This window comes from Elgaria multicarinata, chromosome 5, assembly GCF_023053635.1.
Source record: "Elgaria multicarinata webbii isolate HBS135686 ecotype San Diego chromosome 5, rElgMul1.1.pri, whole genome shotgun sequence".
In the NCBI taxonomy this organism is placed as follows: Eukaryota; Metazoa; Chordata; class Lepidosauria; order Squamata; family Anguidae; genus Elgaria; species Elgaria multicarinata.
Genome location: NC_086175.1, coordinates 84,363,652 through 85,517,084, shown reverse-complemented (window position 1 = coordinate 85,517,084; position 1,153,433 = coordinate 84,363,652). Strand labels below are relative to the sequence as shown.

General features: G+C 39.6%; 1 protein-coding gene and 1 long non-coding RNA gene across 2 annotated transcripts; both read left to right on the top strand.

Moving 5' to 3' along the window:
* The first annotated feature begins 297,837 nt into the window (after positions 1-297,837).
* Positions 297,838-938,945, top strand: ROBO1 (roundabout guidance receptor 1). The gene is made up of 30 exons (XM_063126766.1): positions 297,838-297,925; positions 515,013-515,096; positions 651,967-652,293; positions 813,096-813,253; positions 831,828-831,948; positions 834,379-834,517; positions 837,239-837,366; positions 861,628-861,752; positions 866,108-866,279; positions 867,709-867,914; positions 871,674-871,755; positions 871,915-872,083; positions 872,188-872,354; positions 874,033-874,154; positions 876,813-877,044; positions 881,310-881,431; positions 885,479-885,650; positions 890,666-890,863; positions 895,262-895,288; positions 897,355-897,397; positions 905,116-905,270; positions 906,808-907,143; positions 909,804-909,908; positions 913,278-913,422; positions 913,574-913,825; positions 916,543-916,949; positions 919,130-919,282; positions 934,862-935,170; positions 937,650-937,849; positions 938,462-938,945. Exons 1-30 carry the CDS (start codon positions 297,838-297,840, stop codon positions 938,474-938,476), a joined length of 4,959 nt encoding a protein of 1,652 aa, XP_062982836.1. The 3' UTR covers positions 938,477-938,945.
* Positions 938,946-1,130,061: 191,116 nt separating this feature from the next.
* Positions 1,130,062-1,135,343, top strand: LOC134399016 (uncharacterized). Its single transcript, XR_010025474.1, has 2 exons — positions 1,130,062-1,130,152; positions 1,134,091-1,135,343. It is a non-coding gene; the product is annotated as an uncharacterized LOC134399016 (long non-coding RNA).
* The last annotated feature ends 18,090 nt before the right edge of the window (positions 1,135,344-1,153,433 follow it).

The window sequence follows — 1,153,433 nt, the reverse complement described above, 5'->3', positions numbered from 1 at the left end:
GCATCTCAGTCTTGTCTGGATTGAGCTTCAGTTTATTAGCCCTCATCCAGTCCATTGTCGCAGCCAAGCACCGGTTCAGCACATCCACAGCCACACCTGATGAGGATGAAAAGGAGCAGTAGAGCTGCGTGTCGTCAGCGTACTGATGACAGTGCACTCCAAAACTCCGGATGACCGCACCCAACGGTTTCATGTACATGTTAAACAGCATGGGGGACAAGACCGATCCCTGCGGAACTCCATACTGAAGAGTCCACGGGGCTGAGCAATGTCCCCCAAGCACCACCTTCTGGAGCCGTCCTGCTAAGTAGGAGCGGAACCACTGCAATGCAGTGCCCCCCACTCCCAACTCAGCCAGACGTTCCAGAAGGATACCATGGTCGATGGTATCGAAAGCCGCTGAGAGATCAAGGAGAATCAACAAAGTCACACTCCCCCTGTCCTTCTCCCGACATAGGTCATCATACAGGGCGACCAAGGCTGTTTCCGTGCCAAAGCCGGGCCTGAATTGTGAAGCCATTTACAGGTGTATGGCTTCACATTTTACTGCATCAGGACAATTGTCTAGCTAGCTGTATATAAATCTGTTTAGACGTGCTGTCAGAGCTGCTGACTGGCAACAGGTTTCAAACCACGTTCTCTGTGCTTTTAGGCAGAGGTCTCCTCCAGCCTTCACCAAGTGCACAGTCTCCAGGTCCATTTCTGGACTGAATTCAAAGCACTAGTCTTGATCTTTAAAGGCCTCCATGGCTTGAGGCCAAAATACCTGGAAAATTTCCTGTCTCCAATTTGGCCTGTACATGGTCTGAGATCCTCGTCAGAGGCCATTCTTTGGGGTCCCCCATTTGAGGTATGGTTGGTGACTATGAAGGAGAGGTCCTTTTCAGTGATGGTGCCTGGCTTGGAATATTTTCCTCAGGATGGCTCACTGGTCATCCACTTTGATGTCTTTCTGGCACTGTGTGTGCAAAAATGGGTGAGCATCCAAGGTGAACCCAAGAAAAGAGATTTGTCTCAGATACTGGACAAGGTTTTATTAATAAAAAGCCCAACATGTTTTGGCCTCTCCTTTTGTTTTAAGACCTTCTTCAAGGGGTTATAAAGATTCTTATAACAAAATGTCTCCTGCTGTAATTTATTTTCTTAGGCATTTTAGCTTTTGTTGATCTTTTTCTTTTCTTTTTCTTTTTCTTGCATGCTGCTTTTTTTAGAGTTGCTGCTTTTAGCTTATTTTAACATATTAGTGATTTTGTGGCATTTTAAATATTTTACTGTATGCTGTCATGATAATGTATTTAAAAGGCAATCTATAAATCTAAATATAAGTAAGTATGGAGTGAGTAAAAACTAAATGGAGACTACTCAATCTCTACATTTTACGTGAAGGTTTAAAAATTAACTTCTTACAAATAATGGTTCATTTTTCTAACTAGCATATCACATTAATGCATGTAAATCCCATTAGCTGTAATGGAAATTATAGATGTAAATCTTCCAAGCACACAAAAGAGACCCACATCCTCAGTGTTAGTTTGTTAATATAGCAAATATATGTTAAGGGATGAATCCTGGTATTAAAAATCAGATCATGATCAACGATGACAGAGGGGTTTACAGTTACAGATGGCAATTGAGCCCCTTTACAATACGGCAGGAATGAACATGCAGAACACACATCCCTGTCCAAACCCATTCGGAGTCTAAGAAATAGAAAGCAGAATTATTTAGGATAAATCTCTGACCCAGTCAACTCAAAAGGCTATGAGGGAACTCATCCATAAAGAACCTAAGGTCAATATAAGAATTTTCCATTCTTCATCAACAAGGCATTATGCATATCCCATTTTCTAAAATATATTTGCATCCCGTAGAACCCATATTCATTTCTGACATTGTCACCAGTCAAATAAATTAAGATATATTCCCAGATTACCAGTGGAAATGCTTTATATTAGTAATTCTTCAGCAAGGTGACCTGGTCATTGCCCTGCTTTTATACCTATTTTTTCAACATCACATACCATGAAAATAGTTACTTGCTGACAAATAATATGCACGTGTGTGTGTGTGTGTGTGTGTGTGTGTGTGACCTTTGAATCTGACTATAGGTGATTATTGATCAGATTGCCAACATCAAGAGATATTTGAGAACAGAACTGCCCAAATTAGTTTTAAAAAAATATGTTATGTCCCCTGGTGAGGGGATAATGCCCAGATCTACACCAAGCAGGATATAACACTATGAAAGTGGTTTGAAAACAGTATATGGAATGTGTTAAGGGCCCCAATAGTTGTCAGTGCACTTCAATACCGTTATAAAGCAGTAGTGTAGATCCTGCCAATGACAGTGTGCTTCAGGAACATAGGAAATGCTTCATTGGCACAGACAGTTACATCCCTTCAGTGCAGCATTTCTTGATTAGCAAGCAGCCATGTTGATGACTGAGGTGTTCAGCATAGAAAGTGTAGCATACAACAACATAATTGTACAGAAGTTGAAAGGGAGAGCAAAGCCATTCCACCAGCCCTGCTGAAAGACCTCCCTCATTAAAGGCTCCTCTTCCCTCAGCTGTACAGTGGACTATACAGAGGGAAATGAAAAGGATAGCAGGGACATTCCACCAGCCCTACTGAAAGATTTTTTTTAAAAAAAAAAATCCCCTCTTCCTTCCCCATTCTTTTTTCCTTTTATGTTGTGTCTTATTATATTTTAAGTCTGTGACAGGGATTGTCTTGTTTAATTGATTATATGTAAGCCTGTCTGGGAGCTTTTTTTGGCTGAGAAAAGGCATACAAATACTTCAAATAAATATTAACCAATAGTCATTCTAAAAAGAAATTCTAATTATTAAGGATGTGCATTGGATTTGGCCAAAGTCCAAAACCCAAGCTAAATTGGACCATTTCTGAGAATTATTTCCGAGCTTCCCTTCAAAGAGACCAGAACCAAAGTTGGGCCCTGCATGAGGCTTCTTTGGAAAGTGAGGTAGCCTGTATTCAAAAATAGGACTTTTTCTCTTTCTTTCTCCAAGTATTGAGTGGGTGAGGGGCACTGGGATTGAGAAACTGACAGGTCTACCTTCTAATAATGGGTCATGTTTTACCAGTGCCACCAGGCTTGATTATGTGAGGGGGGAGCCTTAAACTACTTTTCAGTCACCATAACTCTCAAACCACTGCTATCCTCCCAAAACTGCTGGTAAGTTGTTGTTGTTGTTCCTTAGCAGATTTAGATAAATTTAAAATAATGGAGTTTTGTTTCTACTCCAGCTGGTCATGGTAACAACTGTATAATTAGGAACTAGTGCCTTTTTCTCTCTCCTGCACTGCCCACTGCCCACCACTCCTAATCCCCCTTCCTTTGGTGACATGGGGTTTAGATTGTAAGTCTGAGGGCAAAGATGGCCTTATTAGTGAATTTTGTAAGCCACTTTTAAAAGTTTAGGGTGTCCTAGACCCAAGTAGGAAAAGACACTTGTCCTGGGACTGTGCCCACCCTGATCTTGCTTGTATGCATTCAAGGATGAGTGCTTATGCTTATTTATTTACTTACTTACTTAAATCATTACTCTAGGACCCTTCATTAAATCAGATTTGGGAGTGGGGCATGTAAAACAATTTAGATAAGCAATTATTTAAAACCTAATACAATATGATACAATAAAATACAACACTAACATTAGGGTGACCATATGAAAAGGAGGACAGAGCTCCTGTATCTTTAACAGTTGCATAGAAAAGGGAATTTCAGAAGGTGTCATTTGTATATATGGAGAACCTGGTGAAATTTCTTCTTCATCACAACAGTTAAAGCTGCAGGTGCCCTGCCTTCTTTTAAATCTGGTCACTCTAGTATAGCTCCTGTAGCTTTGACTGTTGGGATGAAGATGGAATTTCACCAGGTGCTGCGTGCATACAAATGACATCTGCTGAAATTCCCTTTTCTATGCAACTGTTAAAGATACAGGAGCCATGTCCTCCTTTTCATATGCTCACCCTACTAACATTCATAACCATTGTAAAAGCAGCTAAAATACAAGATATATTATACAAATTAAAATGCCTGGATAAGTAACACCTGGCACCAATAAGATTTTGAAGTAGCCACCAGGTGTACTTTTTTAGGAAAGTGCTCCAAAGCCAGGGTGCAGGTCTCCTCAAATGTGAGCAGTTTTGTAGTGATTGAGAGGCTGCACTGATTTGGCTACCAGATATATCTGCTTTTTGTCAGGGGTCACCTGTCTATGCTGGCGTGAATGTGGGGGGAGGATTGCATTAGGACTGTGAAATGTATGGTTAACTTTCTGTGATCTGCAAAAACCAAGGCCACTGGAAAATATTGGAAAGATTCTAGATCATCTTGACTGCAATTCCCAGCAACCCTAGCAAGCGTACCCAATGGTGGTGATGATTGGAATTGCAGTCCAACAACATCTCAAGGCCTACATGTTTCCCAGCCCAATCCTACATTAATCGACTATAACTACATGGTTTTCAAGAAGACTAGAATGCTTTGCCAATGTCTAATATCTTGATGAAAGGAGAGATAAATGAGCAGCAGTTCATGAGCAGGAATGAGAGATATTCAACTTTGCTATTTGTGAGTGTAAGCGGAAGCATGGAATAAAAACACAGAGACAGAGCTTGGGTTAACTAGGGCCTCTTTATTTATAACTAGCTGTACCCGGCCACGCGTTGCTGTGGCTCAGTCTGGTTAAATGGAAAAGAAAGAAAAGAGAAAGCGCACGTTTCTAATATGTTTAATTTCAGAATGCTTGTGGGTATACAAAATTTTTTGTTGTTCCATTGTCTGTGCAGATATAGAGATTGTCTGGTTTGCCGACTCTAGAACACGCAACATATAATTGTCCATGTGAGAACCAATCCGTGTCTAGATCTAAACCGCACAATTCTAAAGATTGGCCCTGAGCTTTGTTGATGGTGATTGCAAACGCCAATCGAATTGGGAATTGCAATCTCTTAAATTGAAATGGCATATCTGTTGGAATCATAGGAATGCGAGGATTGAGGACATCTTCACCTTTGAAAGGTCCTGTCAAGATTGTTGCTTCTACGACGTTGCTTAGTAAATTTTTTACTGCAAGCCACGTGCCGTTGCAAAGCTTTGGCTGGTTGATATTTCGCAACATGATAATTGGCATGCCGATTTTCAATTGCAGTATGTGCGGTGGCATCCCTGGCAGATCGAGTGAATTCAAAAATTCTGTTGGATAATTAACCGCTTCATCTGCTTCCACAACAGTGTCGACGAACTTGTATGTGACTGCCTCGCTTTGAATGTTAGACTGAATAATTTTGTTAAGTTCGTAGACGTCTTTGTTCTTGGCCGCAAGAATAGCTCGTTCACTCAGCCAATCATGATTCTTATAATTGGTTTGAATATTGGGAAATACTTTTTGAACCAATTCTTCTTTTGACGTCACTAAATTGCGTAAGTTATGAGGCAATGAAATTTGTCCTGAGGTCAGATCAACCGGCACCTTTCCGTTCCCAATTTCCAGCAATTGACGTGAGAATATCTCAGCTGATCGATTGTTTTGCAGCTGGACATGCATATTTGTAGTTAATTTTAACGTCTTTTAACGCCACAAAGTAGAGTATTTCAGAGAAGCATTTATTTCGTCCGCTGGTGTCGATCAAGGAATTACAGGTAATGTTTGCCTGAAATCTCCTGCAAGCAATATTATTGCGTTCCGAAATGGTCTGATGTTTCCACGCAAATCTTGCAATGATCGATCAAGAGCCTCGAGCGATTTTTTGTGCGCAATTGTGCATTCATCCCAAACAATAAGTTTGCATTTTTGCAATACTTTTCCTATGCTGGATGCTTTGGAAATGTTGCATGTGGGAGTTTCAATTAATTGCATGTTCAATGGCAATTTCAAAGCGGAATGAGCAGTTCTTCCACCTGGTAGCAATGTCGCAGCTATTCCGGACGACACAAGAGCTAAGGCTATGTCATTTTGGGATCGAATTGCTGCCAGAATCAATATAATTAGGAATATTTTACCAGTTCCTCCTGGCGCATCTAAGAAGAAGATTTCTCCAACCCCGCTATTGACAGTTTGCATTATTTGATCGTAAATGCCATTTTGCTCAAGCGTTAGCTTAGGAATATTTGATTGCACATACGACAAAAGATCACCCGTGTTGTAATTTTGTTCACGACGCAATTCTACATCGAACGAAGCACGCGTCATTTTGACATAACGTGAAGAAAGCAGTTAACGTTGTAGCCAGTGGATTCAGGGCTATTTGTTGCACATTTGCAGCTGTGAAATAAATGTGTTGTCCATTTTCTAGATGTACTGCTAAGTGAACAACAGCTGGACTTCGTTCATGTATGGAAAATTAAAGAATTCGCCATATAGCTTCATTGCTGCTTATGTATCTTCCAGCCTGACCAGCATGTGTTCCTTTTACGTCCAACAGATGGCACTGTTTTTCAAAAAAAGCATGTTTTTACCTGTCACAGGTGTGGTGAGGGGGTTAGTGGGTTTTGGCCCCTCTGCTAGGCCGGAATCTCCTGGCAGTTACCTTTCTTCAGAACTTGGAACTTCCATAGAAGGCCGCAGTTCCAAGAAACATCGCTAGATGGCGCCAAATAGGAGAGAACATGGAAATAGGAGAGAAGGCAGAGGCAGTGGATTGGCCTACTGGTTGGTGATGTCACAATGACTTCTCTCCTATTTGCATAAGTGGCTTGGAGGAGGCCTCTGGGCTTTTATATACCCTATTTCTTCGATTCTAAGACACACTTTTGTCCCCATCTATAATATAGTTACATAAAAACACGCGTGTATTCGAATGCAACGTTGTGTCAAAAATTTCAAAGAACTTTCGGAGATTTTAGATTAGGAACAAACAAACATTTACATTTTTATTTATATAGATAACTGGAATCCACCCCTTCCTGGATCTGCACATGAAAGTGCGGGAATTAAACCTTATCTCAGGCCACTTGCCTGGCTTAAGGGCGAGCCACTCTTGAAAGCAAGGAGCCGGGAATCCCGACTTCTTGCTTATGTGACACTTTGTAAGTGTGGGGAGACCGCCCTATGACACCCCTGCCCACTGCCATAACGACAGCGAATAGGTGAAGACAGGAGGGTCTCCAAAGGCATACCATATCCTGGCACTTGAGCCGCGGAGCAGGCCTCCGGATATGCCAATCACCTTTTAAAAGGTGCCAGAGTGCTCACCATCCCTGTCTAAAACTCTCAATTCCCGCACATTCCCTGCCAAAAAAGGGGACCAAGCCTCAGCTTAGGTGTCCTTTCCCCACCAACCCGGGAAAAAATCCCACAATCCCAAGTGCAGATCCTGCAGGAAAATGTCATTTCCTGCATCAGAAAGATGGACCCCACCAGCCCTATAAAGCTCTGGCATAGATGGACAATTGCAGGGTGGGGGATGACCCATCCCCATTTGCCCTGTAAAAACAATCGAATTTCCCTATTTACCTTCCTCACAGACGTATTTAAACTTTGGGGATCCCAGCCCTCACGCCAATGGGCCGAGGCAGCATGGATGACCATACGATCCACGTAACTGGCCATTGGCTCCAAATAAATTCCAAATCTGACATAGCTTGAAGTATCAGGGCCTTCCCTTTTAGAAGCCCTAAATCATTATCCCTGAGGTGAAGCACCAACACCTGCAGCGGGCCAGTAACATACTCTGTATCAAATAATGTGTGAAGGAGACACCCCGTCTCAAGCCACGTCGACCAAGCCATTGGACAGAGGCTTTCATAACAAGCCCCAACTGTGAACCCACAGATGTACGCGATGCTCTGCGGCTGTCCCAGAACACCATACTGTGTCCACAGATAAGAATTTGGGCGAGTTCCAGTCTCCTTGCACGATCTGCTGAAGAAACAAAGTATTAACTATGGAACCTGGAGCATCGCTACCTCACATAAGCCTTAAATGCCCCAGACCGCCATCTACTAATGGCTTTAATCTTTGCTTCATCCAGCCCAACATCAGCTGCCATTGAAGCTGCCCCGATCCGGAAGGAATGAGTTCCGAATTTGCAATCCGCAAGGCCCATAGCCCGCAGAGCTTTCTTGGCCACTGCCCAAAACTGATACTTGGTCAATGGCAATTTGTCCCGATGACAGAAGAGGAAGCCTGAATCCATGCCCCTGGCAGCCAGAAATGTATTAATGGCGACCACTGGGCAGATTTCGTCCAGAGAAGCTGGGGCAAAAACTATCCTTGAACCAGAGCGCTTCTGATCAGTCTTAGACCACCTTAGATGTATTTCTACAGAGTTCCCACCCAAGTGTACATCTCCGCATTGCAATGCCCTATCCGAGCCGTCATTCTTTGAATGAGCAAGAACCTCGCTGATTCTGAAGGCACCGAAGAACATAGTTAAAGCCGCGGCATGAAAACGAATCTGCTCAAAATGGGAAAAGCATAATTCGGCCCACTGTTCCCAGAGACCGAGCAGGATCTCCGGGGTGATAGGCCTACATTTGTCTGGCATGATAGAACAAGACCTCCAGCATCCTAGAGTATTGCGTCCAGTTCTGGGCTCCACAATTCAAGAAGGATGCAGACAAGCTGGAGCGTGTTCAGAGGAGGGCAACCAGGATGATCAGGGGTTTGGAAACAAAGCCCTATGAAGAGAGACTGAAAGAACTGGGCATGTTTAGCCTGGAGAAGAGAAGATTGAGGGGAGACATGATAGCACTCTTCAAATACTTAAAAGGTTGTCACACAGAGGAGGGCCAGGATCTCTTCTTGATCCTCCCAGAGTGCAGGACACGGAATAACAGGCTCAAGTTAAAGGAAGCCAGATTCCAGCTGGACATCAGGAAAAACTTCCTGACTGTTAGAGCAGTACGACAATGGAATCAGTTACCTAGGGAGGTTGTGGGCTCTCCCACACTAGAGGCCTTCAAGAGGCAGCTGGACAACCATCTGTCAGGGATGCTTTAGGGTGGATTCCTGCATTGAGCAGGGGGTTGGACTCAATGGCCTTGTAGGCCCCTTCTAACTCTGCTATACTATGATTCTATGTATTTGGGGGTCTGTGGTGGTATCGGGGAACCCATTGATCTTGGCTAAGAAAGATAAGCCAGCCAGTTTGCCTCTCAAGGTCCTGGTGGCCACACCTTCCCGATGCAAAACCACACAGAACTCCATAAGTTGATCGATGGGCCACAGTGCCGCCAGACCGTGTGAGGTCCTGAAAGTGCTGAATTCCCTACCTGCCCATTCGTATAATGCTCTAGTGCTGGGGCCCTCAGATTTCTTCATGGTCTCCATTGCTTCTGCTCTCCAAGATCCCAAAGCTCTAATGGCATGGGATCTGGATGTTGTCGGGCTGCCAGGGCCAACTCCCGGAATCTGGACATCTGGTTGTGCGACAAAGCGCCAGCGATTCCATTATCCAGACCCGGTACATGGTATGCAAAAATTGTCATATTGTGTTGCAAACAGCGGAGTGTGAAGGCCCTGACTAAGCACATCACCCTAGCATTCTTGGAAGACTGGAAATTGATAACCTGAACAGTAGCCAGGTTGTCGCACCAGAAGTGGATCGCAGAATCGGAAAGGAGGTCTGCCCAAATCCAAATTGCCACCACGATAGGAAAGAGCTCCAGAAATGTTAAATCGCGGCAGATTCCAGTCTCCCTCCAACTCCGCAGCCACTGTTGAACACACCAGCGATCCCCCAGGAACACCCCAAAACCATGAGACCCAGATGCGTCTGGATGGACTTGCAACTGAGCCTCTAACAGTATATCCTGTCTCCAAAAGGAGATACCGTTGTATTGCTCTAAAAACACTGCCCATACCTCCAGGTCTGCCCTCATCTCAGCAGACACTCGAATATGATGAAGGGGGCACTTGGCACCCTTCATTGCTTCGCACAAACGTCTAATGAAGGCACGCCAAGGGGCAACCAGGATGATCAGGGGTCTGGAAACAAAGCCCTATGAAGAGAGACTGAAAGAACCGGGCATGTTTAGCCTGGAGAAGAGAAGATTGGGGGGAGACATGATAGCACTCTTCAAATGCTTAAAAGGTTGTCACACAGAGGGCCAGGATTTCTTCTCGATCCTCCCAGAGTGCAGGACATGGAATAACGGGCTCAAGTTAAAGGAAGCCAGATTCCAGCTGGACATCAGGAAAAACGTCCTGACTGTTAGAGCAGTACGACAATGGAATCAATTACCTAGGGAGGTTGTGGGCTCTCCCACACTAGAGGCATTTAAGAGGCAGCTGGACTACCATCTGTCAGGGATGCTTTAGGGTGGATTCCTGCATTGAGCAGGGGGTTGGACTCGATGGCCTTGTAGGCCCCTACCAACTCTGCTATACTATGATTCTATGACTACCCGGCAGGCAAAATTCAAATGCCCTACCAGCTCCTGAAGCTGCCTAAGCATAACCTTCCGTGCCCTATGTACCGCATGAAGTAGACTACGGAGGGTCACTCATTTGTCCCCAGGCAGGCTACAACATTGCTGAACTGAATCAGTCTGTATGCCTAAGAATGTGAAGCACGTAGTTGGGCCTTAAGTTTTTTCCTAAGCCAGAGGTACCTCGAGTTGTGAGGCGAGCACCTCAAACTCTCCCATAAGCTGCTGACACTGTGCAGAATGAGCTGTGCCTGCAAACAGAAAATCGTCCAAATAATGGATCGAATTATGAGATCCCGTCCTGCGGAGCCGCACCCACTCCAAAAAGGTGCTAAACTTCTCAAAAAGTGAGCAACTTATGGAGTACCCCATTGGGAGGGCCCAATCCACATAAAACTGACCCCAGAAGGAGAAACCTAGCAGCTCAAAATCATCCGGGTGCACTGGTAAAAGGCGAAAGGCAAATTTAATGTTGCACTTTCCCAATAATGCCCCCTTTCCACAACGCCACACCATGCATATGGCGGTGTCAAAGGAGGCATAATGAACAGTGCACAGCTTGGATGGGATGGAATCATTAAAGGAACCTCCCAGGGGATGTGACAAGCTATGTATTAAACAAAATTCCCCAGAGGCCTTCTTGGGGACGATGCCCAAAGGAGACACTCTGAGATGAGGTAAAGGCGGGTAGGAAAAGGGGCCCAGGACTTGGCCAGACTTAACTGCCTTGTTGATTTTTTCCAAAACCACCTCCTCCATGCCAATGATGCATGATTGGTTCTTCGAAAAGCAAGGGAAATGGGGTCCTAAAAAGGGGATCCTAAAACCGAATGAAAAACCATTGAACAACAACAGTGCATCCTCTTTCTGAGGGTATTCCCATAATTAAAATGACAGTACTTCAATCCTAATTGGGCTGGGGCCCTTTTGCTGCAGGGCCGGGGTTGTGAGGCTTGAAAGCAGCCTGGGGCTCCTTGCCTGCCCTTCCACTTTTGATGCGAGGGCATCACGAATAAGGATGGACACCACCACAGAAGGAACATTCGTGCCGGTATTTGCGCTGGGTCTGGACACAAACACCCTTTGCGCTGAATTCCCAGCACAGGAGACAGTGTTGAACCGCCTGCCCAGCGGGTCCACGTGATTGCACAGGCCCAGCCGGGCATGACAAAATATGCCCACTATCCTCTCTCATGAACTGAAGCCATAATTCTGGCTCCTTCACGCCCCATTTAATATCCGGGGTGAACGCTGCTTTCAAACGGAAAGCACGGTCATAGCCAAGCCAGGCCGGTCCTAAATACTCTGAATAACATCTAAATATAATGTCAAGTTATTTAATCAGGATTGTAGCCTTCTCGGGTGCTTTTGGATCACCACCCCCATAAATATGATATAACCGGCTAACCAGTTAGCCCATGTTCTTTCAACTTTTTTCTTCCTACTCTTCTCCTGGTCCCTATCCTTATCCCACTCCTTGTCCTTCTGTTCCTCTTCTCTGAAAAGGAGGGAAAATATATCTACGAATTCCCCTTTCCATATTTTTTCCTTGGTGGCCAGCACGAGATGATAGCCCACAGGGGTAGAAACTGCCCCATAAGGGACTTGGGATCCCTCAGCAGAAGCATAGTGATCTGTGGCCACTGGAGTCACCCCAGGTGCAGATTCGGTTTGAGTAGTTTGTGAAGCCACAGTTAAGGGCGGAGCTGTCCGGGAAAGCCGCCAAATGGCTTGACAAAGACAAATTAGACCAGCTGGTAACTAAGCAACAGATGAGTTTATTGCAGTTTACAAACAGTTCAGAGCAGGCAATGCAAAGGGGGGCTTGGAAAGTCAAGGCAGAGGGACGTAGGAGAGCAAGATTCAAGCTTACAGCGAAGTCAAGGTTCAGTCCGGAGTCTAGGGGACGTGGCAAAGCGGAGGAACGGTGGTTCAGTCCAAGGTCAAACACAGCCGACGGTCAGCAAGGTCCAAGTACACGATCTAAGAGTCAAGGGAGTAGTCACAGGCAAAACGTAGTCACAAAGCAGTCCGAGGTCAAAACAGGATTCCAGAGTAGGCAGACGTGGTCACGGGGTCCGGGAGTCAAGGCTGGATTCAGGAACTAGGTATCTGGAGCAAGGCACGGGGTCACGAGATCTAAGAGCCAAAGCTTCCGCCAGAATGCTCAGATAATCTCTGACAATTTGGCATGGCTCACGGCTGCACTTTTATGCTCAGTCAGAGTGCTGAGTCATGGTCTCTCAGCTGATCTCTGATTGCCTGGTGTTTCTGGTGGAGGCGGCGAGACCGGCGTCTGGTTGCCTTCTCCGCCCGCAACTGGCTGAAACCAGGCTTCTCCGCCTCTTCCTCAGACTCCTGCGGCTCCTCCGTAGTTTTTGCTGGCATCAGGCCCTCAGAGCTGGCAGAGGTCCCAGCTGGCCTTGGCTCCTCTCCCTGAGGCTCTGCCACAGTCTCTGCCAGTTCAGTCTCCTTATCACCTGAGCCGGGCCTTTCAGCACTAGGTCCAGCCTCTGCCACTTCCCCCTCATCTCCCGACTCCATCTCCATGCAGGGCATGACAGGAGCCCGAATTACTGACTCCCTAGGGGCAGGGCTGGTTTGAGATTCCTGAAGAGATTGCACTGTAGGGCTAGCTGAGGCTTGCCAGACTGAGGCACAGGCCTCAGTTGCTGATTCAGTAGGGGTTCCTGATTCAAAGGAATCTTCAAACTCAATTGAGCGAGAAAATGGCCACATGTGACCCATCGCCCAAGGAGGCATGGCCCAGGGACCAAACGGTGACCACGATGAAGAAGGACCTGCTGTGGTGCGTGTATGTGACTCACCTAGAGGAAAGCTGCTTCCTACTAGAGCAGGGAGCACCACTGAGGTTGAATGCTCCACCGAAGGTGTGGCCTCTGGTGCTTGTGGCCCTTGAGCTTGCTCAGCTACCATAGCTGGATTCCTGTCTTGACTCCACCTCCGTCCAGGCTCCTGTGATTGATCTGGAACAACAGTACGAGCTCGATGACCTGCTCTCAAACCAGATGAAGCAGGACTGGGGTCCCTAGTGCTCTTGGCTTTTAACTGCTGTTTTAACCTGGCATTGTCCTTTTCTAGGGCTGCAATGCACTGTAAAATCAGTTGCATGCCTTGCTCTTCGTCAGAAGAAGAGGAAAGAGGCTGAGGAGGGGGTCATTTTGCAGGAGGGCGAGGGGCTCGCCCTTTACCCTTCTTGCCCCCTGAAACCTTTTTGGAGACATTGCAAGACTAGACTTAAACTAGAACTACTGAGGGAATATAGAACTACAAAATATAATAGGCCCGAGATTGCAAAGGAAGATTTCCTAATTCAAGCCCTTAAAAGTAGTCTGCAGGGGGAAATCAGGTAACTAGTTACTGGGCCTTAAATGGGCGTTAGCCCCAAACTGCTGCTGCCCTAAAATAGAGGCTTCCTCCCCAGCTAGGCTGCCCGCCCAGTAGCCACATCCCTAAGCACTGCACCCCCACCAAATTCCCTCCCAAGCAGGCCATGCCACACAACTGAGGCCTTAGGTAGGATTAAGAGCCGCGCTAGGGCTTGCTGCCCAGCAAGATCGCGTGGGGTGTGTGAATAGGCCTGGCGGGAAGAACCGCTGCCCAAAATGCCCCGCAACGAGGGAGCCCTTTCGGCTGTTGGCCTGTAGGGCCGAGTGGGCAGAAAGCCCAAAGGGGGGGGGTCAGCCCAGGCGGAACAAGCCGAGGCCTCAACCAAACCGCCTTTATGTCCGCCAAATGCTGCCGCCGCTGCCCGAAAACACTGCCGCTCCAATGCCGCCACCGCACCTCCGATCCCCTGAGGCCTCCTCAGAAACCGCCGCTGGCCCGCCAAAGGCCCAAAGGACGCACTGCTCCCGACCTCTCTCATGTGCTGCCCGATGCGGCAGCCGAAAAGCGAAAGAGGCCACTGCTTGGGCGTGGCAGCCTTTTATTGCTGCTGCCCTGCCCTTGCCTCACGTGACTCGCTCCCAGCCGCGTGAGGCATCTTTCCTCCTGCCCCTCCCACCCACAACAGCCGCTTTCCCGTCCAAGCCACTGGCTGGGGGGAAAGCGGATATCTGTGGATACCTACTTAACTTTGTTCATGAGAGAAACAATTGAATTACCTTTATTCAGTTTGTAATCCCTGACTGATCAAAGAGAATGCAGGATGTGTCTGAATTAATAATGAAAATACATTGAAGATGCCAATACTCTATGTTCCTTATTCAGCAATGTATTTGGCAATGCATTAATTAAGGATGATATATTAGCTTTTTCAGCAAAGGCCTATCTTTCTCAAGGTGCCTAGTTGTTTCAATGCATCTAGGGTGCAATCCTATGCATGTTTAGACAGAAAAAAGTATTCTATATATCCCAGTACTTCCCCATCAGCATGGCTAGTTGGGGAATAATGGGACTTGTAGGACTTTTTTCTGTCCAAGCATGCATCGGATCATGCCCTAAACTGTCAATAGGCACTAATGAAAACCAGTGACTTTTTGTGCATATTTCACTTGCTTCTTATATATGTGAAATTTGGTATTATTCTATGCATGCAAAACATGATTGTAGGTGTAAGGAGGGGAAAATATACCATGTAAATTATCATGTATACTTTTATATGGTATAAAAACCTAGGCCACATTTATTGAAAATCTGCAAAGGGGAAATACCTAGGTGGGCCTCTAATCTATGCTAGCAATTTTGTTGTTTATTCGTTCAATCGCTTCCGACTCTTCGTGACTTCATGGACCAGCCCACACCAGAGCTTTCTGTCGGCTGTCGCCACCCCTAGCTCCCCCAAGGTCAAGTTTGTCACCTCCAGAATATAATCCATCCATCTTGCCCTTGGTCGGCCCCTCTTCCTTTTGCCTTCCACTTTCCCTAGCATCAGCCTCTTCTCCAGGGTATCCTGTCTTCTCATTATGTGGCCAAAGTACTTCAGTTTTGCCTTTACTACCATTCCCTCAAGTGAGCAGTCTGGCTTTATTTCCTGGAGTATGGACTGGTTTGATCTTCTTGCAGTCCAAGGCACTCTCAGAATTTTCCTCCAACACCACAGTTCAAAAGCATCTATCTTCCTTCACTCAGCTTTCCTTATGGTCCAGCTCTCGCATCCATAGGTTACTACGGGGAATACCATTGCTTTAACTATGCGGACCTTTGTTGTCAGTGTGGTGTCTCTGTTCTTAATAATTTTATCAAGATTTGTCATTGCTCTCCTCCCAAGAAGTCAACGTCTTCTGATTTCCTGGCTGCAGTCAGCGTCTGCAGTAATCTTTGCACCCAGAATACAAAGTCTGTCACTGCCTCCACGTTTTCTCCCTCTATTTGCCAGTTATCAATCAAGCTGGTTGCCATAATCTTGGTTTTTTTGAGGTTTAACTGCAACCCAGCTTTTGCACTTTCTTCTTTCACCTTTGTCATAAGGCTCCTCAGCTCCTCCTCGCTTTCAGCCATCAAAGTGGTGTCATCTGCATATCTGAGATTGTTAATGTTTCTTCCTGCGATTTTAACTCCAGCCTTGGATTCGTCAAGCCCAGTACGTCGCATGATGTGTTCTGCATACAAGTTGAATAGGTAAGGTGAGAGTATACAACCATGCCGTACTCCTTTCCCAGTCTTAAACCAGTCCATTGTTCCGTGGTCTGTTCTTACCGTTGCTACTTGTTCGTTATACAGATTCCTCAGGAGGCAGACAAGATGACTTGGTATCCCCATACCACCAAGAACTTGCCACAGTTTATTATGATCCACACAGCAATTAGCCAGGCAGTAACTTGAGCAAAACATTTTGTGCCTGCTGAGTGGTGTTCCTCAGGACTACCCCATTTGGGGAAGGGATGCCTTCCCTTGTCACCCCCCTCTCAGTGAGCAAAACACCAGGTGGGTGAGATGAGTTGGCCTCATTGGAAATTATTATCACCCACCCCCTCCACTGAGGCCACAAAACCCTGAGCAGGAGACCTCAGGCTGCCTTGAAATGCTCACCATCCCGGTTCACAGTAACAGTGCTGGGCCCTACCAGCCTTCCTGAATGAAATGTGACCGAATTGACCTAAAAACTGAAACATAGCCAGATTTGTCTATTAGACTCACCTGCCCCAATTACGGTTTGAAGTAGGCAAAAATTCTCATAGCTCTGGCCAATAAGATGATGAGCCAAAATTCCTACTTGGCCCCCAAAATTATGACCAGCATAACCCAGACTGAATATAGGGAGGGAGGGAACCACAAGTCAAAGAGGCTCAAGGGAGGGCCCCACAGGCTAAAAGACCTCGTGCACCCCTCCACAGCCAGTGGCACCATATTGCAACCACCAGTGGAGGTTGCCTACATCCCTACTTCCCCACACACACAACAGCCTCCTCGTGGCCAGACAAGCCGGACGATGTGTAAGGCATTTCCATTTTTATACTGCTAGCAATGCGTACAACAGATTTCTGATTCATATACTTATTGTTGCACAGAAAACATTGATATTGGTGTTCACACTTTGAGCAAACTTGTTAGAAGTATGTGAGAAATTAGCTCCTTCAAAGTTTTGAGCATGGAATTACCTGACTTGCACTTCCCAGATGCAAACACACACCCAAATGCAGTTTGCAGTCAGAAATCCATACATTTCTGAGCTTGCAGTGCACACCCAAAAAATGCATTTGACAACATGAGCAAACTTAGATAATGTGCAAAGAAAAATGCACGCATTTCCAAAATGCAAACAAACATACTTTAGTCGAAGTGGATGCATGCATCCCAAAATGTATGCACAAAAATGCTTATATTAATGTATACATTATGAAAATGTGTATTCATTTTCATACAGATTTTTTAAAAATCAAAAGGTCACGTAAAACAAGACTGAATGTACTTTACCTTCAAAACCCAACAATCTCAGCCAGACCAAGATTGACAGATCCGTCCATCTCTATATGAAAGTATCTTCTTGGTTGCGAACAGATGATAAGTGCCCCAATCCAGTAGGGGGGAAAATCTCTGCATGATTCTAATGCACATTTTGGTACCCAAACCCGGGTACATAACGCCATTCACAGTGAGATAATCACTGAACTAATTGAATGTATGTTTTGATACAAATATAACACTCATATACATCTAGGGTCACCTGTGACTCAAGTGACTAGCTGTCTATGAGTACTGAAGGAGCATAACTTTTTGTTTTGTACAAGCACCTCTACCTCAGGTCACTGATGGTTGATCACAGCATTTTTTCTTATGCATTATTGTCGTGTGTTACATCTGCATATGCCAAATACAGTAAATTGCAACAAATGTCTTTCTGGAAATGGTTAAATACACCATTTGAAACATGTCATAATGAAAAGAAAATACATTGTGTGTGGTTTTACTAGAGATCCATTATAGCAATATTCTCTCTAATTAAGCCAAGACTTCATTACAGTGGTTCTCATTATCATTTGTAATATTTTATTATAATTATCTATCCTATGTACAAGGAATTAAATTAATGTTTTTAATAACACCTTTAACCCTAGCTGATGTATTTCTGCATGACAACCAGTGTAATAAGTACACTCAAATGCACACTTTAATTGGCCGTTGCATTAATTCCTTTGTAGTAAAATTATTTCCAGAACAGATTTGTCTTTTTGTTCTTCGTGTACTGCAATTATATTCCCAGTATGGTTCACAAGTAATATTAACACAGTCTTCAATTACTATGCTGCATTAATGTTTTTTTAAAGCATCATCTGCATATAATTTATTGAGGAACTTCTGATACAGCATACCTAGGAATCATCTGTTGGATTTAAACTAGTGCTGTGCTGAAAATTTTGACTGTTCCATTTTCAGCATTTCATGGGTGGTGGTGGAGAAATGAAAACTCAGGTGAACAAGGCTGGGAGAGGTGAGAATTTTCTCCTTGGAGATAGAGATGTGAAGGCCGGAAAAAAATCCAGGAAAAATTAGGAGGGAAAAAATGGGTTTTTCCCCATTTTTTTTCCTGAAGCCTTTTGGGGGGGGGGAGGGGTTTCTGAAAAATTGGGAAAATTGAAGAAAATGAAGAAAAAACAGATTACATGATGTTTTATTTTAACATGATGACTAAAATGTTTAAGACAAGGTGTTCAGATATTTACTTCTCCAAATGATTTCTAAAAACTGTACAGTATGAGATTAGTACAATTTCTGTGCACCAAGGGCAAGCAAGTCCTATGTTGCAAAATGAGACTATAACTCTCAAATGCAAGAGGAAGATGCATTTCTGCCTATAGAGGGCACTGCCATGGAAACAGAGACTGAAACTAATAAAATGATAGCTATAGGCCAGAAAATGAGTCTGATTAAATTTCATGCATATTCATTGAATCTTGGTCCCCCTTTTTTCTCCGACAATGGAATCAGTTACCTAGGGAGGTTGTGGGCTCTCCCACACTAGAGGCATTCAAGAGGCAGCTGGACAACCATCTGTCAGGGATGCTTTAGGGTGGATTCCTGCATTGGGCAGGGGGTTGGACTCGGCTTTGTAGGCCCCTTCCAACTCTTCTACTCTATGATTCTATGAGCTCACCACATTCATATTCCAAACCAGTTTAGCAACATAACTGGAACAGACTAAACTGCTATAACTAACATCACAGTGTGAAAAGATTAAAGGAATGACAGCCTACGCAGGTATAAAAAGTGGGGTAAGCATTTTTACAAATAGTTACTGGAATAAAATAAATTGTGACAGGGGTGAGGCAGCTTAGTGCAAATTCTGGGTGGATTGTTTTCTGGATTCTTGTATATGAATGAATTAAGAAATGCATGTCACCACTTAAGTCCAGTTTCCAGAATCTTTGCTCAAAGACACCAGTGTGTGCTTTTTCTTCTTCTCCTTTTCTGGAAGCATAATTCAATGAGTTTTCTTTCTTCCCCCCATTACAACCTGCAAAAATCACTCATAGCTGAGTGGTTTTATTACTGCTTTGCTTGTAGTTCAATTCCCAGCATCTCCAGGTACAAGTGGGAAGGATTCCTGCCTCAAACCCTGGAGAACCACTGCCAGTCAGTGTCAACAATACTGGGCTAGATAGACCAAGAAGGTTCCTATGTTCCATTAATTTATACTTCAAAAGTATTACAGGTCTTGATGCCTTTGAGATAAAATGGAAATCAAAGCCATCCGTTCATACCAGGTCCAGTTATCTCAGCTCCCTGCATTGAACGGTTTTCTGTTTTTAGAAAAAGATTTTTTTAATGTTTTTATTTTTATTTTTTTGCTGAACAGCTAATAGATGGAACATATATTAGGTTTGCTTGGATCTTGCCTCTTTGCTTTAGCTGTGTGACAACTGAGCCCTGATTTGCTCTGGCTTTAGCGTTCATTCTACACAGGTGTCACTGAAGCCCTTGTTATTTCCTTAGCTCTTTTGCTCTCAGAATATATTTGCCAAGAAATTTGGGGAAAGTCTGATTTATGCTGTAGACTTGCGTACATAAACAAAGATGTTCAGGGGAAGAAGACCTGACCTAAGGCTAGCAATTGATTCATGAGGAAATTACTCAAATGGCCACCCTCCTCATTGGAAAGACAATAGTTAGATACTCTGTCTCTGAAACATAAAATAGGCTAAGTTGACAAGGCGTATATATCCCAGTCAATAACTTTACTAATTTTGGATATACTCTTGTTTCAGTGACTTAGAGCAGCCCTCACAGTAGTCCAAGTAGTTATGTTAGCCGTCAGCATGGAATTACCATAGAGCAGTCTGAATATTTAAATTCTGCCAGTGTTCTCGCCAGGCATTTATTATGCCATACATCTCCATAGCCTCTATGTGTCAAATCATTTAAGTAGATATTGGATGGTTTTGATCTCACCGTTTCCTGTGGGGTTTTATAACTTAATACTGGAATGTAATTATGGAATCCAACAAGCCTGGAACCATCCCCTTAACCTTGTCAGCCTAAGAAAATTGTGGGCACAGTGCTTTTAATGGCCTTCATCACCAATGAATTACTCTCTTGCTTGAGGGTTTTTTGGAAAAGCCAGATATCTTGACCTCCTGTCTCACTTCTCTTTTATTTCTGGCCAACATGACTTCTTTTGATAAGCAGCAAAATGTAACTTGTGGCTGTCCAGTTAAATATGAGCTGCTATTTCTAGGTTTAGTAAATGGGATATCACAGCCAACAAGGCTGTTCTTGACCTATTCACAAAAACTACTGACAAAAATCTGTATTCATTATTCTGCACCACCACCATGAATATATGTGCAGAATGTGCTCATGGGGAAATACAGTAATCAATAAGAAGTTCTGAATTTTAAATGTTCTTAGAAAGATTAACTCTTTGTAAATTAGTTTCTCTGTCCACTGTTTAATGGTGTTGAAGTTCCTTAACTTTTACTATACTGCATATTATATTAACATAATATAAGTTCAGAATCAGAACATTTTATTGTATTTGACTAATAGCCATTACAAAGGAAAGGACTAGAAGGAGAAGCTGCCTTATCTGGGTTGTCTTTGGGCATGTTTTTGCCTTGCCCAACCCATCTCCAGACTATATATTTGGCTAGAGCTTGCGAGAGGCTCCTTGGGGAGAGGACTAGAAGGAGAAGCTGTTTTCTTTGGACTACCAAATAAAGGTGGGCCTTGCCCATCTGCGGACTACATATCTGGCTAGAGTTTGTCTCTTAGCTGGACAATCAAGGCCTGTGAAGGAAATTGAAGAGTCTATTCGACTTGGATATACTGTTGGGCTGATTATCTGGACTTCGTCCACATTGTTATTGTGCTTTTAGTTTGCAATAGTTTCTATTGCTTTTATTCCCCCTCCCCTTTTTTTTTTAGCAAAGGGCATTCCTTTTTAACTTCACCCTCTCTTTTTTATTTTAACCTATTCATAAGGTGGTGGTTATTATTATTATTATTATTATTATTATTATTATTATTATTATCCCCTTTTTCTTTTAAAGTGTATTGGAGTGAATTCAGAGTAATCAGGTCACCATGGCAGTCACCAGAGCCCAGAAATGGCAAATGAGGTTTAAAGAACATCTCCCTGCGCCTACAAAGAGGTTAATATTGGAATATTGTCTCCCAGTAGAATCTGAGGGAACAGATAATGAAGATAACAAAGATAACCTAACTTAGGACAAATTCACCCCTGCTATAGTAGACACATTGAATCATATTTACATGTTGAGAGGTAAAGATAACAGGATTCCCAGTTTGAGAAGTTCATACATACACAAGAACAGGAAATGGTGGGTAACTGGTCACCTGACCCTGAGTTTTCATGTGGAAGTTCTTACTTTCTGTCCCCTGAACATGGTATATTCCACCATGATTCTGTTTCTGTGCAGCCGGATAATACGATGGAAAAGGAAAATCAGGTAGTCCTTGCTGAAATGTACAAATTCCTTAGGGATCAATGTTTCCCTGCAGCCCAAGTTAATAAGAAAATATTTAAGAGTCTGGACATATTAAAGAAACTGTTCTCTGGTCTTAAGGCCAGCATACAAGTCATAATGGGCCTAATAGAAACTGGGATTTTGACAACAGCGCTTGCTCCGGTACCACTCAGCAAAGATACTGATAACATTTCTGATTTGAGAGAGCTGAAGGCTGATATGTATTTCATTGATAAACAGCATCTTAGGGACTATGTGTGTGATTTTTGCTGGACTGGGAAAGACATGGCATGGCATGGCCAGATATGAGAAAAGTAGATGAAACCTTAATGAAATTTCCTACTTTACTTTTTCTGACCCGGACCTAATTATATTAGATGAGTGGCAAGAGCACCCAGTAATGGAAACTGGTATGCCAGATGAAGCAGAATAGAATAGAAGATGAGCATGGGGAATGGAGGGGGGGGAGAGAAGTTGAAACAAGTAGACAATGAATCAGTTCTAATAACGGCATCCCAGACAAGGATTCCCTGGATAAGTCTGATTACTGTATTTCCATATACAATTGGCCACTGGAACAGATGAATGGCTCATAGAAAGTACAGAGGTGCTATCAGAGTTACTATCCATAGTTGGGACATTATGAAAGAATAAGGAGGGGTACAAACATGACTTGCTCATGTTTGTACCCCTTGCGGTATAGGAAAACAAGAGGTATAATTTTATTTATTTTATTTATTTTTATTTACAATATTTATATACCACTCCCCATTGAAAATTTTGGAGCGGTGTACAAGATAAAATAAAATAAAAACAGAATAAAACACTTTAAAATAGATTTTAAAAGAAGCAAAATATACAGTAAAATATACAATATAATTGAACTCACCTTCACCTGTTTGGAGCATTGCCAAGGTTTCTAGAATTTACTCTCTCATTTTAAGAATAATAATGTGTCTTTTAAGTGGAGTAAGCACATACTAGCACAGAGACCTAAATTCACCTATTCATACCAAGAAGTGGTTCAACAAAAGAACGTCATTGGTTACTCCCCAAACTGGCACAATAGAGTCAATTCCATCAAACAGATTCTGCATAATTGCAGGAACTCTTATCCAAATAACATCCCGATCCCAGAGTATTTATTTATTTATTTATTTATTTAAAACATTTGTATCCCACCTTATATCATTAAGATCTCAGGGCGGCATACAGATAAAAACATACAGTATAAAACAATAAATATGCACAGTTAAAAACAAATTAAACTATGAACCAAGTTAAAACAATATATAATACAGACTATGGGATGGTTCTGCGTCTTGGGGATATCCACCTCCCAAACTTACTACTCATAATACAATCACTCACCCTAGAAATTTTGTTGAGGGTAGTCAAGCCAATTACAACTTGGACAGAAATATGCATGATATGAATAAGAGTTCAAATAATTACTCAAACATGTGAGATGGGCAATGGCATAGGAAAAACATGGGGAAAACCTGATTTACTCTCTTCAAAGCCTAGCATCACTTCTCAGAAACTTCCCTGACTAGATGGGTTGGACTCATATTCCCCCTTTCTATTTTATCATAGAATATTGTTGGGTGGCAGAACAAGTTAGTAGATCAATAGTTTAGCAAATTTATTTTGTCTTATGACATAATATAAGTTAATATATGGAGAGAACTCTTCTACGGTTCTTGGGATAGCATTCTGGGGACCATAGGACTGTTTTGGCTTCCCCCCACAAGGCCATAGACACTGCTACAAGCTCAGGAGCAGACACTCTGCATTCCCCTTTCCTCTTCCTCACAGCTACCATCTATCTCCTGAGGTTGCAAATGCAGCCGCAGAGGGAAGGGAAAATGGTCATTCACATGGGTAGGTTGAGGCCAGAAATTTTCTCAACCACCCGCCAGCACATCTCTCTAGACAGGCTCAACCTCCTGTCTAGAGGGGGTGATTAAAGGGGAATGGAGAGATGAAAATTGCCTCTATTGTTTCTCCTACCCTGCTGGCAGAAGCTTGGCAGGTCATTGGATTGGCAACTTCCTTCTATATATTTTAATATATTAACATGCTTCTGCAACTGTTCTCCTATATGATCAAATGTCTTGAACTGTACCCTTAGGATGTTTACAGAGCAATCCTATGTATATTTGCATAAAGCTCTGATATTGGAGCCTCTAATGAATCCAAAGCCTTACTGTCATGAGCTCAGCAGGGTGGAAGAAAGGGAAGAGCTGTGTTTCACTTTTTTCCCATCTCCTTGAGCTTTAAAAAAAAGATATCTAGTCACTCAGTTTCAGTGCTGGTGTACATCAGCAGCAGGTTTGGAGGTAATTTGGGAACCAAGAGGATCTCCTGACACACCACCACCTTGAAGGTGAGATCCCAAAAAATAAATCCTATGGCATTAAATATATTAAGTATATATTAAGTATATGTTAAGTATATATTAAGTAAATATACCTTACTGTGTATATTTTAAACATTAAAATATCTTACTTTCTTTCTTTTTATTTATTTATTTATTTATTTATTTATTTACAATATTTATATACTGCTCCCCATTCAAAATTTCTTTTTAGAAGCATTTATATTAAGATTACTGTTATCATTGCTCATTTACAAGGATTCTCCCTCCAAAGAATTATGACAGCCTGCAACCAATCAGGTTAGCCTCCTGACACACCTTAGTATATCTATCTTGGGAAGGCCCCATCCTTCATTTAAGCTCAAGGAAAAATTTCAGATTTACTTTCCCAAAGCCCAGCAGTTATAGAACATAACAAAACCTTGTGAAATATCCTAAGAATACAGAAGGTAGCTTAGCAATTATGAAGTCTTACAATTAGGGAGGTTTTAGTGATGAATTCTTTTAAAACAATGAAGCCAAAAATGTGTGTGTGTGTGTGTGTGTGTGTTAGAGAAAAAGAGAGGGGGGGAGTTCATTTAGACCACAAAAGGGGGGAGGGAAGGACATACAACCATCCAGAGAAAATTCCAAATAAAAATCAATAAAGTCAATCTAACCTTTCTAGTTACATTATATCTCCTTGAGTAGAAACTTAGGTATATCCGGACATATGCAGAGTTCCTTGCAGAGAAAAGGGGTCTGAAAGAGATCTCTTTGAACTCTTGACCTAGGTAGTTCTGGGATAAGAACTGAAGATGAAGTCTGTGTCCAGTTAAAGCTGCCCCCTTAATAGAGACTGACTGTTGTTTGGTTCAATAGCATGATTAACTACATTTCTCATGTCAGTGGTCTGGTCAGCCAATCAGAAATCTATTTAGAGATTAGGTCCAACATGTTGAACTTACATGTCAAAAGAACTGTCTAATTCTAACTGGATGCAGTATTGTGAAGAAGAGTTATGTGTGTTTACTGAGAGACAAAACTCAAGATATGTGCTTATTCACAAATCTCAAGCACTCTAAGAGGTACTGTTGAGCTGCATCAGTACATAGGGCTTCATCCCAATTAGTGCTATGGATCATTATGTAAAAGAAAAGTAGAATATATGACAGAAATGACACCTTCACCCAGGCATATAATTCCACAAGACACAGGATAAAATTATATGTCATTATGAGCTCTGGATAGAGCCCCCTCTAACACCAAAAATAGCTTCAGTATGTGACCTATGGCCTTACTGGTGCTCACAGAACCCATTCAGTGACCCACAAAAGAAAGACAAAGCTAACTTATGAAAGTGTATAATGACACTGAATTAGTTCCTCCTCTCATGTGCTTCTATCCAAAGGAAATTGGGTGTTGTGTACCTGAAACTGAATGAAATCTAATTAAAAAGATCCAAGTGGAACCTGCAACAAAATGTTGCAGTTTGAAATGCTCCTCTTTTTTTTAGTCTTTCAGCCATGCTGTCTTCCAGGATATTCCATCCTATTTTTTCCTTTCTGGTTTTCTGCTTTTTCTCCCCAAGAGACACTCAACTTTCTGTGGACACTGAATATGTGCAGTCCCGCAGAGTCTTGTTTTTGGTGTTTTTTGAGGCCAGATGCCCCCTTAAAAAGGTTTTCTTAAATATTTGTTGTACTTCTGCAAAGCTTGGGGTTTCCCTGGGCATGCTGTCACCTCCTTCTTTGGGCCCTATTTTCACTTCAGTCCTGTTGGCACTCACCAACTGTGTTCCCTGTAAGAGGGAGTTAACATCACTGTCCACATGTTGAAATTCGTAAGTATCCAGACTTCAGCAATGATATCAAGGGGATTTAAGTGCTGATATCAAACAAATGTCAAATAAATGAGAATCCTCTTTGTTTTCTACACTGAACTTACTTGGTTAGGTCCAGATTTAGGTGTGGTGTACAATGGTGCTGACAGAAGTGGGTTTCCCTGCCCCTCCAGCTGTGCCCCCCCTCAAATGCTGCATTATAGCTTGTTAGGGCCAAAACATATATTAATGTTTAAAAAAGAAAAAGAAAGAAAGAGGTCTGATTTAAAGAGCAAAAGGCATGTGTTGAATGATGCTGCCTAACTCTTCTCATACATCACTTACCTGCCCAGTGCTCCTCTCTCAGGCATCTTCCTTTCACTTTTGAGTTCAACAGGGACATAAATTGTGGGTTGACAAACCCCCACCCTCAATTATATATGATTGCGATGAATCCATATGTAAATACATGGCTCGGCCACTATCACATATAGTTAGAGTCTCCGATAGCTGGAAGTATATATATTAAATCAATGTATTTATCACTTGTGACAGAAGCATGATTAAATGTGCAAGCAGGAATGGGGTGTGCAGTGATATTGTGTCATACTGTGACCATAGGCATCCATGTGTACAGCACAAACACCTACAGTGAGTAAGTCTTCATGCCTATGGCTGTGTAGGCTTCCATGCAATTCAGAACCCTGCATGAATGGGCTTCCAAATTGCATGGAAGCCTACACATGTAGAGCTGCAGGCATTTTGGATGCTTATAGACAGAGCTACATTCTGACATGACATTATGGGGTGGGATTACTCGGCATGGTGAGTCTAATCAGTAGTAATCATACCTGAATGGGGTTTGTGTATGTATCAATTCTATGCACTGTTAATATAATTGAACATATGGACCATTCATATTAGCCATGGATAGGATTTTCCTTAATTCCTTGGCTGTTATCTTTAAAAGAAAAAAAGATATGTTCAGCACATACATCAAGTTGAGGTTAAAAAAGAAGAAGAATATGCCATCAGATTATATTTCAGATTTGTTATTAGCAGTAGTAATAGTTTATCTCTAGTTCAAGGGATTTAATATATAGCTGTCATTATTTATGATAGATTTTGAACTTTCTTATGTTCTAAAAATGGTTGTGTGGCATAAAGAAATTTGGGCAATAAATAAAAAGAATATTTTAAACCAATTATAAACTTTGTGATGTGACACAAATAATTGTCTTCCAAAAGACAAACTTACCATACATTTTAGGATTAAACTACAGTGGCTTCAAAGTGAATATAGTCTAAGAGCACCACTGAAAGATAAAAGTACTTCATGGCTGGATGCTTTAAGGCATTTTCCCATCATCCTAAAGTACAATCCCCTGGAGTTCTTATGTGTGAATAATTGACAAAATTGCAGAATGCCTGAGGTTTATAAGCATAGTGTAATCCAATATTTGTCAATACTAGGTCCAGAGTGCTCCATACAGACCATAATGATCTTATTGAAGGTGTAGTAGGAATAGATAGCTCATTTAGCAGCAGGTACACAGAAATAGAAAATAGTCACGCCTCCCTGGGTTGCCTGCACAGCTCAAAGTTGTATTGCCTTGGGAGGAAAAAAAAAAGTTCCCTCCCCTCTCCACACCCCACTAGAATCAAAGCCCACTAGTCACTACTGCTAATACTAGTGCCTTAGTGAATTATTTTTAAAAAGAAAAAAAAGAGAATTTTTTCACCAAAGTCTTCATGTGAAATAATAGCCTGCATGTGAGAAATATTCCAGCCAAATGGGCAGTAGGCATTTGTTTGCTTTTCACTTGTTGAGCTGATCATCTGTTGGAAGGAAAAAGAAGATTCCTGGAACCAGTCATCTATCCATATGCAAATATTGGCATTGCCAAAGTCCGAATGGTCACGGGCATGTCTAGGCCAGTGTTTATCCTGGGGATCATCCCTGTGCATCGACATAACACAAAGAGGATCCCAGGAGCAGTGAGGGATGATTCCTCCATTTCCACGGGATAACTGGGACCACTTGTAGTTTGATCCCGAGACTGTGGTTGGTGTGTGGGCATCCATCACAGCTTCGTCCAACCTCCTGGCGAGTAAACGTGAGGAGGCAGGAACCGGGCATGGGGCACGGAGCTCTCCAGGTGCTCTGTGCCCATCAGGGGTGGGGGGAAGGGGAGCATTTTTTAACTTACTTTTTCATTGGAGCTCATGTGCGCTCATCTTCTGTAAAAAAAAAAAGGAAAGGAAAAGGAAATGGTGAGCGCGACATCCCTCCTTCCACCTGGCATATCGTGCTCACTTGCGGACAAAGGGAAGGATCTTGCGAGCAGAATATCGTGAGATCCTCCTTCCTCCCTCTCCTGGTCTAGACATGCCCCACGTATGTTGTGTACTGTATATGTGTGTATATATACTTCACTGTCCCCTTGAGTACGGTATACTAGTTTCGTTCCTCCCATAAATTTCATATGTAGGATCACGTTGGAAAGGACAAGGCATGCAAGGAAGCCTGTTGGTTGAAGGAAGCACCCTTTCTAGAATGAAACAGTTACATAGATCAAAGAACAAACCTGCCAGTTTCCATTTCTAGAGGACAGGGTGAGGCAAGGTGAAGCAGTGATAGATTCATGGCGGGAAAACTTGCAACTGGAGAAAGATTTTTGACTGCTTAGGGCATGACCAAACTCTTTGTTATTGAAGAAGAAGACTACATACTTTTTTAAAGAACATTTTTACCCTGCTTTTTTCACAGGGACTCAGAGCAGTTTTCAGTCAAACAATGAATTATAATGCAAATTAAAATGTGTCTGCTGTAAGTCAAAAAGAACAGAAGAAGTAGAAAGGGGGGGGCAGAGTTGTACTGTATGTTAAAAACACTTATTCCTGCACAGAAATACAGGTGGATGAGCCTGGGAGCCCCATCGAGAGCATCTGGATTAAAATAAATGGTGAAAGTAATAAAAGTAATATGATAGTCAGAGTCTACTACTGACCACCCAATCAAGGAGAAGATGAGGATGAAACTTTTGATAAGCAAACTGCCAGTATTTCAAGGAAGTGCAGTGCAGTAGTAATGGGGGACTTCAATTACCCTGATATCTGTTGGGAGACAAATTCTGCCAAAAGTGGCCCCTCCAAGAAATTCCTGACATGTGTGGCTGATAACTTTCTCCTACAGAAAGTGGAGAAAGGAACTAGAGGATCGGGTATCCTTGAATTGATACTGACTAATAGGTATGATTTAGTGGATAAAGTGGCAGTTATGGGAACTCTGGGGGAAAGCGATCACTTCATACTTGACTTTTTGATTTTAAAGAAAGCAAAAGCTGAATGTAGCCATACACACACTCTGGATTTTAGGAAAGCCAATTTTAATAAACTCAGAACTCTGATAAGTAAGGTCCCATGTCATGTGACCCTAGTGAAAAAAAGAAGTTCAAGACGGGTATGAGTTTTTTAAAAAGGAAATTTTAAAGGTTCAATTACAAACAATTCCAACAAGGTAAAAAGATAGAAGACAACAGAAGAAACCAATATGGCTACAGTATCAGACTCAAAGAGTGTTTTTCAATGGTAATGTGCAGGGAACCACAGGGCTCAGTCCTAGGCCCAGTGCTCTTCAACATTTTTATTAATGATTTGGATGAGGAGGTGCAGGGAACGCTGATCAAATTTGCAGATGACACAAAATTGGGTGGGATAGCTAATACCCTGGCAGACAGAAGCAAACTTCAAAGTGATCTTGATAGGCTGGAGCACTGGGCTGAAAACAACAGAATGAAATTCAATAGAGATAAATGCCAAGTTCTACAACTAGAAAAAAGAAATCAAATGCACAGTTACACGATGGGGAATACTCAGCTCAGCAATACCACAAGCGAGAAGGGTCTTGGAATTGTTGTAGATCTCAAGTTGAATATGAGCCAACAGTATGATATGGCTACAAAAAAAGCAAATGCTATTTTAGGATGCATTAATGGAAGTATAGCTTCCAAATCGCGGGAGATACTGGTTTCCTTCTATTCTGCACTGCAATGGACGCAGATAAGTGGGGGGAAGGGGTCTTACCTGGCTCTGCCACCCGCCGTCACCGCGGTCTGTGCAGTGGATGACAGCCAGGTAAGGGGGGAGGGGGACTTGTACAGCCCCCAATTTGTCCCCCCTTCCCCACTTACCTGCCTCCACCGCCCACCGCAGAGGCAAGTAAGTGGGGAAGGGGGCAAAATGGGAGGTGAATCTCGATCTGACCCTTCGGATCTTGCTCCAGATCTGGTCCCAGAGCAGGTCAGGGGAGGGTCAGACCGACTCGAAGCGGTTCGAGTCCAATCCGAAAGTTTAGGATTGGGCCCTGAAGCAGTTCGAGGGGCTGGTTATTACTAATAACCTAGGGTTATTAGTAATAACCCTAGTTATTACTAAGTTATTACTAATTAGTTATTACTAATAACCCTACTAATTACCTAGGGACATAGTGGGCTCTCCCACAATAGAGACATTCAAGAAGCAGCTGGATAGCCATCTTTCAGATATGCTTTAAGGTGGATTCCTGCATTGAGCAGGGGGTTGGACTTGGTGGCCTTTAGGCCCCTTCCAATTCTACTATTCTATGATTCAATGACTTCACATGTTATGATCAATATACCATGTTTATGTATTTCCTTCCTTCTTTCATTAATTCTGCTCCCAGTTTCAGTTTTCTGCTTTTCAGTAGGAACTGTTGGCTTGAAAGGTATACCAAATCAGGCCAGGCTAATATCCTCTCTCTCTCTCTTCAGTCAAGGGGCCTAGTAATTAAGGTGGCAGTTCTCTTGGGAGAGTGGGCAGACAGCAGCCAATTTGACCACATGCCCTCTCCTAGGATGACCAACTGTCAGGATTTCCCCGGATTTGTTCTGGTTTTTGTTCAATCTGTGGTTTCAGGGGGGGATTTTCTGTAATTTTCTATAATGTCCTGGGATGCCATGCTTTTCCCGTTAAGGCTGCTATTAGCATGGCAGAGCGGAATGATGTGCTTTCTGGAGGTGCGTCATTCCCCCCCCCCACTCCAATCAGGACCTTAAAGGGGAAAATATGTGATTCCCAGATATTATAGAAAAGTCCCTGATTTGAGCAGTGGGGGTAGGAGCAGGAATGACACACTTTCACCTCCTCCACTCCAATTGGGGCCTTTAAGGTGGTGGTGGTAATGATGTGCTTTCCAGAGGCCCCAGAAAGTTGCTTTACACACACACACACACACACACACACACACACACAGAGGGTATCCTCTTTTTTGGTTTCCGAATGGTCACCCTACCCCTTCCTGCCCTAGCAGCCATTGAGGAAGGGAGTGTTGATGCAACTGTTCTTCCATTAAAGCTTTTCCTTCATAAGATTTGGACATGTGATGCAAGTTCAAGGATTAGTTTACAGAATACAAGGGATTTCTCTTTGTTTGCAATGAGACTAATTCCTCAGCATTTCTCAGAGTTTGAACCAGTCCTCTTTTAAAAAAATTCTTTGTGATGGATTAACCTAGGGTTGGTTGAGGAATTTGGTCTTTGTGATACAAGTTGTGATTCCAATAGAAACTGTCCTGAACCACAACCTACCAGGCTAACAAATGGATTGGAACATAACTATCCATCAGATTTTGCTCTTTTCTGAATATTGTGAGCACAACACAGTGCCTAGCATTTAGAAATCATATTTTGAAAGAAAACATATTCTCAGACAAAATATACATAAATCCCACCTTCTTCCATTTGTTCTTTCTTGCATGCTCCTGTCATCATCTGGGGCATTATGAAAAAGGCAGTGAGCCCAACTGAGCTTTGAAGAGAAGTTTGGAGAATTTCAGCAAGCTCAACCATTCCTGGTTCTCCCACCCTAATATAGAATCTTCTCCTTGGTTGCACCTACTTTGTAGAATGCTCCACTGAGACACATCAGGCCCCATATTATTGATCTTGGTTTCTTTGTTACCTTGTGTCCCCTTTTAGGGAAATAGGCAGGATATAATGGTTTTTTAAAAATAAATAAATATTTTGAGATAGAAATGCATATTTCGAGAGAAAATATGTTCAACAACAACATGCATTTTCAAAACATATTTATATGCTAATTTTTTGCAGATTTTTTGAAATTGCAGATTAATGAAGAAACGAGATGAAATGGATTTATGAGTGAACACATGTGTAAGTGTAATGGACCAGAAATAGATTAATCCATTCATTCCTAGGTTAGATTCAGCTTTAACTAATCACAGAGAGCACAGTTTTTTTGTGATTAGCTCATCTAGTATAAATGGAAGAAAAATGAATGGATTTGTCTCCATGTACACTGTAGCAATTATCGCTATCATCTTCAGTGATGTTCTATCTAAATGGAATCTAAATAGAGCAAGTGAACTATTTCACATAGCTGAATCCATGTTAGCATGACTGTATTGACCTCAGGTATAGGCTGCAGTGAGGCATACAAGCTACATTTCTACTAGCCTTCTCTCAATATGAAAAGACTTTCTTTTTTCTGCTAATAGAGAGGTAATTTATCCAGCCACTGCAACTATCATTGCATTTTGTGAGAGAGGAAAAAAATAAAGAAACGTTAGTATTATAAAAATAGGGGAAAGAGGAACAAAAAATCAATATCACATTTAAGGGCACACACAGCAATATTTCAAGTAATTATTTCTCCTGTAATACAACTGCTATCTAAAAAAAATACATACATTTATTTACTTATTATTCTGCCTTTGCCGTTTTACAATGCTGTTTTTCTATTTGTTCTTTATTGAAATTATTTCAAACTAAAACTATAAAATTGTGTGTGTGTGTTTTTAAAGAATTGCTTACATTTATTTTTCTTCTAGAGATCAAGGTTATTTTCGATTCCAGACTAAAGCAAAAGGACTATTTTCCCCAATATGGTTTTGGTTAAATTGCTGCAATGCAATGTTGTGTGTTTTTCAAGTGGCATCATAGCAATGAATGTGGTTATACAAAGACACATGTCATATGCAGGTGGTGTCCTATTCACTTTTCCTCAGGGATGAATTATTTCCCAACTCACCTTCTAAGAGCTTTCTAACCTGGACAACAAAGTTATTCCAACTATTTTCAATGGTGTCTTTTTAAAGATGTTTTAGTTTCTAATAGTAATCTACAATTCCTTGTATTTGTAGAAGAGCCTTACTAGGTGGAACAGACCAAAGGTTCACCAACAAGCATCCTCTTTCCAGCCAGTGACCAGCTTCTCCAAAACCTGTCACCAAGGCATGAAGACATTGGGCTTCCTCCATGGTTTTCTTCAGCAACTGGCATTCAGGTTCCCCCAAAACCTGAAGGTTCCATCATGGTCAGTGATTGAGCAACCTTCCACGGATTTGTCAAAGCCTCTTACAAGCCTGTAATGTTATGAAGGATTCATCAGCACATTCCATAACTGTGAATGACATAGATTAATTGTGTGCTGAGTGAAGAAGCACTTTTCAAGAACATTCTAGAACCACTCAGGATCAGAATTGGGAATAATTCACCCTTTGTCTTTAAAAATAAGTCTATGGTATAAAATAAGGCTAGCTGCATAAATTAAAGAATGAAACTTTATTTTGGTGAGTAATTCTATTGGTCTGGATCCTGAAAACTATTTGGAGACAACAGTGGTAATACAACAAACCATCCTGAGAAGACATTTCAAGAGAGAAGAGCAGCCTTCTGCCCTCACACAGAATTTGATCACCAGCAATTCCACAGCCAGAGAGTGACAGAAACTGAGGCCTACAACTTCATCCTAAACCAGGACTATGTAGCCAGAGACAGATCTGAATGGATAGCTACCAAAAAGAGGGACTTCTCTGCTGTGGCACCCCAGCTGTGGAATGAGCTCCCTAGACAGGTTTGCCTGGCTAGTACCTATATTATACTGTTTTCGACACCAGGTGAAGACCTTTTTATTTTCCCAGTACTTTAACAGTTTATAATCTTAGGCCGTTTCTACACCTGCCATTTTGTTTAAGCCCCACCCACAGCTGGAATGCAACCACCAAGAGCTTCTCCAAAATGGCGTTTGGCCCTCGGGATGAAAGAGATTCAACATGCCTGCAGTACATGAACAATTGTATGCACACAGACACTTATTAGTGGCCCAATCCTCATTTGAGAAAGGATAGAATCAGCTTCTATGTTGACATGTAATAATCTGTTTTGGGGGAGGCTCTTTATAAACGTTTAGCAACGTATGTTTCTCAGAGATTTGTCAGCAATGCTTTAAGTCTGTTTAGTTAAAGTAATTAGTTAATGACATGTTTAAGTAAGGCTAAATACTAAATCAATTTCAATAGATGAGTAGCAATTATCATTATGTCCACATCAGCAATGCTTTAATGAATCCTTATTATTCTATGCAGCTATACAACAACTTCTTTGTCCAATGCATTTTATTAAATCCTTGATTCAACCTTCTGATCCTCAGTGTTATAAATCTTTGAGCACTCTGTGGTAGAAGCTAAGCTAGAAACTTAATTAGTGTAGACGTTTAAAACACTGAATATAGCAGCTCAGCTCAGAATTAGTAATTGTGAAAAACTTCAGAGATGAAGTTCTGACACACACACACACACACACAGAGAGAGAGAGAGAGAGAAATGGCCCTTTATTTTGTGCTGCTTTAGACAAAAACCTAGCTAAAGGTTTTATTCAATTTGAACTTTTAATTGCAATGTTAAGATAGCAGCACTATTAGAGTGAATAAATGTGCTGCTCAAACAAAGAATTAAATACAGTTTAATCTGAAAAGACCAAGGTCAATTTAGAATTAATGTCAAAAAAGCACCACACAAAAGGCAGAAAGTGTGGGGGGGAAGGATTCAGCTAACTATGGCCTTAGCTAGACCTACCTTTTATCACGCGACGGAGGAGGGAAGATCTCGCATCTCACACAGCGCTGGGTCAACCTGCAGCAACTGGACATATGTTCCGCAGTCTCGGGCTGAGCCTGAGACCGTGGAAGAACCGGGCCCAAAGTGTAGGGCTCTATCCCGGGGCAAGGGAGGGATCGTCCCTCCCTGATCCCGGGATCCCCTGTGCGTCATGTGGACGCACAGGGACAATCCCGTGATTCACCATGGGATAAAGCCCCATCTAGCTAAGGCCTATGTTTAGTCAGTTCTGAAGCAAATATTGTTTTGATTCATGCATACCACAGATTTCATTCATTCCTTTATTACATTTCCATACTACCTAATAGCCAAAGCACTCCTGGTGGTTCACAGAACAATAAAATGTAATATAAAACCTTTAACATTCAAGAATTTAAAACAGTTAAAACAGGTTAAAAACAATTAACAATAAAACAATAAAGAATTAATTTTAAAAAATTAAAACACCGCATCATATGATGTCAACTGCCTGAGAATAGAGGAAAATCTTAAACTGGTGCAAAAAAGATAACCGGCGTCAAACAAACCTCACTGGCGAGGGCATTGCACTATTTAGGCACCAGCACTGAGAAGTACAGCTGTGCATGGACCCCCCGATCTGCTTCATGGCCTGACGCAGAACTTCCAGATCAGACCCGATCCTCTTCGGGCTGATCCGCCCATCTCCCGCTCCGCTTTGCGGAGCGAGATCCAGCTCCGCTGCTGTCGCCGCATGGATGACGGCGACGGCGGCAGGTAAGACAACCCCCCAACCCCTTACCTGTGTCCGTTGTCAAGGGCTTCAATTGAGGCCCCGGCTTGAAGCCAGAAGAGGCCTCAGCCTTCACTTCCGGCTTCAACCGGGGCCTCATTTGAAGCCTGCAATGGGCGCAGGTAAGCCTCCCTCCTCTCTGCCCCCTTGCTCCACCACCACCGCATGGATGGTGGCGCCAGTGGCACAAGGTAGGCCAACCCCCCAACCCCTTACCTGCGTCCGTCGCGGTCCGTCGCGGGCTTCAATTGAGGCCCCAGCTTCAATTGAGGCCCCAGCTTCAAGCGGAAGAGAAGGCCGCAGCCTCTTCTAATTGAAGCCGGGGCCTCAATTGAAGCCCGTGATGGACCGCGATGGACACAGGTAAGCCTCTTCCAGCTTCAAGCCGGGGCCTCAACTGAAGCCCTCGATGACGGACACAGGTAAGGGGTTGGGGGGTTGGCTTACCTGCCGCCGCCGCCATCAATGTGGCAGCAGTGGCAGAGTCGGATCTCCCTGCCCCCTTACCTGGCTCCATCGCCGTCATCACAGGCACTGCAGCGGCGGCAGCAGCGCCAGATGAGTCCCCCTCCCCCCCACTTACCTGCGTTCAGAGCTCTGGATCGTGGCGATCCTCTTCACCTTGATCTGCAGCCTCCCCAACTCGCTTCTCCTCCGCCTTTTCCAGAGGTGAATCAGGTTGCTTCGCCATTTCTTCTATGCTTCGAAGCAGAGCACAGCCCTACTGAGAAGGCCCTCTACCTTGTTGCCATCTTCCAAAGCTCCCTCAGAGGAGGCATTTGAAGGAGTTTTAAACAAATTAAATTCATTTCTTCCCCCCCCCCCTTACCCTCACAGCAACCCTGCAAGGTAGGCTGGTCCTAGGGCTGTAAGCTAACTTTAAAACAAATTAAATTACTTCTCTCTCTCTCTCTCTCTGCTGTTCCGTTCAGTGCTGCAAAATCTCCCAGTAAAGGTCCGTGTTGCCAGCACGTTCAGTTTCCCCTACACCTCCAGTGCCTATGCTGTGCACAGCTGTAGCTAGCCAGTCATGTTACTTTTTGCCTCCTATGCTCTTCCCTCACCACAAGTAATTGGCTGACAGCTACTGCATTCCCCCCCCCCCCCGCCCACACACACACCTGGGCAGGATCTACACTACTGCTTATAACAGTTTATAATGGTTATGACAACTGTTCAGGCCCAGGACACATTACATATACTGTTTTCAAAACGTTTTTAAAGTGTTATATCCTGCTTGGTGTAGATCAGGCCCTGATGAGCTCTGAAGCCTCCTCTCGAAGCCCAGGTCACAGTAGCCAGACCACTGCTAAAGTGAACAACAAGGCAAAATTTGAAGAAGTGTGAACTTTGAAGGACATTTTTTCAAACAGTGGTTTGAAAGTGCAAAATTAGATAATTCCTCATGAACATGTGAACTGAACAAATTTCTCCCCATCCCTAAACCTGAGCATAAAAAGTATTAATCTCCATTTACTCCTCTGGTCAAGTGAACTCCCTCTGGATTCTTGCCACCAAGCTCCAGGATATTTCAGAAGTGTTAAGTCTTTTGGTTTGAGCTGATTGGTGGTGTCCAGTCAACTCCCTGATTTACAGACTATAAACGTGAGATGATGACTACAACACGGAAGATGCAATTCTCATAATTATTACGACTGAACACAATTGATCATGTCTGCTTTGGGGCAGTGTTGGCAGAGAAGCAATTATATTCCTCTGCTTCCAGTATATCTTCACAGGTAATCTGTTTGCAACCCAAATAGTCATCAAGGTGTGAAGGCCCTTGCAGTTCACAGGCTGCAATTTCCCATTTTGATTCAAGCATGTTTGTGGTAGCATAGCTAAGAATCTCACCTCCAGTGCAAGCAGACCTAATTCTAGCCCCAGTGCCCTTAAATCATGAATTTATTTAAATATGACTTCTGCGTATCCTCCAAGAAAGAAGAGACAGTACTCCGAAATTAAAACTTTCGGTGTCAGTACAGATACAGCATTTAAGATGGATTCACAACTGCACTCAGAGTCTTCATTAAGTGACCCATACTCTATACCATGAACATACATAGGAAGGCCATATTTGATCCATACTTTACAGTGTGAAGGATAGGAAGATCATATTTGAAACTCATAATGGGAGGAAGCAATATTAAATTCTATAGTTTGCTATCCCCATTGAAACTCTAAAATGAAAGCTATTCATTTCAATTCAATGCTTCCGAGTCTTCCTCTGGAAACATTTCTGAATTTATGTTTGAAAAGAGCTCCTTACACAATTGCAATTTTTTTTTCTGTCAGTGTGTTTGCTGGAGCAGAAAGGAATAAACTCTGTTATAGCAGCTGCATGCACACACAGAACTCCCATGTGACCAAGGACTTTCCCTTCACTTCAGTGTTAGCTGTCCCTAGTATAGAAATGAAGAAAACTTTTCTCATACTGGATTTCCATGTGAGCTTTCAGTGAGCTCTGATAATTTACAGCATAATAACAAATGTGCATGCTGTCTGATATGTTGTTATGAAGTAGCTTTAAAAAGAATCTACAACTAGTTGTGACAAATAGAATATATTTTTAGAATAGTCATGATGAAATACAGATGGAAAAAACAATATGTGGGACTGAGTAGTAGTCTTCATATGGAACAGTAGAGGAATCACCTGAAACAAAGAAAATAGATCTGGTACTAGTAATGATAAAATAGGAGGAATGTTTCCATCAAACAGCCTGTTGGATTGAGGCAACACAGCTGTTCTATGTACGTTGTGGTAAATGCATCAGGATAGAATGCATTTTTCCGATGGAAAGAGACAGGTTTTTAACTTAATTCTGTGTGAATATGTCACTGAGAAAATAAAATTCATAGAAGAAGAAAAGATTTATGAATTGTGATCTGAAGTATTAAAGTTGTTTTAGGTAGGCCTCTGGAAACAACCTGAGCATTTGATGAAAGACAAAAACTGCTGAAACAAGAGACAGTTGGAGGGGAGGAACCCAACAGGTCTTAGTTGATTCATTGAGTTTCAGCTATTTCCTCCCATTTTCTCCTCTCTAAATCTTTCTCTGTGATCAAATCCTCCACTAATGTATTACTGCATTACAGTCTCTCTTTACTCCTTGGCTTGCCAAAATGGCCCTAGGCTGTGGTCTCCCAGGTAGCTGTAATATCCTTTTGTAAGCCCTCCTTGGATGATTATGGTAAATCTTGCTTGCAGCAGTTTTTGTTCCCTCTAGCATCTTTTCCACCTAACTCTCTGTGCTATTCTTTTGTTTCCAATTCCTATTTTATTTCTTCCCCTACAGCCTACCAGTCTGTAGTAATATCCTTTAAAAAATAAAAAAAATAAAAACGCTCCCGCTGACTCCTCCTCCATGAATTGTCAGTGATATAGTATGTTTTTCAACCTTCCAGCATTAGTAATTTTGTGAAAAACTGTCAGGACAAAGCAAAAAACACATAAATAAGTGTAATCATTTCTGAGACAGCATGGTAGCTGATATTCACAAAACCCATCTTCGTGAATTTAACAGCTAATCCTACTATCCTATCTCAACAAAACAGAAGAAGGTTCTCAAACATCAGATCACTCAAACCTTGGTTTTGTATCCAAAACCAAGTGAAAGTAATACACTGTGTCCACCTCCAGATGTATAACAACAACAAAAGTATTGGGGGTTTCCTTCTCGCTCTATGTTAGGTTAGTTCATTTTTCTGAGGCCTAAGCTAGACTAGCCTTTATCCTGGGGTGAACTCCGGGATCGTCCCTATGCATCCAGATGACATACAGGGGATCCCGGGATCAGGGAAGGATCATGGATACAGCCCTACACTTTGGGCCTGCTTTTTCGGCGATCTCAGGCTGAGCCCGAGACCACAGAGCGTGTAGCCCATTTCCATAAGGAGCCGGGAGCCACGCACAGGGCACAGCGCTCCTCAGGAGCACTGCGGCCATCGGGGTAGGGTGAGGGGAGTGGGGTAATGGCTTTATTTTTTAAAAAAGCCTTACCTTTGCTCATAAGCGTTCATGCATTCCATCTTCTTTAAAAATAAAAAATGGCAGGCACAACGCCTCTCTTCTGAAGGTCGCTGTGCCTCACGTGTAAACGAGGGCGAGATCTCACATTAATCTCAACGTGAGATCACTCCTCCATCCAGGATTATCCGGTAGGTCTAGCTAAGGCCTGAGTCAGGATCAGGTAGGAACATCACAGTTTTTCTTCTATTACCTTTCAATCTCTGTGTGTGTGTGTATATATATATATATATATATATATATATATATATGCTCAGGAATAAAAGTTCATTCAGTCTAAGGGTCAAACCGGTCATAACATTAATTGCATGATTGCAATTAACATCATGCCTAGTTTTGCCCTAAGTTTATCCCCTTGTTATAAACTGCCAGCAAAGACAATTTCTAAACAGAATTAGAGCTCTAGGTCCCTGAATCAACTATGAGTGGTGTGGGCTGAATGAGTTGTGACTTTTTCTGAGCTGATTGGAAAGGGCACTTTTACAAGAAAGCATATGAAAATGAGCAATTTGGTATTTTTAATGCAGTCAGGAAAACTATTGGATGGAATTCTTATTTCATAGCACATTTAATGCATAAAGACAACCCTGAGAGAAAAGGCAGACTAGACAGAATATACAAATTTATTCTTTAGGAAGACCTGACCATGTCTGTTACATGCTTACATGTAAGAGACAGGATCAGACAACAGAAATGGAACAAACTTAAAACACTCAGAGACCTATCAGTTAAGTCATACGATCATAGCAAGCTTACTTTTCTCCCAAAAGAGTCTGGTACATTTAAAATGAGTAAAATAAGTAGAAAAGCATTATTATTATTATTATTATTATTATTATTATTATTATTATTAGGCAGCCAATCACATAAAGCAACCCAGATATTAGGAACTATAGCTGTCAAGTGCTCAGGCAAAACAATAGCACTTTATTCTTCCCATAATGCAGTAAAACTGGCAAGCACACATACACAGGGCCTTACTAGACCACAAGGTAGCCCGGTGCGAGCCCCGGGCCAGCCCCTGTGCATCCAGATGATGTACAGGGGATCCCGGGCTCAGGCAGGGGTAACCCTCCCTTGGCCCGGGTTAACTGGCACCAGTTGTGGCCCGGTATTTCCCATGGTCTTGGGCTTAGCCTGAGACAGCGGGCGTGTAGGCTGTTCTGCCGCTTTTCCCGGCCATTGCATTTACTCGTGAGTAGCCAGGAAAAGCAGTGCTCCACAGGAGCGCTGTGGTCATCAGGGCAGGGTGGGGAGATGGGGGGGAAACGGAGCCAGGAGGGATGGAGGGAATCGGAGATTGCGGGCGGGAGGGTGGGGGGATCACATCCACGGGGGAGCAGGGGACCCTTTTAAAAAAAAAAACCCTACCTTTATCATTGGTGCGATAAACCGTACCTTCATCGTTGGCACATGCCCCCTTTAAGATACAAAACAAAATGGCCAACACGATGGGGCTTTCCTTTACCCTGTCGTGTTGACGTGTGGATAGGAGCGACAGCCCGTGCTACTTCTAGCACGGGCTGGCCCCTCCACACGCCTGGATTTTAAGGTAGGTCTAGCAAGGCCCACAGTGTCTGTGACAATAACACTGATACATCCCAATCATGCCCATGATTGGGGTGTGGATAATGGTGGATGGTGATTGGACTGTAGGGGATGTCTCTGTATGTTTATGTTCTGTGAAGTTTAAAGTAGTATTGTTTTACTGTTGATTTTGCCACTGAGAGTGGACAGAAATCCTATTATACTCTGCTGATTTTCTGTTGCATGGTATGTATGCTCAGCCTCTTCATAGTGGTCAATCTGTTTTTGTAGCTGTGACAATAAAATCTCAGCTGGAAAAAGAAGCCCTGGCCAATTAATAAATAGTTCCGTGAGCTCATTCACAGAGACACTGCAATGAGCACATCTCCAAGCGAGGTCAAATAACAATGCCTGTACTTGTGTTGACATTCTTCGCCAGTTAGAGGAATTATGAATTTGAGTGCAAAGCCATTTGCAAGTACTCGTCTACCACTGGTGGAGTAGTTTGGGACATGTTAATCTGGTCTGAAAGGATAAAATATTTCTGTTTCTATTTCTGTTGAATCACTCATGAAATGAACATAAGAACCATATTTAATCACACCCACAAAGCTAAGAGCACTTTAGCTAATTAAAAACTATACAGAGAGAAAAGTCATTTCAATTGCAAGTGAAAGACAGCCATCCTTGGACATGCACTTCCCGATACTAAGCAACATTCTGCAAGATTTTTGGCAGAGGAAGTTAAAAACACTCTATCCAATCAAAACTGCAAGGGAAATTGTGGAACTGGAACACAGCCAGAGTACCAGCATGCCTTTTGCTTTATGAAATGAGTTTGGAATCTTAAAACAGTAAACCAATTTACTACAGTTCCAAGGCCAGCCATATTTTTATGGAAGAGTGAAGCAGTTGCATCAGGTGGTAGATGCTGGAGACAGCATCGAGATGTTGTATGAGAGAGTTGTGTGCTATGCAGCGTGCCCTGCACTCCCAAAGTTAGCTTGCTGACTTCAGGTGTAGGGAAGACAGTGGGCCTGTTCAGACAACACACTAAGCCATGGTTAGGCCAGGCTAATTCTTTAGAAGGAAATGGTTAGTGATCATGTTTAAACTGAGGTTATTTAGCCACCATGGTTAGGAATAGTTTACATGACACACTAAGCCATAATGTTTAACCACTGTGGCTTAGCATGTCATCTTAACAGGGTCACTGTCCCACAATCAGTGTTAAAGAACCATGAAACAGCCAATCCAGTGTCAGCTTTTGTAAATGCATTTGGAGGCCTGTTATTTTGTTTTTTATCTCAAGCAGCAAAACGTCTTGGCCTGGCCCTGCACAGTTCTGAAGAACATCTTTGGTTCTTCCATATGCCGAATTCAAAGCTCTGCAATAAGATGAGCTATATCAGTAGTGTTTGAGCCATAGTGGGTATTTCATACATGCAAGTAATCACTTCATACTGCAGTCATCAAGTTGGCCTTCCTGTTAGCCCTATGCATAGACAGGAAGGTCAACTGTGGCCTAATCTACACCAAGCAGGATATTGCACTATGAAAGTGGTATATAAAAGGCAGGAGCCACACTACTGCTTTATAGTGGTATTGAAGTACACTGACAACTATTTGGGCCCATTGACACATACTGTATACCGCTTTCATACCACTATATCCTGCTTGGTGTGGCTCCTGCCTTTTATATACTGCTTTCATACCGCAATATACTGCTTGGTGTAGATTAGGCCTGTGTCTCCTGGTCTTCGTCCCAGTGTCATACACCCCACTGGCCTCATCCCCAGCATGTTAATCAGAGACATCTGCAAAGGAGACTCCCACATGGTTATGTGCATAGCTTCCAAGCAATTTGGAACCCTGCATATCTGGGTTTGTCATACATGGATTCATGCATTGGCTTTCCCTTTGGTCATAAGCAATGCACAGATGTCCATGATCAATGATAGATGTTGGGGGCAGTAGTGTGTGTGACGTTGTTCACTCAAATTCCATGTGTTAGCCCAAAAGGCAAACATTTGCAAAAGACCTGAGTGAAGCATAAAAATGAGTATGCTTGTCTTAAAAAACTGGGTTAGGGGAGAAAAATGTAGCTATACTGTTTTACTAATGGTCAATCTGACAGTGTTCAGGATAGAACTCAAAAACTGTGAGGACTTTTTCTTTCCCTAACCTTAAAGTCATTTCCTGAATTCCTCAATGAACAAATAACTTGTACTATTGTATCAAGGTCCCAGTTGCGAAACAGCCACTAACATTTGTAAGATTTTGCGCAAATTTAAGAGAGTCATGACTGAGAAGAAAGTTGATATATAGCCAATTTAAAAAAATACCCATGTTGGTATAGAGTTTTCCTAAAAAAAATATAGCATTGACACTTAGAACAAGCAGATTTAATAAAGACTCATTTTGTACCCAACTATCAGGGGCCTTATATTTCTACAATAACAGTTATAAAGGAATAATATGTGTATAAGCCATTTGTGCAATATGTAAACATATTTCTTTAGGGCAATCTTTCAAAACTGTATATAATTATGTGTACTGGTGGTAACTTTTTGTCAGGGGATATTTTAAAAGACCATTATTTGGATTCCAGCAGGATCCAGAAGACAAAAGAGTGCCACTGAACTTAATAATAGAATATGACTAGATTTCATAAAATTGCAGTTTGCATTATTGGATTCAGATTTCTCCATTAAGGAAGCAAAATGTTTTTGTTTTTGTTTTTTGTGAAGTCAATATCGTTCAGTATCAGTATTCTTTCTTTGATGGCAGAAATAGTAGCTTGTACTGTTATCTACTTGAAATGTAAGTGTTGGAATTCTGCTGATACACCATGTTTTAAATGATGGCAGTAATACCTGTGGACAGCTGTTTCCTGTGATCTAATTACTTTTAATACAAAATTGACTATTATATAAATTTCTCTAAAATACAGATAGAGTGAAACCTGACTATCACAACCATTTATTCTGCAAGGTGACAGGCAGGGTGTATTAAGGAAGCAATTAAAGAAATGCTTCCTTCAACAGAGCCAAAGAATTCGATGCTGCAAACTCAATAACTTTAATCAGGCCATGAAACAGAACCGTCACTTTGTTTTAAAAGAATACAATTCAATTAATCTAGCAATATGCTATGAATATGTAATTTTAAGTGACGTATGTTATATGAGGGAGTTGTACTCTTCAAATAAATGAAGCACTGCTTCAGTTTCATTTCTTTTTAGGTTTCTTCTCTGGGGAAATTCAAAAGGGCTATTCCATTCAGTTCAACTGGTTGAAGATTGAGGCACAAGTTCAATCACTTAAGTGGCCATTTCAACATGGCCACACTTAATTCAGATTGATAGAATATGTCAAGGTGGCAGAAAAACAAGAAGAGAAAGGCCAGTTTGCTTTAATTTTCAAATAACATTAACATGATCATAAATTCATTCCACTGAATTTCACCATAACTGCAAGGTACAGCATAAATGACAGCTTTACTTTAATGTCTGCAGACATGAATTTTTAGTAACTCATTTGCAAATCAGAAAGAAAAGGCTTAGGAAAGAAAAAGCTGAAGTAATTTTTCCTGGTATTTTTAATTGAGTCAGATTAGATGGTAATGTAATAGACTATTCCTGAACACCTTCTATAATAAATCCCATCTACAGACATTATAAACTGCAGCTTTGTGAAAACTGTTGCACTTTTCTAAGAAAATAAGAAAATGAAAATCACATATATCTTCATCTCACACACTATATGAACTAGTCAAGTGATTAGCTATTTCAATCTTTATATACTTTATCCTCATTAGAATTCAGTCTCTTTCCTCAAATACAATGACCTGGTTCACATGATCAAAACCAACCAGGGTGGTTTGCTTAAATTGCTGGTATGTTCCAGCACCTGCTGGTGAATGCTGTGCCACATTACTCTAATTATCTGCCTGGGTGTGGCTTGTCATGTCATCCAAACCTGTGCAAAAAAGGGGATTCCAAAGTGAAAATTTATGTATATTTATCCTCAACATCTATGGTGCAGTTAAAGAATAAAATAATTTTATTGCATATTTCATACTACTGAGGAAGACAAATCAGAAACGGAATACGCAATTTAGAGTTCCCGTTTAGCCATTATTTAACCACTATTATGTCTTAAGATTTTATTAAGGGACTTGCAGTCATTATTCATCCACCATCTTAAGATTTCATTAAGACCTGAACGTTAGCAACTGATCTCAAGATTTGAAAACAAGCAACTGCATGAAGGATTTAAACATTAGCAATTGCATGTTACAACTTATTATTATACTAGCTGTACCCTGCCACGCGTCAGTCTGGTTAAATTGAAAAGAAAGAAAAGACAAAGTGGATGTTTCTAATATGTTTAATTTCACAATGCTTGTGGATATACAATAGTTTTAGTTGTTCCATTGTCTGTGTAGATATAGAGATTGTCTGGTTTGCCGACTCTAGAACACGCAACATATAATTGTCCATGTGAGAAGCAATCCGTGTCTAGATCTAAACCGCACAATTCTAAAGATTGGCCCTGAGCTTTGTTGATGGTGATTGCAAACGCCAATCGAATTGGGAATTGCAATCTCTTAAATTGAAATGGCATATCTGTTGGAATCATAGGAATGCGAGGAATGAGGACATCTTCACCTTTGAAAGGTCCTGTCAAGATTGTTCCTACTATGACGTTGCTCAGTAATTTTTTTACTGCAAGCCGTGTGCCGTTGCAAAGTTTTGGCTGGTTGATAATTGGCATGCCGATTTTCAATTGCAGTACGTGCGGTGGCATCCCTGGCAGATCGAGTGAATTCAAAAATTCTGTTGGATAATTAACCGCTTCATCTGCTTCCACAACAGTGTCGATGGACTTTTATGTGACTGCCTCGCTTTGAATGTTAGATTGAATAATATTGTTAAGTTCGTAGATGTTTTTGTTCTTGGCCGCAAGAATAGCTCGTTCACTCAGCCAATCGTGATTCTTATAATTGGTTTGAATATTTGGAAATACTTTTTGAACCAATTCTTCTTTTGATGTCACTAAATTACAGAAGTTATGAGGTAATAAAATTCGTCCTGAGGTCAGATCAACCGGCACCTTTCCGTTCCCAATTTCCAGCAATTGACGTGAGAATATCTCAGCTGATCGATCATTTTGCAGCTGGACACGCATAATTGATCTCCGACTATAACAATTGCCACTTCGTCTATAGTTGGAGCATTGAATCTTCGCACATGTTCTCCAGCAGGCGTTTTGTCAGCATGAATAACAATCTTGTGTGTATCAGATGGCATCATGTCAATTGCTGTTTTGAACAAATGTACTAAATTGTTTTTTTCGTGAAGTAGCTGTTGCAGTTTTGAAACGATGGACCTTTTTATGCCGGTATAAATTCTGCAGCGTGCATTCAATTCATCATTGCCATCACCAATGAAATACATTTGTAGGAATTTATGTTGACTATCTTGAAACGGAAGGAAAGAGCCGCCTTTATGATAAATTTGTCCTTTGACTTTGAAAGTTGGCATAAATGGAGCTGTGATGATTTCTGCGCCGAACGACGTCATTTGGAAGCATGAGTTGTATTTCCTGATGTTAGATAGGAAATGCTTTGATTCTGCGGTATATCCGGCAAGCAAAGTTTGTAATGGCTCTGGTGGTTCTCCAAGTTGAGGCAGTTTAATTTTTCCAGCAGCGCAACACATTCCTTTTGTTTCTCCATTAAATTTAAGAGCCTTGCAATAAGGACACACTTCAGTCATAGTGCCGATGAGAACATGCCGCCTCAAACTATAATCATCAGCTGGGTTGTACCGGAATGCAAGGCAATTGTAATCGTGTGATTGTTTACCACGGAGTCATGTTTGACGCTGATGTGCTGTTTCTCGTTGACGTCTTTCAGCCCCTCTCAGCCTGTCGCGTTCATTCTGTTGAGAACAAAGCATATCTGAAGCTGTAGAACGCGATTGCCGTGCTCGCAATCGTGCATCCTCAAGTCTGGCTGAACGTTGCTTGCCTGGTTCCTTGGCACGTATTTGAGGCATTCTTTTTCTTTTTTTCCTCGTTTGCTGATGCCCGTTCTTCCTCAGTCTGATTTGCAATTTCTCGTCGCAGTGCTTCCGCTCTGCGAGTACGACGACCTAAGTGTGATCTTCTGCGAGGCATTATTTGGATGAAGTAAAGCAAATTGTTTGTTTTTTAAAAAAGGATGTTTTTGTGGTGAGGAGGTTAGCGGAAACTCCTGGCAGTTACCTTTCTTCAGAACGTGTAACTGTCACAGGTGTGACATCTATATTCACTCAGCCAATTGTGAGAGAACATGCAAATAAGAGAGAAGGCAGAGGCAGTGGATTGGCCTACTGGTTGGCGATGTCACAATGATCAGCAGGACTGGTTTTGAGGAGGCCTATTTCTTCAATTTTAAGACAAACCTTTGACCCCATATAGAACATAGTTACATAACAACACTCGCGTATTCGAATGCAACGTTGTGTCAAAATTTCAAAGCAATCGGTGAAGAACTTTCGGAGATATAACGTCTGTTTCGAACGGACATTTACATTTTTATTTATATAGATAATTTATAATCAGTTACTGCTTGTTCAAAAATACATTAGCAATTGCATATTTTAAAAGAGCAACTGTGTTCAAAACAATACATTAGCAATTACATGTCAAAGAAAGCAACTGTCTATTAAGGATTTACTATTGCTTGTTAAATATAGCAACTACATGTTAAACTTTATTATACTTTATTACAACTTTATTACAAATTTAAAAATTAGCAACTGCTTGTTAAAAACTGTACACATGCAATTGTATTCTCAAATCAACAACCACTTTGTTAAAAATTGTAACTGTATTCTCTGAAAGCTATTACATTTGCATTCTATCAAACCAATTGCTTGTTAAAAATTCTATACTCACAAACTGCATCCTCTGAAAGTGATTATATTTGTATTTTTTAGCCACTCGCTAGGTCCTTTTTTTGCTATCATCCAAACCTAGGCAGCATGACTTATTTAAGACATGGTGGCTATTTTCTCCTTCTGTCTTTAGAGTAGCTTACATGGACCTCAATGTAGCTGCATCTAAAAGCTATGGCAGTGTGCGATAGTTTATTTTTAAAATCCACTACTATGCACTTTGATTTAGCTTATTACTAGACATCTAATAAATGCTAAGTTCAATTGGGCAATTCTCAGCCACTATCTTGAATAAGCTCCATAACTTCAGTTGTCCTGGGAAATTAATTACAGATAAATATTGTATATACTCCTATATATCTTCATGATCATTTTTTTCTATTGGGGGAAAATCTACTATATTAAAATAAAATTAATTGATTTCAGTAACTGGTTATCAAATCCTTCAGTAGTGAGTGAGACTTTGGAGAGAACTTTCAGATAGGGGAAATCACGTTTCCTTACCGTTGCTCTGATTCCTGCTTCTCTTCCACATTTGAAACAAGCTGAAATTAGACAGGGAAGACAGCAGCGACCACATGGCCTATACAGTTCAGTGGGAAAGCCCCCTCTAGTAGGCATTTTATAGTGCAACTTTGTCTGTACGTGGGAGATCCTGACAAATCCCAACATATTACAGAAAAGTTGGGTTTTCTGAGGCTTACTTTTTAATGCTAAAAATGGGAAATGGAGAGGGAGACATGGAGGAGGTTCATGGTGCCATCAAAGTGACCCACGAGCATCCATGAGTGGCCAGTCACAAGCGTGCTATAAATTGCTCATTTAAAGAAGCCCTAAGTTAGCCCTTTTCAAATCTGGCAAGTCATCTTACAGGTGACCTATTGCAAGAATAGGCTGCCACACCACATTCTATTCACCAGTATTCCCAAGTCCCCATCTTTTATGTTCTTTATTGCTTTAAAAAAATTACTTACCTAATGTACATAACTAATTCTGAATGACTTATTAAGATGTAGGTCTCTGGTATCTGATATTATTCTGAATTACATATTAAGGTAGGAGTCTCTGTCCCTGTCATCCTATTTCAGTGCACGCATACATCATTTATACATTAGGCTATGTAACAGAGTGATTCCTACGTATAGTGTGATCTACTGGGAAAATACAACCATTAATCAAGTGGTACCCTACTACAGGATGCATGAAATTACTTGGTAAACTGATGTCTACATTGTCCTGCTGAGCGGACAATGATTCTTATCACTGTCTTGTTTCACATGCAAAATGTGGTAAGGTTTTTCTCCCTGTTTGGTATGACAACACAGGCTACCAGCTTGCCAGTTGATTTTCTGCACACCATATGAAGTTACCGCTTCCCAAATGGTCACCTGTATTCATCCATAATCTAAAAGAGATGATTCATAGTTTGGAATACCCAGTCTCAAGAGGAAAATACCAGCTGGTGCTTCATATGGGCTTTAGGTCCTGCCAGAGCTTGGATAGCAGAGAACAAGCAATGGCACATCTAGACACATTGTTCATTGCCATGTACACAACTCAAAGCCAATGGCTATGTCCAGTGGGTGTGGGTCCTTAGGTACTTGAGTACAACGCAGATGATATGAAGGACATAATCCAGTGCTGTAGGGAGGGCCGGTGCCAGACTATTTTGCGCCCTAGGCAAGGTGAGCTACTTTCACCACCACCACCCACCACCCTGCAAATTGCCAACTATCACACATCTGCCACTTCCAAACAGATGGATCTATTTCAAGATCCATCTAAAGTCCTCCCCTCTGGATCACCCATAGAATCATAGAATAGCAGAGTTGGAAGGGGCCTACAAGGCCATCGAGTCCAACCCCCTGCTCAATGCAGGAATCCACCCTAAAGCATCCCTGACAGATGGTTGTCCAGCTGCCTCTTGAAGGCCTCTAGTGTGGGAGAGCCCACAACCTCCCTAGGTAACTAATTCCATTGTCGTACTGCTCTAACAGTCAGGAAGTTTTCCTGATGTCCAGCTGGAATCTGGCTTCCTTTAACTTGAGCCCGTTATTCCGTGCCCTTCCCCCCCTTAAATCTCGCGCACCCACCCACCCAGATTGGGCCCTTCTCTAGATGGCCGAGGGTGAGTCAGGCTGGGCTGGGCTGCGCCAAGGACAGCAGGAGTAGGGGAAATACACCCCCTCCTCCTTCCTCCCACTCCCCTCCCTAAGCAGCAGCAGGTAGAGGCAGGCAGGAGAGGGAGAGAGCAGCAGCAGCAGCGTTGGTGCCAAGCAAGGAGGCAAGCGCCGGGCAGCGCAGCCTGCCTTCTCTCCCAGCCCTGAGAAGTCTCACCAGAACACTGTCTGCACGCCCCATCAGGGTTGGTGCCCTAGGCGATTGCCTTGTTCGCCTAATGGAAGTGCCAGCCCTGGCTGTAGGGCAAGAAATAAAAAGCAGAACAGAAAGAAAAGCTTTGAGAACAGGCAGCAGTAAGGTCTCTTTGTTTAATTAGAAAGGAGAAAGACAGAGATAAACAATTTCCCCCCAAGCCCTTCCATTATTGTTCTATGAGTACACTCTGCCCTGTGTTCTACTCCTTCTGAATTCCAATTTAACTATTTTCCAGTTTAACTATTTTCTAAAGTTAGTTCTGTAATTGGAGCATGAGCTGTTTGCTACTGCTCTCTGCATCTTCAGTTTATTAGCACTTCCCTCCACCCCATATCTACATTAACAATTGAATTGTGTCACTTGGTAAACATATATATGGAAGAACAATCGCGTTGTAAGGATCAAAATTCCTTTTATGCTTTGTTCTACTGATGCGCACATGTGCTCATGTGCATTTTTGCCTATTTGCAATTGTATGAGAGTTGCCTTTTTGCCTTTCCCCTTTTTTTCAGTAGTTTATCAATATACACATTTGATCACCTGAAATGTGGCTTCTTTTGCTCACCAAATCCATACCTAATGCCTTATCCCAAAGAGCCCTGTCAAATTGAGATCTACCTGTATCTAATCAATATAGTGCACCACAGACACTAATTGACAAATTGTTTCCCACCTGAGAATCACAGAGCAGAGGAGGCAAAAAGTTCCTACCCAGACCACATGCAACCAGAAACCATTACACTGGGCCCCTGGGGTTGTAATTCTGCATAGGGCTTAGCAGAGTGGGCTGCCTGCCCTTTTGAATATGCAAGTGGTGGTACATTGGTAGCTTTCCATGTCATGCAAACCTGGCATTGTGGGTTGTTTGAGGGGTAGACAACTCTCAAATAACCTATAGCTTATTTTAGTGTTATTTTAGTATCGTCTACTCTTTCAACCAACCCATGATGCTGGGTTTGTTCAACACATCAAACCATGGAAAATAGGGGCACCTGCAGGCACTGTGCAAAAAGGATCCACACAGGTGCCTGACATGACATGACAGCCCTCACAACTAAATTAGGCCACAGTGGGTTGTCATGTTGTATGAACCAGGTCACTGTGTCTTGAAAGAAGGATGAGTTGATGCCAATGAAAAATGAGGCATGGCTGAAAAGGGACACAGTGGCTTCAATTAGGCCTTCTGGCCCTGCTCCATGCTGGTGTAGCATAGTGTGTATGCCCGTCCACGTCTGGGGTACACACAAAACAGCTACCCCAGCCCACACATTTTGGTGAAGGCAGGCAAGTGGACATGCTTTATGCAATGGATGGAATAGAAAATAAGAAAAACAGAAAAATCGTGACACTCCAGTAGCATCCACTTATCATGCAGGACTGGTGATACATTTCGCAACAATATACTTGCAGCTTTCCATTTATAAGGACAGCATGGAAGCTTCAGCTAACTAGAAAGAAGAGAGTCCATTCTACTTAGCATTGGGAAACGCTGTTCTTCTCTGGATGGGGCACTGTGGGATTAGCTACAATTCAGCCTTTTGGTCCAGCCAGTGTAGAGATTCACTGCCACACTATCTACAAAAAGGAATAATGATCATTTAAAAGCTTGTTTATTCTTTTAGTTTGTGATCGTTTGCTTGTGTGTTTGCTGAAAATGAATAGTTCGGCACTGATTGCAGTATCATTGGTATTGTCTTTTCTTTTAAAACAAGTGGTGTTGCAAGTAACTACTATCAAGAGCATAATCTTACATTGCGTATGTTATTTGTTACAGAACAATTGCACTTCTGGAGCAATTCTATGCATGTGTACTTAGAACTGAACCCCACTGTGTCCAAGGGGGCTTACCCTTCCATATGTATGTTTTGGATTACAGCCTCATAGGAATACAACACTGGAATTTACCATTTCTCTGAGCGTATTTAGACAGCATTTATTTTATCATTGGATTAGTCATTTTGTGCTCATTTTGATTGTATGTAGGCTTGGCTAGCTTCTTGAGGGAAAAGGTGCTGCCTAGTTTGCACATTAATTTCCAGTTAAATTTTGTCCAATGTGTATAACCATTAAATTTGTAAATTGAGTTGTTTTTTGGTTGGAGTTTTTTTGTGTTCATAGCAGCACTTGAGCAATTAGCAAAACTATTAGCACTGCCATAATTAGGATTCCTTTCTGAAGATCAGTATAAAATAAAATTAGTTTTGTTTAGATGTAAGTACAGTTGGGTATAATTATCCAATATTCTTCCTAAGATACTCATAACTAAATACTGCAAATTCTGTCGTATTTATTTTGAAAATCGCTTTAGGTTCATACAAAGTAAGACATAGAAAACAGAAGAAAGGACACTAATTCTTTAGAATACAGAGCTTTACTATTCGCTTTTCCCACCCATTACTTTTCTGTACTCCCAAAATAATCCTAAATACATAAATTACCCTCTCCCATGAATAAGATGTGGGAGAATGACAAGTAACCACATTTATTACTTACGACTACTGGCCATTCCTCAGCATCATTCTCCAGACAAGTAATCTCATTTAATAATGAGGAAGTGTTGTATTAATGAGTCACTTGAATTTTTAAATATGGTAAGCAATATATAAGAGAGTGATCTGATGGTCCTTAGGCAGTGTTGAGGTGGGTGGAGGCAGAGCATAGAACGGTTCAGTTTACTGGCTTCTGAGGTGAGAGAGAGAGGTCTGACCTCGGAGCCAGTAAATTACTCTCCCTGCCCCCTCTCCCTCGGAGCCGGTGCAGAGAAAACCACGCTGGCTGTCTCATCGCACTGAGAAACCTGTTTGCAGAGCTGGGGAAAAGGGAGTGGTCCTGGGGGCAGAGAAGGAAGGAAACTGGGGAGCTTTCTTCTTCAGCTTCCTATGCTCACCCCAGCCTCTTTCCTTTCTGCTCTGATGCGCCATGGCTAGATTAGCGAAAACCGCACATCTAACAAAAATCCAGCCGCCTTGTGTTAGGGTACGCGGCAGCTGCCAACTATCAACATAGGAGTGCACCCAACGTCCATTAAGTCAATTAAAAAATAAATAAATGAACAATGTCAGTATGTAGCAAGAAATGTCTAGTCTGAGTGGTAGAATTGATCCAGTGAAGAAGCAAACATCAGGTGAATGCTCTTTTTCCATATTAGAACTCACAGTTGCCTGCGGACAGTAGTCTTTTAGATACATTAGGCTCACTAGAGGTTAAAAGCACCAGTCGATCTGGTGTTGCAACTGTGCAAGACCATATCTCACTCACTGCCCTTTCCTCAGGACAGATATGTGGTTTGATTGCTGCTTTTATTTTATAGAGCCACAGACATGCTGATCAAGCTGGCAAGGTATGTATGCAGGACCCATTTACTCATACATTTTCCTATCCAACTAGGGATATATTCATGCTGCTTCCATGTGTATAGTTGGGCTGAAACAAACATATCTGATTATTCCTTAAAAAGCTCTGGGGAGCACTTGTGTGATAGGCTCACAATAACCTAGTGCTCCATCAGAAGACAGGGCAAAGCATTGTACAAGAGTTGCATTATTATTATTATTATTATTATTATTATTATTATTAATTAACTAATTGTTCTGCTAGTACAATCAGCCTGAATGTTTTCCCACCATACAATAATAGTAATGCAATGCATATATATATGAATGATATCCTGTGAATCACTTAAGTTATATACATTTTCACATTATATTTATATTGTATGTGCCATATGCAAAAAGTAGGAGTTGCATTATGACAGCTTTTGAGGACAGGATTGTCCTTCGAACCAGCTTTGATAAGAATTGTAAAACACACACACACACACACACACACACACACACACACACACACACACAAGATTTCCCAACAGCTAGTATGATCATGTTAGAAAGACTTCTTATAACTAGATAAAGACCTGCTGTTTTAACAACAGCACACTAGTTAATTGTTGATGTGAGTTATGCCATGGCTTGAGGCTAGTTGTAAAAGCTAATTGGGAAATTTAATCCTCCATCAGATAATTGTAAAAATAGATGGAAATTTATATTTCATTTAAATTAAGGTGAAGAAAGGGATACATGTTTAGCTGAGATACCTGCTATATAATATGTTTCATTATTCAGTAACTAGAAATGAACTGGTAATTGAAAGTTTATGCTATTTAGAGGATATGGGTAATACAACTAGTTCATTAATAAGCTACCAAAAAGAAAAGAAAAGGGCGGGGGAACCGAGAGAGACAATTATATTTGGTGATCCATGCACTGGGTTTAAAAAAACCAAACCAGTTTCCCTGTGAAAACAGCCTGTTGACATCCAAACAATTTCCCTGTTATATATGACGAAGACAACACATTTATGATTATGAGTTAAATGAATAATCATATGTAGGATCCACAGCATGACTCAAGAAATGTGGCATAGATGTCTACCAGCTAATGAAGTGGCAACTATCCTAACCTTTTATACCCCAGGATCTTTCAAAGTCTACCTGCTGATGCAGGAAGAATTAGCTGGTCATGCATGAGCAATACTGCTTCTGCTGATAGGCTTTCTATTGTACAGCTGGACAAAGTGTAATTAGCATCAAATAAAAGAGATGTGTTGATACTTCAGCACCACTGCTGCATCCAAGAACATTCCACCACATAACATGTTCTGTGAGTGTCCTCATTGGGAGAAAGAATAGCTGTCTTGAACCCTATTGATCTTCCTTTCTTTGATGCAATGATTGTGGCTGATTGCTTCAGGTTGAACTCTGAACATATTGTATTAGTTAAAGTACCAAGAGAGGGACACATGGATAATCTTATCCTTTTGTATAAGAACATTACATTTTCTCCATATGTTTGCAGAATGATTCAATAAATACTGCACATTCCAAACTTTAAATTGCATCTTGGCAATCCCAGTAAGTGACAGAACTAAAGAAAGAATTCTTTCAGATGAAAAGGGGTTACTGGTGAGGCTTCCTGGGGAAATCTAGAAAATACTTTCAGTTGAATTGAGGGCCAGGGCTCTCTATTTCCCCCCCCCCTATTTTCTATTATTTCATACTTGTATATTTTATGTGCCTGGGAAATGCATTGGATGGGGGAAGGGAGTGACCCTATTCCTGTGGTCACAGATAGAGGGAGGTATGGCACTGGGGGATTAACAAACCATTTGAGGAGAATAGGGGTTAGGCACCTTACACCTATCCCCTCTTCTCATTCTTCCTCCAACCAGATGATTCCCGTCTGCCTTACCAGTTTGCCCTCAGGTCTGGTGATCCTGCTGCTAAATATCAGGTTAGCCCAAACAAATATCTCTCATCCATGATTTAATTGTGGATGAGAGGGCCAAGATGGTATGTATTATTGAGACCTCAGTGGGAGGGGTTAGTCTCTCCCATTGGACGCTCCTGGATACTTGGTACAGCACCAACTTGAGCAATGGGGACGGGGTGCTGTGGTCTATAGAAGTTCTCCCCCTCTAGGCATTTTGTTCATTTGAGTGCTAATCTTGAATATCTTTACCTTGTGTGGGTTACTTGGGACAGATTAGGGATTCTGTTGTTGTACTGCCTAACTAACTATGTATCAGACTCCCTGCCTGAGTTGATGGCAGTGTTCTTGGATTTGGTGTTAAGGACCCCTAGGATTATGGTTCTGGAGGATCTCAACTTCCATGCCAAGGCTGCTGTATTCAGGGTGGCTCAGGACTTCATGGCCACCAGGACAACCATGTCTCAACATGTCATCAGCTCAATGCATGCAAGAGGATACATGCTTGAACTGGTTTTCACAACTTGGCAGGAGGATGGGGAAATTTATGTCTATCCCCTTGTCCTGGTCAGATCACTTCCTATTGAGGTTTAGACTCTTACCAGCCTTTCCCCTCCACAAGGGTGGTGGGGGCTATTAAAATGGTTTGTCACTGGAGACTAATGCATTCTGATAGATTCTAGAGGGCTCTGGGGGATTCTCCTGCTGCTATGACTGATGCACCTGTCAAAACCCAGGTCACTCTGTGGAATGCAGAAATGACTCGAGCAATTGACATGATTGTGTCCAAGTTCCCTCTCCCTCTGAGTAGAGCTCCTTGGTATATACCTGCTGGCTAGAATGCAGGTGGAGGAAAACTTGTGCCAAGTCTGGCCAAACACAGGTTATTATTGAGTCTGTTCTGATTCATTATTGAGTCTGCTCTGTAGCAGTGATAGTGGTGAAAAAGGGACTTCTTTACCATCACCATCGTGTCTTCTCAACCAGTGAAGCTTTTTCAAGTGATTCATGGCCTGCTACAATCTGGGCCATGGATAGAAATGGTGGAGCTTTCAGTAGCATACTGTGATAAGTTTGCATGGCACATTGAAGATAAAGTCAGTCAAATTCATCACAAATTGGACACCACAATTAATGCAGTTCCTTTAGTAGAGATGCCCAGAACACTGTCTGGTCTAGTTTTCTTGGATGAATTTATTGTTGAGGGTTGAGGCTGCAAACAAGATGCTTGGCCAAGTCCAGTCAACCATCTATGTGCATGACTCTTGCCCTGTGTGGCTGATTACATCAAATACGGATGGGATATCCTGCTGGGTCAAGGAGGTTGTAAATTCCTCCTGGAAAGAGGGAGTGGTGCTGGGTAGCAAATGCTTACACCACTCTCTTTAAAAGAGGCAGTAATTAGGCCACTCCTAAAAAAGCCTAGCATGGACCCAGACAATGTTAACAACTATAGGTTGGTATCTCATTCCTGGGCAAGGTGCTTGAGCTGGTGGTGGCTAGACAACTTCAAGCACTCCTGAAAGAAACTTATTATCTAGATCCATTTCAATTGAGTTTCAGAACTGGTTGTGGAACAGGAACTGCCTTGGTCATCCTGTGATAAGATCTTTGCTGGGGAGGGGCAGAGGGGGCATGCAAATCTGTTGATTCCTTGGACCTATCAATGACTTTTGATACCAATGACCATAGTATCCTTCTGGATAGGTTGTCTGGGCTGGGAGTTAGGGGGACTTTGCTGCAGTGGTTCCACTTCTACTTGGATGGCCAATCTAGAAGGTGGTGCTGGCAGATCATTGCTCAGTGCCTTGACAGTTATGCTATGGGGTTCCACAGAGCTCTGTTTTATCCCCAATACTAGGGATAAACCACTATGAGAGATTATCCAGAGGTGAGGGCTGAGGTGTCATCAATATGCAGAAGACACCCAGCTCTATCTCTCTTTTTCATCAAATCCAGGTGAGGCAGTGGCTGTTCTGAATCAATGCCCAGGCATGGTACTGGACTGGATGATGGCAATATGGAGGTACTGTTAGAGGGTGATTCATCTGCCTAGCTAAGAGATGTTCAGGCGGGCTTGGTGGCATGGAGCACCCTTGATCAGCTTAGCTGATATACCAACTATGTCCTTATCTGGACAGATATAGCCTAGCTACAGTTATCTATGCTCTGATAGCCTGTCAGCTGGAATATTGCAATGTGTTATACATGGGGTTGCCTTTGAAAACTTCAGCTGGTCCAAAATAGGGCAGCAAGACTGTGAACAGATACTGGCCAACAATTTCATATTACAGCAGTACTTTTCCATTTGCCGTGTCGGCCAGTCCATGTCCAGGCCTGATTTAAAGTGCTGGTATTAAGATTCAAAGCCCTAAATTTCTTGGGGCCAGGCTAGCTGAGGGATTGTCTCTTCCATATGTGCTTGCAAGACCCAAAGATGATGCTCAGCAATCCTTCTCTAGGATTCCTGTCAAAGGAAGTGAGGTGGGTGACTACCAAGAAGAGGGCCTTTTCTGTGTGGTGCCCCTTTTATGGAATAAGATTCTCAGAGAGGCTTGGGTGGTCCCTACACTGTGCTCTTGCCTGGTGCCTACATTGTGTTTTCCCAGCTATTTTGCTCTTTTAGTTCTGTTGTTTTAAATGTGTTACTGTATTTTAAATCTCTGCACTGCTGCTAGGTTTTATTCTGGTTTTACTTGTATATGGTAGTTTTAAACTTCTACCTTTTGTATTGTGTTTTATGCTGTGTTTTGTGGTTTTAATTGCTGTGAACCTCCCAGAGAGCTTTGGCTATTGGGCAGTATAGAAATGTAATAAATAAACTATTGCTTTTTACTTAAATTATGGCAGTTTAAATCAGACAAGGTATTTAATGTAATGGTACCTTGTGCATGCAACTGAAAGAGGCAATACACAAATGTTGCAGTAAACCAATAATCACAATTTTATGTAACTATTTACAGGTAAACTGAGGCCTGCAAAGAGGTCAACAGACTGTGTGGGAACTTGTAAAACAGGGCCCCTCCTGCAACAAGATTATGGGCGAGTCTTCCCAGCCACCTGCAGCTGATTTAAGGTTTTAAACTGGCCAGCCAAATGTGTTGATGGAGGGCCTCCCTATTCACAATCCCCCAGACCCAAGCCTTTGAATTCATAACAGGCAGTCCTAAAACGTAGGGTGACCATATGGAAAGGAGGACAGGGCTCCTGTATCTTTAACAGTTGCATAGAAAAGGGAATTTCAGCAGGTGTCATTTGTATATATGGAGAACCTGGTGAAATTTCCTCTTCATCACAACAGTTAAAGGTGCAGGAGCTATACTAGAGTGGCCACATTTAAAAGAGGGCAGGGCACCTGCAGCTTTAACTGTTGTGATAAAGGGGAAATTTCACCATGTTCTCCATATATACAAATGGCACCTGCTGAAATTTCCTTTTCAATACAACTGTTAAAGATACAGGAGCCCTGTCCTCCTTTTCATATGGTCACTCTATAAAAGGGCATTCCCTTCCCAACCCCAGACCCATAATCTGAAGGACAAGGCATGGAAACGTCCTTTTACCATAAAGGTGCCTCTGGGTGCTCACCGGATATGCCTGCAGGCCTTTACACCCCCCACACTCATACCATAGTAAAGAGGCAAGCACCTTTCTCCCACCAGGCCCTTCAAATCAGCCTGCAAGTCATGCTGCAGACGCTCTAAGAATACATTGTTTCCCTGAAGAGACAAATGAAAACCATCCAGCTTAACATGTTCAGGCTTATTGTTCCGTATCTAAGGCTGGGCTGAGAATTTACACAAAGTGCAAGATAGGGTACCTTACAGCCTATCTGACCACACCCAGTCAGCCTGACATTTTGAGAATTTTGGACCAACTGAGCTTATAGCCTCGCACCTACCTATATTACACCTGAGCTGAGCATGAATTCACTGACTTGTCTTTAGGTCTGCCCTTCCCCACATATAATACAGAAATAATCATAATAGCCTAGCTGATAGGGTTGTGGTAAAGGTTTCTTAAGTTTCTTCACAGGCAAGATACATGGTGCTGAGGTAATCGTATTCAAGCAAGTAAGCACCACTTAATGTAGACATGAAAAGCAAAAGCAAGATTAAGCTAACTAATTTCATTGCATTCCACAGTAAATAGGCTAAATTATAAAGAATATTTTAACAGAGTTTTATTTCAGTGATAACTATGAAGGTGAATTAAAACTCAGAAATTCAGAATTTAATCTTTCTTTCTTTCTTTTCTTCTATAGAAATGAACAACTGTCATACAGCAGGGTCAGCCTTGACGATCTAAATAAGATCTTGAGGGTTCCTCCTAATTGCATCTCTTTTCAACTGACCTGTATTGTTGGACTAGCAAAATGGAATAATAATTAAAGCAATATAAATGATATCAAACGGGAGCCTGAACCACCATACTAAATAATGGATGCCAACTTTTAATTTATAGTTAATGAACTAATCTCTCCCTATCCACCTATTAATATTTCATGCAGTTTTAATCTGAATTCAAGTATAAATGCAGCAGTACATAAAGCTATACAGCAATCCTGCAATATCAAAGGTGGGCATTCTGTGTGTACATAAATCAAGTAAAAGGTACATTCATTGTGCACTGGTCATATTTAACATACTCCACAAAACCTTTTCTACATTCTGCACAAACAATAAAAATGACAAATTTCCACAAGCTTTTAAGGGCTCATATTGCATTCTCTCCACAGGGAGGCAGGATGACTGCAGGGGTATCTCTCATGTTAACAGAAATTATATCAATACAAGTAAATGGAATCTATTTTTCTCCATTCCAGATTTGGGCCCTATTCAGGCATTACTGTATGCAATTGAGGCTGTCTGGGGAGAAATTAATTTGGTTTACATTTTAATATGAATTTACCTAATTTCTCACTGTCAAACCAACACACTATCTAACCAACACACTAGGATATTCTCTTAAATTCACGCTTCTCCTAATTTTGTAGTGGAATTCCCCCCTTCCCCCAAAAAAATGAATATGGATATTTTATATTAGAGGAAAGTGCACACAAAAATGCATATGTTCATAAAAACAATAGTAAAATGCATTATAATTAGGAAAAATGTTTGCAAAATAAAGTGTGTATATTAGGCAAATACAAAAATTCATTTATTAAAAGATATGTGCACAAAAATCCATGGAAATTTTCACACAAACATTTTTTTTCCTCAGCATTCAGGGTAAACCAAACTTAAGATGGGGAAATGGGATGAACCAACTTTAATATTGGAAAAAAGAAATGGAGACAGTATCACCCAATCCTAGAGGGAAGGCAGACTCATGCCTCACCACTTCCAATCCCAAACTCTGCATATTTTGATAGGGAGCTCTACGCAATTGCATGAAGCACTGTAACCACAATAAATTCAAGGTGGTTATAGTTTCTCTTCAGATGTTCCCCATCAACATGGGAAGTCTGGGGATAGAAGGGTCACATAAGAACTCTCCATGGTTTCAGTCACTGTTTCAATTCTATTACACCTGAATATAGATTTGATGTTAAACTATGTGCAAGCCAATTTTCTTTGTGTTTTCCAGACATGCATTACTTACACCTGTTATTCCAAATAACTTTTTTCCTTTCAAAAATATGTTTTTCAATACATTTAGAATTAGATAGGAATCGGAATGGGTTTCCGCCATATATTATCTAGTTTACTTCTTGCTTGTTGGAAGGCTAGGTTGTTCTGTGAAAGTGTGGATTGTAACCCTTTATTTACTTGAATAATGTATTTTTGGATGAATTTGTTATTTCTAATGTATTACTTTCAAGCCTGATTGTTTGGTTATCTTTAATATTGGCTTTTGTTCTGGTGGAATAATCTTTTTGGTTTTGTATTGCAAATACTATTTCATCACTCTGTGCATATGTTCTCAAACGTTGTTGCCAAAAAAGGAAGCAGGCTAAAAAAAAAGGTGCTGAAGAGAAAGTATGTTTTAATCTTCTGCACCATTTGAAGTTCTTTTGATTTGAAAGTGGTGCTATCTTCCGTCCTTCCTGTGAAAGAGAATTAGACAAATTCATGGCAATCAATGGCTACTAGTCATGATGGCAAAATGCTGCTTCTAGAATCAGATGCAGTTTGCCTCTGAATTAGGAACAGGTGAAAATTTTGTTTGTTTGTTTATAACAATTAGGTTGCCAAACATTAGGTTTGTTTGTTTATAATAATTAGGTTGCCAAAAATTGCAACCTAATTATTAATCAAGGTGGAAGGAAGTTGATTTTTAAAAAATGAATGTGGGAGAGAGCAAAACTGACAGACCTACTGGTGTTCGGAGTAGGGATGAAACAAATTTGTCAGCTTCATTTTCTGCCAAATTTGAATTATTTAAATTTCAAGTGCTTTGTATCCTGTTTATAAAAAAAGTTGCAAATTCTATTTAATTATTTAAAGAATTTATGCCTTACTCTGCTCAGATGGACAACTGGAAGAGTATGTTGTTGCCTTTATGACTTGCTTATGGGTTTCCCTGGGGCATCTGGTTGGCCACTGTGGGACAGGATGCAGGACTAGGTAGGTCTTTGGTCTAGTCCAGCAGGTTTCTCCTTATGTTTCACGTCCCTTAAAAATCACAATCTTTGAAGTGGTCCTCAGATAAGAGAAACACCTTTCCTCAAGAGCTTAGTGAAATGCTGCCAGTACAAAACTAGCCATCTCATTCCACCTTATAAGAACATTCCTTATACTGTATGAGTTGTATCCATTGGTGCAGGGGCAGGAGGAGCATTATATTAGAAAAAGAAAAGCCATCTGCCTTCAGGAATGAAGAGGCAGCACTACCTGCCATGAGCATAGATTGGTTTCCAGTGCCAAGCATGCGGTTGGCGCTTAAAACATTTGATAGAAACAGCAGCAAAAAAAAATATCTGTAATGGAATCTGAGTTCCCTGCAGTCAAAGCTAACCTCATATTTTTGAGCTCCTCTTCTGTTTTGCATATACCCCTATATTATGGAGCATTGGAAGAGGGCACACATTTTTCTCCTAGATATTTTAAATTGAGGCCAAAGGGAAAGAACAGCTTTGCTTATCCATCTGTCTCTTGAATGGCTCTTACACCTAATGGGTTGTATTTGCTCTTCTGTTTGGACTAATTAACTAACTCTTTCCAAATTGTTTGTTCTTTTTCCCTCCTGAAAAAGATGAATGACCTTTTTCCCCCAAAAAGAAGTCATATACTACAAAGAGGGGTGAACTTGCTTTTCTGTCAGGTTAGATGCACATCTGGTGATGCTCTCTAATCAATTTTTAGAGAACATAATGGTTCCAAGAACAATAAATTGATTGATGTTGCCTTCCTCACAAAGTACTTCTGAGTTTGTTCTTGATCACATGCAGAATGAGATGAAGATCCTGGCAAAAACGATATATGAACCAATGTTTTTTCAACCACATTGTCAGTTTGTTTATTTATTTATGTATTTAAAATATTTATATACCCTTCAGTGGAGCTTCTAGGGTGGTTTACAAAAACAACGTAAAGTATACAAACAAAATATAACATATTAAAAAAAGAAAAATACATTAACGTATAATTTAAAATCTGGTGTTTTAAGGGTTCTTACATTATGTTTCTTTTCCTACATGGATATATTTAGTAACATGAGTATTATGTGTAAAGATTAGTTTAGTGTCTGTTTTGTTGCATTTACATTTTACTAGTGCTGGTGTATTGCACATTTGCCATACATTTGCAAGATAGACAATTCGGCAATTGTCATACATGGTGGTATGCACACTTTGCACTTGCAGGAAAGTACATGTGTACAGCAATCCTGAAAAATAGTATATTTTAGAGAATGTTCAGTACACAGGGAAAGAAATGGCTATCATTGTGTCCAAAGTTGCTTGATGAGGAGCAGCACTGCCATAGCATTAACAATTTATTGTCAATTGTATTAAAAGCTGTGCAACAGTGTAGCATGATCAATATGGGTGCACTTATAACCTCTACTTGTGTGGGTCCTATGGAGTATAATCAGAATAAACTCCAAAGGTATTACTGAACAAACATGTTCTTAGTAAGGGCAGTCTCGAAGTGTCTTTGGTTTCACAAGATTCAGGATACTTCAAGTAGTCCATGTAGTATCCTTAACTTTAGTCCACAGGACAATAGACAATTTATAGCTGATACATTACAATTCAAAGTTTTAGCCCTGCAATAATAATATAATTATAACAAAAATCAAAGATACAAAAATGATTCAACACCCCCTTGCAATTCTGCTGTACACAAATATCAGTTCAGTTTACCTTATACAACGAGAAAAGAGCTCATAAATCAGTTTTCCAGCTTTACAACAGAACAAACTGCCTTTTTGTTGTTGTTTCTTCTCTTAGCCCTCCCTCTGCATGAGTATTCCGCCCAAGGGATTAAAGTATCTAGTCTATAAGGGGGTATACATTCACATGCACCCACTATGAAAAGAGAACTGCTATCCATCAGAGCAATTGAATTTCATTTGTATCTGTGTGTGAATGAAGCACACATATGGACAGCACCAATTGTATGGCCTTTCCCATCCACTTGTTGCCTTTGCAAAAGAATTGGCTATGATCAGTTGGAAAAGACTCTAATGATTGACCCAACACAGAGAGTTGCTCCATCCACACACACTCCTGAGCACCCTTGGATGTTTGTCAGTTATCTCCAACAACTGCTTGGTAGCCCCAATAACACCCTCAGAACAACCCTATGCCATCCATTTCAATGCAAAAGAGATGCCAAATGCCAATAGATCCATCCCTAGATCCTAGTCCAGGCCTGTTCTAGTATGGGGAACTACTGCCAAGAGGTGCAACTCGGTATTTCTAAGCAACAAACTCCAGGGAATATGCTCATTCATTCTGTCCCTGCCTTTGAAGTCATGGGGGTACTTTAGTCAATGGAAGAAGAAGGCATACATTTCAAAGATGTACACAACTGAAAAGAAAAAAATAAAGCTCCCAATCTGATATGGACTCAAGTCAGAGCGAAATTCAAGATGGAATTCAAGGAATTTTGTCAAGCTTGAGCTTTGCTAATTTACACATCAATATAACCAGTGCCTATGGTGCACATTCATTAGAGCTGAACGAATGGAAGAAATGCTTTAAAATTCTTTAAATAGGTAACTAAATCTTTGGATTGATATCCTTCTGAATCAACATCCCCATATATATATATATATATATATATATATATATATATATATATACATACTTTTAGATCATTTGAAAAGTTGTAAAAAAATGGTGCACATCACTAGCTGGTAACAGCCATTAATATTCTCCTCTGCAGAAAGGTAACATTTGAACATATTTTTGAAAAGCTGAAACTATATTGAAGATAGCTGAAGGCAATTTGTGTTTTCCACAAATCTATCAATCATGTCTGGTTTTGCATTTGGGGACTAATAAAAATTAAATCTTGCACACAATATCACAAAAAGATGAAAGCAATATACACATCCATAACATAAAATATATAAATATAACAATTCTTCGGTTCACCCTCATTTAGCAGTGGCACAGGGGATATGTCATATAGCCTAAAGCTATAAATGAAGTCTCTCTGAAGACAGAAGCCAATGGATGCAAGACAATTTAAATGTGTAGCAAGTCATAGGGACAGATGTACCTCCACCCAGCCATTTCAACACAGTAATGGTGTATATTACTTTAATACCAGAGGCCTGTTGACAAAAAAAATGGCTGACCCCATTAAATATATATATATATATATATATATATATATATATATATATATTCCAGCCTTCTTCATCTCTGTACCTCTTGGCCATATGTACATCTCCATTCTGACCTCTCAGGTTAGTACTTTGTTGAATTTTCAAGTGGTTTCATTTTTTACTTCCAAAGTTGTAGCTTCAACCAGGAAGAAATGCTGAGGAAAAACCACTGACTTCTCCCCTTTTGCACCAATGTCCAGCCATCGTTAGTTCCTGTGCCGCATTCATTCAACTAAGGTAGGGCATGTTTGCTCCACCTTCTCAGAGGCCGGCACTGCCAATAGTTCTTATTGCCACTTCCTGTAGTTCCCACTGCCAGCCCAGCTCCATTTACATCAGCATTGAACAGAAGTACTTGCTCATTGTATTGTTTTTAAGAGGCAACTTTTTTGTTGACCCATGACTGAACTTCCCTGCTTGCTGGGGTTGTTGAGTCTGCATCCGCATTGTGAGAAGGGGCTGGCTGGTATGTTAAATTGTCTTGGCCCAGATTCCCCTTTGGGGCTCTTTTGGTCAGGTAGATATGCCAAAGGGCAGTTCAGTAGGATAGATTATGTCAGTATACATGTAGCTGCATTCCCAAAGTAGCTGCAATTTTACTTAAAACCAAATCAGCAGTGCTGCTGATACCATACCTGGAGCAGCAACAGTGGCTCATGAAAACTATTTAAACTAACCAACCAGGTATTTGGATGGTAGAAAATACAGAGTAGAATTTGGGAGCATGTTGATATATATGACAAACCAGCTAGATTAAACTCTTCAGACCCCAAATGTGTGCTTGTATCTGTAATTTCAAACTCTGTGGTTTCATTTGCTTCACAGGATTAATTCTAAGAAGTAGCACTGGTGGTGACTGAAGAGGGATATTTTTTGTGATAGTTTGAATAACGTGTTACCACAAGCAAGTTGTTTGGTCCAGATCACTACCTCTTTCTTCAGCCATAAATTCCTAATTTACTAATCCATCGTATGACAGAATGTTTGAAGGAATGCTCACAACACATTCCCCTAACCACCCAATATGGGTCGTCAATTCTGTCATCATTTCAGCCATTCATTTAAACCCACTCTTAGCGAGCATTCATTGAGGAAAGGACATACTGAAGAACTAAATAAAAATAGCCCGAAGGACAAAAATGCACAAACAGATGGAAACAAGCCAAGCAGATCTACTAGAGTACTTTATATTTCACCTTGGTTAAATTAATGGTCTCCTGTAAATGACTCCAATCCTTCCCTGCCTAATAGTATTAGAAAAATAATGTTTAAATTACAAAGTAAATAAAATTGCTGTCTTTTAAAATAAATACCTGGTTATGTACACTCTCTCTTAATAGCATGATTTATTAAAACACCCCTACATGTGCTGTTAACATTTGGGGGGGGGGGTTAGCTGTATCACTTACCCATTAGTAGCAGCAACAATACAATTTAAGGGCATATTCTGAATCTCAAGGACAATTCTAAGATAATTTAAAGAGTTTATATATTCTAAATTCTACTGCCAGGTAACAATTTGAGAGGAAAAACAGCAACAATGACAACAACAGAAACAACAATGAATTGGAGAATAGATTATCTGTCCTTTTAAAACAGCAAGACACTGAAGAGACATATGTAATTTATAAACTGGATTTTATCTAATGTTGACTAACTTTATATTATGCTGACTAGAAGAAGTGCTGGACTTATCTTCACATAACAACTGAAGGGGTAGGCCTAAACAAATTGGATTCTTGCTGAGACTAAAACCAGAAATATTACTTCTGTATTGCTATACTATAATTATTATTATCTGGCAGTACAGAGAAGAAAAGATGTATAACCCTTACAATGAACATATGAAATAGTAATTACACAGATTATGGTCAAACTTTCCAACCTGTTGGCTAGACACAGAAGTTTTCATATGACATAAGACTGTACGACAAATGCTGCAGTTTACAAACTGATATATCAGTTTTGGTTATAGCTGGTTAACTAATACATCCACAGAGAGAGAAAGAGAGAGAGAGAGAGAGAGAGAGAGAGAGATTTCATCCTATGACATGGTAACGTTACCTTTTCTACAGGAGACTGAAGTGAGGATAAATTACTGCAATGAAGTAAAAATGGGACCAAATCAGAAGAAAAACAATGCTTAGACAATTGCTCTGTGCTAGTAGGATGGGTGAGAATTTCATTTCAGTATGTTTTTGACCAAAATTTACCAAGTTCTTCATATTCAGGATTCTGTTCAGATTGTATCAGTCTTTCACCTTTTACTAAAGATATTCAGGAGCGAAAGAAAAATAAAATGTACAAGAAAGCAAAATTGACTGATTCAACACCTATTTGCAGGACTTCCACAAGTTATAAAAATTTATTATTATCATTATCATTATTATTATTATTATTATTATTATTATTATTATTTCTCTTTTCTCACTTGTGACAGTTTTTCTAGATGTACATGGTGGGCTTTGCCAAGTCATGCTGTCTTTTGCTGATTCAGAAATTTCCTGACTATTGAACATGTTTTAAGTATGACTGCTTTCTGGATGTTTGTGTAGATGTTTATTATTATTATTATTATTATTATTATTATCATACTTCACAATAGATACCACACATCTCCAACAGTAGAAAATGTGGGAGGAACCCTATCCATTCTTGTATGCCTAGAATTAATGTCATCTATTTAGAGGTAGGAACCAGAGAAGAAGATTCCAAAACTGATCAAGGCAAAAAAATTGAATGTAACCAGGAAAGACTTCAGTACAGGTCAACAGATAAGCCCAATGATAAAGCAAGGTCCAAAAAACCAAATCCTCATTCTTTAATTGAACATTGTATCCTTTTAAGAGATAATTGAGGTGGGAAAGAATATACACACATCCAAACTATGAAACAAGGCATTGATTTTCTGAAAATATTTTCCAATATAAATATTTATACCATGAGGTATAGTATTCATCTTTACTCTATTCCATAAACTCTAAAGATGTCCATCTATCTAACTCTCAACAAATCTCATTAATCAATTTATTTAATTAAGCTTAGTCATTTGAGATATATTTCTGGGAATAAGTATTCTGAGATAGGCAATATTCCTTACAGTCCAAAGACAGGCATATCTGGGCCACCAGCCAAAGATGGTAGAAGGCACTCCATGCCACTGAGGCCACCTGAGCTTCAAGTGATAGAGATGACTCCAAGTGAACCTCCAAGTGATCCAGTTAGAATAACCATCCACTTAGAGCACCTCCGTCTTATCTGGATTGAGCTTCAGTTTATTTGTTCTTATCCAGGCTATTGTCACAGCCAAGCACCACATCCACAGACTCATCTGATAAAGATAAAAAGCAGAAGTAGGACTGCATGTCATCAGTGTAGTGATTGCAATGCATTTCAAAACTCCAGATAACCCCACTCAATGGTTTCATGTAAATATTAAATAGCATGGGGGAGAACAAAACTAATCCCTAAAGAATTTTGTGCTGGAGAGTTCATGGGCTGAGCAATATCCCCCAAGCAACACGTTCTGTAGCTCACCATTCAATTAGGTGTTAGACCATGGCAATACAGTACCCCACAATACAACCTCAGGCAGTCTTCCCAGAAGGCTACCATGGTTGATGGTATCAAAAGCCAATGAGAATTTCAGAAGTATTAACAGGGTCTCATTCCCCCTGTCTTTCTCCTGAGATAGACTTGGTTGCCCTGTATGATGAACAATTTCCATGCTACACTTTGGCCTGGACCCCAACAAAAATGGATCCAGATTATCACTCTCATCCAAGAGCATCTGGAGCTGGTTGTCCACCAGCTGCTCAAAGACCTTGCCCAGGAAAGGAACATTTGTCACTGACCTAAAGTTAAGAACTTCCAGTTCAGCAATGATCTCACCATTCCCTCTTTCAGGCAGCTCATGACCATTCCCTCTCACAAGGAGGCATTAATCACATCCCCAGTTGTTCCCTCCTTGACAGCTTTTATAAGTCAAGAAGAGCAAGGATCCAGTATGGAAATGGCTGCTCAAACTGGCCAAGCACCTTGTCACTGTTCTCAAGATGTACCAAATGAAACATATCCAACAAAACTGAACAAGACTGTGCACTGGATACATCACCTGATTCACCTATTATAACACTGGAGTCTAAGTCCTGGTGGATGCAAAGGTTTTTATCTTGGAAGTGCCTTTCAAACAAATCACACAGGCCTCTGATGGATCCATGGTATACATGTTGTGCATGTGTGCTACTACAATTGTTGTAGCCATGCATGCTATGCACAAGCAAAAGAAAGAAAGAAATTGGCCCCACCAACTCCAATCCTCACCAGTCTCCACTGAATGATAAATTGAGGTTATCCAGATCACTTCCTTGCCTGCTTTACATATTAGTCAAGACAGTAAGCCCAGGTATCAGGACACCCTGCTGTTGGAAATTCAGAACCAGAGCCTCACGATATATCATGATTAAAATCAGCTGGACTCTTATTTGAGAGATCCTTACTACTTAACTACAGGTGCTTAGGCTTCATTATCTCAGTTAAGGAATGGTGACAATCATTTAAAAAATATTTTTTGATGACTTGATTTCTGTTATGAGAAAATATTATGAAAAGGTTTGGAAGATATAAATATGAGGGAGAAAATAATATAAATAAAAAAATCAATCTTTAATGTTTTTTCCTTAGTCCCATTTCAGACCTTCTCTGTATATACAATGAACAGATGAAGAAGCTAGGAGTGGGGCTGTGTCACTGATCCCAGCCTTCAGTACTTCATGTACTGAGACAAAGGCCTGAAAAGACACAGGGAAACACGTAAAACGGTTTGTGTGTAGGTTCTCCATGCACTCAGAAAAACTAATCTAATGGAAAATGGTCTGCACATACAGGTATGCAAGTGTGTATCCTTCCCTTTACATACATCATACCAAATGGTCTGACATCATCAGCTGAGGCCACCACTAACTTAAGATCCAGTCATTAAAAGAGTCTACCTTAGGTAGAATTAACATTGGATACAACCCTATGTGAATAGCCCTTTTGATTACATGGGTACATGGAAAGGCACATGCATGATGAGCTTACTATGGTGACTTTTAGCAATTTGCTAATGCGTAACCAATCAACAAAAAACTTGTTTTTATATAATTAAATGCCTCATTATAAATAGAAGATTGTAGTTAGGCTGCAATCCTGGAAGTAAGACCCATTGAAAGCACTTGGGCTAATTTCTGAATAGAAATGGAAAGGATTGAACTGCACATTAATGGCACAAAAGCACAGGAAGTGCAATGCATAAATCTTGAAAATAAAAGCATGGAGCATATTTTTTTATTATGAAAAATGTGGGGGGGAAACCTTTTACTGTCTTTTAAAACAAAATGCATACCTTTTCAATAGTTAAGGTTGCCACCAGATCGATCTTAAGGTTTGCTTAGTTGGTTTTTGGCTTAATTAGCCACCACCAAGGTTATATTTTGTAACCTAAGTAATTACTAAATCTATAACTTTGTAGCTGCTCAACTAATTAATGTATTAAAATAGTTAATTACCAGAGGTGGGTAGATTGCAGCTGTCAGAGATGGCAAGAGTAACAAGTGTTCTGAATCCTTTTTGTTTAAAGCTTATTTATATTCTAATCAAAGGAAAAAGTACCTTGTTGATAAATTATAGATCATCCAGGTAGTTAGAAGTGATGTGAATGGTAACAGGAAAGAGAAATAAGTTTCATTTGGCAGAATAAAGCACAGTCACTCATCATAAAGACTTCAGTGGAGCTGTGCCAAATTTCATGAGCCAAGGAACAATTTCTGAGACTATATGCAAACACAGAGAGAAACGTTTTCAGAGCACAGCATGAGAATGCTCTATAGTACAGCCAAGTTTAAATCATATTAACAAATAGTAGTATGGAAGAGCATATTTCGTAAGGAACACTTTGAAAATCAGTCTTCTGAGGATGAATGGATGGCAAAGACAATTGAATACAGATGAAGGTGATGGATTTGAAGGGGGAGGGGGGACAGCACAGATGAAAACATATGTCGTTTTCAGGGTAAGGATGTAAATGCCATCCATAGGATGGTTCCTAGCAGGAAGACAAAAGGCAAATATCTCAATTTACCAAGACAACTTTGACAAGATTCTAATAGACAAGCCTATGACTGCAATAATATATGAGAAATAAAAGGGGTGAGAGTCAAAGGCATAAGCATCATAAATTAAAAATATTAGTGCTTCCCAAATGAAATGTGGGAGTTGGATTCAGCCAGGTGAAACATGAAAAATGCACACAGTATAAATATACTGAGATGAACTGACACGAAACTAATATATATGAATACTATCATCAGGGTTGTATTGGATGCTTGTTCTCTTGTGTTCTTATATTGTTTGAAAGTGAGCAGCATATCTTACAGCTGAAGCTAAATATGAGTAGTTATGGGTGAGAATTTTCTTTAGTTCATTTTTAAGAGCGTACCAAATTTCACAAATGTTTCCATAAATGGGATGGAAAGTACTTGAGATTTGGGGGGGGGAGGGGAATCAAATGTAAGAGAAAGTGAAACGGACCAATTTGTCCACCCTGACAGAGGGCTTTGCGTGCTTAGCTCTAGAAGTTTGGCTTTCAGCCATGTTGGTGGTGCTGAACTTCTGTTACCAACTCTTTTTTCTGATATACTCTCCATTTTTAACAGTTCCATGGCAAGTTGGTACAACATGGTCCTCTCCATCGTAGCAATAGCTATATAATCTATTGAATTTGCTCAGTGCTGCTGCTGCTGCTGTTGTTGTTGTTTCATCCTATAGCCCAAGCTCTCAGACCAATATATATATATTAAAGACTAATACAACAAAACCATTTATAAATCACATTAAAAGAATTTAAAAGCAACAATTAAAATAGTTTTGAACTGAGAGCTAAATATCAAAGCAGCTAAACCATGGGAAATGGGTGAGAATTTCATTTGATACATTGTTTAATAAGGACTTACCAAACTGATATTCATCAATCCCTAAATATAAGCTATTTGACAACATGGCTCCATAATTATATGCAGAAAATGGGAAAAATCTATAAGTCAAAGCACAAAATGAGGCACCACTATAAAACACAACAGAAAACAAAACAGGTGTATGGGTTGTGAATAGTTTCTGACCATGTTTTAGGAACACATATAAGTGTGAAGAATCCATATTCTTTTGGGAAAATTTAGCTGCTGGTAGCAAGGTCCATTTTGTTAGGAGGGACTGGCACGCAGGCTAAGGAAACTCACCTCACACACTGCAAGAGCCAAAAGGGGTATAAAGCTAGGGGGCATTACTGTTGCCACTTGGTCTTTCCCCAGGTCTCTACTCGGGTCTTCATCTGTGAAACTAGTCTTCAATCCAGTCCTGGTTTGGAACTTCAGACTTTGTCTGTCTGTTGGCTTTTGGGTCTTGGACCTTTGGAGCTTGTCCTATTGGAAGACCCTTTGCTTTGGTAAAGGATAGGATAGGATAGGATAGGATAGGATAGGATAGGATAGGATAGGATAGGATAGGATAGGATGTATTTTCTTGTTTTGCTGCAGCATTATTTGAAAGGATTTCTCTGTTGGTTGGGGTTTCCTAATTGTCTGTGGAATTGGTACATCTTTTACCCCTTTACCCTTTCCTTGTTGTTTTGTTGTTGTTGTTTATTCATTCATTCGCTTCCGACTCTTCGTGACTTCATGGACCAGCCCATACCAGAGCTTTCTGTCGGCCGTCACCACCCCTAGCTCCCCCAAGTCTGTCACCTCCAGAATATCATCCATCCATCTTGCCCTTGGTCAGCCCCTCTTCCTTTTGCCTTCCACTTTCCCTAGTATCAGCCTCTTCTCCAGGGTATCCTGTCTTCTCATTATGTGGCCAAAGTACTTCAGTTTTGCCTTTAATACCATTCCCTCAAGTGAACAGTCTGGCTTTATTTCCTGGAATATGGACTGGTTTGATCTTCTTGCAGTCCAAGGCACTCTCAAAATTTTCCTCCAACACCACAGTTCAAAAGCATCTATCTTCCTTCGCTCAGCTTTCCTTATGGTCCAGCTCTTGCAGCCATAGGTTACTACAGGGAATACCATTGCTTTAACTATGCGGACCTTTGTCATCAGTGTGATGTCTCTGCTTTTAACAATTTTATCGAGATTTGTCATTGCTCTCCTCCCAAGAAGTAAACGTCTTCTGATTTCCTGGCTGCAGTCAGTGTCTGCAGTAATCTTTGCGCCCAGAAATACAAAGTCTGTCACTGCCTCCATGTTTTCTCCCTCTATTTGCAAGTTATCAATCAAGCTGGTTGCCATAATCTTGGTTTTTTTGAAGTTTAACTGCAACCCAGCTTTTGCACTTTCTTCTTTCACCTTTGTCATAAGGCTCCTCAGCTCCTCCTCGCTTTCAGCCATCAAAGTGGTGTCATCTGCATATCTGAGATTGTTTATGTTTCTTCCTGCGATTTTAACTCCAGCCTTGGATTCGTCAAGAGCAGCACGTCGCTTAATGTGTTCTGCATACAAGTTGAATAGGTAAAGTGAGAGTATACAACCCTGCTGTACACCTTTCCCAATCTCAAACCAGTCTGTTGTTCCGTGGTCTGTTCTTACCGTTGCTACATGTTCGTTATACTGATTCCTCAGGAGGCAGACAAGATGACTTGGTATCCCCATACCACCAAGAACTTGCCACAATTTGATATGATCCACACAGTCAAAGGCTTTAGAATAGTTGATAAAACAGAAATAGATGTTTTTCTGGAACTCCCTGGCTTTCTCCATTATCCAGCGGATATTGGCAATTTGGTCTCTAGTTCCTCTGCCTTTTCTAAACCCAGCTTGTATATCTGGCAGTTCTCACTCCATGAATTGCTCGAGACTACCTTGCAGGATCTTGAGCATTACCTTGCTGGCATGTGAAATAAGTGCCACTGTCCGATAGTTTGAACATTCTTTAGTGTTTCCTTTTTTGGTATGGGGATATAAGTTGATTTTTTCCAGTCTGATGGCCATTCTTGTGTTTTCCAGATTTGCTGGCATATGGCATGCATCACCTTGACAGCATCATCTTCCAATATTTTAAACAGTTTGACTGGGATACCGTCGTTTCCTGCTGCCTTGTTATTAGCAATGCTTCTTAAGGCCCATTCAAGCTCACTCTTCAGGATGTCTGGCTCTAACTCACTGACCACACCGTCTGAGCTATCCCTGATATTATTATCCTTCCTATACAGATCTTCCATATATTCTTGCCACCTTTTCTTGATCTCTTCTGTTTCTGTTAGGTCCTTGCCATCTTTGTTTTTGATCATACCCATTTTTGCCTGGAATTTACCTCCGATGTTTCTAATTTTCTGGAAGAGGTCTCTTGTCCTTCCTGTTCCATTGTCTTCTTCCACTTCCGCGCATTGCTTGTTTAAAAATAATTCCTTATCTCTTCTGGCTAACCTCTGGAATTTTGCATTTAATTCGGCATATCTTCCCCTATCACTGTTGCCTTTTGCTTTCCTTCCTTCTTGGGCTACTGTCAGCAGACAGTCATCTTGTCTTGTTGGTTTTCTTTTCCTTTGGGACGGTTTTTTGTTGCTACCTCTTGAATAATGTTGCAAACTTCTGTCCATAGTTCTTCCGCGACCCTATCTACTAAATCTAGTCCCTTAAATCTATTCTTCACTTCCACTGCATATTCATTAGGAATATTAGTGAGCTCATAACTAACTGATCTGTGGGTCTTCCCTATTCTCTTTAGTTTGATTCTAAATTGTGCAATAAGATGTTCGTGATCTGAACTACAGTCAGCTCCAGGTCTTGTTTTTACCGTCTGTATAGATGTCCACCACCTTTGGCTGCAAAGGATGTAGTCAATCTGATTTCGGTGTTGGCCATCTGGTGAAGTCCATGTATAAAGCTGTCTTTTAGGTTGTTGGAAGAGAGTGTTTGTTATGCACAGTGAGTTGTCCTGGCAAAATTCTATCAGCCTATGTCCCGCTTCATTTTGTTCTCCTAGACCATGCTTACCTGTAATTCCAGATGTCATTTGACTACCCACCTTAGCATTCCAGTCTCCTGTAATGAAAATAACATCTCTTTTTGGTGTATTATCCAGTAGGTGCTGCAGATCCTCATAGAACTGATCTACTTCTGCTTCTTCAGCATCTGTAGTTGGGGCATATATTTGGATCACTGTGATGTAAAATGGCTTACCCTGAATTCGAATTGAGATCATTCTATCATTTTTTGCATTGTATCCAAGCACTGCTTTAGCCACTTTATTATTAATTATGAAGGCTACTCTATTTCTTCTGTGATCCTCTTGTCCACAGTAGTATATCTGTTGTTGTTACCCCTCTTTAATCTGAGGGCCAAATTTAATTTCAGAGAAATTATTGGGGGCTGAATTCCAGTGGTGTGTGGGACTAAAGGCAAAAATGGGTGAGCCCAAAATTTCTAGCATATTTTACGTAGAAGCTTTTACTGACAGTAACTTAGCTGTAGGAGAAGCATTTCAACTTTTTAGAATGGGAAAGAAACCGCACTAAAGCCAGAAGACCACCAACAATTAGCAGTTGAAGAAAGTAGGTGGAACCAGGGGGAGTGGGCATAGCCATCTGGACAACCCAGGAGGGCCAGATATGGACAACAGGCCTGCTGAATTTGGCCTGCAGACCTGAGATTTGACACCCCTTCTGAAATGTTGAATGGGCATCCGGCTCTGAAGTATTACTATTGTACAGAGATTGGTTTTGACTGATTACTCTTTATAAAGTTATTTATAATTTTGTTTGAAGTGTTTTTGGTTATTTTATCATTGTTTATTTGTTGGGCTCTGCAAATTCATTTATTTAAACTATTAGTATCCCTTCTGTTTGGAGGTGGCATGATAATAGTTTAAATAAATGAATTTTGATAAATATGCACAGTGATAGCTGGCATGCATCCATTACAGAGTATGTGGTAGACTCAGAGGCCAGGAGCCAGACTCAAAGCTGAGAGCAGGGAGGAAAGCAAATCAAACTTGCCTGCTGACGTGGAGTGCTTGTTTGAAAATGGACAAGAATCTGGTCAAGGAGAGTATCAGGAGCATGGCTCACAGATTAATTGGGTAAAACAATGAACAACTCTGAAAGCAGAGATGGAGGAAGAAGGAGGAGGAGGAGGAGGAGGAGGTGGAGGAGGAGGAGGAGACGGAGAAGGAGAAGGAGAAGGAGAAGGAGAAGGAGAAGGAGAAGGAGAAGAAGAAGAAGAAGAAGAAGAAGAAGAAGAAGAAGAAGAAGAAGAAGAAGAAGAAGAAGAAGAAGAAGAAGAAACATCCAGCAAAGAGCAGTGATGCTCATTTACTTTGGGAGAATCATAGGACAAAGGATGGTTTGGATAGGGTCTGCTCCAGGATGGTGTTCAAGCCCAAGTGGAGCTCTAGAAGATCTTTAGGTTCAGGCAAGAGTTCTAGTAGGCAGGACAGCTCCAAGTAAACCTCATGCCAGAGCCTCATGCATGTGCAGGTTGAAATGTTGCTTCAGCAACAGAGAATTCTAGACTGATGATTAAATAAGGCTGCAGCTCAGTATAGGTGACTAGCTCTGTATCTGTTAAAGGGGTTGAGTTTGCAACTGTTCACTTCAACTGCATTGGGAGACTGTGGCTCTGTTGTCGTTTCTAAGGTCCTTATACTCCAAGGATGATTCTAGCACTGGGGAAATGGTGGCAAGATGGGCTCCTCATGCACTGGGGCCATCCAGGATTGTTGCTGGTGTTAATTCCTTCATCTGCTCTCCTGCCTCCTCAGAATCCATAGCCTTATCCCCTGAATGTGGAACACCAGACTCCAGGATCATGACAAGATACTTTTTAATCAGTACCTTGAAAACTGAGATTGAGTGCAAAATACCCATTGATTCCATCCCATCTTTGATCTGGTAGAAGGCCTTTATTCCATTCTTATTTATTAGTGAGGCAAAAGGAAATTCTAATAGTTAATTACTTCAATCTTTGTCTGCTATTCACTGGGACCTGGGGTGATTGAAGTGGGCTGGACCGGAAGCCTCTAGAAAGTTTACATTTCTCACATGGTAGACACCAACTACCATGTTTGAGAAATCATCCAGAAATAATGACAACTTTATGTGATTTTAGTTCATTTTATTGTGTTACATAAAGCTCTCTGAAAAGGCTATTGGCTGGGTCCAAAGATTGGTCTACACTCATGAAATGATCTCTTCCATTAACAAAAACTTCCATTTATGGAACCTTTGGATGCATCTCTATATATCCAATACAAAGAACCATGCAACTAGACCCTCATGATTACAGAGCTTTCAATTGTGTTCCTTCTTTTTAAAAACAAAGAAACCCAAAAAAACCCCACCTTCTTGTGTGACATGGTGAACCACTTTTGAAAATGAGGGCACTTTAAAAGCAGGGAATAATGTGGCATGGGGAAACTAATACTGTTCAATAAAAAAAGGCAAACATGCCATAGAATGTATGCACATCGTAGGGATAAATTAATTCTTTCTGTCTCAATAAAATATCACTGAGAAAAAACATTAAAAATGTAATATGTAATACTACTTCCAAATTGGTGACCTTTACATTTGGTGCATATTTCTAACATGCCTATGATTACACATTATATAACAAAAACACACCTTTCAGGTTGGTTCTTATACAGAGACAGTAATGGTGTTTACAATGCTTTTTTGTTGACTGTTCTCTATGAAGTCACTCAGAGTCAGTTGGATTAGAGAAGACACTAAATTATTTACAGCACTAGGTTCATGAAGCAGAATAGTAATAATGCCACAGTAGGTCAAGAGTTCTATGTCTAGCTAACCAGTCTGATCATTGTTTTATGCTGTACAGCTCCATCATGAAATGACAGTTCTGCTTAACTACATAACAATATGAATTCTTTCACATGATTAATTATACAGAGCACTTACAATGTTAGGATAATTAATTGCACTGCATCTATTAAGTACAATACAGAATTCAATGGCAACCCACTTAACAAATTAGAAGGAACTTGAACTGCGCTCAAACCAAATTTGAGCATTTAATAACTTTGATTTTTTTAAAAATAGAAATACACACTTTCAGAGCTACATTGGATCATATGAGAAGTCAGCTTTGATAAGATAAGTAGCTGCAATTCCTTTATCTTCCATTCACAACTGCCTAAAATCAAAGCAGATACCATCTTTCTACTGCTGCTGTATGTGTGAAACTACTTACACTTATTTATTAATCTATCTATGTCAGGTATTTATATACTGACATTATATAATTATAAAATTCTCAGGAAGTTTTAAGGACAAAGATGAAACCACATAATGACATTTTGGGTTTACAAGCAAATACTTGCACCACATATTATAAGACAGCTCTTGCAACGATGTTTAAATAGTCTTGTGGTAAAAAAAGCTGGAATAAAGAGGCTATCACTGTGGCGTTAGCTAGACCTAAGGATTATCCCAGGCAAATGGAGGGGTCATCCTTGCCTGCTCCCGGGATCCCCTGTGTGTCATTTGGATGCACAGGGATGATCCTGGGACAATCCGAGGATATAGACCTGGTCTAGCCATGGCCCAGTAGCAACAGGGACAGACTTCAGGGATTTAGCCAGGGATAATTCCAAAGGCAAGATAAACAACCAGTCCAGGATCCAAACACATAGAGGTCCAGAGAAGAGCAAAGATAATGTAAGTAGGCAATCCAAAGTTCAAACAGGGAACTCCAGAAAAGAGAACACACTGATTCCTACTACTAACATAAAAACATAAGAAGAGCCGTCCTGGATCAGACCAAAGATCCATCTAGTCCAGCAACCCATTCACACAGTGGCCAAACAGCTGCCAACCAGGAACCCACAAGCAGGACATAGTGCAACAGCTCCCTACCACCCATGTTCCCCAGCAACTAGTGTACTGCCTCAGGTACTGGAGGTAGTACATAACCATCAGGACTAGAAGCCATTAGTAGCCTTCTCCTCCAGGAATTTCTCCAACCCCCTTTTAAAGCCATCCAAATTGGTGGCCATCACTACATTTTGTAGTAGTGAATTCGATAGTTAAACTATGTGCTGTGCGAAGAGTACTTCCTTTTATTTTTCCTGAATCTCCCACAAATCAGCTTCTTATTTTGAGAGAGGGGAAAATGTGTCCCTATCCACATTCTCCACACTATATGTGATTTTGTATACCTCTATCATGTCTCCCCTTACCCTCCTTTTTCCAAGCTGAACAATCCCAGCTGTTGTAGCCTTCCCTCATAAGCAAGATGCTCCAGTTCTCTAGCCATTTTAGTTGCCCTTTTCTGCACTTTTTCCAGTTCTACAATATCTTTTTTTAAGGTGTGGTGACCTAAACTGTACACAGTATTCCAAGTGTGGTCGCACCATACATGTGTATAAAGGCAGTATGATACTGGCAGTTTTATTCTAGATTCCTTTTCTAATTTTGACTAACATGGAGTTTGCCTTCTTTATAACAGCCAGGCACTGGGTTGACATTTTCATTGAGTGGTCCACCACAAACCTATGATCTCTTTCTTAGCCAGTCACTGCTGGCTCATCTCCCATCAGGTTACACTTGAAGTTGGGATTTTGCCCCCCATTACACTTGCTTACATTGAACTACATTTGCCATTTGGATGCCTGTTCCCCCAGTTTGGAGAGGTCCTTTTGGAGCTACTCATAATTCCATTTTGTTTTGATCACTTTACATAAGTGTCATTAGCAAATTTAGCCAAACCAGCAGCCTGGGAGAGGGAAGGAATGAGAAAGTTGTACACTTTGTACCTAGGTATACTGGTTGCAGAGGATACTAAGCGCACTGCTCTAGCTGACTCAATCTCCACCTGGTTACCAAAAAGTAAAGGAGGTCCTTTATAATTAGTTGCACGTAGTGCCCCAGAAGAATTCTCCACTGTTCTTTTTGGAAACATCTTCTTGATATTGTAGTTGATTCAGCACTATTTCGCCAAAATGGTAACTTTTTTATCCTTTTTCAGAAATGTGCAGCAGTTGCCCCAAGGCATTAAATTACATGTTGCTTATTGCTAGTTACAGTATCTGAAAAGACCAGCATGTTTGTGAAAGAGGGGCAGAGGAAGATGAAAGCTGAGATTATAATGATTTCAGTAGACGACCAGAAGGAGACTGGATCTGTCCAGTGGAGGCTTGGAAAGATAAATCATAAGGTCCACCAAAAAGTGCAAGAAAACAATTGCGAGTGGATAAGGAGGCACAGAATAAAGACACAGACACCAGAGCTTGGGATATCTCAGGCCACTTTATTTAGCAACAAGGGAGATTCAACCCCTCCCTGGAACTGCATGTGAAAAGTGCAGGAATCAGTATGTACTAATCTCAGGCTACTTGTCTGGGTTAAGGGCGAGCCACTCTCTTAAGCCAGGAATCGGGTAACCCAGCCCCTTTCTTATATGACACTTTGAGAAGACTGGGAAGACTGCCCCATGTCAACTCCACACAGAGCTGTAAAACCCTGAGTAGATGAGGCAGGAGGATCTCCAAAGACATACCATATCCAGACATGTGAGCCATGAAAGTTGCAAGGAGCAGGAGCTCTGGTTATGCCAATCACCTAAAAGGTGCCAGAGTGGTCAACATCCCTACTCTAGCATAGCAAATTCCCACACATCCTGCTGACAAATCAACCTATTTATCCATCTTCCATGTAAATATCAAGTATGGAGTAGGCAAAAAACTTCACACAACTTGTAGAAAGGAAAAAAATCCTACTCAGCCCTCCCCCCAAAGGGAGCAACTGGCTAAGTCCCATACGAGAAGAAGGGGAAGCCAAAAAGACAGAGAGGCTGAGTAAAAGGCGGGATCAGCCTTTAAAGGCTTGGCCTTGCCCCTGCCTCACATGGCCCTCTTGTGCAACACATGAGACCTTTATTCCCCTCCTCCCCAACGCAACTGCTATTTCTCCTCCTCATGCCATGCTGGCTGAGGGGGATAAAAGACATCTCAAATCACAATAAACACTCACACTATCAAAGCAGATAACATAAGAAAATGATGTGATATCAGACAACTATTTAACTGGTAATAAGCCATGATTGTAATTTCTAACTGCTGACACAGAAAACATGTTCGATGGAAATTCTCACTTTTTCAGTTAATTACTGAGCTGATAAGATTTGGTGATAAAGAGTCCTGAAATAATGGTTCTGGGGAGCTTTCCACAGTGGGTAGGATGGAAGTGGTGGGGTAGGATGGAATGGGAAATCCAAGCAGGGATTTCCCCCTCCAAGGTCAAGCTCTGTCTACAGCCTTACAGGGGCCAATTCCAAGGATCCTATGGCTTCTCGGACACCATCTGGGCCATAAAATTCATCTCAAAATTATTAATCTGGCTAGATCATATCCTTTCAATTTTTTACAATTTTAATCCAAGTTCCTTATGAGTAGCAAATAATCATTTTGGGGGAAACAGGGGTTTCATTTTTTTCTCCTGATTTTTTTTTAAATCAAATCTGTATTAAGAAAGGAAGAGAAATATGGAAGAGAAATATGGAAGCAGAAATAAAAGACTCTAACAGTTGAATGGATCCAGAACATATGGGCATTGATCTATCCCATATGTATTGCTTCATAGTAGGTTGTTTTTCACACTCTTTCTTTTCTTTTCTTTTCTTTTCTTTTCTTTTCTTTTCTTTTCTTTTCTTTTCTTGCTCCTGCCAATGTAATTATATGTTCTCAGATGAAATAGCTTCATATATTTTTTATGTAAATATTATCTTGTCCTGTGTGTCATTTTAATATAGACTCTGCTTAGATACCAGTCTGTCACAGGAAATAAAAAGACAACCAATCAAGAATCTTATTGATCAGATGAACAGAGAGCAAATTGAAGTCCCGCAGTGTGACACCAAACTCTGTCGAAGTTCTGACAACACATTTTCATGTGCTGTCATCCATCCTATGGTAATCTGACCTTCTCTTGGATTCATATTATCATCTCCACTGGCTCTCTAACTGTGATGTTGCATTTCACTGTCTTTCTGTTCCTTTGGGACTCTTTCTTTTCTAATTATCACAATAAGCAGATTTGGCCTTCTTTCTCTCAGCTTGATCACTTTTTTTTCATGCATGATACCATCTGCCTAATAGGCTTTTCTATCCAAGACTGTTATCATTTATTCTGCCTTTCCATCCCGAGAGATCTTAATCCATGTTTTCTCATCGTTAAAGAAATCCCTTCTCATTTATAGCTTATTTGTGTAACAAGTTTTTTTTCAGTGTCACCAAACGATATTTTCACATTGTACAATAGGCTCATGTACTAAGCTGCCATTAGACACTAGCACTTAGCTGAAATAGCTTGCTGCCAAAAATGTCAGGATGATCATAGCCCTACATTCAAAAAAAAGGAAATGCCTCTACCTTGTGTGTGGCAACTAAAGTCAAAAAGAATGGCATAGATTTGAACAAATTCAATTTTGCAAAATTCAATGCATCACTCCAGATATTTTGGCATATAGCTCTTATTATCCCTCACGACTGGCCATGCTGGCTAAAACTGATGGGTCTTGTGGTGCAAAACATCTGGAGGGCCACAAGTTGCCCACCTTTGCCCTAAAGCCTAGCTTCTCAGCATAAAGTGCCCTGAGAACTGTATGGAAAATCCCACATCTCTCCAATACAGTTTCTTCAAAGAAAACTGGCCTTGTAACTCTTAGGGAAGTGGAGAGAGTGAAACAATAGTTTTCAGTCTCTGGCAAAAAGAAACCAGTTTTCATTATTTTTGCTGCAAACAAAAGTTTTACAGCAAAAGTTAAGATCCTCAGGAATCAGAATCCACTTTTGAAGCCAGGTCCTTTAATTTACAAGAGAACTGCATCAGGCAGGTTCTCTTATTCCATGATTACTATTGTTAGCCATGTATCCTGCCTCTCTCCTGGTAACTACAAGCAGGGCCATGCTCTAAGTGGGTGCACTGTGCAACAATTTGTACAATTCTGTTGCATTACCCATGATGCCATTCCAAGAGACATTCATTAAATTTTGATTAGCTTAATAGAACTTAATGGTAATTGTAAATTTAGAAGAAAATTTATTACTCTATAGTAGCTTCCCTTTTCACATCATGAATGGACACAATAAAACTAGTAAATCTTCATTAATTAATTTATTCTTCTGCTGGCTATATTCACAACATTTATTCCCACTGTCATTATCATTATCACTTCATTGGGATATTTATATAGATTTCTCACACAGCCTCCCAGGAATTCTATTACACACAAGCTGGAGTGTTCTGGTTTTCACCCTCTTGTTCTTTATTGGGGTAATGTCTGACTGAACTGTATTTCACTGGCTCAATATCTATTATTTGTAAATTAGTTAAGGTCCCCGTGAGAAGCATAGCTTCACTTAGCCCAGAGTTGGAAGGGGTTGTTAATCTTTAGGAAAGTTGTACCATGAATAAGACAGCCAGAAAATTATAGCTCAGCAATTTTCTGGCTTTGGAAGGCTGGTTATTTTAATGGGCATGAAATTCATGGCCAAGCCAAACCTCTTGCTTGTAGCTGACTCAGTATTTTTAAAACTTTCATTCACTGAGCAAATGTCTTCAAGGGTGCCATTTCAGATATTTGGTAGCAGGGGGAGGTAGTAAAGATTCACAGCACGGTTCAAAGGCCTGTTCTTGGATACATTCAAGAATAAATGGCCAAAGAGTGTTTGCTGCGGTTACAATTATATACTCAGAGAGAGAGAGAGAGAGAGAGAGAGAGAGAGAGAGAGAGAGAGAGAGAGAGAACACAATTAGATTTGTGCCTTGGTATGCATAGCTTAGTAATATCCCCATTATATAATCATTAGTCAGGAAATAGAATCAGTGAGTTGATCAGAGTTATGGATACCCTGAAGCAGGGGTTCCCAGCATAATGTCCATCATTGCCATGGTCTACAAAGGCGTCTTCCAATGATGCCCACAAATTGAAGATAAACAAGCAAAAGAGGTAATTCTATTGCAAGTATTTAAGCACCTGGGAAACGTGACTGCACTATGTCAGAATAATCAAGGCGGGAGGGAGGGAGGAAACTAACGTTCATCATTGTGCAAATGTGGGAAATCACAATATGAAAAAATACAAAGTCTGTATTGCCATGGCAACTGTGTAGCCTTCATTCATATCTTAATAAGCAAGAATCTATAAATCCTTCTCTGTTTCACAGTCATTAGGGCACATTATTGTTCTGGGTGGTTGTTGCAACATTTCTGTTACAAGTATGACTTGTACATTATGCATCATCCAACTGTTCTTATGTTGGAATCTCTTGCTGCCTATCAAGGATTTTGGCACTGGAGATGTAGTAGCTAGCTCTTAACAGCTGAACTCTGATTTTGAGACCTGCTTACTATTACTACACCATGAGTGAATAACTCTGACAGGAAACTGTATTTTCCCACTTAATTTTGGACTAGTTTATACTTTTGCCTATTACAATGTGCAGCCAAAATGTTTTATTTTGATATCTTCCAAGGAAGTAGATATGGCACGTGCACCAGATGCCTCAAGACACTGGCACTTGAGACCATGGAAAGAATACATACACTGGGAGTCGACGTTGGCCTTCCCACTAAACACTGTTGATCTTGCTAATGGCTACATTGCATGATGATCCCTACAGCAGGGGTAGGCAAGGTGCTGCCGACAGGCATCAATTTGCCCCTGGCAAATTGATTATTGGCACTCACAAAAGTGCCCTACTCCTCCTACTTTAAAAAAACAGACAGGTTTTCATACCAGCAGCTGTGCTTACTGTGAAATGGGTTTCTGTTGGTGCTGAAAATTGTGGGTTTAGTGTATTGGGGCCTAGATCTCATCTCTATCTTCTACTCAGTTTTGGGGGCAGGTTATTGGTCCTTTTCCATGCCTCCCATGGCAGCCATTTTGTAGTGGTGCCCAGGGCAGTTTCTCAAATTGCCAGATGTGCCCACAGTACAAAAAGGTTGCCTACCCTGTCCTACAGGGAAGAAAATTCAAAATATCAAGGGACCCCTTTGAATTCTCAGCTCAAATGTTAATGTTCTAAACTTTGAAATTTGCTTGAGAAAGAATAAAGTTTTCAAATAATTAAAATAGATTTTATACTGAGTTTTTCTTAGCAATAATTGAAACTTGCTTTGTGGAAGTAAACAGATATGAAAATCTAAAATAATATCAGATACAACTTAGATCAAGAAGTCTTGCATCCCTGTCCATTCAAATACACTAGTGCCACTGTGACCCTAATCATGCATGATTATTTCAGTGGTGGTAGCCATAATAATGGTAGCCATATCATCAGTTAGATACCATTATGTATTTGTTTTTGTTATTATATAGTGTTGAGAATAAAAAGGTTATGGTTACATTTTACATTTTAATTATTATGACAGATAATTAAGGCAAATAAGAACTTCAAAATTTGCAGTGATCTGGAGATATCTGTTTGGCTATCTAATTTCTTCAGCGTATGCTGCATATTTTGATCTCTTTGATCTGATGAAGGTGTTCAGCTACCACTAGTGTTTGATGAGTTTCATCAGGCTAAAATGGTACATAGGCAGTGTTGCCATAGAAATGGAATGGCACCACAGAGAGAGCCATATAATCATGAATGCACCTAGAATGTTGTCACACATAACTATGCATGAGAAAGTGGCATGCTGGGATTGCATCTAAAATTATGTTGGGATTGCTTCTAAAATTGCTATCCGAGATGTCTGGCAGTATATACAGTGGCTGGTTTCAAAAGAGAGTACAAAGAGGAAACAAAAGAAAATCTTCACAGAGAAGCAGAAGAGAGGATGAGTGAGGGTCAGAGAAACAAATACACTGCAGGTAAATATAAAAAAATTAACAAGAATACACAAGTAATTAGTTGTATGAAATATGGAAGAGACTTGAGAGACAAGGAGAAAAGAAATGGGGATAAACAGAACTGAGATATTGGATAAGCAACAGAAGGAATTGAAGGACAAAAAAATAGAGGGCAATGGATAAAGTATGGTGTTGAAAATATAGGAAATGAAAAAGAATGCTAAAAGGGAAAAAGAGGAGAAATAAGAAAGTATAAGAAAAGAGTTATCATTAATTATGTAAGCCAGGAGTGAGGCCTGTGGCCCTCCAGATGTCTCTGGATGACTAAGCCCATTATCCCTAATGTTTCAGCATTTTGGCTGGGGCTGATGGGAGATGGTCCAACCCCATTTGGAGAGGCACCATTTCCCCACCCTGATGCAGGCCATAAAAGAGGTTGAAGAGTTACCCATTCCAAGGAGGAGTAAGATTTTTTTTAAAAAAATGTATTATGAAACTGAGGCCATTGCTAGACAAGGGTTTAGCCCAGGCTGTTACCTGGGCTCACCCCTGTGCGTCCAGATGATGCACAGGGGATCCCGGGGTCAGCCTGGGCTAAACCCTCCCTTGGCCCAGGATAACCGGCACCAGTTGTAGCCCAGTATTTCCGCAGCCCTGGGCTGAGCCCGGGGCTATGGAAGATCTAACCGGTTCCACAGCTTTTTCAGGCTACATGGCTTACTCATGAGTAGCAGGGAGAAGCCAAGCACTGTGTCCATCGGGCCAGGGGGGAATCGTGGGGGGGCCAGGGGCGAAGAGCGGACCCGGCGGGAGAGATGGGGGGAAGAGCGGAGCCAGGGTGGGGAGATCGCGGCTGGGGGGGGATCGGAGGGCACATCAGACATGGCAGGCGAGCAGGCAGGTGGGCCAGCGAGCGAGCAAATGGGGGGCGGGTGGGGGATCGGACATGGCAAGCGGGCAGGCAAGCGAATGAGCGGGAGTTGAAATCTCAGGCAAGTGGCTACCCTAGTGGACTGCCTTCCACCTCTTTTCAACAACACTCACTTGACCCTGCAGCAGACTCTGGAAACTGGGCCTCCAACAGAGGCTGAGTTTGATCTCTGAGCCTGCGTGTCCTGTCCAATAAGCTCCTGGGAAGATTCATGCCTGAAGAATCTTGGAGAATCTTCTCCCCCACTTCCTGTCTTGGCTGGTGTACTTCTGCTTCTCCTTCTTCGGTTTCCAAGCCTGATTCAGCCCCTGAAAGGAGAACAGGCCTGTTGCAAATGGATAAGGAAGCACAGAATAAAGACACCAGAGCTTGGGATAAACTTGTTGTTTATTTGTTCAGTCGCTTCCGACTCTTCTTGACTTCATGGACCAGCCCATTCCAGAGCTTTCTGTCAGCCATCACCACCCCTAGCTCCCCCAAGGTCAAGTCTGTCACCTCCAGAATATCATCCATCCGACTTGCCCTTGGTCGGCCCCTCTTCCTTTTGCCTTCCACTTTCCCTAGCATCAGCCTCTTCTCCAGGGTATATCCTGTCTTCTCATTATTTGGCAAAGTACTTCATTTTTGCCTTTAATATCATTCCCTCAAGTGAGCAGTCTGGCTTTATTTCCTGGAGTATGGACTGGTTTGATCTTCTTGCAGTCCAAGGCACTCTCAGAATTTTCCTCCAACACCACAGTTCAAAAGCATCTATCTTCCTTCGCTCAGCTTTCCTTATGGTTCAGCTCTTGCAGCCATAGGTTACTACAGGGAATACCATTGCTTTAACTATGTGGACCTTTGTCGTCAGTGTGATGTCTCTGCTCTTAACTATTTTATCGGGATTTGTCATTGCTCTCCTCCCAAGAAGTAAACGTCTTCTGATTTCCTGGCTGCAGTCAGCGTCTGCAGTAATCTTTGCACCCAGAAATACAAAGTCATCAAGCCCAGCACGTCGCATGATGTGTTCTGCGTACAAGTTGAATAGGTAGGGTGAGAGTATACAACTCTGCCATACTCCTTTCCCAATCTTAAACCAGTCCGTTGTTCCGTGGTCTGTTCTTACCGTTGCTACTTGGTCGTTATACAGATTCCTCAGGAGGCAGACAAGATGAGTTGGTATCCCCATACCACCAAGAACTTGCCACAATTTGATATGATCCACACAGTCAAAGGCCTTAGAATAGTCAATAAAACAGAAATAGATGTTTTCTGGAACTCCCTGGCTTTCTCCATTATCCAGTGGATATTGGCAATTTGGTCTCTAGTTCCTCTGCCTTTTCTAAACCCAGCTTGTACATCTGGCAATTCTCACTCCATGAATTGCTGGAGTCTATATTGCAGGATCTTGAGCATTACCTTGCTGGCATGTGAAATAAGTGCCACTGTCTGATAGTTTGAACATTCTTTAGTGTTTCCTTTTTTGGTATGGGGATATAAGTTGATTTTTTCCAATCTGGTGGCCATTCTTGTGTTTTCCAAATTTGCTGGCATATGGCATGCATCACCTTGACAGCATCATCTTGCAAGATTTTAAACAGTTTGACTGGGATACCATCGTCTCCTGCTGCCTTGTTATTAGCAATGCTTCTTAAGGCCCATTCAACCTCACTCTTCAGGATGTCTGGCTCTAACTCACTGACCACACCGTCTGACCTATCCCTGATATTATTATCCTTCCTATACAGATCTTCCGTATATTCTTGCCACCTTTTCTTGATCTCTTCTGTTTCTGTTAGGTCCTTGCCATCTTTGTTTTTGATCATACCCATTTTTGCCTGGAATTTACCTCCGATGTTACTAATTTTCTGGAAGAGGTCTCTTGTCCTTCCTATTCTATTATCTTCTTCCACTTCCCTGCATTGCTTGTTTAAAAATAATTCCTTATCTCTTCTGGCTAACCTCTGGAATTTTGTATTTAATTGGGCATATCTCCCCCTATCACTGTTGCCTTTTGCTTTCCTTCTTTCTTGAGCTACTTCCAGTGTCTCAGCAGACAGCCATCTTGCCTTCTTGGTTTTCTTTTTCTTTGGGGCGTTTTTTGTTGCCACCTCCTGGGCAATGTTGCGAACTTCTGTCCATAATTCTTCCGGGACCCTATCTACTAAATAGATACTAAATATCTACTAAATCTAGTCCCTTAAATCTAGTCCCTTAAATCTATTCTTCACCTCCACCGCATATTCATTAGGAATATTAGTGAGCTCATATCTAACTGATCTGTGGGTCTTCCCTATTCTCTTTAGTTTGATTCTAAATTGTGCAATAAGAAGTTTGTGATCTGAACTACATATCTGACTGTATAGATTTTACCAACTGTATAGATTTACCAACTGTATAGATCAACTAGAGCCTCTTTATTTAACTATAAGGGAGATTCGACCCCTCCCTGGATCTGCATGTGAAAAGTGCGGGAATCAGTATGTCCTAATCTCAGGCTACTTGCCTGGTTTAAGGGCGAGCCACTCTCTTAAACCAGGAGTCGAGTAACCTGGCCCCTTTCTTATATGACACTTTGAGAGTGTGGGGAAACCACACCATATCATCCCCATGCAGAGCCATAAAACCCTGAGTAGATGAGGCAGGAAGATCTCCAAAGGCATACCATATCCAGACACGTGAGCCTGAGCCTGATAGTTAGCTACATTATTTGTCTAGACAGAATAAGCACTAGACAGAAGTCTTTTTAATTGTTTTTGTCAGCATTGAGGATTCACATGATTTGAAAAGGACCGGTTGAACCAGCTGATTTGTCATCACTGACAAATGTATTTTAGAATACACTTTCTGACTTTGGTATCTCCAATAACCACTGTAAGTAAAGTAGTCAGACCCAACATTCTGAATATCAAACAAGGAAAGATGTAGCATAAAGAAACCAATGGCTTGGATCCAGACTATGCTATGCTTAGAGAAGACCCATTAAAATCAATGGGGCTTAAGTTAATCATCATGGCTAATTCCTCCCACTTATTTAAATGGGACTACTCTAAGCATTACTATGTCTGGATCCTGCCTAGTATATTTAACTTTCTGATAACTCAAGAAGGAAATCAATTTTCTATGTTCTGAATTACACACAATAACATATTTTCCAAGGTATTTCATCTGTTGTCAAAGTTTCATTAAGACATAGATTGTCCCTTAAGGTATTTCAGGTTGATGGATGTGCATGAAATAATGTCTTCCAGGCTGTGAAGGGAGCTTTACTACCTGATATACAGCTGTCAGCTAGTCGTGACTTGGAAAGTCAAACAGTACAAGTGTCCTGTTAATAGAGAGCAAAACAGGTAAAATGGATAAAGAGGAAGACAATTATTATTATTATTATTATTATTATTATTATTATTTATTTATTTATATAGCACCATCAATGTACATGGTGCTGTACAGAGTAAAACAGTAAATAGCAAGACCCTGCCGCATAGGCTTACATTCTAATAAAATCATAATAAAACAATAAGGAGGGGAAGAGAATGCAAACAGGCACAGGGTAGGGTAAACAGGCACAGGGTAGGGTAAAACTAACAGTATAAAGTCAGAACAAAATCAAGTTTTAAAAGCTTTAGGAAAAAGAAAACTTTTTAGCTGACCTTTAAAAGCTGCGGTTGAACTTGTAGTTCTCAAATGTTCTGGAAGAGCGTTCCAGGCATAAGGGGCAGCAGAAGAAAATGGACAAAGCCGAGCAAGGGAAGTAGAGACCCTTGGGCAGGCGAAAAACATGGCATCAGAGGAGCGAAGAGCACGAGCGGGGCAATAGTGTGAGATGAGAGAGGAGAGATAGGAAGGAGCTAGACAGTGAAAAGCTTTGTAGGTCAGCAGGAGAAGTTTATATTGGATTCTGAAGTGAATTGGAAGCCAATGAAGAGATTTCAGCAGTGGAGTAACATGGTCAGAGCGGCGAGCCAAGAAGATGATCTTAACAGCAGAGTGGTGAACAGAAACCAATGGACTGATGTGAGAAGAAGGAAGGCCAGTGAGAAGAAGGTTGCAGTAGTCCAACCGAGAAATAACCAATGCATGAACAAGCGTCTTGGCAGAAGAGACAGACAAAAATGATCGAATCCTGGCAATATTATACAGGAAAAAATGACAGGATTTAGCTACTGTCTCAATATGAGGAATAAAGGAGAGCGAGGAATCAAATATAAAGCCAAGACTACGAGCTTCCTTGACTGGAGTAAGTGTAACATCATTGACAGTAAGAGAGAATGAGAGATGAGGAGAAGGTTTAGGAGGAAAAACAAGCAATTCAGTCTTTGCCATATTAAGTTTCAAACGACGATGAAGCAACCAAGCTGAGATATCTGAAAGACATGCCGAGATACGATCGTGAACATCAGGAGAAAGATCCGGAGATGAAAGATATAATTGTGTATAGGCATGTGCTCCGCTCCTATTAGAAGCGCAGAAGCAGGAGCGAATTGGCCTGCTCCGCCTTGCCCAGAGGCGGAGTAGAAGCGGACCGCGGACCCCAAGAAGCAAGGCGAAGAGAAGCGCCCATTTTCGGAGCGCTTCTCTTTCCACAGAGCGCTCCGATCGCCATCTTGAAACATTTCGCCCATAGATAACTGGGTTGTTTTTGAAGCTATCGTTCTGAAAATTCTTGTGCTTAGACAGTCGTGGATGGGGGTCATTTTGAGACTACTCTCACCTCTCTGCGTTGTGCGGGTCGCGTGCTATATTTTTTAAAAAATCGGGTAAACGAACATTACAAACAGGGACAGCGCAGGTCAAACGGCGGTTTTCGCCCATAGGATTGCATTGCGGAAAAGAATCGGGGATAACTGGGTTGTTTTTTAAGCTATCGTTCTGAAAATTCTTGTGCTTAGACAGTCGTGGATGGGGGTCATTTTGAGACTACTCTCACCTCTCTGCGTGGTGCGGGTCATGCACTAGAATTTTTTAAAAAGTAGGGTAAAGGCGGGAAAAAGATTACCTTTTCGATTGCTTTTTTTATTTTATTTTTTATTTTTAGAAAATTTTAAACATACACATTTACATTCACATAAAAACAACAACAACAACAACATACTACATAATGTTCAATTTGAATACAAAATCTTATCTTAATAACATAATCAAAATAACCTACAAGTGCACCCCCCACCTCGGGATCTCATTCCTGATTCCAGAATCTCATACTTTCTTCTGCTGGTGGTTTCCCACTTCCTTTTGAAAACACAAATATTAGGAACTGTTTCCAAATTCCTTCAAAATCATTTGATTTAGCTATACCTCTTCTCCATTTAATATTACTTGTTAATTTATCATTAATAGCTATATCCCATACTTCTTTATACCATTCTACCTTTTCGATTGCTGAGGGGCAGAGTCAACTCCCGGTCATGATCACATCATCCCAAAGTTGGAGGAGGGGATAGGCAAAACGGGTAACTTGGGATTCTGGGAACGTCTCTTTCTTAGTCTGAACAGACTTTTCCCAGTGTTTTTTTAAAACAGTAGCCCCACCAAATGCACAAACACAACCTGTGAAATCATATACTAAGCCAATAATAAGAGATAGAAACACAGCACTGCTACCCACCCTAACTTTGGGGAACAACTGAAAAGATGTGGTGCAAGGGGATGAGCATCCCTAGGGCCTCATTGTGGACGTGCCCCCACTCTCTCCTGTACTTGGAAGGCCATCAGAGCCTTCCAAAGAGAGTAACCCGGTGAAGCAATGCCTATCATGAGTTGAAGTGAGCGGTCTACTTCTCTTAGTGGTGGAGCGACGCCTATCATGAGTTGAAGTGACAGTTCCACTTTTCAGAGCTCTCGTGGTGCAGCAATGGCTTTCATGAGTTGAACTGACAGCCTTGTTTCTTAAAAGACTGGTTGACCAGTCAAATTGGCAGCTGCTGCTTCCCCCTCCCCTGGGCACGTCCCCCTATTGCTGGTAAAAGACAGATATAGCCTTTTTAAAAAAGTTCTTCTTGTTGTTTATTCAGCAACACTGCTGCTTTTAATTCCACCCCTCCTTCGTTTATTTATTTATTTATTTATTCCATTTTATATGTATTACTGGCTTATCCTTGGCTCACTTCCTTATGCCCCCAGAAATGTCTGCTGCCTGCCTGCCTGCCTTCCCTCTCTCCTCCCCTGCCCGCCTTGCAGGGATGTTGTGTGTGTCTGGCTTTGACTCAGGGGAGAAGTCCTTCCTGCACTCACTTGGAGTTTTGGAAGTTCCAAATCCATTTTTCAAGTGTGGAAGAAGATTCATATAGGTTTATCTCTACTCCCCAATTCATGGCATGTTGGGATTTCCTTTGAAATGGCCCCATTGAGATGTCTGCAGGTTTAAGCCCTGCTCAAATCAGCATATTTCAGCAAAGCATTTAATTTAGTTCTTTGCCCAGGCTGATTAATTGAGAACTAGGATTATAATGGATAATGGAATGTATTCCTCTGCATTGGTTTTTATACCTTGCATTGATATATCCTTAATGGGATGTAATTATAACATTTTCATAATGACAAACATATCAACAAATATGAAATGCAGCCACTAATGGAAATGAAAAAGTGCTTGCGGCATTAATTATGACATTTAACTTAATTGAAAGGTTTAATTAGCATTCAAAAATACTACTAGATTTGTCTATTAACGTAAGCTTCACAGCAGCTCAGTGAGGTACTTACATATTTTTTATTTATCAGCATTCCACAAAGAGTAACCAACAGGCATTTATATCAACAATGATCTTTACAGAACCCATATGTCCTACTAAAAGATAAAGCAAACACTATAATGACTCTTCCATAACAGGCCCTTTTGTCCATTGAATAATGTAAGAAATACTGTGTAACATTTCTGCTGCAGTCTTTCAATTTATGATCAAGAAGCCCAATTTCCAGCTTAATTTGATGGCATCAACAAGGTACCCTGGAAACTATAGATCCAAGGTCTCCTTATGTCTTCCCTGCTCTACTCAAACTAAAGATGGGCACACTTCTTGTGGCTTTACTTGGAATGGGCTCAGTTAATAAGAACTGGAAAGAAGGTTGTGCTCATGGCTGCCTTCATGACCTGTCCTAACATTAAGTAACTACTTGATGATGAAGCAGACAAGAATATGCAGACATTGAATATGCAGACAAGAACCAGCTAATGTATACATGTGTACATAGCTTTCTGTACAGAATAAAGAGTCAACTTCCTATTGTTCATGCCCCTAGCATCCTGTGTAAATAATAACTAGAAGAATGTAGTCACAAAGCTATTCAGACAAGAGGGGGGCAGTATCTAAGCGAGCTGCTTGATGCACCCTGTGGTGCTAAGTACGAGCATCCAGAGTGGGAGTGGGAACGGTGAGCATTCACATGGCACTGTTCACAGTGACTGGTAAGATCTGAGGCTCCCAGCTTTGAGCTCCATGGCCTTCCTGGGAGATAAGGCTTACCTTTGGGACCGACCCTACTCACCCACTCTGAGCCGGGTGGCTGGAAATAGGGTGTGACAGCGCCTCCCCTAGGGCCATGAATGGCTCACCCAACTTCAGGGGCCTGGCTACTGGATGCCCGGTAGGTTTCACCCCCCTTTGCAGATCATTTAATAAACGTGGCCCTGTTTAAATCCAACTGTTGTTGTCTCGTCTCCTTATTTATCGACCTACACACCACAATTTGTCACAAAGCTATTCAGACAAGAGAAGAAATCTGTTGCAGTCATATACAATCTATTACATCAGTTGCTCTTAGAGCACACTCCACTAAAAATATTCTGATAACTCTACTCTCTTTCCCAATCCATGGTACAACTGGTGTAATATACACTTATTCATATGCAAAAGCAATCACTCTTTATCTCATTAAACAAATATTGCAAGGAACAAGAAGTGAAGATGTTAAAATACTATGACTTGCTTTGTAAAATTAAATCTACATAGATTAGAAGTCCTGATTTTCTTTTCTGAAATATTTTGGAAAGGACATATGAGTGATTTTTTTTAATGACTATGTATTTATTTAATACTACTATTTATTATACAATTGCATTTTTATACCACCCAATAGCCAAAGCTCCCTGGGCGGTTCACAATATATATATATATGATTAATAATATTAGTATTTAAAGTCTATATATTTATAGTATATGAATTGCATAGAATGTTGTATCTATTATCAATTGTTTCAGATGTATATGAAGGCTTTCTTAGTACTCTCTTTTTCAGCTCCTAGCCCAATTCCCAGCCTTGCCAGGTTTTGTTCAACAGCTGCAGTCATGTTGCCAGCTGTCCAGAAAAAATAATCTACCGTGTTGTGGTGCCTCTAACTACAGCTTTGTCTGCAGAAATCAGTCAATGATGGTACTAATTTTCAGGAGTGGAGCACAACATTTGGGGGATTGGGGCTCACTCACAATGCAGTGCCCTTCCTAGCAGCTACCATTATTTTGATTCTAGAAGTTCACTTCCATCTCAGCAACAGTATGCCCATGATATACAATTAGTCTACAATAATTTTGGGTAAAAGAAAAAGAAAAAAGGTACCTGCTAGCTAGTGACAACTGGTAGAAGTGAATTCCCCACTGATTTTTTTCTCCATCTTGAAAATCACTAAAATAGCCATACAAACAAATAGGGTGCCAAAATTGGCAAAGAAAATTTCAGCTCAACAATAGAATTAAAGCTTCATGACATGGAGATAAGAATTTTATCTGCTAATGACATTGCTGCTAAAGGCACAGGAGCAGCACTGCCAAAAACTTGGCAACCATAGCCTGAGGCCTAATTGAACTGAGAATCATGACAGGGAGAAAAGAATCTGATGTGGAAAATACAGTGGTGGGGGAATGGTTGGATGGGAAAATAAAGGAAAAAAGACTGGAAACCCTAAACTTTCGAGGTAGTATCTAATACAACACTACCACCAATGAAAATTACAATGCACTAGCATAAACGTCCTCTAACATAATGCCTTTAACACTTGCTGGCACTATGGGCTTTCTCTGAAAACCTGTCATTTACTAGCCCAATGTTATTTATGTTAATGGTAGTGTCACATTGGATGCTGCTCTTTGTCTGCCATACTACATCCTTTCAAAAACATTTGAGAAAGACGACAAAAACTATGACACAAAGTTACAAAGCAAGTGTATTATTCACAACATTAGGTCAACATTGCCACCTGTAGCATTTGATTCTGGATGCTTGAAAAACAGATTATTTTCCCTCAAGGTGAATATTATTTAAAGTATACTTTACCCATACCTTTGAAATTTATGGAAGCAATCTAATGTTTAGAAGCTTTCTTGCTTACCTGCAGACAAATGGATGTCCTGATCTTCATTGCAAAGCCATCCAGTGCAACTGTGATTTTCCCAAAGAAGTAGGTGTTTAATAGCACTAGAATTAAAATAATGAATAATCTATTCATGTTAATGGTTACTTACCACTACAAATGGCTGTGAGCTCAGTGGGAATGGCTTTTTCCCTAATACACCCACTTCAGTATAAAAGGAATCATAACAGTTTTGATTTGTAATAGGAGGCTGTAATATTTATTTATCCCTCTGCCACTGTCTATTTCATAGCTTTATTTCATTTAATGTCATATAACAGAAGGAAATTGAGTAAAAGCTTGCTTGGAGACCCACAGTTGTGCTATTATAAATTGTGTAAAGTATATAATAGCTCTAAAAATATATATAAAGATAGATAACAACTAATGAGTTAGGTGAAAATACTTCATATACTTCTTCACATCTACCATTATATCTACCAGGTCTTCATGAACCAAACTGATGATGACAGGAGAACAGGAGAAAAGTGTGATTTTGGCTTTTAATGGATATGGATTGTACAGGACATGAAGTATAAAAAGAATGATAATTTTGTTTAAAGGCTCATCTAACCGCTTCAGTTTTATGAAGAAGACAACAGCTGGATAAGCCTTAAATTAAAATGTTTGAAATTAAGGGGTTAATTCAAGTGCCTTAAGCACCAGAGCACATTGTACATGTGACAGTGAGTGACCTGCCTTAACTCATCATGCAAATAAAATAGATTTCACTGGTTGACTTCTGAAAGACAGAACAGGAAAGAAGTTTCCTTCTAAAAGTCACTCAGAAAATTTGTTTCTCTGAGGCCATCATCAGAAACTGGGCATTCTTTGGCACTTGGTCTGAAGAATTATCTAGGGCAATTTCATCTTGTATAAACACTTCTGAACTACTCTGTGAACAGAATTGTCTGGAAATCTTTGTCTGGAACTGCCTAGGGAGCTTCAGCTATTGGGCAGTATAAAAATGCAATAAATAAATAAATAAATAAGCAAGATTTTTTTTTTTTTTGCTTTAAAGAAAATAAACAAAGACTAATTCCAAAGCCATATAAACAAGTATACATTAAAAACCTGTTAAATTTAGAACTCCTAAAATGAAATATAAAACATCAACTAAATGTTTAAGGAGAAAAAAATAATATGCAATTTTATGGTATCATAATATTGAAGATGCTTTGTTTAATAGGGATGGGTGAATTCTCCAAACTCCCTTTATGTCAAATCAGAAGTAAACTGTGTTACCTTAGGAAAAATAAGTAAAACACATTAAAGGTTCACCGTGTTTTCAAAGTCAAGCCAACTCAAATCCAAACTTATTAGCATTTTGCATGTGAGCATTTCCTCAGAGCATTTTGGGACTCATAGTACATAATATGTGAACACCAAATATTAAACTGTCCAGGGAGCTAATAATGAACTTGTTTTTCAATTTTTCAATTTTAAACATTATTGGATGTAGTCATAGTCAAGGGCTTCCAAAAAATCTACATTTCATTGGGACGTTTCAAGAGCTGTAAAGCTGATTTGTGGTCAGGTTATCATTATTATTTTCTCTCCTCCATCCAGTGGCTTTTCTTTTACTAGCTGGTTTTGGACGATCAGCAGGGAAAACAAAGCAGTTTTCCCAGTCAGTGGGGTTCAGACCAAATTCTATGATAACTGATTTTGTTTCCAAGGATAGTTCAGAAGAACTCTCATGCTAGCCCTTAATCTTTTATTGTTTTAATTGCTATTTTACTGTGTATTTATTTCTTTTACTATTTTAAACTGTTTTTATGTATTGTTGTAAGCCACCCTGGGAACGCTTCTGCTCTGAAAAGCAGCCAAGAATTTTTTTAAATAAATAAATAGTTGTGAAGAAAATGTAGCACTTCGGAGGAGAATGGATGAATCAGGGATGCTCTAAAGCAGGCTTGGTTAACGTGCAACAACTGAGCTCAGGGGCTGCTCCCACTGCTCCCACTCCTGCCGAAACCTGGTGGCCTGGTGGCATGCTGGCAGAAAAAATAGTTGGAAATTTGGCACCAACTTTCAGCAGCGGATGATCCGTAGGTGTAAAAGGGAATATTTAACTTGGAAACAAGTTATATTTGTCCTTTTTAAATCTCCATAATGGTTTGTCACCAAAATTCAGGGGTTTTTGGTGCAACAATAGCAGGAGTGTGGCCTGCAGGGATGAAAAGTGGCCCCCAGATCCCCCCAAAGTTGCCCATCCTTGTTCTAAAGGGACTGAGTTGGATATAACAAGTACATTAATGAAGTCCTATTATATAATAGCTCTATTATTTAATTTATTTTGTGAACCGCCCAAGGAGCTTTGGCTACTGGTGTCATGATCAGTAGGGGTGTGCACGGACCCCCCGATCCGCCCCGCAGGCTGATCCGAAAATTTCGGATCGACCCGCTCTGCTCCACTCCACCCATAGTCCGCTCCTCTTCACCGCAGAGCTCCGGCTCCAAATCGGAGCTCCGCAGTGGAGGGGAGTGGCGCCAGGTAAGGCCCCCCTCCCTCCTCTCCCTTACCTGCAGAGCCCGGTAAGGGACCAAGGGGGAGGGGAGCCTTACCTGCATCCGTCCGCGGTCCCTCGGCTTCTTCAATTGAGCCCATGGCTCAACCAGGAAGTCTAGCCTAGACTTCCTGGTTGAGCCGCGAGCTCAATTGAAGAAGCCGAGGGACCGCGGACGGAGGCAGGTAAGGGAGAGGACAGAGGGGGGGTTTACCGGGTCCCCCTGCCGCCCGTGCGGCGACGGCGGCAGAGCCCGGTAAAGGACCAAGGGGGAGGGGGGCCTTACCTGTGTCCGTCCACGGTCCCTCGGCTTCTTCAATTGAGCCCGTGGCTCAACCAGGAAGTCTGGGCCGCAAGTGCGGCCTAGACTTCCTGGTTGAGCCATGGGCTCAATTGAAGAAGCCGAGGAACAGCGGACGGACGCAGGTAAGGGAGAGGAGGGAGGGGGGTTTACCGGGCCCTGCCGCTGTCGCCGCATGGGCGACAGCGACAGCGGCAGGACCCGGTAAACCCCACTTACCTTTCTTGCAGAGTGTCCGGGAAAGCTGCCAGTAGACCAGCTAATTAGACGGAGATACAGACGTGGGCAGCATGCCCAGACAAACCCCAAGAATTCGGCCAGAAACTCAGCAAACAAACGGTGAAGTTTGTCTTTATCTGTGCTATGAAATAACACAGTTAACTCTTTAATGTCAGAGTACAAGACGTTTTAAACATAAGGCAGAGTCCAGTTCCGTTCCAAAAGTCAAGGGCTTACAAGAGGTAGAGAGAGTCCAAGAAACAGTCCAGAGGTCCAGGGATAGGAGCAGGTCACGAATTTCAAGCCAGTCCAAAGTTCAACCAGGATACAAGGTCACCACGATCCGAAGCAGGAATCAAGAGCTTTCGCCAGGATGCTCAGTTAATCTCTGGCAAAGTTCCTGTTGCTTCCCAGCTCTCTAAATACTCCTCCCTGGCAGCTACAGGTGTTCCCTATTGAGTTGGCGTCTAGTATAAATACGCAGAGACCTGCGCCAGGCTTCCTTTTCCGCCCTATGCTGTCTAAACAATTGTGCAGGTAAGTTTGTTGTTTCTCCCTCTGTGTCTTCTGAATTGGCCAAGCTCCCTGCTGGTTTAATCACTGGCACGCTGGTACTTGGCTCTGCTTCCACTTCATTCTCTGAGTTGGCCCCACTCCCAGCTGGCACCAGTTCAGCAGCCGTGACACTAGCCTCTGCCTGTAAAGGTTCTGTTTCCTCCTCCTCTGAGTCCATCCCCAACAACTCTTCAGAGGGCCTAACACAGAGCTCCAGATCAAGGCGAAGGATCCTCCTTCACCTCGATCCTCTTCGCAGAGCTCCGCCGGCCCCTCAATCCTCTTCGCCTCCGCTTTAAGGGGAGGCGAAGCACCCCGCTCCACTTCTAATTCGCTGGTCCGATTAGAAGCGGAGCACATCCCTAATGATCAGTTCTGTTCCCCTTGGTATGGGGGCAGAAGTTTCAGGCCATCAATCATAATTGGATTCTGAAGCTGAAGAAACCAGACTAGAAACATCCCAGCTCACACAGGAAGTGGGGGAGGTGATTCTCCCAGGCTCTTCACCCACTAGGGGTGAATCTTCACCGGACCTTATCAGTGTAAACATTAACAACTCAGTCTGTGGGAACTCAGGAATCCTCAGAGGGGGAGGGAACTTCAGAGCTGGCCACTTCTAGAATCCACTGTAGGATCAAACTGCAGAGCTAAAAGTAGGCAAGAGGTGATCAGCTAGGCTAGCATCTTGCCAAAGGCTTCTTCAAAGTAAACATCCTTGAAGTGAAAGAGACTTTCCCTTTTTGTTGAAAGAACAATTGTCTTGCTTAGTTTAGCCAAGTGGTAGCCTAGAGCAAAGTTCTTAGGGTTTAAACTCTCTTGAGGTGCAAAGAGATGTTTATTTACTGAATAAAGCTTTGGAGATTACTTGGCGGACCTCCTTATTGTCTCGCACTTTGGCAGGAGGGCTTGGAATTACGATGGTTGGGCGGTATAGAAATGCAATAAATAAATAAATATTTACATTTATATACCACCTTATCTGCTAAAAAGCCATCAAGTCATTTCAAGGTGGTGTATACCCATTGCCTAAATCTGGAAATTGATTTGGGAAGGAGGCTTTTATCCTCCAAATCTTTGTGCAATAAATAATATGGAAGAAAGCTGTGGGGACTTTCCTCTTTACCATACTACTGCCTCTACTTGCAATCAAATTTTGCTTCAAACTGAATTGGATTCAAATATTTGTAGCTTTGGTAAGTGAAAACCATGCTGTCCAACTAGTCAGAATTCACATATTTTCAGGAAGTCCAACCATTTTCAAGATAGAGGACTGCACCTGTACATGGATATAGGCCTCTGGTACTTGACAGATGTGATGATGCCATCAGCCTTGCCATGTGCTGCCCAAGTGAAAAATGACTACAACTTCCCTACTTTGGCTATCACTACTATTGATGATTCCTCATAGTGGCAGCTAAGAACACATGGAAGATTTTAATCGTACTATTGTCTGGGGTCTAAATTACCCAGCTGCATCACTGGATTTCTCACATGCATTCTGATTTAGTACAGCCCTTTAAAGATTATATCCCATGCTTTTAATTAATATTTTATATGGTTTTCAGTTTGCTTGCCAGTCTATGCTTTTCAGACAAGTTCTCCATCTACCTGTATCTACCCTGTGCATGTACTGTGTATGTACTGAGCTTCGGCTGTGGGGCGGTATATAAATGTAATAAAATAAATAAATAAATAAATAAATAAATAAATCTCTTTCTCTGTTTCTTTTTCCAGATCTGTCTCAGAGAGAAGGCACTTTGCACATGCTCAGATCCACAGAAGCTTTCTTCTTCAGGTTATTGTTTTTTAAAAATTCATTCCCATAGGAAAAAAAGATGTACTCCCCCTGGATCAGAGATTATGACTGCCTCAAACACATCAGCATTATCTGAAGGTCACAAAATATGAAAGCCCAGTTAAATTATAATTTTAAAAGCTAGAGCCAATTATTTACCATCAATATGAGATAACATGTTATTTACCAAATCAGTGTCATCAGTGAGCCAATGTGCTTAAAGAAAAGCTCTTCGCAAAAGAGCTACATCAACATGTTAAATCATTCCAGACTGACCAGTTAGTACCCTGAGCAATTGTTAAGGCCAGGCCTGCTACGGATTTATATGAGAGACAAAAATGTGAACTTAGGCTAAATGAGATGGTAAACCTATAATTCTATCCTTAAATGTGTCTAAAATAACCTAATAAAAGTATATGATCTAAAATTAAATGACAAATTGGCCCATTAAAATGAGAGACAGAGAGCGAGATGTTAACATAAAAGAGACAGCAGTCCACAAACCATAGGAGGCTACCATAGGAGGTCATGGGAGTTGATGATTTTCAGAAGAACAAAGAGATTGTGTGGGACTCTTTTTGTGTTGGTGAAAAGAATAAGGCTTTCTAAAAAACCTGGACCTGAGCCATATAGTGCTTGGTCTGCAAATACTAGGTTTAAAAATCAATCCCCTGCTTCACAGGAAGCCAATGTACTTTTGCTCAAAATTAGAGCAACATGAAAAAGTGTCTTGGACAGTGTCATTAACCATCTGACTGCTTGTGCTTTTCTATTTTGTCCTTTGTTTCCTCATTGGGGGGTGCAGTACAAAGCAACCGCCCAGCCACCCAAAGGTTAACATATTTTCAGACCATATATCTGTACTACATGAATGCACTTCAGGGTCAGTGATAGAAGATTCATGTATTACAATACGCTATGCAAGCCAGAATTCTAGAATAGCCTGTTTCAAAATTGAGAATGAGCCAAGAGAAAGTAAAAAGCAATTGAAAAATACTGGTAATAAAATATCACCATGGAGAGAATAGACTTATGAGGAAGATATTGCTCTGATCCAGATAAGGAGGAAAATGAATAGAACTATCATTATAGAGAATAATTTTTAAATAGGCTCTTAAGAATGATTATACCTACTATGCAGTGCTCATGAAGCACTTCTGCCTGAAGTATATTTATGAAGCCTTTTCCTGCAATTATTCTAACCCTGGCATTGATATTTCTTTTTTTAAGGGGGTATTTAATCTAAAAAGAAGCAGCATGAGTTTCTGTTCCAATGCTGAAATGTCCTTTAAAAATATTACATTGCTCTGAGACTAGGGGTTGGGGCTGCTTTTAAAAAAAAATTCAAAGAGAAATGGTTTCTCTCTGACCCACCCACCCTGTTTTAACTAAAGCACCACTGAATTGAGCCCCAAAATAATTATTTAAAGGGGAGAGGAGATCAACACAGGTGAACTTTAACAAAAGAGGGAAATGGGGGGGGGTTATTAAAAAAATTCAATGCAAGGTTGCTGTTGCCTAATGAAATTTAGAACTTAAACTTTTCAGAAGCATAAAATCAATATTAATGTATTAGCTCATTGAGGACCAACCTGCGGGAAATGACAAATTCTTTAGTATATTTCAGGGGGGTAATGAAAGAAAAGTCTCATCCATTTGAGTACAATACATTTTATAAAGCTACCATTTCGAGACTGCCAGGTAGGCCTCCTGGACAAGGTATTGCTCACACTGCTGCCGTCGGGTTTAAATGGTTTTGGATTGTTTTACTAGCCTAGTGGTCCTGGGCCATAGAATGTTTTTGGCCTCTGTTTCAGTTTTATAATCTTCATGATTTGATTTTATCTGTATTTTCTGTTTTGACTTTACATGAAAGCTGCCTTGGGAGGGATTTGGCAAAAAAAAAACCCCCTATGACAAAAAGGCAGCAAAAAATACTGACAAAAAGATAAAAGATAAATAAATAAATAAATTGGCCAGGACAGTGCCATCAGATCCATCTCCTTTTAAACTAGCAGCTATATGTTCTTCCATTTTTATTAAACCAGTGAAAAGTCTCTTGCTTTTAAAGTCTTAGAGTATCTTTCCATATTAAGCATAAGAGTCCTATGTATTTGAAGCAGGATCTAATATCTCTGGGGAAATTTTAACCCACATAGCCCATAATGCCACGACGTTCAAGTCATCTCCAGTTCCTATGTGACTCTCAGTGAAGGAGGGCTACTTGCATTGCAGCTTGGATGCTCCTTGTTTAAAGGGTTAAAAGTGTCTTCAGCAGCTGTCGGTACAGAAAAGAAAAAGGCCAAAGTATATCAGATCCCATGGAGAGGGCAGCAGCAGCCTCTCACTGTAGCATATATTTAAGCTGTCACATGTAAGCAGCAGCTACTGCTGACATTATCTGCGCTATGTAACCCAGCTTCCCAGCTTTGCCCTGGAGGTGAGTTCCTGCACCACCCTTCTGTTGCAACACTAGTTAAGAACATAAGTAGAGGCAGGCTGGATTGGAACAAGGTCATATACTCCATCTGTTTACATAGTGGTCAACAAGCTGCCCAGTGGCGGCACCAGAAAAAAAATTCAGGGTGGGGGCACAGAAGGGGCAATATACTTCCGGGAGAAGTACAAAGTGTTGGCTATTACCTTTAAAGCTCTACATGGTTTGGGTCCAGGCTTCCTGTGGGATCGCCTTCTCCCGTACAATCCACCACCCCCAATCAGGTCCTCTGGGAAGAATCTACTTCAGCTAGCAAAAACTAGATTAACAACTGTTACCCAGAGGACCTTTTCTTCTGCTGCTCCCACACTGTGGAATGGCCTGCCGGAGGAGATTCGTCAACTTGACAGTGTTTTAGAATTTAAAATAGCAATAAAGACTGATTATTCCGGCAGACCTATCCAGTGAAATTTTAGAATGTTTTCAAGATGTTTTCAGGATGTTTTAAAGATGTTTTAATCATGTATGGTATGTTTTTACTCAGTTTTTAATGTGTATTTTATATCATGTTTTTATACTGTTTGTTTTATACTTTGAATGGTTTTATTTTGTGTGAACCGCCCAGGGAGCTTCGGCTATTGGGCGGTATAAAAATGCAATAAAAAAATAAATAATTCTAGGTGGGCGGGCTGTGTCCCACATATTGAGATCTCCGAAAGAAAAATAATGGTATATCTCACACTAAAACTGCCATTATATTCTGAAAAAAATCATATATTAGTTAATTTAGGTTTTTTTTAAAATATAGAATGTATTAGCCAAATTCAGATTACTCTAAGGAAAAAAGCTTTCAAACAAGGTAGAGTCGTTACACAAGCATTTCCTTGACATACAGATTAGACAGACAGAACACTTTCTTTAGAAAACAGTTGCTTTTCAACAATGCAGGCAGAGCCAGGAAGGTAGACTCTTAGGAGGGATCTACACTACTGCTTTAAAGCGCTTTATAACAGTTTTGACAACTGTTGGGGCCCAGGACACACTGCATATACAGGTTTCAAAACGTTTTCAAAGCGCTTTAAAGCGCTTTAAAAGCAGTAGTGTAGATCCCCCCTCTATGTAAGGAGAGTAAGAGCAAACTGAGACACTTGGGTCCTGTACACCTAGGAAACCCTGTACACCTGTTGTTGTGTATCTAAATTATAGCCATCTCCAGCTGATTAGATTGTCACTCACTGACAGTGAATGGAGAAGTATGTTGATCTAAAGAAGATAGATTTGTGGGGCAGAAAGTGGTTTCACTGGAGGCAGAGCCAAGGGGACACACACACACCCAGAAACCTCTCCAGAATAACAGAGAAAGCAGTTTGTGCCAGAGCCCACCTATTGAAAGCAAAGGGAGGTGGAAAAGGAAGAAACCCATTTCACATACAGGCAAACTGAGGCAGCAGTCAAATAAGAGTCAATGACTGTAAGAGATAGTGAATTTGGGTTATATAATTGAAGCATAAGTTCCCAGAACCAACAAAGAGTAAGCTTCTTCTTGTTTAAGTGTCATTAAAAAAACCACTCCAATTTATGGGTATGTCACAACACAAAGAAAAGCACTTATAGCTGAGCCCACTTCTCCAAGATTTAGGAAAACCATTCCACACATAGGCAAACAGAGGCATCAGGAAAATAAGAGTCACTGGCTGTAAGTGAGTGAGTTTGAGTTACATAATCACAGGTTTAAGAAGAAGAAAAAAGTGTGCCCCATAAAACAGGAGGAAAACCACATGTTCACAATATGACTAAGGGCCTTGCTAGACCATGCCGGATAAGCCGGCAGGGAGGCAGGGTGACGGCGTGCTAACTTTAGCGCGCGCCGCCTCGGCTCCTACACGCACGACGCGCAGGGACTCCAGAAGCCCTGTAGCGTCGGCCATTTTTGTTTTTAATTTAAAGGGGCCATGTGCGCCCCGAAGCCTCCGGACAAGGTAAGTGCCTTTTTAAAAAATTAAGGGGGCCCCCCGCTCCTGATCCCCCCTGCCATCCCCGATGCCTCCCTGCCCACTCTTTCCCCGCCTGTCCTCCCTCTCCCCGATGCCCGTGCCGCCCGTCCTCCCTCTCCCCGATGCCCGTGCCGCCCGTCCTCCCTCTTCCCGATGCCCGTGCTGCCCGTCCTCCCACTCCCCGATGCCCGTGCCGCCTGTCCTCCCTCTCCCTGATGCCATCCCAGTGCCCGACCTTCTCCCCCCCCTCTCCTGCCGGGTCTGGCCTTCCCCCCCCCGGATCCCCCCCCGGCCCGATGGGCACAGCACTCGTATGAGCGCTGTGCCCAGTCCGTGGCTTTTCCCGGCTACTCGCGAGTAGCTGCAAAAAGCCACGGACCTTGCTAGACATTCCGCAGTCCCGGCCTCAGGCTGCAGAAAAGGCGTGCCATAAGAGACTTCGCTTATGGCGCGTTAAGGGAGGCTTCAGCGCGGCCTGACCCCGGATTCCCCTGTGCGTCATCTGGACGCACAGCAGGGAAACTGGGTCTCACAGCGCGCTAAGGCCTCGTCTAGCAAGGCTCTAAGATGCATTATACAGCAAAATAAAATGGATTCTAGGCCCAAATTTACAAACAGCTCAACCCAGCAACCCCCTTGCAACGTTGAAAGCAAAGAGGAGAAGGAAAACACCCATTCCTTGCCCAGAAGGGCTCCTAATACCCATTGGCAGGAAGTTGGGACTTACTTCTGAGTAAAAATGCATAGGATTGTGTGATGAATTCTAAAAATGACACAAACCAACTCTTACAATGAAGCTCTTTCGTTGGTTCACAACAATTAAAACTACAAAATGGATTATAAATTGCAATATAAAATGTAAAAGAGTAAACCTTTTCCCCAAACTTGGCCTTTTTAAAAAGTTTTTAATGAAAATAAGTGGAAGGTTGCAATTAGGAAGAGAATAAAGGGTGTTTAACCCTATCACTGCCAGCTATTCTTCCTCTAAACCAGCCTTCCCCAATCTGGTGCCCTCCAGATGTTTTGAACTTAAACTTCCATCAGCCCCAGCCAGCATGGCCAATAGTCAGGAAACTAGGAGTTGTAGTCCAAACCATCTAGACAGTGCCAGGTTGGGCAAGGTTGCTTTTAAAGTTATTCTCCTAGCAGCTACCCCCAACCAACACACCAAATACACACGGGGGAGGGGGCAAGAAGAAAACTAGTCCTGTGTATTTTCCCCAGTGGGGGCAAAAAGCAGGGTTTGGGGCAAGGGGGTGAGAGCAGCAATGGCTGGAAAGCTTTAAACATCCCCTTCCCACAAATTCTTCCCCACTCCTAATTTCAGCCTCGAGTCTTACATTTAAAATGTTACAACATTTTTAAAAATCTGTATACAGCTGGCAAGTGGAAAGTGTTAATTGCCCTAACAAGACGTGATGGAACATAAAAAAATATTATTACCAGTAGTTGGAAAGTGTAGGTGATTATCAGCAGAAATCAACCAGCATCTGGGCTTGCCTGACTCCCTGATGCTGAGTGAGGGGAAAGAGCTCTAAGAGGCTGAAGGGGAGGTAGAGGCTGCCCAGAGTGCTGCGCTCTAGCCTCTCTCCTCTAAAACAGCTGAGCTTTGTCTTCGAGAAGGCAGCCGCAAGCACAGCCCACGTGGCTCCTTCTCAGTCCTCTGAAACTGGTGGAGATGGACAACAAAGGTGACAGTGCAAGCACTGGCCCACAGCAAGCACAGGGGCAGCCTGAATTACCCAGCATCACTGTTGACCCTTGCTGTGTCTTGTCATGCCAAGGCTGCCTTGCCTGGGTGAGCCCTCCTGGTAAAGTCAGCTCTGCCAGCAAGTGGGGTGGCGACTGGGGTGGCAAGCTCCTTGTTTGGGGCGGTCACTTGCCCCCTCTGCCCCCCTGGCACTGGCACTGCAGCTGCCAGTGGGAAACCCAAAAGTAGGACATGGGTGCAATAATACCATCTCATTCGTATTTCCAGTAAGAAGTGTACAGAGGCTTACTGTCTCAGATAGTCAAAGTAAAACCCATCAGTAGGAGCCATTGATAGCCTTATCCTTTATGAATGTATCTAATTCCATTTTAAAGCCATCCAAAATGGTAGCCCTCACCATTACCTGTGGTAACGATTTCTATAGTATAACTATGCACTGTTTGAAGTACTTCCTATTATCTGTCCTAAACCTCCCATCAATCAGCTTCATGGGATGACCCTGGGTTCTAATATTATGAGAGAGGAAGAAAAATATCTCCTTATCCACATTCTCCACACCATGCATAATTCTAAGACAGGATATTTGGCATCCTCTTTTGTATGTTAGATCTATATTTGATCCTGCCCCTATATGTATTTTATTTTATTTATTTCTAAAAATTGATAAACCATCCTTCATCCACACAAAAAATCCAATATAAAAACTATATAAATACACATTAAAAGACAAGTTCAGTTTAATATATATATATATATATATATATATATATATATATATATATTTCAGCATGTAGTTGCCAGATTTTTCAGTTCAGTTTTGTTCTTCTGCACTTATATCATTGATTCTAATGCCCTAGTTCTGGACAGTAATTAAAAACACATCTTTAAAGCCAAAAATTATAACATATCTAAGGTTCAAGGCAAGTTATAAAAAAGAAAGTATCACTGATCCAAGTTATCACTGAAGCTGCCATGACAGTTTTTTTTTTCCATTATAGGGTTAGCAGCAGCTTCAGAAAGCAATTTGGATCATGAAAACAGGGCAGAAGGCAAGTTTTAGTCACTCCTTTTTCTAGTGCCACTACTCCAAAATGAGAGCCGGCCATGGCTTTTTTAAAACCAGCTTCAAAGATCATAAGATCCAGTCATGGATATCTGCCATCATATGTAGTTCAGCTAGGGCTTATAAACTGTATGATACTCTATGGTGGCCAGTGAGGCGGGAACCTTCAGTGCCATTCTAGGCAATCAAGAATGAAGGACAATGTGTATTCATACCAGAAATAGTTAGGAAAGAGCAGGAAAGGTGGCTTGTTTTGATCATGTAAACCGGGTCACTGACTTCTCTGCTCCATTTTGCTACCAGCTCAGAAATGTCATTGGGTAAGATGCTTTAAACTTTGTAAAAAGAAAAAAGGGCAATGCCCCAGTAGCTAAACTTTAAAAGCTTTTAAAATGTGTTTGCTTGCAACAACTTCGTATTTTTGTCTCGGTTCAATGCTCTATATAAAATGTGAATCCTGTAGAAACTGCTTAAGATTTTTTTTAAAAGATAAGAAGACACACCTGATCTCAAGGTTCTCTATTTAACAACTCTTTGTATTAGTACCAGGAATCTGTAAACATATGGGCTCATCTATACCAAGCAGGATATTCCACTATGAAAGTGGTATGAAAGCAATATATAAAAGGCAGGAGCCACACTACTGGTTTATAGTGGTACTGAAGTGCACTGACAACTGTTGGGGCCCATTGACACATACCATATACTGTTTTCATAGTGTTATATCCTGCTTGGTGTAGATGTGTCATGGCCCCCAACAATTGTCAGTACACTTTAGTACCACTATAAAGCAGTAGTGTAAATCCTGCAGTGCACTTCAATACCTCTATAAAGCAGTAGTGTGACTCCTGCCTTTTATATACCACCTTCATACCGCTTTCATAGTGGAATATCTTGCTTGGTGTAGATGAGCCCTTACATGATAGGATTGGATATATTGTCTGCTGATCCATTATCTACCTAAATACAAAATCTCATATCACAGAATCTCTAGAAAAAGACAAATATGTCACAATGTGGTGAATGTGCACAATAGATGGCTATTATGCCACCTTTCTCAACTACTGGATGTGTCTGACCATGGCTTTCCTTTCCTCCCTCATTTTCTGTACACCAGCAGTGGGTGGTTCTTGCCTCACTGGCCAGTGATTCTCTTGTGGTGTGAAGTGCAAAATAAGGAGACAAGACTTTTCAATCTCAGTCTCAAAAACACTGTCTGTTGTTGTTGTTGTTTAAAAAAGAAGTCAATCTTGATTCATCACATTTCCACACAAGATTGTATTTTTTAAAAAAAAAATGCATGGAAATTCATACTCATTTTTCTTTGCATACATAAATGCACACATTTTTGTGTACATTTTCCATGTACTCATTGACTAAAATATGTTTGTGTCCATTGTGGAAATGTAAACATTTTCTTTGTGCATTTTTCAAATAGGAGCATGTTGTCAACTGCTGTATTGTTAGGTCTTGTTGTTGCTGTTGTTGTTTTGCAAGATGCATCACAAGCTGAAGAAATAGATAGATTTCCAGCCACAAATTGCATTTGGGTCTATGTTCAGGTTGAAAAGGTGCAAACTGGGTTAATCCTTAAAAAGACTTCATGGAGTGAATTCTGCACACATCCCTAATTCAATTATCACAGCTGTCATCCTAAGCATATTTAATTGGAAGAAAGTCCTATTGTACACAATTGAACATAATTTGAAGTGTACATGCAAAGGTTTTGACTGCAGATGGTTCCTATAAAATATGATTTGCTTAATAAAAACTACTATAACTTCTAGGGACAAAATATTAATTCAGTGGGTCTTAATTCATTCTTTACAGTATGGAAAGAGATATTTTTCTGGTTCCATTGAGAAGACTAGGCTTCTTTACAAAGCAAGTAATTACTAGGGAAACCATAACAATTCAAACACTCAGGAATACTTTCACCACATACAAAAAAAGGATGACTCTAAAGTATGGTAGTAGGCATTTTGGCCAAATGGATTTGAATAGAAAGGCTCCAGGCTCATCTACACCAAGCAGGATATTCCACTATGAAAGAGGTATGAAAGTGGTATATAAAAGGCAGGAGCCACACTACTGCTTTATCTTCACTACTGATATATAGCGGTACTGAAGTGCACTGACAACTGCTGGGGCACATGACAAATCTACACCAAGCAGGATATTCCACTATGAAAGCGGTATATGGTATGTGGCCGTTGCTAGACGAGGGTTTAGCCTGGTGCGAGTGAGCAGGGGACGGACATGGTGAGCGGGGGGCGGATGGGCGAGTGAGCAGGGGGCATCTGACATTGTGAGGGGGAATCGGGGGCAGAGGGAGTGGGGAACCCTTTATTTTTTTAAAGAAAGACTTACCTTTTCGTTGGTGTGCTCCTGCGCGCAGGGCCCCTTTAATTTAAAAAAATGGCCGACGCAATGGGGCTTTCCCTTGCCCCATCGCGTGTTATGTCTAGCTAGGGGCGACGGCCGCACTAGCTGCAGCATGGCCTCGCCCCTACTCCCCACCGAATTATCAGGTAGGTCTAGCAAGGCCCTGTGTCAATGGGCCCCAACAGTTGTCAGTGCACTTCAATACCACTATAAAGCAGTACTGTGGCTCCTGCCTTTTATATACCGCTTTCATACTGCTTTCATAGTGGAATATCCTGCCTGGTGTAGATGAGCCCTCCCTCAACCTGCACCTCTAACTCTTCATTCTCCCTAAAGGGCAAATGAGGTGGTGCCAGTTATGGATGGCTTTGGCCAACCCAAGCTAGGAGCATCTGTTACTGGGAAGTCCAGTTGTTGTTTTGGGGTTGACAGAGTTCCGTGGCATGTATGACTTGCTTTGCATCTGTGAACTGCGCTGCAGGCTCCCTGAATTCCACTAACTTCTTTGTACATTGAGGGTGGGGGAGGTTCTGCAATTTCCCCAAATTTCTGAGAAATTTGCATAAATTACAGCCAAATTTGTAAAGAGAAGGCAAATTTGTGCAAATTACATGAAAACCGTAATTTGCATAATTTGCAACATTCAGCCATAATATGTGGAAATTGCTCGGAAATTTGTGCAAATTGCAGAAACTTAAAAATGTGCAAAATTCCTGTAAAATTCTTGAACTGGCCCAACATGCTGCAGATCGAGTCAGGCGCCACAGCCTGAACCAAAACAAAGTTTGGGGGACCAAGTGCAGGAAAACACATTGAGCTCCATGCTACCCAAATGGATTTTCCTGACACTGCTAGTCCTGGCATCTCCTTCTTGGAAGGAGAGTGATACTCTCAAAACTCTCTTTGCCACTTTCATTTTGGAGAGGAGACACAATAATGTGGATTCCTAGTGCCTTCTCTTTGGAAGGAAAGTGGCTCTAAAAAAATAATGAACTACCTTTGCTCTTCCCTTTTACCTCAGAAGACTCTCTATGCACGTTGCTTCTGGGCAGGGAATGCTGAGAGGGTCCTTGGGGTGAAGGCGAGGCAGAGGCAATTGCTATAGGTGCTGCTCAAGTACATTTGAAAAATATACATCTATTTACTTGGAAGGGGAAGTAATACCATGATGCTTTGTGCATACAGATGTAGAATATCTGCAAAACCTTTCCTTCTTTTATATTAAACAGCGTGATGTGCATGCATCCCTAATCATTTTATATCTACTGGGCATTACTTCACAAAAACAGTTTAAAATGATATAATGTGTTGCATTCCATCCTAATGTTTTAAATTTTGAAATTGTCTCTGTTTAAAAGAATGAGAGCTAAATATAAGAACTATACTTAAAATTCATTAGCACAATAATAATCCCAACTGATTCTCCAAATAAAATAAATACATATAACATTTCCTAGCAAATGTTAAGATTTGCCTCATTGTTTGTTTACCTATTAAGCCTTAACAATTGGTGCTCTTGTGATCCTTTTTCTTTTGGGGACTTAAGCTTTTCTGTCAATGTCAGTTTTCCTATTATTTGAGTGTTCTAAGGAAACTCCACTATAAAAATGAAATACAGTTCATTTTAATTAAGAAAGTGTAAGGAAGAGATCCATTATATGGCTGCACTGTTTGATAAACCTTTAGGGCAAAATGTAGGTTTGTGTTCTTAGATTTCTACCTCAGAGTAGTTAATATAATGTTACTAACCAAAACTGTTGTAGGTAAACTTTATTATTTACCCTGTCATATACTACATACATATGCCAAATTAATCCCAAACGAATAACCAAGTTTGTCTATTGCATAAACACAAAAGATTTAAAAAGAAACCTGAAAGATAAATAAATGGATCATGGCATGCTTCATCATGCATCTGATGAAGCAGGTTGTAGCCTTAAAAAAAAGCTCATGCCACTATACATTTGTAAACACATATAGTGCCATGGGACTCTTGGTTAGTTTTGATATATACATACTTTAATGAGTCTTGACCTAATTCTTTGAACTTGATATTGAGGAACTGGCTCATGAGACTGAGTGCTAATGTTCCAATATTGGCAATGGCATGAGGACAGAATTAGTCTCTTTGTGTTGGGATATGACCACATTATGACCCTGGCAGATGAATAAGAACTGGGCCTTGTGCTCCAGAGGTGGCTGCCACTATCCTTTCTAATGTATAACAGTGTCTTACAAATGTTAATTATGCTCTTTTGTGATGGGAAATAGGAATGTGCATGGGATTCAGCCTAAGCCCAAAACACAAGCAGAATCTTACGTCCATTTCTGGTGCTTCCTGAAGTGAAGCAGACCTCCCCACAAAGTGACAGAAGCCAGATCCTCAATGAGCGTTTGTTCACAAATTGGCTTCAGAAAGGCAGACAGCATGATTAGCCAAGCCCCTGTGGCCCCCATTATATGACTAGCCACATCCTCCATCGGAGCCATTTTGTAGTGGTGCTGACAGTAAACTTTCTAATTCCCAAATGTGCCCACAGGTCCAAAAATTATTTATTTATTTATTTATTACAGATATGGGGGTAAGCTTCAGCGTTGTGAAAAGCTGTTTGTGTTGTTCTAGCCAGAGCCAGACAATGAGATCAGGCTATGAAAATGCACAAACATGGTTGAATTTCATTAATTAAAAACAAATAATCAGATATGGCTTTCACTTTCGATGTTGATCGTACCAGAAAGGTACATTAATGCACAGGAAAGGCAATAAATGCAACTGCAAATAATGTGATTATGACAGTGCTTGTTGTAGAATATTAAATAATGTAACATGGATATAAATGCATAATTGATAAACAGAGATAGGGACCTATTCCAATGTTATGCTAATTATTTCTTTTGAGAGGTATGAACTATTGAATATTTATACAACTCCCATATTTTAAAACCTATTTATGTATTTACTTCAATACAACATTAAATATACAATGACAAAGGCTTTTTTATAGCCCTTCACTGCATAAAACAAGTTATGACCCATGACTGGGGTAGTAAGATTTCTAAAATAAGAATTCAATTTACCATATGGAACTTTCATTTTTATCTCCAAGCATATTTAGAGCATGGTTATAGTATCGGGTAATTAGAATGGGATTTTTTTACCTAGTCTAACCAGCTTAGTAGATCTAATGAAAACTAGGTTAGTAGCCTAGAGACTCCAAAGTAGTGAAAGGATTAAGGCTGCAATAGAACACTCGTTTATCTAAAGGTAAGGCTCGCTGAACTCAGTAGGACTTATGAGTAGACATGCTAGGGTGGTATGGCTATGTGTATATGGAGGTTGAATGAACATTGTCTCCATGAGATAACCAGGAAATCCCAGGCAACGCTGGCCCAAGATATGTTGATGCCAGAGGCAAAGGACAAAATATCCATTCTATCAATTCTATGGACAGGCTCTTACTTCAACACTGGCAACAGAATAGGGTCCTCTATCACACATGAATGTAGCAAGCTAGGTTAGGGAGTGTAGGACAGGCTGTGCTGTATGCACAGCTTTATCCCCCAAGAAAGTGAAATTGCTGGGGGTGAGGTCAGGGGGAACTGTTGAGGAGCTGCCACTGCTCCCTCCCCCCAACCAGCATATTCCACCTCAAGAAGTTCCCTCACTCTGTCAAACAACAGGGCCAGCCCTGATCTCAGGGTTAAACTAGATGTGACACCATTGGCATAATTAGCAATTTCATGAAGAGCTTTTAAAAAAACAAATTATGGACATTGGAATTCAGAACAAGACCATGGCATGTGAACCTTTGCCTCCTGCTGTGATTCCAAACTGGATCAAGCTCCTTGCCTTCTATTTGAATGGGAAACAAGTTCACATTGGAATTGTGTGTTGTTGTTTTATCTTTTACTGTTGTTGTTTTTTTTAAAAAAATAATGTTTTTAATTTTATTGCAGGGTTAATTCTATTTTAACTTTTGTAAATTTACGTTTATATGCTTTAATTGTACATGTTTTAATCTTGTAAACCGCCTTCAATCTCAATAACGAAGCTAGACTGGCTCCCTCCCTGATGTGCTTTAGGAGGCAGGCAACAGTTCCAATCTGCATGGATCAGTTCTGTACAGAGAATCTATATGCTCTATCTGAAACAGTCCCAACCGTAGGCAGATTCTGTATAACTAGAAATACCCTAAAAGATTAAATGAAACAAACTGAAATTGAGCTGAAGATTGGCAAAGAAGTGTTCATACAAGGACCTAAGGGAAACCTCTACCAAAGAATTCTGTCGCCTAATTCCAACAGGATAGAATCGTAGAATAAGGAGCATGACCTTTGGGGATAGTCAAAAACAGTATATATTAGTGTGGTTCTCCAATTTCCCTAATTTTTTCTTCCCCTGCAAATGAGGCTGCAATTTACCTGTAGTCTGAAATGGTACAGTGCATTTTGCCACCCCAGCATTCTTCCTGCACTTTTTGCTGTGTGTTGTCTACTACCCAGCCCTGCATCCTACCAGAACCTTCCAGAGGCTCATTTTTCTACACTTTAGGGGGGAATCCGCACGTCGTACCAAGACCGCTTCTAAGCGACCCCAGTGCAACGTGAAAGCGATCGTGTAACTTGCCTTTGGAAGAGCTGAGGAAGAGACGTCCATGCCGCCGCCGCCGCCGCCACCGCCGCCGGCTGGGACGGAGAGCTCGGGGGAAGAAGGTGGGGTCCACCAGCGAGGAGGTCTGTGGGTGGTGGTGGCAGCGGCGGCAGCGGCGGCATGGACGTCTCTTCCTCGGCTCTTCCAAAGGCCAGTTACACGCTCGCTTTCACGTCACACTGGGGTCGCTTAGAAGCGGTCTCGGTACGACGTGCGGATTCCCCCTAGGTTTACATCTCACTTCAACTATGGACTTAAAAAACCATTATCTCTCAGCCTCAGTTAGCTAAGTATGGTCTCCCCTCCCCTCACAACAAGGATGTTCTAAAGATGAAAAAGAGAAGAATTGTACATTACTTGGACATTTTTGATGACATAAACAATTATTATTTACATAATATCATGTAATAATGTGATGTGTTTTCAATTTGTGTTATTCTAAGTATGCTATTACCAAACTTTTTTTGACATTTGTATTTAATGATACTAATTAAATATTTACATATATCACTTGTATGTAAGCATAGTCTTATAGTTTTTTATCTATAAATCTAATAATTGAATTTTCAGAATAATTGTAACCTCTTGAGTATACTATATAAATACATACAGCTATTGGGCTTTTGATAACAGCATTGGGAATTGATTATCCATTAAACATTAGCCCAAATAGATTATCTAACAAATATAATTGACATAGCTTCCCCTTTTTTGCAGATTTAACTACAATATTTTAACCTCTTTCTATTTATTTATTTATTTATTTATTAAATTTATATACTGCCCCATAGCCAAAATTCTCTGGGTGGTTTACAAAAGTTAAAAACAGTGGACATTAAAAAAAGTATACAACATTTAAAACCATGAAAAAATATATTTAAAAGGAGTATAAAACAGTATCCATTTTAAACAACAACAGTTCTGGGGTCCATTAAAAAACAAACTTAGCATATGTTGTTAAATGCTGTTAAATGCCTGGGAGAAGAGAAAGGTCTTGACCTGGCACCAAAAAGATAATAATGTTGGCGCCAGGTGAGCCTCATTGGAGAGATCATTCAATAATTGGGGGGCCACCACTGAAAAGGCCCTCTCCCTTGTTGCCATTCTCCAAGCTTCCCTCAGAGTAGGCACTCGGAGGAGGACCTTAGATGTTGAGCTCAGTATACGGGTAGGTTCATGTCGGGAGAGGCGTTCCGTCAGGTATTGTGGTCCCAAGCCATGTAAGGCATTATAGGTTAAAACCAGCACCTTGAATTGGGCTTGGAAACACATAGGCAGCCAATGCATGCTTTCTAAAACTCTGGTCTCGGTTTTCTTCCTATGAATATTTCCATTGTCACCATAAAGGCCCATATTCATAAGCAATATAGGGGGAAGGATGGAACAGCCAGTCTGATTCAGAGTCTTGCAATGTAGTTTTCTTGGTTAAGTACTTCTTTAAATATGGAAAACAGAGATCAGTTTAATCCATCAGAGCAAACACTTACATTATTCATTGGCACAAAATAAATATACAGAAAGTTGGGGCTAATGCTAATTATGAAATAGGTAGGATTTAAACATCCATTTCACTTAATCTGTACCACTCACAACTGTAGATGTTTGAAGAATCTGCAACAGAACTAAATGAGTTTGAATTTTTATGAATCCGACCCACAGATTTCACGGTGGATTGGCTTTCCCTCTGTTGGGCAGAGTTGTCTTAAACTTTGGGATTTTTGTACAAGTTTTGTTGTAGTGAGCCTCGTGTGGCGCAGTTACTGCAGCCGAAACTCTCCCCACAGCCTGAGTTCAATCCCAGTGGAAGCTGGTTCTCAGGCAGCCGGCTCAGGTCGACTCAACCTTCCATCCTTCCAAGGTCGGTAAAATGAGACCCAGCTAGCTGGAGGGAAGGTAACTGTGACTGGGGAAAGCAATGGCAAACCACCCTGTTACAAAGTCTGCCAAGAAAACATCAGCGAAAGCAGGCGTCCCTCTAGGAGTCAGCAATGACTCAAGTGCTTGGACGAGAGGTTCCTTTCCTTTCCTTTCGTTGTAGAAATGTGCACAAAGATGTAAAAGCCCAGCCCCAAATACGCATTTTTCACATAGACTAAATGAAAAAGCACATTTTGGGGGAATTCATGCTTTTGCACACATGCAAGTTTGGGAAAATTAAGAAACTGAAAAAATTATATTGATGGATGGACAAAAAAACAAAAGGCACCTGACAATCTGCAAAACACAGATGGACCAGATTTTACACAATCCACTCACAATCTACTCACAAATGAAAGAGGGTGGGAGTGATATGGTTTATAGCATTCTGCCTTTTAGGTTTTTCAGGAGCAAGTATATTATTTGCCTCTTCCTGATCATCCTTAAATTAAAACATTCATCCAACATCAAGTGTGGTCCAGTTGTTAACTGTGCCAAGCTATTATAATACAGCCAGAAATGCATTTCCAAGGCAAGGGGATGCATTTAATTAACTCTGTCTAGATTAATGATGTAGCAAGCCACTGTTTGTTTCCTTTCTCACGACAGATCTCATGAAACCATCAGAGGGCCAGCGCTGGCTATTCGTCACCATCCCATGGCATCACAGCAGCAGAAAAGCTGAGTGAGATACAGACCCATATCAGGCTGCACAGAGGAAATTGATAAAATATTAATCATTCTAACTCTGCACATAAAATACAACCCAAAAAGTCAAACGATGGGGGGGGGATCTCAATAGGGGGGCTGTACGTTAGCATTAGAGGAGAAAAATCTTTTTTCATGGTTAAAGCAAAATGCAGCAAATCCTAATGGATTTTTTTAAAGCCAGCGCCACAAACTAAATAGGATCATGGTCACAGCAGGATATACTAATATTAATGTAACTACTCTCCTAAAGGACAAAGGGAGCCAGGCAGCAGTAGTGCAAGAGCACAGACTGAACTGAACCGTTTATCAAAATTTCAAAAAGTGACTCAAAGCAGAAGGATCTCAACCAGGGTTAATTTAGAGTTATTAATCTTTCTGATGTGCACCTTGAAAAGCTTTGACTGTAATATACGTCTTGAGTACTGTCAAGTGTGTCTGGAGACCAACCCTCAGCATGTTTTGAAACATAAATTCCATGAGGATTAGAGTGTTTAGGGCCAAATGAAAGGGCTTCAGTCATATCTCTGGAATGAAAAGGGGCTCCTCATCCTGCCTGAATGCAGAATAATGTGTCCTGTAAAATAGTAGCATGTTAAGTTTAAACTGGAGCTGGGCTGATGTCTGTTAGCGGGGGAAGAAAAAAATCTGATGGCTTTTCTGCAAAAAAAATATATCATGCCTTCCCCTGAACTGCTAGGTAATTTCTACCCGTACAAACACATGCAGTATTTTAATACCAACAAATTGGGTGGGAAGCTTTGGGTAGCCATTTTTGCTCAGTCCTATACAATTCAGTTATTGTGAATTTTTAAGGCATGAAAAAACAAAAGGAATGGCATCATGTTATCTGAATTGACACATTTGATGAGCACAATTGAGGGAAAGAAAAGGAAAGATAAAGGGAAACCCACCCTCTGGAACACACTCCCCATTGACATTAGATAGACATCTTCAATTTTGATCATTAGATGGCTGCTTAAGAACCACATCTTCTTGCAGGCTTTCCCTGACGTGTGACCCAGCCAGTATAGTTATAGTTCTATTGCTGATTATTTTTTATTATATGTTTATGTTTACACTATTATTGTTAACTACTTTGATAGTTCACTGGAAAAGAGTATATAAATCTGTGTAAATAAATAAATAAAATTAAAATAATTGTTTGCATCAGTGGGAATAATGATCACATTGCAAAAGCAAGCATCATCAATAGCAGTAATGAGGAAAGGAGCAAGTTCTTTAAAAACTGAGAATATGCCACAATTATATTGATTACCAGCTGTACCCTGTCATGCGTTGCTATGGCTCAGTCTGGTTAAATTGAAAAGAAAGAAAAGACAAAGCGGATGTTTCTAATATGTTTAATTTCACAGTGCTTGTGGATATACAATATTTTTAGTTGTTCCATTGTCTGTGTAGATATAGAGATTGTCTGGTTTGCCGACTCTAGAACACGCAACATATAATTGTCCATGTGAGAAGCAATCTGTGTCTAGATCTAAACCGCACAATTCTAAAGATTGGCCCTGAGCTTTGTTGATGGTGATTGCAAACGCCAATCAAATTGGGAATTGCAATCTCTTAAATTGAAATGGCATATCTGTTGGAATCATAGGAATGCGAGGAATGAGGACATCTTCACCTTTGTAAGGTCCTGTCAAGATTGTTCCTTCTATGACGTTGCTCAGTAATTTTTTTACTGCAAGCCGCGTGCCATTGCAAAGTTTTGTGAGAGAACATGCAAATAGGAGAGGAGGCAGAGGCAGTGGATTGGCCTACTGTTTGGTTTTTTAAAAAGGATGTTTTTACAGTGAGGAGGTTAGTGGAAACTCCTAGCAGTTACCTTTCTTCAGAACGTGTAACTGTCACAGGTGTGACATCTATATTCACTCAGCCAATTGTGAGAGAACATGCAAATAGGAGAGGAGGCAGAGGCAGTAGATTGGCCTACTGGTTGGCGATGCCACAATGACCTATAAGAGCAAATAGGAGAGAACATGCAAATAGGAGAGGAGGCAGAGGCAGTGGATTGGCCTACTGGTTGGCAATGTCACAATGATCAGCAGGACTGGTTTTTAGGAGGCCTATTTCTTCGATTTTAAGACAAACTTTTGACCCCATATAGAACATAGTTATATAACAACGCTCACGTATTTGAATGTAACGTTGTGTCAAAATTTCAAAGCAATCAGTGAAGAACTTTCGGAGATATAACGTCTGTTTCGAACGAACATTTACATTTTTATTTATATAGATGGAACAGATCCTTTGCTGCATCAAAACAAATTCAAAGAGAATAGTGTAAACATCAGAGGTACTTGAGGGAAAATACCAGGTATTTGAAGACAAGATAAGATAATAAATCTGACAAGAATATTGTTCAAGCATTATTGAAGAAAGCTCCATTATTACACTGGACACAGTAGTGTCCAGAGCGTTAAGGATAAAGCGTAAATTTTGCATTTCACCATGTTAAGGCCATTATTGGGGGGGGGCATTCTAGCATCCTAAAATGGAAAATGTTTCACCAATCTTTTTGAAAATGAGATCTGCCAGAAAGAAATACTTGTTTTACATACCCTGCGGGTTTCAAAAAGATTGGTGAAATATTGAGGGCAGGATGGCACTTTAAAGGACAAAAGGGGGGCAAGCCTCTCTGACTTTAATAAAATGACTCTTATTACTTCCAGGTGGTGGCCATTTTTTTGCACACTAAAAGTTCCAAATTGGGAGCCTTACCGTACAATCCAGTGGTGGGATCTTGGCCCCCTGTCCTTCTAGTTGGTGGAATGGCTTTTCTTTTTTCAAAATAATTTTCATCAAGACCACATGGAGGAGGAGGAGGAGGAGGAGGAGGAGGAGGAGGAGGAGGAGGTGGTTAACCATGGCCTATCTGCCATGCATGGTCCAGATTAAAATAATTTCTAGCCTCTCTCAATATTTCTTTCCATAAAGTTTAAACTTCTTCAGGTAGTGTGTGTTTCTTTAAAAAGTGCTGAACTACATTTTAAGTTTTCTTTTATAGGTGCGTGTGTGTGTGTGTATTTTGAATTTGAACACAGATATAGGTGTCTTAAAAAAAATCTCTGGTATGAAGGAAGGTGAATGGTTTTGGTGTTATAAGATACATGGCTGTACATTTTAGAAAATATTTTCCTTTCTCTGTGTACCTGCTTCTTATAAGCTAAATCTGATGCTTTATGTTTGTATGAAAGGAAAACATTTTCTAAAATGTACATCCATGAATCTTATACCAAAAGCATTACTTCACACCAGAGAAATGGTTAAGGGACCTAGTTTTTGCTACAACATGGCACCCTCCATTTGCTGTGGATTTAGATTCACATAATCATAGAATTCAATGCCCCTCAGTAGTTGCAGTAGTCCGTGCGGCGGCGGCAGAGCCAGGTAAACAGGTGGGAGGGGGGGTCTTACTTGGTCTTCTTGGCTGGGTGCGGGCTTGAATCGAGCCCGCAGCTCAAACCGAAAGGAAGGCCACACCTGTGGCCTTGATTCCAGGTTGAGCCGCAGGCTCAGTCCAAGCCTGTGCCCAGCCAAGATGGACAAGGTAAGTTGTGGGGGGGCTTGCCTGGTGCCAGCGCCGCCACAGTCCATGCGGCGGCAGCGGAGCCAGGTAAGGGGACAAGTGGGAGGGGGGCTCTTATCTTATCGTCTTGGCCAGGTGCAGGCTTGAATCAAGCTCATGGCTCAACCTGGAAGCAAGGCCACAGGTGCTTGCTGCAGCCTTGCTTCCAGGTTGAGCCACGGGCTCGAGTGAAGCCACCGCCCGGCCATGATGGACAAGGTAAGTGGTGTGGGATATGTACTTTGGGATAGCCAGGTGGAGAGAAGGTAACCTTTTGGATGGATTTCTCAATGTGAGCTAACAGTGTTAGAATGCAGCATAAAAGGCAAATGCAGTTTTTGGAAGCAGTATTTTAAAATTCATTTAAATCTCTGATGTGACTTCCAAGTCATATGTAATAGGCATGTCTGAGATTTAAAAGTTATCTGGTCATCCATTATACAAAGCCATGAAATTCAATAAACAAAAAACCTACGGTTTGCAAAACAACGTTAAGGCTGTACAGTTTTCAACCAAGCACCAAAAAGCAGGGAAATTGGGAGTTAAGGCTCACCAGCCTTAACGCCACATCCTCCCTAAGGAGGCAGAAAGTACCAGTGAAATTCTCATTCTACCAAAGCAGATAAACCACGAGGACAGAATGAAGAATAGGATATGCAGAGGTGACTGTGGGGTTGTGGAAAACTGATGACAAACAACTTAGAGCCACCTACTTCTCTTTTTTTGTTTAGAGCAGCCCTTCCCCAACCTGGTGCCCTCCAAAGGTGTTGGATTACAACTCCCATCATTGCAAGTCAGTATGTCCCATGGTCAGGAATGCTGCGACTTATACTCTCAAACATCTGGAGGGAAGCAGGCTATCATATGCAGATGTGACTGTGGGGTTGTGGAAAACTGATTGGGGAATGCTGTTCTAGAGCAAGGGCAGGCAGAATGTAGATCACAAGATGTTTTGAAGTTCAACTCATAAAAGTCCCAGTCAGAATGGACAATGATCAGGATGCTGCAAATGCTGTGACCACAGAGGATTTTTCTTACGTATTCAGCATTGTGAGGTAAAAGTCAGAGCTAACACCTAATAGATTCATGTGTAAGGATTATTTTAAAACTATTGAAGAAAATGTTTTTTGTCCTCACCATAACATGGAAGTTGCAGTGCAACACATCTAGAGAGCACCTGGCTGGAGAAGGTTGGTTTATACTTGGATCCTATACATGGTTTATACTTGGATCAGAACTCAGTGCCACTGAGTTTACTAGAGTTTCCTCCAAAGTGGTGTAGGATTGCAAACCTCCCAGAGAGCTCCAGCTACTGGGCGGTATAGAAATGTAATGAATAAATAAATAAATAAATAAATAAATAAATAAATTCATCTGAATGGAGTTCAAGACAACCAAACTAATCCTTTTCTGTTCCTCTGTCACTCTGATGAGATTATGTATTGTGGAGGGATTGTGGGGAGTGAACAGTATATTTTGTATGAACACATTTTAAGGGGGGAGGGAAACATTGGTTCTTTGAAGGGCAGGGAATTGACCAAAAGTTGAAAATGCCAGCCCTTGCTCTGGTTCTACGTCTCCAACAAATAGTGCCCCTTCTGTTATCAATTGTGCTGCTCTATGCGAGATGTGTGTGAGAAAAAAATATTGCACAGCCCCTGTATTTGGTAAAGATATAGAACAGCGTTCCCTATCCTGCTGTCCCAGCTTTCTTGACCATGGGACATACTGACTTGCAATGATGGGAGTTGTAGTCCAACACCTTTGGAGGGCACCAGGTTGGGGAAGGGCTGCTCTAAATAAAAAAAAGATAAGTAAGTGGCCCTAAGTTGTTCGTCATCAGTTTTCAACAGCCCCACAGTCACCTCTGCATATCCTATTCTCCATCCTGTCCTCATGGTTTATATCTGCTTCGGGAGAATGAGAATTTCACTGGTACTTTCTGCCTCCTTAGGGAGGATGTGGCGTTAAGGCTTGTGAGCCTTAACTCCCAATCTCCCTGCTTTTTGGTGCTTGGTTGAAAACTGTACAGCCTTAAACCATAGGTTTTTTGTTTATTGAATATACATATTAGATAGTTGGAACAAATGGACAATTTGGATAGATACATTGATTAGTCTTTGAACAAGACTACCTGAGGAAGGAAATGAACTGGTAATGACCATGGGAAAACTATTGGAGGCACTGGAAAAAAATGAAGATGCTACCTTGACTCAGATTGAATCACAGTTTGCCCACTTCAACTTGGTACTGAACCCAATTTGAGATTCAACTTTCTGAGGTTTTTATGCCTCCCATTATCATGGGAAATCAAAACTTGGCTATATGTATTCTGTTGGTCAGAACTGGGGATTTCCCTTTAGAGATTGTGCCTGCCTTTGTGCTACATGCTTTTATATTCTGATACTTTTAAAGTGAACTGACAATAACTTTTGTATTTCTTGTCAGAATTGGATGAAAGTCACACAGATAGTTGGCCCTTCTGAGTGGATCAAGCCTGCCAAATTCCAGGACAAAACAATGTTGTCTTGACTGACATCTTTTGAGGATGTGACAATGCATCCTAGGAAGTTGCTAAGATCAATGAAGGGTCTTCTGTCGTCATCCTATTACACTATATCTCCACATACAAAAATAGCTGATTGTGAACTTTCACTGCATCCCATGCTAGATTAATTTTTGTGACAAATAAAGAAGCAGAAACAAAGGATAAGATATAATCCAGGGATCAGAATAGAATAAAAACTTTACAATCCTCTGCATTTTTTAAATTCAAACTTTTCTTTGAGTCTGTGCAATAAAAGCCATTTGCCGTTTGACCTCCACTCAGGGTCTCCTTACTAAAACATTTTAATGTATAAAGCTTGTTCTTGATGTTTGCAGGTGTCTGCCTTACCTTTGTATTTGACACAGCAGGTGACTTACCATTTAATATATACTACATGCCCATTTTGTTCTGACTTTCAAGTTTTAATTGTTACTTTTTCTAGGTAGAAGATGAAGTGCAGTATGCAAATAAAATTAATCACTCCATGCAATTATGCCTAATTATTCTTTAGGCTTCATGTACTTGAGAGTAAGGATGTCAGAGAAATCTGAAACAGAACCGAATGAGTTCAGATTTTATTAATCCAACCTGTGGGTTCCACAGTGGACTGGCATTTCTCCTATCAGTTGGATTTCACAGGCTTGCAGACCATTTTTCTAACCTTCAGGGGGGTTTTGTTGTAGAAAAATGCGCAAAAATAAAAAAAAATGCCAAAATGTTCATGAAAATGCATGTTGGGCAAAAGGATTTGCACACTTTCACATGTGTGAATTTGAACAAATTTGGAAACGTTGAAAAATTGATCCATTGATGGGCAGATGATGGAATGAAAAGCATCTGAAAATCCGCAAAACACAGACAGAGTGGATTTTGCACAATCTGTACATCTCTACTTGGGGATATCCACCATTAAACTCCATTGGATGTATATCTCAGGAGACTAACATAGGATTGCACTGCTAGTTTGTATTTTTAAATCATTATTTTTCACACAGTACTTTTTCTGAAATTATAAGGCAACTTTAACTTATGCAAGGAGGAAGACAAAACATCTCTTTAATATTGGTAAGGTTCATTCAAATTGCTCCCATGCATTGGAAGAATATGTGATAGAGGTTGCAGGGCTGTTGACTGAAAGAGACATTTCACATGGCAGAATCACTTGTGTGCCGTCCACATGGGAGAGGGCTTTCACTTATCTAACAAGAGAGAGCATATGAAAAAGGTCATGTTACCACTTTCATTTCTTCCTGATTCAAAACTGTAGATACGAACTCAACCACATTTCTGTACCAAAATTAAATATGTGCATCTAAATGCTGGAAAACCTGCAGTATCTATAGGTATAGACTCACAAGTATCTAAGTAATATGTGCATGAACCATCCTGAAATTTGTTAGTAAAGAGAGATAAACATCTTCAAAGTAAAAATGCAAATCATCATCATCATCAACATCATCATCATCACAATGTCAACAAAGCTTTTCCTTCTGGCACCATTCAACTCTTCAAATTACAATTCTTGCTAATCTTACTTTCAAATGGATATGTCACACTGCAAATGGAGAGTGCCACAGTTAAATATTAAGACAGATAAGAGCTCTATGTTACAGTAAGATAACACATGCCTCTGGGGCACTGTCCCATGAATCTTTATGACTTGACAAACTCAAGGAATGCATTCTATATAATTTTAGTATTGCAATCAAAGGTGTTTGGATACAATTAAAGATCAGATCATGATAATCAGATGACATTGTTCAACAGTTTTTAATTATGGTTATTTATCATGTATTTCCATCAATTTGAAATCCAAAGAAAGTGAATTCGTTTGTTTTATATGAAGCATTTTCATATTATTATCTTTGTTTTCTATGTCTTCCATCCATCCATCCACCCACCCATCCATCCATCCATTTTCATTTTCTATAGACTTCTGACTGACTTCTGTGAGAGCATTGTAACAGCTAAGAACAGGATTAAAAAGTCTGGAATGTATTTAACAGAGAACTGAATTTGTTCAATGCACTTATCAGTTTATTAAGACCACTGAAAATGATTTAAAATTCAGGGAGCAATCCTATGTCCACCTAGACAGCATCTGGGACAGACAGACATAGGATTGTGCAGTTTCCTGGCTCCAAGTTCGTAGACAGGGCTCTGAGCTGAGAGACAGGAAATCGCCTTCCCCCACCCCTCTCCCTCCCATGTAGCCAGTGAGGAGAGAACCATGCCAGCTACCTCTCCACACTCGCAAAATGAAGCATGGACTTGTAGAAAAAGAAGGCGTTCCTGGGTACGGGGAGGGGAGGCAACTAGGGACATGAGGCTGCAGGGTATCCCCAGCCATCCCCTGGCTGCTTCCCTCCCCCTTCCCAAAGCCTCCATTTGACAGGCATAATTGCCCATCTAGCTAAAATGTAGAGCAGGAGGCACAAGGCACTTCCTATTCTGCATTGGATATTTGTAAGCTTCCGACTTGGGGGCTTATGAGTAGGCAGGGTGCATCCCATACAATTGCATCCTAAGACTCACTCATTTGTTCATTCATTACATTTCTATACTGCCCAATTGTGAAAGCTCTCTGAGTAGTTTACAAAGATTAAAACCTCTAAAACTACAATAGAATAATATAGTAAAACTATTTACATGCAAAAATAAAAAACAATTTTACACCGCCAGTAATAAAAAATCCCAGAATCCTTTAAAAACCTTATCATATGCTGCCAAATGCCTGGGAGTAGAGGAAAGCCTTTACCTGGCATCAAAAGAAGACAACTTTGACACCAGGCAGAGAGTGGTACATAATCAAGGGGCCACCACCAAGAAAGTATTCTCCCTTGTTGCCATCCTTTGAACTTCTCTTGGAGGATGACTTGAAGAAGGGTTGTATCCAATCAATGTGTGAGTGGAAGGCAGCTCATACAACTGATCTTTCTCCTCTCCACTGTAGCCCCTGTGCCTCCCCGAAAACTCTCTCCAGAGGTTCAAGTTCCTAATAGTGGCAGCTGTGTAGTTTGGGGCTGCAGTTGAAGAGAATTGCCTAAAGTCACACAGAAAGATATTGTCCCATTGGGAGCTTCTTCCACTCATGAAACAATTGGATACTATTATTAGTGTTTTCTTTGTTATTTACTTCAGTTGTGTAGACGTTACAAAAGCTCACAGAGTCAGGAATGTAATACTGCTTATTTCCTAAATTGTAATAATTGTAATAAGAGCATAACTTGTTCACATCTTTACAGTTTCACAATCTCTTCCTGATGTCTGTGTCAGGCAGTCACATGATGAGGGATGGATGTTTTGTGGTTAACAAATCACCCACAACATTTGGGCTGTTTTAAGGTTGTGAGTAGTTTGCAACCAAGGCAACAATCCACACTTGTGAGGTTCAGATACACAAAAAGCCATGGCCTGACCACTGTGCCTTGAATACTCAAAATGGCCAGTGGCACATGCTGCAACCCGCTGTGACTTAGCCATGTTGGGCTGCAGTGATAGTGCAAACTGGGTGACTGTGACACTTAACTTTAAAGGCTGAGCCACTCTTTTCTGCAAAATGATGGCAGACCATCTGGCAACTCACCACAACCAGTAAATAGGGTTGGGCACCCAGCAGGGGTCCAAAGAGTGATGCATGCTGTGTGGCATGGGATGGGTAAGTTTGACCATTCCTAGTTTGTGAAGGACTACTACTACTACTGCTGCTGCTGCTGCTGTATTACTGGTGGTAGTGGAACTCAGTACACACTAGACACTAGCAGCAATATCTGGAAGGGCAACCATGTTCTAGGAACTGAGAAGGCAGGGGCTTACTATACCCAACTACACATGATGTTAAATGTGTAAAAGTATATCATGTGTATGTTTTTTGTTCTCTAATTAGCAGTAATACATGCCCCCAAGAAGGATTGGGACTAATTTCAAACAATACAGCATGTAGGGAGGGGGAATTAAACCCTTTACTCATGCACAACAGTCGAAGAGGAAGAGGAGGAGGAGGCGAAGAAGAAGAATTTTATTAAGGCAATTAATAATGATAAAAATAATAAATTTATTTCTTACCTGCCTCTCCATTTTGATAGCTTTTGGAGGGAAGGCTCCATTAGCTTCTATTAGAGGCTTCAGGCATTTTTCTGCACACAGGAAAAAGGGTTTAAAAAACCTTCCTGGCCCACTCTGGTCCCAACCAACCTGGGCCTCTGCTACAGTTGATATTTAAAGAATTAAAAAAAACTGTATATTAAATGTTACATTATTTAATGCAACATGCAATTTGTCCCGAATGTGAGGGATGTAGTAAATTTTGGTGGTCCAGCACTGGAAAAAACTATTGCTATAATTTCTGCATATTACCACTTCTTTTCATAAAACTATCCATATACTATGTTTCCCCATACTTCATTTACTGAGAAGAAGGAATTGCTACTGCATTCCTCTTCACTACATAAAAGTAATCATATGTTCAGTGTTATCAGATTGTAGCAACATAGCAAGGCTACATTTGTTACTTCCTTTTGTTATCTTTTCGAAAATGAACCCCACCCCACCCCCACCAAAAAAGAATGTTCATTCAGGTGTCCAAAAGCAGGCAGAAGTACAGAGAGATACTAAAGTTTAGCATAGTTGGCATAATTTCTAGTATTTACAGTGATTATTCATTCCTTGCACATTCAAAACTTCCATTTATCAGTCAGGGGAATTTGGAAATGAAGGTCAATCTCCAAGGGTCTCGGCTGAGGTTTTAGCCAATGCAGCGTGATTGTACTGATTGGAAGCACTAAACCCTAATCTGTAGACTATGATTCACTGATTGCAAAATGTCATAACACATAACAAATTATAGCTGTGCATTCCCAGGGATATATATATCTTGACTATAAAACAGTAGCAGGCTGGGTTTTGGCATACAAGGTCTTAGCCTGGAAGCAATCCTTTTTAATCCAGATTTTTAATATGCACAAAGCATGTATTTTCATAGGCACATCAAACCACGCACATCAAAACTACCTTAATGAACTTAGATTGGCCATCTTATTTTTAAGGTAACATTCCTGACATGCATAGCTTGGATATAAATGAAGCATGCATTTTATTAAGGCAATTAATCCTGATTTTCTTAGATACATCAAAGTCTGATGTCTGTCTAATAAAGGAATGGAGGCCAAGAGCCAAGAAAATTAAATCTGCCTGACTGTTTAAGCTAAGTTAGCTCTAACACATAAAGGTTGCAATTTTGTCACTAGTTAGGTTACTTATATGTCATTGACTTCCATGGAATTTAAGCAGCCTAACTTGGGCATAAGATTGAAGCAGCCTATAAGGCCACAGAACTTTGCAGGAATGGAGCCAAAGCTCATACACAAGTGTTCTTTGTGTGGATGCATTCAATGCTGGGTGAAACCTTGTGCAGCTGCTGCTGTGCATTCAAAAGAGTGCTTGACACTTAAGGAGTGCACTGCTTGGGGAAGGACCAACAACAAGGCAGAAACAGAAGAAGATGCCAACCTTTGTGCCACAGCTATCTCACATTCCTCTCTCCAACTGGCTGGCTATGTGCAGGGAGCTCATCCCACATCAATCCTAATGCACTTTCCAGCACCCTGTTCTTTGGTGCATAAGAGCAAGCCAGGCTGTTTTTTTCTTTTAAGCAGTTGGCAATCCATGCTTTCCAAAAAGGAAGTGGTGTCTCTAAACCTTTGGAAGTTAGTAGCACTGGAGCCAAATTTAATACACAGGTGTCTCTTGTGGGGATGCAGGTGATGCACAGTGAAACCCTGCACTGCTATGCCTCCACACCAAAAAGGGGGCAGCAGCTCTAAACACTTGGACATTGGCAGGAAAGGGACAAAATTTCATACACAGCTTCTCCTAGTAAGGAGGCACCCAGGGCACCACCAAAGACCTGCGTGATTACAAAGACATGTGCATGAAAACACTTTTGCACCCAAAACTTGGTGGTGACTTTAAACCCTTGGTAGTTTGCAGGAACGGGACAAAAATTCAAACAACATTTTCACATTGGGAGGCACCCAAGATAGAAATAAAGCTCTGCATGGCTATGCCTCGCCATGGGAAATATGGGAGTTTGACACTTTGGAAGATTGCAGAGCACACTGCTGAGGGGGCGAATTCCCTAACATGGAATTCGCCTTTTTCACACCTTCCCTAAACTGGGTCAACATTTTCATTGAGCTATGCACACAACCCCAGAATTCCTGTCCTGATCACATACTGACTCCATCCATTAGCATACATGTGAAGTTAGGATTTTATTTGTTTGTTTGTTTGTATTTTTTGCTTAAACGTGCTTCATTTTACACTTATTTACATTAAACGATATTTTCCATTTTATTACTTAGCTTAAAGATGAGATCCTTTGCCACTTCTTAATCCTTCAGATACAAGGGAAGGGACTGTTCACCATCCTCACCTCTATGTCACCTAGTATCATTGCCACAATGATAAGCATCTTGTGTCATATGTCAATGGGTGGGAATGATGGCAACAGTTGCTAAGATGTTTGAAATCAGTGCCAGCACAGACGTGCAATTAGCCTTGCTTCAGTTATTCTGCCCTGTGCCCCACAACGGCTTTCATGTTCCAGATATATTGCATAAAAGTCTTCATTTATAGCTAACTCAGTTAAAGCCTGATCCTGTCTACCTGCCTGCCTCTTGAACAAATACCTTGTATTTTTCCAATACTTATGTGTCTTAATTTGCTTCCTCCTTTTGAGTTTTTTATGAACCCTGTCTGGACAGAGTGATGGATCTTAGGCTGTGTATATATTCAACTACCCATATGATATATTCCTGAATCCATGGCTTGTCATAGCTTTCTAACAGAAATGCAACTTCAGCAAGGAAATTGAGTTCTCAGCAATATCTTGAAAATTAACATAGCAGATGCTTGACTTGAATAGTGCTTTTGTCTGAAAAACAGAAAATGGATCCACACAAAAAATAGCTACATTTTCTGTTTATGTTTAACCTTGGTAATGGCCGATTTGAAAGGTTGCATGAATACTTTAGCTACCTTGATAATAAAACAGAACTTTGATTCTATTTCCCCCACACACTGCATTTAGATCAAACGTATACACATATTTTGCTGTGATTTACAATGTAGTGTTGTCAAGAAGGAAAGTTATATCCCCAGGCATAACATACGTAGTTAACAAGATGAGGAAGAGCAGGAGGAGAGGAAGAAGAGGAAGAGGAGGAGAAAAGAAATTGCAGGGATGCACTCTCACTATCGCTCTCTTTCTCTCCTTCATAGGCCCAAATTGCTACATCTGCTTATCTTTTTTTTTACTACTATTGCGAAGGCCATGTAGTGTCAAAACAATGTTCAGTTTTCACTGGGCTGCCTCTTTCAATATTACTTCTTCTGCAAATTTGTCATTATCTTATTATCCACTGCATTGCTACATCTGACAGCCAAGAACATCAAATGGACTGATTGTTTATTGTACAGAACCCCCTATACTTCTAAAAAAACCTAAATAGTCAATGTTGCAAAATCTTTTATCCTGAATGCATTATTTGGAGCCCTCTACAGTTTGTTTCCTGTAACATACAGTAATTACAGATCCAATGCATTTTTTCTACAACTGAACTGAACAAAGACGAATTGTGTACATTTTTACTAGAAAATGACTCAATCCCATCAGTGTAGACTATTTATTTATTTCATTTCTATCCCACTATTTTTCCTCCAAGGAACCCAAGGCCGCTCACATAATCCTCCACTTCTCCATTTTATCCTCACAACAACAACCCTGTGAGGTAGGTTGAGCTGAGAGTCTGTGACTGGCCCAAAGTCACCCAGTGAGCTTCCATGACTGAGTGGGGACTACAACCCAGATCTCCTGACTCCCAGTCCAACTCTCTAGCCATACACTATACTGTCTCACACTACACCACACTGGGTGGGTTGCTTGCTTACTTGTAGTATCTCATTCTCCCAAGTATATTTGATGTCCTAGCAACAAAGGAGAAATCAGCTCTTAGCAGCCTGCATCTACTGCAGGGTAGACAACTGCAAGCCTAATGCACCTACCTCCCCCCACCTGGACCCAAATCTGGCCATCCAGGGATATCCAGATGGCCGTGCCCTGTTCCCTTCATGTCACACCCTTTCCCCCATCCACTGAACATTTCATGGTTCCCCAGATTTTGTGCAGTTTTTCCCCCATTGTAAAAGATTGAAATGCCTTTCCTAAGACTGAGTTAGTGGCAGTAAGAGCTTTAATATGCTGCTATTTGAAGTATTTTTGGCCCTGCCCCTTCACCTTTAGCCCAGTCTCCCTTACATTTGACCCAGCCTATCACTCCAATGCAGCCTGTGAGAGCTTCTGTAAGACTGAATTTTGCCCTCTAACTGAAAGAGGCTCCCCACCCCTATCTAGTGCATTCAGGACATGGCGAGAAGACACATAATGCAATAACTAAGGCGATCTCATGGGGGGATTGTAGTAGATCTGTAAGAAATCAGACAACGGTCAATATGACAAATATTTCAACACAAAAGTCTCAAAGAAGCACAAGTCTATTGAACAAATTATTTTTTAAAGGTTTCACCAATTATTATTTTTGATCCACTAATGTATCTTACAACTGCAATGACTGTGGTGACGGTTGGGTATGGCTGGTATTGGGAAAGGAGCTGACTTTCCCAGCTTGGAATCCACCTGTGTTCTCCAGGCAACACACAAGAAATTCTGGTAATGTCAACATGTTTTTTTATCACTTCCAAATATAATAAACATTCGCTCATGAATAATTCCATTACACCTGCGTCAGAAGAGGACCCACCCAGGCCTGACGGAGCAAATGAAAAGTAGCTTATTCTTACTTTTCTTTTTTTGCACGCTCATTTAACTCATCACGAGCATGTATGAAAGACAATGGAAAGTACAACTAACAAAATCTGAGTGGCTGAAAAAGATACGGGACTTGGTAAAATTGAGTAAATAGATAGCATAATAGAAATACAATGGCATTTTTCAGAAAATATGTGAACTATAGAAGCCTGTAGTAAGTTATATTCAAAGAATCTTTGGTCTTATTCATTATGAACTCAATCTTCAGATCATAACATAATTTTAATTATTTTTAAAATATAATATTTAGTATCAATGTTTTGTTTGAACAAATTTATTTATTTGTTAAATTTATATTTTGCTTTTCTACTAAACCTAATGAATAAGGTGACCATTTACAGTAGCCTCACTCCTAAGTTACCATTAGCTAAAGCCTATACACACACAATTACCTATGAGTAAGTGCCATTAAAATCAATGGTGCTTACTTCTGAGTAGACATGTATGGGACTGCAGTTCGAAAGTGTTCCCAGAAAAAAAGTTTCCTATCCCAACTTCCCCACTGCACCCTCTAGGAAGCCTCTCGAGAGTATATGGGGGCTATCCTAAGAATATTGATGGGGTGCAGGTGGTGGGAGGACTTGCTCGAACTTGGATTTGACTTCTAATTTATTTATTTATTTATTTATTTATTTATTTATTTATTACATTTCTATACCGCCCAATAGCCAGAGCTCTCTGGGCAGTTCTAAGATAAGTTAATTTAAGGAAGTCCACTAACAGAAAGTGAACTCCTCCTGCACCCCACCCATGTTATTCAGGAGAACTATCTGATCATCCAGAGAGGCCATTTTGAGGGCACACAGCTAGCTGTAGAAGAGAGAAGGGGATGGGAAACTTTCCTTTGCAATCCTCCAGACATCTACTATTAAGTTCAATGGGGCTTATTCCCAGGTATGTGGGTATAGGTTTGCAGCCAAAGTAAACTCATAATTCCAGGCCTATATATATTCTACAAAATGTTATTCAGTACAATGAGTTTAGCTTATAATTCTGTACATTTCTGTTACTGGTAGTAATACATAATCCAGAGCTAGATGTGAGAACTCTATCTATACAACAAATCTCAGACTGACTTCTTCAGAAGAAAGGCAGTAGAGACCACTGATTCAGAACACATTGAAATGATGACCCTGTTGTTCAGTTTAAGTTAGCATGTGCGGCTTGATTCTGCCTCGTATTTGAATATACTGTAGATGGTGTGTAATAGCACTAATCTTCAAAGTATTTTTGAGGGAACTCATGACTGACAGTTTTTTTATTATCTAATACAAGCACAAATGCTCTGGAAGGGGGAAAATCAATAACCCTAATTGTGTTCATAATGATAGAGCATGTCTTCCATTCTCCAGACTTATTCAGATTTTTATTCTCTCTCAGCTACAAGCTCAGATTCTTTAAAATGTTGATAGCATATTTCAGTGTGCCATGCACATTAGCATTTCAATATGCAGTTCTGTGTTCACATTAGAACAACTTTGTGAGGAAGGCAAAGCCAGTACCAAGGGGCCTTTTCAGTGGCTACTCCCAGGCCCTGCAACTCTCTGTGGTGAAAGGCTAGGTTGACCCTTCTCCATTGCTGGCAGGCAAACACATTGGCAGGCAAATCCATTACGGTTAATGCATTTTGTTAACCATTTTATGGTTAAGCAGCATGGTTTAGCATGTTGTCTGAACAGGGCCATTGTTATTCAGCTGGTCTGCTGCTGAAGCAGATAGGGAGGGGTAATTGGTTGGTGCTGTTTATTTCTTTTTATCATATTTTAATGTATTTGTTTTTATGTTATGTTTTAATTAAGATTTTTGCTTTTAATCTTGATCTCATTGTTAGCTGCCTTTGGCAAAAATGCAAGGTATTGATTGATTGATTGATTGATTGAGACTAGTGACAGGAAAATCCTTACCCTCTCCCAGTACTATTAATAGCAAACTGAACTATTTCCCACCACAATTGGAAGCAGCTTAGTTTATTTAAAGCCAATGATGAACCAAAATCAGGCTCATGTGCTCTCATGCACATCGGGAGCATGATGGGGACCATTCCCTTCCCCTGTGAGCCCAAACACACTCCTTTTTCCCAAGTCCCATTACTTGGTGATGGCTGCTGCTAGTGCTGCTATGGCAGGTGTCTTAGGAAAATGAGGTGCTGTTGAAATAATGTTCCAGCACCAGGGAAGAAAGGGCAGCAGGAGAGAAGAGAGGATGAGAAAACCTGTCCTGCCTCTTTGCCACTGCTAAAGCTGTGCTCCATCTACTGCCAGGAAAAAGCTTTGAGTGAGGAAGGGTTTCTTATCTGGCTTTGGATGAAATCCAAGCTGAAAAAGAACTCAGGGGCATATCAGCTATTCATTTTTGAATGGGAATGCCCTTGAATATACCTTACTATAGGCACATACTAGTGTTTGATTACATCCACTAGGAGTTCATCTCCATTTGCCCTCAAGCTGTCTCCTATTTTATTTCGTTGCTCTCAGCTCTGGGATATACCATGGAGCGGTACGAGCTCTACTCAGGAGAGAGCACTCAGGAGCAATCGTGTCAACCGCCTGGGCATTTCTGCATTCCACAGATCAACCAGGGTTTTGACAGGAGTGCCAGCCCTATCAGCCAGAAAACTTCCCAGAGCCTTTTGGAAACCACTTTCATATCACAATCTCCATGTCAAGTTGTGAAAACTAGGTCTAGGGTTTGCCCTGCTACATACATTGGGCTGATGGCATGTTGAGGCAGTCCCATGGTTGTCATGGAGACCATGAAATCTTGAGCTGCCCCAGATAAGGTGCCGTCGGCCTGAATGTTGACATCCCCCAAAACCAATAGCCTGGGGGATCTCAGCAGTATACCCGAGACCACCTCCATCAGCTCACCTAGGGAGTCTGTTGAGCACCAGGGTGGGTGGTACACCAACAGAACCCCTAATTCGTCCCACTGACACAACACAAGCTGCAAATACTCCAGACCAGTAGTCACATGGACAGAGAGCTTGCAGAGGGAGATGGAATTCCTATAGACCACATCAAACCCCCCTCCCCGGTCCTCAGGTCTACCCTGATGCTGAATCAAGTACCCTGGTGGACATAGCTGGGAGAGACTAACTCCTCCCTGCTCACCCACCCAGGTCTTAGTTATACATGCCAGATCGGCTGCCTCATCCACAATTAAGTTGTGGGTGAGGGAGGTCTTATTATGCACCAATCTGGCATTTAAAAGCAGCATCCAGAGACCTGAGGGCTGGCTGATAGGCCAACCAACAAACCTGCAGTTGCAGGGAGGACTGGAACATGGCACAGCCATTATGTGTGAACTGTGACTTAACAAATGTGACTACTTCCTGAAGTTCAGGGGAAATTAATGTGAACCTTCAGTGACATGAAATGCATTCTATGTTAATGGTTCTTGCTTCATCAAGTATTTCCTTGTCTACATCTGGATTACACGATCTATCAATCTATTGATCGATCAATCGATCTACATGCACACATATATGAAGTAAAGGAGGGATCATTGTATGATCCATTGTTCATTTTGTATATATGTCTATTTTATGTTTAGTCCACAGTGAGTCCTTCCCTCTGTAAGACCGAAAAGCATCACAGAAAGCTATTTCCCATTTCTGCCAAGCTCATTGCCTAAAATTGCCACTTGATAAATTGAACTTGAATTTCTACAATCAATTAATTAATGACAAATAAGCTTGAAGCTCTGGAGTGTTAAAAATGATGGTGACAACAATCTCCACTTTCTCTTTATTAAGACAAATATTCTTGGAATTTTCCCCATATTATTCTAAATTGATAATGCAAGTGTGAGTGAAATGACATTTTAGTAGCTCCTCTTGTCCAATCTTTGGATCCTATTTAAATCTCATTCTTTCAGATGAGTATAATTCCTTTGCATTTCTAGTTGTCATCACCGTGGTAGCATTCTGTGTATTATCATTATAGCTGATCCATCATTCTGTGAAAAATAGCCAATTTTCAAACTATCTCCTGAGCAGGCCATTATTATAAGCCTGACTGGCATCTAAGCACGAGTTGAATTAGATTATTTCTGACTTGCATCAGAAAAATCTTGTTCCTGGATTCCATTGCTAATGATCTCCAATTTATCATAAATAGTAGATTTAGCATAAAATGCTGGGAAATGTTGTGCTACCTGTACCCAATCCCAAATGAATGGGTGAACAAATGAATGAATGTTTACTTTATAACAATTTTAAAAAGATAACTTTCAGGTCACCAAGTATGTTTTGGATGCTTATAAACTTGAATTTCTGCAATATATTTTTCTACTATGAAAACTTTAAATTGTATCATGAGCCCCAACAGTTGTCAATACCATTATAAACCATTAAGCAGTAGTGTAGATCCTGCCTCAGAGTGGGTTTTGGAACACTGTGCTAGGAATGAGCTTGAAGAAATGAAATTGATCAGTGCTTCTGATTGCCCTCTGCTGATGAAGTAATCGAAGCTGGATGTAAGGCACAGACTTTACTTTTCAGAGGTCATAAATCTCATCATAGCTGAGATTTGTGATTTCCCCAATTCAGAGATTTCATCAATAGCAGAATATGGGATTCTGTCCCCCATGCAAATAGCTGGCATGGGAGCAGGGATATAATCCAAACTGAGATCACAATAGAATCCTCTCCCTATCCAGCTTGGGGGTTCTACACTGGCTATTGGTGAACCCCCCCCCCCAAAAAAAATTGCACTCCTAGGGAAACCATGTGAACAACATCACATGTAGTTTGGCCCTTAGTGTGGAGGAATGTTGATACGCTGATGTGCACAATTAAATAGTTTTATGCAGACATTTTAAGTCCACCGATTAAGAATGCCTGAGGGGGGTACAAAGTGAGGATGCACTCATTAACCTTGCCTCCTGCTCTGTCATGCCAGCATGATGGGTTTTCTAGATGTTGGGTGACCTACTCAGGTGCATCAAGTTCATTGCTGTAGAAATTCAGCTGCAATACATACTGGACTGTGGAACCAGACTGATGCAACAGAGCATAAAGAGTATGTCTCTGCTCTTCTCTATCATGCATGCTCAATCACAGAATTTAAATCATCTGCACAGAATTTTGGTTCTGTGTTTCATCAGTCCACACAAGCACTTCTGCGTATATCAGTAACCTCGACAAAAAGACACATATGAGCAGAAGGAACTGAAAGATTAGTGGCATTGATTTATGTGGTTTGATTTCCTGAAGCATGGAGATGTCATGAAGCCAACTGCATTGTGTCATGTAGTCTGTTTGCTGCATGATATCAGATTGGCTGAATCAATCCATGCTATCTTTTTTACTGAAATCATTGTCAGCCATGGAGTTAAAAGCGGCTGTGAAAAAAGGCATGGCAAAGACTTTAAAATGAACATCAGGGGTGGGAGGGAGTGTTTGTTTGGCAAAGTAGACAATTTATTCCACAAAAAAGGACCCTGCATTTTTGAATGCCAGTATTTTGAAATGAATACTATGAATTTTCATTGCAACTTTCTCTGTGAAGAAAAGGACTTGCCAATATAAATCCTTGAACCATTCTGCTTGCTTAAATAACAGTAGAGTTATTTCTCACTATTGTTGCTGCTGCTGTAGATTTATCAAGTATTCATGATCTGTTCTATGATATATTGTAGTAACATTGTATGCAACAGGGGTAAAACCAGGATGTTGGATTAACAGTCCAAGTAGACTTCTGTTTTATAGTTAAATATGTCTGTGTTGTTTTTGTTTTAAGTCACCTGACATTTCTGCATGAGAAAGGCTTCCTTTAAAAAGGTAATTAGTTTTGCCTAATAAATAGCCTCTAGCCACTCAAGGGAAACCTTGTACATAACCCTTATCATAGAGAATAGAGTTGTATAAATAGATGTAACATATCAAACAATAGATCATGATAATGTATCCCTTGAATGACATCTGGAATCTGGGACTTAAGCCAGGAAGTAAAAGCATTCAGGTTATGAACTAATGCAATGTCAAGATCAAAAGATCAAGCAGTTTCCTCAATCTACCATGCTGAAGGCATTTGATTTATAATTGTTTGGAATTGGAATTTCTGACTCTCAAAAGGGAAAGATCGTTATGTAGGATCCCTTCACTGCAGCCTTTGGGTCTCCAGGAGAAAAATAATATATTGTTGGTCTAACCATATTAATTTCTCCACTTCCCAGATTTTGGAAATTTTCCATGCTAGAGATGCTTGAGGAATATATTTGTGAATTCTGAAACAATTGACCAAATCCTTCCCTCCTGAACTAATGTGCAGATTTTGCACTTCTCCAAATTTTGTTATGCTCTTGTCTCAAAAATGCATTTTAAATTGTGTAATTAAGTACTTAGAGAGGAAATACATTCAGAAATGTAGATTTTGTGATAAAATACATTCAAAAATACCTACTAGCATTTAAATATGAATTCTTTAAGGAATCATAAGTAAAGCAGAAATGGAATGGGTTAGGAATGGGGAAATAGCATGAACAAGAAAGATAACCATGTTCTGGAATCTGTCAATCAGGCTCATAAGAAAATAAAAAGAGTCCTGCTGGATCAGACTAAACATTTATTTAGTCCAGCATTCTTTCCCCACAGGTTAGGCTGCGAGTCAGTGACTGGCCCAAAGTCACCCAGTGAGTTTCATGGCTGAATGGGGAATAGAACCCAGATCTTCCAAGTCCCAGGCCGTTGCTAGATGAGGACTTAGCCTGGTGTGAGGCCCGGGCTCCCTGCTGTGCGTGCAGACAACGCACAGGGGATCCCGGGGTCAGGCCGGGCTAAATCCTCCCTTGACCTGGGATAACCGGATCCGCTTATGGCCCGGCTTTTCCGCAGCCCCGGGCTGAGCCCGAGGCTGTGGAAGGTCTAGCTACTTCTGTGGCTTTTCCCGGCTGCTCGCTTACTCGCGAGTAGCTGGGAGAAGCTGCACACTGGGCACAGCACTCCATAGGAGCGCTGTGCCCATCGGGCCAGGGGGGGAATCATGGGGGGGGAGATGGGGGCCGGGGGAAAGAGCGGACCGGGCAGGAGAAATGGGGGGAAGATCAGAGCCAGGGTGGGGAGATCATGGATGGGGGGCGCGCGGAGAGGGCATCGGACATGGCAGGCAGGTGATTGGGTGGGCATGGCGAGTGGGCTGGCAAGCGGGCAGTGGGGGCATCAGACATGGCGGACGGGGGCCAGGGCAAGGAGATTGGGGATGGGCGAGCGAGCGGGGGGCAGACATGGCGAGCAGGGATGGAAGAGTAAGCGGGGGTGGACATGGCGAGCAGGGGGAGGGCGAGCGAGCGGGCAGGGGGGCATCAGACATTGTGGGGGGAAATCAGGGGCAGTTTTTTTTAAAAAAAACTTACCTTTCCATTGGTGCGCTCCTGCGCATATGGCCCTTTAATTAAAAAAAATGGAGGACGCAACAGGGCTTTCCCTTTCTCCATTGCGTGTTACATGTAGAAAAGGGCAATGGCCCACGCTAGCTGTGGCACAGACTCGCCCCGACTCCCCACTTGACTTGAACATGAATATCAGGTAGGTCTAGCAAGGCCCCCAGTCCCACACTTTAACCACTACACCACACTGACTTATTAAGATTTCACATAAATTATTGTCCATCCTTTGACTGTTGGAGAACTTAGCTGCTGCTAACAGCCATCTCCCAGGCATTTAGCAATATGTAATAGCCTGGGTTTGTTTTTGTATGTTTTTATGGTTTTAAATTGTATGTTTTTGTGATTTAAAATTTTTGCATATTGTTTTTAAAGTATTTTTATCCTATGTAAACTGACCAGAGAGCTTTGGCTATGCGGCGGTATACAAATCATCATCATCATCATCATCATCATCATCATCATCATCATCATCATCTTCATGGTGGAAGCCATGCTTTTTATCCACAATATGCTGGAACCAGAACTTCCAGCACATTGTATTTCAAGGAAATAAAATTTGTGGCTGCAACTGTGGTTACTAAGTGAATCAGCACCAACCCAGACATCCAGGCAGCATAGGGCGAGGTCAACAGCCTACCAAGTCCCTCACCCCTTGCAACCCAGAATACAACCTTGCATACTTTAAAGACGACATGTGTGTCTCCTGGCAGAAGACATCGCAATCCAATAAAAATGAATTCAAACTATTCCAAATGATCCCATATTAATAAAGTTGAGATTAAAATAAATGTGCTTGTAACTGCAGTTGCACTGGATCTTTCTCACTTTGTTGTACACATCACTTCTTCTAGGGTATGTGGTTTGCAGCTGATCTCTGCTCTTCGAAGAGTCGTTTATAGATTAGGGTTGGTCCTCTGTATAACAGCATATTATTCAATTGCACAGCATCAAAATACAGCTGTAGATGAGGCACTGCTCCAGGAGGGCATTTAAGAATACCAGCTGAAATTCTTACTACCTTGTATGACAAAAACAAACAAACATGCTTTAAATTATTTTGCCATCTCACAAGTGCCTTGTGTGGTAACAATGCTGGGGTGTTTGGAATGTTTGGGGGAAACAAATATACTCTCTGTATCTTTTACTGATTCATATCCCAGCTATGACCTCTGAAACATCTTTACATTATCAGTAATTTTTCCAACCTATCCTGCCTTGGACTTGAACATGAGTATTCACAGCTTTTTTGCACTTGCTTCCTTTTCTTGCTTTCTATCAACACACTTATATCTGAACGTGACCACCCTTAACTTTTGGATTTTATTTACCTCTGTTGAAGGTCTACACAGTCTTGATCAGCTATTTTCAGTCTGACAGTGAATGTGGCTTGGTATTTGTCAAAAGTAAACCTCAGCATTCTGCCTCGATTATTCTGCCTGGCCTGGCCTGGCCTGAAACCCTGGAGAGCCACTGCCAGTCAGGGTCAACAATACTGGGCTAAATGGACCAATGGAACAAATGTCCCAGTCAGTATAAGGCAATTTTTTATGACACATACACACCATTTGTGCTGTGCTAATTTATCCTTCACGGACCACAGGGAAGCCACCTATGTTTTGCCTGTGATTTTGACTTCTCTATGTTTTCTTTCTCTGTGGCTTTCAAGGATGCTGCTCACAGACAAAGGATAAGAGTAAGCTTGAGCAGCTGAGCTGTCTTGGGTTTATTCAGTTACCTCAGGGAGGCAAGTGCAATTTGTTCTTTGCATAGGGCAGCCCGCTGTGACACACCTTGTGACACCCCTGCCCTAAACATTTATCCAACCAATAAATGCTGCCTTTCCACGGCCACTGGCAAGAATCCAAATCTCCACTTCACATGACCTGGAACAAACACTCATCGTTAGCAGGCTATGCTGTGACAATCATTCCCTATGCTACAGCTGTTGCAGCCAGACTCAGTGTCACTGGAGCAGAGAGAAACTTCATGGAAAATAATATGGTTGTTGGTTACATACAACAGTAGGGATTCAGGGAATGAAAGGAACAAAATATCCTGTCAGCATATCTGAAAGAAAGATTGAGTGTAGCTTAAGCATTTATGTTCCTTTGTTGTCATCCTCTCCTAGTCAAGAGACCATCACACACCCAAAATCTATTGAGATATACAGAGTACCTACCTCCTACAGATACCATAATAAGTTGTATATTCAATAGAAGAAGTATCAGAGACTTACAACTCACAAGGTAGAAAAGTAGAATGCATCAAGTGGCGTTGGGCACCTCACAACCAATTGTCTGCATAATAAAAAGGAGGGATGTTGAAAACAGGTGGGTTTTCACAACTTTTTTTTTTATATGAGGGATGGGATGGCATTCAAGTGATGGGATGACTCTATTTTATGAATTAAATCTGGTTGATTAAAAATATATATTATTCTCAAAATGTTCTCACAAGCTACTGTGCAACCTCTCCTTCCCCCACCTCAAACGCATGCTTACAATTAGGTAAGGTTTCTGGGTGGACCAAAGTCCAGTGAATCAGTGAAGAGTAGTTGCATTACTTTTAATCATCAATACTATTAGGGAACATTGGCGGTGGCCTATTCCACAGGTATGCACAGTTCTGTTTGTTGGGGAAATGGCAAACATGGAGGCGGAGACTGGAAAATCAGGTTCAAGGTAGGGTTAAACTTTCTTGAAATGGTTGCCAACATGTAACTTTTGTCAGATACTTAGGATACTTCCTTAACCAATCACTTATTAATCTTTTAAAAATATGTTCTGTAAATAATGGATATTTCCTTTTCGTAGTCCAGATATATTTTCTTTTTTAACACTATGAATTGTTGAGAGGAGGACAGTCAGATTTCATATATCCATAGATCTACTACTATATTTAAATAAACTACTGTTTACTAGAAGACAGTAAAACATTGGGAAAACAATGTTATTAACTGTCCAAATATTAGGTTCTGTATTAAATCTCCACTTATTAGAGTATGCAGTGGAAAGAGAGTTGTTTGAGTACCGAGTCTTAAGCAGTTTGTGGCATGCTATAAATTTCAGATGCATGCATGTTATATAGGGCTGCACAAATCATACTTTGGAAGTCAGTTTCATTTGTGCTATGTCTGCTGTAATAGACAAAAAACAATTCAAGCATGCTTAGTTTCCATTTTCAGGGGGTTCAGGAATCATTCAGTCGAAGGAAGGGATGCTTCTAATAGCATTTGAAATATAGCATTAAGAAACATCACAAGCAACTGTTCAGCTAGCAGAGCAGTTTATAAAATTCCTGCTCTCTCAGCACTATGGAGGGTTCCAGTTTTTGTTGGCGTTATTTTCATTGCCTTAATTATGTACTGAATGTTCCAAAAGCAGTGTATTTCATACCAAGCTGCCTTTAAACACAGGAAAGGAGGAAGCTGCCTTATACTGAGTCAGACCATTGGTCCATCTAGCTCAGCACTGACTGGCAGCAGTTCTTTCAGGTTTCAGAGAAGGGCCTTACTCAGCCCTACCTGGAGATGTTAGGGAATAAACCCAGAATTTTCTGCATGCGAAGCATGTGATCTACTACTGAGCTATAGCCCTTCCCCTAAAAACTCCACCCAACCTTGAAGAAACATTACATGGGTTGTAATGAAATTTGGGGAGGGTGTGAAGACATGGGATGAGCCTGATAATTACTTTCCTTCTTGTCATTCAAATAAATACATCAAGAAAACTACACAAAATAGCTTGTCTGCTAAAATGAGATGTGACAATAATCATTTAAAAATATCCCTTGAATTATTACTTGCTCCCCCATGTTTGCATGCCCTCAAGCAATTAATGTATGGCAGGTTTGGTTTTGTAAATTTAACTTACACTATTAAAAAGTGCAAACCTATATACATTTCCTACTGCTTTCATCTTCTGCAGTAGTTACATTTTTAAAAAAGAGAGAGATGAATAGATAAAGGTATATGCTCTGAAGAGATTGCAAAGCAAACATTAACATTAATTTGGAAGTAAAAGATGCATTATTAGACTGTGAATCTTTGAGGCAGAGTTGCAGTTTTATATAGCACAATGCTGCGACCCACCCTGAGATCTCAGGTTTCAGTAGGACAGAAATTGTAATATACAAATTGTATATTACAATTTGGTAATATACTTAGAATCAGAATGTATCACACTGGGCAAAGCTCTTTAGCACCACCTGCTGCCGGAGTCAAACCAACTTATTAAAAATATATATTAAAAAGTTAAAATCTGATTTCAATCTGATTTCAATTTTAAGCAGGAAAAGGGTCCTTTAACAATAATTATAATCCCCTGGAGCATCAAAAAGACTTCAAGAATTATTATGCATGCAATAGATAATTTCATTTCTAATCTTGTTCTCACAATTCCTACTACAACGTGTTCTAATAAAACTAGGTTGGTTTCTACAAAAGATGACACAAAAACATTTGAATATTTTTCATTACATTGTTTCTGGCTGCTATTATAACAGCTTTGGTAAAGGAACATAGGAAGCTGCCATGTACTGGGTCAGACCACTGGTCCATCTGACCCAGTATTGTTGACACAGACTGGCAGCATCTCTCAAGGGTTCCAGAGAGGATTCTTTCCTAACCCTTTCTGGAGATAAACAGGATTGAACCTGGGACCTTCTGCATCCAAAGCAGGTTCTCTGCCACTGAGATACATCCCCTCCCTAATCTTAAATGGAACAAAGAAAAGATAAAATATTGCTAATCAAATGGCACATTCTCCTCACATACATACCTAAATCTATTGCTAAAGGATAGGAAGATCATAACCACAAATCAGCCTTAAGAATATGGCTGCATCATAACAAGTACCCAGGGCCATAGACACAGCAATGGCTTACCTCTCCCCTTAATCTGATTTGCATGATTTTCTTGACAGGTTCACTATTACAGAGTCCTGTAAGTCTTTGCCATTATTAGATAAGACATAAATTCACATACCACACTAAGATGGTTGTCACTCTCAAGCTCTTTCAGGGAGAACATGGAAACCAAATAATGGGGATGGGTGAAATGAGAGGCACGAGCAAACCTTCACCCTTCCGTGCATCTTAAGAGAGTGCCATTCCCCATATGAGCTTGCTTGCCTGTTAAGATCATCTTCTTAAATAAATGTTTCAAATAAATAACTACACAAATAAATAAATGTTTCAAATAAATAACTACACAAATAAATAAATGTTTCAAATAAATAACTACACAAATAAGTTATCCTGGCAGAACCTGTATGCCCTTGAGGTTGGGATTGGGGTTGCTGTTGCTGTTTTTTCCTTGCTCCCTTAACATTATAGTGGAGGCAATGCAGTAGAGTTTGCTTATAGAAAATGTAGACAAGCTAACAGCCAACTCATGGCATGTATGTTTGTTTTTGGACTGTTTGCGGAAGAGATCTTCCTTGAACAAAGGTTTCCTCAAATGTCAGGTACTTTTACTGTGCTATATAAATAACTATTTTAGAAGGTTTACCTGACCTGAACCTCTTTCCATTTGCATCCTTGCCCACAAAGCCAGGCTTCCTTGTTGCTATTGCCCTATTGATATTTAACTTTGCATACAGCTGAACCTGCATTTTTCAAGAGTTAAGTAGCTTGTACATCCAAAGTGCCATCTCGCTCACAGTTAAGCATCTGAAAAATCCTGCTGGTGGCTTGTCCTGAAATCTTCACTCAAAAAAAATAATACTATTACTCAAAAACATATTAAAAATATGAAATATTCAACCTGGGCTTCAAAGGTATAATATCCCTACACGCGAAATAAATCAACTAATTAACCGGCCTTGGGGTGGTCAGTGGACAAGACAAAGCAACTTTCAAATTCCTACTTAAATTCATGTCCATTGATGGGCTATGCTAATCAGCAGGCAGTCACTAATACTAGTACATTAGATACTAATATTATAATGATACTGTTCCTGGAAAGCAAACACTTTGGCCCCAATCCCAGTAGTTACATACAGCAACTAGTGGTCATGGGTGGGAATATGCAATCTAATCAGCATCAGATGCATCTATAACTTAATGGGGAATCAATATGAAAACACTGGCTACCGTTCTATTTCTGGGCACAATTCAAAATTCGGATGCTTAACTATAGGACATGAGTACTTAAGTTCTGCCTCTTACCACATGGGCCGGCCCAGATATGGTTTTCATTATTTGAGGCCCTTCTCCAGGTCTCAGTCATGTGGGTGATGATTGGGGAGGTGTCTTTTCAGTCATGGAACTTCATCTATGGAATGCTTTCCTTGTGGAATCTCACTTAGCACTAGCTGCAAAGTCATTCTAGCTATAGGCAAGCACATTTTTATTTGGTCAGGCATTCTATCATGTAATGTGACTCTGTTTTGACACTGGGTTTATCTGCACTGCTTCTTTTTTTTTACTGCTCCCTCAGTTGTTCAGTGCCTGTTTTGATTATGATTTTATATATTGCGGTTTTATCATTTTTACTGTACACTGCTCTGATAGTTTTGGGTAGCCTAGAAATTTCTTAAATAAATGAATGAACAGAGAGTGGATCTGGATGTGCATTTGCAATGCATCTGCAATGTGCAAGGATAGGCCTACTCCTGTACGGAGATAACCTGGCTGGACAAAAGTAAATATATGGAATGTAGGTAATAGTAAGAAATGGCATAGGGCCTTGCTAGACCTACCAGATAATCCGTGTGGGAGAAGGGGCCAGGCCGCGCTAGAAGTAGCGCGACCTGTGGGCCCCGTCCACACGTAAGACGCGACGGGGCCGAGGGAAGCCCCGTCGCATCCTCCATTTTTTTTCCTTAAAGGGGCCGCATGCACAGGAGCGCACCCCTGGAAAAGGTAGGGTTTTTTTAAAAAAAATAAAGGGTTCCCCGCTCCCCCTGCCCCTGATTTCCCCCACACACAATGCCTGATGCCCCCCTGCCCGCTCGCTCGCCATGCCCATCCTGCCATGCCCATCCCCCTTCCCCGTCCGCCATGCCTGTCCCCGTTCTTCTTCCCCCCCTCTCCTGCCAGGTCCACTCTTTCCCCCAGCCCCCATCTCCCCCCCCATGATTTCCCCCTCCCCGGCCCGATGGGCACAGAGCTCCTATGGAATGCTGTGCCCAGTGCGTGGCTTCTCCTGGCTACTCGCGAGTAAGCGAGCAGCCAGGAAAAGCCACAGACCCTGCTAGACCTTCCGCAGCCCCGGCCTCAGCCCGGGGCTGTGGAAAAGCCGGGCCATGAGTGGATCCGCTTATGCCAGGTCAAGGGAGGACTTAGCTCAGCCTGACCCCGGGATCCCCTGTGTGTGATCTGGATGCACAGCAGGGAGACCGGGCCTCACACTGCACTAACTCCTCATCTAGCAACGGCCATAGTTTCTGATTTCATTTTTTATTTTCCTTAAAAACTTCCTTCTTGTTTATGAAAGCAATACATTACTAGGATGAATGTTCCCTGCACCTTGTTTCAGATGTGAACTCACAAGGCCATTATTTACAAATCAACATTTACCCTGCCCCCAGCTTCCTCAATGTATGCTGGTCCTGTGTCATAGACAAGGACCTCAAAGACTTGTCCTCAGAGGAGGCTCCCAAATTTACTGTTGGGAGGTAGATTTGGTCATAGAAAGCCATCCCAAAGTTTCCATCTCCCCAGTACTCCTGTGTCCAGAGGAGGTTCCCTTGCCATTTGGGGACTCTGAGGACCCTGGCCATGGGGCACTCACATGCCACAGCTACTCCCTTGTCATTGCAGCTCGAAGCTGCTAAAACAGACCCAGCTCCTTTAAGAGACAAAGCCTCAGTAAATGTAGAAGCAAGCCAGCTAGCCTAAGTGTAGGCAAACTCTTATTTAAGGCTCAGTCCTGCTCCTTGGTAAGAACAGATCAAGACAACCCTGTCTGGATTTCAGCCCCAGTACACTTGTACCTTTCCTTGGTGCTAATCTCTTCCCATTTTGTTTCCCTGAGAATCCTGACACTTACTAAAGATCTGACCCATAGCAGAACCCTATAACAACACAGAGCATTGACAGAACTCACCACTTGAAATGGTATACACATGTTCAAGCAAACTTAATGGGAGCTAGTGCACAGGGAGCTGTTGGGATAGGGCCACCTTACATGGCCCTTGCTCCAGTGCTGGTTCGTATGTGCTCAGAAGAATGCATGAATGGGTCTATTGACTGGATTCCAAAACCACCATTTGAAGAAGAGACTAAAATTAGTTCACCTGGGCCAGATCTACACTAGTCTTATAACGTTGCTAGTGTCCCTTTCTAATGTGGTTCTCTGTATCGGTTCTCTGTCACGGGGCACACTGGCGTTACTTACGTTTAGCTGTAACGTTACTGCAGGGCACATTGTTAAATCCTTTCGTTGTTCTCCCTCCCTCTGAACGAAGCAGAGTTGCTGGGTTTGCTCCGCCCACTGCCTGCCTCATTCCTAGCCAGAAGTGTAGGGCAATAGTCATAAGCACACACACAAACCCCCTCCCAAAACATCTTAATGCAGGTCCCACGGAATAGCCTGAGTGCATAGGAGCCAGCCACTTTGCTGAAGCTAAGCAGGGTTGGGGTTTGGATGGGAGACCAAATTGAAAAGTTTTAGCAGCAGCCACATTTAAGCCCCGCTGGTCATGAGTTTTGGACTGGGACCAAGAGACCCTTGTTAATTTTCCTGCAGGGAGCTACAGCGATCCTTTGAGCGCTCCTTAGCTCCTTTGCAAAGAGGGGGGAAATGTTTTTTAAAAATCATAAAAAATCAACCGATGACCCAATTTGATTCAAATTTTAAGGCAGGATGCATGGGAGTACTTCACAACAAAAGCAGATTCTAAGGTGGAAAACTTCTGAGTCCTTTGCATGCAATTGTCAGTGATTGCACAGTATAACGCTGGTGTGATTTATCTACTGTAGCAGATAAGATAGCAAACGGGGCAAAGGAAGGAGAACAGGAAGTGGGCGGAGCAAACCCAGCAGCTCTGAGAAAGGGAGAGGAAAATTACCAGTAGAATGAGGCACATGAATCTGTAGCCACGCTGGAACTAAGAAATAGAACCTGTAAGTACGACTCATTTACAACGTTGGAGACCCAGGGTCACATGACGCTCTGCGTCACAGTAACCCATTCAAAATATTAGAATAACACCAGTGTAGATTCCCACCTTGTCAAACCAGTGGTAGCTGTGGATTTGTATAGGAAGCTGTAGAGTGTGAATTAAACTCTCTGAGTATATATCTGCAACTTGCAAATGGTGACTGGAGAATCACCTGGCACCTTCACTGTGTTCTTTTCAGTGCTAAGTGAAGACCTTATTTTCCCAGGCATTTCCTCAAATTCAGTTATTTGGTGGTATAAAACTAAAGCTGTTAACTGAAGTGGCATGTTTCTCAAGCACTTAAACCACTAAGAATCTGCAGCCATTTGCAAGTGGAGAAGGAAGCACAGAATAAAGGCACAGACACCAGAGCTTGGGAATAAACTAGGGCCTCTTTATTTAACAATAAGATAGGTTCACCCCTCTGTGGATCTATTTGTGAAAGTGCAGGAATCAATGTCCTTACCTCAGGCCACTTGGCGAGCCACTCTCCAAAGCTAGGAGTCGGGTAAACCCACCCCCTTTCTTAAGTGACACTTTGTAAGTGTGGGGAGACCACCCCATGTCACCCCCACCCAAAGCCTCACAGCTCAGAGTACGTGAGGCAGGAGGGTCTCCAAAGGCATACCATATCCTGACATGGTAGCCACACAGACCCCTAGGAGCAGGACCTCCAGACATGCCAATCACCAGAAGGTGCCAGAGTGCTCACCGTCCCTATTCTAGTATAGCAAATTCCCACAAAAAGCAAAAGAGGTTGATACTTGGTGGGGACGGCCTTTATAGGTACTTCCCCACCCTTGTCTCATGTGGCTCACTTGCGGCAACACACAAGATGCCCTATTCTGCTCCTCCCCACCCGCAATGGCTGTTTTCCCACCATGGCTGTAATGAATTTGCCAGGCACTTCCAGAAATGTCCTAGGTGGTTGACATTATTGCTTCTGAGCACCCTCTCCTGAGTAGCGCTCGTACAGCTCCATAGTATACCCCAGAGCTGAGAGCGATGAAACAAAATAGGAGATAGCTTGAGGGCAGATGGAGACGAACTCTTCAGTGGATGCAATCAAACACTGGTAAGCGCCTATAGTAAGGTATATTCAGGGGCAGTGTGGGCAGGAAAACAACAACAACAACCTTGCTGCCACTATCAGATCATCAATCTGCCACCCAATGGAGCTTTTCAGAATTGTCTGGGGGCTATTACATGTCGGCCCCAAGGATCAGGTAGAATCATCTGAGACCCGCTGTAATGAATTTGCTAGGCACTTCCAGAATAAAATCTTTTGCATCTGCCAGGACTTAGACTCCAGTGTTATAGCAGTTGAATCTAGTGAGGTGTCCAGAGCACAGGCCTGTCCTATTTTCTTGGATGAGTTTCAGTTGGTACAGCTCGAGGACGTGGACAAGGTGCTTGGACAGGTCCGCACAACCACCTCTGTACTGGATCCTTGCCCCTCTTGGCTAATAAAAGCTAGCAGGGATGGAACAGCCGGCTGGGCCAAGGAAGTGATTAATGCCTCTCTGCGAGAGGGAGTGGTCCCAGACCGTCTGAAAGAGGCAGTAGTGAGACCACTCCTGAAGAAAACTTCCTTGGACCCGGAAAATCTTAGTAATTACAGGCCGGTAGCAAATGTTCCATTCCTGGGCAAGGTCCTTGAGCAGGTGGTGGCGGGCCTGCTCCAGACACTCTTAGATGAGACTGATTATCTGGATCTGTTTCAGTCGGGCTTCAGGCCTGGTTTTGGCATGGAAACAGCCTTAGTTGCCCTGTATGATGACCTATGTCAGGAGAACGACAGGAGAGGGAGTGTGACTCTGTTGATTCTCCTTGACCTCTCAGCGGCTTTCGATACCATTGACCATGGTATCCTTCTGGGACGACTCGCTGAGCTGGGAGTGGGAGGTACTGCTTTGCAGTGGTTCCGCTCCTTTTTGGCAGGTCGGATACAGAAGATGGTGTTTGGAGAACATTATTCAGCCCCGTGGACTCTCAAGTATGGGGTCCCGCAGGGGTCGGTTTTGTCCCCCATGTTGTTTAACATTTACGTGAAGCCGCTAGGTGCAGTCATCCAGAACTTTGGAGTGTGCTGTCATCAGTATGCTGACGACACGCAGCTCTATTTCTCCTTTTCATCTTCAGCAGGAGAGGCTGTGGATGTGTTGAACCGGTGCCTGGCTGCGACAATGGACTGGATGAGGGCTAATAAACTGAAACTCAATCCAGACAAGACTGAGATGCTGTTAGTAGGTGATTCTGCTGACAGGATGGGGGGGTGTTTTGGATGGGATTGCACTCACCCTGTAGGAGCAGGTTCATAGTTTGGGGGTTCTTTTGGATCCATCATTGTCACTTGCGGCTCAGGTGACCTTGGTGGCACGGAGTGCCTTTTACAAACTCTGGTTGGTGGCCCAGCTACGCCCCTATCTGGACAGGTATAACCTAGCTTCAGTTGTCCATGCTCTGGTAACATCCAAGTTAGATTACTGCAATGCACTCTACGTAGGGCTGCCTTTGAAGACGGTTCGGAAGCTGCAGCTTGTGCAAAATGCAGCGGCCAGATTTATTTCGGGAACCAGAAGGTTCGACCATATAACACCTGCTCTGATCCGCTTGCTCTGGCTGCCTGTATGTTAGATCAATGTTCTTTTCACCCAAGGACGAGATCCAAACAGCCCTTAAGCACGACTCCACCATTCCAGCGACAGAGGAATGGTTTCTGAGACCAATTCAAGGTGCTGGTTTTGACCTATAAAGCCTTACATGGCTTGGGACCACAATACCTGACAGAATGCCTCTCCCGACGTGAATATACCCTGTCACTACCTTCAACATCTAAGGTCCTCCTCCGGGTGCCTACTCCGAGAGAGGCTCAGAGTGTGGCAACAAGGGTCAGGGCCTTTTCGGTGGTGGCCCCCAGACTATGGAACAATCTCCCTGACGAGGCTCGCCTGGCGCCAATGCTGCTATCTTTCCGGCGCCAGGTTAAGACTTTCCTCTTTGCTCAGGCATATGGTGGCACATCTTAATCACCCACATGTTTAGTTTTTAATGGTTTTTAATGCTTTATGTGTGTGTGTTCTGTGTTTTAGAATTTTAAATTTTGTATACTTGTTTTTATCTTAATTTTAGAATTTCTGTAAACCGCCCAGAGAGCCCTGGCTATGGGGGTGGTATATAAGTGAAATAAATAAATAAATAAATAAAGCCATCCCAGCTTGGAGGAGCATGGTGATACACTATGGTTCCCTCCAAAAACATGTCATAAAGGAATTCAAGTTGCATTGCATGGAACCTTCTTTAACTCTGGAACCATCACATTATCTGTAGTCCCTCTTTCCACATATTTTCTTCATATGTTACAAAATTTCATCAGCAAAAGAACTTTTACATAGGAATCATGTAAAATTCCATTACATGGTAGATACACACTCTAAGTAACAAGAGTAAGCCATTGCTTACAGTATGCATAGATCAGCAGGAGGGGGGATTAAAGAAACAATTCTACATCCATCTCACAAAATAAATTACATGAATTGCAGGGTCAGAAGAAATATTCAAGTAAAGAAATAAAAAAGGATTCCTGTATAAAACACATAATCTATACAAAATAAGCAGAGTTCTAGATTGTATCTGAATTGCTGTCTTTCACAACAGATGACATTTGAGAGCAATCATTGTTTGACAACAATGTTTACAGATCATCCATATAGAAAGTAATGCAGAGGTGCTCGACAGATCTCTTGTAACGATTTCCAGGGTTATTTTACAGTATTAGGGTTAACATCTGCCTAAACACAGTACCCAACTGCTGACAGATGATAGGTAGTAATTGTCCAAGCAAAGCTTTTGAATTGCACGTCTTAGAATATAAACTGCTCTGCTTGATTGCCTTGAGTGACAGTTCTCCATGTCTGCAGGGCTGTGAAAAATTCTTCACTTCATAAGCATTTGGGAAAGTGATTTCTGACACATAAACTTTTGGCAGCAATTTTCAAGGGGGTCATCTAACATGACTGATATAGTAGTTAGTGCGATGCTGGCATAGCACATTTAACAGTCGCTGAACTCCGAATATGACACAGTAGGATCCTAATTGCACAACTGCAAGTGAGGAAAAGGGAGAGGCTTGTGATGCTTGACACATCTTTTATCACTATGACAAAGGAAGAGATATTGCAGCTGGTTGCATCAGGCTACGGTACATTACTACTACATGGGCACCTTTTACACATAGGATATTGACGCTAGTCATTAGCAAGATTCTAGCTCAGGAAAATATCACAACACAGAGATAGGTACTAATGGTAATTTGTAAGTTGTAGCCTTATTTATCCAAAGAGCTTGAGGACATCCATTTATAAAATCAGAAATTGGGGACAGGGGGAGCTATTCCCAGAGCGCCACATCAACAAAATGATCTAGCACACAGAGCTTTAGACTGATAACATTGAACTAGGCATGGCCCTGAATTTTCTGAAGTGTATAGAATTGTACTTCCACTATGATGTGTAATTCTGTTTCTGGATTATCATAGCTTCGTTTCATCTGATACTGCATTTCATCTGATACTACTTATCTCATTCTGCAAGACCCATCCATGGAATTCATCTAGGAAGCTTGACTAACTTTTCTTCACCCTCTACAAAAATGCATGTTTCCTTTTTGACTAAAGAATACAGTATATGATAGCCATGAACCTATTTCCATAGTAGTTTATCATTTTATATGCTTGCTTTAGGACTTTGTTCCATATATGCTTTATCTTCAGCTCATGCCTTTTGAGCACAGGAAGTAATAAATAAACACTGTCTGATGTGAAATTAATAATAGTCAATGCAACCATTTCCTGTACTTGCTAGAATTTTTCTATCCTATTTTATTCAAAGCATCTGGAAGAAAAGAAATCAGGAAATCATTCATCTCCACATATTTAAGAGCAAACATTTTGTTCAGAAAAACAATGAAGAGAGATAAATGTCTAGCTGAATCATCACCATCAGGGCTAGTTCATATTTTACATATTTGTATTACTCATTCATGGGGTGGGGGGTTGTAAGCATTTTGCATATTATTTTACAACTAACGGCTTGATAAAATGTCATGTAGTCTTAACAATCTTTTCAGCACCAGAAAAGGTTCTTTGGTGGTGGTTAGAAAGGAAAAATGGGGATCTCAGGCTGCACAGCCTTTATACTGTGCACAGGAGCCCGGCTCTTCCTCACCCCATATGAACCTTTCATGGATAAAAGGAGGATGAGGCTCTCATCACCAGAAGGATCATGGAATGGAGGTATTTCAGTCTGGAACTGTTAACCTTTACAAAATTTCCACAGATTCCTATTTGTAAACTACATATGCCAAAAGACTCTGAAGAATGAAGGATAGTATATCTAAACCTGGGTGTCTCTGATCTGGTTTTCATGGGCACCAATATAAACATGGACACCTTTCTTGGCACCCACCAATCTCCCTTTCCCTCCTGATTTTTATTTTATTTCTTACAATTTTTAAAAAATGTGGGCCGTTGCTGATCTGGTTCACACATAGTGAAAAGCCATCATTAGTGAATTTCCCCACAGAGTGCCTTGTCACAGCAATGACGACCATTCTGAATATTCAAGTCATGGTGGAGAGAACCGTAGCTTGTCATTACATGTGAACACAGCAAGTGTGGATTATTGGGGTGATTAACAAGCCACCTAGAACCCATGGGCTGTTTTAGGTTTGCAGGTGGCCTGTCAACCACCCAAAATACCCACCATCAGGTTTACACATAACAAGAAACTACAATGCACTCCCATTGTGCCCCGAATATTCAAAATGGCAATCACTGCCACAAGAAGTCCCATGGGGAAATGCACCCATTGTGGCTTCTAGTTATGTGTGAACCATTTCATTGGGTTATTTGAGCCCAAACAAGCCATGTTTCTCAGGTTCAGATGACAAGGCATGCTACTCAGATTCAGATGTGGGTAATCAGGGAAATCTGGCTGGCATGCACAGCAGCTGCAACAAACCATAGTGGGTTGTTTCAGTGTCTGTGATTATTCAGCCCAGGCCTCTGGTATTTGGCTTTGATCATAGAATCATAGAATAGCAGAGTTGGAAGGGGCCTACAATGCCATCGAGTCCAACCCCCTGCTCAATGCAGGAATCCACCCTAAAGCATCCCTGACAGATGGTTGTCCAGCTGCCTCTTGAATGTCTCTAGTGTGGGAGAGCCCACAACCTCCCTAGGTAGTATGATAGCCTCATACTATCACAGAGGAAATTAAAAAGGATGGCAATGAAGGTCTGTGTCATAAATCATGGGCATTAGTGAGATAAGCAAGCTGGAAATGTCAATAAACAGTCGATGGTCAAAAGCCAAAAGTATCCATCAGAACCTGGGTCAAACAATATTGGGTTCAGGAATGTGCCAAAGAGTAGTCCAGGTCCAGTCCAAGGTCAGGTTAGGTTCAGGCAAGATCAAGTAGCTGGTATGCAAACAATGAAGACAAAGAGCCAAGAACAACAATTGCCTCCAACACCGCTCAGGGGTTCTGCCATGTCTTATATTATGATGGTGGTGATTAGGAATTGCTGTCAGCTGCATTGGCATGCAGCTGGCTTCTGCCTGTTCCTGTGAAGGGCCACTCCCCACACACTCCCAAACTCAGCTGTTCCTCCTTCCCACTCTATCCCAAGCTGAGGCACAACAACGTGCTATTTCATTACTCTAGGCATCTGCAGTTTGACCCCACTGGACCAATTGTGTTGCGGAATGATATGATATCATTAACCTCCAGAGATAAAAGAAGGTTGTGTAGGAGTGTAGGCTGTTGTCATAAGGCAGGACACTTGAGGGGAGATGGGATGGGGGCTTCTGGAGGAGTAGGGCCTTGGCCTACCTGTCTAAAAGCAAGTGTCCAAAAAACACTCATTGCTTGCTTCCCAGCACATAAAGGACTTGTCTTATAATTGTTGTGGAGGATGTGGCCAGGTAATGGAGGGGTTCCTTTTTTATGCTTCAAGATTTTAGTTGTTTTGTTCTCTGTACATCTGTCTTCCCCTGCTGACTTAAAATCAGAGCATGTTTCTCTTCAACTGAACAGCTGCAAGGCACATCCATGTCTTATGCAAGCCCTGGTGAACTTCAGAGCAGACATCTGAGAGCTCAATCAATGAACAGTGCTGGAACCGAGACCTTGCTCACATCAGCCTCGAGATACTATTCACTCCTTTTTGAACTTTAAAAAAGATTCTGTTTGTTGTTTGACTGCCAGTTTATTTCTTTTCCTTTAAAAACTGGAGGTTGGTCTCAGCTGTATCTAAAGTCAAACACCTTCTCAAAGGGCTTCACACTGTATAGAAGCTCCGTGTGTGTGTGTGTGTGTGTGTGTGTGTGTGTGTGTGTGTGTGTGTGAGAGAGAGAGAGAGAGAGAGAGAGAGAGAGAGAGAGAGAGAGAGAGAGAGAGAGAGAGAGAGAGAGAGAGAGAGAGTTGTGTGAGGATGGTAAGAAAAATTTCTCTGAAAGCAGTGACAGTTGTCACTGAATTTCACCTAGGTACAGTTTGCACATAATGGTGGTAAATCATAGGTTAATCACCCCAAGATTGATACATAATCAAGCCCATGATTGTTTTGTGATGAAGTCCCAATTTGGATTGGGACCGTGGCAATTTGGGGGGGGGGGGTATTTAAGCTTTGCCCCTCCAATTTTAATCCTGAATTTCCATCAGGGGTTAAAAAAAGGAGTTAAAAGGGGGTAAAAGAGAGGGGTTAAAAAAAGAAAAAGTGACTTTTCCTTTTACACCAACAACAACAACAGGAGGAGGAGGAGGAGGAGGAGGAGGAGGGATGGAATTTCAGGACAAAATTAGTGGGGGAAGCTTAATACCCCTCCCAAATCACCATGGTCTCAATCTGAACCAGGGCTGCGTGCACTTACATGGAGCCGATCACTCATAGCTCTGCTATGCATGATTAGCAGAACATTTTGTTTTCTCTGTTACTGGCAGTAAGAGCTTTAAACTACAATACTCTGGTATTTTAGTATTTTGTGGGGAGGTGAATTTTGGGGGGCATCTCTTTTGCCTTTGGCCCTACCCCATTTGCCTTCAGTCTTGCTCACCACTGGAAAGTGGCCCTTGAGACTTTCAATGAAATTGAATTCAGTCCTCTTGTTGAAAAACGTTCCCTGCCCCTGCGCTAAGGGATGGGAATGCCAGAGGTGGCTGGAAAACTCAAAGAAGTAGAGTAGGCAATCATTTGAGAAGGAAGGAAGGAATCAACATTGTTCTAGGAGCATTACCAACACCCAGCTAGGAATGACATGGTAACTCCAACTAAATGCCGCAAACTCAAAAATAGATCAGGAGACTTTGGTGATCTCTCTGTATATTTACTGGTTTACTTTTTTTTTTAAAAAAAAGAAACCATCATTGGTTTCTTTTCTTTTTTAAAAAAAAACAATATACATAAACCTCGAAGTTTATGTATCACATGAAAGGCATTCGAGGACCAAATCCTCCCTCCGTGGATAAAAACAGATTGAGAGGCATACGTTCTGCGTCTGTTATTACAGCCAATCCTTTGTTGTCAAACTAGACTCGGATTAGTTCCAGAAAATCTAAATCCAAACCTAATTTCTGGCAGGGCATGTAGATCAAATACGTCTCCTTGGCATTGATCCTCTATATGAAACCCTCAAAAGGGCACTGAATGACAGCCAAACTTATTATCAGCTCCAGCAAGTGAAGGTCATTGAGTGCGACATCTGCCTTGCTGGGACTTGCCTGCTTATTCATGCACAACTTTCCACTCATCCAGAGGTCACAAAACCTCACTGAAAAACCACGTTGCCACTCGTACTGGCTGCTTCCACAGATATTGAAGCAAATTATTTTTCTACCAGTTCACTTTCAATTTTGGCAAAGCTTACTAACTCCAGAGGTCTTAGTCCACCCCAAGGACGTGATTAGGTACAAGTTAGCAAGGACCAGACGTGTGCAGTGTATGACTGTTTCAATAGCACAGGCAAATTCATTTCGATGAGCAAAATGACTTTGCTTTGTAGAGTGGCTTTCCTATCAAGCAGTATTTGCTCTACACAGAACAAAAGAAACAGCTATTCAGCTGTTATAAATCACCTAAGCTCCACAGACAACTTTGTCTGATGATCTGAAGCTTATAGGCTTATAGAAACAAATCTTTAAAAGTATAAGGTCATACAATCAAGTAAGTAATTGCTACAGAAAATCATCCATGCCAGTACTAACTTATGGTTTCGTTCCACTTCAAAATGTGGTATAACCATTCTACAAATTATTAGTAAACATGAAGCTTAATATGGTGTAAGAAATTCAGCTGATATAAACTACTAAAAGTATTGTATGTGTTGGTTGACATTCTACAGATTTAAAGGATGAAAGTATGCATTTTCATCTCATTCATACTACACAAAAATTATGCAATGGTTTCATAAAAGGCTTTGGCGAGAGCTAGGCTTTGCCCTCAGGAATAGGGTGCCTGCATGAAATAATTGTGATGATATCTAGTTTCATGCAACATATCTATGAACCTGAACGCAGCAAGCCATTTTCTACATCAGACATCCAGGAAACATCATATGGTTTAGTTTTAGACTGAAAAGAAATCAGTCCATATGATTTATGTAAACTTTGTTTATTTGTTTGTTTTATTTTTCATGAGGTTTTGTAGTACTTGAATCTTCTCTATTTTCTGTTGGATCTTCCTACCACTAGGACTGATGAACTGTTCCAGCAGCCCTACTTATTACTGTATCAGTCAAGTTCATGAGTTAATCCTAGAAAAGATGTGGTTTGAAAAGAAACCAATTTCACTTTCTAAAATCCTACTCACTTCATAGACCGAAATTTGTTGACAAAATTTCTTACTGTAAGCATTAGTAGCCCCACCATTTTCTTATACTCTGTGGTGCTATTTGGAGAGCCAATTTTCCTTGGAAAGTAAAATTGGTGGCTAGTATACTTTGAACTAGGGCTGTGCTCCGCTTCTCCTCGGACCAGAGAAGTAGAAGTGGATCAAGGTGCTTCGCCTCCCCTTAAGGCGGAGGCGAAGAGGATCAGGGGAGCAGCAGAGCGTCATGGAGCAGATCGAGGTGAAGGTGGATCCTTTGCCTCGATCTGGAGCTCCGCAAAAAAGGTAAGGAGGGTTTACTTGGCCCTGCCGCTGCCGTCCGTGCGGTGATGGTGGTAGAGCTAGGTAAGGGGGCAGGGGGGAGGGGGGTCTTACCTGGTCCATCGCGGCCCATCGCCAGCTTCACTAGAGCCCACGGCTCAACTCGGAAGTGTAGGCCGCAAGCAGGGCCTATAGTTCCTGGTTGAGCTGTGGGCTCTAGTAAAGCTGGCGACGGGCTGGGACAGATGCAGGTAAGGGGGAGGAGGGAGGGGTTTACCTGGCCCTGCCTCTGCCACTGCCCATGCAGCTACAGCGGCAGAGCTAGGTAAGGGGGAGGGGGGTCTTACCTGCATCTGTCCGCGGTCCCGCGGCTGCTTCAACTGAGCCCGAGGACTCAAACAGGAAGACCAGGCCGCAGCTGCGGCCTGGTCTTCCTGTTTGAGTCCTCGGGCTCAGTTGAAGCAGCCGCGGGACCGCGGATGGATGAAGGTAAGGGAGAGGAGGGAGGGGGTTACCTGGCCCTGCCACAGCCGCCGCCTGTGCAGTGACAGTGGCAGAGCCAGGTAAGGGGGCAGGGAGGAGGGGGGTCTTACCTGGTCCATCGTGGCCCATCGCCAGCTTCACTAGAGCCCACGGCTCAACCCGCAAGTGTAGCCCGCAAGCAGGGCCTACAGTTCCTGGTTGAGCTGTGGGCTCTAGTGAAGCTGGCGACGGGCCGGGACAGATGCAGGTAAGGGGGAGGAGGGAGGGGGTTACCTGGCCCTGCCACAGCCGCCGCCTGTGCAGTGATGGTGGCAGAGCCAGGTAAGGGGGCAGGGAGGAGGGGGGTCTTACCTGGTCCATCGTGGCCCATCGCCAGCTTCACTAGAGGCCGTGGCTCAACCCAGAAATGTAGGCCGCAAGCGGGGCCTATAGTTCCTGGTTGAGCCATGGGCTCTAGTGAAGCTGGCGACGGGCCGGGACGGATGCAGGTAAGGGGGAGGAGGGAGGGGGCCTTACCTGGCGCCTACCCCCGCCGCTGCAGAGCTCTGATTCAGAGCCGGAGCTCCACAGCGGAGCGGAGCGGACCCTAGGCAGATCAAGGTGGGGCGGAGCGGGCCCGATCCACAATTTGCAGATCGGGAGCAGAGCGGGGGGTCCGTGCACAACTCTACTACACACACACACACAATAAGCTGGAAATCCATATATAACTGACAAATGTATATCCCGATCCAACTGAAGTTGTTTGTTTTTCATGGCAAGCAAAATATATTTGGACACCAAGAGTGAAGTCTATATAGAATGAAGTCTATTAAGACAGCTTTTTACACAGTTCACATATATGTGTAACGCAAGATTCTGCATACCTAATTGAAGGCAAGTCCCCATGGTGCAATAATAATAATAATAATAATAATAATAATAATTAATAATAATAATAATAATAAATTTATTTATTTATTTGTTACCCGCCTCTCCTTCCGGATCAAGGCAGGGTATGACATAAATCCTCTGGGTAATAGTTGTCAGCCTTGTTTTTGTTGACTGGAGTAAATTCTTCCCAGAGGACCTGAGTATGCTGGGCAGATTGTATGGGAGAAGGCGATTCCGCAGGTAGCCTGGACCCAAACCATGTAGGACTTTAAAGGTGATAACCAACACTTTATATTTTGCCCGGAAACTAATTGGCAGCCAGTGAAGAGATTTTAAAACTGGTGTAATGTGGTCTACCTAGGTGTACCGGTGACCAGCCTAGCTGTCATATTTTGAACTAGTTGAAGTTTCTGGACTAGGCACAAAGGCAGCCCTATGTAGAGCACATTGCAGAAGTTGAGCCTCAAAGCTATCAGTGCGTGCACTACCGTCTTTAAGTCTTCCAACTCTAGGAAGGGCCTCAGCTGGCATAGAGACCTAAGAGGCAGGAATGTTGTACCCATGCAAACCCCTCCTCATTTGCATGAAAAGGGGTGTTCACGGAGTGGTTAAACATAAGTAGCCACTGTGGGCTAACCTGACTCTTGGTGCCCCCCCCCCGAAGGAAGACAAAGTCATGACATGTGGTACAACACCATTTTATTGAATACTTAGCAAAGCCAGTGATTACATAAAATGCATGAAAAGAGTAAATACAAGTTTAATGAACAAGGTTGTGTATTTGACCTGCATTCATCAGGGCCTCTTTGAAGTGGCCAGCTCAGGACATGGTCCTGTCATAAACTCATTGAGTAGGCTTTGGATTCCATATGACTTGTGGATTGTAAGCATCGTGCTCTTTGGGTATGACTTCCCAAGTCATGCTGTAAGTGATCATCATGTGTGCTTCCTTGTTAAGGAAGTCATCTATGGTAAAGTCGTTAGACCCTAGGTCCTTGGACACACCTCTGCCCCCTACTATGGTAGGTTGAGCTTTAATCTTCATAAAGATTAGTAGAGGTGGTTTTGTAAAGGCCATAGCACCCACATGACTAATGTCACAGCAATTGTGTTCTTCCACAAAGGGTTTTTTGCTCCAAATAGGGCCTGTGTACTGTAAAGGCTGACCATTCCACGCCATACCAGGTAATAGGGGGGTAATGTTATCTGAGACCCCTCTGGGCTCATGCTGACTTTTCTGATTAACATTACCTTCAAACTGGGCACCTAGTAAAGCTTTACCTGCTCCTACAGCCATTTCGTTAACCACCATAATGGGGGTGCCAGAGTCTTTTCCAGGTTCATTTAACTCGGGGTCAATGGTCACACAGCGATTAAGATAAATGCTGTTTGCATTGTAATTTTGCTGTGGAAATCCAGGATACTTGGGACCACAATACCTGATGGAATGCCTCTCCCGACATGAACCTACCCGTACTCTGCGCTCAACATCTCAGGTCCTCCTCCAAGTGCCTACTCCAAGGGAAGCTCGGAGGATGGCAACAAGGAAGAGGGCCTTTTCAGTGGTGGCCCCCCAATTATGGAATGATCTCCCCAATGAGGCTCACCTGGTGCCAACATTGTTATCTTTTCAGCGCCAGGTCAAGACTTTTCTCTTCTCCCATTTAACAGCATTTAATAATATATGCTAAGTTTCATTTGGCCCTTGGACTGGATAGCCATTCAAATAGAAGACACCTTCAAAATAAAGGACAACCCTCTGGTAACCTTTCAAACACAAGACTGTAAAATAGGACAAAAGGCCACCACACTGGCTGGTGATGGGACAGTGGCAAACCAGACTGGCTTCAGCATTCCGGGGTCCACCAAGGTCACTGCAGCATCCTTTCTTTCTTATTATTTAAAAAAAATGTTATAGTTGTGGGCAGCCAATTGGGCATTTACTGTATATGGTTACAGTTTCACATTTTATTATTTTTACTTTAAAATACACATTATCCTTTTCTACAACATAATAGTGGTTATTCCTAAGTAAATGTTTTAGCAGTAGAATAGCAGAAGCAAATTTTTAATCCTGTAGTAATGACAGTGCTACGATTTGTGTATAAATTGCAAATCTGCACATACTCAGGAGTATTTCTTTTTCTATCAGGGTTGGCAAATGTTTTGTGGGGAGGGATTTGGTTTTTTTGCTCTAACTTATCAGGAATATGGAAGCAGTTGTAAAGCATGGAATGGCAGATGAAAGAGAATAGAAATGTTGGCTGCATTCTTCACAATGAAGTAATGCACAAGGGCATGGCCATCTAAAGGGGGTGGGAGCTACAAGATCATTAAGGCCAGGGGAAATTACTTAGCTGCACCCCTGGCATATACCACTGAGTTTAATCAGACTTACTCCCAGCTATTTGTATATAACTTTCCAGTCTAACCGTGAAATCCTATACATGTCTGCTCAGAAGTAAGCCCCATTGAATTCAGTGGGACTTACTCCCAGGAAACTTTGTATAGGATTGCCCCTAAGTATTCTGTCACTATTGCTTCACATAGTTTTTGCCTTCAGAGTGAATGGGATATCATTAATAACCTGCTAAGATGAGATCTCACCTGTCTCAGCTTTCCTAAAAATCCAAGATGGTGCATGTACATGAAAAAAGATCACTCACAGCACGTTCTCTTTTAAACAAAAAACCCTCAGCACTTAGGAAGCTTTTCGCTGTTTGAAATATATATGACAGATTTATTCTATAACTGAGCTCTTCAATCTCTAACTGCTGCATGTTAGCAACCCTTTTTCTTGCCGTCAGTTTCCAGCTGTTACCATCAAAATGGGAGTGTTCCCAATGTCCTTGAAACATTTACTTTCTCTCCATCTTGTGTGCTGCAGAGCCCTCCTTTAACTCACTATGTAGCAAATGCTGTTCTCAATTTAGGATCATCTATCCTCAATATATGGCAAGCCCAACATATCTTTCACTGTGATAAGCATGATATCAATTGTCGTTGGCTGGCTGTACTTCAAGGCATCATGATTAGGAACTCTCCTGCCATGACATGAAGAATATTGTGCTCGTAGGGTCAGGTATGAAACTGGTTTAGGCGCTGAATGTGATCTTGCTAGCAGACTAAAACCCACAGCTATGCGGAATTCTAATCTAATCCAAGTCCTATAACACATACCCTTACTAAATGTAAGACATTAAAAAAGCAGAATTGTATTTATTTGTACTTAATGCACAGCCCTAAAAGTCTCTCTTTGCTGTGGGTAGGCAGTCTTTTTGTCCACTTCCCACATGTGTTGGTCATCTACCTTTAAAGAAAAATAGCAAACTCATTGGCATTTTGCCAACAAGTCCACAATCCTTTCCCTTTTCTTTAGGGTCCATTCTAACAGTTATGGTCTTTTCACTATGGTGTTTTCTCATGTCAGTTATTCAGAGCAGCTGTGGATTTCTAGCTATGCAAATAGCACCCTGCTCATGCAAATCAGATAACAATGCCTTGAGCATACAGGAAATAATGGGAAGTCAGCAAGGCATAAAAGCAGGATACTTTTAAGCAGCATAATGCCTAGGCTAAGAAGGCTGCTATATTCAAACCTAACATTTCAGATTCAGCATAGAATTGGGGTACCAAAATATTTCCTTCTCTCTATCCTGGAAGTCCCTCCACTCCTATATCTTGCTTCATCGTGCATCTGATGAAGGGGGGTCTAATAAAAAAGCTGATGCCATAATGATTTCCCCCCTACTCTTGTCAAATCTTTGTGGCAATAAGCTTTCCTGACCTCAGGCTGCTTTGCAATGTCAAAAGTACAAAATGCTGTCTGTTTTAAGATTTTGAAATAGACAAACTTTGCTTTAACAACAAACTCTTAGGCATAAATCCAACATAGGGTATAGCTAGATGGGGCGATATCCCGGGGATCACCTGGGATCAACCCTGTGCATCCACATGATGCACAGGGGATCCTGGGAGCAAGGAGGAATGATCACTCCCTTGCCTCGGGATATCGCCCTACACTTCTAGCCCACTTTTTCTGTGGTCTAGGGATGATGAACGTGTGGCAGCCATCATGGTTTGTCCCACCTCCTCGTGAATAACCGCTGGGATCCAAGCATGGGGCACAGAGCTCCTCCTGAGGGAAGAGGGTTTTTTTTTAAAAAAAAACATTTTTCGGACGAGCACTCCTGAGTTCATTTTCCTTTCAAAATCCAAATCAAAAATGGTGGCTGCGATGTTGTGCACCCTGTGTAGACCAGGGCAATGATCTCATGATCATACAATCAAGAGATCATCGCCGTCCAGCCCCCCTCGTCTACCTGAGGCCATAAACACAAGCCCTATTCAGGTGTTCACTGAAGTTGGATTATCCAGAAGTATGAAAGGAGCAGGAGACATGCACTCCAGGCCTACCCCCTCCACTCCTAACTTCCCCATGTTGATGGGAAATGTTGTGCCACCTGACTTATCAAGGTTCCTGATCTTGCAGGGCTTTGTAAACTCACTCAACTAGATGTGGTCACAGTGCCCTTTGCAGACCTTCCCCACAGGTAGATCTTATTTATTTATTGTGAATATTAACAAAATAGAACAGAAAATACATTGTGAAAACGGGGGGGGGGGACACATACATTACATATATAAGATTCGTCGATTTCCATCATGTGTTCCATTCATGAAAAGAAAAAGGGAGAGAGTTATACAAAGGTTTCAAGAAAAGCAGACCAGATATCCATGGTCTGTGGGTTATATAGGCGCAACACTTGCAAGTTGCGTCTATATAACACCCGTTCAAAAGCTGATACTGTTATTAAGTCCTCAATCCATTGCATTATGGGAGGTGTGAATTTGTCCTTTCAATGTGATAGTGTAAGTCTTTTGGCTGTCATAAGGGAGATCTATAGTGGAAGGGGCTAATATCCTTTAGGGAACACCTGAATAGGGCTTTAGATATGCTTAAGACTATTGATTTCAATGATCTTAAGCAAGCTTAACTCATAGGTCACATGTTTTACTTAGTTAAAGAGCTTTCTCAGTTCATAGCTTCTTTCTTCTCCAGTCACAGGAAAGTGGATGCTGCTCTTAAGTTCCTGGTTTCTTCTAGGAAGCACAAAGTACCCAGACTGCATCTAGTAGTTCTTTTATGTGTTATACTGCTGGTGTAATTTCCCATAGACAAATCTCTATACTTCCAACATTTTTAATCCCACATGAGATGTGAGCTAATTTCAAGGCTGTTCAATCACCTTATTTAAAATGACAATTTAAAATACTAAATACTATATTAGGGAAAAGGAACATTTCTTTCCAGAAGGCTTTTCTCATTTAAGCTTCTACCCCAGACGATGAAGCATGTCTATATTAAAACATGGGGTTAAGCAATGTTAAATACATTCAGGATTCAGCACGTTTAATGTTGTTGTTCTTACCATCAACAGGCTTTAAAAATGGTTAACTTTAGCTGAATCCTACCCAATGTTTCTATTATTCACTTTCTAGCTTTCAGTTTACCATCACATTATTTTTTCATCCCTAAAATTTTTCAAATGAAGCCTAACACCTCCCTACCATTTACACAAAATGAAACACCCACACATACTGATTTAACATTGTGTTTACTTAATCTTCTACAAAATTATATGTACATACAAACACAAAAATAACACTTTGATTTTGTCATTATAACAGTTTGGGAAATATAAGTGGCTATTGATTAACACCATGCATAGAGCAAATTATATTTGCACTTCTCGTGCAATAACACAAATAAATAAAATGACTGTGGGCAAAAGCATCCCTAACTAATCGTGTTTCTTTAGTTAAGTCATTTCTATGCTGTTCAGAAGGTCAAATGAGGCAGAGGTTTTTTTAAAAACAAAATCATAGTCACAACTTTTGAAGAAAATGAAAGGGGGCTCACAATGTATAACTTGATAATAATTACCAGTAATATGATTAAATTTGTGTTTAATGCTTATCTAAATGAGCTCATTACTAATTATAAATGTTTGAAATAATCCAGAGACATCAAATATTCAACCTTCATTATATTTCTGATATTGATCTAACAGACTGTGTTCATTACACTATGTCTACATAGTATTGCTTACTAGATCACTTGTTTCTAACCAATTATTATGCAAATATAAAGAATGGGGGGTGTCATGCCCTAGAGACAGGAAGCTTGTTTAGTTTAAATAATCATTCTGAAATCATTTATAGTATTAATGAATTCAAAAGTACGGAAGTCAAATCTAGAAATTTTCTTTTACCTGCATGTTACAAGCTACATTTTTATTGTTCTCAATTGTGTGGACAGCCTCCACGGACACAGGAAGCTCTTCTCTTCAGAAAGTCACCCTCCATGAGTAGAGTGTGATCAACCTGGTAACGGAGTGGCTGGGGCTAGAGCACTCCATCTCCTCATATGTTAAGTTCACCCACTTAGGGTGAACAGGGCTTTAGTCATACTTAGAGTAGACCTTTTGTAATCAATTACACTTAAATTAGTCATTACTAATTTAATTTCCATGGATTACCATGGATCAAGCCCAGTATCTTTTTGCTTGCAATCCACCCAATTGTCAAAGCACATGCCTTTACGATTGAAGATCAGGGAGTTTGTCATGAGAGCACTATAAGATTGGAGACAGGGGGCAAGTTCGCATGACCATTTTCAGCCACAGGTGGCTTCCATGGACACCCATTCCATAACCCAATCCCTACTCACACGTTGTTGTATCGTCCGAATCTGGTTAGGGTGGGGATTTGGCATAGTTAACAAACCACCCAGAACCAATGGGCTATTATAGGGTTGCTGGTGGTTTGGTTTGTTAACCATACCAACAACCTGCCCCCACCAGGTGCAGATAACATGACAACCTATGAGCGGGGGTTGGGTTATGGAAAGGCACCTGTGCATACCTAGCACATGCTGCAAACCATGTAGCTGAAAATGTTTGTGCAAACCAAGTCAGCGTTTTGCAAGGCATACATAACCCTCAGGGTTGTAAGGAAATTAACTGACTTGGTTAATGCTTCATGGAACTATTAATGAAATGCATAGGAACTTAACAACTTTGCATTTGTAAATATGATCACCAAAAAAAAAGCAGGAGAGGTTGGAAATGTCTTTTTGTTTGTGTAGCTAATGGCTATTTGATTCTGATCTGTCAGGAATTAACAACCCCAGTATATGAGCTCTATTCATTTGTTATTCAGAAATGTCTCAATAATAACATTACTCTACAAGAAATACAGTTTATTCTAATAAATCAACTCCATATGCTTTGATAGTTTTGGGGGTTTTGATGAATAAATTCTTGTGCCTGAAAAAAATCTGGTTTTGATCCATCATTAATGATTAACAGGAATTCTTGGTTTGAATCTGCTTATACAACCTTATACTTTGAAGGTGTAGTAATAGCAAATCACATTGTCATTTAGTCTGTGAAATACAAAATTTTATTTCCCCTAAAAATCCCTGCTTTGGCATAGTTCTTAGAAATACAAGCATGCACATTAGATTGTGTGTGTGTGTGCGTGCGAGAGAGAGAAACAAAAAACTAAACACATCCTCGCAATTTTCTTACCTACGTATTTGTATGCATTTACCAAAGGATTTTTAAAAGGGCTTCATTTGAGGCAGAATTCAGCTACAGAACATCAGGGAAATGTGAAGTACTGATAATGAACAGTGTGGAAGTACCAATGAAGAAGAAAATGCTCCTGAGCATGTACAGAGTGTCTTTGCCTTGCTACTGAATAACCACACCAACCTGAACACATATTAGACTTGGAAATAGGGTTTTGTCTCAAACAATGTGGCTTCTTCGCACTCTTGAGCCCCAGCCCCTACTGACCTACAAATTAAGCATTCTGAGTCTTTACATTCTGAGTTGCTTGCTTCTTTTCCCTTGGTAAATCCCAAATATTTGCTGTGTGATTGTATCACTTTGTGATAGTATCAAAACTCATTGACCTACTTCGCACAATCACCATGGGTTAAAGAAGCCATGTGGCTTGTTTAAGTTATGGCACATGCTGAATGCTATTTGCTTAATCACCTGCCCAGGCACAGCATGGCTGTTGGAGGAGGAAACAATTCTTAAAGAACTGACAAACTATTGACTGGGTTCACACACTCAGCGTGGGTTGTTATGTTATATGAAACCACTCTATAGCTTAACTATGAGATTTAACCATGAACAACCCACAATTCACAACCCAACAACAAACTATGGCTGAGTTCGGGCAACACACTAATCAACTGGGGGCGGGGGGGTAATAGGAGCAGAATGGGAAACAACCATTGATTAGCGTGTCATCCGAACTCAGCCTATGAGTTTTCTTCATGGGTTGGTTATGGTTAACAAACCATGGTTTGTTGGTACAAATGGGTTCACACAACACAGCAATCCATAGTTTAGCAACAACCCACACTTAACCATACTCAACTTTGAGTGTGGGTTGTGTTGTGTTTCACATTTGAAGTACAAAGACAACAGCTGCAGTCTTAACAATGCAATCCATGCACATCTACTCAGAAGTAAGTCAGAACTAAGTTTAAATAGGATGACCATATGGAAAGGAGGACAGGGCTCCTGTAATTTTAACAGTTGTATAGAAAAGGGGATTTCAGCAGCTGTCATTTGTATGCATGTAGCACCTGGGGAAATTCCCTCTTTATCACAACAGTTAAAACTGCAGGAGCCCTGCCCTCCTTTTCATATGGTCTCCCATGTAGCCAGGCAAGCATACAACCTAAGTATACTTTCTAGAAGGTACATGTCACTGAACTCAATGGGATATACTTTTTGATTAACCATGTCTAGAGGACCAAACTTCCATGAAACTGCTGTAGAGGTGGCAATTGAAAATGGAAATTGGCAGGGGGAAATTGATACCTAACACTTTCCCTTCCTGGTTTTTGCCAACTCAAAATCGCACCTCCAAGCTGCTTTCCAACCCATATGTGAAAAAATCTAAGGTCCCCATAACTTTAACCCACAGGCAGAAAAGCAGATTAGGGAAGATGATTCTGGCTGAGTTCGGATGACATGCTAATGAACTGGCTGGGTGGTGGTGGTGTAATAGCAACAGAATGGGAAACAACCGTTGATTATTGTGTCATCTGAACTCTGCCTCTGAGTAGACAAATGATAAGGATTAAGCAGTTTCTTCTCACATGCTATACTTCTACTCATACTGACAGCCTGCAGAGGCTACTTTTGGTTTCAATATATAGAGAGAGGAGATTAATACCATGCAGCATCTACTAAGACCCTATGGTTTTTCCCCATTTCTAGAACAGACATCAGAAGTTTCATTACGCATGGTGTACATTTGCAAAGATAACCTGCTGAGGTTAATTGAAAATGCATAGAAAATCTGTATATGCTTACTGACACTATTCATGATGCTATTCTAAATGTCACCATTGTGATTATACTACCAGAGACTGTTCTCTTCATGTCTGACATGCATAGAATATACTTTGTATATATGCACAACAAGCTGTTGAAATATTTTACAGAATGAATTTAACTGAATGGTTGGTTGGTTGAATGATTGATCTGAGAATTTATATTCTATCACTATGCTGTGACAATGCCCTCAAATTGACTTACAGCATATCATAAAATGAATAAAAACCTTCTCCAACAAACACAGTGTAACATTAGCAAATTAAGAACAGAATCTTAAAGCCTTAAATAACTTAAGGCCAACTAAATAACAACAGTGGCAGCTCCAGGTTGGAGGGACACCTGGGCAAAGTGCCTTCAAGTGAGTACCACCTTATGTTCATTGGCCCGCTCAGACTCAACTACCAGTGGAAATCACTACAAGGTTGGCTGGGAGCTGCTATTTTAATTTCCTATAATGCCCAGAGCACCCAACATACTGGGTCTATTGAGATGTCACACTAAGCCACCATGGATAGTAGGAAAACATAATCCATGGTGGCTTAGCATGTTATATGGCAGGTGTTCCCAAACACACACACAGGTCCAAGTAACCACACCTGCTACCCAACAACTGTAGTGGGATTAGCAGACTTCCACAGTGCTTCCCGTGTCATGTTGCAGGAACTCTTTGCTTATTTTTGCCGTTCCAGGGAGGAAACCAATGGGGGTGACCATAGAGTCCACCAGCAAGAGTGATTCTCTTGCTATCATGGACTTTCTCTATGGTTGCAGTACCATTTTTCCTTCCTTTTTAAAACAAAAACAAAAACAGGGCAGCTTCCAGGAGTCTGTTTGTGCCACAGAGGAGGCTGAGATGTGCAGTTAAACTGTGCAGAGGTGTATGTGCCAACTATGGAGGGTGGTAATAGCACAGTGCAGTGCCACATGGTTCCCAGGCATGTGTGGGCGCACTTGCAGGGGTTCCATTACTCTCCCCTCCTTTCAGACCCAGCTACTTATCATGGGGTGGGGGGCAAGCAGTTGCTCTAGGATGCCACATGCTGCCACTGAGCCTGATTTTATATACATCACTAGCTACAATACACCACAGAATATAATAACATCTCTCAGGAGTTCACAACATATGCATCTTAACCCACACTTACTCTCCTGGACTGTACTCCCAACAAAAAACAACTGTTTGGAAAACAACTAAAGAAATGGGAATGAATTCATACCACTCCATCACACATATAGTTTGTCCCTTATATAACCATTAAAAAGGGATGAACTCATAGCGATGACTGTCTTTGTCTCCCTTGCCCCTGCCCTAGCTCAGCTTATGGCTCCCAGGAAAAGCCAGTCCAAAGCCATGGCACTTACTCTGAAGGCCAATCAAGCCTTGCCAACTTATACAGATTCCCATATATTTGCTGGCTAAACCTCACTCAAGACAAGTTGCTCTCTCAGCAACATAGAGAAGCCTGAAGGCTCCTGAGGCTTTATGAAGAATGACTGATCTGTGCTTGTTAACTCCACCCACTCAGAGGAGTTATCTGTCTGTTAAAGGGCCATTGTCCAGTTCTATAGCTCCTAACTTCTCCAGTGTGGGAGTGGTGAAAACTGGATGGGTGGTGTCTTCTGAGTTTAGTAAGGCCATATCCATTGTCTGGAAGGTCTCTAGGAGCAGACAATGGTTCACAGATGACAGCTACTTCTCCTCTGAGCCAGAAGTAGGATCAAGGCCAGAGAACCTGACAACCTCTGGCCAATGGGGTAAACTAGATGTGACACCATTTGTTCATTTAGCAATTGTGTAAATGTAAACAGTAGTTATGGGGAGGGAGTCCAGAATGGGTTTGAGAAGACTGGGAGATTTAACCCTATGTCTCCCACTGCCTTCTCAATCCAGATTGGAAGGTGCACCTGCTATTTGCAATGGGGAAAGCTATATGCATATCCTCATTCTGGATTCTTTTGTGGTTAGCCTGAAGATACAGTCTTTAATTGTCGACTAGCTTTTATATATATAAAGTTTAAACCACAGCAATGACATTTGTAACCCTACATCCCACAGAATACCGTAACTGCTCTATAACTGCCTGAATCTCATAAAGGCTTTCAATTCATTGTGCAAACATTTCAAGATAAGTGTTAATTTATATTCATCCGAATTTATTTATTTATTGCATTTCTATACCGCCCAATAGCCAAAGCTCTCTGGGTGGTTCACAAAAATTAAAACCTTTTTAATTTTAACAATTATTTCTGGAAGAAATTGTCCTTCCCATTAGACCCTTCTGGTTTTCATTGTTTCCTGTTTCTTCCTGTTGAAATAGAATACATACAGGGAGCAAGGATAGGACAGGATTGTTATGGGTGAAAAAGTGGTGGAAAGCCTAAGTTCCAAAATACACTTATTGATTGTATGTAAACAATTAACATGCACATTTTTAAAATATATTTAAGTAAGCTGTTGTGCAGGAGTCTAGCATGATCAAAACAATGGTGGGGGTTAACCCACTATAACCCCCTGTGCTTCCAATTCAACTATTAGCTGTCGGAGGGATGCCCTATTAATGTTAATGAGAGCTTCCCTCCCTAGGCTAATCCTCCAGACAGGGGCAATGGGGGTATAGGGATTAAGCTCCATTCACTAAGTGCCATGGTCCTGATCCTGCTCTGCAGCAAGTATTTATTTATTTATTTATTTATTTATTTATTTTTAAATGGTACATATTAATTGCATGAAAACTATCACATGTAGTTTGGTCCTACATGACCAAAAACCCCTCTTTTTTTTCATTTTTCCCTGACCCTTTTTCTGATTTAACATAATCACTTGTAAGCTTTGACATCTATTGATCAAACATAATTAACTTGATCAGTGACTAAATTTCATTGTTTGCAGCTAAACCAATTGTGTTGCATACATAAAAACCTAAGAACAGCCATGCTGGATCAGACCAAAAGACCATCTAGTCCACCATTCTGTTCACACAGTGGCCAACCACTGGAAAACCCATAAGAAGAATATGAGTGTAACAGCATCCTCCCACCCATATTTCCCAGCAACTCATGTATATAGGCTTACTGCCTTTGAAACTATAGGCATCGTATAGCCATCAAGACTAGCAGTAATCAACAGCCTAATCCTCCATGAATTTGTACAGTCCCTTTCTAAAGCCATCCAAATTGGTGGCCATCACTATATCTTGTGGAAATGAATTCCATAGTTTAACTATGCTCTGTGTGCAGAACTACTTCCTTTTATCTGTACTTCCTTTTATTTTATTTGATAAACTTCCTTTTATTTTATCTGATAAATGAACACATTTATCTATGTGTTCAATCACATTTTTGGTAGTATGAAAGGGGGAGAAAATATCTCCCAATCCACTTTCTCTACATCATGCATAATTTTGTACAGTTTTGTCATGTCTCCCCTTACTTGCCTTTTTCCCAAGCGGAACAATCCAAGATGTTGCAACTTTCCCTCATAGGGAAGATGTTCCAGTCCCTTGATCATTTTAGTTGCCCTTTTCTGCACTTTTGCCAGCTCTACAATATCTTTTTTTAGTGCACTGAACTGTGCACAGTATTCTAAGTGTGTTCAAACCATAGATTTGTCTAAGGACAATATATGAGCAGTTTTATTCTTAATTCCTTTCCTAATCTTGGCGAACATAGAATTTGCCTTTTTCACAGCAGCTACAAATTAGGTCTACATTTTCATTGAGCTGCCCACTGCAACTCCAAGGTCTCTTTCCTGGTCAATCTCCACTAGCTCAGAACCCAACAGGTTATGCATGCTTACATTGAACCACATTTGGACGCCCATTCTCCCAGTTTGAAGAGATCTTTTTAAGCTCCTCCCATTTTGTTTTAACCAATCCAAATAATTTGGTGTCATTGTCAAACTTGGCCATTCACTGCTCTTTCCTAATTCCAGATCATTTATTAATAAATTGAAAAGCATTGATCCCAATACAGATTCTTGTGGGAACCCATGTTTACATTGGGAAAAAATACTATTTACTTCTACTCTCTTACTTTGGGGGGGTGTTTTCCAGCTACTGATCCATAAGAAGAGTCTTTGGTGAGGGACTTTGTCAAAAGCCTTTTAGAAGTCCAAATAAACAATGTCTACCACATCACTCCTGCCACTTATCTTTGTGGAAACCTTGTTGACTCTTTCTTAGCAGGATAGAGTTCTTAGCAGGGCTTGTCCTTCTACACTTAGAGCCTTTTTTTCCTCTGGGCACCTACAATACCAATGGAGTTGAAGACTGAACTGCAAGTCAGGGATCTCACATTGGGAAGTTTAGTAGCAGGCCTCAGGTACCTTACTTTCTTTACCATCATGCTGCACTTCAGTGCCGCTACAACTACAGTTGGTCAGAGGGTAGTGTTAAAGTTACAACCTCAGCAGGAACTAGATGTCATATAAGGACCTATAAGATCCATCCTATAAATATTCTAATTCTTGCTTGACATTGACTTTTTAGTCTGAGAAATGTTTAGCTTCCAAACTTCCTTGATCCAACTGATCTATCAAAAGCATTCTACCCTCCTGCTTTCTGGCTTGCCTCCAAATGGACAGCCCTGACATTTTTTTAAAAAATGTTTTGAACATGTTTATCTCACTGCTTGCAATTTCACCCTTAAGATTTCCTTTTCCAGTTATTAGTTCTTCAAATAACTGAAATCGAGAATTGCTAAATAGGAATAATCTTCAAAATCCTAGAATGTGAAAGTATAATAGATCCCTTTTCAGCTATCATTCAAACTGCATGCAGCCCATTTGTGAGAGATGGGTTGTTCCTTGCAAATTAGGGTAAGAACACTAGAAAGCAAAATCACTCTCCAAGGTATAAAACTCCAGTCTTTTATTCTTACACAGTTTCTTTTTTTAGTGATGGTATTATTAAGAACTCCAAGTAATTTATGAATTGTGAAGGTAGAATTTTCTGTAACATATAAGACCTATCTTTCATGCTTTGTCTAAAGCCATATTCGTACAAAGTAGAAGATCTGTCATTAATACCGTCTGAAAGTATTAAGTATATAACATTTATGTTAAGAGCCAAAAAGGAGAATTTAGCTAGGTTTATTTGAGGATATATTCACTTTTTGTACAAAAAGTCCTCCATGAAATACATTATAAACTATAGTGCTATTTGAGCTACTGAGACATCATTATCCCTGATCGAATGAAGAGATAAGATGCACAATATATTTAATTCTGTCTCTGTTAAATGGGTTCAAGAAAACATTACATAGAATTCCTTCCTCTGCATTTTCATTGTTTTCAGTTTTCCTTATTTGGAGAGTTGCCTCTGTCACTTTTCCCATACATTATCATTTGTCGCAGAATAAGGTGAAACTTCTAACCTTTCTGTCTTTTACTTGCATCAAATGAACCATAAGCATGCTTATTACAGATTCTGGTCATCACTCCACTGTGCAAATGCTATTCATTCACTCTGCTTTTTAATATGAAAGCAGGTTGAGGATTTTGTTGGGAACAGGGGAGGACTTACCTTCCTTGATATGCAGGTAATGCTTTTTTAAAAAGGTTTCATTTTGTCATCCAAGGTTTAATTTTATAAAAGGAGAACAAACTATGCACAGGTTGCTTTACATCAGTATAGTTTTAATTTGGCATTTAACTAAATACTCAAGTGCACATTGAATATATATGAACTGGTGCTAAGATAAGAACATTAAGACAGTAATCTGGTAGTGAACATATGAAGCTACCTTCTGCTATGTCAGACCATTGATTCATCTAGCTAAGTACTTTCTGTTTTGATTTGTTTTGTTTTCGATGGCAATGGCTGTCTAGTATATCGATCAGGAAACTTTTCCAGCCCTACTGCCTGTAACCTTTTAATTGCAGTTTTCAGGGTTTCAACCTAGCATCTTGTGTATGAAATCCATGTGATCATCATGAACTACTCAGCTACAGCCCTTCATTTTGTTGGGTAGGGGTACAACTTGCAGTAGGGGTTGTAGGGTGAGTACGAAGCCACCCTTGCCATGTTCAAATGACACAGCAAACCACATTGCATCATGGGTAATTATGGAAATGGTGGCTGTGTGCACGGCAAACATGGAAGCAGGGGAAAACCCTGTGGTCATCTGAACACCATCAAGTGTTGACTTAGTGCTATCTCCAGTTTATGGAGGGCCCATGGGCAAAAAATACTCAGAGCCCCTTCCCTTGGTTTGTCTACCATTATCAGCAGCTGATATTGCTCCTCAAACCCTTTTTCATTATTGCCACTACTTGTTCACTTGACAGGCAGAGCACCAGTTAGCAAATACATAGTAGCACCTACTGCTTCTCTTTTTCACCACCACCACCATTGTCTGGGCCAGAACAAGAAGCAATTGAACAAACAATGAAGAGGAGGAGCAACTTATCAGTGGGCCCTTGCTGTAGTGTGGGCCGTCAGCAGGTACCCAACCAAGCCAACCCTTGTTTCCAACCCTGACTTAATTGTTACATCTACATTTTTCTTAATGGTAGATTCAACCACACTGGCCCCATTCAGGAAGACATCTTAAACCATGGTTTTAACCACAGTGGTTAAGCCAGAAAGCTGGGCTGTGTTCAGAAGACACTTTAAACCACAGTTTTAACCAAGGTGAATAAAGCAAAAAGCCTTATTCACTGTGGTTAAAGCCATGGTTTAAGGTGTCTTCTGAACACGGCCCAGCGTTTTGGCTTAACCACCATGGTTAAAGGAATGGTGGCTAAGCTAGAAAGCCAGGGCATGTTCAGAAGACACCTTAAACCATGGCTTTAACCATGGTGAATAAAGCAAAAAGTCTTATTCACCATGGTTAAAGCTATGGTTTAAGGTGTCTTCTGAATGGACCTAATATTTGTATGAGCCTGGATGCTAAATTGGGGAACACAACTAAATAACTGAAATACAGCTCATTGGATCATTCAAGGCTATTTTGTTCTATTGTTATTGAGAAGACGTACATGATCTTTAAAATAATACCCATATAAACATAAGCAATACTTTCAAACCAGTTAGTCATGCCATTTCCTTTTCCTCAATGGTATTCAGCAGCAAAGGTTTTATCCATGGAATAACTCTATTATAATTTTCTGTCAGCTTTATTATCCCAAGACAGTGAAACCGTGTAATTAAATTAACTGTGACTGCAATTCATTTTCAGACTTTTTTAAAAAAAAACATATGGTACCTTTCATGGAACATTTACTAAGCTCATTCATTAAAAACTTTGACCCCACAAGTATTTTTTTCCTGTGCTAAATTAAACATCTATTACTATATTAGCCTATTTATTAATGACATAGGATTTTACTATCTCAGTAATACCAAATAACATACAAGGGGATAATGTTAGGTGAACAAAGGATTCAATAGATTCAGGTGAATGATTTACCCATTGAACAATTATTGGATGAATTCCCTTTCTTTTCCTGTTTGCAAAGATACCATAGGAATCCATTGAAGCTGGGCCTGACTCTAACATTAAGCAAAGTGAGGTGGCTGCCTCAGGAGAATGCTGGGGATGGGGACACAACAGTAGCATCAATCCTCTCCCCCAGCCATTCCTCCTGAACCCCTCTAAACATGAATAAGATCAGATTGCAAATGTAAATGCAACAGAAAAGGCGATGTATGCATAAACCTATAGGACATGCTTTGCCTTATAGGGAATACTTATACTTAGATACATCTCAATTGTTTGGGTTTATGGGGGAGGAGATATCTTTGACTTTATGGGAAGAGTAGTCAAGTGGCATACTATTATGAATTATGTTTGATCTGAAATAAAATGTTCCTTTAAGGCAAATTTAGGATATGCACATATACAGCCAAATGTCCTGGGTCAGCCCTGAACAAAGTTGTAATGTGATTTATTTTCTTCATAAGACGACATATTAAAAACCTGCCCTTCAGGGAGAGATACTTGTATGGGAAGTAATTACGTCATTGGCCCACTCCTATATAACCTATGGCTGGCTTAAACATGTCTTTGTCAATCTTTGGTTGAGTGAGTAGGGACAAAATAACACCCTACCCAAGGACTGGGCGGTGGGCAAAAAAATTCAGGAGAGGGTACCATTTATTTTTCTTAATCTTACAAGACAGCCAAGGGTTTTCTGCAAGTGTGTGGGGTTCTTTCTTTTTAAACTTTTTTTTTAAGACCACCACTGCTCACACTGGTAAGGGGCTCTCTCTGCTGCTTCCCATCAGTCACACTTCCTGGCATCTCTTGGGAATGACACATCATATCAACTCACTCCCAGGGCATTCCAGGAAATGCAGCTCCACATTATTCCCAAGTGTCCTGTTATAGTCCCAAGGAGAAGCCCACAGGGCACACTGGAACAAGGCAGCATCAGGGAGAGACCTAACATGGTCTGAGACCAGACTGAAATCTTTTGTCTTCACATCCCAAACCCTCTCACAGATCCCACCCTTTCCTTGCAAAGTGAAAAGCCTTAAAGGGCATCTCTTCCACAGCTAGTGGCAGATGTAGTCCCTGCACTGGCACACTGGCTTCATGGATTGTCAAGCCCTTGAAGGTGGGTGTGCTGCCCTGTTACTGGAGCAAGGCTTGGGGACTTAGATTTTAGTCCAAGCTCAAGAGTCTATGGCTGGGGAGTCTATGGCATCTCTGGCTTAAGGGTCTCTAGCCCTATAGTGGTGCTTGGGCCTGGTGTGAGTATCACTGGTGATTCAGCCTGTGGTTCTGAAATCATGACACCATGGCATTCCTGGAATTTTTGCTGGTGGGAAGTGTTGCAAGGTTTTATCCACAGCTTCCCACTGGCTACACTTCCTCAAAGTGCAGCTTGTGGGAAGCTGCAGAGTGAACCTTGCTCTCTGTAAGGTTAAATAAAGTGCTCCCCCCCCAAAAAAAAAATACCCTGAAAGGTCTTCCTATCTACTCACCCCAAATCAATAGAGAATTAGCCTCTGTTTCCACAGTGGAGTATTTTTAGGGAACTGGGGTAGGAATTTCAGCCTAGTTTATAAAATCTTTATCATTCTAAGCCAGAGAAAAGTGACAAATAGACTCAGGCCGTTGCTAGATGAGGGTTTAGCCTGGGGTGATACCCGGGGTAACCCCTGTGCATCCAGATGATGCACAGGGGATCCCGGGGTCAGCCCAGACTAAACCCTCCCTTGGCCCAGGATAACCGGCACCGTTTGTGGCCTGGTATTTAGGTCTAGTCTGTTCTGCAGCTTTTCCTGGCTACACGGCTTACTCACGAGTAGCCAGGAGAAGCTGCACTGTGCCCATTGGGCTGGGGGGGAGATCGGGGCTAGAGGGGAATCACGGGGGGGAGAGATAGGGACAGGGGGGAAGAGTGGACCCAGCAGGAGAGATGGGGGGAAGAGCGGAGCCAGAGAACATTGAGGGGAAATCATGGCAATGGGGTGATGGGAGGGATTGGAGATCGGGGGGGCGGGGGGCATCAGACATGGCGGGCGGGCTGGAGGCTGGTCGGGGGGACATCGGACATGGCGGGCGGGCAAGCGAGTGGGCGGGGGCATCAGATATGGTGGATGAGTGGGCAGGGGCATCGGACATGGCGGGTGGGCGGGCAGCGGGGCATCAGACATGGCGGAGGGAAATCGGGGCAGTAGGAGCAGGGAACCCTTTTTTTAAAAAAAAAAAACCCAAAAGCCTACCTTATCGTTGGTGCGCTCCTGCGCACATGGCCCCTTTAAGCTTGAAAAAAATGGCTGACATGATGGGGCTTTCCTTTACCCCATCACGTGTCACGTGTGGACAGGAGTGACAGCCCGTGCTACTTCTAGCACAGGCTGGCCCCTCCACACGCCAGGATTTAAAGGTAGGTCTAGCAAGGCCCTCACACTACATCTGGAAAATGTACAGGTCTTTAGAGGAGCTGTCCTAACTTTTTAACAAAAACAAAATTCAACTGCAGAATTGGAAGATTTTCTGAAACATCTAAATTCTTGCAGGCTCATGAATCTATTGCAATTGCTTGGAAGGCTCAATAAACATTTCATCTATACATTTGCCTATCACTATCCTTGTTATCCTATCTCTCATGCATTTTTCTAATCCTTAATCATCATCATAATGTTGTTTTACATAGTGCATACCAGTGGTGGGTCAAAAGTAGATCTTGGACTTCAACTCCCAGCATTCCTGATTGTTAGCTATGCTGGCAGAGCTTCTGAGAGTTGAAGTCCAAAACATCTAGCCTTCTGCCTGTCATGGCCCTGCTAGAGGAATCCTCCTCCTCTGAGGAGCTAGATCGCTCAGAGACAGACAATGCCACTCATGTCAGGAGATCTGGGGGAGCTTGGGCCCTCAGAGGAGATCACTGCTAGTCCATCCCTACAGGAGGACAGGCGTTCCACCTCTGGGACAAAGGTTGGGCAACCACCTTGTCCCCTAGGGCATTGCTGCCTCAAGAGGCAGGCCAATAGGGCTAGTCTGAGAAGAAGTGCTTGATTACAAAGGAGGATTCTTCAGGAGCAAGGCACTCCTTCCAAGTGGGACTTTTGCTGGGGGGCCTGTAATGGATTGCAGTTGAGCCTTGGTTGGAGCTCAGAAAACTCTGGCTATATAAACCATTGCCTTGTGATTTACCTTTTGTGCTACTGACGCTTGGACTCCCATTTGACTCTACTCTTGGATTGTGTATGGTAACTGACTGCTTAATTATGCTTTCATCTTTGCTTGTAGCTGGCAAACATACTCCTGCCTTGCTTGTTTCCATACTGGAACTTTTCTGCATTTGTCTGTTTTGTTGTTTGCCTTTCGGATTGACCCATAATTTGCTCTGAGTCTGGTTCAGCCATACCAGGACACTGCCCACCCCTGGGGTATACAGATGTGTTTGGTTTTGTTTATCTTTGAGTTAAAACTCATGTAATAATGAGCATTGGAATGCCACACTGTTGCAAGAAACCACTATCCTGGTAGTAACAGCTGCAAGTAGTTTACACACAAGTAATATTTCAAGTAATAGTCGAATCATAGCCTCCAAAGGAGCAGGAGCATGTAATCAGAGCATGCAGCCTTGCAAGATGATGAGGGGGAGTCACATGGTGAAGGAGATTCACATGATGAATATTTGCAAATATTGTCACCAGGTATGCTATTCTGATGGCAATCATAAAATAGCATGGTAACAGTAAAATATCTTTATTCCCATTGTAATCCTCCATTATCTCTCCTGTAATCTCTGGGTTCATAGCTTTTGGACAGTAAAATTTTGTTTTTCTCTCTACTTTTTCTCTCCTTTATTTTTTAAACAAGCGCAGGAACAGCAGGAAAAGTTACAATGGGGGTTGAGATGGTGAATGTACTATTTATTGCAGCTGATGTTTGGGATTTTTTATCTAGAAGTCAGTCAATTGCTCCATTGCAAGCAATAATCCTTTGACTAAAACATAATTTAAATGAGGAAATGGGGTTACATGTATGCAAATAGACTCAAAGATCTGTCCTTTGGAACATGTATTATTTTTCTTTCATGCTTTCGTACATCCCATGGCTTAATTAGTTTATTAAGCAACTTGTATAAAAAGAAAAATAAATAAATTACATTATCACAGATGATACATAGCACATTAAATAATTTAGCACATAAAACGTGCAGCCACAGAAAATATAGTGCAGTTGGTTAAAAACTGCTGTCTCTAGGTCAGTGCAACCCATACAAGAGGATGTATTTTTGGTCTTTGTCTTTTCCGCAGTCTTGGAATTGTGCCTAATAAGAAAAACATGAGATTGTCCTTGCAGTTTCTGCAGGCTGTTTTTCAAAGGGTCAGTCAATGAAGTTGGCATGGCTTTGAAGGATTAAACCAACTGCAGATGCAGGGGAGGTTCTTTAGAGCATTAGTTCTTCTAATTTATTGAACAAAACTAGACTGAGATTTTAAGGGACAAGGGCTCAAGATAAATTCTTAACTGAAGAGAATTTTGTACCAGGAAAAAATGTAAAATGTTCATATGTGTTTGTGTGTATATCATATAAACATACACTAATTAAGAATCATACAATGGGCAGTAACCTATAAAACCACTGCACCGTAGCTAGTTCTGTTGTACTGACCGCTAGTGCATCAAGAACTAGTTTCCTGAAGCCATCCCAAAATGAATGGAAATGTTTGTTACTGGAATGGGATAGGTCAGCAGAACACCCTTCTGTGAGCTGCACTGACCAGCTCTATTTGAGAGGCAGTGTGGTGTAGTGGCGAGAGTGTCGGACTGAGAGTCGGGAGATCCGGATTCTAGTTCCCACTTGACCATGGACACTCACTGGGTGCCTTTGGCCCAGTCACAGACTCTCAGCCCAACCTACTTCACAGGATGGTTGTTCCTCCTCTGTTCCATTTTATCCTCACATGATAAATTGGAGCAGTGGAGGAAGATTATGTATGCTGCCTTGGATTCCTTGGAGGGAAAAAGGTGGGATATACATTTCATATATAAATAAATAAAATAGCATTTCCACTCTTTTCTGGTCAATTTCAGGTACTGCCGGTTCCTGTTAAGCTATCAGTCAGTTATGTTAGCACCAGCAGTGTGAAGGGTAGTTGTTTAGGGTGGGAGCTCAGGCCTTTATGCTATGTTAAATGTCCTATTCTTTTGTCCTTCCCCCATCCTTAATACCTACTCCACAATTTCTCCCCCATCTAGCCCTATTCAGGTGATCAAGAGAACACATGAAGACTCAAAGTACTACACACTGTCCCTGCCCCCTACTTCTCTGTGTGTGTCAACCCCACCCTACTCAATTCAGACCTTGCATATTGAATGGCACAGTCTGAAAGGGAGTTCACTTGCATTTTCTTTTGCATGAGTAGAATTCTAAGTACAATCAGGTACCCTTCATTGAAGTTCCCAGTAAAATATTCTCTTGATAGCCTGAATAGGGCTAGGGCATGGGTTAGAAGAGAGAGAGGGGAATTATTGAAAGCAGCTATATTATGTTATTAGAACAATTATTTAGTACTATTAGATGTTCTATATATTGATCTATTACATAAGTTTCATCTTTTAATTACTTGTGTTCTGGTCTGAGTGAATTCTAAGGTTGGAATATCCCTCTCCTCCATGTGCTAGCTTAGGTTTACAACAGGTTGTTGTGAGCTATATCTATCGATCTACATACAGACACACACTTAAGAGTGCCAGTTTTAGGTCTTCCAGGAGGCCCAAGTGGAACCCCTTCCTATCTCTCTTAGTGATAGACAGAAGTTAGGTTTCTTTCCATGTACTGTAGAAATAAAGAAACCTCTTGTGAAGGCACCTGAATCTATTTTTGGCCATTACAGGGGTGAAGGGTGTCATGGAAAGTACTGAGTGTAAAAAGTCAGGGTAAGTCCCCAACTTTTTATCTGCACAGTTTTGTCGATTTGCTCCACTGTGGCTCTGAATCAGCGTCTGTGTCATATAACCAATGCAGCACTGTTTTGTAGCCACTGTAGGGCAAAGACGCCATTTAGACAGCCCCATGGTAGGCCGGCAATGAAAACTGGATCTGGTTGATCCAAGGTTGATTCCTGTTGCAGATCTTTGAGGCTGTTCAATAAAGTTGTGATCCTTTCAACCCAAGAGGTAACTCAAGTCTTCATTCCAGTGGTGGGGTCAAAATGTCTGATATTTTAACATACACAAAATGGGGGGAACCCTGCACAAACGAAAGGAATGGAAAGCTGTGGCAAGTTCAAACAGCACATGTGCCATTTCCAAAATAAATTATATACATTCTACAAGTAGATTTGAAAGAAAGCAGTGGAATGTAGGACTGAGGCTATCTATCTATCTGAAAGTGAACTGGAGAAATTCATCCACCTATCAAGAACACAGCTATTCTCCATCAGGGTAATGCCATATCCCTATTCTTAATCAGTGCAATGTCATAAACAAGAATGCTTTTACTTGGTTCTTCAAGTAGGCCTTTGCTGATTTGATTCCTCTTTTCTTGGCCCTCTTCCCAGCCTAATGTATCTTTTCTCTGCCTTGCCTCAGTTAATTACTTATATTTGATGGCCACCTCTGTCTGTCCCATTACTTATTGCCACTTGTGAACGGTTGTAATAAAGGTGTTTGTCACTTACCCCAAGGTCATTCTAGCCCTGTTTTAATTTGGTTGTATTCCCTATCTAGTAATATTGATGATAATATAGTATGAAGCATTTTCAGCTCACACTGACCCCATAAGAACCAGCACCATGTATTTGCCTTAGGTTACTACTGCTGAGTAAGCTTTTAGAACATAGGAATATTATCCCGGAATGTTAACTGTAAGTCACCACAACTAGATAGGGAGCAATATAAAGATTCTGTTGATTCAGTCACTTCTAGAGGAGAAAAAATGATGCCGGGTAGATTTTTCTGAAATATTTCCTTCTTACTGTTAATCTTTATGATAGACTTCAGCAGATGTGTTATATTCATGCCTGTTTCTGTGCTACCTGCCTCTGTCTTTCTACATAAGACAATTCACTCACAAACAATTCACTCACAAACACACACCATTCACAACATTATCTTGCACTGCATTATGGACTAGATACAGACTTACATGAGGTGGACGTATAAATTAACAGGATTTAAAATAGTCATGGCTAACTTAAGTCTCATTGATTTCAATAGGTCTACTCGAAGTATGTCAAAGTCTAGATTTGTTTACATGAAGGGAGTTTTCCCTTTACATTTCCTTTTCTTCTTCTTTTCAATATCCTTCCCATCTTCTCCATTTTTCCATTTCTTCCTTGGCAGCATTTGTTCCACTCCACTGTCTATAAGGACACCTCATGTAGAATTATCTTTTACAGAAAAACTTCCATAAGGCTTCCTCTTCCTTATCTACATAGACACTTGGGTGGGCGGGGGGGAGGCAATGCTTCAAAACATTTTTAATGAAAATTATATAGTTCAGCATTCAGTTGGGATGACATTTCTAGAAATACCTAGACATAATATCTTTCTACCATCTTTGCTTTGTGCTGTAAGCTTGTCTAAAAAGCATTGAAAAATCTCAGAATTTGATCCATACCCTCTGGTGGCAAGCTGCACATGTGTGCATAGGCAAGAGTAGATAATAAATGACAGCATGTATCAGCTGTTTTAGGGGAGGAATGAGTGGGAAAGATTAAATCCACTGACCTTTCCCAAAAGCTGGTTGGTGCATTAGTTGATTTTTTGATTGGGGCGCCAGCAACTTAGCTGGTGGGTGAGCTACATGTGCAGCATTCATTTACATATGTGGTTGTTTTCTCATCTACTGTAGCAACAGGATTGGTGGATAAGTGGTTTATGCAACATTCATTAGGATATGCAGCTGTTTCCTCATCCAGTTAGGGATGCACATATGGAAACCAGCTTCAACCTTCTGTGGGTATATGCCCCCTGGTGGGATTGGCACATCTGTCTGGAATAAATTAATACCTGAACCTCTGCTTTTTACAATAGATGGACGTGGCCAGCGACTCCCATTGCTGAGTTTGAATGCAATTATTAGAAACATTCCTGCCGCTGCAGTTTGGTACTTGCACTCTTTGACCTGTCTTGTCAGCTATGGATATATATTCCCTTCCTTTGACTTGACGGAATGATAGCAAATGTTTGTTCAGCTATACAGCAGTATTTTTAATTAACTTTGTGTGTGTATATGGTTAACATAATGTGATTATAAATAGTTTATTATTGGGGGGGGGTTGGAAGGAAGGAATAATAGATTGTTACCTCATTTAAATAACAGCTTTAAAGCAATGCAGCTAACACTAGTTGAGCTACTGGCCAAAATATTATTTTGGCTTCCAGATTTGACAAAAAGATGTGTTGTTGCAAATTTTTTAAAAGTGAATATGGTTATGTAATAATTTTATTTTATTCTTTTATTGTGCCCTTCCTGTAGGTTAGAGCATCACACACACCGACAGACACAAATTTTATGTTTAAAACCCTGTGAAGAAGGTTAGGCTAACAGTGTTTGACTGGCTCAGGGTCATCCAATGAGCTTTATAGCTGTGAGACAAACTATACATTGTGTTAATTAGGTTGCATGGAGCTTCCTCTCTTGGTTTTATTTACTCTAAAGTGAATGGTTCCAATCTTATCTGGATTGGAACCACCACATGTGGGAAGGGAAATCTAGGTCTTCCTTCCAACTGCTCCCCTCCCAAAATCTCCCTTGATGCCATATGTTGGTTAAAAGAAGTAGAAAGCATCCATTGAGTAGGGCCACTAGAGTACAGCCAATTCTCCTGCAGAATTCAATTAGCAGAAAATTAGCATATTAGCATGAGAAACTCCCCAATGACTGAATGGAGATATCTATAACTATAATTCTCTCTCTCTCTCTCTCTCTCTGACATTCTTGACAAAAGGGAAAACTTCTGGATCTACAGACTCAGAACTCTTGGTCCAAGTGGCCTTAATAATGCAAGCATTATACCAATCATACCTCTGTTTTTTCTCCTAGGAAATGTTAATCTGCAGGCATTCCAAACTGCCATGCTTTGTATCCATTTAACAGCATAGCTACTGATGAGGGGGAAGCCAAAACATTTAGGTTAAAATATATTTTTAAAAAATATATGGTTAGCCTTTCTTTTGCACATGTGCGCGCACACACACACACATACACATAGCTGAAGCCATTTAGAGAGAGAGAGATACAAATATATATATATATATATATATATATATGTATGTATGTATGTATGTATGTATGTATGTTGTGTAAACTTCTGGAAGTGGTGTTCTGAACAGAATTTGCAAATGAATACAAGAGACTGAATGAAGATGTAGCATTTAAGGGACACACATAAAGGCAAAGACCATATTTCACAGATAAAAAAAAGGAATAAACATAATGCTATGAACATAAATGAGTAAGCTGGGATGGAGAAATGAATTAGAGTAAATTGAAGGAAGCTCAGAAAAGTATCAAACCAGTCCACAGGCCTCTATTACTGTTTTTTATTAGTGTATTTCTCTGGCAGAACAGGGTCATTCTGAAATTTAAATGGTTATGTAAATCAATATGCAAATTATCTGTAACCTCCAGGCATCTGGGAAGTTGCCAGGGCTGTTTCAGATCCAAAGTGTTTCAGATAACACAGCTTTGTGGTTGTAAATTCTCAAGCAAATTGCATAAATTGTATCTGTGTGTAAATTTTAAGCAAAGGGTTTATTGAAGGTATGTCACCTGAGGACCTATTATTGGAATTGCCACAGTGGTGTCATTTGCTGAGCTCTTTTTTCCCTAGATAGCTCCCTATAGTTTCTTCAGGCTAACTGGAGATTATCTCAACTTGTGTTCTAGGATGAGCTCAGCAAGCAATTGTCAGAGTGGTCCTGTGTTTCTCTGTGAGCCAGATGTGAAGTAAATGTAGATGTGGAAACAGTCTTTTATTTTAGAATTACCGCACCTATTAAGATCTCATTAGCTAGTCAGTTTCATTCTACAACATTGACAAAATGGATGAGTCACACAGAATTTCCTCATTTTACAGAGTAAAGTAGTGTAATTGCTTCATCCTTCAATAATGAAGAAGCAGGTATTTCAGGGTGTATTAAAACAAGGTCTTTGGAGTCTTGGATTTAATCCTTTCAGATTTCCAGTTATATTCATAATTGTTCTAAATTTAGCTTCATCATTTCATGCTTACAGAAGAAACACCAAAAGTTAAGATGCATGAATGATGTGGGCAAAAGGTTGACAAGCTGCTTGCCCTCTTGAAACAATGCAATAGATGACAGGATGGGCAAATCTGAAATGTATCAGATTTAAAATAGCTGGGTTTTGTTTTGTTCTTTCATACTATTTTCAAAGGACCAGTGTTTAGTCTTCAAATTAAGTCTGGAATGGGCAGAATATTGGAAGATTTTACATTGTACAATGGTTAAGAATTTCAGGTACACCCAGATAAGCTTCTAAATCCAAACCACTTGGGACTTATAGAGCATTCAGAACTTCCATTGCATTTATATTGATCCCTTTCATATTATAAAACTAGTTATGAAGGTTTCCAAATTTGAATGACATAACTGTAATCTAACAATATACCTTTCTAAACAACATAAACCAGAGGTACTTGTTGGAACAGGATTTTACTCATTATTCCCATTAAGATTTTACTTCATATCTAAAACTGTTTGAACACTTAAAGCAAATAAGTTATTCTTTATCCCCTGTCTTTTATGTAAACTGAACTTTCTACAGATCAATAGTAATTTAAATGTCAGCCTTCCCTGTAAAAGCACTGTGTTCACATGTCTGTTTATTTCACATGCCCAATGATTCTTAAAACGAGTCTGGAAAAGCAATCCCACTTGTCCCTTCGGAATTAAATGCTACAAACAGAAAAGAAAACTCTGCCTTTTCACTATGAAACTGCTAGATTAAGGAAAGCTCACCTATTACAGTTTGATGTTGATTTATTCAGACGTGGCTTACAACTTAATTCCATGACAAAATGAATTGTTAATAACAGATTGCTATAAGCAGACTGAGAGGAAGAATGTTATCCAGTGAGACCTATAAGAATGTTACTCATGGTGATGGTAGTATAACTGCTACATGCATTCATAAAAAAAATTAATGCTCTGCATTCTAACACATTCCCTTTCTGGGAGATCCTTTTACAAATCATGCATGCAAAGGAAGGTTTGAATGTAACTGCAAACTATGAGCTCATCTACACCAAGCAGGATATTCCACTATGAAAGCAGTATAAGAGCGGTATATAAAAAGCAGGACCCTTTGCTTTATAGCAATATTGAAGTACACTGACAACTGTTGGGGCCTATGACACATACCATATACCGCTTTCATACTGTTATATCCAGCTTGGTGTAGATGTGTCATGGGCCCCAACAGTTGTCAGTGCACTTCAGTACCACTATAAAGCAGTAGTGTAAATCTTGCAGCGCACATCAATACCGCTATAAAGCAGTAGTGTGACTCCTGCCTTTTATATACCACTTTCATAGTGGAATATCCTGCTTGGTGTAGATGAGCCCTATCAGTTAGATCCAGATTTGTTCATACGTGGTGACACCCTTGAAATCAATGGTACTTGAGTTACTCATGACTAACTTGAGTTCCATTGATTGGCCTACTCCAGGTATGACTCTATGTGGATCCAGTCCTATATTTGAACTTTCTAGAACTTTGTTCTAACAATGTTTGTATATATTTGTTTTGCCTTGCCCAGCTTTTGCCAGTGCTTTACTCATTGAAGTCTACCACCATACTTAGCCACAGCTAACTTAGCAGGTGCTGGCTCTGACTTATTGAGTGAAAAGTTAACAATGATCAAATTCTATTGCTAATGACAAACCTACCTAATCATTATTTCTTTTGGTTAGTGTGTCTGTCCCCAAATCTGCCCATTGAGACATATCATCTGTGCTGCTCTCCTGATTTTCTGCTACATTTGCACAATAGTGATACATTACATACATAGCATAATGCAACAAGGCAGCAAACATGACTTTGTGAGTTATATCATTTGGCATTTGGGGAACTGTAAGACTGTTTCAATGAGCAAGAAACATAGGGAATGTCAGACGTTAAGAACGGAAGTCAAAGCCATAAGAAGTAAGTCTAGTATATGTTGTACATCTGAGTTACAATGAAGTATTTACAAATGACTTGCTACAAGGGATACACATAATATATCAATTAACAGCTGTCCATACTATGTTTGCAGAAAAGTTATGTGTTCCTGTTTTAAAACAAAACAAAGCGAACTTGCAAAACAAAAAAGCCACAACAACCCCCAAACAAAAACAAAACCTGATCCACCCTTTAAAACAGTCCACATCTTCTTTAATATATTTTGCCCAAAATTCCAGTCCACATCTTCTTTAATATATTTTGCCCCAAATTCCCGTGTTAAAAGCACAAACTGAACAAGTAATGAGCATATCTACACTAAAAATTAATTGAATAAGGTCTATGAGAAGATTAAAGAATTTTCATCACTTTCATGAAATTCTGATTTTATGGGGAAACTCATGACAAGTGTAACTGTTATTTTTTAAAAAAAAAAAAACAAACCACAACCTAACTGCTATTAAAAACAAAAAACAAAACCCATAACCCAAAATAACTTTGCAGTGAATTTATGCCATAATGGTTCAGCTGGCCACTAGGACTTTGTATTTCTTTGCAACAACTCATTCGAAATGCATGAATCTGGAATTAAACAGATAATCTAAACTAATCTAAAGTGACAGTGACATGGATTTTAAGACAGGTCTTTAAGATCCTTGTCAATAAAATGTAAGATTGGAAATGGCTCCTGTGTAGATTTATGTCAGATTTCCTGTCTATTTTGCATATGACTCACTACTGTACACTTTTGGACTAGCTGCAAACTCTTCTAACAATGGCTTTCCCTTAAAAATTGAATACATACAAGAGCACTGGAATCTTATTATGAGAATAATACAAATCACTGTGTACTCAAAAAGATAGCAAACTGGGTTAATAAAATAGGCAGAACATTATCAAAAGGCTTCACACCCTCTACTTAATAACTGCATCAATGACCCTATTCAGACAACACACTAAGCCAAGGTGTTTAAGTATTTTGAGCTAAACATTATGGCTTAGCATGCCATATGAACCATGACTTAGCGTGTCGTAAGAACCATTCCCAATCATGGCGGCTACATAAACACAGTTTAAACATGCTCACTAACCATCCGCTGCAAAAGGGTAAGTAGTCTAACCACGGCTTAGCGAGTTGTCTGAATAGGCTCAATGTGTTTAATATCTCTTGCTCCAATTTTTACTAAGGGCAGTTTCACATGTGTGCAATGATACACAGCTACAAATAAACTGATACACAGGCAATGCGATGCACATGACACATAACCTACAGACTTGAATTATCTCCATTGAAAAGTGGTGCTTCTGACGGGAGGGGGTAATAAGCAAGTCCTATGGTGTTTGATCTGTTCAGATATGCAAATGTTGTTGGCCTCACTGAATGATGAGTTAATGTTCTCTCCATGTTAGCCATATTCTTTAAGAATAATATTACAAGAAGGATGTACAGGAAAATGTTACAGGATTCAGTGCTCCTGTTCACAGTGCCACTTTCCATTCCATTCCTTCTGTCCTGATTTCCTCCCTCCTTTAGTCAGCAGACATTTCAGTAAGGATAATGATTGTTGTTTCTTCTGTGAACTTTGGGATTCCCATAAAACTGCTGATACCATGGCTTCACATGGACCCACACATTCTGGGAATAGTACATAGGACAGTGCATAAAAGGGAGAGACCCTGGTGAGATGATATAACTCAGGGCACCGACTCGATGATGATGATGACGGGGATGATCCGTTCTGTTGTTCTCTTCACTTCCTGTTAAAGAACATGGGCTCCATGTAGCAACACAAAGCTTCCTCTGCAGGTACAGATGCAAAGAGCGGTTTTTCTTACATAACAGATTGCCCCACAGCTCCTCCCACAAACCCGTTCTTGAGATTTATGGAAGAAGGTTTCCCTTTTTTTCTGTTTTTTTGTTTTTGTTTTTTTAACCTTTGGGTTTCCTTGAGCCTCCTGATAGCATGGGTGATATCATTTTGGCTGCATAAGGATCCACATGTGGAGAATGAGTTCACTATTAGTATATTTGATCACTGATAAAAGCTCACCATCCGTTGGGCACTATCCACTAATTAAGTTTAAAGGAACTAGTCCCGCCTTTAGGCTTACAATGTAAGAGGACAAGTCCATTAAGGAAGGTGAAAGGCGCCTGAAAGCAATGCTATTCCCTGAAAGACCAGGGCTGTGACTATACACGAGGTAGCATTTGTGCCACGAGCCCCCACTATCCCACACTTGCACAGTTGCTCTCCTGCTGGTTGTTTCCACAGCAAGGAGCACAACTGCAGGGTTTGCAGCCAAAGGAGACACTGCTGCCATGTTCGTGCCACAGTGCCTGTGCACTGCCGTGCACATGCGCATTATTGCACTGGCGGAGTGGCCCCCACTATCTTTTTTTAAAAAAGTGTTTTACATTTATGCGCCTCTCCAGTGTATGCTTCCTGGCATGGAGGTGTAATTGCACCAGTGCAACAGCGCATCCACATGTCCCACACATATTTTTTTAATCTTAGTTTTAGCATTTTATGTTTATGCACTTCTCCGGCATGTGTGACCTTCAGCCACACTGGAGAAACACAGAGGCGTTCCAGTGACCATTTGGCTCACTGGTCCATCCCCTCCTTTCCCCTTCTCCTGTACAGCGACAGCATCCATTCAGGGGTTGCTATTGGCCGGGACACGCCTCCGGTGCAACACTGGAGCAAGGCAACAGATGGCAAATGCATGTCTGCACCTTGTTCACAGGAAAAAGTTGTGTTAAGTACCCAACTTTTTTAAACCAGACTTTCAGGGGAATGCCCTGGGATGGCTCCGTGATGGTGGCTGCATCGTATAAATGACCTGCCACCACTGCAGATCCACCCCTGATCTTTCCCCTTGCCAAGCCAAGCCCCAGGTCCCAGTCTACACATTGAAGCAGATCAGTTCAGGAAAAGAGCTAGAATGACAGCCAAGGATGTAACCACTTAAGGCCTATCAAAAGCAGGACCTGAACTGGATGGTTGTGACATGTGCTCTGGTTCTTAATGGCTATGTGGTGATCCACATGCCTTCCACACCTCCTGTTTGCCTAAGTCTTAGGCCTAAGAGAAAACCCCTTCTTTTCGTAAACAATTTCAGCATCTTTTTCTATGTTGCTCTTTTGCAATTACCAATATACTGTCAAGTATAGCTCAGCTGACCCACAGTGGTTCTTTGGAACAGCATCCTGGGTCAGACTGCAGTCCCAGCAGAATGGTGCATACATTGAAGAACTATATGACCTCTGCTTTGCAATCTATTTGGCAGTTAATTACTAGTACATAATAAAATCATATGTATGGTTTGCTTTTTACTATCCTTAATTCTGCATTTCCCTGTGATTGCTATACATTTTGACTTCATTCATATTTTAAATAACAAATTGCCTCTCTTTTTTAACATGCAATTTTATTTTGAATTAAAGTTTAAAACACAGGCAACAAAAGGAAGAATCCACAGCAAAACAACAAGATCACTAATTAAGGGCAAAAGGAAGCACACTAATTACAGTCTGTCTTATATAATGTGTATGCTGGTGGGACAATTAGAGTAAGACAGCCTAAGGAGTAGAAGCTCACTAACTATTGCAAGAGTTTGGATGCTTGCAAATTTAATTCCTTTGCACACCCAAAAAAGTGGGGAGGTTGTTTTAATAATTGTCCTTCAAAGAAGACAGCCTGTTTGTCATTCCTTTAGATAAGCTTATGCTGGCAATAAAATCAAGAAACAGAAACCTAAATGGTAGTGTAAGGCCCAAGGGAAGATCCAGTTCAGTTGAGAAGCAATAAAATGCCATTCTCTTTTAAGTCCAAGATTAAACATTTGTGTATTTCTGTAAATAGCCAGGAGTCTTACACACACCACAAATAATTTATAGTACCTAAGGATTCCTGCTTTAATGTACATTTCTTTAAATCTTTAAAGCAATTCACTCAAGTCATTGAGGAAAAGGTAGCAGATCACAATGTATTTAGTGTTAAATGGATAATCAATAGTTCAATGCAATAAAATTAAGTGTTTTTAGTTTATTAAACTTCAGAGATGACTGCAGAGTAACTAGAAAGCACAATATCATTACAAGACAATTAGCATAAACTATACACCACCAGTATTTGGTCTGAGTTTTGCTACAGACCTCTATTTGTAATAGCATGGGTGGGTTGAGTAATACTGAGGAATAATATTTCATAAGGATAATCAGAACTGCCAACTTATCCTCTGCAGCATTTTGGTGGAAAGTAGAATTAAATCATTTTGCTCCACCCAAAATATGGAGTGCATCACAGAAACCAGAAATGGTTTCTGCATTTCACTTGGATTTGGGAACTGAAAATCTCTAATGCAATGAGGGTTTAGTAGCCTAATCCACCACTACCCCATCAACATGTATAGGATTGTGCTGTAAATGCAGGTATGTGAAAGTACCTTAAAAAGCTATACTGGGAAAGTGCTGAAAGATAATATAATGGAAAGGAAGTGATATCTAACTGTCACATCAAGATGATAACCATTCCAAATTGTATAGTTAGCTGATGTAAAAAGTGACTGATAATAATGTGAAAAGTAAATTAAGTTGTCCAGGCGCCTCTAGAACCCTAAAACCTGATCAAGCATACTCATTTCTCTTTCTATCTAAAGACACTCCCCACAGACTCCACTGCTACTCTCTAAAGCTGCCATCCTCAACCTGGTGCTCTTCTCCGATCAGCCCTACCCAGCATGTCCAATGATCTGGAATGCTGGGGTTGCAGTCCAAACCATCTGGAGGGGAACCAGGACTGCTCTATAAAGTGTTCACCAATGTTTCCAAGATGAAGGAAATCATTCTAGGTTGAGTCATGTGAATTTGTCAATGTGATAAGGGCAGTGATGCCATAAAATATACAATATGATATTCTTAAGCTATGTATTTGTGCCTTTGAGTTTCTTTTTTCTTGTACCTAGGTGTTGTTGCTTTTATTATAAATAAGCTGATGGACACCTAGCATGCACTGCGCCCTTGTGTGGTATCCAATTAAGTTCACCCAGTGGCAGAACTGCTTCCATCCATCAGCAAAACAGGGAGGGAAATGTCCCCATTGTCCTCTTTGGCCGCAGCCCCCACATGCTCTCAATAGCTTGGGGGACCCTACAGACCAGACTTGGGGGAGATACAGGAATCTGCAGGGTAAGGACAGGATGAGAAAGTTGAGTCATGTGAGCAGATATTTGCTCGTGTGATGTTGGATTTCCCCCTTCATTTTTTTCCATTGAAATGGGAATAGCCTTTATGGACTGATCATGCAGATTGAATGATGGGATGCATAAATAACATGCAAGTATGGGAGGGAAAATAGCTCAGTAGCAGAGCACCTTCTTTCTATACAGAAGATACCAGGTTCAGTCTCTGACATCTTCACTTACAAGATGTCATGTACTTGGGCTGGGAAATATTCCCTACCCTGATGATTGCCTGTCAAACTATTGACCTAGATCTACCAATGGTCTGACTCAGTATATGAACATATATGGATAGGTATACAATGTGATCATGACATCTCCAGACAGGAATTCCTTAAGAAATGTTGCTAGCCTTGTAAAAAGAACCCAATCTTTTACCCCTTTTTGCCACCACTCAGCCCAGTTAGAGTTTCCTAATCCTCAGAACAGGCTTTTTGGAGAGATTATGGAGCTGCCAGGGTGAAAAGATGCAGAAAGTCACCTTCTGCTTATTTCCTCCTGCCAGAGCATCTCTGAATCCAAGCCAAAGTAAAGATAAATGAAGCTTCATATTAATATTAAGGGATATGGACCACGGGGTGGAGAGAGGATGCTCACCTGTACAACTGTGAGAACTTGAAATTACAGCCTGCAATGTAAAGGTTCCAAAGATTTATTTGGATAAATGAAAACCATTTTTAAGATACAATGTTTGGGCTACATACTAAGATTCAGAAGTTTCAGCATATATCAGAAGAGCTTGCACTAGTGACTAATGATGGAAGAGAACATCCAGGTTGCACTTTATATTAAGGGTCTGCATATAAATAGTTTATGAAGGACCAACAGAAGATTAATAGCTGTTATAAGCATGTAACAGCCATGACCACTGTGTGTTATTGAGTTATAGGCAGCTGTAAGCACATCAGTACAAGATGTTATAAATCACAGCATGAACAACCTGTTGGAGTCTGTAACAATCTATTATTGATTCATTCTAATATTCATGTATTAATTCTTTATAAGCTGTTTATAATATTCATACATCCTTTATAGGCTCCTTAAAAATGGAGCATCATTATGAAATATGATGGGCCATTATACAACACTGAAGGCATCAATTCTGTAATATATCTAAAGAAAAATCTTCTATTAAACTTTTATGTATTTTGATATGTATTGGCATCAAAACCATGTCACAGCATAGTCACAGTATGAAAATTCAGTTTTTTGGTGAGGGAAAAACACTTTGACATTTCTTAGAATGTCATATTGTTAGAATTTTATTAGAGCAGTATATCAGTCACAGTTTCCTAGAAAACTCTAATTTGAAAAATTATATTCACATAGTCTCTGTTGGGTCTGCAATATTGAGCAAGTTCATGTTGGCTTAATTTGTATACCAATTAGTTGAATTGTGGAGCTGAGTGGTGATCAATACCACCCAGATGCAGCTCCCATTCTGTTATATACAAAGTGATATACTATGCAAATTTTAATTAATTTCTTTCGTGCATTGATTATATTTATACGAAATTACGAGTACAACCTTGAGTGTGTGAGGAAAATTATAAAAACAGAAGCACAGAGAAAGCTTTACAGGGAAATCAAATAATGTGATCCGCAAATTACTTAAACAGGTATTGATCTAATTAAAGGATATTTTAATTTGGGAAGGTAACTGTACAATGACTTTTCACTTTGGGGGGGGGGGAGAGTTCCTTCACACAACAGCACAACTGTAAAATTTTGACACGAAATCGGCATACTTGTGCTTGTTTCTTGCCTTTGTTATCATAACTTGTAAATCTTGTGTATAGTGCACATATATTTCTATATTTTGTAGTGACTCCAAGCATCTTTTAATCAATCATTCACACTATTAGCAAATTCATGTGGTCATCATTAGAAAAAGAACTGAAAATAAAATCGCCAATGTCCGGCCTACCCAGATGAATTTTAAACCTAAGAATTTTAAGATGCCCTGATTGTTGTTTTAATATTGTATTGGTTTGATATGCTCTTTTAATTAGTTGTATGCATTTGATTTATGTTGTATGGTTATATAATATTCAATTATATTATATTGAATCTGTTTGGGGCTATTGGCTTCATGGAGGAATCTGGTTGTCCCACTGTGGAAAACATGATAAATCTTTGGTCTGATCCATCTTTACGTTCTTATCATTTCAATGAGTGCTTACTCTACTCTATTGATTAATGTTGTTACCCGACTAAATCCAAAGAGAGATGTGGGTAAGGAATAAATAAATAAATAAATACTCCAGTCCAATATCCACCAGCTGCTGGCACAAACAATGAAATAACAAACAATGAAATAACAAGTTACCTTCATGAAAGCAGATTAACCCCTCTGGGCTACAACGTCATGCATAATGCAGATGGGAAATCTATATTGTATCTATTTGTGAACACGTCTTACAAAGTTAAGATTGCTTCTTATTCTACTATTTTCAAATGTTCTTTTCTGTTTTTGTTCTAAATAATTCAAGCGATGGGGTCTCCCTCCATACTTTACCTTGATAGGTTATTATAGCACCTAATAGGTATGGCTGTTAGGAAATGTTTCCTAAAATTTCACTCCATCCATACATTGCTTTGTATAGGCTTAATGTATACTGATTGCACCAAATCTATTATCTTATAACTTTTATTTTTGCCATTATTATCATTCAATTACATTTTAGTTTACCCATACAGCTTAACTTACCAGCATTACAGTAGAGATCATATAAATGGTAAAATGTTAGCTGTACAGAACAAAAAATACCACATGAGGATGAAGTCGAAATTTCTGTCAGGTTTAGATCACACTTTTACCCAGAGTACTGCGTAGCTCTTTTTAGAAGTTAAACGCTGCACTTAATGGCTAGAGTATTCAATTTAGAGATAGGAGGCGAGGTTAGCGATGGCTCTTACTCTGTAGCTATTATAACTATTACAATAGAGGGTTTTAAAAGACAAATTCACATAGCATAAGCCTATCAACTGATACTGATCATGATGGCTATATGCAATATGCCACTGAATACCAGAGGCTAAGTAGCAAAAACTGGAGGGGCTATTGGCTTCATGAAGGAATTTGGTTGGCCCACTGTGGAAAACGTGATAAATCTTTGGTCTGATCCATCTTATGTAGAGTGACTATATGAAAAGAGGACAGGGCTCCTGTATCTTTAACAGTTATATTGAAAAGGGAAGTTCAGCAGGTGTCATTTGTGTATGTGGAGAACCTGGTGAAATTCCTTCTTCATCACAACTGTTAAAGCTGCAGATGCCCTGCCCTCTTTTAAATCTGGTCACTCTAATATAGCTCCTGCAGCTTTAACTGTTGTGATGAAGAGGAAATTTCACCAGGTTCTCCATATGTACAAATGACACCTGCTGAAATTCCCTTTTCTATGAAACTGTTAAAGATACAGGAGCCCTGTTCTCCTTTTCATATGGTCACCCTATCTTACGTTCTTATCATTTCAATGAGTGGTTACTCTACTCTATTGATCTTCAACTAGGGGTCTATGACTCACAAAATTGTCATACCATCAGTGTTGTTCAATTAAGACCATTAGCTTTATAAAGATCTGCTCCTGGTGGAGATAAAAACTGCTAGAATTGGTATATTGAGATGGATCAGCACAGCTGCCTGCATTTTTAGATCATATCTATGAGATTGTCAAAATGAGTGCCTGCATTTCAAAATGTATGACTACAACTACCTACATATATATATATATATATATATATATATATATATATATATATGTGTGTGTGTGTGTAAAGCAGTAGAGAAATGAGTACACGCCACCCGGTGGGGGGGAGCAGGGAAAACATGCCCTAACATGAAGGAGTTCATTTGCATATAGTGTTGTGCATGCAACAGTCTCTGGCTGCAGAAGGAGGAGCTGAACTTTGACATGGTTAATGTTGGAGATGGTTCCTGGTTTGGGCCTGCTGAATCAGCTCTCTTTTGCAGCGCACCCCAGTTCCTGGTTTGGGCCTACTGAATCAGTTCTCTTTGCAGCGCACCCCAGTTCCTGATGCTGCTGAATCAGCTCTCTTTGCAGCGCACCCCAGTTCCGGTTGCTGCCACCTACCATCCACCTTATTGCATGCCTGGAGGATCCCTATTCATTCACTGTCTCCTGGGCTTGTGAATAAGGCTAAAGGACACAGGCTTCCATCGGCCTACCTAGACCTTGGGAGGGAAATGTGTTAATCAAAAGGTTGTTTCCCATGTTCTATTTTTGTTGCTTGTTGTCAAACTGAATAAATACCAGTACTTATACCTCAGGTGTGTGGGTGAGGTTGCTACTCAGACATCTCTAAATTGGTGTCCCAGGTTTCCTGGGTGGGGGCTTGAACCTGAGCTAACCTTAAGAGAAAAACAAACAACCCCTAGACATAGAGCCCGGCCCTGGGTACCGACCCAAGGGTTACATATATATATATGTCAAAATGAGTGCCTGCATTTCAAAATGTATGACTACAACTATATATATATATATATATATATATATATATATATATATATATATATATAATTTTATTTGAAATTATTTAAGAAAAGGGGGGAAAGAGAGAGATCTATTTCTCATTATCAAAATAGTCCACTAATTTAAGCCACAATGGGCTGCAGTATCTGCTGGCACATGCCAGGCAGGACTTGAATATTTAACATCCAGCTGAAGCTTATTTTGTCATGTGAAACCAGGTGGCAGGGTTTGTGCAAGGATTGAACAACCCTTTCATAACACTGGAACAGGCCATGGGTTATGTAAGTTTTTTTTTAACCATCACACAACCTGTGCTGCCCAGATTTGCACAACATGACAAACCATGGCTGGGTGGTGAATATTCAAAATGGCTGCTTTCACATACAGAATGTCATCAGTTATGCATCAGTTTTTTATATATTTGTAAATAAATGGGGCTGATTATTACTGTCTATCACTGCATGTATGTGTGCTTTGAGCACTCTATATACATTAGATGCTTTCACATACCAGCATGCACTTCAGCTGATTGATCACGTGAACTGGCCCATTAAAAAAAACAGAGAGAAAGAAGAAAGTTGGAAAGGGCAGCAAAAAGATTGAGGTGGGAGATATAAGGTAGGGATAGAAGGTTTAAAAAATGGTGTTTGGGTCTGAAAAGACTGGAAATTGCTTACTGCTCTATGTTACAGGGTTATTTTGAGGATGAAGAGAGAAAATCAAACCACATTTACATTTAAAATCCCTTTTTCATTGAAATATGATTTATTATTGTTTGAGGTCTATTAAGTATGTTCAAGTGAAATGCACATTATTTCACACTATTTTTGCAAATAAATAGCCATGTAAAACCATTGTTAAACCAAAGTTGTCCCTATAAAACCATTGACAGGAAAGAATCAGCCTGGCACCTTCCAAAGCTTCTTCAGTTTAAATCATATTTTTGACTTCCATCACACAGCTCTAAGCTGATGAAAAGTTAGCAGACATAACCGTATGTATTTTGTATATAATTCATTCTTATTTGTCTATAGATATTGTCTAACATACGTCAGAGCAATTTTCAGAAAAACAGTACTCAGTAGAGCAGTTGCCACACATTTCAACAGATTCCCCAGCTTACTAGCAAGCAGCTGCTGAGGGAGTTTCAGAGGACTCAAGGAAACAGCTATCATGTCAGGTATCTGGCATTCTACGCTCCACCTCACATCCCTCTCCTGAAATCCATGTGTTCACGCTCATGTCTACATGTCTAACAGGAAATTATCTTAAAATCAAATTATCCAATGATGTGTATATATTCCCCAAAGAAATCAAAGGCATGCATGTTTACAGGCAAAAAACAAATTCCTCGTGAGATGTAGTTTCAATGAATAAAACGCATGTGGTTTTTAAAAATTAAACCTTGTACTGCTGTACATAAATAATATATAGAAACATAATCTTTTCCTTACAGCAATTTTAAAACATTCTATTAAAAAAGGTTCTGCCAAAGGTTAGTATGTCCAATACTAGAGTAATTTATGTTGCTTTAATGCTATGATTTTTCACTATTCCTCTTTTTCAAAATTAAGTAGATATTTTCTCAAGCGCATTCTTGTTTTGGGGGGGGCAGTGATGTTACCTATGTCATTTTAAAACAGTGTTAATTTAGCTTCGTTGAAACTATTGTTCTTTTTTCCTTGACTTAGATGAGGCAAACCTAGAATATGAAATCTATGTAAAATCTGATTCTTCAATAAAAATTAGACATTTATTACAATATGTAGTAGTTATACTTCTACGTTAATAATTGTTACTAGGCATTTTGATAGATTCATTTTTTACCATTAGCCATTGCCAAAACTTGCATTTACCTCACATTTGCTTTTCATATCAATACCTCAATGATTCTTGAAGTCTCCTCAAAAAATAATTGTCAGTTGATGAAGGAAGTTCATTAATTAATTCCCTTAAGATCCCCTGCTGCATATCATCCAGAACTGATGGCTTGTATAGATTGAGTCTTCTCTTGTATTCTTGCCAGCATTTTAATACCAACTCTGTCAACAAGGACTTTGTGCCTGATGTTTTTCTCTTCCTTTCATTTATGAGGAACAATTCAAAGATAGCTCAGCAGCTAAAGAATCTATACAAACATATCCCTGTAACAAGGACATTGATGCAAGGTGGGCAGACTCCATGACCAAATAGGATGAAGCAGCTGTTTTTGCCTTCAGGATTTCATGAATTTGTATTTTAAAAAAAATACAAAGTAGTGCCAACTATGCACTACTTTGCACTATAAATGAGAAAATAAGACATTTATGTCATTTTTCATCCAAACAATATCTAACAGTATAATTTATTACAAAGATGGCACTTTGGTTAGGAAATGTATTGTTTTCCCTTCCAACTTCTATTCACTGAACTTCTTTTTAAAGTTGCATGGTCAGCAACCTATGAAAAAATGTGCAGTGTTTTGGTGTGTGTGTGAGTGAGTGAGTGAGTGAGTGTTTTGGCAAGTCCGCAGCATTTCTGAGTCTGAGTTAAACAATATTGTGTTACCTTATATATTAGCTACAATTTTATCTGTTTTAAAATGTTCTGTGACATATCCATATACTGTGGAATATAAATCCCAATTTATTTAAATGACAATGCCTTGGGATTGGTTTCCCCCTGTGTTTATTATCCTTTTTACTGATCCCTAAGTGAAAGGCTATAATTTACAAGAAACATGGGATAGCCACCAATCCATGACTTTCTCTCTGTTCCTAGGCAGGATCTACACTACTGCATTATAATGGTTTATAGCGGTATTGACAATGATTAGGGCCCAGGACACATTCCATATACAGTTTTCAAACTGCTTTCAAAGTGTTATGTCCTGCTTGGTGAAGACCTGGCCTTAATGACATGCGTTTATGGCAATGTGTGATGGAATTTCCTAATGCTGCATCCAACAGCCTATGAACTGAGATAGGAAAATGTTCACTGCAATGACAACACATCATAAGTGTATGATAAACGGCCCATTACTGAGAAGAAGGGAAAGAGATGAAGAGCAACTGCAGCTCCATGTAACTTATGAAGTGTGGCATAGGGAATGCTGGGAATTGTAGGACTTTTTTTCTAAACATGCATAGGATTGCACATTTAAGCAATAATATATTCAATAACAATCCCTATATGGGCAACACACTGAGCAGATATTGCTTATCATATTATATGTACAAAGTATTTCTGATCATTGAGATTATGGGTTGGGGTATGAATTAGTTCTGGAGTCCCCAACATGGTGCCCATGAGCCCCAATACACCTGTGGACATCTCCCTTGGCATCCACTAGGCTTCCTGGCCATCTTGATTTTTAAAATTTCCTTCAGTTTTGTTTTTAAACTGGGATGATTACATACTGGAAAGCGATACACCAGCCTCCGATTCTATTTTTATTTCCTTTTTAAAAAAATATTTTATTTTATTTTATTAGTTTTCCAAATACAAAGTCAAACAAACAAAAGACCAGAAGATTATATCAAGATTAAGTCTAGTTGCTGACAGAGGGTAGTACTTTTAACATACTTTACCCCTTTACAGGCAAAAATATGGGTGGAATCCATTGGCTGTTTGGAGATTTTTTTATGGTCCTTCATAAAAGCAAATTATATTCAGTTTCATTTCCATAATCTGAGAAAAGGCTTTGGCAGACAATGCTGCATATGTCCCTGATTTGTATATGGAATAAAATCATGCCAATTATGCCTCTGGGCCACACATGGGCTCCATAAGCATTCTCAGATAATAAAAATGGCAAGCAGCTGCAACCCAGTGTTACATTTTGAAGCATCACAGGCTTCCCAGAAAAAAAAGGAAGGTAATCTGGGGTGGGGTGGTAGGGAAGTGGTGGGGAGGAGGGTTTTTTGGTGTGGTGTGGAGTGTATTTTTCCTTTGTTTGGGTGTTTTTGTTTTTCCCTTGGGGGTTTCCTGTGTATGGTGTGATCTGGTATATAGCATGCATGCCAGCTATTTTGTGAAAGCATCCATAACACTCTCAAATTCTAAATGTGCTTGCCAGCCCACAAATCTTGAGGATCTCCGATCTAGTTCGTCCTAGCCCTAGTAAGTCTCTCTAATGCCTCCTGTGTGTTACTGGGTTTGTAGGATCAACATATTGTGAATTTCATGTTCTATAAAGGGGCAATGGACATTGTGTAAATTGTCAAGATTTGATTGCTTCCTTTGAGGTTGTATCTGCTTAGAAGGTATCTCCATAAGCTCTATGCCACTGAGTTAGTAAGTGGGGGGTCCTGTGCTCATTTTTATTTGGCTGCCACTTCTATTCAAGATGCAGTCCAGAAGAATGTTAGCAGTTCTTTATGTCTAATATGTTCATTTTTGCTTTTATAGATAGAGAGTAACACCAATGCAGCAAACTCCAGACAATCTTCCATTAGGCCAGATCTACACCAAACAGGATATATAATGCTATAAAAGCAGTTTGAAAATGGTGTGTGGAATGTGTCATGAGTCCCAACAGTTGTCAGTGTACTTCAATGCTATTATAAAGCAGTAGTGTAGATTCTTCCCTAAACTGGTTATCTAGATCCATTTGAGTTGGGCTTCAGGTTTTCGGAATGGAAAACGTTCACCCTGTGTGATGATTTTTGCTCAGAAAGAGACAGGAGGAGTGTGACTCAGTTGATTCTCTTGGACATCTCAGAGGCTTTTAGCATCAGCTATTATATCCTTCAGGATAGGCTATCTGGGTTGGATGTTGGAAGTACTGCATTCCAGAAAGTTGTGCTGGGGGATTATTGCTCTATGTTTGGCAGTTATTCCAAGAAGTGCCACAGAGCTCTATTGTATCACCATGCTGTTTGACATCTGCATAAAACTTCTGAGATAAGGACTGGGATGTCACCAATATGTGGAAAGCACCCAGTTCCATCTCGCTTTTTCATCAAATTCAGGTGAGGCAATTGGTGTTCTGAATCAGTGCCTGGATGATGGCTAATAAACCAAGACTCAATCCAGATGTTAGAGAGTAGTTCTTCTGCCTGGATGAGTGGAATCCAGCTTACTCTGGAGAGGGTTGCAGTCCCTCTAAAGGATTGGGTTCATTGTTTGAGGATCCTCTTGGATCCAGCATTATCACATACATCCGTTGGTGGGGATCATGGGTGGGAGAGTGCTGTTGCACTCACGTCCTACTTGTGGATTCCTGGCCAACAGCTGGTTGGCCACTGTGTGAACAGAATGCTAGACTAGATGGACCTTTGGTTTGGATCCAACATGGTTCATATATTCTTATGAGCCACAGGTAGCCTTGGAGTACTATTTATCAGCTTAGGCTGATATATAAACTAAGGCCCTGTCTGGGCAGAAATAGCCTTGCTTCCAGTTTTACCTAAAGTTATCCATGCTCTGACAATCTCTTGTTTGGATTACCACAATGTATTATAAGTGCAGCCACCTTTGAAAACTAGGTTGGATCCAGAATCTGCCTTCTGTGAACGGAAGGGCTTCGCCCAAAGGAGGTCCCTCTGCCCAGTTTTGCTCATCCTATTCAGCAGATCTCCTGAATCTGTGTAGCATTTTCAAAGGCTGGAAGGGTTGGTGTGAGAATGTTCACTGCAATGACAACACATCATAAGTGTATGATAAACGGCCCATTACTGAGAAGAAGGGAAAGAGATGAAGAGCAGCTGCAGCTCCATGTAACTTATGAAGTGTGGCATAGGGAATGCTGGGAATTGTAGGACTTTTTTTCTAAACATGCATAGGATTGCACATTTAAGCAATAATATATTCAATAACAATCCCTATATGGGCAACACACTGAGCAGATATTGCTTATCATATTATATGTACAAAGTATTTCTGATCATTGGGATTATGGGTTGGGGTATGAATTAGTTCTGGAGTCCCCAACATGGTGCCCATGAGCCCCAATACACCTGTGGACATCTCCCTTGGCATATAATATGTGCAGCCACCTTTGAAAACTAGGTTGGATCCAGAATCTGCCTTCTGTGAAAGGAAGGGCTTCGCCCAAAGGAGGTCCCTCTGCCCAGTTTTGCTCATCCTATTCAGCAGGGTCTCCTGAATCTCTGTGTAGCATTTTCAAAGGCTGGAAGGGTTGGTGTGAGAAGGAGGGCAGGAAATTCACTTCCATCAGTGCCATTGTTCCACCATAAATCTGGATCCAACCCACTGATTTTAAATGCACTCTAGTCCACAAACTGTTCCACTGCTCAGAATTGATTGTGATATTCATATCAAATCCAGATTCCTCTGATTTTCCAATAGCGACATCATTTATCAATTTCTATACTTGTTCAGCTTGGCTTTATATTTCAGATTCAGGTTGTGTCAGTAAAGCTGCAAAGCCATTTAATTGGTGGAGTAACTGTGCATTTATAAATAAAATAAGATATAAAATATAATACTTAATCTATCTGATGCATTAAATGCTCTTTGACAATATGTAGTTCATTTTAAGACATCATTCACAGTTCCTATGAGCTGAGAATGTTCTGTGTTTGTGAAAAATCCCACCTTTATCTGTTTTGAAAAGTGGAGATGGCCCTAAAAGTGTCATTGCTTTCTTTTTAGCTGAAAAGAAAGGAAACAGTGGGATGAAGCAGTTACAGAGTCTGAAGTATAGAAAAAACTTCTATACTTCATGGATGTATCTGCATGCAAAATGGCTTTCTAACTGTATATACTTTCGTAGGAACTGCTAGAAGACTGCAAATACAGAATTATATCAAGTTGGATTAATTAGTCCATTAAGCTGTGGCAGACCAAGTTTAAATTCTAGAACTTCAGAATGACACATGCATGAGATAAGATGTGCTGCACATGGAGAGGAACCCAGCATCTAGAATCTGAAAGTTCTCCTGTTCTGCGCATGCAACACTGAAGAAATAATTGATATTGTCACTTCTAAAAGCATCTGTTAGGTAGGGATTGATTACAGGCATCCCATTCCCCTATTTCCACAATGGCCGGCATTGTCTTTACTCTATGGAGCCCTTGATCAATGCCAAGGTTATTGCAGAGAATTCCAGGCAACATAAGCCCTCTTCTGGCATTCTTCTTACCATTTTGAATGAACATGAAGAGGAGTGCTCCAGCCCCACCTATCACAGTCATCACATCTGTCACCCTGTATGCATGGAGGAGGGTGACAGTCTGAATACAAGAGCCTTCTGTACCTGAGGGGGCTCTCCAGATGACCTGGGACCCTGGAAAATCAGCTGCAGGAGTCTCTCCCATTCACACTGTCATCCTCCCTGTATACAGAATGACAAGTGTGATAACAGAGGATGGCTGAGCTGGAGCACTCTTGTTCTCACAAGTTCATTCAACATGGTAATAAGAATGTCTATAGATGGCTGTTATAGCTATGAAACCAAAGAACACTTGATATGTTCACCTGTGATAAAATGATGACCTGAAAAGAGACCCTAGGTTAAAATCGTTTCAGAGCCAAGTAATTGGTGATCACGGTTCAAAAAAGATGCTTGGCTAAGGGACATACTTCACACAACCACAGCAGTTGTTCTTTCCCACACATTTACTCACATACATAAACATACATCAAACATTACCACACACATTGGCCCAGCATCAGTATCATCTATAGCTATGAGGTATGAACAAGAAAAGATTCAAGTGCAATCCTATACATACTTACCTGGAAGTAAATTCCATTGAACTCCATGGGGCTTACTTCCCAGTAGATATTCATAGAATAGCAGTGTCTCTGTGTGTGTGTGTGTGTGTGTGTGTGTGTGTGTGTGTGTGTGTGTGTGTTGCTGCTAGAATCATTTCTCAATTGAACACAGCCTTTCCACACTATTAGTACATCCAACAGTTAACCATGAAGTATTAAATGTTTTGGTTTTGACATTAAAACATCAGGCAGGCTTCCCTTCTTTCTTTTCTCTATCTTAGTGGCTTCCTGCTTTTCTCTTTATTTCTATTGCATATCTTCTTTCTTGGTGGAATCTAATATTATTAAAGTTATAAGTTACAGAATTAAAAATCAATCCATATTAAAAATATAGATTTCAGGTGCACATGTATATGAAATAATGTTGCATATATGAAATAGCATTTAGAGTAAATTGTCTCAAATTCTTTCCAATGTCCTGAGGCATTCATTTCTGCACTGTCACTCATGCATAGTATATAAGCCAGACTCACACAGTGGTAAGCAATACTAATATATCCTAGTTATTGTCACCTAGAAACAAATTTCGTCAACTGTATAGTGTACATTGTTTTTCAGACAACTCTGTATGTATGCTGATTAATGGAGACAGAAAAATGCACATGATATAGGACATTAACAATCTGTTTCATAACTTTTGTGGGCACAACAGGTTGGACAAAGACTAAATTAGCTACGCTGCCCCACTGAAATCAATGCAAAAAATAGTTATGGCTTAGTCAATGGCTGCTAATCATCATGGCTATATGTTATCTTCAGGATCAAGGCAGCATGCCTTTGAATACCAGTTGCTAGGAAACAACAGTGGGTGAGGATGATCATTCTCATGTCTGCTTGTGGGCTTCCTAGAAGATCAAATGGGCATTTAGCAGGGGTAATGGCCTTTTAGCAGAGTTTTTCTTACGTTTTTATGTTCTAACTTAAGTCCTATTGGTTTCAGTAGGACCAAAATACAACTAACTTAATTTGGATACAATCCTATATTCATCTAGATCAAGGATGGGCAGGAAGTAGGTCTCCAGATGTTTTAGACTTCACTCCTGACTGTTGGCCATGCTCACAGAGGCTTCTGGGAGTCAAAGTCCAAAACATCCGGAGATCTACCTTTGCCCATCCTTGATCTAGACTACAAGCTGAAGTTATCTAATATGGTGCTTAAGAGATAACAGCAATGAATTAGGAAGACTCATTTCAAACCTTGCTTCTGCCATACACTCTTTCAGAGCCTAACTACACATTCTGTTAATAGTGGGGCTTGCAACCATATCAGAGTTTATTTATTTCTTTAATCTTTGGTGCCAATGGGAGCTTACCACCCTAATTGTAGCATGAGGAGGGGGGTTCATTGGGATCACTGTTGGGGAGGGAAAGCTTATAGCTCCCATCCCTGTATCCTGTAGTCTGGATGGAAATTTCTCCCCCTGCCCTGCTGCCATATGCCTAGGATTAAAGAAGAATAGACCTGTGGCTGCAAACCATGCTAGTAATGTAATGTGTCATTAGGCCTTCAGTAGATGGCCCTTGCAAGAATTAAACAAACAGCGACTTCTACAGAATAGCAGGGAAGCATTAGTGTTTTCAATGTAAAAAATATTAGTCTAGAATCGTATCAGTCTCGAATTGTATCAAACCCTATGGCATTTTAGATACCAGTTAGGGTGACCATGTGAAAAGGAGGACAGGGCTCCTGTATCTTTAACAGTTGCATAGAAAAGGGAATTTCAGCAGGTGTCATTTGTATATATGGAGAACCTGATGAAATTTTCTCTTCATCACAACAGTTAAAGCTGCAGGAGCTATACTAGAGTGACCAGATTTAAAAGAGGGCAGGGCACCTTTAGCTTTAACTGTTGTGATGAAGAGAGAATTTCACAATTTTCTCCATATATACAAACGACACCTGCTGAAATTCCCTTTTCAATACAACTGTTAAAGATACAGGAGCCCTGTCCTCCTTTTCATATGGTCACCCTAATACCAGTAATATATGACAATTTTTAATCTTGTCTGCTGTTCTAAAAAAATTATACTATAAATTTAGTTTACAATCCATAAGGAAGTTTTCCAGCACAAGCTGCAGTGACATGAATAAGAGCAGCCCAAAACTCTAGCACAGCTTCCATTCATGTCAATGGGGCTGACTAAGGAAAACTTCCCATGGGATTCTTCCCTGAAGGTGTTAGAAATTAATTTTAAATTAGGTTCAGGGACTTGAGTTGGTTTTCTTTTCATTGTTTAATGATTAATTTGCTCTGCCTGCATCAAGCTATTATCCATGCAGTGATAATTGATCAAGCAATTGCATTTTAATTGTCTTAATAGAATGACTCAGTGATTTATTCCTCTTTGTTTTGTTTCACTACAGAGTCATAATCTTTGCTCAGATGGTTAACTGCCCACCCACTTTGTCTATTAAACTACCAATCTCCCAGCTCTGGTTTATTAATCCCTACAGGACACACAACGAGTGTGACAGTTTTCCCTGCATTTGGCCACTGTCATCTATCATCACCCAAACTTTGTAGTTTTTCGAATATCTCTACTGCTGATTAAAAAAAAAACCCACTTTATTTCCTAAAGTATGACAGTAGAATTTCTGTCTCAGTGGTCACACTATTTTAATTTACCATGATAAGTACAATATTGCATTTGACTAGCTACTGGAGATAAAATTAAAATACATTATTCTTTTTGCAATAAAAGTAACCAATGAAGTAACCCAGGGTCATCCAATAAAGCTGAATGGTGGGAGATTCAAGAAAAATAAAAAGAAATACTTCTTCACACAGTTAAACTATAGAATTCACTACCATAAGATATAGTAATGGCTACCAACATGCATGGCTTTAAAGGCCATTAGACCAATCCATGGAGGATAAGGCTATTGATAGCTATGGGTCATGATGGCTATATATTACCTCCAGTATTAAAGGCAGCATGCCTCTATGTACCACTTGATGGGGAATGTGAGTGGGAGAAAGCTATTGTATTTGTCCTGTTGTGAGCTTCCCATAGGCATCTGGTTTGCTACTATTGCAAACAGAATGCTGGGCAAGATAGGACTTTGAGCTGTCCCAGTACGCATGTTCTTATGAAATATTATTTTTCACACTCTTCCTAATCTTGCCAGAAGTCCAAGAATCTGTCAACAAAGAGTCAGACATTGGAAATAGCAAAAGGGAACCATGTTGGCTATAAGAAAATCCCAAAATCCAGATTACTGTAATACCATTTTTAAACCAACTAAAAGACCATTAAATATGTGCAAGTTTTCAAGAGCTCAAGATCTCATCAGACAGGATTCAACATCTTAAGCTAGCACATTTTTTTATCCTTTGCTTGGCTTAATAATAGCAGTACACTAAAATAGTTTTTAATATTGGAGATGTATTCAAAATTGATGGTAGATTTGAAAATCAATAAAAAATTTAGATCTAAAACTTCTTTTGTATGGCAAAACCCACTCAAACACTTGAATTCTCTATTTCTCCACTAACACTAAAGCCATCTATAAACAGCATAATCATATGTATGTCTATTCAGATGTAAGCCCCGTTGAGTTCAAAGGGACTTACCCCCAGGCAAGTGTGTATTTATTTTTATTTATTTGTTAAATTTATATCTCACCTTTCCTGAAAGGAACCTAAGGCAACAAACTAAGGCAACAAGGCAACAAACAAATGGAAGGATCAATCCTTCCATTTTATCTTCAAAACAACCCTGTCAGGTAGGTTAGGGTAAGAGTCAGTGACCAACACAAAGTCACCCAATGAGCTTCATGGTTGAATGGGGACTAGACTAGGGTGACAATATGAAAAGGTGGACAGGGCTCCTATATCTTTAGCAGTTGTATAGAAAAGGGAATTTCAGAAGTGTAATTTGTATGCATGCAGCATCTGGTGAAATCCCCTCTTTATCACAACAGTTAAAGGGGCAGATGCCCTGCCTTCTTTTGCATCTGGTCAAAAGGGCAGGGCTTTTCTATGCAACTGTTAAAGTTACAGGAGCCTTGTCCTCCTTTTCATATGGTTACCCTAGACTGCATGGAGCAGGGGTTTGGACTCGATGGCCTTGTAGGCCCCTTCCAACTCTGCTATTCTATGATTCTATGACTAGGACTCATACCTCCAGAGACCCAGTCCAACACATGCAAGAGTGGGTGGTGGGTCAGGCCCACATGCCAGTGGGTGTGGCTGGAACTGGCCCTGGGCAGGACCTGGGCTGGTGGTGAGCATTGCTGAGGCCAGCATCCCCCTTGTCCCCTAACACACAAAAGCACACAGCCTTTCCCCCATTCATGCACACGTTCTCCTACATACATTTCTCACACAAATGCACACACCGTGCTTCTCATTGACCCACACACATTGGGAGGATTAGCATGATTAGTGGTTTGATGGAGCATGATTTTGATGTGGAGGATGTTGTACAGAGATGACTCTTCCACTGTGACATCCTCCCCATGTAAATCATGCTCCATCCAGCTCACTAAACTTCTGGGGATACTAACCTTTTACTGTGGCCCACAAGATGCTTGATAGTCTTCCTATGTTTGCTATCTCTGGACGGCTGGTAAAAACAAGGGGATTATTAACCACCATTCCATAATGCATAATGACTCAGTGCCTTGACATTGCCACAATACAGGATATGAGAACTTAAAGCTAAAGACTAGATTTTGAGAGCTCAGGCCAGGTACATCTGTGTTCCACCAGTGTTTCTAATGGAAATCTCAAAACATTTGAGGAAATATAGAGAAAACATTTGGGAATTATTGCTATTAAATAATTGATCTCAGCTTTCTCATCAATTTCCAAGTTTGCAATGTGTGCCTACCCATTACACTACGGTTACTCTGGCAAACCACCAGAGCTGATGCAAAACACATGCAGTGAATTTACAAACTCCTGTTAACTTGGTGTGTTTTTTACAGCACAATACTATACTTGCCTACTCAGAAGTAAGTCTCATTGAGTTTACCTACTTCTAGGGAAGTGGCTATAGGATTGCAGACCTAATTTCTAGTTGCTGCACCGCAAAGGTTCATAGTTAATAGCAACAGAATAATTCTTATTTAATATTTTATCACAATGGTCCTGTGAAACAAAAGGAGGAAAATAATGCATTGAAAAAGATCTGTCGAAGGCCAGTTAGTGGGTCAGTGCTAGAGAAGGGTTTTTATAGCCATGTTCTATGGCCCAGGTCTTATGCTGTCCACTGGTTTACTTCAGTTACAAATTAATTCTTGAATTTTTTAAGGTGCTTCCAGCTGGAGGGCTCCTAATGCTACCACTCAGAAGACATTGTGTAACTATTTTCCTTTCCTTAATGGATTTTCTGGAGTAAAGAAAAAGACAGAAGAAGTGGAGGGAAAACACAGTAGGATTTCAGTGTTGTCTGGTCCCTCTGTAAAAATCTTTGCATAAACAGGGCAATACATGATAAAAGCCTCATTTGAAAGCACCCTTAGAAATAAATACAACACAGCTTTAAAATTAGGACATTTTGATAGAGTTACACAGAGTAATGGTGTTAAGTACAATGGAAAAGTAATTTGCCTAGTTAGTTAGTTACTCGTACAGGAAAGACAATGTTTGAGTGTTTGACCTAGCAATGTTTCACACGTGCTTTTTTTTTTTTTTTACTTTTCCTTGCACAGGAAATGGAAGCAACCCAAATGAGAAGGCATTTGAAATGAGTTCTAATTAATACTTTATATAGAAAATTGATTAATTTGTGAAGTGATTTATTGTTTGCAAATGGAAAGGTTACAAAGGAATGGTTTTTGTAAACTCTTAGGAAAAATTGACAAATTCATGTTAAACAGTATAGGGCGATAATGCATTAGGGTCCTGATTTCCTTGCTATGGTGCAATTTTAAACAAAATGCAAAGCCCTGCTCTTGGCCCCAGTGCAGCAGTAGCTCTAGTTCTCAGCAATGCTGCACTAGCAGCTCCCTCAGCCTCTTCTCACAGTTGGTGCTGTGTAAGAGCACTTAAGCAGTGCTATTGAGAGCAAAGGGAGAGTGATACTAATGACAGTCTTTTCACACTTCCTGACCCTTTTTTGGATACACAAGACTGGTGTAAATGTGTGGCTGCCGGGCAGAAGTAATATCTCTAACAAGTAGACAGAACTGAAGCCAATCTGCTCTTCCTTCTTTGCCAGGGATTGGATTCCATAAACCTGCAATGGTGCAAAGCCAGCTATCATTGCTTAATGGGCTCTTTTTGGCAGGTTGATGTTCTTCAGGAACCTTGCTTTAAATATATATATCTCCGTTTCAAGTAAATATGGATAGGAGCAGGGAGCCAATGTGTAATTTGGAGAGTGAGGCAAAGATCTTTCCTGTGCCATTCATCTGAGTATTCCTCACAAACTTGCTTTTAATATCCCATTGCTTTCTAGTAACAATCCAACACAATACCCCTGGCAGCTGCAAAAGGAAGGTGTCTACTGCCTTCAGCATCTGCTGAATGTGGGTTTTATTCGGTTAAACATCAGCAACACGTACCCACAGCAGCAGAGGTAACGAATCAATTCAAGGAGAATCACCCCTCCCCTCCTCCTCCTCCTCACCCACTCCTCCCATCCATGCCTCCTCCAAAGCCGCTTGCAAATTGCTGCTTTGTAGTTTCCCTGCGATGGAGCAGTAGGACCCAGGGGCCTGCCACAGCCACCAATAGAAGCTCATACTTGGATCTATTTGTATGCAATGCCTTCTGCTCTGCGCATTAATGGTAATACAGATAACGGGTCTGAAAGAATTCTCTTCTGAAGAAGGATTTGATTTTCTGGGGTCCTGATATCGGGAGGAAATCCAGTTTCATCCCCCTTTTATAGTGGAAAGTCTCTTGAATAGCTTGTCTGCTTGAACTCAAAAGAAGGTCTGTCTGTATGTTAAGGAAAGTTGCAAGGACTGTCTGAATCATGGAGCTCCTAGTTTTCTGACATCCTCCCTATCTCAGAGGGTAAGTGCCCTAACTTAACCAAATGGTAATTTTACTTGCCTACAAGTGTCGGGTTTGCCTCTTCTTTTTTAAAGGGGGGAAACAGGTTCTGTTGCAATTCTTCTGGATTTAAGGCAATCTGTCAGATTTGGTTGCTCTTTTTCTTTAAGCAACCATGAGAGCGATTAAAAGATGAAGCCCAAATGCAAATCCAACAAGTTTCTTTGCAGATCCCCTGACGGTCTCTTTATTGTTTCTAAAGTTATCAGGCTACGGGGGTGGGACCGCCACCAATATTAAGGAAGAAGTTGAAAAGTATCCCGGGCGTGGGTTCAAAGACTTTCTTTTTAAGAAGAAATTTTCACGCTGCATGGGACAGCACAGGGGCTGTCTGTCGCCCTGAGCCCTTGAGTTGATTTATAGACTGGGTAGGGTTTAGGAGAGCAACTTTGCAGACGGCTGGTTTCTGCGCTTCTTTTACTGCAGAGCAAGGCTTTGGGGGTGCAGGCAGAGATTTCCTGCTTCTATGTCTGGAGTGGGATCTCGTCGTAGGATTCTGCAAATCCAAACACTCTTGATTTTGTATGTGGTGCCCCACTGCATCGATCCCCATTTTATCTTCCCTTGACTTTTTGGATTTTTCTTTCTGTGAAAGAAGGGGGGAATACTATTCAAACTGATTACCCAGGAAACTCTCCTTTTATCCCTAGTTTTGTGTACAGGCTGTGGATGAAATAAATTAACCCCTGAAAGAACGTTTAATTTAAAGGAAGACTCTCCCCCACCCACCCCGTACGGGATTTTGCTTGAGAATAAAACCTTTTGGTAGCTGGGAAGCTTATTGCAGGGGGGGGGCGTGCAGCGTCTGCATTATTGATGAAAGCTTCCCTGCTGTTGCTGCTACGGGAGGGAGTTACTTCCCCCTCCTCTCTAACGGACAGGGCGGCTATGGGGCGTGGAGTACTGCTCTGTGAGGCGCGATGCCACTGCTGTTAGCGCCGCCGCCGTCTAGCACAATGGAAAGAGCCCCACACAGGCTGGCGCTTGGCTACCGGGGGGGCGGGGTGGGGGAATGGAGGGAGCTCGCCTGCTCCGCTGCAGCAGCTGTTTGTGCTGCTGCAGCAGCATTCAATGCCGCAGCCGTCCGCCGTCTCCTCTTTTCTATCTGCTGCCTCCCCCCTCCTTTAATGGCCACGAGTCCCTATCCTGGGAATGCGGAGAAGTCACATTGGGAGGCCGAGAAAGAGATTAAATGACACGCTCTCGGAAGGTGAAGGAATTTACGTGGCCACCGCATGAGGGCTTGCCCTTTTCATCCTCCTTCCCGCCTCCGCAATCCTCGTGAGGGGAGAGAAAGGTAAATACACTGAGGCGCTCGCTTTTTCTCCCCCCCCCTTCGCCCTTCACCCTCCCCTTTCTTTCCAATAACCTCCTGCTAGCGTTCGTTTTCCCTGCTTGTGGGGATGCAGAGAAAGGTGCAGCCCAAGTTGACTAAGAGTGCAATCCTATGCATGTTTGGACAGAAAAAGTCTTAAAACTCACAGCATGCTGCAGCCATGGCGCATGCTGGGAGTTGTAGGAGTTCTTTTCTGTCTAAAAATGCATAGGATTGCACCCTAAGAATGCAGTCGTAAACACACTTTTCTGGGAATGAGACCCACTGAAAGCAATGGGACTTAATTTGGCTTAATATGCATAGGAGCAGGGCTGGCCCTACCATTAGGTGGAGCAAGTCACTTGCCTCAGGCAGCAGATGGGGAACGCGTGTATACCGCATGGTCTGGCCTCCCCACCCCACCCCCGCGCCCCCAAACTAGGCTGCTGATCTGGGTGCAGTAGAGAATGGTGTCCTATCACCAGAGTTGAAGGAAGATTTAATTGTCAACCCAGTTGTCATACAGATAATGGCAAGGCACCATCTTGTCCTTTGCCTCAAGCAGCAAAATGCCTTGGGCTGGCACAGGCTGCATGTTGTTTAACAGTGTAATCCAGTGTGTGTCTACTCTGAAGTAAGTCCTGTTAGTTCGAGGAGACTCACTCCCAGGTAAATGTGTAAAGGGTTGCACCTCTAAAACACAATCCTATGCATATTTAGACAAAAAAGTCCTATAACTTCCAGCATTCCACAGCCAAAATGGGGAATGCTAGGTGTTGTAGAACTTTTTTTTCTGTCCAAATATGTATAGGATTGTGTCCTTAAAGTCTCTTTACAAGGCAGAAATCAGACTAATATCAGCCAGAAATTAGTGAAATGAAAGAGTGTGATATGGGGTACATGCAGAATAAGCTTGCCCTTTATCATGGACCATTGTTATACAGAAAGGCAGTTCCATGTATGAAACAACTGGTAACCAACTTGTAGATCATGCACACCTGTGTACATACCCCTGGGAAGCCAGGATTGATTATGGGTTCCCAGTATGCGTACACCAAATATTCACACATGCATTTGGAACAAACCGAGCCAATCCAAGATACTTTGCAATCGGAAGCAGAGTAGCAAATGGCACTCCACAAGTCAAGGCTTGCATAGTACCAAAGGCCAGTCAAGTTATTTTAGCAACTAAAGCAGAAAATCCCACAAGCATCTTCATGGACTATCTGGCAGTAAAAGTACATTTTACAATAACAATAAATTAACTAGTTTCCAGAAGGGTAGACATGTTAGTCTGTTGAAGGAAAAACAAGAACAAAGACCTGGTTTGTACATCATGGCAGCAGTTTCAGAGTTAAAAGCATACTTGTTATTTCTCCTTTTAATTAGCAACTCAAGAATGCCCTTTCCTTGGGTTATTTTGTGAGTTGTGAATCTGGAATTCTGGGTTGTTTATGGGCTAAACAACCCAGAGTAAACCTAACCATTTCCTCCATTCGTCCCTTCAATTTCTGGGTTAAACAGCCCAAGAATTGCCTCTGCGAACCAGGTCAGAGTCTTGTGGCACTAAAAATTCCCTAACAATTTGCTGCCCTTTCATGCCACCCAAAATCAATTACCTGAGGTTGCTGCCTCAATTTACTTAATGGTAGAGCCAGCCGAAACCGTCAGACATGAAAATCTACATGTAGTTTGTCCAGTATGTTTTATGCACAACAGTCCTTTCAATGTCAACATTTTGTTCTGTGTAATGCAGCCTTGAGTAACGAGCCAGCTTCCACATACCAAGCTTTTCCAAGATAGGCTCTACTGTGACTTCCAGTTGGGGTTTTCATCCTACACGTTAGTTTGGAAATAAAACATTGGCTCAAATGTATGGGAAGAACAAATGAGGTGTTCCCATCTCTCCAATAGTGTTGCCACATAAATACGGTGCACTCTTTCTGAGGAGCACTGTAGTATTGCATGATTCGTATGTGCTCTGACAAGGCATTTCACAGAAATCCCCTGAGAGGAAAGCAATAAGATGCAGAAAATATTGCAGTTCCCATTGTCACCTGGATGTTTAGCTTTATTTTCTTCCTCAGAAGGATAGGACTACATGTCTAAAGGAAATAGCATCAGCCCACAGGTTGGGTTTGCGAGAAATAATAAGCAACATCTTAGGGTGACAAGTAGTGCTGCTCTTTGTATGTTTGTTTGTTTGTATATTACACTTCAACTGCTTTCCAAGTTTGTAATTCATATGTAAAATCTACATTGATTTGATTTTCAAATAGTGCTCTTTCACTTTTGTTATCCTTTAGTGGAAACATTCGCATATAAATGGCATTGATAGAAAAGGTCCTCCTAGTATCATTTGTGAAAATATATTTACAGCTCCATTGTTTGTATGTTTACTTAAAAGTAACTGCTAGTGGATTCACAGGACTGCAGTCTGTGAATGTGTAGATGAATTGCTTCAGACCTCAGAAGCACCATTGGGATCAAGGTATGACAGGTCAAGTCAACTAACTTTGCTTTATGTGCCAAGAATTGAGGCTTCAGACTGGGCGGGGGAAATAACCTATTTATTTTATATTCTGTCTTCCCACAAAAATAGTGCTCAACAATAACAGCTATACAGATAACTAGCAATAACAACATACAGATAAAATGTTACATAATTAAAACATAACCGTATTAAAATACATAAGTTGAAAATACATTAAAGGTGCATCAGTCAAAAAGAAATAAGAAATAAACACAGCTCACATTAAATACCTAGTTAAGCAACAATACTGGTTAAGAGCCACAGTGGAAGGACAATAAAGATAGAACTAGCCTTGCTTCCCTCGGCAGGGAGTTCTAGAACCTGGGAGCAGCCACCAAGAAGGCCCTTTGGGGGCAGGACAACAGTGACCACGAAGACCCTTTAGTGGCAGGAGAAATTGAAAGGCCTCTCCCAAGGATCAGAAATCTGGCCAAGCTTATAGATTTTCTAGTGCAACCTGTTTATAGGGTAGCCAATTGACTAGAGAAAAGGACCACACCATTAATAGCTTTATATGATGAAATCAGCAGGTTAAGCTTTTCACAGCATATGGAGGAACATTATGTCCTGCTAATGTCTATGGATTATACTTCTATTAAAGGCAGAAGTTCAGGAACAGTAAGAACCATACATGCTCAAGGACAAGCAATTTTAAAGCTATTTCATAATAAAATGAAATCACTTAAAATGCAGTTTGAGATGAATAGCAGACATGTGCTTTCTAAGAGTTCTTATCAAATATCCTTCTTACGATACAGAAAGAAGTATTTTAAGGAACACATAGGTAAAGTAAGTAAACATATGAAATAAGAATACCTTCTGGGAATTCAACCAGCAAACCTACATTTGAGACATTGTTCAAGATTTACCTGTATATTGGAGTAAAAGGAATGAACCATCCTGCTGGAATCTCCTGCTTCATGATTACACAAATATAGTATGACACCCTTTAGTCCACTGACACTATATTTTAACTATTTTCTGAACATGCAGGTGCTTTTCAAACCAGTTTGTAACACTGTAGGCTAGAAAGATTGCTGTTAGTCGCGCACTACTTTCCACAATGGTACTAATTTTCTTCACATAATAATAATAATAATAACAATAACAACAACAATAACAACAACAACAAAAATAGTTACCCACCTCTCCCTCTGGATCGAGGCATGATTCACATGGGTGGGAATAGACCTTATATTGATACAGGGAAGGCTGCAAGGAAACATACACTGCTGTCAGAATTGCATAATTATGCGTGCCCTGTCTGAGTCAAATCATGCCTCTTAGCACCCCTGCTGTAGTGCCCCTCTAGAGCCCCTGAGGTAGAGGTCCTTCTACTCCATCCCCCTAAAGCAATGGGAGGAGGCATATAATTCTGGCCTTATTTTGATTTTAGAAAGCTTTAAAGCAACCCTATGCAGCTGTCAAAGAGCTGGACACTTTGTGCCCGCCCTGTGTGAATGAAGCCATGCCAGCAGGCACCACTAAACATGATTCCTGACAAGTGCACTATTGTAAACCATTAAAGGAGGGGTCTGCTTACTCTATTTCCCTGAAGGGGGCTTTCCCTACTGCTCGGGAGAGTGGCAAGCGTATGGCTTGTCCCTCACCCTACGAATCTCCCCTTGATTCAAACTGAAATGACGAGAAAACTAATTATTGGCTTGGGAAGTCTGTCTCCAGAGACTGAAAATGTTGGAGGGGGTCTGTTCACTCTATTCCCCAAGGGGAGGTGGGCAAGCATATAACTGTTTCCCCTCAGCCTACTAATATTCCTTGGCTTCAAAATGTTGGTTAGAGAAGTCTGCCTCTAGTGCCTAAAAATGTACTTCAGGCTTCAACCAGATGGACACATTTAATTAAATTAAAATTAATTGATGCTTAAATGAAAGAAAAATCAAAATAAACCCAAGGTGCATACTCTAGGATGCCATTAGTATGCATGGCAAGTTTTAGGTGTCTAGGTTTCATGGTGATGGGCATACACATATCTTCTTTTATTATTATAGATATAGTTAAAAGGTCAATGTTAATGCTTTATTTCTCACTAAATTTGTTATTTGGCATCTAGGGTTGCCACTCCTTTTACTGGCTTCTGATTCTTTGCCTTTAACAAGAAATATTAGCAGATAGTAAATAATAGGGATGTGCAAAGTGGGTCTGTTCCTCCCTGAAATTTGGCACGGAGCTCCATTGTGTGGGTTCTCTGCTCCGATTTTTGGAGGGGGTCTGTCTCTCCAAACCACTGGATTACTCATCAGAAAACTGCTCCATTTCCGGAGAACTGTGCTATTATCGTCAATAGGAATTAACACAAATGCATACATCTCTGTCATTTTTAAAGATAAAGAGATGAAACTTGGCACCCTGGTAGCTCTTAAGTAGGGATTTAGCCGCACCAAGTTTAAAGCAGATCCCCTCATCCCTTGATTTTTAGGATTTTTAAAATTATCCCCCCCTCAAACCACTTCCCCAACACACACACATCTGAAACTGTGCATGACTTTGCTGATTCCCACTTGTGCATCTTCAGTTTATGGAAATAGAGATCTGCTGTGTTCCCTGACAGTTTGATCTAATGGAGTGAAATGGGGGGGATGCTCTCCCTATGAGAGATCAGACAAGAACAAACATAAATACAAACACCTTTATTTTTAATATATATTTTTCAAAGCATATAAATGTGAGTCCTGTTTTCAGAACAGGAGATATACTAGTACTAGCAGTAGCAAACTTTTCTCTTGCTGCCACATCATCTCTTGACTTTACGCTGGGCCAAGTTTCATCCATACTTGCAGTACACAGATCAGCCTTTGGCACAAGATTCTTTTCCATATCCTAATATTGGCTTGTGAGACTGTATGGATCTACACTGCCTGCCAGTCATCATCACTTCCTAGGACAATTCATTTACATGGAATGGTTTTCATTATTTTCATAATGTGAACCATTTTTCATAAATCCTTCCTTTCAGCCAACAACAATTTTTCAAGAAATGAAGAAAATTGGTTGTAGTTTCATTCTAGTTCAGACACAGCTCCCATAATTTAAACATATGGTACCAAGTCAGCACACATGGGGGACTTCAATTTTTGTAGAAGGTTAGTTTTTGAAAGTTCTGCAAACTCTCTTGAGAGAAGATGAAGTGCATATAGGGAGTGAAACTTTAATTCTTTCTTGCTCTAAAAGCTAGCAAACGAATGAGTACCAGGGTGTGGAAAAATGGGTTATATCATTTGCAATTCCTCCCGCTAAGCACTGTGATTAGACAGGGGACAGGGAGGAGGCTGTGGCTATTGTTTAGCCACAGATGTCAATATCAAAACTACCCCTCCCTCACCCCTCAGAGATAGCATCTTCCTAATATGGAAGTGTTCAGTTAGTTGTCCATCAACATGTCACCTAGAAAACTTTCAGATACCTACGGATCCTTTTATTTATTTATTTATTTATTAAATTTATATACCGCCCCATAGCTGAAACTCTCTGGGCGGTTTACAAAAGTTAAAAACTGGACATTAAAAAAAAGTAAACAAAATTTAAAACCATCAAACCAGTATAAAAAAGTATCCATTTTAAACAACAACAGTTCTGGGGTCCATTAAAATAAAATAAAAACTTAGCATATGTTATTAAATGTTGTTAAATGCCTGGGAGAAGAGAAAAGTCTTGGCCTGGCACCAAAAAGATAACAATGTTGGCGCCAGGCGAGCCTCATCGGGGAGATCATTCCATAATTGGGTGGCCACCACTGAAAAGGCCCTCTCCTTTGTTGCCATCGTCTGAGCTTCCCTCGTAGTAGGCACTCGGAGGAGGACCTTAGATGTTGAGCGCAGTGTACGGGTACGTTCATGTCGAGAGAGGCGTTTCGTCAGGTATTGTGGTCCCATTTCGGGTTCTGAACGATCTTCTACCTGCACAGCGGGTTTCCAACGGTTTTAAAACAGCCCCCTAACCACATTGTGATTTCGGAGGTCTGCCGGACCCCCTGATTTTCAGTGTGGAATGCACACCCCTAGTAAATAATGATGTCAAGCAGTGTAGCTGGAACAGATGTTAGACTAACTGGTCAGTAATATTACGACTTTGCAAAGAGAACGTGAAGTTCTGCCTCACCTACCTTTTGGAGTTCTTTGAGCATGTCAACCAACTTGAATATAGGGGTGATCCAAACGTGTAGTAGACAGTCAAAGAAGTAGCATATTACAGCAGAAACATGTATCTGATGAAGTGGACTGTAGTCCCTGAAACCTTTTGCCCTAATAAATTTGTTAGTCTTTAAGTTGACGCAAAACAAGTTGTTGTTGCTTTACAATAGAAATTGTTTACAGTAGTTAAAAAAGCAGTAATGGGATAATAGGACAGTTGCTCTTGTAGATTAGAAACTAGTTAGACAACAGGAAGCAGAAGTTAGAGGAAAGCGGTTCTCATGATGGAGGGAGGAAGCACTAGGTTCTCCCAAGTATTTGTATGGGGACTGTTGTGATTTAACTTATTCATTAATGATAGAATCTGAGATGAGCAGTGAAGTTGCTAAATTTATGAGTTACATCTAATTATTCAGGATGATTAAAGCCAGCTGAAGACCTTTTTATTTTCTCAGCATTTTAACACTTAATTTAACTTAGATTTAAACTTTGCAGTTTTAATTCCATATTTTAACCTATATCAATTTTTGCTGTGTGGTTTTAATCCTGGTTGTGCTTTTTATATTGTATTTTGTATTCATGTTTTTAAATTGTTGGTTGTTTTTATGCTTTTCATGGTTTTAATTTTTGTGAACCTCCCAGATAGCTTCGGCTATTAGGCGCTATAAAAATGTAATAAATAAATAAATAAATAAATAAGTGGACTGCCCAAAGCTCTAAAACAGCGGTTCTCAACCTGTGGGTCGCGACCCCTTTGGGGGTCGAATGACCCTTTCACAGGGGTCGCCTAAGACTATCGGAAAACACATATTTCCGATGGTCATTTATTTGTAATTAGAAATAAATATTTCACAATATATAATTACATATTTTTTGTGATTAATCAATGTGCTTTAATTATGTTCAATTTGTTACAATGAAAATACATCCTGCATATCAGATATTTACATTAAGATTCATAACAATAGCAAAATTACAGTTATGAAGTAGCAACGAAAATAATTTTATGGCTGGGGGTCACCACAACATGAGGAACTGTATTAAAGGGTCGCGGCATTAGGAAGGTTGAGAACCACTGCTCTAAAAGAATATCTCTAAACACAATGGAAAATGAGTTTTAATGTAGATCAGTATAAGGTGATGCACACTAAGGCAAAATACCATCATCAAATGTCTGTTCATTTCAAAGGGTCTACTCTAATTAGGACTAAAATTGGATATAATCCATGGAGCCTGAATTAGTAACTAACAAGACTGACATTTTGTGGTTGTAATGGATAGCTTAATGAAAACATCACCTCACTGTATGGTGGCAGTAATAAAGTCCAGTTTCTTACTAATGATTAGGAAATGGATTGATAATAAAACTGCCCGTGTTATAAATCACTTATATATTAATATATGAGGACTTATTTTTCTCATTGTAATATCACTTGTTACATAATGTCTTGGGCATCTGAAATTTCCAAAAGTTTAGGGTAGCTTTTTCAACAAGAAACAGTACCTGTTTGTTTAGAATACGCAACTGTATTCTAATTTCCATGTGAATCTACAATATTTCAAATCATATTTTCTGAGACCCTACCCATAAAATCAACATCTTCACCAGATTATCCAACTGAAGTAAAGTTTCGTGTCTTTGGTACAATAACATTGTTTTAATCTACCATACAAGTTGCAAAACATGAAAATTTCAAAAAGTGTCCACAATTTTGGCCACCACTGTAAAGTAACAGGAATATTCTTAACAAGTGTTAGGGTTTGAATTTATTTAACACTAGCTGTACCCTGCCACGCGTTGCTGTGGCTCAGTCTGGTTAAATTGAAAAGAAAGAAAAGACAAAGCGCACATTTCTAATATGTTTAATTTCACAATGCTTGTGGGTATACAATATTTTTAGTTGTTCCATTGTCTGTGTAGATATAGAGATTGTCTGGTTTGCCAACTCTAGAACACGCAACATATAATTGTGTGACATCTATATTCACTCAGCCAATTGTGAGAGAACATGCAAATAGGAGAGGAGGCAGAGGCAGTGGATTGGCCTACTGTTTAGTTTTTTAAAAAGGATGTTTTTACGGTGAGGAGGTTAGTGGAAACTCCTGGAAGTTACCTTTCTTCAGAACGTGTAACTGTCACAGGTGTGACATCTATATTTACTCAGCCAATTGTGAGAGAACATGCAAATAGGAGAGAAGGCAGAGGCAGCGGATTGGCCTACTGGTTGGCGATGTCACAATGATCAGCAGGACTGGTTTTGAGGAGGCCTATTTCTTCGATTTTAAGACAAACCTTTGACCCCATAGAGAACATAGTTACATAACAAGGCTCGCATATTCGAATGCAATGTTGTGTCAAAATTTCAAAGCAATTGGTGAAGAACTTTCGGAGATATAACGACAGTAACGAACGGTCTTTTTCATTTTTATTTATATAGATAGTCTGTGACATAGAAAGTGATCACAGTTCAAAATACAATTTTAGAAATATGATATTTTGGGACACACTCATAATTGTAAGTTATGAAAGTTTATCAGGCGACTGATCCTACAAGCCTTTTGTCTGTCCTGACTGTCAGAAGCTCTCCAGGGGCTTAAGTGGATATTTTCCACAGTCCAGATTCCTGGGTGTCTCTTTGATTAAGGATGATGCCATAGGTTGAGCTTGGAACCTAGTACATCAAAAGTATATGTTCTCTTATTGTGCTGTATCTCCTGCTTTAAATACACTCACACATCAGAAGGCTCGTCAGTTCACCCATTTATACCAAAATATCTTATGGTTTTAAAATCCTTTAATTCATTTTCATTACTATTATTAGTCAATTCATTTAACTAGAATGGTTCCATAGGAAGCATTCATTTTGGCTGCGTTGTACAGTTCATGTAGACAAATATGTTGCAGAAATAAAACATCTGTTACACTAGAAATAAAACATCTGAAATAAAACATTCCTTCCAAAGGTGGTGGGAATATTCTGTACTTCAGTTTGTCAAGAATTAATGGTAGATATCCCAAGATAGCACACAGCGAGACAATGCATATCTACAGATAATGTTAGAACAGGAGGGAAATACTGGAGGTTGTCTGCTAATAATCTGCTTTAAAATAAGTATGATACATTTTGTTGCATTGATTTAGCATACCATGACACTTCAATGACTATGTTGAAGAATAGAACAGTAGCAATGTTAATGTGACAATTGAATTTGTTTATTTATTTACAATATTTATATACTGCGCGCTATTGAAAATCTCAGAGTGGTGTACAAGATAAGATAAAATAACAGAATAAATCACTTTAAAATAGATTTTAAAAGAAGCAAAATGTACAGTGAACCATGGCTGGTCATTAAGGTAAGGCTTCCTGGAATAATGATGTATTCAGGAGGCGCCAAAAGGAATACAAAGTTGGTGTCTGCCTGACCTCCAGAGGCAGGGAATTCCATAGGAGGGGGGCTACCACGCTGAAGGCTCTTCCCCTGGTGGACTCCAATCGGAGGATGGGTCTATGTGGAACCACTAGGAGCATGCCCTCGGATGACCTCAGTGACTGGGCAGGTTGGTAGGGGAGAAGAGGCTCTCTCAGGTAGCCTGGTCCCAATTCGTTTAGGGCTTTTTACACAACTACATGAACCTTAAACCTGGCCCAGTAGCGAATAGGCAGCCAGTGCAGTTCTCTCAACAGAGAAGTTACATGCTGGAAAGTTGCAGCTCCAGACAACAGCCAAGCTGCAGCATTCTGCACTAGCTCCAGCTTCCGGAGCAGCTTTACGGGCAGCATCACATAGAGTGCATTGCAGTAATCCAAACTTGAGGTTACCAATACTTTTACCACCGTGGCCAAGCTCTCCCTGTCCAGGAGAGGCTGTAGCTGGCGAACCAGCTGAAGCTGGTAAAAGGCATTCTGAGCTGCCGTGGCCACTTGAGCCTCCAGTGAGAGAGATGGATCTAAGAGTACCCCCAAATTACAATATAATTTGTGTAATATTGGTGTAGTCCTACTAAATTCAGTGAATCCATTCTTTATTAATCTATTCTAGAATCTTCCAAAGGGATTCCAGAATAGCTGCTTCACCAAGCTAGCCCCAAATATAAGTTTGCTACTGAGGCCGTAGCTAGACCTAAAGTTCATCCCAGGATCATCCTGGGTTCATCCCTGTCTGAGCGCTGGATGCCCTGTGTGGCACTTAGATGAACAGGTTTGACCCCAGGACAATCCTGGGATAAACCTTAGGTCTAGCTACGGCCTGAGTGTTGGTGCAAAGGACAAGGGTTCAAACATTTTTTGCAAGTGAGGTATCATAATTTTATGAGCTTCTGTTTTATTTTAATAGATCTCTCCAGTTTTTCAGACTTCTGTTTAAGTGGAGCTCATTTATGTGTAAAGCAACAATTCAGACTTTCTCTGAAAAATATATTACTGTAGTCATGCAATAGCTTTAAAAAAAAGAAAGTTGTTGTGAGAAAAAATCTTTGAAAGTTATTGGATTTTATAATAGCTGGTAAGGTACTTCAAAAGAAGCTGAAGCATATCATTGTGTACTGAACAAGTAGATAAATCTCAGATTACCATAAAACTATATTGCAAAAGGATATTTAGAATACAATGTATCAAAGAAAAGAAAAGAAAAAATACCTTACTTCCTTCACTGTAAATATATATTTAAATCAATTTCATCCTGGGCTCTGAATTTTTATTTGTCAAAGAGCTGCTAAGGAAAACTGCCTGCAATCCTATGCATTGCATACTCATTTGTGTATAAGTCTCATGGAACTCAGTTGAGTTTGCTTTGGAGAATAAACATAGCATTCGGCTGTTAGCTTCATCTCAGGGCTTCTTTAGGTTATAAAGGGAAGACACAGTCACTTACTGGCACTTTGCTTCCTGCTTCTCTTCCGCAATTGTAATGAGGTGAAGGATGGGGGTGACCACGTGGCCTGTAATTGAAAACTTCGATGCTCATAGTATTGAATGGGACAGCGCCCTTTTGTGGGTGTTTTTTTTAAAATTAAAAAAACCCAATAACCTGGAGATTGAACATGAGATGTGCAGGGGGTTCATGTCGTCAGAAGGACTGCAAACTTCTGTGAGTAGCCAGTCAGAAGCGTTTCATTTGTGTGAAGAAGCACTCAGTAAGTTTCATTTATTTCTGTGTCAACCCAGGTCCCATTGTCTACATTCTGCACTTCAAAACCTGTACATGTCACTGAGCCAGGTTAATGAAAGAGTATACTTGCATGACATGATGGGCTCTTGAATTTTAGGGAGAGCTGCAGGGAGGCTGTTGTGGGGTGGGGGAGAGAGACATGGGCGATCGCCATTGGCAGCAATCGCATGGTGCTACCAGCAGGGGGTGGGGCTTATGAGGCGTTATTAGCCTGCATTGTCCCACCTTCCAGCCTCTTTGAAGCGTGGTTCCCTCCCTGCCTGCATTGTAGGTTATGCTGGTCACACTATGGGGACTGTATAGGAATTTTTGGCTCATAATCTGATTGGCCTGGGCTATGAGTCTTTTTGCCTACTTCACACTGTAAGTGCAGTGAGATGTCTTTTAGGAAAATTTGGTTTATGTTTTGGTTGTTTGGTTTTGGTAGGCTGGTATGGGCAGGCACAGTTAGAGTAAATGGGGATGGTGATCATTCTGAGGCAGTGCTTTGGTGACAGGTAATGCCTGAGGCCTTCTGCTAAAGATTTTGCAGCCCCAGTGGGTGGATAAGGTTTACCTGTGAGGCCAACTCATCCAACTGGTGTTTGTGGCCTGGGAGTGGGTGACGCAGGAGGACCACCCTTTCCCAAATGGAGTAGTCCTGGCAATGCGATCTTACAGATGCTACTCAATAGGCATGGAATGTTTTGCCTGATATAATGCTAGTTAGTTGCTGGCATAGGTTAGGGGCCCACCGAAGTTTCCCTTTGCAGATTTTCAATAAATGTGGCCCTATTTTCATACCATACACACTTGTCTCTTCATCACACACACCCCTCATTTCACCCGCAATCCCTCATTCTCAGGGCAAGAGTTTCCCATTGCATTTTTCAATTAAACCACCCTAATGATGGATTTGGCCTGAGAGATCTGTTTCTTGGACATCTAGAGAAAACATGTTATTAACTGTGGTAAAATTCCATTGTTTCCAAAACCTGGGTTTCATTAAAACCTGGGTTTCAGTTTGACCTGCACCGCCATGCAGGTATAGAATCATAGAATCATAGAGTTGGAAGGAGCCTATAAGGCCATCGAGTCCAACCCCCTGCTCAATGATGATCATTGAGTGGGTTTATAGTATTGGGAAGTAGCTACCAAAAAGTCTTGGGCTAAATGCACAATTTCTGAATTCTATCAGAAACTCTAAGAAGAAGGAAGACCCATTGCCAAGGCTCTCTGTGCAAGACAGCGGCTATACAAACCAAACTATTTTTCTCTTCTGGAATAGTTGTGCATATATGTGTTTTTGAGAACAAAAAATCTGTAAATATTATCTTTTTGAACTTTGAATGAATGTTTGAGCTTATTTCCCCATTATAGAAGCAACTATTTCCCATTCTAGTAAAATTGTAGTGTATAAAACTGAGTATGCAATAGTTCTGGTAGAGCAGATTTTGATGATCTTTTGAAAGCACGTATACTTTTTGTAGCCACAGTGGATTTTGCTCTGGATTTGATAACTTGAATTCCTTTTTACATGAACTAACCTTTGCTATCTCATATAAAATTGTTGAGTAGGAAAAAATAAATTTTTAGAATTAATTGTATGTGTGTGTAGCCATTTGCCTTAGAATCTGAGTCTATCAGGAAGACCCTGGAGATATATGTAGGCCTTGAAGTTCTTTTATACTGTTGTGACCCATTCCTTCCCCTCCGTTATTTTAAGAGAAATTTTAAACTGCACTGGATAGCATTAGAAATATACTTTGGGACAACAGTCTGGTTTAACTGTTGGTTTTGCATCCCAGCACTTGAGTGTGTTATAGGTAATATGGAATCTTCCCATCCCCATTTCTGGTTTCTGAAGATTCAGCTTTAATGCCAACCACAGTGGGCAGAACTGGTGGAAAAGAGTCTGTTCGGAAATAGAAATTTGCAGTTATCTAATTTGGGGATAGGGCTTGGCATTTCTTTAGAGTTTTAGTTTGTTCTGACTAAAACCCAGAATGAATTCACAACCCCAAAATCAGAGCTTCCAGACTTCATTGCTGCTGTGTGAATCAAGGATACAGAGGAATATTATTTAGATCCCCCTCATATTTATTTATTATTGCATTTTATATCCCACCTTTTTTTCCTCCAAGGAACCCAAGGCAGTGTAATGGGGAACAAGTAAAAATCTCAGGGACAAGAACTCCCATGCATGTACTTTAGCACCTGGAACTCCCCGCCACCTGAGCTTGGCAGGGAAAAGTCCAACGATCAATCCCAGCCTGCCGAACTCTGAGCTGACTTCAAACACACATTCCACAGCAAACATGAACTCAAGTCTATGAAAAACTTCACCGTATTTTTCATGGCATAGTCCTTAGAAACTCAAAGTCCAAATAGAAGAGAATCCACATACAGAGTGCTTCCAAAGTCCAGTGATGGATCCAAACAGGGTGGGATTTTGGGCCATGGGTCCAAAGATGATCCTAGCAAAGGATCCTTTCCTTTACTCCAGCTTATAAAGGGAGGCATAACCTGTTCACAACCACTTGACAGACAGGGGCTCAGCCTGTAACTCATGCCCATGTCCAAACAGGGCAGCACTGCCCAGCCCACCAAGATGATGCTACAATCTGAGTAACTCCTTCAACAAGGTCCCCCACCTTTCTAAAACACATTATCAGTTCCCCGGAGAAGTCTTAACAGCTTCAAAGCCAAGACACTCCCGTGAGAACTCTGACAGAGACAAGCTTGAACAGACATTCCAAAAGTAGTTCTAATTAAAATCTACCTACAGCCTGCAAGGCCTCCATCCTTGCTGAACCTAAATACCTGACAACTGACTCCATGGGGGAGTAGATTCGCATATGGAAAGGGAGAGGAACTAGAACACAATAATGAACAGCACCTGAGAGAGATTGAAAATGGTGTCAATAGGCCTACCCCCACCCGCAGCCCACTAATCGCATCTGCAGTATTCCTAGAAATGGAAGGGTAGAGAAAAGGAAGAAACCCTTGCTAATGTTGTTCAGGATGAGAGATTAGGTTCTGCCTGCAAAATCTCTGTCTTCTGGCTTTCTAATTTAGCTGCTGTAATGCAAACTCCCTCTGAGAGCATTTTTGCTTGCAAAGACTAAAGACTTTATTGTCCCTGGTCTCTTGGTCAGTGGTTTTGTTGAAGGCTACATGCAGTTGTTTAAAAGAGTATATCTAGCAGCACTGTACCTAAGTTTCACACATTATGGTGGTTAAAAAAAAGACACATTATGGTGGTTTTAAAAAAAGACACATTATGGTGGTTAAAAAAAAGACACAAATTCATGTAATTAGAACTGGAAGAAGAATTGTGAAATAATTATATTATCTATATTGACACAAATGAAAAATCTTTGACTAAATTATTCCACTTTTCCAAATTTGAAACCTGAATAAATGTGGCAGTCAATTACTTTGCCTGCATTTCCTAGTCTGTACCAGAGGCTTTATTGATTGGTTTCAATTAATGAATGCCAGCAAGTAAATTAACATAGCACCTGAGGCATAATTCTCTAGTGGATCATGTACACTGACTTTTCACCATGCCTGCTGTTTTAACTCTTGTTGAGAATATTGCTAGGAGGTACAGTGTTTTTAGTCTGGATGTGAACATTGCCCATGGCTGTAATGACAGGTCATTTGCAGCAAACCCATGTATCACTGCAGAGGTGTCTCTTTAAGTGACATTTTATCAATGGCAATTCAATTAGTCTTGAGACTCTGAGATACATTATACTTTTTGTCATGCAAACTTCGTTTGTTTTGCATTTCTAAATATCCATTGCAGTTTGGGAGTGTTGTTTCATATTGGCATATACTAAGAAGAAAATTCAATAGCTTCTTCTTAAAATACTAGTGTAAACTCTGTGTTGCCACAGGCACAAGTAGTCTGAGAATGGTTGAATTAAATTATCTTTGACCATTTCTCTTGCAACTGAAACAACTTTATACAGGATCCACTTATGTAATTTTTTAAAAAATAAACTGACTTATTAAACATAAAATAATTTTGATAACTTGAACTTTGATGTCGGAGAGGTGATGAGCTCTTGAGAAAGCAACATAACTCTGTTTCCCTTTCAACAAACACATGATGTTAGATCAGGTGCTGTTTGGTTCATTCTTTTTTAAAAGATAATTTAGCATTTCTTTTAAGTTTCTGGTTGAAACACGTGATATCAGATCAGACACTGCTCGGTGTGAAACAAATAATCATACTGTTTTGTTATTAAAGCAGGAGGAGTTGAATGCATTACCCTGGAAAAGGGAATGGCTTGCTAGGACCCAGAAAAGGAGCATTACACACTACAGCATTTTGTTGCAATTTCTAGCTATCCATTCTGTTTTTGAAAGTTTTTAGTAAATATAGAAACAAACACACAATCAAAGCTCTTTATAAAGATAATTAAAGGCATCCATTTATCAACAACAAAAACAACTAGCACCTCCTTGTTTTAGAGTTTTTGCAGACCTCTCAATGTAGAGCAGCGCTACAGGTACAGGTTACTTCCTGAGTGTTGAAAGCAATACACACATGATGTTCATGATACAAGCACTTTTGTTTGTATATAAGTAAATATTTGTGGCATTGATGATGAAGTTCATGGCAACTTTTCACAGTTTTAACCCGTTTTAAATTAGCATTGGATTTAGTTGCAAGCAGAAACTTATGACGCATTGGTTTTTGTTCTTGGGTAGTATTAAGTTTTAGAAGAAAACCTATTTCATTGGATCTGAATTCCACCAGAATCTTAACCTAATCATTATAGAATATTGCAGTTGAGTCTGTAGAAACTCCTTAAGGATATATTCATAACTAGGGCAGGATCTACACTACTGCTTTGTAACGGTTTATTTATTAATTTATTAATTACATTTATATCCTGCCTTTTTTCCTCCAAGGAACCCAAGGTGGCATACATAATCCTCCTCCTCTCCATTTTATCCTCACAACAACAACCCTGTGAGGTAGGTTGGGCTGAGAGTCTGTGAATGGCCCAAAGTCACCCAGTGAGCTTCCATGGCTGAGTGGGAACTAGAACCCGGATCTCCCGACTCCCAGTCCAACACTCTAGCCACTATACCACACTGGCTTATGACGGTATTGACAGCTGTTGGGGCCCATGACACATTCCATTTACTGTTTTCAAACCATTTTCTAAGTATGATATCCTGCTTGGTGTAGATATGGCCCAGAACAAGACAAATAAACTCTCCTTTGACAGTTAGGAGGTCACCAATGAATGTGCCATTATAACCTGCTTTTACCCCTGTGTTCCATCCTCCAGTTTGTAGGCATAGCCAAACCCTCCTCTCTTCCTTTTGGCTTCTAGTCAGAAATGGATGCCCATAAATATTTATATATACTGCTATCCAAGCTCAATTGTGCCCCAGATTTACATACCATCTGACTTTGTAGGTGTATATTTTCTAACAGAAATACTTTCACCACATGTTTAAGGGAATAATATTTCTAGTAATATTTGTAGAACCTGTCACTAATTAACTAAAATGAATACATTCTTGGATAGTCATGGCTTCTCTAGTTTAGGCACTGTTAATTTTAGAGCAACATAATTCAGTTTGCTACTGAGGAATCAGATGCAAAGATCTAAATTATGTTTAGGGTTTCCAAGGAAGTATACTTTTTAACTTGAAATGTAATTGTCTTTATATGTGTATTACAGAAAGTAGAATAAGACATCCCTGGTTCAGTAGAGCATTGAAGTATTTCACACAAAAGATCCCAGGTTCGACCCCCTAGCATCTCCAGGTAGGTCTGGGACACAGCTTCCTGAAATCCTGGAGAGCTGCAGCCAGTCAGTGTAGATAAGGGCTGAACAACCTGAGGTCCTCCAGATGTTGTTGAACTGCAACTTCCACCAGCCAATTCCTGTTAGCCCCAAGCAACATGGAAAATGGTCAAGGGTGATGAGATTTAGAGGAGGCCCATATTACCCACTCTGGAATAGACAATACTGAGCTAGATGGCTGCTGCTGCTGCTGGAAATCACAGGCAAATATATGGACTGCATTTCAATCTTGACACAAGAATATTTAAAGTAATGAGGCATAACTTATGAGTAAATCTGAAAGGACTGTTTTGCTCTGTTTCTGTATATTGCTTTGATTCATTAGCTACTCATTGTTGCTACTAATAAAACATAAACTAGATGCATATCAGTAGTCTGAAGCAGTTCAGAATGGTTAGAGTTTGGTTTATTCTGTATTCTGTGCTGTCTACCCTATGAATATGCTGCCATGCCACGAAAAAATCCAAAGAACTTCACAACTGGTTCCAAACACATTGTATATCACATCAATGGTTCCAATATCGCATGACATATTCCCCATTAGGCATACAATTATCAGTAATAGCAAAGCTCTTTGGATACCAGCTTCTATTGATATTACATTTTACACGTGAACAAAACAGCAATCCTGTACATGTTTAATCAAAGGTAAGTCCCACTGAGTTCAATGGAACTTACTTCCTAGAAAGTGTGCATAGGGTTACCTCAATCAGAGAACATTTGCTTTACCATCGGATGACAATACCATGGATGAAGACCCTTTTCCCAAAATGTGTGAAGCTTATCTTCTCTCGCTGATAGTTAAATATAATGGCTGGGTTCACATGTAACACTAAGCCATGATGGTTTATTTTCTGGCAGAAGCCATGATGGGTTTGTGTGTCACAGTGGGTTTATCAGCCCAAACTCCCGCTTTGAGAACCTGTACTCTGCAGAATGGGCATAGTGGGCTGTTTGCATAATTTACAACAGATCATGGTTAGCAACCCATCATGGCTTAGTGTTATGTTTGAACCATACCAATTACTAGGGGTGTGCACTCTGCTCCAGAAAAATCTGATAACCATGAACATCCGCAGAGCATTCGATCTTCCAGAACAGAGATTGGCCCCTTCTAAACCCATTGAATAATTTCAGAATGGAGAGGCACCTAATCAGAGCTTCTAATGTCTCTGAAATTATTCAACCATTTTCTGTGTGTGTGGTGTGTCTAACTGAAAAACTCCCAATAAGGAACATGTGGTGATGGGGTGGGGTAGTTTTGATCATTGATATTGACATCTGTGGCTACCCAATTAGGAATTGCCACAGTGCAGTCCGTGACCGTGTTCTCCTCCAATCGCATTGCTTTAGGGAGGGAATGCCAATCATTTTTCTCATGATGTCCTTGAATCCGTGTTCATTGTGGTTCTGTCTTGCAGCGTTCATTTCGTCAGAGAGAGTGCAAAGTGAGATAGTGTTTGTTGCAAAGTGAGATATTGAATTTATTTAGGGGAAAGAGATTGAGAGATCGATCTATGAGACCTTCTGTTGTGTTGTTTGCAGAGATGAGAGATAGCATTTATTGCACAGTGAGATATTGAATTTATTTAGAAGAGAGAGATTTACAAGATCTTCTGTTGCATTGTTTGCAGAGAGACAACTGTGTTTGCAAAGGAGGAGAGAGAGACACCTATTTTTTGTTTGGCTGTCTTTAATGCTTCGTTCATTTCAGCCGTTCCACCCCCAGCGTGTGCACATCCAGAAATCTTAAGAAATTCTTTAAAAAATCATTTTCTTTGAATTATTCCTTAAAATATTCTTTTAAGTCCATTCAAGGCAGCTGAGTGTGTGTGGCTGTTCAATTCTTTAACTTAAAAATCAAGGGAGGGAGAAGCAATTTCAGTTGAAATCCTTCAAGCTAGTGCACTGTCTGTGTATGACTGACTGTCGGGGGAGAGGGAGAGGGCTGATGTCCTGAAGCTTTTTCCTCCAAGATGCCTGCCCATTCCATCTTGCAAGGCTGGGTTGCACTATTGTGCTGTAGCTCTTCTTCCTCAAAGTTGAGCCTTCCCACCAGCACTTGGCTTCAAAGTTACAAGTGTCTTCTTGTGCTTGTATGTTTTTGTGTTTTAGGATTGTGCAGTACACATAAGCAGCACACAATTAATAAAGCACACTTCCATCACGAGGTGTGGGAAACACTGACTGTTGCTGCTGGTTAAGGCCATGGGGGGAGAGGGAGTGCAGGGCTGGTTGGTTCTGCGGTTCTGCTCAGACTCATAGAAGTCATCCACAGTGTGAAAGTGCTGCTGGGCTGGCATCGTAAGCTTCTAAACCTGAGTCAGGTAGGCTCTTTATTTCAGTTAAACTATTACTCCTATTGGCTTCCAGTGCAGGGAGGGGGTTTGTCGTCGTCCCCCTCCTCCAAGCCACATAGCCTCCTATGGGGAAGCTGTTGCTGCCTTAACTTGATTCACTCCAATATGCCCGACAGTGGGGATGGTGCCTCCTCCTTGTCCTGCAAACGTCTTGTCCTCTCTGAGGATGGGCAAGGTGTGTGCTGCTGTTGTGGCATTTATTAATTTATATTTACTTATTTATTATTGTGCTAAGCGCTTTTATCCAACTGCTTCTCTTGCCATAGAGATCAAGGCACGAGAGGTGTCTGAGAGGACATTTGAGTTCAGACTTTAAAAATTCCCTGTAATGCAGGGATCCCTGCATGCAGGGTTCTGCTCCACACTTGGCATGCCTAAAATCCTCTTTAAAAGCTTCCAAGGTGTCAATTTTTATGTGTTTATCTTTAAAAGTGAGGGAGGTATAAACATTTCTGTTAATTCCCATTGACGATAATGTAACAGTTACTCGAAAACAGGGCAGTTTTTCACCAAACTATCCAGCGGAATGGAGAGAGGGACCCACTCCAGAAATCAGGGTGGAAAATCGCCTCAATGGAGCTCTGCCCTGTATTTTGGGGTGGAAAAGACACGTTCTGCACAGTCCTACCTATTACTGATCATGTGAAATTTGGAAGGCAAGCAATTCTGCTAGAAGGCTACTATGAATAAGTATTTCTGTATGACTTCAGTGTCAACAAGTACTAAAAGAATGTCATTTCAGCAACTTTTGCCATTTTAATAACTCTCTCTAATTAATATGGGGCATTACTTCGAAACTTATCAATGCCTTCACTGCTTTAGTTCTAAATAATTGATGTGGTGTCTCTTCTCTAGAGTGTTCCACATCCCATGTGTCCTTAGTTTTCCACAATGGGCTCCCCATCCTGACATTGACGCGTCCGTAGTCAGGATTTCTGACGGGGTAGGATATGCAAATGGGATGCCCTTCAGTAAATTCTCTTTGACCGTCCACCAATGCAGTGATTGGCTCACCTCGTTTGGCAGATGAAAATATGTCGTTCGTGCATTGCAATCAATTTGGAAGCAATGCACGAACCACATTTGCAGTGGTCTCATTCTGAGACGTGCAAACTCGACCACAGCCGTCGTAGCTGACATCAGGCCAAGCAGCCTCTGAATCTTGTATGCTGAAACCCTTTGTGCCTGAAGCACTTCTGTTGCTAGCAACATTAAGGTCTGAGCTCGGTCTAAGGGTAGATAGGATTTGCCTTCCCTAGCATCTATTCTTGCCCCTATTAATGTAATTTCTCGCTGTGGTATCAATTTGGACTTCGTCTCGTTTATTAATAATCCCAAATCTCTCATCAGTGCACACGTTGTTTCTACTGATCTCCTTAGATTGGACTCCGTAGTAGCCACCAGGAGCCAATCGTCTATATACGGCAAAATTTCTATCCCCTTTAGACGCAAATGGGCACAGACTACTGCCATGCATTTTGTGAACACCCTTGGGGCTGTTGATAGCCCGAAAGGTAGGACACAAAACTGGTATGCCCTGCTCCCTACCATAAACCGAAGAAATTTTCTGTGGTTCTGCGCTGTTGATATGTGAAAATAAGCGTCTTTTAGATCTATGGACATGAACCAACTTTCTTTTGAGAGCAGTGGAGTAATTAACTGCAATGATACCATCCTGAACTTTCTTGGATTGATGTAGCCGTTCAGCCCCCGAAGGTCCAAAATTGGTCTTAACCCCCCATCCTTCTTTGGTACCGTGAAGTATCTTTAAAAATAACCCTTGTTCAGCTTGGATTGTAACACTGGTTCTATGGCCCCTTTAAAAAGGAGAGTTTTGATTTCCTCTAACAGCACTGCTGAGGAGGGGGTTACTTTCATGATACCCAAAGGTTTTCAACTCTATTCTGTATCCTCGGGAGACGATAGACATCACCCAAGAATCGTTCGTTATTTTTGACCATGCTGCCATAAAATTGTGTAGTCTGTTCCTGAAAAATACTTGCTGTGTTAACTGGGGCAAGTCAAAGACGCCTCTTATTTACTGTGCCTTCCTTCCTCTGATTACCTCTGAATTTATTCTGTTGATATGGCTTTCTATAGGGTTGTTTTTGTCTATTTTGTGGCCCTTGGCTGTAAGGCTTATATGATGTAGGACTCCGGTACCAATGCTTTTGTTTTCCTTGGTACTGTTGCTGATATTGCACAAAACCCATCTTGCGAGCTGTGTTACGCGCTTTCTGAATAGAGTCTAGCGCTTCATCAGTCTTTGTGTTAAATAAGCCTTGCCCATCAAACGGCAAGTCCTCTATACAAGATCGTGCTTCCTGTGTTAACCCTGCTGATCTCAGCCATGCGTGTCTACGCAAAGCTATCGATCCGGCTAACACCTTGGAGTTGCAGTCAGCTTGATGTCTACTTGTGTGAATTTGTTGTCTGGTTAACTTTAAGGCTTCACTTTGAACTACTTTTGCTATATTTTTCTTTTCATCTGGTAGGTGATCAATTGAGCTGCCTACCTTGTCCCATAATAATAATTGATAACCTGACATCGCAGCTTGGTAGTTTGCTACTCTCAATCCCATCGATGCCAATGAATAAAATCTCCTACCCAATAAATCTAATCTTCTGCCCTCTTTGTCTACTGGTGCAGAGTGTTGCCGGCTAGTTTTTCCCATTGCAGCCTCTACCACAGTTGAGTTTGGTGCTGGGTGCTGGAAAAGAAACTCTGCATCATGCTCCTGTATTTTATACAACCTCTCAAGCCTCTTTGATGTTGGTGGCATTGTAGACGGGGTTTTCCAAGAATTTTTAAGAATTGTTAATAAAGCTGGTAATATCGGAATTGCTACAGGCTTGTATGCTTCCGACGTTACTGCATCAAAAACTGGATCTTGAACTGGCATAGGATGTGTGGTCACTTGTTGTGTGGTCAGCCCCAACGCTTGCGCCATTCTCAAAACTTGATCTGCAAATTGGCCCAGATCCTCAGGTGGAGAAACTGCCTCTTGCCTTTCCACGCGCAGGTCTAGTGATGGTATAGCTAAATGATCTGAGGACGATGTCGAGCTGGAATCCGATAAATATCCCTCTAAACCCAGGGATTTCTCCCTATTTTGACATTCCATTTGTGGTACAGGTTGGATCAGTTCACGCAAGATCGGCTCAGATTGAGAAATTCTATTGGTTTCATTCCCACTTTGCCCTTCAAAATTTCTCCTTATCCGCAAACTGTCTGGTGCACTGGTTACCGGTACCGAAGTATTTCCTTGAAGAGGTGGTGTTAATATAAACTGTGCCTCTACCTGCAGAGGTCTGGACAGCATTGCCGTTGGCACTCTGTGTCTGACATCATATCGAGGCTGACAGCATTGGTAATAATCTCTTGGGGCCTCATATCTTCCCCAGTCAGATCGGTATGGAGAATGGGGTCGACGACATTCATACCGTCTGTCACCATAATGAGGAGACCTTGAATATTCTCTATGTGAGTAATGTGGGTAATAAGATCTTCTGTAGGACACAGAATAACTTGACTCTGGTGATCCTCCGTGTCTTTCCCTATCTGGATCACCCATAAATTGTTGTGATCTGTATCTATGCGAGGAGATTTCTCTGAAATCTCCTTCGTTTGTATGCATTATCTGTCTCCGATGGCCGTGCTCTGATTGTCGGCATCGGTACTGACGGTGTATGTTGCCTTTCATAATGTGTTCCCTCGGTATCGACTGCCTGTAGGGCAGGTTCCTCGGTGTCGACAATCTCCCTCGGTATCGAGATCGGTTGTGCATCTCTCCTATCATTATCAGTGATCATTTCATGATCCTTGTTCTTTGCAACCCTCGATTTTTTAGGTATTGCCTTTTCCGTTTTCTTTTGCTCCTTAGCCCGCTCTCCAGATCTCTTAGATGATTTTGCCTTTTTTGAGATTTTTTTTGCCACAGACATAACCAGGGAACGGCCTGGTGTCTGTGGATTGCCTTCCATCAGGCTTCCCCGTTCTGGGGAAACTGCCCTCGTTATTTCAGATCCGTGTATTATTGGATCTCCTTGAGGTGTAGTCTCACTAGCCATTTGCTTAGTGTTATCAGTAATCGATTCCAGTGCCTGTCTCCACAAGACTGCGCTGAGTCGGTCGGATCTGTGACGGCGCGTTTGTTTTGAAAAGGCTTGACAATTTAAACAAGATTCAACTTTATGTCCTTCTCCTAAACATAGGAGGCACAAAGTATGTTTATCCGAGGGGGGCAATTTACTGCCACAACTTGTACATTTTCTAAATGGCTCTCTAAGAGCCATACGCCCCTGAGGGGCGATCTGATGATCGCGATTAAATAGATTGATGTTACTAAATATTAGAAAGTTAAAATAAACGAAAAATAAAAACTAAAAAATGCCGAACTATTTTTTGTTCACTAGAAGCTTCTCTCAAGAGGCCAACGCTATGGCGGTTGAAGAGAGACTGAGGTAAAGGTGGGGACCGTTGGTGCATGCGCACTTGGTTGTGGGGGAGGGGTCCCCACCTGAATGCCGTTAGCTTTAGAAGTTTCCCGGCAGAGCCCATTGGTGTGATGCACAGAGACCACGATGAAGAATTGGTATTAACCACAGACACTTGTGGTGCTCGGTAAGTTTAAGTAAAATATTGCTGTAAAGTTCCTAGAATGCAGGGAATGTAAAACACTAAATAAATAATAAGTAGAATAATATTCTAAACTATACTTACATATTTTGGAAGGGGTTGTAGTTCAGTGGTACAGCATCTGCTTTGCATGCAGAAGGTCCGAGGTTCGATCCCCAGGATCTCCAGGTATGGCTGGAAAAGAATCCTGTCTGAAACCCTAGAGAGCCATTTCTAGTCAATATTGTGTCGATATTCTCTCTTCTCCCCTAACCCCCTCCCACAACGAACCATTCTGTTTAGTTGCATTGTTTCCCCTGGCTGCTGGTTGTCTAGTATCATTTACCTCCTAATTTCTGCTTCTTCCTTTTCCAGGTTTTTTGCTACCCTCTTGGCATTCAGACAGCAGATGAAAATCAATTAGCTTTTAATTGGATCAGGGTATTTTAACTGACACCCTTTGTCTTTTATTTCTTTCTCTTAAAAAAGAAGTCTGTGTTCTTTTATTGTAAACTGCTCAGACAGTGTTGCTGTGGTGTAGTATATAAATGTACTTAATAACTAAATATCTATGTAACATTAACATACAAAAGTATGTGATTCCACCAGTGAAGGAACATGGAGTAAATTGGATGACATCACAATACAAAAGAACCATTTGGGTTGGGTTTTATAATGACGTTAGTGATGGCATCATAAGTTAATATAAAACATTTGAATGAAGGAATGCTACTGAAATGGGGAGGCAGTTTTTGGAACTGCCAGAAATACTTCTGAAAAACTGTCAATTATTTTCAGCTGAAACTTATTATCTATTAAATATTTCACAGCGCAATCATATTCATGCCTACTCCCCAGAAAGCACCATTGGGTTCAGTGTAACTTACACCTATTTAATCAGTCAAGAACTTTTGAGGTTTTATATCCTACATTCAGAATCTATTTCAGGGCTGGATAATCAGCATGATTTTTTTATTGAATTGTGATTTGCCAAATCTTAGTTTTAAATTATGTTTAAAATCATATTCAGACCATCACTGTCATTATGGAACTTTATTACCCCTAAAGGCTTTCTTCCAAGGTAAAAAGAGATGGCTAACAGAACACTGCAAGAAAAGAATACAGACTTCAGTTGTGACTGATGTATGATTACATAGCTTTCACGTGAGAAATTGCAAGAAAAATGACAAGGTATAGTGACATGACATCCCATTTGTGTCTACTTGGAATAATAGTTGGATACACTAATGTTATATTTTATGGTTATTTATCCCTTGGCACTATTTAACACCACCAATTTTCAAGATAAATGTGTTAAAAGCATTTTTATCCCTCTGGTATGAAAATGTGCTTTTTATAAATTTAGTTCCCAGGTCAGTGGGAAGCAACAAAGATTTTGCAGCTTTCTAAAGGCCCATATTATTTACAGAGTTTAAAATGTCATAAAGCAGCTTGAAACACCATGGGGAGTCTGAAGTAATTGGAAAAATGTTTTGATACTAATGTTTGGATTGCAGAAATGTGTACTTTCGGTACACATTTGGAGATAATAAACATGTCTTTGCTTAAGTATAATTCCAACATTGTCTTTTTAAAAAGGTACTTTGGACAATGTGCGTAATGACATTTTAATGCACTTAAGGCATAGACACCCTCCCTAATGACTGCTTATACCTTTTATAGAGTGTTAGGAGAAAAGATAGGATTCAATATCATTCTTTATGATACTGACACTCTTTCTGAAATCTTGATTTATACCTTGATTTGTACCTTGATGCATGAGTGTATTTGGTAACAAAATGGAGCCACTTGTGCATAGAATTTTATCCTTAATTTACAGTTGCCTGGGAGTAAAACTCATTGAGCTTAATGGGTTTTAGTTCTGAATAAATATGTGTAGGATTGTACTGTAAGAGCTAAATTCCACTTAATACTAATAACAAAGTATATAGCTGACTCATTTTACGCTTGTGTCATTGTGCATGGCCCTGATTTGGATTGAGACCATGGTGCTCAATGAGAAAAAGGTTAAATCCCCCGTTTCCCCCCCAATTTTTTTTAAAAAGAGCTCCAGTTTAATATGTAATTTGACGCTCAGTGGTCCAAATGTGGCAAATAATTTTTAAAAAATCAGATATGTTAATGAAAAGCCCACATAATAAATCTGTCTTTACTGGTTGTTGGAAAGTAAAAAGTGAACATCCAAGTAGATGTCCTATAGATGAAAGTCCCACAACTGGAGCGCAGAAAGAAAAAAGGCCCTTTCCAAACCAACTTTACACCAGCCCATGTTGGGGCACAAAGAAGTTGCATTTTAGGGTGCAATCAGAATGGGATGCATTCTTTTTTAAAAATAAAGAAAAGTTGCCATAGAATCATAGAATAATAGAGTTGGAAGGAGCCTATAAAGCCATCGAGTCCAACCCCCTGCTCAGTGCAGGAATCCACCCTAAAGCAGACCTGACAGATGGTTGTCCAGCTGCCTCTTGTATGCCTCTAGTGTGGGAGAGCCCACAACCTCCCTAGGTAACTGGTTCCATTGTCATAAAATAACTTTGTAAAAGAACTGCACCCATTATCTAGGGAGGCCATGTTAGTCAGAAGATAAAATTGGTGATAGATTTAATAAAATAAGGATGTAATCCTATATTTCCTGGAAAGCATCCGAGGGACCATAGGATTGCCGATCCTAAAGCTGTAGACACTGCTACAACTTCAGGAAGGGGCCCTTCAAAAGCCAATCTGTCTCTCTGCCACTCCCCAGCCTTCTCACAGCTACTGCAGAAAGAACTGTGGCATCTGCTTTCCAAGGTTGCAAAAGCAGCCTCAGATGCAGGGCTGGCGCATCCATTAGGCGAACAAGGCAATCGCCTAGGGCACCAACCCTGACGGGGGCGTGCAGACAGTGTTCCAGCGAGACTTCCCAGGGCTGGGAGAGAAGGCAGGCTGCGCTGCCCGGCGCTTGCCTCCTTGCTTGGCGCCAACGCTGCTGCTGCTGCTCTCTCCCTCTCCTGCCTGCCTCTACCCGCTGCTGCTTAGGGAGGGGAGTGGGAGGAAGGAGGAGGGGGTGTATTTCCCCTACTCCCGCTGTCCTTGGCGCAGCCCAGCCCAGCCTGACCCACCCTTGGCCATCTAGAGAAGGGCCCAATCTGGGTGGGTGGGTGCGCGAGATTTAAGGGGGGGAGGGGCGTGCGAACGCATGTCTTCTGTGTCTTCCGGAGGTGCTCAGATCAGCTATGCCATTTGCGTGGCTGCTACGCAAATGGCCATTGGCGTAGCTGAGCTGAACACTTCCTGGAGACATAGAAGCCGTGCGCTCCCTCCCCGCCTCTCACAAATGGGAAGGGCTTATGTGTATTGAGAGAAGCATGGGGCACACATGCAGCTCAGAGGACCAGCAGCAGCAGCAGCTGGAGCAGCCACCCACCTACGCCGCCCCGGCTCAGCGCCTGGACCCACACTTGACTGCATGGGTGAATGACTGGGTGCATCTTGGGGGAAAGGGGGGAGGAAAAGGAGTGGAGGGAAGGGAGGAGGAAAAGGAGGACACAGGGGGAGGGGAAGGTAATAATAATAATAATATATTTATTTGTTACCCGCCTCTCCTTCCGGATCGAGGCGGGGTATATCAAGTAGTTTTTGCTTTGCCTGCCACAATCTGCCAAAATCATCCTGAAAAGATTATTGTGGTTTTAATGTTCTTAGCTACACTTGTGAAAAGGTGGGATCTTAACATGTAAAATAAAGAAGCTTTTTAAAATGGTATTGTTTTAGTGCTTGTGGGTTTTTCTGGGGCTGAATGATGTATGATGGTTTGGGATTTTTACTGGGATTGAAGCTTGAGGATTGTGTAATGTTCACGTTGTGTTGTGTTTTAATTGCAATATTCTATTGGCATTTGTAATATACTGTATGAGGTTTGTAAGCTGTTTGAAGCCCACCCCCAGTCTTTATTAAGTTAAAGCTTCTGTGAGGGGGCTAAGGGTTCCAATGGGAAGCCAGCAGTATTGGAAAGGGTCATGTGCCTGTGCCTGAGAAAGATGGAGGAGAGGTTTGTGGGTGATCCAGAGGAGAGGACTTTAGATGGATCTTGAAATAGATCCATCTGTTTGGAAGTGGCAGATGTGTGATAGTTGGCAATTTGTGGGGTGGTGGGTGGTGGTGGTGAAAGTAGCTCACCTTGCCTAGGGCGCAAAATAGTCTGGCACCGGCCCTGCTCAGATGACGTTGTAGAATTCAAAAAGGTGGCATTCTGATGGACATGGAAGGGGGGAGGAGAGGCTGGGATACAGAAAATCTCCAGCCCTGCCCCCTCCTGGCAGCATAATTGCTCTAGTTGGGCTCAGAGGGAAAATGAAAAATAGGGAGAGATGAAAATTACCTTTGTCACTACTTCTGCCCTGCTGGCAGCAGCCTTGCAGGGCATAGGATACTTCCTTCTAACAGGGGCAATCTAAGCTAGCTAAATATTTGTGGCATCTTCAGTTGTAATCTCTGACAGATCTATATTTGCTCCAGGACTGCTTTCAGCTTGGCTATCAGAGGATGTTCATGAACTCTTAGAAATCCTGTGACTTTGTAAAATAACTGCACAGTACGTATATCTAGATTGACATTTCTTGGTTAGGCATTTTGAATAACCTTGCATACCTACACTGACTATGATGCCACTTTGTTACAGTTAAGTCAGTGAAATGTCCAGAACACTATCTAGTCCTGTGTTGTAGGATGAGTTGCATTTGTTGAGGCCTGAAAATATTGACAATGCTCATGGAACAGTGAAGGCTTTTTGGTTGACCCTTGGACTTCCTGGCTTATCTAGTAGAGTGTGGTTTACTGCTGGGTCCAGGAGATAATAAAATATCTCCTTGCATGATGGGGTCCTTCCTTGACTAGAGCAGTTATGCGGTCATGTATAAAGGAAATCTCTCTGGGCTTTGAAGGCAGTTCCAACTGTTGGCTAGTATAAATACACCTTTTGGGCCAAGATATTTTTGGAGCTCTAGACATTCTTGAATGGCACTAATTGTTTGTCCCAACCCTTGCTGCATTGAGTGGCAAGATCTGAATAGGGGATCTACTTGCATTTGCTTGAAGGCAGGCTGAGATAAAAGTGCTGTATTAGTGCTACATTAGAATAGCTACTTTGGAATCACAGTAATTAATATTATAGTTGGCAAATGAGAATCAGTTAGAGATTATACATTTTTAGTTTTCATCCTAATGATGTTGCTGAGTTGTGTGCGTTGATGTCATAGGAAATTCTCTACACTATAGAACAACAAAATTACATTGGCCCTGTTCAGATGTAACTTGGGGACATGGTGATTAGCACTAACCATGCTGAGCGCTCCCACCACATGTGCACTAACCACCCTCCACCATGACTAACCCCGTGAGTTTGTGTAACTTTTCCTTGCATTGCAACAGTGCGGGAGTAGCTTCTCCTCTGTTTGGAGAACAATTGGAAGAGGTTTTCATGCCTCTTGGCCATTGGCTGGGCAGGTGGGGAATCATTTTATGTGGCAGCTGCAGGTGTTTGTGTCTAGGTATGTGGAGCACTCAAAGTTGCTGTGCTGATAACAGTGATGTGAGATCAAAAGAATCTTTGTTCCCCACTAAGGATGTCATGGCTGGATGGGTGGTGTCTGCCAGACTTGGGTCCTTGAACTGTCACCACTGTGTGAGCATCTAGGAACCATTGCATGGCTGCCCATCACCTTAGCGAGACACCATTATGCATAAAAATGGTGGCTTGTTATTCTGTGTAAAACGTCTTTTACAGAAAAGATGGCCATATAGACACCGTTTATGCAAGATTATTAATGCCTCTAATGGCAGCGCTAATGGTAGATCTATGGCAGTGCTCGGTAAACCACTAGGACCTGACAGACAATATGCTAAGCCATGGTTAGGACCACTAACCCTTTTGCAGTGCATAGTTAGTGAGGATAGCTAAACCATGGTTATGTATCCACTATGGTTAGGGAAAACACCATACATATTAAACCATCATGGTTATTTCAAAACGCTTAACCATCATGACTTGGCGTGTTGTATGAACAGGCCCCTTATATTTATGTGCCAACAGAAGAGAAATAGAAAATCATGTTCTAAGTATGAGAGCAGAACTGCACAGTGTCAAAGGAGGTAGTTTAAAAGGCCACTCAAGTATATTTTACTATTAGTTACCAAATTGCAGTTTTAGATTTAATATTGTTTGCTTGTCCAAGTATCAAATACTTCAGACTTTAATTGCAAACAAAACAAAACTACCACAATGTTTTGTTCCAAATCTAAATCCTAAAACCATGAAATCTTCCAGAGAGAGAGAGAGAGAGGTTCCAGCCACTTCTTTTTAAATACTGTTCTTTTGTATATAATATGTAGTAACAGCTCAGCCGCATGTATTTGCTATTTCTATCTTGATAAAAGCCAATCATGATCAAATTTCAACAAAAGCAGTAATTCATCAATTTTATTAGCTAGAAGCATTCAATATGTTTTTCTTTTGTTTTGGTGAGGAGCAGGATATGAAGCCCAATGAGATATGTGTCTCATCAAAGGGTGACAGGGACAAACTGCAACTTCATATTTTCCTAATAATATTCCGTGCTACAAATGAACAAGTGAACCAAGGCAGCTACACGTTTTCCACAAAGAATTCAAGAATAGATACATAAAAGCAGAGGAACAAAAGATTACATATGCTGCCTTCTATTAAAACAAACAAACAAACAAAAATGTTTGCCAGTATCATGCTTCTGATGTCATCAACAAACACTCCTTTTTCATTGTGGGGGAAAAGAATGTCACATCCAGTTCTACAAATGATATACTGCATAACTATAGGCAATTTAGGTGAAGATTGCTTTGTGGTATGGATGCGTTCATCACTTCTGAATAATACACATGCCGTATAAAATGAGGAAGAGAGCTATTTCTCCTCAAATGTATGTTTTGCTTAATGTGGCTTTTTCATTCAGTTCACAAATATATGAAATTCAAATACTATTTTTAATATCACTTGAAAATGTAGTTACTGGTTTAGAAAATGAATTGTGAGCTAAGTTTCATGTCATTCAATTTTCACTTCAGAACTTCCCCTTTTGATAAGGTAGAATTTTTCATCAAAAAAGGACAATTTATTTATTTTGCCTAGGTTGTTCATGGAGACAGTTTTCCAGCCTCAGAGGTGTTTAATCTCTGAACAAACTACAGATAGATTAATCTGAATAAACACCCTGGCTAGGTAGGAGGAACTGAATAGTTCTTCACCTAATCCAGAAAGATCATGCACTCCTCAACTGAGCTGCAGCTTAGCCAACCTTACTTTATGATTTATGTATTTTTAATACATACCAACATGGTTCTTGGGGCTACTTACAAGATAACTATGTATCCATTATCCTGTGTTAAGTCTTCTTTATTCCAGCCAATGTGACTATCAGCATCACAGATGAAAATCAAAGGCAGTGCTGGGGAACATGGGTGGCAGGTTGCCGTTGCACCTGTGCCCTGCTTGTGGGTTCCTGGTTGACAGCTGGTTGGCCACTGTGTGAACAGAATGCTAGGCTAGATGGATCTTTGGTCTGATCCAACAAGGCTCTTACGTTCTTTTTAAAGGGACACAGGACCCCTTTAGTTAAGGTGAGTGTGTGTGTGTGTGGGGGGAAGTTCCACCATTATAACCCTTAAAATTCTACTGCTTATAAAAATGACACCAGTGGAACCTCCAGAGCCCTTCTGAACGGAGAGGGCCTTGGCATGCAGGTAATGGAATTGGTAGGATTCCTAAAAAGTGTGTGGAGGTACTCGCAGACATTCCATGCAGCAAAGATACCTCTGACCTATTTTGGTGATTTTCCCTTAGCCCTCCATGTAATAGCCCAACCCAGTTAAGATGGCCCCCTTATCTTCCATGAAGTATTTATTGGTTGCTCAAGAGGCTGCTGGAGGAAGGATGGGTGGGGAAGTTTACTTCCAGGAATTCCATTCCACCATTGCAGCATTGAATGTTACTCTTCATCTGGAACATGCATTGTTCTTGGCTCTCATACATTCTTTTGAGTACTTTACTATATATGGCTCACACAACTTTTCAAGCTCTCCCAAGTCAAGAAGATGGTTTCATTTGTTTATAACTTTATGCATATGTATGTAAATCTGTCATCCTAAGAGAAATTGGGAATTACTTAATGAAAAAATGAAAATGCAGAATGATATTTTAAATTAGACTGATGATTTAAGATGAGTATTTGGTAAAAAATTTTTTTAACAAAAATAAAATCATCACAAGTACACATTCACTGAAAATGGGAAAAGGGATGCCTTTCCACCCATGGTCCATCATGAATACTTCATGCAAAAAGTATAAGTAGAATTGAATGTAATCTCCCAAGTGTGGAGATGTTGAAAAATAGATGATTCTTGAAAGAGCATTTCACCTATCTACATGGTGCAATTATAAGTATGTAGAAGCAAAGCATTTGAATTTGTATGGGCAGGCGATAAACATGGTTCATTTGCTCCCTCCCCAAATATTTATGTCTACATATTACCTGTTTTCTTTACACAAACTTCAGTAAAGCTTCATTTTAACTTCATTTACTACATTTACAACAGGTGGAATTCAGGGACCCAATGGATAAGATTCTGCAGGTCTTGTTATTCCTACTCACCTTTACTTTGAGTGCAATATATAACGTTCCTTACTGTCTGATACATTTTAGGGGGTAATATTTTCAGACTGGTCAAGTACATGTTTCATGAAAGGATAACATATTTTTCTCTATTTAAATGGATGCATCTAATAGGTAATGAAAAGATATGACAGTGACTTTTTTTCTGAAAATTTATGTCCCCTCTCCTTCCCCATGCCTACAATAAAAGTTTTATATTATTTTTCCCAATTGTTTATAAAGAAAGAAAAAGGAGCCACTGAATTAGAGAGGCTTAAAGGCTCATTCTGCCTTGTGCTAGTAAATGCATAACAGTATAATTATGTTTTACCATTTAAAGGAACAAAGATTTGCCAATAGGCCACATAATGCGTCATTAACCAGAACACCCATATTTGGGAGCACATTAGATTTACTGAAGCACTACAGAGAACATTCACACTAAAGATAATAGCCATTGATTAAAAAGAGACACTTTGATCATTAGTTCTGGTTCTTAATTTACTCTCAGGCACAGGAGAATTGTACACCTGAAGAAAATGCTGAGCAATATCTTCATGAACCCATATTACTTTGATTGGTTGTTTTATGTTATTAGCACATCTATTTGCGGTCCCCTAACAAAAGATTCACCAAACTCTAAATTTGCCCCAATGTATTAAACATTCCTTTTCTTTCTTCTTTTTCTTTTATTTTAATTCACTGTTGTTTGGTACGGTGCAGAAGATTATTCTTACCAAGATAAAAAGTGCCAAATTCAGACTCAATTTTACTTAGAGTTGACCCATTGAAATTAATGGAACTTGTCCCATTTGATTTTAATGGATCTACTCTAAGTATAATTACATCTGACCCCAACCAGTTGTTTTTAATACTTTGGTCAAAAATGCATATGTTTAAATGGTAAGTACATTGAAAATAGATAAACTGTTTGGAAATATTTTCCAAACTATGCTTGTGAATTACAACATACGAGTTTGAAAATAAGTTCCATTAATATGAATAGATTAAAACCTGTTTGAATATCCAACACTATTAGCTTCATTTTCCTTTTACCGCTTCATCTTCTGCCACATAATCCTACCCATAATTCACTCCAAAACAGCTCACCCTTTCCCTTTTCCCTTTACCTCTGCCCTTTTCTTTGTTTCCATCTCTTTGATCCTACTCATTTTTCCATTTATTCCTACTTGGTTTCCTTTCTATGGATGCTTATGTATCAATTAAAAAATCAAATACCTTCACTAGATTATTCTTCCTTCATTCACTTTGATTTTATTGTTCCACACTAATGCAACTACTTTCCCTCTGTATTTCTAGTGTCCAGTAAACGTTGGCCAAATGAAAGTAATGGTGTTTAGTGCTCAGCCACTACTTCTGTATTAAACTCAGTTTGCTGGCCTTAGCAAGTCATTCCTATGCAAGTCATGCCTGTGGAAGGAAGTATCTCCTCCTATCCGAGTTGATTGCTACATGGAACCAGTGTGTGTGTGTGTGTGTGTGTGTGTGTGTGTGTGTATAAAAACAAATGCTGGGGCAAAGAAAAAGACACTATTGCCTTCGTGCCGTGCTTGTACGTTTCATGGAGGCATGTGGTTGGGTAATGTAGAAAACAGAGTTCTGGATTAGATGGAGATAAGAATATAGCAACATACTGTAAAAGAACCATACTGGATCAGACCAAAGATCTATCTAGTCCAGCATTCTGTTTACACGGTGGTCAACCAACTACCCATAGGAAACCCACAAGCAGGACATGAGTGCAACAGCACCCTCTCACCCATGTTACCCAGCAACTGGTGTACATAGGCACTGCCTCTGATATTGGACATAGCATATAGCCATCAGAACTAGTAGCTATTGATAGCGTTCTCCTCCAGTAATTTGTCTAGCCCCCTTTTAAAGCCATACAAATTGGTGGCCACCACTACATCTTGTAGTAGTGAATTCCTCTACTTCGTTTTACTTGTCTTGAATCCCCAACCAATCAATTTTGTGGGATGACCCTGGGTTCTAGTATTATGAGAGAGGGAGTAAAATGTCTCCCTATCCACATTGTCCACACCATGCTTAATTTTATACATCTTTATCATATACCCCCCTTACTTGCCTTTTTTCCAAGCTAAAAAATCACAGTCATTTGCCTCAGTTCCTCAGACTCCCTTCCTGAAAACACAGGCACAGGTATGTGTCCTATCACTTTTACAGTGAAGATAGATGAGAATAATTCATTCAGCTTCTTCAGTCTCCTCATCTTTCTTTAGTACTCCTTTAACTCCATTGTTATCCAATGGTCCAACTGCCTCCCTAGCTGATTTCCTGCTTCTTATATAGCTAAAGAATACTTTATTGTTGTCCTTAATAATGTTAGTAATGTGCTCTTCAACATGCTTCATTTCTATTTTATTTTTATTTTTATTTTTTTGCATCTCTTATTGCTTGTGCTCCCTTTTGTTTTCCTCATTTGGGCAAAACTTCCATTTTCTGAATGAAGCCTTCTTTTCTCTGATAGCTTCCTTGACATTGCTCATTAACCGTGCCGGTGACCTCTTGGATTTAGTGCTACCTTTCCTAACATTTTAATCTCCATGCATTTGAAGAGATTTTATGCTCTTGACTCCCCTTTCCACCTCAAGAGCATTCTGGTCTGGTAGACGATAGTATGTTCCTAGTACTAAATTAGTTTTGGAACCCGGTATTGTCACCCACAATGCACACACACTTAATAGGAAGTGAACACTACTGAATGCAATGAGATTTATTTCCAAGTAAAAATGTTCAGGATTGTGTTATAAGTGCTGCAAAAGTTGTATCCACTGAATATCCCTCTTACACTGTAGTCTCTCCCTTCTTTTCAATTGATTTAACATGTTTTGCTAACACACATTTTCCCTTCCCTATATGATAATTGGAGTGCAGCTTATGATGTTGACTTTCAATGGTTCATGTCACCTGAAGTTTATTCTATTATATATTTCTAAATAACACACACACACACACACAAAATCCTAGGCATTAGACACCAAAACCTTTAATGCTGCTTGTTTATCACCTCACATTTTGAAAAATAGTTCTAAAACAACATTCTGGTTTAGCATTATTTTAGGTGGTGGTCAATCTTAGAAATGTTCAAAATTAAATTTTAGTCCTACTTGGATACAAAACAATTTTCAAATTACCTTTGTCTTGAATGTTCATTCATTCTAAATTACTTTTACCCTTTTTAATAATTTTGAAAAATTATATGATCTCACACATAGTATATATGTGTATGTGTGCAAGAGATGCTGTGTGTGTGTGTGTGTATAATAACGATTTGTGCTTTGCCTTGGATATGATCCTGCATGTTGTAAGGCAAAGGAAACTTGACTGGTTATAATCTTGTTTCATGGTCCAGCAAGACAACACCCTGATGCAACATCAGCAAACTAGTTTGTAAATGGAAGTCAGTGGTCCAGCTGACTGAAGGTAGATAATACTTCACAGACTGCCTGGTTATCATTGAGGATATTAAGCATGCATTGCTGAAGGTGATGGAAACATTGTCAGACTAATTTGCAGGTCACCTTTAAGTAATAAGATACTCCTTTTACTGCTAAATTGCCTTGTGCAAGAGATACAAGGTGAAAAAGAAACAGTGCGTGAATAAAAGAGTGGCAAATTTTAAGGGTTGACCCAACACAATGTTTTGTTGTTAGTCATTCACCTTAATGTGATTTGATCCTGATGGATTTGAAGACTTGTACAAGAATATCTGTAATGCAGCTTATGATGTTGACTTTCAGTGGAACATGCCATCTGATGTTTAGCGGCAGCAACCCCTTAATGTTTTCTACTCTTCCTCACTGGCCAGTGATTATTTCTATAAAACATAAAATTTAAAATGTATTACTCTGCTAAGCATGCTTTGAGTAGAAAGGCAGAGCAGAAGGCAGATACAAATTTATACATTAAAATTTGTTTCCTGTTAAATTATTTATGCAGTGATCTGCTATAAAGAGTTTTAACAGGAAAAGCAGCATTACTACACTTAAGTAAAAAAATTCTAGTATTTGTTATATTATTAGAAACCTATGCAGATACATGTCATATCTATGTTTTTTAATAAAATAAAATCTCAAGGAATAAGGAAATAAGGAAGTATTTTTGTGTTTGCGTCTCTCTAGATATCTTGGTTTATATCTAGTTCGTCATTTACCAGAAACAGGAAACCAACCACCCCAAGTATCCTTGAAATTATGGCACAAAGTATCCCTAATTGACATGGATAACTTATCAAATGTGAACAATTCTCATCGTTTGTCAAACCACCACTTAATAGCAGCATTTCTGGTGTGATGTCAGTCTACAGTTAACAAACTGCTTATTAATTAAAATAGTGTAATATAGTGTTTCTCTAGCCTTACAGAAGAGTAAATGGGTTCAAGAGGATTTTATATGCTTTAATATATTTTATATAGCTAACAATCCTTGTCTACTATCAGATTATCTCTGGACATAACCACCAAATACGTACTACAAGGTTTGGCAACGGTTTCTGCCCTGGGGCTGGATTGCCTTCTGGCTCCCTTTAGTGGCTAGATAACATTAGAGGATGCGATCCTCTTCCCCGAAGCTCCTCCTCCCCAAGCCCTTCCCTTGATATCATAGGGATCCCTTTCTCCATTCAGAGTGGCCTGGAATGATCACTTCCACCTCTCTCTGCTCTTAGAAAAGACAGTCCCTAGCAGAAGCCTTTCTCTGCCACTGCTATCTTCAATCAATGGCTGGGGATAAGAGCAGGTTTCCTCTCCAAGCACTAAACAGAGGCTGTCTTTCTTTAATGATGCGAGAGCGGAAGCGGGTGGGAGAGAGAAAGGATGGGGCTTGAGAGGAATCTCTGCAGACAGGATTTGATCCACCTATAACCAAACTCCACTGTAATACTTTATTAATCACTCACTGTTTATTGGCAAAATCTCTGATTCTGGTTAATTAAGTTTAAACCTAGACACGTCTCTATGGATCAGTCAATTTTATTTCCTCCCACATTCCAATTGTTGAAATCTCAAGTTCTTTCCGTCTCATATATGAAGAAATAAGAAAATTTGGGTAAATACTTATTAAAAATGAACTAAAACTAAATTCTCACCCATCTGCACTGCCCTAATTCAGTAGGTAAAGCTATTCATAGTATTTAATGTAATATAAACTGCTAAATGTTTCCACACACCAATGATCCACCTATAACCTAACTGAAATGTTACCCGTTTCACACACAGGGCCAACTAGAAGAGTGAAGCTGAAGATTATCCATGTGGAAGGGAGGGTTATGTAGATTTGTCCGGCCCCAGGGAACATTTTGGGACAAAGCCAGACTTAAACAAAAACGGCCTGCTCTACTTGAACCAGGATGGAACAAGTCTCCTGTTACTGACTGGAGCTTCCAACTTGGAAGCAACTCCACTATGAGAAAGGGGACCTTGAGAACTTTTTCGCTTAGAAAAAGGTGAGAAAATTAGATATGATGGAGGGGAGCTCTCATAATACTCATTTCCCCTCTCATAATACTAGAACATTGGGTCTTCCAATTGAGTTGAATGGTGAGAGAAGATTCATGATAGATTAAAGGTAATACTTCTTGACACATTCACCGTTAAACTATAGAAATCATAACTACAAGGTATAGTGATAGCCTCCAACTTAATTTAAAAGAGATTAGACACAACTTAATAGGAGATTAGACCAATTCATGGATTTTAAGGCTATCTGTGCCTACTAGTCATGATGGCTGTGTACTAGCTCCAGTATTGGAGGCAGTATGCCTCTGTATACCAGTTGCTGGAGTACATGAGCAGGAGGTTACTATTGCACTCATGTCCTGCTTGTGAGTTTCCTATAGGCATGGTTAGTTACTGTGTGGACATAATGCTGGGCTAGATAGGTTTTTGGTCTGATCCAGCATGGCTTCTCTTAAGTTCTTATGTAGTACTTTCTGTTAATGAAGTTGTTAATTAACATTGTTATAATTCTTTGGATTGATCATGGATCTTGGAAAAAAGATGATAAACAAAAAACATGGCCACACATATATCTCAGCCCTATCTGTGTGGAATCAATAAGAGTTTTAATGTTTTAGCAAAGCTAATAATACATATCTAATTACTTTTGTTGATTGTTCATATGAATTTGAAAGGATTTCATCTGAAAACTATAATTGCCAGAAAAATCAACAGATGTGATCCATTATAATAATGTTTTTGGCACCACTTTCTATTTGGATGTACTCTTATACTGAAGAGAAGTTATTGCCTGCCTTCTGGAGACAATCATTCTAAACTTAATTAGCACCTATGTCCTAGCAAAGTTGGCTTTATACTTCACAAATGGGCAAAATTCCTATGAAACAGATGGACCTGTTGTGTGCTAGATAGTCAAAATTTACATTCTGTTTGGATATCTTCAACTGGATTTCCCTTTAGGAATGTATAAATTTACAAATCAGAAGAGCTTCTGTGTGATGATCAAGAGATGCCTTTAGTTTCCATCTCCAAATTAGGTGAAGCCAAGTAATAATACAAAAGCATTAAGATTTTAATAACATAATCACTGAGTAGATATACAAGAGTAAAACTATTTCTACATGAAGCAAGCTTTCTATATTAATGTAAACAAGTGTTTTTGTGTCTTGTTGCAAAAGCTTATGTATTAGATCTTATGAAACATTATGTTATTGACAGTGACAAATAACCTCATAAATAAGAAGCTAAATATTATTCGAAAGATGAAACTTGTAAATATGCTCTATGACTATTTTTGCAACATTTTAGCATGCATGTAAGTTAATCCAAAGCAGCATTTCTTTTCCTTTGTTCAGCCAGTTAGTTGATAAGGTGTAAGCACAATAAAATCTAAAGTATCCAAGAGAGGATAGTTTTATCCTCTTGCCAGTTGCAATTGTAGGCTGTAAATATAAACTAGAATAGTCTTTACCAATTGACAAGGGGTGCATTATTCCAAGTTGGTGTGTATTATGTGTGAAGAGTGCCCCAGCTGTGTCATTGGTGAGGTTAAAAGGTGTTAGTGCTTGCATCTTTTAAATGAACATAGTAAATGAAAGTGAACAATTAAGTAAGAAATTTGGCTTGGTGTCTGTGCATGCTGTGTTTTATTGTGGTGTTGCCAGCTTCTCTGAATGAAAATACAAGAGTAAATTAAACAGCTTTATGAACTCGCAGGAGGAGCAGTTGTTCTAGTGGCTTTCATACAAATGTCTAATTAATTCTTAAAGTAACCCAAATTGTCCTTTTGTGATCAGTGAATGGGAATTTGCAAAAGAACCTGCGCAGATGAAACTAAGTGAAATGGGACATGGGATTTAATGATTAGCTGGCAGTTTGTAGTTGCGGGGCCGAGGAAATTTTAGTTAGTTTTCTCATTAATATTACATTAGTAAGTTAATGAAACATTTGGGTGAATATATTATAAGTAATAGAGGCATTAATGTTATTTTTGAACACTCAATTATGCTAATTGGCATCTGTTATTTTGTCTCTAAATCTAAACTTCAACTGAGAATACAAGAATAAACAACTAAAGATGGACATTTATTTTAGGAAAACATTGCCTTTTAAATAACATGTTCCCCCTAACCTGTTTTGCAATCTCATTTCTCTCTCTCTCTCTCTCTCTTGTTTAGAGAAAACACATTTCTAGAGTGCTTCATAGCCTTATTTGTTTGAATTACTGGTGCAACTTTCTAAAATGTATAAACATGCACAGAGTACTCCGTCCATACTGTGTTTCCCATTTCATTGGATAAAGCTGAACTCTGCCGGCATTCAAATTGCCTTCCAGATTTGAAACTATAAGTAGATTTGCCACATTTCAGATTTAGGTGGCTTACTGAGTACTTAGTAGTACTATTTTAAAGTGCTTTCATTTGAAAGAGTCTGTCATACGCTTGGACAATATCTTTGTATAGGCAAATTCTCATAATACAGGCCCGGTTTGCCTGTAACAATAACCCAGAGTATGGTATTATTATGAGTTGTCATTGAATCATGGCTTGTCATTACATGTGAACACTGCACTGTGTTTTAACTATGGATTGTTCATGTTTATCCACCCATAGTTAAACCATAGTGCATGGTTCACTTGTAATGACAAGCCACAGTTCAATGGAAACCCATAAACACGAGTAGCCCAAGAAAAAATCCCATGGTTTATTGTTGTGTTGTAAATTCCAGGCAGTTTCACACAATCACAAAGGGAAAATAAGCCACGGTGGCTTATTTTCCCTCCATGATCATGCAAACTTGGTTTCTGGGTTGTTTTGTTAAACCATTCTACAGGGTTTGCAAATAATACCAACCCATGGTTGATCGGTGGAATGCAGAAATGACCCAGGCGGTTGACATTATTGCTTCTGAGCACCCTCTCCTGAGTAGAGCTCCTACAGCTCCATAGTATACCCCAGAGCTGAGAGCGATGAAACAAAATAGGAGATGGCTTGAGGGCAGATGGAGATGAACTCTTTAGTGGATGCAATCAAACACTGGTAAGTGCCTATAGTAAGGTATATTCAGGGGCAGTGTGGGCAGCAAAAAACCAATATCTTGCTGCCACTATCAGATCATCAATCTGCCACCCAATGCAGCTTTTCAGAATTGTCTGGGGGCTATTACATGCTGGCCCCAAGGACATGGTAGAATCATCTGAGGCCCGCTGTAATGAATTTGCTAGGCACTTCCAGAATAAAATCTTTGGCATCTGCCAGGACTTAGAGCCTTGCTAGACCTACCAGATAATCCGGTGGGGAGTCGGGGTGAGGCCGCGCTGCAACTAGCGCACGCTGTCGCCCCTAGCTAGACGTAAACATGCGACGGGGTAAGGGAAAGCCCCGTTGCGTGCTCCAGTGTTCTTCCTCTTAAAGAGCCATTTGCGCAGGAGCACACCCACAAAAAGTGTTTTTTTAAAAAAATAAAGGGTTCCCCGCTCCCCCTGATTTCCCCCGTCTTCCCCCCGTCCACCATGTCCGTCCCCGTCCGCCATGCCCTGTCCCCGCTGCCCATCCTCCCCCCGTCCGCCATGACCTGTCCCCATCCCCATTCTTCTTCCCCCCTATTCGCCATGCCTGTCCCCCGTCCCCATTCTTCCCCGTCCGCCATGCCTGTCCCCCCGTCCCCGTTCTTCTTCCCCCCATCCGCCATGGCTGTCCCCCGTCCCCGCTCACCATGCCCTGTCCCCCGTCTGCAATGCCTGTCCCCCGTCCCCGTCCGCCATGCCTGTCCCCGTCCGCCATGCCTGTCCCCGTTCTTCTCCCCCCATCTCTCCTGCTGGGTCCGCTCTTTTTCCCAGCCCCCATCTCCCCCCCGTGATTCCCCCCCCGGCCCGATGGGCACAGCGCTCCTATGGAATGCTGTGCCCAGTGCGTGGCTTCTCCCGGCTACTCGCGAGTAAGCAAGCAGCTGGGAAAAGCCATGGACAGACCTTCCGCAGCCCCGGCCTCAGCCCGGGGCTGCAGAAAAGCCGGGCCATACGCGAATCCGCTTATCCCGGGTCAAGGGAGGACTTAGCCCGGCCTGACCCCAATATCCCCTGTGCGTCATCTGGATGCACAGCAGGGAGACCGGGCCTCACACCGCGCTAACTCCTCATCTAGCAACGGCTTTAGACTCCAGTGTTCTAGCAGGTGAATAAAGCAAGGTATCCAGAGCACAGCCCTGTTCTGTTTTCTTGGATGAATTTCAGTTGGTACATCTTAAGAATATTGACACGGTGCTTGGACAGGTTCGTGCAAGCCAGGGAAGTGATTAATGCCTCTGTGTTAGAGGGAGTGGTCCCGGGTTATCTGAAAGTGGTGGTAGTGAGACCACTCCTAAGAAATCTTCCCTGGACCTGGAAAATCTTAATAACTATAGGCCGGTGGCAAATGTTCCATTCTTGGTCAAGGTACTTGAGTGAGTGGTTTCAGGCCAACTCCAGACACTCCGGGATGAGACTGATTATCTGGATCATTTCAATTGAGTTTCAGACCTGGTTTTGGCATGGAAACAGCCTTGGTCACCCTGTATGATGACCTATGTTGGGAGAAAGACAGGAGGAGTGTGACTCTGTTGATTCTCCTTGATCTCTCAGCGGCTTTTGATACTATTGACCATGGTATCCTTTTGGGATGACTGGCTCAGTTGGGAGTGGGAGGTACTGCATTGCAGTGGTCCTGTTCCTATTTGGCGGGTTGGTTCCAGAATGTGGTGCTTGGGGAACATTGCTCAGCTCCATGGATTCTCCAGTATGCGGTTCCACAGGGGTCAGTCTTGTCCCCCATGCCATTCAACATCTACATGAAACCGTTGGATGCAGTCATCTAGAGTTTCGGAGGGCGTTGTCATCAGTATGCTGATGACACGCAGCTCTATTTTTCATTCTCATCTTCATCAGATGAGGCTGTGGATGTGCTGAACCAGTGCCTGGCTGTGACAATGAACTGGATGAGGGCTAATGAATTGAAACTCAATCCAAACAAGACTGAGATGCTCCTAGTGGGTGGTTCTGCTGACCGGATGGAGTGTGTTCAACCTGTTCTGGATGGGGTTGCACTCCCTCTGAAGGAGCAGGTTCGTAGCTTGGGGGTTCCGTGATGCGTGATGTGTGGCCATATGAACTTCCTGAGAAGGAATTGCCCTGATAAGAAACTCTGTTTTGAGTTTCCTTGAACTACATTTGTAATCGTAGTTTGCTCTGAAGAAGCAGTGTGTCAGCTGATAATCTTGATAGGTGGACAGCTTCATATTGGACAAGTTGGTTCTTATTCAGCTTTAAAGGTGATTTTATGGTCAAAAACTTATTGATATAGAATTTATTAATAGAAACCTAGGTTTATGTTTTGTTCTCAAATACATATTTTTTATTGATGTTCTTTGGATCTAGACATCCATGCTATTTAATAATTAAAATATTTATTTATCCCCTTAAGGCAATATACAACTTTAAAAACAGTGTCACAGCAAAATGACCAATTAAGAACAAAGCAAATTGTTTTTAAAACATCTGGAGATGTTTGGAATGGAATGAAACTGTTTAGAACCCATTCAAGTCAGCCTAAACAAAACTTGGTGGGGCCAATCTGACCTTCTCAGAGAGGAAATTATGTGCTGCCACAGAACTTTTACTCCTTATCTGAGAATAACAAAGGGTCCTGATGCAACAAAGCAACAAAACTTCTGAGTAGCACGGAAGAAGAGTTGAACACAACAAAGATTTCTGGGCAAAAGACTGAAATGCTACAGACATGCTGAAAAAGGAGCAGAGGTCAGTGAGGAAAGGACAATCTGGAATGCATGGGAAAGGCACAGATCACATTTCAACAGCCAAAAATCAAAGATAGGGATGGGTCAAAGAAGGGAAAAGGCAAGGGAGCTGAGAAGGTGTGTGCCCTGGTTGGAGAGCTTTACAAGCTGGTGTTTAGGCTCAACTAGTGTTTGGGCTCAATATTTATTATTTATTATTGGATTTATATCCCACCTTTTTTCCTCTTAAGGAACCAAAGGCGGCATACATAACCCTCCTCCTCTCCATTTTATCCTCACAACAACAACCCTTTGAGGTAGGTTGGGCTGAGAGTCTGTGACTGACCCAAAGTCATCCAGTGGGTTTCCATGGCTGAATGGGGACTAGAACCTGGATCTCCCAACTCCCTGTCCAACACTTTAGCCACTACACCAAAGTTCTTTATCCCCAGTGTATTTAGTATCCCTCAGTTGCAACCAACTTTACTATGAGATTTACCACTTTAATTGGCTGTGAAAATATCTTAAAACTATATGAAAGACATTTAAGCATTATTGTTAGTTTTGAATAAGAACCTAAGCCACTTCTTTATCTATAAAACTGATTAGTTTCCCCCCCTCTCTCTGGCACTTTCTTGACATGATCCCCTTCTCAGTGAATACCAAAAGAATAATAGAATCTATATTCTTGGCAGGTCATGTAAACTTTCAGTCATGAATGTGTATATATTATCATGTCCTTTTACAGGCTGCTTCAAGATATATTGTAGATTCTTGACAGTTTAACAAAATTGTCTACATTTGCTGCCACTTCTGTGTCTAAATTCTTCTTTATAATTTTCCTGATTTGAGCAATGTATAGTGGCATGGAAAAGGCAAAATAAAAAACAGAGTGGGTTTAAGGTCATAGGGCTCAATCTTTCCTAGCTTAAGTTTCATTGCAGCCACCAGAGTAATCTCTATGAATAGAACTTGGCCCAATTCATATACCAAGTTTTATAAAAATGCTAAATTTTCTATAATAGCATTCTTGAAATTGAAGTAATTGTTTCATGTCAGTTTCACAAAGAAAGATGTCTGCAGGGTACCAGAATGGAGCTGTAAGCTTTAATTTCACTTCAGTTCAGGGAGACCGGGGCAGGATCTACACTACTGCTTATAACAGTTTATAATAGTTATGACAACTGTTCAGGCCCAGGACATATTACATATACAGTTTTCATACCGTTTTAAAAGTGTTATAACCTGCTTGGTGTAGATCGGCCCTATGTCACACACCTCCTTAATTGTATATGCTGTCTTTAGTTTCTTTCAGAAGTCTTTTTAATTAATGAATAAATTAATTTCTTAGCAGCCTTTCAAGAACTCAGTTCTTCCAAACTGACAGTATAAATATGGAATTATATGTCTTATATTGTAAGCTAGCTTGGAAGGACAGGAGTCTTGAAAGACTGCTAAGTAATGCATTAATACTTAATTCATAAAAAGTCTCAAGAAATACACTAAAGACATCATATATAAGTAAGGAGATATGGGACATAACCTCCTAGAGCTGGTCAATGATATTAAAGCTCACAGTTCAATTCTGGCCCCATTATAGATCCTTAATTTTAAAACCAATTTTTAAATGAACCAGCAATGTAAGCAGCAGCATATGTAATAAAAGCCATTTAATTAAAAACCAACAAAACCAAATAAAAAATAAAACACTATATACATCTTATGAAGTTGTTCCGTAGTGCAGGGGCCACCACTGAGATGGCCCTGACTCAAGTGCCTGCCAACCATACAGATCGTAATGGTGGTCAAGCAACTAGTAGGGCCTCCAATTTTCTGAACTCCAGGACAGGTCCATAAGGGTGTAGGCAGTTCTTCAGAAACCAAACCATTTTAAAGGTCAACACCAGGACTTTAAATTCACCCTGGAAATGCACCAGCAACAATGCATTGATGTAAAATGATCTGATTGTCTAACACCAACAGGGATTCATGTGGCCATGTTCTATACTAGCTGAACTTTCCAAGTCATCTTCAAAAGCAGCACCCCGTAGTGTGCATTACAATAGTCCAGTCTGGATGTAACTAGTGCATGCATAACTGAGGCTAGGTCTGCTTTCCCTATATGGGTACGCAGCTTGTTCTGTATTATTGTCTGAGCCTTTGGCTTGTGTCAGTGCACACTGAAGGCTGTGTCAGGCAGCTCTGTAAAGCCATGTTTGCCACAGCTGTGTGTCATATGTGCATCACTTTATGGTACCTTTATGCAGTCATTTTGGTGTTGTTTCATAGCAACATAACTCTAGAAGCGGCTCTGAGGTCTGTTGTAACTAGACCTATTGGGAGCTATTAGAGCTCAGAAGAAAGCTCCAGTAAGAATGTAAGGTGCAGTGCACACAACAGCAGTGTTTACTGAGCTACTTCCATGACACATTTGTTGGTATTGTAATCACGCTTAAGCCCTAATGAATATGCTTGGGTATTACTAGCAGTATGCCTCTTGACAAAATAGTCTTTCAGGCAGAATGGAGGCTGGCAAACATAGCAATTATAATGTAATCAGATATATCCCAAAGTAGCTCCCCTGCATGGCAAATGTGAGATTTGAGAGATTTCATTATGCAAACAACCATGATATTATGCACATCAAAGACAAAGCTTGCTTCTGCAAATTAATTTCTGATATACATGGGTGCTATTCCTGACATTGGTGGAATTGTACTTGCTTACTGAGCAGAGACATATATATCTGGAAAAAGTAGTTCAAATGGAATTGATGGGGGGGGGGGTGGAATTGAAATATAGGCAAATATCAACAATGTCTTTTGATTCAAGTACAATTGTTATAGCCAAACATTCTGAAATATATTTTTATTATAGCCTTCACATTAACATCCATAGTTATTTTGTAGCAATTTACAATCAATCAAATTTTCAGAATTAATTATTTAGGTCACAGATGCTCCTAGAGAAAATTACATAACCATCTCTTCTTTATTATGATCATAATCTTTTAGAAGATTACAATAGCCATTGAATGATTTATTGCAATCCTTGGAAATTTACCTATTTTAAGTCAGTGGAATATGAAATCTTCACAGCATATATATCAATTTAAAAATGTCTAGCCCAGTGGTAGGCAACCTGGGGTCCTCCAGATGTATTAGACTGCACAAGCCATAGCTAGCATAGCCATTGGTAAGAAATTACAGCAATTATAGTCCAGAACATCTGGAGGGCTCTATTATTATTATTATTATTATTATTATTATTATTATTATTATTTGCATTTTTATACCACCCAACAGCCAAAGCTCCTTGGGCGGTATAAAAACAGCTCTTGGTTGCCTACCACTGGCCTAGCCTTTTGGAGTGACTACTTTACTGCAATGAGTAGTATTGCTTATATTAGCAATTAATATCCTTGCCCCTAGATATCATTCCCTGAACCATTGCCCTGTTCTGGCTAGATAATCTGGGCCAAATAGTGACTAACATTTTAGGGCTATTGAACCAAATTATATTATGTGGGAAGGAACATTAATCTTTAATGAAATCAGAATACTTTTCTTCATTTTGAAGCAGACATGGTAATAAGTATATTGTGCCATGCTATCTCGGTTGATATTATATGATTTTATTATATCTTATTGGCTGTACTATGCTTTAGGGTTATTTTGTAATGGTATATAAAACTTGGTCAAATATCCAGCCCTCCTAAAAATATCAAAGCAATAGGAAGACTGGGCCACATGGTATGTATACTGATGTTTCCACAATCAGTATACATACCACGACACACCTGCCAGGTGGAATTTATGCACATGAAATCCCTGTAGCGTCTAAGCCATATGAAGTGTTAGGCCCAAAATTATACAAGGCCAACCACAAATGAGTAAATAATTATTCTTTTAGCCTTCTTTACAGTGGAACTTGTTACTAAAAGCCAGCATGGATTTGTCAAGAACAAATCCTGCAAGACTAATTTGATCTCATTCTTTGATCCAGTAACCTCCGTTGTGGACTGTGGGAATGTGGGACATAATATATCTTGATTTCAGCAAAGCTTTTGACAAAGTACCACATGAAATTCTGATCAGCAAACTAGTTAAAAGTGGGCTTGATAGAACAACTATTAGGTATATCCACAGTTGGCTACAGAATTGGACTCAAAGAGTGCTAATCAATGGTACCTTCTCAAACTGTGGGGAGGTAAAAGTGGGGTACCGTAGGGCTCAGTCCTGGGCCCAGTGTTCTTCAACATTTTAATTAATGACATGGATGAGGAGGTGCAGAGAATGCTTATCATATTTGCAGATGACATAAAATTGGGTGGGATAGCTAATACCCTAGAATGCAGAAGCAAACTTCAAAGTGATCTTGATAGGCCGGAATGCTGGGCTGAAAACAAAAGAATGAAATTTAACAGGGATAAAGGCCAAGTTCTAAACCTAGGAAAAAGAAACCAATTGCACAGTTACAAGATGGGCTCAGCAGTACTACTAGAGAGAAGGATCTTGGAATTGTAGATCACAAGCTGAATATGAGTCAACAGTGTGGTGTGATTGCAAAAAAAGCACATGCTATTTTGGGATAGTTTCCAAATCACTTAAGTACTGGTTCCCTTCTATTCGGCACGAGTTAGGCCTCATCTTGAGTATTGCGTACAGTTCTGGGCACCACAATTCAAGAAGGATGCAGACAAGCTGGAGGGGATTCAGAGGAGGGCAACGAGGATGATCAGAGGTCTGGAAACAAAGCTCTATGAGGAAAGACTGAAAGAATTGGGCATGTTTAGCCTTGAGAAAAGAAGGTTGAGGGGAGACATGATAGCACTCTTTAAATACTTGAAAGTTTGTCACACAGAGTGGGGCCAGGATATCTTCTCAATCATCCCGGAGTGCACGACATGGACTAATGAGCTCAAGTTACAGGAAGCCAGATTCTGGCTGGACATCAGGAAAAACATCCTGACTGTTAGAGCAGCATAACAATGGAACCAATTACCTAGGGAAGTCATGGTCTCTCCCACACTAGAGGCATTCAAGAGGCAGCTGGACAACCATCTGTCAGGGATGCTTTAAAGTGGATTCCTGCATTGAGCAGGATGTTGGATTCGATGGCCTTATAGGCCCCTTCCAACTTTACTATTTTATGATCATCCCTACAATCATCCCTACTTTCAGCCTCTTTATATTTTTATATATTTGGTTTGCCACTTCTCTGCCAGTCATAATAGGTCTTACCATGGTTCACTATCTTTGCAAATGAGCACAGTTAAAAATGAAATGCTAGTAACCAAGATCAGTTCCATCTGGTATCTACTGTAACAGCTCTATATTAATATGATGATTTATGGTCTGTGAACAAGCAGTTCCTGGATTTTGGGTGGGGGTTAAAATGTACAGTCCACAAGCATAGCTTTATCTATTCAATATCCTTACCATATTCTCCACTGTTTGAAATAATACATCCATCTTTTTATAACCCTCTGCTATCCAAGTAGACACAATTAAAGAATTGCTAAGCACCAGCTCCCTGCTTGACTGGGGAGCACCTCTTTGTATCTGCCATGCCAGGGGCACAGGAGGGAGCATTGAAACTGCTGTCTTCTGGCTGCATGGACTTACGTCTGAGGCTTCATCCTAGAATCCAATCAACAATGTTGGTTTTCTCCTAGTGGTGAAGCCTTTTAGGCAGCCTAGACGGTCCATTCGTGGGATATTAACAGGAGAGACTGCCAGCAGCTTCAGCATTACTGCCCCTAAATCCACATGTCACTTTGCTGTGGGCAGAAGTTAACTGCCAGTTATTGGGGTTGGAAAGGAATTTTACCCACATACACGTTGGTCCTGTAGGTGTGCATGTTGGGGAGGGGGGATTGCCTTCCTCATAGCAAGATGCACTTCTGCCTTAAGTGTTTATCTTACTGTATCAGGGATGTCTGTCCTTGTTTTTATCTCAATTTTCCCTGCTTTCTGTCACAACTCTTTGGGGTAGCATTTGGTACAGAATCATTGCTAGAGGTAAGTGGCATTGAGCTCCTGCTTCCTCTGATAGGGATCATCATAAGGAATCTTGAGGGTGTGACTTCAAGTCCCAGCATAGCTCGCAGGCTGGCATGCCTGCCACACAAGCTGCAGGAAGGGCTCACATTACTGGTTTATGCTGTGGTGGGCCCAAGATTCCTGCCTCTCCCATCTACATTAACTCAGCTCATGGGCTGGAATGGTAGTACTGGCCAGCAGATGGGCTGCTCAATGATAGGATCCTTGACCTACGCCATGTCAAATCTATTGTGAAACTGTAACCAATAAAAGTAGTGAACATTTGTTAAACCACTCCTGTCTGTGTGTGCATTTATTGCTACTCATGCATTTGCCCCAAACTTCATGCTGCTGGCACAAAAACATTTTGTTGGGAAGGCCACCTATATTGTTTAGCTTTAACTGTAATCAATTTTAGTTTAGTCTGCCTTGGTTGTAGGACCTAAATTAAGTGTATCGATTAAATATTTTCTTTTGGAATAGCATGCATGGTGATAGGAAAATTTATATCATAAAATGAAAACAGTTTGATTAAAAACATAAGTAAGTGTATCCCTGGTAATAAGAATGCAGGAAGAAACAGCAAAAGGCAAGAAGAGATCTTGCATTAGAAGGGGTAGATAATGTATGTAAGCAGCAGAAATTTTAGTACAGATTTCCTAAACGTCTCCACTTGAAGTGATTTCAACAATCAACCTTTCTGTTTTGACTTCACAAAATGACTGGCAAATTACATGAGCATTACATATGTGAAGCAAGCAACTACAGCATTTCTGCCAATAATTAAAAAAAATCTTCAAAATGGCAACCTACTGATAGTGGCCAGCTGCTGCTGCATCTTTGCTGTTCTACACAACAGGGAACATGCTAGTAAAAATTTGGCATGTACAACAAAATAGACAGCTCTTCTTTGGCACAGTTTGCAATTCTTATAATCATTGTCATCACTTCCAAATAGATATTTGCAAACCACTTATACAAAAAAAATGTGGCTCAGAGATAGTCTAGGCTGAAGGGAATCTTGCTCAATGTTAGTAATTTCTCATTTTTGTATAAATGCACACGTATTGTCACAGCTTAGAAAATAGTATGTAAAGTTTTTAGATCTGAGGTTTTGTTAGTGCTGCTTGCTGATCCTCTAAAAGCATATTTATGGATTGCATAATTTTTTCAAACTTGCTGTTTAAAACTATTTCGAATGCTGTTTTTGGTTTCTGTGTTGTTGCTGTCTTCTGTTTTAATTCTTTTATTAATCTATTTATTGTACTTGTTTAATTTTTAGTGTAAGATGCATTTGGAGCCTTATGAGGGACAAATGGTGTGATATAAATCTTCTAAATAAATAAATATGAGCTGGCCTGTCCTATCATGGCATGAGCACTTGCTAAGGATGTGTGAGCGTTGTCATTACTTTCTCAGCTTAGGCCCAACATTTGTGCCTGTAAGTCACTGTTCCTCCAGGAACTGTGAATGGAACTTATTTTCTCTCCACCCCTCTACCCAATAAGACGCCCACTTTTCTGGATAAAGGAATAGTAGAAAATATTTACCTATGGTGGCCTGTTGACACTGGGAAGAAGACTATTTGTAGGCCAGGGGAGATACTTTGGAAGATGAGAAGGCTGGGGATATAGATGTGAAGCTTTAGTTGCACCTGGAACTGTCACTTTGTCTATACAACGTCTCCTATCAGACTGTGTTTATCACAGATGAGGTAAGCTCTTTAGTTTTCTTTAAGTGTACCATGCCTGATTGATGGTGAAGGCTTAAACAAGACTTAAGAGACTAGTAGAAGCTCATCAATCTTACTTCTTCCACAGCATTTTAAAGCCAGGGCCTTTGTAAATGCAGAATTAGTGCAGTTCAGGAAGGCTTTTCTCCTTTTAAATTTTTCTTTCTTCTTGCTCCTCTCCTCCTTAGTATTGCTTTTTGGTCATTATTGCTGTGCTTCATCCTTTTACAACTTTTTCTTAATTCTTAAAGCCAAACTACACATGATGTGAATAGATCTTGCACCACCACCACTCCTCTAAAAACAGCCATGGGAAGGGGCTGGATCACGGCTGTGGTGTGTCCATTCACCAGGGCAAATCCTTCCCTGTTCCAAACTGCTATTACCCACAGAGGGCAAAACATGCTTTCTGCTTAGCAAACGGCGGGTGGGGTGGGGGTTCATAATGAGAAATTAGTATGTGGCGGGAAAATAGTTAAATCCCCCAAAATCCAGTGTGCTGTAGTGGCTTAGAGTGCTGGACTGGGACTCAGGAGATCTGGGTTCTAGTACCCACTCGGCCATGGATGCTCACTGGGTGATTTTGAGCCAGTCACAGACTCTTAGCCCAACCTACCTCACAGGGTTGTTGTGAAGATAAAATTAAGAGGAGAGCGATTAAATATGCTACCTTGGGTTCCATAAGGGGTGGGGGGAAGCAGGATATAAATGTAACAAATTTCTACTTATAAAGCTGAAAGTATGTGTGTGGGATGTATGTCCGGAAATATTTACCCACTTCTAGATGAGTTAGAAACTAGAAATTTAGCAAGCTGATAGATCTCGCTATACAATGTACCAGAAAATCTAAAAACACAAAATTTTGGGTTTTAAGTATTTTTAAAGAATTTAATTTAAAAAAAAACTAGGCTCATGCCTACAACTCCCAGCATGCCATGGGTGGGATGCCAGACGGCCATTGTGAGTGTGCAGGTGGGTGGCCGCTGTGTGCCTTTTACAATCCAGACCCCTGAGATCAGTCGTGAGCCTAGGTTTTTTATTAAATTCTTTAAAAAATACTTAAAACCCAAGATAGAGATGAGTACTGATTCAGTTTGTAGTTGCACTCAGAAAACTACTCTGCATTCTATGTTTTAATGTATTTAATTGCTGTTGAGGTTTATGTTATCTGAGGCTAACCCACTTACATGTATTGTTTCTCTTTAAAATAAAGAGTAGCATTTAAATTTTAGCTTTATGTTTTCTTACCTATCACTTCACACTATCATGATTGTCATTATATGGATCCCTTTCAGAAGAAAATATTTTTCTTATTTTCTTTAAAAAGGCAACAGTATTTGCCAGTCCCTTACAGCATTCTTTAGAAGTTGGACCGATCAGTCTGTGAGACTTACATAAGCTAACTATAAATCTTCTTTTGTGTGATGCTGTCTCTGATTGGGCAGCTAAAAGCCATATCCTAGGGTAAGAGACTATTCAATAATGTCAGATGAATCCCTGGAGTCCTGCACTCTGTCATATTATTTTCTGCAAATGTTGACACAAATGAAGTGAAGCATTCATTTATATTCATATGCACATGATTATGACAGTGGAAGAGTTGATAATAGCAGTATCTTAACTCCAATATAAATAATATATGCTTTTTACTTTAAGATGTTACTTTAAATGTTGGTTTTTGAAATTGTAATTGCAATTTATTGCCAGGTTGAAATAGATTTTTAATAGTTACACAACAAATAATATGCTTGTTGATGTTTTAAAATGTCTGTGTAAGCATGAAAATGAAAATGTGTGCATAATAGCAGTACTGAGAGAGCAGAGCAAAGGGTAGTGGTCACTCTCCCCAACTACTTCTCATTATAGAACTGCATTCAAAGGAGAAGTAGAATTGCTTCATAGAAAACTGTCAGATAACCATAGTAAATTAAGGTCATTGCATCAATTATAATGAAGCCTGTGCAGTTCTAGTGGTTGAATAATATTTGTTATGGACAGAATCTGTTCTTCTTCTTCTATGCGTTATGTGTAGGGGGAAAAAATCTTTCTCAGTGAAGTGTTTCCCTATCCGAACATCCCAACTTTTTTTGTAGACGTACCCACTACAAATGTGTACAGATAGACAAAGACTTGAAAGATAAAAGGACACATACAAACTAAATAGCTTGTTGGTAGCTTGTTGGATGTTTTACTATGTTCCTAATGGTTTTAATTTTGGGGAACCGCCCAAAGAGCATTGGCTATTGGGCGGTATAAAAATGTAATAAATAAATAAATTTCAGGGTGTGTTTTTCATTTGAGAAAAGGAGAAATGGTTCAGTTGACACAGACAAGACACATCGAACTTGAACTATTCATATTGAAGAGATGTCTTTCTGTTGATTTCAAAATAATGTTTGAGCATAATTGAAGTAATTTCCAGAGATCCATGCACCTTGGGAAAGTTCACACATGCACAGTGATTTTCACAGTATTTACTCAGCCTTAGCTAACCTGCCCAGTTTGGGAAACATACTGATAAGCAAATAGGGGGAAACAGCTTGATACAGTGCAAGGTGTCTTTCAAACATTGACATAAGCAGTTCTGATGATATGTGGACTTTAAAACTCAACTGGAGAAAAAGCCTGGATTGGATTACATTTTAAAAACATCTTAGGGCTTATTACTCTACTTTTAAAAAACCATCTGAGGACCAATTACTTAGCCCCAATTACTTAGGGACATTATTTTAAATGCCTAGCAGCTCTGTCTCCTTTTTCTTTTTACTCTAGAGTAAGTGCAGGGCTCTTGATCCAGATTTAAGACCCCAGCATGCTGCATAGGGATCCTTTTAAGATGTGGATTTAATAAAAATTAAACGAACACATAACTGCTAGATACATATTTAAAGTAATGTCTGTTTTGGCTCTTAACGTCTTTGAATATTGCATGCTCAAAATTACTTGTTATTCACACAGAACATTTTTCTGCTACAAGTATATAATCTGGCTAGAGAATACCTAACACTTGTGCAAGATTCAGGTGTCTCCTTGAAGGACATCCTTCCCAAACTTTGTGAGACCAAGGGCAACCTCCACGTGTTTCCCTCTTGTTACAGGAGCTTAAATAGTAACAGCTCTGAGTTAAAATTAAAAATATTTAGATCACCTTTTTGTTTTGTTTTTTAGGAATATCAAAAATCACCCAAGTGAACTGGTAATGTCCAGTATTCATTGCCATCAAAATAGCTTTCCTGGCCTACACTCACTATTCCTGATATTTAATCCAAATCGTTGTGAAAATCTAAGTGATATCTGATGTGATGATGTCATAGACAGATTTAACAAAATTGCATAGGTTACCAGTTGAATTAAAATATCAGCAAATGGAGCCAAGGACAAAGAAGGGAAAATTAGAAAGAGGAAAATTGACTTGAGAAGTAGCAGCAGCAAGAGCAACCAAAAGATAACAAACAATAAGGGTTATTTTTCAGCTGCAAATGTGCTAATTTTAAAAAATAAATTAAATTATACAATATTCAGCATATCAATAGCTAAATACCCTGTTCTTTCTATGCTTTCTAAACATGCCAGGTTAGTTGAAACTAAGTCTCATCATAATTTATGCCTACTCCTTGTATGTCCCTCCTGCTATGGTTGAATCTTTGCCGTTTCTGCCTTTGCTTTCTCACAAGTGCTCCAGGTCCAGGTATGAAAACATTGGGTGAGAGTTATTCTTTTACTATGTGGTTACAGCAGAACCTTTAAAGAGAAGAAATTGGAATGCAATGCCTTTTTCAGTTAGCACTGCCTTATTTGTTTTTTTGGAGATATATTGTCAGGCAGAAACTTGGAATATATAGTATATAAAAATACACCCCCAAATCCTCTAATGCTAATCTATGCCTGTATTCTAATCCAGTGCTAGCTTTTTAAAATGTTGTGCAGCTTTATACTTTGGATTGAATTACTGCTCATTTCTTTTCTGAAATGCTACAACCCTGTCTTGAGACTGAGCAACTTAAGAAAGTTCACCAATGTTGCTTGTGACCAATTTCCTTTTTAAAGCTTTATGCGTGTGTGCTTGCCTGCATGTGCGGGAAGAAAGCTTAATATAGCTGTCAAAAATATTTATGTTATTTAAGATTTTGTGACTTTTCCTTTCTTGAAGATAAAGTAAACAAGATTTAAGAGATAAAATAATTTCTGTTTGTGATGTTGTATCATAAAAGAGCCTTAAATGTAATACTGCTACAAATTTAAACCAAATGATGCTATATATCTACTCATAAAATGAATAGCAAAATGTGGAATGGAATAAAACATTAAACCAATGTATACATAAACTCAGGCATTTTATAGAGCAAACATATCAACAAAGCTCATAACATTGCTTGGGGGATAAAATAAGTAATGGCTTGACAAATGTGGATATAAAGTCAGCAAACAAATACGTGTGTTCTGAATAGATAAATCCTTACAGACTGACCACAACAAAGACCTTTCTTTAGGGCAGTAATTATTGCATACATAGAAGGGTTTGAAGGTATGTCATAAATAAACTGTTTTAGTGATGAGGAAAGGCTTGGATCTAAGCTATTCTAGTTAAATGTTTATTCTAACTTTGGAAATTGCACAATATTTTCTGGAGAAAATTCCACTGATCAGACCACTTCTTAGGGTTCCCAGAACAGTCACCATGTGGATGATAAGCTGCATCATTATGATAGCTTCCTGTGAAAGAATTCACATATGTAGCAACTCATCATGCTAGCATGAAGAATTTCTCCCAGTCTATAAAGTGAGTTTTTATACATACAACCTTTTACAAGGGCTGAGTTAAAGCAGGGCCCACATACTGGCAATTTTATGTGAACCATTCCTTAGGCTTCTGACTTCAAAGTCTACATTACCTCATTATCTTTTCTACCATGAGTTTTCATCTGCTATTGAGTGATCTCTTTCATATTCCATTTCAGAAGAATACTACTAGTACTTGAAAACATATATCCTGTTCCAGCACTGTCTAGTTGGCTGTGCTTTTGCTAAACCCAAATGATCCATTAATATTCCTCAAGCATCGAACACTCACTTGCTGCTTCTCATCAAAATAACTCCAAAATGTTGGTCAGCACGAATAGTTTATCGGTTCTATACATATAGAATTTCACTTTTTAAGCAAATGCTTGTGTTCACATGCTGCATGTTACAGAGAGCCTCTCATGGCATATTGTGTCTCCTACAAATCAACAGAGATAGAAGTTAAGACCTTAAACTTCTATCTCAGCCAATCTGGCAATGCTGAGTTAAAAATAAGTCCTGTGTCTAAATTTTCCTGACTTCAGCTATTTCTATACCTGCCTTTTTCCCCTGGGATTGTCCCGGGATCATCCCTGTGCATCCAAATGACACACAGGGGATCTCAGGAGCAGGCAGAGATGATCCCTCCATTTTCCTGGGATAATCCTTAGGTGTAAAAAGGGCCTTCCTCATTTTCTGCATTCCCTCTGTCAATCCATTTAAATAATGGAGTGTGCTGCCTGTGAAAGCACAGCTCATTTCTATGCAGAGTATTTGCGATATAATTGCCCATAATTGCCCTCTTATCTCTGATCAGAAGTAATAGCAGAAGCCGCTTGTGGGCCATATTGAGAACTCCAAGAGGCCACATCCAGCCCAAATGGCTGGAAGTTCCTCATCCCTGCTTTAGAGTCTCTAGTTTTGGTTCTTGAAATTTCCCAAGTTTCAGAAAGAAAATTCAAGGAAACCCCAAGCTAATGTGAGGATATTTGAGGAGGATTTGCCCATCTCAGGTATTGTCCCTTTCTTTTATCCCCCCTTTTTTATGTACATGGATTTTTTAAATAGGGGAACATTCAGTCATGAGGAACATTCATAAATTCAACTCCTTGCCCCAGAACCAAAATGCCAAGGAACTAGATTTAAGATCTGGCTAGAGCTAACCATTGCACAAAACATTTGTAAGATGCAATCAAGATAACTGACCCAAATATAGAACAAAAGTGTGCTTGGTCGAGTTATCTAGTCATGCAGTTCATAGCGATCAATGAGAGTTTTATTGAGAGTAAGGGTTTAACATTAAAACATTTCTACAGACAGGGTAGCTTCCTTTGTAATTCATGTAGTTTCACAGCATTCAAGACAGTAATGAACTTTAACAATGAATAATTTTAGCAGATACAAAACATTAATAATTTTTGCACCTACAAAACAGCTGACTTTGGGTGGTAAGTCTGCTGAGTGCTGACTACCACACAGATACATGCTAAATTCTGAACTGGAGCAGACATTTTCAGGGAAATGGTGCTCAATTCAGAATATGCCCAAGCATTACAATCTGTGCAAAGTTCTGAATTGGGTAATTTCAAACTTCAGTAATGTCAATACAATTTACCACTGACTTTCCTAAGCACCATTTTTCTCAGTGTAATTCCTACAGTCCCGGAAGGAGGGAAAAAAGGGTGAACATTTGTTCCCAACTACTCAAATCTGATTAAAGAAATATTTCCTTCCACAGAGTAAAAAAGGACAGAATATAGAAACAAGACACTAGGTGAGAAAGATCCTCCTGCAGTACAATTACAACTTCCCAGCCCCACCTACAAAAACGTTTTGGGGTCAAAGCTTAATTTATTTCTTACATATAAAGACAATAAAGACATTATTATATCAGAGGAATAGAGTGTTATTGACTAATGCTTTCAGGAAAGGAGAGAACAATTGGTAGTAATTTCTGGTGCTTCAATACAGGTTTATATGTTCTAATGAACATTCATGCACTTTCCTAGATTAAGTGCCTTTGAAAATGAGGTGCCAAACCACTCTCAACCATTAGCAGTCATTGTACTTAAATACTGCTAACTACAGGAAACTCCCTGATGGGTGCACCAGAAAATCGCTGGTCTAAGAATTACTAGGCAAAAACGCCACATCTTTTATGTTGATACGTTTAAAATAGGATTTACAGAGTTCATCTTTCTAATCAATTCGTCCAAATTCTTATTAAAATACAAATTAAAAAAATAGGATTAAAGTAATAACTGAAAATTAACCCTTGTTGGAATAAAAAAAAAACCTTGCAAAAGGTTTTGCAAAGGGGACATGAAATTGAGGATAAACAATTGCTGAAACATATTCAAAAGCTAAAGAGTAGAAAATAAATGTTGCATTGACACAATTTTTACAATCATCTGTGAAACTGAATTGAAGAAAGCATTCAGTTGTCCTACTTCTGCATTTTATTTTTGTCTACGATGTGTATAATTGCAAATAAAACAAACATCAGCATTCACAGCTAGCCATCAATTTAAACTGATTTAATTAGGTACTTTTCTCTTTGTGAAACTGAAGATACTGAAATATTGCTGCAGGCATGCCTTCTAAAGTTATAGAAGAAATCAGTGGGTCTACTGTAAATGACTTGGTAGGGAGGAAGTCACAGAAAAAATATATCAGTGAAGTCTATCACATGCAGAGAATAAACAATTTTAATACCAGCTAGATATAGGAGATGCATGCCCATAACGTTATGGTTAAGCAGCTGCACTATGGTTAAGCAGACTGAGAAAAAGACTATTTTAGTAGTTACATTACATACCTGCTACATTTTCTTTTAACATCTTGAGTTTAAAAGAAAGGACTAAAATCATTAAGAAAGACATTTGAAGGCATGAATGACTAAAGTCAACAGATCTTTAAAGATATGAATGACAAATTATGAGCTTATAATTATGCAGCAGCTGTATTTCTAGTATGTAAGATTTCTGTAGGCATTATGGGTTGTATCCAATGAAAATCAAACTCACGGGTCTCCAACATGGCACCCATAGTACTACACCTTCAAGGTCAGATTGAGGCTCTCACTATACTATTCTCCCTCTCTGCAAGTTAATGAAGCCAATCCTCCACTCACTTGGAACATGTGAGGAAAAGCCCACTACCAAAAATGGCTGGAGGGAGAACAAAGTTCTCCCCCCCCCACATCAAGATCTTGGGGCAACAAGATCCCTACTGGAGTACCCTCCCTCCAGCCAATTTGTCCCCCACTCCAGCCAATTTTCAGCAGGGTGGCTTTTCGCCTCTCTGTTAAAGGGAGGAAAATGACAGCTGAAAAACAGCTGAAGGAGGGCAGGTTCAAAGTCCACCAATAACCCTTGCAGGGAAAAAGAAAGATAAAGAAGAGCCAGAGAGAGGGAAGGAAGGAAGGGACAAAAGAAAAGGAGCCTGAAAGATAGAGGGGTGGAGAAAAAAATAGCAGCCAAAAAGAGCAGAAGAGGGGAGAGAGAGGGCAATCAATTTTGTGATTGCCCCCCTATCAATTTGTGTTGGTGTCTACTTTTTCAAAATGCCAAATGTGCTCACAGGCCCCAAAGTTTGAAAGCCATTGTCTAACGTAAATCCTATTAATTTCAATTGGTCTCTTCTAGGTAGGACTAACATTGGAGAAACCCTGTGTATTAATTTGTTAGACTTCATGAAATGTATGCTTAGTTTATTCTTGTTAACACTATTTTATAATTAAAAATGAAATAACCTTGTACTACAATTTTTACATAATCCTAGCTCTAGCATATAAATGTACTAATAATATAGATACTCAAAATAGGATTAATTTACAAATATGCTTGTATTTTATATCAATACTGTACATTCCAGCTATAATGTCCTGATTTTGAGGTAAGTCTGAATCTTGCCCCCAAACTAATCCTGAAGGCATGTGCCATAAATAAGCATAACATCTATTGGTTTCCATGGGAAATATAATGATTAATGACAGCTGAGGTGATGTCCCACAGTGTAGAGGATTCCTCTCCCCCAACCTTGGAATTCAATTATATCCTCAGTTCAAACATTGTAAAGTATGTAATACATATGTTGCCCATGGTCATTGAGAGATGTCAACTTGGAAGGATAAAGAATATTGTTGCCTATGTTTGGGCAGGTAAGGATTTGGGGATTAGGATTAATAAATTGAAACTGTGATAGAAAAGGAAATTACTTTTTCATATCTTTGTAAATATATAGCATGTTAGATGAAGCAGAGCCAAAATGGGATGTTTGACTACTCTACTATATGGATGCTTTTCATTAGATGCTCAGCAAGTCTCTCCTTCCTCAGTTACAAGATCTGCTACCTTAATAATTCATTTCTGTTCATCTAAAAGTCAATCGTAAGCTTCCCTCATGGCCCTGAAGACTATCAGTTTTAGTCAGCTGCATTTATTTTGGGAGATTAGATTTGAATTTGTTTCAAAACATAGTGGCGTCTTTTTTTTAAAAAAAAGATACTTAAAGCTTCTGACTCTTCTTTGTGCACAGATATAATCAACCCATCGTACGAATATGGGTCTTAATTTTGGAGCAAGGTTTAAAGCATTTTAACAAATAAGCAAATAAATCCCCTGTATTCTTCCTTCTCCAGGCAGGTAGGAAAGACTATGTTAACTAGAGATTTTTTGTTTATGTTCAGTGATAGCACAATATATGTTTCCCACTTCTACCCAGCAGCAGCACCCAATCAGCAGGCAGGCCTACCAAGCGCCTTGTAGTGGTTGCCTGTCAGGAGGAGAGAATCAGAGGATGTACAGAGTGGGCCCATAGACATTACGAGTTTCTAAGGGTCAATCTACACATTACATCAGTTATGTAACATTATCTTTATCTTTACTTTAGAGTAGGTGTGTGCAGCCTTGATTCAGACTGGAAATACCACTCACCAGGAGGGGAGGATCAAACCTTTCCCCTAAACCATTTGCTTCCCAAAATCCTCCTCCCACTTGCACAGGGGTTAAAGAAAAGAAAAAAGCTTATGCTATCACCAATGGAGGATTTCTGTCCCCTCCTTTTTTTCTTTCTTTTTTTGACCCTGGAGGGCTGGAAAATAAAAACCAGAATGCAATTATCCTTTGGTTTTCACACTTCACCAAATGTTGAAATGCAGTTCTCTAATTAAAAATGTGTACTGAATTACTTTATGGAAAATGTAATACAAAAAGACATACATTGGGCAAATGGTCAGAGAAATGTATATATTAAGGGAAACCAAAAACGTGTACAAATGTTAATGCGCATGAAAATGTACACACTTTTTTTGTACGAACTTTTAAAAAAGAATCAAACTGAGGTGGAAGCAGAATGGAATTAACTTGTGCTTGAAAAAAATGCAAATATGATAGAAATCAAAATATCCATCCCTTTCCTTAGTGATACATGGCAATGACCAAGTACGTTACTGGCTATACAGAGTTACGGAGTAGAACAGCATTGGTTCTACATTCCTATATCCATCCTTCTTTCATTCACCAGGCCAATCACTTTACCACTTGCTCTTCTTGCAATCAAAACATATCCCTTGTCACCTTTAATGATGATGGTATCATCAAGGTGGGAAATACAGATGCTACATTTTTTTACCAAGAGAATTGTAGTGCACAAGAACTTGAACTCAAAAGAGAAGGAAGCAGGTGCGTAGACTTCTTTGCAAGTGCCTTCAAGATCTGGAATGGGTAAAAACTCTTGTGCTACCCACTCCCTGCTTCCTTACTGGCAATATGGAAGTCATCTTCTCTTCTTTTCCCTTGTTCTCTCCATAGAACTGATATTAGATCTGACAAAGAACCAGCAGGGAATGGAACTGTGTCACCTACAATTCTTTCCCCATTACAAACATTTGTATGCTTTATATTAATTGATGTTCCTGTGGCATTGCCCATATTCCATTTCATTGTTCTGGGACCTTTAGACATGTATAGAAAACATATATATATTAATGGTGATATAGACTGATCTTTCTTCCTTCATTGAGCAGCCAATTGGGGGGGGGGGAATGATCAAATGAACCTTGTTTATCTAACTGTTTTAAATACTTGTTACATGGTAACTTTGTCACCCAAATTCATGCACTTTAACTAGCATAAGGCTTTTAAAAAAGTGGGTTGAGGCATGTGCTTGTGTTAATGAGAATAAAATAGGCCATTTATTTTGACTCTTTGTTTTCTCTTAGACAGCTTTTCACTTATCAGTTTTGCCCTCTCATCTCATAATTACTTAATTTTTCTCAATAATCTCTTCTGGGAAACATTTTCAAAAGCCTTTGAAGTATAAAGAAATAGTCCTCATTTGCCTTTACTTCAAAGCATTCTTTTAGAGTGGTGAGACAAGATTTCCCTTGACTGAAAACATGCACTTAGCTGCTATTAAACCATCTGGGTGTTCAGTTTATTCTCATCTTAAATTAATAATTTTACTAATTAACTACGTACATATTTAGCTCCTTGGGTAAATTCATGGGTCTCCTTCAAACAGATAGTTGTACAAGGGCATCACAACTCTGACTGTCCTTCAGGTCATTTGTATAGTAGCCAATTTCATTCCAGATACACAGGGAGCTGAAATGCATACTGCCATCTTTGCAGGAAGGGATCGTTCCCTCTTGTTTAATAGATGCAGTAATAAGGACTTTACTAAAGAAAACTTCCCTTGCCCCAGGAGTTTGTCTAACTATATGCCAGTCTTAAATTTACCATTCTTGGCGAAGGTGATGCGTGAGGTTGTGGCATTGCAACTCCAGATGCATTTAGCTGGACCCATTTCAGTTGGGCTTTGGCCAGGCTATGGGACTGAAACTACTTTGGTTGCCTTGGTGGATGACCTGCATTGGGAACTGGCTGTGGGACTGTGATCCTATCAGCTCTCCTGGACCACCTGATGGTTTTCAATACTATTGACCAAGCTATCCTTCTTGATAGTCTGGTGGAACTGGATTTTGGAAACACTGTTTTTCAGTGGTTTTGATCCTTTCTGTTAGGTGTCCAGAACATGGTGTTGAGGGATTACTGTTACTCTTTGTCTGAGATGTTACTTAACATTAGGGCTGTGCAAAGTGCAGGCTTCAGATGGGCATTTCATGATGAATATGCCATTTTAATGCCCAGCCCTAGGCCTCCGTAAAGAAGCAGCAGCCTACAACTCCCAGCATACACTGCCTGGGAGGGCTGAACCTACTGGAGCCCAGGGTCAGTATGTCCTGTTCTGGCAGTAACAGACTCTTGCTGCAGTCCAGATTACAATAGCAGTGGTCAAATTCTTCTCTGAGGTCAGAGCACAAGAGGGCAGGGAGACAAGAGGAGCAGACATCAACAAGAGTAATTACAAAGAACAGGCAAGAGATCCTCCTCCTCCATCCCCTGGTGTAAACATGCCCCCCCTCTCCTTCCTCTGATTATCTTGTTTCCTCACATATAAATTTGGAATATGTTTCCTCACATATACAGCTTACATCAGCCCTTCCCATCTCTTGGGGATGGGAGGCCATCTTCCCAAAGCTCTTATGGTTAACACTCAGGATATCTTCAGGTATTTCCCAACCATCAGTCACCCAATGTTTGCCGTTAACAAGCAATTTTGCTAACAAATGAGTGGCTGCCCTCCTCTGGCATATCACCATTTATGTAGATATTTATGTCTTTATTTATTGCTTTTCAAATCACCCAATAACCCAAATTCTCTGGGTGGTGTACAATATATTAAAAACAAAATACAAACAATGGAACATCAAAAACAGCACATCATAAAACCAAGATAAAACCAACAACTAAAAGTAAAAATGCTACCTTGTAAAGTAAAAACAAAAAGGTATATATAGGATGAGCATTTCTTCTTTCCCCCATAGTTCCTTGTTCCACTCACAAAGATGCTGCTTAAAGTTTGGGGATGAATAGGCATACTTTGATGCAGATTTCAGGCTACAAGTAGAAAAGGAAATTGTCATTTCTCCCAGGCATCATCATAGGGGGTGTCATCCATTGTCATCCTATTGGTTTTCTTAAATCTTTGTTCTCAGAAAGATAAATACTACATTTTAAGATATTCCAATGTGAACAAAGTTGTAAGAGAAGCATGGCTAATTTTCCATCACTTTGTTGTGTTATGTTCTATGTTTGTATAAAATATGTTTTTGTATTAGCTGTAGAAGAATGGAGTGTGCCATGAAAATGTTAACATAGGAAGGGTAACCCACACTGAGACCCATGAGGAGATACAGGTATAACTTCTGAAATCTTACTATATTTCAATGTACATGGTGTATTAACACTTATATTCTTATGTTTTACTTAGAATCCCGAGCATATAGGATTTTTAGGTGGCCTTCCATGTAGACATTGATCAGTCCCACACCTGCTTAGCTTCAGCCTGGTTGCTGCATCATATGGCTCAGATCAGACCCAGGAAGTTTAATAAAGGTGCCTTCCACAAGGAGTTTAATAATCCCTAGCTGTAACTGGAGATGCCAGGGGTAGAACCCAGGAGTGACATTTTGCATGCAAAGCATGTGCTCTAACATTGAACTACATTAAGTCTCCTTCAGATTCTGAATAAAATGTAAATCAGGCCGTTGTCACTAGAGAATATTGTGTAATAAGGTTGGGAACAAATTGTGAACAAAGTTGACTTTCAGTGAATGAAAGATACTAGAAGGATCAGAAATGTGTATGCAAAATGTGAGGGAGAGCTGGTTTATTTATTTATTTATTTATTTATTTAAGTATTTTTATGCCGCCATTCAGCCAAAAAAGGCTCTCATGGCGGCTTACAAAAGTATTTCTTGACAGTCCCTGCCCACAGGCTTACAATCTAAAAGACATGACACAAAAGGAAAGGGGATTGGGAGGGAGGAGGAGGAGGGGGAAAAGGAAAGCAAATTCAGGCACTACAATCTTAGTTGGAAAGTTCAGCAGTTACAGGAGACAGCAGGAGGGAGGGGGCTCTCAGCTGGAGCTGGACTTAGGCACGGTGGAGAGGTGCCTGGCTGCTGCTTCCTCCCTCTCTGGTGGCCTCTGCAGTTACAGTTGGTAGCAGGAGGGAGGGGGCTCTCAGCTGGAGCTGGACCCAGGCACGGTGGAGAGATGCCTGGCTGCTGCTTCCTCCCTCACTGGTGGCCTCTGCAGAGACAGTTGGTAGCAGGAGGGAGGGGGCTCTCAGCTGGAGCTGGGCCCAGGCACGGTGGAGAGATGCCTGGCTGCTGCTTCCTCCCTCTCTGGTGGCCTCTGCAGTTACAGTTGGTAGCAGGAGGGAGGGGGCTCTCAGCTGGAGCTGGACCCAGGCACGGTGGAGAGATGCCTGGCTGCTGCTTCCTCCCTCACTGGTGGCCTCTGCAGAGACAGTTGGTAGCAGGAGGGAGGGGGCTCTCAGCTGGAGCTGGGCCCAGGCACGGTGGAGAGATGCCTGGCTGCTGCTTCCTCCCTCACTGGTGGCCTCTGCAGTGACAGTTGGTAGCAGGAGGGAGGGGGCTCTCAGCTGGAGCTGGACCCAGGCACGGTGGAGAGATGCCTGGCTGCTGCTTCCTCCCTCACTGGTGGCCTCTGCAGAGACAGTTGGTAGCAGGAGGGAGGGGGCTCTCAGCTGGAGCTGGACCCAGGCACGGTGGAGAGATGCCTGGCTGCTGCTTCCTCCCTCACTGGTGGCCTCTGCAGAGACAGTTGGTAGCAGGAGGGAGGGGGCTCTCAGCTGGAGCTGGGCCCAGGCACGGTGGAGAGATGCCTGGCTGCTGCTTCCTCCCTCACTGGTGGCCTCTTTAGTGATAATTTGAATTAGACAATGCGTCAGAACTAAGGAATGATCTTGATAGGATTGTAATGAGTAAAGACAGTGAATAAGAAATTACAGAAGAGGTGTTTCTTTGAGAAATATGTAAAAAACAACTAGATCTGTGCAGAATATGTATGTATATAATTTGGACATGTATAATCAGCTAAACATAAAAGATTTTGAGATCTCTAGTGTTGGATATCAAAGAAGGCAGAGATTACTCATATGAAGAACTGAGTTTACTATTAAGTAAAATATTTACTATAGGGGCATAAAGAGCAGCAGCTATAGAGACAACCTGAATTATGATCATGACAAGAATTAATAGGTACATCAAGTTTAGCATAGTTATTTAATCTTGTTTACTACCTAAGCAATTATTGAAGATTTCTTTATGAAGCATTAATAAACTGAAATGTTAGAAATGGGCAAAAGGGCTTTGTGCAAGTAAGGATTAGCTCTGTTTTTATTGAGTTAAAAATAATCTCCCAAAAGTAAAATTGCTTCCTCTGAAAAAAAATTGTGTCATTTCCCATAGAGACACCAATCTTGATCAGTATCTGAGAGACAATGACTGGGTTTGCATGATCACAGAGGAGAAATTAAGCAATGCAGGCTTATTTCTCCTACCCTCACCAGTGCAGCTTGCAGTGTTGTGCAAACCCATGGGCTACTGTAAGTTTTTTGGGTGGTTTATTAACCATAGCAACAAACCACCCTTGCCAGTTAACGTGACATGGCAAGCTGCACCAATGACGATAATTATCCAACCCCAACCCCCAAGCATGTGACCAGCCCCTCATGGCAGGAGAAATAATAGGTTATTTCCCTGATCATGTGAACAGGCTATGTGATTCCTTAAAACAAATTGTCCATTGTTTCTTTACACGAACAGAAATAATTAAAGAAGGCTCATTTTTGCAAGTTCTATATATTATAAGTGGGGGAAATATATTGAAGCAAATAATGCCTATATTCACATTTCACACATTGAAGGTTCACCATCCATTTCCTTCTCATCAAAATTACTTCACTGTTAAATACAAAAAGAAAAGCAATGAAGTAAGATGCCCTCTTATGGTTTACTCCTATGTTAAAGACTGAACATTACTTCTGAACTCAGTGATGTATAGAATCCTAGACATGGAGCATTCATAGTTCATTTCCTCCAAAAACACTATTGTGTCCTGAACTGCCTAGGACAATTCTGAACAGGTGCTAGCCACACAAACAGATCAGTTTATTTTTCACAATCTAATGTTTATAGTTCAGTAACACTGACAACTTGCTATACAAGGAACATTTTTAAATCTGTTGTGCTGTTCCTGCGATTTGCTGATTCTGAGTCTTTATTTTTGACTTTGCTATGCAACATGTACACTCCAATTTACTCTTTTTTTCCTCTTACACAGAAAACTCATAAATACCACATAGCTGATCCTTATGCTGTGGAAAACTAAACTCCAAAGCACTGCCAAGTACAAAGTAAATAAACTTTTGAAAAGAAGATGTTGTTATGGTTGACTTAATTTATGCAAATATGAGCAATTCTATTGTAGATTGGTGTTGCTAATTACCAAATGCCAGTATTTCAAAATGGCAAAAATTTACATGGAAATTTAAATTGGAGCACAACAAATCTTCCCATCTGTGTAGAGAGAAAATACTTGCCTCCACTCTATCATTTAGAAGGTTAGATCCTATTCTGTTATGTATGAGGGCACATCTACACCAAGCAGGATATTCCAGTATGAAAGTGGTATATAAAAGGCAGGAGCCACACTACTGCTTTGTAGCAGTACTGACGTGCACTGCAGGGTTTACACTACTGCTTTATAGTGGTACTAAAGTGCACTGACAACTGTTGGGGCCCATGACACATCTACACCAAGCAGGATATACATGAAAGTGGTATGAAAGCAGTATGGCTCCTGCCTTTTATATACCGCTTTCATACTGGAATATCCTGCTTGGTGTAGATGAGCCCTGACTTTTTAAAATTACTAGTTCCTCTTCTTTTTAATTCTCATGTTCTTGTTCAAAAAATATTTCTGTGCTTTGAAGGGCAGAAGACTACTCCAGTGGTTAAAAGTGGTAATATGGAATCTTAATCCTGAGCCATCACTTATCTTAAGACTACTGATATACTTTAATTATCATTGAATGATAATGATATACTCTTGAAGCAAATGTAGATGTTCAACAACAAATATCCTTTTGGGAATTCTGGGGCCTGTCTACACCTGAGGTTTTCTTTAGTGCTGCTGTGGCTCATGTCGGCATTGGCACTCTGCAGCAAAGCCATTATTTCCAACCTGAAACCCGGAGACTTTTCAGTGGCGTTTTGTGCTTAATTTTCCCTTTAAGCTGGCTTCCACCAGGTTCCAGTGCAGTGTGCCCTATATTACCGAATTAAATGCATCTTCTCAAGTGTGTTTTTGGGGTTGTGTCACCCTAGGGATTCTGCCCTCTTTCTTTTGTTTTTTTTCCTCCCACCGCATCTGTGCTTTGTAGAAAGGTGGCATCCATTTTTACCATATGAATTCTAATATTTGTTTAATGAAACATAAGGGAAGTGAAGAAGTGTTTGTTTACCCTGCTAGACGTGGTTGATTTGGCACAGATATTATCCAAGTAGATTTGTATTGTGCCAGCATGGAATGGTCTATTTTGTAATGAGTGATTTCATTAAACTACAAAAGAATCTTAACAAATTGCCTTTTCTGTTCCACTATGGTTCTTCTGACCGGATGGTGGGTGTTCAACCTGTTCGATGGGTTTGCATTCTCCCTGAAGGAGCAGGTTCACAGCTTGTAGGTTCTCCTTGAACCATCTCTGTCACTTGAGGCTCAGGTGGCCTTGGTGGCACGGAGTGCTTTCTACCAACTCTCTTTGGTGGCCCAGCTACACCCCTATCTGGACAGGGATAACCTAACTTCAGTCGTCCATGCTCTGGTAACCTCCAAATTAGATTACTGCAATGCCCTCTACGTGGAGCAGCCTTTGAAGATGGTTCAGAAGCTGCAGCTTGTGCAAAATGCGGCGGCCAGATTGATAACTGGAACCAGAAGTTTCAAACATATAACACCGATTCTGGCCTGATACCTGATTCTGGCTGCCTATATGTTTACGAGCCCAATTCAACGTGCTGGTTTTAACCTATAAAGCGTTACATGGATTGGGACCACAATACCTGATAGAACGCCTCTCCCAACATGAACCTACCCATACACTGCACTAAACATCTAAGGTTCTCCTCCTAGTGCCTACTTGGAGGGAAGCTTGGAGGATGGCAACAAGGGAGAGGGCCTTTTCAGTGGTGGCCCCTCAATTATGGAATGATCTCCTCGATGAGGCTTGCCTGGTGCCAACATTGTTATCTTTTTGGTGCCAGGTCAAGACTTTTCTGTTCTTCCAGGCATTTAACAACATATGCTAAGTTTGTTTTTTAATGGACCCCAATACTGTTGTTGTTTAAATGGATACTGTTGTTTTATACTGTTGTTTTTATATTTTTGATGGTTTTAAATTTTGTATACTTTTTAATGTTCACTGTTTTTAACTTTTGTAATCTGCCCAGAGAGCTTTGGCTATGAGGTAGTATACAGTATATATTTAATAAATAAATAAATATGGTTCCATTTTCATAGACTGTGCAGCCAGTTCTTCCAGGAACACTTTTCAAAGTACGCTTGTGATAGATTTGTTCTTTCTATCATATAATAATTTTGAATAACTATAAATGATTAGATATATAATATATATCTATTCATCTGAAGTTGCCAAGGAGAAGAGTCTCAAGACGATTATACTTTTGGTACACCTGGTTTATGAAGTTTGCCACAAGCACTGTGGCCTCCTATTCAAGTAGCTAGTATTCAATAGATCCCACAGTATATTGATTGACTCTTAGCCATTTCAACCTGTGGCAAGCTGGTCATAGGTATTTGGCAGTCACATACAGGGCTTAACCTTTGTCAGTCAAGGCTGAGCATAGCCTAAGCCTAATGAATATTTATAACTGAAACTATGCAAGCCAAATCCTTGTGCATGGTGATTCATGGACATGATAAGCTCACTATAATCTGGCATTATTGGATGTTAATAACAGGCATTTTACAGTAAAATTGGGAAGTATATTTTAAAATGGAAATATCACATTGTTGAATGTAAAGATAGCAATATATACTACAGATACATTTATAACCAAAGTTACAGGAAATGTTTCATGTTTCTCAACCTGAAAGGAAAAATCCAGGCAGAGAAACAGGAACTCTTTTTAAAATGGTATATTTTTCATTTTTTTAATATTTCAAACTAATAAATAAATCAGTAATTACATTAATTTTATGATTACTTTATGATCTGTCAAATTGATTATTACTCCACCATTGACTATCATGTTGTCTGAACACATCCATTTACATATTAAATATATCAAATGCAAGACAACTAAAACTTTTAGACTAGACTCAAACTCAGATACACTTCTTGTTGTTTTTCCAAAGTACACATTGCTACAGAGTTGCGGTGCAGAAGGGTTTTCACTAGAGCTGTCTAAATTGCTTATAGAGTGTTTTGATTTAATATATTAAGTAAATTGTTTTCTCTTAAAGTATGGTGCAGCAACATAATGAGATTTCTTCAGTTGTAACATATTAGCATTTTTAATGCAAAGATTACTTAAGTTTATTTTTTTCAGGATATGCTGCATTCACATTGCTTCTTTTTTGCGGTGCTTTAATAATTGAGACTTTGCTTTGCTTCCCTACGGAAGTCATACAACAGGTTTCTTCATTCTGTAGATGTTTCACAAGTTCATTAGATTCCAAGCAAGACTATTTGTTCTGGCAGTTATCTGCAACTTATCAGACATGGTAACAGAATGTGGAATACTGACATCTTTTGAACTCTCTGAGAAAAGAGCCCAGAACTCCCTTTGTCACACGTATTGTAACAGTTATGTATTCTATACTACTGCAAACATTGGTCCCCTTTACCAGTTTATATTGTCACACTTACATTGTCACACCTACAGTGGAAGCTGTAAAGTAAACAAGGGAAGAGAAAATGTAGCCAGCACTGCTTTGGATCCAAGACGGTTTTTACATTTATTTAAGAATGAAGTGTGAGAAAATAGGCTTTTATTATAACAATGACTGTAGAGTCATCCTTTGCAGTTTATTTTAGCCCCCATTACAGCTCAAAAACATACATAAAGGATTGGGAATTTCAGAATAGTGCTGGCTTCTATGTGCTTATTCCTGAATCCCTGTAATAACTGTTGATCTGTAAATAAATGGAATTTTACTGAGCATTATAAGTGTTCAATATTCTCTTCTTTAAAGAAAACCTGAACCTGTGAAGGCTTCCCCAAATCCACTTGAGAACAGACAGCATGAAACAATATTGATTATATGTGAAAAAGTTCAGTGTCTTATTCCTATTTGGTATTCTCCAGAGCTACTCTGTTCTGTGCATCTTGTCACTTAAGTGAAATAGTTCACTGTCCATCAATGGCTTTGGGACACATTTGAATTCCTAGTAGCCTCCTGTCAGGCCCAGCTGTGTGGCTCTGAAATCACTTGGATGATAATTAGGTATTTATCAGATTGTTTCTGAAAAAGGATAAAGCAGTTATCTGACACAATTATCTTTGAAAATTGAATCTCCCTTTTGTAGTCCCGCTGAAGATACTGAAAAGCACTGGGAACATTTAAAGCTCAATGACTTTTAGATATTTAAAAAATAGAGTCTGAATGCAGCCAATTTTAAAAATGTTCAATCACTGTATAGCATTTGAGGTAATACTATACTCAACACTGACCCTAATCCAGACCATGGTTAATTATTATGTTGTGTGGAGAGTACCCCCTAGATAATCAGCTGTCAAATTTATTACCCCAAAATTGACTAATGCGTTGTCTGAACGCAGCCCTTGGGTCAGAAGGCCAATTTGGCCCACCATGCTGGACATCTGGCTTTCCCTGAATGATTTTGGTTCCCTACCACAAGTTTAGGGCTTTATATACCGGTAACAAAATGTAAAACGTGGCCTGATAGCATATCGGTAGCCATTGCAATTCTTTTAGTAATAGTGTTACATGAAGTTGACAAGATACTGAATGTTACATCAAAGGCAGCTTCTGCACAAACACCAAGGTCCAATATAATACATTTCAGTAGTCCAGTTTTGAGGTTACCAATACCTAGGCTACCCCAATTAAGCTATCCCAGTCAGGAACTGCCATAGCTGTTCAACCAGCCAAAGCTGGTAAAACCATTACAGTATTCCAACCCCAAAATAGTAAGGGAATGTATGTGGGGATATATACTATACTCAGCACTGCATATAAATTTGGAATATAACATTCAGATATGATTAAACACTACCTTGTTTTAGCTAGTGCTCTCTGGTTGTGTAGTGATATTCTTCTGTAACTGTAGAAATTAGTATAATTAAAATGTTGCATTACCTACTTTATATTTGCCTTTAGCAACATCTTAAAAACAAGTATATGAAACCTAAATTGGTATAAACTTAAGTTGCAGTAGTAGTGAGACTATTTTTAATCCAATAAGATCAAAATCTTAAGTATATAATTGGGAATAAAATGTTGTGTCCCCCAGAACTATGACAAAATAACTATCTTTCCATACTCTTACAACTATAGTGACATTGATTTTTGCAGGGCTTTACAATTTAGCTGAAAGGATTGTTGAAATTTCTTCCGTAATTAAAGTGCGCAAACATTACTTCATGTCCCTGAATGAAAACAAATCATGGGAACACTTTCTCCTTGTTGCCTTTTAGACTAAATCTAGTTTATCCCAGACAAGCTTAAGGGATTATAGTAAAAGTAGTGTAGTACAGCTGTTCTTTTTAGTGATCTATAGCTTGATCAGCAGTACCTGTAAAGGAAGAGTATGTCAGGAGTAGTATCACTTCAAGGAGAAATTACCAGCTATCATGAATACTACCATTTTTCATCAACTTACTGAAAATGGAATGATTGAAAATTGTGGAAATGTAAGTTCTATCAGACACTACCACTCATGAATTATGTATGTCATGTGTTAAAAATTACCCTTTTTGTCCTTTGGAGTCTTCATCAATACTTATTTGAAGGGACAGTTCCTTTGATGGTCTACATCTACTCAGCTGTGTCTGAGTGTGAAGACAGATGTAAGGGACATTGTGCTGGAAGCCTTCATAACTGAACTATTAGATGAACATACCAGTGAAATCAAGCAAATTGGTTTCACCTCTCAATGCACTCTTTCACTTGCCTACTACTGCCTCCTCCCATCCAAGTTCTGTTTCTGTTATAGATACTTGATAGAAAGTGCTTTGTTATTTTTACCCAGCCAGCAATGGACAAAAGGGAGTAGCTTGCCTCCAACCATTATTCATTCCTCTGATGTGCTCATTTCACTGTTTAGTTATGTAGGTGGGTTTGCAGCAGGGCTGAAGAAGGTGCACTAAGCCCTCTTATATTACATCTATCTTCACACTGAATTTTGGTAGAGTTGTCCTATTCATATCATGGGGATGCTATTATCCTAGCTATTTATTTTGAAAATAAATGCACTGTTATTTTGAAATTAAGGATCATATTTAGAAAATAGTATTAATGATTATAGTAAGGAGACATGGTGCTAACAGGGTCTGACCGAACAACCTCACACCTAGGTAGCCAATAGAGCCAAACTTCATAGAACTTGACGTAGATCAGCATAGTCAGTCAAAGCTTAACTTTGAAACCTTCATAGCACTGGGTGTTTTTCTGTGGGAAAGTGGTCATAGTGAAAAGTGGTTGTTACAGCACAGGAACACAAAGAAAAGTTTTGTGTCACCTCCTGCCCTTCACCCTATCCATTTCTCTTAACTAAAAACTTACAAAAGCTTATACAATTTTGGTAGATTGCCATCATCTGGCATTTTAGGCCAACAGAATACTTCAAAATGCTACCTAGAAATATTCCTTTGTTGTATAGAAAGAAAGTGTTGTTATCTGTTCTGCTCCTGCCTTTGATCTGGAGTCATGGGAAGAGTTGCTCTTTGCTCCATGAATAAGACCAAAACAGTCAGAACTGCCACTGAAATTGGTGAGCCAGTGGCAATTCCAGCAAGCCCCTATTTGTGAGGATTCCAACTTTCTTCATCATAGCTACCATGATATGAACTATGTGGCAGGAGCAGCCCTGACCTCCTGACCGTTAACACTTCCAGATTTTGTTGGGTGGGAGCTTCCAGGGAGAGGTTATTCTTTGTCCCATTGGTGAGGCCAAGATAATGAAAACTGGCATTTAGATATATATGCAGGCATATATAGAATTTATTTATTTATTTGTTGCATTTCTATACCGCCCAATAGCTGAAGTTCTCTGGGCAGCTCACAAAATTTAAAACCATGAAGACAATTCAAGTATAAAACAAACAACAGTATAAAAACATAGTATAAAAGTACAATATAAAAGCAGAACCAGGATAAAACCCAGCAGCAATGCAAAGATTAATACAGATTTAAAATACAGAATTAAAACAGCAGAGTTAAAAAAAAAAGTTGAGATGATGAACTGTTGAAATAAATTATTAAATAAAAGTTCTACACAGAAAGAATCTGTTACTTTGTTCTACAGTTCAAAATGTACATTTCCTGCTGAGAATATAAACATTCTTTTATTTATCCTGCCTCACTGGAGAAATGGCAGGGTAACTGCATTTGCCGCCCTTTACATACCCCAAGCAACAGGATATTATCAAGGCTTAGGACTGCCTGAACCTGAGTGCCACAGGTGGAAACCAGGTATTGATAGAGACTGGAACTCAAGATACCTGCAAGGGGCTGAAACTACTTAAAGGAATTATTGTCATCCCCAAGAGGGCTCACCTGTGAAGCATAGAAAGCATAAGAAAGCCCCAACTGTAAAACAATGACCCTCACCAGTGAAGTAATAAATGCAAAACTAGTAAATGCCTGTTTTGTCTTTTTTAATGCACTCCATGGTTTTGATGTTCCCTTGCTTGGAATAAATGCACAGTGTAAATAAAAAACAAGCCGCAGCGTGAGAGCATAGCCAAAGTAGGCATCTTTTTCAAACTGCAATTTTGTGCGGTTGAACACACAGAGAACCATAGTGCAGCTCCAAAGATTCCCGGTCCTTGCCAATTAGCACCTAACAGAGTCTAATAGAATGGGAGAGCAAAGGCAGTAAAGGCATTGCTTCTCTTGCTTTCTTTACCTCTGTATCTGCTTGTTATGTAGATAACACCGAAGTTGAGGAAAGTAGGGAAGACTAGAATTGATTAAATTCTTCCCTGTATTTACCTTCAGTGCTTCTTCCCCCTGCAGGGTTTGTGCACTTTTAATTTGCCATTGATTTCTTAATTACTACAGCAGCAGCCGAGGAACTGGTGTTTCTTCATACGCCCTATGGATAACTCCTCAGGCTTGAATCTCTTTAATTTTTATACTCCTGAAGAAACCTTGTGGAATAAAATGCAGTTTAAGCTGGTGATTTTCACTATGCTGTTTTCCCCCCATTGTTACCTGATGCCAATGGGTGAAAATCTTCCTCCTGCAATTGTGACTGTATAAAAAAGAGGAGTATAAAGTAGAGTAGAATAGTCAGAATAGGCTGGCAACCATTGTTGCTAAGTCACTGGACTTGAGGTATTGATTGTTACCTTGATTGTAGTGCACAGAGAGGAAGAAAACAGATAACATAAGTGTTCAGAACCCAACTTTTCATCAAAGGTGTATTTTAGATTTAGTGAAGAGAGCAAAGGGATTTCAGTTAGGACACCAAGATTCACAGCAAGGTTAAATATAATAGGCCTACTCTTGCACACATATTCAAGTTTAATTGCAAACAAACAAAAACAACTGAAACTTAATCCAGAGAAGACAGTATTGTGGGTTAGGAAAGCAACTAATTCGGATAGAGGTTTACAACTGGTCTTTGATGGGGTTGCACTCCCTCTAAAAGACCAAAAACATAGTCTGGGAGTCCTCCTGGACTCTGAGCGACCTAGGGAAGCCCAGGTGGCTGTGGTGTCCAGGAGTGCATTCTACCAGCTCAGGCTGGTATGTCAGCAGTGGTCCTATCTGGAGAGGACAGACCTTGCCTCAGTTACCCAAGCACTAGTCACATCCAGACTGGACTACTGTAACACACTGTATGTGGGGCTGCCTTTGTAGACAGTTCAGAAACTTCAGCTGGTGCAGAATGCAGCCGCCCAATTATTGGTTGCAGCAAGGTGATTTGACCAAATAACGCTTCTACTGCACCAGCTGCACTGGTTATCTGTGTGTTTCCAAGCCCAATTCTAAGTGCTAGTTTTAATGATGTAAACTGTTTTTATGTATTTTATTGTTGTAAGCCACCTTTGTGAGGGTTTCTGCCTTGAAAGGCGGCCAAGAAATGTTTAAAATAAATAAATAAAATTCATATTTTAAGTGATTTGTTGTGATTATCATTTCATATGCCATAGAAATGACAGCAAAGTTTATTATCCTATATTATCGTTATTTATTATTATAATATTAGCACAGGTCAGTCATCTCCTGTTTTTGTGAACAAAAGGTTCTGTGTTTCTTTAGGTTGCATAGCTAGTATATAGGCTTTTTATATTATGTATATAACAACGGTCAGTGGAGGCGTCTTCATTTTTTAAAAAAGTTACATGGTAGCAGTGATTTAGAAGGCAGTGAAGAATTAAACCTTCCTTCTCTGTAAGCAATCAGAATTGGCACCCCAGGGAGTTGCATTTTGCATAATTAATATAATGTGTAGTTTGACCCTCATATATACGGCGGGGGGGGGGGGATAAAAGAGTTCCTGGAGAGAATAATCACATGAGTTTTGATATTCTTGCAGAGGAAGGGGCAGTCCTCTGAAGCAATCAAGCTAGCATACTCCACTTTTTGATAGTTTCCTGTTACATTGCACTACTGTAATGTGTTGTACAAAGCTCTGCTTTGAAGACTATTCAACAAACTCAACTGTGCCAGTTTTTAAACGAACAGATTTTCACTGTTCCAACCCCACTCTCATTGCTCTATCATCCACCGATTTCAACTTCACTCTTTTTTTTTTTTTTTTTTTGCTGCTTGCTGTACAAGGTGCCCAGCCAATGAAATGCTAAATTGCTAAACTTTAGACAACAAAACCAGAGCAAGGTGTGGAGGAAGGCACCCACATCCATCAGAATGTCCATCAACCACAAGAACCAATGAACTGGAGGGGGGAGGAGAAGGGGTGGGGCGGCGATACCAGGAAGCGCCAGCTACTGCAGGTGAGAAGGTAAACAAGGCGAAATAGCACAACAACGCACGTACGTGGAAGAGACCAGCGCTTGACCTGCCAATGAAACGGAGGTGGATGCATACCAGGAAAAAAAGGCTTGAAGGAGCTCTGTGACAGGCAAGGGGAGCTGTTAACAACAGTCAAAGGCTTTCTAAAGCCCTATAAAGATCAGTTACTCAAGACCTACAATTATCTCCAGCCCCACAGAGAAGCAGTTTGTTTCTTAGAGGGCTTCTGCCAGCTGATGGTTTCTGTAGGGTAGGGGTTATTATTATTATTATTATTATTATTATTATTATTATTTATTTATTTATTTATTTATTTATTTATTTATTTATATAGCACCATCGATGTACATGGTGCTGTACAGATAACACAGAGGAATGTCCTGTGCATCTGAGATGTCAGGTAGAGGCACATCTTCTAGTCTGGAAGGCCCTGGTCTAGCCAGAGTTATATTAATTGCGGGGGTCTCCTTTGTTTCTGAGTCTTTGGAGCCAGGGGATGGGTCAAAGCTGAAACAGGACAAAATGTTTGGAGGAAGGAATTATAGTGCCTAGCTTTAAGGTGGCTGGTTTGAAACCTTTATTCAAGAAGGCCCCTTATCCCATTATGTCAGATAAGGCTCAGATTTACAATTTTTACCAAGGTTCTTGAATGTATGATGGCATTTTAGCTTCAGGTGTTCTTAGCTGAAATGGATTATCTGGATCCATTTCAATCTGGCTTCACACTTTGTCTTGGAACTACACTGTAGGAGTATGTAGAAGGGTGCTGTTGCCCTCTAGTCATGCTTGTAGGTTTCTGTAGGCAGCTTGTTGGTCACTGTTCTGTGTGAACAGAATGCTGGAGTAGATGGACCCTTGGTTTGATCCAGCATGGCTCTTCATTCATTGTTATGTCCCCATTGATTATCCTGGCCCTCTCAGCAGTGTTTGTTTCTGTCACCCAAATTCTTCCAGACTCTTGATGGGTATATAGGTCCATCTTGTGATGCTTTTCTTCTCCTTCCTTTGGGGCTCAGTTTTGGAAAGGGATGTTAGGGAACTCCTGTTTGATGCTTTGGACGGTGTCCCTCAGGGATCTATTTTATCCCCCATATTATTTAACATCTACATGTAACTTCTGGGGGGAATTTTCTGGGGATTTGGATTGTTTGGTCATCCATATGCTGATGACATGCAACTCTGTTACTTTTTTCCATGTAATGCCAAGGAAGCTGTCATTGTTATGAATCAATGCCTGGAGATGGTAATGTGCTGGAACAGGGCTAATAAATGGAAGGTCAGGAAACAGATGAACTCTGTAAGGAAATAGACTCTGCCGTTTGGGATGGGGTAGTACTTACCTTGAAAAATCATAGAGTCTGGAGTGCTCCTCAGTTCAAAACTTGAATTTGGATACTCAGGTGGTGGTGGCAGTAGCCAGTAATGCCTTTGCCTAGCTTAGGCTGGTGCACCAGTTTTACCTGTTTCTGAAGAGGTCAGACCTGGCTGCAGTAAGTACATGCATTAGTTACATCTAGACTGGATTATTACAGTGCATTCTACATGGGACTACTTTTGAAGAGTCTTCAAAAATTTCTGTTGATTCAGAATGCAGCTGGAAGGATGTTAGTGGGTACTCACTCAGGGCACAATATTACACCTATCCTGCATTACCTGCTAGTTACCAATTTGTATCCATGCACAATTGAAAGTGATAGTGATGGCCTTTAAAGCTCTAAATGGCTTGGATCTAAGGTACCAAAAGGACCACTCCTCTTGCCCACTGCCCAAGATCTGATAGAGATGATCTTCCCTTTGTCTTGACTATGGTGGGAGTGCTATTGGCAGTGATTTTTCTGAGGCAGCTATGGGGTTCATTTGGCCCCCACTTGTTTTGGGGCAGCTACTGAAGACATGTTGTCTTGCCTGGTAGATAATATTTTGAGTTGAATTATATTGGGGGGGGGGGTAATATTGCTGCTTCTATTTATCTTATTGATGTGGTTTTATTGTGAGATTTTGAATGATACATAGGCGTGAGAAATATTTCCTATAAATAAATATAAATACTGTTGTTGTTTTAAAAACTCATCAGTTCTTCAACTATTTCCTTATCTTTGTAGTACAAGAAGTCCATTTTCTTGGTGCTTCACTTTACTCTATTATTTGAAATCATGGCTAAAACCACCATATTGATCCTGCAAAAAATCCTCATTTTCACCGTAGATGTAGATTTAAAGATAATGTGAAGTCTATTCCAAGTGCCATGCAAAGGCCACTTGATAATCAATCTCCAACAAATACTGTAAAGTGGGTATATCTCCTTTATTAGCATTATATGTAGCATGCATACATTTAAGAATATGTGTAATACAAATGGAGTGACATTCTTCTGAAATTTGGTTTATAACTAGCAATACATCAGCTCAGGAAGCCTAAAAAAAGTATTCCCGTGTTACGTTGTTCATTCTCATTTTTACTAAAGCATTTGCCTCTGTCATGTATTTGTCTTTTCTCCAGCTTTATTGCAGGTTTTTCATGGCTAGCTGCTTATCTGTGAGATTCATGATGCCTAGAACAATTATGTTAAAATCACTTTGAGTTTGTTTGCAACGAGTGTGGTGGGTGTGCGTTCATATGTGTGGGTGGTGGTGTTTTTATAGATAAAAGTGTATAAATTTTATAGATAAATTCTGAATTGTCTGACAATGTAAACTGTGGTTACATTCTTCTTTTCCTATCATATTGTTACAGATAACATTTCTAGAAGTGCCATTGGACTGGTGTGATGCAAGAACAGAAGCAACATGAAATGGAAACGTTATTCTTTTTCTGTCGTGGTAGCTGTACTCAGCCTGTCCCGGATCCATCAGTTACTGGGACAGCTTATTCCAGGTAGGATTTAATGTATCCAAAAAATTTGTACATCCCTATGTACTTCGGAATGTACATATCGGTGTGAATGTGTTTTTGTGTGAGAGGGACTATGAAGTCAATAATTTATAGAATCTAAATTTTCCGTTCTAAGCACTAAATGAATTCTTTGTATTAGTCAGAAAGGCATTCTAAACCACCACCCCTAATCACTGTTCTTTTACACACAAAAGTCAATACAAGAATAAGCCCTAAGTAACAAGAAAAAGTAACACAATGCGGAGAACATGAACATTTAAATGATGTGATGTGTCTATTATTTATTATTGTTGTATTGTATTTCTATATTGCCTTAATGAAATCAGACAAGGCTATTCCACCATTGCTGTAGTCCAGACTATTAATGAAGTTTAGATAACATCCACTCACATCCAGATTAAGGGCAGGTGTTGGAGCAGTATAAAGGAAAATCACACTCTTCATCATAGATGACTACGACTGGAAAGACTGTACTGAGTGTGATGAATTAGTGCTGAAAATGTGTGTGTGTTTTTAAACAAACAGGTTGTAGATAGAAATGCTGTAGGCTACATGTGTACTGTGACAGTGTTTTCAGAACAAAGTTTGGTTCATGTTCATGATCAGAAGCAGGGATTAGCTTTATACATCTAAATTCCTCTCTGTTTTGCCGGTCACAAATATTGCAGATTTATTCCCAAAAAACAGAAAACAAGATACCTATTCCAGTTTTATTTCAACTAGTTTTACATTGGAATATCTATTTATTTAAACCAGATCTGATTCACTATATACAAGTATGAAAATATGAAGTGCAAAGGTTCCAATCCTGAAATAATGCAATCTAAAGAGTCAAAAGAGTCCATCTCCAAGATTCAAGTAGTACAGAATCATTTTCTATGCATACACTCACAGTCAATCATGAAGAGCGTAGTCAGTAATAAATGGGGTCAGCTGTGTGAAATGGGACTAAGAGTCTGTGGAAGTAAAAATTCATATTTATGAGCAGATTTTCACAAGTTTCCTGAATGAACAAGATTTATGATAGTACACAGAAATAATGACAAGAATAGAGGCTTGTAGTACCTGAAACAGATTTATTGTGACATAACATTTCATGGACTAGAGGCCCTTTTCCCAGATGCATAGAGGGTTGCTTTCAGTTGGTAGATGCATATGGAGCCACATGGAAGGAAATATAAGAGAATTTCTATGACATGTCTATGCTCAGACCAATTGTTTACAGAGTAAGAACAGAATGACCCTATTTAGAACAGAACTCTCTAACACACACTCACACTCACACAAGCATGATAAGCTAATGTAGACTTGTACTAGGAAAGAAACTCATGATTCTAATGAAATAGAATCCAATTTGGTAATAAATTCTTATTAACTATTTGCCTGCTGGAGCCTCCCTTTGAAGATTTTTTAAAATTAAAAAATACCAGCCTTCAGGTCAGGTGCAGAATTTCTTGGGAAATAGAATTGTTCTTCCACCATTTTCTGAATATTGTCATTTTTATATATCAAATTTGCGTCCTTTGATGATCTTGTGTAGAGACTATTCTGTGTAGAGAATAGAAGGGCATTGTTGGCGTATGTTGCCAGATGTTACACTGGAGAATAACCAGGTGAATGAGCCCTTGATGGTATAGGTGATGTTATTCAGTAGTGTTGTCTACGTGGATATTTAGGGACAGAGTTCGCATTGGTGTTTGTTGCAGGGCTAGTCCCTGGTTTTGGTCTTATGTTTCAAGGAATCATGGGAAACAAAATGTGTGTTAAAAATGATTGGCATTTTGGAGCTATAAGAGCAACCCTGCTTTCAGTCAGCATGATAGATGAGAATACAGCTGCTTCTGTTAGCCTGTTGAAGAGATATGGGTGAGCAAGTAACTTCCACTGTGTTCAGTCAGACTTATTCCAGATAAATTGTGTATAAGATACTACGAATATAGGTATCAACTTATCCAAATGAGGTACAGAAATATATGTACTACTATAAACTATTAAAACACCTCAGCTAAATTTTGCCACTAGATAAGATACTGACATTGTTGAAAGTAAATGAAACAGCACATTGGGTAATTAAATGTAGTTGCTTATTTATTTAAAATATTTTTAAGCCACCTTTAAGTGTAAAAAAACATTTTCCTTTTATTTTAATCATTGGATTGCATAACTTGAAAACTTTATGTGAGAATGATTTGTTTATAGAATTCCCATACACACAATTTTTTATTGACTTTAATTGTAATAAAAACAATTTAGGAAAAACTAGTACATTTTCAAATTCAGCATATAAAAACAGTGGCTGGGATCCTTAATTTGTTCTCTCTGGTGGGAGTGTCCCAAAGCAGAGTTCACAGTCAGCACAGATCCTGGGTCAAAATATGTTTACCTCATATTTTTGATCATGTACATGTATAAAGGCCTATTGATAAAATAATGCTTCGGAAAAGGTACCATATTGATGAAAATTACATTACATTCATTGTAATTGTCATCTTAAAAATACATCAGCCTTCCAATATAATTTCAACTCACTTGTATAACTATCTTCTATCATTTATTTCCATGTAGCCAGAATGGTATTAAAAAGCTGCCTGTATTGCATTGCTCCTTCCATTAAATTAATTTCAGAATAAAATCACAGGTGGTATCTGCTTTATATTTATCATAAGAAACACCAGGCCTCAACCAAGAAATTATTTTCCTTGGCTAGACATCAGAGGGTGCTTAATCCAGCTGTGGAGAATGGGAAATGGAGGGGGGACACACACACACACACACACAAACACACACACCCCTCCATTATTATTGTAGAAGATCAAATAAAAGAAGATTCTTTCTATCATTATATTGCATTCATTTTGTTTTTCCCCAGATACTTTAAACTTAAAGTAATTCTTTCTTATTTTATTCTGATTTAATGGGAAATAAAATCAGCGATCTTCTTTTGGAACTCCTGAATATTAATAAAGGGAATATATAATGAATAATCACACTTAAAGCAGAAATTAATCATTAGGTTTATTTTTGTATATCTAAGGAAGAGTTTTTTGTATTTCGAAGGAAGAGGTTTTATGTCACTGCCTATAACTCACTCATTAGCCCAAGTTTTAAAGCAAGGCTGGGCAACTGTGTTCCTCCAGATGTCGGACTGCAGTGGCCATCATTATTCACCACTGGCTCTGCTGGCTAGGATTGATGGGAGTTGCAGGCGACCATCATTTGGAAGGCTACAAGTTGCCCAACCTTGCTTTAAAAATTATCCAAAACCAACATTGATAGAATACACTCATCTAATGAAATGATATAAAACATTTAGAAGTTTCAACTATATGCAAATGTATGCAATTCTAATAATACTTATAGTGCTAATGTGTTTATTTTGTGAAATCTTTTAGTCTTGCTGCTTTGCATGTAGCATCTATGGGGAAGTTCTTCTTTTATTAAATTCAGTGCTGAACCTTTCATCCTGTCTCATTACATTATACCTTTTATTCGCTTATAATATACACTCAGTTTTATCATGGTTGATTTCTGAGGCATACAGCTCTGCTAGGCATATCTTTATTTAGTCAGCATTTTTATATTTTCTATGTATAAGATATATGATATCTTGGGTTTTCAGTTGTATTATATGTTTAAATACCATAAAACTAATGATTTTATGAATAAAGGATAAACCAGCACTAACTGATTTTAAAACATGCTTAAAAGTTGGCATTGGTCTTCTTCACATCAGTCATTTTTATTTATACATTTATTTTATTAATTTATTAATTTATTCATTTAATTTATGAAAACTGGAGAAAAACAGCTAAGGGCATTATTCAATCCTTCCCCAACACTAGCGGGACTCACCACTAGCACAGTGCAAAGTTAGCAGTCCCAGGAACACTAGTTTCTGAAACTGGGCAGGCCAGTGGCGCTTGCAGAAGGACACTCTGTTGATCTGTCTCAGTTAAACAAGCATTGCGAGTGGAGAAGGAAGCATGGAAGAAAGACCCAGACACCAGAGCTTGGGATAAACAAGGGCCTCTTTATTAAACGGTTTGGGGCCAGGTTATTTGAAGGAACGCCTCCTCCCATATGTACCTGCCCGGAACTTAAGATCATCTACAGGGGCCCTTCTCCATGAGCCCCTACCAAAGGAAGTGAGACAGGTGGCTACTAGGAGGAAGGCTTTCTCCGCTGTGGCACCCCGGTTGTGGAACGAGCTCCCCAGAGAGGTCCGCCTGGCGCCTACACTGTACTGCTTTCGTCGCCAGCTGAAGACCTTTTTATTCACTTAGTATTTTAACACTTAATTTTAATTTTAATTTTACTGTTTTAACTCTGTATTTTAATCTTTTATCAATTTTGCTGCGTGGTTTTATCCTGGTTATGCTTTTTATACTGTATTTCGTAATTGTGCTTTTAACCTGTTGGTTGTTTTATTGTGGTTTTAATTTTTGTGAACCGCCCAGAGAGCTTCGGCTATTGGGCGGTATAAAAATGTAATAAATAAATAAATAAACAACAAGGGAGATTCAATCCCTCCCTGGATCCGCATATGAAAGTGCAGGAAATCTGAATGTCATTATCTCAGGCAAGTTGCCTGTCTTTATGGCTGAGCCACTCTCCTAAGTCAGGAATCAGGTAAACCCGTCCCCTCTCCTATGCAACACTTCTGAAAGTATGAGGAGACCACCCCAAGTCACTCCCACTCAAAGCCATAGAATTCTGAGTAGATAAGGCAGGGCAGTCTCCAAAGGCATACCACATCTTTATTATTATTATTTATTTATTTGTTACCCGCCTCTCCCTCTGGATCGAGGCAGGGTACAACACAAATAAAAACACCATAAAATACATACAACTGACTCAGGAGCCATAAAACTAGCGAGGAGCAAGACCTCCGGATATGCCAATCACCAAAAGGTGCCAGAGTGGTCACTGTCCCTAATCTGCTATATCAAATTCCCATACATCCCACCACCAGAGGGTGCCAAGCCTCAGCTTAGGCACCCTACCCCCGCCAATTCTGAAAGAAATCTAGCATACCCACATGCAGATCCTGCAGGAAAATATCATTCCCCACATCGGAGAGGTGAACTCCATCAGCCCTAAAAAGATCCTCTCTGGAAGGCAAAATGGCCAAGAATCACATCAGCATAAAACAATGCCTGGAGGAGACGACCCCAGCGCATTTCTCTCCGACCAGCCCACTGGACAGACGCATACAGACTGAGCCCCAACTGTGTACCAACAGGGAGGCTGATGGTCGGGCGGAGACAGCCTTTATAGGCTCAGCCCTGCCCTTGCCTCACATGGCTCACGTGTGCCTACACGTGAGGCCTTTATTCCTCTCCTCACTAGCAACAACCGCTCTTCCTGCCCAAGCTGTGCCGTCTGAGCGGGAGAACGGACTTTCTGCTTGTAGGATTGCTTTGTGAACCACTATTTTCTGTTGAGCAAGTGGTGAGTTCTGCTTGTGTAACAGAACAAGTGGGAGCACAGCAGTAGTATTCTGTACTGCCCCAAATGCTTAACTGAATATCAAATTAAGTTTCTTAAACTGTTCCACTGCTGTAAGATATTCAGACTTAAGCAAACTTTTGGAAATCACTTCTGAGTGTCTGCATTTTTACTTCCTGAACGGAGGGTAGAAAGGATGAAAACAGATGGTTCTGCAATAGCCATATAGAGGAATGTAGGTGGCAACGTGGTTTCTAAAGTCTGCAAGGCTCAAGCTGTTAGGAACTTTATGCATCACCAAAAAACAAACAAAACACTCCAAATTGTCCTCAAATGGGCTATAGCCCAGCCCTCCGGAGCTTGGCATCCTCCAGATGTGTGGGACTGCAGCTGGCTGGGAATGATGGGAGTTTGGCACCTTCCAAAAGTGTTCCACTGCAAACTGGGGAAGGCTGGGCTCTAGGAATCCTCTGCATGTATTGGAGAACCAGTGTATTCTACCCCTTATGGTTCATTTCTGCCTGAAGATCTGCCTCAGTATATTTTTCTGCATATTTTTTCTGCACATTGAAGCTGTAATGATATGAATGAAAATTATTATGTCTAAATCAAAATGATAAAGTCTCAGCCATTTCCCTGGAAAGAGTTGGCAGGGGTGTTCCAGCTCTCACAGTAACCAATATATAATTGAAATGGGAAGACCAGAACATCTGCAGAATTATGATTATGTATCTGAATTCTCAGAAAAAGTATGGACTCCAGACTTCAGCAAATACTTAAGCTCCTTTCAAGTCACTAGCCATTGCTACCTAAGCCTAATCTAGATTCAGTTTCACATATTTTGTATGTACAATGAATATTGACACCCAGAAAAAAGATTTTGTTCAATGCAGCCTGGAGATTTACTGACAATTAAAACATAAAATGCTGAACTAAACTGGACATAGGTCTCATATAAATAGGCTGCTTTTAATTATTCTGATCCTAAGAGTTTCATTTTGGCTATTGTTTTCATTGATTTATCCTATAATTCTTTCAAGTCAAGGTGGATCTTCACAGATCTGAATGCAGTGCTTTTGAAACAATTATTACATGCTTTCAAGTATTTCAGTATAAAAGTGCTGGAAGTGGCAGCATTGCCTACTGATTGTGATTTGGCTTCAAATCTATTATTACTTCACAGTTGTTTAAGATCTAGAATAATATTTTACAAATAATATATGGCTACAATTACAAAGACAGAATCCAGCTCTGGTAGAGAGCTTCAAAATTGGATAGTTGCTAAATACTCAAATGACTGAAGTCATTTGACTACATCAAATGATAGCTCATTCAGAGTGCCTCTGTCTGATCTTTTAAATTCCCCGCTCCCATTGTAGTATCCTGCAACAAACCCCATGATATTCAGGACAGCTTCTGACCCTCCAAAGATGCTTTTCAGGGGGTTCAGGGGGAGACAGGCAAAGGCCACTTTATTCAAGCAGCCCTATGGTCTATAAGTGGGGGTGTTTGAGCTGGAAGCTGTTTTTAATTGTTTTTAATATATTTGTTTTATTATTGCTTTTATCAAGTTTTATTAGTGACTGTAAGCTGCCTGAGTCCCATTTTTGGTATAAAGATGGGGTAGAACTCAAATAAATAAATAAATGGAAGTTGGGAAATATTTATTGTATGAGTAGCCTTCCACTCACACAAACTTTGGATCGAACCCATTATGATTATACTATACTGTATTAAATTATAATTAACATATTAAGAAGTTTGCTAAATAGTTGAATCAGAATTGTATAGATGCTTGCATTGTTGCAATGAGCAGATCTCTAATAGAAATATCTGGAAAGAGTTTCCAGTATTATAACAATTTACAATTAATGTCTGAAAATGAGCTGAGACATGACAAACTAATTCAGAATGGGCATCAATCCTCTCTATTGGGAATATGATCAAAAGTCCCTTTGGTTTAGCAAGCTGTGAGGAATATCAAGAAGGTAATGAGCAACTAATATTAATTTTTTATACCTGTAACAAATTGTACTGTAAATACTGGTTTGCATTAGCATGTTAAATAGATGGCTATAAAAGAGATGGCTATAAAATATTTTCACTAACTGTAGAATATAGAAAATGCAACACACCATTATTTAATAATTATATGAGTCCCAATATTGGGGGAAAAGGTGGGATGATAATAATAATAATAATAATAATAATAATAATAATAATAATAATAATAATAATGATGATGACTGCTTCACATATTTGACATCTTTATATCATACTCCATCATAATTCAACGTAATCTCTGAGCAAACATCTCAAACAAACATCATATGTCATTTTTGCCATTCATTTTTGTTTGGTGTACATTATATTAAGCTATATTTGGAGAAATCGTTATTTCATACTAGCATAAGACTTAGAGTGGAAGATAAATGTCAAATTTCCATTTCATTTATGTCAGGCTAAGTGCTGTTGCTACATGACATATGCCAATCATTGTATACATCTTTTGTAAAGATTGCTAGATAACTGTGGAGGTTTCTTTCGCCCCCAACCCCCCATCCCTCACTGCTGCACTCAACCAGTTATATTCTTATACTTCCATTAAAAACACATACTGGGAACAATGTCCCATTGATAATACCCAGAAAATTTAACTTCCATGTAAATTGGATCGTATACTTTAGGCACTTCTGTTCTAACAGACAGAAGCTGGAAACAATATCTTTAAAGAGGAAGCTGTATCTGCCATCTTTTCAGAACATTTTTTCAGGGGCCAGGTTGTCAGTCATCACATTTTTTTTTGTCTTGCTTTTTATTTTGATTGACATAGAGAAATGGTTGCAGCCCTTTGAATGTTTCATTTTCCCCAGCTCTAAGGGTTGACCTTTGTTTATTCTTTGCCTTTTTTGTGAGAATAACAACGGGTTGGAAATCCTATCAACCAAAATGTCATGCCCGAAAAAGGGCAGATATTAAAGGGGGGAGAGAATAAGTGACTACATCCCACACCGCCTTGCCTTGTAGGTGCTGTCACTATGGATGTTGCCAGGTCTTAATAAAGAAAAGATTGCCAGCTGCACTTCAATTCAAGGTCTCTTTATTAGCATTAGTTTATCTAGCATGAGGTTTTATTTAATTGTCTGTATAGATGGTGACAAACCAAGAGGCACAGTCAGCTGCATGATACTTAATGAAGAAATCTGTATTTCTAATCTAGCTGTAGAATACACAACTCTCCTGCTTTGATGAACTGGCCTTTTGTGATGAACCTGACTGGAAAGCCACATGTGCTACAGTGACTATCTAATTAAGTCATCAGAATGCATTGGAGCAAACGGAGTGGTTCACATGGGCTCGTAGAAATAATTTCAGTTCCTATATTACCTGGCTAATAGAAAGTGGCACAGTTCCAGATTATGACTGATAGGGGTTAGATGGTACAGCTGCTGCAATTATGCTAGCAGGTAGATTTCTGTGAAACACTTTTCTTCTTTGTCCACAAAAATTGTGGGGCCACTTTGTTTCACTCATTTATATTTTACAAGTATGTGTTTGTACAGGCAGTTTTATTCCATTGCTGCAGCCTCTTCACCTTTTTCCCTATACTTTTCCTATACATGTGCTCTGTTGGAACATATTTCATATTGTGATTCCTTAATTATTACTCTTCAAGCTAGTCATATCATATACTCCTTTGAAGAATGTCATGAAACGTTTTTAAATACTCTAAAGGGTTTATTTCCTAACAGCAATATCAAAATGGATCAAATCACCATTGCTAGGCATAATGAGATAAGCGGGAGTATTTATGCTAGGAAGTCAAATCTTAAAAATATTTTGTTTTGTTCCAGTTAAGTTCAGCAGTGGATAGAGCTAAAATAACCTTAGCAACCAGTTTGGCACACTAATCTGGTTCAATTCCAGTTCACATTGAAAAATGTAATTTTTTTGCATCATGATGGTGATTTGCATATGCCATAAAGTAGTTGATATCACTCTAATACTGTATCCCAATCATAATATATCCTTAAATGTATTCCACAGATAATCATATGCCATGTACATGATAACATCTCTTTTCAGCCCTAAGGAAATTGGAACATGGGGAAATGAGAACTTATAATAAGGGAAGAACGGTGAAAGTGATATATTGATCCTGGTTTATTACTTGACCAGAAAGAAAAATGCATGCACACACATACACGTGCATACACAAAGATGAGTTGGGGCACAATGTGTAAAGTGGAAATGCAGCATATTGGGATACAATGTAAGGTTGAATCTCCTTTCCTTTTTCCTTTTCTGCACACAGAAGGTCCCAACACTATCCACAATCTATCCAAGCAAACATAGAATAAACCCAATAATCCTTTGGGTATAAGATTTTGAGGCATGTTCTGGGGGTGCAAACTAAGCGTAATTGGAAGCTCACCAAGCAAAGTAGGCTGTATTTTCCCATCCTCTCCCCAAAACTTTTTTTTCCAGATGGACTAATCTGAATGATCAATAAAATGTGCCGGAAATTACAAACAAGTAGTACAAAGGATATGTGAAGATGTAACTATGTAGTTTTATTTATATATTTATTTATTTAAAACATTTCTTGGCTGCCTTTTAGGGCAGAGGACCTCACAAGGCAGCTTACAACAATAAAATACATAAAATATTAAAAACAATAAAATATTAAAAGCATTAAAAACATGTTTACAATAAAGTAGCAATTAAAACAGTGAAATCAGCAGGAAGAATAATAGCAGCAATAACTGTATACATCATGGGAAGGCTATGGTAAAATAAAACGTTTTCAAGGCTTTCTTGAAAGCCTGCAAGGATGGTGCATGGCAGAGCTCTGATGGTTTGGGGCCACTACAGAGAAGGCCCTCTCACGTGTGGATACCCACCTAATTACTCTCACAGGTGGGCAAATGAGAAGGGCCTCTCTTTCTGAACTATGGGTGAAGGCAGCCCTTCAAGTAACTACGTCCCAAAATGTTTAGAGCTTTAAAGGTCAAAACCACCACTTTGAATAGGGCTCGGAATCACACAGCTAGTGCAGCGAGTGCAATATGATCAAATTGCCTCTTTCCTACCAGTACTTAGGTGGCCACATTCTGTACCAGTTGAAGTTTCTGAACCATCTTCAAAGGCAGCCCCACATACAGTGCATCCAGTAGGCTAGCCTGGACATGACTAGTGCATGGATAACTGAGGCAAGTTCCGTCCTCTCCAGCTGGTGTACTAGCCTAAGATGGTAGAATGCACTCCTGGGCACTGCAACCACCTGGGCGTCTGCAGTTAACTCAGTGTCCAAGAGGACTCCCAAACTGCGTACTTGGTCTTTTAGGGGGAGTGCAACCTCATTTAAGACCAGCTGTAAACCTCCATCCGAAGTAGTTTGTTTCCCAACCCACAGTACCTCTGTCTTGCCTGGATTAAGTTTCAGTTTATTCACCCAAAACAGCCTCCAGATCACTCATGCTTAAACTTAACACCAATTTAGCCCCTCTCTCTTATGCTATCTGTGAAACTAGGGAGTTCTAGTTTCTATTACTTTTCCTTAATATCCATTTTCTGTAGTCATGTTCAGACTGTTAAATTGTCTATAGAATTAATTTATGGAAAGAAAGTAGGATTACGACTATTATTCCCTCTCCTCAACTCCACATATTCATCAAGTCCATGTGCACATAGATTACATGTATCTAAGCTGGATGTGCATAGCATCTGTATATGTATTTAGAGTCCCTACAAAAATCATGTGAAGAGAGGCTTCATGCTTACAAGTTGACAGATCCAGTCAATGTGTGGAGGTTGGGACACCATATGGAAGCAGAGACAGTGGACAGGATTGTGCTTCTTTCTTCCACATGTTTATTCTTTGTTTATTCTTGGTGTGATACTAAAATAAATATGTATTTGGCTTAATTATGTAACGGTTATAGTCTAGAATTATTGTTTAAAGATTCATCACAACTAAAGAGTCTTATGTTACAGGTTGTGCTTTGGTGATGATGGAAGAATGAATAAAGGCAATGTATTACCCATTATAGGTGATTTGACTTTACAAATAAATCAACATGTGGTGGCAGTATACTATATCCCTTTATTTTGGGTTCTGTGGTAGAGGAGCCAAAGTCCACTCTGTCTCAAGTAACAGTCACACTCCAAATGGTAGAAGTTGATAAAGGCTGTCCATGAACATCCCCCCTCCTGTGACAGCCATAGTGAGGGGTGTGTGTGTCACTTTTATTCAATAAGGTTAATCTATAAGCAGGAATAATAACTGGCTGCTTTAATCAGTCCCTATATGTGCAAATGCATGTTGTTACAAACTTTGTATCCAACATCCTGGGATATGATCCCTTAGTGAATCAGAGCTACAAACATATTTGCCAAAGAGATAGTATATACCAATCACCTGTCTGGGCACTGATTCCTTTCAGGCCTTTCAACCTGCCCTGTTCCTGTGTGAGTGATGTATCTCAACGTGCTGGATGATACCATAGCACCATCCATATTTTTGGTAGAGAGAAGCTCATGCACAGTAATATGCACATAACTCTCTGCTATGTGATGAGAATTTCTGAATGAGTTTTAAATTCTGTTTCTGAATTGGGACAATTCTATTTCTAAAAACATAATGCAGTTAAATATATGCCTTAATGGATTGGATCCAGACTTGGTCATGCTTTGAGTAGACCCATTTAAATCAATGGTACAAGTCAGTCATCACTAACTTAAGTCCAAATTATTCTATTCTGTGCATTTTAAAAATTTATTTATTACAAGTCTGAATAGCTGAAGCATGTGTAAGTCTGGATCAAACCCAATGGTCACTCTTCAAAATAGACATCAGATACTTAATGGCAGTAATATTTTTTTACAAGTCCATCATGACTTTAACTCTGTCCATTTCATTCCTATCTGCTGGAAGAAATCAAAGAGTACACCTATTTTTCTTTAATTAGTTTTTGCTTAGGGCATGTTACAGGCATCAATGAAGATGAAAGGCTCCCTCAAGGGTGCTGCAAAACCCTCTGGTTAACCATTTACAACTAGGCTTCCATCTTTAGTTTCTTTCATTATATTTGATAGTTGTCTTTTTGAACAGTATCCATGGGAAAAAAATTAATGAGGACACTTATATCTTGCTTTTTTTCTGAAACTAAAACATAGAAAAATGAGAGCTGTGTCAGTTTCATTTTGATAGCGAGATTATGAAACTTATAATTTTAATACATGAGAGGATATATGTCAGTTATATGTCTGCAGTATTCTGCCTTGTTTAGTGTTAAGGTGATAATTTATGCAACTAGTACACCTCAGTGTAAATATTTATAATAAAAATGTTATTTTTAACCCTACTACAACAAGGCACATAGAAAGGCTGTCCCAAATTTGCTTTATGATCCTGTTCAGGTTATAGATCAAGCCACATGGTTAAGCATTTTCAGGTAAACTTGATGACTTAGTGTGATAGTGTGTACCATTACTAACCATGGTGGCTACATAATCATGGTTTAAACATGCTCACTAACCATTTGCTGCAAAAGGGTCAGCAGTCTATGGCTTAGCGTGTCGTCTGAACAGGCCCTACATTGCAGAATTTACAGTTGGCCTGTTCAGACGACACGCTAAGCCATGACTAAGTCTAACACAGCAAGTATAGCATCAAGGGACCGTATTATTTCATGTCAGTTAGGTATGCTAAGGGTTTGTGAGTGAGAAGGAAGCATAGAATAAAGACACAGACACCAAAGCTTGAAATAAACTAGGGCCGCTTTTTTAAAATAAGGGAACTTCACCCCTCCCTGGATCTACATGTGAAAGTTCTGGAATCTATTAGAACTTTTGTTCAGGCACCTATGGACGAGCCACTCTTCAAAGCCAGGAGTTGGGTATTTATTTTATTTATTTATTTATTAAATTTTTATACCGCCCACTAGCCAAAGCTCTCTGGGCGGTTCACAAAAATTAAAACCATAGTAAGACAACCAACAGGTTAAAAGCACAAATACAAAATACAATATAAAAAATAAACCCGGTCCCTCTCTTATGTGACACTTTGAAAGTGTGGGGAGACTGACCTTCATCACCCCACCCAGTGCTGCACAGCTCTGAATAGGTGAAGCAGGAAGGTCCCCAAAGACAAACCATATCCTGACCCGAGAGCTGTACAGCCCCCGAGGAGCAGGTACTCCAGATATGCCAACCACCAAAAGTTGCGAGAGTGCTCACCGTCCCTATTGTAATATTGACAAATTCCTGCACATTCCTGTCATGCCAATCTACTCCATCTATTTACTCACCTTCTGCTAATCATAATTCCAGTATGGAGTAGGCAAAAAATAACCGTACATAACTATGAATTCTTGGCAGGTAAAATTCCTACTCACCACCCCCCCCTCCAACGGGAGCGAATGGCTAATCCCATATGAGTTAAAGGGAGGGAGGGTGGGAGCTTTGGAAAGTGAAAGGGGCTGGGTTTTGGTGGGGTAGGCCTTTATAGCCTTTGCCCCACTCATGCCTTACGCTGCCCATGTGTACCTTGTATGTGCAGCATCTTTCTTCCCCTCCGTCCAACCCGCAAAATCCGCTCTCCGTCCAAGCCGTTCCAGCTGGGTGGGAAGGGGGCATGCTAAAAGGTATGCTCCTTGATGTTTTGTTTGTCAGAGAAATATGCAACAGAAGAAATGCTAGAAATCAGTATCTGATTACAGATACTGTAATCAGATTACAAAATAATCTTAGGCACAAAGATTACAAAATATCTTAGGCACTTCTGCTTTTCTTTTGCCATTAAATGTATACATTTTGTGGATCCAGCAGCTTTGGATGCGTTAATGATATCAAAGGTTGCACTGTGTTACCAAAGAAGCTTCCTGCACTAGTGTGATATGTTGACATAATTGAACTATTCTGATACCCAAAACAACTTTGCATACTCAGATTATGAATAATATAAAGAATATTTTCCAGGCCTGAATATTTCTGTTAAGTCTAAACTTCAGTCTGGTTCTGCTCTGTGAAACTGAAACAATAAATGAGCCAGCAAAAAACTAAAATTAAAACCATTAAAATCAGAGACTTAATTTGCTTAACCTCTTCTCAATTTTCTCATTGCCTGGCATTTGAACCAGGCTTGTGATGCATGTATATGTTGCTATAGTATGTCTTAATTCTCTTCTTGCCTATCTCTTAGGGATAGATAAAAATGCAATGCTCGAGATTGTTGAGTTCTCTGAATTCTTCCCTGAAACACATTTCACTTCATTTGCATTCCCAAATGCAAGTGATTTCCCCCCCTAGGAGGAAAAATGTGCATTTTTTAATCAAAGGCATACTTTTGAATATACACATGTGTGCGTTTTTGAAGTGCACATTTTTGGAATAGTGTATTTGTATGAGTGTGTACTTTCAAACATGAAAACAAGTTCGGAATATTGCAAAAATGTCCCAAGAACTGCAGTCCAGCTTGCATTTGCATTCAGGGTTGTGAACGGGACATGATCACATAATTTGCCAACAGCAACAAAATTCTTGTATGTCCCTCTCATCTCCCATATCACCTTTTTGATTCCCAGTCATCAACTATTTTCTGTGCCCCAAATGATCCACTCTAAGAATCTCTGAGTTAATGTACAATGAACTCAGGAGACTAACACTCCTAACAACAATATTTTCAATGTAGACTGCAAAAAATCTCTATTCAGTTCAATGGAAAGAATTTTCCTTATGTCAGCCGTCAATGGTGTTAAAGACCATAGAAAACATTGAAAATGCCAGATAGATAAAATTATATCCAAGTACTTAGCTTTCCACAGCTATATCACTTACTTACATTGCCTAGTGTTCCCTGAAATATGGAATATTAGAAATCTGCATTTTGGATGTGTATGCCGTGAGTGGTTAAATTTGGCTTATGCAGATACAATTTCTGAGGTCATGTCAACATTGTGGCTTCTGGGAAGAACTTTAAACACAGATGAGAATGAAAATAAAATGTTTGAATAGCATAATTAGAGGCTGCATACCTAACCTAAAATAATGTGTAACTGAATCAATTTAAATTTAAATTGCAACTGGGGATATGAGATACTAGATATGACATTCCTTTAATTTTATAAACAACAAAAATCACTAAAACGTATTACCAAACTTGCAAAATTAAATTACTTCTACATTTGGGAACATGGATAGAATTTATTTGTATGGTCTTGTCATTGGTATTCAGTTCATACAGCGGGTTCTGTTTCTGTCCCTTGATATCATTCTTTATTCCCTCTACTAAACTTTAAAAGGTTGATATATTCTCACAGAAATTCCCTGAGATGCCAGGTTGATTTCTCCCATGGATTATCAAAGGCCTGAGATCTTTTATAAAACCCACATTTGCAGAGAGATTGCCCTAGAGTGGCTCATTAAAGCAAACTGAAGCTCACAAATCTAATACCTTTCAATATTTGATTTTTATAAACATTTCATTCCATCTGGATATATAATATATCTCTAAGTAAGGTCAGAATCTTTACAAGTTATTGCCACTCATAAATTGATTATAATATTCTGTAGAATAGTCAACATGTTGGTAATCATTTTTTATTGCTTTTATGTTTTAGAACATATATGAATTTTGAACATTATTGTTTTATGGTATATATGATATTAACTTGCTTGTGAAATTGTTCATGAAATAACCTGCTTGATCTTGTTTTTGCGTTAAGATAAGTCTATCAAGTATGGGCAGGATGCTCATAGTCCTTACTAATTTTCAAATATAATTTGTGAGATGGAATTGCATTTGTTCATTATAGAGATGTCCTTCTATTTCTAAAATGTATTACTGATTATTTTAATTCAAACTTGTCATCTGATGCCTCAGGATTTGAAGGTGGAACAATTCCCTGACTGAAAATGACACTTCCTATATTAATGCAACAGTGGTCTTACATAGTTCTCAAAGAGATCTGAAAATTATTATTTTTACCTTTAGAAAATGGAACAAAATGTATAACATATAAATTTCAAAATTTTGGGAATTTTTCAAGTCATATTCTAGTGTAATCCTCTACATGTCTAATGAGAAGTAAGTTCCATTGAATTCTAAGAGAGTTGGTATAGGATTGCAGCAGACTTAAAGTTCATTGCCCAGCATGTTGGTGAGTAAACCTGTGAGTAAAACTCCTGAATATGGTTATGGTCTGTTATTTCAATTAATTATTTCACCAAATAAGAACATAAGAGCCATGCTGGATCAGACCAAGAGGCCCTGTAGTTCAGATCTCCGTTCACACAGTGGCCAACCAGCTGTCAACCAGGGACCCACAGGCAGGACATGGTGCAACAGCACCCTCCCACCTATGTTCCCAAGGAACTGGTGTATATAGGTTTACTGCCTTTGACACACTGATAGCCTTCTCATCCAGGAATTTATCCAAACCCCATTTAAAGTCATGCAAATTGGTAGCCATCACCACATCTTGTGATAGTGAATTCCATAGTGTAACTATGCACTGTGTGAAGAAATACTTCCTTTTATCTGTCTTGAATCTCCTACTTCATGGGATGACCCTGGGTCCTAGTATTGTGGGAGTGGGAGAAAAATGTCTCCCTATCCACATTCTCCACACCACACATAATTTTGTACACCTCTATTTGGTCTCCCCTTAGCCTCCTTTTTCCCCAATCTAAACAATCTCAGCTGTTGTAATCTTTCCTCATAGGGAAGATGCTCCAGTCCCTTGGTCATTTTAGTTGCTCTTTTCTGTACTTTTTCCAGCTCTACAATATCTTTTTTTAGTTGTGGTGACCAGAACTGTACACAGTATTCTAAGTGTGGTCACACCATAGATTTGTATAAAGGTGATACTGGCAGTTTTATTCTCAACTCCATTTTTAATAATGCCTAATATGGAGTTTGTCTTTTAAGGCTTTGTAGAAAATGGCTTAGAACACAGGTACACAACCCACAAACTGGCTTAGAACACAGGTACGGTGACCAACTGTCAGGATTTCCCCGGATTTGTCCTGGTTTTTGTTCTTTCCATGGTGTCAAGGGGGATTTTCTATAATTTTCAATAATGTCCTGGAATGACACACCTTCCTGTTTAAGGCTGCCATTAGCATGGCAGGAGGGAATGACATGCTTTCTTGAGGCACATCATTCCCCCACCCCGAGCTCCAATTGAGGTCTTAAAGGGGAAAGTGGGTCATTCGTGGACATTATAGAAAAGGCCCCAATTGGAGTGGATGGTGGTGGTGCAGAATGAAATCCTTTCCCCTCCTCCCTCCAATCGGGTTCTTTAAGGTGGCGGGGGAATAACGTACTTTTTGCAGGACTCAGAAAGCTGCTTCCCCACACACACACTAGGTGTCCTCTTTTTTGGTTTCCCAAATATGGTCACCCTAACACAGGTGCACACCTTTTTATAACCAACAGGTAATATAATGTGTCTGCTGGGGTTGTTGGGGCCAGATACGCACATGCACCACTTGTCCTTACCTGAGTAGAAACAGATCTTGGTCTTGCAATAACAGCATTATTCCATTTCACAGCATCAAGGTGTTGAACCCCACCTGTTCCCAACCAGCTCTATGGTTCTTGCCATGGTAGCCTTGTTACTAGAGTGTCCCTAGGATGTTCTAGGAAGCTGGCAAGAACCTTCAAGCACAGCTTCCTCAAATGCTCCAGGACACGCTAGGAATGAGGCTTCTCTGGCAGGAACCATAGAGCCAGTTCCTAGAATGTTTTTCCCCAATCCCCTCTTTTTTGGCAGTGACAGATGCTGGGGTTCTCAGGGCCACTAGATAATGGTTGGCTGGCTTTCTGCAACCCATGGGCTCTACGTTTTGGATCCCTGTTTAGAGTTTCACTTGCTTTTATACCCTTGCTTACAATGATGCACCATAGCAAGGAGACTAAAGTCCAGCTGTAGCTCTCTTCAAATCCTATTCAGATGCTCTTTAGGTGACCCTGCTTCTGCTGGAGGTTGCAGGGAAAGCATAGGGCAGAGGTACTCGACCAAAGCCTTGGCCTGTGCACACTGTGAAGCTTTTACCACATGTTTGTTAAACTGTTAATACTCATAACTTTTTGTAGACCAGTTGCCAACTGGTGTGCAAACTATGGTTACACTTCACTTAGGAGTGTCTGCCCCCATTTCTGCTCAAGAGAGGGAAATGTCAGTTTTACTAGTCTATTCTGATTTCCCTAACCCTATAATATTTTTATTTTATTTTAATGTTTTCTTCATTATATACACACAGGTGGTCAGAGCTTGGTGGGGATGGGAAAGAGCTATTCTGACCATGGACATCAGGAATAAAGTAATAAACAAATTCTCCAACTCATTGTTTATAGCAACTTCATTAGAGAAATCCCCGTGAAGTTTGGGTAATATCCAGTACCTCTGCTAGTTTTAACATCTCTTTAGGGCAAGAGAGGGCAACTTGTGGCCCTCTAGATATTTTGGCCAACAATTCCGTTGGCCCTAGCCAGCATAGCCAATGGTGAGCAATCATGGGAGTTGTTGGCTAAAATATCTGGAGGGCCACAAGTTGTTCAACCCTGCTTTAGGGCTTTAGTCTGTTTTGTTAACTAACTTTTAAACTGTAGGCTTGAAAGGTTGGATTTTTTAAAAAAGTTATCAATCTGGATTTAAATGTATCAATTTATATTAATCAAGCCTCTGAACATTTATATAATTACAGTGGCTATTATTTCACTTAAGGTTATATATCCAAATGAATGTATGAGTTCTATAGATTTCTCAGTCACAAATTTGATAGGTAATATTTTAAGATTGGTAGTAAAAAGAGGCTATTTGTACTAACTAATCCAAGGAAACATGCCAAGTATATTTGGATAACAACACTATTGATAAATATCCTAATCTACAGTTTTCCTACACGTTTCTCATGAATTGCATGCAGTGGTGCATGCTGTGAAATTAATTTGACATGTCATAGCACCTTTCAGTCTCTCACATATAGCAAATATAATCTTTTCATCCTTCCCTTTAGTTTTTCCTCTATAGGAAGACTTCTTAAATAAGAAATTTATATTCTAGGTTCTCAAAACCATTTATAACTAGACTTTCTATTGATGGAATTTTAATTGAATTAATTAGATGTACTTACATTTTGTTAGAAATATGAATGCTTGAGGTTTGATAGCATTCCCTTAGAAAATAATTCAGCGGTAAGAAAATTCCAATAAGAAAAGTCATAGGATTGGTATGATTTACAGCATAATGCTGTAAATGTTTACTCAGAATGAATCACACTAAATTCAGTGGAATTAACTCCTTATAAAGTGGATTTAGGATAGTAGCCTTAAACACTTAAAATTACTATAGAATTAAAAACAAGTTACTGTAGAATTGTGCAATACTTGTTCTCAGTACTTGAGTGATACTCACCTTGATCATTTGCTTGCACATTAAAGAAATAGAAGTATCTGTAGATAATCCCACACACTTCATTGTATTTACATATATTATCATCATGTTATTGTCACAGGGAAAGGCTGTATATACAGTTTCCTTTCTTCCATGATGGTAACAGTATCTTCTGCTCAGACATATATTTGAACTACTTGAAAAACTGCTCTCACTGGTACCAAGCCTGCCTATGCTCTGAGGTCCTCAACAGAGGTTTTTTCACTTGACCATTGCCAAGGTTGATTAGGTCGATGTGAACAAAGTAGAGGGTCTTCTAACAGTGGCCCTGCTTCTTTGGAATGAGCTTCCACAGGGCCTCTTCTATCCAAGTATTCAGGAAAGCTCTGAAGAACCACTTGTTCTCATTGTCCTTTTTTAAATTCTATTTTCAGCCTGCTGGTCTTCTTTGTCATTTCCGCTGCCACCATGAAACATCCAGCTTTATATTTATTAAACTCCTTTTTATGCCTAAAATAGCTCAGCATAAGCATATGAAAAATAAATAAACCAAAGGGATTATGTATTTTAAAATAAAGGTATGGTTAAGAAAGAAGAAATAATAAACAAGGTAACATCCTAAACTATAGTTACTGTTTCTTTAAAAGGGTAATGGTGTTACTTTTACCACCAGAATTTGCCCAACAAACCATAAGCCAAGCTCCACTCCAGTTAACTCACAGGCCTGGCAATGGTATCCCTCTAGTAGAATTTGGCCACCAAGTGGAACCTCTGATGCTGTTCCCCAGACTTCCCTAAGTTTGATCAAGCAGTTGCTCCATCTTCAGACCATTTCTACCAGCTGATACTCAGGCCTCAGTTCTTCTCCCAAAGGCTGCCTCTAGAATCTTCCTCTCCTAACTTGGAGATGTTCTCCATCTTATGCCTTGCATGCTCTCAGCTCTCATTTTGATTTCCCCGGCCTGTCGCTGCTATTACTCCTAACTGATGTCTTCCTCACGTTCCCAGCCTCTCATGAAGACACCTTCAATGACACTCTTTGATAAACTCCATGATGCCTCTCTACAGCTGTTTATATTCATTCCAGCTGAAAAACTCCAGCCAGTCAGCCTCATTGTGACCAACATTCCATCAGCCCATCTCCTTTCAAACCTAGAACCAATAAACACCTTTAGAATAACTACAAATCAGATTGTAGTAACTTGTATTCTACCTTCCTAATATATATAGCCAGAAATCTAGCTTCTCCTCAATGGCAAGAATATATTCTCCTCAATGGCACATCTCCTAGTGGTAAAAATAATAATTAACTGATAAACAACCAAAATACAAGGTAAACATTATATCTCTCCTTTGGCTCAGATTGAGAGTAAAAGACATACAGTTAGCCCCTTCATACTTCAGACCTTATTTCAAAACAATATACTTGAATATATTAAACTTTTACCTCAGGTAAATACACTTTCTCCACACTACAGTTCTAGAAATACAAGTTGATAAGGATCTTGGTTTCAGTCCCAGCCCAGGTGCTATCCTGACCAAAGTTATCACAGTTAAACAACTAGTTAACCTTGTTAATAGGGTGAACAACATCCACAGCAAAATGAGACTTTTTCTTGGTTTGTTTGTATTGGCTAAATACAAAGTTGAAGAAGGAAGATATATGTAGAATAGATTTGCCCACACAGAGATCCCTTCTTTGCCCAGGTGAATTTGTCACACATTCGGCATGCAATTCTCCTTTTCTGCAAGACAGGCAAGTGTAGGGTGACCATATTTTGGAAACCAAAAAGGAGGACAACATGGCCGGCCCCTGAGGGGGCGTGTCCAGCACCAAGGGGGCATGCCCACCCAAACATAACCTTGTCACATGTCTGATTTTACAGCACACATTTAAGACAAATCTGTTCTACATAACATCTTAATGTTAAAATCACTGAAATAAAGAACGAGTGAGAGATTCAATGTCATTTTGATTTGTGGATGCCTTGCCTCTGCTGAGCTCCAGGTACCTGACTGCCCACCAAATCTGCAACAGGAAAGGTGCCCTGCTTGCCCAAGACTTCTTACCTAAAGACTGGAGATCCCCTTAATGCCAAGGGCTGAAACTGCTCAATCAATGGATGAACAGATCTGTTTCAAATTTGGTATGGCTAAAGCTCTACCTAAAATCTATCATGGTGCCAACTTTCAGCTCTTTATCTTTAAAAATGATGGTTTTAAAAATAATAATTTTAAAACCTCAATTTTTTAAAAAAAATCCTAAAAAATCAATGGATGAACAGATCTGTTTCAAATTTGGTATGACTAAAGCCCTTCCTAAGAGCTACCATCGTGCCAAGTTTCATGTCTTTATCTTAAAAAATGACAGAGTTATAAGCATTTTTGTTAAGTCTCATTAGAGCTGCTCTTTGGAAAATTCGGATTTCCCCTCCCGGATTTGTCATCAGAACCCCGGACAAATCTGGGCAAATCCGGTCATATGGTCACCCTAGGCAAGTGGGACATCATTTCAGGCCTGGGCTTTTGGTGATCAATAATGCCACCAAACTTCAAAAACCATCCTGCTGAACAAGCCAAGTTGTTTTAGTTGTAGAAGATTAAACATGATTTATATTTCCATCTCTTTTTGATTCTCATATGATTTTCTTCACTTGGCAATTAGAAAATATTGCACAACAAAAGAGAATCATGGGTGGGCAAAATGGGGGCCAAAGTAGAATGTTACAATTATTCCTGTATTTCTTGCATGCAATCATGGGCAGTGCAAATGAGCCCATTATACTCTCTGGCAACAAAGAGTCTCATTGCAGCAAAAGAAAGTTTATGCACAATGGTCTTCCCCTCTGTTTGAAGTATCATTTTGAACATATTGTTATGCGGATTTCATTTGCAGTGTACATCATTTTTATCTCTTGCTGAAGTTATTCAAAACACTCCCATAAAGAGCATGTGTATGTCATGGCTTGGGCTTACTCATTTTGAGATGATATATAGATGGAATGATAGAATGAAATGAGTGATTGACATAGAACATTTCTCTTTTAAGGATCTGGCAAGCCATTCTGGGTAACAATATGATATACATTGACACAACATTTAGTTTCTCTTTGAATACCCCCAAATCTCAATGTAACATCACTAACACCTGGTGCCAATCATTCTCAGGCTCATTAATTCTGACAATGTTATTTCATTTTATGTACACAATTTGATGTACATAAAAAAATCTATTTGCTCTGCAATAATTTCTAGACAAGAATTGTATTTTAGAACATGCAAATTTGACTTCATTGAGTAAAAGCTTTCTCAGCAGGTTTATATGAACAGAATCAACTGAGGTTTGGGTTTTGTTTAGTTTTTTAGCATTGTGTCACCAGTAAAAAGTTAATTAATTTTATTCTTTGTTCTTATGTGTGTGGTGTGGTGCTGAATGAAATTTTCCACCTAACCAGAATTTAATGTTATTGTGGGGGCACGTTGCTCCAGTAAATGAGAAGAAATCAATCAATCAAGAATAATTAGGAACCTTTCATAGGGGATAATTAGGAAAATAGCACATATTATTCATATTTTTCTCTTTAATTTTGTAGACTCCAAAATGTATAAATTTGAAAATCATAATCAATATTTCATAATGTTGCTAACATAAAGCATGAAACAATAAAATATAATCAATCATATGCCGTTTAATTGGGGCTTAGTTATTACACATGCATGTCATTGGTTGAAGCATTACATTATGTTTGCATAGCACAGATCAATCCTGAGTTTTTCATTCAATATGTAAGAGCAATAATTTTTAATACAGACAATTTATAGGAAAAATCCAGTGATGAGTATGGGCCAGTTTGCAAAAGTGAATAGGTGGTTTGCAAGGAGCCATTTTGAATATCCAAACCACAGCTTGTCATTTCATCCAAACCTGGGGATTGTGGGTTATGCAAAGGTTAAACAACCCTCACCATGGCCATGGGTTCTGCAAGGTTGTTTAAGCCTCCCATAACCCACATTCCCTGCATTCAGTAAACATGACAAGCTGCAGCTTAAATATTTATGATGGCAGCTGCAGACACCATGGCTTGTTTACATGTATGAATCAGATGTTAGTCTAGTCTAGGGTGACCATATGACCGGATTTGCCCAGATTTGTCCGGGTTTTTTATGACAAATCCGGGAGGGGGAGGGGAAATCCTGATTTTTCCAACCTTCCCCAGCCAAAGAGCAGCTCTAATGGGAATTAACAAAAATGCTTATAATTATTATTATTATTATTTATTTATTTATTTATTTATATAGCACCATCAATGTACATGGTGCTGTACAGAGTAAAACAGTAAATAGCAAGACCCTGCCGCATAGGCTTACATTCTAATGAATAACTGTCATTTTTAAAGATAAAGACATGAAACTTGGTACGACAGTAGCTCTTAGGTAGGGCTTTAGTCATACCAAATTTGAAATAGATTCATCCATTGATTGTTTAGGAATTTTTTAAAAATTGAGGTTTTAAAATTATTATGTTTAAAATCGTTATTTTTAAAGATAAAGAGATGAAACTTCGCACCATGATAGGTTTTAGGTAGAGCTATAGCCACTCCAAATTTGAAACAGATCCGTTCATCCATTGATTTTGTAGGATTTTTTAAATTTTTGAGGTTTTTAAATTATTATTTTTAAAACTGTCATTTTTAAAGATAAAGAGATGAAACTTGGCACTATGATTGCTCTTAACAAGAACTTTAGCTATGCCAACTTTGAAACAGATCTGTTCATCCATTTTTTTAAGGATTTTTTTAAAATTTCAAACTTTTAAAATTATTGTTTTTTAAAACTGCTGGAGCCATATACTTCAAACTCAGGTTGTCAAACCTTCTCTTTGGGGTGTTGCACACTGAGCAGTTTCAGCCTTTGGCATTAAGGGGATCTCCAGACTTTAGGTAAGAAGTCCTGTGCAAGCAGGGCACCTTTCCTGTTGCAGATTTGGTGTGCAGTCGGGTACCTGGAGCTCAGCAGAGGCAAGGCATCCACAAATCAAAATGTGGGAAAGGAGAGGTCAGTCAAAGCAGCCCACAAGGCAAAACAGAATGGGCCAAAGGCCTTTTTCTCAAATTTCCACATCATGGGCAATGAAGGGTCATCTTTAGGGAAAAACTCTCACGACCAACAGTAAGGTGCCAGTTGAGAGAGAGGCTTTCTTCTTTGTGGATGCCCTGTTGCTGTGAATGTTGGAACGTGGCATATCATTGCTTTGCTTTGCTACCACTTCCCTTCCACTTCCCTTTGTACACTTGTGAGCTAGGCTCTGACTGCACTGCTGGGATGCAATGCAGAACATTTGAAGTGCATATCAGAGAAAAATAGATAGATTTGTGGCTTTGGCTGGCTAGCATAACTCTTAGAGACAGAATTAGACTGAAGACACAACTCAGAGATGGCTGTAGCTGAGCCCTGAGAGGCTGCTGTACCACACAGAGCCTTTTTAATAGTGTCTCAGAGTCCAGTTTTGGTGCAGACAGAGGCAGCTGGTGGTGGAGTTTTTTTTTAAAAAAACAAGAGTTACCGGATGCAACCAAGCTATAAGCTGTTGCCCTACCCCCAGCCATAGGGTACAAGTGCACAACCTGGCTGGACCGTTGGGAGACTTTAGCAGAGAGAGAGGAGGGTGGGGGATTATTTGAGGCTGTTAATGTTGGCAGGCTGGCATAAGGCAGGGAGAGGCTGAAGGCAACCCAGATGCACCTGTAGCTTGGTCCTGAGGCTGGCTTGCCATGCAGAGTGTTTTAAGAGTGCATCAAAGTTGTGCAGGAGGAGAGGAGATGGAGGCGGCTGGTGGCATAGGTTTTTAAAGTATTGGGCAAAAGGCTGGATATGATGATGATGATGATGATGATGATGTAAGAGTCAACAGACATGACTAAGCAATAATCTGCAATAAGCAATGTCCCAAGCCACAAGTGTGCAGCCTAGCTGAACCATTGGGAGACTTTGGGGGGTGGGGAGAGAGAGATTGTTTGAGGCTGGAGGCTTTGGTTTGTCTGCAATGACTTAGAGTGAGAGACAACAGAGGCTGCACAGACAACCCAGAGACATCTATTGTAACTTAGCCCCATAGTGCTGGCATGAAACGCAGGGCATTCGGAAGAGGGTCTCGGAGTTGCATGTTTGTGCAGGAAGTAGACAGGAGTTCAAAGTCTGGATGTGTGAAGTGGTGCCAACACACAAGCCTTGAGAAGCTAATGTATATAAGTGAGAAGTGTTCACTGCCACAACACCCACCCTAATGTTAGAGTAGAGAAACTTGTGACAATTATATACAAGCTTTTTTAAAAAATTGAAATTTTAAAAAGCCAGCCATCCGGCCAGCCAGTAACTAGTACTATCTAGTACTAGTCTCAGGTATTAATCTCAAATGCATTATGGATCTACAAGAGAGGACCTTCTCTGTGGTGGTGCCCCAACTTTGTAATGTCCTCTCAAGGGAAATACCATTGACAATAACTCTACTCTTTTCAGACCAAATTAAAAAGTTCCTGTTTGCCCAGGCATTTTAAAAGACTTAAAAGATTTAGGGTGCAATCCTATACATGTTCAGACAGAAAAAATTCATAGAACTCCCAGCATTCCCCAGCCAGCCATGACTAAAAATACATAGGATTTCACCCTTCCAGTATTTTGAAGTTCTTATAAGTTCAGTTTCAATCGAAGATTGATTGATTGTTCCTAGTTCAGATTTTTTAAAATTGGATTTCTCTATGCTTACTTTTATCACCAAACAGTTGTTAGACGCCCTCTAACCTTAACCAAATTTAACCACCCTAGCAAGCTTCACTCCAGTTAATTCACAGGCTTAGCAATGAAGCCTTGAAAGGCAGTCTTCTCTGTAGTAGGCTTTGACTTCCTCCTTTAAGGCTGTTCAGCAAGCTTCCCCTGAAGTCTTCAGTTTGGCCCAGCAGATTTGTCTTCAGACTACCACTACAATCAGGCTTCAGCCCTTTTCCCCAAAGGCTGCTCCAGATGTCTGCTCTATTTTATTTATTATTTATTTATTTATTACATTTTTATACCGCCCAATAGCCGAAGCTCTCTGGGCGGTTCACAAAAATTAAAACCATCATAAAACAACCAACAGGTTAAAACACAAATACAAAATACAATATAAAAAGCACAACCAGGATAAAACCACGCAGCAAAATTGATATAAGGTTAAAATACAGAGTTAAAACAGTATAATTTAAATTTAAGTTAAAATTAAGTGTTAAAATACTGAGTAAATAAAAAGGTCTTCAGTTGGAGACGAAAGGAGTACAGTGTAGGCGCCAGGCGGACCTCTCTGGGGAGCTCATTCCACAACCGGGGTGCCACAGCGGAGAAAGCCCTCCTCCTAGTAGCCACCTGCCTCACTTCCTTTGGCAGATGATCTTAAGGTCCGGGTAGGTACATATGGGAGGAGGCGTTCCTTCAAATAACCTGGCCCCAAACCATTTAGGGCTTTAAATGTCAATACCAGCACTTTGAATCGAGCCCGGACCTGAACTGGCAGCCAATGAAGTTGTAAAAGGACTGGCGTAATGTGATCTCGCCAGCCAGTCCCTGTTAGTAAACGGGCTGCCCTAATTTGTACCAGCTGAAGCTTCCGGACCGTTTTCAAAGGCAGCCCCACGTATAACGCATTGCAGTAATCCAAATGCTCTATTCACTCTCATGTCAGAGAAGACTGTGCACTTAAATAATCCATTGGATCTTTGGGTCAGGGTGAATTAGTAGCTTGGAGCTGTGAGTGGTCTATTTGTTACATATGCTTATTTTGTAATTTATGTTTCTAATTTATCTTAATTATGCTTAACCATAATTGTGCAGCAAGCAGAAACAACTTCTGTTGGAGAGAGACAAATGTTTATGTGCATCTACAAAGTAAATAAAATGTAATTTAGAATTAAAGCCTAGAAAAATAATTTAACCTGTTCATCTGTAGTAGTTACACATACAAGTTATGTGTTTCTTTTGCTTCAAGCCAGCTAAAACAAGGAAAAAGTACAGAACTAAGAAAGATAAAATGTTCCATTTATCTGTATGGGCCACATGTGTTGAGCTTCTGATGCCTGAAAGATAAGGTACAGGTCCACTTTCCACCTAGCAGACATTAATCCTCATTACACAAGCATTTTTTGTGTGCTTTTCTGCAAAAGGTTGTCTTGCAGTTGTTGGCAACACCTCTAAATGCTGTCGCTGGCATAAATCTTAAAATGTAGCTTTTCTCCTTGTTGATGGTCATTCTTGAATTTTAAGTATCAAGGTACACGTCTAGTTTTCTTCTTTGTTCATGTTACTCACTGGGGCTGGTGACTATGTGTGCAGCCACCATTTTGAATAGCCAACCCTTCCTCAAGCATTGTTGTGTCATGCAAACCTGGAGAGTTAGTTATGTGAGGATTAAACTCTAAAACAGGCCATGGGTTAGGCAAGTATAACACATGCTCACCAAGTCTGCATAACACAACAACCCCTGAGAGGCCCAGGAGGGCTGCAGCTCATCATGGATTAAAGCAAAGATCAGCTTAGCCCAAACTGGATATAAATATCTGCTTATAACTAACCACTTTGTTCTGGCCTTGAAGAACTGTTCTCCCTCTCTCCAACTTTTCATTCTATTCCCCTCCCCTCGTGTTTCATGTACTTTTAGTTCGTAAGCCTAATGGTAGAATCTTTCTCTCTCCCTCCCTCCTTTTTTAAAAACTGATGTGAGCCATTTGGGGGGAAAGCAATTCTAGAAGCTTATTCACTCCTGCTTAGCTCCTCTTGCAAGTAGGAGTGGCTAAATGCCCCTATCTTGGTTAGCATTATGTCTGAATATGGAACTCTGGCTTATCTCCCACCCAACAATCCAGAGTTGTAACCCACCATTTGTTCCTGGATTACAACTCTGTCTTGTTGTGGGAGACAAACCAAACTTCTGATTTTGGATTTTTTAAAAAAATGGTTACCATTTCACACAAACCAGGCCAGTGCCTGAGAGTACAATTGTAAGTTATCTGCAAATCTGCACTCCCAAATCTGGGAGTGAGGCCACAGTAAGTGATTAGGCTTCATCAGTGCAGCAGAGATGCAGTCATTTCTCCTAACAGATCATGTGGCAAGCGCACTAATTTACATCAAGCCAAGTTTGATTCAAATTACACTGTATGTTCACATAGATTTACTGTATGGATTTACTCAGAGAAAGTTTGGAATTGCCAAACACATATACCAGATAACTTCACAAAGCAAGCATGAAACAGGATAAAGTGTTATAGTTATTTGATACTTGTGCCAGTTTGGGCTTATCGTTCAAAAGCATTTAAGCATCTTGTTCTATGGAAGACTCTCAAAAAATTCTTTTTTTCCCCTCCACCACCATCTTTTTTCCTTTTTTTTTACTCTGACAGCTTCATATATCATGTTGTTGCTAAATCCAGCTGGCATTTTGCCCTTGACAATCTTGAAAATGTTTCATATCATCTTCCAGAAAAGCACTTCATAACAGAGCCTGATGCTGATGCTGATAATAATAATCTACTATAATTGGTGAAAGTTGGATGCATTTATTGAATTGTATTCAAGATATTTTGACATTTAATTATTCCATATCTTGAATGTATTTATCTGATAGCTGTAGGAAAGATCCATAAAAAGTCACAGAAATATTAAAATCCGGATGTTTTAGTATGAGGAAAAGTCATACAGTGTTCATTATCCAAGCAGTCAGGAAAACGGAGCAGCCATGTAGGCCTTATATTATTGATACTTTGCCTGAACTAAGGGGAAAACACTTAAGGATAGAGCTTGAAAGCGATCAACCTCAATATACCATGGTTGGGGAATATGTATCCCATCCCCCCAAGATGTTGCTAGCCTGCAACCCCCATCAGTCTTAGCCAGCACAGCAAATGGTAAGGGTTGATGGGAGTTGCACTCTAACAACATCTGGCGGACCACACATTCCAAGTGCTGGTGTATAGGGGTTGATTCTTGGAGATCATCTGAATCTCTAGGCAATCTGGAAGTGCAGCTTAGATGGGATACTAGGTGCATGAAGCTTAGTCTGCTGTATTTGTAGGGATGACAGAGCAGCAAAGCTGCAGAAAGTAAGATGCTGCACAAATTCATGGCAGATCAGGTTATCAATGACTGCTAGCTATGATTGTTGTATGTCACCATCAGAATGCTTCTTCATATACATGTTGTTGGGCAATATGTGCGCGTGCGCGTGCTGTAGCACTCACGTTCTTCTTGTGGACTTTCCACAGGCAGCAGGTTGTCCATTAAGTGAACAAAATGGTGATAGGTTTGATAGGCCTTTAATCGTATTCAGCATGGCTCTTCATTCTTATGTGTCCTGATTTTAGGCACCCTGGATTGAGCCTTGTCTAGTATCTTTCAAACAGGCTGTGTGAGCCTAAAAATGTGTAATGATTAAATGATGAGTAAGCATGGAATATGTTTAAACTATATAATTTATTTATTTATTTATTTATTTTATTACATTTATATACCGCCCCCCAGCCGAAGCTCTCTGGGCGGTTTACAACAATTAAAAATAGTAGACATTAAAAGTATACAAAAAATTTAAAAAACATAAAAACAGTATAAAAACAACAACAGTATTAATTTAAAACAACAATTCTGGGGTCCATTAAAACAAACTTAACGATATTAAATGCTGCTTAAAATGCCTGGGAGAAGAGAAAGGTCTTGACCTGGTGCCGAAAAGATAACAACGTTGGCGCCAGGCGAGCCTTATCGGGAAGATCATTCCACAGTCGGGGGGCAACCACTGAGAAGGCCCTCTCCCTTGTTGCCATCCTCTGAGCTTCCCTCGGAGTAGGCACTCGGAGGAGGACCTTAGATGTTGAGCGCAGTGTACGGGTAGGTTCATGTCGGGAGAGGTATTCCATCAGGTATTGTGGTCCCAAGCCATGTAGGGCTTTATAGGTTAAAACCAGCACCTTGAATTGGGCTCGGAAACATAGAGGCAGCCAATGCAAGCGGGCCAGAATCGGTGTTATATGCTCAAATCTTCCTGTTCCAGCTATCAATCTGGCCGCCGCATTTTGCACAAGCTGCAGTTTCCGGACCGTCTTCAAAGGCTGCCCCATGTAGAGGGTGTTGCAGTAATCTAATTTGGAAGTTACCAAAGTATGGACAACTGAAGCTAGGTTATCCCTGTCCAGATAGGGGCGTAGCTGGGCCACCAACCGAAGTGCCACCGAGGCCACCTGTGCCTCAAGTGACAAAGATGGTTCTAGGAGAACCCCCAAGCTACGAACCTGCTCCTTCAGGGGGAGTGCAACCCCATCCAGAACCGGTTGAACACCCCCCATCCGATCAGAGAAACCACCCACCAGCAGCATCTCAGTTTTGTCTGGATTGAGTTTCAGTTTATTAGCCCTCATCCAGTCCATTGTCGCAGCCAAGCACCGGTTCAGCACATCCACATCCACACCTGATGAAGTTGAAAAGGAGCAGTAGAGCTGCGTGTCGTCAGCGTACTGATGACAGCGCACTCCAAAACTCCGGATGACCGCACCCAACGGTTTCATGTACATGTTAAACAGCATGGGGGACAAGACCGACCCCTGTGTAACCCCATACCGAAGAGTCCACGGGGCCGAGCAATGTCCCCCAAGCACCACCTTCTGGAGCCGTCCTGCTAAGTAGAAGCGGAACCACTGCAATGCAGTGCCCCCCACTCCCAGCTCAGCCAGACGTTCCAGACGTTCCATGGTCGATGGTATCGAAAGCCGCTGAGAGATCAAGGAGAATCAACAGAGTCACACTCCCCCTGTCTTTCTCCCGACATAGGTCATCATACAGGGCGACCAAGGCTGTTTCCGTGCCAAAACCAGGCCTGAAACCCGACTGAAATGGATCCAGATAATCAGTCTCATCCAAAAGTTTCTGGAGCTGTCCCGCCACCACCCGCTCAAGGACCTTGCCCAGGAATGGAACATTTGCTACCGGCCTGTAATTACTAAGATTTTCCAGGTCCAAGGAAGTTTTCTTCAGGAGTGGTCTCACTACCACCTCTTTCAGACGGTCTGGGACCACTCCCTCTTGTAGAGATGCATTAATCACTTCCTTGGCCCAGCCGGCTATTCCATCCCTACTAGCTTTTATTAGCCAAGAGGGGCAAGGATCCAGAGCAGAGGTGGTTGCGCGGACCTGTCCAAGCACCTTGTCCACATCCTCGAGCTGTACCAACTGAACGCTTCTTAATGGTTTTAGCCAGATACTTGCTAGATTTTCTTAGGCAAGCCACAATCCTCTCCACCACTTTCCTTTTCCAGATGGGATTAACAACGTCTTTTTTGAAGGGTGTTGTACTAAATAGTAAGATAATGTTTTGTGAAGTGCTATGAGCCCTTCAAATGCATTATATGAATTCTCAGTGCTGTTATATCATCCCATGTCAATCTGCAGTAAAAGTTATATAAACAACCTCCAGTCAAACAAACAGGGTATCTGATTTAGATCCCATGGTATCTCTCTGCCAGTGCGGTACTGAGTAACATACCTGACTGATTTACTGTGTTTCACCTCTTGCTTGTTACCATGACCACTCGTGCTGTTGCCTGATCCTTGTTGTCTGACTGACTGTGTTCTGACTTCTGCCTGGATTTTGACCACTGCTGCCTTAGCCTAAACCTCATTGGAATGAAACCTATGTGCTTCTCCATTTGCTTGCCAAATTGACTATTCTGTTGCATAGCTCCCTGTATTTGCTTGCAGGACATCCAGCTGCTGGTTAGACCTCCACATGTTGAGCATGAAAGGCTGAAAAGGGCTGAATGCACTTATGGAAGTCCTGTGATCATGAGCCCTTTCTTGTCGGGGCAATCACAGGAGCTCTATAAGTACAGTCACCTGAACGTGGCCATGTTGTCCTGCACAGTTTTGCCCTACATGCAAGCTGGTAAATGTCTTCTCATTTTTCCAATCTTACACTCAGTTTGTCCCAAACTTGGAGGATTTTACCAATCTTAAACTATGTTTGTCCCAATTTTTTAAGAAATGCAAAATTCAATGGTAACAGTTTTGATTCACATATTGTTTTGAAAGTGCAAAATTTGGTAAGTTTGCATTAGCATGAAAGCTGAACTCATTTCTCCCCCATAACTAGTTGTGATACCACCACCTGCTTCAGGAACATATTCTGAAAACAGAATAAGTTTTCAGAATAAAAACTTGAGAACTTTAGATTTTTTCCTGTTTTTATTCTTTCGTGCCATTGGTCATGTGAAAGTACACAAAATAGTTAAAGATATAGAGTCTATATTATAGACCTTTACAGTTGATTTTAAATTTAATATTAAACTGTGACACTAATAAACACATGTGGAAGACAAAGTTCTTTGTGTTTCCAATACCCTCTGGATATCCACCATTGGTTCCTCCTGTGCTACCAGGTCACAGGCACACCCCTAGACATGCCCAGTATGCAGGATTTAGTTCAGGGAGACAGAAACTCTGCAGTGGAAATGTGCAGGAGCCGCATTCAAGGGGAAAAGATGCACTAAAATCACTTTGCAAAAATGTGCCTTTTTGAGAGGAAAGCTGTGCAGCTGCTGTGAAGGATCCTAATGTATTCTTTCTGCACTAAATCGCTTGTCTAGATTGGCCCTAGGTAAGTCACAGTCATCCAAGAGGTTCAGTTGTTGTTACGGATATCACAATGCTGCATGGGCAAACAATGACCATGACCCTACTTTCTATGGGATTTTATGTAATTTTGATTTCCACAAGGAAAATATTTTTGGTTGCTGGATGTGCAAACACTTCCAGAGAATTTATGAATTAGGAAATGCTTCTGAGTGTTCATTCCATTAAAAGACATCTATATAGCATCATATTTCGATACATATTCTGATGTGCATAGGAGTGTGCATCTGATTTACACCTGCAGTTCCTAGAAGGAAGGATATCAAAGCTGTTCCATGGTGGCTTTGTGGATATCTGAGACCATGGATATCTGAATGGAAAAACAGAAAGCTCCATGAAAATAAGAGGGCAGGTTTCACACGTCCCTAAGGCTTTCCTGTTTAGATTCATTACTGCACAATAGATTAATGTCATTGATTCAAGCGTTGCTTGAGCAGTTAAATAAACACTCATAGATTTGTTAAATTTGCAGGCTAAAATACTGCATTCTGAATTGGCTAATAAGAAGGAGATGTAATCAGTATTCGAATGTCAGTGTTATTTATCATTTTGCCACCAAATTGTTGATCCAATTTCTATACAGCTTTTCAGGGGCACTGTCTCAGATTTCAGGGAGGAATTAGGGTGAGATTCAATGCAAAATATATTACAGAAAGGGGGAAGCAACCTGGTGCCCTCCAGATGTTTTGGACTACCATAAGACCCAGCCAGCATGGCCAGTGGTTTGTGATTGTGAGCCTACTCTAAGATATTTTCAAGATTAAATTAGAAATAAAGGGGGGATTTAAAAAGTATTAGTTATGGATACTTGTTTACACCTCACAACAGCCAGAGATATAGGTGCTCTTGAAGAATAATCACGTGTAGTCCAAAACATGGCATGCAGAGAGCTTGCTTCCCACCCCCTGAATGCCACTCCTGATTCATGGTAGCTGAGTGGCTACTTTTTTGTGTTGTGAAGATCTATTATTATTGTTATTATTCATTATATTTATATACTGCCCTATAGCCAAAGCTCTCTGGGAGGTTTACAAAAGTTAAAAACAGTGACATTAAACAGATCTATTACATGGGAGAAAGTTTGCATATTTTGGTGTGGAGTTTAAATTGCAGTTGGGGATCTAATAGATGTCAGGCTAGCAGTCCAGCAAGGTAAGAGATGAGGTAGGCTTTTTCATTTTATAAAATCATGCCTTTACTAATACACAAGCCACTTCAGCTGCAACCAGCACACTCCACCTTCCTCACCCTTAAACACAGAAAAGTAGACAAATGCCAGGCATTGCATGAAATCATTAACTCGCTGTCTGGTTGGCTACAGGTGGCTCACTAAATTTTTTACCTTCCTGATGTATAGTCTAGCTTGCTATTTGTTCAAAGATTGTGAAATGCAACAGGAATTTCAGTGTTGGGGCTTCCTGCAGTTTAACACAATATTTTAGTTGTTTAGGGCAAAATGAATAACTTTTAGGCCAAAGTGAATGGTAGATGAGGGTGGGGAGCAAATGTAGGAGATGCAGAAGCGGATATGAATAACAAAGTCATCTACAACTTTGGTCAAAACCAAAAGGATTGGTGAGTCTTATTAAAAGGTTTTAAATGGCACATAGGGGATTGGCCCTTCTATATCCTGTCATTTTACATTTTTCATTCTGGGGACCAGGAATGCTTGGGGTTGGTTAATTTCAAGTCCAGTTTCAAGGATATGAAGCAACACTTGAGCTGAGCATAAAGTTGCCTTTTTAATGCACTTCTTGTTGTGTTTATCTTTCTTCTGTACACTGTAATTTTAAAAATGGAAAGGAATATTACATAGTTATTTAAAACATACAAATGCCAACACTTAAAGTCTACTAATATGGATTTTTGTATTTTCCTCTAACTTTATGACTAAATATTCTAAATTGTCACATTAAAAAAACAAAAAAACAAATGAGAAAGCTTTAAGAGTTAAATGTTACAACTAGATATAAAATCTGTGCACAAACTGTATAGAGTTCACACATTTTCTCAATAATTCCACAAACAGTAGTCCGAGAGAGATTCAGCTGAGTGAGCATTAAGCCATGAAGGGATTTGAACCCATCAAAGCTAACCCTGCATTCACTGCAAACAACTATCTTGATAACTGATAAGACTTGACCTAGCAGAGCTGGTTTATGGATGCAGTTGGGACCACTGCTATGAAAAAAGCCCCCTATGCTTTCATAGATCTTTCCTCCCCAGAGCAGTATCAAGGTATTTCTGAACATGTAGAATACTGTTTTTCAAAGCTTTATCCTTCTTTTCTTTCCACATTATGCATTTTTATACAGTATACAGATTTTGTTCTGTAGAGCCATCTGCTGGTTAACTGACGTTACAACAATACATGCCCTTTTCTTCTAGCCAAGTTCATATGCACTTTAAAAAATAAATAAATCAGTGAATACTGGGGAGGAGTTTTTACACTTGTGGTTCAACTGGAACATGACAGAAATTACTTTTCCTATTTTGTTTATGTTGAGTGCCTTGAGTCCACTTTTTTTGGTAGAAAGGTAGGTATGATACAAATAAAATTAAAAACACTCAAATATTTTAACAGTATGGAATATTACCTTTGTATTTATTTACTTTTAAATATACAGTAAAGATGTTCATTACATCAGAGCTAACCTCAAAATGGTTGCAAAGATGTATAGTTTTGTTAAAATTAAGTTTAAGCATATTTCCAATTGATTTATGGACTACTCTTTTGTTCTGCAAACTTCCTTCATATTTATTTATTTATTTACTGCATTTCTATACTGCCCAATAGGCAAAGCACTCTGGGCAGTTCACAAAACTTAAAACCATAAAATATAACTTAGGTATAAAATTTAAACCACAATATAAAACCACAATATATAAGTACAGCCAGAATAAAACTGAGCAGCAATGCAGAGATTTATAATACAGATTTAAAACAGCAAGTTAAAAGACTATTATGGTAAAATGTTAAAATACTGGGAAAATGAAAAGGTCTTCACCTAGCGTTGGAAAGAGTATAACGTAGCTGCCAGGCGAATCTCTCTGGGGAGCTCATTCCACAGGCAGGGTTCCACAGCAGAAAAGGTCCCCTCCTGGTAGCCACCTACCTCATTTCCTTTGGCAGGGTCTGATAGAGAAGGACCACAGAAATACCAAGCAAAATTCGATGTATTATTTTAGGTTGCCTTAACTTGAATATTTATTTATTTTATTTATTTACAATATTTATATACCGCTCCCCATTGAAAATTTTGGAGCAGTGTACAAGATAAAATAAAATAATAACAGAATAAAACACTTTAAAATAGATTTTAAAAGATGCAAAATATATTAGGAAATTATTCTTCTACAGTATTTTGGTTACGCTGCTTTAAAACCAAGAATTGGCAATGTTCTATTCTAGAGCTTGCAAAATGTTAAAAAAGGGAATTGATTTCCTACTTATCAATTCAATGCTTATTTTTCAGCTCACCAGAAAGCTTTATAAGAAATGATAGGAAATCAATTGGTAGCTGTTGCTCCTCTATTCTATCCAGAGTTTGCTCAAGCATAGTAGGCAGCTTAAAAATATAGAACTGAACCTTAAAATATAAAATTAGTTTGTCTTTATCGATTTTAAACTCAAATTAACAAAATACTGCACTGAGTGAAACATGATTATTAAGTAGCAGTCTAAATCATTGTCCTTGTTTAAATCAATACCAAAATCCTAATAATTTAAAAGTTTGGTCTGAGCACAGTGAAATATACTGTGTCCAATTGCTTAAAGAGAGTTCAACGGCTGAGCATAGAAGTGTGTGATATTCTTGGAGCCAGAGCTAGACTGTGACCCATTTTGTGCGAGTGTGCTGCAGTCTGAAACTTTTTTCACTGGAATGAGGTCATAGATTTGAAAGAGCAGGATCTTAAAGATCAGCCTTGTGTTTAAACGCTAGACTGATGACTATAGGGAACTAGGAATTGAATTCTGGCAACAGCATGGAATCACATGCAGGTGAGTGAGCTGGCTGCTGGAGGAGGCATGGAGCACTCTGTCCCTCTGCTGAACCCAGTACATTGCAGGTGAAAGGAGGGGAGAAATAAACAGATGAGACAAGTATGTATGGTATCAAATTTGGGCCACATTCCAGAGAAAGATGTTTCAGACTCTAGTTGACAGTGCCTTCATTTATTTTTTCTTATGTTAATCAGAGTTGACCAATATCATAAGAACATAAGAAGTGCCATGCTGGATCAGACCAAGGGTCCATCTAGTCCAGCACTCTGTTCACACACTGGCCAACCAGCCATTGGCCAGGATGGACAAGCAGGACATGGTGCAACAGCACCCTCCCACCCATGTTCCCCAGCAACACAGGCTTACTGCCTCGAATACTGGAGATAGCACACAACTATCAGGGCTAGTAGCCATTGATAGCCTTCGCCTCCAGGAAATTAGCCAACCCCCTTTTAAAGCCATCCAAATTGGTGGCCATCACTACATCTTGTGGTAGTGAGTTCCATTAACTATGTGCTGTGTGAAGAAGTACTATAAATGTGATTTGTTGGTGATTTTTTTTTAGCAATGCACACAACTGTATACAAGAATTAAACATGCTTTAGACATTTTAAAAGCAGTGGGGCATAGTGCATTTAATTTTATTGGATTTTGACCATCATGAGTTTCCTAGTTGGGTATGTAAATAAAACTATTTGTTTAAAACATCTCTGTCCCCATGTCAACATAAACTGTACTTTGTGATTATATGACTGCACCTATGACTCTATCTATCTGTCTATCTACACATACATAGTTTTGGTGCATTCAAGTGTGAATAACATTGGAATTATCCAGATGAAACAATTGTGTTTTTTGAAAATGGCACAGGCTTCTCAATAGCTTTCATGAAATTCTATGCATCCTAACGCTGCTCTGTCTCAAATACACTCCTCTGAATATGTCGACATGCTGTTGCAATTGGGGTAGAACTTGCTACTTCTGTTCACCATAATCCCTGTTGATGCTATAGAATAGATAGAAATGCACTTCCTTTAGCTTTGCCTTTTCTCTTGTCCATTATGATGGGGATATTACTAGCAAAAAATAAAATGTTATAGAAAAGTTTGAAGAATGTTGCACACTTCAAGATGGCAAGATATAAGTTGATCATGTATGTCAAAATTATTGTGCATGATCTGATTAAATAAGCAAAAATTTATTAAAGATGTATGCCTTAAACATAGAATTTTGCCTCTGATAAGGAAAGACAAGTCTGCAATAACCTTGACTTGGATGTGGAATCAGCATGATTAGAGTCAGTGCAAATTTCAGGCCTACTTCATGACAATAAATAAATGAAGGTGTCGAGTCTCATTTCGATCACCTTCAGTAATGACCTTGAAGGCATGCAAATGTGAAATTTACTCAATGGGGATTTTGTGGCAACCCTGCGATTCAACTGTGAAATTAGAGTAGCTTATTCTTAAACAGAAATTTCACACCTGCTGAACTAGTAGGGTCTATTTGTAAAGACCAGAAGCTGTGTAATGCCATGTATCAGTCTGGTTATATGACATGGTTATATATGAATGCCTTGTTTAAATACTTATCCTTAACCCAATTAATTAGGTAATCCAGCAAACAAATGTTGGACTGCAAAGAGTCAGTCCATCATAGTTGTTGTTGTTGTTGTTATTATTTTTACAATATTCACTGCCAATAACTTTTAGGTAGGTTCCTGGGGACACAATACTGGCATCATGTCATGTACGTTGATGACAATAAAAAATATTGTATTGGGGCTGGAGAGACCTGGGTTCTAGTCCCCACTTGGCCATGGAAACCCACTAGGTTAAGCCTATGCGGCAGGGCCTTGCTATTTACTGTTTTACTCTGTACAGCACCATGTACATTGATGGTGCTATATAAATTAATAATAATAATAATAATAATAATAATAATAATAATAATAATAGGTGACACTTTGGACCAGTCACTGACTCTCAGCCCAACCTACCTCACAGGGTTGTTGTTGTTGTGAGGATAAAATGGAGACGAGGATCATGTACATCACTTTAGCTCTTTGGAAGAAAGGTGGGGTATAAATGTAACAAATAAATAAATAATAATTTCACCTAGACTTATAAAATGTAGGAACATTTTCCTGGTGAAGGTGATGGCATAAAGAGTCATGGGTATGTATTGCACAAAATTATTTTCACATCTTAGACTCATAATATTGTTTGAATAACCTCTGTGGTTTTCCCTAGCACACATAACAAAGTTCCTGTTCCCTAGAGTACATTAGAAAATCAGTATACTGTCATTCTTACACTAAATACCCGAAAGAGCTTTGCAAAAATAATCAATGTTATATTGACTATGCAGGCACAAAGCCTCCCACCCATCCCCACCCACCCATCCATCCATCCATCCATCCATCTCCCTCTCTCTCTCTCTCTCTCTCACACACACACACACACACACACACACAGAGAGAGAGAGAGAGAGAGAGAGAGAGAGAGAGAGATGTTAATCACATTCAGAACTGCTCATCAGAAAGAAATGACAAAGGAATATTTCCTTTTGTCTGAACAGCTCAGTAATTTATCTAAGTTCATGCATTACTGTCCTGTTGAGCATTAAACCTAGAAAGTGTTTGTTCCTATGAAACCATTATCCAATAAAATAAAGCACAAATCCCTTGTCAAATATATATTCCATTTACTTTTTTGATCCCTTCCCTCTGTTCAACTGTCCTCCCTCAGGCACTCTTTTGTTCTCTTCATGGGTGTACACAACCTTTCACTCTCCACATATAAAACACCGACCTGCTTTCGTGCCTCTATAGGGATGTCACAGAGCCCTACTATCTTCAGCCTGGGACTTCTTCAGAGCTTTCCGTTTTTTCCCTTCTCCCCCTTTAGTTTTGCCTGGGCCTTCATTTCTTACCTGTAAATTGGCTGAATATTGGTTAAATTAACACCAAAATCGCTTCTTATCCTAGGGCAGGAGTTCACAGTACATCTGGCAATTAGCATGATATACTCTCATGTAGTGAGCCTGGATTATTACCCTGTGCTCATGTGAGTGGCATGATCCATGGCACTCTCTATCCAGACTTAACATGGACACTTCTCTATCCAGACTGTAATGTTTGCCTCTAGAATTCATGGAGTATTTTATGTTTATAAAAGGATAGCAACATTTTTTTAAAAAAATTGCTTTCTCTCTTTTAATTGCATCTTTTGAAGTTTGCATTTCCGTTCTTCTGGTGTAATGACATAATTGCTGAGTCCTTTTCTGTGGAAGCAGCTTGCTTGCTCACTACTGCATAATAAGCTAATCACATCAAAATAGCATGCATATTATAATTCTGGCCAAACTATATACTCCTGTGCAAACAGCTGCTTTCCCCACCCTCCTCCTTTGTATAGAGCCCACACACATGCACACATAAACACACAGTAATTGTTCTGTCTGGGTTTGCACCTTGCTTTTTTATTCCTTAGTAAGCTTGTTCCTGCCCATGCCCTATGTATCTAACTATGGTTCTTGTCTATCATCAGTATTGCTCCTACCTGTGTATACCCCCTTTTATTGTTATTATGTGTGTATATCCCCCTCTATGTGTAAATATTCTTGTTAATGTTTGTGTTCTTCTCATCCTTCTGTACACTTTGCATTCTTTACAAGTGGAGAAGGAAGCATGGAATAAAGACACAGTCACCAGAGCTTGGAATAAAGTAAGGCCTCTTTATTTAAGCAACAAGGGAGATTTAGCCCCTCCATGGATCTGCATGTGAAAGTACGGGAATCTGTATGTCCTTATCTCAGGCAACTTGCCTGTCTTTATGGGCAAGCCACTCTCCTAAGCCAGGAGTCAGGTAAACCCGGCCCCTCTCTTATGCGACACTTTGAAAGTGTGGGGAGACCGCCACATGTCATCCCCACTCAAAGCCGTAAACCTCTCAGTGGATGAGGCAGGAGGATCTCCAAAGGCGTACCATATCCTGGGAGCCATAAAACTAGCAAGGAGCACGACCTCCACCTATGCCAATCACCCTAAGGTGCCAGAGTGGTCACTGACTCTATTCTGCTAAGCAGTCCGCACATCCCGATGGTCGTACAGGGACAGCCTTTATAGGTTCAGCCGCGCCCTTGCCTCACGTGACCCACATGTGCCAACACATGAGGCCTTTATTCCCCTCCTCCCCACCAGCAACAACTGCTCTTCTTGTCCAAGCTGTTCCGGCTGAGCGGAAGAACGGACTTCTGCGAACAATTTGCATCTCAATTTGCCTTCTTCCTACCCTCTAATGCAAAGAACTTTCTGGCCTAGATGCAGTGCAGAAAGTTTCTGCTTGTCTGCATCCCTCTTGGAATTAGGGAATACTTTTTTCCAGAGGGATACAGAGCAGCTTTGTAAACGGAGGAATTTTACTTGACATGTTGAGAGTTTTGTTTTTGTTGTTCCACTTAGAAATTGAGTAGAGCTGCAGAAAATCAGGATAGCTCCTGGGGCAGAAAGTGTTCTACTTTTCCAATACGGTATATTTAATTTAGTATAAAATCTCAAAGCCCTTTTCTTGTAAGAAGTGAGAATTTGCTCAAAGTAGGAAAACCGTGCTTTCTAACATACACTTGTTATGGATAATGCACAGGGAGACATCACACTGAGCATACTGAGTGAACAAATAAAAACATTTTAACAACTCTTATGTAAATTCATGACATTAAATAAACCAGCATGTTAAATGGTCCCAGTCAAGTGAGGCAGAATGTAGAACTTAAATTCGCTGCTTTTATGCTGTTAAATCCGCAGCATAAATCAGCATGGCTGAACTGCCCATGTATGTGAAGCTCCATTAAGATTAAATAAGGGAATGTGATTATTTAATGTTAATTTCTTTTCCTGCTGTGCAAGAATGGGTGTTGAGTGTAATCTGCATAGTTAGGCTGATTTAATAAAGAGAATAATAGCTTGTAAATTGAATTGCTTTGCATTAGAGAACAGTTAGGTCTAATTTAGCTGTAAAGGTGCATTGTCTTAATGCATTTATCAATGATAGCTGAAGGGAAACCATGGGCAGCAAGGTTTAAATATGACAACCATTTCCATCTGTTTTAAAAACCATACACTGTGCGAGTATGTATTGCAATTTATATGGTCATGACTAGTTAAATATGTTTGATGTTAACATCAAACATATTATGGCTTGCTCTAATCTCTACAACACATTTACCCTGATTGCTAAATAATAATATTGCTATTACTCAGGCTCAAATTAAACATACTCAAATGTTTGTAATAGGAGCCTGATGGCCTCTTTATATGAGGAAACACTCTTCTCATTAATGGATTGGGACTGGTAACAGGGGACTGGTAACATTTACACTCCCCCCTGCATACTGTTTCTGTGCCCAGTGTTGGCCCAAGACATAGTGGGGCATTTTGATAATTTCAATAATTTTCTCAGGGGTGGGATAAAGATTTGGATGGCAGAATGCTTTTGATTGCAAATTGGTTAGCGAAAGCATGGTGGCAACTGTCATGAGATATTCCCTTTCAGACAAGCACATTATGTGAAAAACAGGCTTTATGGGCTACTTGAATATGCACCTATTCTGTTCATTTTGCTTATTTATTTATTTAGATTGATAGTTTGCTTAAGGTAAGGCTCAAGAAATGAAACAACATTTTTTTAAAAAAAAAACCCACACCAATAAACCTCATAAATGAACTAAAAAACAGTATCATCAACAACAAAAATAGAGTATTGGGTATGATTTAGAATACCACCAGAGGCTGTGGTTTGCTGTTTGCTGTTTGCTGGAGGCTGCCAATTCATTTTAATTAGTCTGATCATATGAAAAAGAGGAGAGGGCTCCTGTATCTTTAAAAGTTGTATTGAAAGGGGAATTTCAGCTGGTATCATTTGTATGCATACAGCAATAGTTAAAGCTGCATAGTAGTTAAAGCTGTAGGCGCTATACTAGAGTGACCAGATGCAAAAGAAGGCAGGGCTCCTGCAGCTTTAACTGTTGTGATGAAGAGGGAATTTCCAGGTGCTCATGCATAACAATGATATCTGCTGACACTGCCTTTTCTATACAACTGTTGAAGATACAGAAGCCCTGTCCTCCTTTTCATATGGTCACCCTATTTTAATAGTTTTCTCAGCAGAGCCTATCAAGAGCTATCTGAGGAAACTGGGCAGGTATGAAGTGATTTGATAGGAAGCTAAATGGCAAAACAGAGATTGCCCTCTATTTGTCAAATCCCTCTGATTTCTATTTCCACTTCTGGCTTTTCTATCTAACGTGTCTTGCTTCTGTCCCCAAGTCCTGCTCTTTCTAATCACCTGTGTCGTGGGACTGAGCACCTGTCAATTGTTTTGAAGCAATTGTTTTTGAATTGTAAATTCAATCTTTCCCCCCTCCTTCAGCTTGAAACGCTGAAATTTCCTTCATCTAGACATACTCAGAATCCATGTATGCTATTTTTACTCAACTGAAGCTAGAGCTTCATATTGGGGAAGGTTTACTATTTGGTGAGAATGCTTATTTTTCTGCACATATGAAGACTCATTTCATTCAAGTCCTAAAATAAACCCATTAACTTCACATTCATTTGCAACATGAATAGCTATGTAGCAGCATTCCTCAACCTTGTTTTGGGCTTCATCTCCCATCAGCCCTAAGCATGGCCAATAGTCAGAAATGTTGGGAGTTACAGTCCAAAACACTCCCCAAATTGAGGAAGGCTACTTACTGCACTGTATAGAGGACACATCAGGTTTTGTTCATATATGTGGCTATGCAATTTGGTTAAATGTTGAACAGAATTATATAAAAAATGCTTTTCGTTTTGCTACATACAACCTATTATATTGTGTTAGTATTCTATTACTAACCATATGGGTGTCAAACTGTAGTTTTTCTTTTCATGGTAGTTTCCTTTGGATAAGAAAGCAATTTGTAGAAACGTTCAAGGGAGGAGAGAAAATGGAAGGATAAGATACCATCATAGAGCAACTCAAGCAGATAGCTCATCAGACCAGAATAACAATTGCAATTGGTCTGGGATTGATTTTGCTACAAAGAGGACTTTTCGATCATCATTTTCTAGTCCCTGTAGAAATGAGCCCACAAAACCTTTAGTGCAAACAAGCATAAAATCTGTATAAACTATTGGAAAATAAACAAATCCAAAATGTTTTCCTTTCCTCCATTCAGTCAAGATAGCTGTGAGGTCATTTTGAAATTATTTGTAATTAAGTCCAATATAAATATTTATTTGTTTGCTGCATCTATATCCTTCCCCTCCAGGGGGTTCTGTCCACACTCCCAGTCCATTTTTATCATAACAGCAGTTATGTGATAGTGATTGACCCAAGTGAGCTTTATGTATAAGAGGGGATTTGAACCTAAATGTCAACAGTCCTATGACTAGTACTGGGCCAAAAAAATAAAAAAAAATAAAAATCTGTGGCAAGACTTTTTTGTTGCTTGTGAGGGGTGAGGCAAAACTGGCTTCCAAAGATTGTAATAATTTCCTTGTAATAATGTTCAGGGGGTTACCAAATGGTATTACTCAGAGGATTTAGCAGTATTCAAGACAGGACGGCTGAGAACATCATGATGGAGCATAGGCCCTATTCGGCCATTTTGCAGCAAATGACATAGTGCTGGGTTGCTTAGATTGCTGCTCCACCACCACTTGTAGTGACAGCAAATTTTGTGCCTCTTAAAAGGAAAAAAACAAACCCAGAAACTCTAACTCTGAAATATAGTTATCAAATCTGATTTGGGTGGATCTGGGAGAGCAGCATAGTGTTGGAATTTGGTTTATATGGCAATACTGTTTTGCTTTTTAAATAATTTTTAAATGACAGAAGATCTGCTCTACCTAGCTCCTACTAGAAGCAGGTGTATATAGGCTTACTGCATAAGAACATAAGAAGAGCCATGCTGGATTAGACCTTGCAACATGGGTGGGAGGGTGGTGTTGTACCTGTGTCCTTTATGTGGGTTCATCTAGTCCAGCACTCTGTTCACATGGTGGCCAACCAGTTGTCAACCAAGAGCCCACAAGCAGGACACAGGTACAACTGCATCTTCCCGCCCATATGTCTCAGAAACTGGTGTATAGTGCCTTTGATACTGGACGTAGCACTTTGTCATCAGGACTAATAACCATTGATAGCTTTCACCTTCAAGAATCTGTCTAATTCCTCCTTTAAAGCCATCCAAATTGATAGCCATCACTACATCTTACAGTAGCAAATTCCATAGTTCAATTGTGAGCTTCATGATGAAGTGCTTCCTTTTTCAAGGCTTCACTCTTGTTTTTATACTGTTGTTTTTATGTTTCTGATGTTTTTTTAAAAAAAATTGTATACTTTTTGATGTTTACTGTTTTAATTTTTGTGAACCACCCAGAGAGCTTCACCTGTGTGGCTGTATATAAATATAATAAATAAAAGCACAGTGCAATATGGATACCATCATTGCTCATGGTTCATATAACAAATATGCAAGATGGACATGTTCAGTGGGTGCTTCCCCTACTCCCTACTTTTGAGACTTAATAAATGTGAACCTGAGCATTCTTTGGAAAACTTGTAAGACATACCTGTTTGGGATGGATTTCAGGAATTAAAATAATCAAGCAGAAGTCTGGGATTTGATCAAATGATAGTCTGTTCTGTTATATATTTAACTGAATTCTTGTGCACTCTTAATTTTTATATGCTCAAGGCTGCTGAAATCTTAAACACATTTACTATGGGGATTAGTTCAAAGAAAATATTAATAGGAAAGTTCTGCGGGGCTTTGGAATGGGGTGGATGGACCCATGGACTGATTCAGTACATGGCAGCTTCTTATGTTCCTTCATAAATATAATAAATAAATTGTAGATCATGTCTGAATGGGTAATTTATGTTCCTTTGTTCCCAGAAAATGAATATTGCTACAAGAATCCATAGCTTCCCTTTACAGTTGTTGTCAGTAAGTTATTTGGCAGTGGGACTTACTTCTGAGTAAACAAGCATAGGATCTAGTTGCTAAGATGTATCCAAATCATGGCAGCTTCCAATGTAGTGCCTAAGCGCCATTGTGTGAAATATCCCAGGAAGATGCAGATATTTATTTTTTCTGGTATACTTTCACAGACACCAGAAAGAGCCACGTTTATAGGTTGTATTCTAGGGGCAGGGGCAGTTGGTCCCTAAGAACAAAAGATGGGCCTGTTTTACCACTCTGAGCCCAGGCTGAGAGAGTCAACCATATACTATGCAGATGAATTAGAATTAGCATGGGCTAAAGTATCTGTATATACATATTTTAAAAAATAGATCCAGGTGAAAAATATGCTTCATATTTGTTCTATATAAAATACAAATAATATTGTTGTGCTCTTCTTCCTAATCATAGAAGCAGAGTTATAAAAATGGTGTTTTAGATGTACACATCAGTGTATCACAAATCACTGTGGAGTAAAACAATTACTATATGTAACTTCTTTGTGTGAAATCAATCATATATTCAATAAACAAAAACCCTACGGTTTACAAAACAACGTTAAAGGCGCTACAGTTTTCAACCAAACTCCAAAAAGCAGGGAAATTGGGAGTTAAGGCTCACAAGCCTTTAACGCCACATCCTCCCTAAGGAGGCAGAAAGTGCCAGTGAAATTCTCATTCTCCCAAAGCAGATATAAACCATGAGGACAGGCTGGAGAATAGGATATGCAGAGGTAACTGTGGGGTTGTGGAAAACTGATGACGAACAACTTAAGGCCACCTACTTCTCTTTTTTTATTTAGAGCAGCCCTTCCCCAACCTGGTGCCCTCCAAAGGTGTTGGACTACAACTCCCATCATTGCAAGTCAGTAAGTCCCATAGTCAGGAAAGCTGGGACAGCAGGATAGGGAACGCTGTTCTATATCCTTACCAAATACAGGGGCTGCGCAATATTTTTTTCTCACACACATCTCGCATAGAGCAGCACAATTGATAACAGAAGGGGTACTATTTGATGGAGATGTAGAACCAGAGCAAGGGCTGGCACTTTCAGCTTTTGATAAATACCCTGCCCTTCAAAGAACCAATGTTTTTTCTTAAAATAATCCTTCCTTACACATGAATCTATTAGGTGGTAGCTCTGCCTTTGATCTCACACTGCTGAACACATAAGAAAAATCCTCTGCGGTCACAGCATTCTTGGTCACTGTCCATGCTGATAGAGACTTTTATGAGTTGAATGCCAAAACATCTAGAGATCTACATTTTGCCTGCCCTTGCTCTAGAACAGCATTCCCCGATCAATTTTCCAGAACCCCGCAGTCACCTCTCCACATGTTTGAGAGTACAAGTCGCAGCATTCCCGTCCATGGGACATACTGACTTGCAATGATGGGAGTTGTAGTCCAACACCTTTGGAGGGCACCAGGTTGGGGAAGGGCTGCTCTAAACCACCCAGAGAGCTCTGGCTATTGGGTGGTATAGAAATGTAATAAATAATTAAATAAACAAAACAAAAAAGAGAGAAGCAGGTGGCCCTAAGTTGTTCGTCATCAGTTTTCCACAACCCCACTGTCACCTCTGCATATTCTATTCTCCAGCCTGTCCTCATGGTTTATATCTGCTTTGGGAGAATGAGAATTTCACTGGCACTTTCTGCCTCCTTAGGGAGGATGTGGCGTTAAAGGCTTGTGAGCCTTAACTCCCAATTTCCCTGCTTTTTGGAGTTTGGTTGAAAACTGTAGCGCCTTTAACGTTGTTTTGTAAACCGTAGGTTGTTTGTTTATTGAATTTCATGGCTTTGTGTAACGGATGACCACACAGGAAAGAAGCCATATAAATGTATGGGATGTGGGGAAAGCTTCAGCTGTAGTGGGACCTTGAGTAGATATCAAAGAACCCATACAGGGGAGAATTTTTTTTAAAAAATAATAATTTCCCAATTTACACTATTTAAAAAATTTAAATTATGACACTATAGTGTAATTATTTAAAAAATACACTAAAATTTGTAAGTTTTACTATATTGACATTAAAGAATCCACTTAAACCAAAAATCAGAGTATCTAGCATTTTTCATATAACTGCTTGATAACCCACATATCACATAAGTTCCAGATGAAAGGCATCACCAAATGTTGCTTCCCTGCTCGTATTTTCTTGCTATGTCAATAACTGGTGATCATTGCTAACAACACATTTAGATATTTATTGTAGAGCTTTGGCTGTGGGGCGGTATATCAATGTAATAAATAAATACACCCAGGTTTGGGGCGGTATATAAATGTAATTCCTTATGCCCCCCCTTCCCGGCTTTCCCTCAGCCTACACTACCTCACAGGGTCGTTGTGAGGATAAAATGAAGAGGAGGATAAAGAGGACTACATGCCCTAGACTACTACAACTACTGAGGGGCATTGAATTCTATGATTCTGTGAATCTAAGTCTACAGCAACTGGAGGGTGCCAGGTTGTAGGAAAAACTAGGTCCCTTAACCATTTCTCTAGTGTGAAGTTTTTGGGTATAAGTTTTGGGTACAAAAAGTGTTTTGGGTATAAGATTCATGGATGCACATTTTAGAAAACGTTTTCCTTTCATACAAACATAAAGCAGCAGATTTAGCTTATAAGAAGCAGGTACACAGACAAAGGAAAATATTTTCTATGTACAACCAAAACACACAAATCTATAAAAGAAAGCTTTAAAAGTAGTTCAGCACCTTTTAAAGAAACACACACTACCTGAAGAAGTTTAAACTCATGACAGATAGGCCAGGGTTAACCTCTCATTCCTAGTCTGAATATTTATTTCCATAAAGTTTAAACTTTAAGAGGCTTGGGTGAGGAACTGCCACCCCAAAGGAAAATTTGCCATATATTCTTTACTTTGAAAAGAAGCATGCACCAGCACTTCAAACACACACACACACCCTCCCTCTTCACAATCACAGACACACAACAAAGTCAATCAAACTCCTACCTGAGCCAGCCAGGTTTTCTTTTTCCTTGGAGGCTAGGGAAGGGCCTCCCTCCAAACAAGGCAGATAGTTTCTCTCTCCTTCCCTGGCCTCCACAGCACTGTGGGGAAGGAGAGGGCCCAGACAGGGCCTTGGCTTATCTGCAGAAAGAAATGGCTCCTAGATGAGCCAGGTGGCCATCTTATTTCAGCCAGGGAGCCATCTTATTTCCAACATTCCAATCTATCTGAGACAGGAGAGAGGGGGGAGAGCGATGCTACTGAGCATGCTCCATTTAGGAGTTATGAGTCTATTTGCTTTAATGGGGCAAAGAAATGTTCATTAAAAAACAATGGAAGCGAATTTTGAAAAAGAAAAGCCATTCCACCAACTAGAAGGACAGGGGGACAAGATCCCACCACTGGTTTGAAGGGTAAGGGTCCCAATTCGGAGCTTTTAGTGAGCAAAAAAATCATCGCCACCCAGAAATAGAAAAGAGCCATTTTGAGCCAGAGAGGTTATCCCCATTTTGGTACTTTGAACTGCCATCCTGCCCTCAATATTTCACAAATCATCTTGAAATGCCAAGGTATGTAAAACCAGCATTTCTTTCTGGCAGTTCTCTGTTTCAGAGAGATTGGTGAAACATTTTCCATTTTATGAACGTCAGAATGACCCACCCCCCAATTTCGGCCTTAACATGGAGGAATGCTCTTTTCACTGATCGCCTATAACACAGGGAAACACTCCTGTGTTTCCCTGTAATATGCAGGGTTCCATATCATTTAAATCCCATATCTGAATATTATGTGTTTCAATCCAACTTCTAATGATAATGTTGATTTAACTCCACATTACGCTGATTGCACCAGCACTATTAAAATCCTATCATTAGTACCCATTAGTCTCTCTTGAACAAAGAAGGTATTTTGTTGGTTCCTGAAGGGAGAAAATGAGCTCATCTGACATACCAAAAGCTTGCCAAAAATAGGAACAGCACTTTTACTAAATTTTGATGGAAGGATAGACACGTGGAAAGGAAGCCAATGTATACGTGGAGGTAATTGAAAATGTGTGAAACCGTGTGTGTGTGTGTGTGTAACGCTTGCAAGACAGGTGATTCCTTGGTGTATTAGAGGACCAAGAAGTACAGATGTAAGGAAAATCCTGGTGTCACTCAGTAAGGAATCCTGTTGGTATGATTGACACATAAAGCAAGTTTTTTCTTGCCATTCTGATATATTTTCATGTGGAGGGATACCTCAAAGACACACCATCCCGATTGTCATCTGTTAAGGGGATTTTTATTCTAATGAAAGCGATCTGCATTGTGTGCAAATAACCAGCCTTTGCTGTTTGATATGCACAGAAATTCAATCAGATGCTTAATTACATCTTAACATGAGTTCCAAACAGCTGGCTAATTCCCTTGTTTCTGATTAAAGAGATTACAAAAATAAAATTTAACATTGCATTTACATACTGCTCTAAAAGGAAACATTTGCACATAAGTTTTAGTCATTTAGGAAATCCGTGTCTACTCAGCACTAGGGATCAAAGCTTTTAGCACTTGAATCAGTGAGTGATAATATAAGGTTTTAGATAGAAATGGTTGGTTCATAGATATTTGAAGGTATGGGGAATATTGAGCACCTTTAGATTGTAAACCTAAGGACAAAGGCATTTAAATAGTGTGTTATGTACTTTAAAAATATTGAATGACTGTAATTAGAGATGTAAAATTTCTGGAAATTTTGAAGCCATGGAAAAAACCATTCACACATGAAAAATAGGGTGGGTTTTTTTGGAAAAGGAGGGGGGGAATGCAATATTAGCATGTTTGCACATTGAAAACCATTTTGTTACTTTAGGAACATAAAATGTAATTATGTACAAGTTGGTTTGGCATAAAATAATCACATTTGGTATATTAAAAGTATACTGTTGCTTACAGTTCAGCTGTTCCTTACAACACCTGAATTGTAAGGAACAGCTGAACAGTAAGCAACCTCTTTGGTTTTGCCAGTTTATGAGCAGCAGGCAAAACACAATTAAAAACAAAACAGAAGAAACCATCAACATTATTAACAAAGAAAATTATTTATGTCTCCACTAGTCCTCCACAGTGTCAAGGAGACATAAATCACCCATAAAAAGAACTGGGGAAAAAAGGGGGGACCAAGATTCAATTAATATGCATGAAATTTAATCGAGCTCATTTTCTGAGCTATAGTTTCAGTTTCTGCTTCAATGGCAGTGCCCCCTAGAGGCAGAAATGCATCTTGCTCTTGCATTTGAGAGTTGTAGACTCAGTTTGTAACCTAGGACTTGTTTGTCCTCAGTGCACAGAAATCGTAATAATCTGATACAGTACATATATCATTACTACTGTTCATATTGTATTTCATTCAAATACAGTTACCATTAATGTACTACTAAGTAATAGAACTATATGATTTTACTTTTCAGACAAATATTGCAGGATATATTATTATTAGGTATTCATGGCTATCCTCAAAAAATACTATTCTCATAATTGAAGTAGTCATAATTTTCATATTGCCCATCATTTTAATATTACAAATTTCCCTTGAAGTTATAGTTCTCTGGGTAACACCAAGCATTAGATAACAATCATTTTCAGTAATAGTTTATTTAATGTAAGGTATGTAAAAATAATTTGCAGCATGACTAGTACAGCTGTGTGGTTATGGTTGAGATAACATTTCATTATAAGCTTATGTCTTGATAGAATAAATGAAATTAAGAATGCATAAAATCAGTTGGGTCATCTGATATGTGTGATGAGAAACAATGTAACATTCCATGCTACACTGTATTTTCTAGATAGTTTTTTAAAAATAACCTCTTAAAGCCTTTGGAAGAAACACTTCTAAACCAGTCCTTTCGTACTTGGTGCCCTCCAGACGTTTTGGACTTCAACTCACTTCATCCCCTGCCAGCATAGGCAACAGTCAGGAATGCTGGGACTTGTAGGGCACCAGGTCGGGGTAGGCTGCTTACATGTTAAAACAAATAAAAGTTCCGGATGATTACTGATACTCATCACCATTTTTTAAATCATCATATACACACAATACTATATTACTACAGTAAGTCCGTCTATACAATAATCTATACAATAGCATGCAACTTTAATATTGTGGGAATGCCATAGTGCCTTTATCTGTGAGCTTGTTTCTCATAAAATCATCCCATATTTTGTCATATTCATATTCAAATTCGTTGAGCATAGTACCATGAACAGGTAGAAAGAAACTTTATCCTTGAGAAGTAATCAACATAACAGTTACCAGAACTTTAGTGAATATTTTGATTTTGCATTTTTGTATATCTTTTTCCCCCTTTAGCTTAGTCAGCTTGAATGTCAAAAAATTGATAGAAAGGCAGAATACAAATAATATATCCCTGAATACATTTCAGTGTAAGTTAGATTACAACACAAGCAACCTTGGCTTACAATTTTGCATTATGAAATATACTTTGAATCCAGCTCTTTGATCTCACCATTTGGTGAGTAGGCATTTGGTTGAATCACTTGGCCTTCTCGGTTCGGTTGAATTACTTTCCGAAAGGAAACAAAGTAAAAAGAAAATTCAGTATTATAATTCTATTTCTGCAAGATGTATGTATGTCTTTTCCAGTATTGTTTTATGTGGCTTTTCACCTGCAGCCAGTCTTGTGGTATATTAGCCAATATTGAACTTTTAAAACTATATAATACTGAGAATTATGCATTGTTTTCCTGGGGCAGTATCCAGCTGTCACATTCTGTTAGCACAATGATGTTGCTCTAGTGGAAACTAGGTTTCCAAATTATGCACAAGATGAGAATCCAACTAAAGTTACATTTGCACAAACTTGCTTGTGCAAGCCATTGTGCATTACGTTTGTGCAAGCCACTGTGAAAGCCTAATGTGCAGCCGCTTCTGCAATGGAAAGATTTGGCAGGGCTCTGCAAGCACTATTTGAGTTTGTGGAATAACACTATTAGATACTGCCCAAATCTATCAAGTGACAAAAACTCTAACAGTTGTTTACAATTCATCTAATACATCCCTTTGCAGATGTGAGAACATGCCCCTTTCTCAAATGCTAGCAATGCTTTGGCAAATCATTTGTTAACCTTTATACTTGTGTGGGAGTTTCAGTGATATTTTAAATTCAAGATTGTAATTTAAATTTAAATACCAATGGGGTGTTTTAATGCCTCACTGACAAAATATTGTAGCATATAAAAATTTGGATTACTGTAATGTGCTCTACGTGGGGCTGCTTTTGAAGAGTGTTCGGAAACTCCAGCTGGTTCAAAGAGCTGCAGCCAGATAGTTGACCGGGGCTGGTTACAGGGAGCATACAACTCCCCTGTTAAAACAGCTCCACTGGCTTCCAGTCTGTTTCCGGGCGCAATTCAAAGTGCTGGTTATGATCTATAAAGCTCTATATGGTTCGGGTCCAGGTTATTTGAAAGAACGTATTCTCCCTTATGAGCCTGCCCGTGCTTTGAGATCTTCTGGAGAAGCCCTTCTTTCAGTCCCACCTTCTTCACAGGCACGCTTGGTGGGAACATGGGAGAGGGCCTTCTCGGTGGCTGCTCCGGTGCTCTGGAACTCTCTTCCCGGGGAAGCTAGGCTGGCTCCCTCCTTGATGGGCTTTCGGAAGCAGGCTAAAACTTTTTTGTTCAAGCAGGCCTTTGGAGAATAATCCAGCCCTCCATCTATGTTAATGTCTTATAATTTTGTTGTGTATTTTTAAATTGTTTATGGTTTTGTTTCCCTCCTCCCCCCAATGTATATTTTAAACTTTGTAAGGCCGCCTTGAGGCCCAGCATTGGGCAAAAGGCGGGATACAAATAAATATAATAATAATAATGATAATAATAATAAATAAACATATTCAAAAGAGCCCTTTTACTTTAAATGCACATATGAAATTGAACAAAGTTCAACATTTTAAAAAAAGTTGGCAAATATACCCAATATGTAGTATATATTACATATATACCTACATATTGTATATATAGATACCACTGGTATCTTTCCACAAACTCAAATAGTGCTAGGGGAGCTCTGCTGAATTTTTCCATTGAACAAGTGGTTGTGCATTATGCTTTCACAACAGGTTGCACATATGTAATGGTACAGAACCATGATTGTGCAAGTGTAATGCACAACTGTGATTGTGCAAATGTAACTTTAGTTGGATTCTACTCTTGTGCATAATTTGGAATCTAGTTCGCACTTCTGCTCTAAGATTTCTGTGTGTATATAAAATTAACACTGAAATCAGTGGGGAGTTCAATTGTTGATGTAATGTGCTTGGAATGTCAGTCTTGCCAGCCAATCCCCAAAGTATTTGAACTTGTGAAAATCTTATTCCAGTACATACACATTTTCTCCAGTACTTTCCTGCACATGTTATTGAGAAATCTATGAGCAGCTCTTCACTTCAATTTAGATTTCATCATTGCAAGGAACCCAAGGTGGATTACATGATCCTCCTCCTCTCCATTATATTCTCACAACAACCCTGTGAAGTAGGTTAGGCTGAGAGTCAGTGACTGGCCCAAAGTCACACAGTGAACTTTATGTCTGAATGGGGACTAGAACCCAGAACTCCCAAGTCGCAGCCCAACACTCTACGCCTCATTGGCTCCATGCAGGAGCTGCTCATCCAGGTGTCTATACAGACAAAGTCTCCTGCCTCTTCGCTTAACTCCGTCTCTCCACAGCCTACCAATACACTTCATGGATCTCCTTCACCACTCTGACTGGATACTTTGCAGCTGGGCTTCTGTTTCAGTCTTGGCTACTTGTAGCGGAATAAGCAAAGCTTCCACATTGAGACTATTAATTCTGTATCAGCTGCTCTTGGGAGATTTCTAGACTGCTTGGCCTTGTCTTAAAGGTTTCATTAAGTCCCTGAGAAGACCTTGTTTGCTTTTGCCTTTGCCACAGTTCCTTAGCCTTCATGCTGCTCATTCAAGAGATGCTTTGCTGCTGTGTAATCATGTCCAGTTTTGCTTTAAACTGTTGGAACATCAACTTCACTTGCTGTAGGAGTGTTGCTGCTTTTTCCTCCATTCAAACTGACAGATTTTTTCTAAGAAACATGATCCTTTATTTATAAACACATTTATTTATTATTAAATTTATATTTTACCCTTCTGCTAAAAATACTGCTCAAAACTATTATTACCTAGTTAATACTAGCCAATGTAGCTGTCTTGTCCCACAACTCATAGATAATTGTTGAACAGCTTTTATTAGAACTCTCCATTTCCCCTCCATTTTATGCAAATACTCAGCCCCTTTTCACCTTCACTTGAAAATCAGAGCTTATACTTTTAAGCCACTAGTTTAAAATATGCCAATGAGTGTTCATTGAAGTTAGGAGAATCCCCATTTCTTTAGAACATTTAGAAGAACAACCAAAATAAATCTAAGCAATTATTCAAGGAGGTCTTAAATTCAAGAAACTCTTGATACCCCAATATTTCACTATAAATTCCAAGGCTACCCTGAATCCAACTAGCAAATTTCTCTTGTGGCTTAACTGAAAACACTTAGCCAGATGCATCTTCATTAAAGTAAGAAACCAGTCAGGTTTCTGCCAATGCCAAATATATTCATTGACTTTTGCCCATCTCATGCATCATTCCTGTGCATGCTCATATACAGACAAAATTAGAAGTCCCACACGGATCCCTAAAGCAGGCTGCACACCACCCACTTTTTCCCATAGCCCAGATGATCCCCTGCCAGATTTTTCTCCAGGCTCCACATGCTCTCCCAGTAGGAAAAAGTTCTTATCTCCAATCACCAGCTGATGGAGATAAGAACTTCCCCTGCTGAAACTGACAAAAGGCTGCTGAGTGATTCAGTTCTGCTTACTTCTGAGAAGGCATGCAGGTTTGGGATGCTGTTTGAAAGTGTTGCTGAGTGATTCAGTTGTGTTTCTTCTTTTAAAAATATTACTATTGTAGGCACAGTTTCACAGTATTATTTATCTACTTACATTTTTATTGTTCTATAGCTTCTGGGATTATAGAATGATTCTTATTGTAATTACTTGTAATTTACTATTAGACTAAAATATTTTTAAAAGACCAAAAAAAAGTAGTCCTGCTTACTTCTGGGTAGGCATGCAGAAGCTTATTCTGCTTACTTCTCAGTAGATACAGAGTTTTGGTATTTTGGATGCTATTTGAAAGTGCTGCTGAGTAATTTCACATTGCTGGTTTTTAAAAAAAGTTTCCCCACTTGGTTAATGGCATAAACTACACATCCTGCTAGTGGTTCCATGTGTGTATAAGTGCATGCATGCACAGCTCCCCTCCCTGAAAATACTTGGTGTAGCCCTTGGGGCTAAAAGGAATGTGCACCCACGCCCTAAAGGGACACAGCTGTTCTGTTTTCAGAAGAGAGACAGCTTTGAAGTCCCTGAGAGAATCCAAAACTGACATTCTAGGTTTGCTTTTCTGGAACATTCTACAATTTTTGATTCTTTAAATCAGTGGTTCATATCTAGCAGATATGCTTACTATAATCTTCCTCACATCGCAAACAATTCTGATTATGTTAGAACTGCAAAGAAAGAGAGGTTTTTGTGATGTGCAAAAAAGCAGAAAATTTCTGCTGCCTGTTTGGTGTGTGTACGTGTGTGTGTGTGTGTGTGTGGTCAGCTGTGTGCTAGTGAATTACAAAGCAACTTACAGAGAGATGTATCTATAGATGAAAGAGAAACAGCCCCTAACGTCATTTAGTCATCATTTGCATGATTTATTACACGTAGGCATACTTGAACAATGGTTTGGAGTAGCAGTCTTTTAAAATGCCAGACCCTGCCTTACTCTGCCATCTAGTGTTCAACAACCATATTTGAATTTCTTCAAATGGAAGACAAATACAACTTGTGCATTTGAAATTGTTACGGTTTGACTAATTTTGTGCTCATTTATATTCAAATTTTAAATTACAAGTTCCTAAGAATACAATAGAATGCCTTCAATGGGATTATCAGCACTGGATTATTTATTTCCAGTAGGTATTATTGACAACAAATTACTTGAAAAGTTTTCATAATCAGAAACCTATCACATGTAATTTTGTGCATTTTGAAAATAAGTCTTAAATATAAAATCTAAATTAAATTATTAATCAAGTATTCCTAAATTTACATACACTCTTGCAAGCTGGATATATAAAGTATTAGACAACCCCGTGCGAATATATCTTGTAGCAAACCTGCTAAATTGCATCTATTTCTACTGTCCCCTCTGGCCTTAGATTAACTTCTAGGAAATGTTATTCAAAGTAAGCTGCTGTCTAATCATTCATATGCACCTTGAATTTAAGTAGATTCTCCAGGTAATAGTGTTCTCCAGAGGCAGCCGATATGGATGTGCCCTCTGGCTGTCTCCTCATCTATCTTTCAATGACACATATCCTGGCTTTGATCAAATTTTTCTCTCTCCTTTCCACTTTCCCTTCAATTTCCCTCTTCCTTTACTATGTCCATCTTTCTGCCTCAATTCCACAATTAGGGCTTTCTTTTTTGCTACCATTTGCCTATGTCCAAAGTATCTTCAACTGCACTCAGGTTTCTTTCTTTCATACTCCCTCTGCTTTTGCTTCACAACACTCAGGGTAATATGTACTTAACCAATCATCATAGAATAGTAGAGTTGGAAGGGGCCTATGAGGCCATCGAGTCCACCCCACTGCTCAATGCAGGAATCCACATTAAAGCCTACATGATAGATGGCTATCCACCTGCATCTTCATTGCGTCTAGTGTGGGATAGCCCACAACCTCCCTAGGTAATTGGTTCCATTGTCGTACTGCTCTAGCAATCAGGACATTTTTCCTGATGTTCAGCCAGAATCTGGCCTCCTTTAACTTGAGCCCATTATTCTGTGTCCTGCATTCTGGGATCAACTAGAAGAGATCCTGGCCCTCCTCTGTGTGACAACCTTTAAAGTACTTGAAGAGTGCTATCATATCTCCTTGGTCTTCTCGTCTGCAAAACATGCCAAGTTCTTTCAGTCTCTCCTCATAGAGCCTTATTTCCAGACCTCTGGTTATCCTTGTAGCCCTCCTCTGAACTCCCTCCAGCTTGTGTACATTCTTCTTGTCTGAATTGTGGTACCCAGAACTGGATGCAGTACTCATGATAAGGCCTAACTAGGGCCAAATAGAGGCGAACAAGTACTTCACGTGATTTGGAAGCTATGCTGTATTAATGCAGCCCAAAATAGCATTTGTTTGGTTTTTAGTAGCCACCTCACACTGATGGCTCATATTCAGCTTGTGATCTACAACAATTCCAAAATCCTTCTCACTTGTAGTATTGTTGAGCCAAGTATCCCCCATCTTGTAACTGTGCATTTGGTTTCTTTTTCCTAGGTGTAGAACTTGGCATTTATACCTATTAAATTTCATTCTGTTGTTTTTAGCCCAGCACTCCAGCCTATCAAAATCTCTTTAAACTTTGTTTCTGTCTCCCAGGGTATTAGCTGTTCCACTCAATTTTTTGTCATTGCAAATTTTATAAGCATTCCCTGTACCTCCTTGTCCAAGTCTTTAATAAAAATGTTGAAGACACTTGGCCCAGGATTGAGCCCTGCAGTGCCCCGCTCATTATCTCCCCGTCCATTTTAAGAAGGCACCACACCACACCATCCAAAGAGAGGACCATGTGTACTTTAATCCCATCATTTATCACTCTGCTACATCAGTAAGAAGTTAGCATGTGTTAGAGTTGTGCATGTCCAACCAATATTCAGACTTGAAAGATGCAAACCTCCAAACTATTGCCATTCTCAATTGAATAAGAGCCAGAACTCAGAAGAGTGTTTTTAGGAGAATCTGGAAGCAGGCTTAATTCTCTGGTAATTGTACAGCCTTGGGAAAGAGACTGAGAATTATGGCCACTGGCCAGTATGCCACTTTTGGGCTGGCTTCTTAGCCATGTTGGGCAAATGCGTTCAGGGCACTGAAATCTCACTGCTAAAACCTGAACTTCACATTATGTAGTTTTGTAAATCTTTCTTCCCCACTTATTTATCCCAAACAGCTGTTTCTGAATGGGAAACGTGAGGGTAGGCAGAGACTGGCTGACTACTTTCTTTCCACTCATTTTCCAGCTCAAAGTCTCCCTACAGCTTTTCCTCCTGTAGGTAGAAAGCTACAAGAACCCGCAGGAAGAATGATTTTGAGTTGTAAAACAGAAATGAGAGAGCATCATCTCTGCACACACACTTCATCTGATGCAACTTGCAGCCAGCACAGTCTGCTTTGTGTTAAAAAAAAGAAAAAGTGATTGCATATGAAAGAACTAGTTGCTTGGTTCAGCAATCAGCAAGATTAATTTGAGCCTATAAATGCCTTAGTGAGAACCAGATAGAAAAGGGTGACTTCATTTAGGACATGAATTTAGATTTTTAGGAAATTCCTCTAAAACTCTCCACAGAACAAGGCTACAGTTTTTGTGATGGTGAACACACTGGGTCCTAAGGGAACAATGTCAACTCAGTCCTCAGAAGATCATGTTAATGAGAATATAAAATCATGATTTCAGAAGCCTTTCCTTCCCCTTCATGTACTGCCAACACTCTCATAATCACTCTCCATATTTGTAAGCCTTAAATTGGGGCTGGGAAGCGTATGGCCCACGAAGCCTCCCCATCCAGCCTGCTGATCCCATAGGCAAGAAGGAAGGAAAGAAGCAAGAAAAGAGTAGCAACATTATTATTATTATTATTATTATTATTATTATTATTATTATTTATTTATTTATATAGCACCATCAGTGTACATGGTGCTGTACAGAGTAAAACAGTAAATAGCAAGACCCTGCCGCATAGGCTTACAATCTAATAAAATCATAGTAAAACAATAAGGAGGGGAAGAGAATGCAAACAGGTACAGGGAACTACCATTAAAGTTCAATCCTTTATTTGATCTTGAATTTATTTTGCAGTTACGTCTAAATTTCCATTTGAATTTCTTGATTTTTCACAAGATAATAAGGCTTGTGTTTGTAATACAAAATTGAAAGCATATTGATTACTGTGGTCATCCATTTTATGTTACTCTGGCAGGTCCTTAAACTTTTGGAATAAATACATCAAAATGAAATATAGGCTTTCCCAATATGGGCTGAAGCACGAAATTGTCTTTAATTGAAGGAAGGCAAGAAAGAAATGCAGTTCAAAATAGCTGTATCACCTCACATAATGGTTCTGGTTCTCCAAACTAATCTTCACCTCAAACTGAACCAACATCCAGGCAGAGGGGAAAGAAGCTTGAAGAGGAGGGCAATCCTGCAATCCTATGATTACTGAGGCTATAGCCCAGGGGTGGGGAACCTCTCTCAGTCTGAGAGGTGAATTCTGTTTTGGAGAAACTCGCATGGGCTGCAAATGGGGCGTAGCAAAAAGCAAAAGGGGTACAGTAAAAAAAAACAACCCAAAAGTACTGGCATCTTTTAGCTTAATGTTCTTATTGCCAGTAACTAAGCCTTAGGAGAGACATTTCAACCTTTTGAAAGGGGGGGGGGGGGAAACTGAACAAAAGTCACGAAATTACCAAATGATTGGTACTTGGCAGAAAGGGCTTGTAGCCAGGAGAAGCAGTGGGCCAGTTTGGGACCCAGGGCCTGAGGTTTCCCACCCCTGCTAGAGCCCTATTCAAGGATTCAGCAGAAAATGGGTGGACGCATACTGCATCAGAGGATGCTTGGCCCCTGTGGCTCTGCCTCCAAAGCCCCCATACATGCCAGGCATTTCCCCTCCATTCCCAAACTTTGGAAGATTCTCTGTATTATCAGTTGTTTTGATCATAAGAACATAAGAAGAGCCATGTTGGATCAGACCAAAAGTCCATCTAGTCCAACATTCTGTTCACACATACTCAGCTCTACTTCTTGTCATCTTTGTCAATTGGGGTGGTGAAGGTGCTGGACCAGTGCCTGGAGGCTGTAATAGGCTGGATGAGGGCCAATAAACTGAAGCTGAATCCTGATAAGACAGAAGTTCTGTGAATTGGTGATTCCCGAGTCCTGGAATTGGGTAAGAACCTGTTCTGGATGGGGTTGCACTCCCTCTGAAGGAGCAGGTGCATAGCTTGGGAGTACTCCTAGATCCATCCTTGTCACTCGAGACCCAGGTGGACTCTGTGGCCCAGCGTACTTGGGGCCAGCTTCGGCTGATCTGCCAGCTATGGCCTTTCCTGGACAGGGACAACCTAGCCACAGTAGTGCACGCAGTGGTAACTTCCCGATTAGACTACTGCAATGCACTCTACATGGGGCTGCCCTTGAAGACAACTCTGAACTTGCAGCTAGTGCAAAGTGCAGCAACTAGAATGCTGGCAGGCACATCTTACAGAGACCACATAACACTGGTCTTAAAGGAATTGCACTGGCTGCTTATACGCTTCCGGTCGGAATACAAGGTGTTGGTACAGACATTTAAAGCCCTAAACGGCTTGGGACCTTGATACTTGAGGGAGCACCTCTCCCTATATATGCCTGCCTGAGACTTGAGATCTGTTGGAAGACCCCTCCTCCGCATCTGAACAACACAACACAAACGCTATGGTAGGACATGGGAGAGGGCTTCCTCTGTGGTGGCACCCTGACTGTGGAATGCCCTTCCCTTGGAGGCCTGGCTGGCAGCAACGCTGACTTTATTCCAGCGCCAAGTGAAAACATGGTTTTTTAACAAAAGCTTTAATGGTTAAATTCACCAAGCTCACACACTGTTTTAGCTGTTTTAATTGTTTTTTATTGCTTTTAAATTATATACTGGTTTTAAATTGATTAAAAGTTTAATATGTTTTTAGCTGTGTATATTTATTGTTTTATATTGTATAATTTTATCTGTACACCGCCCTGAAATCCTAGTGATATAGGGCGGGATACAAATGTTTTAAATAAATAATAAATTATAATAACAATCAGGACTAGTACCCACTGATAGCCTTCTCCTCCAGGAATTTATTCAACCCCCTTTTAAAGCTGTCCAAATTGGTGGCTATCACTACATCTTGTGGTAGTGAATTCCGTAGTTATCATGGGGAGGCTTCCAAGCACATTCAGTGAAATGCACTTAGAATCATCCTTCAGATCTTCATGTTGAATGGTCAGAGGTGGAGAGAGCAGGGACAGCATGTGTGCATATAAGTAACATGTTACTTCCCATTATTTCACATTTTATTTTGTTTCATTTTGAAAAATATATAAATAGTGCAGAGGTAGTGTCACTTGCACAGTTTTTGTAGACTTTTGTGTGAAACTTTTTGAGGAATTGCTTGACAATTACTTTCTAAAATGAAAAGTATGGTTCTTCAAGCATGTCTGTGAATTGCATTATTGATACCCCATGCTCTTCGATCCTTGAAGAGGTTACAGCTAATCCCACACATATAGAGGTTTCTTTTTCTTTCTTTTGTTCATTTCTTTTTTTAGTGATGGGCAGGTCTCCCTCATTCCCTTCTGTAAACATTTTGGAAATTATTTTGTACAAGCATTCTGCTTCATCATCTTCCAATGAAATGCTGAAACCCTTTTTTAAGTTCTGCTAAATAATTATCTTAATAATATCTGTTTATTTGTTCCGACATAGTGTTGTGTGTTTGGGGTCCATCTATATTACCTCCAGGAGTCCCTTACCATTCAGTGCTACTAAGTACAAAGAGACTGACATTTCTCCCAATGCAGTCTTTTGGGCAAAGTTACCCAAAGGTTATCTTGTATTGGTAACCTTTGTTCTACAAGGCCTGAAGAAATGAATCTGGGAGAAGGGTGAATCTAAGACAAAAGAAGAGTGGCTTTTGTCTTGGCGAAGAAGCTTCCAGGGCAGCTGAAAGGAAGCAGGGTTTTGCTTGGAGTTGTGATGTTGTAGGTCTTCATCCTAAGCACAGTGTAAATAAACTTCTTTTTTAATAAAAGAAACACTACAAGTCTTCAGTGCCCTCATTCTAGGAAATTGAAGTCTGAGTAAGTGCTGAAGCCCTGAGAGTTCACCCTTCTCAGGACAGGGGTGCAGGAGCATAACAATATCATGAAACTTGTGTCTGCTCTAGAATTTGCTCTTTTTTTAGTTAGATAACAGAAAGGCTGATCCTGTGCCAATGATTTTGTGTGTTCGTGCATTTTATCAAAATGCCAGTTGCTCATATCTGACAAGGGATGGGTGGATATGCCCATGCAGAGAGACATGCAGAGACAAACAGCCAATGAATATTTTTGACAGCTGAGTAGGCTGAATCTGCAGCAGGAGGCAAAAGAAAGTTGAACAGTTCACATTCACGCTGCAAGCAAATTGAATTGATGTTTTCATGAACTGGAAACTAAATTCATATACCCATAGAAATACATATAAGTAATGTATTACTTCACATTATTTCACATTTTATTTTGTTTCATTTGTTTCATTTTTTAAAAATTATAAATTGCCCTTCATCGATCCCAAGGTGGTATACCCAACACATAAAGGGTCAAATAAAATACAATTAACAACAATGAAATTACAAAATAAGAGGCATAAAAACTATTCAACCAACAAGTAAAAAATAAAATAAGAAAAAACACTTAAAATTTAAATTCCAGGGCAAGAAAAGCATGTTTTGTTTGGAATCCAAAAGACAGCAAGATGGTGCCACTTGTAGCTCCTTTTGGTGGGCATTCCAAAGTGATGATGATACCACAGAGAAGACCCTTTTTAGTGGTAAATGCCTAATGTATTTCTCCCACTGGTGTTAACTGGAAAACAGTTTTCTCTGAAGATTTTAATGCATGGGCAGGTTGATACGGGAGCAAGGTCCTTCAGATATTTAGGGCTTTTAAGGTGATAAGCAACACCTTGAATTGGGCTCAGTAGCAAATAGGGATCCAATGTAATTTCTTAAGAATTGGTGTATTATGGCTCTATTGGAGTAATATGGCTCAATTCACATGGGCTGTCTTATGGCTAGAGAAGTAAAATTTCCAGAAATTTTGAAGCCGTGGGAGGGGGGGGAATGTGATTTTTTTTTCTATTTGGGGGTGGGGTGGGGAGATGGATTTTTTTTTTAAAAAAATTGAAAAATGCAAAAATTGCACTTTTTACAGATTGAAAGTCACTTTGTTACTTTAGGAACATAAAATGTAATTATGTACAGGCTGGTTTGGCATAAAATTATCATATTTGGTATATTAAAAGTACAGTGTATTCAAACAATTATTACAAATTGAATATACTTTTTAAATTTTTACTTTTTTTTTTTTAACAAATGGAACTACAAGTTCCTGAATTGTGAGGAACACCTGAACTGTAAGGAACCTCTTTGGTTTTGCCAGTTTATGAGTAGGCAAAATACAATTTAAAATAAACACAAAGCAGAACAAACCATCAACATTATTAACAAAGAAAATTATTTATGTCTCTGCTAGTCCTCCACAGTGTCAAGCAGAGATAAAGTACCCATTCCCATAAAAAGAACTGAGTGTCATGTACTTGCCATCCTTGGACTTGAAAGGATGACATCCTTGGACTTGAAAATTGAAATCCCTGTCCTTTCCTTGGTAGGAGAGGATGCTTCACCAAAGAGCTGAAGCTTCTTCTACCTTTGTTAACGTAGCTTCCTGTTTCTCTTGCTCCAGGTAACTATGGTGGACCCCTGGGGGACAGGGGTGTCAGGTATAGGTACAAGGCCGGCCTTGTACCTTGTAGGTAGATTGATTAGGAAATGGTTTGAGAATGTCAGATGTCTCTGCAAGCTTATCTCTGTAAGAAGTTCCCCTGGGATCTAGCTTGCATACTCCCTGTTGCAGCCTTGAAGCTGCTGGTTCTCTGGGAACCTCAGAGTGTTTGGAAAGGAGGGGGGCACTCTTGGAAGTGGATTGTACCATCCAACCCTGTTGGCACATGGGCAATGGGCATGGCTTACAGGTCAGAGGACCTGTCTGTCAAGTGGCTTTTGAATAGGCCTTAAACGTTCATGCAAAGCTGGAAAAGTTTTGCTAGGTTTCATCTCGCGATGCAATGCCTGATCTCCCTCCTGCTTTGGATTCCATCTCCGATTGGGACTTTGAAAGCAGTCTGTACATGGACGCTTTGCTATTTGGATTTTGGATATCTAAAAACTGTGCCATGAAAAGTACTGTGAGGCTTTTCATAGACTTGGACTTGCATTTGCTGTGGATTGTGTGTGTGGTCAGACTCAGGTGGCAGGGAGTTACCAGTCCTTAGCAGAAGGATGGGACTCCTGTGCCTGAGGTTTAACCTTCCCTAAAGTCATGGTAACCAGGATCAGCTCAATTGTGGCAGGTTGAGATTGACAAGTGCATGACTGATCTTCTCTGCCGGGCTGTGGTGGCTCAGAGCAACCCTTCCCTGGAATTTTGTTTTAGGCGATTGGCCATATCCCTTGAAGTGCCAGCGTATAGGATGGTGGTATACCCTAAACACCCCCCATGAGTGTTTATCTTAAGGATCGTATCAGAAAAGGAGCCTAAAGCTTTCTCACCATCGTTCAGCTTTAAGTGTGTTTTGGAGACTGTGTAACGATTAAGCCTGTCAACCGTGTGATTTCCTCAATAAAAGAAATCTCAATGATGTGAGTGTCTTGTGTCAGCTTCCCAGCACATGTGAATGCCAAAGGGAACAGGCAAGAATACAACAAGGAGAAAGAGAGGGGGTGGCAGGTTTGACTCTCCCCTGAGCATTTTGCACTTGGATGCTTGGCCCACATGGAAAACATGGATCTTTTCCATACCCTGACTTGCAACATGCATAACAGATTGAGCCCCACCTGGCAAGCATAGAGATGTTTGTACATTCCTAGTCATAGCACATTCTTCATAAAATTATCCTACTCTGACTTGAACTTAGTCAGTTTCTTTGCACTCTCAGCTGACATAAATTGGATTGGCACATATGATTTGTACTCAGATTTAACTTCAAAACTAGAGACACATTTTTAAAATGTGGTGAATGGGGATGCACACCTTTAAAAAGGCTTCATGAGAGACAACGTAGCGGAGGTTAGCTCAATAGATTATTTGTTTAAATCCCTGGTGATACATATCAGAGGACTCTTTGAATTTCTGTCCATTGATCTTATTTAATTCTTTTCTAGTCTCCTAAAACTGCTAATCAGGTCTTCTATATGTAGTTTAAATTGTTATTAAAACTAGGACTTTTGGTTTCTTTGAAAATGTTGATTGGAGAGTGACTGTCTCATCAAATATTAATAAATTTTAATCCATACTCTCTCTTTAAAAGTTTATACATTTACTTGTTCTTAAAGAAGTTGAGGAGGAATCAACAGCATTTTTGGATTTACATAATATTTTTAGGAACTAGCATAAGTTCGCTGGTAACTATAACTGTGAAGGAACAGAACTGTATTCCATTGTTGCATGTAGTTCCTTTTTGGATATTATGTGGTAAAATCTTTTTTTTGTATGTCTGCTGGTCATTTTCACTCAAACAGATGAAAGTTTAAAGGTTTTTGGAACCAGGATGTTGGCAATTTGCAGAAAGCTTATAGAACCAGTGTGTGTGGAGAAAAAGAGGAAATAAGGAAGTGGACAAGAGTTTCAACATAAGGTCAGAGAGATTAATGAGTTTTGCAAAAGGTTTTACTTGGATATTGAAGTCAGAATGTCTGTGCACAGAAAAAAATTAAAAAGGGTTTGCAGGAGATAAGGACTCTGAGACAGAAATTTAGAGCAAAGGTGAACAAGAAACTATTCTTCTGATTGGTTGGAGTGGGGAAGCGTCATGCTCTTTTTAAAATATAAACACCTGAGGCAGAAGGGAAACATTCAAAGACAGAGAGAGGAGGATCAAGAATATCAAAAGAGAAAATCAGAGAGTAAAAACACAGAAAGAAACCCAGAGTCCTAGAGGAAGAAAAGTGCTTCTGGAACTGGAGAACTGGTTAAGAAAATACTGAAACCATGGCAATAAGGGAAAGGAGTTATATAATATAGGAACACAGTCTAGTTAATTTAGTGGGATGCATTATTTTATTACCCCATTGCTCTTATGTTTTTGTATCTTGTATGAATTTATCTTCTGTGATAGTAGAGCAGTTTATCCAGTCACCAGAGTTGGCTCCAAATTTGAGGAGACATTCACATAGTACTGTCTATGGGAATAACTCCTATGTAAGTAGAGCCTTTCCCATATGGAGAAGCCCTCGCTTTCTTGGCCCCCATCTATACAACAACAGGATTGCTCCTCATTGAATATAAACCCAAATTTTCATTCATTCAAATCTAGGCAAAGAGCATCACACTGCAGCAGCAACAGCGATTTATCTCCCGATTTTTTTTTTTGTTTTGTAGTGCAGTACACATACACATACACATACACACATACGATGCTATGGAGTATAGATGAGCGAAGCTATACATTTTATCTATGGAGCTCCGGGGAGGGGAGGAACGAGGCAGCAGAGGAGGATGCGAGAGGGGGGGAAAGCAGCACGATGCAAAGGACAACCCTCAAAAAAGAAAAGGTTTCCCAAAGGCAGGGTGCAGGTGGAGAGGTGGTAAGGTCAAGAGAGAGCAGCCTCTGCTCGGGAGTCTTATGCATGAGAGAGAGAGAAAAAACGGAGGCTATCCCTAGCAGTGGCAGAAAGAAGATTGCGAGTCCGCCTCAGGCTGCAGAGTCCACGGTGATTCACCATTAGATATGCGTGTATAGTATATATATATATATTAGTCACAACAACAAGTAGAAACTGTCAATAGCATTTAAACACACTGAGCTTTTCTCCAGTGAGCGAGATGAGGACTGAATACGTCTCTTCCCTCTGGTTGCCCATTCCCCCCTCTTTGTTTTAATATTATAAGCTCTATCTGTGGAGCTCTGCAGAATCATATAATTCAAAATAAAAATGGCGTGAAGGAACAAGGGAGACAGAGGAGGACGTGATAGGTGGGAAGGCGGGAAATCAGCCAATCACTTTGTCCTGCTCTGAAAGGTACGCCCATATGTCAAAATGCAATTTAACTTCCCCAACGACACATAACTATAATGCAGTGCAAACTCGGACGTTGATCCAAAAGTTGCAGTAAATCGCAACTACGAATATGCGCATTATCGTATTAAAAAACTGGCGCTGCAGTGAATGAGCGGCTGTGTCATGTGTCCTGAAACATGGATCTGCACATTTAGGTCAGGGTAAAGAACCCGTATAGACATCCCCCTGGTTAGAAGCACTGTGCAAATCTCCACATTCTATTTGTTTATTTCTGGCATGACCTGTTTGTTTGTTTGTTTGTTTGTGGTTCACTCAGGGTATCTAAATTGGGCAGCCGGTGGAGGTGGCAGGGGGTTCAAACAACTTTTCTTTTGTCTTTCAAACATAACATTTCCAGACTTGATTTAAAAAATGAAATAAAATTGGATTGCCTAATTTTCACTTTTCTGGGAAGATGAGGGTATGATCCATGTGCTTCATTAATGAACTATAAATGCAGGAGAAGAGATAAGTTCTGCAACTGTTGCTTCATCACAGGTTGAGGTATATATGTAGTGATGTTGTAATCCAATGTGAAGTTTTGAGAAATTGCACTGGTGCTGCTCTGAGGATTTATTTGCTGGTGTACAAGGACCAGGTTGCATTCTGTAAATGAGGATATATTGTTCAGTTATTGCGCTGTTATGGAAAAGAATTATATCAAACCTTGTGAAGGGCTGTTTGAACACTGAAATTAAATAGAATGGCACTGAAAAAAGTAGTTATTGAATAAATGCTGACAATGTCAAGAAATTCCACTAGAGGGCAACATGTGCTAGGCTTACATTTTAAAGCATTTTGGTGTAAACTGCAAGTCTGATATTCAGTAGATGTGGTTGAAGTTCATTGATTTTGTGTTTAGCATTCCTCCGTATTAATTGGCATTGTTATCTTTCCTTAACACATTGATATGTTTTAATGGAAACCCTTTCTGTTCTATTAGGTTGTGAACATGGGCACTGGTGTGTGCACGTAATTAATTACAATTAAATTTTAATGTGTGCTTCAGTTTATCACTTGGACTGCCGTATTACCAGTATTCTTGTCTAGAAAATCATTTACCAGTTAAAAGGCATGCTTGAAATGTCTGTAATAAGGTTTTACATTAGGAATCATGCTAGGGGATGGCATTATTGTCAGACTCCTTGAAAATAAATTGAAAATATTAATCAAATGTTTCAGAAATAATCACTTTGCACTTCAAAGAATAGGCTGTGGAATGCCATTCACCAGGTAGTGTAGTTGACCTTTCCCCTACATGGTAAGACATACAGCTATACTACTCATGAAGTAAACTATTTCTCACCTAGACTAATTGTGGCATAGGGCATCCAAGAATAATTATATTATTTCAACTTGGAAATAGTTAATTTGATTAATGGCTATTCTAAATTTAAAGAGCTTCATTTTAAATTGCTTCCATGAAGAACCAAAACGAAATAACGCTCCATTTATTATTTCAGTTAGCAATGCTTGTTACAAAGTCATGCATCACAGCTGAAGTTACATACTGTATATTTAGCATTCAAAAACATAACACAGATTTTTCTACGCACTACCACTCAGGCAGCAAATTAGCATGTTGATCCATATCTGAAATAGAACAGCTAGCTTCTGAATTTTGTTTCCACAAATGCAGTTTCCCTAAAAGTTTCCTTAAATATTGCAAGTACGCAATCATACTATGTAATCTCGAAACTCTTTCCATGATTCCATTTGTGGATTAAAGCATACTGAGACCGTTTACTGGATATTTTAGTAGATAAGGAAGTGAAAATCTTCTGAAAGGAACTTGGAGATCAGTAAATAGCAAGGGAATAGAAGTAAACAATATGATCCTGTAGCCAAAAGACCACTATAATTTCAAATGTATTAGAAGAAATATAGTATGAAGGGGCCACAGTAGATGTGAACTGGGGGGATCAATGGTTGGTTATGCCCTAGAACTAAACCCTATTTTTCTCGGTGGACAAAATGCATGGATAATTTGTAAGTACATTGTAAAATACTAGAGTTGGTCTGTGCCAGAGAGACCCTAATCTCCTGGATCTTAAAACAGGATATAACTACTGGCATTACTTTTCTGAAAAGCGCTCCGGCAGTAACAGCACTAGTCATCACAAAGTGAGTTGTGTTACTGAAAGAGGTTGTACTAATTCTTGTCTGCCACATATTGTTCCTGCAGACATATAAATGTTACAGTGTGTAAAATGTTCCTGCAGTGCAAAAAGAGACAGAAAAATTAACTATCATTGTTCATCAGTTAAACTTTATTGATATTTTAAGCATTTTGGTTGTTTAATTTGGCATGTTATAATTGCAATTTGATTTTAAAAAATTGTTAGATCTTTCTGGATTCTCAAGTTTTCATAAAAAGAGTAATTACAAGTATTGCCTAATTTGTTCCACCAGTGAACTTCTATTGAGTTCTAAAAGGACTATAATTAAAAGGGACTGGTTAGAGAATCCTAGGAGTTATAGGACTTTTTTTCTGTCTAAGCATTCTGTCTAAGGATTGCGCCCTAATGTTCTAACAGTACTATCCTTTTATATGCCTACTCAGAAATAAGCCCAACTGTGTTTATTGAAGTTTAGTCTCAGGTAAGTGTATTTAGGGTTGTAAGTCTGACAGTGCAATCATTTGTGAGTGGAGAAGGAAGCATGGAATAAAGACAGGGACACCAGAGCTTTGGGATAAACTAGGGCCTCTTTATTTACATAAGGGAACTTTACCCCTCCCTGGATCTGCATGTGAAAGTGTGGGAATCTATTAGACCCTTTCTTCAGGCACCTAGCCTGCCAGTAAGGGCGAGCTACTCCACTGAACACAGGGGTCGGGTAAACCTGGCCCCTTATTCAAGCTACACTTCAGTGTATCGGGGGAACAGCCTGCGTCATCCCCACTCAGTGCTGCAGAGCTCTGAGTAGGTGAGACAGGAGGGTCCCCAAAGGCAAACCATGTCCTGACACGAGAGCTGCACAGCCCCTGAGGAGCAGGACCTCCAGATATGTCAATCACCAAAAGGTGCCAGAGGGCTCACTGTTCCTATTGTAATAGCGTGCAAATTCCCGCACACCCCTGTCAATCCGATCTAATTCACCCTCCAGTAATTGTAATTCCCGTATGGAGTAGGCAAAAACCTGTCAAGTAAAATTCCTACTCATCCCCCCTCCAAAGGGGGCAACTGGCTAATCCCATACTAGTTAAAGGGAGGGAAGGTGGGAGCCGAGAAGCGAAAGAGGCCAAGCTTCGGCAGGGTAGGCCTTTATAGGTTCTGCCCTGCCCACACCTCACGCTGCCCATGTGCCATTGCATGTGTAGCATCTTTCTTCCTCCTCCCCACCCACAAAAACTGCCCCCTGCTGCAAGCCATTCCGGCTGGGTGGGAAGCGGGCATGTATGTTTAGTCAGAAGTAAACCTGACTGAGTTCAATGGAGCAGACTCCCAGGTAAGAAGGAATAGGTTTGCAATGTAAAACTGAATCCGTCCGAAAGTATATCTTAGGAAACCTTTTGTTCAGTTTATTTATTTATTTATTAAAATAATTTAGTTAATTAGTTCAAGTTTAATGTGGTTCTCTTCAAACCCCAGTGGGCAATGAAGCAGCCAATTCATCAGTGCTGGGAAAACGTTACCCCAACTATACTCTTCAGTAACCAGAGTTACATTAAAAAACTGAATGTTTTCATCCCAGGCAACATAGGTTATTACATCCTTCACTATACATTTTTCAGGAACATATTTGAGATGGATAAAATCTATATTGATTTTCTTAAATAACATATAAACACTGAGATTATGATTAGACTGAATTTAAAGAAAACATAGAAAACTTTTGCTATTGGATCTGCTCTGTTAGAGAACTCCAGTCTAGCCTTCCACAAAAGTAGCAGAATCTCTGGAACCAAAAGTTGGCATCTCCCATTCAAATCCCTCAGCTGGTGTCTGATACTGCCAGACCCTGTTTCTGGAATTGTTTTCATGGTGATAGAGGGCTATTCTGTGTATCCGACTGACTCTAGACAGCCACTGATAGAAGGAGCTGTGGGGGTAAACTTAGTACTTAGTACAAACAAAGCTCTGAATTTTACAATTAATCCTAGCATTCATTTTCTCAACACAATGACTTATGAAAGAAAGAAGAGACTTTTTATTTATTTCATGAAAACTAGAACATGCAGATTTCCTGTGGCAATACTTCTTGCTCGCTGACACAAATGTTCAGTGTGATCTGCTTCTATTTTATTGAGTGAATCTATTTTCAAAGACAGCAACCTGACCTATAAGCTGATACAGGCATTTCTTCATTGTTATTTAAATTAGGTAAATAAAATACAAAATTCCTTCCTGAGTTGTATGTCAAGGACCAATCTTCTGCAAATTTTAAATTGACACTTAAGTGTGAATTTGGCATATTCAGTAGTCTGGAAGAAATGGCCCAATTAACATTTTGACAAAAGCTCATCTTGAGGACATGAAAGAACATTAATTCTACGGAAAATTGATACTTAGGGAGACCATTGTGTGGCAGTTTATGACTGTTTATGGTAAGAGGAAAACATGAACTAGACTTAACTTACATTGAAGAATAAAATTAGCTACTGGGCTAAAGCTTGAAAAACAAGAGACACAAATAAGGGAGTTGATAATTTTGGCTTAAATTGTTGCATTAGAAGATAGTATAAAATGCACAAAAGAGACTCTAGTTACACATATTTCTTTATTTTTATTTATATGAAAAATGTATAAACTGTGCCAACATCCCCAAATGTTTTTCAGGATAGTTTCCATAAAATAACCTAAAAATGATATATTCAAATACAAAAAATAATAATAATCTAAAATTGTATTTAAAAAATCAAGAGACATAAAACTATTTCAGCCAGCTAAAAGATACAAAGTTAAATCTTAAAATATATTAAAAAATGAAAGTTTGTTTTTAAATGCCTGTATACATCAAAGGCTTTCATCTTGTACTGAAAAGAGTTCAGCTTCAGGAAAACCTCTGGTGAGAGGGCATTCCAGAGTCAGGATGCCACCACAGAGAAGGCCCTCTGATTTGTAAAAGTTAAACATACTTCTCTTATGGAAGGAATACAGAGAAGAGCCTTTTGTGATTATCTTCGTACATGGGCAGGTTAGTATTGGAGGAGCCACTTCTTCAAATCATTTAGGGCTTTAAAGGTAAGCACCAGCACCATGAATCAGGCTCAATAGCAAATAGAAAGCCAGTGTAGCTCCTTCAGAACTGATTCTGGAAAGGCCACAGCAAAGCCAGTAAAAGGTGCACCAGCCACAGAGGTCACTTAGGTGTCAAGAGACCATGTTGGATCGAAGAGCACCCCCAAATTGCACATCTTCCACTACTTAGGGCATGTACACCCATCCAGAACATGTTGTACAACAACTTTTCAGACCTGAAGCCACCTATTCATAGCACCTCCATCTAGTCAGATTTCTGCTTCAATTTGTTAGCCTTCATCCATTAGTCTATACAACTGTTCAGCACGTCTACAGCCAGGGCCAGGCAGAGCTGGTAATAGGCCCGGGCCAGATGGGAAATGTAGGCCCCATTTCAAACTGCTCATTAAGTATTTTTTAGTCAGTTCTAAATACATATGAACTGGAACGATTTATTAACAAAAAGGTAATGGCAAGCACTTTTATTCAAGATGTATATAAGACATCACTTCTTCACATTCAGAAATGCTTTATGTGCTTTTCTTTGGGCAAATTCATCATCAACAACAGAAAAATCAAGCAGCTTTGCCTTGTCAATATTAATGATCAAAACTGATAATACATTCAAATGTTCTTGCACCATTGCAGACCGAAAGTATGACTTTTCATTTTAGGACATTGAAGCTCCTCTCAGAGTAGGTCTCCTCAAAATCGTAGGCCCATGCCAACTGGCCCTGCTGTTTAAGGGGGAGCAGGATTATGCCCACTCATGGTCAGTGGCCCCACCCCTACAAGTGTTGTCTGAAAGATCCCATTCATAATCAAATCTGTATGGGCATAGTTTTATGAAAACAAGGAAAGCGTGAATAGCCTCTTTGGCTGACAGCACCTATGTTCATATACTCTATTAAATATTACAATGAACACATGGATGGGGTCAGATCCAGTAACCACAATCAGATTCAGTCCTCTTCCCACTCCATGTGTATTCAAATATTAGAACATTACTATATTTAACTTTAAAGAAGAATGAGAATTCTGCTAGGCATATTGTATCACAATTGCTGTCTTCATGTTACATCTGGGTAGTATAACTGGTTAATTAGTGATCCATATGGACCCTGTTTTCGTTAAAGTCTGTTTTGTCTTACATTAGTTATGTTATTCTCAACACTCTTTAAATTCATGAATTTTGTCTTTTTTTAAAAAAAAAAGGTATGTGTTTCAAATACTAAACCTTTTCCTAATTATCAGTCCTATTTATTTGCTATTAATAGTAAAACATAGGCATTTCTAATCAGAAATGCATCCCATTGACTTACTTCTGGGTGTATAGGATTTCAGTCTAATTTCTCTGTACTTTTTTTCACACCAAGTTTTATCTACTCTTTTACTTACTTTATTTACCAAGTTTACCAGACATGTTAATTTGCCACAAAAAGTGGTGAAAATATTATCTAAATACACAAGATTCCTTTTTTCACATGTTTGTAACCTGTTTTGGTTTTAAACTATTCTTACTATCTCTTGTGAAGTTACACAACAATTCTGAAGATTTTGTGTTTTTATATTCAATAGTGCATTACTTATATTGAGGTCTCTATAGGGGATCTGGGCCACTTGTTGCCATACATGCTAATCATATATCTGTGATATACCTGTTCAGACCCTTAAGTCATCTTAGGACTCTCTTTCAAGTAGGGTTAGGTGAAGGAAGTTAGGTGGGTGGCTACAAGAGAAAGGACACTCTCAGTAGTAGCACTCCATTCATGGAATGTCCTCCCCAAGGAAACTTGCCTGGGACAAAATTGTATTCTTTTTGATGCTAGATGAAGACCTTTCTTTTCTCCCAGGCATTTTAGATTTATCTATTTTAATAGATTTTATATTGGGGGGTTACTGTGCTTTTTTGCTTTTGCTTTTTGTATTGTATTCTATTCTATTCTGTTCATTTATCTTTAGGTAGCTTTGGTTTGGGGGCATATTAAAAATATAGTAAAGAAATAAAGCCGTTACAATCCTGATATTCTGATATTAAGAAAGATATACTTTTAAGCTTTATGGTAACACTGATATCTGTAAGATCATTAAACTAATTTGTAGACAATGACATGCCTGTAAGATCGACCCTGTTCAGACAACACACTAAGTGTGTTGGTTAAGCATTTTGAGCTAAACATTATGGCTTATTGTGTCATGTGAACCATGACTTAGCATGTTGTGTGAACCATTCCTAACCATGGTGGCTACATAACTATGGTTTAAATAACACTCACTAACCATTTGCTGCAAAGGGGTTAGCAGCATAACCATGGTTTAGCGTGTTGTCTGAACTGGCCCATCATTAAAGTAGTTTGTAGGCAGTGACCTGATTCGCACAACACAAAAGCCTACCATGGCTCATCATCCAGCAGTCTCTACAGAGTGGTTTATTTTTCATGAACAAGCCACCCTAAGGATCCATGTCGTGTTTTAGGGTTGTTGATACCCATGGTGGCTTGTTGTATTGTTCAAACTCAGCAGAGCGACTTCATTGCGGGTTGTCAGGATTGAGTACAGTGCTGGTCAGCCAGAGGAGCAAAAACGAGTGATGGGACTTAAAAACCAAAGAATTTTGGCATAAAGCTGCGTGGGATACATGCCAGAACCAGCGGGAGGATTGAGCGAGAATTAGTAGGGAAACAAGCCATGGAAAGCCTGATTTTCTGTTGGTTTAGCAAGTGAATAAGCAACCCATGGTGGTTTAATTGCAGGGTGGCTTAGTGTAATGTACAAACCTTCCTAGAGTTTCCTTGTATATACATACCATTGAATTTCTTGTAAAAACTACTCCTAGGATAGAATACCTTCTTTAAATTCCCAGTTTTAAGAATACAGTCTTCTGCACATCTTGGTTTATTAAAGTGTTCCTACTAAAAAATGGGTTATGCATTAGCTGATGTGAATTTTGTACACTTTACTTCCTAGTCCAAAGTAAAGTTTAATGTACTTTTCCCAATTCTGTATATTCTACTTGATGTGTTATAGAACAAATAACCTATAATAAAACCTAATGGGACTGTCCCTTTGAATTACGAAGACAAAGAAATCAATGGAACTCATTTCACATTTTAAATGAGGTGTCATTATTCAGCAACATAATGCAGGACAATAATTGATAATTAATTTCAGAGATTATATATTGCTTTGATTTATAGTTGATGATTAATTATTAAAAGTTAAGTCATGAAAAAGGCATCAAGGGTCCTTATATTAGTAAGATTTTACAGAACTGCAACTTTTCCATAATGTATGCATTATTTTACTCCTTTGGAAACATAGGTCAACATTCCCTAATTAATTACTAAAAAATCAGAACTGAGCCAAATAGGAGAAGGTCTCTAGGTCACCAAAAGCCGCAATATTTAAACACCCACCTATCTATGAGTTGACCGCAAACAGTTCAATTGCCTTAATGGAATTACTCATGAGCCAGTGGTTTCAGGATTACAGCCAAACAATACATCACGGAATGTTTTAAGTGGTATAATCAGTAAAACTTTTAATAATGTATGGAATATTTTAGCAGCTGTAGAGCCTGGCCATATACGTAGCTGTATTAAATTATTTCCCCTTAACTGCCAAGTATCTAGAAAGTGATTTTTTTTCACTAGAAATCTACATACACTCTTTCATTTATGAAATACAATTTTAATTTATGAGTGTTTTATGTGTGTGTTTTGAAGAAAGCATTTGTTAAAAAAGCATTCATAAAGCATTCTTCTCAATTGCATTTAATGAAATGAATTATGGATACAGATGTTTAACATCTTTTATTGAGTTTTGGATGCAGTGTTTAAAGTACTCTGCACTAGATACAACTCAAGGAAGACACATAAGTGGACAGTCTAAGCATAATATAGTTATCTAATGTAACAGGCATGCAAGCAGTATGACCACATATTTTATAGTACATTTCTATGTGTATAAAAGCATCATTTAGTTGCAGACCAATATGTCTTAATTGTTTCCGCAATTAGTACACAGTCTTCGTCAAGAGATACATGAATTATAGCTTTGAGACTAGGTTTAAATTAATAATTAAAATTTGTCTTTTTTCTTGACAGTTTAAATCATTATTTTAATTGCCTTGATTTAAATAAATGCTCTCTGTCTTATTCTGAAAATAATGTTAATGAACTGCTTCTGCTTCTCCTTCTGTCAGCTTCTTGATCTTAGCAGAGCAGCAGCAAGGACTCCCATGAACAAAGGCGAAAATGCCGTTTTCCAGATCTCATTGCAGTACCTGAATGCTCTGTTTTGGCATGTTGTGAAGGGATGTGCATAGGAAACCAGTGTCAGATATATATCCAACACCCATTAACCCAGCATAACCAAAAGTTAGGGATTATGGGAGTTGTAGTCCAAAACACTCCCTAGGTTGGCTACCTCTGCCTTAGATAATGTTGTGCTTATCTATTTAGAAAAGATCTCTCCGAAATAGTATTTGATTAATTTATGCCATTTAACAAATTTAACTCTGAGCTGTTTTACACATTATGGTAAAACTCAAGCATTTGAAGATTTGGATTCTGCACTGTAATGTCACTCTCCATCCCTCCTGCCACAATATTTATATAATATAGAAACATAGAAATAATTGGGAATGACACTTGATTCCACACCTAGTTGGTGGAATGCTGAAGTTATTCAAATCTAAAAACATAAGTTAGTGTGTGACACTACTAGTTTTTTGAATTCCATCCAAGGCCCATCAGAGTAGTCTGCTTTGCTAGTTGTTGCTCCAAGAGCTTCAGCTATTGGGCGATATAGAAATGAAATAAAAAAATAAATATTGTATGACATTGCATGTGGTGATGCTTTCTGGGATGGTTTAAAGTGACTGGACCACAGTTGCATAGCTCTGTTCCACATATCTAGATTAGGATACAGATTTAGCTAATTTAGCACGACATATGGGGATTAGGCCATACAGTAAGAGTATTAACTAAGGGCACAATCCTATCGCAATTCTTGTCAGCCTATGAACTTCTTATCTAGAGATGCCAGACTTGAACCTGGGACCTTATGCATGAAAACCATGTGCTTTTCACTGCCCTTCAGCCCCCGCCCAGGTTCTTGGATAGTTGCTGCTAGTTAAAAGTAAATAATATTGTACTAGATGAACTCATGATCTATCTCAGCGGAAGGCAGCTTTACAGGTTCATACATGTGAGCAGCCATTCCCTCCACAGCTGCATTTCAGTAATGTGCTATCTCTACACATTATGAACAGTGGCTCTCATACATCTGGGTTTGAGTTGCTAGGCAAAAAATGAATCAAAGCTCACTAGATTTCTTGCATTTTTTAAAAAATGTACAAGCCAGCCCCATAGCCCCACTGTAATTGTCTTTCAACAGTCCTAGACAAAAAATCCCTTGGAAAGTGATTATATCATCCACTTTTGAGGCTCTTTCCTCTCAGTGCAGTCACCCCCTGGCATGGCACATGGGGAGATTTCAAAAGATGAGCAAGGGATACATGAAATATTTTAGATAAAGTTTCAGTCTTTCAGGGCTACCAGGCAACTCAATTCATATAAATACTGAATAAAATAAACCAATATATCTTTAGGTAAAAGAGAACATTAAAAAAATCTGTTTTCCCTATCTATCATTTTAAATATTTTTATAGTGGCAATGAAAGTACACATGATTGGTAAAGAATGTAATAAGGAAAAAATAGAATTGTTACAACCCATTAAATAAGTTGTTATAAACTTTTCTATAATTACATGGCACTTTATGATTCCAGGCAATGAACATAAAGCAAGCTAATTTACAAAATATACATTATAAAATAGATCAGTTTTGTTCAGAGCACAAGTTTAATATCTTAGCAGTACGTGGATAAGGCCTTAAAAGCGGTTAGATGCTCCAGCAGCATCAAATGTGCTGATATTTTTCTAGCACAGCCTCACCTGACCTGGTGCCTTCCAGATATTCCAGCAGTCCTGGGAGATGCAGTGCAAAACATATGGAGGGCATCCGTTTGGGGTAGGCTGCTCTAGAGGAAAGACTGCCAGAGATGTTTTTATTTTGCATTTTTCTTCTTGTAATTAGATATATTATTGCTGCAATCCTATATACTTTTAACAGGGAGTAAAGCCTATTGAACTCAGTGGGTCTTACTCCTGAATAGATATGCATAGGACTGTTCTGTGAAGTATGCTCTTTCACCTAGAAAGCAGTAAACACAAAGCACTCTATCATTTTTAAAGCAAAGTTTAGTTAGTATTCATCATCATCAACAACTTTATTTCGGTCACTGACTACAGTATAAAAGAGTAGGGTGAAGTTACATACAAATTTGAGAAGTATGCAGCAGAATCAATTCTGGAGAGACCTAATTCTCATAGCATTCAAAAAGAATTTTGGAAAAGCCTCGATTGTGTCTCTGTCCTCTGCGGCCTTGAAGCAACAAAGAAGTGCATTATTTTGTCATCTGATGTCAAGCAACAATTTCTCTCTAATCTCGCTATAAAAAGAGCAACAGTGTAGAATGTGGATAGGAAAGGAAAGGAACCTCTCGTGCAAGCACTTAGTCATTACTGACTCTTGAAGGGACGGCAGCTTTTGCTGACGTTTTCTTGGCAAGCCTTATAGCGGGGTGGTTTGCCGTTGCCTTCCTCGGCTGTTATTACCTTTCCCCCAGCTAACTGGGTACTCATTTTACCAACCTCAGGAGGATGGAAGGCTGAGTCGACCCGAGCCGGCTGCCTGAAACCAGCTTCCGCTGGGATTGAACTCAGGCCGTGGGGAGAGTTTCAGCTGCAGAAACTGCTGCTTTACCGCTCTGCGCCACACGAGGCTCAGAATGTGGATAACCGACTCAATATCATTGCTTCCACATGGGCATAAGCGATCAGGAAAACTGATTTTTCTAAAACCTCCCCTGTAACAGAGCAGATGACAGGACATTAAATCTTGCCAGAGTTAATGCACACCGATATTTACTGATATTAAGTATTGAAAAATATTTTGCTTCTGCCATTCTGTAACTCAGGTTAATGCCTAAGAACAGTGGAGAGGAAGTTCTATCCGCTGCACATCTTAAAACTTGTAGGTCACAGTCTCTTACCCTTTGAGACGAAAGGGTTTTGGCCTGTTTTGCTTCCATCATTAATATTTATTTATTTATTACATTTTTATACCACCCAATAGCCAAAGCTCTCTGGGTGGTTCACAATAGAGACTCAGGGCATAAGCCCAGAGAGTTGATCTTATTCCAGAGTAGTTTCATCCACTCAGTTAGTATTCCTATTAAACCTCATTTTTAGGAATGTATAACTAAACTAAATGAGGGTGTTCTTTTGTTCTTATATTAATTTAAGATTCTTATGTGACAATTTTACATATACCGTGACCAAAGTCAATGATTCAATGGTGTTTAGATCTCATTTAAAAGGGATAATATTTTGTTTCTTTGGTCAGAGCCGTTTATCTGGTATATATCAAACTACAATGATTTATTTCTTTGGAGAGTCTGGGCTTTTTCTTTTTAAAAATTGCACTTTTAATTAGCTTTGAATTGTACAAGGATTTGTAATATACATATGGATTTTAACAAAATACAGTTTATATCTGGCCCCAAACAGTAGGAGCGCATCATATCTTTTTAGCTCCAAAGCTTTATTGACTTCATAATAATATTTTTGAATCCCTTTCTTCACCATTAAATGATATTTATATTACAGTGATTCCTAAACCTGGCAAGGATCATATCTATTGTGTTAACTATCAATCTATCTCATTTATTAACATTAAAATTAATGGCAATTTTGGCCAATAGACTGCAACATGTTATTACAACACTGGTTCAACCAGACCAAATGGGATTTATTAAAAACAGATGGGGGGGCTGATAATCTTGGATCAGTTGTCAATCTGGTCACTTTAAATTCTAAAAGAACTGACCAAGTAGCCATTGTTTGTTTGGATACAGAAAAGGCCTTTGACAAATCCACTGAATTATTAATCATATCCATAATTATTGGATCATATTTTTTCTTACTATGCCAGATCAAAACCATGGAAGACTGATATAGTCAGCCCCCCTGGAACTATGGTTGCTTTTTCTTGGTCACTGGAAACCAATTCTTCCCATGAGGCATTTACTGTCCACATGCAACAGAAATCATTCCATCATGAAGGTGGTAGGTGGTTTCCTTTGTAGAAATGCTATATCCTTAATTGGTTTCTCTTTACATGATTACTTCCCGCAACCACATACTTTCCTCTTACTATCTTTTCCCCTCTCTTTCACATGACTTTACCATTTACTTTAGCCTCCAAATCTCTCTCTTTTGGGGTGGGTGGGTTCCTACCTTTTTTAGTCTCTTCTTTCTCATTATGTCTAGAGACATATTCCTGAACTCTTGTCCCTATTGTCATAAATGCCCAACTTTGGGCGTGAAGGCCCAGAAATCAAGGTGAGTAGCCTAAACTACAACCCCAACACTATGAGCAAAAATATCAAGACTAAATGTTAGGTCATGCTTGAGAATATTTATGGAAACATATTTCTTAATATATGTATTTATTATCCAGATCTTGTGAGCTTTGCTGAAGCTAATTAGAAGAAGTGACCTTTGCTGAAGCTAATTAGACCAAACAATATTCCAAACAGTGAGTTGCTCACATGGCCCTTCTTTAGAACACATATAATGTGCTTGTGCAGATAACTAGGTTTGAAATACAGAGAGATTTGTGCTTCACTATGTGATTTTCTCTCTCAAGATCTACCAGGTTCAAAGTTACCTATACTTTTGCAGAAGAGAAGGAGAACTTGTGGAATGGACGAAGCATCATAATAATCAGAGACATTGATCTAGGGGCCCTGGAGTTTTCCCCTGACTTCTCCCTACAAGCTCCAAAGGTATTGGTTAGCCTCTGGCTACCTGCTGATTGGCACAACCTTTCAAATCTTCAAAGAAAGCTTTGGCCCCCATCTCCTTGGCTCCTCCTCCAGCTCCCCCAGTCTCTTTCTTCTGCTTGCTAAAGGCAGGTGTTTTCTGCAGAACTCAAAGGCTACAGGACAAGAAAGGCAGCAGAGACTAGAAATATGGAACAAGGTAGCTTTCCCCACCTGCACCCAATTAAAGTGGGTGCTCAGGTGGGAGTGCTCAGGTGGGAGTTGTTCTAGGACCTTGGATCCTGTGCTCCCTGCTCAAGAAGATTAGAGTTTCAGATGTCCCTGGCCACCCACACCCCTTGTTTCAAAAGGGACCCAGAGCTGCACCTCTTCCTTTGTAGGAGAAGGAAGTGCCCAGTTGCTCTCCTTCAACCTCCTGTCCTGTCCTGCCAGAGCCTTGATGCTGCATCTCCTACTTAGAGAAGACTTGATCCTTGGCTACCATCCTCTATGTTGAGGAGACAGCATCAGCCTGTGCTTTCCCGCCCTTGCCTGGTCTTGCTGCCCTCTCTGCTACCTCTCACTCCATTCCCAGCCCTCAGGAGACACCACGTCCTAATCCAAACAGACAACATTGCAGGGGTTGCTTATATGAATCACGATGGGGCCTTGTATTGCAAGTTTGTACTGGGGCCCCAAAATCATGCTAAGCCAATCATACCATTGCCCAATCATGTAGCTGTTTCAAACAGTCTTCTTCTTTTGCCTCTCATTTCTGTGCGTCCTGTGGAATTCCTTCTATCTTACATTAAAAATGCTTTTTAATAAGGTGCATGAATACACACAAAGTTATATTTTTGGTATCAAAACAAAAATCAAGAATGCCTTAAATAGGCATTCTAAAATCCTAAATGTTTTTAAGGGCTTCACAATACACAATACAGGGATAAAACTGAAATCTGCAATTTCCATTACTTTTACAAGACAATTTTCATTTACGAAAAGCTTATACAAGCCGTATTTCTACTTTATCTTTTTTTAGCAAGGAAAACAAATCTGCTGTCATCATCTTTTTTTATCCGAGAACAATGCAAAATGCATTGGTGAACTATTTTCTCAAACCGTTCCAATTTTCATCTTCAGGCGAGACCTGTAGAATGATCTCTCTTCTGTGGTACAACAAGCTTCAAAGCTGGCATGTTTTAGGAATGTATTGAAAAAGTATTGGCTTTGGCTTTCCCCCATCAAGAACTGTCTTTAATACTGTATTGTTATATATTTATTGTATTCTGTTATTTAGTGGTAGTGTAGTAATCACTTCAGGATTTAAGCAAATAAGGAGCTGTATAGAAATATTACTAATAAATAAATAGAGATTCCAGTTTCTATTCACTTGACAGATGTGATAAACAATCCATTTCATCAGAGGTCCTGTTAAATTCTATGGTACTACTTCATATTAACAATGTGGCCAGAATAAACACTTTTACAGCCCAATTCTGTCTTCTGATGAGAGAATCATAAACTGGAAAGGATCAAATTGGCCATATTGAGCCTTAACTTTTAGGATGCTTGTAGGATGTTTTCAGTATGCTTTTAGGATTTTTTTTAGGATGTTTTAACAACGTATACTATGTTTTTAATCAGTATTTTATGTATTTTTTTACTTACTGTTGTTCCCTGCTTCAATCAAAATGGAGAGGCGGGTAAGAAATAACTGTATTATTATTGTTATTATTAATAATAATAATGCTAAGCCATAGTTTGCTTGTTGCTGGTAGATTAATGTGGGTTGATATGAAGGAATATATGTATGTTTCTGTGACGCTTTGGTGAACGAATACAAGTGTTTTTAATTTAAAATAAAGTACTAGTGTCAAATGCATTTATCTTACAAAGGTGTGCACACACATACCCTCTTGATCCTTCTGTAAGTCAAATGTATGGATTTATTGTGTCAGCACTTTTGACATTTAGAGTCTGTCGTAATCAAAACACACATGCCAGCAAGCGTTCCAGAATTTCACTGCCAATTTCCAATGGTTAATTCTCTCTCTCGGTGTCTGTTCTATCCCAAGTAGCATTATTAAAGAATATTTCTAGTAATGATAAGTGGTATACTCAAACATTTATTTAGATAAAAAATATATGGCTAGACTTTTAACCTAAGTGAAGTCCCTGAAGGACCACTATAATTGGTTGTAAAAGAATGTATTGACTTATGCAGCTGAGCTTCATGCTGTAGGCATGTGACATTAAAACCCTGAATGTGGAAGGAATGCTTGAAAAATCTCAAGATGACACTGAAAACATTGCTTTTTAGCCTATAAAGCCCTAAACAAACAGACGTGCTTAAGAGACCTCCTCACTGCCTGCACTATGCTGCCATATGTACACTCATAATCACTAGAGTCCTTTGACAAGAACAGCATTGCTAGGGGGAAAAAAGGCTTGGCTATTGAATTAACATGTCTTTGTTCATAGAACTTCTGCCATTTCCTCTTCTTAAAACTTTTGTTATTTATGAAAGACAAGCTATCTATTCAACAATTTACTTCCTGCAGTTTGAATCAAGTTAATGAAGTTTTTATCCCATAAATTTCAGTTGTGTATATATTGGTTTAACGTTGCCACCACTTTCTCTATAGTAGCATTTTGTAGTCTAAATACCAAGGTTTTGTCATTTCAAATAAGGAATGTTTTGCTTTCATCTATGCTGCACCAGATTTTCTTAAACTTTGATTCATTTATTTTTTACATTAAAGGTGAACCTCCAAAGGGTGTGAAAAGGCCTATCTTGGTGTTCTTTCTTTTTTAAAGAAATAACTACTCACAGCCCTTAACACAACATTTCGGGTTTTTTTTTCTTCACTGTGTGATCTCAGCCAATCAGGGATTATATAAGAACATAAGAAGGCCCATGCTGGGTCCATCTAGTCCAGCACTCACATAGTGGCCAAGCAGCTGTCAACCAGGAACCCACAAGCAGGACACAGTGCAACAGCATCCTCCCATTCATGTTCCCCAGCATCTGGTGTATATAGGCTTACTGCCGATGACATCATGGTACCACATAGTCCATAAAAGGAAAGGAAAAGAACCTCTTGTGCAAGCACTTGAGTCATTGCTGACTCCTAGAGGGACGCCTGCTTTCGCTGACGTTTTCTTGGCAGACTTTTGTAGCAAGGTGGTTTGACATTGCCTTCCCCAGTCGCAGTTACCTTTCCCCCAGCTAGCTGGGTACTCATTTTACCGACCTCAGAAGGATGGAGGGCTGAGTCAACCTGAGCCGGCTGCCTGAGAACCAGCTTCCGCTGGGATCGAACTCAGGCCATGGGGAGGGTTTTGGTTGCAGTAACTGCCACTTACCACTCTGCGCCACGAGGCCATTCATAGTCAATAAAAGGTGAAGGCAAATTAAGCTCTTCCTTGTCCTAACCCTGAATGGGTAAGAAAAAGGAACACCTTCTGGTTTTACAGGCAACTGCGGGTGGGGGATGCTCCCTGTCTTGCTGTGTTGTGCTGGCAGTTTCATTGCCTGCCAGTGCTTCTCAACAAGTCTTTTGCCCTTATCCAGCACTAGTCACAGGTAGCTATGCATGAGGCAGAATTTGGAAGGAAACATAATGTACATCTATGTTTATCCAGATCTAGATATCATCCATCCACTCTGACTCAGAGATTCATCTATACAGAGCTGGTTGCTAATGACCAAATTGAACAGCAAGCAATTCCTTATCTTCTCCCTGATACTCAACCCTTATCAACTGTTTCACACCCTTTTACAATGCATGCAGTGGTGCCTGAAAATATCTGTGAAAATATGCTTCCCTCTTTTAGTCCAGCAATACTTTGTATCTCACACATAATTACAGACCTGCCCCTTCTTTGATAGTGATTTGACATTTGTGGGAATGCCTTGGACATTTGTGAGCAATTAGGTAATTGAATACAAAAGGTATTTTATAAGTTTGGTGGGGGACTGGATATGTGATGTCTGAGAGACTGCCACGAATAAGTGTGGCATTTGGATATGATACAGGTGATAGAGGTATCACCTGTTTATCTTGTTGACTGTCCTTATTCAACCAATTGGCTCAAGAGCAGTACACATATTTTTAAAAATTAAATTAAATTTTTGAAAAGGGTGAGGGTCTTTGTGAAGAGTTGGGACTAATTCTGACAGAGGTTGCTTGTATATCTATTGCGCCCTGGAGAGGAGTGCCTTTGGTGCCACCCTCCCATAGTCAGTTTTGCAGGGCCACCCAGAGAATTTATGGGGCCTGCTTTAGGTTTGATATTCATCGAGAACAACATTGGTCAAAAACTTGACCCTGCTACAGTTTACACAAGCCTAAGTTCAAAAAGCCACATTCTGAGCAGTGGCAGTGCACTATGCTTCACAGCAGAACTATCACAGGTTTTACTTATATTATTATTTTTGTAGCAGTTCCTGTCTTTTTGTAAGCATTCTTTATTTTAGAATATCCATTATTTTTATCTTTAAAAATAAATTACAAAAAGTTATAAATAAAGGAGATATCCAGCTGATTTACAGCTAATGGCTTTATTTTATTTTCATTTATACAGCGCTTGTAGTCTTTACAATATTTGAAATGGTATGTGCTCAGTAACATTGCACAAATGAAATCAAAGTAGAAACTGAAAAAACAAATATACTTTAAGGCTGATTGAAGAAAGAACATTTTTGTACTTAGTACCCAAACAACCTGTAGAACCTTGAAAGAAAGGTTACAGACAATTGCTGTTTGTCATCCTAGCTCACTACAGACACTACATAAAAATAATAATAATAATAATAAAAAACCAGCCACTGAGCTCAGCTTGGCACCCCCATCAGCTCAGCTTGGCACCCTGTCAGCTTGGTACCCAGGGTGACTGTCCAGTTCACCTCTAAGGCCTTTCCTGACTGCACACAGTTTTTACCCTCACTTAATTTACACATTTGAGAGAGAATGTGAGAGCAGTTTGTATAGTACATTGGTCTGAGAAGCACAATACTCAAACTTCATCCCCTTCAGATCTGTATACTTTGTCACAGATCAGTGTAGGGCTCTTACCAGTTGTCCTATAAACACTGTGATTATGCACTTTAGAAAATGAAATAAGAACTCTAAGCATAGAAAGAGAGAAGTTGCTGTAGCTAGACAGCTTGCCTGTCATCAGGAACAGACACTGGCATAGGGAAAGTGTCCTCTGAAATGTCAGGGAAATATCTAATCACAAGCTGAGAAGACTAGTACTGGCAAACAGGTTTCTTTGGATCTATGCAGCATGGATGTTCCGCCACAAACATTCTTTTTATTTCTAGCTGCTAGAATCTTAGTTCCCCTGTTTGCTACATCTGTTTTCCTTGAGAATTTTCCTACAAAATTCAGCATGCATTGCATCTCCTGGCATCACCAACATGTGCCTGATGTTGTTTCTCGTTATGTTGAGGAGTCCCAGCTTTGGTTATGCTAGTAAGGATTCCTGGATTCATAAGCTTCCTCATCAGTTAAAGATTCATCTTCTGTATATAGGGTGTCATAGATTATGGATGGATGAGGACCTTGGTACCTCATCATCCTCATACAAGGGTCTTATAATGGAAGTCAATGATCAACTGGATCTTCTAGGGTAATATCGGACTTTGTGGAAACATGGATGTCTTCCAATAAATGGAGATCCAGTTATTGAGCATCAACATTATTCCCATGTTCTATTTCCAACCTGTCAGTGTGGTGGAGTAGGTAAACTAGATGCTTCAACAATGTATGGATTACACAATTCTCTAGGGGATCTTTTCCCTGGCTCTTTGTTATTCGAAGTGCTGATATTTATTTATTTATTTATTTATTTATTACATTTTTATACCGCCCAATAGCCGAAGCTTAACATTTAAAGCCCTAAACGGCTTGAGGCCAGGCTATCTGAAGGAACGCCTCCTCCCAAATGTACTTGCCCAGACCCTAAGGTCATCCTCAGGGGTCCTTCTCTGTGAGCCCCTGCCAAAGGAAGTGAGGCAGGGGGCTACCAGGAGGAGGGCCTTCTCTGCTCTGGCACCCCAGCTGTGGAATGAGCTCCCTAAGGAGGTTCGCTTGGCACCTACATATATGCTTTTAGACGCCAGGTGAAGACCTTTTTATTCTCCCAGCATTTTAACAGTCTATAAATAAATTTTAACTTGATGTTTTAAATTTGTAATTTTGCATTGCTGCTGTTTTTATCTGGTTGAGCTTTTATATTGTATTTTATATTATGGTTTTATACTGTTGTTTTATACTTTGAATGTTTTTAATTTTTGTGAACCGCCCAGAGAGCTCCGGCTATTGGGCGGTATAGAAATGAAATAAATAAATAAATAAATAAATTGTGACCACTGTAGGGTAGCAGATTGTCTAGGCAAATGGATACAGTTACTTCCAGGCATTCCTAAAATAATATGCTCACATCTTCTTCCTCTTGAGAGAGAGAGAGCAGACTGAGAAGTGCCATCATCATTATGTTACATTATTATTATTATTATTATTATTATTATTATTATTATTATTATTTTACTTCACCGCACATTTTCCCTAACTTTGAGATAGGAGGGACTATAGAGACACAGAACTATACTGTAGGAGAGGCACTTTTATCAAGCCTCTTGGCAGGGAAGGACTTCCTCACTGTCTCCTTACAAAAGAGTGCATTAACAGAAGCTTAGGCATATGAGCAAGATAGATTCTGAGTCTATAAAGCATTAACTTTTCCCTAGTATCAATCCAACTATCTTTTATTGAATGTTTAGAATCAAGGACAGTAGATAAAGGGTGGTTGCATTTAGAAAAGCACACATAACAATAGGGACTGATGCTTTATACTTAGAGACTAACTTAGTTCTCATCACTTATTCATCACTCTGGCATGTCAAGGCATGTGGTTGTCCACAAGGGGGTCCACAAAGTTTCCCCAGGCAAGAACAAACACAAAAGTCAAAGTAGGCTCAAAAATATGTATTATATACAGCAAGGCTGAGAAAGGTTAGGAGGAAGGGTGATTGACAGGGGAAAAGCCACTGGTACATGAGGTGTGTTACAGTAGCTAGGGGATTTTGAGAAAAAGAGAATCAATGCTAGCTGTTACAGTTTGAATGTGAGACAGAGGGGGAGTTGATTTAATTTTTACTGCCAGACACTGCTTGTGGATTCAGTGACTATGTGATGGTATGTTTTGTACTTTGGGAATTATGGCTGAAGAAGCTCTTGTAGATAGAGAAGTTGAGGAGACTACTGTCCCCTCCATTTTGCTATTGCACTTCATCGTGATTTACATGGGAGCTGAGAGGAATGACAGATAACTGCATGACATGTGGTATTCAACCTGTGATCATGGGATAGAGCATTTCAAAAAGGGTGTTTGTTACAACACCAAGAAGTTTTATCCTCTCTATTGCAAATGAAAGTTCCATCAAGCATAGCTATTCCAAGTGATTAATGGCTTTGTGAATCCAGGCTGTCTTCCTCTGGAGACTGTATTTCTTTCTCCCCAGTACAATTAATTTTGCCACCTGTTCTGCAGGCAAGATGGCTTGGAATTCACTCACCTTGATGGCAGTTTAGAAACAAAACAGTTTTGAGTTATTGGAGACAGTCATGTCCACTTAGTTTAGACTAATTTCATCAGGCCCTCTAAGTATTGGCTGTCATTGGGGATATCCACATGAGAACTAGGCTCAGGCCATTATGGAAAAAAATCTATATGGAAGGAGCTTTTTATCTGTATCAGTGCATCCATAAAGGAAGAAAGAAAAGTGAAATGTCTCAAAGTTTGTGATTGTTTGGTCTCTGCTTTAAAACAAACAAACCCACCACCACCACCAAGGCACCACTTCTCATAATCAGTATAGTCCAGTCTGTAATGGTATAGCATTGTATAGTAGTTTCCAGGTAGGACACCTGCCTTTTACAGAAAGTGCTGAAGAAGTAGTTACAATTTCAGGTAAAACTGGTTAAGGTAAGATTTCTGACTACTTCTGCTTATGGCTTTTATATTGATTATTCACTGTGCTGCTGGCATTTATTTGAAAGATTACGACAAGATCATTGATCAGTGATGTGTCATCTTGTTGATCAGATCAGATCCCAGGGCATGGTCTGAGGACACATGATGCAGCCACCTTGCAGAAGCTAAGTAGATGTGGGCCTGGTCGGTAGTTGGAAGTCTTAGGAGGAGGAGGAGGAGGAGGAAGAAGAAGAAGAAGAAGAAGAAGAAGAAGAAGAAGAAGAAGAAGAAGAAGAAGAAGAAGAAGAAGTAGTAGTAGTGAATTTCTTAGTCTCCTTTCCCTTTAAAAAGACCCAAGGTAACTTAAAACAAAATCATTAAAACATGCAAAATATAAAATAGCTAAAACAATTTCCACTAAAATACTGTAGAAGGAGCTGAAAGTAACAGATAGATCCAGCAGGGGTGAAGGAAGAGCAAGTTGCCAGGTAACAGAAAAAGAATGTTGATTTGATGGGGGGGGGGTGAGAAAAGAGCAGAGACAAGAAGAAGTCATGGCTGACTGAGAGAGAAAGCCTTCATGAGAGGAAGAAGAAAACAGATGAAGAAGTTGGGAATAAGCATCTGAGGCAGCAGTAGACCAGAAGAAGCATATCTAACAGAGAAAGTGAGCACTTACTGTGAACAGAAGAAGCACCCTGAGAGCACAAAGGATCTGTGCTGCGTCTGCCCTGACTGAAGGGGGAACAGGACTTCGTTGGTTTGTGTTTTCTGAAGGGACACCTCCAGAAGTGTCTGAAGACTTCTGTTAACTTCTCTCTGTCAGCCATGACTCCTTCTTCACTCTGTTCTTGTCTCACTACCCCCATCAAATCAACTGTTAACATTCTTTTTCCATTACCTTGAAACTTGCTCCCTTCCCCCACCCCTACTGCATCTATCTGATACTTGTATCTCCTTCTACAATACCAAAACAACATCAGTACAGGATGAAATGCTCATTATATGCCTTCAAATGCATGGGACCTAGTGGCAAAAAGATGGCAATGTTGGTACCAAGTGGGCTTCACTGGTGAGAGTGTTCTAGAGTTGGGGGGGCATCACTGAAAAGGCCCTTTCCCCTGATGCCATCCTCCAAATCTCCTTTGGAGGAGGAACTCTGAGGAGGGCTTCAGATGTTAACTGCTGTCAAGCCGTACCTCGAGGGAGATTCTTCTGATGAGGAAGAGAAGGGGGAGAGCCAGCACAGTGGGCCCCAGACAGAGCCAGGTGGGGAGCAGGAAGCTTCGGCTGACAGCACTCCCCTGGGATCACTGGAAGAGCAGCCTGGCACCTCTAGCAACATTCCTGGACTCCCCCAAATGCAGAAGGCAGACCCATAGAATTCATCCTTCGGAACGACGCAGGATCAAATGTGAGCAGCAGACATTTGAAGCTAGGAATCATTCTTCCTTGCTCCAAATGTCACTATTCGTTCAAATGCTATGGAAATCACCTATTCTCACTGATATTATTCAAAAATGCTTGAGGAAGTAATGTGGAATTGACAGGCAGAAGTGTTCTGCAAAGGGCTGTTTTTCTGCTAATAACACTTGTTATTAATAGTGCTGTATCCAATTCAAGGTGGTCTAGAAAATTAACATAAATCTTTAGTTTTGGAACTCTTCTATTCAAAAGAATTCTTTGACAGGAACACAATACTCTACAGGATGAACAAGGTACTTAATGAGAAACAGATGTGGTCTCTTCTGTTGCTAATGAACCAAGACTACTGTTTCATGCAAAAATAAACTGCCATGTAACATCAGAAACTAAAATTAAGTAGGCTGCAGGCAGGACATTTTATTTTGTTTTACTCTTCAATTTTTAAACACTGCCTAAAATAACAAAATACTTAGACAGAGTTAGGTGTACACCTGGAAATGTTGTAGCCATGGGGACAGGCTTTAGTGCAGGTAAGTTGAACCTCAGTCTATGGTCCAAATCCAGCCCAGTTGGTCCTTTAGATGGCCATGCCCCCTCCACTGTACCACTGATCGTTTGGAAGTTTACCAACTTTTATACTCCCCTGCCCCATTTTAAATGGTTGAAATACGTCTTTTAAGACTTGATGGCAGTAAACTAAATATTTACCTTTAAGCTAAAATATTCTGATCGATTTTTTTTATTATTATTTATTGGTATTTTGGCCCTGCCACATTTCCTCACTAATGGAATGTGGTCCCTCAAGGGCTTCTCCAAAATTAAATTTGGCCCTCAGACTGGAAGAGGTTCAATACCCTGCTTTACTGCAATACAAATGTAACAAATAAAATAGACTGGATGTAGTTCCATTTTAATAAAAGCTGTAGACAAGACAAAGATTATATATTTCTTTGAATTCAGACGACTCACCCTTAATGTAGGGTCATGACTCTGGAACTATAATATCTGGAAACATTTTATCTGGAATCATAGAGAAGGATCCAACAGTATCTCTGTGTTAATAATAATAATAGCACTATTGATGTTACTCTCGCAGAAATGAATGCTTGCACAATGTCAGTAGTTGCTAGCACTACTGATGTGAAATTGTTGATTTGCTGTAATGTAACATCAATAGTGCTATTGGACAGATATCACTGGATCCTTCCCACTACCTGTCTATTTACAGTACCCAAAATTTACAATTCAGAGAAACTCCATAAGCTCAAACATAGCAAGTTTGCCTATCCCTACCTACAATTTCATTTTTTAATATGAGTGTATTTTCTGAACAATGTGAGACCGGGAGAATTTACTTTTTTATCCAACTTTGGAGCATCCACAATTGATTATGTTACGATATCTTACAATCTCTTATCAGTCGTGGCTGGCTTTAAGGTTGACTGTCATACAGAGAGTGACCATTTGCCCTTGGCCCTAAACTTGGAAATTAGAGATCTAAAAAAAAAAAATGTATGCAGATACAGAATCAACAATGTGCAATATCTGTTGAAGGTTTTTTATCCAGTTTTAATCATAAAGGTTGACCTGTCCTCAGGAAGTCAGACATTTCAAAATCTGCTGGCCACATCTGTTGACAAGGAGTACCCAAAACATATAGTAAATGTTGTGCTTTAGCAATACTACTCTGCTGAAATATGATGAGTACTGAATATGAATATATTCTAGCTTCTAGTTCAGGACTTATTTTTAAACTGCAGCTGTGTTAGTTTTTATCCTTCAGCAGACATCTGCAATCCTAATGAAGTAGCAACTTAAGATAAAACCATGGTGGCAATTCTTAAAATACTCATAAACTCTCCTAAATTTTGGAGAGCAAAATAATCAAACCTTAGATTTATAGGCTGGCTCAGTTACTCCCAAATGACTTTATAGCTATTCATCCTTGTGATGAAGAAACATTTGCCATAAGACTGGAATCTCACACTGAGCAGTCAGAATAGCTAATGTAGGCATGATGTGCAGACACAGCAGTTTGTATGCGTTCGTATTCAGCAGTAAGAAACTAATTACAGCAGAGGTTGGCTAAGGATACACAGACATGTCTGCACAGACATGCCTGCCGGACGATTCTCCAGGTCAGAATCTTGCTTTAACACAACAAATGTTACTTGATGAACCTCATCCAGTAGATTTTGCATCTTCTATCAGAAATATAAATCTTAGGCTGCAATCCTATGAATGTTTAGACAGAAAAATGTTCTAAATTCCCAGCATTCCCCAGACAGCATGAGTTATAGGACTTCTTTTCTTTTTCTTTTCTTTTTTTTGTGCACAAGTATGTGTGTGTTGAATATTAGAAGATGGAAATTACCTGTGGTCGTGGTGAGACCACTACCTAGTGAAATTTGGTTTCACAGTGCCAATCCCTCCCTGAAGGGGTGGGGAACCCATTAAGATGGCTTGCCCTTAGACACTTATAGAATCCAAGCAATTCCTGAATGCTCTGGGGGATTTTTCAGTAGCCAGAGACAGTTATTTCTTTGAGCGCTTGTTTCACTATGGAATGAAACAAGTCAGAAGACAGCTGGAGTGTAAGTGGTGTAAGACTCATCATGAAGGTGACCGAACGCCCTTAAGAACATATAATCATCCCTACTGTGTGGCAGTGAAGGCAGCAAAGAAGGCTTACTTTGCCACCTCCATTGCTTCCTCAAGTAGCCATCCAGCTGAGCTTTTCTAAGTGGTTCAGGGGTTGCTTACACCAAAACCAGTTAATCCAATACTGGAACCCTTGGAGGACCACTGTGATGAGTTTGCAAAACACTTTGAGGAATAACATTGGATGACTATATCTCAGCCCCATGGCAGATGAACTGTAGGGTGCCACAGGGTACCATCCTGCCCCAATGTTATTTAACATCTATATGAAGCCATTGGAAGGGGTCAACTGGAGATTTGGGGGCAAAGTGTCACCAGTATGCAGACAATACCCAGCTCTATTTCTCTGTGACATCTGAATTGGGAGGGGCCATGCTCATTCTGAACTGGTACCTAGATGCAGTTAGGGCTTGGATGATGGCAAATAAACTGAAGCTGAATCCCAATAAAATGGAGGCCCTATGGGTCGGCAGTTTCAAGGTTACGGGATTGAGGTGTTCACCTGTCCTAGATGGGATTGCACTCCCTCTGAAGGAGTAGGTCTGTAGTTTGGAGGTGCTCCTGGATTCATCTCTGTCTCTGGAGGCCCAGGTGGCCTCAATGGCCCAGAGCACTTTTTCCAACTTCCGTGGTATGCCAACTATGCCCCATCCCAGATAGGGATAGCCTAACCACAGTGATCCATGCACTGGTAACTTCACGATTAGATTACTGCAATGCACTCTATGTGGAGCTGCCCTCGTGCATAGTTCAGAATCTGCAGCTAGTGCAGAATGCAGCAGCTAGGGTGCTCACTGGGACACATAGCTATGCACACATAACACATATGTTAAAAGTACCGCACTAGCTGCTTGTTAGCTACTGAGCCACATTATATGCTATTGTCATATAAATCTCTAAACAACTTGGGACCAAGATATCTAGCAGACTGCCTTCCTTTACACAAACCCAGGTGACTTTTAAGATCACCAGAAGAGGTCTTGCTGGTCATTCAAAAACAAACAGAATGTCACCATGAAGTACCCAGACAATGGGCCTTCTCTGTTGTGGCACTCATCCTTTGAAAAAACCCTCCCCATGTAATTTGGGAGACAGAAAATATGACATCCTTTAAATACCTAAAAACAGACCTCTTTCCCAGCCTTTCCCTGGGCTGTAAGTAAACTAATCATACTATTCGTTTTCCTCCTCCTTCAACTTTTTATTGTAGTTGTTTTTCTGCTGTGCTTTTAATATTGTATTTTAATATTGTGGACCACTGAGAGATTTTATTATATTCAGTGGAATATAATTGCCACAAATAAATAATTAAATAAATAAGGAGCAGAACCTGATGAGAACAGAAACAAGCATGCCCTGTGTCAGCAACTGGGCTGACATGGGAATGCTGGATCTCATCATAGCAGTTCTTGTTTCTTCAGTATCCTTTCTTTCTACATTCTTTTTTTAAAAAAAATTACAGTCAGGGGGCAGATGGCTGATATGCTGGTGTGTGTTTTAAAAAATGATTACAATATATTCTCCTTTTCTACAACAAAATAATGTTTATTCTTGAGTAAATATGTCAGGGCAGCAAAAGAAAGCTCTATTGTAGTCATGGAGTCATGATGATGCTATGATTTAAGTGAGTTTGAAATATCAGGAATGTAGAAGCAGTTGTAAAGCATGAAATGATAGGGAAGGGAGAGAAGAGAAGAGAAATGTCACCTGTGTGCTTCAAAATGGCCATTTAATGTCCCACCAACACCACAATAAGAGGCCTGGGTCTTAAATTACCTAGATGCACAACTGAAGCTGTAGCAGCCTCAGTAAACAAAACAAATTCTTTGTAACTGCAATTACTTTTCTCAAGCAATGCTCTTCTGCTACATCAGGAACAGCCTTTCCATGAGTGAAAGAGGCTTTGCACTAGTGGAATACCTTCGATCCAAGAGGGTTTCCCCTCCTGCTTTTAGCCATAGTAAAGCTGATTGTGAGGGGGGGGGGAACATGCCAATAATTTTGATGTCAGTGCCATTGTACACATTCTTAACTTTAAAAAAATATACAAACATAACCATAGTAGCAAGAGAAAAAAGCCCATATGTACAAGAAACACCAAAGATATGTGCAACAGTAGTGAAGACCCCCCTGAAATTAAATGGAACAAGGAACACTGGTGTAAACTAGGGCTGATGAGAAATAATATTTATACACAAAATATATGAAATTGTATCAATAATTCAAAGAGCAACATTTCTAGGAAATGTGCTTATCCACCTGTGTTATTCTGATTCTGGCTGATTTGCTTAAGCTGTTTTGCAAACAAGGATTGCTTGGGGCCAAGTCGAACAGCTGACAACTTGGGAAAATTCCATTCCTTTTTTTACTGCAGCACAGAGTCAGAATTAGGGATGGAAATTTATTGAGTTTCAATTTATTATGAATTGACCTAATTTGACTTACCAAACTAATACATGAGCCAGAGTGGGGGTTTTCTCCTGTTTTCACACTTCTCCAAAGTTTGTGAACAAAACAGAACAAAAAATGCCTATAAACATGCGTACAGTAGGGCATTCAAAAATATATACATTACGTTTTTGTAAAGGTAGTATTTAGCCATCAAGAAATATACCATGTCAGCAACAATTTGATCATTGTACCAGATATGTCGCATGAGAGGATTGGTCAGCTTCACTTGCCTATACTCAAAGCACAATTATGTCTTTGCATATCTTTACGGCTGAAGTATTAAATCATTTAGAAACCGGGGATGCTACCAAGTGGGGAATTGCATATTCATGGTAAAAAATAAAGTACCTTTGTTTGAATACTATACTAATAAAGTACTATAGGATAGTATTACTATCACTTATGTAGGGTGGGGAATCAATACATTCAGATATTAAGAGTTTAAGATGTGGATTTTATTTATTGTTGTAAGAACCCTTGATGCTCCTACGTAAAGCCAACAAGAGAAGCTAACCATTAAAATAGAATTTTACAGCAGCAATGAAATGTAATACAAATATTTCAGTAAGTGATCACCAAATTAAGATTATTTATGTCTTCATAGGCAGAGGAATCCCATACTTGCATTATGCCAAAACTGGATATATGCCACCATTCTGCCAGTGGAACGGCTGCCACATCCGATGTACCACTATGGACAGGAACAACACATAACCAGAAAATTCCAAAAATGGTGTAAAGATAGCAAAAATGTCCCTAGTTTAACATCACTACAGCCCACCAATCAGACCATGCCTGCAACAGTGTTCACACACCATATGGACATGGAGCAAGCCAACCTGTGGCGGCCAATCCAAAAGCATATCCAACATCTGTTGTCATGTAGCTCACTGCTGCTAGTAGAGGAGGCCTGACATTTTCCCCAGGATCCCCTCACCACAGGACAGCAGGGCCTCTGAAACTGTGGGAAGCTAGATCCTTTCCCCAGTGGCAACACCTAGACTGGGAGGGTGTGAGGGGTTAACAAGGGGGGGAAGCTTCCACTGGCACCAAGGAAGACTCTTTCTTTTTTTGTTAATCTCCCCATCTGTGGGAAGGAGATGGGATGCAGGAAAGCAAATTGTGAGGGGAGGTTTAATGCTACACTCCCTGGGTGGTGATCCTGATCCAAACTGGGGCCATGCATGCTAAAACGAGAGTAAAGAAAAGTCTAGCCTTCCACTACATGCTTAGTTTGGCCACTCGGGACTTTATTCAAAATGCTACACTAGGAGTCAATATCAATAGATATATTTCCCCTTTGAGAAGGTAATTACTTCAGGAAAACCAAAAGGTCAGTATTCTGGGATTTATCCAATAATGAAGGAAGATGGTAGTTCTATTAAGAAAAATGAAAAAGAGAATTTAATCTTACTATACAAGTTGCTCAATGGATGTATATTTGTAAAGGTTCAAGAAGGCTTGTATTGGATGTCACCTCTAAGGAAAGTATTCATATAAGTGATATTACAGCCCAGTAAGATTGTCGAAAATGCAGTCAAATGTTTCAGAATTACATTGAAGATGTGGAAGAGGTAAGGTGACATTTACTCCTATATGATGGGTGTGTACCTATGTAAAAAAGTACTAGAAGCATATTATACAATGTATCAAATACATAATAATATGAAATTAATTTTGATCAGTTCAATATTCTATTTGGATATGTCTAGTGAGAAAATAACATATATGGTTATAGTTACTCATATGTTAACAGTTTGGAATTTATTGGCAAAAGTGTGGAAAACACATCAACTTCCAGCTCTAAATGGAAACTTTGTGACTGGTTTACAAGCCCACAAAGCTGATATCTGAGCCCAAGCTCAGAGAACTTCACTAGCAACTGTAACACAAAGCAGTATAGAAAAACCGTTTAAAGTGCAATCCTATACATTTCTATGCAGAAATCAGCCCCATTGAGTCAATGGGACTTACTCCCAAGTACATGTGTAGAGGATTGAAAATTTAATGTCTGATGAGACAAGGCTCTAGGTACTGCCACTTAGTCTGCTGAAGTTTCCGGATAAATCAGATTTTCTCAGAAATGTTTAAGGATAAATTAAAAGGCAAAACTTATGATTCTTACACTTATCAAGTGCAGTATGTGCAGATATTTAATTCAGTAACTCTCTTGATGTTTCACAATTACATTGTATACTGTGTGTGATTTAGTTTTCCTTTAAGTGTTGTAAGCAGATTAATCTGTTTTAAAATGCAGCAAAGGAAAGACTATTTTCTCAATTTAGGCTGTTTGAAAAGTACATTAGCTGAATAAATAAGGGCAAATAATCTTAGAAGACAGTTAGAAGGTGTTAGATCTCGTTAAATGAAGTTTCTTTTTCATTTAAACATGGAGTTTTCTGCAATATTCTAGCCTAATCAGAATTTCTTTTGAGAATCCTATAAGAGTCTGAGATAACATCCACCATATTGAATCCAAATATACTGATCTATATCATGGATTTTCTTGTTCTGCAAAACCTGTGTCATTGAAACCATTACTACAGGGCAGTTTGAATTCACCCTATTCAGATGACATGGTAAGCCATGGTGGTTAAGCATTTTGAGCCAAACATTATGGCTTAGCATGTCATGTAAACCATTATTTATTTATTTATTTATTTATTTATATAGCACCAACAATGTACTTGGTGCTGCACAAAATATACAAATAAAACAGCGATACCCTGCCTAGAGGCTTACAACCTAAAATCACATTAAAACATATGAAGGGGGAAAGGGGTTCACAAAACCGAAATAAGAGAATAATCATAGTAATAAGAACAGTAAATCAAGCTAAAATACCAAAAGCTATTGAAAACAAATGAGTTTTCAAATGCGTTTTAAAATCTACAATGGAACTCGTGGTACGTAGTTGCTCTGGAAAAGCATTCCAAGCAAATGGGGCAGACAGAGAGAATGGACGAAGCCGGGCAAGAGAGATAGAAACTCTTGGGCGGGAGAGCAACATAACCATGGTGGCTACATAATCATGGTTTAAACATGCTAACTAACCATTTGCTGCAACCATGGCTTAGTGTGTTGTCTGAGCAGGCCCATTATATTTTACGATGACAAGTTTCACACTATCACCACAGCCTACTGTTGCTTATTTAAGCCACAGTGAGGTGCAGTGCATGCCGTCCTTTCTTTTGAATACTCAAGATGCAGTAGGCATTTGATGTGACTTATTGTGTTGTGTGAACCAGCAAAGGTTGCTTAGGTTCCTATTTTAGGGGTCCTAAACATGGACTCTTTTAGTGTCCTTAATCTTCAAATTCACCAGTGCTCTCACAGTTTGTATCATAGTTCCAGTTAAAATAATATAGCAGAATCTGAACAAGGTTAGATTAGATTAGTGATGGCTGAACTCTCAGCTTGATTTGGAAATGGACTCAGCAAATTGAAGTATTACTTTAAAGTCATAAAATATTTATTTTACAACTTTATTGTAAAATGGGCTCTCATTCTTCAGACTTTGAAGAATCTGTATGTGGAGAGGTGAGGATAGAATGCCCTGATTTCTACTCTTTTTTTTTAAGCATAAAAATGAGTACATAATAGTTACTAAACATATTGGAAGATACTTAATATGAGTTGTCTGGATAAACATTTTGCAACCCCTGTCAACCAATCTATTGATTTTCATTGCCTGTTTCACCTTTATCTAGTATGTAGTCATATATTGATCTAGATATGTTGTCACTCTCCAAAACTAAAGTTATTTTTTACCCTTTTCTGCCTTTCTCACATGTCTCCTTGTTTTGCTAATCTATTACTGGGATATTTTCTTTAATGACCTACTTCTAAAATATTTTGAAAACCTCAGCAAAATTGACGTTTAAGCACAAATGTAAACAAGCATACTCACAAAGCCGGTTGAACAGGGAAAAGCAAAACAAACAAAATATTAAAGACACATACACAGTCCTAAGAAGAATATAATAGTTCCAGGATAAACGTGGGTTGTATTCGAAATAATGCTATTGGAAAAAGTAGAAGAGTGCCCCCGCCCCTGCTTCCACAGTGGCAAACTAGCATTTCCGGATGCAAGTCTTGAAACAAGTGGGAACCCTTACATGACTTCTGCCAACCTGCATCCTTACAAAAACGAGTGTTTCTTCTCATTTCATGCTGCCCCCCCAAACATTAAATTGCCATTGCACAGGATGTTGGTACCATTTGTGCAACAGAATTGGCAGGGTGCAAAACATTGGTGAAAGCATAAGCATCCCGTTGGATATTGGTTTTTTGTTCCAATGCTGCTGAAAATCTTCACAATTCTTATGTCTCAGGTCTTTCAGTTAATAGATAATAGATTAAAATGACAAAATACTTTCAATTGAGATATGTTGCATAGGAGGAGGAGCAGATTTTCCACACACAGCATTCCTAGATTTGAAAAGGAATGTTTTGTGTAAGCCTTAAAATGGTCCCTTAAGCCGTATTCTGCATTCCTGAGCTGTACAATGTATCTCTTTCTGTTTCTATGTATGTTTTAGTTTATAAAACCTAGTGCATCTTTTCGTGAGTCTACATAATGTTCAAGTATTTGGATAACCCTCATTTGCTCTCAATACATTTTTAAATTTATTTTTGGAGTATGTGTGTAGAATTCAGTTGTACAAGAACAATTTAATAGATATTAAAGCTGTATAGTCATTATGTTATTTTTTTAAAAGATCAGTGAAATATGCAGATATTATTCTTGACTATAATGCTTACAAACCCCTTCATTTCCAAATTAAATGTTCCTAAAATGAAAGCTCTCATCAGAATAATTTTTTAAAAAGAAGGTGAAAGACTAGTGACAGTCTAGATTTTCCCTTGGAAAGTAAAATTCACAATGGCATTTTTAACTCAGCAAATAAGTCAATATGAGTGTTTAAAAATGTGAGGCTTCATTGAATATGCAATGCTGTGGCTTAAGTCTTAATGCACACTGGTATGTGAGCACCACATGTTACAATCAGTGGACTTACTTCCAAGTCAATATGCATAAATTAGGCAGCAGGATTTATATACAAGTACAAACCTGGACAATGGTCTTATCTGTAAAGTTGTCAGGCACCATTGTGGAAAACATTACCATCTATCTGAGTCTTCAAAATTCCTGCTTTGCAACATCTCAAGAGTGAAACAAATTATATTGTATGCAAGATCAAATTGTTGATCTAATGTTAATTTCCTAGTGTATTTAATCTCCCATTAAATTTGGATTTACATTTTTATTGGTTTGGAGGTCATTATTTGTATATGCTGTGGCATCAGTTTTCTAAATTGCAACTTTGTGCTTTCAAGCATAACAATTTTCATTTCAAAAGGGTTGTATGATAGTGCACTGAAGAGTGCCAACTGTCACACAATGCTTTCCCAGGATTTAATAGTTAGTCCTCTTATCTGACCGGGAGGAAAAAAATGAAGAAATAGTAATATTTCTTGTCTGCTTTTAGAGTTTTAAATGTTTTTAATGAAAAATATTGTTCTCTGACATTTTCTGTTATGGTGTGGTTTTGGCAAAAATGATTTCATTTTAAAGCATTGCTTTCATTTCATATGACCTTAGCCAGATGCAACCTGATGTCTTTGGAGGTGAAAGGCCAGTATAATAATTTTGCCATTTACATGCTAACTCCAAATAAATAAGTAAGTTTGGATCCACCAGTTTCTATTTGCTCCTTTGCACCAGATGTTAAGATTCTGGAAGGTCCCTTAGTGATCATTAGATCATAGACTATTGGGATTTATGTTTCATTTATTATTTCACTCTTAATCCATCTGATTGTCATAGAACTGTCTCCTCCACATAGTTTCTAGAAGTATTTGAATTTAGAGGCAAGTTAATTTCCCTCTAAATGGAATGATTTGGCCTTCTGGTTTAAAATTTACATAAATGGACATAGCATCAATATTTACAATGCCACTAGGACTAACTATGTATAAATGTTTTTAAATGCCTACTATAAGCACTGATGTGCTCCGTCAATTTCATGACCTTTAATGATTAAAAAACTGATCTAAGATTAACTTTTGGAACTGCATAGTTGTATGTGGAAGTAAAAATTGTTTTAAATTTCCTTAACATATTTGATTTAACTTGCCAGTATTGGAAGGAATCTTTGTGAAAGCCTGTATTGGATATGATTAAAGTAATATTAGTAGCCCACAGAGAATTTGGAATTCTTATCCGAAAAAGGTAAGGTAATGGTACTGGTAGCCCACTAAAACAATTTGGAATAATAATTATCACAGATCATATTTCTGGTTTTGGCAGAAGTCCAATAAAACTGAAGCATTAAAGTAGTTTTTAATTGGGGTATGTGTACACCTAACGATAGGCAAATATAATTCACTATTGACTTTAACCAATCAGAAATTCCTAATTTAACTGAATAAACTCCCATAATTAATACCCTTACACAACAATTTATAAACCTAATAGACTTTCTTTTTTGTAAATAATCCACATTTCCATGAACAATTATAAAGCAGATGTTTTCTTCTGTTTATCATTCATTTATATTAATATTTTTGATGTTAACTATCATAATTCCCACTGTCATAACTTATTGATATATATTATAATATACCAGGTTTGGAAAGTAAAAGATGCACAAACTAAGGGCCTTGCTAGACCTACCAGATAATCTAGTCAGGAGTAGGGCCGCCGCCGCGCTGCAGCTAGCGCGCGCCGTTGCCCCTAGCTAGATGTAAACACGCGACGGGGCAAGGGAAAGCCCCATCGTGTGCTCCAGTTTTTTTTCCCTTAAAGGGCCATGTGCGCAGGAGCGTACCAACAAAAAAGTAAGGAGATTTTTTTTAAAAATAAAGGATTCCCCGCTCCCCCTGCCCCTGATTTCCCCCCCACGATGTCTGATGTCTCCCCTGCCCACTCGCTCGCCCATCCCCCCGCGCTTGCCATGCCCATCCCCGCCCTTCCCCCCATCCGCCATGCCCATCCCAGCTCACCATGCCCTGTCCCCGTTCACCATGCCCGTCCCCTGTCCCCGCTCGCCATGCCTGTCCCCCGTCCGCCATGCCTGTCCCTGTTCTTCTTCCCCCCATCCACCATGCCTGTCCCCGTTCTTCTCCCCCCCCCACTTGCCATGCCCTGTCCCCATCCGCCATGCCCGTTCCCCCTCTCCTGCCGGGTCCGCTCTTTCCCCCGGCCCCTATCTCCCCCCCCCGTGATTCCCCCCGGCCCGATGGGCACAGTGCTCCTATGGAATGCTATGCCCAGTGCGTGGCTTCTCCCGGCTACTCGCGAGTAAGCGAGCAGCCGGGAAAAGTCACGGACCCTGCTAGCCACGGACCCAGCCTCAGCCCAGGGTTGCGGAAAAGCCAGGCCATAAGCGGATCTGCTTATCCTGGGTCAAGGGAGAACTTAGCCCGGCCTGACCCCGGGATCCCCAGGATGCACAGCAGGGGGACCGGGCCTCACACTGCGCTAACTCCTCATTTAGCAACGGCCTTAGTGCATTGAAAATAGGTGCCTTGAGCATCTGCTTTATGCCACTGTAATGTCTCTTAATAGTTGAGGGGTGATATGCAGGCTGTATGCTCATCTGAAGCTTGTCCAGCTTCCCGCATGAGTTATCCTTTCTAATTACAGTTAACATTTATAAACTGAAATATATATTTTAGAATGTCTGAAGGTACTTTCATGGTCTCATGGGATGCCAAAAAATAAAACCATTAATCATCATCAACTCATCTTGAGGATCTGGAATTTGTTTTTAATTATTTGAGCATCATTTGAACGTTTCTTGGAGTTCTGAAATTCTCTTCTTTTATTAAAAATTAGTGCTTTAAAACAAATGTGGAGAGTGTGTCTCTCAAGCTATTGTGGCATATGACCATAAACAGTTTTTCCATACAACATCTTTGGAAGATGGTGGATTCCAGAAGTAATTTTGAACTCTTCTGTTAGGTCCATCTTGCCTTTCAACCAATGCCATTTGAAATACTTCCAAATTGTGATGAAGTTGAATGTTTGGTACACCCTCCTCCATGGAGACATGTCAGGCTACAGCAATATTGTAGGTATGGGAGGAGTGTCTACAAAGTACTGCATATTGCTAGTGCTTAATATGTTGGGGTTTGGCTGTAGGATAACAGAGTCATGCACTCATACTGGTGTTAAGCAAGTTGAAATTTCACTTAAGATATATCACCAAAGTGTGGTTTGGCATCACATTTTATGAGTCTTGATTTAGTGCTATGTTGCACTTCTCTCACTTCCCTCCCCTGTCATCCTCTTCCAGCATGCCCATGAGGAGATTGGAAATATTTAGTTCATGTTTAAATGCTACGATTTAGCATTACAGCTACACAAAGCTATTGACTTTTAGTCTCAGTTTATATCTGAAAAATGTAGGACTTCTTGCGAAGTTTCAAGGCAAGACAAGTCTTGCCTTGAAAAGTAGTAAAATAATTATTTTAAACATTGAATAAAAAAACCTATATAAATTATATTAAAAATATTGCTTCGTTTGAAATGAAGGCTATATCATTTGCCAAAATATAGCTATAAACTCTGGCTTAGACAAGTAAAACTCTTATTTAGGCACATCAAAAAATGTGACTTTGAATCAGTGGCAGCTTTCATAAAACCAAGAAAGCAGATTTCTCTTCCATGAAAAAAAATCCTTTGCAATGTAAACAATGCTTTCGTTCATGGTATTTACAAAAGGAAAAAGGCAGTCTACTATCAAAAATTATTGCATTTATTAAACAGCAGAAAATATATGAAGGTAGCAAGAGTCACTCCGGAATGTTTAGTTAAGGATGCTGCATAGATTTAGATTTATTCCCCCCTTGAAACTAATGCACAACATTGTTTGATGCTTAATGAGAATTTCACGTGTGCAATGAGGGGAGAATAAAACTGCTTGAAAATAAATCAACATTTTAGTGCAATAAAGGACATTAGCGGTGATTTATAAGTGAAAGGGTATGAAAAGATTTTGTTTCCTTTCACTTCCCAGAGGTATTCCACTATGCCTTAATAATTACCACCTACACAGATAGTCAAATAGCCTTAGCAATCATTTCTGTATAAATCTAAAACAACCAGTGTTTGCGTCACACCATTTTGCAGCTTTCAAGTAGGTTTATGAAGCTCAGGGGTTAAGAATTCAATTATCCACCATGCTTCAGAATCATTGGATTGTGCCAGCTGAGACATACATATATGAATATGCCAAAAATAAATGTTAATTGAACTTTACTTTCATAAATAAAATGTAATACTTTTGCATATTAGTTGGAATTTAGTAACGAAGCGTAACATTAATATTTATATATTAACATTAGGGCTGAGCAGGTACTTCGATCCACTTCAGAGGCTGATTTGGAGCTTCTGAATTGGCCCGGACACACCTTGTCCCATTTCGGAGCCAGTCTGACCCACTTTGGATCTAGGTCAGATGTTGCAGTTTCCCAGGTGCCCATTGGATTCTCCCTGCCTGTCCCTGAACCTGATGAGCCACTGCTTGCCAAGCCTCTGGGGCTTAACTGTCCATCCGTTCATGCCTGGCATGAGCCACCATTTTTAAGGAAGATTGGACCTCTCTGTCGTAGATCTACTGTGCCAAACAGCAGCCCAAAAAAGGCCATTTCTGGAACAGTAGATTTACAAAAATAGAAAGCCCCATCTTCCTTAAAAAGAGCAGCACTCATGCAGGATGGGCAGCTGCCAGGCACAAGTGAATGGGTCATGTAAGTCCTGCCAGCTCAGCAGGGGGTGTGGCAGCAGTTTGTCATTGTTCCAGATTGGACCAAAGTGCTCCGAAGCATTTTAGACCCGATTCAATCTGCTCCAACCTCTTCGACCCAATCCAGGCCTGATCTGCATTCTGACCAAAGCGGTCTGAATCAGCCCGTTTCAGTTTGGGATTCAGATCCAGAATCAAAGTGGTGTACAGACCTAATTGAAATAATTAAACATTCACCAGGATCACATGCATGGACTTCTTCCATTATCTTTGATATGTTTAAAACTTATGCTGTTGGAGTTAAGCTGATTCCAAAAGAATACATGTTAGCATATTCCATTCATTAATTTATTAAGGGTGTTATCCTATGTGGATAGTCAGCAGCCTCCAAAGATGGAGGCTGCCACATATCCAAGGCAGGGTGGGAGGACAGTGGAAGTGATCTCTGCCTCCCCAGGCGCCCTGCACTTCTGCTAGATAGGCAATTTCGTCAAACTAGCGGTGATTCCTTGGAGGGGGAGAGGAGGAAGCTGGGGCGGCCATAGGCAACAACATTCTGCAGCTGTCCCACTCTCTTCCCCATACCTGGAACGCTCCCTCTTTCCCATCTCTGTGCTCTGTTTTTTGAGCATGGGGAGGTAGCCGGTATGGTTCTTTCTAGATAGACACTGCAGGACAGTGTAGACAATACTAGGCTGGATGGACCAGTGGTTTGAATCCATATAAGGCGCCCTCCTAAGTTCTACAGAAAATATACATACAAAAGCCAGGGTCCAAGAGGCCCATGTGCATGTTTAAAGTACTTTTGCCTATACACAGTGGGAGGATCCAGTTTTCCCTTATGACTACAACCTTTCATGAAATATCAAATGCTCTTAAATTTTGTGAAGAGCTTTTCTGGAAGGGTTGCAACAGGCTGCAGTAGAAAAGAAAGCCTGAAATGTTTACTGCATTTTGGTATGCATACCAGCCTACCAACTCCCTTAGGGCTTTTCAAGACTTTAATAATTTAGAATTGTATTTAAAGGAAAGAATAAACAATTCTAATGTACATACTGTTTCAATTTATACTTATGCTTTCTACCATCCATGAATTGTTAACTCTGATTTGCAAAAATGTGGACTCCCATAAGACAGAAGGCAATAGCTTAGTGAATCAGCAATATCATGTGTAAGGCTGAAGATTAGATCCACATTATCTCCAATTGATCTCAGGTAGCAGAGCTTGCAAATCTTCTTTGTGGGAAACCCTGAAGGGGAATTTCAAGTTTTTATGCCAGTTAGAATTGACAGTGTGGCCTATTCCAGTGAATCAGTAGAAGACAGTTCAGTTTCAACCTTATAAAATTTAAAATTAGTCATGTTTTACTGCGATCTTCCATGAAGAAATCTGTCCCCAATATATTTTTCATTTACTGCGATCTAACAAAGTGGTGATATAATTTTGTTTCTCCATTTTGGCTTTATTTCTGTTAAATAAATCATGACACGGTGTAATATGTCACGTGTTGTTGTTCCTCTGAGGTTGTATTTACCTAATTTTTAGACCTGCTAAGGAACAGATGATTGTTATTATGTCCTGATATGTAAAATCATACAATTCCAAGAGGGTGTACTTTCTTTTTCACACGACTGTATGTTTGTGTTTGTTGTTGTTTATTCGTTCAGTCGTTTCCGACTCTTCGTGACTTCATGGACCAGCCCATGCCAGAGCTTTCTGTCGGCCGTATGTCGGCCGTACAAGCAGTATGTTTGTACTGCTCATTTAAACAATGCAGTTAACTCTTTGCTTTAATAAAATGTATGGATGTGATAAAAAAAATCTACATAGGTACGCCACCGATTTGCACATAAGCTCTATTTACAAGATCTTCCTATGCTTTTTTTCCTTAATGCATTTATGGAACATGATTCCCAAAGGTACATTTCTTTGAATCATATTTCTACACCAGGCTCCTAAAATAGCAATTATGAAATAAAAGGCACTTCACAATATTATTAAACATTTGTTTCAATAAAGGACATTAAAAATACTTTACAAAGTATGGATACAACTTACGTGTTGGTAGTTTTGTAAGGGTTAAGAAAATATTTTTATATAGAACACGTATTTTATGGGACAGAAAATCTTGCTATGTTTTTTCTGGAATATTGCATTTTTGCAAATTATAAGTCCTGCAAATGTATATAATTGCTGAAACAACCCCCCCCCTTTTTTTTTGATGAAAATTGGGATTGCAGATAGGTGAAAGGGGGAAGAAAGTCTGATAATTTTTAAGGAGGAAGACATGGTTGTTCACAATCTGTTCTCCTATATGGCCATCACTCATTGCTTTGTCTAGCGCAAAGTGGGACTTCTTGCCTTAAATCTGATTAAGATCCCATATATATAGTGAAACCATGGTTTAGTTTTCAAAACTAAGCCCTGTCTCTAGAGGACATGTACTGCAGGGGTGGGCAAACCTACGTCAGATCTACACTACTGCTTTCAAGCGCTTATAACTGTTTTGAAAATAGTATATGGAGTGTGTCCCAGGCCCAACAGTTGTCAAAACTGTTATAAAGCACCTTAAAGCAGTAGTGTAGATCCTGCCCTACTACAGATGTTTTGGCCTAAAAGTCCCATCCACCCTAACCAGCATAGCCAATGGTGAGGGATGATGGAAGTTGCAGGCCAAAACATCTGGAGGGCCACAATTTGCCCAACTCTGATTATAGATAGAAAGTAGTCAGTCTTGCTTCTCACCCTGTAAAGGGAGAGACTGAACAACCCTAAGCTGTTGGTTTGCTCAATGCGTGTGTAAGGGCTAATGCATGTGCAATTTGCTCCTCCAATTCCAAATACTCAGATCTTTTTAGTGGAATAGCACTGTTGTGTTAGTGATCTGCTATTTTTCCATTCTTTATTTCCAGACATTGTTCAAATTAGCTGAAGGAAACTTTCCACATGCAATAATCTGTAAAGTACACCAGTAGTACCATTGTACCACTACAATTTGCCATGAGCTGCACACACTTTTCAGCCACATACTTATGGGAATGCAATGATTCTGATTGCTTTGTATAGTGAAGTGGCAATGTTGTCATTCTAATGGAATTATTGGGTTTGTCATCCAATTCTCCTTACCTGTTATGCTTACCAAGTATCCTCTATGTCTATCTTTGCATTCTGCTTGTACAAAATAACTCCACACATTATCTTGTGGGGTCCCCCCACACACACAACATTTCTTAACATTTACTCTGCATATTGCAACAGGACATGAACCCAGTGGAAGTTGCATCATAACAAGTTATCATCATAACAAAACATCATTCATTTGATGGGTATCTGGTACATTATAGAACAGTATGTAATATCTTGACATAATGTCTTATTACTTACATTCCTTTTAGGCGCCTATATCTCTGTTAACAGGTGTGTATAAGCATCTAATATTCCAAATTACTACGTTCGTTATTCATACATTTCTGAGGATTTAATTTTGCTTTCATAAACATTACCTTTTTCACTGGATGATGTCACTAATTTCAAGCTCAGGACATATTCCACAAAAAATATTCTCACCTTCCAACAGTACGATTGCAACAAACAATACTCGTGTATAATGTTAATCACTAGATATAGGCAACACTTAATAATATGATATAATAACTATTTTCACACACAAAAGCTGAAGTATGGCAAATGCCTGTGAAATATTATCCTTGTTTTTAGATGTTCCTTTCTCCCTTATTGAACATTTAAAAACCAATGCACAGACAATAGAGGACAACACAGATCAAAACAGGGTGCTGGTGTGATACTCATAGGGCTGGATCCAGACTAAGTTAGTTGAAATTAGTTCCTATTAATAATAGGCCCCATTCATTTTAGAGGTACTAAGTTCAACTAACATTGAATGGATCCAACTGTTCTCATGTATCCTTGTGCATAACTACTTTGAGGACCGCTGTTCTGCCAATGGTAGCATCACACCTATTTGCAGCAACATTATGCACCACTGCAAAAGTGGAGAACTTCTTTCTTTTGAGGGTTGTATGCTTCAGGGGTAATTTGTTAGGGGTGCATGCCTGCAGTGGGCAGAGCCAGACAGAAAACTGGATGGGACAACCCCCCAAAGGGAGAGGGTCACTACTTTTCTCTCTTGTTCTGGCACTTCCTTCTCTCTGTCCACCCCACCCCACCATCCTTCTTGCTCAGCAGGCTGCCAGAAAGGGTCAAATCGCTCTTGCCAGATTTCTGAACTGGTCACTACAATTGGGCTTTCCCCTGCTCCTTGCTTCCATCATTTTATTTTGACTCCCTCCCCTGTTTTCCCCTCCCACCCACCTCTCTTTCCTTGAGCTCCCACCACTTGCATATAATTAGGCCAAGGGCCACATGTGGCTTTTGGGCCACAGATTGCCTATCCCTGCACTATTGTGTATCTGGTGACCTGTAATTTAAAAACTCCTGAAATTTTTACCTAGGCTTAAGTTGTGCAGCACTGATGAACAGAATGTGGTTCCACTCAGCTACAGTAATGATTTATAATGTGAGAAAGGTTAAAAATAGTGGCTCAAAGGAGCAGTTGGCTCAGTCTGTGTATGGAATCCAGAGAAATTGCACATGTCGCTTACACCCTGTCTCTAATGCAGCGTAAGGCGTGTGGTAAATAATTCAGTATATTTGAAATATATATATAGCACTTAGAGAAATGGTATCTTTGTTTACAAGTGGTGTTCATTTTTCATGTCATTGTTCTCTCAGGAATTAACATAAATCAACAGAGCTCAAATGTTCTTAGTTTCAGTGTGGGACCCACAGCTGTTTCCCAGAAGTTCAGTTGCGAGACATGAGAGGCTCTGTGTGAGTCACAAGTTAGACAGGCAAAGTCAGATGTATCTAGTTTCACACAATGATATACTCACTATACATAAGCCCATTGGAGATTATAAAAACAAAAGAATTGTGTTCAACTTCCGAGAACTTGTGAGTTTAAGAAAACAGTTATATAATTGTCCCTGTAGCACTTTATAACCATGGTGGCATAAAATACAGTTTAATTACATACATTCTATGGATGTATTCAGCAGCATAAAATCAAACCATTCTTAAAACAGCACTCTTAAACAAAGAATTGTGTAACCTAATTATGCATTCAGTCAACATCCACAATTATTAAGTACATGTGGAACATTTTGGCAAATCAGACTGGTAAATCAAATTAGTGGGGTGTCTTAGAAGATAGAAGCATGATTCAAGACTATTTTCAGAGGAAAGAGAAACAGGCCAGAATTATCAACATGCATTTCAACAGAGATAAAAGTAAAGCTCTGCATTTAGGTAGGAAGAATCATATTAACAAATAAAGGATGGTTGATACCAGTATTAATACACGTGAAAAATGATTTAGAGAGTTTAGTAGACTAGAACCTAAAGATGAGCCAGCAGTGCAATGCGATGGCTTAAAAGGCTAATGCACTTCTAGGCTGCATCAACAGAAGTATAGCGCTGTTCTAGATGAGGCTGTTAATCTGTTGTATCTACTTTCAGTTTCATCACAGAATTGAGATCCGAGCACTATATGACAAGGATTTCCTTCCCTGCTTTTCAACTACATAACCTCAAGGTGGCACTGTGGTATAGTGCAATAACACAGTTACACACATGGGAAAATAATACTGCATTCTCCCTGCTCTAAAAAGACTCACTGAAAGTGCTGTTTTTTAAAAAGAAGGAAACTGGAGGGTCACAATGTTATCTAAAGAACCGTGAGAAGGTAATGATGAGTGTACAATAAATGCCTCGTATAGGAAAAGCTCTTCGTGTGCAGAAGACCATGAGTTGCCCACATGTGGGTTATGCCATCTTGAAAGATTTATAGCTATGTTCTCTATTATCTTATCTTTGTGTTCTTTGAACTTCATTTATATGAATTAGGAATTTGCAGTACATATTATCCATATTTATCTAGAAGTAAGTCCATTTGAGTTTATTATGACATATTTCCAAGGAAGTATGTACAGGGTTGCAGCCTAATCTCCAACATAGGAAAGTTGAGGTCGGTGGGCCTGTTACTGAAATCAATAGGATGTAAGTGTGTGTAACTGTGCACTGAATTGCAGAATAATTTAATTAATTATGCATTTTTTTTATGCCAGATATTTGTTCTACTGTGCCTGAAGTCATTAGATAATATATCTGAAAAATACACAATATATTTGCATTCTGTCTTTGATGTGTATAATGAAAGTGGATAATAAAAAATATACTAGCAGTGCCATTGAAATGAGGCTAATTGCTACAGAACAGTGGTTTAAGGATTATAGCTCAAATCTGCAGTTCTGTTAAAAGTATATTAGCAATATTGCAAGTTGGAGAGCAGTAGCCTTTATCAAATATGGAGTTAACCAAATTGTTGACTTATGTGAAGTCATCCATCTCCTCCACCATCTCCTTCTGGGGAAATAAGCCAGCTGCCCCAGTCTTTTTTTATTAGCAAATGGTCCTGCCAAGCAACCGCTGTCTTTTCTCTCAAGGGAGTGGTTTATATGCTGAAGTCATTTTACACACAAGGGCTGCACTGTAGAACTCTTCTCTGCAGAAACTTTGAAGTGAATTTAAATATCAGATTTAAAAGATAATTAATCATTACCACTGCAACACACAAAGATGTATATGTATGTTGTGTTTAGTCTGGAAATACAAGAATCATTAGAAAAATAATAAGATTGTGTCGCATTATCTAAATCTAAAACTGCCATCTCTCCTGTGGCTAAGTTGAATGCCCTTTTATATCATCAATTTGAACAGCGTATTTAAACCTTTTATAAGCCCAAACCTTAATGAAATGAATGGGAGTAAAGCACTATAGGAACTTGTGCAAAAGCATTTCCTGGTGGGTTGTATCCACCTTTCTCCCCCCACCTCCACCCTCTTTTTCAGATTCTTTAAATTGAAGCTTATAATTGGTTCACTGAAATTCAGCATAAAACTTGCTACTGTGGACTTAAACCTGATGCTTTGAATTATCATGCTTTGTGTTCCTTCTGTACTTTTCAAAGGAACAAGGATAGCCCTGAAAGTCCCAATTTTTCTGAAGAATATGTTCAAAAGGTGTGGTATTCCCAGAGAATTATTTGAAGATAATATCCTGCAGGGTTAAGCAGTATGAGCAAGCAAAATTGTCAGTGTGTTTTTGATGATGCATCAGATATTTTTAGATCCTTGAGAAACTAGATTGAAAGCAGAATAGATATTAGAATGTTGTTCAAACAAACTAGACACCTCCCAAGAGAGAACGATCTCACCTCCTCATTAATAACTTTGCAAAAGATGGTAAAGACCTTCCTTTTAGGAAGGCAATTAGTATATTCTGTTTTTCTTCGTGGTCTCTGTGCACCACACATATGGGCTCTGCACCTGCGTGGAGCTCATTTTGGAAACTTCTATAGCTGAGGCAAACGGTTTTGGTGGGAACCCCTCCCCCACCATCAACTGACTCTGGGTCCCTGCCCTTCTCCTCAGTTCTCTTTCGACCGCCTTGCTGAAAGGATGTCTCGTTAGGAACTTCTGTCTTTCTCGTGAGGAGAAAGCTTTAGAGTGCTGAGGTTTTTAGTTCTTTTAGTTTGTTTTCAGTTTTTGTTAAGTCTTAATTTATTATTGTAGTATTTTTTGCTTTCACCCTCCAGCGATCTGGGATCGCATCAGAGAGGGCTCACATGGCTGTTAAGGCCTTTTTTTCTGAAGATGTGTCAGCAAGCTTCCCCAACAGACAGATATTCTCTCAATTTATTTGGGAGAGGCTCGCATCATCGAGACCTGTCGCTTAAGCCTTCTGAGAACTAAACACATAATGGCGATTCTGAGGAAAAATGCTCTAGAAACCATGGATTCTCCAAAGCAATCAATGCAGCCACTCATGGCGGAAGCCCCTCAACCTATGTCCCCTCAGCGTCCTCGGACCCTGACTCTAACCATGAGTCATTCAGATCTTCAAATACTGGACACTCTCTAGCTGTATCTGCAGCAAAAGAGATCTAAGAAGGCTGGATCATTTAAGCCTTCTGGGACTGATCGCTTGGAGCGATTCTGAGGAGAAATGCTCTGGAAGCCGTGGATTCTTCAAAGCAATCAATGCAGCCACTCATGGTGGAGGCTCCTCAGCCTATGTCCCCTCAGCATCCTTGGACCCTGACTCTAACCATGGGTCATTCCGATCTTCAAATACTGGATGCTCTCTAGCTGTATTTGCAGCAAAAGAGATATCTAAGAAGGCTGGATCACTTAAGCCTTCTGGGACTGATCGCTTGGGGCGATTCTGAGGAGAAATGCTCTGGAAGCCACGGATTCTTCAAAGCAATCAATGTAGCCACTCATGGCAGAGGCTCCTCAGCCTATGTCCCCTCAGCGTCCTCGGACCCTGACTCTAACCATGGGTCATTCTGATCTTCAAATACTGGACGCTCTCTAGCTGTATCTGCAGCAAAAGAGATATCTAGGAAGGGCAGGTCACTTAAGCCTTTGTGACATACAACAACAACAACAACAACAACAACAACAAAAGCCTCATTCCAAGGCTGTATGGAAGCCAGATCTAACCACTATGGGTGGCCTCCTCGGTAGCAATAATATAAATAGTTTCTTCAGTACAATGAAACTCTCGATACCGAGACTGGCAGCAACATAACTAGCTTCTTCAGTACCAAGCCTGAAACTCTCAGTACCGAGACTGGCAAAAACATAACTAGCTTCTTCGGTACAGAGCCTGGAACTCTCAATACTGAGACTGGCAACAACATAACTAGCTTCTTCGGTACCGAGACTGAAACTCTCAATACCGAGACTGGCAACAATATAACTAGCTTCTTCGGTACTGAGACTGAAACTCTCAATACCGAGACTGGCAACAATATAACTAGCTTCTTCGGTACCGAGACTGAAACTCTCAATACCGAGACTGGCAACAATATAACTAGCTTCTTCGGTACCGAGACTGAAACTCTTGATTCCGAGACTGGCAACAATATATCTAGCTTCTTCAGTACACAGACTGGAACCCTCGATACCAAGAGTGGCAATAACATAACTAGCATCTTCAGTACAGACGCTGGAACTCTCAATACTGAGACTGGCAATAACATAACTGGCTTCTTTGGTACCAAGGTTGGAACTTTTGGTACTGAGACTGACAATAACATAACTGGCTTCTTCGGTACCAAGACTGGAATTTTTGGAACTGAGACTGACAATAACATAACTGGTTTCTTCGGTACCAAGACTGGAATTTTTGGTACTGAGAATGACAATAACATAACTGGTTTCTTCTGTACCAAGGCTGAAACCCTTGATACCGAGATTGGCAATAACATTAATAGCTTTTTTGGTACAAACGCTGAGACTCTTGATACCAAGAGTGGCATCTCGCATGCAGCTTCAATGTCAGAGGGTGAGATGTGAGCTCTCTCCCCTCCAAAGCCAATGGACATCTGTCCACCACATCAGGCAGTATATCCCTTGCAGGCTAATCACCAATTTCAGGGTCTCCCTCCAGAGTCTCTACGCTCTGAGTGCTTTGCTTTCAATGGAGAGTGTTTTATTACCATGATGTCTGATGTCTTTTAGGAAGGCAATTAGTATATTCTGTTTTCTCTTTTATGATATGTCGTAAATTGGAAGGATATTTTAATTGTTAGATTTTTTACTTTCTTGTATGCTGTGAAGAACCTCTTGAAAATAACATAGTATATCAATGTTTTAACATAACTGCATAATCCTATGCATGTTTAGACGTAAAAATTCATAGCCACCTGGGGAATTGTGGGAATTGTAGGACTTTATCTAAACTTACATAGGATTCTGCCCTAATTGCAATTTCTGGTTCTTACTTTGTATTTATTTATTTATTTATTTATTTATTTATTTATTACATTTTTATACCGCCCAATAGCCGAAGCTCTCTGGGCGGTTCACAAAAATTAAAACCAATAACATATTTATGGCACATTGTACTGGATTATGTGACCTATCATCTGGATTATGGTAGGTTGCTAATGCACAGTGGCCTCATGTGATCTGTGTGGGCTGGGCCAACTGGGACCTACCTTCATCTTGAGTTAGATTTCCATCCCTGTAATTCAACGATTTCACGACAAGGGAATAATATATAATTTGATCCCATGCTGAGGAGCAGACCAAAGCTCTAATCGTTGACAAGTCCATTGGATTTTAAAATGCAAACTGATGTGTATGCTGGGTGGGAAAATAGGATCATAAACTCTACATTTATTGTATCAGTGTTGTACACAGGAAGAGCCTGAAGTTTATTGGAAGCCTGTATTTGTGTAAAATGCCCACAGACCACCCAGTCTCTATAAAGTTGATGTAAAAGATTACTGTGATCTCAGCTAGTTATAATGGTAATGGGACATTTTAGTATTTTTACCAACAATATCAAAATAATAATATGTGACACATTTTGAAGATTATAATCAACACCGCTATTCCACCATAAGGATGAAGATGGAGAGGAATCTTAGGATGGTCTATAGGAGAAGTAAAATGAAGAGGGAATGAGATATAGATTTCTGAGCTTGTAGAACAGCCTATACGAACAGCAAAATCACATGTTCAATCCTTTCCAAGATTTTATAAACTTATGTTAAGTAGAAGCAATCTGGGACAGAACATTTATCCCTGGTGTCAGAGTTTTATTAGCAAGGATTGTTTTTTTTTAATATAGGGAAACATTTAAAATATGCACCCTTAAGTTGTACAGGCCACTATCTGAGATCATCCCAACATACCATTTCAGAATACTACCATCTCATTGTGATTGTATGTCAGATTATAAAGAATGGGCCTTTCTATAATAATAATAATAATAATAATAATAATAATAATAATAATAATAATAATAATATATTTATTTATTTATTACCCGCCTCTCCCTTTGGATCAAGGCGGGGAACAACATTAGAACAGGAATCAATACATCTTAAAAAATCATGATTTAACATTGATCTGGATAGGCCTGCCGGAAAAGGCTAGTCTTTAAAGCTGCCTTAAAATCACACAGAGAGTTAATTTTACGAATCTCCTCTGGCAAGCCATTCCACAATCTGGGGGCGACAGAAGAAAAGCTCCTCTGGGAAACTGATGTCAGCCTAGTTTTAGTTGACTGAAGTAAGTTCACCCCAGAGGACCTGAGTGTGCGGGACAGACTATATGGGAGAAGGCGATCCCGCAGGTAACCTGGACCCAAACCATTTAGGGCTTTAAAGGTAATGACCAACACTTTGTACTTTGCCCGGAAACTAATTGGCAGCCAGTGGAGTGATTTTAATGTTGGGGTAATACGCTCACCCCTAGATGTACTGGTGACCAACCTGGCTGCCATATTTTGAACTAGTTGAAGTTTCCGAACTAGGTACAATGGTAGCCCTATGTAGAGCACATTGCAGAAGTCAAGCCTTGAGGTTACCAGCGCGTGCACTACTGTCTTTAGGTCTTCTGACTCTAAGAAGGGGCGCAGCTGGCATATCAGCCGAAGCTGATAGTAGGCACTCCTTGCTGTCGCATCTATCTGGGCTGTCATTTGGAGCGAGGGATCCAGGAGCACCCCCAAACTGTGAACACAGTCTTTCAGGGGGAGTGTAGCCCCATCCAGAACTGGCTGACACACCTCCAAACCTATGTCAGAGCCCTTGACAGCAAGCACCTCTGTCTTGTCTGGATTCAGCTTCAGTTTGTTTTTCCTCATCCAGCCCATTACTGCCTCCAAGCATTCATTCAGAGGAGACACACTATCCTTAGCTGACGCTGTTATTGAAGGCATAGAGAAATATATTTGGGTGTCATCAGAATACTGATAGCACCCCACCCCATGCCTCCGGATGATCTCTCCCAGCGGTTTCATGTAGATGTTAAACAGCATTGGGGATAGGATGGCACCTTGTGGTACGCCATACAACAGCTCCTTTTTTGAGGAGCAACTATCCCCAAGCATCACCATGTGGAATCTACCTGAGAGGTAGGACCGGAACCACTGGAGCACAGTGCCCCCGATTCCCAACCCCACCCCACCCCCAGGCGTTCCAGAAGGATACCATGGTCGATGGTATTGAAAGCTGCTGAAAGGTCCAAAAGTACCAGCAGGGACACACTCCCCCTGTCAATACTCATGCGAAGATCGTCCACTAAGGCGACCATAGCTGTCTCAACTTCGTATCCTGCCCTAAAGCCAGTTTGAAATGGGTCTAGAAAATCTGTATCATCCAAGATTGCTTGGAGTTGGAAGGCAACTGCCCTCTCAATCACCTTGCCCAAAAATGGAAGATTTGATACCGGTCTATAATTATTAAGGTCCAGGGGGTCCAGGGAGGGCTTTTTTAGAAGCGGCCGTACCACTGCTTCTTTTAAACATGGTGGAAAACTCCCCTCCCTGAGAGATGCATTAACAATATGTTGTAGTTGTAGTCTAACTGCATCTCCTCCCTGGGAGACCAGCCAAAAAGGACAGGGATTGATACAAGTTGTCTTCCTTACTCGTCCAAGCAGCTTGTCCACATCAATTTTACCATTGGAAGTTATTAAACAGTGCATGAGAAAGAAGCAAGCATGGGCCAGTGGAATGGTGACAATTTGCCATGCCTTGCCACGTGAAATCATTGTTCAGAGATAAGTTTGTTCTCAGTATTTGAAGTGGGGAGCTGGTGCCTATCTAGTACATAGGAAGATTAGAGGCAATTTCCTTTGATACAGTATAGAGCCTTATAGGGCAGTCCTAAGTAGGGGTGGGAAGATGGATGAGTTACGCTAGTGACAGAACTTCTCTCTGCCAGTGGAGGGGCTCTTTTTATTTTCCAGCAGAAATTTTTAAAAAACAAAGATTTCCCATCAACACAAAAGGGAAGGGAAGTTCTAGTGGCACTTCTAGTGGCAACGCTAGCATAGGTGAACAGTCTGATCCAGGGACTTCTCAAGGAGTAAGAGGGCCTTAGATGCAGTGGATCAAAGGTTGCCATAGCCCTTGGAATGCACCAGTGTTGGAACTCCTCACTGCCAGCGGAGAGGCTCTTCTGCCCCATCCTTGCCCTCACAACCAGCCTTTGGCAGCTGATTGCTCTGTCCTTGGTGTTTTTATTTGTGTTGTACCCCACCTCAATCCAGAGGGAGAGATGGGTAACTTATGATGATGATGATGATGATGATGATGATGATGATGATGATGATGATGCATAACACAGAGACACAATGAAAACAATGTAATTTTCAGATTGTTCTTCACCTCTCAGAAGAAGCCCCCCCAACCATTTTTTCAATATGCCACAGTAAACATTGTTTCTTAAATATTTTTTTTCTAAGCTGCCCTCTCCTGATGCACATCTTTATTCTTGGAATGCTGAGTCATTAAGAGAGAACAAGAAGAATGTAGGCTACCAAGAGAAATGAGAAGAAGATTGTAAAGTTAAAAGCTAGGCCAGCTCTCAGCTTTACAATCAGGATTACAGTGTAGACACATGTCATTTCCCTGTACTTTGGTTTAAAGAAATGGTAAACTAGAAAAAGCTACAGTTCAGCTTATGTTTCTTAGCTACAAAGTGACGACTGGGGAGCTTTCAAGGGTGAGAATCAAGAAAGATCCAGTTTCTAAAATATTGTGCTTGGGCACTTCATGTTTATTGTGGTAAAAACTCAGAAAAAGATGCAAGAGCATCACTGTTGATAAGCACAGGTTTTTTAAAAAATAGCGGAGATAAGTGTTCCTTTATATTTATTTTGCGTTGAGAGGTGTCTGCACACTGAATCTTTCTGTTTCTGTAGTGGAGTTGGCATCATACCTACACATCCCCAGGGCCGCTGCCAGACTATTTTGAGCCCTAGGCAAGGTGAGCTACTTGCACCACCACCCCAAAATTGCCAACTTCAATTCAGCTGTTCAAGTTTCTGAACTATTATATTTTCCTTTTATTATGTTTTTTTTCTTAAAACAGCTAATTTGTATAAAACTGTAACCCTTAAAGGTCAGTACTGTGTCCCTCTTAAGTTTGCGCCCTAGGCGGCTGCCAAGTTGGTCTAATGGTAGCACTGGCCCTGCACATCCCCCTAAAAATATCCCCTAATAACTAGTTAAGGAGATAACCGTTAACAACCTTATTTTCTTACATGCCCCAAGGTATATTATGTTAAAAATTCTTTGTATGCCATTTGGCTGATTCTCAAGTTATGTGAGAGGCTGATGAAAACAGTTCTGCATAGTGACTTCTTCATAAAATGCAAACCACTCACTCCATTAAAGGTTGAATTCAAATGGAGTTCCCCTTTGCACCAATATCAGATACCTTGAAGAATATGTAAGCTTGGATGAGGATATTCTATGTGATCAGGACTATCCATATGGGATAGAACTGCTATCATCTGGCAGGGTTTGCAGCCACATCTCACAACAGGTGGTAATCATTTAACATAAGAATGAGTCTTGAGTTACCAATACTGAGATCGGGAGCTTGAAGAGAGAATATTACTGAAATCTATGTGTCTGTAGATTAATATCTTCTTGCATAGGTAAGGAAAAGAATGTAGAAGAATATCTTCTTATTTTTAAGTCTGTTACAATTATATCCAGTATAGTATACTGTCAGTCTCAGTAATTATTGCTAATAGCATTCATATTATTTATGCATTTTTACTTTTTTCATTCTCAAACACTATTAAATGGCATAAAGTCCTTTTAAAGGAGCTTAAGTACAACACTCCCTCTTCATTTTAATATCATCCAATTCCATGTCACTTTATTTGACCACTACATACATTTAATTAATTGTAATTGAGGGACTAAGCTTCATGAACATAATTGTTGCCATTAAATGGTTCTGAACAAGATATCTTCACATATATTCTTCAGATTTACTCTTGTGAATACTATATTGAGCATACAATTTCATTAGAAATGGCCACTATTAAAATAATTGGCAGCATCATTATGCTTCGTGCCCTTTAATAGCAACATTGTATTTAATTATTGCATTAAAATGGTGGTCTCATTAGGAAGTTTTCATTTAAGAATCCACCACACATTGAGAAGATTAAAAGGATTAAATGAAAAATATTAAATTAATATGTAGATGATACAAATGCTGCCTTCAGGTAAACCTTCATTAGTTGCTTCCTTCCATACAAGTGTTTTGCTAAGTTATGGCTTGAATACATATTATGTATGTTTTATACATTAATTTAGGAAATAAGTCCAGGCTTTTACAATTTTCTGCATATAACTGCAAATAACTGCATTGAAGTTAATGGGGCTTCAGTGACCTTATCTTGTGCAGTATGGGAGATGCTGAGATATTTTTATGAGAGTTGCTCTAGAGGCAGACAGGGATTGCATTATTGGCACCATTTTCTGCATTTCATATTTCATCTTCTTGCAACACCTGTCTCTTATTCCCATGCTGCTATCTTTGTAACTTTAATAAATGCTGATGTGTTGAAAATAGTAGAATAACTAGCATGTATGTGTGACTCAATGGAAGTGTCCTTTTTGCAAGGTTGTTCTGTGTGTCTATGTAGCTGTATATTGGTTACCTAGGAAATAAGTATAGCATGAGAATGAATTGGTTGTGCTGTCAGAAAGATTGCCAAAGTCACCGGCTGTTTGTGATAATATATAGATTCATAATTCTGTTACATAAAGAAAAAGCTTGTAATCTTAAACATATTAATCACAGAGTTGCCTGTGCTCACTCCAAGAACATCTTGTACATAGCAAATGGACAAGTGCACCATTCTTTACTGTATGCCTGTTGTAATCTCATTGGCAACTGGTTACAACCTAGTAAATTCGTGCAACATTTTAACGATAGCTGGATGTGGTGCCTTAAGCCAACACTTATAATGAGTAGGTTGTTACATTCTGGACCAATTGTTATTTCCAAGCAACCTTCAAATGCAGTTTAATGTAGAGTGCATTAAATTTGTATAATATAGTAATTTCCAAGACATGTAGCATGCAAGCAAACTCTCTGCTATGAAGAGGGCACAGCTAGTACATCAAGTGAAGGTGGAAAATGTTCACAGCTGCTAACCCAGTTTCAAGTAAAAGCTGAGTTCAGGAACGACCCCAAAATGTGAACCCACCCTTTCACAGGGCATGTGACTCATACAGAGTATGACAAGCACCTACTCTATGTTTGAAGGATTCCCACATAAGACAAGAGGAGGGAAACCTCAACAGAAATCTCAAGCCAGAACAAAAGAACCACAAAAATGTAATATAGTCAATTACAAGTGTATTTCCAGTTGAATCATATTTCTGGATACCAAAGCCGAGCACGTAGGAGGTATTTCGTGGCTTGAGCAGCAAAATATACCAGAGCAAAAAAAGGAGTTTTCACATTGGACTAAATTAGCTTCTTTGAAGCACTCCAATTTATTATTTCGCCACATAACCTTCAACCCTGTCATTTAGCGTGAAGTAAGAGAGGGATATAGTACGGCTGTTTATCAAATAATTTTGCCCCTATCCAACAGTTCACTGAAGAAGCACAGAAATGACACCAGATTCCGGAGTTAGATTAGAGGTCACTCACCTAAGATAATCGGGGTTTAAAAAATAATTGTATTGATTTCATGACCTCTTTATTTTTGTCAAAATTCACCTAAGATAGTTTGGGTTGAAAAGACAACTATATTGACTTTATTCACTATATATGGAAATATTTATTATTGTGAAATCTCAGACAGTGTGATGTGCATGCATACTTTATTACAATTCTTGTGAATTTTATAATTACACTTTGATTTACACAAAAACTTTTAGCCTTGTAACTGACTGTATTATAAATGTTGTGGTCCTTTTGTTCTGGCTTGAGATGAAGGATTCCCATGCAATTGGCAATTCTGACATATGGATGAGGTTTGAGTTCATTGGTTCTCATCCATTCCATTAATAGGTCCTCATCAGTTCCACTACTGACTCTAGACATCTGAATAGAAATTCAACTACTTCAATTAGGGTACAAAAATAAAACAAGACTTGACCCAGGGGCTACAGTTATAAGCACCATAGCAAAGTAGGGGTTATGTCAGCTTTACTGGAGGACATGAATTTATCAGGCAATCCACCCAGAGGCTGAGGGGTAATAGAACAGAGTCAGGTAGACTGATGAGTATTGAACAACTCCATAATCCCATATGTAGTTTTAAGTCACAGGTGGTTCAGTCTCAGATGGTTCTGTGTAGATAATTTACATGACCCCTTCCTGTTCTCTCCCTCCCTCCCTCCCTCCCTCTCTCTCTCTCTCTCTCTCTCTCTCTCTCTCTCTCTCTCTTCCTTAGACTCTGGAACATAGCTTGGTATGCCCCTAATCATCAATAAAGTATTAGACACAATGTAATGGCTATAATAAGAAAAGGAACATATTGCTTTGAGGGTGAGGTTTTGCACTACAGAGCTCAATGTTCATTGTACACTCTGAACCTTCTCAAATTGCCCTCTATGATCCATCCTATCCAGAAGGCTGGATCTAGAGATGCTTGGGGAATTTGATCTTTGAGAATTCTGTTCTGAAGTGGCATGATTCTCATCTGATAGACTAATGGGCAGTTCAGAATATATTTATCATTTAGATACCGCACTTCTCCAAATTCAGGAATTGCTGAATATATACCAAATGCATTTACTATGTATTTTTAGATAAAATACATCTAGAAATGTGTACATTTAGATAAAATACATCAAGAAATGTGTATTTTGTGTTCGAATAAGTTCAGAAATACATATTAAAATACATTTTGTATAATATTTTCATACAGTTTAAAAAACAAAACAATTCATACATCAATGTGGAAACAAGACAAAACAGACTTATGAACTGAACATACATGCAGAATTGATGAAGACTACAAATAAACGGATCTTTCTGTCCCTATCTAGAATCATGCCCCATTTTTGCATTTTTTATGGTCAGGGGATTAGGGTTTTTACTAAGACATAGAAAATGAATGAAAGAAAAATGTTTACATTCTAGACATTTTAAAATGCACAATTGCCTCTTTAGTACTTCTCTGGAAAGCATAATTTAAAAATGGATTTATGTATTTATATCCTGAGAAACCACATCTATGGATGATACAAAAGTGGAAGCAGTTGCTAAATTCCAGATGATATCAATAAAATCAGGAGTTTGGCATTTAACAAGAAAATTAAGTTCAGTAAGGTCATATGTAAGGTGTTACACATGGAAAGAAAAACCTATGAATAAGGATGAACAACAAGAGGGAATAAGAATGAATAACATCATGGACCTGTCATCAGTTATCCTTGCTTTAGTTACTTCCATCCATGCTCTCTATCTAGAAATTCCTTTAAATAAATCGCCACTAAGTCCATGACTGCTAAGGTTGCTCAGTAGTGTTTGATGAGTGACTTTGTCAAAAGCCTTTGGAAGTCCAAGTAAACTATGTCTACTGGATCACCTATGTCCACCTTAAAGCACTTTATAGTACTGATAATCTTGCAATGTTAAAGAAAGAAATTGAAAATGTAACATATCAATATCCCAGAAAACTCATGATTTCCCCTCACAAACCCATATCAAGCTGTTCAGGAAGTAGTAGTAGTGGCAGGGGGGCAGTGCTAAAATTGTACCTTGTCTAGGGCACTACAATACCCAAGTCCCTCCTTTCCAGCACTTTGATAATACTTTTCCTGCCCACTCCAGGAAAGAAGCAGAGGAGAAGGAGATATGAGATTATAGGGGATATAGATCCATCATCTGAAATGATGCATGAACCTGTACAATAAAATTAATACACATTATACAAAAATGAAACAGTTATTAATTCTAGTGACCCTTCCCTTTTCATAAGTCACAAGTTCCCGCAATAATTATCAAATGGTACCATACATCAGTGTATTACAGGGAAAAAAAACCAATTGCTTTGCTTTGTACTAGTTCAATTGAAAGACAAATGCTATGGAAAAATAACCTTTATGAGCACTGTAGTATCAAAGTGCCTACCACTCGGGATTGTTTAAAATAGATTATAGCATGTACATCATACTAAAACAATGTTCTTATGCTACAGTGTTGATAGCTTGCAGAGACTCATCCATCAGTATTACACTTATTTAGTTTCCTCGGAAAGTGAAGAATGCTTATACTGTCAAGTGACATCATTGTTCTGATTCTAAATCAAGGCTACAGGCCCACTAAAAGGAAAGTGTATTGTTTAAAAATAAAGCTTTTGCAGCCATATGTTTTTTTGTGTGTGTTTTTTAAGTTAAGCCAAATGCTATCTGCTCTTTCTAGAACTAAGCTAATTTTCCATTTTGGTTCTTAGTACTTTTACTTGGTTTCTGTTTAGTTTCTGCATGAATCATACCTTCATAAGATTAATTAATGTTTGCTCCTATGAACCTGTTTTACAATAATTGCATAAGGTGAAATACAAAATAAAATCTAGCTACAGTATGTGGTAACTATTCAGTTTGGCTATACAAATATTGTTTTCTTGTTGCGTTATTGGAGACAGTTTTAAAATCACATGTAGGGTACAAGCCCCATTCAAGAGACTAGATCTTAATACTGCTAAGCCCATGAAATCTGAAAGCTATCTTTCTAAGAACTTTTCTAGATGATATACTGTATGTAATTCAGCAATCTTTGAGGTGTTACTCACTTTTTACATATGGTCCAGATGTTTTGCTCAAGGTTTTTCAGCATTGAAAAAACAGTATTTTGTCATTAGTAAACTTGTCTTCTCCTTTCCACTCCAATTCACCCATTCTATGTACCATCCACCCTTAGGTTGTGAATTACCATAGTGAATGCTGTGTAGGAGTTAGTGTAACCTTGTATCATGCAAAGTTCTAAGTAGTTTTTACATCAGGAGTGAAACAACCACTCATGGTGACTATATCCGTCACGTCAACAAATTATTCTTTGCAGCCTGAGCACTTTCCACTGTACAGGTTAAACAGGAACAAACCACATTGTCACTTGGCATTCCTTTGTCTTTTTAGTTTAATATTTTGAATTTCCTGTGCTTTGTGTTCCCATCACTGTACTGAACATGTCCCCTGTTTGAAAATAAATGGGGTGAAGTGTGGTGTGGAGTGTGGTTGTCTCCTGTTATAATGCTATCCATCCTCTGGCATGGTTTCCCCCGCGAGCCAGTATACTGGCACAAGATAATGATGATATTATTATTATTATTATTATTATTATTATTATTATTATTATCATCATCATCATCATTATTTCTTACCCGCATGTCAAGATATTCCACTATTACCATTGGTATAGGCTACCCAACATAGATGCTGTTCAAATGGCACGCTAAGCTAAGCATTTTGAGCTAAACATTATGGCTTAGCCTGTTATGTGAACTATGATTTAGCATGTCATGTGAACCATGATTTACCATGTCATGTGAACCATTCCTAACCATGATGGCTACATAACCATGGTTTAGACACACTAACCATTTGGTGCAAAAGGGTTAGCAGCCTAACTATGGCTTAGTATTTTCTGAACAGGCTGTATTGTACTAAGGGTTGTACAATACAGGCTGTATTGTACTATTCTTTTCCAAATGATCATATTTACGATTGAATATCAGTTGTTTGCATCCTTCATTGTTTTTCATCCTTGTTCAGGATTAGTTCAGGTCAAGTTAAGTTTAGTTCAAGTTTAAGTTACATTTTAAGACCATGGTTTATTCCCAAACATAATCCATATTCTTATTTATATGCATATCATGTACATGCAAATTTGCAATGTTGAGGAATATTTGCGTGTTGGGAAAGTATTGTTTCTAAGCATATAATGGGAAAGCATTGTTTCTAAGCTTTTGGCTCACATACACTGAGGCAGGAGACCCATCTGACTAGTTTATTTCTCTTCTTTGAACAAGTTTGTCTGTGAGTCACCTGAGGAACAGAGAAAACAGTGTCTAACTGGAAAAGACCCCACTCAACAATAGATATATGCATCCTAGCTGAGTGTTCTGAGCTTCAAGAAGTAATTTATATAGGTTGTGATCCCTGAAACACCCTTCAAGTCAACTCTCACAAGTGGTACCACAAAATATATATTTATTGTCCAAATTCTATTAGAGAATAACAAAACTTTGCAATAATAAACAAGCAAAACAAATTACTACATATAATGCAATTAGGATGATTAGAAATGTAATAGAAATACTGTCTAGCACATTCCTGAGTAAAACTAAAATTTTATTCCTCTCGACCAACAAAGCAGTAATCATTATGATCTTACAGTTACCTATCTGCCAAACATAATTGGCAGAGACTAGGTAATCATGTTAGGTAGGCTTCTTGTTCTCCTAGGATCTCTCTGGTCAATCAGATCAAACCCTTGCTTTTAATAACTCTTGATGGCTTCATCCTAAGTTTTGGACCCGGTCATACCACTACTCCTAGGTCTACTATCTAACCCAGAAATAGCTCTAGTTAATTATCTTAAACACACTTCTGCACATCTTGACTTTTTGGACTTAGTCATATTTCTCATGACTTCAGGAGGGCTTCTCCTCAATGTAGCCGGGTTTACTGGTAACTTTAGAAGCACCTTTAACCAACCAGCCCATTTGTAACAACCTTCTTTGCCTCATTTCCAAGAATGCTTTCCAATAGTCATAGTTATCTTACAACACAGAGAACTAATCACATCTATTACTAATCACATACAGATTATTATGAATAGCACTGCTATGAATTATTATCAACAACACATGTTGCTTTCATGCTTTGTGACAACATTTTCACTCCCCTGGTCTTTTATGCCCACAAAGAGAAGACAGAAACCTTACACTTTGTTTTATGCTAAATGACTGTTTCCCATGATGTGCAAACATGGCTGTTTAAATGTGTGGTTAATAAAAACAAGCCACAATAAAACTTTAGTGTCAGATCCTGGCTTGTTCTCAACCCATATTTTAAACAAGCTATTGCACCATGAGTAAATACTTCATAGAGAAATGTTGTTACTTTAAAATCTGAAAATATCTCCTGTTCCTTTATAGAAATGCTATTTAATTAAGTATTTAGTAACATGCTATAAAATGTAACTGGAATTTAAAAAGAAAAGAAAAGAAAGGAGTATTTCTAGTTTAGAATCATAGAATGAGTCAGTGGGTCAAATAACATAATATAAAACAGAAGGTCTGCCTGGCCTCTGCACCATTCTGCTAACCATAGTTTAAATCAACATAAGCTTCTTGATCTCCTTGTAACACAACAGCTGTAACCTAAAATTCAGTGTTTCACTTGTAGCTGTACTTTATTCTGGAAACTAGACTGCATTTATGTCCTTGCCAAATCTCTCAGAACTCCTCTGAGCATGTGGCCTTCGAATTTCATAGTGCTTCTAAGTATAGCAAACACAAAGTGATATTTTTATTGTCATGGCCTCTCCTAGTAATTAGTTATGGTAATTTGTCATCCTGCCAAATATTAAATTGAACCCAAATATCAAATTGTACTTTTCCATCAGGAGTACTGAAAGAACAGCACTATTTTAAGCCTGGAGTAAAGAGCCTCAAACTCATGTCTAGAAAACAGTTAACACTTCTGACATATGAAAAATGAGAACAGTAATAATAGGCAGGGCCAGCCCAAGCATTTGGAAATAGGAGGCATCCGCCTGAGGTGGCAGGTGAAATGGGGGCAGCGGTAGCAGCAACTCACTCCTCTGGTCCTGGGTGTTTCTTCTGAACCTGGGTGTTGCTTCTTCCTAACATGAATATGAACAACCTACTAAAGTAATTCTCATGAATAAATGCAACAAATAGAGGGGCAAAGCAGACATAAGCCCGAAGGATATACTCTACATTTTAGCAACTATTCATCCTTGGTCCCACCTCAGGTTTTTTTTTGGGGGGGGGAGGGTTGGGCTTCATATCTTCAGCCCTATAGGAAGAACAGACAGGTTGCACAGTACTGTGGATTATGCTTGCTCTATATACTGATTTGGAATAAAATGTCCTTTGAAACCCAGTGCTGTCCATATTCATGGTATGGATCTTGATCAGGGCATCGGGGAAGCATTTGTTGTTCCATTGTTCAGGCAATAAAATGTCTTGGACTGGCCCGGATAATAGCCCGTTGTTGTTGTTGTTGTTGTTGTTGTTGTTGTTGTTGTTGTTCTTATTGCTATTGCCATCTATTTTAAGGATTCAGCTGCCCAAAATACATATCAGAAAACAATGTCCCCCTATAATGTATTGAAGTACTAATCAGTTTAAGCAATGGTAAATAAATTGAAACAGCTTAAGGTAGCCTCCTCCAATCTGATTTGCTTCAGATGTTTTGGACTTCAATTGCCATCAGATGCTGCCAGTATGGCCAATAGCCTGGAATTCTGGGAGTTGCAGTCCAAAACATCTGGAGGGCACCAGGTTGGAGAAGGCTGGCTTAAGAGAACAGAAGGTTGGACCCAGAACTCAGTTAGTTTCCACTAAAATAATGGAACAGAGCTTACATCATGATTATTTTTTTTGCATTGATTTGAATGGCTTGAACCCTAGAGCAGAATCCAGCAGGGCGCTCCTGCCCCTGCTGATTCTCTTCCACTCCATCAATTGTATTGCGTGAGTGGCCCCAGCACTTACACAATGGTACTTCAGCATTTTCTGGCCAACCCAAATCAAATGGAAATACTCGTTTGTGGAAGGAAGCAGGTCAGCAGAGCTTGCCTAAGGGAGTTCCGCTGACCTGCCTCCTTCCAAAAATGAGCATTTCCACTCATTTCATGGCTTCCCTTAGGAAGCACTAAATCTCCCTTGTGTAAGTGGTAGGTTCCACTCATGCAATGCAATTGGCAGGACCCACTGCTTGCACAACAGGATCTGTGGGGCAGAAAAGAACTGGTGGGACAGAAGCACCTCATTGTTCCCTGTTCCTAAGTTGCTCTTCTGTTTATGCACTCGAAGCCCTATGAACCATATCCCAGGGATTCCGCACCCCTCATAAACAGATGTGGAAGGTGCAGAGGCAGTGGGCTGCAAAGGGAAGGGGGAGATTAGAAAGTTACACAAACACAAACACTGTTCTATTCACAGGAGGGAAGTTACGATTCAAGCCAATAGTACCTAAGTATAACTAACTAAGTTAGGATTGAACCCATCAATTGCTTTTTCTACTTTACAAATAATGGCAACCATGAGATACAGTTATTTTCATCAGTCATTAACATGTTTTCTCTAGTTCCATACCTTTTTATATTTATAGCATTTGTGAGTCTTCTATCTAGTTAAAAATATTTGCAGAACTTTTAGATATAAAGGGGTCAAAAACCGCTTTGTTTACTATGTGTATTAATTAATTAGGTAGTGATCCTTTAAATCACTACCTAAAATAACTCTCTTTGTGTATAAAATGCTATGATGGTATTCAAAGGATGATGGTATTCAAAGGCCACCTTCTGTGTTTTTTGGTCATGTCATTATGCTTTCTTTGCCTATTTTCACTTGCATCTCATATTTCACAACTTGAGATTGCAATCTCAGTTGGGATTTAATGGCAGGCAATGTGCAAGTTTCAAGCCAGAGGATCTGATGAGCCCTTCTGACCTACATTTTTTGTGAGTCCATGAAAATCTTTATATGTCTGTACAAAATCTTACCAAAGGAGATCTTACCTATAATAACAATATGTTGCATAAGTGGAGTGCGTAAATAAAGAGATGACACACAGATAATAGATTTAAAATATGGGCCACTTCTATTTGTGATTCTGCAAGAGGTGGAAGCCTAAGCGGACATCCTATCTTGGCCATCAATCTGGCCTTGAAGGGATCAGGTGAGACATTCTTAGCCCAACAGGTGTGGCCTGTATTCCACCACCCCTCAGGCTTCCCCGTCATGGGGTTGGTAGGCCTTCCGGTGTCGCTCGCCCCATGTTACAAAACTCCAGGTGAGTGAGAAAGGTTGGCCTCAGAGGTAAGTCCTATCTCACCAGCTGTTGCCACAAGGTTCCCAGCTGTGAGACTCAGGCAATACCCCTCACCACTAATGGTGCCAATGAATGCTCACCATTCCTATACTTGCCTCTGATGCCTGCTAATAACCACCAAATCAAAATTGTGACCAAAAATGCCAATTAATGTATTTAATACTCCCTCATTGTCTCACAGTGTGAAGTAGGCGAAAAAACTCATAACCAACTTAGGATATGAGCAAAAAATTCCTACTTGGCTCCCAAACAGGCAACCAGATGACCCACACTGCCTACAGGGAGGGAGGGAGGGAGACTCGCGCCGAAGAGGGCGCCTTGAGGGGCAACGCGGGTTTTATACCCATGCTGTCTCCTCTCCCAAGCAGTGGCACCATGTGAGATGAGCCAATAGGCTTTTCCCCTCATCTCCCCGCCCCCACCCGCAATGGCCTCCGCACACCCATGTTCCAGGGCATGCTGGGAAGGGATTATTATCAGGCACAGTAAAAAATTGGAGTGAAAATCAATAGTGCATGTGGGATCTTCTAAAATATAAAAGCCTAGAGGGTGATTCAACATAAACTCACCTAGAACTCTCAATGCACACTAATATCAAATTGATCTTAGAACTATTTTGTCTGCTCTCAGTAATGAGGGTGAGTTTACTCCCTTTTAACAGAAAAAAAATCACTACAAGGTGTAGGTTTTGAAGGTACCAACACATTTTGAATGACTCCAAAATTTGCTTTAAAAATTATCACATAGGAACAGTTATGGGAGAATAATTATGAGAAGACACCACGTGATGATATTGTCTTAACTAATCATGTCAAAACTCACTCTTACTTTCAGTCAATGGTTATTACAAGTGACAATAAAAAATCTGCAATAACAGAGGCATCTTAAAAGCTAGTCTGCAGTAATCTGCATAGACAATTTCTAGGACTTACGGGCTTGTAATGACAACTTATCCCTCAATGAATGTTGAAGACAACATTGTTCCATTTGCCCAACCAGGAATCCTTATGTAACAATGATCCAAACTTTTATCCATGATTGATTCTAGGCTGTGACTTATTGCCAAAAATTACTAGCTAAGCTTGCTGTATACTATCAGTGAATTTCCCTTTGCATTAGCATGACCCTAGACTCAGTCAAGTGTGTACTGATGTAGTGTAAACAATTCAAACACAGAAAAGAACAGCGAGTAGGCAGGTGACCTGTGCAAAGTAGGCAGTACAGATCTGCTATTTATTTCCCCGAAGTGAAAGCTACAGCTCCTTCTGGATATTTTTACATGTTTGACTAGTAATTACGTAAGAGAGCCTTGAACGTTCCACTGCCCTTGGTGCCCTTTGCAAGCAGTCTTTGCAAAAGAGTGGAACTGCTTCTGAACAATGTTTCCAATATGCTTGAGATAAACAAGTATTTCTTCAGCAAGGGGCATGCGTGTCTTCACATTCCAGGTCTTCTATTCTTAGATAAATATATCATTTGCGACCAGGGTAACAAAGAAGGGGGAGGGAGAATCCCTTCCGTTCTCTTTTCTGTTTGATTTCCCTTTTATCCCCCTATAGTATTCTGGGGAATTGATGTGGCAGGATTCTGTTCCAAACACATGTTTTTCTCTGTATTTGGATACCCATAAAACTATAAAGTCAAAATGCAACTTTATACTTTCCCCCCTTTCCCTACATCTGCACTCCATTCAGTATTGAAAATGAATTTCCTCATATTGCTATATGACACCCAAGACTAAGTTAATCCCTGTTGTGTTAGCTCCTGCAGTTGCACCAGAAGGGTGTAGTCTGTATTTTGAACTCTTGGAAACCACCAGCAACAAAAGCAGATGATGATGTATTGATGGATAATACTAGTGTTGCTGTTTCCAAAAATGAAGGAAGCTGACATACATGGGAGGCTTACAGTAGAGTAAAAATAAGATTGAATTTAAAAATAATTGCTACAGGGTATTTTTTCAGAGAACAATCAAACTAGCATACAGAATAATATACAGTACTATAAGTTGCACTGTCCAGAGAATTAGCACTATTGTGAATTAGTGCAAGTAGAACAAAATTCTGGTAGGAAAAAACCCTCCAATTCTGCCAGTGAGCAGATGACCAAATGAAAGCTGCCTGACAATTGGCAAAACACAGATGGAATGGTTTTAACAAAGTCCATGCATCCCTAGACTCTATCCAGATACAAGTAAATCCAGTGTCAGCTATTAATTAAACTATATGAGAACACTATCTACACACTAAGTGAAAAGTTTAGGGGTAGGCTAGGAAAAGAATAATTCAGTGAGGCTTCAAGCACTATGAGCACGATGGCTGGAACAAAAGGAAGCATACTGGTGCAGCCACCTATTTTTGAGACGCCTCACATGATTATGCAACCCTGCATAAGGGACCTTTATACAGTATATGGTCTAGACCAGCCTTACCCAATGTGGTACCATCCATATGCTTTGGACTTCAACTCTTATCAGCCCCAGCTAACATGGTCAATGGTCAGAAATGCTGGGAGTTGTAGTCCAAAAAATTCTGAAGAGCATCAGGTTGGGGAAGGCTGGTCTAGACTGCTATAATTACAATCAAATTTGAGATCTGACAGTAGTTGGGTCAAACTATCAGTAGAGATACAGTAGAAAACAGAGTTCTGTCTCTGTTCCTGCTATATCATGGTTAGCTCTTTAGCAAGTCTTTGTCTGCGATGTGCAAAGAGGGACACACATATCTGGGGGGTTCTCTCTATTCACCTGGCTTATTTTAGGATCAGATAAAATAAAACCTAACCCCTAATATAAGAACAGGCACAGATCCATATGATGTGCACCTTGTATGGAACAGGCATAGGCTTTCAGCCTTTCTCTAGGGCACCTTTATTTCTCTCATCACACTAAACATGGTGTAAGGAAAATATATTTATATGTATTAAAGTTTTCCTGATCCTCATACACTATTACTTATGAGCCTTTTATAGAGCCAGATGTTTAGTATAACTGATTGATAAATTCTGGGTTTGCATTAGAACGGAGAGTCCCGGGTTTGTATTCCGACTCAGTCATGAAGTTCACTAGGGGATCCTGAGCTAGTCACCTTCTATGAGCCTCAGCTATTTCACAGGATTGTTGTAAGCCTAATGAAGGGATTGTTGTTGGTCTAAAAAGAAGGTCCCATTTCCTACTTGGGATAAGATAAGATAAAAAAAGTGACAGAACAAGGATTGTGATACGGGAGTGTCTACAATTTTATTGCAGTCAATAGAGCATTCCAGCAAAAGTTACATACAAAAGGACTGAGTGTACATTTAACTATTAAGGACAAGTAATCATAGAGGATCTAATAGAAATTGCCAAGTTCAAAAACTTGGCCACTTGCTCAGTGATTGACTTGTCTGAGCTCTGAAATAATAGGGACATTAGGAATTCAGTTGGGTGTCCAGGAAAAAAATTGTAAAATGGAGTTCAGAAGATCATTCCTAGCCCCTTGATAAAATCTACAGAACAGTAACACATGTGATATGGTTTACACCTCGGTATTTTTACAGGGACAGTATCTGTTGAGCAGTGGGATTTTATTGTATCTGCCATCTAAAACTTTAGAGGGAAGGATGTTAAGTCCGGCTAGTGAGAATGCTCTCCTGTATTTGGGAATTGTTAACCAGCGCAGGTAAGGCATCCCATCTTTGCAAAAGGAAACTGGTAAGTCTAAGGACTGGGGGGAGAATGGACCCCGAGCAGCACTCTGAAGGTCTTGCATACCTATGTCGAGCAACCTCTGTTTCACAATATATTTCATGCTTGCTAGATCCCTTGAAAGTAGGATTTCCTGTATAATATTACCAAGATTCGATCATTTTTGTCTGTCTCTTCTGCCAAGACTCTTGTTCATGCATTGGTTATTTCTCGGTTGGACTACTGCAACCTTCTTCTCACTGGCCTTCCTTCTTCTCACATCAGTTCGTTGATTTCTGTTCACCACTCTGCTGCTAAGATCATCTTCTTGGCTCGCCGCTCTGACCATGTAACTCCACTTCTGAAATCTCTTCATTGGCTTCCAATTCACTTCAGAATCCAATATAAACTTCTCCTGCTGACCTACAAAGCTTTTCACTGTCTAGCTCCTTCCTATCTCTCCTCTCTCATCTCACACTATTGCCCCGCTCGTGCTCTTCGCTCCTCTGATGCCATGTTTCTCGCCAGCCCTTGCTCAGCTTCGTCCATTTTCTTCTGCTGCCCCTTATGCCTGGAACGCTCTTCCAGAACATTTGAGAACTACAAGTTCAACCGTAGCTTTTAAAGCTCAGCTAAAAACTTTTCTTTTTCCTAAAGCTTTTAAAACTTGATTTTGTTCTGACTTTATACTGTTAGTTTTACCCTACCCAGTGCCTGTTTACCCTACCCTGTGCCTGTTTGCATTCTCTTCCCCTCCTTATTGTTTTATTATGATTTTATGATTTTATTAGAATGTAAGCCTATGCGGCAGGGTCTTGCTATTTACTGTTTTACTCTGTACAGCACCATGTACATTGATGGTGCTATATAAATAAATAAATAAATAAATAAATAAATAAATAAATAAATAATAATAGTGATAGAACCAAAACAGAACCTTGGAGATATGCACCCAGGGATGCAACCACTATGCTAGAGTATTCCCTTTAAAACTTGAATTCATCTGCTTCAATTTTATGACAATTTCATTCATTCTTATTTCAACCTCCAACCATGTAACAAAAGTGGAAAAAATAGTTTATGGCTTTATTATAGTAATTCTCATGTCATTTGTACAGAAATTGTCTAATGTAGCTGTGCCATGAAACATGCATGAATCCAATGCCTAGCTCAGCCAGTATGTAGCAAGTTTTAATTTATGATATTAATCATGTCTCCTGGTGCCACAAGGAATAAATTCATACAAAATAAGTGAATTAAAAAGGCAAATAAAAGAGGAATACAATTTCATAGTTCACTAGGAATAAAAATCAATACATGGAAAAGTAAGAGGTGCATAATCTGAAAGGTACAGCATCAGCACAAATAACGAAAGATGATACATGAATGGAAAACTGTACAGCAGCTTTGGTTTGCAGACTCAGCACCTTTGTGGCATATACGCAACACTTCATTTAATCTTACAGTAGCACAAAGACTTCCAAAATGCAGAGTACCTTTAAAGCACTTAAAGTATATCTAATAGTTCATAAATGTCCATTAAAAGGTACAAATGTAAATGCGTGGTAGCATCAGTTGGTTTGCATAGGATGATACTGGGCAATAAACACTTAGGATATGGAATACTGATTTATGTTGATAAATCAGAGCAAATGCTTAAGGCCAAGATTCAAATCATAATAATGTGCATATCTTTGAGAACCATACACACTGCCAGAATTTTGCATTTTATTTCTCCTGCAAGAGTTCCAGTTTTCAAACAGATAAGAAGCTGTTGACTTTAGAAAGCACTTACATCTTTACAGGTGGAAACCACTGTAGCAAAACCAGAAAACTGTAGTGTAACTGTATACCTGCCTCTCTTCTTCTGTGTACACATGACCAGTATTTGGATTGCAGGGTTTAATTATTAGATTTATATATCAATCAACTGGCAAATGCCCTTAGGTGGGTTACAATCATAAAACCAACCCCCCCAAAAATATAGCAAAACAAATAAAAAAATAAGAATAATAAAAGTATTAAAACAATACAACATTAAACATTGAGAAAATTAAAATGTTGAAAACATTGAGGATCCAGAAGTGAAATAAATAAAGCACAGATTAAAATTGGCATGCCTGCTTAAAGAGGAAGGTGTTCTTGCATCTAAGGGTGCAGTACTGTGGCCCCTATACATTGAATGAGGTTCCATAGGATACTGAAGATTCACGCCTCCAAGGCAGAGCTACAGCCTCGGAGGTGACAATCCCCATCTGGACCTTCATCCCCACTGTCCTCCCAATTGCCACAGAAACCTTTTCCAAGGTCAATGTCAGATAAGGATCAAGAGGGGAGAAAGGAAGTGTGCCAATGAGCAGGGATGAGAAGTCAGGATACTGTCCTTCTCTGGCTAGGTCAGAATCTATGCTAGGCAGATACAAGTATGAATCCAAAAGGTAATTGAAATAAGCAGGAAAAAGTCAAGCACAAAGGTTCCAGTCCAGTATGGGTTCAGACTAAGGCAGGAGTGGTCAAGATACAGGAAATGGTCAAAGCACAGTATTGCCAGGCAAGTAGGTGGTTTCCAGAAGAGGGATCTGTGACACAACCAAGATCAAACACAAATAAGCAGTCAGACACAATATATAGTCCAAGAAGCAGAGTTCAATCAGGAGTCTAAGGGTCAATTCTACAGAGGATCTGTCAGAAAAACAAGGCACTGGAGCTGTACAATTTTGTTCCAGAACTGGCAAGGCTTAAATAGAACACATATATATCCAGAGCTTCCAAAGCCCCACCAGACTTCAGCTACAGTGCATTACAGACCCTCCAGCAAAACTCCTACTCAGAAGAATGGCCTAGGAGTCTTTTAATTTTGAGGAGTCCTGCTTTGTAATTGAGCACTTCTTCGCAAAAGAGTCCTACTACCTGTTTCTTGAGCAACAATGCTCTCGGGTTAGGTTGTCACTCAGCCTCTGCCTCACAGGTGGAACTCCTATCATCCTTTGCGGACAGACCTGCTCTTATCTCCCCAAGGGCCCAGGCTCTCCCAGATCTTCTGTCATGGGTGACTCCTTAATGTCATCTGTCTCTGGGTGCTCTAGCTCCTCTGCAGAGGATTCATATAGTGGGATGTGGGGTGTTCCTGCCTGTTCCCAATGAGAATTCCCCTTCTCTAAGGCCTTTCTCACACCAGCAGGAAACACTTCCCTCCCACCTCACACACACACTTAGTTCCACTGACATCAGGACTTTTAGCTCAGGTCCAACCCACACTCAGTCTTCTATCTGCAAGATTACACAGATTGTTATTATCACCTGTAATGTTCCCTTTATTACTTCCATTTTATATAGCCAAGGGAAGAAGGCATAGTATTTTTATAAACAAAGGGGTATTTATTAATTAGAACAATAAGTTGTTGTTGAATAGTACATAAATAGCTTTAAATGTTTAAAATGTATATGTATACACAATAAACCAAATCACTTTCTCAGCCAATCACTTTATAATCACCACTGAACTCTTTCTTTCCCTCAATTCTAAAATCCTATCACTGATCTAAACCATCTCACATCAGCTCCCTATCTGATCCACTCTAACTAAGCACTCTCATTAGATAGCACACACACTCTTTACCCCCCTACTCAATCAGCCAGTTTTCATACATATGCTCATCCACCATTCCTCCTGTCACTCATCTCACTCTCACTCTAGAAATAGTCACCATTAAACACAGAGGAATACATTAAAAACAGGAATACATAACCATAATCACGTTCGTTTTTACATACATGTAATGTCACAGGAGGCATGACAGATATGCTGCATCCTGTGGCCTCTCTAACCCCAGACTAATCCCTGTGAGTGTGACACCGCTAGATGGCTCAAGAGGCTGTCTAGTGGGGGGGGGGGAATTAAAAGGAGGATGGAGAGGCGAAAATCGCCTTCACTTCTCCTCCTGCCCTGCTGGCAGCAACTGGGCAAGGCATTGGATATTTCCATCTAGTGTATAAATGTATGCAATGAAGAGCTTATGAGTATGTACAGCAATGCATTTTATTGGACCCAATTCTGCTTATTAGTGTCCAGTGCCAAACAAAATGTAAGGTACGAAGTTTATAATTCTTCAGTGTAAAGGGGGATAATTTAGTTCAGTTCACATTTTAATAAAATCTTATTGAATTCACTTTTTCTGAATGCAGTTATCTTTCAGTGTTTGCACTTCTCAGAATTTTGTAATGCAATTCACCAAACAAATAGAAGTATGCACAAATTAATATATTATAAAAATATATATACATTAACTGCTAGCAAAAAATGTGTGTATAAGTCAAAAGTTGTGTACAACTTTTTACTTTGTTTTGTTATATATTTGCTACTAGATTGTAAGCCTATGCGGCAGGGTCTTGCTATTTACTGTTTTACTCTGTACAGCACCATGTACACTGATGGTGCTATATAAATAATAATAATAATAATAATAATAATAATAATAATAATAATAATATAAGGAAATATAGTATTGGAGCCTGGAAAAAAGTTCAGTATTAAATACTCTGTTTCCTGATTTAGAAGCATTTTAATTCTTAATGCATAATATGAACAGTACTGTCTGAAACAAAGGTACTGAAACAAAGGTATTTAATTGAGAATTCATTTCTAACGTTTAGGTTATTTTTTAAAAGTTCTGAAGTTTCAAGACTGCTGTTTTATAATGTGGATGTGTGTGTGCAGATAACATGATAGAGAGTGCCTGCTTCTTCTTATTACAGATTATCAATACACAGGGGTGGCTCCAGGTTTTTATGGGCCTGGTGAAGAGATCTGCAGTGGGCCCAATTCTTCCTCAGTGGCCCTTCACTTATCTACCTATGTACACACATGCTACTGGTCCACCTTGCTGCAGAGCTGGACTGGCCCAGGTAGCTAGTGTGAAGGTAACTAGTGAGGTGCCCATCACTCACCAAAAGCACCTGGAGAAGTAACAATCCCTGGCAACCCTGGGAAATGAGGAATTGGGCTGAATGGAGCAGAGTGGATTTGGAGCCTTTTGTCTGTCCCTCCATCCAAGAAACCCGATACCCGCCCAGCCGGAACGGCTTGGATGGGAAGCAGACGTTGCCAGTGGGGAGGAGAAGAATGAAGGCACCGCACGTGCTTAGGCATGTGTGTCTTTGAAGCAGGGTGGGGCTGAAACTATAAGAGCCTGCCCGCCAAAACCCTCGGCGTCTTTCATCTCGTCTCCCACCCTCCCTCATTTAATCTAGTATGGGATTAGCCAGTCGCTCCCTTTGGAAGGAGGGCTGAGTAGGAATTTTTCCTCCCATTAAAGTGGGAGGTTTTTGCCTACGTCATACTGGAATTGCTAAGGTGGAGGGTGGATAAATAGGTGATTGGTTACAGGGATGTGCAGTAATTGGCAATATCAGAATAGGGACAGTGAGCACTCTGGCACCTTTTGGTGATTGGCATATCCGGAGGACCTGCTCCTAGGGAACTGTGAGGCTCCTGTGTCAGGATATGGTTTGCCTTTGGAGACCCTCCTGCCTCACCTACCCTGAGTTGTGAGGCACGGTCTACCCACACTTGCAGAATGACATATAAAAAAGGAGCAAAATTTTACCCAACTCCTGGCTTTGGAGAGTGCTCACCCATAAACCAAGACAAGTGGCCTGACAAAGGACACTGATTCCTGCACTTTCACATGCTGATCCAGGGAAGGGAGAACTACCCATGTTATTCAAATGAAGAGGCCCTAGTTTAACCCAAGTCCTGGCGTCTGTGTCTTTATTCTGTGCTTCCTTCTCCACTCGCAAACTGGCAGTCATGCCTCACTGGGGGTGGGGAACTGTTTCTGCTCCTCCTCCTGCCTTCAACATTTTTTCAGGTTGGTGTGTTTTCTACCAGTTCCAAGACTAAGGTCTTCATGCTTCCTCTCTAGGTTATGATGGGTAGGAACCCCAAGGTCCATGGTTTCCCTTCCACCTTGGAAAAGAAGCCACATTAGGAGGAATGGGAGGTGGAGTGGAAAGCAGGGAATACAGACTGATCACAGTAAGGAAGTAAGAGCTGAAGGCAGGGAGACAAAACTGGAGAGCATAACATATGATAAGTTTTTTAGGTGAAAAGGTGGTGGTGGTGAAGAAGTCTGAGTAGGGCACAATAATATGGGATTATAACAATTCTTGTGATAATTTATTGTTTTTATTATTTAAATCCCAGCACGATATCACATCGATTTTAGCATTAAAATGTAATTGGGATGGCAAAATTGCAAAGTCATACTTCTTTGCAGTACAAAGAAGAATAACAGTGAAGGTGCCTGGCAAATTACTTTTTTTTCTTAGTCTACTTTAGGCTTTTCCTAAAGACCTAGTAAAATTGGTGTTTAAGAAAACTGCCGTAATACATCTTTAAGATCTGCTACTGCAGAACCATTATCTGAAGTGGGCATAACTGCACTAACTAGTGATGCTTGCTAAATTCCCTTTATCTACATTTCCCCTGAAGTTGGACTGAAGTGAAACTGACATTTATTTCCTAATTTTGTACAGAGTGGCGTGAATAAGCTGTTTGCCATAGCGTTTTATTTCATTTATGTCTTTTTTGTCCTCTACATTACCGATGCATATTGATAAAAGCTGGTGTGGGTGGGGGAGCAATCATGATCTGACCATTCTTATAGTTGTATTAAGAATCTCAATGCAATCATATGTACAATCTCATCAAGATTGCTTTTTTGGTAGGTTTTAGCGATAGATTTGCAAATTGGTAATGCAAAGGGGGAAAGTTAGTCTGATCCAGCAGCGTTCTTCTTATGTTCTTATATTATGAAGACCCAATAATGTGCTTATCTAAACATTTTAGATATATAAAGCTGGATTAATATTTTGCTAATTGAGAAATGCTGTTCAGGTAGTAGTACCAATTTAAACAACAGAATTTTTTTAAAAAAATGTTGTGGAATTCTGAACATTATGAAATGCTGAGGACAACATTTCGAATTACACTTGAACTAATAAGATATTTATGATGATAAAGAATGTATAGTTGAATTCCAGCCTGATCCCTTGAGGCTCCAGGCTTGCATAATTAGGGTAAGTATAAATTAGATTTTACTTAAATCAGTTGACAATTTCCATAAATCATTAAAAAAAAAATTAAGCAATTACAAAAGCTGCGTGATTAGAGAAGTGTTCTCTAAACACGTGTCTCCCTTTTCAGTTTATTTGAAATAAAACATTTCATATCATAAAATAAACAAACTTGGAGCTAAGCTGGACACACCTTTAACCTGCAGATGGCTATTTCAGGTATTTGCTGACTGTGTAATAAAGATAGATTGCATGATGATGGATAGATATATTTATATTTCATTTTGATTGGATTATATGCCTCTAAGAAGGTGAAGCAAGAAGGTGAAATGCTGAATCATCAAAGATACTAATAGTTTTACAAAATACACACTAGAGATGTTTTCTTGCTGCATGACATTACTAACATCAATTTCATTTGTTCATGAATCTAAGTGCTTACTTGTGGTTATCCTGTGTACTAAGAGTCTTAAACTGCCTTCACTGAACTGGACCATACTGGCTAGGAATGATGGGAATTGTAGTCCAACACATCTGGAGGTGCTAGGTTGGGGAAGGTAGCTCTATAGCTATCTCCAAGTAGAAGCCTAAATAATTTGTCATATGAGTTGTTTTGTGTTATTCAGTGTCACAGACAAGAGGAACTGAATTCTGGGTGTGAATTATTACACAAATATAAGAATACATTTTGGCTTTTTTTCTGTAATAAGCAGTTATTGATTGGACTGTCCTTGGTGAAAAATAAAGATTTACTGGTGTTAGAAATGAATATTGATTACAGAAGAAAGACGGTGGTCAATGAGTATTAAATTATGTCTTTTTTATATTTACAGTGTTAAACTAAGTATTTATATGGAATATACGTTTGTGCTATTCATCATATAGCAGATATATTTATTGTATGTGCAGAATAATAACTCAGTTCCTTACAAATATACTTCAAAAATGTTCTATTTTCATCATAAATGCACAACTTAATTAAAATAATTTATCAGGAAACTAAATAACTACACTGTTACTTGGTATATTATACTTGGCATTAAGCTATTTGGAGGAGGGATGGCTTTTAAATAGGCATCGTTCAATATTTATTTGCATTATTATGTGTAGTTATTTTTTTTGTTATAAATTAAACTTTGATAATCATAGCACTTATCATTTACATAGCACTAGAGTGCAAAGCGCTTCACATACATTATCTCAATAACCTGAAACTATTGTATTCCTATCCATTGTGTAAAAGAAGTAACATAATGTAAAAGAAGGAACACCCTTAGAAATTGGGTTGAAACTTAAACTGTTTTAGCACCATACAATATTGACTTCAGTTTAATGAATCTGCTTCAGCATTCTAGCATCATTTGCAACAAAGATTAGATTATATCTAATTATTATTTCCTATGGACATTTTTCCCTCTTAATTTTTGTTCTGGGTATTTGTAAAATATTAGTTTACTTTGGAGTAACTATGAGCCTCGTGTGGCGCAGAGCGGTAAAGCAGCAGTTTCTGCAGCTGAAACTCTCCCCACAGCCTGAGTTCGATCCCAGTGGAAGCTGGTTTCAGGCAGCCGGCTCGGGTCGATTCAGCCTTCCATCCTCCCGAGGTCGGTAAAATGAGTACCCAGTTAGCTGGGGGAAAGGTAATAATGGCCAGGGAAGTCAACGGCAAACCACCCCGCTATAAGGCCTGCCAAGAAAACGTCAGCGAAAGCTGGCGTCCCTCCAAGAGTCAGTAATGACTCAGTGCTTGCACGAGAGGTTCCTTTCCTTTCCTTCTTGGAGTAACTATTTCCATGACTGCATTAAAAACATGTTATTTTAGCTATTTCTTTACATTATTGTAGTCTTGGTTTCTTCTGGGGAAGGTTTTCACTTGAAATTCATTACCTTTTAACAACCAACAGAAGTCCAGTTTTAGCAGGACTGAGAGATGAGTGGCTGAAAGGATGCAAGGTGCCATCTTTTCCAAATGCCTGTGTCATGTCCAATACAGGTGCCCATGGAAGACCTTAATTAATATTGTCTGCATGAACTGCAATCCTTACAAGTAAGAAAGGATAGGACAGGACAAGACTATCTTATACAGCCTTGTAAGATTTATATAGGCCCAGAGTATGGGAAACAAATAGAATGAACTTGAACTCTTAATGTTTTGTTGTTGTTTATTTGTTCAGTCGCTTCCGACTCTTTGTGACTTTATGGACCAGCCCACACCAGAGCTTTCTGAAGGCAAATACGACTTGATAGGTATTACTGAAACTTGGTGGGACGACTCCCATCACTAAAGGATATAACTTATTCAAAAAGAACAGAAGAAATAGGCGATGAACCTGGGAGCCCCATCGAGAGCATTTTGATTAAAATAAATGGGGCAAGGAATAAAAAGAAAATGATAGTCAGAGTCTACTACTGACCACCCAATCAAGGAGAAGACAAGGATGAAACTTTTGAGAAATGAATTGCCAGTGCTTCAAGGAAGTACAATGTAGTAGTGACGGGGGACTTTAATTACCCCGATATCTGTTGGGAGACAAATACTGCCAAAAGCAGCCCTTCCAAGAAATTCTTGACATGTGTGGGTGATAACTTTCTCCTACAGAAAGTGGAGGAAGGAACTAGAGGATTGGCAATCCTTAACTTGATATTGACCAATAGGGATGACTTAGTGGATGAAGTGGCAATTACGAAGTGACCACATCATACTTGAATTCTTGATTTTAAAGGAAGCAAAAGCTGAGTGTAGCTGCACATGTACTCTGGAATTTAGGAAAGCTAATTTTAATAAATTCAGAACTATGATAAGTAAGATCCCATGGTAAGTGACCCTAATGAGAAAAGGAGTCCAAGATGGATGAGAATATTTAAAAAAGGAAAATTTTAAAAGGAAAAAAGATAGAAGACTGTTGTCTTCTATTTTTTTCCTTTTTAAAATTTCCTTTTTTAAATGTAGCTCCCAAAAAGCTTAGAGATGACCTGAAAACAAAAAAAGGACACATATAGGAAGTGGAAGGAAGGCCAGGCTACAAAAGCAGAATACAGACAGGTAGCACAGAAGTGCTGAAATGGCATCAGGAAGGATAAAGCTGAGAATGAGCTGATTAACAAACTAGCTAAAAGTGGGCTAGAAGTAACAACTATTAAGTGGATTCACAGTTGGCTAGAGTGCTTATCAATGCTACCTTCTCAAACTGGGGAGAGGTAACGAGTGGGTTACTGCAGGGCTCAGTCCTGGGCCCAGTGCTCTTCAACATTTTTATTAATGATTTGGATGAAGAGGTGCAGGGAATGCTTATCAAATTTGCAGATGACACAAAATTGGGTGGGATAGCTAATACCTTGGAAAACTTCGAAGTAATCTTGATAGGCTGGAGTGCAGGGCTGAAAACAATAGGGATTGATGCCAAGTTCTACATCTAGGAAAAAGAAACCAAATGAGCAGTTATAAAATGGGGGATGCTTGGCTCAGCAATACTACAAACGAGAAGGATCTTGGAATTGTTGTAGATCACAAGCTGAATATGACTCAACAGCATGATGTAGCTCCAAAAAAGCAAATGCTATTTTGGAATGCATTAATAGAAGTATAGCTTCCAAATCGCGTGAGGTACCGGTTCCTCTCTATTCAGCATTGGTTAGGCATCATCTTATTGCGTTCAGTTCTGGGCACCACACTTCAAGAAGGATGCAGACAAGCTGGAGTGTGTTCAGAGGAGGGCAATGAGGATGATCATGGGTCTGGAAATAAAGCCCAATGAGGGGAGACTGAAAGAACTGGGCATGTTTAGCCTGGAGAAGAAAAGATTGAGGGGAGACATGGTAGTACTCTTCAAATATTTGAAAGGTTGTCACACAGAGGAGGGCCAGGATCTTTTCTTGATTCTCCCAGAGCGTAAGACACAGACTAATGGGCTCAACTTACAGGAAGCCATATTCTGGCTGGACATCAGGAAAAAAATTCCTGACCATTAGAGCAGTACGACAATGGAGGTTGCCTAGGGAGGTTGTGGGCTCTCCCACACTAGAGGCATTCAAGAGGCAGCTGGACAACCATCTGTCTGGGATGCTTTAAAATGGATTCCTGCATTGAGCAGGGGGTTGGACTTGATAGCCTTATATGCCCCTTCCAACTCCACTATTCTATGATTCTAAGAAGGAGCAGCATTTATTTTATTTATTTCATTTTTATCCTAATGGTGCTCCAAGAAGCTCAAGGCAGCACACAACAACCTGTCGAAGTAGGGCGGGCTTAGAGGTAGATAGTGACTGCCCCAATGTCACCCAATGAGCCATGTGGCTTAGTCAGACATTTTTCTTCTTTTTCATCGACTAATAATGGTGGTGTCCCTCATAGCAGAGAGCAGCAAAAAAGAGCCAAAGCAATCTAGAGCACGGCCTGAGAGATGGTAAGTGGGGTTTTATCTGTATAATTTGCCTGTATGATATCCTGGCTCCCTTTCTCTATTGCTCTTGGGCTAAATGGCCCTTTCTCAGGTCCTGGCAGATAAGAGCAAGGCCCTGCCTTCATGGCACTGCTTTGGTGCCATTCAGCCATCAAACCCCACGGCGTCACTGCATAACTGGAGGAGCCAGCGCAGGCTTTCCAGCAACCATTTGGTTTGCTGGACCCGCCACCTGCCACTTGCTCAGATTCCAGCAACAAATCAGAGGTTGTCTCCCACCCAGGTACACCCCCAGCATGATGGCAGAGCAAGGTCAGATGGAGGAAGAGTAGTGATGTGAAGACCTGGTGGGGGGAAACCAGAAAAATTCAGGGAAAACAGTTTTGTTTTGTTTTTTGGAATTTTTCCTGAAGCCTCTTTTGAATTTTTTTAAAAATATTGGTAGGAAATGTAGCAAAAACGGAATAAGGAATGTTTAAGACAAGGTGTTCATATATTTACTTCTCCAAATGGTTTCTAAAAACTATATACAGTATCAGATTATTACAATTTCTGTGCACTGAGGACAAGCAAGTCTTAGGTTGCAAACTGAGACTACAATTCTCAAATGCAAGAGCAAGTTGCATTTCTGCCTCTAGGGGGCACTTCCATTGAAGCAGAGACTGAAACTGATAGTGATAACTCTAGGTCAGAAAATGAGTAATCGATTCTTGGTTCCCCCCCCCCCCCATTTTCCTCAGTTCTTTTTATGGGAATGGGTGCTTTAGCTTGACACTGTGGAGGACTAGCAGAGACACAAATAATTTTCTTTGTTACTAATGTTGATGGTTTCTTCTGTTGTTTTTTAAAAAACTGTTTTTTGCCTGCTCCTCATAAAGTGGTAAAACCAAAGAGGTTCCTAGGTGTTCCTTTCTGTTCAGGAGCTTGTAGCTCCATTTGTTACAGAAAAAAAATAAAAATAAAAAGTAAATTCAATTTGTAATAATTGTTTGAATACACTGTCCTTTTAATATACCAAATGTGATAATTTTATGCCAATCAAACTTGTACATAATTACATTTTATGTTCCTAAAGTAACAAAGTGATTTTCAATCTGTCAAATGTTCTAATATTGAATTTTCCTACAATTTTCCTGAAAATTTCTTTTCTTTTTTTCTTTTTTTTTTTTTTGTGGAAAAAAATCCAGGGGGGGGGGAACGTTCTTTCCCCATTGGCTTCAAAATTTCTGGAAATTTTACATCTCTATGGAGGAGCTGTAGTGACTTTGTTCTGACAGGAAAAGTTGAGGTAAGTCTCTGACTTTTCCGATACGCAATTTTGTGTATTGCGTATGGTGGCTGCTGTGGTGGCTGCTGCATCATATAACTGACGCAGCACTGCCACACAGCAGGGCTTTTAAAATGTATAGACAGCCCCTATTCTGGGTGCCCACAGTCAAGGGGAGAAATTAGCAAGTGTGCAGGGACAAACCATGTTTTAAGTTAAATACATAGCATGCAGCTGACACTCTTTTTTTACTCACAAGTATGCACATATGCTTCAATCCAGATTGGGGACTGTGTGGGGGGAAAACCTTTTGCCCTGCCATTTGTGTTCTTCCCTGTTTTTTTTTTCCTGGCATGGGTGATAAAGGAGGGTGGAAGCCTCCATACTTGTTTGAGACCAGTTCATACTTGTATCCAGACTACTCAAGATCTCATTATGCATTGTTCATAACATCCCTCTTCCTGAATATGCATCTAGAACAGGAAAATATTTTTGTGTTGTTTACTTCTGTTCTTTCAAATACAAACATTGTTCACAGTTTTAATGTTACCATGATTTGTTTTGTCTATTTGAAAATGTCCAGTGAATCTGAAGAGCTCCTACTATTCTGAATCTGAAGAGCTCCGGCTATTGGGCTGTATAGAAATGTAATAAATAAATAAATAAATAATTCACAGTGGAAGATTTCCAGACTAACATACTAGTTGCTGAAAAAATGTGTGTGTGCCAGAACTTGAAATACACATTAAAGTGGATAAAAAAAGATACCCATATTGAGATTGTGGTAATGAGTGAACCTATAATAAAAACAAAATTAACAAGTTACAAAGGGTGTGGGGGGAATTAAAAACATTCAACAAAAATTATTGACAGGCCTGATTTATGTTTTTCAAAACCTAAGTTATAAAAGGAAGCACAGACTGTGTTAAAAAGTTCTCTTGCTTTAGTAGATTTTAATTTCAGTGAAGATCAAAGTGGATGTTTACTAGTTGAATAAAATCCCAAGTTTTCATTTCAAAAGTTTCTCTGGTGCAGTTGGAGCTTTCCAACAGAGAGACACATTCTTGAATCACAAATATACACACACTTCATTGAGTGTCTGTGTACAACGCTAAAAGTAGCTTATTTAAGTGGTATATAGCATTCCAGTTAAAATACAGTATTTCTGCATCATTACTGTGTCCACTTGTGTTTAGCATACACATTTTTTTCATTGATTCTGCCCTTTTGCCTATCATAGAATCATAGAATAGTAGAGTTGGAAGGGGCCTATAAGGCCATCGAGTCCAACCCCCTGCTCAATGCAGGAATCCACCCTAAAGCATACCTGACAGATGGTTGTCCAGCTGCCTCTTGAAGGCCTCTAGTGTGGGAGAGCCCACAACCTCCCTAGGTAACTGGTTCCATTGTCGTACTGCTCTAACAGTCAAGAAGTTTTTCCTAATGTCCAGCCGGAATCTGGCTTTCTGTAACTTGAGCCCGTTATTCCATGTCCTGCACTCTGGGATTATTCGAAGGATATGTCTGAAGCCTATTGAAGATTCAGGATGCTTTATGATCATTGCAGCTCAAAACCTTGAATGATTTCCTCTTCTCTGTTTTAGTTTTGAAGTTTAACAAGCTTTTTCAGCATCCCTCTGTAACTGTTGAAATGCTTCTGATGTGAGCAGAGTATGAAAGGAAAAAATTAAGACCACAGCAAATTACTTTAGTTCCTTTACTGCTGCTGCTGCACTCTGCTTTAACATCTTAATCTGTATCCCATTAGCCTTACTTCCTTTAAATGTTTTCCTCTCCAGAAGTCATCCAAAATAATATATATATATATATATATATATATATATATATATTCTAATGCTGTCTGTATCAACCAAACTTTTGTGATTTTTTGAAAAAATCTGTAACAGGAAAATAGAGAAAGGTACCATTCAGCAGTTTGCTTGGCAATAAGACTAGAAGACTGAAGCAAATGAAACACATATGGTTCTACAGCTTTGGGAAGGAATAATTGTTTACAGAAAGGATGTCCTTCTGACACAAATGCAATGATTCCATTCCTCTGTCTCTAAAATATCCCAATCAAAACCAGCTGGACTTGTATGATTCAGTTCGACACTAGAATAAAGGAACCGGAGCTTCAGCTGGTCTAAATCACAGGAGCTTCTTTGAATGTGCATCCCTAAACCTTTTAAAACTCTTTAGGCAGTATGAGTGAAACATTTCTACACTAGAGCCCTTTGGTGCTGCTGGGACGTTGCTCTTCCACAGTCATCTGGAAATGGAATTAAAGCAGTGGTTCTACAAACAGCATTAGTGCTAGATTTAAGGGGCCCTGAGCAAGGGGCCCTCTGTGAGGCCCTGGTACTTTCCTTCCCCTTGGTGCCCCGGCTACCCTTATCACTTTCCTTGTCCCCTGCATCTCCTTAGATGCCCCTCCTTCTCCTCCTTCCTGTGCTATCCTGGTCACTTCCTTCTCTTCCCCCTAATTAACTTACCAGGCAGGAATAGATCCCTTTTGTCTTCAATTGCACCAAAACAGTTTATAGGAAGCAGGCATACTTCAAAGGGAAGTGCTGGCTGAGACTGCTCCAGCTGCCCACCATCTTCATTTCGCCAGAATTCCTCTGGGCCATGGCTTCGGTTCACTGCACACAAATCTCACATCATCAGACATTATAATAAAAAAGTTATGCAAAATTATTAGTGAAGGCTATCTATCTAAACATGATGGATTCATGCTTAATATATATTTAATAGTTATCTGTGACACCCTTCTTCTACTACTCCTTTATTCTTTCTCTGAATCAAAGGACCTAGCTCTGGATCAGGCGTCAAGGGGTTTGGAAGACCGCAAACTGCCTCCATGTCATGCCACTCTTTTCTGGCTCCACAGCAGCCCAGCTCAGCACTCTGGCCCCAAACTTTTTCTTCTGCTACCCTTTTTAGTCTGTTCTAGAACTCATCCCTCAATCTAATCCAGCAAAATAATAAACTACATTGTTCCTTCCTCAAACTACCCTGACAGACCTAAATCCAAATCAAATCAATATCTCTCACACACAGCACTTCAATATATACACACTCAGCTAACTCCTCCTGTTCTCTCTCTGCCAACCAATCCAGGCATCCCAACCAACCAGCAAATCAGCACTCACCCTCATATCCTGCTCACTCACTCCCCCTTCCTCTTCCAACCTGGTTCCTGCAACATAAACACAGTAAGTACATTTCTGGCTAAACAATCTTCTTCAAAATTATTAACCTTTCTAAACCTTTTCCCATGCTTATGCATATAATTGGCATAGAACAGCAAAACTTTCAAGACATTTTAAGCATAGAACAGTCAAACATGACATTACCTTGCTCAGACAACACGCTAAGCCACGGTGGTTAAGCATTTTGAGCTAAACATTCCAGCTTAGCATGTCATGTGAACCATTCCTAACTATGGTGGCTGCATAACCACAGTTCAAACACGCTCACTAACCATTTGCTGCAAAAGTGTTAGCAGCCTAACCATGGTTTAGTGTGTTGTCTGAACAGGCCCATTGTGAAGCAACATTTCAAAATTATTCCAGAGGTGAGACCTGTCGTTGTATTGATATTTATCTATAAAATCTAATGTAAAATTATTTTCTTATGTAAGCATGCTACCTTTATTCCATATTTAGCACTTTGAATTCTATTGGTTAATATATATGACATTTATGTTTGAGGATTGCAACAGCTGCTCTGGTATTAAAAAAACAAGTTTCATTGTGAGTTGCACTTAGCTACATTGTCTACCCCCATCCCTGACAATATGAACAATATATTGTTTGGTCCCAACCCTGTTGTCTTTTGTTTCAACACAGTTAGTAAAAGCAGGCTTCAATACTGTCTTCTATTCCTTATGAGGTTTTATAACGTTATAAAATCGCTTGGTAATTTAAATTAGCATAGGCCAGACTCTTGGTTTTACCAAATTGCTTACATAATCCAAGCTATCTAGCATGCTATTAACATGGCAATGGTCTTTTTTTCAGTTAGTCAGCATGATGGATGAGTTTCTCTCTTGCCAGTCAGCTTAGTTTATTGAGGATTTTTATTCATTATTGCAGCTTAGTAAAACCACAACAAACAAACAAAAAAGGGAGGGAAGGGGGCATTTAAATGTCTTCCAGGAAACTCTGAAACTGAACCAATATATTTCAGATTTAGCAACTGTATTCATAAAGCTCCATGTGATAATAAATCATGGTGAATTTTAGGGATGGGCAAAGTGGCATACCTCAGCAAAAAGAAACTGAATTTGGCATGTGAAATTGATGCACTTTCAATCCATCACTAGTTGGGATGTATGTGGTGGTAATAATACTTGCATATTTTATACTGAACTGAAATATGTCTCAGCTACCCTGCCTATACCGAACTTTAGACTATATAGTAATCCCACAAAAGTTTTAGTGACTGAACTGATCATCGTGGGAAACCTAGCACAGGGATTCTACAGAACTACACTCATAACTCTGCAGCATCAGAGTGATATATGCAAAATCTGAGCTGTGAATTGTGATTATAAAGCAATAGATAAGACCATTGGTAAATACCAGTTTATAAATAAAATCATGTTCATTTGTCAAACATGGGTACTATGAGTCTTTAACTGTTGCCCTGAGGTTTTTCACTATGGCTGTCATCATAGGGCAACACTCTTGGGCAGCTGCTGGGTCTCCAGTACTCTGGCAGAACTCAATGCTGATGCCAGCCCTGCCCCACCCCATGGTAGACTGGAACCAGGCAGCAACCAGTGGCTGGGTGACCCTACACTGGTGGTGGCCACATTCTAGGATATTTTTCGCTTCGCCAGCACAGTTATGGCAGCAGCAACAAAAGTATTCTAGCTTGCTGGCACTAGCTGGCTTATCTGCCATTTCTTCTTCCCCCAATCCTCCCCACCCCCGGTCTGAAGTAACATTGCTGTGCTATGTCACAGGCATGGAAGGGTATTGGCTCCAGCAGCAGCCACTGGCTAGGTGCCATTGTTACTGCTGCTGCCACTGTCACTACAGTAGTGGCAATTAAACAAATAAACAAGAACACCCACCACAATGCAAATGCATGCCACCAAGATAAAGGGAAAGGCTCTATGGAAAGAGTAGGAGGCCCACTGGAGACTCTTGGTTGTCAGGCAACTATCCAGTGTGTGTGTCTCACACAGAGAGAGACAATATGAAATAACAACAACAACCAGGGGAATGGCAGGCACCATTTCCCCATCCACAGGCCAGCTGAAGTCAAGTGATTCTCCCCTATCTCTGTATAGAATTTTGGACAACTTTCCTTGCTGCTTTGAGTAATTGCAGGGTTGTTGTTGTTATAGCACTTCTAGCCAAAAAAGACTCAGAAGGCAGCTTACAAAAATATTTCTTAAGACAGCCCACAGGTTTACAATCTAAAAAAAAATGACGTAAAAGGAAAGGGGATTGGGAGGGAGGAGGAAGAGAGAGAAAAAGAAATGGCTGGCTAGGGTTGTCTGGGCCTTGGCATGACCCTGTTTTTACTTTGCAGGAGCTTGAGTTTGAAAATAAGACAAGATGCTTAATAGATATACCATATTTGTAAGGTTGGCTTAATGTGCGGATATCTCTATGAAGTTACCAAGGTATCATGCATTTGGATCTGGCATTGCTTGAAAGCTCAGAATTTACAGATTTGCAGAAAGGACTTAAAATTGGGGGCAATGCTTATAAATAGATAGATTGACTAATTAAACATTACCAGAGAGAGAGAGAAAATGAGATTCGTCAACTTAACAGTCTTCCAGAATTTAAGAAAGCCATAAAGACTGATCTCTTCCAGCAGGCCTACCCAGTTGAATTCTAAGATGCCTTTTTAATAACGTACTGCTTTTAATAATGTATTAGTTTTAAATGTTTTAATTAGTTATACGTATTTTATGGTGTTTGCATTTGCGTTGTACTCCGCCTCAATCCAGAGGGAGAGGCAAGTAACAAACAAATAAATATATTATTATTATTATTATTATTATTATTATTATTATTGCATCATCAGAAAAGAGGACACCAATTTGCATAATATTTCAGTATTCTAATTTCTATGTATTACTGCAAATTTAGAAATAATTACTATAAATTAAACAGAAAGACAGTCTCTCCATGGTGGGGAAGACTGACTAGGTGACCTGTCTGCCTGCTTAATCTGCCATCCAGGTACTACGTTTTGATGGTCCCTGCTCTTCCTTCTTATTGTTCTTTAAATTAGACTTGGACTGGGTATGCCATGAAATAGAAGACCTCTTCAAATAGAGGCCTGTTCTGTGACACCTCTTCAAATTGAGAACTGTCTTTTGTAAAGTAAGACAACTGACCACCATAGCCCATTTCCTATATGACCAATCAGTGACATAATGATTAGTTTTATGGACATGGACGGGGCTGACCATGTCCCATTTAGCAATGAAACTCATTAGGTAGCCATATACAAGTCACTGTATCTGTCTGATGTACTTTGCAGTTTTTGTGGTTCTTTACCATTTTATGTTCACTAGTATGTTGCTCTAAGCCTTTTTGAAGAAAGAGTAGAAGAAATAAGATAACTAACATTCCGTAGTCAAGCCTTTGAGTGTTCATAGAGTGTCGAATGTAACCACATGGGTTTTAACCACAGGAAGGAATGTGGTGAGCAGATGGAGACATTCCTCCCTTCATTTGGGATGAGGGATAATTTGGACTCCTCCACGTGTAATTTGCTGTTGAAATCCCAAAGTGTTAAAGTCCAAATCCTCTCCCATGCTGCAGATTCAAATAGCTTTAAAGAATTCTCTGCTCCTCCTCCTCATGTTTTTATAGTTTTATCATGCGTGTTTTATAGTTGTTAAAATAGTTTAATTCTGCACATGTGCCTTATGGAAAGTGAAGCTGGCCTGCCCACTGTTTCTTTATAATCTAAAACAATCTAGACCCTAGCCATTCACCCCAGTGTTTCTGAGTCTTTGGTATGGAAGAGGGACAATGGAGAGGAAATTGCAAATGTGGGACATAAGCCTGGCGAAACACATTTTTTGGAAATCACACTGATTTTAAAAATCTGTTGGAAGAGAATAACTCATCATTAACAACATTGAAATGGTGATCATATTTGGCACAGAGTGGAAAACAGTCCTTCATTAGTTGATTAAAATGCTGTTGGTGAGATGGAGACGGTTGTATCAATTAGGAATATAAACATTGCGTTTCTGGACTAGAGGACAAGCATTTGGATCCCTTGCAACATGTGAGCAATGTCTACACATTTTGTGCTAAAATAAATTGTTTGGAAAGGCCCTTTTGAAGTACTGTATGGAACAGAGTTATATTTGATAACTTACTGTTTCAGGTTAAATTAACAATTCATAGTGTGCTAGTGGTTTAATGCACTTTCAAAAACATATTGCAGTAAGCATTGTGCCATGATTTGCATAAAGCCTGGAGGAGTCCTGACTTTCTATTGCCAATGTCATAACATTGGCACAACTGTAGTTCTAACTATTCATCCAGTTACATTCTTTTCCTCGAGAACTTTTATTTTCTTCTGTAAAACTGGCAGATATGGTTGCCAATGAACGGATTTCCACATAACATTCCTCCTTTAACATTGAACAATACTGCATTTATTTTAGATGTCTCACAGTATAATATCAAAGATAATCATGTTTATTCTTCCATTAACATCTAGAGAATTATGGAGAAAATTGTAGATTGCTCATTCTTCATTTCCCACAATCCAAACGTACTTTTAACCATTAAAAAAATGGTGAAAATGTATAGATGTTTCATAAATCTTTGGTGCAGTGTTACTTTTACCTTTGTGCAGCTAAACCGGTCAGCTTATTTTACTGATACCACTGAAACTTGAAATTTACACATCAGAGCTAAAGATAACTAAAGGTATTTTCTCCTAACTCTCATATGAGCTAAATCAGAAAAACATGAAAAACTTGTCTGTGATGCAGCTCTCCTTTGCTTTTCTGATGCTTCTTTACCAAATGTATTGCTCAGTGACCTGTACAGATCAATGAAAAGCCTGTCCATTATTTGACAGATAAGAATGGATGAGTTACATGCCAGCAGTCAATGCAAAGTGTTGATGCACTGTCAAACCCCTCTTCTACCTCTTTCTTTCCAGCCATTACTTCTCTTTCTCCTGCATTCTCTGGCTCATGATTATGGACAGACATATAGGAACAGAATAACGATCTAACAAGTTGCAAGATAAAAACAACAAAATATACCTCTCCATGACAGATTTACTAACTCAGAATTTACTTGCTTAAATTATCGAATGGCTATGGCTAGGATCCTGTAAGGAGCTCTGGGGTTTTACCCAGAAACCTATTTCATTTAGTTTGTGCTCAGACTTCAGAATATTGAACTGAAAATAGGTGTGTAACATCAGTCCCAGTGACTGGTAGACAATATGAAATCTTTGAACTGGCCAGACCTGATGTAAATACGACAGACTGGCCTTGTCATCTATGGAATGAGTCTTTGGACTCAACAAGCACTTGGATTCTACAGCACATTAAGCTTTCTTTCTGAGTGTAGAAGGCAACACAAATCTCTGTGGGAAAATAAGGCAACAAGGTGGGGTTCAGGATGGGACTGAAGAAAGGCATTAATAGTTTGACTCTGCAAAGAAAGAAAACCTCAGGGAGGTTTCTGGTTACTTGATTGCTGACTGAACTGTGCAAACGCAACATTATAGAAGAACATTGAGGAAAGATATACAAGGTGGTACTCTAGCCAGCCAGCATATTTTTCTTGGAGCTAGGAACACTTCAGGATTGGTCCATATTTTCTACCAAGGCTCTGAATTGGCCAATTGGCAGGTACCTTCATGGGCTAACTGACATGGCAGTTAGGTAGGCATTTGCATCTATCCTCAGTTCCATGAGAGCAATTCCCTTTAATTTAATATTAATATTAAATTAGTACATGGAGGATATTTCATAGACAATTAGAGCCTGAATCCTTTGCAGCCATCTGAATTTTTCTTCTTATTCCTGGCAATCCCCAAGCTCTGCTGCTTTTTCTGGTGGTGCTTCCAAGTGGAGGGCTCCTAGCCCTATCTATGAGAAGGCGTGTGCAGCTATTCTGGCTTTACTTTCTCAACTACTTTTCCGTGGTAAGAGAAGAGGCAGTAGGGGAGAAAATAGGAGGGCTATGAGTTGAAGCAGGGCAATGGCACTATAAAAGCCTTGCCCGGAAGCACCCTTGAACAAAATAGATTCTGTATCCAAGATATCAGGGTAATGCCCACAAAAATACAGGGCATAAACTACACATATACAGTGAGCCATCAGGCCGAGAACTTCTGTAACAAGGAGAAAAAGGGGAATCAGGCTCTGCAGTGGATTGGTGACAGTGGAAGGCTAGCAGGAACCCCTATAAGCTTAGAGGCTGCCAGGAATGACTTTTACTCTTGACTTTTTCCAAAAGCTCCCAAATATTGAGCCAGTAATCATTTTATACGTGGTGGGAATGTTTCTCAGTGTTGTCAGGTGGATGAGAGCTGGGAGGGTTTGGATCCAGAGTCTGCCCGGTCCATGAATTTCCCGCTCCCCCACCCCTCTCCAATGTCAGAAAGTTGAGGGCACAGATCTTTCCAGGGGGGCAGTGAAGGGGGGATCTGAGTTCTGATCTTCTCCTCCAAGTTCAGAGCTCTGTCTCCAACCTCAAAAGGGGATTTCTGTGTCATAGACCATAATATTACTTGCCTTTTAGTCAATATAATCCTGCAATGCTAAAAAAAAAAATTACATTAAAATCTGAAAGAATTAAAAGTGTTACTACTTGTATACTTTTGCACCTTAAATTAAAGCCAGCAGGCTCATAACGGAGTTTTAAAATTCTTTAATGTATAGTCTTTTTTTTTTTTACCATTTCCATTAGAAAAAGAGCAGCACATCACCATACTGATAGAGGGGAAATGAATAGAACTGTTCAAAAGGGCCAAGCAATTAATTAAATAATATGCTTGTTCGTCTTGCAGGTCATGCAGTTAATTGAGCTGAGAATTGCTTTGAAATCATGCATGCTTCATCTTAGACCTTTTGGGTCTCAAGGGAGTTCTGTGGGTCATATTATGAATCACACTGCTGGTGGCTGGCAGAATAATACTGCCTAATCCTGTTAGCATTCAGGATTGATTCAAAAGTATCTAAAAGATCCACCTCTGTATGGAATGATTATTAACTAGGGTGTGGAGAAAGCAGCAAACGATAGAACTGCCCAACAAGAAATAGAAATGTGCATCATAGGCCTTAGCTAGACCGAAGGATTAAACCAGGCAAATGGAGGGGTTGTCCCTGCCTGCTCCTGGGATCCCCTTTGTGTCATTTGGATGCACAGGGATGATCCTGGGACGATCCCGGGATATACACCCGGTCTAGCCATGGCCATAGACATTCTAAGACATCATTAAGCTATGTATCTGCTTTGGGCTCTTACATACATACCAGTTAATTTGGTTTCTTGATGCTTCAAAAAAAATTAATGTCTGCCTGGATCAAAAGCTGCTTTACCAAAGTCTGTGGGTGGAGGTGATAAATACCTCTGTGTTGTCATGGACAGATCATTTTCTGGTCAGGGTTAGTATCACGGCTACTATCCACCCCTGCAGGGGCGGCAGACCTATTAAAATGGTCCGCCCTCGAAGGCTGATAGATCCTCTTAGATTCCAGATAGCCTTAGAAGGTTCTATGGCTTGTATCATCGACAATCCTGTTGAAGCCCTGGTCACTAGATGGAATCAAGACCTAACTAGGGCTATTGACTTGATCACCCCCAAATGATCAACTTGCTTCCAATTCGCCCTCCAACTTGCTTCCAATAAGGCAGCTTGGTACACAGAAGTTCTCAGGGAGTTGAAGCGGGAAGGACGCCGATTAGAGTGCTGATGGCGGAAAACTCGACTTATATCCGACAAGACATGACATAGAGAACATCTTCATTCCTATGGTGTGGCAATACATGCAGCGAAGAAAGCTTTCTTCTCTGCATGCAGTGTGTCTGTGAATTGACATCCAGCAGAACTGTTCAGGGTGATGAGGGATCTAACTCAGACACCTTCCCCCTGGACCCAATTCTAGAGCCTTGAGTAGTTCACTGTGATGCCTTTATCGATCATTTCACAGATAAAATCTCTCAAATAAGAGCAAACTTAGATGTCGTTGTTATAGCAGAAGCTGAGAATGGAGGTTCCAGCAACTCCGTGAGTAGGATTACACTCAATCAGCTTCAGTCAGTGAGTACTGAGGACATGGACAAGCTGCTCAGATGAGTGAGGAAGACAACTTGCCCTCTTTATTCCTGCTCTTCTTGGCTGGTCACTCAGGGAGAAGATGCAATTAGACTACAGCTACAGCATATTATTAATGCATCTCTCAGGGAGGGGAGTTTCCCACCATGTTTAAAAGAAGCAGTGGTACATCTGCTTCAGAAAAAGCCCTCCCTGGACCTTAATAATTACAAACCAGTATCAAATCTTTCATTTTTGGGCAAGGTGCTCGAGAGGGCAGTTGCCTTCCAACTCCAAGCAGTCTTGGATGATACAGATTTTCCTAGACCCATTTCAAAAAGGCTTCAGAGCAGGATACAGAGTTGAGACAGCTATGGTCGCCTTAGTGGATGATCTTCACATGAGTATTGACAGGGGAAGTGTGTCCCTGCTGGTACTTTTGGACCTCTCAGTGGCTTTCAAAACCATCAACCATGGTATCCTTCTGGAATGCTTGAGGGGATAGGGAATTCGGGACACATTGCTCCAGTGGTTCCAGGCCCACCTCTTGCGTAGGTTCCAGATGGTGATGCTTGGGGATAGCTGCTGCTCAAAGAAGGAGTTGTTGTATGGCATACCACAAGGCACCATCCTATCCCCAGTGCTGTTCAACAACTACATAAAACTACTGGGAGAGATCATCTGAAGGCATGGGGCAGGGTGCTGATGACATCCAAATATATTTCTCTATGCCTTTGTTAACAGTGTCAGCTAAGGATAGTGTGTCTCCTCTGAATGAATGCTTGGAGGCGGTAATGGGCTGGATGAGGAAGAACAAACTAAAGCTGAATCCAGACAAGATGGAGGTGCTTACTGTCAAAAGCTCTAACCTAGGTATGGAGGTGTGTCAGCCAGTTCTGGATGGGATTACACTCCCCCTGAAAGACTGCATTCGCAGCTTCAGAGTGCTTCTGGATCCGTTACTCCAAATGACAACCCAGATAGATGCGACAGACACCAGCCGCGTCCTTTCCTAGAGTTGGAAGACCGAAAGATGGTAGTAATTTCGAGGCTCGAATTCTGCAATGTGCTGTACATAGGCCTACCATAGGCTTACCTAGTTTGGAAACTTCAACTAGTTCAAAATATGGCAGCCAGGTTGGTCATTGGCACACCTAGGGTGAGCATATTACCCCAACATTAAAATCACTCCACTGGCTGTCAATTAGTTTCCGGGCGAAGTACAAAGTGTTGGCTATTACCTTTAAAGCCCTATGTGGTTTGGGTCCAGATTACCTCTTCCCCTGCACAATCCGCCCTGCACACTTAGGCCCTCTGGGGAGAATTTACTCTAGTCAGCCAAAACACTTAATTTTACACCACTTAAAAATAGGTGAGCACATGCTTCATAGAGATAGCTTCTTTGCAGATATGGATAATTTGAATAAGCTCACAGATACAAACTTCATCCAAAATCACTTACTTTTTCCAGTCTTGTACCTTCACCTTCAAGGAGTGCAGCAAAGCTGCCCTCCCCAACCAATCAGTGGGGTGGAGGGGAATGATGATATTGTGCAATCTACAGTTTGCAGAATATCAACTTGCAATCTACAGTTTTAAGAAGTACTTGAATTAAAATAGCAAACACAAAATTAAAGTCTGGTGGCCCATTAAGAGGGATTATATTTTTACTCAAACACTTTTTAATTTCTAATTCAACCAATACATCAACCCAAATTCCAAGGGCCTAATTTTCAGAAACTTTCTATTTTAAAATGTACCCTGCAGAAAAGCAGTTTCTACTTCAGCATATCACACTGATATAAATCATTGTCTTTGGTTCTGTGCTTCTTGTTAACCATTTGGACCAGAATAGTTCTGACTTCATAGTATGAAAAGTACTGACTGAATAAAGCACTGTTTCACACCCCACACTTAGTGAAATGCTTTTTAAAAGTGGGTTTCATTCCTCAGTTCAGCAAACCTCTTAACCATATAGTTCTGGTTCACTGACTTCTAAAGAAGAACACGTGCTTGAGGTTAAGGGTGAGTTAAGTGTTCCAGTGAATAGGATGCTTTTCTGAATTTGAGACTCACTGAATCCCAAGGCCACTCACACTGCATTTCTAAAGAAGTGAGCTGGGTTGAAAGTCTGTGCTGAATATCAGTTTTGGTCAACATTAGAAATTCAGTGGTCCCAAATATTCATCAGATATAAATGGTATATTTAGCCAGTTCCAGCAATTTGTTGATGCTAATTAGTGAGAAAAGGGAATAAAAAACCTTACACTGATTCTCTTAGCTGAATATTTATGATGCCTTATCTTTCATGTGAATGACAGTCTTTGTTTCTGGGATGGAGCCCAGCACGACTTCCAGTGAAGTGTTTCAGTAAAGTCACACATGCGTCTCAGAATCATACTGAAGAAAACATTGTCAATTAATTGTATTGTGTTCTATCACTGTAAGTGAGATGTTCGTTTTGTTGACTAGCTCTCTAGTTTTATTGTAAAAAAAATAATACTTGAAATATAGTACTATGTTTTGCATGTTAAGTTTCATTATGTTAAGATTCTTGAAGACTAATGAGCTATGAAGAAAAGTTCCCTTCCCCCTCCTCCACTTCCCATGTAAATATTTTATATACTACTGAGAATTGGTTCTTTTAAAACCAAAGGAAAGGACATTTCTCAGTTTATATGCAGAAAGATCAGTTACTATGCTCTTGAAAAGCCTGTTATCTGATATCACTGCCACTAGGAAAACCTGCAGCTGTTCGTATGTTCTCTCCATAGCACGTGTCAGTGTAGCAAATGTAAAATATTTTGATCCACCAAGATTACAGAGGCTGCTGAAAAGCAATAAACAAACACATAACAAGAATTGTATGTAGAAATGACAGTTAATGGCCTGTCCCAAAGAAAAACAATGCAAGATGTGGAACGGAAATACTTTCTTATAAATATGAATTTTATTGAAAGTTTTATGCTATTTTTGTGAATACCAGAATAAAGTAATAACTTCATAATACAATAACGAAAATGTGCTTTATTAGGAAAATGATTTCTATACCAGTTACATAGTACATAGGTGGAAGTAACATTATTATTTTGCGCAACAGCTATTTTTGTCATTGAGGTTTGCATAAAAGAGATCTATTGCTTTCATGCCTTGATTGTAGAACTTTTGCAGTCATCTGGGTGATAAAAAGGATGCTTTACTAGAAGGACTTTGGTTGGCAGTTTTTACTTAACTATGTAGAGGAACTCAGATTTTGTCCTTGATGTGTGTGAGAGAGAGGGAGAGAGGAGAGGCTCCCCTGGTGGCTACATTGTGCTTTTTTCATTGCCAGGTGAATACTCTTTATTTTCTAATAGTACAGCGGCTTAACAAAAAAATTGTGCACATTGTGATACAAGTGTGAAATTTGTTATGGTGGTATTTATGACCATGTAGATTAAAATGAGATATAGGGGCATCTTTGGAAATCATCATAGCGGCCGCCATCTTGGAAAATGGCAGCCAAAATCCAGTTTTCTCACAATAACTCTATTATTTGTAATCTCACAGAAAAGATGTCTCAATACAAAATTAAAGAGCATAAAATTTGCTACAAAAAGTCATTAACAATCCTTTCATAGGAGCAACCCTCGTCGAGATATAAAGGTTTTATTTATGGGTAGGAATAAAACCTTTATATCTCGACGAGCATTGCTCCTATGAAAGGATTGTTAATGACTTTTTTGTAGCAAATTTCATGCTCTTTAATTTTGTATTGAGACATCTTTTCTGTGAGATTACAAATAATAGAGTTATTGTGCGAAAACTGGATTTTGGCTGCCATTTTCCAAGATGGCGGCTGCTATGATGATTTCCCAAGATGCCCCTATATCTCATTTTAATCTACATGGTCATAAATACCACCATAACAAATTTCACACTTGTATCACAATATGCACGATTTGGCCAGAAATTGTCGTTAAGCCGCTGTACTAGAAAGCATTTTAGTGTTTTAGTTTCTGTTTTAAATCTCATACTGTATTTTAAACATTTGCACTGCTGTTAGGTTCTATTTGAATATTGCATTGTAGTTTTAGACTTTTAAATTGCATTTTATCATCTTAAAGTTTAATGTTTTAATTTTTGTGAACTGCACAGAGAGCTTTGGCTATTGAGCAGTATAGAAATGTAATAAACAAATAAAAATAAATAGATAAATTGAAAAGTTGTAATATTTGAGAAGTGAAAAGGACTTGTCATTATTGGGAAAAATATTTTTAGCATTAAAAATGTTTAGTGAGGTTTATTATAATTTGCTACATTTAATTCTTAGCTCTTAAAACAGGTTTTAGGTAGAAAGATAGATGATAGATAGATAGATAGATAGATAGATAGATAGACAACTTAAAACTTACTTGACCATTTCAGATATAATAAAAACAGTGGGGTATTATTTTGAAGATCTAATGATATGCTTAGAGCTCCCCTTCATGGAATGTTAGGGCATTTATTGCTTTTGTTCCTGCCCACCCTCCTCCACCCTCCCAAATCTCAGTTTATCATGTTGTCCTTACTCAGGAAGCCTGGATCCACACTTTCTGGGGACCCATATGTACAACTGTGAGGTGTAAAGGAGGAGGGGAACCGACCAATTGTAATGTAGTGTGGCTTGTTGGGGGCAACAGAGACAAATTAGTATTTCTGGCTGATTCTTAGCAGTGGGCCTCTGTGGTGTGGACCTGGGTGGGATATTTATTTATTATTTATTTATTTATTATACTTATATACCGCTCCCATAGCCAGGGCTCCCTGGGCGGTTTACAGAAATTCTAAAATTGAGATAAAAACAAGAATACAAAATTTAAAACTCTAAAACACAGTACATACACACATAGAGCATTAAAAACCAATTAAAAACTAAACATGTGGGTAATTAGGATGTGCCGCCATATGCCCAGGCAAAGAGGAAAGTCTTAACCTGGCGCCGGAAAGATAGTAGTGTTGGTGCCAGGCGAGCCTCATCAGGGAGATCATTCCACAGTCTGGGGGCCACCACCGAAAAGGCCCTATCCCTCATTGCCACACTCCGAGCCTCTCTTGGAGTAGGCACCCGGAGGAGGACCTTAGATGTTGAACGTAGTGACCAGGTATATTCACATCGGGAGAGGCGTTCCGTCAGGTATTGTGGTCCCAAGCCGTGTAAGGCTTTATAGGTCAAAACCAGCACCTTGAATTGGGCTCGGAAACATACAGGCAGCCAGTGCAAGCGGACCAGAGCAGGTGTTATATGGTCAAACCTTCTGGTTCCCGAAATCAGTCTGGCCGCTGCATTTTGCACGAGCTGCAGCTTCCGAACCGTCTTCAAAGGCAGCCCTACGTAGAGCGCATTTTAGTAATAGTTCCTTGTGTGGATGACTCCAGGGGCATATAAAGGGGCTTCTCACATAGATTCAGCTATTTCTAGCAAGTTCATTGCAGAAATTGATAGCATTAGGAAGAGAGTCTGAAGCCTGGAAGAAAATTAAAAGAAGACAGTAAGAAGCTGTGATGAGGAGGAACTGGCCAAGGAAAAACCTTGGAGGCTAATACGTGGAAAAAGCAATTGTCAGCAAGATGCACAATAAAAATAATTACATTGTTGCAGACTGAGTTGTGTCTGTCTGGGAAGGTGGGTGACAAAGGCAGCAGTGGGGAGGGGGGAGATGTGGTTGGAAAGATAGAGGAGTGCATGTCCTCAGTTCCATCTATCCCATACCAGAAGACATTCTGGGGAGGGAACAGCCTTGGCCTTGGTACGAGCTCAAGAGGAAAGGTGGCCTTATACTGTAATGTGAGAACCACACTTTCTTCTGTCTTTGTCCTAATAATATCTGAATCACTGACACAGATATGTGTACTGAAAATAACTGATTTGACTGTAGATCAAATTTGTGTGTCAGTGAATCTGACACTACTTTATTAGCAAGCAAATAGAGTTGTGAATTATTCTTCCTCCCATAATTCCCACTATTAAATTAATACTTATGTTGGGTCTTCATTTGAATCGTAAGTGCCGACTGACACATTAATCTTCATGATGGAATGAGTAATTTTCATGTTTGAAAATGTCATCTTTGAATATAAGGGTTGAACATGTATATGTGAAGGTCCAGATATTTAGTGCATAGTCTTAGGGCTTATTCAAACATTTACTGTCTCAGATAGGACACAGGTCTCTTGTGGAAATCTGGCATCTTAGCTTTAATGAGAGACAGTATGATGTGATGTGATGCTTACAGTTATAACCAGAAAGATCCAGATTCAAATCCCCACTCAACCATAAAGCTTGTGGATGACCTAGGACCTCACACTACTTATCAGCCTCATGGAGTTCACAAGGTTGTTGAGAGAATAAATTTGGAAGAGGTGTAACCATGTTCATTGCACTGAACTCCTTTGAGGAAGAGCAGGGTCAAATGTAATGAATAAATTAAAGCAAGAAATAATGTCAGTGATCATTTCTTTGATATCAGCCTCATCTGAAAATTCTAGCCTAACATGTTTTCTCTTCCCCTTTGAATGTTTTGTTCTGCCCCATTAGAAGCGAGATGCAGTGGAACTCATTGGATGTGCTTTTCAAGTAGAAATACTTTAAAATAATAACTCATCTGAATGGCACAGTTCTATAACAAGCCTTTACTATCCTAGACATTGAGCATCTGAATTGCCACCTTGAGGCCCAGCATTGGACAAAAGGCAGGATATAAATATAATAATAATAATAATAATAATAATAATAATAATAATAATAATAATAATAATAATATGATCTAAGGGTTGATTGAAAGATTATGGTCCACTCATAAAGACCATCAAAAACACTTCATTTTGCAGTGTTCTATATGGCAAGCATAATACTTGAAACAATGCACCAGCCAAATTGCACCCATGCCTTACATTCCTGGCGTGAAAATTTTCATTTTGACTTGGCTGGCAAACATGGTGAACAGCTTTCAGATATGATGGTCATCAAGTGGAACATTGCCATGCATAAATGGTTTTTCAGCCACCTCCACATAAGGTTTGAATTAACCTTTTGAGGGGAGGCACACAAAGGATTTCTGCATTCCTTCTAGTGAAGCAACTGTGAAAATAACTCAGGAGTATTCAATTTATTTTTAAGTCTACATTGGTCTCCCAGTTGAAGATACAGGGCATTTTTTTTTCTTGTATCACAGCACTACTAATCAAAGTATAGAAGCTGGAGGCTGAGAACCAGTTTAGAACTTCCCTTACACAGCAAGCATGTAAAAAAAGATGAATTAAGTGAAACTGAGACTCAGAGATAGAGATAATTGAAAATATTTCCTTAGGGGAATAAATTCCATTGAAGGGTTTTTATCAAGCAGATACTGTAAGGGGACAAATGGATCACAGAAGCAGGTGCTTGCCTGAAGGAATTAGACGAGCAGGTCTCAGTTTATACAGAAATAATATCTTGTGCACCATTTTAGTTATGCCTATATAGTTTCATGGCAGATGGCAATAGTAGTTTCTCAGCAAGAGTTTTTAAAAGGACTTTAGTGATTTACCGTAAAACAATTGTTTCATGAATTTCCTAAGGCAATAGAATAAAATATGTGGCTAAAGGATTCCTGAACACTTTATAGACTCAGGAACCTTGAAGTTGTACTATTATGTATGCAAAGTCTTTTTATTTTTTCCTGGAACAGAAACTTAATTGGAACTTACTTCTTAAACTACACTCATTGTGATTTTTCTTTTCCTTTTTTGCTCAATGCACTGAAAGGTAAGCTTAAAACATGTTTCAGTTTCTGGGTATACTTGATTTATTGTAATGTGATTTACAGTACTTGATTTATTGTATCACTTGTTTTAGAAGCAAATACTATGTTAGCTTGAAAGTTGGCTCTGTTCCCCCTACTCCCAAATAGGTTAACCAAACGAACACATAGTAATTCTTTTGATTGCCAGTAGTTTCTCTCTGCATGGGAAAAAATGTTTTTTTTCCCATTTTGGGAAAAATGGGGGGAAATGACATCATGGGAGGGGAAGAGACTTTGGGATAGGGCACTACCCCTTGGCCATTATCCAGCCCACCCGACTTAGTCTGGCCTTCAAACCAAAAGAGATTACCTTCTCTACTGTAGAATAGCTTATGTTGTGTGAATACTAACCAGCCTCCTTGATACCAGATATGTTTTGTTATTTTATCAGTACATTTGCTTTCTTGGTACACCTGTGAAAAAGACTGAATTGCTGCACTCATTTTCCTAAAGGCCTCTCCCAAGGATTTTAAAACCCAGGCAGGCTCCTATGGGAGAGTGCTGCTTTTCAAATAGCTTTGTCCCAAGTTGTGTAGATCATAACTTGCACTTTGAATTGTGCCCAGAAACAGGCTGGTAACCAGTGAAGCTATTGTAACAAGCAGCCATATGCTCCCTATAACTGGCCAGGTCAATAGTATGGCTGCACCATTATGGATCAGCTGAATTTTCATGCTCAATGTTCCCACATTGTCTAAATGGAATGGAATGGAATTAAGGCATGTGTCAGTGTGGCCAGATCTGACATATCCAGGAATTGATGCAGGTGGGCATTAAGCTTTGCAAATGCACTCCTGGCCACCTCCAATACCTGAGCATTCAGGTTTAAAGTTGAATCTAGGAGTAAACCAAGCTGCCAACCTGAGTCTTCAAGGGGACTGAAATCCCATCCACTGATTGAATTGTTATTCCATGATCAAACTTTCAACTGATCAGAAAAAGCACCTCTGTCTTGTAATTTCTTTTCCCACATCCAGTCTATTACCAACATCAGACATTGATTTGTAATTTGAGCAGCTACCATGGAAAGGAAAGATAAAGTTTGATGTCATCAATATACCGGTGGCACTCAATCTCAAAATATTGGATGACTTCTCCCAGCAGTTGTATTGAAATGTTAAATAAATCAGCCATTTTGTGATTGGGTAAGCCCCCATGGCAGCCATTTTGTGAGAGTGTCCATGATATGCACTCAAAATTCTAGTTGTGTCTACTAGTACAAAAAGTTTGGAGGCCTCTGTTATAGCTCCTCAGCCACCAGATTTTAGTAAAGCCTTAGAGTATTTTACAGATTATTGGAAGCTGGACATATTCATTTTGGTTGCAGTCCTGGGATAATTAAGCTTCAAAGCATGCAATTACTCATATAATGAATGTGTTCTGAGTGCTGGCCTGCCCATTTTTGGTGACACATAATTTTATATAATTTATTTATATTGTCATTCTCAATAACACAATAGAATTATTCAGCCCAAATTCTTAATCAGTGTTGTTGATGGATTGCTGTGAAGTAATCAAAATTAAATCATCGATAATAAACTCTTCAAACTGACTGTTTTGCCCATTAATGGAGGTTTGATCTTGTTCATATGACAGGGAAAGAAAAGCACTTGTCTTTCAGTGACATCATCTTAATTTTGTTTGGATTATTTAAAAAGAACATTCCATCATTTATATCCCTTTCAATCTGTATTTTTGTAGTGCTTCACAAATGTTATAACTGCAGCCAAAGTTAAAGGAATTATGTGGTCTATTTGGACTAAATCTGACAGGAGTGATAAAAAGTAGTTCTGCAGAATCCACAGTAAACTAAATTCCAGGAGCTACTAGCATGAAATAGCTCTGTGTCTATGAAATTGTTCACAGAATATTCTTCTCTAGTTTGGTAGCACAGGGCCTGCTATAGATAATTTGACAAAACATGAGAATAATTGGGGGGCAGAGGGTGGAGATACATTCACAATAGAATAGTTGTTGCATCCAGCTGTTTGTTTTCATTTTACAAACTGGAATGTTAAAAAAATGAAAGCTTACAATGTGACAAAGAATATGTGGAGATTGTGGAGGAAAGTGAACAAGGTATAACTCAAACACGGTCAGAATGTTTTGTCTAAACTTTTCCTCAAACTGAAGTGAGTATCCTTGAAAGTACACACACAAAGTTGGCTTCCTTTGCTCTGAACCACAAGAATGTTAAAATGAGCATTGAAAGCCAATTTTCCTGCATCCTCTTCTCCAACTACCACCAAATATTTATTTAGGGGAGTAGTGTGCTAGGAGATGTACAAGTGTGTCATGCTTTTGTATTCAAAGCATTTACAACTGAGTATATATTTCTATGAATTTTTTTATATTTTTATGAGATTTTTTAATGAGATTTCTTACCATCTTTTCATTAGAAAGTAATTCGAAAGCAGGATACAAGCAATAAAGCACAGTAAAAAAATAAATCATTGCCCCCCAAATAACTGAAAAGTGGAGAATAGTAACAAATAAATAAGTATTTACATGAAGCAGCAAAAGAAAAGAGAATAAACTTCAATCAAAAATCTGAGTAAACAAATAGCTGACACTGAAAGCTTGTAAAGACATGATACTATCCATAGTATCCCCATATGTGTGGGGAGGTAATTCCATAGCTGGGATGCATGTCAAGAACACGTCTGTCAGATTGCTACATGTTGAACTCCAGGCAAATGCAGCACCATCAAGGAGATATCCCTGCTCTCTTTTAATATTCCGGCAGGTACTATAGAAATACAAAACAAGAGGGATTAATAACAGTTAAATAGCCATAACCATTGACCAAGTGATAGCCCTCTGCCTTTCTCCCCATCTTTGTTTATAGTCATGATCCTGATACTTATTTTATTACTGTTTTAAGAAGCTTACAATAGGCCATTGCCAGTGTTTCACTGGAATTCTACAGCATGTCACTTGGTTATCTTTTATACAAATGTTAGTGTTATGTGAAATTATTGACATGAAAGCATATGAACAAGTTTTCAGATTTTCCCCTATGCCCGCTTTAAGGACCTTATTATGTGCAAAATTATTTCTTTCTTTGAAGAATATTTTAGTAAAGAGATATTTTAAATAGGAAAAAATTTGCCAAGCAAAAATTGATTTCTCACTTTGTGAATGTTTGTTAAGGCAAGCATATCACAGGACACATACATATAATTAGAATGTATGAATGCAAAATAGGGCAATGCCATTAAACAGGAAGTTTCCAGACTTTCTGGCTGGGTGTCACCTGAGGATCATAGCATGTTTCCAGGACCTCCCTGCGAGACTCTTCAGATCTCACAGTAACTCTGATTCATCAACTGCAGGAGAAGCAATTGAATTAAAGTTAAAATATTTATGTGTCTGACTCACTCAGATTGCTAAATAAACATGGCCTGATATTTGGGTAAGATTTCTGAACATTATCAGGAAGAATTTGCTTTGCTGTTTTTCAAAGCTGTGATGTGTCAGTAAGGTCAGTATTCATTTTACCCCCCAAGACTGGAACATTATTATTTTTTAACTGAACTCATTTTACACTACAATTCACAAATATAGATGTTGGATAATCTAGTGCAATCTTTCGAAGAGTCTGTGATAGATCCAGGCTCAGCCTTCCTTGGACTGAAGGGCTCATGAAAGGTGTTTCTACCTGATTTTCAAGGATCTTCCCTTTCCCCACCCCAGAATTGCAGTTCACCCCATTCACCAGGGTCCCCTAATCCCATGTAGCATTTTCAGGGGGTTGGAGTGGCTGCTGTGGGGTAGGGAAGTCTTCATCTGCCAGTTCATCTGTATCCAACCCAACATCTCTTGTGCCTGCAGTTGAGCATTCTTTTCTTCTTGGCCTATTCAGTTTGAAGACTTCTGGAGACTTCTGAAGTTAAAACTGCCTATTGCTGCAACCAAATGAGCAACTGGACAGAATCTATTTTTCACCCTGGGAAGGGAGTCCTATCTCATAGTGCTGTGTTTTTCATGGCCCTTTCCCGATCAAAAGCAATAACCAATGACGTAGGTAGGCACTTGCAGGTTGACCAGAGATAATGAGATCATCTGGCCTTTTCATCTGGCAATGAAGGGATCTTTACAAGTGATTCCATATAAGCTTGTCACATTTGTCCCTTCCATTATATTGAGGGGTTCCTCCTGAATTAGTCTAAAACTTTTTTCTGTATGGAATTGTTTTTCTTTACAGACTTTTTAAAGAATACAGAAAAATAAACTTTTATTTCTACAATCCATTAGGAACAATGGGGCAATACAAACATCCAGATCTCCACGATTGGCAGCAGTCGGATCTTTCTTCCCAGGGGTAATAGGAGCTTCAGGGAGTGGAAGTTTTATTGAGATCGTTGTGGGGGAGGAAACAATTAATTCCCTCCCTGCAGCATAATCCTTATTGGGGCCCTGCTCCTTCTATTTACAGTACAAGTTTAAAAACATTCATGAAACTGCAAGTGAAGCATTTAGTGTTGTATGTAGTTTTTGCCCTTAGATGGTAATAGCTATGTCAGTAGGGACACTCATTCAATTCACTCCCTAGCTATGAATGATATTCTATAAATACAAGACTGAGCCTACTTTTGCAAGTTCCTTTTTGCATGTTTTGGCTTTTGAGCTCACACTTTCCATAACTGCTTACATGATCTAGTGGTAACCCAGATGTAAGCTTTTCTCTTCAATAATCAGATGTTAGGATTCTTTTCCTGTTCTTCTTTTCCTAGATCTGCTGCCTTAAAAATGAAAGCTGTGCATTTTGCAGCATTTTATGCTTGTTGCCAGAATTCTAGTTGTGCTTCTGTATCAAGCACTCTTACAATTTCCAACTGAAGAAGTGTAGGAACATCATATTAAACTAATAAAGCATGATATATGCGCTTTTAAAAATAAATAAAAGAAAGATTGTATGTAATTAAAACATTTTAAAAATAGACTTAACAAGTGTGGTCTTAAGAGCACAGCCAACAATTAATTGGGAAATTCCTTCCATTTAATGTTTTTCAGACAAAGAAAGGATCAAATGACACACAGATCTTTCCCATTATTTCCAGGTGGTTTTAATACAGTTCATTTCATACAATGTAGAACAAGTAGCGGAACTCATTCCCTGCCATTTTAGCCTCAGTTCAGCACTAGCTTTTATCCATCACCGTTTTTAGGCTCACAAAGATTTATGAACTTGGTCAGAAGGATGATATCCATTTTCTTTTGTTTAAATTCCACATTATCCAGTCATATAGCATTTCTCCAGATGTAAGTTATAGGGCAATTTCATGAAGCCAATCTTCTATGTTGCTGCTTATATTCTGGTTTTACTTCTCTTTTTGTTGCCTTGCAAGTGACACAGCAAGATGCATATAATTAAATAGTCTAAGCTTGTGGTAGGTGCTCTGTATATACTTCTTTACATTAAATATGGAGGATAAATAGCAACTTTCTTTGTAGTGGTTTGTGATGCATAGCATTGCACCACATTATAGGAAAATAAAATTTTTGTGGATTTAATATAGGGATTTTGGAGATTTGATGCTGATGTTCTTTCAGTTATTTTGCGAATGGATTTCATTAGCTCACTGTTTTACTTTAAAAAAAGTTCTTCCTTTATTAAAACTATTAACTATGTTTTAGCTTTTTTGTGTAATTCATTAAATGATGCTTATTACATCTAAGTCCTATGCATTTACTTAACTGCAACTACCTTTTATTAAGTAGCACCACATTTTTAGTGTTCTTATGATCATTACCTAAATTGAAAAGAATTAATTCATCCAGCTAGAAATTATACATTATGTAGGATATGTGGGAATATGAAAGGCATTTGCTGTAACAGCGGAATTTAAATTCCTTTAATAAATACACAAAAGTTCAGCATGGGATAAAAATTGGCCCAAACTCATACATAAGTTAATAGAACACAATGGGTTGTATCTAGCACAAAACCTCCATGAACCAAAACAATCATTTTGTTTGGGAAGCCCCTTTCAGTTCATGGAAGGAGCTGTGATTCAATAGAGGCATGCACACACAAATGGGTGGATATATTTGCCATTTGGCTCTGCAGCATCCCAAACTGTTCTGGATGGTCCCCCAACTCTCCAGAACATAAGATATTGCTGAAGGACAAAGGGGGAATGAGTGAAAATCTCTTGCCTCTTCTTCCATGAGTGGGAGCATTCCATGTGCTGAACCCTGCTCACGAATATCTTCATTCAGCTCTGTAGATGCAATCCATTCTAATATATTATTAGTTAATATTCAAATACAAATAGCATCAATACCAGTACTGATGTTACATATACTCAATGAATCCACAGAATCCAAGGGAATAGTACAAGAAGCCACAGGCAAAGGCTTAAAAAGCACATGCTAAGCCACTTCTGCGCTCTGCTTCTAAACGTGCAGAAAAAGGGGATTTAAAAACTCGTCCCCAACTGGAACCCAGGCCAGATGTTGATTTTCAACATGGGGAGGAATTGTTATTAGATTACAATGGGTACCAGAGTGGTGTAGTGGCTAAAGTCGGAGTCGGGAGATCCAGGTTCTAGTCCCCACTCAGCCATGGAAACCCACTGGATGACTTTGGGCCAGTCACTAACTCTCAGCCTAACCTACCTCACAGGGTTATTGTTGTGAGGATAAAAAGGAGAGGAGGAGGTGCCTTGGATGAAAAAAGGTGGGATGTAAATACAATAAATAATAATAATAAATAAATAAATAAAAATAATACTCAGCGTACTGTAGTGCAGACCTCCTCGCCTTGGCAATCTCCAGATGTGTTGGACTGCAGCTCCCATCATTCCCATTCGAGTAATGGTAATTGCAGTGCAACACATATGGAGGACACTAGGTTGGGGGAGGCTGCTCTAGTGCATTCTGATTATGAGCTAAAAGTTTCCAGGTTATGCTAGGCTTCTTGGCATAGATATTCAGGACACGCTATCTAGCAATCTCAATTTTGAGTGTCTGTATCTGGCAGTGAGAACTCAAGAGAGAATTGGGATTCTGTTAATGTGCCATCAGCCCTGCCATCTAACAGTCTCTTTGCCTGAGGTGGCAGAGGTAGTCTCAGCGATAGGGATGGGGCGAAGAGACTTTCCCCCCATTTTAAATGCAAATCTAACTAATTTGTGCATCCTGAAATGCAATTATCTTTCAGTATCTACACCTTTCCAACTTGTGTAATGCTATTCTCAAAAAAAAAAAAGTACATTAACATGTTTATATGAGGGAAAGTGCTCACAAGAATGCATTAGGCAAAATTGCATACAAAAATGCATACTTTAGCAGGAGTACACCTAAAAATGCATATGATTTTTTTAAAATGCAAACTGATATGAAAAGAGGAAAATTACAAAGACTGGGGAAATGAGAAACTGAAAGAAACCAAAACTGACAAATTCATCCATCCCTACTTGGAAGTGATGCTGAGGACCCTGAATCTTTTGCCTTGGAGGAGTTCAAAATACATACTGGGACTACCTTGCCTGGAGCAGTTCAGGTTTCATGACTTCCATGACAATAATGGGCCTATCTCAAATTATATCAGGCCCAGTGCATGTGTCTGGATATACTCGAGACCTAGTGCTTTTTTGCTGGGCTAAGGGAAAGTGATCTATGGGTGGGAGAGCAAATTCTGGTGTCATGAACAGACCATTGTTCAATTAGGTTTTGTCTTTATGTTTAACCTCTAAGTTCTGCAGAAATGGGAGATCAATTTCAGTGGCTCTCACTCCCACCCCCAAGGCTGATGGATTTGGATGGTTTTCTGTAGGAATTTCCAGCAGCTTTTGCTGGTGGTCCCATCAAAGCAATTACCTCTACTTGGAAACACTTGTGTTAAGAACTGGAGCACAAATAGCAAAAGATTTCTAGTGAATTCAACCAAAGGCCAGAAGGCTCTATGGTGCTGAAAGTATACTTCTCTTCCACCAATGCACAATGTCATCCAGAGTGGCTTTTACAGTGGTGCGGGCCTACTTCATGATGGTTCAGGAATGGTGAAACCCTTGAAAGCCAATTGTTTAGAAACAACTGAAACAAAGAAACCCAGTCAAAAACCATAATCCACACCAGGGAGGAAGAAGAATACAAGAAAACTGTCCAGTCTTACGGTCAATCGAGGCTAGTATTAAAAATGTCTTATTGGTTTCTGTGAAGAGTAACTGGCTTAACCCATTCTGTACCTTTACCTCAGTTTGTGTGTTGCGATAAAATAACTCACTTCATTTTGAAACTGCCCTCATGAAGAGTCCAACACCTCCTCTTGCCCAAAGTTTCATGAGATTACAGGGCCCAAATCGAGGGCTTTATGAGACATTGAGCTGTGTATATCCAAAAATATTTGCCAAGTGAGGTATTTTCTTCAGGACCCTTCAGTCCCTCCCCATAGGCTTTACTGTAGAAAAGAAGGGAGTGCTTTCCACTGCTGCTCAGTGAGTCGTTTTCTTCAATTATATATTTGATTCAATAAACAAAAAACCTACGGTTTACAAAACAACATTAAGGATATAGTTTTCAGCCAAGCACCAAAAAGCAGGGAAGTTGGGAGTTAAGGCTCACAAGGCTTAACGCCACATCCTCCCTAAGGAGGCAGAAAGTACCAGTGAAATTCTCATTCTCCCAAAGCAGATAAACCATGAGGACAGGATGGAGAATATATATGCAGAGGTGACTGTGGGGTTGTGGAAAACTGATGACGAACAACTTAGAGCCACCTACTTCTTTTTTTGTTTAGAGCAGCCCTTCCCCAACCTGGTGCCCTCCAAAGGTGTTGGACTTCAACTCCCATCATTGCAAGTCAGTATGTCCCATGGTCAGGAATTCTGGGACAGCAAGATGGGGAACGTGGGGTAGCGGCTCCAGGCAAGCCCTCATCCCACTTACCTGCTCCATCGTTGCTGGGCCCGGGCTTGAACTGAATGCCCTGGTCCACCCAGAAGCAAGGCCGCACCTGCAGCCTTACTTCTGGGTGGACCTGGGGGCTCGATTCAAGCCCGGGCCAGGCGACGACAGAGCAGGTAAGAACCCCCCCTACCGCCTGGCCCCTTACCTGGACCTGCCGCTGCACAAACTGCGGCGGTGGCTCCAGGCAAGCCCCCCACACACACACACTAACCTGCTCTGTCGGGGCCGGGGCCGGGCTTTAATCGAGCCCCCGGGTCCACCCGGAAGCAAGGCCGCCAGTGCGGCTTCCGGGTGGACCAGGGTGCTCAGTTCAAGCCCAGGCCCAGCGACGACAGAGCAGGTAGGTGGGGTGGGGTGGGGGGCTTGCCTGGACCCGCCGCTGCAGTTTGTGCAGTGGCGGCGGCAGGTCCAGGTAAGGGGCCAGGCAGGAGGGGAGGTTCTTACCTGCTCCGTCGTCGCCGGGCCCAGGCTTGAATCGAGCTTCCGGGTGGACCAGGGCGCTCAGTTCAAGCCTGGGCCCAGTGATGATGGAGCAGGTAAGTGGGAGGGGGCTTGCCTGGCGGTGGGTCCAGGTAAGGGGCCAGGCAGGAGGGGGGGTTCTTACCTGATCCGTCGTCGCAGTCCAACACCTTTGGAGGGCACCAGGTTGGGGAAGGGCTGCTCTAAACAAAAAAAGAAGTAGGTGGCTCTAAGTTGTTCGCCATCAGTTTTCCACAACCCCACAGTCACCTCTGCATATCCTATTCTCCATCCTGTCCTCATGGTTTATCTGCTTTGGGAGAATGAGAATTTCACTGGTACTTTCTGCCTCCTTAGGGAGGATTTGGTGTTAAGCCTTGTGAGCCTTAACTCCCAATTTCCCTGCTTTTTGGTGCTTGGTTGAAAACTACAACCTTAACGTTGTTTTGTAAACCGTAGGTTTTTTGTTTATTGAATTTCATGGCTTTGTATAATGGATGACCATATATCTTTTAAATCTCAGACGTACCTATTACATATGACTTGGAAGTCACATGTAATAGCCACATCAGAGATTTAAATGAATTTTAAAATACTGCTTCCAAAATCTGCATTTGCCTTGTATGCTGCAACCTTACACTGTTAGCTCACATTGAGAAATCCATCCAAAAGGTTAGCTTCTTTCCACTTGCCTATTCCAAAGTACATCCAAGTCATATGGGATATGTGCTTTGGGATAGCCAGGTGGAAAAAAAGTAACCTTTTGGATGGATTTCTCAATGTGAGCTAACAGAGTAAGATTGCAGCATACAAGGCAAATGCAGTTTTTGGAAGCAGTATTTTAAAATTCATTTAAATCTCTGATGTGGCTATTACATGTGACTTCCAAGTCATATGTAATAGGCACATCTGAGATTTAAAAGCCCCCCCCAGCACTTAACGCCCCCTCCCCCACCACTTACCTTGTTCGTCGCGGCTGGGCGGTGGCTTCACTAGAGCCTGTGGCTCAACCCGGAAGCAGGGCTGCAGGTGCAGAAGCAATCACCTGTGGCCTTGCTTCTGGGTTGACCAGGGGGCTCGATTCAAGCCCTCACCCGGCCAACACGGAGCAGGTAAGACCCCCCCCCCACTTACCTGCTCCGTGGCGGCCGGGCCTGGGCTTGAACTGAGCCCCCTGGTCAACCAGAAGGCTAGATTTAAGCCCGTGCCTGGCTGCCATGGAGCAGGTAAGACCCTCCCCCTGGCCTGTCCCCTTACCTTGCTCCGCTGCCCCCGTCGCACAGACTGTGGCGACGGCGGATCCAGGCAAGCCCCCACCCCACTCCACTTACCTTCTTAAAGCTGCAGATGGCTTCAGCAACACATTAGCAGTGGTAGGGCAGCTACTGATATTCTTCTTTCCTAGAGTACTTCCGGAAAGGAAGAATGATGGTGGTGCTAGCAAGAAAATAGAAGATTCCCATCCTACTGCGATTGTAAACATCCCCCCCCAATAAATAATCCAGGGTGTGTGGGTGTGGGTGTTAATAATGGCCTTTTGTAATGAACATGTTACCCATCCTTGAAATGCAGATATGATGAATTACAGACTACTTGTGCAGTATTTGTCTTTAAAGGTATGCTGCAAAACTGTGAACTGGCCAAACCTCCTAAGACTGGATGCATGGTCCCTTCCACCAGCCCATTGTGATGAATTATATCATTGCATGGGCTCGAAGAACTTTTTCAACACTGGATGTTGGTTCAACATCATATTTTTCTGGTATTGGACTTCCCTTTGCTGCTGCTACAGCATAACAATGTCAAGGTGGATGTGGTGTCACTAGCCCCACAACATGTTGCTCTAATTATGTTTTAGCTTCATCAAATCTGCATTCCAGCCCAACACGTTGTCTAGTTTAAATATGCTTAAATATTAAGGAGTAATATTTAAAGTAATATTAAGGAGTAATATTTAAATATTTAATCTAAAGGACTGAGAACGTTACTGTCGGCTAAAGGAAACGAGAATGATATGGTGGTAAGCGTAGATAGTTTTTACAGCATGGCTGTGCATCATTTACTGAGATTGTGAATTGTTTATAATGATAAATTTTCATTATTTTTGGGTTTCTGATGGGTTTCTTTCTATTGTAGCCGTGGCTCCTTCTGTAAACTGAGTGGGTGAGGCCAATAATTTCTGCTTTGTTTGCTTTCCATAACAATATGCTATTGCTTATAAATGCTGAGTATGGTGTTTTTGAATTACTTTTCAGCGTTATACTGAAGAAGAACCCTCGAAACAGCATAATAGTACCGGACTTCTGTTTATATAAAAGACGCTTCATGTGAATAATTCACCTATGTAGATTGTTTGTTGATATTGCAGGCTTTGTGAAATATTGTTGTTGTGCCTGTATTTTGTATATTTGTAAAAATTTCTGAAATATTCATTTATGAAAGCTAGTTTGCTATCCTTGTGGTTTGAGTATCACTCTCATTATACTGTTGTAAATATTAAGGAGGGCAGAATGGGAAGAGGGGTTCCAGTTTGGGCATCTGCCCACCACAACTCTAGGCAATTGATTCCATTTTGAACTGCTCCTTCAAGACATTTCTCCAAATATTCAACCCAAATCTATCTTCTTGTAACAAGATCTAGTCCTGTCATCTATGGTAGTACAGAACAAGTTCTTGCCCTCTTCTGTGTAACAGCCATTCAAATATTTCAAGGACATTGAAATATTTGCCCCATGTTTTTTTCCCTATGCTGAACTTACTCAGTTCCTACCAACTTCCCTAATTGGACTTGTTTTCCATACCACAATATTTTTGTTGTCCTTCTCTGTCTGAACTCATTCCAGTTTCTCTATATTCTTCTTAAAAGTGTGGCACTCAGAACTGGATGCAGATAGAGCTCTGGATCACTAATACCTTTTATTTATTTATTTATTACATTTTTATACCGCCCAATAGCCGGAGCTCTCTGGGCAGTTCACAAAAAGCTCACAGGAAGTCTTTATAATATGCAAATGATATTGGTTCCTCAAAAACTAGAAAGTTTCATTGGATATCTTCAGCATTTAATCAGAATCTCAAGCTGAGCACGATCCGAAAACCTGGTGAATCACTTCTGCAAAGGGAGGAAATATTTAGCATAAACCAGTGACTGCCCTTATACAACTTGCTGCTTCTCAGCTACATTTTTTTTTCATTTTGAGCTCTTCAGTTATCTGGATGGTGAAGGCTTGGGGCTCAAGAAAAATTGTCAGTATAAAATATTTTTAGTGCAGATAATGAATTCTGCACCTTAGTGGTCTATGCAGACACATGAGCGTCTGCTATTGTGATCTTAATCTCAATATAAATTTCATTTATTAACAGGCAATTGTATGTGAGGTCTGTGTGAAAATCTGTTTTCCAGTATGGCTCTCAGCTCTTTCAGTCAAATTTACTAAATCTTCTTAACAGGAAAAGTAACCTTAAGTGATGAAGATAATGCATCAATGACTACACAATGACTTTCACTAATTCTAGGAGAGCCACACAGTTGGACCTTTATTTTCTGAAACCAACATTTTACTATAGATTGTCAGCAGCAAGTAAATGTGATGTTATTCCAAGGACTATGATGAAACAAACAAAAAATTACTGGTGTGAAATTAACTATAATAATGCACTTGGAGAGCAGTCAAATAAGTTGTCTTGACCAGATGTGGAAAATGCTGTAAATGCTCACTGGGAATGCCTACAAGTATGCTGCAAAAGAGACACTGATGGGTTCTTGCGTTTTGATCTAGCTTAATATTTATGGTTGTAGTTCAAAAATAGCAAAGATAACAAAGAGGAAAAAGCTGACATTGGAGCTACTGTAAAGTTATATACTGAGCTCTACGGATTTCATCTGAGTTTTTCCTTTTGCACAGTAAAAATGATTACTTCAGATTACTGTATGCAATTCTCCAGACACAATGTGACTTACTTCTCCTAGATGGGTTGTATATCAAGAAAATAATAAACTGGGTCTCCACAAATATACCTTAACTATAGTCATTTACATCCCCAACCTGGAAAGTAAAAAGAAGAGATCTACTTCAGCCCACAGTATCTACTAAAGCTTGAATACCTTAGGAAAACAAAGTGATTGAAAAATAGGGATTGCCTAACTGTTAGGTCTTGTACACACACACACACACACACACACACACACACACACACACACAGTATATTGATATATTCCCCTCGAAAAATCTGCTTTGTTCTCTCAGATGGGGGCTGCCTCACCTTGGAGCCTCAGGCTGACATCACACTTTTCTTAAGATCAGAGGAGAAAGAGGCTTCCATCACCTCATTTTCTGAAGCCTCAGAGGTATTCCCATTGATGATAATGGGAAATCATTTTTTTCTGACAGAATTTAATGCACTTTTGCAGACATGGTAGCCCTTTCTGAGGGGATGAAAATTATCAAATTTCAGGCAAATAGGTGCAGGGCTTGTTTTTGCGCTAGGCACCTACACAGCTTGAAGGTGTGTTTTTTTAAACAACAAGAGGAGTGGGGACTCTCTTTTTTACTATCAGAGGGCCAAAGACTCATAGAAAAATAATTAATTTGGAGCTTTGTGCACCTCCTTTCACAGCCCCTGCCAAAGAGTCAACATGTCATGATTGCAGTCTTCAGCCAACTCACAGTGCTACCTCTCTCTTGCCCTGCTATCTCTCTCACTTGCTCTGCTGCCTCTTGCATGCTCTGCTATCTCTTTTTCTCATGCACACTCTCCTCCTGGATGGAGGTAGATGTGGAAATAAAGTATTGAAAGCACCTGTAAACACAGAACACTATTTAGTGGCCAAGACAAATGTGTTCTTGATTTGTGTGTGTTGGGTGACTGTGTCATACACAGTTAGCATGTTACAGTGTTCACCAAGCAATTCCTGCCTTCTTGTAAAGCCTGCAAAGCTGCCTCCCCCCTTCCGCCATGCTCCTTCATGCAGAGAGTGGCCCTGGATCCTTCTAACTCTTCATTTTTTAGCTCAGAATCCTGCTCAAACACTGTGATTTTACTTTAAGAGTGGTTGTTTATGGAAGGAGCAGAGGTGGCAAAATAAGTCATGCTACCCCATCATCTCATGGCTACCTATTATAAGCTGCCAGCATGCATCACCTTCAGCAGGAGGGTGGTACCCCCCCCCCCGGCATCAGACAGCCAAAGAGAAAGTGCTGGAGGAATTGTGGAAGATAGAGTCACACATGGTATACTTCAGTGGTGACATCTGGACTAGCCAGGGTGTGCATACATGTCCCTTGTGGACTACTGGGGAGAAGGAGCAATCAGCACTAGTGGGTCTCATTGCCACCATACCATAGGACCCAGTTGCTGCAGAATCAAGCAATGGCCCTTTTAGAAATACAGAAACCCTTCAGAGAAGTTGGAATTAAAACCAGTACCAGATCAGCTACCATACAGAAAGTATCTGCATGTTGCTGAGACAACTGCTGTTCATGGATGATTTTCTGTGAGCACCTGTCACTGATCTGTCCAGGGTCCTGGCCTGGCCTCATCTTGTCTTGCACTACTTTGACTTTTGGGAATCTGCATTGCTTATCCTGACCTTGCCTCATTAAATGTGATCTTGCTTTACCAAATATGATCCAACTACTGCAACCCAGTCTCCCCTGGGAGTCCTATGCCAAAATAGGGCAGGACAGTGGAACCCAGAAGACAGTGTAGGTGGGTAGGCTTAAGTGGCTGCCGTTGTCCAAAACACAGGATGCTTCCAGATGAGGCGTTTATTTTAATCTTCCTGTCTCATTCCCAGAATTTTACAAGGTGTTCAGATAATGTTATCTTCAATGTATACCATTTTCGTGTTTTCCCACTGCATCTACCATCTTTTTTCTTGCCAGAAAAAGTGTTAAAGAGGAACTGATGGAACTGCTAAACAGTGCCTTTTTATTGGTAGCATGAGGACTCCTCAGTCTGGAAGTAAAGTAAAGATATAACCCAATTGGATCAGTCACGAAGGTACAATAAAGCTATCTGTGCTTCCAGCGCTCATGTCTTCCAAACTGACCCTACCACCAAGAAGAACTGGGTTCCTGCAAGCAAGCAGCCTGTACCTGACAGCTCAAGAAACAGATATCAAATACTGCCTCCTTCTGCAGTGCTTGAAAAGGGCTCTCTTGGCTGCTGCTTTTTCCTCCATCATCAGGGGAGAGAGCTCTACCACCTACTGCTTGTCATGTAGGCCAAAGAGTGTTCCATCTTGTTCCTACTGGGATTGACAATTGGCTCTGCTTCCAAATGGCAAATAAGTGACTAGTTGATCGATTGCATCTACTGGCTCCCGTCTCTTATCTGCCTGACTTTTTCCATTTATGGAGTGTTTGGGGAAGAATCAAAACAAATAGCTAAATTAGTGGAAAGGAAGAAATTCTTCCAAGGCTCCAAAATGGCTTCAAAATTTTGGAGATAGCCTACTTCAGCTCAGACCACCTTGGATTCTGAGGCAGCCTGAATATTTTTGAAGTGGATATTCATCAACCCCCAGTCTCAGTAAATCATTGTCTTCATGGTCAAAGCAATGCCCACAATAGCTGCATTCTGCAATCAAGCCTATTATTATTATTATTATTATTATTATTATTATTATTATTATTATTATTATTATTATTTTATTACATTGTTTTATTTGTTTTAACATGAAAAGAAAACCATGAAGTTATAATTAGAATATAAAAAGAAACACATGGATGGCAAGGACACACATAAGCATCAGGATAATTGTTTGCTGTGGTACAGGACTATTCATGTGGGTCATACAAAATAAAAGACAAAGAATGGTACATTTTCATTGGCAAAGGTTACAATGGAAATGCAAAAACAAATACATACATATACACAATACTGGGTTGATACCTTCTTATTTATGTTTTATTTTTGTTCTTTTAAAGTATTTGATGCCCTTTTTCCAAAGCTCAAAGCATTTGACATAAACATTTTGCTAGACAGGCTTTACAGAGCAGGAGGGAAGGAGGCTGAGGAGGTCAGAAAGCTATCCACCCCAGTCCCCTCCCTCCCCACCCACAGAACTGCCCCTTTGCCCTCCTTTCCCATGTCACCTTTGCGACCTCAGAGAGGCAGCCGCTGCACTGGCAGCAAGGGGAAAGGGTGGGGAGCTTGGACTCCTGGGTCCAAGGTCAGAGCTCTGTTTCTGACCTCAGATCCAGCAGTCTGAACTATCCTATAGAATAGTCTAGGGGGCACAGGATTGCTCCCTAAACCATCCAGAGAGCTTCAGCTATTGGGTGGTATAAAAATGTAATGAACAATTAAGTATTAAAAAACAACCATTAGTTTAAAAGAACAAAATCTTAAGCATAATCCACCACAGCAAAAGAGTCCTTTACAACCCAAACCCTTTCAAAATAGTTATGTCTGAATGCCCTCTGAAACCCCAAGAGTGATAGAAGTCACTCTACAGGCTTCGAACGATTGTAGCTAAGGGCTTGCTTCTCAGTATCACATCTGATTATCTCTTTGCAGAGAGTGTTGAAATTCGAATCAGAATTTGGCCTAAGGTCTCCATCTCGAGTTCTAAGGTCATGTCAGTCTGTGTTTGCATGCAGGAAATAGCATGTGAACAGGAAGTACATGAGTATCTTCCTACATACCATTGCGGTGATGCTGTAATCACAATAATATAAGATAAGAAAAGCCCTTCTAAATCACATCAGAGGCCTATCTAGTCCAGCATTCTCCACCCACAATCACAAATAAATGCCTATAGGAAGCCTAGATGGAGGACATGAGGGCAATAGCACTCTGCTTATGTTCCCCAGCAACAGGTATACAGACACATATTGTGTGTGATACTGGAAATAATATATCTAGCCATCATGACTATTAGCCATTGATAGCCTTATCTACCGTGAATTTGTTTAATATACTTTTAAGTTGGCCATCTTGGTAGCTATTCTACATCTTGTGGCTGTAAATTCCATAATTTAACTTCTTGCTCTATAAAGTATCACCTGAATCTCCCATCGTTCATCTTCATTGGATGAGCCCACTGTGTTCTGGTATTATCCAGTTTCTCCACACCATGCATAATGTTGAAAGCATTTATTATGCCCCACTGACTCATCCTTTTTTCTAAGCTAAAAAGCTTGAAATATTGTAAGCTTTCCTTAAGGAGAGTTGCTTCAGCTCCTCGATCATGTTGGCTGTCCCTTTCTGCACCTTTTCCAGCTCTACAATATTCTTTTTACAGTCCTGTGACCAGAACTGTACACCAGGAGTAGAGAACGTATGGGCCCTCCAGATGTTGTGGCTTCCAACTACCATCAGCCCCAGCCAGCATGGCCAGTGGTTAGGGATGCTGGGAGTTGCAGTTCAACAACATCGAGAGGGCACCACATTCCCCATCCTCGCTATACACAGTATTCAACTGGAAATAATGTGTTTACAGGCATTTGCTGTAATACTTCCTCTGACCCTATTCTAACATGCCCTAAGACAGCCTATAATATCTTCATGCTGTAAAGGTAGGACAGGTCTATTCCAGTGGCAGATAGTGCCCCAAATAGGAGGGAGACTGCTCATGGAAACCCTTCTTGTCATCCATTATACTAAATGAATCTGTGTATTCAGAGGGTGTGCCACACACTATTTAAAAATAAAAGGAATGTTGTTGCTCTGGTCTCCTGTTTGTAAGCTTCCCAAGGTGCTGGACTAGATGGAAATAGGCTTTATTTCCCCAAACAAAAAATTGAGTGCCATTTAATGGTAGAGCTTAAACCACAAAACAAAACTCACAAATCATTTAATTAGTTCCTCCACCCCTCACTCCCAAAAATAATAATTTTGCCATCCCAGATCCTTTCTCCAAAACCATTTCTTTGATCCTAGGCCAGCTCTCTCTACTCATTCAGTCTACTACACAGTCCAATCATGCAGTAATGCCATCTTTGTTTTCCTGGCTCCTCCCTCTAACATGAAAGAGGTGAGTGAACAAAAGTATTGTAACTTGAAAAAAGAGAGTTCACCAACAAAGCTGATAAACATTGATGGGTGAATACCTGTCCTCCATAATTGATGCCCATAAATCATACTGTAGGTGCTTATTCAGAACTCATATATACTTCATATAAAGGGGCATATGGAAAGGAACACCTTGTTAACCTGATTTGTACATCTGCTCCAGCACACTAGTGCCATAGTCCCAGAGTCTTAGGTTGGTTTTGTTTGCTCTTGTTTGCTCTTAAGATGGCAGTTCAGTATGTTGTGTGCATCATGAAAGTAATTACTACTTATCTATTTGTAGATCATTCTTTGTAAATCAAGAAACTTTGTCAGAACCGAGTCATTAACACTCCAGCATGCACAGTGTAATGTAGGTACAAGATAGGGCAGGGTTAGGTCAGAAGTGAGGATGGAATTCAGATCCCACAGAATGATTAAAGCAGAATGTAAGAAACAGACCATATAAAATTAGTGTAAGGGCCTTGCTAGACTTGCCGGATAAGCTGGCAGGGAGGAGGGGCGACGGCGTGCTATAGCTAGCGCGCGTTGTCGCTGGCATCTAGATGCACGACGCAACGGGGCAACGGAAATCCCCATAGCGTCGGCCATTTTTTGTTGTTTAAAGGGGCCATGTGCGCCGGAGAGCCGCCAGAGAAGGTAAGTGGGTTTTTTAAAAAAAAATTAAGGCTCCCCCTGCTCCCCCTACCCCTGATCCCCCCCACAATTCCTGATGCGCCCCCTGCCCGCTCAGCCATCCTCCCCCCCATCCCCGATGCCCTGTCCCCGGCTCTCCTTCCCTTGCCCCCGTCCCCTGTCCCTGGCTCTCCTCCCCTTGCCCCCGTCCCCGATGCCCAGCTCTCCTTCCCTCGCCCCCGTCCGCTATACCCGATGCCCAGCCTTCTCCCCCCCTCTCTCCTGCCGGGTCTGACCTTCCCCCCCGCCCCTCTCTCCCCACCCGGGATCCCCCCCGGCCCGAGCGCTGTGCCCAGTCCGTGGCTTTTCCCGGCTACTCGCAAGTAAGTGAGCAGCCGCAAAAAGCCATGGACCCTGCTAGACGTTCCGCAGCCCTGGCCTGAGGCCGGGGCTGCGGAAAAGCCAGGCCATAAGCGAATTTGCTTATGCCGGCTTAAGGCAGGTTTTAGCGCGGCCTGACCCCAGATTCCCCTGTGCGTCATCTAGATGCACAGGAGAGAAACCAGGCCTCACACCGTGCTAACGCCTGGTCTAGCAAGGCCCTAAAACAGTCAATTTACCAATTACAGTCCAAGAGCCAAGCGAAGGAACCATCTGAAGGAGCTGGCATACAGGTAAATGAGGTGCATAACAGAAACTTGTAGAACAAGACAAGGAATCAGAGATAAGACAGAAACAGATATTTGCTTTAAAAGCATTCATAATCAGGCCAGGTAAGAACTAAGACACTGTACAGCATGGCCCTCGAGTGACTCATCACTAGGATCAGCTCTACGGTTAGCCCAAACTAAACGTTATTTACCTCATTTATAAGTGCAAGCAGCTTTGATTTGGATTGGGACCATGGTGCTGTGGGAAGGGGGGATTTAGGATATTTCCTCCTCCAAGAAATTCCACATCTCCATTGTCCCACCATTTGTTTGATTTCTAATCTATTATTTCAAAAGATAACTTTAAAGAAAATTAACCCACCCAACCATGGGAGCGGTGGAATTTTGGGAATGAAAACAGGAGGGAGGAAAGCTTAAATTCCCTCCTCTCGGCAACATGGCTGAAATCCAAATTCTGACTGCATATGCTTATGTTTTAGAACATTAAGTTTGGCCCTGAAATGGCTGCCTCAGGTGGTGAATGCAGGAGGGCTCACAGCAGTGGCAAGGTGTTGGGACTGTGTGTGTCACGTGGCCTGCCCTGCACACTTAACCTAGCTTGCTGCATTCTGCTGTGGTGGAGGATGCTGTCCCATTATCAGTGTTGAAGTAAGATTCAGCCAATCCAGTCAGGTTCCATACGAGCAATGTATTGGGGTATCAATTTGTCTGCTCCAGTCAGCAAAATGTCTTTGATAGCTCTCTTCACTACAAGGTGCTCCAGTGCATAGACCTGGGCTAGATCTATACTACTGCTTTATAGCAGTATTGAAGTGCACTGATAACTGTTGAGGCACAGGATGCATTCCATATTCATTAAACAAAAAAATCTATGGTTTACAAAACAACATTAAGGCTCTACAGTTTTCATCCGAGCACCAAAAAGCAGGGAAATTGGGAGTTAAGGCTCACAAGCCTTAATGCCACATACTCCCTAAGGAGGCAGAAAGTGGCCAGTGAAATTCTCATTCTCCCAAAGCAGATAAACCATGAGGACAGGATGAAGAATATGATATGCAGAGGTGACTGAGGGGTTGTGGGAAACTAATGATGAACAAGAAGATTCACTGGTATTTTCTGGAATTTTCTTCCATCTAGCAATATACTTAATCTCATTGTCCATGTTCTACTGAGCATCTGTATTCCAGTTGAACTGTGCAATTCAGCAACTATTTAGGCTACGTACATTGTATTGCCTGCATATGAAATCTTTTCCAGTAACATGCAAAAATTGACCCCTTGCTAACACTTCTCAGTAGGGTGAGCTCACTCAAAGGAACTGTGAGGTGCCCAGCATGAAAAGGGGGAAATTACACAAAATTACAAGTACCGCCCATGTCAGAGGTTGGTATTCAAATCACAAAACCAACTTCCTCCTTCAAACAATACTTTCCCCTGGAGAATATACCAAGGGTTAAAATAGTGTTCACTAATAGGTTTTTAATTATATGTGCCAGACATGTAAGGATACACCATCCTATTTTTGTATATGATTCACATGCCTTGAAAAGCTGAAAAAATCACTGTGCCTTTCCTCATATACAATACTGTGGTCAGGGACCTGCAATTATTCAAAGTTGTATCTTTTATAACTAACCAAATTTGAACTAATATCTGGATTTAATGTACCCATTGATACATTAAATAGATTTAATGTACCCATTGGTACATTAAATTGTTGATTTAATTACCCGCTGAATGAATCTACAATGGATTTTTTTTTAAAAAAAGTACAGTTTAAGAGAACAATGAGTTTATGCCCTCTTGTTTAAGAAAGGTATTTCTTTGCTGGGAAAATAGGAAATGTATATTTAAATTAATGTTTTAAATTAATTTTGCAATTAAATGATTTGGCTATTATGTACTATATGAGTTTGAAGCTTAGCCCAACTAGATTACATGCATTGAAGATGGCAGCCTCTAATATTTTGGATGTTTCATATATAACCAATTTACTTTTCACATAAGTCATGCTAATTAAGATTGCACCAGTACTGGAATACATCCATACAATGGGGAGGATTAACCTGACACTGTGATTTACAGTAGGAAGATAAAGAATATATAATAAAGAATCTCATCTGAATTGGAAGAGGGAGTAAGATATAAGGAAAGACATAAATTATAAAGGCTTTTTTTATCTTCTGTCATTGCTTATGAGCTTTTTTTGTAGTCAATGTTCAATTGGAGAAATCTAAATACAAAGTAATCTTTCATTTTTCATACCAAATGTTTAAAGAAGTATAAGAAATAATTATATAGAAAACCTTAAACATTCTCAACATGTAAAATATAGGGCCCATTCATATATAACATTAGCAAGTCATGGGTTAATTAACCCATGATTTGCCAGGTCATGTGTCCAGTGCATGCTGCCGCCATTTTAAATCTACAGCCAATCATACAAACCCAGAAACTATGTGTTAATTGCAGCTTAAACAACTCATAGTTAACCTAAGAACTCATAGGTTAACTGTGGGTTGTTTAACCTATAATGGGCCTGTTCAGAGAACATTCTAAACCATGGTTAGGCTGCTAACCTTTTTGCCCCAAATGGTTAGTGAGCGTGTTTAAACTGTGGTATGTAGCCACCATGGTTAGGAATGGTTCACAAGACATGCTAAATCATGGTTTACATGACACGCTAAGCCATAATATTTAGCTCAAAATGCTTAACCACTGTGGCTTAGCATGTCATCTGAACAGGGTCAGTATCTGGGTTCACATGTCACAAAGTAACCTTCAATTGGAGCTTGCATATTAAAAATGGTGGCAGCATGCAACCCCGGTAAATTGAGGGTTAATTAACCCATGCTTTGCCATTTTTATATGCAAGCTGGGTCATTCACTCATTGGATAACTCTTCAATTTATTATTTTTTGTATTTACAATGTAAAGTTTATTGTGTGTCCTTTTTTTAAATAATCCAGATTAGAAGGAACTAATGAGGATAAACAGCATAAGCAGTAAGATTCAAATGCCTTTTGAATGCTTTATAGTTCAGACCTCTTGTTTTTAATCATTTTGAGTAAGTAGAATATGCAAGACTTTGACAATTTGTTTTTACTTTCCCACTTAGAATTAAATGGAATCCATTTATTTCTGTGGGGGAAACTAAATAGGATTAAATAATGTTAAAAATAATCTCAAGCTACTGTCAGGGATTGTCCAAATTTTAGTGCCCAGTGTCCTCATGTCCTCTACAGGAGCTGCATACACTTTCAGGTCTGTCATAGAATTTAATAGGAACCGCTTTTCTGAAAAAAAGGACAGAGACACACACACATGTCATGAGAAGTCAGAATTCTGGGAGAACCCTGGCGTATTGCTTACAAGCAGTGTGCTCCTGCATGCTGTTCTGTTGCTCAGGCAGGAGTAGCTAGACAAACCACAACCCTTCTGTCCATGGTTTATTTAGCATCACGTGCGAAAAGGACCTCTAGCTTATCTCTGTCTTGACAAGCCAGACCAAAAATGTGTGATACATCCTACTGATTGACAATTGGAATAGAGAACACCTGGTGACCCACTGCTGTGGAAAAGAGGTACATTTTGCCTCTCAGAGGTGTTCTAAATGCAGTACTATGCTTTCTGTCTTGGAAGTGAATAGCTGTCTACATCAAGTGGAAGGGAGATTTGGACTGTTTTCCAAACAAGCCACACAGAAAACTGCCTTATACAGAGACAGAACACTATTCAATCTAGCTCAGTATTGTCAACACTGACTAGCAGCAGCTCTCCAGGGTTTTCAGACAGGATTCTTTCAGAGTGCTACCTGGACATACCAGGTATTGAACCTAGGATAATAGGTCCATACTTTGTACATACTTTGCAAGCAAAATATGTACGGTAAAGAGGGGGGTGGGTGGAACTGAAAGGAAGAGTGACAGTAAATGCAGGTACATGGCCCTAGTTATATTTTACTGAATTACATTCCAAAAGGGCTAATCAGGAAGCAAAGGGAAAGCTAGCTAATTTTTAAGACTTCTTAAAATTAAAGAAAGTAATTAAACTACGAAATGTTAATAAAGAAATAAAATTTGACTAGGAAATGCATACAAAAAGAGGAGAAACTAGATGAGTGCTGGTTATGTTTAGGAAGCACATTACAGGTGTAAGTAGAATCAAGATGAAATGGATTGGATTCAATGGTAATCCTACTTGGAGTAGACCAATTGAAATTAATGGGATTTAAGTTAGGCTTAATCTACACCAAGCGGCATATTGCACTATGAAAGCAGTATGATAGCAATATATAAAAGGCAGGAGCCACACCAAGCAGGATATAGTGGTATGAAAGCAGTATATGGTTTGTGTCATGGGGCCTAACAGTTGTCAGTGCATTCCAATACTGCTACAAAGCAGTAGTGTAGCTCCTGCCTTTTATATACCACTTTCATAGTGCAATATCCTGCTTGGTGTAGATTAAGCCTTAGAGTCACATAGTATACGACCCCCAACAGAGATACTGGGGCTTATAAAAAGAAATGTTTTTACATTTTTGGGTGAGAAGTTCTTTCTGAATTCACTTGATTTTTTTTAATCATGACCTAAGTGGTAGTCATGTTAAATTGTATGTTATGCATACCCATCTGATTCTAACACAAGCACTCAACGAATGACCCATCAAACAAAGAATCAGATGAAGCATGCACATCTTAAGTGTTGGCATTTTTTAGTGAAGGTGTTGAACTGTGAATGGCTATTATGAGCTCAGTCAATCAGTGTCTTGCTGGTGGAGTATTGAAACACTTTTCTTGCCTATAGCTGTCACTTGTTCTTTAATCCGCTGTGAATAAAACTGACATGACAGATACTGGGGGAGGGTTGCAGCTTCACGTTTTTCTTCGTGCTGCAAAATCAGAATTGGCTCTGGAATGTCTGTTTGCTGTAAAGCACAGAATGAGACAGAATTACAGAATGCTCACATTGGTTTTGGAAGTGCTGAAGAAGGAATAGGAAATGAACTCTGTGTGTTCAGGCAGTTTAATTCAAAATTAATTTGGCATTTTAAGCTGGATGCCAGACTATTCATTCTATTTTCCCATTTAGCAGCATGCAGTAGCAGCAAATGACAGTGGGAAAGATGGATTCAGATTGTTTTAGTGGGAGCTTTCAAAGGTATTTAGTTCTGATATCTAGACATTCTTTGCATTCCATGTCACAGACTGACCCAAGATACCACAACTACCACAAATCGTGTATAAGAAATGCAAGGTTTAGGTTATAAGAAATGAAGACATCCCACTTTTCTTTTGCTTTTGTGCCAGCATTACTCTATGTAATTCAAAACCACTAATTAGGGAGTCTGGTTTATTTGTGCAGAAGTTAAATCCAGCTAACGCAAGGTTTTATTTGCATATAACCCTGAAACAGCTTGCATTTTAAAGCAATATAGCACAGCTTGCAAGTTTGTTCTTGCAGAACCCTGACCTTTTCCCTCTCTCTGTGAGCTGTGATAAACGTTGTGGCTATTGGGAAAAAGTGGCTCTTAGCCATATCAAGGGGGAACTAGGATTTTCCTAATCTCAAACAGATGTGGTAGATGCATGAGCTGGTCCTGGTACATGCAATGTGAGGGGAAACTATGTAGCTCAAGAACTGGTGCTGTCAGGGCAGGATTTAGGACAGAAATCGAGGGCATCACTTAGAAAGGGTGAGCAGGACAGTCCCAAATGCAGCAGGGTAAGCTTATCACATTTTGCAGATAATAAGTGCCATTTAACACGCCCCCCTCCCAATAATACCATTAAGTCCAAAATCAAAAATTACCCAATTGTGCTACTGAGCACCAAGACCGCCTTTACAGATACAAAGCTCAGGACCTGACTGGGGAGGTGTGCATATCACATGGGTTTTCTCTTTTACAATAGGGAACCCCTTCCCGTGTAACATTTTGTGGCTAATAGAATGACCTACATATTGCAATATTTCACTGATCACTTTGAATATATTTAGTGGATGCTGCTCATGAATTCACAGTGGAGATGGGGGTGAAGGAATAATAAGGCAGCAGCTTGTGCTAGCCCGGGCACAAGGAGGGAGGGGGGTGTTTTTTAAATCATTTTTCCCTGCTGGAGTAGGGTTTTGCTTTTGTTTTTTAATTTCCCTCCCACTTGTTAAAACCACATAAAATAGGGCTCCAAACTGGTCCCATCTCAAGGGAACAGAGTGGTTTTGGATCCAATAGATCCCAAGCTGACTGCACCCACACTCACCCCACTGTTGGTAATAGATTTCAGTTTATAGAGCTTTCCACAGGTGAAGTGGGGGGGGTCTCCACTGCAGCAGAGCCCCTACTTTCACATATATTCAAAGGCAAAGCTCTTCTCCACCAACCAAGTCGAGTGGAGGGACACTTCCACCAGATCCTAACCCCCTCCAGGAATCAATATGCAGGGAAAAGGGGAGATAGCATTGCACACTCTGTCCCAGAAAATGTACAGAAATGACTGATTTTCCATATTCTTGGTTTGTCCCATCAAACTGCATCACCACAGTCCAGAGTTGTTGTTTTTCTTTGAACCCAGTTATAACAGGATTTATTTATTTATTTATTTATTTATTTATTTATTTATTTATTTATTTTGCAGGCACATTATTTAGTACTATCGTCAAATTTCTAGAGCCTGAGCCTAGTAGTTGCAAGGGCAAGATTCCAAGAGTTCCAAGGTGTCAGCAGAAACAGTGAAGAGGCAAAAAGCAAGGGGCATGACTACACCAGCCCTATATCCCGGGGTAGTTCCTGGATTGTCCCTGTGCGTCCAAATGACACAGAACGGATCCCGGGGCAACCCAGGATGACGGAGGACTTTCCCCCAGGATATAGGAAACTGTGGAAAACCTGATTTTCCCACAGTCCCGGGACCATCCTGCAGAGCGGGGAACATGGCTGCTTCTCCTGGGTCCTCCCGTCATCCCCGCATGTAGCGGGGACTGTAAAATGGGCACGGTGCTGCAGGGGGGCAGTCTTTGCCCATCGGGGGTGGGGGGTGAGGAGCAGGTTGGGGTTTTTTTGTTTTGTTTTAAATAACTTTTTGTGGAGGAGTGCAACTGTGCTCCTCCCTCTTCGGTGAAAAAAATGGCGGCTGCAATATCATTCCGGGATGTCGCATGGCCATCAAGATGCTGGGGAAGGATCGTGGAAGCCAGTAAGTCCACAATCCTCCCTCCCTTTACACCCTGTAGTGTAGACATGCCCAAGGTCTCAACAGTCCTGATCATAGGCAACAAGGTTTCAAGGCAACAGAACAGACAAGGGCCAGTCAGGCAGAACGTCAGAGTCCAGGTAACAGGCAACAGAACAGCAGACAAGGAGCAGACAGAGGTAGAGTCAGTTCAGAAGAACTCATGGTAGGTAAGTCAAAGTAGCAATCTAGAGTCAAGGGCAGGGAAGCTCGGTTTCCAGTAACTCTTTTTCCACCATACACTGCTGTTTTTATGGAAAGGCTGTCAGAGCATGACATAAGCAAGCTTCCTATGTTTGAGTAGACCTTTTCTCAGAAGGAGCCTAGCACTCCTTCTGAGTTCCTGTCTTTTCAGGTGGCATCTTTCCGAGGGCTTGGAGGCATTTTCTTCCTCCACCTCTGAGGCAGAGTCCTTATCCTCTACAGGTGATACCCTCATGGTTCAGATGATACCATGAGGGTAATCACCCCTGAGGGTCCAGGCTCATTCTGGTCTACTGGCAGTTCCTGAGCACTGGGTGGTTCCTGGTCCTCCAACTCTTCTTCCGAGGAGGAGACTTCCAACAGGGGCATAACAGCTATGAGTATAGTGAAATCTACTAGCAGAGCATTCATGCATGTCTACCCAGAAGCAAATCCCATTGAATTCAATCAAATTTATTCCAAGTGAAATTGCAGTGTAAGCCACTTTCTTAATACTCTAGTCATGAAACCAACAATGTCATGGACACAACTATTCTACAACTAAAATACATTTTTAATTATAGTTTTAGTCTAATATTATCTTGCATTTTCTTTATATTTAGTGAAAGCTACACTTTGTCAATGAAAACTAACATTATAAACATTCAAGGCAGCAAAAGTGATGCATTAGGTTCATTTCCAACCTTTTTTTAGTATGATTATCTATAGTAGAATAGAGATTTGATGTGGAAGAGGATGATCATATTGACAATCGAATTTTTCACACAAAGTCCAAAATTTGTACAGGGAAAGTACAAATATATGTATCCTATTTTACACCCTAATCCTAAATCCATTGACATGGGATAAAGTCCCATTGATTTCAGTGTATCTTAGTTCTGAGTAATTGTGGTTAGGATTGAAACCCTTGCATGCCAAGCAATGGGATTTCTAGATTTTTATTACATTGCAAGAGACAGTTCTGCATCATTTCCTTTTGTCCCTTTTTCAAATAAGATTATTCTTTTATTGTCGCTGTTTGATTTCTCCCCTCAGTACTGTTTCTAAATTGTCACTTTGTAAGGGGGGAGGGGAGGGGGGAGAGAAACATCTGAAGTTCTTTACCTTCTTTGTTGAAGTTTCACAGAGTCATTCTAAGATAAATGGAATTTTCTTCTTCAATCCAAGGCTTAATTATGGTAATTAGTCTTTGCAATTTGTAAAGTTTGGCAGTCAATTCAGCCTCTAATATGCATAAGCCTCTTTCTGTTACAAATTGAGTAGGTTTAATCAGTTTTAGAAAAGCAGTCAGAGTTCTACTATGACTATATAGTATATTCTTAGATTTTTTTCAGATGGGTTGTTATTTCAAACTCTGCTACATCATTAGCAGTGCTTCATTTTTTTTAAATATTTATGAACCTTTCATTTTAGCATTAATCCTCAGCATCTGTGATTATGATGGGCACTTTGGGAATCTGTCTATTGTGTATCTGTTGAGAATGAAAAGCCCGACAGTTCCTGGCAGTAAATTAACCCTCCCAATGCCACTTGGTGCCAAACATCTTTAGAAATGTTGCCTTCTGCTGTGTTCTTTTCTCTCCAGATTTCACAGTAATGTCTGATTCCCTCAGCAGACATAAGCTTCATTTCATTCTGACAGCCATCTGTGGCACTGAGGTGCTCCACCCCCGCCCCTTTTTCATTCAAAGACTTTAGCTGCTTGCCTTTTTATAGAAGGGATATGTTAATGAAGTGGCAGGAGAGTGTTGGAAAAAAAGGAACTAGGAGTCATTTTTAGTCTTTATGAGGGAGAGGAAGCCAATAGCCATGATAGAAGTTCTTGCTGTTATGGTATAAAAAAGCAAGTTCTATCACAGAATTGTACTTGAGACACACCAGGTTGGCCAAAGGCATTTTGCTTCCTGAAGCAGAGGTGAAATGGGTACACACAGAGACATGCCCCGCAGGCTAACACTTTAAAAAGGTTTGATGTACTATTCAGTACCAATTCCTGACTTTGGCTAAATCCATCCTACCTAGTGGAAGGAATTGCTACAATAGTAGAGTTCCACAGCCTTTTCCCATTGCATAAGCATTTGTGAAAGTGCCAGAGGGCCACTTTGTAAACCTGAGATCTAGAAGCAGTTGTGTGAACAGTTGTGCAAGCAGAACTTTACTTGGATTCTTGCCATATGCATAATTCGGAACTTTGTTTCTGCTGGTGCAACAGCTCTTTATCACCCTCCCTCATCATACTCCCTCATTGTATTTCACCATGCTACATGGCCAGGTTGGCTCTGTAGAATCTAAAGTTTAGAGGTACACTATATATACTTTTGGGACTTTTAAAAATTCTTTTTCTGATTTTTTGAGGTTTGGGAAGTAACTTCAGACTTTGCTCCAATGAGGCCATAAGCACAGTCTGATCACCATGAAGAGATCAGCAGAAGAGAACTCAGTGAAGTATCTGTTAGAGGTAAACTTCTGTACTCTGTGCCAAGATCTGGCAAGGACTGGAATTCTAGAAAAATATGTCTTGCCGAGCAGGAAATAAGGAACACAGGGTAAAAGCTCTGGGGTTGTGAGAAAACTGGAAGAAGGCAAGATATGAGAAATAGTGGAGGCCCTGAAGTAGATCAGACCAGATAATTATGTCACTCTTGATGTTTTATAGAGAGTGAAAAGCAGGCAGGCATCTACCAACATCTGGTCAAGGGTTAGGTTTGGAGTGAGGGGATACCTGTTATGTTTCAGCTATCTGGAACTTCTTAAAACAGACAACAACCTAATCTGTACTGAGGTTGTATGGTAGCCTTTCAGAAACCTCATGCAGCACTATTTCAGCAAACATTTTTATGTATTGTATTTCCATACTTCCATCCCCTTTTTTACTCTGTTTATGCTCTGTGGATTTCTGATTCTTGATTGTATGTTGTGAACTCTTATTCATTCAGATACTGGCAAAATAATTTATCAGAGGTTACATTTTATTATATAAAAGAAACAGGAGCCTTGCTATCTTAAAAGCAAAACAAGACTGATAGGACTGGAATGTGGCTTAAGGAGGCACTTCTCTGAGGCATACATTCCTTCTATGTAATATAATACCTGAGAAACAATGGAACCTACAATATGTATTGTAGTAATGCACTTAAATTTAATGTGAAGGTTAAATTGCAAAAGTGACAATGAACCATAAATTTTGATTTAAGCCTTACAGCATCTGTAAAATGTTAAAAGTAATACTTCAAGAATATTTGTACTGGGGAAAACTTGAATCCCCCCCCCCAAAAAAAGTGGGAACAGGCAAAAAACAAAACAAAAGCATATAGAGAAGAGGGGGTTGTCTGTTTATAATGCATTTTCACCCAAGTGCACAAACACATAAGGTTCAATATTGCTATAAATATGCAAAATGTATTAATTTATTGAGAAACTGGGATACATCACTCTCAAAAATCCCAACCATCATTCCAAAGAGCTTCTATGAAAGGGGGTATGTGAATGTGTGTTTATGGGTGGAAAGTACGGTTGTGCTCCACCTCGTATTACATTATCGGCCAGTACAACATAAGTATTGTATGAATGGTTTTCCACCCTAAAAGTCAGGACACTTGACTATTTTTCTCAACTAGCAGTGAAAGTGAACTTGAAGGGAAATTGCCTAACATGCTGCAATAACTTTCATCTGTGTGGGGCTACAAAACCAGTGTATCCTATCAATGTCAGCACAGAGAACAAACTTCTGTGGATTCAATGTTCATTTGTTATCCATTCATCATAATCATTATCATCATCCAGCAAATTTCATAATGCTAAAAAGCCCATCTGAATTAATCTGAAATAAGTGGGGACTCATGGATATTCATGGAGTAGTGAACCCCTTGCAAAAAAAAAATTCCTCTGGCGGGACCATTTGGGCACAATCCCCCTTCATGTGACATGTGTCTTGTGGTGCTAATTGCCCTCCTTTCTCAATCTTTTTGTCAGTGAAAGGGCATCCTCTTTACCTTCTATTTTTCCTGTGCAAATAGAAATGATCCTTTCTGCCAAGAACTGTATAAAATGATTGCACCACACTGTGCAACATTTATTACAATTGATTTCAACATCACACAATTTCTGTTCTCTGCTGGTGTTCCCCAGGACTGCTTCTATCCACATAGAAAATGTTGGGTTGCTGCCATCTATACGGTAGGAGCTCTCTACTATGCTCTCTTACTTTAAGAACATAAGAAGTGCCAGGCTAGATCAGACCAAGGGTCCATCTAGTCCAGCACTCTGTTCGCACAGTGGCCAACCAGCCATCGGCCAGCTATGAACAAGCAGGACATGGTGCAACAGCACCCACCCACCCATGTTCCCCAGCAACTGGTGCACATAGGCTTATTGCCTCGAATACTAGAGATAGCACACAACCATCAGGGCTAGTAGTCTGCATTTGGGAAGCAATAGACAGATTTATGTTTTTCATCGAAAGAATCTTGTGGCAACTTAAAGATAAATACATTTATTATATCTTAAGCATTAGATAACATGAAGTGTTATCCCAAGTCACTCTAAGTTGGCAGGTAAATAAACATGTGGGGGGGGGGAGAAAATTGCAAGGACAGGGGCAGGGGGGAATTATCCTGGTACTGATATGCTAATTAGCACTTGTAGTGGGATTAATACCCATAAATTCATAATTTTAAACCCACAGAGGATAGAATTAAACTTTTTGATAAATTGCAATTCAGTGGTTTCATGTTACAGTCTTTCTTTGAAGCTCCTTCCTTTAAGAATGGCCAGTTTAAGGTCAGTAACAGAATGTTGTACTGAAATATTCTCCCGCTTATTTTTAAATATTGGGCAGTATTTAAATATTGCCAGTATTGGGCAAAAGGCGGGATACAAATAAATATAATACTACTACTACTAATAATAATAAATATTGCCCTTTCTGATGTCAGATTTGTGTTTTTGCATAGAGATTGGCCTGTTTCTCCTACGTAAAACGTAGGAAAGCTTTTCTGGCAGATGAAAGCATATTTCACACTGGAATATAATCAAGTGATGAACCTTTGATGTTGTGGCCAATGTTATTAGGTCCTTTAACAGCATTCCCTGAGTAGATATGAAGACAGAGTTAGCATCTAGGTATCCATAGAGAAAATATTGAGTTAAAGCGCTATCTCTTGGTTCAAAAAGTTATTTGAGTAATTAACAGATATGAGACTGTATTAATCCTGGTCAAAAGTGTACTCAAAGTTTTAATGTATCACTTAATGAGGAAAAAATATGCAATGTAAACACATTTTTTAAACGTGCTGTACAGATGTCTAGAGAAAAAGTTATAGGCTAAGTTTTAATTAGGAAGTTTTGGCTAAGGAATTTTCTACTCAGAGGTATGATTCAGAATAGATCTTATCTAGTCTGATAGATACACCTTAAGCCGTGTCTGTGTGTGTGTGCATGTTTTCATGTTTTAGAATGTTTAATAACAATTAGATAATTAAGACCATGAGCCCAATTATGGGACAGTAAATAATATAAACTATGAGGTAATCTCTACGCAAAAAGGTATAAGTATGTGCTGATTTTGGAATGAGATAGCTTTTTATTAGAAACTCACCAGTCCTGTGTACTTGCCAGCTGAATAGCCTATTCAGAGATGAATGGGAAACTTGGTACATGGTACTTAGATTAAATGTTTAGGAGATACTATTTCCTCTTAAGTCAGTAAGATCTAAGAATCTTTAGCACTGCTGACCTCTATAAGAAGAAGAAATACTTTTGCAATATGTTAAATTTTGATGTGATTTTATAAGAAGTATTGTGGACTGCCCAGAGAGCCTTGGCTGTTGGGCAGTATAAATATGTAATACATAAATAAATAAATAGTAAAAATTAAAATGGTCCAAATATTTTCACTTACTAAGTTTTGTTAGTACAAAACCAAAGATTATACCATCAAGAACCATTTTGGTGTATGCTTCGTCTGCAGTGTATTAATCAGCTATTAATAGTTAAAAGGCAGACCAAGGCTTCCTAAACTCTGGAGCTATGGATTGTCAACACTCACAAAGGCCAAATACATACCAAGAGGGCTGTCTTTAAACAAGGATAGGAAAGGCCTGTGAAAAGGAAGTATAATTCCCCAGGATGATGCATTGAAGTGATTTTAGCTGGAAGCTATAGGAGGCAACAAGAGGTATTCTATTGCTTTCTCTTGTCTGTCTGTATTATTACTAGATGCCAGTCTAGTCTTGTTAATCTGCTTTTTCATTTTATTGGATGGGTAGCAGAAATGCCTGCTCCATAAGTCATGAGTCATAATCGAAGTACACAGTTGTCAGTATATTCTGACAATAGCTTATGAATGGTAACATTTTAAAAATAAACATAGGCAGTTCCAATCAAGTGAGATACTAGCACTGCAAAAGAAAACTAATTAGTATTTTGGCTGCTGTTTTGTTTTTAAACCTTTGGCACCAGCTGAATACACTGTTTAGAAAACTTTTTTTATGATTTTATTGGTGCATTCACCAGTGTCAATGACAGAAATTTATCTTGCTTTAGCAAATCAGCAGATTTTTTTCTTCTGCTAAATGTTTTTGGCAACACAGATGGAGAACACAGCAATGAAGGTTCCACTCAGAGGCGTCAGATAAACGAATGGGTTGCTTCCTCCATTTAGACCAGCTTGTTGACTTGGCAAAGAGCCTTGGTCAAGTAATACAACCCATGCTTCTGCCATTTGTTAATTCTGCATAATTAAACACCAATTATACATAGCATTGTTTCATACCAGGCTCCTCAGCTGGCTTTTCTTTATTATGGGTTTATGCCATTTTCCCTCCTTATTACCAAAAATTACTATGTATTTGTTATTCTAATGAGAAGATTTAAAGGAAATCATATTTTTCTAAAGACATAATGGCAAATGATTGTGAAAGATGGTGCTTATTTCATGAGCGAGACATTGCATTTAATAGGTGTTTTTACTCTTTTGTCTCTATGTACGTGAGAATTCTGTAGAGTAATATCACAGGCTTTCCCCCACCCCCAAAACAAACCGTTTGGTGCCTGTACAATAGAAACAGTGCACAGGCACACAAGCACACATCAGTATTAACTGTTGAGGGTCTGCTTATAAAATTACAAGGTAGAAAATTTATATGTAAGCTGCTAATCCAAATATCCAAACTCTTTAATCAAGGAATAAAACCCTTAAATGTTTTTAGTGAATTAGGCATATGCTTAAGGTTAAGCAAGGGCTTTTAACATCCTGAACCAGAAACTAATAATGCTGGAATATTTGAATGTAAGCTGATTAGTTTACTTTGAGTAAAATCCAAGCAGTCAGGCTTTTTGCATGACAGCCCAAGTCAGCTTCAATTCAAGTTGTACTGCAGCTTAACTTGTTTCTGGATTGGACACAAACCAGATCTTATACATGCTTTGAACAAATGAGCCACTTCAAACAGATCCACATATTACTTACAAAGGCAATGCAGAGCTTTATTTAAAAAAAGCCCAGGATTGCTTATGAATCAAGCAAATAGGTTATACTTATATTATGTCCACAGCATTCCCACAGTCCATAAGGGAGGTTACCCAATAAAAGAATGAGATCAAATTAGTCTGACAGGATTTGTTCTTGACAAATTCATGCTGGCTTCTAGTAACGACTGCATTGTTTTCAAGGTGCTTACAGATTGCCTTCTTTATAACCTGCTCCAAAATTTTCCCAAGGACTGATGTCAGACTAACTGGTCTATTGTTCCCAGGTTCCACCTTTTTGACCTTTTTGAAGATAGGGACAACATTAGCCCTCCTTCAGTTGTCCGGAACTTCACCGGTCTTCCATGATTTTTCAAAAATAATACATTGGTTCTGAGAGTTCTTGTGCCAGCTCCTTCATTATTCTAAATGCAGTTCATTGGGACCTGGAGATTTGAACTTGTTCAAAGAAATTACGTGTTCCTTGACTATTTGTTTATCAATCTCAAACTGCAATCCTTCCCCTTCAGCTTGTACTTCACTTTTGCCAGTGAGGTCATAGACCCGCTTTTGGGAGAAGATTGAGCTAAAGTAGGAATTGAGCAATTCGGCTTTTTTTTTTTTTTTTTTTGTCATCTGTTATCAATTTGCCATCCTCATTAAGCAGTTGAACCACAATTTCTTTCTTCTGTCTTTTACTATGCACATACCTGGAAAAAAAGCTTTTTTGTTGCTTTTAGTATTCCTCACTAGCCTCAGCTCATTCTCAGCTTTAGCCTTCTTGCACTTCTGTGCTACCTGTCTGTACTCTTCTGTTGTAGCCTGGCCTTTCTTCACCTTCCTATATGTGTCCTTTTTTGTTCCCAGGTCATCTCTAAGCTTTTTGTGAAGCCACATTGGTTTCTTCTGTTGTCTTCTATCTCTTTTCCTTGTTGGAATTGCTTGTAATTGTGCCTTTAAAATTTCCATTTTAAAAAACTCCCACCTATCTTGGGCTCCTTTTCTCATTAGGACCACTTGCCATGGGACCTTACTTATCATAGTTGTGAGTTTATTATGATCTTATGTGTCATTCAGTAATGTATGTGTCTTAAGAAGTTCATAATTACACAGTAAAGAAATTCAATGAAATGTAGGTAAATGGCAAAAAACCCAAAAACTATGAAAAATATCTGTTTCTGCATACGTCCTTTTAATAGACTATATAAAACCATTTTATTTTGAACTGTTCATGATATGCCATATTGATATTTTTGAAGTTGGAGGGGTTAGAAGTCTATGAAATTTAAGATCAATATTCCCCAACCTGGTACCGCCCAGATGTTTTTGACTACAACTCCTATTATCCCAGACTATTGGGCCATTCTGGCTTGAGCTGTAGTCCAAAACATCTGGAAGGCATTAGACTGTATATATTGCTTTTTACTATCATAAATGTGAGTACTGTTCCTCCTCCCCAAAAGGAACAGAATTCCTAATATCTGTAACTGGCTAAACTTAGATTAGCAATTCTTTGCCTAAAACATATAATGTTCTAAAGACTTACTAAATGATTAAATACCCATAGTGTGCAACTTTATAATCCTCCCTGCAAGCTGCTAGCTGTACAATATAGTTCCTCCTTGAATGGAATGAAGAAGCATTGTATGACCATCTTTAAGCTTGGATCATCTATTTGATATTTCCTGTGTAATTGGTAATGAGTAGCACAATTCCACATGGTAATTAACATAATATATAAATGGAGTTACATAAATGGGCTAATAGTAGTCAGAGAAGTGTTTTACTGGGATATCATTTTAACATGCTAATTTATTATCTGATCTTTAGATCCTTTATTATGTTATGGTTTAATTATACTTTTGTTTTTATTTATAGTATTTATAGCTGTATTTTATTGCCGTTGCAAAATATCTAGGGGGATTGAAATGGAAATTATTATTTTTTTAAAAAAAAACCTTCATCGTTGCTAGACCCAGTGAAAATATTAGGTTCCTGTTCAGACCCTTCTATTTATAATAATGGCATAATCTTTGAAAACAGTTTGCAGTAATTGGTAGTGATTGACTTTTTAAAAATGGAGACATATGAAAACACTTTCATCTGAAATTGATGACCTAAAAGAACAAATACTAAAAAATAGGTTTAGAGCATCAATAATAAAGCGGACTGTATGTCCATATTCACCTTGGCTGAATGATGCATGAAGAACTGAACACAAAAGAAAATCAATATAGTCATTAGTTGGTTTGCCCTCTAGGTTTGACAAATGAGGGAGCATCTTAAATTCAAACAATTTTTAGATACTAGAGTGAAAGACTGAACCTTAATAGTTTTTAATAAATCCAATTTTAAAATATTTTTGAATTGTCATAGCAATTTACCACTCAGGTTCTGGAACAAGATCTAGTAAGTATTCAAATATCACAAATGCCATTGATTTTTTTTAATGTTCCACTAATAATTTAATTAGAAAGTTTCTCACTTATATAGTTGATAAATAGTTCATTCCCCCCCCCCAAATGGCATATCTACTGTTCTCCATTCCGAGCCCTCATCCCCAATCAATACACACAATCTAATGTAGACTGTACAACAAAGTGCCAGCAGTGGAAATCACTCTAAGATATGATACGTGTGAGATATATTTTCAGACCTGGTAGAGCACTTCCTCATTCTTTTCTGAGATCTCTCAGCAACAAAATTTATAAACTAAATCCATTAGTTTACTTATTTTGGCTCCTATCCTATCCACTGTTACTAGAGAATAGTAGTGATGCCACCAAATTTCATAATTAGGCACGTGTCCATCAAAATACCTTTGTAGCAAGCCTGGATTGATATATTATAAATTTGCTGTTCTTCAGACTAGCCTTGGGAGTATGTGCATTAAAGTAGTACACAGATTCACTCACTCCCTACATTTTCAGTCATTTTACCACCGACCCCCCCCCCCAAAAAAAACTTACTTTAAGCAATCTCATTAGCTGCTTCTCTCATCACCACTGTGAGTCCATCTTCATACCAGGGTTTGGTGATGGTGAGTAAACATCACATGGCATCATCACACAGGCAGGCCACATGAAAACAACAAATCAGAAAAGGGTCACATAAAATAGTGGTGCATGATGTCGTGGAACACTACTCAATTCCAAACTACAGCTCCAAAGGTATACAATTATTATTTTTTACATGGAATTAGATTCCATAAAAAAGGAGAACCCTCATGTAAGCTTATATGGATGAAATTATTACATTCTGAGTAAATAATGAATTCACTCAGGGTAAGTGTGCCCATCACCAGAGAATAGATCCTGTAGAATTATGTGGGACATACAAGTGAATATGAATAAAACTGAAGTCTTTGTCTCTTTTCCAGAAGAAAGTGTAGTCTCTTGTTCCCAACTTCCGTGCATTCGTTTGACAGGTGGGATAGAGATTACATCTCTAGTAAACAGCATTAATGTTCGTGCAAGACTCCAGCATCATGAATGGGAGCAGGCTGTGAGTAAACATTACAAACCCCATTTGTGCACCTACACCTGTACACCAAGCCTCCAAGGTCATTCCGGCAACCCCAAAAAAGTTCATTTCTGCAACCCAAAAAATGTATGAACAATATCACAGACCTTGATAATAAAATAATCTGATTGTGGTCATGGTCTTATCTTTATTCCCTGTATAAGCATTATAAGATGAAATACCAATCCAGTTAAAGAATAATCAAATGTTCTGTTTTACCAGTATCAAAGCTTTGTTTGCCAAAGACATTTATCAGCCTATCAGACATGAAACGTGTATTTTTTTTCTGAACCCTAACCAGTAGTTGCTTAGATTTCTCTCTTCAATTAAATTAATTTTTCTTTCATCACCAGTGGGTGATTTTCTGGATTAAAATAATAATAATAAATTGGATCAATTTACTAGTGTCCTATTATAATAGACTCCTCCCACCTGTACTTTTTATGAGATCACATTTTACTGTACAGCAACAAATTAGAATTATATCTGGGAGGAATAAACACCTGTATATTTGTTTCAACATCTTTGCATGGCTTAAATGATATCATTTTTCAGTGCTTATTTATGTATTGCATTGGGCCCTATATCTACAAGAATCCCCCTCAAATTATTTTAGGGGTTGTTCCCAGATATCTGTGAAATTGCAGCCACTGGCTAATGCTCTCTTGCTCAAGTTGTCCAATATTACAAATTGACAACATCTTGAGATAACTGTTAGGTTGCTCTAAACCCTTAATGCCCCTTGCTGTGCTGCATGATTGCCTATGTGATATTAATTTTCTAAGGCTGGATTTTGACAAGATAGAACAGTTATTGATTATCATTCCCCCCCAGCTGTTTCATTTATCCCTGCTGTCTGAGTTCATAAACTTTGAAGTAATTTTTGACCCTACGCTTTCTTTTGAGATCCACATTGATCATACAGAGGACTGCAATCCTTAGACACAAACTTTCATAAAGTGCTGAGGAGTGATACACTAATTTACTATCTATTTCATAATCCTTCCAAGTTCTGGTTCTTAGATCTTGTCTTGTGTGTATATAGATTTTATCACTTGGACAATTATTGACTAGCTTCTGTTTTGTTCATCAAGTTTCTTTCAAACATTCACAGTTACATCAGCAGTTGTTAAAGCCCAGAATTTGACCGTAGTGTTGTTTTCCATAAGGATCAACATATTTGAAATAGGTGGAAATCCATTAATGTATTAATCTACTTTTACTAAAATAAAGGTTTTTGGAAAGTAGTCAAAGACCTAAACATATTATGTAGTTACCTCTATCTCAAGTAAATGTTTTACAACATCCTTTTTATAGTATAATTGTATGGTTAAAGTCTTTTTCTTAAGAAATTTCTTATAAAAAGAAACAGCGAATCCTTTTAAACAGGTGGAATAAAAGCTGGAGAGAGTATAGAGACCTTGTCAATAGGGTTTACTTTTACTTTTCAATGTCGACGTACACATTGGCGCATATGAGGGATATGTCTGCACCAGCTATAGTTCCCTGGATATGTCTCAGCAAAGACAGCTGTTTCAAAGTTTATGGTCATGGTCCGGCTATGCTTGCTGTAGGTCATCAGCCTTTCCCACTATCAGCACCTCATCAACTATTGTCTGAATTCCTTCCAGGCTTGTGTCAACCTGTTTTGAAAAACCTTGGAGGCAGGACTGATGCCCATTGGCATTCTTAGCCAGCAATATCTCCCAAATGCTGTGGCAAATGCTGTCAAACAACTGGATTCTTCATCCAGCTCAGTATGCCAGAATGCCCATTCTGCCGTGCCAGGCAAAGCCTAAGCCACGGGGAGGGATTTGTGGGCGGCGCAAGGGGGAGACTGGCCATCCTGCATTGGGCAGGAATTCGCGCCACTTTGGACTGGGAGGGGACTTGACCAGATATAAGCTGGTCACTTACCCCTGGCGAGCATTCATAGGCACTGTTACAGTGATAGGTGATTCCCGAGGGCTCCCAGTGTTGAGCCTTGAGGCTGGGCTGAGGGATAAGGACCATCTATGAGGCCGACCTCTCTCACCCACCTTGAGCCAGGGGGGCATGGGTTGGGGGTGACAAGGGAAGGTCTCCCTACCCCATCAGGGGATGGACAGCAGGGCGGCGAGAAATAGAGTGCCACCCGCTGGGCCAAGAAAGCTCGCCCCTCTGCATAGAAGGTCTGCTTGCAGGCTTGACTGGATGCCCGACAGGAACCCTTTGCAGATCTTGAATAAAAGTGGCCCAGTTTAAATCCAATCTGTGGTGTCGTCTCTTATTTCTTGCGTCCGCCCCACAATCCATTTTTGACATGTCAGGTGGAGAATCGTCTTGCTTTTGACAGATCTGGCAATATACCTTCAATAGTGAGCAATGGAAAATGACTTCTTCCGAGTGCTTTGTTTAATGGCTTTGAATCTATCCATGTTTTGAGTTTCCCTGATGGTTTTCAGATCACTGCCAGACTGATTATCCAATCTGCACTTTTCTCAATTTCAGCTACCCTAATCCCCATGCTTTTCTCTAAGGTCAAATCTACTTCCCTCAGCAATCCCTCTCTTACCTGAGTGTCCTGTATTCCACCCATAATCTTGTCCCTTATATCTCCAAAACTGCAATTGGCTCCTAGTATCTTTAAATTAGTGCAACATTCCTCAGTGCCTTTCTCTATTGCTTGGCCCCGCATGTTTCCACTCTTTCATTCTGGGGTTGCAGTAGGCAACAATTATTATAGCCGAAGTATGCTGTGCCTGAGGAAAGTTTACACACAGTGTCTCACTTATTTCTCTCCCCACTTTCTCCAGTCAACTATATAAATATCATTTTCACAACTTCTTCTTATCGGCCATTGCAATGTCCATAGAGAGATTAAACTCCTCTCCAGGTTTTCCAGGCCTGGGCTAAACTCTGAGCTTGCAGGTTTAATGTGCTTGATGGCTTCAGGGCCTCCTTCATCCTTCCTTTATTTATTTCTTGGTTTTTGTTTATTTGGTTTTTTTGGGAGGGGGGTTATAAGTTTGGAATAAGTTTGTTCTTCTTCTGTATAGGTTTCCATCACCTGCATCCCGCATACTGACTGTGCCTTCCAAATCAACCTATTTTTTAAAAAATGTTGTTTTTATACTGTTGTTTTTATGTTTTTAAATTTTGTATACTTTTTAAATGTTCACTGTTTTTAACTTTCGTAAACAGCCCAGAGAGCTTCGGCTATGGGGCGGTATATAAATGTAACAAATAAATAAATAAATAAATAAATATTTTGTTTATTTAAACAAAGCCTTTCCACTGAGCTCTCTCAGCCTGTGGCCTCTCTCCCTCTTCAGGCCAGAAGCAATGGGTATTGCCCTCAGTAATTTCCTGGTTCCTCCCAGGAAGCACAACCAATGCAGGCCAAATCCAAGACTTCTTTCACATTGTTATAGCTACTGCCATCCACACCAGATTGCCTCTACAGACTCCATATTTGATTAAGGCTTGCTTCTCGGATACTCAAGGTATTCACTTCCACTGCATGTTCCTCCCAACGTCTGGACAGAGGGTTATGTGAAGGATTTCTCCCTATCAAGTTCAATACTTTAAAAAGGAATTTAAGGTACTTACATATGAGTGAATCTGCTCACAGCAGACATTGAGCCTGAGTAGCAAGCTGACAGGAGCAAAATTACATCTATGTAATTTTAACTCCTTGGGCGGGGGGGGGGGACCTCTTCCCTAAAGTTCTCTAGTTTAGAAGCTGGTTGTTTTCAAGGAAGTTCCAGCCTGCCTCATTGCATGTGGCACTTGCAAGTAACGCTTAAACTGCTTTTTGTAGTATAGAGCCCAAATCTTCAAAGAAGAATAGAAAAAAATGGGACATGGAAGCACTAATGCACAAGCAGTTTTTCATACCTATTGCCTGGTCACAGTGTCCATACATACCAGTGTTTGAAAATATAAAAGACAAAGATTTATGTTCTTTACCTCTAACCTTGAACTGGGAGTATAAGAATTTGGTTTTAGTTCATTGTAGATCAGGATTTACCGAGATTGCACCTTCCAAACTCAAACACAGACCCAAAAACAGTCTGCAGTCAAAGTCCATACATTTTTGAGCTTATTATGCAGTTCATGGACTAAAGAAAAATGTGTTCAAATGCATACATTTGAAATATAAACATGAAAATTTGTATTCAGCTAATATATTCTAATTATGTGATAAAATAGGGGTGGAAAAACTCAGACCCTCTTCGGGTCCCAGTTGAGCTCTCCAAATGGCCAGGTCCATTTCCTTGCCCTGCTCCCTGTTGCCTGATCACCCAAAAACTGGTGACTTCCCAGTTTTTGTGCAGTTTCCCCCCTTTGTAAAGGGTTGTAATGGCTTTGCTAAGGCTTTAGTTACTGGCAGTAAAAGTTTTAAGCTACAATATGCTTTTGTTTTGAGGTGTTTTGGCCACACCCAACCCTGGAATGCAACCCCAGGCACCTTTGCCAAAATGGAATTCAGCCCTCAGGCTGAAAGAGGTTCTGCACCCGTGTGCTAAAAAGAAACAAACATCGACTATTCTCCATATTGCCAAGCTTTGAGGTGGACCTACAAATTGCAACCATGCATGAGGATTCAGGCTGCTTGTTGAAAAGAGATTTTATTGAGATGTAGTTAAGAAACTGCTAAACCACAGCAGTTAGATAGATCAGATCTAAAATATGACATGGTTTCATAGTCATAGAAGATCTCAGTTCTGAGCTAGCCTTCTGAGTTTGCAAATTCATTATAAGGGAGTATTTATATGTCAATATACAACAAACATAGTTTTCTGCAGCAATCTGGGTTTTAAAGGATGTGGAGGTCCTTTTTCATAGCAGTATACCTCATATATATCTACAGTATATACAGTATGTGTGTCTATAGGTAAATTGGAGGTGCATTGAAGTTTAGCAGACATTTGTATCTTTCTCTTTTTTCGTGAAGGATGTGGGAAGGCAAAAAGATATTTTATCATTTGAAAATTGGTCATTGCGCCTAATGTGTTTAGTCATAGAAAATATAATATACTGCCAATGCTGTATAAATACTACAATTAAATAATAACAGTGGTAGTGATAGTTCTGATAGTTTCTTGGATATTAGCCATGTATTGCAATATTCTACTATTCCATCTTATTTGCCACCATTTTCATAAATACGTCGAATATTATTCACAAACTTTTGTAAATGGCCTATGATGATCCATACTAATCTTCACTGCAGAGTTCCCAGTCTGTAAATCACCACTACCCAAATAGTTCTGAATGCTGGAATGACTTTTTCCCATTAAATGCTGATCTATTATAATATCTGTTTAGTTCATAAACTTATATTTTTTTCAGGATATCATTTTTGTGACATTAGGTTGTATCCAAAGAAGTCCTTCTATTTGGAGGAGGGGCTTTGATCCAATGGTGGATCCTACAAATGGAAGAGGGAGAGGTGGGTTTTGCCCACATGGTTCAATATGTGGTCACCTTAGAAATACCACAGGCATTTGATTGTCAGTCTTTGAAAGGATATTTGAATTTTTCTCTAGTACTAGATAAACTATACATTCATGTTACAATGTATCTCTCTCAAAATGAACAGATGGGGATAAAGATGAAATACTTGTTTCATTTTCTAATACTCACTGTTGATGTAAGTGATAAAACTAAATTGACCTTTTCCCATTAATGGGAAGACTATATAACAGTGATTACTGTGTCTCAAAGAAGTATAAACAAAATAACTTACTAAACGCTCATTTGCCATCACTTCATCTTACTTTGCATTTTGCTTCTTTTGAGCATCTCTTCATTAATTGGTAGATTTTATCTAGCCCATACTGCTGGATTTCTGGACAGCATTATGAAATGACATTTTGAAGATGATCATTAATAAAAGATTAGGAAAAAGCAAATGAGTATAAACTACTATCAATATTAGAACTGTGTTCTGCAAATTGGATCAATTCTCATTGATTTCTTTCACTAATCTAGAGTAATGTAGGAAGATGCATCTGGAAAAGAGTGCTGAACACATTGAAAACCCAGTGTGAGAAATGATGTGTCTTTAAAGATCAGTTTGTAATGTTAAGGTTGTGGATAGCAACAAAGGAAGTCAGTGACTGCCTGAAATGGCTCCTATCTGAATTTGGTTTATAGTATCAATTCATCTTATTGTACACTCAGCATATACACTATCTAACCTCCTGCTCTTGATAAATTTGTTGAAAATCTAGATTGTTTGATGATAATTAATAGGAGACTCAAAATGCCTAGAAAAGAATGGACTCCTGAGTATGAAAGTAATTTTGTTCACTAATACTGCAATGGCAGACTTTTAGCTGCATCTATCAATATTGGTACCTATGAAAGCTGTACAAAAATGTTTGAATATCCTACTGGTGATTGGCCTGCTAATCTTGGTACAATATATACTTCAAGTATATAAATTAGAATGTAATTTATGGAAATTATATAAACTGTGATATATAAGTAGTAGCAAACAAAGATTTAAATGGCATTAAATATTGATTTAGAGTGGGGAGTCAATGGTTTTAATCAACACAATTGTAAATTAGTAGTAATAAAGTATTTATAAGTTGAACCTTTTAAAGATCATACATTGAAACAATATTATATTCTTTATGAAATTTTAACTTATTAACTATTCACAAAGATCAGTCCTCTCTTTTGAAATATGCATGAAAAATGTGGGCAGGGCAATGAATGATAGTCCTTAAAATGGTTTTTGTAAATATAGAATGGAGTTAAATGTATAGGGATTGAAATACCTTTGTCAAACTTACTTAATATGGGATGGGCAACTTTGGGAGGTCAAAGAACCATTTCCCCCCTGGACACCACCCCACTGGCTTCACATCCCCACCCCCGCCCCTGGTACTCCAGAATAAGCAGGTGGAGGATTGTAATACTTGGAGCAACTTTCCAAAGGCACAATGGAAAGTTATGCATACACCCAACTTGATGTGGGTGTGTTTATGTTTGTGTGTAATAGTGAACACATCAAATACATCTGGAAAATACAGCCAGTGCAAACAACTTTGAAAGTTCAATATGAAGATGCAATTTACTTGGTCTAATCCAGAATGTTCCTTCTTAAGCTTGTTGAACGATAAGTGAAATACACTTCATTCTACTTCGAATTAGGTGTGAATTGGTCAAGACATGAAAATACAAATGAGAGCATATTAAAAGTACCTTGAGGCAGGAAGGTCTCAAATACTACCTGAGCATTTAGTGTTAGAAACTTTGGCATTAGAATTTTAAACAACTGGACCAGCAACCAAATATTGCAGTGTATTCTAAGCTTCTAACTCCTAACCCTAAAACTCTGCTAATAGGAATGTTTCTGTTCAGAACACAAGCCAGCCTTGAATGTAAGAGCTTTGTAGTGCTGTTCAGGGCTCCCGAGGGGTATTTCAGGATGGTAGAAATGAAAAAGGACATACATTTCTTCCTCTCCAGAACCTGCCCCCGCCCCCGCTCACACATTGGAGGGCTCAGATTCAGCCCTAGACCTGAACAGTATATATCAGGAATGGGAAGGAAGCCTCTGTAAAGAGAGAGAAAGAAAAGTTTTTTTTTTTTCATTCCTAAAAGCTCCACATTAATTTAGGGAGAAGTTTTCTATGGTCATGATATGCACCCCACCATCCTAAACCTCCACTCCCATTTTCTATAAACTGGTAATGGCTCAAGCAGACGAACTGCCACCCATTTTTCTTTTTTTCTCCCCAGCTGACACCTACAACATTCCATGGCTATACTGTCATTAGTCGTAGGTGTGCACAAGGGGTGTGCCAGGTGTGCCCAGGCACACCCTAATGTCTCAAGCAATAAGCACCAAATTGAGGGGGACATTGAGTAGGGATTCAGAGGAGGATGGAGATGCAGTGAGAACGGTCCTACAGCTGACACCCCCCGACAGCGCCCCATTGCTCCTGGCAGCAGGAGCAAAAAGGAATCATTCTGCTAGGAGCCCCTCTGCCAGGAGCCACACTTCAAAGAGGCCAGGAGGAATGACTCTGAAGGCTAATATTGCCTTGTAAGCCCCTTCTCCGGCCAGTGTCACCACAAAGCCCCATCAATGCTGGGCCCTTCCATGGTCAAGAAAGCCAAACGCGGAGTTGCTCATCAGTGTCTACAGTGTTTAATAAACAAACGAATAAAAATAATGTCCTTTATGACTGAGTATTCAATAAATGCTCACCTTTAAAAAAACGAGTGCACACCCTAATGAAATGTGCTGCATGTTCTTAGTGTTCTATAGGTCCTTGAAAGCACAGCACATAGGTCTTTTTGGAGCTTTTTAAAAAACTTTTAAAAACTTCTCTATATCTGAGACCCTACAGGTATGTAGAAATGACTATCTAAGTAGCACATGTAAAGATTATGTTTCTCTAACACAGGTCAAACCAGTGTATCAAACACCCATTCTGTGGTGTGAACAACTCCAAAAATTGACACGAATGTAAGATTTTTCAGAGACTCAGGAAAATACAGAGCAGTGGTCTAATCAGAGTATGTCTTTATTAAACCAACTTTAATATCAATAAATACTTAGAGGGAGGTCCAGCAGAATCTTTCATGGCTGCCTGATTATATCTACTTTGTATATGAAGAGAGCCTCAGTCCCCATTAAAACTTGGAGTGAAACTGTTCCATATTCTGATATGCTAGAATTGCTATGAAAACATGCCGTGGATTTTTAAATATTACATCCTATTTTGAGGTGGCTCTGAGGGCATGTCTAGATGACTGTTTATCCCAGGGATCACCAGGATCATCCCTGTGCATCCACATCACACACAGGATCCCGGGGGCAGGGAGGCATGATCCCTCCCTTGCCCCAGGATAATGGGCACCACTTTTGTCCCAGTTTTTCCCGTGGTCTCGGGATAATCCTGAGACCATGGGATGTGTGGGCACCCATCCCAGTTTTTTCCTGGCTCCTCGCAAGTAACCGCGGGGAGCCGGGCACGGGGCACGGAGCTCCTCAGCTCCTCTTCCTCCCAGGATGTCACGCGTGCGTGTAGACTGAGGGGGAGGATCTCACAATCATCATATTATGAGATCATCCCCCTCCACCCCCCTCATCTAGCCATGGCCTGAGTCAAACTACACTTTACACTATTTGAATAGTGTGTAGGTGAGGGTTAGTGTTTTTCTTTCTCTTTACTTTAGTGTAAGCATGGATGGCTCCAATTTGGATCAGATCTATCATGCACCAGGAGAAGAGGGTTAAACTTCCGCTCTGCCACCATTTAATTAATGGAGTGCTAACAAAATTAAAAAGGCTCCATTGGTATCAAATATGCAGCTTGGCTCTGTTTTGCTTCCAAACTAAAAGGCACAGGATCATCAGTGTTGGGTAGGGAATGACAATATCAGTTTCTTTCCTAGGATATAATAAATTTTGATGGTTTCTATTTCATTCAGCATCTGTGACAATGCCTACTGACTTTAGCAGTGAGTTTCCCATTCTTAATAGAAGGCATTGAACAAGAACATCAGTGCTCGGCTTTTCAAAATGTCTGCTAAGATCCAAAGAACTGTGTGACTACTTCCATGCATCCAAGATAGCAGTCTTTTTTACACATTGAAGGAGACTTTCAAAATCAGACCGTGCTATATAACAAGAAAGCTTGTTCAAAGAAAACATGTAAAAAAATCCCGCATAGCATGGAAGCTCTTGAGCCCACTCACATTGTTGTTTGAAAAACCAAACAGGAGTAGTCATAGCTTATATAAATAAAGAGAATAAATATATTTAGGACTAAAATAGTTGCCTAGGAAAGCTTTTCAAAACATTACCGTAATTTACATATACTGAAAGTAAAGTGGGGTGAGCAACACCACTGTTTTTAATATTAAGATTCTAAGTGTGTCACTTTTGTCCTAAAAAGTAATAATGAAGTATGAAAAGACTGTTTCAGATTTGATCTGTGTTTTTGAATTGGTAGCAATACCTCCATAAACAGAAAAAGAAAACATGGTATCTCTGCCACTTAATTTACCAAAAGGGCTACCTGGCTGCTCTTTACTGTTGTAATTCACAGCTAGCCCATCAGCTTCCTGCATGCAAATAGGAGAACAGTATGTTGGAGTAGAATTTTGATACACTTGCTACACAGCCTCTGTCAGACCAGCTCTCAAGGATGTTCATGAGATTGCCTATTACTGAGGCAGCAAAGATAAATGGATGAAAAATTGAGCGTTTTTCACCTTTCTCCTCTATCTTATCCGCAAAAGCTATATTCCAAAAAAGACCTCAGTAATATCAAAGGACACTGCCAATTTTTAAAAAAAACTTGCTTTGTAATGGGAAAAACTCAATTTATATAGTCTGAAATTCTTTATTCTTCCTTCCTCATAAAGGGTTCTGTGTTTTTCCAAAGCAGGAATTACATATTTTTCAGTATAGTCAAAGATATATGTGTCTTTAATAAAAAGCATGCAAGAATTAAAGTATATTTAAATCTTTCCACTTTATGTTATTTAACAATCATAGGAATTCTGAATATAAATCATTCATTTTTGAAATAGATTCAATGTACATAGAGATAAACCTAAAATAAAACCTGTAAGTAATTACCTGTCTTGTTTGAATTCAGGTTACTCTCTTTGCAAAGTAAGACACAAATATATAAGATTCATAGAAAGTTTTGAAATTTCAGGGATTTATAATCATCTTTATATCATCATAATTTTCTAGCTCTCAGTATTTTCTGATTGACTTTTAATTGTGTAAGGATTATATGGTATTAAAAATAAAATACATATGCTTTTGATGTAATTAATATCATACTAAATCAGCACTTATTTTCATGGCAAGTGCTTTTTCCATTTTAAGAACCTCTGCACTGTGAATGATCTAAGAATACTTTGCTCGCTATTTACTTTTATAGAATCCTACTCTATGTTATTTTTAAAACATGAACTTGAAATGATTTCCTTGATATTGCCCTTCAGTTCAGAAAAACTCTCTCTCTTCCTCTTCATTATAAACTGTTGCCGTTCACTAGATGTGATCATTCTGCTTTCTTTTGCCCCTAACTCCAGAGAAGGAATAGCACTTATGCAAGCCCTCCTCCTTATTTGACAAGACACTGCTTTTTCCCCTTCCCACAAAGAGGTAAAGTCCCCTGAGACTGTAATTGCCAGGAGATGAAGCAATGATGGGGAGTGATCACAGTCAATAGCTTTGATTAACAATAAGGTAGAAAATTAGCAATGCTAGCATTCAACTACCCTGCCTCCTCTTCCCCATATGTCCACCACAGCATGTGCTGGCTGCTCTGCAGAGTGTAGACAGAACACTTTAGAAGCTGTGAAATCAGAGTGAAGGTGCAACAGAGGACTAAATAGTAAACAGAAGGGAGGTTTAAAAGCCAGAAGGAATGTTACTGAAGATATTACAGAAGTTAATTCAGCCAATGGCATGGAAGGATGAAATGTGCTGTGTGCTGTCACTATTTGTTTTTCTGTCATATGTGGATTTACTTGTATATGGACATTATTTGATCGAAATGGCATCTACTGTTACTACTGTGAACCCATCAGCATCTCTGATGTTATTTCCGACAGACTCTGATGACCTAGAGAGAGGAAACGACAGCGGAACGCCACTTCCCACCTCAGATAATGAGGACAATTCGCTGGGCTACACAGGTAGAGTGTTTCTTTCCAAACTATTCCTTCCACTTTGCTGCTTCCATTTGCCATTCCCTCCTGTACAGAGTGATGCCACTATCATACAACATTCATATTCATCCCTGAAGATGCAAATATACTACTAGGGTGTGGGTGAAAATAAGTTGTTTTTCTGAAGTCGAATGAAGTTTTTTTTACAGCTGTGTGACATCCATATTCTTGAGAGGAATGCAATCTGTAATATTGTTGAAATGATGTAATTTGTTCCAGTCTTGATTTTTGAGAAAACTACATATAGAATTTACTTCAAAGTAATTTGTTTTTAAAAGCTTGAGTATTCGTTTTCATCTCCACTATTTGTAGATATATTATTGGGGTTTTGGGTGTGGGTGGGTGGGTGTGTTTGCTTTACAAGTCTCTTTAGTCTACATCACATTAGGCATGTTATATCTGCATCACATGAAGCTACATCAGAAAAAGAAAAGAAAAGAAACTGAAATGATTAACAATGGTAATGACAGGGTGGTGTCTCAGAAATCTTTTTTCAATTCTTCCATCCTTATTAACACTGAACACTATACAATTAACCCTACTGTCATCCCAATTACACATGTGTCAACTCTGAATCTGTCCCATTGAGTTTTCTCATGAAATAATGTGCTAGTCAGCAAGGATGACCATTACTAATCTGAAAAGGAGATTATTGTACTTCCCACTTTATAAAGTTATACTCCTAAGAAAAGGGGAGCAGTTGTAGATTTGATAAATTCATCAATATATGTACTAGTAAAGATTATTTCAGTTGCTTGGAATGAATGAAATTTTAGGAATTACAAAATCCCATGTACTTTACAATTATTCATTTAGGTAAAAAAAGAGAAAATAATCCATGTTCAAAATTACACTTGTATCAAAGGAATGAGCAAATGGTAGAAGATAGCAATGAAGTCATAAATACCTGTATACAGTACTACTTTAATGACACCTGCTTGCTTTACTGGTTCCAAATAATATTTAATTTTCAACACATGATAGGTCACACAGGTGATGTTATTGTTTTGCCAAATTCATGTATTCTTTCAGAAATAATTCCTTCTACAAGATAATTAAAATAAGTAACATTAAGTTCCTCTTCTATGTGTAAAGTAAACAATAGGAAGAAAACCTGGTGTGGCTTTCAGTTCATTTGAAATATTTAAAAGAAATAAGGTAAGGTTTTTCAACCTTCAAATAGGTGCATTTGAGGGTTTTATGCCAAATGTGTGGCAAATAAGCCAACTCACTGGTCAGAGAACAGAACATAGTAGGTTTGAATTTATAAGTGGTCATATTTAGACTATTCTCATAAATCCAATGATGACATAGATGCTCCATGCTACAAAGGGCTTTCTAATTCTATTCTATGGATATTATCCAACACTGCCCGTATGCTAGCAAGACTTACCATTAGTGCAACAGGAAGCTAGAAGACCCTGAAGCAAGCAGAAACACTTGTTTCAGAACAGGACAAATTAGCAGAGCTTGCAGAAGGAAGCTCCACTGACTTGTCTTGTTCTAGAATTGAACATTTCGGCTCATTCCCAGGATTGCACTACCTTTCTGTTGTGATAGTAATGGGTCCCTCTAGTGCAACAGAAACTGTGTGAGTGCAAAGGCAAGATTGGATACTGCTCTATGTTAGGAACAGCTCTGTGTATGAACTCCCATTGCACATGTAAAGTTGTCAATGATACTAAAGGAAGGGAGAGTTCTATAATCACATTCAAGTCCTGAACCAAACTTAACTGGTGATAACATATTCTGAAGAACAGCTACTGGGAAGAAACTTATTGTTTTTGCCCATTTTATCAGATGAGGTAAATTCAAGACTGGTGAAAATCTCAAGTTGTTAGGTCTCTTTCTCCTCTGTACTAATTTTCTTCTCCCTCATACAAGCACTGGTACTTTCTTGCAACCAACAGGGGGGGGGGGGGATTTAAAAGATTACTAGTTAAATGCCTTTGCACATTTAATATCCTTCTCAGGAAACTGGGTTTCTACCCCTAGGATAGCTTTCCCATGAGATTATAGGCCAACAGTTGAAATCTTGGGAGTCCTTCTCTAGGCAGAAACAAGTACAGAACAGAAGGGTTCCCACCCCCACACCACATCCTATTTCACAATAGGATACCATAGTAAATAGACTTGGCAAGCTGGATTTACAAGTTTACTAAATTCATGCTTATGCTAAAACTACAAAAGAAGCAAGCAAAAGAGTTACATTTTTACCAACTCATGAGAGAAGGTGGGCATTGCAAGTGAGAATAAATGCTCCATAAACTAAATTATATATCTTGGTTTTGGAAACGGGTTTTTAGGTCATTTTTAAGTATATTTTTGGTTTGTGTACCCTTAGCCAGGCTGTGTCATGAACTTATTTCAGGAATGTATGCTATACAGTCCCCTATCTTCCTCAAGCCAGGCAGGTTGTGTCTCCCTAACAAAATGTCTATACCTGTTTCATCTTCTTTTCTCACTGGAGTTTTCTAGGTTTTCTACCTTGGACGTTTCTGTCTGGAGTCACTCAGGTAGCCCATGGTATAACAATGGCCAAAGGCATTTGAGCCGGGCAGCTTCACTTTCCGTTTTGGCAATTGTTTCAGTTCAGAGCCCTAGATACAGTCATTGTCCAAAACATCATTGTCTTCTTGCTGTTTATGTGATCCTTGAGAATGGAGATCACATAGACCCTGTTCAGATGACATGCTAAACCACGGTGGTTAAGTACTTTGAGCTAAACATTATGGCTTAGTGTGTCATGTAAACCATGACTTAGCGTGTCATGTGAATCATTTCTAACAGATAACCACTGTTTAAACACACTCACTATTTGCTGCAAAGGGGTTAGTGACTTAACCATGGCTTAGCATGTTGTCTGAACAGGCCCAACGTCATCATGATGATGTCATAATTCCACATAGCTAATCATATTTGGCTGTGGGATAATGTCATTGAGAACAGATAGAGCAACTGTTTTCAGTATCATAATGTCTGAGGAGGGAAAGGAATATATCCTTGTTGCTGAGGTAGGTGACTAAGCTAATGCTCTTTGTTTTGATGTGGTGCACTGTGGTGATTCATATGTGGCAAAACAGGGAGCATTGGCCTAATCCCATCCTTTCCTGGAAAACATTTTTACACACAAACACCCCTTTGAGCCCTTCCCCTGAAAATCACTAGCACAAAAAGCTTTAAATGCTCAGAAATATTGGCCCTGCTTTGGGATCATGACTAAAGGTCACATTTAAAATGAAATGTCTGAAATGCATTTTCATATTTCTTGTACTACAGTCCATTGTGTCAAGAGAGTTTACCAAGTTCCAGTTCCATTCTAAAACAAGTCAAATGTCTACACAGAAATTTAAACTACCAGTAACCTCTTGTAGGCCAATCATACAATGTAAAAGTGGAACTCATATTGAACAAAAGGCACTATGATATGATGAGCTAATAAATAGTGAGACAAAAATAATGGCACACAGGAGGAGGAGGAGGAGGAGGAGGAGGAGGAGGAAGAAGAAGAAGAAGAAGAAGAAGAAGAAGAAGAAGAAGAAGAAGAAGCCGCCAGTAATGGTCTTTCTCTCTATATATATAAAACCTAGAAAGGGTCATGGCAAGTATTTGCTAACTATGCCCTAGCACAGGGGTGGAAAATCGCCACCACTTAGGACAGATGTGGCTTGCAGCCTCTTCTCCTGACATCCCATCCACTCAGTCAACAGCTTTCGATGCTTCCACAGGGAGCAGTCTTGTAGCAGGTGCTTGTCTGAAACTCTGAGAAGCCACTGCCAGTCAATGTAGAAAGTACTAAGTAACTTTCTAAAATGTTTGTAGAAAGTAACTTTCTACAGTGGAACAATATTTTGATTTAGTATAAGGCAGCTTCCTATGTTCCTATGAAAAGCCTTAAAACACATTGAGTTGGATCCAGATTTAACCACACTTTGAGCAGACCCATTGAAATCAATGCGGCATAAGCTAGTCATGACTATTCTGTTTGGATCCAACCCATTAAGGTTGTTTATACTGCAGTTCAAAATTAAACCTTGCTCTTACTGTAAACAACATCCAGCTACTTACATCTGTTCGTTTTCCTCACTTAAAAGTAAGCATGGGGGACACAATCGGAATTAGGAACCTAGCAGGGGTATAGCAGGCTTTCGTCCCCTGTGATCTGCTGCAGTCCCAAACCAGATTGGGCACCTGCACCTGCAATTTGCATATGACTTTTTTCCTATGTGAATTGCAAGTGTACCCCCTGGAAACTACATACGCACATCTAAAATATGTGAAATGTTTCTCAAGTATTTTCATCTTCTATAATATTTTTCATACCCGAAAATTGCAGAATAGAATGTAGTATATGCTGTGGAAATTATTCCATTAGTAGTAAATCAAAATGACCAAAATAACTTGTTACTTCATCATATTCATTGTACTTTTATGTTGTATTTTTTATTTACCATTCTTCTTTGAGCAGTATCTACATGCAAATAAAATACATCAATATTAAGACAGAACTAGTATGACCTGCTTAACCCCCTGTTCAGTGATCATGAAATTCCAACAAATTAACAGGAGTGCTCTTTTTCACTGGCAGCTTGTCCCGTAGTTAATAAATCTGCTAGGTTGAGTAGGTGAGACTTTGCAGTTGTCCTCACACAGATTTTTGAAAAATACAAAATATTGCTTCTTCACTGAGAAGGAAACTATTGAATTTTTAACTAAAGGGACAGGTGAATAATCAAACTACAGAAAAACAGAACATATTAAGTACTGTAGGCTTCAAACCTACAGTTTGTTATTTCCACTAGAACTCTTTAGCTGACCCATTGCTTTTCTCCAATTAACTGGAAGTAAAGTTAAAATGGAATTAAAATGGAGGCTCCACACAATATAGGGCTATATTATCCACTGTTTTCTAATAGTTCCCATTTTAGGGTAAGTCTAGGTCCCCCTATGCTATATAATCACAAGTAAGTCTTATTCATCAAAGATTCCCAGCAATAATAATTAAAAGTTTCTACCATGCCATTCATGACTCAGCTTGGTAGAGACCCCTGGCAAAAATGGTGGTTTATGTCCAGGGCACATAGCTTCAATGAGGGCTAAGAAGCATAGAATGTGATAAAAGAAAATGAACAATTAAATACTTTGGAAATGAGAATGTTGTAGAATGTAGCAGGAAGGAGGCAGTGAATGGAGATTGATAAATTAGCTGGTCATAAGATGAGGGAAACAGGCAGTAGAAGACTGAAGGATCAACTAGGAGGGCAGAGTAGAGAACCCAGAAGACAAGTCAGGCACAGAGAAAAAATATTTATTTATTTATTATTACATTTTTATACCGCCCAATAGCCGAAGCTCTCTGGGCAGTTCTAGGTGGAAAAATGAGCATCATAGTGTACAGTCATTCTACTAAGCATGTAGGACTCAGCGTGACTGGTTGCTCCTGTACTTTGGGGCTCAGTTTGATAAGGTAGGAGGCCTAATTAGAAAGGAAACCAGAAGCAACAATGGGAAACCTCCTTTTACTTCCTTCTTTATGCTCTTTCACAGTTGCCGCGCCATTGTTCCCAAATGAACAATGTTTTTTTTCACCTGTCTTTGTGTAGTTTGTGTTTGTTAGTTTGTTATGTTTCCAAATGATCACAAATGAGTTAAAGTTTATTAAGATAATGTATATAATAATTATATATACATATCATATGTGTAATATTTTCATCATAATAATTGCATTTTTATGTAAAAAGGCGTAGAAGGAATAAAATTAAAATATATTCACTTTATAGTTTAGATACTATTAGCCAATGTAATTAATAAAGTAAGAACTTCTGTTGATTGCTTTAGGAGTTCTAAAAAAATTAAATCATGAGATGTTTCTGCATACCCTATCTTTGTTCCCCTTTATATTCATCAGTGGCTACGAAATAATTTCTAAGATTGCATTGTGCTTTGTTACTGAAGTGTGCTCGTGCATTATAAAAAGAAGGCAGCACATTTCCTGTTTAACTTGCCGTGACATAAATATTGGGGAATCATTTAACAGTTCAGTGAATACAGCTCATGTTACCCTGTCTTGTATGATGACTTGTTAAATTAGCAACACAGCTAAACATTTTCAGATAAGGTTCATTACTACTTATTAGGGTGGTATTTACAATCCTTATTAGCAGGATATTTTAAGAGAAACTTCCAAAACATTGCATACTTTGGGTAAGATTACTTAATACTCATTTTGACATACAGTATCAGTGGCCCATACCAGTTTTTCGTGTGGCACGGTCTTAAATGTATCTATGTTTGTATTCTCAATGCCCTTGTATGAGAGGAAAGTACTGAGAAATGTTCCTGTGATTAATCAAATGGCGGACCATAAATTATTATCCTTTATTCCACCAATGTGGGGGAGATGTTCATACATTTTCTAGTAAAAAAAACCCTGCAACAACTTAACAATATGGCATATGCAAGGAGTAATTCTCAGTCTGCAAGATGTAATTTAAAGGGTGCCTAAACGTGATCTACTTTAGTTATGGCTGGCTTCTGTGAAAACTTAGGTCAGAATAATAATAAACATGTAAATATTGCAGGGAAACATGGATTGGACGTTATCAGTCAAAATGGTCGGTTGCTTATTTACCTGATTTTTAGTTCTGATTTTCTACTCACCAATACTATTTTGATTAATAAGGATATATTTAGGGAAAGATTAAATGTTCCTCATGACAACTGTTTATGAATATCTTCTACATAAAGAGGTCATGTGATTGTAGGCCTTTGGAGAGCACATAACATGATTATCCAATCATCTTTCTGTAGCAGGAAAATCTCTAAATAAATGGGCAAGGAAAACTGATGGCACAATTTTCTCATGACTCAAGCTACATGATGAGCAGCCTCACATGCTGTATCTATTGCTAGACTGTATTGTTTCCTATTGTAGGTGGGGGATTGAATATTCAGATACTCCCCATATAACACCCCCCCTCAAAATCCTGGACATATAAAATGAGCCTATCAGGGAGACAGTAGCTTAGCTTCCTTCCTGGCATGCCAGTTTTGTCAGAGGGTTTTGTTTTCCTATATGGGGGCATTCAAATATTAGATCTTCCTGCATTGTGAAATGGTTCACTATGTCAAGAGATGCATCAGGTGAGGTTGCTGATTATTTATTTCATATCCTAATCAAGATTTAGAGAGAGAAATTCTAAAAGTGAATTGAAGAAGACTTTTAAGAAGATAATTATTTAAAGGACGTATCTTTACCAGGTGATTCTATACTGTCTACTGAGAAGTAAGCCCTATTGAATTCAATTAAACTATCTCAGGTAAATGTGATATAGAAATAAGAGCAGGGTAACGTAAAGTCTACATATGAATTGAAGGAAGGATTGCCATTTGGAGATAATTTTATTGAAGAGCAGGTGAAGCCATGTTGAAGACTTGGCATCTGTAGATGAGATGTATCAACACTAAGATGCTGTGAATTGTTTGATATATATGGGACTTCTGAAGCAGATGAAGATTTGTTGGTAAGTTTTTAAAAAAACAACCACCACAGTTGTCTTCAGAAAAAGAAGGTTTAATGAGATGGATGCAATACTTCAAAGAGGTTCTCATGGACTTAGTCCTACTACAAACCTCATAGTCAACCATGACAGTTCATTAAAACAGTTCCAGTTGAATTATTGAATTCCTGGATACAATTGAGTAGATAAAGAATGGTAGAGCTACTGAACAGGATTTAATTAATGCTAAACACTGGGCGACTCTTCAGTTATTAAAACTAGCTGAACTATTCAATGAAGTATGGGAAAAAGAGACTGTTCCCAAGGAGTGAAAGCACAGCGTCATTGTCAAGATGCCAAAGAGGATGCTCTTACAGATGAGAAGAATTGGAGGGGAGTTTACCTGCTTCCTGTAGTTGAGAGCCTTCTGTTGAATTGTTTGAAGAAAGAGTTAATGGAGAACTATATTCCGGGGTGGGGGTGGGGGATCAAGTTGGCTTTTGGCCTGGTGGGTCATGTGACAATCAGTCACGCTGAGAACATTTAGGGGGAAATGCATAGAATTGCCATACTCACTGTGTGCAATTTCACTGACATCACAAAAGATTCAGCAGTCTATAGTTTAGCATTACATGCCTTATCTAGTTCAAGTATGACTTCAACCAGAAAATAAGCTGAGACTTATCTAAATCATTGCTCACATGTTGTTTACAGAAAAAGCATTGCAGTTTTCCATAAAAATACAGTATGCTTTAAAGTTTAAAAAATGCAAAAAAATGTAATCCTTACATGGTTATTTATTTCCTTTTTGCTTTAAATCTATTTTATTTTGAATCCATAACAACTTGAAGAGGAGAAAACAAAACAGACACACTTCTATACCAAAGCCAAACTACCAATGTCAACAATAAATGGCAAATCAGAAAATGCAACATAAAATTAGTGTTTTTTCTCATTGTTTTCTACAAGCAGTAATTATTTTAGCCCTGGGAAACCAAAGAACAAGAGAGGGGTATATAAAGGAACTAGGAAGTTGCAATTCTAGACAATGGAAACTTTTACTCTAAAATGTTTTGTCTTTTTAGATTCAATGGTCATCAACAGTTTATAAATCTTAGAGGTTCACTGGTGTTTGTTGGGTTGTTTTGTGGGGAGTTTGAACTGTTTTTTTGTTTTGTTTTGTTTTTTTTAATTTACAAATGTATATACTTCTGCGTAGTTCCATTGCTTTATTTTGGGGTAGCTGTGTTTTGCTCCATACTGATAAACATTCTTTAATGTTGAAATTACATTTTCTAGATTTCTGAAATTACTCACAGAGCGACTTTTCTACCATGGCCCCCAAATAACCCCTCTTTTGCAATTTTATTTTAACATTACATCTAGCCAGAAGAAGACTCCTACAAAGTTTTCTATTTTGTAACTTTTTGGTTGGTCCTATTAGAAGATATTGTCCAGTCAATCACATTCCTTGCTCCTCATTTTTCTAAATTTTCTTCCAAATATGGTGGTGCTAATGGTGATATTACCATACTGTCTTTTGAAAGCATTAGATAGGAATTGTATGATGCACCTCAGAGCTTTTCCTCATGACCAGTCTCTATATGGAAATAATTTTCATGGGTTTTTTGTTCATCTACATCCAGTCAATGTTTTGTTCATCTATGATGAACCTAAGACAGACTGCAGAACAGTATCTGTTCTGACAGAAGTGGATGATTGATTGGGGTCCTTTAGCTTCTTTTAGTTCCCTTTGTTTAACCCCTTATGTTTCTGGCTGCCTGATTTGTTTACATAGCCACTAAACATGGCAGTACACTGTGTATGTGTAGGAACAAGAACTTTATTCACATATATTTGGGGCCTACTAGAAGTACTGGCTTCCACTGTCCCTGGGATCAGTGTCCCTGATTAATATGTTTTGACTCCCTATTCACAAGGAACTCTGGTACTGATAGTTCTTAAGAGAGCATGTCACACAGGGAAGCAAAATATCCCTGTCTCTCAAACAACACGTCATTTAATGATACAAATACAGTGTAATGGTTCTAGAGAAGAGCTGAGCAAGCAATTTGCTGTTTAGAATGCTAGGTCTCCTGCTCTAACACTGCTTCTGATTGGCTCCAGCAAACCTCACAAGATCTGGAGACTATCAGAGATTATAGCTTCCATAAATAACCTACACTTTAACCTCATGATATTGGGGTTTAGCCTCATGATAATGCAGTTGTTAACTGGGACAGGCCCTTCTGGATCTCAAAGCCCCATTAAGTGTCCCCCTTGGTTGGGCAGAGGGAACAAGTAGGAACCTACAATACAATGTATCTCCAGCTTCTAAGAAGAGTAATCCTGCTTGGGGTTCCAACTAGCCTGGAACACATGTCTTATAGTGCTGTTCAGGTTTCTTGTGGAGGCTGGGGGCAGGTTTAAAGGAGGGGGCAATGGGGAAAAGACACTTTTTATCTCATCCCTCAGGGCTTTTCAGTGCTGTGCTAAATATCAAGCAACAGGTGATATGTAAGACCTCTGACTGAGATTCTAGAGAGCTGTTGACAGAGTAAAAATACTCGGCTAGATGGACAACTTGACAATTTAACCTGGTGCAAACTAGTCTGCAATGTTTCTATAGTGCTGGAGGACTCGGATTTAGGCCTGCTAGCGCTGAGCATTTCATGGCTGCTTAGCAAGACAGTGGTGCCATCACAGAAGGGCCCTACTCAGAATGATGAGCAGAGGTCCCTCAAATGCAGCAGCTCTGGCTTGAACATTTTGCAGTAAGTGAAGTAATACACATTACTAGCTAAAGAGCGCCCCCTTCTCCCTGCATAAGACTTTTATATCCATAGACTAAAATCACCTAACTCCATCCCTCCAGCTAGTGGCGGGGTCAGGGGTTGATTCTGGAGATTTCTGAAACATCCCTGTACATTGAGGAGAAGAGAGTTTTTCTACCTCAAAGTGCATATTCCCCCAACCCTAGTCCTACACCCCGGATAGTTACCTACAAGTCTTTAGGGCAGGGCTAGCTGATTTTGTAGCCTCCACTGCCCCTCTGTCACCCCACTGCCATATTTGCCACAGGAATTTGGCAGTACATCAGCAAGGAGGAAATGTTGATTTTCCTTTAAAACCAGCTGCACGTTGTTTTAAGGGAAATCAGTGGTTCCCCCCCACCCCCATGATAAGTTTTGGGGGGGGGTATTCCACCACCACCCCAAAGACCCCTGGAGGTTTCCCACCCCTGCGGCTTAGGGACTTCAGTAAGCCAATTCCATTTCCAATTTTCCTTTGTTGTTGTTTTCATCAGCTTGACACTTTAATGTTCCAAACCTGGAAGCTCACAGGTGCTCATCAGGCCATGTTAAAAACATTTTCTTTCTTATGATATGCATGTGTGTTCCTAAATCATATATTTGTGTACCTAGGGAATCCTCTGTGCATGTAAAAATAACTCCTTCAGTTTTGAGTGGTCCCATTTTGTTTCCAAACTGATAAGCACTCAACCACTTGAGTTTACTATTAATTATTCAATTATTTATATAACGCCATCATTGTGAATAGTGCTGTACAAAGTACAAAAGGGTAGGTTCTTGCCCTAAGGTGTTTCTAAATGAAAAGTCAATGCAGGGAAAACAACAGAGGAAGGAGATGGAAATAAACATAGGGAGAATATTAAATGCAAGCTATATGGATACTTTGTCTATATACCATTGCATATGTCTCTAACATGGGTTTTAGGGAGGAGATAAAGAATGTAAAGCTGTGCAGTTAAGTAGTTATTTTTGAGAACATGCTTAAAGATAGCAACTGAAAATGAGTTTCATCCCGAGACTGGTTCATTGTCATCCACAATGCACAATGCCCCTCTTATAACTAAACATCTGGATAAACATTTCTCAGGTTTGAATATGCATCCCCAGGGCACATAAACAAGAAGAAAACTGTGCAATCGGCCCACAGGGAAGCTTTTGTCATTTTAGTGGGATCTTCACATTGTCTCCAAAGAAAGATTTGCCCAAGTACAGGTGTGCAAGATTAGCCTCCACATATTGTTAACAGCTGTACCATATGAATGACAACTTCACATCACTATTTCATCCTGGAATGCTAGACTCTAGACTTGCCAGAAGCCAGTGATAGTCCTTATAGACAGAATATGACTAGATTTTAAAATAAAATAGCATCCACTCCAAAGCATATTAATGACAGTATTTAACAACTGTGCAGATCACATCTTGGGGCTGAGGGCACTCCACGAGTGTACTAATGGTTACATTTCCGTTGTGTTCAAGGGGTACTAGATTATCTATTAGAGCTAAGAGTGGTAAAGAGAGCAAATCCTCCAAAATGATAAAAGTTGAAACGAAGTATATTTAAGTAATGTGGAATAGCTAAATTACCATGATTCTCCCCCACTTAACCCAATATATGTAAATAAAAGGGCTGTACATTCACACTCTTATTTAGTTGTTTTATTTGGGAACCAATGAAGCACCTCCTTTTCCATTTGTCTTTTTTGAGGAGGAACTTTTTCAGACATTCTTTTTAATGTCTGAAAACATGTCATTGGCATATATAGTCGTATGTTTTTTATTTTCCCTTCCACATACTGCATACCTTAGGCGAGAATAAATGCCTGCCAGCAAGAGAGAAAGATAGATGGATGATAGGTAGGCACACCCCTTGAGCCCAAACCTATTATTGCTCGATGAAAGGCAGAGGAACCCAGAGGAAAGAAACAGGCTGCGGACTGAGACCATAGAATTGCTGGAAGCAGCCATGTGCAAAAGGTGTGCAGGGATACATTGTAAAGAAGTAGACATTGTTTTACAAAATATCCTGTAACTGGTCCTAGATACCTGACCTTCTCAATACATGAACTGTATCAAGATTACGTTAATAATAATAATAATCATCATCATCATCATCATCATCTCATTTTTCTTTCCTAAAGTTAGTCATTCAGTAAAAAGCATTCAAATTATGATAGGTTGTATTCAGACAAAGTTAATTGTTGTAAACCACCCAGAGAGCTTCGGCTGGGGGGCGGTATATAAATGTAATAAAATAAATAAATAAATAAAGTAAAACCAGCCATGCTTAAGTGCAATTGAAATCAGGGTGATAAGTTGGTCTCAACTGAAATTAAATGCCATTGCTTTAAATGGATCCTATGTACAATGAACATATCCTGGATCTAATCCAGTGCGACTAATTAAATAAGCTGTGGGAGTGATGGCTATAAAAAAGTATTGTGCTTTTTTAATGCAAATATCATTATTTTGAACTAGGACTGACACATTAATTGACCCAATTAATTTATTAAGACTGTAATCCTAAGCACACATTCCTAGGAGTAAGTGCTGCTAAACACACAGTGGGACTTGCATCTGAATAAACGTGCATGGGGTTGCCCTGTAAGCTTCTGGGGCCTCATTATGTCATCTCCCATGTTGAAGCAATCCCTTGCAGCTCTCCCCACCTCACCAGGCAGCTGGAGCATATGATTTATCATAAGGCTCCGTCACATGTAATTTTCCCCCTGCTTTGTCTCCATGTTGTTGTTTTTGCCTCCGATGCTCTTTCACTTGTTTGCGCTTCCACTCCACTCCACTCCAACCCACCCCTTCTCTTTCTCCCTCCAGTTCATTGGTTTCTCCTTCCCCCCTTTAACAAGACAGGTTCTGTCAGATGAGTACTTCAACTAGACCACCTTTCTGCCTGGCAAAAAAAGAACAACCCTTTAGTCTGGCTCTTTGGGGGCATCGAAGGAGTACAATCCTGTCTCTGCAGAGATTCGGGCATTGTACGATTTTTAAAAACGCTTTCGAGCCTGGTATGCAGGGTTTGGGTTTTATATTGAGGCTGGGAGATGCAATCCATTCAAGCCAACAGCAAATCTCCCATCAGAGCACACACTGCCCCCCTGCCCCGCCCCCCAACAATACACTTAGGGAAAATAATCCAGACTTTAGGCATTCTAGGAAAAGAACAGAAAGGCTGGGGAAGAAGTGGGGTGTCAGCAGGACAGGCACGGTGTCATGTGAGTACCGTGCTGCAAATATGCACACCAGAGAGTGCACTAAATCACTGGTGTGATGGAGCTCATAGTGCCTCTGAGTAGGTGTAGAATGCATTTTCATCTCGTATGCATTCACTTCTTAACTAATTATAAACAAGACATTGGGGGTGGGGGGTGGGGATGAAAAGTGGGGCAACCTTTTGGCTTTTCTGAAAGCTAAAACTCAAACCCAGATAGAAACACTAAAGAAATTCCACAAGAGTGCATTGAGTAATTGCAAAGTATATTTGCATCACTCATACTAATACAGGGAGAGGCTGACAACATAACAATTGTCATCTTCATCATTATCATCATTATCATCATTTAGTATTTAAATATTTATAAATATTATTTTGCATTTATGCAAATTAATGCAAAAAAATAAATGATTGGTTAATTTACTGAAAATGAAACAATTAATTGACTTAGACATTTTAAATCTTATGTCATTTGTTTGAATTCAGCAAATGACAAGGTTTTATGGTTCTCAGCAGAATTACTCGTAACAAGTGCAAATTAAAATATATCTTATTGGACTCTAGATGAAGTCACTGAATGTAGTAAAATGCAAAACTGTGTAGATTATGATTTTCTCAATAATAATAATAATACTCGAAAGATATATTGAGCTATAAATATTAATGTTGTTGGGAATTTGGTTGTTTGTGGGCAAGTGTTTTTTTTACATAGCCTTTTGTGGCTGAAAACAGCAAACATCAAAGTTGCTGGACAGATGACTTAATGGTAATTCAGATCCAGAGAGAGTCCATTAAACTGCAATGGGAGATTTTAAACTAGATATTAAGAGACTGTTTATCACAACCATGTACTCACAAAGTATTGTAAAGAGAGCTGCTCAAGTAAGACTCATCCAACCAGATGCCTACTAGATTCTGCTTTGTTTGTGTGTGTGTGTGTGGGGGGGGTGCATTTCCAGGGAAAGAACTGAAATTGAACAATCAAGTTTCCTTAAAATGATATCACTCTCATAAAGCCCTATGGACCAAAGTTTTGAGCATTATTTTTTTCCTTATAGGCACATGCCTCAGATGGAGAAAGAGTAAGGGATAGCATAAGTACGCATCCTGCACTGCAGTGGAAATGCTGCAACATGGAGCTGCAGCATATTCTCAGCACCTGTTTGCCCCATGTAGTGACACAAGCATTTCGAAAATACAAGGCCCTGCCCTTTGCCTGATGATCTGTTTCCTCTTTCTCTTCTCTTTCCAATTAAAATGTTCAGAAAAGACAGATGATAGAATCTTGTTGGGATTTGTAGCACTTTAAAATACAGGTCAGCAAAATCAGATTTCCAAAGCCAACCCTCATGTCTGTGCAAGGGAAACTAGCATGATATTGACTACAATTGTAGCCTAGTTTTCTTCCAGACCTGCTACCTTTGCATATATAGGACACTTTTGTTACTGGACAACATACAGACACACAGTCTTATACCTATATTCTGAAGTGCTACGCTCTAGGGACATGTTTTTCTCTCTAAGCTCTTGGATGGAAGATTCCAGGGAATTCCAGTCCAAGATCGACTCTGTCCCTGCAATAATGGGGAAGTAGAAACAGTGGGCCATGTACTTCTACATTGCTCTTTCTATCGGGATTTACGCAGGGACCTTATTTTCCCCATGTTATATAATTATCCAGGTACGACTGTCAGTTTTTATATTTCTTTGCTTCTCTCTGATAAGATACCACATATTACAAATAAAGTGGCCAAATTCTGTGCAATTGCTATAACTTGCCGTAATCTTTTAACGGCCGATTGCAGCCTCTGATTGTGTAATACAATTTCTCAGCAACTGCTGGATGTATGTAATATAGTAATGTATGTATGTTTTTGGGATTTTCTGTTTGTTATTAATGTTTTTATTTGTTCTGGTCAATGACCGTAATAAATTTATTCATTAATTCATTCCTAAAAACTGAATTGATTCTGACTCATGCAGATGCTGAGACTGGATCATTGGTGTACCACCACAAGTTCCTTCTAGTTGGTGACTTTTTTCTTCAACTCAGTGACAGGATACATTCACATGAACCATCATTCAAATGAATAGAAGACCCAGTATGGACTAAGGAGCACCTAAATTAATTGGATCAAATTGCAAGAGGATACCCAAGCAAGTGGGTTGTGTATGCTTTTCAGAGTATATAGTGTTTTAACTGTTTCTGGTGCTGTCAGGAACTGCTGACCACTGTTGGTATTTTTTTTTGTATTTTAGCCCTGCCCCTTTTGCCTTTAGTCCCCTTCAAAACCTTCTCTGAAATGGAATTTGGCTCTTGGGCTGAAAGAGGTTCTGGATCCCTGTCATAACAGTACCCCATAGTTTAGTTCCTAAAGTCAGCTCAGTTTCCAGAAGTCATGTGTTCAATAATTTTGAAGTTAAGATTTATATTCAAACATTGTATTAAAGACCCCAAGGTATGCATATAAAAGCTAGCTTTTTGGCTCAAATTGTTTGGCCATTCTCCATTTCTGGTGAACTGCAACCTTCTATCCTGTAGATGGTGCACTCATACTGTTTCTCATACTGACATCAGTGACTTCCACTTTTTATGGGGAAAAGTAAAGGGATGCAGTTGGTGAAGTCATTGGGATGGGAGAAAAACCAAGCCCACATTTGTGGTAGAGGTGATCCCCATGTCTATATCAACTATGTCCCTGACTTGATCCTGATTACTGTATCCCAGAAAAGTCAATGGTTCCTATTGATTTCTGTTGGAGAAAGAAATTATTAACCAAAGTACATACTAAAGAGCATTTTAATAACATCAACAATGATGATACTGAATGCAGACATGGAAACACCTATGGATGGCCTGAACAAAACTTTTCCAGTGACCAGAATTGAAGATTTTATTTTATTTTTATTTTTGCTTTTTTGCATCACATGTGGTTGACTGCCCAAACAGTGCTATTGTGTAGTTGAGATCTTTTCTTAGTGTGCTAATACAAATACTTATCCTATTGGCCTGATTTCTTTAAATGATGAGCAAAATGAATTCAATGTCTTCACACCAGCAGGGGATAGCAGGAATTATGCAGAAGGTAATACCTCTTGCCTAAGCAGTTAAAATACAGCTTTTAATTTTTTTTTCACTGAACTTGATCATCTGAATATGTGTAACCTAAAGGAAGAGTATTGCCAGCAGCAGAAAATACAGAGATATTTTCTTTCCCGTTCTTAGCACATGATGTAAAAATAATATGTTCTTATGGGACAAAGCTATTAAGTAGTAAGATAAAAATACGCTACCACTGCCAACTAATGACGTGATTTTTGTATGTGTTGGCAAGCAGTGTGTTTGTATATGCCTGATCTAGCAGAAACAGTTCAGGGTTCAGGATGGGACAGACGATACAGACAGGAACTGGAAGAACTGCAAAGGGAAAAACCATTTGGGAGAATGCGGCTTGCATGAATGTGGAATTCCAGCTGTACATTCTGCTTCAGGAACAACTCTGTCTACTGATTGCTGCTTTCCGTCTATTCCCACATAGGTTGTTAAATTTTACCTTAAACATCCACAAGTCCTTTACTCAAAAAGAAAGAGAGAGAAAATACTGGGAAAGGAACTACAGCTTCTCAGTATTCATAGAAATCAAATACATCATCAATATTAACTCCGAAATATTTGTACTTGTTCTAGGCCACAAACTTAAGCGTATCCACTTAGTCAGGAAGCCCCACTGAATTCCAGTCAGAGCTGGTGTCAAGGATAGGCATGGTTGGGCACCTGCAGGAGGCCTAAACTTGAGCAGGGGGGTCAGTGACAAGATTCCCCTGGACTTGCGCTTAGGGTTGGGAGAATCAGTGATGGTAGAGTTCACCAAGATTCTCTGATCTCCACTTTGTAGCTCAGTTTGTCTCATTCTCGTTTTTATGTCAATACCTTTTTCTTTTTATTCAGATGGGGAAGTGCACATTTTGGGGCAGATTTTTCAAAACCACATTTTCTCTCCATTGACTAATGTCTGAAAATGTGCATCATAAAGCATGGAGCTTTCAGAATATGCACTTTTTGAATGTAATCACTACAGGCTCTTTTCCCCTTTTGAGTCTCTTTTGCCATTTGCAGTAGTCTGGTACACTGTATGCCACATCAGATGTAGAATTTCTAAGATGTTCAAATGTGGTTTGTGATGCGGTATGAGATGCTCTGGGGGGGGACATACAGAAGAGTTAGAAGATTCATGGTGTACATGCACAAGTTCGTAGTATGCATGCACTTGACATGCTTCTCTTGTCAGGTGCAAGTTCTCCTTTAGTCACATGGCTTAATTATCATATTGGCTCGCCTCTGTATTGGATGCTGAGCTGATTGAGAAAGTTGACCATTTCCTTTGGGAAATGATACATTAACAAGAAAATACATTATCTGATTCATTGATGCTATGGATAATGCATATCGTAAATCAATAATATTTTTTCTCGGTTGGTAATGAAAAGGAGCAAAGAAAATGATGATGGCAGTGACTGGCAAAAACCTGTTGGTTTGCAGTGTGTCTGTGTGGAATGGTTTATATTAACACTCCATCATGCAAAGAAGATATGTGCACTGGAGCAGATGGTACACTTGCTGGATTGGGAACTACATGCACAGCCTGGATGCAGAATACATTTGGACACAAGGTAGCTAATTCAGCTCCCATTTGTATTACATAATGTGATGTTCATTTGCATCTCTTTGTATGCACTTTTTTTATATATAACTATATCCGAATTTAAGTCAAGATGTTAAAAAGTTATTCTAAACCCAGATGACCTATTTCAAGCCAGAAAAGGCCATACATAACATACCTGTATAATCACAAAGTAAAGACTAGCTGTATGTAACATCACAATCAATTTCATTAATTTAGCGGCTGTCTCTAGCTTCATTAGATGATAAAAGCAGATCTTCAAGCTTGAGTCCCACTGGTGTTTGTGAACATAAGATCCAGCTGCTATGCAAAATGGAACAATAAATTAAACGTAATTATGCACAGTGGGCACAATGTTACCTAGGCAGCTTGTAAATGACAGGGAGGTGTCTGCCAAACATGCTTGTTTTCTACAAAGGTGACTCTGATGCATTGAAATAGTCAGTCACCTAACTATACAGCTTAAGGGCTTTTCAAATTTGCAGATTCAACATCAGCAGTTTATGTTTATGTGTTTTTTTAAAATATTATTCTTGAAGTTTAAGTCAATTTATGATACAATTAAAAGACATAGAAAAAACAACATCCATCACCCTAGAAAGTTTATATTTCTTATGCATAGGCTGACTTACAGTACAGGGTTTTTTATATTATAACATATAAACATAGGGAAATCCTGTGAGTATAACAATATACAGATTCAAATTAGAATGTTATTCATCTTGCATAAACTGCTAAAGGGACACAAATGTTGCACTAAAGTAATCTTTTCATAAAATAGATGAATAGAAGGAATGAGATTTGGCTTCCGTTTAATATCTTCCAATAGATCTGAGCTCTGCTCATTTGCAAGCACAATGAAAAACAATAATTGACCTCTAGATTAGTATTTAAATAATAAATAGGTTGCTGGATTAATGTACTAACCTTTTACCTCAAAGACATCGTTTAAATCAATTTAATTACTAGGTACTAAAATTACAAGTGCAAAGAGGTGAGAGTTCCCTTATACAGAGATTCGCACATCATATAATTATGGAAAACAACTGTTCTTTTTTTTTTTTGCCAGCGCTCTACCCCCAACACACACACACACAAAGAAATGAAGACACTAGAGACATGGGTTTAAGAACCACAACTTTTATTCTCAGCATTAAACCCGTAACAACGTAATCAAACAAATTCCAGTTAAGTGCAGGCATTGTCTCCATAGGGAAATCGTGGTTGTCAAGAGTAGCCACCCTGTCGGCAAATTCACCTTGGCTCAAAGCACCAGTATGCCATGTAGGCTTTTGTTTACTTGGCCGCCATTTTGGTGAACTGAGGGGTCCATGGTTGGCATGCTTATCGCTACTGGTCAGTAGTCAATGAGCAAAATCTGTCATGGGCCAAAGGCAGGTCCAAATCAACTACCCTCACAAGCTGGCCAGCAATGAGAGGCAGGTTGAGTCAGCCCCCTTCACCCCCCCCCAGGTGTCTCAGGGTGCTCATCAGCGCCTCTCCTTATATATGCCTGCCCGAGACCTTAGATCTGTTGGAGGAGCCCTTCTCCGCATCCCACCAATGCAACATATACGCTATGTTGGGACATGGGAGAGGGCTTTCTCTGTTGTGGCACCCCAACTGTGGAATACCCTCCCCTTGGAGGCCCGATTGGTGCCAACATTGACTGCATTTCTACGCCAAGTAAAAACATGGCTTTTAAACAAAGCCTTTGATGGTTAAACTCACTGGCACATTGTTTTAACTGTTTTAACTGCTTTTACTGTTTTTAAATTATATATTGTTTTAACTTGGATCATGCTTTAATTTGTTTTTAACTGTGCATATTTATTGTTTTATACAGTATGTTTTTATCTGTATGCCGCTCTGAGATCTTAATGATAAATTAATTAATTAAATAAATAAATCACACCTTTTGGTGCCTGCACCACCTGCCACAAGAGGAAGTCAACCACAGACTTAGTTCACCTCTCCTCAACGACCTAGAAGCAAACTTAGAATGCTTTGTTGCAGGTTCCCAAGAAAAAATACAACCTTATTAATGAGGTACATGCAGTGATGACAAAACTGCAAAGTCCATGGAAGATCTATATATTATATCAAGGTACTTGTCTAGGCTGGCCCCTGACTAGGGAAGTCTTGGAAAACTAACCTTAGTCTCAGTACTGATACGTTTCCAGCCATTGCTACAACAGAGAAATTAAGATTGCAGCATGCAAGTAGAAAATGGGAGAAGGCAGGAGAAGATTGGATTAGCATTGGCTCTTTTTGTGGCATTCTGAAGACTAACAAAGCAGGAGAAAGATTTTACTGAGGCACTGAGTAAAATGTTTTACAAAGGAGTGTGAGATGTGTTGTTTGTCAGTAGCATTTCCAGTGCCCTCCCCACAGCAAAAAAAGAAGATGTTTGCTTTGTGCATAGCATATATTGCTCAACATTTGTCTGTACCCTGAACGCTGGGGGAGACATTAAAAATCTTCTCCACGTGATGGGCTCAACTCTTCATGGTATTATAGTTGCGTGGCGAATGTAAGGGTGTTATGGATCCAGCTGCTTCTTGAAAGTGATACCATTGTGATATGGGCCTTCCAAAGCCTACCTAGGTCACACATTGTATTCTCCATATCAACAGCATCTCACTGGAAGCCTTCTTGGATGATTGAATTGCGCTTTAGTAGTCACCCTGTTTGCATAATTTACATGTAATGGGATTCCAGAAGGACATGACTCTAGATTTGCAAAGAAGAGGTTTATTTCTGGCTGTGGCTGTTGACTGAAATTGCCCTAGCTGAGGACACTAATTGGCAATTAATTTAGTTTAGGTCTCAGCCAAGCAGTGATAAAAAAGCTTTAGTAATCTCAGAGGATAAACAGGAAGTGTGAGTGAATAAGCAGAATACTAGGAAGCTAGAATTGGAAAAGGGACAGCTGGCTCTCAAAATTACAGAGATCCCAGAACTTGGAAATGAGTTACAGTAGAATTTGTAGACTAGCTGTCATGGGCTGTAGCTGCTCAAGTGTTTCCAAGGAGTCAAAACCAAGGAAAGTTCCTGGGCCAATCCACAAAGCTTTATTGCAAACAATTAACACTTCTGTAACACAAACTAGGCACCTTTATGGGAAAATTCCCCCTAGGCAACTCTATGCTACTAACCGAAACAATTGACCGTTCAAAGGAAAGAAAAGGCTTTTCAAATGTCCCAAGCTTCAAGGTGGAGGAGGGGTCTTTGCCTTGTCACACAACCTCTCTGACTGTCTCTTTGGTGCTAATCTCGCTGAACGTTTTAACTTCCGGCGATTCCTAGCATCCAGTAATGTTTTGGAATGTTCACCCCCGGAAGTTGACTCCCTGTCTCCTGAGAGCATAGGATCTGGCCTTGAGGAGACAGACTCTGAGAGGGGCGCATTTGCAGCTGGAGGCTCTTCGGTGTGAACTTTCTCCTCCACTGGCTCGGCATCTTCTCAATCAGAATCTGATTCTGATGGACACCCTGCGTCACCTGGTCCCAACACCGGAGCAGTAGGGGCATACATGACACTAACAATAAGCAAGACAGAATTGTGATAGTAAACTAGTCAGTCTTCTTGCAAGTAATACTTGATTTGAAGTAAATGAGGATGGATCCAGCCCTCTGCTTTTCATCCATCTTGCTCTGATTATATTTATTTATAGACACTTCACAATAGGGTTGGGTGAAACTGTCTGCTTCAGTTTTACAACTTTTGAGCTAACGAAGGACAAATGTGTTCTTTCCTGTTTCTGTTATCAGTTTGCAATTTATTTATGTTAGTAAAAAGATCACACAAATATTCATGTGCATTTTTCTATACATTTCCTTGAATATATTTATTTTTGTACATGCTTTCCCTAATGTCTGCATTTGTGTATGCATTTATCAATGCACACATTAGGAGAAAGGCATACAAAAATCCATACAATGGAAGAAATGCAAACAGAAGTGCATACCATATGAGAAATGCATAGAAATATGCATACATTATAGAAATGCCTATAATAATACATTTTTGTACACATCTGTCCTGATGTGTACATTTTTGGTTGGGAGAAATACAGTGAAGATAATTGCAGTCAGATTCGCTTCTTAATTTGAGAAGCGTGTATTACATTGGTTCATATTTAAATGCAAACCTAACACATTTCTCTCCCCTCCCTACTTCACAATGGAGTAAGGGGTGTCTGCGTGGAAGCTGCTTGTCTGAAAAGCTCCTGTACCTGCTCTCATCATCCCATCCATCACACTTTATCATGATTAACAAATCATCCCAAGATAACACTTTGCAAATGAAGCTATGGGTCAAGAAAGACAGGAGTAGGCTTATTTTCAAATGCTGTGGTCACAGAAGCTTAAGAATGTAATCCTATGCATCTTTAGACAGAAAAAGTCTTACAACTCCCAGAATTCCCCAGCTAGCATGTTTCTGTCTAAGATGCGTAGGATTAAGCCTAAAACAGAGTATTTCCTTCTCTACTTCCTGCCCTTTACTGGAATGGTTCCCATTTAGGCGTTTGGTGCTGAATTTGGGCACACTGGCAATGAGGACAAAACCTTCTTTACACAAATAACTGCATGGCCTGCACTTTATTGACAGGTTTCCATTTGGGGCAGGGAGGGGACAGAGTTGCAATATGTCTGTTTTCAGAACATAAGGAGCCCTTGCAATATAGAAACCATAATCCTTCACATAAATGGCAATTGTCATAATGAAAGGCATTTTGCTAGTTAATAATGTGTAATAACACTGAAAACATATATTTCCACCCGAAACTGATATTTCCAGTGCCCATACATGTATTTTTTATTTGTAAAGGAGGAATGCTGAAACAAGGTATTTAAGCATATGTATAATTCATGTACCCTAAGTTAATTCACATTTGAATACTTTATTGATTTAATAGCATGGTGCTGAATCCTGAATCTATTTCCATCAACTTTCGTTGTCCTCCTGACTTAAGGGATCATTGGGTCAGGGCAAATCATTAGCTACTTTGGGAAGTATAGAAAATGGACATCTCCTAGCAGATTGTAACTGGAATTAAAGGAGGCATTCAGTATGAATGCCCTAGCTGTGAGGGCTAGATAAACATCATAAAAATGATGCTAGCCAAAATCATGTTAGTTTCTGCAGTACAATCTTTTGATAATGCCATTGTATAGCAATGTCTCTATCTTTGTCGCTATGTCAGTCATCTATGGAAAACAAGCTCTCCCCTGACCACACATGTGATGGTGGAACAAGGCAATATTTACAGTTGTGCAGAATTCTACTGGTGCTATCCTTTCCCCATTCACACTATTGTGCTGCATAGGTCTACTTGCGCAAGGAAAGATGCCTTCCTGGCTGACTCTGTGTGCTTCTGTAAAGGCAAACAAAAGAGCAAGAGGCATAAAGATGTGGAGCCCTAATATATGTTTCATCTTTGGGCACCCTTTTCCTTTGATCTAAATCTGCAAATGAGAAGGGGACCTGGAGATTTCTTAACTAATGTTAAGATGTTCTGACAGTTCCTGGTATTCTTGTGGCATTAAAGAAATCGTAGAAGCCTCAATGTTTTCATAGATACTGTGAAGCTATCACCTGCAGAAATATAATCCTCTTTGTAAATGATAATCAGCATACCACACATGAAAAGAGATATTATGTAAGTCTTTTGGCAGCACATAAGTGGATAGAAATTCAAAACAATATCATCTTTAATCTCCTGCCAAATGACACTGTGTTCTGCTTAAGAGGCATACAGGTGTTAATGCTTTCTCTTATGAGAACTGAAATATCACCTTTTTAACAAGTCCACAATGTTTTGCCTATTTCACATAAAATGCTCTTTCTAGCTGGAGTGATTAAAATTAGATTACATTTTCAATGGGAAATGGTGGATGACTTCAGAGCTAACTAACTTCTGGTATAAAAATGTTTTTTTAAAAACTACATTAGTTATATATATTTTTAAAATGCATTAGATCACAATGCATTCATTTTGGAGATCAAATTCATGTTGTCAATTCCCTTAATGTGTAATCATTTACCAGAAGCAGTAACATCTGTTTAAGAAACTACAGGAAATGGGATGGGATACTGAATGGCAGTTGAGGTCACTTAGTGGACAGAATTTTAAAGAAAAAACTATTTCTGTTTCTCTAGGTCAAAAACTGAAAGCTTTTGTATGTGATAATGCTAACTCCTAGTGCATTAATCTGCCTGTTTACATAACTTTTAATACAAGATATTAAACAAGGGTGAGTTTTGGGAAGAGAGGCTGATGAACACAGCACAAGCTCATTTTGGTTTTGAACCCTTCTGGTCAAATTTGTATGATGGAGCAGCCACATTATGTCGGTTAACTTACCTCCCCTGTTCACATCAGGATGAGGGGTTCTAAATTTTACAGCATAGGGGAGTAAAATATAGATGAGGGGAGATGAACCGACAGCGTCTCTCCTTCCCAAACTTACATTGCTAGCAGTTTCCTACCTATCCCAGCTCGTTCCTTTATGAGAGCTGCACTGTGAGAAAATTCCTTGCAGTTTGGGGGTAAGGGAGTAAGGATGGGGATAGGATTCAACTCCCCTGTACAGCTTTGTTTTTGTAAGGCCCTCCAGAAATAGACCCTCCAATTGTGTTTAGACATGTACAGCAAAGATATGTGAAGAATAAATATTGTTGGCATGTAAGAACTAGTTCGGCCATTAGTTGTTCCTCTTGCTTTGGTGTATATTTTGATTTCATCAGGAGGTGCAGTGCATGTATGTGACACAGACACACATATGATAATAGAGTGGCAAAGCTGGACTTTCTAATTTGTATACTATTCCTTTAAATCTGTATTCAGAAGCTCATCAAAACAAAGATTAAGAAGGTCTGAAGTAAAGATACTTCATTACATTACATTTTACATTAAATTGTAAAAAAGTTCTCCAAGTGAAAAGTTCAGTGCCCAGTCCTACTTCAGAAGCAAAAGAAGCATCGAATAATATCTTAGTATAAAAAATAGTACCGTATTACTGTTTTAACTAAATCTTTTGCACATCTTGTGCAAAATAATTATTTTAATAGGAAAAAGTTCAAATATTCAGCAAGAGAATACTGGGGTCTGCTCCCTTCTATAAATCAGACTTTAACATGTTAGATCAGAACCCACGTCTAACACACATTTGAATCTATTTATGTACTATGGTAGTACAGTATGTCCCTCAGAACAATGGATAATTTGTATTTCTGGATTTACTGTATTAGAACCTCATGTTTGTCCCCCAGCAGCTGAAATGTTAACACCAATTTGGAAAAATGTGTTTGACTGCAAATTATGCAGAGTACTTGCATAACACTTGGTGCATTATTTGTCAGAGAGGTAGCTTTTATTTACCAATTTTCCCCTTTTGGTAAATTATTCAAGAGGGGGGACCCCTAAACCGGCTTTATTGTCTTTTCATATTCATAAGGATCTATGACAAAGTGGAACAACATTTTTCTCCCCCAAGTGTTTCATATGAAGCTGGCTTAGGTGTCAGGGATCATGCATGTACACACAGAGAGAGTCCAAACTGCACATATGTGTCCTGGCAATTTTGATGACCATCACTCTTCCCTCACAGCTAGCAGGAGCAGAGAAAGAATAATCTGTATGAGGACTTCTAGGGTGGAAGTGGAGAACCCTCCCTTTCCCCAGCAACCCAGATACCGATTTCTCTTTCCAGTGAGGAAAGACCGATTTGTATCAGGTCATTCTGCAAGGAAATTCAGTGGTGGCAGTGGGATCAGTGCACCCTTGGGCACTGCAACTAAGCCTTGGTTTTGCACCCTAAGGTAGAGTAAAGGTTTTATTGCAATCACTGGAAGTATCACCACAGTAACTGTAAGGATAGGTTGAAATGTCATTACAATCAATCTAGATCTTCTAACATTTTACAGTATATAAAATGAGTAAGCGGTACTTAACTGATATGGAAAAATAGCATGGGGAAAAAGTAGATCTACTGTAAACAATGAATTCTGTGTCTCTATGTAAATTATTAGCTTTATATTGACTCTCTTATCTTTAAATTACATTCAACCTTTTTCTTTTGAAAGAATAACCATATGCAAGAATTGTTGTGTCAGTTATTTGCACTCATTTATTTTCTTTCAGAAAAGGAACTAATTTCTGGCCATGTACAATAACTTTCCCAAAATGTAGCTACTGCAGGAATATGCACAAGAAGCAGCAGAGTGGAAAATACATGACTTTCTTGTTGTTGAAGATAGCAGTACCCTAGGGGCAAAAAGTGTGTATGCATCATAAAAATGAATATGTCAATTGAAGTTAGTATTCTCTTTGTTTCTCCCCCTCCCATGCCTGTCTACATTTTTTCCAAACAATAATCCTTTAGTGTGTGTGTGTGTGTGTGTGTGTATTTTATTTTATGCAACCTTATATTTTAGTTGTATGCTATCTACTTCAGTGTAAAAGCAAAAAGTATCTCAGAATGAGATATTATGGATTACCAAAGTGGATATCAGATCACAGCATATGAAAAGCAGATACAAATTGCTATTTTACTGAATATCTCCTGTCATCTATTAGGACCATAGTGTCCAGCCTGAACAGGCAAAGCTCATGCAGGCCAAGACTAAATGCTGATGTTTTGGGAAGGGTGACTTTTATGGCTGTAGTTATAAGAGGCAGGGCTGGATCTAGGCAGAGTTTATTTATTTATTTTTATTTTATTTATTACATTTATGTATCACCCCATAGCTGAAGCTCTCTGGGTGGTTTACAAAAGTTAAAAACAAGTGTCGGGCAGCTGATTCTGGGTGTCATGAAAGGGAAGCAGATTAATTGTTATTTAGAGAGCAATCTTATGGTGTCTGGGAAGTGTCCCAGGGACCATAGGTTATTGTGATGTTCCTCGTTCAAGGCCATAGATATTGCTTCGACTGCGGGAGGGGAATTCTGAATAAGGACTCCCCATCGCTACCCTTTGCAGCCACCACAGAAAGCACCACAGAAAGATCCCGCCTCAGGTGAAGGTGCAAATGAGGGGGCAGAGAGGGAGGGAAGGCAGGCATCACAGACCTGCAAAGTCCTAAAGCCTCCCATGTCCTGTTCCTATCTCCACTAGATGCACTTATAAGCAGCGGAAAGGAGGACGGAGAGGCAAAGATTTCCTCTGTTACTTCTTCTGCTCTGGTGGGCATCTCCTTGGATGGCCATAGGATTGTTCTGTGAATTTATTATTATTGTACTTCTTACTACTGGGAAGGGAAAGAGGTACAGACGTTCTGTCTCAAGTGCCAGAATAACTTGGCTGTCGTGCCTCCCTCAGATTCTTTCGAGGAAGAGGAAGGTCAGGTTGCAGGTCCAGGTGAGGGTCCCAGCACAGAAATAGCTCCAGAGCCCTCACTGCCAGATAATGGCCAATGCCCTGCCACAGCACCTCTGTCTGAATCAGACAGAGGGTGTGTGCTAGGACCCTCACCCGGATCTGCAACCTGACCTTCCTCTTCATTGGAAGAATCCAAGGGAAGCATGACATTGGCTGACCCTTGACACTTGGAAGAGGGGAGGGGGGATTTGTTGCTCTGCTTCAGGCAGTAAAATGTCTTGGGCTGGCCCAAACTTGAGGGACAGTTTTTCCCAAGAGCAAGGTTTGCAAATTATTATTATTATTATTATTATTATTATTATTATTATTATTATTATTATTTACATTTATATGCCGCCCCATAGCCAAAGCTCTCTGGGTGCTTTACAAAGTTTAAAACACTAAACATTAAAACCGATACAAAATTTAAAACCATAAAAATAGATTTTTCTGGGTCAGTTAAAACTCAACATAAGTTGTTAAATTCCTGGGAGGAGTGAAAAGTCTTGACATGGCACCAAAGAGTTAAAATGTTGGCACCAGGCGAGCCAACCTAACCTTAATGGGTGGTCATAGATGTTAACATCTTAGGCATTGAGCCTTAAGAACATATGAAGCTGCCTTATATTGAGTCAGACCATTGGTATATCTAGCCCAGAATTGTTGATACTCACTGGCAGTGGCTTTCAAGTGTTTCAGGCAGAGTTATAGCCCTACCTAGAAGTGCCCAGGACTGAACCTGGGACCTTCTGCATGCAAGGCATGTGCTCTACCACTGAGCCACAGCCTCTTCCCTTGCCTTACCCTGGCTCTAGGATAGCTAATTAAAATTGGGTGTGCCTTGGATGACTTATGTTACGATCCTGACATTTTCATATTTCCAGAGATCCCATACCTACTGCAGAAAAGACATGGAGACTTCCTGTAGTACGTGCTAAAGGACAACAGCCAATGTACATGTGATTTGTGGCCTGTATGCCCAATCTCTTGTTTTGCATACATTTCCTGGGGAAATTGGATTTTCTAGAGTCAAGGTGTTAGGGACATACTTGAAATGGCAGCAAGGTTGAGCCTCTTGATAACAGTCCACAATTAATTAGTTACTTTCAATAAAACAACTCTATGTTATAGCCTGAAAATCAAGGTAAATGTCTTTGAACATACAAGATTAAAACAATCACAAAGAACTAAAATAAATCCCAAAACCTTTAAATTAAGTAAATCCCTTTTATTTTCAACACATATAAGAATATTCAGGTGGCAAACTGGATGGGTAACTAAGTGTATGGATCTATTCACCTCTTAATGGGGCTCATGTGATCACATCAATAAAAGAACATGCCTCTAAGCAAGTAGGTGACTGACATTAATTAGTTGAAGGAGTTAGTTCTGAGCCATCATAAGTGCCCCAGTTTGTTTCAATGTCATCTCTTATTTTTATCATGTTAAGATGAAAAGCCTGAAACATTCTATATCTTTTATTATATTAAGGCGCAAAGTCCAACTGTATTACGCTTTTTTCAGCTTGTTGCATGGCCTGCTTCCCAATATAATTGAATTCATTTCTATGTTGTGTTTAGCTTCTCTCTTTCTTTCTCTGTCAATCAGTGGAGAACCAGACTGGATGAAATGAAATAATGCTGGCCGTTTCCAAGCCCTCTGCTCCCCACCCCCTGCCGAAAACTCTTCGATCATTGAGCCTCCACCAAACCCTCTTGCAGTCTGTGCAGAAGTTTGGTTTGGCTTGGGAGAAAGGAGAGGCCAACAATGCCTGCATAATAGATTAGGCAGATTAGGGAATGCCTGATCCTTGAATGGAAGGAAGGGGGCACCTGGAATTTCCCCTTCTTATTCTGCTGTCCCACCAGCTCTAGGTAATTGACAGTTTTTGTATTCACTCATTGCTCAATTTAAACGAATGCAGCTTAGCTAAAAGTATCATGATAAAGACTTGAACATCTAAGGATCAGCCTGTGTAACTTCCTGTGTTAAAGGAAGTAAAATGAAATCCCCTTAGCTTGCACACACACAGGTTTACAGAACTAGGCTAAGAAACAAAATACCAAAATTAGAAATAATCATGCCATATTTTTTTTTACATATGGCAATGGCTCCAGTTTTGAAACATAATATTCTCGTTAGTGAAATTACAGGAGATTATTTTGTGTAATTACGTAGGTTTTGTAAGCTGTGGGGAACAGATAATTAAGAAATAAAAGCCCTGCTGACGCAGAAAACCATACTTCTATGCTTATACAGAATTTAATCTGCTTTCTAGAGATTGCCCTCTAGTGGGCATACATGAGATGCTATCACAGTATAATCAGGAAACACTTTCTTATTTGCAACAGCCAAAGAAATAGTCGTATAGTACATGATGATCTTACCATCCAGACATCTGGTTAGAGTCAGTAACACATGTATATGTTTTTGGTTCCTGTTTGGTCAAGTTCCCTCTCCCTTGTTTAAAGAAAGCAAAGCATTCACCTTTAAAATTGTACAAGAGCTGGTTCTTAAAACTTAAGTACTGAAATCATGTTACAACTGTGATGTTAAGTTTGCTTACCAAGAAATAAAATTCGACATGTTTAATATCAGTCCGTTAGAATCCACTTTTAAATAAAACTAAGGATCTGCAGCCAGAGTTGTAGCTAGTTATTTCAAAGTAGTATATGATCCTGTCAGCACTGCCACTCCTGGCCAGGCACACATCTGCTCTTTGTCCCTTCCCTTTACAATTTCCCCTTCCCTCTCAAACTCCTTCTTCTTGCCTACTCCTTTCACCTCATTCCTGGATCCATTCCAACTTCCTTTTCCTAGGCCCCTGTTTCTTCTACTTCTCCCTGTCCTAGAACTTTCTGCCTTACTTGCCCTTCTTTATGGTGAAAACAATTCAGCCAATGGCAGCCAGAAACTTTTAGAATGAGAACAGTTTAGCTAATTACAATAAGCAACTCTTAGCATGGCCATTGACAGTGAGAGGCCCATCTGAATGCTTAGTCTTTTTGTGGTATTTGAACAGCTGAGCAAATTGCTGCCAGAAGTTTCATTATTGCCTCAAAATATCTTAGTTAATTTTAATATGGATATGTCTACTCTTAAATATTTGTTTTAACCTAGCTAGTATATGTTTTTGGAAATCTGATAATTCTTTTCAAAGTTAAAGAAAATAAGTTTAACTGTTATATTCCCCTCCCATTTGTATTATTTCTGAGGTTGGATCCAAAGTTCTGTGAGCATAGTTCCGCTCTTGGAATGGAGCATTCCTGGGTCTTGAGTCTCATTCCCCCTGCAGCCTCCTCTAAATCTGCTCCAGATGGTTGGGGGACCCTCTGGATCAGCATGAGATGTGGCACAGGGCATGCAGGGATTATCAACTAATATCATCCCCCTTTCTTTTATAGAAGGCCTCCACATAATCTAAGCAATACACATGAAAAATGACCAGCAGCCCACAGTCTCAAAGATTATTTTAAATCAGTACATGAAATCCAGCAACCTTCAACATAGCCTTTACAGCCATCCTTCTCCCTTCAACATGGTGTCTGTGGGCATGTCTATACCTAAGGGGGTAGAGGGAGAGAGGGGGATCACAGACGTACCTGCTTCCGTGATCCTCCCCCAGCGACTTGATGGCTGCGCAACATCCCAAAAGGAAAGAGGGATGTTGCGGCCACCATTTTTTAAAAAACAGAGAAGATGGAGCACAGTTGCGCTCCACTGCAAAAGTAAGGTTTAAAAACAACAACCAAGAGCCCACTCCCCCCCACCCCAATGGGCACAGCGCCTTCCCATACTGCTCCATGCCCATTTTCAGAGCCCCACTACTCGTGGGAAATAAAGGAAGAGGCTGTAGCAGCGGCCACACCACCCACAGTCCACAGGATGCTCCCGGGACTGTAGGAAACATTGGGTTTTCCGTGGTTCCTGATATCCTGGGGAAAGCCCGTGGCCATCCCTGCTTGCCCCGGGGATTCCCTATATATCAAATGGACCCACACAAGACCAGCCTAGATTTAATGGCTGGTGTAGACATGCCCTGTGTCTCCGCAGCTCCCTGCCTTGTGTAAGGATGGAGGAGCAATTCATTCAGTTTACATTTCAATGTGAACACACCTAATTTCATACATTTGAACCACTATGCAAACCAAAACTCAGTTATCCATCAAAATATGCACTTTTCTAAATTCTGCAATTGAGTTGTCCTGTAAAAAAAATGCATACAAAAATGCATATATTGGAGAAAATAATGTTCAAATATACATTATATTAGGGAAATGGGTTGTACAAAATGTATATATTAGGCAAAATAATATATTAGGAGAAATGTGCAGAAAAATGCTTATGAATTTTCATGCAGACTTTTAAAAAAATTTCAAAAGAGATCCCACTTGAAAGTAATGCAATGCAGAAGACGCACATGCAGATTCCGATGCTCATAGAAATATACATCTATGATTGACCATTCTTCACTTCTATGCATTGACTCTCTCTCATAGGACCAAAAGCTCCTGTGCTTTCCATATGCTACGGAGGTTCTTAAAATGGATAACAAATGTCCATATAAGAACACAAGAACACAATACTAGCCATGCTCTATCAGACCAAGGGTCCATCTAGTAAATGGATCCTTATGCACAAGGAAATCAAATGTCAAGGATAGACATAACACACTTACAGATTACACTTGCCAACTACTTTTAAAAAGGCTTAGTAAATAGAACACAATAGAAGACAGGCCAGATATTAAGGAGATTAATCACTTATTTCATCGGGGAATATAGGCTATAGAACGTAAAATGATTAATGATAGCATCATTAAGCATAATCAAATAAAATCATTTCAGTTTTGGATTAAAGCCAAAGAAGCATACTCTCAGAAAGGACGGGCCTAATTTTCATCTAATTTACACTCTTACATAAATGGAATAAGAAAATAAGTAAACATGCATGTATAAGCTTGCAACCCAACATTCATAGTTGTATGTATATCCCTCATCCTTGGCTTGTTTACCACAAATTATTTTTTAAAAAACTTTCTAGTCCTTGAGCCCTGTGTAGAAAGGCTTGAAAACATCTCATTATTAACTGGTGAAATCTTCAATGTTACTTGCTCTATATGGATACAAGGATCTTCCTTCTTTGACAGTCCAAAGTGAAAAACTCTGTTATGCATGGATTTCCTTCACCTCTTGGTCGATAGACATATATCAGGACAGTGCTTTCCAACTTTTCCTTAGTGATTATACCATCCAGTTACACGCAGAGCTTTTCTAAACAAGGCTGTTAATCATAGTATCTACTTTTGGTTTTGTCAAAGAACGTTTCCTTTCCTGCTTTTCCACTACATAACTGCTAGGCAGAGCTGTGCTATAGCAGAATAGCAGTATAGCAAAATAGCACTTAAAAATGGTAAAGTACTCTGAAAAAAACAGAAGCGAAACTGGAGGATCACATAATCATCTAAAGAACCCATAAATAACTCTAAGTAAGGAATCAAAGTGTGCAATAAATGCCTCATGTAGAAAAGCTCATAATTCTGATGGTCCTATTAGCATTCACTCACCAGTATCCATATTCATTTGCCTTTTCTGAAGAATGCTTACGTGCACAATGCATCCATGCATCCAATACCTGCATTTGGTTAAGAGAAGCTGAGCCTAGGGATGTACATATTATGTAAAATCCATTCTGTCTGTGTTTTATGGATTGCTTGGTCCGGCATCTGTAATGCTTGGTCCGGCATCTGTTCACAGATAGATTTGATTTCCCCCCGCCCTGTCATGCAGAAAATATGGAAATTATTGTGTAAAAATGTTTGCAACTATTATTAATAATAATTTATTTTTGTACATAATATTTAGCGTATTGTTCGCCATTCCATTCGAATTTTCCACACATATATTTTTCAGCATGGCATATATCTTAGCAGAAAGGTGTGTATTTTCCTGCAAACGAATTTGCGTAAATTTTGGGAAAGTAAAAAAATGATATCTGGAATCTGCAGACTACGCACAGCCTGGCAAGGCCTGTCTGCAGTGGATACCGCAGGTTGAATTCTTAGAAATCCAAACTTACTTTAGTCCATATTGATTTTTTCCAATATCTTTAGCTGAGCCTAAGTTGGACAGTGTTTTTTTTTCTCTTTCTGAAATCTTGCTCATTAACCAACCTCTTGTTCTGTGTAGAATGCTTGCTTGAGGTCCCTCTACTCACGCTCATTGGAGCATTGCTAGGATCAAAGAAGGCTTTGTTTCCTTCTAAAAGAAGAATAAATAGAGTTCCAGGAACCGTTCTGTAAACCAATGGACAACCATGGTTTAGAAATTGGAAAACTCTTGCCAGGCAGCATTTATTTTTGGGTTACGGGTACTTTCATAAATATCCAATATGCTGTATTCTCAGACAGCTGTTGATACTCTGGCCTCAAATGTGTGAGCTTGTTAAGGAATGCTTGCTTGTGACAGAACTTGTTGTAAGGATTTATTTGGTGTTATATTTCCGGAGTGAGCTCATTGAAAATGTGAGGCCCAGGATGAAGACCAGTCTTATTCCAAGGGAAGTAAAAGAAGAGTTATTGGTTGATTTATAAATAGGCATTTCATCCATCAATACAATCATATACATTAGATATCCATCTTCTACTAGCTCACCTAGAAAGGCACTTGGGAAAGCTACATTCAGAGTATTCCTAAACTGCCATCACTTAAACCACAGCAGGGAGAAGGTGGAAAGAACCAGTAATGCACAGTTCAGCTAGAAGAATGAAGGCTGTGTATGTGTGGTGGGGGGTGGGGGGAGGCAGGCAATAGTTTCTGTGACATCAGACTAGGAAGCAAAGAGAAAGGAAGAAAAGGAGTCGTTAGCAATTTTCCAGACAGGCTGTAGTATAGAAGTATAGCTGCTAATTCTTGAAATATAAAATCAAGGCATTGATCCAGTGCACCTTAGGTGGATACCTAGTGGTGAAGTAGTGCATGCACATCCAAGGGCAGAGTGGCATGGTAAAGAAGAAGAGCACACACACACCCAGTTCCCCAAAAAAGCATTCTGTTGTTTTAGTAACATCTATAAGAAGGGGCTATCGTAGGTCAGGTAAATTCCAGGAAGGTTGATGCTGGCATGAGAAAAACATTAGTCTGCATTAAACAGACCAATGTGGTTACCCCTTACAGAAGGAGTGGGCAGGGGGTTTAATGCTTTCTGCCCCCACATACTGTAGTCCTGATATGGATTGGGAAGCACTAACTGACAATATAAATTCAGGAATGGGGGGGGATCTGTACTGGGACCAAAGTAGAAGGGAATAGGTTTGGAGCCTCTGCACTTACTCTAGGCTAAAAAAGAAAAAAAGGAAGTCACTGAGTAATGTGTGCTTTGGTTCCAAGATAAGACAGAGACTACAGTTAAAGTCATATCTATGCATTAAATGATCAAGAAATTAAACATCTAGAAAACATTTAGCCATTTTAGAATTGCATATTTCTGGGACCCGCTACTCGCACAAACATATACCAAATCTGAAACACTGTAATGCATCCTTTCATACATATACACACAGATAGATGCAAGAAATGGAGACACATAAACACCCTCACTCCCTTTCTTACAAAGGGAATATATATATATATATATATATATATATATATATATATATATATATATTCAGAAAGAGATGCAAATTGAAGAGATGCTTCTGGTCCTGGCCATGGATGCTTCTGGCTGTTCCTCTGAACTACATGCTCAGTACTTCCTTTTTTGGCAGTCATGCTGCTTCTCATCCTTTTTTCCTATGCCTGAGACCCATCACTAGCAGCAAGTGCAACCATAGGGTAGCACAAGCCTACAGATCTACCCCTCTGGCAGCCACTACCACTGGGCTTCACCTGCCATAAGCTCCACTCAGTTAGACCAAGCTGAGCTGCTTGCCCAAGGCAAACACCACCCACCCCACCCTCCAATTATTCCCTGAGCTCTTCTGCTACTGTGCCACTACTCACAGTGGCTGAGATGAGGAAATGAGCAGCATTTCCAAGCCATCTCTTCTCCTCTTAATGCCTATGGCCAACAGAATCCAAGAGAGAAGCTGTGTCCACAGGTATAATTGTGTCAAGAAATACTTTTGTAAGCCGCCATGAGAGCCTTTTTTGGCTGAGTGGCGGCATAGAAATCCTTAAATAAATAAAATAAAAATAATAAATAATTGCCATTTCAAATGTTGTGCCTATAGGCCAGCTCATTGTTGACTGGCAACTTCTCCCATTATTGGTTTCTGGGTATTTCTCCCATCACTAGTACACATAAATGTACACATGAATGAAATAAATAGAATTATAAATAACAGTTATTTGTGTTATTATTTTACTTTGAGAGATGCCATTTTTTTTCTAATTTAATGATGTACTATAACTAAATTATAGTTTAGTTATAGTACATAGTTTAGACTCAATGGTCTTGTAGGCCCCTTCCAACTCTGCTATTCTATGATTCTATTAAATTAAATTAGACTATTTTAATAAATAAGTATGTTTCTTGGGGCAGAGGGAAAGCCTGCTCTTTGTAGGATGAGTCATAGCTCAGTGGCAGAACACCTGCTTTCCATTCCAACGTTTGCAGTTTCAATCCCTGGCATCTCCAGATACGGCTGGGAAAGACTGAAATTCTAGAAAGCTGCTGCCAGTTGACAAAACTGAGCTTGATGGACCGACTTGGTTCAAAGCAACTTCTTATCTGCTGCATGAACTTTTAAAAGAAGATCCTTGTGGTGTCACCACCCTCTGTGACGCTGTCACTACCCTATCTGATGCTGCTACCACCCTCTTCCTTTTAAAAGGGAACTTTAAACGTCTTTGTATGTGAGTGTGTATATCACCAACTTTCGTCTTACTTCCTTCATGGTTTCTTTTAGACTGAGAAATACGCTCTCCTTTGTACTGTCCTGAGATGCACAAATAGCAAACAGAGAGCAGAATGCAGGCAGACGCTCTCCTCCTGCACCACGCCCTCGTTCTCTGCAAAATGCTGGCGAATGGGGATGGGGGATGCTAGGAATTCCTGCTGCTGCTTGAGAGTGGCAGGAGATCCTAGAGTCTGACCCCATTCTCTAGCATAGGTGGAAGGATATCTCCGGTGGTTTGACGTTACACGTCAAGCCACGGGAGACATCCTTTGACTCCCCCACCCCATGTTCCATTTTAATATTGGCTCAAGGGGATGGAAGGAGCCCCTTCCATCCCCTTGAGCCGATATCCAGATGGATCGCAGGGCAGGGATGTGCACAAGGGATGTGCACATCCTGGGAAGCACTAATCATGGTGCCCCACCAAAGGATGGCACAATCAGCAGCCCCCCATGCGCTTCCTCCGACAGGATTATTACACATGCCTATAGAGTCCCGCTGGGCAAGAGCGGCAGGCGTTTCTGCTGCTCTTGCCTTGCAACTCTGTAGGCATCTGAAATAGTCCACAGAGCCCAACACATGACACAATAATCAACAGTTGTGCAGATAATTAATTGTTTTGATTATTTGCGTTGGTTATTTCCCCGAAAAAGCTCAACAGACAGCACAATAGTCAACAGTTGACTTTTTAAGCAAAGGGGGACTATTTAATCAACCGTTGACTATTGTGTCATCTGAACCCAGTCCTTATGTGTGCTTCTGACTTTGCTGGACAGTGCATGCACCAATATTGTACCCCAGTAACTTTTATACCATTTCTGGAACATTATAGCACTCAAGACCTGGTTAGGGAAAAGGCAACAAATGCTGTCTCTTAGGGCTTTGCTAGACCTACCGGGTGTTCCGTCGTTGAGGAGCGGTGAAAGCGGCTTTTCCCGTTCAGCCGTGACGCCTCATCATCCACACCTGCCTTCGATTTGTGGTGGAAGTTTGCGCCGTTTGTGCTGCTGCCACCGCGAGCACGGTTGCGCAGCCACACCGGCCTGATTGCAGCGGCTTTTTTTTTCGCTCGGCGCACGGTTTGCGCAAGTCCGAAAGACCGCAAACTTGCGCAGCCGTCGGCAATGCCGCCGCCGGCCCCAGCGGCGGCGGAGTCGGCGGCGGCAGTGCCAGTGCCAGCTGAAGTGCTGCTGGTGCTGTTGAGGGTCAACATTGATGCGGTCACTTCCTGATGGGGGGTCGTGGCGGGTGTAATATGACCCGAGGTCAATCGTCTGCATGGGCACCCTGTGCCTACATCTCCCATCATGCCTCTGAGGTGTCAGCGCCGATGACCGCCTCTGTGCCCTCTGCCCCATCCCAAGGAGCCAACCCACATCTGACCGTAGCCATGGCAGCAGCCCACAAACAGCTCTGCCCTCTGCCAGCCTGGTACGCCCACCGCGAGGAGTCACCAACTCCCCATGAAGGTGGACTGTGGGATGCCCAGCTTTCTGAAAACTGACCCACGCAGAGGTTGCAGTAGAAAAAACAGGCGCACATGCCCCAGCAGCGCACCAGCCACTTTTCCGGTCCTCCGGTCCTGCGCAAATTGTCACTGTGGAAATAAAAAAAAAGGCGCTCCACCGCGCTGCCCCAGCTGGCGGGCTGGGCGCAAATGGCGGAGGCGGCTTGACCGAAGCCGCTGGCCACTCCCCTTAGCACGCCTTTTCCTGACCAGTGCGGACCGCAGTGACCTCACATCCTCCCACACGTACTCCGAATTAGCGCGGGCCGCCAGGAAAAGGCGCACTAGAACTCACTTTTTTAAAGTCGGGAGAAAGAGGCTTCACCGCAGGATAACGACAGATCCTGGTGAACATCATCTGGAAGCCTCCACACGACTGCGGAAGGTAACATGTGCTACAGCCTCGTCTAGTAACGCCCTCAGGCTCCTAAACATGTTCAGCCAAACACATTCAGAAACCCTTTTCACATCTTTGTGCTGAACATGCAAAGGTCTTAAACTACAAACTAAAGGGTGTCCCTAAGGTACCCCTGCAGAGAGAATGTATGCATTATGCAGCACATCTGCTGCTAAAAAAATGATATAAGCCATGCAAAAAAAGTATGTATGGTATTGCATACAGGTAAATTTTGTTTATGATTGGACTAATTGAAATGGAATGCTGCTCATGGTCTATGGCGCAATAAGCCACAGGGTTTCGCAGAGATGCTGAATGGTAACATTTATAGCTATTTCACAATCCTCTTTCACAAATGGATTTCCCTTTGCCCCCATTTGCTGTCAAAGGTCTTCCATAAAGCTGCAAGAAATTATGCAGTGTCATTAACTATGCCTTTCCTTTGCTCTCAAAATAATGTCATTTGCCCACAGGATGGAATATGCTGTGAAAATTATCTTTCTGGAAAGCGGATTGCCTATTTTAATAAAGCCATGTTTGCTCATGAGAAGCCCATAGAATATTATATCCACCAATAAATAAACTGCTGCTTATTTTGGCAGCTGCTGTTCAGTTAATAGAACACAGATGTGTGAATATAGTTGTGTTTACTTTAGTGCAGGGATCATTGTAATTTATAATCGCCAAGCGCCTCTATCTCTTCTCAGTGATCCCACAGACATTAAGGTAGGTCACAGATGTTGGCTTCACACCCCACAAGGCCTTGGGAGCTTTTTCTGTTCTTATGCAGAGAATTCCGTTAGAGAATCAAATATTGATGGAGAGTTCATGTAATTCATCTCCCTATCCATGCTTCTAGGTCTCTACTCATGCTTCTTTTTGCCCGACTCATGAAAATCCCCCCCCCCAAAAAACCAGCCTCCTGTGTCCACACAACATATCTAAGATGTAGCTGGACCATTCTGCTGAAAAACCAGAAAAGAGACTCTGTTAAATCACTGAAGCCTGTTTGTTGCAAAATAATTACACACACACACACACACACCAGAAACTGGGAGCCTGATCTGCAGATCTGGCTTAATTTCTGTCATCATAATACTTGATTTAAAGACATACTACTATTTATTGTAGGAGGTCAGTTTCCTTGGGATAAGAAAGAGTGTCTCAGGGCTTTTCTTAAATTTATGCACGGATGATTATAGGCACAATCAACTGGAAAGTTCTTCTCTGCAAGCCCCATCAAAGTTAGTGTGAGAGTTATGCAAAATTACTATTGTTGTGTAATTTCTGTTCATCTAGGGGCTAACACAGGAGAAAATCCCAGTGAATTGTACCCACTGGACCTCAGGCTATTCCTGACAGATAACTGTATGGCATGAAGCCCATGAAACACCTATATTCAGAGATAAATATTGTGTGGAAAACATTTTCTTTTAAGTTAAAAATTGTGGATCTCTGCCAGTATGCTAACACAGAAAAAAACATTTATATGTCCGTAGTGAGAGTCCCTTCTATAAATGTAATACCCTTTAATGGTTTTTACTATATATTTTCACTGCATAAATATTTACTCACTGATAATCTGATTTTACCAGTACAGATGTTGAAAATTCAGCTTTAAAAAGCAGGTGAGCTTTTGTTTAAGAGGAAAACACAGCAAAGATAGGGTGACAGTAACCATATGGAAAGAAGGACAGTTGTATAGAAAAGGGAATTTCAGCAGGCGTCATTTGTATGCATGCAGCACCTGGTGAAATTCCCTCTTCATCACAATTGTGTTTAAATGAACTTTGATTTCTACATTTAGAATGGGTGTCAATATAGGTTTTTTTAGACAACATCTAGATTATTTAGTCATGGTTAGACTACTGTAATGTGCTGTATGTGGGAGTCCCATTATTCCTGGTTCGGAAACTGCAGCTAGTGCAGAATATAACAGCTAAGATGTTCTGCGGCACATCTAAATAGACACATATTACCCCTGTGTTCAAAGAACTCTACTGGTTGCCTATTAGTTACTAAGCCATACAAAGACATACAAAGACATACAAAGCCCTAAATGACTTAGGACCAAGATACCTAGTTGGCTGTCTTCCCGTATATATACCCAGTTGACCTTGACATCTTCTTCAGAGGACTTACTGGCAATGGAATGTCATCAGGTCGCAGCACCCGCCCTTTGGAACACTTGCTGACATATACTTCAAGAAGCAGAAATGGTGGCAAGTCTGAAACCCCAGTTGAAAACACACCTATTCATAAGGCTTTCCATGACTTGTGAGACTCTGTTGCCACCCTGTGTTGCTGTTAGGATGATGTGATGTTTTTAAATATTCTTCACTGTTTTAAGTTATTTTTAATTTTTAATTTGTTTCTATATGGTTATATTGTATTTTAATATAAATCACTTAGGGATTTTAACCAGTATAAAAGCATTAACCAGTATAAAAGTATTATTTTAAAAAATACAATAGATAAGAATTTATGTACATTATACTTGAACATTGACTTGCTGGGAAATCCACACACACTCCTGACACCCATATGAGGGATTTGGATGGGGTGGGGCTTCATCTCACCTGGCAGAGAGGAGCTTTACCAGTGTGTATGTGGGGAAGGGGAAGCCACCCCGGAGGCCCAATTCTGCTCCCCAGAAGCCCTGCAGGCATAACTGCATTGCTACTGGCAATGCCATTAATTCATTTCATTTGTGGTAGACTCCAAACAGGATGTTCCAGAAGTAGAACAGGGGCCAGATCTATACCAAGCAGGATATAACACTTCGAAAGTGGCTTGAAAATGGTATATGGAGTGTGTCATGGGCCCCAACAGTTGTCAATACTGTTATAAACCATTATAAAGCAGTAATGTAGATCCTGCCAGGGTGAGAAAAGGTGGCCTTCTTTTGCCAGAGATGTCCCTGGATTGCTCCACAAGCTGCAGGCTGGAACTTGCACAAGTAATCCCTCCTTCCCCCCATTGTAATCATAGCCTCCTGCCAGGTTGGTGCAAGCTAGCACATCTTTGACGGTGACAGAGGATCCACCACTTCACATACATACATTTAGTATTGTGCTCCTAGGCCTTATACTGAAAGGAACTCAGGTACATCTGTTGGAGATAGTAGTTATTTTCACAGGTCTATTGTTGATTGGTTATATATCAAGGATTCTTAAGAGAAAAGGTCTCTGCAATATAAATTCTTCCACCCCAAATTTTGCTAAATATATTTAGACTTTTGCCAAACAAAGTCATAAATGTAGCTCACAACCCTTGGTGTAAATGAGCAGGACTGGATCCTGCCTACATTTTTAATGATTGAATCCCATTAAAATCAGTGGGACTTAAGTTGCTCATTACTAATAGGTCCCTTAACCATGACATAGTCTGGATCAAACCCACAGAATTTTCACCTGCTTGGTGTTTTTCAGGACATAAAACTAGGTTTGCTTTCTGCAAAGCTTGTTGCAAAATGCCTTTACTAACCTGATATTCAGAATTGGCTTTTGTGTGTAGCATAATATATGTAGAGAGTATGAGCACCCTGAACTACTAAAAGAAGATTTATTAAAATGCTTGCAGATTAACTGGAACATACGTTTCCAAAGATACCTTTAATCTAACTTGTTTTTATATTATTATTATTATTAGTAGTAGTAGTAGTAGTAGTAGTGGTAGTAGTAGTAGTAAATATTTCTGGTTTTTTGTAATATATTTTAAAGTCCAATAGCAAGGAAATTTCAAATGTTGTGAGGATTTTGATAGTCAGTGTATGGATTGTATATCATTTGAAAATAAGCCCTTAGAATCATGCAGCTTTTCCTAAGTTGCTGCAGCTTTTGAACATCCATCTATTGCCCTGGGTGTTTCATTAGCATTTCAAGTATAGTTGTATCACATTAACCTTTTTATAGTTTAATGCAAAAATGTAAAGTACGACATGAAAGAGGGGTTGAGGGATGGGAGAAAGCAAGTTCACAAAGAGAAGAAGAGAAATGAAGTGTTTTAATATTCCTAGCAAAATCAAAGAAGAAATGGAGATAGCCTACTAGAAAATCAGATTTATAATTTTTAAATATATGGTAGTATAGTATGTATTGTAAATCTGCATTCAATGATGCTTTTTCATTAGTCATATGAAGTTCATCGATTTAGGATGCAATCCCCCCACACACTTACTTGAGAATAGGTCCCAGTGAGTTCTATGAGACTTGCTTCCAAGTAGATGTACATAGGACTACACTGTCGGAGTATGAAATGGATTTAAAATCTAAACTGGGAGAGTCTCTTTCACTAAAGATGCACTGTGTATTCTTGGCCAAGACTCTTGATTTCAGCAAGTGAATCCAGATAACCAAATTTTCTCTTCAATGCACAACGTCTGTTTTTATGTTGCTGTTTCCTCTTCTTTAAAAATCTAGTTTTTAGATTCTAAAAACAATAGATCAGGAGTTGGCAACATACGCCCCTCCAGATTTTGTTGGCCTACAACTCCCATCAGCCCTAGCCAACATAGCCAATGGTGAAGGATCATGAGAGTTGTAGGCCAGAACATCTGGAGGGCCACATGTTACCCACACCTGTACTACGTGTTGAACAATGAATTAAAATAATAAGTCGTACTCTGCAGGCTTGCAGTCTAGTTAAGGGCAGGACTTGTTACGAAAGAAAGTGAAAGAAGATATGAAGAAAGTGAAGAAAAAAGGGTCAAATAGGAAAAAGCAGAATTGTTATGATGGTACCAATGGAACAATTATGTCTGAAAGCATCCCATATCTGCTGACCTACTGACTCCACCACAATTTTAGCAACCACTTTATCCATGTGTCTGCTCATGTGCGTAGGACAGTGTCAGGAAATTTCTCTTGATTTGCTCTACCATCAAACTGTAAAAAGTATAAAAAGTGGGTTGGAAGTTTGACATGAGGATTGATGAGAGGCAGTTGGACCTCTTCTTGTATCAGATAACTAACCTCAGCTCCATTTGTTCCATTTGTTTCAATGGATCCATTCTAAGTATGACTAAGTCTGGATCAAACCCTATGTTCTTAGGTTTTACTGTGCACACAGTAGCTAAGCATGTCACATGCATTCGGCTTGAATATATTTTTACATTTGCAGACAACTGGGGAGATTGGTCTGCCAAACAATCCACCAAACCTGGGTCTTCTTTCTAACAAGCTGTTCTATTGGCTATCACAAAACATTTATGGGCTCTTTTTCGTATTATAGGTTGTGATAAGGGAGGAAGTGCAAGGGACTGATGCTTCCTGTTTTCACAATTTTTGTTACATACAAGGCTTCTGCAGAAATACATATACATTCCTTTTCACACATTACAACAGAAACACACAAAAAAGTTATTTGCGTTTCCTCTGTGCCTTTTCATTTAATGAGTGAAAAGGTTCTATGGTGACTCAGTGGAAGTGAGGAAGTGAAAAACAACAAACAGCAGTGTTTTGCTGTAAACCTTTACTTTCTCTCCTTTTTATCCCCCTTTGTAGTCTCCAATAATAATGTTTTGTCTCAAATGTGAATATTGCTCCAGATATTTCTACAATGTCATGATATGAAGGACATTATGCTTGTGTCCTATCTCATATCTGTTGTATTATACCTATTGTTTATTTGGATATTTTGTTGATGTGTTTTCTTTCTCCAGACATTTACAGTACATGCATAGGAAGATGCTATGGATCACAGCAGAGGCTCATTAATTAAAATATCCATTTTCATGGTAACAGAATTCTGTAAACTAAGAATTTTAAGTTTGTTCTGCGTTATTATAGAACGTATATATGCAAACATAAATCCAATGACTTTGATGAATTTACATTTAAAATTTTGCAGCTGCTGAAATAGATTTTGAGCAAATAGATCTTGAGCAATTCAATGCATTTTACTAACATCTGTCCTTTATTGAACCATCTTAAGTTCACTACATTTTTAAGAAAACCAGTTCATTTATGTTGATCGAAGAGAAATAAAATTTGAAGTCCCAGGGATTATTAAAGATGCATCAGGCTTTATTATTCAAAGCATGGATGCTGTACTCTATCCTGTGACATTAGCTGCATGCTCATAAAACAAACCAAAGAATTAGTCTGTTCGCCAAGGGATGACATGAAACCTTAACCAGGATAACTTCAAAAACAGTTAAAGGCTGTCTTTGTGCTCATTAACACCATTGGGATGGCATTTTGTGTTAGAGGCTTTAGGTTTTACCAAAGCAGCTCCAAAGAAAGTTGTTACCAGCTTGTATTGTGCAGTTCACAGGCTCTCAAAAAGAACACATTAAAACAGTTAGAATCCCCAGGGCAAATGGAGGAGATTAAGTAGCCTTCTCTTGCAACAGAATCCTGAGTAGACAAAGCTTGGTATTGTGTATTCAATACACTATCTCTTTCTAGCACTGAACTTTACTATTGTCCTTTAAGATTCTAGTTTACAAAGTGTTTGGGGGAGTTGTGTAACGGTTCACTGGCACCACCATTGACATCCATCTGAGTGTGGGAACTTTTTGAAAGAGACATGGTGCCCTCCAAAGCTACTGGACTATTATATCAAAGCTTTTTCTTGAAACTTCATCTTTTTTTTCCTTTTTGTGTGTGTGCAGAATTAGTCATTTCTTTCCTTTTCACCTGAACAGATCTATCTTATTCATTACTCCGTAGTGCTGAAGAATTTTTAAAATGGAAATCACTTTTGAATATTTTGAAATTTGTATGATATGGAATTCATAGTTTTTGAAACAGTACAAGTTGTCACTTGTGGATCCAGTGGTAGAAAATGGTGCATTAATAGAAACATTATAAAAAGTATTGAAGAATAGAGAATGTCCATTTATTTATAGTCTTACCAACAGTCAGAATTAAAACAGATGTATCATTTTACAAAATTGTATTGTTTCAGTACATAACTGAAATAACTACTAGCATGTACATATAGTTGTATATTACACTTGTATGCAAATATTTCGGATCAATACTTTTTTTATAATATTAAGAGTTGTTAAACACTTACTAGCACTACAACCTTACTAGCACTACACACTTTTCAATATAACTGAGGCACTATTCCAACTAAAAACTATGCCTTCTTGCTTCAAGGACTTTTTTCTTTGAAGTACTCCTTTTTTTCTTCTGAAACCTTTCCTGTTTTCAACTCTATTAAGAGCGTTGTTGCTGTTGTTGATATGTTTGTCTGTGATGTTTTTGTTTTCAAACTGCATAATCTAAACTGGACAAAAATGAAATATAATACTTTGTAAAAAAAAAGCAAGTCCTTCAAAAACAAAATTTGAACCAAACAAGCCAAAATTCACTTTTCCATAAAAACTATATATTTGTATTAATATTTAGGACTGATTACAAAATTGATCAATGGTAGAAAGATTTGGATGCCTACAAACACATCACATCTCTTTTCTTTTTTGTGATAAATATAAAAATAAATAGCTGCTTTGCCTGTATTATTGTAAGTAGGAAAGGATATGTTTCCCACCACCACCACATCTGAAACTATTCTTTCCTTAAAGTCAGAAACTGGGAGAAATGTTGCAGAAATACATGTCTATGCTAAACAACTAAGGGTGTGATCCTATGCATATTCAGACAGAAAACATTCCTACCAGTACCTGCATTCTCCAGCCAACCATGAGTTAAAAGACTGGTCCTCTGCTACCTGCAGCTGTGGCTCTCTCCAGTTCCCTACTTCATGGTTCCAAGGTGGTTTGGAAAAGGAGAGCGAAGTATGAAATCAGATAGCCAAATTATGAACTGAACCAAACTTTGGAGGGGAGTTTGGTCCAAGTTGTGTAGGGGGGGGGGGAACTAAAAGGCTAAAATTCCAGGGTCCCTAGTATTAAATACGCAGGCACACCTATCTCAAGTAGCCTCAGATTGGTCCAAGTGTTGTAGGTGCAGGTGCACTTGAGGATTCAAGACAGACTGTTTGCATTTACCCAGATTACACTTAAAACATCTATTCAAACTTTAAATTAATTGTATGTTATTAAAGAAAAGACAAAGTTTAACACAATCACCAACCTTTCACCCAAGCAAAGCAAAGCGACATACTCACAAATCTTGTAGCTGCATACTCACAAATTCTGCACCACTCATACTGACTCTGCAAAGGGACTCTTTCTCTGCAGAGGGGCTTCTATCACTCTCAGGCAAAACCAATGAGTCACTGAGGCCGACATGCCAGGCTCAGAGCAAAATCTTGGATCTCAGGCCTAAGGGAAGGAAAAGACCTCTTCCTTTTCTGTGTTCAGACTTAAAAACCCTTCCCAAAGACAGTGACTTCCCTCCTAGTAGATATTAATTCATTTTAAAATATCTAAGTCTATAGACCTCATAAACAGTTGAATGCCTCCCAGAATGTCTGATCCTTGTGTGATGTACTTGCTTATCCCTAAAATTGCAAGCCAAGAAAAAATCCTGGCTTGTAATTGCTGCACTTTTCCTTCTGAACTGGGAAAACAAGTTTCCAAACTCAGCCTTCAACCCCAGTTCTGAAATTTGGTTGTACCACTAGTCTGTATTAGGATTTCAAAATGTATACTGATTTATGAACATTTCTTTACCTGTCAGTCATCTATACTGTCTTCTGCCTTTATGAATATGGCCAGAGTTCATGGGATCACAAAGTGAGTACAAAGGTCACATAGCATGGATATTATGGATTAAGAGTAGCCCTAGGTCAGATCTACACCAAGCAGGATATGACACTTTGAAAACATTTTGAAAACTGTATATGGTATGTGTCCCGGACACCAACAGTTGTCATTTCTGTTATAAATCAGTTCTCCCCCGCCACACACACTTTTTATTGTGAATACCAACAAAACAAAACAGAAAACTGTTTTAAAGCAGTAGTGGAGATCCTGCCCTATTCAGGCATTTAACTGAGCACATGAGGGCTTAAAGTGGGTAGAGGGATGGGGCTCTGCCCCCACTCTCTATATTTCTGGACATGCAGACCCTGACCCCCTCAGTTCAGCCCTTGCTGTGTTGAATCAGCAAGGTCTGAAAGGTAGTTCTATTGTGTTTGCTTGAAAGTGCTAGAAATCTCCGTCTTATCAGGGTTCCCGATCATCCAGAGAGTTCTACTCACATTCAGGCAAATGCCTGAACAGGGTTAGTTTTCATGGACCTTTCATGTGCATTGTCACATTTTAAGTTAGAATGCATCTATTATATCCTGTGTACATCGACTAGGGAATAATGGGGTGTCATAGAATCATAGAATAGTAGAGATGGAAGGGGCCTATGAGGACATCGAGTCCAACCCCGCCTCTGTCTCATTGACATCTTGCATAATAGACAAATGTAGGCCCTTGAAACATGTCAGTGTATTTGGATTCTCAGTGTATATTCGGAATTCATCCTGTATTATGACAACCTTGGATTAGTAAATAACAGTATTATGCCTGACTGTGTAATGCAATAGCAATAGCTGCCAGTGTTAAACATTTTTCAGGACAGTTTCTCCTAACATAACTTTGACATTTCTGTACCTGTGGAAGGTATAATTTTCTAAATATATTATAGCAAAACCTAGATATTGTAGCAATATTATATTCTGTTCTTTAATTGCACAATACTATAGCAAGGTATAGAGTTTATATTTAAGTAATTAAAATCTGGGGCATGCTTGGAGTTATAGGCCTTTTTTTCTGTCTAAACTTGCATGAGATTGTACCCTAAGATTGCCAGTGAATAATCTGCAGAGAGTTGCTGTTCATTAACTACATGGACAAGTATTTACTTCAATATTATACAGATTGGAAACCTTCTGATATTAAAAATCTGTCCCTTCATATACAGAAATTTGCAGTTTCTTTTTTCCTTCTCATTGCCAGAACCTTGTCACATTTTCCAAATTCTAGATTCACAAGATCTTTGTACGGTTCTTTTTATTTCATCATACTCTAAATCAGTACTCAGTTTTAAAATCTCTTTGCTGAAGTGACAGGTATTACTCTTGAGAGTTGTATCACTTCATTTAAAATCCAGGCTCATCTCTTATTTTCTTTTTCTTGATAATATTCCCTGAAATATCATTGTTCACAAACACTTTTTACTGAAATAGTAGACCTATTGTAAGCACTGAGAATCCATTACACACTGAACAGAAACAACTTTACAATGCTGACCTGCTCTTAATTGAAATTCTGCAGGCCATATTTAATTAACATGAATTAATTAGCTGTATCTTAACACTGGTACAGAGAGAGAATTATATCTGGATGTGTTTGTGACTGGTTTACGTATTACAACCACCACCTGAAATCAACTTTAAGTCACTTTATGTGTCAAATCTTAATCTTTAGTAAAGGAGTAGTGTGGAGCAGCTCACTACACAGCTGGGGCTAGTTTTGTCCATATCAGCTCAAATGTCCAAAAAGAAAGGTCTGTAGTGACATAGACGATAACATCCTAATTGCACACAGAGCAATTCCCTGCAACTGTCAAAGTAGCAGTCTTGATCAAGTGGCCAATTATTACCATATTTGGAATGAAGATCTACATTCATTAGGGCAATTTTTAAAAATTATTTCTACATGAACAATTGAACTGCCTGCTAGTCATCTTTACATTGAAAGCATGTTTTATAGATTCCTACTGTGCATGAATTGTTAAACAACTGTGGATCAATTGTTAATATTTTATGTACAGTATATTCCTTGGTTATTCCCCTTTCTTCCTATGTGATGTTTTGGTGATTACTTTTTCTCCTTCTTTTGTTTCTGTTCCAATATGCTCCACATGTGATAGCAGCCTATATGTTGAGTGATTTAAAGGAGCCTCTAGCGGCAGCTGTAACATGTAAACTGCCCATTTATGACATAACAACAGATTCGCTGTGGCTTCTTTTTCCTGGAAACCACACAGAATGCATAAATAGCATTCTAGTATTCATCATCAATCTATTTAGAGGTTTTCCTAACATTTTGTATTTTTGTCACCATTTTTAAATACTTGGGTACTATTTACTGTTATTCTTTTGTTTCATCCTGGTATGGCTTCTAGTTCTTTGGTCTGTCACAAAGTATAAATGCAATGTATATTGTTGATAAGGATTCATTGTATTTAATAGGAGTGTTATTTATTCTAATCTGCGTGGTAACTGTAAGCTCAAAGTGATTAGTTTCATATATGCTATGAGTTAGCTCTAAGTGCACAATGTGTTCTTGGAACTGGATGAGGGAGCTTGCCACAGGTGGACTGGTGAATTCTTGGAAGTGAAAAGCTAATTTATCTAATGAAGTGATGAATTTTCACAAGGCTGCTTCTACAGTAAGCTGTGTTAGGGAGAGGCCTTCCTGAGTTCATATGTTGGAGCTATGACTGAGTCTAAAAAATCATAGCACAAAGATGTAGGTCTAAGATAAGAAATTAAAGCTAATGTTGGGTAGAATGTTATAAATGGTAAGATTCTTATATGGTTGAACACAGAGATCCTGGGAGAACGAGAAGCTGATTACCTCTGACAACCAGGCCTGACAGAGAGGTAACTAAAAGTTTCCCTGGACTTTTTCTCACCATAATACAATCCCCTGCACTTTATTCTTCACTATAAAAAAGGATACGGCAGATGCCAGAATACACAACGTAATATTTGCAGCCAGCAGATATACTGGTATAAGCAACAAACATACTATTTTCTTCCCATCTCGTGTACATATTTTTCTTTTACTTTATCATTGTTTATCATGTTTTCAGCTGTCATTTGTCTATAGAATGTTTCTGCTTATTTTTACTCTGCACTTTATATTTACTTTCTAGATACTTTCTTAAGTAGTATGTATTTGTACTGCAGATTAGAATAAAGTACAAATATGTCAGGTATAACTGAGTTGTAATTAACTTTGCTGAACACATATTACAACAAAGAAGAAAAAAAGCACAGACAGGAAGTTAAACTTAAAATGAAGTTAAGCTGAAATCCTGTACTCACTAAATTGGGAGTAAATCACATTGTACTTAATAGTTCACTTCTGAGTAGACAAACATAGGATTGTGCTGTAGGTAACCTTGACCTGACACAGGTAAAACATCCCCACTTCATCCAGCTAGCTTGCTTTCTTTGCAGAATAGATGTGTCTCACCTGACCAAGAAAGGAAGCAGTGAATATATGGACAAACCCCACTCAACAACAGATTTATAAATCCCAGATGAAGTGGTCTGGGCTTCCAAAATTTATTTATTTATTTATTTGACTGTACCCTGCCTTTTACCAAAAATGGCATTAAGGTGGCTTACAATCACTAATAAAAATTGATATAAACAATAAAACAAACACATTAATCACAATTAACAACACATAACAATAACAGAGTAAAAACAGCCTCTAACCCAACGGATCCATTTACACGCCCATGGCCTGCTTGAATAAAGCAGTCTTTGCCTGCCAGTGGAAGGACAGCAGAGTGGGATTGAACCTAGATTCCCATAGCCAGGGAGTAGCCACCGAGAAGGTCCAGTTTCGTGCTGCCACCAAACACACCTCTGAAAGAGGCAGTTTTGAAAGAAAGGCCTCTTCAGAACGAGGCAGGCTCATAGGGGAGAGGGCAGTTTTTCAGGCAGGGCTTTATAGCTTATAAACAGCACTTTCAAGTCTGCCCAGAAACAGATTGTTAGCCAGTGAAGCTGTAGTAACAAGGGAGTCACATGTTTGCTGTAACAAGCCCCAGTCAACAGTCTTCCCATAGTATTCTGGACCAGCTGAATGATTACAATTTATGGGTTGTGTTCCCTGATGCACCCCTCAAGCTAGATAATAAAAAGTGGTACCATATAGCTCAAATAGTATTAGTAAAACACATTACTATATACAGTCAAATTAGGATCATTAGAAACATAACAGAAATAGTGACTAGCACATTTCTTATTAAAATTAAAGTCCTATTGCTCTCAGCCAAACAAATCATTCAGCACTAAGGTGTTCTAATTAGGTTTGCAAATATAAACAATAATTTGCTTAGCTGGCAAAGTTCCACAGCTTTCCCTTATCCATATTGAACATAATCTCCATCCAATGCCCTTTCTGAAAACTCCTAAACATAAATAATTAGATGGTTTCTCTGCCATGGACTCTCCCACCCAACTTCTGTAGGATTGCTCTGACTATGTTAGGTTGCCGTAACCATGATGGGTTCTTAGTATTTCTTCTTCACTGTGCATTTTAATATATACTGACATCAAATACACAAATACACAATCATATACATCAACTGAATAGTTTATACCATTTTTGGTTTGTATTCTTAGTTGAGTGTTCTTGGTTTATCAGTAGCAATGTATGACATAGATTAATTCAGGAGAAGTTATCATCAGACAAAAATTACAACTCCATTTCACATAAAAAAGAAAAGTGAGAATCAGAGTCTTAGAAGGAACATAACATTATCCCCCCTACTTACATCTTTCTACAGAATACTCATTACACCCCCCAAAAAAACTTAACAGCCACTACTCATTTTCTAGTGAAGCGGGTTATTGTCAACTATTCGCTCAAAGGCTCCTGGAATCTCTGAAAAATGTAGCTTCTCCTTCTACTGTAATTTTACCGAAGACTTGATAAGTCCCTCTCCCTTCCTCTTTTCAACAGCTGCTTCTAGAATTATCCTGGGATCTTTGTTATGTGGTCGAGACACTCCTTAAATAAGCAAAACATCAATTAACTACAGAAGCACTAAAATCCAAGGCCCTTCATAGCCGAAACAGCCAATCAGCTGCAAAACTTGAATCTGGATTTAGAGTTGGATCACAGTGTTTTTGACATCGCTCATTCCTGTCTGGTTAGTGTTTGAATAGCATGGGTAGGATTCTCTGTAATAATTGCAACACAGAAAAATGCTCTGGTTCACAAAAAGGTCACACAAATCTTTCTTTCAACTCTAATTTATGAGAGCTTCCCATATATGTCTTCAGTTTTCATAATCTTCCAGGGAAGATCAACAATAACATGGATATCAGCTCATTAGTAAATTTTGACTACAGCTCAGAAGATGATTCATAAGCAACCTAATTAGTTTTAAAACTGAGATAGGTAAATTTGTTGGGCTATGTTATAATGAATAGCTACTGAACTTCAGAATTCATGAAGAATGCTTTTTCTCCTAACCCCAGCCTTGAAATATAACTAGGCTGCAACTTTTTTTATTACAAGCAATATTAAATTAGCAAACATGTGGTGGGGGCAGAAAGCTATGGCTTCCCATTCCTCGTTCGGATGACTTGACCTGCCTGTCCATGCCACTTTTGGCTCATTGGGCAATTAGCTCAAGTCTGTGCATTCTGCTATAGTGAACTATATGTAATTCCCAAATCCATCTGGGTGTCACCACTCCACCTCTGGGCTTCCAATTACAGGTCCATCTTACCTTAACTTCTATGGGTCTTAACGTCTCATCTCTTTTTTTTCTCTACCTGCCAAAATTGTGATTGTGATTGATTGCCTTATTTTATGTACATAATCTTACCCCAGGGCAGGTGAAAAACATCCTTGGCCAATCTGGTCAGAGTGAAAACTTCCTTTATGGCTCCCAAAGGGACAACTAGTTAAAGCCTGAGGTAACCCTGATGCCTGAGACTCCTATCCAACTGAGGCCGAGCCGTATTGTGATGAGCTCATTTATACACCCCACCAGGTCTTGTCTTTAAATCTTGCAATATTTGCGAAATACCTTATCAGATTTGGCTTTTGCATCAATATACCAGCTCATCTTTTATTTATTTATTGCATTTCTATACCGCCTAATAGCTGAAGCTTTTAAATTTGGACAGGAGATCATATAACATCTATTATGTCCATGCACAGTTCTAGAATTCTGTATTTAATAGAATTAGAAAATATACTTCCTTCTGCATACATTAGCTTGGACCATAAGTTGCTCTTCCATTCTTGTAAAGGTGGGAATGACTTCCACCAACACACCCCTCTCTATCATCAGACCCTGCAAGATACTCCACACATTTTCCAACCGTCCCTCAACCCCAGGAACATTTATATGAGGTGCAGGGTACTGTAGAGGAAAGGTAGAAGCAGAGAAAGCCCATCTGATGACCATGAAGGAAATCTAAGCCAAAAGTTTTATCAGGACACATCTCAGTTTGAATTCCAAATCCACATCAAGTGACAGAGGGTCAGGACTCCAGTCCTGCAGGACAGCTTGTGGCTCCAGTCCTATTTGAGTTACTACTTATAAAACTTGTCTGATGTTCCCTTGTCCTAATCAGTAACATGTTGATTTAGACAACCTTTTTAAACCCCACATCCAAACTAAGGCTTTAGCTGACATTTTTCAGGTTTTTAAAAAATGATAACTGCTTTTTTTGTTATATGTGTCTTATTATATATTTTGTAAGTCACCCTAATTTCAAGATGAAGTATAGTTATAGGATACATAATTTTAAATTCCCCAGACTCCCTCCCTCCTAGGAGGTAGAAAAGCTGAGCTAAGGGAAAAAGTGGATGGGATGCTGCTTTGCAAGCCATACTGGGAGAGGCCTGTGACCCATGCGTTCTGCACCCCTGCTATAAAGAGGGGGAAAGCCTCACACCAGTCTTCCTTGTCCCTATCCCAGCTATTCTGTCTGGAGGCAGATTCCTATTACGTCATAAGAAAGTGCTACAACTAGAACTATATTATATTTCTGCCTTACTGCAAAATATAGATGAGGCCAAGTCTCCTCCATTTCAAGGGAAACCTATACACATAGCCCTAATTTTATCTTTAAACTTGCATTTTTAAAACATCATTATATAAATCTCAATGAAAGTCCTTGCGTTATTTTCATTTGGCGTGATCCTATCCCTTGTTAGTCACCATTGCAGATCAGTGGATCACCACAGATTCTTTCCCTGCCAGGAGTTGCAAGGATGCTGAACTCTCAGGAAAATGGTCCTGACTTTCTATACTTGTTTTTCTTATCGCTCCCCTTTTAAAGCTCTGAAGTGCTATACTAGAAAAATCTACATATGACTGAACTGAACATTAAGATATTGTAATGTTTACATTTTGGAACATACTTCCCCATTTTTAAGGGTTGATGCAAAACACATTCATTGCTGTAAGTTCAAATGTGTGTATGGAGAAAAGTTCCATACGGACTGCAAGAAAAGTTCCATACGGACCACAAGAAAAAGTGGTGAGGCTGCCTAGTTGGAACACAGATTGAAATAAGCACACATCCTAACGCAAGATATTTTGAGCTATGTAATTTACTATTTTATGCTGTGCTCCTTGTAGTAATCCTGTGGTCCTTCTAGTATTTAGGTGCAATTTTGAAATTGTGTGGTCTGTGGTGACAGGTATTATTTTTGGCCTTTGCTCCTATGTTTCACAGTGCAATTTAACATACTTGCTGCATGTTCAGCTAAAATATCAGGAAAGAAGACGTAACAATTATTTAGAGGGGGACCTATCAAAATTAATTGGATGGAAAAGTTATGGGAACACTAATAGACAAAGCCACTGCTTCTCTTACTAACTTTGATTAACGAATTCAACAGAAGATGTTACACTCACCTAAAAAGAGGCTTATGATTCTAAATTTGATCAATTAATAGTATGTTGTTAAAACAGTAACATTTCAGCATTAAGTTAAATATCTCTATTTATCTATGAGGAACAAGGTATATCAAACAGAGAATGTTTCTAACTCGCCTATCCTGTTTCAAAAAACAAATCAGTAAAAGAAGCTACTTCTCTTGCTGAATGGGGGATTAAACACAAGTCCCATCTTGTGTATATTACTTGGTTTGGTTTAGTTTATGGATTCATAATTGACTGACAGAAAAGGCTTTTGTTTGCCTGTTTGGCAGTAGCTCATTTTGTACATACATTTCTTTGCATAAACTTTGTTATCGACACAGCTTGACAGTCTAAATCTACCATAATGATGTGGAAACATAAACAATAGCTAATGTGCTTTGCAATCCAAGAAATGGTTCCTTTTAGGCCTAGTGTTTGATATTTCATAGCTCAGAGAATCTGGAATTAGAACAGAATCAAACATCACATGATATTACTCAATTCTTCCATACTCTACCCTCTATTTGTTTTACTCTCAGCATAAAACTGCTGAGATGGGCCATTTTTTGGTTCTGTAATGAACTCTTTTAGTAAGCATGGGGGGGGGGACTGAGATCTACAGTTCATTTCTTTGAATGAGAACAGTAAATTCCTGTCGCCTGAGGCTTTAAACCTTCCAGGACTTGGAATTTTGCTTGAAATTGAGTTGTTAGTGCTGTTCCTTTCGTTTCTGTGATTTATTCTTTGTACTCCATTAGGCTGCATACCAGAAAACCTTTAATTACGTGTTTCATGAAAATATTTGATATACTGTGCTCATTTCACTATACTAACTGCCTTGCTGAGCGCTGTGTGATAATATGCTCTTTAAGTGGGATGAATATTTCATCATTCCACTCTAAGATGAGATAAACTGAAAAAACAGAGATACTGAGAAATATTAAAATCATCGTAAAATATAAAAGCAAGTGTAGTAGCTATGCCTTACTGTGTTGTGGTCTGTATGCCGTCCAGTTATGCCAAAAAGCTGTCATGTTATGGATATATACTGTGTGCTGTTTTATATTAACTCGTAGAAAACTTTCTTTGGTCGAAGCCTAGCTTTTAAAGTTAAAGTTGAAATGGCAATGAAAGTTATCTTAAAATGCTGGTTATGATTTACTTGATTACAACTTGCAAATCGCTAATATGTTGAGTAGTCTATGTCATTTAGGCTGAAATCCTATACTTATTTGCCTAGGAATAAGCCTCTCTGAACTCAATGGTATATACATTTTTCAGAGTAGATTGTATAAGATTGCACTGATCATGTCTTATTAAAAATAAAAAGAGAGAGAATGGTTATATCTTCATATCTTACCTGAAATACCATCCCACTGGAGACAATGGCCTGGTTCAGACAACGTGCTAAACCATGCTGCTTAACCATTAACCATTTTGTAGTTAAGCAGCATGGTTTAGCCGTGTTGTCTGAACCAGACCAATAGCTGCTTACATCCTTAACAATGTTTTCATTTAATGGAAATACTTTTATTACTAGCACAGGCACCACAAGCTTCTACACACAGGTTCTAACTACATTTCTCAGATGAATCAAGACCATCCATTCAATGTATCCATTTTAGTATCCATTCAATCTAATGATAAGCCATTGAAATAAAAGTCTCTCCACTAATTTCCATAATAGAGTTTGAATTGATTGCACAGATCTTACTCAGACTGTTAACTGAAGCTGATTCAGAGAACTATTGTGAGGAGGAGCAGTTCTTTCACTGCCCTTTACAATGTACTTTTTCAGTAATAGCAGCTGTGATAAGCAAGTGTTTATCATATACTTCATGATAGTTTTAGGGTTAAAATAGACATTACTTTATATCTGTGTCTATCAGTTACATCTTTTTTTCATTTGAATCTAGAGTAGGTGCAGAAGGCATGATCCAGATCTTTGAAGTGTCCTTGTCCCCCGATCTAGGGCCCAATCTAGATTGGGAGCCTTGTGCTTTATTACAAAAAAGAAAGAAAGATGTAGCTGCTAGGTATAGATTTAAAGCAATGTCTCTTTTGGCCCTCAGTCAACCAGTTTTAGGAACAGACCATAAAAACGTATTAGTCGACTCCAAGAAGCTAAAATATATCATACAGAAAGTCAGAGCAACATAAAGAAATGAGGAAGAAAAATAACTTGGAAATTAGATATTGGAACCAATGGGCCAATTCATGTAACACAATTTATGTATATATTTACTGCATTTATATCCCGCCTTTTTTCCTCCAAGGAACCCAAAACAGCATACATAATCCTCCTCTCCTCCATTTTATCCTCACAACAAGAACCCTGTGAGGTAGGTTGGGCTGAGAGTCTGCGACTGGCCCAAAGTCACCTGGTGGGTTTCCATGGCCATGTGGGGAGTAGAACCCAGATCTCCTGATTCCCAGTCTAACACTTTAGCCACTACACCACACTGGCTCTATTTAAGCCCTGATGAGCCACAGCACATGCTCTTTTTGAATATGCAGCTACCAATTAGGGGGTTGCCATGTCATCTGAACCTGGCTATCAGGATATGTGAAGGTTAAACAATTCTTACGCAACTGTCAGGTTGTGTTAGAACTATATGTTGGCTCTTTAACCATCACTTAAACCCCAATGGTTGGATTTGGATGACAGGACAACCCCTGATTGGGATTTCTGTATTCAAATTGCACCCGGTATGCATCACAGCTCACCATGACTTAAATAACAAACAGTGACCCCCAACATGTCATGCGAACCAGGTCAATGTGCAGTTAATATGTAGTTAATGCACTAAGAAACCTTACTTCTAAGAAAACCCTCATAGAAATAGACTAGGAATATCCTTATGCTTAGAATTAAACAGATCAGCAAACTTGTTTTACAACTTTAGCAATTTGTTGAATAACACAATCCAGGAACAGGTAACAAAATCCAATAATTAAGTATTGTCATGGATTTAGCATTATAACATATCTTTCATTACCATTCATATATCTTCAAATAATTATTTTACTACACTGTAAACATAAACTTCTTTTCTACTGAAAATTGGGTAGGGTAATGTTTCAAGTGGACCAAGTATTTGGAAATGTAGAAAATGTAAATACTTTGTTTAGCTATTAATCTAACTTTGAGGCTTTTGTTCTGAAGTAGATTTAATTTAATAGAAATATTTGTTTTGAAATTTACTGGTCTTTTAATGGTTTTGATTCAGCAAGAGACTTAAATTATAACAAATTACATTAATCTCACAAATTATAGAAATGTGGGTACAATCCTATATGCACAATGTACCTGTAATAATGTCATAGAACACTTGAATGCTGAACTTTGTTGATACAGTTATTTCAGATTTGGGGACATCTTCAGATGAGGTATAACTATGAATACCCATGGTTCCACAGAACACTAATACATTATGGCTGACTTTGAAAAGTAGATTCTTAGCTCCTATCCCATAATGGCTCTGCTCTATCTGAGATTCATTCAAGGCATTCTCAATAACTAAACCTATAGGATGGAAACACTTGAAAGAATTCTCAAAGACCTTATTAACTTAGGGTGCAATTCTATGCATACTTATACAGAAAAAAGGCCTACAATTCTCAGCATCTCTTAAACTAGTTATGCTGGCTGGGGCATGCTCGGAATTTTTGGATTTTTTTCCCCGGTCTAAAAATGCATAGGATTGCACCTGTCAAGATCCTAGGCCCTCTCCTTGATCAGAAATAAACTGCATTCAGATGTCACTTTAAGCCATGATGGGTAAATAAGCTACTCACAGTAGCATATTTTGAAAATAAACTGCTGTTATCCCCCACACGATCAGACAAATAAGCTACTGTGAATAGTTTATTAAGCTACTGCGCGTAATTTGACTCACCTCCTGCCCCCTGTTCTATTGCAGTCACCTCTGAAGTGCTGGAGTTTGCAGGACTGGGACAAAACTTCATACACAGTATCCCCCAGTCAGGAGGCACCCAATCCACCATCAAACCCATGCACAACAACTCACTAAGCAGGGAGAATCCCAAGTGCCCTCAAAAGAGGAAATAGCTAGAAAATCTTCTGGGTTTGCAGGATTGGGACTAAATGCGGCACACCCTCTCCTAGTTGAGAGGCACTTGGTCCACCATCAAATCCAAGTGCATTTACTCCAAAGGAGCAAAAATTCCAAGTGCCCCCAAAAGGAAGAAGTGGCTAGAAAAACTTGGGGATTTGCAGCATTGGGACCAAAAGTCATAGCCTCAGAGCATGCCGCTTGAGCTTCGGCTGTGGGGCAGAATATAAATGTAATAAATGAAATTAAATGAATGAATGAATGAATAGATTCAGGAGTTTTGTATTGCTATTCATTTCTTGTTTGAGAACAACAGGAAAGTTCTTGTTTAGCTTTCTGAATGGTGTGTTCTCCAAGCATTCCATGAGAAATATTAACCCATGTTTAGGATTGTCTTCTAGGTTATAAATATTTTCCTAATTGGTATTTAAATATTTATATATGAACAAGGTTTTTAGAAATGAAATAGACCCATTTCTGTAATTAAACCACTGTTTAGGAATTTCTTTCTTCTCTCCAAAATTATATGGATTTTTTCACTATATTTTTGTTAAAGGAAAGTATTTTCAAGAAGCAAAAGAAAGAAAATCTGCCTCCACCAAGATGCACTAACTTAACTTTGCATTTTTTTAAGTGATACAAAGCAATAATTTCCCAGCAATAATTAAATTTCAGTGTATATCAACAGCAGTGCATATGTTGCTGGGGAAATTAAAACAATTATTTACCCAAAAATTATTTAAAGCACTTTTGTCAGACTCTGATTTGTGACATTTACAACAATTCATATATTAATGTGTTGTACTATAGCTGCATGTTCAGTTGTACTTCAAGTAGATAATATATGTAGTGATATGAGAAAAGTGTTCTTCATTTAAATGCTATTAATTTAAAATAATAAAAATGTTATTCATTTACCTTGCATAAATAAACCCATTCCTTTCAGAATATGAAAATGTGGTGCTTAATCATGGTAACACTAATAAATATTTGCCACATATTTTGATATTCTGATGTAGTTTAAAAAATAAATAAATCCAACCCAATGTTTATGACAATATTTACATGGGGTGCGGCAATGATGCATGACAGTTTTGGAGCAGTAAACAAAGAATGATATTTATTTCACATTTCTTGCTACACATGAACTGGAGGATTTTGCTTCAGTTTGTGAAGATACTACTAGAGAGTTGCATATTATAAATTAACTCTCACACAAAGAGAAATTCACCCCAACAGATAAAGAGAAAAAATATATCAAGTAGAACCAGCAGAGGGCATTGCAATACAGTTCACAAAGCAACAAACAATTAATTTTAAAACAAAAGAAAACAAAATGACATAAGTGTCCTACTAGAGTTACTTTAATTTGTGATTTATTTAAAATGTACAGAGTTTATTTAGTTAGAAATAAGTCTTTCCTTTAAACAAATGTAATATTTATATACCATTTTTTTGCATGTAGGTACACATCACAAGATGCATAATAAATTAAAAGATAATGAAATAATATAATCCATATCTAAATTCAGATAAAGCAATAAAACAATTACTAAGTATAGTTCTGCGCTTAATCTTGGTAATCAAGCTTTTACTGAATAATTGGGAAAGAAATAAGTAAATTTTGCAAAACTGGTTATTCACAGAACAATCTTATACATGTCAACTCAGCAGTAAGTTCCATTGAGCCTAAGGCTGTAATCCTATATCCACTTACCAGGCATTTTTTTTAATAAACCACAGAGCATAATAATAGCATATGTAACATTTCAGTTACTAGCTGTATGGTATCTGCAGGCTGATCTTCCAAACTCTTATAAGAGTCAGTGCTGTAATCATACTTGGAAACATGCTATACTTATTTTGTATTCTGTTCAAAGGAACAACTTCTGTGTAAGTTATAGGGTGACCATATGAAAAGGAGGACAGGGCTTATGTATTAAAAAGGCAATTTCAGCAGGTGTCATTTGTATATATGGAGAACCTGGTGAAATTCCCTCTTCATCACAACAGTTAAAGTTGCAGGTGCCCTGCCCTCTTTTAAATCTGGTCACTCTAGTATAGCTCCTGCAGCTTTAACTATTGTGATGAAGAGGGCATTTCACCAGGTTCCACATATATACAAATGACACCTGCTGAAATTCCCTTGTCTATACAACTGTTAAAGATACAGGAGCTCTGTCCTCCTTTTCGTATGGTCACCCTAAATCGCTTTTATCATACTGATGCTATGACTGCCTCGACTAACAAACCAGCTTGAAAGATCAAGGATAAGACTCACAGATTTCATATCAGGGGCAGGCAAACTGGAGTCCTCCAGATGTTTTGGATTACAACTCCCATAAGTCCTGATCATTGGATGTGTTGGCTGGAACTTACGAGAATTGTAGTCAAAAGCATCTGAATGGTACGGGTTGCCTGTCCCTGCTGTGTACATACAACTTGCACTAGGGAGAGAGTTAGGTAGCGTGTTGATAGAATGTGTTTGTTTTGCCTGAATACAGCTTTTGTTCCCGTTATAACATCCTACTTGGTGGCATGGTATTACACCGGTGTCAGAAAACTTCAGATCCAGTGCTTCTACCAGGTTACCAGAAGAAGTTGGCTACAGTCTGTTGTAAGAGGATTACAGGGCTTTAACCTCGATCAGGAGTTGCATCAAACAGATGTGTTACAAAATACCAAATTGCTTAACTATTAAAAGTGTATTTAATTGTTATTTAAAATGGCTTTTTGCCTTTTCTTTTTTCCTAAGCCTCTTTCTTGAACTAAACAGTAATATATATGACCCTATCCCTTTTTTGCTTTAGTCTGAATAGGCTCTGTATATGGTTTAGGAGCACTGCATGATTTCCTAAGGGCTGTGCCACTTCACTGGACGTCTCAGAGAAAATGTCCCATGCCTATGGATAAGCCTCAGCATTTGGTACATCCATTGTCCCTGGGTACATCCATACTAATTTTTAGGGCATTCCTCATTGCTGCCAGCATGATCAAAAGGAAAGAGTTTCAAGCTTTTAAATTAAGGGAGGATATCCCTGCTTGTATCCTTGGGGATAAGAGCTGTGAGGCCTCTCTCTTGGCAGTTTCAAAGTGATAGGTCTCTCATTTGAAATACATAGAAGATTCTTTTTATTTTGTTTTTGAAGCTCTGTTTGGCTGAGAGCCAAGGGCGTCCTGGAGAGTTGCCTTGTGCCTTGCAGGCTAGTCTGACCTTGGAGTAACAGATGCTGGAAGGTGTCAAGTTCTGTTACTTTCTGCATTAAATTTGAAGCTGCATTTTTTTTCCTGGTGGGTTTTTTAAGAAACTTTTTTTTAAAGGAAAGTAAGCCTGGCTTTTGTTAAGCGGATGTCTAAAACAGCAATCCCAGCTTCGGGGTATATTTTAGAATGTGGGGAGCTAAACTGATCCCAGTGGAATTACAAGGTCCAGAGTTAAATGACAAAAGAATGATTATTTTCACTGCAGAAACTATAATTTAACGGCGGTTCAGATGGACCCTGTCATTCTACTCTGGATTGTCCATCCTTTTGGTCCCAATGGCAGCATGCATTTTTCCTCTTTAAGTTATTTTAAAAAATCAGCCCAACTTTTGTTTGTTTATCCTATCTGAAAGCATATTCTATTCTATTCTATTCTATTCTATTCTATTCTATTCTATTGTCTAGCCCATCCCAGCTTGACAGCTTAGTGCAAGTAACAATAGGGGGAGAAATCCAGCAAAACAGAGTAAGAATTCATCTGATGTCATGGCATTTCCCTTTCCTGACTTAAGACTGAACCTCAATGGCCTGTCCAAACAGGTAGGCCTTCTGAAAGGTCCACAGGGTTGGACCAGAAAATGACCAAAGGGACTGGGACCAGCCTTCTTACAGGCAACCAGCAATGCAGTACCATGCCTGTAGTTTCTTGTCCTGAACATGCATTTCTCCTTCAGAGTTAGAGAACAATGCCCATTCTGCCACGCCCGGCATAGCCTGGGCGTGGGGAGGGATTTGCGGGCGGGGTAAGGAGGAGACATGCCCATCACAGATTGGGCAAGATTTCGCGCCACTGGGCTGGGAGGGGTTTCAGTCTGGCCAAAAGCAGGCCACTTTTGTTTCCACATACTTTTTTTAAGTGTAGCCGATTGTTGAGGGGCCTTCTTCCTATTTTATTTTTATTTTTTCAAAAAACAAACAAAACCCATCCTCTTCCTCCAGCATTTGGATTAGCCCAGCAGATTTTCGTGAATGTCTATTGTAGACCATGTGTCCTTGCCCTCTCCAATAAGCATCCAGTAAGCACTCCTGGGCTCCTGAAAATGCCAAGGATGGGTTTTTTTGTTTTTTGTTTTAAAAACAAAACTAAAAAGAACAACTGGCTACATTTAAAAAGGCATGTGGAAAACCTGCTCCCCTCCCCAAGGAGAAAATTCTCCAAAATTCTCACCTCTTCCAGCTCCTTTTGCCTGAGTTTTCATTTTCTCCACCCCAGCCCCCATGAAATGCCGAAAATGGAACAGTTTAAATTTCCGGCACGGCACTACTCCGCAAGTCCTTTAAAAACTTATTTGAATACAATAAGTTTGACTTCAGAGTATTTACATTTGGCTGGATTGGTGTCATCAACATTTTAAACTTAACAATTTCCAGGGGGTAGCCATATTACTCTATTGAAGCAACAGAACAAAGAATCTTGTGGCAGCCTAAAGGCTAATGAATTTATTCTGGCATAAACTTTCATGGACTGTATAGTCCACTTCAGCTGCATCTGATGAAATTAACATAACCAAGGGTATATTTGGTTCAGCATTCTATTCACACATTGGCAACCAGCTGTCTGTGGGGAAACCACAAGTAGGACATGAGTGCAATAGCACCACCCCACTTCTGTTCCCCAGAAACTGGTATAGAGGCATACCGCGTCTGATACTAGATGTAGCATATACCCATAGTGTCTAGTAGCTATCGGTAGCCTTATCCTCCATGAATTTGTCTCTAGTGGCCTATAGTCCAGGCAAGTTTATGCCAGAATAAATTTGTGTGTCTTTAAGGCCTGGAAGTCCCATCCATCTCACTTGGGGTCCCAATCCAGCCTCCTGGGTTCCTATAACCTTTCCCCCCTCAGCAACAATGAGCTGAAAGCAATGCATTGGCCAAGTAAGATCAGGTTTAGCACATCCAGATGTATCTCAGGATGATTTTCAGATGTGGTATCATTAGAAGGTACCCTCTTTCACTGATAACTAAGCAAATCTATAAGGATTACCTAGTGATTTGATGTTAATATGTTTACTGGACTGTCTTCCATCTCCCAAATCTTTGCAACTAAACACATAAATAAGTTCCAGCCATTTCATTTATTTTATTTGTATGCTGCCCAGTAGCTAAAGTCTGGAACCCAGGAGGCCCCAAACCTATTTGCCTTTAGTCCCACTCACCCTTGGAATTCCGCCCCCCTCCAAAAAAAGTTTCTCTGTGATCGAGTTCAGTTCTTGGGATGAAAGATATTATGCACCCCTCCTTTAAAGTATCACAAGGCTGTTTAACATTTTAAATATATCTTGTAACCAGAGGGACATTTTACACATTGGTCCAGTTCGGACTATTTCAGTGAGAGAAATAAGCCACCATTGCTTGTTAATTGCAATTGTGCAAACCAGTCATTGTGTCCTTTTGGAAAATGATTGAGGGCCAAATGTATATATAGGTTGACAGCCAATAGTTGCATGAGCAGATTTCCAGATGTGCAAAATTTCCTCTCTTCTACGCTGAATGACTCCTCTTCAGATCTGCTCTGTGTGTGTTTGGGGCAGGGGTGGGTGGGATCTGCCAATCCTTTGGGCCAGATTTGGGAGCAGAAGGAGTGGGGAGGGGGATGAAATCCATTCTGCCAGAAGTGTGTTTTCTGCTGACAGTCACTTGGATACAATCCACAGCTTCTTTTTAAAAAACTTTGGTATTCTGATCATCCTTTGAAGAGTTTAGTAGCCTCGTAACAATCCTCTTAGGTAGGTTAGCTTGAGAAAGTCTTTCATCATCCATTGTATGTGGCAAATAAGCAGATCTTTTTCAGTTTTTTTGACTTTCTACCTTGCATTTGACAGAAGGTTAATTCTCTGCAATTCTTCAGCCCACAAATGGATGCTTTGTTAAATATGACTAGTAATTCAGTCAAAGAAATAGGATGGTTAATTTATGCAATTCTTTCCATGTCCAAATTTTTACTGTCATTTTTAATGCTGGTGAATATAAAAACATAAAAAACCCTTTTCTTTAAATGAATAATATATAGGAAAGTTATTTTAACGGTCTGTTAAAAGCCATGCAACATCTCCTATAGTTGACTATCACTGGCAGATGCTAACTATGTAGTATAACATTTTATTCCATTTATTTTTAATGAGAGAGGGTTTTCTTAAATTAAAAAAACCCACTTTCAAATCATTTAAAAGTGGATGTCCTTAGAAACATAAAATGCATGATATCTGAACAGTGAATATACTTTCGTTTCTCAGACACATTTTAGGCACATCATTTTGACAGCCTTTCTTCATTCCAGTATATTATGTGACATGAATGCATTCTCAAAACTAGACATGATGGGATGGGGGGAAATAATGCATTCTTGAAGCCTTCATGATGCCTAGTGCAATTACATGGAGTGTGTGCGTGTGTATAGCACAACTCCATTCCATTTTATTGTGTATGCTGAATGCATGCCATTAAAGCATTTCCTCCCACAAAAAATCATTGCTTTGTATGGAGAGTATGCACATTCCACTAGGTGACACCCTAATACTCTTTCCCTAACTACATATGGAAGCCTGGAACCTTTGGAATAGCTCAGATATAAAATATGTAGACTGTGGTCAGAAATTTCTTGGACAAATTACCAGCAAGCTCTTATGTTATTTCTGAATTTCTAGAACAAATTACTAGTATACTCTCTATATTATTTCTGAAGAAACATTTGTATGATTTAGTTATTTGTTCCATCAGTCACAACACAACCATAATGTAGCATGTTTATTATTTATTTATTTATTACATTTTTATACCGCCCAATAGCCGAAGCTCTCTGGGCGGTTCACAAAAGTTAAAACCATAATAAAACAACCAACATGTTAAAAGCACAATTACAAAATACAGTATAAAAAGCATAACCAGGATAAAACCACGCAACAAAATTGATATAAGATTAAAATACAGAGTTAAAACAGTAAAATTTAAATTTAAGTTAAAATTAAGTGTTAAAATACTGAGAGAATAAAAAGGTCTTCAGCTGGCGACGAAAGGAGTACAGTGTAGGCGCCAGGCAGACCTCTCTAGGGAGCTCATTCCACAACCGGGGTGCCACAGTGGAGAAAGCCCTCCTTCTAGTAGCCACCTGCCTCACTTCCTTTGGCAGGGGCTCACGGAGAAGGGCCCCTGTAGATGATCTTAAGGTCCGGGCAGGTACATATGGGAGGAGGCGTTCCTTCAAATAACCTGGCCCCAAACCGTTTAGGGCTTTAAATGTCAATACCAGCACTTTGAATCGGGCCTGGACCTGGACTGGCAGCCAATGAAGTTGTAAAAGGACTGGCGTAATGTGATCTCACCATCCCTGTTAGTAAACGGGCTGCCCTGTTTTGTACATGACACCTGGTGTTTGGTTGTACATGTGCATGTGTGTAATTATTACACTCTATCCTAAGCAGACTTGAGAATCATTCATTTGAAAGCAGGATATAAATCTGATAGTCTTAACGATGATCTTAATCATATATTGGATAGTTACATTAATTTCTATTGGGTAAGAACATAAGAATTTTTCTGTGCTCTGCAGCTATTGCACATTATTTAAACTTAAAAGAATTAAAATATATGTTTAACTGTATATACCCTATTCAAATATAAAAAAACAAAGAAACATTTACCTGTAGATTTTGTTTCATAGCCTAGATCGGGGTGGCCAGAAGGTAGATCTACAGATGTTTTGCATTGATTAGAATATGAATACTTCTATAAATTGGAAAGGTAATTCCCAAATACAGCTTCAGTTGTAGGCTACAGCAGAATAAGGTGATGGGGGCAGGCAAACCACTGTAACCATTGTGGGTTGAGCATTTACTGTAAAATCAGAGCCAAACTATATGTTACATATAAATGGAGCTTGAAGGTTCTTTATTTCCCCTAAAAGGTAAATTTGGGAAGAAGGGTAATTAAGAGTGGAGAAGCAATGGGAGGGAGGGCCATAACACCCTTTTCCTACCTACCAGTTCCCCACTCTAAATTCCCCTTTTCTGATGTGGTCCCTCCTTCCTGCATGTGGTGACCTTGCGAGCAACCCATAAAGCTTGCAAGGCTTTTCCTCTTTCAGTCCCCTCAACCCAAAGCAACTTTTCAAAAAAGGAAGAAGTTATAAGGCTATCAATATATGTATTTAAGTATAGCATGTACTATGGCCCTCAGAGACTTGATAATGAAAAAATAGGTCACTTGATCTGTAAAATGTCAGTTAAAGGTACATTCTGTACACCATAGTTTCATTATGTAGTGATTATAATACTTTATGTTTATTTTATTAAGCCTGTAGACTTAATAGAATCAACTATATGGGAAATAAAATTATTGGAACATCATCAATAAATATTCACCGGCATCCCAATTCAAAACCTCCTTAGACTTAATTGCAAATTTATCTTTATCCATGTGAATTGATCTGCTTGGACATCCATTCACTGATTGCAACCTGGAGTCATTTGTGTACTGTTTGGATCTGACTGTTTGCAAGATCTAAGTTATTTTGTAAAACAAGAGGGACCAAAGTGCATAACATGAACTAAACATCTTTATGTGGCCAACACATCACCGAAAAGCTCAAGAGCTACTAAGACTATTAAATCATCTCCATGATCCTAAACAGTTTAGACTCATTTTCTTTACACCAGACCTATAAACGCAAATGGTCAAATACCTAGAGGTTATCATCTTCTTGATAATTTACTGACTCAAGTTCCAATTCAGAGACTATTATAAGACCAAATGGACAAATGTTTCCCCTTTTACATACCTAAACTGCAATAACAGAACAAATACTTCTATTAAAATACAAGAATAAAAATGGTAACATGAGATTCAAACCAGATGCTTCGCGAAATAAAACTATTGCAAAATGTTCTGTTCCCAGTTAACCACTGGGATGCTTCCCCTAAGTTCTCTAGAATAATGCCAAGGAGAAAAATCCTATGCACCTCTATTTTCTATAGTCTGCTAATAGTTCCTAGGATGCAGTGGCTATCAAATGTCCTATAACCTTTTCCCCCTCCGCAACAATGAGCTGAAAGCAATGCATTGGCCAGATAATATCAGGTTTAGCACATCCAGATGTATCTCAGGATGATTCTCAGATGTGGTGTCATTAGAAGGTACCCTCTTTCACTGATAACTAAGCAAATCTATAAGGAATACCTAGTGATTTGATGTTAATATGTTTACTGGACTGTCTCCCAAATCTATGCAACTTAAACACATATTTAAGTTCCAGCCATTTCATTTATTTTATTTGTATACTGCCCAATAGCCACTATACTGCCCAATAGCTAAAGTCTGGCTAGTTCACAAAAACTACAACCTCAAAATACAATATATGTCTAAAAAATTAAAACTTTAACATAAAAATCTAAAAACAAATTAAAACAGTTTAAAATAAACAATCATGATAAGATACTGGGATCCGAAAAAAAACAAGTAACGTTAAAAAAAAAACATCATCTGCTGTTAAGCAGAGGACAATCTTAACCTGGTACTGAAAAGATTACAATGTTGGTACCAGATTACAATGTTGGTCCCCTTGCACAATGGGGCAGGGGAGCACCATGGAGAAGATCTTCTTCTTTGTTGCAATCTTCTGACATTTCCTTGGAGGAGCGCCTCAAATAATGAGCTTAGTACATGGGTAGGTTCATGTTGGGACAAGCGCTCTATCAGGTATTGCAGTCCCAAGCATGTAAGGCTTTGTTGGTCTAATCTAGCACCTTGAACTGGGCTCAGAAACATACAGGCAGCCAGAGATGTGGGCCAGAAATTGTGTTATATGTTCCTGGTCCCTGCTATCAATCTGGCCATCATATTTTGCACAAGCTGCAGCTTCCAAATAATATTCAAAGGCAACCCAATACAGACCTGACCAGTTCCAACTACTCTGCGCTTTTGGAGATGTAAGTTCAGTCATTAAGAAGGTGGGTCCAGCCACTAGATAATTTTCTCATTTGCTGACTAGACCACTAACATCAGAAATACAGGTTATCAATTATTGGACAGGCCACCCATCAGTCTCTGCAAAGGGGGTGGCTTTTACGGAATGGAGAGCCCCATAAAAAGATTCCCCCAGTTCTGCTAGAGCTTCTCATATACCATCTGACTGGACACCATATGTGCTCTCTCTCTCTTGGACCATCGTCTCTGCAATCAACTTGGCATATACTCTGGGACCCAAGACTCTACTCAAGTCAGTAAAATACTAGCTAAATTAGACTGACTTTCTTGATTTTTAGTTAGAATTCTGTCTATATGCATGATCCTTGCCTTCCTTAACACTCCCCTCTGTTTCTCTCCCCTCCCCCCATTAAACTCTTTTTTTTTACATTTGGACATTTGGCTCTGTTGTTTTAAAAGGGAATTCTCACTGAACTCTTCCCTACATGAAAGACTGCATGGTTACAAAGCTACCATTTGTGTTTTAAGATTTAAGATCGGTAAGCTCTCTGTTTCTGGGCTTTGGGAAGGGAAATCTAAAGTAGCTTTCATTTTTCTTTTTTCCTAGGCCTGGGCTGAAGGGAGGGGACCTTGGCAACCGGGCTCAAACCCCTAAGTAGAGGGACAGATTAGGGTATGTCCGGAAATTCATCCTGACTGGTGGCACCCTATCAGACATTCTTTTCCTGCGGAACCCATGTAAAGAATGGGTCCATCAGGAGGAAAAGTTATATCCCCTCCTAGTCTTCTAACAAGGCATCGTCTCTTTCAATTGCTGACTGGAAGGCAATATTTTAGGGTGTGTGTGTGTTGTTTTGTGAAGAGTTACACATCAGCACTCCTTGCTTTATACAATAAGAGTAGACAGACTCTATATTGTTTTGTGCTAGAACCCCAAAATTCACCAACTGCAGCCAGGTGTAAATCCAGATGCCCAGAATTTGTTTTGGATAACAGAAATTAACAACGTTTACAGTTCTTCTACACAAAAATACAAGTTTTCTTCATATCAGTTTAAGATGTACAGTTTAAGATGGAGAGTTTATTTTGTGGCTGCTTTTGCTGTTTAATTATTGTTAAATAATTGGGAGTTGGAAAACCTTGGCCATATACTGCAAATCATCCAGAAATCTACCAGTAGATCTAGGCCTAATCTACACCAAGCAGAATATTGCACTATGAAAGTAGTGTGAAAGTGGTATATAAAAGGCAGGAGCCACACTACTGCTTTCTAGTGGTATAGAAGTGCACTGACAACTGTTGGGGCCCATTGACATATACCATATACTGTTGTCATGCCACTATATCCTGCTTGGTGTGGCTCCTGCCTTTTATATAGCGCTTTCATAGTGCATTATACTGCTTGGTGTAGATTAGACCCTAGATCTACCTTCTGCCCACCCTTGTTATATGTTTTACTTGGCTCCTTTTCCCCAGAGAGCTTCTTGGTTCTCACTCCTTTCAAAGTATAGTACCAAATATGCTTCCCTTCTATTGCCAGTCATATAAATTACAGAGGGTCCAGCCCCCTTACTTTTGTTATTGCCCTCTACTCATTTTATACCGCATGTTTGGAGTAACTCCTGGGAACTTAGTGGGAATGGGTTGTAGATTTAAGGAAGACCCCGTGAATCTTTTATCTATCATTGTCTCCATAATTTAAGCACTTATGGCCCTATTCAGAAGACACCTTAAACCATGGCTTTAACCATGGTGAATAAAGCAAATATCCTTATTCATAGAATCATATAATCATAGAATAGTAGAGTTGGAAGGGGCCTACAAGGCCATCGAGTCCAACCCCCTGCTCAATGCAGGAATCCACCCTAAAGCATCCCTGACAGATGGTTGTCCAGCTGCCTCTTGAATGCCTCTAGTGTGGGAGAGCCCACAACCGGTTGTGGGCTCTCCCACACTAGAGGCAAAGTTAAAGCTGTGGTTTAAGGTGTTTTCTGAACATGGCCTGGCTTTCTGGCTTAACCACCATGGTAAAAGCCATGGTTTAAAGTGTCCTGAAAGGGCCCAGTGTCAGTTGATGCATATTCTGTATAGGAATCCCACTAAAATGGTAGTTTGTGCAGTTGCTAGCAGGAACATAGGACTATTATCACCCCCATATGTTAGATGGTGGTGGTTTTATCATGTATGAAAGGGGCATGCTGTCATGTTTACTGGGCCATGAAACATGTGCCCAAATTTGTCAGCTGGAAATAGAACAGTTTTGCAATAACAGATGAACTATCATAGCGGGTTATGAACAAGGAATCTGAGGAAGCTGTTTTCGTGATATCTGGTAGATGTCGTACCCTATAAGAGAAATTTGAAGGGGGGGGGAAATTAAGACATATTTTTAAAGTTTATAGTAAGCTCCTAGAAAATGTATTTTTACATACACATATAGCTTGCAAATACTTTATTTTCAGATTTCAAAATTTTGTATACACAAACAAACAAGATAAATCAAGTACTAAAACAAAAACGCCAAGATTGTAGCAGACAGCTATATACATTTGCTACTTACATTTTAGTATTAGATGCAGATTTCATACACTTCAAAGATAGGGACTGGGTATATGAAGTTCAGGATCACAGGAAGAACTGAACAATTCCGCACCCTTAAAAACAAATAAATAATAAATTATGCAAAGCAATTGTTTAGTGTCATAAATGTGGACATAATTTTGTGTTTCTGTTAATTAGATTGCAAATTACTGAAACTTTCTGAAAAGTAGAGGAGTGCTGGGTGAATAAGGGGATAGGGATTGTAGACATTTTAAATGTTTTAAAATAAATGTTAGTGCTAGAAATGCATTTTCTTTTCCAATGAAAATGCATATTCCCAAGATATTGAACTGTATGCCAGATAACAAATACTGTACTTGTGGGCTGACAGGGGTATAGCAGAATACAAATTGCCCTTGTCGGTGGAGGTTGGAACTGGTATCATCTACAGCTGTCAAGAGGTGGATTGTTGTCTTGTACTTTAGGCCTAGGGAAGACAGACAAGTTGCCTTTATATAGAACATAGGTTATCAGTCTTTCAACCATAGGACTGCAATCCTAAACACATTTGCTGGGAAGTAAAAGTAATTGAACACAGTGGGATTTACTGCTGAATTTGCATGCATAGGGTTGTGCAATAAAGCTCCTTTAACAGGTGTGTGGCTGAGGGGTGGAGTTCTTTGCAGGTGAAGAAAATGTTTGCAGCACTATGGCATGGCAAACTGCAGCCGCAGATTCTCTTTTCTCTGTGATAACTAAATGTATATGAGTCTGAATATTAAAAGAATGCAAGAATGCCCATTTCTCATCTAGAATCATTGTTTGCTGGTAGGTGTTTATAATCTATGAGGTAACAAAGTATTACTTGTACTGATGAAAGAATGTGAGCTAACACAATGATGGAATGTGAAATGCTGTCTGTTCATGTCCTTGCTGACCAAAGCAGGGTGACAAGTTGTGTGGTTGTTGCTTAGATACCACAATGGTGAGAATAAGAAGCCAGAACTACACATTAAACAGCCGAGCTGGATCAGTGGCAGTCCTGCAGACCAGTACCAACAGTCCTTGTGAGCTATGACCTGGTTCCCACAGTCAAATAACCCATGGTTAACAAACTATGAGTTGTTTGTGAGCACATGGGAGCAAGTGCGTCTGCTGGTTCCAGTTCACTCATCTTCTTTCGCTATCCTAAATGTCTGAACATTACTTCTGAACCTAGAAACTCTGCATTGCTTAGGGGTTAAATGACCCAGACTTAACCCATGGTTTGTTGTTTGATACCTAAACCACCCAGTTTAACCCTTAAACAACCTAGAATTCGGACACAATGATAACAAATGATAAATTGTTAGGAAAGTAGAAGTAACAGGTGTGTGGGAAGCAGAATGTCCATTTGCTGCTGTAGGCCATAGCTAAATTTGAGTTAAACTACCCATACTTACCCATGTGAACCATATTACTGAAAAGCCTTGCCTGTGTGTGTGTGTGTGTGTGTGTGTGTGTGTGTGTATGATTCTCAATCAGTGAACAATAAAAAGAAAGAAAAATAAGAATACAGAATTAAAATATTTTAAAATTAAATTATGCCAATAAAAATGTGGCTGGTCACTCTGGAAAAGCTTGTTTGAATAAAAACGTCTTCCACTGGTATCTAAAATAACATCAGTGCCTGCTTAAGATCAACAGGCAGAGAGTTCCACAGGGAGGAGGCCAATACACTGAAGGCTCTATTCCGAGGGGACTTCAGATGGATTGCACATCCATGTGAAACTATCAGGAGTACTTCATCCGATGACCTCAGTGACCAGCCACGTTAGTGAGGAAGAAGGTGCTCTCTTAAATATCCTTGTCCCAAGTTGTTCAATACTTTATACACCAATAACAAAAACCTGGCCCAGTAGCAGATACGTAGCCAATGCAATTCCCTCCAGAAAGGAGTTACAAGCTGAAATGGAGCAGCTCCCAACAATAGCCAACTTGCAGCATTCTTCACTAGCTGCAGCTTCTGGATAAAACATAAGGGCAGCTCCACAAAGAATGTGTTTATTTATTTTATTTATTTTATTTTATTTATCATACTTATACCCCGCTCCTCAGCCAAAAAAGGCTCTCGGAGCGGATTACACTTAGCAAAAAAGACAGTCCCTGCCCTCAGGCTTACAATCTAATAAAGACATGACACACAAGGAAAAGGAGTCAAGGAGGGAGGGAGGGAGGAGAGAGAAAGAAAGAGAGAGAGAGAGAGAGAGTCCAGCAGGAGCAGGCCCCGATATTACTTCTGCCTGCTCCTGTCCCCTCGGTCTTTCTTCTTCCCCACAGGGCCAAGATGGCAGTTTGCCCTGTGGGGGGGGGGGGAAGAGTCCAGCAGGAGCAGGCCCCGATGTTACTTCTGCCTGCTCCTGTCCCCTCGGTCCTTCTTCTTCCCTGTTGTTGCCGTTGTCTAGTCTTGAGGTCCATCACTTGTATTACTGTAATCAAGTTAGCCTTGTCCAGGACAGGCCTTAGGTGGCATACTAGTCAGAGCTGGCAGAAGGTACTGCAAGCTGCTGTGGCTTCATCGGCCTCCAGCAACAAAACTGAATCCAGGAGTACTCCCATGTTACAAAACTGATCTTTTGAAACCGTGGGAGTAATCATTAGGGGATTTTGAGCGAAATGCCATCAGTATGCCAATGACACAGAGCCCTGTCTCCCAGTGACATCTGAATCAGGTGAGGCTGTGCAACTCCTAAATCAGTCGCTAGAGTTAGTGATGGGCTGGATGAGAGCCAGTAAACTGAAGCTGAATCCTAGCAAGACAGAAGCCCTGTGGGTGAGTGGTTGCCGAGTCCAGGAGATAGGTTTATTGCCAGTTCTGGATGGGTTTGCACTCCCTCTGAAAGATCAGGTTCATAGTTTGAGGGTACTCCTAGATCGATCATCGTCTCTGGAGGCCCAAGTGGCCATGGCCACACAAAGTGCCTTCTCCCAGCTTTGGCTGGCTCATTAATATAGACTCTCCTGGACAGGAATAGCTTGGCTATGGTAGTACAGGCACTCAAGTCTGGATTATTGCAATGCACTCTATGTGGGGCAGCCCTTAAGGCTGCTCTGAAGCTGGAACTACTGCAGAATGCAGCCGTTTGTTGTCAGGACTACCTCTTTTCATCATGCAACTCCTTTGCTAAAGGAGTTGGGAACTGCACTGGCTAAGGGAACTGCACTGGCTGCCTATTTGCTACCAAGCCAGGTTTAAGGTTTTAGTACTAGTGTACAAAGCCCCAAACAACTTGAGGCCGGGATACTTGAGAGAGTGCCTTCTTCCTTAACAACCTGATGACTTTCACTAAGGTCATCAGAGAGCATGCTCCTGGTGGTTCCACATGGATCTATATTCGGACTGGAGTTCTCCTGGAGAAGAGTCTTCAGTATGGTGGCCCCTTTTCTTTGGAACTCACTGCTCCTCGAGGTCAGCCAGGCACCAACACTTGGTTCCTTCCAGCGCCTCCTGAAAACAGTCCTATTCCAGGATGCATTCCTTAATTGACAAGCCACAGTTTTTATTGGTATTTTATTGCTACTCTGTTTTAAAAGGAACAATTTTAATATGGTGTTTTATCTTTCTATCTTTTTAATGTTTTACCCATATGTTCACTGTTCCAGTAACTGTCTTAATAATAATATATAATAAATTTATTTGTTACCTGCCTCTCCCTCTGGATCAAGGCGGGGTACAGCACAATTGCAAAACACCATAAAATACATATAATTGATTAAAACATATAAAACTAATACATTATTTAAAAGCAGCACATTATTAAAAGGCATCTTAAAATTAAACTGGGTAAGCCTGCCGGAAAAGATCAGTCTTTATGGCTTTCTTAAATTCTGGAAGACCCTTATGTTGACAACTCTCTCCCAGCAGGCCATTCCACCATCTGGGATCATGGTAGATGTGGCATGGTATACAAATGTTGTAAATTAAGAGCTAAATAATTATTTGTCCTGAAAGCCAAAGTTCTGCAATCAGATAAATTATAAATGGTATATTGCCATAAAGATAATATACCAGGGTGGCTCTCTACTTTCACCATGGGGCTGTCTCATGAGAAAATGTGCCTGCCTTTCATCATAACATATCCCTACTCCTAGCTCTGCAATACAATGCCAAATCATAAGCGTGGGAAACTGCCATTTGGACCAACCCTTACAAGAACTGGTCTTTTGGAGCTGTGAAATATTGCAGTGGAATCTAGTAATTAGCTGAAAGGAGTGATGAAAGAATTAGGAGGTCATGATGTGTACTCTGCAGTGAATAGCAATTCTAGTAATGTTATAATGACTGCCTCTGGGTGAGTCAGAAACCAGGTATGTGTAACTGGGTGCATGAACTGTTCTTAATGGTTTTAGATTTGAGTCATCTACTTCATGGGTGGTAAATCTAACATCTTCACAGTTAGCTAGAGTGTGGATAAAATAAAAGATTCTTTTTAAAAGAACCATTTTTAAAAATATTTGTCAGATTTTATTTATTCAAACTGTGTGTCGTTTTTAAATTAAGCCTTGGTTGACAAGTCACAATAAACCACCATGGCTTAATTTACCTGTGGGGTTCCGAGATAGGTGATTTTGGAATATGCAAGCTGTAGCAGGCACACACTGCAGCTTGTCATACCACGGCTTCCATATTCCAAATCGCAACTGGTGTGTGTCTCAGAGCCCTGTGAGTTGGGTTCAGGTTAAGTTTATTGATGGTTGCCAGAGGACACAGAGGGATTTTTCCATCTGGTATGGCTGGTGCTCCTACTGATGTCGTGGTCACTCTATGGTACATGGAATTTGACATAATTGTGCTCAAGCTCCATCTCCCCCTTGGCAGAGACTACTAACTAGCTCTTAGAATGCCTTGAAGCTGGAAGCAATGAAGCAAGCAAGTTGATTGCTGGAATACAAATGGGAAAAGATTCATGCCAACTCTGACCAAAGGTGAGTCAGAGCTCATTATCAATAGGGTGCTCCTAGATCCATCACTGTCCATAACTTGAGACACAGGCCATAGCTAGACAAGGCCTATATCCCGGGATCATCCTGGGATCATCCCTATGCATCCAAATGACACACAGGGGATCCTGGGAACAGGCATGGATGACTGCTCCATTTGTCTGGGATAATCCTTAGGTCTAGCTAAGGCCAATGGTTGCATCAGTGGCTTGGAGCAACTTTTATCAGCTTAGGCTGATGTATTAGCTACAGTCCTACCAGGACAGAGATAACCTAGCAACACTCATCAATACTCTGCTAACCTGGTTAGATTACTGCAACGCATTGTACATTCTACCTATGAAAATGGTTTGAAAACTTCAGTTAGATCAAAATAGAGCTGCTAGGCTACCAACTAGAATTGGTTGATATGTGATGCCAATGATTCGTCACCTGGCTTCCAGTCAGTTTTTGAGCCCAGTTAAAAGTCTTGGCATTGACCTTTAAATCCCTAAACAGCTTAGGGCCAGAGCTCCTAATGGTACAAGTATTTACCTGCTCAGACCCTTAGGTCATCTTTGAAGGCCCACCTCTGGCTGTCCCCACTGAACATACATTTGAGAACTGAACATAATTTGTTTCATGATTCATAATTTGAGAATAGAAAACATTTCAGAGCTCAGCTATTTGGAGGGTCTTTACCTTGTTGAGCTAGGATCTGTCCCTTCAACTGTGAATGCTGCACTGAGCTTACCTCGGCTCTGCTTCTGGAGTAAAGGAAACAGGACTGCAGCAAAAGGGGAGTTGGAATTCCACCCTTGATCTTGAAGTTACCTTTCAGGAAGGCAGCTGATGCCCCAATTGCTGATTTCAGCATTCACTTCCCCTCACTCCAAGGCACGTTTTCTTTCTATTTCTTTTTAAACTTTCTTTTAACTTTTAGAACAGGTCAGGTGTGCTGCAAAGGAAGCTGCCAGTCATGCCTGGCATGTTCATTTCTCCAGATGGCCTCTGGACCACCCCATGGGCTCAGAGGCATGACAAGGAAATAAATAGGCTAGCTGCAAGTTCAGCTTTGCACTGTGCCCAAACTTTTCTAAAGTTAAACAAGAAAACTGGTACGAGGGCAGTGTTAGTGGGGGAGAGCAAGCATCAGAGGTAGGGATGAGAAAGAGTGCTATGTTGGGATGCATGAGTGCCACCCAGGAATGTTTCTGTGGACCCCAGAGGGCATCTTGCCCAGGGCACCCTCAACCCTGGCAGAGCCACTGAGTGCTTGTGATGACTTACTATTTTTGAGACCAGAAGGAAAATCCACAGTAATAGACATAATGCATAACCATTTGTGTCTTTTAGTTATAAGGTTTATAACTTAGAAATCAGCTATTTTATCCCACAATTCTTTCTTTTTAATAGAAAAGCAGCCTGTAACTCAATGTGCTTGATAGATGGGTTTTTTTAAAAAAAACTTTTAAGAGATTCAAATCACACTTTGGCATAATTTATTAATTTATTATATCTAATTTCAGGGATGCCCAATAACTAAAGTTCATGATAAAAGAATAAAAACAGTACACAATAAAAGCAATAGCAATAATCAGTGCACACAAAGGGCTTGTCTACACTTAAGGGTGTAGAGGGAGGGAGGAGGGAGGATCATTGAATTACCTGCTTCTGCAATCCTCCCCCAGCATCTTGACGGCCAAGCAACATCCCAGAAAGAAAGAGGGACATTGCGGCCACCATCCCCCCCCCCTCTTCAACAGAGGCAGAGCGCAATTGCTCTCCACAGCAACAGTAAGTTTTTTAAATAAACAAACCCGAACCCACTCCGCCACACGCCCCATGGGCACGGAGCCTCCCTGTACAGCTCTGTGCCCGGTTTCAGAGCCCTGCTACTTGTGGGGAGGAAAGGAAGAGGAAGGAGTGGCAACCACACTGCCCACGGTCTGTGGGATGCGCCCAGGACCACAGCAAACATCAGGTTTTCCATGGTTCCTGATATCCCTGCATGCCCTTGGGATTCCCTGTGCATCATATGGACCCACAGGGACCCACACAAGACCAGCCCAGATTTAATGGCTGGTATAGACATGTCCCCAAACAATACAATATATAAAGTAGTCATTTCAGCACACTAGAACCAAATCTAAACTATAAAAATCTAGAAACCAAATAAACAAATGCTTGTGTGAAAACTAACATCTTTGCCTGGCACAGAAAAGATAAGGGCACCTCACATGTGGGGCACCAAAACCAAAAAGGCCCTGTCTCTTCTCACCACCCACCTAACTTCTGAGTGGAGTATGGGAAAGGAAATTCCTGTTGTGTGAGCAGAAGCCCACTTGCATAACATTGGATTTAGCCCAGTGAGGCTTACTTATTTACATGTCAGTAAGTAAGATTGCACTGTAAGAAGATAAAATTCTGCATGTGGGAAAATGATCAAAGGTTTTAGAATATTCTCCTGGCTTTATTTAGTTATAAAACAACAGGCTAGAGCCATACGAAGTTTTGTCCTATTGACTAAACACTTTAGTTCCCTTGAAATGAATAGGTTTTAAATTAATCTTGACTAACTTGTTCCATTGATTTCAATGGAACCAAAGCATGACTTACTTAGTCTGGTTCCAACACAATATGTCTAATAAGACATCTCTGGGTGGTTTACAAATGATAACATAAAACATTTAATGTACAGCAGTGGAAAACTTTTTGGAACAACTAAAGAGAATTAACTATCAAACTACTGGTCCCTGATTAAAAAACTAACATTAAAAAGACCCATCTTATGCTGTCAAATGCCTGGGTGCAGAGGAAAGTCTTAACTTGACACTGAAAAATGACAGGTGGATTTCACTAGGGAGACCATTATGCAATTGGGGCCACCACCAATGTGTTTGATAACATAAACACCTTTCGAAAGCCCCTCAATTGCAAATGCAGTTGGCTATGCAAAATGTTAATGGGACAATAAGGCACATACACCAATTGAAACCTAGATGGTTGCAAACATGGCCTCAATACTATGTGATATATATATATATATATATATATATATATATATATATATATGATAACATTGAATTATGTAATGCTTGGAACAAGTCCACATGTTTTAAACGTGGCAGATAAAGAAAATAGGAGAGGCAGAGGTGGTCCTACGAGATATATATATATATATATATATATATATATATATATACTTAGTTTGGATTTTGAAATAGTCACTGAGATTCATCTGGTAATGTTGCTGAGGTGTATAATTCCCTGGTTCGGAAAATAAACCGCATCAACTCGTAATGTTTGCCACCAATCCAAGGCAAGCATTGCAACCCCATAATTCTGATTAACAGACTGATAAACAAACTAGCTAAAAGTGGCTAGATGGAACAACTATTAGGTGGATCCACAGTTGGCTACAGAATCAGATTCAAAGAGTGGTTATCAATAGTACCTTCTTAAACTGGGATGAGGTGGGTGCTGCAGGGCTCACTCCTGGGCCCAACGCTCGTCAACATTTTTATTAATGACTTGGACAAGGAGGTACAGGGAATGTTTTTCAAATTTGCAGATGACACAAAATTGAGGGAATAGCTAATACACTGGAAGACAGAAAAAATTCAAAGTGATTTTGATAGGCTGGAGTGCTGGGCTGACAACACGGAATGAAATTTAATAGAGATAAATGCCAAGTTCTACACCTAGGAAAAAGAAATCAAATGCGCAGTTACAAGATGGGGGGTACTTGGCTCAGCACTACTACATGCGAGAAGGATCTTGGAATTATTGTAGATCAACAGCTGAATATGAGCCAACAGTGTGATGTGGCTGCAAAAAAAAAAAAGCAAATGCTATTTTGGGCTGTATTAATAGAAGTATAGATTCCAAATTGTGCGAGGTCCTTGTTCCCCTCTATTCAGCACTGGTTAGGCCTCATCTTGAGCACTGCATCCAGTTCTGGGCTCCACACTTCAAGAAGGATACAGACAAGCTGTAGGGGATTCAGTGGAGGGCAACAAGAATGATCAGGGGTCTGGAAACAAAGCCCTATGAGGAGAGTTCTGAAAGAACTGGGTATGTTTAGCCTTGAGAAGAGAAGATTGAGGAGAGATATGATAGCACTCTTCAAGTACTTGAAAGGTTGTCACACAGAGGAGGGCCCAGGTTCTCTTTTTGACCATCCCAGAGTGCAGGACACAGAATAATGGGTTCAAGTTACAGGAAGCCAGATTTCAGCTGAACATTAGGAAAAACAGCCTGACTATTAGAGCAGTACAATAATGGAACCAATTACCTAGGGAGGCTGTGGGCTCTTCCACACTAGAGGCATTAGAGATGCAGCTGGACAGCTACCTCTCAGGCATGCTTTAAGGTGGATTCTGGCATTAAGCAGGGGGTTGGACCTGATGGCCTTATAGGCCCCTTCCAGATCAACTAGTCTATGATTCTTTTCTGACTCAGGCTGTGAGTGTTTCCAGATGGAGCATTCTGAGCACTATCAATTAGAAGACATTGTACAGCTATTCCATCTTTTCGTCCTTAATGGATTTTCTGTAGATAGAAAAAAAGATGGATAAAGTGGTGTAAAAGTATGGGAGGGTTACAATGTTGGCACCTCCATAAAATTCAATGAAAGAGGGAGGGTGATAGTACAATAAAAGCCTCATATGGAAGTACCCCGAAATATTCACCAGAGAAGAAACTCCTGATTTCCCTCCACAGACCACCCACTTACCTGGCTGTGGCAGAAGCAGGTAAAGCCTCTCCTTTCTTTCCTGGTGCTTGGAACACTACATGGCAACACTTCACATGCTAGGGACCTTAGGAAATGTTATTTTCTCTGGCACCCTAAACAGCATAGTGTCATCAGGAATACAGTGCAATCACATACAGGCTTGTAATTGGGTTTCAGGAACATGATGTGAAAAATATGGACTTGTAATTTGGAATTGGAAATAACTGTGCTATTTCCCCATTTTTCACGTAAAAATAAACAGCCCAATTATGAATCAATCCAAAGGAGGAGGGTGGTCATACATTGCTTTTAACAACTGAATAAACATGTGATCAAACTGATTCAACCACTGAATATTGCTGATGAGGGAGGGGAGAACTGGACTTGTGATATTGTGATATTGGTCAGCTATTACAGATTGAACAGCAAGAACCAGCAGCATTTTTACACCATTGGTTACAAGCTAACACAATGATGGAGCTGCAAAAGTAACCTGTCAGACTAGCAAGAACTTGGAATTTCAGCATCATTATCTTGAAAAGGTACACAACTAATCAGGATTTGTTAAAGATCTTACTAATTGCCCCTTTCAAGTTCATACCAGGGTAACTCTCTTCTCTTAGGCTTCATACTACTGACACAGCATTGCTGTCACTTCTCTGGGGTGCAAAAATGACTAGTTATGGCACTAGCAAAAGAACAATATTTATTATTCACCAGAATCAGCTTGTTTCTGCCTGCTTCTATCAAGATTCAAGAGATAAATTATAAGGATTCAAAGGATTATATACATATAGTCCAAGAGCCCACTTCAAAATACCTACATCATGAAGTATGAAAGGGTTGAAAATCTTGACATTTTACAAACCTTGTAGCATCTCTAATTTTGCACAGTTGTAGACCTCATCAGGTAGATTACGGAAGCCATGTGTCAAGGTATTAGCTCCACTGGTGTCATTATAAGCAGTAGAATTTTAATGATTATAATGGTGGTACTTTTCCCCCCAACTCACCTTAACTAAAGGGGTCCTGTGTCCCTTTAATAAGAACGTAAGAAGAGCCATGCTGGATCAGACCAAGGGTTCATCTAGTCCAGCATTCTGTTGATAAGTGGCCAACCAGCTGTCGACCAGGAACCATAAGCAGGAAACAAGTGTAACAGCACCCACCCACCCATGTACCCCAGCAACTGGTGTACATAGGTGCACTGCCTCTAACACTGGAGGTAGCACATAGCCATCAGGACTAGTAGCCATTGATAGCCTTCTCCTTCGAGGATTTATTTACCCTTTTAAAGCCATCCAAATTGGTGGACATCACTACATCTTGTGATAGCAAATTCCATAGTTTAATTATGTGCTGTGTGAAGAAGTACTTTCTTTTATCTATCCTGAATCTCCCACCAATCACCTTCAAGGGATGACCCTGGATACTAGTACTTTGAGAGAGGGAGGAAAATGTCTCCCTATCCACATTTTCCACACAATGCATAATTTTATACACCTTTATCATGCGTCCCCTTACCCTCCTTTTTTCCAAGTTTAACAATCCCAGCAATTGTAACCTTCCCTCATGGGGAAGATGCTCCGGCAACTTGATCATTTTAGTTGCCCTTTTCTGCACCTTTTCCGGCTCTACAATATAGTTGTTGTTGTTTTAAAGTTTGGTGACCAGAACAGTACACAGTATTCCAAGTGTGGTCACACCATAGATTTGTATAAAGTCGATATGATATTGGCACTTTTATTCTCAATTACTTTTCTAATTGTGCCAAACATGGAGTTTGCTTTTTTTACAGAAGCTGCATACTGGGTTGACATTTTTATCAATCTGTCCACCACAACCCTAAGATCTCTTTCTTAGTTGATAGCTGCCAGCTCAGATCCCATCAGGTTATACTTGAAGTTGGGGTGGTGGTTGTTTTTTGCCCCAACATGCATCACTTCATATTTGCTGACATTGAATCATGTCTGCCATTTTGATGCCCACTCTCACAGCTTGGAGAGATCCTTTCACAGCTCCTCATAATCCCTTTTTGTTTTAACCACCCTAAATAATAATATTCAATGATCAAAAAACTTGCTGGTTTAAATTACTAGGGTTAAAGCTTTCTCATATTGGTTCAGACTCCAACAGCCAGGAAACAGGAAGCTAATGCCTTAATAGACCTGTCCTGTGAACAGTGATCTTGTATAATGTCACGAATAGTGCTTGTTTACACTCTATGTACCCACACTTTCCTTGGTCTTTCCAGTTGGGGAGGATGGTATGCCCGGGGCCAACAAAGTTGTCCCATGTTGTCCAGGCCCTCTTAGAGGAAGCCCAAAAATAAGAAGTAAAAACATCTGTTTATGGATCGGGACAGGTCTTTTATACAAGCTCCGTTCATCGACCCCATTTCCACTTGTTTCCGGTTGCTCCCAGAATCACAAAATCTCCATTGCCCAAGCAGTAGGCACCGCTTGCAGAACATAATCGGTAGGGGCATAGTATCCCGCTGGATACTGCCTTATTATCCCCATTCCCAAATTACAGCATGCCATTTTTAAACCTCTGTGGCTGAGTATAAAAGGAATAGAAAGCCATAAGTGTTTTATATGAAACCAATCAAATATACTGTGTAGCTATTTTGTCTTTTAACAAATGCTTTGTGGAAAGTAAAAAGATGAAATTATTGACGGGAAAACACAGGAGGCTTACAAGTAGTTTCACACGACACAACAGCCCACCATGGCTTAATTTACCCATGGGGAATGTTGTGTTGCGCTGGGCACCCATGTGGCAGGGGTTGTTTGAAGGTTTGACAACCCTCAATTAATATAATAATAATAACATATTTATTTATTACTCGTCTCTCCTCTGGATCGAGGCGGAGAACTACGTTAAATACAATATAATACATAAAACCAGTTAAAAGAGCATATAAAACCAATACAATGTTAAAATAGCTTGATTTAGGATTGTTTGAAAATGGTCTAATCCAGTGGTTCCCAAATTTTTTCAGGTCACCGCCCCCTTGGTTCCACAAACTCATGCCCAGCGCCCTCCTACCCTACACTATAAAAATCATTATTCAGAATAGTGGTTTTCAACGACCCACCAAGGAAGATAATAACAATAAAATTCAAAACAGTAACAATTAATTGAATACTTTATTCAAAATCCAATTGGTGTGCCCTGCCGTGCTGGCTTCAAACAGAGGTGTTCGTTCTCTTTTCCCTCCCTCCCTTGGCAAGCCTGGGGCAGGTGCTTCCCATTTAGAGGGGATTCTAGGAGTTGAAGGACTTTTTTTTTATCTAAACATGCATAAAATTGTGCCTTTAACTTATCATGTCACACTAGCATGAATACAGGAATCAAATAGGATTTCCTTCTTCAGTGGAACACACTTATAGAGTAAGCACTATTTTGTTATAGGAAAGGATAATGTATTTTAATTAAAATTTTAAAATAATTATCTGCCACCTGGTACAGAGTTTTCCTATGGACAATCTGGCTGGGACTGAAGTAGAGGGGCACTAATTTTACTGTACTTAGTGTCTTTAAATACGGTTAAATATCCCACAGTTACCTTGCTATTCTATTTCTACAATTCATTTTCTCCTGTCTTTTCTTCACCCTCTCTTCGTTTTCAGGCTGAATCCTATGCACATTTACCTCAGAGTAAGTTCTGTTGATCTCAGTGGGGCTTACTTCTGAGTAGACATACTTAGGATTGTGCTGCAGCTCTGTTTTTATGGTGACACAAGATACACACATACCATGTTTACCAAAAGAACGCTTGAAAAAAGGGGGTTGGACACCCTGAAATAAGCAAGGTCCCTAGGTTTTAGGACCTTCTGGAGAGACCACCTCGAGTGCCCCCCTGCTGCCCCTTTGCCTGTTAGCGCCCCCTGCTGTCCCTTTGCCTCTTAACGCCCCCCTATGCAATCCCACCACCCCCAAGGGGGCAATACCGCCCACTTTGGGAACCACTGGTCTAATCATTAACCCTTGCTACCTGGACTTACATGACAGAACAAGCCAAATGCCCATGGGCAAATGCAACAGCCCCCTGCAGTGGCTGTCATGTCTTGAAAATCAGGTAATTGTCTTCTGGATGTCCCCCACCCAATAAAATTCCATGTATGAGGATAAAACCTTAGTGTGATAAAAGCTTCATCTGGAGACACTCACATCATTTGGATAATGTCCATGATAGAGCTAAAGTGATCACAAAATAAAAGCTTTATCTAGAAACACCTAATGTGTATGTATTTCTGCCTACATTATTTAGAAACTTTCAGGCCAGCAAAAAATATACATATGCAGTTTGCCTTCCTTCCTCTTTGTCAATTTCGTTTGTTCAGTTCATCGCCACCATATATATTGCTAGTAGAGTCTGATTTCATCTTAGCGGCAGTGAAAGGGTTACAATCTTTACCCGGGCGGATTTTTTGAAGTCCTATGCTGGGAAATTCCATTTGCAGAACTGGGGAAGGAAAGCTAAAAAGGAAGAAAAATGGTTTGTTCCGTGCTGTGTGGTACCCCAAGCTCTAAGCTCTTTGTTGTCCATTTACAAAGGGTAGTTTTTAACCGTTCGCTGCGATGTAGTTGCATGCAAATAAAATTTAAAAACGCCGGGAGGGCGCGGGGAAAAGGGAATTCTTCATCTGTCGTGGTAGGGGTTTCTGTTTTTTTGAGCAGTTGGGGAGGTGCGGCTCCTTTAAGGTGTCCTGAGGCGGCATCAGACCTGCAGCAGCAAGGCGAAAAAGCAGAGCACGCTCTATCGCCTGCCTGAACGTGACGCCAGAAACTTCAGGGGCTGCTGAACGCCCCAAGGAGGGGAAGGTTTCCAGCCCCCTCAGAGTGGCGGTGTGGAACTACACGCTTCCTCCACCAGGGGCTGGTAAGAGGAGGAGGAAGCGGCGGCCGCCCTTGGAAGTTTTGCACGCACTCGCGCGCACACACACACCGTCCCTCGCTTTTGTGTCCATCCTCCAGTTTGGAAAGCGAAGGAGCCGGGGGAAGTCCGCGCTTTGCAGGACGGCAAGGCGGGAGATGCTGACGGGTGCGAGAAGCTGTCCAGTCGTGGCTGCTGTGAAGCTGCTTGGCTTCAAGTGATGGGACCCAGGACTGCCGCTCCTGCTCCTCTTCTCCTTCCTCCTGCCGCCGCACAGCCACTTCCCTCTGCCGTGCGCTCGCCCAACACCACAGCAGGCAAAGCGTCGCCAAGAGCAGCCGCCGCCGGCCCGTCTCCGCTACCCACTGCCTGAGTGCCTTTCGCAAGAAGAGGCAGAGGCGGCGGCAGCAGCAGCAGCACTTCCCTGACTTCACAGAAAGGGCCGCTTGCGACCTGCGTGGTTCTTTCTTTCGTCCCTTGCTTAAGGGCAGCCCAGCAAGAGCGGGCAAGCGGGGAGCTTTTGTTTTCTGCTTGTTGTCGGATGGTCCCGCGGCGCGGCCAAGGAGCCCCCTTTGGGATAACCCGGGGCCAGAGGAAAGCGGAGCTTTGGGCTGCTGAGCTCTCCCGGGCTCTTCTGACAATAGAGACTCTTTGCGAAGACCCAGGACGACTCTCCTCGTTCAACTTCTGGGGGATTTAGGACGCCGCCGCTTATATTAAGCTTCTTGTGGATTTACAAATTGGGGAGCGTTGGAGGCTTTTTGGAAAAAGTCCTCCCCCTATTCCGCCAGCCCTCCCTTTTGGCATGAGACTATCGACAGGCTCCACCTGGAGACAATGATCGCAGAGTTTATTCACTTCTATCTCTTTGGATTAATATGTCTGTCTGCAGGTAATCGCTGCTCACCGGCTGACTTTTTATTTTTATTTATTTATTTTCGTATTGTTAAGGGGGGGCAGATCACTCTTTTTTTCTGAAATTTGGGGCAGGATCTAGGCAAAGTAAAGCACGCTGACTCCTATTAATTGCAGGAGAGAATTAACCATGTGTTTAACTCCCCCATTGAAAAGAATGGACGAGTCACAAAAGTACTTGAGTTTAACTGGATTCTATCTTTAGTTTGCTCAGCAGTAAGTGACTGAAGATGCTCATCCACCTTGGTTCCCTGCACTCCTCAGTCTCTCTCCTCCCCCCCGCCCCCACATTCTTTCTGGCTGTTTTCAGTGTGTTAGTGAAACAGATTTTTGTTAGTTTGTTGCCTAGCCTTGTGCTAATGGGGTGTGTGTACAGACTCGGTTTTGTACCCAGAGCTCTGAGAAGGAAAGGCAGAGCTATTGGTATCAGAGTACCAGTCTGCAGATGACTCTGCATTGGGCAGGCCACTCTAGTTACTAAAATAATCCAGCTGAGAGCTTCATACCCCTGGGTCTAACAACATGTACTTGAGAATTAAGTCGTAGGTTGGGTAGCCTAACAGAACGATCCTATGCATATTTAGTCTGGTTAATTCCTTAGTAAGAGTGTTTTATGGATCATCCTGCATGTAAGTAGAGTAGGTTACCCCTAACCCTGTAGCATAAACTGCTGTTCTCTCCCCTGCTCCTCCACATGCTCGCATCACCCACCCTAGTTGGCAACAAGGGGGCTATTAGTACTTGTTTGATGTATTGGAGAGCTATAATTAAAACAGATCATAAAGGAACTGCAGGAAACAACTTCTTCCTACCATAGGATGTAAGTAGTTGTGTTCTTGATTCAGTTAGGGAGAGTTTAGGGTAGTGAGGAAGTCACAAGTTTTGATAATGAAGACACTTAGAGGCATGGCTTACTCAGTATGTGTTTATTGATTTGCTGGTGAGAAGCATCAGATCATTATATATACACCCCCCCCTACACCTTCCTTTATGACACCGTATTGGCCCAGTGCTCAGATTATTTATATTGAAGCAAGTATAATTGAAATCATTGGTGTTTACTCCCAAGTAGGTGAATAGTTTACTCCTGTGTTGATTTGCCTTGAGTAAGCTCTCATTGTAATGAGGGGATTGCAAGTAAGGAATGTTTAGGATCAGGGCAGAGTTATCCTCGCTAGTTCCTAAGTCTTTATATTCTGAACTTCAGTTTAAATAAACTGCCCAAATTCATTATGCATGTTTATTTAGAAGTAAGTGAGCTTACTGAGTTCACTGTGCATAGATTTGCAGCCTTAGGCGGATATGTTTCTGGTTTAAAATATTTTTTAATAATTCCTACTTCATCCATCTAGAGGGGTTCTTGCTTTCCTTAACTTCCTTTAACAAGTTTCAGCCTGTCCTCCAACCCACCATCAGCTGGCAGACTTCATACAATATACAAAGTGGATTTTAGACTTAGACTATAATTACTTTGAAAGAATAAAACGTGCCCTAGTATCTGAATATTCAGTTTAGTGGAGCTAAAACAGTTGGTATCTCTGTAAACAATTATATGCTTACTATTTCTCACAAAATAACTTGATTTTCTGGCTATGTCTGGCAGCCTGGCACATGTGTTAAATCGTTCAGTCTGACCGCAAAAAATTGTTACAGTCCCATGAAACCTATTCCCTTGATCAGAGGTGACATGAGAACAGTCTGGAGAGGAAAATGAGCTACTTCCCATGTGCTGAATGGGAAATAACCCACGGAATAGGGGTTACTTTGCAGAAGGGCAGCTGGCTTGCTCTGGGGGAGTAGGACAGGTGACTGGGTTAAACCTGAAACCCTCTGTCTGTTTTTCCTTTAATTCCTGAGTCATGTCACCAACTCAAGGAGTTTCCATTATTTCATGGAGTGCTCTTTACCACAAGTTGGATGCAAATCACAATCATTGGGAGGAAACAGTCTCTCTTGCCTCTTCTACTAACCCACTTGTGCCAACTTCAGTTTATAGCCCAAACCCAAAAGGTTCCATTGTGGTGGTTTTCTATTTGCTTTCCTCTGTTAAAGTTTATTCTCATATGTAAAATACAGTGTCAAGTGTGATAAATGGAGGAAGGAGAGATTATTGATGAGATAAGGGGATTAGCGGTCCTTAGTCACTGTTTGAGCAGGGTTTATTAGTGTTGGGAAGTTTTATCGTGGGCATCTAAAACTTAATTGGAGACTTTATTTCTAAAAACTTTCCAGCTCCTTCCAGATACATGCATGATTCATTAAGGTGCAATGGGATTCTTTGTTGTTTTTCCTGCATTCTACTTCATTTGCTTTAAAATGCATACGTATTCTGTAGGTTTTTTGTGAACTGCCCAGAGAGCTTCGGCTATTGGGCGGTATAAAAATGTAATAAATAAATAAGTACGATAAATAAATAAGATTACTGTTCGTTTATAAAATGTTTTTCCCTCACCCTGTGCTAACTTAGAAGTTTGCAGTAGTCTATGTTGTAGTCTATTTCCAGTGTAGTCTATTTGAGGAATAGGTTGGAATAGTTGAGTGTTGCTCCACTTTTCACTTTGAGCTTCATTTATCTTAAGGTAAATAATAATAATAATCCTTGGGCTAATTGTGATGCAGTCTTTGTTCAAAGAAGTATTCAGTAATAATGCCTGTGGAGAAAAGCACACAACATGTTTATAGTGCAAACCTGTAAATGTCTATTTTCACCAGATCTATGCAGATCTTCATTTAAGATGCAATACTACACCCACTTACCTGGGAGTATCTTGATCATGGAAATGTTTTGAAAATCACGAAAACTCTACATGGATTTTGAATTACTTTGTCTCTCTGTCTGTCCCAATATAAGATTTTGAGATGTACCCCCCCCCCCCGTCACCCGTCAGTTCTAATGTAGATTTATAATGTTGCATCAGCCCAAGATAAATAATTTCAATTTCTGGAGATCTAAGACAACAGGTTATTTAATGAATAACTGAAGCATTATGCAGAATAGATAGGCAAGAACACAAGGACAATTTAACAGCATTTGCCTTTGTCAGCATCTTGACATTTTACAATTAACATTGTTGTTTAAGTATTGTATTTCATTCAGCAAAGGTCTGTAAGCTCTTATACAAAAGAGCATGACTTGCTACTGTCCTGCCAATTCAAATTTGTATGACTGGTACAACTATTCTTAATTGTTCCTGTTGCTTTTGTTAGTTTTTCGTAATGCTTTTTACAATTTTTAACAATGTCTGATTTAGGGGGGAAATAGTTTGCATCATCTATTGGAGATATATAAGTTTATAGGTTATAGCGTTGTTGTAGTAGTTCAATTTGGGAATGGTTTAATTTGTTTTGGGTATCCTCCATTGCCTTACTTCAAAATTTCTACTTCTGTTAGGGATGGCTAATTACACCAAGGCCTAGTATAGTAACTAAGAGTGTGAGCTAGTAAGTATCTAATTCAAGACTCAGTTCATCCACAAACTCAATGGCCTATATGAGAATAATTCTGGCCTACCTGTTGGGAGGTTTCCTGAGGTAATATATGTAACACTTTAAATACTTAAAATTCTATATGCAAATACTAAGTATTATTTACTGTTATTCAGCAACACTTTGAATATTCCTAAATTTTCTTATTTTCATCTGGGTGAAATCAACCCACCTTTAAGTTACCCAGGATCAGTTTCTTGTATAGTAAAAATGTCGGCACAGCAGTGGACTTGGGTGGTAAAGTTCTAATTTCTTGAATCATGAGCTTTATGTTTCAGTAGACTTTTTTCCTCATGTTTACATGTGATATATATTTCTACCTAGCATACTGTAAGAGTATTGCTTTCTTCTCTCCTCCTTCTTTTTAAAGAGGCAAATTTAATCAGAGAGGCTCAACCCCACCCTCCTCCTTTTCTAAAGCGTTGATACGATCCTGAAAAAATATTTTATATTGGCAGTTCTAATCATTAGAAGGCAAAGTTGGTACTCCTATTCTGTTTTAGAAATTCACTTAGAGTAATCTATACATGTATACTCGGAAGTAAGTGCCATTGGGTTCCATGGGGCTTACTCTCAAGTAAGTATGCCTAGGATTGCACACTTGTGGATTAATAAAGTGAAATGGTACCACATGTTTGAGAGAAAATTCTTAGCCTGTTCTCCATGTTGAATAGCTATGTAAATGGGGGGGGACGGTGAAAACAGAAATATGGGGGAGAGCATGAAGAAAAATATGTAGAAATGGGTTGGGTGGGGAAGAGAAATAGAAAAAACATGTAGTGTAAAAAGAAAAAAGTGGGAACCCATATTGTAGATTGGGATTAAAGTTGTTTCTGTCTAGTCTGAAAAAGTTGAAGACAACAGTTTTACTCTAAATGAATGCCTTTATATATATATAAAAATCTTTAACTGATAGTGTGGTCGTATGCAAGTTTACTCAGAAGTGAATGCCACAGAATTTGTTTTACTTACTCCAAAGTAAGTGTGCTTTATGGGTTCATTTTTTAAAAATAATGTTATTAAGACTGTAATGAACCCCACTTAGCACAGTGGACTTAATTCTGGATAAAGATGAATAGGATTACGTTGTAAAACATTTCAGCTACTTTTTTATACTTCCAAATAGGGTGGTTTGTTAACATTCTTACTTTATGGAATATTTATTCTCATCTATGTGGGTGACTGTGACTAGAGTGGCAGTCATTTTGGATTAATTGATCTAAGTAATGTTGCATAAATGTTAAAGCATTCAACAATGGAAGTAGAAATATATATATACATAATTAATGTTCCCCATATGTTATATTGCATAATAATTGTTCTGCTTAACTATATTCAAGTCCATCTTCAAAGAACACCAGTTTTAAATATTTGGCTTTTTTATTGACTAGGAATTACTTACTCATACAAAAAGTTGTTGCATGCAGAGATCAAAAGATACTCCTTCTACCCACTCTGGATTTGTGTACTTTTTGTTATGTCTCTTAACAGGATGAACATAGCGTTGTTTTTTCTGTGACTAGAACTCTGAGAAGTGGATTGTTTACACAATCCTTACTATAACTTTCTATTTGATTTTCAAGGTAATATTTAGAGAGAAGTACTTTGAGCATGGAAAACTCAGTCTTGCCAGGAGTGGTGGTATATAAAATGTGTTCACTAGAGTAACTTTGGGAATAATAGACTATATAATTCTTCATTTTCTGGACAATATGTTGAATAGTTTTGGTCAGCTTGTACATCTGCTTTCTCTGCTCTGTTTCAATTTTTGCAACTGCACTGTGAAATTCACGTCATTTTGATTAAGCTTCCTACACCTGCTGGGCTCCTTACCACACACCCAATAAATCTCAAAAGCTGGGCTTGCTAGCAGGGGATCCCAACACCTGTTCCCAGATCTGTGCACCATGGAAATCTTATTCTGAGCCCAATTTTAAAAGCATCACATTGAATAGAGAGACAGAGGTTGTGTGGGTCTACCTTAAGGGCAACTTTGCAGAAAGCTATTTTCCTACACAGATATTACTTCTGTATAGAAAACTAAATGTATATAATTTTACATGACAAGAGCATATGTGTCTCTTCCATGTGTGTGGGCAATGGACAATCAGAATCAACAGCAGGTTTCTATTCTGTGTACATGTAGCAAAATGTATGTGTACTTTTTCTGTGCTTTATAGGGTACATGTGGTTTTTTTACTGATTGCCGTATAGAAAAAAGTAGTCTTTTATAATGTGGCCTTTAGGCTATATAACTAGTAATCTTTGACCAGAGACATTTCTGTAAAATGGATGGCTTTTGCTGGCTCACAGCCTAAGGGATTAAATATATTCCATATACCCTTCCACTGCAAATTACACACACACTTGCAAATAGGGACTGCGCTCAAACTGCTGCCAAATAGTTCATAATCTAATGATTATGATTTAATCTGATGCTTTAAATGGAGCATTACAAATGCTATCAAGACACATAATCCAGTGGCAGTTATGTAGTAACAAAGGTCCGTATCAAGTATAAATGGATGTTCATATAAAATGATAGCTTGTTCGTTTTAACACTAATGCATTTCTTTAACTACCACTACTTAGATTTCTCCCCGTCTTAAAGTACATGTCTTCATCACATGCAAATAGTCTGTTAGTGCACAATCTATAACTTTGGTTTGGTTTCTGGAGCTCTGCAAAGTTATAAGCAATATGCATGTTTTGTTATGATAAATGTTGGGTGCCTCTGAACCTCTCCTGCCCTTTTCTTTGCCCATGTTTTATTAAAAACAAATAAGGAAATGTAAGATTGGAAGCCAGACCCGCTTCCCACCCAGTTGGAATGGCTTGGACAAGGGTGGCTTTTGTGAGTGGGGAGGAGGGGAAGAAAGACCCTGCATTCACAAGGTGCACATGGGCAGCATGAGGTGTGGGTGGGGAGAGCCTATAAAGGCCTGCCCTGCTGAAGCTCAGCCTCTTTGGGGATTTTCCCTGGGCTAGTGGGGGTAGGGCATCGAAGCAGAAGCTTGGTACCCTCCTGTGGTGGAGCGTGCAGGAATTTGCACAATATTACAATAGGGAGGGTGAGTGCTCTGGCACCTTTTGCTGATTGGCAAATCCAGAGGACCTGCTCCTTGGGGTCTGTGCAGCTCTCATGTCAGGATATGGTTTGCCTTTGGGGATCTTCCTGCCTCACCTATTCAGAGCTGTGCAGCACTGGGCGGGGATGACACAGGGCAGTCTCCCCACACTTTCAAAGTGTCACATAAGAGAGGGTCCAGGTTTACCCGACTCTTGGCTTTGGAAAGTGGCTTGCCCATAATGGCAGGCTAGGTGCCTGAAGAAAGGATCTAATAGATTCCCACACTTTCACATGCAGATCCAGGGAGAGGTGAAGTTCCCTTATTTAAATAAAGACGCCCTAGTTTATCCCAACCGCTGGTGTCTATCTTTATTCCATACTTCTCCACTCGCGATTTAATGTTTGCTATCGGCACCAGTTGGAAAGGAGTCATGTTCTAGATTATGCTGCTCAGTAAATCTCCTTTCCAGGTTCTTACATAGCCTGCCAGTTCAACCACAGGCATTTGCTGAGGGAAGTCATAGAGACAGACTCCAACAGATAGGATTAAATAGGGCACAACTTGATTGAAGAAACATGGCATACCTGCATCAACTTAGACTGTGAAACCATGTCTTGTTGTTTTTAACTCCCTCCCTATGGCCCTGTTCAAAAGACATCTTAAACCAAGGGTTTAACCACAGTGAATAAGGCAACAAGCTGTGGTTTAAGGAGTCTTCTGAACAGGGCCCATGAGAAGCTCAGAGAGAATGGCATGGATGTGCTACAATGTCTTATAGGCATCACTAAGGTCAAGATATTGACGTTAGGAGCTCACAGCTCTGCAGGAGCTCAAAGCTCTCACATTAATAATGCTGGGAAGCAGTGTGTCTCCAAGGGCTGTTCCATCTTTGTGAGTGCCCTGTTGTTACCCAACTCAACCAAAATGGAGCTCCTACCACCTTCCTTTCTTTTCTGTGTACACATTGGTCCTTTTGTCTGTGTATGTAAGTATATATAAAATAACCACTCATCTGTCAGCATGTGGCAAGTAAGAATCCTCTCTAGTAACAAGAGAAGCTTTGTAGAATTTGATTATTTCAGGGCCTAAAATATACAACTCTAAAATTTAGGCCACACATAACTAACATTGGCATCTCCTGGCAAATGGGCTAATAAAAAGAAAAGTGGAGTGGTAACTTTTATGGGCTACTTTACAAAGCTGATATATATTGACTTTGTTGCTCTTGAGTTTGTAAGAACTAAGAGAAAAATAGACTGAAAACACAGCAGTTTTCCTCAGAAGTTTTGAAAGCTTTTGATACCTCAAAGTACAAGTAGCATTAATTCCCTTTTGTGGGGGCAGGGGAAAGTGTTTTACTCAAATGTAAGCTGTGAAGTCCACAAACACCCATGGACTCACAAATTCTCTAGACTTTTACTCCATTCTGTAGATGATACAGTCATATTGATGAATACCGAACTGGCTAATGGAAAAGGATATATTATTTCTGATTCAACCAGGGGGCTACAGGTGGAAGGAGGAATTGGCAAAGATTGCTACTCCACTGCCTGCCTGCTCCCCTTGGCTCAAGTAGAGTTCCCAGTGGTGGAAGGAAATACTGGATCCATATTGTAACTACATATTGGGAATTTTTCTAAGGTGTCTTAAAACATGGCAAAAGGTGTCTTGTATTATGTATTATATTGTATTTAATGTTGTTCCCCACCTGGATCCAGAGGGAGAATCAGGTAGGAAATTATTATTATTATTATTATTATTATTATTATTATTATTATTATTGATTTATATATGCATAATGGCATTATTTCACAAATACATAATAGATCACAACAAGTTCAAATGTTCTATCTTTTAGTAATCAGCATAAATTGCCCCCTTAAAGCTTTTACTGTAATGCAGAAATCTGTAATCCAGGCCACTACAGGAGTTGTGGATGAAATGAGGCCACCACTGAGAATAGTCTTCAAGTTTCAAGGTGGCTTATCTCCTGTGAAGTGTTCTTCACTAATGTCTTGGTTGTACTCCCCAAAATGTTGAACAACATTTCCTTCTTGTTAGAATTTTGAGGCATTATTGTTAAATCCCAAGCAAAACTGTACATTCAGTATTCAGAATTAGATATTGTAGTTAAAGGAAACAACATGGTAAACATGAATTTAACTATTTACAAGTGGCAATGATTGCATAATCTATAATGTTAAAAATATCAGATACTATCAGTAGAGACAGTGATGAGAGGGTGTGTGCATTAACACACAGAGGAAGTGGAAGTATACCCAAACCGTTTTGCCAATATCTTTTCCCCTCTCATTTGGAAAGCTGCTACAAAAGGACCACAGCTGCTCTAAGCTGAATAGCATAAATGTAAGGTGCCGTTCACGCTGAATTTCACTTCATATTTGCCAGGTGCAAAGTGCACTCTAGTGTCTGGTGTCAAGGGGACAGAGGGACATTCATACTTGCCCAGAATCCTTCCCTTGCGGCAAGTGCTATCTAATCTGAACATGCTCTTGTTCTGCCATCAGGCAAGTGGTTGATCTACATGCTGCCCTGTTAAACTGGCAGTCCCTTGGCAGATGTCTAGACAAGCTGCCAACTATTAATGCTGGAAGGTATAAATCAGCCTCAACCTGATGATAACTGAGTTACTGAAGAACTATAAAAATGTAGCGTCAGGAGGGATTAATTCATCTTGATTCTGTCCTGGCAGTAAAGATGACCCATGTGGTTAACAATGATTGGTATCTGTAAATTGTGTGACTTCAAGCCATTGTAGGGTTTGGAAGGGATGACTTTAAGACCTTCTCAACTCAAGCTGGTAAGGAAGGATACTTTAGTTTCCAAATGGAGAAATCTAAAACAAAACTAGTGTCAGGAGGGAGATGATTACTGTGTTACTTGCTAATTCTGTATTTTTAAAAAAACATGAGTGGATGGGTACTAGACGGTATAGCATGGGAGTGCATATCATTAAGGGAGTAAAAAGGGTCACCAGATAATTAGGCATGGAGGGGAAGGACTTTCACTGGAGAGAGTTGTCATAAGAACATAGAAAGATCCAACTCGTGCAGCTTTCTGTTCACTCAGTAAACTAACCATCTGCTTCTGGGAAACTCTCAAGTAGGACGTGAATGCAATAGCACCCTCCTGGTCATGGTTCACTGCAACTCGTGTACGTAAGCATGTTGCCTCTGATACTGGAGGTAGCTTTCTCTGCTATTATTATTATTATTATTATTATTATTTGCATTTTTATATCGCCCAACAGCCAAAGCTCCCTGGGCGGTTCACAAAAACTAAAACCATTCAAAGTATAAAACAAACAGTATAAAAAGATGATATAAAATACACATTAAAAACTGCTTTAAAACATACCATACATGATTAAAACATCTTTAAAACATTAAAACATCTTTAAAACATTCTAAAATTTCACTGGATAGGCCTGCTGTTTTTAAATTCTAAACGACCGTCAAGTTGACAAATTTCCTTCGGCAGGCCATTCCACAGTCTGGGAGCAGCAGAAGAGAAGGTCCTCTGGGTAACAGTTGTTAATCTAGTTTGTTCTAGCTGAAGTAGATTCCTCCCAGAGGACCTGAGTGTGTGAGACGGATTGTACAGGAGAAGGCGATCCCGCAGGTAGCCTGGACCCAAACCATGTAGGGCTTTAAAGGTAATAACCAACACTTTGTACTTCGCCCGGAATGTCCCCACAGCTTTGGAATAGGTTATTATCAGAGGTCCACTGCACTCCTTCATTGCAGGCTTTCAAGAAGGCCTTGAAAATGTATTCTTTTACTGTGGCCTTCTCTTGATATGGCTGCTGTTATAGCCATTGTTGTTGTTGTCGCCTTTTAATGTTGCTTTTATTGCTACTTTATTGTGTTTATGTTTTTGCTGCTTTTAATGTTTTGATTTTATGTATTGCTGTAAGCTGCTTTGGGAGGCCTTCTACCAAGAAATGTTTTAAATAAATAAAATATAGCCATTAGGCCTAGTAGCTATTGATAGCCTTATCCTCCATGGATTTGTCTAATAGAAATTGGTCATCACTACATCGTATGGTAGATAATTCCATAGTTTGACTATACACTGTGTAAACAAGTATTTTCTATCTGTCCTGAATCCCCCACCAATCTGCTTCATGGGATGACCCCGGTTTCTAGTATTATGAGAAATGCCACATACACTCCATAGTGAGGCCTTTTGACATGGATGCAACCACATTCCATGCAACAGTTTCAATAGCAGTGGATAATGTATCTGAGGGAAGAATCATAACTGCCCAGTGACAAAGAACTGCAGTGTGACTACCTTGTGACTCCCATACAACAGTGACAAAAGCTTCACATTTATTGGAAAGACTTGAAGTTGCCAGATTAAAAGCAACAGTCTAATTATATTAATATGCAACATGCTTCTCTGATTAAAAGAATCTCAGTAAAATGTAAATTATAGGAATGAAATAGTACTAGTTTCTTATTCATTGGCTGTACTCCATTCTGAGGTAATTGAATTATCTTGCTTTATAACCTAAAGTACTGAGTGATAGGTAAACTGACAAATAAATTCATAGAATCATAGATTCTAATCATAGAATCATAGATTCTTCTAAACCTAAAGTACTGAGTGATAGGTAAACTGACAAATAAATTCATATATATATTTGTATACACAGATGAGTAAATGAGCTAGGATATAGTTAATGCTTTTGGTAGTTCCAAGGCTTTTTACTGCCACCACAAAACTCTACAAGCTACTGGAGAATTATGTGTACCAACACCCAATAGCTGCAGTAGCTTTGATACCCTGGTTACTGCCCCTGCCTTCCTGCCACATGTGGACATTTATTCCCCATGTATTAATAGTAGTGTACAGAATTAGTTGCAGTAGCTATACCTCATGTAAGGACAGAGGGTATTTGCCAGCTCAGTAAGAAAATATAATTGAAGAATATTTCAATTTCAGGAAAATATAATGATTTAGAAGTGTCATCCTAATTTCCTTGCTAAGATTATGTTCAGGCACATGGTTGCTATGTTCTTTATACCTGATGGCATCACTAATCAAGGCACTTTGAGTGGTCAGGAGTAATAAAAACATATCTTTTTAAACAAGCCTTCCCTGGTCTGTAATTTATTCTGGTTTTATGTGATTTTAAAGTTTTAAGCTGGATTTTATGGTTTTAGTTGTAAACTGCCCAGAGAGCTTAGGCTGTTGGTCAGTATAAGCATGTAATAAAATAAATAATCAAGTTAATTTCCATGGAGGAAGCATAGACTTTGAAAAGTGACTGATTATTTATTTATTTATTACATTTTTATACCGCCCAATAGCCGAAGCTCTCTGGGCGAGTCACAAAAATTAAAACCACAATAAAACAACCAACAGGTTAAAAGCACAATTACAAAATACAGTATAAAAAGCACAACCAGGATAAAACCACGCAACAAAATTGATATAAGATTAAAATACAGAGTTAAAACAGTAAGATTTAAATTTAAGTTAAAATTAAGTGTTAAAATATTGAGAGAATAAAAAGGTTCTTAGTTTACATCCTGCAAATCCTTTTTTCATTGTTCAGTTTACTGTACAGCTGAAAATATTGCCATGTTTATGAACCTAACCAGTTTTGACAACAGAATTTCTGAAACTCTCTGCAGCTTACCCTTATTATGCTATATCGTACTTTTGTGTTACATGTAAATGAGGCCATGATGTAAGAAATGCTGGACTGTTTTCTTTCTTTAAATCTGAAGACAATGTATACTGCATATACATATTAAAAAGAAGTCCTGTGGTGTTCTTAGTCATGCTCAAAAAGTGAACTGCGGTGGTTGGCTTAATATTTTAACACATTTAGGCAGGATCTACACTACTGCTTTATAATGGTTTATAACAGTAGTGACAACTGTTTAGGCCCAGGACACAGTTTGCAAAACGTTTTCAAAATGTTATATCCTGCTTGGTGTAGATCTGGCCTTAGTATATTCTAACTAGTGTAGTATAAATTCTACATACCTGGCATTTAAATACTCCTGTTTTTATTGTATGTAACTATCTGATTGGCATTAATAGGTTCTTAGATCATTGAAGATAAGGATACATTAATCTCTTCCATTTATTTGCTTACTATATTTTTACTCTGCCCAATAAAATGAAGTACAGTGAAATGAAAGTATTTTTCGATAATATTGTACAAAATGGTTGTGTTTCTATTCATGGGTACCACAAGATAAAATAATCCGAAATGTGTTTCAGCTTCTGCTATCCCCAAAATATCCTAATTGGTATTCGATGGCAACTTTTTTTGTTTTGTTTTGTCCTCTGCAGTAAATGTGAGCTACATGAGATTTACTTCACCTCTATCACCAGATGGTGGTCAACTGTTAAGACTTACATTTCCATAAGGGACATGTATGACTGGGTTGCCTTACTATAGTTGAACATGCCACACTTCTGAAGTTTCAGAAAAAGTTACTAATGTACTACTCTTCTGGATATATAATAATGTATGATTCTCTAAAAGCTTCTTTATGCAATTAGTATCATCTGAATCAGTCCTAGAGCAAGTCTTACTACAGAAGAGAACATAGCTTCAGAAGTCATTGCCACACTTTAACAAAACATCCCACCCAGAAGCTTTTCTTACCACCTTGTATCCAAGCCAACTTCTGTAACTTAGCCATTTCATCACATCTCCATGGGCTTAACTACTTGATTAGTTTGACTTGCATTCAACACCTGATTCCTGATAGTTTTCTTATGGCTGCCAATTAAACACAGAAGCAATCAGGCAGCTTCTCTTCAAAGAATTGAATGGGGCATGTGCTTTTGCTCTGTAAAAATGCATCTGATGGGCACATGATCAGGATGTTGGCACAGATTCTAACTTCTGGCTCAGTGTGTAGCATTTCTGAGGTTTCTCTACTCCACCCAGACATGTGCTATGACTAGTATTCTATGTTATACTTGTTATATCCTGCTGGAAAAGCCTTAAAGTAGTAATTCATCATCCTACTTTTGAAAAGCTATAATAAAGAAAATTTTAAAATAGAGCTGTCTGTGAGTGGGAATGTATTTGATAAGGGAACATGTTTTTCTAAGAATCATAAAAAGAATTGTTTCAGTGACTTGAGTTATATAATATTCTGGCATTCATATGTATCCAGTAGAATGTCTGCGGTTCTGTATTATTTCAAGATTCATAGGTATGTAGAGCAAATACCTATATAATTAAAAGTTTAAAATCTACTGTCCAACATGGCAAACAGCTTGGAGCCAGGAGAGCAGAGATGTAAAATTTGCTACTAGTGAAGTCTTTGGGGACTTATGAGTAGCAAATTTCTATGTAGGCCAAAGGCAACCTAGTCTTGATGAACAAGCTGACTTCTTAAAATTAGATTTTCTAGGCCTCCACCTCTCGGTTAAAGTCCAATTAACATGGACTGTTTACTTATATACATTTCTTTAAAATAAATGCACATCGTTTGCATAATATGAAAAGTCGCATTGGAAAATACAGCATCATTAAACAACCTTCTTCTCTCTGGCCTTCCTTCATCTCACATCAATCCGCTGGTCTCTGTCCACCACTCTGCTGCTAAGATCATCTTCTTGGCCCGCCGCTCTGACCATGTCACTCCACTTCTGAAATCTCTTCATTGGCTCCCAATTCACTCCAGAATCCACTATAAACTTCTCCTGTTGACCTTCAAAGCTTTTCACGGTCTAGCTCCTGCCTATCTCTCCTCTCTCATCTCACACTATTCCCTCTCGTGCTCTCCGCTCCTCTGATGCCATGCTTCTCGCCTGCCCAAGGACCTCCACTTCCCTTACTCGGCTTCGTCCTTTTTCTTCTGCTGCCCCTTACGCCTGGAACGCTCTTCCAGAACACTTGAGAACTACCATCTCAATCACAGCTTTTAAAACTCAGCTAAAAACTTTTCTTTTCCCTATAGCTTTTAAATATTGAGTTTGTTCTGACTCTATACTGTTAGCTTCACCCTACCTGGTGCCTGTTTACACTTCCCTGTGCCTGTTTGCACTCTCTTTCCCTCCTTATTGTTTACTGCAACTTTATTAGATTGTAAGCCTATGCGGCAGGGTCTTGCTATTTACTGTGTATAATCTGTACAGCACCATGTACATTGATGGTGCTATATAAATAAATAATAATAATAAGTAGTCATGGTTGGTTAGTATTTTCTTAAGCAGAAAAAAAAGAAACAATACCTTGGATTGTGTTTGAGGTCACACTGGGAGCTTTCACAGGCTAACAATCATGGTTTGAGATGCTATTCCACCACTTTTATTACTGTAATATGTATTAAATCAACAGCATGGTAGCCTATAAGAAGTACAGCTTTGAAACAGGATAGGTGTTTATACACAGCTTCTGAACTGTTGGGGAACTTGATTCCTCTGGGAGCAGGTGTCTTGGGTTTGTTCAGTGTAGGCTCAAGGGGAATTATTATTTAAGTTTACTTTCCTGGCTTGAGCAGAATATATGCCAGCCAATTCTAACACTAGAATCATTGGGAAGCTATATGTAAGCAGTTACTATACTTGGTTTGATATTGAACACATCCTAAAAACCAAACATTGAAGCATCAGCAGAACTGAAATGGGTATACAAAACTAAAAGCTGTGCAATAATTTTTGGGACAACATAATGGTTTTGATCCTAAAATAAGTTAATCTAGAGAAATTAACAGAAAGAAAGTTTATAGGTCCTTCTCCCTCCAGCATCTCCCTTCACAGATTGAAAAGTTTCTGAAGGCCTGGGGGTTCTCTGGGACAATATGTGTTGGGGCTAATTGTGGGGAGGGGTGTGGCTTGAATCTGAAAACAATGTAAAACAATTCACAGAAGGAATGTTTCCTGTCCCCTTCTCCCTCTTTCAGCTGCCTGTGACCCATCCCACATTGTCGATGATGACACTCCAAAAAAGGCTTGTGGGGAGGGGGGTCAGGGAAGAGGAGAAGTTGGGAACTTTTCTGTGAATGTCCTTAATTTAATTTTCCTTAGGATCTATGCAGATGTGTATTAAAATTATTCTAATCCATATCTGCTACCTGTGAAATGCTAGGTCACAAAAAATGAGTTTTGGCAGTGCCACTTTTGGATAAAGACAAAGCCTATCACCCAGGTAATTAGAAAGGTCTTCATCTTCAAATGGCAGTTCAGAAGAAGCTAAAGTTCACCTGTTTACTACAATTAAGTGGTTTGCTTCTGCAGTTTGGTGGTACACCACCAACTCCCCACTCCCAGCACCTTACAAAGTGTGGAGTGCCTCACATAATGCAGCCTATGGGAGGCTGGGGAGTGAAATGACCCCTGGTCTTCCTGAGGTTGCCCATCCCCGTGCCCTATACAGTCACATGAACCACTTGCCAATACTACTACGTTTGGATTTGACTTCACTTTATTGGCTCTTATCCAGTTTATTACTCATTACAAGAAGCGGCTGAACATGTCTGCTGCTTCACCTGAATTTGATGAAAAAGAGCAATAGAGCATCATTAGCGTAGTGATGATACCTCACTCCCAATCCCCAGATGATCTCACTCAGTGGTTTTATGTTGTTCTTAAAAACAATGGGAACGTGTAGCATCATAGAATCATAGAATAGCAGAGTTGTAAGGGGCCTACAAGGCCATCGAGTCCAACCCTGTGCTTAATGCAGGAATCCACCTTAAAGCATCCCTGACAGATGGTTGTCCAGCTGCCTCTTGAATGCCTCTAGTGTGGGAGAGCCCACAACCTCACCAGGCAACTGATTCCATTGTCGTACTGCTCTAACAGTCAGGAAGTTTTTCCTGATGTCCAGCTGGAATCTGGCTTCCTTTAACTTGAGCCTGTTATTCTGTGTCCTGCACTCTGGGAGGATTGAGAAGAGATCCTGGCCCTCCTCTGTGTGACAACCTTTTAAGTATTTGAAGAGTGCTATCATGTCTCCCCTCAATCTTCTCTTCTCCAGGCTAAACATGCCCAGTTCTTTCAGTCTCTCTTCATAGGGCTTTGTTTCCAGACCCCTGATCATCCTGGTTGCCCTCCTCTGAACATGCTCCAGCTTGTCTGCATCGTTCTTGAATTGTGGAGCCCAGAACTGGACGCAATACTCTAGATGAGGCCTAACTAGGGCCGAATAGAGAGGAACCATTTCAGTCTGGCTTCAGGCCTGGTTATGGGACAGAAACAGCTTTGGTCGCCTTAGTGGATGATCTTTGCCGGGAACTGGACAGGGGGAGTGTGGCCCTGCTGGTTCTGCTGGACCTCTCAGCGGCGTTCGATACCATCGACCATGGTATCCTTCTGGGCCGCCTTGCTGGGATGGGTCTTGGAGGCACTGTTTTACAGTGGCTCCATTCCTTCCTGGATGGACGGACCCAGAAGGTGGTACTGGGAGACTCCTGTTCGACTCCTTGACCATTGACCTGTGGAGTCCCTCAGGGCTCTGTTTTGTCCCCCATGCTATTTAACATATACATGAAACCGTTGGGAGAGGTTGTCCGGAGTTGTGGGGTGCGGTGCCACCAGTACGCTAATGACACACAACTCTACTACTCCTTTCCACCCAATTCCAAGGAAGCAGTTTCTGTGCTAAACCAGTGTTTGTTGGCAGTAATGGATTGGATGAGGGCGAACAAATTGAAGCTTAATCCAGATAAGACAGAGGTGCTCTGGTCAGTCGAAAGGCAGATCAGGGAATAGGGATTCAGCTTGGGTTGGATGGGGTTACACCCCCCCTGAAGACGCAGGTCCGCAGCTTGGGTGTACTTCTGGATTCAGCCCTGAGCCTGGATGCCCAGGTTTCAGCGGTGGCCAGGAGTTCATTTGCACAGTTAAAGCTAGTGCGCCAGCTGCGCCCGTTCCTAGAGATGTCGGACCTGGCCACGGTGACACATGCCTTAGTTACATCCCGATTGGATTACTGTAACGCGCTCTACGTGGGGCTGCCTTTGAAGAGTGTTCAGAAAATCCAGCTGGTTCAAAGAGCTGCAGCCAGATTGTTGACCGGGGCTGGTTACGGGGAGCACACAACTCCCCTGTTAAAACAGCTCCACTGGCTTCCAGTCTGTTTCCGGGCACAATTCAAAGTGCTGGTTATGACCTATAAAGCTCTACATGGCTCGGGTCCAGGTTATTTGAAAGAACATATTCTCCCTTATGAGCCTGCCCGTGCTTTGAGATCTTCTGGAGAAGCGCTTCTTTCAGTCCCACCTTCTTCACAGGCGCGCTTGGTGGGAACATGGGAGAGGGCCTTCTCGGTGGCTGCTCCGGTGCTCTGGAACTCTCTTCCCGGGGAAGCTAGGCTGGCTCCCTCCTTGATGGGCTTTCGGAAGCAGGCTAAAACTTTTTTGTTCAAGCAGGCCTTTGGAGAATAATCTAGCCCTCCATCTATGTTAATGTCTTATAATTTTGTTGTGTATTTTTAATTGTTTATGGTTTTGTTCCCCCCCCCCATGTATATTTTAAACTTTGTAAGGCCGCCTTGAGGCCCAGCATTGGGCAAAAGGCGGGATACAAATAATAATAATAACAACAACAACAACAACCAGATTTGGAAGCTATACTTCTATTAATGCAGCCCAAAATAGCATTTGCCTTTCTTGCAGCCATATCGCACTGTTGGCTCATATTCAGCTTGCGATCGACAACAATTCCAAGATCCTTTTCGTTTGTAGTATTGCTGAGCCAAGTATCCCCCTTCTTGTAACTGTGCCTTTGGTTTCTATTTCCTAAATGTAGAACTTGGCATTTATCCCTATTAAATTTCATTCTGTTTTCAGCCCCAGCACTCCAGCCTATCAAGATCACTTTGAAGTTTGTTTCTGTCTTCCAGGGTATTAACTATCCCACCCAATTTTGTGTCATCAATACCACAGCCTGACTCGTACTTTCCAAGTCAGACCTGAACTTCTGAAATACAATTCCCTGATCCCAAATCCAGACAGCCGGTGTAGAAGGATACCATGGTTGGTAGTATTGAAAACTGTTAAGAGGTCCGAGAGAACAAGCATGGTCATCCTATTTATCTCCTGTCATAAAGCAACCAAGCAGTTTTTGTGCCAAAACCAGGCCTGAACTAGACTGCAATGGTCCCTGTTTTATCCAAGAGTGCCTATTGGTATACGTGCGAAATATCCTTTTCTGGATGGTTTTGTGCGGCAATTAGTATTCCATTTTTAGTAAGAGTATTTGAGAAAGATATAGCATGTTACTGCATAAAGTTACTACTTGCATAATCCACAATCCTAGCCATGTTTTCTCAGAAGTAAGTCCTATGGAGTTCAGTAGGAAAGTGACTATAGGATTGCAAACTCAGCCTCTGAACAGGCAACTAAGCTTGTACTGCTAACAGTTGTTCCAATTTTCCACTTTTTGTTTTTCTGCCTGCAAACATTATTGTACTAATTGTTGCCTCTTTTTAAACAATCCCATAAGTGTGAGTAGGAGTGGGATGAGTGCTGTCTGCAGTGATTACAAGAAGCCAGCATGGATTTGTCAAGAACAAATCCTGCCAGACTAATCTGATCTCATTATTTGATTGGGTAACCTCCCTTGAGGACTGTGGGAATGCTGTGGACCTAATATATCTTGACTTCAGCAAAGCTTTTAACAAAGTACCACATGACATTCTGATCAGCAATCTAGTTAAAAGTGGGCTGGAAGAAACAACTATTAGGTGGATCCACAGTTGGCTACAGAATCGGACTCAAAGAGTGCTAATCAGTAGTACCTTCTCAAACTGTGGGGAGATAACAAGTAGGGTACCGCAGGGCTCAGTCTTGGGCCCAGTACTCTTCAACATTTTTATTAATGACTTGGATGAGGAGGTGCAGGGAATACTTATCAAATTTGCAGATTGGGTGGGATAGCTAATACCTTAGAAGACAGAAGCAAACTCAAAGTGATCTTGATAGGCTGGAGTGCTGGGCTGAAAACAACAGAATGAAATTTAATAGGGATAAATGCCAAGTTACAAGATGGGGGATACTTGGCTCAGCAATAATACAAGTGAGAAGGATCTTGGAATTGTTGTAGATCACAAGCTGAAAATGAGCCAACAGTGTGATGTGGCTACAAAAAACCCCACAAATGTTATTCTGGGCTGCATTAATAGAAGTATAGCTTCCAAATTGCATGAAGTACTTGTTCCCCTCTATTTGGCACAGGTTAGGCCTCATCTTGCGTATTGTGTCCAGTTCTGGGCACTACACTTCAATAAGGATGCAGACAAGCTGGAGGGGATTCAGAGGAGGGCAACGAGGATGGTCAGGGAGAGACTGAAAGAACTGGGCCTTGAGGGGAGACATGATAGCTCTCTTCAAATACTTGAACGGTTGTCACACAGAGGAGGGACAGGATCTCTTCTCGATCGTCCCAGAATAATGGGATCAAGTTACAGGAAGCCAGATTCCAGCTGGACATCAGGAAAAAACTTCCTGACTATTAGAGCAGTACGACAGTGGAACCAGTTACCTAGGGAGGTCGTGGGCCCTTCCACACTAGAGGCATTCAAGAGGCAGCTGGGCAGCCATCTCTCAGGGATGCTTTAAGGTGGATTCCATGCATTAAGCAGGGGGTTGGACTTGATGGTCTTATAGGCCCCTTCCAACTCTACTATTCTATGATTCTATGAAAAGAGCCTAGCTTGAAATGTGCTAAGGTTCCTTTCCATGTTTTGTGCAAAATTCAAGTTACATATATTGAGCTGATACTTCCCCATTACCTATTAATAAATGCATATTTCTTATTTAGATGCATACCTTTATTTATTAATGGGATTCTCCACTGAAAGTGATATGCTGTAGTTTTATATCTATGTAGCAAGATGTTTCTGAGGAAAACTGTCTACCTAGGAAAACAGGAATTTTATCTAAAAGAAAGTGCATGTTCACATTTCAGTTGTTGTAATATGGTATTTTTAATTTACTGGTCCCCCCTTTTTTGGTTGGTATTTTGGAGGGGGAAGAAATAAGTAATAAATGGGGAAACTGCCTCTTAGCTGCATGAGTAATACAAAGAAATCTGTTTCTTCAGGCTCCATGAATCAAGAGTGAAGGGTGATTACCTTAGTCTGGCTGCACCCCATGTAATTTTAAAGACTAGAAATGTTGTTACAAGCAAGGAAAGGGTGAAAACATAGTAAAGTTCCACTGAATGGCTTTTACAGCTTTGAGCTAATGTACACAAACAAAGAAACTCTTGTTTTCTCTCCTGCATTACGTGTAATGAGAGAGAGGTGAAAATTAGGCAATCCTGCAGTGGGGTTCAAACACTATCCGCTTTAGATTCAGATAGAAAATCCCACAAAATATAATTATCTCATGTTTAGCACTTCATCTTCTAGATAGCTTCACATACCTATGCAGATCTAAAATTTCTTCATATTCCTAAAAGCATTAAAATTAGAGTGAACTACGTTAAAAGGACAGAAAATACAATAGAGTGTCTATATGTCTACAATAGACATACCTTTGCTTTGATATGTCTTAATTTCTGCCCTTATGTTTGGCTCGATGTAATTAGATATAAAGAATGGCTTTTAAATAAATAAAGTTACGTGAATGGGAGAGAGAGGGGAGGGAATGGGAATGTGCATAGGGATGAATGAATTAATCTGGGTAGAAATAATTTTTAAGGTCTCTTAAAAACAGTTTTCCACTGTTCTTTTCCTTTAAAAATACATTGATCACAGCTGTTGTATGATTCAATCTTCTTGATTTAACATTTTCTTTGTGAAAGAATAACTTTTTTTCAAGTTAAATGCATCCTTATACCTTGAATTCTGACCTGAGCTACTTTCCACATATTATCCAAAGACTAGTTCTGAATACTAGCAGAGTAGCTCATCCCCTTATCACAAATGTAATCTAGGGGTTTTAAAGTCAAGTGTTAGCAATAAAGCAATCCATTCTATTTCATAGGGAACTACTCAAAATATTCGGCACCACTAGAATCACTCAAAATATTTGCCACTGCTACATTCCTAGTAATATAATATAGCATGCTTCTTAACGCTATTGAGATGTTCTGGATACACTCTTTGATGTGAGCAATTAAATTCACTGGGACCATTTAATAATAATAATAATAATAATAATAACAACAATAAATAAATAATATAATGAATTTATTTCTTACCTGCTGCTCCCTCTGGATCGAGGTGGGGAACAACATTAAATACAATAATACAATATAAATCAAATACAAAAATATATATTAAAAGAGCATATAAAACCAAAACAATATTAAAATAACAATCACAACATCTTAAAATTCTTAATTTTAGAATTTGCCCATATTGCTCTGAAAACCAGAACATGGATTTGTGCTAATTATTGCAGCTTTTTATCACTCTGTTAAAAGTATGGGGTAAACAGAGGAACATACTACATATTTCATGTATTTAGCTAGTTATCCTAGATCAAGTTGGTTAGTGGTTTCTCCTGGGATTTTATCGGCACACGTTGAACTCTCCTCAGTATCTCTGTGGCCCTGAACAGCAATTGCCATACTTAAAGTAATTCTCTTATGAAATAGTACCTGCACAAATTAAGTATTGGATTAATGGGTCTATCCAGATGTATCAGCTAGTAGAAGTAATTCTAAATTTGTATATTTATGTATACATTACCATTTAAAATCCAGGAAATGTATGTGTGTCATGGAGTTAGGCCTTTGATCCTAGAAACCTGTCAGTGAATGTCTTGATATTTCGTTGAAGTCTCCAGTTTGCACTTTGCTACATATAATAATCTAGATTTATTCTGGCCCCTGTAGTGATTTTTCAGCTTTCACACTTTTTTTTAATAATAAACTGTTATAGGATTTCTTGGGACACCTTTTAAAAATGTTTAATTGTAAGTTTTATGCATTGGGATGTCTTCTTAACATACAGTCTATCTGGACTGAGGCAAGAGACAAGCCTCTGTTCTTTAAGGTCATAGAGAAAATGCAGAGGTAAGGACTCTGCACTTAGTCTTATATAAACAGTGTTATGCCCTAGTAGGTCTAATTATTGATCTTTTTTTTTTTAAAAAAAAAACTTGTTCAACTTTGTTACATCTTTAGACAGATTTCTGCTTAACCTGGTCACTGGGGAAAAAATGAAGTGAAGAAAAACTTAAAGTAGAAATATTTCCAGTGAATTAAATTGTTTTCCAATGCACCAAAAACATTATATACTCTTAAGTTCAATTAGGCTTTCAGAGAACATGTTTGCAAGACATTGCACCTTTGATACTGATTTTGTGCATGAAGATAAACAAGTTCTTCATTGGGTTAGGCAGAAATTGTATACAAGCAGGCATGTATACAATTTCACACTAACTCAATCAAGAACGTGCTTATATACTTGCATTGAACTCAAGCAGGTTTTACATTTAAGAGAACATTTAAGTGGGAGTGCTTCTGGATCCATTACTCCAAATGACAGCCCAGATAGATGCGATGGCCAGGAGTGCCTACTATCAGCTTCGGCTGATACACCAGCTTCGCCCCTTCCTAGAGTTGGAAGACCTAAAGACGGTAGTGCACGCACTGGTAACTTCAAAACTCGACTTCTGCAATGCAGTGTACATAGGGCTACCTTAGTGCCTAGTCCAGAAACTTCAACTAGTTCAAAATATGGCAGCCAGGTTGGTCACCAGTACACCTAGGGGTGACCATATTACACCAACTTTAAAATCACTTCACTGGCTGCCGATTAGTTTCTGGGTGAAGTATAAAGTGTTATTACCTTTAAAGCCCTACATGGTTTGGGTCCAGCTTACCTGCAGGATTGCCTTCTCCCATACAATCTGCTCTGCACACTCAGGTCCTCTGGGAAGGATTTTCTCCAGTCAGCCACAACTAGTCCGGCAACTGTTACCCAGAGGACCTTTTCTTCTGCCATCCCTAGGCTGTGGAATGGCCTGCCAGAGGAGATTCATCAGCTTAATGCTCTCTCCGAGTTTAAGACAGCCATAAAGTCTAGTCTCTTCCAGCAGCCCTACCCAGATGAATGTTAAACCTAAGAATTTTAAGATGCTGTGATTGTTATTTTAATATTGTATTGGTTTTATCTGCTGTTTAAACTAATTTTATGTGTTCTATTGTATTTAGTATTATATTTTATGTATTATATTGTATTTCCCGCCTCAATCCAGAGGGAGAGGTGGGTAGTAAATATTATTATTATTATTATTGCTCTATAAAAATAAATTACTTCCTTTTAGCATAGTTATATTAGTGTGTGTGTTTTTAATCTTTCTAAAACAGTTTTATTTAGAATTGCTGTCTTGATTCTCGGAGCAGTCTGGAAGTAGTGCTGTGTTATGGGCTGGCTGGGGACTTCTTTCAGGTCGGTTTCAGTGCTGCAACCTATGCAGTATCTCTTTCCTTGACCACCTGCCCCACAGCCATGCTGCAGCCTTTTGAATGGATTGATGGCAGTGGCATCAGCGACAACAGTCGAAGTTGGTTGGAGTTCAAGGTTGTAGCATGCAATGTTGGAGGGGAAAATAGGAAAGAAAGAGAGAAAGAGGACAACAAATGGAGTAAAATTAGTTGTATTTTATATTTTATTGTTTTAAAGTTTTACTTCATAAATCATATTGAGAAAGTTTGAACTAGAAAGGTAGCATAAATATTTTAAATAACTAAAACAAAAGGACAGCTGGACGGAAAGGGGGAAGAACCCCCTTTTGACCATGGCAACTGCCACCTCCTCTGCTTCAGAAGAATAACCTGGCATTGGACAGTAGCATTGGGAACTGGAGAGCTTGTGTGTGGGCCTGTGTGGGGTTGGAGAGTGGTGCAATATAGAACTGAGTGAAGGTAGCCAGGTGTTAGAGAAATTGCTATTTCTGTAAGTTTTACTTCGGAGAAAAACTCAATATAAAGGTACACACATTTTTGTTATACATTAGAAGCTTTTATAACCAGAAGTCATTTCCATATTAAAATGGTAATGAATACTTACTTTTACATTTTGGGTTCTCTGTGAACCACTTCAGATACTAGCAATTTGCTTGATGTGGAGCATTTTGAGTCCCCCCCCCCTTTCCAGGGTTGCAGTTGCGTAAAGGAAGTAACGTCTGATTTGGTGCATTAAACCACAGGTAGGTGTCTCAGAACTTGTGTCTTTAAAAATCAGAGTGGAAAATGTTATCAAGTGGAGCTTTTCCAATCAATTTGATTCAATGAGACACCTGATGGAATTCTCTTCATCTGTTTAACTCTTAAAAGTGCAACACCCAAAAGGCACAACAAGACCTAAAATACATGGATGAATTCCACAAACTGAGTTGAACTAGCTAGCCAAAAGAGTAGCAGAGCCTGGCAAACCTAGGTTTATGTCACTTCAAATAGTGCCCTTGCAGGAGGGTGCAGCACAATGAATAGCAAAGGCAATGAGCTTCACTTCACTTTACCTCCTCTTACCATACTTCACTCTTCTCCCCCACCCACTCGTTGTTTTTTGAGAGATATAGCTGCTTCTAGTACTGAGGCCCCAACCAATCCTAAACTTGCTTCCATCCTTTGGGGCGCCAATAAATGTGGACTTTGGGATTTAGCATGTACAGACACATACCAACCAGAAAAGAAGTTTCCGAATTGTGTAATAAAATGGTTATAATTATGTAAGCAAACTGAAATACTAGAGACTATTTGGCAATATTTCTTCACTAATACTAACCAAATGTAGAATTTAAAACTTTAATTTTTAATTTTATATTGTACTTTGCAGTATATATTTGTTTGAGAGTTTAGGAAGTATGTTTCTTAGATATGAACATGTGAATGGAGGACGGAAGGAAGGACAAAGAAATTGCAGAAAGGCTCAGTAAATTCTTTGGCTCAGTCTTCATTGTGGAAGACATTGGAAAGACCCATATTTGAACCATTGTTTTCATGGAGGGAAACTGAATAGGAATTACATGTAGTGAAAGGATAAATAAAAATTAACAAATGTACAGAACTGGATGGTGCTCACCTAATGATTCCTCAAGTACTCACATTTGAAATTGCTGAACATTTAACAAACATGCAACCCACCGTATCTCCAGAGCAGTCCTGGTGGATTATATCGATGGATCCTTGCTTGGAATTTCAGGAGGCAGTGGTGGCTAGGATGAAAATCCTATTATTTTCCTTTTAGGGTGTATTTGGGGTCAGACAACAGTTTGCTCAGTTTTATGAGAGCAGGAGTATTCACGTAATTAAAGGCATTTTCCTTATTACATTCCAGCATATAAACATTGTTAATGATAGCTGAATCTATGAATTCAACATTTAAGAGATGGTCCAAGGCACTGTAGTAATTTTAGAAGGGAGATTCAAATGGAAAAGAATCATTGGGACTATGAATAGAATAATAGTTCATCATAGTGTAGGTTTTTTTTATTGTGGAACTCTTACAATTAGACTAGTGATCAAAATGTTCAAACAGCTCTATGGTGAAATTCTATATAGTAACATATCAGTTGTAGAGCAGCTCTAAGCACATATTAAAGTTTTGTGTTGTTTAAGCAGTTTAAAATGCAAAGACAAGATTTGGTTTCCCATCAGTTCTTTTTCTTCTTAATATGCGGATTGGTCAGCGCACATCTTTGTATGATACAGGTTGGCTGTTGTGTTTTGTGAAAGGCATTGAGAGAGAGGTAATTAGATGCCAGGAAAAGATACAAGGCACAGAGGAGGAAAACCAAACCCATGCATAAGGAACACTTCGATTGTGCAGGCACAGTTACTAGTTGGATAAATTCATGTCTGCATATTTCAAGCACTCGGATATGATATTCAATTACTTTAACCTTCAAGTCTAATGCAACCTAAGCTGTACTTGCTGATTCCCTAAATACAGAATCATAACATGAAGAGGCATGCTAGAGTACTTGAATTTATTTAAATGGCCTTGGAAGGTTTTAAGGTTTGCCTATATGGTTGTGAGGTGTTTGTAACAACACTCTACAAATTATTTCTAGGATTTATGTCCCACCTTCCAACTCTGCTATTCTATGATTCTATGATTTTAGAAAGGTTACAAAAAGGCATAATAAGTTTACAGAATGAAGTAATGTTATCCTTTCTAAGTAGTAAAATGACACACATTCGATCAAAATGAGCTAGAAAAAATACTTTTCTGTTTTTAAAAATAGATTAAAAGATACCTTTTACATTGGTGTTACCTTTTTCTAATGAACTACTCTTGCGAGGTCAGCTATTCTCTTCTTTCCCATCCCCCTTGTATTTGAGAGATGCCAATGGTATTTGACTGCTTTCGTACATTGTTCCTTATTTCTTTTCCATTCCAAGGTTCAGCTACTCCAAAGAATAGGCCCTTTTTGTCATAAGAATACCAAGCTTGCTGTTGGAATTAGGCAAGACAGTTGGTAGCAGTGAGAACAGAACTATAGCCCCTCAAGGATTTATGTAGGAAACCACTGTGAGGTATTTTGAATAAAAATAGTTTGAACAGCAGAAGCTACAAGGAAATAACCCTCCCGCACCCAAAGCTTATATATATATATATATCATAGTCGAACATTATGTAGGCATTTTATAACAAGCTTTTATCCTATTTAGTAGTTTTTTCTGATAGTGCAAAGAAGAAATAATTCTATTAGTTTTTGTAGGGCTTGTAATATACACTTTCGTTTTGCTTTTTGCTAGATGATAATGATGATGATGATTTACAGTTGCAGGCTGGCCATTACTTTTAAAAGGAAGATGACTAGTTTAAAACCCAGGGTGGTGGTTAAATGTTTCTTCAGTGGGATTTTATAGTTAGAAAATATTTGGATCTCTCTCTTGAGAGTTTTAAAGGTAGATCTATAGGAACTTGGAAGGTGACATACCCTTCCCCTCTCTGGCTAAGAAGAGGCGGCTGACTTAGGGTTTCAGGGGCAGCGTGAGAGAGAGCAACAAATAGACCACTGAGAATTAGCTGAATTGTAGAAGCATCTCGTTGCCCCAGTCTCACAAGGATGACTGCAAGAAAGCAAACATCGGCACTTACATTCCCAATTGTATTTTACATATATACATGCAAAAGAGCACATATGATTTTAGGTTCAGGCTTGCAGCATTTGTTGTTGCTCCCAACATGGATCGGGAATGCTGCAAACAGAATTAGTTAGAAGACTAGGAAACTGTTGAGTAAAGTAGGAGAACTTGGATTTAGGCTTCCCCACACCACCAGAATAGGGAATGGTAAGAAATCTGCGGAGATGCGTTTATAGGAGTGTGATGTTAGCATGCATATCTCTAGATTGGGCAATGAGACTACATGGAAATAGTTTTCCTTAATAAGGAAAATGTAACATCTGAAATTCTATTGGAAAGGAAGCTCTTTAACATAACCAAACTAACACTAAATACAAAATCTTTAGTTGAGTTACAAAAATTCTACTTTAGTGAGAGATTGCCGAATCAAATGCTAAAGTACTTGAGAATTGCAGATCCTATTTAACAGTTTTCCTGTAACTCATTAAACAATAAGGCAAATAATTAAGTACCAAAACTCTGTTAAATCCATGGCCTTTTGGTCTCTTCTAATAACTAACCTTGTGTTAACATGAAAGCTACCATAAGGTGTGACCCTAAAATGCAAATGTACACAAGTGTAGCTTCCAGTGTGTAATAAATTGGATTTGAAATATATCCTGGAAGAATTTACACCAGACCTGTATCATAGACAATGCCAAGTTAGGGAGAACATTTTTGCATAGGAAAGTCAGTTGATCGATTCCATGCCATTCCTACACTATAGCTTTTATAGCCCAGCAAAAAGTAGCTTTCTCTCTGTCCCATCCCAGTGCTTTGGAGTGGACTATCAAAAGCATGAATTAGAGGTAGGTAGGGCAAATCACTTTACCTACTGTGGGGAGGAGGGAAATGCAATCACCATCCAATTTAGAATAGGAGTTTGACTGGGCAATTTGAGACTCCCAGCCCATATGGAATGAGTGGAAACTACTAGTACTGCTAATCTAGAAACTGGAGTAATACTGGCATGGAGACAAGCCTTTCTGTGTTTTCCTCCATATGGTGTGAAGCTTGTTTTACAAGGAACTATGTTGCAGTGGGTGATGCACTGCTAGTCTAATGCAAGAATTCATAGGCTATTCCTCTCCAGCTACAGCATTGATTTGTAGAAGTTTTCCTTAAAAACTAGGGCAAGTCCGGATGCAAACTTTATTTATTTTCAGTTTAGTACTTCCATGCTACAATAGGAAAAGTCCTCTGAAAAAGAACCATCAATCTATTGTGGAGAAGCAGGCACACCTATGGAGTTCCATGTATCAGCCTATATACCATATTTCTTCGATTCTTTTTCCCATTTAAACATCTCTAAAAACGGGGTGCATCTTAGAATCGCGGGTGCGTTTATTATTTCTTAGAATCAAAGCTTTTTTTCTGTTGGTACTGAAATTAATGTGCGTCTTACAATCGATGGCATCTTAGAATCGAAGAAACATGTTACATTGAGGTCCAATTCATGCTGCCCTTCCCTCTTAGAAAAGTGGGGGAGGGCATAATTATGCCAAAGGAGTATTTGAAGGCCTGGAATCACACTGCACCTTATTTATGCGATTTCAAAGTGACACCCCCTCCCTGTTCCACCACAGAATGGTGATCTTTTGTAAGGTGACTTTATGAAGTGGACCTTAGCTGTAGGGTAGGACATCTTTGATTGTGCAAAAGCAAATGCTGTCCATGTGGATGAGGAACCAATACAGGCTGCAGGGAATAATGGTTGGTCAGATTCACATACAATGCCCGCAAAGCTCTCCACTCACTTCCACTTCAAAAAATGATTTTTAATTAAAAAAAATCTTGAACATGTTGCTCAACCTGCTGCTGATCATTTGTTAGGTAGTTAGGAAGAGAATGAAAGTGTCCCTGGTTCACCTAATCTTCTGCCCACCCAAACATTTCCCCTTTGATCTCTCTCTCTCTGCTTCCAGCCTCAAGACTTGCTATTTTTCTCCCCCCTCCACTCTTTACCTCGCTGTTTCTCACCACTCCTGCTTTCTATTCGCAATCCAAAAAGGTTGGAGACTCCTGCCCTAAGACTTCCTCTATAGCCCCTGCAGGAAATATTGATTGGTCCAATGCATGTGCAATTCCCCAAGGAAGTCCTGTACAGAGCATTTCTTAGTTACATTGCTTTCCATTTTCCTGAACTGAAAGATGACATGTAAACTGGATAGGGTTAAATAATAAAATATTCTGTTACTCTGTGTTTTAGCTATGTTTACCCCTTGTTCCAAAAGACTTTCTTCCTTACTTGAAAGAAATTGCACCCCTGGGCAGACTATCTGGACTATCTGGAAGTTAAATGAGCCCTCTCATCTCCAGTGACAATTATAGCATGTATCATATGGAATATTTGTTTAGTCTTGGTTTACAACAATAGTCTTGGTTTGTTTGTTTATTGCATTTCTGTACCACCCAATAGCCGAAGCTCTCTGGGCAGTTCACAAAAATTAAAACCATTCAAAGTTTAAAACAATACATTTGAGGTAGGCTTTAATACTCCCAAGTGTCAAGCCCTGTAGTTAAAAAATATAGATATCACAGTCTTGCTGTATGTCTCTTTTTGGATTCCCCCCCAAAATGCAGTAAGAAAATTATTCTCACAATACTTACAACAGTGAATAAGATGTTCCATTAGGAAGTTACATAAGTTTCTAGTACAGTATGTTGAACAGGAGCTTGTACCTCCTATTCAAAAACTAAATCAAGGTGGCTCTAACAACCAAATGTATTCCTATATTTTTACTGCCATTATTTGAGGAACAAATAGTGGCAACTTGATTGTGGATAGAATTAAAAGTGGTGTTAGATGGGAAAAAGTGGGCCCCAGATCTCTTTAGTCTGTGAAAAGTAATGGTGCTGATTTTTCTCAGTTCTTCACTACTTTTGTTTGGCACTGCTGTATGAACAAAGGCTCATTCTCAGTACTTTTTTTACTTCCCAGATTGAAAGCAGGCCTCTATGGCAAAAACTAAAACACTGAAATAAACATCTGGCTTTATTTGCACACATAATGCACTAGTTATCCAGTAATAATGCTTCACCCTTTCCTGAATGCTTGCAGTGGCTTCCCTTGTACTTTTGTGGGCTGTGGCATGCCAGTGGAAAAAATGTTCTTCATATAAGGTACATAGTGTTGTTCCAAAGGCAAAGGACTGGTTTTAATTAGTAACGATGTATTAGCTGCTGAATTAGTTTTATTTGTAGATTAACACAGAACAGCAGTCATTATTATTATTAAAGTACAAAGTATGTTAGGACATAAGGGCAAGCAAGAATATATGTAAGACTTGGAATTTCTATTCTCCTGTTGAGAATTTTTTATTCTCCATATTTTATAAATGCTGTAATTAGTCAGTACACAAATTAAATAAAAAAGCTTGTTAATCTATTTTATTTATTTATTTATTACATTTATATCCCACCTTATTTCCTCTGAGGAACCCCAAGGTGGCGTACATAGTATACTGGTTATTGTACTTGAATTTGTTCAGTTATTTTAAACATTTATATATTAATTTATATAACATTGTTTAAAATCACCCCTTTTTCTGCCAGTGGGAGTGTTGCAACAGGGGCTAGGTTTGGACAACATGATAACCAACAGTGGTTTAAATAGCTGATGGTTGGTTATTTAACCCACAGTGGGTTATCGTGTTGTGTAGCAGGAGTTTTTTAACCAACAATTGGTTATTTGGCCAAAACAACCAACGCTAAAAACCAACGCTGTGTGGAGTTGGCTATTTGAATCACCATTGGTTATTATGTCATGGGAAGGGCACCATTGGTTATTATTTCTCAGCCACTGTTGGTTATTTTGTCAGCCACAGAGTCGCAAGGCAAGAGCAGTCAAAGCAGTGGCTGCTGCTCTAGTCCAGCTGGCAGGATAGACTTTTGCCAGCAATAGTTGATGGGATATTAGTGGGAGGGAGGGAAAGAGGGAGGGGGATGAGTGAGTCAACTCAGTACAGTCAACTCAGTGCTGATCCTGATCCACACTACAGTTGATAATCAATTTCACAGATAAACAACTGTCAAGTTGATTATTACCCACCATTGACTATCGTGTTATCCGAACACAGACAGGAACTCCATTTGAAGAATGCTAAACCTGGTGAAAGGAAGTTCTGGTTCTAACTTGAGTTATTTTACTAGTTCATGTTACAGAAGCAAATGAGTAACTAATAATGCCAAGTTTAAGATGTTAAAAACAGTATTGCAAGTTTACATAGGTACTGATGAAGATATATTGGCAAACTATTCTTGTGACATTTAATATAATTTGAAAAGGAAGTGTTAGGCACAAAGGTATTAAAAGTCCTGTGGATAATCTGTTGATAATGTAGAATGCTCCTGCCCCTTGTCTGTGTACAGATGTAGGACATGCATGCTTGCTGCCTAAACCAAATCCAGTAGTGTGATCCAATGTTGTTTTAACTTTAAAAATCACAATTGCAACTCTGGAAATTTATTGGACCTATGTACCCAATTTATATTGGAATCTGTTTTCCTTTTCTCAAATATTGATAGCATCAATATGAAGGATAGTATTTTAGACACTATGAACCAATTTTTAGGTTTATCTAACTTTAGGTATATTGAGATCTTTATTCAAGATGTTACAAAAAACAAATGAGGTATGGAGAGGAAGAAAAGAAAAGGCTGATGATGTTAAAGTCATGAAATCTTCATGGTCAAAGTCTTAAGATGTGGAAGAAGAGACGTGAACATAAATTGATTAGGCTGTATTAGGCATTGTGCTATAAACAAGCATATACTAGCCGATTCCCCCACTTTTGAAGAGATAAAACCCAGTTGATACTTGGATTCATCTCCAGTGGTAGGCAGAACTCACAGGCTCCTTGAAAGAAAAGAGAGATCAAAAGTAAGGAGAAACATAGCAGAAACATATTTGCAAAAGCAGGGTGACAGATTATTTTTAAAGCAAGGAAAATAGAAGCCAAATTGGGTGGGATTATCTAGAAGGGAACCCTAACAGAGTAGAGTCTCATCCTGAGTGATAGTTATCTTCCTCCAAGCTTTTGTGATTTCCAGATTTTAAATATTATAAAAAGCAGGGCCAGGCTTATAGATGAGGGAAGTCTGACAATATGGAAGTATATATGCTCAATGTCTTAAGATATTTTATCCTTTATAGATATGTAAACATTTTTTTTCCAATTTTCTCTAAATGAATGAATTAGAATCCTTCCTTTCATTGGTTTATATTTTGCCTTAATCCTTTCTTTTATAAAACAACAACAACAACCCTGTCTATGGATTTTGGATTTTTTTTTCTTATGGACAATACAGCTACCTGGATGATATGGTCCTGACCACAGATCAACCACTTAGTTCAGTACCATACCTAAAAAAAGAATTAGAGAACTTTACTTTAGTGGCCGTTCTGAAGGTAAGCTACAACAAATCTGAGATAATGTGTTTTAACCTCCCCCCACCTAAACAAAAACAACTTGCTAAAAGGATGGTGATACTGCTTTGTACCTTAGTTTTAGGTACTTGGGGATTCAAATTACTAAAAATCTAAATTATATGTATTACAAGAAAGTATGGAAGATTATTAGTTCTGAAAAAAGGAGATGGAAAATGCAGCAATTAGGCATCTAAGATCGCTTAATCGCGATCAAAATTATATCACTCCAGAAACGTTTATTTCTGTTTCAAACTTTGCCAGTTTGGATTCCAAAGAACTAAACACAATACTGGCAGAAGCAATTAAATTCATTTATATTTGGCACAAAAAAACTAGGGTATGTAAATCACTCTTATACAAACAGCAGGAGAAGGGGGGATGGGATATTCCAAACCTGACAAGTTATTACAAGGCCAATCAGCTTAAACATATAATCCCCCTGATGGAAGAAGACATTTCTAAATAGTGGGTGAAGATAGATAGAATAAGTTGTGAAGGAGTTCCTATTAGCCTTTGGCCATATTTGAAACATAAGTTTAGACGAATTAAGCAGGTGCAGAACCCATTCACATTAACTACACTGAAAGTTTGGAGAGCGAGGATGGAAACATTATTACCAGGGATCTCACCGTTATCTCCAAAGGTTTATCACCCAGCGTTTGAATGTAGATTAACAAGAAGAGAAATAGCTGGAAATCCAAAGGAGTATATTGCCTTATAGTTTTCTTTAAGAATGGGCAATTGATTAAACAGGAATAATTGATAGAAAAATTAGGTCAGGAGAGGGGACAATGGACTATTTATTTATTTATTTATTTATTACATTTTTATACCGCCCAATAGCCGAAGCTCTCTGGGCGGTTCACAAAAATTAAAACCATAATAAAACCACCAACAGGTTAAAAGCACAAATACAAAATACAGTATAAAAAGCACAGGAAAATGGCCCAGGAACATGCCTTTCTTTCTCAGCCAAAAATACAATCAGTGGCCACGAGGAATTTAATGGAGTTTTAATGTAAGGTCGTGGGATATAATGGAACAACAAAAGGCTTAACCTCCAATTTATATAAGTGAATAATGACTCAGGAAGCCGGTACAAATGTCTCACTTAGGATGGACTGGGAAACGGATTTAGGAATCCGAAATGAGGAAAAAGACAAATACTTTCTGGGACAGATGTCCATTTAAAACAACATCAATACTGAATTAATGTTAAAACTGACCCATAGATTCTATACGATGTCCAGAAGAATATCAATGATGATCCCAGGGTCATCCCCAGAGTGTTGGAGGGGATGCTCCAGAGTTGGGATGTACATACATATGTCGTGGTCATGCCCTAAGGTGAGTATTTATTGGAAAAAAAGTGTTCCAGGAGATCAGCTCAAAAATTGGACAGTGGGTTCACCCATCTTCTCACTTAGCTTTGTTAAATTTATATAGGGGATTAGATACCAAGTTCTTAAATAAGGAATTAATGAGTCATCTATTATTGGTGGTTAGGTGGTTGATAGCTAAACATTGGAAAGATGGTAAAGGGCTCCATATTGGCAATTGGTACCAAAGTTTAAGAAAAGTTGATGCAAAAATTGAGGGAAGCGAAGATAAATTTGAAGGGGTATGGAGGAAATTTATTTACTATGTGACCAAAGAAGAAGATTGGAGAACACCTCCATCAGCGTATATAGAGCTATAGAAAACATAGGTGGATGGGTAAAGAGACGAAGTTCTGGGGTACCCTAAATTAAATTAAATTAATGTTAAACAACTTTAAACCCAGATGGGAGCAAGTATTTGTATTTGTATTGACGCTGAATGTACATATATGGTGTTTTTAGAATGTTTTAGGATGTTTTTAACAATGTATATTATGTTTTAATTCAGTTTTATGTGTTTTATTGCTTATTGTTGTTCCCCGCCTCAATCAGAACGGAGAGGCGGGTAAGAAATAAATATTATTATTATTGTTGTTGTTTATTACTTGACCTATGTAACCAGAACTAACGAGAGAGAGAGAGAGAGAGAGAGAGAGAGAGAGAGAGCTACCTTTGCTTCCCCCCTCTCCCTGCCAAAAGTACATAGATTTTCATGCTCTGTACCAATTCTACCATAGCTATAAATCATGTAAAATGTCCAACTCTGTGTGGCTTATGTACACTCATAGAGTATTATCTGCCTGGCTAACTACATTTGCTTGTGACCATACACCTGTCAAGATAACTACCTTAAGGTTATTTGGGGAAATTATCACTGTTTTATTGTCTGTGCTTTCTGCATTTCATTTTCATCTGATTTCATTCCTAACAAATCCCTACCACCACTACTACATGTGCATATGTATTCGTAACTCAGTATAACACTTCATGCATCTAATGAAGTGGACTGCATCCACAAAAGCTTATGCCGTAATGCATTTGTTAGTCTTTATGGTATCACAAGACAAGTCGTTGTTCTTACTGCAGAATAACACGGCTATCCCTCCATACTTTTTATGGCATCTCAATCAAAATCTGGCTTAAATGGTATCAGTTCCTAAAAGAAAGACAAAAATAAATAAGGAGCTAGGCTTTGATCACAAAACCATTAGATTCAATCTTTTCACCTGTTAAGTCCAGCTGTTCCTTGTGGGACTACTTTTTTGTTATGTTTTGAGAGCTCAATTTCTATTAGAGTCTGTAGAGGAAACTATAAACTAACTGATGTGAACAATAGCTGGATTTACGAGATATCTGGTACGGGATGTCTTGTATCGGATGGCAAAACTATGTTCTTAAGTTATTCCCCTTATGCTATATTGAGTTTTGGTGGCATTTTATAAACTCGTCATTATACTTTCTCTGCCAAATTTGACTAATAGAGTGGTCTGTTGACACCATCTGTCTATGGAATCCACAGCCGCTCCTATAACCCCTTGTTCATTTTTCAGTAGAAATGCATTCCTTATATTGGACTTTTTTCCCTCCACCTCATCCCCCAACCCCTGCTGCCCCTCCAAGGTCCAAAGCAGTGATTCGTGTTTGAATTTCACATTATTTTATACAGATGGTATCCAAACGTGCAAAAACAGGGGAAAGTTTAGATAATTAAATGTGCTGTGCAGATCCTCTATATAATCTGATATGTTGGCACATGTTGCTTAAGCAGTAAGAAAACCCTGGGGCAATCTGGACAGAAATAAAATGGTGGCAGCTCATTTTACAGATAAGTCCCTTTAACTATTCTGTTCTTTTGGAAAACTGTGATGTGGGGGTGTAAATTCTTTCAGTGGGCTGTGCATTTAGACCAGATCAGCTAGGGCGTCTTTGAAGACATTTTCCCAGTTTGATAAATACCTATTTAAATGAAGCAACATGTTAGCCTAGTTTAGTCTTTATTACAGCTCAAAAATACTGAAAGTATCTGAATAGCATTTATTGCTAAAGCACACAGTAAGTGTATTTACAGCTATAGCCACAGAGAATGTCAGAGGCTTCACAAGAATGCTTTTAACTTCCATTTCCTTTTAAAATATCATTAGAAAGCTGGGTTTGGTTAGGAAGCAGAACCACAGTTCTCAGGTCAGTATTACTGTTGAGAATTGCTTTATTTAAGTGTGCCATTTCCTTGCCTACTTTCCATGGTTGGTTCCAGCAGTTTTAGTTCGAGATAGCCAAAACTTGAGGGCTCTCAGATTAAACTTCAGCTTGTTGGTAAATACCCCAAGTTGGATCCAGACTTGACCCACTGTGATTGGAAGGGTTCCTTATGTCCATGGAGGGAACCAGGATCCAGCAGAGGTTCCCTAATGGAAGAAGGAGAAAAATTCCTTCCTCCCAATTCCTTTTTCTCAACAATCCCTCAACCCTCCAAAGCAGGTTTCCAGGAGTCACAGGTAGAAGGAGGAAATAGCAAAAATCACCTTTCCATCCTTTCCTTTCCTTTTTTCTTTCTTTCAGTGAATGCTAACTATAGGTCTTGTGATTTAATTTTTTGTGGACCGCCCAGAGAGCTTCAACTGTTGGGCGGTATAGAAATGAAATGAATAAATGCATAAATACATTCAATGTGTTGTGTTTCTAGTTTGCTTTGAAAATATGCTTTTAATTCCCAATGAACACAGAGTATGCTAGTGATTCAAGGCCATAGAGATACATCTAATTAACCCAATTGAAGTCATTCATCCATTCCAGGAATGTTTCTATTAGAGTGAAAGGTGATAGTTTCTTGTACCTGTTTACTTCGGTTGTTTGTTTCGTATACATGTATACTTTAGTAAAAGCTTTAAATATTGCCACTTGAAAAATATGTAGAGTTCAAATGGTGCTGTTCTTGTTCAGAACATATGTTGTTGTTTAGGCCTGAGAACAAGTTACTTGAAAGATATGGTCCTGTTTTTTAAGTGGTGATTGATAGTTTATCTTTGCAAAGTGGATGCAACTGCTTTAATCTTGCCAGTGACCTAAGCTTTTAATGTTAAAGGCTGAAAGCTAAAGGATTCTATTATGTGAAGCAGTGGGTGGTGGGTAGGAGTTTTTGTAAATATATATATATATATATTTGCTTTTTGACAAGCCAGTTGTTAAACTTGAAAAGGTTTTAAAAGGAGCTTGCCCTGAAGCATGAGGATGTGGTAATCAGTGGACAGGGAAAGTGAGCATCTCCAGTGCACATACTCAAATTGTTACATGCATCTGAAGACTGTCTCTAGACTGTAGCCAATTTAATTCATCTGGATTCTTCAGGAGCATCACCTGTTTTTATTATGGAATTGAACAAATACTAAGCAAAGTGCTTTGAGACAAAAGCAGAATTACGATGCAATCCTATGCACATCTACTCAGAAGTAAGCCCCAATGACTTCAATGGACTCACTCTGAGGTAAATGTGTATAGGATTGCCTTTGTGAACCGTCAAATGTGATAAATTCCAGCCAGGATTGAATTGTCTGTGCCAGCTTGTCATATATAGGCCTGGTTCAGACAACACGCTAAACCATGCTGCTTAACCACAAAATGGTTAAGGGAATCCCCTTAACCATTTTGTGGTTAAGCAGCATGGTTTTAGCATGTTGTCTGAACCAGGCCACTGAATTGCTGTGGGTCACTGAGTTTATTATGGAAAAAATAAGGCTTGAATTTAGTCTGAAGCACTCGATCCATAATGCTACAGTACCCATGTGTACTGATAAGTATCTGTTGACTGATGTGACACATTGCTTAGAACAGCTCTTATTTAGCTTGCAGATCCACTGTGACAAATTAGAGGCTTGAGTCAAGGGAGAGAAGTACATGGGCATACACCCATGTTTGGAAACTTGGGGCACACATGTTATCAGTTTCCCATGTGACTTTTCTGCCACAGTATTGAATATGGGTTCAACATGTGCTGGATGAGGTTACACTCCCCACGAAGACTGAGGCTCGCAATTTTGGTGAACTCTTGGACCCATTGACAGGGTCCATGGATGATAGGAGTGTGTTTGTGCAGCTGAGGCTAGTGTGCCAACTGCACCTGTTCCTAGAGATGTCTGATCTGGACACAGTCACAGATGTCTTAGTTACATCCTATTTGGGCTACAGTAACACACTATGCATGAGGCTTCCTTTGAAAACTGTTCAGAAACTTCAGCTGGTCCAAAATGCTGCAGACAGACTGTTGATTGGGGCTGGTTACAGGGAGCACCTTGTTATAGCAGTTTCACTAGCTACCAGTCTGTTTCTGAGCAGAATTCAAAGTGCTGGTTATGACCTATGAAGCCCTCTAGGCTTGGGACCAGACTACCTGAAAGACTGCCTTGTCCTATATGAGCCTGCCCAGTTCTTAAGATCTTCTGGAGGGTCTTTTATTTCGAGACTGCTCCCTTCAGAGGCGCATGTTTGATAGTGACCCAAATAAGGGTCTTTTCACTGGATAATCCCAGGCTGTGAACTCCCTCCCAAGGAAACCTAGGTTCACTTCCTATTTGCTGTCCTTCCATAAGGCCATAAATGGGTCTGTTGAGTTGAGTGTTGTTGTTTTTCTTCTCGTTTTTTGTAGTTTGTTTTCAGTTCTGTAATTGTGTAATTCTTTTATTATGTTATTGTACCATTTTAGCGTTTTAATCAGTTTTAATTGTGTCTGTAAGCCACCCTGAGTGCCATTCTTTTAGTAGAAAGGTGGTTTACGAATCAAATCAATCAATAAATTGATAATAAAAATTGTTTAAATTGATGTGTTTAAGCAGAACACATTGACTGAGGGCACAGTCCTATACATCTTTTGACAGAAAAATGTCCTACAATTTCCAGCATGCCCCAGCTAGGAAATTGTAGGATTTTTTTCTGTCTAAATATGCATAGGATTGCGCCCTGAATGAATTATGGACTGCAGAAACGAGTGAGTAAAAGAGAATATGCATTTCTGCAATTCACATTGCAAGTGTTCCCCAGCAACAAAGAAATTTTGAAACAATTTTTTGTTCTGTTCATTTAGATTACACTCCCCATTAGGGAGTGGTCATGTTGATTTACCTGCAAAAGCATCACACCCTTTATTCTTTTTGTGTCTCATTAACCTGGTGTTCGCTAATGCTTCTTGAATGTTGGGAAAGTTGACTTTAAGGTTTCAATATGACTGAGGTTGACTACATTCCTTCAGGGATTTGTTACTAATCCTTTAAAAGGCCGTTTGAAATATTTTGTTTTCTAAAAGTATAAATGTCTCTACAAAATTACCCCTAAAATTTTGCTTTACTACTTTCTGTCACAGGAGCTAATAACTCACATAAACCAGAGCTCTTTAATTCTTTTCTTTGAGTGTGGCTATTACGTAGTAGGTTTTTTAAAAGCTTTACTAGATGTTTGAATAGAAGTCAAACAGGAAAACACAAGCAGTATCTGAAGATTCATGACAGGTTTTTGATGAAGCTTCTGAAAAGGAATTAGTAAAGTGTACTCCAAACTTTTTATTTCATGGTGCAATTGTAGACTTTAGACCAGGTTTTATTGGTTTCACTTTATATTTCGCTATTGCAAATAGGTATGGATTGTATTAGTATACTTCTTCTGTAGCTTCTTTGAATCCCTAACAGAGCAGTCATATGCACATCTACTCAGAAGTAAGTCCCAAAGAATTCAATAAGACTTACTCCCAAGTAAGTGTATTTCGGATGGCAGCTTAAAGGTGCAATCCTATGCATGTTTATACAGAAAATTGTTCTACAACAACCCATGCAACCATTCTGATTGGGGAATGCTGGGACTTGTAGAACATTTTTATGTCTAAATGTGCCTAGGATTGCACTCTATGTGACCTTACTTAATGCAAACTTGTAATTTTAAGTTTTTGCATTTTTATTTATTGTACTTATTTTTTATACATATGTTTTTATATAAAAAGACTATACTGCCTTTCAGACCTAACAAGTGAACCCCTAGGTGTTTTACAACAGTAACATCTCAATTACTTAAACTTGAGAGCATTAAAAGCCAGAGTAAAACCATTAAAACAAAAACAAAAAAATAGCTACCAAGATTAAAATACAAACCTGGTGGAATACAAAAGTCTTAACAACCTATGATAACTGTTAAGGAGCCGTTCTAGCCTTCCATGGGAAGGAGCTCTACACAGCCACTGAAAACATCTCATAAGTGTATCTCTCTTGGCAGCAGAAGGCAGAGCAGGGTTTCTGGAGATCACCTTAATTGACAAGGAGGTTCATATGGGAGGAATGGTGCATCAAATATTGTGTTACCAGCCATTTAGGATTTTATTGGTGATAACCAATACTATAAATTGTGTCCGGAAACAAATTAGTGCAATTTAAACAATTTAAACAAGAGCGGTTTAATAAGGTCAGAAAAGCAGACAACAGAAACTATTTTGGCTGTACCAGTCAGCACCAGCTGTATTATCCAAACACTTTTCGACAGCAAGCATACACAAAGTGCATTATAGTAAAGTGGATGCATTTAAGGCGTTTAACTGTGGCTAGGTTTGCTTTACCTTCAGGAAGGGTGCAGCTGAAGCTGGGCAGAAACACTCCTAGCCACCACCTGGACATTCCGTGTTCTTTGCATCTTCTTCATAAATCTAAGTTTTGGTTAATTAAACTGCTGTGTTTAACTCTAACAATGTCATCTGTTCCCATGTTAATGCTTTGGTTGTCTTAGTCAAGATACAACAAAGCATGTTCTAATTCTCTAGGGGAGTTAGATGGACAAAGATTGGAAGCAGGAAGGGTAGTAACTTGGTACTCCAGTTAGACCTCATCCACATAATAATCAGTTAGTCTTCGTGCTCTTTAACTCAGTAGGTGGTGACAGCTATTAATTTTGGGGTATTTTATAGTGCATCAAGTCTAATTGGAAACCTGTTGCAACTAGACAACTGTCTAATTCAGTTTACCTAGTGACCCCCGGGGTGAGGACTCCAGGATGTTCCTCTGTGTACAAGCAGACAAACCTAGACAAAGAAGCTTTCAGGACTGTAGCCATGGATACATACATATTTATGCAAAATAAGTGAATATATATTATATGAGAGAAAAGTGTGCATGGAGCTATAGATTTGTTTACCTGAATTACAAGAGACACAAGACACTTACAAACCATTTGCTTGCTTTTAAAAATGTCTTAAAATTGTTTTGCAAGCTTCTTGCTACTTAATATTTAATAGGCAACAGACAAACCTTGAGGAAGGAATGTAACTTTTATTGAGGTAGGGAGAGCATTAGTTAAGTAATAAGTTCAGTGTTTGTTTTAATTTTGCTAATACTGATTTAAGGGGCAATCCCATGCATGTGTAGACAGAAAAATGTCCTACAGCTCTCAAAATTCCCCAGCCAGTCATGTTAGGGACCTGTAGGACTTTTTCTGTCTAAGCATGCATAGGATTGCACTCTTAATTTAATATAACTGTTCAAATAGTCTTCATACTTTCTGATTCTTAAGTTATAATAGGAGTTGCTTGATCTCAGTGTTGAATGGTCTGATTTTCTTTACTAGAGTCCATTCCTAGGACTAGTTCTAGGAAATTTGCACAGAATGTCTTAATAGCAGAGGAATAACTAATCTGTCTAGCTAGGTTGGACCAAAGTTACTCCAAATCCAGCATAGTAACAAGCCGAGCAAGTATCAAATACTAAGTAATGCGTTGAAAATAGCCGGTAGTCTACGTAGTGTGGACTGTTATACCTAATACACAACAGAGAGATTCCTTGTGTGGTCAAAATGAGGAAAACTTGTGTACCTTGGTTCATATGTTATGATAAATTATAACGCATTAAATGGCTGTTTTCCTGCTGAGATTATATGGCTATTGCATGAGAAGTCTCTGCTTGACTATGAAACTCACTAGTTGATCTTGGGCCAGCCATATTCTCTCAGCCTAACATACCTCACAAGTTTATTGAGCAGTTAAATGTGGTAACGCTCATTTACACCACCCTGAGCTCCTTGGAGGAAAGGCTGGATGTGTGAAATATATGTAAATATGGATGTTTTCTTTTAGCATTTCTGACATTTTGAGCACTGAATCCACGGAGAATGTATGTGTATGTATACCATACATTATGAAGATCCTTTGGATGGCAGTGTTACTTCTTGACCTAAAACTATATATGGTTGTAACTGCTGTAATATGTAGTTAAATTTAACTATTGTCACATATTTGAACATTCTATACAGGCAATTGATCTCCTAACATTGGGCTAGTCCACATTATTTAATAACCATGTAGGTGATAGATTGTGTGTGTGTGCAATACTCTTCCTTATAAACACCTAAGCATATCTTCTTTGTGCAAGCATGTGGTCCAATAGTACAATTATTTGTTATGCAGCTAACCACAGTTGTACTAGGATTTCAATGGATGATTCACTTCTAGGCTTGTGGGATCATAAAACCAAACTTTTTATTTCTTACAAATATGAATCAGTTTGGGGAATTTATTCTTCTATACTAACAGTTTTATGTACAGTTGATTTTAGCAGTTCGTTATCAGAATATTAACTTTAAGATAGAAAAAAGCACCATTCTACCCAGTGCTCTCCCATTTTAAATCTGTATTAATTGGTTATACCAATATTTTGAAGATAAATAAATAACTTTGGAATTTAATAACTTTAGAAAGTTTAAAACTTGTAATGAAGTGTCTCTTTTATGTGAAATTCACCATGTAGTGTACTAAAATCTACGTATGTGGTAGTGGTAGAAATCTGAAACATACCTGATTATAACAATTCTTAAATTCTTAAATATGTATAACAGATGCAAGCAGCTATAAGTTTTTAACAGGACTTGCTATTGGGTACTATATGTTATTCTTATGTAAGCCTTGGAAGCAGCTGACCTTCTGTATCCCTGGTGTTTCCTGAACTGGGGGTTCATATTCTGTTAATAAATAACTTTAAAAACATATAGACAGTTCTGAACTTCTCCTTACTTTTGGGGGGTTGCGGAGGGGGAGAGAATGATTAAAGATTGACTTAAGAACTTTTTGCCTCTATATTATTTTTACTATTATATTTTAAAACATTAAACACATATAGTTTACTGTATCATTTTCGTAATGTGTACCAAGCTCACTGAAAGGATGCAGTGCTTTGGATTACCCACCTCCTGCATGAAACTACTGTAAGAAAGTTTATTTTCTGTTTCTACATGGATCCAATACAGTGCATTCAACACCCTTACTTTATATTAAAATGTGCTTGCTTTTTCCTGCACAGAAATTATCTATGTCATAAAAGTGTCATGTATGAAATGAACCTTCTCGAACCCATATCTTTATCGTTCCGGGTGCCCTCACTGAGGAAGTTAGATAGGTGACTACAAGAGACAGACTCTTCTCAGTTGTGGTGCCCAGTTTATGGAAAGTTTTCCCCAATGAGGTTTGCCTGGTGCCTACATTGATACTAGGTGAATACCTTTTTCTCCCAGCATTTTAAAGTTAATTTTTTATGTCTGTTTATAGATATTTTATTTGTGTGTTATTTGTTATTTTGCATTTTTAACGTTTAAACTGTAAATTACAAAACAATTGAACTAACCAACAAGTAAACTGCTATGCAAAAAGCCCTGTCTTGCATACACACCACCCTCAGGTCATCCCTATAGGATGATCTAGGATGATGACCACAAAGCTCATACGGGAAGAGAAAGCATTTCAAACGCCTTGGCCCCAAGTTGTTTAGGGGTTTATATATAAGAAACAATACCTTTAATTTTGTTCAGGAACAATCTGGAAGCCAGTACAGCTGTTTCAAGACTGAGATTATATGGTCTACAAAATATAACCCAGGTAACAACTTGGCCACTGTGCTTGGCACTAGCTGAAGTCTAAACTCTTGATACCGAGACTGCTTTGTGCACAAAAGTCCTGGGCACACAGGGTTTGCTTTTGGTTTCAGTTATTGGAAGCTATTTTTGTGTGTAAAAAGATTTAGAGTACAGATTGGATCCTGTTATTTCATTAAATATTTGTAAATTTGTATGAATGAACGTGTACACGTATTTGCAGCCCTGGCTACCCCAGCAAATAGCCTTGGGGCCTTAAAAGTTGTGCACACCAATTTAAAGAAATATCTCCTGAAGTCTTCCAAACACTTTTCAAGAGCAGTGCCACATACGGTGCCTTACACTAATGTAAATGTGAGGTGATTAAGGCATGAATCACTGTAGCCAGGTCAGAGGGACTGCTACCCCATCCAGAGCAGGTTGTCTAGATTGAGATTCTCTTATGTGCACTGGAACTTTGTGCCCACACTAGACCACTGAATTTGAGAAAGGTTTCTAGGTTATTGACTGTGAGTGAATCTTTAAAATGCAATATCTCATGGTTTTAAAGCATGACTGTGCAGAAAGCACATACTCCTTAATTGTGCTTATGAGTCTCAGGGTTTCTAGATGCATATCACAATTTTAAATTGGATGAAATCCAATTTGAGAGTAATGACATTAAAGGGCAGAATTATCTCAGCTTAGAAAAGTATGGTATAGTCATGGGAACATACAGAATGCTTGCATGTAAACAGTTGTAACATTTATATAGGACGGCACAGTTTAAAGGCAAATGATACAACAAACTCACTGATGCTAAACAGATCCTAGTCTGCCTGCCTGAGTGAGAGACAGTCAGAATATAGAAAAAAAGGCAGGGTCTAAATGAAATAGAGGGGAGGGAGAGTTCCCAAAGAATGTTATATTCTCTTAGCAAAATTTTCAGCAATTCTGTAAAGATTGTACCTTTATTATTTGTATCCCTTACAACATACAAAAGGGCCCAGGCTGGTGACAGGTGTGAGGCAACTTGGGCCAGATCTACACAAAGCAGGATGGAACACTTAGAAAATGTTTTTAAAATGGTATATGGAATGTGTCCTGGGCCTGAACAGTTGTCAAAACCATTATAAACTGTTATAAAGCAGTAGTGAAAGTGTGTTCATAGCTGGGCTTATCTGAACCAAAGACTTCTTGATTCATATGACATTCATTTAATCCCACTTCTCCACCAACTCTCTGTATAGCCCCCGTATGATTAACAAAAAGCTGAGGAAATTAAGTTTTTTGGGGGGGGGATTATATTAAGTTTGCAAATGAATGTGTGAAGGTGATCAGTATTATGTGCACAATAAGTACTCTTTTAACCAAAAGCATGGGATATGTGGCATGCTATATTTTTCTCTTTGAGATGTGAAATTTATACCAGAGCAGGTTTTGCAAGTATGTTAGTTTCCTCTAATACAGTGTTTATGATTTTTGGAAGGAAAAATGTGGGTTCTTTGTAGATAAAGTATGTAACCAATAAGTATTGTGTTTTTGTTGTCACACACTATCCCTTCTGGAACAGTTTTCTGACAAGAAAATTACAGGATTGGTGCCCTTTGTTGGATTTATGTTGATATATAAAGTTGCTTCTATTCAATAAAACACAAATCGGAACTTAAATAACTTGAGTATAAGGAAGAAAAATTAAAAGTATAGTGGTGGAAGATTACTCATATGTCAAAAGCCATTACATCCCCTCTGGCAGCTGTCATCAAATTTGCTGTTAATGCTCTCTATATGCCACTCATGAAAAGCACAGCAATTTAAGACATTGTATGAAATGTTGCAAATAACATGACATTATTATAGTACTTTGGTCGAAATATGTTTATGGAGTGTGCCCTGTTTATTTATTTATTTATTTATTTATTTATTTATTTATTTTATGTATGAAGAAGATTGGAATGTAGCATTTGCAGTCTCTTCATTTGCCCCTTCTTTTCTTAAAGTTTTAAGATTTTTATTCTTTATCCTCCCCTCATTAAAATGTTAGCATACCATACATGACTGGAATGGCAATTTTGGAATGGTTTCTCATTAATACCTTATCTCTAATAGCATGTTTGTCCCAGAGTGACAAAATATAGGGCCCGTCTTTTCTTCTGTCTGCTACCAATAACATCTTTCATGGAAGGGGGATTTAATTTAGAGAATATGGTTTTGGGAGGGATATTAAAAATCCCCCCAGTGATATTGCCAAATCCAAATGCCCCCCTCCACCCATGACTGTTTTTAATAATAGAAGATGATGTGGGAACATATGGTAATGAATCTCCCACACCACATCTAGTTTAGCCCAAAGATACACAAAATCAGATGTTCTGAATGGCTGCAGCTCTGGAATATCCTCCCAGGGAAGATATGTCAGCTTCCCACTTTGATATGACTTAGATATAGATTCAAACATGGGTCGTTGTGTGTGTGTGTTTTTAAATTTAAGCAGGATTGTAATGTGTAATTTCTAATGCTATTTTAAATAGATTCTTATCTTTTTGAGTGCATTGTTTTAGTTATTTGAAGACTATTTCTTCATTGAGACTTGTTATAATTACTTTTACTTGTTTTTTGTCTTTCATTGTTTTATTGTCATTATTTCTGTAAAATATTGTATTTTAGCTTTCATCTGCCTCTTAGGACAAGACCTCACAAAGCAGTTGCAATAAAAATGTTAAAATCAATACAACAATGGACTAAATAACATGTAATAAAATGGCATTGAATCACGTTTATATATTTGGGGGCCATAAGGAAATCAGTAAAAAGTTTGGTGGGTGGAGTAAAAACATCTTACGTCCACTTAAAAGCCTCGAGGATTCAAGTGGAGTTATCATGGGAGGAAATTTCACAAATGTGGGCCATCACTGAAAAGACTCTGTGTCTATAATTTACCAACCTGATCAACCTTAGTGGGGGCCAGAGACCAGAGTCACTAATTAGATTTCTGTACCACTCAATACCTGAAGCTCTGTTCATATTCATATGGATATAAGTGGTCCTTCAGATAACATGATCCTAAATTATTCAGAGCTTTAAGCCTGGTTAATCAATGTAACTGATACAAAACTGATGTCATATGATCAAACTGTCTAGGATTTTGTAGTTGATTTGTTAACTGTATTAAATTTCTTAGGTGGATGCTATTCTTGGTGCTTTGTGAGGAGAACAGTGAAAAATACTTAATAATATTAAAACTCATATTAAATTATTTCAGTATTTTGTTTCACATGTTCACCACACCTGTCTAGAATGTCCAGTGTTAGTACAGCGGTATATTTCATGGATAGATGGGGATTACATAAACTCTCTTACAGTTTGTTGGATCATTAGTCCATCACATGCTGTATAGTCTTCACTAACTAGCAGTCACTCAGCAGAGTTTCATACAGGGGTGTTTCCCAGCTCTGCTCAGAGATGCCAGGTATTTGAATCTGAGACCTTCTATATGCAAAGAATATGCTCTACATAATGGCCTTTCCCAAGGGAAGGAATGGAATTTGTCCCTTTAAAACAGGAAATGGGGAAGGTGTGGTCCTTCAGATGAATTGGACTGCAATTTTCATCATCCCTGACCGGGATAGCCATTGGTGAGGAATGATAGAATAGTTATCCAACAACATCTGGAAGGCCACATGTTCCTCATCCCTGCTATAGAATGACTTTGGGACTATTTCATGGTGATAGTTGGATACAGAAGGCAGTCTCAGATATAGTACTAAACCATTGTTTACTGTTACATGGATAAGCTGTGAGCCTTGGGATCACATATCCTCCTCCCACCCTTCTCTGGTGTTTGCCAGTGGATGAAATCAGAAGCATCTACTTAGATTTTAACCTAGCAGAGTTCTCTGTTCTGGCCAAAGTTGGATAACTCTAATTAGCTTCAACTCTACCTAGTGAACTACCCTTTTTCTTCGATTCTAAGACACACTTTTCCCCCCATATAAACATCTCTAAAAATGGGGTGTGTCTTAGGTTCCCCCCCCCCCCCGTTGGTACTGAAATTAGTGTGTGTCTTACAATTGATGGCGTCTTACAATCGAAGAAATACGGTATGGTTTGCGATCCGGGCTTATTCACTAAGCAAATCAGAAAAGTTTGGACATAATGAGTTATTCTGGGTAGTTTAAACCAGAAGAAAGAGGGCAACAGGGAGTGTGCAAACCTGAAGTTCACTGTGGCTTGTGCATATAATGCCAAACCATGGTTTAGAATAGCACTGTCTCTGTTTCTGAAGCTGATCATGGAAAACACCCTAGGAGTTTATAAATATGTACACATGAGCACATGTGCACAAGCAGATAAAGTCCAGATGATGACATTTCAAAAAATGCTTATTTTACAGAAAAAGGTGCTGAAAGCAATTAATAAAACACCCAGTAACCCAATCTTACAGGTTCTTTCCTGAAATAACACATGTTGAAAAATGTGGTGTGTCCTTCCACTGTCTGAAAATAAAAGTAGTCACATGTTGTCATAAGTGAAAGCTTGGAAAGAATATTTGAATTTAAGAATATATAATGGATATAGAGATGACTCATTACTATTTGAACAATAATTATCTTTAAATCCTGACCTGGACTGGCCTCAGGAATAATTTCACCTCAATCCTAAAAGAACTCCATTGGTTATAATTGATTATCAGGCACAATTCAAGGTGCTGCTTTTGATCTCCAAAGCCCTACAGGGTTTGGGACCTGTTTTCTGAAGTAATGCCTCTTTCATGAATCACCTCCCCTGTGTGAAAGTGTTCTGAGGAGACACTGCTACAGGTACTTCTGCTATCCAAATAGGCATGGAATGGGTGTGTGTGTGGGACTATAACCACAACATCTAATGTTAATGATAATAGTGCCACAGCTTTGAACTCTCTGTTTGAGACAGTAAAATTACCATCTCCTTCCTAGACTTTAGGAGAAGTGAAGGCAATACTCATTGAAAGACTATTATTCAAAAAGTTCTGCTGATTTCATGATTGTAGTGATGTTATACTATTTTATTAACAGCTGATTTCTGGCACTATTGTACTGTTCTTAAATGTTTATTGTGAATTGCTTTGAAAACTCTGCTTAGAAGTGGTATACATATTGATAGTAAAAATAACTGAAATGTTAATGGGAGAGGGGAATAAATCTTCCGTAAATATAAGAAAATTTAACCAAATATTTGTTGACATTAAGCTAACGAAGAACAACTTTTTAGTTCCCAAGTTTACATTATTTAAATACAAACTTGAACATTTCCCTCACAGTAGAAATTTAAAAACTGAATTATTCTCCCTCAGGTTCCCGTCTTCGACAAGAGGATTTCCCACCTCGAATTGTTGAACATCCTTCGGATTTAATTGTTTCTAAAGGAGAACCAGCAACTTTGAACTGTAAGGCAGAAGGCAGACCAACACCAACTATTGAATGGTACAAAGGAGGAGAAAGGGTTGAAACTGACAAAGATGATCCTCGTTCTCATCGGATGTTGCTGCCAAGTGGATCTTTATTTTTCTTACGCATAGTTCATGGCCGCAAAAGTAGGCCTGATGAAGGAGTCTATGTCTGTGTAGCAAGGAATTACCTTGGTGAAGCTGTGAGCCACAATGCATCATTGGAAGTAGCAAGTAAGTCTCCCTTCTTCACCTTTTCACTGGCTTGAAGTAGCAGTTGCTTGAGTGTTGTTGTGTGTATTTTTTTAAAGATAGAAGTAATTAGCTTTCATTATCATTTAGGGTACAATTCTATGCATGTTTAGACAAAATAAAGTCCTACAACTTCCAGCATTCTCCAGTTGTAAGACTTTTATCTGTCTAAGCATGTATTGGATTGCATTCTTAAGGTCTGATTTGAAGATATGGCGAGACATAGATATATTTGAAATGCTAGCATTTCTATGAATTATATTTATATGCATGCAAGAAGATTATGACTCTGGCTAAGGGGATGAATTGGACTAAGTAAATTAAAATACCTAACTTTTTTTTGAGAATAACATTCATGGATCTAATTGTATCAAGAAAAAATTAAAAAGGAGGAAAAAAAGTTTTAGCCTAAACAGAAGTATAAAACAAAACAAAAACTATGAAGTATTTTTTAATGTGTCTAAAGGTTTTTTTTATAATCAGTTGCATACTGGAGTAAGGATATTCTTGTACACATTTGTATCTACTGAGTTGTGGTGCAGCAGCATGTCTTCTGATTCTTTTCATTGGTCTTGCACTTCTGCTTAACCTACTTACTTAATCCTGTGAGTGGGGACAGGGCTGTGCCAGTTTTATTTCTTTGTTTTCTATACCACCCATTAGCCAAAGCTTTCTGGGTGGTTTACAAGACAAGTAGCCCCACCCCTGCTATTGTGCACATCATGTAGTCCCTCCACATGTAACCAGGATTTCATAGATGTGCACTGTATGCATGGACGTCAGGGAGAGGGACTTCATAATGTATATGAAAACAGGGGTGAGACAATTTGACATGGCCCTGGCCTGCTCGCTTATTGAAGTAAGTGGGTTAAGCTAGCGTTGATAGTTTTTCGCTTCCTATCTGCAGAGCCATATGAATTTATATCTGCAGCTTTTGATAATGTCTGTTGTAATTGTGAATCTTATAGTAGATATGAGAGTTAACATGTAAGATCTAGTTTTCGCAGATGGTAGGTATAGTTGTAAATTTGTTTCTTTATATGCAGTGGATGCCATTTTGTTGTATATTCACTTCAATATCTAAAATAGCTGATAGCCTCTTTCATGCTATTGTTTTCTCCGTATATCAGTTCTCCATTAAATGCCATCGTAGTTGTCTAAAGGCTAGATTGGTGGGGCAGTATTGCTGCCAGTTTACTTGTCAGTTTTTAAGCGCACTTCTTACCCTTGTCATGAGTCAACTTGATTTAGATTACAGTGAGGTTCTTAGTGATAAAGACTGGATATTTATTAAAATACATTAGTTGTTACAAGGTTAGCCACTACAAGGTTTCTGAAGTGCTTCGTTAAGACTTTGAGATGAGGATAAAGCATGCGTATTTTAAAAGATCCTGAAAAGTTCTCTGAGTAATAGTGGCATACCATTAAATTGCTTATTTGGTTTTGTAATAATACCGATATCTAATCTTAGACGTATGAAATATAGGATGAGATTTGCAGAGACTTAAGTAGAATGAAAATATGGAATGTTCAGAAGTTAGATGTATATATCTAATAATGCTGCACAGTTTTATTTTAAACTTTCTAAACTGAACAGAAAGGTTCTAATAATAATAATAATAAAAGTAAAGAACAGGAAGGTATACCTAACTGGCAGATGAGGGTTTGGGAATAGTTTTGGGTGGGAATGGGAAGAATGACCAATGATTTCATGGACTTAATGACATCAGGGAGTATTTATGGTGTTTATTTAAAAAAATGATTTAAATGTAAAATAAAAATCCAACTTTTAATTAAAAAAATCATTGATTTTGATCCAACCTGTTCTTTGATTCAAACCACCTTGCTAGTGAGAAAAATCCACCATCTCTGTCCCAAGTCCTTTGGGATGGTTACAAGACTTCAGGTAATGGCTCGGGTACAAAGTACATCTGTTTAATATTTCCTCATTTTATATAGTTAATTATAGATTCTTATCAAGTTTACACTGATAAAAATTGAAACTTGATTCTTATCAATTTTACATTGATAGATAGGGGCGGTTTATCCCTTCCCCCCCCCCACAACCTCCTTGAAGCATACACACACACATCCGCTGTGGCTAGGAACATTTAAAAAAACATACTTTTTGGTGCTAATGGGGTCATATTTTGGGGTGAGGTTGCAGTTGAAGAGGCAATGGATAAATCTCCCTTCTCTATGTGTCACATGTAGTTTGTCCCTTGAGTCTTGTCTAACTTGAGAAGTAGTTTGTTGAAAGCCTGTTTGATATCTTCTCTTTAAGCACAAAGGATACCTACTATTAATATTATAAAATGTACTTTTGCATATTGCCTACTATCCTTTCTTCCTTTCTTCCATGGCTTTCTTTGGAATTATTCCCAAGCCTTCTATCCATACCAATATTTTCATTTACAATTATATATTCTATACAATATGAATGTTCAATGAACTGTTAATAAGAAAAAGTGATATATTGCTTGTCATTTTTTGGGGTGACATTATATATAATGATGTAGGTTACTTTCTGCCAGACGAATGGCTTCTGTGAAAGCCCAGTAAAAATACGATAAGCTATTAAAATAATATGAAATATAGTATTTTTTGGCAATTGTTGCAATGGTTGGAGTATTTTGGACAGTAAAAGTTTGGACAGTAAAAGCAGCTTCTCTGGAGATAAGCTAAAAACCATTGACTATTTAAAAGGGAAGTAGTAAAAATAGGATGGGACTTATGAGAATGTATGAAGCAGATGTTTTCTGCGAAATAGAGTAAAACAGTCAGAAGGAGCTGGAATTGTTAGAACAAAAATAAACACTTTGTTCTGTATTCCTAAATTTTGTTCTAAGTATATTTGCCTTGACTAAATATTACTTAGGTTACCTATTGGAGTCACAGCTGGATGTGGTTTTAAGTTGAGGTTGATCAGGTATGCAAGTAGAGAGGGGATTGCAATTCCTAAGAAGTTTTCTATGAGTAAAGGCAATGGTAGTATGGAAGCATTAAGCCACCCGCAAGAGATGCCATATTTCTACTGAAGTCTGTTCAGCTCTGTTCTTGACTTTCTGAACCCAGCCTTTTCACGAGTTGAAATGTACTTAAATTAATTCCATGTTTTTGTTTTTAAGGAATATAACCAGATTCAGATTACCATCTGCAGGGACATGTTCTCTGGTAGTGAAAGGTCCTCTGCAATGTGGTAAAGGGCATGTTCTTGTCAAAGTTATGCTGTGTAATTTTCTCTATAAATGTCAGTTTTCACAGGGGAAATATAGGGTTGATCACTGCCTACTTCTCTAAATAGTCCAGACAAGAATCTAGCAGCGATATAAATATTTTAAGTATTAAAGACTGCATTTTAGAATTTAGAATAAAGAATAGCAAATGCAATTTTAGTTAAGAAGTCTTCTGTCAACACACCATGGATGAACTGCAGCTGTTTCATGTCTTTTATTTATTTGTTCAAAGCATTTTAACCCTGCTGTTTAGTTGGAAAAGACTCCTAGAACAGCTTACAAATATCATAAGACCATTCTGGCTTTCAGGCTCACAATCTAAGTCATGACACAATGACTCTGTTCTCACGTAATTCTAAGCTAGGGTTCCGTCCTATATTTGCTTAGTGTGATGTGTCAACCCTAGGGTGACCATATGAAAAGGAGGACAGGGCTCCTGTATCTTTAACAGTTGCATAGACAAGGGAATTTCAGCAGGTGTCCTTTGTATATATGGAGAACCTGGTGAAATTCCTTCTTCATCACAACAGTTAAAGGTGCAGGAGCTATACTAGAGTGACCAGATTTAAAAGAGGGCAGGGCACCTGCAGCTTTAACTGTGTGATGAAGAGGAAATTTCACCAGGTTCCCCATATATACAAATGACACCTGCTGATATTTCCTTTTCAATATAACTGTTAAAGATACAGGAGTAATACAGGATACTATCATTTACTCTGTATTTCAGTTTTTCGTAGGAGAGTTGTACATAGTTTCCACATAAATAATTTTCCCCATGCTGTGGTATGTTTCTGGAATTTACATCCTGAGGCTGGTGTTAATTCAGTGGACCAAACTGACAGCTGATACGCGCTTCTCAAACTTTTATAGACTTACAGTATGTAGATCAAACTACACAGTACATAGCACAGGGGTGCAAAACCTCTTTCAGCCCAAGGGCCAAATTCCATTTTGGAGAATCTCTAATAGTCCCATTTCTAAGGAGAAGCATTTCAACCTTTTCAAATGGGAGGAAAAACTGTGCGTCAGAGGACCAGATTAGGAGCTCAGGAAAGACAGATTTGGCCCCTGGACCTGAGATTCTAGATGCCTGATGTATCTTTATTTTCCCTTTAAAGTAGGTGATGCAGTCCTAATTTGGATTGGAACCACCATGCTCTTGGAGGGGAGGAATAAACCTTTACCCAAAACTGTTTGTTCCCCAAAGCTCCCCTAATTGGCGGTGTTTTTTGTTTTTTTTTTTTTTTAATAACAAACCAAAACAAGTCTCCATTGATGACATTGGAAGCAGTGGTCACACACTTTTACAGTTGCTAGGACTTAATAAATAATAGTTATCTCTTAGGGTAAGAGATCACTATTCTCTATCAAGTCCAACAAACTGCAAAAATGTGGGTAGGGGGCATTAGGGTGAAGTTAATGTTTTGAGATTTTTTGAGGGGGCTTGGCTACACTGCTAAAATGTATTGAAAATAGATTTGAAAACTGCTTTTTATTTTTATTTTCTGTGAAAAGCTCAAATGGGGGCTTCAAGCATTTTTATTGAAGCTATACCTATAAGCATTGGCATTTAAAATGATGACTGAGGCAGTAAAAGATTTCTCTGAATAGTTGTTGGTAAGTGCTTAAAAGAAGTCTTACCAACTTTCTATTTGCCTTAAGCTGCCTATTACTGTACTATAGTTATAACAGCAGTTGGTAACTTGAATTACTATATGTTCACTTCTAGGGCTTTTAAAAATAAAATTACAGTTAAACCCCTACTTCCTGTGCAATAAGATAATATTTTTGTATGATCCTGCTGTTTTGCAATGTGGTATATGGAGTTTGTACTTCAGAAAAGCACACGATTACATTAGTTTGTTATCTTCATAGAATCCTTCGATGTTTCAAGTAACATCCTTTGCTACTTTAGTCAGCAGCACAACATATTATCATTGAGAGTTACTCAACAGGAGACTAGCTTTCAAGTGTTCTGTTTAATTTTGATAAGGTAAGAGCAGAAAACAGTTCAAAAAGAAATCCTTTACACTAGTAGTGAATTTACTGTCTTGAGTGTGGATCATTCTTCAGCCAGATGGTACCATCCACCCACAAGAGAGGGAGATAGCAGCTTTGGTTTGCATAAAAAATACTTCCTCCCAAAACAGCCCAGTGAAGACTGAACATGCTCACTGGCAGAGGAATGGAATGTAATATCTTGGTAGAGGGCATTGCTGACTGGCTGAACCCTGAACAGCAGCACTCTGGTATGGTTTATAATTAACAACTCGCTGATTTCAAGCCATTTCACCAAAACTGCTCTCCCCACAATGCAGCCACATTCACAGACAGTGGATTGAAAACACAAAGGTCTGTGAAGATTTCAGGGGACTTACTGTGTTTGTGACAAAATCCTTCCTCCTTTTTCCCCTTTTTAAACTGCACCACAAGCTGTAGCAGAACTTTTCTCAGTTTCCACTTCCCAACAGCCACCTCTCCCCTACACCTTATACCTGATGCTCCTTGGAATATTGCAGCATCATTATACGGTGTCATTCCAAGGAGCCTTCTGAAGAGGAAGTGCAGAAATTAAACTGAAGCTGGGGATCTAGGAACGTTGCAGTAAAGGTCCATTTGTTGCTCCAGCCTTTCATAGATAGTAACATATTTTTTCAAATTTCTCTCCACAATTAAAGAAAATAATCAATTATGCCATGTATATATGAGCACACTCTGTATGACCAGAACAGCATATACCAACATAGAGTTTTATAGGAATTTTCTCCAGTTGCATGAGGAGTATTCAGTACCAATTATTGATAGTTCTATTTAACTTTAAGAAGGATTGTAGTAAGCTTCTTACCATAGTAAATTTAGGAAGAATTCTGGGATCTGGCAAAGCTTATGGTGTATTTTAAGTAATTGGTCCAGTATTTAATCATAGTTTTTAAAAAGATGAGACAATAGCCTGTGAGTTTTACCTTAGTTTGGGCTTTATTGCCTTAAAATAATTGATGCTGTGTAAAATGAAGTATATGCCAGATAAATGGGGCTGTCACATATTTTGAGTAACTTTTACCCCCAAACTGCCACAGATAAAGCAATCAGTTCCTTTTCCCACTGGCACAAGTAGAGCTTCAGGACATAATCTAGTCCATCTGTAATGATTTGCTGTAATATTCTGGTAAATAGGGTGTATGTTTTCTGTTTTAGTTTCTTTTTCTACTCTCCTAGCTGCTTGCACAGGGCCTTGCTAGACCTACCTGATAATCCGGTGGGGAGTCGGGCCGAGGCCGCGCTGCAGCTAGCATGGGCCGTTGCCCCAAGCTAGATGTCAGACGTGATGGGGAAAGGAAAGTCCCGTCACGTCGGCCATTTTTTTTAAAAAAGTTTAAGGGGCCATGTGCGCAGGAGTGCACCAACGAAAAGGTAGGTTTTTTTTAAAAGAAAAGGGTTCCCCGCTCCCCCTGCCCTTGATTTCCCCCAACACAATGTTTGATGCCCCCCCGCTTGCTCCCTCGCTCGCCCCCTCGCCTGCCCACCCCCTCGCCCGCCCCGCTCGCTCACCATGTCCACCACCCCCGCTCACAATGTCCAGCCCCCGCTCACCATGTCCACCCTTCCGCTCGCCATGTCCGATGCCCCCTCTGCCCCCCCAGCCCGATGGGCACAGCGCTCGGCTTCTCCCAGCTACTCATGAGTAAGCGAGCAGCCAGGAAAAGCCACAGAACTAGCTAGACCTTACGCAGCCCCTGGTTCAGCCCGGGGCTGCGGAAAAACCGGGCCACAAGCGGATCCGGTTATCCCGGGTCAAGGGAAGGTTTAGCCCAGCCTGACCCCGGGATCCCCTGTGCGTCGTCTGCATGCACAGCAGGGAGCCTGGGCCTCGAACCGGGCTAAACCCTCGTCTAGCAACGGCCATAGTCAGATAACACAGGTGCTTGAAGCACTAGGCTTCAGACTCTATTCAAAATTTAGAAAATAATGCTTGAATCAGCTTCTGTTGTGAGGCTTCTAGAAATTACCTTCATGTTAAAGTTACAGTTGCCCAACCACAAAAACAGATTCAACAGTTCCTAATTCTGTCCAAGAAGGTAGGCCAGAACAAGAGTGTTAATACTACCCATATGCTGCTGAATACTTTTGCACAATCATGTGCCAACAATTCTTTTACTGGTATTGTTATGAAGTGCTAATATAGGTGTTCTGCCAGAAGCAGAAAGTGTTTTCAGTCCAGTCGTTGCGACTTTCAACCCTCCATCTTGTACTTTGTTGGTTTGGAAGTGTGTACTTAGCATGACTCTAATCTTTAGGTTTATACCATGCTAAATCATTAGACTGATTATAGTGTTTGTCAAACAATTAATGCTATCTGCTAATTATGACTGAGATCCCAAGTAAAATAATATCTATTAACTGAGGATAAAGAAGCATTTTGGATTATGAAGATAATGCATGTTCATCCTTTCCATGTGTGTATGGGAGGCGGGAGAGGGGGCATTCTTTCACCAGGACTTGCTTTCTCTGCAATTACATTGAGGGGGAAAAAACAATTTCCCCCTTATATTTGCCTGACCCTCTGCTATCTGTGGCTGATTTCACTATCGCTAATGACTAATTGCTCAAAAACATGATAGTGCAAAGACCTGACAAGTCCGTGAAATAATCAGCTTCAGCATTGCATAATTACTAGACTAGAAAAGTGTTTCCTCTTATCTTTTCTCCTATTTCAGTGGAGTTTCCAATTCTCATATTTATCTTGCTAAACATGCTTTATACTTGCTTGAGGTTCAACACAGCTTGAAGATGGTATTATCACCTGTGGAACTAGCCTAGAGTTCCTTCTATTTTGATACAGTCTTTAAGGACTTTAATTTTTGTGAACCGCCCAGAGAGCTTCGGCTATTGGGCGGTATAAAAATGTAATAAATAAATAAATAAATAATAAATAAGGAGGCACCAAATTTGGACTTTACTTAGAATATACAAAAGGAAGTATGAAGGCAACATATAAATATCATTGTGAACTGATTTGCTTGGATTCTGCACCCGAGTAACTAGGTGAATAGTTTGTCTACCAACTTCTATTCTATTCAGCTTGTAACTTGCCCAAAATCAACATAATTGTGTGGCTATTGGTGATATAGTGTAAAGCAACTTTATTTTACTAATTGACAAATGGACCTATCATACTAAAATCCAGCTGCACCAGAGTTTCCCTGGTAGTCATAAAGGAAAAGGGAGGCTGCTTCAAATTTCTGGAGCCATGGGTTCTGGACTAGCAAAAACAAATTGGTTTGTAAAAATATAGACCACCTCAATTATTATGAGATTAGGCTGCTTTGGTAAAAAAAAATACAGACATTTAGCCTTAGTGTTCCTGATTCAATAATACAAGGTTGTTAGAGTGGCAATCAAAGATGAGTTCAAGTGCTCCACTCTCCCCTTCCTCCATCCAGATATGTGTCTAGTTCAGAGAAGAGTCCCTACTTTGATAAACCAGAGTTTCTTCTTGCTGTCTGAATCAGGAAACTATGGTTGAAGTGCTCCCTACAAATCAAGATTGTAAACCAGTATCAAAGTGTGGTGTGAAATCCTGTTTTTATACAGCGTGCTTAAAGCACTGTTTTCAGGTGTGTACATCACAGAGAAACTGGTTTAATAAAGGTAGGAAGTCTTCTCTGAAATCAGGCATATGAGGGAAGGAGGGGAAAAGAAAGAATTGCTATCTCCAGCTCCAATAAATCATGGTTGGTTTGGAACAGAAACATTGTCTTATCTAGCTGTCTGTGCTTCTTTTTTGTTTGGCCCATCTGAAAGTCTGTTATGTCATCAGATTAAAAACTATTAAAAAACTGTCCATCAAAAGTTATTCTAAATCACTTTACAGAACTACCAATAGGATAGAGTTGTAGAGCAGCCACTGTGAATGCCTTTGAACTTGGCATGAAGCGAATGTGATCTTTCTGTGTGCTGAGTGTTTAGTTTGAATCATTCATGTCGGGATCAGGGTGAGATTTTTTTTCTGATCATTGAGATGGGGTTGAAGTATGCAATACCTGTGCACTAGGACATGATAGGTAGTCAGTGGGGCATGGGGTGAAAAAAACACACCATGTACATGTCAGAAACATTTAAGAGAGACATCATGTATAGTTGGCTATATGGCAGAGTGAACAGATACAAAAGAGGGCAGGGCTCCTGCAGCTTTAACTGTTGTGATGAAGAGGGAATTTCACCAGGTGCTGCATGCATACAAATGACAACTGCTGAAATTCCCTTTTCTATACAACTGTTAAAGATACAGGAGCTCTTTTCATATGGTCACCTAATTATATGGTAATCCTGGAAGCCTCCAAACCAAGGTGGGGGAGCTGGAATATTTTGTTTTAAAGGAGAATGTGTAAATAATGTATGTATGTACATATGTTTATTACATAGTTTATCTCCAGGGCCTTCAATATAAATGTATGTTCTTGTGCAGTAAGATGCAGTAAAAGTGTAATTATCAATAGGAAATAATAGGCTACTAGTCATGATGGCTATACGCTTCCTTCAGGAGTGGTGGAATTTTGGGGGGAAACAAGTCAGGGAAGGTTTAAGGTCCCCCTCTTGAAGTGCCATGATGCTGATCCAAATGTGTGTGCTTACACAAGAGTAAGGAAAACAATCAAGCATAGCTGCACTATTTGTGATTAGGAGAACATTTATTTTGGCCCTTAGATATGCCTTTGGTTTTATCCAACATAGTGCTTTTTATATTTTAAAATTCACTTGAGATTAATATTTTGAGCTTTTTTTTATTTCTGTTTTGGAAATATGTTTCCTTAAGATAAAATAAAAGTGTTCTTACTGACATTGCAAAAGCTAAATTAGGATCTTATCAAGTGGGTAATAAAGGATATGCTTTTAAAGTTTCATCAAGGGATACCTCTCAAAAAAATGTAAACCTTAAGTGACCTTGAAGTTGAACATCAAGGGTCACTAATTTTGATTTCATCTTCTTTATAACATTTGCTTAAACCAATCAGTGAGCTAGCTTTGTGTTTTTGTGTCCAGATAATTCAGATGACAATCATCTGACCTAACTTGGATCCAGCATGTAAATTGCTTTCAGCTGACTGCACTGAATGTTAAATGAAATTTAATTTAAAAGTCTCCTCACCATTGTAGTGGATGCTTTTCTACGTCATCTGTTAAGCAGTGCATAGTCAGCATATGGCTGTTCCTCTTCTATTTAAGCTGTTTTCTCCTGAGAAAGGGAAATTCCCTCCAGACCAGACAGACATCTGCTGGCTCTCTTACCAGCAAAGCCACAGAAGAGTTATCTTTCCTGTGATTAAAAGAAATAACGTCTGGAGGTTTTTTTTTTAGTTTTTGTTCAATTAATCAAAAATTAAACCCATGTGGGACATGAGGAAACTGAGCTTCTTTGTGTGTTTCATCTACTGCTGGAGATGCCAAGGATGAATTTCAAGATTTTACTGACATAATTTTGTAATAAAAAAAGGCAGCATTCCTTCATACGGGATTTCATTTAAAAAACACACACCTCACAATCTAGTAGCAGACTGTAGAATATAAGAATAGACTATTTATATTCTTTATGAAATAGGTAAATTCTGATATCCGATAGATTAACAAAAGAGAATTGGGGTAGGTAGAATAGGACAGAATTAAATTGCTGCTGGTCTTTAGGTACAACTGTTTTACTTTAAAGATACATTAGTGTGTGTGTGTGTGTTTTCTTCCTCTGTTAAATCACTTCCAGATGTTAAAGCACCACATTACCCAGAATGCTCAGTGTTTGCTCTTTAGTGTTGCTATGTATTATTGTGTATCCTAAACCTTATTTATTTATTTTATATACTGCCACATAGCCGAAGCTCTCTGGGCAGTTTATAAACCTTGCATATGGTCAGAATATTGTTTTGCTTTTGAAGTTCTTCACGTAACAGGCCTGTTCAGATAGCATCCTAAGCTATGGTTAGGCCACTAACTCTTTTGCAGAAAATGGTTAGTGAGCGTGTTTAAACCGTTTTAATGTAGCCACTATGGTCAGGAATGGTTCACACAATACACTAAACCATAATGGTTAGCTCAAAATGCTTAACCACTGTGGCTTAGCGTGTCATCTGAACACATTAATTGACATAAATGCATTCCATTAACCATTTTGTGGTTAAGCAGCATGGTTTAGCATGTTGTCTGAACCATGTCACTGAATGTCTTTCAAATAGTACATTATAATTATAGTTTAAACAAATAGATCCTGCTTTCTTGGTTTTAAGTTGGAATGGAGAGAAGAAGAAAGATAAGAGTCTGAAAACAGATAATTTATCTGTATGTAACTTTTTGGGTCCAGTTTTATTAGCAAAGTTGGGTTTCACAATACTATATTATGACGGGGTTTGATATGGTAAATGCCTAAAAATAGTTTTCTTATATATGCCGTATAATGTCTAGGACAACCTTATCATTCAACTGAGCATAGTGGGATACCATTTCATTCTGTGGAAACCAATTTTACTTTTTATTTATTATCACACACAGAGGCAAAAAATTTGCAACCTTGTTGATTGCGAGTGAAAATATACTCTTAGAGCTTAATAGTTATAGCTTTCCGATTTAGCACAAGTTTAGAGTATGTTAATTGTGAATATGTGAATAGCATCTGCCCCCTTCCAAAGAAAAGAGAGTATGTAACGAAGCTTCTCCTTTTCTCATGAAGTCCGTATGCTAAGTGTGCAGGTATTGTGCTGTACGTGCTGCAATGCTCCTAGCTTTCCAATAAGCTGAGCCCATCCTGCACCTCAGTTACATATGTCTACTTCAGTCCTTCAGCATGGAGCTTATTTTGCAAAAGGAGCACTGAGTGGGGCTGGGAAACATCAGGCCACTAAATGCATGTCAATGTGGTACCAGAAGGTCTGAGTTTACCAGGAATTGGCTAGATTTGCAGTATGTATAATATAGCAGCTGCGACTGACCACAATCTAGTGCCATTATATATGCTTAAGTTACACTGGAGTCAGTTTAACGTTTACTGGATAGAAGCCATAGTTTTAGGTGGAGTCACGGAGAGCTTTAAATTCAAGGAGAATTGTGAGCCAGGAATTCATAAGTTACAATCAGGTTCCTCAGTTATCTTCCTTCTTGGCACAACTTTCTGCCTTAAATTTCTTGAAAGTAAAAATACAACATATACTTACTTTTTAAACTGGTTTGGGATGAATGACTAACAAAGTTATAGCTAACTTTGAAGATAACATGTTAACTTGATTCATTTTAGCTTCCTACTAATGTTATTTTTAGTAATGAGATTTGTTCTGCCACTGCAGATTTGTTGGTAGCTCTTATTAAATTGAAGCAAATGTATTTACTACTCCACCATTTCAATTGACTTTATATTTATTATTTTGTCTGCTTTACCAATGTATTTATTTATTTACATTATTTATATACTCCTCAATAACCAAGGTCATCTGAATGTATTACAGAGAACATTACCAACGTTATTTACAATTCTGCATTAATTTATTTTCAGGTAAATACTTTATGCATGAAAATATTTCAACCATGCTGTATAAATATACTATTCAGGACTAGCAATTAATTGGTTTAGTCAGCGGGCTTTATAAGGATGTGCAAATCAGCAAAATTCATGCTCCCCAAAGTTTTCAAAATTCCATCTTGAAGCTCGTTCCAACTTTAGTCCATATCAAATTGTGATTTGGTGGTTGTTTTTTCACACAAAACTCCAAGCATATTTTGTGCATATTTTTCCAATTGTATGCATGGATAATTCACATTTTTGAAATGTACACATTCTTCCATTGATTACAGCATATTAATGTGCATTTTTCAAAAGTATGTATTTTTATGTACATTTTTTCAAATGTATGCATGATGTTGAATGCATGTATTTTGGCCCTTGAATTAGTTGCTTTGGTACATCGGTGGGCTGTTGCACCATGTCCTGCTTTGTTGTTCCCGGGCTGATGGCTGGTTGGCTGGCCGCTGTGTGAAGAGAGTGCTGGACTAGATGGACCTTTGGTCTGATCCAGCATGGGACTTCTTTTGTTCTTAAGTTCACATTGCAAGCTGGGAAATGTACAGACTTTGAAAATTGCATCTGAGTCTGTGTTCAGTCCGGAAAGTGCACACTGTGTAAAATCCTGATCAAAAACGAACTTATACATCTCTACTTATAATCACTAAACTTACATATTATCAAAGCCTTCTTGAGTTACTGATGGAAGGTTGAGAACTGGCACTTCCATTACTGTTCATAAATAAGTAATAAATAAACAGAGTAGAACACAAAATACTCCTGCACAAATCTAAAGTCTGTCCTTTACTCAAAGTTTTTCCCAATTAGAATTTATTCTCTCCAATTAATAAACTAAAGCTTTGATTAATCTACTAATGTGGGATGCTATATCAACGGGTATCTTGCCATTTAGAACAGGCTGATCCAAAAGTAAGCATGGAAAGAGGAAGGAATGCACCAGCCTTGGTTCCTCTGTTCAGCCATGACTAGGAGAAGAGTATAAGGAATGGTAGGGCTCAGTGGCTGTACCCATGTTAAGAATCAGACAACACTTTCTTCCATCCTAAGGTCCTAGTCACCGTGACAGAAATAGCAGGGAGGTGCAAAGGTTATGCCAACAGGGGACATAGGTGTATGGAAGTTTGTGACCTTCTCAACTAAGTACACCTTGCATCCCTAATACTAATGGAAATAGTCTACTGTGGTATCTCTCCCCCTACCCTGTTTTTATTTTATAAATGAAAATTTGAAATTGCTTTAAAATGATTTCCATTAATGCTAACTTGTTAATGCCTTGAATCACAATTTCTCCCCAATAAGATGGCAGTTGTATGAAAGTTAAGTCTTTTGTTATGGGCTGTGATCAGACTTGGTGAGCTTATTAAGTTTCAGAGTAGAACCTGATATATGTCATATATTTAATCAGATTTTCAAGTAAAGGCTGTCAAATGCAACTGAGCACTTGTCAAAATGCTGCAACATTCCAGGGTAGAAACACTGTATAGGAACCAGTTATGAGAAATAGGTGAACAAAAATGTAGGCATTACATTTTAGTTAATACTGCCTTTGTGCATTTCATTTTTTCACCTATTGTTTAATGAGCTCTGTCAGATCAAAAGTTCCTTTGGAGTTTCAATAACTGCAAGCAATAATGGTGAAATACGTCTAAAGCAACCGCATGATTTAATTTGGAAACTTTTTGGATAGGGAAGTTGTAAAAGCAATGCGAACAACTTGTCCTTTGTTCACAGAAGTACAGAAATGCTTTTGGTCAATTTGCAAAACCACAGCAATTAGTTTAAAATGAAGTCATGCATTGTTTTCTCATGAATAATTTTACGCTTGGGTCTGACCTATTTTCATAGGAAAAAGTATATTAATATTTTAAGGTGTTTGTTTAAACAAACGCAATCCTGTGTGACTTTTTCTAACAGTTTGTAGATACAGGTGCAGATTAAGTCTTGTTTGAAAATGTTGAGTTTGCTTTTGGTAGCTGCCAGTACGGTGATAATGGAAATCAAGTTTGTAAGGGCTTTGCATTTTTATTTTTATTTTTTGTTATCTACCTGAGCCCTTGAAACAGGTCACTGTTAAGAAATGCTGTATTTGTATCTGTTTATGTTTTGTAATGTTTATATATGGTAAGTAATCTCTGAGTGAGATTATAATGTATCCAGTTATGCTAGAAGGCTGGTCTGCTACTTTGTATCAGGCATAAGACATTTGTAAACAGATGCTGGGGCGGGAGGGGGGAGAGGAATTTCAAGTGGAAAGTTTGAAAACAAGTAGTGGGAGAAGCTGGCTCAAGCAGTTACTAAAATGCCATTCTGATTGGACAACTATTCAACAAGTTTGATTGGTGGATAGAAGTTCCAAATAAAAGCATTGATTGGTTACTAAAAGAGGACCAATTAGTGAGACCCCTATATTGTAAGAACACCATTGGTCAGAGGTTCTGGCCAAGAGAGAATAAAAGAGTCAATCAGAGTCAGTCAGTTGTTTTGTCAGTTGAGAAAGTAACAAAGAGTCGGGAGAAATCTGATGGTAGAAGTCTTGAAGTCCCGGAGCTAGTGTCTGAGCAAAACAGGAAAGGATGCTGTGAAGTTGTGGGAGATCTACAAGCAGACAACAGAGTCCAGTTTTAGAAGTTTTGATCAGAGGGAAGACTTCAGCAACATATTAACCATCCTAGGAATCAGAAGCAGCAGGAAGAACTTGAGGCAGAGGAAGACTGCTGTAAAGTGGGTGGTTCCGGACAAGTATTCTGTTGTACAGTCATTCATGGAATTTAATAGAGGGGGAAGGCAAGAGGGCATTGCCTTTCATTTGCAAGCCTCCCATGTTTTCCCAGTACTTGTTCTGTCCTTTTTCTTACCAGTAGAAAAAGACAGAATGGCTGTGTGATGCCTTTTGATTGGTAGCACTAGGGGTCCTCTGGTGGGAAGCATTCTCACAGTTCCTAGTTGTGAATGATTGACAGGAGTGAAGGTTGGGGGGAAATCTGGTCTGAGGGATAAACTGTGGGGATTTTATTTAGCTGGGGAAGCCCCTCTGAAATATTAGGAAATGTAAGTAAGCATATTTAACCCTGATACACTAAAGCATTCTTATCTAAATAGTAGATAGTATATAATTCCTTATATACTAATTCCCTTAATCATCATAACATAGGGAGCTGCCTTATACTGAGTCAGACCAATGGTTCATCTAGTCCAGTACTGCCAGTATTGCTTTCAGTGCAGCCTATCGGTGACTGTACATAGAGAATAACTAGTAATCCTTCAGGACTGAGAGGAAATTCCCCCCAACCAAGCTGCCCTTGGCATAAATTCACTATGGGAATGATGCCCTATTCCCCAAGGACTCTGTACTGCAATGTCAGAAGGGACCTTATTATGATTCGGATTGATTTAGTGGTGACAAAGTCCTCCCAGCCAAGGACAGATAGTAAGGTTCAGCAGACAGAAGGCATCACATTGGTAGCAGTGAGCTTCCCTGAGGAGGACATTTCACAGTTGAAGTGCCACAATCAAGAAGGCACCCTCTCCAGTCAACATCCATGTAATTTTAGAAGGCAGGGATATTTGGATGACTGAAGCATTTGGAATGACATGTGGTCCTTTTAGATACCAAGGACTTCAAATGGTAAGGACCAATACGTGCAACTAATGTAGTTGCTTAAGATCTGGAAGGATATATTTCTCTTGGTTATTCTAGTTGCAACTCGTTGGTAGTATTTTAGACTACCATGGGTTGCGAGATCAGTGCACATGGGATGCAGCAAACCTGTTGCCATCATGTTGTGCATCCCTTTAGAGTTTTTATTATTATTATTATTTTATTTTTATTATTATTATTATTATTATTATTATTATTATTATTATTATTTATATAGCACCATCAATGTACATGGTGCTGTACAGAGTAAAACAGTAAATAGCAAGACCCTGCCGCATAGGCTTACATTCTAATAAAATCATAATAAAACAATAAGGAGGGGAAGAGAATGCAAACAGGCACAGGGTAGGGTAAACAGGCACTGGGTAGGGTAAAACTAACAGTATAAAGTCAGAACAAAATCAATATAATTTGTTTGGTTGTAAAGATATTTTAAAATGCTTAAGTTCTGGTATATTTAAGCACATTTCCTGGTACTGGAGTTCTGGTTGTAATTTTGTTTTAGGATTCCCACTTTATGTACATAGCAGTCAAGGGTGACAACCATCTATGGGATATTATTATTATTATTATTATTATTGCCTGTTTGGTGCATTCTCTTACCCTCCTTATTGCTTTATTATGATTTTATTAGAATGTAAGCCTATGCGGCAGGGTCTTGCTATTTATTGTTTTACTCTGTACAGCACCATGTACATTAATGGTGCTATATAAATTATTATTATTATTATTATTATTATTATTGTTATTATTATATCTCATAGATGTTATTATGAAGTTAGGTGGGATATAATAATAATAATAATAATAATAATAATAATAACAACAACAACAACAACAACAACAACAGACTAACAATAGAGTAATTCAAAAATATATTTAGGGCTTCCACCTTCATCAATAGTTATGATATTAAATGGAGTCCAAGAGGGTTATGATTCTTTTTTGGTGAAAGAAGCTTTTTTCATGAAGCTGAGAATTAACTTCTGTATTAGGGATGTGTGAAATCTCCCCAATTACTTTTGGGTGGGTGTGGTATTCACTGTATCCAAAAGTGTCATTATATGTTTTGTTATTTTGGTTTAAGGCTAATCTGCTATATGCTAACTGGTTTACTACTGCTGAACAGTTAATGGTCAGAGCTGAGCAGCTTGCTTTGTGATATACTGTTAGTCATCATTGTTACTCTTCACCCAGGCCTTTTGGAGTTTTTGATGAGACAGTTGAGTCTTTTGTTTGTTGAACAGTCTTGGGAAGGCTGGTAGAGTTGATGAATCTTTACCGTTCAGTAGTATTGTTTAATTTAATTCGCATTTGTGTTACTTTTTAATAATGGTTTCGTGATTTCTTATGAAGAATGATATATGTAATAAACATACAAACAAACAGATATTCTCCATGGTGCTGGGTTTTTGTGCCTTTTCTTCTATTCTGTAAGGTTAACTGAATACGGAATATCATGTGAAACTAGTAACTGGTAAGTTTTAAAACCTGTTGGTTGATGAGCAGGACACTTATCCACAACTACAAATGTGCTTCTTTTATCCAGAGGACAAAAACCATGGGTATTTACAAAATCCCTACTTTTCTTTACACATACCACCACAGATATATAATTTTATCTTGAAGACCCTGTTATTGTAACTTCATGTCCAGAAAGGCAAAGAGTAAATCACTTTCTCAGAAAAATAATTGCACATAATTATGTTAATCTAAATGATCTGACGTATTTAAAAATGACTTATTTGTCCTACTGTCCAGTTCTGTGATGATGTTTGACATTCTTCTTTGCATTTTTGCTGCAGCTTTAATACACCATGTTTTAATGTGGATAACTGTACTTGTCTAGGTTTGATCTTTAGCCAAGAATTTCATATTTCACCTCATGTGTGTGGAGACGCATGTACACATCCCTTTACTTTCTTTTACAATTTAATAAGTATTAAACACTTAGCTAATCTTTTATAAGCCAAAGGGTTCCAGCTGTTATAATAAATGTCTTTCAGTGGGGAGTATCATAAAAGATCTCCAGAGATGCATGTCTAGTAAAGTAAAGAAGTTTAAATATGTGAGATTATTTGTCCTGAGACATGGTTGTACTGATCAAAGAGCTTCATGAAGACAATATTCAATAGAGCCTGCTTCCGTTGGACCCCTCCCCCCCACAGGGCTAACTGCCATCTTCACCCTGTGGGGAAGAAGATGCGAGGGAGACTGGAGCAGGCAGGCACCATCAGAGCCTGCTTCAGTTGGACCCCTCCCCTACAGGGCTAACATCTTCACCTTGTGGGGAAGAAGGAGCTGTTGGTTTGCTCCTCCATTGGGAGATGAGAGGACGGAGCAGGGCCTTCCCACCAGCCTAAACAGTCTCCTTAATTTCTTTTTTTTTCTCCCTCTTCCCTCCCCATGCACTTTTCCTTGTGTGTCATGTCTGTTTTTAGAATGTAAGCCTTTGGGTAGGGACTGTCTTCTTTATTGATACATTGTAAGCTGCTCCGAGAGCCTTTTTGCTGAGGTGTGGGATAAAAATACTCTAAATAAATAAATAAATAAATATTGTTGCCCAATAAGGCATGATATTGTTGAAATACTTTATTACAGGGAACATGGCCGTGTTCCCTGTGTTAAGGATGCTCAGTAAAAAGAGCATTCCACCATGTTAAAGGAGTTATTGTGGGGTGGGTCAACCTTGCATCCTAAAATGAAAAATATTTCATCAATCTTTCTGAAACGGAGTACTGCCAGAAAGAAATGCTGGTTTTACATACCCTGCGGGTTTCAAGAAGATTGATGAAATATTGAGGGCAGGATGTTACTTTAAATGACAAAAGGGGGGGAAAGCATCTCTGTTCCAAACTGGCACAGAAATGCTTCTGGGTTGGCGACCATTTTTTTGCGCACTAATAGCTGCAAATTGGGAGCCTCCCCATGCAATCCATTAGTAGGATTGCATTGCCCTATCCTCCCCATTGCTGGAATGGCCTTTCTTTTTTCAAAAGACCATTCCATCAATTTTTAATTTATATTTTAAAATCCCCATGTTTTTCTATGGGGAATCTGATAAGCTAATGCATGCACTCATTTCAAGCCCGGGCCCAGTGACGATGGAGCAGGTAAGTGGGGTGGAGCTTACCTGGCAGCAGGGCCAGGCAGGAGGTGGGGTCGTAGTCCAACACATTTGGAGGGCACCAGGTTGGGGAAGGGCTGCTCTAAACAAAAAAAGAAGTAGGTGGATCTAAGGTGTTCGTCATCAGTTTTCCACAACCCCACAGTCACTCTTCATATCCTATTCTCCATCCTGTCCTCATGGTTTATCTGCTTTGGGAGAATGAGAATTTCACTGGTACTTTCTGCCTCCTTAGGGAGGATGTGGCGTTAAGGCTGGTGAGCCTTAACTCCCAATTTCCCCGCTTGTTGGTGCTTGGTTGAAAAGTGTACATCCTTAATGTTGTTTTGTAAACCGTAGGTTTTTGTTTATTGAATTGTATAATAACTCGTCTAACTTCTTTTGCATGAACTCTGGCCTCCAGAATAGTATTGTGATCCTTTTGTTTGGAAACCTTTTGAACTGTTATGTTAAAATGCATACAGACAAACACCCTGCCATGTTAAAGGATAGTGACTTTTCATCCCTTTTATGGAAAGCTTCCAATGTATGCCTTTTGAAGCTTTTGCAAATATGTTGATCTTATAACACATATAACTACAAGATAGAACGATTCGCTTATTTATATAATGTGAATAAACATGTATGTCAAACTTTCTGATGATTAGGACATTAGTCCTGCGACCAACTTGGAGCAGCATGAAAATTGTTAACATTCGGAGTAACCACCATATATGTGCCACCCTGAAGGTCTCATATGGGATGGAAGGCATGTGATATACATAAAAAGTAATTTAAAATGCAATTAAATTCAATAAAAGTCATTTGACATTTAAAATTATAATGGTTATTATTAACAGGAGCTCTTTATTTCTGCTTTAATCCCAACTTATTTGGCAAAATTTATTTGACAAAGATATGGCTGTATGATGTATTAGTTTGTCATTAGAATACAAGAAAGCTTTCAAAATTGACACATTCCAATTATACTTAGTTTGCAATCCTATACATACATACCTGAATTCAGTGGGACTTTTGAGTAGACATGCATAGAATTGTATTGCTAATCATTATCTTCTCTGTAGAGCAAATGACAGCCACTTTAAAAATATTTACAATACACAGTGCAGACAAAATCATATAGGAATATTTGAATGTTTGTACCTTTCTGAAATAAAATGTCAACAGCTGTATGAGAAAAGACATGACTATGAGATAATTTTCACTAATGTGTGTGCCCAATTCGTTCCCCAAACCTTTCTTCTCCAGATTTATCATAGTCATTTGAAGAGCTGCACCTTTAAAAATAGAAGTAAATTTAATCTTAGGTCATTGGGAATCATATTTTGAGTTCAAATGTACCACAAGAAAGCATAAAAATAAAACACTTAGGAGATGATATTAAGCACTGACACCTTTTGTAATTTAAAATCAACATCTTCATTGAGAACTCTCCTCAGTTAATATATGTAGTTTGCAAAGAGGTCAGTGGGGTTAAATCCCTGGAGTGAAAAATATGTACCACCTAATTGACTCCACAGTTTGTTTGTTTTTAAACGTTCCAACTAGAGTCAGGTTTTCTTTCCTAATTCCATAGCTAGTGGTACACCAGCAAAAATGTTATTGGCTGTGTTCGGACAACACAATAGTCAATGGTGGGTTGATAGTCAACTCCACGGTTGTTTATCAAGGGGGTATTCCCCACATGACATGATTATAATAAACCGTGGTGTAGATTAAGGCCATTGTCAAGTTGACTGTTAGTCAGTGGTGCTTTTGATTGACACATCCCCTGCCCTCTGTCTCCCCCGTCCTCCCGCCAGTATCCCATCAGCCTTTGCAAGTTCTGTCAGCTGCATCAGAGTGGCAGCCACTGCTTTCGTCGCTCCTGCCAGGGGACTCTGTATTCACCGAAAATAACCAACTGTGTGTGCCTAAATAGTCAATGGTGCCCAATCACTTCTTCTGACAGCAGGAGTGGCTAAACAATCCAGGGATGTTCCATCCCTGGGTTGTTTATTATTTCATATAATAATAACCCAGACTATAACCCAGACTAAGAATATAAGAGCCATGTTGGATCAGACCAAGGGTCCATCTAGTCCAGCACTCTGTTCACACAGTGGCCAACCAGCTGTTGACCAAGGACCCACAAGCAGGACATGGTGCAACAGCACCCTCCCACCCATGTTCGCCAACAACTTGTGTATATAGGCTTTCTGTGTCCAAAACTGGAGACAGACTACTGAATTGTCTTCCCACTGACAAGCTAGAGAATAATCCAAGTACAAATCATTACTGGGGGAAGGCCAGGCCAAAGGTCCAGGTTTAGATGCAATGATAAATAACCCAGGGATTAAACAAATCCTAGGTTCTTGTGATATGCAAACTGAGCCATTGTGAGAGTTTCGTAATTGCCATTAACATGCTGTCAGAAAGAGAATGAGTAAGTATTGCACATATATTCTGCAAATCGCTATGATGAAAGAAAAACAGTTTAAATTTAGTACTCCTGAATTACCTTGACTTTCACAGGTTAGGGTAGTAACAGTGTTCAAAAACTGGATGGATAGCAGTGTTAAAAGTACATTACCTACTGGGATGATTTCTAATTCCTTGCATATGCAATGTTACAGCTAAAAGACTTCTAAGTTTTTAAAAAATCTAGAAAACTCGCAGAAGTAGCAAGCCAATGCATTCCAAGGAGCAGGCCCCATTTGCTGTACAGTGTGTGTGAGCATAAGTAAAAGGCAATGAATGTTGGTGCAAACCCTATGCGGCAGGGTCTCACTATTTACTGTTTTACTCTGTACAGCACCATGTACATTGATGGTGCTATATAAAATAATAATAATAATAATAATAATAATAATAATAATAATAATAATAATGGAACAATTGTGTTGTAGCATATCCTGCAATGCAGATGTAGCTTAGAATAAAATCAGCTTTCTTCTATGCTTTGCTCCCACACTAATCTACAATTTATGTTGGCATTTAGAAGGCAGCTCCATACTGAACAGCATATGGTACAGGTATCCCTGGTAAAATAAACGGTATACCTTGCATTGTGTGTGGTATATAGCAAGACAGGTGGTCATCCATCTTCTTTGAGAAGAAGCAGCTGGTATTTTCTTTGGGTTTCAGTAGTGCTTTTCAGTGCAGTCACACCTACCAGCTGATATCTTGCTTATTAGTGCAATCTAAAGTATGTATTAACCACCTAGTCCTGCGCTATGCAATATCTGGGAGAAAGTACCAGACAGCTTATTCATAAGCATGCCAGAATTTAAATAGGGGTGGAAATGTATAATATTGTTGTTGCTATTGGTTTCATCCAACTATGTCCATCCACCAATAGAACAGATTCCCCCTCTGCAGCACCCCATCCCCCCATCTGTTCCAGTGGTCAGGGGTACTTTCTGGAACACATTTGGAGATTCACAGGGACTGCAGGATAGAGGAGAAAGGAAAATCCCAGTGCATGAGCAGAAGTAGTCCTAAATCTGCTACTGCAATCATATTTTGATAGTAGATTAAAATATATAAGGCATAGAAGGGTTTTAGTGATATAAGCATTGTAGTTGAAACATATTTACATTTACAACCAACTGGTCATGCTATCCCTTGGCAACTATGTCCTGTTGTTATTTTTACCACTGTTCATTACAGTAATTAACTTGAATATTTAATGTACCTGTTGACAACATTTGCATTGATTTCTCTTGGACCAGTTTTTCCTATAATTCAGTTCTTTTTCCAAATTTCAAGTTGCTCTTTGTTTTTAAACCAGTGACTAGTGTTTTACAACCTTTACAGTTAGTTGCCTAACCCTAATTAATATATGCGTGCTAAGTTAGGTATGCACATTTTTTATGTATCAGGTTATGCATCTTCCCCTTCCTCTAAGAAGCTCCCTGCCTTGAGTTTTTCCAATTTATCACAGCAAACTTGAGAGGTCTTTTATCTGAAAGAAAATGACAGACCCAAAGTTTCAGCACGAGGCTCTCCATTACATCGATTAGCTTCATAGTAGACAAGGGCAGGTTAGACTGGTAAAAAAAAAGCCAAAGCACTGAACTTAAAATATACATTGACTTCAACAACCTAAAAGGCAAGCACCTGACACTGTGCTGGTTTTAGTTAAAGTAGATGGTGGTATTAGGCAGTGTTGACACTTGCCTGTGTCATGAACATGATTGCTGCAGCCTCTCAATGAATAACTTTCCCACTCTAGATTACTTCACCCAGCCAGGCTGCCCATTGCCTTCTCCCAAGTAGGAAGGTGTATGAGAGAACTTCCTGTCTCTGTGTTATTTTGCTTGAGCAGGGAGTTGGACTCGATGTCCTTGTAGGCCCCTTCCAACTCTGCTGTTCTATGATCTGCCTGACGTTCTGGCTTCTTCTCTAGTCCCTTCTCCTAGCTTGTCCTCTGGTGCTGATTTCTCTTCAGTACTGACTCCAGGTTCCAAGCTACTGACTCACTCCAGGCTCCTACCTTGGACTAGGAGTAATACAAATTTCCATTAATCATGTCACTTCGGGGGTGGAGGAAAGAACAGTTAAGGGCACAATCCTATGCTTGCTGGGGCATGCTGGGAGTTGTAGGGTTTTTTTCCTGTCTAAATATGCGTAATATTGCACCTTAAATTGTCCAGATAAATTAGCTTTGGGGTGTGGCATTTAGTATTCATTCTAAAGGGAGATTCTCTTTTAGAAATACTCCTCATTGATAGTACACAAATTGAAATATTTATGTTCATGTTTTAATTATGAGTAAACTTATTTTTGTTGAAATTCCTAATAGAACACATAAAACTAATTGTGTGACAAATCTGATCTGTTTTTACACGTACTTGTCTGAGTTAATTGTAAATATTAGAAACTTTGTGCGTACACAACAGTGGAAGTGGAATAACATTTTAGACAGTGAAGCTGGTTTAAAATAGTTTTCTACCAAGAACTATTTTAGCTGAGAAATGCAGGCTATTAAACCATTAAAACATGTGTAATATTTTTATTACAGGATTTCAGATAAAATATATTATGAAATCTTCGCATTGTGTAAATTGGATAATAGATTTGAAGGCTTTCAGGAGGCTTCAATTGTTCTGTTATTGCTCATGCCTTTTTGAAGTATTGCTTTGGATTTCAAAACAAGAAAATTTATAGTGAGATTAGTTCATACGAATTACAATAGTGTTCTGTAGTCTAAAACCCAGACCCTTTATCCATGGTTATAATTGATCACAATGTGATTGAAAGCAATGGCTACTTAAATAAAATATGTTAAATAATGAAGTCATCCTGGAAATAAGAGCCACCTAAATACTAGCTAAATTTCTTAATTAATGAAACTCCAGATGGCAACAATTTTTTTGAAATCCAAATAATAATAGTGGAAAGTAATTGTTTGGTTGTGATAACTAAGAGAATTTCATCAGGTTGCACCATGGACTATGCATATAATAAAAATGTGAATGCAAATTGAAAACTTAGAATATTAAATATGTAAACAACTAATAGATTGTAGTACTATGGTCTTTTCTCTAGGATGTGCTTCCCGTGTATTTTCTTGTAAATTAGTTCCAGAATATTAGTCTCTCCTCTCTGGAATTTTGAGTATCAAAATTTGGAAACGATGCATTTTATAATAGTTTCATTGTTTGAATACTAAAACATCTAAAACAGACATCTATGTCGATATATGAAAATCACATGTTTCTGGTTCTGGACTTCAATTTGGATAGCAGCTAGCTAGTTTTTGCTTTGGTTTTTTGTTTTGAATGTCAATATCAAAATTGAAAACTGAACTGAAATGAGAAAAGCGAGCATGAATAACTTAATTTGGTGATAGCTCTGCTAGTTTCTACTAGAGATTGGTGGTTTGAAAATGCTGTGATCTGAGTGACTGAGAATTCTTGTCACTGGAGAAAGTTTTAAAAGGCTATTTTTGTACAAGAATGCTTCCTATATGAGATGTGTGATTTCACTTGAGAATTGTAGTGCAGGGTTGGGGAGAATACAGTAAACTGCTGACTTTCTGGTTTAGGTGATTTTAGGCTAGTCTCCTTTCTTGGTTCATTGGTAAATCATCTACCAAAATAGCCAATGTTGCATTCTCATGGCTCCTTGGGGTTTGGGGGTGGACCGTTGTTTAGTGATAAATCCAGTGAAATATCATGATGTGTGCACACACAGTAGTCTTGAGATCCTCTGAAGTTAAATTTCAGAACAGTTCTTAGTGAAAGAAGGGATCCTTGTTTTTAATTGCAAGGACAGATTGAGTACTAATAAAATGCTTGTTTTATATATTCCCCCCTAAATTATCTATATTTAGCTTTATAGCCACCTGAATGCTGACCTCACACAAATACAAAGCCTTTTAACGCCTTCACATGGGAGCATCACATATTTATCCAGACTGAAACAATTAAAAAACTAGAAACTAATATAAAAATGTAAGTGTAGAAATGTAAGTTCATCCATTTGTTTAGTGGATAGAGTCTGTTAACTTATCCATACATGTAACTTCAAGGGCCTTTAGTAAATTATCCATTATGGTTGGAACTGAAATGGATTTCCAATGGTGGGCAAAGTCTGCAAGTGAGCAACAGACTGAAGATTAATATCTGTTTTACTGTCAATGTCACTGTGCAGATAATTTATTTTTATTTATTTATTTATTTTTATTTATTTATTTATGTACACTGCCTTGGGTTCTTTGGAGGAAAAAAGGTGGGATATAAATGTAATAATAAAAAAATAAAAAATTGTCTGAATAATCTGTACCCAGTAACCTGTTTTAGTGTATACTAGCTGATATGACTGGTGTTGCTCGGGTCCGTGAATAATGTTTATAACATTTATTTGATATGTAATACATTTCTATGCAATTTATTCATCTTTACAGTGGTTGCTTTTTTTTAGTTTGGTTGAATTAGTAAATTGTTTTGTTAGAATAAATGGGAAATTGTTTTAATAAAGAACTGTATTTTAAATTAGAACAACATATAGTAGGGAAGTGGATCTACCATCTTAAAGTAGCAGGCTGGTGCTAAACCAGTGACTTAACCTTTAAACAAGGTTCATTTCCCTCCTCTCTTACCCTCATGACAACCCTGCAAGGCAGGCCTGTCCTAGGCCTGTGAGGTAACTTTAAAATAAAATAAATTAGTTGCTTTTCTCTCTCTCTCACCCTCAACACCTGGCCAGGGCCGTCTTGAAGCTGTCGTCATGTTTTTCCTTGCCCCCTTGGTCAAGCCTGTTTCTGGGCATGCACAGAGTGCTTCCCTTCTTCCCTCCCTCTTAAGGGTGAAGGCTGCACATGTGCTTCTCTGTTTCTGAGAAAACCGATATCAGGACGGGGTTTTGAGCATTTTCAGATTTCGGCCTCTCAAAGACATGCCATTGTGTCTAGCTATGATTTTAAAATCACACATGGCAGGTGGGAGGAGACACTGCAAATGGATGCAGCCCATTTATATGGGTTGTTTCCTTTTATGTGGAATTGGGTTGACTGCTTGAAATGGAGCTTAGGAATCACAGTGGCCGCCAAAGGCCAGTAAGTCTGGCCTCCTACCCAAGACATGCTGGGAATTGTTAAGTGTAAATCTAGGTTTTTTATTAAATTCTTTAAAAATACTTAAAACCCCAAAATTCATGTTTTTAGATTTTTTCTGATCCATGTATACGAAGACCTGTCTGGATGAACAGCATTAAAGCAGTATCATATGTTGAAGTTGGTAAACATTTCTGGACATACATGAAACACACAGGGCCGGTGCTACCATAGAGACCACTCAGGCAGCCGCCTAGAGTGCTAAGCTAAGAGGGGTGCCGGGCGCAGCACAGCACTCATGCGCATTGGCTGTGAGCCGGCCCAGCCCGAGGATTCAGCTGGGCCTGGGCGGGCGAGATGGCGCCCCGCACCTGCCCAGCCAAAGCGAAGCCAGGGACGCTGGCGTGGGGGTGGGGCGGCTCCACATTCAGACTTCTGGAACTCACCCGGAAGAGAGAGAGAGAATGTATGCGTGAATGGGGTGCATGGGGTCTTTGAGTGAATGCATTTGTTCATGCGTGTGTTTGTTTGGAGTGAGTGATGCTGAGAGTGTTGTGCACGCGTGTGTGAGTTGGAGGGGATGATTTGGAGGTGATATTCCTACTAAATAATGCATTTTAGACCTATAGACGTTCCTTTCCAGTTTGTTTGCTATAATTGGCATGACGTATTTCTTGTACTTTAAAATAAATTTAGCAGTTTCAAGTTTTGTGCTTATTTTTTCCAGGAAACATATGTTCTTAAAAATCAAAGTTGGCATTTTTTTTAGGGGTGGGTGGGTGAGAAAGTAGCTTACCTTGCCTAGGGAGCAAAATAATCTGGCACCGGCCCTGGAAACACGCATACTTTCCAGTGTGGGCCAGTGCGGTGTAGTGGCTAGAGTGTTGGACTGGGAGTCAGGAGATCCTTGTTCTAATCCTCACTCAGCCATGGAAGTTCACTGGGTGACTTTGGGCCAGTCACAGACTCTCAGCCCAATCTACCACAGGGTTGTTGTTGTGAGGATAAAATGGAGTAGAGGAGGAGGATTATGTACACTACCTTGGGTTCCTTGTTGGAAAAAAGGCGGGATATAAATGCAGTAAATAAACAAATAAAACTTTGTTTTATAGGTAGAGATGCTTCAGGTAATTAGAACTTCAAGCTTAATTTACTATGATAACATCCAGTTCTACTAAACTCTGCTAATACAAGTGCAGAAAATATTATCTGGGTGTACTACAAGAAGATGAAAAATACTATATACAATTAGGTTCTTTAGATGGTGTTTGTGGCATATCTATTATGGTAGGTAGCAATGGAAGTATAATCATAGCAGTGTCATCTTTCTATTACTGTGAAGGGATAATATATTTTAAAACATACACAGATTTATGTAGGGAAGTAAAATCCATGTGATAAATTGGTGAGGCCTGTGAAAAATTAATTTCATGCACCTTTGACCGGTTCACCCACCCTCTATCACTAATCAATCACTTCAAATCTTATTATTGTTGAACTATTTCTAGAAACTGTCAAGGGAAATGTTTCTGTTTCAACCCCACAGTAATAATAATAAAAATAATTTCCAAACTGTGCCAAAAACAGTAACAAGTAAAGGGCAAGATCCATTGCTAAAAACATCCTTTGTAATTTACATAACTCAGGCTCTAGCAAAGGCTGTATTCACCGTTAGGTAGTTATATTCACTGTTAATTAAATATAAGTGGTTAATGAAGTGACACGATCTTTCTGAAGTAAATTGCAAATTTTAATAACTGAAAAGATATTCAGTGTTTTACAAAATTAAAGTCAAAATTTAAAGGCACATTTCTGCAAGTAATCTCTCCCCCACCCAATTATTTAAATCTCTATTGCGAGAGGAAGCAGAAGCATAGAATAAAGACACGGACACAAGAGCTTGGGTTAAACTAGGGCCTCTTTATTCATAATTAGATAGATTCATCCCTCCTTGGGTCTGCATGTGAAAGTGAAGGAATTAAGTCCTTATCTCAGGCCACTTGCCTGGCTTATGGGCGAGCCACTCTCCAAAGCAAGGAGTCAGGAAATCCGGCTCCTTCCTCATGTGACACTTTGTAAGTGTGGGGAGACCGCCCTACGACACCCCTGCCCACTGCCATAATGACAGCAAGTAGGTGAAGATAGGAGGGTCTCCAAAGGCATACCATATCCTGGCACGGGAGCCGCATAGCCCTCGAGGAGCAGGTCCTCCAGCTATGCCAATCACCAGAGTGCTCACCATCCCTATCTAATATAACCAATTCCCGCACATTTCCCTGCCACAAATCAACCTAATTACTTACCCTCTCATGTAAGACTTTCAGTATGAAGTAGGCAAAACCATCAAAAATGGAATAAAATCCTACTCAAACCCTCCCCTCCTCCAAAGAGAGCAACTGGCTAATCCCATACTAGAAGAAGGGTGGGAGCCAAAATTGAAAGAGGTGATGCCTCAGGCAGGCTGCCTTTTATAGGCCCAGCCCCGCCCTACATCACATGGTCTGTGTTTTGCACCAGAACAGGTGCCTTCATTCTGCTCCAACCCCTCCAACAGCCGGCTTCTGCCCAAGCCTTTGGGCTGGGCGGACACGGGATATGCCATGCAAGAAAATGATCTGATGGGGAACACAATAAATCCTTGTTAGAATAATTTGCAGTGCTTTTATTGCTGCTGTTTAGAATGAAATTGTTCAAAATAATCAGTCAATGAAAACATATTTGTTATAAAAGGGAATTGGGCATTTCTTTTTAAGGGTTGCTAAATGGAATATTATTATGTTGGAATTTTAATTCATTTGGTTTGAGCAGAACTACTTGATTTGCCCTATTTTTAGGAAGACATAATTTACTCCTAGTCTGCTAGGGATTGTATGTTTGTTTCAACTTTGCACTTCAGAGTAAAATTCTCCTAAACTTGAACATGTTTTTACAATATCAGCTGGCTTTTCTAACATCTTGACAAGTATAGCCTAAGTGTATGTTGGCTCAAATTCACCTCTAGAAACAGATCTTACTTCAAAGCTTTTAAGACTTGAAAAAGGTCTTGTGTATAGTTCATTAACAATAGGTCACATATCTTCAAAGATTCCTCTAAGGCCTCAGCCCTGTTAAGGAGATAACAATGAATAAAGGGATTTTATAGCATCAGAAGATAGGATTAAATGAGAGAAATTTAAATTGAAAAGTAAACTTAATCCCATTTAAGAATAATGCCTTAATTTATACCTAGATTCCTCATTAGACGAAGCCTTCTCTGTTACAGACTTCATGAAGAATTCTAGGGTCAGAATTAATGTTCAACTAATTTGAAGACTCTTTGAACATTATTAAACACATTATTTGAAATATTCTACATTAAGATTGTTCACATTGTTTTTTTCAAATACTAAATCATTTAGATACCTCATAACAACTTTAAAAATAACGTATATTCAGTATTGGTAGCAATGTGTGTTTAATAAATAAAATAAAATTGGAGGAATAGGACTATTTTGATGGGTGATAATGCCTTTAATACTAATGCAGAACTGTATTGGCAATTAATATTGCTTAACTTTTTTAATTGTTAAAGAGAGTGTTGCAGTATACAGTGAATGGGGTGAAGGATTCAGGAGTGTCTTTCACACACCTTTTTTCTTTCCTGACTTATGCATATATATTTTTGGAGAAAGCTTTTCCCTGACAAATCAAGATACTTCTTTATTTGCAGGGATCATTTTACACAAGGAGGACTTGAGTAAAATTCATCTACAAACAAATATTAAGTCAATCTGGACAATTATTGTGGTGTCCCTCTCTTCCACTTCGATTTATTTATTTATTTATTTATTACATTTATATACCACCCCATAACCGAAGCTCTCTGGGCGATTTACAAAAGTTAACAATGAACATTAAAAAGTATACAAAATTTAAAACCATCAAAAACATAAACAGTATAAAAACAACTGTATCCATTTAAAAACAACAGTTCTGGGGTCCATTATATGGAAAGGGGATGACTAATATGTGACCAATCACTCCTTTTAAAGAATTAAACATAGACGACTATGATTATTGCTAGTTGAAGTTCTTTCCTATCCTATTGCTGTCTGTTATTTCTCTCCCTCCCTCCCTCTACATTAAATTTTTAGTCATCTTTTTATTTTGCAGAGAAAGCTAGATCAACCTTTGGATAACTTTAGTTACCCTAAATTAGCCTCGCAAATAAGTCCACTAATATGACTAGCCTGCCTACCCAGAGGATAACTGGTTTTTCATCTTAAATCTCAGTGTCTAGGAATTGGAAATATTTTCCAGCTCTTCTATTATCTTTTCCACTTTAGTTTCTTCATTATTCTACCCCCACTCCTGATACCCATTTCTAAGACTTTGGCTGCATTCCTGTGTACACTTTGTGTGGTAACACATTTCACTGTTATTTGTTGGGCTTATTTTTGAATACACACAGGATTTGGGTTTTGGTGATACCTAGGAAACATAAGCTCAATTTGATAGTATTGAATACTTGTCATACAATTCCTTTGTCAGAGGGGAAAAGAAAGCTGGTGCACCTAGAAACCTGATGCTAGTTCTAAGCCAAAGCAAGAGGAAGGCTCCATCTACATTTCAAACCCACAAGAAATCGAACTAGGATATTGTTCTACAGATGCTTCAGTAATAAAAAGAAATAGATGAAAGGTGTCAATCTTTTATATCCAATAATGTCCTGGAAAGTTCTTCAAGGTTCATGTAAAGAATGCTTCTGATTTTTCCCTCCCCTTCCCATTCTTATTCAAATATAAACACCCTACCTGTCTTATCGCTAACTGAGGCTGACAATTATTCACCTTTAGCAGAAGAAACTTCCAAGCAGAGATGAATTCTGAAGCTCTTCTCCAGCCTTACAAATAGCAGTTTGCTTATTGCAGATGCTCTTTAGGTGTAGAGCCTCGTGTGGCGCAGAACGGTAAAGCAGCAGTTTCTGCAGCTGCAACTCTCCCCACGGCCTGAGTTCGATCCCAGCGGAAGCTGGTTTCAGGCAGCCGGCTCGGGTAAACTCAGCCTTCCATCCTCCCGAGGTTGGTAAAATGAGTACCCAGTTAGCTGGGAGAAAGGTAATAACGGCCGGGGAAGGCAACGGCAAACCACCCCCTATAAGGCCTGCCAAGAAAATGTCAGCGAAAGCTGGTGTCACTCCAAGGGTCAGTAATGACTCAGTGCTTGCACGAGAGGTTCCTTTCCTTTCCTTTAGGTGTAAATGCAATACATAATGTGCAGTGAGTTTTCCCCTCAAACCTTCAGGATCATTCTAGAGTTCTATGACAGACTCACATGCATAGATAAAGGAGCCTTCTTGGAAGAGCCTTGCAGATCCTGCTGATTGAAGCTTTACAAGAAAGTTACATGCTCTTTACTTAACATGTACACTTTTTTTCTTACCTGACATACATATATTTTATTGGAGAAGGCTTTTCTCTAACTAATCAGGATACTGTTTTATTTGTAAGTACCATTTTATACAATGAAGACTTGAGAATTTTTTTTCTGCAAAGGTGCAAGAGTTTGCCTGAGAAATTCAGGAACTTTTGCTTTACTTATGGCCACCACAGCATAGATTCATATTTGATGACATTATGATATTTTCTGTCTCATTCCAAACTTGTCATTTTCTGACCATCACAGCAAGTGGATGTTTTCAGGTAGCTTTTCATTATAACCTAATTCCCTTTTTGTGCACAGCTGGTGTCCTCATTCATTCATTCATTCAGTCATTCAAAATATTTGAATACCCTTCCTTCCCAGAAATTCACAAAGGTTTACATATTTAAACTTATGAAATATGAAAAACAAACACTTTGATTGAATCTCATCTGCCATTCTGTTGCCCATTTACCGAGGATATGTGCGGAAACAGCAGGATATGTGCAGAAATAGCATATCCATGGTTAAGGATCATTTTCTGGAATTTGTTCTACATTGAATTATTAAGTGCCCTACATTTCCCCTCATAATATCTATTAAAATGTATGGTGCTTTTCTGTGCCTACTCATAAGTAAACTTACCCTATTTCTTTGATTCTAAGACACACTTTTTTCTCCATATAAACATCTCTAAAAATGTTGTGTGTCTTAGAATCGCGGGTGTGTCTTAGGTTTTTTTTCCTGTTGGTACTGAAATTAGTGTGCATCTTACAATTGATGGCGTCTTACAATCGAAGAAATATGGTATTAAGAAGAACTCTTATCTCAGTGGTAGATCACATTATGAATAAGATCCCAAATTCAGTCCGTACATTTCCAGATAAAAAGCTCTCAGATAACAGGTTTGGGAAACACCTCTACCTCAGCAGAAGTGCACTGCCAGTCAAGGAAGACAATACATGGCTAGATGTGCCAGTTTTGTTGCTTGATATAAGGCAGATTCAAAAGTTTATATGAGTAGTTGTAGATAGTTGTTGCTTACTTTGATATGCTTCTTCATAAAAATAAAGAAGCAGCATAACAAATTGAAGCTACAGGTGATGTGCTCTTTAAGTATTATTTGGCTATTGGTGGATACATTTACTTGGGAGTGAGGGGAGCTACTTATCGTACTCTTTGCATACAAATATGAAATATGTGTGAATAGTACCTTCAGAACAGGGAGAGAAAATCAGGAATGACAAGCCCAATCGCAAATGCAACAACAGGCGCTGATGTGGACATATCTTTAATTAGCCTGTACTAATATTCAAAAGTGAATCATTTGTTCTTTTGGACATCATGTACATAGATAGCTGACAGCCTCTTTTTAAAATCTTTTTAAAGCAATAGATGTCTGCATTAACAAACCTAAAGCCCTGTTCCAATATGTTGGTGGCAACTTCCAGAGTACCAACTTATTTCATGTCAAATGTAAATTGGCTTCTGTAATAAATCACTGATGGAACAGCCAGCTCTTCTACAATACTGCCCCAACATTGATTAATGTGACTCTTATAATGGAACAATGGTCAATGTGTGCATAAGCATGAAAAGCTCTTCCAAAGCAATAGATAGCTTTGTCCTATATGCTGCATCTTATTAAGAGAAAAGGGCAAAATAACCCCCACCCTTCTCTTTTCAGAACCTCAGCTAATTGATTAACACAGTTTTATACACCCTGTTCTTTGCTTAAAACTGGGTTTTAATTAGAAGCTTTCACAGCACGGTCTCATTTTTGACAATTCCAGCAGGGTTCATATGACAAGGTATGCTTAGCAGTGAAATTGTAAACATTTCAGACTGTCTTTTGTGTTCAGGTTAAATGGTTCATATTTAAATGTTAGTGTTTTGCTTTCAGTTTCACCTTAAGATAGCTATAGGAAACAACTTTATTCTTTAGACTGGTTTTTCAGTATAAATTACTGACACCCTTTAAAGGGAGCCATGGAAGGATGTCAATGCTGTATCATTTGTACAAAGTTTCTTTTAAAACTCCATTTTCTGGCTGGTATGTCTGGTAAAGATAAGAGTTATCCTGTTTATTTCTTAGACAACTTAAGCTGATTTCTTGTAATTGGCCAGGTTCTGGTGGTGAAAGTGTATGTGGAAAGGCACATGAAAACATCTTGGGTGCTGTACATGTGTGTGCGCAATCTGTAGTCTCCCCTCCCAGAAAGAAGTCAAGAGATTTAACATTATTAAACAATCTGTTAGATTAGGTTTTGGTTTATACAGTCTAACTCACTATTGTCCTTTGTCACTATTCCCCAGAAAGAATACAGTTCTATTGCTTTTCCTATATAGCGTAGAGCAAAAAAACAGAGGCTTGGATCCAGAGAGGTATAAGCACAATTGCTCTTGTGCAACTAAGTTTTCCTGCTGCCCCTTTCCCACTACACTCCCTAAAAATCCTCTCAAGGGTTGGAGAATCTCTGGAACAGGATAGTATAGCATACAGGGAATGTAGTGGAAAAGGGAAATTCATGGAATTTGAGGGGGTGGGTGCAAGGGCCTTTCTGATCATACAAGGCAACCCCAGAGATGCAATCCGAGTTCCCTGTTCATTTTTGCATCATCTGAACAATATCCCCATAATGTAAGAGCTGAAAGGGCCTGTCAGTTTCTAGCACACCAGCCACTGACCTCTGGGTTGCTGAAGGCACAGGAGATTTCTACTCAAACCAGCACTGCTCTAGTGTATGCAAGGATATACTTTCTTGAGTCCAGTTACTTTCTAGTTCAAAACACTATACTCCTTCCAAAGCTCAAAATGACCTTTAAACTGGGAAAATGTAACACAAACTAGATAACAACTTTGAAGTTCATCAGTACTAATTTTTAGTCAACTTGGTCCCCCCAGAGAAACTATAAAAACAAAACAAACTCATATACAAAACTGACACCAAAAGACAGTCATTTTGCCTCCCCTAAAAATGTCTACATTGCCCTTAATTAGGTGATCTCCTTTCCTTCCTTAACGTTGCGTTAAGATGGTTGTGGTGCATAATGTTGGGTCCTACCCACTTCAAGTGTACTGCCTTTTATGTACTTTAGGGGCATGGTCACTATGCAAAGTGTGCTGATTCAAAATTGGGCAAGCTCTTGAATTCTTTTTGTCTCCTTTCTTCCAATTGGAGGAGGGCAGGATCTCATTTGAGCCTTTTCTATTGTCACAAGGGAGGGTATTTAAAATACTTTGCTGTCATCAGCCCTACGTCAAGCAAACCCATAACCTACATTTTAAATTTCCTGAACGTTTTGGGGAGTGAGCTGCACATCTGGAAACTCTCTACAATGTGTGTGCATAGTCAGTCTTCGCTCTAATGCAAAATCTTCAAACTAGTTTACAGTGCAGTGTAATAGATGCTCATATTGAAATTTATGCTTTTTGCAAATTGGCTCCTCATCTGAAATAAAATGTAAAACTGATATTTACATCCTGCAAAAGAAGATCTTATGACAATTAGGATTTTTTTAAACAATAGATTCAGTAAGTTCTTCCCAAACTGCCAATTATCTGCATACTGTTGAGCAGATTGCCAATAGCTCTAGTCATCAGTAATATTGTTTAGAATACATGCATTTTTACAGCGTATAAAAAAGTATTGCATTTTATCTTTTTACACAGCTGTAGCAAAACATAGATACGCATCTTTCAGACTAATCACACTGAAATAGAATGATATTCAAAATCATGAAACCAGTAAGGAAGCACAAACACAAAATCTGCCTGGGTGGTTTCAATTAATATTATAGCCCACTGCAATGGCAGGATGATTTGATCTAGAAGAGCAATCCTAACAGCTTGTTTTAGCATGAGAGATGCAATCCCTGAAATGCTGATAATGAATTCAAATAACTATTCACTTGTGACAGCTGTGGAGCTGTAATCCTTTTTCAGCTAGTTACAGTGAATTTGAAAGTAAAATGCTTTACTAGGAAAGGTACTGAATTCCTTTCTGTTATTTATGAGTTACAGAAAATAAAGTCCTAAGTTTAAAACTATATTGCTAGTAGAGGACAATAAGGAAACAATAATGTGTTTCTTCCTTCTAAACATATATTAATACACTTTCATGTTGCCACTGATTTTGCTGTGAACCACTTTTCTAAGGGCTAGTTATGATGTTCATGAATGTGGTATTCCCATTGCAACACTAGCTTTATTCTGCTTCATGACAGGCTGCTGTCTGTCTGATAAAGCCACAACAAAAAGTAGGACATTTACCAAAATACACAGGAGTTCAGCATGAGTAACTTTGGGTCAAAGTCTGAATAGCAGAATGCCCTTGTAAGGTATTTGGAGAAGAGTAATAGATCTGAGGTCAGAGCTTTTCCAGAAACTGAGTTTTATTGAGAAAGTATAACAGCGATTTCATGGTTAACTACTGAAGGCTACTGCATAGACAGAAAGGAAAGAGAGAGGGTTGAGAAGTGATTCTGTCAATAATAATAATAATAATAATAATAATAATAATAATATTTATTTATTTATTTCTTACCCTCCTTTCCCTTTGGATCGAGGCAGAGTACAACATTTAATACAAAAATACATATAAATCAAATGCATAAAACTGATTAAAAACATATAAAACCAATACAGTATAATAATCAGACATCTTAAAATTCATCTGGGTAGGCCTGCCGGAAGAGACAAGTCTTTATAGCTGCCTTAAACTCAGAGAGAGCATTAAGTTGACAAATCTGTTTTGGCAGGCCATTCCACAGTCTGGGAGCAGCAGAAGAGAAAGTCCTCTGAGTAACAGTTGTCAGCCTAGTTGTGGCTGACTGGAGTAAGTTCTTCCCAGAGGACCTGAGTGTACGGGGCGGATTGTACGGGGGAAGGTGATCCTGCAGGTAACCTGGACATAAGCCATGTAGGGCTTTAAAGGCAATAACCAACACTTAATATTTCTCCTGGAAACTAATTGGCAGCCAGTGGAGTGATTTTAATGTTGGTGTAATATGGTCACCCCTAGGTGTGCCAGTGACCAACCTGGCTGCCATATTTTGTATTAGTTGAAGTTTCTAAACTAGGTACAAAGGTAGCCCTATTGCAGAAGTTGAACCTCAAAGTTACCAGTGTATGGACTACCGTCTTTAGGTCTTCTAAGTCTAGGAAAGGGCGCAGCTGGCGTAGCGTGTCCATATTTTGGAAACCAAAAAGGAGGACAACAAGGCCGCCCCATGGGGGTGTGCCCACCAACATGTCCAGCCCCCAAGGGGGTGTGCTCACCAGCATGTCCAGCCCCCAAAGGGGCGTGCCCACCCAAACATGGCCTTGGTCATCTGATTTCACAGCACACAGTTAAGACAAACCTGTTCTACATAACATCTTAATGTTAAAATCACTGGAATAAAGTATAAGTGAGACATTCAATGTATCTGAACTTAACTTCACTCATTCCTACTTCTGTAGCTTTTGCTGTACGTTGAAGCTTTAGCTATACTGTGTGCTCAGCTACACCAAGCAGGGTATTCCACTATGAAAGCGGTATATAAAAGGCAGGAGCCACACTATTACTTTATAAAGGTATTCAACTACACTGCAGGAGCTACACTACTGCTTTATAGTGGTACTGAAGTGCATTGACAACAGTTGGGGCCCATGACACATCTACACCAAGCAGGATATAACACCATGAAAGTGTTATGAAAGTGGTATATGGTATGTGTCATGGGCCCCAACAGTTGTCAGTACACTTCAATACTGCTATAAAGCAGTAGTGTGGCTCCTGGCTTTTCTCTACCGCTTTCAAAGTGGAATATCCTGCTTGGTGTAGATGAGCCCTGTGTGTGATACAGTCTTCCCTTCCCTCAAATATCTTTTCGGACTGCAAATCCTTCACTGGATGACCATAGTCTAACCTTTACTAACATTTAACACTGTTTCCCCATCACCTTACTGCATACTGCTACCACTGAACAAATGAAGTAGTTGACAAGTATACAACAACCAAACAACCAAGCATTCAGAAAGAGTATAAACTACTATTAGCCTGCAAACGTTAGCCATGGAACAAAATAGATTAAAGCTTGTCTTAGCTTGTTTCAACTTCAACCAGACATAACAGTCAAAAACAACCGAGAAAAACACACCTACATTGAAATTGCAATACCTAATGACAAAAATGTTGCAGAAAAGAAAAATATACACCACTGGATATGGAAGTTAAAGAACTATGGCAGCAGGAAAAACTTACAATTATTTGTTAGTCACATCAGTCACCAGCATGACATCGTGGTTGTTTTTACAGAAAACCTTCAAAAATTAGGCCTGCCAAAATACATGCACGCCAACATCCAGAAAGCAGTCATACTTAAAACATGTTCAATAGTCAGGACATTTCTGAATCAGTAAAAGACAACATGACTTGGCAAAGCCCATCATGTTCATCTAGAAAAACCACCACAAGCAAGAAAAGAGAGATAGATGATGATGATGATGATGATGATGATGATGATGATGATAGCAACCCTGTTAATTTTTTAAAAGTTTCTTTAAGAAGGATGAACAATTGTCAGCCACTGTTAAAAAATATCAGTCATGCCAATTATAGTAAACAAATTGGAAAGGAAGGTCTATGGGTCTAAAATGCATTATTTAATAGGAACATCACCTCCAAATCATCCCCCCAACTCACAGAAAACTACAGACACCCCCACCACAAACATGCACATGCATTCATTCAGTCAAACAGGCATCCCATTCAGACATCAATACACTCACACTGCCAGCACACGTGTGCGTGCATGCACACACACACTCAGCATCACTCACTTCAAAAACACGCATGCACACATGCATGCACATGTGCATTCAAAGACGCCATGCACCACACATTCTCTCTCACACACAAACACACACACAAACCTCAGTCTTACCTCCTACTCTATCTTCTCCTCCTCCTGCTGCTTGCTTTTTTTGCTTCTTCTTGCTGCTGCTTCTTGCTGCTGCCTTTGCTGCTGCTTCTTGCTGCTTCTGCTGCTTCTTCTTCTTGCTTCTTCTTCTTCTTCTTCTGCTTCTTCTGCGCTGGGGGGTGGGGTGCTGGAGGCTGCGTTGCTGGAAATTCCTGCACGCAGCCCCCAACCACTCACCTCACTCTCACCACCCACCCCTCGCAGCGGCTATCTTGAATCTCGCCCGAACTCACGCGAGATCTCGGCTGTTGGCTGTTCCCAGCCAGCTGCCAAGATCTCACGTGAGTTCGGGCGAGATTCAAGATGGCCACTGCTACTCACCGGAGAAATTTAGACCTGGTAAGTAGGGGTTGGGGTTGCTGTGGGCCCAGTAACCACAACCCCGGTATTTTGGGCCCTAAGTCCGGTTCCTCTGGACCCCCAGCTCTCCCAGGAGGTTTCCAGAATTTTCCGGAGGGTATGGGCAGCCTAAGCTGGCGGATCAGCCAAAGGAGGCTCCAAAGATGTATTACTTTGGCTTTTGGGAGAGGAGTTACCATGGAAATTGAAAACCTGACAAGAATAAGAGATAATAATGTCTTTCCTTCTCTGTTCAAAACAGGCAGGGGTGTTCCTTTGGCTATTGCTGAAAAGGAAATATGAAAGCTGAAAGTATGAGTACAGAAAAGGGGCATCCAACATCAGTATAGGGTCAATCAAGCTGAGTTTTATACCAGGAAGTAGGGATGTGCTCCGCTCCGATTAGAAGCGGAGAATCAGAAGCGAATTGGCCTGCTCCGCCTTGCCCAGAGGCGGAGTAGAAGCGGACCGGGGACCCGTAGAAGCACGGCAAAGAGAAGCGCCCATACGCGAAGCGCTTCTCTTTTCGCGGACCAATCCGATCGCCATTTTGAAAAATTTCGCCCATAGGATTGCATTGCGGAAATGAATAGGGGATAACTGTGTTGTTTTTTAAGCTATCTTTCTGAAACTTCTTGTGCTTAGAGAGTCGTGGCTGAGTGTCATTTTGAGCCTACTCTCAGCTCTCTGCATGCTGCGGTTCGCTTGCTAGAATTTTTGGGAAAATCGGGTAAAACAGCGGGAAAATGTACCTTTTTCGAAGGGCTGAGGGGCAGAGTCAACTCCCGGTCATGATCACATGATCCCAAAGTTGGAGGAGTGGATAGGCAAAACGGGTAACTTGGGATTCTGGGAACTTCTCTTTCTTAGTCTGAACGGACTTTTCCCAGTGTTTTTTTAAAACAGTAGCCCCACCAAATGCACAAACACAACCTGAAATCATATACTAAGCCAATAATAAGAGATAGAAAACACAGCACTGCTACCCACCCTAACTTTGGGGAACAACTGAATAGATGTGGCGCAAGGGGATGAGCTCCCCTAGGGCATGTGGACGTGCCCAGTGCACTCTCCTGACCTTGGAGGGCCATCAGAGCCCTCCAAAGGTAAATCACTGGAGAGAATGCCTATCATGAGTTGAAGTGAGCATTTGCTTCTTAAAGACTGGTACGTAGACAGGACCAGTCAAATTGGCAGATGATTCCCCCTCCCCTTGGGCACATCCACTCCCCTCTTACTGGTAAAAGACAGATATAGCCTTTTTTTAAAAAATTCTTCTTGTTGTTTATTCAGCAACACTGCTGCTTTTAATTCCACCCCTCCTTTGTTTATTTATTTATTTATTTATTCCATTTTATATGCATTACTGGCTTTGAAACTATCCTTGGCTCACTTCCTTGTGCCCCCAGAAATGTCTGCTGCCTGCCTGCCTTCCCTCCCTCCTCCCCCTGCCCACGTCGCAGGGATGGTTTTTGTGTGTCTTGCTTTGACTCAGGGGAGAAGTCCTTCCTGTGCTCAAGTTCCAAATCAATTTTTCAAGTGTGGAAGAAGATTCATATTTAGGTTTATCTCTACTCCCCAATTCATGGCATGTTGGGATTTCCTTTGAAATGGGCCCATTGAGCTGTCTGCAGATACTGGGGTGTCCGACTTTCATAAATTCCCCAAAAATCCAGGGATGATGGAATTGGCTTGAAACTTGGCATCCATGTGGACACATGGGTAAGCTGTCATGGGACCGAAGGTGAGGTTTCTGACATGCAAATTGACGTAGTTGTAAAATGGGACGTGATTTGGGGTGAGTTAAAAGGTTAGAGCCCGCCAAAAATCAGGGGATGATGGGATTGCCTTGAGTCTTGGCGTGCATGTGTATCCCTGGATAAGCTATCATGGTGCCGAGTTTGAGGTTTCTAACGTGCAAATTGACGGAGCTATCGAAAGGGGTGTGAATGGGGTGCCTGATTTTCAAAAATTCCCCAAAAATCAGGGGATGATGGGATTGGCTTGAAACTTGGCGTGCGTGTGTATACCTCCATGAGGTGTCATGGTGCCAAACTTGAGGTTTCTAACTTTCACAGAAAAAAAGTTGTATAGTTTTTTAGCTTTCAATGCAAGCCTATGGGGAGGGAAAACAGAGCTCCGATCCGGATCCGGAGCTTCGCAGCGGAGTGGACATAGGCGGAGCGGAAGCGGAGTGAAGCAGCCCGATCCGCAAATCGCGGATCTGGAAGAGAAGCGGAGCGGGGGGTCCGTGCACACCCCTACCAGGAAGACCTTTTTGGAATCATCTGGAGTTCAGTGCTCTGGAATTCAGGGCTCTGGAGGTACAACACCAGGCACCTGATCTAGGAACTCTGATCCCAGAGAAAGGTTGGGCACTTAGATTTCAGGACAGCCTATGACAGTCTCTACAGGTTGTTTCACCCTCCAATTCGTAATCTAATCAGTAAACACTCTTATCACCTGTACATACATACATATTATAAGGCAATATTTTATGGTAAAATAACTGATAAGAGTTAATTTTGGGCACAGAATGTATGTTGTTGTTTATCTTGTAACAAAACAACAACAAAGACATGATGACAAAACACAACAGGAATGCATGGGGGCATCGTGGAACTCTTTTCCCTGGACATGGAGCAGCAACAAACAGTACACAAGTCACATTCATCGTTGTTGCAGCTCTTTAGCACATACTAAAGAAATCAGAAAACTTTCCCACATTTATCATGTGGTAAGCTGGTCATCTGTACTTGCTCTAGTAAAGGGCTATTCCAAAACAGGAGTTTAAAAAGGCACCTTTTCTTATTGTAATGGCCTTTTCCTCTGGTGTGCAGAAAATTCTTCCACCTGTGCATGGAGCCATAACATGTAGACTCCCTCTTAATCTCATTTTTTAAGAGTACTATTTTTCCTCGTGTGTATTTGTAGTATTTAGTCTTTTTTCTATATTGCAATGGGTTCTCAAAACCTGATACATTGTGGTCCAATGTTATATTCCTTAAGCAAGTAGTAACGGAATTGGTAAATGTAGGTATCTCATAGGTAAATGGAACTGCTAGTGCATCCATTATGAGCTGCCTAAATTGGACTCATCTGTACAGATGGCTTAGTCTGATTTGAACGGATGTCTGGCAAAGCCAGAAGAGGGTACTTTACCTCAGTCCTCAGAGAAATCTCTCTACTATTTCTAAATAAAACAAATCATTTTCTTTCTGGTATATGAGGTGGCTTGCTGTCTTCAATACACACACATTAAGTCCATTGAGTGTGGAAGTGGTTTGCCAGATTTTTATGACAGAAGCAGTTGTCCTAGTTATATTAGAACAGGAATGCACTGTATAATTACTAATTACCTTGTTAAAAAGAGATACCATGTGCAGTTAATGAAAGAGGTTATTATGATCCTTGAATGGAAAGTAATATGCATTCTTATGGGTTCTTCTTTGGGCTGTTCTATGAAAAGAGAAGATAAAACTATTAAACTGAAAAGTTGCAGATTTAGGAACTTTAGAATAGAGATCTATGGGGGGGAAGGGGGATGAAGTAACCTTTGGGGAGAGGCTACTTTCTCAAATCCGCCAGGTATAAATTATAATTTTATAATTTATATTATAAGGGAGTATAAGCAGCACACTTATTTTGCATTATGATTTAATAACGTTTGTTTTGAAGGTAAAGTTAATAACACCTAATTCTTCAGATTTAGTAACCATTTGAGACATTTGTCAGTTGTAAAACAGATGTAAGATAGGGGATATTAACTCATGGGAGGAAAAATGGTATAATTTTGCACACAGATGTTACTTTTCTGTAGTATAAAGAGTCATTGTATATATCTCAAGCTTTCAAGTTAAGTGTACCAGGTACAGGAAATAACAAACTTAACCAGCATTTTGCAGTTGTCAGCGTAAAGAGATAATCAATACATATGCTGGTATCTTAATAAAACTGGAAAACACACACCTATTTTTTCTGGTTTTACAGGCTTGTCTTACAAATTATGTATTTGTTTTAATTAATTGCTACACTACACATATTGATGTATTTACAGTATCTCTTCCATCCATACAAAAAAAAGTAACATTGCAATACATTCTGAAGAGATTAGAAGGCATGTATGATAAATTATTTCAGTTTGGTTTTGACCAGAATATACCCAGTTCATGCCTCCTGGACCCAAATGTGGACCTGAACACAATCTGCAATTTTTCCCCAAACTGTGCACAATTGATGTGTGCATTTGGACAAATGTGCATGAAAATATTTGTGCAAAAATAAAAAGAAAACCTTGCAATTTAATATGAACATGGGTTGTAATGAGCTTTGAGATGGAATTCCGAGAACCTCAGCAAACTCAAGTTTTCCTGATTCACACATCCTTAACTAAGGGAATGATTCAGTTATGGGTGGAACTGACTTTATACTTCTTCCATTTGATGCCAAGTGAGAGGGATAATTTTTAAGGGGGAAAACACATATGATTTCTTGAGTAACCCACATTCGTTTTGATAGGGGCCTTAGCTAGGTGGGGTGAAATCCCAGGGCGATCCCTGGGATCATCCCTGTGTGTCCATATGATGCACAGGGGATCCTGGGATCAGGGAGGGATGATCCGTCCCTTGCCCCTGGATTTCGCTTTACCCTTTGAGCCCGGTTTTTCCATGGTCCCAGGCTGAGCCCAAGACCACAGAATGTGTGGCTGGGTGTCGCAGTTTGTCTCGGTCCCTCGCATTTCCTCATGAGAAGCTGGGACCTTCACACAGGGTGCAGAGCTCGTCAGGAGCACTGCGCCCATCGGGGGTGGGGCGGGGTGAGTGGGGGAAATACTTTTTTAAAAAAAAAACCTTTACCTTTCTCGCACGAGCGCTCATGCGCATCTTCCCCTTTAAGAAAAAACAAAATAGCGAGTGCAACATCTCTCCTTCTGAGGTCGTCGCATGCCGTGTGTAAACAGAAGGGGGATCTCGCAATAAAAACATCGCAAGATCTTCATCGCTCAATAACAGGTAGTCTAGCTAAGGCCAGGGTGTCCACAACTGCCATTGCTGTTATGTACTGCTTGTCAGTAAGATAAAGCTTTAAGCAAGTCAATTGAGAAGAGAGGAATATCCTAAAAAGTAGTAGAAATATGTAGAATAAAATGCGTAAGAAGTTCTAGGTATAATAGTATAACATCTATCACCGCCCAGATGACATGAGCGACTTGTACTTCTGCTTATTGCAGTGTTTTTGTAACACCCAATAGAGAATTTGCACCATACTTTTGTTGTTGTTGTAGGTCAAATCTTTGGATGCAAATCTTTCCTTTTGCTAAGGTTTCTCCTTGAGTTCAATGGGGTATATTCCCAGGTAAATTGGCATAGGATTCCAACATATGTTCACAAGAGATAAACATGGTATAAATAGCCTTTTTAGCCATTTTATAGTTTTATGCTAAAAAAAACCTCTTAAGTATATACGAAACCTAGTAATATATTCACTTTTATTTTTTTTAGAACTTAACATAGCCATGTGAATTGGACAGTAGATTTGGAAAATCCACAACTGGAAAAGTTAGGAAGTTAATTTTAAAAGCGATTTCACATTTTGGAAGGAGAAAATTGCTTACTGCTGCTAGAGTGCTAAAATACTACTTGGCTTCCAGCATAACTAGACAGCCAAGTATTGTAAATTCAAATGTGGAAACAGCATAGGGAATAAAAGCAAACTTCTCTGCCTTTTTGGACTTGTGATCAGCAAAGCCTGACAAAACAAACCTTTAAAAAGTTGTATTTATCATTAAAGGGTTTGAACTACAAGAAAGCTGTGGTGGAAAAAGAGGGTTTCCTTCTGTTAGGGTGAAAATGGTTGTCACTACTAGTCTTCCATTGAATTAACTTCTTGAGTTTAAAATGTTTCAGGTCTGAATGACAGGATGCATTAATGTTCCATTCTGCATTGAAGAAAATCAATAACATTCTGGCCCAAACTGAGATTTTGGGAGGGGCTTTATCCAGAGTTTTATAATCTTTCCGCAGGATAATCTCATCAGTATTCCTTTTTACTCTTAAAATACTAAATAAAGTGAAGGTCTTGTGAGATTAATTTACTGTGGCCTAAAGAAGCAATGCTGTACTGGCAAGCATTGTGCTAAATAAACTTCATCATACCATCTGCTAACAACATGTATTTGATATAGTAGCCAGTGTCCAGTGTTGATCATTGGAATTCACAGCTTTGGACATCACTGTTTATGAATACAGTGGCTACCTGTGTGTTTCTCAGTATCTTATATAAGAATATGGTAGTATAAGGCTTACTATTTGAGATCTAGCAGACCAATTTTGCTCATTTTTTTAACTGAAGCTTAAGCTATGCAGATGTGCAGAAAATTCTGAAAGTTTGAAAAAGTTCAAAGCTCGAGCTTTAATAGCAATTAATTTCCTCTGCACCAAGCAGGCAGGGCTACCCCCCCCCCCGCCAACAGGATGACTGATTGGTAATCAGTGTGGCACAAAGGTGGCCCCCAGGCGCAGCTGTGCAATTAGGCTCTTGCCATCAGTGAGAAGGGAGCAAAGGACGGAGGCAGCTGTGACATTACACATTTGTACATACTGCATTTATGTTTATAACTGTATATTCTTGTTCTAGCTCTATGGTTTGGTAAGTATCTCTAGGGTAAGAATGGTGGTACTGCATGTGTGAGCTGATTGGCTGAGAGAGTGAGAAGGAGGGGTGAAATGTGTGTGTGCGTGTCTGTGTGTGTGTGTTATAAACTGGGTGCTGTGCTTGTGGGAGGCAGACAGGGATAAAATGAGATGAGACAGGGATTTGATGCGAGATTGATTAGATCAAAATAGGATAAGCCAGGGACGAGATGAGACAGGGAAAAGATAGCAGAGGATTAGATCAGAGAAATTAGGATTGAGAGAAATAGCCCCCCCCGGCCCCCATTCAGAATGGGGCCGCAGCTGCTGTTCAGGGGCTGGGACATGGCAAGATCAGGGCCATAGAGAGATGGCTGCCTTGGGCATGTATTATGAAAGGAGACGTATGAACTTACTGAAGATTCTTCCTTCTCAACTCGCAATAGAAGTCTGTGGTGATTGTGCAAGGAGTGTTTGAGAGAGTGATTGTTGACTATTATATATGGAAGAACATGTATTGATAGAGCCATTAAGAGTTAGTTGTTTATTATTCAACAACTAATTTATTGTAATTAATAAAGCTTTCTTTGTTTATAAAATCCTATGCCTCCTGCTCACGTCTGTGTAAGGGGGGAGGTAAGAAAAGGAGAATATTAAGGTTAAAGCTTTTGTGTCCTAAGAGGTAGAGAACTCAGTAAGGGTTGGACTTGGTGGCAGCGAAACTAAGTGTGTGCAAGAGAAGGGGTTCCTGTTTGGGGTGAGAAAGGCCTTAGGAAAGGGGAATTCTCACTAGAATAGGGCTTGGAATTCACAGCTTTGGACATCACTGTTTATGATGTGTGTTTCTCAGTATCTTATATAAGAATATGGTAGTGTAAGTCTTATTATTTGAGATCTACCAGACCAATTTTGCTCATTTTTTTAAACGGAAGCTTGAATAGTGTAGACATGTGGAAAATTTTGAAAGTTCAAAAATGTTCAGAGTTCAAGCTTTAATACCAACTAATTTCCTCGGTGCCAAGTAGGCAGGGCACTTCCCTTACTCGGCTTCGTCCTTTTTCTTCTGCTGCCCCTTACGCCTGGAACGCTCTTCCAGAACACTTGAGAACTACCAACTCAATCACAGCTTTTAAAACTCAGCTAAAAACTTTTCTTTTCCCTATAGCTTTTAAATATTGAGTTTGTTCTGACTCTATACTGTTAGCTTCACCCTACCCGGTGCCTGTTTACACTTCCCTGTGCCTGTTTGCATTCTCTTTCCCTCCTTATTGTTTACTGCAACTTTATTAGATTGTAAGCCTATGCGGCAGGGTCTTGCTATTACTGTGTATAATCTGAACAGCACCATGTACATTGATGGTGCTATATAAATAATAATAATAATAATAATAATAATAATAATAATAATAAGTTCCTCTGCCAGCAGGATGACAGAAAGCCCTTCTTGGCTGATCAGTGTGGCGCGAAGGCAGGCCCTGAGCACAGCCGTGTGGTTAAGCTGTCTCTGCCAGTGGAGAGTGGGACGGAAATGGAGCCAGCCAATCGGGAAGACGGCAGGACCACACTTCATGCACATTTTGGAGGGGGGATTCATTATGTATGAACCACATTTGCATTATTCATGAGGGGATTGAGCTGCAAAAAAGTGGGGAAGCAGCAGGACTACTAGCACCCATGGTGACATGGGCTTTACACTATTTTTACAAGAAGGTCGGTGTTTTCTACCTACAGTTCACATTTGGTAATTCTTATTCATGCCATGCTAGCTATTGAGAATGATAATAATCAGTTCTGCATGAGGATACCCGAATCTGAATTGTGGGACTAACTGTGATGTCGGTATGGAAGTTGCAAGTGCAGGTACTACAACTCTTGAACTGCAAAGCCACACATGGCTTGCTACTATATAGTTAGAGAATACCTTTTCCTCTTTGGTCTATTCCCATCCTGTTTTGAATGCAAGAAGTGGAGATGAATATCAAGTATGTTTTAAACAGTGTTCTTGGTAACCATTCAGTATTAATGGAACATTTCTTTCATTGGGGATTCATAGGCACGAGTATATTTTGGAATAGGTATAAGAGCTTGTTTTTGGCTGACATTTTGTACCTGAGGTTAAGCAAGTAAGGCATTTGTGTAAGCGTATGCCAGATGTACACAATGCACTAGCTCACAAAATTTTAGTGACCCACATACATACACGCTTACCTACCTTAGTTGTGGTACTTTGACAGCCTAAAACAAAGGGGAAACCACCTACCCAACCCAAATTCCCTTGCTTGATTGTCTGGATACAATTTTGACTTGTCATTTGTGTGTCTGGATACAATTTTGACTTGCCAGCTGTGACCAGACAATTGGCTTTTTACAAACTTTTCTTTGGTTGAATTCAGTTTAGGTTTACTTTTCTTCAAACAACTAAACATTGACATGTTCAAATACTTTTTCTCTATTGCATCCCTATGCGATTTAATATAGCTCAGGAAGCCTGAAATTCCATTGTTCTAGTTTTAGCATCTTTGGAAATTCAGTGTAATAGAGAGCATTTTAGATTTAGGAAGACTTTAAATTTTAGTATAATGTACTTGATATTCGCAGTTGATCGTTATAATAGTGTGGGAAATCAAATATATTGTTTATATTACATCTTAACTGATTCCACTACTATCAGATCCCCATAATTCCCCAAAGGACCATATATCCTACCAAATATTTATTTTAAAATGTTTATAGGTTAAATAACATTTTTTTGTTACATGAATACAATTTTTTTTCCATGGATCTAAAAACGCCAGACACATCTCTCCTTTTTATATCTCCTAGAAACCAGCATAACTATTGTCCAACTGTAATCAGACCTGTATCAAGAGAATGGGCATGTCTATACCTACGGGGTTTCTGGAAGGGGGGAGGATCTCAGGCTTTCCTGCTTCCGGGATCCTCCCCCAGCATTCAAATGCCAGTGCAGCATCCACCATGGTGTTTTTGGTTTTGGTTTTTGTTTTACTTTTGCGCAGCAACATGGGCATGGTCATGCACCAAAAAGTAAGTAGATAAAAAAAAATGAGAGCCATTGCTGTGATGGCAAAACAACTCACTCTTCACCCCCAATGGGCACGGGGGGCCCTTGCAGAGCTCAGTGCCTAGTGGCAGCGGCCCACTACTTTTTGGGGAAAGGGGACAACCCCGAGAGTGGCCACCACACTGCCCGCAGACCTCGGGGTTGTTCCAGGACCACTGGAAAAATCGGGAAAATTGTGGTCCCAGTTACCTCGTGCAAAGTGAGTGGTCGTCCCTGGTTAACCCTGGGATCCCCTATGCATCATTTAGATGCTCAGGGACAACTATGTGACCAGCCCGGGATAAATGTTTGGTGTAGACATGCCCAATGACTGTTGGGAAAAAAAATATACAGTGATATTGACAGATATGGAAGTACAAAATTCAAAATACCATAACCTTCATAGAAAATGAATCCTGTATTCACATAATATACACATGCTACAATGATACTTTAGAAACAATTCAAATAATAACATGAGACTAGTTACAACTTAAGTAATAGTAAAAGCTTTTATACACTTAAAATAAACTTTAACCAATGAATCTAGAGCACCTAATAGTGTGCTCATAAACTTTGATTGACATTTAACAGGCATTAACAATTTGGTATATTCAATTGGTCCTTTAGAGGCATTTATCTGCTCAGTTTTTTTTTATCTAAATGGTAAAGAGAATGATAATCACAAGCTGTTGAGACTTGTCAGCATTCACGTTCAAAATACTATGCCCTCATTTTTCTTTAAAGCTCCTCGGTTAAAATCATTACATGTTTTTACTAGCATGTTCATAAATTATTCTGTGATAAAGAAAAATGGCTTGGCACAACCAATTCACTTGTAGATTGATGATCAGTTTTTAAAGGGGTGACTTTGTTTTGACAGAAGGTTGATTCACATATTTATCTCCATTTTATAAAGCAAATTGATTCCAGTGGTTCTAAAGTAGGAGCAGGTAAGGGGTGAGTGTGTGTATGTGTTTTAGACTATCTCTCACAATCATGTATATAAAGATTGAAAAAAAATAGATATGTTTCAGTCATATACAAATGGGCCATGCAATTAAATGTTGCAGTGTAAGTGCTTCTGTTCATTATTCCAGCCAATCAAGTATGCCTTCTTGCAAGATACCATTATTTCATTAATTTGGTGACCAGTGTAAAAGGCAACAGACTGAGATTTTAACTGAATCTATTGTCTTATTGATAAACAATTCTTGAAAACAATACCTTCATATAGAAAATAATATTATGAACTTAAAGACATAGCAACATTTGTATTTTTGGAACATATTTATACATATCTAGAAACGATCAGAGAACAGCATGAGAAAGCAATCAACAAGCATAAAGGGTTTAAAATAGCATTAAAATTTCGTTCTCAAAGCAATCAGTGTCATTTGAATAGGAATTCCAGCCTTAATATTTCCTAACCTAACTGAAAATTTGGCCTCTTTCTAATAACTTCCTCTTGCCTATCTAGTTTTTTTTTAAAGTATACTACTCATAAGCCTTGTGATTGGGAAAAACTGCTCACAGACAACATAGTACACTATGGCAGTTTATAATTTACTGTGTGTAGCTTAAAAACCAACATGGCCTGAAGTCACATGCAAACCCAGCCAAAGAGAGTCAATGATTCTGCATCAATCTGGAAGAAGGTATTGAGTGTGGTACCGCAGGTCTTTATTCTGGGCCCTGTAGTCTTCAATATTTTTTATTATGGACTTGGAGAAAGAGGTGTGAGGAGTGCTTATCAAATTTGCAGATGACACAAAATTGGGTGGGCTAGGTTACAAAAGTGGGCGGAAAATAATGGAGTTCAGTTTAACAGAGATAACTGCAAAGTTGCTCATTCAAGAAAAAAGAAATCAAATGCAGAGATATAAGACAGAGAATGCCTTGCTTGGCAATAGTACATGTGAAAGGGATCTTGGAACTGAAGTCGATTTCAAGCTGAATATGAGTCAAAAGTGTAATGTGGCTGCAAAAAAAAAAAAAAAAAGGAAAATGCAGTTTTAGGTTGCATCAATAGAAGTATAGTTTCAAAATCTCCGGAAGTAATATTTGCACTCTACTCTATGCTAGTGAGACCTCAGTTTTATGTTCAAGTCTGAGAAGGGCAACAAATATTATCATGGGACTAGAAACCGAAGTCTTACAAGGAAGGATTGAAGGAACTGGGTATGTTTAACCTTGTAAATAGAAGACTGAGGGGGAGTATGATAGCATTTTTCAAGGAGTTGTCACACAGAAGAAGGCTGCAACCTGTACTTTATCATCTAATACTGTTGAACATGAAATAATGGGCTTACGTTAAGGAAAACAAATTTACACTGAAAATCAGGAAAGACCTCCTGTCAGAGCAGTCAGACAATGTGATCTCCTAGTTGCTGGAGATATTCAAGTAGAGATAGCAGTGGACTCACACCTCTTTCTCTCATTTTTCATTTTCCCCTCTTAAACAGAGAGTCAATGGGGTTAGCCTTTCTTTCTAAAGATTTTCTGTATGTCCGCACAGTCTGGTGTTCCCGAGCATGCTGATTGATACCTCCCTCTCGCTCATAAGTGGTGCTATTCGGAAATTGAATTTGAGATTAGTATATATGACATACTTTTATAGTATGTTTATGTACATACAGTTCAGCATCTTTGTATTTTATGTGTGTATTTGGGGTACAGTTATTTGCCTATTTGTATCTCACTTATTTTAAGAGTTACTCATGTACTTTTATCATTTGTTTTTCTATTGTTGGTGCCAAATCTAAAAAAAAAAAAAAAAAGGTTCCCCATAGAATGCTGCTGCCTTTAAATACCAGTCTGCTGCAGCATGCCATTTCAACTTATTAAAATCTGATTCATGTGGTGCCAAGTTTATTCACAAGGCTTGTGCTGGGCCAAGCATATCCATCAAGAAAGGAAAATAGGAATCTCCCATGGGGAGAGTTGGATAGCTAAATTCTGTGAGCTTAGTTGACTTCAGTCTGCCCTGATTCTAAAGGATTGCTGCTGTCCACTTTCTTAGCACGTCTACTTTTATTTCCTCTTAAATGGACAAGAGGGCATGAGCTTAAACATATGAGCTAACAGAGCTTCTGTGGTCCAATCCAACTAATTAGACTATCTTGCACAGATGGTATTTAGCCTTTCTTTTTGGTGGAGAAAGCATGTGGTAATGATATTCATGAATTTTTATAAGATGAAACATGCTACTTAGGGTTTAGCTTGCATATTTCCTAACCTTGAAGTAAAGCCAGACCACTGGGTGGAAACAAATGTGAATTTGTATCTAAATGCAGAATAACATTCTCAATGAACTAGTATATAGCATTTGCTAGAAAACACTACTCTAGTACATTTTGAGAAGGCATAGTTTTCCCTTTGAGTATGTATTTTAAAATTTACATACTCAACTCACATTCTTAAAAGTAAAAGCTGTCAAGTTAAATGGATTTTCAAATGTAAGTAGTTTTCCAGAGATAATTAATACTTAGCTGATTAAACAAGCCTACCTTATTGTTTAAAATACATCCTTGTAATTCCCAGATTTAAAAGCTCCTGTTACATGAGAGAGGTTATCACCTTCCATGTGATTAAAAACTAGACCTTGATATTATTCAAAATAAACCCCTTTAGTTAGCCAAGTCCCACAGAAACAAAACATAAACAATTGAGGAAATCAATTGTGTTTTTTTTACACATTTAGTACCCCTCTCTTGAGTTCCAAAGATGGCTTACAATAAGTTAAAACAAAATAAAAATAATAAGGTTAGCAAAATTAACATAGCATTAAAACAAGGTTTAAGAATTTCTAAAGTTCTGGAGCAAAAAATGAACATCCATAACCCTATCCTTGTTCTCTAACCACCTCATCTCAGAAGGTTGGACCACCAGAAGAAGGTCCTCAGAAGATAATTTGATTTATTAGGCAGATACGTGTGGAAAAGGGAGTGGAACAGATATCTGAATCTCAAGCCATTTAGGGCTTTAAAAGTTTAAACCAGCACTTTGAATTGTGGTCAGAAATTGACTGGCAGCCAATATGGTTATTTAAAGACAGTTTTGGTATGTTTCATATGTCTGGTCCTGGTCAAAAGTCTAGCAGCTGTGTTTTGAATCAATTGAGATTTCAAAGGCAATACCCTGTATAATACATTGCAGTATTCTAACTGGGGCATTAGCAAAGTGTGTATAATAGTGGCCCAATTTGCATTTAAATTGGGCCACTATTATACATGCTTTGGTAATGCCCCAGTTAGAATACTGCAATGTATCAGCACCGAGAAAAGGAAAACTTTCCAGATATAACAGAACGATACTGGCAGTGTTGCTGAGAGGAAAGCCTATGCCAATGCAAAGGCCGAGGTCCAACAAAGAACCAGAAAACTTAAGAATGCCTGGTGAATAGAGAAAGCACAAGAAATCCAGAACTTAACAGACATCCATGATACACAGGGATTTTATAATGCCGCAGAGGCCATCAGTGGACTGACAAATCATGACACGAACCCTCTACGCTCAAAGGCCGGCACCAAACTCCTCAAGGATAAAGAGTCTATTGTATTGTGTGGGGAAGAGCATTATCATGACCTCCTTAATCACAACTCTGCCGTGGCTGACACACCAAGAAATAGCTGAAACAATCTGCAGCCCATGTTAGGTGGTATTGTTGATTATTTCTCCACTTCTGCATTTTGTCTCATTGCAGTCTGTACAAGTTTAGATGTGCCTACTTCTTCCAGTGCTCCTCAGGATGTCTGTCCAAACAACCAGAGTGATGTGAACCCCTAACATTTCATACAAGATGGTGCATCCTAGCTGCAAGAAAATGTGTTTGCCAGTAGGGGTGTAAGGGCAGGCTGGAACCATCTACAAATCAAAGCAAATTGAACTGCAGCAAAGGGGATTATGATACAGACATATTTAAAATAAAAGCAAGGCGGAGTGTGCTGGAACCATAGCAGAATGTGCTGAGATACTGTGACAGGTAATGCATGACAGGTCAAATTATCTGCTCCCTGCTTTGTCATAATGCTAAGTCATATGTGAGATGGTATTTGCCCAGCTAGGGATGGACAAATGAGCGATGCTTGAGATTGTTAGGATTTTCCAGACACCATGTCCTCACTTTGATTCCTATTCACATTTGCAATCAATGCTTGCTCTGCACAAATGGGAAAATTGCAGCAATCGAAAGTGAGATTTGTGCAAATTCCCTCCATAGACTAAAGCAGGCTGATTCAACTTACAGGGAAATTTATGCAAAGTTAGAAATAATTAAACCAGGAAATTTCCATAAATCAAACGCAAGCACATGTCAGGCAATTTACGAACATTTTCAGTGGACATGTTCTTGCTGTCGCATTTGGGGCCTCAAATAGGGCATGTAAGCAAAAATGATATCCTCATACATTCCTAAGCACAGCTTTAACATGGACAGTCATCTGTTTGAAAGCTATCCACTTGAAATATTTTCTTATAGTGCTTGTTTTTCACGTAGAGGTGTTTTTAAACAAATCTCCTTATTGCATGTATACATTGACTCAGTCTTAGTACAAAACACATGCTTTGTTGAGGCAAATAGCACTGTTGAATGAAAAGAGGGGGGGAATTACAAAGTCATAATAATAAAGGAAAATATCAAGAAATCCTTGGAGAAACTGAATGAATAAAGGTCATTGCTATTTGGTTGTATTCACTGAAAGTTCCTGAAATAGCTAGCTAGAGAAATTTCAACTTCCTTTGGTATAGTATTTCAGTACATCTTGAGAATATTGATTTGATGCAACATTTTTCAGAGTTATTCTTTTGAAACCCTTGTTACTCAATAATTATCTGAGTTTATCCCCTATGCTAATATTTACCATATGAGAAGGAAAGCTCTGGATCCACTATGGATGCAGTCAGTCTTATGTCAACATATATAAGAAAAATAGATAAACAGCAGAGAAATTTCAAAATATATTTAGAGCTAAATGTTTCAGCTTCTGCCCTCATCAGTAGCTGTGATGTTGAATGGATACCAGAGTGGCATTTTGGGAAATGAAAATTTCTAAGGAGGAAAAGCAACAACACGATGGTATAAATGGTATAAAATTCATGCATTATCCTCCAGATTAAGGCCATATGGACTAAGAGTTCTGAGTCTGTAGATCCAGAAGTTTTGGAAGCAATTGTAAATCTAAGAGACTATGTTCAGGTGACATAAAATGTCTTGCAACAGGTTGCTCTAGTTTTTTGGTAAGAATCGCAGATTTGTGGTCACGGAATCTTGTTCTTAGAACCATTGTAGTTCTTATACATTCCATACGATTTTGCTTTTTTTTCATTCAGTCACATTATTGGAAGTGCATGTTACTGATAGTCTAAAACACACACACACGGGCGGACACACACACACACACACACACACACTTTGTCCTAATTCAGTGTGTTGTTTTCCCCTACATATTAGATTCTGCTGTAGTGATGCATAAAATGAAGATCAAGGAAAAAATCTCTTACACAAATAATTTATTATATAAAAAATTCTTAAAGGTAGCAGTGTTATAGGTAAATTTATAAGGGGAAGAATAAAGGTCAATGCAAAGATAGCTATCAATTGTGCAAAAGAATATTTGATAGAGTCATGACAGATAGCTGATCGCTGCGATCAGAGCATTGATTGTAAATAATACAGGCAATCAAGCGAAGACTGATGGGAGAAGTTTGAGGCAGAAACAGGAAGCAAGTGAAGGGGCATGAGAGAATAATTACACTTTAAATGTTACTTGGAAAGATGTTAGACAAGATGCTGGGATTCTAGAAGACAGCTTCTGTTTTCACTAGTCAAAAGAAAATGGCAGTGAATGACTTGTTCTAAAATGTTGCGGAAAAATGGCCTGAATGTTTGATTATAATATCCCCATCAGCATTTTTAAATCCTTCAGAAAATCAAAAACTTCTACTTTCATAGCGAACAATGCTAAACATGGCAATGTGCCTACAAGGTTACTGGGACTTACTCTCAGTGTCCCTTTCTCAGAAAAGTAGACGTTTGCTGATTGATAAATACAAATAGACATGCCGAATATATGTTACTGTGCTGACTATTTCTTGCTAAGAGAAATACGATATTACATTGGCCCATCGAAAGATTGTTATAGTGCACTCATACTTTCTATGCTGTTTAATAGAAATTGTAAAGGCTAGATCACTTCTATACTTCTAAACAGTGTTCAGCAAACTAATAATGCTAAATAATTTTTCGGTGGCCCTAGCAAACATTAATGAAGAAGAAAGTGCAAGATACAAAAGATAACTCTCTTTTTTTTAGATTTGGTATTCCAGCATTTATTCCTTTATTATTTTTGAAACATACTATTATTGTCCTTTTCAAATAAAGTAGTTTTAAAGCAAAATACAAATGTTTAAAAACAATAGAACAATCTGATATGTGCAGCAGAGTCTGGCAAAAGCCTTTAAGAAGAAAAATGTCTTAACTGGCTGGCATGTGTAAATACAGAGGGCCTCATATGCAAGAGGCAAAACTTTCTTCATATTTATTTATTTATTTATTCATTTCATTTCTATATTGCCATTCATAAGACAATAAAATGAAGTATTAAAAATGCAACATAAAATACAGTGTAAAAAATTAAATGTTCAGAATTTAAAACAATTTAGACAGCTAAAAACAGTTTTAATGAAATACTTGTTTATATGGCAGGCATAAATGTCCCATCATATGCCATCAAATGCCTGGGAGTAGGTGGCAGTCTTGACCTGGCACCAAAAGGATCACAATGTTGGCCCCTCTATGGGAGCTCATTCCACAATTGTGGGCCATCATTGAGAAGGCTCTCTCCCTTATTGCCACATTCTGAGCCTCTCTTGGAGGTGGCACTTGGAGGGGTTGGCCTCAACAGACAAGGCCCAACTCCGAATCCTCTCTGAATATCACAGAAAATACTAGAGTGGCCATTGACCTTAATGAGTGGGGTGAGATGTATATATGAGAAGATACTCAGGGAGGTGTATCTCAGGGCTCAGTCATTCTGGATTTTAAAGGTAAACAGCAGCACCTCAGGTTGACCTTGGAAGCTAGTAAGCAAATCATGGAGTGATTTGGGGTGCCTTGGGAGTGATAACGGTCTCACATTTGCACTTTGGCCGGCAACTATGCAGTTGCATTCTAAGCCAATTGAATCTTTTGAACTATATTCAAGGACAGCTCTAAGTAAAGTTTATTACTATAATCTAAGTAGTAAGTTACCAATCTATGAAGAATGATAAGATTACCCTAATTTCAGAGGAGGGATTTCAGCCAGTTTAACAACTAAAGTTTCTAAAAGGTACTTCTGAGTATTGTAATATAATAGGTATAAAGTTAACCCACAGATGGAGTACTTGATATTGAGAAAGCTGTGTCATAGTCTGGGATCCAGATGTAGACACTTCTGTATCAGAACAGGAATCCTGGAACATTAAAAACCTGAGTACAGAGAAAGCCTCTCTCTGGATCCTCCCAGGAAAAAGCATTGAGGCAATGTGCCTTGCAAAGATTTCCTTAGATGAACAGGAGGAAGAACATCAAGAGCCTTCTTCCTCTATCCTGAATTCCTGAATATGTTTCTCCACTAGCATCCTTATCTACATGGAGCCATTTGGGATTGGTCATTAGGAGATTTGGAGCGAAGTGTCAGCTCTATGTTGATTATGCCCAGTTCTAATTCTTTGTTATGCTGAACCAGGAGAGAATGTGCATGACCTAAACTAGTACTTGGATGCAGTGATGAGTTGGATGAAGGCCAATTAATTGAGACTGAATCCTGATAAGACTGTGGGTGGATGGTTTCTGGGTTCAGGAATTGGGGGATTTTCTGTACAGGGTTGTTCTCCCCTTGAAGAAACGGGTATATAGCTTGAGGGTGCTCCTGGATCTGCCATTGTCATCACAAACTCAGATATCCTCTCTGGCAAGGAGTGCTTATTACCAACTTGGTGGGACATTAACTATGCCATAACATACAAATTCACACATACACAGTGTCAAACAGAGAGATAAACATGAAACATTCAAATTTAGGGAGGTAGATTTTGTAATATTTTATTATGTATCTGATGAATATTATATATCTAATATTTGACATCTGAAAGTATTTGATCAGTTGATAACCAATATTGTAGATGACAGTAGTCAATATTTTACAACCAGATTGTTTTTTCATTATGGTGTCAATTATGTGTGTTATGTTTCCCAACATTAATATTGGTTTTAAAATCAATAACTTATTGTCTTGCCCATATTGATTTGATTATGCTGACAAGTGAAGATGTTTTGGTGACAAACAGATTATTATATCCAGCCTGCTTCCACAAAGTAGATCTTTGCAGCTCACTGTGCCTTATAAAATTTCACATGCTTTGATTGACTTATATTCCATATTAATCATGATGTCTAAGCCCGAGGTGCCACTAACCCTTAGTTATTGAAATGGATTCCCGGTCGGCATTGGACCCAGGAAACCGCAACACCTAATCTGCTTCAGATTCGGAACTGAGTCAGAAGTGGGCAGGGAAAACCCAAGTTGAATTGGGGCTTGGAAGCTCTGAATCAGCCTCAGTTGAATTGGGGTGGGGGAGGGCTGTCTCATTTTTATTAGATGAGTTGTGAGTTGGTTGAAAAGGCTATCCATTCACTTCTGGGGTTTGGATAGGTATGTGTAGATACAAATAATTCCTTTTGCAAATAATTAGATGTCCAGCATAAAACATAAAATGCTTTCATTTCATTTTGTGCACGATTCTGGTTTTGTTGGCAAAGGCTAGCACAATTTCACTCAAGGTTTAATCAGAAACTTAAACTATCTGCTCTTGAGTTTAAAGGAGAAAAGAACAAATGTAGGAGTATTCCAGTTGTAATGTAATTATTTAATGCTGCAATAGTATTGAAAAACCTATACATTACATATAGCTATTGGAAACAACTACCCTGGGAAAAGAAGCAGACTCTGTCTGGAATATCACCACAGACTGGGCTTCAGTGGATGGACAAAAGAACGTGGACAGTGAAGAAACACGATCTTACAACTTAGTCTGCCCATCTATTCTCTTTATAGAGGAATAGAGACATGAAAATTTGATCTCTCCGGAGGGAGATCTTAGTGCAAGTGACACAATAAATCCTTCTGTACCTCAAACAAATACTAGAGTTCCCCTAAAGAGGTGAATAAAATAAATCAGACATGTAAGCATAACACTCTTCTTTATCACAGAAGGCTTTCTTTATAAAGAAAGAACACTGAAATGCAAAAGAGTGAGAACATACTTTTTCCTGGAACTAAAGTGGGCAGTCTCAACCCATTTACAGCTTTGCATAGTCTCCCCTTTTCAAGGAAGAGAAGGGATATTTGAGAGGACAATTCTGAATGGTTTCCCCCGTATCTACAATTGTTAACCTTAAATACATTCCACCCTTCTTCCTCCTCCTCCCAAAATAACATTGCTTCATTTCAATAAGGGTACAAATACACTACATTATACTAGTTTTAAGCTGCTTTGAGTGTGACAGTTTCCTTCAAAGTAGTCCTGGGAACTGTATGTTTGAGACTGCCAAGACTTTTCAGTTGGAGATGCTCAGCTGCCTTCTCCATAACTCCACTTTCTAGGCTTAGTTTACTAAGGCCATGATAATACAGTGATTGAAAACTTGGTTAATTTTAAAGTACAATTAAAGGCCAAATATTTGAGAGATATTTAACATATTACTAAAAGAATAACTTATAAGATAAATGAACCAAAATCCACAACTAAAGATGTAATGACATGTGAGACAACGATAAGAAAAAATATATTACCTTAATCTACAATGGCTACAAGTGGTACAATGCTCAAACTGACTAACACAACATGCTTGCTCTCATAATACCAACAATTTCCACTCAACTGTTGTGGTACTATGTTTGTTTAAGAAAGTATGTCAGTTTTAAGTAACTCCTAGCTTGCAGCCAGATCTGTGCTCAACAAACCAAGTATTACAGGTTAGTCTGGGGTTAATTCAAAATCCATGGAATGAGTGGACTATACAAGGACGTGTGTTTCTTTTACAGGTTATGACTTTAGAATCTTCTTATAGAGGTTAATACGACTCCTTTCAAATACGGTACCACAGTGTTCTTTTTAAGCCCTTGAGAAATAATTTTTCTCAAAAAATAAATTACCAAGAGAGACACAGAACAGACATAGTAATGTAATGTATTCTGAACTTTGAAGGTAAATAGCAATAGCAAGTATGTGTTAAAACTACAACGAGGAAAGTCTGGTTTTATTCAGGTTTAATTTAGTGAAAAATCAGTGCATTTCAAGTCCTGGCTAATTTGGTATTTAGAAAATCTTTTTATAATATAAAAGGAAAGTATGTGCTCTGTAAACAACAATTTCTAGAAATAGTTTTTTCAAGGTCATGTAGCTGGTAGCATTAATATACTATAGCGTTTAGAAATATATGTATCTCTATCCCTCGCTTTTGTTTCCTACCTTAGCTTGAAAATGGATAATTATGTGTGATAGATGAGATTTCCTATTCTCTTCTTTGAAAGCATAATTTACACTTTGCCCCTCTTTCTGAAAGGTATAGTTTAAGTTTTCAACTTAATCTCTATTGTATTTGTATTAAAAAGCTTTCTTGAAAATTCTCACAATGGAATTGATCTCAGAGCAAAATGGAAATACTTTAACTGCTATTGGAAACTATTACTGAATCTTTCTTTATTAAATACCGTTATGAAAGAAGACAGGGTAAATGGCGATAAAAGGTTGCCTTATTGTTCTTGATTGATGGACACGGTAGGAAGTTGTTGGAACCCCTGTTACGATGCCTGTAGTACACTCATATGTGGACTCTTGGGGAATCGTTCCTTTCGCAAGAGGGGTTCTCTATGCACATAACCGTGGCAATGGCTTCCTAGCACCCTCTGAAGAGGAAGGACCAAAGCTTAAACATTATTTTCATGTAGAAGGCCTGAAGTTCAATTCCTCACATCTCCAGTTAAAAGGATCTCAGGTAGCAGGGTGAGAAAGACCTCTCTCTGCTTGAGACTTTGGAGAGTTAGTGGCAGTCAGAATAGGCAGTGCTGGGCTCAACAGATATCGTCCTCTGATGGATTCATGAATTCATAAGATTAATTAAGAGAAGCCATGAATTAAAAGCCATCACAGTGGTCAAGCATCAATGATATAAATACAGGAAAAGGCTGCTGTTAGAAGCATATCAAATCTTTAGTTGCTGCTATCTACATTAGCTTTGCATTCCTAATTATTAATTGAACTTTGAGCTTATGGATATCAATATTTTAGTGGGTCATCATATCTTTAATGCAGTATAAAGATTTTTAGAAAAAAGATTACAGTTGTGTGTACCCATCTTGTTATACATCCATCAAAGTATTAAACTACTAATGAATAGGTATGTTAGATATTGCTCTTTCAACTAAATCTGTATTCTGAATAATAGATTTTTGTTTCTATTAATTTTAACAAAAACTAGAGCATTTGTAAATATGTGTTTCTCTAATTGTGGTTAGTGATCTAAAAATATGTATTGAGCTAACTACTTTCATACTGTCTTGTGCAATATGTCAAAATTATAGTTTCTGTGTTTCCCAATAACTACATAATGGCTACTTGCCTTAAATGCCTGCCTGGCAATACACAATGAAAAGGCAGCAAAACTTGCCAGACAGGCTGGTTTTATATATATATATGCATGCATGCATACACACACACACACACACACACACACATACATATACAGTCAACTGATCAAGATCCTCCTGGTTTTTGATCATCACCCATGATATAAGTGGAGTGATCAACCCATTGTTATTAGGATGCTTAATAATGTGGCAAGAAAAATGAGGACCATGTTTTTAAGGAAAAATGTGACCCATTCTATGTCCCTCTTTTACCTATTCCTTTTGTCCTCTCTTGCATTATATTTTCTAAAGGGGTATTGTGCTAAAAAAATGTATCAACCCACCTTTTGTCATAATATGAACTCACTGAAGAGAAGGAGTGGGATGTGATAACTGCAATAGATGTATGGAGTGAAGAAAAAGGAGGCAGGAATAAAAGTCGATCAAATGAATATGATCTGAAGTGGTGTTATATATTTTTCAATAGCAGCAATGAATAGTAGAAATTGAGAGGAGGTTTCAAGATAAAAAGAGGGATAACTTTGATCATGTTAATATTGAACTGTCAGCAAGCTGTCTGAAATTCATATTGTAAGCCCCATCAGATATCAGCAGGGAAACTCTCCAATTTATTGGAAGTATGCATAGCTTTCCTAACTGAAGCATAGACAAATCGCCTCTGCATTGAGCCCCTATTAGGTCTGATTACAGAACACCACTGCATGTTTTGAAGATATTCAGTCCATTTTTTTAACAGAATGAACCACCCTTAAACATCCCTGGGGTTTTTTTGGGAGGGGGATCTTGTATTCTATGCACCAAGATATGAATACATCAGATATTTTCATTTTTGTTTGATGGAACAAATTTTAACAGACTGGATTTGTAATTTTCCAGTGGTAAATTCCAAAAGTATATAATTTAATGTGGTAGCTAGGAGGTGGTCTGGTCTAGCATAAGATGCTGCTGCAATATGTTAGACTTCCTGACCAAGTATTCCTTCAAGTGAGAAGCGCTTATTTTGGTGTAAGGTCTCATCAAACTTTAACACAAATACAGTTTATTCAGATCTTATAGTAAATATCAGGCTGGAAATATCAGACCAACAATTTAAAATCATTTAGCAAAAGTGAACCAAAGGTGATAATGGCATCCTTTTAAGCCAAAATTGGTTTTCTTCTTATTCCATCACTACAACAGAGAGGGAAATTAGAAATACATGTCTTCTGGTTTTAAGGTACAATTTTCTAAAGCTTACCTATTTTTCTTTGGATAAAACTGAAGCTAAAAAAGCAATAAAATACTCCTGTTACATTAATAAACATCCTTCCAATAAATATAAGTTGTTGTATGATCTTCTTACTTTACTGTTCAACTTTAAATGGTGAACAGTGAACATAAACCTTAGCCAATAGACATTGTTTTCTCCTGGCTACATGGTGTCTTACATTCTAATCTATGCTTCTATAAATCACTGGCCTGGTTCGCATGATCAAAGGATGGTTAAGGATGGTTAATAAACCATTGTTAACCACCCTGCACATGCTTGTCACATGGGCCATTGTATGGTTCCAGCCCATGGCAACAAGCCACCCTGGACAGTTTCACATGGAACAGCAAGCCAGATTGCCAAGGGTAATTGTGTTAATCTCCCAGGGACACAACCAACATGTGTGGAGGGAAAAATTATTTCCCCAGCCATGATTGTGTGAACCAGGAAAGTGTGTTATTAGTTCTTCTTTCTTTCTTTCTTTCTTTTTGTGGACTTACTTGCACACTGCTTTAAAAGATGAGCAATTAAACCCACCCGATTCCTATCCAAAGGCAGACTGAAATAGAAAAAAGCTTTAGGGCATATCCAAAAGGTAAGGAGGGAGCCATGTCTCTGAAGGGTCCAGAGTTGAGAGGCCACCACTGAAAGTGGTGTATTCCTGCCAGCCTCATTGTACCTAGTGGTGGGTCCATGAACAGGGCCTCTTTGCTGATCTCAAGCCAAGGCCAGGCTCTTATAGGTGCATGTGGTCCCTCAAGTAACATTTATGGCTTTAAAGGTCAGCACCAGCACTTTAAATTGGGCTCAGATATTTTTAGGAAGCCAGTGCAGTTGCTTCAAGATTGTAGCAACATGCTTGGAACACTTCGAATCAGCAATTATCAGGGAAGCTGCATTCTGCACTAGTTGAAGCTTCCAAATGATCTTCAAAGGAAGCCCCACACAGAGTGTGTTATAGTAGTTAAGTTTGGATTTAACCGGGAATTTGTACTGAGGCAAGGTCTGCTAATTCTATCTAGATAGGATTGTAGCTGGTGTAACAGCATATGCTGGTAAAAGTCACTCTGACTTACCTCTACCACCTGTGCTTCTACAGATAGCATCCACGGTCTCCCCAGCTGCAAATATGCTCTTTCAGAGACAGTGCCATCCTGTTCAGAACTGTCTGAACACCACCATCTATGTTAATCAAATTTTTGTTAGGGAAACATTATTGTTTGCTATAGAGAGAAACATTTTATTTGGTTTGGTTTGGTTTCACGCTGTGTGTTTGTAGAAACCTCACACTGACAGTCAACTGGTTGAACTGCCCTATTGAATCCAGCTTTTCTTAGTATCCCTAATACATGGATGGAGAACCCCGATCCTGGATCCCAATGTGACCCTCTGGGGTTTCCCAGATGGCAATGCCCCATTCCTTTTCCACCACCCACCAATGGTTGGGTGGTTTCCTGGCTTTTGTGCATTTCTTCTCCATTCTAATGGGTTGTAATTCCTCTCCTCAGGCTTAGTTACTGGCAGTAAGAGCTTGAAGCTAAAATATGCTGGTATTTTTATGTCTACCTCTTTTGTCTTCAGCCCTGCCCACCACTGGAATGCAGCCCCTTAGAGTCTCTGTGAAATTGAATTTGGCCATTGGGCTGAAAGAGGTTTTTCATCCCTGTCCTAATAGTTAAAATCAATGGCCTGATTTATACCTGTTACAGAAAGTGATGGAAAAATATGGTAGAAGAGATCTGAGGTTGTAGAGTGGATTGGCCAGTTTAGACTCCAAGTGGAGGATTAAATTTTGGAATATCCCCTTTATCTAGAAAAATTCTCTGTGATATGCTAGTTTTCTTTTTACAGATTTGTTTTGTTTTAATGGGGAACATTAAAAAATGCCATCTCCCACCTGCATCCATTCTGCCACTCTAACTTCCAACTATCTTAACCTGCCTTATATGTAGTTTAGGCCTAAGAGTAATTTGGGTGGTGAAAGAGTTCCTCAGAAAAGGAAGGCTCTCCTTTTGTCCAGATTTCAGTAAGAAAAGAAACTGTCAGCGTAGTGTCATGGATAGTGCCTTTGTTTTCCAGACACCAAGATGTATCTCAACATCCCTGTTGTCATTGTCATTTATACGCAATGAGAGACCTGACAGGCCCTCTCATTAACTGGCAGCAGTGTATTTATTTAGTTACTTCGGTCTGGGAAGGACATAGCCTGGTAGGCCTCTCCATTTTTTGATGGAGTCTTCCATCTCCTACATTGATCCCCTGTCCCAAGTTTAGGCTTTATTTCACCCCCTGGGGGGACAGAGGCAAAGTAAAAGAGGCTGCAGGGGGAATTGGACACTTTGAGGAGACATTTCAAATGTTTGAAGAGTTTCTTGTAGTAAAGTGCCAGCTCAAAGTGCCTGATTGATTTTCAAGACAAATAGCACACTCCTCTCTCTCCCTCCCCTTCTCTCTCTCTCTCTCTTTCTATGTGTGCGTATCTTTACACTTCTTTGGTCACTGTTAATCAAATTTAGTTAATTGTTTCCATTTGGGGTTTTTAAGATCAAAGTAGAGAAAGTCCCTGTTGAGTAAACATGAAGAAGGAGTAAAGAAAAAAAAACTACACAAACTATTACAGTTGAGACTGAGGTCTATCTAGCTATTCACAACAGATAAAAATGACAGAATTTTGCCTATTATGCAGCTCAAACAGGAAAGAACATCAAAAGGATGATAGTATCTGATAGGTGTTAGAAGCTGGAATTTCCATTCTCTTTTGAAGTTTGATCTAGTATATAAAATAGAGACATGATGGATTTTCCTTCCAGCATGGATAGCCAGACTCATAAGATGCAAAATTGTGATTCCATAATATAGCATAATCCTGTCTATATGACAGCAAGCTAATTTACCAATAAACAACCACTAAAAAAAACTGTAATAATTCATCCTATAACTCTCTCTTATTAAAATGCAAAGGAAAAAAGAATTGTATGTGGTACTGTTCCATATAAATAATCTTGTCTACACATTCTACCCAGCTGAAGGGAATGAATACTTTCTCTCTCATTGCTTTCCTGAGAGAATTGTTTATTTTTGTTTCACTCAATTGAAATCCATGTAACTGAACACTTGTCACTTTCAATTTTATTTTGGAGATGGTAGGTTTGCACAGCTGTGACTGAGAGCCTAATTTGGTTTGTAGAACTCTTAACTATTGGAGGTGTATGAAATGAATTTGTCTATTAGATATTGATACTGATTTTATAAAATTAGTGTGACAGATACTATTTTGATTATTACAATAGCCAGAGAAGTACAAAACAGGGCAGCATTACTCTGTATAGCTGAAGCTAACCAGCCAGACTGAAGCTGGACTAAACAGATGTTTTGTAGGGCCCTTGTACAGGAAGATACACCGTCCACACTTTAAGAGCAAACTTGGGCTACTCTTCTGTAGTTAGAACACCCTCTCTCTTCCCCATAGCTCTTCATTTCCCAGCTTAAAATTTTATTTATTTTATTTATTGTTGCATTTATATCCTGCCTTTTTTTCCAACAAAGAACCCTACGCGGCATACATAATCCTCCTTTCCATTTTATCCTCACAACAACAAGCCTGTGAGGTAGGTTGGGCTGAGAGTCTGTGACTAGCCCAAAGTTACCCAGTGGGTTTCCATGGCCAAGTGGGGACTAGAACCCAGATCTTTAGCCACTACATCACACTGAGAGTCAGGATTTTGATACCACTTCTCTTTTTCATTTATCACAATGAACTACCACTTTGAGAAACACTATTATTATTATTATTATTATTATTATTTATTTATTTATTTATTTATTTATATAGCACCATCAATGTACATGGTGCTGTACAGAGTAAAACAGTAAATAGCAAGACCCTGCCGCATAGGCTTACATTCTAATAAAATCATAATAAAACAATAAGGAGGGGAAGAGAATGCAAACAGGCACAGGGTAGGGTAAACAGGCACTGGGTAGGGTAAAACTAACAGTATAAAGTCAGAACAAAATCAAGTTTTAAAAGCTTTAGGAAAAAGAAAAGTTTTTAGCTGAGCTTTAAAAGCTGCGATTGAACTTGTAGTTCTCAAATGTTCTGGAAGAGCGTTCCAGGCATAAGGGGCAGCCAAAGAAAATGGACGAAGCCGAGCAAGGGAAGTAGAGACCCTTGGGCAGGCGAGAAGCATGGCATCAGAGGAGCGAAGAGCACGAACGGGGCAATGAGAGAGGAGAGATAGGAAGGAGCTAGACAGTGAAAAGCTTTGTAGGTCAACAGGAGAAGTTTATATTGGATTCTGAAGTGAACTGGAAGCCAATGAAGGCACAGAGAATTGTATGTTCTAGTTTCTCGGTGTCAAACTGCTCTAGTCTTATGAGTATCCTGCTATCTCCTGTCTCAGCCAAGATGACCTCATGGGTATGTTTCCATTCTCTCTCTCTAGTAGTGATATTTTTCAGTGTCAACACTCCTCCTCCTGCCAATGCTGTGGCAAAAGAGAAAACAATAAACTAGCTAATAGCCAGATTCAACCAATTGGCATTTGCATTTCATCTAGGAGAAAGAACATCCTAAGGAGAACAGAATGGATGTTAAGACTAACAAAACTTACCTTCCCAGTCCCCGTATGTAATAATATGAAAGAACTGCTGGTTTCAGCTTGAATGGGTTGTGTTTCCTGTTTATTGTTTCTGGTCTGAGGAAAGAGAAGCCACAATCTGAGGGACCTCAGTAGAAAGGCTTTGTTTGAATAAAGCCTTTAAGTTTGTTTGGAAGTCTGAGCTCCATCAGCTTTTTTTTTCCTCGTATGCATCTGCGATTTCCACATCCGTTTCATTAGCGCGTCAAGCACTGATCACTTTCACGTGCGTTCTTGCCTATTTCACCTTGTTTACCTTTTCACCTGCTCCGGCTCATGCTTCCTGGTATCATCACTGCATTCGCCCCACCCCTTTTCCTTTCCCCTCCAGTTCATTGGTTCTTGTGGTTGATGGACATTGTGATGGATGTGGGTGCCTTCTCTCCCCCCCCCCCCCGGGCTGCTCTGGTTTTGTTGTCTGCTGTTTGATCAATTAGGCGCCGTTTCTGCCTTTCAAGGGGGAGAAATAGCAACGAGAGAGCAGACTGTGGAATGGTCTGCTGGGAGAGATTCGCCAACTTAACAGTCTTTCTGAATTTAAAAAGCTATAAAGATTGATCTCTTCTGGCAGGCCTACCCAGTCAAATGTTAAGGAGTTTGGCTGTTATTTTAATAATGTATTCCTTTTATGTGTTTTTAATCAGTTTTATGTATTTTTGTATTCAATGTTGTTCCCTGCCTTGATCCAAAGGAAAAGGCGGGTAATAAATTATTATTATTATTATTATTATTATTATTATTATTATTATTATTATTAATGAGAGTTGGGTTGTAGCAGCGGAAGTACATTTATAATGACTCAGTACAAGCCTGGTTGTTTGAGCAACTCAGCACTTCCTCCTCTTTCATCAGCAAGACCACCCTTCAACGCAGACGTCCCCAAGAAGGGACATTATGCGACATAGTGTGAGGACAAAGGGCGGTTCTATCCCGTATGGAGAAAAAATGCCACACTTTCCCTGCCATAGAAAAACACGGAAAATGGAGGGGAAGAGGCGAGATGACTGCAGGACAGGGACGATGATGTATGAGGGTCGTGGGGCAAAATGGCAGGACGAAGGTGCAATAAAACAAGGCAGGATGACAGTGCAATAAAATGCTGGTGTGATGGAGCTCTGAGTCTGTGAGTTGCAGTCCACCAGTTTTGAAATACCATAAAGAGCAACTAGCCCTAGTCCAGTGTACTATTTTGCCAAGATGGATGTGTGGATTGCACTCCCTGCCTGTCCCGACTCTGACTGGCTGCTTGTTCAGCCAAGGACTGGAACTTTTATAGCCTTTCTTTCCATCTCTCATCTAAACTCTAGTGAGGACTCAGGCCAAATTTTAGATTTTGTAAGACAGACTTCAGTGCCTCTTCTCGCCATTCCTCCCACCACTCTCTTATCTATCTCAGGCTTAACTGTGGATGATGGAGAAAGGGGAGTGTGATATCTATTTAACAATATAGTAATTGGATATGTAGTTATCCTTCTTACTAATATTATCTAATGCTATAGATTTGAAGCTCCGGCAAGTTGCTTTTGTTTCAACAGCGGCACCAGTATTTTCTGGTCAGTATTGTCAATCTGTATATGTATCAGGAACTGGCTGGTTTATTAAAATTGACTCCCCCCGCCCCATTAAAAAAATTTCTTTAACAAATCACCATTATCTTTAGTCACAAATGAGCATTGCAAAAAATAATTTCTTACATCAATATTTTATTTATTTAGTTATTTTTTTAACCTTTTGTATCCCACCCTATATCATTGGGGCTATTTCTGTAAAATAATGTAGAAAGATTCAGCAGAAATATGAGTTTACCAGAATGTTCAGTGTTTTATTTCTGCTTACTGAGCACAATATAGGATTTTCAAATAGCAATTTGAAATGCAGTTTCATCATGCAGAAATCATTTTCTGTGTACGATGGGAAGTTCAAAGTATAGTTAACATTCAGATATTCAGCTAGACATTGACTCTGTTTGGATGTAGTGGCAGCCTCCAGTGGCAATTCATGGGTGAATTAACTCACAAATTATGGAAACACACGTTGCATGCAACCCACTTCCAGTTGGGATATCATGGAAACCAAAAGTGACTACTTGTGTCCCTGGAATTTGTGCGTTCTTTGGCCCATAAATTACCAGTGGATGCTGCTATTATATCTGAACACAGTTGTTCTGTATCTTAACATAAGCATATTATTTCATGGTTTGTTTGGCTAACCATTATATTTATGACTGAGTAAAAATGGAGCAACATAATTTTAATTAAAGTGTACTTGGGCTTCTGTGCATGTACACATATGCACAGTTTTGGAATTAAGTATAAATGTATTTTCTACAGATTTATATTTTTGTCATCAATGCTTTATTGATTAAATATAAAAATGTTGTTTTGTACATTACTTTGAGATCAAAACTTTGACAACCACAGAGTTTTGATGATGGATGAGATTCTTTTCCATTTTTGTTTGTAAATATGAGAATTAGTTGAGTAACACCTTCCAGCTCAATGACCTTGTTCACACATAATGACAATTAATTAAATCACGCTTTGTTGATGAGGCAGGCTCTGTGAGAGTTCTACTCATGTTCAAGTGAATGCAAGTAGAGCTCCAATTAACACATTGTCAATTCAACATTTATTTATTTATTTATTTAGAATATTTATATACTGCTCCTCATTGAAAAAATTTCGGAGCGGTGTACAAGGTAAAATGAAAATAAAAACAGAATAAAACAGTTAAAACAAAATTTTTAAAAAAGCAAAAACAACAACAACACAGAAATCCAAGGCTGCATGTTAAAGAAAGGCTTCTTGGAATAAAGATGTTTTCAGGAGGCGCCGAAAAGAGTACAAGGTTGGAGCCTGTCTGACCTCCAGAGGCAGGGAATTCCACAGGAGGGGCGCCACCACGCTGAAGGCTCTTCCCCTGGTGGATTCCAATCGGAGGATGGAATCCGATGGCAAGGTCTCCACTGAAGGAAGCAGTGCCAGTGTGCCTGGAGACATAAGAGGCAGGGCCAGCATGCATGACCCCAACCTCCACTTGAAGCTCTCACACCTTATGGTGAATGCCTGCATAGAGACATGGCTTGGGCATTCTCCTGGATTCACTATATCTGTAGAAGCATCAGTGGATAGGAGAGACTTTTACCAGTTTAGGATCGCAGCTACTAAATTAGCCTATCTAGAAAAATTGGACCTTGCCACAATTACATTCAGGCTACACTAACATAATGTGCTCTACTTGGGGTTGCTTGGTTCCAGGAAATTCAAAGTGTTGGTAGTCTGCATGAGTTAGCATTTTGATGTTGCTGCAAAAAAGACTTACAAACTAATGCCATTTGAGTCTGCATTAATAGAACCATAGCTTCTGAATCACGAGGAATATTTTTCCACTTTATTCTCCTCTAGTCAGATCTTGTCTCAAGTGGCATGTCAAGTTCTGGTTGCAGCACCAGCTAGCCCAGGGGTTGGAAACCATTTTTGTGTTGAGTGCCTTATTCCCTTGGTGGAAAGTAGGTCCATAGTGAGAATAGCTAGGGGCAAAGCCAAAAGTGGGCAGGGCCACTCCTTTTCTCACATTCTTCGCTTTCACTCGTTCTCTTCCCCTTCATTTGTCCATTGATTTTCTCTCTCTCCGTCCTCCTTTCCCCTTCTTTCTCTTTATCCATTCATCCTGTCTTCCATCCATTTCCCTCTCTCTCCCTCCCTCCTCCCTCTATCACACACACACACACACATGATCCCCCTTTCTAAACACATTTCATGATCCCCCTTTCTCAACACATTTAAAAATGATGTTATCATTCTCTTATTAATTCTAGAAAATATCACTCTTTGCTACAAATGGTCAGCCTAGATGCTACTTGTGAACCAAAACCATTTCCAAGATGTAATCACTTTTTGATATTATACTGCAAAGCCTACAACAAACACAGTTTAATCTTTTAGTTCTTACTCTTTACCCATCCTTCATTCCTTTCATTAATATAATCTGTTCTGCTTCTTCATTTGCCCATCCTACAACTGCTTGCTATTCTCTTCTTTGTACTGTAGCTCTTAATGTATTTGTCTCCTTAGCAGATAAATCTATATAGCAGTTTCTGGTTTTCTCTTACTGTTAGGGTAAAAGTGTGCTTGAGTACTAGCAGTAATCTAAACAAAGCAATGTATGAAACTTTATTCTATAACCATCTTGTGTATTGATGAATCTAAAATTGTTGGCTTAATTTTTCTATATGTACTCTTGTTTCATTTATTCAAAAAAGGTTTCTCCCCTCTTCCCAATTTTTGCATAAATGTCAATTATATAGGAATAATAAAGGCTTGAGGCACTTGAAAATATAGAATTGGGAGTAGCCTTGTAATGAAACGCTAGGAGCATCCCCAGCCCGCCAATCAAGGAGAAGGTTTGACAAGCCTTCAAAAAAAGGGGTCATGTTTCCATTTTTCCAATTAAATAACATACTGCAGTGTTGTTTTGAACTGTGTTAAGGAATATGTCCTATAAAAACTCTCTATAAAGTGTTTGAAAAGATGTTTTGCTGTTTGTGATTGGATTAATTTGATTCACTCAAAATAATAAAGAACTTGTCCTTCTTTTGTAGCAGGATATGTACTCAAAATAAAAGGAAAGGCAGTATCCAACTGCTTCATTCCGTTAGCACAAATGATGTTGCACTAGCAGAAACTAGGTTCTGAACTATGCGCAAATGAAGAATCCAACTAAAGTTATGTTTCCACAGTTGTGTACTGAAACCAGATGTCTGTAACTGAAACACTATAACACTTTGCTAAATTGAATGACTGTTCTGTGTCAGATAAATCTTTCAATAGATCTGCAAAATGTATATTGTAGATCAGGGACATCTGTCCAGGGAATCCATTTATGTACATACATATGTAAATGTAGTGGATTTTTTTGCTTATCATGTTAAAGATAGTAGTTTCTTTTCATCCCCAAGTCTGTTTTAAAACGTAATAAAGTTTCAAAAACTTGGGCTTCGGGTAGTTGTAACTGCAGTTCGTAATAGAAATCTTCCCATTATCATTTCAGTTGTAATCAGGTATTATCTTCTGCATCTCACTAATTTGCTAGAAGATGTAGAAACTAGTCTAGTAAGCATGCCCCCTATATTTATATTGAATAGCTGTAGGGTGAATCACTTATGTATGTTCAGTGGAATTTTATATATATTCTAAGCAATGATTGTTACTTTTGGATATTATCATTATACAGCGTAGAAGAAAAAAGGGCTCAATATTTTCTAACTACATTTGAAAATAGTCTAGAAATTTGCCTTTTTTGTGTGTGTGAAAATGTGGCTCTGGAACCTTGAATCTTCTCAACATATGGAAATTTGAAAACACAACAGATGTAATCCGCAGAGAAATTATATTTTAATGTTTCAAATAAAGTTTAGAGGACTATATTAATTTGGGAACACTCTAAAGTTTGCACATGAAAGAAGAAATATACTATAGATTTGTTTGCCCCAAGCCAGGAAGACATAAGGCAAGTAAGCAATTAACATCTTTGTGGCAGAACATCGTAACTTGATGCCAACTGTGACAAGTATTAAAATACATACTGACAAATGCATGTATGGCATAGCCTTTAGTAAAACCATTGTTCTAAATGGTACACTGATCTTTTAATAGCCATGCTGGTAGTTAGTTTTGCAAAATCATGCATTAAAAATAGTGGCATTCCTAAATTAAGGTTTTGTATAAAAGTGGAAGGAACATTTGTTTGTACATATTTTGTTTTAAAATATTTTGTAAATGTCAGCACCAATAATATAGACACATATATTGAAGTGTTTTCTTGCATCATTATAACAAATATGGTATTTTTACAGTTAGACATACTAAGATGTACTGTGTACATTTCCATTTTTATGGGAATGCAGTTGAAAGATACACTTGAACATTTATATACCTAGGAAAAAAAGCTGAAACCTGTAATCATAAAATGGAGATATCACTCATGGAATCTCCAAGGTCCCATGCATGTGCACACGCAGACACAATAGAGAATAGGACTTATAGTACAGTTAACATATTACTTCCTTCCAAGTTGCACTTCTGCACTATGCAAAGGAGCTCCAGATACAGGCAAATGGCTTCCTGAATACCAAGTTGTAACTAGAGATGTATGAGAATTTTTTTCTGCTTGACCAAATTGTATCTGGATTGCACCAAACACAGACCCAATCACAATCTTCAGACAAAGTCCATACATTTTTGAGCATTAAATATGTTTAAAAATGCATACAATGCACATGAAAAAATGTGTACTTTTGAAAAATGTACACAATGCATACAATGGACACGAAAATATGCAAGTATTTTTGTGCAGAAGGAGAACAAAGCTCAGATCTCATATGGACACAAGTTAGAATAAGCTTCGAGGGGGGGCGGAGCTGGCCGCCTGAGCAATGGCGGGTTTCTTCTGAGGCTCTAAGCGGCGTTTGCCGGAAAAAGCAATTATCTCTCTTCTAATGGGCATAAATCTTTGAGCAAACGACAGAAAATGATTATAAAAGTCACAGGAGCTGGAAAAGCTGAGAGATTTGAAGAAGGGAGGTGAGATGATTGATATTTAATACAATGTCTGTATAAACGGCAACACTATCGAAACCGAAAGTAACACTGACGCAGTTTAAAAAGAAGGAATTTATGCTTGCTGGACATTGATTTGTGTTATAACCTTTCATTCTTATCTCACATGGGAAAGATTGAAATGCTGGCTTTGTAAGGTGGAAGTTGTTGATTGGATTTATTGGCGTGGTGAGAAGGGGGGGAGAGAAGGTGGAAGAAGCTGCATTCGGCATTCGGTGAGGGAGATGTGGGAAGCTGAGAGGCTGCGAATGATTAAACTGATCCCCTCTAGTGAATGCTGTTGTGAACTGGATATTCCCCCCCCTCATGAAGAAAGAAGAAGTGTTTGATATATAACAGAGAAGCCAGCATAAGTTGCTAAGGAAGCGAGTTACACTCTAAGATTTATGCCCTACCCAGAAGAGTCCCATGCCTAATATTAAAAGAAAGATCAAAAGTTGGGCAAAGCTTAATATACAAAAAAAGAAAAAGAAAAAAAAAAAGAAAAAAGAAAAAAATAAGAAAAAAAAATAAGAAACCTTCAAATTATAAAAAAAAAGGAACTTTCAAATCATAATTTGGCATGCCTCTCCCTCCTGGAAAGGACAGCCCCTGGAGTTGAGCAAGAGGAGGAAGATAAAGACCCAGTCCCTTTGGATACAATACCAAATAAAGAAAAAATATGACTGAAGGAGGAGAAAGTGGTAGTAACCCTCCCTCGTTGATGGAGATCAGGCCCATTATAGCTGAAAATAACATTGTTATATTTTAAAAAAATGGATCAGCATATGAGTGAATTTAGACATTAATTGTGTATTTAGCGGATAAAAAAGGTGGAAAATTCGGATAAGATCAAAAAGATAGAGGCTAAAGCGGACTTGGACCAGAAGGAATAAGAGGCTTTTGAGAAATCAACTAATATACAATTTAAAGAATGGGTACTGTGATCGATTGCCTCGGAAGATTAATCTAGTAGATCTACTTTTTGAATAAAGCAGCTAAAGGAGTCGCAGGGAGAAGATCTTAGAGAAATCATTGTGAACTGGTTCAAGGAGCTGATGCCGATATATCAATAGACGGATTGGATCCGGATCGAGTCCATCGTGTGGGGGGGCAAAACCACAAAGGGGCAAGAGACATTTTGGTGAAATTTGGTAATTATTATAAAAAAGAGCAAATTATGAAAGAATTGAGATTTAAGAATCAGATATAATATAAAGGCAAACCAGTGTAAATTTACAATGATCTTTCTCAACGTACATTAAAGTGGAGAAGTAGTCTTAAACTAATAATGGAAACATTAATGAAGAATGAAATTCCTTATGCATGGGGTTACCCGGTTTTTTTTAAGATTTACATATGGGAGGAGGGAACACAGAGTAACCTCATTGGATCAAGGTAAAGATTTGCTGAAGAGGCTGGGTCTGGATGGGGAAGCAGATGGGGCTGGAGTGGGTGGGGGAGGGAATGAGGCTGGGACATCTGGAGAGTAAGAGAATTGTTAATTATGTTTGGAGATAATTGCAAATAAAAATGCTAATATAGAAACCTGCCGGCCAGGCACAGCACTGCCTCCCCCCTCCCCCTTTAAAGTAGATGGCTGGAGTACTAGACTCACGGGGATATGGGGGGGGATTAGAGTGGGGGGGTGGGGAGGGGGGGAAGGTAGGGGAGGAGGGATTGGGGTAGGAGGGTGGGGGTTTTATGTATGGAGTTTGTGTTTTTATGTAAGCAAGTTTGAACTGCTGAGCACAAGGGATCGGAAGAGATTTCAAAAGGGTGATTATGGATAAAAAGATAAAGGTATCAACACTCAATGTTAAAGGTTTAGGGGCAGTCGTGAAAAGGAAGAGAATAGAACAAATGCTTAATAAAGAGGGATCAGATATTATAATGATCCAAGAGACACACCAAGGCTCCGAGAATTCGAATATGATAAAATTAAAGTGGCTAGCCTATTATGAAAAGTCATTAGGGACATCAAAAAAAAATGGAGTGGCCACTTTGATTTCAAAAAAAAGTGGGTTTACATTAGAAGAGGTAAAAAAGGATGATAAGGGTAGATATCTTATGTTAAAAGGTAAAATTGAGGGAAAGGTCTATACTTTGATTAATGTTTATGCCCCAAATGAGAGGCATAGAGAGTTTTTTATAAAGTTGTTTAAAGAAATAGAAGAATTTAAGGAGGGGTATGTTATATTAGCGGGGGATTTTAATATGGTTATGGATAATAAAAGAGACAGGTCAAATCCCACTAATGTTGAAAAGAGAAACAATATGACTATATTGAATAAATTAATAAAAGAAAATGATTATTTAGATTCGTGGCGCTTACTTAACGGGAATAGGCCTGGATTCTCATATTTTTCCCCAGTTCATCATACATACTCCAGGATAGATCATATATTTGTTTCAAAAGACTTTGCAACGAGGATTTGTAAAATGGAAATGGGGGTAATAAAAGTAACTGATCATGCCTTGTTAAGTTTAGAATTTACAGTTAAGAAAGATTATAAAGAGGCATATAGATGTAAGTTGAACACAAAGATATTGAAATACAATAAAATAGTAGATAAAATTCGGAAGGAACTGTCGGAGTCATGGGAAATTAATGAAAAAGGAGGAACAGCTGGGTCAGTCATTTGGGACACCATGAAGGCTGTAGCAAGAGGAATCTGTATTAGAGAAACATGTAGTTTAAAAAGACAACAACGTGCAGAACAGGAAAAGTTAGAGATAGAAATTAAAAACTTGGAGGAAAGATATTGGCGAAGTAAAGATAAATATAAATTAGTGGAAATACAAGCTAAGAAGAAACAATTAGAAAATTTAAATATAGAAGAGATTCAAAAGAATTTAATGTATATGAAAAGGGAATATTTTGAAAATAGTGATAAGAACTCGAGGTTGCTTGCCAAGCTCACACAAAAAGAAAAAGGGAGGAATGGGATAGAAACGTTGAAAGATAGCCGAGGGAATTATTGTCATGCAATGAAAGCTAAAATAAAAATTTTTCAGGAATTTTATCAGGAATTGTACAAGGGTAAAGAAATTCAACAAGAAAAGGTGGAGGAGTATATTGGAAGGTTTATAAAGAAGGAAATAAAATCAGAATATAAGGAGTTAATGGAGTCAGTAATAACTCAAAGAGAAGTTGAAGAGGTTATTGATAAGTTAAAAGTGGGTAAATCACCAGGAGCAGATGGTTTGGGTCCAGAATATTATAAGGTCTTCAAAGATTGTCTAGTTCCAAAATTAATGGAACTTTATAATAGGATATTATCAGGAGAGAAGATACCTGAATCATGGGAACATTCAGTGATAATTCTGATCCCAAAACCAGATAAAGATTTGACTAATCCCGATTCTTATAGACCTATTTCTTTAATAAATCAGGATGCTAAAATTTTTACATCTATTATGGCCAAACGATTAAATAAATTCTTGGCAGAATATATAGGAGCAGATCAATGTGGGTTTGTGGTAGGAAGACATATGCATAATTTAGTGGGTAGAGTTTTAAATGTAATAAATGTAATAAAAAAAGCAAATATTAAGGCAGGTATTATGGCATTAGATATTTTTAAAGCTTTTGATTGTGTGAGCTGGCAGGCACTAAAGAGTATTATAGATAAATTGGGATTTGGAAATAAATTTAAAAATGTAATAGAACAGCTATATTCCCAAAATACGGCGGTAGTGGTGGTAAATGACGGACTTACTGAAAAGATACGACTAGCCAGAGGAACAAGACAAGGATGTCCGCTCTCGCCGGTCCTTTTTGTAATGGTTATGGAAGTTTTGGCGAAGGCACTAAGGGAGGATAAAGAATTAGAAGGAATTGGAGAGGTAAGGGAAATAAAGCTAAACATGTTTGCGGATGATACTTTATTGACCATTAAGAATCCATTAAGAAAATTAGAAAGAATTAAATATCAGTTGAGGGAATTTGAGGAAATTACAGGGTTAAAAATAAATTGGTCTAAATCAGAGATGATGTTGTTTAACTATACTAAGAGGGAAGAAAAGGATTGGGAAGTTAAGGGAATGGAATTGAAAGTTAAGAACGAGATTAAATATTTGGGAATTAAAATTACAAAAAATCTAGAGAATTTAGAAAGGGAAAATTTAACGAGGTTAAAGAAGGAGGTACTAGAGAAATTGGAAAAATATAAAAGATTAAATTTATCTTGGTTTGGGAGAATAGCTTTGATAAAAATGAAGATATTAGCTAAAATTAATTTTGTATTTAGGATGTTACCTATAAAAATATCAGAAACCGAGATAAAAAGTTGGCAAAATATTATTAATAAATATTGTAATGGAGAAAAGAGAGCAAGAGTGAATAAAAATAATTGGTACCTAAGCCAAAAAAAGGGGGGAATGGGTCTCCCAAACATAAAATTATACTACGTAGCAAATAGATTAAGACATGTTGTAGAAGCAATTATGGGAGTAGGAGATTTATATTGGATGGAAGAAAAAATTATAAGTAAGGTAGAGATGAATCTGGAGAATGTTTTTTTTAAAGATGGAGGAAGAAAGTGGGTTGGAAGTATAGATAATCCACTCCTGAGGACTCAATGGGAAATTTGGAGTAAATTTAAAGGGAAGCTGCTTCCGAGCAACTCTCCCTTAGCACCGATAATAATGTTAAAGAATTTCCCAGAGGATCTAAAGGGTAGATTATGTAAAATATTAAAAGAGAAAAATAAAATAAAATTAAAGGATTGGGTAAGAGATATTAAAATAAGAGAAGATATGGAAAATTTGTTAAAGGAGAAGAAGCTATCTTGGCTAGAATATGGTCAATTAGAGCAATGGAATAAAAAGTGGATTAAAGATAATAGAATGTGCAGAAAGATGACGAGGTTTGAAGAATTAGTAGTAAGTAAGGAGAAAGGAAAAGGAAGTAGTATAGTTTCAAAAGGATTAATGAGTGAAATATATAAAATATTGTTAGAGAAGGAGTTTAGAGAGAATACAGAGAAAATGATTTGGGAATCAGATTTGAAGATACAAATAGGGCGACAGAGCTGGGAGGGACTATGGAAACAAAGAGTGTTGAGAAGTTTATCAGTAAGAATAAAGGAGAATTATTTTAAAATTTTATGGAGGTGGTACCTAACCCCGGTTAGATTGAATAAGATAAGTGATCAACATTCAGCAAATTGTTGGAGAGGATGTGGGGAAAAAGGAACGTATTTACATATGTGGTGGCAATGCAAATATGTACAAAGATTATGGAAGATGGTGTTTTCAGAAATTGAAGAAATAGTGGGAATGAAAATAGAACAAACACCAAAAATAGCATTGCTGTCACTATTTGAAGATATAAAGTGTGGAAAAGGAACTATAGAGCTGATATCGAGTTTGTTGGTTGCAGCACGATTGATGATAGCTAGGAACTGGAAGATCCAAGGGGAATATTCTATTGAGGAATGGTATAAAGTAGTATGGGACATAGCCATTAATGATAAACTGACATGTAATATTAAGTGGAGAAAAGGCGTAACTAAAATAAATGAGTTCGAAGGAATCTGGAAACAGTTCCTAGTGTTCGTGTTTACTAAGGGAAGTGGGAAACCACCAGCAGAAGAAATGATTAGATTTTGGACTCAAGAATGATCCCGAGGTGGGGGGTGCACATTTATGTTAAGAATGAAGATGTTGTAGAGTGATAAGGCATATGTAATAGTTTTTGATATTTGTACTCAACAATTATTCAATATGTATGCAGCAGATATTTGATGTATTTTTTTTCTTATTGTGTTAGTTTCAGTTATATTTTGGAAATGTTTATCTATGTTTATATAGTGTTGAAAATGAATAAAAATTAAAAAAAAATAGAATAAGCTTCGAGGTGGAATTTTGCGAACCCAATGAATTCAAGTTTTGCTGCTTCACACATGTCCCTTTCCTGCCCTTCCGGATGGGCGCCTGCTCCTGGCTTCTCCATTCCTCCCTGCAAGTAGCGGGGCTTTAAAATGGCACGAAGTCCATGTTGATTTGGGGTGGGTGAACATTTCAAAGGTGTTTTTTTAAAAAAAAAAAAAAATCACTTACATGTGCTGGAGCGCAATTGCACTCCGTCTCCCTTCCAGGAAAAAGAAATGTTGGTCCCTCTTCCTTTCTGGGATGTCATGCAGCCGTCAAGATGGTGGGGAAGTATTGCGGAAGCAAGTAAGTCTGCCATCATCCCCCTCCCTCCCTCCCTCCCTCCCTCCCTCTACACCCTTAGGTGTAAACATGCCCTTAGATGATGATGGATCCAAATGGAGGATTTTGAGGCACTGCAGATAGGATGTTCCTAGCAAAGGCTCCTCACTTTTGCATTGGCTTAAAAAGGAAGGCATAGGCCTCCTCCAGACCACTTGACAGACAAGGGCATTGGGCCTTTCAGAAAAGCCCCTGTCCAAACAGGGTGGCACTGCTCAGCCCACCAAGATAATGCTTCAGTCTGGATGAGCCTTCTGCAAATACCTACCTTTTCTCTATCAGGTTCTTACAGACAGCTTCCCTGCCAAGGTAGGGCAAGCAGGGGGCTGCGGGGTGTAGGGCAATTCCCCATCCCTGCTCTGAGAATGCTGACAGAGATCAGCCCACACAGATCCTGACATTCCACAGACCAAATAGGCTCAAAGTCTTCCAGACTAGTTCTAATTAAATCTTAGCTAAAAACTACAAGACTCCATGGCAGTGCTGAAACTTAGCAGCCTTTCTGCTTGCTTTAAAAATATGTGTAATACCAAAATATTTGAACTACTTTACATATAAATATGCTACATATCACTATATTACTAATTTATATAATACAAGAAGTGCAGATATTGATATTTCCATCTTTCCTGTTAAACTTGTTTTTTCTTCATTTTTGTAATCAGTTAGATTCAGTACAGGTGCAATTCACGTGTGGCTCCATAGCATAACACAACTGCCCTGCAATTGGCCATGTTCAGATAGTAAGCTGAGATATAAATATGCATCATAACCACCCACACAGCCTCTTTACTCCTCCCTTCTCATAAGCCAGACAACAAGCCAAGTAGTCTTCCGTTTCTCATTATGTCCACACTGGAAACTATGATTAATGGCTTCCAAACAAAGCAGGATATGAAACCATGATTTAAAAATGTTAAATATTCTGGCTTGTTTGGAAGCCTTTAACTTATTACTTCCCAGTTTGGAAGTCATAGGAAACTATATTTAACAGAAGAATTTCTGGTTTCAGGAGCTTGTGTGAAAGGAGGAACAATGTGGTTTTGTACAGGAACATGAGGCTTATTCATATTTTGACCAATGTTTCCCTCTTCATTGCACGGCCTCCCAGCAAAGAACCATCTCACCTCCAGCTGCAACATCTTTTTTGAGACTGGGAACTTAAGAGGCAGGCTCCTTTGGGGGGTGGGTGTCCACCACCGGCAAGGTTGCCGCTGAAGGGGGCGACACCAAAGGGGGTTGCCCGTTTGGGGAAGCCACTTCGGGGAAGTACATGAGGGCGAGGACCTGTCCCCTTGTTTGTTTTGTTTGTTTTCTTTTCTCCCCCTCCCCTTTCTTTCTGCCGGCTGGACTGCCTCCTTTTATGTCGTGTGAGGGTTCTGCCAGCCTGTCGTGAATATATGCTTTCCTGGGAGTGGAGGAGGTGATGGGAGTCCAGGAGCAGTCATCACAATTATACAGGGCAGAGGGAGCTACCGGGGGGGGGGAGGGAGAGTTGCACTGTAATAAGAGAGGGTGCAACAACAGGGTGTTGGTTGTCCCCAAATTTCCCCCCAATTCAAATAACCTAGATGGTCCTGGCAACAGACTTCCTGGGTTGAAATTGCTGCTGGTGAATGCCAGGTCGGTTAATGGGACAACAATGGCTATCCAGGACTTGATCCTGGATGAGCATGCTGACCTGGCCTGTATCACAGAGACCTGGTTGGATGAAGCTGGGGGAGTTACTCTCTCTCAGCTTTGCCCACCAGGGTTCTCTGTCCAGCAGCAAGCAAGGCCTGGAGGGCGGGGAGGTGGAGTGGCAGTGGTCTATTGGGATTCCATCCCCCTTACCAGGTGCCCTGTCCCACAGTCTGCAGGGTTCGAATGTGTGTATCTGAAGGTGGGTGCCCGGGGTAGAATAGGGATTCTGTTGGGGTACCATCCACCCCGGTGTTCAACAGTCTCCCTTCCTGAGCTAGCTGGGGTAGTCTCGGGGTTGGTGTTGGAGTCCACCAGCTTGTTGTTCTGGGGGATTTCAATATCCATGCTTAGGCTGCCCTGTCGGGAGTGGCTTGGGCTTTCATGTCTGCCATGACAACTATGGGTCTGTTCCAAATAGTATCTTGCCCCACCTATGTTGCTGGGCACACTTTGGACCTTGTTTTCTGTGCTGGATGGGGTGACAGGGATCTGAGAATAGAGGAACTTTTTATAGTTCTGTTGTCATGGACAGATCACTGCCTGGTGGGGTTTAGACTTACTGGCATTCAGAACCTCTGCAGGGGTGGAGGACTGATTAAGATGGTCCGCCCCAGGAGGCTGATGGATCCGAATGGTTTCCTGATGGCTCTTGAGGATTTTCCTATTGCCTCGGCAGGTGATTCTGTCGAAGCCCTGGTTGATCTCTGGAATGGAGAAATGGCTAGGGCGGTGGACATGATTGCTCCTGAGCGTCCTCTCTCACATTGTGGAGCCACACCAGCCCCTTGGTTTTCCAGTGAACTGGCAGCAATGAAATGAATGAGATGGAGGCTAGAACGACATTGGCAGAAAACTCGGAGTGAATCTGATCAAACACAGGCTAGAGCCTATTTATGCAATTAATTAATTTATTAATGTAATTAATAAATAAATATTTGAAGGCCTACTCCATAGCAACTATTTTTCTCTGCCGCTATTGCATCTGCAAAGAGCCGTCCAGTGGAGCTGTTTCGGGTGGTCAGGGGCCTTCTACACTCAGGCCCCCAAGAGATTTCAGACCTTTCAACAGACCGCTGTGACCAATTTGCCCAGCACTTTGCAGACAAATTTGCTCGGATCCGTTCTGATTTAGATGCTATTGTTGATACAGTCCCAGTGGATGTAACCTTGGCACCTGCTTGTCCAGTATTATTGGATTCCTTTCAGTTTGTACAGTCTGATGATGTAGACAGGGTCCTTAGATTGGTGAGAGCCACCACGTGTATACTAGATCCTTGCCCTTCCTGGCTTATAAAAGCTGCCAGAGGGGGACTGGCCGAGTGTGTAAGTGGAGTGGTCAATGCCTCCCTTTGCCAAGGTAGGGTGCCAGCCTGCTTGAAGGAGGCAGTGGTAAGACCGACATTGAAAAAGGCCTCCTTGACCCCCACAGTATTGGATAACTACCGTCCAGTCTCCAACATTCCATTTTTGGGCAAGGTATTGGAGCATGTGGTGGCCTCCCAACTCCAGAGATTCCTGGATGAGACGGATTATCTTGATCCATTTCAATCTGGCTTCAGGCCTGGTTATGGGACAGAAACAGCTTTGGTCGCCTTGGTGGATGATCTTCACCGGGAACTGGACATGGGGAGTGTGTCCCTGCTGGTTCTGCTGGACCTCTCAGTGGCATTCAATACCATCGACCATGGTATCCTTCTGGGCTGCCTTGCTGGGATGGGACTTGGAGGCACTGTTTTACAGTGGCTCTATTCCTGCCTGGATGAGTGGACCCAGAAGGTGTTACTGGGGGACTCCTGTTCGACTCCTTGGCCGTTGGCCTGTGGAGTCCCTCAGGGCTCTGTTTTGTCCCCCATGCTATTTAACATATACATGAAACCGTTGGGAGGGGTTATCCAGAGTTATGGGGTGCGGTTCCACCAGTACGCTGATGACACACAACTCTACTACTCCTTTCCACCCAATTCCAAGGAAGCGGTTTCTGTGCTAAACCGCTGTCTGTTGGCAGTAATGGATTGGATGAGGATGAACAAATTGAAGCTTAATCCAGATAAAACAGAGGTGCTCCTGGTTAGTCGAAAGGCAGATCAAGGAATAGGGATTCAGCTTGTGCTGGATGGGGTTACACTCCTCCTGAAGACACAGGTCCGCAGATTGGGTGTACTTCTGGATTCAGCCCTGAGCCTGGATGCCCAGGAGTTCATTTGCACAGTTAAAGCTAGATGTCGGACCTGGCCACAGTGACACATGCCTTAGTTACATCCCGATTGGATTACTGTAACATGCGCTACGTGGGGCTGCCTTTAAAGAGTTTTCGGAAACTCCAGCTGGTTCATAGAGCTGCAGCCAGATTGTTGATTGGGGCTGGTTACAGGGAGCATACAACTCCCCTGTTAAAACAGCTCCACTGGCTTCCAGTCTATTTCTGGGCACAATTCAAAGTGCTGGTTATGACTTATAAAGCCCTATATGGCTTGGGTCCAGGTTATTTGAAAGACTGTATTCTCCCTTATGAGCCTGCCCGTGCTTTAAGATCTTCTGGAGAAGCCCTTCTTTCAGTCCCACCATCTTCACAGGCGTGCTTGGTGGGAACATGGGAGAGGGCCTTCTTGATGGCTGCTCCAGTGCTTTGGAACTCTCTTCCCGGGGAAGTTAGACTGGCTCCCTCCTTGATGTGCTTTCAGAAGCAGGCTAAAACTTGTTTGTTCCAGCATGCCTTTGGAGAGTAATTTGGTCCTCCATCTATGTTAATGTCTTATAATTTTGTTGTGTATTTTAAATGTGTTTTTTAAAACATTTCTTTTCCTACATTTTACAGTGTATGTTTTATACTTTGTAAGACCGCCTTGAGGCCCAGTATTGGGCAAAAGGCGGGATACAAATAAATATAATAATAATAAAGCTGCCACACACATTGACCTTACACTGATGAAAATTAGAGAAGCATGGAAGACCAAGAGGCTTATGTATATTTCAATTTATTAAAATGAGATATGATTGTCTAAACATGCAAGTGTCATGTAAATTGAGGACTTTTGAGCGTTCCACTTCTTCTTCTTGTGGATCAGAGTGTAACTGGCCTCTTACCACTAAAGAAAGCTCCATTGCACAACCCTGAGCAAACACAATGGTGGAAGAGAAATACGATTTCTTCATCGCCCTCATTACCACAGACTAGGTTTTTAAATGAGCTCTAGCCCATGATCATTCAGATTCATTTCAAGTTTTCTGCAAACATTGCTCTAGTCAACGTCCATCGCTTGTTCCATTGCCGACAGCACCCTGGACCTTAAGCATGTATGTTTTAAGCTTTTATGAAAGTTTTGGAAGAAAAGGAAGCCATAACATACTTTAGTAAAATAATGTTTTCATAAATCAACTGTTCAGCTTTACCTGGAAAATGCTAAAACACTTACCTTAAGTGTAAATGCTTCATAATTTTAAATGAAATCCCTTCAATGGTTTTGGGGTTGGTTGTTGATTGGCAGAAAACGTTAAAGTGTTGACTGTCTATTAGAAGTGGGGTTTTATTTGCCAGGTCCTTTCATTGCATTAAAAATCCACCGTGAAATGTAGAAAGACTTTTCCAATCATTACACAGACCAAATGAGTTACATTTATCCCAAACATTTGAGAATTAATTATAACTTTATGTCAACTGTGTTGCTCAGTTTTTCTTTTGGCTGGATTGTATTTGGCAAAGCTTTTAACATGTACTTTTAATGCATTATTACAGTATACAGTTGTTATCAGGATCTTTTAAACACATTTTACTGTTTTTATTTCATATCAAGATTTTGTGTTCAGAATCTGGAATTAATAAAAGTCTCTGCAATATAGTTGTTGGTTTTCAGCACATTTCTTGCATGGGCACCCTTGACATTCTGCCACTTTTTAAAGTTGTTACTAAATGGAAAAATATGGACATTTTAAACTTCATCGTAAATTCCTTTCGTTATACCTGCTCTATTTGGCATGATTATATTGAAAAGGCCTTACCCACTTTAAGTTACACGTACTGATATGTAGTAATTTTTTAAAAAAAATATTCATGTTGTCCAGTTCTCTTATGGAAATTATTAAGTCTAATCGATTTGGAATCAACAACAATATGAGTTCAGACTGTTAATTTAAGACCATGCTAGTGATTTACCCTGATGTGTTCATGGTGATGATTGATTTTTTGCTGAAATGACAGTCTGAGTTTGCATACAGAGGTGTATAAATGAGAGGCAACATTCAGGAAATGGGTTGAAATAAAGGCCTCGGTTATTTAATGCAGGATCTGGGAAGAAAGAAAGATGATTGCTACAGGCCACTAACCTGATTGGATGAAGCATACCCCACCCAGAGCAATGGATGGGCATAACTCACCCAACCTCTGCTCATAGGCCATACCCATTTAGGTATGGAGGATGGTCTTTCTGATGCAACCCAACACAGAGCCTCACAACTAAAGGTGAATGCTACAAGTTAGCCACAAAGGCCATCCTTGCCCTGCCCCGAAAGGCAGTCTTCAGAATGATCCATCACCTCTAAAAGGTGCTTCTAGGTGAAGCCAAGGATTTGTATCACATTTAGAATGCCCATGGCAATAAGCCTCAAGATTGAATCATTTTTGCACAAGTGTTCATATATGGCTGTAAGTGCAAGATGGAAACCAACTCTGGTTCAGGTGTACCAGTTATCAATAAAGATACCTTTCATCATATTTTCTCTCAGAAGCATTTGTCAAAGTTGCTGAGCCCACATGCATTCTTCATGGTTTTGAAGAGCATATGGTTGATCTTACTGGAAAGTTTGATGTGGCTTCTTCAAAAGGAAACCGCAATTCATCTTTGCAAAGGGGCATCACAAAACCCTATTAGGAAGGAACTGGTTTGCATCACTAGGAATCAGTGTGCGGGCCATTCATGCCATTAGTACAGATTGAGTACAGGAAGTTGTCCATAACGCTCTCTCTCTTTGATGAAATGTGAACCTACAAAGGGGAGTTGGTGTCATTTCTCCTGCTCATAGGCTATACCCATTCAGGTATGAACCAATTGACAAGAGAGCCTGAAATGTGCCTTTTGCCCTGTGGGGAAAAGTTGAGGAAGAGTTTGTTCATCTCATCATACAAATAGTCCTTGAACCCAGTGGCCTGCACCAAGTTTTGTGCAAGTTCTAAAGGCTAATCATCAGGTGAGACTTTGTGGAGATTAAAAGTGGACTGTGAAAAAGGCATCATCCATATCCAGTTCCAGCAGTCAATTAACTGTCTGCTGTTCTTACTGTGGGTAAAGTCTGCAAAACCAATCTTGCCCAAGCATACCAATAGCTTGGCACAGATTAGTATTTGTTCAGGCCTCTAGATCTAGGGGTACCTTCAAACTCCAAACCTGCTCCCTCAAAGGAAGTGCAACCCTGTTGAAAATGGGCTGAACATAACTATCAACTACCACAGTACCTCTATCTTATCAGGTTTCATCTTCAATTTATTGTCTCTCTCCAGGCACTGGTTCAGCACTCCCACAGCCTCACCTGATTCAGATAACAAGGAAAAATTGAGCTAATTGTCATCAGCGTACTGGTGACACTTAACAACAATCCCCAGATGTCTTCACCCAGCAGCTTTATATAGATGTTAGATAGCATGGGGGATTGACACCTTGTGGGATTCTTAACATAAGTGCCAAGGAGTTGAGCAGAAGTCCCCCAATACCATGTTCTGGAACTGACCATGCAGATAGGAGTATAAGTACTATATGACCATGCCTCCCATTTCAAACTCACCGCTGGTCCAGGAGGATACCATGATCAATGGTTTCAAAAGCTGCTGAGAGTGAAGAGAATCAATAGGATCACATGTCTTACCTAAGAGGTTATCCATCTGGGTGATCAAGGATATGCACAAGGTCTCCCAAGGGCGTTACTACACCTCTCCCCATGGTTGCCTTAACCCTCTGCATTCTCCTCCCTAACCAATTTCTCTGCCACCTGTATTCTCTACTTCTTCCCCCAGTGATTCTTATAAAGATCACTAATAGTGTGCCCATATGTGTGGGCCCTGAACCCTGAGGTAGCATTATGTGTGGCCTTAGGGGCTGAAAATATTGTGCAGCCTTGATGTAGATAATCAATTTCATCCAAGGCAATGTGGACTTAGCCACAGGATAATAGTTTCTATAATTTTCTAGGTCTAGAGACACACAATACCCCTTTGGCAGCTGGGATAGCTTCCTCTCTCAAGGAGGCATTAATAATCTCCTGGACTTCCCAGTTAATTGCCAGCAGATAAATGTAGTTAATCAAGGTAAGCAAGTTTCTAGTCCTCAGATAGTTGGCCGAACCCCTCCAAGTACCTTGTCTACCTTCTCAGGCTGCAACTATTTTAAGTGATCCCATACAACTGGACCTGACAGTATTCTGTGCTTCTGTTGAGAGGCAACAGTGGTGTCAAGATCAGTGCAGATATGACCAATTTATTCTTAAATGTCACAGTAGACCTGTGGGGGTTATGCTACATCACCTACAGGACCTAGTTAGATTAGGTTCCTAGTGGACAATTGCCCTAGGATTCAATAGTAGTGTGGAAGAATTGACTCTTTCCTGCCACCAATGTCACAAAGATAGGCTTGTTAGTTCTTCGTTATGTTGATCATATTAGCTATGAAACTTGCACTACAAGTGTTCTAGTTATCTGCCAGTCTTCTTTAATTCTGTATTAAACCAGGGAGCTCACTGGGCTCCTCATTGTGGGAGAGGACTCTTGGGAGCGATTGTGTCAAGAGCCCGTTCCATCTCACGGTTCCATAGCAAGATTAGGGCTTCAACAAGGAACTCCCTGAGGGTGTTAAAGAATCCACTGAATTCTATAACTCTCTGTAGATGGACAGCTGGTTAAGTTAAGACAGTTAAATTGTATTAGACCCATCACCTCTGCAGAATGGTTGCTGTCAGTTTAAATCTTATCATGAAGGTTTGACAATGAAATCAAAGTAGAATAAGCACCAAATTTCTGATTGGTTGGAAGCACCAGGTTCAGGATTTTTAAAAGCAGAAAGCATAGGAATCTGGAGATCTACTGAACAACATACTGATTTATGTGCCAATATAAATTAGTTTAAAGTGGTGGTAGTGGTGGGAGGAGCTTATCTAGTTCACTGTATTTATCCATTTCATTTATTACGTATAATCATGTTTTGTAAGAATGTATTTGTTGTTTTGCCTTCTCTATTCTATTTTTGTTTTGCTTGTAAGGATGTGTTGCCTAATTCTCTCTGCTTGTGGGGATGAAAACCCTTGAAGTGCAGATTTACAGTTATTCATATTTTATATTGATGCCATCTTTGCTGCATATAAACTGCTAACAGGAATTTCTAAACATGTGGAAACATGGAGTGAACACCAGCTGGGGCACCATGGTTAGCCACAGTTCTCTGGCACACGTCCATTATATTTGGAAAACTCCTTGTCAGACTTCACATGTGTAGGCAGCAGAGAAAACAAGAAATTTTTCTGAGCTATTTTCCTTCGCCAGAGGTGGCTGTTTTTCCTTGCTCTTCCTACTCTCTGCAGGCAAGAACATTTTCGACTACAGAATGCAAGGAATAGAACAGTTTAGCTAGTTTCCTTGTTTTCTTTGTAAGGAAAAAGAAGTCATTGCTTTGAGGGTGAGTGGGCTTCATTAGTTCTTACTCGGCAAAGCAGCACAGGAGAAGTTGAAAGCTGGATGGGGGTTCATTTGTTACCACAATATGCATTACTGTTGTAACTGGAAGCTACGACAATGGCTCTCTTCCCTCAATTCCCTCTTCAAACACCACCTTTTATATTAAGCTTTTTGCACAACCTCCTGGTCCTCAGGTCCTGGGGAAGAGGGGAATGTTTTCCACCTGTTCTGCTGAGTTTCAGAGATGGTTGCCAGAAAAGAGAGGGATACTTGCCATGGACAGTGTAGCGAGCAGATTTTTAGATTGCAAGTGAAATACAGAAAAACTTGTATTGGTAGATTGAACCTCCTTGTAATCCTTAGTTGCTAGCAGAAGAATTGTTATGGGTTTATAACTTAAAAGTATGTGTCAATCTCTGCAAGCAGTTCTGATTTTTAAGGGTGCCTCTAGCTAACATGTTTGGTACAGTATAAAGTGCCATTTCCATCTAGAAGCTGTGAAGTTGAACAGTTAGCATTAACATTCCAAGAGCTAGTCATCTGAATCCTGCTTTGTGTCTCTTTTTGCTCATGCATCTCTTGATAGACACTCCCCCTGTCTCCAGCAGCAGAATTAGCAGTATGATGACTGGCATAATTATAGACAATTTTTAGCTGTCTCCACGGAAACAGCCAAAGTCTCATTGCAGTGATATGAGTTGCCTTTTTGTTATAAGCTTAGTGGGAACCTATGAATATATATATATATATATATATATATATATATATATCACACACACGGTTTTGCTTTTGGACTTTCTGTAATACTTATATATTTAAAAGATAGTATTTTATGATATTTGCAAATATTTTTATTTAAAATTGTTATTAATCGTTGTGGGAGGAAACCATTCCAAGTATGATAGAAGATCCTTGTGCGTAGCTTTCAGAATACAGCTTTGCGTTGAACAGAGCAAAATTCTAAGAGATTTGTCTATTTCTTCTTGCCAAACTTACAGGTCTAAAGGTATAAGGGAAAAAAGAATGAATTCTATAACTGAGTCTCTAGAACAGGGGTGGACATCATGTGGTAAAAAAAAAACAATGGCAGTTTGCTGCCAAATTATTGCTGTAAACTGCTCTGGAGGGGGTAAAATGGACACATTTAACTTGTTTTCAGGGGGGAAACATTTGGAGGAGGAACTTGTTTTCAATTCAGTGATAGCCAAAGTATGGCCCTTGCAATGGTGGTCTGAGGGGCAAAAGTGGCTCCTAGACCTCCCAAAGTTCCCCACTCCTGCTCTAGAACAAGACATGGCCTACTGTCAAGAATGCTGGGAGTTGGAGTCCAAAATCGCCAGAGATCCATTTTCTGTACTCACCTGCTGTAGAATGTAGATCTGTTTAATATAAGGTTGTGGCATAGAGGTAGCAGTATTACTGTTGTAATTCATGGCTTCTTGTTCCCCTATGTTGGAAAAGGGAATTGAGCCTGGGAAGAACCTTTTAGTTGGTAGCTCTTCAGTCTAGAAGGGATAATAGAAACTTGCCTTATTGTGTAAGAGTAATTCTGACTTGCCACAGGCAGCTATGCAAGTAATTGCTTAAAGCCTGCTCAAAGTACACTGAAATATAATAGTGTATTAAACAAGGTGTATTTAGTATGCCTTTAAAAGATTTGGTATGACTTTTCAAAAGTGTAGTGCAGTAGTTTTTGATGCTGATTTCTCTGATGAAAGTCATTGATTTAGGGTATCTTTCTTTGTTAAAGGGCAGGGGGTGGAAATACCTACAAGTGGTATAAATTCAAGGAAAACAACTTGGTTCACTTGTTGACCAAACTTTGCTTGATGCTGGTGAAAACCATCTGGATCGTCCTACTTTGACTGACATATGTATATCTTTTATTGGAAAGAAGAAAAGCTGTATTTTTATGTACAACCCTAAAGAAAAAACCTCTTAGCTGATACAGTTATTGCATGCTTAAAATAACAATCAAAGACGAATGAAATAAGGAAGCAGCTTATAATATTTAAAGTAATTAACACTATTACTGTCTTTAAAAAGTTAGAAGAACTTTCTGTTTTGCTGGATTTGAATGTGTATAGTTAATTACTCGGGTGACAGCCAGCCCAATCTAGCTTGAACAAATATGGCACTAACCACTTTAGTAGTTATTTGTTTCTAGTCATTTTCTTCTTAGAACAAACCATGTGTTAATAAAGTCTGTTTAATTAGTCAGTAGTTAAAGTGGGAATTCAGGGAGTCCCAAGACTGAAGTCATGGTGAATGGGGTATATAACAATGCACACTACTTGATACCCATTGGTTTATTAACAATGGTTGTCATTTTTAAGAATAGGCTAACATTCTTCGTGATAAAGGAAGGAAAACAGTTTTCTGGATATATAAAAAAGTTGAATAATCATAAAAGAATCGCATAAACCCAGGAGATAATACATATGTTAACCCCTGGGCTTCAACTATTCTGGTCATCTTTGTTTTTTCTTTTCTTCTCTCTCTCTTAAAAAGATAGGTGTTGTTTAAAGTGTAACACCTTACAGTGAAAATATGGTTGGAGTTACTTGTACAGAGTAGCTTTGTTTATATATTTGGCAGACTGTATTAAATATATATAACCAGAGAGCTGAAACTACTATTATTTTTCAAGATTTCCTGAAGCAAGAAACTAAGACCTGAAGATCAATAGTGGCATTCACTAAGCAGTGCAGTTCAAAGATCTGAAGTACATGATGTAACTTCAATACACTAAAATAGAAACTAATACCTTTATATGTACAATGCCAGCTCATTTGACCATAATACTCAAGTTTGTGTGTAGATTCATGATCCCTTTGGCCTATCTTTAAAACAGAGACCCATGTGTGCACAGGACTCCCATTTGTCATATATGACACACAGAGTTTCTTGAAAGTTTGAGCATTTTCTTTCCACGTGGTTGTGTGAAAAGTACTTCCCCAAATAATACAGGAAATATGAATAGAAATTGCTGCTAGGTTTTTTCTGGTTGTGTTTTTATACTGTAGTTTTAAACTTTTATATTTTAAATTCTTTTTGTGCTGTACTTTGTTGTTTACATTTTTTTGTGAACTGCCCAGAGAGCTTTGGCCGTTGGGTGATATAGATATGTAATAAATATATAAAACTCATAGTCTTTAATGCTTTTTGATGCGTACAAAAACAGATGATAGATCTGATACTCATGTAATGATCTTGTAGTTGGCTAACAATTTTGCTTTTAAGAATTTAAGGTGTCCATTGACAAGAAATGGCTTGAGAAACTTTATATTGCAAGGCAAAAAAATCCAAATAGTACCTCTAAGTATTTCAAGACATAACAATTTATAATAATTGAGAGAGTTTGTTGAGCTTTAAATAGAATCACAAAGCCATTTGCCTGAGATAAGCTGCCTAAAGTTAGAACAGACCCTGCCTTAAATTATACTGAATTAAAATTAAAGTTTTTCTATACATGTAATATTTCCAAATATTTAATAGTACATTTTTCAATTGATAGACAAATGAATGTTGGGGAGAATTTCAGTCAAGTGGTTTTGGAAGCCTCGTAAAATTACCCAGCCACGTTTTCTCCAACTGCTGTTTCTTAAAACTCTTGATTTAAAAAGTATTTGTGTTTTCACCCTTGTTCTTAGTGGAAGCCAGGCTTAAAAGCACATACAGTAAACAACTCTATTCTTATAAGCATACATCTAAAAGATGCAGTTCAGATTACATTGTCGTGTTTGAGTGGAGATAACAGATAACTTGCATAACATATCAGATCCCCCTTTCCATAAGCTTAGCCCTGCTTCATTGCCCAAAACTCTAGCCTGAAGTGTGATTAATAGATTTTTTGTCCTTTTTAGAGACTATTTTTATGAATGCATTTTTCAAACTGAGACAGAACACATTATCGCCTTCTCGATCATTGTAGTAAGTGTTGAGATCTGAGAAGGCCAGCTGTAGCAGCTGTGTTTCCCCTTGAATCACAGAACTAAATAACTTTCATCTCTGTTGCTGTCTCAGCTGCTAGTCTCAAACTGTGGCCTTCCCATAACTCACCATTTCAAAGAAGTGTAAGTAACCTCTTTGGAATGCTTTGGAAAACCACAGGAAGGTAGGGACTTTTTTTTAATATAAAGCCAGCAGTGCCTATCTATTTAAATATTTCCTTTCCCATTTTTAAGTATTATGCTATGGTGTCAATAAACCAGGTAAAGCTTTTTCATTAAGATTGCTTTAAATATTTAGTGGAACAGGAAGAGTTGATCTTTCCAACTAAATATGTTGAAAGTAATGAATTTATGAGCACACTTTATTTTTTATTTTAAAATATATTATTGTTCTCTAGTTTATCTAGAATCCTAGATACTTGGGCGCTCGGGCCTGAATTACCCAGTTTGTTAAACAGCGAACATACCTAAAGTAAGCAAACATAACACAACAATATATTTGAGAATGAGAAATAGCATACTAAAGAACTTTAAATGTTTTTTCAATCATGTTTGAATATTTACTAACTATTTAGGATGTCAATCTGGATTGGATCTATAATTCCATAGGTGGATTTCCGTTCTTGGAATGGATCACTATGTAGTTTATGGTGCTCCTTCCCGGTGCAGTACTGTATGTCCTCCTCAAATTGCTCCACAGTACCTTTTAGGAAGCTATGTAAGATGGTGGAGAGCTGCTCTTTGATAAATATTTCAGGAAAGGCATACAGATCATACTTCTGTTCCATAGTCCAGCGGGGAGCATATACATAATCTAAACGCACAGCTGAATTATTTGCAGCTCTTCCTCTTCAACAGCACTATCCCCAAGACTTTTTGATGCCTGAGGCTAATGACAAGATGATTCCCCACCTCCCACCCCAGTGGTTCTCCAGGGTTTCAGGCAGGAATTTTTTCAGCCCTATCTGGAGATGCTGAGAATTTAACCTCAGACCTTCTGCATGCCAAGCAGATGTTCTACTATTGAGCCACGTAGCACATTGTGCCACAGAACACACAAGCTAGTAACAGTTTAAGAGGAATCTGCAATATTTTCCCTGTTTCCCCTTTAAACTGCAGTTGTACTAATTCATCAGCAGTTGTATGCCAGAGCACTGATTTTTATGTGCTATAATTTGGTGGAAGTTACTCTTTCCTTTGCAGTCTGATCCAAAAACTCAACAGTCAGACATAATCATATCCCAAATAAACTACTAATCTACTAGTCTCCTGACAGAAGGTGAATGACCCAACTCTCCTCTATACCTGGGTGCTTTGAGAAATATCTGTGGCGTTATGGAGCTGTCTCTTCTGTTTATTGACACCTACCTTACACTTTCTCCCCTGAGATTAACAATGACTTCCCAATTGGGTAATAGCAAAATAAACTAGAAGAACCAATCCTCACAAGATGTCACACAGAGAAGGGCCAGGATCTCTTCTCGATCCTCCCAGAGTGCAGGACACGGAATAACGGGCTCAAGTTAAAGGAAGCCAGATTCCAGCTGGACATCAGGAAAAGCTTCCTGACTGTTAGAGCAGTACGACAATGGAATCAGTTACCTAGGGAGGTTGTGGGCTTTCCCACACTAGAGGCATTCAAGAGGCAGCTGGACTACCATCTGTCAGGGATGCTTTAGGGTGGATTCCTGCATTGAGCAGGGGGTTGAACTTGATGGCCTTGTAGGCCCCTTCCAACTCTGCTATTCTATGATTCTATGATAAGATGTGTACCCTACTTGAACTCAGGCATATGCTCATATAGGCCAATGTAATGTGTTAACCAGTTAAACAAAGATACAGATGGAAGCAATTTCTGTACTTGTGGCTGCACTGTTTCCAGTTCTTTCAATCATGAAAAATGTTCACTTAATATATCTGTGATTGTCCAGTTCATATGCATGCCTTGGGATGATTGGTACTGCTAGCACATAGAAGCAAATGTCTTGCTAGAATTAGACCATGCTATATTCCTCCTCATAAATTTTATTTCCAAAAGATTTTCTGTGTCTATTATGCTTTCCCCATCCCTGGTTTGAATTTTTCTACAGACAAAATCTGCGATGCTAGGCAGGTGTTCTTTGGGAGTAGGAATAAGAAAGAGTTGAAGAATACTTTTCATTATCATTTTCCAAACCTTTTAAATGTTTTGACCTTTGTACATAAACCTATCACTGTGGCCATCTCAAAGCCTAGTATTGATTTACTGATCTCCAAACCTGACGTTTCTAATCACAGACCTTGTAACCTTTTAACTGTTGCAAAAAAATGTTAGACATCAGAGTCCCAGAATCAAATGGGACTTTGATACATAAAAGGCCAGAAGATTAATTTTGTGTACCTTTCAGTCAGTTAAACAATTTGGACAAAAGGTGAAAATGAAATGCACATAATTAAAGGTCACTTAAAATATCGACTAATTCCTTGTGGAGTCTCCTGTAGTAAGAAATTATGACAAGATAAATTTTGTTAGCTTTTTCAGTGCATTTGAAAAAAGGAGTAGTGAATAAAAGTCTCTGTGTGTATAAAAGAGAGAAAAGGATCTTCATATATTACTGTGTCTTAGCTGCATAGTATTACAAATTCCCAGTTCTGATGAAGAAAGGTAATTCTTTGTTATTTGAGTGTAGGAACAGTGAATCAATATTAGACACAGCTGAAAGTGAGTTTAAGAATCAGGCCCATGGAATTATGCGTGCCCTCTACCTATCATGGCCCCTTTCTCTCTCTTTAAAATCCCTGTATAATTTTAATCATTTGTTTCTGACCATTAATAAATAAACTTAAAAAGAAACTAGGTACATTCATAAATTCATTTTCAGAACTCAGATATAATTATGATATCCAAGTTAATACAATTTAGATAGGTTACTGTCATATGCAGTACCAACACTGAGAATGCAGGTGGAAATTCTTGCACATATTACATATATCAACCCCATTAAATAAATACATTTTGCCAAATTTGTTTTATTTTTGTGCCTCGTCCTTTCAGGGTGCTAACTATCTTAACAAGATAGTGTCAATGTTTATCATTGTTTTACTAAAAACCAAAGAACAAAAAATATTTTGATGTTGAATGCCAGATGATTAATAAAATATGTCTAAGGCCACAATCCACAGGATATAAATTGCCCAGCCCTTCTGTAAGGTTTAGCCAAATATTTTGCTGAAGCTAGGTGCATGAAAACCTATACACTGTTAGGAATATTGACAGAATTACTCTACTGCTCTGAATGTTATTAATATTGCATGTTTAATTTAAAGAATCTTTTACTTTCTTTTTTGTGCTTATCTTCAAATCAATGCTGTGAGTGTGATAGTTCACTGAGGGCTTTTCTACATGAGGTATTTATTTATTTTGTGCTCATCATTCCTTACTCAGTTGTTTACGTGTTCTTTAGATGACATCATGATCTCCAGTTTGATTTCTCTGTCTAACCAACAATTTGAGTGGATTTTTTTTAGAGCAGGGAAAATGCAGCATTTAATTGTAAAAGCAAAAGAAAGCATGATTTCCTCATGTGTATTTTTACAATCCTGCTCTACCAGAGTGCCACCTAGAGGTTATGTAGCAGGAAAGTTGGAAAGGAAATGGTCCTTGTGTAGTGCTTGGATCTTAATTATGCGGCAAAACTGAAAGTAGATACAGCAGATTAACAGCCACCTGTACAAAAGCTCCTGGTAGCATTCAAATTTTGCATACAAGGAATTAAAGCTTAAAAGGAGTGACTTCTTAAGGCTAATCAATTATTACATTTCAGAGATGGGATTTCTGTCCAGTTGTTCCAGATTCTCCCATGACTGTTTCTATTGGACCACATTGGCTCTTTCCTAAATAAGGATAACCTTGTCACTGTCTATGGAGCTCTTTGTGTTGATCTGGAAACTGTCCAGACAAACCCTGACTAGTGGATGTGTAAAAAAAAAAATGCAGTGTAGTAGAAACATGTAAATGATCCCACCATATCTGTAGCTTAAATTTATCCCGGTGCCTAGGTCTGGTCTATCATAGCCATCTCCTTCAGCAGAAGATTTGTTTTTCAGTACTAAAAATGTCCTGGGAGGTGTGTATGATTCAAGTCATTTCATAGATGTATTCTTAAATAATTTTCCTCTATAAAGCAAACATCAGCTTATTACAGAAATGCTAGATCAGTTTGTAGCATTCTAATTAAAATGGATCATAAATATAGGTTTGTTGTCCAATAATATTATTTTGGGGCGAAATGATTCAGCAAAATTTAATATCCCAGGTAGAGCATTGGCTTTCTGTATTTGGTTAAGGAGCTGGGCTGTTTTGATATACCAAGCTTCTAGTTATGGTTGCCCCAGGGAAAACATATGCCATTGCCAAGAAAGAAGTCTTAACAGCAGAAGATTTGCCATCTGCCACCTTGGAAGACAAATAAACATGGATTAAAGGTTTAATGCCTGAGAGGGTTTTTTAAAATTAATTTCTGTCTTGGATTTTGCCCACTGGACAAAGTGCCATTAAACTCTGTTGAAGGATTAATTGGCTGTGTTTGTCCATTCACAAAGCAGGAATGTGTGTTTTATTATATTTACTTTTTAATGAAATTTTCGGGGGGGGGGGAAGTACCACAATATCAAAGGAATGAGGTTTTGATGGTGGGTGTATGTGTGTGTGCCTGGTAGATCTTTCTCATTTTCCAGGTTTTCAAGAACTTTTATCTTACCTTTATTTATTAATTAATTAATTTCATGGATTGTCTTTCAGTCATCTCATAGGCTTGGCCCTCATTAACATCCAGGGGAGAGATGGTAAATAGAAGTCCAAACAGAATTACTGCAGTGCACACAATGTGGGCTGCCTTTGAGAGGGACAACACATAATTCTATCGATATAAAAATATCAGGAAATCTTGGGAAATCGGGGCTAAAATTTGGCCACATTTACTTCAGTCCACTCCTAAAATGTCATACACTTGTTTATTATAGGATTTAATAACCTTTTAGGCAATACTGCACTCACACTATACTTTGAATCTGAACTTTGGGGTGAAGATTGAGAACATGAGAATTACAGTATAATTATGATTTTAAAATGCATTGCTGTAATGTTTTAAAGCAGGAGTGGGCAACCAGTATGGCCCCAAAGGCTGCATATAGCATTGGGTGGAGGCCAGGTACACCCACCCAAACTCTCATACATACATACATACATACATACTTCACACACAGACACACACAATTCCCTCCTCCTATCCTGATCTGTATCACTGGGAGGAAGGAGTGGTTTTAACCTTGCCTTCTTCCCAGTGTCCTTGATCCAGGTAACTGAGATAGGAACAAGTTGAAGGCTTCCCCCCATCCTAGCCCTCCTGCTCATGACCTTTACCCTTGCCCTCTAACCAGTGATCATACTGGGATAGAAGACGCGCAGGCAAGACTTTCCTCACCAGAGTCTGCTGGAAATATGTACACCCATATGCACACCCGTTTCCTTGCACACCCATTTCCCAACAGAATTGAGCTTTCACCAGCCCGCCAGAAACCTGTTTGGCAGGTTGGCAGGACCCCAATTCTGCTGCTACACAGGGCACACAGGGACGTGTCTCCTTACTTACTCCATTTAGCAGGTGTGCAAGGGAAAAATTGGTGGGCACCCATATGGGCTGTCCTCAGGGAATGTATGTGGGCTGTGTATTGCTCATCCCTGTTTCAAAGCACAGGAAAAGCAAAGATTGTAAATGTTTTCAGAAAGTAGATGCTTTTTTATCTAGAACAGGGGTTGGCAACTTTGGGTGGTCCAGGATCTTGTTTCCATACACAGGACTCTCCCAGGAGCTGCATTCCTGCTGCTGCACCATTGACAAAAATATCCCTGGTTTTCTGCCGAAATTCAGTGGCAAACCACTAGAGACTGAAAATTACCATATTTAGCTTGAAAACAAGCTAAATTTGATACTTTTGCATCTCCGTAGTGATTTGCAACCAATTTTCAACAGCAAACTCTCATATTTTTTTGTTGCAGTGGGAGCCGCTGCCAGATTTCAAGTTTGGTGGCATGTGTTGCCCATCCCTGGTCTAATTTATGTAACACTATATTCCCCTTTGTCAAAATAAATATATACTATGTGTAACAAGCAGAAGGATCTGAATTCTGGAATTGCACTTAACATGATGTGTAAGCCAAAATTGCTTTCTGATTTCTCTACAGCGGTTGTGGGAAGTGAAATAAGAAGAACATTTCAAAGGGGTTGAGTTGAAATTCATGGGTGAGGAGCAAGCTTTTACAGCAGAAATGGAGTACCTCTTTTTGGTTGGTAGAAAGCATCAGATATAGCATCATTCAGATATATCAGATATAGCATCCAAAAAAACAATGGTGACTGAGAACTGCAGTCACGGAGGGGAACGCCACTGCTCCTATATCAAATTTCAAGCTGAAAATTAAAAGTTTTGGCTCAGCCATATTTGCTATTTTGGTCTCTAGGAGCCATCCAGGCCTATACTTTAAAGATGCCAAGTGAAATTTCTGCCTCTGGTAATGAAGAAGGGAGTTGCTAGCTATCTTCAAGCATATCCTTAAAAGCTTTCAATGTTCAAGTTTTATTTGGTTTTCAGGTTTTCCTTGTAATATTTATTAGAAATATAACAATGTATGGACACATGATGATGATGATGATGATGATCATCATCATCATCATCATCATCATCACATCTAGCAGCCCTTGGATATCTGACTGGCTTCCTGTCAGATCTGCAGTTACCTACAGTTGGCCCTCTTCTTATCATTATCTCCTTCCAGGGAGGCAGGGGGGTGCAATCACCAAGTAACCCTTCGTCCCACCTTCCTAGCCTGAGACAGTTGGATCAGAGCATTCTTTCTTGTGGACAGAGGGGTGGGGGGGAGGGAGGAAGGGAGGCAGATCTTTCTCTGGATGATGGATGGGTGTAGGCTGGTCATCCTCTTGCCATGATGAACTTTTTGAAGACAGGGGGTGCAGCATCCCAGTGGGCCTCAGTACTGATAACTCCAGGGATTTGTGGAAAATATAAGATTCTTAGATTCTTCTTACTTCAACTTTTCCTGACTACTTTTAAGGATACTAGTTCTGGTCAGTAACCTGTATCTGGACAGGGGAAATAGTTACTAGTTCTCTTAGCAGTTGCTAATATGCTTAAATCTAAGCATTGGTATGGGTATAAGACCTGAACCACAAGACTAGCTCAAAGTCAGGAAAGGATTGACAAATCTATTGAGTTTTATGAAATCTTGTTTTGTTTTGCTGATTTCTCCTTTTGTTTCCTACCCTGCCTTCAGAATTTTCAGTTAGATAATACTGACAGATATACATGATATTTGGTATGGTGTGCATCTATTGCTGCATAAAAATGTAATAAAAACATATTTGGAAAAGGGTATCAAAATATACTAGGCAGTTTAAGATCTGGGAGAAGGTATGTGCCACTATTGTAAATATTAGAGGTCTACTTGCTGTTCCACAGTTCAAATGTAGTTAAACTACCAGGAACCCTGGGAACCAGTTGGATTCATGTGTTGCTCTGATTGGGAAACCTAGGGAATTGGAAGTCAAAACCGTCAGAAATATAATTGAACCTGAGCCCTCATTCATGCAATGCATCTAATGTGACATTTGAGCTCTTGTCGTTTCCAACAGGATCCTAGTTTATCACAATCCTCCAGCTAGGATTGTTTGTGGATGATAATTTTTGAATTCTGAGAGAAAGAAAAGAGACTGCTCTTAAGAAAAACAAATGCATTAACATTATTTATAGTTTTAACTCATTATGTGATGCTTTAAAACCAACTTTTATTCTTCGTGCAATTTGTTTACCAATTAAATAAATGTAACTTCATTTAAATAAATAGGATTTGGAAAGCTTAATGACATCACATGGCTGGAAGTGATTTGTCAGTTGCAGCTCTTGCCTAGAAATCTGTCTTTGTGATAATGAGCATGAAAACCATACATACATTCCTTTCTCTTAAGAGAGCAGTACTAATATGTCCATTAAGCTGCATTAAAGAAGGAATTACATTCATTGCTTTCTGCTTCTAATATGCTATCATTTAATATCCAAGTGCAACTTTTTAACTTATTTTCTCAGTGCTTTAAATCTGAAAATTAAATTAAAATGTTTATTTTCAAGTTTGAGGTTGTTCAGCATGAATGGAATTACTAAGGGGGTGTTATATGGTTCTAGGATGTGGGATGTCCAACACATTTTGTGTAATAAATGTAATGTTTTTAAAGGTAATCTTAGTTATAATGGTTTAAAAGTTAATCTTTTATCATGACACTAGTGTGTAGGAAAGCCTTCCAGTGTGCCTATGAGCTACGCTGTGAACTAAATAGGCTGTCGAAACTCATACTTTCAAGACTTGGGTACAAATTTCAGGGATTCTTAAGGCCCAAAATTTAGGAGCCAAAATTTGAGCTGCATGCCCTCTCCCAACATCCATTCACCTACCCATGCAGCTGTGATCAGTGAACCCTTCCCCACTCTCTCTGACTTGCTGTTGCGGCCTGCAGATCCAGACAACCACCGGTGGGGGGGGGGGAGGCAGAAACTCTTTCCCTCCATTCCTCTCTGGTACCTGATACACAGACCAAGAAGACGCAAGAGCCCAGAATTCCTTGGTAAATAGTTTTCTGGAGGGCTTGCCATAGCCCATGGGAAATCAAATTTCTCAGGAGCTACCAGGGACTTCTGACATGAAGTGCCAGACCAGAGAGGAAGGAAGAGACCACTCTGCCAGGCTTTCACCTTCTAGCTGCAGCATTGCCTTTTGTTTGTATTTGTTTTAGCTGTTTGAAGATTGTGTTCTCTGCTCCCTCAGGCAATAGAAAAAAAGAAAGGAACCTCTCATGCAAGAGCTGACATTTTCTTGGCAGGCCTTATTGCGGGGTGGTTTGCCGTTGCCTTCCCCGGCCGTTATTACCTTTCCCCCAGCTAACTGAGTACTCATTTTACCAACCTCGGGAGGATGAAAGGCTGAGTTGACCTGAGCTGGCTTCCTGAGAACCAGCTTCTTCTGGGATCGAACTCAGGCTGTGGGGAGAGTTTCAGCTGCAAAAACTGCTGCTTTACTGCTCTGCGCCACACGAGGCTCAGTCAGGCAATAGAACATACTCATAATCTGATCATTGGTGGCGGTTGTTATTTTTTAAGTACAAAACAGTAAAGCAGGGCTGTCAGTTGTGTGAGGGTTGGATATTGTCATAGTATTGTCTTGAATGGCATCTTGAGGAAGATAGCAACATCTGAAATGTGGTTGGGGTACATATCCAGTGATTGTGCTTATTATATTGTATTGTATATCATGTTTTTATTCTTTTAGTTTTATACCTTGAATGGTTTTGATTTTTGCGAACTGCCCAAGGAGCTTCAGCTACTGAGTGGTCTAAAAATGCAATAAATATGTAAATAAATCACTGGACAAAATCTTTTGTAGTACTGTACTTGATAATAGTGAGATTTCATCCTTGGAAGATGAAGTGAATCTGAAATCAGGTCTACTACCCAAAGTTGCTCTTTGAAGGCCTGTTCTAATTGATGCATAAGTTGTCATGTTGGTAAACATTCTGTAGTACAATAAGACAATATAGCCTGCTGTCAATAAACTGATTTGATTTGCAGCATTTAATTATAAAGAATGCAAAAATCCTACTGGGTTATCATTTATGATGACATGTCCTCTTGTAATGGTATTGAAAAGTTACTAGGAATCCCTCTCATCCCATTTTCATCTAATTTTAATTTCCTTTGTTCTATGACTCTTCCAGTGTTTTACAGCATATGAATAACATAAACCCATTACCATTAAACACAAGATGTGGTTACAGCTTTATAGATTGCATTAGAAGGTCAGAAAAGTCTTGCGGTTACACAACAGTAACTCTCAAGTGCAATAGTCTCAATGAATCACCCAATATTTTATTTCTGGATCTTCCAGCAACAGAAACAGTTTGGAGGGAGGTCTGTTTCCACTGGCAGAAGCCCAGTGTTTTTACACACTGCTGTGATAATATTAGGATTCTAGCAAAACACACTTTTTATTGATATCAAAAGAGTTCCATCTGCTAAAGCAGAAATGCAAGAGCCAGTTGCACAAAAAAGAATCAAAATGTTTTTCAGGGAAAAAGAGCATTCACTATAAAAAGAAACACTAGTTGAGTCCTTGGAATCATTCATGTCTTTTGTTGGGAAGAGCGGCTTTTTGAATAGGAGATTAACATTAATTTTGAAAGGATTTTTTTTTAGATCATTACTGGCGAGATTAATAAGAAATCGTTAGAAAAACTTTCAGTGGAGCTTCAAGAGACATGGGATGGATTAAATGTCCATTTGCCTGCCAAGTCTTCCTTAAAAATTCTCCCTGACATTACAATTATGTTAACTCTGCAAAAGCAGGTTTAGAAACTCACCTTGCCAAAGGAACACGTAGTTCCACCCTACATTTCCAGTGAAAACATTTGAGGTGTAGCTAACTCAGCATAGTTTTCTCCAACTTTGTTTGCATTTTGCCCAAAATGTTCTGACATTATTTTCTGTTCTTCCTTGTTGATATGGAGCAAGAAAATGAATCAAAGATGTGAGTCTTTATCATCCAAGTTTTACTGAGGTGGCAGGCTTTCGGATCCTTTGCCAGTTCTGTGTGTCAGATGATTTCAGCATTGCCAAGTTTTCCCTGTTTGGCCATTTCTCCAGTTTTCCTTTATGTATCCTAAAGTCACAAAGATGGAAAAGTAGAGTATGAATTGGTCTTTATTTCCAGGTTTTAAATGATCACATGCACAGAATAACCAAGAAATAGTTCTCAGCAAAGAGAAGAGTGTGTAGAATGAAAACCACACTGAAAGCAGCAAGGCTATGGGGGTTTGGAAAGTAAGGCTATGGGGTTTGGAAAGTAATTGACAGTGTAATACAACAGTATTCATTCAACACTTACTGCCTTTGAACAGTTCAATTCCTTCATTGCTAATTGTCTTAAGGGGAATCTGGCTTGTTAACTGAATGCTTCTTTTAAACAATGCAAACAAAACAGAAATGATCGGTATTTTCTGCTGATGCATTAAAATTCCTTTAAAAGTATATATGGGAATCTAAAGGAAAACTATGTCAGCCTTGCTATTCTTTTTAAAATTCGCCTTTCTTTTCTATTTCATAATCCAGTATTGCAGAATATAACATTTAGCCAACAAATAGATCTGGTCATTTCCCAAGATTTAATTTGACTGTCTCACTATATTATAATGCAGAAGATTAATGTAGCATTTAGAAGTTGAACTGTGCATTTCCCAGTGACTTAATGCAGACAGCTTGAAATTCTTAAGGTGTGGTAATTAATGTCCTAAACACATTGTCTCTCATACTCAAAGTGAATCATTTTCTGGCTGAATTTTTAGGGAGTGGGGAGGATGATATTTGCTGTAATATAATGCAAAGTGTTCCCTCAAGAAAAGTTAGTAGATAGGGCATTTTTTCATAGATTTTAGTTGTTCAAATTGAAAAGTACTCTCTATATATCTGTATGTTGGACTAGAGTAGGTACTATTGAATCCATCTTGTGTTCATCATCCCTCTCTCATTCCCCCCCGCTCTCACACACACAGCTTCTCCCCCTCCAATGGAAGCTTTGAAAAGCCTGATTGCTGCGGGGATGTGTGTGTGTGTGATATTTTGGGGCAGGTTACAGTGTTGGGGAATAATAATAATAATAATAATAATAATAATAATAATAATAATAATAATAATAATATATTTCTTACCCGCTTCTCCATTTTGATTGAGGTGGGGAACAACAATAAACGATAAAATACATAAAACTGAATTAGGGTTAGCCCTTCTCTCCCCAGTAACCACCATCCTGAAATTACACCCACTCCACATGAGTTATCTGAGGGTTAAACAGCCATCTCATAACAGTAAACCAGACCGTAAATTATGCGAATTTTTAAAACCCTCACATAATCCACACTTGCCAGGTTTGCATGACATGACAACCCCCAAGCAAGGGTTTCACATTCAGAATGGCAGCCACACATACTTCACAGTGAGTTAAATAATTATGGTAAGCTACTGTGTCATGTGACTAGCCTCCCTGTCTTAGAAAGATAATACAAACATGGCAATTTGAAGGTTTTGAGATATACAAAAGGAAAATATGCTTTTCTTTTTCTGAGTAGAGTGTTGGTTAATGTTCTGGTACTAATTGGGAAATCATACCAGAACCCAGGGCTCTCAGTGGCCCATTGATTAGTGGTACACTGTTGCTTGATTGAATAGAAAGTGGAAGAGATTTTGATTCGTACATCCAAGAGATCCTAGGCCACCATATACACTACCTTTTCCATATCAATAGAGGGTATTGATGGAACCAGCAAAGACACCCTGTTACAATTTGTTAACCTTTGCCAGCTGACATTTTCAGACAACGTGGAGACTAGAGACACAAGATGATAGCATGAAACAAAATGGGGCAAGCACGGGTATTCTTTGGTAACAGTAGGGAGGTCCATTCATGGATGGGCTATATGTGGCCCTCCTCAAATTCTTTTCTGAAGTCTGGTGGACCATCCCAAACAGGATGGCATGTTTGGCAGCAGAGGGCCCACAGTGGAAGAAAGGAAGATCAGTGAAAATTCTTGTCTCCCCCTTCCACGAGTGGAAATATCTTCTGCTCAGTCAGGAGTACCCAAAGAGCTAAATCTTGTAGCAGTTCTATTTTATCCTTAACAACTCTGTGAAGTAAGTGAGACTGGGAGGTAGGAAGTGCCACAAGGTGACCAAATAAGCTTTATGGATAAGCAGGAGTTTGTCCAGCACCATAGCTTCCAAATTGCAATGACTTGGCTAGATTATTCGATAGTAGATAGCACAGAATAATGATACCTGCCTCACAATTTTTACAATTTTGTGAAAGATGTAGCGAGCATGATCCTGAATATAGTCTACACCAAGAAAAATATTTTATAGGGATTGTGTAGAATGTTTAAATGTTACTATTGTGAGTTGTTGTAATTAGTCTTTTATAAAGCATCCAATAATTTCTAAGTATTTTGCAGAGATTAAAATCCTTGTCTCATGGCTTACAGTATAATAGAGCAACACAAAGAAAATGGAATGGGGAAAAAAGAGGAAAGCAAACAAATTCATGTACCAATTCCTAAAGGTACATTATTATATTGACAGATTGGAATGGCTGCTGCTGAAAGCAGTTCTGGGAGAAGAAGAATCAAATGACGTTTGTCCCTGCTGACCCAATGGAACGAGCTTTGGTGTCTTTGTAATATATTTTATGGTCATGTTCATTTTGAGATTTTTGCTTAGAAATGCAGCTCATTTCCTGAGACGATATTTCACTGCAAGCATATAGTGGTATCTCTCAGCATACTCCTGTACCAATTTAAGGTGCTTGTATTGGCCTATGAAGCCTTAAATGATTTATGACCAGATAATCTGAAAGACTACTTTCACCCATAACAGCCTACCCATTCCATAAGCTCCAGAGACCCTCATCTGAGATCAGTTAGGCTGGCAGCATGAGAAAGAGCCTTTCCAGTAGTGGCCTATGGCTTTGGAACTCTCTCCTGGCTGGGGTGCATATGGTTCCTTCTTTAACAGGCCTGACATTGAAGTCCTATTTTTTTCAGATGACCTTTTCCATAAAAAGAGGCTGTGGTCCTGGCCTTTCAAAGGCTTTAGCTGGTTTTAAATGGTATTGTGCTGGTCTAATTATTTATTTATTTATTTATTTATTTATTTAAAATATTTATATCCTACCCTATATCACTAAGATCTCAGGGCGGTGTACAGATAAAAACATACAGTATAAAACAATAAATATACACAGTTAAAAACAAATTAAACCATGATCCAAGTTAAAACAATATATAATTTAAAAGCAATAGATACAGTTAAAACAATGTGCCAATGAGTTTAACCATCAAAGGCTTTGTTAAAAAGCTATGTTTTTACTTTGTGTTGAAATGAAATCAATGTTGGCGCCAATCGGGCCTCCAAGGGGAGGGCATTCCACAGTCAGGGTGCCACCATAGAGAAAGCCCTCTCCCTTGTCCCATCATAACGTATATGTTGCATTGATGGGATGCAACATATTTTTACTGCTATGGTTAGTTTTATAATTGGTATATTTTAGTGTACGATGATATGTTCTGTTATATTATTTGATTCATAACTTATTTGCATGTCTTTATAAGAGGTACCTTGTGAGACTATCTAGCCTAAATAAATATTCTAAATGAATTCAAGGCTTCCAAGGCAGAGGAAAATGTAAATTTATTTTCCTTTCATACCTCAGTGACCCTGTTCAGACAATACCTGCTATGCCATGGTGGTTAAGCATTTTGAGCAAAACATTGGTCCTATTCAGACAACACTTCAGGCTCTGTGGTTAGCGGAACTGTGGATCTCTGGAGTTAGCACTAACCACAAGCTGTGCCATTGCACACAACACTTTTAAGCCATGGTTAGAGCCGTTAACTCTGCGTGAGAGAGCAGTGGTTAGCAAAACGCATTGCGCAAGACACCTTAAAAACTGCTGCTTAACCAAAAGCCTTAACCAGCAGCGTTTAAGTTGTCTTCTGAACTGGCCCATTATGGCTTAGTGTGTCATGTGATCCATGACTTAGCATGTTGTGTGAACCATTCATAACCATGGTGGCTACATAACCACAGTTTAAACATGCTCACTAACCATTTCTGCCAAAAGGTTAGCGGCCTAACCATGGTTTAGCGTGTTGTCTGAACAGGCCCAATACCTGTGGTAGCTGTGAGAATGGAGTTCATTAGATTGCAGAAACTGAAGTTGTGGCAGTGTTTAAGTATACAGGGAGACAGCTGCTTTTGCATGTGGCTCTCTGTCTTTGGCTGCCCTGGTAATAGGCAGCTATTATCACCATGTGCAAACAATTTTGCACTCTATTTCAGATACTCTGAAATGTGCGAAATATTGAATCTTGCATGAGGCACTGTCATTGGGGTGACATATTTTTTGTTAACCAGCCAGAGAGCTTCAGCTGTTTGATGGTATAAAAATAAAATAAAATAAAATAAAATAATCTGCTCATAAACAGGAGGCCATCACATGTTTAATATTTAAGTGATACCCATGTGTTGAATGGTAAATACAAAATTGTCCTTTTTGACCTTTTAATTTCAGAGATATTGATCTAATGCTTAGCTTGATGTAACAGGTCAAAGTGAACAGGCAGGTACAAAATACCGCTCTTTATTAATCCATACTAAAATTACATCTATGAAAGCTTATTGCCAGGTCAGGCCAAGAATGTGCTTGGAAGAAAGGCCTACCAGGATGAAACCTTACTCTTTTAACTTACATCTTGGTATAGATTACTTTCAACCTACGATGGCTTTATGTGTTTCATTCTAGAGATATAGCTTCTGGTCTATTGACAGTATGAGGACCTTTTCTGGAAGTAATCAGAGAAGGAAGAGGAAATTGGCAAGATGTTCCACTTAAGCACTGATTATCTTCTTCTACTTTCTTAGTTCAGCTACTTCCCATGCTTAGTTGGAGAATATTGCTCCAGCTTTTGTAGGCTCATGTGCAACATTGTATACCTTAATTGTAAAATGTCCAGGCTCTTAAGGAAATAAAACCAAACACTCATTGATGGTGTGTCAGAAGTCCTGGTATCAGAATTGGGGGCGGTCAACATCTCTTCCTGATTTTTAGTATCAAGTCTACTTAGTTTAACAGTTGTGTCCATTCCAAATCAGTCTTTCTTCGTTTTTATCTTAATAACAGCAGACCAAGTAAATATATCATTATTATATTGATTTGTATAATATTCTTATAGAGGTAGTGTAGGGTAACCAGAATCTATATTTTAAGAAGTTATTAGTTCCAGATGGTAATGGATGTGATAAAAAATACAATAGACAATAACTTATGACTTCAGAAAGTGCGGCATTTCTTATTTGAGTAAAACTTTTATTGAGTATATGTGTGTGTTTACCATATGACTACAGTCTTTAAAATAATTTGATTGTGGAGTCCTTACCATACACAAAGTATTTTTAAGGTTGTTCTCAGTTTACAGCACTAGTTTCTGGTAGCTATATTTAATTACGTACTGTATTTCCTCTGTCAAGTATATCATTGCTTAGGCATAAACATCTGTATGATTGCAATCTTCAAGGGGCTAAATGTCACTTCAGTCAAGAGCACTCATTGTTGAAGACAGCAAGTAATATTAGCAGCAAGAAAACCTATCCTGGCAGTGGTATAAGATCTATTGGAGAACCGATTAGATTGTTTCTACTTGTTCTTTTTAATCATATATCTAACCATGTAATTATTGGATATATCAAGTTTTTCTCCTCAGTAGTTAACATGTTACCATAATTAACATAAGAAAACTGTTAACATACAATATTAACACACTCAAATGGCATAACGGTATTTGAAGGACTACCTTGTCCCATATAAATCTAACTAATACATAATATCTGCTTTGGGGCATCCTTGGTAAGGCCTTGGGAGAGTCATGGTGTGGATTTAGTCATATTACCCCCCTAAAGGTCTTTAGCATTTACCAGTAGTTACTGTATTTACATTTAAAAAAAATCTGTCTACTATAATTTCCAGAATATTACCCACCTGGCAATTAATGGAGGATTAAAATTCCATAAAGTGATTATAAAGCTATTTGAGGCTTTTGACCACAAACCTATTTATTTCAACCAAACTTCTATTAAAACATCTTTATTACTGTTAGCAAAATAATGACAAAACGTGTATTGCTTTTCAATTGAGACATATACACATATTAAACATTGATATAGGCTTTATTTTCTTCCTAACTACAATTGTTCTTTTTGTTATTTTTCTTTCTGGAAGCACAGCATGCAGTTTTCCTAGACCAAGAATATGATAAGGTCCAGTTTAAAGAAAGATGCCAGTTTTGTCTGAATTGGATGCATATATACATTTTTTTTTACCATAATTGCATTATCAGACGGGTTCTTGCTTATCCCACAGTAACTATTGTTCATGCTGTGCTAGTTCTGTGTGCCATATGCTGAATCCTGGTAAACATTGCTGCAGCAACATGGGACCTGCTTCCTTGTGGCTTCTTGCTATGATACTGTTATAAAGTTTGGAGGGCTCCTGTGCGTTTAATTCCAATTTTCCTCCTAAATGGGTATTTTTCTGGTAAGAAAAATAAGATGAAAGAAATGGTGGGAAGACCAGGAGACTTACAAATTGAAAATGTTGTTGACTGAATCCCCTGTAAAATCCATGAACAAGGCACCTCCATCATGTCAAACTACATGATGGAGGAGAATTCTGGAGTTCATTCCCATGCAAATGTTTCCTGGCCTGTAGGAACTTAAATTTTAGAAATTGAAATACATTCATCCTGGCCATGTGGTGTTCCCATATCAACATTACAAGAGTAGTGTGGAGGAAGCCACAGGGAATAGTCCACATTCTTTTACAATCGTTTCTTGGTTGAAATTCTGGAGTGGAATACCTTAGTCCTATTTATACATTCTCACAAGGAATGGGTAGAAGATTTTTAGGTTATTATCTATATTTAGATTAAAAGGTTGAGGGGGAAGACTTTTGGGCTACAAAGTGCATGTCTCTCTCCTTGCCACCTCCTTGTGGATTGCTTCTGTGGACAATTTACACAATTTGCATTCCAGCATGAACATTGCTTCTTCAGATGTTCTTGGGTTAAATATTTTAGCAAAATGTTCTTGCAATAAGTGGTTGATAGGAGTGAAATGTGGAGGGGCAAATTATTACATAGATAGTAATGGCTGCCTGTGTAAGGATGAGGCTGCCTGTGTAAGGATGATTTTCCAAGATTTCCCCCCTGCACTAAATCTCCATTCTCTGAAGCAAAAGCTAGCTTTCACTATAGAACATTTTAAAAACTGAATAGACTTAAGTGTATACTAAACATTTAAGATAGAAGTAATCAACATGTGTCGTTCAGCAGCTTTGTAGAGACATTGTTTCATGAAGAAGGTCTCTCCATTTCCCACATAGGAAACTGGTGGTTTCAAAGAGATGTGTGGCATTTGGTGGGTGTGTTCAGATTGGAAGGGAAAAAATGTCCTAACCAAGTTAATAGCCAAAGCCACATCTGCTGCTGCTTTTTTATTGGAAAGCTTCACATGAAAACCTAGTTTGCAAGCTGGTGTTTTGGAATAATTTTCTTTACATTGGACCCTGGCTTTATTGCATACAGCAATTAAGACCATATGTATGACATTTCTTGGTCCAAATTTCACTGTATCCCACATGGACCTGGGAGCAATACATGGTAACATAAGTGCTGTATTATGAAACTAGTTATACAGAAAGCATATTTTTACAATATATATTAAATAGTGATTTCTACAACAGATGCATTTGGCTGCTTGAGATTTTGTTCATAAACACGTACGTTCTCTTGTGTCGTGGTTTTTTTCATGCTTTTGGAGGCCCTGGCTGACCTTATAGTTTTATATCAGCTTTAAAATGCCCGTGCTGAAATGTATATTCTGTTTAAAAACATTGCAAAGCTATATGATTCAGCCAATCAAATTGTTCACTGCAGCCAATTAAGCGTCCATAAATATGCCATTATATTCCCTAATAGGTAGCAATGAAAACTGGCAGGCAACGGTCGTTGCAGAATGAAATTGTTAGCATGATGCTGCTGCTCTGAAAGACAAGTCTTGTAATAGTTTTAAAGGATAGTTAAATACTGAATTACTGAGACTTGTAAATAAATACTAGTATCATTAGTGTATAGTTAACAAGTAGCATTTCGCTGCCAAAAATCAAAAGAGAGGTAACTTATTATTTTGATCCTCCTACATACATTGAAAAGGGAACTGTTGACAACACTACTAGAAACTTTTTGCTGTCTTAGGCCGTGATAGGTTCCTTACTGACTTGAAGTCTCACTAGTCAGTCTGCTTGATATTTTAATTAAGGATAACCCACTTGGGATAAATTTGATTTACAAAGCAATCCTCATATTTATGTTTACTCAGAAGTAAGTTTCACTTTATTGAGTTGGGTTTACACCCTAGTAATTATGTTTGGGATTGCAGCCTTAGCCTGTGTAACATGGAAACTTTCAGGTTAGACGAGAATTAAATATTCCCTTTCACTATAACTTTTGCTGGCTGTCATCCCACAACTTGTTTGAGGGTTGGGTGGGGTTTAAAATGCAGTCTAGGTATCATTGGTATGTTTTTGTATTCATGGGTGGTAGTGGGAATTACTGGAATAAGTGCTCACCTGGAGGCAGATGCATCCTGCACTACATGTTAAGGACCAGGTAGATCAGACAGTTATAAGCATATGTTCTGCATCAAACTAAACATGCATGTCTTCTTTTACAAAATTGTCTCTAGTATTGTTTTAAGAAGCTTTTCAGATCACATGTTTGGATTATATGAGACAGAACTATGTTTGCAGAATGTCTAGCCGTTTGAAGCACCAAATTGCTCCAGCTCAGCTTCCTTTATGTTGGAAACCAAATCCTGGCATCTCCTGTACTGTCGTTACATCACCTGCAACTCTTTGTTTAGCCTTTCTTCAATTTATAAGTGACCAGCTGATATAACCAGCGTTGCTTGGACCCCTAAGATATATGTCTGCGAGGTAATCATCTTAAAGTAGTAGGCCAGTGCTAGGCCTGTGAGTCAACTATTAAACAAATTACATTCATTTATTTTTTCATCTCTCACCATCACAACAACCCTGCAAGGTAGACTGGTGCTAGGCCTGTGAGGTAACTTTAAAACAAATTAAATTTGTTTCCTCCCCCCCCCTCACCCTCGATGCATGGATAGGCCCACCTTGTTGCCACAGAAAATGAAAACTAAAGCTCCTGGCATGCCTTTCATCACAGTGCCCGACTTGCCCAATGGGAGTCCTGCCACTGAGGCTCATGGGAAGTCTGGCTGAACCAGTCCACACTGCACTGTGCAATTGTTGTCCATAGATAGGCTGTGAGGGAGCCAGCCAGTCTTTGAGGGCTAAATTCTCCATGGTTACACATAGTTTTAATTGTTTTGCTGCTTTTAAAAAAAATTCTACTCATTTTAATTTGTTAATAATTTAATACATTTTTAGCTGTGTAAATTATTTATGTTATACTGTTCTGATTTTATCTGTACACCACCCTGAGATCCTAGTGATAAGATCTCTAGGATACAAATAGGGTGGGAAAGGGTGGGACACACATGTTTTAATAAATAAATAAATAAATAAATAAATAAATAAATAAATAAATAAAATAAGGGTGAAGGCCATGAGCTTGCTTCTCCCAGTTTTTGAGAAAACAGCGACATCAGGATGGGGTATCTTTGAGCATTTTCAGAGTATGGCCTCTCAAAATCACACTATTGTATCTAGTTATGATTTTAAAACCATGCACAGCGGGTGGGAGAAGGCACTGCAAATGGATGTAGCCCTTTTATGTGGAATTGGTCAAGACTGACCTCAGGAGTCTGGGTTGGTTGTGAAAGGCGTGCAGCGGCCACCTTCCCACACACTCACAATTGCCGCCAAAGGCTGGTAAGTCTGGCCTCCCACCACGGCATGCAGGGAGTTCTGTCCAAGGCATGCTGAGTCTTGTAGGCATAAGCCTAGTTTTTTATTATTATTAAATCCCTTAAAAATACTTAAAACCCACAAATTTGGTGTTTTTAGATTTTTCTGGTACATTGTACAGCCAGACCTATCAGCATGCCAAATTCCAAGTTTCTAACTCTCTGGAAGTGGATAAACATTTCTGGACCTACATCCCACACACACCTTCAACTTTATAGGTAGAGACTATATTGGTGTGTTGCCAATTGTTAGCCACTTTCCCACTGCCCACTGCCCTACCCCAGCAGTGGCACCCTGATTCTCAAGCTGTTCCTTCCTGCTTCCGCCCCTCCTCCCACTGTCAGCACCCATTTCCCAGATGTTTTTCACAGCCATTCCCTTATTGTCACCTGTGTGCACCAAAAGCGGGTGGGCACTCTAACTCCTTGACAGTTTGCTTGTATGGGATGAACTTTTATATGTGGGGTCTCCCCATGTGGAGCATCCAAGTGCATACTGGTTAACTGTGCAACTTTCCTTTTTCACGGAAAAGTTATCACAAAAGAAACAAGGGTGTGTGGCTGTAACTCTGCAGAACTTTGTTGGACTGGAGCCAAAACTCACACACAGGTGTCCCTCATAGGAATGGATCTGCTGCATGGTGAAAACCTTGCATGGCTAATGCAGTGGACTCAAAAAGATGTTTTACACTTATGGAGTTTGTAGAGCGTACCATTGGGGGAAAGGCTGAGGTCAGTGGCAACAAGGCAGAGACATCATCATCATCTATATATCCCAAAGCAGATATAAACCATGAAGACAGGATGGAGAATAGGATATGCAGAGGTGACTGTGGGGTTGTGGAAAACTGATGATGAACAACTTAGGGCCACCTACTTCTCTTTTTTTGTTTAGATCAGCCCTTCCCCAACCTGGTGCCCTCCAAAGGTGTTGGACTACAACTCCCATCATTGCAAGTCAGTATGTCCCATGGTCAGGAAAGCTGGGACAGCAGGATAGGTAATGCTGTTCTATATCCTTACCAAATACAGGGGCTGCGCAATATTTTTTTCTCACACACATCTCTCATAGAGCAGCACGATTGATAACAGTAGGGGCACTATTTGTTGGAGACGTAGAACCAGAGCAAGGGCTGGCACTCTCAGCTTTTGGTAAATACCCTGCCCTTCAAAGAACCAATGTTTTTTCTTAAAATGTGTTTATACAAAATACACTGTTCACTCCCCACAATCCCTCCACAATACATCATCTCATCAGAGTGACAGAGGAACAGTTTGGGTGTCTTGAACACCTTTCAGATGAGATTAGTTTGCAATCCTATACCACTTGGGGGGAAGCCCTAGTCAACTCAGTGGCACTGGCTTCTGAGAAGACATGTATAGGATCCAAGTATAAACCATCCTTCTCCAGCCTGGTACTCTCCAGATGTGCTGCGCTGCAACTCCCATGTTATGGTGAGGACAAAAATCATTTTCATCACTACACTAGAGGCAGCTGGACAACCATCGATCAGGTATGCTTTAGGGTGGATTCCTGCATTGAGCAGGGGGTTGGACTCGATGGCCTTATAGGCCCCTTCCAACTCTACTATTCTATGATTCTATGAAACTCCTATACGTAAGCCATTTCTTACCTTATGGCATGGGTCATTCTCAAACTGATCTCTCCTACACTGATCAATCCATTAAGCTATTTCTGTGTTTAAATCATAGAACCTTCTGCCCACTGATTTCTGTTTATAATAGCAGGATGTGATTCATCCTACTTACCCTTTAGTTGGGGCCCACAACTGTTGCATTGCTTTTATTGTATGCTGACATGGGAAAAATTATTGAAAGGCAGTAAATAAAATTTAGTAAATAAAATAATTAGTTCACAGTGATGAGAATGAGCTCAGCAATGGCAATCCTACCTTCCTGCTTGATGGTGTCACTGAGGGTATTTTAAAGTGAGGGAAATGTAAATGAGCAACTAAACATTTTCTCAGGAGGTGTTGAGAAACTGCCAAAAGAGGAGTTTTCAGTAGTGCAAAAACGTTCATGAAAAATGCTGAGTAGTTTTGGCTCAGTTTTAACTTGGATTGTTAGGCCCGTCTGAAGCAACTCTAAAGAATATCTTCCCTATGAGGCTCTCTTTCCGGAATTACTGGATTTGCTGATCCCCAAAGACATAATAAGAAAGAGGTGAAGCTGTCCACAGAAGGATTCCTAGCATTTTATGTGCATTACCATACATGAACTAACAGAATCAGTGTTCCACTCAGGGATGGGATATATGGAACATATTCTTTATGCAAACCTCCAGTCTGCAGATGACATTTGCTAGTACAATAGCAGTCTCCAGTTTTTGAATTCTTTTGAACTAAATCCAGTTTTTGAATTCTCAGTTCCTCCCAGACACTTTAGATTTAATTTCTTCTACTGAACATTCCTTGTCTGTGTATCTATTTCTTTGTAGTTTGTCATTCATTCATTCATTTGTTCATTTCAGTTATTATATAGTCACTTTTCAGGAACATGTTCTCCAAAAGCTACATGCTGAAAAATTAGAAACCACAGAACGTGAGGCAGGAAATGTAAGCATAAAGTGAACACTGCTGCTAGATGCATGAGAAACATTGCTTTAGTTCACACAATTCACTTAAAGAAATTCAGTAGTAAACATGTAACTTTTTTGAGTTTACTTGAATGCCAGAATTGAAGATGCCAAGCAAATGTGAACTGGAAGAGAGTTCTGCAACAGGAGAGCCACCATCAAGAAGGCCATGTCTCATGTTATAGATTCCCATAAGTTCATATACTTATTGTTTGAATTGCATCCATAAGCTTACTCTGTTTACAAGAACTCCTGACACATCCATTTTTGTCATCACTTGACAGTACAGGAAGTGGAGCATTTAGGTGATTATGTCATCAGTATGCTGATGACATGCAGCTCTTATGCTCCTTTTCACCATACCCAGAGTGTTTTTCCTTGGTTTTCACTGCACACTTCAGGAGAGATAGGGAATTGACTGATAATGTTTGGCTGACACGTAACCTGTAGAAAACTAAACAAAATAACGGCAACTGCTTCAAAGTAACCCTGGCTTGTCACATTTTATTTTATTTATTACATTATTATATATAAAATGCTCTCTCCAAGGAGTTTAAGCTGGCATCCCTAGTCATCTCCATCTTTAATCCTCTCAAAAATATTGTCTGGTATGACGTGACATGGCTTGTTGTGTGTTATTTAACGCATGATGAGCTGCAGCACCCACAGACGCATATGGAACCGCTGCTCAGTGGTTGTCATGTCGTTCAAAGCTGGTGAGCATGTGTCACGTGAAGGCTAGACAACCATCGCACAACCCCAAAACAGACCACATATTATGCTAGGGTTGTTTAGCCCTTGCATAACCCACGCTAGCCGGGTTTGCACAACATGACAACCCTCTAGCAGCATATTTAAAATGGCGCCATATATGCCCCACACACGCCGCAGCATCTCCCAGTTTAAGGCCCCAGTCTGTGATATGGTAATAATGAGAGGTCAGAGTCAGAGTCAGTTTATTGTGTTACAAGCAGTTAGCCATTATACACAAGTTATAAAAGAGAACAGTTTACAATAAAAATAATTGAGCATCATAAAAGGGGTCACTACCCAAACCCTTCAAGCATTGTGAAGAACGTATCTGCATAGACTTAGCTAAAAATTTCGACACTCTAAAAGAAACAATTTTTTTTGCATCTGATAACAAATGACATACTTTAACATGTGATGAGGAGCCCTTCAGCGATTTTAGCAAGGGAGAAATGTAAATATTTCTAAGATCGTTATACATAGGACATTCAAGCAAAACATGAATTAAGTCTTTGATAGAGACTGCATTACATCCACATACTCTATCTTTAATTGGTAATCTCTTATATCGTCCTAGCTGAACTGCTAAAGGGAGAACATTTAATCTTGCCTGTGTAAAGATTATCCTCAATTTAATGTTGGGTATATCCACCAGATAACTTGGTAGAGATAAATAAAATGGCGTGAAAGAATTATAGAAAGGGTTAGTTTTACAGGACTTAAGCTCTTCTGACTGAGACTGCATCTCTATATCCTTTAACCTTTGCAATAGCAGGGTTTTAGCTTTATCATGGCCCTGGGATAAAAGAAAGCGTACTGAAAATCCCAGATTCATTACAATCCCTTGCATTCTATGCACCCATGAGTCTGAGCCCTCCTCTGCCAATGTCATCAGAAGAATCTCTGACAATTGTTGGAAGAGCATTTTAACCAAAAGAGCAGGGCTAATCTAAGTGCTTCCGCTCTAATTGGCATAATTCCTGCTTCTGCACGCAGGAGTGCCAACTTTGTAGAGCTGGGCGCTGCCAAGAGTCTGTGCAAAAAATTGTTTTGCGCTTTTTCAAGTTGATCTAAATTTGTAAGTGCCTACAAGGGGGCTCCAATAAACAACATGGGCAAAACCCTAAGCTTATAAAGTTCCATTGTGGGCTGAATCAAATCTCCCCCTTTTGTCTGGTAAAATCTTAAAAGCCCGTTCAAAGTTCTTTCTGCGAGCAACGTACTTGCTTGAACCTGAAAGGACCAGTTGCTCGTCCAAAGAAACACCACACCAAGATATTTATAAGAGGAGACTTGCTCTAGTGTATTCCCATCAAGTTGCCAATTGCAGATTTTTTTGGATTTACCGAATATCATAGTTTTTGTCTTCTCATAATTGATGGAGAGAAGTTCATTCTTGCAATAACTACTAAATTGATTCAGCAATCTGCGAAGGCCAATTTGGGTATAGGAGATCAACACAGCATCATCTGCGTATAGAAGGATAGAAAACTTCTGACTACCGATTTTAACTGGGAAATACTTATCGCCTCTTAAAAACTCAACAACATCATTTACATAGAGGTTAAAGAGGAGGGGTGCAAGCAAGCATCCCTGCCTCACACCTTTTGTGACTGGAATCGAGTCTGTTAGGTGTCCTCTATCTAATCTGATTTTCAAAGATGTATTAGAATAAAGAGCCTTTATACATATTAAAAGTTTCTGGTCAATACCCAGAGACTGTAGTTTGGTCCAGAGGCGTTCCCATGGGATAGAGTCAAAGGCAGCTTTAAGATCAATGTATGCCACATAAACATACTTTACAATACCGGCCAAATACTTATCCACAACATGCTTCAGCATAAAACAATTATCAAGAGTGGATCTGCCGGTGCGAAAGCCTGCCTGTTCCGGGGCCAACAAAGCATGTTCCTCAGCCCAGTCCTCCAATTTATCAAGGAGAAATCGAGCATAAATCTTCCCTGGTACATCAAGAAGGCTTATTGGCCTGTAATTGGATGAGTTGTTTCTCGAGCCTTTCTTATAAATCGGAACCACTATAGCAGACGACCAACTGGACGGTGTGATACCTGAATTATTAATTTGGGAAAAGAGCAACGCGAAAATCGGCGCCCACCAGTTGGGGAAGGTAGTGAAAAGATCAGGTGGGAGTCCATCTCCACCCGGAGCTTTCCCATTTTTTAATGTTAAAATTAAAGATTTGGCTCTTTCGACTGAGATGTTACCCCAATCACATTCACAATTACAGTCCAAACAATCATCAACAGGGAGTCCAGAAAAGACAGAATCATTAAATAGCCTCCTAAAGTGGTCTTCCCACTCAGATTTAGCAATGGAACCATCTATCACAGGTTGCGACCTTTTTTCTAACCTCGCAATTATATTCCAAAATTTAGATGTATCTTTTTGGAGAAGTGCTAGACCGAGTTCCCTCCACTGATTCCTATAATAGGTATTTTTTTCTCTCTAATTAAATTTTTATATTTCCTACATAAATTGTAAAATTCCAAAGGTATTTTAGGGAGGTTTTTGGTACGATAGTCTTTAATAATACTCCCCATTTGCCTTTTTAGAGCCCTGCAATCCTTATCATACCATGAATTTCCCTTTTTAGTCTGATGGATTCTTGACTGAGGATGCTTTTTTACCTCAATAAAAAGAGGTCTAAGAAAATTTATTAATTTATTAAATAGCTGGTTCACTAGCTCAATAGAGGACGCTTGGAGGAGATCACTTCTTAGGGTCAGAAGTTCAGATGAATAAAGCCTCTGCTGAAGATCTGCTTGTAATAAAGGACTCCACTTAATCCTTTTATCTGATGTCAATTTCACTTGATCAGAATCTAAATGATAACTGACTGAGGAAGAAACCTCATTTAGTCCCTGAAGAGAGAATCTAAGTGGTTGATGGTCACTGCCAGCTATGGAATCAACTAGGAAGAAGGAGCACAGTGACTGGAAGGCATAGGAGATCAGTACATAGTCAACTATACTCGCACCACCGTTGTTTATATAAGTAAATTCTCCATCTGACTGGTCCAGTTGTGAGCCATTGATTATCATTAAACTTAATTTAAGGACCAGAGCAAAGAGAACAAGGCTGGAAACATTAATCTTTTTGTCTTTGGACTTCCGATGTTCAGTAGCTTCACACAATTCAATTGGAATGCCTGAGACCCTAGCAATAGCTTGATTTGAGGAGCCTATACACGCATTGAAATCGCCAACAATTACGAGTGGGACCGTTGGAAATTTATGTTCTAGTCCACCTAGATAATGTTCAAGCTTGGACCAACAGTCTTCAGCATAATAAGGTGAGCTCCTAGGGGGGACAGAGATGTTAACAAAAATGTAGGATTGTTGTGAATTTTTAACAAAGACGGCCATAGCAAAAGGGGTCAACACTTTAAGATGGATAATAGAAACTGAAAGGGAGATAGATATCAATGTAGCAAGCCCACCACTAGACCTACCCTTTGTTAGAGAAGGGGACGCAGAACTTGAGTATGACACATAACCTGGCAGCCAAATACCTTGATTTAACCAAGTTTCTTGGAACAATAAAATTTGAAATATAGGATAGGAAATCAGCATCTTCTAGCTTATTTTTCCATCCTGCTATGTTCCAAGAAAAGCAAAGAAAATCTGTCTTAGGTTGAGTTAATAGTCAATTATAGTTTGGAACCTGTGTTTAAGTGACAGTTTCTTCCGCTGCTATTAATCGATTCTCTGTCAGAGAAGGGCTACCATTTAATTGATATACATCAGCAGTAAAGGTGACTTGTTTCCCCATCTTGGGTTCTTCCATTTCATGTGGCTCCAGTTTCCTCATAGCTAGCCAATTTGCCGTTGTTTGGCGTGCGTGATCAGAGATAACATTCCTGATTTTAGAAGGAGTCACAAAGGATATTAAATCCTCCTGGGACATTGGTTCATGGTCTGGGTTCATCACCACACTACTTGATGCTGCTAACCTTGACCTTAATGTATCTAATCTATTGATTATGGCCTTTTTTTCATTTAGAGGTAGGCATTTGTAAGAACTAATTAACTGCTCTTCTTCTGGAATCCTAGAGGCATTAGATGAAGAAGCATGTAAAATAGCCTTTTCTGGTAGAGAAGATGGGCCAGGGAAGTCTCTTGAGGGCTGGGGATTTTCTAGTCGCAAAAGGGGTAGAAGAGGTAGCCTTACTGCATCTAAAAAAACTCCGGTAGAGATGACATCAAACCTAGCTAAAACAGCCTTCTCTTTCATAATAATGAGAAGCAGAGAGACTAAAAGTGTGGATCTGTTTACATGACAGAACTGCAGACAACATGAGGGGATAGTCTTCTGGCAGCTCTTCAAATGTAAGGGTGTCCTTTTTCACACATTGCCATCCTACCTTCCGTTACCTTCTGAAAGCCTTACATGAAATGGATCCTATGTGAAGTCCAGAACACTGTATAGTGTTGTTCACACAACACAACTTGGCGAACAGCCCCAAACTCTTGGCCACTTTGTTTCACTAGCTCTTATTTTATCATATCACAGATTGGGCCCTGAGGCTGGAAGAGTTTGTCTTGCCTAAAATCAGCCAGTGACTATAGATTAAGTGAGATTGCTGTCGCAGCTTAACCACTGAACTAATACTTACAGTTTAGTTTCCATTCTGGATACTTTCCCCCCCCCCATTTTTGGGGTGATTCACTGCAGTAATTTGACCTTGGTTCCATTTTTTGTGCTTTTCTGTATGTGTATATAACACACACACACACACACACACAGAGAGAGAGAGAGAGAGAGAGAAACACAAAAAATAGAAGTAGCCAGAAATTGGCTAAAGACAACTTTCTAGTGTTGAAACAGTCAAGAGTAAATAGGAGATTTTTGTTTCAAAACAGTTATACTCCCACTTTCCTCCTGGGATCTTAAGGCAGCTAACAACAGACATCCCAAACATTAAAACACAAAAACAGTAGCAGATGATAATGCTACAACAGCAGTCAAAATATTTAAAAGATTCAAAAGATTAGATCAGCATGTCAAATTACATATTCACTGTTCTTTTGGGGGATGTGAAGAATGAAGTACCTTCAGAAGATTAGGAAATGGCCATTACTTTACTAACAGCTGCAATATTTGCTATCAGCACCAAAAAGCTATCCCATCTATAAAAGTTGTGGGTCTGGGAACTGGTGCTCATGCTGAAACTCACAAATATTTTTAGAATTAGAGAGGCTAGATGGGGAAACAAAAATTTTATTGAAAAGTGGTCTAATTTTTTATGTTTTTTGGAATAATAATGTACAAGATAACATATTAAGATGCCTTCCTAAAAAGAAATGTCTTCACCATCTTCCGGAAGGTCATTAATGGGAACATGAGATGCAAGGAAATTCCAGAGCCGAGGTGTGGCCACTGAAAAGGCCCTCTCCCTAGTCTTAACTAAGGTGAGATCTACACCAAGCTGGATATTGCACAATGAAAGCGGTATATAAAAGGCAGGAGCCACACTACTGTTTTATAGCAGTATTGAAGTGCACTGACAACTGTTGGGGCCCATTGACACATATCATATACCACTTTCATTCTGCTTTCATAGTGCTATATCCTGCTTGGTATGGCTCATGCCTTTTATATACAGCTTTCATAGTGCAATATCCCGCTTGGTGTAGATTAGGCCTAAGCGTATATCTGGGATTATTAGGACATACAAGAAAGCCTCTGAAAATTATCTTAAAAGGTAGTCAGAGATGCATAGGAAAAGGTGAGTCCTTCATGTATGTTGGTTCTAAACCATTAAGGGCTTTAAATGTCATCACCAAATCTTTTCATTGAACGCAGAAACAAATTGGAAGCCAGTGCAGCTGTTCCAACAATGGAGTCACATTCTCCTGTACTTTGCTCTCCTTGATAACAACTGGGCCATTGCATTCTGGATACATATATCCAAGAAGAAACTTAAGTTGATTTTTTCAGGTGACAATCGCAATTGCAAATAGGTTAATGCATGACCTCATTCTTAGTGAATATTTGAGCTGGTATTAGGCTTAGATAAGTTGGCTTCAAGCCATGCAAAAGCAGTCAGGGTTGAGCTATTCTGCTCTTTTTACATATTACTTCTCACAGCACAGATTTATGTCAGGCTTCAAGGCAAACTTTTGTGTTATGACTATTATCAAGGCAAACTTTTGTGTTATGACTATTATAAGTGCAAGCTCTTGAAAATCCAGGTAAACATTTGTTTTAATTGTTTTTTAATAGTCTCTACATTTTTTTTCTACCAACATGTGCCCCTATTATGGCATTTTTCCAAATGGACCACAGTTTCCCCCTCTAACAATACCAGCTCGAAATGCTTCTGAGGAAACAGAGAATACATCAGAAATAAACCTTTTCTTAGTTCTCCATCACTAACATAAAGCTTACCCCAAACCTGGTATGGTTTCCTCCCCTCCCCCTTTTCTCTTCTTCCTCCTTCCACCCTTTTCCCTTAAAACTCTATGACTGTGATCCCATTTCTCCACTCATTGTATATAGTTTTCTTTCAGTGATTCAGGAAGCTTCCCTAGCTTCTTCCTACTCTTTCACAAAGCTTCCTAGGCCTTTGCCTACCCGCCCAGCAGAAACCTTGGTTAGATATGGTTCTTGATAATTTTATATGCATGTGGACTATTTATAAAAATTTAACTCTAGTCCTGCAGTTTAAGTGTCTATAGCTCACTTTTGTTTCAAAGGAGCTTATCCATGAATAATGCATGTGTAGGATCATAGCCTCTAATTTACAAATTCTTGCTATTTTCCAAGAAACTGAGACATGACAAAGGAAGCTGCCTAACTCTGAGTCGGACCATTGGTCCATCTAGTGCAGTATTGTCAACAGTGGCTGGCAGAGTTTCAGGCAGGATTCTTTTATAGCACTGCCTGGAGATGCCAAGATTTGAACTTGTAAAATGTACAAGCATGTTCTCTACTACTGAGCTTCCCTGATAGCAGGCTGTGCACCAAATGCAAACCCAGATGCTAGATGTGAAGGTTTATGTCCAGGTTCCTGTTTTTTATAATATGGAAACATGTTTCTGCACACAGGTTTCCTTCCCAGGATTAGATACTTGTTCAATATGTGTATTCATTCTGTATACAAACTTTCATGGAGATTCTTCTACCCGAAGATCCTAATAGTGTTTGCGATGGGGTTGCGAGGGGGGGCAGTGGAACACAACTGGGTAACCCATATTTTCTGATTTGTTTCTCTGTATACTATTTGAGGTGTGGCAGGAGATCTTAATTTAAAACCATTCAGCACAGTCATACTCGTTGTTTACATGAAAATAGACTGGTTACATTACTGTGTTAGTTGATGCTTGGCTTCTCTTGCCTTCTAAGTCTGGTTAGTAGTAGTAGATCGAAGCAGACAGTGAAATAGCTTTTGATCTTCATTGCATTACATCTGTAAATGTTTACTTGGTATTTGGTAATCCTTTTTGGCTTTGGTACATAGCAAATGGACATGTGTGTATCTCTATGTACACAAGTAAAAAAGGAGAATTGTCTTGTGAATTTTTAGTTCAAGGGTTTTTTACTTCTGAAAAGAGACAATAAAATATCCTGATACATTTTATATGCTTTCATGCACTTTAGAATTAAAGAGAATTTTTATTTAGTATTAACTGCAATGTTGCTTGCTCTTTTAATTGTCACTTGTCATAGAAAAATTTGTTTATTTGAATTTATTAATACAGAATAAATTTAACTTCTGCAAATTATGAAATGTATGACAATGGGTTCTGCTGCTGGAAATTGCTAGGGAAAACCTCATCCCCCCCCGCTTCAACTTTCTCTGCCTTTCATATGACATTCTCCAATCTTTCCTACACTGTGCCACATTTACATGAGCCTGGTGGTTCTGGTTTGACCCTAGAAGAATTGAGATGTTCTTTTTTGGTATCATTGAAAAAAGCAGTTTCAAATAACTTCAGTATGTTGTCAATCAGGGGTTACTTTCACTTGTCGCCAGAGGCTTGAATTGGGATTATGGATTTTTATCACACTAAATGTGTTAATTGGCTCACCTAATACCAAGATGTTGATTATTAGCATCAGCTGTATTATTAATGGCCACTGTTAATAATGTGATTGTCACCGTCAGTATTTCCTGCCTTACATTTCCTTTAACCTCACTGTTTACAATTCTTACCACCACCACCTGCCCCATATGTACTGTATAAAAAACCTGAAACTCTCCATAATATTTCATGCATCATGCTCAGAATCTGAAGACGATGAAGTATATCAGCCAAGGGAAGAAGCAAGGGAGAGTTTTTCCAACACTCTTTAGGAGTCAAGGATGAATCTTCCCAGGAGCTTGTTGGACTGGATGCCAAAGGCTCAGACACACACACACACACACACACACACACACACACACACACACACACACACACACACACACACTTACTTCTGGGAACTCAGCCTCTTTTGGAAAGGGAGGGGACATCAGAGTTGGCAGATCCCAGAGTCTACCACAGGGTCAAGAGGGCGGAATTGAGAGGAGGTGGGAGGCAGTCCCTAAGGGTCGCTACTTGCCAGATGCTTCACCCAAAAGACCCTCCCTGGACTGTGGGGAAACTTTCCAGTTTTAGTTGAAAGGCAACTGCCTAGCTTTGTTAGGCAATTAAGCTTAGAGGCTAGCTCCTAGCATTCACACTCCCTTCAAGTGTGAAGAGAAGTTTATTTGTTGAATAAAGCTTTGTGGATTTCACTGCAGACCTCTTTACTGTCTCACATTTTGTTGGGAGGGCTTGGAATCACAACACTGACGAAGGAGACTACAGTCCACAAAAGCTTATGCAAAAATAAAATTGTTATTTTTTTAAGATGCCACAAAACTCTTTGTTATGTTTGTTGCAACAGACTTGACATAGCTACCCTTTGGAAATTGTTTCTCTTAAATGGCCATATATTGAGAGGAGGGTTTTCTTGGAGGTTGTACAGCTTTTTCCACAGGCTTCCATCCTCTTCATTTATAGGTTCATGGAACTGAAACTCTGGATTCTATGGGGACAGTGGCCATTTAGTGCACACTGGCTCCCTTTTCTTAGATATTTTAGTTTGTACAAAAAATGGTATACATCAGTAGTAATGACAGACTGTATGGGAGAAAAAGGTGATACACAAATCAGTAAGAGAAAGAGGTTCTCCAAATAGGTTATTTTCAACATACTGGCTCCGTTTTAAAATTAAAAAAATAAATCTTTAAATTTTTTAAGGCCAACAGAATAAATGCCTGAATACTTACTTTGCTAGTTTTACTTTTGCTCCTTTAACATGTACAAGATTGTGTTGTGAAGTTCAAAATAAGGTTTGCAAGAAATTAGTTGTCAGAATTAGAATTGAAAAGCACATTGACATATCACTGAACAATACTTCAGGATTGCCCCCAATATGCAGAAGAAAAGTAATTGAACTCCTAGACCGAGGGAAACTGGATGCATTGAAGTTGTAAGCAACTACAAAATGTGAAACAGTAGATCGTGTCTACTGCTTACATGGTACAGACATAAAGGCAGTCACTTTAACTTACAATTTCCATGATTTTAGTGCACAAGTGACTTTATAAGTGCCTTAATTTTCTTAAATTGAACCCTAACTCCTGAATTTCCTTGCTTTTTGAAAGGAAAATTCACTGAGTTACATGAGCTTTCTCATGGTGTGTATATGTGTATATAATAATTATTGTTTATACTGGTGCAGTTTGTAGTTAGCTGGGGCCATGTGGCAGCAAGTGAGCACACTGCCTCCTGCTTGCGTGTCACTTCTGCTTTGCATCAGCTTTTGTAAATAACCCAGGATTAGTGTTATGTGCGAACGAGGTCACTGTTTCTAAAGTATTGAAAGCTCTTGACATACATTTATCTAATCATGAACAGAATGAGGTGAGAATGAGATGGTTTTTAAAAACATACTTATTATTCTCTCCCTCTCTCTCTTCCCAATATGTAGAAAAGTAGAAAATAGAAACTTTCTCCTTGAAATGCTGGTTTTCTACATGCAGGGAGTTTTCAGCACAAAAGAACACCCAAAAATCCTCTCTTCTATCTGCTGATTGAAGTCATGCAGTCTATTCTACTACCTTAGCTTTTTACAACTTAATTTTACTTTATGGAGAGACCCAGACCTAAGTGATCTTTACAACAACCCTGAAAAGGGTTATTTTTGTTATTAACCTCATACTATCCCCGTGTTTACTGTCTTCATAATTTGTCCAATTTTTCAAGAAGTGAAGTAGTCATACAAAGTAGGTTTTGCTCCCATATTGTGTAGTTGCCACCAGGTGCAAATTATAAATGTGGTAATATATGAGCTGCAATATAAACACTGCTAATTTCAATTGTTTGTAGACACATGTAACTATCTTAATAGTATCTGTTGTGACTGGACCAAATAAAAATTACAATACTTTTGCAGATGGAAGCTCATGTGAAGGAAAATACATAGCAGATTTCCTTGATAGAGTCCAGTGTTTACATTTAGAAAAATGTTTATTTTCCCTTAGTCATAATAATTAAGTATATTTTTCTTGAATTTCATTTTTTGCTGTGTAATTGATCAGTTTTATAGTATGAGAACAAAAGCAGGTTCTGATGAGTTTTATCTCTGTATTTTTTTTTTATTAGAGAAAGCCTCAGTTTGCCTGTGCTTTTGACAGGCTGAATATGGAATGTGTCTGTACACATAGTGCTCATTTACATCATGTCACTCTGTAGGTAAACCATTTTTATACTAGCATACTTACTTACCGTTTTAAAGAATACATGTAGCTCAACATAGTGGCTTAGGTAAAATTAACTTCAGAAACACAGTTCATCCTGCCTGTGTTTGCTTTCTTATACAGTCCAGTCAATAATGAGCTTAACTTCAAAATCTCCAGAGAGCAAATCCCCTCCTTTATTTCCTGGGCAAACAGGTTCTGCAGTTCTATGGTTATTTTCTAAGATATCTTATAATTGTATTAAGCTTGAGTGTGTTTGATGTCTATAGAATAGCCTTTGAAGATGTGATATGTCATGGTAAGAGCTTCTTAGCGTCATTACAACCAATAACACTGTATGATTATGGACCTTCTGGCCTCTGTAATGCTTCTGGCAACTTTTAGTCCTGGAAAATTGCCTTTTCCAGATGGACTATAATTACTTAACACAAGAAATGAAACGGGTTTTTTAACTTTTTCTTTTGTACTGCAGTGGTATAGTTAGTAAGATACCCTTGTTAATTACTTCAGCAGGTTTGCTGTATATACCATCATATAGTACATTTCATGAGAAATTAAGAGTTTTTTTAAAATAAAACAATAACCCCTCCCCAGCCTATTTAAATGCGAAGGCATGAATGGCATGTTGAATGGTCCATAGTTGAAAAAAGTTTAGTGGCAAAATGTCAAGAATCACACTGCTAAGAAGCACACAGAGGAGGGCCAGGATCTCTTCTCGATCCTCCCAGAGTGCAGGACACGGAATAACGGGCTCAAGTTAAAGGAAGCCAGATTCCGGCTGGACATCAGGAAAAACTTCCTAACTGTTAGAGCAGTGCAACGGTGGAATCAGTTACCTAGGGAGGTTGTGGGCTCTCCCACACTAGAGGCATTCAAGAGGCAGCTGGACAAGCATCTGTCAGGGATGCTTTAGGGTGGATTCCTGCATTGAGCAGGGGGCTGGACTCGATGGCCTTGTAGGCCCCTTCCAACTCTGCTATTCTATGATTCTATGAGATTAATAAACAATATGGATAAATGGAACATTTTCACAATATTACAAGACTGGCAGACTTCTATTAGTAAAGTATTGGGGCTGTTGGCATGTAATGGCAGCAAATTACTGGTTCATTAACTTTGGGTTGTTTAATCCAAGAACAACCCAATGTGTCCAGAATCAAACATCACAGTAACAGCCTACATGCTGTATACATTTGCATACATGCTCACAGATTGTGGGTGAACTAACCCTCAATTAGCTGCTAATTGCCACCATTATGTGTGAACAGGGTCACTGTCTCAAGTCTGATAATACGAATTACTGAAAACTTTGATTACTCTGTCTCATTCTATACTAGAGTCAAAACAGGCCGAGAGTGGAAAGTTTGCAATTTGGTAGGTTTTAAGAAGGATAATGTCCAAAGTTGAATTAGCCAAAGTTACGCATGGAAAATAAGGAGGAGGGGGGATACCTAAAGAGAAATAAAAAAGCTATTTTTTTTGTTTTGCCTCTACCTCTTGTATGTAACTGTAAACAATGTTTTCCCTTTATTAAATGCAGTTTTAACTATATTTACTAGGAAGTAAAATCCATTGAAATTAGTATCTTCCAATTAAATATGGTTATGGGTGGGGTGTAATTTAGGCAATAACTGTATCTATTGCATTAGAAGTACTACAACATGCTGCCCAGCGTAGGGTCCTGACATATTCTAACTCAAAGTATTCCATAGATGCAGCCAATGAATTGACTTCTCTTAAATGTCCTTGCTGATAACCGTAGCCTTGGACTACCACCCAGGTCATTTCATTAGCTCCTAGCTGAACTGTTCTGTTTCCATTCAGTTTCAGTCAATGGTATTGGGAATGACATCTTAGCTATCCAACCTTTTCATTATGAATTTTGTAAGAAGTAGCTCTCAGGTTCTTGAGGCAGGACTGGACATGGATAGAAAACTCACTTAGAGCCAAGTTAAGCATTTTTGTTTTCTTTTCTTTTTGTTCTTGGTAAAAATAAACGTTTTCTCAGTCTGGAGAAGGGAGCAGCCCAGGAGATTGTTGATGCAAAGAATATATCTTGAAGAACATTTATGGTGATATGATCAACATTCACGGCCATGTTGTTCCTTTAGAAGAGTTAAGCTAACCAACAGCTTATCCTTATTTATTCTGTTCCCTAGGGACATACTATCGAGTGATGACTTGTTGAGCTCTGGCTCTGTACAGTCTAATTTGCTGATCTGCCCTTGTCAGTCAACACACATTTGAAATAAACTTCAGTACTTAGTTCAAATTCTGTAAATAAAGTAGGCCTGGGTATTATTCTGATAGTTTTATTCTAAGCTCTCAGTTAGGCATTGAGATATTTCTTAGATCTCAAGTTCTGGGTAGGATTCTGCTGTTTTGCTGGATTTTCGTCGGGTGAAAAAAAGTATGTTGTATTTTGTTGTTGCTTATTTGGGAACATTTTACCTCTTAAAATAGCTAGGAAAGGATGTACATGTCTTGTAAGTGGGGTACCTTAAACTAGCCTTGCATCTGGGATTGGGATGTTGCTCCCAAGTTGGGCTTCAGTTTCTCGGTCTCTCATTCTAAAAATAAAGACTGCTTGCACATCTTTCAAAGGCCTCAGCCTCTACCAGTGATGGATGCAGATGCCCAATAAAAATATTTCACAGTAGTTGCACATTTGCAAGAAATCGTTTTACATGCATATGCAATAAATATCATTTATTTAGGGCCAGTTCACTTACTACCCTTTTAATCTAGTGATACATGAAATAAGGAAGGCCACATTCATCTGCATTGATTCTGGCAAAGCCTGTACATGTGGCCCTGCCTTCCAACCTTCACCTTGCACCATGCCTCTGATGAAAAGACAGCCTCTACCTACTCATCTGTAAACCATCATCAGATATTTGACAATGTTAATTTCCAGACTGAAGACCTAAAATTCTTTAACAAAAATCTGATATTGCACAAAGCTATGACAGGGCTGAGCACCTCCACTACAATTGCTTAGTCAAGCCATTGTTTTCAGGGCCTAATCTACACCAAGCAGTATATTGCACTATGAAAGCGGTATATAAAAGGCAGGAGCCACACCAAGTAGGATATAGCATTATGAAAACGGTATATGGTATGTGTCAATGGGCCCCAACAGTTGTCAGTGCACTTCAATACTGCTATAAAGCAGTAGTATGGCTCCTGCCTTTTATATACTGATTTCATACCACTTTCATAGTGCAATATCTTGCTTGGTGTAGATTAGGCCCAGGTCCTGAAGTTGGATATCTTTCTTCGTAGGCTTCATGGCACTCCAGTGCAAATTCATAACTCTATCTGCTTGAAAATCGGATGAGGGGAGCAGCTGAAAGTAGGAACATGTCAGCTAGGTTCTTCTTCCCCCTTATATTTTTACAGTTATGAAGTTACCAGTGTTGATTCTGTGCTTGTTCTACAGAAGCAAATGTTAGGCAATAAAGCAGCTTTAAAAAAGTTGTATTTTTAAATGTAGAAATAGACAAAATTGCACATTTATGTCTCTCTTTGTAGTGTCTACATTCTGTTTTTGTTTGAAATGAGGGGGTGGGAGATGCCTTGGAGCAAGAATTCCTTATAGCATGTGATAACAGACGAACAAGGCATACATACTTCCATTCATTAACTGAAATATGTGTTTTCATAAGTCAGTTATAAAACAAACAGATCATTTGAGATGTTCTAGAATGATCTGCCATCTGATCCTAGGTTGAAAATCAGCTTATTCTTCTTCGTGATCTCTAAATCAGCTTATTTCCTGAGTTGTTTACTGACTATTCCCAACTTGGAATGGGTTCAGAGGAAGCCAATAAAAGCCAGTCAGGGGTAAGTCCTATGACAAATTGTTGAAGGAACTTGGTATGTTTAGCCTAGAGAAGAGAAGTCTGGAGGGGGACATGATTCCACTCTTCAGCTACTTGAAAAGCTGTTGTACAGACATAGGCGTGTGCAGCACATTTCATTAGGTGGTTCGGCCAGGGATTTTTTTTTAAGGTAAACATTGATTGAATATACAGTAATAAAGGACTTTTTTTCATTCATCAAACAAACGAAAACTGAAGTAAACTGTATTTTTTTTTTAATTAACAAGTAATCTGTACTTTAAAAATACACATTTTTAAATGGAGACTCTGAATACTATTTTTTTGCTGTAGTGATAACCAGGCATATATAAAGATAAAGTCAATTTTCACCATCTTTAAATTTAATCAGATAATGACCTAATCCAAACTTACTAAAACAGATTCTCATTAAAAACAGATTCTATCATATTAACAATAATGAGTGTCATCTTAAGTTGCAGCACCATACATAGAATACACCATACATCAAATGCCCTAATAATGATTTTAAAAGATTGCCCTGTGTACTGCTGAGCAAAGAATTTGGAATGAGGTCCGGGAGAGAGACTTCTGGGGTGAATACAGTGAGGACGAGGGGTGGCTGCGAGCCTAGCATAAGAGAGGGCTGGCTGGCAAGATTTGGAGAACTTGGGGGAATGTAGGAGATCTGGAACTAGGGACGTCTCTGGAAAGCCGCGAAGGGGCTATTGGCAGAAGACAGGAGATGAAGGAGAAAAGAGAGGATGGGAAACCGTCACAAGGGCACATCAGTCTTCTTTACTGATCTATTGTAAGCCGCTCTAGGAGCCTTTTAGGCTGAGGTGCGGGATAAAAATACTCTAAATAAAAATACTCTAAATAAAATAAGGGCAGAAGAAGAAGATTGGCGTGGGGGGAGCCCCGGGGGAAAGAAGAGAGAGAAATGACCCTATGAGTGAGGTAGAAGAGGGAGAGAGGGTGCAGACAGGAGAGGTATGAATATCCCAGAGGGTAGAGGAAACAGAGGTGATGTTTAGCCTTGAGGAGAAGCCTGAGGGGAGACATGACACTCCTCAAATACTTGAAAGATTGACACACACAGGAGGGCCAGGATATTTTCTCGATTATCCCAGAGTGCAGGACATGAAATAATGGGCTCAATATACAGGAAGTCAGATTCCGGCTGGACATCAGGAAAAACTTCTTGACTGTTAGAGCACTATGACAATAGAACCATTTACTTAGGAAGATTGTGGGCTCTCCCACACTAGAGGCATTCCAGAGGCAGCTGGACAACCACCTGTCAGAGATGCTTTAAGGTGGATTCCTGCATTGAGCAGGGGGTTGGACGATGGCCTTATAGATCCCTTCCAACTCAATTATTCTATGATTCTATGAAAACAGTAGTGTAGATCCTGCCTGAGACACCTGGGCCCTGTACCTCTAGGAAACCCAATGCATGTTGTTCAGTATCTAAATTATAGCCAGCTCTTGCCAGGGCTGGCCCCAAGACATTTTGCTGCCCAAAGCGGAATAGCAAATGACATGACCCCCTCCCTACCCCCAAACTCACAGTGCAAAGCCAGTAAAGTCATTTTGGCACTTGAGGCCAGTTGACAACAGCTTATTATGCCATAATAAAGTTGTGAGTCTTCCAGATCTCACAGGATACTTTACGGCTTTTGAACACAAAAGAAGAAGAGGACTATACCACAACCTGGCCTTGTGGGTCATGTAACCAGCAAGTACAGTCCAGAAAGGAAATCCAGACACAAGCAATTCAAGCCAAACCACACTACATACCCACATACTGTATTATTTTGCCCCAGTCCAAACATTGGTGCTCATATCCCTTTTTGCTGCAGTGCCACTTCTGCCCCCTTGACCCAGATAAGGGGCCTGGGCAGCTTGGAAGAAGCAACAGGTAAAGAAGGCCTATGGCACTCCATTGAACATGTCAACAGCCAGTCCACCCACTCCTCCCCTTGCCAGGAGCCACGCTGCCTATAATGGCAAAGTATAGTAATTGCCTGGGCATCTCTCTCTGCATAATCAGGTAGTAACTTACAATGGTGTTAAGCAATTTTAGAAACCAGATGTAATAGTCTTATAGGCCCCTTTATGTCTTAAAATGCATTGCTTCAGTTCAAATGGCAGATATATCTTCCACACTGACAGCTGCTACATTCGTGATACTAGAGCAATAGTATATATATGATTCAACACATGTGAGGAGTTTCACATTTTAAACTCATTTAAGGTGCAAGCCTGCGCATATTTAGAATGAAAAGAAGTCCTACAATTCTCAGCATACCCCAGCCAGCCATGCTGGCTAGGGGATTCTAGGAGTTGAAGGACTTTTTTCTGTCTAAACATGCATAAAATTGTGCCTTTAACTTATCATGTCACACTAACATGAATACAGGAATCAAATAGGATTTCCTTCTTCAGTGGGACACACTTACTTAGGAGTAAGTACCATTTTGTTATAGGAAAGGATAATATTTTTTAATTAAAATTTAAAAATAACTATCACCTGGTACAGAGTTTTCCTATGGAAGACCTGGCTGGTTCACTGATTTATTTATTTATTTATTTATTTATTTATTTGTTAATTACATTTTTATACCACCCAATAGCTGAAGCTCTCCGGGCAGTTCACAAAAATTAAAACCATTATAAAACAACCAACATGTTAAAAGCACAATTACAAAATACAGTATAAAAAGCACAACCAGGATAAAACCACACAGCAAAATTGATATAAGATTAAAATACAGAGTTAGAACAGTAAAATTTAAATTTGTTAAAATTAAATGTTAAAATACTGAGAGAATAAAAAGGTCTTCAGCTGGCGACGAAAGGAGTACAGTGTAGGCGCCAGGCAGACCTCTCTGAGGAGCTCATTCCACAACCAGGGTGCCACAGCGGAGAAAGCCCTCCTTCTAGTAGCCACCTGTCTCACTTCCTTTGGCAGGGGCTCACGGAGAAGGGCCCCTGTAGATGATCTTAAGGTCCGGGCAAGTACATATGGGAGGAGGTGTTCCTTCAAATAACCTGGCCCCAAACTGTTTAGGGCTTTAAATGTCAATACCAGCACTTTGAATCGGGCCCGGACCTGGACTGGCAGCCAATGAAGTTGTAAAAGGACTGGCGTAACGTGATCTCGCTGGCCAGTACCTGTTAGTAAATAGGGTTGCCCTATTTTGTACCAGCTGAAGCTTCCGGACCGTTTTCAAAGGCAGCCCCACGTATAACACATTGCAGTAATCCAAACGAGAGGTTATCAGAGCATGGATAACTGTAGCTAGGCTATCTCTGTCCAGATAAGGGCGTAGTTGGTATATCAACCTAAGCTGATAAAAGGTGCTCTTTGCCACTGAGTTCACCTGTGCCTCAAGTGACAGTTCTGGATCCAAGCGCACCCCCAAACTATGGACCCGAACCTTTAGGGAGAGTGCAACCCCGTCCAGGGCAGGGCAAACATCACCTCGCTGGACAGATGAACCACCCGCTAACAGTACCTCTGTCTTGTCTGGATTGAGTCTCAGTTTGTTAGCCCTCATCCAGTCCATTACCGTGCCCAGGCACTGGTTCAGAACAGTCACTGCCTCACCTGGGTTTGATGAAAAGGAAAGGTAGAGCTGGGTATCATCCGCATATTGATGACACCTCAGTCCACATCTCCAGATAACCTCCCCCAGCGGCTTCATGTATATGTTAAACAGCATAGGGGATAAGATAGAGCCCTGTGGAAGCCCATGGCTTAAGAGCCACGGCACAGAGCAATAATCCCCCAGCACCACCTTCTGGAATCGGCCATCCAAGTAGGAGTGGAAACACTGCAACGCAGTACCTCCAACTCCCAGCTCAGACAACCTATCCAGAAGGATACCATGGTCGCTCTTTCCTGCTCCGTTCCAGCGCCCCCGCCACCTCCACGCCCTATTTTACCTAGAGCTAGCACCGGCCCTGCTACTGAGAGAAAAGAGCCCAAAAGTTATTTGCTACAGTTCAAATTTCTTGGAGGAGGAGAATTGACATGCGGATTAGGGGGTTCAACTGAACCCTTTGAACCTGTTGTCCGCAGGCCAATGTGTACAGATGAGGACAAAGACTTATTCTGTGCTGCCCCATAAGCAGGACTAGATCTTATTGGCTTAAGTAACAGAAGGGAGATTTTGTTTCAGCATTAAGAGAAACAGTAGCAGCAATTTGACAAAGGAACCAGTTATGATGGGTGGGTCTTTAGGCAGAGGCTGGACAGCCGTTTGTTGGGGATGCTCTAGCTCTGGATTTCCTGTATTGTGCAGAGGTTGGCTGAGAAGGCTTGCAAGGCCCCCTCCAACTTGGATATTTAATGACTGTAGAACTTTTTGAATGCCAGTACTTATATTTGAGAAAATTAACAGAAAATTTATTAATAATCAGCTATTAAAGTGGAGGAAATAGTATTAATTGCAGTTACTTTAATGTTAAAACTATACAGTAGAATCTCCTTTGTGCCCTTGTTTTGACATCTTGTTTTGAATCACTGACAAAAAATGTGATTGGCATTAGTTTTCTTCCAAATGTAACATTGGCAGATCTGATGTCATGTTAGTCTGTGCAAGTCAAAAGCTAAGGAGATCTGGTTCAAGGGATTTGGCATTGATATAACTACCTGTGTTGTATTGCTACTTTGGCACAACACCCATTTGGAAACTATGTCTTTGATCCAAATATCTGCAAACAGAAGAGCACTTAGGCATTGGGACTATCCCCCCTCTCTACTGCAGCTTCCTACATTCCCCCCCCCAAGTTGCACTTGAGTGTCATGGAATGGTCCAGAACAACATGGAACAGGGTGTGCTGGACTGCTTGCATGCTAGTTACATGGATTTGGGTCCAGACTTGTGTGAGAGGAACACTGTTCACACAATGAGTAGTGAGAGAACTTCCTGACGATGTCCTGTTGTCTTGTAAGGTTAAATCATCAACTAACCCACTGAATTCCATTTAACCGTGGGGAATGCTTATTTTGTTGATCCCCCTTATCTACCCAACTGTGCCTCCAATAATACCAGTAAACAAGTATAAGGCCAAATAGATGTTGCATGTCCTTACACACAGCTTAGCACAGGCTCTCATAAAACAGGTGTATCTAAAAACTGAGACATTGATGATGATGATGATGATGATGATGATGATGATGATGATGATGATGATTAAGTTTACTTGCCTGTGAAGGGAAGCCTACACATATATAGTTGTTCGCCCAAAGTTTTCCCATTGTACCGGCATAGGTTCGAATCTATGTTTCATTATTATTTTTCAATGAGCGATATATGCTGGAGTGTCATGTATGGTTTTCACATACATGCTTTGAGATTTGAAACACTTGCTAGGAGCTTTAAAATACTTGTAGAATCAACATAAACCCACCAAACATGGTGTACTTATGACTATTTAATAATGCCCTTGACACACATACTATTGTACTTTATTCTCCAGCATTACAATGTAATGCTCTACAAAGAAAATAGATACATTTAAAACATTGTTTGTAAATACAACCAACAGGTCTTAAATGAAAATCTGCATGAAGCATAAAATCCTGTTTCCTTTCATTCTGTTTGGTCAACTGAAAAAGAACATCTGTACCATCATACTTGCTGCAATTTTCCACCCTAGCAATTACGCACATGAGCAAAGATCATGTGTAGTGTTAGATAGCAGGATAGAATTGAGCAGAATTTCTGTTGAGGTGGGTAATTTAGTGGAAAACCTTGATTAGGCAAATTTTGCCAAAAGGTGCTTTAAAATGGTATACCTGAAGTTTCACTTTGTCAGAAAGTAAATTGTGCACTTAAGAACGGGCTACAAATGCATTATACATAGACATAATGTTTTAATGAAAATTAAAAGGGCTTTTGATTTGTGAATTGGATCCATACTGTTTTATATAGAGAAGTGTAATTGAAATCAGTTGGACTTAAGTTAATTCACTAGTTTAAGTTTGATTGATTCTAATGAGTCTACTAATTATAGATCTATCTCCCAATGCATTTTTCAAGTGCAGATAAGTAAAACATGTATTTGGTTTTTTTTTTTTAAAAAAGTTCAGTTTCTATTCTACTTAGTAGATTAGTTTGGAAATACGTTATTTTTCTGTCCAAAAAATAGAAAAAAAATGTTTAGCACAATAGTCTTAGGGCCACGGGTGGCTACCATTCACCTCAAATGCATGGCACTCATTTCCTTTTTGCAGTCACTCTTAGCAGGGGCTCTCTAGGGTTGCCTTGTTTGCTTTAGCGGTGGGACAGCATCTGGACTAATAGAGGAGGTTTCAGGGATGGGAAAGTGGGAGACCTGCTTTTCCTCAGCTGCAAGGTGGCTGGGGCAGGAGATGAAGAGGAGAATGCAGGAACAATCAGCCACATAACTATAGTAAGAGAAGAGCTCAAAAGGAAAGAGCAATAACATTAGCTAGCTGATGTACTGCATAGCCACTGGAGGAGGAGGGGAAATTGAATGTGCAGGCAAGAGAGAGAGAAGGTTGGAATTTGCCCGCCCAGAGATTGAGCAATGAGGACTTTCTTGCACAAGATGGAGAGGGATGGGGAAAAGAGCCCCCAAAATGTCTCCAGTGAAGTATGATGCACAGAGTTTTTACTTGATTTGGAGAGATGGAGGCGGGGGGAGGGATAGCTGGTGGGTTGATAGTGAAATTTTTCTTTAGATTAGTTAATAGGATTGGATGATGAGTTTTTACTATTTTCAGTATTGTGGCTTAGATATTATTTACCGTTTAGTGCTGGTTGCCAATATATGCAGCTACAGTTTTTGTTGAAATCTCTGTAAGGGCCATCAGTGTTGAGTACTTCAGAGTCAATTAATTTATACCGTTGTAGAAATTAATTGACTCTATACAGAAAGCTAAGCCTACAAAAGCTGTTTGCAAATGTCTTTTGGAATGTAGTAAAGTAGATGTTCATATTGTTGGAGAAGAATGGAATTGGTAATTAGAATTCTCTATATGGTCTAACCAGCGGAGAGTTGCCATAGTTGCTTTAAACACCTGAAAGAGGCTTGTATCCCTTGTCCATAGAACATTTTTATAATAAGCCCATACATACAGAATAGTTGCAAAGTTTTGATTGTCATCCATCAGTACTTGTTGAATGTAATGACTATTCAGCTTTCAAATGTTCAGTTTTCTTTGTACATTCATTTGGGTCTTAGCTAGACTTAAGGTTTATCCTAGTTTCATACCGGGGTCGTCCCTGCCTGCTCCCGGGATATCCTGTGTGTCATTTACATGAACAGGGATGACCCTGGGATGATCCCGGGATAAACCTTAGGTCTAGTTAAGGCCTTGGTTTCCAATTCTGTAGATATTAAAAAAACACCTTTAATAAACTAATTTCACTTCATGATATCTGAATCATTTGCCAATACACAAAATAAATGTGATGTTGCTAGGATATTGTTTCTTTTAGCACTTTAAGTCTAATTCTCAAAGATGTGGAAATCAGCCAAACTTGAGCTCATTGACATTCTTCAAGGGGGAATCCGCACGTCGTTCCGAGATCGCTTCTAAGCGTCCACAGTGTGGCGTGAAAGCGAACGTGTAACTGGCCTTTGGAAGAGCCGACGAAGAGACGTCCTTCCCGCCGCCACCCACAGACCTCCTCGCCGACCGGCGAGGAGAGCTCGGCTGAAGAAGGCGGGGTTGAGAGCGGAAGAAGCTCTCCACCCCGCCTTCTTCCCCTGAGCTCTGCGTCCCAGCCGGCGAGGAGGACTGCGGGTGGCGGCGGTGGCGGGAAGGACATCTCTTCGTCGGCTCTTCCAAAGGCCAGTTACACGCTCGCTTTCACGCCGCACTGGGGTCGCTTAGAAGCGATCTTGGAACGACGTGCGGATTCCCCCCCAGTTCCACCTCAAAGCTTGGTTCAGCTCATGTCCATATCAGGTTGTGAGCCCCCACCTGTTGTTGTTTTTTGCGTGAAAATTGTGAAGTACCTGGATACATACTTTGGTACTTATTTGGATGCACATTCAACAATACACCATCTCTTCTCATTGATTAAAGCATGTTTGTGCACCTTTTATTATAAGTACACATTTTATCATGAATATTCATTTAATGTACAGTTTTTTCGAATGCATTCCCCCCCCGCCCCCAACCATGAACAGAATTGAAAGCTCAGGAATGTATGAGCTTTGATTGGAAATCACTTGCGGATCAGAAGGTACAAATAGGGTAAATTCTAGTTATAAATGAATGGGAAGAAATCTCTTTTATATTTCTACTATTTTTTACCCACAGAGAAGTGAAGGAGCAGTTGTAGGCAGCATCAGAAACATTTTTGCTAAAGCAGTTTAAATTGAATAAGTGTGTGTTCGATTAAGATTTTGCCGAACCATACACGTCACAATTTATTTTTCTTTGAGCTTCAGCTGATGGCTTAAATAAAGTTATGAATGTAAATAAATAATAATAAATTGCAGCTCTGCTTGTATTATTTCTCTGGGAATTTCTGTACAATTTTAGAGCAACTCAGCGGATGATTAGGTTTAACCTTGCTCCTCTATCAGCTAGGTTGGCTTACATTCTATCAGCAAGGGATTTAAATTTACTCTGACACATTTTAATTGGCATTTGTGCAACATGTACACACAGATGCTGAATTCATTGAGAAATCCTATGTACCATCTGTTTAACTAGATTTGTCCTCTATTAAAATCTATAGAAAGTAACTCTAGGTCCTTTTAACGCTTACCCATATATTTATCTTGCCAATATTTCCAATTACCACTTTAATAGTGGTTGCTGCATGTTTTATATTAACTGCTGAGTTTAATTAAAAGAAACCATATTTTACTTGCCCTTTTGCAACATCTCTGTTGTTGGCTTAGGCAGGTTCCTTTTTAGTTTGCTCTAATTTGTTTTTAACAGAGGCCAGAATTAGAAAAATAACACAAATATTTTTATCAAGTTGCTTCAATCTGTTCCTAAGCTGGAGGAAATTTAGGTAAGTGTATACAGCCTCATACGTATGCGTGTGTGTGTGTATGTATGTATATATGTATGTATATATATATATATTGTAGGAAAACATCAGTAGTCAGATATCTTAATTGCCTACATTCCTTTGAAATGTCTTGAAGCACTTTGTCCTTTTTCAGCAGCCCACAACCCCCAACTGCAAAAGTTTGGAAGGAATAGAGTTGAAGAGCAATTTATAGCTAAAAATCACATTTAGTGATGGATAAACAAGCAATGTTCAAGTTTCTCTGAATTCTTCCTTGTCATTCACTTTGCCTTGTTTGTGTTTCTGAATGCAAACATCTTCTTGCGTTTTTAAAATAAATACTTAAAGATATAAGTAAATACTTATCCTTGTATTTGGTAACATTTGGGAATTAACATTAATGGGTCAAGCCTATGGAAAATAGGTTTTGAAGAGGTTGCTGCAAAAGAAAATGGAGAGGCGTGTTAGAAGAACATTAAATTGAGAGGAGTGGTAGATTGGAGGAGCGATAGTCATGAATAGGGATATAATGGGAAGCAAGAAAGATAGTAGGATATCTAATGCATTCCTTTGTTTTTGGTGGACCTTTTTAATCATCTGGAATACCAGGAAGATTCTTTTTATATGGACATTCTTTGAGTGGAATTTCTGTTCCGTTCATAGAGACAAAACTTTGGATCTATCCTAGAAAGTTAAAACAAGAATAAATAAAGATTATTCACTTTGAAACGTAATGATAAGTTTTATAAGTAGGTAGTCTGATTTGAATGCCAATACTGAAATAGCTTAGTCACCTGTGTGAGTTAGTTAATGTTTACACACCAGTTTGTTTACCTTGACTTCTTTGGACAAGATCAGCACAGAATTTCAATATGTTTGGTGTTGAGGTGAAGAGATTGTTGTGGGCAGGATTTTTTCATTGGTACAAGATGTCATGGAGTTCCAGTGATTCATTCCATTCTGCAGCCTTGGTGAAAATAAGCACTGGACACATTTCCCCCTTTGTCGTTTAGGTAGAGAGCATAGAACTGCAAGAAAGAAACCTGTTAAGGATCATGCAAGATAATAAATAAAAATGAAAGTTTTAATATCTGTAGAAAAGGAATTGCAGTAGAGTTTTAGTGACCCATATAATGAGAAATGCAGAATACATTAATTAGTTCCTTTTGGCGGGGTGGGTGGGTTAGTAGTTTATTAGGGTGTACTAGTTTTTAAATAACTGGAATGAGATTTCCAAGTTATATACAATTCTGCTTGAAATGGTTTTTCTTCATAGCTTCGGAACTATTTCTTTCACTTAAAAATATTACACCTGATTCTCATTTTAAGTCAGTTGTTCAGTGGAGCATGTGATATCCTCTCATGGGACTATATCACCTCAGAATCTAAATGGGAGAACAATAGTTTGAAAGTGCTCTCCCTACTGAAATAGCCTGTATGTAGAATGCTTATAGTTTAGGGAGAAGCTTAGTCTTAAATCTGCTCTAAGACTACTAGGGATCAATTCTATAATATATATATATGGGAGAAGATCCCGATGAACTCATTGGGATTTATTTCTGAGTAGACACCTACACAATTGTAAATAACTTTTAACAAATATTATAGTGAATTCTAACTATGATATGTGATACTTCCAATTGCAACTCATTTGTAATTCCCCCCAAAGAACCAAATAGCAGATGTTGAAATTTACATGTTAGAATGGTTAACTTTCTATGATGTCCTTATGGTAACTTTGCTAATGGTTAGAGGTAAACATGTTTCACCTCTCAGTTTTTCCACTCTTTCCATGGTAACTCATATTTAAATAATAATTCCCATGCAATTTGTCTTGCTAGATGATAGTGAATGCAGACCTTCAGTTTCAAAGGAAAGGTTAAGATACCATGAATATCTTTATTTTTGAAGGAGGCTGTTGAGATTTCATCTTGGGAATAAAGGATGTGGGCTTCTTAGGCAATGTCTTCAATACTGGCATATATACATACAACCTGTTTCCATACTCTTATGAAAAATCATAAATACAAAGGGCTAGCGTACTAAGAAAATAGCTGTGGATAACTCCTATGCGTGTTTAGACAGAAAATCATCCTGCAACTCCCAGAATTCCCCACCCACACTAGCTGGGGAATTCTGGGAGTTTTAGGACATTTTTTCTATGCAAACATACATAGTATTGCACCCTAAGGCTGCAATTTTATATACATTTATCTGAGAGTAAGTTCCTGTTGAACTCAGTTGAGCTTAATTCTGTGTAGACATGTATAGAACTGAACTGCTAGCTAGTATAGTGCTTTTACATTGATAGATTTTCTTATTAATTTAAGACAGACAAACTATGGAACCGTAAGTGTCTGATGTTTAATTGCTTATTATTAATATTTTCAAACTTCCAATCTAGAAGTATTTTAATAGTCCGTTTGGCCTTTTTCCTCTCTCTTTCATATTCAGTCTAAATTGTAATTGTCTAACTGACTTTTTTCCTACCTCATTATTCAGTTGTAATAGGGGCTGTTGTTGTGTGTGTTAGATGATATGTAGATTAATTTCCATTGTAGAATTCTTAAATTATTTATACTGTTAGGGAATAATGTGCATTTCCATTGTTTATGGCAGTGGTGTTTCTCATTAAAATGCTTCCTCTTTCTTTTAATTAAATCTCCAGATACTTTAATGTCATCTATGCTCTCATGAACATTCAGTTGTTTCTGTTATTACAGACTGAATTTGGCGCTTAACTTTTTAAAATAATTTGACTGAATTTTCTATTCCAAGATTTCTTTTTATAAATAAGTAGAATTGAGTCAATTTTGCTTTCTCTATAAGATGAACATTTTGATAATATTCAGAAAGCAGTAAGTTGAATGCAATATTTTATTATCAAAGGAAGGACTGAATATCTCCACTGATTTTCTTTCATTAATCATAACAACAACAAATTTCTTCTCCTTTGTACTGCTGCTTTATCCAAAATACTGTATGCTACAGTGGATTGATTGCTAGTGTGTTATGATGTATCTCTATGAGATGTGTCATACTGTTAACTCTGAGAAGACAGAAATATATTCTTCCAAAAAAAAATGTGCACAACGATAGATAAAATTTTGATTTGTTTCAATCCCCTGTACTGTGCAATTTCCACCTTTTATATGAGAACAGGTACCGTAAGTGTAAAATATTTCATTTATTGTAGGAATTGGACAGAAGTGGATAATTCAAATAATAATTTTAGTTTACAACTTATAAGAACACACAAATTATCAGAGAGGAAAAGTGTGTGTGTGAGTGTGTGCGCAGACACACACACATGCGTTTTCAGAAGCTGAAAGGTCTTACACTAAAACATTAAAAAGAGGAACTAAGCAACTATTTGTAATTACAAAGCAATAGAAAGTGCCAATCAATTTCATTTAAGCAGGGAGCCAAGCATTTACTCGAGCAAGGAAGATTTCTCCTTGTATTTTAGAACGTGATATGCAAATTAGAAAATATCTCTTGGGATTTTTCTTTCTCTTTTTTTCCAAATTAGAGAGGCTGAAAGCAATGTTTTACAAGTGCCTGTATTCTTTTTCTCCCCTATAGATTTCAGAGCTAAGCATTTTTATATGGTGTTACATGTTTTGTTAGTTTGTTAGAGTGGTTGTAAAATGTTGATTTACTTCTAGTAAGGGAGAACATAAAAATGTTATGCTGTATATCTTATTTTTATAATTGTTCAAACCTTTTTTACTTACTGATTCAAATGATTGATTCCCAAGGTGGCTTAAAAGCATTCTAGAAACAATACCAAATTAAACAAGAAGCAGCAACCATCACAAGAGCAATTAAGATAGCAGTAAACAAATTAAACTCAATTAAAAGCCCAGGGCTTCTAAAGACTATCTAGTTTAGTCCCTGGCAAACAGATAATGCCAGAGAGTTTCAGAGAGTCATGTGCCATGACTTAAGGCGAGTTCACCATGGAAGTTGGAGCCATGCAGAGCAGGATAGCTGGCAAAAATGTATGTGTTTTGCATGGTTAAATCCAATATGTATTAAAATTATAAAGCAAAAGTCCTGTCTTTTATAGGGTCAGTTTTTTAATATATCCATTTTTTATAGTCCTTTAACTTTTAAAGCATTATTAGTCCATATTCAGTGATCTTGAATATCCACTCAAGGTGATTAACAAGTGCCTTGCTGGATCAATCCAAAGTCAACCTAGCTTGGTATTCTTAGCAGCAATCCAAGTAAAAAGCAACTCTACTATGTAATTAACTGGAAGTCACCCCTATCCTAGAGAAACCTGCTTCATTTCTGGGATCGTGGCCTTAGACTCTAGATGTTAAATTGGGATAAAGTTGGGAATCAATATTCCAGTAAGTATATTGAAATAGTGGAAATAAAACCAATGTTTTGATTACCCTCCCTGCATTGTAACTACTCCACACTACTGAATGCTGTATGCAGACGTATTTTACATAATGTATTATTTAGCTATATATTAATTTTGAAGAACAGATAATATTTTCCTACGTTCAGTGGCTTTCTTGTGCAGCTGACAATGTGTTTGAAAATTTTTGTCTAAAAAAACTCAGTTAGTGTAAATTCACTGTAGAATACTTCTCTGACTGTTTGGGGGAACTGTTTTTGAAAAGTAGTTTTAAGCCATGTGTGTCTCCCCATGTGTATCTTGCATATACCCCGTTTATTTAGTGTGTTTCTTTTTGTCTATTCAATGGGAAGATGAAATCCTAAAAATGAGTGATTTCTTTTGCCTTGCAACAGGACTAGGATAATTTCCTTCTTTTGGCTGCACATTTTCTGAGCCAAACATGTTTAGTATCCTTTAAAGTCCTTCACCCCTTTGCTTACTTTATTACAGTAATAACCTTCCATGGTGCATATTAATTTCATAATATATTCATTAATTTATAGTCCTAAAAAAAGCATTTTATTTACATTGGTAAATCCCTAATATAAACATAATAATAGCATTTTAAGTCTAAGGGCACAATAGAATCACAGAATAGTAGAGTTGGAAGGGGCCTAAAAGTCCATCAAATCCAACCCCCTGCTCAATGCAGGAATCCACCCTAAAGCATTCCTGACAGATGGTTGTCCAGCTGCCTCTTGAATGCCTCTAGTGTGGGAGAGCCCACAACCTCCCTAGGTAACTGGTTCCATTGTCGTACTGCTTTAACAGTCAGGAAGTTTTTCCTGATGTCTAGCCGAAATCTGACTTCTTGTAACTTGAGTCCATTATTCCATGTACTGCATTCTGGGATGATCGAGAAGAGATCCTGGCTCTCCTCTGTGTAACAACCTTTTAAGTATTTGAAGAGTGCTATCATGTCTCCCCTCAATCTTCTCTTATCCATGCTAAACACACCCAGTTGTTTCAGTAGGGCTTCATAGGGCTTTGTTTCCAGATCCTTGATCATCCTGGTTGCCCTCCTTTGAACACGCTCCAGCTTGTCTGCGTCCTTCTTGAAGTGTGGTGCCCAGAACTGGACGCAATACTCTAGATGAGGCCTAACCAGGGCCGAATAGAGAGGAACCAGTACCTCACGCGATTTCGGAGCTATACTTCTATTAATGCAGCCCAAAATAGCATTTGCCTTTCTTGCAGCCATATCGCACTGTTGGCTCATATTCAGCTTGTGATCTACAACAATTCCAAGATCCTTCTCGTTTGTAGTATTGCTGACCCAAGTATCCTCCATCTTGTAACTGTGCATTTGGTTTCTATGAAGATAATTGGCAGCCTCCAAACTCAAAGTATGCAATGTAGGGTGACTGGAGCGCAGAGGCAATATTTGCTTCCACTCTCCAGCTGTCCTGCATTCTGCTAGATGGGTGATTTTGCCTGTCCAGCATTGGCACTTCAGAGTAGGAGGGAAGGAGGTTGGGGCAGTCACAGGAAATGCCACATGGCCAATTCCCGAGTCTCCTCCCCTCCCCGAACCCAGGAAGATCGCCTTTTTCCTGTTTCCAGAGATGTGCTTCGTGTCCTCCTGCAGGTATTGGTGTTATACTGAAGTGGGGAGCAATTTAGGTTAGTTGAAGGGTAAAGTCCAAGTTTGCAGGCAATGGCCGACTTTCAGGTTATTCAGCAGTGTTGGCCTGGAGTTCTGATCATCTGGTCATGTTTAATTCCTAGACTCAATTGGAGGGAAGGAAGCAATCACCAGGCCCTTGAATGTGCCCAGAAAAAAAAGTTAACAGGGAAATTTGCATGGCATTAACCAGACAGGATGATGTGAGTATCCCACATCCTGGGAGTTTACAAGTACAGAGGGAGCAATACAGATGGGACAAGGTGCATTTAACTTACCTCGGAAATGACATGTTCTTGTCAGATTTGTGAGGGGGCCTGCGTGATGCAATTCTGCACAAGTGGGGGGGAGGAGCGACTAAACAGAGGCTTGTTGTACCTGTGGCAAGTATGTGTGGGCATCTTTAATGGGAACAGGATTGGTGATCATTCAAAGGCACCATTGCAGTGACAGGTAGTGCCTGAGGCTGCCAGCTAAAGGTTTTGCGACTCCAGCTGAGAGATAAGGGTTATCTTTGAGGCCAACTCCTCACCCGCTTGGGAGTTTTGCAGCCTGAGGGGGGACAGTGATATGGGAAGGCCTCCCTTCCCCAAAAGGGGCAAGCCTGGGGGGTGACAATTTCACATGCACCACTCAACGTGCATTTATTTATTTATTGCATTCATATACCGCCCAATAGCTGAAGCTCTCTGGGCAGTATACAAATTTAAGACAATTCAAAACAAAACAATAGTATAAAACCATATTATAAAATACAATATAAAAGCACAACCAAGATTAAAAACAGCAGCAATGCAAAAATACAAATTTAAAATACAAATTTAAAACAGCAAAGTTAAAATTAATTTATAGACTGTTAAAATATTGGGAGAATAAAAAGGTCTTCACCTGGCATCTAAAAGAATATAATGTAGGTGCCAAGCGAACCTCCTTAGGGAGCTCATTCCACAGCCGGGGTGCCACAGCAAAAAAGGCCCTCCTCCTGGTAGCTACCTGCCTTACTTCCTTTGGCATTGAATGTCTTGCCCTATTCATGGCACAGCATGATGCCGGCCTAGACAGGATGCCTCTTAGGTTCTTGCCTTTTCACAGATCTTTCAATAAATGTAGCTCAATTTTAAATCCAATATCTGTTGTGTCTCATTATTTCCCACCCTCCATTTACTTGCAACTGCTCTGGCTGTGAAGGAACAGAGAACATGGTTTCTGGGCTCTGGGACCAGAGCCTTGTTTCCAACTTCAGAAACCAGAAACTGAACAATCCTATGTCCCCCCAGATGCTGTCTGAGGGGACATAGGTTTGTACCCTAAAATATATTTAATACAGCACTGTAAACCCACTTTTACTAGTTATTTATTTTTTCATTCATTCAATATTTTTTCCTGATTTTCAGGAAAAAAAATACATCCCAAAGTGACTCACAGCAGTTAGTATTGAAGGCATCTTGCCCAAGTGGCCTCAGAAACCTGAAGCCAGCTTTCCTTCCCTGAGAACTCATTAAAAATGCCCCCTCCTCTAACTACTGCACTGTGGAAGGAGGGTTTTCAGTAATTCACAGTTGCAATGCCGTTCTTTCTGAGATAGAGAGGGAAAGAAATGCTTATTCTGGGGCTATTATATGGATCAAAGCTGGTCTTTCCCTAAAGCAAAGGTGGGCAACTTGTAATCCTCCAGTTATTTCAGCCTACACCTCCCATCAGCTCTGGCTGTGGAATGAGCTCCCTAAAGAGGTTCACCTGGCACCTACATTATATGCTTTTAGACGCCAGGTGAAGACCTTTTTATTCTCCCAGCATTTTAACACTCTATAAATAAATTTTAACTTGGTGTTTTAAATTTGTATTTTTGCATTGCTGCTGTTTTTATCTGGTTGAGCTTTTATATTGTATTTTATATTATGGTTTTATACTGTTGTTTTATACTTTGAATGTTTTTAATTTTTGTGAACCGCCCAGAGAGCTCCGGCTATTGGGCGGTATAGAAATGTAATAAATAAATAAATAAATAAATAATGCAAAACGTTTGGAGGGCCATAAGTTGCTCACCCATTCCCTAAAGCTTATAATGTTTTTTTAAGGGTTGCATTAGAAAAAAAATCAAGAAAGCTAGGTCTGTCGATGTCTCTTAACAAAGACAGCTGAAACTGAACCACAATGTACAAGGCATTTTGCTTCTGATTATTGGGTACTGGGTAAACAACTTCAATATTACTGCCACACCCTGCCTGTGATTGTCCAGGAGGCATCTTGGTTTTGATATCATTACCTGAAACTTGCGTTCTTTCACTTAGCATGAACTGAAGAAAGTGTTAGTGCTCTTATAATTATTTTAATACTTCTACTCTGTGACAGAAAAGTATATAAAATGGGGTATGATAATACCATAAATAATAAATAACCATATGAAAAACACAAAGTAAAATAAATAATAATTTTTCACAGTTAAAAACAATAAAACAAACAATGACAGCAACCACTGAAATAATTTTAAAAACATACAGAAAGTATGTTTGAATAAAAATGCTGTCTTTAAAAGTCAAAAAGGAGAAAGGCAGTTGAACCTTCACTAGTTTGACTTTAATAGTTTGCTATATCTGCTTTTCTTTTTAACACTGGATCTATTTTTCTTACTGTTCCACCCCTCTCCCCCTTTATACTTATTCCAGGATATTGGCAGTGTTCAGAAAATGCATTGTTTCACTGAACAATTGTAGGTATCTTTCTCAAGTGATTAAAGGTGTATATAGTTTCTTCTATAAACAGTTTTTAAAAAAGGAGGGAGAAGGCTTAAAATAAGAGTAATAGAAAAATGTAGTCTCGGAGTCCTTCCAGCCATCAAAATATACTGTTATTTAAGTAAACAAGGGTTTTATTATACTAACATTTAACATGGTATAATTTAAACTTTAAAAGAAAATGTTACACGTATATGAAAGTCTACAGTGAAAAAGGATACTTATCAAAGTTATCCTATAAGAAAGTCACTCTTCAAAAGTTCTTGTATCCGTTAACCTATAATTTTTTTCCATGATGGCACCATGCCTCAATTCTTTTCACAGCAGTTGTTCATAGTGAATTGATCTCAGATAGTAGTAGAGATGAGGTGAGTAGAGAAATACAGATAGAGCTAGTATTTATTTGTGTGTGGGGTGGGTGGGTTATATAACAATGGACATTTTGATAGGAAAATAGCACATTCAGTGGATTGAGTTCAAGTGAACATAACATAACAGTTTAAGAAGAGCCCTGGAAGATAAGAGCAAAGGCCTGCCTGGTGCAGCCTCCTCTTTCTCACAGTGGCCAACCAGGTGCCCCAAATAGGAAGCCCAAAGCAGGATATGAAAGCATTATTCCTCTCCCATTGTTGTTCCCCAGCAACTGGTATTCAGAAGCATGCTGCCTCTGTTCCTATAGCCATCTTGACTAGTAGCCACTGAATAGGATTGACTACATAGTTTCAAGGACCAAAATAGAATTAGCACCTTTTTATTCCAAAATATAAACTCCATTGTCATGGGTGCAGCCATGGCCAAGCCCAATAGATAAGTAGCAGATACATGTAGAATTGAGCAGAATCTAGTAAAGGCTAAATAAATTTTAATTTCTTTGTTTATTTAGTAACTTGTGTTTCTACCAAAAATGGTTCTCAAGTCGGCTTGAAAATCGCCAAAAATGGTTCTCAAGGCTTGTGTTCCTCTATTACTACCTAGCAGGATATAGTTAGGAGCATAGAAAGCAGCCTTATACCATTGATCATTGATCCATTTAGACTGGTGTTGTTGACACTGACTGGCAGCAGCTATCCAGAGTCTCAGGCAGGATTTCTCTTTGCCCTACCTGGAGATGCTAAAGATTCAACCTGAGACCTTTGGCATGCAAAGCATGTGCTCTACCACTGAGCTATGGTCATTCCAAGTTGTACAGGACCAATAAAATGCTGGCTGGTTGGCAGTCAATGAAGCTGTAACAGTGAAAGAAGGATTTCTTCCTCTCGTTCTCACATTGTAATTTCTCCTACCCTCAAGGGAGAATAGTAAGAACTGGAGATTAAGATTGCAGTGTAGCCTTCCTGTCATTGGCATTGTACAGTCTGTCTACCTTTCTTTGTGTCTTCCTGCTGGTGAAGGCATAGGAATGCTAATGAGATTGAGGTATGACAGCAAGAAGGTTTCTTCTCTGATTTGCATTCCTGCCTCTTTCATTCTTGGAGTTGTTGCAAAAACATAGGGAAAAGAGGGGCATTGCCAGCAGGGGGTCCAGATTGCATCCATTAGGTGGTGTAATTTTTCTTGTAGTCCATCAGATTTCCACCTTTTTCAAACACACACACATATTGCAATATTAAAATAGTTATAGTTAAGAACATCACAGCATTTTGTTTCTGCAGGGGGGGGCGTTAGTTGTGGGATTTTTTTCTTATTTATTTCTGAAGTTCTACATATTGAATGAATGTTTTAATGTGATTGGCTCTAAATGAGTCAGAAAGAAAGAAAGAAAGAAAGTTTTGCTATGTACATTGCATGATATGATAATAAACTAAGCAAAATATTTTATCCTTGTAAGCAAAGTGTTTTTAAAAGTCTCAAAACCCATTCTAACGTTACCTTTTGTGCTGTGGGAGTTGCTACCAGCATCGTACAACATTCCATAGGAAGGAATTACCTCATAAACTCCTTCAGGCCTACTTGAGTAGCACAGGAAATAGCTGCACTACAGCACCTCCCATGCTGTAAAAGTAACATCATGTTATTTATTGTGTGCCTTATAGAGTTTTCTATTACCACATTTTTATCTGAGATAACTTACTTATTCAGAGATCTGTTTCTTTTCAAAATGAAGATTAAAGGGAGTGACCAAGAATTTCAGTGAAGAAAACTTTTAATTTCAAATCCCTTCATGATTTTTAAGTGGGCTAAAGTACCTTTTTTAAAAAGACAAATAAGGATGGACAATATCTTTAGAAAGTAAAGCAACAATATATTAATCAGAAATGTGTGTTATAATTTATAGCACCATTGTTGTTTAATTGTTTCATCTAGGGGAAATACCCTGTTGGAAAAAAAATTGATAGAATGACACATGGATTTATTTTATTTATGAAAAGAGAATCTTGCTATAAAGCTGCTTAATTTTTTGATAGTAACTTCATCTATGACAAAAACAGCTGTAATCTACAAAGAGACAACAAATACACCTTCCTTACTGAACTGACGGACAGGCATACCAAAACATCAGTCTGGTCTCTCCTTTCTTCCTTTTGCCTCCTCATGCTTCAGCTGTGAAAAGGTAACAATACTGGGCACTTGAAATGTACATTTCTCAATCTCAGTTGCAATGTACATTTTTTGTTCATTTCCCTTGGCAAGACAAGGAAGAGGCTGGAAACAAGACTAACAATTTCAAACAGTGTTTGATTTACTCATACACTTGCACATCAGGAATTGTGAAGATAGTCTCACAGTGTGCTGAACAATGTACTACTGCAAGTTGTCATTTTATGTCTTTTTTACAGCTGTCCTTCCTTAGAGGACTGCCCATCTCATCAGTCACTATGTATTCCATACTTTCTCTTTTCCTACAGGTAATAATCTTACCATGGCTATCCATTCCTGATTACTTTTCTGTCTTTGGAATTGTCAGCTTCCAAACAACATCATAATCAGGCTGTCATCAGTAGCTCACTAGTATGAACACATTATAGAATCATAGAATTGGAAAGAGCCATTTAGGCTAGTAATGGTGTGCCAGGGAAATTGTGCACTTTCTTGAAGTTCCGGAAAGTGTGTTTTACCTCCCTCTCCCCTTACTAAACATGGCCTTAAAGGCCCTCTTAATCCAAGGGGAGGGAGGCAAGCATGCTTTCCAGGACCTCCGGAAAGTGTGCAGTTCCCCTGGCACGCTAATGGTGTGCTGAGGGAATTGCACACTTTCCGGATGCCCTGGAAAATGCACATTACCAAGTGCTCGGCTGGGCCGTCTCCCGGAGCAGGGCTGGCTGGGCAGCACTCAGCAAACTCATGGGGCTCCCCACGAGTTCTTCACTCCCTAATTTAGGCCCTGCTCAGTGCAGGAATCCAGTTTAAAGCATCCCTGACAGATAGCTGTCCAGTCTTGGCTTGAATACTGACGAAGATCCCACGACCTCCCAAGTCAATTGGTTTCAATGTCTGATTGCTTTGACTGTTAGGACATTTCCCCCGATGTTCAGCCAGGTATGCCCCATCTTATTCTTGTGCATTTGATTTGTTTCCTGAATGAAGAACTTGGCAATTTTTCTCTGTTAAATTTCATTTTGTTATTTCTGCCCTGTTTTATAACCTATCAAGATCAATTTTGAAGTTTCTTTCGGTCTTCTAAGGCAGTAGCTATCCCACTCAATTTTGTGTTATCTGCAAATTTGATAAGCATCCCCCACCTCTTCCTTCAAGTCATCAATAAAAATGTCAAAAAGTACAGGGCCCAGGCCAAAGCCCTACAGCACCCTACTGGAAACCTTCCTTCATTTTGATAAGGAATCATTGATAAGCACTCTTTGAGAACAGTTTTCCAGCCAGCTGTGGATCAACCCATTAGTAGTGCTGTTCAGTCCATGCTTAACTAGTTTACTAATCAAAATATAATAGGACATTTTGTCAAATGCCTTGTTAAAGTCAAGATATATTATGTCCACAGTATTTCCATGGTCTACTAAAGAAGTAACTGATTGAAAAATAAAATAAGATTAGTCTGTCAGGATTAGTTCTTGACAAATTTATTCTGTCTTCCAGTGATGTGCCTACATATTGAACACTTTATAATCTGCTGTAGAATCTTCCAATGTATTAATGTCAGATAAAGTGGCCTATAATTCCCCAGACCTTCCTTTTTGCCCTTTTTGAAGAATGGAACAACATTTAACCTCCTCCAGTATTCCAGTACTTCAACTGTTCTCTAGGATTTTCCAAAATAATAGATAGAGGATCTGAGAGTCCATCCACTGTCTCCTTCAACACCATATGATGCAGTTCATTCAGACCTGGGAACTTAAACTCATATCTTTACTTATGGCAAGGGAGGGAAACTTGTGGTCTTCAAAATGTTTTGGTCTACACTTCCCAACAGCCCTCACCATTGGCTTTGCTGGCTAGGGCTGATGGGAGTTGTAGGCTAAAACTTACGGATGGCCACAAGTTGCCCATCCCTGATGTAATGGTTTTCATTGGGTTCTACATTACAGTGGGTCACCTCCAGAAGGTGGTGCTTGGAGAACATCGCTTGGCTCCGTGGATTCTCCAGTATGGGGTTCTGCAGGGGTCAGTCTTGTCCCCCATGCTGTTTAACATTTACATGAAACTGTTGGGTGTGATCATCCGGAGTTTTGAAGTGTGTTGTCATCAGGACACTGATGACACACAGCTCTATTTCACCTTTTCATCAGGTGAGACTAGGGATGTGCTGAACTTGGCTGCGACAATGGACAGTGGGTGGTTCTTCTGACCGGATAAAGGGTGTTCAACCTGTTCTGGATGGTGTTGCACTCCCCCTGAAAGAGCAGGTTCATAGCTTTGGGGTTCTCCTAGAACCATCTCTGTGAGGCTCAGATGGCCTCGGTGGCATGGAGTACCTTCTACCAACTTCAGTTGGTGGCCCAACTATGCCCCTATCTGAACAGGGATAACCTGGCTTCAGTTGTCTATGCTCTGGTAGCCTCTAATTTAGTTTACTGCAATGCACTCTATGTGGGGCTGCCTTTGAAGATAGTTCAGAAGCTGCAGCTTGTGCAAAATGCAGTGGTCAGATTGATAACAGGAACCAGAAGGTTCGAACAAATAAGGCCGACTCTGGCCCACTTGCATTGGCTGCCTGTACGTTTCTGAGCCCAATTCAAGGTGCTGGTTTTAACCTATAAAGCCTTACATGGCTTGGGACGATAATACCTGACGGAACGCCTCTCCCAACATGAACCTACCTGTACACTACGCTCAACATCTGTGGTCCTCCTCTGGGTGCCTACTCCAAGGGAAACTTGGAGGATGGCAACAAGGGAGAGGGCCTTTTCAGTGGTTGCCCCCCAAATATGGAACAATCTCCCAAACAAGACTCTCCTGGTGCCAACATTGTTAACGTTTCAGCACCAGGTCAAGACTTTTCTCTTTTCCCAGGCATTTAACAGCATATGTTGAGGTTTTAACTGACCCAAAGTAGTTGTTTTAAATGGATATTGTATCTAATCTGTTTTTATGCTTTTTATGGTTTTAAATTTCGTATATCTGTTTTTAATGTTCAGTGATTTAATCTTTGTAAACTGCACAGAGAATTTTGGCTATGGGGCAGTATATAAATGTTAATAATAATAATAATAATAATAATAATAATAATAATTTCTGGGAATAGTTCAAGGTGCTTGATCTTTAAAGCCCTAAATAACCTAGAACTAGGTATCATAGTTGCATTTGAATCTGCCTATCTGCAGAGATCATCAATGGATGTCATATATTTAAGAGCCCTCATTTGTGGAGATTCACCACACACCTTCTTTACTATCTCCTGAGTGTCAGGCTTTTGCTGGGTTTTTGTTTATCTCTTGAGTTTACCAAGGATTTTGATGAGTGTTTGTTTAAACTTTTGTCTGGTTTTTGTTTCACGTTGGCTGATGGTTTGAGTTGGCATATTCACTGCTGTTCTCTTATATGAACTATATTATTTGCTTTTCAATTGCATAGTGTGGTCATTTATTATCTTGTGGTTTTGTTTTAACTATGATAGCTCTTGATTTTTAACTAATCAGTGTTAAGTTTATGTCAGAAAGGCATCATAGAGTTTTTAAAAAAGAAATACACGGTTGCATTTCTTCAAATGAAGTGGAGCTGTACGCAGGAGCTGTTGAGAAAGTCAAAAGGTATAGGAACAGCATCTTAGCCATTTGTTTGATAGTTGCTCCAACCTATATACTCATAGCCGAATCGTTCTCCAAGTACTGATCTTTATATAGCCAAAATGGCACTTCCCATGTACTCGAGGGAGGTTTTGGCATGATTTGGGAAACCCACAAGTTTGTAGAAATAGAAACACTTTTTAAGGGGGGGTTATTTTTTTTTATTTAAGAGGGCATAAATAAGGGGGCATCCCCTTGCAAAAAACCACCCAGGACTGAGCTTGCTCAGTACACATGGATCACTGAGTAACTGTTGATGGGGAGAACAGGAAACTGCGGGGTGGGGTTAGGGGAATTGAATGAATTGGATGAGGACATTGCTGGTTGGTTTGAAGAGAAGCACTCCACATCACAATATTTTTTTGTAGGTTCCATATTTCATATTTTTCCTCCCAAATGAGAGACACATGCTGAAAATGTAGCTTTAGATAACTAACAGAACACACTGTACTGGATTACTCTGTATACTGCTAATACATCTTCAAAAGGAAGTGTATGCTCAATGCACATTTGAGATTCAGCATATAAAGGACAAGGGGAAAAATGCTTTTTCAGCAAGAGAAGCAGTCCTTAAATTTATAACTTTATGTTCAATTGCCAGGGCCTGAGGCAATCCCAAACGACGTATCTCTTTTACAGCTGCAAAAATAATTACATGACTGCTATCTTGAGAGTAATCTTTAATGGATTACATTCTGTTAGCTTTTCATTATGTAATGTTAGAGCCAAAATAATTAATAGTAAATGGGAAAAATATTTTTGCTGTATCTATTGCTAGTCCTTTGATGTTCTCCTAAGGCATTTTGTGATCTGCTGGATAATTGGTGAAAAGTTCTCATTTACAGACAAGGTAATGCACTTGTAAGATAGACTTTATCCTAACAAGTATAAAAATTACTCAAGTAATTTGCTTATATTAGGATAGTATTGAAGTTCTTTGTTGCTTCAAAGGTGTTTAAAAAAACTAAGGAGCTATCTGAAAACATTTCATCTTAGGTTTTATGAGTTTTTCCAGACATGAAGGGCACTTCATATTTATAAAAAACATTTAATTAGATTTTTTGTCTGGGAGAACTATATGGTATGATCCTATTAAAACACCTCTTCACTTTAGAATTCTGATATTAACTTGACCTAATAAGACCATCCTTTCCCTCAGAACAAACTCTTGTCTTGGCTCCAAACAGACCTGTTTTGCAATGATAGTATAATTCACAACTAGCATATATTCTATTGTTTTTCATACCTTCATCAAAAGGAGCAACTGACAGGAGGACATTTCACAAAAGTCACATTTTCATAACTGTTTTTTTTTAGGTTTACTGTGTAGAATAAGCTTCAAACATGGATAGAGAATACCTAAAGAACTGCTTTCAAATAAAACTTTTTTTTTAAAAAAATGCTGACATTAGTGGAAGCATGAGTGGGTTTAATAACAATATGGATTAGATTTTTACAGGTCCAGTGTCCTAGATCCAGGTCCAGGAAGATTCAGACATCATGGTAGTTAGTCCCAAATCTGTGGCTTTTCAAGATCATTTGAATGAAATGGTCACCATGTGAAAAAAAAAACACCATGTCAGAATCTATGTGGGATGCTTTTCTTCAGCAGGAAGAGAGATTATTTTTTCTCTTTGTTCCAAAGGTAAAATGAGGAAATAGCTCAGTACATATATGTGTGCACATGTTTATTGGATAGTTTTAGATTTAGTCTATGAGCTGGTAAGAGTACTTAGAACCTCACCATCCTATATGTACAGAATAAAAACAGAATTGGCTCACTTTATTACTTTGAACATGCACTGCTATCATTGCTTGTATCAGTGAATTTAGTAGCGCTAATGTAGAAAGATGTACAGGCAAGGAACAGTTTGACCTCCTGGGAAAAGGGGTGTTGATACAGGGGGAAAAGGATAATTGAGTACAAAGAATACTCTGGGGGTAGAATAGTAACTTTGCCTTGGAGGTAATTTTTCTTGTTGCAAGAAATTGTGGCCGAACTCTTCACACAGACAACTCTGAAGTCTATAGGTCTGACAAAGTCAATAGGTCTGGGGTGAGGGGGCACCTTTTTCCTGTAGGCCAAATTGTCCCTTGGGAAGCCCCATGTAAGTAGGATGCCAGCAGTAGGCAAGGCCCCCTCGTGGGTGGGGGCACTGTCAGTATGCAAGGCACTGAACTAATACCTCAAGGAGATACAAGCTCAGTGCCTCATCTGCTTCATCTGCTCCACACCTTCCCCGATTGGGGAGAACATGAAATGGCCGGTCTTCAGACTGTGTTACACTGAGCACCAGCTCAGCCATCAGGTAGGATGGGCAAAGCACTGAGCCACACTGATTCAAAGAGTGCTCTTTGAGGCTGTGAGGCTCAATTGGGAGTCCCCTTTACTTTTAATCTCCCCCTTGCTACTGAGCTGAGGGAGAGATGAAAGATAAAGGGTCATGGCCTGTGGAAGGGGGGATTCCTTCCTGGAACATCTTGTGGGCTGGAAGTTCCTTACCATTGATGTAGGCAGTACTACAAAATTTAAAAATGTGATGGTGGATGGCTAGTTACATGTAGTAAATATTAATGAGTTGTGTAGGGGCACACATCCAAATGTGCATTCCAGTGGGGAACCACTAAGATTTGCATTGGGAGACTATAGTGCATGCCTTTCTGTTTAATGTACACACAGATAGACAAACAGTCATTCCATTGAAATCAATGTAGTGCGGATACACTGCATTTGCATTCAGATATTTGTCTAATTGCACATCTGAGGATGTACGGTCTATCTGCATTTCATTGTTTTTGATAAAATGTATCCAAGGTTGTGCGTCTGCATTTGCAGTCCTTGTAAAGCAACACAGTGCTTTGATACACATTTGGATGTACATTTTATCATGGATCTGATTCTTGGGAGAGGGGAGGAACTGGAGAATGTGTGCATAAGGGTTCACACACTTCAATACCAATTCTACTTCCTCTCCGGTGCAATCCTTTAAGTTGTGGGAGGCCACTGTCCTTTGCAGTTTAAAAGACTGTCTGCCTCCTGGCAGGCTTTCCTCTTGGGGTTACTCAGAGTGTCTGTCTTTTTCTCTGACAACCTTTCACATTCACTCTATGTTGGTGCAATTACAGAAAGAGGACAGGATGGAACTGATAAAAAACATAAAATAATAGTGTTCCCATGAACTGTAGTTTGCAAAATCATATTATTTAACCAGTATCTTAGAGCCATTTTAATGTACAGTGTAGTCTCTGGCATTTACACTATATTCTTTTAGACACCAGGTGAATACCTTTTTATTTTCTCAGCATTTTAACAGTTAAGCAATTTAATTTTAACTTAGCTGTTTTAAATTTGTATTTTAAATCTGTATTAATTTCTGCCTTGCTGCTTGATTTTATCCTGATTGTGTCTTTATATTATATTTTATATTATGCTTTTATACTCTTTGTTTTATATTTTAAATGGTTTTTATGGTTTTAATTTTTGTAAACCGCTCAGAGAGCTTCGGCTATTGGGCGGTATAAATATTCAATAAATGAATGAAATGAAATGAATGGAAAAACATTTTCAAATAACTGCTTCCCTTCAGCTATTTGATAAGTGCACATCTGATTTTCACCTTTTTTTAGTGAGTACTACAGACTATGGAACTAGAAACTAAGATCAGGAATAACAAAGCAATCAGATAAAAATTAATAAGGACCATGTATGTAGCCATGCAACTAATATGGCAAACTTAAGGCGTTTAAATAAGAGCCTCTCCATCAAAGATACATTCTTCTCTGTGTTTAGGAATTAAATACTTCTCAGTAAGAAATGACAAGCAAATGTGGCAGATAAAAACGACACCTCTGCTTATTATATTGCCATAGAGAAGAAACAGTAGTCCAGTCTTTGTGCATGTCAAAAATCCAATGTCCTTTCAAACAAAACAATTCTTTGCATTCAGAGTACCACATGTATAAGACCACTTCCTTATCACTGATGCATGTTTTGATTTTCTTTTCCCCCACCCGTTCATTCTTTCAGTACTGCGTGATGACTTCAGACAAAACCCTTCCGATGTTATGGTAGCAGTTGGTGAACCAGCTGTCATGGAATGCCAACCTCCAAGAGGCCATCCTGAGCCTACAATTTCATGGAAAAAGGATGGATCTCCCCTGGATGACAAAGATGAAAGAATTACAGTAAGTTTGTTTAAAATAAAAACACTACCAGAAACCTAAAAATGTAATTGCACACTTAGCTATGCACATGAAAATGGAAAAGAGAACAAGCATGAAAGTAATTAGTGCCTCTTGGAGTTTGGTCTCCATTTTTCTCATCCCACAGTGATACATAGGATTGCTGAACCAAGTCTGTGGCAAGTAAAACTGAGCCTACAGGTCTTTGTACTACTCTAGAATTTTGAGCTAAAACAGATATTCCTGGGTTTGATTTTCCAGTTATATATTGGTGTAAATGGAACAGTCCTCTGCCACTTTTTAATTTTTTTTGCAACTGATCAACATAAGTAATATAAGAAGTGTTAGTAAAAGATTGATTCCAGTAAAAATAAGCAAGACCCTGTAAAGTCCTTTACTGAAATGGACCATATGACCCACTCAAAGGGTGGAGGGTGATGATGATGATGATGATGATGATTATCCTGCCTTTTGCCCTTTTCAATACTCACCCTTTAAAAAATAAACAAAAACTGAATGTGAAGACAAATCCAATTCATCAGTAGGGATGTTATGCCTAGTGTGTTCTTGCTGTGCTAGTTGCAGGGAGTGTATTTCCATAAGGAAGCATTAAAATGTATGCCCCTCCCCTGCAATCAAAGACAGTATTGGCTATTCTACTATTTCAGAACTCTATCAGTTAATTCCTGCCTCATTCTGCTGCAAGCTTAGCTCATTAACTGTTAGGTGGAAACAACCATGATAAGTAAATGTTGAAAACTTAATAGGTCTAACTAGACCTTCTGACACTTAATCTTTAAAAATTCATGCTAGGGCCATCTGAACTTGTTTGCATGAAAGGATTTACTGAATTATAACTCTGTTCTTCAATAAGATTTAAAACAAGACGCAGGGCAAGTTTGCTTATTATATCTTTTATCACAACACAGAGGGTACTTGTCATGCAAACTCATCAAGTATTCATAGTGTGATGGATGATTTCCATGGGTTTTTCATGTACCTTTCATTTATATAACTTACGATGTAGAAATTAGCTTGTGAATACATGAAAACTGCGGCTTATATTTGGGCATATGCTTGTGATCATTTGAATGTTGCATCTGAAAATGGGCTTAGAAATAACAATTAAGAGGCCTCTTCTTTATGTGTTCAGTTCCTGTGTCCAAAATTGACCAAAGGTGTTATTCTTGGAATTATTATCTAGATGCATTCACTGTAGGTTTCCCACAATTGATTTACCAAGAGACTGGGCAAAGCCCAAGGTAGATCATATTTCAACAGTGCTGTAAATTGTTTTAGCTAACTTGGAGTGGAGTAGAGTCCACATGGACATGTAACTTCCCTGTATATATGTGTAATGACGAACATGAGGGGCTTTAACCAGAGATGTGGTGTACACCCAATAGACATATACAGGATGCTCTTACTGAAATGGAGACTCACTACTTCTAAAATGGGGAAATTAGCTCCCTCTTTCATGACACATTTTTGGACTCAAAACACATGCGTGCACATTCATTACAGAGGAGTCGATACTGAATTCAGATAAATTAGGTTCATCTTATGATAATTCTGTTGCAACGAGTATTATAACATAAAATATATGAATGCTACTTTGTAATATAAAACCCAAACTCTACCACAGGCTTGGTGTATCGTGATCTGTATGAATGGCGAGGTAATATTCTATGATGCATTTCACAATATTCAATAGACAGTGGCTGGATTCACACAATCATGAAGGGGAAATAAGTCACGGTGGGTTATTTCCCATACTCTTGCATGCCAGCTGTATGCTGGGGGGATTAGCATAGTTACCCCAGCAGTGCAGCTTGTCATCTATATTAGGTGGGATTAGCATAATTGCCCTCAGCAGCACAGCTTGAACCTAGCAGGGTGGCTTGTTGCCTGTGTAACAAGCCACTCCAAAACCATGGCCTGTTGGAGGGTCCTGGGTGGCTTGTTACCCATGGCAACAAGCCACCCTGGCTGGGTTTGCATGGCATGACAAGCTGTGCTGCCAGGGGTAATTATGCTAATCCCCTTAGCACATGACTGGCATGCATGGTTAGAGGAAATAAGCCACCATAGTTTATTTCCCTTCTGTGATTGTGCAAAACAGGTCACTGGGTTGGATCCAAAGTAGTTTGAAGCTATTTCAGTGTTCAGAGGAGAACCTCACAAACTAGACATTCATGTCAATGGATAAGAGGGAGGTGATTCCTCCTCCCAACCCCATACAACACTTCACAACAATGTGAGAGTTCTCACTGGAGGTTGCAGGAAGAAGGGGTGATCAATGAAAATTGCTCTATCCTATTTTGCATCATGTTCTATGACTATATTTTGTAAATCTATTTAATCTTGTCGTAAATTACCTGCATGATTTAAAAACAGTGTCTAGAAGATGCTGTGCATAAATATAAAATACTTTACATATAAATTAAAGGAGTCAAAATACAATGACTTTATTTGTAATTGGTTTCAAAAAGGAGAAGGTTTGGCATAAGAAACTGGGTTAAATACTGTGAATCTTAATTTTCCCCATTTTGTAATAACACCTGTGTATCATTTATTCTGAATCATTGTCATTCGCATTTTAAAAGGAAAATCTTGAGAAGTAATTCATCTTTTTATGTTTGTGATTCTTGGCTTTAAAGAGCAAAGTTATAAAATGAATAATGCATGGAAATTTTCATCTCGGTTGTGTGCGTAGCTCAAATTTTCAATGACTTATGGTTCAGATAAGTTGTAGTTCCATTTCTATTCTGCCCAATCCCCTTAATAGCACATCAGAAATCTGAAATGTTTGGTATGTCTTGCAAAATTAACTTTATGGACCCAATTTGTGTTGGGAAAATGATACTAAGAAGCAGTGGGGAAATTATTGTGCGCTTGCATTCTGGAAAGAATGGCTGAATCAAAGCTTTCTTTCAATCAAAAATTATTTGTTTGCTGTATTGATAGCAATAGTAAATTACTCCAAAATGCAATTCAATCGTCTTGAAAAGTATTCAGAGATTTTTCTTCGTTTAAAAGCAAAACATTTTAAGTAGTTAGATGACAAAGAGCAAAGGAAATGGAAAAAGTCATTATGTATATCAGGCAAAAGAGATCTATGTGTAACAGATGAAAGACAAAACTAGCAGAAAAATAATCTACATCCCAAAGAGGTTACCTTCCTTTGAAAGATGAATTGCTCTGATTGAGGAAGGGTCAAGGAGGAGATGGCAAACTCTAAGTTTGGAGTTGTCTGGAGAGGAAGCAGTAATTTTAACCCATAAATGCTAGTTTCAGGTACATTTTGACACAATTCTTTCTAGATAGTATTGCATACTCTGCTTTTTCTCCATTGTTGTAATTACTGTCACCTTGTTTTTAACTGTTTTACAGAGTTCAATTACGCTGGATGATTTAAGGATAGGTTACTAGGGTCCCTTCCCCCCATTTCTAAGACCCTCATTAAATAAGTTATTAAAGCTCTGTAGGGGAATAAACCTGTCTACATTATGCTAAAGTGAGATTGGGAATTACTGTTTTACTTCAGATAACTAAGAGATTTCTTTTGAATCATGTGACAGAAGTTAAAGAATTCATTAGGAACTAGTTTTCCTCAGGACACTTTAGCCATGGTGTAACAAGCTGCCTACATGTCCCCTTGTTAACTACGAGTGGCAAGGACCTTGATAAGATTTTTTCAGGAGTCGCATCACAATTTGAGAGGCAATGAAAAGTCAATGTGTGCCTCTGGGTAACAGTGAAACAGGGAACATGCATCTAGCTTGAATTCACCTTGCTTGCAATGGGAAAATGTATGCATCTCCCTGATCTGCATGTATCTTGGCATGGCAGATATGCTCCAAGTTCTTTCTTCATGTGTTACCCAACTCCTTGTTCCTCTGTTTTGTCTGCTTGCACAGCCTTTAGCTAATCTGCTCCAGTGTCACAATGGGTTTTTGCAGGAATGATGGCATGGTAACTTTGTTTACCATTGGTTTAGCTACTCACAGAGGGGCTAGGAAGCCTTGACCTAAGCAACTGCATCCTAAGGGGTTCATTGCAATCATTAGAACATGCATTTCAAGATTTATAAACAACTAAATTTTTTAACAACTATTCATCTATTGTTTTCCATTGTTGTTTTTCCCCTAATCAGAAACAGATTATTTATTTACTTGTTTAAATTTTTTCTTAACTATCCTTCATCAAAAGGTTTCCAGAGTGGTGTACAAAAGTGTGATGGCATGTTTGATACAGGCATATGCATAATTTTCATGAGGGTAGGATTTTCTAAATGTTAAGGTCCTGACACTATAACATAATGGGGGAGTCGTTCCTGAGTCTGGCAGATAGTCTTATTGACTGTTCTAAATAGGATTGCACTCCCAGCGAAATATCAGATTCATAGTCTGGGAGTACTCCTTGGAAGCCCAAGTTGTTGTCCTTTCTGCCAGTTTCAACTGGTACACCAGGTACAGACTGTCCTGGACAGAGATACGTTGGGCACAGTGGTGCATGTACTAGTGCTGAGTACTAATAACCTCAGACTGCACCACTGCAATGTACTCTATGTGGGGCTGCTCTTAAGCTTGCTCCTGAAGTTGCAGCTAGTGCAGAATGCTGCAGCTCAGCTGTTGTCAGGAGTGTCTCCTTTTCAGAATGTAAATCTTGTGCTCAGTGAACTATACTGGCTACCTATTTGCTACTAGGATATGTTTAAGGTTCTGTTATTGATGTATAACCCCCTAAAAAAACCTAGGGGCCAGGATATTTGAGAGAACACCTTCTCCCTTACCAGTCTGTCTGGCCACTGAGGTTATTGGAGTTTTTATTGTTTTTAATACTGCAATTGATTTTTATTATGTGTCTTATTGTTTTACACCACCTTGGGAGGGCTCCTGCATTGAAAGGTGGCCAAGAAATACTTTAAATCATCATCATCAGGTAGACACTGGTGGTTCGTCTGAAGTTCTCTCAGAGTAGAGACTTCAGGGTATTAGCTCCTTCTCTATGGAACTCCCTGCCTGTTGATGTCAGGCAAGCATTGATGGTTGTTGTTTTTGTTCTTTTCGGTATTTTTTGAGGCTGCAGCCTAAACAGATTAATTGACTAATGATGTAATCCCATGGATATTCAGACAGAAAAAAAGTCTTACAACTCCCAGCATACCCTACCCTAGCCAGCCATGTTGGCTGAGGTATGCTGGGCATTATAAGACACTTTTTCTGTGCAAATATGCATAGATGGCACCCTAAAAGTCTGAAGGTGAATCTACTAGTTTAAAATTGCAAATGAATGTATTAAGATTTTAAAAACAAATAAATAGAGAGTTGCTTTCCAGAAGCTTCATTCGCTGGCATCAATTTTGAAATTTTCATGGATCAGGCAGCAGAAAATGTGCCTTTTGTAGTTCACCAGGGACACATGCATCTTCTGTGCATCATTACAGGGTTAAAGCAATTAGCATTCTGAGAGCCAGTGTGGTGTAGTGCCTAAGTGTCAGACTGGGTGTTGGGAGATCCAGGTTCTAGTCCCCACTCGGCTGTGGAAACCCACTGGGTGATTTTGGGCAGTCACAGACTCTCAGCCCAACCCACCTCACAAGGTTGTTGTCAGCCTAACCCACACCTCTTTTTTTTTTGTCTTGCATACAATGTATCCCCTGGTCTGAGGCTTTACATTACCTCAAGGAAGTCTGTGTTTCATATGGGTCAAGGTCACCCCATTTCAGGGGAAACCATCAGCATCCCTTTCTATATCTTCCCGGCCAGAGGACGTAGCTCTTTCATTATCTGACTCTGAAGATGACAGCCCTGAAGCTTCTCCTGTCCTTCACCCATGCTGGAGCATGAGACTGCAAAAACAGATACCAGCGGTTAATAATTATAGTCAGCATCTAGTAGGAGTGGGGCCACTGAAACATCAGTATCGGCCCTCTTTCTTAATGCTTCAGTTGACTGCGTCCTTTGCTGGAATAACCTTGTAGGAAGAGATTCATTTCCTACAAGGCACTATCCAAGGTGCTGACATGACTCCTGCTTCTCTTGATGTGACCAGAATAGACAGTGAACACCATGTTGTAGTCCACTTCCCCTGGACCTCTTACCAAGTAAGGCACAAAAAGATTTTTCACTATGTAAATTGAAATACATATTGTAACAAAAGGAATAGTACTTGAAAATTAATCTGCTGTGGTATGTACCCAATTAATTGGGTTATTATTTTAGTCAGCCCAGTTAATCTGGCTGCTCTTTTAATCTGTTTTAGTAATCAATTAAAGATGTATCCCTAATCCTCCCCCCTACTACAGATTGCATGCTGTGAATGGTTATCTCATTCATAATAACTTTAGTAGCTACTTTCTGGGGTGGTGGGCACTACAAGTTCCATTACAGAGTTAGAGCTGCAAAGAGCCACCTTCTTTTATAAAGAGGATTAAATCACAGAATTAGTTTCAATTTTAAAATATTAAGAGATTTGCATTTATGTGGAGAATGTTAAATGCAATAGGCAGTACTCATCAAAGTTGTAGAATGATTTATGACAATTGTGTACTTAAAAACTGAAGCTGACAAAACTGCCCACTCAACAGTCTACTTTTTGCCAAAAATAATAATAATAAACCCATATCACTGAATGTTAGTCACTCTAAACACACTTATTTGGGTGTAAACTCCATTGGACACAGTGGAAACATTCTTACGAATAAATCTGCGTTGGATTGCACTGCATGTCTCTGATGATGGGCTTATCTAGACAGTTATGTTCTAGTCACTTGTTGACAGCAAGGACCACATCCTGTCATATATAATCAGTGTAACATACTAATTGGAGTTCTATTTCATCTGAAATATTTTTGTAAACTACAAGGACAGAATAAAGATATTTTTAAACACCACTCTTGATCTGTATGCTGACTTTTCAATCATTACATTCTCTCAATCAAAGGAAGAAAATATATACACATTTTTGGGGAAAGAGGGGTTCAACTTCTCTTGCCTGGATCTTAAAAACAGATGTGAATGATTAATGTGTTTGGATTGCTTTGATGCATTTTATTTTCTTTCAGTCTAGTCATTTCACATTTTGCTTATTTCACATTCTACTTCGGATAGCTTTGCATTTCTTAAGTCCCTGTATGGCTTCTGGTCATATGAAAAGTGTAATTCAAAGCACAGGACTTCAAAAATAATATTTGTTTCAGGTCTATGGTTTCTTCAACTGAGCGGAGTTGCAATTATCTCTTTTCAGGATTGTGCCAAGAACAGATAGCAAGCATATGCAAAAGCAGAGAACTGACATATAAGATGTTGGAGTTTATCCAAAGTCTCCCTTGCAGGAATAGCCAAAGAAGTAGATGCTTGCTCTCACAATTTATATGGTTTCAGGGTTTGGGTAACTAAGCTGAAACTGTTTTATTTGCAACTGGAAGCGATTTTCAGAGAGCTAATGAAAGACAGAAAGGCATAACATAATATCAGCTGATTGCATAGTAAAGGCTGTATGAGACAGTTAACTTTAGCGAGATGGGTTCAGAAGGCTTGGAGTCAAGAACAGAGTTTAGTGAATCAAATTTATTCTCAGTTAATATTCTTTTATATTCCTTTAATTCGGGGGAGGGTAGGTCTTTATATTTTAAATTGATTCATTACTTTCAGCACATATGTATCTTAGTTCCTGTTAAACGATTGATATTGATCCATACTTAAGATAACATCTAGGTATAATTGAAAATGTTGTTCTGCTGTTCAAAATTGTTAACATGAAACTGCAGGCTTGCTCACTTATTCCACTTTCCAGGAATATATAAATAATTTCAGCTATTACTTACAACCTTAAGTCTTAAGCTGGTGAGCTGTTTAAAATAATAAGACTGTTTTATTTAAATTTTATGTATCTCAGAAGTTTCATAAGAACAGTTTATTTCATATGCATTCAGATAACACAATCAATCTGTATTATACAAATGCATCTTCTCAAATGGATCTTGTCATAGGGACAGTTCTGAAAGCTTTTAATAAAGGAATTACTGTTTTGTATTTGAAGTACAGTATCCCAATACATCGGGAGATGTTAATTATTCTACTTCAGCTATATCAGAAAATGCTTTGTGTGACCTCGCACACAAAGGATGCGGGAAACTCCTTTTGCGTGTTATGTAAAATGTATAGTGTTCTCTCTGCAGCAATTCTCTCCAGAACTGGCTTGGCTGGAAAAGAGATTCTTCTGCACAGATTTCAAAAGCTGAAAAGTCCATACTAGTCCATAAGTCCTCACAGTACTACCCATCCTATAAGACTATATGATAAATATGCAAATGCTCTCAGGATTTGCTCTCTTTTGCTGAAGACCTCCAAAGGTAATAGGTTCTATTGGTGAACACTGACCACCAAGAAATTTCTCCTAATGTGCAACCAGGGCCAGATTAAGACATGCTGAGGCCCTAAGTCATATCAAGATTCAGAGGCCTCATAAAGAGAAAAAAGCATATTGCGTTATAAGAGGAAGGGTGATCAAAGGGTACCACCCAGTGTTACGGGATGATTGTATTTAAACTGTGTTAGATAGCCTTCTCTGATGAGTGGCATAAAAGCACTAATAAAGAAAGTTAATTTGAACTTCTTCTAAATTGTGAAGAAGTTAAAATGTGTTTTATCCCAAGAGCCAAACTATATATAATGTTCTTCTTTAGATGGTTTAGATGACATGACTTGAAGTTAAGGTACAGGTAAGAATCTGTGGGTGTACAGTATATGTTTGTGACAATTTGATGGTTTTCAATGATTAAGAGGACATCCAGGAATGGATTAGTATATGATGGGGTATATGTGTTCCCATTGTTGTAACTTGAAGATGCAAATAGTGATTGTCATTGAACATGAAATTATTACACGCTCACAAATGTGATGGACATTTTGGGCTGTCATACCAAATATCACTAATATTAGAAATATTAATGGGAAAATGACGTAATTAAGATCCCCAATTCTAAATGCAGCTTGTCAGTCCCCATGCTGCTATTTGTCTATGCTGCATTTTACAAGTCACTTTCAACAATACGGTTTTTCAAGGACTTTAACTGCACTGTGGAATCACATGAAAAGACCAAGAACTGGCTGCAGAAGGCACAATTACCTCAGCAGGTGCCTTCAGCCTACTCAAACCACAAACAGAGAGCAAACAAGACTTTAGTCAAAGCATATAAGAAGGACAGAGAGGTGATGCACTCAGGTTATTTTAGTATCTTCACTCTATACCAATATTCATAAAATAATTACTGGTATTTATGCGTTGATTCTTTTGTGAGAAATGACAGATGAAAATCTTCCATTTTGGAAGCTGTGCTGTGGAAAATATTTGGTTTTGAAAGGACTTTCCTGTAGTCATTTACTGAAAAGACATGCAATGAATAGATTTTTAATAGAAGTTCAGTAACCAATGGGGTAAGTAATGAGGGATTCATATTTAACCTTTTAAAGGCTATCTACACTTCAAACATAAATGAATTTAATAGTAATTTACTTTCTATGGGATCCTTGGGAATTGGAGCAAAGTAGGTGCACAGTGATCTCTTAACAAGAGCATTTTAGCACCCTCAGCGAAGTACGATTTCTGTAGATATGCCCATTTTGCTGGAAGAGGAGTATTGATGACTTACCATTTAAAGACATGTTTTTGCTTTAGCAAGTAGTCGTACTTGCAAGAGAACCTTGTTATTTGCTATGTAGTGACTACTGCATGCACATGATGAAATTTCACCATGTGGTCTTATCAGTTGGTTAGCAAGATTAACAAAACGTTGGGGTTTGTAGGGAAATACAAGGAAAGAATTTTTATTTGCTTGTCTTGTAATATTTATATACTGTGAGTGAGGTTATAATATAAGCAGGTAGGCCAGAAACCTGGCTCTGCTACTTTGTATTGGGTCTAAGACAGTTGTAGCTGCCTTGGTAGCAATTGCTAAGTGGGGGGTGGGGTTCAAACATGCAGGGCTGATACAGTATGAGAAAGAATACTGAAGGTAATGTTCTGTGGGAAGGAGCACAGAAGGTAATGTTCGGTGAGCAGCCTGAGATAAGGGGAAGTTTTTTCAGAACAGCCCATTTCAAGGCCACAAGGCCAGAAATGTTGAGGATAGCTCCTCCACCTGAAGTTTGCCTGATTGATCTGAACAAATCCAAGAGGCCTGGCGGATGGAGTAGGGAAGCCTCCCTTGGCACTTAAAGGTATGGGCTATGAGCAGGAGTTAGGGTAAGTGAAAGACTAGCCATTTGTCCTTAGCCTGCAGAGTGTGTCCAAAAAGGTTAGAATAGTAAAAGGAAAGCTGCTCTATCACACTTTGATAAGTAACCCACACTGGAAGAAGCAGTTATTTGTTGATGCTTGTGTCTTGTCTCTTTATTCTGGGGGTATGGGTGCAAAAGCTATTGGGAGCTAATTTCGCTGAGGAACACTCTCTTAAATATTAGGAAATGTATCTTAACCTTAGTCCTGAATAACTAAGAACTATACACTTAAGCAATCTCATCCTTCTATCTGAATAGCAGCTCATTATTTGTTGTTGTTTATTCGTTCAGTCGTTTCCGACTCATTATACCCGTCTGATAATAATCCATTAACAAACATCTTAATTTTGTTCATTTTACGAGCTTGTTTCTTGATGTTCAGTCCTTTGCCTATGCCATAAGAACCAAGCTATTGGGTTTCTATAAGGTACAGGGCGGTTATTTTGGTAACAGTAATTAAAGATTACGTAGTTAATGAAGCATTCCCTCGCTGAGAGGTCCATCTGAGATCTTTATTAGACACTCTGGTAGGGAGGTCCATAAACCAAAGGTTAGAAGGTTGAAAAAGGAAACATAATTGGGATAACCACTTTGTTTATCCAAGGTCCATGCTCAATATCTACCAAAGAAGATATGCTACTCCCATATTTACCTTTGGATGACAAAGACTAGCAAAAAAATCTATAATTCGTATTTCACACAATAAGTACCTGCTACACAGTCCAAATAAGATAGCATGTTTGAAGGGGTGGATAGGGTTCCATTGCCCTCTTATAAGTATAGAGGCCTTATAGCAGGAGTGTAGAACATCATTCAGTCTGAGGGCCAGATCCCATTTCAGAGAAGCTCTCTGGAGCTGTATTCCAGTGGTGGGTGGGGTTGAATGCAAAAGGGGTGGAGCAAAAAGAAAAACCCCACACCAAATCATCATATTTTAGTTTAAAATGCAAGGGCCAATAATTAAGAATTTGGAGGGGCATTTCAACCTTTGAGATTTGGGGGGAAACTGCCAAGAAACCCTAGACCTGATGTCACTGGACCACTGCCTTATAGCATCTCCAATTTCAGGTAAGTCTCAAAACTTTTGTGGTATATTATCCACCTAATTAAGCTAGGGCTTTCTGATTTCATACTACTCCTATTTCACAGCAAGGTTTTTAGGTCCAAGAGATATCACTACCTGGAGAAAGTGAGGGATATAGAATTATTTGTGTTGGATGATGCAGCTCTAATTGAACAAATCAAAAGTCAGGAAGTAACACCATATCCCAAGAAATCTTGACACCATATATGATAGTTTCCCAAAATGTGTAGGACATAGCCCCATTTAGAAAATAAGGATGCCAAGTCTTGTTTCATTTGGCAGAAACACACTTGGATTAACAGGAAGAGACACTAATTGGCTTGTGCTTTTAAGTTGCAATGACAGGAAATGGGAGTTAGGATCAGAAGAAAGCTACAAAGCAACACTGGTCACTTATCAAAAGAGGCTGATAAATTCATGTAGGAACAAACATGATAACAAGTTACTTTTGAACCCAACCTAAGTAATGCAGCATATTACTAACAAAGAGTGATATGCTTTGTATTTTGTAATTCACATAGATACGTTTAGATTTTTAGCATTAACTTGTGACTTATGATTCTTTTTGTCCAGGAAACTTACTATATTTTTTAATGTCATTATGAGCAGAAGATATTGTTTGCGCGAGGCTAAGATAGCTAATTATCTTCAGTTGATTTAGAATTTTTTACCAAAGATCTGAGTGTATGGATAACTTGGTAGTTATCTTTGCAGGGAAAAATCCAGATGCATAAAATCATCAGACTCTGGAGGACAGAAAAATTAAGGCATAACAGAAACTGATTTCAGTCCAAGTTCACTTTTATTTCTGATTTCAGCTATTGATTATACAAAGGAAAATATATAGCAATGAATTAAGAATACAGTTTCATTACAGTCTAAATTTTGACAGCCCTATTCATTGTGATGTCAGATATTTTTCATTTTCTGAAATGGTATTATATTTATGTGCTAGAGACTATGGCTAGATCTACACCTTGTGCCAAATCGTTACAAATGTGGAATAAAAAGCAAGAAATAATACTATGAAAGCGGTATATGGAATGCATCCTGTGTCCCAACAGTTGTTAGTGCACTTCAATACTTCTGAAAAGCAGTAGCGTAGATCTAGCCTATATTTCTTCTGTTTCAGAAAATTATGAGCACATGGCTTCCTAACCTAGCAACTGCATTAAAAAGCAGTGTATAGCTAAAATAAATTGACACTATTCGTCTGTGGGGCAGTATATAAATGTAATAAATAGAATAGAAAATAGAATAAAGGTCCTGTAAATCAGGAGGAATTTTTTATGAACATTATCTAGAATAGGGATAATAGCGTTTTACATTTCCCTTTCCATTGAATAGTAGAAAATTCCAAAGGTTTAACAGAATCATTTCCCTTCTGAAAACTATTGGAACCTTGTAGCATGCTTGTAATCTCTGTGTAGTTGAAAAGAAGGGAGGGTGACAATAAGGACATAGACAGGAAATAAGCACTTGACATAGCACTGCTGTAAGTGATCTCGAGTGCAACACCAATAGCATATGCTGGCGTGGCAGGTTATCCAAGGAAATCTGTCGCACCAGCTTAAGATATTGATGTTGTGCTAGAGGCCACTGAGTTCCCTAAGGCTGTTGATTATGAGCAAAATTCAGACTATTTTATTTTGCTTTAGCTAGATTCAAATTGCAATAATATTTTTGCTTGTTTGTTTGAGCAGTGGTTTTTATTTTCCATTTTGCAGGTGCTAGAGCTATCAGCCTATCATACTGTTTTATCCTTCAAGCAGACTTTTTTAATACTTAAGGTATATATAAAAGCTAGGAAGATGGTCAACTATTCACTTTGCACAGCAGAGCTTTGACAGTAGATTTCATTTAACCTTCATACACAAGAACAAAAAGCTTACAAAAATGATTTGGGCATTTTGCTAACCCAAATCAAATTCCAATATATCCTGCATTAGTAAAACATCCCAAAATAAATCCATACATTTATGTATCTACTCTCCCAATATCCTATTATATCCCTCTCTAAATATCACTGCTTACCATAATTTCATACAAAGCTTTCATATCTTACTAACATTTGATAATCATTGTTGCAGTGTGTTGCAGGCAGTGGCCAGGGAAGTGGTGGCAAGGGAAATGCTAGAGGAATTACTGTTTCCCAAGGACTCTGAGGTGAGGACTAGGAACAATGGTTTGGATCTAGACTAAGGAAGTTAAATTGAGTTCCCATTGAAATCAGTTGGCTGAAGTCATGACTAGCTTAGCCCATGGATTTCAATGGGACTTAAGTTCAGCTAGTTAGTCTGGATGGAACACAGTGGATTGAAGTTATGGCATTTAGATTAGATACCAAGAGAAGACTGTCTTCAATCACAGGAAGTTACTTTATGAAAACCCAGAAAAAAATATATTATGGTATGTGATGAATTGTACATTATAGGAAAAACTGTAGTTATTTCATTTGGCAGAAACACACTTGGATTAACAGGAAGAGACACTAACTGGCTTGTGCTTTTAAGTTGCAATGACAGGAAATGGGAGTTAGGATCAGAAGAAAGCTGCAAAGCAATCACTTATCAAAAGAGGCTGATAAATTCATGTGGGAACAAACTTAATAACACGTTACCTTTAAATCCAATCTAAGTAATGCAGCATATTACTAACAAAGAGTGATATGCTCTGTATTTTGTATTTCACATAGATACGTTTAGATTTTTAGCATTAACTTGTGACTTATGATTCTTTTTGTCCAAGAAACTTACTACCCTATTTCTTTGATTCTAAGACACACTTTTTCCCCCATATAAACATCTCTAAAAATGGGGTGCATCTTAGAATCGCGAGTGTGTCTAAGTTTTTTTTTTTTTCCTGTTGGTGGTACTGAAAATAGTGTGCGTCTTACAATCGATGGCATCTTACAATCAAAGAAATACAGTATATTTTTTAATGTCATTATGAGCAGAAGATATTGTTTGTGCGTGGCTAAGGTAGCTAATTATCTTCAGTTGATTTAGAAGTTCTAGTCCAGAGAGCTTTGGCTATGGGGCGGTATATAAAGGTAACAAATAAATAAATATTCTATTGTTTCAATTGGGGGGCTGAAAATAGCAATTTATGCAGGTGTGTAACTATTTTCCCAAACATGCTTTTATTATAGTGGTCAGTATTTTCCCAATCCTACTCAGTGACATCATTTCCCCTATTGCTGCAGCTTTGGAGCCATTTCCTCCCATTATTATTGCTTCTTTCTTGGTTATTGGATGTAGTAATGATCCCAGCCAATCATAGAGATCACTCAGCAATCAGGATAACATCACAATAATGTGTAGATTTATATATAGGATGTTATAACAGAGAACAAAGACAATTGATAGAACTAAAAAGAATGCTGGTATTGTCAAAAATATCTTCTGTAACTTTTTGAGCTTGTGGGTTAAAATTATTACTAAATTGGTTTCATTAAATTTAGGTATGCGTTTCAGATTATCATTATTTGATATTCCAAACTTGAAAATAATCCCCCTTATTTAAAAATATATATTAACAGGTCACCTTTAATATTCCATTTTCCGTGTCTCAAATCTTCCTTGGAATTTCTGCACTGCTAGTCTTCTAGATGATAAAGGACATACTTTTTTCTGTGCTCATACAATCTGTGCCAAAGGCAAAAAAATGGCATTTGTATGCAATACATTCTACATTATGTGCATGTTCATCTATCTCAATAACTGACTGTCATCTTTGTGTGCGTATGTCTTGCAGTGATAATAAGAGTCCTATCTTCCTCAAGATGTCAAGTTTTCAGGGATAGATTTCTAGCTGTAGGCAGGTTTAGTGAAGCACTTTACACTGTGAACATTCTCCTTCCAGGCAATGATCATATTAGGCTGCCTAATGCAGCTTTAAAGGAATCTTCCTTTTTCCACCACATGTGCTTCAATCTGAATTATTATTATTTGTGATCGGAGGACTTAAGGACTACATTAACACTGAAACAAATTATGAGGTGTAAGTAGGAAAATATATAAAATCTGGGATGCCACTTCGTGAGCCATTCCTTGGGCATGTCTACACGGAGCAGGGAAGGGGGGAGGATTTTGCGATATGGCGATCGTGAGATCCTCCCCCTCACTCCACATGTGGCACATGATGCCCCTGGAGGAAGGATGACATAGCACCCACCAATTTTTTTTATTGAAGATGAGCACATAAAAAAGATCCTGCTCCCCTCTCTCCCACCTCCGATGGGCACGTTGCTCCTGAAAAGCTCCGTGCCCCATACCCAGTTCCTCGAGTTTACTCACGAGGAGCTGGGACTAAACCAGGATGGCCGCCCACATGTCCCGTGGTCTCAGGACGATCCCGAGACCACGAGAAAAGTTGGTATTAAAGCCGTCCCGGTTATCCTGGGGAAAGGGAGGTGTTGTGTGTCTAGACATGACAGGAAGGATCATCCCTCCCTGCCCCTGGATCCCTTGTGTGTCATGTGGACGCACAGGGATGATCCCAGGGCGATCCCCAGGATAAGCCCTTGTCTGGGCATGCCCCTTGTATGAATAGGCTTTAGGGTGCTTTGCTTGATCACTTTTTCAATGAAAAATTAGAACTTTTCTATGGGGCAATGTTGCTTAGAACATGAGAATTCTGACATATTCCTTTCATTAAAGTAAAATATTGTTATCAATGGTTGAATAATGGTAATCGTCATTATCATCATGTATTAAGTTTTGTGTATCCCTTCATTGTAACTTATCCTTAATGCCAGCCACTTTTGCTCAAATGAACTAAAGTATTATTGATTCAAAATGTGTGTTCTTCTCCTAAGCAAGTTTTTGACAAGGACTAATATTTATAAACCAGCTTCATACTCAGCTAAAAAAGGCTCTCTCATGAGTTCCTGCCAAACACATTTCAGATGTTGGTGAGATAGAAACCCTATTCAGGTGTTTTGTACCTGAGCTGAGCAAACACACAACAAGAGGGAGTTCTCCAGCCCTGGTGCTCTCCATCATTGCACTCATTCCCCTCTACTCATGGAAGGTGACTGTGTGAAGAGGAGAACCTCCTGTATCCTTGGAGACTCTGCACATGAACCAGAACGCTGTTGCTAACCCCTGAAGGAGGAGAAATGCGCACAAAAATCTGTATGGACTTTCATGCAAAACAAAAACAAAAAAATCTAAATTCAGAAAAAGATTGGAAAAATGAGAAACTAAGAGAAACCAAATTTGCTGAGTCATCCATCCCTACCCTAGACACACTTTCTCAGTTAAGATTAGATGAGATTAAGGTTTGTTGCAGGTCTAAGTAGAAACCCACAAATCAGATTGTTTAACTTTATACTGATGGAATAGAATTCCTGTAAGAAGTTGATCAGCTCCTTCACACACACCTAATTCCCCTGAAACGCTCCCCCTCTGAAAGAAGCCACTACTTAGTTTGTGGAATTATTTCCCGCTTTTCCCCTCCTCAGTCTTGCATAGGAAGGAATCTGTGCCTGTTTTGTTTGTCAGTTGTCATTATCCAGTAACTGAATGGTAAGCTTTAATAAAAAGAGATTTTTTTTTAATGGGGGAGGGAGATAAATACTGCTCACTTGTATAATCCTGTGTATGTCTACTAAGAAGTAAATCTCATTGTATTCGATGTGGCTGCTCCTATGAAATGTTCATAGGATTGAATCCTAAGTTACCATTGTGGGGAGTTTTGCAGCCTCTGTATGTTTCCTCAGGAATAAGCCCTGAGTTATGAGCATAGTACTATAAGCTTAATAAACTGGCCATCCCATTCTACCCCCACTGACCTGGCTACCCATTTGGCCCAATCCTATTCATGTTTTGTCATTTATGTTTTTCTCTTCTGCATGAACTGTAGCCTTAGTAATGAAAGAAGGCACTAGGTACATGCTGAGAGGTACTTTCACAGTTACTTAGCCCTAGTTTTGAAAATTGACTCTTTGGCTGAATCTTGATGAGTAACGTATGTGAGGAAAAGACAAGGACAGTTCGCCCATAACAAAAAGGATATTTTTGTTTTGTTTTGTTTAAAAAAACCAACAACAAAAAACCCCCAAAACTGATTTTATGAAGTACTGCTGGATGGAGGAAAAAAAGAAAAGATTCTTGTGTGGAGGGGAACAGAATGTTTGTGATCTGATTGTAGTTTTCTTGTAACAGGTGTGGTCAGTGATTATTATTATTATTATTATTATTATTTATATAGCACCATCAGTGTACATGGTGCTGTACAGGGTAAAACAATAAAATAGTTTTATTGCTTAATCCCTAAAGAGCAATTGTTGAGTTTTTAACTTGTATGGAATAGATTTGATCACTATGAAGGGTGTGGGGAGTGGGGGTGTATTTGTTGAATGGTGCACTTCTTATTTCACTGTTATTTTTGCTAATACTGGTAAAATTTAAATTATTTCTAGCAATTCTAAATTAAATTAGTTTATAAATCAAATCTGTGTCATGAGCCTGTGCCCCACATTTTAACTACTTCGCAATGCTCCTGGGCCTTATTTTCCACAATGCCATGTAAAGACTTGACTGCTGCGGCATTAGAGGAAAAACTAAGATGGTAGTCAGTACTCACAACAAAGTATGACCCTCCTCCCCACCACAGGACCCATCAATGTAGACAGGGAGCCCAGTGAGTGGTACTTTGCCCCTCAGACATCCCTCACCCCAGAGCTGGCCCTGTGAATATTATTCCATTTAAAAAAGAAATTATACACACACTGAAACAACTCCCCCAAAACCCAAACACCATCTATTATTTCAAGAGATAAGGATAGCCTAAAATAGCCTCCCCAACCATGTTTTTTCAAGACTGTCTTGAAGTCTGTAAAAAAATTCCTAACATTAAAAAGCCTGAGATTTTATACTCTGCACCAGATTCATGCATGTACAGAAAATACCCATAGTTTGAGTGCATGTTAGGATTGTGCTGAACTGTGGCCGCACAAGTCTACCATATCTGTAAATCATTTCAAGAGTATGTTTTATTTTGAAATCTGTATCTTTTAAATTGTGAATATTTATTTAACAAACCTTTTCTCTGTGGTATTCATGATTTTCAAAACTATCCTTATATTTTATTTGATTTACATTTATGATTCTTGTATTATGTGCAAGTGTTTTAATATACTTGCCTTAAGGCTTTATGAATAAACTATTGTTAATTAATTTTGCTTTACTTCTTATTCTAGATCAGAGGAGGAAAGCTGATGATCACCTACACAAGGAAGAATGATGCTGGCAAATATGTCTGTGTTGGAACAAACATGGTGGGAGAAAGAGAGAGTGAAGTGGCAGAACTAACAGTTTTAGGTAAGGGAAAGGTCATCTTTAGGAAGTATCACTGTGATATATATGGCTTAGGAGGTTATTCACTATTAAGAAATAACTAGGTTTGCTCAGACAGTGCCACTGCTACCACTCCTGGTTTGCCACATTTCCCTGGCTGGGCCAGGGACACCCATGTTTTTTTTTTTAAATTGAGAGTGAGCAGGGTCGAAGATTGTGGGAAAGGTCTGTGAGGGAAGGTGTCTCTAAAATCACATCATAGGCTTCATGGAATATTTAAAACTGTACCTATGGATGAGCTACCAGGTACTTGAGAGTTTTAGGGGGGTAGAAGGGGAACAGTGTGTATACACCTTGAACCCATTCTACACTGATGTCCCAACCCCTTCCTCCTGCCATATCTCCTTCGACCCCAAATCACTGGAATAGTGGCGCCCCCTCCATGTGTCCCTGCATCAGGGTTTCCCAAGAACATCCTTACTTATACCACCTATGCACTCACAACACTCATTCACCATTGAAACCCACTCTCAACCTTTCAAAAACAACACAATCACAATTCTTGCTTGTGGAAACTAGCCACTGGTCACAAATGGACATCAGGCTACTACCAACCATGCAATAAAGTGCATATTTCCATTCAATCTGCTTCCCTTAGTACCTGCTTATTCTGCTTCCACCTGAAGTGTGGTCACACTTCCCCCCTGGCTCAAGCACAGGGGAAACCCCTTCTTCAACTACCACAGTCTCTCACTCTGGGCAGATGAAGCAGCTTTAATATGTGAGGCCCCCAACCTGTCTCTCACTCAGGGATGGTAATCAACAAGGTAGAACTATAACTATTCTCAAGAGCACCCTGCTCTCTACTAATACAACCGAGGTAATCGTTAAATAAGCAGAGAGTTGACAGCCCAGGGAAGAGAAAAGAAAAGCCAGTCACCCTCACCGTGTATAATTTCTATTATATACTTGGAACTAGGGGAGGGGGGGAATTGTCAAAATCGCTTGCCAAAGGCTCTTGAACCAACTTAGCATTCATGAGATAAGTGGGCAGGTCTTCTTATGGACTGCAAATTGCACACTTAAAGAATAGGAATAAAGATAGTATTCACAATAAAGGGGCGTAAACAGTGGGATCCCTGAAGGATTTGTATTTGAATCAGAGCTTTTAAACTTAGTCATAAATGATCTTAGGCCTGAGCTGGAGAAAGAGATTGCGGGGTCATGATGAAACAGTGTGCCATTAACCTTGCCCAAAGACATTAGCCTAGTGTACCATAATTGTGAAAAAATCTAATTCCATGTTGCCGATTGTTAGCAAATGGATAAAAAAAAAAAAAACCTAATGATTTTATACAAACCTGTGGTGTGATCCGATCTAATACTGTGGGCAGTTCTGGTTGGCATACACAGGATGTTGTAGACCTGAAGGCGGAAAACCAAAATGATCAGGGACCTGGAGCTACTTCCTTGTGAGGAAAAGGTACAATGTTTCAAGTTTTTTTAGTTTAGAAAAAGTACTTTTTTCACATAGAAGACAGGCTTGTTCCATTGTCATCACAATATTACAGTATCTACAATATCCCTTTGGCCCTATACAAGCCAATATACAACCTCTTACCATATGATGTGGAGTTATTGGCTAGTGCTAAAGTTCAGTTTAGTGTGAAGGAAACTAGCTTCAGTTACCTTGAGGCTTGTGTGCTTCCACCTCTCCTCTGTCACAGTTCTAGGGAGGAAATTGGAAGCATCTGCTTCTGCTTTTAAACTAACTAGAGTTCCCCATAACTCTGGGGAATCATATCCTGAATTACAAGTGCCATGATTCCCTGGCAAGATACATGGCATTTGCAGCCATTGAGGAGCCCACATACGCAACTTATTTCCTTTTGGGGAATCATGAGGCCTGTAGTTTAGTCCATTATTCTTGCAGGAGAAAAAAGTTTTTAATGTCATTTGCTGCCTCCTGTGTGTCTCATTGGCTAATTCCAGATTTTGGGGAGGCTGTTCACCATCTGTTATCTCTCTCCGTTTTGTTAAGATAGCCTGCTTTATCACTGGGTGGGGGGGAGTTAATGGGCAAGGGGCCTATGTTTCCTTTCACGACCATTACCTCCCTATGCTTGTAGTGGGAGTTGACAAAGACTGTAGGTATCACAATCTATGCAAAATGCCTGTTGATTGTTCACAAAACGCCTTGCAGTTTGTGGGCACTTGGAATGGCATGAAAACAAGACCTGATAGGTTTGCGAGTCAAGCAGGATGGTGTTTGGCATCCCTTCTTTAGCTCACTTTTCTGGTGCTAATGTATTTTGGTTTTTTTAGGTATGTCTCTGCCATGTCATAGTGCTGTCCTATTCAGACTGCCAGATAAAATATTTCCGTCTTGGGCTTGAAGGTGTCATATTCCCATAATTTCTTTCACTGTAATCTGCTCCCCATTTGTTTCCTTAGAAAGACCATCATTTGTGAAGAGACCAAGTAATTTGGCCGTAACTGTGGATGACAGTGCAGAATTTAATTGTGAGGCACGTGGTGATCCAGTGCCAACAGTAAGATGGCGAAAGGATGATGGAGAATTACCTAAAGCAAGGTATGATCGACTTCAGTAATTTTTTTAGTAGAAGTCAGGTGTATTATTGGTGTGCGATTTACTGTGTGATTGAATTTCCAGAGGGGAAGATTTTAGTCCACTTCATCAGATGCATGAAGTGCTGTCCTGAATTACAGGTGTATGTGCAAATGGTTGTGGGGGAGAGTTGTAAGTAACAAGGACTGAAGGAAATAAAATGCAGAAAACACAAATGGACAAACAGTGATTAACAGTGGCCATTAAAAAAAAATAAAAGTAATTGTTAGTGCTAACACAGATATTCTGGCACTGGTAAACTAATTAATGGTACTATCCAATTGATTGTACCCTCAGTGATCGGAAACCCTCAAACCCGGAGGCGTCCGATCATCCAGTGTAGGACAGGAGGTGAGCAGTAGAGGGGATGTGTGATCCTTCTTGTCCTGCCCTATAGATTTTGTTTAATGGGCTCTTTAGCCTGTCTTACAAGGACCCTTCAGAGGCAGATGAAAATTTGTTAGAAGAAGCTCAGGATAACTCCAGAGATTTTGAGTTTTCTAATTGCAACTAGAATACTATTTCATTAAAATATGGCTAGAGAAAAGGAAGTTTTGAACTATATTTCAGCCTTTGATATGCCATCTTGAATGAGAACTGATCTGCCATTCACACAATTAGCAATTGCATGAAAAGGTTTTAAAAGATACATTTCAAGTGCACAGGACTGATCCGGAACAGGACCCTGGCATGTGCTTTGCCCCTTGGCCCCCTGCTATAGTTCTGATGTATTTTGTGGGGCCCACACCTACCATTTGCAGAAAATGGGGAAGCTCCCATTTGTTCTAATTGGGAGAGAAGGACAACCATCCTAAAGATTAAAAGATTAAGATTGTTAGGACAGCAGCTTGGGCAGAGTTACAAATCTTACAGAGTTCAAAAAGGCCCATTTTAAAAGGGGTAATCAAGCTGGACTCATTCTTAGAAACATGGTTCCCCTTCCTGAATCAACTCTGAATCAACAATTACAAAAAAATCTAAGTTAAATCCAGAAAAGACCTGGATAGTAGGGTTGATTCAGGAATATTCAACCAGTATTGTATAGGGCAAACCCCATGAAAATTCAGTGTTGTAGTTGGTGGGGATGGGGGTTGTCTTCTGGACCCAGCTTTAACTTTGGGTGCTCAGTATTGGCTGTTACTAGGTTGGTGGGCCTTTGCCCAGCCTTGGCTAGCGCGCGCCAAAAAAATCCATTCCTAGAGACTGTACAGTTGGTAATGGTGGCACATGGCATAGTTTGAGCTTGCTGAGTAAAGGTTGGTATAAATGTCTTACATAAATAAATAATAATTAGGCAAATAAGGTTTCAAATTTTATGCTGAAGTTGAAATGTGACTAGAAAGGTGTATCTGTCTTTGTTGTGATTCAGTATAATTCCACAAGAAATTGCATGTGTGCAAACACACAGTGTAATCTATACATGTCTACTCAGAAGTAAGCCCCATTGAGTTTAATGGAACTTACTCCCTGGTAAATGTGTATAGGATCACAAACTTAAACTGTTTGTTTGAGAATGGGGCGTTGGGGGGAAGAAATGAAGCTGTTGTACATAAGTTGATAACTGCCTAAAAGTCCAGCCAACTACTGTCATAATAATCTCCGAAGCAATTCTGCTTTGTGCAGTACTGTTTTGTGGATGGGATACTCTAGCTGGAATACACAGCTTATAAAGAGTAGTTCCAAACTAGAATTAACTGCCTCAGTTATTGAAAATGTTAGGTTGTTTTACTAATTTCAAAACAGCATTTTATTCTGTTGTTGGTACCAATCTAAATTTTAACTAGGGATGTGACTGAATTAAAGAAACATTAACCAGTCCATCCTCATGTTTTACTCTATTGATAAATTTGCGTAATGATAGAACAGCTTTTTCCAGAAGGTTTTGCTGACTGCTTCCCTTTTGGTTTCTGAGTAAGGGAATTTTTAGGGAAAGAGCAATCTTTCTCATGTAAAAGTTATTCCTCTCTCACCACTTCCTTACCTCCCACACATAAAAACTCGCCAGATCATGCAAATAGTCTGGGTCATATTTTTTTTTGTAAGCTTGATATTATATTTGAAATGCTGTTTGTTGGATAGAGCATCCAGTCTCTCAGACTACAAGTTTAGGTATACTTCCTTGGTAGTAAGCTCCTCTGAACACAATGGAATTTACTTGGCTTAACATGCATAGAATTGGAATCATGGGAGCTGAGAAAATTAGACCCAAAGTTCTTAATTCCAGTTCCCCATATGAAATAGAAGAGATGGATATGTTACCAGAGGAGGAAACCGAATTAATTTCTATTTATTCTTCATACACTTTTATCCCCAGTAGTGTCTCACTTGCTTTTTTGAAGGAGCATGTAGAATGTGGGTCTGTGTGCTTAGCCACTGCCCTGTCTGTAAACATGCTAGAGGAATCCTGCTTATGTTTGGTGCTAACAGCCTCATCACTTCTGGCCAGGCCAATTGAAGGTCCATCCACAGAGTAATTGTGGGCTAACTGTTGGGCTAGAATTGTGGGCCTGAAGCGCAGGCAGCCTAGGAAGTAACAACATCACTGTCTGTCACTTGCCATCATCAAGGAGGCTTCCTGCCTCTTCCCCGTCTGGCAAATGTTAAACTTCAGTAAGTCAACACTGTCCCATTCTGAGACAACATTGAATCAAATCAGTCTGATATGCTTTTATCCCTTTGGTTCAGATATGAAATCCGGGATGACCACACCTTGAAAATCCGAAAAGTTATGGCAGGAGACATGGGTTCTTACACCTGTGTTGCAGAAAATATGGTTGGAAAAGCAGAAGCATCAGCAACTTTAACAGTTCAAGGTAAGAATTGCTTTGTGATACTATTTATACTTGGAGAAGAAAAGAAAATGGGTTTTTTAAACAGTAATTTTATTGAACTCATAAATAATCACTGTAGGAACTTGCATAACCAAACACCAGGAAGGTCACTCTGAATTGATTGCTGGATTTCTATTGAACTATTGAAGCATTCCAAATATGATTTTCTTTCAATGTTTGGAAAGAATTATGCTCCATCATGAAAATGGAAAATGATGGCATTTTGCACCCTAGTGTTCTTAGAAGCATATTATTAGTAATATGAATATTTAAGGGTTAACAAAATGGAGAAACTTTTTATTTATGTCCTTGCAATCCCATTGAAAGATTAAATTGAAAATAAGGTAATTTTCTCTTTGAATTGTCCACTGTACTTTTATTACTAGTAGTGCATCTATGTGCTTCCAGTACTTCAGATATTGGTACAATAATTGTTTTTCTTACAGCCAATGGAAACACACACACACACACATGGCTTTTTCTTCTTAAAAGACAGAACCTTGTGTTAGGAAAACAAGCTGGGTCAATACTGTTACTTTCAATTATTTTAGATATTAATATGGGAAAACTGGTCACAGAACTACTAATTCTTTTGCATGTTAAATTCTAGCAGAACTCAGTGACTGAGTATGTGTGAAAATCTGTCATTGGCTTTATATATACATTCCAGATGTTCACTCTTCAGATAATCCCTTGCTTCCTTTCCTGGCTAGAAGGCAGACAGTGATGTCATTCAATTTTGCCCCTCAGCTAATCACAGTGATCTTCTGTCTTGTTCCCTCTTCCTCATGAGTTAGTCTCTGGACCCTGATGGATCTGGACTTCACAGTGTTTGTTAAAACTTATTTTGATACATCTTATCGCAACACTGACTATTTGTAGTTGTTAAGAAAATCATTGTTTTTGTAGTGAGATCATCGTTCACTAGACTGTGCATAAAAATGCAAACTTTCTGGGTTGTTTTGTTATTTGCCAAGCACTGAAGCTTACACTGAAGAACTTAATGGAAAAACAGTAAGTCCCATTTTTAGAAAAAAGGGCAGGATCTACACTACTGCTTTAAAATGTTTTATAACAGTAGTGACAACTCTTGGGGCCCAGGTCACACTACATATACAGTTTTCAAACCATTTTCAGTGTCATATCCTGCTTGGTGTAGATCTGGCCAAAGTGGGGAAATTTTCATAAGTCATTTTAGGTTTTCTCTGTTTTACCTTCTTTCTCTCTCTGGCCTTAGCTAGACCTAAGGATTATCCCAGGCAAATGGAGGGGTCATCGCTGCCTGCTCCCAGGATACCCTGTGTGTCATTTGGATGCACGGGGATGATCCCAGGACAATCCCAGGATATAGGCCTGGTCTAGCCATGGCCTATCTATCTATCTATCTATCTATCTATCTATCTATCTATCTATATTCATTGTGGTCTGAAGTTTATTGTAGTGTTGGCTCTATTTCATAGTAAAGAATTAAAATCTCTGGCCTTTCCTCTGGTTCTTTGATTCTGTTGAATATTAAGAAGATTATTAGTGAAACCCAAGATTAATGCTCGTCCACTCCAGTCATTTTATACAAATTAACCTCTTTCACCAAAGATCTGCTTGTTCTTCCTGGAATGAAATGCATGGATGCCATTAAAAGAATTTACTTTTATTCTTGTAATAATGCTGAAATCTTAAATCTGTAAGTATATCAAAACTCTTGAAGTAATACAATGTTCAAGTACTTTGGATACAGGTGATCGCATGAATTCAAAAAGGCATATATAGGTAAAACATAACTTTGTGTGAAATCTTTCTAGATTGTAGACTGGCAAAGTTCTAAAGTGATTTTCAGTGGTTTGTATAACAGAATATTGAAAAAAGAATCTTCATATTGTGAGGCTAATCTATATATGAACTTTAATTTATCAAATGAAGGAGCAAATAGACATGATTGCTTGGTCTGTTAGAGATATAGAAATGTAATAAAATAAAAAAATAAAAATAAATTATACCATTCATACAATTAGCAACTCCATGAATTGTTTGTTTGTTTTTAGAGTAAATTGGAAGTTCAGGTACCCTGATGAAGAAGTTTAGGGAGCTCCTAACATTGTGGCCCTGGTACAATCCAGGGCCACAGCAAGACGCAAATAATTAAAGCTTCCCTAACCCACTCCTCCATTAGGTCCTGATTCAGATTGTGGTCCCCACAGCTGCTATTTACTATATTTAAAAAAAAAACATAATTACTTGAATGATGTTATGTCAATTTGGCCTAAGAAAGCATATGCTCAAATCAGAGGACCTAAAACCATGGTTCGAAATCTCTTTCTTCTTCTCATAGCAGTGGAACAAGTGAATTTCTATTTCGATCTTAGAAGTAGGGACTCATGAAAACTCAAAATAGAAGTGAAGGGAACTGTGTTCAAATTCATCACCTGAGCTAGATTCTCTCTTTGCTAATCTTTGGAAATGAAGAGGCCAAATTATCTTTGGGAACAAATTTGGCTTCCAAGACCAACTTCTCCTCCAGTAATCTCTTTGGTTTCACTCCCATAAGGATCTGAGAGAAAATAAGTTAGATTCAAGGGATTAATGTAGCAAACCATGTTTTTCCTCCCTTGAGCACAATGCAGTGGGTTCAGGGTCAAAGGATGGTTAACTTGGCTTTAAATTCTCTGTAACATTTCAAATCAACTCTAATATCTGCCACATACTTCTATTTATTATTTGCTATAGCAGTTTCCTATTTTATCTTAGTACATAGTGGACCTAGTTCCATTCACAAAGAAATCAAAGTCTGTATCAAAGAATAAAATCACTGTGCCTCTTAATTATAAAAGGAATTGAAATGGATTTCCATCTTTAAGCTATTTGCCAAACCATCAACTTTTATCTCCCAAAAACTATGCCATTAAGAAAATCTAAACCCACTATGTTTGTTTTTGTCTTGATAAGAAATAAAAGGTATCTAAATCTATTATCTTCTTTCTGAATTAGATTTTGTACTGCCAGACTATTGTTTCTCAATATGCTTAGCATTTGCTTATTCAGGGAATAGGCTCTTACTGAACACTACAAGTAAGTAGATTTTCCTTTGTTTAAGAATAATGAAACAACCCCCTGTCCTCTGGCAAGCTTCACAGTTCATATATGTTCATTGGATTATGTTCTGAACTACATTTTATAGCCCTGATGTAGACACCACCAAAAATCCTTTGGCATGGCAGCTTCTCCTCAAAATGGTGGTAAACCATAGCACTGCTTACTATAGTAGCAGATGTCACTGGTATGGAACATTTCAAAATTTGAAGGATCCACATGTTAACCAGTTGCATACGGTACACACCTCACATCAGTGGTAGGCAGCACATTGCCAGTGGACTGCTCTAACCCAGATGCCCCAAGTTGCCAATCCTTGCTTTATGAAGAGAAGCTGCCTATTGGAAGCATTTTTCAGTGGTTTTCAACATTGGGGTTGCCATATTTCCATTTGCTTTCCATGGATTATGGACTAAATGAGTCTTCAGCTAAAGCCAAGCAAAGCCATCACAAACTAGAATGTTCATGTGGTGCATATTTCAAGCAATACACTTCTACAACTTAGTTAAATAGTTTTTTCCATTTATAAATTTATTGGCATGTCCAAAGTTGGTATGTTAGAGAAAAGGCCAATGTAGCCTTTCTCACTGATATGCTACCTTTCCGTATGGAGAGTGTTATGCACAGGAAAGCTGTAAAAAGATTTCCCACATATATTTTGAGATGGTATAGGTGCAGAACCAATTACATAGGGAGGTCATCGGCTCTCCTACACTAGAGGCATTCAAGAGGCAGCTGGATAACCATCTGTCAGGGATGCTTTAAGGTAGATTCCTGCATTGAGCAGGGGGTTGGACCCGATGGCCTTATAGGCTCCTTCGAACTCTGTTATTCTATGATTCTATGATATGAGCCATACCAGATGCTTGGATTTTCTTTTCCTGCAGAATGTCCCAAATGAAAGGGACGCAGACTTCAAAAGAGGTCATTTCCTAATAATATTCTAATGAAACCTATTCATACTCACTCCCAATATTATTGATAAACCTGCTTTCTATACAGAAAGCTTTTATATTTTCTGCTTTACTTTTTTTCATTTTGTGTTTGCCTTTACAATGCTTGAATTTCACTTAGACATATCCCAAATGAATGGAAATGTTTTCCTCTTATTCTATAGCACCTTGCTTTCCTCTTACTAGAGAATTATTTTAATGTATTACACTCTGAGAATACAGGAGATATTTTTTCTTTTTAGAACTCCATATAGATTATTAAGTTTTTTATTGGAAGTGGCTCTTTTCCACTCAGTAATCACCATTAAATAGTATATATACTGTTTTGATGGGGAGATCAATAATCTATATTTAGTTGCAAGTAACAACTAATTACCCAGAACATTTGCATCTTGAACAAAAAGCTGCTTGAAGAGACAGAAGTTTGCTACAGATAGCAAACTTAACTAGTTATGAGTTCAAAGATATGAGCCATTTCATCTCACGTTCTTTCCATCTCTCTTCTGTGATCCAATTTTCAATAAACAATTTGTAATAAAAGTTTGTATATGTACAAAGCAGTGAGCTGTTTAACTGGTGTCTGCCTTTTTTCTTGATTTAACTGTATAGTTTAGCTGAATAGATTTAACTGTATAGCTTAGCTGTTCATTTTTCTTTTTGGTCTTTTTGCCAGAGCTACTTACCAGGTAGCTTTTCATAGAATCATAGAGTTGGAAGGGGCTAAACATGGTTTGTTCTTTCAGTCTTTCCTCATAGGTCTTTGTTTCCAGACCCCTGATCATCCCTATTGCCCTCCTCTGAACCCCCTCCAATTTGTTTGCGTCCTTCTGCAAGTGTGGTGCCCAGAACTGGATGCAATACTCAAGATGAGGCCTAACCAGTGCCGAATAGAGGGGAACCAGTACCTCGCATGATTTGGAAGCTATACTTCTATTAATGCAGCCCCAAATAGCATTTGCTTTTTCGTAGCCACATCACACTTTTGGCTCATACTCAGCTTGTGAGCTACAAGAATTCCAAGATCCTTCTTGCTTGTAGTATTGCTGAGCCAAGTATCCCCTAACTTGTAACTGTGATTTCTTTTCTTTTTCCTAGGTGTAGAACTTGGCATTTATGCCTATTAAATTTCATTTTGTTGTTTTCAGCCTAGCACTCCAGCCCATCAAGATCACTTTGAAATTTGTTTCTGTTTTCCAGAGTATTATCTATCCCATCCAATTTTGTGTTGTGTGCAGCATTCCCTGCACCTCTTTCTCCAAGTCATTAATTAAAATGTTGAAGAGCATTGGGCCTAGGACTGAGCCCTGTGGTGTCCCGCTCTTTACCTTCCCCCAGTTTGAGAAAGAACTATTGATAAGCACTCCTTGAGTCTGATTCTGTAGCCAACTGTGAATCCACCTAATAGTTGTTCCATCTAGCCCACTTTTAGCTAGTTTGTTAATCAGAATATCATGGGGCACTTTGTCAAAAGCTTTGATGAAGGCAAGATATATTACGTCCACAACATTCCCATAGTCCACAAAGGTGGTTACCCAATTAAAAAATGAGATCAGATTAGTTTGACAGGATTTGTTCTTGACAAATCCATGTTGGCTTCTAGTAATCATGGTATTGTATTCAAGGAGCTTACAGATTGACTTCTTTATAAACTGCTCCAAAAATTTCCCAGGGATTGATGTAGACTTCCTGGGGGAAGAGAGGAGACCTCAGATGAGAGGATGTACTGCATATTCCCCCTTCTTTCCACTTTGAACCTCCCCAGTTAGGCAAAATCACCTGTCTAACCAAAAATGCAGGGTGGCCAGAGCACAGAGGCAAGTTCATAAGCTGGCAGACATCTGGATAGGATTGTGCTTGTTTAGCTGAAATACACTAAACAGCAAGGAGGCTAATAGCCAAGTTCAGAGGCTGATTGGCATCTGGATAGGATTGTACCCTAAAGCTTTCATTGATAAATAGTGACCCAGTTCACACGATTGCAAGGTGGTTAATAAGACATCATGGCTTGTTAACCAACCTGTGTGTGCCGGTCATGTGCTAGGGGGATTAGCATAATTACCATTGGCAGCATGGTTTCTCGTGTCATGTGAACTTGTAAAAATGATACCACATCACATAAACCTCCTTGCTAGAAGACTTAAACCATTCATTTCAATTTAGGATGTGCTTAACTTGAAATCTAACTGAAATCCAAAAGGCTTAACATGGCCCAAATTATGCCTACCAATGTCAACTAAATTGATATGAAGATTGTTGATTATTGTGTGTATTTGTTTTAGTTATGATCTTGCTCCCCATGTGTCATCTCAGAATTGGTTTGGCTTTTACTGAGACTGCCTTGAGAATTATCAGAAACATTTGCGGTCTTTATGGGGTGGGTGGGGGTTTTTTTCTGGGAAAGCTTGGAAGTATTTCCCAGCTTGGGGAGCTCACTCCTAGAGCATACCCTAATAAAGGCAACGGGAACTGCCATCAGGGAGAGTTAGTGTGGAGCGCTTCCACCATGATCTAGAGTCTCACATTTAAGGTCTTGACATTTGATAACTTAATCCTAGCATGTTTAGGATTGCCTCTGGAGAGAAGCCATTGCTGCAAAGAACTTGAGAGATGCAGTTTCAAACTTCCAGCAAGATAAAAAGTGTTGGGAACAGTATTTCCCAGGGATTTTTGAGCATATTGGGAAGAAACTACCAGAATTTACACTCTAAATATGATGCCTTGGAGGAAGGTGGAAGTCCTCAACAGCTTTCCCTGGTAGTAGGCCACCTTCCCCTTGCCAGGCTAGATTTGGTGAATGGTTTTAATACAGTATAAGCCACACCCAAATTCAAGATGTTTGGGGCCCTGTTTATAATTGTGTTCTACATTCTGAACCAATAGAGTTCAGCTTCAAAGCCCCAATTCTAAATTTCAGTACAATCACAAATATATTGATAATATGAATGGTAAACTGGTTAGTGATATAATAAATGAATATATATATATATATATATATATATATATATGGTTCATTTTAACATCTTTGAAAGATGAAAATGTGCCAAGCACCTTTAAAATACAAATATTTGCTTGGTCTTTTCTATTTTTATAGGAATTAATGATAGTGAACACAATTAAACTGTTACATGTTTAATAACAGATACCTGAACAAAAAAAACCCCAAAAGGCAACCACCATAGAAACAAAAAAAATCCAATGAATTAAATCGTCATTCAAAAATTATATACACTATTTTTACTAGAATAACTATTTATAATCCAATACTAATACAAGTCTACAACAATCAACTGTCTCATCAGTGTAGCATTTCAGTACATATCAATAGCATTCAATTGTACTTAACAATCATTTCAAACCAAATTTAAATAATCATTGCAAAAAATCCGACCCATAGACATCAAACACTTTCATCTAATCACATCAACAGTATATTAAGACCAAATTCAGTCAACAAGGTTCATGTTATTCCTTGTTTCGAAGTATCTTCTTCAAAAACGTTGGTCTTAGTACTCTGTAAAAAATAACAATTCCAAAGTAAACACATTTGATTAGAGTTACTCCACAGTAACAACTCTCATTTGCTTCTTATTCTTTTGGCTGGTTCACAAGATAAGAACACCGCGAATTGCTTTATACAAACAACTTACTGCCAACAGACAGTGGAAAGCTCACGCAATCTCTCTTTATTAAGTTTTTCAAGGTGAGACCATCTTCCGGTATTATATCTGCACAGTATACAAAAAGCTAATTAGCTATATTTTTCCTAAACAGGCAGAGGTCTGTGCCATTGCACAACATTATACTTCTTTAACATTCCAGGAAGTTAACACAAAATTAAGACCTTACATACATACCAAAATCAGCAAACCGTATTTCGCTTCGTCACATTGTTTTCCATTTCTCAGCTGGCAGACAGCAGCGTCTGCTCAGTTGATTAAATAATGAACCACAGCATAGATCTCCCACCTAAAACTTCTGTTCTTAAAGTGATATCCACCACTCAGACTCAAGTTCCCAAGAAAGAAGAAAATTCCAGACTGGAATTTAGACCCTGTGGGGCCACTGTATTTAGCCTAAATGTCCACTGTGCCTCCTTTCTAAGCAAGACATTGTCATAACACTGCCAGTTGTATTTGTGTGCATAAACTCGTTCAATTACCAGAAACTTAAAATCATTACATCCATGTCCCATCTCCATAAAATGTTGCACAAGAGGTGCCTCCATGATCTGATGTTTAATCTTGGATCTATGTTCCAAGATCCTCGTCTGAACTGAACGTGTCATCTTCCCAATGTAAATAAGGCCACATGGACAAATAATCAAATAAATAACCCTTTTAGTGGCACAGTTCGAAAAATGGCCCAAATCAAAGCGACGATGATCCACAGGATGTATGAAAGTTTTCGTTTCCAGAGTCAATACACACGCAGAGCATTTTCCACATTTAAAATGCCCAAAAGTAGAGTCCACTCTTATTGTGGGCTGGTCAACATCAGTATGTACCAGTAAATCCTTTAGATTCCTGGAGCGTTTCAAACCAAAATAAGGAAAATCACTGCATCCTGGAAGTTCCTTGACAATGTGCCAATGTCTTTTAATAATGTTAATAATGGGATACACCAATCGAGAATAAGTGAATGAACATGTTAATCTATTGACAGAAGGAGCAACCCTATGTGATATTAGGGATGCCCGTGGTACCATGCTGCTTTTCTTTCTGCTGAATGGAGCACTGCGATAGGGTAACCCCTGTGAACAAGTTGATGTCTTAAATCCAGTCTGCTTCTCATGTAGTCTCGTGGATTTGAGGAATTCCTTTTCAAACGCAAATATTGTCCATAAAGTAAATTTCTCCGTAAACATGGTGAGTGGTATGATGAAAAATGCAACAAAGAATTTCTATCGGTGGGTTAGAATATAAAATAGAAATTCTTTGTTGCATTGGTACCACTGTTCTAACTTTATAGAGAAACAGTAGAAAACTTTAACACGGTACGCTAACTTTTCAGATAATGATGATTTCATAGTCCTCACCATGCAAGTGTATGTTGAATATTCCAGTCAGTTCATGGTTCATCTTCACTTTGAAAAGATGAAACAGCTTGCAGTAGTCTGCCATATGTGAGCTCCTGTATTCAAAGCTCAGTTAGTTCAGGTTTCTTTTGAAATTGTATCTGTTTCAGCCTACAGTGCTCATTTATTAAGTATCATCCAGATTACTAAAGGTCAAAAATTACTTCACTCTAATGATTTATTGATCATGCTTTATGTTCAGCTTTTGGTAGCCATTGATAAATGAGTTATGACTTGTCTTAGACACTGATTTAATTTATTAGCTACAGGTTTGCTTGAAATTTTACATTTTAGATTATACTTTACAGCTTTTTGCTATGGAACAGAAAATGTATTTACTACAGTGGGCAGAACCAAGAAAACAAGACCTCTGCTAAAGAATTATTTAGGAATGGGTGAGAAATTAGTTTGGTTTGCATTTCAGTGGCACTTCCCAATCTTGGGTGGGGATAAAACAGAATACAGTTAGACATCAAAATATGTATTTTTCCAAAGTTTGCTATATAGTTCACCCACCAAAAAACATACAAAATACATTCAACTAAGAAGGTATGCACTGATGAAACAGTGGATATGCAAATGTATTTTTAGAAATGTTTCAAAATATATTTTTGTACAGACTAAAAAAAAAGACCATCTGATACAGAAATGGGACAGAACCAGTTTAACAGCAAAAAAAGCTAAAAATGAAAACCTGAGAGAAACAAAGCTTGACAGATTCGCCAGTCATTAGACTCATTTAATATAATAGGTGTCAAGATAAACTTTTAAATCTCACTAATTTCAACTTTATTTTATTACACGGAGATGTCCTTAATCTTTACTCAGTGACTGTGGTGTGAGCATTCTTGGAAACCTCAGCATTAGCTGAGAATTATTTTCATTTTTGTTTCTTTGACAACCATAAACTAGATGCATATGTGATTTGCTGGCTGAGGCCTGTGCTTCAAGAAAAAAACATAATTTAAAAGAAGTGATAGGGTGTTTTTGAAGCATTGAAGATTCTAGATTCTGCCTAATCTGGATTCTTCTTCCCCATTACATTATGTCCAATTTCCAAGAGTGTGATTAAAGGAAGTCCAGAGTTCCCAGCTTAAAGTACTAATACTATACTTGCTCAGGACATGTATCTAATACATGTCTGAAAATAATTTTCACCAACAACTGATGAATGGGAAGATTTGATTTGGTGCTAGAGCAGGGATGGGGAGCTAATCTAGCCTGTGGAGTTCACTATCTAGCCCACAGAGCCTCCTTGGTTTCCTCCATAGGGCAGGTATTGGCCTCCAAGCCTCACCCCATGGAAGAATCCCTGCCATTGTCTCAAGTCACAAGGAATAGAATTATAGAAACATTATTGGTGTAGAATTATTGTGCAAATACCATTATGGAATATCTAATGATTATTTAAAAGCCCAAATTTGAACACGTAATTCAAGACTATTATATTTTTCTTAATTTTATTTTATTGAAACTGTATAGACATTTTTCTTCCTCTCATAATACCAGAACCCTGGGCCTTCCAATGAAGTTGATTGGTAGGAGACTCAGGACAGAGAAAAAGAAGTAGTTCTTCAAATAGTGCATAGTTAAACTATGGAATTCACTACAAGATGTGGTAATAGCCACTAATTTGGATGGTTTTAAAAGCAGGTTAGACAAATTCCTGGAGGAGAAGGCTATCAATGGCTACTAGTCCTGATGGCTGTATGCTACCTCCAGTATCAGAAGCAGTATACCTATGTGCACCTGTTTCCCATTGACAGCATTCCAAAAGAATGCTGGATTAGATGGACCCCTGGTCTGATGTCTCTTCTTATGTTCTTAGCAATGAATGATCATTTATAACTTGTAATAAAACATAAAGTGTTTGCCTTTTTGTTAGACAAGTAAAAATATATATTAATGTTTCCTAGCTAACATATATCACATTGCCCTTTTTGCAATTAGTGTATGGATCTCAGTTCATACTGTAGATATGGTAACAACACTTGATAACCAAGATTTAGGTTCAGATATCTGCAAAATACAATATGTATTTTGTATACAAAATACAATATGAAGCCTATGGTACATTCAAAAACATCCTGAGAAGCTAACCCTGCTGTATAGTTTCTAGACCATCTGACTCTGTCCTGTGACTTAACTGTAAGGTCATTTATAAAAGCCGACTAAATGTAATGGAATTTAAAGTCTATATAGGCATCTTTGGGGAAAACTGCAGAGTGGGCTATTTAGAAAGATAGACATTACATACTGCTTGGTAAAACTGCAAGTATGTCAAATATGGTACTTGCTTTCCTATAATCTGACAGATGGTCTTTTATACATTTAGAATGCGTGAACCTGCAAGTCTTACACCAGAAAATTTAAAGGAAGCTCCTTAAGTTGTTTGAAGCAAATGCAATTTGACAACATATACTTGTTAAAACAAAGGACCACTTCACATATTACACAAATTTCAGGGAAAGTGGTAGATAAATGGATACCATCTTCAGCAGGGAAAGCAAATCTTTCTGCTGAAAAATCAGATGTGTCCTGTATTGTCAGTCTCTGCTCTTAGGTGGAAATGGGAGGACTTGAAATGACACAATTCCCCATAGGAACGTGAGAATTAAAAATAAATAAATCTGATTATTATTATTTTTAAAAAAAATAGGCACATAGTCTGATTCTATACATATGTGCTCATAATTGGGTCTGAGCCAAAGGTCCTGTCCACCAAATTACTTAGCCTGCAAAGCTGAGGGATCTTTTCACTGTGTTGGAGGTGGGGGGAGGGCAAAGCTCACCCTTTCCTAGCAGGTGCCGTTTTATTCTCCAGGATGCACTCCCCTCCCCCAACTTTGCAGTGAACTTATATAAGCAGTGAACTTTGGGAAGTTTGCAAAGCTGTGACATATTTTGGTTTCATGACCCAGTATGAGTCAGATTTCCTTATCTTTTCCAGTACCTACAGAAGGGTGGGAAGAATTTCTCTCACTTTAGCTACAGAGAACCTTGGAAAGCAGTTTACTGCTTTTGGGGCCTTCTATGTCTCAGCTCATCAGAAACATTCACCCTGACTTCCTCTGGAGCCTGGAGGAAAGTAGTGCATCTGATTATTATAATGAAACCTAAATTTGGTTTATAACATTGAATCCTAATCCTTTCCATCTGCCCTGCCTACATCCTGTTCTTATTGTTTTCCACAACAAATATTATAAAATAAATGGCTCTTAAAGTTACTATCAACCTTACTTGGCATATTTAATCATCAGGTCTTCTTAAACATTGATTTACAGTATCCTGAACGCTTCGAGATTTAGACAAGGTGGTGTGATCACTGCCCTATCTGTCCATTTTATTTTTATTTCACATCTGCAGCTTCTCCTATATACTGCTTGCTTGAACACAAACTCATGTATCTCCTGCCTAATGAATTTTGACAGGTGGAATAATATTACTCTTTTTTTCAATGTGTTATATTGGAGGGTAGCATACTGCAGGTGTTTACCTTCTAATTATGAAAGTGTACTCATGCTTAACAGTAGTTATTTTTAATCTCTACCTAAAAGGGGAAAACCAAATGAGAGCACTGAAGGGCTTAAGATATGCAAAACAGCCCTTAAAAATATGAATGCGTTGACATTTACCAATTATGAGTAAAATCTTATTTATTTATTTTTGCATTTTGTTTATTGAAATAATAGATGGTTTTGTAAAAAAAAAAAGTACTTATATATTCATGTAATTCATTGTGTAATACAACCTCAACCATTTTAGTTTGAGATATCAGTGTTTTTTGTAAATTCTCTATGAACATTGTTGCTTATAGGAACCTTCCCCAACCTAGTGCCCTCCAGATATTTTGAACTTAAATTCCCATCCACCCTAGCTAGCATGACTGATGATCAAGAATGCTTGGAGTTGTAGTCCAAAACATCTGGAGGGCACCAAGTTGGAGGAAGTAGGTTTACAATATTGCAGTAAGATTTTGAAGCATAGTTTAAAATTACAGAAGTATGATTTTACCTTTAATGGTGACACTTTTGAAACACTTCTATTTTGACTAAGGAAAGCGCTGACAATATGTTGAACCATATCTAGAAATTACTAACAGAGCAATCTTAAGCGGTGCCAGGAGGAAGCCTTGGCCATCCAAGTTAGAAGGTGGTACACATGACAAGTTATTTTTCTTTCTTCACCACTGGCAAAGCAAGTTTCTTTTATGGTTTCCCTAATGTTAATCACAACCAAAAGGATGGCAGAGGTGAAAAGCCAAAATCAGGCTCCTCTCCAGGGAATGGAGCATTGGGGGGGGGGGGGGTGTTTCTTGCTGGTAGTAGGTTTCCGCCCATCTGAGCAGAATGGGGGCCTCTGCTGCAGCAGAGCCCCACCATCACCAGAAGCTCTTCTGGTAATGGTGGGGGCTCTGCCTCATGGAGGGGGCATCACTGGCACAATGGAAGGCCATCACTGTTGTATTCTAACTCCTCCTGCCATCAACAATGGCAGGTTAGGACTGCACTGTAAGTAAGAATTCTAAATGCTCACACAAATCGACTCCTGTTGTTTTAAGTAATTGATAAAAAGGAGATATTTATCAAGCACGAAAGCTTTAAGTGCACTTCTGTATTTACCCCACCCATTTTGTCATACCATGATGTGCAGGGACAAGATGTAACTTCCCTAGTTCACCCCAACCTGCATCAATTTCCTAAAGAAATGCATGTTCAGAAAGCATATATGTCCCTTGCAGGCAAGACCCATCTTAATACGACAGTCTGGCTATTTAAAAATGTTGATATTGTGAATGGGGCCTACACTACATAGAAGTATTCCAGTGTTTGCAGTGTGCACAGCAAGGGAGGTCATCAAAGAGACATTTACACCTATACCTTCCTACACATTGATTCATTTATGGATGTTTATGCTGCCCTTCAAAGCACTTTCCAGAGCAGTATCTATATAAAATAATAAATTACCGCATTTCTTTGATTCTAAGACGCACTTTTCCCCCTAAATAAACAGGTCTAAAAATGGGGTGCGCCTTAGAATCGATGGCGTCTTAGAATCGAAGAAATACAGTATCTACCCCTTCTTCCCACCCCTTCGGCGCCAACCAGCTTCCACTACCAACAGAAAACCCCAGTTCAAAGTCCATATAATCCCCCTAAGAAAGGCTCTCTCAAAAGCCTCACCAAAAAACAGCCAAGCGTTTTGTGGCACCGTAAAGACTAATAACACATACATTCGGGCACACAGTTCACTTGCGTGTGATGATGTGGGCACAGCGTCCACGAAGGCTTGCGCCCGAATAAATGGGTCAGTCTTTAAGGGGCCACGAGACTCTCCGCTGTTTTTAGCGCCACACCGCCTCACACGCCTACGGCAACTTTCCCTCAATCCCATTCAGCTCCGTTACCAGGGCGATGCCGCCACTGCCCCCCACGTCCTTCCCCTCACGTTGCCAGGGCGATGCCTCCACGTCTCCTCTTCCCCACCTCACCGCCCACCTGGCCGCCCCCGCTTTGCCAGGCCGGGCCGCTTACTCCTCCTTTCTCCACCTGCCCTCCGGGTAACACCCCAGTTCCGTACCTCATGCTTCCAACCCTCAAGCTCCTGCACCTTCTTCACCTTCAGCCAGGCTCTCCTAGCGCCGCTTCAGAAAGTGCCTCCCTCAGCTCACGAGGGAGAGGTGGAGCGCGAGAAGGAAGTGCCGCCTCAAACTACAGAGCCGCGGCGAAGGCTAGAACGGGGGGGGGGGATGTGAGGCCAAGGCATAGAGAGGACAAGGGACAGAAGGGCGCACGGCGGAGCATAGAGAGCGCGGCACAAGTTTGAGGCCTCTTCGGAAAGTGTGTGTGGCGGGGGGGCGTGCAATGTCAGACCGTCACAACACGCCACGCCCCCTCCCTTTCCTTCTCCCACCTCCTGGGAGTGCGAGGTTGGCTGGCCTTGACAACAGCCCCCCCCCGCCCTCCCTCCTTCTCGCTGCCACAATCCGGAATCGTGCGATGTCGTCCAAGCGCGTGCGATCTTGCTCATGACGAGAGTTTTATAGAATCAAAGCTTTTTTTCCCTGTTGGTGGCACTGAAATTAGTGTGCGCCTTAGAATCGATGGCGTCTTACAATCGAAGAAATACGGTAAATACAGCCCAAAACAATAATTAAAAGCATCATTGAAACTAGTTCAAAGGATTCTTTTAAAAGATTGGGGAAATAAAGTCTTCACCCAGTATCGGTGCCAGGGGATCATGGGGCATCACAACTAAAGCCATGGCTAGACCAGGCCTATATCCTGGGATCATCCCGGGATCATCCCTGTGCATCCAAATGACACACAGGAGATCCTGGGAGCAGGCAGGGATGACCCCTCCATTTGCCTGGGATAATCCTTAGGTCTAGCTAAGGCCTAAAAATGTCCTCTCACCAGTCTTTACCTGTCTCACCTCAATAGTGTGGCACCCAGTAAGAATACTGGCAGATGAACACCATGTATGGACGGGTTAATATAAGAGCAGGCTTCCTTTAGGTACCTGAGTCCTAAGTTAGGTAGACATGGAGAGTCTATGCAGAGTCTACATGTGAATGACACTGTCAGGAATCACACACCTTCCTCTTTGCTTAAGAAAGATTCACGTATCCACATTCATAGATACCATCCTTCATACATTGCTGTCCCACAACTGAAATTTATCAAAATCAAGAGAGTTCTCTTACCTGTTCATCAAATTAAGGAACATAACTATTCTGCCTCCACTATAAGCAAAATGCTCTAACAGACACAGTATTTCTTAATGATGTTAGGTAATTCAGTTTATTGATGCAGGGCAGGGATTGGGAACCTCCAGCCCATGGGCCAAATTCAGCCTGTCAGACCTTTCCATTGGCTCAAAAAGGCCTCCAGTAAATATATATATATATATATATATATATATATATATATATTTGTTACCCACCTCTCCCTCTGGATCGAGGCAGGGTACAACACAAATGCAAATGCCATAAAATACATATAATTGATTAAAACATTTAAAACTCATTATTAAAAGCATTTTAAAGGCATCTTAAAATTCAACTGGGTAGGCCACAACCAGCCAGTAAGTCTCCTTCCCCTCCCCAAAGCTCTTCCATTCAGAGTATGGGATCCTAACAGAACAACTATGTGGAGGTACATTGCTCATAGCAATGGTTTACTTGGCTTCACTCACCCACTTTCCTGTCAGGAAAAGTGAGGGTCAAGTGAAGCTAGATGTGTGTCAATGGGTGTGTGTGTGTGTGTGTGTGTGTGTGTGTGTGTGTGTGTGTGTGAATGTGGTCTAGACTGGGATACAGCCCAGTGTGCTTCCCAGTACATCATTTAAGCCTGGAACGTTGGCCCTTGGAATGAAAATGCTTCCCTACCCATATATGCATCAATTATATGAATATAGCAGGCAGGGCTTGTGGCTTGGATTGATGTCAGTGGAGCATTTAGGCCCCATTGCACTCTTGATACAATCAGTCAGCTGACAGCTGAGTTAAAACTTTGAAATTCCCAGGAAACTTATTGGCCTGGTTCAGACAACATGCTAAACCATGCTGCTTAACCACAAAATGGTTAAGGGAATGCAATGCATTCCCTTAACCAGTTTGTGGTTAAGCAGCATGGTTTATCATGTTGTCTGAACCAGGCCATCGTTGAGAATTTTGAAAATATTTGTACTTAAGGGCATTCTCAACCTGATGGATGAGGGAAGGATTCATTAGTCATTCTACTGGCCTCTGGATTAATATTCAGTTCACCCTTTCTCTGTCAATGTACTTATAGAAGTATCTTTGTTCATTAAAAAGTAAATGCGTCGTGGACGGCAAATGTTGTGCGGGAACATATTCTTGGCTCCTCAGATGATGTAAGTTGGAATAGAAGGCTTGCTCTACACAGCAAAACAGACGATTTTACTCCCTACCAGTTCTGTTTAAATATATTGAGTAGTCATTCATCCCTTCTTGCTTGTAGGGAGCATAGTCACCTTGAGCATTGGCAGTGATTATGAAAATTACTCTAGGATTAGGTAACAAATGGGACATTACAATACATTTTTATTCTGCTTCACAGTGTGTAGTATGTAATGGACAATCACTTCACATGTTATAGAAGGTTGGGGGTGGCACTATACTGAATATGATCCAGTCACTCTGCTCAGCAGGGAGATAGATCTTTTTCACGCTATAGCTCATCTCTTGTATCTCCTTCATTCTTCATGCTTCACATCGCCAGATTTAGAACTGAGCTTTCTCTGCAGCTAAAAAGAACAATGTCTGCAAAAGGCTCATCTGTTTCATACTGTTTCTTGCATGTCTTGAATATGTTTGTGTTTTCAAATAGTTACATTTTTATAAGTAGCATATTGTAGGTTTAAAAATAATTATTTTACATTATTATTATTATTATTATTATTATTATTATTATTATTATTATATACTGCTTTCCTGTAAGAGCATCACACAAAGTGGTGTACAGATTTAAAAGCACATTAGTTTTAATTTGTTTCATTTTATGTTTGGGTTGATTTATTCCATGTTTTCTGTTCTTTTTGTTTTTAGTTGTATCTGGTAAGTTGAAATTTTATTCGCCATCTTCTAATCATCGTTATTCCTGTGACTGGAACATCTCACCCCCTTTCTATCCATACCCTTACATATCCTCCAACAAATCAGCTTCCAACTTTCACTTGTAATTGACTGGACAGACTGCAAAGGGCACATTCAGCATGAAGTATGGGTAATTTTTGTGGCAAGCATCAAAGGTAATGGCTTGCTTATTTTTATTTGTTTTAATTATTGTAATATTGAATTCTGATTTTTAAGGTTTCATTCAGCTCTAATTGAATGTACATTTGATTCATTCTTGTTTTAAGAAATCCAAAATGCACACCCTTTCAAAGGTGTGCAAATTCTTAACAGTAATGAAATGTTCCATATGTGCGGCTGGTCAAAGTAATAAAAAATTAGTTCTGAATCGTTTACTTCATTTTTTGGACTCACTGTTCATTAGGTGAACAAGATAGTAATCCTTTGCATTTCTTTCCTCAGGGTCAATGTTAACAATAACAAAACTAGGATTACAAACTGTAATTGATTGCATATGTAGATTACCCAACTAAAGCTTTAATCACAATTTAACATATGCAATGAGATTGAACACAGACTGCAGAGACAAATCAGATCTATCATCCCTGCACCAAATCTGAAAGGAAAAGATTGGATTGGAGGCTAAGACAAATTAACTTGAGCAGTTCACGGAAATAAAGTTTCCCATTTCCTTCTGTGAACACCCTTAAGTTGACTTACCTTAGGATCCAAGCTGCTGTCTTTTCTTCCATTTGCATTAAAAGACAACGGAAATAAGTATTTAATATTCACATTTCATATTGAAATCACTATGAGCAGTTACTGAGACTTGATAAGGCTTAAAACATATCAGTACATCATTTACGTTTGGATGTTCTGCACTACTGATGGGATTTGATTTTTTTCATCTTTTAAATCAGTTTATCTGATAAGTTACTATGACAGCAAATATTTTCCAGAACCCAAAACTGAATGAAAATTAAAATAGTAAGCTATTATCCTTCTTGAAAAGAATGAAGTTGTTTGTATGAAATTCTAGATTATTTCATATGAATCCTGAAAACATAATACAATGAATTGTTTAATCAATTAAAAGTGAATTAAGTAAAAGATATTTCATTGTTTTGAAGCATGTCCAATAAAAGGAGGGCTGGGCATCTTGTGGCTTTCCAAAGGTTTTGTCCTACAATGCCTATCATCCCTCACCATTGGCTCTGCTGGCTGGGGCTGATGGGAGTTATAGGCCAAAACAGCTGGAGGGCCACAAGTTGCCCATCCCTGAAATTGAATACATCTGTGCCCAGTATTTTTTAGACACCCTCCATTTTATAGCTCTTGCAGAGGTGACATTCAGAGTTGGGTATAGCAGAAGCTGCAAGTAAAGGAAATGGATTCAAAATACAGTTCTATGCACTTTACTGTTGTTCAGCAAATGCGAAAGCTCTTTGATGATATAGTTACTTGCCAGATGGAATTTTGGAGATAGTACAAATGATTTCTAAATGGACTTGTTGGCATCTGCATCAAAGACGAAAAGGTGGCCAAATTAATAAATTAAGAATATGGATGTAAATCCATACTTAAGACGTGTGCAGAAGTGGCTATATGATTGCTTCACTATGCATTCAGCTTGTACCTCCACTGTATTTACTGTTCTACCAAACATTTCTTGAAATGGAGTGAGATTACTAATCCAGGATTAGGCCATTTTTGGCTACCCAGATGTTTTGGCCTACAACTCCCACAGTCCTTCATCATTGACTGTACTTGCTAATGAGAGGCTAATGAGACACTAATGAGAGTTGTGGTTCTCCAGAATTTTTGGCCTACAAGTTGCCCACCCCCTGCTTTAAACTTTTGATGAAAGGCCTCAGAATAATATAAGGAAAGAAGAATATTTTAGGTGTGCTTGCTCCAACCTATATGAATTATGCTCCAGACAACTGCTGGATAACCAGCACTGTGCTCCTGTGTCAGAGCTGTAGCAAGCATGTCTCTCAGACCATTATTTGAACTTAAGGCTAATGAAAAAATCAAAATACCATTATAACATGGAAGATGAGCTTATATGATCTGGAGTCACAAAGGGGCAAAGTGCAAAACTATACCAGGAGACCTTCAAATGTGCACAGAAGAGTGTTATTGCCTGTTTTGAATTAATAGTATTTCTTCTGAAATATTACCAAAAAAAATAAAAAATAACTTGTGTGATCTTCCACAACATTTTGGATGATATGGAAAATAAGTTGGTTGGGGTGTGTGTGTGAAGTGCCACAAAATGCTTAGTATTTGCTGCTACAGACTAAAATGGCTACTACCCTGGGTTTTGGTTTCTTTTTGTAGGAATTGGTCAGGGTTGCCCTTGATGAGGAATGTTAATTCAAAATATGTTGAATATTTAAATCTTTAGGATTAAACCTTTGGAGTTTTCTTTGCTTTCATTCTTACTGTGTTTTATAACAGGTTATGCTTGTGAACAGTAATGAAGAGAAAAGATGACTATACTGAGCACATTGCAGTAATCTAGCTTTAAGTGTTGTTAGGATTGAATGAAAGTGTACTGTTTTCTCCTGAAAAACTTGTACAACTGTTTGAACACTGAGACAGGTAGATGAGCCCTATCTTATCAGGTCACAAATCCTGTTAATTATCATCACTTCAACCCTGATTAGCTTCAGCTTTCATCAACAAAACATGCAAACAGTAAAAACAAAGACTGCTAGTCCTAATTCACATTCGTTACCGTGGAAGCTTTCCGTAAAGCTTCAGGAACAGGCTATAACATAAAATCAAATATATTTTTACACCACAATTCTAAAAATTATGTTTCTTTTCTCATGAAGTATTCACGGATCCTCAGAGAACTAGGTCACATAAAATGAGAAGAACACCATCATGAGGCCATTTTGTTTTTAGCAAGCCACGTTTCTGATGCTAGTTTAGAATCCATTTGCCTAATGCTAGTTTAGAATATCCATTTACCTTCAAACTACCTATTTTCCCTCTGGATCCTATCACAGTATAACTGTAGAAAAACAGTCTGTATCACCTTAGTTTGATCCAGGAAGGCTTTTATAATCACTTGGCATTGACACTGCATACAATCTAGAATGAAATGCTCACTATCTAAAATCTTTTGGAGAAGTGAGTATCAACATTGTGAAAACTCTAAAACCTAACTCCAGCTATTGGGCGGTATAGAAATGTAATAAATAAATAAATAAATAATGTTGAAGTGTGATTGTGACATGTTGTACTAGTAATAGTAAGAAAAGGGGTGTGAAAAATTGTGTAGGAGTTAAAGGTTGAAAAATATAAATCAGTAAGGTCTCTCTTTTTAATCCATCTCCATTGCAGTATAGGAGGGTAAACTGAAACAGAGATTTTTAAAATAATATTTTCTTCTCCAGTTCAGTCACTATGTTTAATACACTCAACTGCCATAGCTTAATGCAACTGACATAATTTTTGATGTTCTATTTACTGCTAGATGAAGTGGCCATTTATGTCTGTATAAATCAAACAGTTTGGACAATGCTGGCAGTATTTATAATGTCACGATGAGCAGATGTTTCGAATTTGCCTTCATTTACATATATATTTTGTTTGAGCATGCCCTTGCTTATGTAAATGAAGGAGGAATTCTGCCTCACTGTTGCTTTAAATTCATTCCTCTTCAGTAATTGCACTGAAGATTTTTAAATGCTTATAATTTACACAGTAGCAATCCTGGGGCCTTTGAGTTAAATTGAAAAAAAGAGCATCCTATCCTGTATCAAAACCAAGCCTCTTATGGAACATATTAAATGACTCCTAGACTACAGTAAATCAAAGATGGATGACTTTTGTGTATCTAAACTGAATTTGCCATAATTTTGTGGTTTAGTTGTACAGTATGTGAGGGAATTTTTCTTTTATTTTCCATGACATCTAGAAATTAAATTCTCCCCCACCCCTTGTATTTTTTCAAAAAACAAAAAGAAAGAAAATGTCGTATGGAGGTTTGTAAGTCTTTGAACAAAGCCTTACAAAGCCATAAAACTTATGGTTTTAACAGGGAGATGTACAGTTGTGTGAAAAAGAAAGTACACCCTCTTGGAATTGTATGATTTTACATTATCAGGACATAATAACAATCATCTGTTCCTTAGCAGATCTAAAAATTAGGTAAATACAACCTCAGATGAACAACAACACATGACATATTACACCGTGTCATGATTTATTTAACAGAAATAAAGCTAAAATGGAGAAGCCGTGTGTGAAAAAGTAAGTACACCTTATGATTCAATAGCTTGTAGAACCACCTTTAGCAGCAATAACGTGAAGTAATCATTTTCTGTATGACTTTATCAGTCTCTCACATCGTTGTGGAGGAATTTTGGCCCACTCTTCTTTACAACGTTGCTTCAGTTCATTGAAGTTTGAGGGCATTTGTTTATGCACAGCTCTCTTAAGGTCCCATCACAGCATTTCAATCGGGTTGAGGTCTGGACTTTGACTGGGCCATTGCAACACCTTGATTATTTCCCCCCCCCCCCCCAGCCATTCTGTTGTACATTTGCTGGTGTGCTTGGGATCATTGTCCTGTTGCATGACTCAATTTCGGCCAAGCATTAGCTGTCGGATAGATGGCCTCACATTTGACTCTAGAATACTTTGGTATACAGAGGAGTTCATGGTCGACTCAATGACTGTAAGGTTCCCAGGTCCTGTGGCTGCAAAACAAGCCCAAATCATCATCCCTCCACCACCGTGCTTGACAGTTGGTATGGGGTGTTTGTGCTGATATGCTGTGTTTGGTTTTCGCCAAACGTGGCGCTGTGCATTATGGCCAAACATCTCCACTTTGGTCTCGTCTGTCCAAAGGACATTGTTCCAGAAGTCTTGTGGTTTGTTCAGATGCAACTTTGCAAACCTAAGCCGTGCTGCCATGTTCTTTTTAGAGAGAAGAGGCTTTCTCCTGGCAACCCTTCCAAACAAACCATACTTGTTCAGTCTTTTTCTAATAGTACTGTCATGAACTTTAACATTTAACATGCTCACTGAGGCCTGTAGAGTCTGAGATGTAACTCTTGGGTTTTTTACAATTTCTCTGAGCATTGCACGGTCTGACCTTGGGGTGATTTTGCTGGGACGTCCTCTCCTGGGAAGATTGGCAACAGTCTTGAATGTTTTCCACTTTTGAATCATCTTTCTCAATGTAGAATGATGGACTTTAAATTGTTTGGAAATGGCCTTATAATCCTTCCCAGATTGATGGGCAGTAGCAATTGCTTCTCTAAGATCATTGCTGATGTCTTTCCTCCTTTGCATTGTGTTAACACACACCTGAATGCTCCAGACCAGCAAACTGAAAAAACTTTGGCTTTTATAGAGGTGGTCATACTTGCTGATGATCAATTAATCACGGGTATTTGATTAGCAGCACCTATCTGCTACTTAGCATCTTAATTCCTATGGAAGCAGTAAGGGTGTACTTACTTTTTCACATATGACTTCTCCATTTTGGCTTTATTTCTGTTAAATAAATCATGACACGGTGTAATATGTCATGTGTTGTTGTTCATCTGAGGTTGTATTTACCTAATTTTTAGACCTGCTAAGGAACAGATGATTGTTATTATGTCCTGATATGTAAAATCATACAATTCCAAGAGGGTGTACTTTCTTTTTCACACGACTGTATGTACTTATAGACGCATCTTACTTTGCTGGCCCTGGGAATATTATTGTGTTTACAGTGCTGTTCTGTTTTGCTGGTCTTGTGACCGTAATAAATTATTATTATTATTATTATTATTTGTATCACTAGTACAAATTAAAATAATGTTGAACCTTGAGCACTTTTTTCTTTATTATGAAGAGTTTTCTCTATGCTAGTCCCTCATCAGCAAGTAACCTTGCCAGTTGTTCTCTTTTAAATCAGACAGTCCCGTTTTAAGACTTCTGCCGGCGTTAACGTTTGGTGTCTTCACTTGTCCATTAAAAACCTGGGGTGTGAATGCAGTGCACTGCACGACTGAAGTGTTGCTTTCTATTGCATGGGTGGAAGTCTTTTTGCTTTTTGCTCTGTCAGGCTGTCTGTACTTTTGTTTCAATCTCTTATTGGCCAGTGCAGCAGCTGTGCACACCATCAGGGCTGGGGGAGAGTATAAGGAATCAGAGAGAAAGCATGAGCACCTCTCTCACCATGCACAGGTGGTACAGAGGAACATGAGCTGTTGCTGCTTTAACCAACCTTTATTCTCTCTGGTATGTGCAACACAGCATCATTGCCTTGCTTGCCTTGCTTTGATAAACAACAACAAAACCCAAACCCATCGCAGCACTAATAAGGAAGGGACATAAAACTCTATAAAATTCTATCTATACATATTAATTAGCATATGCAATTTTTATACAAATCTGTATCTTTTGTCCTCTTTTACAGTATTATAAAACTTTTTTTTAGTGATGTGCAAGTGGCAGGAATTCATTCAACTGGATTAATAATGAATTCTTGTAATTTTTCTGTACTTTTCCTCCTTCAGAGCCACCGCATTTTGTTGTGAAACCTCGTGACCAGGTGGCTGCACTGGGCAGAACAGTGACTTTCCAGTGTGAAGCAACTGGAAACCCTCAACCAGCAATATTTTGGCGAAGAGAAGGAAGTCAGGTAAAACTAAGCTCCTTTTAGATTTTGCCAAACTTATCTCAGAGAATACCAGTACCATTGGTGTCTACTAGTGCCCTACATTTCCGTGGACTCACATCCTATTAACACCTGTTGGATGCCTGCTTAGTCTCTCTCCCTTGATCCTTTCTGGAATGTATGTGTGGGCCCTTCCACACTGGCAGACACTAGCTGGTTCTTTCTCGTGGTCTCTTCACATTACAAATAGAACTTCTGCACCTGTGCACAGCCCTGTTTGGGAACATTCTAAAGATGTGAAGCTTTTGGCAGGAACCCACCACCACTAGTGCAATGCTCAAAGGGCATGGACCTATTCTTCTTGCTCAGTTCTTTTTTGACTGCTGCATCATCATAATCATCTTCATCATAGAGCATGTTCTCCGCTCCTCCTTTCTGAGGGGAATTCAGTTAAGACACACTTATTTTGAGTTCCTTTTTTCTTCCCCTCTCCCCCTTCTGTATTGCATTTTTATTTGACTTGCATTGCTTGGGGTTCCTCCTTTGCCTTACGGATTATGGCCCTAAAATTCCCATTTAGAGAGTGCTGTCTTTGTAGAAGAACCCTACAAATGGACACTCTCTTAGTTTACTATGTTTCAGGGAAGGCCACAATGTTTACTCCTGCACCTTTTGTTAAGTGTTTACTAAACAGGCACACTGACACTGTTCCTCCAGACTCTGGGTGCTCCTCTGGGAGCATACTCTTAAAGTTGTGAAGTCCATGGCAAAATCACAGATTCCTATGACCATTGTCACATAATTCTTCTTTTTAAAAAGGCTTATTTAAATTTGGCAAACACAACAGGCATCCTGGCTTTACAGAGACCTCTCTTTTCCTCTGCCAGCCGTATATTGTCCACATTCAGGATTCAAAAGCAGGAAGCTTTTCAAGTAGCTTTCAGGCTAACGTACACATTTTGGGACATATCTAGCATATGGTTTGAGATTCAATTTTAAAACAAGCTGTTGGCCTCTTCAACTTTGTTGAACAGGTGCCAATGTGTAGCAGAAAATGAGAAGGGAAAGATCAGTGATAAGAATCTTTTAGTACTTAGGGTGTAATGAAAGATGGTATATCCTGTTTGTTTTGGTAATTTCAGGAATATAAATTCTACTCAGAAGGGAAAAAAACCCACTAAAACCCTTCTTTGTGAAATATAAGAAGTTAAATATTTTTTCAGGTAGGCTCAGAAAACAACCTGGCATTTGATGCCATATATATATATATATATATATGTGTGTGTGTGTGTGTGTGTGTGTGTGTGTGTGTGTGTGTGTGTGTATATATGTATGTGTGTGTGTGTGTGTGTATATATATATATATATATATATATATATGAAATTCACTTCACTCTTTCATGATCGGTTTGTAAAATAGTTTCTAATGTTTTACTAAGGCAATTGCAAAATTCACTTGTAAATTATGTGGGTTTTATTGTGATATGTAGAGCTAGTGACAAGGGCTTGGATCTAAAGAGCTACTTCAGGTGTGTAGAACTCAGTAGAATATTAATAACCCTACAACAGCTCAAGTATTATCTGCAAGTTGTTTTCACCTCAAACAAGCCATGGTGTCTGGATTTGGATGACATGCCTGTGCTGGTAATTATGGAAATGGTAGATTAAAACAATGAAGTACTTCTTCACACAGCACATTGTTAAACTATGGAATTTGCCACCTCAGGATGTAGTGATGGACACCAATTTGGATGGCTTTAAAAGGGGGTTAGACGAATTCATGGAGAATAAGGCTATCATTGGCTACTAGTTCTGACGGCTACATGCTACCTCCAGTATCAGAGGCAGTATGCCTTTGTGCAACAGTTGCTGGGGAAGATGGGTGGGAGTGTGCTGTTGTATTCCTATGCTGCTTGTAGGTTTCCTGTAGGCAACTGGTTGGTCACTGTGTGAACAGAATGCTGGACTAGATCCAGCACAGCTTTTAAGTTTTTATGTTCTTACATTCACCTAGACTTATTTAAGCCACAGTGGCTTCTTTGAGCATGCAAAACAGGTTGTGGAGGGGGAGTTACTGTAACAACAAGTATATCCAAAGCCACTTTGGGAATTGGAACCAGTTGCATGTCAATGCAAAGAGAAGATAAATAAACAAATAACACTAAAGTTGTTTTTTAAAAATCAGAAAAATAATATATAATAGAAACTGTCTTGCATTGGCTGCAGCAGACTCTGAGTGAAGGGACTAACAAAAAAGTAAGGTACAGGCAAATGATACAGGCAAATGTTCAAGCACACAGGTTTCAGTCCAGTGGGGTTCTGGATAAGCAAAACTGATCAAAATAGCAGGTAAAGCTCAAAACACTGTCAACCAGATCCATTACATAGACCAGAAGAGTAAAAAAAAGAGTCCAATGGTCAGTAAAATGGGTCATTAATCTCAAGGCAAGATCGAGGAGGCAACGTAGAAGTGAAAGGAGTTGAAAGAACAGCATTGTTTCCAACACTGGCTAGGCAGACACTGAAGGCTTTTAACACAGAGCCTGCTGAGCCCTACCTAGGGTTCAGAAGCAGTACATTAGAGCTCTCTGGTTAAAGCCCTACTTCTGAGAAGTCACTTTCTCCCAAGGAGTCCTTCTTTGCAAACGTGCACACCTTCTCATGGGAATACTATTGGCCTATCATTTGCAGTGACAATGCTCCTGAGGGTCAGGGGGTTGCTCAGCCTTTGCCTCAGAGGAAGAATCCCCTCCCCAGTGATAGGCCTGCAGCCATCTCCCCTGACAGCCAGGACTTCTCCTGGGCTCTGAGTGACATTGACTGATCTGGGGCGCCCTCATTTTCTGGGAGCTCTGGCTCTTCTTCTGAGGAGGATTCCTCCAGTGGGGGCATGACAGAAACTTCTATTTTTTCTTCTAACTTGTGAAGTCAAATGTTTTCTATAGAAATAATTGTAAATAGCATTTTATCAATATTTCCAGTATGAGCTACAAGAAAGATAGTGACTTCACATAAAAAATTATAATTTGCTTACTTTCTCATTACTTGTTTATTTATGATTACATGTAACTGGTGAATGTATGTGTACAATCAGAATTTTTGTATGTAATGTTTTGTTCATGTTTGCATATAACCAATGGATACAATTGGGTACAAGGACTTAAGAAATGCCTTGCAATATCAGTCAATCTACTTAAGCATTATTTTTCTAACAACAACCGATGAAGGTGATGACATTTCTGCCTGCCCCTAGCATCCAGTATTCAGAGATATATTGTTTGAATTGAACACAGAGGTTCCCTGTAACTATCATAAATAATATCCACATATAAACGTATCAGCCACGAATTTGACTAATAAGGAAATAAGATGCAGCCTTCTATACACACACAGTGCAGTCTCCTCCAACTTATAAATACATGTACCAAATAGCCTTTCACTAGAAATCCCAACAACATATTGCAGCATAGCACCTCCATTCCTTACATTTCTATACTGTCCAATAGCCAAAACTTTCTGAGTGGTTTACAAAGATTAAAACCTTAAAAACATATTTTAAAAATAACTTACAGACATATAATCAGAGGTACACACGAAGACCACAGATATATCTGCATCAACTTTAAATTATCAATAATAAGAAAGATCTAGGATCTTTCTGATTAAAACCTCATCATATACTGAAAAATGCCTGAGAGAAGAAGAAGGTCTTAATTGTAGAATAGTAGAGTTGGTGCTGAACAGTTCACAGTGTTGCCACCAAGCAGGCCTTATTGGGGAGGAAATATTCCACAATTGGGAGGCCATCACTGAGAATGTCCTTTCCTTTGTTGCTGCCTTTTGAGGTTCTCTTGGAGGAGGCACCTGGATTAAAACCTTATATGATGAACATAATTTATGGATAGGTTCATGCTGGGAGAAGTACTCCATCAGGTATTGACGGGTTCTACCTAATACCAACCCTTTGTTAAATATATTAAGCACTTTTTGTATATATTGATAATTGTAAACATATTGTAATAAACCCTGGTTGACCTGCAAGCCCGATCCTTTGCATATAGAATCAAAAATAAATTGCTTTTTGTTCAATGGGACTTACTCCCAAGTAAGTGTGAATAGTACATTGCATCTCCAGATATATTGCTACTATGGCCAATGTACACTTACTTAGGGAAAATCTAAATGTAAATTTCTCTTTAGCGATGTAGATTGGCCTGGGCTGTTTCTCAACTTCTATCTGAAAAATAGGACAAACAATGACTTCGTTATACTAAGAAAGAGGACCAAGGTTATAGGGTATTTGGAATAATAAAAGTGTATTTATATATGAAGGATAATCTATCTGACTTCCTGCTTTTTCCATTTCTCCTGTTTTCCAGAACCTGCTGTTTTCATACCAACCTCCTCAGTCTTCCAACCGGTTTTCCGTTTCTCAAACGGGTGATCTAACTATTACAAATGTTCAACGTTCTGATGTTGGATATTATATCTGCCAGACTTTAAATGTTGCAGGAAGCATCACAACAAAAGCATACTTGGAGGTTACTGATGGTAAAGTATATAAAATTGTATTTGAAAACTGCTAATAACTGTAGCCAACGTAGCCATACTGTGATTCTAATGGTATGATGATACAATTATGTATTTATATTATTTTTGCTAAATAAGTTGTTGAATAAGATGAAAATACACAGGTGTACACTATTTATATCATTGTGAATTTGTGTTGTATAAAAGTTATTTAAAAGATAAATGTGTACAGGAAAATTTCACTGATCAATAGCTCAAATGTAATTGTTCATTATTGATCTATGATAGAATATTGCTGAAGCAATGTTCTGTAAAATGTTGTCCTTTCATTCTGTCAATAATATATAGTTCAGTCTAAATAAAAAGTAAGTTATGTTATAGTTTTCTGGTGTATGAAATCCTAGGAACCTCACAAAATGGTTCAGAAGTATATATAATGCTTGAATTCTGAAAAAAAAATAGGGTATGCAGAGGACTAGTGTTTTAAATTACCATCTGGTTTGTTTGTTTCCACACGGCTGTTCCTGTATTGTGGACATTGCATAGATAGAGCAATTTTCTTCACACCACTACAGATGGCTGTAACATAATTGAAATAATGTATATGGAGAGTTGATTCGTGAAATGAGCTATATAAATACCAAGGTCTACTTCAATTGTCACAATCTTGGTCTGATAAATAATGCTTTATAGGACATGGAATGAGCTCATATACCTGTACTCTCCTGCCTCCTGTGATGTGCCTGCCTTCAGCAAAGATACCCTGGTTTCTTAAATCACTGTTGCTTGTATTAATCTAACAAATCAATTAATCAGTGAATCATGTAGTTCACAGATCAACTATACAATACAATAAAATGATTTAATGTGTTGTGAAAATAATTTAAGTTGATTTATTATTGGCATTAGAAAATTGAAACCTTATAAAGAATGAATTAGAGAATGTTGTGAAAAATCATTGATTAGGTCTAATGCTATCTTATATTTACTGATTTCACTCATCACTAATGACCATAGAGATCTAGAAAATCCTGGAGGTAGAACTCCTTACATAGGCTACATATGAATATGTGCAGAATTGTCCGTATTCTGCTAAGATTTAGTTATAAAAATGATGAAATCCCCACTTTTCAATAAGTTTGATCTGATGCTTGGTGAGACACAAATAAAGAGAAAGGGGCAAATTTTGAAGGTGAGAAATTCATACAAGAGAAATTTATCTCTTCAAAGGTTAATGGAGCTTAGTGAATATGAGGAAGAGTCTGATACGTGACACCACCTTTCTCCTCTTAAACAAATAATAAAACTACCAAGTCTTTAATTTTAATTACTTATTTATCTTTAAATTCTTTTAAAGCCCAAAGCAGCTAGCTACTGATGCTTAGAAGCTTAGAAAATTCCTTCCCATTGCAGAAACGCTTGTTTTTCTCCCTGTTGTTTCTTTCACCAGTCATTGCCGACCGGCCTCCCCCTGTCATTCGACAGGGTCCTGTGAATCAGACTGTAGCTGTGGATGGTACTTTAGTACTTAGCTGCGTGGCCGCAGGCACTCTCATGCCCACAATTCTCTGGAGAAAAGATGGCACCCTCATCTCCACACAGGATTCCCGAATCAAGCTGCTGGAAACTGGTGCATTACAGATTCGATATGCCAAGGTAGTTTGAAACTGCAACTACACAGTTCTTCCTATTTTACTTCTCTTTGGTATTTGCCTTAGGGCCCTGAATGTTGCTATCTCTAATTTTAGAATTAATGAAGTGTTAAATAACTGTATTAATATCTTTATTTGATTCTTCTCTTCTTGAGCTAGCTTATGCTGCATTCCCAAGGTACCTTTGATTATACCAGAGCCGCTGGCAAGTTCTTTCAGATTTCATAAGTAAAATTCTTCTAATAAAAATTAATTTAGAAAACAGATTTTTTTTCTAAATTAGAAGGTGGGTTAGTGCATATAAATAGAGCATATAATGGGCACAGGCTTGAGCCATAGATGTTTTGTAAGTCTACTTCGTGATTCCACATTAGATAACAAGTATGTGAACAGTAAATAATTCCAGACTTTTTGCATAGCATGACATCTTTACTACTTTATTAATAGTTTAAAAATATTCTTGACAGTTCAGATACTATAATTTATATTTCTATACTGTAGTTTAATCCCTGTTGTTCTTGTGCTCCCCTAGTTTTGCTACCTGTACACTTGCAGGATCGGTGGTATTCTCATAATGTAATCAAACACAGAGCTGGCTTCTGGAAGGTTTAGGAAAGCATATATGGTCAATACATTATTCCTTTGAGACAAGTTATAGCAAAATAGTTTGTGTTTTTGCAAGGCATATGAACACCTGTTCTTACTTGCTGGAAGTTTTTGCCTTAGGATAACTCAGTTCATAAAATTAGGCCAAATGTAAAGAGATCTTTTCATCCAATACACTACCGGAGACTATGTGGTTACCTGCCATTGCAATTCTTCATGCCAGTACAAAATTTGTGTTGCTGACATGTTCTGTTTCATTTTTTATTTTACTTTTTACAAAAACGCAGGTTTACCTTTTCAGAATGGTTTAATTTATGTATGTTTTTGGTGTTATTTCACGTGAGCTTGTACAGTTTTCAAATTCTGGTAATTGTACTATATGCAGCTATTTTATCAATGAAAAAAATGTTATCATCAACTGTGGACATGATATCTTGCATGACTATATAAGGTTGTGGGCTCTCCCACACTAGAGGCATTCAAGAGGCAGCTGGACAACCATCTGTTAGGTATGCTTTAGGGTGGATTCCTGCATTGAGCAGGGGGTTGGACTCGATGGCCTTGTAGGCCCCTTCCAACTCTACTATTCTATGATTCTATAAGGACCAGAAAATGGAGCAAATATTGAATCTGTCTTATGGAACAACTCTCATTCTGTATTCTGTTTCCTTTCTAACCTAGTAGTGGTTCTGTGGGATTTTCTCATTGTAAAAACTTGTGAATATCAGCAACTTGCAGTGAAGAGAAGATCCAAATATTGTCGTTAGTTTAAGCATCTTCATTACTTTTTTAGCAAAGAAGGATCTAATAGGATGGGGTTGTCATTGTCAGGCTAGTGGTCAACTCCCATTCCTTTCTACTTCCAGAAGCTGCCTAAACATCTGTTGTTCTCAGGAGTTAAAACGATATTCTACAAGCCAAAAGAACTTGCCTTTTAACCTCATATACGAATGCAATGTTTTGTTCAACCTGCAGCTGTAGAGACTATTCACATCACACTTTTCTTGGCATTAGTTAGCATGCCCTGTCACTTGCTTGCATTGTTAATCCAAGGATTTTCAGGACCATTTTATTACTTTAAAACTCTTCAAGAATTACCTATGACTTTGTTTTCTAAATGGGACCTCTAGAAAATAGTAATCAGCTATCAGAGACTATCCTATCCTTCCAAATGAAGCACACATACTCTCGTGGGAACTGCTGCCTCCAACCTTTTTATTAACACTAACAATAAATTAGGGTGCAATTCAATGCATGCTGAGACAGAAAAAATGCCTACAAATCCCAGCATGCCCCAGCCAGCCATGCCTTTTAATCTGCCAGGAAGTCTGATAGGTTATAGCTAGAAGAGGATCTAAGTACTAAAGCCTTGTTATAATGAATGGGCCTTACCAATTTAAGTGTCAGAGAGAGAGATAATGGCATCTCCCTATTGTATTTTATTTATTTATTTATTTATTTCATTTTTATACCGCCCAATAGCCGAAGCTCTCTGGGCAGTTAAAAAAAAGTAAAACCATAATAAAACAACCAACAGTTTAAAACACAAATACAAAATACAGTATAAAAAGCACAACCAGGATAAAACCACACAGCAAAAATTGATATAAGATTAAAATACAGAGTTAGAACAGTAAAATTAAAATTAAGTGTTAAAATACTGAGAGAATAAAAAGGTCTTCAGCTGGCGACGAAAGGAGTACAGTGTAGGTGCCAGGCGGACCTCTCTGGGGAGCTCATTCCACAGCCGGGATGCCACAGCAGAGAAAGCCCTCCTCCTAGTAGCCACCTGCCTCACTTCCTTTGGTTTCAAGGGACCAAGGAGAGGCACTAAGACCACTGTTGGGGTGGGCCAAAACCAGCAATCTGAGGTGAGCCAGGAGCCTAAAGTTGATAACCATGTAGGAGAAAGACAGTAGTCAGGACTGAAGGACCAAACCAAGAGGCCAGTATTAAAGAGTAAACAAGAAATCAGGGCCAAAGTACACCCAGAGTTAGGATCAAGAAGGAAGTCAAATCAGGACCAAAAGACAGCCAAAAGGACACAGGAAGGCCTTGTTGCTCAGGCAAGACTTAACTAAAACAGAAAACCCTCTTGGGGGATGCAATGACCAGCCTGGATGGACAGGGCCAATCCAGAGCCTAAAGATACTAAGCTGTCTCGGCAGATGCTGCAACATGAAGTTTAGTGGCTTATTACACAAGGCAGCTGCACACAGGCCCAAAGGTTGCCAGTTTGAGCCCAGAAATTCCTGATAACCTCACAGGTTGGTGTGTGTTCATGAAAGTACTAGCCAAAAACATCTGAAGGATACCAGGTTAGGGAAGGCATATATATATATATATATATATATATATATATATATATATATGTTGAAAAGCTGGAGCATATATAATTTTTAGTCAGGTATATTTCATGTACATGCTTGTTAGTGAATACTTCAACAGAGAATAGGAAGTTGTTCTGGAAATCAGTATTTACATGAATTCCAAGGTTGTAAACATTTTACCAACCATTACTTAGTAATTTGTCTTCTTTTTAAAAGTCAACCCTGTTTGTGTATTTCCTCCCCAGTTCACACAAAACAGCTAACTATGGGTTGTTTAATTCATAGTTGTGGTTGCGCAGCAGCGAGTAAGCATGCTGCCTCCTGCCCATTCACCCACTTCTGCTTTCTTAAACAACCTAGGAACACCCATCTGAATCTGGAAACTCTGGATTGTTTGGGGGTTAAACAACCCAGATTTAACCCATCAACGACCTCTGGGTTAACAACCCAAAGTTTCCAGGTTCAGCAGTAATGATAACCCATGAATGGGGCATTTAGGCAAGTGGGAATGGGTGGGAACCAGCCTGCAAGCTTACTCCCACACATTCACAAACAGGCCATGTTTGTGTGAATGTGCAAACTGGGCCAGTGAGTTAGGAGTGTGTGTCTGCAACTACAGCACAGAATGAATACAAGTAAAGGTTTTAATCCTATGTTCATTTTTAAGCACAGGACTCCCAATTAAAGGCTGAGTTAAAATATTTCACTTTTAGTGCCTTCTTTTTTTCTAATAAATTGAGGAGTTTGAGTGAGTTCTATTAACAAGGGACGCACAAACTTGATAAGTGACTGAGTATTTCAATTTATTTATTTTTATTCCCCTTCAGCTGGGTGACACTGGTCGGTATACCTGCATTGCCTCTACTCCAAGTGGTGAAGCATCATGGAGTGCTTACATTGAAGTCCAAGGTAAATTAATCAGGATTATTTTGGATAGAGGAGAAACCATAAATATAAGCAATTACAGTCTAATCGTTCTCTGATTGTGCAATAAATTAAACATACTGATGTGAGTACACTGGAGATCTTATATCAATTTTCTACTCATATGCCTTTTCTCAACATTAGAATTTGGAGTTCCAGTGCAGCCCCCAAGACCCACTGACCCCAACTTGATTCCAAGTGCACCATCAAAACCGGAAGTTACTGATGTCAGTAAAAATACAGTAACGCTGTCATGGAAGCCTAATTTGAATTCAGGTGCAACACCAACCTCTTATATAATTGAGGCCTTCAGGTATTATGTCTTTCATGTGATCAAGTTTTGTTTATGTTTTTAGATTGTTTAAATCACAAGCCTGTACTAACTTGTTTTATGTCCGTGTGTGTGCTTATCCTTAGCCATGCAGCTGGCAGCAGCTGGCAAACTGTAGCAGAAAATGTGAAAACCGAAACATTTGCAGTTAAAGGACTGAAACCAAATGCAATTTATCTGTTTCTTGTGCGGGCAGCCAATGCGTATGGAATTAGTGATCCCAGCCAGATATCTGATCCAGTAAAAACACAAGGTAACACATATATTTAAAACTGAGCTAAAGGCAACCATTGAACCCTTGATTTGTTGTTTAGATATGGGTGGGTGTTGAAAGGTAGCAGATACAGCAGTTTCAGCTAATGATAACAGACAACAAAACGGGTTTTTATATTGAGGAAACAACTACGTGTTTACTATAGCATTTCCCACTGAAAAAAAGATGAGACACTTTTTAATTTGAACAGTTTGTCCCTTTGGCAATAGGAGCTACAACTTTGCAAACGCCAAGTAAGGTACCAGACTTACTAATTTCGAAGCAGCTTTTAATAATAAAATATAGACGATAGAAGAGCACCCAGCAAAACATGAATTGGCATTAATCAAGTCTTCCACTGCCCTTGCAGCAGAGTGTGGGGAAACTAAAACCAGACTAAAAATTATCTATACTTTTATGGGAAATCTAGCATCATTTTATCAGATATCAGCAGCTGCCTTAAAGTAAGTCAGATTGTTAGTTCATCTCCCCTAGTATTGTCTTCTTTGATGAGTACTGGATCCCCAAAGAATATTTCAAAACACCAATATCAAAGTTACACAATATGTGTTAAGATGAGATACATTTTGGTCTATCTAAAGAAATTACTGGGTGAGTATCAAGAAAAATCAATACTAGTATTAATTATGAAGATTATTCTCATATTTGTTACCTATTTATTTATTTATTTATTACACTTATATACCGCCCTCATAGCCAGGGCTCTTTGGGCAGTTTACAGAAATTCTAAAATTAAGATAAAAATGAGTATACAAAATTTAAAATTCTAAAACACAGAACATACACACATAAAGCATTAAACATGTGGGTGACTAATTGAAGAATTAAAATATATATGACCTGAGTGGAGACACATCTTTTTTATATAACTATGACATGTTTGAAATGGAAGAGGCTTGTGCTAATTTCTGCTGATTCCCCCAATCCACTGCACACTCTCACACCAAAACCCTGGCATTTCAGGGGATCCCCTGACCCTCCAGTGCTTGGGGTTGAAATGGGTGGAAGGCAGCTGGAAAGTTCTGTTGCATGAACAGAATACTGGTGATAGTACTGAATCAAGTGATTTCATCTGAATCACTGCAGAAACAATTCTCCCCACAATTTTTGAGTCCAATCCATGGCTTGTGCCGAAGATTGTGCACTGCTATAGTGATGAAGCTAGATCATATACCTAGATCAGTCCCATAGGAAAGTGTTTAAAGACCATGAGCTGGATTCTACAAAGGTGTTTAAAAAACACCCACTTTCTGACCAATAGTAACCTGAGCTAGTAAACAAACAAGCCAAGGACTGAATAGTCAAGGGCTTGCATTTAACTGCCATACCCTAAACTAGGGATGGACATGTGCCCCATATCCTGTTTTGTGACCCATGCCACCCCAAATTGCCACTATTGTTCATCCACAGTACTGCTGAATTTTGCGGATGCTGCAGCAGGAAAATTGCATTTTCCAGGAGTGCAATTTTGCATTAAAACAAGCCGTATCCTCCCCACACACCTTGTTTAAAACAGAAAATGCTTCTGTTTTGCTGCTACTGCACCACCAAAACATATTTTCTTATATATTAAAAATTCTACCACTGGCTGATGGTAGTCTTTTGCTATATATTTTGAAAGACTACATTTTAATAGTATTTGTTTAAATTCTGACAGATGTTCCACCTACAAGTCAGGGTGTGGATCACAAACAAGTGCAGAGGGAACTGGGTGATGTCGTTCTACATCTCCATAATCCCACAATCCTTTCTTCTTCCTCAATTGAAGTTCACTGGACAGTAAGTAAAGCCAAAAACGGGATAGCAGCTTATACAAAGAAGTCTCCCGAAAGCATATCAAAAAACAATATATTCATGATGAACTCTGAACCTATGATGATAAACTGTTTATAAGAGTTCCATTGTTATTTTTACATTTACAAGAGTATTTGTGGGATCTAAAAAGATTGTCTGCTGCTATGTTTTAATCTGTTGGTGGGTTATTCTGTTTTGTTTTAGTTTATTGTTTTATATTGATTTTTTTCTTAAATATGTTGTTATCCATCTTGAAAACTATTGGTTATTAAGGGAAGTATAAATATTTTAAATAAATACATACTTTAAAAGTGTGTAGGAAAAATCAGCTCCACAAGTGCAGTTTTTCAAAATTAACAAAACAGTGCTTGATCTCTGGCCCATACATTTATTTTGGTCAACCCAAAATGCCAGAATATATAATGGAATATATGAATAGCATGATGCAGCAGTTACCATGGTGTGGTATGAATGTAATGTTTCATGTTATCAAGGACCAGAAAAGAGTTTGCTGTTGTGACACTTGCTAATTAGAGGGAATTGCTGCACAAAGGGCCACCTGCAGTGGGCTTCCTCCTGTTTAACCAACCACTTAAAACCTCACCAAGACTTCACAGAGACACTGTTATAAACAACTCTTTTTTAAAAAAAAAATAACTTGGGCAAGTCGATGCAGTTTCAAGAACCATGCTTTCAACCTTATGTGTTGCTTTATTCGGGTTAGCATAATATTGATAAAACAATATAACTTCAAGCAAAAAAAAGCAGGATTTTGAAAATGAGATCTCTTTTAATTTTTTTGTGATGTGTTTATCTCATGCAAAAATGTTGGGAGAAAATTCCTGTCAAGCAGCTTCTGCATATTAACCTCTCCAGATATAGTATAAGTATGCAAAGTAGCCGCAGTTGTCTACATTATACCCTTGTGATTTTTTAAAAAACCATGGATCATCATGGCTAGGCTATCCTTATCCAGGAAAGGGTGTAGTTGGCATACCAACTGAAGTTGCTAATGGGTGCTTTGGGCTACTGAGACCTCTGAGGCCTCCAGTGACAAAGATGGATCCAGGAGAACCTCCAAACTATAGACCTACTCTTTCAGAGGAAGTGCAACTATATCCAGAACAGGAAAACACCCTAATTCCCAGACCTGGGAACTGCCAACCCGTAGGGTCTCTGCCTTACTGAAATCCCAAGCCAAGGCAGCGTCAGCATGGATGTTGAAATCTCCCAGAATCAAAGTTCCAGAGTTTCCCTCAGGAATCCCAGTCATGGAATCCATTGGGTATCTGGGTCGGTGGTATACCAGTAGCATCCTCAATGTGTTTCTTTGACCCAACACAGAGTACGGGCCCCCATAGCCTATCTCAAGGTGGAGGGTTTCCTGGTGAGTGAAATTGAACCTTTATGGATCATGGTGACTCCCGTGTCCCAGCCCTCCAGCCTGCACTGAGTAACCAGGTTGGCAATGCTGAGTCATACCTACACCACCCCACTCACCCTCCCAGGTCTCCCTAGGCACCCTCTTCAACGATCATATATTTTATTTTATTTATTTATTTATTTATTTATTTAAGGATTTTTATGCCGCCATTCAGCCAAAAAAGGCTCTCACGGCGGCTTACAAAAGTATTTCTTGACAGTCCCTGCCCACAGGCTTACAATCTAAAAGACATGACACAAAAGGAAAGGGGACTGGGAGGGAGGAGGGGGAAAAGAAAAGCAAATTCAGGCACTACAATCTTAGTTGTAAAGTTCAGCAGTTACAGTTGACAGCAGGAGGGAGGGGGCTCTCAGCTGGAGCTGGACCCAGGCACGGTGGAGAGGTGCCTGGCTGCTGCTTCCTCCCTCACTGGTGGCCTCTGCAGAGACAGTTGGTAGCAGGAGGGAGGGGGTTCTCAGCTGGAGTTGGACCCAGGCCCGATGGAGAGGTGCCTGGCTGCTGCTTCCTCCCACACTGGTGGCCTCTGCAGAGACAGTTGGTAGCAGGAGGGAGGGGGCTCTCAGCTGGAGCTGGACCCAGGCACGGTGGAGAGGTGCCTGGCTGCTGCTTCCTCCCTCACTGGTGGCCTCTGCAGAGACAGTTGGTAGCGGGAGGGAGGGGGCTCTCAGCTGGAGCTGGACCCAGGCACGGTGGAGAGGTGCCTGGCTGCTGCTTCCTCCCTCACTGGTGGCCTCTGCAGAGACAGTTGGTAGCAGGAGGGAGGGGCTCTCAGCTGGAGCTGGACCCAGGCACGGTGGAGAGGTGCCTGGCTGCTGCTTCCTCCCTCACTGGTGGCCTCAACCATATAATGGATGAGTGAAGTGTTGTTATGATACAAGCTGGCACAACTAGACCAGAGAGTGCAGTTGTCTCACCAGGAACCTGCAAGATAGGAAGGGGATCAGAGGGGAATGACTTGTAGCTGTGTGGATCCCCCACCACTTCAATGAGTGTTCTCAAACTAGCTGTTTAGATCCCAGTCAAACTGAGCCAAGCTTCCATTTGAAATAAGTTTAATACTAATATAAGAAAATAGCAAAAATGCAAAAATGAATGAACTCCCATGGTTTTCTATGTTTTATATTACTTTTTGCCACATTAAACTCTTCCAGTTGTTACTTATCAACCAATTAATATGGCTGTTCTATCTTCACTGATAGGTTGACCAACAATCCCAGTATATTCAGGGATATAAAATTTTGTACAGGCCAACGACTGCTTCTCAAGGGGAATCTGAGTGGTTGATTTTTGAAGTAAGGACACCAACAAAAAACAGTGTTGTTATTCCCGAACTCAAAAAAGGAGTGAACTATGAAATTAAGGCTCGACCCTTTTTTAATGAATTTCAAGGAGCTGATAGTGAAGTGAAATTTGCTAAAACTCTGGAAGAAGGCAAGTAGTAGCATGGATGTCTTCATCTTTTCTTTTTGAAGTATTCTTCTGGCTTGTTTCTCCCTGATGTGTTCATTACTTGATTTTCTTTGAAGTGCTTTTTTTATTGGAATTCAGCCCTCTACCACTAAAGAGACTGTCAATGCATAGGGCTGATCATTATGTGATTTGTTTGTTGACACAGAAGTAAATATTCAAAAGCATTCGAATGAAAAATCCCCTGAAAGACATCATAGGAAATGTGCTTCTTCTCTCTTATTTTTATGCTATGTGTGTGCATGTCTGCTGAGTTCATGGTCTGGTCACAAAGGACTTGTGTCAAATTCAGACACTTGATAATCGCTGTCTAAAGTAGATAACAGACACCACAGTAATCATCAAAGAACTGTAGTTTAAGAAATCAAAATCGCACATTAGAGGGCTTCCTATCTACATTAAGAATGAGGAAATTAAAAGATGATGAATGAAGGCAACAACAAAAAATTAAATTAGTACAACTCAGCCTCCCTCCCATTGGTATTTGTTACAGATTAAAGAATTCAACATCCACCCCACATGTTTCTGGGGGTGCCAAACACAATGATTGATACAAGAAAAGCTTGGTAACGTTCTAAGTGCTGGGTGGAAAGTCTGGTGATTGTCATGGTTCGTTTGAGGCTTTAAAATCTGTGGATCTACAACTAAAGATTTTGATTTGTAGGATAGGTCTCTTTAAGACAAAAAAATCATCTTAAACCCCAGCTTTTGAGGTGTCTCTTGATTGAGCCAAGAGACAATAATGTACATGGTATATTCCTCTCAAGTTGGACTGATTGAGTAAATTTATTTACAAGGGCCAGTAGAACAATTCCCTAATTTCATGGAGATCTTGCTTTTGAACTGCAAGTCACAAATCACCAACTTATACATGATGGACTGTGTGGATTTTTTTAAAAAAATATATTACTATTTTTGGGGAGCTGGTCACCATGTGCTTACTGACAATTTGTGCTCATGGTAGCTGATTTACAAAGTGGATCAACATATTCATAGAGTTATAAGAGTTGAAAGTGTCCTCAGAGATCATCTAGTCCAACCCCCGTTTAGTGCAGGGTGCAGCTACAGCATACCTGACAGATGGCCATCCAGCCTATGCTTAAATGCCTCCTGCGAAGGGGAACCCAGCAGTTAGGAAGCTTCCCCTAAAGTTTTGCCAAAATCTACTTCCTTGCAGTTTCTAGTACTGCAGGGAAGTTTCTAGTAGTGTCGTCTGGAGCAACAGAGAACAAGTCTGCTCCATCTTCTGCATGACAGCCTTTCAGATATCTGAAGGCTGCTATCATGTCTCCCTTAATCTTTTCTTCTCCAGTCTAAATGTACCCTGCTCTTTCAACCATTCCTCATAGGATTTGGTTTCCAGGCTCCTCACTATCTCTGGACACATTTCAACTTGTCAATGTCCTTCTTAAAATTTGGAGCCCAGAACTGTACACAGTATTCAAAATGCAGCCTCACTAATCCAGAATACAGTGGAACTATTACTTCTTGTGATCTGGGCAGTGTTCTGTTAATGCAACCCAAAATTCTATTAGCTTTCTTACTTGCCACATTGCACTGCTGGCTCATATTTAGATCGTGATCCACTAAGACACCTAGGTCCTTTTCACATATGCTTCTGTCAAGCCAGGTCTCCCCCCCCCCCAATCCTATATTTGCATCTTCGTACTTACATGCAAGATGTTACATTTATTTCTGTTGAATCTCATAGATTTGACCCAGTGTTCCAGCCTGTATACAATCCTTTTGAATCTTGATTCTGCTTTCTATGGTGTTGGCTATCTCGCCTAGCTTCATGTCATTTATAAATTCCTCTCTACACCCTCATCCAAGTCATTTACAAACAAGTTGAACAGAGCCCTGCAACACTCTACATGAGACCTTTCTCCAGGAGGATACCAAGCCATTAATTGGTACTCATTGAGTGCAGCTGCACAACCAGCTATGAATCCACCTCATCATAGTATTGCCCAACCCACATTTCACCATTTTATCAACAAGGATATTGTGGGAAAACTTGTCATATGCTTTGCTAATACCAAGATATACTATGTCTACAGCATTTCCGATAATCTACTAAACTAGTAACCCTATCAAAAAAGAAATAAAATTGGTCTAGCATGAGTTATTCCTGATAATCCTATGTTGACTCCTAATAATCAATGCATTATTTTCTAGATGCTCACAGACTGGATGCTTAATTGTGTGTTTGAGAATTTTGCCCATTATTGACGTCAGTATGACTTGTCTGATGTTTGACCATCTCCAATCTTCTGGTACCTCACCTGTTCTCAAATTACAGACAGTGGCTCTGAAATTATGGCTGCAAGCTCCCTCAGCATTCATAGATGAAATTCAGCTGGCCCTTGAGCCTTGACCTTATTTAAAGTAGCTAAGTGCCCTAACCATTTCTTACTTATTCTGGTTTGAAAATCCCTCTGGTTGTCATTTGTTCTATTTGTCCCAGGTTGAATGCCAATTCCCTTTGTTGGAGACAATGGGGTAAAATAGGAGTTGTGTAGTTCTGCCTTTTCTCCTTCAACCGTTAACAATTCACCATCTTCTCTAAGCAGATCTACCCCTTCCTTCATGTTCTTGCTCCTAACGTAGCCAAAGAAGCAATTTTTATTGTTTTTAGCATTCCTTGCCAGCCTCAGCTCATTCTGGGTCTTCAGCTTCCTGACACCATCTTTACAGGTTTTGGCAACTCTGTTGTACTACTCCTTAGTAATATGTCCCTCTTTCTGTATATATATGACCCTTTTGAATCTTAGCTCATCAGAGCTCCCTGTTCGTTGACACAGGGGTTCTTAAATGTCCCCCGCTTTTCATTCTCATGGGAATAGTTTGTCATGGTACTTTCACTGTTTCAGTTTTCAGAATCTCCAATCCCTCTTGAACTTGTTTTTCCTCCAGAATTTCTAGCCATGGCATCTCACCCAACTTTTCTCTGAGCTTTTTGACATTGGTTTTCCTAAAGTCCAAGATCCAAAACTGAAGTCCATCTAAGTTCAGTTTTCACAGCCCTCTCTATCACAAATTCCAGGATGACATGGTCACTTTCTCCTAATGTTCCTGCCACTTTCACTTCATCTACCATTTCTTTCCTGTTACTCAGGATTAAGTCTTGGATGGCAGATCCCTTCGTACTTTTTATACCTTCTGAGTTATGAAGTTGTCAGCAAGACAAGTCAATAACATATTAGCTATTGCGTTCTTTGTAGTGACTCAGTAGTTAGCTCTGGGATTTTGCTCACGCACACACACACACACACAGAGTTTGTTTAAAGCCCTCTTGATACGGTTTGCAAGGTTCCTGCTAAAAACGTTTTTCCCAATCCCCATGAAATGCACCCTATCATCTGAAAGAAGACCTTCATATTGGTATCATAAGCCAATCCTTTTCAGACAACACCATCTGCATAGTCAGCTGTTCACTTTCAGTATCCTTCTTTCCCTATCAGTGCCCTGACCTTCAACAGCAAGGACTAATGAAAACACTGCTTGTGCCCCCAAATCCTTCACTTTTCTGTCCAGAGCCTCACAGACTTTACAGCTCTATTCAACATTTCTTCTGGCTGTATCTTTTGTTCCCACATGGATCAGCAGGACAGGATAGAAGTCAGTTGGTTGATGAGTCTCTGTAGCCTGTCACATCTTGAATACATGTTCTAGGAAGGCAAGATGGCATGTCTAGTGCACACATTGTTGCCTCCATGCCTCTTAGGAGATTTGTATAGGAAAGCAAAACAAGACAAATACACAAACAGTGCCTGTAGAGATTTTAAGAAGCCCCAGAAGTTGTCCTGAGTTGTCACTTGTTTTTCATAGTATATTTTATGTACTTTCCTTTGAATTAAAGACACTTGAGGTTAATACTTGTTTATTTGAGGTGTTCTGATCATCACACATTAACTGTATCACCTCATTTTTCAATGCAGTTTATTTGAAATCACATCCACACAAAAATGGTCAAAGGCACCATGCTGAGGAAATCTTTAAAAGCCAATATTGTATTTTTAAAAAATGTGCCGGACAAGATTCTCTGACATCACTTTACCATGTTCCTCAAGTATGTTTCTTCAAAGAGTTTCAGCTATATTTTTGTGTTGCAGAATACGTTTTGTCTGCATCCACTGCTTGCTGTCATGTATTTAAAATTTCTGTTTAAGAGTGATACTGGGGGAAAAACTGGTTTAATCACAATCATGCTTCTTTCCACAAACAAGCTCCAAGTGCTGCTCCGCAAAGTGTTTCGGTAACCAAGAATGATGGAAATAGCACTGCAATTGTAATAACCTGGCAGCCTCCCCCAGAGGACACACAGAATGGAATGGTTCAGGAATACAAGGTAACATATAGTTCTATCCTGGCAAAATGCTGGCAAGCTATTAATAGAGAACTTGTTTGTGGTTACTTGGCTCCATCTGGTGGTAAAAATCAAAGTACAACAAAATTGTAGCCCGTTATGTTTTAAGTTATTTTGTTCATTTATCATTTTAAGGTAAAGCTACATGAGTAAGATTTAAAATATCAATGTATAATCAAATAGATATACAAATATGTAGTCAAAAAGTATAGTAGGACACCCCAAGTTGAAAACTGGAGTAATTCACAATTTTATAATGTAATAGAAATATGGGAAATTAACCCTTTTAGTTTTAGTGCAGACTTTATACTGTTAGTTTTACCCTACCCTGTGCCTGCTTACCCTACCCTGTGCCTGTTTGCCTTCTCTTCCCCTCCTTATTGTTTTACTATGATTTTATTAGATTGTAAGCCTATGCAGCAGACTCTTGCTATTTACTGTTTTACTCTGTACAGCACCATGTACATTGATGGTGCTATATAAATAATAATAATAATAATAATAATATAATAATAATAATAATAATAATAATAATAATAAATACTGAATGATAGTATTATGGCTAGCTTGAGGGTTTTTAGAAGAAGAGTTAGGAAAAAATATTTATATGAATAATTTTCATATTTCATATTATATTTGTCTCTGTGGAATATAAAATATATGTATTATATTTCTAATTGGCTTGAACTTGCAAAATCTCCACTCAACTTTTGAGTTTTTAGGAGGTACTCCCCACATAACATGTTCTAACTCCACCACTGTGTAACTGTGGGCTACTGTGGAGTTCAGTAAAATCCATCACGGGGTTTGATTGACAGTTCTTCTGCCCTCTCTCCTCCCCCAGTCCTCCTGAAAGTATCCCATCAGCCATTGCTGCAAAAAATAATAATCCCAGGAGCTCTTGGCAAGGAACTCTGTAGCCAGTGGTAAAAGTCAACTCAACACAATGGAAAACTCCACAAAGCCCTCCCCACAATGCAATGGTTTTGCAGGAACTCTCCTCTGCGCAGCATGGATATTCAGTGTGGAGTGTTTCACCCCCCCAAATTCCAACATGTGATGGAGTTTTCCCACCAGACAACACATTTCTTAATGGTAGTGTAAAAACTCCACCGTGGAGTTCTAAAACCACCATTGAGAATCGTGTTGTCTGAACTGAGCTTGTGTGTGTGAATCCAGGGAAACCCCATGCTTCTCCAATAGCTGATTAGCAATATTGCTGACTACCTTTTCCCTTTTATCAAAGACTTTCTTATTCTCATCTCACCTTTTACGCCTAAGAAGAAACACTTGACAAAATAAGCTTATTATTTAGATATTATAATCTTCCCACCTATCTCCCTGAAATTATTAAGCTATGCAATCTGAGAATAGGAATAATACACATTTTAAAAGTGGGATTTAAAATAGGGTATTCCATATCAAATTAGGTACAGCTCCCCATTGAGTAGGGCCTGATTTGAATTGGTGTCTGCACCCTCTTTCCACTGCTGCCATGGAGTATGTCCCTCTTCTCTAAGCCAAAAAAAGTGTTAGCTTGAGGGGGAGGAGGTAACAGATGCCTTCTCCTTGATACCAAATGGCACATGGTAGCAATTACTCATCAAGTGGAGACCCCATGAAACCACTGGAGCACTGAGCTCCCTATTATTCCCTTTCCCCTAAAGTAAGGATCTTTTTGGCTTGGGGAAAGGAACTGCCAGAAAATGGAAGGATTGGATGAACTGTGCTATTTGAGTGAATATACAACTCTTGAAAGTCTCTTTAAGGATATGTGTGTGTGTTGTGAACACTTGAAAAGCACAAGTGAACACTAGGATATTCACATGTGCCTAATGTAAAACTGCTATAGGTGAGTTAAAAATTCCCTTGTGGGGTAGCATTAAAAAAAACAAAAGTCCATTGGAGTCAATGGAGGCTTTTCTTCTTTTAATACCAGTCCTGGGGTGGGGTGGAGTTTCAGGAAAAATGGGTTGGGGAAGATTTAACTAACACACACACACACACACCAAATTGCCATGATTGAAATCTGAAATAGGACCATGCACACCTACATGAGAGTAGGGAAAACAATCACACATAGCCACACTATGGATGATTAGCAGACCATTTAGTTTGGCTGTAAGTCACAGAAATCAGGTTTAATTAGCAACCTCTAGTATGTTGACCTGATGCAGAAAGGTGTGTGTGTGTGTGTGTGTGTGTGTGTGTGTGTGTGTGTTTTACAGTAAGGCTGTCCTTCTCAATACGTATTCATTCTTAATCACAAAAAGCATCCTAAACATTTGTTGCCTTGTCTCCAACCCTAACTTTTGTTCCAGTAGAAATGGAAAGGTGCGGAGACCATTTAGTTTTATAGTTAGTTTAAAGTATCAAAATGCTTTCCAGTGTCTGATTACCTGCCACAAGAATCAGCTTGTGATTTAATTTCCCATGTATGATGAAACTTGGGAAATGTCCATGAAGGAAGTTTTATTTAAAGGTGAGACCTTGGCAGGATCTACACTACTGGTTTAAAATGGTTTATAATGGTAGTGACAACTGTTGGGACTCAGGACACACTGCATATGCCGTTTTCAAAGTGTCGTATCCTGCTTGGTGTAGATATGGCCCTTGATTTAAGAGATGATCTCTTGTCACTTCCCAATTAATCTTGAGTCTGAAAAGGCAAGGCAGAAAAAAGGAGGATCACATTTAAGCAGGGCCAGATAACGGCCATGACTAGCCCTGAGGCTAGCCATCTGTAGCAGGCTCCCTACCCTGCCCATAATACTGAATTCACACATGACATTTGTACAACACACACAAGCAGTCAACAGTGTACAATAATAATGGATAAACGTTTTTTCAGAACGTATCTATTACAGGGAACATGGTCGTGTTCCCTGTAGTTAAGGATGCTCATTAAAAAGAGCATTCCACCATGTTAAAAGCAGTTACTGGGGGATAGGTCGTTCTAGCATTCTAAAATGAAAAATATTTCACCAATCTTTCTGAAACGGAGTACTGCCAGAAAGAAATGCTGGTTTTACATATCCTGCGCGTTTCAGGAAGATTGGTGAAATATTGTGGGCTGGATGGCAGTTCAAAGGACAAAAGGGGGGAAGCATCTCTGTTTCAAATTGATAAGAAATGCTTCCGGGTTGGCGACCATTTTTTTACGCACTAATAGCGCCAAATTGGAAGCCTCCCCATGCAATCCATTAGTAGGATTGCATTGCCCTATCCTCCCCATTGATGGAATGGCCTTTCTTTTTTCAAGAGACCATTCCATCAATTTTTTATTAATTTTTTAAAATCCCCATGTTTCCCTATGGGGAATCTGATAAGCTAAAAGTCCAGACTGCTCCTCCAAGACAGTTATTTTGCCCTTTGGCGCCATCTAGGGACATTTCTCGGAACTGCGGCCTTCTTGGCCCTGTGGGGAAGAAGAAGGACCGAGGGGACAGGAGCAGGCAGAAGTAACATCGGGCCTGCTCCTGCTGGACTCTCTCTCTCTCTCTCTCTCTCTCTCTCCTCCCTCCCTCCCTCCTTGACTCCTTTTCCTTGTGTGTCATGTCTTTATTAGATTGTAAGCCTGAGGGCAGGGACTGTCTTTTTTTGCCAAGTGTAAGCCACTCCGAGAGCCTTTTTTGGCTGAGGAGCGGGGTATAAGTATGATAAATAAATAAAAATAAATAATAAATAAAGTTCCAGTGAACTGGTGTCAAGGAGTTCTGGAAAGGCATATGCTAATCTGTTTCCCATAGAAATACCATATGGATTGTTCTGAGTTTTCAAAAATAGCAGAAAAAAAGATAAGTTGTTTATCATCAGATTACACTTAACCGTATTCACATGGTTATTCAGCTGGTTTATTTTTATTGGTGTTTATATCAATTTGTTAACAGCTTTTTCAACAGACCTATTAACTTAACTAAGATCAGCTTTCCATGTAAAGCAGAAAGTACCATATAGCACATTTCATATCATTTTTTATATCTCTTCTTTTAAAGTTCGTGCACATGACCTTTGCTTTATTCCTTATAGGTCTGGTGCCTTGGCAATGAAAGTCGGTACCACATAAATAAGACAGTGGATGGTTCCACATTTTCTGTAGTAATTCCATCCCTAGTTCCTGGTGTTCGGTATAGTGTGGAAGTGGCAGCAAGTACTGGAGCTGGACCTGGAGTGAAAAGTGAGCCACAATTTATTCAGTTAGGTAAGGCATTTGTAATTCTGTTATATTTACGGTTTGATGTGGGGCAGAGGAGATCCAGATATTCTTTGTTCTGATCAGGTATAGCAAATTCAGTGGACTGAATTTGCTTCTGTCAAAAAGAACTTAATATTCTAGAAAAGTCGCAGAAGCTCTTCTTCCTATCCACCTGGTTCTTTGCTGTCCGAGGCTTGATTGGATAGCTAAATGCTTTCAACTACTTTATGAAGCTGATCATATTTGCAACTGCTTTCCACCTTCCTAGAATTTAATTATGGTGTCACCTTGTGTTTTTCCCCTCATGGTTTGGGAAAGCATCTCAGTAAATCTATTTTCATGAGAGCCTGAAAGAAAAGATTTCTCCCCTCACCCAGCCACAAACAGGCCTCTACTCCAATCACAATGACAGCTTCCCCCATCTCCATTTCAGTACAAACAAAAAGCTGTTGGAAGGCTGATTATACACACTTCCCAGTGTCTTATCTAGTTGAGCCTTTGATGCTACTCTTTTCAATTTGGCAAAATAACTTTATCCCCATTCACTTCTCCAAGCCAGCATGTTATATTGGTGTGTGTCTGTCTTTGTGTCCCCTAAAATCAGTGCCTTGCTGAATTCTGTCCAACCAAGCACTAACTAACTTTGCAAGACAGAACCTCAACTTCAAGATCTTTTGAGCACATGCCTCACTTTTCTACTCAGCCACTGGCTGTGATGTGAGAGAATGTCAGCATTTCAGCGTAATGTGACGGGCTTTAGCAATGCCAATAAGAAACTGTTGGCTTGCTCAGAGAAAGTGCAATTTGGAGTACTTCTCCCTCATTCCCACATTTCTTCCTGCCACCATATTTCACCTGCTTTTCTTCATCTGCAGAACTTCTTTGGTATTGACTCTTGGCTTTCCTTGCATAATCATAGAGTGCCTAGAGATATACCTACAAAGAGGGATATGCTTTTGTGGCGGGGGGGTGGGGAAGGGTGTTCTGCTATGGCGTAGGCTCAGCTTCCTTCCAACTCAAAGGTCACCCCTAGTTTCTCCAATTTCAATACTTGATTTCCTCTCCCCCCCAGCCGATATTTCAGATGGACTGCCTCATTTGTTTAAAGAATAAATTAATGTTTTCCATGTTTGTTTTTTAATTAAACTTGCCTTTTTGAAAAACTACTTTAAGGAGTTTGAAGGAAAAGTGGCTTCATTATTGTCACAAACACCAGCCAGTGCACACTGTGCACAGCCCTTAGAGCTGCAAACAGGGAGAACTTGCTTCCCTCAAGGCTGATCTAAGAGAGATGATTGTACATTTGCCAAAAACGCAGTGACTGCTCTTCTACAGCAGGGTCAGTGCTAAATCATGTACATATGGGCGCACTTATAGATGACAGTGGATGAAGCATTAAATAACTGATTGTCAATTTCTTTCCTGTGGCTCTTCCAGCATTCTACCCCAGATAGGCCTTGAGGCATTTCATTTTTCCAGCACAAAAAAGTTAACATTTCTCATAAACATATTAACCTGTGAATATACATCATGCATTTATGAGAAGCTGCACTCTGATAATTATGTTAAGTGTATTATTCATGCCTTAGACATCCCAAGTGAAATGAATACAAGCAACTCTCCTTGAACTTTTTATTGCTGTAACAGCTCCCATTATGAGGTGTGATTTGTGAACTAATTAACATGCCTTTCATGATGATCTGCCAGCAAGTGCACTCCTTAACGTTCGTTTTATTTAAAGCCAAAACTCCTGCAATGGACTGTACAGAGGCTCACTAATGCTCTTGGAGGAGACTGTTTTTGTACTGGGATACCCTGGGTGGCTACAGCAGTACAATTTGGGTCTTTTGTATAGTTTCCATATTAGTTTATCTATTGTGCATATAATCCAACTCTGTTGAAAAAATGTTGAATACTCGTTTCAAACATGATTTTATTAGAATGTAAGCCTATGCGGCAGGGTCTTGCTATTTACTGTTTTACTCTGTACAGCACCATGTACATTGATGGTGCTATATAAATAAATAATAATAATAATATTATAAAGCCTTTGTGCAGTCACATGTGGTATCTTTGTTTCTTTGACTTGGATATGTTTACATACACACGTGTATTTGTACTGCAATTATCCTTTAATAAGCAAGCTAAAGATTGCCCAAGTGTGCTGATGTGTTGCCTGATTTCTAATTCAGCAGTGCTTTCCTCTCCATCACCAGTTAGTTGTTTATAGAGGAGATACTTGCTAAATTGGACATTAAGATTGTTGGATATTTATTTATTTATAATATTCCTGGGCCACCTTTCCAAGGCATCATACATCAATACAATTGGCATAATAAAAACTGATAAGGTAATGAAATCAGAAAACACTTACATGTATGTAGATATATTTTGATCGGGTAACCTCCCTTGTGGACTGTGGGAATACTGTGGACGTCATATATCTTGACTTCAGCAAAGCTTTTGACAAAGTGCCCCATGATATTCTGATTAATAAATTAGCTAAAAGTGGGCTAGATGGAACAACTATTAGGTGGATTCACAGTTGGCTACAGAATCGGACTCAAAGAGTACTTAACAATGGAACCTTCTCAAACTGGGGAGAGGCAATGAGTGGGGTACCGCAGGACTCAATCCTGGGCCCAGTGCTCTTCAACATTTTTATTAATGATTTGGACGAGGAGGTGCAGGGAACGCTGATCAAATTTGCAGATGACACAAAATTGGGTGGGATAGCTAATACCCTGGAAGACAGAAACAAACTTCAAAGTGATCTTGATAGGCTGGAGTGCTGGGCTGAAAACAACAGAATGAAATTTAATAGGGATAAATGCCAAGTTCTACATTTAGGAAATAGAAACCAAATGCACAGTTACAAGATGGGGGATACTTGGCTCAGCAATACTACAAACAAGAAGGATCTTGGAATTGTTGTCAATCGCAAGCTGAATATGAGCCAACAGTGCGATATGGCTGCAAGAAAGGCAAATGCTATTTTGGACTGCATTAATAGAAGTATAGCTTCCAAATCACGTGAGGTACTGGTTCCTCTCTATTCAGCCCTGGTTAGGCCTCATCTAGAGTATTGCGTCCAGTTCTGGGCTCCACAATTCAAGAAGGACGTAGACAAGCTGGAGCGTGTTCAGAGGAGGGCAACCAGGATGATCAGGGGTCTGGAAACAAAGCCCTATGAAGAGAGACTGAAAGAACTGGGCATGTTTAGCCTGGAGAAGAGAAGATTGAGGGGAGACATGACAGCACTCTTCAAATACTTAAAAGGTTGTCACACAGAGGAGGGCCAGGATCTCTTCTCGATCCTCCCAGAGTGCAGGACACGGAATAATGGGCTCAAGTTAAAGGAAGCCAGATTCCAGCTGGACATCAGCAATAACTTCCTGACTGTTAGAGCAGTATGACAATGGAATCAGTTACCTAGGGAGGTTGTGGGCTCTCCCACACTAGAGTCATTCAAGAGGCGGCTGGACAACCATCTGTCAGGGATGCTTTAGGGTGGATTCCTGCATTGAGCAGGGGGCTGGACTCGGTGGCCTTGTAGGCCCCTTCCAACTCTGCTATTCTATGATTCTATATCCAGATGTGATGCATACCAGATCTTCATGGTGTTCAATGCAGATCTTTTTATTGACAATTATACACTGATGAATAATCAAATTTACTATAAGTCATATTGGTGAAACCAAATAGGTTTGACTTTTTGATACTTGTGTCCATAGAAAGGTATGCACTGAAGTTCTGCTGTGATATAAAAGCTGATGAAAGCATGCAAACAACTGAAGTGGCTAGCTGAATGATACTATGACTATCATGAGAATTAGCTCTTAAATAGTATCCCAAAATATGAGTCATCACAGCAGTAAAAATTCAAGGAGAGTTTTATTGTATTCTACACATTTGAGTTAGTCACAGCATAACCTGTGTGCTTAATCACATGTGTGAATCTGCTTTACGTTGCCACTGTATTTAACTTAAAAAAAACCTCTCTGTTCCTTGAAATTTTAAGTTGTTTAGTTATTGTCTGTGATGAGATGATAGGAGATTCGAATGGAAAAATAGGGAAATGCATTATGCCTGGTAACATTTTCTTTTTAAAAATGAATGAAAGTTATTGATAATAGAGAAGTAGTTATTCATGAAAGGGATACATTTGTAGTATATAATACTGTAAAGATTATAGCTGATTGTGACAGAAATATAATGGTGTTGCTTTCCATATTCCAGTATAACTTCAACTGCTATAAGATAACAAATAAAATGTAGAGTGACAGTTTAAATTAATTAGTTGCAGCGCACTTTAAAACAGTTAATCCCATCTGGTTATTTGGGTGGTCTTGATGATGGATTTTCATAAAATGTAAAGCAACCCAACTTGATCTTGTACAAATAACTATTAACATTATGAACCTGGGACAAAAAAAAAAAAAGTTAGGGTGGTGCAAGATAAGAATTGGACTGCTTTTTGAATTTTCAGATTGCCAAGAGGTATTAGGGTCAGAAAACATTAAAACAGCTGTAATATTAGTATTTGCCCAGTAACAAATAATAGGCATTTACTACTTGCAAGAATAGGCATTCAGCCTCGATGTCATATAAAATAATGAAACTCTGGAGGGTAGAGAGAAAACCATGCTATTAACAGTTTAATTATTTGTTTAAAAACACCTTCACATAAGTCACAATGGTGTTTCCCCTTTGTTGTCAGACAGAAATGGTGCATAATCTCAGTTTTCTCTGAACAGGCTAAGCTTTAACCACAGCAAGGAGGGGAATTTTGAGTATAACTACAGTTTTCAGGTTTTACTAACTTGGTCCACATTTCTGCTGTGATATTTACTAAGTAACAATGGCTATGAATAATTTCCATTTCCACATTTTCTTGCAATAAATATGTCTTCATTTCAGACATAAAGCAATTTTAGAATAACTCATTCACCATCATAGGTTTCATCATAGAATAACTGACTCATTATTTATAGTAGTGAACTTGGGGGATTTTCTTTCAGATTCTCATGGAAATCCTGTGTCACCAGAAGACCAAGTCAGTTTAGCCCAGCAGATTTCAGATGTTGTAAAACAGCCAGCTTTTATTGCTGGAATCGGTGCTGCCTGTTGGATTATCCTGATGGTTTTCAGCATTTGGTTATACCGCCACCGAAAGAAGAGAAATGGACTCACTAGTACTTATGCTGGTATCAGAAAAGGTATTTTCTTGTGCCCTTTTAAAATTTGTTATATTTGCTCTAGTCTCGAAAACATGGAGTTGGTAACAATAAATGAAAAACTAAATTAAGAACAATCCTGTGATACTGAATACAGCTTAAAAAATAAAAATTAACTACCTTACGTTCTCTCCTGATTTAAGCAAAAGGCAGCCCAAATCAAATTGTTTTATAAAACATTTTGAAAGATACTTAAGTACTGGTTCATTTCTAAAGGAGGATTTATATTTACTGTGTAACAGTTATCAGGAATTCCCTACCTTCCCTGATTTAACGAAGGGAATAATACCAAGAAGGTACTCTTAGATAATTGGACTTATTATTGTGCCATGGATGAGAGAAGACAGTCTTCTAAGTATTGTTTATTAAATCTACAGTTAGTGGCTTTATAGGTCAAACTTTACAGCATCTTTATTTGTGTCAGGAAGCCGGTGCTGATTATGAATCACTGATACAGCACAACCCTCTTATTAAGATGTGCTTCTGCAATAGTTAAAGCTTCTAGACTATCATATAGGGCAGATCAAATAGAGCATATTACAGTAATCTAGCCTCAATGGTATAATGTATACATAGCAGTTGATGTCTAAAGTGCATGTAAAAAATCAGAGCCTTATCACTGAATGGAGGTCTTAAATCATGCATGGATACCACCACATTTTGAAGATCCAGATGAGATTAGGAGCAAGTACATTAAAACCTGCAAATACTGGATCTTTTAAACCGCCTTGAGTCCCAGTACTGGGAAAAAGGCGGTAAATAATAATAATAATAATAATAATAATAATAATAATAATAATATCATCATCATCATCATCATCATCATCATCATCATCATAAATGAAAGGTTAATATTGGATACCATTAATGAAATACTGGGCACCATTAATGTTCCCACATTATAGAGTCTGCCAACATTATGTTGCGGAAATTCAGCTTCTATCAGTCGGTCCACAACCATTCTTAATCAGTGCCACAAAGTAAGGACCAAGACTTATCTCAGAAGAGAGAAGAAACTGAGTGCTTTTAACACACTGATGAAGTGAACTCCCATCTTTCAATACTTTACTGAGGGAGGAAGTTAGACTGGCATAACCCAAAAGATACAATAGCACCAAAAGAAATTGCAGTATTACTACTTCCTTAAACTGGAATGTATTTGGAAGCAGGGGAGTAACTGGTGAAAAATCTTCATGTGGCTTGTTTTTTAGATCAAGGCTCAAAAAAACTTTAGATTTCTGTCCTTTTGGTATGTTAATAACATGAGTCAGGAAAGGACCCTGCTCTTTCTTACTGGCCTTCACTGCTAATGTTTAACATTTTTAATACAGACTATGTTAGGCATTGGACACAGCAAAGAAATGGCCTCAGCCCTACGTGCTTATAGTCTACAAATCTTTCACCAAGTCCAAATTCTGACCATGGTCATGAAATGAAGTAATGTAATGTGGCTTGGGTGCTAGAACATAAAATAACAATTTATTTTGATTCTACTTAATATTATTGAGGTTTGAATGCTAATAGCAAATTGCTAGGCATATTTAGATAGAAAAATTCCTACAACTCCCAGCATTCCCATCATGGATGGCTGGGGAATGCTGGGAGTTGTAGACTTTTTCTGTCTAAACATGCATACGATTGTACCTTAAGAAACTCACTGTCTCCCAGGATGGAGGGTTTTAAAATAGAAACTTCCTAGGCAAAAGAGAAGTGACAAAACTAGTGACAACATTGGGGTCCAGTAATATCACACTGTAGTTCTAATGAAGCTGAAACTGAAATTAACTTGTGTTGGCTATTATTTCTCTGAGCAAGTTAAGTGATATCCTTTATGCTGTTTTAACCAGTTCTGTTTTAGCTTTACTAATTGCATGGTGCCATGTGATCTTTTGTACAAAGTCCTATTAGACTAATACTGTTAGCTGGATATAAGTGGAGCAAAATCCACAGCATGCAATTTTTAAAATTCTGGTATTTTGTTATTTTATGCTATTTGCAATCATTGTATGTGTTAAAAAATTCTGTAGATGACTCCACAAATTTTCATTAACTTTCAAAACCCAAAAAGGCAACATATTAAACACATTTGAAGGGAAAGCACCATCTTTAAGAAATCATAAAATATTCTGTCAATTCTCAGAGCATCAAGTCAGACATGTCAGTATAAAAGCTGAGGATCAGTGAGCTTCATTAATTCCTTTTTCTTTTTTCTTTTTTGAGCATTCAGCTTAAGGCTTTGACAACTGTTAAAATATTTCAGTATTCACACATGCATTAGTGCCAGTGGGCATATTAAGCATTTTTATTAACCTAGGCTTCGATAATTAAGTTGGCATCTAAGATATAAAGATTTCATGTAGATTTTATCTATGTTCATTTTTTTTAACAAATAAAACTATATTATGTAGTTCACAGGAAAATAATGACAAGAATCTTTCATCTTTTCTCAAGTCCTTGTTATTGCAAATTAATATGGTACTGCTTTAGTGAGTCTTTCATGAGTAACGCTTATTTTAAATGCACCATTTTGTGTATTTGTGTGAAAGCTTTATTACTATGTCCCTGTATTTTCTTTCTTGATGACTCTAAATTCCTTTGACTATGTGAAAAGAACCAGCAGAAAGAGAATCACAATAGGATTCCTGAGATAAAAACAGCACCGCTATAAATGAAGGACAGTGCTTCAGTTGATTAGAGGTTTTCATTTTTTGTTCAGTGCAATATTTCTGGAAATAAAGTGGCTTGATAAGAACAGAAGCACATATGCTGCATGTTCTAAATTGGGCTTTTCTGGCCCCTTAGAGACTTAAGGGCCTTGTTCCTAATACAAAAATCGGACTTAGATGCAGCAAAAAATAAGCTATTGGTGCATCCATATCTCAGCCATTCCATCATCCCTTTGTTGCCTGTCTGCTAACTTAAATTTCAAGGCCAAAATGCATTTAGAAACTCCTGTGCTGCTTTTCTCACATTTCTTTGTTTTGCTCAAAATTAAGGAGCTTTTCATGGCTTCCTTCTTCCCATTAGCAATAAAGAAAATATTTTCTATTGTTCAACAGCAGAGGAAATGTGTGATAGGAAAAAAATGAAATAGATGTTACACTCAAGATCTATTTGATTAGAGGTCTTATTGATTCAAGTAAGATCTATAGGAGCATTCAGAACATTTTCTGTTTAAAATCTTAAGCTGATGAGTCAAGAAAGATTATTTTAGCTGAAAATAACAAAGCAATCTCAAAAACTTAATAAAAGATTCCTAGTTATTATGTGTGTCCTATGCTCTTTATAAAAAAGATAATTTTATAAATTATATAACAATGAGCAACTCTTCCAAAAAAGTGTAACAGTTTAGGGTGCAGTTCAGGTAAAATTGGCCAATTTTTATAGTTCTTCATTACCCGTAAATGCAAAAGCCAAGTTGTCTATTGAACAGTAAATTAAACGAAACATTGGGCAGTATCCAATGGGGCACTTATGCCCCCGCTGATTCCATTGCACAGGTGGCCCCAGCACTTGTGAAACAGCAATTTAGTGCTTCTGGGGCAACCCAAAACAAGCGGAAACACTCATCCTGTTACTCCCAATAATTTACAATTCTTTACTAAATACTTAAGTGTCTATATTGATATGTTCTGTCAAGCATTTCCCTGCTTGATGCAGTGGCATATGAGGGATAGCCTTAGTAAACTGGCTTAGTTTATTTGCAGTATTTGCATTTTATAAAATTGCCCTGACAAAGGAGCTTTTGTCCCTGAAACTTAAATAAACAAGTTTCTCTTTGGTACCTTACCTTTGAGAATATGTTCACTTTTGCTTTCCGTTCATCTGGGTGCCTCCCTTCTGTTTTTTGTTCTCCAAAATGCAAAAGCTTGGTTGTCTATTGAGCAATAAACTAAACTAAACATTACTCCTAAGACTTTCCAATTCTTTACTAAATATCTAAGTGCCCATATTGATCTATTCTGTCAAGCATTTCACTGCTTGATGTAGTGAAAATACCAGTCAAGCAAAATCTTCATAATACTTATAAAAGTAACCACCAGTCTTTATTTTAGATGATTAAATAGTGTAGGGTTTTTGTTTGTACATGGATTTGCAGCAGAACATAAGGCACTAAAGTGAAGGTCATTCAGAGGCTAAACCACACTCTATTTCTCTCAAGAGTATACTATAGAATGTCATTCTTCCTCAGAAATGGTATCTGTGGATACAAGCTACTTTTTAAAATCACAAATTTGGAATTATTCACATATCAGTATGTCTGGACATATTTGCCCTTGCTTTATGTTCTGTTGCTGCCTTGATTTATACTAATGTTATGTGATCTCCCTTTCTCTCTTCAGCTTAATAACCAGTTTTTATTGTGTTTTGATTTTTCAGTCCCGTCTTTTACCTTCACACCAACAGGTATATATTTGCACTTTTCCCTTGACAGTTTGGCATGTGCCTGTGTGACTTTCTCTTTTTCATCTTCCTTTATATAACCAGGCACAATGTTATATGGTAGGGAGTATCAGCAATGTTAATTAAAGTAGAGTATCCTCATTGATAGTGCCCTTTAACCTATTTTATAGATTTAGCACTGCTATTTGAAGTGTAAGTTTTTATATCCTTTGGAAGGCTACATGACATCCCATAGTCTTCCACGGCAATTTATAGTATGGTTGTTTTTCACTAATTCTGTTAGCTCTCATTATTGTAAAGTTGTCTACTAATATTCTACACTTACAAAATGTCCTGTCAAAGTACAAGGGACTCCATAAAGAAAAGCAACCTACCCTTGTAATGAATTTTAGTGGAACATTGCTTAGTGCTTAAACAGGACATCTAAGGGGTTTAGGTGGGAGATAGGAGATGTCAATGACTCGCATATATATTTCACAGCGCTGAAACATTTTCTTATTATTATTTTGAAATCACCATGTTGTAGGAACTGCTAATAGTAAAAAGACATGTAAAAGCAAAGTAATCCTGGTATTATGTTTAATTGGTGTCCTACCTGAACTTTAGCATGGGTTATTATACTCTGCCTGGGCTGACCACACTGAAACTGAAGAATATAATCTAAATGTTTGCCAATTAATCCTGGGAATTCACAGCAATTACCAAAAATTAACCAATAACCATGCCAAAATCTCCTATAACCTTTACTTCCTGACCAGAATAGCACATTTATACAGAAGATTGTAATTTTAATAATAATCTTAGCATGTGTATAGACATTTTATAATAAATCACTTAGTACTATAATAGATTACGTACTTCTTTCTTAAATTAGTTTGTTATTATGATGCACATATTAATTCTATTGATGGAGAGACCAAGTTATTCCAAATTCCCTAAAACAAAAAGGCTATAATATATTCATTCATGCTTTTGACAATCTTTGTGATGTTTAGAAGTAGCTATTTAAACTTTTAAAAATTATTTTGAACCTTGTTTCTTGTTTACTTTGCACCAAATACTTATCTGGAAATTGTATGAATGTTGGTCTTCACTTCTTCAGATTGTTCTTAACCGCTGTGTTCTGCAGAGAAAATAAAAATGCATAAATTGAATCACATTATTAGCATTGCTAAAGTTTATTGACGTTAAGCATGTTTAGGGTCATTGTCACATTTTTCACAGGAGACAAGTATTTAGAATTGTGAAGACTACAATATTTGAATCAGTACTGGCGCAGTCAGGAAGATTTGACAAGTAGTAGTCTGAAATGCAGGCTATATTTAAAATTTAAAACTTTTCTGTTCCATAATTCAGATTCCAAAAAGTTTTGTTCCACTGAATTTAAATGGTAACAGACCGTAATCTTTAACAACACTTTCAGCAAAAGGCCCACATACCATTGGCTGCTACATTTTAATCCTGTTATTGTAATCACTGCAGCAGTTATCTCTGCCTTGCAGGCCCCCACTTTGGAGTTCTTCTAAGGAGCAGAATTTGGCTGCCTTTTAAAACACATTCCTAGTTTGGGAGATGCATAGCTGTAGAATCCATAGCCATTTGTACTGAGGCTAATTTTCTTAACCCTTTGCTTAAGCTAGGAGTGGAAGCTAATGTACAGCAAGTTTATCTGGGACTACGCCTGTTTAAAGCATATTTTCAGACACGATTCTTTTTTAAGTACTTCCCTGTTTATAAATACATTTAGAAACATTTGGAAATATTTGTCTATTCTTTTTGCAGTCGATTTTATTGCCTCTCTAATTTTTGCTTTATACAAAAATAAATATCCTTTAAAACTATGGTGGAATTTAGGTGACACTATGATGTTTTATGCTTGAGTACTACATACATCATATATGTGTTTGCTTATGTAAGAACTCCTAAAAAAAACAATAATTTCATTATAAGGAAACCATATAAAAATAGCCATTTATGTTTTGCTTTGTTTTGTTTTGTTTTCAAAAACCCAGGATAGACACATTAAAAGAATTAACTACTGTACTGTTATTTTTAATTTTATATTTTAGTAACCTATCAAAGAGGCGGAGAAGCTGTAAGCAGTGGAGGCAGGTAATAATGTGTGTCTTGCTGGTTCTAAAATGCAATGCAACAGAATGAACTGAAGCATTTTCAGCTTAGCTACTTTGGATATGTGGGCAAAAATGCATATCAGAAAACAAACAGCAGAGGGAGTACTTTAACTTCAAACTACATGTTTTGCTGGTATATGGGATGATTAAAACGAGTAAAAATAGCCAAATTGTGGCATTCAAAAAGATTTAAAAATGTAGTAATGATAGTTTAAAAATAATAACAGGAAAGCACGCTGCTAACACAGATTCATTACTTCCTGGAAAATGCTAAGAAAAAGTACAAATAAATGGGGCTAACGTGTTCTGAGAAACTAATGCAATTCCATTTTTAGGATAATTCTCTTCTCACACAAATGCTACTTGTGTTACATTGATGGATGCTTTATAGGCAAGATCAATGGTGTGGGCAGCATAGATATAAGGAACTTCCCCATGGTCTAATCTACTTCAAATACCCGTGGCTCTCAGGCAGATTCCCCCCTCCCCCAGCGTATTTAACATAAAGTCAGAATCCCAAGGATTAACTTGAGACTTGCTACATACACAGCATGTCTTCTCCAGCCCAACATCTTTTCAGCTACTCAAACCAGCCTTGTAAATAACCCCCCCAAAGTTACAAGCCGGGGGGGGGACGACGACGACATGTTGCTACCTTGCTGAGACTGGCAGAGGAGAGCTGTATTTGTATGCTGGGCACAGAGGCGGGATTTTCCATCCATGAGCACCCCACTTTGTTTTTATGCTGGGCACCGAGATAGTAGGAAACTCCCCATTCCTTGTCCACCAGTCTGCTCACTTATCTACACGGAGCTCCATGCACACATCTGCATAAAATTTCTGGTCACCTATGGCTATCAGGCTACTGCTTAAATACAATGCTGATCCGAACTGTCTTTAAAACAAACCTGGACAAAGGCACAGAACTGCATGCATCTTGCTGGGCTGTACAGTAACAGTCCTTACATTTATAATGACCTGGTTCAGAAGTAACAGCAAACCATGGTTTCACGTTACATGAGTGATCTGGAATGAGCCTCAGGCTCATGTACTTCATTCTTACCCCTTATGTACTACTATTAACTCCCTCCCTTCCTGGCTTGCAGCAAACTGGGCTGTGGAAAATCCCCCTAAAAACATAGAATTATCCCATTTTGGCAAAGCCATTGGGGGGATCTCATTTCCCAGCACTGCTACCAGCTATGGGGAAACTGCTCCTACAGTAAGAAACACCAGTTATGGTGGCTCTTATTTATATTTCAGAGCCTAAGGAACTCTCTGCCAATTTAACTCAGGGTTCCCCAAGCTAATCCTTTCCGCTGCCACAAATCCTCTTAAAATGCTTTAAAACCTCCTAGAAGTTGTGCCTTCTCTGCTGTGGTACCCCGGCTGTGGAATGAGCTCCCTAAGGAGGTTTGCTTGGCACCTACCTTTTTATTCTCCCAGCATTTTAACAGTCTATAAATAATTTTTAATTTGGTGTTTTAAATTTGTAATTGCTGTTTTTATCTGGTTGAGCTTTTATATTGTATTTTATACTATGGTTTTATACTGTTGTTTTATACTTTGAATGTTTTTAATTTTTGTGAACCGCCCAGAGAGCTCCGGCTACTGGGCGGTATATAAATGTAATAAATAAATAAATAAATAAATAAATAAAAGTCTGGTATCAGAGGCTTACATGTGAGATGGGCACCAACACTAAAGACAAGATGAACTATTGTTTTATTAAAGAGATGTTTTGTACATAAGGGGATAGTAATATTTACTTCGATTTTTTTCAAAAGTCGGCTTGCTGACAATTCTTAAGGACTCAAAAGACACTGTTGCTACTACAGTGTTTTAATGACTTCTTTTACCTCTGGCTAAATTCCCTAAACCTCCATTTCAGCCAAATACCCTCACAAAAAGGTCCAGCTCTAGGGTACAATCATTCTCAGTCACTAAAGCTCCTCCTCCTGTATTTCTGGCTGTTGGACCTTTTAACTGGGATTTTCAGCCTGCTTGTATAACCTTTCTCTGGCAGATCTTAGGACAGCTTCCTGGCAAAGTACAGCCACCTGCTCCCTACACTGATCGTCATGAGCCATGAGAAAGAATAGCTTAATATTCAGGCCTTAGCTATTCGCTCTCTCTTCAGCTTTCCCATAGTCCTTCCATAACAACACACACTAAACAGCAGACCTTTGCATCTAATCCACGAATGCCACAACCAATGGTGCCTAGATTTGTTTTCCAAGTAGACAGACCCTCCTCAGGATCTATGTCTGTCTGGAAGATGAATGCCTCTCTCTCCGTTAATAGCCTGCCACCAACCCTCTATCCTATTCTATTTGCCTTTTGGTTGTAGTGGATGGAGTCCTTTCATCCTTTGGGAAATGAAAGCCCTCCCTCCTCTTTTTGCTACTACCTAATATTGATTTAGTGCCAGCTAAATCAATTAGAAATTAAAATTAGGAATACTCTCCATGGGAGGTAACTGGAAATGGTTTTCCATGGCCAGTTGCACAAAATGCTTCATGAATATCCTGTGAACACTTTGTGGCAGATACCTCCTTCCTTCTCTTCCTCTTGTAAATTTTGTCTTGTCAAGTTTTCATGTCACTTGCTGTTTGAGCAATGGTGTTGTCTGACGTGTGTCCATAAACTCTTTCTTTCCCTGATCTGATGAATTTAGAAAGTTGCTTTTCCTGTCCTTTAACCTTATTCCTACAGTTTGCATTTTATACAGGTGAATTCTAGTTTCTTCAGGGAGGAAAATCAGACATGGCATAGCTTTTACAGATAACCACAAGAGATGGCTTGCTGTCTCAAATGCCATGGTATACCATTTCCCTTCCCGCGGAGAAATAAGTTATAAATAGCTTTTGTGCTCTGCAGTATATGCTTACTAGTCATGCCCTTGTAGCTAGAACTATGGGACTCACAGTGAGCATTTGCCTGTAAGAAGTTGTTTTTATATTTCTTACAGGAAGGGATATAGAAGTACACAGAAAGAGATAGTACAGTAGGTACAAATGGGTCAAGAGAGATGGTTTACATTCAGTTTTAAAGATTTCATTCTGCTACCGTGAGAGATTATTTACTTTTGCTTCATGTTATAGTCTATTATTCGTTCCTTTGCATAATAGTATTCACTTCACATTTATATGAGCAAATAAATCCCAAAGGAATGTAAGTGCCTAGTTATCTGTTTAATTCGTTATCCTGATGGTAAATCATGCAGCAGAAGCATCTTTGTTAAATGGGAAAAAGGAATGTATAGAGTGGAAACTAAACAACAACAACCATTCTGAATCTTTTAAGCTTTTGTCAGTTGTGTACTGGATCTTTTGCAAGTAGTTGCTGATGCATTTCAATTTGCAATATAAGGGGGTTGAAATTATTATGATTGTGAACATCTATATTTTAGATTTGGTGGCTAATATTTTCATTTATAGCATGCCAATTTTCAGTTAGTTTTATCAAGTACATATCTGCATCATTACTTGCAGAACTGCCTTTTAGCTTTAACTACTTACTTCCACTTACTTTAAGGCCTACATTGTTAACCACAAACTGCTTTTAGTTAGGCAAGAGGATAGATGTTTGCATTAGTCAAGGTGAGAGATGAACAGAGCATGGGCTACATTCATTTTAGCCAAGAGCAAAAAGAGAATGGGTAGATTTTTGCAGTATTCTATAGGGACAAATGACATGATCTGGCAGGTTAAGGGGAACACAGAAAGGACAGGAATAAAAAAAATATGAAGGCTTCAAAAATAGTAGTATTATCACTGAACAGATTGAATAATCAGGGCAAGGAAGAGTTCAGAGAAAAGATGAGCACAACATAGGCAAGTCCTTGTTGAAGATTATGTTTAACGAATATAATGTCTGGAGATAACTAAAAATGAAACTGTTTAAGGCATGGGAAAGTATGCACTGCTGCAATTGTGGGCTGATACACATATTATATTAATTTATTTTGTTTATAAAATATATTAATTTTATTCATCTCACAGTGCAAAAGAAAAGTACAATTTTTAAAAACCAAAGCATAAGAAATAATACAACACTAGAAAAATAGTAAAAGATGTGAAAATAGTATATATACATTTTAATAATTCATTTTAAAATGCTTGAGGGGAAAATTGTGAAAGGAGATCGTTACCTTGTCGTGGTGCTGGAGCTTGAGCACCTCAAGGATGCCATGAGCTAAACCGTGAAGGGACACCCAAGACGGGAAGGTCATGGCAGAGAGGTCAGACTAAATACGATCCCTGGGGAAGGTAATGGCAACCCACCCCAGTACTCTTGCCGTGAAAACTAAATGGATCAGTACAACCAGAGATATGTCGGTATACTATCGGAAGATAGGACCCCCAGGTCGGAAGATGGTCAAAATGCTACTGGGGAGGAACAGAGGATAAGTTCAACTAGCCCCAGACGTGATGACGCAGCTAGCTCAAAGCCGAAAGGACGGCTAACGGCCGACGGTGCTGGTGGTGAACGACGAATCTGATGTTCTAAAGGTCAACACACCATAGGAACCTGGAATGTAAGATCTATGAGCCAGGGCAAATTGGACGTGGTTATTGGCGAGATGTCAAGATTAAATATAGATATATTGGGTGTCAGCGAACTGAAATGGACTGGAATGGGCCACTTCACATCAGATCACCACCAGATCTACTACTGTGGACAAGAGGATCACAGAAGAAACGGAGTAGCCTTCATAATTAATAATAAAGTGGCTAAAGCAGTGCTTGGATACAATCCAAAAAACGATAGAATGATCTCAATTCGAATTCAGGGTAAGCCATTTAACATCACAGTGATCCAAATTTATGCCCCAACCACAGATGCTGAAGAAGCAGAAGTAGATCAGTTCTATGAGGATCTGCAGCACCTACTGGATAATACACCAAAAAGAGATGTTATTTTCGTTACAGGAGACTGGAACGCTAAGGTGGGCAGTCAAATGACATCTGGAATTACAGGTAAGCATGGTCTAGGAGAACAAAGTGAAGCGGGACATAGGCTGATAGAATTCTGCCAGGACAACTCACTGTGCATAGCAAACACTCTCTTCCAACAACCAAAAAGACGGCTTTATACATGGACTTCACCAGATGGCCGACACCGAAATCAGATTGACTACATCCTTTGCAGCCAAAGGTGGCGGACATCTATACAGACAGTAAAAACAAGACCTGGAGCTGACTGTAGTTCAGATCACGAACTTCTTATTGCACAATTTAGAATCAAACTAAAGAGAATAGGGAAGACCCACAGATCAGTTAGATATGAGCTCACTAATATTCCTAATGAATATGCAGTGGAAGTGAAGAACAGATTTAAGGGACTAGATTTAGTAGATAGGGTCCCGGAAGAACTATGGACAGAAGTTCGCAACATTGTCCAAGAGGTGGCAACAAAAAACATCCCAAAGAAAAAGAAAACCAAGAAGGCAAGATGGCTGTCTGCTGAGACACTGGAAGTAGCCCAAGAAAGAAGGAAAGCAAAAGGCAACAGTGATAGGGGGAGATATGCCCAATTAAATGCAAAATTCCACAGGTTAGCCAGAAGAGATAAGGAATTATTTTTAAACAAGCAATGTGCGGAAGTGGAAGAAGACAATAGAATAGGAAGGACAAGAGACCTCTTCCAGAAAATTAGTAACATCGGAGGTAAATTCCAGGCAAAAATGGGTATGATCAAAAACAAAGATGGCAAGGACCTAACAGAAACAGAAGAGATCAAGAAAAGGTGGCAAGAATATACGGAAGATCTGTATAGGAAGGATAATAATATCGGGGATAGCTCAGACGGTGTGGCCAGTGAGTTAGAGCCAGACATCCTGAAGAGTGAGGTCGAATGGGCCTTAAGAAGCATTGCTAATAACAAGGCAGCAGGAGACGACGGTATCCCAGCTGAACTGTTTAAAATATTGCAAGATGATGCTGTCAAGGTGATGCATGCCATATGCCAGCAAATCTGGAAAACACAAGAATGGCCATCAGACTGGAAAAAATCAACTTATATCCCCATACCAAAAAAGGGAAACACTAAAGAATGCTCCAACTATCGTACAGTGGCACTTATTTCACATGCCAGCAAGGTAATGCTCAAGATCCTGCAAGGTAGACTCCAGCAATTCATGGAGCGAGAATTGCCAGATGTACAAGCTGGGTTTAGAAAAGGCAGAGGAACTAGAGACCAAATTGCCAATATCCGCTGGATAATGGAGAAAGCCAGGGAGTTCCAGAAAAACATCTATTTCTGTTTTATCGACTATTCTAAAGCCTTTGACTGTGTGGATCATAACAAACTGTGGCAAGTTCTTGGTGGTATGGGGATACCAAGTCATCTTGTCTGCCTCCTGAGGAATCTGTATAACGAACAAGTAGCAACGGTAAGAACAGACCACGGAACAACGGACTGGTTTAAGGTTGGGAAAGGAGTATGGCAGGGTTGTATACTCTCACCTTATCTATTCAACTTGTATGCAGAACACATCATGCGATGTGCTGGGCTTGACGAATCCAAGGCTGGAGTTAAAATCGCAGGAAGAAACATTAACAACCTCAGATATGCAGATGACACCACTTTGATGGCTGAAAGCGAGGAGGAGCTGAGGAGCCTTATGACAAAGGTGAAAGAAGAAAGTGCAAAAGCCGGGTTGCAGTTAAACCTCAAAAAAACCAAGATTATGGCAACCAGCTTGATTGATAACTGGCAAATAGAGGGAGAAAACGTGGAGGCAGTGACAGACTTTGTATTTCTGGGTGCAAAGATTACTGCAGACGCTGACTGCAGCCAGGAAATCAGAAGACGTTTACTTCTTGGGAGGAGAGCAATGACAAATCTTGATAAAATAGTTAAGAGCAGAAACACCACACTGACAACAAAGGTCCGCATAGTTAAAGCAATGGTATTCCCCGTAGTAACCTATGGCTGCGAGAGCTGGACCATAAGGAAGGCTGAGCGAAGGAAGATAGATGCTTTTGAACTGTGGTGTTGGAGGAAAATTCTGAGAGTGCCTTGGACTGCAAGAAGATCAAACCAGTCCATACTCCAGGAAATAAAGCCAGACTGCTCACTTGAGGGAATGGTAGTAAAGGCAAAACTGAAGTACTTTGGCCACATAATGAGAAGACAGGATACCCTGGAGAAGAGGCTGATGCTAGGGACCTTGGGGAAGCTGGGGGTGGCGACAGCCGACAGAAAGCTCTGGCGTGGGCTGGTCCATGAAGTCATGAAGAGTCGGAAACGACTGAATGAATAAACAACAACAACATAATGTATAAAGGATGACCTGACCATATGGAGCCAGCACCAAACCTGCAAGAGCATCACTGAGAAATCCCTACTTCACACAACACAAATAACCCATGGTGGGTTAAATAACCAACTGTTAACTATTTGAACCACCATTGGTTATCATGTTTTCTGAACCCAGTCAAAGAGTTTTTACAACATGCAATGAAGGGACTCAGAACACGGCTTCACCAGCATATCATCAGCAATAGGGAGGGACTCTTATAGCAGACAAATGGGTGCTACTTTAAATCACTCCTTTCAGCAGCTAAACTCCATTCAGCAATCCAACTTTTATTTTTAAAAAAATATTTACTTTTTATTTTATTTTTAATGTATGGGGCAGTCATGTTTTAAAGTACAACTTTTGATAATCATTAACTTTGTGTTTTTAAGGCCAGGTCTTTTAAACATCAATGAACCTGCTACTCAGCCGTGGCTTGCAGATACGTGGCCTAATACTGGGAATAATCACAATGACTGCTCTATTAATTGTTGTACATCAGGCAATGGAAACAGTGATAGCAACCTCACTACGTATAGTCGGCCAGGTAAATGTTATTTATTACTAAAAGGACTTTCTTTGAAATTAATATGTATTGCTTCCTGCTTATTTATACCATGTTCAGGCATACTACTCTGCCCAAAGTTATCCTTTTACCATTTGTTATGCTACTTTGTCCCATGGCACATACACATATTCTAGATCAATGGGTCCCCAACATGGTGCCTATGGGCGCCTGCTATGGCACTCCTAAAGCTCTTCACTCTCTTTCCCTTCAATATTTTTTTATTTAAAAAAACCTGGAAAATGTTAGGGTGCAAGGTTCTCCTTCCTGTTCCTGAACCTGCCAGTGATCAGCTGTTCAGCGGTCAGGAAGAGAAAGCAAGGCAAAGGGGTAGGAGGGGTGGAAACTGAGGTAAAGAGATGGAGGGTGGAGAAAAAGCGAGGCTAAAAGCTGGGAGTAGAAAGAAACAGTAAGACAAAGGGCTGAGTGGGAAAGAAAGAGCAAGACTAGGAGCTAGGAAGTGAGAGGGAAATGGCTAGGGATGGGGAAGGAAGAGAAACAGTGAGGAAAGATGATGGGTAAGATAGATAGCAACATTAGAGGCTGAGAGTGGAGAAAGAGAGTGCGAAGGGTCAAGGTCTGTGTGGACAGAAGATTGGACAAGCCAGGAAGCAATTCTTTTCATTTCCCTCTCCCTCCCAGCCTCACTATTTCTTTTCTCCATCACCACCTCTAGATTAGCCAGGCCCCCATGGCAGTCATTATGTGATTAGCCAAATTCATCATGCAAGCTGGTGCCCAAAGCAATTTTTTCAAATTCCCACATGTGCCCTTGGGGCCAAAAAGTTTGGGGACCCCCTGTTCTAGATCCTCTGAGCATTTTTGATTCTTGCATAAGTATGATAATGAGAAATTTAACTGTCTTGAAGGCTTTTTGAGTACTGTAGAACTGGGATGCCAGACATATACTCCTGGCATACTAATATACTCCTGCATTTTTGCAGAGATTCCCCACAAACTAGTCTATGCCTCATTTCTTCTAGTTTGCGAGCTACTATCCCCAGAACTAGACACATTCACATTTTGTTCTGAGAAACCTTTAGTTTGATTTATGGAGTGAAATGCTGGCTGAATCACAAAATCACTTCCATTTATGGATCTTGAATATACAATATTGTGCTACAGGAGTATAAATATCCCTTAGTCAAAGGGTTGTACCCACAGTTAGTCCTACTTAGAAGAACCATTGAAATGAATTGGGCTGTTAGATTAACACAGGATACAACCCCAATAAACTGTATGTAGCTCCAAATTTAAGATCAGTAAGCAGGTGCTGCCATCAAAGGCCTTGGGAGAGGAAGAACATCACTTCCCTGGAAAAAAGGAAAGATACCATATAGCTTTAGAGCCACAAAACTAAATTGTCCCTTTACTACAGCTCAGATATAATCTAATTTCTATTCACTGTGGTTGTATTGTTATAAATAAATTTCAGTTTCAGAACCCCAAAGCATTTAACATCCAATAACCCATAAAAATGAACATAATTTCCTCCTTTTTTCCTTCCTGCTGTGGATAGCTGATTGTATAGCAAATTACAACAATCAGCTGGAGAACAAGCAAACAAACCTGATGCTACCTGAGTCAACAGTTTATGGTGATGTGGACTTAAGCAACAAAATCAATGAAATGAAAACTTTCAATAGCCCAAACTTAAAAGATGGAAGATTTGTCAACCAACCAGGGCAGCCTACACCTTATGCCACTACTCAGCTCATCCAGTCAAACATCAGCAATAATGTTAACAGCAGCAGTGGCGATTCAAATGAAAAACACTGGAAGCCATCTCCACAGCAGAAGCAAGAAATTCCACCAATTCAGTACAACATTATGGAACAAAACAAATTAAACAAAGGTAAATCACTTTTAGTATTCTCTCCCCACAGTATATGCTGGAGAATTGTTAAGTCTTTACTTTCAGGTTCTCAGCTTGTGTAAACAAAAAGGGCTACATGTATTTTAGTCTGTCCAGAGTGATTTAGACCATCTCCGGATCCGATAATTGGTTACTGGAGTGTAGAACTTGTCAGGATGAACCAAGCACTGCAGTGCAATCTACGTTCCTTTGTAGATTTATAAATTTCTAATTAACAGTGTCAAAGAGTTAATTAGCACTACAATAATCTTCTAAGATTGAATTTATTCTAACAAAATAAGCAGCTGTATCTTAAAAGAGAATTAAATAAAATATATTTTCATATGGCTTTGAGCTTAATTTAAATTTAATAATAACAAATGAGTGATTGGTTGGTACTAAGGCTGCATCTTTAATTCATAAAGCAGATGTAAGGTACAGGCGTTGCACTCAAATTTTAAAATAGGTCATCCTATTCTTCTAATGGTGAATAGAGGCTAATTAAACCTACACTTCCCTGTAAATGACTGGAATGTTGCATATAAAAATCTGCAGGATTGTATTATGGTTGATGTTAAAGGTGGAAGCAGATTGATCTGATTATTCTTTGCATTCACCCTATTCCTTTCAGTTCTGGACTAAAATTGTTGCTCTAGATCTGATGTTTCAAGTTAAAGCTGAAAATGAAACCTGTGTTAACTTGAAACATCAGAATGTGCTTTCTGTTCTTACCAATTTCTCTAATGTAGTGTGTAAGATATCCTTTGGCTACCATGCAGTTTACTTTAATAACCTGATTTGCAAAATGGTAGTCTAAGAGCTGGCCCTGTTCTCTTTGAACTTTCTGAACACATTGTTGTAGCTCTCATGGTCAACTAGTAATATTGAAAAGGTAAAGGACATGTTCCATTACAAAAGGTTGATTCAATCTATTTACTACCTGACCTACTTATCCATAGAATGGTTCAGAGGTCACATAAATCTGACATGAATGTATAGCTGATGGTTATAGCAGAGACAGTTGTTAATTATATTTTTGCCTTGCATTTTAATGTATGTTTTATGGGATTTGTTCTGTCTTAGAACATAGATTTTCAATCCAGGAAGAAATTGCTTTTAATTAATTAAAATAGAGATTGAGGTGTTTGTATATACATGCATATGTGTATTATACATTGTGTGTGTGTGTGTGTTTGTGTGCCCATGTTGTATAGACATAGATATGCATATCAATGTGTTATAGCTATATATCTGTACTGTAGAATACCATGATTAAATCATTGCCTGGATACAATTCTATATATATATTGTAGAGGCTGATTTGCTGTTTATCCTATATGTAAACAGATGCGGCATGCAGAACAATGTAATGTAAGAGGACTGAGCAAATGTTAAGACAAAATATTCTTATGTGGTGGGATTTATCCTTTTGACCTCTTTTCCTTTTTTCTGTTCTTTACTCTATCATTAAGAGTACTTACAACAAATATGAACTGAATTCTCTATGCATATATTTATGTGTGTGTGTGTGTGTTCTTACTTTCTGAGCCAAAATTATCTTTCTGCCAATTTACCTCTAGCCTGTGTAACAAGAAATAACCATTTTGATGAGTTCTGCGCTGTGCTCCATCATTCCTATTTCACGTCCAATGGCTCTGTTTATGACTTCCTTTTATTTGCTCCATGAAATGAAAGTCAGTTCCTGGTAACATTCCTGAACATTACAAATATTCTTCAGTAAAAATGCATTATTTTATCTGATTAATATTTTATCTCTGTGAAAGTAAGATAGGTTTTTCAAATCTTGGGTTAATAATATATATAACTATAATTTAATTAAACATGTATCAAAAGGTCTAGGGAGACAATATAACTCTCGCTGTCATTGCCAATGCATCTAATGAGGAAGCATGTCTCGTACAACAGAATTCCTCTGAAGTGTAGGCTTGCTACATTCATTATCCTTATTTATTATACATTATTTAGTTATAGGATTTTTATCCCGCCCTATGGAGAGGGCTAAGAAAACATCCTATGCAGTACATATACACATATGTAGAAAGAAGCAGGAATATATAATTAGCTAGATGGAACATTTATTTATTCCAAGCTATGGGTAGTTTCCTCCCTTTCTTGTTCCTTAACACCCACTATGTTTAATTGTTATTTATATTTTTATTTAGACAATTGTATGCCGCCATTCAATTTGAAAATTCCAAGCACTGCTCACAACTATCTTGAAGTATTTAAACATTTGCAAGCTTAAGCTTGAATTTACCTTTTTTTCTTGTCTTTTGCATGTTCAGCCGAACATTAGTTGGTATTTGTGAATGATTAAAAAGTTATGGCATGTGACTCTCCCCCTTCCCTGACCTGGAGGAAAATAGCATGAGTTGAGCCCTTCTGGGGCTTGCATCCTGGGCTAATGGTCTTCATGATCTTGAGTTTCATTCTTAGTAAGACCATGTACTTCACACACACAACTTCTCTTAAATTTCCTGATAAAAGGAATGAACATTTAAATTAGAGCAGGCAGAGCCATTCTTCTCTTTTCTTTATTTCTTTTTTGCAGAAATACTAGTCTGCATTCTGGTAACTTGGAAGTGCATAGATGACTACATATTTCAGAGAAATCTAATCTTGTTTTATTAAACCTACAGATTACAGAGTAAACGATAATGCTCCAACCATCCCATACAACCAAGCCTATGATCAGAATACAGGAGGATCTTACAATAGTTCAGATCGAGGAAGCAGTACGTCTGGTGAGTATGAGTCTAGAGCACATTTTGGAAAATATGAGACCTTCAATAATACTTGAGAAAATGCTATGCCATGCTGTTATCATACATTGGTGGGCTAACGCTGTAATATGATGCCAACTATTTGCAAATTTCTCTGAAGTTTTGAATAAAGCTAAGCCACAACTGTACTCAGAATTTCACAAAAATTCCCCACCTCCCATCTGGAGGGGTGATTTAAGGACAAGGTACAAAGCACCTTTTATCAGCTTAGGTTTATATACCAACTACGCCCTTATCTGGACAGAGCCTAGCTACAGTTATCCATGCTCTGATAACCTCTCGTTTGGATTACTGCAATGCGTTATACGTGGGGCTGCCTTTGAAAACGGTCTGGAAGCTTCAACTGGTACAAAACAGGGCAGCCCGTTTACTAACAGGGTCTGGTCGGCGAGATCACATTACGCCAGTCCTTTTACAACTTCATTGGCTGCCAGTCCAGGTCCGAGCCCGATTCAAAGTGCTGGTATTGACATTTAAAGCCCTAAACGGTTTGGGGCCAGGTTATTTGAAGGAACGCCTCCTCCCATATGTACCTGCCCGGACCTTAAGATCATCTACAGGGGCCCTTCTCCGTGAGCCCCTGCCAAAGGAAGTGAGACAGGTGGCTACCAGGAGGAGGGCCTTCTCTGCTGTGGCACCCCGGTTGTGGAATGAGCTCCCCAGAGAGGTCCGCCTGGCGCCTACACTGTACTCCTTTCGTCTCCAGCTGAAGACCTTTTTATTCACTCAGTATTTTAACACTTAATTTGAACTTAAATTTAAATTTTACTGTTTTAACTCTGTATTTTAATCTTATATCAATTTTGCTGCATGGTTTTATCCTGGTTGTGCTTTTTATACTGTATTTTGTATTTGTGCTTTTAACCTGTTGGTTGTTTTATTATGGTTTTAATTTTTGTGAACCGCCCAGAGAGCTTCGGCTATTGGGCAGTATAAAAATGTAATAAATAAATAAATAAATAAGCACATCATGCTTGTCACAGTGGGAATGCTTTGGCCCATTGCTCAGGCAACCAACAGATGGGTCTAATTCCTGATGCAGTTCCTGTTCCAGTATGTGCAGAAGTCTTATTTGGCATGATGATCTCCTTAATTATGTGTTTCCATACTACATGGCAGTTCAGTAGCCCACCAGTGCAGCATGGCAAGTCATGGAGTAGCAGCTCAGTTGCTAAGGCAACTGGGGACTCACACAATCATTTTTTACCTCTACCATTCACTGTAAGGTCAGTGTGAGGGCTTCATTTACCATAGATAAAATTGATTGTCTGCTCAGCAATCAAAAATAAATTTGGAGGGACTTGATAAAGATTTCATGGCTCCTGAAAGCCTCTTTTTCAGACCAAAAATGTTTTTTTTCTTGAAATTTTGGCACAGCTGTAATTTTGATATTTAAAGTGACGTCATACTATGTTTCAAAGTTCTATTGTGGGTTTAATTACAGAGAGGCCAACAGATGCTTGGATTGTTCAAAAGATTGTCCAAAATCCTGGCTTCTAAGGGAGGTTAATATAATATGTCATGGATGCAAAAAGTGTGGCCCCGACACCTCCTGCATTTGTCGCAACCATAAAAAGGGACAAAGGACAGTCTAGGAAGGTGTTCAACATTTCCGGCTGCTTCCTGTGACACTCTAGGAACTAGACTTCTATGGCAAGAACCATAAAGTCCATTCCTAGAGTGTTAACTTTTTACAACAGCAATAGAGGGAAGGAAACAGTTAAAACTATGAGTAAGTAGGAGTGTGAGAGTGAGTGAAGAGAACAAAAGTGACTGTGTGAGTGAGTTGGGGAAGACGTGAGTGGATATATATGAAGGGGGAGTAATTTATGTTATGGGGAGCATAAGGGGACCCTGGGCCCTTGACAGATTGCCTCCAAGGGAATGCAGCACAAGTTGCCCGCCCCAATCTTGAACTGAAGGTTTTTTTTAATATTAGAATGTATACAAGATAAGCACAGTGTGAGTATTGTGTGGATCTCTCTGTGTTGTATGTGGCTGTAGATGCGCATAGGCAGCCCCTGCCACCCGAAAAGGTACACAGTGTGGCCCTCAGGGCCAGAGAACCCTCTTCCTACCACAGCCTTATACTGTGGTAAAAGACTCTCCCAGAAATGAGATGCAATGTACTGAGAGAATCTGCACTGAGAAGACATTGCAGAAGCCCCAGTGCAAACTCAGAAGCATGTGCATTAGGATAAGTAAAGCCTGAGTTTGTTTCATTCCTCCTCCTTCACAATCATTTTTCTTTTTGTGTTGTGTCTTTTAGATTATAAGCCTAAAGGGAAGAACTGTTTTATTATTGATCTTTGTAAGAGCCTAAAGAGTAGGCTAAAATCTTCACATAAAATAATAAAGGCTTTCAAAATATTCTCCACTGTTGGAATTTAAAATAGTTTAGCATGCTTGGAAGTATACAAATCAGCAGTGTCTTTCAAGTGCTGGTTCTGATTACATCTCATGTCAAATTTCCACTCCAAATGCAATAGTACCTGAATAATTGGTCTTTTTTCCAAAGCTGCTCAAATGGCTAAACCTTGTACCATTCTACTGTAAACCATAATTTCCCATGAAGAGTAGTTGAAAGCATTTATGCCATACTTTCATCTGCTGCTTTTATTGTGGGTTATTTTAGTTCTTCCAGTAATTATTTTCAACTGCACCTGCCATTTGGAATAAATTTAGTAATTTCATTGTGCCTAAAACATTTCAGTGGACAAGTACAAATTACATATATTCATTGACTTAATTCAACAGTGGAACTTTAGTAGATTGTATCTTTATCATATTGTGTATTAGGCACCAGTAATTAAATAACAGAAAGATACTTTGGAAAATATAACTACAGCTCATTTGTTTTAGATGATAATCTATAATGCAATTAATAACTGTAGGAAAGTTGCTTTAATTATATTGCTCGTAAAGTTCATTTATGACTTTAAAGTGTTTTAGCCATTTATTATTTCAAGTTATGAGCAGTGTGTGTGTGTCTGTGCATATTTCTTTGTTAAAATGTACTATAGCAAAATATGTATAAAATATGTTTAAAAGCTCACTTGGACTGAAAAAAATTCTTGAATTATGTATATTGTCAGTTTCTGTAACATTTTAAATATTCAGAGGCTTACTGAGTTGAGCAGAAGCCAAAATCCATAGTAAGCTCAGTCTGAAATATTGAATGTTCTTTCTGAGTGACCTAAACATGTGAATACTCATCCAATTAACACCTAGTCATGTGATTAAATCTCTTAGAAGATTGTACTTTAAAGGACTGATCAACAATGTATTCCAGGGGCTGCGGTATAATGAAATAAATATATTTCTTCATAGGGAGTCAAGGACACAAGAAAGGTGCTAGAACCCCTAAGGCGTCAAAGCAGGCTGGTATGAATTGGGCAGACCTACTTCCACCTCCCCCTGTACATCCTCCCCCCCATAGTAATAGTGAAGAATACAGTTTATCTGTAAACGAAAGGTAAGATAAAACAGGATTCATAACTAAATATTTTACCAAAACAATGGTCTAAATTCACTTAATTAACTGAATCAAAGGATTTGAAAGGAAAGAATTAATCCCAAACATATGTTAATGCGTTCTATATTTATATTCTTAAATTAATTCTTAGCTATGACCAGGAAATCCCATGTCCAGTACCACCAGCAAGAATGTATCTACAGCAGGATGAACTGGAGGAAGAGGAAGAAGATGAACGAGGCCCCACACCACCAGTTCGAGGAGCAGCCTCATCTCCAGCAGCAGTGTCCTACAGCCATCAGTCTACTGCCACATTAACTCCTTCCCCGCAAGAAGAACTCCAGCCTATGCTACAAGATTGCCAGGAGGAAATAGGCCACTTGCAACACCCACAAGATCGGAGGTACATTAGCTAAATATGTTCAAAAGTAACTTTATTTAGTAATGTTCAGAAACAAATTCAGAACACCTGCATCCATTCCTGGACAGGGATAGTCTGGCCACTGTGATCCATATGTTGGTTACGTCAAGATTAGATAGCTGTAATGCCCTCTATGTGAGGCTGCCCTTAAAGTTGGTTTGGAAGCTGCAGCTATTGCAGAATGTAGTGGCTAGGTTACTAACTGGAGTAGCTTGCTGCATACATATTAGATCTAGGCTAAAGGATCTACCCTGTTTACAAGTCTGCTACCAAGATAGGTGTAAGGTGTTGGTAGTAGTATACAAAGCCCTATAAAACTCAGGACGGGTTACTTGAAGGAACATCTGCCCTGATAGCAACCACCAAGGCCACTGTGATCTTCAGGTGAGGTCCTGTTGTCCATGCCACAGCCTATGGATTTCCATTTGGCAGTGTCACAGAAACAGGACTTCTCTGCAGTAGCCTATGAAATTAACTCCCCTCTGAGCCCCTTGATTTTTCTGCAGTTTTGGCAGCTCTACAATACTTTTTTTAGGTATGGTGACCAGAACTATAAACAGTATTCTAACTGTGGTTGCACCATAGATTTGTATAAAGGCAGTATGATATTTGCAGTTTTATTCTCAATTTTGTTTCTAATAGGATTTGTGTTTTTTACAGCAGTTGCACACTGGGTTGACATTGTCAATCCCAAGATCTCTTTCTTGGTTGATCACCGCTAGCTCAGATCACATCAGGTTATACTTAAAGTTGTTGTTTTTGTCCCAAGGTGCATCACTTTACACTTGCTTACATTGAACCGCATCTGCCATTTGGATGCCCACTCTATCAGTTTGGAAAGGTCTTTTTGGAGCTCCTCACAATCCCTTTTTGTTTTAACCACCCTAAATAATTTGGTGTCATCATCAAACTTGGCCACTTCACTGCATGCTCCTAATTCCAGATCATTTATGAACAAATTGAAAAGCATTGGTCCCAATACAGATCCCTATCAGATCCCACTATTTCTTTTCCCCCATTGGGCAATTATATAAAGGACTAATAAATAACTAAAATGTAAAAAACAAACAAAAACTTCTTACATGAGTTGAACACATTAGGTTAGAAGACCAAAGACGTACAAGCTATAATAATGTGTCATTATGGTCCTTTTAATGTTATGTCTTGCTGCTGGACTTTGGGGTCTGGATTAGATGGATCTTTTGTTCTTATCCAGCAAGGATATTCTTACATTCAGAATTGCAAGATTTTTTTTTACTCTAAAGGTAGCAAAGACAGATAACGTTAAACACTTGATAAACTATAACACAAATGTTTTTTAAAAAATCATACCTTGGTTTTCAAAGATAATATGTGACTTTTCAGGTCAAATAAATATTTTTAAAGATACTGGAGTATATAGTTCTTGGCTAAATCAATAACAAATTAGATATTGATCATGATGACTATATTGAAGATCTGGATTTTTAGGCAGCAAGCCTCTGAATACCATTTGCTGGGAGGCAACAGTATGGAAAGGTTGTTGCCCTCATGCCCTGACTGTGGTCTTCCTGGAAGCATCTGATTGACCACTGTGAGGAACGAAGTCCTGGACAAGGTGGATCTTTGTGTTGATCCATCAGGGTTCCTCTTAAGTTCTTAGAGATGTAGCAAACATTCAAAGCAGTATCCAGTCAGTGTTGCTCAAATAATAACAAGCAGACTTGAGTCTGGCACAGCCCCTGCCTGACTGTGTGTGCACTCAACTTGATCTTCTCAACTTGCTACCCCCTCTCTCTCCAGTGCAAAAAGGCCACTCCCTGGGGAATGGGGAGTGAGTAGCAGATAGAAGAGGGATCCAGCAATGACAGAACAGGAGCAATGAGCCTTTCCTCCAATGGAAAAATGCACTCTGAATGTTGTTTCAACCCACTCACCCCCGTCCCACCACCATCTCTGAAAAGAATAACAAGGATTTTTTCCCCTGGTATCTTAAGTATAGGGATCAGGCAAACTTCTTTGTGGAGGGAGTTTCACAACTGTAGTGCCACCACTGAAAAAGCCTTCTCCTTGTTCACAATCTACCTTCTCTGATGGTGGATATATCCAGAGATGGGCCTTAGGACAAGATCTTAATCCAGGTAGATTGATGTGAGTAGTCGTTCCTTAAGGTAATTGAATTCCAAACCAAGCAGGGCTCTAAAGGTCAGCACCAACATCTTGAATTGGGCTCAGAAATGCACAAGCAGGCAGTTCAGTTCTTTTAGAACAGGAGACATGTTTCCAACTGGCTGCATCATTTAGAATCCTAGCAGCCATATTTTGAACCAGCTGTAATTTCCAACCTTTCTTTAAGAGCATTCTCCAATGTAATTCTTTTCTGTTTGGAACAATGCTAACAAAATGTCAAGCTCCTTCAGTTGTTAACTTATTGGAGTAGCTATTTGATAAACCAAAGATTTTGAAAACATTGAACTCATTCATATCAATAATAATAATAATATATTTATTTATTTCTTACCCTCCTCTCCCTTTGGATCGAGGCGGGGAACAACATTAGTACAGGAATCAACAAATTTCAACACAGTAGTTAATGGAGGTGAATTACTTTTTCCTTTGTATTGTTGTCAACCGTTTCCAATGACAAAAAATAAAATATCAAATAATGAAGTTGTTCATATGTATTATATAACAATTTTTAATTATTTCTTTGCTCACAGGCGTCAACCTGTGAGTCCTCCTCCACCCCCCAGGCCTATTTCTCCACCACATACCTATGGTTACATTTCGGGACCTCTTGTATCAGACATGGATACTGATGCACCAGAAGAAGAGGATGAAGTGGACCTAGAAGTTGCCAAGATGCAAAACAGAAGGCTTCTTTTGCGTGGCCTTGAGCAGACCCCTGCCTCAAGTGTGGGAGATCTGGAGAGTTCTGTGACAGGTTCCATGATCAATGGATGGGGTTCAGCCTCTGAAGATGACAACATCTCAAGTGGACGGTCTAGTGTTAGCTCCTCAGATGGATCCTTTTTTACAGATGCAGATTTTGCACAGGCTGTTGCAGCAGCAGCGGAATATGCTGGTCTTAAAGTAGCAAGGCGTCAAATGCAGGATGCTGTGGGAGGTGAGGTTTGTTCATAGTCATCAGAGATTTCTGTTAGATTTATGGCAAGCTATGAAATGTCCTTATCCAGGACTGTGCTTCTGTGAATCCTGTGTACACACTAAACTAGCTAAAAGTGGGCTAGATGGAACAACTATTAGGTGGATTCACAGTTGGCTACAGAATCGGACTCAAAGAGTACTTACCAATGGAAAAACTGGGGAGAGGCAATGAGTGCGGTACCGCAGGGCTCAGTCCTCTTCAACATTTTTATTAATGATTTGGATGAAGAGGTGCAGGGAACGCTGATCAAATTTGCAGATGACACAAAATTGGGTGGGATAGCTAATACCCTGGAAGACAGAAACAAACTTCAAAGTGATCTTGATAGGCTGGAGTGCTGGGCTGAAAACAACAGAATGAAATTTAATAGGGATAAATGCCAAGTTCTACATTTAGGAAATAGAAACCAAATGCACAGTTACAAGATGGGGGATACTTGGCTCAGCAATACTACAAACGAGAAGGATCTTGGAATTGTTGTAGATCACAAGTTGAATATGAGCCAACAGTGCGATATGGCTGCAAGAAAGGCAAATGCTATTTTGGGCTGCATTAATAGAAGTATAGCTTCCAAATAGCGTGAGGTACTGGTTCCTCTGTATTCGGCCCTGGTTAGGCCTCATCTAGAGTACTGCGTCCAGTTCTGGGCTCCACAATTCAAGAAGGACGCACAGAAGCTGGAGCGTGTTCAGAGGAGGGCAACCAGGATGATCAAGGGTCTGGAAACAAAGCCCTATGAAGAGAGACTAAAAGAACTGGGCATGTTTAGCCTGGAGAAGAGAAGATTGAGGGGAGACATGATAGCACTCTTCAAATACTTAAAAGGTTGTCACACAGAGGAGAGCCAGGATCTCTTCTCGATCCTCCCAGAGTGCAGGACATGGAATAATGGGCTCAAGTTAAAGGAAGCCAGATTCCAGCTGAACATCAGGAAAAACTTCCTGACTGTTAGAGCAGTGCGACAATGGAATCAGTTACCTAGGGAGGTTGTGGGCTCTCCCACACTAGAATCATTCAAGAGGCAGCTGGACCACCATCTGTCAGGTATGCTTTAGGGAGGATTACTGCATTGAGCAGGGGGTTGGACTCGATGGCCTTGTAGGCCCCTTCCAACTCTACTATTCTATGATTCTATGATTTACTCCAGATTGAGGGGCTTTCCCCCTCCCTGTTCAAGTGAATGGAATAAGGGGCTCAGAATCCCTAACATCCACTATGGACCCTTGGGACAACAGGATCCTTGGGTTTTAGCAGTGCAGCCTCTCCTTGATCTGTGCAAATGAATGGAGAAATTCATTCATTCACTTGCATGAGGATGGCAGATGGGAGGAGGGAGAGAACACAGAGGAAGAGAAGTGTAGCTACAGAAAGAGAAGAAAAGACCGAGAGAGACTGAGAAGTACACACAAAGAGAGCACATTCATGTACATGCACACAGAAAAGAGGGGAAACTCGCAACATTTTTTGTGTTTGGCCCCTCCAGCAGCCAATTTATGCGCAGCCCAGGGCACTTTTTCAAAATTCCAAAAGTGTCCCAAAAGGTTGGAGAACCCTGCAGCAGAATAACTTCTTCAAGCTCAATATGTCTTTACAAAGTAACATCCTAACTTAAAATATTTTAGCATTGTATAAAACCCTAATCCCAGAATATATGAAAACCTGAATTCCCGTCTACTAAAGTTACATCTGTGGCTGCTTCTAGTTTTCAGCGCATCTCTTGAACATTTGAGATCTTGGGATGATCTTGCACAATTTGTACCGATCTAAATGTGTCTTGCTCTGGAGAGGTTCCCAAGTTACCGTACTTCTTCGATTCTAAGACACACTTTTCCCCCCATATAAACACCTCTAAAAACAGGGTGCATCTTAGAATTGCGGGTGCGTTTATTTTTTCTTAGAATCAAAGCTTTTTCTCTGTCGGTGGTACTGAAATTAGTGTGCGTCTTACAATTGATGGTGTCTTAGAATCGAAGAAATACGGTAATAATGTCTTGGGATTTTTTTTAAAAAAAAACTAATGCAACATTAAATCTAAATAAAGTTAGTAATGTTAATTATATAACAATATTTTTTTATATACAGAATGGGAAGACAACTCTTGTTTCAAAGAAAATAAGTAACAACAAATTTCTTTCCAGGCCGTAGACATTATCATGCCTCACATTGCCCGAGACCCACCAGTCCTGTCTCTACGGACAGCAACATGAGCGCCGCTGTCATTCAGAAGGTCCGACCTGCCAAAAAGCAAAAGCACCAGCAAGGACATCTGCGCAGAGAAGTCTACACAGATGGTAAGCAGTATCTTGAGATGTACACTCTTCCGTTGTATGTATGATATTATTGCAAAGCTTATAATAAGTGGTTGGTGTTTCCTGATGCTGTACGATTCAACATAGCATATTGTAAGCGTCACCATTGTTTTCAGTCTGTCCTAAATTCTCCTGGACACATGTACATAAAAAGAACACTTGAGGTTTTTTTTAAAGGCCCTAATCAGCTATTAACTATCGCTGTGTTTGAGAGCAGGCACTGCAAATGGGTACAACAGTGGAAAATAATGCATTCATGAGATTAAAATCTTCATTAAAATAAATCCTCCATAGTGTCATTTTTCTCGTCACAGAAACAATTTAGCATTCAAATAGCAGGCAGCAAAATCGTTGAATTTTAATCCTAACCATAGTATTGTTCCACGCGGTTACTTTGTGCACCAAAAGGCAAAATCTAATCATCTCCTCTCATGCCTTCACACACAATATCGACTCCTGCTGAAAAGGTAATGCTTGTATTCTCTGGGGAGTATAGAGGGATAATGCAAACATTGTGATGTTGTCTAGAGAGAGCCTTTAATGAAAATGCCTCAGGAGGGCCAGCTTTTATTAAACCACCACCTTTCAGTTTCATAAAACAACCAAAGGGCTTTGTTGGAAATTCATGTAAGATATATTCCCAAAGACTTACCCATCTTGTCAAGTTTTCTAAATTCACTAAAAGGGGTGGGGGCGTCTGCAGAGGCATCATTCCCCCACCTCCTGGTTCTCAACAACAACAATCTGATTAGGACTTTCATTACCAGTCAGAAATTTTTCAAAGAGGGGCATCATTTGCCATTATCATATGAAAGCCTAATATTATAGATACTTATCCAGGGTTACAAGAAGGGGTTTTCAAGCCACTTCTCCCTGTGATTCCTGCCACTTGACAGAAAAATTTAATACAAAGCGCACAGCATGATGAGCAAAAGTAATTTTGCAATGAGTGGTTGTCCATGCTATTATCTGTACTTTATTCTGAGTATTTTCTCTCTAACATCTATCTGATATTAGACTACATTAAATACTGGCATGACACAATGCACCTGGGCCTCTTGGCTTCTGCCCAGGCTCCCTTTGTCACTGAAACTGAACTATCAGAATATTATCTGATTTCAAGAGGTTATTAAAGCATTTTTCTGCATGCTTGTTTATTTGTTTTTGTTTGTTCATTCATTTTTATGTGTGAAGGGAGAATACATGATATAAATCCCAAAACTATACCAGGAAATTTATATTTATTGAACCCAAGTAATGGCCATTTGTAAGTATTTATAGATGTCTTAACAGGTTTGATTAGTTTTATGTGAGAGCTCATACATTAGAAAATGACTAATCATAGAATCTTCATAAGAAAACATCTGTGCCAGAATACCAGAAAAGGAATCTGTCAGGAGCTCTATGTTGTTGTTTACAATAGAAATAAATAACAGTGAGCTGCATTAAGAACTTAAGAAGAGAATGTAGAATCAGACCAAGGATCCATCTAGTACAGCACACAGTGGCCAACCAGCTGTTGATGCAACAGCACCCTCCCACCCATGTTCCCCAGCAATTAGTGTACATAGGCTTGCTGCCTCTGATACTGGAGGTAGCAGTGTTGTGTTAAATGTTTTTATACCGAACTAGACTACATAGCACTGTAGTTTAAAACTGAAGCTCGTCTGACAAACCTCATCAACATATATGCTGTATTCCAAAGCATGTGCTTATTTTAGTACATTTAATAATTAGACCTGCATTTCCTTGAACCTGAGAGTTATCATTAATCTGCTATAGAATGCAGACTGCAAGACAGGGGGAAATCCAAGTTCCACAATTAGGCAATAACTTTACTAGGACTAATCAAAATGCTATACAAGGTTGTGGGCTTCTGAGTTCTCCAGAACTGTTTATCAGGCTAGGTGGGGAAAATGGAACAGGGGGATATTAGGCCAGATGTAGAAGCCCTGAGGGCTACAGTTTAGACCTACTCTTAAAATGGAAATCGCAAATCATACCTAGCATTCTTTGACAAAGAAGCAATGGCTGACCCCCCATTTTTGACAATGTAAGACAGGCTCTAAGTTAGATCTGTCTTTCTCCTTGGGCAAATTGCACAAGCTGTTCTGTAGGCAGAGAGCAAATCTAAAGAGAAATATGAGTCTTTATATTAGCAAAGCTTTGAATTTTTTATGTGGGATTCTTCTACTTATACCTGGCAAATATTTTCAAAAAATTAATGCTCTGTTTTGTAAATTTTTCTGGGGTTCTTCTCCATCATGAGTATCTTTGAAATAGGTGCAGCTTCCAGTGGGTTTGGTTTTCCAGACCATGCTCTATACCATCAGGCCTACTTGTTGACTTGTACCAAATTTTGGTCTTTTCCAGTCCAACTAGATTTTCTACCCTGGTCAGTTCTGGAATCCTTCTGTTTGGACCCTCTTCCCAAATGGATGTCTCTGGGCATATCAGAATAGATAAACCCTCTCTTACCATTTTGGCTGATGGAGAGGTGTGGTGTATAGTATATTGTCAATTATTACAGTTTGATCCATTCTCTTATGCTAAACTGACTTTATGGGGAAATCCAGATTTAAGAATGGGAAAGAAAATGTTTTTGTGGAGGACATGGATGGATAGGATGATTTTTACTTTGGATCAGTTAGAGGATGTAGACTGAGTTTTTGTCATTTTCCGATTTATGGGCTAAATAGAATTTATCCACTATGGCTGAATGGCAACACTTGCTGGAATACAGGTTTGGTCCAGCTGCTTTTACAGCTTCAAAGCCCCCATTATTATTAGATAGACTTATAGTGGCTGAACAGGCGTAGCGACCCAAAATCCATTCTATTTTGCCTAATCACTGGACCGTTGCATTAGCACCTGTGCCTTAGTTTTCGATGGCTCTTCGACTATGTCTTACTCAGCAAAAAAATTCGGATTTATTGGACTCCACAATGCCTTTTTAATAAGAGCTTGTCTAATTCGCATAATTGTTGGAGACGTAACACTTCTTTTATTCACATGTTTTGGCAACACCCTGTAGTTGCCTCCTTTTGGAAGGAGGTCATAGTAAGGATAAACTTTGTATTGAAACCATCTTCAATATTGATATGCATGTTCTCCTAAACTATTTACTGGTCTCTTGGAAGCTAATGAATGGTCAGCACAAATGGATTTTCTGAGCCTTTATGACAGGCAAAAGACTGATATTACTACTTTGGAAGGATAAATGTTCACTTCCCATAATATAATGGACTGAGGACCTTACAACATTATCAATATACATTATCACATATCTTTCTTCAGATATGTGAGTAGTAAAAGACAGAGGAAAGAAATGGTGGTTCAACTGCTTAATGTGGTTGGCAAATTGATAACAGATGACAAAGAAAAGTCTGAAGTGCTCAATTCCTACTTTGCCTCAGTCTTCTCCCAAAAGCGGGTCTATGACCCCCCTGGAAAAAGTGAAGCAGAAGTTGAGGGGGCAGGATTACAAATGGTCAAAGAACACCTAATTTCCTTGAATGAATTTAAATCTCCAGGGCCCGATGAACTGAATCCTAGAGTAATGAAGGAGCTAGCGGAAGAACTCTCAGAACCTTTGTCTATTATCTTTGCAAAATCATGGAAGACGGGTGAGGTGCCGGACGACTGGAGGAGGGCTAACGTTGTCCCTTTCTTCAAAAAGGGCAAAAAGGAGGAACCTGGGAACTACAGACCAGTCAGTCTGACATCCATCCCTGGGAAAATTCTGGAGCAGATTATAAAGAAGTCAGTCTGTAAACACCTTGAAATCAATGCGGTGATCACTAAAAGCCAGCATGGATTTGTCAAGAACAAGTCCTGTCAGACAAATTTGATCTCATTTTTTTTTATAAGGTAACCTCCCTTGTGGACTGTGGGAATGCTGTGGATGTCATATATCTTGACTTCAGCAAAGCTTTTGACAAAGTACCACATGACATTCTGATTAACAAACTAGCTAAAAGTGGGCTAGATGGAACAACTATTAGGTGGATTCACAGTTGGCTACAGAATCGGACTCAAGGAGTACTTATCAATGGAACCTTCTCAAACTGGGGAGAGGCAACGAGTGGGGTACCGCAGGGCTCAGTCCTGGGCCCAGTGCTCTTCAACATTTTTATGAATGATTTGGTTGAGGAGGTGCAGGGAACGCTGATCAAATTTGCAGATGACACAAAATTGGGTGGGATAGCTAATACCCTGGAAGACAGAAACAAACTTGATAGGCTGGAGTGATCTTGATAGGCTGGAGTGCTGGGCTGAAAACAACAGAATGAAATTTAATAGGGATAAATACCAAGGTCTACATTTAGGAAATAGAAACCAAAGGCACAGTTACAAGATGGGGGATACTTGGCTCAGCAATACTACAAACGAGAAGGATCTTGGAATTGTTGTACATCGCAAGCTGAATATGAGCCAACAGTGCGATATGGCTGCAAGAAAGGCCAATGCTATTTTGGGCTGCATTAATAGAAGTATAGCTTCCAAATCACATGAGGTACTGGTTCCTCTCTATTCGGCCCTGGTTAGGCCTCATCTAGAGTATTGCGTTCAGTTCTGGGCTCCACACTTCAAGAAGGACACAGACAAGCTGGAGCGTGTTTAGAGGAGGGCAACCAGGATGATCAGGGGTCTGGAAACAAAGCCCTATGAAGAGAGACTGAAAGAACTGGGCATGTTTAGCCTGGAGAAGAGAAGATTGAGGGGAGACATGATAGCACTCTTTAAATACTTAAAAGGTTGTCACACAGAGGAGGGCCAGGATCTCTTCTCGATCCTCCCAGAGTGCAGGTCACGGAATAACGGGCTCAAGTTAAAGGAAGCCAGATTCCAGCTGGACATCAGGACAAACTTCCTGACTGTTAGACCAGTACGACAATGGAATCAGTTACCTAGGGAGGTTGTGGGCGCTCCCACACTAGAGGCATTCAAGAGGCAGTTGGGCAACCATCTGTCAGGGATGCTTTAGGGTGGATTCCTGCATTGAGCAGGGGGTTGGACTCGATGGCCTTGTAGGCCCCTTCCAACTCTGCTATTCTATGATCAACATTTGAATGGGTGGTATATAGGCACCATCACGAGTAAATAAATATATGGACATTTGGTCGCCTTTTCTTGAAACATATGCATAATCTCCCCCCTTTCTATTTAAAGAAAGAATGTTGTATTTGATGGATTTTTGATATTTCTATGCATGTAATTTTCTTTTCCTTTTTTTAAAAAAACATTCTCACGATTTGTTTTCTGTTTTTTTTTGTTAAATTCACATTAAAAGAAAAAGAGGGAGAAAGGGTTTAGGGGAGATTTTGGAGGAATCCTGAAAAAGAATGAGTGTGTTTTTGTGTGTGCTCACAGTAAAGAGAAAGGAGGAAAATGTGTGTATATATGTATGACTGCGTTGTGTTGCTTGCATTTGAGAATGGAGGGAGGATGGAGATGTGTGACGGGTGTGGGTGAGAGAGTCTATGGATGTTGAACCAGCTTGAGAGAAAGAAAAGAGATGTGGACGTGGATTAGTTGGCAGGCACTGGGACGTGGGGTAAAAAGAGGTTGCCTTCTGGGAAATAGATTAGTTTTGATGCTGATAACTGTGGGTTCAAAAGAGTTCTTTAGTGTGTTGAAGCTCAGACTTGACCTCTGCCTTGTATTGTCTTTTGAGGAGATTAAGTATCTTTTGTGACTATATTTATTTATTTATTTATTTATTTATTTATTTATTTATTACGTTTGGGCTAGTCACTGGGTGACTAGCCCAAAGTCACCCAGTGGGCTTCCATGGCTGAGTGGAGACTAGAACCCGGATCTCCCGACTCCCAGCCCAACATTTTAGCCACTACACCACACTGACTAGCCACACCTCTCATGACAGCCATTTTGTGATTGTACCAAGGACAGTTTCTCAAATTGCCAAATGTGCCCATGGATTAAAAAAGATTGCCTGTTCCTGTGTACTGACTCTCGAAGGTGTCAGGCAGAAGCCTTTACTGGAAATGCCAGGAATTGAACTGGGGATGATCTACATGTAGAGCACAAGCTCTGCCACTAAGTGACCAAGACCACCACCACCATAATCACAGCTGCATTTTTATAGGTACCTAATATAGCATCCCATTTGGTGTCCTCCCTAGGTTTTTGAAGCAGACTGAAAGATTAGTCTTCTTCAAGTCTTAGCCGGAGAGCTGTAGCTCAGTGGTAGAGATCATATTTTGCATGTAAGAAGTTCCAGGTTCAATTACTGATATCTCCAGGTAGGTATGGGAAAGATCCCTATCTGAAATCCCGAAAAGCTGCTGCTGGTCAGTATGGGCTATACTGAGCTAGATGAATAGTCTGAAGCCATATAAGGGAGATTTATATGTGCTGCTGCTGCTGAGAAATCAATGCTCTGTTCTAAAGCAACTGCTTCAAAGTGTTAGGAAGATGCCATAATCTCATCTGTAGACATTAGCACAGGTATTGGGCATAATGGCCTCCATCCTGACAAGGGAGGGAGTGACTTTTCGCAGCACTGGCAGAATAGAGCAGACTGAAGGTGGACACAGCCCATCTCAAGCCAGCCCACCATCCTAATTCTGCTTGTACTTATCCAGCTTTCCAAACATGCTACCATCTCTTCCATACTCCCAAGCAAAAAGAGCCTCAACTTGAGGAAGGGGGTGTTGCTAGCAAGCCTTTCCACTGGGTAGAAAAGCATTTCTTTCTGCTGGAAGTGATGGAATTGGATTACAAGTCATGGGAAAAGAATCATCCTTAGCAGGAAAAGATTCTACATGCATCATTTTCCAGCCAGCAGAAAGGCCTGTAGGATGTCCTTGAGTGCAGTCTGTGACCTTTACTGCCTGCTACCAACTTCGCGTCCCCAAAGTGAGGCTTTGTTTTACTTCAGGGAGGAAGAAGAGATAGCAGTCTACCAATGATTGTGCCCCAGAAGTGTTACTAGTGAAAGCTTGTAGGGGGGAAAAACACTTGAGTTTCACAAGTGCTCACCAATAACATTTGCAGAGCATAACTGGTTTTCAGTTTTTTTGTGCTTGCCCATCACTAATTGTGCGTACCCTGGTAAATAGTAAGCATATAGAAGGGCAGGTCCTGCTGAAGAAGAATCAACATGGCTCCCGTAAAGGCAAGTCCTGTCTTACTAGTCTACTAGAATTCTTTGAGAGTGTCAACAAACATGTAGACAGGGGTGATCTGGTGGACATTGTTTACTTGGACTTCCAAAAGGCTTTTGATAAAGTCCCCCGCAAAAGACTCCTGAACAAACTTAGCGGTAATGGAATAAGAGGAGAGGTCCTCTTATGGATCAGTAACTGGTTAGAGAACAGAAAACAGAAAGTAGGAATAAATGGTCAATTCTCCTGATGGAGGAAAATAAATAGTGGGCTCCCACAGGGATAGGTATTGGGACCAATCCTTTTCAACTTATTCATAAATGATTTGGAATTAGGAGTGAGCAGTGAAGTGGCCAAGTTTGCTGATGGCACCAAGTTATTTAAGATTGTTAAAACACAAAGGGATTGTGAAGAGCTCCCAAGGGATCTCTCCAAACTGGGAGAGTGGGCATCCAAATGGCAGATGCGGTTCAATGTATAAGTACAAGGTGATGCACATTGGGGCAAAAAAACCCAACTTCAAGTATAAACTAATAGGATCTGAGCTGACGGTGACCAAACAAGAAAAAGATCTTGGGATTGTGGTGGACAGCTTAATGAAAATGTTTACCCAATGTGCAGCCGCTGTAAAGAAGGCAAACTCCATGTTAGGCATTATAAGAAAAGGAATTGAGAATAAAATGGCCAGTATCATACTGCCATTATACAAATATATGGTGTGGCCACACTTAGAATATTGTGTACAGTTCTGGTCACCACACCTAAAGAAGGATATTATAGAGCTGGAAAAACTGTAGAAAATGGCAATTGAAATGATTAAGGGTCTGGAGCATCTCCCCTGCAAGGGAAGGTTACATCAACTGGGATTGTTTAGCTTGGAAAAAAGGAGGCTAAGGGGAGACATGATAGAGGTACAAAATTATGCATGGTATGGAGAATGTAGATAGGAAGAGATTTTTATCCCTCAAAATACTAGAACCCGGGATTATCCCATGAAGCTGATTGGTGGGAGATCCAGAACAAATAAGAGGAAGTACTTCTTCACACAGCACGTAGTTAAATTATGGAACTCACTACCACAAGATGTGGTGATGGCCACCAATTTGGATGGCTTTAAAAGGTGGTTGGATAAATTCCTGGAGGTAAAGGCTATCAATGGCTACTAGTCCTGATGGTTGTGTGCTATCTACACTATTCCAGGCAGTAAGCCTGTGTGTACCAGTTGCTGGGGGACATGGGTGGGAGGGTGCTGTTGCGCCATGTCCTGCTTCTTCATCCCTGGCCGATTGCTGGTTGGTCACTGTGTGAACAGGGTGCTTGACTAGATGGACCCTTGGTTTGATCCAGCATGACACTTATGTTCTTACGTTCTTACAATGCTTAGCAAACAACTACCTTGTGGTCTAATCTTAGTCTGAAAATATATTTTAAATGAAATCATTTTTTAAAAAGCATTTTAAATAAATACGTACTTAATTAAGTATTTGTAGTTTCCATTTCCAATTTTTAACTGGCTGGTTAGATTGATTTTTCTACCCCACCCCCACTTATTTTTCCCATGGTTATTATTTTTCCCATGGTTCCTATATCCTCTCATTTAGAGTGCTGTTGAAAATTACAGCCACTTTTTTAAAAGGCACATATGGAAGATTTTCCCTGTAGGACTTGCTATAAAATAGCATCCGTTAATTGTTTTTCTTTAAGCAGGCAACAATGCAGCAGCAATATGCAGACGTGCCTAAATGAAATAGTTGAGCACAGCTGACCTTTTCTAGTTACCTCTGAGTTCCATATATTGGTTTGATGTCACTCTGTGATTTATTTTTTATTTCTCACCATGGAGGCCTCCATTTTCTTTTTTAATAACTAAGTGTGCCAGTTTGCAGCAGACGAGGCAGATTGATTCTGGATTTTCTCTGTGATTTGAGCTGTTAAATAAATACCGCAGGGGTGAAATAGTGTTGACCTCTGAAAAGTTTCCTTTTTTGATTTGAAGAATTCCTCTCAGCAAGGAATGATGTGTTGTAATGAAAGTTTCTTTACCTTCTCTGCAGGTTGTGATAAAGCTTTCTATAAAGAACATATCACTTTGTGGTGGTCATTACTGTTATATCCCAAATTGCATTTTTAACTAAATGTTTTGATTCTAAGAATCCTTAAACACTGTCAGCATTCATTTTAATCACTGTTCATTCCAATATATTCCTGGTTACATTTTAGGATGAAAAATAAAAAAATGCAGCCAGTTACAAAAACAGTTATACACCCTGAACTAGAATTATGTGGGCACTTAGGTGTTCTCATTGAATACCTGTGTGATTTAGGGCTATCTGTTCATTGAAAGAGATATAATATGCATGTCAATGTGTACTTCATCTGCCTCTGCAGGGAGAGGTCCATACAGGTGGTTCATTTGTTGGTTGTCTATCATTAACCTAATAAGCGCAATCAGTCTCTAACATATTTTAAATATATTCAAAATTCTGGGACAGTTAAACATTTTATAGACAATATCCCTTAAAATATATTTCTGAACAAAATGATGGCTTCATTAAATTATACCATTTAAACATAAAGGTTGCTGTCCTGGGCTGAGCCCATGGTTCCTTTAAGAGAACATCTTTTGCTTCATCCTAGGGAGAGGGAGTGGGGTTTCTTTGTGTCTGAAAAGGGAGTAGCAAGTAAAATGCCAAGGCTGCGCTGGACGAGAAGTGCCTGGCATCTGACAACGCCTCCCCGGGCTTGTACCGGGGAGAGTAACAAGTTGCAGCTGTGCAATCTCTGGGAGCATTCCCCCCTCCCTTCGGGAGAGGTGTGGGTTGCTGTGGGGTTTCTATTATTCAGGGTGGGTCTGGTGACAAGGGGGTCCCAGAAAGGGATAAAAAACTTAGGCACCCAAGGGGCCGGTCTCTTTCCTGTGGGTGTCAGGAGTTCAGCATGTGCGTGGTGAATTAGAGCATCCAGGCCGGGCAGGCTAGTGGTGTGAAGCCAAGTTGAAGTGAGCAACAAAGAGGTTGAGTCGCAGAGTTAAATGTTTTTGTTTTAGTTTAGGTTTGGATACAAGTGGTCAAGGGACCTTGCCGGAGTTACGGCTGGTGGGTGGTTAAGTGGAAGATGGAGCTAGCGGAAGAACTCTCAGAACCTTTGTCTATTAGCTTTGCAAAATCATGAAAGACGGGTGAGGTGCCGGACGACTGGAGGAGGGCTAACGTTGTCCCTATCTTCAAAAAGGGCAAAAAGGAGGAACCTGGGAACTGCAGACCAGTCTGACATCCATCCCTGGGAAAATTCTGGAGCAGATTATAAAGAAGTCAATCTGTAAACACCTTGAAATCAATGCAGTGATTACTAGAAGCCAACATGGATTTGTCAGGAACAAATCCTGTCCTAATTTGATCTCATTTTTTGATAAGATAACCTCCCTTGTGGACTGTGGGAATGCTGTGGACGTCATATATCTTGACTTCAGCAAAGCTTTTGACAAAGTGCCCCATGATATTCTGATTAACAAACTAGCTAAAAGTGGGCTAGATGGAACAGCCATTAGGTGGATTCACAGTTGGCTACAGAATCAGACTCAAAGAGTACTTATCAATGCAACCTTCTCAAACTGGGGAGAGGCAACGAGTGGGGTACCACAGGGCTCAGTCCTGGGCCCAGTGCTCTTCAACATTTTTATTAATGATGTGGACGAGGAGATGCAGGGAATGCTGTTCAAATTTGCAGATGACACAAAATTGGGTGGGATAGCTAATACCCTGGAAGACAGAAACAAACTTCAAAGTGATCTTGATAGGCTGGAGTGCTGGGGCTGAAAACAACAGAATGAAATTTAATAGGGATAAATGCCAAGTTCTACATTTAGGAAATAGAAACCAAATGCACAGTTACAAGATGGGGGATACTTGGCTCAGAAATACTACAAACGAGAAGGATCTTGGAATTGTTGTACATCGCAAGCTGAATATGAGCCAACAGTGCAATATGGCTGCAAGAAAGGCAAATGCTATTTTGGGCTGCATTAATAGAAGTATAGCTTCCAAATCACATGAGGTACTAGTTCCTCCCATTCGGCCCTGGTTAGGCCTCACCTAGAGTATTGCGTCCAGTTCTGGGCTCCACAATTCAAGAAGGACGCAGACAAGCTGGAGCGTATTCAGAGGAGGGCAACCAGGATGATCAGGGGTCTGGAAACAAAGCCCTATGAAGAGAGACTGAAAGAACTGGGCATGTTTAGCCTGCAGAAGAGAAGATTGAGGGGAGACATGATAGCACTCTTCAAATACTTAAAAGGTTGTCACACAGAGGAGGGCCAGGATCTCTTCTCGATCCTCCCAGAGTGCAGGACACGGAATAACGGGCTCAAGTTAAAGGAAGCCAGATTCCAGCTGGACATCAGGAAAAACTTCCTGACTGTTAGAGCAGTATGACAATGGAATCAGTTACCTAGGGAGGTTGTGGGCTCTCCCACACTAGAGGCATCCAAGAGGCAGCTGGACAACCATCTGTCAGGGATGCTTTAGGGTGGATTCCTGCATTGAGCAGGGGGTTGGACTCAATGACCTTGTAGGCCCCTTCCAACTCTGCTATTCTATGATTCTGTTATTCTATGATAAGTGGGGAGTGAGTGTGAATTCTATTGGCTTGAGCATAGGTATTAGTCCATGCTGTCCTAAGTGTGTCATTTCTTTGTCCGTGTTTCCCCCCCAAACTTCTTACGTGTTTTCTTTAATGTGTGGACCCTTATGGAAGTGTGTAGTGTGAAGAGTAAAAGTGTTTGGTCTCTATCTCTGGAGTGTGGTGTTGTTTCCTTGAGAACCTAGACTACAAAGGGTTAAAAAGTGGCCATAAGGGGGGGTGTCTGGGCTGGCTGAGTAAGACCCCCTTCTCCGGCCGGGGAATTGTTGAGTCAAACCGAGCAGTTCCACCACAGTTGCTATCCAAGTCTGAGTGTTCAAATTTCAGAGTAATATTCAACTGTTTAAGATTCAGGATCCATCTTTAACCCCACCTGCAATATGGGAACTACTCTTAATTTATTTAAAGAGCATGTCCGTGTTTTCCTTTCTTCCTCTAATACAGCCAGCTACAAGGGATAGAGCTCTTGTACCTTTAGCAGTTGCATAAAAGAGGGAATTTTGTATTTTCTAATGTGTGTAAAGGATTGATTTGGGACAGGTTAATGTAGGGATGAAAAAGCACATGCTGAAATTTCATCTTCTATATAATTATTAAAAGTAAAGACAATAAGGAGTCTTCAAGCACCTTAAAGACTAACAAAAGTATTATGGCATAAGCTTTTGTGAAATAGACTGTCACAAGACTGTTTGTTGTTTTTGCTGCAACAGACTAACATAACTAGCCCTCCAAAAATTACTAGAAGGAACTCTGTAGTTTCACATTTGATAATGCCCAACTCTCTCTCCCTCTCGCTTTCCCATCTTTTTGTTCCTTGTAAACTTCTAATTAAAATAATATACAAAATTGTGGTTATGATACTGGGGTAAAATTTTAGGTTGGAAAACTTTAGGTAGCAATGGAATCTACTTCTAAGCCAAAGTGTTCAAGTGTTACTTATATAATAAAAATAATTATTCTCTAAGCTCTAACTGAGCCTACATTTAATAGTGTTGATTAATTATTTTTAATGTTTAAAAAATCTGTAATTAGGGCAACTTAGCCCCATTCAGCAGGAATTACAAGATTTAAATGGTTTGATCTTGTGTGCTTCCAGTGTCAGTTTTAATTTTCAGCCATGACCATCAACATGCCCCGCTGGTGTTGCTGTCCTTGGCTTTATAGCAGTGGAACCTTTCTTTTTCTTTTCTTTTTTTTACATATTCTATCATTTTCCAAACAATGGCTATTGTGTGTGCACATGTACAACATTATTAAATCACAGTAGCTAGACTGGAAGGCCAGAAGGTACAAGGACAGCAGCTGTGGCTATACAGCAATAGGTGTTCAAGAAATAGGAATGATCAGAACATGGGCCTATGCATCTCCCTCTATGCATTCTCAGTTGTTGACAGTTATATCTGTAACACAGGCCTATATCAATTGTTCCCCCTGGAAGTGCCCAATATATGTTTCTGTTCCTGTGACGATTAATCCATCCATATCTTCAAATATAGTGGGATCTACTTCACATGAAGCAGCCACTATGTTGAAACTAATTGAAATTGTATGTGCCAAAACTGGCAACGGGAATGTTTCGATTCAGAAACAAGCTGTGAGGCTGCAGTTGAATCACTGTATATGAACAACTTACTACACTGAGCAACTGCTACACAGATGGCATTTCAGATTTCAAGAGGATTCTATACTGATGTCATTGCCTGTCAAGTTGGCCTGATCTTACATTTATTTCTGCCTTCACAAGGGAGGATGGCTGTAATATTGCCAAATTGTTAGAACAGCCACTTAGGAATAAAATAACAGGCATACTTCACGCACCCATGCTAAGGGGAGTGTAAGCCACACCTGGAGGGTGTCACTAGGGTAGGAAAGGCCAATGTGATTGGCCTTGCTCACATGATCGCAATACTCACGGCCATAAGGCAATTATGTGGACCCATGTGGCTCAGTGTGCATGTTTCTAATGAAAAATTAGGCAGTATGATGAAGTTCAGTGTAGGAATAAGCACTAGAGAACAAAGAGAATTTCCATTTTTGAGAATTTAGGAAGTGATAATCTAGAATATGTTGGCATTGTAGTACGTCACTGATAGAAGAAAGCCAAGTTAATTTTCTTTCATCAACTATGCAATAAATATTAATTTTTATGTGTAAAATAAAACAGAACTGTTCTACAGAAGAAAAGCTCTACAGTCATTGCTACTGTGGAAAATTTGCCACAATCTCATTACACGAGTTGCTCGTTATTTGTTTGGCCCGCCTTACATATCTGGATACATTTATGGACAACTATATCCGTGTTCTTTGTATTTGAATTACTACAGGTGTTCCCACTGGCTCTGTTTTCCCATTGTACATGTTGGCTGATAGGAAATACCTAATAGACCCATTAACTGGAAGGCACAGCCACTCTGAGATTTGGAAAGCATTCTCATTTCCTTTTTGGGATATATTTATTACAAATTGCAGGAGCATGTATTTTACTGTCCCTCATTGTGCACTAGATGCACTTGGGATGAGTGCAATACAAGCACATGGCTATTATTTACACCTCTCAAAGACTCTGCCTGCTCCCTTGATGTATACTGTCATCAGCTTCCAGTCCTTTCAATGCAAAGCAGTCTTGGATCTTACTGGCGAGCTTTTGAAAGCCTTCTTTACTTTTATGATACTGCTGTGTGGTATTATGCGTGACTTACAGCTTACTTTTTCATTTCAAAGACGTTAATTGTTAATGAAGGAACAGAGAAGCAGCATGAAGAATACATGCGTGTATAAAAATAATTGTTTTAAGATTTTATGTGTTATGTTCTAAAGCTGAAGTTAAATGGGGTGTTATTAGGTTCTTTGAACCTTCAGCACTCCACTTTTCATTTCCACAAAATTCTTAAGTGTCGTTTTTGCTGGCTTGAACTTATCCTAGTTTTCGGCTGAATATGCATCTCTCATCTATAGTTGCGTCTATGCAGATGATAGCTATTACAATGCAAGATTTGTACAGGGAAGGCACTTTGCTTCATGATACCATATTTCCTAGTATGACAGAATTATTGAAATATGATTTATATGATTTCACCCAGAAATTGATTTTGAGGCGGGGAGAAGAAGCTTTCGGGGATGCCAGGAGAGGGGCAGGTTCTTACTATTTTTCTCCTTTCTCGAGGGTAACTTTTAAAAACAATCAGCAGGAACGCATGAACTTTTTAGTTTCATATTTCAGACTGGAATAGAAAATAAAAAAGAAACGAGTAGGAACTGGAAAAAATGTTGCAGTGTGGAGTGTTCCTGTTCCTGTCAGTAAGTCAGCCACACACTCCTTCAGGATATTCCCTTCCCTTCCCCCTCCCACTCAGTTCTCCATTCCTTTCCCCCTACCCCACCCCAGAGTCATTCAGCATTCAATGACCACTGAGCACATTCAGTTCTGATTGGGCTGTTTCTAACCCTTAGGTTTTCTTTTCTGCAAGCCTTGGATTCCCTCATATTTCCTGCTTGTGTAACAGTACTGCCATTTTGGCTACATAAGGATCCACACTCACCTCTGAACTTTGAAAACAGAGGGAATGATATTGTTCCCCACCTGGCTGCCTCTTAAGATAGTAGCTGATTTTTGTAAATTCAATTTTTAAAGCAATTATTTGTCATCTTTTGGAGCCTGCCTTGGGAATTTCTAAAGCAAGGAAAGGAGATGCATCTGGAGCTTCCAAAATGTGTGGAAATACTAGGGAAAATGGAATTAATAGTAATGTTACATGTGCTGAGTGATTCACCGCCTTCTTTTCCTCCCTTACAGACCTACCACCTCCCCCAGTGCCACCTCCTGCTATAAAATCTCCCACTGCCCAGTCCAAATCTCAGCTGGAGGTACGGCCTGTCCTGTTGCCAAAGTTGTCTTCTATAGAACCAAGAACAGAAAGAGCAGTGGAAAGAAAAGGAACAGGCTATAAGGGGAAAGAAGGACCCAATGGCCGTCAGCATTCTGACATGCGGACAGGTTCAGGTGAGCGCCGAGAATCACAGGAACAACAAAATGATAACAAACCGCGAGGAAACAAAGCAGCCAGGCGAGATGGCACACCAGCAAAAACCCATCTTCTCCAAGGTGAGTTGATTTCTTAGCATGTGTTAATTAAAGCTTTTCTTTAGTTATGAATAAAGTTGTCATAGCATAGCTATCAAACTATATACCCCACTGACACAAAAGCTTAGCAGGGATGTCTCTCTATCTACAACAGACATAAAACCTTACCTCCTGAAATTTAATTATACCGTGTACAAAACAAACATAGAGCACTAAACTATTAATCAAGGAGGCAATATAAGAGGAAAAACCTTCAGCAAATAAAACCAAATTCCCTTTAGAAATCTAATTTCTCCTCTATCTCCATATAGCAGTGGTATTCTTGCAACTCATAGTGTTATTGTAACACAAGAAAACCCACTTCCTTGTATCATTGTCTTTTACTTTTTATCTGAAATTAAAGAAATTTGCTATGATTTCTTCACAATCTTAAGAGCAAAAGGTATAGCGAAGGCAGCAAAGCCCACTCACTCCCTTCTAAAAATGTGAAGAGCATAATAACAAAAGAATGATACTCTAGCTTCTGGAATCATAGGCTACAACTATCAAGCCAGACCATGTTATAAAAACCATAAATGGATCATACCAGACTAACCTAATCTCCTTTTTTATGGTTGCTAGTAAGGGCTGATAGGAGAATGTGTATGAAGGTATCTATCTAGGCCTCTGTAAAAGCTGTCATCAAAGAAGCAGGCCAGCCCTTGATGCTAGCTAACCTGGGCATGAAACAGTAGAATAGAAATTGAGTAGTAAATTGGTTAAATGGGCACAAAAGCAAGAGGTCATTGTAAATGACAATGGGTCACGATAAAAAGAAGTCATTAGCAAGATACTTCAAGATTGGTGCTGCAGTTGTTGCTTTTCAATTTATATACTAATGGTATAAAGCAGGTGTTAAAACTTGCTGGTGAAATTGGAAACACTGTTAATGTATAAGTAATTTATCACCTTCAAAAACCATGTTAAAATATTAGGGGAAAGATCTGGGTATTGATTTATGACTCAAAGAATTATAGGACTGGAAACTTCATTAACAGGTAACCTATTACATCCTTTCCACTCCCTGCCTGAATGTCAATATGAAATCTTTACTTCATAAAATCTCAACCATTACTAACATATATCTACATTTCTTTTGGAATTGCTGCCCTTAAGAGAAAGTGACAGCCCTCCAGTTTTGAGGACTAGTTAAGTTGTAGCTTGATTAGAATATAAATATATTGCACTTGTGCATATGCTTTGCATGCAGATGGCCCCATCTTATCTTGGAGAGCTGCTGCCAGTCACTTTACAAGAGGGGTCAAAGGTCTGAATTTGTATAAGACGCTTATCCAAAGTTAAGGTCATGAGTGAACCTGGTGGTTCATGACTACTGGAAACAATATATAGTTCAGTGTGTGAATTGCTAACTTTACATTATGATATTTCCCAACTCCCTTCCTCCCCCATTCACACCAACCATGTACTATTCACGTCAGCTGTGTAATTCCTGAGACTCCAGAAACTTATGGATTTCAGCTGTAGCAACTTCTATAATCTATTTCATACCTTTTAAAGAAATTTGTGGCCCTCCAAATATTTGTGCCTACAACTCCCATCAGCCCTAGCCACCACAGCCAATGGTGAGGGATGATGGGAGCTGTAGGCCAAAACATCTAGAGGGCCACACTTTGCCCATTCATGTTTTTAACACTTCCTAGTAATGAATGTTGGTGTGGGTGATATCCTTGAATTCCTGGCTCATGCATTATAGAGTTCACATATATTGATTTTTGAAAGGTAAAAGAAGAACCCAAACAGAAGGAGATGAGTATAAGCCTTAACTTACACTGAAATCAGTAAGGCTTGGTGGATTTCAGTGGATTTAGGCTTGCATGTAATTTCTTATTTCTCCCGTTCTTTCCATTGTCTCTGATCATCTATAACTTCATTGGCATGTATAACAGTCAACTTCTGCCTATTTTAAAGCATAGTGCTACATACCTGTGCTTTGCTCCACTTGCTTCCATTCATGGCATCACATGCCTCTTTACATAAATGTCTGGCACCTACTTTCCTTTCCCCCAACTTCCCTTCTCAAGACCTCTGCTTCCTCCAAAATCTTTCCTTCAGCTTCCTAGACACTTTTAATTCACTAGCTGCCCTTATTGCAGCCTCTTGTTTTTCAGTCTCAGTTAAATATATACCATATCTAGAAATCTGTTCCCTGCAGCCTAGATGAGGGCTGATCAGCTGGGCAATGGAGGAAAAGTGGTGAATGATCTCTGGTGTTTCATAGGACACAAGTAATCTGTCAGATGCGGGTTGCTCACTGGAGAAGCTACAGCATGTGTGCTATGAAGAGTGAGTTTTCCTCAACAAGTGTAGTTTATATTTGCCATTTACATTGCTCCAAAGTTATGGCTATTATTGAATACCAGTGCAGGTCTAGAATACACAGTGCATTTGAAGCAGACATTTATTTACAGCAATATTAACGCACACATAATTTTCTCCATAGAGGATATTCTGCCATATTGTAGACCTACATTTCCAACATCAAATAACACTAGAGATCCCAGTTCCTCAAGCTCCATGTCATCCAGAGGATCAGGGAGTAGACAAAGGGCAGAGCAAGCAAATCTAGGTCGAAGGAATATTGCAGAAATGCAGGTACTTGGAACATATGAGCAAGGAGAGGATGATGAAGAAGAATTACAGGTAATGTGAGTCTCAGTAATCATTAGAGGAGTGAAAATATATTGTGAAAGTACAAATGTTTATCCCGCCAAGCTAATTTTCTTTTATCCTCTAATTGGTAAGTTTACAAGGACTTTAGATTTTTGGCCTCATCACATAAATGTAATTCCAAATGTATTACCATTTCATATGCATGTAATCCTCAAAACATAAGCTGAGCTTGAGTTTTACTACATTTTAAATTTCTTTACAAATTTTTGCTGGTATATATATTTGTGTATTTATAGCTATATTTGATATAAAGTGTGAAAGGTGAAATATAAGGTGAAATGCTGAAAACAACTTGTCTCAGCAATTGTGTATGGGTATAATACATAGGTTAACTTATCATTATAAAAATAAGTCAACATATAAATATATAGAATTCTAAACATCATAATTATTTTTAGAATTCCATATATACAAGCCATAATTATGATGCAAAGATGTAATAGTTATATTCCCTGATTATATGGATTTTTTAAAACAGATACAGTCATTTCTTTTATAGATGTCAGATATTAGGCACTGTATAACTACTGCTTAAATCATATCCAGATAATACTCAGCCAGTGTTGTTGTTATTTTTTACAGGAAAATGACAGCTGAAGAAAAAATGTACTGTAACACATTTTTGAAACCTAATCAGAAAGATATCACTTAAGATGCCTCAAGTCTGATGATATTTGATGCCAGAATAACGTTCAGTGCAATCAGAGTATACAGCTTTTCATCTTTTTTCCCCTACTCTCACAATGCTAATCTTTATTTTAATGTTCCTTTTTTTAAAAAAAAACAAAACCCCAACCCTAATCACAATGAACATCCCGTTTTTTCGCTTAAGCTAAATATACCACATTCTCTGTCCATGAGAGCAATTTAACTGTTCTTTGTGGTGCTACGCTAGCTGCTGCTTCCATCTTTGGACAGAAGGGGAACCCCTAGTTTGCTCCCATTGGGGGCAGTGCAGTACAATACAGATATGTCACCAAACCAGTTCATAATGCTACACATAGACTATCACTGATTGGACAGTAGCAAGTTGCAAAGAATGGTAACTATGCAGGAGTTGTTGTTTTTTTAAAAAATTGCAATGCTGTTATAAGCTGCACTTGGTGCAAATGGCATTGTATTTTCTTCCAGCAATCAGATCTCTTTGCAGCAAAAATACAACTTCATACAATTTTGGGTTAGGGTGGTTCATACTGTAAATATATATTTGTTTCTCAACCCCCATCCCATAGTACTTTATTTTGTCTAGATTCTCACTGATTTCATCATCAAGGTACATTCTTTGCTGCAAATGTTCTTTAGGATAGGAAGAAGGCATGTGAATGAGAACTTGGCAGTTATGTCATGAATTAAGTTTATCAAATACTCGATCAGTGCTACTGAAAATGCAATTTATCGAAAGCAATGGACATTTTTAAGCATCATTGGGAAGGATATCATCATCATGACTGGCCCAAATCTCAGACCTCTACTTTATAGTGTCAATTCACCTTAAAGAAGAAGTGCCACTTAAAAGAAGTTATGTTTTGATCTTAGGATTCTTTTGAGGGGGGGGGATGCTTTTCATTTTGATTTTTTTGTAATGCACTGTTTATCTTTTTTTTTTTTTTGGTTTTAAAAGCACAATCACTAAACTTTATTTGTAAAACATTGTAACTATTAACCTTTTTTGTCTTACTGTAAGATGCTACACTTTTGTTTGTTTGTTTTTTCATATTTTATTAATGCTCTATGTTTGTATTGGGAATATTTGAATGCTGACAGAAGGTAAAGGTAGAAAACCTAAAAAAAGGGGGCCATAAACAGAACACTTCTCCCGTTTCCTGGACTTTAAATTTTCAAGTTTGTTGTGGCCTATCTCAACATTGGATTTCCACTGAAACTGAAATAGAGCCATTAGTTCCTTCTGAAATTACAGAATGATGTCTTCTGTATGTAGATTCTTATGATCTCTTTTGTAATTATATAATTTCTTTGTCATCGGTGCTAATGGAAAATTGTGTGTTTGTTTATGGACAATAATCAGGCCTATCCTCAGCAGGGGGGAAAGGAGTGTTTTGGTACTTACTGAGGGCTAAAAAAATTCATTTAGCTAATTTTTAAGAAATTGTTACAATAGAAAGGGTGTGCAGTACTGAGGGAACAACCCATGTGATTAATGTTTTTCATTATGTTCATGTAAGAAACCTCATATTTTAGCCATAATTTTGCATACCAAGGATTCAATAATCATAAAAGTAATTTTTGTCACATTATTTATTAAAACGTTCTCAAATACATTTATCCTTCCTTGTCAAGTTTCTTGTTTTACTTACAGACCCACTTTAGGAGCTTTATCATTCTAGTAATACCAACAAACTAATTAGGTTACGTTGTAAATCAAACAATGGACAACAACAAAGTAATTAATCTTAGCACCATAAAAGGTTAGGGCTGGAAGGGTCATAAGGGCATCGAGACTAGAGCTGGTGAAAGACTGGGCACGTTTAGCTTGGAGAAGAGAAGACTGAGGGGAGACATGGTAGCACTCTTCAAATACTTGAAAGGTGGTCACACAGAGGAGGGCCAGGATCTCTTCTTGATCCTCCCAGAGTGCAGGACACGGAATAATGGGCTCAAGTTACAGGAAGCCAGATTCTGGCTAGACATCAGGAAAAACTTCCTGTTAGAGCAGTACAACAATGGAACCAATTACCTAGGGAGGTTGTGGGCTTTCCCACACTAGAGGCATTCAACAGGCAGCTGCACAACCATCTGTCAGGTATGCTTTAGGGTGGATTCCTGCACTGAGCAGGTGGTTAGACTCAATGGCCTTACAGGCCCCTTCCAAGTCTACTATTCTATGACCAATCCTATTTTAAGGCATTTGGGTACACAGTGTCTATCCTTAGAGACACTTTGCTTTCCTTGTGGGATCAGATATTTGTGGGCCACTAGTGTCAGTGCAGAGGTTGCAGGGGTTGAAATAGCCAAGCAGCCTGGGCATAGAGGAGTAGGAAAGGTGCCACAGAAGTTGCCTCAGGTCTGCCCTAGAGGCTCCCAACAGTCATGTTCCTTCATACTATTAATCCTTAACAATGGGGGGAAATATAGGCTTTGGTCTGGGATGGAAACCACAAAGAAACAAATGCGGCTTCAGCCTTTCATTATTAAGTCCAGGCAAACATACTTTTAAAGCAGTGGTTCTCAACCTTCCTAATGCCGCGACCCTTTAATACAGTTCTTCATGTTGTGGTGACCCCCAACCATAAAATTATTTTCGTTGCTACTTCATAACTGTAATTTTGCTACTGTTATGAATCGTAATGTAAATATCTGATATGCAGGATGTATTTTCATTGTTACAAATTGAACATAATTAAACCATAGTGATTAATCACAAAAACAATATGTAATTATATATTGTGAAATATTTATTTCTAATTACAAATAAATGTCATCACGCCGGGCACTCGTATGTGGGCGTATCTGCATGTGGGCAGACCCTCCTGGAGACGGATAGAGGAGCGGTGTCTCGGTTCCTAAGACCATCGGAAATATGTGTTTTCCAATGGTCTTAGGCAACACCTGTGAAAGGGTCGTTCGACCCCCAAAGGAGTCGCGACCCACAGGTTGAGAACCGCTGTTTTAAAGCAAGGCAGTGCCTGTTGTGGTGCTTAGGGAGGAGTTGAGCAGGAGAGGAAACACGCAACTGGTCGTCTCAGGGTGTGCAATCCTTCAGTTCTTAAAATTGCATGGTGCTCGAAGGAGGTAGTTGGTGTAGTTAGCACATCTCCCAGACTGGGCTCTTTCTCTCTGGCAAGCAAAAGATTTTGGGCGATACGGAGCCAAATTCTTCCCTTCCCTCAGGCTGGAGGTAGGCAGCAGTTGTTCTTCCCTCTCTGGGAAAGCTTCAAGGCCAATGAATCCAATCCTTTGGGAAAGGTTGGCTCTGAAAAGTCATGAAGATTTGCCCATACAAGGAGCTTACAGCAAGCTCTCTGCCATCCTGCTGCTGGTTTCCCTCCTCCCTTTATCAATCCTGTCTTACTAGAGTTTGGGAAGAGGGAAAAGTACAGCAGAAAAGAATGGGGACTGCTGGCAGTGACCTGAAATAATTATGAGCTCGATTGAACTTAGAGGTCATTTTGCTTGATTTGGAATTGGGCTGATTTTTTTTTTTAACTGGGGGAGGGTATTTCCAAATAGTGAATCATCCGGAATCACAACCAACAAGAAAATTTAAACATATGGAAGTGTAAACCTCATCATGACATAAATCAAAATACTTTTCTAATTATTATTGCTACCACATTTTATTTTACTGGTTTATATAGTATTTAACTGTGTGATTCAAGGTTAATATCCAAGGCTGAGATTTGCTGTTGAAATATGGCAAAACATTCTGCATACTTAATTCCTTGATAATATATTTCATATCATGTGTAGTCTGACTAATTTTATTGAGTTCTGCTCTGCACAAAGGGCATCTTCCAGCTTCCCAGTGTGGCACAGTTATAGTCTGGCCAGCAGCAACCCAGTGAAATCTTTGTATGGGCCAGTCATCAAGAGCCAATTCCCCCCCCCCCCCCCCAAGAATTGTCTGAATAAGGTCAAAAAAACTAGGTACACTGTAAATCAGGACTGGCAAGTTTCAGGCATCGCTCTAGTCATGACATGCCTGGAGAAGAGGGCATTTTTTTGCATCTTAAAATACTTTCTCGACATCTAGTGCTGCCTTTGCTTTTCATTATTTTTCTATTACAATTTGCATAGCCAGTATGATCTAAAAATAAAAATGTTGTCCCAACTTGCCATCTTTACTGGAATTGTTGACATTCTATATAGCCCTTGGGGTCTGTTCTTGCTTTAGATTAGGTCAGCAGGTAGACATTAGCTCCTTAACATTGTTACTTTCATTTTTATTTTAGGATTCTGTTGATTCAGTGCATATCTAATATGCAGTGGTTGGCCACTGTGTGAACAGAGTGTGCTGGACTAGATGGACCCTCGGTCTGATCCAGCTTGGCACTTATGTTCCTATATAGGAAAGATCATGCATGTCTATGCACATGTTTAACACATAGGAAAAATATACATCACTTTTGGATGTTCAGAGCAAGATTGAAAGATGATACAGAAAATATATCCTTTTGAAGACTTTAGTAGCTGAAGAAGTGCAACAAAAATGTCTGTGTTTATTGATCTTAAGATTTTTTTAAAACAAGACTTCATAAGTACATATTAAAGCTAAAACCTTTTAATATCTGCATTACTATTTCAATAGCTAATAAATTATGGAAATATTAAACATGTAAAGTGAAGTGCTGTTAAAATGCATTTTGCAGTATGATCTTTTAAAAATGTTGCTTCTGGAGTCGTCGTTGGAAATTACTTGATCTGATCTTACAGGATTCGCATACATCCAAGCATGAAAGAAGACTGATCTTGCATTACTAAGATAAACAATTGTTCATTGATGGTGAAATCAGAGCTGCAAAGACTGTTTTAAAAGCTATGGAATGTTTAATTGGTCTCTGGATATATTTCTGAGGAAATATTAATAGGTTATAAAAGTTAAAAGAAACTACTATTTTTATATGAATATATATGTACCACACAGTTATGTCTTTTAACATTCTATGATTATTGAAAAGAATATGATGGGCTAAATTACAAGCTGTTCAATTTTTTAAAAAATAATTAAAAACTGAAAACAAACAATAATAGTGTGTTACATGAAAAACAACTAAGTAGTGTTGCAGCATCTTAAAGAGTAATAATTTGGTTTTGGCATGAACATTTTGTAGGCATGAGCACTGTTACCAGAAGCACAAATGGACAATTTATGTACTGGATATTACATGCATACATAGGTCAAGAGATGAGTGGACTGAAAGTGAAAAGTGAGATTATGAGATAAAGGTATATATCCTTAAGGTAGAGATACTAGACATGAATACATCAGCTGAAGTTCACAAGACTGAATAGTTAGGAATTCATAGGTCTATCTATGCTGATATTTTCAGGCATACTAAACTTTGTGTATTTGTATATTGACCAAAGCAATAAGAGTTGGGCACACTCACTAACTCTGCCCTGTCTTATGATGTCACCATTGCCCATCTATATTTCTCTGCACATTCAGGTAGCGATGATGTGAAGTGGAGAGGCTAGTGTAGGTGCCTCACACATTTTAGTACCCTGCACAGTCGGGGTTCTAAGTCACAGAGGAACTTACCCATGTAGAAGCAAGTTCCCTTCTTCAGACCTTCCCAATGCGTAGAAAGCAGCAGGGCTGGGCCATTGGGTTCACCACAGAGGAGACGAGGCCAATGAGCATGGTCGTGTTATTCCTTGGACATGACTGGAATTGCAATTATACACCTGAATAGGACTCTAGTCATACCCAATTTGGGTTAAGAGTTGAAAATACAATTTAAGTTTTGCCAACGTATTGCAAATCAGCATGCATCTGATAAGGTAAGCTCTTGCTTCTGAAAGCTTAATCTACAGTAAAATAGGTAATTTAAATTTGACACGTTTCTTAAACAAATCTACACTATTATTGAATTGAATAATATTGTATTTGCCTCTTGACCAGTTCTTAGTTACAATGCTGTAGACCTCTTTAAGTGCTCTGATTTTCATTACGAACAACAAAAGGATATTGCTGGATTAGAACAAGAGCCTATCTAGTCCAGCATCCTACTCCAATAGAGGTGAGTCAGTTGCTCCACTGTTATTTGTACCCTGCATCTGGTATCCTGCCCCTGAACATGGAGGCCTAATTTCTTACCATGCCTATTAGCTGTTGAGAAAGCTATAGCCATGAATTTGTCTAATCTCCTTTTAAAGCCATCCTTAAACCAGTGGCCCTCACCACATGCATACTGATTGTGAATTATGTGCTAAAATCATGGGACTTGTAATTTTCTAACTATAATATAGGGTGACCATATGAAGAGGAGGACAGGGCTCCTGTATCTTTAACAGTTCTATTGAAATGGAAATTTCAGCAAGTGTCATTTGTATATATGAAGAACCTGGTGAAATTTCCTCTTCATCACCACAGTTAAAGCTGCAGGTACCCTGCCCTCTTTTAAATCTGGTCACTCTAGTATAGCTCCTGCACATTTAACTGTTGTGATGAAGAGGGAATTTCACCAGGTTCTGCTGAAATTTCCTTTTCTATTCAACTGTTAAAGATACAGGAGCCCTGTCCTCCTTTTCATATGGCAGCCCCTATGATGATCAGCATGAAATTTTGCTCCATGATGAGGGGCTTCTCCTCCAGTGAAGAAAGTGTGAGATTGCAGAAAGAGCAGAATCACAGGGAGGAGGGGCACACACTCCATTCTGAATTGGGCCCAGGATACTGGACCCAGCTCAAAATGGGGCCAGAGGCAAGTTCATATTTTGAGGCCAGTTGGTTTTCAATGCAAGCTAGGTGGTTTCCAGATCACCTTACATGTTCCAATCTCTGCTTGTGCAAGAGTTGGACTTCAATATGAACTGGTGTGAATGTTTAATATATAACAATTCTGTGTTGGAATATGTATTTGAAATGTCAGACATTCTCTCAAATAACTTTCAATTATCTTTCTTTTCTTGCTGTTACCAAATACAAGTAGACTGATCTTATATTATGCTTTCATGTACACTTTGAAGCACTAATAAGCTGTATTAAAATAATACAAGTTGATTGCTGCTTTTTAACTAGGAGGTATATAACATTCTTTTATATATGTTTGTTAAGTACAATCAAATGGTTTACTACATTTCCACTGATCTATGCAGTGCCACAATCATTCCATGAGACATTGACTAAAATTACCAGAGGCAGAAACATGCAAAATGCCAAAACAATTTTTAATCCATATCATTTCACACGTCTCTTTTATGCTGCTTGCCACTGGCCCTGTCCTACTGAATGGAAAACAAAATGCCCGTGTTATTTTATTTTGGAAAGTATTCAGATATAGCATGGAAATCTCATATTTGGTGCTAGCAGGTTTCTCCACCACCTACCCCAAAAAGTATCATTTTGTTTTTATTGGAGATGAACATCACCTTTAGAAACTGCATTTAAGTAAGACTGCAAAAATAAAATGTTTATTGAAAGTCAAAGAGTGTTGTGGCACCTTCAAGTCTAACAAATGCATTCTTGTTTAAACTTCCTTTATTGTTGTTACTGCAACAAATGAACATTCCTGTCTGGAAATTTTTCTAATAGCAGACCTTTCTCTGTCTCCATACCAGTCAAAGAAGCATACACATCATTGACTTATATGATAAAAGGGAATGAGGCTGAAACCAAGGGAACCACTGATGGGCACAGAAGACTCTGTTCTAATTCCCCCCACCCCCAGGCCAGAGAATAGTCTTGAAAAATCCCAAATCCTGTCCTCATTTTCTATGCCATTCTCTATCCCCTAACCAAAATGCAAATTCCATTTTTGTACTCCTGTACCACACTGCCTCTTTATCTGTCCTGGTACCAAATGCTTACGAAACCAATTGAGGCTTTATTGTATCATCATTACCAGCAAATATACAATTTGGAAGGGAAGCTCTCTACACAAAGTTTTTTTAAAAAATACAAACTCTTCTAACTAATAAAAAAGGCCTATTCTTGCCTACTTTTACCCATCAGTATTTATTATCACCTTCTTTGCTAGTAACACTACACTCATTCAGGCCTTCACTTCTTTCCCAAATACTACATTATTCCCAAGTAACTCTATTTCTGAAACTGATGACCATTGTACTTTTTTTTACTGCTTCTCATTTTGTCTATAAAAAACAAACAACAAACAAACAAACAAAAAAACATAGCCACTATTATCAGTAAGGAAAATGCAATAACTGGTTCCAAAAAGCTATATTTCTAGGCAAATTATCATGAGTCAGAGGGGAAAAAATTAAATTGTCTGCACAGATCCAAAAGCAAACAAAATTTGAAATGGCATTTCCCCCCTGGGGTTCTTCCTAAATTTCACAATGATACAAACACACAAGATATAGAGGAGCTTTAAGGTATGGCAGCATCTAGAGAGAATGATAAAAAAATGCTTTACATGTGAAAATTGTTGAAGGTGTATAATAGGAAACAATTACATAGTGGACAATATGCAATAGCAACAAAATTACGCAAGCACAGGACAAAAATTAGTTACCCTAATTTTACTGTGGGCTAAACTGCTAAATCAGGTCCTGCTTTCAGGCAGGCTTCTTTATCAGTCTCTTGCCTGAGTAAATAGCAAAAAAGGAGAACTAAAAATACCATAGAAGTTAGGTTTAATTTACCAAGCCAGTCAGCAATTTAATCATACTGGGATATTAAGCACTTCGCCTACTCAGCAGTTGACTCTATATAAGGCAGTGGAGCCAATTGCTTTTAATATTTTTGAAGCATGACAATAAAACTGTATTTATTGGATTTTTGCTCAGATCTAAGCAGTTATTTAGCAACAGCAGTATTGTGAAATGCAATGGAATCTCTTTAGTATTGACATTTTCCGGCTTCTGGTCTCCCATCAGTTTTGAAAGCAGACATGTATGTACAATAACAGTTCCCTGTGGATTTAAGGCAATGAAAACCTCTGTGATCATATCTGATTATAGCAGGCAAGTGGACTATGGCTGATCAACAAATTCAGCAATACGGTAACTTAAACTTTGTGGATATCATGAAAATAATTACCAGGGCCCAGATGTTTTAGAAAGCTATTCTTCATTTTCGTTTTTGTTTCCAAGACTGTATTTTCTATCAGTGAGCTAAAGAAGTTTGACATCGCAACAAACAAACAAACAAACAAACAAACAAACAAACCCCTAACCGTAATCAAGCTGCTGTAAAAGCTGTTGAAAGTTTTTATTAAATAGCTCAAGTTCGAGAACAGATTCTTGGGGATACTCCAATATTTACTAACTTTCATTGTAATAGTGTTGATTTATTCGTGTTCTTCATGGTCAGCGTTTTATGACTGGTTATCAACAGAAAAGTCTTGCCTGCACTATCTGCTGCATGTTCCTGTTTGAATGAGATACATTATTCTGCAAACATGTAATAATAAATACATGTCTCTTCGTGTCTGTTGACCAAGGTTACATGTCCCAATTTGCAACATGTTTTACAGATATTTTCCCTTCTAATGTTGTTGAATGTATGTGGGGGGAAATAAGTGGGAACACAAGCCTTAGAATCATAGAATAGTACAGTTGGAAGGGGCCTATAAGGCCATTGAGTCCAACCCCCTGATCAGTGCAGGAATCCACTTTAAAGCATTCCTGACAGATGGCTGCCCAGCTGCCTCTTGAATGCCTCTAGTGTGGAGAGCCCACCATCTCCCTAGGTAAATGGTTCCATTATCATACTGCTGTTACAGTCAGGAAGTTTTTCCTGATGCCCAGGAATGTCCTGTAACTTGAACCCATTACTCTGTGCCCTGCACTCTGGGAGGATTGAGAAGAGATCCTGGTCCTCCTCTGTGTGACAACTTTTCAAGTATTTGAAGAGTGCTATCATGTCTTCCCTCAATCTTCTCTTTTTCGTAGGTGTAGAACTTGGCATTTATCCCTATTATATTTCATTCTGTTGTTTTCAGCCCAGTGCTCCCACACAATTTTGTGTCATCTGAAAATTTGATAAGCATTCCCTGCACCTCCTTGTCTAAATCATTAATCAAAATGTTGAAGAGCACTGGGCCCAGGACTGAGCCTTGCAGTACCCTACTGGTTACCTCCCCCCAGTTTGAGAAAGTACCATTGATAAGCACTCTTTGAGCCCAATTCTGTAGCCAACTATGGATCCACCTAATAATTGTTCCATCTAGCCCACTTTTAGCTAATTTGTTAATCAGAATATCATGGGGCACTTTGACAAAAGCTTTGCTGAAATCAAGAGATATTATGTCCACAGCATTCCCATAGTCCACAAACAAGGTTACCTGATCAAAAAATGAGATCAGACTAGTCTGACAGGATTTGTTCTTGGCAAACCCATGCCGGCTTCTAGTAATCACTGTATTGTTTTCAAGGTGCTTACAGATCGACTTCTTTATAATCTGCTCCAAAATTTCCCCAGGAATAGATGTCTGACTGTAGTTCCCAGGTTCCTCTTTTTTGCCCTTTTTGAAGATAGGGACTAGGTTAACCCTCCTACAGTCATCTGGCACTTCACCCGTCTTCCATGATTTCACAAAGATAATAGACAAAGGTTCTGAGAGTTCTTCTGCTAGCTCCTTTATTACTCTAAGATGCAGTTCATTGGGCCCTGGAGATTTGAACTCATTCAAAGAAATTAGATGTTCCTTGACCATTTGTTTATCAATCTCAAACTGTAATCCTGCCCCTTCAGCTTGTACTTCCCTATTTCCAGGGGGGTCATAGACCCCGTTTTGGGAGAAGACTGAGCCAAAGTAGGAATTGAGCACATTGGCCTTTTCTTTGTCATCTGTTATCAATTTGCCATCCTCATTAAACAACTGAACCACCATTTCTTTCCTCTGTCTTTTACTATTCATGTATCTGAAGAAAGCCTTTTTATTGCTTTTAGCATTCCTCAGCTCAATCTCAGCGTTAGCTTTCCTGACACCATTTCGGCACTTCTGTGCTACCTGTCTGTACTCTTTTGTAGCCTGGCCTTCCTTCTACTTCCTATATGTATCATTTTTTTGTTTTGTTTTCAGGTCATCTCTAAGCTTTTGTGAAGCCACATGGGTTTCTTCTGTTGTCTTCTTTTTTCCTTGTTGGAATTGTTTGTAGTTGTGCCTTTAAATTTTACTTTCTAAAAACCTCCCACCCATTTTGGACTCCTTTTCTCATTAGGGTCACTTGCCATGTGACTTACTTATCATAGTTCTGAATTTATTAAAATCAGCTTTCCTAAAATCCAGAGTGTGTGTATGGCTACACTCCAGCTTTTGCTTCCTTTAAAATCAAGAGTTCAAGTATGATATGGTCGCTTTCCCCCACAGAGTTCCTGTAACTGCCACTTTATCCACGAAGTCATCCCTATTGGTCAGTATCAAGTCAAGGGTAGCCAATCCTCTAGTTCCTTCTCTGCCCTCAGTTTTATTTATTTATTTTATTACATTTATATACCGCCCCACAGCCAAAGCTCTCTGGGCAGTTCACAAAAGCTAAAAACAGTAAACACTGAAAGTATACAAAATTAAAAAACCATCAGAGACATAAAAACAATAGTATAAAAACAGCAGCAGTATGACACCCTTCAGTCATTTGAAAGTAGAAAATCACAGCTGGGCTTTCCTCATCTGTAGAAATATTTCCCTTCTGTTGGGGTATATATAATCTTCACTGTCCTTGCTCTAGCCTAGATGGCTGTTGAATTTTATGGAAATCTTTTCTTCCCCTTTAGTATCATCTTTACAGTGTTACATTTCACATGTGGACCAGGTATCCTGGGCTTTACGACACTTGTGGGCAACCCGTAACCCATGGACCACATGTGGCCATCAGAGGCCTTCAGTGCAGCCAGTGCAGATGCTCAAGACGCCACCTGCCACCAAATCCTTCCACTGAATTGTTACCTCTCCACCACTTTTCCATCTATATTGCATGATACTTGATCAAAGGGAGGTTGAGGAGATGCCACGTACCCTGCCCTCATGTAAACTGCATTCTCACCAGCCTGTTTAGCACAATTGTGTAGAGGACAGTACATAGCATCTCTTGAACTTCGCTTTGATCAAGTGCTACTTCCATGCTGATTGGGGAAGAAGAGCTCTTTCTCCCAGTCTAGGGCAGAAGTAGGCTATTAATGGAGAAACAGATTGCCAAGTTCCTGACCAAGCAGTGACCCTTTTTCCTGTTACGACTGAGAAGAACAGAATCCTTCTCCTCTCCTCCCAGCATGTAAGGAAAGCTGAATGGCAGGTGAATGAATAGTGGGAAAGTGTGAATGAGAGAAGGAAGGAATTGACTTTGGCCCCACAGCAACCACCAAAATGTGGCCTTTGACCACTTTCCCCTGAGACAACAAGGCCCTGAACCCCCAAAAGCTTGCCCACCCTGCTATGGCATAATTATATGGCCAATGAACATTATTAGATCCCACAGCACCACTGGCATAATCAGGAAAGACAGTTCCTCATATCCTGTCTGCCAAACAGGTGGGGTAACCTTGACCTAGAAAATGACTGTATTTCTTTAGGAATACCCTGCTCTGTTTGAGAGCTATGAGCTTTAGGGTAGGACTACAGTTACACTAAAGGTATTCTTTTTAATTTTTTCTAGAATACAAGCAATGTGAGAGTGTAAAGATATTATTGGACATTCGGTATTTTCTTTCCCATAGTCTGAAAAATGTCAATGCCATTTAGCCTGTAATGGTCTAGATTTCTCCATCATTTTATTTAAAAGATGTTTTCTTTACATCCATGGTTATAAATAAATCAGCTTGCAACTAATTGTAACTAAAATATAAATCAATAAAAGCTTTAAGAATCCATTGCAAATAAAACTTCTTTTGTATTATTTCCAGTATGTTTTTATAGTGTTTATGTTTTTGATGGTTTTAAATTTGTATACTTTTAATGTTCATTGTTTTTAACTTTTATAAACTGCCCAGAGAGCTTTGGCTATGGAGCAGTATATAAATATGATAAATCAAACCAAATCAATCAACTTCTGGTCCTTTATATCAATGCTGTACTTTAGGCTACGTAACCTAATTCAGGCTGCTTATCCATTTAATACAGAAAGTATTCCAGTTGATGGCAGCGATTCCATCTCAATGAGTAGATCTTAACCTTTTTCCTTAGACAGATACCATCTTCCAGTCTGTCTTGCAGAATCAACAACATACCATAATGTTTGCTAAATAATGCAAGTTGCCATTGTCCTTTGCTTAGAGGGAACACTCAGGCAGCACACTTATGAACTAGACAGTAAAAAATGCTGTAATGTCATTCAGAAACGTGATGAAGGGTGGGAATGGAAATTCAGCACCTAATCTGCTTGTTGATCTTACAATATGTAAGCAAGCATATGGCAACTGCTACAAGCATTGCCAAATACAGGTGAGAAATATGGTTATGACAAATGAGCCACAAATCTCTTCAGTGTTTGGTCCCAGCCAAAGATTTCAAAATCCAATCACCATGTAGCACTGGCACCTTAAACACTGTGCCTAGTCACTGGCACTTACATTGGTGCAAATATCACACTGGCTCTTAAATTTATGCCCCCCAAAAGGCATCCCTGGCTTCATGTACCAACAGGAGCCATTATAGATACAGAAGATGTTTCTGAGCTGACTTGTGGCCTGGAGGTCAAATGGGGATCGTCATTGGAAACATGGGATCAAGATGTAAAACTGGGAACAGCAGGCATAATGTTTGGACCACTGAAGATTTTAGAAGTGTCTCTCTGTGTGTAAATGGAAAAAAATGCTCTGATCTAGTTTGTGTCAGTTGTTTAAAATGTACTTACTCTAACACAAACAAAGTAAACATTTATTATTTCTGTGTTTCTAACACATACTTTCAAAATTGTTCTTGAAGAGATTAGTTAGTACACTGATCAGAAGCCTATAACCAATAATTAATATTATTTACCTTCAGTCTCCTACAGTGGGTGGGTGTGTATATGAGGTTTTTGTTTATACACACACATTGCTGAATTTTATGTTTTACGGTACGCAGACATCAAAACATTTCAAATCACTGGAACAATTAGACTTAATGTATTTTTGAATTAATTTCATGTCAAGCAGTTTGAAAACACACATATCCATATGAGCCATAAATAATAATAGTAGCTCTATGTCAATTTGCTTCATGATTATTTCCAAAACGTCTTTTCAGTAAGCTTCAAAGAGCTTTATTTATCAGACCATTGAAGTGAAATAAATTTGTATTACAATAAGAGGAAAATAGACTTTCTGTAAATTCATTCCCTTTCTTTAATACCTTCACTTCTTCTAGACTTTTTTTTAAATCAATGAATATTGTCACTGCTTTTTTGATATCTATTTTCCCCAGCAGACAGCGGAGAATATAGCCAAACCATCAGTCTTTACTTCTGTGAAAAGAAAGGATAAGTAAATAGTGTGTTTAAGCCCAGACAGGAATAAGCAGAAACACAATCAAATCTGTAAGAGATCAGATTAAAATATTCAGTGGTCATGTGTATCATTTATTGCTAACCATTTTTCATTTTAATCACTGAGGTATAATTTTGATTCACTGACTGGCCCTAATTACATTTTCACAAATTTTTATGTCACAGCACATTTAAATGGGATACAGAATTCTCCTTATACTATTTGTTGATTCATCTGTAAATTTCTAATAAAAGTTGACACCATAGAGTAATGTACATATTTTGAAGCTGGACTATAAAAAAAAGTGACGTAGGAAAACAGACATTTTCAATGTGCAAAGTTGATGTCAATAAAATAGAATGCAAGCTTTGTAGTGTATGTACTGATACGTAACAGTAGCATGTTATGTCAAAGATGTTTCAATGAAGTAGCATTTCACCCTGAGCATAAATTTCTAGCAAGTTCATTACTAGCTGAGAATAACAAAACAACAACCATTCATCTGAAATACTATCATTAGTAAATGCTTAACAGCAATCTGATTTAAGGTTAAAAAATACACATAACCTCACCACAAGCAACAAAAAGTTGGAGAGGACTTCAAAAGCCATCTAGTCCAACCACCTGCTGGATGCAGGAAATCCTCAACTAGAGCATCCCTAGCAGATGGTTGTCAAGTCTTCTCCTCCAGTGAGGAAGAACCTACCATCTCCCCAGCTAATTGCTAAACTGCTCATACTATTACAAAGTTGTCAAAACATATGAATTAAAGAAGCATTAGGTGCATTACATCTCGAACAGTTATGTAAATTAGACAGGCCTTTATTGACAAGGTCAACATCACGTACCCATAATACTGAATCATATAACTTACGCCAATATGGTATCATAACTACTGTACCTTATCCAAATAAGGTACCGCCCAGAGAGCTTCGGCTATTGGGCGGTATAAAAATCTAATAAATAAATAAATAAATACTTTTCATAAAAATTATAACCAACATCATCATTATCGCATCTAATATACAGAAGTCATTAGTATAAATAGTGTGTGTGTGTGAAATATATATAATACAAAAAATATTTAGGTGGATATGAATAAAGCAGAATAAAAAATAGATATGAATAAAGCAGAATAGTATTAATAACTAATTGCAAAAATCACAGATAGAATGTTAATGCATAAATAGTATAGTCTGTAAATAAACAACTACCAAGATACCTATCATTTAAATCTCAAGAAACAACCATCACAAAATACCTGACCTTCACAGTATCATAATTATCACAAGAATCTCTCCTTGTATGAACCTCTAGATTATTTTCTTCTTTCACGTAATTGAATGTACTATTATCTTTGATTTTTCAGCAACATACCATAATTTAGACAACCACATTTTTTACAGATGGAACTTCATTACTTCCCTACTTTGTGACAGTAAGTGTCTTTGCAGCTATCAACAAATTCCCAGCCTGCTCATAGGTTATATTAAAGAGAAAATAAAAGAAACAAACTAACATAGCCAATGTATTTAATGTGATAATATCTACAATTATTAAGGGAATTATATATTTGATCTTTTACCAAAAGATAACAATTTCGAGACAAGACCACCTAATATGCCAAAAATTGGCATTTATTTTATACACATCTAAAGCATTGTCCTTTATTTTTGTAGACCTTATTTAAATTTGCTGAAATGCCAATGATACAAAACTTTATAAGAGTTCTCCTTAATATTAATAACAGAGACAATGCTAGTCCTTTAGTAAAAAATTATTCTGCCACACTGATTCTCTGTAGTGAATTTTCCCATTTTTTTCTTGGAACTACCTAGATATCCAACTTTCTCCTAAATAATGTCAGAAATCATAGAAACTAGCCCTTTCTTTTAACCAGTTTAAGAATCAACTATATAAAATCTGATAATCCAGGCTTCGATTGACCCTCAATAATATTTGTTACCACATAGCTTGATATCTATAGATACTGGAAGCAACAAAGGCAAATCATTTCCAAGTTTTTGTTCTGCTTAAACTTTTTCCTTCAAAAGCAACGAAAAGGCAAGAGCTGAACAATTAGCTGCTATACACAAAATGGCTGTTTTAGATTTACATATGGCTAGATTACATTTGAAAAAAGATAGTAGGGTTACATTTTCTGTTTTGTCTAATAATATAACCCAGGAAAATGTGATTTACATATTCTATAATTAAGCTAAAGCTAATAATGAACACAAGTTTCCAAATGATTTTTTAGATAAATTATCCTATGTAATAAACTGTTCCTTGCTTACAAATGAAGAACAAAAAGGCATGACCCATTTCTATATAATGTGTTGATGTTGACTCCACCTAAAACCATGGGAAATAATAAAAATAAAAACAAACAATAAAATCAGAACCTATATTTACTTTGCGCACAATTCAAAGTTAATCACTTTTAGGTCTCATTGTCCTAAACTCTCCCATAAGACAATTAAACACAGGCTTACATTTAACCTAGTGGAATCAATGGGATTTAAAGATGCTTTGGCTGTATCATGTTCTTTTTTTCTTACTTCAGCATGTATGATATACCTTCTCCATCATGAAGCAGCCTAGGTTATTCACAACAGGACCGTGAATGAGAAATGGGGCAAAATCCCTGTGTAGGCATAACATGTTTTCATTTTGTCTGAGGAGAACACTTCAGGGCAGCTGTTCAAATTCTAGGTATATCATGCCCAACCAGAGTGGTACCCATCCATTTATTGGCAACTCATTTTTATGTTTGTCCATGGCCTTAGCTCCCAGCTTTTTTTCTTATGTTGGATCACCACACAGGTGTAGTCAATCCTTCCAGTGGTAGGAAGGATTGAAAACCACTATTAAATACAAAGGTTGAATCCTGACTTTGTCTTACCTAGAGTTGACTCATTGACCTGATTCGTGACCCATGATTTATTGCGGCATGCTGCAGCCATTTTCAATATTCAACCCCCAATTGGATCAATTGGGGGTAGTTATGTAACATCTAAACCCAGACACTATAGGTTAATCTTATGTTAAACAACACACAGTTAACCTGTAAATAGTAGTTACGTTAACTGCGGGTTTTTAACTCACAATTAACCTAGTGTCTGGATTCGGACATTAAGTTGCACCTCTGATAAATCTGATTAGGGGTTGAATATTCAAAAAGGCTGCTAAACACTACTTGCACATACTACAGCAAATTGTGGTGAATTAACCACAATCTGCCACTATTTTGTGTGAAAACCCCCAATGAAATAAAAGGGATGTATGGCCTTAGCTAGACCTAAGGTTTATCCTGGGATTATCCTGGGGTCATCCCTGTTCATGTAAATGACACACAGGGGATCCCGGGAACAGGCAGGGACAACCCCGGGATAAACCTTAGGTTTAGCTAAGGCCTAAATTAATCATTATTTCAAGAGGTTACTCTAAGTAGGACTATGCTTGGATTCACCCCAAAAGCTGTGCTAAAAACAATTGTTTAATGAAATCAAGTGGGTTTTTTTAGGAAGTACTTGTTTCCAAGGCATAAACAGCATGATTTTAGAAGTTGTTATATAAATATTTTGGACAGGAAGCCAACGTACATTTAAAAATGTACAGTGTAGGTATTTCTTTCCTGAAAAGTTCTTGCATTGAAATATTTCCCCTTCATCTTCAAATTACTGAAGTTCCGAACTAGGTCAATGCAAACAATGGAATGGTACAAAAGAGTATCTCACAACAGCTTATTACCAAAGAGGTCTGACTTCCTACAGGAGAGAGAAATTTTAAGCCTATTAATATGATGAAAGTAAAGCAATCTAAAACGAGAACAAGAACCGGTAGAATAATTAGTTCTATATCAGTAACACTTGAATCCCGGCAAGGATACTGTGGCCTTCCCCAACAATGGGATACCACTGCTTACACTATAAGTAAACATCTTCAGAGGTGGCAACTGGAAATTAGACTTACATGTTACCTTTACCAAGAAAAACTATTGTATTATGCACACTGTTTCTTAGCCTTTAAATGTAATAGAATTTAACTGATAGTTTAAAATATCTGCTTATAGTTTGTTAAGCCTTAAGTATACAAATGGTGGTTTTTTCTTTTTTTAAAAAAAGTATTTGTTCCTGTCCCACCTATAATACATATGTGTGCTGAAGAGACCTGTGGAAAGGACAGGGGAACACTGCATGCTTTTACCACACTCTTAATACTTGCAACTATGATACATGGAAAGCAATTTTAAATGGAAACTACTGAGGATTTATGACAGATCTGTCTATACAACACAGCTCAGTTAGAAGCAAAACCAAAACCCTACTTCAGAGTCAACCTGGTCTGACTGAAAAGCCTGAAAAGCTAATAGGAAACAGATGAAATTATGCCATCCTAGGGAGCTTAAGCAATACATTTCAATTCCTGTCTGGCATATCAGCTCCTCCCTTAACTTGTCTCAGTAACCTTCCTAGATCTACCTTGACACTGCTCATGGTGGCATTGAAGAGCCCTTAATGAGGAAAACCGAATGGTTTTTGCCTGTCTCTCACTAAATAATTCCTTCTTTTCTCTGGATCATCTGCCCAAGTTGCCCAGCTGCTGGCACTTCTTCAGCTAGATATTTTTAGAATGACGGACGTTAGATGTTATCACCAAGTTTCACTTAGCAGGTTTCCCTCCTTCACATATGCAGCAATGAAGAAAGAAGTCCAAATTTACCAAGACACCACTGCAATTAAAAGGAAAAAATAACCTTATGGTACAAATACTACATATGCTGTTGCAAATCCAGGATGGCAACTCAGGTGGTAATCCAGTCAGGGTAACCCTTGTGGCCTTTCACAGTGCTGAGTGTCTAATAGACCAAACAGTGCAATTCATCATGCAAAAGAAATTACTGCTGAAAAGTCACTGCACAAACCTTTGGAAAAGGATGTTTCTTCTCAAGCCACAAGTAATATGGAAATTTTGCCAAGGGTTTGATGGCCTGGCCTTAAACTGTAACCTCTCTTCATTGGGAATAGCTAGACTGCTGTCACTGAGAAGCTTTTCCAGTTTTACATTTTTTTACTTTAAGCTTGAAAGCCACTGGCCTATAATAACTTCCTATTTTTTACCCAAGCATTTCATGGCTCTTGATCGTTTTGTGAACTTGTTCCGCTGACTGACATGCCCTGCATAATGAGCAAGCCAAAGAGAGACATGATTTCTAGAGTCTTGCTTATGCTCAGCATAAATACAGAATGTGCAAGAATATAACTTTTAACAACATGTGCCACATTTAATGAAATAGAAAAGTTATTTCTTATATTGTCCTTAAGGATATAATAAACTAGAACACCAAACTGTCCAAAAGAATTATGCATGCCAGTTTAAGGGATCAAATGGCAATGTACTCTAAGTATGCATAAAATAATATTATGTCTATTAGCCTGAATAACTTAACTGCCTGGTACAACTCACTGTAATCTTGATTATTACCATGTCTGAAGTTATTGGTGGGCTCGTCCATCCTATCCATATAAGACATGATCCCTATCATATTCTATTTCATCATGTCTTCACTGAAATGCCTTCAAATGTTTATAGCAAATCGCCAAGTATCTGTTTTGGGCCCAATATCCTTGTCCCAGGATCAAACTAGACATTACATGAGGGCTCAATGACTAGCTCTCCTGGAGATTACTGCTCAGATACAGTGGCAAAATATTGTGTACTTTCCATTCATAAATCACCAGATTAAACTATATAACCTCTTAGCACAATCCTATAGAAGTCTACTCAAAAGTAGGAGCTATCTGTGGGCAAAGTAATGTGCTTGTGGTGGTAGTGAAATATTAAGAATGTTTCTGTGGTTGATTTTATTGCCTGTATCCAATTTAGGGGATAGAATTTCTACAAGCTAGTGGTTAGAGCCAAAATCATATAGTTCCAAAATATGGCTCAATGATACACATCAGCTTCTATGATTGAATATTATCTGAATCACAATTACATCAAAACACAATATAATGGGAAAAGATATCATGAAAATGATTATTAAACAGATTTTCCCCATGAAGAAATATGAAGCAGTAATTCCCATTCAATTTAAAAACTAGGTTCAAAAACTCCTTTCTGCATTTGGGTCTTGGCAGATTGAAAAAGGATGTTCCACACTTCAGTGATCTGAAGGGATTGCTGTTAATCCAAAGAATGTAGGGTTGTATTTTCCTCATTGAATGGATTGGTTCCCATGAAAGCACTTCAGTAATAAAGAGACTGATCTGCATCATACAAATGATAGAGATATGTAAAATACTAAACTCTTTCCACTAAATAACAAGGTTTACCAAACTGTCTTAACTTTCTGGAAAGAACTCTTATTATTGTTTCACAGCAGGGATATTATAAAGAAAAAAACAAGGCAGAATTTCACCACTTCCACGCTAGTATATACTTTACAGGTTTCACCTAAGAAGCATACTCAAATTTGGCCTTTGTGGATGATGAATGAAAAGCAGGAAACTGGTGGTATTGATGGTGTATGGCAATAGCAACAGAAATGTGAAAAAGTGCTATCTTAAACCAAAACCAAACCTGAAAACAAAGTAAGTTTAAGAAAACTAATACAAACAATATATCAAATTTAGGTATAACTACACTTATTACAATAAAATCATATTAGTAGAAAATATTTTAATCTTAAAGCAAATATATACATTTAAAATTTAAACAGAATAGTCCACATACATCAAACTTCAAACAAAAATCCCCAAACACATTTCAACCATACAAGTCTTCATCAGTGGGAAAAGGATATGTGGATTTTTAAAAAAATTATACAAATATTAAGAACAACTGTTTATGCCCCAGATATAGGGAGTTTCTATCGGACCTGAAAAGCAGAACAAAGAAAAAATAATTGCCAAATGCCTATTGGTGCTCTACCCCTTTCTTTTTTGAGCCCAAGGTTTTACTCTAATAATTATTATTTACCCAAAGTTGGCTCTTATGAATCTTCAGGCTTGCAACGACGAAGACGGGGGACTAGATACTCCCTCCTGTCTTCAAGAACTGGTAGATAAAGACACCTAATTAGTTTGCAAAGTTGGCATAATTAAAACAACACTCCCACAACTTGCTCACTCTTAGAGAAAAGCATATAATATTGCGTAATCTTACCTTGTCTCCCAAGTGATATCTAGTTGCATGTGTGATGTCTCAAATGAACAGATATATGCAAAACACGCAAGGTAAACTTGGAAGCCATGTTCTCAATAATGCAGTTTTTATTTGTTTTCTCCTGATTGTGGCCCGAGCCTGCTCCAGCTGTATTGTCAACTAACTGAGGAGTAAATAATCTCTGAAATCTGCTCCTGATTAGACTGCCTTTCAAATCCTAAAACGTGTAGCAACCATACTAATGGCCTATATGCTCCCTTAAAGGGGACTGAATGGATTCCTGCATTGAGCAGGGCGTTGGACTCGATAGCCTTGTAGGCCCCTTCCAACTCTGCTATACTATGATTCTATGACTAATATAATGCTAAAAACGTAGTTGATACAAACCTAATAATACTTACTACATATAAGAATGAAAATATATCAAAACAATGACAGAAAAGGAATACAATAGAGCTGTACTTTAAAATGGAAGAACAGGATTACAACCAAGGCATCCAACTGCACTCTTCGTTGAGTCCTTGTGGTTGTAATGTCCTTAAGGTGAAAATCCAGAATATTTCCCCCCTTCTTAGTTGATGGTATACTCTTGGTCCCATATCCTTGAATCCTTCCAATAATCCAGAATCTCAGGTTTTTGTCATCATGTCCCATATCAAGAAAATGCTTGACCAGAGGTGTGTGAAGTCTTTTGGAGCAAATGCAGCTTTTGTGCTCACAGATGCGGGTTCTGATGGTTCTTGTGGTCATACCAATGTACAATAAATTACATGGACACTTGATGGCATAAATCACTCCCTTGGTATTGCAATTCACAAATTCCTTAACATGATGGTTTTGCTTAACTGCAGGATTTTCAAACACTTTTAATGTGACACAGTTCACACACACGCTGCAGTCCACATGGGTAATTTCCCACTATCTTAACACCACCAACACTGGAAGGTACCAAAGAGGGAGGAGCTTTCATGGTGCTGTGTACTATGTGGACTATTCTGTTTAAATTTTAAATGCATGTATTTGCTTTAAGATTAAAATATTTTCTACTAAACATTTTATAGTAGGGCAATAGCAAAACAGCCATGGCTTAATTTTCAAGCAAAGAAGTACAAATAGCTTTCATTTATTTTAATAGTAGAGCCGAGTATTCAGTTCTTCTGCAAATCAATTCCCTGCCATATGCTGCGATTGTTAGCTAATCTCTCAAATCTGTAGTCATTAAAAAAATAAAGAAAAGACAACATCTCTTTATAACTCTGAACAGTAAACATAAGACAAATATAAGATTTGTCTATGATTTATTGACAAAACAGTAACATGGAGAACCACTATTATGAAAACATAATATTGTATGTAAATAAATTAGTATTTACAGAATATATTTGGGGTGTTTCATTTTAACTAAGTGTACAACAGTTAATATGTGATAGTAATATTCCCCACTTTTTAGGCGTTGATACTTCTTTGATGTTCAGTTATTAAAGAAATATTCTTTCTTATTTCACTGCAGCAAGTTATATTTCAAAAATACATATTCTCACCACTTTTGAGTGAGTACTAATTCCTTTCCCTGTACCATAAATCAGCTGTACTGCAAAATAATGCATATAAATTTCTGGGACTCACAGCTCCCATAAATAAAAATTTCATTTTCTGGAACTGACAATCTGAGTTTTTAATGTCATAGTGAGCCCTAATCATTCCGCTTCCTTTTTATGACTAGTGTAAGTATTACAGGCATATGGACGATAGATTTCCCGTTGTCTGGCTTGCCCCACAGCTTCAATATGAAATAAAAGTTCAATAAAATGTGCTATACTTCATGGTTTTTGTTTGTATAGTATCTTTGGCCATGAGCCATATCAAGGTCATCTACATGTTCTGATATAGAATTCTATTTTGGAGGGGGGAGAGAATAACCTAACGGAAAGAAACAAGTGGGAATTTTAACAAAATGTTTCAGTGTTTTCCCCATGCTGCTGACACCTCCCTTCTTGTGCATGGATAGCACCATTTTGGCTATGTAAGGATTAGCATGCAAAAGAATGAGATCACTATTAGTACATTGAATATCGATCACGTGATTCCATTACAGGGGAATTTCCTGGAATTCTCCCCCTAGATAGGCTTTCAATATCCCTTTTTATGACTGGGTTTGCAAACACAAGGGTGGTTAATAAGCTACAGTGGTTTGTTAACCTCCCCCACACAAACCACCTCATTTGCCTAGTTATCTTCGCCAGGCACGGGTTATTTTTACGTCAGAATACAGTGAGTGTGGGTGGCTAGGTTAGTAACAAATCACCCAGCAACCCTTAAACAGACTGTGGTTTCTGGGTGGTTTCTTAACCACCCCAGTCACCCACTCTCGCTGGGTTCAGACGTACTGACAAGCCACACCTGGCGATGATAATTAGGGAAATCAACCAGCCTGTGACCAACACACACAGCGGTGGTTAACAAGCCTCTGTGGCTTATTAACCATCCTCATGTCATGCAAACCGTCTCTATCTTTCAACATCTGGTAGTCCATCCTATTCTACTAAGCTTAAATAGCTTCTGACGGTTGATCATCCTCCTTAAAAATGGATTTAACAGCTGTTGTGTGGATTCTTTAGTTGCCAGCTCAACTGTTACGTTTTAATATGCTGTTTTATTTGACATTTGTTACTAGTTTATATTGTTTTACTGTTTTTGTTATCTAATATTGTTCATTTATTTATTTATTACATTTTTAAACCGCCTGATAGCCGAAGCTCTCTGGGAGGTTCACAAAAATTAAAACCATAATAAAACAACCAATAGTCTAAAAACACAAATATAAAATACAGTATAAAAAGCTCAACCAGGATAAACCACGCAGCAGAAATTGATATAAGATTAAAATACAGAATTAGAACAGTAAAATTTAAATTTAAGTTAAAATTAAGTGTTAAAATACTGATAGAATAAGAAGGTCTTCAGCTGGTGAGTACAGTGTAGGCGACAGGCGGACCTCTCTGGGGAGCTCATTCCACAGCCGGGGTTCTGTCTTACAACTTATGCAAAGGCAGGGTATAAATTCTTAAAATAAATCCTTAACACAAATAATCATAAGCAACAAATAATCACAACTGAGGTTCTTCAGAATATTTGTGTTTGTGTGTGTAAGAGAAGGGGCTAGATTTCTTTCATTGATAAATCAAATATATATACATGAAAAAAGGACTGATCTGATCCATTCACTGCTCTGAAGCTGGGAAATACTAGTAACAGCCACATCTCAGCCTCGTAATTTCATTAACAATATAAGCATTTTTAATACTATCATTTCCTAATTGTAATGCAATGCAGCAGTGCACAAACTGTGGATTATTAATCTAAGACTGGCTGCGTTGACAGTACTTGCCCTCTGCCTTTGTGCCTAATGCACTAAGTAAGAATTAATACAACACACTTCACACTCTGTCATGTCCCATTGGTTAATTAAGCAATCAGAAATATTGTGTAGATGGCTAAGAAGATTTATCTCTGTGGGTCGCATTAATGTCACTCTATTTTTGTCTCCAAATCCCCTCTTCAGTTTAACCCACCCATCCAGTTGGGTTTGGTATTATGGTTCCATGTAGTTCTGTTCACTTGAGCTTTTTGGCTTCCAGGGCAATTTTGTGCAGTATTGTTTCAGTGACTGCAGTCTAACTCAATGCCTTTGTCATAATCTCCATTATAAATGCTGCCTTTCAAATATTTTTATGTCTCAGCTGTGAAAATTTGCTCTAGGCAGATATTTTGTTTTACAACATAACATCACTCCCAGTATATGCCTGGCTGTGTCTCCGTATTTTCCGTTGCACATATTTGCATAGATGAAAATGCCCTTTGTTTTCATAGCCAATGAAGCCTAAGATTTGAGAAAAATGTGAAGGAAATCTAATAGGTTTGATCCATCAAGGTTTGATCCATCAAGAGTTTCACTGTAGGATTGTGTTAAGGAGCAATCATGGGAAAACAATGGCTCAGTAACATGAATCCTGAAATTGTTTTATCAAAACCATCAACTTTGCTGCTTATGTCCCATAGGCTGCTTCCAATGCTACTCCTGGTATGTGTTCAACTTTCATCCATATGGTTGGAGCAAATCACATGCTTATGTTTCTTTCTTTATTACAGTCATATCCCACCTTTCTTCCAGTGGCATGAAGGATGCAAACATCTTTTTACCCCTTTATCATCACAAGAAGTCTGTGAGGTAGATTAGGCTGCAAGATGGTGACTGGCCCAAAGGCAGCCTTGTAAGCTTCATGGCTGAGTGGAGATGTGAATCCTGAATACCTGTTCTTACCACTATACCATACTGGTATAGTGGTAACAATCCAGTGACATCCACAGCATTATAGGGTATGTTGCTAGTAACATACATAAACATATGACAGAAAATGCATATGTTTCCAGAAGCTGCATGGGTGCAGCATTAGGAGGAACACGTTTTTTGCATGGCCAGGTGGCACGGAACACCTATCATTACAAGATGGGGAATACTTGGCTCAGCAATACTACAAACGAGAAGGATCTTGGAATTGTTGTAGATTGCAATTTGAATATGAGCCAACAGTGCGATATGGCTACAAGAAAGGCAAATGCTATTTTGGGCTGCATTAATAGAAGTATAGCTTCCAAATCACGTGAGGTACTGGTTCCTCTCTATTCGGCCCTGGTTAGGCCTCATCTAGAGTATTGCGTCCAGTTCCGGGCTCCACAATTCAAGAAGGACGCAGACAAGCTGGAGCGTGTTCAGAGGAGGGCAACCAGGATGATCAGGGGTCTGGAAACAAAGCCCTATGAAGAGAGACTGAAAGAACTGGGCATGTTTAGCCTAGAGAAGAGAAGATTGAGGGGAGACATGATAGCACTCTTCAAATACTTAAAAGGTTGTCACACAGAGGAGAGCCAGGATCTCTTCTCGATCCTCCCAGAGTGCAGGACATGGAATAATGGGCTCAAGTTAAAGGAAGCCAGATTCCAGCTGAACATCAGGAAAAACTTCCTGACTGTTAGAGCAGTGCGACAATGGAATCAGTTACCTAGGGAGGTTGTGGGCTCTCCCAGACTAGAGGCCTTCAAGAGGCAGCTGGACAAGCATCTGTCGGGGATGCTTTAGGGTGGATTCCTGCATTGAGCAGGGGGTTGGACTCAATGGCCTTGTAGGCCCCTTCCAACTCTGCTATTCTATGATTCTATGATTTTCCTTGCTGGATGTTTATCCACTGCAAATTGTCCCACACACGTTGTGGTCTTCTCTGATGAGTTCCAAAGGAACATGTAACTGAGAGCTTGCAGTGGGGAAGGCAGCTTGGTTAGGGGAGTTGTGCTGGGAAAGCAGCATGTAGGGAAAGAGTTAAATACCTCCTTGACACTTCTCCTGAAGTTGTTTTTATTTACTAAGATAAGCCATTCAAAGCTTTGTTACACACATTTCTATGCTGTTGAAAATGTTCTCGTTTTGCAAGTCAGATGGCATGCATGCATGGTTTAAATGTCATTTCCAGAACAATATTAACTTTACTAAATGCACTATAGATAGATTTTGCCGCTTCCATGCTGTGCTTGAATCGGTTCTGCTTTTAGGCAATCCCTTCCTCCAGTGATTGGCAGAAAGAGACTTGTAGATGTTCGAGTTCAGTGCTGTAGAAATCCTTAAAATTAATGTGATGATGATTTATTATTTTAGCTAAATAAGTTTCATGGATGCAATGAAGAGAGGCTTTTGTGAAGCTGTTATTGCACTTTCGCAGTCACAACACTACATCCAGAACTGAAAGATGCCTCCTCCCGAGGGATAGGGTACAATGCAGAATTTAAAATATTTTGCATTCCCAAGAGAATCCATGAGCAAGAGCTTTATAAGTGGAAAAGTAGCAGAAATCGCTTATGTCCATTTTATTTTTGATATTAATTGATGTAGGCATGTGGTTCACTTAAATGAGCAGAAAGAAGCTCTCTGTGCACTTTAGGCAGCAAGACCAACCAAGCTCAGTGGTGCTTACTTCTAAGTAAACATGTATAGGATTGCCCTATTACTTATACTGATGAAATTTAACAGCATTTAACAACGCTAAGTTTGTTCTCTAATGGACCCCAGAATTGTTGTTTTTAAATGGATACTGGTTTTTTTTTAATGTTTCTGATGGTTTTTAAATTTTGCATACTCTTTTTTAAAAAAATGTTTACTGTAAACCGCCCAGAGAGCTTTGGCTATGGGGCAGTATATAAATGAAATAAATAAATTATATTGATGAAATTAAGATATACATGGATAACAAATTGGCACTAAGCTTGTTTGAAGACCGAGTCCCATGATCAATCTTTCAGTAAGTCACCATGAGGTGACTTTTCTTTTCCAGTTCTTTCACAGTAAATGTGTTCTTGTGAAAGAGTTTCTATATGGTAAACTCCTATGTTACCATATTACAGATACCTCTTATTTTCTGCTAACTATCAGAGTATCGTAATTCACTAGTTTACTGGAATGGGCCTCCAGAAGACAACTCTAACCATATGGTAACTCTTCCACCACAATTCCACCACCACCACCACAAAAATGGACCCTGGGATTCTTGAACTCTGAACTGTGTGATTCAAACTGAGATTCTTTCCATACGGCTAAACCATGTGAGTAGGAAGTTATATGAAATGAATGAAAAGCAAAATCTTAATTTGGGGATCTGAATGAAAAACTGTTTTAAACATTACGTATTTTAATTACAAGAGTACTTCCTATTTGTTGTAGCATAAAGTATTTATTTCATTCCCAAAAGTAGCCCTTCAAACAAGGTGCTAACTCCTGCTCTCATACTTTGCCATTTGCTCTCTCTTTGTTTTTCTCTGTTCCCCCTTATTTCTTGACCCTTTCTATTGCTCCTGCCATGCTGGTGAATATAGTGCAGAAATGCTACTATACCTGTTTTTTCTTTTAAGGCTGTCATTGTCATACTGTGTATCCCATATTAAAACTAGTTTAGAGACAGAGGACTGGATCCAGATTTACAGTGGATCCACATCGCTGACATAAGTGGACTTCCTTACCCTGTCCTTCTCATGGCAACCCCTCCCACCTCCTGAAAGTGCTACATAGATAGTTAGGTAACCCTACTAAATGGAGTGAGCTGTGGTGTGGGATGGATGGGGGATCCCCCAAGATTGATCTGAAGGACCTTCTGCAAGCAGAGTTCTTTCTCTCACAGAAGGCAGACCTTGGATCCAACCTAGGTTGTTTAGGCCTTAATCCTTTACTTGAAAGCCAGAACAAAATGACCAAGTCATAATCACAACTTCCATGAACTTAGCTCTTTACTCCTTCAGCCAAAAGAACTATGCCCTCCGCAGGTTCCCTGCATGATTGACCTTAAAGCAACAGGACTCAATACACTACATTTATCACTGAGCTCAAACGGAATATGGGGTATGATTTTGGCTTTTCTCTTATCCTTAAACAGCCAGGAATGGCACCAAATACAGCTGCCATAACCCCTTATCAGGTGTTCCCCCAGCTAAATATTGCACCATGGTACTCTCTCCTGGAAAATGTTGTTGCAGGTCCAGTTGAAGATGCTACCATCCACATATCAGCAGAGTTACTTCTAAGCATAGATAGGCAAAAGGTAGCTAACTGCACGTACAGATCTAAAAGTTCTGGTTATTGGATGGCAGTACAGGGGTCGGTTTGCTAAAAAGTTCCTCAAAAGAATACCTCTGCATTTAAACCCTACTGTCATGATGTATTCAATATGCAGTTTACTCAAGCAAAACTTTTCCATCTAGACATATTTACATTGTGGCTTAGCAAATTGTGTATCTATCATATGAATTCTACAAAACTGGGCATATTATCTTCATCAGCCTAGTAACATTGGTTTAGACATAGAATTACATTTCAGTTTGAATTTGCTTCCCTGCAATATATCTTGGTGACGTCTCTCTGTATTCTCCCCCTTAATTTCTCCACTATCAGCTGGAAGAAAAATTCTTAATGTCAAAGTTAATACATCTCAGTTAGAACTCTGTGCCTTATTCAAACAGGTTGCTGCCAAATGTTATCGTTCACATGTGTACACATGCCAGTTCACATATACATCTATCCAACGAACCTGTAAATGTTGAGATCTTTTGCAAAGGCACAGTAGATATATCATATCATTCACCAGAGTGGGCAACTAGTGACCCTCCAGATGATGTTGGACTGCAACTTCCATCATCTCTCACCACTGAGCTGTTAGCTAAATCTGATGAGAATTGCAGCACATAGAGACCCAAAAGTTGCCCAACATGTCACTGTAGTAAACTAAAGTGGGGAAAGTGTGAACAATACCTGCTTTTCTTTAATCACAAAAGTTTACAGAAAGAAAATGATTGACCAACCCACAGACTGGACTGGCAGAGTATTCCTAATAATAGTGGTACATCAAGAAGAGACAGAGGCAGCGAGTTATAGGGGGAAGGCACAAGGGAACTGGTGAGGCAGTCTTTGGAGGGCTATACACAATCGAGGAACTATGAGTATCAATGGCAAAAAATGACTGACAAAAGGGGCAAAATAGATAAGATTTAGAATGAGTAGATGTACCTTGTTTCAGAGGAAGAGGAACACAAAGGACTGTACTTTTGAGCCCTTTGTGGAAACAGGTGGCTAGTATCAGCCTTTGGAAATGCAATGGAATGATCTCAGACCACAGCAGTTGAGGTCTTCAGTTCACTCAGGCAAGGATAATATATGCAAAAGACTGGGAGACTGAATGGCTGGCTATGCTGTTATCTGAAACCCAACAAAGGTATGAAATGGAGTTCAAAAATAGAATTTGTAGTGGAGAGCCCTGACTATTCTAAGAATTTTAAAAAAAAACACAGAAAGTGAAGCAAGGGAATGTACAGGAAGGAGTCAAAGAAAGGAAGCTAAATAGGAGGTTGTGCTTAGCTCCAGACCCTAAAGCACCTCAGCACAATGTCCTAAGCCACCACCTCATCCATCCCCCACAAAAAAACACACCACAAATTAGCTTATAGTCCACAACCATAACAATCCTATTGGTTGCTCCATAGGTCCAAGAGGGTGGGCCAGAGATCCACAGACCCATGAGGCTGTGCGTCCAAGTGGAGGTCCCCTTTTTATATCCATTATGATAAACAGCTGGGATCCCATTATGGAAACGAAGCAAACTCCAGATAGATATTGGAAATTAATGAGTGTCTGCCCATGCTGGGTACAATTTTGAAAAAAAATGTACTGCATGGCTGGATCCAAGGACAATTATGGACTTCAGGTTGGGAGCACAAGGAGTGACTTTTGATGGACTCAAGGAGGTTGAACAAAGGGTGCATTAGTTTTGCTCTTGGACTCCTGACTGAATGACTGAGTTAAGGCTGGCTAACTAAGCATTACAAAAGCCATGCTTCCAAGCAATGGTGTTTCCTAGAACAAAGGGGTGTCCAGGTGGTATTTTAAGAGTGTAAGGGTGAAATTACACATTATAATAATTGTGTAGTGGGTAGTAGGTGCACATGGCCCTGATTCACACTGGGACCGCTATGAGTAGTAGATCAAACCTTCACTCCACCTCCCCACTGGTGTGCACAAGGGTTAAAAAAGGAAACACCCTATCTTCTGCTGCCTAGTTAATACTTTTTTTTTAACTAGACAAGTTTTCCATTTGCCTGTTGACTTTTAAATAAATTATACTTCACCTTTGAATTGTTTTTTTGTGCTGCAGATGTCTATTTTATTCTTGTTTAAATTGTTTCATTGGATATTGTTGTTTTTTGCGTTTAACATGGTGATATAATTCACCTTGAGCAATGTTCTGACAGTGAAAGATGAGTTATATATTTTCGCAGAGATGTCAAGGCCCGGAAGAATCCCAGAAATTTTTTGGGGGGGAGAACCAGTGTGTGTTTTTCCTGGGTTTTTCCCCAGAAGCCTTCCCCCCCACCTCAAAAAAAATTTTTTTTTGGAAAAAATGGGGGGAAAGGAAGAACAATGGATTATGGAATGTTTTATTTTAGCACAACAAATAAAATGTTTAAGTCAAGGTGTTCATATATTTACTTTTCCAAATGATTTCTAAAAACTATGTACAGTATCAGGTTATAACAATTTCTGTGCACTGAGGCTAAGCAAGTCGTAGGCTGCAAACTGAGACTACAACTCTCAAATGCAAAAGTAAGATGCATTTCTGCTTCTAGGGGGCACTGCCATTGAAGCAGAGACCTCAACTGTTAATGATAGCTATAGCTCAGAAAATGAATTGAATCTTGGTCCCTCCTTTTTTTCCAGTTCTTTTTATAGGAATGGGTGCTTTATGTCTGGTTGACACTGTGGAGGACTAGCAGAGGCATAAATAATTATTATCTTTGTTACTAATGTTGATGGTTTCTTCTGTTTGTTTGTTTTTTGCAGTGTTTCCCCGCCCCCTGCTCCTCATAAACTGGCAAAACCAAAGAGGTTCCTTACAATTCAAGAGCGTGTAGCTCCAATTGTTACATTTTTTAAAAAAAAAAGTCAATTCAATTTGTAGCAATTGCTTGAATACACTGTATTTTTAATATACCAAATGTGATAATCTTATGCCAAACCAACTTATACATATTTACATTTTATGTTCCTAAAGTAACAAAGTGACTTTCAATCTGAAAAAATGCTAATATTACAAAAATGTATATCAGTTTTTCCAAAAATTAAAAAAAAAATCTGGGGTGGTGGTGGTGGTTTATATCTCTACAATTTCTTAAATTAAAACAATTGCTAAATTCTATTACACAGTGATTACCTGGGATGTTTTATCAGTGCTTGAGGCTAAGTACATGTAATAACATTTTCCAGAGGTTTTACCATAATTGGTAGCAGTATTTATTTATTTATTTATTACATTTTTATACCGCCCAATAGCCGAAGCTCTCTGGGCGGTTCACAAGCTCTCTGGGCGGTTCACAATGTTCAGTATGTGGTTTGTTTTTTCTGTACTGTGGTGAGCCTCTTTCACAAACCTGCTCCATATGTACCACAAACACATGGGGGGGGGGGGGAGACCATACCTGCTAGACCTACACCCAACATCACTGTGCTTGACCAGAGAGTGGAAGATCTGATAAGATATGTAGGCACACAGCTGTATGCACATAGGTTCTCCATGCAACTGGGAATCTGGCAACTTCATTAAGACAACTAGTGGTGGCCCACTTCATCTACATGGGAAGGCAACACTTGAACAGACTGATGACCTTGTTTTTGGGAGTTTTGTCTAGCACTTCAAGCACTAGCTGGGAAAAGTTGACACAAGCTCCTAGCATTACTGCAACTGACTAGGTACATCTGCCATGAGCACCTGTTCAATTATACTCACAGCAAGTGGGGTGATGAATACACACATGCATTTACATACACCTCAGCAATGTATGTAACATTTTAAAATCGTTTTCTTAAAAAAAAAATCTGTTCACTGCAGTGAAGGCAATGTGCACATACCGTATTTCTTCGATTCTAAGACGCCATCGATTCTAAGACGCACCCCATTTTTAGAGATGTTTATTTGGGAAAAAAGGGCATCTTAGAATCAAAGAAATACTTCCCCCACCGCCCAGCCAACCTCCTCCCCCCCCTCCGCGCTTTCTTCTAATGGTTGTGTCCTTTTCTTTTTCTCCTCTGTGAGAGAAGAAACTGCCATTTGCGCGTGAAGAAGGGGGGGCGTTGAAACAAAGAGTAAACTTAATTCTCCAGTCCCGCTCTTTACTTGTCTGTGCACCAGGGGACAACAACATGCGAGTAAGTCCCATGGAAATCGATGGGACTTACGAATAAATTTGCCTAACAAAAAACCAGGCGCTTACCCAACCAGCTCCTCCTCGCTCGCATGGCTCAAGGCTGCTGCAGGAGCTTCCTCTTTTCCTTTTACTGTATTGCTTCGATTCTAAGACGCCATCGATTCTAAGACGCAGTCCATTTTTAGAGCTGTTTATTTAGGGAAAAAAGTGTGTCTTAGAATCGAAGAAATATGGTAGATTAAAGTGGAAACTATTATTTACTGACCATACATCTTGGCTCAAAATGATACGGAGGTAAGAGCAAAAGAAGGCGATAATTAAAATATGTTTAATAAACTTTAGAAACAAAACATGTTTTTCTTACTGTATTCTAAATAGTAATGGCTTGCTGATCAAGGCTAAACTGGATGTTCCAGTCTGATGGTGGCATGGTCCTCTTTGTGCTTTAAAACATGTTTCTGTATTGAGGTTTGCTATCAGTGGCTATTCAACCATTACCTAGACATATGCTTTATGGGTTTGGCCAACATGATAACCCACCATGGATTAAAGAAGCTTTTCAAAATAAGCTACTGAGAGTAGCTGATTAACCCATCACAGTTTAAAGTGACATCCAAACCCAACCTCTGAGGTGTTAGTTTTGCTACGCAGCACATACGACGGACAATAGTGGTGGGCAACTCAAGGTTTCCCTACTTTCAACCATATGCCCTGAAGTAGTATATTGTGCTGGAATGTAAACCCCCTTGGTGACTACTGAGAGATGTGTCAGTATCCCAAGCTGTTTCAAAGTGTTCCTGTCCTAGGAATAGAGTCTGACTTCAGAGGAAAGTGGGTACTTACGTACAGGAGAGCCTGCAGCTTTCAAACCCCCCATTCTCCTTGATTATGGACCTGGATTTATTCATTGCATATGCAGTCTGCATACCCTTGAAAGTATAGAAGTCATTTAGACTTGTATTTTGGCAGCTGGAACAGTTTTAATGTTGAATCGCACACAGAGATATACAATGGCTATTAATTATAGTTGAGTTCCTCTCCGTTAATGTCTCTCCCAGAAACAACTTAATTTCTCCCCCTATCGCAAGTAAAATATAGCTGCATAACAAAAGGAAGAAAAATAGATAGTGATCTTGACACTTGCTAATGAAACCAGCTGTATTCTGTCTTATTTACCAGACTATTCACCGTCTGTTGTTGCTGAAGGGGAAAATTTCAATTGTTTAAAGTCATCTTTAAAAAAGAGCCGGCTGAAAGCACATGAGGTCAAAGTGACAACTCTCAATTCTTATTCAATTCAAACAGCACTTCCATTTACAACTAATGGTAAACAGTTGTCATTATACTGCAATTACTGAAGTAAAACAGCACCAATGTACAATCATACTGTGATAACAAACTACTTTTCTGACTATTGTCTTTAGTTCAGAAACTACAGTTCGTCCAGAATAGGGGTGCAAGGTTATTAACCAGCACCAGGCATTTTGAATATATTACACCTGTACTTTGTCAGCTGCTTCAGCTCCCAGCCAATTTCCAGGCCAAATTTAAAGTGCTGGTTTTAACCTTTAAAGCCCTAACCAGCTTGGTAACAAGTAACCTGAAAGACTGCCTTCTCTCATATTTACCTAGTCAAACCTTACATTCTTCCTGCTCCAAGTAATCCTACCAAATGAGATGAGGCAGGAGACCTTTGGGGTAGAAGCACCCAGGTAATGGAACAAATACCCAGATTTTATTCAGCCGGATCTTAACTAGGCTGCAATCATACACTACTTACCCGAGCTTAAGCTCCTCTGAACCCAGCGCCTCTGTTTAAAATGTATGGTTTTACTTCAGTATGATTTTACTTTTATGGTTTAACTTCTGTTATTGTAAGTCTATAATACAGATTCTATATAAAAATAGAAATAAGTATGTAGAGATTTCACCCAATAATAATGTCCTTCGACAACAGTATGGAGGCTAGCTCATGGTCGATGTAATTTACTCATTTGGAAGCCTTTTTTCCTCTGAGCGTTTTGGTGAAAAGTAAAATTAAACCGGGTAAATCTGCATAGGTAACACTGAAATGGAATCCTGAGTCAATGGGCTCTGATTTTCTCCCCATAAAACTATAAACCATTTCCTAACAATGATGATTGTTTCAGGACATTGACTATTACCAGGGAATTCCACAGAGAAGTCAATACTCTACTTCAAGTGAACTCTAAACGGACCTCACGTCCACACAGAACCACCAAGAGTGCTGCATCAAACCAGTGATCAGGCAGGTTAAGGGAGAAGCTGCACTTTAAAATATTCTTGTCCCAAATTGTTTAGGGTTTTATACAAAAATTACAAAACCTTAAGTGTGGCCCAGTAGCAAATAGGCAGCCAGTGCAATTCCTTCAGCAAAGCAGTTACATGCTGAAATGAACAGCCCCCGACAAAAACTGAGCTGCTGCATTCTGCACTACTTGCAGCTTCCAGAGCAACCTTAAAGGCAGCCCTACATAGAAGGCATTGCAGTAATCCAATCTTGAGGTTACCAGTACCTGTACCACTGTGGCCAAGCTATCTCTGTCCAGGAAAGGCCATAGATGGCTTACCAGCCAAAACTGGTAGAACGAATGCTAAGCCATCATGGCTACTTGGGCCTCTAGTGAAAGGGATGGATCCAAGAGAAGCCCCCAGACTAAAGACCTGTTCTTTCAGAAGGAGTACAACACCATCTTGAACAAACAATAAGCCCATCTCCCAGACTTTGAAACCACTCCACCAGTTTTTAGTGCTGGTGGAGGAAACTGTGTTGTTTATCACAAATTGATTTATAGAAGCACTGCATTCCTTAATCTGCCCTGCCTGTTCCAATCTCATTTGCCCCTCCAGCTGTTTTGGCCTACAACTCCCACGATCTCTCCCCACTGACTATACTGGCTAGGGCTCATGGGAGTTGTAGACCAAAACATTGATTGTACGGCTACAAGCTTGTGTTTTATTTATCTCTGATGGTTTCTGATCTACTATTACATGTATTTCTGATTTACTCCCTATAGAGTACGAACAAGATACTGAACTCTTAGTTCAGATGTTAACTATATGCATAAATACAGAAAATGTAACTCATTCATGTCTCCTGTTTCCTTGCATATCATTAACCTTTGAAGTTGCCTTGTCTCTGTGGACAACATGAACTATCGTAGGCTGTCCTGTCTAAACTGTATAACAGTTTAACATGAATATTCACCACAAAACTTGGCTAAGGTAATTATAAGGGAATATCCTTGAGGAGAGATGAGATGAAAAATGAAGAGCCTTCTAACAATCTCATCTGTTGGCATAAAAAAAAATCATTGTTGCAACTTGGTTTTGTTCTGGTGATTTTGACAGAACTATCTAAATAACTCAAAATCTCCTTTAGGCTCAGGTTATTAAAATACTTATTCTGAAATAATCTGAAGTAAAGAGATTATACCACAATGACTCAGTTTTCACAATCATAGCTGCCCACCATAGCTTAAGCCATGGTGAATCGTGGTGCAAGCCAGACAGTTTTTGAATATTCAAGCCACAGCCAGGTCTGTTGTTGGGTTGTGCAACTCTTACATAACTCATGATCCCTGGTTCAGACAACACAACAAGACACAAGCTTGAATATTCAAAATGGCCACCTGCCTGCACCACAGCCCATGGCAGGCTGTTTGATTGTGCAAACTGGACCATTATGTGATTTGACAACTGTGGCATTTGTTCAGACATTTATTTATCTTTATGAAAATACCATATATTGGTAAATCATAGTTGTGGAACAAGTAACTGATACTTGAACAGCTTGCTTCTCTGACCTAATATTTATGACTAGGGAGAGAAAAAAATCAATGCTCCCATGGAAGAGCATGGAAGATACATGTTTGTGCTGTGGATTATTCCACTGAGCCACATTTCTGTCTTAAACAGTTTGATCTGAATTAAAGCAAAATAATGGCTACCGGCTTCTAGAGATAAAAACGTAACATTATAGTTCTAGGGAAGTCAATATTGGAGAATCAGTTGAGAAAATACAACCATTCAGGCTGAATCCATACTCGGTAGATTTAACATGTAATCTGATTTTTTTAAATAGCAAAAGACAACAAAGCCATACTGTATATTTATTTCCATATAGAGATTTCAGACTGATACACAAAATATTTCATGAAGATCTGAAGAAACAATAGTTTTACTGTCAAATAAGAAAATTCCTTTAAGTTATTCCAATCCTTCTGTGAAAAGCAGAATGTTTTCCTCCCAATGGTTTCCTTAAAGATCTATGTCTTATACTAGCAGTTAATTTCTCATGACTGTGGAAACACTAATGGAAGTACATGGTATATGTGTACAAGCATCTGCTATTTGTCCTTGGCCTGTATATAAGGCAGTTGTCATACTCTGGCCCAATTTCTTTATCATTAAGCATCTCAGCCACAACATCCAGGGTCAGGAAGGCCTTAAGGCAAGATTATACAAGGAAGCTGTAAAAGATTTTGATCTTTTCCTTTACTGACCTATAGCACTTTTAGAAATAACCACGTGCCTTTTCAGAAGTTGAATGACACATTTTCCTCTATAGCCCAAAGTCCAACATGAGGATTCAGTATAAACAAAGATGACATGTGTTTGCTTGCTAGGTGTCTGTTAGATTCATTTTTAGTTGTCACCACTCTTTGTGACAAAGATGGTTTCAGCTGTAATAGTGCAAATAGTGACTTGGAGCAGGTTATGAGGCCTTGAAACCGAAACAGTGTACAAATCCTTCCCTATTTTGAAACAAGTCTGTTATGACATTTGAAAGTAATCATATGGCTGCAGTGATACATATGCTGACAAAGGGAAGTTCTGCGAGTCTGACTATCCTGTCCCAGTAGAGATGCATAATGTTGTAGCTGCATTACATCAAGAGTAGGGAATAAGTGCCAATGCAATAGTACCTAGAACTTATATAGAGACTCATGAATGCTATGTCCAAGCAGCAGCTCATCAAATGGAGGAATTAATCTACAATATTCCTACTGAGTTCAATGCAAGTGTTCTGCAGTAACCATCTGCACATTTGTTTCAGGGATCAGATTGAGCTCACACATTGTATAAGTCCTTGAAGTCCTTAACTCTAATCTTTCCTTATATCCAACTATGGGGTTGGAGGCCTCTTCTCATCAGAAGTTTGTAGATGGTTCAGCATGATGTGTGTCAACACTGGACTGTACTCATTGGATACCCAAATTTCTGTGGCAATTCTGGACAGCACAGTATCAAGAATTAACCAATAATTTGGAAAATAATGTCAAAAAGTGAAGGTGAAAGGTTATCTACAATACAAATCCTGACTCTCAGGTATAATAAGTTTGAGTATAATTTTGCTGAATAATTCTATAAAATTATTCATATAAAACCTTATTCTCAAGCTGTTTCTAACTGAAATTTCAAGTTAAACCTTTAATCCTATCTCTGCTAAGCTCCCAAATGTTTCTGCCCAGATCTCTGAATCTTCTTATCTCCTAAATTATGTCAATGGCTCTAAAAAGATATCAACTTGTCAATCATTATTAGCATACACAATATTTATAGCTGCTGGTTTTATTTCAGTTAAAAAGACCATGGCAAGTGCTGCAGAAGGTAACTTTTCCATTGCTGTATCCACAGGTCTTCCAATAGGCTGCCACATACGACTTGGGATGATTCCAGGACTAAATGTGAGTATCTGACCTGACCACTGCAGCCTCCAGTGTGCTTACTATCCTGATCCACATGTCAAAACTTTTGTGCACAAATAACTCTTTCTAAATTGAGACAAGTCACACGCCCCAAAATATGTTATACTCTTTAACTCAAAGATACCCATCAGGCTGTTTACAGGGCGCTCATATACATAGCAGGTTGTCATTTAATAGGCGTGGCAGGTAAACAATCCTATCAGATTCAATGAAGACCTCCATTCTTTTCTGTTGGTAGAGTCCACTCAAAGGATATACTTTATCTGTGTACTATCAGACTGAACAAGGGTGGATCTTTCAGTGGTTGGGATTAAGAAGCTGCATAGCCTTCTGTTTTATAATTTTGTATTGCAGAGGCTTAAATATGTTTTAAAAAACAAACTAAAAGCTTATGTGATGACCACCTCCTTAGTTTGGAGAAGGGCTAAATTTTATCTTCCCATATGGCAGGGTCTATAATATCCTATTTCCCTTGATATTTCATGTGCCTGAACTCTGTGTGATGGAGATGATAGGACCCTTAGGCCAAGGACTGTTTTTTCCTACATTGGCACAATGTCATGCACACGGAAAACCAAGCCACACTCAGGTGAGCACCTGGTTCCCACAATTCCAGTGATCTAAAGAAAGAAGGTAAGCGTGAAAACCAGAACTGGAAACTTAACTGCATTCCAACAGCCCAGGAATGGACAGACCCATGAACGGAATGCCCCTGACTCCATCTGCCCTCAGCATGTTCTATGTGAATTGCGGAGCCCAGCTGGCCACCACAGAAGTGATCAAATGTAGAAAGAATGTGTTCTGAAGTACAGGTACACCTGACAAGCACAGCCCAAAACAGGTATGTCATAACAGAGGCCCCATCACTCTGACACAATAGAGGTCCGCACTCTGCTTCCCCCATTGCTGTAAATGCCACCATTGCCTTCAATGGGCATGGATCAGCACAGAGACAGGGAGACACTCATACCAAAGCCCCTCTATTCTGTCTTCGCCTTTAAGCTAAATATCTCTAAACCACAGAGAATGAAATATCCTGTTTTTAAGGCTTCAGCCAGAATTGTCCTCCTCAGATGACACCACTAATTCAGAGTTCTGCATGCTCTGAAAGGCAGTGAGGGCAGCAGCATGGAATGACGTAGCTACAATTTAGAATTATATCCAGTTAGCCAGGTTCCTCACAACCTGTCAATGAGACTGCTAAAGTTGCCAAGTATATACCCATGGGTGATTCTCTTGCCCACCCTGCAAACCCTGTGGTTGCACATAACCCAGAGCCTCCGGTGTTAATACCCTACAGCTGTTAATAGACCCAAAGGCAAGACCAAACTCAGACTGCAAGTGGTCATGGCTTACCATTCACCAGGAATGGATACAGTGTTTAAGATATGTACAGGTGAGGGCCACACCCCTGCAATTGCTTGGCGAACCCAATGACAAAAGTTCCCTACCTGCTTTAACATAAGCAGCCTTGGTGTTTGGTGCTATGAAAAGCATCCAAGTCTGTGTGCCATTAGACCGCCAGATTCCAATAGTGCTGCTGGTCTAGTCTCCAGTTCCTGAACTTTTATACCTGGGTTTGTGATAGGATGATGCCAATGGCTTTGTCCTATACCAGGAACATCGATAGCCTGACTTATACTGTGCAGAAAGCCATGAAAAGGGTCACACAACCGCCCTCTCTACAGGGTTGAGAAAGGATAGTGTAATAGTGGGCAAGGTGGCTTGATGGACAAGGTGGATTGTTAGGCACACCAGAAGAAGCCAAGTAAATTAAACATTTGTACAAACATGAAATTCTAAACATGTAAAGTCCTTTCTGATTCCCAATTGCAAGTCAGCAATTCAGTCTTTGCATAGGCCTGCTGTTCCTTGTCCCTACTGATGTCTAGATATTACAAATCGTACCAAGTGCTGCCCTTAGAATGAGATTCAAAAGCCTATCCTCAAAACCTAGCTCAAGAATAAACATCTTCCAGCCGAGGGTACTACCTTAGCATCCCCTGAAGGACCTCATTCTTAATTGGGCTGTGTCCTTCTAAACAGCCTTGGGGCTTGAAGCCACTCAATCAAGCTTGGCCGGGACACAACCATCCTCTATCTGTGGCATTTTGTAAACGCATGTTGACCACTACAAGTGCCTGGCATAGGATATCAAAATATTTAACCAAGATCCATCTGTGTTCTGGGACATTCTATTGCAGAACATCTCTACATCAGGGATCCTGACAGACAATTAGCTCAAATGCGAGCAACTGTTTGCTCCTAACCTCCTAGAGTTCTTCATCACCCTATCCCTTGCATTGGTTCAAAAGCTGAGGGGAAAAGACAAAATTAAACTTGCCCTACATAATCATTCCTCTGGTGGTGGGTGCCGAGGAGTGGAAGTTGCTCAAGCTGGGATAGTGTCAACATCGGCCTTGACATATGGCTCCTATACACCCTGCCATAGGCGTGGCCAGTTGTGGAACCAATGCCTGTTCTTGTTCAGACACCCCTGTAGAGGTAGATGATTCCCTGGCATTGGTGTGTAATTTCAATGGAATATGCTGGGTTGGAGATGGGCATAGTGCCCGAGTCATCTGTAGGTCCACTTGAGGTGGAGCAAAGGCAAATTAAAAGTCAACAACAGTGTAAGCAAAGCCCACGTTCCATATGTGCCCCTGTTCTAGTGCAGGGGTAGTAGCCCCCAACCCTTCTCACCGTGTTCCAAGATTACTGTGCTTGCACTTGCAAATAACTGGTCATGTGCCTCAGATAGGGATGCCATCACAGGGGTCTGCTTCCAATGGGTGTCGTACTGCCATTGTTGCTGCTGCCTTGGGAGTGGATCTCCAGGAGGCTCCTACCACATCCAAGCATGCTGAAAAAGATGATAACATGTCACGACACACTTGCCTCTTAGTTTAAAGTAGTCATCCTGGTCTCACTGCCGCAGCATTAACTCCTGCCAGGAATGAAGACATGTTTTCTGGAAAATTGGATATGGGCAGGGCAGCCAATACAGTCTTGCATCCAGCACAGACCAGGCTCAAACACACTTAGCTCCAGCAGATGTCCCTAAAATATGCCCCACAAGTATACTCTGGAGTCCCTTTCTGCAGATCACAAGCCAAGTATGAGCCAACAGTGTAATGTAGCTGCAAAAAAATAATAATGCTATTCTGGGATGTATTAATAGAAGTATAGTTTCAATTTGCAGGAGGGACTGCTCCCTCCTTATTCAGCACTGGTTAGGCCTCATCTAGAGTATTGTGTCTGATTCTGGGCACCACTCTTCAAGAAGGACACAGACAAGCTAGAGGGGGTTCAGAGGAGGGCACCAGAGATGGAAATAACTGGGCATGCCCAGCCTTGAGAAGAGAAGACTGAGGGGAGACAAGATAGCACTCTTCAAGTACTTGAAAGGTTGTCACACAGAGGAGGGCCAGGAACTCTTCTTGATCATCCCACAATGCGGGACACAGAATAATGGGCTCAAGTTACTGGAAGCCAGGTTCCGACTGAACAGGCGAAAAAACTTCCTGATGGCTAGACTAGTACAACAATGGAACTAATGACCTAGGGAGGCAGTGGGCTCTCCCGTACTATAAGCATTCAAGAGGCAGCCGTCTGTCAGGGATGCTTTGATTCCTGCATTGAGGAGGGGGCTGGACTATATGGCCTTACAGGCCCTTACAACTCTACTATTCTATGATCCCATGCTTCAATGATCACTCCCCTTGCACTTTCTCAGAGGACGTATCTGTATAACAGAGAATGTGAGCAGTAAAAAACACACCAAAGGCGAGGTGTAACCAGAAAATTCCATACCTCAAAGGCATCCAAGTAGCCAACAAGGTGCCCTTATCATTGACAGAGAACATTAGTGTATACTGGGTAAGACCATTGATCCCTATAGCCCAGTATTGCCCAGACAGAATGGCAGCAGCCCTCTGATTCCCCCCCCCCCTCCTCAGCCCTATGTGGATACAAGGATTGAATCTCGGCTTTCTGCATGCAAAGCAGGTGCTCTTCCCACTGAGTCACCATCCCTCGTACTGATTCAAACAATATGCATTCGCCTGGGACCTTAAGCTAGGGTGACCGTATGAAAAGGAGGACAGGGTTCCTGTATCTTTAACAGTTGTGCTGAAAAGGGAATTTCAGCAGATGTCATTTGTATATATGGAGAACCTGGTGAAATTTCCTCTTCATCACAACACTTAAAGCTGCAGGTGCCCTGCCCTCTTTTAAATCTGGTCTCAGTATAGCTGCAGTATAGCTCCTGCAGCTTTAACTGTTGTGATGAAGAGGAAATTTCACCAGGTGTGACATGCATACAAATGGCACCTGCTGAAATTCCCGTTTCTATGCAACTGTTAAAGTTACAGGAGCCCTGTCCCCCTTTTCATATGGTCACCCTACTTCAGCTTGCAAAGCATATGCTCCCTCACACCACACTAGCCCCCCCCCCCCGATAGACTAGCCATAGGGAGGCGAAACCTTGTGGACTGGGGCGGGTGGGTTAATACTCTACCCCTCCGTCCTCCAAGCCCCTTACAGAAAGGGGAATATACTGTTGGGCCTAGGGTGACCATATGAAAAAGAGGACAGGGCTCCTGTATCTTTAACAGCTGCATAGAAAAAGGAATTTCAGCAGGTGTCATTTGTATATATGGGGAACCTGGTGAAATTTCCTCTTCATCACAACAGTTAAAGCTGCAGGTGCCCTGCCCTCTTTTAAATCTGGTCACTCTAGTATAGCTCCTGCACCTTAAATGTTGTGATGAAGAGGGAATTTCACCAGGTTCTCCATATATACAAATGACACCTGCTGAAACTCCCTTTTCTATGCAACTGTTAAAGATACAGGAGCCCTGTCCTCCTTTTCATATGGTCACCCTAGTTGGGCCTGAAGAAAGTAAATTGGGGCTGCTGTGTATCGTGAGCTGTACCTTGTTACAAAACGAAAACTAGGGGGAAATTAGGGATGGGGTAAGCATTTAGCATCCCCGTCTGTGATGGGCATGATTACAGATGGGCTAAGGCCTCCGCCAGCTAAAAGGGGAGCGTCCTGTGCCAATTGTCTGCCTCCCGGCCCCGTTTAAACCCGTCGCCAGTGTCGCAGCTGCGCCTCTTAGAAGTTCACGCTACAGCCTGCAGCCGCTGTGCCTAAATAAAGGACAGTACCCCTTCCCCTGGGAAGGGCCAAGGCCCTTCCAGCCTTCCCCGCAAACCTGGGGCCTACTAGAAGGAGCCCGATGACATCCGCGCGAGGCTACGGCCCACGCAGCGGCTGTAGCCTGAGGCGCTGCACGCCAGCGGGGAGGGCGAAAGGGGGCTGGGAAAACAGCCGCTTCCCTCACCGCTTCTCTGGGAAGGCACCCGGCCTATGTAGTCTTCTTAGGATCTCTCGTCCGAGCATCGTAAGACAGGAGCTGCTGGGGAAGTCGGAGCAGACGGAGGAAGCCAGGTCTCGCCGCCGCCACGTGCTTCCCCGCGCCGCTGCAAACGCACGTCCCACGCGCACTGCAGCCGCCCTTCGAAGAGCCTTATATAACTGCGGTCGCCCCGCCCTCAGCCCAGTGGCGCAAAATGTTTCCCAATGGGGAGGGAGCACGGCTCTCTTCCCCACGCCCGTAACTACCTCCCCGTGGCCAGTGCCAGGACGCGGTGGAAGGGCATTTTTATTCAGAAGATAGTTGAAGCCATTGGAAAACCCCAACATCGAGAATGCCGTATTCCTTAATATCTGGCAAGTAGTATTGTAACGCAATATTATGTGGGATGTAACTACATCCAGCAGCCCCTGCAGATGGGCCAGGAATCAACAACAGATACCCCAAGATCAGTAAAAACCTCATCATGTGCTGTCAAATGTCTAAGTAGAGGAAAGATTTAACTTGGTGCCAAAAGGATGACCATGCTCACGCCTGGCAGATCTCTTGGGGAGTGTTCCATAACATGACATGCAGTTGTGTTTGATTTCTCATCAACAAAGCAAGAATTACAACAACTTCAGAAACCTAGTTTGGACCTCTACCTTTCCACAATCTGCCTAGGTAAGCTTATGTGACATTAACCCTGGTCATAGGAATTGTAACACATAATGAACGTATGGAGTGGGAGATAAGAATCATGCTTGCTGACCAGATCCAGCAAAAAAACAAACAGGATCTTGGATCACTTAAACAAGCCTGTGGTACAATTTGAACATACATTCACAAAATTTAGTGCATACATTCCACAAATTCAAATAGAAATATTGCTATGGCTATGTAGGGAGTCTGATTCACATAATCAGACTCCCATAATCAGATAATGTAATGTAGGACACCGTCTGATTTCAAATACAAAAGGCAAACAGCAGAAAGCAGGACTGAACAAAATAGCTTACACAAGGCTGTAGAACACTAAATATTCTAGATTGCTCAATTCGGTAAGTCGAGTAATATTCATACCACAGAAAAAGAAGAAAACCCTTTCTGAACTAGCCTTTCTTGCCTCAACAATAGCAACCAGCTGTGTTACAACTCTAAAGCAAATCTAATCTCTCTAATGTAATGTAGGACACTGATGACAGATGGTACTCAATGTATTCCCGAGCTGTCTTATTGTTTTATTTATTAAAAATAAATAAAAATAATGATTAAAACAACAACTCTAAAGCAAAATCTGAACAATAAATTCTCTCAGAAAGTAATTTCCAGCTTTTATCACAATGTATTTATTTACAGGATTAATATACCGCTTATATCTGACAATTCCACAAGCAGTTACTAAGTTTTGTAAGGACATCCTGAATGTGATTAGAGTTCCCTTGATTCTTCTTATTTTCCGCAACTAGAAAGATGGAAGAGAGGTTTCACTATTGGGTGGTATAGAAATGTGATAAATAAAAAATAGTAATTTGTTTCTTCATCCTGATCCCAATTCTGTCTTTCATCAGTCTGCACATTTCACTGTCTACATCTACCTCTGAAAACCATGATCAAGTATGGCTAACTGATGAACAACTCTTGTAAGCCTGCTAGGGCTATATATCTTTTTATTCACATGGTGCCTAGCACAGTAATAGGCACCATGAAAGTAATAGATAATTATGTTATTTAATAAATAAATGATAAAATTGTTCCAGGATAAAAGACTGATAAAAACAGAGTACCTCAGAGCATATACAGAATGCCTTTATTTTACCACGAAGGAACCTAATCCAGTTATTAAACAACTAGGATTAGAGATAAAGGCAGAGGGAATAAAGCTGTTTGAATTTTTGTCAAGCTCACCCCAGCCAGGTCACTACATTACCATATGAAATAATGAAAAGAAAAGAATCTCAGAATGTGCAAAGAGGGAAAAGATGCAGACTTGCATGGCAGAGGACGGAAGTACAGAGAGGCTTGAATGCTGGAGTCTGATTTTTAGAATTATGTACTGCATTCTAGAGGTCTAGCAACCTATGGAAGCATTAGACACGGAAGCTAATGGGATACAGGGAGAGGAGAACCTTATGCACATTCATCTCAGCATATCATATTGCATACCATAACCTGCTGCCCTCCAGATGTTTGGAATTACAAGTCCTAGCATTTCTGACCATAGGACATACTGACTTGCAATGCTGGGAGTTGCAGCCCAACACCTTTGGGGGGCACCAGGTTGGGGAATGGTTGCTCTAAAAAAAAGAAGTAGGTGGGCCCTCATCAGCTGCTAGCTGCTATTTTGGACTGCTTATGGGCTTTAGCAAGGAATGCTACATCATTGGTACTCATCCCAATTGGTCACTGGTACCAATCCCAACTGTTTCTACCCTCCTCTAGTAATCAGTACCAATCCCAATCAGTCACTGGTACCATAGCTGCTAGCTGTACTGTTTCATCACAGCCCCCAGGAAAGCCAGGAATTACTCTGGGTAGACATAAGATGCTCAGCATACTTACTTGGGAGTAAACCCCACGGCTCCGCCAATTAAAACCCTCTCTCAGCCAAGGAGCCTCTGGTAGACTTGTCTTAAATACCTGAGGGAAGAGCAGAAGTTGTTTGCAGCTGCTTGGTAAGGGAGAGCAACTGCAAAAACACACAGGTGTCCTCCAATTCAAACCCAACCCTCTCTCAGGAAATAGAAATCATCTTTGGGGTCTAGACCTTGAGCAGTGCAAGTTTAAAAAATGTAATTAAAGTAGGGTGACCATATGAAAAGGAGAACAGGGCTCCTGTATCTTTAACAGCCCTGTCCTCCTTTTCATATGGTCACCCTAATGAAAGATAAAGAGGTGAAACTTGGCACCATGGTAGCTCTTAAGTAGGGATTTAGCCATTCCAAGTTTGGAACAAATCTGTTCATACCTTGATTTTTAAGAATTTTTTAAAGTTCAAGGGATGAATGGATCTGATGGCTATAATGGACTGTTTATTCTAACTTTGAAAGTCCCATTGGCTTCAGTGGGCCTTACTCCCAAGTAAGTGTGCAGAAGGCCTTATGTTTACTCAGAAGTCAGTCCCATTGTCTTCAATGAGGCTGACTCTCAAGTAAGTGTGCTGAGCTTATGTCTACTCAGAAGTGCCATTGACTTCAATGGATTTTACTCCCAAGTAAGTGCGCTGAGTGTCTTATGTCTACTCAGAAGTAAGTCCAATTGTCTTCAATGGGGCTTACTCCCAAGAAAGTGTGCTGAGGGTCTTATATCTACCCAGAGTAAGTCCTGGCTTTTCTGGAGGCTGCAAAGGAACAGTACAGCAGACTTTGCACACATGCGAGGGAAGGGGAGGTACTTAGGTACACTCTATGTCTTTTGAAATTGGTAGGACTTGCTTCTGAGTAAGCATGCATTATTAGTCCAACACTAAAACCTTAGCATTGCATTCTAAACCAACAGAAGTGCCGCCCCATTCTTAATGAGGAGGATCCTGCACCCAAGCATTGGATTACAGACTTTTACAAAAGAAAGAGTGTGGGTGGAAGCTCTATTTCTATGGGATGGAAATGATGCAGGGGATAGATTAGCTTTCCCTTTGCTTTCAGCACTTAGAGTGGGGGATCTTACTTAACTACAACCAACCCCAGGCAGTCAAAAAACAAGTGGCTACCTCCTATATCTTGACAAAACTACATGTCCTAGCCATGGCAAAATAGAAGAGCGCTGTTTGGGGCTCAAGGGCTTTCTCAACTTTTAAAGGTTTTTTTTTTTTAAGTTGGTAATTCTTTTCTTTCATGATAAGACTCTCCAGACCCAAACCTCTCCCTACACACACAAATGCATATCTTCTACCCTAGTTATCAACATTAAAACTCATCATAGCTAATAAGAGCCTAAGCAGTATATATCCCTATTGTGATTCCGAGTCAGACTGGATTGCCAGAGTAGGGTGGGCGAAGGAGGAGAAAACGTTCCTCAAAATATTCCTCCTCCCTACCCATTTTCCCAGTGCAACGGGGCTCTTCTCCTGCACCCCTCACTTCTGATCAGCTCTGAGGCTCCATAAGTGGCTGCATCACACTATGAAGTGCTGAAAGCAAAGGGAAAGCTTATTCTGGTTGGCAGTGCATCATAAGGTTGGTGCAATATCTGACATCCTTTTATTATTATTATTATTATTATTATTATTATTATTATTATTTATTTATTTATATAGCACCATCAATGTACATGGTGCTGTACAGAGTAAAACAGTAAATAGCAAGACCCTGCCGCATAGGCTTACATTCTAATAAAATCATAGTAAAGCAATAAGGAGGGGAAGAGAATGCAAACAGGCACTGGGTAGGGTAAACAGGCACAGGGTAGGGTAAAACTAACAGTATAGAGTCCAAACAACATCAGGTTTTAAAAGCTTTAGGAAAAAGAAAAGTTTTTAGCTGAGCTTTAAAAGCTGCCACATATGTTTATCCAATTGTGTGATGTATCTTAACACCAGCACCTCACATCCCTCGTGGCCGCTGTCACAGCTGTGGAGACAATGTATGCAATTATGTATGTTGTAATGGTCTTTCAAATGGTGTTTGCTGTGTGGAGAGCCACTACAAGAAAGTGTTTTTCTGCACTGTCCTTAAATGGTGCAGTATTTAAATTGACCCTTAGAATCAATTCATTAGTTACACATCTATAATTTGTTCACTAGTGTCCCAAGTATAATAATGCCATTTTGAAAGTGAATATGACTTCTAAAAACTCAGATCAGCCAGAAATGCTGGCTTTCTCAGATACTCCTCAGTTGTAACAGCTGATAAATGTTTGCTTTACTCTGTGTAGGTCCCACATGATAAGAAATTGCCATGAATATTCATATTGTTGCCTTACCACTTTACCATCAATGAAAATGAGGGATTAACTAAGGCAATACTTTATTTCCTTCTGTAATTGTGAATACATAACATTCATTATATTATTAATCCATCCTGAAATGTTCGTACAAAGCTATTTTGAGCCATTAGTTGCGTCATTGTAATTGATGGATTACTGCATTAACGTTTAATTTAGCTTTGTTTTCAAGGCATAACACTCAGTTTCATTCAAATTAATTGTATAACAAAATAAAGAAATAAATTGTTCCAGGACAATGCATAATGTAGTTTCAGGAATCTTCTCAATTAAAGTGATCCAGTTATGCCTTCAGAATAAGTAACATTTCAGATTTAAAATCTAAGAAATTCTAAAGAGGGAAATTGGTATTTTGAATTCTCTCCCTCTCTCTCTCTCTCTATATATATATGCATCAGGCAAAGAAAAACTAATAATAACCAGATTAAGTTCTGTTTGAAATAAATTGAGATAGAATTTTTCATTCTCCAATGAAAGCAATTTTTCATTCACAAAAGACTTGAACAATCTTCTTTTCTTCTCTATCACCATTTCATTTTTAACCTATGACCCACCGACCCACCCCAAATCAAGGACTAGGGAACGTAAAATTTTTGACAATACATAAAACAGCAGAATGGGGAACAAAGAGCTTGTTAAAATATAATATACTGTATGCTAATATAAATTAAAATTACCCAGTGTTGCATTAGGATATAAATGACTGGTAATCACGTCAGGTTTCCCAACCCAATTGTGTTTTTTAAATGTTAAGTCTCAAACATTCTTCCTGTAAAGATTATTGTTTCTCACATAATGCTGACATTTAAGATGTATAACAGGAGACATATTTCTATTTCCTTGTCTGTGTTATTCCAGTAAGCACATTGTTCTAATACTACAAATATGCACATCTATAGTATTTGAAATTGTTTTCTTTACAGTTTTGCACATCTTATATGTTATGTTGCACTGGTGTTGTAATCTGTTAAGCACGTATAAGTATATAAGATGCTGTTTATGCTTAGGCCACTGACTCATCTAGCCCAGTACCATTTACTCTGACTGGCAGTACTCTCTGCAGAATGAAAGGGCCTTTTCATCCCTGCGACTTGATCTCCTTTAAGCAAAGATGCAAGGAATGAACCTGGGCTGTGCAAATAATGAGCTTTACCATTCAGGTATGTCTCCTCCCCAAAGGTACCTCCTTCCTCACCTCTTGGTCAGAGGTTTCAGCTGGCTTCCAACTGACAATCACACCACTACGAACCAGCAAGGTGCTTGCTCTGAGCTTCTGTTTATTTGCCGATGAAGCAAGTCTTAGGATCACGCTGCAAGCAGTACGTTTTAATATATATTGTTTCAGAAAGAAAAATGAACAGAGAAACCACAAGCGTGAGAAATTACTCTGGTGGATGTAGCATAGCTCATTTGCCTCTAGCATCAGCTGGGGGTAGATGTCATATATTCATGTCATAGCATAATGGCACACTCTAGGCTATTCTCATATACATTCTCATTCCAAGCTCATTTGTCAGTTGTCTGTAAATCCAACATCTTCCTCATGTGGGCTAGTTTATATATCTTTTTCTCAGCTAGCTGTAAACAAATTTCATGTACTATATGGCAGGTGACAAATAGATGGAGTTGACCAGGTGAGGTTTTGATTCAATCTACACATTGCAGATAGGCTAGGTTGCTGTTTTTTACTGGAAATACTTGGAAAAGGCAGCAACTGACATGTCGGAAGGTGTTTTTTAAAAAACAAACCAAAAAAAAAACAGTTATTTTGCAGGACGTTGTTTTTCCTTTTTTGTTTTTGCTCAAGAGTGTCTCAGAAGGATTTGCTTTGCACTTGTAATTGATTGCTTCATAATGGCTCAGCTTAAATGCCTAGATCATTATGAAACACTTGGGAAGTGCTATATTCCAGTCCCATTTGGTGTGTGATTTGATCACATTGGAAGAAAGGTTGGTATGAATTAACTTGCATTCAGTGGCAGTCCTAATAGCGAATATTTGAGGAATTGAAGCCAAACATACACATACAAACCTTCATTATGGACAGCCCTTTGTCGCCTTCTCTGCAGTGTTTTTTAATGTATGGAATGCATAATGTACTGTATGGAATGCAAAAAAAGATAGAAAAATGCTGATGATATAGTTTGGAAGTCTTGAATCTTTTTCCAACAGCTCAGCCAGACAGGGTTGTCATAAAGAAGACGTTCAGGTTTACTTTTAAAACCATGTTTTACTATAGAACAAGAATACAGGAGCACCCGAACAAATGCTGGGGAATAATAAGATCTCCTGTTTATCACTTTCTTTCTCCCTAGTTTTGTCCTGTATCACTCATCAATGCTCTTAGTTCCAGGGCTGAGTTCTTTATGAAGATGTCTCTCCCTTATTGGCTGTTGCATGACCTATATATAACAAATACTTGAACTTTCAGAGCAACTTCATACATTCTAAAGGTGGAGTGTGAGGGCCAAAACAAACATTGCTTTAAACCCTTTAGATTAAACATGGGGAGCTGATCTGTCCCTGGTGAGAAGGTTGGAGGCTTTTAACTTCCCTGCCCCAAACTGCTGTGGGTGCAAACCTGATCAGGAGGCCCCACAACCACAATTATTCTTGCAAAATAGTGATCCATTTGCTTTAGAAGGAGAAAAGGAAAAGGAAAGGAACCTCTCGTGCAAGCACTGAGTCATTACTGACTCTTGGAGGGACGAGTCGTTTTCTTGGCAGGCCTTATAGAGGGGTGGTTTGCCATTGCCTTCCCTGGCCGTTATTACCTTTCCCCCAGCTAACTGGGTACTCATTTTACTGACCTCGGGAGGATGGAAGGCTGAGTCGACCTGAGCCAGCTGCCTGAAACCAGCTTCCGCTGGGATCAAACTCAGGCCGTGGGGAGAGTTTCAGCTGCAGAAACTGCTGCTTTACCGCTCTGCGCCACACGAGGCTCAAACCATCTCATCTGCTTTTTCCACAATATGCATTATTTTTATATACCTCTTTAATGTCCCCCTTAATCGCCATTTTTCTAAGATAAAATGCATCAAATGTTGTAACTTTTCCTTATAGGGGAATTGTTCCAGCACTTTAATCATTGTGGTTGCAATTTACTGTACTTTACCAGATCTACAATATCCTTTTTGAAACACAGTGATCAGAACTTTACACTGTATTCTAACTTTGGTGATATCATAAATTTGTATAAAGGCATGATCATATTGGTAGTTTTATTTTAGATTCCTTTCCTAGTGATATTTAACATGGAATTTGTGTTTTCACTGGAGCCCTACATTGGTTCGACATTTTTATCTGATTTTATCACTGCAACCACAAGATCCCTTTCCTGGGCAGTCACTGTCAGCCAAGACCCCATCAGTTTATATGTGAAGTTAGGATTTTTGTCCTTATGTACAACCACTTTACACTTGTTTACATTGAACTGCATTTGCCATTTTAATGCCCACTTCACTACTCACCCCTAATTCCACATCTTTTTATGAACAAATTAAAAATTACCATTCCCAATATAGATCCTTGGGGGAATCCACTGTCTACATCTTTCCACGTCATCCCTTTATTCCTCCTCTTTGCCTTTTATTCTTTAACAAAGTACTGATACATAGAAGGACCTCTCCTCAATTTTTTCCAGATGTCTTTGGTGAAGGACTTTGTCAAAAGACTTTTAAAAGTCCAAGTAAACAATGTCTGTTAGATCACCCCTATCAACATGCTAGTTGACGGTCAAAAAGAACTCTAAAAGGTTAGTGAGACACGACTTTGCAGAAGCCATGATGAGTCTTCTTCAGCAAGACTTTTCCTTCTATGTGCATTATAATTCTATCTTTAATAACACTTTCTACCAATTACCCAGAACAGATGTTAAACCAACCAGCTTATAATGTCCTGGATCCTAGCCCCCAACCCCTTTTAAAATGAGATTTATTGGCCATTTTCCATTCCTTTGGTACAGAGGCTGACTTTACATATTGCAGATGTGTAACATACATATTTTGTTTAGAAAATCAATTTTCCATTGAGTTCTTTAAGAACTCTTGGATGGATACCATCTGGATCCAGTTATTTATTTCCCTTCAATTTGTCAATAAGGTCTAGAACCTCATTTCTTGTCATCACTATTTGCCTCAATTCCTCACTCTCCCTAAAATAGCATTTTAGGCATTGGGTATCTGCCATTCATCTTCTGCAATGAGGACAGATGCAAATAATTCATTCTTCATTTGTCTGGAAATGAAACAAGGCCACCCCAAAAATAAAATAGTGTTTTCTACATATAGGTTGAAAATGAAGTGAAAAAATTTAGAACTCCCAAAAATGGTCTGACAAGGACCTGTCCTCAATGGATTCATTCAACTGTAGATTGCTGAAGTGACAATTGAATAGAAAGAAAGAAAATGGAGGGGTGGAGTAAGCTCATCTGGTTGAGTCCTAAAACATATAATATCCTGAAGGAGTGATTAGGGATTGGGGAATAAGTAACTGGTTCTCCCTGTGATATGCAGAGGTTTTAAGAGAGGAACCAGAAAAAAATGATACCCTTCCCTTGGCCCCTATCTCCAGAAACTCCACTTTCCCTGTCCAGATAAAGCAATAAAGTGCTCAGTCAATAAAGTTGACTGGCCACCAACTCCAGTCCCAAGCACTTTATAACACAGCAGAGGAATATTTCAGAAAGTGGAAAAAGAAGTATATGTACTTTTTTCTCTTCCTCTTCTGAAATTGCCCCATCACCCAATGAGCCTATATAGCATTAGAAGACTTCTGGGTTCCATCACACCAGCGATTTATCGCACACTCCCCATGCCTGGTATGCAGGTTTGCAGCCCGGTACTCACATGGTGTCATCTATGTCCTGCACTCATTTCGGCTCTTATCCTCCGTGTTTCATTTCTTTTTGGAGCCCAGAAAGCCTGGATTATTTTCCCTCCTTGCAAAATAAATGCTTTCCTCTCTCCTGTGTATTTCTGTGGTTGTGTTCTAGCAACCATCCTGTTCTTTGGGTGTCTGTGTGTCTAAGGGCGGTCTCGCTAACAAAAGAGGAGAGCAGTGCGATTCTCCACTCAACTGTGAAGGAGGAGGGAGAGAGGTCCCATTTAACTCTATTTTCTTACTCTTGAGTAGGTATGACCAGGGGTACATTTTCACCTTGGAAAATGCACCCTCCTTGCCCGCAGCATCCTCATTTTTAAAGATAAAGAGATCAAAATTGGCACAGTGATAGCTCTTAAGTAGAGTTTTCAGCATGCCAAGTTTGAATGAGATTGGTCCATCCCTTGATTTTTAAGGATTTTTTAAATTCTCCCCCTTTTCCTTGTAGTCCACAAAGTGTGAAGGATCGATCCTTTGATCATGCTAAGCTGTACATTTCCAAGTGTATAAAATGGCAATACTCAAGAGTAAATCCCATTGATTTCAACTGCATTTACATCCAGTTCATACTAAAATCCCATGCATGCTTACCTTTGAGTAAACCCATTTTAGTGTCTCTGTTCAATGGTGTTTACTCAAAAGTAAGCAGGCATGGGATTTGGAAGTAAATGCAGTTGAAATCAATGAGATTTACACAATTCTGCAACCTTCTCCAGTTCACGCTCCAGGGCAGGGTATTATTATTATTATTATTATTTATTTATATAGCACCATCAATGTACATGGTGCTGTACAGAGTAAAACAGTAAATAGCAAGACTCTGCCGCATAGGCTTACAATCTAATAAAATCATAGTAAAACAATAAGGAGGGGAAGAGAATGCAAACAGGCACAGGGTAGGGTAAGCAGGCACAGGGTAGGGTAAAACTAACAGTATAAAGTCTGCACAACATCAAGTTTTAAAAGCTTTAGGAAAAAGAAAAGTTTTTAGTTGAGCTTTAAAAGCTGCGATTGAAGTTGTAGTTCTCAAACGTTCTGGAAGAGCGTTCCAGGCGTAAGGGGCAGCAGAAGAAAATGGATGGAGCCGAGCAAGGGAAGTAGAGGCCCTTGGGCAGGCGAGAAACATGGCATCAGAGGAGCGAAGAGCACGAGCGGGGCAATAGTGTGAGATGAGAGAGGAGAGATATGCGGAATGGGCGTAGCCTAGGCAACAGGGAATAACCACAAAAGTACGTAGGAGAGAGAGTTTTCCTGAAGTGAGTTCAGTAACAAGAGAAGCTATTTCCTAGGAAAAAGCAGTGCAAAACCAGGAGTGCCCCATGTCGATTATTAGGCAGGGCAAGGTGGCCAACTACCACCAACCAATGAACTGTGGGGGAAAGTACAAAGGAAATCTGAGAGTGCATCTCAACGGAACAACAGCAATATGCAGGTACGCAGGAGAGAAGAGGTGTAAAGATGAATGAAATGTAAAAGCGCAAAGGTGTAAGGGCTCAGGCTTTCATATGCTATGAAAACGAAGGTGGATAATGCGAGGGCAAATCAGGGCAAACATTTAGGTGTGATAGAGCTCTGGCTGGATAGGAGCCCTGAAGGAGATCACTCCTGTTAGAGGCTGGAGATACAGGGTAACACTTAATTGTAAGGTGCACCTTGTAAAATTATATTATCGTGATATATATAAAAGTGTAGATATTTAGGCCTTATCACCTCAGCTGCATTCTTGCCATGCAGTCAAAAGCCACATAAGATCTCTTCACAAATGTACAATTTCATTTTCCATTCTGTCAGAATCTCTTCTGCAAATGATGCCAGCTTCCTATAATCTAAATCTCCTGCTTAGAGCTCATCCACAAACAGTCAAAGCAATTACCTTTTTAACTTTGTCATCCTTGTATATGTTAAAGCAGGATTTTCATAAGGGTTCTTATTTATGTTAAATAGAAAAAAGTAAAATGTATTGCTTTATGTATAAAACATAAAGGTAAAGTGGTTTGAACTGATACTATTAAATCAGTATTTATTTGCATATTATTCAAACAATTCACTATTATACTGTAGAAAGCAATAGATGAGAACAGTCTAATGCCCTTATTCTTTCTTGAACTCCAAGTAATGTCTGATCTAAAAACCTTTGCAAATCAATGCAAGATTGTTTATTATGCTGGAAAATTTCTTGTCTTCTTAAAAAGACTGCATGCGTGTGCAGATATGTAGACAAATAGGGATAAATATCCCATGGAATGACTGAGAATACATTATTTATTATAGGTTGCTGATGATCTAATAATTCACAACACTGCAAAGCTGCATCAAGAAGTATCCTGAAAGCTCATTAATAACTTTAAAAAATGATGCATTCATAGGCTGTCAATCGTTGATACCATTCATGGAGCCATGCTTTTTTCCAGTTGTAATTATATTATGCACATTTTAAAAATGTATGCGGTATTTGCATCTGACTGCTCTTCTTGAATAAATGATTTGGATTGTGTCTTTTTTTCTCCTCCAGCTAGAATAAAAACGAACACAAACCTATTCCCACTTATATAAATGCCTATATGACAAATGTTACTTTCAATTTCTACAATATTCTTCATGAATAAAATAGATGTGACAGTGGCAGACTGATATGTCAAGTTGGGTTGCTGCCCAAATCCCACAAAGTGGGGGTAGTGGGAGCTTTAAAGCGCAGCGTGGCAGGTGGGGGAAGAGAATGCAGCCCTGGCTTTCCTCCCTCAAATCACTGCTCCTTAGCTGTGTTTTTCCTTGTAGGGATCAGTGAACAAAAGTAACTCCTGCTCAGAAAAAAACAAAACAGTTGGGGAAAAGCATTTTCAGGGAGAAGCAGCAGCATGTCAGGAAAAGTAGGGGTGTGCATGGACCCCCTCCCGATCCTCTTCTCTTCCAGATCCGCAACTTCTGGATCGGGTCCGCTCTGATCCGCCTATAGTCCGCTCCGGTTCGCTGCGAAGCTCCGGATCGGAGCTCCGCTTTCCCCCCACCCCCATAAGCTTGCATTGAAATCCAAAAAAGCCTACAACTTTTTTTCTGTTAAAGTTAGAAACCTCAAATTCGGCACCATGACACCTCATGCACGTATACACACGCATGCCAAGACTCAAGCCAATCCAAGCCTCCCATGATTTTTTGGGAATTTATGAAAATCAGACACCCCATTTTCAGACATGGACTGTTCTCTGACATTTTGACAGATAAAAAACTTGGAAGCAGGCACATCCGCATTCATGGCAAGTTTCAAGCAGATTCCATCATCTCCTGATTTTTTGGGGGGGCTTTAACCTCCAACGCAGCACCCCTAACCCCAATTCTAACACCCCTTTCTATATCTCCGTCAGTTTTCACGTTAGAAACCTCAAATTTGGCACCATGACACCTCATGCACATATACACTCGCATGCCAAGACTCAAGCCAATCCAAGCCTCCCCTGATTTTCGGGGAATTTTTGAAAATCGGACACCCCAGTATCTCAGGAATTAAAGCTGCAGACAGCTCAATGGGGCCATTTCAAAGGAAATCCCAACATGCCATGAATTGGGGAGTAGATAACCCTAAATATGAATCTTCTTCCACACTTGAATAATTGATTTGGAACTTCAAAAAGTCTTAAGTGAGCGCAGGAAGGACTTGTCCCCTGAGACAAAGCAAGACACACACAAACCATCCCTGCGAGGCGGGCACAGAGGAGGAGGACAGGCGGGCAGAGAGCCAGGCAGAGATATGCCATAGATCTAGTATGGGGGAGTCAGTCCTGGCAGATGCCCCACCACGGACTTGCCCATTTGATTTTCACAGCAGGAGAGGCGGCCTGCTTACTGGTGCCAGCCTGAGCCTTCCCTTACCACCACTGCTTTCAGCACGCCTAGCCACAGATGTGCGCCTGCTCCCTCTTCTCATGTTGATAATAATATACTACTACTAATATATATTTGGGGAAATGGGACAAGTGTGTATGCTTTGCCCAAACTGGATTTGAAATGCTCAAACTGTATTGGCTTTTTTTGCACTTCACAAGCAGTGCACACAGCACACTCACACAATAACACACAGTCCAAGTAACACACACACACACACACACACACACACACAGAAGAAATAGAGAATAATATTTTTTTTGGTATTTTTTTATATATAGAAGAAAGAAGGAAGATGAAACACAGTCAGGCTTTAAGAGGGGGGAGGGAACCAACCAACCAAACACTCCAAAAATTAAAAATAAAGTTTATATAAAATCAAAGTAAGGGAAAAACACAGAGCAAACTAAGCAAACAGTCAGAAACAAGCAAACAAACACACAACCCAAGCTAAATCCTAATCTAATCTCCTCCAACTCCAAACACAGCAGCAGCACCTATAACTAACTCCTCTCTCCACAAACGCCAACCCACAAAGAGACACAAAGCAGAAAGCTCTCAGGGTGGCTCTGCCTCAGTCCTCCCTCCAACGCTGGGATTGGAGGATGCTTCATGAGGTCATCACTTCTCATCAGGATTGGGAGTTGAATCTGCCTCTCAGCACTTCAAAAAGGTACCTCTCCCGCTTTTTTTACCCTATTTTAAAAAAAATTATAGTAAGCGAACCGCACCACACAGATTGCTGAGAATAGGCTCAAAATGACCCCCAGCCACGACTCTCTAAGCACATGAAATTTCAGAAATATAGATTTAAAAACAACACAGTTATCCCCTAATCTTTTCCGCAATGCAATCCTATGGGTGAAATTATCCAAAATGGCGGGCGGATCACTTTGCGAAAAGAGAAGCACTTCTCCTATGGCCGCTTCTCTTCGCCATGCTTCTCCAGGTCCCTGGTTCACTTCTACTCCGCCTCTGGGTAAGGCGGATCAGGCCAATTCGCTTCTGATTCTCCGATTCTAAGCGGAGTGGAGCACATCCCTAAGGAAAAGTACTTCTCTCTCCTTCCATCCAATTTACTCTGAATCAGGTTGGTTTGTGCCTGCTGTCACATTTACTTCCAGGTTAGAAGAATTGATAGGAAACATTGACCCAATTTGCATGTAATGACCAACTATGGCTTAATTGATTAACCCATGGTTGTCCAGAGCTGTGGAGGAGCCCATCCAGCTCGCTCACTCAGTCTGGTATAGGGCCAGAAGATGAGAGAGTCTCCGGGATATTGTGGATCCACGTCTTTTTGTTCCCCTCCCTGCCCACCAGAATGTCCCCTTTTCACTCTTCCCAAACTCTTCTAAGGATGCTGTTGTGTTCTCAGAAGAAAAGCTGCCATGGTGTTTTCCACATGACTGGGAGGGAGGGGGAAATCTCCACTCACGATTTCCTCTCCCAAGGTCATACCTGTTACTACAGCCTTTGGAGGGGAAATCAACTATATCTTATGGTCCTTTATCTTAAGAATATTTGTCACATAAGCCTTGCGGAATTGCATGGGAATTGTTACCTTATACCTCATTGGATGCTTTTGGCTTAACTGTCAAAAATCTTACTGCCACAGCTTGATTTGAATTTACCTTAGGCTGTAAAAGATAAGATCAAATAATAATGCATTGTTAATAATAATACAAGTTCAAATGTGCCAAAAGGATGTGTTGTAGAGCCATTCTTGGACTATATCCTCCAAGCAGAAGATGGGGAAATCCTCATGCAACAACAGCCTGCACATGGAAAATTATGAGTAAAATGTGAAGGAGAAGTCTTTTAGTATAGCCTTCCCCCTGATCTGCTAGTTACCCATGTATTTTATTTTATATTCAAATAAAATACTCTGGTCAAAACGGACATAGAATCATTGAGTTGGAAGTAACCTCAAAGATCGTGTAGTCCAACCAGCTGCTAATGCAGGTAATCTACTAGAGGTAATCCACTGCAGTCCTGATAAATGACCACCTGGCTTCTGCTTAAGCACTTCTAACAAAGGAGAGTCCACCACTCTAACAAGCTACATGCACATAGCCTCAGGACCTACATCAGGAGATAAACAGCACATGCAGAATTCATTTCACTCCCGCTAGGCAGCACTGTGGGCATCATGAGAATTTGGTATAATAATGTATCTTATTATTAGGTCCATATTCTTCACCTTCTCCCTCCAAAAAAGGGAAAGAAAAGGAAGCACATAAGTAAGAAAGCGAGAAGTGCACACTAAGTTCTTCAAAGAGATCCACACTTCAGTTTGTACGATATGAGTGATATTAGCACAGAGATAACAAGAACTTGCAATGTGGTTAATGTATAATATATGTGCTTCAATAACTTGCTTATTTTTAGATCTCCATTCTCTTTCAGGATTCCCATAATGAGCATGTTGAGCCTGTCAGCATCCTACTTCTTCCCTGAAATCTTCAGTCTCTTTTATCACCAAAGTCTCAAATGCCTTGTCAAACCCTGTAATTATTTCCTAGAGTCAAATCTGTCATTAATCCTCTCAGCAAAGCTTGTGCAAAGTATCGTCACTCAAGGGGCATAAAGTGAGGAAGGACATGATGTGTTTGTGTCATCTCTTCAGTCTTCATGGCTCATTGTCTGGAAGGAACTGAAAATTAAGTAATATGCCTCTAGATAGATGCACCTAATATCAATTAATATTCCAGAATTCTAACGTAATTTTTTAAAAAAACAACAACCTGGCAACATTATGTTTGTCTTTATTCTGTTCCCCCTTCCACACACACTTGGGATCTAAAAAACAAAACAAACAAATCCTTTTCCATCAACCGAAACAACAAAGACCCATGAAACAGGAAAGACAAGAGATGAAGCCATGTTTAATAATACTTCCTACACATTTGGCCGTTTAATTCTAATAAACTTGTAGAACATTATTTTGTTTTACTGAACAAATGCATTCTTAAAGATGCACATGGTTGGTTCCCAGTCATTCTTACCATAAAGACATATATCTGCACTGTCTTCCTGTAGGTGTTACTCCTCCCACAGTGGGGGGAAACTGTGTTATTTCAAGGAGTCCAAACTTTGAACATGCATAATGCAATTCAGTAGGATATTATTGCATTTATTTTATTTTATTTTTTTGCTGAGGAGGTGACATTGCTATGCAATACATGCTGCAGGCTTAAATTAAACTACACATTTTGAAATGACCTACTGTGATTTCTTTTAGTCAGTAAAACTGTGTTCCAATTCAGAAGACTCATGGACACTATGAGCTTTTGATGAACAATAAAGCAGGTGTCTGTCTGTTTCATGTGTGCTGAGATCCCTTGAGTGTGTGTGATCAGCTGTGTGCACAATGACATGGACTATATAAATCTCTTTCTGGGCATGCAGTGAAGTAGTTAACTACATAGCCATGCTCTGAAAGCTAACTGGTGCACCCAGAGTTATGTGAATTGTTCTTAAATGTCTCATAATATTTCCTTCTCAGTTGATGTCATCTGGGGTTACAACTGTTTCCTAAAAGGGGAGGTACTTCCATTTTTAACAATGTACTATAGGTATTGACTATGGGAAGTTAGAAGACAACTTTCACAGAAAGACTTGAAGGTTATTAAATGTCTCTGCTGATCACAGAACAGAATTATCTTCCCAAAGCTGTCAATTCTTTTAAAAATGTGCTAACGGTAGGTTTCAATACACATAGGACCAATAAATTTACCAAAAAACCAGGGATAAATTCCTTTTAAGTCTGCTCAGAATACTGTTGAGAAACCAGGGGCATGTCTAGACGAGGGGGGTGGAAGGTGACGATCTCACGATTTTATGATCATGAGATCGTCGCCCTCATCTACACACAGCGTGCAACATCACAGCTGCCATTTTTGATTTTTTTTAAAGGAAAAGGAGCACACGAGGTAAGGTTTTTTGTTTTTAAAAGAACCCTTGCCCTCCCCCCACCCCTGAGGAGCTCTGTGCCCGGTTCCCAGCTCATCGCAGTTACTCACGAGCAGCCGGGACAAAACAGCGATGGTGGGCCACATGTTCTGCAGTCTTGGAATCATTCTGAGACTGCAGAAAAATCAGAATTGATTGGCAGGGCGATATCCCGGGCCAAGAGAGGGATCATTGCTCCCTGCTCCCGGGATGCCCTGTGCGTCATGTGGACACACAGGATGATCCTAGGGCAATCACATCGCCCCATCTAGACATGCCCCAGATCAGTAATCCAGATCCCACTGAACCACAAAATGGCCTCATTTTAATGGTTCTGGATTACAACCTGAATTATCCTGGCAGGGCTGGTTACTGTCTCTCAGACACAACACACAGCTGTTTTTAATGTGTATGTTTCTTGTAATAGGGATGTCTGCAGGATTAACTTTAGATTTGAAAGTGAAAAAATGTAAATGTGGGAGAATAAAACCAGGTCATTGAAATTGTAGCAGCATATGGCATGAAAGCTGGAAATATGCATCATGCAAAAAAAGAAGCTCTAAAATCATAGGTATTTAATGATGTAAATGGCTGAGATGCTGTGATTTCACCACATGTTCAGCATTCTGACTATAGAGATGGAAGAATTTTTGAAAAGTGAATATGGTGTTAATAAAAGACTGATTTGGCTGGGGGCAACGTTGCACAGTGCTGGAGAAGGAAGGGGATGGCTTAAGAAATGATTAGAAAGGTTGTCTGAAGAGAGCAAGGTGGGAGTTAGTAGAAAGGAATTTCTGATTAAACTTTGACGATGCCACCTCATGCATGTACTGATTGTCGTGCATGTACAATTGTCTGATGCTATGTTAAAAAAATTATTATTGTGTGTGTGTGTGTGTGTGCATGAATATGACACCCTACAAGTCTGCACCTTTCCAAAACACAGGGCGTGGGGAGTGGTCTTGTAAAGAATATACTCAATAAACAAGGACATTTTCTTAAAAACAGAAATAGCATGTTGGTTATTGGAAACTGATGTCGTTTACACATTCAGAGACGTTAGTGTAAAAATCTGTAATAATGGGAAGAAACAAACACATGCACAGGATATTTAAAATTCCTGGCAGTACTTTAATTAGTCAGATGTTAACTTGGCTAGAACTGAATGCAAAATGAAGAGGAAGGATGTCTCTTTGAAAAGCACTTCAGGATTGTTTTGTTTCATGGCTTATTTGCAGCATTTGTCTGGTTTGAGGCTATTTTGGATGAAGTCCTAGAAAATGCACAAAGTTTGATAAATATGGCTGGATTAGAGGAACACCCATGATGATAAAAAATCATTAGGTTTAAAATATTCTTGATGGCTAAGGAAAAAAAGTTGAACAGGCTGGATCATAGATAAAAGTAAGTTTGAGGAAATATGAAATGGCTTAATAAGTTTAATTGGAATCTTATTATCTGTGAGGGGTTGGATCTGGTGATAGAAAGTAAGGTGATTTTAGAAACAGTTTATGGAATTAAAATTTATCTTGGTGAAGTGTGAAGGGGGCCAAGGAACAGGTGCAAAAGTAGTTAAGTGGCAATGATAAAATAATTATAAACAGAAGGCCTCTTAAAATAAATAAATATAAATTTGTTGAGTTGAGAAATGGGATTTTTTTTTTAAAAAAAAAAAGCAGTGCAAAACTCTGCCTGTATTCCATTGTAATTCAAGATGGCAGCACAAATCCTGCAATCCTTTCAGGGAGTGATTTTGAATGCTTTTTAGAGATAGCATTTATTTATGTATTGTATTTGTTGAATGCCTCATAAAATACATTTTTCTAGGCGAGGAATGGGCAACTGGTGGTTATTCAGATGTTTTGACTTATCATCCCTTACCATTGGCTGTTCTAACTAGGGCTGATGAGAGTTGCAAGTCAAAACATTGGGAGGGCCACAACTTGCCCACCAGTGAGGCAGATGGGTAATTAATTTTAGATCTTGAACTTAATGGTCTTACAGGGAGGGGGCATTGTATTACTTCTAACATTTCTCTTTGCTCACTCCATCCTTATCCCCCCTTCCATATTTTACAACTGTTTCTAAATTCCCAGTATATTAAAGCAAAACACACACACACCTGTTTGCCAGCCCTTATTTTCAAAACAAGAAATATTCTGCACAACTGTAGTTTCACATTTTAAACTAAAATATTAGCACTATCATGATGCTATAAAATAAATGGACTTGCTTCTGCTGCCCTGGTACCAAACACATTTACTTGGGAATAAGCACCATTTTGGTGTAGAAAAAGGATTTTAAAACGCACACAATGAGCATCTGTAACCATGTACATAATGATGGGAATTATATGGTATATCTGCCTCCTGTTAAAAAGGCAGCTAGCAGAGAAAAACAAAAGGCAGGACAAAATGAGTGTTACAAGCTCCACATGCACACAACACTAAAAAAGAAAAAAGAATCATAGAATAGAATCATAGAATAGTTGAGTTGGAAGGGTCCTATAAGGCCATGAAGTCCATCCCCTGCTCAATGCAGGAATTAAAACATCCCTGACAGATGGTTGTCCAGCTGCCCCTTGAATGCCTCCAGTGTGGGAGAGCCCACAACCTCCCTAGGTAACTGGTTCTATTTTCATACTGCTCCAAGGGTCAGGAAGTTTTTCTTGAGCTCCAGCCAGAATCTGGCTTCCTGTAACTTGAGCCCATTACTCTGTGTCCTGCACTCTGGCATGATTGAGAAAAGAGCCTGACCCTCCTCTGTGTGACAACCTTTCAAGTACTTGAAGAGTGCTATCATGTCTCCCCTCAGTCTTCTCTTCTCCAGGCTAAACATGCCCAATTCTTTTTGTCTCTCCTCATAGGGCTTTGTTTCCAGACCCCTGATCATCCTTGTTGCCCTCCTCTGAACACACTCCAGTTTGTCTGCCTCCTTCTAGAACTGTTTCACCCAGAACTGGACACAATACTCAAGATGAGGCTTAACCAGTGCCGAATAGAGGGGAACCAGTACCTCACATGACCTGGAAGCTATAGTTCTATTAGTGCAGCCCCAAATAGCATTTGTTTGTTTGTTTTTGCAGCTACATCACACTGTTGACTCATATTCAGCTTGTGATCTACAACAATCCCAAAATCCTTGTCGATTTCAGTATTGCTGAGCCAAGTGTCCCCCACCCTGTAATTGTGTATTTGGTTTCTTTTTCCTAAGTGTAGAACTTGGCATTTATCCCTATTAAATTGCATTCTTGTGATTTCAGCTCAGCGCTCCAGCCTATCTTTGAACTTTGTTTCTGTCTTCCACCCAGTTTTGTGTCATCTGCAGATTCGATAAGCCACAACCTTCTTTAGTGAAGAAAAAGGGTAAAAAAAATTACTCGCAATTTCTTGCATAAAAATGCAGATTCAGCATGTAGTCTCAAGCAGAGTTTGTTCAATTCATTTCTTTGTTCTATAACACTGGCAGGAGAAAGAACATGCACATATGCTCCCAGCAACGGAGGATGTTGGGGAGGTGGAAAGGAAGGGGAGCAGCAGAAAACCACACTGCAAGCTAAAGAAATCCTAAGACTCCCATGCATTAATATGCTAACTGTAACACTAAGCCCCTTCATGGAACTTGCAGATAAGATTGCAGTACTCTCAACACATTGCCATCAGCTCATCCCGACTATAAAATGTTTTAGAAAATAATACAAAAGGAATGTTGTGGCAAGCAGTGCCAGTCCTAGTGGGCCTGTTTCCACTGCCCTTATTATCTGCAGCTGTCTGGGTGCTTATTTGACTGAGGGGTCTAGACTTTGGCTCCAAGGTTCATCTCTAGCTGGCACCACTATTCCTCACTCGATCAAGGCATTGTACATTGAATAGTACCGGAATTTAAAGAATTAAAATGTTCAAAGAGACTGCCATATATTTTTTGAAAATAGCATTGCTGGAAACTTTTGTTTAAATCTAAGTTAACATGAAATAGAAAAATAATAATGTCACCATAGTACTCGTCAATATCTGGGAAGATAAAAGCAAGCAGCAGCAATGTTAGACCTGTTCCCAAATTAAGACAGTTTTTTGCTCCTGCCACATCTCTCAAATACACAGGAATATATATATATATACTACTTCAAGCTCTGGTCATTTATCCTTTCCTGTTAACAGGTTTTTTTTCTGCCCTCTTTTGTACCAAAAGTGAGGGAAGCAATAGCCAAGGGACCCAATCTATTGAGTCAAGCACAAGTTCCGATTTAACCTTGGAAGGAGGCCAAATGATTGACATTTCCATTCCTAGAGTTGGTCCAAGCCATTACAAGAGCCAACTAAATTTCATTTTGCCTTATCTGCAGGTTATCATTCTTACAAGAATCATCACATTCTGACAGGATCTTGATTTAAGGCTTTCAACTCAGCTTGGCTCAAGCTGAATTCACAAGGTCAAAGAGACTCCAGGTTTGTTCATAATATAGAACTAGAAGATGGAATGTCAGTCCTTTCAAGGCCCTAGAAGTGGCTAGATGTGCCTCATATTCTCATTCTCAGTTAGGGCAATTTTTAAGACTGTCAAATGGCTAACTGTTTTCTCTCATACGATTCTTTTCTCTCTTTCTTCCAGGTGTGAATACCATGATCAAGTTTGCTCCATTTACCTACCTTTCCATTTTAAATATTAACAGACTATAGATATGAGACATTTAATTCAAATTAATATATTTTACTTTTTACAAAAGCTCTATAGAACTTTTTGTACAAGATTGCAATGAGTGAGATTTTTTTTGAACAATGTAAATGAAAGAATATAGCAACTAGTGAAAAATAAAGTGTTTCCTTGTGTTTTAACATGTCAGCCTGAATATAAGAAAAAAAAATATGAAACACAAATATGGAGCAAACTGCCATGAAGGCAAACAAGCAAAGGAAAAACAAGTGAAGTTCTATGTCTTTTGTTTAAAATTTTAAGAATATACACATGCAACTGGTTAGCAAGTGACATTTAACCATTAAATGACTACTAGTCAGAACAAAGCAATCAATATGTATTAGCTTCTGGGGTCCCAAAGGTCCATATTGGTACCAGTGATTTATTTACTTGTTCATAAATGATCTGAAGTTAGGGGTGAGCAGTGAGGTAGTCAGGTTTGGTGACAACACAAAGTTATTTAGGATGGTTTTAAAAAAAGGATTGCAAAGAGCTGTAAAAGGATCTCAAACTTCCACTGGTGCAAAATATGGCAACCTGGATACTAATGGAGGCCTGAATATTACCCTACCCTGTGCCTGTTGGCATTCTCTTCCCCTCCTTATTGTTTTACTATGATTTTATTAGATTGTAAGCCTATGCGGCAGGGCCTTGCTATTTACTGTTTTACTCTGTACAGCACCATGTACATTGATGGTGCTATATAAATAAATAATAATAATAATAACTTTTGTACCAGTTGCATTTCCAGGTGCAATTCAAAGTGATAGTAATAACTATTGGAGCTCCTGCTCATGTGCTTGATGGTAAAATTGGTTAGGCTGGCAAGCACACAAGACAAAGCCTTCTCAGGTGTTGTGGAACTCTCTTCCAGTCCACTCAGCTCCTCAGAATTGGCATTCCAGAAGGCCTTATCAGTTTATCAGTTTATCTTTTTTGCTAACACATTCCCTTGCAAATTGTATGATTTAAAGCTGCCTCTATTTAGTTGAGTCTATTCTTCTTTGTACATTTTATGCACATTGCTTTGTGAGGGCTTGACCCTGAAAAGCAGCTAATAATTCAAATTAAAAAATAAATCTCTTAAAACTGGGGATGGGTATTAAAATGGCAAATGTGGTTAAATGTTAGCAAATGTAAAGTGATGCACATTGGTGCAAAAAGTCCTAATACACTGAACTGGCAGTGACTGACTGACTAGCAAAGGGATCCTGCAATATGCAGCCTGAGTGGAGATGACGCGGATCAGTCTCACCAAACACGCAAGTGTAGTTGAAAAGGGGGCCAGGTCACCCGACCCCTGTTTTCAGCTGAGTGGCTTGCTCTGATGGGCAGGCTAGTTGCCTGAGGAAATAAGCTTGATTCCTGCATGTTCATGCACAGATCCATGGAGGGGAGAATCTCCATGTGTAAATAAAGAGACCCTATTCAATCCCAAGCTCTAGTGTCTGTGTATTTATTTCTGGGACTTCCTTCTCTGCTCGCAATGAACTGGAAGTCACTGACTGACTAGGAAAGGGATCCTGCAATTGTAGTGGATAGCTTGATAAAACTACCAACCCAGTTTGTGGCTACTGTGAAAAAGGCAAATTTCATGACTGGCATCATTAGGAACAGAACTGAAAACAAGACTGCCAATATCATAAGACCTTTATATACATCTGCTGAAATGCCTCCCTCATGAAGGACCCTACTCACTCACTGCCATAACTACCAGCTGTTCCAGCAGGCTGTATAGAAGGAGATGAGAAGTAAAAGCAGAGCCATTCCATCAGACCTTCTGGGAAAAAATCCCCCCTCTTTCCTACCCATTCCTCTTCCTTGTGTGCCGTGTCTATTTAGACTGCAGGGATTGTCTTATTTTATATATATATATATATATATATATATATATATATATATATATATATATGCTTTTTGGCATGAAATACTTAAATAAATCTTCAGTGTGAGCACATGCAGAATAGTGTGTTCAGTTATGGTCACCACACATCAAAACGAATACCATAGAGCTGAAGAAAGTGCAGAAAAGGTCAAGTGAAATTATCAAGGGTCTGGAGCTTATCAAACCAAATGTTCAAGGCACTGTTGTAACCTATGTGGAAAGTTTGCAATGTTTGCAACTTTTAAGCTTAGGGGGGAAATGTAAGTAAGGGAGGACATGGTAGAAATATATAGAATTATGCATGGTGTGGAGAAAGAGGCTTGTAATACTAGAATCAGAGTCATTCAATGAAGCTGAATGGCGGGGAATTCAGGACAGACCAAAGGAAGTACGTCACATGGAATTTGCTATGGCAAGATGTAGTAACGGCTGCCAACTTGGGCAGCTTTAGAAGGGCATTAAATAAATTCATGGAGAATAAAGCTATCGATTACTACTAGTCATGATGGTTAAATATTGCCTCTAGCATCAGAAGCAATATGCTTTTGAATTGCTAGGGAACAGGGAAGTACTATTGCACTCATGTCCTCCTTGTAGGATTCTCATAGGCATCTGGCTGACCACTGTGGGAAGAGAATGCTAGACTAGATAGGCCTTTGATTTGATCCAGCATCTTATGTTTTTAAGCATAAACAGTTGCTTATATTGAGTTAACTTGAGTGGCATCAAAGTAAGTGTAGTCAGTGGTTACGAACAAGCCCTAGGAGCTAGAACATCTTTGGTTCACCTATTATTTGAAATCACCTGGTTTGACTCGGCCTAGAAAGACCACTATTACCCATTCCACTCCATAATATAGGGACAAAACATTTGCCTACTTTAGAGGATTATTGTGGGCAGCCTTCCCCAACCATACAGGCTGGGGAATGCTGAGAATTATAGTCCAACACACCTGGAGAGTACCAGGTTGGGTCTGACTGTTGTAGGGTTTATGGGGGGAAATATATATTAACCTCTCAGAGGATAACGAAGACAAATGTTGTATTGTGCTAGGTATGATTATGCCATCATTGTCAGATTGAGCAGGCCAATTGGGAAGCACTGATGATGTTTTACTAAGGCTGAGGTTGAATACCAGTATTAATTTCTGTACTCATATTAGTCCACAGGAGTGTTCAGTTCATCCTATTTAATCTACACTATAAAGTATTCATTAATTAAAATTATATGGTCTATTGATTGACTGTTTGAACAAAACTTCATTAAGACTGGATTGAAATTAAGATTTATTACAATGTCTGCAGATGATCCAATTTCTTTCACTGTTGCACCTGCACTCTACTGCATATCTTAGGAAAGATATCCATGCAGTCATCCATCATTTTAACCATAGAGCTGGAACTGGTTCATATACATGTGCATCACTTGACCTCTTATAATACACTTGATAACTCAACATTTGATGGATCTCAATCTCAGTAGTAGTCTTTTTGAGTTAACATCAGGCAATATGAAAAATCTGTAATTCATGATTATTCATTCATACATAAAAGTCATCACTTGCTACTAATGAGAGCCAGTGTGGTGGAGTGGTTAGGAAGTAGAATAGGACCAGTGAGTCCTGGTTTCAAATCACTACTCAGCCACAAAGGCCACTCATGATCTTTTAGCTTAAGCTACATCCCACAAGGAGTGTATAAGTAACAAGCATGAATGTGTGAATTAGTTCTAAGACTTCCATAGTATGGTTGAATGTTGAAAGAGATATGTAATGATAAGTGAGGTATAGAACATTAGCATAATGGAGTATAAATTGCAGGTGTTCAGCTTGATCATGTGACAGCTAAAAGTGTGGTGGGGATGGGGAACCTGCACAAGCCTGCCCATGACATTCCCACATGCCCAGCGCTTCTAGGATTTGAAGGGTGGGTTGTAGTCAAACTAAACATGCTTACAGTCCCTCTTCAGTCCTTAGTGCTAAATGCTTGAGGAGCAAACCCCATGCCAGGGAACACTGGGGGTGGGGGTAGCATGCACCCCTGCAGAGTTTATTTTCTACAGAGTTTTGAGGAAAAAATAGGCAATATGCAGAAATGATCAATGTTTGAGTTATGGAGGGAAATGTAGTGATCCTTAATGAAGTTCACAGACCTCAATGCCTGACTTCAGCAAAATTACGCCCTCTGTCAACTTCATAAAACAGTAGCTAAGGAAACTATTGTTGGAGTAAAGCAACAACACGTGTGATAAGTCATCTGAAACGAGTGGGGGTGATAGACAAAAGGGAACTTCTTTGCTTCTTTCACTAGTTCCTTCTTGTAACTACTCTTTGATATAGATTGCAACTCTCAGACTTACTTACTTCCTACTTCTCCATTGGCAGTAAGTATTTTTTAGTAAGTTAGTCTGAATAGTGTCTGAACCATAACGGGTGCATGCAACCTTTGTTTCAGAGCGTATTTGTTTTCTGAGGAGCTAGGAACTCCCATTACAATGCTGTTTTTTGTGAACCGCCCAGAGAGCTTCGGCTATTGGGCGGTATACAAATGTAATAAATAAATAAATAAATAAATAAATAAATAAATAAATAAATAAATGCTGTTTGCCTTGGAAGTGGTAGTGTGTGTTTGTTTCTTTCCATAGCACTTGCCTTGCACTAGTTATACACACTTAGCTCCACCTGATGAGCGTTTTATTGCACGCTCATTACTGGGCACTCACGGAGTTTGCTCAGGTCCCTCACATGATGTTGTCTGCCTCCTGCATGCCTTCTGCCACTTCTGGCCTTCCTCACACGACAAAAAAAAAAAACCCTCATTAAGTCCAATGGTTTTTTTTGTAAACTTGGAATTGCTGCTCTCTCCTGCTGTGTGCAGGAGAAGCAGCACCATTAGAACTGCAGACTCAATGGGCCTCATCCTTGTTCTGTAGTTCCTCTTTTGAAAAGAGGAAGTAACTGAGGAACAAAAACATGGGTGGAGAAGCGAAGGTAGGGAACGTGTTAACCCCAGGTTTGATATAGCTTTGAAATTATGCAGCTATAACTTACCAAACAAATAGGTATTCAGGCTGCCCTCCCTAAAATTCAAGCACTGCAAATGATAAAAGAAGAAATGACACACTTGATCTTTGTAGCTCAAAACACCACATTGTGGTTTCTACTTAAAAAATTAATTAATTAATTAAAAACAACTCAACAACAATCGAAGATACCATTGAAAAGGTGACTTGTTTTCTGAAATTAATTAATTTAGTTTTGGAAGCTATTCAGGATAGGGATTTGTGACTTGAAGAAACTACAATTACTGAGCACTGAACTAGATGTGACACAATTAACAATTCCATGACTGAGTTTAAAACAGTAAACAGCATGATCCGGAATGGGGGCCTGGAAAAACTGAGTCCCTGTATCTCTCCCACAGCAGTCCTAGTCCAGACCGCCCTTGCCACACACATCTCACACCTACACATGCAGTATGCATTAATGTAATTTGCATTTGGTACAAGAGGGAACTTTTCTTCCAATGCAAATAGCAGACATGGGCCAGGATTGGAGGACTAATCCAAATCTGCAGTAGCAGGGCAAAAAACTAAAGCTCTCCACTCCAGAGTCCTAATCTGGATTGGGACTCACCATGCCTTGTATTTACTTTTAAAAAGCCATACATGCAATTGCTAATGCATCAATGGTGCCACATCAAACTTAGCACTGACTCTTTTACCCGTATTACCTTGTCAGTATCACCTAGCTTAATAGCACAGCTAAATATTGCATTGCTGGCAATATATCACACACCTTCTCTCCATTATTATTTCCTCCCATTGAATTTTTTGCTGACATCTTTCACTGTATACATTCCTGAAGTGCTTTGTAACCTCCTGTTTTCCCTCCAGTTCTTTTGCTGATTTTGTTGAAAGCAGAACAAATCCACCAGGTACAAATATAACACTGCTGGAGTTTATTCTTTTCTTTCAGAGCCACAATTGCTCCATGAAAATAGAAAAACTGTAATACAGCATTGCAGGGCTCTATATCGTTTTGACACTGATGGCCTGTTTCAGATATTTCAACAAAGAACTTTGGTGAACCATTTGATGCTTGATAATAAGTAACAAATAGTGTGATTCCGTGAATTTGTTTCCCTTAGAAATGTCTGACTACAGTCTTTTATTTGAAATGTTAGGTAAAGGCTATGCTGCAGGCAAGCAATCCACGATAGCTGATAAAATAAACAGATGAACTGGAGAAATTGCCTTCCACAATCAAGGACATCCTGGGTGAATTTTTGAAAAGTATGTTGTGCAAAATATGGATATGGATTCACATGACCAAATATACTTCTTTCCTCATGGTAGACTTCAGACTGTTGCTCAGTCTTGTACATTGTTTAACTGGCATTAACCTATGTGCAGACATATGTCTAAGGTTTGCAAATTCTTTTGGTGGTGGTGGTGGTGGTGGTGGTGGTGGTGGATGATTGATTGACTTACTATGGGCAAATTATCAAAGGTTAAACTCTTTCATTAGAACTCTGGAGGTATTTTTGATAAATGAAGTAACAGATTGTCTCCTGACGTGCAAAGGTAATTTTGTTCAAATTAGCAAAGTGGAACTTTGGTATGTGAATATATCTAAGGGGGGATCTACATAAAACAGAAACAAACATGTTTGTGAAATATTTGGATTTTGAGGAAATTGGCTTTGGTCTGTCAGGGGCATATGAAGCAAGAACAGTAGAGTATTCCGCACCTGAAACCCCACTTTTCAGAGATCACACAGTGCTTGAAATCCATATACTTCCAGATTGGGTGGGCACAGTTAAACTGAATGTCATCAACCCCCCTGCTCAGGGAAGTTTGGAAGCACTGAATGAAGCCCCCTAAGTTAACCCCATACCTCTCCCCTCTCATCTATGATCTGGAATTATCAAAAGATTAAAGATATTGCTCTGCAAACTATGAATGGTTACATCCCCTACCATAGTATCCCCACTGAATGAACGAGCACTACTGTGCTTTGATTAATTGAAAAAGGAAGCTGTTATAAGAGCGAGTAAAGCAGTTACTGCTTTGATGAATGGAAAAACACGGCTGCATTCTGTGAATGAAGCCAAGCCCCTAATGGCGAAAAGTAAGGAAGGGGCATCCCGACCCCTTGAACATGTCATTGCCAGGTCACAGCCAGGTCAAAGAGGCATACCCAGGATATAATACAGGACGACAAGGCACACTCTCCTCATATCTGTTCCTTATGGCTGGTTCCAATTTCGTTTCTCCTAACTTAGTTCCTATTCGGTGCCTCCCCCCTTCTCAGCTGCCTTTTTCGTGTTCCCTATGGAACTGTTGATCTGTTGCTTCTAAGGTCCCTGTCATTCAGGACTTGTTTATCTCTAGGTCTCTCCACCTCCTTGCTCTTACTGAAACCTGGCTTCCTGCCCATGATACCGCCATCTCTGCTGCCCTCTCTCCTGGAGGACTCTCTTTCACTCACACTAGTCGCCCAGAGGGTCGGGGTGGTGGTGTGGGTCTTTTATTATCTAGTTTGTGCCAGTTCCAGCCTCTTTCCATTCCACCGTCACATTGTTTTTCCTCCTTTGAGGTACATGTGGTGAGGCTTTTCGCTCCTTTGTGACTGCGGATTGCAGTTCTGCAGTTCATCACGATCCCCAGGCTCGTCCTCAAAATTTATCTCTGATTTTGATTCGTGGCTGTCCTTTTCCCTCTCTGATAACTGTCCTACTCTTATCTTGGGTGATTTCAATATTCATGTGGATGACCCTCAAGACTCTGCAGCTCTACGATTTCACTCATTATCTTCCTCTTATGATCTTAAGCTTTGGTCTGATTCTCCCACACATTCCCTTGGACACTGTTTGGATCTTGTTCTCACTCGGAATTGCTCTGTTTTGGACTTTTCTACTGCTGACTTTCCTTTGTCAGATCATCATCTAGTTTCTTTCATGATTACTCATAATCCTCCTCCTTCACATCCTGTTTCTCGCTCTTGTCGTGACTTGCAATCTATCAATTATGAGGCTTTTTCTCAATCTCTAGCCACCTCTCTTCCTTCTGTCTTTCCGGCTGTCTCCTTGGACTCAGCTGTCTCCTTCTTTAATTCCTCCTTATCTTCAACTCTTGATAATCTTGCTCCATCTACAACTCGGATAGTTCGCTCCTCTCAACCCCAACCGTGGCTCACCTCCTTCATCCGCTACCTTCGCTCTTGTTCCCGGGCTGCTGAACACCTTTGGCTTAGGACCAGGGACTGGGCGGACTTTGTCCATTACAAATTTGTTCTCTCCTCTTTCTCTTCTGCTATTTCATTGGCCAAACAGCAGTATTACTCAACGTTGATCCAGTCAAATGCTAGGCATCCTCAGCGGCTCTTTGCGTCCTTCAATTCTCTTCTGAAGCCTAATCCACCATCTCTCCCCGCCTCTCTGTCTGCTAATAACTTTGCTCTTTTTTCAATGCTAAAATCCAAACTATTCGCTCTGATCTGGCCAGCTCTGCTCCTCTTCCAGTTCCTGTTCCTCATCTGTCAGTTCCTCCTGCAAACTTCTCTGCGTTTCCTTCGGTCTCAGCTGATGAACTGTCTACAATACTGCGCTCTTCGAAGCCTTCCACTTGCTCTCGTGATCCGATTCCTTCTAGCATCTTTATTAATCTTATCCCTGCTATACTCCCTTCCTTGCTTCATATTATTAATTTTTCTTTGTCCTCTGGTTCATTTCCTTCTGCTTTTAAACATGCTACAGTCTCTCCTATTCTCAAGAAACCTACTCTTGATAGGCTTTCTCTGTCTAACTACCGACCTGTCTCTTTGTTGCCTTTTGTTTCAAAGATCCTGGAGCGTGTGGTCTACTCTCGTTGTCTTGATTTTCTTTCTAGTAACTCTGCTCTGGATCCTTTTCAATCTGGATTCTGTCCTTTGCATTCCACTGAAACAGCCCTTATTAAGATTACCAATGATCTTCTTATTGCCAAGACTAAAGGCCTTTATTCCGTTCTTATTCTCCTTGATCTAACTGCAGCCTTTGACACGGTTGATCACGATCTTCTTTTAGATTCCCTTCATGACCTCGGATTCTGTGGCTCTGTCTATAACTGGTTTGCCTCCTATCTAGCGGGTCACTCTTTCAGCGTGTTGGCTAATGGCAGCTCGTCTTCATCTTTTCCCCTTTCAGTAGGGGTTCCGCAAGGCTCGGTGCTTGGCCCGTTGTTGTTTTCTTTATACATGTTGCCCTTGGGTAAGCTTATTCAATCTCATGGCCTCCAATATCATCTGTATGCCGATGATACACAATTATATCTTTCATCTCCGGATCTTTCTCCTGATGTTCACGATCGTATCTCGGCATGTCTTTCAGATATCTCAGCTTGGTTGCTTCATCGTCGTTTGAAACTTAATATGGCAAAGACTGAATTGCTTGTTTTTCCTCCTAAACCTTCTCATCTCTCTTTCTCTCTTACTGTCAATAATGTTACACTTACTCCAGTTAAGGAAGCTCGTAGTCTTGGCTTTATATTTGATTCCTCGCTCTCCTTTATTCCTCATATTGAGACAGTAGCTAAATCCTGTCATTTTTTCCTGTATAATATTGCCAGGATTCGATCATTTTTGTCTGTCTCTTCTGCCAAGACTCTTGTTCATGCATTGGTTATTTCTCGGTTGGACTACTGCAACCTTCTTCTCACTGGCCTTCCTTCTTCCCACATCAGTCCATTGGTTTCTGTTCACCACTCTGCTGCTAAGATCATCTTCTTGGCTCGCTGCTCTGACCATGTTACTCCACTTCTGAAATCTCTTCATTGGCTTCCAATTCACTTCAGAATCCACTATAAACTACTCCTGTTGACCTACAAAGCTTTTCACTGTCTAGCTCCTTCCTATCTTTCCTCTCTCATCTCACACTATTGCCCCACTCGTGCTCTTCGCGCCTCTGATGCCATGTTTCTCGCCTGCCCAAGGGTCTCTACTTCCCTTGCTCGGCTTCGTCCATTTTCTTCAGCTGCCCCTTATGCCTGGAACGCTCTTCCAGAACATTTGAGAACTACAAGTTCAATCGCAGCTTTTAAAGCTCAGCTAAAAACTTTTCTTTTTCCTAAAGCTTTTAAAACTTGATTTTGTTCTGACTTTTATACTGCCTGCTTGGTGCATTCTCTTCCCCTCCTTATTGTTTTATTATGATTTTATTAGAATGTAAGCCTATGCGGCAGGGTCCTGCTATTTATTGTTTTACTCTGTACAGCACCATGTACATTGATGGTGCTATATAAATAAATAAATAATAATAATAATAACTGCCGCAAAACTGCTCCAGAGCCACATTCAAGGAAAAAGAAACACACTAAAAGGACTTTCATAAACTGTGCCTTTTTCAGAGGGAAGCAGTGGCATGGCTGTTAGTGGCAATGACATCATGTATCGCAAATGACCTCAGAGCGCTCCCCCTCCACACTAAATCGCCTGTGAAGGTTGCCTCTAAACCCTTGTCTATATGAGGGGAAAGCACGTCATTTATATGACGCTGCAGCCATTGCAGAACCATCCCAGGGCTTTCCTTCAAAGATCTGTAATTAAAAGATCAGGGATTTACTCCAACTTTTTCCTCTTCCAGCGAGGTGATGGCACATCCCCAGTCTGTCATCATCCTTTGACATTGCGTTGGAGGCATTTCCTGGCCCACAGTGAACCGATTGGTCATTGGAAAGCCTCCAGTGCAGCTGGCAGCTCCTTCTCCCTTCCCCTGCCTTGCCTTGTATTGTGGATCTCACCCCTTGCTCACCGGTGCCTTCCTGTAAGTGCTAGCATGTGCCCCAGTGAAGCGAGGGGTGGCAGCCCTGCACTGGGGGCCATGGAGGGGAGAGGTGGGATTGACACTTCTCCAGCTACCAGTGTGTGTGAGTGTCCCTGGTGGGAAGATCAGCCTGCAACCCCCCGCCAGGCTGGGGCTGCTGCCTTGTCCGGGCTGGGGAGCACATCTTCTTGGCTCCACCACTGGTGAAGAGCTTTGCAGTGCCCGCCGGTCGAGAATGGACTACACCCCATCCTCCATCACACTAACACTCCTTGCTGTGGGAACTACCAGGCAGGAGTGCAAGTCCAGGATAGTGGGGGCTCGAGGTGCCCTCGTATAGACATGCCCCAAGTCTAATAAAATGAAGAAAACTTTTAGGAACAAGTGATGATCTTGTGGAATAGAGCAACTTCATTCATTTATTAATTTCTTCATATATCCTGTTCTATTCCAAAGACATCTGTTAGGGTACACAAATATATTCATTTGTGCATTTTTAAAAATCAAAATGATATTCCTTTTGCTGATGTTCTTATTGGTAGTAAAGGAGTGCAACTTTCCTCTGGCCAATGACTGTATCAGAATATCCATTCTATTCTCTGAAGCTGTAGAGCAACTGATGGTTGCAGTCAATTTGTACCTTGAAAAGGGTTAAGCCATTTCCCCAGCAGCTATTGGTCTACTGACTAATAGCTGTAGACAGGGTGATCTTTCCCTTGCTGGTATTTTTGTTAGGAAAAAGAGACGCAATTGCCCATAATCAAGACATATAAGCAAGATAAGGTGAACTGACTATAGAAAGATATTAGAAATCTCATTAGATGGCATTAGAGCATGTTGTTATTAGCTAGAGGTAAAATGGATGGGAAATTATCTACCTGGGACATTTTAAGGCACAAATTATGGGAAGAATATGGAACCTTAGTGGTGTCTCAGAAAATAACTGAGGACAGAAATTGATAATGTAATTTTAGCAGCCCAGAAGTAGATTCTCTCCAGGAAAAGCTTTAAAAAGAAGTCTTCCCTCTAGGTATACATTAAAAGCATGGACTACACCTGATAATCCTACCTGTTGGTTGTTTTATTGTGGTTTTAATTTTTGTGAACCGTCCAGAGAGCTTCGGCTATTGGGCGGTATAAAAATGTAATAAATAAATAAATAAATAAATAAATAATATCACATAGCCTCCTAGGCTTCTTGGTATACACCAGAGCTGAGAGCAATGCGAGAGGGGAGACAGCTAGGATGCAGGTAGAGGAAAATTAATGCTGAGTCTGATTGAATACAGGTTAGAGTTCATTGAGCCTATTCTGTGGCGGTGAGGATGGCAAAGGGACAGTTCTTTTCCACCATCATTACTTTTTCTCAGTGTTGTCAAGTGGAGCTTTCCCATGTGGTTCATGACCTGCCAGGGAGAGGAACTGGGCCAGGGAGAGAGACTGTGGAACTTCGATGGTATGCTGTGATGAGTTCGCACAGTATTTTAAAGATAAAGTCACTCAGATTCATCATGAATTAGACACCACACTTAATGCAGTTCCATTAGTACAGGCATCCAGAGCACTGTCTGGTCCAGTTTTATTGAACGAGTTTCAGTCATTGAGGCCTGAGGACACAGACAAGATGCTTAGCCAAGTCTGGTCAACCACCTGTGTGCTTGACCCTTGCCCTTTATGGTTCATTATATTGAATAAGGAGGGGATTGTAACAATGGAGGCTCCAGAAAGTGCATATTTCTCCCGTTGTGTAAATGGTGGCTGTAAAAGCTCCATTTATGCAAGAGTAAAGGCGTGAATGCTCCATTCGCGCCTTTACTCTTTCATAAATGGGGCCTTTACAGCCACCATTTATGCAATGTGGAAAATACATAATTTCCAGTGCCTCCATTGTTGCACTTCTGTGGGCCTGTGCAAGCACTGCAGATGCCCAACTAGGTCTATTGGGGCAGACGTGGGGGAGTCCATCGGACTCCTGGACCCAATCAGGCATCCATGACATCTCTAGCTACAATACCACTTATAAGCTGAGCCAGAACCAATCAGGAACATGACAAATCTCAATATGGGAACATGGATTAAAAATCAAGATTTGTATTCAACAGCCAATCAAGCTGTATTAATAAACATCATGGCTTTTCCAGCTCATCCTTTACATTAGGGTGACCATATTTTGGAAACCAAAAAGGAGGACAACATGGTGGGCTTCCAAGGGGGCGTGCCCACCAATATGTCCAGCCCCCAATAGGGCGTGCCCACCAACATATCCAGCCCCCAAGGGGGCGTGCCCACCCAAACATGGCCTTTTGCTTAACAAAAGACCTTAACCAGCAGGGTTTAAGGTGTCTTCTGAACAGGCCCACAATCTTGCAAAGGGCATTGTGGTCATATCAAACTCTGACAAACAAAAGGGGAAAGGCAACATCGAGGGGGCGGGGAGGTTTGACCTGTGAAAAGAAAGGCTTTAAGGGATGGTGAAATAGCTCTGAATTCACAAAATCAGACCCAAAGTGAACACGGCTAAGCTGAGCTTTCTCAAAAGTGGTAAAGAGGCAGATGCACACATCCTCAAATGATGTTTTAAGATACCCCTTGAAAACTAGGAGAGGGCTTCTGTATCTTTAACAATTGTATTGAAAAGGGGAATTCAGAAGGTGTCATTTGTACACCTGCAGCATCTGGTGGAATTCCTCCCCTGTTTTGTATCTGGTCATTCTATTATAGCGCCTGAAGCTTTAACTGTTGTGATGAAGAAAGAATTTCACCAAATGACAAATGACACCTGCTGAAATTCTCTTTTCTCTACAACTGTTAAAGGTACAGGAGCCCTGTCCTTCTGTTCTCACAGTCACCCTACGAGATACCAAAGCCCTGCCCTCTTTTTCATATGGTCACCCTACAAAAACGTTAGTATTTGTACACTCAAGTCATGGGTGCACTTTGATTTAGCTCCTTGCTGTGTGGTGCTGGCATCTAAAAAGAAAAGTTGAGTGTTTTCAATATTTGGCTTCACACAGTCAGGTTTTTGCAAGCCTCCAAACTGCTAAGGACCTCTGGTAACTTAAAGAAGTCCTCCCAGGGGGAAAAAGACACGCTTGGAGCCATTGCAGGCTGTAACTTCTGCCTACTGGAGCCCATTCCTCAGTTAAACCCAAGCAAGGCAGGGGTCCCCAACCTTGTGCCAGTTACCAAGGGCCCTGGTCAAGAAAGCCTGCTGAGTGGAAGCAGTAGGCAGGGAGTTTCAAAACAGGCTCCCCCAGAAATGAAAATAGATCCATTCAGATTTTTTCCCTATGGAATGAACTCAGTTCTTTAGGGGAAGACATGAATGACAAGCAGCCAACTGTACTCTTGTATAAGGTTTGGGCATTATTAATAGAGCAAAGGCAGCACCAATCACTGATGCCAACTCCAGGACTCCTGAGCAAAGGCAGGTCTTGAGAGAAGCATGTGCAGCAGTATAGGGATGCCCGGTTCCCCCATGGACATCCTCAAGTGAACAAGAAGCTTCAGTGTAAAGCTCAGAGGATGCCCCCGACAGGGCTACAGTGGGAACCAGGATACTTAGCCCAGCCAACAGCAAAAGTAAGTATAGGCAGTGCAGGTGCACAATTGTTGCCAGAGGGAGAATCTAAAGTGTCAGAAAGAGACTTCCCAAAGCAGCAAACAGAAATCCAGACTCTCCTTAAAACCCTAGCCACTGGAGAAGGCAATACTTTTAACTGCCAAAGAAACCTCTCCCAGAAATGCACAAGGGAAATTTCCCCTCAGCCAGAGAAGTTGAGGCTTCACTTCCTAAGCCAAGTGAGTCCATGAAAGGGCCAGTTTTTAAAGATCCCCCAGTTCGAGTGAGCAAACCCAGTCTAAAGTTTCTGCCATGCCAAATTGTAAACAAAATCCTGTGGCATGTTTAGAAGTAGAAATTACAAGTATAAAGCCTGTCAAGGAATGCTGTGTAGCACAAAAAGAACATTCTCCAGAAACACTACTGCTTTAAAGCACTTTGAAAATGTTTTGAAAACTGTATAGGGGGTGTGTCCTGGGCCCCAACAGTTGTCAAAACTGTTATAAAGTGCTTTAAAGCAGTAGTGTAGATCATGCCTTTTGTCTCTTGAAATGGTGGTAAAATCTAGTAAATAACTCCTTGTATTTGTTAATCAGATTTTGCTTCCTAATAAATAGTCTACTTTAAAGGTAGAGCTTCCAACTGCAGGAAGTGTCTACCTGAAACACAAATTAAGTTTAAAAATTAATTCTGTGCCTAGCGTGACCAGATACAAAAGAGGGCAGGGCTCCTGCAGCAGGGCTCCTGCATGCATACAAATGACACCTGTGGAAATTCCCCTTTCAATACAACTGGCAAGCAAGAAGCCTAGTGGTCTCAGCAGGACTGCAGGAGACTTTCCTCTGGGAGGAGAGGCTCAGTGATTTCAGCAGCAGTGTGGCACCTCCCCCCCAGGTGGTGGTAAAGGCACCCAGCAATTTCAGTATCACGGCCCCATGCCTCTAGGCAGTGGGGATGCTTGGACTCTTCAAAACTGATGGTACTTACAGTTGAGTTGAGTGTTTCTATAGGCATTTGCTGTAAATAAGAAATCACATAGGTGGTAGCAATGCTGAAGAAAAATCCCCACACCCAAACAAAAGGAGCAACTCCTTAACTCCTAACAGAGCAGTTCCCAGACAAAGAAATCAGAATGCAATTAGTAACAGCTGACTGCAGTGTAACAAACATTAGGGGTGAGAGGAAGACTGTACCCAAGAGGTGGACCTGGTTGTGGGTGTATCTGCTGAGGGGTTTAGGGAATTTGGCCTGAGGTAAAAAGTCATTAAGAAGCTTGCAGCAGCAGCAGCCATGTTTCTCAAGTCCTTCAGACAGAATTGTCACCAAGCAATCTCAAAACCCCCAAAGTAAATATTAGTATTCCCTCATGTCTAGGATTTTTACTCTCTCCCCCGCCCCATTCCACAGTTCATTCCTTAATCTCTCTCCTCACTCTCAGGCACCCACCCCACCTCCAAACTTCCATGTCCCTTTTCAAGAAAAACCTCTGCCACAAATCACCCATTAGATGCACTGCTCCCTCACAGTAAAATTAACTGAAAGGAAACAAAAGCCATGGGTTCCCCCAGTCTAGAGTCTTCAGCTACAGAAGGGGAAGGGGTCCATTCCCCCCTCTTTCCCATAAGAAGAGTTAAAGGGGATTGAGGACTGGCGCTGTTGCTCAGTAGTAATGCGCCTACTTTGCAGGAGAAAATCAGCTTTGGAAGAACTAGTTCCCCCACAATTAATTAATTAATTAATTAAATGTGTGTGTGTGTGTGTGTGTGTGTGTGTGTGTGTGTGTGCCACCTTGTCACATTACAGAACACTGAAAAGCTCAAGGCTGAAAATTCCTACTCAGGAGCAAAAGGGTGAAGACTAGAGGGGTCTACTCAAGTGAAGGAAGAACCACCTGTGAATACTAACGAGCCAGACTCAATTCAGCTGCAGCTACAGAGCCACAGTGCATATAATCTCTCAGTATTCCCAGTTCCTTAGTTAGGTAGAGAGTTTGCATAGGGGAGAAACTCAAAAAAGAACCAGTGCTCTCATGGCTTTCCGTCCTTCCTGAGAGTAACACAAAGGCCCAAGTGGCACTATGGGGGTAATTGGGCCACACGAAGCAATGAGCCTTCTGTCTCAACTGTGTTTTACCTGCTAGTAAGAGTGCCTTCTTGCTTGGCCTGGACTGTTTCAATCTGCAGCTTTGCTGGTAAGGATTTGCCATCGGGGACTGTGGTGACTGCATTAGGCTAGAGACTCACCTGGAAGTGGCTGATAAAAGAACCAGCCCTACCATGGGCTTCTTTTCTGGGAGCAGCACAAGGGACCAAGTGGCAGCATGAGGCTTACTGGGCCACATGAAAAACACCCAGCCCTCTGCCTCAGCTGCATTTTACCTGATAGCAACAGTGCCTTTTTGCTTCTCCAAGCTCTATTTGGTGGCTGGCCTGCTTACCTGGACTGTTTCAATCAACATCCTGCTAGTAAAAGTTTACTGCTGGAGACTGTGTGGTGGCTGGATTGGGCCAGAGCCTCAGCTGGAAGAGGCTCATGAAAGAACCAGCCCTGCCGTGGCTTTCTTTCCTTCCAGCAGCACAAGGGCCCAACTGGCAGCATGGGGCTGATTGGGCCACACAAAATGCCTCACCCTCTGCCTTAGCTGCTTTACCTGCCAGCAAGAGTGCCTTCTTGCTTCTCCAAGCTCTGCTTGGTGGCCAGCCTGCTTACCTCGACTGTTTCAATCTGCAGCTTTGCTGGTAAGGGTTTGCTGCTGGGGACTGTGTGGTGGGTGGATTGGGCCAGAGCCTCAGGGATCTACACTAGTGCTTTAAAGCGCTTTATAACAGTTTTGACAACTGTTGGGGCCCAGGACACGCTGCATATACAGGTTTCAAAACGTTTTCAAAGCGCTTTAAAAGCAGTAGTGTAGATCCCCCCCCCCCCGGAAGAGGCTCATAAACATCCAAACCTATGGGGAGGGGGGCTTGCCTTGCCTCTCTCTCTCTCTCTCTCAAAATTCGGGGGTAGGGATTTTTACAAACCAGGATGAGCCAGGATAGAAGGGAGGGTAAGATGGAGGTAGTGGGTGCTGCCATAGCAGTTGTCATGGATAAGGGAAGGTCTGGCACAATGGGGAGGAAATGTTATTGAAGCTGTGGGGGAGCTAGATGGCTACAAGCCATTGCCCTTTCTGATCAGATCCCTACCTCCCCACCCCAGGTTCCTGGTGGACTGGCTACTGAACCCTCTGGCTTGGTTTATTTATTGCATTTATACACTGCCCCATAGCCGAAGCTCTCTGGGTGGTTTACTAAAGTTAAAAACAGTAAACATTAAAAACAAACATACAAAATTTAAAAACATAAGCATAAAAACAACAGTATCCTTGTGGAAACAGCTATTCTGGTTGTGGTGCTGGTGGTGAATGCCAGGTCAGCTTGCAACAAGATCTCACTCATCACTGAGACATGGTTCAGTAAGCTGGGCAGTGTAGCAGGGTGACCATTTGGAAAAGAGGACAGGGCTCCTGTATCTTTAACATTTGTATTGAAAGGGGAATTTCAACAGGTGCTGTTTTATGCATGCAGCACCTGGTGAAATTCCCTCTTCATCACAACAGTTAAAGCTGCAGGAGCTATACAGTTGTTCCCCGCCTCAATCAAAATGGAGAGGTGGGTAAGAAATAAATACTTTTATTATTATCAGATACAAAAAGGGGCAGGGCTCATGCAGCTTTAGCTGTTGTGATGAAGAGGGAATTTTACCAGGTGCTGCATGCATACAAATGACACCTGCTTAAATTCCCTTTTCTATGTAACAGTTAAAGATACAGAAGCCCTGTCCTCCTTTCTGTATGGTCACCCTTACATATGACCCAGCTTTGCCCATCTGGTTATTTAGTGCAGACCCAATCCAGGCTTGAGGGCCAGGGTTGGGAGTTGCCATGATCCATAAAAGTTAAATCTTGCTCACCAGGAGATCCCCTATGCCCTGGGATAGGCTGAGGGCCTGTACCTTGTGCTGGGCCAAAGAGACAGATTAGGGATACTATTGGTGTACCACCCACCCTGCTACCCAATGGGTTCCCTGCCTGAGATGCCTGAGGAGCTCTCGGATGTGGTCTTGGGAAATCCTAGGGCCTTGGTTCTGGGGAATATCAATATTCACGTTGAGGCTGCCTTAACAGGACCAGCTCAGGATTTCATATTCTCCATGACAACTGTGGGGCTGTCTCCATTTGTCGCAGGCCCGACACACAAGGCAGGGCATACCCTTGACTCGGTCTTCGCCTCAGGGTGTGAGGGGGTGGTCTGGATTTTGTGGGGAATGGAAATTACCCCATTGTCATGGTCAGACTACTTCCTGGTGAAATTTGGTCTCACATAGTGGCGGGGGTGGGAGCAAATGCTCCCCCCAAACAAAGAGCTTGCCACCCCAGTTGAAGTGGAGCAGGAAAGAGTGGCAAATTCAGCTGCTTTCCCCATCCCGCTCCTGCAAAGGAAGGCCAAGGACATCTTTCTCACTGGCCCAGCTGCTGCCTTCACTCGCTCTTCCGCTCACTCCCCCACCCAGCCTCTCCTTGCTATGAGCTGTTCTGCCTGACCTCTTGCGACAGTTGCTGACCAAGGAGAGAGAGAGAAGCTGTATGTTTGAGTGTTCTCTCCTTAGCTCTTTCTCTCTCCCCACCCCCCAAGTCTGGACTCCAGCAAGACTGAGAGAGAAAGGAGGGCGGGTTAAGGAGGATTCATCATCAGCACTTTTTTCAGAATGTTTGCTAAAATTCTTATCTGCCCTTGCTAATTTTAGGGTGTCCAACCCCCTTTTTTCAAGCTGTTCTTTTGGTAAACATGGTAGGTGTGTGTGGGGATCTACACTACTGCTTTAAAGCGCTTTATAACAGTTTTGACAACTGTTAGGGCCCAGGACACACTGCATATACAGGTCTCAAAATGTTTTCAAAGCGCTTTAAAAGCAGTAGTGTAGATCCCCCCTGTATCTTGTTTCACCTTAAAAACAGAGCTGCAGCACAATCCTAAGTATGTCCACACAGAAGTAAGCCCCACTGAGATCAGTAGGACTTACTCTGAGGTAAATGTGCATAAGAGTCAGCCTGAAAAAGAAGGGAGGGTGAAGTAAAGACAAGAGAAAAGGATACCGATGAAGGCATTGTAGAAATAGAATAGCAAGATAACTGTGGGATGTTTAACCATATTTAAAAAATAATAATAAGTACAGTAATGATTAATGCCCTTAAAATTAGTGCCCCTCTCCTTCATTCATGTGTAACTGTATTTTAGTCTCAATCAAATAATTGCAACAGTGAACCAGCTAGGTTTTCCATGAGAAAACTCTGTACCAGGTAATAGATAGGTTTTTTTTAAATTAAAAACATATCCTTTCCTATAACAAAATGGTGCTTACTCCTAAGTAAGCATGTTCCACTGCAAAAGGAAATCCTATTTGATTCCTATATTCATGCTAGTGTGGCATGATGAGTTAAAGGCACAATTTTATGCATGTTTAGACAGAAAAAAGTCCTTCAACTCTTAGGGTATGCTGGCTAGGGTATGCTGAGAATTGTAGGACTTTTTTTTCTTTCCAAGCATGCATAGGGTTGCACCTTAAATGAGTTTAAAATGTGAAACTCCTCACATGTGTTGAAACACACACACACACATACGTGTGTGTGTTTTAAATGAGCCATGTATCCGCTTCTAAATCTTGTGGGGCCTTAATAGGAGCATGTACTTTGATCTTTTAAAATATTGTATAATCTTAATTATAGACTTTTTAAAAATAATGTTTTAAGATTCATGTATTGTTTGTTTTTAACACATGTTTATTGTGTGTGAAATGGTCTGAAGACTTGGCCAGTAAACTTTTGATCGATTTTTTGATTGATATAATTGCTCTAGTATCAGGAATGTAGCAGCTGTCAGCGTGGAAGGTATATCTGCCATTTGAACTGGTGATACATTTTAAGATATAAAGGGGCCTATAAGTATCTAAAATTGCTAAACAACACCATTGTAAGCTACTACCTGATTATGCAGAGAGAGGTGCCCAGCCAATTACTACACTTTGCCATTATAGACAGTGAGGGTCCTGGCAAGGGGAGGAGTGGGTGGACTGGCTTCTGCTGTATTCAATGGAGTGCCAGAGGCCTTCTTTACCTGTTGCTTCTTCCAAGCTGCCCAGGCCCCTTATCTGGGTTAAAGAGACAGAAGTGGCACTGCAGCAAAAACGGATGTGAGCAGCAACGTTTGGGCTAGGGGCAAGATAATATGTGGGTATTTAGTGTGGTTTGGCTTGAATTGCTTGTGTCTGGGTTTCCTTGGCTCTCAAAACATCCTTCTGGACTGTACCTGCTAGTTATATGATCCACAAGGCCAGGTTGTGATATAGTCCTCCTTGGCAGGGGTTTGCACTTGCTAGAGAAAGGTGAACAGATGTTAAGAGAAGCATAGGGAACTCTTCTTCTTTTGGTTTCAAAAGCTATAAAGTGTGCTGTGACATTGTGAAGACTCAAAACTTTATTAAGGCATAATAAGCTGTTGTCAACTGGCCTCAAGTGCCAAAATGACTTTACTGGCTTGTGCACTGTGACTTTTTTTTGAGGGGGGCATCAAGTCTTCAGGCGGCCCTGGCCGAAGATGGCTGTAAGTTAGATACAGAACAACATGCATTGGGTTTCCTAGCTGTACAGGTGTCCAGGTGTCTCAGGCAGGATCTACACTACTGCTTTCATAGAAACATAGAATAGTAGAGTTGGAAAGGCCTCTAAGGACATTGAGTCCAACCCTGTGCTCAGTGCAGGAATCCACCTCAAAGCATACCTGACAGATGGCTGTCCAGCTGCCTCTTGAATGCCTCTATTGTGGGAGAGACCACAACCTCCCTAGGTAATTGGTTCCATAGTTGTACTGCTCTAACAGGAAGTTTTTCCTGATGTCCAGCTGGAATCTGGCTTCCTGTAACTTGAGCCCATTATTCCATGTCCTACACTCTGGGAGGATTGAGAAGAGATCCTGGCCCTCCTCTGTGTGACATCCTTTCAAGTATTTGAAGAGTACTATTCTGTCTCCCCTCAGTCTTCTTTTCTCCAGGCTAAACATGTCCAGTTCTTTCATTCTCTCCTCATAGGGCTTTGTTTCCAGACCCCTGATCATCCTCATTGCCCTCCTCTGAACCCCCTCCAGCTTGTCTGCATCCTTCTTGAAGTGTGGTGCCCAGATCTGGACACAGTACTCAAGATGAGCCCTAACTAGTGCCGAATAGAGGGGAACCAGTACCTTGCATGATTTGGACACTATACTTCTATTAATGCAGCCCAAAATAGCATTTGTTTTTTTGCAGCCACATCACACTGTTGGCTCATATTCAGCTTGTGATCTACAACAATTCCAAGATTCTTCTCACTTGTAGTATCGCTGAGCCAAGTATCCCCCATCTTGTAACTGTGCATTTGGTTTCTTTTTCCCAGGTGTAGAACTTGGCATTTATCGCTATTAATTTTCATTCTGCTCCAGCCTGTCAAGATCACTTTGAAGTTTTTTCTGTCTTCCAGGGTATTAGCTATCCCACCCAATTTTGTGTCAATTGCAAATTTAATAAGCATTCCCTGCACCTCTTCATCCAAGTCATAAATAAAAATGTTGAAGAGCACTGGGTAAAGGACTGAGCCCTGTGGTACCCCCCCCCATTACCTCTCCCCAGTTTAAAATGGTTTATAACAGTAGTGACAACTGTTGGGGCCCAGGACACACTACAAGTACAGTTTTCAAACCATTTTTCAAAGTGTCATATCCTGCTTGGTGTAGATCTTGCCTCAGTTTGCTCTTACTTTCCTTACACTAGGAGTCTACCCTGTACTGGTTCAAAAGTAACTGTTTCCTAAAGAAAGTGTTCTGTCTGTCTAATCTGTATGTCAAGAAAATGTTTGTGTAGTGACTCTTAACTTGTTTGAAAGCTTTTCTACTTACTGTAATTAGAATTTGGCTCATACATGCTAGATTAAAAAACAAACACCTACTGGGTAAATTAATCAATATATGACTTCAGAATATATGGTTAGGATAGCAGTTTTAGTGTGAGAATATACCATTATTTTTATTTCAGAGAACTTATGTGAGACACAGCCTGCTCACCTAGAAATATACTTTGCTCCTTCTGTGCCCCCCCCCCCGGAGTTTCCTTTCTGGTGCTGCCACTGGCAGTCCCTCCCTGCAAGGGTGGGGGACCCATTAAGATGGTCTGGCCCCAGAGACTTATGAAATCCGAGTGGTTCCTGAATGCTTTGGGAGAATTTTCAGTAGCCAGAGCCAGCGATTCTGTGAAGGCCCTTGTCATACTATGGAAGGATGCAGTGCGAAGGACCATTGACCCAATCACTCCTGAGTGCCCTTTTCAACACTGTAGGACTTGGAAGGTGCTGTGGTTTACTGGGGAGATCAGGGCAATGAAACAGGTCAGAAGATGGCTGGAGTGTAAGTGGCGTAAGACTAATCATGAAGGTGACCGAACATGCATAAGAGTGTATAATCATGCCTACTGCATGGTGGTGAAGGCAGCAAAGAAGGCTTACTTTGCTGCCTCCATTGCATCAAGCTGTTGTCTAGCTAAGCTTTTCAGAGTGGTTCAGGGATTACTTGCATCTAACCCACCCAATTCAATACTAGAACCCTCGAGGGCTCACTGTGATGACTTTGCAAGACACATTGAGGATAAAATTGCTCACCTTCATGCTGGCTCAAATGCCACTATTGATTCAGTGTCTGTTGAGGTGTCCAGTGCATGGTCTTATCCTGTTTTGTGGGATCAATCCCAGTTTTTGGAGCCTAGGATGTGGACAAGACACTAGCATCGGATTTCTGTAAACCCCCCCAGAGAGCCCTGGCTATGGGAGCAGTATATAAGTGTAATAAATAATAAATAATCGGTTCAACCCACCACATTTTCCCTTGACCCTTGCCTGTCATGGCTTATCTGAGCTAGCTGTACTGGCCTCCTCCTCCTGGCTGTACTGAATGGCAAATGAGCAAAGAATCCCTATTGAAATGCAGCTTCTGCTTGAGGGACACCTGAAAACTAAGGTGTCTCTTGGGATATTGCAATTAGTAAGTTTTACCTTTTTTTTAGTCTTATTGTGTGTGTTTTGTTCTTGTACGTAATTGTACATTTTCACTTCTCTTCCCCAGCTTGTCGATCTGCTTGATCAGCTTGCTTCAAAGAAAGGTAAGTGCCTGGGATTTGATTTTATAACATGTTTTGTGGTTTGAATTGTTGGGAGTTGCATTTTACTTTGTCATGTATTTTGTGGTTTGAGAGTTGGTTTGTGTCATTCCTTAGCATTTATCACACAATCTTTTGTGTGTTTAATCAGAAGTAAATCCCAATGACCCTGTTCAGAAGGCACCTTAAACCATGGTGGTTCAGGTTTTTTTGTTAACAAAAAAGCATTAACCACTGTGGTTTAAGGTGTTGGGTGTTTACTGAACAAGGCCAAGATCTTTGACTGTGAAATGGGAGGACGCCAGGTTGGGGAAGGATGGTGTAGAGGAAGAGCGGCTGGCCGTGACAGGGTTAAACACACCTTACCAAGATTCCTTCATGGCTTTCTAATGGTGCTTTCGCATTTAATACTGCATTTTGTTTGTTGATGCATTTTGTGGATTGAATTTCATTTGATGATGCATTTTGTGGTTTGACATGTGGATTGAATTTCATTTGATGATGCATTTTGTGCTCTGAATTGTTGTGAACTGCCCAGAGAGATCAGTTGTGGGAGTTGGTTTGTGTCATTTTTAGGGTTTTATCACACACCTCTACATGTATTTAATTAGAAGTAAATCCCAATGTCTTTAACTGTGAAATGGGAGGGTGCCAGGTTGGGGGATGGTGATTTAGAAGAAAACTGGCTAGCAGTGGTAGGATTAAAAAACCTTTACCACGATTACTTCCTGGCTTTATAATGTGCTTTTGCATTTTACATAATAATATATTTCGTGGTTTGAATTGCTGTGGATTGCATTTTATTTTAATTTATTTGCAAATATAAAACTTAAATATCAGCATGCAAGGAGTAAATAGTAAATTGCAAATACTTCTTAAAAAAAGAAATAAAGTCCAACTATAGAGTCCAACACTATAAATACAAAGTACAAATTTAACATTAGTTCTTAGGCAGATTTAAAATATAATTAACTAATGAGAGGATAGGTCCCAAATCAAAAGGAAGGCTGTCAGTTTATTACTGTGTATTTTAATGTTTTCTCCTGAGAAACTATTGTAATGATAACCTATTAAAGACATTTCAAAATCGTGTGGGTGCTTTCATTTCGTGTGTGCGTATAATAAAACACCGGCACTCTGTTACAAAAGTGTCATTTTTCTTTTCGCCTCTTAATACTCTCAAATGTTCAATAAGTTTCTGTCAGAGTTACTTAACATAATACATTGTACCATCTCCTTATGTTTAAACTTTCTGCATACTTCCAACATTTGGCAATTAGCATTATAATTAATAATGTGTAATATGGTTTTGACAGTTGTTCTTAATTGTCCAAAGAACTTTGTTGTAAGACCTTGCTTGTGCTACCTTTTAAAATATTAAGTTGCTTATTAGCTTTCTCCCAGGTAAGTGTGCAAACAGATTATGAATTCACTTTTCACAAGGTGAGAGTATAATTTGTAGGCGTGCGAAAATAGAATCATAAAAACAAACACAGCAAACTTCCCATTCATTGGGATGCCAGTGCCTTAAAGTTAACCTGCCACCCGTTAAAGGTGACTAAAAACTGTGTTAGACACAGCTAGTATCCCATTCATGGGATCACAGGGAATTATAGCTACCCTGCCACCCGTTAAAGGGTTGGCGGACATTAAACTGTGTTAGACACAGCTAGTACCCCATGGACTTAAAGCTACCCTGCCACACGTTAAAGGGCTGGTGGGTGTAAAACTGTGTTAGACACAGCTAGTGTCCCATTCATTGGGATGCCAGAGACTTAAAGATACCCTGCCACCCGTTAAGGGGCTGGTGCATTAAAAACTGTGTTAGACACAGGTAGTGTCCCATGCAAGAGACTTATAGCTACCCTGCCACCCGTGAAGGGGCTGCTGCATTAAAAATTGTGTTAGACACAGCTAGTGTCCTATTCATTGGGATGCCAGGGAGTAATAGCTACCCTGCCACCCGTTAAAGGGCTGGCTGACTTAAAACTGTGTTAGACACAGCTAGTACCCCAGAGACTTAAAGCTACCCTGCTACCCGTTAAAGGGCTGGTGTATTAAAAACTGTGTTAGACACAGCTAGTGTCCCATTTATTGGGATGCCAGGGACTTATAGCTTCACTGCCACCCATTAAAGGACTGGCTGACTTAAAACTGTGTTATACACAGCTAGTATCCCATTCATTGGGATCCCAAGGACTTATAGCCACCCTGCCACCCATCAAACGGCTGGCTGACTTAAAACTATGTTAGACACAGATAGTATCCACTTCATTGGGATGCCAGGGACATAGAGCTACCATGCCACCCGTTAAAGGGCTGGCTGAGTTAAAACTGTGTTAGACACAGCTAGTGTCCCTGACATTGCGATCCCAGGGACTTATATCTACCCTGCCCCCTGTTAAAGGGCTGGCTGACATAAAACTGTGTTAGACACAGCTAGTGTCCCATTCATTGGGATGCCAATGACTTATAGCTACCCTGCCACCTGTTAAAGGGCTAGTGGACTAAAAACTGTGTTAGACACAGCTAGCACCCCAGAGACTTAAAGGTACCCTGGCACCCATCAAAGGGCTGGTGGATTAAAAACTGTGTTAGACACAGCTAGTTGCCCATTCATTGAGATGCCAGGGACTTATAGCTACCCTGCCACCCATTAAAGGATTGGCAGACATTAAAAGTGCGTTAGACACAGAAGTATTCCATTCATTGGGATCCCAGGGACTTATAGCTACACTGCCAAAGGGTTGGCGGACATTAAACTGTGTTATACACAGCTAGCACCCCAGAGACTTAAAGGTACCCTGCCACCCATTAAAGGGCTGGAGGATTAAAAACTGTATTAAACACAGCTAGTATCCCATTGATTGGGATACCAATGATTTATAGCTATCCTGCCACCCATTTAAGGGTTGGCGGACATTAAACTGTGTTAGACACAGCTAGAACCCCAGGGACTTAAAGCTACCCTGCCACCCGTTAAAGGGCTGGGAGACAAAAAACTGTGTTAGACACAGTTAGTGTCCCATTCATTGGGATCCCAGGTTCTTATAGCTACCCTGCCACCTGTTAAAGGGCTGGTGGACTAAAAACTGTGTTAGACACAGCAAGTGTCCCATTCATTGGGATGCCAGTGACTTATAACTACCCTGCCACCTGTTAAAGGGCTGGCGGACATTAAACTGTGTTATACACAGCTAGCACCCCAGAGACTTAAAGCTATCCTGCCACCCGTTAAAGGGCTGGTGTATTAAAAACTGTGTTAGACACAGCTAGTGTCCCATTTATTGGGATGCCAGGGACTTATAGCTTCACTGCCACCCATTAAAGGACTGGCTGACTTAAAACTGTGTTATACACAGCTAGTATCCCATTCATTGGGATCCCAAGGACTTATAGCCACCCTGCCACCCATCAAACGGCTGGCTGACTTAAAACTATGTTAGACACAGATAGTATCCACTTCATTGGGATGCCAGGGACATAGAGCTACCATGCCACCCGTTAAAGGGCTGGCTGAGTTAAAACTGTGTTAGACACAGCTAGCACCCCAGAGACTTAAAGCTACCCTGCCACCCGTTAAAGGGCTGGTGTATTAAAAACTGTGTTAGACACAGCTAGTTGCCCATTCATTGAGATGCCATGGACTTATAGCTACCCTGCCACCTGTTAAAGGGCTGGCTGACTTAAAACTGTGTTAGACACAGCTAGTGTCCCATTCATTGGGATCCCAGGGACTTATAGCTACCCTGCCACATGTTAAAGGGCTGGCTGACTTAAAACTGTATTAGACGCAGCAAGCACCCCAGAAACTTAAATCTACCCTGCCACCCGTTAAAGGGCTGGTGGATTAAAAACCATGTTAGACACAGCTAGTATCCCATTAATTGGGATGCCAGGGACTTATAGCTACCCTGCCACTCGTTAAAGGGCTGGTAGATTAAAAACTGTGTTAGACACAGCTAGTGTCCCATTCATTGGGATCCCAGGGACTTATAGCTACCCTGCCACCCATTAAAGGATTGGCAGACATTAAAAGTGTGTTAGACACAGAAGTATTCCATTCATTCGGATCCCAGGGACTTATAGCTACACTGCCAAAGGGTTGGCGGACATTAAACTGTGTTATACACAGCTAGCACCCCAGAGACTTAAAGGTACCCTGCCACCCATTAAAGGGCTGGAGGATTAAAAACTGTGTTAAACACAGCTAGTATCCCATTGATTGGGATACCAACGATTTATAGCTATCCTGCCACCCATTTAAGGGTTGGCGGACATTAAACTGTGTTAGACACAGCTAGAACCCCAGGGACTTAAAGCTACCCTGCCACCCGTTAAAGGGCTGGGAGACAAAAAACTGTGTTAGACACAGCTAGTGTCCCATTCATTGGGATCCCAGGTTCTTATAGCTACCCTGCCACCTGTTAAAGGGCTGGTGGACTAAAAACTGTGTTAGACACAGCAAGTGTCCCATTCATTGGGATGCCAGTGACTTATAACTACCCTGCCACCTGTTAAAGGGCTGGCGGACATTAAACTGTGTTATACACAGCTAGCACCCCAGAGACTTAAAGGTACCCTCGCACCCATTAAAGGGCTGTTGGATTAAAAACTGTGTTAGACACAGCTAGTTGCCCATTCATTGAGATGCCAGGGACTTATAGCTACCCTGCCACCTGTTAAAGGGTTGGCTGACTTAAAACTATGTTAGACACAGCTAGTGTCCCATTCATAGGGATCCCAGGGACTTATAGCTACCCTGCCACCTGTTAAAGGGCTGGCTGACTAAAAACTGTATTAGACGCAGCAAGCACCCCAGAGACTTAAATCTACCCTGCCACCCGTTAAAGGGCTGGTGGATTAAAAACCATGTTAGACACAGCTAATATCCCATTCATTGGGATGCCAGGGACTTATAGCTACCCTGCCACCCGTTAAAGGGCTGGTGGATTAAAAACCATGTTAGACACAGCTAGTATCCCATTCATTGGGATCCCAGGAAATTATAGCTACACTGCCACCTATTAAAGGACTGGCTGACAAAAAACTCTGTCAGACACAGCTAGTGTGCCATTCATTGAGATGCCAGGGAATTATAGCTGCACTGCCACCCATTAAAGGACTTGCTGACTTAGACACAGCTAGTATCCCATTCATTGGGATTCCAGTGACTAATAGCTACCCTGCCACCCGTTAAAGGGCTGGTGGACTAAAAACTGTGTTAGACACAGCTATTGTCCCAGGAACTTATAGCTACACTGCCACCCATTAAAGGGCTGGCGGACATTTACCTGTGTTAGACAAAGGTAGTTTCCCATTAACTGGGGTGCCAGGGACTTATAGCTACCCTGCCACCCATTAAAGGGCTGGTGGACATTAAAAGTGTGTTAGACACAGCTAGTATTCCATTCATTGGGATCCCAGGGACTTATAGCTACACTGCCAAAGGGTTGGCGGACATTAAACTGTGTTATACACTGCTAGCACCCCAGAGACTTAATGGTACCCTGCCACCCATTAAGGGGCTGGAGGATTAAAAACTGCGTTAGACACAGTTAGTGTCCCATTCACTGGGATGCCAGGGACTTATAGCCACCCTGCCACCTGTTAAAGGACTGGCTGACTAAAAACTGTGTTAGACACAGCTAGTGTCCCATTCATTGAGATGCCAGAGACTTATAGCTTCACTGCCACCCATTAAAGGACTGGCTGACTTAAAACTGTGTTATACACAGCTAGTATCCCATTCATTGGGATCCCAAGGACTTATAGCCACCCTGCCACCCATCAAACGGCTGGCAGACTAAAAATTTTGTTAGACACAGATAGTATCCACGTCATTGGGATGCCAGGGACATAGAGCTACCATGCCACCCGTTAAAGGGCTGGCTGAGTTAAAACTGTGTTAGACACAGCTAGTACACTAGAGACGTAAAACCACCCTGCCACCCATCAAAGGGCTGGCAGACTAAAAACTGTTAGACACAGGTAGTCTCACATTCATTGGGATGCCAGGGACCTATAGCTACCCTGCCACCCGTTAAAAGGTTGGCGGACATTTAACTGTGTTAGACACAGTTAGTGTCCCTGTCATTGGGATCCCAGGGACTTATATCAACCCTGCCCCCTGTTAAAGGGCTGGCTGACTTAAAACTGTGTTAGACACAGCTAGTGTCCCATTCATTGGGATGCCAGTGACTTATAGCTACCCTGCCACCTGTTAAAGGGCTGGCTGACTTAAAACTGTATTAGACACAGCAAGCACCCCAGAGACTTAAATCTACCCTGCCACCCGTTAAAGGGCTGGTGGATTAAAAACCATGTTAGACACAGCTAGTATCCCATTCATTGGGATGCGAGGGACTTATAGCTACCCTGCCACCCGTTAAAGGGCTGGTGGACTAAAAACTGTGTTAGACACAGCTATTGTCCCAGGAACTTATAGCTACACTGCCACCCATTAAAGGGCTGGCGGACATTTAACTGTGTTAGACACAGGTAGTTTCCCATTAACTGGGGTGCCAGGGACTTATAGCTACCCTGCCACCCATTAAAGGGCTGGTGGATTAAAAACTGTGTTAGACACAGCTAGTATCCCATTCATTGGCATCCCTGGGACTTATAGCTACCCTGCCTCCTGTTAAAGGGCTGGCGGACATTAAACTGAATTAGACGCAGCTAGCACCCCAGAGACTTAAATCTACCCTGCCACCCGTTAAAGGGCTGGTGGATTAAAAACTGTGTTAGACACAGCTAGTATCCCATTCATTGGGACTCCAGGGACTTATAGCTACCCTGCCACCCGTTAAAGGGCTGGTAGATTAAAAACTGTGTTAGACACAGCTAGTGTCCCATTCATTGGGATCCCAGGGACTTAAAACTGTGTTAGACATAGCTAGTACACTAGAGACGTAAAACCACCCTGCCACCCATCAAAGGGCTGGCAGACTAAAAACTGTTAGACACAGGTGGTGTCACATTCATTGGGATGCCAGGGACCTATAGCTACCCTGCCACCCGATAAAGGGTTGGCGGACATTTAACTGTGTTAGACACAGTTAGTGTCCCTGTCATTGGGATCCCAGGGACTTATATCAACCCTGCCCCCTGTTAAAGGGCTGGCTGACTTAAAAATGTGTTAGACACAGCTAGTGTCCCATTCATTGGGATGCCAGTGACTTATAGCTACCCTGCCACCTGTTAAAGGGCTGGTGGACCCCAGAGACTTAAATCTACCCTGCCACCCGTTAAAGGGCTGGTGGACTAAAAACTGTGTTAGACACAGCTATTGTCCCAGGAACTTATAGCTACACTGCCACCCATTAAATGGCTGGCGGACATTTAACTGTGTTAGACACAGGTAGTTTCCCATTAACTGCGGTGCCAGGGACTTATAGCTACCCGGCCACCCATTAAAGGGCTGGTGGATTAAAAATTGTGTTAGACACAGCTAGTATCACATTCATTGGGATCCCATGGACTTAAAGCCACCCTGCCACCTATTAAAGACCTGGTTGACTTAAAACTGTGTTAGACAAAGCTAATATCCCATTCATTGGTATCCCAGGGACTTAAAGCTACTCTGCCACCCATTAAAGGGCTGGTGGTTTTAAAACTGTGTTTGACACAAGTAGTCTCCCATTCACTGGGAGCCAGGGACTTATAGCTACCATGCCACCCATTAAAGGGCTGGTGGATTAAAATCTGTGTTAGACACAGCTAGTATCCCATTCATTGGGATCCCAGAGACTTATAGCTACCCTGCCACCTCTTAAAGGGTTGGCGGACATTAAACTGAATTAGATGCAGCTAGCACCCCAGAGACTTAAAGCTACCATGCCACCTGTTAAGGGGCTGGTGGATTAAAAACGGTGTTAGACACAGCTAGTATCCCATTCATTGGGATGCCAGGGACTTAAAGGTACCCTGCCACCCATTAAAGGGCTGGTGGATTAAAAACCATGTTAGACACTGCTAGTATCCCATTCTTTGGGATTCCAGGGACTTATAGCTACCCTGCCACCCATTAAAGAGCTGGTGGATTAAAAACTGTGTTAGACACAGCTAGTGTCCCATTCATTGGGATCCCAGGGACTTATAGCTACCCTGCCACCCATTAAAGGATTGGCGGACGTTAAAAGTGTGTTAGACACAGCTAGTATTCCATTCATTGGGATCTCAGGGACTTATAGTTACACTGCCACCTGATAAGGGGTTGGCGGACATTAAACTGTGTAATACACAGCTAGCACCCCAGAGACTTAAAGGTACCCTGCCACCTGTTAAAGGGTTGGTGGATTTCAAACTGTGTTAGACACAGGTAGTCTCCCATTCACTGGGAAGCCAGGGACTTATTATTATTATTATTATTATTATTATTATTATTATTATTATTATTATTATTATTATTTATTTATATAGCACCATCAGTGTACATGGTGCTGTACAGAGTAAAACAGTAAATAGCAAGACCCTGCCACATAGGCTTACATTCTAAGAAAGTCATAGTAAAGCAATAAGGAGGGGAAGAGAATGCAAACAGGCACTGGGTAGGGTAAACAGGCACAGGGTAGGGTAAAACTAACAGACTTATAGCTACTCTGCCACTCATTAAAGGGCTGGTGGATTAAAAACTGTGATAGACACAGCTTGTGTCCCATTCATTGGGATGCCAGGGAGTAATAGCTACCCTGCCACCTGTTAAAGGACTGGCTGACTAAAAACTGTGTTAGACACAGCTAGTTGCCCATTCATTGAGATGCCAGGGACTTATAGCTACCCTGCCACCCATTAAAGAATTGGCATACATTAAAAGTGTGCCAAAGGGTTGGCGGACATTAAACTGTGTTATACACAACTAGCACCCCAGAGACTTAAAGGTACCCTGCCACCCATTAAAGGGCTGGAGGATTAAAAACTGTTGAAACACAGCTAGTATCCCATTCATTGGGATCCCAACGATTTATAGCTATCCTGCCACCCGTTAAAGGGTTGGCGGACATTAAACTGTGTTAGACACAGCTAGAACCCCAGGGACTTAAAGCTACGCTGCCACCCGTTAAAGGGCTGGTGGATTAAAAACCGTGTTAGACACAGCTAGTATCAAATTCATTGGGATCCCACGGACTTATAGCTACCCTGCCACCCGTTAAAGGCCTGGCTGACTTAAAACTGTGTTAGACACAGCTAATATCCCATTCCTTGGGATCCCAGGGACTTATAGCTACCCTGCCACCTGTTAAAGTGTTGGTGGACATTAAACTGTGTTAGACACAGCTAGAACCCCAGGGACTTATAGCTACCCTGCCTCCCGTTAAAGGGCTGGTGGATTAAAAACTGTGTTAGACACAGCTGGTGTCCCATTCATTGGGATTCCAGGGACTTATAGCTACCCTGCCATCTGTTAAAGGGCTGGCTGACTTAAAACTGTGTTAGACACAACTAGTATCCCCTTCATTGGGATCCCAACGATTTATAGCTACCCTGCCACCTGTTAAAGGGCTGGGCGACTTAAAACTGTGTTAGACACAGCTAGTGTCCCATTCATTGGGATCCCAGGTTCTTATAGCTACCCTGCCACCTGTTAAAGGGCTGGTGGACTAAAAACTGTGTTAGACACAGCTAGTGTCCCATTCATTGGGATGCCAGTGACTTATAACTACCCTGCCACCTGTTAAAGGGCTGGCGGACATTAAACTGTGTTATACACAGCTAGCACCCCAGAGACTTAAAGGTACCCTGGCACCCATCAAAGGGCTGTTGGATTAAAAACTGTGTTCGACACAGCTAGTTGCCCATTCATTGAGATGCCAGGGACTTGTAGCTCCCCTGCCACCTGTTAAAGGGCTGACTGACTTAAAACTGTGTTAGACACAGCTAGTGTCCCATTCATTGGGATCCCAGGGACTTATAGCTACCCTGCCACCTGTTAAAGGGCTGGCTGACTTAAAACTGTATTAGACGCAGCAAGCACCCCAGAGACTTAAAGCTACCCTGCCACCCGTTAAAGGGCTGGTGGATTAAAAACCATGTTATACACAGCTAGTATCCCATTCATTGGGATTCCAGTGACTAATAGCTACCCTGCCACGCGTTAAAGGGCTGGTGGACTAAAAACTGTGTTAGACACAGCTATTGTCCCAGGAACTTATAGCTACACTGCCACCCATTAAAGGGCAGGCGGACATTTAACTGTGTTAGACACAGGTAGTTTCCCATTAACTGGGGTGCCAGGGACTTATAGCTACCCTGCCACCCATTAAAGGGCTGGTGGATTAAAAACTGTGTTAGACACAGCTAGTATCCCATTCATTGGGACTCCAGGGACTTATAGATACCCTGCCACCCGTTAAAGGGCTGGTAGATTAAAAACTGTGTTAGACACAGCTAGTGTCCCATTTATTGGGATCCCAGGGACTTATAGCTACCCTGCCACCCATTAAAGGATTGGCGGACATTAAAAGTGTGTTAGACACAGCTAGTATTCCATTCATTGGGATCCCAGGGACTTATAGCTACACTGCCAAAGGGTTGGCGGACATTAAACTGTGTTATACACAGCTAGCACCCCAGAGACTTAAAGGTACCCTGCCACCCATTAAAGGGCTGGAGGATTAAAAACTGTGTTAGACACAGCTAGTATCCCATTCATTGGGATCCCACAGACTTATAGCTACCCTGCCACCTGTTAAAGGGCTGACTGACTTAAAACTGTGTTAGACACAGCTAGTATCCCATTCATTGGGCTCCCAGGGACTTATAGCTACCCTGCCTCCTGTTAAAGGGCTGGCGGACATTAAACTGAATTAGACGCAGCTAGCACCCCAGAGACTTAAATCTACCCTGCCACCCGTTAAAGGGCTGGTGGATTAAAAACTGTGTTAGACACAGCTAGTATCCCATTCATTGGGACTCCAGGGACTTATAGCTACCCTGCCACCCGTTAAAGGGCTGGTAGATTAAAAACTGTGTTAGACACAGCTATTGTCCCATTTATTGGGATCCCAGGGACTTATAGCTACCCTGCCACCCATTAAAGGATTGGCGGACATTAAAAGTGTGTTAGACACAGCTAGTATTCCATTCATTGGGATCCCAGGGACTTATAGCTACACTGCCAAAGGGTTGGCGGACATTAAACTGTGTTAAACACATCTAGCACCCCAGAGACTTAAAGGTACCCTGCCACCCATTAAAGGGCTGGAGGATTAAAAACTGTGGTAGACACAGCTAGTATCCCATTCATTGGGAACCCAACAATTTATAGCTATCCTGCCACCCGTTAAAGGGTTGGCGGACATTAAACTGTGTTAGACACAGCTAGAACCCCAGGGACTTAAAGCTACCCTGCCACCCGTTAAAGGGCTGGTGGATTAAAAACCCTGTTAGAAACAGCTAGTATCAAATTCATTGGGATCCCACGGACTTATAGCTACCCTGCCACCTGTTAAAGGCCTGGCTGACTTAAAACTGTGTTAGACACAGCTAGTATCCCATTCATTGGGACTCCAGGGAATTATAGATACCCTGCCACCCGTTAAAGGGCTGGTAGATTAAAAACTGTGTTAGACACAGCTAGTGTCCCATTTATTGGGATCCCAGGGACTTATAGCTACCCTGCCACCCATTAAAGGATTGGCGGACATTAAAAGTGTGTTAGACACAGCTAGTATTCCATTCATTGGGATCCCAGGGACTTATAGCTACACTGCCAAAGGGTTGGCGGATATTAAACTGTGTTATACACAGCTAGCACCCCAGAGACTTAAAGGTACCCTGCCACCCATTAAAGGGCTGGAGGATTAAAAACTGTGTTAGACACAGCTAGTATCCCATTCATTGGGATCCCACAGACTTATAGCTACCCTGCCTCCTGTTAAAGGGCTGGCGGACATTAAACTGAATTAGACGCAGCTAGCACCCCAGAGACTTAAAGCTACCATGCCACCTGTTAAGGGGCTGGTGGATTAAAAACGGTGTTAGACACAGCTAGTATCCCATTCATTGGGATGCCAGGGACTTAAAGGTACCCTGCCACCCATTAAAGGGCTGGTGGATTAAAAACCACGTTAGACACTGCTAGTATCCCATTCTTTGGGATTCCAGGGACTTATAGCTACCCTGCCACCCATTAAAGAGCTGGTGGATTAAAAACTGTGTTAGACACAGCTAGTGTCCCATTCATTGGGATCCCAGGGACTTATAGCTACCCTGCCACCCATTAAAGGATTGGCGGACGTTAAAAGTGTGTTAGACACAGCTAGTATTCCATTCATTGGGATCTCAGGGACTTATAGTTACACTGCCACCTGATAAGGGGTTGGCGGACATTAAACTGTGTAATACACAGCTAGCACCCCAGAGACTTAAAGGTACCCTGCCACCTGTTAAAGGGTTGGTGGATTTCAAACTGTGTTAGACACAGGTAGTCTCCCATTCACTGGGAAGCCAGGGACTTATTATTATTATTATTATTATTATTATTATTATTATTATTTATTTATATAGCACCATCAGTGTACATGGTGCTGTACAGAGTAAAACAGTAAATAGCAAGACCCTGCCACATAGGCTTACATTCTAAGAAAGTCATAGTAAAGCAATAAGGAGGGGAAGAGAATGCAAACAGGCACTGGGTAGGGTAAACAGGCACAGGGTAGGGTAAAACTAACAGACTTATAGCTACTCTGCCACTCATTAAAGGGCTGGTGGATTAAAAACTGTGATAGACACAGCTTGTGTCCCATTCATTGGGATGCCAGGGAGTAATAGCTACCCTGCCACCTGTTAAAGGACTGGCTGACTAAAAACTGTGTTAGACACAGCTAGTTGCCCATTCATTGAGATGCCAGGGACTTATAGCTACCCTGCCACCCATTAAAGAATTGGCATACATTAAAAGTGTGCCAAAGGGTTGGCGGACATTAAACTGTGTTATACACAACTAGCACCCCAGAGACTTAAAGGTACCCTGCCACCCATTAAAGGGCTAGAGGATTAAAAACTGTTTAAACACAGCTAGTATCCCATTCATTGGGATCCCAACGATTTATAGCTATCCTGCCACCCGTTAAAGGGTTGGCGGACATTAAACTGTGTTAGACACAGCTAGAACCCCAGGGACTTAAAGCTATGCTGCCACCCGTTAAAGGGCTGGTGGATTAAAAACCGTGTTAGACACAGCTAGTATCAAATTCATTGGGATCCCACGGACTTATAGCTACCCTGCCACCCGTTAAAGGCCTGGCTGACTTAAAACTGTGTTAGACACAGCTAATATCCCATTCCTTGGGATCCCAGGGACTTATAGCTACCCTGCCACCTGTTAAAGTGTTGGTGGACATTAAACTGTGTTAGACACAGCTAGAACCCCAGGGACTTATAGCTACCCTGCCTCCCGTTAAAGGGCTGGTGGATTAAAAACTGTGTTAGACACAGCTGGTGTCCCATTCATTGGGATTCCAGGGACTTATAGCTACCCTGCCATCTGTTAAAGGGCTGGCTGACTTAAAACTGTGTTAGACACAGCTAGTGTCCCATTCATTGGGATGCCAGTGACTTATAACTACCCTGCCACCTGTTAAAGGGCTGGCGGACATTAAACTGTGTTATACACAGCTAGCACCCCAGAGACTTAAAGGTACCCTGGCACCCATCAAAGGGCTGTTGGATTAAAAACTGTGTTCGACACAGCTAGTTGCCCATTCATTGAGATGCCAGGGACTTGTAGCTCCCCTGCCACCTGTTAAAGGGCTGACTGACTTAAAACTGTGTTAGACACAGCTAGTGTCCCATTCATTGGGATCCCAGGGACTTATAGCTACCCTGCCACCTGTTAAAGGGCTGGCTGACTTAAAACTGTATTAGACGCAGCAAGCACCCCAGAGACTTAAAGCTACCCTGCCACCCGTTAAAGGGCTGGTGGATTAAAAACCATGTTATACACAGCTAGTATCCCATTCATTGGGATTCCAGTGACTAATAGCTACCCTGCCACGCGTTAAAGGGCTGGTGGACTAAAAACTGTGTTAGACACAGCTATTGTCCCAGGAACTTATAGCTACACTGCCACCCATTAAAGGGCAGGCGGACATTTAACTGTGTTAGACACAGGTAGTTTCCCATTAACTGGGGTGCCAGGGACTTATAGCTACCCTGCCACCCATTAAAGGGCTGGTGGATTAAAAACTGTGTTAGACACAGCTAGTATCCCATTCATTGGGACTCCAGGGACTTATAGATACCCTGCCACCCGTTAAAGGGCTGGTAGATTAAAAACTGTGTTAGACACAGCTAGTGTCCCATTTATTGGGATCCCAGGGACTTATAGCTACCCTGCCACCCATTAAAGGATTGGCGGACATTAAAAGTGTGTTAGACACAGCTAGTATTCCATTCATTGGGATCCCAGGGACTTATAGCTACACTGCCAAAGGGTTGGCGGACATTAAACTGTGTTATACACAGCTAGCACCCCAGAGACTTAAAGGTACCCTGCCACCCATTAAAGGGCTGGAGGATTAAAAACTGTGTTAGACACAGCTAGTATCCCATTCATTGGGATCCCACAGACTTATAGCTACCCTGCCACCTGTTAAAGGGCTGACTGACTTAAAACTGTGTTAGACACAGCTAGTATCCCATTCATTGGGCTCCCAGGGACTTATAGCTACCCTGCCTCCTGTTAAAGGACTGGCGGACATTAAACTGAATTAGACGCAGCTAGCACCCCAGAGACTTAAATCTACCCTGCCACCCGTTAAAGGGCTGGTGGATTAAAAACTGTGTTAGACACAGCTAGTATCCCATTCATTGGGACTCCAGGGACTTATAGCTACCCTGCCACCCGTTAAAGGGCTGGTAGATTAAAAACTGTGTTAGACACAGCTATTGTCCCATTTATTGGGATCCCAGGGACTTATAGCTACCCTGCCACCCATTAAAGGATTGGCGGACATTAAAAGTGTGTTAGACACAGCTAGTATTCTATTCATTGGGATCCCAGGGACTTATAGCTACACTGCCAAAGGGTTGGCGGACATTAAACTGTGTTAAACACAGCTAGCACCCCAGAGACTTAAAGGTACCCTGCCACCCATTAAAGGGCTGGAGGATTAAAAACTGTGGTAGACACAGCTAGTATCCCATTCATTGGGAACCCAACGATTTATAGCTATCCTGCCACCCGTTAAAGGGTTGGCGGACATTAAACTGTGTTAGACACAGCTAGAACCCCAGGGACTTAAAGCTACCCTGCCACCCGTTAAAGGGCTGGTGGATTAAAAACCCTGTTAGAAACAGCTAGTATCAAATTCATTGGGATCCCACGGACTTATAGCTACCCTGCCACCTGTTAAAGGCCTGGCTGACTTAAAACTGTGTTAGACACAGCTAGTATCCCATTCATTGGGACTCCAGGGAATTATAGATACCCTGCCACCCGTTAAAGGGCTGGTAGATTAAAAACTGTGTTAGACACAGCTAGTGTCCCATTTATTGGGATCCCGGGGACTTATAGCTACCCTGCCACCCATTAAAGGATTGGCGGACATTAAAAGTGTGTTAGACACAGCTAGTATTCCATTCATTGGGATCCCAGGGACTTATAGCTACACTGCCAAAGGGTTGGCGGACATTAAACTGTGTTATACACAGCTAGCACCCCAGAGACTTAAAGGTACCCTGCCACCCATTAAAGGGCTGGAGGATTAAAAACTGTGTTAGACACAGCTAGTATCCCATTCATTGGGATCCCACAGACTTATAGCTACCCTGCCACCTGTTAAAGGGCTGACTGACTTAAAACTGTGTTAGACACAGCTAGTATCCCATTCATTGGGCTCCCAGGGACTTATAGCTACCCTGCCTCCTGTTAAAGGGCTGGCGGACATTAAACTGAATTAGACGCAGCTAGCACCCCAGAGACTTAAAGCTACCATGCCACCTGTTAAGGGGCTGGTGGATTAAAAACGGTGTTAGACACAGCTAGTATCCCATTCATTGGGATGCCAGGGACTTAAAGGTACCCTGCCACCCATTAAAGAGCTGGTGTGGCACCCCGGTTGTGGAATGAGCTCCCCAGAGAGGTCCGCCTGGCGCCTACACTGTACTCCTTTCGTCGCCAGCTGAAGACCTTTTTATTCACTCAGTATTTTAACACTTAATTTTAACTTAAATTTAAATTATACTGTTTTAACTCTGTATTTTAACCTTATATCAATTTTGCTGCGTGGTTTTATCCTGGTTGTGCTTTTTATATTGTATTTTGTATTTGTATTTTTAACTTGTTGGTTGTTTTATGATGATTTTAATTTTTGTGAACCGCCCAGAGAGCTTCGGCTATTGGGCGGTATAAAAATGTAATAAATAAATAAATAAATAAATAAATATCCCATTCCTTGGGATCCCAGGGACTTATAGCTACCCTGCCACCTGTTAAAGTGTTGGTGGACATTAAACTGTGTTAGACACAGCTAGAACCCCAGGGACTTATAGCTACCCTGCCATCTCTTAAAGGGCTGGCTGACTTAAAACTGTGTTAGACACAGCTAGTATCCCCTTCATTGGGATCCCAACGATTTATAGCTACCCTGCCACCTGTTAAAGGGCTGGGCGACTTAAAACTGTGTTAGACACAGCTAGTGTCCCATTCATTGGGATCCCAGGTTCTTATAGCTACCCTGCCACCTGTTAAAGGGCTGGTGGACTAAAAACTGTGTTAGACACAGCTAGTGTCCCATTCATTGGGATGCCAGTGACTTATAACTACCCTGCCACCTGTTAAAGGGCTGGCGGACATTAAACTGTGTTATACACAGCTAGCACCCCAGAGACTTAAAGGTACCCTGGCACCCATCAAAGGGCTGTTGGATTAAAAACTGTGTTCGACACAGCTAGTTGCCCATTCATTGAGATGCCAGGGACTTGTAGCTCCCCTGCCACCTGTTAAAGGGCTGACTGACTTAAAACTGTGTTAGACACAGCTAGTGTCCCATTCATTGGGATCCCAAGGACTTATAGCTACCCTGCCACCTGTTAAAGGGCTGGCTGACTTAAAACTGTATTAGACGCAGCAAGCACCCCAGAGACTTAAAGCTACCCTGCCACCCGTTAAAGGGCTGGTGGATTAAAAACCATGTTATACACAGCTAGTATCCCATTCATTGGGATTCCAGTGACTAATAGCTACCCTGCCACGCGTTAAAGGGCTGGTGGACTAAAAACTGTGTTAGACACAGCTATTGTCCCAGGAACTTATAGCTACACTGCCACCCATTAAAGGGCAGGCGGACATTTAACTGTGTTAGACACAGGTAGTTTCCCATTAACTGGGGTGCCAGGGACTTATAGCTACCCTGCCACCCATTAAAGGGCTGGTGGATTAAAAACTGTGTTAGACACAGCTAGTATCCCGTTCATTGGGACTCCAGGGACTTATAGATACCCTGCCACCCGTTAAAGGGCTGGTAGATTAAAAACTGTGTTAGACACAGCTAGTGTCCCATTTATTGGGATCCCAGGGACTTATAGCTACCCTGCCACCCATTAAAGGATTGGCGGACATTAAAAGTGTGTTAGACACAGCTAGTATTCCATTCATTGGGATCCCAGGGACTTATAGCTACACTGCCAAAGGGTTGGCGGACATTAAACTGTGTTATACACAGCTAGCACCCCAGAGACTTAAAGGTACCCTGCCACCCATTAAAGGGCTGGAGGATTAAAAACTGTGTTAGACACAGCTAGTATCCCATTCATTGGGATCCCACAGACTTATAGCTACCCTGCCACCTGTTAAAGGGCTGACTGACTTAAAACTGTGTTAGACACAGCTAGTATCCCATTCATTGGGCTCCCAGGGACTTATAGCTACCCTGCCTCCTGTTAAAGGGCTGGCGGACATTAAACTGAATTAGACGCAGCTAGCACCCCAGAGACTTAAATCTACCCTGCCACCCGTTAAAGGGCTGGTGGATTAAAAACTGTGTTAGACACAGCTAGTATCCCATTCATTGGGACTCCAGGGACTTATAGCTACCCTGCCACCCGTTAAAGGGCTGGTAGATTAAAAACTGTGTTAGACACAGCTATTGTCCCATTTATTGGGATCCCAGGGACTTATAGCTACCCTGCCACCCATTAAAGGATTGGCGGACATTAAAAGTGTGTTAGACACAGCTAGTATTCCATTCATTGGGATCCCAGGGACTTATAGCTACACTGCCAAAGGGTTGGCGGACATTAAACTGTGTTAAACACAGCTAGCACCCCAGAGACTTAAAGGTACCCTGCCACCCATTAAAGGGCTGGAGGATTAAAAACTGTGGTAGACACAGCTAGTATCCCATTCATTGGGAACCCAACGATTTATAGCTATCCTGCCACCCGTTAAAGGGTTGGCGGACATTAAACTGTGTTAGACACAGCTAGAACCCCAGGGACTTAAAGCTACCCTGCCACCCGTTAAAGGGCTGGTGGATTAAAAACCCTGTTAGAAACAGCTAGTATCAAATTCATTGGGATCCCACGGACTTATAGCTACCCTGCCACCTGTTAAAGGCCTGGCTGACTTAAAACTGTGTTAGACACAGCTAGTATCCCATTCATTGGGACTCCAGGGACTTATAGATACCCTGCCACCCGTTAAAGGGCTGGTAGATTAAAAACTGTGTTTGACACAGCTAGTGTCCCATTTATTGGGATCCCAGGGACTTATAGCTACCCTGCCACCCATTAAAGGATTGGCGGACATTAAACTGTGTTATACATGCTAGCACCCCAGAGACTTAAAGGTACCCTGCCACCCATTAAAGGGCTGGAGGATTAAAAACTGTGTTAGACACAGCTAGTATCCCATTCATTGGGATCCCACAGACTTATAGCTACCCTGCCACCTGTTAAAGGGCTGACTGACTTAAAACTGTGTTAGACACAGCTAGTATCCCATTCATTGGGCTCCCAGGGACTTATAGCTACCCTGCCTCCTGTTAAAGGGCTGGCGGACATTAAACTGAATTAGACGCAGCTAGCACCCCAGAGACTTAAAGCTACCATGCCACCTGTTAAGGGGTTGGTGGATTAAAAACGGTGTTAGACACAGCTAGTATCCCATTCATTGGGATGCCAGGGACTTAAAGGTACCCTGCCACCCATTAAAGGGCTGGTGGATTAAAAACCACGTTAGACACTGCTAGTATCCCATTCTTTGGGATTCCAGGGACTTATAGCTACCCTGCCACCCATTAAAGAGCTGGTGGATTAAAAACTGTGTTAGACACAGCTAGTGTCCCATTCATTGGGATCCCAGGGACTTATAGCTACCCTGCCACCCATTAAAGGATTGGCGGATGTTAAAAGTGTGTTAGACACTGCTAGTATCCCATTCTTTGGGATTCCAGGGACTTATAGCTACCCTGCCACCCATTAAAGGATTGGCGGACATTAAAAGTGTGTTAGACACAGCTAGTATTCCATTCATTGGGATCCCAGGGACTTATAGCTACACTGCCAAAGGGTTGGCGGACATTAAACTGTGTTAAACACAGCTAGCACCCCAGAGACTTAAAGGTACCCTGCCACCCATTAAAGGGCTGGAGGATTAAAAACTGTGGTAGACACAGCTAGTATCCCATTCATTGGGAACCCAACGATTTATAGCTATCCTGCCACCCGTTAAAGGGTTGGCGGACATTAAACTGTGTTAGACACAGCTAGAACCCCAGGGACTTAAAGCTACCCTGCCACCCGTTAAAGGGCTGGTGGATTAAAAACCCTGTTAGAAACAGCTAGTATCAAATTCATTGGGATCCCACGGACTTATAGCTACCCTGCCACCTGTTAAAGGCCTGGCTGACTTAAAACTGTGTTAGACACAGCTAGTATCCCATTCATTGGGACTCCAGGGACTTATAGATACCCTGCCACCCGTTAAAGGGCTGGTAGATTAAAAACTGTGTTTGACACAGCTAGTGTCCCATTTATTGGGATCCCAGGGACTTATAGCTACCCTGCCACCCATTAAAGGATTGGCGGACATTAAACTGTGTTATACATGCTAGCACCCCAGAGACTTAAAGGTACCCTGCCACCCATTAAAGGGCTGGAGGATTAAAAACTGTGTTAGACACAGCTAGTATCCCATTCATTGGGATCCCACAGACTTATAGCTACCCTGCCACCTGTTAAAGGGCTGACTGACTTAAAACTGTGTTAGACACAGCTAGTATCCCATTCATTGGGCTCCCAGGGACTTATAGCTACCCTGCCTCCTGTTAAAGGGCTGGCGGACATTAAACTGAATTAGACGCAGCTAGCACCCCAGAGACTTAAAGCTACCATGCCACCTGTTAAGGGGTTGGTGGATTAAAAACGGTGTTAGACACAGCTAGTATCCCATTCATTGGGATGCCAGGGACTTAAAGGTACCCTGCCACCCATTAAAGGGCTGGTGGATTAAAAACCACGTTAGACACTGCTAGTATCCCATTCTTTGGGATTCCAGGGACTTATAGCTACCCTGCCACCCATTAAAGAGCTGGTGGATTAAAAACTGTGTTAGACACAGCTAGTGTCCCATTCATTGGGATCCCAGGGACTTATAGCTACCCTGCCACCCATTAAAGGATTGGCGGATGTTAAAAGTGTGTTAGACACAGCTAGTATTCCATTCATTGGGATCTCAGGGACTTATAGTTACACTGCCACCTGATAAGGGGTTGGCGGACATTAAACTGTGTAATACACAGCTAGCACCCCAGAGACTTAAAGGTACCCTGCCACCTGTTAAAGGGTTGGTGGATTTCAAACTGTGTTAGACACAGGTAGTCTCCCATTCACTGGGAAGCCAGGGACTTATTATTATTATTATTATTATTTATTTATATAGCACCATCAGTGTACATGGTGCTGTACAGAGTAAAACAGTAAATAGCAAGACCCTGCCACATAGGCTTACATTCTAAGAAAGTCATAGTAAAGCAATAAGGAGGGGAAGAGAATGCAAACAGGCACTGGGTAGGGTAAACAGGCACAGGGTAGGGTAAAACTAACAGACTTATAGCTACTCTGCCACTCATTAAAGGGCTGGTGGATTAAAAACTGTGATAGACACAGCTTGTGTCCCATTCATTGGGATGCCAGGGAGTAATAGCTACCTTGCCACCTGTTAAAGGACTGGCTGACTAAAAACTGTGTTAGACACAGCTAGTTGCCCATTCATTGAGATGCCAGGGACTTATAGCTACCCTGCCACCCATTAAAGAATTGGCATACATTAAAAGTGAGCCAAAGGGTTGGCGGACATTAAACTGTGTTATACACAACTAGCACCCCAGAGACTTAAAGGTACCCTGCCACCCATTAAAGGGCTGGAGGATTAAAAACTGTTTAAACACAGCTAGTATCCCATTCATTGGGATCCCAACGATTTATAGCTATCCTGCCACCCGTTAAAGGGTTGGCGGACATTAAACTGTGTTAGACACAGCTAGAACCCCAGGGACTTAAAGCTACGCTGCCACCCATTAAAGGGCTGGTGGATTAAAAACCGTGTTAGACACAGCTAGTATCAAATTCATTGGGATCCCACGGACTTATAGCTACCCTGCCACCCGTTAAAGGCCTGGCTGACTTAAAACTGTGTTAGACACAGCTAATATCCCATTCCTTGGGATCCCAGGGACTTATAGCTACCCTGCCACCTGTTAAAGTGTTGGTGGACATTAAACTGTGTTAGACATAGCTAGAACCCCAGGGACTTATAGCTACCCTGCCTCCCGTTAAAGGGCTGGTGGATTAAAAACTGTGTTAGACACAGCTGGTGTCCCATTCATTGGGATACCAGGGACTTACAGCTACCCGGTCACCCGTTAAAGGGCTGGTAGACTTAAAATTGTGTTAGACACAGTTAGTGTTCCATTCTTTGGGATGTCAGAGACTTTTAGCTACCCCGCCACCCGTTAAAGGGCTGGTGGACTTAAAATTGTGTTAGACACAGGTAATGTCCCATTCATTGGGATGCCAGGGACTTACAGCTACCCTGCCACCTTTTAAAGGGCTGGTGGACTTAAAATTGTGTTAGGTACAGCTAGTATTCCATTCATTGGGATCCCAGGGATTTATAGCTACCCTGCCACCCATTAAAGGGCTGGTGGATTAAAAACTGTGTTATACACAGCTACTATCGCATTCATTGGTATCCCATGGACTTATAGCTACCCTCTCACCTGTTAAAGGCCTGGTTGATTTAACACTATGTTAGACACAGCTAATATCCCATTCATTGGTATCCCAGGGATTTATAGCTACCCTGCCACCTGTTAAAGTGTTGGTGGACATTAAACTGTGTTAGACACAGCTAGAACCCCAGGGACTTAAAGCTACCCTGCCACCCATTAAAGGGCTGGTGGTTTTAAAACTGTGTTTGACACAGGTAGTCTCCCATTCACTGGGGTGCCATGGACTTACACCTACCCTGCCACCTTTTAAAGGGCTGGTGGACTTAAAATTGTCTTAGATACAGCTAGTATTCCATTCATTGGGATCCCAGGGATTTATAGCTACCCTGCCACCTGTTAAAGGACTAGCTGACTAAAAACTGTGTTTGACACAGCTAGTTGCCCATTCATTGAGATGCCAGAGATTTATAGCTACCCTGTCACCCATTAAAGGGTTGGCTGATATTAAACTGTGTTAGACACAGTTATTGTCCCTGTCATTGGGATCCCGGGGACATATAGCTACCCTGCCACCTGTTAAAGGGCTGGTGGATTAAAAACTGTGTTAGACACAGCTAGTGTCCCATTGATTGGGATGCCAGGGATTTATAGCTACCCTGCCACCTGTTAAAGGGCTTGTGATCTAAAAACTCTGTTAGACACAGCTAGTATCCTATTCATTGGGATACCAGGGACTTACAGCTACCCGGTCACCCGTTAAAGGGCTGGTGGACTTAAAATTGTGTTAGACACAGTTAGTGTTCCATTCATTGGGATGTCAGACTTTTAGCTACCCCGCCACCTTTTAAAGGGCTGGTGGACTTAAAATTGTGTTAGATACAGCTAGTATTCCATTCATTAGGATCCCAGGGATTTATAGCTACCCTGCCACCCATTAAAGGGCTGGTGGATTAAAAATTGTGTTATACACAGCTAGTTTCCCATTCATTGGGATCCCAGGGACTTATAGCTACCCTGCCACCTGTTAAAGGCCTGGCTGACTTAAAACTGTGTTAGACGCAGCTAATATCCCATTCATTGGTATCCTAGGGACTTATAGCTACCGTGCCACCTGTTAAAGTGTTGGTGGACATTAAACTGTGTTAGACACAGCTAGAACCCCAGGGACTTAAAGCTACCCTGCCACCCATTAAAGGGCTGGTGGTTTTAAAACTGTGTTTGATACAGGTAGTCTCACATTCACTGGGATGCCATGGACTTAAAGCTACCCTGCCACCCATTAAAGGGCTGGTGGATTAAAAACTGTGTTAGACACAGATAGTATCCTGTTCATTGGGATTCCAGGGACTTACAGCTACCCTGCCACCTTTTAAAGGGCTGGTGGACTTAAAATTGTGTTAGATACAGCTAGTATTCCATTCATTGGTATCCCATGGATTTATAGCTACCCTGCCACCCATTAAAGGGCTGGTGGATTAAAAACTGTGTTAGACACAGCTAGTGTCCCATTCATTGGGATCCCATGGACTTATAGCTACCCTGCCACCTTTTAAAGGGCTGGTGGATTAAAAACTGTGTTAGACACAGCTAGTACCACAGGGACTTATAGCTACCCTGCCAGCAGTTAAGGGGCTGGTGGACTTAAAAGTGTGTTATACACAGCTATTGTCCCATTCATTGGGATGCCAGGGATTTATAGCTACCCTGCCACCTGTTAAAGGACTTGTGAACTAAAAACTCTGTTAGACACAGCTAGTATCCTATTCATTGGGATACCAGGGACTTACAGCTACCCGGTCACCCGTTAAAGGGCTGGTGGACTTAAAATTGTGTTAGACACAGTTAGTGTTCCATTCATTGGGATGTCAGAGACTTTTAGCTACCCCACCACCCGTTAAAGGGCTGGTGGACTTAAAATTGTGTTAGACACAGGTAGTGTCCTATTCATTGGGATGCCAGGGACTTATAGCTACCCAGCTGCCCGTTAAAGCATTCCTTTCATTGGGATGTTAGGAACTTAAAGCTACCTTGATGCCCATCAGGCAAGAGATCTCATGGTCCAGGTGACAGCACTCCACAGAAAGTTTGGAAGAACAGCTTGGCCCCTCCAATGTTGTTCTCAGATGTCCCTATGTGCAGGAAGCAGACCCAGAGATGCTTCATCTGTACAGATGTCATAGGTTCAGATGTGAACGGTAGAGAAGGAAGAAGCCATAGCTTGGCGCCTCCTTTGGAAGTAACATGCTGACTTAATTAGCCTGCTTTGCTTCTTAAGGACCAGGCATAAATCAGTCCAGGTGGAACCAGATCTCTGCTGCAGTCAACTGTAAGTTAACCTCAAGATGTCGCCTTGCTTCTCTGGACCCTGCTGACTCCTTGACTCTCAACAATCCATATGGACCATCTTCCTGCACAGCAGCTTCTAATCCTGAAGGATGAGTTCATAAAGTATTTAGTTAATTCTTCCAGAAAAGAGTCATGCAAACGGAGTTTCTTTACTCTGTAATATAAAATTTTTGCTGCCGAAACGAATGCTGTTGCTAATGTCTTTGTCAGTGCCTTGGAAATCCATGACAACACCTGGATTCCTTGTCTGGGAGTCGACAAGGCTTGTCAGGACCAGATCGGTAGAAGCCCTTTGGGGACCACCATCCCAGCGCGCACCAAGGTAAGGGACCTTTTGAAATCCCTATTGGCTTGGTCTCCCCTTCGGGTGGAACCGTGGGTCCGGAGCACGCTCGAATCCCAACCCAGGAATTCTCTGAGACCAAGCAAAACAGGAAAGTGGACCTGACCGCCTCTGTAAGTAAAGAATGTAAAGTTTTTTACTCACCCCATAGAGCATGTCTTGATACCCTAAACGTATTGTGACCTTGTTGCAAGGTATGATGTGGCCTTTTCCTCCTTTGGAGGCTGGTTTGAGTTTCCTGACTCCTGTTCATGAAATCCCAACTTCCAGCCTGATCACCTGGGGGTCTTGGAATTTAATGAAATCTCTTTTTGCATTTAAGAAAAGGGAATATTGAGGGTATAAGGACACACCATGTTTCAGAGGTGAGGAAAACCAGTACCTTCTGGGTATTTTGAGCCATATACAGAGTGGTTTGCCAGACTGAGCTAGTAGATGAACTGCTGTCTGACTATTGCAAGAATCTAATGAAGTGTGTTCAAGCTTCTCATTCACAGGTAGTCAAAAAATTGCATCAACTACTAGAGCCTGGAGATTGAATCTCCAGCCTGGAGATTGGATCTACATCAAATTGTTTCAAAGGAAGAACGTCCTGCAACCGAGGTGGAAAAGTCCGTTATCAGGTGCTTCTTCCGACCAATGCTGCTGTTAAGGGTAATCAATGCCATAAGTGTGAGGGCTACAACAGCTGGGTCTACTTCTCGAACTGCAAAAGAGTGACTGCCGACACCAGTCAAGAGATGACATCCAAGGGACAGAGACAGTGATTCCCAACAGAGTGATGCAGGCTGCCCAGCCCAGAAAAAACTGACTGCAGTTGCGGATGGCTTTCTCATGACCACCAGATGGACTGCTAACCCCTCGGGAGACCTCAAAGTGAAGTTGAAGAGACTGAACTGGCAGGATTTGCCCTCAGTGAAAACTGGTTTAGAAACTAGTTATTCATGGGTTCAGCCACGCTGGCCTTACTTAGTGTGTTTGCTTTTCACAGTCATTATTATTGTTACTATAATTCTGTTGATAGAAGTCTCTGGCTTGCCCCTTTTGCCACAGCCAGCCATCTGCTCCCAATGTGAAAACTGACACTAGATAATCCCAGGGTAGTGGTACAGGGCTCACAAGTAGGCCATATTGGTACATTGTTTATTAGCTGGGATGCTGACATCTTCCACCATCCCCGCCCTTCAGAATGTCTTATTCCCTTTGAGCTTAGCTGCAGTCTTTACAATAAGTGGGGGTGAAATGGATTTTCCCAAGGACACTGCATTACAGCAGAGCCTGGAACTCTACTGAGAACCCCTGTTAGACTACAGCTTCACATACCATGATGCACCTTTGGGGGATGGGCGATTAGCTCCAATGTAGCCAATCATTTCCTTCTGGTCAGGAAGTTCGTTGAGGTTGTTTTCAACATTTTATTTGGTATTTTATTATTATTATTATTTATATAGCACCATCAATGTACATGGTGCTGTACAGAGTAAAACAGTAAATAGCAAGACCCTGCCGCATAGGCTTACATTCTAATAAAATCATAATAAAACGATGAGGGGAAGAGAATGCAAACAGGCCCAGGGTAGGGTAAAACTAACAGTATAAAGTCAGAACAAAATCAAGTTTTAAAAGCTTTAGGAAAAAGAAAAGTTTTTAGCTGAGCTTTAAAAGCTGCGGTTGAACTTGTAGTTCTCAAATGTTCTGGAAGAGCGTTCCAGGCATAAGGGGCAGCAGAAGAAAATGGACGAAGCCGAGCAAGGGAAGTAGAGACCCTTGGGCAGGCGAGAAACATGGCATCAGAGGAGCGAAGAGCACAAGCGGGGCAATAGTGTGAGATGAGAGATAGGAAGGAGCTAGACAGTGAAAAGCCACATGCCTAAAAGAACGGCTCGGGCAAAGGCGTATGAAATTAATATGAAGAAAACAAATTACCTCAATAAAAGTGTCAACTGGTAGAATTAAAAATATATTTATAAAACACTCACTAGAACTAGACCCAGCCTTCCAAAAGAGCAAGATTAAGCAGTTTGCAAAAGAAGCTGCCAGGTAGACCATTTTCCCTGGAGAGTAAGTAAGAGGGCCGTGTCACCACAGATCAGGGCTGGGGAGCCTATGGCCCTTCAGATGATGTTGGCCCTCAAATCCCATCAGTCCCTCCCAAGATGAGAGTTGTTCCCCTTGGAGCCAGAGTTCAGGCACTCCTTGCCTAGGAGAGGATTCTCAGAGGGGGACAGGGCTCCTTCAGATGAAACTGTACTGGGCAAGTTATTTTCTTATCCAAAACCCTCCCCCACTTTGAAAGAAATCCCACTTAAACTCACTTTCAAGATAGTATTAAGATCATAGGTGTTATGGAGTTATAGAAGAGGGCCACATTTATGGCATGCATTTGACTTCTGGACTTTGGTCACTGGTGGTTACATCAGCATAGGATTGGCTGGTTTGGACAATTGTGCTTGATAATTACTTCCACAAATTAATTCTTATTAAATTCTACCCCAGTTTTCTATTTTTAAAACACACACACACACAGCACTAAGAGCCAGTGTGGTATAGTGGTTAGAGTGTTGAATTGGGAGTTGGGAGGTCCGGGTTCTGGGTGCTATTCAGCTGTGGAAGCTCACTGGGTAAGTTTGGGCCAGTCCCAGACTCTCAGCCTAACCTTCCTCACAAAGTTTTTGATGTGAGGATAAATTGAGAGAACGAATACGTACGCTGCCTTGAGTTCCTTGGAGGAAAAAAGGTGGGATATAGATGCAATAAATAAATCATTTTATGAAACACACAAAAATAGCAAACAATGCAAAATGATAACAAACCAAAAAAACCCAAAACTAAAGGCTTTAAAACAGCTGCCAAGGAAAAGCTTGGCAGTGCCTTAAAGGCTAGACCTGGAAAAAGTTCATTGCTCCAGAATTTGTTTAGATGTGGAGCAGTATATAAATGTTGTAAATAATTATTTCATGGCTCTGATGTGTCCCTTTCATGTTATGTGGTACATTTGCACATATGCATCTGTAAGCCTGTATGCATTTATCTATTCATGCCACATGAACTCCATATACTATTTGTTTCACCAGTTGAATGAATAGTCAAATAGATAGCCCAAGCTGGGTTCTCCTATCATACCCTCCCCAAGCCAGTGGACCCCATGAAATTGTTTGAGTTGCCTGCCCCTAATTTCCATCCCTGGGGGATAATTTGAGGGGGATTATTCATTCAGCCCTGTCCACCACTGGAATGCTGCCCACAAGAGCTTCTCCAAAACTGAACTCAGTCCTCAGGCTCAAAGAAGTTCATCACCCCTGAAATAGATGAGTCCTTTAAACAGAAAACTGTCTTATGATACTCCTTCAATTAGCCCACTGTCCTCAGTAAAGCAGGGCACCTGGCCACCATACGCAAAGCTGCTATCCAGAATTACTTGAACTGGAATTCAGGATGTGCCAATTTTGTTATTTTCTCTGGGTGACCTTGGGCAGGTTGTTTTTCTTCATTGAAAACCAGCCCTCCTTCACCTTACAGGTGTGACAGCCTGGCATCTTGATTGAAACCATCTGTGGCTTCTTCTACTCCCCTCTTTGGTGCATTGATAGAACTGGGTGGTCAAATACCTGTACCAGGAAGTGGTTGTTGTTTTGAAGAACTATCAGTGATGGTGCCAGTGGCAGAAACTCTGCTGCAGCAAGAGACCTGCCTCTCCTGTGAAAGACTGCAAACAAGACCAAGATTTTAACACATTTATTTCTTTGTTATGTTTCTAGCCTGCCTTTTCCTGTAAGGAGATTGAGGCAGCATCTGGTGCCTCGGATAGCTGCCAGGGCCCAAACACTCTGACCAGGCTCACCATGGATACCTGCCCTGGACCCCTTAAGAAACATATTCTGGCCTCATCCTCAAAGCCCCACCAGGCAGCTGGGCCTAGCTGCTGTTCCAATTTCCCATGATGCCCTAGAATGAGAGACCATATTTTGGAAACTAAAAAGGAGGACAAAATGGCCACCCCAAGGAGGCGTGCCCACCAACATGTCCGGCCCTCAAAGGGGCATACCTACCAACATGTCCAGCCCCTAGGGGGGCATGCCCACCTGAACATGACCTTGGTCACATGTCTGATTTCACAGCACATAGCCACACCTGGTGAAATTCCCTCTTCATCACAACAGTTAAAGCTGGAGGAGCCTTGCCCTCTTTTGTATCTGGTCATTCTAGAATAGCTCCTGCAGCTTGAGCTGTTGTGATGAAGAGTGAATTTCACCAGGTGCTACATGCATACAAATGACATCCACAGAAATTCCCTTTTTTGTGCAACTGTTAAAGATACAGGAGCCCTGTCCTCCTTTCCATATGGTCACTCTAATTCTGGGACAAGATGATACTTTGCAATCGAGCAGACATAACAGTTACTAAACAAAAAAAGAAAAACACAACTACCTCATTGACATAGCAATTCCTAATAACAAAAATGTTGCAGAAAAGGAAGAGGAAAAGAGAGGAAAATATACACCACTGGATATGGAAATTAAAGAACTGTGGCAGCAGGAAAAAGTTTCAATTATTCATTAGTCAACAGTCACATCATTTTTAAATTTTATTTTTTACAGAGAACCTTCAGAAACTAGGCCTACCAAAATACATCCACACCAACATCCACAAAGCAGTCATACAAGATGTTCAATAGTCAGGAAATTTCTGAATCAGTAAAAGAGAGCATGGCTTGGCAAAGCCCATCATGTTCATCTAGAAAAAACAGGCTTCTCCAGCCTCGCCCAGCCCCCATCCAGGTTCCTTCTGGGTTGTCGCCATGGCGATGACCCAGCAAGAGCCCGGATGTGCCATGGGAGACGCTGGAAAAGCCTGTACCCGGAAGTGGCAAAAACGGGCCTTTCTAGCTTCCCATGTAAGGCAATTTTTTCGGATTTGGGGGCAAATTCAAGGTTTTCCCCCCGGACCTGGTTTTGGCCCCCAATTCCCGGACATGTCCGGGCAAATCCAGTCATATGGTCACCCAATTTACATTGATATTAGGTTTCACCTTTTCATTACTTCCTTAATTTTTCTCCTTTGGAGGCTTCATTCCATTGCCAGGACAGAGATCTTCACTAACATAGCTGTACCAGCATGTTTGTCCCTCAAATGAAGGGACCAAGATCTAGCACGTGTGTCAATATGCTGAATATCAGGGAAGTGCTCCTTATATCTTTTTAGAAGAAGTCTTCCAATTTCACCAATGTAAAAGGAATTACATTCCAAACACTCAGTTATATATAGACCCCTTAACTACACACACCCTTACCGTCCATACAGATAGGGTATTCCTATATGCAACATTTGTTGTCATATAGCCGAGAGTATATGGAAGTGTCTACCATACCACTACAGTGAATTTTCATAAGAACTAGATTGCTACATTCACTGTAGAAATATTTATGAATACGAGCTCCCTATGGCTGGTGATTCCTGTTTGGCTCATCATGTTTAGAAGCATTCACAATGTATCCTAAGACGAAGTACTTACAGCTCAAGAAACCTTGACCCTTGAGACTTCCTGAGGGTTGTCCTAATTCTATTTCCTGAGGGAATGAAAAGGGGCTTCTGCCTAAATTAAAACCTACTTAATCTAAAGCACTGTAATTTAGTTTACTAGAAGGACTATCCAGCTGATTTCAGTAGAAACACTTTTGAGTAAGTGGGTTATCTTTTGCAGGCCTACAATAATTTTGCATTAGAAAATATGCATTAAACATTGCCACCTCTATAGCAAATCTCATTTTTGCAATAAATGCTTTATTCTAGCAAGAAAAGTCTATGTGTCATAGCATGCTGCTGTGTTTAAATTACAAATGCTACAATGTTACACATTGTAAGAGGGAAAAATGCAACACTACTGGACAATTGCTGGTAGTTTCAAAACAAACATACTTTATTCCAGAAAAATTAAAATTTTATTATTGTCTTGTTTAAAGAATAAAAAGTCACCATTCAATTCACATTGCATATCAAGTAAGCGTCATTATAAAAACATCATTAATATGGAAATTGCAACACTTTGATTAGCACTTGCAGCCCCCTTTTGTAAAGAAAAAAAAGAGGAAGGAACTAACCAGATTGCAGCAATTTGCATAATAAAACTCTGTAGTGGCAGTTGCACCAGTAAGTGAAACTAAAGAAGGATACAATGTCTTTTTAAACAGTTTAATGCCATTTTTAAAAATCTGCAGAACAAAAGAGAAGAAAATATTTTCCTTTAAACTGACAAAAGCATTCAGATGGGAATAAATCACACATGGTTAATGTTTCTCAGGATGATAGTCTAAACTATGAACCTATCAATGGAATGTGTGTATTTAGCATTTTTGCCTGGCAGTTGTGAAATACAATGAAAGGTTCTTTTGCTATATTAAGTAAACTTCCAGTAAAACTATAATATTGGCCAAATATTTCCTATTTCCATCATGTCATTGATTTCTGTAGGAATTATATGTCCTGTGCTAATTTTCAACACTATTTAAACAGGAAATCTAAATATACCCAATAAATACTCAACCCAGAATTTAAAACATATAAGCCTTAAGAACTGGTCCATGTTCTTGTAGAATGTATATGTGTTGAGGACTGAAATTCACCTTTCTTGTCTGCTTGTCTTGATCATAAATTCTTTCTTGCCACTTACCTTTTTCAACAACACCTTCAGGATGTATTGAACCAGTTTGCAGGTAACTTGAAGCCAACATGGGTGTTTTTTCCCCCATTTATTATTTATTTATTTATTACATTTTTATACCGCCCAATAGCCGAAGCTCTCTGGGTGGTTCACAAAAAATAAAACCATTAAGAACATAATAAAACATCCAACAATCTAAAAACCCAAATACAAAATACAATATAAAAAGCACAACCAGGATAAAACCAAACAGCAGAAATTAATATAGGATTAAAATACAGAATTAAAACAGCAAAGTTGAAAGCTGGCGATGAAAAGAATACAGTGTAGGTGCCAGGCGGACCTCTCTGGGGAGCTTGTTCCACAGCCGGGGTGCCACAACAGAGAAAGCCCTCCTCGTAGTAGCCTCCATGAGGCTTCTAATTGTGACAGCTGCCCCCATTTTGAATATTTGGGGTGCAATAGAGCCTCACTGTAGCTTCTCATTACATGTGAACCTGGTGAGGGTTAGTTGTTGGGGTGCTTGAAAAGAAACCTGCAATCCTAAAACAGCCTATGGGTTCTGGGTGGCTGCTTCAGAAAAGATAAGGAACCTCTTCACACACCAAATCCATATGAAAGCATCAGAGGAGGAGCAGTGATACCCATCATATTCAATTGCACTTGAGCAGTTCTGGACTCTATTCCGGTGAAAAAATATTCAAAATGGCGGCTGTGATGTGCTCTGCCCTTCAGAGACATTGCGCACCACGTGTAGAAAAGCATGTGAGTGCTTTTTCAGGCATTACAGAGAAGTATAGAAAACAGGAAGGCTAAATAAATTATACTTCCTGTGTTCCCTGATCACATTAATACATCATTAGCAGTGGTAATAGAAGCTGCTGTGACACAGCTGCTCATACATTACTCCTGGTAATGCTATTACTTCCTATGACAGCGATGTCCTGCCCCATCCACATTGCCAGATCCACTCTATCATTAGCTTCCTTCTGATGTTACCAGGAACATTACCAGCTATATCACCACAGCTTTCCTGCCCTGGCTGGTAAGCTGTGGGGGCTGTTCAGGGGTGTTGCTAGGCCTGGGTTCATGGGCTGTATCCCTGAATCCCTGTTTCCCAGGGTCTTGGATCTATTTACCAGAGCCCTGAGTCTCCAGTGATGCCAAGGAAAAGATTTTTTTCTCAGCTTAATTGCCACCCAGGGGGCAATTTTCAAGGGTGGATAACGGGTTGGGTGGGTGGCTGGTCACAGCTGGGAAGGGAAAGATTAACCACCTTCTTCCCCATATTGGCTCTGCATGGCAAAGTGGTTACTTCCTATGCTTTGCCTGCACTGCGAAATTCGCCCACATCATTAGCTTCCATCTAATTACCAGCAATGTCACCATAGCTTTCCAGACCTTACTTGTAATGTATGTACCAGCCATAAGCAATGTTCAAAGCTGCTTCTTATTCTCTGCTTGATAAGACCTTTATAATAGATATGCTGAAAAACATTTGTGTAGATTATTCAATAGAGATATTTTTGAGCTTAAACTTTTCTAAAAGGCTAGAAAACTAAAAGGTAGTAAGAAAACATTAAGTATTCTCTCTGCTTTATGGGCTCACTGAACAGAACAATGATAACAATACAAAAAATTCTACAAACAGAGAAATGAATAAAATGTTCACAAAAAGGAAGTTTAAAATATTAGCTTTATGACTTGAAAGAATATTACATGGCTCATATAGGGATCATAGCTTCCTTAGTATAAGACACAACAGGGATCTACTAAAATTGACTTACTTCATGGCAAATTGTGTTTTCGGCAGTTCTATAGTGATTTCTGCAGCTGGTTTCTATAAAAGTGCATTCATTAAAATTTAAATAAAGTTAATATTAGTATAAGAGTTAAAAATAACAAAGCAGATTTTAAAACATTAAAGTATACTCTGCTTCATTGTGGAAACAGATCCAAGATAAAATAAAATAAGTATCTTTGGGGGATACCAAAGACAAATGTAAAGTCTTGAAGGATTTGGGGTGTATAAAACATTTTAAATAGTGAGATGTGACCAAAGAGTCAAAGTGTGGACCCCTAAAGCAGAGTTCAATATATATAATTTCTGAAAATGAATACAATGTCTCTGAGATGTAGCAAACTTGAATCTTAAGGTACAACAATGTACCTTCTTATTTTATTTTTCTATTTATGTATTTATTACAACATTTTTTGCACATTAATATATGAAGATGGATTCTGCTGGATAATGCCAACATTTATTTGTTAAATTTGTAACCCACCTTTTAACCTAATGAACCCCAACAGCAGTAAAATACGACATAATATACAAAAAAAGCATAAAAATAACACCAATCTGATACATCAATAAAATCAATCAAACTGATAAAACAGCCAGCTGAACATATCACATTATATTTTACAAGTGGCAAAATAAGTTGTCTTAAGAGGCCAAAGACATGTCTGAATAATAACATCTGTGCTTCCTAGTGGAAGGATATCAGAGGAGAGGTCAGAATTCCAGACCTGCGAGCAGTCACAATGAAGGCCTTTTCTTGAGTTCCCACCAAACATACTTCAAAATTCCGGGCTGGTTTACACAATATTACAGCCCATCATGGATTTATTTACCTGCAGGGGCTGTTGTGTTGTGCCAAATGCCCAGCTTGCCATGGGTTGTTGTGCGAACCTAGGCAGCAGGGGTTGTTTGATAATTTGAAAGACATGAGAATGCACATCAAGCCAGGCAGCCATGGGCACCATGCAAAAATGGTGCCCATAGGCACCCAAACCAATGCAACAGCCCCACAGGTAAATTAACCCATAGAGGGCTCTTGTGTCATGGGAACCAGGTCTATATCTAGTACAGTATTCTATTTCCCAGATGCCTCCAGGGAATCCCTCAAGTAGGGCGTAAAGGCAACAGGCCCTCCGCCTTTTTTGTACTCCCTCCGCAGCAACTGGTATTTAGTGGCATAAATAATAGACCATCCTCCATAAATCTGTTTAATACCGTTATAACAAAAGGGCATGGGGGAAAACATACTTGGAGCTGACCTTACATTACAATGAAGGCCCTTCCCAGTCAAACAATGTTCATAGGACCTATAGATTAATGACAACAAGGAGTCACTTGTACCATACCCATAATTCCCAGATGTTTCCCTCAATGGGGAGGAAAACCCATGAACAATCCCATTAGGCCTAAAAGATTTGCATCTTCAGGATAGGTTCAGTATTTCAGAGAAAGGGATACTTTAGATTATTCTTCGCCCACCTTCCACCTCTGGAGGTTCCTCAGTATGGATAGTGGGGAAGCACATCTGGAACCTTAGTCACCGAACGATATATCTCTATATCTATCTATCTATCTATCTATCTATCTATCTATCTATCTATCTATCATGACATCCCATGTGAAGGTGATTGCATTTGTATTGTAGCAAGAATACGCTGTCAATGTATTGTATCAGTGAATACAAAAAGTGGTACTCTGCATTTCCCTTTAACACAAGATACATGGAAGAGGCTGGTATCATTTTGCAGAGCGCATTTAATGAATTTCCATGCGTGCTGGTGCTTCAACCATCACAGCATAGACAGACCAGATAACCTTGGGTAGACGTTAATCTTCTTGTCAGTTGACTTTTACTATTGTATCTTAGATGGTCAGGCAGTGGACAACCCATGGGATCACCACTGCCCTAGATAAGCAGGACAATGTGAAAGATGTCAGATTCCATAGCGCACTCAGCCAAAGAGGATGGCATTCCCTTCTTTGAACATGTGAAGGGGTTCAGCTTAACTCTCCCTTTGAACTGGGATGGCAAGAGCATAGTTTCAGAAGGAGTTCTAAAGCCACAAAAATAAATTATACTTTGAGAGCCGCTTCCTCCCACCAAACGCTGCTTTAAAATTCTACAGATCTTATTCAAGAGAGATATATAAATTGCAATAGAAATGATCCTGTCCTCCACCTTCCTTGCTGACTTCCTCCTCCTTTGAACACATGTTTTGCACCTAAATAATTGTCGTGGTATAGAAGTCCTGGATTTTGATTTTTAAAAAAGCAATAGATTGCATTATCCAAAGTCCCACATTGCTTCTTGTTCAGTTCTATTGAAAGAAGCAATAGATTGTGTTCTCCAAAGTTGCACATTGCTTCTCATTCAAAAACACACAATCCCAATGAGTGCCATTCGCAGCTTCATAACAAAATGTAGCAAGATTGAATAGGACCTAGTCAGGTTTTTTTCTTCTACATTTACAAGTTTCCTGCTTAGTAAGCTAAGAAATAGGACAGATTGAGTTTGACTGAGCTATCTGCTCAGATTTTGTAGACCCAATTTATACAGGCTTATTCAATAGCATTTGAATCTCTAGTGAATGGTTTTCTACAGCCTCATTTATGTATGTCCTAGTGCATTTGTAGTTCTGTTTAGTGGTTTTCTAGATGGATTGCTTTTTGTAAAAAGCTGAATCAAATAACAGTATTAACGCCCCCGCCCCCCAGGATTCCCATTATTATTCCAACCTTTGGCTAAAGTCCTTATCCTAGAATTATAATTATAATTTTGTAAACCACCCAGAGAGCTTCAGCTATGGGGTGGTATATAAATGTAGGAATAATAATAATAATAATAATAATAATAATAATAATAATAATAATAATAATGATGATGCTGTTAACAAATTGTACATTATAATTATGAATTTAGAGTATGAAGAGAAAACAAGAGAAAATTTGAGAAGTTCATATTGGAAAGCTGCAAACCTATACCCACTTGAACCTATGTAGGCTGCAAACTTATAACCACTTGAACTCGGTGGGACTTATTTCTGAGTGGCCATGTATGATTGCACTGTTGCACTATTAAATTACTATTTCTTCCTTCTGAATAGATAGGCATAGAATCACACTGCAGGGCTTCTTCCTAGAGCACTCCTAACTGTTAAGTTTTCTGTAAGAAACACGGATGATATACTGATATTTCTATTCACAATCAGTTAAAGGATGGACATCACCCATGGGTATATACGCCTCTTTAAATACCAGTGCATATGCATCTGGACAAAGATAATTTGAAATTAATCTAAGCTAACGACTCTTATTTTATGGTCTCTATATTTCAGGGCAAGACAAAGAAACATTAGCGTATATGTGAAACAAACCTGGTTTCAACAAAGCCAAGGACAATATTACGCAGGGTTAGGCAGCAGAGACAGATTTCTGCAGCCACATTCCCTTTGAGAACCAATATATATTTTCAACCATATAATTAGCTCTGATTCCTCCTAATTTACCCCCTGTTTCATTGAAACGAAATAATATTATTGTCAACTCCATAAAAGCTGATACTGACACCCGGCTCAACAATGCTGTAGAGAAAAGTGTTTAGACAGGATCATGCTATTTTGGGGAGTGGGAGGAAGAAGAGGGAAGCACTATGAAGGAGAACAAAGCACCTCGTTGCTGGTCTCTGTTGCATATATTAAATTGGCTGGCACTATGTTTCAACAAGGAAGCCAAGTCAGCTCAAAGGCCTACCCTATAACCTCTAATCTTAGGAAGCTGAACTCTATTATTTGCCATTAAAATGAAAGGATGCCACACTGAAACAGATGTCTTCAGCAGACACGTCCTCATTACAGATGAAGTTTAGGCAAATGGAAATTGAGCCACAAATTTTATTTTGTAGTTTATGGGTCTAAAGAGCTTTGTGGTTGGGTCTGGCATTTAAAAACATGAATTAGAAAAGCTCTCACAAAACCAAACACGAATGAATGGCCCAGCACTTCTGCTGAATCACAATTCAAGAATGAGCAAGGTTATAAAAGGAGTAGTTTAGCAATAACAAGTTACCCCAAACACAGAGGCACCAGGTCACACAGGGCCTGGCACTGTTTAGTGGGTTCATGTTGTGCATCTCAATAAAACATTTTAATTAACTCATGAGTATGTGAGACACTGGCTCTCTGAAGAAAATCTTCCTGAAGACCTTTAATAAAAGCAAGCTGGAGGTTGCATGATATGAAATGAGAGTTTTATGAATACATTCCAGTGCAGGTGTTTGAGTGAAAACCAGGGGATTTAAGGTGATCTCTGTATTTATGACAGTTAAGCAAAAAAGGCCAGAAACCAGAGGCAAAGTTGTTTTAATGATGCCTTTTAAGCTGCTATATCAAATTACTATGAAACTGCCCTCTTCAACTTTAAGTGCCTAATATAAAACTACAAACACTAATATACCATATGGATGTATTTTCATGCGCCTCTAGCACTGGATTAGAGAGTCTGGGTTCCCGAATTCAATGACTTTTTTCCTCCTATTTAACAAATTGCTTATAAATGTACTTGACAGTTAAACAAACTTAATCATTTCAATAATATCCATCTCTGCCTGTGGGCAAAGTGGAAAACAGAACTTAAATATAGGGTCCAGGTTTTGGTTTTATGAACATTTCAGGACAGAAGTTGCCTCTCCTCCAATAATGTGCCAAGGGACTTATTTATTTATTTATTTTTCCCCATAGTAAAATGGAAAGCATGACTTCTAAAGAATTCATGTTCTGGCATGGAAGGATCTTTGACGATTCTAGCCTATTCTGATACTTGAAGGGAAAATATGGTTAGGAATATTACTGTGAATTCTAGTGCTTCTAAAGATTTGCCGTCAAAACCATCAAAAATTTGCTTTCCAACATTAGAGTTAGGTAACTATGTGGTGGCTTTTATCAATAACCAATAAAAACTATTCAGATTCCTCCACCACCATCGCCTTTATATTTTGGAAAAAGTCTGAGTAGCAAGACCACGGAGGAAAAAATGCTTGCGCATTTTTCAGCCTTACTTTAAAACAGTGGTTCCCAAACTTTTTCAGGTAACTGCCTCCTTGGTTCCACAAACTTATGTCCAGTGCCCCCTGGGATTCCAATGGGCTTGAGGGGGGAGGGGTTAACGGTGGTGGCAAGCCCAGTGCCAAGGAGTGCCCGGAGGGGCCAAAATGCTGCTGCAAGAGAACGCATGTGCTTAAAAAGCTGGTCAATCATAGCAGTATCTTTTTTAAAAAAAAAAACTCATTTTTTTTTCAAAAATCTGCTAGGAGGTGGCACTCTGAGAAGGGCCTTAGATGATAAGTGTAGTATATTTGGGTAGGGTCATGCCGGGAGAGGCGCTCCATCAGCCTGAGTTGTCCAGAGCCGTGCTGCCAACAAGACCCTCCTCAATCCACACATGTATCAATACCGTTTAAGAAGAGTCCTTTTAACGGTGAATTGAAATGTTTCAAAAGCACCAAAATGCTAATGAAGAGACATACCCTGCTTGGTGTACCCCGCCATGCTGGCTGCAAACAGAGGCATTCACTCTCTTTTTTTTCCTCCCGCTTTTGGCAAGCCTGGGGCGGGTGCTTCCTATTTAAAAGGAGCTGAGGAGCTAAGAATGAAAAAGGGGTTGTGTTGGCCGAGGAAAAAGAGAGTGAACGCCTCTGTTTTGCAGGTGGTGTGGCGGGGCACACCAAGCAGGATATGTCTCTTCATTAGCATTTTGGTGCTTTTGAAACATTTCAATTCACTGTTAAAAGGACTCTTCTTAAATGGTATTAATACATGTGTGGATTCTTCCCCTATATGGCTTGAGACCAAACTACCTTCTCTCATGAAAATGTCCCTGGGTTTTAAGACCTTCTGGAGAGGTCCTTCTTGGAAAAGACCACCTCAAGCACCCCCTGCCTCTTAGTGCCCCCCTATGCAATCCCACTGCCCCCAAGAGGGCAGTACCACCCACTTTGGGAACCACTGCTTTAAAATATGTATGTGTGTTCAATAGGTTGGGATTCAATTTGTTCTGGATGGAGTCATGCTTCCCCAGAAATATCAGGTTTGTAGCTTGGGAGTGCTCCTGGTTCCTATGTCACCTCTTTTATCTTCAGATGGCTGAGGTGATGAGGAGCATGTTTGTAACATTACGTTTAGTGCACCAGCTGCTTACATGATTCTCTTTCTCTCCCTTTTTTATCCTCACAATAACTAATTAAACTTATTAACTAGTTATTTGTTTATTTCTTTGTCCTTTTCTTTCTTTTTTGTCTTGTTCCCCCCCCCTCCTCCTCCTCTGTGAGGTAGGTTAGGGTGCGAGTCAGTGACTGCCCAAAGTCACCCAGTGATCTTCATGGCCAAGTGGTGTCTAGAACCTGGACTTTCTAAGTCCCATTTCAACACTCTAACCATTACACAGCACAGTTACATCTCAGTTAGATCACATTTACATCTATGTGACGCTACCCTTGAAGACCATTCAGAAGCTTCAATTGGTGCAAAATGTAGATTATTGTGCTTTGTTATTTTTTGTGAACCACCCAGAGAGCTTTGGCAAAACAAAACAAGATATCATCACAATACCGAAAGATCTGCACTGTCAATTGCTTTCTGGCCTCAGTTCAAGGTCTTGGTTTAACCTATAACACTCCAAATGCTTAGGACCTGGCTATCTGAGGAACTGCCTGTCTCTGTACTAAGATCAGCAAGAAAGGCCCTTCCTTGTAGAGGCCCAGTTATGTCACTCCAAAACTCTGGAACACTTTCTCTACATTCAGGAAGGGAATCAAGGCATATCTTTTTAACTTAGCTTTTTAAATTGTTATTATGGTTTTTAAGCTTGCTTTTAGTATTTTATTATGATTTTATTTTGTTTTCTGTTATGATTTTTTTGTGTGTGAACTGCCTTGGCTTCAGAGAGTTCATCTAGAAATATAAACAAAAAAAAAATCCTTCTTGACATGTCTGTAGTAACTGCAAGCAGAACCATTTTTTATTACCATGCTGCTCATATTGCAGACTAGTGTAGTATACTGCTTTTGAGTAGAAAACCGTTTCCAATTTGAATACATTCGCAGAGATGCTGTTTACCATGGAGCAAATTTTAGCTGATTTGACACAGCTCTAAGAAATGATGAATATTGGTACCTGTCAACAAAATTTAAAATATTGGTGATTTGTTTTCTTGTGTTCTGATCTATTCCAGCTATCATTTCTGGATTTTAGTGTATCACTATTTCATATCAGGATGCATTTAGGGGATTCTTTTTGTTTTACATGGTTACTTCCTTGTAAATGAGAAATTTTGCAAACACAGCAGTGTACTACAAACATTTTCACAGTTTGAAAAGACCTGTGTTTTATATCTCTTCTTTGGCTGAAATGAAGAGAGCAATACTACCAAATTCTACTCCCACTATTCTCTAAATCCATAAGATAGGGTGACCATATGAAAAGGAGGACAGGGCTCCTGTATCTTTAACAGTTGTATTGAAAAGGGAATTTCAGCAGGTGTCAGTTGTATATATGGATAACCTGGTGAAATTCCCTCTTCAATACAACAGTTAAAGCTGCAGGAGCTATACTAGAGTGGTCAGATTTAAAAGAGGGCAGGGTACCTGCAGCTTTAACTGTTGTGAGGATGAGGAAATTTCACCAGGTTCTCCATATATACAAATGACACCTGCTGAAATTCCCTTTTCAATACAACTGTTAAAGATACAGGAGCCCTGTCCTCCTTTTCATATGGTCACCCTACACAAGGTCTATAAGAACATAAGAAGAGCCTTGCTGGATCAGACCAAAGGCCTATATAGTCCTGCATATTGCTTTGCATAGAGGAAGACAGCAAAGCAGTGGAAGTTAGTGCTTATTGGGACTGGTGGGGAAGCTAAAAGATAGGCAGAACCAAGGAGCAGCAGTAGATGGAGCCAACTAGAGTACGAGTTCCAAGCAGCAGGTTGGGATGTGTCTCTGATCCATTCAACAACACAAAAGCACTGCTTTGAACCCACATGTCCCTTCTCTTTTAGGTCTCAGTAGGACTGATGCATACCTCACTGCCTTTGGATTGTGCCCAATATCTGAAACCTTTAGGTTGCAATCCTACACATATTTACCTGAGAGTAAGTCTCAGGTAAAGTGTCACTGAACTCAATTTACTTTTGAGTAGACATTTATAGAAGTGCATCACCACTACGACGGTGTGAAGCTGCAGTCCTACAGACACTGACTTGCGGGAGTAAACTCCACTGAACTCAGTGAGAATTATTTTGAGGTAAGCATGCATAGGATTTGGCAAAATATCGGGGAGAGAGAGAGAGAGAGAGAGAGAGAGAGAGAGAGAGAGAGAGAGAGAGAGAGAGAGCACTTGTCTGATGATGCTCTAAGGACCAAACTAAAAATTACCACAATGTCATTTTCATTGAGGTGACCCCTCAATGCTCAAACCACGTTTGACTGTGATCTTGTGTTTCAGTTCTTCCTCTAGTCTAATTCATATGAATACTTCATACAAGTTCTCAAATTTGTGAGACTGAAATTACCATAGAGTGTGAATTACAGAATGTCCCTAGCCTGTCTTTCATATTACCTCCCAAGAGGATTTTCTTATTAGCCTTATGAAATGTTTAGGAAAGTATATTAGGTAAGGGGATATTGAAGAATTAGAAATATTGTGGAGAAAATGTATAAATGCTGAAATTAAAGAGCTTTATACACATAAATACTGTATTTACATCTCTATTGTTCAGAGAGGGACCAAGATAGAAAAGACTGCCTAGCTTAAGCCTACCAGTCAGCTCAGAATAACTTCTACCTCATGTAACCAATATATTTAATAACTTTTTGAACAAAGAATCATAATTCATTCCCCAATCCCACCCCAGTTTCATAGTTTTAAAATTCTGTCACTCCATTTATTAACATTTATTTGAATTTTGGATTTTAGAAAGCTTATTACTTCACTGTATGTACCCACTACTTTCTTATGGGTCTTTTTAGCTCCAGTGAATCACTTTAGGGAAGTTTCACCAGATAATCTAAATAAAATTTTATTCTCTATGACCAAACTATGTTTTTTCCAAGGCTTCCATCAAGAAATATCCTGACATAGATCTGACAGCTGGCATCTCAACAGAAATGCTGGCATCTTTTAAGCTTAAGCTCTTTGAGGATTTAATCTGTAAGCCTGAGAATCTGAACAGCAGTCTTTGCTAGGCTTCATTCTGTCACTGTCAGTGCTTTGGTTTTCACTCTCCATTTTTTTTTTTAAAAAAAGGTAAATGCTTGGGTATCATGTCCTTTTCAGGCAGATTTTTCAGAATGCACCATATAGTTCCTTTTAGTTTTCTGGGGTTTACTTCCCCACTAAAACTTTCCCTAGACACCCTTAATTTGTATGGAGCTAAAGCCAAATGACTTCACACATGTCTATGGGTTGTACATAATTGTGTCTTCCTCATTGAAGATTCTTGCATCCAGGGGGAGTTTCTGTGGGCAGAAACGGATGGTTTTGTTTTGAGTTTTTCTTGTGCGTATTTTATTTACCCTTTCTCCTGCATCCCTCAAATCCACCTGCCGTAATGTATCATACTTGGGGCAGATATGGTGCGGAGATGGACAAGGAATTGAAGGGAAAACTGGGAATCCATAAAACTTGTATTCCTTCTGTCAGTGGAGGAATTGAGCACAAACCTATACTTTGTCACATTAGTAGTATGAAACTGTCAGACCAGTGCTTCTTCTAGAGCAGTACACTTTACTCAAAACTGGCAGTGGCTCTCCAAAGTTTCAAGCAGAAGTCTTTCTAAGCCCAAACATCTTTTTACTATATGCCAAGGATTGGATCTCAGACTTTCTGCATATGCTCTACCACTAAGCTACAACTCCTCACCAGCATATATTAAGAAACAGAGATAGGTATGTTTCTAGAGATCTCTTACTAAATAATGGGTTGGATCCAGACTTACTCATACTTAAAATAAACCTATTGGTTTCAAAAGGTCTATTGTATATATGCCTAAGTCTGGATCCAACTCACTTAGGCCACAGCTAGACCTAAGGTTTATCCTGGGATCATCCAGGGTTCGCCCCTGCCTGAGCACTGGATCCCCTGTGTGTCACCTAGATGAACAGGTTTGACCCCTGGATGATCCAGGGATAAACCTTAAGTCTAGCTGTGGCCTTAGACTGCAGCGAGAAGGCATCAAACTACCAGAAACGACTTACTATAGTAATAAACCCATAGTAATAAATAATATAACCCATAGTGTAATGTCATATAACCAGACATTATATTTGATAATAATATAACCAAAGTAATATATAGTAATAAATAATATAGAGTTCTGTGTAGTGAAGAATGTCAGAGTAATGCAACAACGAGTAGCTATGTATATGGTCAGTTTTATCCCGAAGGAAAAGCAGGCATGCAGGGCCCCAATCCAGAATATGTTCTCAATTTGGATCAGGACCTCTAAACAGTTCCCCACCACTCCCTGATGCTATTTGCCTCGATAGGTGGAGTTTGCAGCAAACATAATTTTCAGGGGCAAATAAAGTGGAAGAAAGTTTTGGCAGGAAACTGACATGGAATTTTGGCAGGAAACTGACATGGGCCCTAATTTAGATCAGGAGAACATTCTAGAATGGGGCCCTGCTTTTCCTTCAAGTAAAATTGACCAGTTTAAGCATTTTTTTTTAAAGCAAGAGTAATTTGAAATATAGTTTAGCCCTACGTCTAGAATAAACACTGGACCATTATAATTCTCAATGTTAATTGAAATTAACTATGCATGACTTGATATTATTTGTGAGCACAGTTCTGGTGCTGTGTACATATTTTTACTTATCCCATATTTCTGAACAAAAATACATTCAAAAACTCATGTGTTACAATTTCTGGTGGTTTTCTCACCAGTATAATTTGTGCATTTTTCTGGAATTATATGTCCAGTCAGATAATACAATGATTTTGTACTGTCCAAACATCTAATTATCAGCTAGGAACTTAGGAAGCTGCCTTATACTGGGTCAGACAACTGGTCCATCCAGCCCAATAAGATCAACATTGACTGGCAGTTGACTCTCCGGAGTTTCAAGTAAGGTCTTCCAGCCCACCTGGAGATGCCAGGGATTGAACCAGGGACTTTTTGTATCCAAAGCTTGAGCTCTATCACTGAACTAATGCCCCTCCCTGTGATGGTTTGTTCTTTTGTGACTAAAATACTGGCATCATTCCATCATTGCCCTGGTTTTATCTCACACGTTCCACCTTAACAGAAGAGCTTTGCAATGTATCAAAAATGACTTCTGAAGCTCACCCAAGTTTAGTGTAGAGGATAAGTATCATTTCAAAAATCCTCACAATTTTTAAATTTCCTTACTTCCTCCATTTTGTTATGTGGCAATGCTTTCTAGCCACCACATGGCCAGGATCCAAAGGTGTGGATACAAGTAGAGACTGCTTCCAGAAGTATGGGTCTTTAAATGTTTTAACATCTAACTACAATAGATTGGATGCCTCCTTCTCACTCTTTGTGTGGGCAGCACTTAATTACGTCCAGTTGGCGAAGGGAAGAGAACAAATTAGACACACAGGCATAGCTAGAATAATAAATTGGCTTTTTTGACTCACTTGAATAGGCTTGGCAATGGCATAGGACGTGGATCATGTTATTGGCCAGCCAGCCCACCTGCTGACTGGCTCCCCTTCTTGGCCTGCATGTCAGGAACACTGGTGGTGGATAGAAAGGCCAGAGGCACACCATGGTGCAAACTGCTAATGTGAACCCCTTTTCGCCACTCCGGACGTATCCAGCTTGCAGCCCCCATGCTGTTCTGGTCCTGGTGCCACATCCCGAGATCCCTTATGGGAATCCTTACCATGGGGAGCAGGGAGCCCAATCCTGTTGCCCCTCAACAATGGATCCAGCCCAATGCCTATGTAAGTTATGATAAAAGTTGTAAAATGAAGCATCCACAAAGAATTGACTGATAGTCCAGATCAACTTATTTACATTGGAATTAATCTTGCAATAGTGAAGGCTAAAAACCCTGCACAGCCTTTGCCAATTGGTAAGCAATTCCTTCGCATCCCCATTAAGTGGCAACTACTTCTGCTACTGCAAGACAGCTTACTACCAGAGTGGGTGGGTGGGAAAGTCAGCAACTGCAATCCTGCAGCCACATGGAAGATCTGCCTTTAGGAGCCTCAGGTTGAACTGGAGTTGGAATTAAGGAGAGATCTCACTCTGCTGCGTCCACCTCTTTGGCCCCACCCCATCAAAACACTGATTGGCTCTGCAGTCTCCTGGGAAGAAGATGCAGCTGCTAAAGTTATGCAACCCTCCTTACCAGCCTTTCTCCCCTCCTCACTGCTGTCCTGCACTCCTCCACTTATCACTGGTCCTTATTAAGGGGGGAACTGGCTTCTCCTACAATATCAATAATACCTCCTCCTCCTCCTCCTTTTAAGGTTTAGGAGGTTCTTTTGCCTCACTTTTTCTTAGTCACTTGTGTGACCTTGGTTGTCCTTTTCTTTGTCTTATTCTATCAGTTGCCTTCTTAGGGAAAAAGCTAGACGGGGCAATATCCCGGTGATTGCCCCGGGATTGTCCATGTGTGTCCACATGATGCACAGGGCATCCCAGGAGTAGAGAGAGATGACCCCTCCCTTGGCCCAGGATATCGCCCTACCCTTTAATCACAGTTTTTCCACTGTCTCGGGATGATCCTTGCGAGTAACCCATCGGGGGTGGGGTAGGGTGGGGGGAGGGCATGGCTTTTTAAAACAACAACAACAACAACAACTTATGGTTTTTGGACGTGCGCTTGTGCACTCCTTCAAAAAACAAAATGGTAGCCATGATGTTGCACACCATGTGTAGACAAGGGCAATGATCTCTCAATCATAAAATCATGAGATAGTCGCCCTCCAGCCCCCCTCATCTAGCCATGGCCTTAGATGCCTTGTATCCTTGGTTCCTTCCTTATTTATTTATTTATTTTATATACTGCCCCACAGCTGAAGCTCTCTGTGTGGTTCACAAAAGTTAAAACAGTAAACATTAAAAAGTATACAAAATTTTAAAAAACAACCATCAGAAACAAAAACAACAGTATCCATTTAAAAAACAACAGTTCTGGGGGCTATTAAAAAACAAACTTAGCGTTGTTAAATGCCTGGGAGAAGAGAAAAGTCTTGACCTGGCACCTGAAAGATAACAGTGTTGGCGCCAGGCGAGCCTCATCGGGGATAGCATTCCACAGTCGGGGGGGGGCATCACTGAAAAGGCCCTCTCCCTTGTTGCCATCCTCCAAGCTTCCCTCGGAGTAGGGATTCGGAGGAGGACCTTAGATGTTGAGCACAGTGTATGGGTAGGTTCATGTCGGGAGAGGTGTTCCATCAGGTATTGCAGTCCCAAGCCATGTAGGGCTTTATAGGTTAAAACCAGCACCTTGAATTGGGCTCGGAAATGTATAGGGAGCCAATGCAAGTGGGCCAGAATCAGTGTTATATGCTCAAACCTCCCTGTTCCAGCTATCAATCTGGCCGCCGCATTCTGCACAAGCTGCAGCTTCCAAACCATCTTCAAAGGCTGCTCCATATAGCGGGCATTGCAGTAATCTAATTTGGGGGTTACCAGAGTATAGACAATTGAAGTTATGTTAACCCTGTCCAGATAGGGGCATAGCTGGGCCACCAACCAGAGCTGGTAGAAAGCACTTGGTGCCACTGAGGCCACCTGAGCCTCAAGTGACAGAGATGGATTTAGGAGAACCTCCAAGCTACGAACCTGCTCCTTCAGTGGGAGTGCAACCCCATCCAGAACTGGTTGAACACCCTCCCATCCAGTCAGAAGAACCATCCACCAGCAGCATCTCAGTCTTGTCTGGAATGAGTTTCAGTTTATTAGCCCTCATCCAGTCCATTGTCGTGGCCAGGCACCAGTTCAGCACATCCACATCCTCACCTGATAAAGATGAAAAGGAGAAGTAGAACTGCGTGTCATCAGCGTACAGATGACAATGCACTCCAAAACCGCACCCAAAGGTTTCATGTACATGTTAAACAGCATGAGGGACAAGACTGACCCCTGCGGAACCCCGTACTGGAGAGTCCATGGGGCCGAGCAATGTTCCCCAAGCACCACCTTCTGGAGCCGTCCTGCTAAGTAGGAGCGGAACCACTGCAATGCAGTGCCTCCCACTCCCAACTCAGCCAGACGTTCCAGAAGGATACCATGGTCGATGGTATCGAAAGCCACTTAGACATCAAGGAGAATCAACAGAGTCACACTCCCCCTGTCTTTCTCCCAACATAGGTCATCATACCATACTTGAATTATTAGTTACACTAGAATCATAGAATCACAGAATAGTAGAGTTGGAAGGGCCCTATAAGGCCATTGAGTCCAACCCCTAATAAAGGATTAAAATGTAAGTCAGTAACTTGAGGTAAGACCAGTCTCACATCTATCTTTTGTACGGCTTTATGTAAGTGTAACATCTTTACAATAATGCTCTGAACTCTGTTGAGTCCAATGTCATCATCTTCGTTGTCATAATGCTAACAAAATACATTGCAGTATTCTTGTAATTATCATCATGTATTTTGTTTCTACATTAAGATTAGGACTGCAAACTATCACTATATTTTTGTTGGGTAAATATTCTACTAAATGTATATTTGTGTTACTTAGAAGTTTTTATTTCTTCACTTGCCTTATGAAAACAATCCAGAAAAGTAGACTCAGCCAGGGATTTCTTTGTTTTCTTTGGCCATCATTATCCCTTAACCCATGTACTTGGCTGGTTCTTAGCCAAAGTCAAAGGCATTGTGCAGTTGGTGTCTAGTCAAAATAAAGGCAAGTTAACAATCCACTGTTGTAAATTTGGAATCTTCAAGGCAATGTAAGAATGATCTCAGTAGTTTCCTCCCACGGCATAAATGCATCTAGTAACATTATCAGTAGAGTTGGTGTATTGTTATTTCTCTTGCGTGTAATGTTCCGTTAATGAAGCTCAAATGTTTCTAAATAAGTGCCCATTTTCAGTGTAATCTAGTAGCAAAAAAGTGGGATGATTTATTGTGTGCTTGGACAGATAAAGAATCATTCCATAAAAGGAGAGAATTCCCCTTTTTAAAAAAATCCACCAAGACACTAAACGGCATTACATATTGTTTATCTCTATCCCAGTGAAACAGATTATCCAAGGGGAATATGGAGCCTTCAGAAAAAGATACCACCATGATACCAGCTAAGATCCTTAGTCCAATATCCAAAGGGCATTATTATACAGAAGATGGCAAAGATGACATTTGATACTGTGAAAAAAAGATATGTATATCAGTCATCCTGGGGAAACTGGCCTCCCAGCTGGAATGCTTATGTGTTTTCCATGGACTCTGCAGGCATTCACCTACTCTCATAATATTTATACTGCATCTGTACACTTCTTTATGGATACAGTTATGGTTTGCAGTTCTGCCTGTTCAAAATATACATTTTATGGGTTTATAATAATGTCATCAGCTAAATAGCTTTGCAAATTGCAAATATACAGAAAAGATACACATTGACATAAAAATGGGCAATTTTTGCCGTCTTGAAATATATACCAGTCTGGATGCACTTACCTTTTGTCACAGCTCAGGTGTAGAACATAGTCATGTGAAAACATGAAGGTAGAGGTTTTGTATGTGTATATATATATATATATATATATATATATATATATATGGTTACAATTTCTTTACTTCTATAGTATTCAGCCAAGGAAGAAAACCTTTTAAAAACAACAACAGGATCCTTTGCTCAACAAAAATGCTAATTTCAGCACAAACTTTGTCATAAAACATGTTTCATATGTAATTAGACTTGCAGTTTGATGTAGTACAAGGTATTATGTTCTGATTGATTAAAGCACTTTGAAGAAATTTACAGTAAGGAAAAGTAAGAATAACTAGAACAGCAGAACCAGTTGTACTCCCTCTCGTGGGACCAAAAAATACATAGGGGAACAGGAACTGAAGGAAAGTCCAGGTGGGGGGAGGCTTTGTTCTGTCTGTTAGCTTCTGAAAGAATAATAACAGTTACCTCCTACCTTAAATATATTGTTACACACATCCCATTTCCACAGGTATTAAGACATTCCATGGGCAGTACTTTCCCAGGTTTCGTTTCCTTTGAAATAAGAGATGAGTGGAGTGGTATGAGTCAGCTACAGGGCAGTTCAAGAAAAGAGTAGTCAATAAACAAGCAATGGTCAAAAGCAAGGAGGAGAGTTCCCAAAAAAGAAAGGATTACTGGGCATGAAGGAGAATTCCAAGAGAAAAAATTGAGGCACAGCCAGGGTCCGAGCATAGGTAAGTAGTGAAATGCAAATGTAATCCAAGAAGCAGAGTCAAAGAGGAATCCAAAGGTCAGCAGCATAAAGATTCAGTACACATTGTATACCAAATAGTGATCCATTTTATTGATTTTCATTGGAAATAATTTATTCCTGCAGTATCATCCTTTGTGCTCCAATATGGACAAGTTGCTCCTAGTGTACAGGTTGTCTCATTCATTTCAATAATCCAATAAAGGGGGGGGGGGAGGTAAGTGTAAAACATAGTGCCTAAGTGGTTTGCACCCATAACTCTGGATTACAAAAATGACACAAATTTGTTGAGATTTTAAAAAGCCACAAATTTATTAAACACTTTTCAATTAAGGGATGTGCAACGGGCAATAGCCTAACAGAAATAACTCCCTTCCTCTAATATGGATTCCCTATCAGAGTTGGATGGTTTACATGATCATGGAGGGGGAAATAAGCCATGGTGGGTTCTTGTTAAACATGGCAACAAGCCATGCTCACCAGGTTTGCACAATGCAGCAAGCTGTGCCAGCAAGAATCTTATGCAAATCCCCCCCAGCATGCAACCAGCATGCATGGCAAAAGACATAAGCCACTATGGCATATTTTTCACTCTGTGATTGTGCAAACTGGTCACTGCGATAAAGCAACTTTCCTCCTACTTTCCCAAAGCTTTTGGGTGAGCTGTCCAGGTTCAGGACCAATAGCTAGCCTTTTACCTACCCAAGGCCCCTAATAGCCCACACCTTTAAGTGCCGGGGAGGGCAGGCTGTTCCATCTTCCTGGACTTCATGGCATTGTTCAGGTGAATCAAGCAAATGCCATGTGGAAGACCTATCCTCACCCCTTCGGGCCTCACAGCCATGAAATAAGCAGGTCTTTGAAAGCCTCCCATCACCTTTTATGGTGCCTGAGGATGCTCACCAAATATTAACTTCTGTGTTTCTTCCCTTAAAAATCACATGGTAGCTATCAACCTAATCTTCACTGACATTCTCCCTGTAAGCACCCTCATCAGCAGATAAGTGTGGTATAGGCAATCCCCACCCCACTCCACCCCACAAGTCATTCAGCCAAGTGAAACAAAATCCAACACTGACACATAACGTATGAAATTATATCTGAGTTATAGATGAGAGCTACTTTCCCAAAGTACCCCAGTCAGTGATTTCCTCACTGGTGGAAATTTAAAAGTTATATTTCCCAGACCCAAGGGCAATGTGGCATCCACTGGGCCACATGATATAAAATGTTTCCCCCCCCCCCACATGCCTAGGATCTTGAATATTTTAAATAATTTCTACAGTGTTCTTGTTTTCTCTGAAAGGCATTTAGAAAGCAAGGAAACCTGATGAAGACAGGGTTTAAGAGAGGTGCAGGGGATCCCACTGAAGTCTTTGCATTGTTTATGAAGCTGAAATATAATGTTACTAAAATGAACTTGAATGTCTTGAAGTAAAATGAACTTGAAGTATTTCATAATTGAGGTTTAAAGATATAGGACTGATGCAAGGAATAATGTGTATAGGTGTGGGGTTTTTTTTTATAAAATCTCAGAAGCCAAATCTCAAATCAACAAAACTGTATTCCACTTGACAATAAGATGAACTTAAATGCTGTAATTAAAAATAAGAAGCACTTTCATTAAATAATGAACTCCCATTGTGCAAATTATCCTAGCAACATTTTGCATAATACTTATGAATCTGTAATAGCAAAAGATGCAAGCAAATCTTACCTTACCTAAAATGTGAGAATATAGTGATTGGTAAATTGCAAATCTGCCATATCCAGCAGCACTAGTATTACCAAATAACAAATAGTACACATTCCAGATATGTAACCCCACAATAATACATTCAATTCTGGTTCTGTTTGTTTGTTTGTTTTTGTAAGCATTGGCTATCTAGGTATTAGCTGGGTTCAAACTGTCATCTAGGTACAAACTGCTAATAAATGATGGGCGTACAGTCTAGCTGACCATCCAACTTCATTGATCTACAGCACAGGTAGATTAGGGAATGGTGCAAGGTGTATTAATGTCTTAACATGTAAAACCCATTGGATCTTTTTCCAATGCCTGCTTGTAATTTTCTGATCTTCTTTTGTAGGCAAAATAAAAGGTACCCCTTGGAACAAACTGGTCATAGTCAGAAAAACATACACAGTCACCGGGAACCTTTGTTTCCATGGAATGTTCAGGTCATTCTTTTTCTCATCGCATTTACTTTTGATATTATTCTCTATACTAGTCCTCATAAAAAGTAATGTGCATGGAGTATGATCCTCGGGCAAGGGGTGTAGCTCAGTGGTAGAGCACTGCTTTGCATGCAGAAGATCACAGCTCAATCCTCAGCATCTCAAGGTAGAGCTGGAAAAAAACAATCTTGCCTGAAATTCTGGAGAGCTGCTATCAGTCAGTGTTGACAATACTGGACTAGATGGACCAATGGTCTAACTCAATATATGGCAGCTTCCTATGTTCCTGCTTATGATCCTGTCCTTGCTTCCATGCAAAATATCTCCATATTCTTTAGTTTTTAACTTTTGTAAACCGCCCAGAGATCTTCGGCTATGGGGCGGTATATAAATGTGATAAATAAATAAATAAATAAATAAATAAATAAATAAATAAATCACACACACAAATTAAAAACCCTGGGATTTGAGCACTTCACTCAGTGGAGGCTGGTGGCTCCAATGTCAGTGGGGAAGTGAATCTTCTCTAGGTTTTAGTCAGAAGCAGCTACTAAAGGAGCCATCCAAGGTGCTCTGCTCCTTTAGAGTTCTGACTGATTTTTACTGAAATTCAGAGCAGATTCAGTGTCCCAGTGTCATCAGAGACACCAGCCTCCTCTGACCTCACTTGTTCCATGAAAGTGGTGAAAAGTGAGAGTGAAGAGAGTTCTGTTACTGCTTTTAAGTTACATGATCCATGAGTTTGAGATGGCCTGTAGAGCTCACTTCTTGCAACTGGTGAGGTCCATAAATTGCACTTCCTCATGTTCTAGGGAAACAGCAAAAGGAAATACAACATTCATTTACTGTTTTTCTTTCGATGCTTCTTTGTAATGTGTGAAGCTGCTCTCAGAAATAATGTGTTCTGTTTTAAATTGCATAAAATTATACCATAAAAACAAAATGCTAAGATTAGCAGAATTACTACCATGTGTGCTCAGATAAGGTGTGTGTGTGCGCATGTGTGTGAAAGAACCAGTACGCTAAATTACTTACCTAGCTAAGGACAAAGGGAATGTCAGAGGAAACTATTTAAGGTCATTAATTCTGTTTTAGAGCGGGAGTGGTGAATTAGACAATCAAATTCTCTTGGAATGCAAATGAATATTCATGAGAGGTTTTCTTTTGTGAAGGGAGCTTCATCATTTTGCAACATCTTTCACCAAAATATGATGAGGTTGCTGAAAAATGATCTTCCCTGATGGGAAGAAGGACTTTCTCCCATCTAGTTTCTGTTCTGTGCTACTTCCTTAAAAAAACAAAGAACAAAACAAAACTAAAAAAAGCTTCAGAGGCTTAGCCTGATCCACAGATATCTTTTGCTGGAGTTCAGCAAGGCCTGCTGTACTGACAAGAGCTTATGCTAGCAGAGCACTGTGGATTGCAATCAGACTCTGCTAACATGTTTTTTTATTTGAACAAGAACAAAGAGGTTTTATCTCAAGCATTTCAACATAAGCAGACAATTTAGAAGTCATTCATTAATCAAATGCATATGATTGCATTGCATTGATTTCATGGTTTTGTTTGAGCTGCCAATGCCTCAAACAAAGAAACGTATGGATGAAGTTCCTGTAACCCTCGCTGTAGGGTATTTCTTTTTACTATTTTAATTAGCATCTATATTTCACTATAAATTGCTGACTCTTTTGCTCATGTTTCCTCTCCCTTTTCCCTGAAGTCACCTCCATATGGCGAATACTGCATCACTTAGTCTGTCTTTGTCTTCCCATAAATATATTAAAATAATATTAGTTACAACTCATTAATTGCTTTTTCTATAAATGGAAATTATATGTCTTTATCACTATCTCCTTAAGGAAAATCATTTACCAAGAGACTTTATGTTATATTTCTGGATTGACTCCAGCACAACTAAGCAATTTAGTAATAAAAAAGAATTGCAAATGCATCTTTCAAGAAAACTTTTGGGTTGTGGAGAAATATATTTTAACTATATGGGCTACATTAGATACTTGTAAATGGCTCCCTATGTAACAGTCAAAGCAGGCTTAAAAATACAGCCATGGAAGCAATGACTTATACAACTCGCTACTGTTAGAAAGGTGTCTATGGTTGTGGATACAAAGAACACCTGTTATTTTCTCCACATAGCAATGTCCTTGGCACCACTTGGGCTACTCAGTGTTGAGCAATTTACAATCAGGGCAGCCCACTGGGGTGCCAGTCTTGAGGGGGCACCTGTCCTTGGCTATCTACCCACTTAGCCACTCAACAGCTGAAACAAATAGTACTAGCAGTCGATTGTCACTTGTAAAGCTGGTAACACTAATTTGCATAGCCAGCATTACTTTCATGGTTGTTGTTTTAAAAAGAAACTGCTAATAAATTCTCAACATCACTTCTCATTTTCAACAACTGATATGAGTGATTGTGATCATCCCTACACAGGCAAATTTATCATTTGTGTATGTCAGAAATAAATTGTTCATGCTTGTCATGAATCAGAGTTGTTCAGTGGACTATGAATGGAATTAAAATTAAGATATTTGAAAATTTAACAAATGGAGGAGGCACCAAAGACTGCCCTTTCCTTAAGTGCCATTTGGACTAGGCCTGGCTTGGTTTGCAATTGTCTAAATTTTATCTTTGTGTAAGCCATATTATGAAGAATTCAATACAAATTGTACACCAACAACTAAATAATAGTTATCATGTGGCAAGTATACCATTGCTTGTGAGCAACTGCTCAGAAATCTCTAGTTTTGTCAAACATGAACATAATTTTATTGTAAAAAAAGCATACTCTATCCTAATGAGCAACTAACTCTTCCTTTTTACTGCTCACTTTCTGCATGATGGCTTGTTTCTGTTAAACTTCAAGACCTGAAGTGATATAAACACTTTCTATGTCTCTATAAAGGATACTGTAGTCACGAGTCTGAAGAGTTCTTCATATGAACATAAATCCTTATATTGTCACCCCGTGTCATCTTTGTCCTCTTCTGATGACTTGCTTGAGCACCATATTTATGTAAGGTGTGAACTGTCACAGGAAGAAGCTGGGTTTTTATATCAGCTACTGTGAGGCTCTGGGATCATAATTAGGCTCTGGGGATTGTAATTATCCCTTTCTGGGTGGGTAATTTTTCACCTGGGAGGGTGAAAAATAGATCTCTTTCAGAACATAAGAAGTTCCATGCAGGCTCAGACCAAAGGTCTGTCTAGCCCAGCATTGTGTTTCTACAGTGACCAACTGGATGCCTATGGAGCGTCCACAAATAGGACATGGGTGCAACAGTACTGTTCTACTTGTGTTCCCCAGGGGTAGGTATTCAGAGGCATATTACCTTTGATACTGGAAGTAATATATAGCCATCGTGACTACTGATAGCCTTATCTTCCATTTAACATTCAGTCCAACTGGCTAGTTTGCCTACTGCTGTTTGTTTTGTTTCTTTTTATATTGCAGATTTTTTTTGTTAACTGTTGTACTAATTGTTTTATTTGGGTGTTTTTTGGCATGCTAAATATGGAAATGTGGCTAACACAATGATGATGATGATGATGAACAACAAGGCAATTAACAATAAGGCACCTTAAAGATTACAACATTTTAGAAAGCTTATGCCATAATAAATTTGTTAGTCTTTAAGGGGCCACAATTTGTTGTTTTTGTTGCAACAGACTAACACAGTTACTCCTCTGGAAACTAATCTAGCATGCATCAGTGGTCAACCAGAAGCCTCCAGGAAGCCTTTAAACAGAGAATGCAGGCGGCAGACCTCCCATGTTGTTTGTATATAGAGTCTATGGTGTAGTACAGGCACAAGTATGCTTCTGACAAATGAAAATAAATCCATGGAACACATGATTTTTGGGCAGAGTTCCACAAGTAATCCACACGATGCTCACTTGTCTTCAAGGGCTCCCTTGTACAATTCAAATTCAATACAGAGGACGCAACTCTCCATTCATATTTACTTGCATGTGCAGCTTTCTCTCCTTTGAAGAAAATGGAGTAACAGGGACACGAGAACTATATGTTTGCTTTAGTGCTCCATTCAATCAATAGAATAGAGCAATAGTTAATGTAAAAGAATTATGGTGTTGCCACCATTTAACATGCTCAGCTACGCTATTTGCATAATGTCAACTTTCTCCTACTCACATCCCAATGAGGGAAACAATCATTTTCTCTGTTTGTGTACTAAATTCTAAGTCCAACTGGATGATTCACCAAATTTCAGAAAGATGTAAACATAGTCAATGTAATACACAGACAAGGAGGGGAAATGATTAAGATAAAAATTATGCAAGTAACATGTTTACATTTTGGAAAGAATGCACTGAGGTACTTTAGTTATGGATTTATAACATAGGATGTTATTCATATGACATATTGGGACCAAACTATATGAAACTATGGAGTCATAGCATGACACTAAGGTATATAATCAGGAACAATAGAAATGATCAAAACAGCATTTAAATTTTAAGTAGAAAATAAATTACTACTCATGAGAAAGAGCTAGGTTGTTTGGAATCAGATAAAGGACTATTTCAAAGCAATTCTTACCCACCATATTAAGATATATGTAGAGAAGAATCTTAAAAATGTCACATGATACGCAGCACAATTGTTTATTTGGGTGTCTTCACTATCATCCAAGTGAAGAGGACATGAAATCTTGGTGACTACCTAACAAATGTATAATTCCTCTGTCCCTACCTTCTTAGGCCATCAATCAAGACATATTATATTGTGGGTTATTATTGTGGTTGTGACTTCTGCTGCCAATGATGGTTCCTCTTATCTAACACTTTGGTCTAGTCCTCATGACACAAGGGAGGTTAACAAGCCCCGCATGTGCCGCCCAGAACACTCTGTTGTAGGGTTGCTGGATAGTTTGTTAACCAGCCCAGCCACCCATTCTTGCCAAGTTCACATAGAGCGAAAAGCTGTACCCAGTGAAGGTAATTAGGAAAATGAGCTGGCACATGTAGGGGTGGATAACAAGCACAGTGTTTGTTAACCACCCTTGTGTCATGTGACACAAGGCCCTTGTGGAACAGTATATAACCATGCAATCCACCGGAATCATAGGGGTGGAAGATATTTACATATTACTGTGGCCGTGTGGGAGCAATCAGAGAGGCAGTGGTGTGATCTACACTACTACTTTATAACAGTTTATAATGGTATTGACAACTGTTGGGGCCCATGACATATTCTACATACTGTTTTCAAACCACTTTCAAAGTGTGATATCCTGCTTGGTGTAGATCTGGCCAGTGATAACTGCACCACATCAGTAATGTGTTAATTGTCTCTAAGTTTCCTAAATGCATGACTTAAACTATTATTATTATTATTATTATTATTATTATTATTATTATTATTTATATAGCACCATCAATGAAATTGATCTCTGCATAATGTTTTGGTAGAACACATGGATAAAATGTGGACCTTCTCCATGCAGACATATCTGTGGAGCTATCTCCCTTAAAAGGTATATGTTTTCAAAGGTAGCATAGGAAATGTTTAAATAAATATAAGGTGGCAAGTGATGTGAAAGACCTCTGCCTGAGACCCTGAGAACTGCAGATAGTCAGAGCAGTCAGTACTTGGCTAGGTGGACAGGACAAATAGTCTGATCCAGTATAAGGCAGCTTCTTATGCTGAGATGTAAGTATGCTTCTCAGATGTCTTTGGAATTATACCATCAAAGTCAGTTGTATACTTTAGAATAAACACTTTAAGTAAACTCTTCATTGACTTCAGTCAAATTTTATTTGTAATTACTTCCTCAAAGTCACAGTGTGTTTACATGCTTTACTATAAATATTAAATCCATTTTTTTATAGCTTTGCTGTCTGAAGCCCAATTTGCTATGCCATCCCATATTGTTCCTTCTTCTTTTTCCTAGGGAAATATGAAGGAGTCAACCACACACTCAGTGCCTTTAACAAGCAGTTGACCTGAAGGTATTTTTCCTCATGTTTCGGAGATCAAAGCTACTAAGTATTCAATTGTCTCATGCATGCAAAGTGGCTAACAACAGAGTGTTCTGAGAAGTGGTAAATAACCTGGGATCTTTCCTTCATAAAACTAGGATCAGCTCACAAATGAAAAAATGCCCTACTAAACATAGTTTTTATTTGATCCTAACATAAAATGTCGGTGGTACAAATTAGAGCTCAACTTTGCTCCCAATTCTTTTTCCAGTGTTTACTTTTTTAAAAATGAAGTGCACAAACTTGCAAATATATTAGTACATTTTTCTCTGGCATTCAGCTTTCCCCCTACTAATTTAGGTATGCAGCATAATATTACAGAACAAAAAAGTCATCGAGAGTTTGTTCTATTTGTGTTGCCGTCCTTTCCCATTGGTATTCTCTGCTGAGATGCCCTTCAGCATCATGATGTAGCACCACTTCTGCTGGAGTGCCATCATATCATAGCAATCCCAGAGGTGTTTAGGTACCATGAGCCCCCCAGGTGACCTGTCTGTTGGAGTGAAACTGATTGTCATGGGATATTCGTTATTATGACTAACTTGCATTTATTTAAGTGGCTGGAAGGCAATGAGAAATACCGTAACAATATGTAAAAAAATAAAAATAAAACACGACCTAAGAACTATCTTGGTTCTGCTTCCTACAATAGCTAAATAAATTATAACACTGTGAAACACCATACATGGGACCCATAAGCAAAGAGAACACAAAGCAGGGCAGAGCTAAAGAAGAAAAAGAGAGAGCGCGCGAAACTGTTGATGTTTTCAGTGCTGTCATCCATCACCATAATGAGCACCCAAATCCCCTTTGAAAATTAGATGCCTGTGATTACACACATTTCCAAGTGTAAGCTTCTGCTGTATCTGATTCTGAAACATATTAATATGAATGTTATGCTAATTTTTATGCTTTTGACCTAGAGTTTATCTCAAAGATTCAAGAGGATATTGCCTAATTAACTAACTCCCTCCCTCCCTCTCAAAACTACCTTCATATCCTCACTTCATTAGAGGATTCTCCCCCTTTTCTTCTTCTTTTTTTAGAAGAACAAATAAACAAGTATGCTTAGGGTATGTGCTGTTTATTTCAGCCTTGAAAAGTGCCTTCCCCATCCATATGTAATTGAGGTATAAAAATTAGTATTCCACTCTTAGCCTCTCCAGTCTAACTGATGGTGTTTTGATGGGTTCTGGTGCTTCCCTCTTCATAGGAATTTTTGTGATGAAATATAAAGCCAGCAAAAACAGCTTGAATTTCATAATCTGTTTGACCTTGTAGGGCTGGAAAATGCAAGATATCCAAATTCTTATTTGGATGGAGCCAGCAGTGATTCACATACACTCCTCCAGTAACAGGATATTCTGACCTTGTGGCAACATGAAATATATAGGATAATTTATGTAACCCCCATTTTGGTTTTTAAGAGGGCAGAGCAGCTAATGGCTAGTGGGGCTAGGTGTCACAATAGGTGAAGCCACATAGATCTAATCCCCCTGCCCCAGCCTTCTCCCTTGCAAAGATCCTAAGGATGCTTAAGCAATGCAACAAAACAAAAGCAGTTCCTTGAAATCACATTTGTCTGCTCAATAGCAGTAGCCCTCTGCACAGCAAAGGCAAATGGAGGCATGCATGTTAATGAGTTCAAAGCAGATATTGGGGTGGGTGGGTTCAGATCCATACAATAACACACAAACATTAATTTGAATTTACTTTTGTTCTTCCTTGCAGCAGCAACCCATTACACAGAAAAGTGTATAAAACATTTCAGGTGTAGAGCAGGCCTTGGGTGAACAGGTGAAAACAGACTTACACCATCACTCACCTTTCCGCCCTTTGGCCCTACACCTGTCTGGTTTGCCAAAGCAGAGGGAGAGCTGTCACATGGGGCATTCCCTGAGGGAAAGGAGCAGGAGGCTAAATGCATGCAAAAGCAGCAGAACACTTCGAAGAAGATCCAGCAGGCAACAATGCTTGAAAGGTTGCAGTGCCTGCAGATTGTTGCACAACAGCCATCTGAATCCGTGTGTTTGCCTGGAGCAAAATCCAGCACTGGCCCATCTCTCTGCTAGTCAGGCTGTTTTAAAGTCCACAACTTAGGATGGCCAAGCCAAGGAACTGCATCACTTCCCTATTTCCTCATAGCCCCTATACTGGTTGGCTCAGCAGCAGAAGCCTGCAAACCTGATTGGCTGTGGGTATCTTATTTTGCCCATACTGACCAAATTATTTATTTTTTTATTTATTATTAATTACGTTTCTATACCGCCCAATAGCCGGAGCTCTCTGGGCGTTTCACAAAAATTAAAAACATCTAAAGTATAAAACCATAATATAAAACACAATATAAAAGCTCAACCAGATAAAAACAGCAGCAATGCAAAATTACAAATTTAAAACACCAAGTTAAAATTTATTTATAGACTGTTGAAGTGTTGGGAGAATAAAAAGGTCTTCACCTGGCGTCTAAAGGCATATAATGTAGGTGCCAAGCGAACCTCCTGAGGGAGCTCATTCCACAGCTGGGGTGCCACAGCAAAGAAGGCCCTCCTCCTGGTAGCCACCTGCCTCACTTCCTTTGACAGGGGCTCACGGAGAAGGACCCCTGAGGATGACCTTAGGGTCCAGGCAGGTACATATGGGAGGAGGCGTTCCTTCAGATAACCTGGCCCCAAGCCTGGTTATTTATATTATAAATAAATATAATGCAAGTGCCATTATTACTATACAGGTCTAGATAACAAGCCCCATAATAACCCCTTGGAAATGACAGCCAATTTCAGAGCTTCAGTAACTCAGGTGATAGAAGAGGTCAGGTACCACAACTACCACCGCCATCTTTTTTTTATTGTTTTGCAAACATACATGACATAAAAGCATTAGATTAAGATGTATTTTTGGCTGTGGCAAGTTCTTGGTGGTATGGGGATACCAAGTAATCTTGTCTGCCTCCTGAGGAATCTGTATAACAAACAAGTAGCAACGGTAAGAACAGACCACGGAACAACGGACTGGTTTAAGATTGGGAAAGGAGTACGGCAGGGTTGCATACTCTCACCTTACCTCTTCAACTTGTATGCAGAACACATCATGCGACGTGCTGGGCTTGACGAATCCAAGGCTGGAGTTAAAATCGCAGGAAGAAACATTAACAATCTCAGATATGCAGATGACACCACTTTGATGGCTGAAAGTGAGGAGGAGCTGAGGAGCCTTATGACAAAGGTGAAAGAAGAAAGTGCAAAAGCTGGGTTGCAGTTAAACCTAAAAAAAAACCAAGATTATGGCAACCAGCTTGATTGATAACAGGCAAATAGAGGGAGAAAACATGGAGGCAGTGACAGACTTTGTATTTCTGGGTGCAAAGATTACTGCAGACACTGACTGCAGCCAGGAAATCAGAAGACGTTTACTTCTTGGGAGGAGAGCAATGACAAATCTTGATAAAATAGTTAAGAGCAGAGACACCACACTGACAACAAAGGTCCACATAGTTAAAGCAATGGTATTCCCCGTAGTAACCTATGGCTGCGAGAGCTGGACCATAAGGAAAGCTGAGCGAAGGAAGATAGATGCTTTTGAACTGTGGTGTTGGAGGAAAATTCTGAGAGTGCCTTGGACTGCAAGAAGATCAAACCAGTCCATACTCCAGGAAATAAAGCAAGACTGCTCACTTGAGGGAATGGTAGTAAAGGCAAAACTGAACTACTTTGGCCACATAATGAGAAGACAGGATACCCTGGAGAAGAGGCTGATGCTAGGGAAAGTGGAAAGCAAAAGGAAGAGGGGCCGACCAAGGGCAAGATGGATGGATGATATTCTGGAGGTGACAGACTTGACCTTGGGGGAGCTAGGGGTGGCGACGGCCGACAGAAAGCTCTGGCGTGGGCTGGTCCATGAAGTCACGAAGAGTCGGAAGAGACTGAACAAATAAACAACAAACCACCGTCATCTTGTGCAAACCAGGACATTGCAAAATATGTTGCATTGACCATGTTGTTACTATGTACACATGCTTTGTTTTACTTGTGTGTGTTTATAATATACTTCACAGACTTTAGGCTTAAAGCTTGATCCTGTAACTTTGAACTAACCATTGGCTCAAACTTGTACAGTATTTGGAGTAAAGGATAAGGATTAGAAGAAGGTGATTAAGGGAGTCAAAGGTCATCAATAATAATACGATAAAATTTTTGGAAGCCTGTAAGATGGTACAGATCTTTTTTTCATTGCTATGTCATCTTGTTTTCCAATCAATTTGATCAAGTAATAGCAAGAGCTTACTTTATAACTGGGAGAACTGTGTGCTTCCCAGAACAATTTGCTCACTGGGACTAAACTGGGAAAGCAAACCAATGAAAAAAGGGATTTGTCGAACCGCTATCAGTAAACCAACTAAAGTGTATATATAGTAGTGCGACCCTGCACAGAATGAAAGTCTTGTAAATTTTAGTAGACTTTTTAGTTACAACTAAAGCCAAGCTCTCACAAATAGCAGACATACTGGTAAAACCATTTTCTGGACTATACCACTTCAGACTACCTGTGATGACACCCATTAATGAATATATGTAGATGAACAATAAATAAACAAAACCCAAAACCAAATCAAAGGTAGTTGTCTGACCAGAAGAAACATTTGCAAAATTCATATTAATTTAATGCCTTTATTAGGCAGTTCAAAAGCTTGCACAAATTATGTGCAGATTTTTGAGATATCCAGATGTCTTCATCAGGTAAGGTATTATAAAAAGCAGGTTGGAGGAGGGGGAAATAGGGGAGGGGGAATCATAGAGAATCATAGAACAGTAGAGTTGGAAGGGGCCTATCAGGCCATCGAGTCCAATGCCCTGCTCAATGCAGGAATCCACCTTAAAGCATCCCTGACCAGTGGTTGTCCAGCTGCCTCTTGAATGCCTCCAGTGTGGGAGAGCCCACAACCTCCCCAGGTAACTGGTTCCATTGTCGTACTGCTCTAACCATCAGGAGGTTTTTCCTGACGTCCAACCGGAATCTGGCTTCCTGTAACTTGAGCCCATTAGTCCGTGTCCTGCACTCTGGGATGATCTGACTTTTTGTGGTTTCAGGGCCCAACAGCAAAACTAAATCAGCAGCAGTAAAAACAACACAACACACCAACTACTCTCAAAAGCAGCCAATTTACATCCATCTTGCAAACTTTGTGGAAATTTGTATGGGATGAGCAAAACATACTCTTCAAATATGTATATATAATTGATCAATATCTACCAGTTAGTGCTGTGTGCTTAAATCTTAATTTAAAATGTGATAGGAGTTCACAAACACATCAGAAAAATTTCCACTACCACAGTAGCCAGTCTATCCTAACATTTTCTCTAGCTTTCATGTGGGTGGCAAGCTATTTTATAAAGTGTATACAGATGCTTCTTTCCCCTCATCCCCCATGGAGGCCCCCAAAACTCCTAAGAAGGCTTCCTTTTTAAATCATAGTCTTACAGATAATTGGTAGCATCTACATGTAAAAATTCTGCTTTCAAGGTTGCAGGAAGGTATATAGTTTGAAGCTGCTATTTCAAATTTTCTTGGAGCTCAGGAACATGTTGCTAGATCCCTAGAAGCAGACAACTTGCTGAAGACAGTGTGTGTACCCCCATTTTCATCTGTCAACTGTTAGAGGGTATGAGTGGAAAGCCAAGGACTTTTGGGGATCAGCAGGAGCACAGTTTATGAATATATGAAAGAACTGCAAGAAGCTACAGCTCTTGTTAGAATAGGATCCATATGGTTTTATTTTCTGATTTCACCTTTCTCATTCAGGTGTGTGTGTGTGTCTTAGACTGTTCTTTATTAATGAATTGCTGCCCAAGGCACTTCATCAGGATGAGGTTATTGCAAAATCTGGAAGATATAAATGGAGAAATAGTAAGGAATTCAAATGGCAACAACATTTGGCAATTTGCCGTTAAATTTGTTTATTATAATTGAATCCTATATAATATGTGTACAGCACATGCAGACCAAACATGCAAACAATATGCTTGACTGTTTACTGTGTGCTTTGTGTTAAGGATAAACAAGTTCTTTGCTGCCAGTTGTGACTTCTGATGTTGCAAAGCCAAATCAATACCTAACAATTCCAACATGTCTAGATATCACAGAATGTTCAAATGGGCAGATCTCTTTGTTCCTGTGTTTCAACTCTGTTTGCTTTTAATTCCTTGAGGGTTAATGTTACTCCAAAAGAGAATGCAGGGCAGGGAAGCACTGCCAGAATGACACTGAATACTCCCAAAGGTTTCTGTATTAACATTATTTAAATAAATGTAAACAAGCTTGAGGACTGGAGAGTCAAAAAGTAGACCTCTGGGCACAAGCTAAAAGGGGTAGGGTAGTAATTGAAAATGGCTTAATTCAGGTAATGGTTTTGACTGGAGCTATCATGTATGAGTGCTTGTTCTATTCCAGTGTGACTGTTCCTGCGGCTCAAGTTTGTTGCTTCTTCCATTTGTTATATACAAATGTGATATACACCTCTCACAATGACAAGCTGTAGGGATGTTGAGTTATGGGAGGGTGAAATGTGGTCCCATGGATTGCCAAACCCTTGTTATTTCAGAGACACTGTCAATGGACAGAGCAAAATTAGTGCTCAGGTGGTTAGGATTATTATTATTATTTGCTTCTTATGTTTATTGACATGGGGCTGTTGATTTACATTACACCCTGCAGAGCAATATAAGCAAAAAGAAATGTATGCAGACAGTGATCAAGAAAAGGTTGGTCTGAAAGGAAAAATGGCAAGTTCAGGCTTGGACATACTGGCCACGTTACACTCACCTGTATTTGTCAGGATAATGAATTCCTTATGGGCTCCAATCTGAGAGCTAGCACTGGCTCATAGTGTCTGCTCTTAACATGAGAGGTTAGTGCTATCACATCTATGCCTGTGATGAGCACGGCAGTCAGACTCTTAAGGTAGGTAGTTAGAAACAAGAGACTCTTCCAGGTTTGATTCCTTCAGGGAAGTAGGTACCATACAGCATGCCCTTGTGTTGCACTATGATCCACTGTATCCCCCACCCCTATCTTCATTTTAGCCAAGACCGATGCCTTTGCATAATATTACCTTTTTAGCAGGCTAGGGACTTCACTGCATATATGCAGTATCATATATAAGGAAAGTGCCTTAACATAGTATTATGTCTTTACCTTACTCTTACACATATTCTTTACAACTGAAATCCATCACTTTGACATTAGTACAGTTTCTTTTTTGCTCCAGTGTTCTTACACATGCTATTGCAATTTATTGGCTTCATATAAATGGGACATAAATCTTGTGGAAATATTTCTGTTCATGAAATACTCCACTCTCCATCATAAAACAGTGCATTATGTAGAAAAATCAACAAAAGCAACAATACTTCAGGCAGCATATTATTTCAGTATAGACCACACTAGATTTTTATTAAATATAACTCCGAAAGAGAAAATGGAATGGCAGGAGCCTTTCATCAAATTATCAACAAGTATAAACATCCTAAGAAGTTATAGTTCACAAAATCATTCCCATCTGTTCACTAATAGCAAATCTGGCAGTCCATCCATCCTCATTCCCCTGAAACCATCCTGTAGCTAGCACAGGTAGAGTCTCCTCATGTCACTGGGGCATTAACAAGTATGGACACGCTAATAATGGGACAACTGGAGAGCACAATCACTGCATGGATTGCACTGGGAGGGAAAGTTTGGGTGGTCTATTTCCCACTTCCCCCACATCAACTGTCAGGTATGCTTTAAGGTAGATTCCTGCAATGAGCATGGGGTTGGACTTGATGGCCTTGTAGACCCCTTCCAGCTGTACTATTCTGTGATTCTATGAACTAAATGAACTAGGCTATAGGATCAAGCTTGATCCTATAACCTAGTTCATTTAGTTTAAGCCATGGTGGGGTGCAGTGTGTGTGGCTGGCCATTTTGAGTATTCAAGCCACAACAAGACTTGTTGTGATGTCCAAAGAGGGTGGGTTGTTGGAGTTGTTAACAAACCACCCAGAACCCATGGACCATTTTGGGCTTAAATATTCAAAAGTTGCCCAGTACACCCCACAGTTCACCTGCTGCTGTGGTGATCACGTGAAGTGGGTAAGAGCCTTATACTGTGTTTGGGAGTTATGGCTGGTTTCTGTTGGACCAAGCAGTAGCAGATGACACTCCAGTGCAAGGGCTCTTTTTCCCTTCCCTCACTTTGGAGAAGTAAACAGTTGCCACCACTGCTGCTAACCTATTTATATCAGAGGGACCAGGGCTGATCAGGCTAGTTAAGCCTATAGCTCTCTGCAGTTGCCTGTCTTGGACTTTATGGAGCCAATTCAAAGAGGGATTCTCTGCCACTGCTAGCCTGTTTATATACATGTGCTATTCATGCTTATTTAACGAGTGCTTAAAAAAAACTGACCAAAAGTGGGTCATAAGGCAGCCCCATGATATCTCTTAACACTGTGGAGAATCATTGAATGTGCTCATTACTCTAGGGTAGACAAAGAATGTCTGTTCTGTTCCTAAACTCTGGATTTAGGGACAAATATGTTAACATTACTGCTTTTTTCAACTCTTTTATAAATCTCTTTTGCACTGAAGCTTTGCCTTATACCGTTGGAGATGCTTTTAAAATTAGGATTTAAATGCTGGATCAATACGAATACTTAAAAGAAACCCAGTAGACTGCAAAACTTTTGTTCTTTATATTATCTGCCTTTTCCTGTCCATTTATAACAGTTTTTTAGTAGATGAAGTTATTTGATTTCAACTTCTTACATCTGAGGAAGGAGTTCCTAAAGGGAAATTTTAGATTTCACAAATACATTTATTCCTATAGCTATATTAGTATTTATCTTGATGATTGGTTTCACTAAGTTACAACATTTTTTAGAAAAGCATTTTTATGCAGAATCCTCCTCCATATGTTTTATTTTGTGGGGTGTAGCCAATGGTGTTGTTCTGCCATGTGGAAGAGAATGGATTTCCCCTTTCCCCTCCTGTATCCCCCTTAAATCTTCTTCAGAGGTTTGGGAGACCCTCCAGAGCGGATCAAAATAAAGTTCTTAATTAGGAATTTCCAAATCCCTAATTGTGTAGTGCCTATATCAAAGCACATTTGGAACCAGCATGAGAGAGGGCGTTCTTGGTGGCCACTCCCAAGCTATTGAAGCTAGGTTTGCTCCTTCTCTGCTCTGCTCCCACAAGCAGACAAAGACCACTTTATTCAAGCAGGGATTTAGTATGTAAGTGGTCTGTTGGGATGGGTGCTGTTTTTATTCTGCTTTTCCTGTGTTTTTATGGTATTTTAATGCATTGTTTCATTGTTTTAATCAAGTGCTTTTTCTGATTGTAAGCTGCCTTGGGTGGAAGAAAGGCAGGGTACAAATCAAACCAGATGAATAAAAAATAATAAGGTGCTATTAGCCTTGTTTTTTATTGTTGTGAAAACAAGAGGCAGCTGGACAACCATCTGTCAGGGATGCTTTAGGGTGGATTCCTGCATTGAGCAGGGGGTTGGACTCGATGGCCTTGTAGGCCCCTTCCAACTCTGCTATTCTATGATTCTATGATTCTGTGAATATAGTTCATTATTAATGTTTGCCACATATTCGTTTGTAAGCTAAGTTGGGAGGATATGATATAAGAAAGTGAACTGGTAGGCAGTATTGGAATTTTTTTATTAGAACTATTTGCTCATCCAGGTCAGTTTTAGTTGTTTCCAAATTTTGAGTTTATTCAATATATGTTTGTAAAATGGTTTATAATTTAGTTTGGTTTGTAGTTTAGTTTGATTTTTTTTACATTGCTCAGGGTGTTAATTCCTAAATAATGAATATTTTCTTCACAAGTTGGAATACCTGAATTTTCTGTAAGCTAATTTTGTTCTGTCTTTGTCATACTTCAGATGTGCACACCACCATGGGAGGGCTTCTGCCCTGAAAGGTGGTCAAGAAATATTTCAATCAATAAATTAGGATCTGTATTGTTGACTTCTCATAGTTAGCATTTTGTCCTAACGTTTCCCCAAATTGTGAAATTATAGTGTTTTTTTTAAAAAAGATATTTTTTTGCAGATCCCCTTTAGGGTCTGGAAGAGTAAGTTGTAAAGTCATCTACAAATATATTCAGGACTAGTTTTTGACCATTTATATTTATTCCATGAATTGCTTGCTCTTCTCTTATACATTTGCCATTGGTTCTATTGACTCAAGAAATAGCAGCATGGATAGAGACAGCCCTGTCTCTCTGGATGAGTTTAAATTGGGAATCCATATAATATATTAGTATTATTATTAAGATGTGATTAGAAGTATATAAGGCTTGTTGGACATTCAGGAATGTTAGACCCCATTGCCTCACTGAAACCATTCTAGTTTGTCAAAGGCTTTTGGGGCATCCAGTAAGACAATGGAGTATGGTTATTTATTTATTTTACTTTTGGATCAGAAGTGTATAACATTCAGAAGTCTACAGTTTAATGAAACCAAACTTGTCTAGTTTTATGTATATGATGTTAGAGCAGGTCACTTTCCTAATTTCCGAATCTAGGAACAGTCTACAGTTTATTGACCCTCAATAAGACAATTATAGTGTCCAGGCACTGGTCCAGCACCTGTACAACCCCGCCTGACCTCATAGTAATGTAAATTATTTCAAAAGAAGCAGTGTCTTTACTTGGTTGGAGCCAGATAATACTTCTGACTTTCTATCACAACAATTCCAAATACTTTCAACCTGTTATAGTCTCCTCTCTTCAGTATCCACATAGCCGCTACTTTGATAGAGGTGAAAATTCAGCAGGATTATTTATAAATATAATGCTAAAAAGTAGTAAAAGTTGAAGAAAATCCTTTTGTTTTAGGGTTACAGCTTAAGATGTTTAATTAGACATGTGTCAGGTTTCAATTCAGATAGGAGACTTCTACACGAAATAATGTTATGAAGAAATTAAAAACAAAGATAGATGTGCTGGTCCATGACTAAAAACAAAATCCATGAAAAGTATCCAAAAAAATCCACAGTTGGATTTTATTAGGTCTTACTTTGAAAATTTATTCATGGGTTTTGGAAATTAAATCAGGACTTGTTGCCTAAGTTTACATTTCTGTATCTCTCTGTTTATAGGAAACTTACACTTTCAATTATATTTCTTCTTATTATTTATTTATTTATTTATTTATTACACTTATATACCATCCCCATAGCCAGAGCTCTCTGGGCAGTTTACAGAAATTCTAAAATTGAGATAAAAATGAGTATACAAAATTTAAAATTCTAAAACACAGAACATACACACATAAAGCATTAAAAACCGTTAAAAAACTAAACATGTGGTTGATTAAGATGTGCTTATAGGCTTCCCTGTTATCAAGTGCAGGGACCACTGTATAATTTAAACCTTTTCTGGACCACAGTGGAAAGTTTTGCTTACACTGGGTTGGATCCAGAGTCATGTGAACAGAGTTGTGTTCATGAAATGAGGCTAAGCTGGCCTTTTCTACATCAAGAAAAAATAAGATTTGTACCACCAAAAAGAGGACAAAACAGGACATATATGTCCACATTTCCATATGCTAATTTTAAGCATATATGCAAATTTAGAAATAATTACTAGAATTTAAATTTTACAGAAGGCAACACAATTAATTTCCCATCCAAAGCACTCCTCATTCTTCAAGTATTTTCCCCAGATCATTTCAAATCCCCCCCCCAAAATAACCCGTTGTTCCTCTTCAATTAATTTACCCCTAATCAATTTCCTTTTGGTGGTTGATCACCTGGACTTTGGAAGGAGAGAGTTAAAGGGGTGGGAGTTAGGCCTTCTCTTATCTGGGGTTTAAGAGAGGAATGAGTGGGTTTTTAGAATACTTGCCCCACTGCTGCTTTCGTTAAGACAAATTTGGAAACTAAACCTTAAAATAATGGATGGGAAAATAGAGGACATATGGCCACTCTAAATGGAGCACTCTTGGGTGTTGTCTTATTCTTGTATCTCCCTGTGCCCCCAAAACACATGCCTCTGCCCACCACATCACTGAATTCAGACATTATATGTGTATTTATATATGAAAACCAATGGCCGGTTTTAGTGCTACAGAGAGATAAAAGGATCACATTTAGCTGGTCCTGAAGCTAACTGTGACTCTTTTAACATTCCATAGCAGCTTTTGTGGGGGTGATCCACAGGGCAAAAATACCCCCTGGCCTCCCATAATTGCCCACCCCTACTCTAGAGAGCTGATAAATCCTCTGCAGCAGTGGGATGTGGTGCAGAGGGTAGCAGGGAGAATTGGTCAAAATTGCCTCCTTGGTCTTCCATTTTCAGAAGCCTACTATACAGAAAAGTCCTTCTGTGGACAGAAGAACTCCTTCCATTCCTCAAATGGTACCTTTTGATTAAGCCCATTGTCTTGAAAGAACCTTGTAAGGTTCTTACAGGCGGACTATAACTAGATGCAAATTTGAGTCCCTTTTAGTTTTTTTTGCAGAGGCTTTAACAGAGCAAACAACCTCAGTTCAGAAAGATATTTGCAGGGGGAGAAGAGGATTATTACTCGTAGATTTTCAGGCTAAGCAATGTTTTAAGCAGGCAGCTCTTCAAAAGGTATTATTATCTTGATGGAAAAAAATGTTATATATTTTTTACTACAACCTTCATGGAACACACAGGCTAAGAAATTAATTTAATTTTTATATCTCTGAATATCAACAAAAACCGTCCTTCTAGGCAGCAAGTGTTCCAAACAGTTTCTAATTCCATATGATCACATCCATTACATTCACCTCAGAGATGTATAAACATATTCCATGCATAATGGCTGTGCTATGTGAAATGCATCATGACAGGAATATTTAGAATTGTTCAAAATGGCACTGTGGGAACCAGTTTGATTTGTGCTAGCCTTCAAGCTTGGGATTTGCATATTTGGCAAACTCAGGAAACTCAGGTAAGGGTTAGCCTTTGCAAGTGGAGTACTGCAGAATATTTATTTATTTATTTGCACATTTTGAATTCAACTTCAAACAACAATAATATTCCACACAGAGAGGACAAGAACAATGGCAGCCTTTGTTTGGCACTGACAAAGTATGGCTACATCTTCCTTTCCTGTGGTATTACTCTGATAGTAAATCTGAGATAATGCTCACTTGAGAGACAGGGAATGACCACAGGGGACTTTTAAAAAAGAGAAATAGGCTTTGAAAGGTATCAATGTAAGTGGTTTAAATACTGTAAGGGAAAATTAAAACAATGCTCCAAGGTTTAAAATATAACTTGTGTTCCTAATTACAGCAAGAGATAATAAAAATGAGTTTTAGTTTAAAGAAGAGGGATTTAAAGCAGGTCTGTGATATACAGTAAGAAAGGCAAGAAATTAAATGGAAGCATTTCCAAACTCTCTTCATAAATAAATCATCATTCTACCTCCCCTTAATAAAGCAGTAGCTAGCAAAGACTAAATACAAGTTAAGTGTCTTTTTAATGCATCAACGTGTGCAAGAGCAAAACTGTGAAACTATATATGTCATCTATGAATTGGATCTCAATTTAGGTACTTGCAGCTGTGCTGCTGGTAGTGGACTTCCCCACTCCCTCCTCCCCACAGCAGCTCTGTCTGCCTCCTAAAAATGCTGCACAGAGGGTCAGTGGAACCAGCTAAATAGGGTGAGCTGCTGTTTTCATGGGCCGGGCGGAGGGAGAATATCTGAAAACTGGGTGGAGGCAACTTCTGTGAGCGGAGACCTTCTGTCAATGGAAGGCAGATCCTGGTTACATGAAGGGGTAGTCTTCATGTTGAATGGTTAATGTTCATAACACCGTCCATTGCAGACATTCACCATACCTCATGGAGAAAGTGCACCTAATCTATCCACGAAGAGGGAATTTTGCCCATTGCCTGGACAATATACATAACTTCCAACAGGGCTCGGGAGTGTGCCTGATTTGATAGTGTTTTTGTACATTCTTTGGGCTATTTGTATATTCTCCAGTCAATATGCATAGTTTCCAAGAAACATGCCTGTTGTCTTATCTCTATGTAAAGGCTTCCTTTACATAGAGGTTTAAATTTCCAGACACCTAAGTACAACTAGCAGTAGAAAAATGCTAGGGGAAAATACAGGGAAAAATCATGTTTCCTTACCATCGCTTCTTTGCACTTCCTCATTCTTCCTGGAGGGGAAAGAGGAAGTAAACAGACTACAGGGCCCATTCAGAGGCTGTTTTTATCATGCCACTTTTCCTGCGCACAGCAGGTGATTGCAGCATTCTTTTTTTCTTTTTTCTTTTAGAAAAGTCGGAATAAAAGGGATCAATTTTGCTATGGAAAAACGAGCGTAAGAAGTGGGAGGTGTGCGGGAGGCAGATGTCATCTAAAGGACACACGCACATCCATAAGTGGGCAGTAGCAAGCGTGCGATAAAATGTTCATCTGATGAACCTCATAGCTGGCAAGCAATTTTTTCACAGGCAAAACGAAGAGCTGAAACTAGACCACAAGCTAGACTGTTTTCTAGCACATAAGACACTTACCGTTCAAGATGTTATATTCATTTGTCTCCACTGGGTCTTTCTTGCAATACTAATGGGAGATTCATAAATAATGTGTTTCCTATTTTTATCTTAGGAAAGAAGAAATCTATTGCTTTGTATGAGGATTGCCCAGACACATGCTTTGCATTTTGTTGTGTTTTCAGATATAAATGAATGTAGCCTGATGTGGCACCACACATAAATCATGTCAATACTATTAAGATTAGAATCCTGGCAGCACATGGCAGCTGTCACATTCTAAGCAGCCATGTGACTAAAAGGTGTATGATATATAAATTGTCATTACTCTGTCCTCAGTTTAAAATGCAGTTTTAATATCATAAGTAAATAAAGTCTATGTAAGTTCATTGAAAGTACTATCCCACTGAACTTAGCAGGACTTACTGCCAAATAAACAAGTATACGACTGTGCAAAAAGTCACATAAATAGAACTGAGATTTTTCTGAATCAAAGCAAGGATGGCGAAAAAATCTTCTAAATCTAAAAAAAAAAAGTAAATAAAAGATGAAATCATGAACCAAGAAAGGAGTTTTATAATTGTATCATATATGGGGCATACTTGGTAAGAGAAATCCTTACTTCAAAATAGGCCAAGATGTATTTTTGTCCTATCTGTGCATTAAGTATGGTTCCAACGTGTGAGCACTTACCTGTACGTATAGGCTCCATGAGATTAGGATACCTGATTCTGTCAGTAGACTATGAATACTCATGTTGGTTCTGTCCCTCCCCCCCTGCTATTTATAGTGGTAACATTAATTAATCAGTTGTGCAGGCAGTTTCATCACTTCCAAAGGAAATCAGAATAATGTATTTGATTGGTTACAAGATTCATTTTTCTATATAGTTTTAGGACCCATTTCAAACAAATGCAAAATAATAATCACCCCATATTATTTAAATTATTATCTATTACATAAGAAATATAGGGTAATTTTCAGTCCCGTCCCCTTTCTGTGCATTAGCTTTTATTATTCATTGTCAAACATTTTTCTACTGTTATATTGACAGATCTCAGATCATGCCTTGAAAAGGTGGTTGAGATTTTTGGTATCTCCTCTATGCATCGTTAGTATAATTGTCATGAATCTGGCCAGGTGTAGCTAAATGATTTTTCAGGCAAAGAACTAATAGCAAAGCTTTTTACACAGCAATTTCCTTGGTAAGGTTCAACAAAATGGAAACTCATCAGAAACCCTGCTGGGATTCTATCAGCAAGCATTTATTTGCAGTTGCTTCTACACCTGCTTACACAGTAATAATACACCAGTGAGTTAAGTCTCTATGCCAATGCAAATTAGCTTTATTTTGAACCAAACACTGCATTTTATCACATATGATAAGCAGAAAATGTCCTGCCACTAGATGGATATAGGCAATAGGGAAAAAAATCCACACATACATATTGCATGTTGCTATTGCTCCTTTTTTTTATGCATATACTGTATGTCCCATAGGATTACCCAGTTCCTACTATTTATAGCATTTATCTGGAACATATGCTTTGCTCCACTTCTGTAACAAGGACTTTTTTTTTGCCTTCAGTCTGAGCTTTACCATCTGCAATTTGAATTTGTTTTAAAAGATGATCCATATTTCAATCTAGGAAGGAATGGGAATCTCTTCTCTGTAGGATTAGTTCCTCTCCATATGCTTTCATTTTATATATGTAAGGGAGCCCTCTGTGCATCTTTAAAAGCTATGTATCATGGCTGTTCCATGAACCTTTACATCAAATATTGACATTTAATTAATTCCTCATTTAGACCAAATTTAGATTATAGAATGAAATTTGAATAAACTTAGTGATTTATCTATCATGTTCTTTTTTATGGATGTGATCCTATTTGGTTGAAATCCCACCTTCTTTCACATTGTGATGCAATTCTGAAATCATTGGTGTAGGTTCCATTTTAAAATTGCACTTGTATGGCAGAGAACTCCTTCAGGCATAAAAACCCTCAATGGGATTTTGAACTGTTTTATCACTGAGAGAGAGGGGGTGGGGTCAAAGTGTCAAATAGCTGGTGTTTAACAGATGGGAAAAGGTGAATTAACAATTCTAGCCAGTTCACCTATTTCTCATTTCCCTATTGTTACTGCGCACCCCTTCATTCATTACAGCCATGATCAGAGAAGACCTGGGCCTGCCCACTGTTCTAAGTGGCACCAGCTTCCAGGCAATGCAAAGGAAATAAAAATGCACAACTCTTCTCTCATCCCTATTCATACAGGGTGGTAAAAGGGGCAATGTTCGATGTCAGGGCTGAATCTGCCATTGATATTTTTGAGGGAGAGCTGAGTGTCACGTATTTTCTTTACCTGTAACCGTGATGCTGTTTTTAGGAAGAAGAGAACATTGTTCCTCACCATGGCCTGAGACCCAAGTATCTGAGGTGGTTGGCAGACAAGGTTTTGCCCTCACTGAGGTCTTGTCCCCAAGCATAACATGCTTACCCATAAATAGCAGCCCTTCACTTATTTTTCACTTATATAGAAAAATCTAAACAGCTAAGTGCACATGGGAAAACTTTTGAAGTGGGAGCCAACTCTGCTTCCTGCCACCTTGTGACGCTAGACATTAAGGGTGTTTCCAGATGGAAGCAAGGACATTGTTTCCCTAAACCACATTTCCCTTCTTAATGCATTTTTTTCTGGTAAGAAAAATGGGGTGGGAAAATATAAGAAGGTTACAAATGGAATATTATGTCATCTGGACCGCCCTGTAAAATTCTGTGCTTGAGGCAGGGTGATTGCAGGGTAAAAGCCTCATCTGAGAATACCATAATAATCAAGCTGGCTCATGCCTGCTTAGCACTATAATTGGTGTCCCCCACCTTGATTCTGCTATAGTGAATGGAATGTTGGGATTGGCTTTTAAGTAGACAACTCTGACCTGCAACAAAATGTTGCAGTACATCCTCACCCTGGAACAGGTTTTCCTCTATTCAAGATGCCAGCCAACCATGCCTTCCTCCACAATATTTTAAATTATAAGGCACTCAAACAAGCCAATCCATTTTCTCCCCTGCCTTCAGTTTTGTTTTTCTTTTCCAATCGATGATGATGATGATGATGATTTCTTACCCGCCTCTCTGTTTGGATCGAGGCGGGGAACAACAATAAGTATAAAATACATAAAACTGAATTAAAAACATTGTATACATTATTAAAACATCCTAAAAACATCCCATTGAGCATACTCATATCTCATTCGGCTGTGGTTTGTTTTTCCTGGGTGGGTAGCAGTGGTGGTGGTGGTTGCCCCCTTCCCTAGTTTAGATTTTTCTTTACTTCTGGAAGCCTCAGAGTTTCCCTAAGGATGTAGATACATCCCTCTTGTTTCTCTGTGGCCCTGTTTTGGCTTCATTTCTGTCAGCGACAAGGCTCTGACTTCCCTACTAGAGGGAGTGATAGATGATGACCATTCTCAGAAAGGCCTCGAGAGGCATTTTAGCCTTGCAGGTATCTCATGAGGTAATTTAGTCCATGGACCTATTTGGTTTAGGCTGATTTGATCGTTAGGACTAGGAATAAAGACTGCTAATCAATAGTCGGAGAGGAGAAAGGCAGAATCATAGAAATGTAATAGACTAATAGACCACCAACAGCCCTGCCACTACCAGGTAAAACCATCGACAGATGTGCCCCTTCAGAATCCAGTCAATGATTATTACTACTGAGTTTTACTTTATATGAAGTTAGAAAATGTGGAAATTATATCTATAATATAGTTGTGGGCTCCTATCACACTAATAGAATTAAAGTATTCCCCTAAGGTGGATGAAAAATATAACCTTAAAGGAACATGGAAGAGGAGTAAGAGGAGAAGATCCCCTATTTCAGTCGAATAATCATTAAGACATTGCTTCTCTACATTCATTTAAGGTATACTTTGAAGGAGTTTTTAAATATTAGAACTGGGAAAATACTATTTGCTCTCAAATAAGTAAAAAATGAATTTCAATTATTAGAAGCTCTAGAGTTGGATATGCCTATTTATTGATATCCTATTATTGTCCATGGGAATTTGGGATTCAGGAATCCATAGTCATCAGCAAGCAACTATTCAATTGCAAATGCCCTCGAGGATCAACCTCTTGTAGCATTGTCAATCAGGTCCGGAGGGCATTTTTTAAAATATATTTACCAGGTTTTTTAAAAAGTTAAGGCTAGTGCTGAGCAAAAATCACCATTGGATGTCTGCTCAGTGGGCTGTGTATAATAAGCAATTGAAATCCACTTGGTTCCTAAGGGATAGGTATCTGTATTAAACAAAGACAATACAGAATTGCTACTGTAAGCACCCTAGTGAGCAGTTTCATCAGAAAGGCCAAAGACTGGAAATTGAAAAATTTCTCTCACATATAAAAACTGAAAAATGCCAGAAGCTATTACAAGAAGCTTGCATCTCCAATGACTGCTCTTCACCAACTATGTGAATAAATATACAGAGAATCCAATTCTCATTTCTAGCAATGTAACATACCTTCAGAGTTAAAATTATAATGGCTGTCTTGAAAAAGATCTGGCTCTGCTATGCCATGCAAGCTACTCATACATGGGGTGGGGCAAAACCGAGATTCCCTCAATACTCAAGATTAGGTTTTGCTAGTTTTTTTCCTTTGACCGAGCTGCTCCATTTGCAATGCTTATAATGTGCCTTTAACTGCAGCAGCAGAAACTGAGGGTGGGGGGAAACTCTCCTTTTGTGATGCTGCAGCTAAAAAGCCCCCATAGGAACAGGCTGTTAGTGAGGTATAGAAAGGACTACAGTAAATGGTCTATGTATCACCCCCAAAGAAACAAAATATTTTTTTTCATCTAATGAAAAATATAAATACAAAATGTATGCTAAATGCAAACCAAACCTTACAGAAAATAAATCTATACAATTAAAAAAAATGAAAAAGGCTAGATGTTGGTATGCCATATAGGACAGGAATATTGCAAACATATTTTCTCACTGACTAAATTTAACCAATGACATTTCAAAGAGAGGCAATCTTTGGGTGATTTGCTCTTTATAAAATACATAAATAGTTTTTGAAGATTAGGTGTAGAACCAATATGTCTTACATCTCTGTTTCCTTTTTTGTAATAACATTGTGGTCCTGGGGGATGACAAGAAAGAATAGTCTCATTTACTAGGTCTTGAATTTTAGTGATTTTAGGTCTATAATTTTGTGGCAGACAACCACAATATTACTTTGTAATTTATATCCAAGACCACCAGGAAAAGTTTTGTGTTGTGGCTGAAAACACAGCTTGATATTTTTTTTTTGTACTCTGCTGTTATTTATTTATTTATTTACATACACCATCAGCATACATGGAACTAGAAAATGCCAGATCCCTGCCTTGAAGAGCTTACAGTCCAAACTGACAGAGGGCAAACAAAGTAAGGGTAGGAAGTAGAGGCAGAGTTAAACAGTGACACAATTTGCAGCTGTTTTAGCCACCATGGGGCTTTTCGTCAAACTTACCTTGACTTTTCCCTTCAAAACGAGGTCACCATAGCCCTTCCACGCTGTGACCTTGTTCCGTGGTCAAGGTGGGGTTGGATGGCGACCCTTGATTGGTTGCCAGAAGCTTCACAGAAGGCAGGGTTGTGTTAATGAACTTCTCTGATGCTGCATTAATTCACCCCAATTTATAACTGAAAATGTGCATTTGTGGAGGGAGCTTTTATCCTTTACTTTGCTGATGCACAGCTTTGGATCTCCAGTTTATAAAAATAGAGATCTGCTGCATTCCCTGATAGTTTCCTGTAATGGGGCAAAATTGAGGCAGGGGGTGTTCTCATAGGGAGAGCACCTCCCCCATTTAGCCCCTTTCTAACAAACTGTCAGGGAATGCAGCAGATCTCTATTTTTATATTGGAGAAGCACAGCTATGTATCAGCAAAGAAAAGGATAAAAGCTCCCTCCATGAATGTACAGATCTTCCCTTCAGATCCTGCCCTGGATAACTTGGGATTATTGCTTCTTCTAAGAACAGAGGGCATAATGGGGGAGAGAGTTATTACTCCTGCACCCTCCGCCAACCTGGAAGTAAGTTTTCCCCAGCACTGAATATTCTTGTTTTAGGGTCAACCAGCTCTGCTGTATAACACTGATGGAGCAGAGCCAATTTCATCATACTGCGGAGAATAAGAGCAATGCACTTTCCTCCCATGTTCATCAAGATAAAGCCTTGATAAAGCCAAAAAAAAAAAAAGAAAAAAGCCAAAATCTGCTCAGCAGTTACAAGTTATATAGGTGGTAGGGGTGTCTGTCAATGGGAAATCCAGTTCTATTTTGACTTGAACTGAGTTTCATGCTGTGTACATGGTGTGCATACATGAGCAGAGCTGCAGGATTGTCTCCAAATTCTGGAAACTTTTTTTTTAAATGTCCCCTAGACTTCGTTGCAGTTCTTGTTGTGGCACCAGACTTGGTCTGCAGCAAGTCAGGCCAGTTTGCAGATTTTCTGAGCATTTTGCTCAGATATTTGTGTAAATTTGTCCCTAATTTGCACAAATTGCTCAAATATTGTGCAAATTGCTCAGATATTTTGTGCAAATTGTGGAACCTCTGAAAGAAAAATGTGCAAAATCTACAATAAGTACAGGAACAAAGTCTGGGAGGCTGAACCTAGGCAGACCCATCAAACTCCATCGCCAAACGGATTTCTCCAACATCCCTATTGGTGAGCTTTTAGAAAAAAATACATCTGTTTTCTGAGAGTTTAGTCCTGGCTCTTAATGTTGGTGCAAACACACCAATGGAGGGAGCTGCATGGAACTATCTTATTGTATTTCTCTTTAACTCCTAGGAATTGTAGTGACTGAGATCTGCATGGGAATTCAACTTCCCCACTACCTCCAAAATAAGAGAGAGATTCAGATCAGGATGGGGGACAACAATCCCAGAAATTATTTGCAAGGAACTGTCAGGAGAAAAGATCCCAAACAAGTGTGTGCTCCCCAAATAAAAGGTAACTTAGTCAGTCTTGTCACATGGTTTACACCAATCAAGAAAAGGGGATAAAATTAATGAACCTGTATGCACTAACAATGCAGCTGATGTTCATGCAATTTCCAGCAATTATCAAGAGTTTCAATTAGACTAAGGGGTTAACATTGAAGAGTTCTTGTACATGATTATTATTATTATTATTATTATTATTATTATTATTATTATTATATTTATATCCCACCTTTTTTCCTCTGAGAAACCCAAGGCGGTGTACATAATACCCTCCTTTCCATTTTAATCCTCACAACAACCCTGTGAGGTAGGTTGAGCTGAGAGTCTGTGACTTATTTATTTATTACATTTTTATATGGCTCAATAGCCAAAACTCTGGGCAGCTCACAATTAACACAGCTATCCCTATGAAAACTGTTTCTTAGGGCAGAATCCTATGGCTCCTAGCCATTGTTTGGGGGATGTAGGATTTTTTGGCTTGTGGGATCTGAGGTCAGAACCAGGGCTCTAACCTCAGAGCCCAGAAACTGCACTCCCACTCCCTTTCCTCTGCTCCCTTCTAGCCAGAGCGGCTATGGCCTTAGCTAGACCTAAGGTTTATCCCGGGATCGTCCCAGGGTCATCCCTGTTCATGTAAATGACACACAGGATATCATGGGAGCAGGCAGAATATCCTGCCCAGGATATCCTGGGAGCAGGCAGGATGTAAATGACACACAGGATATCCTGGGAGCATGACGATCCTGGGATAAAACTTAGGTTTAGCTAAGGCCTATGTCTCCGTGCTCAGGAACAGAATGCTGAGACAGTGAAAAGATGACGGTCCTGGGGGTGGGGAGGAGAGGAGACTGTGGAAACTGTTTTATGCAGCTTCCTATGCACATCCTTGCATTGTTCCCTTTCCCTCCATGAAGCACCTAGACATGTGAAATTCCCCACCTAGGAAAAATGCAGGGCAGCTGGAGCACAGAAGCAAGGATTGCCTTTGTGCTCTGGGTGGCTGCCCTACATTGGATACTCAGCAGTCTGCAACTTCAGAGGCTGCCAACTGTCAAGATAAGATTGCGCCCTCCAGGAGTTAAGGGAGGCTTTGAAACAGGGGGTCTATCTTTTTCTATATATAAAAACTATAAACCTGGATTCCCACATAACTAGGTTATGAGTACTGATATTGTATGCTTTTAGTTTGTTGAAAGTTTTTATTTTTGTCACCTCCCAATTTTACTGTTTATGATATTCAGTTTATGTTGTGATTTGAAATTTTATATATACTATCCTGTAATCCATTTTTTTTTAATGAAGATGAGTTATAGAAAATGTCTAAATAAATAAATAAACTTAGAACATTCTTTCAAGGCAACACTTCAGTTCCCAGTGGTCAAAAAACAATATTATGATACTGAGAAAATGTGATTATTTGCCTAGCTTGCATATCTGACAATGTTGTGAGGGCTGTGTGATATATGGGTGCACATGTATCATAGTCACTAGTGAAAATAGTATATAATATCACTAGTGATGAGAAACATAATGCTGTCTCCTATTCCCATTTTGAAAATTTTACTTAAAAAAGAATTCAAAACTCCTACAGCAGGGCTATTTCCCCCCTCCCACCATCTATTAGGTGTAGACTGAATATACATTATAACCTTTAAATCAGAACAGTTTATTGTCTAGAATGGTCAGAAATGTCCAAGAGGTGATATACCATTATTGTCCTACCTATGGCAGTAGAATATGGAGATAGAACAATATATTAAAGAGTATGCGTGCATTTTTCTGCCTATTTACACTCTCTACATTTTGAAGCTCTAATGACAAGATAGAAATATATATTCTCTAATATGTCTGATGTTTGAAGCAAAAATATATTTCATTTGCAAAGGTTTTGCACCTTTTCATAAAATATAAAATGAAAATATGCAGCACATAGGAATTTCTTCCAACTCTTCATTTCTTAGTCAATCACTGAAAACAAAGGACCTCAACATAACCCTCCAAAAGTCTTTTCTATTTTTTTTTGTTTCATCACTGAGATAGATTTATTGGTCCCAAATGATTTCATTTGTATGTTTAAATAATTCGTTTAACCTTTTGATTGTATAATGTATTAGATTTATTCATACAGATGAAGACAAAAAGTTGCATCAATTTCTTACATTGTTGGACAGTTGTTCTTTGTCCCAGAAAATAAAGAACATAAGTTAGTATAGATTCTTTTGTAAGTCCTCTAACAATGATTATGAATTGAACGCATTATTGCATAATTCTGTTTGCATTAAGCTAGGCTATAATGAGTAAACATAGATTATATGTCATCATAACCCAAATATTTTTCCATGTCTTAAATAAAAACCAAACAATTTGTAGATAGAAAACTTATCGCTTCCTGGAAAGCATTCATTATCTGATTAAAGTTCATAAATCTTCCTGTATCTGATTAGTGTTATCATGAATCTGACTACTTAACACAATGAATCTTCTTATATTTTATTGTTTCAATGAATAGGAGCCAGCTACAAAAAACCCACAGTCCACACTTCAGGCACTTGACCCCTCCTGCTTTCCTATTAGAAAAACATCAATAATAATAATAATAATAATAATAATAATAATAATAATAATAATAATAATACACTGGTGTTGTAAGACTTCAGTAAAGAAAAGTTTATAGGAGGTTATAATGAGAGACTTTATAGTTTGCAGTTCTGTTACCTTCTCTCAGAAATGGTAGGAAGTATGAAGATTTCCTACTATCCAAGATCTAAGCTTTTAGGAGTTGTAGGGAAGTATATAGTGGCTCTGTGAAGGTTTCCTAACCTTTTAAAAACCCTTTTACTGTTTCTGAATTCCCTGTTGCCTTTCATGGGAATATTGCCCTTAGTCTAATCCTGCCCAGAGGTTTAGCCTACTGGAAAGTATTATTTCTCAACAGCTGCTACCATTAGAGTTTTATGTGGCTTTCCAGACATCAAAAATAAAGAAACACAAGCCGAGAGGAAGGAATGCATGGTGCCTCTTTCTTATCTGGGTCTCCTTCCGCTTTTTTTTTTTTTTTTTTTAAAAAAGGAAGTGAGTTACCAACCAAACAAGGCAGGTTTTATTCATAAGAACATGGGTGCAAACAAACAAAATATGTGTAAAGTGAAAAGAAGTAAGAATGGCATACAACAGAACAATACAAGACCAATTAGAGAAATGTCTCTATTTAACTGCTTGGAGAATATGGGATACCAAAGAGAATTCTCTCAACTTTGTTGAAGAGTCTTTTTGTTTCAGAGCATTTCAAAGTACTTCAATATGAATCTGCTGCACTGGGCTCTGGGCAGCTCAAGGCACACCATCTTCTTCACCTAGGTATTTTATGAATATCCTGAGAGAGTTGAATCCCACCTTTCATCAGGGAAAATAATTCTGATTGACAAAAGGTGTCCATTCTCCTGATGATGTGAGTCAATGCCATTGGAACCAGACTACTGAGTTTCATAAGATACAAGGACTTATTTTGGTAGTAGGGGTTATAGGATACTTTTTTTGAAAGTTGAGACAGCATTTTAATAACTATTATGAAAAGTTATGGCAGCAAGCTCCATAGACCTTAACCACAAAGTTTTTGAAAAGGGAACATAGGTGGTGTCTTGTCACATTTAGTGGCAGCAGCAGGAAAACCTATATTCTTTCCTCCCATTTGTTGGTACTGGTGGGATAACCTACATGGTTTTCCACAGAGGGAATGAGCAAAAGGAAAGGAACAAGGAAAAAATATGGAAAGGAAATTACTTTCAATTGGTAGATATGTCTGGTGGATCAGAAGATGAATCCGGCCTCTTTTCACTATGGCCCCAGGTTTAGTGTAACTCCAACCCCTAGTTTAGAATTAGCAAAGAAAAATATGACATAGGCAGGTAGAATGGATCCTCATATTTCTCTCTGTGTAGGATAGAAAACTGAATGTACACATATTTCAGCTTGGGTTGTCCAATTAACAGTCTGTTTAAAATGGAGTTCGGAACTTGTTAAAAAAGTGGAGTTGGCAATCTTAGCAATCTTTAGCAATCTTAGTGGTGTGGGTCATGTAGATACCAGTATCACTGGGACATGTTCCTAGGCCAGACTCTTACACACAGAGTATTATGTCATCATTTTTATTATAATGTGTAGTTTGCTCTGGGACCAGGATAACTAGAGGACCTGAATAGTTCTCAGGGCAAACCCGCCTCTAGAGGTTGTCAGAAAACAAGACACAGCAGCTTAAGGATACCATTGATTCAGAACAAAGGGAACATGACTAGGCAGACAGAGTGAAAGTGTTGCTGGTTCACCGCTTGCAGTTGCTTAAGCACAGATCAATGTAGTATATGGATATAATTTGGATTTTTCAGAGAAAAGCTGCTTGCTAACATCAGAGCAGAAAAGAGTAGCTTAAAAGTGATTATGCACCCTTCTCTGCAGCGTTTGCAAGGCTATTAATATACTATATCTCACACACATGGAAAACGGTATCTAATGTTTAGGAAAACATTACAATCCCTATCTGCCTATAGGAATCCTAAGCTCCAAACTGTAGCAAACTTTTCTAGCAGTCTGAAGCTTGGCCATATGATTTCCATGTGGTGCTTAAGCAGTGAGTTCCTCAAGAACAATGAGAACAAGTTTACAAACTGTCAGTGTCAACAGATTGATCAAAATGCTTCCTATTTTGTTATGTGTCCATTTAGACTGAAATAATTACAGTTATCTCTTTGAAGCATCCATCAAGCACCATGACATCTATTTATTCCTTCCATACATCAAACAGTCATATCCAACTTGTTCTCAGCATAGTCTACAACAGGTTTTTTTTATCAAGGCAGTTCCAATCAAAGGCCATCAGCTTTATAGCCTCAAGGCACTTATCCAGGTGTCAAACAAAATTTGATTTTTACCTCTTTGCATTCTTCTGAAGTGTAGATGACTCATGCTCAGTAGCATTATTCCAGACATAAGCAAACCCCATGCCTTCCAATTACAATAAATTATTCTCACTGGAGTGATTGTTACAATTTCTAAATATATTGTCAATGAAGTACGCTAGAAAAGTAGCACTCCAGCTTTAAGTCTCTTAAGATGCAATCATGTGCGTGTTTAGATAGAAAAAAGTCCTAAAACTTCCAGTATTGCCCAGCCAGCCATGCTAGTTGAGGGATGCTGGGATTTCTAGGACTTGTTTCTGTCTAAACATGCATAGAATTGCATCCTTATTCAGTTTGGATTTAGGTCAAAGATTCCAACTACCAGCAAAAATGGTCTACAAGCTACTCTGTGCATTTTTAAATTAAAGACAAACAGCCCACAAACATATGTGCCTGCTATAAGTGGCTTTTACAATACAAAAGCAACCACATCACACATTTTAAACCAGGGATGCCCAGGCTTTTTGGCTTTGAGGGGCCAAAGTGTACCCCTTTCCACAAAATACACTGACTAAATGAAGTTGCATTTTCTGCAAATTCAGACTAGTCCTAAGGTGGAATGTGGGAGGAGTAGTCAAATTAGGCATTCAAATTAGGCACAACAGGTTAAGTACTAGTCATGGTTATATGTATGTTTGACCTCAGAAAGAGGTGCAGAGAATGGTTATAAACTCCATTTTGGGAAATATTCTTAGAAGTGTTTTCTATCCTGGTTGAAATACACAGCCTCCTTTTACCTGTGGACCACATAGAGAAATTTGGCAGATTTTGGATTAACAATTCAAGCCCATAAGGTTTCCTTTGATTGGCTCTGGCTATCTTAAACTAGACCCTGAGCCAGAGCCAGGCTGAGCCAGCAAATGACCATTCCAGTGCCCTGCCACACCTCCTTTTTTGATTGGCTGCCAACCACTGCCATCACTGCCACAGCAGCTGCTTCTGCTGCCATCTTTGCTATAGCAGTGGCCACCACCACAGCAGCTGCCACCACTGCTGCAACAGCTGCCACTGGAACATCCATTGCCATCACCTCAGTTGCTCCCATCATTGCCACAGGAGCCAGTGTTCAATTTTGTTGCTGTTTATTCAAGGTGGGGAAGCTTATGGCAGGAGGTCTCTGTACAGCCTGTCCTGTGAGGTGCATTGCCCCTGCCCATGAAACAGCTGACAAGACATCTTGTGCTGGCATTACAGCGGTCTCCAGATACCTTCCCCACTGAACCCCCAGTGCAAAGGGAAAGAGACTATTGATCAAATATACACCAAAGTTTGTTCATGGGTAAGAAATGCACATAGGTAGAGGGACAGCACCACAGGAGCTGTCTCCATCCCCCTATCTATATAATTTGTTTCAAATGTTGGAACAAACGCGTGGAATGGAGCTGGAGCCTGCCATTGCAATGCTTCATTTCCTCTCCCCACATATGGAAATTTGTTATCAACCAATATAATCTATAATGGCATTTGAACACTCTCTTTGTATTATGTGTGACATATGAAGCAGGTACTCAACCATCTCTACAGAGGGATGCATGAGATACACATTTATCTGGAACTTCGGATGTTACATAGAAAACATGAAAAAAGTACTAACAGTCATTTATTTTACAGCTCCCTCACTTCAATATCATTTATGGCAAGACTCCATAAGTCAGGTTGCCTTTGAGATGTAATCAAATGTTTTTGGTAAAATTTCAACAAGTTAATTGATTATAGTGAGAGATCAGTGGCCACCACCACTGATCTAGTAAAGTTCCTAGTAAAGTTCTTTACTAGGACTTGTTTAACCCTGATAATAAAATGTGGTTAATGCCCGAAGGGGCTAATGTCTGCCTAATAACAGAACTGAATTGGGGTGGAATCTATGTGCTCAACATACAGAGAAAACAAAAATAGCCAGACTTTGACTGTTGCAGGATCCAAAAGTGACTGTACTTTGGTGAAGACTGTGGCCCGGGATCATCCCTGTTCATGTGAATGACACACAGGGGATCCCAGGAGCAGGCAGGGACGACCCCGGGACGATACCGGGATAAACCTTAGGTCTAGCTAAACCCTATACCAGAACAGTATAGATAAGGAGAGTATAGATAAGGAGCCCTATTTAAGGGCTTTTCCCTTCCCCCCTCTGACCATGCAGGATTACTATCATGTGAGGGGAAAGAAAAGGGTAAGCTTATCTCCCCTTCCCAGTATGGAACCTTTTCTACTTGACTCTCTGCATGATTTAGAATATGGAAAGTCAAGTTTCTAAATCGTGCCAGAGGCGAGGAGCAGAAAAGGGTCCCTGCTGCAGAAGTTTAGCTTCCAACGTTTGGCAAGGATTGCAAGTATGAGGATATGCAGGAGGTGGCAGGACAAAGTGGTTCATCCTGGCTCTTCCTCTCAAGTGATGGCAATCAGATGCATAGGAGAATGATGCTAATATGAGTTAGGCTGTGCTGTTACAAGTTTGGCTGGACACCAATCTTCCTTATGGCAAGAAATTGAAATTCCTTTCTTGTCTCTCTTCCCTGTCTGCAAAATGTCCTTCTAGATTTCTTGATTCTTTTGTGTGTGTTTTTCAGAATTTTGCTGTACATTGCGTTTTAGTCCTCCTTAATCTTAGTTTAACAAGGAGAGTTTCTAAAGTTCCAGAGCATGTATAGTTTGATGCAACTTTCAGTATTTCATGTAATTTTCATCTATTTCCTCCTGTGTGTTAACAATCTGGATGTTTAAAAAAGCAATCTTGATGGGATTATGTGTCTGATTGCATTAGGAAGCTTTTTGGGTGCTGTTTTACTGTTGTTTGCAAAGTGCTGTCAAACAACACACAAAACAAATCTTGACACAATCTTGAACGTTAACCAGATTGCCTTTTTAGCTAGCGTGCATAACTAATAAATAATAATAATAATAATAATGGAAGTAATAGCTATGTAAGTTAAAGAACTATGGCAACAGGAAAAGGTCACAATTATTCTGTTAGTCACATCAGCCACCGGCATCACATCAAAAAACTATACAGAAAACCTTCAGAAACTGGACCTAGCAAAATACAGCCACATCAGAAAGCAGTCATACTTAAAACGTGTTCAACGGTCAGGAAATTTCTGAATCAGTGAAAGACAGCATGACTTGGCAAAGCCCATTATGTACATCTAGAAAAATTGCCACAAGCAAGAAAAGAGAGATAAGAATAATAGAAAAGGATGACATGAATGGAAGAAATAATAATAAAAAAGAAATAGAAGATTTCTAACACGTGAATTCCATTTTGGAAACAGGATCTAGTAATTTGGAACTCAGAAGAGAAATCCAGAGGGTGAGGATTTAACTCTAGATGCCATTCTTCAGTTAGTATGAGGGGAGGTGGAGGAGGTGAAAAAGGTGCATTTTTTAAAAAAGGAAAGAGACAAGACAGAGGGAGCACTTATACTACTAGTTGCTCTTTGGGAGCCTGATATTAGAACAGTAGTTTTGCTGCCTGCTGTAGAAGTTTATTTGCTTCCAAAAGGTTCTCTTTATGTATCAGTGAATAAAACAAATATTCCATAAAATACCATAAATCTCCAATGTTCCAAAGGAAACTAAACCCAGTAGCACAATCCCCATATTTAACACTGAGGGAAGTCGGGAGCACTTAGGCCTTTGCTAGACCTAAACGAAAATCCGGGCGAGAGGAGGGGAGATCCCGCGATGCAACTATCACGGGATCTCACTGTAGGCTAGATGTCAGGCACGATAAGCTCTGGAGGAGAGCTGTCACGCCCGCCATTTTTTTGCCCAAGGGCCGGATGCGTACGAAAGCTCGTGTGCGCAGGTAAGTTTTTTTTTTTAAAAAAAAAGGCTTCCCTGCGCCCCATGCATGGCTCCCGGCTCCTCCCGAGTAATCACGCATGGAGCCGGGGAAAACCGCTTACACAGGCCACACGCTTGCAGTCTTGGGCTCAGCCCAAGACTGCAGGAAATACCGGGCCAAAAGTGGTGCCCATTATCCCCAGGCAAGGGAGGGTTGATCCCTGTCTGAGCCCAGGATCCCCTGTGCATCATCTGGATGCACAGGGTCGATCCTGGGTATCAGCCTGAGATAACCCCTCATCTAGCTAAGGTTTTAGTGTTAACTTGGCTGCATTTGGTAAATAAGAAAAATATTTATTTTAATTCTTATCTGTATTTCTGTTACATCAGGAAACTACTACTTCACACAAGTATGAATAGGTGATAAAATGAAGAGTTATTTTACATGAATTGTAATCTAATCCAAGCATACATTGTTGTCAATGAAAATGAAGCTAGAGGAATGAGGCTAGAGTTACAGAAGAGAATTTTTTAGTTTGGACTTAGTGTTTTGATTTTTCTAGTGATAAATGATAGCAAGATCCTAAGTGAGCTGTGAATGCTGATGATACCCAAAAAATAACACAACATATACCATGTATACTTTTATGGCATGGAAGAATTTATCATAAAGCAGCCCATTCTCTGAGTTATTTGCCAATATATAGCAATCACTTTGTGAACAATTAATGCATAGTATAAAATTAAGAGTGGTTGGCATTTTCCCTTTTCTTTTGAGTGATATATAATTAAATATTTACTATGAGTGTTTAATGTGTCTCACAACCAATATAGACACAGAAAGGACAATTACTATGGAATTCTGAGAATGTGACTCTGGGAGAACTGAGTAAGCTTTGTTAATCTTATTAAAAAGTATGTTTTCTTTTGAAAGCAAAAGAAAGAGGGAGTGATATTGTCACACAAAATGTTTTTAAAAGATGGACTTGTTTGCTCAGCATTTTTATCACTGACACTGCAATGTAAGAAGATGATGTTGTCCAACACGGTTTTCCACCTGTTCTTATCTTTAAACAAAGGGATTGTGAAGTAGCTGTATAGATAAACATGAAAACAACATCTGTGTCTTCCAGAAAACTATAGCTGTTGTTTTCAATGCAAAGCACTATTGCTATAAACAACAATTATTTCATTGTGTCACTGAATTGAATATTCCTGTTTCAGAACTCTTTACAATTTTACATGAATAAAAAGATCAGGACTTCAGTGTGCAAATCACCTTTCCTCATCTCACTTTGAAAGGCTCTGAGTGGTTTGCAGAAAATGCAACGGTCTACAGTGTTATAGTCTTGTCTGGAGCATTTTATTAAAACACCAATATAATGTCCTTGGCTAGCTGACGTCATGGTATGTTGTTGTTTTTATTGGTACAGCATACAGTACATATAGTTTTTGGAATAACTTTCAAAAAATGAAGGGAACTTCATTCCCATTGAAGGGGGTGGCAAAATATCTATTGGCTCTAATTGTTCTGGATTGTGAACTCTTGGTGCTCCTTTTTCTTTCCCTTCCCAATTGTTGTAGTAGTTTATATCTATAAAATAGAATATTTGTTTCACTCATCATGCCAGTATGGGGAACTTGATCTTAGTAAACTTTTAAACATGGGGTAATAAACATTTTAATACTAGTGGCATGAAAACTATCCCCATGGTTTCTTTCGATGTCACTTTGGTAATACGTATATCCATGAGGCATTTGGGCTGGCCTAACAGCATTATATTACTTTACCAATCTATTATCAGCCAACCCAGGAGAGTTTCATATGGATAGCAAGGGACCCTGTTACAAAAACCAAGCGGTTTTCAGAACAAATGTTACAGATGCAGGTGAATATTCCACAAGCTTGCTTCCATATCACTGTCAGTAATACGTGAATCACCTTCCACAAATATTAGAATTTAATGCTGATTGTGTTCCTGTACTAGTATAATTGTTGTATAATTTTATCTGTAGATCCTAGTGATAAAGGGCAGGATACAAATGTTTTAATAAATAAAATAAATTAATAAATATTATAAACTGGGAAATGATGCACTATTGCCAATTCACTTTTGGGGTTATTTTCCATTTCTGTAAATTTTGTCAACCAGGATATAATCTGTCATGTGGTATGCATTCTCCAATGTGAGCTCTAATTCTATGAGTTCTTTGTCACTGCAAACCACCTTTTCAAAGCATTTACCATGCTGTGATAAATCAGACTCTTAGTTGATAGTGGAGTGCTCAGATGACAACATGGACAACAGTCTACTTATATATGGGAGAGGGAACCTCATACGTGGAGTATGAATTGACCCTTGGAATCAACAAATCATGAAAACAGGAAATACAACTGAGCACATTTATAATGTTCAAAGGGGATTGCAGTGCAGCAATTTTCACAAAGTTTTTCATTATAGTTTTCAATTCTTTAAGAATAATAAACTTTGCTGTTCTTTTTAACGTTAATAAACAAATGGGACACACAGAGTGTGTTCACACAACACGATAAGCCACACTCAAGGGTTGAGTATGGGCTGAGTGTGGGTTGTTGTTGAACTGTAAGTTATTGAAACATGGCTTATCACGTTGTCTGAACCCATGGTTTGTTAACCACGAACAAGCAACAGTTAACAACCCAACAACAAACTATGAGTTCTCTTCATGAGTTATTTGTGGTTATCAACACGTGGTCTGTTAGTGTGGCTAGGTTCAGACAATACATAAGCCACATTTCCAAAACCGACGGTTCAATGACAGCCCATGCTCAATCCATAATCAATCCTTGAGTGCGGGATATCATGTTGTGTGAACCTAGTCACAGTGTTGTCTGTTGTATCTTGATTAGTCATTCAGACTTCACAAAGGTATTGGTGAAGTAACCAGTTTATTAGAGTTTTATATATCTTTCTATCAGGAAACTATATAAGGCCTGCACCGTGTTTTTTTCCTAGTCTAAAGGAAGGGAGAGATGGGGAAGACTAGAGGCTGGATTGTACACAATTAAATTACTGTGTATGAATACATCATAGACACACGGAAGGCATTGTGTATATGCATCTGAATCTAATTCCCCCCTCTTCTTTCTTCTTTTCCTAAAGCTGATAAACTTTTTAGATTTGTGAGATGCAATGTATAATATGTAAAGCTATGGCTGCCCACAACTTTACTAATTTTAGAGAACTTAGTGATGTATATTTCTAAAGAAAAAAACAGAACAGTAAGTAAAGATAAACTATGCAGCCAAAGAAACAAAATCTACATACTTCATCAGGATGTGATGGCTGCTTAGGAAGTCTTTTTAAGCACTGAAATTTTATTACTGCCTGTAAAGCATGTCAACTTTCTATGGAAAGGAAAACAAAATGGGAGGTATTATTAAGATCAGTATCTAATTTATTATTTTTGATCATATCAGTTAACTCTGTTGGGCAGTCAATTTTCAGTATTCTTTAATTATATCATAAATGTAAGTATCAATATTCCCAGGACATTTCAACTTTTACCCTTTCCCTACATGTATAATTCTTTCTATAAAGCATGAATTGTTTCCTCCATTGTCCACAAATCTTACAAATAAAACAGTAGCAGAAGGCTATAAATTCAACAGTTGCATAAATCATTCTAGTTGGGACGATGAAATATTTTTAATGCACTTCAGAATGTGATTATCTTGAAAGACACCCTCCTCCTTATAATTCAAGCATTTCAAGATGAAGGAAGTTTTTAAAGGCTAGAACTTTGATCCTTTTAAATACCCATATAAGGTCTATTGTTTTATGGGTTTCTAGCTGCATATGCACATGTGTTTGTAAAAGAACAGAACTGAGTCCTTCTGAAGGGAGACCATGGACTCTAACTGTACAATCTTATGCATATTTATTCAGAAATAAATCCCAATACTTTCTACTAAGTGACTTTAGGATTGCACCCCAATGTGAAATCCTAGCAATTATGAGATCAATGTTTTTTGTGTCTCTGGATCTAGTAGAACCAGGTTTGCAATGCACCAAAAAACTGTGAAAGTTACTGAAACCCTATTTTTTATGTATCTGGGAACCTTTTTTATTTTTGAAGTTGTGTAATTCATTGGCACTCCTCTTTAAATTAAAGGCTGAAGTATTCTATAGTTTATCCTGTTTCCCAGATCAGGATCAGAAATATACTTCCAAAGCCATTTTCTTATTGCAGCCTGATCCTTTGCTTAAGCTTTGCAACATAAGAAGTGCAGAAGATTCCATGCAGTGGCCATAAGGAAATGTCTTACTTTCTCCATCGCTATGATCTGATACAGTCCTGGAGCAGCAATATTCACCAGTGCACACATTCTAGTGCTCTGGGCAGCATGTATGCTACGCAGTGGTATTATAGAACAGGAGGAGGTTAAAAGTCTTCTGATAGCTTCTTTTGCCTAATCTCACTACCATAGACACAGCTTCATGCTAGAGGCACATAATGTAGCCTGACTTTACAAATTGTCAATCGAGACTTTGAAGGTAACTTATACTGTTAGGTGTAGCATAGTGAGGGCCAAACTAGACGAAATGTCATTCACGCAATTAGCAATTGCACAAATGGCTTTGAAAATGTAAATAATAAGTTCACACATACCACCCTCAAGCTAGATCCTGGTGTGGAGGCTTTAACTCTTAGCGAGCTACTATGGTTATGATTCAGAACACCCCATCCCTCATGCCTGCTTTTTTGCATTGAGAAAATATATCCTTGTTTTTATATCTATCAGTGATTCTTTACATTATAGACAGTACAGCAAACCCATATAATAAAATCCAGTGAAGTTCCATTATGCCTTACTGGAATAAACTTTTCCTTTCATGAGCTCTTTTTATTAATACCATTTCACTTTGAATTGCATTTAAAACTAAGTGCTAAAGCAATTTCCTGTGCAATAACAAGAATTTACTACCTCTGTCTTCATTCACCAACATTTCATCTTACACATTAGAAGAATTACAAATCTAGCCAATTAAAGTGTGTGTGTGTTATATATTCCCCAACTTTATTACTGGTGTTCACTTTGCCTAGAGGAGACATAATAGCTTTAATTACTGTCACTATTTACTTAGGAAACAGTAGTACAACACATTTACCAAAAGAAAACCTTGTGTTATGGCTAAAGGACAAAGTTCTCAGAATAGATGAATGACTCTTCACATGCAGGTGTAGAACTTTAATATAGCTATAAGTCTGTTTCTACAGCTGCTGGTCTTTAACATCTGTCAAGAAGCCAGACTGTAGTTGGTTTTGTAGCTCTGTAATGAATGAGTACAATTTGCTCCAACTAAATTTGTAATTAGTTTTCTTCTTCACTTCTCCAGTATGTTGGTTATTATAAAACATTTACTTGCTTGTTCATTTTAGCCAGAAAAGCATACAAAGGTATGAACTTGCCAATTAGCTAATTCTGAGAAAAAAATAGTCTTGATAACTGCATTATACATTTACTTTAAATTTCTTTTTTAAAAAATGAGTTTGTTTGAGTAATGTAAACCTTAACTTGGAGTGGCCTGTGAGTGCTTCCAGACACACAGGTCCTAGTGCTACCAATCAGAAGGCATTGTGCAGCTATTCCATCTTTTCTTTCTTAACAGATTTTCTACGGTAAGAAAAAATATGGGAAGTGGGAAAACACAGGAGGATTTTGCTGAGAATGTTTATATGTGAACATCCTATAAAATTCCATGAATGAGGGAGGGAGATTGCAGAATAAAAGTCTCTTGTGGAAGCATTGTATGTAACCACTGCTTTAAATACATGGACAGGATTCAGTTTCTCACCTTTGAGTGAATTTGGTGATCTTCACAAAATGTTGTATTCCTTAAACTATGTAGATGGTTCTTCTGATAGAGACACTCTACATGCATTCTGTGCTCTATGAGAAAAGGTATACCAATTCCAAGAAATAGTTCATTGCAGCAAGGCCTTTTATGGACTATATAGAACACTTCTTTCATCTTCATCATGGAAAGAGAAATTTTCTGTTTGGCTGCATGTATAGGCTTGGATCCAAGACACCACAAGCTGAATGGGGTAGGCGGGATGTATTTATCCTGTGTCAAAGTCTTATGCAAGTGGGAGACATCTCACAGATAAATCAGAAGAGGGGAAAGAAGGTTGGGAATAAGTGTAAAGGTGTTATGGAGAGACAATGGCCTGGTTCAGACATCACACTAAACCATGCTGCTTAATCACAAAATGGTTAAGAGAATGCATGTTGTTTGAACCAGGCCAATGAAATGGATGATCCTACTTTTACAAAGATAGATAGATCTTCTATGTTAATCTTCTTCCAATTTTTAAAGAGCATTTTGGGTACTGATAAAGATACACATTTTCTCTTATCCTTTGTATTTGAGCTTGCTTATCTTAAAGACTGTGAGAAGTACATGCAGAAATGTCCTCCCTTTTGAGGACCTTGAGGAAGGGGGCTACATGAATTATATCAAAGAAACACAGTCCTGCCTGAGTGGTTCTAAAGATCCATTGATGTGTTGTTGTTTATATCCCACCAACTCTGTTGTAAAATTCATGACCTGCAGAAAATAATGTAGGATTTTTTTTATCTGTAAACATAGTTTACAGGGGGTTTCCCGCAGTAAAACCCTTTGACTGGTTTCCACCTCAGTTTTCTTTCCTTCTTTAAGAAGTGAATCAGATACTGAGAGGAATTACAAAACGTCAAGATCCTGGAGTATCTGCCATCCTTTTTTTTTTAAATCCACAAGTAGTCTTATAGATAATAGTGGGTATTTTGATCTTGGCATGCAAATATTGTTAAATAATTACACACAGTAGTTGATTGAGGATGTAGCAGAACTAGTCTGGAATTCTTGCTGCATGTATATGGGGATGTTGTATAGGATCAAACACAGAAACAGCTCTGAATCCTTCATTGTGTAAACAAATCCAAATAAATATGAATTGTCATCTTAGATTTACTTATGCCAGGAAGGAAGCCATACACAAATTCTAAGGACGGAATTTTCAATGTGACCTATCAAGAAGAATTAGGTGCAAAAGTTCCATTAAAAATAAATGGAGTTGCAGGTTTAATTTTTGCAGACTACTGCTGAAAATGTACCCTGAGTCTATTTTCCCCTTCTAAAATTGAACCAAGTGAATAATTTATGTAGTTCAATTTTTGCATTATTCCTTAGTTGATTTCTAAAGATGGAATGCATTATTTCCTAAGATTTTCTCAAGAAATATATACTGCCAAACTAATTATCATTTCTAACATTTAAAGGTTGGGTCTGATCCTTATAACAGCCCTATCATCATTAAGTTTTGATTGTAAACCCTAAAGCAATGTAAAATTTATCCAGAGAGTAAAATGATAGCTTGATAAGAGAGCCTGAAATAAAACTAAATCCTTTTTTCTATAGTGCATAACATCCAGGTGCAGTAAAATGCCTCTGTTTAAAAGAACTCTGGATAGATACAGTCTTTTGATGAGGTGTTATACTGTATTGTGTGAGCATGTTTAGCTATTTCGAAGTACTCACAAAAGTATAGTGGATGTTTCTTATATTCTTTCTGCAAATGTCTTACAGAATCTTTCCTGTTGTACTTTTTTTTTCTTGAGAAAGCTACAAAAAGGAGTGGGGGAAAGATTAATGGGCCTTAGTCTCTAGCTCCACTAGCTTTATAATGGTTTAATTCCTGTAACATTTGCAGTATCACTCTGAGTTATTGATTAGACTACCATTGTTCTGTAACTTGATGGGGTAAAGAAACAAGTACTTAATTTTTCCTAAGTAATTTCTCCTGCACACCTTGATAAAAGTTATAGTTCTTATTCCATAGTTCTTATTTCATCCCCCCGCCTCAGTATTCCAGTTTATATGCATGCAGAAATTTCTAAAATTCGATGCCAGTCTTTCCGCCAAGTCCTACACTTGTTTTTCTGCTAAGGTTTATCAGAATAAAACAATTATATCATAGTTCTCTATAAAAAAATGTCCAAACCCAGAAATTTATATTTTGTTCTATAATAGATACATTAATTTTAATTGTTTATGGCACACAGCACATAGAATAGTAGTCATAGAGTTTTATTTTGAAATGAAGTTAAAAATGCAGGCTACAAAAAGGAAAAACACACAACAGCACAACAAAACCACTAATTAAGGGGAAAAGGAAATTCTGTGATTATACTTCTTAATATATAATGTATGCTTGTGGGACAATTAGAGTAAAACAACCAAAGAAGGAGCTCATTGACTATTGAGCGAATTTTGAACTGTAAGTTATATAACTGAATTATAGCCAGAAAAATATGAGGTATATATTATGCCTCAACAATTTTGTCTTATCTCCTACAGTAAGTTTATCAGCCCAGCTTTGAGCATTTATCAGAGAAGTTACCTGCTGCTAAACCAGCAGAGGGAGCACAGTACACATGATTAGATCCATTTAATTTTAGCCAGACTCTTCAGATGCTTAAAGCTAAGCACTGGCTTAAGCGCTTTGCAGGCCCAAGTTCTCTATATTATTATGATTCAGCCCTATGTTTCTCATCACCTCTATCACCATGAAATTTCTATTTGCCAAATTTACTGGCTTAGCTAAAGGGCAGCAATTCACAATTGAGTTCAAAATTGACCTCTGGCAATCTGATCAACTCTCAGTGCTTCTCTAATATGGCTTACATTAAGAATCTAATTTCTTGAGCATGTTGCTTGTGCACCCAAAGGCTAACTATAACCACTGTAGAGAAGGAAGATGGATAAACTTCAAAGGTCATAAATGCTTTAAAATACTGGAACCTTCACAGAACTATTAGGCTGGAAAACTGCATTGAGTGGAAAGGACGCTCTATGTCTAAGGTATCAAGGTACAACAAGAGACGTAATTTGCTGAATACCTGAAATTTAAAATCAATGGGAGGAACAACTATTCCACAGATTTGAACCAAAGCTTCCTGAAGTCAACACTGTCCTTTTTGTAAAATACCAGTATCTGTAAATACCGAATAAAAAATACAGAATATTTGTTGTGATATATCTGTGTGATTTATTTTAATGTAAATTCACATTAAATTGTAGTACTAGTTGCCTGGAATTTAAGCAGGTCCCTGTCCAAAAGGGGCTGGAAAATATTTTGAAGTGAGAATTTCCTGAATACTCTCAAAAGCATCTTTTTGAGCTCTGGGCTAAATTATAACATAGCAATGTTATAGTTGAATTCTATAGTATTGGTTAGAGATGGACACATTTCCAAAAGCTCTACTTAGATTACCCCATAATTTACCTGAGTTCTTAAAAAAAAAATGAGGACATCCAAGGGTTGTGCTTTTCTGCTCCCAAAGGAACTGAAGTGAAACAAGTTTTTATGGGGATGGGAGGGGGGAGAGAATGTGATGGGGTGAAATTATCCCATGTTGAGGTGTTGGCTTTTGGATCCTCTACAATTTCTCCACATGTGCATCGTATTTTCCTGCACTCATAGAAACTAGTTCCTTAGAATTGAAGAGAAAAGGCTGTGGGGGCAAAATCAGGAAGTGCAGGATAAAAGCCACCCCCCTATATATGACACACAGGGTAGCTTTTGGACCCCACCATGCAATTTTATTTCTCAGCATCTGTTTCCAACCCCATTGGAACTTCATATGGAGATTTTTTTAAAAATAAATAGCACTGTTGGTGAAAATTGGTGATGGGGAAGGAGTCATGAGTTCAGCAATGAGGAAGGGGATCCTGAACCACACTGTGCATCATTGTAGGTTGGGTGTCCCTGCCACCATTCCATGATTATGCCACAGCAATGGTTTTTCTCTGCCCACATGGAAACTAATGGAATTGCTTCACTTTACTAGCTTGCATGAGGGTAGGAAGCAACTACTGCAGCGGCAAAATTGGGTTGTGTGGGGAAGCCCCTTTCCTTGCCCCTGCAGGGTTTTTCCCTCACCCAATGCAAGTTAATGGAGTGAAGCAGCTCCATTAGTTTACTTGATTTTTTTTAGAAAAACTCCCCCCCCCATAATGTTTCCTTTGCAACCTCCATGTAAACTAAGAGAGCAAAACATTCGTAATTTAAATAACAACAATGTACTGTTATATGGGGTGATCTGAGGACTGCCTTTTACTCCCCCCCCCCCATTTTTACAAGCAATAGCTAGATTCTGCAGTGGATGAACTTCTCCCATCCTGCAGAGTCTGTGGACTTGCGGGCCATTTTCCTAACCTTTTGTCACAGAAAAATATGCAAAAATAAAAAACCTGGACAAAAAATGTGCATTTCCCCCATAAGTTAAGTGTGAAAATGCACATTTTGGGAGAATTTGTGCATGGGGGGATTTCTGGATTTGTGCACATTTGAAATTTGCATTTCCACAAATTTGGAAACAGAAAAAAAAATCTTATGCCTTCGATGGGCAGATAATGGAACAAAAAGCACCTGACAATCCGTGAAACAGAGATGGAATGGACTTTACATAATCCATGGATCTCTACTTTCAAGGCACACTGCCCTCATAAGGTAGCTTACAAGATTAAAGGCTTTTCCACAAAAGGCTATTAATCTGCTCTGTCTACTTGCAGTTTCATAGAAGAATTGAGATCCAAGCCCTACAGAATGGTGTTTCCTTTCCTGCTTTTCCACTACATCTTGGTGGCACTGTGAAATACCAAAATAGCATGAATAAAATGAAATCACTCTTTCTTTCATTTTCACAATTAAATACCACATTTTCTTTACTCTAAATCAACTCTCCAAAAGTGCTGGTTAGACACAGAAGCAAAACTGGAGGGTCACAACATCATCTAAAGAACCTGTAAACAACTGAGTAGGGAATGACAAGTGCACGATAAATGCCTCATGTAGAAAAGCCCTAAAACACACAGGAATGTAAAACTGCAAGTGTCCCAGAGGACTTCTCAGTGGTCAGCTGGTAGAAACTTCTGGTTTTCCACTGAGCTTCATCACAGCAGTGCCTGGGAAATGTAAGGGGGATGATAGCATCAGCCACAATCCTTGCTCGCTTCTTTGATGGACTGGCTGCGACAGAGGTTCCTGGTGGTTGGCAGTTGTTCTAGCTCCCCACAACACGACCCAATTCAATAGCCCTTGATTCTTCTGTTCTCATGATTATAGTGATGGGGGCTGACAGCAAAATAAACAATGCTTCCCTTCCTGCTGTGGCCAGCTGATGTAATGGCTGTTGCCAGATGACAGCCGGAGAATGGGGCTAATCATGGTGACTTCTTAGCAGAACTGATAGTGGCCTTGCTTCGCTTTTTCCCTTTGCTCTAGCCTGATGTATTGGCTGCTGCCAAGTGGCATTTGGGGGAGGGAGGATTTGAGGGTTCCCCCCCCCATGTATAACCATCATGTGAGATTACAAAGGTTCAGCTCTCACTGGGGAACCAATATCTATCTGAGGAGGAGAAGCTTTTGCCAGTAAGAAAGTAAGGCCATAGCTAGACCTAAGGTTTATCCCTGGATTGTCCAAGGGTCAAACCTGTTCATCTAGGTGACACACAGGGGATCCAGTGCTCAGGCAGAGGCGAACCCTGGATGATCCCAGGATAAACCTTAGGTCTAGCTGTGGCCTAAGACAGTGAGGGAAGCCACAACTGCACTTTTATAATACCAGAACTTGTTAGCTCAGTTGACTGAACACTGGGATGGGAAGAAGGTGATAAGGGTTTTAGATGTGCCAGGAGAGAATGATAACAATTAAGGCCAAACTCACCTTTTGTGTGCCTGGCTTGCAGCATTCATGTCAGGGGCAAAAGAGGGAAGCCTTCTCTTCCATCTGTAGATAGCTGGAAGACAGCTGAAGTGAGTTAAACACAGGTAGGACTGGAAAAAAGGCGTAACTTGTGCTGAATAGCATTATGAAGTGAGTTCTGAACCAAGTTGTCAACTTTCTTGTTCAAACAGAACTCCTGCATGCCTGATTCCAGCATTCCCTCAACATCTCCATGCAGGAATGTGGGTTTTTGTGTGTGATCTCATTATGTTTTTATATTTTAGTGTTGTTTTTCTATAATCTTATTACAAATGTATTGACTATTCTATACCAGCTTGGGAGGATACTCTATATTGAAAGTTGATTTTAAATTCAATAATAATAATAATAATAATAATAATAATAATAATAATAATAATAATTCACCTCTTACACAGCAGCTACCTCCCTAGCAGCTTGCAAAATTGTAGGATCCCAGCTAAAACAAAAAGGTGGCAACAGCACTGAAGAACTTGCTGTTCATTGCTGCTTGTCCTCACTTGTGGTCTGCCTTGCACAGGATGTGGGGAGCATTGCCTCTGCATCTGTTAGAAGGCTTCCTGTGGAGAGAAAGAGAAGCACACGGACAGCATGAGTAATGATGGTCAGTGTCGCGGAATTTTAGCTGGTTCTTTTGCTATGCCCATAGGTATGAGAAAATGGCCTATCATCCTTAGCTATAGTTCATAAAGTTCATGGCTTCCTGTTCCTTTAAACCTTGTTTTTAATGCTGCAATTGCTTTTGCTTTTAGAGTTAAGTTGATGCAGAAACTATGTGACAACATAGGCGTTGTCCACCCCGGCAGTCAGAGGGTGGAGGATGCCTGCAAGGAAAGATAACCAAGAAAATAACAGATAGAGATGTTTTTCTGTAACTGTGATATCTTCTAGTCAACGAAGCACTCATACTCTGTACATGCCTAAATGCTTAGCTTCTTATTGGTTGTTGCATTTTCAGAACTGTATTATGATTGGTGAGAAAGTTCTGCCATGGTATCTAAGGGGAACTGACTCTATAAATATGTTGACATTTCCTGAAATTATTGGGCAGTTTCCTCAGACTGCCACCTTGCAGCGCTGCTCGTAATAAACCTTCTAAGGAGAGAGAAATTGTGTCTTGAGAGTCTTTGACCACCACTCAGCGAACCACACAGGAACCCGTGGTTTCGGGTTCCGCCACAATTTGGCGACGAGGATGGGATGAGTGGTACACTGGAGAGCCTCTGCTCATGGAGACCTGACACAGGAAATCCTCCAACGTGCGCACAGATCAGGTGAGTAGGAACCACATTAAAATCCTACAACAGGAGGGCTTTCCTTGGTCAACTCTCCCTGTGGCTGGAGTTTTCTAGCGGTAAGTGTCATGTAAAGTCAGTGACGCCTGTTTTAAGGCATTCTCTTTCATTAGAAGAAGAAAAAAAAAGCAGGGAAAAATTGGGATCCAGAGATAGGTTGGGGAGTGAGACTTGCTTGAATGTGTCAATGGTGAATGGCACTGGGAAAACCCGTCACTCATAGTGCTAGCCCCACCGGGCCGTGACCGCTATGACGTTGTACGGCAGGTCCAGCTGCGGATGAATGATAAGCTGATAAGCAAGTCACATACTTTGGGAACGCGCGTTGATAAGACCTCCTGGAAGTGAGGCAGCTTAAAAAGATTTGTGGTCAGACCTAAAAATAAATTAAGGGGGGGGAAAAAAAAAAAGGAAAAAAATTGCTCTAAGACCTAGGCAAGCAGGAGTTCCTCTGATAAGGGTCCTAAAAGCGCATTGACGCTAAACTGGCGGAGCATAGATTGCTCCTAAAAGTCATTGTGGTCCACAGTGGACCCGGTTTGGGTAAGCCCTCTAAGGAGGCACCAGGAAGGACCCGGTGTGGGTAAGCCCTCTAAGGAGGCACCAGGAAAGTCTGGGGTCGCGCCCCAGCCTGGGTAGAAGACCCAGTCCGGCCAAGAAAATAATAATAATAATAAAAAAAAAATAGAAAAAGAGGAAACAGGAGGAAAAAGAGAAAAAGAAAAAAAGGGAACAAGAAATAATCAGCTGAAAGAGCTCAGATAAAGAAACCTTAACAGTAGAGACACACGTTCCAAACAGGAACATTTATGTCTGTTTGTTTGTCTTCTTTCCTACCCCAATTCCTATTATGAGCCTGAGAAATAACAGGACTCCTATATAAGCCATACCTATGTTATGTGTAATGTGACATGTCTGAATGAGTTGCCCTGAATGAGTGGACCACCTTTCCTACTACCTTCCACTTATGAGCTGTGCCAATCAAAACTCTATCTATCGTGCCTTCCCTTGCAAAGGGACAGTGCCGTTAGGGGGGTGAGAAAAGCACAGACACCCTGTTATAAGCCCTGTTGTGAAAACCCCTGTTGTGCTTGTGCCCAAAAACCCAGAAGTTGCCACGTACGAAAGCTCTTCACGTGCTTGAGTGTGGTAACGAGAAACGGTGTGCATAGATAAGAACAGAAGAAATAGCTGCTGTGGTTTTTTTTGTAAGTAACCTCAGACTGTGGAGCAAAAGAGATAATGGGAAGCTCCGGGTCAAAAACAGGCAGCCCAGAATTAGAAAAAACCCCGTTAAAGAAAATGTGTAAGATCTACAAAGATCGTATGCCATCTAGGTTGAATTTAAAAAGATTAGTGACTCTGTGTCAAGACAAGTGGCCATGTTTTACTAAAGATCTACCCTCATTGCAGTGGCCTGTAGTAGGGACATTTGAACCCGAAAGACTCACGCACTTGAGGCATTATTTAGAAAGAAAACAACCCTCCCAGATAGATTACTGGTTTCTTTGGGATGATCAAAGATCAAGATTGCAAGTAGAGAGTATAATAGCCAGTCAGAAAAATAGCTTGAATCTGCTTAAGCAGAAGTTGGGACTGTCAGCCAGCCAGATAGCCTCAGCCCCTTTGCTGCAGCCCCAGAATGACCAAGCACTGTTTGCACATTTAGGACCTTTAGAAGACATTAGAAGCACTCCCAGTAAATTGCTCCCTGTGCGTACTTATCCAAATTTTGCTGATCCAAACCAAGCTCCAATTAGAGCTTACCAGCCCTGGAGTTCCTCTGATATTTGGAATTTCAAACAGAGGTTGCCAGCCCTTAGAGAAGACCCTGAGAGATTTATTGAAGAGCTTCAAAATTTGGCAACATTATATAACCCTACAGCGTTAGATCTTGAAGATCTGCTGAGAATGGTCATACCTAAACATGATTTTGATAGAATTTTAGTTGCGGCCAGAAACCCTAATAACCAAGCCCTTACAGCCTGGCCAGCAAATCCCCAAGCAGGAGAAATAGGTTTGACAGACGCAGACCTCCAGCGAATGAGACAAGAAAGAGAAACATTGTGGCAAGCAATTCGACAAATTTGTGGCAAACGCATAAATATGACTGCCATTCGAGACACAAAACAACTTAAAGATGAAAGCCCCAGAGCTTATCAAGCACGTCTGGAGTGTGCTATTAGAAAGCATTCTAATCTAGACCCAAGCGATCCACAAAATGCCTGGCATATAACTGATTTGCTTCTAAATGGGCTTATCAGTGAAATTTCAGGTAAAATTAGGACTGCAGTCATCGGGTATCGGGAGGCCACGCCCGAGGAAATTCTACGGGCCGCCACCCAATACTGGGATGACATCCAAGAAAGAAAACTAGGAAAAGAAAAATTAGAAACCAAGTTGCTAACCTTGCAAATAGAACAGCTCCAGACTCAAATCCTACCTTAAGAAGTTTGGCTAAACAGTGCATAGACGCAGTATTGCAACTAAGAAGACCTAAAAATAAAAACAGCTATGATACCAAATTTCTCATTATTAGCAAGCTACATGATACAAATTGATACAAGCCACAAGATTCAGTCCCTGAACCGCTAAAATGGTCAGAGATGAGAAGACTTAATAACCTCATTAACCAAAATTCATGCACTGAGCTTGCGAATAGCATATTACTCTGCACAATTAGACGCAGACGCACAAGGATTTCCACCTTGCTCCAAGCAGTGGCTGCTACCGCCTTGCTTGTAAAGAAAAAGCAGCTGATTTGAAATTAAGAAAAATTTGTGGGTTAGAGTTCCACCGTCGCAGCCCTGTTGATAACCAAATCTACACAATTTCTATCGAATCAGAGATTGACTCGATACGAGCAGATACTACCAGCAATTACCCTTAAACAGTGCACTACCTTAAATGATTGCGAAGTGGTAATTCAAGAATTTGACTGATGTTACATTGCCAGCTCCAGATATAGTTCTGTTTACTGATAGCTCTTGTAAAGGAAACAGCTGGGGAGAGCTAGTAGCCAGATATGCAGTAATTTCTCAAGTACTGATAAAATAAAAATAAAAAGGAAGTGTATACCACATTAGAAAGTTTCGCTCTGCCACGAAGTGCACAAGCCGCAGAATTAATTGCTTTAACCAGAACCTAGCAAAAAGTTTGTCAATAAATATTCATACAATATTGTTTTGTAATCTGTCATGCAGTTGAGCAAATCTAAGAATATAGAGGCTTTATGACAGCCGCAGGAGGGCCTATAGCAAATAGCCCTTTAGCTGCAAAGTTGTTTGAAACAATCTTGCAAATCCAACACTAAAGAGAACACTCTTTTCCCAGGATACTATTCCAACGTAGGAAAAAGAATCGTGCAACTTAAAGAAAAGAATCTTAAGAAGAAAATAATACTAATAAAAAATTGAGAAAAATAATGTATGGGTATTTTATAATGACAAACTAATTGCATCTTGAGATTTAGTTAAGACACTAACATACTTAAACAATGGTGTGCCCCAAGAATACACCTAGAAGCTAAATGAGTGTGCCAAAAGTGTGTAACTTGCCTGAAGTTTTTATAGTCCTAAACTATCTGCACACACCCGTGAGTTTATAGTCCATTTCAATATTGCAGATTGACTTTATTGAATTTACTAACGCAATAAGATTTAAATACTGTTTGACTGTTGTGTGCATTTTCAGTAGATGGGTAGAAAGTTTTCCTGTATAATATGCAACAGAAAAATCCACAATTAAATGCTTACTAAGAGAAGTGGTGCCCAGATTTAGCGTACCTTTAAAGGTGAATTCAGACTATACTAAGAATTAAGTGAAATTCCTTTGGTGTTAATGAACTTGAGAAACAGCCCCAACAGAAAACATAGACTCACACAACATAAGATTGTATTTGGGAAGCTTATGGCTGTTGGACTGTCTCTGCCAAAACCATTTTTCCCCTCACTGAGAGCAGTGAGGAAATAATCTGTTATGTTCTACACTTACACAGACTATTAGTTCAACTCCAAAGAAAAATGAGAAACAAGCAACTGATTCCAGCTGATGTTCCATGTCATCATTTCCAACCAAGAGATGCAGTGTATTGTGTTGCTGACCACACACACCTGGATACATGCAGCCCATGTGAAAAAGCTAAATCCAAGATGCCAGACAGATGATCCAGATGATCCAGTTGCACTAGAAAGTTACTCAGACCTGATTGAGATGTTAAAGGATGAAAGAAGCTGTCAGGAGGAAGCCAAGAGAGCCCCCTGCACATGCTAAGCGACCAAGTGTCCAGTGGAGAGAGCGAGTTGAGGCTGAAGAGCAGGAACTCCCCTCCACGGAACGACATCTGGTCAGTCAGCAAGATCAGCTGTCCTTTTAACCTCAAGTCAAGAGTTTCTGAGTTAACGAGGCATAATAACCCTCCAACGAAATCTGGATGCTCTAAGAGACATTCAGTGAAGAGAAGATATTAAGACAACGCCGTTACAACTACTTTGTGTGTTTTTAACCTCTATAGTTCTCTGAATTGTAAAAATGAAATTTGAGTGTGTGTTATTTCTTATTATACAAGCCCTGCCTTGCATTGCAATCCAAAAAAGAGTCTCAAAAGCATCCCATGACTTGAGCAGGTAAAAAAAAAAAAAAAAGTGTTTAGTTGCATTATTAAGCAAAGAACAAAAGAGTGAAGATTAGAGCTTTAATAGAGAATGGTTTTATGGCTATGGGCAAAGCAACGACCATCAGGAGGGAATCTGTCGCGGAATTTTAGCTGGTTCTTTTGCTATGCCCATAGGTATGAGAAAATGGCCTATCATCCTTAGCTATAGTTCATAAAGTTCATGGCTTCCTGTTCCTTTAAACCTTGTTTTTAATGCTGCAATTGCTTTTGCTTTTAGAGTTAAGTTGATGCAGAAACTATGTGACAACATAGGCGTTGTCCACCCCGGCAGTCAGAGGGTGGAGGATGCCTGCAAGGAAAGATAACCAAGAAAATAACAGATAGAGATGTTTTTCTGTAACTGTGATATCTTCTAGTCAACGAAGCACTCATACTCTGTACATGCCTAAATGCTTAGCTTCTTATTGGTTGTTGCATTTTCAGAACTGTATTATGATTGGTGAGAAAGTTCTGCCATGGTATCTAAGGGGAACTGACTCTATAAATATGTTGACATTTCCTGAAATTATTGGGCAGTTTCCTCAGACTGCCACCTTGCAGCGCTGCTCGTAATAAACCTTCTAAGGAGAGAGAAATTGTGTCTTGAGAGTCTTTGACCACCACTCAGCGAACCACACAGGAACCCGTGGTTTCGGGTTCCGCCACAGTCAGGAACTGCAACAAAGACTTATATATTAAGACAGTTTTGTGAGAGGGACTGTGATGTCCTGCCCACCTGCATCATCTTGGTTTCACCTGACAAGACTATCCATGCCACTAGCACTCAGAACCACTTCAATTCCCCCTGTGCTAATGACATGTGTGAGGGTTTTGGCCTAATGCTGCTGCTCCTGTCTCACCTTTATTCTTTAGGCCCCAAGCCCTCGGTTTCCCATTTCGCTGCCACCATTAATTGTTCTCTTCTCCATCACTCCTCCACAGACCACACCAGTTGTTCAAATTAATTGGAATTCATTGACGTAAGTAAGTGCATGTACATAAGCTTATTGGTTTCCTCAGTTCAAATGTGTGTATGGTTACAAGGTTCTACGTGTATTGGTTTCTGTCAGTTCTTTCTCTTAAAGGTTCCACCATATAAATCTACTCTCTGTTCTCAAGCACAATAACCCACACAAAACCTTTCTATTCAGTATCTGCCTCTCACAGAATCTTAATCCACACACTCTCTGTCTCATACACTTATCTCACAGAATCCTACACTTCTGTCTCTTATCATACCCCTTACTTAACGTCTTGCTGTCAGCTCAGACTCTCTCTATTTAAAGTGCTACATTTCTCCAGCTCCTCCCACTCTCACCATCCAATCAGCACTCAGGCATTCAAACCCCCCCCCTTACGAACCCAACCTGTGCATAGAAACTCTAAGTACATTGAGGCCTATTTAGGCCATTGCTAGACCAGGCGTTAGCGTGGTGTGAGGCCCGGTTTCCCTCCTGTGCATCCAGATGACGCACAGGGGAATCTGGCCCTTACTTCCTGGAAAAATAATAATTAATGGTTTTACCCAATGGTGGCTGAACCAATGCTTCTAGATTACTTCAAATATTTTCAGATCCAGAAGGTATGAACTTCTGACTGATTAAAAACTTACTATTTATAGGAAACTTCAAGAAATGTTGGTGTTGTTGAGCTTGTTTGCTTTTACAGATAGTGAATATGGGTAAAAAGGTAAATGTGGATGACACCTTCAGAAAAACATTTTTAAATGAAGTTTTGAGGAAAAACAAGGAAGGAGTGAGCAAAGAAATGTTGAAAAGGTTAATGTCCTTGTTCCTATAATACAAAAACATAAGATGAAGAAACCACTGCCAGGGATGTTTAATTCCCTGCTGATAAGTTAATAAGAATAATACACTAGGAACATGAGGGAAACATGCATGACATCAATATTTAGAATGGAAGCAAAGTACAGCAGAAGATTTCAGAATCATTGAGTAAGGACAAAACTAGAGAACATTTTAACAGGTACAGACTTAGACAGGTCAAAACCATTTAAAGTGGAGGTCAAGCTGAACAAATCTGATTAACTTCTTCAAGGGAGTGACAATGACAGCTGACAGAAATGAAGCAACAGACATAATCTACTTGGACTTCAAGAAGCCTTTTGCCACAGAATTGCCGCAAAGAACAGCACAAAAGGTTAGAGAAGATGGTATTGCTGGCAAACCCTTTAAGTAGAAATTGAAGAGGAGTCATTGAAGGTTAACAGCTAATTCAAATTTGAATCTAAACGTTTTAGAACTGTTCCTTTTTCAGACCAATTGCTTCCATTTTAAATAAAATGCTAAAGTAATTCCTTGCAAAGCAGAAGTCAAAGAATCATTATGGTGGTGGTACAGGGGTCATGCTATGGACCAAGGGTGGGCAGATTTTAAAAACAACAACAGCAGTGCCCCAGGATCCACAAAGAATCCATATTCAGACAGCTGGGGCTATCAATCTGGGAACTTGAATATGTGGATGAGGAAGTGAGATGGGGCCCACCTGTCCATGCATTTGTCCAAAGCTATGAAAATAACCCTGCAAATTACACGTAGAAAGCCTATACACCTACAACTTGTAAATGCATAGGCTTTGTTTACAGCTTTGGATGAAAAAGTGGACCCTACTACCTCTACAACTGCTCTGACCATGAAAAGTATCCACTGCACACCATCCGTACTGCTAATTCTACACTTGCACTCCAAGTGTTTCCTGCTCACTTCATCAGTCCATCAGACTCCCAACAACTTGGCTATTTGCAAGGCTATTTTAGCCTTGCAAAGATGATCTTAACAGCAATAGAACTCAGAGCATGTTGCAGCATGTTCATTGCTGTAGAGCTGAGCAGTCTATCTGGGGCTCACTCTTCTTCTCCAATGGTGCTACTGCCATAAATAATTGCTGCTATGGTCATATACAGCTGGTTCCATGAAAGCAAGTGGCTGGACAGGTTATCAAATTTTAGGGGCGGGGGAAGCAAGTGGTGGGTCTTCTTTAGATCTGGAAAGGCTTCCCACCACAATTCTGTTATGCTCCTGTAGCTTTGTATGGATCCTTATGCCAAGACTGACAATGCTGCTACCCCACCCAGGGGTACATCCACACCTTTTAGATATCATCTGCTACCTGCAACCAGAGAAAAGGTTCTCAGGTGTGAGTTCATAGAGTTTTCTCTATTGTTCTATGGACCAGAATCAAGAGAAAAAGACAAGACTTCTGATAAAGACTATGACAGGGTGTGGAGGAAGCAGTTAATCCATATTTGGGGCAACTGGCTGCTGGGCTTCCTTTTTTAAATGGAAGTCCTTCAACAGAAATTCCCAGAATGGGGGTAGATTCTCACAAAGTACCTGGACATCATTTACAGGGCTTACACAGAATATGAGGGCTGTCCTGGCTGGCCTATGATGAAGCACTTCACATGATGGCAGCCTTTGATCCCTCCCTTCACTGGGACCTCAAGGACCAGGAACTATGGCTGCATCTGGAGAGCACCAGGCTGGAGAAGGTTGGTTTACACTTGGATCCTATACAAGTCAGTGCCTCTGAGTTCACTTGGGCTTCCTCCCAAGTGGTATAGGATGAAATTCCATTTTCTATACAACTGTTAAAGATGCAGGAGCCCTGTCCACCTTTTCATTTGGTCACCCTAATTTATTCATTTATTTTATTATGTTTCTATACCACCCAATAGCCAAACCTCTCTGGGAAGTTCACAATAATTTTCCTGGTTCTGGCTGTCTAAGAGACAAACTACACATTACACTAATGACAAAGCATGTAGCTGAGTGTTAACTCTTTTTTTTTTTTACTCTTCTGTAAGAATGTGTGCCCTCAATTCAGATCAGGACCACTACACACTAAGAGGGGGGGATTAAACCTTCCTCCCACTGCTGGCTTTAGAAATGTCTGTTCCTGCAGATAAAAGAAAAGAAAAGTAAAAAAGAAAAGAAAAGAAAAAGGCCTTACAACCACACCTGGCTTGCCTGGACGTAGTGAGCAAATTGCCGGGGAGGGGAGAGAGAGGAGTGAAAGTTCGCCATAGGCACCTTCCGTTTGGCGCCACCAATGTGGGGAGGGGACTGGGAAGCCTGTTTATTGAGCGCTTCCCCTCCCCAGCCTTCTCAATGAGATTATTTAACTGGAAATTCTAGATATACACAAAACTAAATAGTTGAGTTTTTATAGTATAACTCATATCCCTCTTTAAAAAAAAAATCACGTTTGGGAGTCACATTTTTAAATAGTATTGACCCCCTTGACAGTAAAGCTTGCGATTCCATTTGTTTCACATTAAATAGAGATAAATGGTGATAGCCACACTTAAAGCTCCATTGATTTCAATGGGATATAAGTGGTTAGCTGATGTGGTGGATTATGGCCTTCTAGATTTAAATTCCTTCTTTAAATTGGATTATGTTTACTCAATTTTTGTATTTAATTATTCTTTTGCTCTACATCTATATGACGCCGAGAAATGACTAGAATAATAAAGAACAGAAAGAAGAATAAGCTAGTCTTGTCAGTATCAGTAAACAAATAGCATTAATCTAAATTCATTACTGCCACAAATGATATAAACAAAGACTATGTACTTTCAGAGAAATATAATACCCTTCACCATTATCTGGTAAGTACTATGCTCCTGCTTAAACTAAATTATTGTCTTTGATCATCACAACAAATACTGTTGGGGTGCAGAATTGTGTATGGTAGATACGGGTACTTGGGATGTATTATGACACTTCTGACCCACATTTGAATGTTAGTTTGAATTTTCAAATGTGTTTGGCAAAAAGCACTATGGGTGCAAAAAGTTTCTAAAAATGGAGAGGAAAGGGTCACCAACTCAACAGTAATAGCTCGATATAGCTGGGGGACATAAGTTTCTGTGTGTATATCCCTAGCTGAGTGGGCAAATGTGCATATAAACAAATGCTGTGCAGTTCTTCAACCAGTTTGACCATCTGGGGTTGTGCATGCATTCTTGAGTCTCTACTTGCTTAGACCATTAGGTCATCTTTGGAGGCCTTCTTCCAAATGCCACCTGCTGAAAGAAGCTAGGCAGGTGACTACAAGAGAGAGGGACTTCTCAGTTGTGGCTAGGGATGTTGCAGAAATTTGTCCAAGGGGTAAAGCTTGCCAAACTCTCAGCAGCTTGGCGCCCTGGACTTGCTTTAGTAACAATTAATTCCCTCCATGCCAAACAGGCAGAGCACTCCCTCTGCCAGGTGGATGATGGACAGCATTGCTCAGCCAATCAGTGTGGCACAAAGGTGTGCCCTTGCCCAGCCATACAGTTAGGCTGTCATCGCCAGCAGAGAGGGAGAAGGGGACGGAGATGGCCAATTGGAGCACATGAGGGAGGGGACCGGGCAGCACTACAAGTAAATTTCAGAGGGGGGATTCACTATGCATGAGCCACATTTGCATTATTCATGACTCCCTGTGTAGTGAGGGGACTGAGGGGCAAAAAAGTGGGAAAGGGACAATTAGCAGCCATGGTGACCAGGACTTTACATGAGTTCAAGAAATATTGAAGAACATACCAATCTCCTTTACATTGCTATCTGATGGTGTAGGAGTTTTCAAGAAACTGAACAAAAGTCAGTACAAAGGCCACCTGGTAAGCAATACTGGCATAGATTTCAGTGGTTTGTCTTTGATTTACAGGCATGTATTTCTAGTTTTAGTACTAAACATTGATGTCTAGTAATATAAACATGATGCAGTACATTGGTATTTCATATATAATAGTAGATAGTTACGCATGAGTATTTCCACTGAAATGTTTCAGTCGGAGCAAATCACATTCAAATTTCAGGAAATGAGATTTTGTTTCAGTCTGATACTATCCTGATTTGCTTTGTATTTAGTCATGTTGCAAAGTTCAGCCTTTTAGATATGGAGGTATCACACACTAAACTGCACCAGCTGATATGTGGTGTTAATGGAAGGCTTGCCTCCTTTTCCTTTATGCTACTTTTTAAAAATTCTTGGCTGCCATAAACTGAGATAAAATTCCACAATACTAGTATATTACTTTATTATGATTTATTGTCACTATCACAAATAAGCATTTGCAAGGATTTAATGTAATATGTAAGTGAAAAATATGTAATGTAATATGTAAGTGAAAAACAATTCAGTCATCAGTTGAGACATATGAACTCAGACACTGAAACTTTTTTGTAACTATTGGTTCCTCAAATAACAAGATAAAGGAGGGAAAGGAGGGAAAAACAGTAGACATGGGTTGGTGGTGGTAGTAAACAGATTTCAGATTGAAAATTCCAGAATTTAATACTTCACAGTTCAGTGTATGCTACTAGCAGAACCCATCATCACCCAATTGGAGGTATGAGTTTCAAGGACCATTGAACACTGAACATTCGCAATGTACTGCAATTACAGGAACAATTGTGCTAAATAACTTTGTGCTGATAGTGCGTGAACATGTGCATTTTTCTCATCAACTCTCCAAATTTCACATTTCTTCCTGTTGAAGAGGTCGACTGCTCATTGGCCTGGGATACCAAATGTTTTAGGTCATGGAGCTATTGCTTCACTAACTTCAAAACATGCCTGAATCCATTTACTTATCTTGCTGAAGTGGTAGTATTTCCATTTAGTGTTTTCTTTTGACATTTAAGTATTGCATTTGTGTGTCATGGGACAGAGCAATGCAGAAGTTTACTCATTTGGTATAAATTGAGGGTTTCTGTAGATATAGTCCATGTTAGCAGCATTTTTATGCAGGCTGAAATTACCTCATGCTTCTTTTCTCTTCACAAACGATACATATCATAAATGGAAAGGATTGTATCACAATAAGAAAGCAATAGCTGGTTCTGCAGTCTGCAAAATACTCATTTTAACTTTAGTGGCACATCCTAAGGATGTGAGCATAAATAAATGACTTTATTTATTCAGTAATAAATGACTTTTCATAACTTTTCATCCATTGCTATTGGGGAGCCAACTGTGGATAAACATGAATCATTATAGTAAAAATGTGTTTAAAATCTGCCATGATGATGATGATGCACTTCTGCCCTATTTATTATCAATAGAAATAAACTCAGGAATGTTTTTTTTTAATTCTCTGTTGAAGGGATTTTGGTCATGACCTTTTCATAATAGATGGTGATTGTGTGACCTTTGTGAGAGGAAATTGTGGGTTTGCCCCAGTTCCCAAAGGGCAGTTGCTTATATCCATCAATATCTAAACTTTCCACGTAGATATTGCATATGGCTTTTTTATTCTTAAGAGCTACTCTACAGAGCTTTTGTAAGAACATCAGAATAATCAGAAGTTGACACCTATCTGCTGAGAATAATCAAAAGACTTCTAGTTCTAGAAGTTCACATTCTTCATATCGAAGAACATTCCACTAACTTAGAAATTTAGCAGATGTTATAAGGTAACCAAATTCAAAATAAGTTTACTCAGATATCATATTTTGATACGAAAAGTAACCTAACTTAACCTATTGTAAAGAATTGCTATGTATATAAATGCTTCTTTCTGGCATGTAATATTAAAATACTTTATGTGACCCCTCTGAGGTTATAATGTTTCTGAGTAGGCTTTGGTACTGTGTGTACGGAACCTTAAACAGTTGTGGTTTCCTTGGTTATGATGGGTTATGGAGGCTTTAAGCAGTTTAAAATGTTTAGAGAAAGAAGTTATCTTTGTATTGATTGGTCAGGTGGTAAAAAATGACTGGCAGTTGGGAGTTCCATGAGGAACATGATTGGTCAGGAGTTTTAAAAAGGTCATGGAGAAATCTGTTAAAGACAGGGGTAATTTAAAGGTAGATGACATTTAGGGGCAATTTGATGATAGAGCTGGGATTACTGTTTGTTAGCTGAAGGGAGCAGCGCTCACAGCTGGAATAAGAGGCCAGTCTGAGAGAGATCTTCTGGAGGGAGACCTGGAATCTAGAAATGGTAGCTGTGGAGAGCAGGATGCCAGGTTGTGAGATGGTGATACTTTAGGCAGGTAGCAGGCCCAGAACCAGGGAGATTCAGTAAGAGGGCTGATCAGACAGAGCTTCAGCATGTAATCCCTGATACAGCATCATCATCTCAGAAGCCAGAGGCAACAGGCATGGCTGAAGGCAGAGAGAGATTGCTGGACAGCATCCATTCCTGGTTGCATCCATTCCACTGGGGTGAAGTTAGGGAAATTGTATCTGGAGGGGAAAGCTTGAGAGTTTATTAGCAGAGAAGATTCTCTTATCAACTATGGTAATCTTGAATATTTAATTTAAATACATGTAAGCATTCCCATCCTATAATTTGAACAACACTCTACTCTCTTCTGTATAAAATATTTATTAAAACTCTTAGTTTAATAGTTCAAACTGTGCCTACTGTTGGTGTCTATCTCTCATGCCATAAGCCTCTTATAGAATCATAGAATAGTAGAGTTGGAAGGGGCCTATAAGGCTATTGAGTCCAACCCTCTGCTCAATGCAGGAATACCAAGCTACTAGGTGGTTTTAAAGAATTGGTGGCAATGGGAAAGGGTCAATTTGTGGAAATTTGAGTATAGTGGCAGGGAGATTCTTAGGCCCAGAAAATTAACCATTGTTGAACAAAAGAAAGAAAGCTCAAAGATGGGATTGTGCAGTGAACGATTAAAATTCTACCCTGTGCCTGTTTGGTGCATTCTCTTCCCCTTCTTATTGTTTTATTATGATTTTATTAGAATGTAAGCCTATGTGGCAGGGTTTTGCTATTTTATTGTTTTACTCTGTACAGCACCATGTACATTGATGGTGCTATATAAATAAATGATAATAATAATATATGGTGGAAGAAGCGGGATTTCCCAGTGAAAGAGCAAATTCCCCATACCTCTATTAAAGATACCTTACAAAACAATATCTATACAGAAAAATATTTTCTTCAGATATATAAGGAAGTGCAAGATGTTGTTTAAGAGAAACAACAGAGAAATTGTTGTTTTGCTGCTACTGAATAAAATGGCTATTGTAAATTTGAAAACAAACTAATATTGGATGGATGATATTCTGAAGGTGATGGACTTGACCTTGAGGGAGCTGGGGGTGGCGACGGCTGACAGAAAGCTCTGGTGTGGGCTGGTCCATGAAGTCCCGAAGAGTCGGAAGCGACTGAATGAATAAACACAACTATCACACAATAAAACAGTTTAGGTCCAGAACAATCGTTTTCTTTGCTTACTTGTTTCTCTTCCTCTTTCCTGTTTTCAAACTATAGTTCCCAGCAAGCAGTGCACCAAGCTCACCAGACTACAGGTAAGAGACTACAGTTAAATGTAAAAATCAACATCCTTACCCATGGGCACCACATCAGTAGCTCTAATAGTAAGTTTGAGGCTAAACTTATAATATAGAATTGATATTATACCATGTTAATTGTCATGGCTCCCAAATAATCCTCGGAATTGTAGCTTGAAGAAGTGCTGAGAATTTTGTTAGAGAATAAAATACTTATTATACCTTAGAACGGGGGCATAAACATTAAGGCTGCCACATTTAAGATCTTCAGGAGAGGCGCATCTCAGGCCCATTTGGTGGGAATGCTGGAAAAAGACTGCTTGGTATCTATTCCCAGGATTTGAATTCCCTACCAAGGGAGGCCAGGCTAGTTCCATCTTTTATGCCCTTCCACCAACAGGCCAAGACATTTTTATTCAGACATTCATTTTGCCTTTAAGCTGACTTCAGTTTTTCTGAAATGGATTTTAAATGGTGCTGTTCATTTCTTCATTATATTGCTGTTTTTGATTGATTTACTTTTATGTTTCAATTATAATTTTGTATTGTATCTTCTATTTTATTGTTATCAGCCAGTGTGAGGACCATTTGTAGTGGAAATGTGGGATAGAAATCTAATGAATGTCTGCTTAAGTCTGGATATTCCCCAAGTGTCTGAAAACACTACTGTCTGTGCTACATGCTCAACTGTTTGATTTAAAGTGAGGAGCACAATGTAATTTATGGATACATTCCACAATGTGTGGGAACCATTTCAATGAAAGTAGTAAATTGTATTCAACACTGGTCTGTTGTACTACAGCTTTTAAGTGTTTCAGTATATCAGAGCTTCATACATAAGTTTTAGAATAAAGTTTATGAAACACATTGCTTACTGAACTGTTGGTCGTAACTATAAGAAAGAGCAAATATAGTTTTATGATATAGTCATATGAAAAGATATATTATTCTGAAGTTATTTTGAGCTGCCATGCTGACACTATAAGTACAAAGTTTTACCAAATGAGATGCCAAATGTTTTTATTGTGGCCAGAAATTGTCACATTCTCCTGATTAATTGTTGTGCTTTCTAATTAAAAAGTAAATTAGGCTGAAAATAGTGAGTGCTGCAAAGTCTGTGCTTACACAGCTTTATAGTGTTTTTAATCTTAATAAAACTGAAAGAATAAAATGATTATGATTATTACCTCGTGTGTGAGACTGATCTTCTAACATAAAGATTTTAATAGCAGGGTAAAAATATCTCAATGCCTGACAAAAGGAAATCATTATCTGGTACATAAGCACATGTGCATTAAAAACCTTTCTGAGCTCCAAAAACAATTCTTGTAAACTTCCTGTTTTGATCATGTGCCTCAATTTTGCTGTGTCTAAGTATCATGATTCTTTGGTACAGTCTTCAAGTCCTTATTTTCTCAATGATTTCATCCTTATCTCTTCCCTCCCCATCTCACCCAGCAGCATGCCCCATCCTTCTCTTTCCTCTTCCTGAAGTTGAAGCTGCAACCTCTGGTAAGGAGCTGCCATGGAGCTTTTTGCAGCAGCTGGCAGCGGGGGGGGGGGAAGATCCACAAGCTCCAACCATCTGTCAGGTATGCTTTAGGGTGGATTCCTGCATTGAGCAGGGGTTGGACTTGATGGCCTTATAGGCCCCTTCCAACTCTACTATTCTATGATTCTATGATTCTAAGCGCATCTCCTCTGAATCCAGAGCTCTATCTGCCTTTGATAGCATAACAATATTTCCAATATCGTGTAAGGCTTAAGTACCGGGTGATCTTTGCTTGCCAGCCTGGAACACAGAGGTGCCAGCACCAAGTCCTATCAATGACTTCCTCTTTATATATTTATTTCAACACTATTAGCGCTGCATGTAGCAAAGTGGGCTGCTATTCTCATTCATCATGTTCTAACATAATTACAAATGCAGTTTATGTATAATTATGGGAAACCTCATGTTGCTTGTGGACTGTGCACATGTGTTGCAAGCAAAGCCAACAAATTGATGCAGGAATTCTCATGGTATAAAAGAAATTACATGACAATCATTTGTTCTGGGTACAAGGTTAGTTTTTCCTTTGTGGAGAGCAATGATCTTTGATACACATAATCCTTACTGTGAAAACTACTACAGCCTGAATTAAAGACATCATCTTGTATAACGGCTGCATCAAGAAAATACAAAAATATTACACATTTCTGAAATTGTGTGACATGGTAAATGAACATTTGATCTTTCAGAGTTAATGAATTCGAAGCAATAATAATTTACTTTTTGGCTAAATTCTATGAGGGTGATCTATATAAACTGAACAGTACCAGAAAACATGGAATAATTGACTACAGATGGGACTACATTTCCTTTGTTCTTTATTATTTGCTCAGTATAAACACTGACAGATGTGACAGAGCTAAAATGACCCTGTTGAAAAAAAAGAGGGGAACAATCTGTTGCTTGGAATCCATGCATAGAGTTATTTGTTTGAATGCTAATTTTAATCCTAGTCCCTGTTTCATTCAGCACAGCATAACTGCTCCCTAGAGCAAGGGCACAAATCAGGTTTAGCGTTCTGGCTGAGAAACTGCATAGAGTTTGACATTTTATGTAACTCAACTGCCTTTCTCGGATTACACACTGCCTTTGGTAAGACTCCAAAAAAATATATAATACTTCCCCCCAAACATAAAGCAAAGGTTCATTTTTAATATTTCTATGTTCTAAAGAAGGATTTCAGCTAAATATTGTGACTTTATACTTTCTCAGTTTTGGATCTCTGATAAATATGGACTTGACCTAGTTTGAATCAGATATATAGTTTTACTGCTCACGGCATTTTGAAGCTCATCTTTTTGTTTTGCCCAAACAGAAAGTTACTTTTTCTTATTCCATTAGCTTCATGGGATGTAAACAGGGTAAAATGCAGTTCATAATAGCATTCTGAGTGTGCATCAGTGTTTTAATAAGGAGAGATTAGAAGTTCAAAGAAAGTACAGATGTTGTATACAATAAAATCTTTCCAGAGTAATGGAAAAGTAGTGGAATGTACATGGCCAGTGATTATTAGAGACTAAAAACAAATACGCTGATGCACAATTTAATATTTAGTGCCAATAAACACCAGAGGATGCCTGTTGCTGAAAAGAACTCTCCCATCACCATTTTGTGGCTCTCCTCTCAAGTATCTTGGTTCAAAAAGCTCCGTTTTGTCTGGCTAAAAAGGATCTAGCAAACTAGGAGAAAGTACACTTGAGAGTTTCCCACCAATTAATCCCCCTACTGAAATGAACAAGTGACTATCCACACCTCCCCACACTAATGTGGAACCTTCTAAAACCATACAGTGCCATTCTTTCCTCAGTCTACTGTAATCAAACCAACAGAGTATCAATTACTACAATTAGCTATAGGGTCCCTGAGTTTCCTTTACAAGAAGTACTTCAAACTCTACCTAAAGTCTAGATCTCCTTCTTTTGTTGAGAAGGAACACAATAACCCTTTTGTGTACCTGGAAATTGCCCTTTCAGAACCACCCTACTCTTTTGTAACCTTTGTTTTTAAGACAAACTGATCTTATATCACAAGGTTTTAGTGAGAATTCCAGAGAGACCTTCTGAAGTTACACATGTAGTGTGATTTCAGAAGTAAGCTCTTTGGCAGACACTTTGCCTGATTAGCCTTTAGAACTCTCAGCTGGATGCTCATTCTTGCACAGTGAATACTCTTTTTCTGCTGTCCCACTTTTAGTGAACAGTGTCTCGGGTTAAGAGAGAAATTTGTTTGGTTTGCACTTTCAAATCAATGCATGAACTGAAACTCAGTTACCCTTTGAAATATGCACTTCTCTGAAGTTTGTGATGCAGTTCGCCAATTTAAAAAATGCATGCATATATTAGTAAAATAATGTTAAAATAAATTGTATTGGGAAAACTCCTTGCAAAAATGTGCTTATAAGACAAAATAAGAATGGCACTCAATGGAAGTATTAGAAGAAATGCACACAAAAATGCATATACTTTTTCATGAAAACTTTTTCAAAAATTCTCAAAGTTAGGAATGAACTGAACTTAAGTTTAGAAAAGTTCTCAAAGATTAGGATGAACTGAATTTAAGATAAAGTATATTTTCTTTGGAAATTGTCTTGCTTAGTAATGGAAATTATAATTCTCAATAGAGCTTTTTTTTAAGTCATCAAAATGTCTGTTGTTGTGGTTTATGGGCATCTTTGTCAGGCTACATATAAGAAAATGTATGAATACTTATACCTCCTATAATAAACTAACTATGTACTACCAGTTTAGCTGAGGACTTTTCTCAGAGAGCATTCCTCTTATAAGAGATTGCTACTGCTCAAGATCTTCAACTAGAAAAAAAAACCCCATCGTACAGAGATGTTAAGGCTGGGGCTGAAAGGAGCAAGACATTTTTTCTGTAGCCATTGCAAGGCTTTAGAATCCCTAAAGATGTGCAATAATGCACCTCATTGTTAACTTGAAGAAATATAAAGAACCCTTTTCCCACAGGAGTTTGGAAGTTGAATTGCTGAAGCAGAACTGCTATTTATGCTGATCTTTTTATAGGTGTGCATTGTCTGACTTACTACTTGTTTTTATTGCTGGTTCTTTCATTGTTTTAGCTGTATACTCAATAATTTGTAAGCCAGCTCAAATGGTAAAGAAGAGGCATGATATACATAGTTTAAATAAATATTAAGATGTGAATTGCAGGTTAAAGTGTAAAGGAAAGTTACTGTTTTAAAATTAAGATAAAAACTAATAAATTCAGCTTTAATGACTTAAACACAGATTGGATGTTGTACTCTCCATATACTAGCAGTATCCATGGCGGAATCACTAAACCTTTTCCTAAATACCTCTCAGTTCATCAATGTAACAACCAGTCAGTTCCCTGCATATGGCTTTAGGTACGTACAATTTTGCTGTGACTGCAGCTCTCTGCACATGGGAAGGCTGTCAACAGGGAGTTGAAAGCAGATACACATATGGGAGAAATGGGATCTTTCCTCAAGTATTTTGCTTTATATATTGTCCCATTTCAAAGTATGATATGGGAAAAGAAGTTACCAAAGCTCATTATAATTGAAGAATGACCCTAACTCATTCTCGCGTTTCTAATGCACCATATTTGGTTGAATCCTGATCCAAATTAGATTGATTTGGACAGATTCGGACAAATCAAATGAGAGAACAGTAACAGGTAAATAACAGTTTACACAATGCAGAAGAAGAAGAGAGAGATAAATTTAGTCAAAAGCCTGGCTAAATAAATATGTCTTAAGCTAGTGCCAAAAGCTTGCAAAACTTTGCATCAAAACTTGTATATGACAGGGGAGAGAGTTCTTTTCACAGTAAAAAGCTAAACAGGAGAAACTCCCAGCATACCTTGGGTTGGAGCCCAGACTTACTGGCCTTTGTTGGCCATTGTATGTCTTTTACAACCTAGACTCCTTAGGTTGTTCTCGAGTAGTCAACCCAATTCTACATAAAAGGAAACAACCTACATAAATGGGCTGCGTCTATTTGCAATGCCTCCTTCCACCCCCGTGCATGGTTTCAAAATCATAACTAGATACAACAGTGTGACCTTGAGAGGCTGAACTCTGTTAGAAACACTTTCAGCAGCTGAACTGATACATAGATCCACAAGTCACATATACAAATATCTAATAGCAGCAAGTAAATATGATACCCATAGTTTAAGACTAGATAGGGAATTAGAGTGTCCTGTTTTCCCTAACCAATGGACGGTTGCTTTAGCATCTGTTTCTGAAGCTTCTATGGATCTTAGGCTACGTCTTATTCAGCAAAAAGTTTTGTTTCAGGTTTATTGGACTCCACAACGTCTTTTCAATAAGGGTTTGTCTAACTTGCATAATTGCTGGAGATGCTATACATCTAATGCTTCTTTAAGTCATATGCTTTGGGAATGCCCAGTAGTTGCCCACTTTTGGGAGGAGGTTATAATGAGGATGAACTTTGTACTGAAACAATCTATAATATGGAAGAACTTGCATGTCCTTTTAAATTATCTACTGGTTTCCTGGAAGTTAATGCATGGTCAGCGCAGATGGATCTTCAGAGCCCTTATGACAGCCAAAAGACTTATATTATCACATTGGAAGGACAAATTTACACCTCCTATAATGCAATGGATCGAGGACCTAATAACATTCTCAACTTTTGAACGAATGTTATATAAACGCAATTTGCAAGAGGATAAATATACGGATATTTGGTCTGCTTTTCTTGAAACCTTTGTATAACTCTCTCCCCTCCCTTTCTCTCTCCTTCAGTTTATATGATGGAAATGATGATAATTCTACATACACAATCTATGGTGTCTCCCCCCTCCGTTTTTCATGATGTATATTTGTTTGTTTTTTGTAGGTATTCACAATTTTTTTTTTAAAAAAAATTAAGGTTAAAAAAAGCTCTGACCCTGCTCCCCACCCCACCCCCGATGGCCCTGGACTCCCCCCAGCCTGGGTCCTTCCCTCTGATGAACCCCACTACTCGCGGGGAAGAGGGAAGAAACTGGGATAAGTGGCCACACCACCCGCAGTGTATGCCGATATCCTGGGGAAATGGAAGGATCATCCCTCCCTGCTCCCGGGATCATCTGGATGCACAGGGATGATCCCGAGATGATCCCCAGTATAACGCCTGGTCTAGACATGCCCCATGTGTCACCATTCCACAGTGTGACTAGAGTTTCAGCTCCCTCCATTGGAAAATCCCCAAGAGCATTCAGAATTCCATTGGATTTCATCAATCTGCTGGCGTGGACCATCCAAATACGGTTTCCACCCTGGCAAGTGGGAAGTAATTATGTGAGTTTAAATCTCACCAGGAAATGGTCTGAAACTGACAACAGGGTTACTTGGACCCCCTCCCTCACAACTCTTTGAAAAGACCAGTCAAGGATCTCCCCTGATTTACATGTTAGGCTGATGACAAACTGAGACAGCCCCATCATTGTCTTGGAGGCCATGAAATACCCAGCTGGAGAGCAAGAGGCAGTCTTAGAATGGAAGTTGAAGTCACCCAGAACCACCATCCAGGGTTCCTCCAACACCACACGTGAGACCATCTCCGCCAGTTCTGTCAGGGAAGCTTCTAGGCAGCAAGGTAGGTGGTACACCAGCAACATCCCCCATCTGTCTCTATGGGTCAACTCCAGGTGCAAACCCTCAATGCCTGCCTAAAGTGAAATGGTTCCCTGATGAGAGAAATGGAGATTCTATAGACCACAGCAACACCTCCCACCCCCAGGCCTCCAGCCTATGTTGGTACTGCAGTGTGTATCCAGGTGGGCAAAGCTGAGTCAGATAAACTCCACCAAGTTCACCCTCCCAAGTCTCAATAATCCATGCCAAATCAGCCTTCTCATCTACAATTAAATCATGAGTGAATGCGGTCTTATTGCAGACTGACTTCACAATAGCAGCAGCACAAAACAGGAAGGCTGAGTTGATGAGCTACTAGGTACATGAGAGCTAGGGGAGGGGGGTAGAAAGCAATAGTGTGTATCCATGTTGAACTCCAGGTGTCCAACCGGATACGCACAATTTGTATTGGAGCCACAACGCTAGGGAAGCAGACATTTAAATATCCTTCCTGTGCCATTTCCTTCAGTTTAGTCTCCCTCCAAAGCCAAAATTAGCTGTGGGGGAGGGGGAAGGGGGGGAAATACTAGCACCTGTGCTGTACCTGTTTTTTCTCCCTTTGCAACCAATAAAAGTGTGTAGAGAGAAATTTTAAACTGTAGAAACAGCATATTGGAAAGGCTTAAACTACATAATACAAATAATGTGCAAGTAAGCAAGTTAATTATGTAACAGTTCAAATGAACAGTTTCAATTTTTCTTAATTATATAATTAAGCATATAGGGAAGCACCTGCACATCTGCCTTTAGTAAATCTAAATAATGTTGAGAGATGCAATCACAGATCTACCACATCACTTGCAGTTTGGCCCTTTGTCTGCAGGTTAATAATGCACCATAGTTTATCCAATGTTTTATTTGCATTGTATTGGAACATTCTGCCACAAGGGATCAGACTTATTCTTCAGTTTTTCTCTAGGATATAAAAATACACTTGTTTGTTCCTTTGTTCTTGTCACACTGCTGTAGGAAAAGAAAGACTACATACATTTTAACTGCTATGGTGACCTTATTTGTGCCTCTTATGTGGGGTCCTTGATAGAAATGCTCGGAGAATTAAGTAAGTCTTTTTCAGCATATAGAAAGAGTGAGAAGACAATAATAAGGGCAGACCTTTCCTGCTGGCATAAGGCTCACTTTTTCCCCTGGAAGAGAAGGTTCAGAAATTTCTATTGTTTTCATAGAGCATTTCCTCTCTTGATATTGTCAATCAGTATTTTCCTTGCAGCATCACATTATAACACATTTTATAGAGGTGAGGGGAGGTTTGGAGAGGCTGCCCATGTAATATTTACTTTTTGCTGTTAAGTAAGCAGACCCTTGTTTCTAATATCTAGAGTTGTGGCAGGGTTTGTGTCCCCCACCCCCCGGCCTCTCTAGATACTTAATTGTGATGACTGAAGCACTCTAAGAATTCTGTGAAAGTGTCGTGAAGTCAAACCTATTGCTCCCTGCATAAACTATTAGCTATAAAAGCAAGTGTATGTCATGAGACATCTATTGCAAGGTAGTTGAAGAAAGGAGAAAGGACAGAAGGTGGCTGAAAGGCGACAAGCCAAAAAAGAGAAGCATATTGATGGTATTGAATATAATTTAAAAGGAAGGAAAAACACTGGAAAGAAAAATGTTCTCTGTGTTGCATTTCCATTCTCTGAGCTGACATAATGCCTGCATGCATAATGCATGAGTAATGAGTTCTGTACTGGTACAGCAAGAGAATATTTGCATTGCATGCTCCATTCCACTGGGCCTGATCCAAACTCAAATAAAAGGAATAGGGAGTCGTTTTGTGTGAAGGTTTGGAAAGATGCAGTGTTTCGGCATTTGTTTTTAGCTGCCTATAGGTAGTAGAGATCTTGGTACAGAGATACATGCAGTATTTGAAGTAGCAATTATCAACTATAGAAATGGGAAATGGCTTTTCAGCATTAGGAGAAAGTATATGAAAAGAAGTAAGTAATGCAGGGGAAATGGCCTAACCCCCCACCCCCCGAAATGCAGAATTCTGGCAGACTATAGAATGCAATAATTCCACTGTGCTAAAATGTCAGTGTATGGAAGCCAGAGTCCATTTCAGAAACAACAGCAGCAAGAATATAGACTTAAAACAATTTCTATGCACATCAAAAAAAAATATGTTAAGTGGATTTTAACTATTTTACTTCTTTGTTGTCAACTTCTGGAGTTTTCTCAGCATTATCCTAAGCAGCTTAAGCCCTAGATTTCTAAA

What these genes read in the sequence shown, in the direction of transcription:
- ROBO1 (XM_063126766.1), top strand. Translation starts at nt 297,838, where the DNA reads ATGAAATGGAAACGTTATTCTTTTTCTGTCGTGGTAGCTGTACTCAGC. An exon ending in ACTGGGACAGCTTATTCCAG is followed by an intron (nt 297,926 to 515,012) that starts GTAGGATTTAAT and finishes TATTTCCGACAG; the next exon opens with ACTCTGATGACCTAGAGAGA. An exon ending in TTTTACCTTCACACCAACAG is followed by an intron (nt 895,289 to 897,354) that starts GTATATATTTGC and finishes TTTATATTTTAG; the next exon opens with TAACCTATCAAAGAGGCGGA.